The following is a 1,030,000-nucleotide window of genomic DNA, read 5'->3' as shown; positions in this document are numbered from 1 at the left end:
CGAAAGGTGCATCGCATTGACCCAGCACCAGACAGGTTGAGGCAAATATGCTGCTACTCGGTGGCAGCACTTGGAATTCATCTAGCCTTTCTGATATGGTCAATTTCATAAGGATCCCGGTATGAATAAGACCACTCTGGCCTTTACTTCACTCTGAACTGGGTGGTACCACCCAGTACATGTGCCGAGGCTGGCCGTGTAGTTACGCAACTCTGCTTTGAATTGAAAGCTAAGGTCCTGGAAGTTACACGCTATGTTTATAAATTCAATTGACTATAGCAGCAACCTGGACTGGACAGCAACAGCCTTTTTTGTAGTCAAACAGCCAATGAAGACATCAAGCCCTGTAACAAAACATGCAATAAGTTTCACATTCAAGAGCTGCACCATTGATTGAGGCACATTGCGAATGATGACTGACACCAAAGTTGACTTTATTTACAAGACCACCAACAGGAAGCAAACACACCACTGTTGATTTTATTCACAAGAATGCCCACATGATGCATGACGATTCAAAACAAACCAAAAAATGGCTCTGACTAGACTCAACAGCTTTTACTCTTACAGAAAAATGTACCAACATTTTGCAAGATTCTGAGTTCGGTGGCCATTTTAAAGCAGGGTTGCCAAAGATGACTTACTGATCGCAACAGAGACCGTTTGAACACTTGTCGTTTGCATCTATGGGTGTCTGGCTACTTGGCTTTTGTCAACAATTTAGAATGCATGCAGCTTTTCTTTGTGTAGTTAAAAAAATAAATAAAAAGCCTGACACTGCATATTTAAGTCAATTTTGTTTCAGCCTAACTTTACAATTGTCTTGTCATTGAGAATGTCTCAAATGATTCCAGTTTGTATGCACGATAGACTGCCAATGCCAATGTTTAAAATGGACCACTTGAATTCAGTTCACAGTTTAATTGCAGTTCAGTGGCACACACACACAATTACAGTACAAACAGTTCATTTCATGATTAAAAAAAACAACAGTAAAACAACAACATTGCAAAATGACAGCGCTGAGAGAGAAAGAAAGAGGCATCATGCAGATAGCCAGTGTGCACACCCAGTGAAAAAGTGGAGGGAGGGAGGGAAGGAAAGAAAGAAGGCACAAAAGGAAAAACAAAGTCATACTCTCCTTAAATGCTGGCTGGGCGCTTTGCTCTCACCGCATCCGCCCGTCTGTGTCGGCCGCTCATCACGGGCGAAGGTCTGCCGATGGTCGGGTTCCTCTCCCGGCCGGTATTCGACGTTTGGACTCATCCTCCGCCTCGCGTAACTGCAAAAAGAAAAACCGCATTCAGTTGCATGCGGTTCATTTCTGTGGACACTCGTGACCTATCTATTCAAGCTTGCTCCTATTTTAAGCTCACTTTATTGTGTATGCATAGATTCATGTTTGTTTTAATGTGTTCATGTTCTTTTTCTGTCTGTTCCTATGTGAAGCATTCAATGCTTATAATTTCCTTAATTGTTGTAAAGCGCTTTGAGCTGCATTTCTTGTATGAAAGGTGCTATACAAATAAAGTTTATTATTATTATTGTTATTACCCTCTGGTCTTGCGCTCCGGTCCCTCTCTGTGCAGGCACTCGTCCCATCCGCTGCCCCGGCAATCCTGAAAGGCAGACATTGTGGTGGTTTTTGCAAGAGGAAAAATTCCACTAGCACCTCCCAGCCTTGACTAAGTTAAGTTTGAATCAGGTAACTCGCGGCACGCACGGGCTGGCGCATGTCTCATATGGCCCTCCCGCATTGGATCAATCCGGGTTATGAAATGTTTAACCCCTTACAAAGATGGAGGGAGGGATTTAGGGAGGGAGGGAGAGAGAGCGAGAGGAGATGAGAAGAGGCTTTGGCGCCCACTGAAGAGCAACCGGCCAGTTCCCCCTGAGGAGAGCTGACTTGGCCCCGAGAGGAAAAAAAAAAGAAAACGTGACGTCACGGAGGGCGTCACGGAGAATCTCCTCGTCCTCGACACCGTCGACGACACTGGGACCCAGGCAGGCAGACATTATACCCTGGTATTCCACAAAGGGCAAGGTATAGCCACGTTCCACCCTGAGTGCACCAGGCCATGCAGGTACTGCCGGGCGCATTAGAGAAAGAGAGCGAGAGAGAGGGGAGGGGGGGGGAGGGAGGGGGTCTCTACTTTGCCGATTCGTATCTCGAGGGTCGCAGCAACCCAATTGCCCGTGCGTGCTGCTAGTTACCCTATTCAAACAGACAGGGAGGGAGGCAAAGCGCAAAAGAAAAACAGTCATACTCCCCTTAAACGCCGGCTGGGCGCTTTGCCCTCCCGGCCTCGCCGCATCTGCACCCATCAGTCTCGTGTGGGCCGCTCGTCACGGGCCAAGGTCCGGGTCTGCTCCGGCCGGTGTTGGACTCTTCTTTCGCCTCGCACAAGTGCAAAAAGACAAACGGCACTCAGTTGCATGCGGTTCACTTCTGTCAACGTACTCATTACTTGTCCCCTCCCTGGTCTTGTGGGTGCAGCCCAGTCCCTCTCGGTGTAGGCTGGCGCTCGCCCCATCGGCTGCCAGCTGAAAGGCAGAAAAATAAGGAAATCAAATTAAAACCAACAGTGTGTACACTACGCTTGCAGATTGGATTGCCATGTCACCGCCTCTGGCCAGCCTTGGCTAGTCATGCATCAGGCTCCTCTTCAACACTTGGCGACTGCTTTCTTTGGGTGATTCCTTCCTTTGCACCCCGCTCACCAATCGCAGGTCTGGTGGCCTCCGTCCACCGGCTCTTCGTTTCATACATCGTCTCTTCCACCTTGCAAGACAAGCACAAAAGTCTCGCTGCGCGGTCGCTTGCCGTCGCTTGCGCTTGCCGTCGCTTGCCGTCGCTTGCGCTTGCCGTCGCTTGCGCTTGCCGTCGCTTGCGCTTGCCGTCGCTTGCGCTTGCCGTCGCTTGCGCTTGCCGTCGCTTGCGCTTGCCGTCGCTTGCGCTTGCCGTCGCTTGCGCTTGCCGTCGCTTGCGCGGTCGCTTGCGCTTGCCGTCGCTTGCGCGGTCGCTTGCGCTTGCCGTCGCTTGCGCGGTCGCTTGCGCTTGCCGTCGCTTGCGCGGTCGCTTGCGCGGTCGCTTGCGCGGTCGCTTGCGCTTGCCGTCGCTTGCGCGGTCGCTTGCGCGGTCGCTTGCGCTTGCCGTCGCTTGCGCGGTCGCTTGCCGTCGCTGCGCGTTTGGCACTCAATGAGGGCTGCACAACATTTTGGAAAATCAATGATTATGGCAGTATTGGGCCAGACCACTGCATTGCGGCAAGTTGTGGACAATTCTTGGATGGAGGTTAACTATTTGATCGCAATGAGATCAGTTAGATTAGTTAACTAACTTACATCAATGACTTATCGTCTTAACTCATTACAAATAGTTAGGCAAGAAAACATGTTTCATTTGAGACATGAAAAAAAAAAATTTTGCTGTCTTAAAGTGCATGTCAATAACCTAGACCACCATATGGCAGTTTTCCAATACACGTGCAGCCCTACACACACGTCACCATTGGTGTCCAAATGGCAGCCTCGGGCTAACTTGATCAACACACCACACGAATGAACACAACACTGCTTTGTAGCGCTAAATATCAATGGCAACATTTCGTGATTGATTTAATGAATTTGTGTCAAAGAATTCTCAATTTGATTCAGTATGCAGCCCTCAAACAGACATTTGGACACCGCTGGTGTGAATTAGAAAGAAAAAAAAATCCGTTTCACATGTTGAAGCTACGCAGGTCGACGCCTCCAGGGAAGCGGGTCTCCCTCACAACTCTGCTCCTTCAGAGTGATGCCACAGTGGTCCGTCCATCTCTGATCAGATGCTGTCGCGTCCCGGTCGCCATCTGCAGAAACAGAAACAAAAGTTAGACACTCAAAGAGCACCCCAAGTTGTAGGTCACTTGCTTACTTGATCACAGCGGCTAGCCACTCTTGGTTACCGGGGCCGGGTCGGATCGGGCCGTGCGCTCCCCCCCTTTTGCGTCCGGCCTGCAAAAGGCAGAACATGCAATGAGTTGGGCGCTGCTCGCATCATTATGTCTTCCTCGTGGACGGGCTCGCTCCAACGCCGCCCTAAACCTAGAGAACAAAGGACGCACAGTGGTACGTTAGGCTTAGATCAAGCACGACAGTGGTAGGTTAGAAAAAGACACAAAATGTGACTGTCTCGCTCCAACACCTAGGGGAGAACAAAGAACGCAAGTACCACAGTGGTAGGTTAGGGTTAGATTAAGTACAACAGTGGTAGGTGAGAAAAGGACAAAATGTCACAAGTCATATTGCAAAATTGGACATGAGGAACCGGCTCGCTCCAACGCCGCCCCCTACAGTGACGGGGGAGAACAAAGAAGGCAGCAAGTACGACAGTGGCAGGTTGCAAAAAGACACAAAATGGTACAAGTCATATGGCAAAATTGGACATTTGGCTCCACGTCAAATGTTTCCTTTGGTGTCCTCCCTCAAGTGAGCCGTCAATGGCAACCAAGCGCAAGACAACGCTGGATCCAGACAAGCCAAAAGCACAGCACACCTCTTAAGCAAGACCAACCATCAGAGCCCCAAACACTGTCCAGCCCTGCAACCTTTCCGTCATGCACCCATAACCAAAGGCAACCACACTGCCCCCTCCTGGGCACATGATCTGCACCCATAACCAAAGGCAACCACACTGCCCCTTCCTGGGCACATGATCCGCACACGACGACTTTTGCAGCGAATTGCTTAATTCTTGACTTGATATGGCATTGTTCCTTTGGATAGGCCATTGCTCCTTTGGATAGGCCATTGCTCCTATGGATAGGCCATTGCTCCTATGGATAGGCCATTGCTCCTTTGGCTAGGCCATTGCTCCTTTGGCTAGGCCATTGCTCCTTTGGCTAGGCCATTGCTCCTTTGGCTAGGCCATTGCTCCTTTGGCTAGGCCATTGCTCCTTTGGCTAGGCCATTGCTCCTTTGGCTAGGCCATTGCTCCTTTGGCTAGGCCATTGCTCCTTTGGATAGGCCATTGCTCCTTTGGATAGGCCATTGGTCCTTTGGATAGGCCATTGGTCCTTTGGATAGGCCATTGGTCCTTCGGATAGGCCATTGGTCCTTTGGATATGGTATTATACTTTTCCTCATCCATTCGGCTTCTCTTGCAGCCTGCAAAAACACAGCCAGCCATTAATTGTGTGCTGGGAAGCTAAAACTCGAGAAGACAGCCATTAATTGTGTGTTGGGAAGCTGAAACTTTACTTTTTCACCTGATTTAGGACTCCTCTTCCTCAGTGTCCTCAACACCACTGAAATGGCTCCTCGAGAGCCTCCTGCTTGCTTTGCATAGAAGGATGCTGGCTGGGCGGCCTGTTGGAGTGCTACAAAAGAAACAAACTAGACATTGAGTGCCAATGGCATGATATTTTTGCAACAATTGTCCATACTAAGTAGAGTTTTACATTTGAAAAAATATATAATTATCATTATATTGCAGTAAGTCAGGATAATTGATCAGAATTATAGTTAATATTTTAATTTTATACATACTAAGTAGACTTTTACATTTGAAAAAATATAGCATCATTATATTGTAGTCAATGATGATCATTTATCAGGATTATAATTTCTATTTTAATTTCATCAGCCACCAACTCACCTCACATTGGACGGATGATCCAGGTTTGCGGCGTCCAAAACGGGAGAAAATAACCCGCGCAAATGTTTGTTGCGTAACGGAACGACGACGTTCGAGCGCCATCTTTGAATAGATTTGGTCTGATTTGGACATGACGTAACAAATTCGTTACGTCCATCAGTTTGCATAACACGGAAATAATAAAGAATTGTGTCATTGACTAACATTTCCTATAGTCAGACAAACACGCGCTTATCGGCGGCGTCATTTACGAACCTTCAACAAACAAACGAATGAAAAAATGCTGGCCAGCATTCAAACAAAAAAAAAAAACCGCGAAAAACATTTGAAATAGCGTCGCGGCAAAACGACCAAAACGCGCAACGCAAAGTCGATTGTAGCGTGCCGGGCCCAAACACTCCCTGGACTGCGAAAATCCTGCAAGAAATAATAAATGGCATCGTAAGAAACGGCAAACATTTGCTCGCGAGCTAAATTGCCTGCGGCCTACAATTTACCTCCAGGCCCACCGTCGCGGTGGACGTGACGTGTCGGAGTCACGAGAGTAGACAATCCTGCAACAAACAAAACATAAAAGGCGTGTGAGAAAAGGCAACAAACCGCACATTTTGGGCCCGATTTGAAAACGCTCCTTGCGCTCTCCAGTTAACTTCGACGCCTACAGTCGCAGTGTGAAAATCCTCCAACATACAAACATGGCGTCCGTCGTGAGAGACGGCGAGAAACGACAAACATTTGCTCCTTTACCTGAGAAAACGCCACGCACTCGGTGGCACCTGCATTTGAGAGCTCGCCTTGAGCGCGAAAATCCTGCAACAAACATGACGTCCGTCGTGAAAAACGGCACACATTGACGACAAACATTTGCCAGCATGCGAGCTTACCTGAGAAACCGCCCGCCGCCACTCGCTCGGTGCCACCTGCATTTGATAACTCCCTTTGAGCACACCTGTCTTCAATTCAGCTAAAGACCTGACGTCACATCCGTCAATTCAAATCTTCTTCTACGCCTGATCGTCCAACGGCGCTTGGCACACTGGCGCCACCAGGTGGTCACTACCTGTCGTGGTGATCACTGTGCAAAGGGTTGCTTCGGACTCTATACGTTGAAACTTTTAACACCAAACATGTTTGGATGGATACCCTATCAATATGACCAAACCTCCTTTCGTTTCAGAGCAGGCTCTGGTCGAGTGGTTAACGCCACTGCCTTCAATCAAATGAAAATATTTGTATCGATAGTTCATCCTAAAATGAATTGTTCTTACAAAAATGCTGCAGTCGTTGAAAGATAATATCATGATTTACAAGTGCAACGATTCTAAAGATTGCATTGCAATACTCATGTATAAGTCTTGTACTGACCCCTCGTGGCCAAAAGGAGACGCTGCATTACAGTATGCAGTGCTCCATCCATTTCACTTACATTTCTTTCATGATTAACACACAATGCACATTACACATTCAACAAAAAAAGGATTGCTTAGCCATATGCACTTTTTGGGCCAATTTATTGAGAAACTGTTGAGGTACACAGTGTGTGTGTGTGTGTGTGGGTGGGTGTGGGGAGGGGGACAAGGGGAAGGATCACAACAAACATTCAAGGGGAGTATGTCAAAAATAAACATTTCCAAAATACACACTTTGGTCTTGAGGAGATACATTCACTGTTAACAAAACATATTTTTGCTTGGCTAACAACAATTTTGAATCTAGCTCCTCACTCTTTTGTGATACAGTACAGGGCATGTTTGGAGTAGCACCACACACATGAAATGTTGCTTCTTTTTTTTTTCTTTAGCCAGTTAAAGCACAGTGGACTCTGATTTGAAGGGGGGGGGGGGGGCTGACATGAGGTAACGCTCGATCTGTCCAAATTAACCTGAGGTACACAAACACAGTTCAAGGAAGCAGCAAGAGTACGACCGATGACACACAAAATATTTCATAAACACGAGTACTTCCAGTCCCGCATCAAACTCTGACCATCCCTCTGGTACGCTCACAAAAATGATAACTATGAAAAAAGCTAGAGACTTAAAAGGTATACACAATAATAAAATCATATCATAGCAGCAAACAGGTGAATCACAATTTAAGACGAGAGAAGGACACAAAAAATAGAAGCTTTTGGTAGCAGCAAAGGAAAATGACATCCGTCAACTTGTGTTTTCTTTTCGGAATGAGCTCGTTCAACCCTTTCGCACACAAACATTTCATTTTGTGGAAATGGGGAGACGAAATGAATGAGTGTCTTGGGAAGACCACCTTGGTTTTTGCTGTTCTTACTTGGATGTACACACTTAACTTTCACACTGTGAAACCCCAAAACACGCACGTACGCGCACAAACGGCAAACTTGCAAGAGTCCAATACAAACACTTTATTCAGCTTCAGGATAACTGGAAAAGGAAGCTTTGGCTATGACGATTCAAGTACGATTAAATAAAACACGCGCGGGAAAACAACAGTCTACACAACGTCTTTTGTTGGTCAATGTCAATTTAATCACCAGCTTTCATCACCCCGTGTGGGAATCCAGCCCGAAAAACAAAAACCCTAAATAACTTATAAAGGGGGAGGGGGGGGTTTAAAAAAAAGACCCTATGAACCAAAACGATTGCTCCGTGACCAGGTGTCTTCTTTTTCACAAAGTGCATCAACAATGTTTTTCTGTCACGCCCTCCCAAACTTATCGCTCACTCGAACAGCATCCCGGAACCTCCTGAGCCCCCGCCGTCCAGCCTGAGAGAACTTAGCTTATATTCCCGCTAATTTAGCAACACCTGCGTCTGTCCTGCTCGCTCGCAACCTCCGCCAAACCCCCCCACTCGTCATCGCCTTTCGCCATCCTCGCCACTTCCCGTACGAGCGGGCCCAGCCCACTCCTCCCTTCGGCTTGTACCCCCCCCCCAGGCAGCACAACAGGTGTCAGCCAACACGGCTAGCGGCTAATGCCAACAACTAGCATAACACCCACCCTCGGTTAAACTGAATAACTGCAAAGATGCTAAAAGAGTAACTAAATATTTGCTAAATGTACAAAAGAATATATTTATTAAGCTATTTCTCTTCAAGTATGAAAATATATTCAGGCTTCCGTTCAGGTGAGGGGGGGAGGGGGCGGAAACCTAAGGCACTATCAAGTTTCAACAGCCTTAAATACCTTATTTGATTAACTGTGGCACGTACAAAAACCGTTCCAAGGGCTAACGAACCAAAAAGGAGGAAAAAACTGGGACTTTCTTAACTGCCAGACATTGTCGGATTGTCGGACCATCGCCGTTTGTGGAAGGGTGCTTCATAAGTTGACATCACGCACGTCAGTTGGGGTGCTGGATTGGTCCTGCTGCTGCTCTCGGGATTTGCTGCTGGCGTTTGCGTTGGCCGCGCGGTTTTCTTGCTGCAGGCTGACGGCCAGGACACGCTCGATCTGCTCCTGGCAGGCGCGCAAACAATCCTGGAAACAAGGACAGCCTCACGTTAACGTCACACAAACATTTCGCATCAAGCTTACAACACAGGCTAACAATCAGGGAGTGTCCATAGGATTGCATGACACTGCCCCCTAGTGGCCAAAACGCACACCAACATGAGGGGCGCAATCAAAACCACCACAATGCGCCACTGTCGGAATTCTTGCCATTTTATCTTTATTTAAAAAACAACAACATCTCGGCAGGTCTTCGCATAGACGTGGGCGGTCGGTCGGTCGGTCGGGGGCTTGCTGCCGAGCGGCTGGCAAACAAAAGGGGAAAGCGGGGGCCGGCATTCCTTTGAAATGTTGTCTAATTGGAACCCGATGGGCCGCCGTTGTGGCGGCGGGGGTCGCCGTGGCAACGTGCACCGCAAACGCCGGAGGGGGCGGCCAATGACGGCGGCCCACAACCGCGACGGGGGAGAGCGCGTGGACTTTTTTGGGGTTGCTTTTTCATCTGGGGGGGGCAGAGCAGCAGCGGCAGCACGTGCTGGGTGGCGAGAAGGCTAGCTAGCATGCCGCCATCTTGTCACATAGTCGTTTGCTGTATTAAAATTAAATGCTGCTATTTTTTTAAGAATGCAGGTCAACAATGGCACTCACCACTTCTGTGTTGGTGATCTTGGCCAGCAGTTCGGTCAGGTTGTCTCTCGTTAGCCTCTTGTCCTTGTGGTCCAGATGTAGGCCACAGACGGCGGCGCCCATGCTGCCGCTGGCGATCATGGAGGGGGGGTTCATCGCCAGACCGTCATCTGATGACGACAAAGAGATAAGCGTGTAAGAATGGGGGCGTCTGGTGAACACATGTGCAAGCTCCTCCGCTCCATTTTTCCCAGGCTCTGAATTTCTTTTTGCACTCCCCCCAACCCAACAGAGGAAAAAGTAATTGGAAAAGCAGAGCAGGAATCCTCCTACTCGTCTTCACCGACGACTCCCCGCAGTCCCCGTCTGGACTGCCCCAGCGCGCTGGCTAAATGATGGGAAATGTGCCACCAGCATTATTCCAATCACTACAAAAAAGGTGACGAGCCAAGAAGAGGCAGACATTACAAAACGATCCGGCCAATTGCGCACACACATTCGCCAACGCCTATGTCACTTCACTCACCAGCCAGTCACACATGCTACGCTACAACCACACTAACATTAGCATCTAAATCAACTTTTATTTAATTTTGGCATTACGTACTTGAGTGCTACTACATTTACTACATACTACAAAGTCTGCAAAGCCAAAAAGACTGCAGGAGAGAACAATATGGCTGGACATTGAATAAGTGACAGCTAAGCAAATGTGACAACAATGTGAACTTTGCGATGCAGGTAACACCAACTCATATCACTGGCATTCTAAAAATGGCACGGCAGAAGATCCATAACTTCTCGGCATGTCGCCGGAATCCGGCAAAAGCCAGGGCAATGCAACAAAGTGTGGGAAGAACCCAAGGGCCACAAGTACCAGCGCTGAGAAAGAGCTTATTGTGCTTTTACTGCACTCAAGTAACCTCCTCTCCTCTCCTCCGTTTCCTGCCATTGAATGAGCGGCAGCACATGAAACAAGCTCCTCGTTTAACGCCGTCCAGGATATGAAAATATTTGAGCCGAATTGTCAGGCAGAGAGGAGACCAGGCCTACAGGGGGAGAGGAAGGAAGATCACAGGATTGTCGCCCCGACTTTTCCAACCTGGAGGCTTCCCTGTCTGCACACAACGCCGATAAAGAGGAAGAGGGCGCTGTGATTGATTGGCGACAGCCATTTCCAGGCCTGCGGCACGCAACTCATCCATGTGGGATAAGACGGCTGGAAAATGGGTCACATGCGTCAGCGATGACTCATGACCGGAGAATGCTGGCCGGGCCGGGCGTGTGCGCGTGGGAATCGGAGGCGGGGGGGAGCACAGGGGGGTGTTTACCTGTAGCGCACAAGGCGATGAAGGTCTGCGTGTGCTTGCGGATCATGGGCACTTTGTCTTCAGGGAGGGGAAGCCGACGCATGATGAGCTCCAGAAAGTCGTTGGGGATGACGGCCGCCATGTTCCACCTCAACTTGCCCAGCACCACCACCTCCCAGTCCTAATAACAACAACACAAAGAAATTCAGCTCAGGAGGGTCACATCAAATACAACCAAGTCATTCCATCACATGCCTTCGGTCGGAAATGTCAGCACTACCTCCATCGCCTGGCACGCTTTTATCTTATCACCTTGCGTGCCAGGTCACATTCCTCACATCCTTTGTGTGCACAACGGCGGCGGTGGGTGACGCTAGCATTAGCAAACCAAAGAGCGCTTTCCATCCCGTCACAAGCAGAGACACGCCGCAAAGCTTGGACCATTCTCGCACGCTTCTAACTCTAACAACTGCTCAGACTGACTAAATTGTAACACGTTTTCTCCTTTTCACTGTGAAAATCAGATTGCTGATAATCCTCAACATCTGTGCAATGCACACTATCGCCACCCATTGAACTGGAGTGGAACTGCAACTTGACATTAGCCAAGTATCGTACAACGCAACGTGCACAATATGCTTTGCCACCATTTTGTGGCATCTATCGGCTATTTAATGCCTCTGTAGGCGGGTGCTGATTTCTGCTATTTGCAGCAGGTCTTTACAATCATTCTTTGCATTGACATATTTTCACTGCCAACATGGACATATGTATGCATTTAACATGGCTTCGCCTATGACAAAGTTAAGCAGGAATCCAACTCGGCCCCAAAAAAAATTCAACACTCCCAAAGCACATTTGCGTCAAACATTGCAAGTCATTCAACTTTGAATACGATCCATACTTAGTTACATCTCCTATAAATGCTTATAAGTCAACAGATAAGCCAGGGTGGAAACTTCCTGTTATCATGGGCTAATATTTACATTGGTGTGCTTTGATGTTAGCGGAACCTGTTGGCCCGCGTGCAAAAAAGCTTCTCCGCCGGACTACTTCAATAGGCGCTCTATCAAAACGCCTTCAAGTAATGTTTGGACCCTTAACAACTGGAGCAGCTGGTACGAGCAAATGATTGACAGCGGCCGCACACATGCTAGCATTTAACACCGTTTATCCCCCGTGGAGGCCGTTTTGAGCCCATGCGCTCACTTCCTGGACAGATGTCCCAGCCTCCCCTGGCCGCTCTTCCAGCTAAAGCCGCCGCCGCCGCCGCCGCCATCGTCGCCGCTTTCCTCTGCCCATCCTGTGAGGATATCCAGGAATACGCTGCAGCAGCAGCATCACAACAACATGTCTAACGGCAAGCCCAATGTTCAAACGCAGCAGCCCCATTATTTAGCGAATCAACTTTCAGAACTACTCACGCATGAGTGACATCTCATGCTAATTTGATTTCGTCTGGCGCAACTTAAAAATGTCTGGGAGCTTCAGTGTGAACACTAGATGGCATCGCACTGCACGACAGGCTCGGGAGAATTGGAAACTTCCTGTGAAACCATTAGCACTACAATGTGAGGCCCTTGTGCACGCGTGTGTGTGTGTGGGGGGGGACTTTGTCTTACCAGCAGCTCCGGTGGCGAGAAGGAGTTGTCGGTGTACATGCACAGCTTCTCGGCGGACATGGGCCTGCTATCCTTCAGTTTGGACGCCAGGAACATGCACACGGCCGCCAGCAGCTGCAGATAGTTCTTCCTGGTGGGCATCACAGCAAGGAATCTGTCCAAGTAATTGATGGCCAGCGGGAAGATGTCCTCTTCACTATTTTCAGCTTCACACACCTGGAGAGGAAAGGGGAAGGGGAAGGGGGGGCAAAACAAGAAAGCGCATTTTAGCAAGGACATCATGTTATTGCAAGTAGCCAATAAAAACACTCATTAGGGTGCACAAATTGCAGAAATGCAAAATGTGGGCAAATAGCACTACTCTGAGTGCTAAACAATTGCGGGGAAAAAAGCAGAGCAAAATGTTAGCAATACTTTGCTCGCGCGACAAAAACTTGCGCTTCGCCATGCTGTCTGCCTGCCTGCCTTGTGCCCGAGGACTTTTGAAAAATTAATAATAATTCGTGCGTTGGGTAAAAGTGCTTCTTTTTCGGCTGTAAATTAACACCAACTTGTCGTGTATCGTTCGGCCGAACGATTCGACGCAATTATGCCATTTGAACCCAACTAGCACAAGTAAATATCAAGCTAGGCCACAGTCTTTACGAAGCTGAATTGTCTTCGTGGTGGAATTTCCGACGCTCCCACGCCTTTTGGTGACTCATCTCCACTCAATTGTCACACAAGTCCGGTCGAAAAACATCCAACTCGAGCTTGGAAATGCGTGCCATCGTGCAATTATAAGCAAAAATGAGCTCATTTGCAAGCGTCGAAAAAAACGAAATAGAAAAAACAACGAGCTACCAACCTCGAGCATCCAACTCGCGACGACTTTCCTCATGTACGGCTTAATATCCTTCTGGACCCGCTGGAAGTAGGAGCACTGCGGCAAGAAGCGATCCTCCACGGTCAGCAGGCTTTGCAAAACCCGATCGTCGTGGAGGATGTTGGGGTCCACCGGGGCTTTCACCTCCACGTTCGACTCCGTGCAGTAAAGCTCCATAACTTGCCTTCTTCCTACTTGCTGACTCAAATATGAAGCTGCTCAAAGTGTCACAGTTTGCTGGACAACGGGCAGGAGGAGGCGACGCGCCCCTGGTCGAAGCATGAGGCTGAGCTTGCAACTTTTGTTTCAGTCTTGCTCGCCCGGCTCGCCTCGTCGTCTCCTGCTTCTTCTCCTTCTTCTTCTGCTGACAGAGTGCTCGGCTGTCAAGATGGCGTCAATGGAGATGCGGAACATCCGGTCAATGCCTTCAAAGTAGAAGCGCGATAACTTTCAAGACATATACATTAAAAGCACCCACAAAGAAAAAGTCGCAATTAAATGATAAAAAAAAAAAGTCAATCCTCACGTCTGAAATAATGATAGAATGAAATACATTTACATATTGTAAAGCAGAAATGAGCTAACTGGCTAGCCTTTGCATGACACAAAAATAAAGGCACTTAAACACATAACTAAGGATTCTCTCTCTTTTTTTTACAGGAAACAAAATCATTGCTTTCTACATATTAATATTCAAAGAGGAAACAAACAAACTGGGTACAGCTGACGCAGACTGCGGTCACAATAAATTCCTTTGTCATTCACTCGCCACACATTCTACTGCACTTAATGGAGGGTTAAAAACTCCACATCACTCGAAGTTCTTGCACGTTATTGTGTCAATTATTACTACTACGTTTACTAAAGGTACAAAACATTCAACAAGATCAATGGTCCACAATCATAGAAAAATACTGTATCATCAAAATGAAGGCCATTTCAAGAAAAAAGACCAAACAGCTATGAGGCTGTCTAGTTGCTGGCGTGTTATGGTGGCAATAAATTCCTTTGTCAGTCACTGGCCACAAATACTCAACAGAGTCTACTGCACTTGGTGGAGGTGTTCAAAAATAATTATAAAGAAAAGTGGGGACACGCCATGTGTCTGAGTCAATCATTCACCGGTGAACACAAGGAATGTAAGGAGCAGCACAGTTAGCGCATGTGCTAAATTACAGTCAATACACTTTTTTTTTATTACAACATCATCATACAAAATAGGTCCAGATCCATGTGACACGTCCCTATCACGGGTTTGCACTTTTTTCCCCCCTTCATTCTGTGCAAACGAATGAAAAATGCCAAAAATGTGCAGTCGAATACGTCATCCCTGCAACAAAATGACACAAAAACTGGTTAAATTACATCCGGATGGGAAGTCATGTGCTCCTTTAATTGCCACGCCAGCCACATGTGTCTCTCTTATCATTAAAAAACATTCCTGAGCTGCTTCCGATCATGTGGGAAAACTTTTGAATGACAGCTGAACTTCTTTTCACAACCCCACCTCCCCCCACCGCCACCTCACCGCCTCGCTTGCTTCCCTTCCCCCCCGCAACCAAAGAACTGAATGAGACATGCAGTTTCATTGAGAAAGAAAAAAAAAAACACACACTGTGGGAGCTATTATGAGAGGCTAGCCTGGGAAGGGAATGTCAAGGTTAGCCAGATTAGCTCAACTTCAAAGAAAACATGGCCTGTTTTTCCTCATCAGATTTTTTTTTTTTAAGGGCACCCCAACCAAATATATACATCCCAAACGCAGACACTTGGAAGCGGTGCTGAGACTTTGAGCTGCTTGTGCACGTGTGCTACAATAACGCATGCACGCGCAGAGGTAACCGAGAGCGCTGGGAAAGCGTGGAGGAGCGTGAAATCACCTTGATCCAAAGATTCCCGCCGCATACCAGCCCAGTCGACCTACGAGAGGCCCGCACATGGGCAGACGAGAAACAAAAGTCGGGCGGAAAAATGTCTTTGAAGAGCAGGAGCGGAACTCACAACAAGTGAAATGTGAAGAAAGTGACCGACAGCAGCTCACATTTCTCTGGATCTATGTTCGGGCCCAAAATGGCCGACGCCTTACCATAACGACTTAGCTAGCGTCCCTCAAAACATAAATACCATCCCACCCCTGCTACGGCTGCGTCGCTAACCCCCTAGGGTGTAAAATTGTGAGGCGGACGAGCGTTAGGCCAAAGTGGAACTTCCCCTCAGCAAGCTTCTGGAAGTGGGCCCATCAGATGAAAGGAAAGACGGAAGCGCCAAAAAAGGACGCACGGGCCGATGCTTTCGTGCGCCAAGTTGCTTGATTACAGCTTAGGAAAGGGACAGTAGCGCCCAAGATGCTATGGTTGGAATGCCGCGGCCGGGACTCCCGCCGAGCAATGGCCGACATAGGGAGGAAATGTGCGCACGCGAGTGTCACATGCTGGCCTGCTCCCCAAACGTGAATGGCAGTTGATAAAAATGTCTCCGGGTACAGTCACATGCCCGGCAGGCTATTCCGAGCGTGGAAAAGTGGAAAGAAGGTGCTTTCCCGCAATGGGCCATTAAAGTGCCACTGGCTATCATTTCCTCCATCGAGACGTCATTAATGCATCACGTAGGCAGCCGCCATGGAACACTAACAGATGGGGGGGTGGGGGGGGCGTTTCCTCACACTGTGCCTTTGGAATGTTTGGGCTATTCCTAAAGTCATCATTCAAAGTCAAATGGCAACATTTGGAAGCCAGACAATGCGGGGACAGATAGCAACATCCGGCCAGCCCTGCTTTCTCGCCAGCTCGTCTGGCGCTTTGGAACACAAGAGGGGTTTTCTTCTCGGCGCCGGGGACCTCGGGTCACGGGTCCCCCCCCTCCCCACTACCTCAACCATGAAGTGTGTATACAAGCGTGACATCGAGCAGCTTGCCTGGCTCACTCCTAGACGCTCCACAGAACATTGGGCCATTCTCCACGGCGCCCTTCAGAACCAATACTTCCATTGAGTTCAAAGGTCAGGGCCCGAGAGATGAAAACTACAGATGTCAAGCATGAAAAACGTTCTGGAAACATACAAGGTCCAAAACCAAAGGGCCACTGAAGAGCACGCTTTTTTTTCTTTGTGGATGAAGTCATCAAGCAACATATGCGTGTGACATCACTTCCTCGCTTTTTAACAGTTGAAGGGACTCCTTGTTCGCTCCAACCATCGGATTAGATGCGCTCCAAACGGGGCACAAAGCCACGTTGAGCGTGTCGGCCGCAGAGCTCGACGGCTTTTAGGTCGGCGTCTGGATGTGCGTTATGTAACTCCGACTGAAGGGGGGGGGGCACATGTGGCGCAGTGGACGGAGCCAAAAGCCGGCGGCCGCCTGTCGCAAGTGAACAAGTGTGTATGTGGTCACAGATTAGGGAAGGGGGGGGGGGAGGATTCTGGCAGAGGGGCTCGGATGGCAGCTGTTGACAACTGGAAGCAGATGATTGGCTAAGGCCAATGAGAGCCTGCCTGTGTCACGACAGGCCATCAGGGAGACAAGAGCATTGCAGCTGGACACTTGGAAGACAAAAAATATTTTACAGTTTGCAAGGCAGAACTTCCAAGTTGAACAGTAAAAAAGTGCTCACAGGGTTAACCGACGGACTCGGAGGTTATGTTCCCGAGCCGTAAAGAGTCACGGGGACCAGACAGGGTACCCCCGAAAAACACCATTTTTTTTCGCCCCTCTCTAAAGGGCTTCATTGTTCCGCAAATAGCTCGGCTTTCTTCGTGCCTTGGCTTCCCGTTGCGCACACGGCAACGTTTCCACTCCTGCACGCTTACATTTCCCTCCTGAGAGAAAAGGCGGAGGAAATGGGGAGGGAGGGTGGAACGGAATGGGAGGGGCGGGGCTCGCAATTTGGAGGCTTTCTAAGCGATATGCTGCTTCCAAACGTGCAGCAAAGGGGAGGGATTGTGTCTGGGAGCTGCTCGGTGTTTTCCTGTGCGCCATGCGTGCTAGCCTCCAGTGGCGGCATAAAGGGGCCCTCTGTCAGGCCCCCAGTCAGATCCGGACCCAATTCGCCTCATTGCCTGATTACATTCAGCAGCGAGAAGACCTTCAAAGACACAAACGTGCTCTGAGGAGTCGTGCCTGGTTAAACAGGTGACCCCAAGAGGCGAGGTCATGGAAGGTACACAAGCAGCGTAACGAGCCTGGAAAAGCCGGGATAACTTAGCTTAGCCACATCGTGGCATGAATGATGTGCAAACACAGATTTCAGGAACCAAAGATAAACAAAGAATTGGATGAGCTCAAAATTTCAAGGCAACAAAGTCACTTATTTCACTTTTTTTGCAGACAGTCAGATATTAAAATTAACCTAGCAAAGATTGCGCAATCATCATCATCAAGATTGCGCAATACAGATCTGACCACACAATGTTATCCGGCAGCAGTTATGACATTAGCGGTAAGCATTAGCCTGACTCCATTTGTCACACAGGTCCAACGGTTTCAGGCTACTGTTATTCTTTTACCATCGCGTATCAAATTTCTCTCCATTTATTTGTTGTGGTCGTTTGTTTTGGGTGGCGCGTCGGGCCGCTTGGATCCCACACTAACAAATCCAGTTGAACAGGCACAATGACACAAAAGCAGCGCAAAAACACACAGGCGTCAATTAAATAACGAGCTTGACGGACCAGATAAGGTTTTGTCTCGAGATAGATCGTGACAGGACACGACTGTTCCCACAAGCCCATTCCCACGTCGCATTCAAGCGGATTGGGAAGACACTTGTCGATGTGGAGAAAAAATAAAGAGGCGGGGCCCAAGATGGAGTACGGCGCTGTGAGAAAGAGGTCACGGCGCCCGAGTGTCGTGGAGCCACCACGGGCCGCTCGGTCGCAGGCCGGCGCTTCCCAGGACCGAGACCACGTCCCCAGGGGGGAAGGCCGAGGAAAGTTCCGGCGGGGCTTCTTTGCGACCTCAGCATATAAGGACAAAACGTCACGAGCCCAAGTAGCTCGTTTTCAATCACACGGCTTTGTCGGCAAATTTTGACTTGGTCGCTGGGCCTTACGTAATGGCCGCCAACAGGAAGTTGTTAGGACCCATGTTATGGTTGGACGTACGGGCCAGAGCCCGGAGCCCTCGGTCAGGATTCCCACCGTCAGCGAGGAAATGAAAGCGCAGGGAGGCTTTCTTTTTATGGTTAGCCCATCAAGACATAAATAATCCCGCTCAACGGCGGAAAGGGAAAAAAAAACGATGACGGCGCAAAAAGAAAATGCAGAAGAAACGCGTACAAAAACACTGGCGACAAAAGAGAGGTGAAAAAAAGCCGCATCAGATTCAAGTGTGTTGACCTGGAAAAAAAAAAAAAGAAAGCTGACATTGTTGAGGAATGTGTGAAATGTGAAGCGTGGGAGGAAAGCTTCCACACATGTGGCTGTTAGCTAGATGTGAAGAGCTGCCAAGGCTCTCAAGGTGCGGCCGCTCTCACTCTACCTACCCCGATTGGGAGGGGGGCATTTCACAGACGATGGCTTGCTAGCAACAATGCTAAGCTAAAGTCACACTGAAGCTCGGTACGATCGCGCAACGAAGCGGAAGAATCTTACAATTGACATTTTAGTGAACCCGAACGGAAATCAGATTTGTAAAGAATCGGGAAAAACACAACCAACGTGAAGGGCAAGTTTCGCTCGTGTTTACTTGGCGTATTGGAAAGTTTTTATGTCACAAGGCATCATTAAGTCCTATGAAGCTCTCCAACTGACAGCTGATATTGCGCCGCGTGTCCGGGTGGTGCTAATCGCGGCAAAGATTTCCAAAGCGTTGTCAAATGTGCCTTTCTCTCACGGCTGATAAGACAAATATGTGACAGCCAGGGAAACGCACACAAGAGTGAGAAAGTGATAAAATTCCCTTACGCTCCAATCATTTCCTCCCCGCGGAGCGCTAGCGATACGCCGCCGCCGCTGCCACAGTTCTAGCAAAACATCACGTTTACATTTTCTTACGGAACATGGATTGCTACTTTTCAAACGCAAGTCTGGGACGACGACGGAGAAATGGCCATAAAGCAAGTATGTGGCCGGCACGACTCGACGGCCAGGTTGGATTCTTGAGTGACATGCCTGGCGCCTAGCCGCTGACAGACGGCCTAGCGTGGGAACCCGGCAACATCCCAGCTGATTGCGCAGCCGTGAAATTGCACAACGTGTCGACTTTTACTGAGCGCCACTTCTCCAAAAGCTAAAGTTTGGCTTTGTGCTGACTCGGGCCACATTGAGAAGACGCTGAGTTGCATGTGGCCCGCACGACTCCGGTCCCCCCCCCCCAAACAGAGCGACTTAACGACAGCGAGCGACACCCGTTTGAGCGGCCGCCCCGACGGGCACGCGCCAACACGTCCGGCGCTGCGCCTGTTGGGAACCAGAATTTGTTCTCACAACCCCGGCAGGCATTATCAAACGATCTGTTGTTGCGCATGGCGGCAAATACGCCGGCGTGATGGAGTCGCGAAAACGTGGCGGGTTGGACTTTTGGCAACAAAGTGCAGCCGTGGGGTACCGAAGGGGCCCAGTGTCACTTTAGTCTTAGCATTTGAATTTCCCACTTTCATGGAAGGCAGCATCAAGCCACGTAACTTCTTTCCAAAGCATTTAAATATTACAAATAATGGCCAAACGGAACATTGCGTGGGCCGAGAGGACTTGAGCTTTTTTTTTTTTTTTTTAAATCAGGGCAGAGAAAGGACGCAGTGACGCGACGTTCGACAGCGGCGAATTGTCGTACACATCAAACACGTTCGCCCGGGGCACACTTGATATCGCCTTTCATTTGAGTTGAGGCTCTTCATTCATTTCGGACATTTACAGTCGACCGCCCACCGGCCCCCCCCGCTCGCCCCTGCGCCGAGGCCCCCGCCAGCCGCGCTGGAAAAACCCCGTGCATCTGACTCGCATGGCCTGGCTCCACTTGTGTGTTCTGCTTGGCCCGCGCCGCTCACTCTGGAGGAGGAGGAGAGCTGGCCAATTATCCGCCGCCGCGAGACCAGTATGATGTCATCCCCCTGCTCCGCCATAACAGGCTGCAGATGAGGAGGCCTAACGAGAAGCAGGGCCGCGTCAAAGACATTGCGTTGCGCGGCCCTCAACTTGCGACAAAATCCCAAAGGGACGGCACGGCACGGCAATGCAGAGCCATGACGTCGTCGCACAAACAAAGACGTGAAAACTGACTAAGAATTAAGTTTCCCGAATGAAGTGGTGCAAGAGGCTGCGCAAGACTGAAAATGATGACAGTGTGTTCTAAAAGTCTCGCCGCACGTTTCGTATTGTATCGGTGCGTGGGTATCGGAGCGTCACTCTTGGCAATCGGACCTATTAGCTTAGCTTTCAGCATGGCTTTTTTCAACCTTTGTAGCGTTGAACGCGGTGCACCCGGCGAGACAGCAGGGAGTTCAGCTGGGGCTGCGTCGCCTATACGTGCCTTGAGCAAAAATACCTGCGACACTCCCCGGAGAGGCCGGTGGGGGTACATTTGTTCTCACACGCTCGGGCGCCAGGCCGCCCGCTTCCTCCGGGGCGGGAATACGGACGCCACATCAGAGAGGGCGCGAAGCGAGCCTGCGGGCCGCCGTTGATCTCCTCCCGTGGCCGCCAGCGCTTCCCACAAAACCGAGCGCCGCATATAGACGGCGGACACGACGCGTAGGCTCGGCGACGGGCCGCAGTGTAAACAAAAGGCGCCTTTCACGCCGACGACACGCCTGCCGCTTTGTGACTTCTTTTTTTAAATTCCGGAGTCAAAAGAGGCCAAAGTGCGAGGCGGGCGGGCCTGCCTTCATTTATCAGCCGGGACAGATGAAGGCTTTTTTTTTTTTACACATCAATTGAATCAGCAAGGTGGCATCACAGCAAGGCGGCTAAATGTGACAGGAAATGACATCACATCTGGGGGAAGCCCCTCTTTTCTGCTCCAGCAAGGTCCGCAAACACGTGCTAACTTTGGCTATATGGCAAATTGCAGACACCGTGTAATGAAAGACTTGCCATTTATTATTTTTAGCCCAAAAACAACACAAATGCTTGCATTCAACGTGCTGTTCAAAATGTAGATTCAATGTTGACATGGAAAATAGTCACGACGTCAAGAGCTTTTTCTTAATCGCCAGATACGATACGTCGATTAGACATGCAATGCGGCTATACGGTAGAAGTTGATTTACGGCGGAAAATTTGGCTCCATGACATCAGCCCGCAAACGCGCAAATAAAGTGCACGGGGCATGACAAGCATGTGCAAACAGCACGGCTCCATCAAAGCGCCTTATCGGCCTCCCCTCCACTCCAAAGAAGACCTCCCCCTCCGTCTTGTCAGCGCATCTCCCGCGGAACATTCCACCCGCCGTCCCACCTCGGCCCGACGCCGGACTTTCCCACAGAACCCTAAACCCGATGAATGAGAGCGGGTCATTGTTCCGTCGCCATCCCAGCAACTTCCTCATGGAGGAATGCTTGAGGAATGCCGGCGCCGGCTACCTGGCATTAGAGGAGCTTTGTGAAGGGGGTCAAAGAGCTCCCACGATGGAACTCAACAAAAATCCCATTTGATTTTTGCCACTCGGCAGAACAATAAGCGTGCGGCGGCGGTGGTGGTTAGCGCTTGTGCGGTCCCAAATGCCAAAGAGAAATTTGGCCCGGAGGTGTAATTGCACTCATTCCTCCTTACGGGAGCTTTTAATTGAAGGTGCGCCAGGCGAGGATTTATTAGGCTACGTTCCGATCGTGTCCGGATGAGTCTTCCTTGCGACAAGTCGCAACCGGACCACGTGTTTTGTTTACAACGACTTTGGGATTTTTGTTTGGCCGCCGTGGGAACCAAACGGCGAGGGCAGGTGGTGCAAAGGTTTGAAGACGGCTGTTAGGACAGGAAGCAATTTGACAGTAACCCGAGCGGCCCGGCTTCAAATCCACGCACAATGTACTTGCCGACGCGATAAGGAGCGCAGATAAGGCGGTGACTGAAGGGGAACGACGGGCGGGGCACCGCGAATGACAAGGGGGCGCTCATTCCGTTTCACACCACAAAATTGTCTACTCAGCTTTTTTTTTTTTTTCTTCCCCCCTCCACCCTGAACACATTGAACGCACATCATGGAATCGCAGCGAGAGCCACCCAAAAGTCACGTCAAGCTCCAAACCAAACCGCCGCCCCACATGGCTGGATTTTTTTTTTTTCTTCTCCTCCCTCCCTCACAACAAAAGTCAGCACATGTTTTATTTACAACACCCTTCCAAGAATCGCAACCCAGGGAAAAATGTTAGCTAGAATTCCAACCGTTCACGATAAGAAGCAGACTCTGATTTATGCTGTTGAGTCAGGGATTCCCAAGTATTGACATTCAGGGTTGGATAATAATGTCTAGAAATGTTTCTTGGACTTACCCCAATGAAGGGTTTTGGCCTTTTGTCTTTGAGCACATGTGCCAGCACAGGGGCTGCGCCGGTGCCCTAAAGGGACATCAAGAGCAGTATTTAGTGCTTACTCAGTGACTACACACAGCATTAAGTGAAAGTGATATGGTTTAATGACCGCCTTATCGACATCAAACGGAGAGCATAAAAGTGCCCGACTTTTATTTTCAACATCACCGTGGTTACCAAAAAGGTGTGGTGGAAAAGTGAAAGAGTTCTAGACTTCTAATCTTATTCTTTAACCTGAACGGTCATACACACAATAAGCTCAACAAAGGACATTTGTCCATGTTCCGGTCCGGCGGCCATTTTGCCACTCGTTCTATTTAATCAACAATTAAGTGGCAAATTTCAAAATGGCCGCCGTTTGCGTCTGCCTAGTACACGGCTGCTTTCAAGTAAAATCCGCAAAGCTGATGGAGGTGACATCAGCTCTATGGTTGGAATAAATCAAAAAGCCACACCAACAATCTGGTGGCCGTGCTTGAGGCTGATTTTTCCCATGCTGTTACAACATTAAGCGGCATTATTGATGACGCTAGTGAAATGTCTGGAATGCGGCGCGAGTGGGGAGATGGAGGGATCTCTTCGAAAGCCAACACTCCACAAAAAAAAAAAAACATTTTCTCCAGCACACGCTCACCTAGCAACGAGCTAAACACGCATCAACATTGGCGACGTGACGGCGACGCGTCGCCGCAGGGGCTGGGGGAGCGCGCCGGCGGCCATTGGGATTCATTTACACCCGTGTGGTTCACTCCAATTACAATAACCATGCCATTAGCCTCCAACTGCAAAATAACACCATCTCGCTACAAATACTACACAATCCGATCCAATTACGATCTTTTTTTTTCCTTTAGCAGTGAACCAGTGCGGCTCAACTTGAAAAGACCCAGGAAAACGCAGACGTAGGCTCAACTCAGTTTATTGTCTTTATGATGACGCAGATGCAGAGACCAGGAAACCAAAACAAATGCATTAATACTATATACAGGTGCTTCAACATCCGGGGACTTCAATCGCATGAAATGTGTTGTCTTGCATATTAGACAGCCCAATGAATTTACCTAAATGAAATGGAGGCTTTTAAAGCTGTGCTCCTCACCAGTGCATGTCTGTCCAACCCATTGAGCAACGGTCTCAACCAGCCAACCCACCTGGTTGCTCAACGCCTGCCTACCTGGCGGAAGCTGCACACAGGTGCACCTGGTCGACTTAATTACTGCTCACAGAACCAAGGCTATGGCACCCTCTTGTGGCCAAACGAAACACAACTTTAATATTGCTTTCATATTGTAAGAGGTCTTGCGCGAGCCAGTGCAGAATGACATTAAAAAGATTAAATCACGACAAAGTCCGCATTCAGTCTTTCTGAGCTCGATAATATGGAGCCACCATGACGTTCCACATCTGTCGAAGAAGCTCATGTAGTTTAGAAATCCACATAAAGGAAGACGGAAGCGCTGCAGGACAGAGGGGAGAAAAAAAGGGAACGCGTATATATTGACCATATTCTAAAATTGCTCAGATTTGGTTTTCTTTTGACGCAACAGCCAACCTGGATCCAGACGTAACACAAGCATGTAGAGAATAACAGCAGCCAAGACGAGTTTATGGAATGGGAAGGATCCGCAGGCGGCCGTCAATCTCCTGTAAGTAACCCTCAACAAGGCCTCCACTTTATGGAGAAAGGAACCTGTGCATGTTAAGAGTGACAAATGTATGTGTTGCTCTCAAAACAAAGGTCCAGGGAGTCTTCTCACCTTGCGTCGAGGCATTAGCAGCAGTTACGCTACAATCTGCGTTGACATCCGGCACCTTCCTGTCACGTTCCTCTTCTATGATTTCTAGCGCCGTCTGTCGTTGCTCTTCCGTGAACGTGGCGCCACCCAATTCGCCCACGACAAGTTCCCGGGCCTGATCCGTGAGCCCGAGGGGCAGGAGGACGTACAGCAAATAGAGCTCAGCTATCGTACGAAACTCATCTAGGTGGATGTTAGACGGGCTGCCCAGCCACGATTGGGTAGCCTCTTGCACCGCTGCCGGCTCACCCACTTTGGAATAGAGGAGGATGCTGCCGGAGAGGCGGCGAGTGAACGACAAACACTGTGCAATGACATCATGGACAAAGTGATTCACATGTACTCACCACATTTGCAATATTTTAGCTGGTATGTCCTCCATATGCTCATAATGCTTCAAGACCCAAGCGAGGACACCTGGCCACAGGTTGAGCTCAGCCAAAGCTTGAATGCCCACGATGCAAAAGCCAGCCTTGAGCTCACCCCTATTTGAGTGGATACATGATCATGTCAATAAATAATAATCGATTGAAGAAAGACTGAACACGTCACCTCACGTCCGCTTCCTCCTCGTGGGCGAGGCACTCCAGCCCTCTATCGCAGATACGGAAGGAAGCGTCGAAGTCTGTATTGATCATCAGTTGCTCTGTGGCATCTTCTAACATGTCCAACAGTTTAGTTTGCGTAGAAGACAGCGGAGGGTTGAATACGGGCGTAAAATCGCCGCTCAATGTTGGGCTGCTCATGACTTCAGTTACAATTGAATTGTATGAAGTCTGTAGAACTATGTTACAAACGTCTTTTGTTGCTAAAAAGATCCTAAATACGCACCCCGGTGTGTTATTTGTACACAAGACGGCCTCCGATGAATGTTGTTGTTGACATTTCCGGGTTGGGAATGTTTAGCCAATGGGAAGTCACGTTCTCAAGTCAGAAAATAGCCAATCTCAGCGTGCGATCTTCAGTTTACAGGCCAATCCAATCGCAGCTTCTTGACGGGGCTCTTCTGCCACTTGTAAACACGTGTCCGTATCTTCCTGTTTCTTCCCACTGTATCGTTTCAACGGATACATCTGTAATCTGTAAGATATTCTATTGACAGTAGTTTTTTATTGTTGTTTAAGATTAACGATTATGATATTGAGCACATCAATGCCTGTTTGGCGTGCGAAAATGTGCGTAGCGGTTGGGTAGCTAACGTGCTAGCGGACATTAGCTATGCTTAAGCTTCATTTGTTTCTATTTAGCTTTGTAATGTATACGACTTGTAGCATTGTAACGTGTTAGAGTTTGGCAACAGTATATAAACACTGTCAGGAAGATTTGTTTTTGCTTAATATTCCCAAGAATGTTACATATTTCATTCACATTTTACCATGCATCCCATAACATGGACAACACACTGCGCATGCGTTAAGAAAAACAACATCTGTTACTGGTACTTTTTTTTTTTCTTCCCCAGAACAAAATGGCCAAAAGCTTGCGGAGTAAGTGGAAGAGGAAGATGCGAGCTGAGAAGAGGAAGAAGAACGCTCCCAAGGAGCTTGCCCGCCTGAAAACAGCCCTCGGTCTGGCCAAGAAAGGTGACGACGCCGTGATGACCGACATGCAGGAGATTGCCACCGTGGTACCAGTCGAGAAGATCAAGAAAGAGGCTGACGCAGTTATGGAGAAAGACGGAGACAATGGTGAGCGAGTTTGTGCATTTCCGCGCTGCCTTTGTAAACACACATTAGTTCTCACGAATAAAGCATTTGATCACTTGGGCTGCAGATAGCACCATGGACCTGGACAGCAAACGCAACAAGAAGACATTGCTGAATGAGCATGGACAGTATCCGGTGTGGATGAGCCAGCGGCAAGCCAAGAAGCTGAAGAGCAAGAGAATGGCTCAGAAGACCGGTGGCAAAACTAAGAAGAAGAAAGGCATTGCCTGGTGAAAAGCTGAACAAAAAAAGACTCTGAAGCCAATCGGTCTTTCCTTGATGACTGTCTAAAGGTGGTCAACATTGACGCACCACAGAGGCTGTTTATTTTTATGAAGCAGCAGAAACACATTGGACAAATACAAGAATATTTTGATTTCTTTTATGTCCACTTAATGCACGTCTTTCTATATAAAATGCATTTAAACAACTGAACCATAAAACGTGTCATCTTCTTGTCTAAGAGTTGTGTCTAATCATGTGACAGCCATTCCCTGCGTGCTGTGTAATTAATTTCTCCCGGCGGTGGGCGTCGACATCTCACTGCATGAGCTGGACGTAGGCGGCTGGAAAAAGGCCAGTGCGTCCGTGGCAGCGTCCCTTCCACCAGCCCTCGTCGATCATCTCGATGTCGGTGATGACGTCGTCCGGGTTGAAGGAGATCTCGTCCACGTCCTCTGCCAAAGCCAGCCCATTACATCCACGCCCGAATAAAACAAACCTTAAAGTAGCAACATACCGCCTTGATAGTCAAAAATGGCGATGGCTTGGATGCCAGCTGACAGGTCCTCGTAGACGTCTGTTGCCGGAAGATGACAAAAAAAAAAGATACAAGCGGAAGTACCATTGTACATATTTATGTTGACGCCATACCTGAGCAAGCTGCTGGCGGCGCGAGTTCTTCGTACTCATCGCCTCCCTCCTCCAGCGCAGGCGGCAGCGGCGGCGGCGGTTCACCCTCCTCGTACTCGTCGCCGCCGGCCTGCTCCTCCGCCGCGATTTGGTCGTAAATATCGTCAGGAGGAAGGTCCGAGTGCAGCAAGTGGTCCGAGCGCGAAGGCAAAGGCGGAGGCACGTCGTCAAATGCTTCCAACTTCAGAAAGAAGCAAAAGTAGTAGGAAATAAAAATTTGAGATACTTTGAGAAATATTTAAAATAAAAAGCAGCAATTAAGGAAGGAATGGAAGCTTGAAAAGTAATTGGATTTTTTTTTTTTTTTTAAACACAACATAAGTAGTAAAGTGAGTGTCTGACCTCTGGTTCTGGTAACTGTGGTTCTTCCGGTGTGTTCTGGCTGATCTCCGGTGAAGCTTCACACTCTGCAAGCACTTGTGGAACATCTGCAAGATGAAGTGGCTCCTCTTTGCTCTTTTGCTCCTGTCCAGCAAAAGCAACATTAAAGTGCAGCTCCTCAAAATCCTCACAGGATTTTTTTTTTTGGTCACCTGCTGTTTGCGTTCCGCTTCCTGTCGTTCTCGTTTCTCTCTCTCCTTCCTCCTGTTCTTCTCTTCTTCCACTCTCCTGACATTCTCCTCGTCCGAGGCCTTGGCAAGGTTCTCGAAACGGGCCTTCATCTTGGCAGCATTGGCAGTGGCTGGAAGGCAACCCATGTTGACCCATACTTAGCTATATTCATCCGTCCATCGCTTAATGAGGAACTCACAGGCTTCTATGGGCTGCGTCTTCTCGTAAGCGGAGGCTGGGGCCTCCCTGTCGGAGAACCCGGCTGCACTCTTCAACGTAAAGACAGTTCATTCAATTAGCTTTGCCGCCTTCTTTCAATAATGAATTCAAATTGGCCGAGTTACCTTGTCCATGCGTTCCGACTGTACTCCATATCGACCTCCGAAGCCCGCAGAATAATCTGAATATGCGGCATGGGATTACGTTCATGTAGTGAACCGGATCAGCGCCTCGGCGTTGTCACCTCTTTGCGACTGATGCTTCTCCGTTTGCCCTTTGTAGTCGTAGCCCAGGGCGGCTTTATCCACTTTCTCCCTTTCCACGCCGTATTTGCCCCCAAAGCCTTTGGCATAATCTGCAAGCACACGAAAGGCGTACATGAAATACAAAAAGGACATTTCATGAGTGGGACATCGTTTCTGAAGCACCTTTCTGGGACGCGTGCTGCTTGACTTCTCCTTTATACTCAAAACCCACGGCAGACTGCAAAGAAAATTTTGGATTGTCTTTCGATTTATTTTGCAAGCTTCCTATTTGCATAGTGCAGTGTCAGCGATTGACCTTGTCGTGCCGATCTTTCTGCACGCCAAACTTCCCGCCGAATCCCTTGGCTGCATCTTTTTGGGAACTGTGCTGCTGCACCTGAGCCACGTAGTCGTGTCCCACCGCCACCTGCGGCGCCGCAATTTGGTATGATACTTTGGATCGCGGCCGGAAAACCCGTCCGTGTCAATTGCACCTTGTCCATGCGGTCCCTCTCCACGCCGAACTTGCCTCCGTAGCCGTACGACGCTTTTGGAGTCATCTCCTGATGTTTCACCTGCTCGTGCTCCACTGCCACTTTGTGCCTCAGTTCTGCAACACTGCCCCCACCCCCCCCCGAAAAAATCATCATGAATGTGTTTTTAGATGGAACAAGATCAACCTATGAAGATGAAAGCAATGTACCTGATGGGCTCTTTGCGGCCAGAACCTTCGATGGTTTTGGCTCCCCATCTCTGCTCCTGTTCCGACACGTCATTCTAAAAGAGGAAGAGGTTGCTTCAACCGACATCTTGCAAGCGTACCGAGAGGAAGTCCTCATGCATTGCAGTAGCTACCTCAAAGTCTGGATCCGTCTCCCAGTCGTCGCCTTCTGCAGCCACCTTCATGCTCACATTGTGCCCCACCACTGACTTCCACATCTGCAGAAATAATAACAGTGCCGTATTTGCATTTTAGGAACTGCAGTGGTATGAAGGAAGGGCACGCACAAGTTTCATTTCCCCAAAATGGACCATAGGGATACATGTCTTTTAAAAATGTAAATGCGTGATTCTCACTTTTTATTTGCAATACAAAACATATTTGGACTTTATATTGCCAATATTGTTATATTAGTACTTTTAAACATATTGAGAAAGCACATTATGCGGTCATAAAATTTGCAGCTCCATCTTCATTTATAAAGACAAAAAGTTAACATCCATATATATAATAATTGTTTGGGTAAAAAACAAAGACAACATGCCATCAAAACAAGATTCTGAAAGAGAAGTTCACATTACCTTTTTTAGTTGGTCGCCAGTCGATTTCCGCGTCTCACTCGATGTGTCGACACGTACAGTGCACGAGCATCAAAGTCGCGTGCACGAGCGGTGCATTAACGGAACACATGATATTACAAAGCGTGCGCACTTAAAGCGTGGCTGGCTATCTTCTATATATCATAGCGGACTTTAAATCGGAAATGCTGCATTGACGTGCGCTCGGGCATTTAGAACTTCAAAATCAGCAAACTAAACAATTAGGTGGAGAAAGTTTAGGTTTTTTTTCATTTTATTTTAAAATTAAATGATTAAATTATTCATCATTTCAAGTCAATTGACAATCGGGCCAGGCTTCGATTTGGAATTGTCGTACCGACAACGACCACTTGAGGGCAGAATATCAAACTACTGTAGCTCGATGACAACGTTATATCCAATCATGTTTTTGGGCTGAAATCAGTGCAATGAGTCTCCAGGAAAAGTTCAGTTCCCACTAAAAATATCCTTTTATTGAAAACTTGTGAATATGTCAGCAGAAACAACAAGGATACCTTCCACCTACCCTCCCTTGCAAAATGGGACATCTTAGTAGTTGAGTAACAGAAAAACACCTTCCCTGCAGCCCTTTGAAACGGTTACATACAGTCTACACCTCCTACAGGAATGATGAAAGCAGGAAAGAAAGAAGCCGGAACCATCCATCCATCCATCCATCCATCCAAACAATGAGGGGAATGGAGAACGGAATTACTGGTCATTGCACCATAATCATTTTTGTAATAACAGAAAGTGTGCGGAAGACAACCTGCACAACATAAACCTAACAGCCACTTGGGATATATAAATATGTAGACAATTATTTGCATTTCCACGCCTGACATTTTCTTCCCTTCGTGTCCTCTCCGTTAAAACTAACAGCAGCTCCCTCAAAATGACCTCATTGCCTGGCCAGTTTATTAGGCACGCCAAGCGTGCACCGCATCCGGACGCTGGCGGTTATTAAAAGTCTCAGATGAGTCGGACTTGGGGATCCTAATAAATTGGCAAACGTGTGTGTGTGTGTGTGTCGAAGTCTACGTAAAGTGCAATGTTTGTGTGCGGAAACCCTTTAATGATGTCACAGGAAGCCGCCCATGCACAGCAGCAGAAGCACATGCACGCTTAGCAGGTAGACGCCCAGCAGCAGCGGAGTGCGGCGGCGCCAGCACGTGCCCGAGCGAAGCGCCCGCAGCAAGCTCGGGGTGGCGCCTCGGCGGCTCTGCAAAAAAAAGAAATGGGTTACACGACCGGGGTACTCGAGTGGAGCGGTCGCTTATTCCACTCACTCGCGTGACGCTGCCTTCGGGCGGCTCGATGAAAACGGCCGTCTCCGAGTGATCCTCCCATTTGGATTGGCTGTAAGTCAACAAAGAACGTAAGAACATGACGCAAATTCGGCCGTGGTCCATTTTGCTTCCTCTGCTACCGCCTGAGTCGATCCTGCGCTTCCATGAGCTGCTCCTCGGCGGCTAGCCTCTGCTGCGTCTCGTCGTCGAGTCTGAAGGAGGACAAAAGTGATTTATTTTTGACCTCCACAAAATGTCTTCTCTGGACCCGTGCGGTACCTCTGCTGCAGCTGCGAAAGCTCAGCCCGGGAGGCGTGCACCTCCTGCAGGCTGCTCTTCTCCTGAGGAGCACCTGGAGCACTGTCCATGTCCTGAGAGGTCTGAGAGGAAGTAAATGTGGGGTGTTCCTTTTGGCGTTTGGGCGTGTGCGCGCGGGCCTCCTCCAGCATGGCGGCGAGCTGCCTCAGCTGCTGGTCTCGCTCGGACAACGCGCTGAGCGTCTGCTGCTTCAGCTGCTCGGCTTGGGCCATCCAGTCCACGCGTTCCAGTCTGTGGAGCAAAACCGTCAGCGTCGACGTCCGTGCGATATGATCCGTGTGTGCGCTCACCTGATCATCTCCATTTCCTGCTTGGAGGTGGCCGCCGTGCTCTCCATCTCCGCAATGACGCCGGCTAAGTGCGCGTTCTTGTTCTTCTCCTCAAAGAGCTCTTGGCTGACTTTGATCAGCTCTCCCGCTCCCAGACGAGCCAGCTCCGACTTGTTGCTCTTCAGCTCCGTCGTCTGGGCCCGAAGCTGCTCGAGCTGTCGGGAACGGCCAGAATGAATCAGAAGCGTTCCCGCGAGGGCCGATGGAGGGAGGCGTGGACTCACCAGTCTCTCGCGGTCGTTCTGTAGAGCTTGCAGGGCGTTCTTCAGGCTCCACACTTCTCCGGCCGAGCCTGAAGTGGGGCTGGCGACGTTGGCCAGCGCCTCATCCAGCTTGAGGCCCAGCTGTCGGGCTTTGTGTTCCGCCTGGTCCTTGCTGTCCTGGAGGGAGGCCATGGCCTTGCCGAACGACCGGTTCTCCGCCCTCAGTTGCTCCGCCAGTTCCTTCTCCGCCAGCAGCTTCTGTTCCACGACCAGCAGGTCTCGGGCCAGCTCGGCCACCCTCTCTTGAGCGCTCTCGGACTCTGTACGCATCAGGCCTCCCTCCCAGCGCAGCTCTGAGAGTTCTTTGGTCTCCCTCTGGTGCGTCTCCCTCTCCTGGAGAAGGTTCTCCTCCAGAGCTTTCACTTGCTCTCGTGCGGCCTCCAGCTGCTCCCTTAACTTCTCCACCTCGGCCCCGGCGTGGACGGCTTGCAACGGCGTCACCCGCTCCACTTTGACCGCTTCTGACTCACCGGACTTCTTCAACACGTCCGCCAAGTCATCTCTCTCCTTCTCCAAGGAGGCGATGCGATCCCGCTGGGCGGCGAGGAGTTGTTTGTGCTGAGAGTCCTTCATGCTGAGAACCTGCTTGAGTTCGTCCCTGTAGCCGTGGAGCTGAGCCGACAGTTTGGCCTTCTCGGCGTACAAGTCGTCCCTCTGGACGAGCAGAGAGCGCAGCTCCTCCTTCAGACTGTTGCTCTCGCTCGCCGCCTCCTGGATCAGGGCGTCCTTGTCCACCAGCACCTGGACGTGCTTCTCCTCCAGCTGCTTGTACATGCCGAGCACTCGGTCCCTGTCATCCTGCAAGGACCCCATGGCCTTCGTGAAGGAGTCCAGCTTGCCTCGACTGACGTCGCTCTTCTCCTCGGCCAGTCTCAGTTTCTCCTCCAGGTCCCGCAGTTCTTCTCGTCTGCGCTCCAGTTCTTCCTCGGCGTGGCGCGCCCTGCCGTCCGCCTCCTTGCGAGCCTCCTCGGCGGCCTGCGAGGACAAACAAGTGAGCCTCCCGGCGCTCACGAGGGCCAGAAAGATCTTCTTACCTGAGCGACAGCTTGCTCCTTCTCATCCAACATTTCCACTTCCCTCTTCTCCTTCTCGTGTAGCGCCACCTGCAGGTTCTCCGTCAAGGCCTTGGAGGCGTGCAGGTCCGCCTCCATCTGCTCCAAGGTCAGGCCGAGACGCCGAGCGTCCGCCTCCCTCTCCCGCAGCTCGGCCCGGGCGCCGCTGAGGTCCTCCTGCAGTCGAGCCGCCGCCTCTTCGAGAGCGCGGAGCCTCTGCTTGTGGCTTTCCGCCTCGGCCCCGAGCAACCGGGCTTGGTTTTGCGCCGACTGCAACTCGGCGGCGGTTCGCAGGACCTCGGCGTGCTCCTTCTCCGACTCGGCTTGGCTGGCGTTCCACTTCTCCTCTGCCTCTTCTAATTTCACTCGCCGCTCCTCGTCCGTTTTTTCTAACCTGCGAGGTGACATTGAAGAATTGCAAGCAGCCGCGACGACAAGCAAAGAGAGATTTTTTGGCCTACCTGTCCACTTTGAGCCGGAGTTCTTCTTTGAGAGCCGATTCTTTGCCGAGGTTCTCCGCCAGCTCCTTGGCTTTGCTTTCCGCCTCCCGAATGTCGGCGTCCTTGCCGAGCAGAGCGTCGTTAAAGCGCGTCTCCCACTGCCGGGCCTCGTCCACCACTCGGTCTCGGTCGTCCTGCAGCGACGACATGCAGCGCGAGAAGGCGGCGAGACGGGCCAGAGCCTCATCCAGACGGGCCTGCATCTCCTGCGCTCGTCTTTCGGCCGCCTCGGCCGCCTCTCTGGCCTCCAACGTGGCTTCTTCTTCTTTGTCCCGCTCGCCGTAAGCCTCGTCCAGTCTCAGCTCCATCTCCTTCAGCTCGCCTCCTAATCTGAACCTGACGGAATCCAGAGTTTGCTCCGCTTCGGCTTTCCAAAGAGCTTCCTTTTGTAGCATGGTCTTCACCAACGTGGTTTTCTCAAGCGTGACTTTGCCGAGCTGCTCTTCTGCTTCGCTCAAGAGCGATTTACAGTTGGCCAATTCTGCTTCAGTCCTCTTGAGCTCCTCCAGCTTTTCGGAAGTCTCCCGGTGGGAGCGTTGAAGGTTCTCGGCGAGCTCCTCGTGGCCCAGCTGCAGGGACTTGCCTTCCACTTCCAGCTCGCTGATGCGCTCTTGATACTGGATGCAATCCTTCTGAAGCTGACGGACCTCCAGCTGCTTCTCCCTCAGGAGTTCCTCTAGCTGCCGTGCTCGACTCTGGCTGCCTTCTCTGACCCTCTGGGCTGACCTCAGCTGCTGCTCCAGCTCCCTGCGCTTGCCCGTCTCCGCTTCGGCTTCGTCCCGCCGCCTCTGGGCTTGCCTCGTGTCTTCTTCCAGCCGGGCCGCTCGGTCCGTCTGCGCCCGGGCCTCGGCTTCCAGGTCGTCTCGCTCCTTCTCCAGCTTCGCCGCCTCTCGCGTGACTTCATCCAGGCGCCGGCGCTGCTCGGAAGCCTCTTGCTGGTACCCGGCGATGCTGCCGTTGAGTTGGGCCAGCTGGTTCATCAGACGTTCCTCCAAGTTGTCCTTCTCGCTTTCCAAATTTTGAAGGAGCTCCTTGAACTGGAGCTCCCGTTGGGCACTATCCTGGATGAGAGACTTTTCTCGCTGTTTGGCCTCCTGTAGACGCTCTTCCAGGGAGGCGGCCAGACTCGCCTTTTCGTTGCTCTCCTGGAGATTCCGTTCAAGCAAGGCAAGTTCAACCTTGAGTTCCGCCTCCTTCTCCTGCCACCTTTCCGAATCGAGAGCAAGCTCCGTCTGGTTTATTTTCTCCTGGAATGAAACCTTCTCCCTCGCAGGTTCTAAACCAACATCTTGAGCTGACTCAGAACTTGTGTGGTCTTCTGGGCTTTCTTTGGGCTCCACAATTTCTGTCTCCTTTTGCTCCAATTGTTCCTTCAGTTGTTCAATCTGCTGCGTTAAAGCGTCTCTTTCTGCCACCGTCGCCTCCAGCTCCGCTTTCAAAGTCCGGAGTTCCTCCCCAAGTTCGCTTAGCTCGGCGTGGTCCGGCGCTTTCTCCTGGCCCTCGCGAAGTCTCTCCGTCTCCTCCTCCAACTCCAGGATCTTCTGCTGCTTGGCTTTGACAAACTTCCTCATTTTGTCTTTGACCGCCTCCACTTCTTTGCGAGCCTCCTCGGCCTGCGTTTGGGCTTCCTGCTTGGAGGCCTCGTTGGACCTCAACTTGGCGGCGAGCTCCTGCCTCTCCTGCCTGGCGGCCTCCAGGACTCGCCTGACGCGCTCCGCCTCGTCGCTCACGTTTTCGTAGGAACGCAGTAGGGTTTCGTACTCGTCCTTCATGCCGTTGACCTTCTCCTCCCATTCCTTGCACATCCTGGCCGCCTCCTCTTTGGCCAACTCGACTTCTCTCTGACATACGTCCTTCTCGCTCGCTATGGCGTCCATCGCCAGCTTGAGGCTCTCGCAGGACGAGCCCAAGCTTTGGTTTTCTAACAACATGCGGTCCACCTCATCTATGAGCCTGCTGCGCTCTTCTCGGAGCTTCTCCAGCTCCTCCTGCGTGGCCTGCATCTTCTGCTGCAGCTCAACAATGAGGGTCTCACTGGAAGCCAGCTGTTCCTTCTGGGTCTTGTTCTCCTTCAGCACTTCCTTGCGAGAGATGAGGGCTGCCTGAAGCTTGCGCTGAAGCTGCTGGAGCTTGGCTTCGCTGTCCTGCTCCTCGTGCCTCTGCGGAGCCTCACCCTCCAACTTGTCATTTTTCTCCTGTTCCACCTTGAGCGTCTCCTCTAAGGAGGCTATGAGTTGATCCTTCTGGCCCACGGCGTCCTGCATGGAGAGGATGAGGGCGTTTTGATCGGCCAGCTGCTGGCTCAGCTCGGTGATCTCGCCGTTCTTAAAGTCCAGGAACACTTTGAAATCCTCGACTTCGGCTTGAAGAGCGGCAATGGAGTCGGCGGACTGAGAAGATGCCGCGACGGTGGCGGCTTCCATTTCCGCTTTCAAGGCCTCTGCGCAAAGCTCGGCTTGCCGGTGCTTTTCTCTGAGATCTTGAATTTCACGGGAGAGGGCTTCGATCTGTCTTTCGTTTTCTCGTAGGGCTCGTAGCTCCTCGCTAACTTCTCGCAGTTCAAGCTCCTTCTGGGACAGATGGCTCTGAGCTTCCTGAAGCTTGCTCTCCAGTGCCAAGTTAGCCATCCGCATAGTGTGGATCTCTTCCCTGAGAGCTTCCAAGGGTTCCTCCGCTTGAGCAGAGCCAACCTCAGACTCCTCAGAAGGTTGCTCCTCCTGAAGATCAGCTTTATGCTGCGCTGAGTCACTCTCAGATGCTGCAAAATCCACCCAGTCTTCTTGGACCCAATCGTTAGCGGAGCTCTTCTCCATCTTTGCCAGCAGCTCCTCGCTCTGCTCTCCACGAGGGCTCGTTTGATCTTCTAGTTGCCGAACTTTGGCGAGAAGAAGATCCCGCTCGCCGCTCTGCTGCTCGAAGCGTCCCATGAGTTGAGAGTAGTCCTCCTTCTGCTGCTTGAGCTGATCCCGATAGTGCCGGTCTTTCTCTTTGGCTTTGCGGATGCTCTCCTTGCGAGATTCTTGGGCATCCAGGACTTTCTTCTGAAGGCTTTCACATTCCGTTTCCAAGGAGGCCACTTGGGATCTTAACGAGGTGTTGTCGGAGCAAACGTCAGCCTGCTGTTCGGCAGTCTCCTTGCTCTGCGCGAGAAGCTGCTCCTGCCGGGTAACGGTGGACCGAAGGTTCTCGATGGCTTCGTCTTTGGACCTCAACGTCTGCGCCAGCTCCTCCAGTTTGGCCTCCATCGCCTCAGATTGTTCAACCTCGGGAGAAGTTTCAGTTGCGGCGGGTTCTTCCTTTTCTGCGTCCTTCATGGTCTCCAGATCGGCAACCTTCTTCATGAGCTCTTTCCGTTGCACGAGCACGACCTGCAACTTCTTCTTTGTGTTTGTCAGCTGGGTTTCAAGGTCCTCTTTGGACCTGCGTAAATTCACAACTTCCACATCCATCTCCGGAGAGGACGACTCTTCCCGCGACTGCCGAAGCTCCGCCAGTTGCTCCTTCAGTTTGTTGACTTCACCGTCTACGGAGACTCGCTCCTCTTCTGCCTGGCTGAGTTTTGCCGACATGCTTTGGTCCAGCTCGCTCATCTCTCGCTCTTTCTGGCTGAGGCGGAGCTGCAGATCACAGATTTCAGAGTCCTTCTTCGACAAAGACTCGCTGTCGAGAGAGGACATCTGCGACTGTTCCAACATGCTGCCCTCCATATCTTCAAGCTTCCTCTCCAGCTGAGAAGATAGGAGCTCTTTGTCCTCCAACTGCACGCTCAACATCAAGACCTGGTTCTCCTGCTCGGATAAGGCTCGGCGAGCCATTTCCAAATCATCCTGGAGAGCCTGGATCTTCTGCTCCTTGGCTTTGCTGTCACCGGAGAGTGCATCCATTTCGGCGCTGTGCTTCTCCGCCACACAGCTGCTCTGCTGGGAGAGATGTTGTAGGTCCTCTCTGGCAGACTTCAGCTCTTCTTCAAAGTTACTGGCCCGAGACGCCGCGTCGTCCTTCTCGGCGGTAAGCCTTTGTGTTTCTTCTTCCAGACTCTTGATCATCTCCTGTGACTCTGCAGCTGCCTCTTTGAGCGTTTGTAGCTCAGCCAGAAGTTCACTGTACCTTTTCTGGAGCTCTTCTGCCAGAGCCTGAGCAAAAAGGCCAGCTTGGTCATTTTCAGCGGCGGCGCCTTCCCGAGTGACGTGAACCTCTACGACGGAGGAGGTCGTCGCAGAAGTTGTGGAGGTTTCCTCCCATGTCTGCAGCTGACCAAAGTCCTGCATGAGCGAGGGCCATTCCTGCCGTCCGTCCTGGTTCACGGCTTCCAGAAGGGTCCAGCTGCTGTGAGCCACCTCAGAATCGGTGCTGGTGACCATCTCATCAGAGGAAGTCCCTTTGGACTCCTCGGGGGATTCTTGATGCTCAATGAGCTCAGGGCTGCTTTCGTTCTTCACGGTCGTGGAGAGGACGGACGTGTCCTCGGTGACCAAAGTGCTTTCCTCCTCTTGGGTGTCGTCCAGGGAGTCAGGAGGGTTTGCGGAATTATCTCCGCTGTCGTCAGCTTGAGCCTGAACTGGAGGTTGATGGACAATGCGAGGTGACACCGCCTCGCCGGCGCTCTGCTCTTCAGCCGCTCGCAGACGTTCTCGCAGGACGCTCAGCTCGTTATCTTTTTCCCATAGTTGTTGCTCCAGCGTCGAGACGATGGCTATGAAACCTGACACATATTTCCAAATGGAATAAAAAATAAATAAATGCCAAGCTTGATTTCAAACAACATCTCTCATACCTCTGTCGGCTTCAGAGGGCACATCTGCTCGTGGCTCCTCTGGATCCCTTTCGGAAGTCTAAGCGAGAAGAGGAAGAATAAAACAATTTAGGTCTGGTTGTCTAATCAGAAACATCAGCGACTGATCTGAAGGTCAGATTAGAGAAGGGCGCAGAAGAGATTAGAGGGCTCACTGCACGTCTATGACCTGCTTTCCGTCCCGTCTTGTCTGACTTTGCAGATAAGACCTTCTCATTAGAAGCTCTCACCGGTTCAATTTGCTGCTCCAGCTGCTGAATCTTGGCAACGGCGTCCTCCTTCTCGCTGCTACTTCTGTCCAGTTGTTCTGCGGAGAAGGTAGTGTCATTTAAAGACCAAAATTAAATAAATAATCATCTTCTTACTCACCTTCAAGAGCCTTCATGGCGTGTGTGACTTCAACACAACGTTCCTCACTCTCCTTGTGATCATGTTTCAGCTTAGTCATTTGTGTCTCAATGGTCAGCACAGCGTCCAGAACAAGAGAAAGGTCATCTGGGAGCGTGGCGTCCTCCGACGCGTCGCAAAGCGGTTGTAGATGTCTCCAAATTTGGGCCAAGACCTCGCTCTTCTTCCAGGCCTCTTCCTGTCCCGCTTGAAGAGAAGCCACCTCTTGCTCCAGCTTATTTACGTGCGATTTTGTCTCTTCCAGGTCGCTCTGGCCGGCCTGGATGACTTCTGACCGGGCCTCTCTGGTAGATGTGAGCTCCTGTTCCAGGCGAGATATTTCCAATTTGTCTTTCTCCATGGCTTCACGGCAGGCCAGGGCGTTCTCGTTCATCAAAGCAATCTCTTTTTCCAGTCTGGCAACTTCGATCCTCTCCTTTTCCAGGTTGTCGCTAGCCGCCTGGCTCAGCGCGGAGAACTCCGTCTCGTGCTTGACGGTTTCCTCTTTGGCTCGCTCCAGTGCTTCCCTGAGGGCGGCGTCAGCTTCGCTGGAGCGCTGGGCCCACTCCTGCTTCTGTTTGACTGCTTCGGCCAGCTCCCCCTCCATTTGCCGGAACTGAGCGGTCAGGATCTAGGCACCCCCAAAAAAAAAGAGATGGTGATGATTCAAGATGCTTCCAGGATAGGTTGAGGAATCCTGACCTGTTTTTGTTGATCGGCGAAGGTGACTTCCTGCTGCAGCATTTCCAGCACTTGCGTGCGGGATTTTAAGGCCTCCTCGAGCTCCTCACACCGCCGCTGGGATGTGTGGAGGGCCTACCAAACGCCACAGACAATGATGAGCACCAGCTAATAAACTGTCACACGTATGATCTCACACCTGCTGCAGCTCGGCATCATTGGACGCGGGCGCCGTGGCCCTCAGCAGCTCTTCTTCGTGTTTCTGGATCTGCTCCTGAAAGCGTACATCCTTGTCGCGTACCACTTCCTGGAGGTGCCTCAAGTGCTCAGCGTGGGCGGCATCCTTCTCCTCCAGCAGCTTCTCGGCGGCCTGGAGTCGTGTTCGCAGCTCGCTACTGTTGGCCTCTTCTTCATGAAGTTTGCTTTGGAGCTCTTGTTGGTCGCCTTCCGCAACCACATCTCTTGAAAACGAGGTGTCGGGGCTCTGGCGTCGACAAAGAATGTATTTCGTCATTTTTCATCGAGACAGTGTATTTGATTCAGACTTACAATGGCTCCTTCTTGTCCCTTCAAACCATCAATCTGCTTGCTGAGGGAAGCTATCTTGGCTTTGGCCTGAAGTTTGAGCTTACTAAAGCGAGCCTCGCTCGTCTCCCTTTCATTCTGCGGAGAAGCAAAACACAAAGCATGCTGGCATTCCCGTGACCTTTCTCATTATTTGCAGCTGTTGTTCAACCTTGAGAAGTGAATCTTTGCCAGCCAGCTGAGCATCCTTGTCACGGATGAGCTCCTTGAGTTGCACCACCAGCTGTTCCAGGTGGGCCAGACGCTCATTGGCCTCCTCGGGCACTTCAGACTCTCCTGGAGTCTGGTCTGCTTCGGCAGGAAGCTGAGGAGTGATCTCTCCATCTTGACCCTCCTCTCCAGAGAGCTCCTGGAGGACTGTAGCCAGGCGGCTGAACATAAGGATGGCACTGCACAAGATGGGGACACAAATGTAAATGTGTGACATATCACAAAAATGCAAATGAATCCTAATATACACATCAAGTGTGACGATGCTGACTCTAAAATTAATTGGGATGCATTGTAGTCATTTTTCTTGCACACATTGACTGCAATCCCTAACCTCCGAGCCATCCCGAAAACTCCCGACTTTTCCCGAGTCCATCGTCCACTGCGTCTGCGTCACCGTGTTCTTCTACAGCGACGATTCAAGAGAACTGTTGCGAAATACAACTTCCGAGATGGACACTGACGCCCAGAGAGGCCAGTGGACATGTTGGGATGTTTCAAGCGCGGTTAACTTGTACAGGGACGGCTAGGAATCGTTTGTTTACCTCAGTTTCGGCGTCGATGCTACTTAGCTAGCTAACGCTCGCAAATTCGAAGCGAGCGTTTATATCCTCCCCGACGGGGTTAACGTTCGTCGAGTCTGACAGCTCCTTATGGAGTCTGCTCCGCGGTGAGGTTTGGCAGGAGAAGAACCTTTGACTCACCCGTCTGAGCGCTTCCCGGTGGTCCTTAGGCGCTCTCTTTATCAGCTATATCTCCTCGGAAGGATTTCCAAGCAGAGCCACATCACCAAACTCTCCCGGAAACAAACCTGCTCGCCTCTGATTGGACGACACGGTAAGGCACCGTGTGTCAATTCCAATGCCAGGTATCGTCATCCTAAAAGCAAAGTCACGCAATCAATCATAAATACATTTTTCAACATTTTCCCTATTAAAATGAATACTCCTTGTGATATACCGGGAGTTGGCCACCTGAGGGCAGTGTAATACAGGTATGCAAATATTCATTGGGCCAGTTCAAAGTCTCAGTAACATCAGACGTTCTTTGCAGATGATAAAGAAACTATTCACATTCGAATGATTCTCAACAAATTCTTTTGTTTCCTTTTTTTAGGGGATAAATAATACAGTAATGGCAAGACACGATCAGGCAGTTAAGCTGATCGTCAGCCGTGGGAGGCAGCTAGGTCGAAGCCTGGTGTTGCTGGCCTACTACGTGACGGTCTTTGCGGCTTTCGTGGGCCGCTTCTTGCAGTGGATGGCGGATGCCGGGTGTTGGACCACGCACCTCACGCGCTGCACGCTAGCCGCCTTTGATGGCGTCTACACGCACCTGCGACGCGTCTTGAGGTGGAAGACCGGTGTGGACTGACCGCCGCACATCTCGTTTGACTCTGCAAACCTCACGCGAGGCCTTACGGTAGTAGTACTTTATGGCTTTATGTTACATTTGTTGAATAGTTTTTATCTGAAAGCCAATGCCTTTGACAGGCAGGCATAATATCTCTGACATGATGTAATGACACCACTACAAAAACATATAGTTTTAGGAAATAGTCCATGTTTAGCCAAAAAAATGTTATGGCATCGCTTGTGCAGCCTTGAGTCGGTTGCGATGATGTCACCCACAAAGGGGCATTTTGTCATGGCAACGCCTCTTACCCATTTTTTATACATTTAAATTCTTATGTACCTTTTACATATATATATTTACCATACATGTTTTACTTTTATAGCTTTGTGTTATGCAAAAGAACTTTACATTCATATCTCAGCATTTTCTTTCCCAAACTGCAGCCTTTGTAATTTAAACATGACATTTTTCCACAAACACTTCGTTTATATTTTCCATTTAAACAGAGCTCTCATTTTGTTTCTGTTGCTTGTAATAACACACTAACAGTACTGCATTAAAAGAATGAATGCGCTGTCAACAGTTTGGAGTGGATTTTGATTTGACGCCCACGCCGGTGGGTGGCGCACCTCCACGTGACAGATGTATGCGCTGTTTTGTTTTGTGTCGTGTCAGCGTACCTGGTGAGGCGGCGTCCGTTTTAATGGGGCTTCTTAAAGCGTTAGATTAGATTACCGGCAGGGATTAGGAAACGATAAGGCCATCACAAAGTGGCCTACAAAAGGCATCCTTGCGGCTTCAGCCCTTCTCGGCCCATTGTAGTGAGGCGCCGTTCACGTTAGACCAAGCCACGCGCCGTCTCCTCGTCATGGGCAACACCACGGGCAGCACGGTGGACGACCTGCAAGCGGTGGAGATGCACCTGTGGTACAAGAAGTTCATGACGGAGTGCCCGTCGGGTCAGCTCACCCTGCACGAGTTCAAGCAGTTCTTCGGCCTGCGCGGGCTGGACACGGAGGCCAACGCTTACATCGAGCAGATGTTCCGCACCTTCGACATGAACAAGGTACAGGTTTTATGTTTACAGGAGGTCCTGCCGTGATGGATGTGGGAGCCGCTTCAAAAGTTCCAAAAGGGTGGCAATGTTTTAAAGCATCCCCTTATAGTCAATTTGTTTCTGGATTAACGCAGCAATTTATTTATTAACTTTTTAGTTCTTTAGTTTGTTTTCCATTGTATTCATTTAAGGTATTTATTCCAATTCTAACATTTTCACAACTGTTTCTACTTTATTTTATCGAAATAACTACTTTTTGCATGATTTATTTTGCATTTATACAAGACTATTTCAGTTATCTGGAAAAAATTGCAACTGCTTTTACTTTACTATCTTATTTATTGTGCTAAAACGTCATTGCTCTGCGTTTCTTGACGTGAACATCATCACGCCAAGAGCAGCTTGTAATTTTCCGAGGGCTCCAAATGATTCAACGCCACACGCGCAAACATCTCGTGCAGTAATCCCGCCCTCATCAATATTTTGAAGGGCGTTTCATTAAAACCCAACCAACGGATTGAGGGACATTGCAATTTCCGAGACGAGGTCATTGTCTGGAAGGGAGGGGGATCCGCCATCGTAATCACTCGTGAGATTAGCTGAGAGCGAGCTGATGCACTCCCTGACACACTTCTGCTTGGATAATTGGCCAATTAGGACTCAATTTTGGGCAACGCAAACAACAATTGGATTATGGAAACATGCTGGCATTGCGCGTTAACATGTGGCAATGACTTTGGGTTTGGCGCCATCTTATGGCCTTTCAGAAAACGCTCATCAAAAGCAAATAGGTGAATTTGTTTCAGCGACTTTGTGAATAGTGAGCGGCGACTAGGCGGGGAGTTACCGTAGCTGTGTTAAGTGACCAAAACGACGCCCTTAGGACGGCTACATTGACTTCATGGAGTACGTGGCGGCGCTCAGCTTGGTGATGCGTGGCAAGATGGAGCACAAGCTGCGCTGGTACTTCAAGCTCTACGACGTGGACGGCAACGGCTGCATCGACCGACACGAGCTGCTCAACATCATCAAGGTTGGAGACGAATTGACTGCTCAGAATCAGAGGAAGAAGAGTGACGATGATGATCATGCTTGTGCCCTCAGGCCATTCGCGCCATTACGGGCAACGAGAACCAGGAAGTGACGGCTGAGGACTTCACCAACAGCGTCTTTGACAGAATCGACATCAACGGTGACGGTGAGGACGCAAAATGATTTGTACTCATTTCAATACTTCATGACAACTCCCATTTACAATTACATATTTGTATTTACAATTGGTATTTTGTTCTCTCTTGATTTCGATATTTTTAGAGCCTCTGCCATTATTTAAAACGGTACAAAAACAACGCTGCGTTGGCTAACACAATACGCAGATCTGTACCTAATATTGCGTCCCGCTCGGACAGGCGAGCTGTCGCTGGACGAGTTTGTGGCCGGCGCTCGCTCCGATGACGACTTCATGGAGGTGATGATGAAGAGTCTGGACCTGGCGCACATCGTGGCTATGATTCACAGCAGGCGACACAGCGTTTAGCAACGTCAATTGGACTCAAGGACACCGGCGTGCGTCTATGCCGGTTTCGTGGAAACATGGACTGACTGCCAGTTGCATTCAAACGGAATCCAGTCAGAAAGGAGGGATTCGGTGGATACAATCAACAGGCGATTATGTTCATGTATTTGTACTCTTTTTATTTTTATAAAATATTACATAAGCTGCTACTGCCCGCTTCGCCAAGTAGAAACGGATCAAGGAGATGAGCTGCTTTTGATTAGTGCCTTTTGGTTTGCTCGTTTGTACAATAAAGTCACTTGATCAGATGTCATTTGTCAAGTTATATTTCACTTTAACACTATCTAAGCGGTCAACCGTTGTTGCCGCCACATTGTTGCTATTCAATGAACATTGTGCGGTTCTTTGTGGCGTGTGCTATTCGGCCACGAGGGGGGAGTATAACACAGAATAGAATGGAGATCATGGTGAGTGAAATTTTCATAGTTTGTTGATACGAGAGGCGACAGTTCTGTGAAAGTGGAGCAATTTATTTTGGAATGACCACACAGTGATCGAATGAAAATGTCTCACAGGAAGTCATACAGATACTTGATGATGTCAAAGTTCACCGTCCTAGGAAGATAAATAACATTGTGTGCGTACGTGTGTGTGTGCTGATATTGAGAGTACGCACACGTACGCACACGCATACCTGGAAATAGCGCAGATGAAGTCCATGGAGACGGCGCATTTGTACTTGGGAGCGTCCAGCTGGTCCACATGGCTGACCTGCGTCAACAGCTGCAAGGTGACCAGCGAGGAGATCTGCGCGAGAAGGAGAGCCGAGAGGAACGATGACGAAGGGTGTCGGTCGCCGTGGCTACCAGTCAGGTGACAAGTGCGCTGTGCCCACCTGAGAGAAGATGCTGGCGGTGGGCACCACCCTGCTGTCCACCACGCTGTAAAAAATGGCCAGCATGCGGTCCAAAGAGAAAGGTTTGGGGCCCAGCAGGTGGTTGCTCGTCTTCGGAGACGTACACAAAGGATGATGTCACGAGCTTAGGGAAGTTTCAGAACACGTACATGGAAGGACAAAATGTTTCTGCGCGCTCACCTTCTCATTCTTCTTTAGGAAGTTGGTCTTCTTTATTTTGCCGTGATGCTTTTGGGAAGCGAAAAAGGTGATATTGTGAGAAGTGCATTCAAAATTGTAATCATTGTTGTATATTTTACTAGACTTAAACATTTTGGACTGATCTCCCTTCATGACTCACTTTGACAAAGAAGCGCTTGTCTGTTCGGGCGGGGTTGTAGGATGCCAGGTAGGCGGCGATCAGCAAGAACTTGGAATAAAACGGCAGCTCCACATGGCTGTGAGCAGACAAACCTGACAGGAAAAAAATAATATGCAAGAGCAAAAATATTGGGACACATTCAGTCATTGGAATCAAATTACTCAAAGAATTAGATTTAAAAAGACTTTTTAGGTATCAGAGCATTGCAGCCCTGCAAACTGACCTCTTAAAGGGCTTGCTTCCATTTCCACTTCCTGCATCTTCTCCCATTCAAGGCTGGAACACACACCAGGGTAAACTTTGACTGAGGATTTCTACATTTATCGCTTAAAGGCTGGACTTACCTAGATACCTCCCTCAAGTAAACCGTTTGCATGGCTTTCTTTAAGTGAGGCTCGATGTGTCGCCACAGCTTGTGCATGTCGCTCTCTGTGGCTGGACACACGCACACACACGTTAGCCTATTGTTAGCGACTTTGCGCTACTTTAATTGACTTACCTTTCCCTTCAGCCACAGGCTCGCAGAATTTAGTAAAGTTGAGTGCAGCCTGACGTGAAAAATGAACAATGAGTACAATGAGTCCAAAGCAGATGTTGACTTTTGAGGCGCAACTCACCAGGTGGCGCAGCTCTCTGAGGTCTCGGCACACGGCGTAGAAGATGCCCAGCAAGATGTGGATGTAGGAGGCGTAGAAGTCGGCAGAATAGGATGGGTGTACATCTCGGGACAAGATCTGGTGCAGCTCAGCTATTTGTAAAAATAAATCAGAATACAATAGCTTGGACAAGCAGGTGTTGACACCAACAGTGCAGTGTGAGATGGTGCAAATGAAAATCCCACGGTGACATTCGGAGTGAAGAGTGAGGGAAAAAAAAAACAACAACAACCTTTGGTGTAGTCGGGGAAGTGAAGCAGCAGCGGCTCCAGGCAGCCCGTGTTTGGCCGGAACGTGTCCCACACCAGCTCGCTGAGCAGCAGGACGCTCACGTTGTCCTCCACCTGCAGAAAGTCATTATATAGAAAGTAACTGTGACAAATGAATATTCAAATTAATAAAACCTACTACCAGTCACGTTAAATTGTTAAAGGCTCACCAATTCCTGCAGACGCACAAAAGTCGAGAGCAAGTTAGCATCCATGTCTCGCAGCAACTCTGCTTTCTCCAGCACCTGAAGACCACAAACGCACACTGAAGCCAACAAACAAGATTGGATTTGACGCACTAGTGATTCATCAGTGTCCTCACGATGTAACGCGTCTGCTCAGCGGTGGCCCGTGAGCAATGCTGCTTGTAGATGCGGACGAAATCGGAAAGCGACGGGCTGCGGGGAAGAGCGGCAACTGCGTCTTCGCCAAAGAAGGACAGTAGGACTTGTTGGAAGAGCAGGGTGGCGGAGATGCACTCGGCGCTGCTGACTGTAGCGTGAGGCATCTGCAAGGGTGACCAAACAGCTTGTAAACAATTGCTACACGTTAACACACACGGAAACATGCACACGCTTACCTCCAGTTCCTTCAGAAGAATATTCACCACGTGACTTTTCCCTGAGGCACGATGACCGTAGATGAAGATGCAAGGCAAGCTGTACTGCTTAGGCTGTGGTATCAAATACGACAAGGAAATTCAAGCCATCATTATTACATATAGTAGCTAAAACTAGTATGTACGTATTTAGCATACATGTTGCCTCCATGTTTGTATCGTATGGCATACCATGAGTGACAGCTTACCTCCCCCATGAGAGACAGCAGCATTCCGGCTTGGGGCTCCCGACACGGTAGCTGCTCGGCCACCCTCCGCAGACTCTCCTCCTCGTAGCCTGGATGCCGCTGCTGCTGAAGCCACGACGACGACATTTTTCTCCCCACTCCTAAGCTAATTAATTGGTTAGCTTAGCTCAGCTAGCATAGCTGTCAACGAGGGGCTTTAAAGTCCCTGGTCAAAAGGGTGTACAAAACGACAACTGGTAGCGCAAATGATCTTTTAACAACATGGAGGTGGCGACGACATACCGCGAATTTATAACAATATTAACAATAAACTTAAGTGGCGTTAAAACGAAGTTATCGAAATGGAGAAGACGAGTTTCGCGGGGACCCACAATGCAATAGCGCAATCAGCCAATCACAATAAAGTGTTCTTTTACTAAGGATTTCTGGGTAATGTAGTTTTTCATGATCCATACAAGAGATTTAAAAAGTAAATGTGTACTTTACAATGAAAGATATACATTCTGTGGCAGACGTTTAAGCTTGAAATACCACAATTAATTGTGTTTATTCAGTCATTCATGCGTTGCCGATGTCATTACGTGCTCGAACGAGTGCGCGTGTGCACTAAGCCGCGCGCGCGCACACATACACGGTGTATAACAGGCGACGTCAGACGAAGATTAAAGGATGTGGGTTATCCCTGAAATATCCACAGTGGCTGTTTGCAGCTGATTCGTCGAGAGGGCACAGTAAACAGCCCGGGAGCCATTTGTGTAGGGATGCTTTCCGTCGTTGCATGAATGCATGCAAAACAGCAGCAGCAGCAGCAGCAGCAGCAGCAGCGTCAAGTCAAGTGATGCTGTGACTAAAGACGACAAGAGGTGAAGACGGAAGAGGAGGTGGACGAGCTGTGGATGTGCAGCTGAGCGCGCATCTTTCCTGGCAGGAGGCGGCTGAGGAGGATGGTGCCGGGGGCCCCTAACGTGGGTAGCGCCACCAGCATGCTCCCCGCCTCGGAGGCAGCCAAGATCTACCAGACCAACTACGTGCGCAACTCGCGCGCCATCGGCGTGCTGTGGGCCATCTTCACCATCCTGTTCGCCATCGTCAACGTGGTGTGCTTTATCCAGCCCTACTGGATCGGCGACGGTGCAGACACTCCGCAGACGGGCTACTTTGGTCTCTTCCACTACTGCATCGGCAGCGGCTTGTCCCGGGAGCTGACGTGCCAGGGGAGCTTCGCCGAGTTCTCCAGCATCCCGTCCGGCGCCTTCAAGGCCGCCGCCTTCTTCATCGCCACGTCCATGGTGCTGGTGCTGGGCTGCATCGGATGCTTCGCGCTCTTCTTTTTCTGCGGCACCGGCACCGTCTACAAGATCTGCGGGTGGATGCAGCTGGCTGCAGGTGAGAGGACTGCGCTTACAATCTGGGGCATCACTGATGGAGGACCCCCCCCATCCCAATTTGGTTCCGTTTTTTCTCAAAGTTGCCATTTGGTTGTCATGATACCTTACACAAGTTTATCCTGTAGTTTGATTCAGTTATTTTGGTGCCCTCCCCAAAAGCATCCCTTGGTTCAGGTACTTTGGAAACCCGAGCTTTCGGTCCAGGTGTCTTCATGCCTCCCCGAACGCTATGGCAAGCATTTGCTTCAGTTCTTTGGCAGCTTATTGTTTGCTTCCGTTATTACAATCCTTCAAAATGCAACATGAGCATAATTCCAATGCAGCAGAGTCAGCTAGAAGCGTTGGAGGTGGTTGGGGGGCTGGCGGATGGATGTAAAGCGCAGACGACTTGTGCGGATTAAAGGGGATCACCTCCTTTCACTAATGAGGATTTTCAAGGCGCAGTAAGTAATCTCCCCAAGCGACTGCTCATTGACAACATAGCAATGAGGGAATGCTAAAGCTAAAATAAGGCACAACAGCATACGAGTACATCCAAACAATGCAGAGATGTCCTCCCCATGTTGTATTTAAAGGCTGCCTTGTTGCTAGGCGAATTCTTGGGAACATTTGAAGCGTGTCCTCATTTTTTATTTCGGGTCAGCTTTGAAGTAGGACTGCGACGCCGTGGGGAAATGTCGCCGCTGTGCATCCCTGATTGCTGAGAACGTTTCATCTTGCTTTTTTTTTTTTCCCTCCTCCGCAGCACTGAGCATAAATGACTGAAGGAATTTTGTGGAAATTCAACTGCAGATATCAAATCAAGAAACCCTAAAGCAGAACTCTCCTGCAGGCACCTGTCTGATCCTGGGTTGCATGATCTACCCGGACGGCTGGGACAGCGATGAGGTGAAGCGCATGTGCGGCGAGCAGACAGACAAATACACGCTAGGCGCCTGCTCCCTGCGCTGGGCCTACATACTGGCCATCATGGGCATCATGGACGCCCTCATCCTCTCCTTCCTTGCCTTCGTGCTGGGCAACCGCCAGGACAGCCTCATGGCCGACGAGCTTCTGGTGGACAGTAAGTCGCTCGGAAGGGGTCTGGACTACTAATGAGTGTTTTCGTGGTTTGTTGGGGGGGGGGGGTGCATTGTGATCAAGGGGCAACTGAGGTGAAGTACAAGATACATACACTGGACATGATCAAGAGATGGATGACTGTCAGAACGTGGCGCTATGATCTCAGGCCTGACTGGCTGCTGCCTAAACGGGCTGTTGTAAGAGAAAAGGCTTGTGCACTGCCCTCAGGTGGACACTACTGGTAATGTTGCTTGTTCAAATGTTTAACCTGCTTTCTCCAATTTCTCCCCAGAAAGTGTTAACAACGCCATATAACGTGCAAGCCAGCCTCTACATGCTTACAAAAGGTGAGGAATGTGAAAACTGTCAACGTTTTACATGGTGGATTGTAATGTTGAAGTTACGTCTGAATTTACAGGTTGTGACGTCATCAATTCCAATCTGAGCAGAGATGATGGGAAAGACCCCAAAAAATCGTTGAGATGGACAAGAAACTCGGAACGTCTGTTCATTTGTAAAGTAGCACTTACTTGGAACTGGCTGCTTCTTTTTGGGCAGTTTTTTTCTCTCCACGGGTTGCTTGGCGGGTTTATGACGCCACCTAATGGGGAAAAATGAGACTATGGACCACATTCATAAATAATTTTCAATTTTCTTACACTTAAATGTTTGATGTGATTAAGTGGTGGACGTGATAATGATCCATTTTACATAAAAAAAAAAAAGATACCGTCTATAGGTGGTGTGTAACTATTACATACGTGTGCCATCCGTGTATTTTTGTGGCGTCCTTCCAAGCACATATTTTCTTTTTGGGGGGGGGGTCATTAACTGACAATTCATCTACCTCTACAGTTCAGTCATGACATTTTGTTTTTTTGTGTGACTCGCAGAATACATGTACAAATTAAGCATAAATATGTGAATATATGGTGCGGTTCAATCGATGGATATTGGAAAATGTAACAAGAACTTTTTGGTACAAGGAACATTTTGTGTTTTTAATTTTTGTTTACATTTTTTTCGGCTGTCATTTATCAGAGACAAGAGACACATTGCTGGGTGGTTTTTAGTAGTAGTGCAGTGGTGCCTTTTGTTTCGTAACCTCGCAAATCATCATAAATCATCTTTCCACATTGAGAAATATATTTTTTTTAAATGAAGAATATTTAATTCGTATCTTTTCTTGTACTTTATTGGCCACCAGGGAGCAGTACGATACAGACTTATTTATAGATGGACGTCGTCAGCAATGGTTAAAGGGAAAGAAGGTACATGTATTACTGTGACGTCACTTCCTGTCCAAATGCTGAAGTAAACCGCATCCTGTTGATGAAAGATGGGGGGAAAAAAATAAATCATATGCAAATACATGATGCAGAAGTGTGCTTTTTTTCATTGGACTTACCTTTAGCCAGTTTAAAGAAAACGAAAACAGACTAAAGTGTTTAGAAAACTGTCATTACAGTGATTTATTATAATGAACCATGAAAATAGCCAACCAGTGCAGTGTCTGTGAGCTCCTCCCCTCGGCACAAACACACTCACGCACACACACACATACACACGCACGCACACACACACGAATAATAATAATAACAATAATAATAATTAAAAAAAAAACAACAAAAAAAAAACAGGACAACGTCAATGTGTCCAGAGAGGGTGTAAATAAAAAATAATGCTACAGTCACGGAAACATTCAGCTTTGCCAAGAAGAGCGTTCCTATGTACAACCATGTTTGAAAAATGGGAGGCGATGGCTGCGAATTGTACAGGCGTAGAAAAAAAGAAAAAAAAAAAAGAAAGCAAATATTTACAAACGTGTTCCTGGTGAAAGCCGGCGTAACCACCTATGATACATTTAATTACACCTTCTACAAGTAAGTAACGCTCCTTATTGAAAAAAATAAACTGCGAGCATCCCACTCGCGGAGGAGGCGCTCGGCCCACCCGGGACGACCGCCAATCACGCAAACGCCGAGCCCGGGAGCCCCGAGGAGGCCAGGCGCTCTCCCGCGAACGGTTTTCCGCGGCGCTCAACAGACTTCTGATGTCAGACGGAGGAATTTGACAAAAATATGTCGCTTTTTCTATACAAAACAAATGCTAGAGAAACCCAACAGAGACAACAGACGGACCAAAGAGGAGAAAAAAGGAGGAGGAGGAGGAGGAGGGCTAAAGGCTGGAATGTCCATTGCGAAACAAAGTGCAGTTGAACAAGAAAACAGGAGCCCGAACGAGACGCACAACAGTGAAGTCCTCCCCCACCTGTCACAGGAAGGAAGTAGAAAAGGAGAAGAGCGCCAAGAGCACCACGTTGGGTCGGTCGGTCGTCCATCTTTTACAGTTTGTCTTGAAGATGATGTCAGTCTGTTTTGTTTTGACTTTTTCTTTTTTAAATACCCTTTTATCCAACAATCATGTTTTTCCACTGGCCATAGAAAACATATCTACAGTGCCCCGTTGCGTGTTTGGGGTTGCAAAATGATGGAAATGTGGGAAGATTTCCATGGGAATTTGTGGGACTAAAGAAGGAATGTGATCAAGTGAAATTTGGCTCACCACTTCAATCACAGTTTTGAATGATCGCAACTACAACAAAATGATGAGCTGCAATTGGTTGTGGTGGGAGCCAAAAGTCAAATAAATTAAATAAATAAATCTGCGCATATACTGTTATGTGGGAGAGCTCTTCATTTGCATGGATGTCTGTCTCTTTTAGAGCAATACAAAATGAACGCTTGATTTTGAAACTTTTCTCAAATGAATTGCCATTAACATACATAGAAAAATTCCCTTTTCCCATGGAAATTTCCCAACAATTTCCATTGTTTTACAACCTGACCCTCATCCCCAAATCCTGCTTAGGCAGAGTTCAGTGCCACCCTGTGCTCAGGTAACCCGAAGTGTGAAAGGGCGCGGAGGAGGCGGGGCCTCCGCGGGCTCCGGCCGGCAGCTGGGGAGCGGCGGACGGAGCTGAGCCTTGCTGAGTCTGTTGCGGGGGCGGTGGCGGCGGCGGTGGCAGTCCGCTCTGCTGAAGGGACGGGGGGTACGCGGACGGGGGCACCGAGGGGTTGGCGAGCAATGTCGTCTGAAAGCCCGCCAAGTTTGGAAAGTGGTGGGGCTGCATCTGGGCGCCGCCCGAAGGGTTAGGCGGGGGCGGGGGCGGAGGCGGCGGCGGGGTGAGGGACAGGGGCGGCTGTTGCTGCTGCTGAGCCGAGGACTGGCCCTGTGTCAACGTGGGGGCGGCGGTCAGCATGATCTGCTGGATGGGGGCGGGCTGCAAGTTGACGTGCAGCAGGGCGGGGCTGGACATAGGGTGCGGGGGCGGCGGAGGGGGCGGCGGCGGGGCGGCCGAGGTCTGATAGTGCACGCTGTGGGGAAGAGTTTGCATCAGAGCCTGAGAGCCCGGAGAGTAGGAGGGTGTCACCGCCGCTTTGAATCCCGAGAAGGGGCCCGCCGGGGAGGCAGTCTGAGTGGGGAAGTAGGCCGTGGAGGCGGGCGGCGCCGGCGGAGGAGGTGGGGGCGGCGGCGGAGGGGCGGCCTGCGCGTTGTACTGCACGAACGAAGGCGCCGGGGCCTGGCCTGCCGTTTGGTTCTGGGACTGGGAGGAGAAGAGCGCCCGCTGGCTGCGGTAGGGCGAGCCCTGAGGCTGCACGTGGAGGAGGGCCGGCCCTGGGTAGTGCACGGGGGAGGAGGGCGGCGGCGGATGCAGCTTGCTCGGGGTGGCGGGCGTAGATTTGGACTTGATGGGCAGCTGCAGGGGCTGGTTGGCCGCTCGTGGCGGACCGTCGCCGTCTTCCTCTTTCCAGCCGGAGGCTATGACAGAACAGACTGGACCGGGAGAGCCCGGCTGGGAGGAAGAAAGAGAAGCATCAGAAACCAGTTGGATAAAAAAAAAAAAAATTATACCCATAAAAAAGTGCCACATACTGTGGTGAGGACTTACTGCATGAGTCGGTGTCTTTTGAGGTCCAGGAGATGGACAGTCCCTCGGCGTCGGTGTCTCACCTCCCTCGGTGTCACCATCTTGAACAACAGTAACAAATGCAGACAGTCTGGTAAGACTTTTTTTTTTTTTTAGCTTCATTTCAGGTACAAGTAGTTCAAAGCATGAATACAGGCAGTTAGCAACATTAATGGGGGAATGTCAATGACTCGCAGCAGGACAGGGTCTTAATTTTGCCATCTATGATGCCTTTCTTTGGCAAGGTCTCACCTGCGTCTTTGTCTTTGCTGAGCAGCAAAGCTCTGTGGTAGCTCCGCTCGCGAGCCTGTTCCACAGACGTGGATGACGTCCTGCCCAGAAAACATCCGTTAAGCCAAAGACAAAGAGAGCAGATGTCGTGACGTCATCTGCAGCCTACCATTGGACCTCTCCTCCTTCCCTCTCTCCCGCACTCTCACACTCCTCCGTGGTCTGCGGCTCCTTGCCGCTGCTGAGGGCTGCGGAAGAGGGAGGGGGAGGAGGAGGCGGCGGCGGCGGAGGCAAGGAAGCCTCGCTGCTGGTTTCCATGGCGACGACTGGGAACCCATCCATGCTCAAAGGGAGCACGGTGGACATGGGCGAGCCGCAGTCCATCTTGGAGCCGCTGCGGCGAGCTTCGCGCTGTCGCTTTCTGTATTCCAGCAGGGAGACCTTGAAGACAGACACACGTGCGGTGTTGAGTGCAGGTGTCATGGCAAAGCACAAGAGGGCGACGTTGCACCTCACAAGCTCACCTTCTTCTTCTGCGGGGGATTTTGCGCAGAGCCGCCTGTCTCGTCGCCGCCGCCGCCGTTGAGCGAGCGCGAGAAGCCTGCCGAGCCGGCGTCTTCGGCGCAGGGGTAGAAGAGCGGCCCCTGGCCCTCGGCAAAAACCGGCTGGCTGGCTGACGCCGCCACCGCAGGTCCCGCTGCAGCGTCGGGTCTGAAAGGAGCCGGCAGGGGCTCCAGGGTGTGCGAGGGGGTGAGGTCCCTTAGGTTGGAGTTGACGGGGGAGAAGCTGAGGCCGGCAGACGGCGTCGTCGGGCACCTCTCCGGACTCTTGATCCAGCCGGGGAAGGAGGCGGAAGCGCACGTTTCGGCAGAGGAGGAAGCCTCGCTGCCGCTGCCGCCGGCCTCCGCCGTCACGCCATCCGGCCGGTCCTCCGCTAAGTCGGCGGCGCACTCGACAACGGGGGGCGGCGGGGGCGGTGGACTGTCAGGCACTGACGTCTTGGCGTCGGGCGGGAGACCGTCGGAGCTCGGCGTCCGAACGGAGGGAGACGGCATCAACGAAGGAGGCCGATCTGCCGCGTTGCTGACCTCCGACAAATTTGCTTTCGTGATAAAGTCCGGCGAGCTTTCCGTTGAAGAGTCGCTCTGTCGAAAGGAAGAATATGTCAAGAATGCCCATTGCAAAAGATTCTCTTTCAACCGCAAATGCTCATTTACCTCCTGTGGCGTTTGCGTTGGGGTGCTGGCGAAATGATCCGCCGGCGACTCCTCGGCTCGAGGCCGCGGCGGCGTGGCCGTCAGCGCGGGCGGCGCCGATGTCTCCGACTGCTCGGTCCGAGTGGGCGTGGCGCAAGGGGAGCCGTACGGCGTGGAGCTCTCCGACATGCAGGCGTCCAGGGGGCTCAGGCGGCGCTTTTTCAAAGGCGTGGGCAACTCTGAAAGAAAGTAACGGGCGTCACGCGGGTCGTTCTTGCTCGTCGGGCGAGGTCGCCGATTACAAGCGGTACCGGGCAGTGAGCAGGAACCGTTGTAGGGGAGGGGGCTGTCCGAGTCTCCGTTAATGGGCGGGCTGAGAGGACCTTCGCTGGGCATGAAGAGACTGGGTCTCCTGGCTGGACTGGTGGACCCCTCCTCCTCCAGTGCCTGCTTTAGCCATCGCTGCAAAAAAAGAAGGAAGTGTGAGTCGTCCGGTTTGACACAGACTAAATCGAAGGCCGGCAACGACGATGGCCCCCACCTTCTTGCAGGAGCCGGTGGTCGGAGGCGTTTCGGGCACTTCTCTGGAGCGCCGTCTCCCAGTGGGGACGCCGGGGGCGGTGGGACTGCGGTTGGCCAGGAAGGGCGAGGAGAAGCGGACGTAGTGTTTGGGCGTGCTGTAGACCTGCGGCGAGCAGGCCAGACCCGGAAGGGCGTTGAGCTGGGTGGCCAGGACTTCAGGGTCGCTGCTGATGCGGAGCGGTCGCTCCGGCGCCGGCTCCGGGGTGCGCGCCGCCGAGCCGTCGGGCTGCTTCTCGCCCACCCATTCGCTGACAAAGTGCTGCGGAGACAAAATAGATGAGCACCGGCGGCTTGCTCGTCTGCCGCATCGCGGCCGCGTACCTTTTTCGTTTTAAAACTCTTGCTCCCTGGGCGGTTTCGCTCAGGCGCCGGCGAGTTGCTGTGTGGCGGACTGGCGTCCGGCGGCTGGGCGGCGATGGTCTCGGGCTCCGGTGCGCTGGGCGGCTCTCCCTCGAGGGGTTCCGTGTTCAGAGGCTCAATGGGCTCCACCGGAGAGCCCGGCGCCAAGTCGGAGCAAGTGCTGATGGTGCGAGCTCGCCGCCGCTGCTGGCCGATGTGCGTGCGGTTCCGCGAGAAGCTCTTCCTGTTCCGCGAGCCTTTCACCTTGGCCGGCTTCAAGCCCGGCTCCTCTTTGACCTCTTGAAGAGGTGGCTAGGGACACACGCGGGACATTTTTGTTCCAAACCGTTTTACATTTCAAGAGTCAATTTCTCCAGGGTCCTACCTGTACGAGCGAGGGGGAGTCGGCCGCCTCCGGGGTGGCCGGCGGCTCCTCCTTGATGTCGCTGCGGCCCCCGAGCTCGGGCTTGACGCTGCCGATACGTTCCAGCGCCTGCTCCCGCCGCTTCTCCCGCTTCTCCATGCGCGCAAAGGCCTGTAGGATGGCCTCCATCTTCCGCTCCTCTCGCGTCTGCGGAGAGAGGTTACGCGACAGATGAAGAGAGCGTTTGAGTCGTTATTAATCGGGGCTCACGTGGACCAACGCGACGGGTTAATTAATGCTTGGGGGGGACAGAAGCCGCTGAGAGAACTCGAACCCCCTTGGGTCAAGATGGAGGAAAAGTCAAAAGGAACACTGCAGAGGCAAGACAAGCAGCTAGCAACAACTCCGGGAAGACAAATAATGAGTCGCAATGTGCACTATGTGGAGTGGATCAGGCTAAGTGCTGGGCGTATGTTCCCAAACTAAATGTCTTTATGCCGACCCCCTCACAATTAGGGAGACTCCATCCCTCACTCAGCCCTGTGGCGGCGCGCTGGCTGGCTAATGATGAGTCAGCAACTTTACGCCCGGGGAAACCAAATGACTGCGGGGTAATTTCCAGAGCGCGCCCGTGCGTACATTTTTCCAGCGTTTAGTCGACCCCTGCTCACTCACTTTGAACCCTCTCGTGTGTCGGGAACGTAATGGAGCGCACTGGCGATCGTTTTATTCAGTGTGTGGTCTTTTTTTTTTGGGGGGGGGGGACCGTGTAAAACACAAAACAACAGGCAATGAGCAAAGCAAACGAGACGGGAGGCAAAAGCGAGACACATTTTGGTACTGATGAAGAGGAAAGAGGCGGCTTGTACCTAAAGCGAGCCACAACTATCAGACCACACCCACACAGACCCAGACACACCCAGACACACACACACAAGTGGGGCGAGGAAGGGGGGGCGACTAGGTTGCCGATTTCTCTCATCTTGGCTCTTTGCTGGGCGACTGCAGGAAAGCTACTCAAAAGCTGAAACGGCGCCGTTTTGCCGTGGGCACACTTACCATCTTCTTCCTCCTCTCCGCAATCTGTTCGTCTGACTCCATCTCTACTTCATTGCTAACGGACGTTTTGTCTTCTAGATCCTCAAATAAGTCGGGATCCTGTAAAAGGGAGGGGGGTGGGGGGTTGGGGAGGGAGAGGCGGCGCCATGACGCTTTTTGTCATTCAAGTCTGGCTACAGACGAGAGGGAGAACAGGTGAGAGCAGCGGAGGACAGGGAAGGTGAGGAGGGAGAGTGGGGCGGTCACCCGAGATGGGGTGAAGGTATCGGGGTGTCGCGTACTCTGCTTGTGCGTCAGGTGGGCACAAAACAACAACCTTGATGTGCACCGAGCAATTAAGTGCTACCACCTCCTTTGGTGGGGCGACTCAAGTCAACTCGAAAGGAAAAAGATCACGGGGCAACGGTGGAAAAGGCATGCAGAGACGCGAACAAAACGAGATGCACCCACCATGGGAAACATGTCATCAAGTATGGAGGTCAACAAGAAATAACACTTTTTTTTTTTTTCCACCTGGTTGTTGGAGATGGAGAGTCGAAGGGGCGAGAGTTTCCTCTGCTTGCAGTCGCCCACGCTCTTGCTCTTCCCCTCGCAGTCCACGCCCAGGTTCTGGTTCTGGCTCAGGTCCTCGCGGCCCGGGTCCTTGTCCTTGCGGCTGTTGCGCCGCCGCCCGCCCGAGCCCAGGTTCTCGGTGGGCTCCTGGTTGTGCTTGAGCACGGGGCACTCGGGGTTGCCCTTCACGCAGGCACAGTCCACCTTGTATTTACTGCACAGCGAGCGAAAACAGTGAGCGCTGAGGGCGAGCCACGTCATCTCGGGGGAGGGACGGCGGTCCGGGGTCGAGCGCGCCACTCACCAACTGCCGTAGTCGTAATCGAACCCGATGGTGATCTCCGCGCCTTTGCCGATGGGCCTCAGCGAGTAGATGTACAAGTGTAACATGCCGTCCTCGATTACGTGCCGCACCTGCGGCAGCGAGAGCGTTAAGGAACCACCTCCCCAAATTGGCTACCGTGCGCTTGGGGGGTGTGTGGCCTCACCTCGGCATTGGGGGTGCAAGAGCGGCGGATGAAGCGCGCCTCGTTGCCGAAGCTGCGCGCGTCCACGCACATCTCCAACCCGTCAAATTTGGAGTAAAATAACACAAAGGGGTAAGGTCTGAAAGAAGGAAAGAAAGAAATCATCATCAGGGATTGGCAATTCCACCCTTCCATCCAAAATGCATTTTTTTTGCGTGTTCCGTTAACGGACCTTTTGAAGAAGTATCCGTTGGCTTCAAACTGCTGCCGAAGCATAAACTTGCCCCTGTACTCGATGATGAGGGAATCCGGGGCCAAGTCCCTCACGGCCTTGAGGATCTTCTTGTTCTTTTGAATTTGACTCTGCACAGAGGAGAGAGAGAGAGAGAGAAAAAAAAAGAAAAGAAAAAGTGCAGCATGAGACATTTGCCGGGCAAAGCTGAGAAAGGACCAAACGATGGCGGTACCTCCACCGGGGGCTTGAAGGACGCCGGGTGCGTGTTGTAAGCCAGGCTCTTGCCGTCGCCTTGCTCCTTGACGCGCAGCAGCACTTGCACGTCCTCGCTGTATTGATTACTGCTGGCCTCCTCGTAGCGCTCCATCCACGTCTTGATCTTGTTCTCCCACAGCGCCGGGGGCTCCGTCGGGTCCTGCTCGGGGGCGGCGCCCTGCGCGCGCAGGAACGGGGCGGGGTTAGTCGGGGATCGGCGCCGAGAAGCCCGTCTCGTTGCGCCGCGTCCGTTTTTTACCTTTACTCTCGAGGACTTTCTGGAGCCCTCTCGGAAGGCCTGCGGGGAGGAATTCAAATATCACCGGAAGGGAAAGGTGAGGAACATACACGCCTTTGGGTGACATTTTCAGATGAACCCAAACGGCCACATCAACGTTACCTTCTTAGCTCGCGCGGAGGACGCCGGGGCGTCCTTTTCGACGCTCTTCTTGCGCTTCTTGTCCACCTGCTTGTTGCCGAGGCGCCCGGTGGTGAGGGTGATGGTGGTGGGCGTGTGCTGGAAGGTGGAGTAGAGCTCCAGAGGCACCTCGTCCCCGCTCTCCGTGGCGCTGGTGTCCCCATCTACTTGAATGACAAGATGACACGCAATTCTTAATGTGTCCAGCAGGTGTCGCTGTTCAAGGAGGTGTGCCCTGACATGCCCTACTGCTGGGTGTCACAACGACTGAGACTGTTGAAGTGAAGGCGGGGGTATCGGTTGCTCAAAGTTGGAAAATGACATCGCAATGACGCGATGACGTCATAGCATTACATTGCAAATTTGGCGGATATGAGTATGGCAGACTCGCTTGGTTTTTGGGACTTCACGTGTGTGCTATTATTACTCAGGCTGCAAGAGAAAAAATCATTGTGTTATTCAGCGGGAAAGTTCTTTGAGTCACGTCTCCAAAAGTTTCCATACAAACTTTGGTAGCCTAATAGCGCACTTGTCTTCTTCAACTTACCGAGTCAATAAAAAAATATAAAAATAAACAAAGCAATCCAAGAACGTGGGCAACTATTCTATGAGGAACGATTTTACATTTGCTTTGTGGAATCGAGCAAGAAACGCTCTTTGTTTGGTCCTACCCGACAAACACTCCCGCTTCCTCGTCTGCAGGAGGATGGCCCTCTCGCGGTCCAGGTGTCGGGGCTGGCAGCGCTCGCACAGGTACGTCTCGGGAATGTTCTGCCTGTCGATGCCCATGCAGTCGATGTGCTGCCAGGCGCTAGAGCGGAAAATCAAACGGCGGGGTTGAGACATCCGGGGCTCGGCCGGGGGTGGGCCGGCCGGGGTACCGTCGGAATGCGGCCAACCTGCACTTGTCGCAGCAGATCATGTAACCGTCGTCGTGCGTGAAGCCGCAGATGCAGCGGGTGATGTCGGCTCCGTAGCTGCCATCCTCGGAGGTGCTGAGCGTGGTGCCCGTGGATGCTTCGTCCTGGCCGCCCGGAACAAACAACCCCCCATCGCCCTGACGGATCAACATGGAAGGGGGAGGCGAGGCCGGCGGCGTGGGCGGGGGCCGCGCCCCATAGTTGTGGTCCTGCAGGCCAGAGAAGGCGTGAGGCGCGAGGGTCCCGGAGCGGGAGGCGTCCGGGTCGCTACTCACAGCATAAGGCAGGCCGATGTAACTGTGGGAATGGTGAGAGCTGCTGCTGCTGCTGTAGATCTGGTGCGGGTAGCTGGACTTTTCTACCACCACGGGGCTGGCCTCCACCGACTCTGGTCTGCAAACACGCGCACCGTACTCGGGTTAGCCAGTGCGCAAGAGCTACTTTCTTTCCCATGCTGGCACACGCGTACGACTGGAAGCGCCTGTCTGTCGACGAGGCGGGTCGTTGGACGGCAGCGCGCACAATCGTTTGTCGGGTTGGCTCACGCCAAACCTGTCGATCTACTTTGCGAGAGAGAAAAAAAATAAAATGGCTGAGAGCCTGTTTGGCCGTTTGTGACCAACCCGACTCACTCTTCATGGTCACATGGCCAACGTGTTTTATGGAGGAAATGGCATGATCGAGAGGGAAGTAGCCACATTTTAAGCTTTGCTCAGAGAGACGAAAAAAAAAAAAGGCATGTTGAAACAAACATGAGAAAACGGTGTAAAGTTTAAAATAATTCAAATCAGGCTAATGCAGCCTGTTGCGCTAAAGTAAAACAGGCGAAACTCACAATTCAGCGTCAACACGCCATGCAGCATTTCACACGCACACACACGGCTTTTCTTCTTCTTAGTTTTACATTTTTAAAGACCCGCGAAAAAAACTTTAACAAAAGACAACCGACAGGTCGAACGGGCATTTAAAAAGGCAAAGTTGCTGCGACGCAACTCCGGATTTTTTTCTGTACCTGTCACAAGTCCTCGCAGAACATGCCGCTCAAAAAAGTCAACACTTCCTGCACACAGCGCCGTCGTCAAAGTGAAAACCGAACAAGTGTGTGCACGAGGTCTGGAGGCGGAACCATGTTGAGGCGTGTGTGTGTGTGTGTGTGTGTGTGTGTGTGTGTGTGTGGCACTTGTTTGTGTGTCTACACTACTGATTAACTGCCACACTGGCGCTCCTAACCGTCGCGGGCATGAAAGACACTGACGAGGGAAAAAAAAAAAAAGTAACTCCAGCACGGCTTTTTTCCTGATCAATCATTGACACCACTTTTAGGTCACTAATTATCAAAAAATAAAGGAAAGACAACAGTTGCCCCAGAACAACATGCTAAATAAATCACGTGACAACTGACTGATTATAAATGGTCATCTCAGCAAACTAATTTGGATGATTTCAAAAAGCGTGTTTGAATTGTGCTTACAAAATGTTTGCATGGTCTCAAAAATGGTTTTGTTTTTTTCAGCTATGGCAATAAATTGCAGCGGCGGCGGCTCGCTCTTACTGAAGAGCCGCCGCACTTGTAGCGTCAAGTGCGTCAACAAGTTGAGCAGTGTGTGTGTGTGTGTGTGTGTGTGTGTGTGTGTGTGTGTGGAGGGGAGGACATTTGAATATGAGCATAGCTGGAGGCTTTTGAGCATTCATGTGAAGTCGACGCACCGGCCGGCGCAGGTGTGGAAACAACTGCCTGTGTGTCTTTCAATGTTGTATTAATTGGGGAGCAGCTGTGGCTCCATACATGCAAAAAAAAAAAAAAAAAAACAAGCCACAGAAGAAAATCGGACAAACGGAGACGGGCGGCCAGAGGCAACGCCTTCGCTCCTCGCTTGGCTGCCATGGCAACGCTCCCAACTCCGCCAGCGTGTGACTGTGGATGACGAGCGCAGGCGCAGGCACGCAGGCGGGCACATGCTGCATGAGCCAACAGCTGGCCGCCCCATCGCATACTTGAGGGGACGCGCAAAAAAGGACACGACGTAACTCCCCGCCGCCATCTTTTCCCTCGGCGCGGCCATTTTTGCGGACGGACAAAAGAGCGAGCGGCGCGGTCAAGAAGGGGGCGCGTGTCTGCCCCGCACCGTCGGACGCAAACGGGGAGGCGGGAGCTTTGTTGTGAGGGCCACCTGTCACTCACACCGCTGCCGTGGAAACAAGCCTTGCGCAGTGCAGAGGGGAGGAAAGAGGAGGGATGGTGGGGGGGGGGGGGCATGGGCAGATACCATGGCAACACAAGCTGTCACCGCAACAGCTCTGATGAAGGCAAAAGGGGGCGGGGCCTCTCCCTGCTTTAAAGAGCCCGTCTCCCTTCCCTCCTCGTGAGTGGATGACGCGTGTTATTCTTCAGTCATGCGAGAGCATCTTGCTTCGTTTAAAGCCACGCCAATGTCCTTGACGAGCAAACGGGAGGGAAGGGGAGGGGGGGGAGCACGACGTCAGGCTTGTTGCCATGACAGCGCGCACCTTTCTGCCTCAGCGGCGCACACATGAGCACGCATCAGGCGGCAAAACGCTAGCGACGCGGGCGGGCCAGCGGGCGGGCGGCACACAAAACGCTGCCCGCTGCCATTTTGACACGGGCGGATGCAGTTGACGGCGGCAGCGCTTAAGTGCCAGAACAATCGATGGAGGGGGGTGGCGCAACTGTCCATTAGCGCAAGTTGCTCTCCTGTAATTGCTTAGGAAGCATCGCTATTACGGATATTTAATAAGAGGAGCTTGAAGGGGGGAAACGGGTTGAAACTTCGACCAGGCGCGCGTGGACCGCTGCCAAAACGGATCCTGCGTGCTTTCGTGAATCAAACTTAGGCTTGACTTTTGTCATGAGGTTCTGTTTTTGGGGGGCGGGGTTTATTCTACATGAAAAGCTATACTTACTCAGAGCCCGCCGCCATGTCCAGGTACGAGGCGTCTGCTGCTGTGTCCACCCCCGCGGGGATGACTATGCTCATGACGTTCTCTGCTGATCAGTTCTTGTCCTACTGAGTCCAGAGAATGGCAGTCCAAAACACTGAGGCATGCCAGCCACAGCAGTCATCGCAGACATCTAAGTGCATCCACGAGGCCTGGTCGGGGGAGGACAGACAAGAGATGTCAGGGGTCACAACCAAACATGTCAACAACATACAACAAGCTAGGCTAAGCTAAGCTAAAGCTGCACTTTGAGTGAGCTCCCACAAAGGGGAGCAAGAGAACACACACGGGAGAAAGGAAAACACACGGGGAGTGTTTTTTTTTTTTTTTGGGTGCCCCCTTGTTTGTCTGGTGACGTTTAAAAGGCTGTGACTGCGGGGAATGTTGGTGGGAACTTGTGTGTGTGTTGTGAACATCCAGACAGAAGCATGTGTGTCAGTGTGGCTGGCCCGGATACAGAGCTCTGTTGATAAGCAGGATTAGCGGGAAGGGGACAGATGACGAGACCGAACAGGCTGGAGGTCGCACCTCCGCCTGGCCGCCGACAAACAAAAGGCAGACGGACGATATTGAGTGAACGAGATGCGCTCGCACCCTCCAAGCCTGATCAATGGCAGGAAGACGACCCCGACCCAAAAGTGTACACCCCCCCCCCCCCTCACCCGCCCCATTCCTGGCAGGGTGAAAGGACTCGTTGAAACAAGGGGACGGGGCGCTTTGCCAACAACAACAACCAAACGTCGGACTGGCCCTTTCCTTTGCGTTATCAAACGGCGGCAGTGTGTTTGTGACCAATTGGCTCCACTCCCACTTCATCCCGAGGCTCGCTTCCCGTCTCAGGAACGGCGGCGCAACGACACAGCCGAGGAGGCGCACAAAAGGCGGCTGCGAGAGAGCAAGCGGTGGGGGGGGGGGGGAGAAGAAGGGGGAAAAAAAAAAAAAAACAGCACGGTACAGCAGCATTCCAGACTAAATCTGAGCTTTGACTGCCTCCGTGTGCTCCTCCCACTTCCCTTACAGGAGCTGTCCGTCACCCTCGGAGTCAAGCGTCCAAGAAAAAGAAAAGGGTGGGGGGGTAGAACACCACTCTTTCCTTTGCCCAGTCACCCCACCCAGCCGGATTTCTTTCCCTCCTCTGTGCACTTCCTAAATAAACCAGAGCTGCAGAGCGGCCGACGGGGTCCGCCTGACAGTGACGCTGCGCAGCCGCGACCCCGCGTGGACTCTGGGTGGCGACGTGGAGCTCACGCAGAGTGTAAAACAGCCCGGGAGTGCCGCCGCGCGAGCACAGTGGCGTCATTGTGCGCAGAAGAAGAGCACCAAGAAGTGGCCTTTCGGAGCCTGGCCAGGGAAAACCCAGACTCCTCTGCATGTTTTCGTTGCGCTTTCTGCGGAAAGAAGATGGGTTCTTTTGATAAGGGGGGAAAAAATTGCAAACTCCGACACCCCCCCAACCCCTCTTGCCAAACAGCAAACAGATGTGCCTTGACACCGTCCCGGTAGGCGGCTGGAGTGACTCAGCTAGCGAGCCAGCGAAATCAAACAAACGTATGACCCGGATGGAATGTTTCCACAGTGACCGCAACGGCACACGTCCGGCCTGCTCTTTGAACAAATCGCTGCAAGGGTCCGCCATATATCAATAGTCTCTCAAATATATATTTATACACACTGTACAAAACTGCGCGAGACTCTTCAAAAGCATTTCGGAGGATGACGACAGACGTGTCGCAGTGTTTGCGCTCACTACCTAGCAACCGGCAAAGGGACGAGGGGCATTTCCCCGGGCTGGCGGGGGGGAAGCAAATTAAGAAAACAAAAGGAAGTCTCGAGGACTGCGTTTACAAGCATGTAAAAGCTTTTACGACAGCCCGAGTGCCACAAATAATGACAAATGCTATTATTGTCACCATCCAGAAGAACATACACGACTCCCGCCTCGAAGGCTCGAACAGGTCTCCGCAGGTTCGACTGCGGCAGTCATTTATGACCCATTGCGCGTGGTGACGTTACGTCACCGACCGACATCAATGCAGGAGCCTGTTAAAAATCCGACCCAGAACCACAGAGGAGGTAGTCGGGCTTTGACGGAGGTCCGCCCTCCTGCATAAAAAGAGGGATCTGTTACAGGGCACCCGGTGGCACAAAACAGGTCACCTGAGCCGAGCCTCCACCGCCCAGCTGGGAGGTCACGTGAGCGCTCAACAGGAGCCTCACGCGTTTGTCTTGTGTTGGTCTCCCGGGGTGTGGGTACCACACGAGTGAGATCACTCCGGAGTAGGTGGGTGGGTTGGTTGGTTGGTTGGGGGTTGTGACACACACACGCACGCACGCACACGCTAGCCCTACATGGACAGATCTGCTGGGATGACAACGCTTGACCGAAACAGACGCGAGACCATTTAAAAAAACACAACAAATGCGGCGTCAGGCGCTCTCCTGTTCTGCCTTGAGCAATTTGTTATCAACCTCCAGTGAGAGGACCCGTCTCTATCGGCAGTGGGGAATAATAATGCATTTATCCTCTGACGGACGCCTTTGTCACTGGGGGGGAGTCGTCTCCAAAGCTCCTGAGGTCTCCAGTCAAAAGGCAACACAAAATGACATCCTGTCAAATATCTAAACTAGAATAGCAATAACTCATTTGGTCCAAATGTGCTTCTGGGTGTTGCTTTTAGACGGCGCGTGTATTCATATTTGGAGACGGCAGAAGGAAGGTCGTGTGTTTCGTCCAATATGACAGCAACATACGTCTTAGTCTTTCCTTCTTTTTTTATGGCCATCTCTTTTCCCGAGAAAAAAAATAAAAGTACGTTTTACAAGCGACTGTTATCACAATAAAACGTATGTGCGTGTGCAGTTGCTTCCCGGTGAGAGTGTCGGCGCTGCAGTGAGGGCTGCCGGTAGGGGTGTGGAGGCGACAACGTTGCTATTATGTTACCACAACAGGCTGGCCGCGGACGCCATTTTCCTGAGGCTTTCTCGTCGCCGCAAAGCCGGCGGAGGCTCGCCAGCCGCGGGGAACCACCCTGCCCCGCGCTCGCCCGCCTCGCTCCCCGCATAGGGGAGCCGAAGTAGCGGCCCGTTCGACGAGCGTTTGCTTTCTGCGCGCCCGTGTGTGTCAAGAGTTCGTCGAAAGCCAAGCTAGCGAGCTAATGGGCTAGCAATTATGTGAGCCACTTTTGGACGGATCGAAACGACGATCGGAGCATCGCGACGACGCAAATGCGCCCCGCTTGTCCGACGTTGTTACACGGAAGAGTGAGACACATTGATAACAGGAGGGTAAATCCACTTTGTGTCGTCAGTGAAGGTCAAAACGGCGGCGAATGGAATAATACGTAATGGGTGCTAGCGGGGCTAAGCTAGCGGCGACAATGAAAAGTGGGCTAATGTTTTGTATGCGCATAAACAGGAAGAAGCGATCACGACTGCGTTAGTCGACTAACGTTGGCGTTTACAACACAATTACTCGCCTATGTGTTACTCTGGGATGGGAGGAGTACGGCGCCTCTTTTTAACATATTTATTTAATTACAAACTGTATGACACGGGGCGTCCCCTCCCCCATGCTTGCAGTATTCGAACCCAAACACGCTTAAAAATCAACATTTGATCACCTTGCTTTCACAAGTCAATGTATGATTCAAAAACGGAAAGATCCACGTCCCCTGGGGGAGCTTTCTTCTATTATTCAATTCATTTTGGCCTCGTCGAAAAAGCCCCCAGGAGCATGAGATCACTGCGCAATGTAAGGGCAGGCGTTTAAAGCATTTCAGCGGCTGTTTGCATGCAACTCGGGGACTCAACTCACATTCTTGTACGTTTGTTTACATGAATGCCGGAGCTTATTGTTTTCGGAGGCGCTCGAGTTCGGACGGAAATGAACCGCTGCGTGCGAACGACTACATTTAAGTTTGCAACTAACGCACATTATCTTGTTGACTGTATACAAAACATCCACAAGCTCCGACCGCGTCGCTAAAAGACGTAATTCGGGACCATGTCGATGGGAAGCAGCCATGTAAATAATGTGCAAAGGGTTAGGGCTGAAACGGTGCGCAATGTGGCCCGTAACGACACCGTGCCGAACCGCGACCGGTGTCAACCGCTACGGCCACCATTGACAAAAAAAAAAAAAAAAAAAGTACTTACCCAAACATTATATCGGGTGCAGCTCGGCGTAGATTCTATTTTATTGATCGTCTTAACAAAGCCTTGACATTTTAAGCGTTACGCCCCCCCCTCCAAATCGCGAGGTTCGATCAGGCTTATGTCTATCTCCGCTCACTTGTCTTCAATTCAGCGATCACTGCGATTTACACACATTCTATGCAGCTTTTTATGACGTTTAATGTACGGCCACCCAAACGTTGCCACTCCGTAGCTGTCAAGCTAATTTGAGCTAATAGCATGTGCGAGCTAGTAGGAAGCAAGCGCTCTTTTGACGTTGCCAACTTGACACATTAGCAGCTCACGTCACCTGGCTATTTCTCCTCAAATGCTCCGTGAATTCACTTTAAACGCGGTAGCCGAGCACTTCTACACACAAGCGAGGCTAAGCTAGCATGTCGGCTACCCACAGCTGATACAACGTTAGCCAGCATTAGCGCGATGTGCCAGCTAAAGTAAAGCCAACAATAGCCTTCCAGCTCGGATTTGTGCTAACCTGACATGAACAGCAAACTGCGATGTACTTACAGTCTTATATCCACGTCGGGGGAGTCCAGGAGACGAATTAGGCAGCGGGGCAAGACCCTCGCCGCTGTCCACGCAGCCTCCACAACCAAAACAATACTTGTGTCCACACACTGCGGCTCACTAGCTGAAAAAAGCTCAAAAACGTTAGGATTCTCGCCTCGTCCTCGAGATAGTCCTCTCCTGTCCAAAATTCCGCGCCGCCTCTGGTGCTGCACAAGGGGTGGGAGGCCCGGGTCGGCGCAGGAACTCAAAAGGGGGGGAGCGTTAAAAACAAACTATTCGCCGGGCAAAGAGCGACTTTTCGAAATTAGATCCCCCTCACAAGCAGTCTCTTTTCCCTTTGCAAAAATGGCGGCCCTGCCAGGACTGTGGTAACTCCGCCTCCCTCCGCTTCCCCCCCTCCCTCACTTCGCGGCCCCGCTCCCCTGCACCTCCCCCTCCCGTCAGTAAGAGCGACGCCCCGCCTCCACGTGCTGCGGGGTGACACGGCCCATTGCACAGGGGCCGCCGTGCCCGATGCGCGCGCACGTCCGTGTTTCCTCTCCTGGGGCCGGTTCTCTTTGATTTGAATGATAAAATCTCACTTTTGCCCTCAGTGCCTCTATACTTCTAATCAGCTGTGGGATCAATATCGTTTATACGAGCTTTGGCTTACTTTAATGTCGTTGCAGTTAGAGAAGACATTATTACTTTACAAACAGCGTAATGTAACAGCATGCAACCGTGCCTATCATATGTATTTACTTTATAACATGACAAAAACAGTTTAAACAATATAATACATCATCCCCACCAGATACACTGATTATTAGTTATCAACAGATTGCCCCATGTTTAATTTACAGACTAAATGCTGAGTCTGAAGGCCTGGAGCAGATATGAACGACATGGCATGGCAATAGAAGCAGTGCAGCGAAAAGAGAACTGCTATGAAGCAAAAAGAATAGACTTTTGGGAATAAATTAATACAAATGTACAGAATTTAAGTTAGAAATGTAGATCACTGCTTCTGAGTGTGTTTAAACCAGCAGAGAAAGGCCTGGCCCTTTTTCCTTTTTTATTTTGTTACTAGTATTTATTGACAAGATGTGTTGAATGCCCGGATGAAGGGCAGCAGTGCCGAAATCCCAAAGCAGCAAGACCGCTAAACTCTTATGTAACCCTTTACACAAGGACATGTTTTAAATACAGCGGTGGGGGCGGCGCAAAAGGAGGTATATTTTTCCAATTTTTACTATGAGAAAAAAAACTAAATAAAAATAACATACAAACTAACTGAGTACAATCTCATGTGGTCAAATTGTTGTCCTTTGACATTTTCAGATTCCAGGAGTATACACACAAAAACATATTTTCACACAGACGTCTTGATATGAGATAATATAAACATAATATAAAAAGTGAATATAAACAGCACCAAAAATCCCAAGGAGTGTGTTAAAACGATGTTTATTTAATTGGCCCGTATACATAATCTGGCGCGCAGTGCATCATACATAATGTGATATGTATACAATATGATATTCTATATCCAATATGTATATTACGTTGCGTCAAACCTCTGTAGAATTCCCTTCATCATCATCATCACAACGTTGGCGAGGATGTCCTCTCACAGCGCGTTTCCACGCAGCGCACTCTAACCCTTCCCCCACAAGCAAAGCGCAGCTCCTCGCGCATGCGTACTCGCCTCACCGCATCGGCTGCTTTTCAAAGGCGCAGCAAAGCAGACCCTTTTTCTTTTTTTCCCCTTTTGCATTCCTTCCTCTTAGCCCGACGCAGTTAGCCGAGGAGCGGCTTAAAATGTCAACTGTTTTGAGCCATCAAGGCGGAGGTGCTCGGGGGGGAGGACACAGCGAGCAAACAGCCCGAGAGGATCGAACTTGTGAATGAACCGTCGCGTTTTGCACCCCCCCCCCCTCCCTCCGGCGACTTAACGACGAGGGCGTCTAAATGATAGCCATTCACCGTGAATCAAACTAAAAACATGTTTTATTCCGCTCTAGTGTATGTGTGTGAAGCACTTTGATTGCGATGACATCATGCTGTTAGAATTCAGTGGGCGGGCTCTGAGCTCTGAGGGGAGAGGGGCGCAGCCGGAGAGCCATCCCGACGCCATTAGCCTCCAATGTCGCAGCGACGGACATCTACAAGAAACCCTTTCATTTTTTGCTTTTGGGGAAATCAGTCGACGGCACTACGTTATATTCGATTGTAGCAGGACTTGGATTAGCCGTATCGAGCGTCTGATGAGGATATTTCGCTTATTCTTATAACTCGAGTCCCGCTGTCGACGAGAAACAAGATGGCGCCCACATCAAGTTTGAGTGCGGAGCTCATGCACGGCTGGGCGGAGGCGCGGGCATGCGCACTGACGACCTGCTTCTGGCTCTTATTTCCTGTTTAGTGTTTGTGCAAAGACAAACATTCGTGATAACTATGACATTACTTTTCCACGCTAATTAGGAGATTTTGAAGCCCCACTATGCCCTTTACTCTTTAGTTGAAGAGCACAGTTGAAATTGGGAATTTTGGTCTAAATACACAAAACATCAAAGCAAGGAACACTTTGGATGACGTCAAACGGACAAAGAACTGCGGTTACTCATGCATTTTAAGTTAATATAAACAGGACACACGTAGAAAGTCCCCAGCACGTAATAAACATTTGCCCTGTGATCCCATCTAGTGGACAAAAACATGGTTGTCGTGTGGGATGTTTTGCATTACGTTCGCTAGAGGGCGCAGAGGGTTAATAAAAACGCTTTTCTCATTCAACCAATCAGCGCTTGCAGTATACGCCATCTCGTATTGTCCAATCAGCGGCGTTGACGTTGGAGTACCCTTCTATTGTCTCTGGAAGGTGACACCTAGACGAAATCCTGCTTTATTATTCATTTTATATCGCTTAAAAGCTTTTCATTGCCGCCATGTCTTCCTTTGGGAAGATGTTGGGCGTCCTCCGGGGTGGTACTCGGCTCATTAGACGTGCCCCCCAAAGGATAATGACAAGAAAGTAAGTTCGTCGCTACCCTCTAATGCTAGCATGCTAACGAGTAGCTTAAGGCAGACAAATCGCGCGATATCACGTTAAATATCGTGTACTTACCTGTGTGTGTTGCCATTGTAGGGCGAGCGGTGGACCGCACATAGAACCGCAGTATAGGCAATATCCTCAACTCACCAAAAAGCAGATATTCGAATCGGAGCTGCTCAGCGGCGCCATGTGGTTCTGGATCCTCTGGCACTGTTGGCACGACCCCGATGCAGTCCTGGTAAGAGAGCATTAGAGCCATCCTCACCTGCCCCCTTGGGACTGTGCTAAGTATGGTCATGTGCACACCTGCCTGCTTTAGGGTCATTTCCCTTGGCCTGATGCTTCCCAATGGACCGATGAGGAGCTTGGAATTCCAGCTGATGACGAGGAATAAGGTGATTTAGCACTCAATCACAATTTGCATTAACGTTGTTCATTGCTTTTACCTTGTTTTGCTTCTTTGTAGATCATCCAGTGTAACCTCAAGGATTCCCTGATACTTGTCATTGTACATACAATAAATCTTCTAAGTTAACATTTTGTCATGCGTCATCAATGATGAGCCTTTTCACTTTCCTCATTTTATTTACACACTTTTTTGAAACGCAGAAACAAAAATGCATCAACAGTGTCTGAGCTTGCCAGTGTTTGTATCATGTTGTTCAGAATGTAAGCAATTGGGGAGACCAACACACTTGAACACAAATGCAAAAGGGGGGGGGGGGGAGACAGCATGGGGATGGGAAGGAAAGTGGCAGCGGAGGCTACGTGAGCAACTGCAAATACGAGTGATGACAGTCACTCGTGAGTCGTGTGCACGTCAACCTGAGCAGAGCTTAAAGCTACTTGGCATCTTTTTCGGATGACTCCATAACACTGAGCAGTGTGTTTTGAAAGCGGGCAACGAGCAGGAAGCTCAAAAAAACAGGAGAAGGTGAAAACATCTGCATCGGTGACGTGGCTGGTGCTTTTATCAAAGGTTCTGTTCATGGCATCATTCCCTGAGAGTCAACAACTGCAAAATTCTGCACTATTTTCAGCTCCTCGCAACCTCCCGGCACCACAGTGGCTCAGAATACTAAGTGGCACGAGTGGATTGAGGATTAAAAGTAAAAAGAGGGAGGGGGGGGGGGGGGGACCCGTTCTAGTCGCACACAGCCAAGGAAACCACCAAGGACAAAATAAAAACACCAGCTACGGAGAGAAGAATTAACAATTAGTAAATCAGTTGCTACGCAAGATGACAAGCACACCAATGCAAACACACCACATTTACAGAAAAACAAACAAAGGACGTCCAAAATATAATAAAATTGTATCTCTTCATTAATAAATACACCAAAATAACAAAAGAAAATCTCAGATAAAAGGAGAAATAAATTAAGCAGAATATCCATGAGTTTGGGGGTAAAGATTCCTATTCAAACCAACAGGGGGCAGCAATAAACTTGTAGAAAAAGCAAAGAAAATTGGAAAAAGGTGGAAACAAAAAGCTGCCACCCATTAAGTCTTTATTGCTGGTGAGTCTTAGAAAGCATGAGCACCATTTTTGAAATCTGCCGCTCCCCAGAAAAAGCAAGACTATGCATCAAAAGTTGTTTGGTAAACCTCATTGTCGTTCTCCATTTTAATGCCCGCACTCGCTCCCTTCCTTCCTCCATTTTGTTTCGTTAGTGTGCTTGTAGTGTGAAGTGGTGCATGACCCCTTTTGTCCGTCCTCTTCACGTCGTCTCCTTTCCAAAAAGCACAAGAGTGTCCGAATATTAATAAAAATAAAAAGTGTCTTGTTTTCTTTCCTTTTCCTCAGACAAAAACACGACTGTGTCTGTTAATTTTCAAAATCTTGCCCAGTCTCTGCTTGGCGGTGGCCATGCCTTTTTTGGGACGCTTGCCTGAGGAAAAAAAAATACAAATGCAAATGAAAGGTTATAGGTGAAATAAAAGGCATGAATATAAATCGAGAATCAAACCTTTTGTGGCTTGATTGCTGATGGGCGGGGGGTTGGGGGCGTGTCTCTTGGAGGGGTGCAGGGGCGGCGACATGTCAGGGTCACAGTACTGGTAGTCGTGCTCCGGGCTGGTCAGGCCCTGATTGTCCCAGGCCTCGCTGCTGTTGCCTTGGCTGTCCATGGGACTGGCGTCCCCCTGCTGGTGGGGCGCCGGGCCCCGCTGCTCCGCAGGACCGGAAGACCACCAGGGCTCTCGAGGCGACGCCGCCTTCTCCGGCATGGCGGGGCACAGCAGGCCGGCCATGGACAACATCCCCTGAATGGCTTCTTCCGTGCTGGGTGAGGTAGGGCGTTCTCTGCGGGGGTCACCCAAAAACATTGACACCCAAATACGATCATCCTTTCCCGTGCGGGCTTCTTACCGTTTGAGTGGCTTCTGGTGAGACGGGTCCAGCTCGATGGTGTGTCCTTTCTGCCTTTGCTCCTCTTCCTCGGAATCCTCGTCGGAAGAGGACGAGAGCGGAGACACTTTGCGCTTTGGACGCAGAAGACATTGAAATGAGCCTTCTGCTGTCGTGGCTTTTTCCAGACAATCAATGTATGAAACTCAATGGTGGACCACGGTACCTGCGTGGGGGTATCGCTGTCCGAATCCGAATCGTCGTCTGACGATGACGAGTGTCCCGATGCTTCTTCCCTGAGTTCGGTCTTCACTCTCTCCACACTTGCTGCGCCACCCAAAACAACAACAACAACAACAAAGTGTCAAAACGCGAACGTGAAATCATAGAAAAACACGAGATGGTGATTCAGCACCAATGATTTTGTGAGCGTCGGCGTGCGGCCCTCGATTCATCCGGTCTGACTTGACCTCGGTGCTCTTGTTGACGACGGTGTCGGCGGACTCCATTTTGATCGGGCACGCCGTTGGCCGCCTCATATCCCTGAAATTATAATTCTAGGTGAATCGGAATCAACCTCACGTCGACCCGATTTGAATGTCAAAGTCTTCTGACCGAATGATCCTGCCGTTGACCAGCATGAGTCTGAGGTGGTTCTCCTCAAGGGACTCGGCGGCGGCGGCCGAAGCCGTCGAGGCCTTGTTGAGCTTCCCGCGAACTTTGGCGCAGAACGCTGGATCCTGCCCGACGCACATGACAGGTCAGGGCTGCCCAAAGACATCGTGGCAGAAGAAAAAACTCACATGCTCCAGGGGGCCCACCTCCAGCCTCCTCAGCACCTCCCTGGTGTGTCTCTCCAGGATGTCCAGGTTGGAGGACGTCCGGGTCGCCTGCCGCTGCTGCTGCTCCCTCAGGCGGCGGGCGGCGCGCCTGGCTTGCCGCGCTTGGCACAGACGCTCCAGGGTGGTGCGAGTGGACGGGCAGCCGTTGGATCCTCCGCAGACGCTTCCCTGAGATTTGAGCGGCTTGACGCCCACGCCGGCGCCTCCCCCGTTGCTCGGATCCTCCTGAGGAGCCAGACGTCACCTTCTCGGTTAACCTCAAGTCCCTCTCGGCAGAGGGGAAAGAATGCCTATTGTTCGATTGTCAACCTCCAGGTGTCGGATTTCCTTGGTGAGCTCCTTGATGAGATGATGCGGCTTGATGTTGTCGGGGACCTCGCTGTTGGGCTGAGTCACCTGGCGATGAGGTCAAGGCAGCAAATGATGAGGGAAAAAAAAAAAAAAAAAGATGGGCTACGGAGGAAGGCGGTGTGTCGAGAACTCACCTCTCTCTTCAACCAGGTCTTGAGTGCACAAATTAAAGCCTTCACGCCCTCCGTTAGGTACGTCGGAGGTGGACACGTGTCTTCTCGGAGCTCTGACAAAGAAAAAAATCCATGTTCAAGGGCTTTTCATGGCTCAAATATCATTTTACAAACATCCAAATTCACCTTTGAGCGTTTCCAGAAGATTCTTGGCCACATACCAACAGATGGCCTCAAAGTAGGGAAACTTGAAGAGGTCCGGCGTTTTCAGACGACGCTCCATTTCGTAACACCTGGCCGAGCGATAAAAGGCATCAGGAACGAAAAGCGCTTTTCCAGCCAGATTTCAATGTGTTCGCACCTGAGCTGCATGCCAATGTTGAGGTTGTGCAGGAAGTTGCCGCCAAACGCCATGCAATCCTGAGACGTCAGGACAGCGTGGATCCAGCCTGCAGGGGGCGCCACAGCATTACTCAACAACTCTCCAAACAAATTCCACGGGTGAGTACAATTTGTACCTGTGGGGATGAGGAGCGTGGTTCCCTGCGACACCACGCACTTGTAGCACTTGTCCACTTTGTCCCCGAAGAAGACCTCGCTCTGATTGGGCGAGGAGCTCCAGGCCTCGTACAGCGCCAGGTTGGCGGGCGTGGGCCTGATCAGGTAGAAGATCTTCTCGCCCTGAAGGAGATCGGACACCGCAAGGTTTAGGTCTCTGGTCGGTATGGTGTCTGGAGACTTGTGTCCCACGTACCCAGAGGACGTGGTACCACACGGAGGTGCCGCCAAAGTCGATGTGAAAGTCCGTGTAGCTGTCCTTGACGCCCATCAGGCAGTACTTCTGCACAAAGGGCTTGGGGAAGAACGAGTCATCTGGCCAGTAGTTCTCTACCCAGGACATCTTCTGAGCGACGTCGGGCACCTCCACCAGCTTGGACATCCTCCAAAGAGACAAAAAACATCATTGGAATTGGAATGAGGAATGGACGCCGCCGCCGCTTTGGGGACTCGGCGCTCACTTGGTGTCGGAGAACTCCAGGCTGATGAGGTTGAGCACTTTGGGCCGCTGCGGGCTGGTGAAATACTTGATGAACTGGCTGAGCTTCATCTTGGTGTCGGCCTGCCGCGCCACGTCGATCACGTCGATCACTTTGTCGCCGCCTGCGATCGACACGAGATGCGCAACTGACACATTGATTTGCCTGGCATGTGATGACGGCGGCCATCTTGGACGCCCTCAAGGCTAAATAAACGCAAGCCAAAAAAAGCAGATAAACATCTGTGACGCAACAAATCACAGCGAGCCGACACGTCTGGTTCTGCAGCTGCTTGTTCAACTTTCCCTGTGAGTGAGCACACACCTTTTAGTACCCTGCCACACTCAGCAAGTACACACACACACACACACACACACGTGCAGTCCAGCTGGCCTGCATCTGATGACAGACGACAGCTGGAATGCCAAAAAGTGCCTGAAAAAAGTCCGTTCAGACAGGCGCCTCACTAAAAACCTCTTCAAAGACCAACGCCACATCACAGAACATATACATTTGGAAAAAGAGTGTACGATCCCTCTTATTTGCATGAAACAAATCCATCTAAACGAATAAACTTATGGACATTCTAAACAAACCCTTCAGCCATCATTTTGGGTAGGATTTCAGTGGATGACAATTCAACAAAAACTAGCTGACATACTTCCTGTTTTGCATTTCTCAATAACCATCACCATCTAGTGCTCGGTGGTAGAATTACACCTAATACAAAGACGAGTAACAGAGGAGACGTGACGCCTTACCCACGTACTGCTCCACGTCTCGCACGCCGAAGGTGGGCGGCGGCAGCTTGAGGCCCAGGCCCTCCATCTCAGTGACGGCGATGGGGTGGCGGAAGCCCGAGCGCTTCAGGTACTTGGGCGTCACCTGCTGGCCGCGCATGCGCATCACCACCTCCTCACAGCTGCGGGGACAACAAAGGTTATTCCCGGCGAACGGCGTGGCTCCTCCGATTGGCTGTTTTGCAGGCCGCCTACCTGGGGAAGGTCCTGCTCTGCAGCTCCTTGACGAAGACGGGCGTGCCGGCTTGCACCGGCTTGCCTCCGTCGTTGGGCTCCGTGTAATCGTGGCGGTGCCAGTTGTTCCGTCTTTTCACTGGGGAACCCCCCCCGACCACAAAAAGACACATTCACGCCAATGTCCTTCAACGACGACGATGGCGAGAAGCGGCGAGACTCACTCAGGGAGGGTCCGTGCAGGACGTCACAGTTGGGACAGTGGTAAACATCAATATCAGCAGCATGGTGCTCCTCCACGTGCACGCAGCTGCAAACAAAACAAATGCACAATGGGCAGCTTGCTCATCAATAGGAAGCAGCAAACTTTTTATTTCTTTTTTTGCAACTAGATTAGACCGGAAGACAAGATGTCCCCGCCCGTTTAATCTCAAATGGCCTCGGGCTGCCTGTTGCAAATAGCTACTTGCTCCCGCTTGCCTCTTTCTTTCCCTCACTTAGCAGCTCAGCCCGCAGGCGTTTTCATCGACGCAATACAAGATCAAGAGCGCCTCCGGTGGCGGGAAGCGGAGGGGGACGGCAGGCGGCGTGAGGACCTGTCCCGAAATGACTCGCGCTGAGGACGGCCGTGTTTTGAGGCCAGATGTGCAGCACGGGACTTGGCGGGATGACGTTAGCGGCGCTCGGCTGTCGTACGGGGCTCATGATCCCACCATGTGCTCGCTGCGAGGAAAGCGTGACTCACACGGCCTCCCCCCCTCCCTCAGTGTTTGCCAGCGAGCGACCTCGACTGACTTTTCCACCACGGTGGGAAAGCATCACCCACGCCGGGAGGGGAAATTGGGCTGGGGAAGTGAGGGGGCGCAAGTATTTCCTGCCTCCCACCAGATGAGGCAATCACGACAACACGTTGCATGGCTCACCACGCCGACGTCATCCAATAGGACACGCACTTTGTTGACACCAATTACTACTTTCCTATTAACTTGGGGATTGGTGGCAAAACTGTGAATCTGCCTTCATGGACAACGGACATATTTGCGATTGCCGCGCCTTCGTCAGCAGAAGGCTTCTTCCTTCCGAGCGGAGACGAGCGCTTAGCTCGGACTGCATCCACTTCCTGTCATCGGGTGGCCCCCCTTCCCGTTTATTAGCTGGCGCGGTGAGAGGGCTTCATTGTCCTCGGCGGGCGACAAAAGGCCGGAGGCGGGCACGGCCATTATTTTAAGCTCTAAATAAGCACGGGGGAGCATGAGGGGGAGCCTCGGCCGGCTTCGTGTGACCTCCGGGCGCCGCTTCACGCCGTCCGCCTCCCCTGCTAATGAGTGTAAACACAGCAGCTACCTGGCCGGCATTGGAATGGATGATGGCTCAACATCCGTCCACTTAGTGTAAACACTAAAAAGCTTCCCTGCGCAGACCATCCGTCTTCCTTTAGTGCGGCCGCACACGCTGGCCACGACATTGACGGATCGCTCGGTGAACTTGCCTCCATGTCACGGCCATCAATCACCACACACACCTCCATCGTCACGCCCCCCCCCCAAATTAGCTGACACTACTTGCGGAACAGCTTAAGCGCAAGACAAATTTTGGTTCTTCTGTCACGGTCTGAAGCAAAAGACATTTCTTCTTTTTGGCCCACACTCGCTGTTTGTGCAGCTTCAATTTCTCTTGGCAGCTCTCTTCAAGCCATTACGCAATCACTTCCGTCATTTCAAAGAAAGCGCTTTGTTGTTTTCCAAAAGTGTTGCCGTGGCGATGCCGCCCCCCTCCATGTACACACTGAGCCAATGGGCACCATAGCAGATCATGACAGCGGCGTGTGACGCCATTTTTTTTGCCGCACGACCAGATTAGGTGACCTCGACACCTGAGACCAAACTTTACAGGCTTGATCCACTGAACTTGATAGTACGCACACACGCACGATCAAAGTTGTGCAACAATGACTCAGAACTGATAACATCGCAGGCACTCGACGTGACTAATACGCGTGGAAGCAGAAGTTGCCCGACAAAAGGATGACTAAAAATGCTGGCGAATGCTAGATATCATAAAGAGGAAGATAGAGACTAATATTTCACACTGATGCAACGTTTTAATGTTTATATTTTACAGAAAGTGGATATTTTATTCATTAAAACCAGAGCGAGGCCCAAAGATGACCAAGATTTACACAAATGTGACAACTGATGTTGACGAGGCTGTTCAGTTCCAATATTGGCCGCTAGGGGCCCCCTCGGCCATGTGCCCTTAATAAGGGGGATTTAAATTTCTCAAGCTGTCAATCAAAAGCGCCACCATAAAAACAAGGTCGGCCGTTGTTCTTTAACGTCACCTTGCAAGTCAAACGAGCCCGTTTGTTCCCAAAACGTGTCAAAATGTGCTTCAAAACAAGAGTGCGAGCGAGCCACGTTTAACAATGGAGGAAGTTGCTCGTGGAGCGTGCCAATGTAAATAGCTTTTAAAGTGCGCCGACATTACCTCGAATAACCCGACTCAGACAGTGCCCCGTGGACATCAAATAAATAGAAATGGGAGAACACGAAGCCCTTGCTTTTAAAGGCAAACAAGCCGCCTTTGTAGATGACGCCGAGCGTGACTGACAACAGCGCGACGACCCAAATTGGAGAATCAAACTACTTGTCTCGAAGACGTCTTTTGTCTTAAAGCTTATGCAAGGACGAGATTACAAACAGCACGCGATGCCGTTCGAGTTGTGCCCCAACACGACAACATCCACCGCGGTTTCGAGGAAAAATCCAGTCCACTTTCTTCAGTCAACTCGCGTCAATAGACGATTTAAAGCCCCCGAAAGCTAAGCTAACTTAGCCACCGGTCCGCCGCACGCAGAACCGTCGCCTTTTCCGGATAAACCCGGCGTGTTTGTCCCCTCAAACGGAGCTCGGCCGCGGGAGAACACATTGGCCGACGTACCTGCCGTGGAACCAGTCCTTGCAGATGTCGCACTCGATCATAAACCGGCTCACGTCGTAAGGCTGCCGGCAGACACAGTACAGCGGGGTCGCCGCCATCTTGCTACTGTCCCCAAACAACGCAGGAATGATTGCGGGGCGGAGAGTCAAGTCCGGTGGCCGGAAATTGCCGAAGTGCAGTCGGGCGAAGCCGAAGCGAAGCCGGAGGAAAGCCCTGCTGTGACGACATAAAGAGATACTTTGAACTCAAAGACGACGTGATGGCGATATGATCACAAACGTGTATTAAAGGCTACTTCACAACATAAAAGGGATTGACGTACAAAAAAATAATGGAAATGTGCTATATAATACTAAACGGAAGGACAACACGTGTCTTCCCAGCTCGCTTTGCGCATTGTATTTCATTCACTACATCGTCACTGATGTGATTTCGGCGTAGAGGTAGCGCCATCTCGTGGCCAAGCTACGTAAACGCTACACGTCCAACGGTGACGTCACGACGCCATCCAAAAACAGTCAACTCGGCTAATGTCACTACATAATGATGGATAAGCAAAATTTATTGACAAAACGCTTTATCATTGATTGAACAAAATTTGTTTTAAATATAGTGATACATAAAAATATGTGGTGGGACGAACACGTAGTAAAAATGTTGAGCGTTTGTACAAAGTGTAATTTAATGCAAAATTAAAATGGTTTTTTTTTTTGTCTTTGAAAAAATAGACATGAAACAAGGCAATCTGCTGGTACAAAAGTGGACGGCACATATGCGCACTCTCTCGTCTGGTTTATTTCACACTTAATGAAGCATGGAACAACAGACGCTGGTGAGTATGACATCTGATGGCGTCTGATCACGTTTGTGGTCGCTGTCGTCAGTTAACAGTACTTTGGCCTTCAGTGCTAATCCGACGACATTTTGGCTCGTAATCCTCTTTGGGAAATCAAGAGGTCGCTCACATCACAAAACAGAAACACACTTTGCATAAATGTTTACTTTTGTCCCTTTTTCCGCTGCCTAACTCCAAATGGCTCGCCGCTGTTGTGCGTCAAGAGTCAACAACACTGTTTCGTAAGACATGTTGAGAATACTTCCCAAATCATTTTTGGTAGTTTTATAAGAATAACTATTTACACATCTTTCAAATTAAGAACACGTATAACGGATAAACTCAAAAGATCGGCGGAGTTTTTGAACTAAACCGGTCGGTTGAGTTTCAAACATGTTTGAAGGTGTCCCTCATGGATGCGTACTTAGCCCCTTTTGCTTTACTTGAGTGGACGCATTCTTTTAAAGTGCCCCTCAGTGATGACTTTTGTCCCTCAGATTTATATTAGAAGTTCAATTTTCTCCACAAAAATCACTGATGCCCACATTTGTTTTTCTCACAGCAAACCACTTTACAAGCACGTCATGCCACAAATCACCCAATACTTTTTTTTCCCCTTGTTCCTTCTCCTTTTCACTGGTGAAAGATGCATTAGCGCAATATATTGTTCATTTCCCTTTAACGCAAATACATCATCGTGTTAAGGAAGCTGATGATGACACTGTGGAACCTTCTGTGTGCTTTTCTCGCAGTTAAGTTGTGGGAAAAGCCATTTTTTTTATATATAACACCACTGAGGTCGCTAAGCTTTGAGTACAAAGATGAAAAAGTAGTAAACTCAGTGTCAGTACAAAGAGGGCAAATAGGGGTCGTAGACGAACAGTAGGAAAGACGGCAGATGAAGGAGGAAAAAAAAAAAAAGTCATTTTTTCCGTGCATCATCTTCCAAAAAAGGCAGTATTATAGAAGACCTGCAGAAATCCAACAAGACTCGGAAGTCCCACAAAAGAAAAAGTTCTTCGACTCGACGCCGAGTTTCAAGTAACAAAAGCAGAAGGCAAGTACGCAGTGGCGGCGAGGGAAAAGGCGCTGTGTTGCATATATTAGGAGAAAGAAAACACCAGATTCATGACACATTGTGGGGGCGGGGCCAGGCGGGGCGGGTGGACGGACAGGTCGGTTGTTAGCGCCGTCAGTTGGTCAGGGTGCTGGACGCACGGAAGTAGGACAGGAACTTGAAACACAGGCTGACCACAAAGTACCAGATGTTGCGCGCCATCTGCGAGCGAGCGATGAACACCCTCCAGATGAAGACCACCAGCACCGTGTTGAAGGTGTAGCGGATGTTCCTCAATCTGCAAAACAGTCGTGTCGCTCCATAAGTTTACAGACAAATCAATCAAATGTTTTATTGGGCTGAACAATGGCAGGATGCGACCAGCAGAGGGCGCACCTAACTCAAGAGAGCTGCGTTCTGGAGCGACTTACTTCCTCAGGTGCTGCCTGGCGGCGGGAATGTCAGACATGTCCTCGTTCAGGACGTACTTCTTGGTGCCGATGCAATAGTTCTCAATGTACTCGGGCCAGTTGAGCTGGCGCACGTCGAAGTTGAACGTCTGACAAAGCAAACCAGTTTGTCAAGAGCACGGTGAAGGCAATTCCAGGTCAAATGGAAACAGTAGAACTCTTCGAACTACCTTGCGGTCCTCGGGGCTCATCTGCGAAATCAGCATGCTGATATTCTCGGAGTTCCACTCCCAATCCTGGCTGCTGAAGTACTCCAACAGGCTGATGGCCTTGTGAAGCCGGTTGAAGATGCGCATCATCCTAGATGGGATCACGAGGGACGGGCATCAGAACCATTTCCCGCCCCCTCCCCCCCCCTTAGAACCCGGAGGCGACTTACTGCGGCTTCTGTCCCGACAGGCGCAGGACCAGGTCGTAGATCAGGGCGGGGAACTTGTGGCTGACCAGGATCCAGTACTGGTAGATGAGATAGTTGGAGGTGATGTTGGCGTTGGGTCGGCGAAAGGCCTGCTCCAGGGGGTTCCTCTTGAAAGTCGACATCACGTGATACTCTGAGGAGGGACGCAAAACGCATGAGCACTTGCCAGCTGCCGGAGGAGCCGCGTGACCGCCGGACCGTTACATCACGGCACGCAACGGCCGGCGGGCCTCTGTTGCCACGGCAACGGATCGGGAGATGACCAGATGCGAGAGGACGGCGGGCTGGAGGGCCCTCCGACACGCGTGCTAAATCAATGGAACGGGAGACGAGCGTGGAATGGCCACAATGTTAGCTTGCTCTTTCTCCCATGATGGCGATGATGATGAGGCCTAATCCTGCCAGCGGCCATCTGCTAGCAATTCTCAGCGTGCTCGCTAATCTGACAGGAAGCAGAAAAAGATGACCCCCCCACCCCACTATCACACACTGCCAGCCGGATATCCTGCCCACACGCCAGCTAATCTGACCGTCTGATGACATGACATCCAATAATACTCTGGTTAGCGTGTCCAAGGTGTGGCCCGTGGGCCTTTTGGTGAGCATCCAGCTCATTGCGGCCGATTGTAATAATGCACTTTAGGCTTAAATTTGGTTTCTTTGAGGTCAAACAGAAGACCTCCTCATATTGGCTGTTTGGCATTCACAAATTCGCTTATCCGGATTTTTTTCCCTATTGTCTTCCGTGGCCTGCAGGGGACGCAAGAAGCCCACCTTTGCTTCAATTCCCAAATTCAGCCGGGACATTCAGAAGCTAAAAGTACAAAGCGCTTGCACTCGACGACGCGACCTACCGATCTCGCCCCAGTGGAAGGGGTTGATGGCGCCGGTCGTGCAGTTGTACACCAGAGCCGTTTTGGGTCTGCGGACGACGGGGAAGCAAAGAAAGACCGGTTAGGATCATCTTGGCCACTTTGAGGGCCTTGCCGACCGACTGACTTGTGCACGGCCGTGTACCAGCCCGCTGCCAGCGTGAGGTTGATGACCACGTCCACGGGGATGAGGTCGGCCACGGCGTCGTTGTTGGCCCGCATGGTGCGCAGGATGCCCTTGCCGGCCTGGCGGGTAGCGTATGACAACATTCAGATGTGTGTGTGTGTGTGTGCGTAGCGTGTCGGAGGGTGTCCTACTTACAGCGATAAAGACGCCGCTCGGCCCGTTGAAGTTGTCGATCCAACCCTGAGGAGAACGCGGGAGCTCAAATCAATGGCGCTAACAGAGACGTGTGCGTGTTCTGGCCGTATCGCGTTACGGCCTGCGGCGGCCGTGATTGTCAATTAGAGACCATTAAAAATGCATCGGGCTCGTGTCGCGTCCGATAACACGAAAAGACGCAAGGCCGATGCCAAGGCAAGGTCGCGACAACAGATGGACAAGACTTTTTTTTTTTAATCTCTCTTGCACTGCCGCAGTTCAAAATGACATTTGGCTTCATTATAGAAAGCAGCGTATAAAAATGTAATGTGATCCGTGCAGCGTGGGATCATTAAAAAAATTACACGCGACTCACTCGGTCGGGGGTGAGGATTACCAAACGTATTAAGTGTAATACGGAGAGCAACGGCCGTCCGAGTCGACACGTTTTGCTTTGAGCGGCCATTGGGAGGACACGCTGACCTCGTCAAAGGTCAGACCTTGGGAGGATAAAGTTGAAATCGGACCGATAAGAGACAGTTAGATTGTGAAGGCCATGGACAGATTAGATTGGGACGGCAATTTGGAAGATGATTGGACAAAAAAAAAGAAAAAAAGTGTTACCCCCACGCCGAGTCCTACCATTTCCAAAACAAGATACGGGAAAGACGCAAAAAAACTCAGCGAGCGTCTCACAAACGTAATCCCGACGCCAGACGGGCGGGAAAGCCTCGGCGCCGGACGCAGAGATGTTTGGACGGATGAAAGCAGCTTAAGCGTCTTCTGGAACGGCCCGCGCGTGAACTCGGCCCGCTCGCCTCGCCGGCGGCAATTAAGAGCCGTAATCCTCCGCCACTTGAGCGGAATTACCAGATCGATATCTCACCGGGAAGGGCTCCTGCCAGCTGGCCCCCACGATGGACGGGCGGATGATGCTGATGTTGAGCTCGCCCTGCTCCTGCTGCACCACGTACTCGGCCAGCGCTTTGGTGTAGGTGTACGTGTTGGGCCGGTTGCCGATGAGCCGCGGCGTGATGTCCCGCACGATGCCGTCGTCCAGCCACCTGAAAGTTACCGCCGCAATTAAGACCTACCCCGAGTCAAAGGAAATCGTCGTTCCAACTCACTCGAGGGACTCGATGAGCTTGCGGGGCTCGACGGGCGGCGGGTAGACCACCTCGTCGATGTGCTTGCGGTTGCAGTTTGCATAGGCGGTGGAGATGTGGACGAAGGCCTCCAGGTGGCGCATGCGGCGGGCCAGGCCCAGGAGCTGCTGCGTGCCAATCACATTGAGCTGCACAGCGTGTCTGGCGGGCGACAGGAAGCGGCGGTCAGGCGGGGCGGGGCGGGGCCTCCCGCTCGCTCGCTCGCTCGCTCGCTCCGACCGGTCGGCTATTTACTTGAGCGGCTCGTCGAAGCGGATGGTGGCGGCGCAGTGGAAGACGATGTTGACGCAGGCGGCCAGCTTGTCGGCGTCCTCGGGGCTGATGGCCAGGCCCGGCTGCGTCATCTCGCTGCTGACGGCGATGATCTTGCGGTGGAAGTCGGCGTCGTCCTCCCGCACGCGGTCAAACAGCTGCGCAGAAACAGCAGATGGCCAAAGGTTTGCATTTGTTCCTCCAACGTTAAAGACAGCAACAAATGATAGCTCAGCGGAGGCTGCCATTGTCTCGCCGGCGTCGAGTGAATATTCGAGACCTGAGTCAGCGCTCGGAATGTACGTCAGCAGCCGGTGAAGACGCTGGCGCAGGTGAGTCAGCATCCCTTTGAGCGTGCGTCACGGCAAGGAGAGGCCTTTCCCAATTTCAAAGTCAAGATGATCGAGTCCATGATGGATGGCGGCTGACGCCAACGGGAATCGAAACTGGCCATTCTGGGTCGGGCGGCATTCCGACACGCGGCGAGGGATTATCTCAACCCTGCGTGCACACAATCCCGCCCCCTGCCTGATAAAGACTTCTGTTCTTTTGTGAACACGGACGGAGGGGCGGCCGGCCGACGGGGGCCGGTGGGATGCTTTCCCGCTGCGGAGAAGGAAAAGGATGCTTCTGAAATGCCGCTGACGGCGAACAGCTGTTTGCGTTCGTGCGCCGCATCCATCCGAGGCCATCGCCTGGAAACGCGGCCGGACCGAGCGGGAAGGGGGAGGGATGTGGTTTTTTTTTTGCACCAAGCGTTATGCAACGCAAACATTACGGCCCTGCGAGCCAGCAGCTGGCACCGAGGAGGCGGGGCGGGTGGCCGTGTCGTCCGCAAATGCTTAAAAAAACAAAATGTTGGTTTGCGGTTCCCTGACAGTTCCTTTGGGCCACTCGCGGCGGGTTGTCAACTTCCGCGGCTCGTCTTCCTCTGTGTCAAGGGAGTCGTTGGCGAGGATGATGGCCGGGGTTACAAGGGTCGCGCGTGTGTGTGTGTGTGTGTGGGGGGGGGATGCCAGCGCTGCTTCAACGGCGGCCTTTGTGCAAGAAGGCGACGCCGTGGGACGCTCGACCGGCTCTTCGGTGCCGGGCGCCGGCAAACAATAGTGCCACACACGCACGCACGCACGCACCCCTGCAGTCATGCGCTCGCCCGCCCGCTCAATGCATGAAGACGCCTCTGAGGAAGTAGCAAATATTTCTTTATGACCACCGGAGAAACGGCGGCCGTTGCAACGTAACTGCCGTTAAACAACTCCTTCCTCATTCAAGTGCCCAAGTCCCATCTCGCACGCAAATGCTTCCCTCTGACAATACGAGCGCTCAAAGGTCGCCGTCTTGACGTGCCTGGCTGAGTTACGAGGCGAGCGCGCAGAACGGGTTTTTCCTCTAGCAGCTATTCTGCTTTCTTTTGTTGCTCGCAGTCACCGAGCTGGACGGGCGGACCTGGCGAGGGCCCGCCGGCCAAAGCAGAACGCGCTGGGCCACCTCGTCCGGTGTCAATCCCGAGCTTTGATGAGTCACGCTTGGCCGCTCTGCCCACTCCTCCACTGCCTGACCACCTGGCTGTCCTTGTTCCCCCAAGAACAGATTCTTAAAATAATCATGGTCGCCAAGGCAACATTTGCTCATTGGAAACACATTTTTGACAATGAATGACAAATTGTTGCGGCGACACCAACGCTCAACTTCACGCCGTGTTTTGCATCACGACCGTTTTGCAAATTTCAACCTCACCTTGCACTTCATCATGTCGTCCACCCGCTGCTGCATGGACTGCCCGGCTTTGGGTCGCACCAGCAGGAAGAGCGCCCGCACGTCCGGGCAGGAGCGCAGCAGCTTCTCCACCAGAACCTTGCCCATGAAGCCCGTGGCCCCCGTGATGAGCACATTCTTGCCGGCGTAGAATTCGGCCACGGACGTCACTCCCGGTCGGGTCCGGACGTCCGCTTGCTCCCCGACGGGGACCCGGTCTTTGCACTGATCCTGCATGCGGGAGAACGTAGGTCCGCTTAAAAACAATCAAATATCCCGAGCGCTCGGTCGGGTCCGCGAATCTTGCCGGTAACGCTTTGACTGGAGCTTTATGAGTCGTCTTAAGCGAGGGCGACGCCTCGTGATGCAAATATCATTTAGCCTGGCGGAACCCGACCCAGATGCGCCGCTCGTCGTCTCCCGGTGACATGCCATGCGCTCCGACCCCGCCCCTGCAATTTAATTAGATCATATCCCGCGCACCGGCGGAGAGTAATGGAGCGTGCCACATTATTTGGGCCAACTCGATACAATAAATCGGGCGATGGCGGGCGGCCAGTTCCCTTCGGACCACAAACGCCGCCTCCGAGGCCATCCCGGCGGGGCGGGACGCGAGCGCAGCTGCAAATTTGGGTTAATAAGGTAAATGATTCACAAATTCCGTGGGCCGTTTGGACCCGCATGACGAGTCCTAGGTGTCAATACTTCCTGGTTTCGCCGCGTTGACCGTAAAAGACCGAATGCGTAAGAAACTCTCGGTTGGCAAGGATATTTTCTGGCAGCGGTGGCGTTGCATTTCTCCGAGGTCGACCTGACATCAGCACGTTTATCGAGTCTTGTTTGGTACGCGGCAGATTCCCGGCAGGTCGGCCCCAATCCCGCCTGGACGCGGAAACCAAATCCTCCCACTGAATTTAACAATGGCGTGCTTGCACACTTGCTTCCTTGTCGCCTGCTGTATTAAATAACAACACCTCTGTGTATGATTTATACTTGCACACATCAAAGTAAAAATACAAAGTGTCGGGGGTGGGGGTTGGGGGGGGGGGACAGAACTTCACCACGGATTATCACCTGACAAGGGAAATGTTACTGCAGTGTCGACAAGCTCCCGGATTAAACGCCTCAAATCTCAGATGGATGCCAGAGGTGCTGTCGGCGAGGAAGACGATTAAAGAATCGGGTTTTGAAGCTGTGACTTAAGTTCTCGAGGCGCCGCCGTAGAGAGTCGGCCTTCTTTTGAGACCTACGATGCCTCGGACCGTCCATTAGCGGATCCGCGCGTGCGGGGACCGCGGCGGCGGCGGCGCGAGACAGATGCACTTGGGCTGATAGCATCACGGGCGGGCAAAAGCCGGCCAGAGTGGCGGCCGAGGGGGGGAAATGGAAAGCTTGCACGATTGCGTTATTACGCTTGAAAGCAGGCAGGAAGTCGCTTCTATGATGGAGTGGGCCTGCTCTAATCTTACCAGATTACACAGATTAAAAAAGGAAAAAAAGGAAACAAAGACATAATAAAATAAAACTCAGATTCCATGTGCCTGTCAACATTCAAGTGCCAATCACGAGTTATCATGAAGCGTCTCCTGGATGGCAGACATCGTGTCGGAGCGTCTGTAATTACACCCGCCGTCCGACCCGGACCGAGAAATCCACACCAGGACCAAAAGGTCGAGAAGGAGAATCTTGGCGTTTCATTTCTTAAAAGGACTTTGTTGCGTCATTCTGATTCACTTTCATGTCTTCTCGCTATAAAGTCAGCATAGTGAGCTTAAAAATCGGTCAAAGCCCGACATTCGCTGTCAGTATGTTTTCAAACGGCCACCTTGGGCTACAAATGTGACTTCGCCAACTTGGCCGAGACTTCACGTGCTATAATTAGCGGTGTCGGCGACACGCGTGTATACATTAGCATGCTTGGAAGTATGGTTCATGTACTGTACAGAACTGGATGACAGCCAGTGTGAGTGAGTGATACTCATTGGTCCCATCAGGCCACTCCATCACCGGGCTGGTGACATGCTATTAACGCCACGCCCTTCTACGCAGGGGTTCAATGTCATGCCACCCGTGTAGCGCCCCTCTCTGGTTATTAAAAGCGCACATGCCGAGACAATGTGGTGGGGAGGCGGCTCAAGGTGAATTTGCTACATGGGAAGAATTCTGCTATTTTACAGTAGTGTTGCACTTTAGAATGAAAGTCTCCCTAATAAGTATTTTTACCCCCAAAAAAATCAAGCAATTCTAATAGCACACATTATATAGGTCACATAATAATATACTGCAAACATCAAAGGCATCACAAGATACATTTTTGAGGACATTTAAACCAAATAATCATATTTAAGTATTCATCAAGGCAGACACGGTAAACAAGGCGGACTTCCGGTTTGTTCAAAGAATACAGGTTTACATTAACTTTAAATAGGAAAAACCACAAAAACGCTTCTTCCCGTATTATGATCTTCCTATTTCATTATTACCAGTCGTAGTTCGAGCCCAAAATAATAATGGATGGATAATAATGGACTAAGCAGCTTTTGAAAGTAGAAGTGCGACTTTGACACGTCAGGAAATTGCTTATCATTGGTCCGCTACTTCACTAACAAGCGAAAAGTGGGACTCAATTTGAAGTAAGCTTAACAATTTAAAATGATTTAAAAAAACGTACAATGACTGTATAGCGTTTTAAAAAAATACCGTAGCCAGAAAACACCACGTTGTTTCATTGTGAAGGCCACCATCGTCGCTTCCGGTATGCGCGGGGCTATCGGAGGCGAGCTAACCGCCGGCTTGCTGCCTCTCGCGTCGCCCAACGCCCAGCCATCTAAGGCGGCGTCGGGCGTCTCCACGTCCGCCCCTCTGAAGTAAAGCACTCCACCCGTTAAAGCCGTCGAAACGGCTCAGCATGTTAACAAGTATCGTTCAAACGACATTTGTTTTCGATCTCTCGACGCGCGTGTGTTCCTCACTCCCGCCACGCAGCCGACAAAAACCGAAGATGCTCCATGGTGGGGAGGCGAGCCGGAGCGGCTGCATTCCGCCGCTCGTCGCTTCCCCACACGGCCCTCGAGACTCAACAGTCGAGCCGCCGTTCGCGGCCGAAAATGGGCTGAATAAACGGCTTCTTACCGTAGCCATGAGCGGCGAGCTTGCTTCTGTTCTCTCGCGCCTGTCAAAAGAGGCAGTGCGGTGCGGCAGCTGCGGTCTCTCTGCCTCCTCCCACCGGCCGCCCCCCTCAACCAACGGATGCGCCCACCACCGACTCTGTGGGAGAGAGAGAGAGAAAAAAAAGAAAGCCTCCGTCCGGCCCCGATGACAAATGTGGTAGCCGCCCGCCCGCCAGTCCGCCCGCCCAGCGCAACGCTGAATGAACGGGTACAGTACGTGTCACCCCACCCGTGGCCCCACCCACACAGCCCTCGCCTTTCGTCAACCAAATGGCGTTAAATTTTCCGCCGAGCGGTATGTAGGCTACGCACGCAGGCAGACGTTTCTTGGAAGTTCTAAAACAATTAATGCATTCTAATTGTGTCCTGAACACATAATGGATACACGTCAATGATACTCCGCCTCTTTACGATGTGGTCGCCAGACAGACATTGATTACTTGCCAGAAATTCCAGCAGTATCTTCATCTTCCTGATAGCTCCCCAAATACTTTCTTCACATCGTGAGAGTACTTAAACACATTTCATATTCTATTCATAATCATTCGAATCATTTCTGAAGCCTTCTTTCATTTGAACGTATTTTCCTTTAAATAGAATCACATTTGTCAATCATGCAGCCACAAGTATCGAGGACACCTAAAAGCTTCTTCCATGGTGACGTGAGCGACGTATAGCAGAACAGGCTGAGCAGCAGCCGTGTCTGTGGAATGTCAAGTATCCATCTATATGCAGGCGTGTATCACGAGAAGTGACACTCAAACGGGCCTTTTGGGGAGCCCACTGTCACCTCTGCAGATGACGTCTGTGATGCTACCGGATATCACACCTATGGCTCAGTCACTGTGAAAAAAAACTGGTAAGGTTGTGCAGATGGCAATCATTATGAAAAACAGTGAATACATCAAGACAAATGACATGCAAAAGTTTACAAAATAGCAAGTCATACTTGCAGGATTTACGCTGCCTCGATGGGTTGTTCCAGTAAAACAAGTCATGCAAGTCAACCTGTCATGACCTGACAATTGTTGCATCATGCATATAATGAGGATTTGTGGTTTCACAAACGTCTTTGTTTTTGAGATTGAATGAAAGGCATTCATTCAACCGCCAACAGGTTTCTTACACTTGCTTCAGTCAAACTGTGCTCATTTCAATGACCGCGCTAAAAGAAGAAGTGTGAAGGGTAAAAAACCGGATGAGGAACTACAGCACGATGACGGTAAACCACACCAGGAGAAAGTGTTACGGACATTGCACAACACAGAGGACGCCTATGAAAAATGAACATGTGACTAATAAAATTTAGTAACATGACGAGGAAAGCCAAACGGGTGTAAAAGCGAGTCAACAGTGCCCTCCAGTGGACATTCGGGGATGACAACATACATTTCATTCAGCGCGCCCTCCTGTGGACAAACATAAGCACTACAATTCCAAACGTGCAGACCTCGTTTATCCAACCGAAGAACGATTATACTGTATTTAAAAAAAATAAAACACACAGTTTACGATTAAACATAGTTAATAAATCACAAACGTGAACAGAACTCCATTTGAGTGAGCTAATTTAACTATAACCTCCCTCTATGCACAACAGTGAACTGCTTCAGAAACACCAAATGAATCACTGCTATGTAATTAATCACCCCAATTTATTCCGCATATGAATTATTAAAAAAAAATACTATTCGTTTGCTGTTTGCGGCACAGTGAGTCAATACATAGCGTTGCTATTGTGTCAACGTTTTATTTTAGTCTTCAGAGTATCATACAAGATTTCTGGGAACAAAAACAAGTTAATATTTTCGTAGTGCTGCATTTCCTTCATAAAAATAGTTGCTCCGCATACCTACAAGTCTGGCGACCACCGTTTTTTTGTTGTTTTTTTTTCCTGTTTTACACTACACAGTGATTCTGAGCTGTGTCATCAACACGCACGCACGCACACACGCACGCATACACTCACGTTTTGGTTTTCGTTGCCCAACAAAAGTGATGAAAAAGACAAAAGACGCTTCCAAGTTGTGCTTGACGGTCCCTTGTCACTGTGGCAACCGAGATGACTTCTGCTTTAAAACACTGTTAGCGCTACAGACTTGATTGTACAAAAATACACACGAGCCAAGCCATTTGGCACACTTAAGGACCAGCGGGACATAAAAGCGCACGAGATGTCGACAGAATCTGATTCACAGTACGTCATGTATGGTCGTCATGGTTACTAGCAGCCTTGGTTCAAAACATCTACTCTCCGCCCCTCGCTCCTTCCTAAGGCACTCCATGCCCTCCTCGGCGTCATTCCTCAGCCTTCTGTTTTATTTACACGGTGATTGTTGTTGGGCCCACGCAGTCCGGTTAAGGCAAAGTCCGAGAAAAAGAGACCCCATTGAGTCCGGCTTGTCGTATAAAAATCTGCTTACATTTGATTGCTTCTCAGTTTCGGCTGATTCCTCCAAACAAAAGTGGATGAACGTCCAGTTTTTAAGGTGGAGGGTGTCCAATAATTTAGTCCGTAGTCGAATAAATAAAACGAGTCGATCGGTTTCCTCGGTGGGTCGAGCCGTTAGCTGGTCCAAGTTCCCGCCCGCAGCGCGCCGGGAAGCTTGTCCGATGCGGGGATCTTCCAGGGCCCCGGAGAGACGGCGGCCGGGAAGTCCCGCCCGGGCTCCGGGCCCGGCCTGCTGGTCCCGTTCGCGTGCACGGCGGGAGTGGCAAGAAAGCCGCTTCCTCCGGGAATTCTCTCGCGTCCCGGCGCGGCACGGCGCTCCTCGCATCCCTCGCGGGCGGACCGGCCGCCGTCGCTCCCTACGCTCCCCGCCGAAAGTCTATCGAGCGGCGAGGTTACTTCCGGCAGGCTTGGAGAGGCTGAAGGGCGAGCGTCCCAAGAGGCGCCATTGTCTGGAAGACAGTCGCGGCGGGTCAGGACGGACGCAAAAAAGAACAGAGTAACACGACGGACGCATGCCACTGCAACAGCTGTCAAAATAAAACGCATGCCACAGGGAAGCGCTTCAAAATGATCCCATCGATTTCTCAGATAAAAATTGATTATATAAACGCCAACAAAAAGTCTGTGACTTTGAGAGTGTGTGGCTTTAAAAGGTGGGGCCTTGCCTGGTGAGCGATGAGGGTGTCAGGTTAGCGGCTAACGTTAGCAAAAGTGCGCCTCCAATTATCCATTTTGAAAATTGTTTTTACAAAATGTCAGCCTTCGTATTTACATGCTGAGACATGCTTAAACTTGCATGGTTACTATGGCAACTCAAACAGCATTTAACAGCACATACACTTTTTGTACAAAAGTATTGGGACACAGCATGAGTATCCAAAATGAAAAAGCTCAAAGGACTTATTTTAAATTCATTGAGTCAATGTGTGTCCCAATCCTTTTGTCCAAATTGTCTTTTGTTCTTTGCTGGAAGCACAAAAACAAACACAGGATGATGCACGATCACGCCAGTGCGTAGCATTAGTGCTGAAATGTTGAAAAAAAACATAGAACAACAAGCCTGCATGATTTGCATAACCATTTGGTATGCAAATGAGCACCTTGGAGGGTGCTAAAATAAAAAAATCACACCGGTAGCTTGTTTTCTATTATTATTTGTCTGAGGTGGAGAGTCAAAATATTAGGAACACACACACACACACGACAAGCGTGAGCGAGGGGCGAGAAGAAGAAGATTTGGCTCGGCCACAAACCGTGTCCTTGGGGTGCCCCATGAGGACGAAATAGGGGGCGCCATGCGTGTCACTTTTCATGCACATGGAGTGAGCGGAAGATACCATTCCTAAAGAAGGGGGGGCGACAACCTAGAGCAATCAGTTAGTGACACCACGGCGGTTAGCGGACGAGATTAGCCGCGAGCGCGTCGTCCGCGTGGTGTTAGTCGGGCCGAGGACGACTCACCGTAGTCGGGGACCTGTCCCGTGCCCCGCTTCAAGAGGAGACGCACACGCCTGCCCCCCGACTTGATCAGCTCGATGGCGCGCCCGTGGGTCATGTCCCGGGTGGTCTCGCCGTTGATCTCGATGATCTGGTCGCCCACCTGATGGGACCCAGAATGAATGATGATGATTTAGAGATGAAGCCGTTTGGGTTTTTGTGGCATACCCGCATCCTGCCGTTGCGTAGCGCCGGGCCGTCCTCGGCCAGCCTGAGGACGAACAGGTCCATCTTGTACTCCCGACCTCCGCGGATGCTGAAGCCGAAACCCTTGACGCTCTTCTCCAGCTCCACCGTGAAGAAGTCAAAGTCCTGCGACAGCTGAAGGCAAAGCGGCCGGCGTCACGTCAGATGGCAGAGACGCTCCCGCTTCTCCTCGCTTACCTGCACCGGCGGCATGCGGTAGTCTGCCACAGCGAACTGCGGCCGGAAGTCCAAGAGGGGCGGGTGGCGGTATTCCAGCGTGGGCGGCTGGCGGTAGTCAGCCACCGGGGGGTGCCGGTAGTCCACGGGCGGCTGCCGGTAGTCGGTGAAGGGCGGCTGGCGGATGTCCGGTTTCACGTCCTGCCGGGCTTTCACCTCCGATCTGTAACTGGGTACGTTTCAGACAATTACACCAGTTGTGTGGAGGAAAAAATAATCATAATCATTTGCGGGAGTTTGTTACCTGCCCTCGTGTGGATAGGTCTGCGTCGGGGGTGCTGGCAGCTGGCCGCCGACAGGGCTCCGCTGGGTTTTGGCGTCCGACTGGGCCGACTCGGCGGCACCCGGGTCGGGCTGCGGGCCGACGGCGGGCGGCTGCGTCTTGGGGCTCTGCTGCGCCAGGGGGCTCGGCTTCTCCGAGGTGGGCGCCGACGGTGGGTTGCTCGCCTCGGCTGCAACCGAGTCAGGGATTGTCGATCCCGAGTCTGCAGCGAGTGCTTTTGCGACAAACTGACCTTCCTGCGGGACGATCCTCAGCGTGACGCTCAGGCCGGCGTCCTTGATGAGCTTGACGATGTCGCCGTGCGGCATGTTGACGATGGACTGGCCGTTGACAGCCAGGATGCGGTCGCCCACCTTCATCTTGGCGCAGCGGTCGGCCGGGCTGCCCTCGATGATCCGCCCGATCTTGTGCGGCACCGCTGTCGGACACGAAAGGTCAGCGACTCACGGCGGCGGAGCGGCGTCCCGATACTTTTGAGCGACTCACGGTTGGCGGCGGGCGCCTCGGGCCGGTTGAGCGAGCTGATGATGACGAAGCCGAAGCCTTCGCTTTCTTTCCGGTGGATGAGGACGTCGCTGGGTTGGGCGGCGTTGTTGGCGTCCGTCAGGTCGCTCCGCGGTGAGCTGTGCTGCGTGGAGCCCGAGTGGCGCCCGTTCTCCTGACACGAGTCGCCTACATCGAGAGGTTCGGTCAAGAACCGCAACATAGTGTCTGGCGTGGAATTCCTCCAGGAGGCGACGCTGGACAAACCTGCGGCCTGCCTTCGCCTCCTGATGATCATGTTGACTTGTCCGTTGCGCGCGGCGCCGTGCATCAGGTCGATGACGTAGCGATGCGGCTTGCCCACCACGGGGATGCCGTCCACAAAGAGGAGCTCGTCACCGGGACGCAGACGCCCGTCCACGTCCGCCGGGCTCTTCTCGATGATGGCGCCGATTAAGATCTATCGGGGGGGAAAGGCAAAATGGATTAGAATTAGGATTAGATTAAATTAGATTCGATTTCGCTATACGAGCCTTGTCACGTGTCTCCGGACTCACAGGCTGGCCCGCCTCGTCCCCGCCCAGGACCCTGAAGCCGAAGCCGGACTTGTGCCTCCGCAAGTTCACCTCCATGTCCTGGTACTCTGCAAACAGACACTGCCGGATGAGCGGCGGGTTCCCGCGGCGTCCGCTTTCACTAGCGACCGACGAGGCACTCTACCCGGCGAGGGGTCTGCGGGAAAAGTCGTCCTCGGGGCTCCCGATTCTGCACAGACAAAGAGGCAAATCTTGTGGGAAGGCCCTGCTCGGTATTAACATCACCGCCGCCATCCATAAAAGTCACGGCGATGATTATAGCCATCACTCATTTACTGCTTGGGAGAGTGAAATCACAACGAAGCCAAACTTGACGTACGTGATTGATTGGAATTTTTATCCGTAGATGGACGCTATCTGATTTTGGTGTGTAAGTGAGTTTGGCTACGCTTGCAAAAAAAAAAGATTAGAATGGGGTCTTTAGTCATCATTAGCAAATTTCAATGTCCAACCTAACATGAATCCAATGACGAGGTAAACGAGAATCGAGTCACTTGGGTACGTCGCCAAATGTGTCGGCTGCTAGCGAGGCCAAACTGGACCTCAGGGAAAAGGTTGGGCCTTTTACAAGCCAAACAGAACTTTTATAATCCACAGCAAAGAACATCATGTCTTGTTGACAGCGTTTACAACGTCAACCTTCTCAGTGTCTATAAAGGTCGTGCCAAAAGGAAGTCAATGTTGGTTTATTGCCACTCATCCAACTCTCAAAGATTGTCTGCAAGATTGGCTTCTTTTTTGGACCTCAAGTCAAATTAGCGTGATTTTTACTATTATGAATCTATATTTTATTTATTATTATGAATTATATTTATTATTTTAAATGAAAGAGCAAAATATATTTCTGCTTTCTACGAGAACAGTGCATCATTTTGGTGGCAAATTCGATTAAATTAGAGAGAGCTAAATTCCTCATGAATTCACATGGAAATGAAGTTGAGGCAAGAAGCCGAGAAAGTGAGCAAAGTTATTAGTTAGTTGCCTTATTAAAAGAGATACGCAACAATATGTTTATTATATCCGGTAAGGATGATTCATCCTGACATGTGGTGCAGGTGCGCCTAATGAAGCGCGGCGCCGGTGTCACATGATGTCATCGTTTAATCATGACATAACAGCTTAGCATGAGCAGCGTGGCAAACGGCGGCTGTGTGTGTGCGTGTGTGTGCGCGTGTGTGTGTGTGTGTGAAACACTGGGTCCACGCCAAGCCTCCGGGCGCTAATATGAGCAGACGGGCTGAAATGACGCCGCACGAAGTGTGACAGGCGACGCGAGCCGCATTTCTCTTTTTTTTTAGGCTTTCTGAAATGTCCAAAGATGCCACAAGAGGGCGCTAAAGTCGCTCTCACCTGTGACGGGTCTCTGCACCACCAGGCAGGTCTCGGTGCCCACGGCGCACTCCTTGAGGATGTCCACCACTTGGGCGTGCGTGAAGCCCAGCACAGCCTGCTTGTTGATCTCCACGATCAGGTCGCCCTCGTTGACCCCCGGGCACCCGGCCGGCTCCAGGATCTGCTTGACGCGCTGGCCCGCCGCGCCGTCGGCGATGGTGAACCCGAAGCCGTCGGCGCCCTTCACCAGGGTCAGCGTCAGCAACTCGCCTTGAGACGCCACCGAGAGGCCGTCGGGGGCGTCCTGCTGGGCGTCCGGCTGGTGGTCCTGACCCGCGTCCGGGACCAAGCGGGCCGTGCGGGACATGTAGTCCAGGTAGTTATCGTAGCCGGGGCGACCGTTCACCATAAGGGGACGCTGCTCCATGATGCCCAGCGGGGAGATGATGGCGGCGGCGCCGTCGGCGTTGTTGGCGTCGGGCTCGTAGGGCAGCGAGTACCCGCGGCACAGCACCAAGGTCACGCTCTGACCGATGGGCACCGACTGGAACAATTTGACCACGTCGGCGTGCGTGGTGCCCAGCACGCACAAGTCGTTGATGTATACGATCACGTCGCCTGGAGACCACAAGGACACGCTTGAAGTGCAAGTTTATCTTTTTAGCCTTTTTTTGTGTCGTTTATATAACATGATGTCGCACCTTTGTTATATTGGCTCACAAAAAAAAAAAAAATCGATTTCTTTCTAGCATGCCGCTCAGTTACAGATGTCGTCATAGCCTACGGGGGCGGGGCTAAAAAACTGCAAAGCTCCTTCGCTCATTGATTAAAACACAAAGCGTGTGCTCGCTCAGTGTCCTTCAGCGCTAAAAAAGAGCGCGTCGTAAAAGCAGCCGTTAAATATCTGCTTTGCGCCGGCCGGGGGGACATCGGCGAAGGTGACGGGAGGCGAAGGCGCCGACACTTGTTCTTTAAATTCCCTGCCGCGCTTTCCCCGCGTTCCCCGTCGTGTCATCGTGCCGAAAGAACGTTAGCGAGAATTTCACACCTCCTCGGCACCACTTTGTGTCGTGTGCTAGTGTGGGCTACAAGAAGTAGGACGCCGCGTCTGAGGAGGCGGGTCGGGAATTGGGGGAAGATGTATAGTACATAAATATTGGGACAGTCCACATCTTGAACATATAGTCCCCCCCCCGTCCTAATACTTTAGTCCCCATAATGCATATCCACACGGGGGCTTCCTACCTGTGGCCATCTTGCCGTCGGCGGCGGCCGGCCCGTCGGGTATGACGCTCTTCACCTGCAGGAACTCGTCGGGCTCGTCGCCGCCGATGATGGTGAAGCCGAAGCCCATGTTGCTCTTGTGGAGCGCCGTGGATAGGAAGCTGCCTTTCAGCTGCGTGGGGTCGCGTGTGAACAGCGGCTTCTCTGTCACCCAACCAAAAGGAGCATGGCCGTTACACACACACATACACACAAAAGGCATCCGTGACTGGCAGGATTGGATCGAAGGGCTTCAAAGCCAACGTGGGTCGGGGCGAAAGCTCGTCAGAATACTGGCAGGGAATGCGGGTGGTGGGACAGTCACAATGCAGGTGAAGAGGGCCGGCTCTTCTCCGAGGAATATGGCGGAGGGGGGGGGGGCTCCCTTCCCGGAGCGGCGGGAATTCAGCCAGCGGCATGCTGCCATTCAGGGAAAAGTTCCATTGACGGGAAAGAAGATTGGGGAGGGGAGTAAAGCTCACTTCCTGCCACGCCGCCTCAACGGGAAGCAAGAGCTAGCAATCGGGAGCTAGCCCGCAGCATTCTTCCGTCGTCTCCGACCTACTTACTGACGGAATGGCACAAAGGCGAGGGGCTACGGTGGGCGCGAGGATGGCGGTGGCGGCGGGGGCTCATGTTCATCCGCCGGGTCAGCACGTGCCGCAACGGGGAGACGGCGGCGGCGAAAGGCGAGGCCGGGCGCCGTGGCGCCGGCGGCGGCGAGCGGGAGGACAGGTCGTTCAGGCTGCGGCAGCGCTCCGGCGCCGGGCCCGAGCGGGCGGCGCACGGGCCGCCATCTTGTACTGACATTTGGGAGGGAGGACAAGGTGGAAGAGAAAGAACCTCACTCGGATGGGGGGTCGCCATCCCATCATTGCCACTCCAGTGGGGTAAACAAGCCGAGGTGAAAGGGGAACGGACACTTCATTAGGTACACTCATGTCACTTCTGTGCGATTAGCATGTCATCATTTATGTCCACTAGTTATTGATAGCTTCTTTTATTGTTTTAGCTTCCGACTACCGTTCAGGATGCTCATAAATGGTGTACCTAATGAAGAGGCCTGTGGCTAGAGGTTCCTTAAGAGGATTTATTGCTGCTGCCGCTGCTGGAGGAAAAAAAAAATCCATATTTCCACGAATGAATAATCGCTAGATGATGGCGGCTGATTACCTCTGTAGATGGTGGGAAGCGGGAGCGAGGAGAGCCCCTGACTTTGCATCTGCTGCTCCTGCTGGAGTCTCCTCTTGGCCTCCAGAACCGGGTTCTCAAACTGGGTCCTCCTGTTTATGTGGCTGCGCCGTGACAACGACAAAAAGATCATCAGCGGTTAAGATGCGCTGCGGCGGGCTGGCGGGCGAGCGAGCGTCTCTCGCTACGATGATTAATTAAATGGCCCGCCGCCACGTTACGTAAGCGAGCCGCAGAACTGGGCGGGAAAGAGAAAAAATAATGGGTTTTTATTTTGGTTTCAAATACGTACTGTGAGCAAAAAAAACGGAGATTTTGCATTGAGCGCCTTTCATGCGGCCGACTTACTCCACATAGTAGCTGCCGTAAATGGGGTCGTCGATTTTCTCCCAGCCATACGGAAGCTCTGGAAACAGACATCAAAGAATTCGAGTCAGGAAGAGAAAAAAAAAAAGCACGAGCACTTGGACACAAACTGACGGATGAAATCACATCAAACCAAACTTTTTTTTTTTTTTTCCAGATTCCGCCCCACTCATTTTTCCTCCCTAAAAATGGCTTCAAATGGTTTATTTATTTTCTATAGCTTGCTCGAGTGGCTTCATTAAAAGTAGTTCATTGTGAAGTGCAGTCTTTGATTTGTTGCCCAAAAAGTTGAGACAAAACATTTTGGAGTCTGTTTGTCAAAACGCTGAGTCCCGCATCTTTTTCCCTCCTTTTTCTTCTCGGTGGTCATTGTGTGCTCACGTAATATTATTCCTTGGCCCAGTTTCCGCGCCCAGTGTCCCGTGTACTCGCATCCTCCTACACGCAAGGGAAAAATTATCAAAGGGAAAAGCTGCATCTCTTCTCTTCACTTTCCGTTTTAAGCTGAAACTGTCGATTTAGCCCGAGGACGCTAACGCTAGCGTGCCGAAGCTAATGAACAAATAAGCTAGCGTCCTCGGGCTAAAATCGACAGTGCTGTTTTTCTTAATGTTTTGTTGATGATTAGATGTTACATTCCAATTATACATAACCAAAGGATAAATATTCTTGATAGTCTTTTGGTTAAGCGTAAACAAAAACATGGCGGACAACCGTGCGAGGTTAAGCTAGTGCTATTTGTTTCTATTTGCTCAATTTATTTTCTACAATCTTACGACGCAGTTTCCAATTTCCCATTTTTATGGAACCCACCACAACCTTGTGGGACCGCGCTGGCCCCTTATTGATTTACCTCTGATCTTTTTTATCGACAAATCATCCATTTAAAAGCTTTCGAGCGATTCATATCCCCGCGAGAGCCCTGGCCCCATTTGAGTAGGCTCCCTTAAGTCTCTTGAGGTTATCATTTGTCATTTTTTTATCACCTTTTAATGCAGAGGCGTGCTAAAAGGGGCCTGTCAGATGTTGGGGCGAATGTGGCTGGTGTGAACACGCCCCCTCAGCCCAGCTGCGGATTCAATTCCCAGCGTGTTCAAAGTGATAAATAGCGGCGACTGCGGGAAAAAGAAGCCATTTAATTCCGCCCGTGCTTCCTTCCGGAGCCAAGAGTGAGGATCTCAGCAGAAACGTGTCGGCGGAGACCCGGGCCGACCTTCCGATCGATCGCCGACGAGCGCTCGTAAACAAGCCGGCGTTTTCTTTTGAGGCCGTCAAAATCGTCCGGGTCACGAACGGACGGAATTCCTTTGGTTTTTGTGAGGAATGACCTTTAACACGGCCGCTTGGTGAAGGAACATTTACGGCTTCAGTCAGGGCGCCTATGGAATGCATAGGCGTCAAATGTTGCTACGATACGGCATTTCAAACATCAATATTTGTCTTTAAATGTCAACTATCGATATTCTGCAAGCTCTTCATGGCCAATGTTGTCGTTTTAACGAGCGTATCAATATTTCGAGCCCGCCTTTGCTAGCGAGCTACCTTAGCGGCCCCACTAAATCCCCGACTGAGTCGATAAGAAGCACATTGGAACACCACCATCGGGCCAGTAAATCTGCTTGGGTACACTTTGACGCCACCACCCACACTTGAGTTGCTGCGTGTGCGTGGCGGTGCGTGCGTGCGTGCGCGCCACAGGTGAGTTATTATCGGGCGCCAAGCAGCGGCGCCCTCCTTCACCTTGAGCGTCGTGGTGGCGGCCGGGAGAAGCGAGGAGGAGCGTTGTCAGCGACATGATTGATGGGTGTATTTCTAGACCATGCACGCACACCTGAGGACGCCAGATTGGAGTGCGCGTGTGCGGTCGCACTTGTCCTCAACGTGTGTGTTGAGCTTTCGGGGACTCCCAAATGGTGCGCAATCAAAGTGTCACATTTAAAGTATGTCTCGAAATATTTGTAATTACCAAAATGTGGTGAGCGACCCGGAGATATTTGATGTGCCGATACTGTAATGTAGGAAAACCGACTGTGTCGATACTAGAGACACGATACTGTCGCTTAAATAGCCATAAAACATACTCTATCATACAAACATTTAAATTAATAATAATGAAACAATAAAATCTATATTTGCCGTCGTTATTATCTTGCGAGACATACAAAATTAGCTGCGCGACTGCATTTTGATTCCGGAACATACTTTGTTGCATTTTGCCTTCCCGTAGGCGTTTCGTGGCGAACAGAACGTAGGTGAGAGGCGTTGTTATTTCCCAGCCAGCGTACGCTCGGCGGGGAAGGAAGACTTTCAAAAACAACATTTTCAGCTCGCTTGGAACAAAAACAAAAAAGCAAACAACAAGTACACCCTGCTGACAAAAAGAAATGGAGGAAAGGAAAACCAAGCGGGACAAAGACGCATCCCGATGCGGTCGCAAATATCAAGACGTCTAAGTAACGACAAGGTGGCTGTGATGTCGAACGCGCCTTTTGGCGCCAACGGTAGCAAAAGCGTCGGCCGGGTTAGCGAATTTGGAAGGAATTGGCAATTTCATATTCATTTTCATTTGCAAGACCAAATATAATGCACCTGGTTTGAGCAAGTGAGCGAGCGGCCATTTTGAGCAAAGGCAACACTTTGACCGGACGGATGGCCCTGTTTGTTAAATTTAGCAGCGAGGTAGCTCTATCCCGGTGCTCCTGAACGCATCGTCTCCAAAGGCCATCAGTCACCGGCGCAGGGGAAGGACGAAGGAGACAGACGACACGTGCAGGCGTGTGTGTGTGTGTGTGTGTGTGTGTGTGTGTGGGTGGCCGAAGCACGCAGCAGCTCGCTCCCAGCAGAGAATAAAGAATTCTTTGTAAAGCGCCAGTCCATCTTAAGTCCAAGTAGATAAATAAGAGTGGCGTAAGTGCGCGTAACTCACCGTCCTCCTTGCACTCCTCGGGCGGCTTGGCCTTCTTGGCGAGTCTGGGGTCCAACCACGACGTGGTCTTGGTGTTGTGGCTGCGCAAAAACAACCACAAACAACAAGTGAGCATGCGAGCGAGCGAGCGAGGGAGTGAGATGTGTGAGAAAGTGAGAGAGGAAGGAGGGAGGGAGGGAGGGAAAGCATGAGAGGTTGGCCGAGTCCTAATTGAGTGCTTGGAACGTTTTGGTGAAGAAGAAAAAAAAAAAAAAAGAAAAAAAACACAATCGATACTTTTAATTTGCTGCCGGGCTCTCATTATAGTGGAATGCAAGACGGAGTGGGCCAAGTCGAAAACAATAACACGACGACTTTAAAAAGTAACCAACTAAAACAAACAATTTGTTAAAATAGAGCAAGGCACAAATGCAGGGGGGGTGGAAAAAAAAAAAAAAAATCTTTGAATCAACAATGCGATTCTTTTACGCCGATTCTGAATCTGCTTTTTTGAAAGTAGCATTCAAAATGCATTACGGACCACATGAAGGCTTGCATAAATTCCAGAAATGAACAAACCGAATATATTTATCATTGTTATTAAGTACCTTTGTCAAAACGGTCTCCGTATTTTGCTGCGAGATTCCAAATACCCAAGCGCCCGCCCTCAATGTGTCACTCACTCGATGAAGTAGACTTCCCCTTTCTCCGTGTACGCCATTTCCCAGTTGTCGGGTAGCGGGCCCAGCTCGTCGTTGTCCTCCATCTTGGGGAGGGCGCCGCTTTTCGGGGAGCGGCCGGGGTCCGCATCGGTCGGGGCCTCGCCCGGCGGGGGCGGCGTCTCGCTCGGCCCGTTTTTGCCCTCGTGTTCGCTCGACTCTGCGGGAACAGGGAGGAGGAGAACAATCCGGATTGAGAAGAGGCGCAGGCTGCCTACTTGGTGGCCTACTTTGACGCACGGGAGGGCCTGTCTGTCGAGAAAAAAAGCTTACTGTCAAACTAAACAAAAAAAAAAACAAAAACGAAAAAGCTCCCATCAAACCTGTTTTGTGGCATAGAAGAAAAAAAAAATCAGATTTGATTGAAAAAGCCGACGACCTGCGCACAGCAGGGGAAATTGCGGAATCCCGATTATCCCGGGAAAATCGGGCTCCTCTAATCCCCAATTACATCAAGCGAGTTCCGGTTGCGACATCAGATTAGAAACAGACGGACATTTTGACTGCTATCTTATGTCATTAAAAAAATGTTTGTATGTAAAAAAAAATAAAATGAAGCACCCTACCTTGTTTAAGCTCATTGCGGTAAAACCAAAACTTCATCTTAATTTTCTTGAAGTAACGCAGCAAGACTGGGGAAAAAAAAGGCCAAGAAAATGCAGAAAAGGTAAAAAGCCTCCCTCCTTCCCTGCGGCTGCTTGCACTGATGAACCCTCTCGACAAGTGAAGTGACTTTGGCCGGCTTAGACGGGTCACAGGACCCCTGTGCAGTTTTGGCTTTGGAACCATTCAAAAAAAAAAAAATCCTACTCAATGCTTCTTTTATGTCTTATGTGATCATGTGATACTTACAGAAAGGGGGGGAAAAAAGACTGGAATGAAATAAAAGCTGGCGCCCCGTCGGGTCTGACCTAGCGTGAGGGCGATGCCGTTGACGACGGCGGCGGCGGGGGGCCTCTCCTCTTCTTCCTCCTCCGGTGGCTCCATGCTGGCCTTGTCCATGTCGCTGACCGACTTGTTGCGCTTGCGTTTGCCCTCCGAGCTGGTTCTGGCGCCCGGTAGCAGCCGCTCCGTTACATTTAGCGACGGAGCGGCGGGCTCGACGGGAGGCTTGGGCGTGCCGTAAAAGTTATCTGCAAACAAAATGGATGCTTCTAGATGGATACTAAATCATCCGCATCTTGATTGATATTGTTATAATGCGCTTGTTGGAAATGGAGGAGTCTTTTGGTGAGCGCTACCGAAAGGGGCTGCGGGAAAACTTTTATGCTTCCGGCGTACAACTTGCCAAATTTGTTTGGCATCGCTATTTCATCACTTCCCCCAGGAGGATGGAAGAAGGATGGATGTTTGTTGGGAAGTTATCGTCGCGAAAGCAGGGGGGGTCCCCGGAGGGTCCTGGCGGGGGGCCAAGTCCTTTACAATCCGGGCCTGATGAGCCCACGTGACGGCACGGGGAAGTGTTTGCGTCGATAAAGGCGGCCGCGCTCACCTTCATAGATTCCGCTCTCAAGCAAGGCGCCGCTTTTCTCCAATTCCATAAAGTGCCGGACGCTTAGGAAATGATAGTCCACCCCGGGGACCTCGCCTTCCTTGGGCTGCCTGGTGGTGCCTGCGGGTGACAAGTGGATGACGACCCCGTTCGACCCTCAAAGACCTCATCACCGCGCGACAAACACACACACACACTTTAATGACCTTTAAGAGGAAAGATTAGAACACAGCACAGGTGCAATGCATCAACGCTTATCCATTCAAGTGCTTGTCCTGCTTTTGTCCTTTAGAAACCTAAACAGGCAGCGGAGGAAAGTCATGGTGCTTTTTAGTGCTCCTGCAAATACAATGAACGTCAAAATGGAGGAGGACCTCAAAACTCATCATAACAATAATAATAACCAAACGACTAGCATCAACGTAAATAAGAGGGCGCTGCCTAAACGGGCAGCAGAGGAAATTCAAAACAGGACTCGTGCTCGGTTCAGTTTCGAACATGAAAGTTTGTTGTCGATTGAAAGCTCAATGTAGGAGGGCGCCGCCTCGAAGGGAAGCGGACAAAATGGAAACAAGAAGCGTGTTCAGTGGTGGCGTCCCCTGTGCCCTAAACCCTCTGTTTTGAGTGTCTCCAAAGTGTCAGCAGGGTCCATTGTACGGCGCCTAATCCCGCCATTAGCCAATTAGGAAGTGAGGGGCAGCCCTAATGCCCTGGCATTAGCGCCACGGATTAGCGGGCGGACAAACGCGCCCGGCGAGGCGGCGCTCGATGGGGCCAAAAGCTGCTTTCTTTGCACTTTGCTGGCCGCATCGCTGCATATTGGCAGATTTGTCCCATGATGCGGCACGGCGACTCTAATCAACTGTGATTATATATCATTTATGTGGATGGAAAGGGAGTGGAGGGGGGGGAAAAAAAATCCAGGGAGTCATTTTGGCTGGGCTGATGATGAAAAGTTAATACCTGTCGGGAGGCGATGATGGCTGCGTCGTCCGCCTCGGAGGAGACGAGACGAAATGTGGAAATGGATTGAAAAGGACCAGGTTTAATGGAATGGGGACTTCTTTCCCCTCGATATTATCTCAGATGCCCATTCATGCCCGTTGAGGCGGCAAAAATACTCCAACCGTGTTGTCACTCTGAGTTTCTACTACGGCTCTGTTTGTTTAGCGTTAGCATGACGTGGAAACATGACCAAGCAAAGATTTGTTTTTTTCTGCAGCCCGTTTAGGCGGCGCCAACCTAGCTCAAGGAATTTAGGGCGAGTAAAGGTCCATGTACGGGAAAGGGCGACAACGCCAGAAGCGACCGTTCACTATGTGGCTTAAGTCACGTCATTAAAACAAGTTTTATTCATGTTTCCGCTCCATAAAATGCACTTGGGGGGGTTTGTTCTCGGCATGCTAGCGTTTCTCGCGGCTCGTCGGCTCACATTAGCGCACGGGGCCGACCTTTGCGTGTCAAAGGGAACTTTCTGCTCCGAAGCTGGTACGTGACAGCCGCATCTCCGGAACCTTCATTAGTCTGTTCAGACGGACGGCACGTAATCAGAACTAACCTACCGCGGTGTCATCTTTTCAACGTGGAGCCAGAGCCAGGTCTCCTGTCCTTGGTGGCGGAATGATTTGAAAGGCTCCTTTTCATAGCAACTCCAGCTCTGTTATCAATTCCACCATCAAAAGTAGGTCACGGTCCGCAGTTCACGGCTCCGTCGAGAGACGCTTGATGATTCAGAGACCGGGCGCCAGGAACTTTTCACAGTACGGAGATTCGACTGGGTGAGAGAGCGAGGGAGATTGTGGATGGCTGATGTCATCTGTTTGAATTTAGAAGGGGGAAGGTGGGGGCGGAGGGTCGGGGTGAGCGTCCGCAGCGGGACGGGAACGTGCCGCTGTGTCAGCCTAATCCCGTCGTCGCTACGCTACATTAGCGCACGATGACACAATCCGTTTGCCGGTTAATTCGGAGCCAACGCTCGGTCGGCCTCGGGGCCCGAAAGCGGCCGAGACGAGCAGAAATACCCATCAATTAATTATACTTATACTAATCAGAATGAATTAATAATTTATTTGAGAAAAGACGTACAGTTGGTTGGGTTCAATGAAGGCTAACTTGACCTTTATGAAACTTTCCAAAGGGGAGTTGAAAAATCCACTCAAGCTAGCGTTTTTTGTTTTTGTCTCTGTTTAGCTTTTTTTGTTTTTCCATAATAAACATCCATCATGCTTGACAGTGACAGGCTGTAATTGTTCCTCTTAAACAATCTACGGGCCGCAGACGCAAGAACGCGCCGCCCTCCATAAAGTCATTCGCCGACTTCCCGAAAGGCGTCTTTTGTCACCCGCCGATACAAAGTGCCCATTAAGTCAATATCCAATTACGAGGCCCACTCAGAGGCCCCACCCACGTGCCACCTATCTACGTGCGATAGCTCGCTCGGACGGTCCAATGGGTGAAGAAAAAAAAAAAAAAATCCCTGGCGGAACGCTGCTGGCAGCCCCTTGCTCGCTTTAATTGGATCCTTTTAATAGCGCTCACGATGGCCACTCTCGGCCGTGTCATTAGCTTTGTCCGCTGCCGTTGCTTTCATGGGCGGACGCTTCCTGCCTCACAGGCCAGATATAAGTACATTTTAGCCAATCGCTTCTTAACGTAATGTACTTTTAGTGCTTTGCTAGCAGGTCCAAAACATTTCTTTAACATTTCAAAATGATTCAATTTCACCACTAAAATATTAGTCGGGCAGCTGGTTCAATAGAAAAATGACACTTGGTGGAAAAATATATATAAAAGACTAATAATACCAAAAAAAAGATTTGCGTTTTACCGCCCAAAATATCGTATTTTCCTTAATGTCATTTTAATTAAATTCTCTTACAGTGCCTTCCTTGCTAATGTTCTTTTTATGGGCCACTTGTCAAGTCATCCATTGATTTGTTCTTCCCAAAACGCAATGAATCGCATAATAGGAGGAGGGGAAAAAAAACAATTCCTGACACGCAGACAGGCGGGAGGATTTCCGCGCCGCTTCATTTCTGCCACTTGCGAGGTGATTAGCGAGAACCAATCAAATGAATAATATATGCGTATAGGCACTCCATCAGATGTCGGGAGAATCATAAGCGGCTTAATAATGAGAGAGCGACGCGCCAGACATGACGGATTGGAGGTGACACTTCACACCTCCAAAAAAAACCCCAACCATTTGTTTACATCAGAAAGTGGATTTGGATCAAAGTGGATCATCATGAAGACGGATCAAGCCGCCCTTAAAAAGTGACGGGCTTAGAAAGTCACATTCACACAGCCGTCCGCATTCCCGCTGCGTTGTGATGTCGAGCGTGAAACATAAGGCGGCGTGAAATCGCCCGTGCCACCATCTGCCGGCCGCTTAATTAAATACACTTGATTACATTTGAATTCCGTGTGCCGACGACACACGAGAGGGCAACAAAAGTGTGCGGGGGGGTCACGCACGACGTACGTTCATCATTTAACTGTTCTACCTCGCGCTAATGACAAAATGCGTGCAAGGGTGGCCCTCCTTTAAAAAAACAACAACAGTTTCATCTAATGCTAACTATGCTTTCTTATTTATCGTTTATGATTTTGAGTGACAGCCCCTGGCCAATTTGAACGCATCTGCACCTCCTGTGAGAGGTCGCGGAGTGTCACCGCTCGTTGCTCGTTACGTTTCAATCCTCCAAAAGGAGTGCATTGGCGCTCTCGTATGCACTCGGGGCGCCAGCAGATAACCGCGCGGCCCCGCAGCTCAGCTTAGTGTTCACCTATCAAGCCGGCGAGAAGCCGAGCGAAGCCACTTATCGCCGACCCTCAGAGCGCCGCATCCTTCAACGACAACAGGAACCGGAGGAAAAATCCAGAAGAAAATAAATCCTAGTTTTTTGCAGACACAAAATTCCCTGTCCTGGATGTTGGGCGGGGAGTCGTGATGCGAGATAATCCGCCCAATATTAGCGTCTGGGCGAGTGATACGGCGTGAGTCATTCCCAAACCAATTGGGATGCACATGAAAAAGCACAAGTTGCTCTCTTGGCTCCTTCCGAGGAAAAGATGATCAACAATCAAACAGGTGTCGTCAATCAGTTATGCACATCCGGAGCGAAATCGAGGACAAGCGGAGTTTACACGTTAGGGTTTCCTTCAAATCGGTGTAACTCGCCGCCTTTGTCCCCGTCTTGAATACGACAAGAGCATCTTTGCGCTTGCTGAGCGGTCGACGTGACGTTACATAACCGCCGAGCTTTTCTGAACGGACCCACAAGGAGGGGGGGGGGGGAGAAACACAAGTGGCGCGGTGACCTTCAGAGGAATGATGTGGAATAACGCAAGCTGGGCGTCATAACAGGCTGGTAAATTAACGACCTTGGTGAGCATATTGACGGCTAAATTCAATTTCCACGGCGGAGCGGCGGCCTGACATTGGAGGCATTTTAACCACGGCCTGACATTTGAGGCCAGGCGGCCCACGTTTTGCTTGTTGGCTTATCGTTAGGGCACAAACGCGACGTGGATTCCAATTTTCCCAACCATTCGGTAAACAAACACAGTGCAGCTCAGACTCTGTCTGGTGTTTTTTTTTGAGTCCGTCTTGACTTCTAGTGCTCATGCTCTCTTCGACTGTCCGATTTGCTAACAAGCTCGGGCCGCGACCAGCAAAAGAACATCCGGAGGTTAACGGCCACTACCTCCAGATGTCGTTGTCCCTACTCACGCCGGCGACGGATTAGCTTAATTCGCTAATATGACTTTATCCGCCTCCGGGGTCCATTTTTTCCCCCGTTCTATCTTCACGGTAATTGCGGCTCAGCGGAGCATCCAAAACGGCCCATCAAGACATTTGGCGTCCCGTACCAAATAGCCACCCTCGACCCGTCCGCTACCTGCTGCCCGATAATGTTTTTTTAAACCTTGCCAGAGGTCACCGCAGTCCGGGACGACTTTGCTAACGAGCCGCTCGCGGCGACTCCGCGTCTCCATTAGCGAGCGCCGAATACGTCCGGTACGGGCTCGCTCGCGTTGACCTGCGAGGAGGACGTCAACTTGTCGCCGTTATTGCCTCTGGGACTCGGGGACGTCGGGATCGGGGAAGGGCGGACGCCTTGGTATGTTAATTAGAGCCCAAAGCCCCGTGAGCTGATGACTCGCTTTCGCTCGACCGGACAAAAAAAGTAATCAGCTGCCGTCTTAATAACGTTTTGGCTCCTTGAAAGATGTTATCTTCTAAATATTTGAACAAGGGAGCATGAGTGTGCTTCTTTTTGGCTTGACACTCATTTGGAAGACCTGCTTTCCAAAGTCCCTTCAAACTAAAGTATGGGGCGGAATTTAATTCCCTTCTAAAATTAATGGAATGTGTTCCAGGCTCTCCAAAAAAATGTAATTTGTTTTTAATGAGGAAAAAAATGCTCTCTGTAATATGCCGTTACAACGACAAAATTTGAATATAAATATATTAAAAAGCAAACAATCTTTGCCACTGTTCCGTTCTAACATGATTGTACTGCTCGGCTTGTTCGGCCGGCTGCCTACTTCAATCCAAAATATTCCCATTGCGGCAAAAGCTAAACTCTTCTCGAAGAAAGTTCAACGGAACGCTGCAGCCAAAGAAGTGGTGGGGGGAGAAAAAAAAAAAAAATGAGCGCGAGTCAGAGGGTGTTAGGGAGAAGTGGATTCAGTTGTCAAGAGACATAATCGAGGCCAATGCCGACTCTGCACTGAGCGGCGATGAAGCTCGACATGCATTTTCGCAGCAGCACGAACCGCTTGACATTTGGAAGGACCTTTTCTCTCCCCGGCCGCCCGGAGACGAATTGGAGCAGGGCCGGGGGCGGCAGGACTAAACGCCGCCGTCCCGGCTGCAATCAGAGCATGTCGTCGGGATGCGGGAGAACATTTGGACAGCGTTTAACCCAAAGTGGATTTCCTCCGAGCGCTTCCCGTTCAGACGGGCCGAGCGGGTTGGCCTTTTTCTATTTTCTTTTCCATTAGCTCATTGCGACATTTGCGCTTGCTCTCTGTTAGGCTGATGGTAGGAATCAGATAGCGGCCGACGAGAGCTTGATGGAGCGTTTTTTTGCTCGGCTTTTCCCACGACACAATAGCTTCCCAAAGTAGCGATTTGGCCAAAGTGGTTGAAAATGAGGGTGAGCTGGCAGCGAAACATTGCGCTTGTCATTTCGACGAGAAGGCAACGTCATACATTAGCGAGCCATTCATTGCCGACTTTGGAACTGCCTTTTATCGCCGCTTGTTACGCAAAAAATGACATTTAAGGTCGGAAGAAAACGACATTTCAGATGGGCTGCGCGGTAATGTCATTGACGTCGACGGCAAGCATTTGAAAGTATGGAAAAAATAAGAAGAATCAAGAAGGAGGCTAACGTCGGATACAGATGGCAAAACAAACCGATATCGACCGTACGCTAGCCTTGTTAGCTAGCTAGCCAGCCAGCTAGCTAGTGCTACAGTACAGATACCGGACCTCCTACGACTTGCACTACTTTCACGAGCTTTTTGCCGATGACCTACAATTTGGCAACATGATAAACACGCGGCTCGTCAAACATCCTGAAGGTTTTTCCTCAAGAGTACCACGCCGAGGCCAGTTGATTTTCACTTCAAAAAGACTCTGACGAGTCCGCTGGCGAGTCGGCGGCTCCGACTGTTGATTTGACACATGACTGTTGGCAGAGCCGCTGGACCTTGGCGAGGAGGACGGGCGGCATGTCACGCCACTGAGTGCAAACACGTCGCTGATGAATCAGCCGACACTACGCAGAGAGGTGAGACGCCACTAGGGGTCACTGTCTGACCGGCAAGGCAGAGTCCTTGAAAGTTGCAGTCCCCAAATTCGGTCGTTAGACTTTTCGACTCTCTGACTCTCATCATTCGGCCTTTGGCCTCTTTCCGAAGAAGTTTTTACTCGCTGGGCTTTTTTTTCCCAACCGCTGACGGCTAGGGAGTACTGATCTGGAAGACGCCATCGATTGTTTCGACCTCAGCTTGTGCCTTAAAGTAAGCGATGTTTTCCACAAGTTGGACTTAGAAGAATAAAAGCTTCAGGTTCAGCCCGCTCATTGATTTGCCTTCAAACATCCTTCTAAACATTCCCTAAAAGAAGACAAAGCGCTGACTTTGCACTTTCCTGACCAGAAAAGCTGAAACCGAGCGAGCGTGGACGTCGGTTCCGCGCTCCTGCTCCTCCTTTCGACCGCAAAGCGGTTGGGGCTGACTTAACAGCGTGCCTCCAAAGAGCCGATTATTCGCCGATTCGTCCGCGTTGCTAACATTAGCGACGGCGGGACATTATACAGCGCGCCACCTGTCGCTGACGAAGTGCCTCGACTGACGTCGTACAAAACAAGGTTTGATCTGAAAGCGGCGAGACACAAAGCAGACAGAGGACAATTTTCATGGCGCGCTGCTTTTTATTTGTCTCCAAGCGGGCGGCGCATAAACACTCCGCCGGAGGACCCAGTGGTCCAAACAAACCTTGAAACATTCCTGCCATTCAAACGGATGCTTCACTCGAGCACCAGACGAGAGGAAAGCGGAGCTCTCGCGCTATGAAGTCCAAGTAAACATGGTAAATCAACAAAAAAAAAAAATCTTGGGATTCCTTTTAAGGCAAGACGATTCATCTGTCCTAACTTGACATTGAGAGCGGACATGAGCACGAATTTGAAAGCCAGCAAGCTGTGACCATTTGATTTTGCGGCTTGGCTTTAAACGTCCCGACGTCTCAATTATTTACAAGCGTGGAAAAAATATGCTTTGCCTTTATGTGATTGGGATCCTTGATCATTTCCTTTCAACTAAGCACCAAAATACTCCGGCAAGGAAAAATATCTACGAAGAGGACTGGATGAGAGGAAGGAGAGAGAGAGAAAAAAAGACAATATGACCCAAAAAAGTTGCAATTAAGCTTAAGTATTGGAAAGTACATCGCAAAAAAAAAAATTGTCCACTGAACAGAGTCAGTCCACTGGACATTTTCAATTGAGTTTTTAATCGATATCTGGATGTGATTAGCCGAATTGTGCAAAAATGAAACTTTGTTGATGTAAACAACATGACGACTAGCTGCGTTGTTAGCAAGCCTGCCTCGCCGTCGCTAAATGCAGGTTCGAATCACCTTTAACGGCAACGCGGGCGACCGACCGACCGACATCACGGCCGTCTCCATGGCGATGCAAAATAAAGCTAAGCCGCTGAGGAAATTCGAGTGGCGGCGAGGACGAGAGGCGCGCGGAGAAGGGTGAGTCGGAAATCCTCTGGGAGAGGCGTGAAGGAACATAGTGTCAGGAAGCGACCGCCACCGAATACTAATGTCAGCCGGCAAGGGAGGGGAGGGGGGAGGAGGGGGGTGATTTTACCGCCGCATCTCACTTTTGTCAACAGCGGGCTCGGCATCAAGTGAGAAAATCGCCTTTGAGCACAAATGTCAAAAGGAAGCAACGGTGACATTCAAGCCGATTGGGCCCGAGTGTCGGACGGCGGCAGAGAAAAGGACACGGCGGGGTCAATGACGGGAAAAAGAAAAAAAAAGATGAGCGTGATAACCTCCGCGCATTGCTTGTGAAAGAAAACCATGCCTGCGGGCAAAGTCTTTACGCTTGCCAGCTCGAGCAAAGAGATTTACCTCGAGTGCCACCGACGTTGATGTCACAAAGACAGAACTATTTGCGGTCAAGTCTTCTTTTCTCTACTTTTTAGTTTGAAACCGGTGTTTTGGTGAAATGGCTTTGATGGCCAAATGAGTTGCTTGACTCGGCAGCTCGCTTTGCATTTTGCTGAAAATGTCAACATTCATGAGCAGGGAGTTCAAACAAAACCCTCCTATTGTGTGCCAGCCCCACTCCGCCGCCGCCGCCACCGCCTTCCACCGCTTAAAAATGTCAGCATTCTGCCCAACGCCGTCCCAGGACCTCGCAAAGTCACCGGGCTGAGAAACTTTCTGTGCAGTCCAAAATCCTCCATTTTGGTGGCTACCAGAAAGTTCTTTTGATTGTAATTGCACCAGAGTCACAAATTTCCCATCTTGACAGAACCTGAATCTTTTCATTGACCGATCATTCAGGCTTGGCTTGAGTTGGCGGAGGAATGATTGTGATTATTGCACCAACAGCCTTGACCTATTTGCTTCGTCCATTCTAAAAATAGCCTTCGGACGGGGGTGCGAGCGAGATGACGACGGGAGAGTGCGGGCGGAATTCGGGGGATTTTCATCTTGATCCCGACACGTTTTATTCCAAATACACCACTGGATCGCTGCCTCGATAACGGACGGATCGCGTGTATGGAGTCGCCGCTTCGAGTCTGTGGACCTAATTTCATCCTCTTAATTTGCCTTCCACTCCGGGGAACCCAAATGAAGCGGGTTGAGTCACGCGGCGAGCCGGAGCGTTACGGCCGATCAGAATGGGGCCCGCTTAAGCGAGTCTACCCGAGCTGTCCGTCTCTCTTGTAAGCATCAATAATAAATGTGCCCCGCAGTTAAACACAGCGTACACAATACACACGCGCTTGGGTTCAGGTGTGCTTACGCTGCACGCCGCCGCAGGCTAAGCGCTAACTGGTCGGGGCCACGACTTGCCAATTCTATCCTTTTTTTTGTTTGGTTTGGGTTTTTGATCAAGAAAGTTTGCACTGTGAACATATTTATGTACAAAAATAGTATCTGAGGGTCGGGGGCGTGGCCTAATAAATGATGTCAAGGTTGTCCGGAATAAGCAAGTACGTCGTTGTTGCTAATAACGTAAAATAATGAATGAAAACTTTTGTTGCTGTTTACGTTGCAGCGTACAAGGACAACGCAGACTTTCCGCCGCCGAGCACATCAAAACTACTTTGAAAGGCTTTCAGGTTCAGCAAAGTCACACGGCTTGCCGGGGAAAAAAAAAAAATAGCCTGCAGGCACTTATTGATGATTCGAAAGCCTTGAGGTTCAAAACAAAACTCTCTTGGCCACACAAATAGCAAGGAGCAGCCACTTTGGTGAATGAGAACAGCGGGTATTGTGCTGGCTTCCGCCAAGAGGCGCTAACGATAATCCCATTCATCGGCATAATTGCCTCCTGATTGGCTCTCGTCAATTCCCCCCGGATGTCGTCGTTTGGAATGCGGCTATGACGGCTTGTCTCGAATCTCACTCGCGGTTGTGTTTGTAGCGTCGGGTTTTAATCCTTAGCTCAAAAGAAGCTAATTCTGACTTTAAAGTGAGAATTCCCACTTTCCAACTTTAAAGTCAGAATTCTGACTTTATTCCCAGAATTCTGACTTTAAAGTGGGAATTCTCCCACTTTAAAGGCAGAATTCCCACTTTAAAGGGAGAATTCTCCCTTTAAAGTCAGAATTCTCACTTTAAAGTGGGAATTCTGAGTAATTCCTGTCACCTCCCCTTTTTTTTCTTCACTGGCCCTAATCCTCTTCGGTACAGTTGTGAATTCCACGCGCAGAAAAAAAGCATTTCTTGGAAAATATGGATTTTCACAACAGCTGGCAAGACGAGACGACTCCTGCGACTGTATACGCCACGTCGTCTTTTGAAGATGAGCTGAAACTTTAATCAGCCCCATGGGGATAGCGCAACCAGGCCGGGGAGCCCGGCAGAAACGCAGGCGGGTTAAGATCTAAATATCGAAGAGAGCTCATGTTACGCAACGCATAAGTAGCGCCTGATGACTAGCATGATCGCTACATGCTAACTGACACTGCGAGAGCGTGGCGCTTGGCGCGCATCAAATGGGTCGCGCCGCTGATGGAATATTTTATTAGCGGCTTGGTCAAACACATCGGCGGCTCTGACAGCCGCACTTCTCCAAGAAGTAGAGCGCGGCGCATACAAAGATTTCAATCTCGCAAGATAAATAATTGCTTGGATATTCCGCGGCTAGGATGGAGCAAATCAGGCCAAAGCGGATGGGAGTTTTTTTTTTTTTCTTTCCACGTTGCGGCCGTTGTCGACACTCCGAGCACGATTTGAGACGGAAAGTGATTTCCTGCCCAAACAAGCTGCTGCGGAATCCCAAAGAAATGAAGTTAGCAAGGAAGATGGTGGTGGCCTTTTGGTATCATTTTCGATGGGGCCGCGATGACAATTCAAACGAGTGTCGATCGGAATAACGTTTTGTGAATTCATCTGATCAAATTGTTTATTCAGCCACTTTTGAGGATGAAAAGGGCTTTGCGAAACCGCTTTACCGCCGAGTTGAGACAATTCCTCACGGAGCCTCGGTAATTAACATGGCGAACGCTGCTAAGCCGATACAAGTGTGACAGAGAGGCCACCTCCGAGGACCGGGACCCCGGGGAGCCTCGTTCTTTCTTGGACCGTGTGTCATTCCCAAGCACCGAGAGGAGCCGAGTGGGAGGCTGATGTTTTATTTCATTCTTAGCGCTTTGGAAAAAAAAAAATCCCACCATCAATCAGAACAAGCACTTTAAATTCACCGCAAACGCTATTTTCGTACGCCCTTGTGGCACCTGAAACGCAATTCCGACGCTACCGATAAATAAATCATCTCTCATGGATGAGACCAAGCAGGAAATCAGTTTGCCTTTAGACAAAATGGATGCTAAACATGCAAGGCTTCCTCCAATTATAAGTGAGATATGGGTCAGAAATACAATTAAGGTGTTTACACGACAGCTCGTGTAATTACTATGCTCCCGGTGACTAATTATATCCCTGTTAACGGAGAGTGTATAAATATAGAAGGTTGTGCGTGTGTGTGTGTGTGTGAACACTTCAGAGGGAGGGACTGTTGGCCAGAATCAAAACGCCCTTTTGGGTAAAAGAGTCCAGTCTCTGGCCATGAATATTAAAGCCGTCGCTAGTCTGGTCCTCGGAAGCTAGTCCGTGGAGCACATCAAGCATCTCGCTCTGTCGTCCTCTCCGCACACAACAACGCACCAGGCAGAATTTTAGACAAAGCCCTCCGAGATGGGACATGGAAAACTGTCACGACTGGGCTCCAGTCCAGAATGGCACATATGGAAGTTCATTAAGCATTCCCGTGAGGTATTGGCAGCTTTGGGACGTGCAGTTTGGCCTCGTTTAGGGTGAACCGCTAGGAGAAAAGCTACAATGCTAATTGCTAACAATTGGATCGCTAGTCCAGATTTTCGTCAATTTACCCTGATTTTTTTCAAATTTTCTCTGAAATTTTATCCGATCAAGATAATCGGAGCGACTGCAGTGGCCCGACGTCCGGAAAGAGGGCCCGACTGACTATGCTTTCGTCCGGAGCGACTGGCGAGATCCGAACCGCAGCCGTCGACGATGATGGACGGGTAATTTCCGAAAAGGTCAGCAACCGAACTCCGTGCTTTGTGTTTACAGGAACGTTGCCGTTAATTGCTTTCCACTCCACCTTATTTGAGTGCGAAAGTGCGAAGACGCCGGACTGACAGGTAAAGGGGGGGGAGGCGCGAACGTGGAGGAGAAGCGGAAGAAAAAAAGATGTGAGTTTTAGCAGCCGAGCCTTTGACGCAGGCGGGGAGAGGAAAAGGGTTGCCATGGAAACCAGCGCCATGCCTCCAATGAGCGAGAGAAGAGAAAGGGGACAGATTAAATGCATGACAGAAATTGAGCTTTTGATTAAAGGCATCTTTGTGATCCCAATAACCCTTTGTTGCCTCCATAAATATCACTCAGGCAGACCAATAAATTTGTCACTTAAGGTTCCAGGATTGCTACACGAAATGGGGCGGGGGGAGGCTGTTAGCCTTGTTAGTATCCCCCTAATTATTTGATTGGCTATCCAAACTAAACAAAGAAGGCGTCGGGCAAAAAAAAGAAACAGTTGCGGTCGGTTTCTCACGAAAGAAGCGGCGAAAAAGGCAACGCATTTTTCTCTCTTCCCGCCCGTCTGCCGCGAGACTCCACGCTGATCAAACCAATAACGTGCGCGTGGACAGATGGAACATACGCTCCATCTCATTAGGAAACTCGCTCGCTAGCCTGGCTATCAAAACAAAGTCACAAAGAGAATCAAACGATGCGTTAACTCACATTCCAACCCGCAAAACAAGATGGATAAAAGTATTGGGACGCCCCCCCCACGTCATTTTCTTGGGGCTAGGAAGATAAAAGATAAGACTCATATCTTGAAAGATTTATTTGGATCCATGTGACGTTTAAGAGTTGGCTTATTCGTTTGCTGCAGCAATAAAAATATGCAATGGGCGCCTGACGTGACTTTTGCTCTCAAGTCCTCAAGTGGAACTTGCACCCCCTGCTGTCTATCGCTTACATCAAATCTCGGCGAATTACTCAACGATAGGCCTGATTTCACAACGGCTCGGGCTATTAACGCTCTGACCTTGGATTTCAACCAGGCAATTTGTCGAAAGCGTTGGCCGTCGGCTTACCCCCCCCTTCCCAGCTACTCACTCAGTCCAAGTTGCTCTATTAGTATGTGAAGCGGCGACTCTCTTGCCTGTCAGCCAACTCCCCCCCCCTCAAAAAAGAAAAAAAAAAGTCTCTACTTTCCACTCAATGTTGAAATTGCGCGCTTCAGATGGTTGCCCCATGATTATTCTCTTTCAAGCCTGGAGGTTTATCGCACACATCTCATCAACAGGCGTCCGTTTGGAGATAAGCGTCGTCTAATGTTATCTTTTTCATCGCAACCGACGACAAGTCGCAAAAAAATGTCGGTGACGGATGATTTTTTGCCCGTAGCAAACATTTGGAGCCAGCTTGGCAACCGATATGATTTGCCAGCTTTGTCATTAATCTCCGATAGCAAAAATACAGACATCACGCAAAGGAAAGGGGAGGGGGCGGGGCTAAAGCTCAAATCCCCCTTTTTTGGAATCCGCTTTTCAATGTTACGATTAGACAACAGAGTGACAACAAAGCATCCGAGATATCAAATACCAAGATGGGCTTTGTCCAGTTTCTTCATTTCCAACCACAAGTGCATTTGGGTCACGCATTGATTCCAAAGCTATTATTAAGAGAGCCGCCGTCCATTTTCTCCTCGACCTTTTTCGCCGTTGGAGTCGAACATGATGTTCCAAATTGCAGAAAAGCAATTGGCATCAATTTGCTCGCGCTACGCAACCGCCTCTCGTGTATCCGTCCCTCCCTCCCTCCATCCATCCCATTGCGGAGCGACGTCTCATTACGCCGCTGTTTAAGCAGCCTTTTTGCCGTGCGGTCCATTGACTTATTGTCTCGCTCTCCCTGTATTTGTCCTCCAATTTGTTCTTCCGGGGAAATGATGCTTCCTCCGCAAACAAAAAACTATCTGGCTTCCTGGAGTTGCGAGGGAACGCCAACCGTCGGCCTTAATGCCACGGACGAGCCGCAACCGTCAAGCCCCTTCAAGATGGAAGGCGTCAAATAAAGTCTATGGAGGCCCACAGAGCCAAACTTTTCATTTCCACCACTAAACTGTCGACTCTCGCCGAGCGGCTAATGCGGCAAATAAGCGCGAGACAGAAGCTTGCCATTCCAGAGTCAGGACCTCACGTTCAAATCAACCCTTGGGCGGCGAATCGATTCCCTCCCCGCCACTTCAGACTTGAACAGATACCAAATAAAGGTGCAGCTCAACAGACACTAGGTTTTGGGAGTCTGAACTAAATAATGCATGGCTGACCTTTGAGCACATGTTAGCCAAGAAACATGACAAAAAAAGAACTTTGGAGACTTTTTGGGCTTCAGAAAAAGAGTAAAAATGGACTCACAGGGAATGGTGCGCAGGTAGAGGTTGTCCCGGATGATCTGCTGCAGCTCGTGGTCCACCGAGCCTTTCTGGAAGCGCAGGTTGAGGTAGCGGCACAGGTCCTTGTTGATCACGCCGCCTGGCACAACACAATCAGATGGTGAAAAGTTGAAATATTACGGCGGCCACAAAATGGCTGCCAAAGGTGTCGACGGCGACTCTTGTTGTATTTGTGACTTCTGCAGCTCTGTTGTGTCGCTGCCCGATAAATGATACCGAACTTTCAGAGGTGCTAATTGGAGCACGTGCAGCCAGAACCTTGGCGTATAAATCACCCGCCGAGCCGATTGGGTTCCCTCCACAAGTTCCATGAATGGATTTTTGCAAGGAAACCGGTTAATCTCGCTGGCTCAGCATGCAGGAAAAAAATAAAGTGAAGGTGGCGGGCGACAGAGGAATGAAGGTAGGGGATTAGAGAGATGGAAGGCCACAGCCAATCCCAAAGGAGGAGCCGAGAGGAAGAAGATAGGGAAGGGGGGATAAAACAAGCATCAACTTGACCCCTCTTGGGTTCCCCTGACAAATACGACATCCATCTTCTCTGCCACGCATCCGTATAATCACATTTAAAATGAATGGGCGGTGCGTGACTGACGTGACTTGTGGGATTCCGCAAGGCAAGTCTCGACGCAAATACACCGAATCTTCAGATAGCCCCATCTTCTTCACCACGACATCCACGGTGACTATTAAAGCCTGAAAAAAAAATATTCTAACCTAGTTGTGAAGTTTCCATTCATATTGAGCAGGAAATAATTGCAAGACTGGCGTAGACACGCACACATGCGCTCGTCCATCAGAGCCCAACTCATTTGCGGCATTCGAATGAATTAAGGAGCGCATCTGCGGCTCGGTCAAAGCCAACGGCACACCAACGACTACATTTGCATTTGCATGAGAAAGACGAGCCGGGCATGCTGAGGGAAAAAAAGAAGAAAAAAAAAAATCACACGCACGTTAAGACGATACAGTTAGACGGCACCTCGCTTCCTTCCGTGGTCAGCGTCCTTCTCGCCACAGGTTTCCCATGACGAGTTATCTCCTCTGGTGGGAAGGCGACGGCGGATCTCTCCCGCTGGGATTCGCCCGTCACCCAACTCAATCTCCGCTCGCTGCAATGGAGTCGCAAGCACCGGAACGCCCCCCCTCCCCTGCCCGCCTCGCACCAGCTCACTCTGCCTTGTATGCTGGCGCTCCACAAAACGGGAGAGCGTGGAAAAGGAGTGAAGGGGAAGCGGCGAGCAGAGAAAGTGAGGGAGAGCGACCGCTGATGATGCTCCGGCGGCGCAAGACCATCACGCTGGGAGAATCGTCTCCTCCAGCATCCCAGATGCACAAGCGCCCCCTGTCTAACAGCCAGGGTACTACATCGCTTTCTACTGCCTGTCGCGTTGGCATCTTAAGGTCCTGACTTCATTTTATGGGCTCGCGATTCTTTCTGAAGAGCTCCACGGCACGACTACAGAAGGAAAGGGACTCAGGTATCCAAAGATAAACGCATCCAAGCTTCGAAGCCAAACTGGAGACTCGACAGACACGTTTAGTCCAAGTCTCCGTCGAGGCCTCGGAATTCAGAGAGAAGCTAAAGGGCAGGATTCAGAGGACGGAGGAACATTTAATTCCACCGCCTTCCAGCTTGGCTCAGCTCCTAAAAGCTTAAGGCTATCATTGACACTTGGCCGAACGGCTTAAAAGCGCATCGGCACCCAAACGTCATCATCGATTGTGGTCAAAACAAGGTCGTGTAAGGGCTTTGCAAAGTCATCTGACATCCTTCCCTTGGGCCTCCCCTTTGGCTCCTTTGGATAATTGGACAAGAAATATAATCCTCAAAACCGAGATACGACTTTTTTCCTCTTATTTGCATCCTATGAATTTAACACGGGCTGAGCAGCGGACAGTTCAGACATCTCAGCTACATTTGACGTCACAAAATTAGCTGGAAAATAAACCAAGTTTATATATAATTAATCAATTTCATTTTGAAAAACGCTACAATTCTTTGCCAATTTCGAGGACCACCTGCAATACCGCCACGGACCACCAGAGGGCCGCGGACCACCGGTTCACAATCCCTGCTCTAAGCTATAAAAATGAGTCAAGTGTCACCTTAGGGGGTCACTCAGTGGTAAAATTTCTCTCACTTATCAGGAGGAGGATGGCGAGCGAGTAAAAGTCTCAGCCAGGTATGATGAAGGGCGAGAGTGAGGCACGTCGCAGTGCGGTTGCCGTGGCGACCATAATACTCTTATCGCGGACGAGCGGCTATAAAGAAGGCGCCGCTCCCCGGGTGGTCATCGCGGGAAAAGATGCTTAGGATGCGCCGCGTTCAACGTTATCCCATGGCAGCAATTTGCTAGCGCAACTCGGCAATGTCACTGAAGTGAGCGATGCAGAAAAACGACGCTTCCAGATCTTTTGCTAATGTTGTGCCGAAGCTGCCATCGCGACGACGCTCACTTCTCATTATTATCTCGCTGCGGGCCTTTTTTTTAATTGAACTCATCCAGCCAAAGCTCGGCAGCGCCGCAGCAGTCTGCTGAGCCGCCAACGGAAGTAAAGCAAGTTTCCCCGATGTAGCGCTCGCTGTGTTGTTTTGATGCGACTCAGCGTCGCCAAATATTTCAGATAAGTCAAGCTTTGTTTCTGCTGAGACAGAATTTCAGCACGAGCTGGCCACACTCAACCATTCCAGTCTAGCGTTGAAGGCCATGCGCGGAGCGGGCCAGCTCCAGAGTTGCGCCTCCTCGCCGCGAGTGACAAAAAAGGCACCGAGCTCAGCCAATCAAACGACCCGTTGCCCAATTGGATCTGGCAGCCCGAGTCCAGATCACGGCAAAGTCTCAAATGCCAGGACGGACCAGTGACTCCTTAAAAAAAAAAAGTCTCGACTGTGTTTGCGCCACAGGCGGTGCATCATTAGACGCTCGCTATCTAGGATGGAGAGAGAGAGAGAGAGAGAGAGAGAGAGAGAGAGGTCACAAGAAGGCTGAGAAATGAGACTGATAACAATTTGGACTGATTTCAGGTTGAAAAAGCTGCAAGTGGACGATTTACTCATACAAAGTAGCGTTGGCAGACATAGAGGCGGTCCGTGATCACGACGGCGTTACACATCACCTGGCATCTTTTGTTGCCAGGACAAAAGGCATTTCCGCCTCTTTCCTGCGCAAAGACACAAAGTCGCTATCGGAAATCGACATCTAAACAGGGCTGCTCTATTTCGCCGGTAATGACTGTGCAGAGCGTCACATTGATTTGCCCCCTCCCCCTCGCTAGTGAGAAGAGGCTAATTACCGTGTCACCGGCTTCGTGCATTGAGGAATTCCCAAAACAAATAAGTCGTCCAAAATGATACAATATGGATTAGAGCGAAGGACAAACAGACAGATGTATTTTGAAGTGAACTTTTTGGGTCCTGGGAGGAATTATTTTTTTCCTCAGGCATAATCCTAACCCCAATCAAACGTGTCGACGATAAATCAAGAAGGGGGAGACGACTCATTATTTTTGCTGAGCGCCTAATTTACAGTTTGACAACCGTTCCAGTCGTTCTAAGATGCAAAGTACCTTGGACAGCTCCGGCCAAAAAAGCGGCTTACTTTGCCAGGCCTCTCGTCACCCCCAGATGCCCCGTAGCCAAGCGGGAAGACGCAGCGTGACATGCAATTGAGCGCGGCGCCCTCCCAACGCTCCACTTGTACACCGCGCGCTCAGTCAGTCCATCAACATCACTGTCAGCAGAAATGCAGCTGAACGCACGTCCGACCACTCCTTGGTGATTCACGCCCAGTCGGATATCTATTCTATCTATGCTAGCGACGTAGCTTGCCCACTAGCAAAAAAAAAAGTTGTGCTGTATTACTCTCCGATTTGAAATGAGAGTTTTTATCTCTCCGCATCAAGTAGGCCACCACGTCTTGGCTACTTTCAAAGCCTAACCCGATTTGAAAACGTGCGCGGTATTATTAAAATATTGATGGCGCGGTGAGAGCTTTTTTTTTTTTTTTTGCAATTCGGCTGCAGAAACAATTCCTCTTTACTACCGTGCTCCATTTTCAGGTGAAAGCTATTTTTGCATGCAGGTGCGAGCGCCGCAAATGGAAAATGTGTGTGTGTGTACATTTGTGTGTGTCTAAAAAGGGAACGTATATGCAGGTAATTGATCACTGGGAATGCAGAAATTGATCAAGCAGGCTGTGAACAAGGTAAAGCAACGTATTGTTGGCACCTCTTAAAAAAAAAACACACTTTGCATGTGTCCAACCAAAACATGTCCAAGGTGCCGCCGCGTATTCCCCGTAGCGGAACAATGACAAACAATCTCTGTGAATATAAAGCGCTCGTTTGTGGACTAATTGAGCCGTTGCCTCCAAAGGCGGCGGTGGCGGCGAGCAATTAGGATACAGATGTCGCACAAGCGGCGGGCAAACACTCGCCGCGGGTAATTGGAGCCGACAGGTTGGACTCCGAGGGTGAGCGTAGGCCGTCTGAGACCGGCGACGGCAAAATAACTCACTTTTATGGCTGTCAGTCCTTTTCCAGGACAGTAATTTTATATTGGATTGACTATACGGGCCATTTACTTTGAAGGCGGGACACCTGTGTCGCTTTGCTCGCAGCGACTGCCGCGATTTATTTGTCGCTTACTTACGTGGACGAGTACGTACGCCACACCGTTAGAGGCACTGACTGACATCAACAACCTGAAGTCTAATTCAGGGCCGACAAAATTTGTCTTTGCGGGCCACATAAGATGATGCGGCGGGCCGTATCAGGCCCCCGGGCCGGGAGTTTGACACCTGTGGTCCCAAAACCGCAATTTCTCTCGCCTGTCCTTTCAGCCGTTCTTTTGGCGGTCTGAACAAAACCAGGAACACTTGAAGAACTGGCTGCGTTTTTTTTCCTTGAGCTGAAGAAGAAGCCACTTTGGTCGCTTTGAATAATTAAGACTAGCTAAAAGTAGCTCTCGCGTAAAAAGCGACATTGGCCTGAGAGGAAAGTGCAGCGTGTTCTCAAAGTCAGAGGCTTTGCGAGACAAGACGGCGATAAGGCGCAAATATTGACAGATGGACGCCGATGATGTCATCACAGGCGCTTCAGACTAGGTCGGAGCTACAGCCGCAATGTTGCACACTTGACTTTGTTAGCGCAATCCCCGGTAAGCTCCTTCAGATGTGATTGAGCGCTCTCGCAAAAGAGACAGTCTTTTTAGCCGCCTCTTGGAAGCGAATTAGATGTTTCCACGAGGGCGGACGCCGCGGGCAAGTGGAGGCGCGGCGCTAATAAAACATAATTCACACGTTCGCTGGAGAATTGGGGAAGCGTGGATGGGTCTGCTCTACTTTGACGAGGCTTTGTAACGGAGCCTTCATTACATTTGCCAGACAGGAGGGATCAGCGCTGCAAAGTTTACCGTGGACGTGATCGATTCTCGGACATGGCTTCGTGTTAAAGGACTGAAGTGATTCATTACCGCTTTGGCTTCTGTCTCCAGTTGACTTGCACTTCAGGCATTTTCTACAAAATCTTATCGGTGAGTTACCGTCACCTTCACATCTTCTAAAACCAGTTGCGATATCCCCCCCAGCCAATCAAATCTAAATATGGCGAACCATGAAGGCATCTCTACTACTTGTGAAGTCAAGAGGTGACGAGATTGACCCCCCCCGCCCCCAAATCACTCGTGAGCCTCCACCCCTCGGGTTTCATCATCACACCGAGCGCACATGCGAACGCGCCTCGCTGGCTGGCACATTATGGAAATAAATGGAGATGGCCGACCGCGGCGAGGCGAGGAGAGGCGAGGCGGATCCAAACAGCGTCTGGCCTCGGGTCGTCTCCGGGGAGCCATTACGCGAGGAGCGCCGCGTGAAATTCCAAGTGTTTGGCTGCCGCTGCCTTACGCGCCGCTTGGTGAACACATACGGACGGTAAGACGGCCCGAGACAACGGCGTGACGGCGCTCGCTGGAGTGAGGCGCGCGCTATGAATTCCGAGCAGCTCGCCTCCAAATTTCCTGCCGTTTTTCATCATGTCTCATCTGCATCCATAATTCAGAGACAAGCTCTGAAACTAAAACAACTCAACGAGTGACTTTGGCAGCAGCACAAACTAACTTTGCATTCGTCCAACGTGGAGCTCCATTTTCGGCCTTGTGTCAATCTTCTCTTCATTTGGACAGAGCTGCAAGGCCTTAATTGATTGGAGCTAACGGGAAAATGCGAGGCGGAATGTCAAAAGCCCCAAAAGCTATTGTTGCTTTTTTTTCTTTTCTCCCTCCCGGCAAGGTCGCGGCGCAGGAAACGAGACGAGGGATGAGCGACACTTTCATTTTGAGGGCGACGGCCGCTCAGCCGGAATCGATGCCATCGTTCCGCCGTGTTTCATCGCCACGCAAATAAAACAACAAAGGGAAGCGCTGACAAAACACACAAGGATGGGACAGAAGGTGACTTTTGCCGCCGAGCTTATTAATGATTTTAGAAGCCGCGGAGGTCTCCTGATGAATCTACTTATCTTAAGGGGGGACTCGGCTCGAAACAAATCATTCCTTTACGTCCGGAAACTTTTTTAGCGAGGCCATCTGGAGGCCACGGGAGGAACCATCAGTCAAAGGAGCGCCCCTGAAGTTTTTGTTGTGGAAGTTTGGGGGACGCGGAGAATAAACAACGCACGCTGTGACGAATGGGGAAGTGAGCCAAAAATAATGGCTGCCACAAGGACACCTATTTGACGTCAACGTGCAGGATTGAATGACTTGTATGGGCACACTGCTGCCACTTGTGGATGGGGGTGGTATTGCACAGGGTAATCGTTACTCATTTTCGGCTTTTCTATTTGGGCCAAATCACTTTTGAGCTCTTAATATTATTGACGGGAAATTCAAAGAGTCAAGATTGATACTTGTATCATGTTTCATCATAAAATTAGTTTTCAGAACATTAGTCCTGTCATTTGTTTAGCTTATTTTCCTCATGAAATTAACTTGTTTCTTAACATTTTTCTGAAATTATTTATTTTATATATAAAATATTGTACCTTTTCTTCCATAAAATTATGCACATTATTTGTAAAAATGTCTGACTCGTAAAATATTGCTCTTTTATTCTGTTGAGATTTTGACGCTTCCTCCTAAGTGTGAGGTTAGAGTGTGTGTGTGTGTGTGTGTGTGTGTGTGTGTGTGTGTGTGTGTGTTGGGGGGTGGCAGTTGTCTCCATGTGAATTGTGTTAAGGCTCATTAAATCCAAACAGACTGTCTGGAGATGAGTCATCATTGGCTGCTGGCGCACGGCGTACATGGGAGACGCGCATGACTGGAAGCTTCAAGGAACGTAGCGCACACACACGAGCAAAGGCAACTTTGATAGAATTCCGTCTTGCCGCTTGTGTGCTTGAGCTGTCACACGATGTCCTTGAAAGTGTGTGGTGGGCTCAGGTTGGCCCTCATTAGTAGCACACACCAGCGCTGTTTTGTCAAGTCGCTTACAGCGACTAGATGTCTATCAGAAGACAAAAAGAGGACGCTTGTTTGCACAGGGGTGGGCAAATGCAGCGCACACACTCGGCATGCAGATAAGGACGCACGTTGGGCAAAGCTGATGAGAAAAAGAGGCTGACATCAAGCCAGGGTCACGCAAAAGGTCAAGTTCCACTTTGGGTCTGGCGGCGACACTTCAAGTGATTGGCTGATTGGTTGGCTGTGAAAATTGCAAGAAAGTATATATACTGTAAGCTTTTTTTTATTGTAAATGATAAATGCAAATCATTTTTGCTAGCTAGACATATATAAAAATAGAAAATGACTCCAATCGTTAAACACGTTAATGATCTGACACCAACACCCTTTTTTGCATCCCCGCAACGAGTCTGGCTTCGCTATTGTGATGGCGGCGCAGTCCGAGCTGGCCCTCTCGAGAACAACTTAAGAGCTTTAAATGCCAACAGACTGCGCTTGACGATACCCACAATGCACACTGGCATCGGGAAGCGGAAAAGGTAGAAGGACTCTAGAGAGCGGGAAAAGATCGCAAAGAGGCTTACAATGGCCGCCTTTCATGCTGTAAAAATAGGAGGCGTAGAAAAAAAATGGCGGACAGCGGATGCATCATCCATCCAGGTCGAAATAAAATGCCTCTTTGAGGGAGGCGCAAGACGCAAAATGGTGAAAGTAACATGTAGGGGTTTCCTGTTAACTTGCACACACCTGCCGCCATATTGGGTCTCAGCTAATCTAATAATAACATTGTTGACGAGCTTGTGACTCAACGATCACAAGAGTGCGAAAGAACGCAGAGGTATCATTATGAAGGAGCTGATAACAAATCTTCTGTGAAATAATAAACAGAAAGTAATGATGTACATTTTAAAACGCTTGCAATGGAAACAAACAAACAAACAAACAAAACAAACAAACAAACAAACAAACAAACATTCTGACTGCCTCAAATGCAACGCGACCCCTTCACTGAAAGAAATTAAAATCTTCACCGAGCATGACAAAGAACGTCCATCACCAACCAGCTGACAAAACACAATTAAAGCAATTCCCCAGACAGTATACAAGACTCAAAACATTTCAGTCAAACGATGACTAGCATGACTTCAATAAAAGTTATCAGAAACACGGCTGACTTAGCTAGTTAGTTTGACAAGTAACTATTTTCCGACTCCAGCGAACACAACAGGCCCCCTTCACTGAACTTGGCATCATTAGCGAGCTGGCATCAACAAAAGCGTCCACAAAGCACCTTTTTGCGTCGACAACCAAACAAAAACAGTCACTCCCACTAGAAAAGACATCAACCAACTCGAGTAGAAAGCTTTGGTAATAATGGCGTCACTGGCAATAGTTTTAAAGAACAAATTATGGCCAACAAAAACGATTACAACGTCACCTGACACATTTGAGTGGCAATTGTTTATCTGATTGTTCCGAACGCAACACGCCCCCTTCACGGACCAAACTTAGTATCAGCGCCGAGCATCACTAAATCCGTCAAGAATGCCGCCTTAACCACAAAAAACAAACAAAAACAGCAACACTCGCTGTTGACAAGACGTGCAGCAACGTCTTGAAACAGTTTCAAGTTACTTTCAAGTAAAAATTGAAACGCCAGCCACAGTTACTCACGTTGAAGTATCAGAACTTACCTTGTTTGACACACTTGAGTCTGACGGGCTCCTTGCTGTGCCTCAGCACCGCCATCACGTCCCGGCTGGTGAGCCCGGCCACCGGTGTGTCGTTGACCTCCAGTAGCAGCAGTTCCCCGGGATGGAGTCTGCCGCCGAGGCACGCCGCTCCACCCGGGAGAAGCTCACCCACAAGCGGAAAGTGTCCGTGCTCAGCACCGCCCCTTAGTTCCAGTGCAGCCAGCTGCCCCTCCGCGTCCCGGACGAGAACACTTTCGTGGACTTTGTTGCTCCAGTGGTTAGTCCTCCGTTTTGTACTCCTGGACATGGCTCACGTCGAGGAAGAGTCCTGTCGTATTTTGAGGGTTCCCCCACCCTCACCCTCACCTTCACCCTCACTGGGATATGTCTCACTTTTCGCCGTCACTTGGTTCCATGTCCTCTCGTGTTGGCTCGTGAGTGAACGATGGGTTCAAAAGAACAATTCGATCTTTTGAGTGAACTGATTCTAAAGATTCAATTCACCTAAAAGAACTGGAATGCACATCACTAATGTCCTCGGCTGCACAGCAGCTGGCTAGTTAACTTGTGGTGCGTTTAATAACGCTCTCCGATGTAGGAGTTTACAAGGAGGCAGAAGCCTGGCGAAGTTGGGCAAAACTAACAATTGAATTTTAAAACTGTAAAATTCCAAATTTAAAACCTGCTGAATTGCAACAGCTTTCAAATAAATACAGTGCATTGCACATTTTAAAAAAGAAATACTTGAACTTTGATGATCCAAATTGTTCCATTTTTACAGCACAACTTTAGCCAAAGAATTATCACCGTCGGTTGCATTTTATGACTGATGTCGTTATTCCACGTCGCACCATTATCATGATTTCTCGTCATAACGATTGGATGCAATAAATCAGGCGTTCTTCAAAAACTATAAAAGGTGAGAAAACAATAATAAGGTCTTCACATTCCAGCAATCAGGGCGGGCGGGGCGTGTACAGAGGCGAGGGAGGAATTCCTGAGGCAGTGTGTGAACAAGAGCAGGAATGCGTGTGAAAACAATTCAAAGGCCACTTCATCAGGTACCCTTGCTCGCAACATGCTCTTTCCCGGCCATTGTGTTTGATTCAGGTTTTAATTGCCCAACAATGAGGCCTGTCGCGACCGTTAGATCGTGTCGCAAAAAGCCGGTAAGCGACTCCCCAGGGCCGCATACGCTAGCCGGACTTCCATCTGGTCCTGCAGCCTCGGATGGTCGCGCCTGTGGACTTGTCCCACTAAGAGGCATAAAACGTTTGAAGACAGCTGTTTGGCAACAAGAAAAGAATCTAGTTTTGGCACAGGCGCAGCTTTGCGGACCCACTGATATATCAGGCTACCGGAAGATGGTTTTGCTTTGCGTCGCCGTGGAAACAAATAGACAGAAGCGCACTCAGAATGTTGTTTTATTGCCTTGTGTCCTTGCTTCCCCTTTTGACACAGTGGCTGAACATTGGGACAACTCTGATAACCTTGTACTTTGAAATAACACACCTGAACATTGTGGGAAGACACTGAAGAAGAAAAAAAATGCAGACCTTGATTAAAATGTGCAGGGGTCACAATTCATTTGGAGAGCGATCGAGTCCCGCCGTGCATGATAATTTGGCGTTGAAGTTGAAGGACAGGCCCTTCGAGACGCCGACATTTCATTTTCCTCCACCTCCTCATCACGTCGTTTGTCACAAATGGCCATAAAAGAGCAAAATCATAGCTGGGAGACGCCCTTGTTTCTCTTGCGCTGCTGACACTTATGATATTTCAGGCTGATTAAGTTTACGCTATTGCACCCCTCCATCCCCCCCCCCCCCCCTTGATGCTACCATAAATCTGCATCACTTTCCATTCATCAGCAAATGAGCGGACGCGAGGTGAGCCAGGCGCTTTTCTCACTTGTTAATCTAAATAAACATTTCTGCCTTTGGAATCAATGCAAATGAGAAGAAATCCCGCCGCGTTGAGAAAAAGGGGGAATTATAGTCTGATTAATTATGTCACGTCCACAAGTTCATGCATACAAAATGTTCCACTGCCAACGTTTCTGACAAGATATCATCTTCATTAATTTAATTAGCCAATTGTTTTGCTAGAAAGTATTCAGTAAAACATTGACTGCACCTTATAAATTATATCTGTTTCTAAAAGTTAATTTGAAAAAGAAAAAGAAAAATTGGCCACTTTTGTCTTGAGAAGCTGCAATACAATGCCGCCATCTCCTGGCGAAATGACGCCATAGCTGGTTGGGAAAAAAATGATATTGTTGCAGCACTCCACGCATGCGCAAATAACAGCTGTGTAATGCACGGAAAATGTCTCCATGGCAACGCTTGGGCCATTGACGTCATTCCCCTGTGGGCGTAGTTGAAAAGAATAAAAACACATTTTCAGGGGAAAAAAGATGTAAGGGTGCTGTCAGGTAAAAGGCTATATTTCCAACGATATTACTGCGGCACACAACTATGAAAAATGAACGCAATGTTGCTTGTTTCCACTAGATGGCGCCAAAAGCAAACATACGCAAAGAAAAAAAATCAATAGTTGTGACAATAAATCAGATACAATAACAATGTAGGATTTGTCAGCCCTGTGTACAGTACAAAACCTGACTGAAACCTGGCTCCTTGTATGATTACATTTAGCCACCAACCTCCTCTTCTGGTTTCCCTTTCAGCCCACGCAGCCTCATTTGCATATTAAACGCACTAATAATATTAGTGAGGCTACAGGTGGTCGCCTCCTATTCCAGAAGCCGCCCAGCAGGAACAAAACAAGCCAACGCGAGTGCGTCATGAGTAGCCTATGATTCACCCGCTGCGTGAGCGGGAGGCCCCACAGTTCCCCCGTTAGATTATTTGGGGTCTAGGGATGTGACTCGTCACCGGAATGTTAAGAGTGTCAAAAGCGCTTGCTTTAATTCGCCCTGGCTGGTCTTTTTGTCCTGAGAACAATGCCGGATCTCAGTCTGGATTTGAGGACTTATTAAAGCGGGATTATGGGTCGACGCTCTCCCAATGAAATGCACAACGCGGGATGAAGTGCTTTGCGCTTTACGGCTTTTCCAGGCCTGCTATCAGACAACAGAAAGTCACATTTGTCCGGTGCGGTGAACGCGCTAAAGAAAGCTTTAGGGGGAAAAAAAACATTGACAAAGTATTAATATTCCTTGCTGTCTCCTCTCAGATAAAAGTAGTCTTTATCAGCGGGTAGTTTCATGATGTGAAAAGCATCTAACAGTCTTCTGTGAAGCGGATATTTAAAAAAAAATAGGCAGCTATTTTTAACAACTTCATCCCCTCAGCTATGAGGGAATATCTGTCACCATCTTTTCCCCTGTTGCCATGGTGCTAAGAATCTATGACATCACAGCCACCACGTGTGAGCACAGGCAAGGGGGATGAAAGCGGGAATCGGAGCCCAAGGAAAGAAAAAATAGCGAGACAAAAGGCCGTGTGATGCGCTTTTGTCATGTGATAGGACGTCACTTCACCGCCGTAGTTTGGTGGGAATCTCGGGTCTTTTTGGGCCTAATTGACACGCTGACGATGAAGTCACTGGGTCAGGGTCAAATTGGAATTCTCAAGTTTTGAGGCGCATGTTCAAAGTCACATCTGTCACGCAAAATTGAAAATAGCAGGCACTTAGGAGATAACGGCCGACGTCTTCTAAAAGAGTCCAAAGCGCCTGCCTGCCTGACCCATGATGTCTGTGCCCTTGGAAGAATGTGAGCCTGGCGTCCCACAGGGCTTCTGCTGCTGCAGCTGATAAGAACTTTTAATCAGCACCTCGGAGAATGTGACAGCCCGAGAGGAGTCGGTCAACAGAAAGGCACGACGAGAGCAAATAAAGGGTTCATTGTTGTCCTTGTTTACACAAAATGGAGGCAGCATGTTTTCACGATGTACCTGAAATCCACGTCCGGGAAGTCCTCGTTGAGGCTTGACTGGAAGCAGAAGCCTCGTTGTCCTTTACGCTGCTAGGAATCGATTTTCAATTGGCCACAGTGGTTGGAAAAAAAACCCCAACAACTTTGAAAGCTTTGTCACTCTGGAGGATGAACACATTTTTGACACAAATGAAATTGAAAGACTTGTAATTGCTTGTAAAATGTTTTCCTGTTTTCTTTTTTTTATTATCAAAATAAGGGAGATGATTATGCAAAGGTTCAGTGATGTACAGTGTCCACCCCCCGCCCCCACCTCACAGGAAAAAAAATAATGCCGAGCGAGCGCGGCAGAACCTCTGCCATCTTGCGGGGGAAATAAAACAAAATGGCTACGCTCCCGATCCTTGCAAAAAATAGGAAAATATACAAGGTGCCACGGCCCCCAATGGAGATTTTTAGTGTTTAAGAAGCAAAAATCCTGAATCTGAATGGAACAATATTGCAGGTGGTGGTGGTGGGGGGGGGGGGGGGGGGGTGTTCTGGCGACACGCCGGTCACCATTTTTCAAGATAAAAAAAGTCAAAGCCTTTCCCCGACCGAATCTTTCTCCTCCCAAAATTTAAAAAAGAAAAGAGAAAAAAAGTAGAAGCCCGCCAGTTTGATAACAATAAAAACATCTGACACAAAATGTCCCGAGACAATAACATAAATAAAGCTGTTAAAGGTGGCGTTACTGTACAGCGCGTGGCCGAGGGGAGGGGGGGGGCATGGGGGGGTCGGGGGAACGCCTCTGCCCCGCTCCTTGGGGATTCCTTCAACCTGGGGGGGGGGGGGGAAGAAGCAATTTTAATCATTTTGAAGAAAAACAAGTCCGATATGAGGGAGCATTTTTTGGATGAAAATAAAATGTAAGGAAATCAAATTTCAACAGAAATAAGTCATCTTTTTTAGATACAACAATTTGAATAATGTGAGACATTTTCACACTAAAGCGTCGCTATATTTATAAACCATAAAGTTTTGCGGTTACCACGGCAACGCGTTAGCCTTCACACGACGTGCCATCTTTGTGGCCGCAGCTCACCTGGAGTAAGAAAGAGCGCCGGCGACGTCGGCGACGGCTCTCAGAAGAGGCCGCAGTCTTTCAGGTTGTTCTTGATGATGACGTCGGTGACGGCGTCAAAGACGAACTGCACGTTCTTGGTGTCGGTGGCGCACGTGAAGTGCGTGTAGATCTCCTTGGTGTCCTTGCGCTTGTTCAGGTCTTCAAACTGACACTGGATGTAGGCCGCCGCCTCCTCGTACGTGTTGGAGCCTGCCGCACAAGCAAAGCACACACTTGATTTATTATTTTTTTTTTTTTAAGCGAATGTGACGTTTGCATTATTTTGCCTCCGTCCGACCTGCATACTCCGGGTAGCAGATGGTGAGCGGGCTCCTCTTGATCTTCTCCTCAAAGAGGTCCTTCTTGTTGAGAAAGAGAATGATGGACGTGTCGGTGAACCACTTGTTGTTGCAGATGCTGTCGAAAAGCTTCATGCTCTCGTGCATTCGGTTCTGGAGGGCAAACGTCTTGTTAGGAACTTTCAGGGGGGAAAAAACATTTCGGGGAGCGGCGTAGCGGCATACCATCTCCTCGTCCTCGGCCAGCACCAGGTCGTAGTCGCTGAGCGCCACGCAGAAGATGATGGCGGTCACGCCCTCGAAGCAATGGATCCACTTTTTGCGCTCGGACCGCTGACCGCCCACGTCGAACATCCTGCGGTGACGACAACACGGCGGGATTAACAGAAAAGGAGGGGGGCCGGGGCTGAGACACCAACTTGAAGTGGAGGTCCTTGAAGGTGAAATGCGTCTCCACGATGCCGGTGGTCTTGACGCGGGTGCGCAGCACGTCCTGCTGCGTGGGGATGTACAAGCCCTGCGAGATGCGCTCCAGGTCGTTCAGGTAGCTGCCGGCGCACAAAGTCACGCGGAATTTATTTTTGGTGGCGGCGTGACAAGAAAAACAAATGAGTTTGGCTTATGATGTGATTGCGCAACACTGGCGCTAATAAGCGCAGGACTACAACAAGGGGGGGGGACACACAAAAGCACACACAGACACGCACAAGCGGCGCTTTGTTACAAAAGTTTCTTGCGCAACGCTCAATTAAGTCGGCGCAACGTGGCCCGGAGGGACACATTACCAAATCGTTTGCCGCAGCTAATAACGTTAGCATCCGCCAGTTAAATATTTGTCGAGGTCATTGAGATTTCACGTCACTTTGCTTAAATGTATTTTTCACAATAAATTGCTTTTTGTAGACTTACTACGCGGCCGAGTCGTTGAGCTGGTACTCGCGCGAGCGTCCGAAGCAGGCCTGGACGCCGGCGTCCCGCCACAGCCGCTTGATGACGCCGGCCAGTTCGGCCGTCATGAAGCCCTCCTCGGCGGATCCGGCCAGCACAAAGAGCTGCCGTGCGTCGTCCTGCGGGAGGGTGGAAAAGGGCAAAATTCAACAGAGCGGACCCAACGAGCACGGCGAACTTCCGACAGCCGACTCACGGCTCTGGCGGCGTCGCCAAAGTCGATCTTGAGGCGGCCCATGGCCCTGATGATGGCGATGATGGACTGGATAGTGTTGCTGTAGACCACCGCCTTGTACTGCTTGCACTCCTCTTCCGAGTAGCCCGCCTCGTGGATGATCCTGGAAATCAAAAAAATGTTTTGAAATCCTACAAACGGCCACCCTTGGCAGTTTGACACGGCAGCAAACTAAAAATAAAGCTGCCCATCTGGAAATATTTAACACGCAGTAGGCAACCTTTGTGCAACGGTGCGAACTGGACTCACTTCATCTGCTTGACGATGGTGCTCTTGCCCGACTCGCCGGCACCTGCGGAAGAGCCACGCACGCCACAGTTAGTGCACCTTCAATAATTCAGCCGGCTCGCCTCGGCTCTCGCGTATCAACACGGGGAGGTTGCCGAACACTCGTATGGCGCAAAACCGCAACGGGACCTCGGACCCTCCGAGGTGACGCCGGGCTCGGGTGACATTGGGAGGATTCAAGACGGCGCAACTAAACCTGCCACGTTTGTGCCGTTGCTTGGCGTCCAGCAAACATAGGTTGCCAGTTCATCTTGCGTGCAAACAAAGAGTACAAAGTCTCATTTGAGCCGGTCATCTCCATAACAAACAAAATGTCAATACTTCCTTCTCGCTTTTACCAACATTATTGACTAATTAACTGTCATTTCACTTGAAGCTGTTCATTATCCTTAATGACAAATTGCAACTTAAGAATTTTAAATGCTCTCAGTTGACTTTCCACTGGCCTAAGCCAAAGAGGCCCATCAGTGTTGGACGGGATCCACAATCTAATATCATTAAAGCAGTTGCGGCGCACACCGAACAAAAAAATTGGACGTGATGTGATGAAAACATGACAACACGTGTCAGGTCACAAACGTGAGCTGACACGCTGGGGCAAGTTGCCTTCGGCATCGGCGTCAAGCCACTGATGAATGCACTAAAATATGTACACCCATTGCTCCAAAAATGATCAGTCAGGAGTCAGGTGCTAATTCTTGGTATTGATCTTGGATTCACGAATGTCCTGGTGACCCACATTCTGCATGTGTGTTTGTGTGTCAACATTTGCCCAAGCATGGAAAAGTTCCTCACCTCAGGTCACTGTTTACAAGCATAACAGTGTGACTTTGTGTGCACCGAATGTTTTTTTTTAATTTTTTTAATCATCATAAGGACATCATAAAGAACAACTCATAAGAGCATCATGGCATTTACTCATGCCACAATGTCATTTATTGTGTGGCTTTTAAACGACTGCATTTTACGAGAATGTTTTTAGGCGTCAATCTGGCACGAGATAACCTATAATTAAGAAAAGGACGCGATTAACCTCATAGCTATTAACATTTTGGTGTTTGATAACGACTAATTCGGTAGTGTTGTCAGATCAAGCTGACATTTGTGAGGACCATAAATGAGATCTTAGGTCATTAATATTCAAGTCACGTCCACTCATGTTGAATTGACGTTTTTTTTAAAAAGAAAAATCAGTGCGTTGAACGGCGTTTTGGGAAGTTTCTTTTGACTCGAAATGTTGCTTTATTTATTTTAACTCGACAATGTTGCGTTCAGGGACCAAAGTTAGCATTGAAAGTCGGCGGTGACACAGCACAAAAGTAAACGAAAAAAAAGGTTTTCGCTGCAGACATTCAAGCTGGGCGTCGACCACCGCGACCACAAGTCACCCTCCGCCCCGTGGCTAGGCTAGCGCCCCCACCCCACCCCAGCCCAGTCCGCCCAGCCTTGCCTCGCCTCGGCTCTTACCCAGCAGCAGCAGTTTGACCTCCCGCGCCGCCTTCTCGCCGTCGTCCCTCAGGTTCCTGTCGATCATTTTGCTCCGCTCCACCGCCGCCTTGTCCTCGGTGCTCAGCGTGCAGCCCATCCTCAAGCAGCTAAAATGTCTTCACCAAACCCACATGAAATAGTTCAAATGTTCTCCTCCTGCCAGCAGACACACGCCCTAAAATTGATAGTCGATGTCTTGGAGGCGGAAGGTGAACCTCTCTACCCTGAAGGAGAGCGTTTCTATCGCCGGGGTGCTAGGCAGGTCGTCGCCGAGATGCGAGCTAATTTGACGGCTTGGAAAATGGTCGGGGGCGCCTCTCACGCTGGCTGCTGGTGCTGCTGGTCCTCCGCTCCATCCGTTGCGGCGGCAGCAGTTGAAATGCGTGCGAGAGGAGGAGCCAGCCAGACAGACAGCCAGCCAGCAAAGCACAGCGAGCCTACTGTAGAAGGGACACGGCGCACATCCGAGTTGTTTCTTCAGAATAAAAGGCACCAGTCGCGCCGTACAGTTGAGAGCTCAATATACTTTCTTCAAATACGCTTTTATTTTGAAGCACGACTTTTAAACGTGACTGAAAACGGTTTCAACGCACGAGCCCTTTACACCTACACAATTAAACAATATTTGACTTAATTGATAAAAATATTGGTTGTATTTATACAATTGCATATTAAGCACACATTAATTTATTTATTAAAAAAAGTGCTCAAAATTGATTTTTTTGTAAAACTACTATTGCATGAACGTGGGACAGTGTACGGCTGCACACGTTCCCATGGGGACAAGGCCTGCAAGCAGTGCCAGTGGCGGACCCCGTCCCCCCCCTGCCTGCTCATTCAGCCATACATTAGTCATTGTTTGTGGTTTAAATAATTCAGACGCTGGGACAAAGTCAAGCGCAAGCCTGCACAGTCAACAGGTTGCTGAAGGGACAGTTCCCAGTAGCATCTAAACTGTGTTTGCTTTGGGGGAAGGGGGGGCCGACGTTTTGGGTGGTTGTCTTGCCACAAGTTGCTAAAAGCAAGATGTCACTGTCACGCAACATGTCATGCCAAGAGGAGCGTAGGATTCAACTGGAGCGTTACACACAAAAGCTCATCCTGTTTCGGATCAATTGGGAGAACTGGTTTACTGTGTGCAAAGTGGGCAGGCATCAGCTCTTGCAGTTAATACTTTTTAAAACACAATGTGTTGGAAAGAGCAGTGCCGTATACATAGAGTCCATCAACAGTAACGGACACTGCCCTCTAGTGGCACAAGAGAGTATACGTGCTCATTTGTCAAATCCTGGAGCGGCATCAAAATCCAAATTTGACGTCACGTCGTGGAGCGAATCGAAGTGCGCTTCCAGATAAGCCACAAGCTGACAAACACTAAACAGTTATGCTCCAGCAAATTGAAAAATGTTGACGTGTGGATTGGGGTCTTTTGATTCTCATTAAGTGTTGACGCAAAAAGACCAAAAGCCACAAAGCAGAAGGGACTTGAAGGAGGATTTAAAGGAGTCTTGGAATGATCACCCCATCCAGCATGTGAGTTGTTTTCTCCTTTGCTTGGAAAGTGCTCTTGTCAACCTTTCGACTGGTTATCTTTCACCTGCCGTTATCTCAGTCCTGGCTGTACGTTAAACCCTGGCCGGCCATATATAAGCGTTGTAGGAAAGGCGCGCACCTTTCTACCTGGCATCTGCCGAAGCCTGCACGCGCGTACAAAGACGCTGCAGAGACGGTGCAAACGCACACGCTGAGAGAGATGGGCTGCTGTAACAAGAGGTGCAGACTCCTCGCCGGAGCTGTCGTCGGGGCGGCCATGGCCCTACTGGGGGGCATCTTGATCCCGGTGGGGAACGGGCTCATTGAGCAAACCGTCTTACAGGTACGTGGCGCCGCACGGAGCTCAAGGAGAAATCATTTCTCTCGGATCTTTCGTCAAAGCGCCGACAAAAAAAAAAAATGTTCCCGACCATCTGTGCGTCAGTCCGGTTAAAAATAGTCTCGTCTGCCGGGGCGTGTGCGGGGATCAAGGAAGCCGTGATCGCAGAAGGAACGCCGGCGTATGACAACTGGCTGGCACCGGGGGGAGCGGTCTACAGACAGTTCTGGTTCTTCGACGTGCAAAACGCCAGGGAGGTGGTGGGGGAAGGTGCCGTTCCGGTGGTGGTGGAGAAAGGACCTTACACCTACTTGTAAGCTTTTGAACGAGCAATTTTCCTCCCTTTTATTCTTTCATCCCTTATGCACTGACCACAAAAATTCCCGCAGGACCAGATACTTGCCCAAAGCCAACATCACCTTCGACCTCAACGACACCGTGTCTTACCTGCTTCCGCTGGGTGCCACGTTTGAGCCGTCCTTGTCGGTGGGAGCGGAAGAGGACATCATCACCTGCTTGAACTTGGCGGTGGCGGTGAGTGCGAGGCACGCAGCTGTGCTGTGATAAATTACAGCGCATCGTCTCGCCCATTAATCATCCTCATCTTGCACAAAGGGCAAACACAAACAGAATCATCATACGCATGTAAACCTGAATTCATGCAAACGTTGTTCTTGAGAGGCTAACGAAAACGGGTTTGTCATTCCTATCGGGGGGAAAAGGCCAACGATTACTCACGCGTATCCCTGATAGAAGCTAACTGGAGCTTGATGAATCATCTCTAACCCAACTCAATCATAACTCAAATAGCCTAATCCAGCTAAACACGCTAACGTTAGCCAGAATAATCACCGTAAATTGTCTTACCTAACATGAACGTTAAGGCTAAATGACGTAGCCTCATGGGCGGTTGCGTAATCCTCGACAGTCGACAATATTGATAAGAGTTTTAACTTGGACTGTCAGCAGAGTTGATGCTAATCTGCTCCTAATCAAATTATAATGCTTATAAAATGTGCCCTTATCTCCTTGGTGTGCATCTCAAAGCAAATTCTGATTTTTTTGGTGTATATCAGGGGGCGTATTCCAAGATTCCCAAAGCGCTGCATCCCTTACTCGAGACCATGATCAAGAGCAGCAACTCGTCTTTGTTCCAGCACCGCAGCATCAAAGAGCTGCTGTGGGGCTACAAGGACCCCATGTTGAAAGCCACCGTGGGCCTTTTCACACCCGTGAGCCACACACACCTCATATTTATATATTTATTCAAATTCAAATTCAATTTTACCTTTTACTACTACTTTTACTATTACCGCATCTGAGACATTTAATTCGGATTCCGTTTGGCACTGTGATGGACGGAGCGAGCGGGTGTACCTCATGTTTTGCTATTGTCGCTGGCTGTGATGATGCGACGAGATCTTCCCCCTGTCCCTCAGTACAACGGCACCTTTGACGGTTACTACACCGTCTTCACCGGCAAGGGCGACATCAGCAAAGTGGGCGTGATCGACAAGTGGCGAGGATCCAGGTGAGCTCGGGCAAGATGGACAAGACGACGATAAATGTCCTCACGGAGATTCCTCTTCTCCGTTTTAGGAGTTTGACCTTCTGGGACGACAAGTATTGCAACATGATCAACGGGACAGGTAAGGAGAAAAAAAAAAAAAGAAGTTATAGTTGAGTTTGAACTGGACTTAACCTCCTTTTTCCAGATGGTTCAAACTTTGCTCCTTTTGTGGATGTGACAAAGCCCATCTTCTTCTTCTCCTCGGATATCTGCAGGTAACGAAATTCCCTCTGCAATACTTTCAAGAGCCGCTAGAGGTCACTGCCGTCCCCTATGTGTCCCGCAGGTCGGTGTCAGCCAGCTTCCAATACGCCAGGGACCTGAAGGAAATTCCGGTGTACCGCTTCGGATTGCTGCAGTCCACCTTAGCCTCGCCGGTGGACAACCCCGAAAACCACTGCTACTGCCGGGATCTCAAGACCACCAAAAACTGTACCATGGCAGGGGTTCTGGACATTAGTTCTTGTCAAGACGGTCAGTCAGGATAATTGGGTCTGGGCTCTTTCGCCAGGTTCTTACCGTCCAGTTTTTGTTCTTTGTAGGACAGCCCATCTACATCTCCTTGCCTCACTTTCTTCATGGCACTCCTTCCCTGCATAAGGCCATAAAGGGGCTCAACCCTATCGAGGAGCACCATAAGACCTATCTGGACGTGGAACCCGTAAGACTTGTTTTCTTTTCGCTATAGTTGTGTTGAAGGCAAATACCGATGCTACTTTACTTGGCCTGATGAATTGGTACGGGTAAGTCTACCTATCTTTCCACCAGATAACGGGAATTACTCTGGGGTTTGCCAAGAGAATTCAGGTGAACATGATGTACGGACCCTCCAACGTCATCACGTAAGTGACATTCTGCGCGCTTTGGTTTAGCGTTGTGGCTTGACCTTACTAGCGAGGCTCCGTTTGTGCTTAGGGTATTGAAGAAAATCAACGAAAGAACCATTTTCCCTCTGGTTTGGATGAATGAGGTAATAACACCGACCGTCGCGCAATGATTCATTTCTTTTTTTTAAGCATCTGCCGTTTTGGGTTTCAGACGGCGGAACTGGATGACGAATCGGCGGCCCTGCTCAAGGAGGAGCTGGTGGACCGGATCAAGATGCTGGACGTGACCCAGAAGGTCCTACTGGGCTCTGGCCTGGCTGTTTTTGCCATTTGCCTGATGTGGTACGTCGCCATTAGATGCAACGATGACAAGTCAGAAACTGTCTGATACTGCTCTTTTGATACGCACTTATTTATAATGTTTCCCGTCCCTTTGATATTCATACTGTGATTTTTGTAAAGGTTAAAACTTAACGAATCAGGGATTCAGGGCCTTCTTTAAGTGCAGTTTGATAAGCTACATGACGTGCGACACGCTAGTTCTGTTCGTTTGTGTTGTTTATATGCTTTGTGGCTTCAAAAGGAATAAAAGCAGAAGTACCGTTTGGCTCCTTTGACCATCAATCCCAAAGTGGTAAGCAGCTACGCTGCGGTTACAAGCAGGATTTGGATTGCTTTGACTCGTCCTGTGTGAATTGCGACAGAATGCCGATTCAGCAAAGTGTCAAAAGCCAGATTGATGGCCTCGCTTCGACGTGACCAGAAAGAGTACATTTCGTATTCCAATGCGAGACTTTGATACTGTACATCAACGCTGAAAAAGGTCACCCAGAAAACCAACGCTAACTAGCACTAGCTTAGCACCAAACAGACACGACCGGAAACGTAACTCGAGAATAACTCATAAAGATTGAAACGGAGTATGTGAAAAGGCCTACAATAATTGAAATGTAGGGACGGGTAAGCGCAAATTGAACAGAATCACAGCAGGTTAGGCGTTATGCTAGCTTTACATTTCACAGCAACGCAATCTCAGCTAAACATTTCTTTATTTATTCAGGCCATCAGTGTCACAAATAAATACAAAGGTCTGCTTACGTCAATCTCGGAAAGCCTCGTCCTCATCCACATGATCTGATGATCTGCAAAAAGTGACACATTCAAATGAAGTCTGCAAATTGCTGACACGGTCGTATTTACACACAGGAAGCGCGTATTCACATTAAATAAGATCATGTCGTCTTTATCTACATGACGCATTCACAACCTGGCGAAGAGTGTGCTACTACCTCAGTGGTTCTCAAACTGGGGTCCCCGGACCACCTGGGGGTCTGCAAAATACTTACAAAAAAAATGATGACAACATGTCCTATCATTATGCATGAGTTCAGTCTTTGTGTACTTTTTTGAGACTGCAGCTGCTTTTTTAAGAGAATAAAGGTGTTTAAAAATACAACTTTATTCTCAGAGTAAAACGTTATAGACGATGTATTTGGTCTTTAAACTTTTTTTCTGGGGAAAAAATAATAATTGATTCTAAACACTATTAAACCTTTTTTTTCTCACCACCAAAATAAACTGCAATTTGTTTACCTCAAGTTTGAGAGCCCCTGCTCCGCATTGTGTCCAAGTCGGAACAAGACAATCTTTGAGCATGCGTCACACAAATAAATATTTGCTAATTTTCATCTGGATTGTTAGGCAGACTTGGCAGCATTGAGTCAAGCATGCATGCATCCATCTTCTTCTGCCTTTTCTTCTCTTCAAGTGTGTCTCTTTAATCCCCACACGGCAAAAAAGGATCCATGCTGACTGTTGCTCTTGCGTTTTGCTGGTGGCGCTCCAAGCGGCGCCCGCCTGCCTCCTGGCCGTCCGTCTGTCATGCCGTCAGTCCTCCGGGAGGTGATTGCGCCTGTTGCGGCTCTTCCTGCGATCCAGCAGGGGCTTGAGCTTGGCCAAGTCCCCCCTGAGAGGCCCTGGCGGCGGGTGCAAAACACTCTTCTGCTGCTCCTGCAGCTCCTCCCTTTCCTTCCTCTCCTTGCAGAACTGCTGCAAGGCCACACTCTCGGCCTCCGGCGACGCCTTCACCGCCGCCGCCGCCGCCCAGGGCCACGCCGAACGCCCCCTTTCGCTCAGCGCCCCGGCGGTGGCGGCGGCGGCGCTCAGCACCCGCAGGCGGATCTTGGCCACGGTGCGCTTGAAGCCGTTCTCGGTGGTCAGGCAGTAGTAGAGGCCCTGGTCGGACGGCTGGGCCGAGCGGATGAGCAGGCCGTGCTCCGTGGACAGCACGCGCTCGCTCAGCTTCACCTGAGGTTCGCAAAATGGCCGGACGGCCATAAATGGAGGAATTTCATTTGTTTGGCGCCAAAGGGAAAGCTGTCGTTGGATTGGACGCCGGGACAGTCGGACATCACCTGACCTCCTTCCTCCTGTCGTTGTCTCTGTGGATGAGCCAGCGGATGGACGCCTGAGGCGGCTTGGGCAGGCACTCCAGGAAAGTGGTGTTGTTGCGCACGCCGTACTGCGTCATCTCCGCCGCGTTACGATATGCTAACGGACAAAAAAAAGAACTTTGTAATCCCGGCCAGCCGGGTCTTTTCATTTCCCAACGCTTCGAGTCACCTTTCAGGTTGAATCCTCGGCATTGGGTGAGCGGATTTCCGTGCATGACGTCTTGCCTCCTGCTCCTCCTGTAAGCAAAGCAAAGCAAAGCGAGGTCAGGCGGACCTGCGTCAATGCCGACCCGACCCGCTCGTCTGTGTTATGTCTGCGCACGCTAAAAGCGTTTCCACTGTCAAGTGCGCCTTCAAACGGTCCACTCGTGTCCCAGCGCCACCATTCTATTTTTATCCGAATTTATCTCATTGTTCAAGAGTGACATCAAGAAGTCTGAGAACAATTCCGCTTTGTGAAACCGCTCGGGCCACCAAAAGTAAACACCTTTTTCCGCTGGGGTAGAAGCGCGAGCAGCTGAGTCCGTCCCAGGCGCAGTACGGATCTCGAGCCAGGCAGCAGTCGGCGCAGGCCGAGCCGTACGCGTGGCAGCGGTGCAGCGACACCTGCGACACGCCTAGCTCCGAGCTCGCGTACAGTTGTTGCTGCAAACACCGCGAGAGTGACATGGTCAGCTCCTGGCCTCAACCCGCCGACATTTGAGAGGACCGAGAGGCTTACTTTTTTCGAGGAGATTCTCAAGTTGGTAACCAGAGCTTGGTTCTGGAAGGGGAGGAGGGGGAGGCCCACAAAGTTGAAATGACACACATTGGACATTCAGGAAGTGGAAACACACGCTCTGTGGTTTCAAAGTAGGACATGCAGCTGCAGCCCAGCCGCACAAGTTAATAATACAAAGCTGCTGCTGCTGCTGCAAAAAAAATCCAGTTGCCTGGCTATCATCAAAAAAGACAAGGTGAGACCTTAAAGACTTGTAGCTCCTCCAGGATGAGATCCTTGTGCAGGGACTGATTGGTGGGCAGGGCAATCACCTTCTGGACGCTTCCTTTGTCTGTGGAAAGAGGAGCACTGAGTGTCAAGAGCTGGCCGCCGCTCAAGAATCCGGCCTGAAGAAACAAAACGGCTGTCAAACAGTGGGGAAGCGTGGATGTGGACAAAAAGGGCGGCGCCGTCCTCGCTTCACATGCTCAAATTTGTTTTTCTTCTTCGGCAAGAACAAGTTGATTTGTTCTGCCCTGAAAAACTACACATTATAAAAAAACAATACAAAAATAACATTTAATAATATACATATAATATATAAATATAATAATATAAACATAAAAAAAGTCCAAACCTGACAGGACTAAAAATGACAGAATATTTTACTTCATTCGGGAAAAAAAATGAATGACTGAGGGCAAGATGTCAGAGTCAAATCCGTACCGGTTCCCAGGAAGAGCACATGGTAGTTTCCGTCGGCGGCGGCCACCTGGTCCACGGCCACGGCTGTGTACTTGTAGTCGGCGCCGGTGCGGACCACCAGGGGTCTCCTGCCCACCGGGTAGATGGGATTGAACATGATGGGGTGGTTGCGCACAAAGTTCACCACGTCGTCCGGAAACTCTTTGGTGGTGTGAATGTCGGGCGTGAAAGCTCCGCCGGGGCACTGGACAATGACCAAAGATGGCTTTATTTCCCCCGCAAAATCAAATTTGAGCGACAGGCGAGAAAATACGGCGCGCTAGCTCACCGTTCCGGGTCTGGGGTACGGGATTCGTCCCTGGAAGGCCACCCACTGGAAATTGGGTCCGTCTCGATGAGCAAAGGGCCCGTTGAAGACTGTGAGGATGTCGGCCATGTTGTACACGCACACCGCCGAGCCTTTGAAGACGGAGCTGCGGGGAGCGCACCCCAAAAAAAAAAGAAAAGGTCACACCAGGTCGCCGCGCACGTTTACATTTAATTCGTCGGAGTACGTTGGGGGAACAGAAGCACATTGTACCGTGCGGATTTGGACGTGGAGCATGCCGACTCAATTAGACATGAAAACACGCGGATCAGGTGACGCGCCCCTGACCATTGGCCACGCTGAAAGGCGAGCCGCGCAGACAGAAGCAATCAAAATCGCACGCGTCAAGCAAAGCGCCAGCCGAGACGTGCTGCGATGGAAGCGAATGCAAGAAAAAAATCAAAAATATGTTAGTTCACCTGGTGGACGTGAAGACTCCAAACACCAGCAGGCCTTTGGGATGCTCGCTTTCCAGCAAAAACACACTTTCTGCAGGGAGCAAACACACAAACATTGGCTGAAATTGGTGCCAAAAATCTGGAAAAGTCGGTGCCGCTGTGACGCGTGTGTGGCTTTTAATGGCCCGTGCAAAGTTTCAACACAGTCAAGGAGGAAACGTTAAGCGCCGGCCGGACTCACCCAGCTCGTCAAAATGAGTCTCCGTGCCGTCCTCCTCCAGAACGGAGCAAACCATCCTGGCCTTGAGGTAGGTGGTCCACTTATTGACCAAACTGCGCTGGCCTCCTATGTCGCTCTGCAAAAGGAGAACGAGCCTTTCGTCCGACCCACGTCTCGGCGAGAGAAAACGCTCAACGGCGCCACTTACTGGACAGACGCGCGCCACCATGCTGTGGATGTTCTTGGTGTTGCCGCTGTTGTCCGTCAGCCTCTCGCGGAAGAAGAAGTACAGTTTGGCGTCGTTGGGGTCCGACCCGTCCGGGATCAGGTGGGCGTCCACGAAGATGGGCTCTGATTGAAAGAACGCCACCGATAAAAAACGGGTTCAGATTGCGAGGCGTCCCGCAGGGCGTACCGCTAAGCCACTTGGAATTGTGCTGGTCCGTGCGCACGGCGTTCCTCTTGGTCAGGCTGCGGAAGATGGCCGCGTCCGTGCCCATGAAGTCGATGTACATGCCGGAGAACAGCTCCTGATCTGAAAGGACAACAAACAGCGCCATTGAGAGTCCGAAAGATCCAGAAGTAGTTGCTTTTCATTTGACGAGTAGGATTTCATTTGGGTATGTTGAACAAAATTTCAATGGATGAAAAATGCAACGCATGCTAAAAAGATTTGATAAATAAGAAACAAAATGTATATATATAAATAAAATAAGTTAATTTAAAAAATGGCAAAACAATGCATTCATTGAAAATATACAACTTAAAATAAGGCTGACATAGATGTCCATTTTATTGCGCAAATATTTGCGTGTGATTTATTGCGCGTGTTGCAACCTACTGAGCATGATGGAAACTGTGTTGACCTCCGGGTTGAAGGAGCACCTCCCTTTTCCCGACTCGGACCTGGAGTCAATGTGAAATATTTGCTCCTGTCGCAAAGAGAGCCAGGAGAAGGCCATAAATATCACACAAATGACTTGTCGAGTCTTGACAGAAAGCTGCAGAACAAATCAAATCTTCCCTTTGAGCCCCCAAATCCCCCCGAGGCGCCCTGGGAACTGTGACGGCACAGTCGCCACGGTAACAAGCCGTGCCATCTGCCTTCTGCCATCAAAGTGACGCGCGGGAGCGGCGGCCCAATGGGGTCTGCTTACCTCCGGCCGGCGCCCCCTGTTGACGTAGACGCAGACGGGACTGTAGGCGCCGCTGCCGCACATGAAGAGGTGCGTTCGGTTGTACGGCTGCACTACCCGGATGAAGTTGCCGCAGCCGTGCTGGTGAGAAAAAAATAAAATAAAAAATCAAACAAAAATATTGGGAGTCAGTCTTCTCTTAAGGCTTGACTGCATAAACTTGCATCACATGCATTTGGCTGGCTCTCTTTTGTCCTATTGAGTGAAAATCAGCATCCAATCATGTTTGTGATGTTTTGTCATCAATCATGACGAGCTATTTGATGTTTTCATGCTTTATTGCACGTGTCATTTTCCTGGCTCACTCGAGCGCTTTTAACAATCCATCCGCCTTCCAAAACAGCATTCCAATTCATCCACGATCCACTCCACTTTATCGGGGAAGAGCAGCCTTGGATCAGGAAGTATGTGTGTGCGTGCGTGCGCGAGCGGGGTTAAGAATCCCAAGTCCAAGCAGCCAAGTTGAATATCCCGGCGGTCGGATATGGAAAAAGTGAGGGTTGAAAAACGAGAAGGCGGGCGGGCGGGCGGAGCGCGCGAGAAAACGAAGGGATTAAAGAGACGCTGCGATCCAGAGCGTCTCCGCCAAATATTTGCGGCAGCGCGTCTGCAGTCAAGAGCGCTTCTCCCCGAGTCCAGCTGCAGTCACTCGGGAGATGACGGACTGACGGACGGACGGAAAATAAAATCTCCCCGACACGTGTAGCCTCATTTATTTGTCTGAAACGTTTCCCGTGCCAATTAAAGCTGAGCGGAGACGGCGGTGGATCGTCAAGATCTTTAGCGCGGCGATTCATTAGAAAAAGAAAAAAATTCCGAAGCTTTGATTGCCCCAGTAGGCCTCACACGCCTCGCCCAGATGACCCTGCGGACATCTGCTGCCGGACCGGACACATGTGGACCGAGCCTACGCGGTGGACAAGCAGATGGGAGAGAAAAAAGGAAGTCCCGGAGGGCAAAGTCCTGAAGCGCTCCAAAAGATAAATCCGACAACAGCTGAAAGAGATATCGCTGCTCCCACAAAAAATAAATAAATAAAAAGAAATGATGTTAAGACTCCCCCGTTTCTCATTAGTCATCGCCATTGTACAACAAATACTAAGAAAAATGTGAATATAAAAATGAAAAAAAAATCTACTTTATTTGGGGTTGAATAAAAACAAAAATAAAAGATATTCGTTACCATTGAAAACAAAATGTAATCATTGTAGCAGGTAAAAAAAAAAAAAAAAAAAAAAGTTAAATGAAAAGATAGCTAAATTACCGTGGGGTCTTTTCCAGCCATTTGGCATTCGTCAATCTTGCTTGTCGACGCGGGCCAAAACACCTGCAAAACACACAAAAAGCTAATTGATGGTGAGAAGCCATCCCCACCACGGCGCCCACAGACGACCATGAATATGCAAATGTGAAGCTGTGATGAAATTAAAGGGGGGAACACATGTTGAGGGACAGGAAAAGGTGGCGCATGGCAAACGCTTTCCCATCTGTTGCCGTGCCTGGCGCCGTCCATTACGCTCGTCGAGAGCTCCCTCGGCGAAGCGTCGGCGCGCTCCGATGCTTCAATGGCACTTTTGGAGCACCCCCAACGCTTGTCAACATGGATGTCATTTACATAAAATGACTGAAGAATTTTTCAGCACACAAACACACTTTGTTCCTTGCGAGCTGGGATCACACAACAAGAATCCTGACCCAATGTTGATTAAATCAATTCAACTATGTTAAAATGGGTCTAATTCAGAAAATTAATAAATGACGAGACAGACCTTTTGCACCGCGTGTGTGATGTTGTTGATGTCCATGGAGAGCACGTGGTCCTTGCAGCCAACGTACATCCGGTCCTGGTCCTCGTCCACGTGCAGGATGCGGTAGTCCATGGGCCTGTCTGAGAGCGTGTAGTGCTCCGACAAGGCGGCGCTCTCCAGCTCTGCCGTGCAAGAACAAAATCTCTAAGTGTAAAGGTCAAGGGTACCTAAGCATGACCCCTGAGGTACTCATTGGAAATTAGGAGCCATTGCAGCCCATTTTTGTCCTTAAGGTAAGACCTACAAATAAAGACCGGACTCTAAGAATAAAATTTCTATCCAGAAAGTCCACCATGACCTGAAGGCCTCCATTTGATCTGACTGAAAACAAAGCTGGTATTTATTTTCATTTTCTCCGAGTTGAGTCAATGACTTGGCGGATGCGTGCTAGCGACGTTACAGTAGGAAAAAAAACAACCTCTTGTGCTCATTAAAGGCGCCCATTGTTCACACGGCGAGTAAACATTCCCAGACCGGCTATTTCCAGCCTATTGGCTGCCAAAGATAAAGCGCTCGCTCTTCAGCCTCATGAATATTCATGGATCCTTCAATCGGAACGCCAAAGTCACTTTTTGTTTTAGCGTCAAGTGGCTGCGATGGCGAGGCTCGAGTGTTTCAAGGTTGAATGCTTTCCCACAATTCCTTGCGCTCTTGAGCTGTGGCTGTTACTGGAATTTTTCAACAAACAAAGTCAGTTTCACTTTGCAACATGAAATTTAGTAGACACGTTTATCAGGAATAAACCCACGAAAAAGTCTCAAGAACCGCAGACTAGAAAACAGTAAAATTGCCATTTTACTTGAAAGGCGCCATTTTGAGGTGATTCACTTTGCAATATGGCCAAGAACTATTTTGCAGTTTTGAAGAGCCACTTTCACGTCAACTCAACACGAAAGATAAATAGTACAACTTCTTTAACTTACCTTTTAACTGCGAAGCAAAGTCACAGTAAAACGCCACATTAACTTCAAACAGATGAGGGGAATATTAAAAAGGCCTGCCTGCCTGCCAGGGTGTGAGCAAGCCACGCTAAATTGAAAACACACACACAAACGAGGCAGAATTGCGCCAAGTCATCTCCGACACGCTCCAACTTGACTTCATTTTTCCTCACTTTTGCCCCTGCGAACACGACGAGGAATGCTTGAGGACGTTCAACTCAAAAACCCTGCAAGGAAGGACACAATCCAACCGCAAGCCCCAAAAAATGCCAGCAAAACCAACACTTGCCATTTTGTGGGGAGCTTTTCAAGCCAGTCTGGCCAAAATGGCCGCACCAGAAATCACTGCAATACTCTGGAAGGAATGTTGTCCAATTTATCCGGAAAGTCAGTCCATTAAAAGACTCCAAGGGGGATCCACAAAGTCCGGTTTGGCGTGGTTTATATATATATATATATCTTTTGCTGGCCTTTCAACTTTTTTTTAGAGGAATCAAAATCAAGACACTTCCTATTGGGCTTCTCATTATCTTTAGTTCCCTTCAAAACATTCCGCAGGTTGGGGCGCAAATCGCCCGTGGCTCCTCGGATACGAGCCCGACGCGGCGGCGAGTCCGGTGTCATCCGGCACCACGCCGACATTCCATTTCGCGTACGTTTCCCACATTCCCTGGCCGGACAACAAGATTTTTTGTTGTTTGGCTTTTCATGCCGTGAGAGTTTCTCGGGCCCACGTGTTGCTCCGTTAGTCAAGCGTGTTGGCATCACGCAAGGAGGAGTTCGTGCAAAGCCAAAGACGGGAAGGGGAGGAGGGGGGGGGGGGGACACAAAACAGAACAAATGAAGGGGAAGTGGGCCATACGGGTTCTGACAGTTGGCGGCTTTTCTATTACGCATGCGGGCAGGTGGGACTTTGACCCCTCGGTGAAATGCCGCCATAATAAAATCCGAGAGGATCCGATGCTGCGGCGACCACAGCGGGGGGAGCGGAAAGGACAAGTTGACCCCCCCCCCCTGTCTGTCCAGTCCCCCAAAATGGTCAACTTAGCAGAAAGTGCAGGGAGGAGGCAAGGCCTTCCCCAAAATGTGTTAGGACTTGACGGGGTTCCAAACATGTCCGAGTGCTGGTAAACAAGCGACTTTGAAGCGTCGGCAAGTCCATAAAAGAACACGTTTGCTGGCTAGGAATTCTGCTCATGTTGGAGGCGGGAGTTTTGGAGCGCTCCAACACAGAAAAAGGATCTTGAAGTTGGATTGAGACAAAAGTGTAATTTGACGCAACTCGGCATCGTCTTGGTGTTAAACAACTATGTTGAAGAGTTTCATTTCGTTTCTTTTTTTGCTAAATACAAAACAATGCAAATTTATTCTCATAACATTTTATGGGAATGTGATGGCAACATTATGACTTTGGACCCTGGAGCAGAAAATTTGCCAAAGCAGACCAGACTGTCATCCGGCCAGTGACAGCCACTCAAGAGATAAAAAATGGCACTCTTGGCATGTGGCACGATCAGGCGGGACCGACCACCCAGGAAGTGTGGCGTCAGACGGCATTCCCGGGAAAGTGGACCTACAGCACTCGTGACAAAACGTCTTCATTCATCAACATCCTGCTTGAGGACTGCTGCCAACTGTCAATAAGATAAGCCTATTCCCATCCAACGGCTCCTTCATTGTCAAGCCAACAGGGAAAGGAAAAAAAAAAAGCTCGCCAGGTTTATAATCCCGACGTTCCCCAATTAGCAGCCAGGTCGCACGCATCTTTCCCTCTCACAAGAAAAAAAAACGTTTGGCCATAAAAAATGCCGTCATATGTGTGCCAAGGTAACAGATGGCGACATAAACCTCCACTGTGAGGACATAAGGGCCAATCAGAAGCAGGATGAAGGTCATTTGGAGAAAGGGAAAAGCAGAAGCAAGACGTCCAAGGTTGAGGGCCGTCAGCGCCCGCCGGCCTCTTGACCTTTGAACTTTAGCCGACCTGCCGGGACCTCTGCGTGCCGCCCCCAAGCTAACGTCTCTGTAACCGGATGATCGCTCATCTGCTCGTCCTTTTTAAGCCATTGCGCGAGGGTGGGACGAAAGGGGAAGGGACAACACTCGCTTCTGCCTCATTTGAATGGCCAAAGGAGAAGATTAAAAATACAGGAGATTGCTGTCACGTGGAGGATTCTTGCCAGAAATTCCTGCATGGCTAACAAACCAGGCGTTTCGAGTCTGAGCGGGATGGAAGCCATTAAATTTGGGGACTGTTTAGTTTCGCTTGTAAAGTGCGTGCTGGTGCAGTGACTCAGCACAAAGATGTTTTCAGCACACGCGAGCTCTGACTGACATGATAAAAAAAACAAAAAAAAACGAGGTGAAATCTAGCAGCATAATCAATCAGTCGGCACGGAGTCCGCCCAGCAGGTGAACTCTGGATTTTGAAATAAACATTCCTTGAGCAGCTTACGGCGAGATCACTCATGAGAGCAAATGATCCAAATCGGGGCCGCTCAATTCCAAACAAACACCTGAAATTCCCACCAAACGTCAACTCGCACCACTCACGCCTATCTTGGGCAATTTTGGGTGGCCAGCAAAGATCACTCTTCGATATGATAGCCTGGTCGTTACGCAAGGAAAATAATCAATAAACGAGGCGTTGGGCCGCTCTGAAATATCCTCTCGGCTGACACCGGATCCGACCCCAAGGCGGCTCGGTTGACGCCGGGACCCCCCCTGGCCCCCGCTGAGAAGTTGCTGCCTCCGACATTCCTTCTCTGGCCTGGCAGTGCTTACTTACACGAGGCTTCCCGCGGCAAGCCGCAATTAAAGCCGCACAAGAAATGCGGCTAACCCAAATCATCGCCATGAGTTAGCGTTAGCACGTGCAAAAAAGATGCTTGATCTCGACATTCGTTTTGTGGCGCGTGTGCTTTCTTTTTTCATTTTTTTTATTTCTTCTCCACGCCAACGTCGCACACGCTGATGTAATTAAACAAAGCGCTACCGTGCAGGCATCTCACTCTAAACAGAAGCAGGCCCGGAGTTTGCTAGCGTTTTGTTTGAACGCTAATTTTAAGGCGGGTAAACAGACACCGTCCGTTCCCAAAATGTATTACTCGGTAGAAGTAGAACATAGACATGATAAAGAATAGAATTGCACCATCAGGATGCAGAAATAGAATTATGAAAGCTAAAAAAAGGAACAAAATATCGCATCATTAAATCACTTTCCCAAACTAACTTGATGACTTTATGACTCGAGCTGACCCACAAACGCCCTCAATTCAAATATTCACACGGCATTCTACATCTGGGAAATTAAATAAAACAAAAAGCCAAGAGGATTAAAATTTAACGAGGAGCAGGTCGCGGCGGTGCAACTCTCGGCGGGACGCCAGCCGCCGCCCGTGCCTGCGCAATCTGCGATATTAAACAGATAAAGCAAGAAAAACAAACAATTTGCGTGAAAGCCGCCGGCTGTGTACTCGCGCTACTAATGAATCCACGAGCCGTGTACTCGGCTAATGAAGGCACCGCCGGGCAAAACGTGGCAAGCGCAGAGGCATTCATCTTTTATGGGCTTACCGTCAAATGAGAGGAAGACTCGGGGCAGCGGCTGAGGAAGGCCGCCGGCGCCGGAGAAGACGCTCACGAGGAGGACGAGAAGAACCGGCGGCATGGCCGACAACGATGATTGGCTCATGGCTGACCCGGACGGGACGGCACCGCCTGAAACAAATACTCAAGTTAGCGAGAATGATGTGGTCATTTTTTTTTAACACCTCAAACAATGATATCTTATTAAAAAAGCCATATTTGAATATCATGACACTATATTCGTCGTGTCATCTTCCATTCCGTTCCGATCTTTTGCACAAGGACCGCTCCTAAAAAATGGATGAAGTCAATCCCCAGTTTTGGGTCCAGAACTTAATTATTGACGAGCGGCAGGTAGCGAACCGTAGCGCCGTTGAGGCTCAAAAAACGCAAAGCCTTTTACAAGCATACAAAAAATATTTTTTTTACAAGCAGGTGGATCTCTACGCTCATGGCTTATGTATGCGTACTGAAACATTGATGATTGCAACAAGGCGATGAAACTTTTAGTGCACTTTAAAAATATATATATTGGGACAGACACGCCTCCATCAATCAAGTTTTCAATTATACTGGAGGGGAACACTTTGGGGAATTTGCTGTTCCCACTGCACCAGATGGATGAGGTCAGTGTGGAAAAAACACAATTGACCTGTCGAATTTTCCAATTAGCAGTCATATTGTAATTCTTCTGCTCTCGCATATGGTTACTAATCAATTTCACAAAAAACAATGTTCATTTCCCGAAACAATAAAAAAATCCACCTCCAAATTTGGTTCCCACACTGCTCGACTCCCAAAACCGTTGCCAATGTGATTTCCAGTTGTCCAAAGGCGGTGACGTTCCGAGCCTGCTTGACATCTGCTCAGCCCTCTCACACAATTTCTGGCTATTGAACTTCCCATGCACAGCTGCCCCAGTCATTTCCCCGAACGAACAAACGAACAAACAAACACCCACCCCTTGAACCCGCCAGGCCGCACCTCGGGACATCCAAAGTGACACAATTAGGGACGTCCAATTGGGGTACGTCAAGCCTTGCAGCCTGAAAACGTCCTAACGAGACATCTCTGCCTGCTTTTCCTGAAACATTCCAGCATCATAAAAATAGCTGAGTGAACGACAGCGCGAACGCCACACCTCACAGCACATGTTCATATTTGCTCCCTGAACTTGAAGCAAAGTTGACGAGATGCCGTGGAAAAGTCACAGAAATGCACCTGACGCCGCCTGATCGCCCATCTGGAAAGACACGCTCACCTTTCAGAGGCGTCCCCGCCCCCCTCTCCTAATCCAGGTGAAGCGGGATCGTTTTTCAAAAATATTCAAGCAAGTCCCAGGTCTCGGAGAAGGGAGCCGTTTCGTTTCTGGAGCGGAGTTAACTGAGCTGAGAGAGGAGGAGAGCGAGAAGAAGCAGCGAGGGGCGGGTGTCCTGTTACGCCTCCTCGCCCCCTCCCATCTCCCATTGAGAAGACAGCAAGAGCTTTCAAGCAATTTGCCAATGAATTTCTTCTGCCACTTTCACACTACATTCCTGCTAAATTGCTGCATCAGCGGCGGAACGTTGGAACCTCATGTGCGGCGACAAACTTCACTCGATAGCTAGCCTGCTGCGGTTAAGACGCTCTTTCTTCCCCCTCACCATTGTTAGTGACAGACAAATTCAGATTTTGAACAAAACAAAAAAAACCCATAAATATTTGGACTTGTATTTGCATATTTGGGATTCTACTCTCAGGGAAAACACAAGAGGTGGCGATAAGGCGGTGGCTGCTTTTGGAACCGTTTTTAATCGGGCCTGTGGGAAACAGGGATCGAAAGTAGAGTTTTTAATGTCGGATCGACTCAAACAAGCAGGTGGACCTTCAAGTGAGATCATCTGGTTTTATCTTGAGGATCTGCTTCCCTGATTAGGTGTGAATTTTTATTATGCTTTTGGATGGATGCCAGCGTGCTCCTTGTTTGGGTTCCACATTCCTCATTGATGTGGAATGTTCATATCAAGCCTCTTTTCCAGCTGTTTTTTGGAGGCAAAACAAAGGAGATGAGCGCAGCAGCAACTCGTGGACCAAGCAAAGCAAAGCGGACAAAGGAGCGATTCTTCCCACATTCATCGCAGTTAGCTCGTGAAAAATTCAGTATCGGGTGACCGACCTGTTGTTCTAAATAATGATATAGCTAATGATATCAATCAACAAATGCCACACAATCAGCGTACCATTCTTGATTACTATCGCTCGAATTAAAAAAACAAAACAAAGATCGAAAGTCAAGTGGGCTGAAGCTTGATGCAGGCGGAACTCCAGGCATATCAAAATGGAAGCCTGTGCGAGTTTGCTGCTTAAAGTAAGTCACACTGGAGCTATCATTTGAGCTACGTGCTTTCATAAAGTGCGCTGCACTTACTTTAGACATCTCTTTGATGCACAAAACTTTACCAGGTTGAGTAATCAAAAACAGACTTGGACGGCGTCATCAGCCGTGGTTTTTTTTTTTTCTTCCTTTTTTTTTTACGATGGAGCACATGTAGATGTATTCAGGCCAGAGTGGCTTTGCAGATGCGCAAGATTGATGCTTCAATCCCCACATCACAGCTAAATAACGCCCCCCCCTCCCCCTCCCGTTTTACTGTCATGGTAAACTCACAGGTGGGATCTTTCCACGTGCTTGACGGATGCTCGCCTTATGGGTTTTCTTGTCGCGGTTGGAGCATCCCCCCGTGGAGAAGATCCTGTGCCAGGCCCAAGAGGCATCTGGCTTTCATTTTGCATCCCATCAAAGCGCGACTGATTGCGTTAGCGCAATAATCAAGGCACATTTGACAGTTTGTTTTGTGCGCGCCGCATTTGCATTTCATTTGCATTCCCACACGGCCAGCCGGTCCGCTACACACGTCGGGAGAATCTAATCAAAGCGAGTCGTGTATATTCAATATGGAATTTGACTTTCATACAGTAGACAAGCCATGCTGAGTCATCATTAATTCTAATCAGCGGTGGACAGTAATTGTGAGGTTGTGTTTGGGCAAATGAACTATGACAGCGCAGCATGTTTTGAAATCCAACTTTTCAATTTTTTTTGAAAATTCCACGACGGGAGGACCTGAGCAGATTGCAGAGGAGCCTTCATCTAATTTGCTCTATGGAGGCGAGAGTTAATTAAAGATGCTGCCTTTTTACAGCGCCTGCTCATTTACTTAGCACGGCAGCTATTCATTATTGATCAGAACCCCGAGTAATCCTGACTTAATGCTCGAGAGGTCCACAGGGCGGTCAAGTCATCAAGTTAATTGAAAGATGGCAAAACGACTGATTAATTAAGGCCGGGATAGGATGGAGATAAATGGGGTCACTGTGAAGAACAAGCAGGAGGTACGGCAGGGGAGGGAACCTTGCGGATGGCCAAAATTAGAGGAGCAATCTGGAGGTTCTCATATTGAGGTCTGGGGATGCTTCACAGAAATCATCCTCAGGGAGACGTCTGAGAAAGCAAGAAGGTGACAAATTTGAGGAGGCAACTGGGGGCTTCGTGTCACATCTGATCAGTTTCACAGAGAGGTTGAACCTCATTTATGGAGGGTGCCTGGGGGATGTTTGACAGAAGGCAGCAGGCACGAGACGTACTAATTTGTGGAAGGCGTCGGACAGAAAGCAATACGTGACTGAACATCTGCGCCAAACAAACCTGACCAAGGAACTAGAGGTTTTGATTTTGAGGCGTTCTGCTCCTGAGGGATGGGCAATATTTTACAGAAGGCTGCGGGGGACCTCAGGGACAAAGGAACTGATTTCTGAAGGCTGTCTGGGAGATGTCTCACAGAAGGTATTCAGGCGAGTGAACCTCTGGGACGGCGCCTCGGGACACGAGACGGACTCGGGGATGTTTCACAGGCGAGGCAACCTCGAGGACAAACTCATTTGCCGAGGTGTTTACAAGTTCAGGGATTGAGTGGGCCCACGATTTCTATTGCTAGTCACCCCCCGGCGAGGACACATGGGAACAGACTTCACGCATCGGTATCAAATGCCAAGGTCGGCTAAGGGATACGACTTAACCCCTGCACCCGGTGAAAGTCGCCCATTGGTCACGCTGGATCACAAGCTCCGTCTGGTAGTAAGTTTGCACGTGAGGGGCTCCTGCGGCCGCTTAGACGAGTGGCAGTGGGTCATAGCCACTTCAGGGCAGACAGTCCATCTTGGAGGTTTATTTTGGCGTCGCCCACCTGCCCGTCCGCCGTGTTTAAAGCACTCTTTGCCAACCGTCGGACGTTTACATTATCCGGGATGGATGACGCTGCGGCCCCTCGCCTGCGCGCCGTGTGTACATTACGCCTTCCTTCGTCTCTCCCAAACTCTCATGTTGCCATGCTTGGACTAGTAAAAAGTTTCTCTTCTGTTTTAAAACCATCCAAGGACACTTGGGTTTGGCCTCCAGGAGACAACTAAATTTAATTATGACTTGTGATTGACATGTGGAATGGATGACACGCAAGGTGAACCCCTGACCTTTAAATGAGGGGCTCTGAGTGACTGGAAACACCCACGGAAGATTCGCAAAGAAAGAAAATCCCACCCCGGGGGAACGGCGCGGCTCGTCAGTGACAGAATTGATATTTTCCCGTTATCTCCTCTGGATCAGTTTGCGACGGCGCCTGCTGTTAAAAGTAATCACGACAGATCTTATCGGAAATCGGGCTACGGTGGGCCAATCGTCCACGCCGATTATCGGGAAGTTGAGCGGAAGGTTAAAGCAACATTTTTCCCAATCCGTGCAAAAGCAGGGACAAAGGACCACCAAGTGCTGGCCATACCTCAATGCTAGTTTAAAGCTAGCTGGCCAAAACAGCTATTAACGTTGTACTTATGAGCCATTAAAAATAAAATAGCTAGACTGAGCCTGGATTAAACACATGATCAGGTAACTGTGCCATTCCACATTTAAACAAAATCACACGTGTCACCGACTCCTGTTGGGAAATGGCGCCATCAGGTGGACGAGCAATGTATTGCAAACCTGACACATTACAAGGTTGTTTTAATAACATTTTTTCAGAACTGAAATTAAGTTTGTTTTTTGAGATGTACTTGAGTAGTACATGTACATCATAAAAATATATGTTGTATATTAATCTATTTTTCTATCCATGTAAAATTATTAAAGGCCAGATTGAAATGTAATGAATCCATTTGAATAAATTGCCACATGGGGGTGCTGTCTCCACGTTATTACATCTATACGTGAAAAAATAAACCTACAAACTGCATGAAACACTGGTTTATCTGAAATATTTAGACATTTTCTTACAGTCAATGATAGTGTTTTATGATTCACTCACCATCAATCAATAATCCTCAAAGATTGATAATAATCCTTCTCAAGGAAAGGCAGGAAAATCCTGTCTTCTCTTTTCATTTCCTCCCCGCGTCTGCGCTACAATTGCTGCAGTCATCAATAAAATGAAGAGGTGATGATGTGAACATTGGGGAAATACTTCACATATTACTGGCACATGTAGTGTAAGAGAAAACAGCTTCTGAATGTCTAATGCAGTGAAGTGTGTCTTGAAAACCTCGTACTTAGAAATCCAGGTCCTTCCGGATGGCCCCAAAGAGGCGGACGAGGGAATCGGCCCAGGCCCGGCGCCGCTCCGTCCCGTTGGCTGCGGCGGCCGCGGTCTGGGCGGCGTAGACCAGCGTCAGCACCGTCCTCTCAAAGTCCGGCGGGCTCAGAGGGTGGCGACGTCCGTCCAACCGGGCGGACAGACGCAGGACCTCCGGGAGGCTCTTGGGGAGGATGTCGTCGCAGGTGAGCTCCAGCGAGCGAGCGCCCCGCAGGGACGCCAGCTCCGGGTCGGGGATGACGAGCGGCTCTTGGCGCTGGATTGTCATTCCGGACAAAAGGATCTGAAAAGAAAATGGAGTCGATTGACTGTCCCAAGAGCACGAGAATTGAACTTGATTTTGTGGTGGAGAACAAATAAACATATTCCTGGTTTTCCTGCACTAACCTCAAAGAGGAGCTCCACATCTTTCACAGATTGCAGGAAGGAAGGATCGAGCGGCCAGGGTGCACCATGCTTTGGATGCAACGCCGCTGGGTACAAAGCTGACACAAGTAGCAATGTTGATTTAAAAAAAATAATAAAATTGAGTTTTGAAGATGGACAAGACCACCTGCTAACAGACTTGACCATTCCAATGATTTTTCCTTGAAAATTGAACACGTTAGCATAGGTTGCTGCGCTTATGCCCGTGCGGGGAACTTGTAATCCCAGCGAGACAAAAAAAAGCGACGCTAATTAGTGCAGCTAAACGCAAGCACTATTTGGCTGGAGGCAAACAAAATGGAGGATGAAAGGGAGGGAAGACATCTCGTCAAGTCGCCCGGGGAACGCGTTCGTCTACGGTCCGCCCGCAAAAGCAGGCGAGTGGTCCCTCGAGGCTCACTGAGCTCAAGTCGGGCGCCAACTGCGATGTTGCCTTTTTGTGGTGACAATCCACAAACAAGCTAAAGAAAAGGCAAAACACTTGCTAGTTCAAGATTCTGACTTGTTTCTGCTTCTCGTCAGCGTATTGTTCAACGTTTTGGGAGTGTTTGAACTCTTTTCCCTCCATTTGGCAGCAATCAAACGCAAACAAGTTGTTTTTAGGATCACGTGACAAGACAGAAGCTATGCGAGAAATTCTTCGGAGATCAAAGTCAGAAACAAGACCTTCCAATCCAAAGAATGATTTATTTGTAGCATTTGAAAATGCTGCGCCCTCACCTGAGCGAGGATGTTGAGCGGACGCCAGGCCGCAGAAGAGCAAAAGCACCACGAGCACGTCGGAGGCCATCAGGAAGCGTCTGCTCACCCGTCCGTGGTCTCGTGTCATCTTGCCCCGCTCCGTCTGTCATCTGGAACCAATCAGACGTCTGGACCGGACCCGACCTCCCTCTTTGGCGCGGCTCGCACGCTGCCTGGACCTGAAGCTTTTTCTTGGCATTAATGTCAAACACGGCGAGAAGCCGATTTGCTTTCCAACATTACCAGAAGAGTTTCTCCCAAAAACAACATTGAAAAAGTTTTGAGCATGTCCAAAGCTAAAGTGGAGTAAAAGTGTCATTGATGTGACCGGCGTCTCAGACGCTCATTGCTGATTCCAGCGAAAGCAAAGCCTGCTTGGGGCTCTTATCGAAGAGGGGTGGGGGTTAAACGTTGATATCTGCCGCCTTGTTGTTTGCCGGCGCCTCTTTTTAATTTCCCTCAAGAACGTCGGCGGAATATTATCTGCCTTTTAAAAAGTCCACGACCGAAGAGGAAATCAGATCTGCTGCGCTTGTTTTGTGTGCGTACATGCGTGCCAGCGAGCGAGCGACAAGCTGTTCTGCACCCGGCAATACAAGTAGATATGAAATTTTTTTTTTTTCATAAGCTTGGAGAGACACAAACACGGAGATTACGAGTGGGAAAAACTAGTCAAGCCCACTCGGATACGACATTACAAGGAAAGGTCGAGAGGCTCTCAGCATTGTGCCGCTCCTCCAATTCAAGAACAGTGTTTGTGGTGTGATGCTTGTCATTACATTTTACTGACATCACATGCGTATATCTACCGGCTATGAGTAAGGGCGCAGTGGTGGCCTTGGCCACAGGGGGGCAGTGTGGAGACATTGACGTCTAGGGGGAAATAAAATAAAACCAAACTGCAGTCATTATGGGAAAGCAGTCAGTAATCATTCCAAGATCTAAAACATTTTTTACCCCTTCCTTTAAGGGGAACGCAACAAACACAATTGAAGTAACTCGGTTTGAGTTTAAAATTAATATCCTTATGTTTTTCCACGGGCGCAAAGTGATATTTCATCTCGCCATTATCGGACCCAATCAGCCTCACCGATTGAAGCTTTTTATTTGTAGCGGTCGCACTTTGGTGACAGCGTAATTAGCTGAGGCGGACGGCTGTGTGCAATTAAAAGTGGACGCCACGAAAATCGCAGCGAGTGTGTGTGCATGTGGGGGGGGGCGGGGGGATTCCGCAAAGGGCGCCGCTCAACTGATACCCAACGAGACATCCGACTGACTCATCATTAGCGAGTAGAGCTAGAGGTGATGAGGCCTTGACAGCCCATTAACTGACATAAGCCAGTGATTCCCCGAGTCAGTGAGTCAGGATCCAAAAAGGGCGCAAGGACGGAATTAATGAGACGGCGGGGCGGCAGATGCACAACTTGTGGAGGCCGAACGGAGAAAGAGGAGCGACGGACAAAAGAGGCTTCCGCACAAGATCGAGGCCTGAGTAGAATCTTCCAGAAATAAAACGCGGCCGGGAGGAGGGTTCATGAATATTTACTTAAGAAAAATTGAGCCGGTGCAGATGATTGAGTGATGATGAAGTAGTTAGTCAGACCACGGGTAAACGTGGGCGCAAGGGGGGGCTAATTAGTGAAGCTAATAATAAAGCTTGGACACGAGGTGGGAAAATAAAAATGACAGGCAGAAGAAGTATCAGGAAAAGATGAGAAAAGATGATTGGCTGGAGACCCCCACAGGTAGGAGAACATCTGGAAGGATGAACACCTGGAAATGGAGGAAGCTGGAGACCAAATTGGAAATTACTGTTGAGATAAGAAGCTGATTGGCTAGAGATTGGCAATGGATGGAAAATCCTCGCAAGCAAAACTCGACCTCCGGAAGGTTCGCGATGGCCGACACGCGGACCGACTCGACCTTCGCACTCGCACGGGGAAATAAGTGTCACCCGAAGTGGACGTTTAGCCGGAATAATTGTCCCCGAGGTGTACCTGTGGAAATATGACTCGTGGCGTGAATCAAAGTAGCAATATTTACTTTTTAATGAAGACAAACAAGCCACCTGCGGCCGGGCAGCTTGTTAGAGCAACGGGGGGAAAAAAAGCTCTCTCTCATACGGAATCAATAACCGCCAACCAATAGAAACTTTACATCTGTTTTTTTTTTTTTTTTTTTGTAGAACAGGTGGTGAACAGCGAAGTCATATTTAATGCCAATTATACAGGTGGCGCTTTTGGTTTTTACCTCAGCTGGGAAAACAAACAGGTGACCGACCGTATATCGGGCACCTCAAGTGTGGTGGCAGCATTTTCATTAGATTGCCCATTTGTCTGCTGGCACCTGGATACAAATGTTGTTTATTAGCAGGAAGCTGAGAAAGACATTAAGCAAAGGTCAGGAAATGAGAAGCAAGGCATGGAACATTTTTATTCCTATTTTCTGAGCTGCATGAATAGGCAGGCGGTGGTGAAGGAAAGAACTCGGGAGGTTACAAAGTTGGCAGAGTGGGAAAGTTTGACAGGAAGGTCTACTAATAAGAGCTGGTGAGGAGACAGCGTGATGCCGCCATGCTGACTTTGCAATAATCTGCTAATTAGTGGCAAAAAAAAAAAAAAGTAAAGTGCAATACGTTGAAAAGTGGCCGCCCTCCACGATTCTCAAGTTTTGTTATTCGCATGACCGCGTCGATAAATTGCTCACCTTGCTTACATGGAAAACATTCAAATCCAGCCTTCTGTTTGGTAAACATTCATTACGGCGGGCGCGAGGTGGCGATAACGGCGTGTGCCGAGCGAGCCGCGATAATCATTAAATATACAGTAAGGTGCCCCCGCAAAAGGGTTAATAGAGTGCACATGATCTTTTTGTCCCGAGAGACTCCAACTGAATTAGCCAGCCTGCCCGGAGGAGCGCCAGTGCAACAAAACAAGAGGAAGGGAAGGGGAGCCAAGACAGAGCAGAGCGGCTCGACATGGACACCATGCGGGGCAAATGAGGAGGGGAAAAGGATTGCGGAAAGACAATCAGATCAGTTCATCTGAGCAGAAAGTCAATCAAAGCACAAGGCGCAAATTGGTGCAATCTGACAGAAGTTCGAGATTAGTCACACATCGCTCATAAGAGTCGATAACGCATGGGGGAGGGGGCGAGGAGGCGGCAAATATGCCCGTAAGGCAATGGCGGGTCCATATCAATTATGCTAATGATTTGGATTTGCTACTTCATTAAACAGCACGTTGAGCCGTCTGATCACAACGGAAGCGGCGCTTAACGTGCTGCTGCTAATTACGGCGTCTGCCAATCACCGCCGAGAGCCCGGCCAGACAGCTGGGTCGGTCGTCCGCCCCCGGCCCGTGTTGACCCGACGACAAACGGCAGCCTGGCTAACGGTAATTGGCATCTTTTTATCCACTCGTAGGGGAAAAAAAGTTTGGTTAGCAGAATCAACATTAGTTCTCAGTGAATAATGCAGAATTCATCATGATGTCTGCATTTTTTTAATCACACTAAAAAAAAAGAAGCAAACTTTCTACATCTAAAAATATTTGACTACTGTTTAACCAAAAAGGGCTCAGAAGAAGTGAACGTTTATGGATATTTTTATTCTTGTTTTTACAGACTTTTTGTCACAACAAAGCCGGAGAGCGCTTGTTTGGTTGTTGTTATTTATTTTTACATTGTAGCCGTTATTTGTTTGAAAGCAACCGAGAGAGAGCGACGGACGATATGACGACGTCCAAGCAGACTTGACATGTAGCCAAAGCAAATTCAAGGAGGGGGAGAAAAATGACCAAAACAAGCAAGGGTCTTAATATTACAGGGGTGCCCGCCGCCATCCATTGAACTGCAAAACAAACATTCTCAAGACACTGACTAGTAGTATTTTTTTTTTTTCCTGTTAGTGACTTTCTCAACCTCACCAGAATAAGTAAAAAATAATTCAAGTGTTCCTAGTTGGTGTCGTTAGCCAGCATGGTGATTGGTCGATGGATACGGGAAAGACAATGTGATATGTAAGCAATACAAAAGGAGTGGGCGTAGTTACATTAAAACAAAACAAAAACCTTTCAGCTGACTTTTGTACAGTGCAATTCTACGAAAGGCTCTTGAACCCACATTGGAGAAAAAGAGAGAATAAGTCCTATTTTGGTGAAGTGTTTTTTTAGTTGTGTTTGAGGGGGAAAAGGGTAGTTTGGAGAAGTTAATTGCGCAACTACCACCCCCCCGAGATTTAAAACATTTATCAAGGACAAATTGTGTCAATTGAACAATAATACATATTTTGGACTGAAAAATTACTTATTGAGAAGTCTTTTTTTAATCAACAAAAACAAAAAAAAGTCTTTCCAAAAGACGTCTTATTTTTGCAACGAATGATGATTGCCGAAAAGCCTCCTCTTTTCCATCGCGAAATAGGACTTTATTCTCATTCCACATTTCAATTCTTTCTGTCCAGTGTGGCCCAAACTCTCCTTTGTACAATTCAGTATGCCGAGGGGAAAACACACGATGACGTAGCAGAGCGACTTGAAGTGCTAATAAGCCTTGTGTTTTATTGAAGCGCGCACCCTGCACCTGTCCACCACTCGTGGCCATTTACCAAACAAAATAAAAAAACTACAAAAGAGAGGAAAGCACATCTCGGAGGAGTGGGAGAAGAAGAAAACCACTAGACAGGTAAGATGAGCCCCCGCTGGAGCTTACAGACAAAAGCGGCGAGGAGAGGGCCACCTGGTTCTGTGCCGAGTCCAGTCTCGTTGGGCTCGTACCCCCCGCCCGCCATCACTTGAGCATGGCCTTGATGTTGTCGTCGCCGACCACCTCCACGAGCTTCTTGCCGTCCGGGGCCGGGAGGTTCTTGTCGGCGCCCTATGGAGGACACGGGAAAAGTTGGCTGGCGTTTGTCACGTGCCACTCAGCGCGGCCGGAAGGCAAAGCCACTAATATCGTTTCATTTGAAGCATGCGTGTGTGTGCGCAGAACTCTCATGCAAACAACTTCTGACCGGGTCACCTATTGAGGTTAAATTTAAAGCGCCGACTGCATGGCAACAACAGCACAGTTGGCACAAAAAAGAAAAGGGCTCAGCGGTATTAGCGCAGGGGTCGAGTCCCATGGTGCACCTGGGAACACAAAAGGCCTCTTGTTTGCCAGCAAGAGCTGCTGTGAATGAGCGACGCCAGTCAGCAGGCTGGAGCATACGCCCCAACGTGGAGACCAGACTGCAATCGATGGGTCTGTTCATCGAACGGTCGCCGTATCAACCGACCTTTTCTAGCAGGACCTTGACGCAGGCAGCGTGGCCTTCGAGGCAGGCGTAGATCAGCGGAGTCAGGCCGTGCTTGTCGGTAGCCTGCGAGGAGGACGCTTATTTGAGACCAGAACAAAAATAAGGTGGCGACAAAATTGTGCTTACGTTGACGTCTGCTCCCTTGGAGAGGAGGAACTCCACGATGCTCGTCTGGCCAAAGTCGCACGCCAAGTGGAGGGGCTGCCGGCCGCCTTCCTCCAGGGTCCGGTTGACATCTTCACGCTGAGGGAGGAAGGAGGAAAAAAAAAGAATCTTACATTAGAGCACCTAAATCGATGACATCACTTGTTTAGAGTGCCGACGCAGGTGCGGAAAGCAAAGGCTCAACGCGTCAAAGTGGATCAGTGTGACCGGCGTAGATCCGGTTACGGCAGGGTCTCAAATGCTAACACCAGATCCCAGGTCATTTAAGACACCGAGCTGGACCTACGGCAAACTCAGATTGAAACTCATCATTGACTTTCTGTTTAGGTTCCTGCGACAGCCAAATTAGGCAGCACACGAACGGATCCAAACATCACGTTCATCAACAAACAATCCGCCTCGGGAGTCCTACCAGCTTCCTGCCCACATCACTTGGGCAAGCGTTTAGCGCAACAAATTACTTCCTGCGACATGCAAAGTTTGAGAGCACTGCCCTAGTACTCGACCAGTGTACCATTTTTGTAAGTCACTCATCTTGAATTTGTAGTTAATTCAATTGTGCTGACTGGTATGACAATGTTCTCAGCTACGGACCGACCTAACCGGTAACGCCACCCTCGTGCTTTAAACTGAGGCCAGCTTAGCAGAATGGAACTCCGGCTGTTCATCATGACAGTTGTAGATCACGTTTGGCTAGGCAAGCATGTGCGGCCTCTGACGTTTCAGGTAGCTAAATGACAGATCTAATATTTGCAAATCATCCCATTAGTTCATCAGAAAATGACTAAAACAATACACACATGGGAGGTGGCGGCACTTGTCACGTTCCAAATGTGACTTAATAGTTATTGTGAGCCAGATTCAACGCTATCTGGCACCTACATGGAATGCAGATTTTGCTTTTCTGACAGCCACTGTGTAGGGATCACACATTAATCGTCATACTAGTTACTTATGTTAATAGCCTAAGCAAGCATGCATGCATATCACATATACTGTATGTATAACATTTCACGATGGATTTTCTGTTCATAGAAGTGACCACAAAGGCTGTAAGGTGACGACAGGTCCGTTCCTGTCAGCGACGTCGCCCCACAGCACGTCACAATGCTAAAGCTAAGCGACCTACCGAAATGCTGATATCCAAACATTCACAGTAAAAAAAACAAACTCGTACTTTGACCTGACAGCTAGAAAGCACATAAAAAGACATGATGTGACAGTTCCATCCCCGCAATTAAAAGGCTCACGAATCAACTTAGTGACGCTAGCCCAGCGTGGCTAACGTTAGCATGCTAAGGCACTTTTTGGCACGTCGGCCACTTGTCGGAGGAGCATTAACCTCGCCTGAGTGACTCCACCGGCACCGGATTGTCCCCCCTCTCTTATCGGCACCTGTCTGCTTGTCTCTTACCGTCTTCAGCATGGATTGCACCTCTTCCAAGTCGCCGGTTTTCAGCGCCCAAGTCAAATCTTTGTCCCCCATTTTGTGCGTGTGCTGCTCAAAAGTGGTGTTACCCAAAAAATAAAAAAGTTAGCTTAGTTGCTAGCGGAGGGGAAAGTCTTCCTGTCGTCGCGGACAGGTTCAAAGCAACCCTCTCGACGTAAAAGAATAGCCCAAAAGTTGAGGGACGGGATTTCGTTCGAACCTGACGGTGACAAAAATACGGAAGGAAGCTGAAAAGGGCTGAAAATAAATCAGCAGGGGGGTGTGAGGGGGGATGCAAGTTAGCAGAGAGGGATCCGCCTTTCGAGCACAAGCACTTCCGTTGTCGTCACCCGGAAGTTAACCCTGAGGAAGGGAACACGAGTTATTTACATTTATTATGATGATGATGATTATGATTATTTAGTATACTGGCTCCACATATTTTATTACTATATCGATACCAATAGTAACACAATTAAAAAATGTAAATCTGGTCTTGTAGAACAATAATTACATTCACTTTTGGAACAGTACAACGGTTTACAATTCCAATATTACAGTAATTGCATTAATATGAAAGGAAATATGTCATTTTTATAGCATTTCAATTACTACACAAATCCTGACTACTAAAAATTACTATCAAATAATATAACAGCAACATAAACAGAGTGAGTTTGGATTTTTGTTCACAGAATAATAGACTGTTCGCTTTCTACAACATGTCACAAAATCCCAAACGTAACCACACAAATATAGCAGCTAATAATACAAAAGGAAAAGCACATGCGGTACCTTTTAGGTGTCCGTTTGCAGCCACGTGATGAATGTCATCAAAATCCTTGGAATATCGAGCAAACAGTTATGACGACGTTGACCGGTTCAAGCTGAAGAAAGAGCGGGAAACGTCTCTTTGCGATAGCATCGCGCCTCCATTTCCTGTGTGCTAACCTCGTTGCCCGGACAAAGGCCAGCAGCGTTCGTCTGCCGGACCCTGACACCGATGTTGCTGGATCGGCCGCTCCCCTCAAAACAAAAGCAATCTATCCGGCGCATTAAGAGGACTATCACCATTTTGCAATTTCAAATGAAAGTGCTTCCTATAGACACTTTAAAAGTTGATATGTCATCTAAATCGATGGTGCAACTTGATAAGGTCCCAGGAGCGCCTGTCTCGGTTTGTCAATGCCTCACTGTGGCCTTCCATTGATTAGGAGATCATGAATTCTACAGTGGCTTCATAATACTGTATTTTTTTGTATTTGCAAATGGTCGTGGCTCTGTGGTGGTGGTGGTGGGGGAGCAGAAGTAATTGACTGCAGTGATTTAGTAATTACTTTCCTTTTTGTCCTGGTGCTTTTGGATTCTGCCTAGCAACAGGTGACAGCACAAATGCGTTAAGGCTTGGGTGTGGCGGACAATTCTATTCCATACTTTACTCGGGTGCTCTCCAGTCAAAGGAATTTGCGGTGAGCTATTTCCAAGTTTTCTGTGGCATTTCTTGACTGTGGTTGAGTTCATTTCAGTTAGAAGTCAAATGTTGAAAAGTGGCAAGACAACATGGCTATTAGAGACAGAAGCAGCCGCCCCGCAGGTAATTGAATTCATGTATTCACGGCAGCGGTGAGGTTTCTGCCTGAGCAAAGTCCTAAAGTGATTCTTCCCGTCTGTGCAACGGCACGCCGCCTCCATTTTTCAATCCATTAGCGGCGCCCGGGCGGCCGCGCTACACTACGCAAGGTTGGTCACCGTAATACACGACGCCATTTCGACACAACCTCCGGGGGAGGGGCCGGGCTTACCTCCCGCCGAGCGCATCCGCCATTTTTATTCAATTAGAACTCCCCGCGGCCTTTCGGCACTGCCATAACGGATGCTTCGACGTCGCAATTATACAATTGAGTCGACTACTTCCACATGCATGACTTCTTTCGGGATTCAATCAGTCTGTACGCAATAACAATATCAAGTCGTAATCCGGTGAACGTGTTGAGTCACTAATGCAACTCGTATTAAATTAATGTGCATGGTAATGGGAAGCACACAAAGAAAAAAAGGTCTCCCCCGAAAACAATTTTGATTTCATTATGCTGTCCATACTATCTCATTACAATTCATTACAAGTGAATTGTACTCATTCTAAGACATTTAGTTGCATTTGATCTGCATCAACTCAGACAAAGTTAAAGCTTTGGAAAAGAAAAATGGCACTCTAAAACCATAAATATAATTAGGCTTTCTTCATGCTAAATCAACATTTTTTTGTTGAAATATTGCACCTCTCGCTGTCCTTTTTCCTCAATCAATTTTACGCCACTGCACTTTGAAATGACAAACAGTTGCGTAATTACATGCAGATATGAATGTCTATTATAAACATGATTGCCTCTTGATTTTTTTACAAGGCTTTTTAACCACTCGATTGGGTTTTTAACTAAGTCAACGCTGGAATTGTATGACTTTTATTGACGCGGGCGCTTTTAATTTATTGTCCACATTAAGCACTAAGAAGAGAAGCGGCCCGCATCTTTCATTCCCAGCAGGCAATTTCGAGTGTGCTGTGGTGGATTGAGTGGACGAGCAACATCTTGGAATTCAGTCTTTAAAATGCTGCAACTTTGGGGCTGAGAGAGAAGCAATAATATGTATATAAATATATATATAAATACACACAGAAAACTGCACAAGGGCGCAAGAGGAAACAAGTTATGAATAATTTTCCACTCAGTAGAGCTTTCCACGACCGGGTGCCATCAAGCAAAAGTGTCTCAAATCTCCACTGAGGGCTGCAATGCGGAGATAAAGGTGTGTTACCCACCAATGCAATGGACTCCAATGCGAGGAAGATGATGATATCAAGTGGTCGGCGACTACCTAAAGCGCTCTGAATACGAGCTCATTTGCGGTTCAATGGAAGGGCGCCCTCTAGAGGTCAAGCCTGGTGACAAGTGACCGTGCAATTGTGTTTTAAGGTTTGGTTCACAGGTGAATTCTGTCCGGCAACAAGTGACAACATGTTATAAAAATGGTGCAGGGTCAGCGTGGTTTTCTTACATGCTACCAAATTGAGACACTACCAAAACCCCCCCCCCAAAAAAAAACAGGTGCTCACAGTTCACCTATCTCACCCGCCATTATGATTCCATATGGAGACCCCTCATCCATCACTCGGACATCCACTCTCTCCCCTGAACACGCCTGACGCTGGGAGGTTGGAGGGGTCTCGTGCGCCCCCGTGGAAAGACCTGATAGGATGTGACAAGTTTATTAGGCACAAATCAGGCGGGTGCGGCCATCCCCCCCCGCCGTCACGATGTTCTCCCCTCGTGCTGGCTTTTCATCTGTTTTATTCAAAGCCGCTGGGCCTTTCCGTGATATCGGTGCCAGGGATGAGACACCTTGGTGGATTCGCAAGCAGGCTTGCACCTTTTTTTTTTTTTTAAGCTTTGGGTTTATTAGCCCCAGAACAAGCCAAGTTGAAAAAAGTGCAGTGGGATTGACAGATCGCTGCATTAAAAAGCCCTAAAAGCGACAACGGCGGTGTTCTGTGACTGTGAGGAGAAACTCAATGACCAGCTGGAAGGCGATCAATCGTCGCGAGGGAGGTTTATCCGCAACATCTCCGCAATTTGCTGCCGTTCGATTAAAGACTCAGCAGATAAAAGCCACCAAATTGAGCGTTTGGTTTTTTTTGCCTCGGAGGTGAATATCAAGTGGCTACTTTGCTAATGAGCTAAATGAGGCTGTCACTGAGTACTAATGAGGAGCAATTTTTTCCTAAATTTGTCCTAAAAAAAAGCCAGGAGGAGACTCTTGTTTTCAATGAAGCATTTGTTTTCTTTCTTTCCTTCCAAGGTGACCTCCAGAAGCAAACAGATGCTCCAAACAAAGAGCAGCGATAGCAAAGACGGAAGCCACCCCCCGGGGAGTCCAGCCACCCCCCCCCACCCCCGAACGATAAAGTTCGAGCAAATGTTTGTTGAGATTCGCTGACGTCATCAGATAAGCGTTTCATTAAGGTGAGGTGGGCTAATGAGGCGACAAGTTGTTGACATTTTGACGACTACCACGCGAAGTTTAAATGTGTGTACCTCATCCTGCTGAGAGTCTGTTCCTATTCCTGTATTTCCACCGGCTAGCCCGAGGACTGGAGTGTGCATACGTGGCGCTGCTTTTGTTCCATGGCATGACAGTGCGGGCTCTTTTGCATAATTGTAATTACAGCAGTGGCCCAAAGTCTGACGGAGCCCGCAGGTAGCGATGAGATGAGAAGCTTTTCTTTCCGCTTAAATTGCCGTCTCGGGAAAAGCGCCGGCTTGTTCCAGGTGGGCTCCCGCTTTGCCGTAATGACACTTTGTGCCAGATTATTTTCTTGGGTGGGGGGGGGGGGTGAAAATCAGATGTGATTTTATTCCTGCTGACCTAACCCTTTTTTCAAGACTTTCCAACCGAGCGTGCTTATTACTAGCGGGCCTTTTCCGGCTGAACACACCTAGCGGCTAATGAGCTAAAGTCGCATTTCACAAACAGCATCTGGAAATTTGGCGAGCGAGAAAGCGGGAAAGCAGGCAGCGGGTGACCAAATTGCACGTAACCTTCATTCCCAGATCAGCAAGCTCGACACATTTCAGCCTTTTTCTGGCGGGTGATTAGGAGCCTTTGAAGGAGGCCGATTGACATCATTTTCATGTGCTGATTAGCCGAGGCGCTTTTCTGGGAAGTGACTCGGGAACCACAAAAAAATTCATTTTGTATCAGCCGACTTGCTCAGAGGGTGGGCGCAAAAAAATCGCAGTGTCAAACGAACAGAGTTAACTTCGAGCGCAGAGATTACCAAACCGGTGCGCCTACTCTGAGAATTTTGGGGGGGAGGATTTGTGGGTAAAAAAGGCGAATATCGGATTGTCACTTTGGCGCCCCATGGGGAAAGGGAACCCTTGGCAGCGACGCCTGGAGCCAATTAGCCACAGCTCGCGCCGTAAAATCCTTTGTTGTTTTGTCTTTTGGTGTACGACGGAAGGCCTTTGTTTTGCTACCGGGGTGAGTATTTCCCAACATCTCCTCCAGGAGGCTTGTTATTGTACGTTTGTGTGCGTGTGTGTTGCTAAGCCTGCTAAATTTAGCCTGTCGAATATGTGCAGGACTCTCTCTTTACTCCCAATCGATACTGGATGCACCTACGGGGACTTACCGAGCAAAATGGCTGCGGGCAAAGTCCCTTCCCACCCGTTTTCTATATATAAAACTGGCCTGGCATATAATGAAAAACATTACCTGCCACTGGGGTACATAACGCACGAGTTATGGAGGGCCGCTGCGAAGAATGATCCAATTACACCAATTGTATTTTTACACGGGCACAAGTGGGGGGGGGGGGTACATTTATCTTGACACTGGGATACAGTTGAATCATAGCTTTGCTTTGAGATAAAGTTGGCCCAAATCATTTGATAATAGACAGTAAAAAAAAAGTCGGAATAGGCCCATCTGACTTGCCTCACTGGCGGCTTTGTTGGCTGAGGCCCAGCTTGAGAGTTTCCGCGCAGCTAAGTAAATATGACAAACCGCTTTGACTCTGAAGTAAAAGTCAGCGTCATACCTATTGGGATGTCACAACATGGCGAATTTACAAAATCATTGACAGAGTAACCACCCAAGCTGACCTGGGTGAAGATCCAGAACCAATTCCGAGCAGACGATTTTGTCTGACACACTACTTAAAAGTTAAGCTCAGCTGCATTGATTTTCACTGGATTCCCAAAAAGTATGGAGTCAAAGTTAGCGATTGCTTCACGCCGGGCTAATATAGGTAACATGGGAGTTTTGACAGTTTTGGCATATTCTGACGAAAGCAGACTTGTTTTTTTAATATATATATGCGGTATTAAGGCACCTGGGAATCGTTTAAATGTGGAAAATGTTGCTGAAAAAGTCTGGGCCAGTCCGGGCTAGCTAATGAAGCGGGCTTGCTATCTCGCTGACTAATGAACGAGATGAGGCCGGTTGAAAAACGAGCTGACTGGCTGCGGAAAATAAAAGGGATTCCTTCGCTCTGATTTCAGTGATTGATTTCGCTCCTCAATTCCCCTCCTTTAAATTCTTCTCCCTTCTTTAATTTGCTGGCTCGCGGTCGATGCATCGGCCCAAATGTAGCCAGACGTCAGCTTGCAGGTACGTGCGTCAATTAAACGAGGCTCTAATGGCACTCGAGCGAGGTCACCGCTTAACTTAGCTTAAGCAGCGGCTTGGAAATGAAGGCCATTTCAAATCAATCAATACACCTTGAATTTTTTTTTTTTGTATGTATATTATTTCAATATCAAGTGATAAATATATCACGGATATTATCATATCATATTGAGATATCATACAGGACTTTCTGTTAGGCTCCTTCCCGTGTTGGGGCTAGGAGAACGCAAACAACTCTTATGAGCCCCCAACAGCCGTTATGATACACTTGGATGCAAATGGCATGCAAATGAGGAAGCGTTGAGGAATTGGGGGGAAGGAAAAGGCTTTGGAGCAATTAAAATGATGTGCTCTTTGTAAGAGTCCAACACCTAGGGTGAATCCCAAAACTTTTTAATAACCCCCGCAACGCAACACAAAACAACACAACGCCGGGCAACTTTCTGCCTCCCAGCGTGACTTTTTGACCCTGGCGGGAGATTGCGGAGGGTTGCGTGATATATATAAATATATATATTCATTCATCACACCGATGAATACTGCCTATTTTTTCCTGGTATCCATTATGCAGCTATAACATGCCATTTTGGGACTATTGCCCCGCTTGCCATTTGACATGCAGGACAGATAAACTGATGAAGAAAAAAAACAGATCTGCTTCCATCAGTGTGCGATCAGAACGAGTTCATAACAAAAGGTCAACGTAGGCGCTCCGAGGCGTTCACCTGATTTATTGATCGTAGTGTACGAGGTGAGCTGAGCTACGGCAGGGTGAAGGAGCTCCTGGGGGATAAACAGCAAGGCTGTGGGCTTTAATTGCACGCCGAATACCGCAGAAGGCTGGCCGGGATTTGCCAAGAAACTATTATTGCATCACTTCTGCAAGCACACATAATGATGAAAACTCAGTGCCAGCCATCTGTCTACCGCACAATGTTCGTATTTGGTCATGTCGACTAAAAATGAGCGAAAACATTTCTCTAATGGTGGCATTTTGGATTTCATTCCCCCCAAAATATAACTCCAACAAATAATTCTAACATGTTCGACCCAAGTTTTAAGAATGAATTTGAACAAAAAGTATCAAGGATGTAACTGATTCAAAATGGAGCTGAACTGATTCAAAATGGAGCCGAACTTGCCCCCATCCGCCTCGTATACGAGGTTCCAATTTTGTAGCAGACAATATCTCGAGGTATGGTTCGTCTTTGAACTCTAAAATGCGCTTCGCACCAAAATGGCAGACATCTTGTCTTTCAGGCCTGGCTGCGAGACCTTTTCTTTTTCTTTTTTTTGGTCTACTTTTGACAGCCACCAAATTCCACTCGACATGTATGCCGACGAGACGCCCTTGCGCAAAGGACGCAGATGTCCAATATGCGAGTTTTGCGACCTTCAGCTTTGGCTTGATGCAAAATGGCAGCCATTTCGGTTCATTTAAAAGCAATATGAGCCTGTGAGGACGCCTGGCACGCTTATCTGTACGCGGGCAGCCTTTCTCCTTCCAGGAACGCATCATCACAGCCCAATACCGCCGCAATGACTTTTCGACAAAACCAATGGCATTAAGCACTGCGGGAGATAAGCAAAGAGAGCATGCGTGAAATAGACAAACAAAGGGAAGGGAGGGTTGCGGGCAGCCGGCAGTGGAGTTAATCTTACTCTGCGGCCGGATTAGGAGTCACGCTTGTGTTTTCTCCAAGAAAGAGAAGGCGGCGAAGGGCTCGCGTGTGAATAACAACCCCGACAAGGGGCCACTCCAGGCCGGGAAAAACAGGCAGACCTTAGCTTGTGGCGCTTTTCATTTCACGCAGCCTTTGCTTGCCGTTGTCACGCACGTTGAGCATCGATCCGCCCTGGCATTGCCAGCGCACGTTCCTGTGCCTGTGTGAAATTTAAAGCGACATCTGGAGCTCTAGGTTCACTGTCCACAAGATCGGAGAGTGGAGCAAACCCCGTATAAAATCGCAAATTGATCTTGTAAACGCCCTCAGTTGGTGGACTGAGAAACATAATCCTGCATAACACCCACAGGTGGCCTACTTTGAGTACCTGTTCCCGCACAACACTTACAGAACTCGTTAACAGCGGTTTTTCTTTCTTAACCGTAACAAAGGTTCCTCTGTTTCTCGTTTCCTTCACATTTTCGTTGGTTAACTGCAGCTAGAAATCTTGTTCCTGCACAAGGCGAGTTTGTTATAAAGCCCGTGAAGGGGGATTGCTTGCCCTCATGTAGTTGGCGAGGATCGTCCTATCCCTTCCAACATGAACCGTTTGGGTTGTGGCGCTCTGCATCCGGACCATTAATCATGCAGAGCGGCCACTAGCGCGCGGCTGTCAAGCGGGTCCGGCGCGGTAATTAACAAACTCATCACCGTTTTCACGCGTCCTCTCATGCCGACGGCAGCCGTGTCTAATTACGCAGAGGGCGAGGCGGCGAGCACGATAAATATTTGGAGGAATGTTTCAGGATGGCACGGAGCGCGGGTGATGAATTACGGCGTGGGCATATTGTTTGTGGCGCCGTGATTAATTGTGATTTCAATGAAAGGAGGCTCGTCCTCATTGTCGGCGCCCGTGTAACACGTTTGTGTTTGCAGATAATGAGGCGGCTCTTTTCAAAGCATGCTTTTTTGGGTGGGGGGGAGATGGTGAGCTGCAGTGACGCGAGAACAATAGCGATCGACCTGCTTATGCACTACAGGGAACCTCCACCTTTCGCCGTCGCATAGTCATTTATTTATCGTCAGCTATTTGTTGATAATCTCACAAACGCCTACTCCAATATTCGAAGGCGCCACCGCATGGCGTCAAAGCATTGACAGCATTAATTGATGTCAGGGAAGTAGAGTGAACCAAGTCAGTCGGCGTATACGTAATGGACAGCCATTACAATTGCTACACGCATATTTAAGTATATACATGTCAATACGCACGTAAAGATACAATACATGGTTACACGGGCCGTGTGCGAGCATGGTTTTAAAAAGAAATGCTTCGATTGGGTTCGAGTTGATGCAGTCGCCTTTGAAATCAAAACCAATTTTGACCATTCAAATGGATGATCGTTACGCCCCCGCAATATTGCCGTTAACCAGCCCAATCAAGGCCTCCGATCTGTGGTTCGGGAGCGTTATTACCAGCCTGATTTATAGAGCTAATATCTCGCCTCTTCAGGCACAATGAAACCCCGTCGAGCGGCCCACGAGGCAATAAAATCATCCGGCGCTTGGCGTGATTAGAAATACCCAAGATTTGCACTTTATCATAAATGAGGTCACCTCAGGTGCTGATTAATTACAACCTTGCACACATTAAAATAGATGGCTTATTGACATTCTTAATTCTCTGGGTCAGGAAAAAGGTTATGGTCACGCCGCCGCACAAAGACGATTTTGCGATTTTAAGGCTTAGCATACTTAAAGGTCTTTTATTGACATTGTTTGGTCTCCACTGACTGTGCCGACCAATGGCAGGCTTTTATGATCAGAGGCAAACACAAGCAGGGAGCTGGCAGGCTCTCGAGGGGGCCGTTTGTGTACATGCTTACACTGACCTTAATTAAAAAAGGAAAAAAGTTAATTAAGCAATTAATGGCGGGAACGCAGAAACTATTACACGCCAAATGCTTTCCGCTTGATGGTGGACGACACAGCCGTTGGCCTTCATTATGTTTGCAGAGGAAAACATGATACCCTGAAGAGAACCGGGGATTTCATACTTGACTGACCGAGAGACGATTTCAAAAGTCTACATGCCCCCTGTTTATAAAGAAAATCTGAAAAATGTCATGATTGTGACCCGCTGTTGTAGAAGTTAAATCAAAAGTATTTGGTTTGCTTCCTGACAAAAGCCTGAAAGTTTACTACTAACACTGGCCGGTATACTGTAAACAATTCTCTTCGCCTCTCCTTCAGTTGACATTAACAACTCAGGGTGATATCAGAACTGTTTGGCGCAGGAAGAGAAACAAAGAATTCTTTTTGACTTGGTGTAAACCCTTGGTGGAGGTTCACAGCCCTGACATTATTTTTTGATGCAGTAGCAAAACCTGGGTGAAGAATAACCCAGCACCCCACCAGGCTTTTAATGGGGGCCTCTCCCCCACGGTGAGCGCAAAGCAAGGTTTGTGCAGGAACAGGATTCCTATGCTGCGCCACGAAAGTCGGATGTACCTCACCCCCGCCTCTCGCGCTCCCAAAAGGGGGCGGAGGGGAGGGGATTATCGAGTTAATTAATTCATATGCTTTAACACCTGCCAAATTACAGTTCCCCTGCAAATGGATCAAGCGCGCAAATGACTACGTTTCAATTAGCATCGTGATTATGTGCAACGTGACGCTAATGTGACCACAGAGGGCTTAGGACACGGAAGACAAGCTAATGCTACAAAACTACATAAGGTATTTTAAGGAATGTAATGCTTGAGCGCTTGTCATCGAAAATCCTGCCTCAGGGCGCAGTCACGTGACTGAGGAGGTGTCTAAATATCAGACTATGTGACATAACGGTTGAGATAAAAAAAAAAAGATGTTTTCCGCGTTATTTCATTAACTCGCTTCATTTTTACCTCCGGCGCAGAGTCAAAACAAAGAAGACAATGTCAATCATTTACCCGCCAGAGTATAACTTGCGCGCGGAAGCGAGTTTTTATGGCCGATTGGCGACAGAGGCGAGCCTTGCGTTCGCGATGGCGCCGAACAAACAACAAGGACGCTTTTGGAACAGGCGGAAAGTCATGAAAGCGCTTTCAGATCACAGCTGCCCCCTCCCTTTGTTGCGTACGGGGATAAATGGCTGACACGCATTGCCGTTTTAACACAAATTATCCTCCCACACATGCCCGCCTCAGATCTTTCAATTGCCTAATGAGTGCAGGAACAGGAAAGGGAGGGCTGGTTTGAAGGCCCTTTCAAGCGCCGCACTTAGTATGCGTCACCATCGTCACGCCGGCACCTGGCGGGAGGGGGCGGGGCTTTGCCGTCGTCTCGGCGCACCTCCGAGTCGGGATGGGAAATGACTGGAAACCATTTTAATTCCTAAGTATGGACCATAGCAGAAATGTACGATCGAATCGTAAATATTTGAGCAAAATATCAGAAAGCCTTTGGATTCTCAGGACAAGAAAATTGAGCAAAACGAAAACTATTCATCCGGTATATTTTGGGGGCTTGTCTTATCCGACACGTTCCACTGAAGCCGTCGCGTCGTAGAAAATAAAATGTATGCACACAAGCGACCCTTGAAAGCAACAATGGGCAAAGAAATCAATACTTTGAGTTCAACTCCCCTCAATCAGATCTTTTTTTCATTTATTTTTTAGTTTAACGCGGTGAGGGTAAACGCAGTTATTGGGCCGAGCGGGAGCGCTGCAGGTGAGGATGTTTTTAGATCTGAGTTACAGCACACCCAAGGAAACGAAAAAAATCAATGGGTCATCTTCTCTATAAGCAAAGCCTCCCTCGGCTTGTTCTCATCGGCTCGGCTCTTTGCTTTTTTTTTTTGTATCCCACTCACATCTTAGTCCAAAAAGAGAAGCGCAGTCCATTTCTGTCCTTGTAAAGGTACAAGCTACACTTTACTCCATTGTTGAGGACTCCAGACTAAGTCCAAAGTAACTCACAAATAAATGGTGAAGTTTGAAGGTGCCACCTGAGTGTCCTACCCCTTAAAAAAAACACAAACTTTCGAAAGTTTCCATTCACAGCTCATGCTTTTCCACATGGAAGCTTTTAATTTGTGAAAATTAGCTTTTCATCATCAGAGATATTCATCTAGTGCCCACAGGAATGGGAGGGGGGGGGGCATGCTGGGCCGTTAATGGCGCCATCCTGGCACCAATTTTGGGCGGCACTGAGCACGTTTCGCCGCCGGCACCAAATCATTTTGCCCGGAGTTTTCGCTCCTTCCGAGTATTTACGAGCCGCTTGATCGATGGCGTCCCGGCCGCCGCCTCCTTGCCGCCGGCGAGTAAAGCTGATAAGCAAAAACGAATCGGAGAGGAGGGTCTGTTTGGGGTTTTATTTTGGAAAGGGGGGGGGGATTCAAATCAACTGCTCTGGAAGATGAATGAGTGCTTTTTGTAAACAGCGGGATGTTATGACGTGACTAAAATGTAATAAAACACAAACACCAAAGTCATTATGGAGCATTATGGCACGACAACACGACGAGCGCACGCACGCACGCACGCTTTCTGCCATCTTATTGCTTCATTAACATTTAGTTCCCAAAAACAAAAAAAAACTTGGCTTCTGAATAACAATGCAGCACGTTGTACAAACAACAAGAGTCACGAAAGGCACGGATACTAAGCAGGAATATGAAAGAGTCAAATGAAAGCCAACGGCATGAATAAATTATCCCGGCAAAATTAATTGCGAAATATTTGAACACTGTAACAGTTACAATAAAAGATTCCTCGGGCTCCTTCTCACGGCGCCACGTCCCGGTGACACCGGGCGGGTGTTAAAAGCAAAAAGTCATCTTTTTAAAAGCAGCGCCAGCTGACCCGCGAGCCACCGACGTGCTCGTTTGACTGATAGCCACGCTTATCGACCCGCCATTGTTCCACCCAGAAAATAGGACCGCATACTTGGCCATATTAGGAGAGGAGCATCTTGTTGCTATTTCAAGCGGCAAGTGAGCCCACTCCCAGAGGTGTCGGACCTGAGCCGGCCCGCGAGGCCGTCTGCGTCTTTGTGTGTGTGCCCTGTCTAATTGAGCTAAGGTAGTGGAGTAATAGTGGACGAAAACAAAGCCTTTTCTTTCTTTGTGCCTGGGGTCTCCTGAGTCGCCAACGAGGAGAGGGTGGTAATGAGCGGTAAAAATAGTGGCACCTTTGTCAGTAAATTACCGCATCCCGTCGTGGAGTTAAAAGGCGGTTTGAGTCACGACCTCAATCATTTTCTCAGCATCGGAAACGATCGGAAAAGCGGTGAGCAAAAACCGGTTGTCATCGACGATCGCATAGTAGGAACGAAACGATGGCAGAAGTCAGGAAAAATTTCAACAGTTGTACAAAATGGCAAAGTCACTCGAGTGGCCCCTGAGTGATTTCAAACATTTTCAAATCATCTTAATTGTCCAACATGACAATAGACTCCCAGGAGCCAAGCGTTGCGCAAACACACAATTCGGGCTCGCCCGGGGGCGTCTAATACACACCTCCGCCGACTGACACCTGCCAGAACAGCCGCCGCCTAGAGGGGTTACGTGTTTTTGCACAAAATTGGCCATGGTTTCTCCCTGTCACCGGCGGCCATTTGCAGCGCTCGTTAGGCGGCTCGAGACAGCGGCGTGTCAGCGGCGACGCGTTAATGGTCGAGAATATCGACTGTCAGCCGGCTGACAAGCAACCGGCGAGCTTGTTTGTTGTTGTTCACGAGGTGGGCGGACATTTATGACAAAAACTGTTTTTTTTTAGGGGGGTGGTGCTTTTTTTAAAAATGCTTTCTGGAATTCGGCATCACTTGAAACTGACTTTTTTGATAACTTTCCAATACTCTGTTTTCAGCAGGATTTTTTTTTGTGCTTCGAGAAATACTCTAATCACTTGTAGTGAGTACGTTGGCGTAACCATAAAGTAAAGCCAGTTGAACTTTTGCTAAGTGACCTCTTGTGTTGTGTTCACACCTCCCAGTTATCAAGCGCTCCCCTCCCGAGAGCCTCGCTGTCCGTTAACGTGCGTGCGTTCGTTCACCACTGCTGCAATTACCAAGCGAAGGCATCAGCAGAGTGCCATTAAAGCTTCCCCATGTAACAATATCAATCCTCGGCTACTCCTTTCCCACCTTTTGAGGTGCGCTTGGCTCGTTACGAAGCGTGGGCACAACAATGAGACGTTCCCGCCTGGTGCCCGTGGCCTAAACATAGCGTAGAGTGCTTTGAGAACACTCGCAGCTCTCTGCAGACGGAGCTCGCCTTTCAACAAAGCACGGGCCCGCAAATCCTCCGCCGCTGAAGCTGTTGTGACAGAATTTCTGCCTTATTTGGGTTTTTGTGTCAGCAGAGACCCCGGGGCGTCTCGACGCGCTTCCTCCGCACGCTTCGCAGAAGCTGAGGTGGATCCTGCAAGACGGCGCCGAGCTGCATTGAGCATATGGCGAGGGGAAGGAACGCAGAGTAGATTCCCAAACGCGGATTAGTGCTGCATACCAATAAGCCTTTGAAAGTTGGTTATTAGCGACCGTCAACGGCAAAAGTCAATCTCGGTAGCATTTCGTATCACTTCGGTATTGATACGCCAGGCTGCAATATCGGTATTGAACCGCGAGTGAAAAAGTTCAATCAGGACATGCCTGGATCGAACCATCTCCCAAAGTCACAGGTGAATCCAACGGACATAGTCCGCTAATTTGAGCCGGTCAAAGGAAACAACTGGGTCATCAGAGTCTGCGATGGATGCGGCAAGCATGCTGGAACCTATCCCAGTTTTCATTGGACAGACGGCGGGGTACAACCTGAACTGATTGCCAGCCAATTGCAGGTCAAGTCGAACGACACAAGCGAATCCTTTCACAACCGAAGTCGGTCATCTCACTGCCAGAAGATTCTGCTTAATGGAGCCCTGGCACTAACGATTCCTGATGTTTCTCCCGCTGAAGACAAATGGGCAGTCTGGAGGCGTGTTGATGGATGTTTGGTGGGCTGAGGTTCCAGGTCGATAAATCACCATGACGTTCCCCGGTCTCTCACTCCGAACCTTACTCTCGGAACACTTTCATAACAAACTCGGGACGGTCGTTAGCAATGGGCAAAAACGTCCGAGGATGGGTATTCCCTGCAAAGAGGGAGCAATGTATCACTTTGGCTTTGGTCATCATCACTACGGTCGCTTTGGATGGACGCTAAAGACCGTCTGGACTCAGTCAAGGTTACATTAGACTAAGTGCAGGTTAACGCCGCCCGTGATGGACTTTCTATGCTAAACGAGAGGGGGAAACGACAGCTTTCAAAGACCCACGGGTGAGCTTGAGGCCATTGCCAACCTGGAGGTTATTTTGAAGTCCATTGACAAAGAGGCTGCTGTGATTCGGCCCATGCTTTACAGGCGCCTTGGGAAATCACATGCCAAACTATGCCGTGGACAAAGGCAACACGCACGTGAGCGGTGAATTCCACGAAAATGCTCCGAAGGGGAAAATAGAAATGATTCTGCGAGTGCGGGGCATGCGGGCAAGATAGCTGGAATTGAGAGATTAAATCCAATGCTGATCTACTCGATCTTCCCCTTCCCCTCGCCTCCCTCCGCCGCCGCCGCCGTGTGTCTATTTCCTGCCCATCTGCAACCTTGCGGCGAGGCTCCGCAGTTGTAATTCTCACCTAGCATCCAGCTGTTACCTCCTCCTTTGGGGAGCCGTTCTGTTTTTAGCTTTGCCTGAGACGACCGATTCATTCGCGCCTCTTCATCCAATTACAAGCAAATCCCAAAATATTGACATGTCTGCCGGGCTTACGCCGTGTGATGATTGCATAGAATGCAAGCTTAGAAATTTGGTTCAGCTCCGAGCTCGAGTTATTTATAGTTTTCAATTTGTGGGCAAATCATCAAACAATTGAGCCCACGAGTTAGCAGCAGGTACACTTAACCTTAACGTGCTGCCATTGTGAGATTCAAGTAAGTCTGAAGTTTGGATGCTTGCTCTGGCATGGGGGGGGAAACAAACTTTCACTGTGATTCTAGGTACATTACAAATCAATATTTTTCTTGTTTTGGCTTCTGAAAGGAAATCTGCGACCCGCGGCCGAGCCCCGACAAAGCTCTATTCCGTCTCGTCACATGAATAGTCAAGCAGGAGAAACCTTTCAAGCGCCACCGCTCACTGGAAACGAGCTAACCGAGATTCCCACTCTGCCAAGCGGAGATGGGGCCGCGGGGCGAAAGGCTCATTTGTCCAGGAATGTGGATATTGCAAAGTGGGGAGGCAATGAGAGACGGACGGCTGAGGCTGAGGGTGGCGAGGGGGAGGTCGGACGATGTAAAAGTGCTGACAGAGTCGGAGAAAAGGATAAGAGACAAGTCAAGGGCAGCAGAGCACAAGTTGGAATATTCTCCTCAACTCGTGTGTGTGTGTGTGTGTGGGGGGGGGGGGGCAGAAATCCAGCATGCATAAACAAAGTGCTGTCTGTTTCGTAAATTTGTTACATTGTTGGGTGGCAAAAATGAGCAGATGGGATTTTTGGAGGGAGACAATGTACAATTGTTACAAATGTGTCACATTGACACAAAGCAGCTAATTAGAACACAACAATGAGATGCCGAGACATGAACGAAGCATTATCCGATTAGTCGGTCGCCTGTGAAATTTCGTTTTGAAAAATTCAGGCCGCAAAGCCAGGTTCTCCTGGGATGATGAAATTTGGTGGACGTGACTATGACTCCTGCGATAAAAACACCCTCACTCTCACCGTTCTTCATTTTTGTTCCAAGTTCCGAAAGGTCCCTCCGAGGGCTATTTGGGAAATGTTTGCAGAAAGCCCGATTTAATGGACGTTGCGTATTTTACGAGCGAGAACAACGACAAAGGAATAAAAGTTGTCGCTGATAAAAGTCAAAGTGTCTCCTTTTGCTATTTATTATCCCAAACAGGAAAAGGATGTTGGCGTTCCAGCATTAAAGATGAAAGTGGAAGTCACAGTGAAGCTCCGGTGAAGAGTAATTAGAGCGTTCTCAAATGAAATGCTAGCATTTCTCTCAATTCAAGCAAAACTTTGACTGCGGTACGCCTCGTGACCGCTAATAGGTCCCGACGGTCCCGCTAACATTGGGAAAATGCTGTCAGCGTGTCAACGGTGTAAACAACGTCTGCCTCACTTTCATTTCCACGCATTAACGAGTGAAGTATCGTTAACGCCGCGGCGGTTCAATCGGGCTCATCCGCAACTGATTTGCATCGGAGGCAAGAAAATGCGGCTAGCCGCGGCCAAGTTAATTACACTTGTTTTTGACATTCCACTCCGGCGACGAGCGTGAACCTTAGAATAGTCGTGGCTCAGACATTCTAAGTGAAAAGTCATATCGAGGTTCGCAGATATTTTTTGAATCGGACATCATTAAGTTTACACCGCAGAGTTTTTGCTGTATCGCTGAATTTTACAGCTCATTTTTTACAACGTATTTACATCCTGAACCTTCTGCAGGGTTGCTATGTTATGTTCTTGTTGTCACGTCCCCGCTTTAGGTGCCACTTGCTGACTCAGCAGGGAGCCCAGGATAGGTGAGGCTCCTTTTTGCTTCAAACATCGCACGGTTTAAGGTCAACGAAGCAGCAGAGGAGCTTTGCAGATAGCCCAGGGAGGACGAGGAAGAAGAAAATACGGGCAGAATTGAAACGGTTGAAGGGAATTTCCTCCTAACTTCTGGAATCTTTAGCGTGCAGGTGCCGGCCGGCACTTCTGCATGCCTCGCCTTTGATAAGAAGTGAGCCCGAAAGGACGCATGGAGGCGATAAATGCGCCATAATTGCGTCTTAAGAAATATCAAGCTTTGGGGAAAGTGCCCTCGCAGCCTGTTTTGTTGATCAAAATTAAATTTGCCCGCCATATCTATCACATACACAACCACAAAAGAAGTCTGGAGAAGATACGCCTGGATACGCTGAAGCCATTTTTACGTAACAACAGAAGCCATACGTAGGAGCAGGCAGGAAGGCTGCCTGCCGTTTTTCTTTGGAGTCAATTCCACCAATTCTAGTAGTCTCGCAAAAGTGAACTCCTCTTAAAGTTTTTTGTCACAATTGCTTAAAAAAAATGCCTCCTTTATGGAGGCCTTTAGCGTGCAAGAGCATGTAAAGAAGGTATGTGTATTATCTGAGTGGCATAAAATGACATAAAAAAATAAAGTAAAAACAAAAAAAAAAGCATTGGAAACCAAATATTTCCAAAAATGGAATGCTTTTGTCGCCGGGACCTATGAAACGGAATCGCTACCGAATGGTGTTGCTAGGCAACCAGCGCCCGCCCGCCCGTCCGTCACGGTCCACAGACGGAGAGCGGGTGACGAGTGGCAAGGATGCGAGACCCAACTGCGACACGGAGCCGACGCTAACCCACCAACAGACAGAATAATATTAATAATAATACTAATAATAAACACTTACATAAGAATCTGATGGACAAGTGAGACGCCCCCCCCTCCTGCACCCTTACCTCCTTTTTTTGCGCGTCGCCCGGCAATAAAACCTTCAAAGGCGGTAATCAAGCAAGCATGAATTATTCAGTTGCCAAACAATGCGCACATAATCATTTAATGAGTTTTGGCTCGGTCTTAGGTGAGCAAAACTTCCCGTCGCCGAAGAAAATTGGGCAGTTTGTCTTTGAACATCAGCTCTCCTGCGCGGCTGCAACGTTGTTTTGTTTTTTTAATAAAAAAATAGCGCGAGAATCCATCAAAAGAGCAATGCGATTAGAAGGATAAACAGTGTAGACCGGCGCAAGCTTCTTTTAATATGCTCAAAAGCGGCAGGTAGACGGCAATCTCATTTTCCGTTTGTTTGTATACGTGTGTGTCAGCCACACACAAAAACATCAAGCATAAAAGTTTTGAGTGACAGGCCACTGACACATACGACGCGCCAGTTTGGTTGCGAATCCTCAAAGTAGCCGTCATTATCGGCCCACGTGAAATGACAAAAGCTCAAAATTCACACAATCTTGCCTGACCTGCCTGTCTAGCAAACGTGATTGAAGTTGAGGAACAATCAGACAAAAATCGAGGCTTTGTCTTAAATGGCAGCTTCAAAACAAAATGGCCAACTTCCTGCTTCTTTTGAAGTAAGATTTGTTTTTTTTTCCATGAGGCAAACGTTTTTTAATTTACCTCCACGTTTCCAGTACACATACAACAAATGGTATACGACGCGGAGCTGACGGGTGACGTCATAAAATATGCCAAATACGCCTTTCCAAAATGGAAGGTTTGGGAGAATGTGGGCTGTGCCCGTGGGGAAGGGCCTTGGTGGGAGGTCCACTAGGATCTATTGCTTCCTTAATGCAGGGTGACACTGCACAATTGGTTCTCCCCCAAGCTTCCACCACTACCACTTCTTTCCAATCGCGTTACTCCGTGCTGTCGTCGACGTCTGGCATTTGAACGACACGAGGTGAAGCAGCATGTGGTCTGCCTTCCAAGAAATAATTGTTTAAATGTTTGTGATTTCGAGATGTTGTTTGTTTAACAGTCTGAGTACATAAATAGTCATTTTGATTTCTTTCAGCAATAGGTGTCCTTGCGGATGCCTGAACCGTTCGAAAGTTTGTCTCTTAAAATTAGTAGAACAAGTAAAAACGGTCAAATGTTGCGGCTGTAAGCTCATGGAACCCAAAAATAAGTTACGTTATAATTTACAATCCATCCTAATTTTATTCTGCCAAATATCAGAATCGTCCTGAGCCGTATCGTCAAGCTCTGCTACCGTTTCTGGTCCCACGTGGCGGCGAGCAGGATTTTTCCGGCACCCTTTGTGGATTAACCTCTGGCGTTCATTAGCTCTGTGCAGGAGCGTGTCAGAGCTTCTATTTACTAATTAGCAGCTAGCGACAATAACTTGATGGCACAAAGGAGAGGACAAACAACAGCAATCTTTTTCACCGGCGTCTGGAGTTCTAGGCGCGTTCTCGCCGGGGCGCATTGTTTGTTTACCGGCGCGCTACCGGATGAGGAGAAAAAGTTCCCAATTTTTCTTTCCCTGGAGTTGAGGCGATGCTCCGACTGCGATACGCAGATATAAAAGTGTCACCGCCGTGTGACGGCATATAAATATTAAAAGGCCGCTTCCTTACTCTGCAAGGTGGAATCGAACAACCCGAGGGGTCCTTTCTACCCCGGGGCAAGGACAGACTTTCACCGCAGGACCATGAGAGCCAAAAGAAACAATGTTTTTGCTCATATCGGTGCACGGAGGAACGCGCGAGTGGCCTAAGGGGTGTATGAGATTAAAAATCCGACACAATATTTAAACATTTACATTGTTTTTCCCCCAGGCAAGTGTAAAAATTCATCTTTTTTTTTAAAAATGAATGGAACCTTGATTTATTCAAGCGATTAATGCTTGCACGGTGCTATTTCAACTTTTAAAATACCTATTTTTTATTTTTGGGACGGAAATTGCAAAGAGGTGCAAGAGTTGCCTCTCGGGGGCACTTTGTTATCGCTGCCACGTAGCTTCGGAGATGTTAACACGACTGGCAATTGTCTTTGATGTATTATTACAAATTCACCCAGTTGGTATGGCCATGACACTTATGTTAAGGGCAGATCTTTTTGTTCTCCTTTAAACATTTGCTAATGTACCCACTTGGCTCATTTCCCAGCCCATCTGCTCCTGCTTTTGCAAGGGTAATACAGGAGTTGTCTTTGATGGAATATTCCGTTTTATCCCCGACACGGGCGTGTAACGCCGCCAGTCTGCCGGTCTTTCCTCAGCAAAAGAGTCCACTGAGGCGGAGGAGAAGCACGAGGGCGCTCGCCCTGCTGCGCGGCGAGCTCTCACAAAGCACTTTTGAGCACCTTCTCTCTATCTCCACTCTCATTCCCCGCACTTCTTTCAAAGCGGGTCTTGGCGCGCCTCGGCAATATGGCCGCCCACACTCGGGCACGATGGCAGCATTCATTTCCAGCCGTGGCGGGAATTCATCTTTAAGTGGGGCTCAGTGGAGATCAATGGAGGTCGCTGACTCGGCCGGCCGCTTGACCAATCACTCGTTTGGTGACAATATGAGGCACGAGTTCATGACAAATTTGATGTGAACTGTCAGGGAAGTGTAATTTTTTGCGCTTGCTTGTAGTTTTCTCCGTCAAATAGCTTTTATTTCTCGCAAAAGTGGTCGGAGCAGATGTGTGTTGTGTCGCGAGTTCATCATTTGTCATGCAGATAAAAATGCCGCATAACTGATAAAAGAGGACGCGTGAGCCATATGGATACACGCACGCACAAAATGGTGTCAATCACGCACCACCTTCCATTTAGGCGCCCACTTCTCGCCGCCATCCTTTCTCCGTTTGTCATCATTCGCCGCGTCTTATCTGCCGAGCCGACGTGGGCTTCCGTCAGCAAAGAGGCTCCTCCCCCCCTCCTCCCGCAACGACATGTTCTGGCGTTCCCCCGAGGTTGTTCCGATAAAGCGCCGCCCATTTATCAAAAGCTGTGCGCACCTCCACCGAGTCTGACGCGCCGACGCTTCCCAAGCGCGCCGCTCGGCTCGCCTCCGCTTACTTCAGGGCTTGAACGGCGGCGGCGGCGGCGTGTCAACAAAGACGAGTTGGCCTTGACTCAAGCTGAACTTTCAAACTTAACTTGCGCAGGAGCACAGGATATTAAGGAAGTGCTAGCAGCCAATAATGTCAGGAGATTAGCATCAATGAAGCTTGAGAGGCTATTTGGCAGCGACAAGACGTCAGATCAACCCAAAGATTTCTGGGTCTGGGTCAAAAAGTAGTGGAGAGATTTATGACTGAGTTAGTGAGTCTCCTCTTTCTCGCACTTGGGTAAAAAGAAAAAAAAAACTGTTTGGGCAGGATAAAAATAAATGCACATGAAAAATGTGGAATTAATGTCATTAGGATTTTTGTTTTTTAAATGTTATTATACTAGCTTTTTTTTTTTTTTACACTTTAGATCCTGCGCACTCACCGGTTGACTGCTGCATACTTCTTTAATTTGGTAAAATGAAAAACACTTCGGGGGGGGAAAAACCCGACAAAGCACAATTATCCCAGCAAATAGGTTTCCTGCTGGCTTTGCCGTTTGATATTGGAGTAGGTCCTGACTGGCTGCTTGTATTGGTGACCCACATTGTGTGAGCAGAGCCAATGGAAAGTAATGGAGGTGCACCCGTTAAATCAATGATGTGGGACTCTGACAATTCCATTACTGCTTTTGCTTGGCCAACCATCATTCCTCTCCCGGCGCCTCCCCCGCGTGCTTCGCCACGTTTTCTTTTGTCTCGGCTTTGGCGCAAAACAAAAGGTTCCGCCGGCGCCTCTCTGGCATATTTTTATTGTCGACGCGCCGTTGACACACGAGTCCTTCCTCTCGGACTCGGTTGGCTCGCAACTTGGCTGAAGTGGCTCATCAATTAACTGCGAGTGCCAAATGAGCGCTAAATGCCTTTGACCTCCACCCGCCGTCCAGGGAAGAGAGAGCGGTGAGAGAAAAAAAAAATAATTAACTCGAGACTTTTTTTTCGATCGAATTCCCGGTCATTCCGAGACTCCTTATGAATCACCGTTTAAGTTGCTAGTCACTGGGGATTTTGGTCTTTGGATTTAATAGGAAATATTAGCATGTATGAATATTAAACGAGTTTAAAAGCAAACTCTCAAGAGGGGTTTAAACATTCCATGGCGATATATGAAAGATAAAAATGGAAGGGAGTGGGAACATTAAGGTAGTACTAAATCATGCGTTTATGAAAAGGAAAAAGGCGGCTGAAATGACACATCGGCGGTGACGGATTGCGTACGGCCTACAACCACGCCGTCCGTCTCTCCCGGCAGAGAGATTACACGCGACGGGATCGATGGGGAGCCGCTTCCCGTACCCGTGGCCTCATATTTTGTGGGGCAGGTGATCAAAAAAAGCCATCCAGATCGGATGGATGGAATATCGACCCGCGTGCTAACAGATTGCTAACACGTGTCCGTGCTGCCGGTGCACTGTAACATTTGCTGGACGTGTTGGATGTTCGACTTGTGTTATGGGCTGTCCCTCGACACTTGTTTGTTTGTTTAATGGAATTCCGCAGGATTCTGCTGCCGTGCGAAGGGAAACATCAATAGCGCAACAGATTGGCCTCTTAGCTACACACCAACTGCATTAGCGCAAAAACACACGCTAACGTTCTCGGTGATATACAATCAAGCGCAAAGGGAACCGGCTAATCGGACTTTCAATTAATCATAAAGCAGCGAACAAGACGACAAAGTAGAAAAATACAAGACCAATTATTACTAACGATACATTGCGAATTGTGTTCATATTCTAATAAAACGATTTTACTTATTGGAAATTAAATGATTCGATACATTGAAGCTAAGAAAGCCTTACATTTTATTTGATTGTTTTATTTATCCAAGAAATAATTTGAAATGCGTGTAGGATATGTTTATGGGTGTGCATTTTTTAAGAATGAATGATTTTTATCATTTTATTTCATTTCATTATGAGCTTAGCGAGTACTGAGACATCGGGTCGATTTTTTTGTTGTTGTCAGGCACACAGTACGACACGGCAAACAAATACTTCACTGTATAAACGTCAATATACAAGGTATCGGAAAATGTATCCACTGTTGACCAAGTTACTTTTCTGAAATGAACAAATCCAACACAAAAAAAACAGCTAGACCGCGTTTCTGTTACCGTGCCGAAGCAGCCAATTGCTTAAGTACTACACCAGGGTATCATTACAAAGGAATAAATATGAAATCAACTGAAAGTAGAGGACTGTTGCTTATTATTTCTTTTTTTTCTCATTACACATGAGAGGAAAACACGGGCGAGTGTTGATTAATTACGCTAAGGCCGCTATGACATGTTCAATTTCACACATCGTGTTAATCTTGCATGAGGGGGGATTCATAAATCAAAATGTAAACACTTTAAACCCCTCTCCTCCATTAATAAAAGAATGATTCTCGATTCTGCAGTTATCTTACCGTGGCTTGTTATGTTTTTTTTTTTTTTTTTTTTACATAAACATCAGTGCATTCAATGACTGCTGGCAAACGAAGAGGGAAATTTTAATCAGGCAAAAAAAAAGCCGTGAACATTCTACACGGCCTCTTGGTAGCGTCACATTTTTATTATCCTCGCCGCAGCGAGACGGAGCGAGCAGAACAACAAGACAAAAGCAATCAAGTGGAGCTGCGCTTCAGTCACTTGGCGTAACCTTGAATGCCAGATGAGTGATGAAACACGGCGAGCTGATGTACTCAAACATGTGATGAGTTGCGTCACGATGCTTTTTATTGGGGATAAAAAGAATCTATTATGGATTTCAGACAGTAAAGTCGTCTTTTCTATAGATGATGATGACGTATGTCAAATCAAGGTTTTTTGGAAGTTCTTTCAAAATTTACAATGAAATACAGAAGGCAAATTGAAGCGCTCGTTTCGTCAATAAAACTCGGCACGTGACGACCGCTTGTCAAACATTTGTGTGTTGGACTGGAACAAAGACGGGGAGGGCTTTTCAAACTTCAAGTAGTAAGTCAAGCGAACTTCATCGATTGCCACTTTCTGCTCCAGCGAGTGTCCAAACATCTTTTAAAAGTGCCGCCAGGACTAAGTTGGTGCTAATTGTGAGAGAAATGATGAATATTTTAATGAACGTCTTACTTTGGTGCACCACTTAATGGCTTCTAATTTATGGATGAGCGGTCAAAAGGTTGAGAGCGGCCGGGGCGCAGGTACTTGGGAGAACGTCGTAACTGTCCGAGCGAGTTAATTGGCGGCGGCGGCTGTTGTCTCCTGACACGCTTCGGTCGCGCTGTCTGTCTTCTGTTTCGCTCTCACCTCAAGTTCACACAAACGGCGGCGATGCTCATAAAAGTGCCAAATTTAGCCCGTGATGAGCTCGGTGCGGCGGCGCTTATATCAATGCATAAAATCAAATGTCCTAAAGGCTCATGGGATCTAACACGTGTTTAGATTGCAATCAGCTCTCGCGGTCAATATGCATGTAGCGTGACTTTTACGACTTTGGGCTAAGATTTATCGTTTGTTGGTATTAGCAGCTGAACGATAAATGCTCTTTTACGGCTCAATGCGGGGTCGTTGTTGTGGTCGCAGAGGAACGACACGGACCTTAATGAAAATATTTGGCCTAATAGTTGTCAGCGCTAACGCAACAATGGCTGACTTCATGGTGAACATTTATTGGGGACCTGTGATTGCTTTGCTAACGCTAACGCAAAGCTAATGTCGAACTCGAATGATTTAAGACAATGCTCCAGATTCACCTGCTGCCACAGAGGCTCAATTACTTTCCTGCAACCTTCATCTTTGAGTTGTTGACCAACTAACATGAGGGCACCTTGCCACACATGCCAGGTGGGTACTTTCCCCAAGAGGGGGTTGGGGGGCATTTTTTCCCATCTTGCACCCTTTCTCCGTCTGTTTGAGGGAGGTCAACGCTTCCTGCTGTTTATGATTCTTGCAAATCTTCATGAGCCCGTCTTAAATGGCTTCTTTTTCAAACGTGCTGGAGTTTGTTTTAGCATCGGAACAACTCCTTAAATCCTTCATTTTTGACCATGAAGTCTGGCATGAAGTTTATAGAAGCCTTAACATACAAGATGACTACAAATTAAATGTAAGATATTAAATCATCAAATACACCACTGATGTCTGGTATCTAATTTGTAATTTTGAACCCTTGAATTTTTTTTGTTTTAGGGGAAGCCAGCGATTAGCGCGCCTGTCATAAATCACACTGTTTGTGCTCATCTCGCAGGGCGATTAAATCCTCTGTTGTAATAACCACAACCGATAAAATTAACACGGAGCAATAAATACGACACTGCGAGCTTGACCGTCGTCTCTCCCTGATTTTCTAAATGATTGCGCAGAATCATTTGCCCGCTCAAATTTACTGCATAATTAGCAGAAAATAAAATGAGAACCCGCCCGGTTCAAGCTGCCGCCGGGCCTTTTCTTAAGATTCTCATTCCAAGGCGGTGATTTAATACGAGCGAGCTGGCTGCAGTTTGTCAATTTGACTGCCAAAGACCGCATTGGACGCCTTTGCTGAGATCGTAAAAAGTCAGCCATTAGCCACATTTTGGGGAAGTACACAACCTTCGCGCCCAGAACCGAGAGGAAAAAAAAGTCAACACAAACAAGGCTTACATGTTAGTCACATAGCCAAAATCAGCATCGCATTATTTTACAGCATATGTTCGTTTTACGGATTCTGGCAAAAACTAAATTCGAATCCAAGATGGCCGTGTAGTTGTCTCCAGAGGCTACACTGAATGAGGTTCAATTCAGATTTCCTCACCATAGAACCTTTTGACCTTTTTGCTCAAGTGAGTGACTCATTCAATACAGATAGATGTTTTTTATCGATTTCCTATGGACGGACAAAATGAGTTTGGCGCCAATTTTCCATTCTGGCGGCTTCACAGTTGACAAATGAACGCTTTTGGCTGACCCAAACGTTCTTGTCAGCGTTGCATGTTATGTTTAAAAGCTTCCAACTTGAGCCTATTTATCTGCTTCCTCAATTTGTACACAATGGCCGTTGGCTTTGCCTAGATTTGCCTTTTCAATCGCTCTATTCCCACTTTGGGCAGCAGGTGGCGAAGGTCAAATTGCCTCCTATTGTGCTTTGATATCAAAACATCTGCGACCAATTAATGTCTGCCAAACGCCTCGGCGCGGCGCGAAAAGGACGGACTATCTTCGGCTGTGAATAACAGAATAGGACGCGGGCAGCGGCCGCCGCTAGCAGCTGCTAGCGTTCTTGTGTGGAGTGTTTTGATGCAGGCGCATCTGAATAACAAAACAAGATAAGAGCCGCGGGGATGTGTCAGTGTTAATGACGTATTCATGTATGCCGCGCACCTTTTGCCGGCCCGTTTTGATGCTTTGTACCGCCGCGCCGTCTAATGCCATCACTTCACTTAATTACCCGCAATTAGGACACTCCAATAAAGTAAAGGGAAATGCTAAACAACTCATTTGGTGACATGGAAACAGACAAACAAAGGACAGCAATTAACCCACAGGACATGGAATATTCATTGTATTTTGGGGGATTACCCCTTACCCCATCAACACAAATACCCTCAAAATGGCATTTTCGATGTGGAAATGCGATCTCGCTCGGCCGCAGTTTCAAAAGTCATTCTTTGCAAAGCATAAAGAACATACGGTATGCCAGTAGCTGTCATTTTTTTTTTTTGTTCCACAGTTTATAGAGCGTCATAATAATTATAACAACACAACATTGATGTAGCCAAACGGACATGACTAGTGCCACTATAGTCAAAGTGTTTGTCTGACAGGATTAGTTTTTTCACTCACCGTTTCAGTCGTGAGGCATCCTTGCAGAAAACAATAAAAGCAGTGACACTTTGCTGCATGCTTTGAATGGCTCAAAAGTGGTACCCTCCATCCATCCAACCAACCATTATTTAGTGCTGGGGTAGTACACAAAAAACTGCAAAGGCACTACAATAGGCCAAACGAAAAAGATGACAAGCATTGCATTAGTTTAAGTTTGCACAATGGGAGGAGAAAAATGGCATTTTCACTGGTGTGCATCTCAAAGCCACATGCTGCTTCACCACAAGTTTCATTACCATTCTGGCAAATTTCCGAGCTTTTAATTGGACACAGAAATAGGCAAATACCTGCGTCTGTGTGGATGTCACAAGCACTTCCGCAGCATTTTGGAGATTGCTGAAGTGGTGCGCTCGCCATTAGTCCAAATGGGAAAACCAATCATTTGACAAATGGGAGTAAACAGCACCGATTCCTTCCCTGCGGCTTCAAAGTGCAGGGGGGGGGGGACAACCACACAATTAGCATAAACATGACAAACATTCCAAAAATTATATGACAAGATATTTATGTGCTGCTTAGGTAATGATCCTCATTCTTGCAGTTGATTTCACATACATGATGTGCTTTCTCCATCTGAAAATGAGAGTAATGCAAAAAACAAATCATCTGACAAATAATACAATACAAATAAAGTAAGAAGTCAAAGTCAACAATACTCACGAGCAGATATTCTTTATCCTCTGCAAAGGTCGACTGACATCGTCACTTGGAGTCGTGCAGGAGTTGCAATAAATTCATCATGATGCACAAACTATTTAATTCTTTCAGTTCTATTGAAGTATAAATACAAATGTGAATTTTAAACAGTCCCAAACCTAAAAGAAAAATCCAGAGGAGAGCAGCGCTGAAAAGTAATTGCAAGATTACAGAGTTCGCTCAAATTAATCACTGCGACTTTCTGACATTTAAATACTTCAGTAAGAACAGAAAAGGCTGATTTGATTTGGTGTTTTGCTACGCTTTCCAGAAGGCAAAAAAAAAAAAAAAAACACTCATAATGTAGATGCAAAAATACAAATATGCAGAGAGCCAACGTTAGTAAACTAGTCAACATTCATATTTTTGGTGCCAGATTAAAGAAAAGAAAACTGTTGGCGCATGCGTTGCCGATAATCGAGTTGAGATGAGAAAAATGGAGATTATTTTTGGGGGCCGGGTGGGAGGGGTGCACACATGCGAGTTGTTTCCTGATTGTTTTCATTTTGGATTAGGTGCAGGCGACGCATCCAATCTGGTGTAAACAATTTAGCGCAAACTTTCTCCTGATTAAAGACTATTCGTCTCCCTCACGTGGGAGGACCAGGCGCACTCCCCCAACCCCTCCCCCCACGGATTTCAACGGTGAATACTGATGTGCACACTCAAGTTTGTTAGTAAACTTGCGGAGGAGGACGAGGCTGCCATCCAAATGAGAACTCCCGGGCCACGACGTGCTGCGCTCTCAGACCAGAGTCATGTTCTTGAAATAGGATTCTTCGTGTTCAATTTAAATCATCTGCATAGAACATGAGGCGTGACGGCCCCTCGCTTGCCCTCCTCCGTACATCGTGCACATTTCATCACTTTAATAGGATACTGTACGAGTTCGCAGGGACACCATTTTTTTAAATACATATCTATATATCATTTCATTTATCTATTATTTACATTTCCATAAGTGCATCCAGGAAATAGACCTAAAAGCTCAAAGACATGTATGACACATCCAAAGTTGTGGGCACGAAGTCGCTTGCCAATTCGCAAGCTGTCAATCAAAAATCACCAGAGTGATCTCTTTTTCTTCAGGGTTCCACTTTGAATACCGTCGAACGAAAGTTCATTCTTTGCATGAAGAGCATCATCACCAGCCCAAGTGCCTTTCTCTCTCGCTCTCGCTCTCTCTCTTTCTCTTCTCCCACTCTCACTCACTCACGCACCTCCCCCAGTTCCTTGTGCGCAGCCAAGACGCCGCTCGCCTCCACAAGCATGCGCGCACACATGCGGGCAGCACGGCGCCATGAAGCGGAGCGACACGACCAGCAGCAGCAGCAGCAGCAGCAGCAGCAGCAGAGGAGGAGAATCACTCCACCCGCTCCAGAACCAGAACCATGCCCACAGCGTGACCAAAGCATAAGAGCAGGTAAGACGACACTATTTTTTGTGTGTTAAGCCTAACAGCTCAACTGCACCGTGGCATGACAAAGAGCTCGACAACACTTTTGCCCAAAAAAAAAAAAAAACTGCCAAGACTAAGATTTGGACTGTTTTGTGACGCATCGAAGGTGCCCAAAGAACGTAGCGGAGGAGGCTGATTCCTCCGCATATTCTCATGCCAAACGGCACGCGCAAACGCATCGGGCATCCAAAGATTTTTTTTTTCATCTTTTCAAGAATTTAAAGAAGTCTTCCTCACTTGTTATATTTGAGGCAAAATAATCTATTTGTCATTTATTTATTTTAAAGTGCGCCATTTGCCGCGACCCAAAGCATCTTTTCATGCGAGGCTTGTCACACGGCTGGTGGCGCAAGCATGCCGAGCGTGACGGCGCGCGTTCCTTCCGGCTGCGCGTCTGTGCGCCCTGCGCGCGTAAAAGCGCACAGGCAAAAAGGTGCGACGGCGGGTGGATGAATTTTAAAGGGACGCAGCTGCGGAGGGTTGGCTGCTTGGCTTACTGCTTTGGGAATTGCTGGGTTTTAGGAGCTTTGTGATTTCTGAGTGAGGACTTACAAGGCGAAGAGCGGCTCTCCCCGTTGAGACAAATCAAGGTTGTGCAGTTGTACATTTTGGTTGGAGTGTTTTCGCCCAAAAAAAGATCACTTGCTTATGCAAAACTGGCACCTGGACGACAGAATAAATGGAGGAGATTCATAAAAAATGCATTTTTATCATTTGTGACCTGACAGTACAGTGGTGCTTGAAGACAATTTTTGATTTTTTTTCCCCTCTTTGACTCGCAAGCACAAACTCTTGAGTGCTGCGTGGTGGCACCGACTCAACTCACTTCATTTCAGTTTGGCAGAGTCTTTACAATTAAATAATGTCATCAATTAATTGCCACTCTGTAAATGGACCCTTTTCGCCGCCAACTTAATGCTAACGCAAAATATCAACGGTGTGGCTAGCAAACAGCAGCCATGAAGAGTTGAATGCAAAGAGTGCAGCAACACATGTAGATGGACAATATTACAATCACGGGCATTTTCTTCTGCAAAGAACAGCTAATATCATTGCAGCTTACCCAACACCCGTGACGGTCTCCTAGATGTAAATCTCCAGGGGGCTATCATTCTGCCCCCGGGTGGCCGAGGCACGCAAGCATTCGATTTTTTATTTATTTTTTTAAATGCCACTGCAATCAAGGATAAACAATCAATCAAGAGCCAGAATTCATGACGAGTTTGCCAGCCGGAGTCATTTGTTAGAAGACAGATTAAGATCTACGTTTGACGGCTTATTACTTTTCAATAGAAAACACATTTTGCAGTAGGGGAGCCAAGGAGAGGGGCTCCCTCGGGGAACATGAATCACGTTGCAATCACAGTGTGTGTGTGTGTGGGGGGGGCAGAAAGTGTCTTCAGATCTGATTAAATGCCTCCCCTTTAATAAAAACCGATTGTGAACGATGTTTCCTCATTGTCGTCAGTACGGCTCGACGTCCTGCGCTTGACAGTGCACCGACGTGTTCGGTCGGCTGTGATTAAATGCCTCCTCTTTAATACAACGCACACGCGGGTATGAGTGATTGCTAATGGCATAAATTGACTATCAAGTGCATCCGTCCCTGTGCCGGGGTGCGCTCGAGCCAAGTCGACAACAACAAGGATACGCCATTAGCAATCAGTCATATGCCAGATGTGCGTGTATGTGTGTTTTATTAAAGAGGAGGCCTTTAATCACACCTCGAGACACTTTCTACATCCGAATCTTTTTTGGAACTATGCGAATGCTTGCCATTCATTGGCATTTCCGCGGTAAACACGGCAGGACCGGAGAAAAGTGCGAAAGGCGCTCATCTGGATTGCCGCAAACTGCCGTTATGAAAGAAAAGGCACCTTTCATGAAAACGTGCCGTGAGAACATTTTGTAATCAAAAAACGAGGCTGCCAAAAACGGATCAAATTTGATTTTGTCACGATCCTCGGGTGCATATCAATGTTAGTGAAGCTTTTCAACTTTGACGTTTTCTGGAAGGAAGGAAACCAAAATTGCGCAAGAATTATGATTAGTTTACTTCCCTCCCCAAGTCACTGAAGACATTAGCCAGACTTGTTTCACTTTGTTTGGGATCATTTCAGACTTTCAGGCTTTTGGCAAGACATTTCAAGTCTGTCGCAATTTGGGAGATTTCATAGAAGTAATAAAAAAAATGACATGCTTTCAGCAGAGTTCTTCACATCCAAAATATCCCCACGTTGCAAAACCAAAAGGTCAGGCGGACTTGTTGCAAAACAGTACTAGCATACCGAATTTATTCGGGTAATAAAATTGAGTATCGTACGAAAATCATAAAAAGACATCATTAAAATATATCATTCCTTTGTTTGAAAGTACTTACAATTTATGGCATAGCCCCTCCTTTGGAATAACTTCAAACCAAAGCTAGCAGTCATACGTGACAAAAGGCCACGTTCTCTTCTGAGCCGACAAATGGCCGCCGAGGCCCTTTTAGCTCCTTATCAAGATGCCGAGTGATTGAGGAGCTTCGCAATGTGAAGTAGCACTAAAGTGGCCATTGATTGGTGAGGCGACGTAGGGACGGATGGAAAGCAGGAGGGGTGATTATCTCAGGCAAACAAACGGCATTTGGTAATTGCCTTTGTAACAAAACACGCTCACACAAAACCCAAGAATCGATGCAGCGTTTGTCAGCATATTCACGGGAAAAAAAAAAACTAGGACGGACTCACCGCAAGATCGTGATCATTTTATTAGCTGGTTTCACATCTATAGAAAGTCAGTAAAATAATTGTTGCTTAATTGTTGCATATATTTACATTTTTTCATACCAGAGAAACTAAAGCAGGAGCAGCTGGGATTGTCACTCAGATTTGAGAGCATTTCCACTTGCAATGTTATTCAAAGAAGCTGCAGCAGCAGCAGCAGCAGCAGCATGTGCAGGCGAACAGCGAGGAATCCTCCAGGGAATTCTGTGGAAGTGGAAGCCGGTCCAAGAAAGGAGGAAAAAAAAAGCCTCAGGTGCGCCTCAGCCTTGCCGTGCAGCCAGCAAGCACGCCTCTTAATTATTCCCAGAGTTTCACTTGGTGACGTGAAATTTGCAAAGCGGGTCGACCGCGAGTAGAAAATTCTCACAAAGCCATGCTTGGGAAAAAGACACGGGAAAAGTACTGTTTTGGTTCCAGGTGGACATCTTGGACTTGGTGTCAGTCGTCGGGTTTTTGGGGGAAAGTTTGGTAGGCTTGCCTGTCATGAGGAGATCTGAAACGAGCTCATTTACCTGCTGGTTGATTCGAAGCACCTGTGGCTAAAGTCAAACTATGGCAGAGTTTCTGGAACTTTCAGGAATTGAGACCTTTGCTGTCATTGGAATTTTATGGACCTTTTGCACGGGCAGAAGAGCTCTTTATGTCCTTTTTCTGCAGCATTGTAAACTTGCACTTTTCCATTTTACTTGCTTGGGCGCCTTGGATTTATCGACGGTGTCTACTTTTGTATCTGTTACACAAACGCGGGACGGCGTCCAGATGATAGCCATAAAATAAGAGATGTCTCGCCGCGATGGCGTTCTGGCAAGGTCCTGATTTGAAGGCGCCTTCGGGGCCCACAGGAAGCAGGCGCGCAAGATTCCTGGAGGAGATAAACAACAGCGCAAGTGTCTGGCTTCCTCTCCGAGGGCACGCTGAACGACGGACGGGTCGTGGGTGTCCTTCCGGGTCGACATTTTGAAGAAACGCCGGCAAAAAAAGCTGCAAACTGGGTCATCGTGGCCGTTGCGGAATTTGTGACTTGACAAGAACAAGACACTCGACAAAGTCCAGAGACGGCGAAACCCAAACAAACCGCTGGATGGATTCACAAGCACGTGAAAGCCCGAGTTTATTGCCTACTACGCTCCTCGGCAAAGGCAAACAAACAGGCGGACTGATGAAAGGCATCCATCACACCTTCTTTTACGCCGACACCGGATGATAGCCATGATAATACCCCGCTGATAAGCAGAGAGTCTGACTCTGTTTTACGCTCCGTTAATTCAAATCCGCCTTCAAAGTGTAATTTCGGAGCGACGGCGAACCCTGGAGAGCAGCACGACCGCAGGAAAGCACCTTTCCAGCTGCTTTTAAACACCGCGCCTCGCCACATGCGTGTCAATTACACTCAACGAGCACTGCGTATTACGGGGGCGGATGCAAACTTCCAAAGGGCGTTTGGTTCCCTGCCTGCGCCGGCAAGGTGAAGGAATCGCTTGGAATAATAACGCGATAAAGGCTGACCTCCTGGGAGAAAGGCGCCCCGCCGCTTGAGAATTAACAAATGATCTACGCCACGCCACGCCGTGTATTTACATCAAAGAAGCCGTTGTTGATGGCGAGGGCCAAGGAGGAAGTCACGCGAGCGACAATTTGCGGAGAAGGTCGGGGCCGCTTCAATTTCTAATTCAAAGCCTAACCTTGTTACGGCGACGGCGAAGGACGCCAAACGCCAAGGTGGCTAATGCCGGCTCGTCTTGTAAATGACTCGTGGCATAAATCGTCTGGTCTCTGGTGATTGCGCAGATTCTCAGAATCGAAGCTGGATTCGTAGCATGATGTAAAATGAAGACACGCTGAGGTGCATTTCAACAAAGGCTCCCGTTGTTCATTTATCTTATCTGCAATTGTCATGATGGGAATATACGTGTCCTATTCCCATTTCTCCTGTTCCAATTCCCTACCACGGCCATCTCACGCCTCAAATTCATCAGTCAAGCTTGGAAATAAGGCAGAGCAACACTTCTGCGCTGGTTTCCTCCTCTCTGCTGATGGCCGTGTCCAATATTTGGACCATTTGCTGCGGATCTCAGCAGGTACACACTTCAGCGACATTCTCATTCCTGTCTTCATTTTCTGGTGCGATTTCACGGCATAATAGCGCTCACAAATCATCCGGCGGGCAGCGGAGCCCTCCCGCTGTGAAATTGATGCTCCTTCACCTCAAAACAACGGCGACTGCTTATGAGGGTTTCATGATGTCATAACTTTAGCGGCTGACAGGGGCACTCCCCGCCCAGGAACGGCCAAGCGGGACGACGGGAGCGGCATCGAACACGGGCACGCTACCGAGAGACACGGCGGATTTATGGCAACCGTCGGACATGCTCCGTCGCGCCAAAGATGACCGACTTTTATCCGCCTAACGTTGAGTGATGCGAACGTGGCCCTGCCTCCCTAGCATAGCGTGAGGTATGCTGAAAAAGACTCACTCTGGAACTGATGATTGCATATCTGTTCGTTTCAATTGGGAGAGATGATTTGAGAGTGTCGTCACAGAACCAATTAAACTTGTACCTCAAGGCACCACTGACGCAATGATGTGGATTGACTGGCTCACGACGATGGTCCTTAAGGCTTGATTGTATTCCAACTATTTCTTTGAGTTGAATCCAAACGGGGTTTGCATGAGACACCGTATAAAGGCCAGACAGCTGGTGAGAAGAGCGAGTGATCTTGGCAGACAGAGAGCACCTTTGAGTTGGCGGGAAGCGGCCGACCATGACAGACAAGTGGCGGGGGGGGGGTCAAACGGAAGCAACGCGGCGCAGCGTTTTGGAGGAAACTGTTCACGTCCTCTTGGGTGCCGCCCATCCCGGCCTGTCAGGTGGGAGCGACCGGGTCGAGGGAGGGCAAGATGCCTCATCAATGCCGTGACAAGCAGACGGAGGAGGAAGTAATTCAGGGAAGATCGGTTTTCCCCCAACCTTTGCGTTCAAATGGACACGAACGCGGCTTTTCCGAGCCTTCGTTACAGAAACCGGTAGCCGGGCGGATCATTACGGTGATGGGAGGGAGGTGGGATAAGCGGAACGATGAAGTGGGAGGCGAGCCAGATGACAAATGCCAGCGTGGCCGGTCCACGAAAGGAGAAAAGAAGTGCCCAAATAAATCAGCAGCCGGCAGATAATTGGACGAGTGGCCCTCTCGGGCAGCGTCGCGACGGACCCGAGAAAAGTGACATCGTAATTTGCAATTAACGGCGGGGAGGACGGAGCGGGGAATGGGTTCCTGTTGGATAAGTCGCACGAATGTAATACCTGACAGAGCGACGGCCGTACTCATTATGGTCGTTTAAGTTGGGCCGAGTGTCGCTGCTCGAGACGCTTCACTTTGGCAGGCGATGTTGGGCTATATGCACGACACCGTTTTGCATTGCCGCTTCCAGGAGAGCCCTTACCAACATTAACCTTTTATGGGAAATAATTTATGGATAGCATCTCCGTGGTTGAGTCGCTGTTTGCATCGACTGAAACTTTTCCGCTCCGGGTCGGAGTGAAACGGGTTGACCTTTGCGCCGCTAATGAAGCGTTAATGACGAGTCTCATTATGAGCCGGTAAAGTAGTGCTTAAAATTCCACTCGTGTCAAGTTTGTGATTGACAAAGTCTGATTTCTTTTTGTACGGCACTGATGGTGTCTATAATTGCTTGGTGATGGCGGCGGTATAAAGAGGTTGGACTAAGTCCCCAGTGGAGGCCCAGGTAGCAAACGCGCAGCCCGTCACTGGAGTAGATTCAGTGCAATTATTCACTGTGAAGAATAATCATACACTTTGCGGGAGGTTTGTGACAATTAAAATTGAAGAAGTGAGCGAATGCAAATGAAGAACGCCATCCAAGACGCTCGGAAAACTCGCTCGTTTTTTTGTTCGTTCTAAAAAGGCTTAAAGACTGAACTCCGCTAATCTAAAAGTGAGGCTTTAATACATCTCCGACAGGGTTGAAATGTGATTGGATTACACTGCGGGATTACCTTGAGGGGGTTAGCTCGCTTCCCGCTCTTCAAAAGCGTCCGTAGTAGTCGTGACAAAGGAGAAAGGAAGAATGAAATTAAATTAAATGTAAAATGTCCCAAAAATATATTTATGGAAAATTCCAGCTCAAAGTAATTGAAGTTAATTAAATTGAGGCCTATACCTGCGGCACACTTTTCAAGAAAGGTTGAAATAATTATCAAAAGTCGCAGTCCTAAGTAACAAAGTTTAATAAATGACATTAAATAAGATTGAATTTAGAAAGTAAATCAGCTGCTGCATCTAACACCTTCCAAACGTAGGTGTTATTTCCTCACATTCTTGTGTTTGTTTTTCATTTTTATCACCTCGCTCATATTTAAGCTCACTCCCTTTCACACGTTGCTTGCTTATTGACAAGAACAGCACTCTGCTAGTTTTAAAATAACGCCAACATCACGGTAGCTCATGCCGCAAAACGTCGTCTCATTTGGCCTAATGCCACCCGGACGTGGGCCAAAGGTTCCCAGAATAACAAACTTTCCCAAAGTTACTTCATAAATTCATATAAGGTGAAAAAATAAATAAAAAAATCACACGCCGGATAAGCCGCGTTCGTCGTCACGCAATCAGCGGTGAATTTGCTGGCAGCTCGTCAGAGTCTAATTATGTATGCGTGTACCTCCAAGGTGCCTGATGGCAGCTGTTCCGCCGCAAAACTCAATTATCCGCTGAAAACAAGTACTGCTTCCCCCAGTAAGGTTTGGCCAACGATGGTTCGAGCTCCTCGTGTAAAAACGTCAAATTTTACTCCAAGGTTGACGCATATTGTCTTCTGTGCAATGAATTGCATATGCCTACAAATGTTTCAACTCCTAAATTTTTATCTGGAAACGTTGCCAAGAAGCATCGTTTTTTTTTTGGGAGTGTTGAGTGCGAGCTGGCAGCGTTCTGCTCTTCCAGCCGCAGATGTGATCTCAGTCAACACTGACGATGAGGCCTGCAGATTTCCTGCAAGACAAGCCCAGTCTTCCCTTTTGCTCCTTTGTCAGCCTCCCCCCAAGGGGTGAGAGGTAATCCTTGGAGATGAAGGAGATGGAGTACAAACAAGCACACTGGCGTGGGGTCAGCCCACGCACACTTTTCCAACCGCGAGGGACGTTATTAACGGGCCTCCCGTGTGCCGATGAGATCCGTTAAGCTCGGATCCTCAATCTGACGTCGCTTTAAGAATAAGCGGTGACGATTAGAGAACATCATAAATGAATTAGAGAAGCCGAGGCAATGATCATTAGGCACGTTTTCGCCATAAGTCTCCCGGAATGACGCTCATTAGTTTTTTTTCCGCCCCGCCGCAGCTGTTTAGTTTCGAAACAAGGCCGTGTGATGAGACAACAACGGCTAAGGCCATTATCGGCAAAGTCCATCTCCTCGGCGGACATGCACGCAACATTTCGTTATCTTCACCATCATTAGAGCCTTCAACGGCATCTTTTGAATCCCCCAAAATCAAGACAATCTGGCGTTTTGCTCTAAACGTCATTTTTATGCAATAACGTAGGCACAGAAAATTCCAATGCCAAAGTAGTACTATAAAAATCCATGAGGATCGAGAGTCCATACTTCCTTAGGTTCGTCTTGGATGCTAACGCTACGGCTTTCCCTGCGCAGCAGCCATGACGAATTACCGCGGAGCTGGAGGAAGACCTGCCCCTCACTTCCCTATTGGCCAGTTTGGCATCAAGTCGCACTTGAGCCCGCCCTCCGAGATGCAAAAGCAGCTCTGCTGGACCTGTAAGTACCAGCGCAATAAGAATCCATCTCGACAGGATCAAACCCACCGACAGTCAGGTGTGAAGTGATGTTTCGGAGTTGTAAAAAGCAATTCTTCAGACCTCGTTGCTTCTACTTTAATGTACAGACACGGTACATTTACATAATGCAGCGCTCTACTCAGCCTAGCAGGTAGCATCCATTAGTGCAAATGACACGCAAATGCAAATGATGCATGAACCAAAGACAGTCAGTCCTCCTTGAAGTAGTCGAGTTTCCTCTGCCTCACTTATGATTACGGCTCACGCGTCTGGCCGGCCGGTATAAAGACCTTGAGCCTCTCGACGAGAGTTAAACATTCTTCTTTTCTTTCTTTTGACAGAGCCGCAGGAGCGAGAGGTTAATCGCTGAGCGGAAGGAGATCGTCTCAGGTAAAGAATGCTAAGCGTTGCCTTTCTTGCACGTCAACACATTTTCAAACTGAAATTGCTGAAGGGGCGAGAACTCTCAGCATATTGTGACGCAGAACCGTGCGATGTGTCCCGAAATAAATCGGACCGGTTGCAGGGACCGTACCACCCATAGATCCATCCGATTTTCTGATTGGTTGGGATAGCAAATGTGGGTCAAATACGGTCAAGCATGCACTGGTGAGCATCCTTGCCCCCAACGTCTATTGTTGGGGTTGCAAGCATTTTAAAAGTCATTGAACGCATCCCATTTGACACCGCACGAGAACTGGCATAATGGCGACCGTGAGAGGACACGGCGTCCGACGCGCTCGCACTCGGGGGCCACTTGTCGCCTTGTTATCAGGCACCGTCGCGCACACTTGCGACCGGTGTTTGATGGCCCGACACCGGCGTCGAGGGCTCTCGGTTGCCATTACGGCGAGGCTAAGCGGCGGCGCTAGTTGGGGGGGGGACGACTGATGGGGGTGGGGCAGACCGTAGGGGGGGGCGGGGCTGATCCGTATGCGGCGAGGCACCAAACGGCATCCATTAGAGGCGAGACGCGGCGCCAGCATGCGGCTAAAAGTGTCAAATATGTATGAGTGAGCGACATCCTCCAGGCAATTAATGCCATCGTTAAGATGCGCACCTCCTCCCTGCAGGCGTGCAGATATGCTCTTGTTGAATTTTTTAGAGCACGCTCGTCTCCGACAACACTGGCCACGGGCTTGCTTGTATAATTTAACAATCAAGTGGATGTTTGTCATCAGAAAAAAATTTCAAAAGTAGATAGTGTATCCCGTATTTGACTCCGGATATGATGACTACTTGGTTCTTTCCCTGAGGTTATTTTTCTCTCTTTGTCGCGGGTGACATTGAACTATTATAGGTTAGTGACGGCGAGTTGGCTCAATGTTAGCTAGCATAATAGATCATCGTTCCATCTGTATCGAGACTCGTTACATCCAAAAATTACAACTATTGAGCTTCTATTGGCTCAAGTGGTCTTTTATAGTGCCACCTGTTACTTTGGCATTTCAACATTGGTGAGAGAGGGGAAAAAAATAAATAAAAGATCCACCTGTGTGCACTGAGCGTTTGATGCCGCCTGGCTTTGTGTTGCGGAGCCCCGCCGGTCAGCGGGTTATCGATCGCGGAGTGCGGAGAAGAAGAGCAACTCTCGGAGGGGGAAGCACTATTGATTGCGCTTAAAGTGACATGATGGAGAAGGTCCTCTGACATGTTATCTGTATCGCCACCAACAGACAGAGTGCGCGCCCGCGGAGCGCACCTGATTGATTTGCGCTTGCGGCCATCAATCCCGGCGAGCCCAAATAAGTTGGCTATTATTCAGCGCCGCGCGCGAGAACCGCGGTCCACGTTGGTTGTGGCGCACGTTAAGGTGGCGACGTGTGCGCCGTTGCCACCTGTAGCCGGCTCGCATGATCATACGTCAAGCAGAATTGCCTGCCGCCGACGTCAGGCTGTCGTGAAGTCGAAACAAATTGCGACGTAATGGCCCCTGTGACAGAGTTTTTCATCTGATGCCATTTGTCAACATGACAGCACTTTGATCTCTTTTATTGACATGAAAGCGCTTCGAAATATTTGTTGACGTCATTGTTGCGTAATTGCGTTTTTATGCGACAGCGTTAGCTTGTCGTGATGTTTTTGAACTGATTTGGCTTTCAAACTAACTTTTCCTTTTTGCACTTGTGAAATGGACTCCTTCCTGTCGCCGCCGCCGCCGAGATAGGGAGCTAACGGACTTGGGATGCAGTCTGTGACATTGCCCTTGAGTGCGCGACAAGAACAAAAGTGTCTGACCGCTAATGAAAGCCGCTTTCAAGCGGCCGACTTGCTCTGATTGATATTTTTGCGAATCCATCTCAATAATCTAGCAGGAAATTGCACAGGCGGGCGCTAATCAAGATACACTCACCGAGAGTGTACGAGTCGTACGCGCCTTGAGACGGAAAATGTAAAGCTAAAGAGAAAATGGAGAGTGTGTGTGTTTGACACAGACAACTTAAATAAGCGGGCAACAAGATACAGTAATGGTATTGTTATAAATCGATGGCCTGTGCTTATTCCTATTTTCTTGCCAGTGCTACACAGCCAATTAGTCACAATACAGTACGTAAAAAATGAAGTATTGCTCCGAAAACGCTAGGATTGGTATTTTTTATGAAAAATGCAAACTCAGTTTTACACATGAGCTTACATATAGCGTATATGATTGCAACTAATTGAAGTACCTTTTTGTACAAAATCGAAACCCATGAGGGAAAACTGTGTTTTTGTCTGAAATGTTTATTTTGTAAAAACAAAACTACCGCAAACCTTTAGGGGGAACAAGCCATAACTGGCTTTTTAGCCGTTCAATTTATTGCATGCATTATCTCCTAATCAGAAAGTTGCAGAGACAGCAGGCGGATTGATGTGCATACATGCATGTTGAAAACGGCATCTCTGAAAATCTCCGACATGCTTATACATTTTAATCATCGCCGTATCGCTGGGATTGGCTCGGGCGGATTAGCGCGCCCACATAGCAGCGGCACCTGCGACCGGTCGCGCTGTTAATTAGCTGCTAAATGTCAACATACGAAGCACGCCCGAATCGGTGTCCATCCTTGGATCACACGTCAGACAATTAGAGGAGGACACTCTTGACCTCCGCTCGTGGCATCACAACAGGCGGCGCCGTCCCGGCAACCGCCAATTACGGCTACGTCCTTCTTTGCTAGCGGTGGAATAATGAGCTCAAGTAAACAGTAATTATTGGAAGCGGGCCATTGATTAGGTGCGCGCGTTGAGAGTGGGCCGACGGAAGCGTCCGCACCTCCAAATATCTCTTTGATAGCAACATGTGACGTACCGGGCCTTTGTCTCTCTCACTCAGCGACTCTGAATTATTCACGCCGCTAAATCCACTTGTGTGTCAGACAGGAGATAGATGGTGTCCCTTCAACATTTATTCACACTCCGGCATTCGTTTAGTGCTTGATGATAAATCTATTTATGGCGGCGCTACCGCGAACATGAATTATGTATGTCGTATAGATTGGGTCGGCATATACTAAAGACGCGAGAAAAAACGCGGGAGCCCCGCAGCTCGTTATTGGAACTTGCTGATTAATGTCATCTAGCCATGTAAATTCAATGGGATTGATATTTGACACGCCCGTTCCGTGAAACAAGCGTGAAGCACGCGTCGCGACAAAGTTTGAACGGAGGTCAGCTCTGCCTGCCGAGTCAAATATTTCCATTTCCTTGAAATGTCTGACTCGTCCACGTTGTTGCCGTAGGTCCATTTCGTTTGTAATTATCCATTGGTAGAGAAACGGCAATAATGCGAAACTTCCAGAGTCCCGACAAAAAGGCGAGCGAGGATCGCCGATGTAATTGCATGCGAGGTTACAAGACGGAACATTAGCGGTGCTTCGGAGGGAATTACGGGCACATTGTGCTGGGGATAAAGGGTGGCGGTGAAGGCCTGGCGAGCGAGCATGATGAGGCCGCTCGTTCGCATCATTACCATTCATCAGTGTTATCATCATTAGAGCCGTAAAAGGCGCAACCGCGCTCGCTATAATCTTCGGTGAAGCCTCTTTGCCTTTGCCGACGGACACTTCTAATTTGCCTCCGTGTTGGAGTCGCTCGCTGTGTGGGCAAGATGAAAACTGCAATTTTATGGGTAACTTGCTGTCAAGACGGCAGTGAGTGCGAGAGGTGCGGATCGCTCAGTGAAAGGCAACTGGCATGTTTTGCTTTCGGTAATATTTTTTTCATTATATTATATTATTCCCTGCAAATGTGTTTCAGATGTATTGAACAAAAAACCAATTTTATGCCAGCACCATGTATTTCTACATGTATTAGTTTTAATTCCAATATTCTTACGTACTCCTATTTTACACCCCTCTCAATTTGACTGCTTTTTATAAAGCATTTGCACTATGTTTGTTTTGTTTTTCCATTGGGAAAAAGTGAGTTCAGTACCCCCAAAATAGAAAAAAAACAAACATGTCCTGTCTGACAATACAAGAGGGAATGATGGGTTGCGTTCGTTCCAGCGTCACAGCTGGCTTACTGCACTTTGGTAGCCTCATGCTCATCCATCAGAAAAAGGCAAAGTCCTCCCAAAGTATTTTATGACACGCCGCAGGAGTAAAAAAAAAAAAAAAAAAGAAGAGAGACACTCTTCTTCCTTCTGGAAAGCTCTGGCGGTCGTTGGTCGGATCAATGTCGTGACTCTGCCGAGCCATTCAAGCGGCGCGTCTGGGACTCGGTTTATAACGACACTCTCTTGTGTGGGTTTCGATTCAGCGTGTCAATATCATTCGGAAAATTCTAACTCGAATGCAGAAGCGGTCGGCCGGGAGGGCAGAACGGTTGCGCGACTGCTTCTGAGGTGCACTTAGTTCGCAGATTGGCGATGGCGGAAAAGGTCGTGCGGCTTGGTCTTGAATGTGAGGTGTCAGCATTTGATGAATGTCTGACTTCATCATTGCGCGATTGAACCCGGGCAGGATGATAAGCCGCGAGGAATCGCTGATGGATGGGCCACCTTCCGCGGAGATAAGACTCATTTCGGCCGTACGGAAACGGGAGATTCTATTTGGACTTTTAAGACCTTGCGTGTATCGCGTCGGGTGATCTCATTCGACTCCGTCCCCGCCGCCACAAAAGCTGTGACTTCGCAGGACCGTCGAGGAACGCGCCGAGATACACGCCGCCGGTTTGAGTAAATGGCGTCAGTTTGTCAAAGGTGAAGCGTTTGTCAGGTTGAATCCCCGTTGCCTGTAACACCTGATCCTTGGAGCGATTACGTTGTCCTTTTGTCTGATGTTTTAACCAAAAAGAACAGTCTTTTCTTTTTCTTTTTTAACATTTTTACTAAGGGAATTACATCTTCAACCGTTTGCTTCATCGCCGTTCGTATTCCGGTCACTTGGAATTAATCTCAAGTGGACACCTCACGCTCACTTGCCTTTTAGCCCGCGGGCATGCCTGTTAGGAAGATTTAGCATATCTTCAGCTGCCTACAATTGATTTGAGGTGATTCCCGGCGGAGCGAAGTAAATGAAATGTCAACATCTGTGACGTGTGATGAAAATTTATGGCACGAGCCCACGACTTTGGCGGGGACAGAAACGAGAGCGAGAGCGAAAGCCGCAGATAATGGCACGCGCTCGGAACAGTCGACATATTACGTGAGTGACGCTGTGGAATCGCTCCGAAAACTGTCATCCTACAAATCAGACAAATTTAATTTGCTCTCCCGTGTTGATCCTCTATCACAGCAAATTCCAGAACCGTGGCAATTATTCATCTACCGTTCATTTTCCCAGGTTCACGGTCACTTTGTTAAAAGAGAAGAAACATCACAATCATTTACTAATAACTGATTTAGTGGGTTTTTTGTATTGTACCTTAACCCTAAGCCTTTATTAGCGTTGAAGCATTTCTGGGCAATATCTGGCTGGTTTAAATGCCCCAAAGGACGCATCGAGTGTCACCCCGCATTGCAGCAAATTAGTTTCAGTGGGCTTTCAAAGCGAGGAATATGAAGAGATTCATCAGAGAGGCACGAGGCACTTGTCATACGTCGATAGCGAGTGGTCGCCGGCCGTCGCGTCATCATTACATGCGAGGCCACGCGGTGTGATGAATCTGGGTCGCCGGGGTGCAAGCGAGGTTGGATCAATGGTGGGCGGATGGCCTTGATTCAAGCAGCCCTCTTTTGGGAAACACTATTAAGAAAGTGGAATCCCACTCAGATAGTCCAGAAAAGACTCGATTAAAATTGAGTGTTGCTAATGCAATCGCCGTCATGGAAAATCAGTTGCCATCGATAAGTACAATTTATCCCGACCAGGACAATCCTTCTAATGGATCAATCATTCCAGGAGGGACCATTATGTGAAGTCAAATATTGTATATCCCAGTCATTCCGGGCAAATTTGTTCTTGGGGATAATTACACATGACCGCCTTGTGGGTCAATAGCCATTAGCGATTCGTTTTTGGAGTTTGCTTTTAGAGTCTTTACCCAAATAACACAAAAAGTCAAAGACAGACGTGTATTTATAAATCAGAGCTATCCGTGAGAAATTGAGCTGCCAGGAATCAAATATTCATAAAAAGAATGGGAATGCTTCTTATCTAATCTGCCTGTCTGTGCTGTATTAAAGAGTGAAATACGCGGCAAGCAAAAGAAATGGAATCGTGAGCTCTGGGGAGTCCAAACGCTTTGATCGAATCCATTTTTCTGACATGCATTAATCACACACACACACGCGCGCATACACACGCACAAAAATGCATGTTTGCTAATTCCATCTGCAAGGATCAATGGCAATGAAAAGTTGACAGCAGCGTGGGTGACTTTGATCAATTGTTCTGAGCGTATTCAAATTAACCTGGTTAGCGCTAATGACAATTAACAAAGATAAGCTGTTGCTTAAAACATTAAATGAAGCTTTTATTCACGAGGAATGAATTTGTGGTGCCGACACTTGTATCTGGCGCTTTTGCTCCGCTAGCGCTAAACGTTAGCCGTCTTTTATCACGCCCGCGCGGGCCAACGTTGCTTTAAAAAAGATTTTAAAAAAAAGTGGCCGTGGCGGTTACGCAAGAGGCGCAAAGAATGCAAACTCCTACGTGTGCAGTCTGAAAACGGATCAATAGACTCACCTGAAAGAAGCCCACCTCGCACAACAAATCCCCCACCCCCTCACTAATGATGCTAATGCTCTCAGGGATGGTTTATAGCGCCGATAAGGGCGGTGACCTCATATGTAATGTCCTAATCTGAAAGACCGCATTGTGCACATGCGGCCATGTTGCTGCTCAAATGTCAGCCGTTCATAAGTGGTTTATTATCTTTTTAAATCCTTTCAAAAGAGCACAGCGAGAACTGAGGGAGCGCTGCACACGGCTGATAGCGCCAAGTGCCAGTTGGCGCCCCCGTATGGCGGTGGCGACACATTAAGGCACCCCTTTCGCCATGGTACAATTTACATAATTTACATCCACAAAAGTCGAAACAAGTACATGACATAAATGTGACTACGATAGCCAAAATAATATTGTACTGGTTTCATGTGAAGCAAGAACCCTATTTGTTAATCCAACCCTCATTTCTTAGTAATGGGGGCATTCTCGTGAACGCTTTGGTTCACCAACAGAAACATAAATGAGTTAGGCATTTCTGTTTCCATGGTAACTCGCTGACTGACCCACAAAAGATGGAGCCATGTTTGCTGTCGCTTTAAAATCAATTGTGGCATCATTTAAATCCCATCCTCTGGGCTGGAACCCTTGTGGCGTATCGTGTGTGCAATGTGTGTGTATTTGTCGAAGTGTGTGTCTTGCATGTGTATACGCACGCATGTGTGTTGCACCTCATTTAGTAGCGCTCCACGGGGGAATGGAAAATCAACGGAGGGAGCTTGGCGAATAAACAAATCAAAATCATGAAACCAGTACAAAAAAAACAACAGATTTTCCTTTTCTACTGACTTCCCCTGGTGGTCGGAAAGTGTATTACTACAGCCAAAAAAAAACGGTCAATTTGTCGGTTTCATTTTGCACAAGTCAAAGGTGACATTAAAACACTTTTGGCGACACATTGTTGACTATTAGCTCAATTGAATTTAAGAAAACGAAAAGGCTCAGAGACGCAGTTGCAATGTGGAGTGCTGACATTTGAAATGAATGGATAGATACCCGCCATAGAAATGGTGAAGGTTACATTCTAAAAATAGACAGCATCTTGATCCGGAGCATAACTCCTCAACTATCGACTATTTGAAGTATATCAGGGAAACGTACTGGAAATAAAGAAATTGTATTTTGAGGTCATTTTCATTGAATTTTAGACCGTGGTCTCAATCATGTAAGAAGCCGCCGTCTGGATTTTACAGCTCGGATTTACTCGACCAAACATCTGAGTTGAAAAATAAAAGCTTTTCAGTGCTTTTAATTTCCCGGGCAGTTTGTGAGAATGGAGAACTGCCGGCTGCTCGACTCTCCCTTTTTAAATGAGCCATGAGAGGGAGTGTGTTCTTTCCGTCAGCAAGACAATGATCGCTCACTGTGTGCGCTATTTGCTTTGTCCCCGTATAACTTCAGGTTGCGTTTATGTGCCTCCACTCGTCGTCAAATAAGCTCTCCGGGTGTATCCTGGCGGCCCTTTTTCCTTGTTTACCGAGCGCACTTGCAATCAAGATAAGAACCCTGCAAACAGTCGCGTTCTGCTCTCATCGCCACCGCCACGTCGCTCGACATCGCTTCCGTCGTACTCCCCGTCAAATTACAACAGTGCTCTTTTATTGAAAACAAGGCAAGGTGCTTTTCTGCCCTTGCGTCTGGCCACGGACCATCCAGGCAACTGTGAACGTGTTCCTGCGGCTGCCTGTGGTGCGTGACGTCAAGACCGGGTAGCGGGCAGATTAGCGGGCAATCAAAGTGCATCTTAGCTTGATGCTTGACATTGCTACAAGTTGACCTGTGGCGAGCGGGAATAAGACGCTGCCGGCTGGCGGTGCTTTCGCTGCCACTTGAATCGAGCCCGCTTGTGATTGCATATCTGCTTCGGGATGAAGCGACAGGGGGAAAATCGAAAAATCAATTACACTATTTGTCGAGGGTTAAGGAACAGGACCAAAAGCAAAACTTTGCGAATAATAGATCACCACTCAATGCTTTGAGGCCTTGAGATACAAGTGCACTGACTTAAGAGAATTTTTTGTTTTACTTGTTAAGTCGAAAAAAGTCTACTTTACTCATACATGCACAAGTACATAGACAATAAAACTCCCAGGTATACAATCTTTATCCTCTGCCAAAAATAGCAAATACTACAGCGCAATACAGAGTTACTTAGTATGGGTCAGGTATTTTCTAGCTGGTAGGTCTCCTACCATGTTTACATCCTTGTAATGCACAACTGCTGCTTCAGTTCCATCACCAACGGCCTCCGAGTTAACGCATCCGTTCAGAAGAAAAAGTCTTTAAGCTTGTTCTGATGTGGTGGTGGTCGGGGTATCATCGAGCCCAGCGCAAGTTTTCCGTAAAGGACATAAGACTTGCAGAAGATGATCTTGGCTATAAACTGGGTCAAACGCTGGGCCTTTTCCATGGATTTTGCCTTTAGGGCAGATGACATCAAAATTTGCCAATTAGGAAAATCAAAAACGACAGCGAGCTTCCCTGGGCTGAGGGGCGCTTGGCCGCAGGCAATTTGTTGACGCCGCCGTCAAGACCAACGCACCGCTGTTGCTCGGGCAAACGCTAATTAGTAGTCTAGAATGAGGAGAATTGGCGGTCCGGCAGTATTCCCACCTCAAAGAATAAAGCTGTCAAGCAGCAACGTGAGGGACAGCGACAGGGAGGATGGTTGACGATGTCGTTATTAAACAGCTGTGGTTTTTTCCCCCTCGTGTTTCCACAGTAACAATTCAAAAGGTGCTTTTGTTTGAATGCAGCTTGTGTTTTTAGGATTTGGCTTTATAAAGCAGAAATGATTGTCAATCCATGGATGGAGGGCCAACACCAGGAATATTGTCTCTTCTCCATTTGGCCAAATCCCGAATCCAGTCATTTGCAACCACTGTGCAGCAAGTTAATTTGCCCAGAGAGATCCTCAAAAGCCATGTCCATTAAGATCAAATCCATTGACATGGTGCCTGAAGCTCTGTCACGTCGAGAGTTCAGATAGTGGTGAAGTAACATCTGGTATCCTCCCGTTAGCTACTAATGATGTTGCTAATGTTGATGAGAGGTGCTCCGGGGTAAAAGTGGTTACGAAGGTTTCACGTCGGGGCCACCTTGGTTGGTGTAGCGCTATATCGTCCATCTGTCTTCTTGTTCTTTGTCATCTTCCACTCCGGTTTGCTGTTTGGTTCACCCTGCGAGGGTGCAAGGACTGGTCGCCAGACAACCTCGAGATGTCACACTGAGACGAGCATGAGGCAGGAAATGAAAGCGATGGCCATCTTCAGCCGCGGAGATATAATTCCAGATTTGCGTTCATTTCCTAGCGCTGCCCCCCCCCTCCCCCCCTCCCACCCTCCATCCTTGTCTCAAGGGTACCTGGCCACAGGGGGGACGGGTTTTAACAGATGCCTGCCAAGATACAACATAAATATTTAGACAGTGCACTAGGAATACTCCTGCCTCCCCATCAACAACCTCCAGTGTGTTGTTGTCCATGCCCAAGGGCTTTGTATTGCCTTCAGAATGGTGGGCCGTATATTTGCCGGGGAGGAGGCCACCCCCGGGGAGCGAGGCTATTTCTTCTTTCTTTTTTGGCTTCTCTCCACTCAAAGGTACACTGTCTGGATAATGTCTCATTGAGTGTACAGTGAGCTATAAGACAACACCAAGGTCAGAGAATTCCGTCTTCAGCGGTGCTTCTGTGGAAAGTCGGTCCGAGGAAATAAAACCTAATGAGAGGAGCTCACTCCTGGCTGACAGGTGGGCTCTAAATCTAAAGAAAATGTTGGCAAAAGGTTCCCGGGCCCAACTGAATTCTCCATATTTGGTCAGGCTGGTAGTTCACTTCCTGGGTTTTATGACCAAACGAAAAAATATGAGACCAGAAGAAGCTTGTTCCCTTCGTGGTTGACCTGTGGGCTGTCTCCAAATTGAAAATATGCACCATAAAGTTTCCCTGGGCATAACGTACCGAAATCTCCACATTTGGTCACTCTGGTAGTTGCACTGCTGGGTTTTATGTCGGCGGAAAAAAATAGGTAACATGAAGCTTGTTCCTAGATGACAGATGCTCCTTGACTACACGGGGGCTTCCAAGTCTTGAAAATGTACAAAAAAGGCCATTTCAATAGTCCCAATTCTGTCCTTCAAAAGGTTTGTCGGTGTCACTTTTTGTATTCACTATCAAAATACGATTCCGGGAGGATGGCATTTAACGCGGACAAACAAGCTGTGATCATGCGATCAAAATAAATGACTCAGATGTACCCATGGGAATCCGCAGGGGGGCCGGCCCGTGTGTCAAAAGAGCACACACCGCAAACTGGTTGGGGAATTCAGTGAACATCCTGCAATGTTCCAAGAATCATAGTCCTAAAAAATGTTCCCTCTATCAATGCTTTTGATATTGTGGCTGCTTTTCACCATCTGTGAAAAAGACCCCTCCGGAAAAATATAGAATCGTTTGAAAACAAAGGGACAAAAAGCTGCTGCTGCTGATGATGATGATGAAGACAGGGCCATCTTGCATGTGTAATTTAAAAATGTAATCTCGCAGTAATAATTTACTGAGGAATCCTCTGCTGATTTGCCTTTAATTAGCACATTTCCATACATCGAAAGATAATAGCTTCTCCAGAGAAGAGGCGTGAGGGCTTATGTTGCCTCACCTGCAGCAATTTGCTTCCACTTCACATCAGCGGGGAGCTTTAGCGTCTTATTAAAGTTGATCAGATATCAGCGAGACACGGCAGCTGTTAATAGCAATCCTCTGGCTACAAATGAACTTTTTCCAAGTCGTGGCTCGAGAGACGTCGCCTCTTTCGGTTGTTGGTCCAAGCCACTTCTTGTTCCACCATGAGCCCCTGCTGGGGTATTGGCTGTTGACAAGAGTCTTCCAGATTCTTCTGTCCACCCCCTTTGTTTCAGACTGGCTTCAGGTGATTCAAAGCTTGTTAGTGTCTATTCAAGGTGAGGCCATTCCAGAGGGACGCACCAACAGAAAAGGCTTGATGGCACTAGCGCTAAAATATACTTTTTAATTCGCCAGCATGAGAAATGAAACGTAATCCACTCCGACAGTGACATCATTAGACATGCTATGTTGTTAAACACATAATGGCCAAAATTCTGTGGATGCATTTACTACTATTGTGCAAATGCAAAATTCCTAAACCGTCAAAAGATGCCTTCGATGACTGCTGACAGGCATCCTTTGTTTCCGCTCCAGCGAACTCAGAGGAAATGGATCCTCCGCTACGCTGGGAACGCCGTCATAATGCATCCGCATAATGTGTCTTCCTATCTTTGTTGCCCGTTACAATCATTTCCTAAGAAAGCCGTTAGCGCGCGCCCTTGCTAGATTAGATTGTACGTCGCCTCTGGGATTCACCTGTTTCTGCGGCTCCCGTGCATTCCGATGAGCAGGCTCATTACGTGGAGAGCCGGCCGAGAAGAGGCTCTGCGCTACTGTGTTGCTTTTGGGGTTTCAGCTGAAGCCGTTTTAAAGTGTTTGCTACACTCTTGTTTTGTTTTTGATCTGCAGCACACTAACAATAAGGTCACCATCTGTGGTGTGGTTATTAGAACTCCATTTTGGGGCATTGATGGCACTAGCAAATAAAACGAACTGGGTCAAACACACCCAAAAAGCAAAGGTCCATACTTCAGCGGCGTGGCTGCACAAAAGGTACTTGTTGACTTTTAACTGTTTGTTTAACAAGCCCTGGAAGTGTCTCCTCTTGACAGACTGGTGTCACTTTAAATATTCCTAATGGCAAGGCCTGGTTCCCCCGCAGCATGTGCCTTCCACGCCTTGCGAAGTATTGCTTCGGCTGGCTGGCTTGCACTCGCCCTCGATGGAAAGCTGGCACTCATTAAGATAGCGGCCGATAGCAGCGACAGAGAAAAGGCAGGCGCGGCGGCGGCGGCGATGGTGTGGGGGGTGATTTGTTCCACTTCATTGTTTCAGCGTTTGGCCAGCCATCCCCCACACGTCCTCTTGTGATTCACAGCAAAGCGATAAAGAAGCAAAGCAAACGTTGCCCTCGGACAGTTTGTGCTATTTACAGTCGTCCGTCTTGACTGCGGTGGGCCCACAGATGGGGGAACAAGCGAGGCAAAACACACCTTCTTCATCGCATAACAGGCAGCAGATGGTGACAAAGTGTCAGACGTGAGTGCGACGTGGCGCCGTCAATCCGTGTGGCCATCAGAGTCCGCATCAATGCACCCCGCACCAGCGCTGGAAATAAAGCTGACGGAATGTTAATCCTTGACCGACGGTCCGTCAAGTCGAGCCGCATTGTGACAGCACCCACTTAGGCGACGTTCTCGAAACCCGCCTCTCATTTATCCCCGTGCCGAGAGATTAGCGGAGGGATGATGCCACACCTGTCAGGATTTGATCCCCCACTTAAGTCCTGCTTCCGGGAGATATGTTTGACACCTTTGGCAAAAACCCATTTGGCAAACTTCGGCTCTTGAAATTAGATATTCGCTGATCTGTAATGCAACAATCGCCGACCTTAAAGAACCTTGCCTCCGATAGAAAACACACGCAAGCCTACTGGTGCCAAACATGATTAATCACACTTGCTAGGGTTGAATACTGTTCTGCAGTCAGTATAGAAATAGCTGCACAGGAGAAGTCCATTTTTTTAGCACAGAGGTTTAATCCAAAGACAAGTGGAGACCGTACGGTACAAAAAGGTGTATTTTTTTCTCCTGGAACAGAGTTTTGAAAAGGGTAAAGGTCCATTTGTGTACCCTTGATTGTAATACTCGCAGATTATAGTTTGCAGAGATCTTGCTGCTTTGATGTTGGGTAAATCGGGAGTGTACTTCTGTGACCAGAGCACAAATACTGCAGAGCTAATTGTGAGATTCGGAGGTATTGTCTGTCCTCTTTCCGGGGTTTCTCCCAAGCTTCAAAAGTCAAGTGTCAAGTATTTGCTGGAGCAGTAGGTTCCAAAAACAGGGAACAGGAAATGAGAAATCAGCTGCAACAACATTCGCTGTTTGGTTGACCAATCGCTCAAGCATCAGTGTGGATTTTCGTTGTATACATTGGCTCAAGGTTGACGTCTAGTCCATGGGCTGCCGGTGGTCCTTGAGAAATCCCAAGTCGGGGATGTCATCCGGCCAATGCTTTTCCCTATTTTCAACGTGGCTCTAAATATACGCTGCAAGTCTACGTTTCATTTTCAAGATTTTCCTTTATGAATCATTGGCTTTTCGGCTCTGGAATTTCAGTGAAATATATAGCAGACAAAAACAGTGATATTTGAGAAGCGAAATTAAGTTTATATGATATACAGAAAGTGTGCAAACAAAAGTAGGCATGTGAATAAATGCGGGCACCCCAACAGAAAAATGACATCAATATTTAGTCGATCCTCCTTTTGCAGAAATAACAGCCTTTTGTTTAGGAAATTATTGCACACGTACTGTAAATCATATAAACATTTCACTTCTCAAATATCACTGTGATTGTCTGCTATATGATATACTGAACTGAAATTGCTGAACAATCAATGATTTATAAAGGAAAATCATGAAAATGATCAGGGGTGCCCAAACCTTTGCGTTCGACTGTAGACTGCAAGTCTACGTCGACCCATCGATGTTGATTGGTTTTAACTGGTTTCCTCTTTCTTGATTTGTAAAAAGAGAAATCTTGAGAGCGTCCCGGACCCATGCCACATTCTCCATGTCCCAGCTGTGCAGCTGGAATCACAGCCTTGGCATTCCAGTCATGCACGTCAGCAAATGGCAAATAAACGCCGGCCTAGTCCTTGATGGAGAGCGCCGGCCAATGATGGAAATGCAAACGCTAGGGATGAGGGGAGTGGGGCGCAGGTGCCCCGGGGATTTATCTGGGATCCGCAGATGTAAAGTGTGAACTCAGAGGATGAGAGAAGCGTCCGTATGGGTGGTTTTAAATGCACAGCTGCCACGCTCACAAATCACATGGCGAGCTTGACGCAGGCATCAAGCGTGGCGCCACCTGTTGCGTGTCGCCAGCAAAATGCGCTGGCCCGCTAACGCGGCTTCAAATTAAAACGGCAAGGACGGCGTTGTCATCTCACTGCTTTCGCTCTCCGCTCACCTGTGTAAAGCACGGAAGGCAGGGGGTAAAGGTGGCTGCGAAAGGGCGAGCTTGGCCTTTTTGTGCTCCCCAAAGGCCATAAGCAATTTTCGGCTCTAGCGAGCAAACTGCAAATCAGAACAGGGAACAATACGGAAAGCTCATTTATTCGCACGGCGGCGTCCAGAAGGCTAATACCTGAGACAAAAGAAGCCATTTAGGCATCCGCGTGAGATATGTCGGCCTGAAAGGAGTCTGGCACAGGCATTATGTTCATCAGTCAAAGGGTGCGATCATTGGCGTCAGCGTTCTGATGAGGTTGCGCCGAACGCGCGGTAGGGGAGGCGAATGATTGATAGCTACGCTAAGATAAGTCATCGCAGATCTCCCCAGGCGACCGTTCACTCAGCATGCTGGAGTTGACGGCAAGGAAGAAAAAAAAAAAAACTTTCCATTTGGGCACCTCGGGGACATGCAGAGCGGTTGCAGCCAGTCAAAGAAAGAGGAGGGAGTGACAACGGCGACGCCAGATGGATTTGTTTGGACTCCTGTGCGAGTGTCCGAGCTCTCAGGTGCGTCAGGGCTTAGGTGGAGGACAAAGAGCAACCCCCGTTGGGACCGTGTTGCGACCATCTGCACTGCCGCTCTAATCCAGTGGGCGAGGAACAAGTGTGTCCCGTTTGTATAGCCGCGCTTAGCTGGCGTAAATCAGCGGCGTTAAACATTTTATGGGGATTAGGCCAGCTTAGCTCCATGCCCCAATGCCACCACTGGGGATTTCTGGCACTGCAGATAAGTGAATGTTCGCAACTGTCAACACAAACGCATCACAAACATCACTCATTTGAGTAATTACGGCCAATGAATTCTTTGAAATTTTTATTCAGCCGCTGAATCTAGTTTCACATGCCATTAAAACATTTGGTACCTGAAAAGACACAGGAGGTCCGGCATTTCGGGTAGACAGTGTAATTTAGGTTCATGATAACCATTTCTCTTTTTTTTTCCATTTCATTTTTATCGTTTTTTAATCAGTTCCAATTTTATGATCCATTTATTTTCTACCATTTAAATGTCATTTTTCCTGAGATCTGCAGGTGCCTTGACAGCACAATTTAAAAACACAACATAACAATGGAAAGCGTTGCCTCGACAATTGTTACCTCGGAAGTTATCAAACAGATGTTCAGGCAGCGTGTCAACTTAGTAGAATGTTAATGCGCTCAAGTGACAGCACTTTTCCTTTCAAACGGTATAAAGATCTTTTTCATCGCAAATTCTCTTTTGTGCTCCTCCGCAGGTTCCGTGCGAGTGGGAGGTGTCGATGAGCAGGTGCCGGTGCCATGGATGCACTGAATTTCAGCTATTGGAACGCCTCAGAAGGCAACGACACTGATGCGGCAGAGGAGCGCGAGGGCTCCTACAAGACTGTGGAGGTGGTCTTCATTGTGCTGGTGGCCGGTTCCCTCAGCCTGGTCACGGTGATTGGCAACATCCTGGTCATGCTTTCCATAAAGGTCAACAGGAACCTGCAGACTGTCAACAACTACTTCCTCTTCAGCTTGGCGTGCGCCGACCTCATTATTGGACTCTGCTCCATGAACTTGTACACAGTCTACATCGTCATCGGGTACTGGCCTCTGGGTCCGGTGGTTTGCGACTTGTGGCTGGCGCTGGACTACGTGGTCAGCAATGCGTCCGTCATGAATTTGCTCATCATAAGCTTTGACAGGTACTTCTGCGTCACTAAGCCACTCAGCTACCCTGTAAAAAGGACCACCAAGATGGCGGGCATGATGATCGCTGCTGCCTGGGTCCTGTCCTTTATCCTGTGGGCGCCAGCTATCCTCTTTTGGCAGTTCATCGTGGGCGGGCGGACAGTGCCAGAGAAGGAATGCTACATTCAGTTCTTCTCAAACGCAGCCGTCACTTTTGGCACCGCCATCGCCGCCTTTTACTTGCCCGTAATCATCATGATTCAGCTCTACTGGCAGATCTCCAGGGCGAGCAAGAGCCGCGTCAAGAAGGATAATCGCAAGCCATCGGGAGGAACCGCTGAGCCTTTGTCGCCCGCCAAGCGCAGGAACAAACCCAACAACAACAATATACCGGCCGAGAACACGGCAGCCTCCCAGAGCCAGAACACGGAGGACGGTGGCAACCAGCACGACGGCAGGATGCAGAACGGCAAAGCGCCTTCCTCCACCGCTGAGGCGGAAACCGAGGGTGACGACACCACAAGAGAGATCTGCGCGGCCGGCGAGGAAAAGGAGAGCTCCAATGACTCCACTTCAGGCAGCGCGGTCGCATCCAATGTGAAGGATGAGGATGCGCCGTCTTCGGCCGCCAATTCCGCCCCTGACCCCGGCCGTCCGCTACCCCGCCAGCGTGCCAAGGCGGGTGTCTCCAAGTTGACCTGCATCAAGATCAAGGCCAAATCCCCAAAGGGCGACTGCTACACGCCATCCAATGCCACGGTGGAGATTGTGCCGGCCTCAGAGCGGCAGAACCACGTGGCCCGCAAGATTGTGAAGATGACCAAGCAGCCGCCCGCCAAAAAGAAGAAGGCGGCCCCGTCGCGGGAAAAGAAGGTGACGCGCACCATCATGGCCATCCTAGTAGCCTTTGTGGCCACGTGGACACCTTACAACGTGATGGTGCTGATCAACACTTTTTGCTCCAGTTGCATCCCCAACACGGTGTGGACGCTAGGCTACTGGCTGTGCTACATCAACAGCACCATCAACCCAGCCTGTTACGCCCTGTGCAACGCCACCTTCAAAAAGACATTCAAGCACCTGCTGCTCTGTCAGTACAAGAACATTCGTTCTGCTCGGTAGACATTTCAGAGAGTTGCGTAGTGCAGATATTTTGTGTGAATGACCGTCCATTCTACCATTTCCCTCAAAAGGATATTTCTCCTTACAGAAGGCAAAAGCCCACGTGAACTCGGATGTCACCAGTATTTCACAAAACCTTCGACATCATTTGACCAAGGCAGAGCAGTTCAGAAAAAAAAAAAAACATAGCTCAAATGTCATTCAAAATAGATTTAATACAAATACAGACACTGTTAACATGATGACTGAGGAAATGGCTGACTCATTCAGGAAATCACAATAAATGTCTAAACATTGGTCAGGGTAGATGCAGGGTAAAAAGGCTGGCAGACTACAATCAGCTGTAAATGAGCCTGGCCTGGCATTGAGTGGTGACTAATATTTGAGTTTGGATTTTTAAGCTATGGTTGGTGGACACATTCTTATAACATTATTGAACCAAGAAGGTTTCGAGCTCTTAAGTTGGAGGTTTCTGACTTTTATATAAATAGGACAGAAATTGTTTATCAGGAGTGAAGTGGACAGCGAGCTGTACAACATTGACTTTTGTTAAATTACTCAAAGACGACGCAACAAAACATTTTATGAGAAAATGCTTCAAACCCGCTTACTTCAACCTTCTCGTACAAAAGTTAGTTCATTTGGAAAGAAATTGAAAGAATACTCTTGGGGTCTAACTGGCAGTGCAAGCCCACACACAAATGTTTGTCATCATTTCAAATTTAAGTTAGTGCTCGTCACTTGCGTTCTGCCATCCGAAAGCACTCCAGCACCTATTGTTTACAAACATTCTGAAATGTCCTACAAGCAATCGTAGCATCGCTAGCAAACAGGCTACATTTTAATGCTCCACAACGGGACAACAGGGCTGCCTGAATTTACAAACCTCACGCGTTTTAGGTTCAGCGACAACACTTGTAGATAACTGTACAAAGATCTCTTCATCAAAACCAAAAACTGGATTTTTTTTTGGGCTTGTTTAGTTAGCATTCTGCCGCCATAAAACTAGAATCCTTCTAAATTCTACTTGTAATGATTTTCTGCTCATCGCTTGAATTTTTTCCTTTAGAGTCCTTCAAAAACAACAACAGATCAATTTAAGCTGTTTTGAACAGAATAATTTTTGCTGATGCCAACTTATAACATATTTATTCGTGCTGTCACATTAGGAATCTCAGCAGCGTGTAACAGGTAGCTAAAGCTCAGAGCATATTAGTGTGAGGATCAATGTATGTGAGTGTGAGACGATTGCAAGTTTGTGAGTGTGCGTGTGCATGTGTGTGTCTGTATGTATGCTGATGTGTGGTTGTGGGCTCCAAGTGTGGAGTTAACTTTGGATCACACCTTCAACGGCTTGTGATTTTAAAAGGGCTACTTTTGCGTCTTTAATGTCATCATTCATATGAGCATCATGTTAGCATTTTGTGTACATACCTTCACAAAAAAACACTGATCAAGAGTGCGGCCACAGGTAAGAAATTAGCACATTAGCAATTTACTGTTCAAAATTGGCCCATTACACGCTCAGCTAGAGCGTGTGCATGCTCACTGGCGGAAGGAAGGGCAGCATTTTGTCTATTTATCTGCTTCAATGCTTTCTTGGACATACATGAAAAATACAGTGATACAGTACAGGGGGTCCTCGGTTTACGACGTTGATCCGTTCCTACGCGCGGCAACCGAATTTCGGTGTAAGTGTAGGTCGAAACAGTTATAAGATGAAACAGTACAGCAGTAATAAAAGATAAAACAATTCCTTACCTTTATTCTTGTGGTTGTGGTACAGCAATAAAAAAGAGAAAACAATTCCTTACCTTTATTCCTGTGGTTGGCTTGCACACTGCCGTTTCATCCACCGAAATGTCTGTTGGCGACGCCGCGCCAATTTGGCGTTCCCCTGTGAACATAACGAACAGAAAACGTGGCTAAGCTAACATGTATTTTCTGTTTATTTTCGGGAACGTGGTAAATTACACAAACGTAGTGACAAAAATAACATTAACACACTTACCAGGACAGAAATGTCGTCTTTTTTTCCTATGGTGGACAAACCACTTACGGTTTAACCGCCATGTTCATCGTCCCGCGATGTGGGTGGAAATTAGAAAGTACGTTTCCGGTTGTGTGCTGCCCTCTAGTGGCGTGGAAGACCTCCGTTGAAAGTCAATTAACTGAACAGCCATAAATCAAATAAAAATGAAAAAATATCTATACGTATTGACGATGAAATCGAGGAATAAATGATTTGGTTTTAGATCAATTAAAAAATAAGAAGAATAAAATAAAAACATGAATTGGGTTATTTGACATAGGCTGAAGGAACGTCGTCCATGTTTGCTTTGCCATTGTTCCAATCTGTACATCCAAGTGTGCCATTGGAAATTGCAGAATTTTATTTCACGTCACCACATCGATATCGTCGTGCCGTCAGAGCTAATCGGGCTCCTCTTCACACGGCTTTCGTCAAAGGGCTAGAATATTCCCATGTGGGAAGAAAAGTTGGGATGACGCAAAGACATTTTACAGACTGGACAGAAAATGGAAAATATCGTCAGATTGTACGGAGCAATTTCAAAGTGCCTTAGAGGGAATGATAAAATTGCTCTTTGTGTGCTTGAATACGAACGAGTGTGTTCGCTCTGAGCTACAGCTACTTTCATTTAACAGCTGCCACATTTGTGTCCATATTTGCAATGTGTGTGTGCGTGATCTCGATTCCAAATAGGCTTCCAAAGACCCCTGCATACACGCAACATTTCACACACATTCAGTTTACAAAACGTGCCGTTGCAAACTGTACAGAATCTTTGTGCGTTAAAATTATTATTATTTTTAGTCATATAATAATAATGTGCATTTCTGTGGGCATGATTTGCAATGTTGTGCAGGAGAATGCCAAAAGTGGACACAAAAAAAAAAACATTTGGCCCCACTGCCAGCTGCATTTTTTTGTTTGTAGATGTTTTTGTGTGTATTACTTGTGGGAAAAATAGTTGATGTAAATACAAATATATATAAATATATATGACATATATGTAAGAATTGGAAATGTACATAAGTGTGTTTCATAGCTTCCCGAATGCCTCGTCTTATAACACCCCCCCCCCCCCCCCCCTCTCCTGTACAGGAACAATGATATCGATGATTTTTCATGCATCTTAGTGGTTAAAAATTGTGCCATATTCTTTCAGGATGAAAATAAAAACAATAAAAAAAGTCATCTTTTATTCCTTTATTTTGCATTCTGGGAAAACGAAGGAAGCGGGGTTTGGGCTGGGAAGGATGTTAACACAAATGAGGATTAACAGGATTAAATGGGGGGGTCGGGTAAATTGAGGTATCGACAAATAAAAAGCAGCAAAAAGAAGGATAAAATATTCCAGTGGATCGGTGCTGATTAGGTGATTAAATTCTGCTAGTCTTTGTTTCTAGATAACACTAATTATAAACACTACGGGTCTTGTTTTCACGGGCCTTCTCCCGCTACGGGACGTCGTCGACATCATCGCCCTCATCTTCATCTTCAGCCACTGCGCCTTCATCTTCATCAGTCCATTTGGCCGCGCTCTCGCTTCTTGCCTTCTTTCTTCTGCTTCTTGGCATCTGGAGAACCGAGAGAAGGAAAACAAGAACTTTTAAACCAAAATGGCTGACTTCCTGTCACTTTTTTTGGTGCGTCTATTCATAATAGGCCGAGTTTCAGGCTTAGTCAGCGAACGCAATTTTGGTCTTTTTCCAAATCAATTTTAACCTGAGAGTTTTCTGTTTTCATAGCAAGTCATCAAAGTTTGCCGCCACGCTCCGCACCGCTCGCACGCGATGACGGATCCTCAAATCTCTCGCCATGTCGCGTCACTCATCTGTCTTGTACACGTGCTTCCAATTTAGCGGCAATCAGAGAACATCTCAGTTCATTTTTCATAAATATCTGCTTCAAAGCGGGACTCCAAACATTCAAAGGCTTGTTTGAGTGACAGCTACATGTGCGTCAATTCTAATGAAGGCGGGCAGAAATTGGCTGTCACACACACACACACACACACACATGAGCACACAAGGCAGCAGGAGTGCGGCAAGCGCAGCAATCTCAGGCTGAGATGTGATTTTCCGTGTCTGCCGGTCGGGAGATAAGCCCCCCCGCTCGCCCCCTCCCTCGAGGAGCAGAGGGGTTACCACAGGAGACGGGATGGGGATGAGTTGGGGTGCGAAAGGGATGGATGAGATACAGTTGGCCCCCGGCAGACGGATCAGTGGGCTTAGGCGGTGAGGGGGGGGGGGACAAACAAAAACAGAAATGTTTAACCTCCAGCGGGATGCTGTGTTTGCAATTCCAGGAGAGGCGCAAGGAAGGGACTCTGCATAGGATTACCTGAGACACCCGAAGCATCGCCAGATTGCAGATCAAACTCAATTTCAGTAGATACCGACAATTCAGGCTCAAAGCTCAGCAGCGACCCTGTTTGTTTGCCCGGCGGCCATTTTGAGGGTCATTTCCATGGACCCTTGCATCTTGGATTTGAACATTCAGCCCCCCCACAGCCAATTTTAGCTCGCAAATTGCACCTTGGGGGACAAGTTTGACCCATGAAAAGTCTCAAGAAGCCACGTGTATAAAGATGGCGGAAGTTGGCCATTTTCCAATTTTTGGTGTCGCTAAAAAAGGCAAATATGCAAATATGAGTAAACGAACGCAATGTTTTGGATCCTCCAACAGGCAGCGGGGGAAAAAAATGGCTCAGGCACTTTGGTCCCCGCGGGAATTTGCTTCCTCTGAGTGCGGGGGGAAATGCAGATTGAAAGGTACGCCTGTGGAATAAAAAAAAAAAAGAGCCGGGCTCTAATAAACAACGCTTTCAGGGTTTGTAATAAGCCGAGCTGGGAGATGGATGGACGGCCATTACGGCCAATGTTGTTTGGCACGCCAAAAAGTGAAATAGCAAACAGAGCATTTGCGTTGCGACGCATGTGTACTTTGCCCCATAACAAGCAACTCGTGCATGAAAATTCTCGTACAAACATAACAAGTGAATCCAAGTGTCTGAAAGAATACTTGTGTGCCTCAAGTGTGTTTCTGTGTCCTTGCAGCTTGTTATGTTGCCCCAATCACATTTGAGCTAATCGAATTCCTCCGGCTTAGCTGAGCGGTCATTAAAGGGAATTGAATTGGATGCGGGAGCTGTGCCGCTGCCGCGCGAGGCCGCCGCCGCCGCCGCCACCGCCTGCTGCTGCTGCTGTTGTTACGGCAAACGATATGCACTGCGACAAGAGCACGCCGTTGCCTCTAATTCACCAAATCGACATGACAATAAAGTTAATGACCGCAAACTGGAGGAAGGTATTTTTAATTCCTTGTCTGAAATAAACATGGGAGGATTTACCGATTCAATTGAGTCACAAATGGAAATATCAAATCCTAATTAAGCGAGCGGAATGAAGCGGCTACGAGGATTATTTTGCATTGTGAGAGTGCAGAGAGCCCCCCCCACCGCTCGGGGACAACACCTTCTGACCTCGGATGTCCCCGCACCTGCCCGCCATGCTAATGCGAGCGTCCACCCGGCCCGACGTCGAGGTTACGCAAACCCGCCGTGCATCTGTGCAGCGCGATAAGGCGCCCGGCAGCGTTTTGGCAGCGGTCGCCGCGCCGCGTTTGCGGGTCAATCGAGTCCCGGTTTGCAGAACTAACAAAAGGCCGTTGACTCACTCCTGGCCGGCTTGTCAAATATTCCGCGCGTTGTTTGACATTCTTCCGTTGGGCGGGAGGTGGGAGTTAGATGCTAGCAGCGTGTGATTACGTTTGAATAGCGAGTTAACCTCCTCACCTCGCCTCAGACGGCGCTGACGCTAAGTAGGAGGCTCGAACGAGGCGGGCCCACGTCGTTAATGGTGGCGGGGGATGAAGGCGCAATCACGAGTTCTCATCTTGGAAGATAACACGCAATTAAAGAGCATTTATTGGAGCCGGGCCGGGGAGAAAAATCTGATCAGCAGAAGAAGAAAAGTCCTGCAATGCTTCTGGAGTGATTGCTATTGTGCTTGCTGTCATGAATGGAGGGAATCCTTTTGTACTGGAACACAACTTGAGTGAATCGTATTGTGTCGTAATCATAGGGAAGCGTCGTATACGTCTGGAATTTGACAAGGCATTGTGGATCAGATTAGATCGGAAAAAAATCGTATTGAGAATCGTAATTGGACTCAAATAGATTTCAGACCAAGTGAAATGTATTATATCATATCAGGCTGGAGTATTGTAATCAAATTGAATTGTGTCACATGAATAATCGAGTGAATCGCATTGCAAGTATAGCCAATTGGAATCGAGTCGTAATGAGCCAATCGTACAGTATCGACAAATGGTATTCTTCAGAATCGTAATGAGGACACGATTGGAGTTTACAATTAAAGTGGATCGTATCGCGAGCCGAGTCAATCGTAGTTGATGCCGTCTCATCAGCATGCAGGACGCGGGGAGAGTGTTTGGCTGGCGTTGGTGAGCTTGGCTTCTTTTAGCAGACAGCGCCAGAGACAGCCTTACTGTGTGGATGTGAGGCGCGGACGTGTCCATCCATAATTCATACGCCGACTTCCAAGCGGGGCTTACGTAGGAGAAAACCGCCCGCTCGGCTCTCCCCTCCTTCACTAACCCCCCCTCACTTCACTGAGACCAACACTGACACCTTTATTTATTTAAGAGTACAGGCTTAGGGAGTCTATTTGAAAAACAACCTAATTGCCGTAATAACAACGGCACACCGAGAGACTCGCCGAATCTCAAGAGCAGAAAGTGAAACGGCGAGAAGGGGAGACGGCGAGGGAGTCGGGGGGGGGGGGGGGGGGGGGGGGGGGGGCTTGTCAGCACACTCCCAAAACACTGGAGGAACACTGTCATGGTGCGGAACATTGTGCAAGTGTCGAGCTTGAAACGAGCACAGGTGTGGGGAAGGGCGAGTCGTGAATATCCAAAGTTGACTTTTGCACACTGCAAACAAACCTGCACCTTGCGTGACTTTTTCCGCCGCACCCGAGGGAATAGGAACTTTTGCTCACCTTGCAACTTGGCCTTGGGAACTTTCCCGCAGGGCTTGGTGGCCGTGACGGTGGGGGCGCAGGTGGCGTCCATCAGCGCCCTCTTCAGCACGCCCGTCCTGTTCTTCTTGCCCGTGCTCAGGTCGCACTCCCCCCACGCCTGGAAGTCGTACTTGCACTCCCCTGCCGTAAAAAAAACAACAAAAATCAATATCTCAATCGCTTATTGTGCTCGCCAGATGCCGCTTTTCTTCACGCTCGTAGCTTATAGTCGTCAGCTAACTGGAACAGATGGCGACAGACGGACAGACGGACGTACGTGACGCCACCCGCTAACAGATGAGCCCAATCAGAAGCGTCCCGGCTGCTGTCAGGTCCCGGAAATAACGGCCAGAAACAATCTTCTCCGCTTAAATAACTCGCGCATATGTGCTCGGCGGTGATAGAAGACGCCTTCGATTCAATTTGAAACGGCTGCCGTGCATCCTATTTTGCACGTGCTCATATCTCTCCAGTCGACATTTTGTAAACCGGAGGGAGGAGGAGGAGGAGGAGGAAGGGGCCGCACTTCATGAAAGACCCTCTTGTCAGTGCTGGCGAATTCCCAGGGTGCTCATCAAGGGGGGAGGCGGCTTTGTTGTAAGGAGCCCATGGGGACGTCCTGGCCACTTGAAACAGCATCCTGGGAATCTGGCAGGAAGCCCCTGGCTGGCCGGACGGACGCAAGATTAACTACAATGAAAAGAAAACGGCACCACGCTGACACCTTTTCCCAATCACGGATGGGAGGGAGAAAAAACAAAACATTGGCGTCGAAGTGAACTTGAAGTGGCGGGAATTGGATTGCATCATCATCCGAGGGGATCGGATCGCTCGAATTGCATCGGCGGGAATCGGATTTGGAGGAAAAGTCAGGTGTGATATCGTATCGTTAGCACACACGTCTCGTCCCAAAAAGTGTCCTGTCAGGTGCTTCGGGACCAAGAGAGACTTCCAAATTGCTCGGGGGACAGAAGAGACATTGGCCCGTCACTTCTGAGAACAAGCGTTTTCAAACGGGAGCGCCTCAGACTGCAAAAGTGGGTCCGAGTCTACCGGGCCTTGACAGCACCAGCGGTGGGACGGAAAACTGAACAAGTGCAGTGCACAGAGCGGAATTTTTTTTTTCTTGGTGACTTGAGAGAATTGATGGACACTTGCGCTGACCTCCGAACTTCTTCTTCCAATTGCAGGGGATCTTGCAGCGCTGTGTCTTGATGGTCTGCTTGCAGTCGGTGCCGGTGCGCGTCCCCTCGCGGGTGCCCAGGCCGCAGTCGCCCTCGTTGGCCACGCAGACGCTCCACTGCCACTCGCCGCAGTCCGACTTGCGCTCCTTCTTGCCTGCGGCGGGGAGGGGGCGCCAAAAACACCTTCAAACACCGCTTGGTCAAAGCGTATTCGATGGTGAGGTATTTTGGCACCTTGTTTATCGGATTTGCCTCCTTCGGCCGCCATGGCGGTGAGCACCAGCAGGGCCATGACGGCGGCTCGCGCGCTCCACTGCTTCTGCCCGTGCATCCTGCCAATGTCACATCAAAAAAAAAAAATGTTACAGAGTGCTCGCCAGGGGCGACGTGCCACTTCGGGGTCAACGTTGGCGAGCAGCGCGGCAATCCAACGCTTACGTGGGCTTGTGTCAGCCAAACCTGACATGAGCGATAAATTACTTGTCAAGTCCACGATGGAGGGGCAAGAATTACATTTAGAAAGCAACAATGGAAAGAGAATTCGTACTTTTATAATACCACATTCAAAGGTGTCTAGACGGCGGGCGTTTTCGTTGGAACCAATTTCCGCACCATGAAAAGAAAAATCTGATTTCTTCAGCGGGGAGAACAACAAATGGCGCTGAACTTGCATTTAACTTTTAACGGACTTTGAATGTGAAATTACTGTCATTGAGCAGGCGGGCCATTGATTTGACGCTGGTTGCAAAACACATGAAACTCATCCCAGTGGCTGCCATGACTTTGAATCAGGGCAAAGCAATAAAAGGATCCACAAAAAAAAAAAAAATCCTCATCTTGCCACTAAAAAGAGATTTTTAGGGTATTGAAGATAAGACGGCGTCTGGGGCTTTAGATGGCGGGACTGGGATGACTTCCATTAAGGTTTTGTCGTGCCTTTGTCCTCTGGCAATTCGCAGGATTTTTTGGGGGGGCATTGAGTGTTTGGACCAAAAGAACTATTGACGAGATTTCATGTAATTTAAACGCACCAACGAATAACTTTAGCCGAAGAGTCGGAACTTTGGAGAACTATTGTCGCTGTGCGGACTATCTTCGAAATTAAATTCTTTTGACGATTGAATATCTGCGGGAAAAGCCTTGCTGGGTTGGGAGGCTCCACAAAAACTTTTGTATTGAACCATTTTGATTGTGACAGAGACTCCCCACACATATGAAATGATAAACATAGTTTGCTGTCTCTTTGTGGTCCTCACCAATTAACCAATCACAGCGCGTCGTCAGCCACCTTTAGTGGACGTGCGATCGATGGCATCGAGTCCACTCTTGAGACGTGCGGTGGATCAGTGGGTCCGCTGAGACTCGCAGCTATCAATCCGCCCATTTGCCTTATTGATCGGGGCTCTCCCACACAATGGGGGCCGGATTGATGGGGGGGGGGGGGGGGGTATTTTTTTTTTCCTCTATGTTATGCATCATTCAGTGTTACAGGTCCTCCACTTGTTTGGCTTGATTCTACTTGGTCCTAATCCAAGCCCATCATGTATCCCAGATTCACCCCCAACGGCGGAGGAGCACATCGGAATGCAAAGCGACTCCCGCCCGTCTCAGCGTTTGATCCCGGGCAATAAAGTGGCTGGCGTCCTTGGACAAAGTCGCTCAAACAGAGTGAGAACATCTCATCCGATTGCATATTGCACAGGATTTATTTGGAAGCCTTTTTTTGTTTTACATTCTTTTGTGATCTGTGAGCGGACGTCGCTTCAGAGATTCCGGTTTGATAGAGAAATAAAACGGGAGGTGAATCTGTCAGCGACGATAGAATACAAATTGCACTCGGGAATGTATTCTTTATCCTGTGCAAAGACTGAATCTTTTTTTAAAAAAAATGAAAGCTTGCCTCTAAGTCCATTTGCATCACCTCAACATATCCTTCCATGATACCAATTACGACATGGCTATTTAGCGAGTGATGTGGCGCCATCTTGTGGCATTACGGAAAGAAGAGAAAAACAAATCATGCCTCTGACTGAGGCCCCGCAGTCAAACATCACTTTGGCTTCATTAGATTGAATTCTTTCCACTTTCCAAGGTGATGAGCACGCTGCCTTCTCTGTATTTTACTGCCGTGCCTCAGAGGACGACTCCAGCCGCACGCCCACGCCGACAAAATTCCCCCCGTGGACGCCAAACCTGACAGGCTGAATGCGCAACCCACGCCACCGTCTCGTGCGTCATACAAAAGATGACAAAAATAAATGCAGCAGCAGCAGCGCCGGTAGTGGATGCGGCACGCCACTCAATTGGCGCTCGTTAATTTGAAAACACCAAAGGCTTGCAAACGTGTCGAGGACGTTTCTCACCGCTTCAGAGCACTCGTCAAGGTCAATTGGAATGTAAATAACGGCAAGAGGAGGCGGGTGGCTCGCCACAGATCAAGCCCTCGCTGTACGACTGTAAAAAAAGAAGTAGTACTTTTAATTATTTTATGAATTCATTATAAATAATTAAATCATTCTTACAACATATATTAACATGTAGAAATAAGTAGTAGTTTTATTCATGTAATCAATTAACTAATCAATAATTAAAAAGAAATAAATTAGTACTTTAAATAATTGAATTAAATTGATCAAATTGAGTACAAATAACTCACTATTGTCAAATAATAAAAAATATGACTGTTAATAGTGTTGCTGGTACCCTAGTGAGGATTTTTGTGCCTTTTTTTAGTGTTGTTTTGTTTTGCTGGCCCCCCCGGTGGTGTCGCTGTCAGCGGAGGACCCTCATGATCCATCGTAATGGCGTCGGCCTTTCATACCACTATTGAGCGCCTCTTTTTTTTTTTTTCCTCCTTCTTTTGGTCTCAAACAAAAGCAGCTGATGGCCTCGCCATTTACCTGCCAGGGGCCACACGGACACACTCGCTGTGCGTGTGTGCGCAGCTCTTTTTTTTTTGTTGGCCGCCCATTGATTCGGCCGCACTTATTCTCTTTTGGAGCCGAGCGAGTGATGTACGCGCCCCCTCGCTGACCCCCGCGCTCACAAATGGATTTTTCTTTTTTGTTCGTCTCAGCCGTCACATATTGCGAAGATGACCTTATCATCGCCACACCGGCCTCCGGTGGCTGGAGAGAGTTATTGCCCGAGTTGCTGGACGCAAAGGAGTTCACGGCCAATTCACGGAATGATCCTGAAACTTTGACGGCGCTCAAATCAAAATGTCCAACTTCCGCACATGAGACTTTTTCCTGTTAAAATCCACACATCCGCCCAATTGCGTGTCAACAGGTTCAAATGTTTCAAAGCAAAATGGCCGCCGATATAAGTCTTTTGTCCCTCGACTTTCCTCAATTGAGATGCAAGAGGCTCTCCTGGAGCTTTGCCCGCGTTGTTCTTTCTGCGTATGAGCACATAATTACACGTCCGCTTTAATACCCGACAAAAATGTGACGAAGAACAACACGCTCAGAGGAAATTCCCGGCCGGCCGGTGTCAGCGTCGCGACCTTCCATGTATCAAAGCCTGCTCGCAGACGCGCAACAGAGTCAATCCACTCCGCTCTGGGAACGGCGTGACAGTCTTATTTCCCGACACCGGCGGCGGTTATTTACTTGGAATGAGCGGGCGGGGCGGGGAGTGGGGGGGCGGACATCCCTGATCCGTCAAGGATGGCGCGCCAGAGCAAAAAGCACATCCTTCAACTGTGAGCGCTTTGACATTTCAAACGAGGAAATAGAGTGCGAAAACGGCAAAGCAGACACCACCACCACCACCACCACCACCAAAGTCACATTTTGTTCCAGTACTTTATAGAAGTGACAGATGTCCAATGAGACTACAAAAGCCACTTAAGGAAGGATCACAAGTGCAAAAACCTGGAAGAGAAAAGCTAACTTGGTTGTTTATTTGCAAAGAGCAGCCGGCTCGCAGCAAGCGCAGCGGCCGGAATACTAATGCTCGGGACCAATGTTCCCGTCCTCTTCTTTCAGAATTTGTAAACGCCGCAGACGTATTCACAACATCTCATATTTCAACAGCCACCGCCTGGTCAGTCTGGCCAACTGGTATGCTCGGAATAAAGTGATAAGTGGACGTCATTGCTACTGGCATCTTCTTCACCATGGTGGAATTGGAATCTTTGCCCCCCCCTCCCATCTCATTCCCCTGCTTTCAATTGGGCGCTCTTCCTCAGAGGGCCCCTGCTCCCCATGGAGGTTCATTCTGCTCATGTGAATGGTGGTGAAGGTGGAGGGGGTCAGTGAATGCACCACTCACTGTGAGCATCCTCATGACCCCCCCCTCCTGCTCCCCACGCTTAAGAGACCCTTTCACATCACCCCCACCTTCACACGGACACCCCCGGAGCGGCTCCTCGGTGGAGAAGCGCTCCTCAAGAAGAAGAAGACCAAGCCCCTTTGTGTTCTATAGGCGGAGTCACGTGGTCCTTCCCAAAGGTCTCCTTAAAGGTCCGAGACTTGTTTGTCCCCCTTCCCCCCTTCCGTTGCGCATTGTTTGGAACTTCCTCGCAAAACTTCTCCGGCTCATCCGCCTTTTTCATTCCGACCACATCCGAGTGTTGACACCTCATTTTGAAGGGGGTGGAAAGGGGAGGGGGGGAGAAGGGGGGGGGGGGGGGCTTTTGTCTGTAGCAGGAATGCATATAAGTGTTTGGCGAGGAACGCCATGGCAACGGCAGCTGGACGGCGGCGATACAATACACCCGCTAAGGGTTTGTCATTCCGCTCAGGCCTGACCCAAATGGTGGCATCCTGGGAAAAAAGTGGGCCGCGTCAAACAACGCACACGCACGCAATGATGCGTATCACAAAATAAAGCCGCACTTTGAAAACATTTGCAGAGTCACAAATTAGCTGGAGTTACCACACCAAAACATTTTTGGTGGCTTTCACGCAAAACAATGAGAAAAAATCCGTCTTGAGCCAGAACTTTTCTGCTTTTCCACTATCCTGCCTCAACGCTATCTTTGAAGACACCAGGTCATCTTCAGACCACTAATATTTGCCCCCCCTCCCCCTCCCCAAAAAGTTTTGCTGTGACACGCTTCATCAAAAACTTTTCCTCTCAAACTTCAACGAACAGCCCTGACTTCGCATCCCGCCTTTCCGAAACGACGACGCACTTACTTGAACCCGAGGTCTGCTTGTTGTGTATCAGCACGGTCAGGAGAAAAGTGTTTGGTCTTCTAAGCTCTTTTCATCGGAATCCACTGTCCTGCTTTGCCCTGCCTGCTTTGCCACTACGCCTTCCTTCTCTTTGTGGGTTGAGCGTAGCGTGTGTGTGTGTGTGTTAGGGGTGGGTCAGTGATGGTTGGAAGGGGGGGGGGGGGGGGGCGAGGTTTACTGACTCGTATTCAGGAACTCATTACCCCCAAGGTCACTCCAGGGACGCCCGGGGCGCCTGGAAGAAGACGGGAGATAGAGGGCGAGACCCCGGCGTGTCTTGGGAGGGGTTGGACCGGGAACCCGAAAGGACGGAAAGCGCAGCAAGAGGAAGAAGCACAAGTTTGCCAGAAGCAAAACAGGAAGTTATATAAATAAAATATGGCATCGATCGGCGGAAAAGTCAATGGGAACATGACAATCGATGCAAAATTGACTGGGCTCGAGATCGCGCCGTGGTGCACTCCTATTGACGTCATCGTGCTAGCCGATATTGCTCGGAATGAAAACTGTTGTTGACCGCGCCTAAATAGCTTTTTAACGATGGACTTCCGTAATTAAAATGAGGCCGGGGTTTAAGACACAAGCACGGATCTCAAAATGAACATCGCAAATAATAAAGCCACTATGAGATTGTGGCCGTCGTCCTGTTTGGCGGGGTTGATGGCAATCGCAATTACTACGAGTCAGCCACCCCGCCGATAACGATCTGGAGCATTCCATCCGTCTCATATTCAACTCATTAATAATCCATCTCGTGTGCGCTTGCGACCTCGGAATGGCGCAACGAGGACTCTTCCAGCACGGGATACGCTTCACCAGCAGCCTGATATCATTTGATTAAAGGAGATGAAATGATGGGGAAAAGATTGCAACCATCCGCCACCGTCCACTTTTTTCGTGATTAAATCCCAAAGTACTTGCCAACTAACTTTGTTGTCGTTGGAGAGGTTGAAGATTTTTGGATGACGCGCTCGCGACCTCACTCGGCGAACAAACATCATGAAGATAGTTTATACTGCCTATTAATATTTCAACTCCGGCGGCAAACGTGCCCACGATCGATCCATTAGCCAATAAGCACGTGGGCGAGAATACCGAGCCCAATAATGAAGCCGCGGAGGAAGTGGAGCTAGGATCCCTCCTCGTTGCGTCCGACACTTGATTTGAGAGCGAAGGAGCCAAAACACTCGGGCGTGAGCCGCCGAGCGTGACAGACAGAAGAAAGAAAGGAGGGGAAAAAAAAAAAAAAAAAAAACAGCACTCGCCCCAATTTGTCTCCTGGGCGACAATGCGGCCCACCGCTCGACGTTTACACCCCCCCGCCCCCCAAAAACTCATTAATCTCTAATAATGACTTCTTTCTGTCTTCCCACCGTAGCCTGCGAGTCTTATCAGTAATGGCTTTTCAATCTATGGCAAAGAAAATGTCTCCAAGAAAAGAAAGGAGAGAGGATTGGACATCTGTTACTTTTTCGTTTGTGCACCTCCACTTTAACCGAGGTGCAGAGAAAAGCAAATTAGTTGGTCGAAATAATGGCGACGCAACAACACAAACCAGCCACACCAAAGCGTGCATCTTAGGTTGTGAAATATTTGCACGTGATGGAGATGTGACTGTGTTGTGGGTGGCTGCCCAGCGCCCCCCTCCGCTCCCCTCCCAGATGAGCATGAATGTGTTCTGAAACGGCCTCCTCTGTCCGTCAGACGAGCGGTCGTGCTCTTTGCTCGCCATTCCCAGCGGGCGGCCATGCAAATAAAAGCCCACCTGACAACACAGCTGGGACCATCTGGGATCGAGATGGACTTGGAGCAACAAAAACAACACCGGGGGGGGAGCGATGCAAATAGTGTGGCCCAGATCGTTCGAAGAATTATTTGTTACATATTCATTTTATTTTAGTTGTTGACCATACCAGCTAGCTTTGCCTCGTTAACACGTTCAAGGTCGTCACTCAGGGCACTATCGAGCGGGCACTTATCAATACGGGCTGATTTGTTTTCCAGCGCCATCCATCAAAATGTCAGCCTCCATCGCCACGCGTCACCTCGCCGCTATTCGCGCGGCCATTCCAAACAATCAACCACTTTTTATGACTCCTTCGCACCCCCGCCCGGCGTGTCGCTCGGAGAGTCGATGCCAACGCGAGCCGACCGTCGATGAGCCGCGACCTTCCGGCAGAGGCGGCTGCGGAAAGGAAAAGAACGCCGGCAAAACAATTGGCACGGAAAAGAAAGCAGACCGTGTTGCTCCAATTGTCACTTTGCTGCGAGACCACCAAAAAAAACTGCTGATGTCAGCGAGAAGCTCTTAACAGGCAGGAGATTGGGTAACCTCCCTCTTGTGTCTTTTAAGCGGCCTCCACTCACGTCGACACTGCGCTACTCGGCTCGTTTATCAAACAAATGATGCGCGGCGCACTGCGCTGTGCTTTTATCACTCCCTGTAGGAGCACACACACACACAAACACACACACACACACACACGGTGTGCTGCGTGCGTCTCTTACTGGCCGTCTCACCCGCACGGGCGATTAAGTGAGCGAGGCCCCTTTGGGCGTGAGGCCGGCAGCCGAAAAGCCAGGCGAGACGGCGGCCTTGCCTTGGGCGCCTCAAGTGGAACACGCTGGCCAGTTTGTTCCTGCACCAGCACGGCACGCAGCGGAGGCTACGACATGCGAGATCTGCTGCCTGTCACAATATTGAACAGCTGATTGGACTTATTGATGAGGACTGAGTGACCTACACAGAGGGTATTTGGTCAATTCCACCCTTGAAGCCTAAACAACATCAACACGATGAGAGAAACTGCTCCGATACTACGCTACCGATACCAAAAGTGATGCTGCACAAAAGTCTCAAAAAACAACAAAAAATAGGTCATCTGCCATTTTGGCTTGAAGCAGCCATTTTAGGCTCAGTTAGTTCCGTTGTGCTGACTGTTTAGAGGGATTTTAAGAATTTCATTATTATTGCGATGAGAACTACAAAGGCCAATTTGGAACAAGCTTTCCCGTGCCGCTGCGTCGCTGCATGAAGCATTCAACTCTGAACGCACCATTAAATCACGACACCTTGTTTGGCGCGTTATGAAAGCCACAGCGAACATTCCATCAACGGCGCTAGGCAACATTTCAATGTTCACGTCCAATGTGATTGCAGCTATTTGGACCTTATGATTTGCGTGTCGTGACTTCTTTTCATGCGCCCGTGAAAAAGGAAGGAGGAAAAAGAAGGAAGAAAAGGGAGGAGGAGGAGGAGGCGGTGGCGGTGGCGGCCTGCAGTGTCTGCAGATTGCAGGGCGGCAGATAAGAGCAACGTTTTATCGCTTCTTTTCAAGAGGCGGCACGGCCACAAGCTCCTCCGGCGAACAAGAAGAAACCCTCGTCGAAACAAAAAAACTTGGGGGGAATAAATAAAGATGACAGCTTTAGTGCGAGTTAGCCTCGTGAAATTTTCATAAGACTAACGCAGCCTGGCTCCGATGAGCATCTCGTTAACAGCGAGGAGCTAACAAAACTCTCGACACACAGGATGCATTTGTTCTGAAATTGCTCACGTTAGTTTGAAATCCGTTCGGAACAAAAAGAGACTTTTCCTTCATTTTAAACATTTGACGATTAAATGTTTCCACATTTAGACGCCGCACAAAGAAGGTAGCATGTGTCGTTAGCGTGCTAGCATCTCTCCTCTCGAAAAATAAATCTGCTTCTTGTGTTTTGGGAGATCTGGATGGGAATGAAAAGGGAGGAAGGAAAGGGGAGGAAAAAAGAGGGGAAATGATCCTGAGTGTGGCAGCTGTGTGTATATAGGGAAGAAGAGAAAATTGATCTTTTTTTTCATAATTATTTGGAATGCAAGACTTCTAAGATTTCTGCTTTATTATCAGTATTCTATTTGTTTTTTCTATTTGTCTATTTGTCACGCATTTGTATACATCACCAGTTTGTATTAACTGGTTTTGACTTTTCGCACCACAGTGCCAACCGGTGGTCTTGAAAGGTTACTGCAACATTTTGCCTCCATCTAAAATGGCAATCAATGTGAAAAATACGATTCATCACTAAACGAGCGTGTCCTTCGCAACCCCGTGGCGTGACTTGGATTTGAAATATGGAAAACAAAAGCGGGAGTCGAGGAGGCCGTGCGAGAGAGAGGGTGTCCCACTGCGGGTGTCGATTAAAATCACATCGCCGCCGCCGCACATTCAATATTCAGCCGAGTGTGAATTATCTATTAAACATGACCGAGGCACAATGTGTCACCGTGACGAGCAAGACGCTTACTCTGCGCTTTTTTTCTTCCTCTTTGCATATTTGGACGCTGCTGTGAGGTGCATCAGTGCAGATAAGGACGCTCGTTTTATTGTCACACTGCAATTTGGTAGCCCTCTATTAGGTGAAGCAGACATGACGAGTCGTATGTAGCATGTGGTCGCTCTCCAAAGGGTGCACACGCAAGGCCTGGAAATGAATTGAGCAAAAGTCACGAGCAGGCATTATGAGTCGATGAAAGTCAAAAGCAGCCATTACAAGTCCACCAAATAATTTGTCCATCCCAAAAGCAGACATGACAAGATGCTGGAAATCTCTCAAGTGAAACACAATGGTTGGAAGTGGACCTTTCTTGAGACTCAAGCAGTCATTACCGATCGATGACAATCAATCTCTGAAAATGGCTCCCTCGATCTGGTGAAACTCACCCACAGACATTACAAGCAGACATTACCTTTCGATCGGCGGCCGGCCCTCGTTTACAGCGTGTACCTAATCAAGTAGCTCCTTCCGTTATATTCACCTCTTCGTCAATCAACTATTTAATGCAGAAGGGCGTGTGGATCTCACCACATTATGCGCCGGCCGATCAATATGCAACACATGACCACACACTCTTTAATAGGCAATGTGGAACGATCAATATGTATCCCAATACATGAAGGCACAACCAGCTTTAAATGAGCGCTTTCATTATTAAAGCAGAACAACATGAAAGACATTCGCATCGGTCCCTTCGGTCCCTGCGGTCCCTTCTCAAGGTTTCTCATTTTCCCCTGGCAGGGGTTTTTGGAGTTTTTCCTTGCCCTTTTGGGAGCTTAAGATCAGGGGATGCTTTGAGAATAATTGTCAATTTTGGCTATGTGAAGCCCTTTGAGACTGTTTCTGATTTAGGGCTATACAAATAAACTTGACTTGACTTGACTAACACGATGATACCATGGTTCGGGACTCGACCTTACACACGGGCTGTACTTTGTCGATTTTCTCTCACTTCTGCATAAAGTTTGTGACTTGTTTTTTTTTTTTTTTTTTTTCATTTTGCTTGTTAAATACTGCTTCATGATTCGCTGACGTCTCAGGAAGTGGGTGGGGCAATGAGAATGAAATCCGATTGGTTTTGTCTTGTACTGTATTCTACTGTCTTGTACTGTATTCTACTGTCTTGTACTGTATTGTATTGTCTTGTACTGTCTTATACTGCCTTGTAATGTATTCTACTGTCGTGTACTGTCTTGTAATGTATTCTACTGTCTTGTACTGTCTTCTACTGTCTTGTACTGTCTTCTACTGTCTTGTACTGTATTCTACTGTCTTGTAATGTATTCTACTGTTTTGTACTGTCTTGTCTTGCTAGGGTTAGGGTTAGGGTTTGTGTTGGGCTTAAGCTTGCTTTTGCTGTGCTGAGGCTTAGGGTTAGGCTTGTTCTTGCTGGGTTAGGGTTAGGGTTTGTGTTGGGCTTAGGCTTGCTTTTGCTGTGCTGAGGCTTAGGGTTAGGCTTGCTCTTGCTGTGGTTAGGGTTAGGGTTAGGGTTTGTGTTGGGCTTGGGCTTGCTTTTGCTGTGCTGAGGCTTAGGGTTAGGCTTGCTCTTGCTGTGGTTAGGGTTAGGGTTAGGGTTTGTGTTGGGCTTGGGCCTAACCCTAACCCTAACCCTAACCCTAACCCTAACCACAGCAAGAGCAAGCCTAACCCTAAGCCTCAGCACAGCAAAAGCAAACCCAAGCCCAACACAAACCCTAACCCTAACCCTAACCACAGCAAGAGCAAGCCTAACCCTAAGCCTTGGGCTTGCTTTTGCTGTGCTGAGGCTTAGGGTTAGGCTTGCTCTTGCTGTAGTTAGGGTTAGGGTTAGGGTTTGTGTTGGGCTTGGGCTTGCTTTTGCTGTGCTGAGGCTTAGGGTTAGGCTTGCCCTTGCTGTGGTTAGGGTTAGGGTTAGGGTTTGTGTTGGGCTTGGGCTTGCTTTTGCTGTGCTGAGGCTTAGGGTTAGGCTTGCCCTTGCTGTGGTTAGGGTTAGGGTTAGGGTTTGTGTTGGTGTTGGGCTTGGGCTTGCTTTTGCTGTGCTGAGGCTTAGGGTTAGGCTTGCCCTTGCTGTGGTTAGGGTTAGGGTTTGTGTTGGGCTCGGGCTTGCTTTTGCTGTGCTGAGGCTTAGGGTTAGGCTTGCTCTTGCTGTGGTTAGGGTTAGGGTTAGGGTTTGTGTTGGGCTTGGGTTTGCTTTTGCTGTGCTGAGGCTTAGGGTTAGGCTTGCTCTTGCTGTGGTTAGGGTTAGGGTTAGGGTTTGTGTTGGGCTTGCTTTTGCTGTGCTGAGGCTTAGGGTTAGGCTTGCTCTTGCTGTGGTTAGGGTTAGGGTTAGGGTTTGTGTTGGGCTTGCTTTTGCTGTGCTGAGGCTTAGGGTTAGGCTTGCTCTTGCTGTGGTTAGGGTTAGGGTTAGGGTTTGTGTTGGGCTTGGGCTTGCTTTTGCTGTGCTGAGGCTTAGGGTTAGGCTTGCTCTTGCTGTGGTTAGGCCCAAGCCCAACACAAACCCTAACCCTAACCCTAACCACAGCAAGAGCAAGCCTAACCCTAAGCCTCAGCACAGCAAAAGCAAGCCCAAGCCCAACACAAACCCTAACCCTAACCCTAACCACAGCAAGAGCAAGCCTAACCCTAAGCCTCAGCACAGCAAAAGCAAACCCAAGCCCAACACAAACCCTAACCCTAACCACAGCAAGAGCAAGCGTAACCCTAAGCCTCAGCACAGCAAAAGCAAGCCCAAGCCCAACACAAACCCTAACCCTAACCCTAACCACAGCAAGGGCAAGCCTAACCCTAAGCCTCAGCACAGCAAAAGCAAGCCCAAGCCCAACACCAACACAAACCCTAACCCTAACCCTAACCACAGCAAGGGCAAGCCTAACCCTAAGCCTCAGCACAGCAAAAGCAAGCCCAAGCCCAACACAAACCCTAACCCTAACCCTAACCACAGCAAGAGCAAGCCTAACCCTTGGCCTCAGCACAGCAAAAGCAAGCCCAAGCCCAACACAAACCCTAACCCTAACCACAGCAAGAGCAAGCCTAACCCTAAACCTCAGCACAGCAAAAGCAAGCCCAAGCCCAACACAAACCCTAACCCTAACCCTAACCACAGCAAGAGCAAGCCTAACCCTAAGCCTCAGCACAGCAAAAGCAAGCCCAAGCCCAACACAAACCCTAACCCTAACCACAGCAAGAGCAAGCCTAACCCTAAGCCTCAGCACAGCAAAAGCAAGCCCAAGCCCAACACAAACCCTAACCCTAACCCTAACCACAGCAAGAGCAAGCCTAACCCTAAGCCTCAGCACAGCAAAAGCAAACCCAAGCCCAACACAAACCCTAACCCTAACCACAGCAAGAGCAAGCGTAACCCTAAGCCTCAGCACAGCAAAAGCAAGCCCAAGCCCAACACAAACCCTAACCCTAACCCTAACCACAGCAAGGGCAAGCCTAACCCTAAGCCTCAGCACAGCAAAAGCAAGCCCAAGCCCAACACAAACCCTAACCCTAACCCTAACCCTAACCACAGCAAGGGCAAGCCTAACCCTAAGCCTCAGCACAGCAAAAGCAAGCCCAAGCCCAACACAAACCCTAACCCTAACCCTAACCACAGCAAGAGCAAGCCTAACCCTAAGCCTCAGCACAACAAAAGCAAGCCCAAGCCCAACACAAACCCTAACCCTAACCCTAACCACAGCAAGAGCAAGCCTAACCCTAAGCCTCAGCACAGCAAAAGCAAACCCAAGCCCAACACAAACCCTAACCCTAACCCTAACAACAGCAAGAGCAAGCCTAACCCTAAGCCTCAGCACAGCAAAAGCAAGCCCAAGCCCAACACAAACCCTAACCCTAACCACAGCAAGGGCAAGCCTAACCCTAAGCCTCAACACAGCAAAAGCAAGCCCAAGCCCAACACAAACCCTAACCCTAACCCTAACCACAGCAAGGGCAAGCCTAACCCTAAGCCTCAGCACAGCAAAAGCAAGCCCAAGCCCAACACAAACCCTAACCCTAACCACAGCAAGAGCAAGCCTAACCCTAAGCCTCAGCACAGCAAAAGCAAGCCCAAGCCCAACACAAACCCTAACCCTAACCCTAACCACAGCAAGAGCAAGCCTAACCCTAAGCCTCAGCACAGCAAAAGCAAGCCCAAGCCCAACACAAACCCTAACCCTAACCCTAACCACAGCAAGAGCAAGCCTAACCCTAAGCCTCAGCACAACAAAAGCAAGCCCAAGCCCAACACAAACCCTAACCCTAACCCTAACCACAGCAAGAGCAAGCCTAACCCTAAGCCTCAGCACAGCAAAAGCAAACCCAAGCCCAACACAAACCCTAACCCTAACCCTAACAACAGCAAGAGCAAGCCTAACCCTAAGCCTCAGCACAGCAAAAGCAAACCCAAGCCCAACACAAACCCTAACCCTAACCCTAACAACAGCAAGAGCAAGCCTAACCCTAAGCCTCAGCACAGCAAAAGCAAGCCCAAGCCCAACACAAACCCTAACCCTAACCACAGCAAGAGCAAGCCTAACCCTAAGCCTCAGCACAGCAAAAGCAAGCCCAAGCCCAACACAAACCCTAACCCTAACCCTAACCACAGCAAGAGCAAGCCTAACCCTAAGCCTCAGCACAGCAAAAGCAAGCCCAAGCCCAACACAAACCCTAACCCTAACCCTAACCACAGCAAGAGCAAGCCTAACCCTAAGCCTCAGCACAACAAAAGCAAGCCCAAGCCCAACACAAACCCTAACCCTAACCCTAACCACAGCAAGAGCAAGCCTAACCCTAAGCCTCAGCACAGCAAAAGCAAACCCAAGCCCAACACAAACCCTAACCCTAACCCTAACAACAGCAAGAGCAAGCCTAACCCTAAGCCTCAGCACAGCAAAAGCAAACCCAAGCCCAACACAAACCCTAACCCTAACCCTAACAACAGCAAGAGCAAGCCTAACCCTAAGCCTCAGCACAGCAAAAGCAAGCCCAAGCCCAACACAAACCCTAACCCTAACCACAGCAAGGGCAAGCCTAACCCTAAGCCTCAGCACAGCAAAAGCAAGCCCAAGCCCAACACAAACCCTAACCCTAACCCTAACCACAGCAAGAGCAAGCCTAACCCTAAGCCTCAGCACAACAAAAGCAAGCCCAAGCCCAACACAAACCCTAACCCTAACCCTAACCACAGCAAGAGCAAGCCTAACCCTAAGCCTCAGCACAGCAAAAGCAAACCCAAGCCCAACACAAACCCTAACCCTAACCCTAACAACAGCAAGAGCAAGCCTAACCCTAAGCCTCAGCACAGCAAAAGCAAGCCCAAGCCCAACACAAACCCTAACCCTAACCACAGCAAGGGCAAGCCTAACCCTAAGCCTCAACACAGCAAAAGCAAGCCCAAGCCCAACACAAACCCTAACCCTAACCCTAACCACAGCAAGGGCAAGCCTAACCCTAAGCCTCAGCACAGCAAAAGCAAGCCCAAGCCCAACACAAACCCTAACCCTAACCACAGCAAGAGCAAGCCTAACCCTAAGCCTCAGCACAGCAAAAGCAAGCCCAAGCCCAACACAAACCCTAACCCTAACCCTAACCACAGCAAGAGCAAGCCTAACCCTAAGCCTCAGCACAGCAAAAGCAAGCCCAAGCCCAACACAAACCCTAACCCTAACCACAGCAAGAGCAAGCCTAACCCTAAGCCTCAGCACAGCAAAAGCAAGCCCAAGCCCAACACCAACACAAACCCTAACCCTAACCCTAACCACAGCAAGGGCAGGCCTAACCCTAAGCCTCAGCACAGCAAAAGCAAGCCCAAGCCCAACACAAACCCTAACCCTAACCCTAACCACAGCAAGGGCAAGCCTAACCCTAAGCCTCAGCACAGCAAAAGCAAGCCCAAGCCCAACACAAACCCTAACCCTAACTACAGCAAGAGCAAGCCTAACCCTAAGCCTCAGCACAGCAAAAGCAAGCCCAAGCCCAACACAAACCCTAACCCTAACCCTAACCACAGCAAGGGCAAGCCTTGCTCTAACCCTAGGTAACTCTAACCCTAGCTCTAACCCTAGCTCAAACCTTAGCTAGGGTTAGGGTTAGGTGTTTTGAGTTAGGGCTAGGGTTAGAGCTAACCCTTGCACTAACCTTAGCTCTAACCCTATCTCTAACCCTTGCTCTACCTCTGACCCTAGCTCTAACACTAGCTAACTCTAACCCTAGCCCTAACCCTAACTCTAACCTTAGCTCAAACCTTAGCTAGGGTTAGGGTTAGGTATTATGAGTTAGGGTTAGGGTTAGAGCTAACCCTTGCACTAACCTTAGCTCTAACTCTAACCCTAGCTCTAACCCTAGCTCAAACCTTAGCTAGGGTTAGGGTTAGGTATTTTGAGTTAGAGCTAGGGTTAGAGCTAACCCTTGCACTAACCTTAGCTCTAACCCTAGCTCTAACTCTAGCTCTAACCCTTGCTCTACCTCTGACCCTAGCTCTAACCCTAGCTAACTCTAACCCTAGCTCTACCTCTAACCCTAGCTAGGGTTAGGGTTAGGTATTTTGAGTTAGGGTTAGGGTTAGCGCTAACCCTAGCACTAACCCTCGCTCTAACCCTAACTCTACATACATGGTTTTATGGGGCAGAACACAAGCAACTGCGTTGAAAATTTTTACATGATAAAATGTTTCAGGTCCTACTGGGATTTGAACCCGAGTCTCTGGGGTGAAAGTCCCAAGCAATATCCACTACACTATGGAACGCTTGCTGGTGTGTCATGGAACATACATGGTTTTATGGAGTAGCACACAAGCAACTGCGTTGCAAATTTTAACATGATAAAATGTTTCAGGTCCTACTGGGATTTGAACCCGAGTCTCTGGGGTGAAAGTCCCAAGCACTATCCACTACACTATGGAACGCTCGCTGGTGCGTCATGGAACATACATGGTTTTATGGGGCAGCACACAAGCAGCTGCGTTGCAAATTTTAACATGATAAAATGTTTCAGGTCCTACTGGGATTTGAACCCAAGTCGCTGGTTTGAAAGTCCCGAGCACTATCCGCTACACTATGGAACGCTCGCTCATATTGCATGGAACATACATGGTTTTATGGGGCAGCACACAAGCAACTGTGTGGCAAATTTTTACCTGATAAAATATTTAGGTCCTACTGGGATTTGAACCCGAGTCGCTGGGGTGAAAGTCCTGAGCATTATCCACGACACTATGGAACCCACGCTCATATTACATGGAACATAAATGGTTAGGGTTAGAGCTAACCCTAGCTCTAATGATAAATGATAAAATGTTTCAGGTCCTACTGGGATTTGAACCCGAGTCTCTGGGGTGAAAGTCCCAAGCACTATCCACTACACTATGGAACGCTTGCTGGTGTGTCTTGGAACATACATGGTTTTATGGAGTAGCACACAAGCAACTGCGTTGCAAATTTTTACATGATAAAATGTTTCAGGTCCTACTGGGATTTGAACCCGAGTCTCTGGGGTGAAAGTCCCGAGGACTATCCACTGCACTATGGAACGCTCGCTGGTGTGTCATGGAACATACATGGTTTTATGGAGTAGCACACAAGCAACTGCGTTGGAAATTTTAACATGATAAAATGCTTCAGGTCCTACTGGGATTTGAACCCAAGTCGCTGGGGTGAAAGTCCCGAGCACTATCCACTACACTATGGAACGCTCGCTGGTGTGTCAAGTAACATACATGGTCTTATAGGGCAGCACACAAGCAACTGAAAAAAATTTTTACCTGATAAAACATTTAGGCGATTGCAGTAGATTGCAGTAGATATATTGGATAACAATATTTACGTAGGCGTATATATGCATACGTTATTTAAAAACTACTATAAGTGTTATACCACTATGCTATAGTGTTTACCAGCTCAGTGGCCGGAGAGGAGAGTGTCCGCCCTGAGATTGGGAGGTTGTGGGTTCAAACCCCGGCCGGGTCATACCAGTGACCATTATAACAATGGTACTCATTTCTTCCCTGCTTGGCACTCAGTGTAAGGGGTCGAAATGAGGCTCCGCTGCGGCTCACGATCATTGGGACTTTAATCTATAAACTCAAGATGACCCAAAGAGAAGCATAATCTCCTCGTTTGTGCATAACGGCGCATCCCTTCATGCAAAATTAAAGTTAGCCATTAGCTTGGAGAAAACGTGCAGAAAAGAAGTGGTGTTTCAGTGAGTGCTTTATTTCCTTGGCAAATCGTAAATCGACATTCTGACTTACATAGTTCACGCCAGGAGGGAGACACAACACCTTCACTGATCCGTTGATGCACGGGGGCAAGGAAGGAAGGAAGGCAGTTGACCCATTGACTCGTTCGCGAACGGGAAAGTCAGGATTCGTTCCCTCACTGATTTGTTCTCGCGATGAACTGGAAATGCGAATCACTCACAGATTCATTCGTTGGTGAACGGGAAATGCAATTCACGACTCGTTCGTGAACAGGAAGTGACGTCATTTTCTTCTTCGTTTTGTTTGACAGCGAGGTGGCCCCAGCGTCATTGTGCATTACTGACATCTACTGGTTGAAGTCATATGAACTGAAAATTCGTTCACTGAAGAGATTCGTTCTTTTGAACCCATTGTGTATAGTTGTATTGTTTAATTTGGATGGGTTGTTTCCACTGGATGTAAAAAAAAGAAAAAGAAAAGAAAAAAGTTGTAGGGGGGGGATTCATTGAACCATTCGTTTGAACGAATCTTTTGAGTGAACTGATTCCAAAGAGTCAGTTCACCTTAAAGAACTGGAATGCACATCACGAGCTGACAGGCAGGCACGCCTACTCGAAAGTTAGTGGCCAAGAAACCGGATATGGCTTTTCGTCATTCCTCCGTTCTGGCGGGGAAGCTTCCAAAATCAAATTGACAACAAAAGCGCAAAAAGGATTCTTCTAAGGCCGTCTGGGTGCATTGAAGACTTGAGTCGACACATGTAATCTCAAGTTTACAAAGCAATCGAGCTTGCTTTTGCTTTCGTTTCGTCAAATGGACCGACCGGCGAGGTTTGTCAACACTGAGTGCGCCAGTTGTGCAGCGCTTACTTTGCCTGCCACTCAAACGTCTTTGACTTTTTCTTGCTTGCAGGAAGACCAAGAACGTCAATTACTTCGAGTCGGTGGACGTTGACAACGACGGTGGGCCAAATAGTGACAGTATGACGTAACGTAGACGCGTGTTGTATGTATCCGACACATACTAACGGACTAGCCGGACGCTAGATTAACTGCACACAGATTAAGCGGGGGAAAAAAGTCAACACAAATCATGAAAATGATTGTAAAATGTGTTAAATCTTGTGAACATCAATATTCAATGCCGTACAATATTAAATATTGAATTGGTGGCATCCGTGATTTTAGTTCCCTCGTGTGGACAAAATGAGTAATGCAGTAGTTGTTTCTTAAATTTTGAGCCATGGCACAAATTTTACATCAGCACAACAAGAACAAAAAACAGTGCAATTAAACTTTACTCTTTAAATGTCAGACGAAGACTTTGTAAGCGTGAAACCCCCACCCGGCAAGAAGCTCAAACAACAGGAGCACCACAACACATCAAGCCAAAAGGCCACCCAGGATATCCACAAAAGCAGGTAAAGCAGGAGACAAAATGGACGCCAAGTACAAACCTTGTAGTTGCATGACTCTAAAAATGTCTTCCAGAAAAGCTCTAGACGAAAAGCCGCTGTCTCGGGATCTGGAGGCAGCAATTACACTGTCTTTGCTCGATAGCAGTAACACGGAAGGGAGGAAAGAAGCGCCTCCTGCTGGTCAAGGTGGGGTCCAATGTTGTGTGACTGAAAAAACAACTCCAAACAAATGTCATTGTGATCTACAGCTGATGAGAACACAGACCCCGCTTCCCTGCACCGATCCAACTGCAGTGTGGACACGTCACTTTTGGGTAAAAGCCTCAATTCACGTTTTTTTTTTTTTTAAACAAAGTCGCTCAATTCAGTTTTTCTTTAGGTTTGGATGAAATCTCCAAAGAGAAGCAAAGGAGATGCCCACAGGATGACAACGACTATGAGCCCAAACTTACGCCAGGTAGCCCCCCCCCCCCTCCCCTCCATTGTGCATTTATTTGTCTTAACGCAACTGCTGTTTCAGATTCGGCGAGTGAGGAGGACCTCAGTGAGGACGAGGAGTTCACTGTGAAGAGCAAGCGCCAGAAAAAGGAACAGCGTGACCAGCGCAAGCCTCACAAGCGTCCCGACGGCGAAAGACGGCCACCGAAGCTGAAAGCGCAACCCAGAACAGGTTCAACTAACTTTCAATTTACAACAGCAAAACCTGTGAATAATTGATACCACTAAAATTGCCTCGGCAGTAAACGACAAAAGGTGGTGACCACTCAAACATAGTTCCTTCACATTAAGATGGCAAACAAGGGTGGCACGAAAACGACTTGGATTGTCGTCTTACTTTAACATAGTTCCATGTCTTTTCAGCATGCGCAGCACCCTCAACGCCCACGCCGAGAAGCCCCCCGATGCTGAAACCTGCCGTGTCCAAACCGCCGGTCTCAGTCAGTCCGACGGGAGCCAGGATTCCTAAATGGAACCCGCCAGGTTATTACAATTGGTCCAAGCATATGGAAGAAAAAAGAAGTTCTGAATTTTCTGCCTCATCTTGCAGGTCAAATTGGAAAAAGTCCTCCTTCATCCCAGAGTCCCACTGCAAGGTCTCCCGGTCAGGGTCTTCGTCTGGGACTGTCCCGACGTGTCCGAGTCAAGCCGCTGCACCCCGGCAGCGCCGCCACCTGACCACAGAAGGAACAAGTTTAAGCTCCAAAACACATGTAAATATTCTTTTGGAATCAACAATTGTTTTCTCTTTTTTTTTTTTTTTTTTTATATATACATGTAATGAAAATAAAAGTCAAAGATAAGTTACTTGGTCAGTGTATTTTTACCAAACATAAAAAAAAAAAAAAAAATTTAAGGATGAAACCTTCCATTGATCAACTATTAAAATTGCATTTGAAGTTGTGGCAGCTGGGCCTGGATGGATGGATGGATGGCGCCTTCTGGTGGTCACTCATGATATCATTCTCAATTGTTGAGGTCCAATCAGCCAGTCAACGTGGTGTCCTTTTTATTTGTTTTATGTCTCGCTGGTGGTTACACGATGGGTAAAAAAGTGGCAGAGTTCATCACTCGGGCGTGACTAAGTTCAGGCAAAAGTGTGGTGCTGACAATCAAGTCCATCAAGTGGTCAAAAAGGTTCCATTGGGCTCTCAGGAGTGAGCTGAAACAAAAGCGTCCCATTTCCTCTGCCACGCGGCCTGGCCGGCGTCCTTGAGCTCCGCCGGCAGCGAACTGTACCTACGACAGCCGCAAGGAAACCGTTGTTAGCGTGACGGCGCCGACCTCCAAAGAAATGACCACCTGCGATCTGACGTGCGGCGTCACCTGATAGAATTGAGCGCCAGTTCCTTCAATGTGCCCACGTTGGCCTTCAGACCGCCGATGCCCACAAAGGCCTGGTAGAAGTCGTAGGACAAGCCCGATGTGCCGAACATGGACGGGTCGTCCGAGCTGATCACCATGGGGTGGCCCTCCGACATCAGCACCGCCGCCGGGTGGTTGCGCATGTCCGAGACCAGCTTCAGGACCTGCTGGACATGTTTGCAAAGCTGGTTAGAACACAAATACAGGGACAACTTGAAAAAAAAAAAAACACAAAGGCCGGTCGGCGTACTGGACCTGATTGGAAATGGGGCACACCTCCACCGCCACATTGCTCACCCTGGAGATCTCCTTGGCGAGAGGGTGCTGCGCCAGAGAGTAGCCGTGCCCGATCCGGCTGGTGTTGAACAGCAGGGCGTCCAGAATGTTCTGATCGGCCTCCGTGCCCTCCTTGTCTGCCGAACAACACGCACGTAAATCGGATCAAGTCATTGAACTTTGTAGTGAATGGGGGGGGGGGAATAAAAAAACCTACCGGTTTCTCCCGCGTGAAAGAAGAAAGGCAGCGTGACGCCCAGCCGGTCCGGCAGCGTAAGAGCGTCCCTGAAGTACCAAAGTGGCTTCCCGCTGTCCTCCCGGCCAACCTGCCGCACAAGACCAGAGCTACCCTCCCTCCGTGTTACATGGCTACGGCAGAAAAGCTCAATCGCTACCAGGTCAAATCCTGCCACCACGTCAGGGAAGTCCCTGCGCAGCGCTACGGCCTCCTCCACGGCCGCCTTCACCTCGGAGAAGCTCGATGACCTGCAGGCGGTCGGCGGTTTGAGCGGCGGGCGACGGAGAGCAACGAACGCGTCGGAGCGCGCGCCCACCTGTGCACGGCTACGATGAGGCGAGCGCCCAGAAAATCGGGATGATCGGCCACAAACTTCCTGGTGATGTTTCGAAACGTCCTCAGCGTCCACGTCTTGTCGTGGACGGTCCCGTCCAGCTCGTACGTCTGGAAGGAGAGGCGACAAAACATCATGTGCCCTTCCTGCTCGTCCTATTTCCCACGAATGCTGAGACAGACCCTGGAGAGGCCGCTGCGCAGTTCCAGATACATGATGTTGTCTCGGTGCAGCTCGAGCAAGCCCTGCAGGAGGTAATCTCTCAGGACGGGGGCGTGGCCAACCAGCCCGGCGCTGGCAATGAAGGCGCTCTCAAACTTGTTCCACACGGCGTCCTCGTCCGGGTACTCGCCGTCCGGGTCGTCGGTGACCAATGTGAGCTGGCTCATCAAGCTTGAAAGCCATCCAATATGAGCAAGTCGTCAAGTTGAGGCACGAGCGTGCCGGGCGCTACCTGCGGTCGAAGGCGTCGGCGTCGGCCACCTTGGCTCGGAGCGTGCTGAGAAGCTGCCAGTAGAAGCAGTCCCAGCGCGGGTACGGCCGGCGCAGAGAGAAGACGAAGCGGACCGAGTTGTCCCACGTGAAGCAGGCGTAGCAGTGCGGCCGGTACGTGGCGTTCTTCACCAGCCACTCGGCGCTCACCAGGGACGAGCTGTGGATGTGCAGGGCGCCGCCTGCGGGCGGGCGTCTCGCGTTAGCTCTCGGTGCCGAGCCACATCGTGGCTCGGCGCCGCCGGGTCACCTTTGGGCATGTTCTGCAGCAGCTTGAAGACGGGACTGTCACGAATGAGGCTCCTGGCCTTGAAGAAGTGGACGGCGGGCGGGAAGGGCTCAGCCGCCATCTCGCGCTCCTTCAGCCGCCGAAGCTCGTCATCCAAGCGCCGCTCGGCCGGCGTGAGCGCCACACCGCCGCCCGTCCGTCTGGACGCCTCCTGGCGCATCAGCAGGTCCCGCCGGCTCGGGTCGAGCATTCCCGACGCCACCGCCAAGCACAGGAGGGACACTGCTGCGCCGAGGAGGGAGGCGGCCATGCCCTCGGAAGCCACTGGGAGGCGCTGTTCACTATTAGACAAGTGTCAGAAGACGATACAATTTACGAGACTGACGTTTGAGTTGTAGACAGTTACCATGACAACCGCATTGTCACAAAAGCAGATTAAATTTCTTATCCAAATCAGATGTTTTTTTCCATAAAGGATCATCTTAGTTGTTTGTGCACAAAACAAAAATTGAACAAAATATACGTTTTTTTTTTCTTTTAGCTCAAAATGTTTAATCCCCAAAATGAAAAGATTCTTTGCACATGAATGCACTTTAACTTTGTTTTGGAAGGGAGATTTTGATGACATTCTTTGTCAATGACATCACAGTACACGCAAGGACGAGACAGACAACCACCATGAAAATGCAACGTTAAAAAAGTCAAAGTACTTACAAGAAGCGATGCGTCCGCTCTGCCGTCTTCTCGCACGACTGCGCTTGTCCCGTCCGTCTGTCCCTGCCTAACAAGTCAGCAAACTCTGGGCGCAACGGCAGTTGAGGCATATTTGTCTGACAAATAGCATGTGATTAACTAACGAGCCCGGCATGAATGACGAGTGTGTGCGCGCCAGTGTGTGTGTGTGTGTGTGTGCGTGCGCGCTGCGAGGACACGCATGACGTGGTTGTAGTATTACCATTCATAGAGTTTATTATCTTATTGTACATTTACAGCACGTGACATGTTCACACACAGAATTTAGACGAAACAGCTCGTGGCCAGACGGTGGGAGAATAAATTAAAGTCCTTCAGCATTCGAACTTACGTCATGACGGTCACCCCGCCCGCCGTCCCTGCTCTGTAACGGCGCTGGGTGGCCTTCCTTCATGCACAGAGGAATGCAGCAACAGCAACACACATACACACACGCACGCACGCAATCACACACACTACTAATGATAACGGCGACAAAGCAACCCTTTGCGCAGGAATGTGACCCAAAACAATAGAAAAGGAAAGGAATAGAGAAACAAGGGGGCGGGGCTTCTCAATCCATGAACTTGCGGTTGGGGTTGGCGCCGAAAAGGGCCACTCGGATGTCGGGCATCATCTGCGGACAAGGCGACAAACACGGACAAAAGACGGATTGTTTGCCAGCTCTGATGGAAAATGATCAATATCACAAGATCATGAGACAAATCGGGGGGAGAAAACAAATAATTGTGTGTGCATGGAGGGGAGACAGTCTGACAAAAAACAATTCAATTAATTCCAAAATTGAATTCACTTGATGTTGTTGAAAAATGAGTGCAGCTTGTTGTTTGCTTGTCAGCGTGCGGCGACGCGTTACCTGCTGAGCCAAGAGGTCCAGTCTGCTCTCCAGCGTGTTGGACACTTTGATTTTGCCGTCTCCGTTGTATAGCTCGATGCCTCCGGAGCTGTCGAATCGCTTCGTTTGTTATTTGCTTCTTGTGAGGAAAGCCCCAAAAAGCGGCGCAGCGGCACTCACATGTCGGGAGCGAGGAAGTTGTCCTGGTCGATGCGGACCTCCAGGTTGTTCTTCACGGACGCCTTGTAGATGGGTATGTTCCTTTGGATGGAGGCCTGCGAGCCGACGAGAGGTGAAGCGACGTGATGATGTCATTTCCGGAGAGGAACCGGAAGAGCAAAGACTCACCTGCACCATCTGGACGTCTTGCTTACGACATCGGATGGTCACTTTGGACTCAAGCAGCTGATACAAACCCTGAGGAAACAAAGTGGACGGTGTATAGTTTGGATGTGTGCCTTTAAGGGCCGCAACATGGCATCGGGAGCCGGGCCCGGAATCGCTCCTTGTGAACGTCAAGCGCCGGCTAACCTGCAGGATCAAGCCGTCGACCAGCGCGGCGTACCTGGCCGGGTCTCGCGCCACGTTGGCCAGCCGCTGACGGGCCTCGTTCAGCATTTCCTGAAAGTTAGGGACGGTTAAAACACAATTCCGCGTCACTGACGAGCACGCGGCTTACCGCGATCATGTCGTCCCGGGCCTTGAGGACCTTGAGGCGGGCCTGGTTCATCAGGTTGGACATTTGGCTGTTAAGGAGACAAATGACACACACGTTGGCTCGGTTTAGCGTGCTAAGTGGCCGTTGTTGTCACACAGTAGGCCATTGTGCCGTGCGCAACAACTAAACGCGATCACGGGGAAAGGCGGATTCGCACTGTGCCAGCACCGCTCACATTTTCTTCTGCTGCTCGATCTGCTTCTCCTTCTTCTCGTAGTATTCCATGATCTTAAGACGCTGCGTTTGCACCAGGCGGCCCTTCTCGATGTTGAACTCCTCCTCGGCCTGCAGGGTGAAATGGACGCAAGGGGCTACGTTTATTTTACCAGCAAGTTTCGAAAAAGTCATCCATCCATCCATACCTTGGCGTCAATCTCCTCCGCCTTCTCATTGGCCTCCTGCTCAATGAAGGCCATCATGTGCTTGATCTGCAGATATGAAGGGGAAAACCAAGGCCATTTTTTCATTTATTTTAATAGTGTTTGTTTTGACGACCGAGATATTTCGTGACATGGAGCTGTGAAGCGGCTGCTTTTCTCACAACCGTGAAGAATGTTTGCGTCCATTTCAGTCACTGATCGTGAACAGTCGTCAGAGTGTCAGCTTTAACATTCGACATTAACTTTTACATTTCCTCTTGTACTGTTTATACACAGCAGTTCCTCATCTGGCCTGTCATGTGATTGTCATGTGATCACCGGTGAAGATGACTTAGTCTACGTTTAATAACAATACAACCCGCCCACACACACAAACACACAAAACAGGAAAAAGCGGTCATGTTTTTATTCATTTTATCATTAACCTCCAGGAGCTACCTCAATGTCATTGAGCAGGATGCTAGCGGTTTCTGGCAAACAAAACACCAGCGTAAACCAACCCAAAAGAATTACAACGGTGTTCTTCGCAAAAAAATGTATTTGAGAAATATATCATTTTCAAAATAAAAAAAAGTCGAGGTTACCTGCTTCTGAACGTCGGCATCGCTGAGCGCCATGGTCGCTACTGCTGCTGCTTGCTAGCTCGGGCCTGTCGTTCAACGAACACACAAATGTCAATCAAACCTCATTAAAATGCAGCACTGTAACACACAAGTCTGGCGGTATAATCGAACAACATTTTAATTCACCCGAAAATGTGCAGTGGACGACAATTGAGCTAATCCAAGCGGTCGTGACTCGGAAGGGACGTCTTCAATACAAATTGACGGTCAGCTGATTAGCAAAGTCACGTGACGACTTCCTGTTTTATGGCCAATCAGGCACAAGGGGGGCGGGAACGGGAGAGTGACGTTTCTATCGCGTCGATAAATTAATCAAAACTTTGATTTGAAATGAAAAGAAATAAACTGGTCATTTGTGTTGCCTTAACGAGACGCTAAGTAAAATACAAATAACATATTGCATCCAAGGATATTATCAAACACCAAATCTAGACTACACATTTGAAAGAATCTTTTATCACACTTCTGAAGGGATCTTGAACTTAAATGTGTACAAGAAGAAACTCTGGATTTCTATCATGTGAAGCATTAACTCACAATTGTTATTGTTTACACCCAGGTTAAAGTCTGATGAATGATTCAAGTTCCCCCCCCCCTCCTGCAGAGTCACCCATAGCAGATGCATGGCCAAGTGTTATGTCATGGATTTGGAAGCGGCCAAGCGGGCGGGCAGGCGGGTGAGAGAGAGAGGGCGAGGGAGCTTGAACATTGTGTTATTTGTGCATCAGATACCTAGCGTGCATGTCTGCCTGGCTGGCTGGCTGGCTGGCTGCCGCTCGCCTGGTGTGACTTTGTTTCTTAATTGACACTGCACTCTGCTCTTCAAACACGTCTGCCAGATCACCGACGACCTACAGGTATGCTCGGTGTTTTCTTTGTATGAGTGGAAAAGTTTCAACGAGTCATTTCAGCATATTGTCTTTTGTGTGCTGTGTGTGGACACACAAGTGGCACAAAAGGTCACTATGGGTCATGTCGGTGCAGTGAAGGGCAGACGGTAACCTTGCACTTGAATGAGCGCGAGCCTCTTTATTAGCGGAACGTGAACCGAACCGAGTATGTACTTTTGAATCGTGACTCTTTATGGCCGGGATGGGACCGATGGCAATCCAATTAAAGTAAAGTTAAGGAGGATCACAAAGTGTGCGTGTGGGGGGATTATTACTGAAGCTTACTTATCGAGTCAGTTGTGAAACTCTTCTTTGTGTGTCTGTATCTAGTATACTGCCCCCTGGTGATGAAGGCGCACACAGCAGAAGCAAAAAAAAAAAAGATGTGCCTATTTAATTCTTTACATTCGATGCAATTGCCATTGTTGTATGTTTTTATGGATTATTCTCATTCCAAAACACATTTTGTCAAACTATATAAGCAATCTGCAGTTGAGTCAACAGAGCGCATAAGCGAGAAACTCGATAGCTAATGACCTAAACTAAGTGATGATTATTAATCCCCTTTCAAGCGTGATGTTTATTTTGCTGCGATGCTTAGCAAACACAAGGCGACACAGTCGCGTCTATTCTGGGCTCGGGTCGGCCGGCCGGCGAATACTTTCCACGGTCGGCGTCGTGACACGCCGGGTGAAGTGGAGTCACCTTGGTGTCATGTTGGAGGCACGCGCATGATGGAAACTTTTAAAAAGGAGCAATGTCTTAAAATAAGCTCTGCAGCGAGCGGATATTTCCCCAGGATTTAAAATACATGTTTGCGTGTGAGGTACGTGATATTATTTTAGCTGTCATTATTTTTGGAATATTTTCCTGAAAACTGCCTTTTTTTTATCAAATTAAATAAATTTATTTATATGCTACTTTTTTACCTTTTGAGTTTTAGCTTTCAGTGCTGACCTGATAGCGTTGTGTCCCCGCAGTGGCCATCCTGGAGGGGAATGCCCCAGTCGAGTCCGGCGAAGGGTCCGCCGCCACCGCCATCCCGAGCCCCGAACCCTGGCAGAGCGAGAGCCTGCTGGCTGAGTCGTGGTCCACCATGGGCGACGCGGACCGCGAGGACGCCAAGAGCCTGGACAGCAGCGACGGCGGAGCTGCAGCGGAGAACAACTCCGACATGGTACACCTGGAGGAGGAGGAGGAAGATGAGGAGCTTCAGACCAGCGTGTTGGACCTCCAGCTGTCGTCGGAAGAGTTCAAGCAAATACGACCGCCCACGTCTTTGCCCGTCTTCCGTCTGGAGCCGCCCTCCGCCACCTCCACGCCGCCGCCCTCCGCCGCCGCCGAAGAGCCCCCGTACGCCCCACCGGGCCTGCTCCCCCCCTCATCCGTCCTCCTGCCAGCGGTCACCCGAGATGTTCCCTCGGAGGAGGACTCCAAAGCGGCGAGTCCCGCCGATCTGCCGGCGCTGCTGTGCGGGGGCGCCGCTTTAGTGGCCGCGTTGGGCGTGATGGCGTACTGTGCCGTGGCCTACTGCAAGAAGTAGAAGAAAAGAAGGATTGAAATAATGTCTGTCTTCGGAATCATTCGCTCATTCCCTACTCTCTAATCGCTTTCGAGGGAGTGTTATATTGTGGACCTGACACCCATGTCACTCACCAGGCCAAGGCCAAGGCCAGGCTTTGCTACCTCAGCTCATGGCAGAGCTCATGGCCTTGACAGTACTGAACAACAAGAGAAATGGTTGTTTTTGTGCCTTTGGTGTCTCTCCATCATGAAACTTAATCCGAAACCCTTTCCAAAAATGTTTTGTTCTTTTTATCAAGGGGGTGGACACCTATAAATGACATTTCTATTCTTTTCAATGGGCAAAGATGAATTGTGTTGACACGAGTTGAAAGCTTGCTCAAAGGACAAAATAAATCGAAATAAATGATATCTCCAGTCATCATTCTATTGTCTCCTTTCCAAAGTCAAATGTGACATTAGCAGCTCTTTCCTGCCATCTGCTGGCCACATGCATCCACCCAAGTGACCTGCTCTTCAACTTTTCCATAAGAAAGAAAAGATAATGCTGCTTTTTTTTTTTTGCGGGTGCGTGTGTGTGGTTTTCCGAGATTGACTTTGCCGCACTTCTTCATTTCCACACCGGGTGACTGTAAAAAATATGAAAGAAGAACAATGGTGTGGACTGTGCCATCGTGCAAGCGGCTATTCAATGAAGAAGAGGAAGGAATGCGCTCGCTTCTTTGTTTGGATTGATAAGAGGGAGACAAAAAACACACACACACACACACACACACCAGAAAATAGACCGCACCTGCAAATCCACCTACCACAGTTTCATTAAATGGATACCATTGGTGGCAATTAAAAAAAGAAAATGGTGCGTTTCTCTGTGAACTCTCTCGTGTCATCATGCCCTGATGAAATGAGCGACAACTTTCCCAAAAAGATAACAACACGACGCCAAAACACCTGCACGCAGCCGTCACGCTTCAGCCGGCGCCTGACACATTGCGGTGGCATATTTATGGAGGCGGAGCCCTCAACCCCCCCACCAGGAAAGCGGTGAACAAGTATTGGGAGCAAAGCTTTGTGGTTCTTTGTGTAATCAGCCGTGACAGGAAACACACACACACACACACACATTTGCGAGTGAATGAGGCGAGGTGTGTGAGCACAATAAGACAACTTTGTAATGAGTAAACACAATGACATATCATATGGCGACTAGACTGCGGCCTCCACCTCCTTTTTTTTTTTTACACGGTTGAGGTCCGGGTGCCCACTTAACAGGCCCGAAAGGGGAACTTGAGCGCCAAGTCGGTTGATATTTAAAACGCGGCGCCAGAGTTAAATGAACTTCTCAAAAAAGGGGAAAAAAAGACGTGTTTATTTGAAGAGTTGTGTTTGACACATTGGGTTGTGTTAACCATTAACATCGATGAGCACAAGAATTAGCGCAATAGAACAAATAAGAATGTTCATCCGGTATCTTAAACTTTTGTCTCATATTCTTCTTTTGAGCCGAAACCCAAATACAGCAAAAATTAATTCACCTTGCTGTGCCAATAGACACAGTGCATATATTCATGTTTAAAATAAAAAACTAACGGTGGCTTTCCCCTCCACCTGTCATGTTGTGGTTTTTATTCGATGGCGATCAGCCGTGGTTGAGGTTGTCATGCAAATTTACGCGCGGCAGTTGCACAAAAGATAAAATACTTCCGATCAATCGGGGGGCTCAGATTCCCAGCACAAAAATGATTTTTTGTTTTTTTTCTCTCTCTTAATCTGGCGTATCTACTGTAGCTCTGCCTCCCGACAACACACACAGAAAAAAAAAAAAAAAAAAAAGAGAAGTGTTTCACGGCTGCGTGTGACGTTAACGCATTTAAATCGAGCGTCCTCCGACTATTTATGCCAGCCGACAGGTAGCGGAAAATGTTTGATACCTGTCTGAGGTCGGCGTCCACCGATGAGGGCTGGAATCTCCTCGCCCCGGGGCCACGCTCACTCCTACAAGATGGTGAGAGCGCACAACAACGCACTTGCAATGCATCAATCGGGTCGTCCATCAAAACTTTGCCGTCGCAGCACTGCTTGGACAACATGGAGCAACACTTCCAGGATGCTATCGACGTTATCCAGCGGCATTCCTCTCATCGCCACTACGACTCAGGTATCCCGGCATTTCATATTTCTTTGGCTGATATTTTGGGAGGCTTTTGAGTGATTGATGCCTTCTCAGAGTACGCGTACTACGACACTCAGCAGTGTCAGATGTCTTACTGCCTGGTCGGCCCTCACCCCGACGTGCCGGCAACCCCCGGTGGCGACTGGCACGACTCCGGGGCGGTGAGTCATAAATAGCGCCTTGTAAAATATATGAAAAAATACCAATAAATATACATATCGGTTCATTGGGAACATGACTCCGATTATTGGTTTGGCAGCAGACTTGGTCGCAGGTGTCGCCCGAAGTGCCACCACCGATGCAAAGCGAACCCGCCGACTTGTACTCGTCCCAACGGTCGGCGCAGAGGAACGGCCGAGGTGACGTACACGGCGAGGCGCCGGCAAAGAAACGATTTCGTCGCTAGCTTGCATTTTTTGTCTCGCAGGTCGCAAGAAGCTGCGCCTGTACGAGTACCTCCACGAGGCCCTCCACGACCCCGACATGGGCGACTCCATCCAGTGGAGCGACGGCGCGAGCGGCACCTTCCACTTTGTGTCTAAGAACAAGGAGCGTTTGGCTGAGTGCTGGGGCCAGCGTAAGGGCAACCGCAAGACCATGACCTACCAGAAGATGGCCAGGGCGCTGCGCAACTACAGGCACACGGGCGAGATCGTTAAGGTGCGGCGCAAGCTCACCTACCAGTTCAACCCCGAGGTCTTGCGCAGGTTGGGCTCAGGACGGGCGCCCGGCGGGACTTTGCCTAGCCCGGTGAGCGCACAGAGCTACTGCGGCCCGTCGGCGCCCGACTGGCAGAGTTGGTACGCCGCGCAGAGCCTGGCGCAGGAGTTGGAGCATGTGGGCGCTTTCGATGCGCTTTGTTGAAATACTTCAGACTCGACCTGCAAATTTAAGCGGACACCATGACCAAGTTTGTCAAATTGATGTTCCCCTCATCAAAATCAGCCCATAAAACTCTATGATGTTGTTTTCACCTTTGTTTAAAAAAGAAAAAAAAAAGGTTGAGGCTCAGATGGCTAATTTAATCAAACGTGTTTTCATTTTGTCTTAACATAAGAACGCATGACAATATCAGAAAAAAAATCACGTGTTTTCATTTTGTATTTGAGCGTTTGACTGTTTGTCCTTTTCAATAAACGTGCCATCGACGACTGGTGCTCTTCTTTTCACTTCACACTGATTCAAATTTGTCAGAATGGGAGCTGTTGAGGCCATAAATGAATGTCGTTCACACACCTGCTGTGTTCCTGACAGACTTGATGAACCGGTTTGTTCAGATAAAATGTTCAGGACCTCAGTTTCCTTCTGATTGGCGTTAATTTCAAAAAAAGATTTTCGGGGGTGGCCTATTCATGGTCGACCAAATTTCATGTTGATAAGCAAAAGGGGCTTCGGGGGCTGACATTTTTAAAGACGGCCGTTGTGACTTTGTCGACACATCCTGTGAGGAAAAATATGGCCGCAAGTGTTTTTTTCCTGAGAGAGTGGCGGCGGGCTCCAGACGCGGCCTTATCGGGGCCCAGAGGGGAGGATGTGGTCAGCCTTTCTTGACGGGCTGCCGCTTCTGCTGCGGCATGGAGCTCATTGTTGGCGGCGGGCTCCTCGCTCCCTTTGGGGGAGGTATAAGAACGGCGCCCCCGACGTACTTTCGACGCCTTATTCGGATCAACTAGACCGGCGGGGATGGTAATGAGCGATAGGGCACATTACCCTCGCAAAATATCGAATCGTTGACTCTTAAATGTCCTGCAGGATTCTTACCAGGAGGCTCAGTCTGACTTGGAGGTCATTTTAGAGTTTCTGGAGGAGTACCACAGACAAAACACGGACAATGGTAAGAAAGCAGCGTGGTTGCCATTGGCGACCTCATATTTGATGTAATGTTGACTTTGACAGCGACCGTGCAGCAGGACGCCAGCGCGGTAGACGACCAAACTGGGGAGCAATGCTGGAGGCCTTCCGAGCCACCTGTAAGCATTTACGCGATTTGAAAAAGTCTTTTTAACATATTTGTCATTTAGAAAAAACAAAATGTTAAAAATTCCTATTAACTAAACAAAATGACTTCATAAAAAATATACATTGAAACGTCACATGGTGTTAATTCCCCAGCTAATTGAATGTGCTGTGATGTGACTTTTCAAAGGCGCCGTTTTTAAGGGTGATTCAAGCTCAAATCCAAAAAATGTAACCAATAACTCGATGAATCGCCGAGCGCCACGATATGTCAAAAGCTGGCTTTGTCATGTTGTCTGCCTGCGCTAGAGCATCCCAGGTGGCCCCGAGGCGGTGCCGTGCGAGACGCCGGCTGCCTCCGTGACCACCAGACAATTAAGCAAACAGCAGGCCTCGGCGGCGGCCGGCGGTGAGTTCTCCTTTTTTCCCTCGCTCACCTCATTCCGGTTATTGCCACGGGGCGCTTGCCGCCTCAGAGCAAAGAGATGGTAAACAATACAAGCGCTTTTTTTCTTTCGACCATTTATTAGATAACCGCAGTGTTTGCTATGCCGCGAGTTATTTTCTGGGAATTGTTGCTTTTGAGGAAATGATTAACAGTAAATGGTGCGGCACAGATGTGGGTGTTACACTGTCAGGGATCTATTGTGAGTGGAACTTGATGCCTGCCTAATTTAGTGTGCCACACGCCGGCCAGCACATTTGCATACTGGCAAACCTCAGCTGCAACTGCTTCAGGTCTGGCTTGTATTTAGAACTTGGGTGGGTGAGATTTGAAAAAGATCTAAAAATAAACCAAATAGAAGCCACTGACCGCTTCTCGCAGGTAGGAAGGTCCGTCTTTATCACTTCCTCTTCGAGATGCTGGAGGACCCCGCCATGGCCCACTGCGTGTCCTGGGTGCCGTCGTCCTCGGGGGGCGTCTTCCGCTTCTCCGCCCACAACAAAGACCAGCTGGCGGCGCTGTGGGGCCAGAGGAAAGGCAATAAGCGGCCCATGACCTACCAGAAGATGTCTCGGGCTCTGAGGAACTACGCCCGCTCTGGCGAGATCGTCAAGGTGAAGAAGAAGCTCACGTACCGGTTTGGCGAGCACACGCTGATGTTGCTGCACAAGCATCGCCGGGGGGGAAGTGTCACGCAAAGCGGGCCGTGAACACATCTTCCCAGTTGAACATTACATATCAAGTGGGGTTTTTATGTCATCTCTAATAAAAAGAACAATTTGTCGCTTCAACCAAAAGGTGTCACTAGAGTCCATTTGAGCACCCATACTCGCCCCCGCCCCTCCCTCACCTTCTCCGGTGACCTCACGGCTCAATCACTCCTGCGATGTGAACTCTCGGTGCAGTGCCGACAATACCAAATGGTTTTGAGCTCTTTGCATCCACATGACACCCGGCCGGCCCTCCTAAGCCCAGCTTTTAATGCTGGAGCCCAGCGCCCCGGCCGGTTATAAATGGGCCAACAGGGGGGAGGCGGCGAGTGTCTGTTACCAAGAAAGGCCACATGCTGTAAACTTAATAAGTACATATTAAGGTTGATATTTTCAATTGCTCCTGTTTGTTTATGTGGAAACGTCTTCACCGCTTTCTAAAATTAGACGCGGCGTGCGGAGGTTCGGTGCCGGGTTAAGTCCTGGTGGACGTCTATTTTGTCGAGCGGCTCTCTACGTATCGGCGGCAGAGCAACTCGTGTGTTGAATTAATTACAATGGCCGCAAATAGGACTACGGGGGGCGGGTCCGCCCGGGCACTGTAGTTTATTTTCGGTCCACCATCCTTTGGCTATAAATAATCTTTCAATTCAGCGCTGAAAGTAATCCCTGACAATACACTCAAAAAGAACCGCTTGGGGTGCATGTCGGAAAAAAGTAGCCCCAAACGTTTGGGTGACACCGAAAGAGTTGGAGGAATGGACGACAGCAACTCTCATTGAAGAATATTACGAGTTGCGTCAAAAAGCGTCGGCCAAACATTTTGAACTGCTTTCTCATTCAATAACAACTTTTGACTAAGGGCTGGGACGTGGAACGATTCTCATCGCCCCGATCCAAAAAGCTGGCGTGGTCGCAGAAGGGCTGAGGACAGAGATGCTCGCTGTGGGCCAGACGAGAGAGGAGAGGAGGAGCGTGCCATCTATCTATATAAGGCCTGAAAGCCATGTGCCCCCCTGGATGTTCCTCCTCTCCCCCACCCCTCCGCCAAGACCTCCAAAACGTAACCCCCCGCGCTCTCCTCATCTCGCATCACTCTCGTCCGAGTGCAGCGACGCTCTCTCGCTCTACCTGCCGCCCCCCTCCCCCTTGCCGGTGGACTCCCCGCGCCTCATCCCGGCGACCTCCCGTTGAGTTCCACAGCTCGGAAGCTGCGCTTTTTTTTCTTGACCGCCTGACGCTCTCATTGGGACCCGGCTCAAGATGCCAGAGCCCCCGAAGAAAGGTAGGGCTGCAGAAGGGACTGCGACAAACACCAGCCGAGTGTTTTATGGGGCAAAAAAAAACCCAAAACGGGTTCGGTGCTGTTTGGTTTTGGTGTTGTACGGTCGATGCGTGCATGGTTGAGGAGCGTCCCTGCAGAGACGGTGGCCGGACTTGGGATCAACGATACAAATTGCTCCAGGTGTCTCCCAGATGATTCATGGCAAAGTCCATATTAAACTAGACACCGCGTCTAAAAGCATCCCCGCGGTCCCGCCCCCCTCTTTGGAAGCATGACATCTGTCATCGGCAATATCACGTCCATCCACATTCCTGTTTAATCCACGCCTGTCTGTCGTTATGCGATGCTATTACCTCTACCTTCTCCATTAGCAGATCAGATATGCCCGTAAAGAGTACATTTAAAACTTTAGGGAGAGCCGATGGGTTTTGTTTTTTCCTCGTGAACCTGCCATCCCCTCGAGGACCGGTGATTTATCAGAGGACTATCTATACATAGATGATATAGATATTTTCTTTTCAAAACGATGGTGCTATGAGCTGACGGAGCAAGTAAATATCAGTGCAGATCCTGGTTGAGTGACAAGTGGTCATTAACTAGTATGACTAGAAAGGGAGTGTTTTTTCCTCCTTGCGTTAATTGGCCCCATTCAAATAAGACTTTGGTACGTGAGGCTTTTGTTTGTAATGAGGTCTGCGGCATTGAATTGCGTCATCAGCCATTTATCTTCAGTGAGAATTTGCTCCAAGGGTGACTTTCCCATGCGCATCCACGGATCCAATCGGTGACGAGCATCACCCCAAAATAATAACATCCCCCGGCAGATACTGTAAATGTGCATTGTTCTTCAAATGGGTCGGACCAGCTGTTGTTTTAGACGCCCCCCCACCCCACCCCCCACTCTGGATGCCAACAGGAGATGATGGGTCGACAGAGTACCTCTCGGGGGGCCAAGATTCTTGTCCCTGGAATAGTTTGGAATGAGCTCACTTTTAATCCCCATCCCTTGTTCCCTGCCATCTCCCATCCCTCCCTCCCTCCCTCCCTCCCTCCCTCCCTCCCTCCCCTGACACCCAAGCCTCCTCCCCCTTCCTGGCCCGGCACCAGTTCTGACAACCCCACAGCTACTCAAAGGGCAGCCACCCCTTTTGACCCCAAGCACGGCCTCCTTCAACTACTGTCCTCACCTCATGCTGCTTTGTCTTGGGTTTCACTCGCCCAGAAGCCCGCCGCTTGATACAGTATTTCTTGTGGCAGAGTTCCAATACGGCTCCCTCCTCCATTTCATGTCTCGTAATTCAAGACAGTTTGTCATAAGGCAAAAGGAGGATCTCATCCAATTCCACCAAAGGAGTGCGACGGCAGGATTGATGAGGGCTCTGACAGACGTTTGAATTCAAAGACTGGTCTATGTTAGGAGAAGCGACGAGGCAACAGTTGGAGCCTCGGTGAGCCCCTTTCTGTCTGAGCGCCAGCACAGGCGACAGCTGAAAATACCTGCAACCTTGTCAGCTGAACTGGGAGACCTCGGAGGTAAAACAAAACCTTTCTGCCCCCTCATTATCTCTACGGCCATGAGCCTCGTTCTGGGCCCGTCTGATGTGACCCTGCAGGATTGCGCGGCGGTAGCCAGAAACGCATTGTTTGGAAGCGAGCCTCGTGGCTAATTTTGGGCGGCGGAGGAATGCTGACAGGGAATCGGCAAATTCAGGAATATCTGAAGATGAGACGGCAACGGGAGAAGCGGCCCTCAAAAGACAATACGCAGTCAGCAAATGTGCAGAACACGGAGTTGAGGTCTCCAAGGATCTGATGAAGCAGGACGAATTAGGTTTTCCATCCAAGTTAGTGCTGAACCCATGCCAGGCAAAGGTCTCCAACCTTCATGTTCATCCATCTCATGTTTGTTATCACTTTCCCGGTGTTTATCTTCTCCACTAAACCTCGGGGGGGAGCGCTGAGCTCCATAAAAACATGTCGCCTTGCATGGATTTGGCAATTTATGATGTGTCTTTGCGCAAGACTATAAACACCTAAATAAAGGTTAGGTGACTCTCATTGGTACAATAGACCAAAACCAGTTGCGGTGTACTGGAGCTATAAAAAGAAGAGGCAAGTCCAGCTGCCTTTAAGCACTGGACCATGGTCCCGTGGTTCTGTGGGCTGTCTGTGGTTTTTGGATGTCGCAGAAGGTGGTGTGCCACCATCTTAATCACTTAAGACTTTTGGGAGTCAGTTAACCAAATAGGTCAGCGTGTTGCCCATCAAATGCTTCCCAACCGTTTCGTAATGGATATCTCCTTTCTTTTCTCCTTTCAGATGAGACGGCCAACGGACAGCCGGAAGGTGAGTGGGCAATGACGGGTCTCCGCTTGTCACTTCACACCCTCAGACGATGATCAGACAGACTCAGACTTGTCTCTGGTTGGGTAAACACACGGGGCACATTCCTACAGATAGTATCTTTGAGGGACTGAGAATAACATCTCCATCCATCCATCTCGATGAGCTGGATCCTTCCCAGCTGATTTTAGGGCAAGAGGCAAAAATCAACCCTGGATTGGTCACTGGACGATGGAAGGCCATATGTAGACAACTAAACAATTGAGAGATTCTCTGGAGAAGCTGGAGAAAACCCAAGCAAACAGAAAGGTCCAAGTCAACGTAGGAACCCACAAACCAGGAGCTTGAATGAAACCAGTTTTGAACCAACTAGAACATCTTGACCCATTTGGCCACTGCTGACCTAGGACCTGAGAAAGAAGGTATCATATGATACCGAAACTTACAACAGTTCTAATGGCTTCCCCTTGCAGACAGAAAGGGACTGTGACTTTGCAAGAGAAGACCAGACAACATCTCCCAAAGAGAAGCTCATAAACCTTAAGACAGGTTGATTCTCGTAGACAATACAGGACGTAGCCGCTGTGACGACCAGCGAGCTGTCAGCATCTCTAACATTCCTGTCGCAGAGCAGCTGATCCCTCACTGTTGTTTCAGCTGACGCGCCGGGCCGCCCTACGCGAGGACGAGCGGGGTCGGGGGCGGTGGGCGGCGAGCGACGAGCATTTTGCCGTCGCCGCTGGGATTTGACCTTGGAGCCGCAGCATCTTGAGGCTCATGTTGGGAGAAGTTCTACGAAAGCCTCACTAAAAATACCCCTGGGACTTTTGCAGAATAACGACAGCAGTGGCTCAAATGGGGTGACCCAAAGATGACTTCACCATTAGCTTTGCAAAATAGTTTGGTAGTCACCTATAGGTAACCGGGGAACATCATTCATCCAAATCAACACATTTGCAAGCCAGAAATGACATTGTTGGTGTTTGTCTCGTGTATCAAAGTGTAAGCGAGTATGCGTACATGTGTGTATTATGTGTGCTGTTGTCGTACACCAGAGTGCAAGCGGCACCACACGTGCTTTGAAAAGCTTTTGTGCTCATCCAAATCCATTGGCCGCTTTATTTGTCACATGTTCAGAAAGTGTCGCACCAGACAGTAACGGTGCCCCGCCCCCCCCTGCCATTGCCCTGGAGGTCTCTCCGCCCCCAGGTGGGTAAAAGCTTGACCACCTCCATTCTTCCAACAACTCACGCCACGTGTTGGTTTGGGGTGTGCCGTCACATGTATTCTCAGATTTTTAATTCACTACCCGAGGCCTGCGGGTTCTTTGTGGAGGAGGTATGATTGTGGTGTTTTGTGGTTCTTCACGTGCCGTGCTCTCTCCACGCAAAGATGTTTTTAAAGATGGTATGCTCTGGGTGCACCAGGGTGGTAGGAGGTCAAGGTAGGCGCGAAAGGTAAGTGTCCTAGGCAGGAGTGAAATGGGAACAAGATTGACAAAAAGTATTTGGTCAAAAACGGGAAGAATTTGCTTTAGCTATGGATGTGATGTATAGAAAAGGTGAGTCGTGACATTTAGCCATTTTGCGCGATTTGCACCGTCTTGCTAGGCCTTTATCCTTGACGTTCCGATGGGTCATGTTGGAAGACTGCAATCAATTTTGCTCAACTGTCGAGTGAATTGTATTTCCATACATGAGCCTAGCCTGATCACTTTCCGCGATGACTGTGCTTTTCTTCACAGAGGAAGCCAATTCACTCAAGAAACTGTCAATTGAGCTGCCTAGTAAGATGCCTCTGCTCAGTCCCATGACAGAGTTTCTGACAAACGCGGTCACCTTCCCTAAATCACTAAATAACCAAATAAAATTAGAGCATAGGAAACATGCTGGCAGACATGTTTTTGGGGTGTGTTTGGACAAGTACAGCAGATAGAAGTGGGGCTGTCCCCTTGCTAACATATTAACAGCCACCTTTTAACTCAAGGTTATACTTTCAATTTTGCCCTTTGAGTCGTTCCCGTCAAACAGCAGATACAATTCTTGATCAATACTCCCCCCCCCCCACAAAACTAATCGCTTGGCATTTTTTTTTGTCTTGACGTGTGCTTGCTCCGACGGACTTTACAGTACGATTCCCGCCACTATGCTGTAAATCTCTCTTTGTCTTTATTTAGATGATAGCGTCCCTGTTACCTCCATGGGGAGAAAAGACTCAGGTAATTGAGTGGTAGTCACAGTCACTAGCCAATGTTGATATTGTTACATACACCCGGGAATCGGAAATTGCGTTGCTTTTATAAAGATCCTCCGTCGCCCGTGTTGGACATCATAAGAAGTAAGTTGTCTGCTCTTTCGTGTCTATTTCATGCTTTCAATGTCGCTTAAACCGCCACTGCTCCTGCTGCTGGTGTAAATGATAGAACATGTCCAAATGTGTCTTTCTGTCTGTCTGAGTGGTAGGACCAAAAGGTGGGCGTTTGTCACGTGGTTCCGACCAAAATGATTGACTTACTTGCTCCTTTTTAAAATGTACAACTGTGTTTGTCCTCATTGTGAACCAGTGTGGTCTTTGGGTGAATCCCAACCCCCAGAGGAACTGGAAAAGCCCATCGAGAACCCACCGGCAGAAAAGCCGGCGGAGAACCCACCGACGTCCACCCTGCTATCAGAAAGACCCGTGAGCGGCACGGTGACAGTCGGTAAGCAGGACGTGAAGAACGCTTGGGGATGGAAAGTGCACACCCGACGTCCACATTAACGCCCATGTTTGTCTTGACTAAGGCGGGGACATCACCTTTGTCGCCAAAGTGGAAGCGAAAGACCTTCTCCGTAAACCCACCATCAAGTGGTTTAAGGGAAAATGGATGGACTTGGCCAGCAAGACAGGAAAGCACCTGCAGCTCAAAGAGATCTTTGATCGCAACACCAAGGTCGGTCTTGGCCTTGGCCTCCAGCGTCTATCCGATGCGGAGTTCTCTGACTCTATCTTCTCGGATAGGTCTACACATTTGAGATGCATATCATCAAGGCCAAGGAGAATTACGCGGGCAATTACAGGTGCGAGGTCAGCCTCAAGGACAAGTTTGACAGCTGCTCCTTTGACCTGGAAGTGAAAGGTGGGTCAAAGCACCGAGCAGGCGCTGCCGTCAAGACAATGAACGAGTTACTGTGAGCTTGTTCCGCTCTCTTCCAGCCGGGGGATCGCAAAGTATCGATATTCGATCTGCTTTCAAGAGGAGGTAATGCGAGACGCTAGGTTGTGGATTGTGTATTCAGTATGCCACACAAAAGGTACAATCCTGTAAATGCATACAGTACGACATGATTGCCACAATCGAGCGCCTTTAGACCACGAAAGGCCGCCCGCCGGTATCTAAACATCCCCCACAAACAATGTGTCCGGAAGGCAATACAAAGCACCGTGATGCCATTGCGCCGTCAATGTCACCGTGGACGCGAGACTTACACAAACCGCCTTGTTTCAAAAGCAAAGATTGAGGTCTTGTGTAAGAAGCAATCACTTGTTAGCTCACAGCTGATTGAGCGTTGGCTTTGTGTTGTACTTTGAGCATTGTTTTTCCTCTTTCATGATATCCGTATTAATCTCTCCCTTGTTAACAACAGCACCGACGGCCAAGAAGATGCAGGGGAGCTTGACTTTAGTGCTCTCCTTAAACATAGGTGAGAATCATTTGCTCAGCCGCTGAGAGGATGTTGCCCTTTCTTCCAGTTGTGTTTGCTGCTTTTGCTTTGAAAGAATGATTCATATGAAGCCACCCTAGGAATGGCCAGCCTATGTCTAGCACGCTTCTCTTGGTTGCTCCAAATTATCCCAGTGATGCCAACAATGGAGGCTAAAGCGAAAGCGCAGACCAGACGACCAGATAAATGATCCATTTATTTTGGGCTTGTCTCTTCTTTTCCCCTACATATTCAGACAACAGAGGTTAGTAGAGCCAAAACCATAGGTATTAAAAGCATTAGACCTTACTGCGGGTGAGTACTGTCATCTGCTGCTCGAGTCCCCAGCATGACGGGGTCTCCAAGAATTGGACGAACAAAGAGTGTTGGCGTACAGTAGCTTGGTAACACTTCATTTGAAAGCAACATTCTGAACGGCTCCCGCTTGCAGTCAGCAATGACGGAAACGCTCTTGGAGCACCGTTTCCCATTGTTACGCATGAGCCACAGAGAAATGATGCCCGTAAAATAGTGTTATCGCTACATTGTCGTTCTATTTCAGGTGAGAAATACAAGGCAAATACAGCCATGTTTATTTCGGCTTTCCACATAATCATGGCCGGAAATAAACAGAAGGTGTACGAATGGAATAACATTTGCTCATGGTTTTTTTACCTTGCTAACATTTGGAAGAATGTCCATGAACGACAGAAGTGACTGAATGTTCTCTTAACGCAAACGGTCAATGGGTTTACTAACCAAGAGCTCACAAATCTAAGATTCCAAGATTCTAACACTATGCGAGCTTCCCTGACTGGATCAATGCAATGAGGAAAAAAATGGTTCCCAATTCCAAGAGCCAAATGTACTCAGAACACGCTACTTGTTGGTAGCCAAAAAAACGAACTGGTCATGGGAAGCAAAATGTCGTACACATGACGAGGTGGATTTCGGCCAGAAATCTCCAGGATCAAAGTAAACTCAGGTTTACTTTGCATGAAGCCCATCCTTTTGTGTGACACGTCCTGAGGAAATCGAATCTCATATTAGAGTTGAATTTCCTCAAGACATGTTGCAAACACCTGCCCGTGACTGTGGTCCTCACACAACATCCAACACCCCCAGGGAGCACAAACAGCAGGACGACGCTCCCGAGGTGGACGTGTGGGAGATCCTGAAGAACGCCCGTCCGGATCAATATGAGAAGATCGCCTTCATGTATGGTATTACGGATCTGAGAGGCCTGTTGCGTAGAATGAAGAAGATTCCCAAAGAGGAGAAAAAGAGCGAAGGTAAAAAAGAATCACTCGGCCAATGTCAGAGAGGACAATGTTGACGAAAATACGCCTGGCGTTTTGCAGCCTTTGCCAAAAAACTGGACCCTGCGTATCAGGTAGATAAAGGTGGCAAGATCCGCCTTGCTGTTGATCTGACTGACCCCACGGTCGACCTGAAGTGGTACAAAAACGGAGTGGAGATCCGTCCCAGTCCCAAGTAGGTCGCCTATTGTGCCAGGAAAACGTCGTCAGGCCAAAACACACATAAATGAAGCGCATTTGACACGATGCCGTTCATTTGTGGAACTATGTCCTTTCAGTTGTCTCAGATGTCTTCTCGACTTCAATGTGGCTCTTCCATGACTGCGGAGCTACATTTGAGTGATAATCTCTCATGTATTGTTGTCTTTAATTGCTTTTTGTATGCTTCCGTCCAGGAGAAGGTGGTACCTCCCACACAGGTCTTTAACTGAGCGTAGCATTGACATGACAGTAGATAAGGTCAAGTTCGAATGAATTCCATACCAAGAAAGTGAAGATAAATGCCTTCAGCGCGTGGGCCACCTAGGGTAGATAAGACGCAAGACTTGCCGAGAAACTTAATTTGAAGTCAAAGTCAATGCCGTGCCAAGCTAAAGCCATTTGGGAGGCTATTGCTGTGTTCTGGTTCCATCACCAGGACTTCCTGTCACTCTCCCCACCCCCAGGCATGATGTCTCTCTGTCTATGTCTGTCTGTCATGTCTTGATGCTCCTTCCTGTCTGCCATAATCAATTCCTGCCCACCCCGTGTGCTCTGGCTCTGTTCTGGCACCGCTGCTGACCTTAAGTCAAAGGAAGTAAGTCGATCCGTTTGTCTTCGTGTTCGCTGTTGTCTGATCTGATGCGCACGATGCATGCTGAAAAACTGCCGAGACGCTAGCCTACTTTACAAAGAGGAAAAGGAGCTCAAGCAACTTGTTCGGTCAAGCTGACTAATGAATCACCTTTAGGTACATTTTTGAGCATAAGGGCACAGAAAGGATCCTGGTCATCAACAACTGCGCTCTGAATGACGACGCAGCATATTCTGTGGCGGCAGGAGATGAGAAGTGCTCCACAGAGCTGTTTGTCAAAGGTATTGCAAGCAAACATTTCATGAATACCCTTGGTGGACCTGGGTCAGCCTTTTCTTCAGCGCTATCATCATTTCTGGCCATTAGAATTGCCAGTCAAGATTACAAAAGGTCTCGAGCCCGTGACGACCACAGTGAATGAGAGGATTGAGCTGATGTGTGAGGTGACAGAGGACGGCGCCCCAGTCAAATGGTAAGACGATGGTGTCAAATCGTGAGAAGAACAACATGGAAACTTGATTTTCTTTCTGATCTCAGGATGAAGAATGGCGTGGAGATTCCAACAGGGGTTCGCTCCAGATACAGAGTCAAGTGCGAGGGAAACAAACACTACCTGGTGATCGACGACGCATCCCTGGAAGATACCGGGACATACTCCATCATGGCTTCTGGTGGCTCATCAGAGGCTCATGTCCAGGTTGACTGTATGTAAACAGTGATACTTCATTGACTTGCTGTTAGCGCCTTGTTCAGATGTAAGATGAACTCAACTCTGGTCAACAGTGAAACCACTGAAGATCCATCAAGACCTGACGGATACAAAAGTTTTGCTGGGCAAGCCTCTCAAACTGCAATGCGAGATCTCTCCGGGAAACGTCCCGGGCCGATGGTACAGGAACGGACAGCTGATCCAGGAAACCGACCGCATCAAGATTTCACACAAAAATAGGTATGACCTCAATGTTAGACCAACAAAAATGAAAGTGTTCAATAATAAATAACTACAAGGTGTTTTTTTGCAGGGTTCACGAACTTTCAATTGAAGTTAGCTCACTTCACGATTCTGGAGATTACACTTTTGTACCTGAGGGGTACTCACACAGTCTATCTGCGAAGGTTAACGTCATTGGTACGTTCCAATAAGACTCAATGACTTGAGATCACACACCCAAAAATACTAAAGTAATGAATATACAATTTTCTTCAGACCCTCCAAAGGTGCACCTGGAGGGGTTGAACTTTGTAGACAACACTGTGACAGTTGTAGCTGGAAACAAGATGCGCTTGGAGATCCCCATCAGTGGAGAGCCAGCCCCCAAGGTGGTGTGGATGAAAGGTGAAAGGGTCAGTATCTAACTTTTGTCCGCGGCCAGGGTAGACGAGACTTCAGGAGGTCTGAAATAAACGGCTAGCCACATCTCTGTCTCAGGTTATCGCCGAGGCGGGCAACCGAGTCCGAGCGGAAACGTACGTTGACCAGACGAGCCTGACAATTGATATCACGGAGCGCGAGGATTCGGGCAACTATAAATTAGTCCTTCAAAATGAGGCCGGAGAAGCCTCAGCTAGCATCAAGTTGAAGGTTGTAGGTAAGGGATGACAACAAAAAAGTATTGCAGGCCTTTAAAGAATCTCAAAAGGCTCACAGCACATTTTCTTTTTGCAGACATCCCTGATTCTCCAGAGGCGCCTTTGGTCCCTGTGGTTGGAGGCGATTGGTGCTCCATGACATGGGAGCCACCCAAATATGATGGGGGTTCACCAATTTTAGGTAAATGTCCAAATATTGAGCTCGCATCACAGATCGATTGCGCAGCAAAAGGTGAAGTATGTTTGTCCCCCACAGGCTACTACATTGAGAGAAAAAAGAAGCAGAGCTCAAGATGGATGAGAATCAACTTTGACCTCATCAAAGAGACAACGTACGAGCCCAAGAAAATGATTGAAGGCGTCCCGTATGAAGTGCGGATATTTGCCGTCAATGCCATTGGGGTGTCCAAGCCCAGTGAACCATCCAAAGCTTTTACCCCGCTCGGTAAGTCATACAAATGACACTTTAATGTCCTCCGGGACAACAGGTCCGTTTTTCCATCGGCGCTCTCTATGCCATCCTTATCTGGACAATCTTATTTGAACACATCACCGGCATGTCATGCCTTTTTTTGTTTTGTTCAGGTTGAATATAAGTGTTTGATGTGCCCTTGGCACAGCATGCACACAGCTGTTGCCTCCCGTTTCACCACCATCCAAAGCATTTAACTAAGATTTTCATTGGCCACGCAGGAGCTTAAGGAGATATTAAAAAAAGGTCTTTATAACCACTGCCAAACCATCTGCGGATTATAGGTTTAGGAGATTAGGTGAGAGAGTTCAGTAGGAGTGAAACGATTCTGAATAAAGAATGGGCAGAGGCTGGCTGGCAGACAGAGAGGCGCCTCGCCTCGCCTCGCCTCGCCTCGCTCATGTCCTTGTGTGTTGATCTTGCTTGTGTAACAAAAGTCTGATATTTGCATCCTCCAAGCGGTGACCAGTGAGCCCACCATGCTGGTGGTGGATGACGTGACTGACACAACAGTGACCGTCAAGTGGCGTCCTCCAGAAACAATCGGAGCTGCCGGTCTCGACGGGTACTTGGTGGAGTACTGCCTTGAAGGATGTAAGACGACCCGCTGGGCTATCCTTGACAGAATTCAAGGTTAAAAAGATGCCATGTTTCTTTTGCGACAGCTGAAGACTGGGTACCGGCCAACACTGAACTGATAGATAAGACAAGGTACACCATCACAGGCCTGAAGCCCGATTCGAAAGTCTTCATTCGAGTCAAGGCCGTCAATGCTGCGGGAGCTAGCGCTCCACGAACCACTCAGCATGCCATCCTTGTCAAGGAAGTTATCGGTAAGGAAAATAATTCCAAGGGAAAAAGTAAAGACAAATGAAAGTTGCTTCTCAGAGCCTTCCATTTTGTGCCACGCATCAAGAACCACCCAAGATCCGTGTCCCCCGACACCTGAAGCAGACTTACACTCGACGAGTTGGCGAAACTCTCAACCTTGTGGTGCCGTTCATGGTAAGCAATTGTCAAGTTTGAGTTCGTCTCTTCAGAATCATTGAACATACGAAGTCAACGACGATGTCCATCTAGGGCAAACCGAGGCCGAAAGTGACTTGGTTGAAGGACGGTCAACCCATTGATCCTGCCGCCGTCAGCATTCGGAACACCGACTGTGACAGCATGATCTTCATTCGCAAAGCAGAACGGAGTCACTCTGGGAAGTATCAAATGAAGGTGCAGGTAGAAAGCCACGAGGACACAGCTGACATGGACATCCAGATCATAGGTGAGGGAATCATGAAGCGTGGAAAGAAATATGTTCATGACCAAACCTTTGGCTCATTTCTCCCATTTCTATACCGTTAGACCTCCCTGGTCCTCCTCAGATGGTGAATATCGACGATGTCTGGGGAGAAAATGTATCTCTGTCCTGGACTGCCCCTCGAGATAACGGCAATGCGGCAATAACAGGCTACACCATTCAAAAGGCGGACAAGAAGACAATGGTAAGCAATACATTTGGAGAACTTGGGCCAAACGTTTGCTCGTCGCAATGACACGTTTCCTGTTCCGAAAACAGGAATGGTACACGTGCCTTGAGCACTACCACCGCATGTCCATCGCGATCACCGAACTCGTGGTCGGTAACGAGTACTACTTCAGGGTCTTCTCTGAGAACATGTGCGGACTTAGCGAGTCGGCCACCCAAACCAAGAAAAGCGCCCTCATCCTCAAAGAAGGTAGGAGAATTTTCTCAGAGAAGTCCGATCGCATGGCCACTTGATACCACTCCGTTCTTTGACTCTTCCACCCGCAGACATGAAGTTGAAAATCTTTGAATTCAATGACCACGACTTCAACGAGGCTCCCAAATTCACGCAGCCGCTCATCAACACGTTTGGCATTGCTGGCTACAACACCACTCTTAACTGCAGCGTGCGTGCCCACCCCAAGGTAGGATCGGCCCAAGTTGGAACCCGGCATGCAAAAAGGACCCTGCCAAGCCAAACCCTGTCTTTGTGTACTCACCGTAGCCCAAAGTGATCTGGATGAAGAACAAGATGATCATTGGCGAGGACCCTCGCTACCGCATGTTTAGCAACCAGGGCGTGTGCACGCTGGAGATTAGGAAACCCAGCCCTTACGACGGCGGCATGTACACCTGTAGGGCCAGCAACGACTTGGGGGAAGCCCAGGTGGAGTGTAAACTGGAGGTCAAGGGTAAGCGTGGACGCAGAGCTTTCATTTCAATTCAAAGTAATCATTTGTAAAAGTAACCAGTGATTTCGAGAGCTACGGGAGGCCAGTTCAAAGTAGGCTCAAATGTGTGTTGTGGGGAAAAAAAGATGACTGGCGTTTAACGACATGTAAGTATCTGTTGTTGTTTTTAACACAGAAGCTAGATGAAATACTCAGCAAGGTGTCCAATGAAAAGCATATATCTCCATCATGTGTTGTTTTTGAAGAAGAAGAAAAAAAAAAAAAAACACGTTCAGAGATACATGCATTCATTGGTTGGCTCCTTTGGAATTTAAATATACAGTAGATGGTTAACCTCAAGCTAACTTCATTGAGAGCAAAAGGTCTCTCTCTCTCTTTTTTTTTTTTTAACACGTTTTACCGACATAAGCATTTTAAAACGAGCTAATGTTACTCCGCTCATGGTGTGCTAACGACACCAGCAGGTAGCGTACACGATTAAATGTCATTTCATGTGTCAAATGTCACCTTTAAAAAAAGTTCCATCCTCACTTCTTTGACTTGACAGCAATTTTGTCTCCACAGTGGTGCCACTTTCACTTGTTAACTCCTCATATAAAAAGATTTTCACAGCGGTACACCCCCCTGGTGCACACCTATAACCCCATGTAAACATTTTTGCTAACCCATATTCTCTTCTCTCTCCCCCCAGTCCAAACTCAAGAATTATGAATGTTTGTTCTCACCTAAGGTAAGCTTTCATATGGATCTGGCATATGAAGCTTATGTCATTCATGATGCATCTCGCCGTCAGCCTGCTTCTAACTTTGACTTGCTGGTCGGGACTATGGCCGCTATTCCCTTTGCAGGAAGTCCCCCTCCGACGGCCATTTTAGCGTAATGGGATTTGCATGAATCCTCACGGCTGGACTCCTTTCGAAGTCTATTTTGTAATTTGCGTCGCTTGCCATTTTGTGACTCGTGAGTGTTGTGTGCGGACGACACGAGGTGAGTAAATTGCTTGCTAAACAAGAGCCGACGTACCTTTTTTTTTCTCTCGTTCTCTCGTGGCTGCCATCGGCGAACATTTTACAGCGCTGAAAACAAAGCAAACAAAACGGTTACTCGTTTTTTTCTGGGTCTTTTTTTTCCTGCTCAACGTTTTTGGCCAAGTGGCTGGCTGTATGTGCAAAGCCTCAGCTTGTGTCCCAGGTCAGTTCTACTTTGTTTGGAATAGTTTAAGCTGGACTCAACCAATCCATTTAAGTCACAAACAAAAAGGAATACTGACTTACTTTTGATGGAATCTTGCATTGTAGATGCACTGCACAAAAGTAAAGAAAAAAGCATTAAGTTAAATGCTACATCAAACAGTAAAATAACGTAAAACTACTCACCACTTGCATGTCGTCAGTTTGGGACGAGGATGGCCTGCGAAAGCCTTAAATGTAACGCCACTCACTTTGCAACAAGCAGCATTCTCCCAAAAGTCATGTCGCTTATTGCCACCAGCAGTTGAGGTTTTCTGTAAGCACACAGAGGCCAATGCTTCAGGTAAACACATAATGGTAAAGATTGGCGTAGTGCGAAGCCATGATTTAGTGGCACGTGAAAAGCATTTCTGCCGTCAATGCTGCTTGCTACCGACTGTTTGGGGCTCACTATGCACGAGAGCAAAGCAGAACTGAAACAACTGGGACAACCTACACCTTCCTTCCCACTTTGTTGACGAGTGTTCCCCCATTGTCCCCCCCTGATCTATAGGAGGGTTCACCTTCTATGAACTCATGCAACGCGGCGTGCCCCTGCACCTGATTGACAAGTACATGACGGAGACGAAGGTTGTCGAAGAAGACAAGTAGAGACTTGTCGAGCTTTAGCTGCAAAACGTGCTGCCACGAGTGACACCCCTCTTCTCTCACCTACACCTAACCACTACGGGAGGCCAGTAGCCTGGATGCGGGGATGGAGGAGTGGACGGGGGGGGGGGGGGGAGGACGCACTGGTCTTTGTGTGGCATGCTGTGTCACTCTCTGTTTTTTATTTGTACGTCTCAATCAGCTCGGATGCATGTCAGCAGCTCTTGTTTTGCTTACGTGTGGAAAACATTACGAATACAAAACTACGATGTTCTTTATTTTGGTGAGGGTGGGGGTACTCTGAGGGGCGGGGCATGTATAAACAAATGTTTGTTTTGTCTTTGTATGGAGTCTCTGAAGAAAACTTGGCTAAACGAATGTGTCGATGACTCAAGAAGAGGGCAAAGCGGATGGGAAAAAAAGAAAAGTGGTTGATTCTGCATGAAATCTTGTCATTTTTCGGATTATTATTGGCGACTCGGGAAAAAAATTGAAGCTCGGTAAACATGCGCATGCCTTTGTAATTATGACTCATGGATTACAATAAATGGCAATTTTAACTATGGCATTGTTTCTGGATATCTGAAGAGTTATTTTCCTACTTCAAATGAAAGTGTGTCTACTGTGTTTAAATCTGATTATCGTGGAAATTTTGGATTTACTGTATGTGTACAGTATACTAAGGCCACAAAGTAATTCTCATTTTACACTCGGTTTTATTCTTAAAATTAATATATATTTTAAACAATTATAAGACACCATAACAATACACATTTTGAGAACTAACACTGTTCATTAAAAAAGTTTTTGTGGTCACTTGTTTTCTGCGTTTGGTCAAGCAGAATTTGAAAAACAATCGGTAAAACTTGTCGCAGTAGCGGAAGTGTGCTCCCTTGCCAATCTCCCACTTCCGGTCCTTCCCTCAAACCTGTCCGAAACGTCATCGCCCGCTCATGGTTCCGCCTTGCAAATGGCCTAGGCACATTCTCCTTCCTCCACAGGCCAAATGCACTGCAATGTTTTGGACTTGGCCGCAAGAAGGTAGCCGAGTCTGAGCCTCTTTCCCTGAGAGCCTGCTGGATCTCGTCACGATCCATTTGAAGGAGAAACGATGGCCCACTTTCTGTGGCCGGAGCCGCTGTCAAGCGCGCAGCTCAAGCGGCTGGAGGAGCACAAGTACAGCGCCTCGGGTCGCTCCTTGGTGGAGCCGCCGTGTCAGATCTATTGGAACTGGCTCGTCCAGCAAATTCCGACGTGGGTGGCCCCGAACACGCTCACTATCGTGGGCCTGTTGGTCAACATCGTCTCCACGCTCCTGCTCGTGCTTTATTGCCCCACGGCCACGGAGGAGGTGAGTTGAGGCGACCTTGGACAAAGTTTCTCCAGACACCCGCTCGCGGAATCAAGTCCTTGCATTGAGCGAATGAATGTGAATTTGACTATTTAAATAAACGGATCGAATGAACTCATTGGGAGACTTTATTAACAGTAATACCAGAGTGCAATTGGAAATTCGGCGTTAAAAATAGCATTTAAAATCCCTTCTGTTTGTGTTTAATTCGGGGATTTAGTCACTGTTACGTGTAAACAAGTCTCAAACGAGCCTTTCGTGCTTCCTTGTTAATTGATCGGTGGTTGGATCTCAAACACATCTAGTTGTCTGGATCGATGATCGCGCGGTTCATTCTTGCGGTTGTCCGCCTGTCTCGCTTATGGGACGCCGGGGTGCGGGTGTCAAAACACGACAATGCGGAGGACGTCGCCGCCCCTGCTGTTGATCCCAACAAGCGAGCACTTTAGCATAAAGTTAGCCTAGTTGCTAAATGACACGTCAGATGACGTCATCGTCCGTGCTGACGCCACTCATCTGGCATCACCTTTACTCCTGGATAAACGACAACGCGCTGGACCAGTTCACCCTGCTTTTAGTGCTAATTACGTTTCTTACTACTCACTCAAAGTCCACATTTGATCTGATTGCACACTTATCTGCATTGATTATTCACTCATTAAGCAACAAACTCTGAGAGGATCTAATGTTAAACACGTGTTTCTGGATTGCCACCGTGCAATAAAAAGCATGCACCTCCAAGTGGCTTTTTATCTGAAACCCAAAGATAAAAAGTTGTTTGGATGAAAGCACACTTTGGAGTTTCATGTTTTTCAGAGGTCAATTGCAAGAAATTCATTCACCCCAAAAAATGCACTTTGTCAAGGCTCCGTAAATCAATTGAAGTGTATTTGGTCAATGGAATCTTACCTTCAGGCTCCAGCATGGGCTTTCATTCTGAGTGCGCTGGGTCTCTTCGTGTACCAGTCTCTGGACGCCATCGATGGCAAGCAGGCCCGCAGGACCAACAGCAGCTCGGCCCTCGGCGAGCTCTTTGACCACGGCTGCGACGCCGTCTCCACAGGTGCTCCGTAATCCAGCCTCGAAGCTCCCCGCGGTGTCGTTGCTGAGGTCTTGCGTGATCTTGCTGCAGTGTTTGTCGCCGTGGGCACGTGCATCTCCTGCGGCATCGGCCGATACCCCCACTGGATATTCTTCTGCGGCTTCATCGGGATGTTCATGTTCTTCTGCGCCCACTGGCAGACCTACGTGTCAGGAACTCTTCGCTTTGGCCTGTGAGTCCTCCCCCGACTTGGGCGCATGCCAACTAGCGCTTGTCCTCCTCAGCCGCTTTGTCTCCTGGGCAGAGTGGATGTCACCGAGGTGCAGTTTGCCATCATCGTCATGTACCTGATGTCCGCCTTTGGTGGGGTGAGCCTTTGGCAAACCACGGTAACTTGAACCGGCTCCTTCAGCAGCCTGGCAGTTGTCCACTTGCGGCTCTTCAATCTGTGTCTTGTTTTTCAAGCTGCCCCTCATTGGACTGCAACTCTACATCTTCCCCATCGTGGGCATCATCGGCGGGGCCCTCTACTCCTGCCACAACTACTTCCACGTCATTCTCAATGGCGGCGTGGGTAAAAATGGCTCCACTGTGGCGGTAAGCCCTGGCGAATAGCGTCGTGATGTGGCGCCATATAACCGTTGACGCTGCGCAGGACACCAGCGTGCTGAGTCCCGGCTTGCACATCGGCCTCATCCTCACGCTGGCCTTCATCATCTTCAAGAAGTCATCCAGTCAGCTATTTGAGCACCACCCCTGCCTCTACCTTCTCGCCTTCGGCATGGTCATCGCCAAGATCTCCAACAAGCTTGTGGTGGGTTGCTCTTGAAATTTCTTCTTTCCTGCACCGTGTGGAATGTCGACAAAGGGTTTATTGCTCGACGCAGGTGGCGCACATGACCAAGAGTGAGCTCCACCTACCGGACACGGCCTTCATCGGCCCGGGCCTCCTCTTCCTCAACCAGTACTTCAACAGCTTCATCGACGAGTACGTCGTCCTCTGGATCGCCACGGTCAGTTCCTTGTCTTGCGCTTGAGAATTAGAATCTCACGTTCATTCATTCGTGTCGTAATCAACCGATTGTGCAAAAACTACTGAAACAGGTTGGTGAGAACCTACTTGTTCTAACACCAACAACGAATAATTCTTCAGGTGCTCTCTCTGGTGGACCTGACGCGCTACTGCACGGGGGTGTGCCACCAGATCGCCGGCCACTTGCGCATCCGCGTCTTCAGCATCACGCCGCCCGGCCCCGCCCACCGCGACTGACGGCTTGCCCGGCGGGAGGAGGCGGAGGGCGACGCGGACCGCTCCCCGCTCCTGAAAGCAGACGACGATGACATCGAGAAGAGACCCCGCACCTCAAGCCTTGACCGAGTGATCACCTCTGCCTGAAAAAAAAGAAAAAAAAAAAAGAAATCAAATAAAAACTTGGCCAAAGTTAAAAAAATGCTCAAAAACAAACATCTGAAATACCAAAGTTTTTTTTAAAACATAATTTTTTGGGGGGGTAATCGGTCAATACAATGAATGTGACTAAATGCGATCAATCGGGGTGGATTCAATGAGGAGGAAAAAAAAAAAAAAAGATTTCCGATGAGGTGTTTTGGTCAGCAGGCTACTTAAAGCGTTTTCATGTCATCGCCATTTGTTCTGCTTTCTGACTTCTTCTCCCTTAAGGGCTAATAATGAATGTTGTGATTGTATACAATTCGCCTTAATTCATTTTCTTGTAATTACAAAAAATAATAATAATTGTGAATATTGCAAACCAAAACTTTGTATGCGTTTTCCACTGAGAACTGCAATAGAGAAGCTTCCCTTTTATCGGATTGACACATTTCTCCTCCAGCGAATCTGATGTGCTTATTCAGGTTGATGGGATTTCTTCTTCTGTGGTAGCGCTTTCATATTTTAGGTTCTGTTTTCTACTCTGGAAAATTACATGTTTTTCTTGTTTTGAAATGTACAACCGCCATTTTTCACTGCTCACTAATAGAACTGGATTGCACATTTTTACTAACAAGAATATGTGTGTAGGAGTTTGTAATAAAGAAACTATTTTTCATGCATTCCTCTTGTCGTGCTCGTGCAAGAGAGTGATGGACACATTGCGCAACATGCGGCGCTATGATAATGGCACTTGGAAAGCATTCCTGTCGTCAATGCTGCTTGCCAAGTCCTCCTGATCTATAGGAGGGTGTCATCATCTATGAATTTATGCTATGTGGCGTGCCCCTGCACCTGATTGACATGTAAACGATGGAGATGAAGGTTGTCATGGAAGACAAGCAGAGACTTGTCAAGCTTTGGGTGCAAAACGTGTTGACGCCTCTTCTCTCTCACCTACGGAAGGCCAGCAGCCTGGATGCAGGGTCAGGAGCTTTTATTGTTTTGCTTCAAAGAGTTGTCATTTTGAAGGAGAAACGATGGCCTACTTTCTGTGTTCGGAGCCGCTGTCAAGCGCGCAGCTCAAGCAGCTGGAGGTGTACAAGTACAGTCCCTCGGGTCGCTCTTTGCTGGAGCCGCCGTGTCAGATCTACTGGAACTGGCTGGTCCGCCAAATCCCCATGTGGGTGGCCCCCAACGCGCTCAGTATGGCGGGCCTGTTGGTCAACATCGCCTCCACGCTCCTGCTCGTGTTTTTTTGCCCCACGGCCACGGAGGAGGTGAGTCGAGGCGACCTTAAACAAAGTTTATTGACAGTGATAACGGAGCGCTATTGATAATTCTGCGTTAAAAACTGTATTTGAAATCTCGTGGATGTCACACCACCACCGATGCCCCTGTTGTTGATCCCAACAAACTCCAGTCCTACATGTTTCCCTTGTTAAATACACTTGATTCAATTTGTCAATAACTACTCCCTCCAAGTATTTTACCCGTTTACACTCATGAATTAAGTGTATTTTTGGTTACCTTCAGGCTCCAGCATGGGCTTTCATCCTGAGTGCTCTGGGTCTCTTCGTGTACCAGTCTCTGGACGCCATCGACGGCAAGCAGGCCCGCAGGACCAACGTGGAATCGGCCCTCGACGAGCATTTTGACCACGGCTGCGACGCCGTCTCCACAGGTGCTCCTTGATCCAGCCTCGAGGCTCCCCGCGGTGTCGTTGCTGAGGTCTTGCCTTATCTTGCTGCAGTGTTTATCGCCGTGGGAACGTGCATCTCCTGCGGCATCGGCCGATACCCGCACTGGATATTCTTCTGCGGCTTCATCGGGATGTTCATGTGCTTCTGCGCCCACTGGCAGACCTACGTTTCGGGGACTGTTCGCTTTGGCCTGTGAGTGAGTCCACCCACCCTCCCCCTTGCACTGATCCTCCTCAGCCGCTTTGTCTCCTGGGCAGGGTGGATGTCACCGAGGCGCAGTTTGCCATCATCGTCATGTACCTGATGTCCGCCTTTGGTGGGGTGAGCCTTTGGCAAACCACGGTAACTTGAACCGGCTCCTTCAGCAGCCTGGCAGTTGTCCACTTGCGGCTCTTCAATCTGTGTCTTGTTTTTCAAGCTGCCCCTCATTGGACTGCAACTCTACATCTTCCCCATCTTGGGCATCATCGGCGGGGCCCTCTATTCTTGCCACAACAACTTCCACGTCATTCTCAATGGCGGTGCGGGTAAAGGTTTGAGTCCCGGCTTGCACATTGGCCTCATCCTCACGCTGGCCTTCATCATCTTCAAAAAGTCGTCTACTCAGCTGTTTGAGCACCACCCCTGCTTCTACTTGCTCGCCTTCGGCATGGTCATCGCCAAGCTCTCCAACAAGCTTGTGGTGGGTTGCTCTCGACACTCCTGCGCCGTGTGGAACGTCGACAAAGTTTTTGCTCCTAGCAGGTGGCGCACATAACCAAGAGCGAACTTCAGCTGCCAGATACGGCCTTCATCGGCCCGGGCCTCCTTTTCCTCAACCAGCTCTTCGACAGCTTCGTCGACGACTACCTCGTCCTCTGGATCGCCACGGTCAGTACTTCAGAATTTGTCAAAACGGAGCCCTGTTAAAGCTTCAGAGTGGGACAAACGCTCTCGCCTTTGTTCATTCCTATTGTAATCAAGTGTGCAAAAGTAGCAAAACACGTTAGCGAGAACCTACTTGTTCTAACGCCAACAACTATAAACTCTTCAGGTACTCTCCTCGGTGGACCTGACGTGCTACTTCACGGGGGTGTGCCGTCAGATCGCCGGCCACTTGGGCATGCGCGTCTTCAGCATCACGCCGCCCGGCTCCGCCCACCGCGACTGACGGCGAGGCGGACCGTTCCCTGCTCCTGAAAGCAGACGACGAACTTGCCCAAAGTTACAAAAAATGCTAAAAGACAAAACATCTGAAAACGTTTTTTTTTAAAACATTTTTGTTTGCCCCAACGACTTTTTTTTTTTTTAAACAGGTCAATACAATGAATGTGACTAAACGTGATCAATCGAGGTGGATTGAGTGAGTGATTATGAATATTGAATACCAAAACAACTTTGGACACGTTTTCCACTGATCACTGCAATACAGAAGCTTCCCTTTTATCGGAACAATTTTTCATGCATTTCTCTTGTCGTGGTGCTTTTGGGAAACAGCAGAAGAGAGCGACGGACACGTCCGGACACATTTTATTTCAGTCGGAAGAACCGTAGCAAGCGACTCGTAAAGGGCGGCGACATACAGTATAAAGCGCTCAGTCTCCATGGCAACGTCACAATCTCAAAAATAAGTTAAGAGCCGATGTGTCTGAATTTCAGACATTAGAGCGAGTCTGCCGCGTCCCACGGGGACACACGCGCGAGAAGGAAGCTGCCGCAACTGACAAACACACATTCGAGAAAGGCCCGTTGAGTCCTAAACGCGCACACACACACACACAATAGTAGACGACATCTTGACAAAACATTTGTAAAAGGAACAAAGAAGGCACTTGTAGGTCTCATATTGTCGAAGACATGATTGGAAATGGACGACTCCTTGTTTTACAATTTCATTAAAACGTACCGAGTAGCAAAGTGTCCAACAGTTCCTGACGCGAAAGAAACCAGCGCTTGAGGAACCCGTGTCAAATCGTCAGTCTGTGGTCGTTTTCACGGCCTCCCAAAAAAAATTGAAATAGAAAGCCTCAGGAGTGCAAAAGAGTGAAAGAAAAAAAAATCCATATGGATCCTCAGAGTACGAAGACGCATCAGAGGACTTCCTGGTTCAAACTCTCTCGGGGTTGTCGTGCTTGGCCATTGGGCGACGGGAGAATAGCTTGCGCTTTAAGTGGACCAGCTGTGAGAAAATGGAAGTACCATTGTGATACTGGAGGACCGCAAGAAATGCGTTTTGACCAAGCGTCCTGGTCACTAAAGGATGGCTAGCAGTAAGCGGCGGGGATCGCTTAAGGTCAGCGTAGGCGTTTGCGTCTCTTGGAGACATCGCGATGACGTCAAAACCCGGCTTGCTTTCCGTCTTTTTTAGCCACAAAATGGGTGCGAACCGCGCAAGGCCACTGACTCTCTGGCAGACATGGAGTCTTCCCAAAGGGGAGGGGTTGTCTTTGGTTTCAGCCGAGTCAGGTCCTGGCACGGCTCGCCACACATGAGACGGATGAGCCGGCGGGTTGGGAATTTGGGTGGCCAAATCACGGCAACGGGGAGACGCGGAAGACGCGGGCGGGAGACACTGACCTGTTCGGCGAAGAAGGACATGACGGTGAAGGCCACCAGCGCCACGAGGACACAGTGGGTCCAGAACTTCAGCTTGTCCCGGTAGACTCGCCTGGGAGCAGGAGGGAGGGGGCCGCGTTAATGGACATGCGAGCAATGAACAAAAGAAAAAGCCGGTGATGCAATAGGGAGGCATCCAGCGGTGGCAGCACTTTGCTCCAAAGAAACTCGGGGAGGTGATGAAAGGCTCAGCTTACCACTTCCATCTGAGGGGGCTCGTCTAATTTTAAAGTCTCTGTGTGAGGCCTGACATTGACCCCGAGCGGGGGGGGGGGGTCTTTGGACACCCCCCTCGCCCTCCCTCTATCAGGATCCCCATGGTGACAAGCTGGCAACACTTGGCCCGGTGCGCTGACAGCCACCCGGGTGCTTGCGAGGTTATGATGCTGCCATTATTAGCAGCTGCCGCGCGCTGAGAGACGTATTCATTACCTCCGCCAAGGAAAGCTTGTTGCTTGCGCCGTTCACGCCCGTGTTTGACGTCCTTGCTACGCCTTGAATTATCACAACGAGGACACTCCGCCCCCCCCCCCCCCCCCCCATTCTAAACTTTTCACCCCACATATTCATTAATTCACTCACTTCTGTTCTGTTCCTAATCAAGTGGCGGAAATGACCTACCATTCGTGGAGCTCGTCCATGTGAAGGAAGCGGTTGCGGTACTCCCTGGGCAGCTCAAACTGGGACGGCAGCGGGAACATGGAGTCGTAGAAGTCCCTCAGCACGGCCTTCACGGTGGCGGCGTCCTTGTGGGTGTGGTCGATGTTGTCGTTCAGACAGATGAACTTCCTGCGGGAGCAAACCCGAGTGTGTTAGCGAGGGACCTCAACGGGAAATCCTCACGGAGACCGTCGCCACCTGGGATTCTTCCTGATGTCATCCAGCTGGCCCACCACGTGCGACACGTTGGTGCGGACCATCTTGAAGGCGATGTCCTCCTCGCCCTTGATCTCAAACCTGCGCGAGGAGCGCTCGACGTCTTAAAAGCCGGCGAGGGAGGATTTTGAACATGCCGGTGTTGCGACTCACTTGTACTTGTTCTGGTCCACGAAGGCTTTGCGAATGCGATCCGTGATGGGCGTGCAGTGCATGATGAGGCCTTTGGTGACGGGCGGCTGGAAAACAAAATCCATCGTGTGACTCAAAAGCGCCAAATGGAGCTTGCGTACGCGTTTTGAGCTGGCCGTTCACCATGCTGTGGTCGTAGTAGGCCTCCTGGGTAGGGTTCACCAGGTGGAGCTGGCTCAGGTTCTTCGGGAGTGTCTTGGAGCAGTTGATCAACATCTGCTCCAAGCTCGTAAGGTCCTGGACGAGAAACAATGTGTCTTCGATCTATCTCTCAAAGGAATATTATCCCAAAAAAGAAAAAAAAAAAAAACAGTTTAGGAGACCGACCAACAGGTTGAGGGGGAGCTCGTGAATCCTGGCTGCCAGAGTGCGGATCTCGCGATCGGACAGGACGCCGGAGTGGTCGGTGTCCACCTCGTCAAACACCTCGGAGACGTTGAGCAGTTGCTGGGTGCTCATCAAGAAGTAGAAGTAGGAGAAGGCAAACTGCATGTCGTCCGGGTGGCGCACGCGGTGAGCCGACGTCTGGTCAAAGTCGTCTGGGAATCTGCAGGGAAATTAAGAGGCGCCCGGCGCGTCACAGCCTCGTTACGAGACTCACCCCGCTTCGCTTTTGAGTCGGGCCATTCGGCCGGGTCGCTCACGTGTCCTGCAGCTCCTGCATGACCAGCCGATCAATCATATGCGGCATGTGCGCGGGGACCTTGCGAGACGCAAAGCCAAACTGGCGGTTGAGCAGCTTGTTGACGTGGCGCAGCGAGTCGGCAAAGGTGTCGCGCAACTTGCGTCCGCCGGCGCCGCCATCCGTGTCATACGTCAGCGCCCTCTGCAGGCGCTCTTCTTCCTGTTGAAAACAAAGACACCAATCACAAGAGCTTCAGGACCATCTCGGACCATCAATCCCTAAATCAGGGCAGCCAACTTGATCCTAGCAGGATGATTTTTTGTGAGCTCACCTCCAGCAGGTCTTGGAAGTACTTCTTCTTCTCCCATGGGAGGAAGCCTCTGTCAGCCGGGACAAAGTGTTGGAGCTTCCTCCCCACGGCAGAAACGTGGTGGGGCTGCTGCACTTGCCATTCGGTGCTCTTTAATTTGGTAATGTGGCTCAGGAGCTTGGAGGTTTTGGGCCTCTCCGTCAGAATAGGAAGGTCAAGCTTGTCTCCGTCACGTTCCTCCTGGTAGGTGCTGAGCAGCTGAGCCTTGGTGAGGTTGTAACCCTTCAGTGTGATGTCTCCTTTGAGGAGTTTCTCATCCAGCTTCTGAAGCTCCATGCGCACGAGAGCTGGCAAGAGTGACTCGTTGAGAGCGGGAACGTCTATGACGGCCACCAGTTCTTCCGCTTGCTTCTTCTGGACCTTGGGAGCCCTCTTGTCTTCCGGTATGTCAGAGAAGACAAAGGGCGCTTCCGTCATCACCGAGGGCTTGCGGCTGGAGCTTTCCCTGCCGCTCTGTGTCCTGTTAAGCGGCGGAATCTGACGCGTGTCCACGGCGACGCTGAAGATCTTGGTAAACGCCGTGCTGTCCTCTCTTTGGAAGGTGACGTTGTAATGGAGCGTGCTGGCGTTGTGGCCGGGGTGGAGCACAAGGTGGATGGTCTTCCACTTGTTGGCCACGGAGGTGTGACGCACCGTCGGGTTGTCGCTCACGTGGGCCTCCGAAACCCTTTGGAGGAGACAAAAAGTCTAATTCCATTTCTCATGGGAAGCTAGTGTAAATTTGTCAGAAACTTACCTGTGCGCCAGTCCGTCGAAGCTGAAATAAGGTCGGGTCTCTCCGACCGGGAGGACGTACGCAGTCTGGTTACTCAGCAGAGTGACGCGGTGCAGCTCTCCAAAATGCTCTGCGGCGTAAACGCGCAGTGGATCAGCAATTGAAGCAGAAGCACTCCGATTTGCCCGAAGGGTCACCTGTGCCGCAGTCGCCCACGTCGAAGCCGCAGGAGAGCACGTTGCAGGCTTGGTCGCAGAATTTGTCCGCCAGCCAGGAGGTGGCGCAACCTTGGTTACAGTAGGAGGCTGCGGCCAGGCCGAGTTGACCGCCGGCGAACTGCCACAAATGCCCGCCGACTTCGCCGGGGCCGCCGACAGGGAACCTGCTGCTCCCTGCGGCACCTGACAGAAAAAAAACCACAATTTCTAATTTCCACGGAAATGTCCAGAAATGTTCCAAGCCAAGCCTCCAGCGCATCTTCACCAGCGCAGTCGCCTCCGTCCCAGTCGCAGGCCGAGTTGTTGCACGCCTTGTCACAATAGCCGTCCTTGATCCAGGATCCCGGGCAGCCATCCGCGCAATTTGGAACGGGCCAGGTGAGGTACACCTGCACGGAAGGGGGAACCCAAGCTTACGGGTCGTATATTTGCGGCAACCACGACTCGCGGTACCTTCTGTCCTTTGGAATGGCTGTAGAAGTCGTCCGGCCAGACGTCTTTGCCAAACATCACGTCGTCGTTGAGGTAAATGAACTTCTGCGAGAGTCCCGGGATGCGGTGGATGTGACTCTCGATGGCGGGCGAGCTGAAGGTGGGGAGGTGGCTGCGGTTCAAGAACAGCTCCTGCCGTTCACAGCAAATCGTTTGGGTTCGTTGGAGCCCTTGAGGCGACGGGGGGACGCTACCTGATGCGTGACGACGGAAACGCGAGGGTTGTCCAGGTTGAGCCAGGAGGGAATCTGCCCGTTGGTGACCACAAAGACATGTCGCACCCAGGGCGCGTGTTTCTCCACGGAGCGCAGGGAGTAGCGCAGCTCCTCGTTGTCCTCGAAGCGGCTGGCCGAGACGTCCTCGTCCTGCTTGGACTATATTATTTGTGAATATCACCTTTGTTTTTGTTTTTTTTGTAAAGCGAGGCGGCGAGACTCCAGTCATTACCTGCGAGATGGCGCTCAGGTCCCAGAAGAGGTAGGCGGGGCTAATGGTCAGCTCCTTCCCATCCAGCGTCAGGTTCTTCTTGGACTTTTGCATGAGGTCGGTGAAGTCTTGCGGGCCTTTGAGGTGAAGCAGAGCGATGCTGGCCTCCGAATACAGCTCAAACTGAGGAAGGCAACGTTTGACAGACGATTGGACCTCCATTTCAGACCCCCATCAAGCGCAATTCTTTGAATCTAAACTGACATTCAATATGTCGCCGTAATGAAAAGCTCATTTGCTAAATTTAACCAGCAAATGGATTGAGTTTGGAAGATTGTGTGATGTCATCACCACCACATACTTTGCAGATAAACCGTGTGTGTGTGAGGGGCGCCACCGAGAGCCCCCCCCACCCCTTTTCCAAATCTAAGCTTCCCGGGAAAGCGTTTGCTCGCCGCCTCACTCCATCATCGAGCGTCTCACATGAGCTGGCGCGCTGCCGCCGCCGCCGCCTCCTCCTCCTCTCGCTGCCTTTAGATGAGGATTACTGGGGTCTTACGGAGCGGCCGGCCCGGATCGCGTTGCATCTCTATTATGGTAGAGCTGATAATGCTCTCGCGTGTATACAAACATTGAGCGTGGCGGCCTCACAAAGACGCCTTTCATCGCCGGCCAGTGTCAACAGTTTCACTCAGGCGCGGTATACAAACGTTCCAAAGTATAAATATGCCACATGCTAGCGTCAAAAGGAGAGTGTTGGGGGTGTGGTGCTGGTTGCGACATCAGCTATTAATAATATGGACTCACAACACCGCTTTTCGCAGAATGAGCTTGGCCACACCAGGAAACACCACACAGCGCTCCCTTGTGGTTGAAATGGAACAAATCGGTAAGGGCAGATGAAATGGAGTTCTGTTTGCTTTGACGTAATCCGTGCTGATCTAGCCATATAAGCTTCCAGCCTCCTTCAAGGATGATGACACCGTCTCGGAATAGCCCTGCCTCGGAGCCGCATTCTTGCAATGTATGGAAAGAGTCACGTTACGCACACGCCAGCGTACGTTAACGCGCCCGCCGCGCTGTAAAACTGGACCACGTGAAGCTCATCTTTGGACAGCGGCAAGAGGAGATGGCGGAAAGAGTGCGACGCTGCCACCTGCTGCTCGTTTTCAACGGCTCAACCCTCAGTCCTATTTGACCAGCCGCTGTTTGTGAAGATTTTAAACCAAATTTTCGATTCATTTGAACTTTTGACCTGTTTTATCTTGTCGGTGACAAATGAGGGCAGCTTGGTTCGCAGCTGCTCCGTTTCCTTGAAGGTGGCCGGGAAGCCGCTGAGGTAGGCCAGCGTCTGCATGCGGATCAGACCCGGAGCCTCTTTATCCGTGGTCTGCGGAAAACAGGACATAGTGACGGAAATGCGACTTCCTTGGAAAGCTCAGGTGAGGACATTACAATAAAACTCACTAGGTAACATCGGGACACGGAGAATTTCTTGTCTTCCTTGAACGTTTCTACATAGGCGTTCTCAGCTGAGAGAAGGGGGGGAGATTCCACATTCATTTATTTAACTCATCATCAGGTTTATCACCAGATGGGCTATTTTTCAGACCCACCGTCTGCCTGGGAATTGAAGACCAGCACGGAGGCGGCGGTGGACGGGTGAACGGGCCTGCGAAGCTGCAGCAGCTCCTTGGCGGCCGCCAGCGCCGGCGAGAGCGCCGGCAACTCCCGGAGCGTGGCGTTGGCCGGCAGGGCGGGTTCCAACGCCAGCATGGGTGCCATGATGCAGTGGGAGAGCAAACATTCTGCTTTGGCCCTGGAGGAGTGTGCCGCAGCAGTCAGGAAAACAAACTTTTGTAAAAGTATCGGGACATTGAGTATTACCTGACTTTCGGTCCTTCTGTCGTCTCACTTGAATTTTTCCCCAGATGTTCTCTATGTGGAGACACATAACACATAATAGTGGCACAGTGGCACCTTGACTCAAAAGCCGTCTGTCGGGCTACCTCAGAACTCTCTGTTCCTCTGCCAGTTGCTCTCTCACGGCTTTAAGTTCTCTCAGCAGAGCCACGTCGGTGCCATTCACCCACGTGTACACCACGTCGATGGGCATGGGTAGGCAGAGCCTGTAAGAGATTACAAACCAAGCGCAGGCATCAGACGTGTGCAAAGTAATGTGCGGATTTGAGGCTGGAGAAAGCCAACCGTGCTCACCTGCTTTGAAATGACTTGCCGCCCAAGTTGTCTCGGTAGGAGTCAAAGAGCACATGGTACTGGTCTCGGCTCCACTCCACCACCACCTGAAATATTGATGATCGTGTTATAGTTCCTCCTTAGCTCGCTGCCCTTTTAACTTTGAACTGTGTAGGAAGCTCCTATAGAAGTATATTGGTGAATATTGACAACTGAATTTGCTTTGTAAAACATCACCAAATAAGAACGAGGATAGTCAAGCTGACAAATGGCGGCATTTCAGTTCATTTGGCTTTGAGGCTGAATTTTAGAACACCATCCGCTCCAATCGAATGTTGAACGGGTTCTTCTCAGAACTGCATTACGCCAAGCTAACATCTGCTAACATGAGACGACGAGAAGATGTTCAAACGCTAGTTGTGTCGACCCAACGAAAGGGAGCATCTTACCTCCCCGAATTGGAAAGCGGAAACAATCATGAGGACGATGCCGCCGAAGCAAAGGTAGAGTCCATAACGGTGGGACAGACAGGTGTACGTCTGCCGCTGAAGAAGCTTCAGCACCGAGTTGACGACTACCATGGCTCTCCTGGGCCAACCATAGCGCCGCATTCATTCGACAATAGCGAGTCAAAACACCGAGATAAACACACGGGACATCACAAGAGAGCGGGATGAGTCAGCTGACCGTCAGCACACATGACAGCCATACGTGTGGTCACTTCTTCGTCGACGACGGCGGCGGGCTTTCAGCAACCCCGCTTCCGCAGTTTGTCGCCCTCTAGCGGCGGGGAGTGGTTCTTCCACCTGGCCTCCACCCTATCTGGCTTCAAGCGGCAACAATCATTTAGCAATTAAAAGTGCCATAACGCATTCCATTGATCGGATACCTGTTAATGGACATTATGAATAGAATTGTTCGAAAATAATAACAGATGGAAAGCATGGCATTATGCTATTCACACCACTCAAACACGTTCAAAAAAATTCAAGCCATTCAGTGTATATATATATATATATATATGTATATATATATATATATGTATATATATATATATATATATATATATGTATATATATATATATATATATATATATATATATATATATATATATATATATATATAAACTACAGGCGGTTTTACAGGGTGGCAGCCGCTGCTCACCCCACCCCGTTTCTAGAACAAAAGATTACGTCCTACTCAGCGAGCAAGTTAAAAAAAAAAAAGGTCAGGTGCATTTTGACTTGAACATCCCACGCCGACAGGAGATAGTGAGGTAAGCTCTAAGACATATGGTTCGTCAAGCTATCTGCAAAGTAGTCATTGTCGGTGTTGAAAGAGGTGCTCACGTCATCTATTTTACATCGAGGCTCGCTGTCCGGCTATACTCAATGATATTTGGAAAAGAAGACGTCAACAATCATTTCTTCCAAAGGATCACACAGAGTTTGTAAAAAGAGGTAAGTCTCATGCTTTCTCTTTCTCTCCCTCTCTCTCTGTCTCCACACACCGGTAGCCATAATAAGTTGAGGGAAAAAAAACACCAAGAACATGTTTGGAGAATTGACAAATCATCTTTAAGTTTGAAAAGTCAACCATCAGCTGTCGAGTCCATCCAACACCTATCGCGTCCACTTTTCCTGTCTTCTCTTGCGTCAATTCCAAGCGACGACTCACACTTTATGAAAAATAAAATCAAACTTTCAGAACATGTTTGCATTTCATATGATTCATAAGTGCCTGACCCAGCCAATCAGAGAGGCTTTACTAAGGCAATCACTGTCCTTGCGCAATACCAACAAAATATAAAAGAAAACAGGACATCGAAAACAAAGGCAATGTTAACGAGCGACAAAGAATCTTGAACACAGACTTCACAAAATGGCTTTTGTGCGCGTACACGCAAGAAGAAAAGATGCGACGACATGTCATTTTGATGACTGTTCTCGTCATACCAGTCGGTTTCCATCGTACTTGCCTTTCAAGATTCACAGCACGTTTTGCAGGTGTAAAATCAGAGTGGTGCCAAAAGGGAAAACACACTTGCAAGTCACGTTGGTACATTTTATGATACAGTCAGTCTCCATGATCCCAACATCAAGCCTAAGTGCCGTGTGAAACAGCCCTTCAAAGTTTTCAAAACGCTCTCAATCTTGAGGTCAATAAATATGCCCACAGAGTGAAGCAGCAACGATATTGGAAGAAAAAGAAATGATTTGATCATTTAGATGTCGTGAAGTGTGTGTTTCAATGTGTGTCTCAGGAACTTTTGGCAGGCAGGCATCACAATGGCCCTCAGGCCATTTCGGAGGCTGTCGTACGTCTGTTTCGGTCGGCGATACAGAATTTTGGTCTGCTGCGCGCTCTTCGTTCTTCTTGGGATGTTGGGCTTTCAACAGAAAGGAGAGGTGAGTCCACTCTGGCTTATCCAAAATGTTGGAATGTGATTTGAATAGGAAGGACTAAATTGACTAGTTATTTATCTGTTATTCATTTTTTTATGATTTACCTTGATTGTATTTATTTATTTATTTATGATGATTATTGTGATTATTATGATTGATTATTTGTTATGATTGACTTTGGAAGGAAACTGAAACTCGTTTACAAGAGTTAGGTGTGAGCCGCCAAAGCGAAACAAAAGGAGAGGTGAGTCGACTGGTTTATCCAAAATGCCTATATGTGATTTTAACATACACAGTGCTCTCAATTGTTCAAATCATATATACATAAAATTATTCATTTCTTATGATTATTGTTTTTGTTTGATTTACTTATTTTTATTGTATTTATTTATTATGATGATTATTATTTGTTATGATTTATTGCGGAAGGACTCTGGCACCGTCATTGGTGAACCGCCTAAGTGAAACGTGTCGCAAGTCACACGGATACATTCCGAGACTTTAAACCCAAGATGCACGAATGTCATCACAATGTTAGTCAACACCAGACGTTACTCTCATGTATGCAGTCTGTAGCACGGCAGAATCCGGACAGGGCTTACCAGTTAACTGACATTCCCAAAGAACACAAGAAGGTGGCCCACCGGTTGACTGACATTTTGGAAGAACACAAAACGGTGGAACCATGTACAACATTCCACAGCAGGTGAAGAAACAACAAGCGTCTCAGTGATGACAAGGTTGCGCTAACACCTATGACATCGTCTCCATTTGTTCTGGTCTCGTAGAGAATGTACACCCATTCCCATCGATCTGGTATACACCTGGGTCAATGGCTCAGACGAAACACTACTGAGGAACCTGAGGGTGGCCAAAGAGCAACTGGATGTAGAGCAAGGACTTCTGAGGTTAGGCAAACCAAGTTGACCAGATGGGAAGTGTGTGTGTGAAAAGCTCTCCATTCCAGTGGCAAGCCGCAATGCCCGCTGTCCAAATGCGTGGTGGCACCCATGGTGGTGTTTGATCCTGGTCTATTGGCAAACACCACCTCTGAAGACCTCTCCGTGGCTTTGCCCTCCTTCTCCACTGCCAAGGCGATGCTGCAGCTCACCAAACCCCAGCAACCTTCCCACAGAGTCACCGTGGTGGTCTTCCATTCGCAAGCTGACGGTAAAGCGACCCCGTCGGGTTCGATCACCCCGACCAGTCACGGAACTTGATGGTTTGTCTTCTAGCCGAAAAGGCCTTGACGGAAACGCTCCGACACGAGACATTATCCATCTACAAAAGCTACCTGGTGAATTTTTAATTCTCACCCATCTTATTTTGTGTCTGGGCGTGATGTCCCCGCCTCACTCTGTCCTGTTTTCCAGACCACGGACAAAGCGGCTCCGGGTCTAGTCCAAATGGAGACCCTGGCCTACCTGAACGGCTTCCCAAACTCCTACAGGGTGTCAGAGGAACTGCGAGGCAAACTGCCGCCGGCCATAACGGAAAAGATAACAGCGGTGAAGCTATTTTTGTTCCGTTTCTCATTTTCCCCCCGAAGACACGATATTAAGAATATATCAATGTGTTCCTCAGTTTGAGTTGTACCCGGAGGCCAGCCTCGCTCTGCTCTTCTTCAGAACTCCACAAGACTTGACTGATCTCCAAAATACTGAAATTGAACTGAAAGTGGATGAAAAGAAAGTGACCCTCAGTCCTGTTCACTTATTCTGGAACATGAACGCCATCCAACAGGTTGAACGTTGCCAATTCACATGATGCAACGTGATCCCCTCTCTGATAATGTCAAATATATATATATATATATATTTCTTTTTTTTCCAGTCTGTCCCTCCCAAAAAAGAGACCAGGGATTCTCTGACGCCTAACCGTTTCCAGGACAACGGCGCACTCATGTATTCCTTACGCTCTTTGGAGAAGCACGCGCCGTGGGTGCGACACGTCTTCATCGTCACCAACGGGCAGGTCCCATCCTGGCTCAACCTTCAAAACCCCCGAGTTTCAATTGTCACGCATCAGGTAAGATTGAATGGAATTTGTTTATTCCGAATATTCAAATATTACAAATAATACAGAGCTTCCTGTTTGTTTCAGACAAAGTTCTTGCATGAAACACAGAGAAAAAAAAATCGAATGACTGAAATGCCTAAAGATGATATATTCGTTATGAATGACAGGAAATCTTCCTGAACATGAGCCATCTGCCAAACTTCAACTCCCACGCCATCGAAAGCCACATTCACCGCATCCCGGGAATCTCGCAGAGGTTTCTTTACCTCAACGATGACATGATGTTTGGCAAAGACGTCTTTCTGGACGACTTCTACACCCCGAGGGACGGCCAGAAAGTAATCCACATTCCGAATGATTGATTGCTTGATGATGGATTGATTGATTGATCATTTCTTCCATGGAGATCTATCTCGCCTGGCCTGTAGCCCCTTGTTCAAAACATTGTCCATCAAGGTTGATCAACAACGGCGAGTGCAACCAAGCGTGCAACAATGACAAATGCCAATGGGACGGAGGAGACTGCAAAGGTAGCGACCGCAGCACTTGCGCAATCGGAAGATTCCGCCTTGAAATACACTCTACGTGATGTTTGAAGGACGAAAACGCAGGTCTCTAAGCAGCATTGGTGATGGACAGAGCTCAAGCTTCTTCTCAGATCCTCAAAACCAAAGCGACCAGCTTGGAGAAGAAAAACAAATGGACACAAAAGATTGGAACACTCCATTGGGCAACAAGCTCCAAGAGTTTTTCCCTTCTGACAAGACATTCCTTCAAGAACTACTTGAGGACCGTGGTCTCCAAAAAGCTCTGAGCTACGAGACCAATGGCGGGATGACTGGCCGAAAGCTACGAGATACTTTTGCCGGCACGCTGAAGTACGTCGACAGGCTATACAACTTAAAGTTTGGCGGCATGAACCGAAGAGTCATCTCGCACGCTCCTTATATGATTGACAAGCTTGTCATGCAGGAGCTGCAGGACACGTGAGTGCTGACCACTTCCCAGTTCCGGGCCTCCTGACTGCTGAATCTACCACCTTCCTATTCCCGCAGATTCCCAGGAGAATTTCAAAAGACCTCGAGCAATCGTTTGCGCCATCCGGACAACATGCAGTTTGCGTTTGCCTATTTTTATTTCCTGATGAGCGTCAAGCGGCCGGTTAACATCTCGGAGATGTTCGACGCCATCGACAAAGACCGTTCTGGCGTTCTGTCCGCTGGAGAGATTCAAGATCTGGCCAAGAAAATCCACAAGAAGCCCAAACCTGAGGTGGTTTGTTTATTGAGATATCGCCGGACCAAAAGTTATTTTGATCAAACGAGACATCTCATATTCTGTGGTTCATCTTAGGACTTGCAAAGATTGAATATTGAGTTGCGCGACTGCGCAAAAAAACTTCGGGTCACCAAAGAAGTCGTGATGAACTGCAAGGCTGTCACAGATCGCATTCGCAGTGCCGTTAAAGACCAGAAGAAATATAGGTGAGTGCTCCTCTGACACAGAAACAGAAGCTCCATCGAGGCTTCTGCTGATACGTCAACTTGCCGACAGATATCAGGTCATGGGGCAAGGGGAGGTCCATTTCAAGATGCTTCATAATGACATGGCGGAGGCCGATCGCATTTTCAATGACCTCTGGAAAAATCCAAGGTGAGAGGAACCAACCATAAAGCAATTCTGGTCTTGGCCTTTGAATGGCTTCTGTATTTCGTCCAACAGGAAGTTCATCTGCATCAATGACGACCTTGACCACACCCAAAGCAAAGCTATGGAAGTGCAGAAGAAGTTGACCCAATTTTACCAATCAAAGTTCCCGCAACCATCTGAGTTTGAGCTTCAAAATTCCAACAGGTCTCCTGCACATGAGGACCAGCTTTGATAGGAGCCGTCATCAAATGTGGTCAATGAGTAAAACAGGTGGTGCTCGCCTCTTTTTCATTCCCGTGAAGTACTTTTGTGAAGCATATTTTACAATGATGAATAAATGGCAGGATTTAGCTGTCTTTTTAAACGACACTGGTTTTGTCATCTTGAAACAAGTTGTGCCGTTAATCTGAATCACGTTAACTTTTAGATCCAAACATTTTTGTCACTTGGCCGATTTCATGTTAAGGCCCAAACAGCAAGTGACATTGCACCGCACACGTCGCGAGTGATGCAGAAGATGGAGGAGGACCGTGACGAAGCGGAGGCATGTTTGAGGAAGACAGTCACGTGATTACCGCTTTTGAAAAATGACACTCGTTCCCACCTCTCCGCCCCCCCCCCCCCCCCCCCCCCCCCGCCCGACCGGCGCTTAAGTTAAGGTCACCCCAGGACGGGTCCACGCGAGCGCGTTGTATCGTCCGTCGCTGGTCACTGCCATGTGGTGGTTCACGCAAGGTTTGTGCTTCTTGCCCGTCTTTTTGGTGGTGTGGTCCTCCTGCACGTTCATCGTGTCCTACGTGATCGCGTTGTTTCGACGCGACGTGGACGTGCTGTTTCCCTACATCAGGTGAGATAAGCTTCTCAAGTGACTTCTTATAAAAGCGGTAAAGTCGACTTTTGAGAAGTTTAGTTTCGTTTTCCAGCTTCCGTTGGCTGCTACCCAAACTTCTCCAGAAAGGAAACTGAAACTCTTTCTCGCTCGATCACTTCAGTAGAATAAACTTTTAACGACACAACATCATTTTGTAACGTTTACATTACAGTGAGGGGGGGGGGGGGGGGGGGGGGGGAACAACTTTTTATTCCCCCATTTTTATTTGTAAAAAATAAATGAGTTTTAAACTTGCAGTGACACGGCAGCAAGACCTCCAGAGAGCTGCATCTTCGGCTTGATGACTTTTGTTTCTGCGTGTGCAGGTATTGCAGTAGTCGTCAAAAGTTCAATATATGTCCTTCCATTTTTGTTGTTGATTCATTGACATTGCATCGGATTGGTCATCAATTTGTTTCCATAAAAAGAAAAAAAAAGTCAAACAAGGAACTTTTTTGTCAGCTGCAAACTGTCATTTTTCTATTCAATATTTGTAACAGGTGCATCTTACACTTTGTATGTCACAACACGTCTGTACAGTAATTTCTTGTTAGTCACACATTTCTGAGAAGAAAGCCACGAGAGTTCATTCATGTGCTCTTTAGTCACACATCCTGCAAACGACTCACTTCTGCTTTTGGAAGAAAACGAAAGGTAAAGGAAAGGGCGCACTTGCGTACGTGTGCAGGCATGGCCACCATCTACGCCAGGTTCAAGTTTGTGGAGAAGATGAGCGATGACGTGATCGGGGTGAGTCCACGACTGAACAAGACGGCGCTGGTGCTGGGACTGCTGGCCTGCTTGGGGATGTGCGTGGTGGCCACGTTCCAGGTGGAGTCTCCACGTCCGCCCGTCCGCCCGCCCCGGTTTGCGCTTTTGACAGTCCGGCGGTTGGCTTTGCTCGGCAGGAGACGGCGGTGATGGTGGTTCACGACATAGGCGCCTTGCTCTTCTTCGTCACGGGCGTCCTCTACATCCTCCTGCAGTCCGTCATTTCCTACCGCTCCTTCCCGTACTGCTCATCGGTGGCGGTGTGCCGGGCGCGGCTGGTTGTGGCCGTCATCGCCTCGCTGGCCATCTTCCCGAGTATCCTTTGGCGAAACCGAGCATCGTTTTCCACGTCAAATGTTTTCCCCTTGACGACCAAAACCCCCGAGCTGTCGTTTGTGCATTTTTCGTGAAACAAAACGACCTTCACAGAGACACGAAGAGCAAGGTGGGTGGCGAAGATGAGCGTGACGCCGTCGCTGACGTGGCTGACAGGTGTGCTGACGTGTATTTTCAGGACTATCCCTTCCACGTGGCCAGCGCCGTGTGCGAGTGGGTGGTGGCCTTCAGCTTCGTCTGCTTCTTCCTCACCTACATCAACGACTTTAAAGTCAGCCTGGCGCCTTTGCGTTGCTTTTTCACGGGCCTTCTTTCACGGTTAACCGAGTCTCGTGTGGTCCGGCAGCTGTTTACCTTGCAGGTGAAGACGCAGATGCGCTAGGGGAGGGGAGGGGAGAGCAGAGCCGGAGTATTTCACAAGATGCTGCTCGGCCTACGTCGGCGGACAAGCCTTTGCACTTTGCTCCACTTTTACAACATGGCGATGGATTACCCGAGCCAATTTTATTTTTATACCAAGTTGCTGGTGAAACTGTATCTAACTGAAAGCACTCTTAACATTTCCAGTATTCGTTTTGTACTCTTCCCAAAAAGTTTTGAAATGATATTTCAACTCCAGTACTTTTACAGGTGCTCTTCATTTGATAACTTTTTAAGTTTTGTATGACTGTAATTTCACAAGGAATTCATGGAGCAAAAAGGGACAGATGAAAAGTATTCATTGGATTGATAATCCAACACTGCTGAGCAACAATAAAGACATTTTTTACATTAAAAAAGAGATATAATCCAACACTGCTGAGCAACAATAAAGACATTTTTTACATTAAAAAAAAAAAAGATATCATCCAACACTGCTGAGCAACAATAAAGACACTTTTTATATTTTTTAAAAATATCTTTGCAAATGGTTTTGAATTATTTGGGTTTGTACATATTTGTTTAAAATGGCTAATACCTTTTGTGGCAAAATCTACTTGAATCATAGATGCAGACAAGGACGATACAAGATGAATCCAACCGAGTTTAACAACGCTCGTTATCTTTTTTGCACATGCAAGACTGACACCAACGCGTCAAACAAATATATTGCCATTTGACAACAATCTTAGTTTATCATTGTCGCCCTCCGGTTGATTGAATTTCAAATTCTATACCGTTTTAAAAAACGGGAGAGGATTACCTGCATGACGTCTGAAGAAAAACAAATTAATGCCACGAAAGCTTAAACGTCGACCCAAAGCGCTTGGTTCCATTTGAATTGAGCTTTCTCGGTTACCGTACGTACGCGAACCCAAATCCGGAAGTGATTGATGACGCCATGTTAAGGTGCAGTATTACTTTATTCCACAAGAGGTCAGTCTTGCACCGTTAAATTATTGTCCACAGCGAGCGTGTGAAAAAGTCGCACACGACAACACGCGTTAGGCCTTGTTGGAGGTCACCGCTAAAGTGAGATGTCAGAGTTCAACTTTTTCAAAGTAACAGCTGCTTTATTGGATTTTTTTTTTTTAATGTAACAAACTGAATCCGTATATCTGATGTGCATCTAGCGGCCGTCCTGTCCCATTACTGGTCCACTCTGTCACGAGCGACCCAGGAAGCGTGAGGAGATAAGGACGACAGCTCCTGTGATGCTTCTGATAACCTGCTAATCACATTCACCCAATTAATGAGGGCAGGGCGCTCCGACCGACCGACCGGCCGGCCACACCTTTGGCTTTTTTTGGCGGGTCTGGACCAGATTCATGGCAACATTACAAGTTCAGCATCGGTAGTAAATATTTTTGGAAGCAATGAATCAAAATAGGATCATTTGCGACTGCGCAGCGGTTGGGAAGCCGCGGGCCAGCGGGCTGGTGAATTATTGAACACGTCATTGGATGGCGCACAGGCGGCGGGATGGAGTTTCACGCCGCCTCAAATATTCTCCGCCGACTGAAAGCCGGAGAGGAAACTTCACTGAGTGTCTGTGATTAGATCTGACTCGGTCCATTAGGCGACATCCTAGCTGGACTTTAGCAGCCGTCCATCTGCAATGTGACATTTTCCTTGGCTGCAGGTGGCGCTGCATGGAAGCAAAGTGGCACGTGTGCGTTTCCCATTTTGGGGCTCCAAATGGACAATTTTGAAGAAGGCCAAATGAGAAATGGAGGCGCCATTTTGTCAACTTTTGCTGGCATTGTTGCGGCATGGCCTCCATTTTGTTTCTGCGTGCGCGTAGATAACAGAAAGTGGATGAACTCAGGCCGCCGCGTTTCATGCGGACGTCTCCGTGTTGTCACGGTAACGTACGTCTTCCGATAGCAGCGGGAAGAAAATGGCTGCCACCTTCCTCTCCCGTTTCCTATCAATAGCATCACCCCCCTACCCACCCCACCCCACCCATCTCCTCCGTGGCAATCCATCCACTTTCCCATTTTTCCTCCTGGCTTATCTTTCCATTTGATCCGGTCCACTTTTCGGCCTCCTCTCCGCCTGTCCCTCATCGCGGCGCCACCGCCAGCCGGGCGCCTCCGCCGCAGAGGGAGCCCTCGGCAAGGAAGGAGGTCACCCGTGGCGTGCCAACGCGCATGACATTTACAATTGGGGCTGGAATTCAACTTCAGTTGTTCCAGAATGACGGTGATGATGTCATCACCAAACGATGACACCCAAAGGAGCATGCGGGTGAAGGGTTGTCTTGTTCACATTATATAACCGTTTGGAACTGCGGCGGGCAGCTAGCACGAGGAAGAGGTCATTAGTCAGGCCGGCGCTAACGTCGACGCTAACGATGCTGGGGCGCAGCCAATGCCGGCTAATGGCGACACTGATGATGACGGACGCCGCCGGCACGCTACCGGTACTGGAAATGAGCGCGCCGGCCGATAAAGGCCTCCGGTGCGCCTTATCGCTCGCCGTTTCCTCTTCCCGGGCAAAAGTGCAGCTTAGCTCGCGAGCTACAAAACATGAAATGGCGTTAGCCAGCCAGGCTCATTACATGAGGGAGGGGTGGGGGTGGGGGGAGCAGGTCGCGCGTCTGCTTTGTGTTGTGTGTACGCATAAGATTGATTGTTGCGTTGAAGAAGGCGCTATCTCCAGCAACATCATCTTCATCCTCGTCATCATCACGGCCTGCCTTAAGAGGAATAACGTGCACCTTCTGTCTAATTTGGACATTATTCAAGGCTGTCACAGCGCAATTATTTCATGCTTATCTGCGGCGCGCACGCCATGGCGTGTTCGTCACGCTGCCGCGCACGCGCGCACACACTGACACACTTTTAGAAATTGCATCGATGGGGGCATGCGATAGGAACGGTGCCCGCCCGCCCCCCCTCCTTCATTACAGCATTGATTACCTTGCTCATCTTATCACGGCGAGACGCCACACGCCGTTTCTCTATTGTTTGCCAGCGGCCCGCCGAGACGCCCTTGTTTGTACGTGCACATTTTCACGGGGGGGGACTTTTGGGGAATTTGGAGCCGGCCCGGATAGCGAGAGGCGAAACCAGGTCGGGAAAAGGACGGCTTTTGATGTAACAAGTTTTGTTTTGACTGAGCGGGACTAAAGACGCCGCCGCCGCCGCCGCCGCCACACTCGGGTGGAAGTCTGGCCCAAACACGGGTGTCACCATGGCAGCATCATGGGGGACAAAAGTCAACACAAGAGTTGGCTTCAAGCGCACGGATGTTACTTGAATAGCAGCTTGCGGCTATTTCTCACTCATCTCCATTTGGTGAAAAACAACATAGAAAATCCCAAGCGACGCTTGTCATAGAAAACTCTGTCCATAAGGCCCAAATGCGAAGATGGGAAGAGGCCCAAGACGACAAGTTACAAGACGAAAAGAAGTAGTTGCAAAAAGCAGACAAAAGGACACGCACAAGACGCGTCGGGGGCGCTTGTCGCTGATGCCGTTAAGCGGCGAGGCCGGAAACTGCACGCTAAGAGAAAAGCCCGTTTGGAAAGCGGCGCTGCGGCCGCAATCTCCCGAGTCCACCCCGTTGGCCATCGCTTGCGGAAAAGTGGGACAAATCCCGCCCCCACGCCTCGGGAACAAGCGCCTCGCGCCGGCATCCCCGTGTCCGAGCTTGCTTCGATTGTCCGCCCGGGAACGGTGGTGCGCTTCCCACGCCGGCCAATCAGATGAGCCGCAGGACGCCGTTCCCACTCGCCGCTGCCTGATGTCCAACTTTCAAGCAGAGCCAGACGGCGCCCACGCTTGCTCGTCTTCGCATGATCCTCACACGCCAATTGCGATGCGGTGGCCATCTTGTCATTGTTGTCGCTCCTCCTCATTTCTCACCATCACGCTCATCTTCGGCATTAGACGCAGCTTCACTTTTCTTCTTAAACGCTTTGCCAAACAAAGTGAGGTCCTCCTCCGCTTGGAGCATCTTCATTCTCAGCATCTCTATCTTGAATCCTAAACATCTTCATCCTTGGCATGCCCATCTTTAGCACTGCCTTTGCCTTTATACGGAACTTAGCATAATACCGGCACCATAGCCGGGCTAACAAAGTTAGCATTGATGTCGCAGCCTCAACGCTTTAAGCAATGAATATCTGAACAAGCAACACAAGGCCTCCTCCTCCTCCTCCCACTTCTTCTTCTTGACAATCACTTTTGTTCCAAAGGTTCTATCTCCAGCCCACCGCGCCCAGACGCCGTCCAAGCCAGCGGTCCAAACACAGCGTGGGACCGTGAAGCTCCGGCAATGGGACCGTGACCGCTGCCGCCTGACTGGACAAGCATTTTTTGACGCCGCTACCTACAAGCCCCTGCGGTCTTGCACCCACGGCGCCCACGCTCAGAGGACACGCCCGGGATGGGATCCCGGACCGGTTATCTGCTCCGGGCCAGGGAGTCCGAACCAGCGTGGGACGCGGGGCCGGCGCAGATCCATTGTCTGCCCGTCTCGCCGTGTCACTTCCTGTTAGCCAACCTGACGTATTGGCACGCACGCACACAAACATGAGACGGCGGCGTGTGGGCGGGCCTTTGCCACAGGCGCCCGGCCGGCGTTTCCACGGTGATGAGGAACCGCACATGGCGAGGACCACCGAAGAAGTGTGAGCGCCACGTCAAATGGCATTTGGGGCAGCGCCGCCAAGTGGTGAGATGCACAAAGAGCAGAAGAAGCGCTCGCTTTCCTCTGCAGGTTTCTTACTTTTTGGGACTTGAGTCTGTTGCGTGGTTCGGTTCTGGGCATCCCGTTATCGTTCCGTAAGTCCAGTTTTGAATTTCCACAGGTTAGATTTGGACTTCCGCATGTTAGTTTTGGTGACTTAAGCCCAGCTGAGACACGGTGGTCTTACCAAAAGCTGGCCGCCAGAGGAAGATAAGTGATTAGCATAAGAGACACTTGCTGTTGTCCCCGGGGGAGTGTCAGTCCAAGTGGGAGCGTATGTTGACATTTATAAGCATCTGCGGGCGGGCGGGATGGGATGGGGGGGGGTTCTATTTGTCAGCTGTTTAACTTCAATTAGGGGAGAAGGCAGGGTGGGGGCGTTTGCGGCCCACATCGCTGGCAGCCGTGGAAGCAGAGGTCCCCCCCCGCTTGCTAAAGATGGAGTCCATCTGGGAAAACAAGCCAATGGGTAGCAACACAATTAGGACGACGAGCACTCACAACATCTAAAGACAATAGCAATTCATTTTAAATGATACCAAAAATAATAAAATGAAGAAAAATCATTTGGACGTCCTACTGACTATATATTGATTTATTTTCCTTTGACTGGATCAATTTTAATTATGAGTCAACTCACAGGAATGAATCCAATCTTCGACGATATTCCGCTGACACGACGAGCTTTGCGCGCTTGAATTCATTGGCGAAGATATTACATTAAATCGGGCATTTCCTAGGCGGTGGGTGTTAAGACGCTCCGAGATGGAGACAAGTTACTCAACGGCGGCAAATAAACACCTAGCAAACAAAATGAGGAGGAGGAGGGGAATAAAGTGAGCTGTCAATCACGCACGGCGAGAGGTGACGGCGGCCGCTTCCACGCTTTACTTCCCCCCACGTATTCGTCTTCTTCATGAAGGAACAAAGGGGAGTCGAATTAGAAAGAAAGAAAAAAAAATATATATATATCTATATATATATATATATATACTATATAGCTGGCATCAGATAAGGAGAAAGGAAAGGGGTGGGTGAGGTTGTTGCTGGGAGCATGGGCGTGTGTGTGTGTGGGGGGGGGGGGCGGTGATGTGTGTATTCAACTCCGGGCTGACTCCTCTTATGCTAATACAGCCAATTTCCTCTTTTATTTCATTTCTGGAGCCCCAAATCTGCGATCTCCGATAAGGTTGCCGTGGCGACCGCCTGCTCCCCGGGCGGATGCGGGCAGCCGTGTGATGGAGATGTGGAAGGCGGCAAAGGCGGAGGAGGAGGAGGATGAATAATTTAAAACTCCAGCAAGCTGCACAGATAAGAGACGCGCGCGCACGCAGGCAGGCAGGCAGGCAGGCAGGCAGGCAGGCAGGCAGGCAGGCAGGCAGGCAGGCAGGCAGGCAGCCAGGCAGGCAGGCAGGCAGGCAGGCAGGCAGGCAGCCAGGCAGGCAGCCAGGCAGCCAGGCAGGGAAACGCACACACATCCATCTTCCTCGCCCTGGTCTTGTGAGGCTTTTTCCCTCCAAAGCCAGCTGACCTTCACGGTCAAGGTCGCGATGGCTAATTGAACCGGCGGTTCGGGGGGAATTCGGCGCAAGCAAAACCTGCTGCCGTCCGTGCGGCCTCAAAGGCTGAAAGGACACTTTGCTGGCAAAGAGAGGACTGAGCGTACTGTAAGGTCAACGTGGCAAACAATTGATTGCACATGCTTCAAGTATCTCACCATACTTTAAGGTCGATTGACTTCCACGCTATGAATCAATATTTTTCACTTCCTTGTTGCAGGTGATGATTGCTGCCTGTCAGTCACGGGGTGAATTTCCAACTGCCACAGCATTGTTGCTTGTCACCAGGTGGAAAACTATTTGGACGGCGCTGGCTGGCTGGCTGGCTGGCTTGTTTGACTTCCGCCGGGGTCAAGTCCAGGTGAGGCGCATTCCCCAACAAGACGCGCAGGTCGCACGCGCACGTCATCGCTAACGGAGCGTGACGCCGCAGATACCTGCGCAACCAAATATGACACACACGCATACCGAGCGGATGGGCGAAGGTGTGCCTTGACATTCCACGTGTTGGCTGCACCGCCACGCCCGGCCACGAGGTGTCACTGCACCCCTTGAAGAGAGCCGGTCGCCACCAGGGCGACCCAACAGGACTCAACGGCCTCCGCTTGAGCACCAAGCGGCAGGAGATCCGGCCTTCTCCGACCAAAACATGGGGAAGGAGTAGAAAGAAAAGAGGACAAAGAAACACCAGCGGAACCTGCAAGAAGGTTCTCACAGCAAATGAGCTTAATGAGGAGCATTGAAGGAAGCTCTTGCTCGCTCGCTCGCTCAATCAGTGGCAGACAGCAAAGAAAGCTGCGTGGCATCTCCTCCAAAAGCAGATGATCTCTTTAATTAAATTATTCCCAAATTAACCATAAAGCCACAATCATCGTCATCATAATAATGCAAATAATAATAATAAGTGGAATATATTTGTGGCCTCAATCGGGGCCGACGAGACGGCGTTTAATTACTGAGGAGCTGGGGAAAAAAACCATCTTAAATTGCGGGAGCCTCAATTAAATCTGATGTTAATTAAATCTGATCTTGTTTTGAGCATTCATCAAGCGGCAATTTGAATTTCGTCAACACGACTTTTTATTTCCATTTGAATCTGGGCGCCACGCACGACTTTAATTTCATGCTTGTGATGAAGCTCTGGCTTTTTATTTAGCTGACTTGCACTGCTTCCTAATCTGACGCGCCTCCAAAACCACCCGAAAGCCCCCCCAACACAAGCCCCGCCTCTTTTTCCTCTCGCTTTCGTTTTGTGCAATCAGAGCATCTCCCGCGCATTTCTTCTTGGTCGATTTTCATCTCACCAAGTCAGCGCTTTCAAAGGCGCGCACAAAAACAAGAAAGTTACCACAAAATAAAAACTTGGTTTGCCCCCCCGAAACATTTTTTTTTTTTAAACAACTTTTCATAGGTTTTTGCTAGACCATTTTTTTCCATTCAAAATGCAAAGCTTTGCCTTTGGAACAATACAAGACTTGTCAGATTGCAACTTTTTCTCGCTTTTTTTTCGTTTTTTTTAAGAGCGGGACGTCACACGGCGCGATAAACGATGCTAATGACCAAACTCATTTCAAACAAGCTGAGCGCGATAAACAAATCCATTCGGCGAGAAGACAACAAGAAGCGGAGGAGGAGGAGTGCGGCAGGTGGATGCAAATTGTTTGTTTTGCACTGGCGGAATTTAAATTACAGTTCAATCACATAGTGGTGGTGGTGGTGGTGGTGGTGGGGGGGGGGGCGACCCCGCCATTTGCCGGCGCAGTTAGTTGATGTTTGGCTGCGTGCGGATTGAGCGCCACGGGTGCATTTCACAGCCGTGAATGAGGCCAGCCAATCTGGCTCAGCCGACTAGAACAATAATTAGAATGGAGATTAAATAAAAATAATTAGAAAAAGTTCATCTAGTTTTGATGTATTAATTATTCCGCCCCTGCTTTATTCCGACTCTAATTATCTGCTTCAGTGGAGATGCCGCTGCCACCGCCGCCACCGCCGCCGCCGCTCCCCTCTTCTACTGCGAGTCATAAAAAATGACATTCATGTAATTATGTCAGCAATTTGGGAGGAAGTCAGCTAAGCACAGCACACACACACACACACACACACACACACGCGCGCAGTTTCAAGTAACTACTCAGAAGTTTGCTTTCAAGGCAGCCGTCAAAATAATAGAATGCAGTCAAAGATTATTTGCAGGCCCAAACTTTTGACCAAAGATAACAAATGAAATGGTTCTTTTCTCTGGCAAAATAGGATTTGATGGTTCAAAACAAATCGCAATGTTCTTCAATTCAAAATTTTTCTGCAAAAATAATTTTCTATCTGCCACCAAATCGGAATCTGCAAGATTGCCTCAATTAGACAGAGCGTCAAAAGTTTGTTCTTGAAGATAAACAAGAACAAAATGATCTTCTATGTAACATTTCTTCTTGTTTTTTTTAAGTGTCGTGAATTCCAATTTTTTTTTTTTCTATCAGACCTCTTGTACGCGTTTTTTAGGTTAAAACGAGACGTGCGCTTTTTTTTCTTTTGCTTTTTTCATTTGAGCTTGATCCATTCTTCTTGGTCACCAGATCGTCATTTGCATATAAATGGAAATATTTATTGTTACACGTGCTCATTTTTCCTCCCTGGCGCAAACATGAGCGAGTGTGTGCGTTTTGGGAGTTGAGCAAAAAGAGCAAAACCTCCTAAGATGTTGAGCACGTCAACGGCGGGAAGCGCGAGAAGCTAAGCCGTAATGACACCTGACGCCTCAAAGACACAAAAAGTTGCAGAAAGAAAGAAAGAAACTTTCCTAAAAAGTTGGATGATAGCCTTTAGACGCGCACACACACACACGCAGGTCAAGTGTGAAGGTCAGGGAGCAGCTCCCAGGGTGAGCATTCATTTTGGTATCGGGCTCTTAATGGCCGCCTAACGCTATTTGTTGTCGCTCGCTCTGCGGCTAATGGATGACGTTGTTCAATAACGCAAGCTTTTGAATAATAATAATCATCTACTATTTATTTTCCACTGATGAATGACTACATCATGTCAATGTCTTTCAAATGAAATGATTTTTTTTCTTTTCTTTTCTTTTTTTAGCTGGCTGCCTGTTTCTCACCCCAAATGGACTCGCCTCAATTAATGCATTAGAGGGGTCAAAGGTTACGTAAGCAACATTGGGAATGTTCATGGACAGCCAGCAGGAAAAGGCTTGCTTATTTTCTTCTCTCTCTTTTTTTTTTTCACCCGGCAATGTTCTTAACTTTTTCTGATGGGAGGGGGGGGGCTGGATTGTCGGGACTTTAAATCTTCTTCTTGGTCTTGGTGACAAATCCTTCAAATTGCTTGCCAAGTGTTTCCTTTGGGTCATAATCCCAACTTCTTAACGTGGAAACTTTGGACTAGATGGGGGGGGGAGGAACATTTTTTTTCTGTTTTTGTCAATTAATTAAAAAAAAGAAAGTAATTGACTGTTTTGTGGGCAGACATCCTCAATTGCTAATTCACTCTAAAAAACAAATTGCGATGATTGGATTTTAATTTCTTTCATAAATTCTTCTCAAACGATGGCTTTGACTCAGGATGTTTGACGGCGGCTCGCGGAACGAGCCAAAGGGAGGAACGGCAGCGGCAGCGGCGGCTTTGCTTTTGCGAGTGTCATCTGGGGCCTGATTGGAAGCGACGGGGCTGCGAACGGAGCGACGGCTCGCTCCCACAGCGCTGTTTGCTTTGCAGAGTCAGCGAAAGCCGCATTTCTTTTGGATCAACAACCACACCCGCAGCGGAAGTCTCGCCGTCCAGCCATCCGGCCGGCATTTCTTTTAGACAAAAGTAGTGCTGCGAACACGACTCCCACGTGGAATATCGGCAAAATTCCTTCACGCAATTCCCGACGGAAATGGATTTGTTCATTTGGACGCAATCGTGACAAATGTTTGCTATCGGAGTCATTTTGCAAGGCTGGCCGGCCGGTGTTTTGGTGTTGAGGTCAGCCTGTGAATGAAAACAATGGCCACACATGTTTTGCCAGTTAATGGACAGTGCGCACAGGCGGCGCTGCCTCTATTTGACTAACCTCGCACTGAACCCCCGAGGGGAGGGGCGGAGGGGGGTCCGCGCTCCCTAAATGAATGAAGCCTCTCCTCTGGCCTCGGCCGTGTTTGCCTTGGCGCGCCGGGCGCAGCGGCGTTCAGCTGAGCGCTGCACCTTTTGATGTCGTGTTTGGTAGGCCGGGCGGCCGTAATTAAACACAACATTCGCCGCTGCGTTTATGTTACGTCTCGGCCAGCGGACAAAAAGTCCACTTGTTGCCGTTCTGGAGACAAATCGCCTTTTCCCATTGAAACCAACGGAAAGGCCCGTCATCCGTTCCGCCGCCCCAAAATGGCCGTCCGCTATCGAGTGCGCGGATGGGCCGACAAGAAAAAGTCTTGTATCTGTTACTTGCCGGAGAAACACACACGGAGGCCGAACAAAACGCTGCGCTTGTGTTACCGCAGAGAGGCTGTGGGAACGACCCCGCCGCTCGGGCAACTTCGCTCCTGACACTCGCATAAAGTCCGTCAAGTTGATGAAATTCCCCCAACGGAGCCGCGCTCGCTCGCAGCCACTTTGTCTTCCCGGGGAACACCTGCCTCGCCCGCTCTGCCTGGGCCTCCGGCGGGCCCCGGAGGTCCAGGGGTCGGAACCCGCGGCTCGGTCGGGTCCGCCCGGCCTTTTGTTGGGGCCGCTCGGATTGCCGTAAGGGAATCCGCCAACTACACGGGGTCCCGGCCCGGCCCGTTTGTTAATCAAGTCCGGGGCTGAATGGCGCACCTGCGTCATTGTGGCGCCCGTCCCGTCACGACCTCCAGAAACGCGACACCATTACAAAAAAAAAAAAAGTTATTAACTTGAGTCTCTGAACTGCTTCCCGTCTTGGCTTTGACTTTTTTTTTTGAACGTCGGTTCTTGACGGTCCCTAACTCGGTTTTGATTTTACCTGGTTCTGAACCCTGCAGCGATTTGGATAATGAACAAACCGGTTCTTGACACGGTGCGTTGCTGAGTTATTTTAGGGAATCCATTTTTTTGGGCCGGCTTCTTCAGACAGTGCGTGCGGGTCACGCGCGGGTTGCGGAAAAGAGCGAACTTCCTCCGGCGGCGAACAATAGGGGCCCAGGAAGTGTACAATAGGCCCTTTGGCAGCTGTGAAGCCAGCTGTGAAGGACATCAGCCAGGCGGAGCAGCCGCCCAAGCAGTAGCCCCGCCCCCTTCGCCTGGTTGTTCCTGGCGGGCGCCATTGTTGCGGCCGCTATTGTTACTGGCGTTATTGTTACGGCCGCCTGTTTGCTAAAGCGACGAGGCGAGCCTAATCCGGACGTCAGCACTCACGCTAATGACCTAATTGCTCTCGCAGTCAAAACCGAGACCCTGACGCTAAGCCCCTGGGCTCGCCCCCTCCCTCCCTCCCTCGCTCGCAAAGTGGTCGTCATTCCCCGGTTTTAACGTCAACTCCAAACGGCAACAATGGAAAAGTCATCACAACTTCTTCAAAAAGTCGTCCGCTCAGCTTCCATTGGGATTTAGTCGGCCGGCAAACGACACAATTGCAAAAAAAATTAAAAATATTCAGCACTTTGGAGACACTTGCGAGGCTATTTTTTGACATTACACTTCACTTAAAAAAAAAAAAAAACTGCCAAAACCTGACTGGTTCTTCACCTGACGGCAAATTGAACGAGTTCTGGTGTGTGCAAAGTCACGCAAAGTGCCACGGCACTCCCTAGCGTCGCCAGGAGCCGCGCCGGTCCAGACCGGCTGCGCACACGACAACCGCACCGGCGACAGGGGTCGGAGGTCGCGCCGGTCCAGGCTTTTAGGGCCTCGGCCGCTCCGTGCGCGAGTGTAACCGGAGCTGTCGTCCGGGCCAGAGGTGGCCTCCCTAAAGCACGCCGCCTGTCTCTTTCAATATGACCCCACCCCATATGACGGACGGACGGACGCATGGAAAAGACTCAAAGATGTTACGAGAGCCTCCGCGGTCCCTCGTCCCATCTGAGAGCCGTTGAACTTGGCCTTGCCGTCACTCCAACGTAACACAACACCCGGCCGGGGCAGAGCTCGGTCGGGATGGGGGCTGGCTAGGGTGACAGCCTCCGCCGGGACCCAGAGTGCATTTCAAACCCATCAGTGTCAGTTAGTTGACTAAGTGGTGACATAATCAGCGTCGCCATGGACGCTCCTCTGGGAGGGGAGGGGGGGAGGAGGAGGTGGGGGGGGGGGGCCAGCAAAGGCCGCCTCGCCCAACTGATTCAAAAACTTTGGCAGAACGTGATAGACCGACTTAAGATGGTGGCCGACCCGACGGAACGGGTGTCAGACCGGGAAAAGACGGAAAAGGAAAGCAAGCGCTAGATGGCACTCATGAATGACAATTGGACTCATCTCAACGCTTTGCTCTCTCATTCAAGTGCAGAAATAAATCATCTCGCTCGGAAATGCGTCGGACGTGTTCTTCTCCCACCTTAAATCTCGGGCCGCCGTGATTTCTATTTGAATGACTGCGTTCGTCAACATGCCTCCATCACGACTTAGGACGCCGGCGCCTTCGTTTTGACGGCCTCATTAAGTTCAAGTAGTCGCTGAAAAAAAAAAAAAAAACCCGGCTTGACATAGAAAAGCGCACGGTGACACGAGTGAATCCAGTCAGGAGAAAATCCGCGGCGAGTTCCCGCTATCGGCGCTTTGAGTCCGATACGGTCCCGAAGGTGGCGAGCGGTGTCAAAGCTCGAGCGCCTCTGAGACGATAACGCCGGCCCAAATCTCAACACCGCCCCATCTGGGCCACCGTCATCCACTCCGACTTTATCACGGATCCGCGGCTTCACCTCTGATAAGATTGCTCACATACACACACACACACACACACGAGCGCGGCATTGCAAGACACCAAATTCCCGGATTCCCGGCAATGGTGGCGTCAAGGACACGGCGTGGCAAACAGGAAGTGGCCTTCTAAATCACAGGAAGCGCACCTTGTCATATTTACAGGCGGCGAGCGGCGGGCAGCAGGAGGATAACCTGCTTTTATGGCGCCTTGTCAGCGTGATGGAGAGCTCAAGGCCTTATCACGCAATTTGGGATGGGAATATATATACACACACACTTTTATCTATATGCCCCGCCCCCCCTTCGCTTTCAATAGCAGTATATATATTTTTATCAGCAGCTCTCCATTGTCAGGGACAGGCCAGCCGTGTGTGCGTGAGCATGTGCACGCGCGCAATAATCTCATGCAGCAGATTAAGTGGATTAATTAGGCTTCCATTCATGGGGGTGAATCGCTACCTAAAGAGCTTCCCGCTGCAATGACAAGGAGTTTGCACCCGTAATTAGCCGCCGCCGCCGCAGAAGGAAGAGCAAGTCGGAGTTTTACGTCCTTGCCCGACGCCGCAGACATTACGGTCATGTGCAATAATACAAAAAAAACATTTGCTGATATTTAATATTTTAAAATGAGAGGACCTTCTACTGGGGGGAAAAAAAAACCTTTATTTTTTTCTTTGTATTTCTATCTGGTTGCTTATTTCTCTTAAATTTATAAATTTATAAATAAAAGTGGATTATTGATATCATTTGGAAAACTATATCTCATCATTACAGTTTAGATTAACACGTACGAATTAATTCAATTGCCTTGAGTAGAAAAAACTAAATGAAGTTAAGAAATTTGTCGTTAAATTTAAGAAAAAAAAAATTAAGTTGAGTAATTCAGCAAGGTGTGATCAAGGTCGACTTCCTCTTCCTGCGTCAAAGTAGGTCAGCGACATTTCCTTCTGAATTTTTTTTAGTCATGCGCTACAAAGCAAAAAAAAAAAATCTTATCACATGCATCCAAATGTGGCCCGCTCCTCGTTCGCACCGTGAGAATAATTTCACCTCGGCGCCCAGGAAACTCATCGGCGGTCCTCGGACCCCGGCGAGCGTCGCGGGAGAAGGAGCAACCTCTCGTAATTATGCCGCAATTACAAGTCGATAACATCGGCGGGAAAAAAGAAAAAAAAAAAAATCAACGAGCCGCCGCAAGACTTTGGCGTCTCCGAGGGGACTCAGAAACAAAAGACGCAAAAAACACTTTAATTAAGCCCCGAGAAAAGACTCATTAGCACCAAAAAATAGCGGGCGAGATCCTTAACGGCATTTTTTTTCCCTTTCTTTCATTGGCAAAACTTTGACAAGTTTGAAAGGTTGAAGGGAAAAAATATGCAGAGGAAGGTCAAAGAGGGAAGCGACCATATTTGGACATATTTGGGCTTTGGCGGCGTACAAAACATAATTAGCGACGTGATTGGAACAAAACGGTTGGCTTTGCATGCTTTCCGACGGGCAACATTGCTTTGGATTTTCTACGCTGACTTTTTCCAGATGCCATTTTTCTTTTGCGCCTATCCTGAACACGCGGGTGTCACTGTTCTCCAATCTAAGAAGCTGCTGCTGCTGCTTTTTTTTTCTTGTTCAGGTGAGGACAAATCAAAGGTTGGGCTGGAAATCCTAAAAAGGCGTCAAGATGGATGTGCTGTTTGCGTGAGCGAGGAGGCCGCCGCGCCGCCATTACTTATTTGTGAAAGGCCGCCGATTGCAGGCGCGCTCCATAAATTGCAACCGGCCGGCCGATTGGGATCGCGCTCGTCTCCCGCCGTCAGCAAGACGAATGCGCCGGCGGCCGCCGCCGCCGACGTTGCGCGTCGTCACGCCGAGTCGCGCATTTATTAACAGGCTGCATTTGGGAGACAGCTGCCAGACAGCAAGACTTTTTTTTCATCCTCCGTGATATTATTTTTATTTATTTATCTTATTTATGATTTTTTAAAATCCCATTTATTTATATATTTATGACATGTATTTATTACATTTGTTCATTTCTACAGCTTTTGAATGACTCTGAATGGGAATCATATCCAGAGTGCAAAAGCAGCTTTGTCGACGATTATTTCTTGCATTATTCCTCTGCTGTATCTCATTGTTCATTTCCTTTTCTTAAACGAGAACGGCCAGAATAAAAAGTATCGATGCGATGATTGCTAATAGCTCGATTTGGTTGAAAGAGACGGACGGCGCTGTCGATTGCGCAATTGCTCATGGCAATCAGCACATCCATTCGCGTGAGAATTAAGGCGCCGTGCCGACCGCAAGCGTCGCTCACCACGTTTCATAATCGGCCCATCTGATCAAGTCGCTAAGTCACATCCTCCGCACCGATCGATACGCCCGGCCGGCGTCCATTAGCGCGTCAACCACTCCAAAGCCGACCCCAGCGTCAGATAAGACGCCGCAAACGCCTTCTCGGGGGGGGCGAGCCGCTCTTATCGCTTATCGTGCGTGAGAGCAAAATACGGGCCGGGCCGACGTGCTTTCTTATCTGAAAAGAGGAAATCAAGGCGTGGCGAGGCCTTTGGCGCTGATGGACTAGCGAGCGAGCGAGCGAGGGCCACTTGTTGCTCTGTGCAAAATCAGAAACAAAATGTTGACTCGAAATTTGCAGCTCGTCTCAGATTTATGACAACGCAAGCAGCGCGAGCTAGCGGCCGGGCTAGCGACCGGGCTAGCGCACGTTCCACCTGATATCCTTTGCGGCCCTTTTTGTTTATGGGCCGCTGAGCGTTTTATCTGGGCGCCCACCTTTGCACGCGGCGGCGAGTATCACGCCTAATTATCTGGCCGTATTCCCTCCCGGCGCCGTATCGCGGGCGTCCATCTCGCCGTCGGAATTACACGACGAGGCGAGGCGAGGCGAGGCGGGACAAGACGGCGGCGTGTCGGCGCGACGGCCTGGTCTCAGGTGTAATTACTTTTGCGCTTTTATCTGCCATCGACTTTGCATCCGCACGCAGCCCTTTTATGCCCCCTCCGCATAATGAAGCCGCTCGCCCCCCCCTCCCCACCAAAGTCGACGTGACCTTCCCGCTTGCATTGTGGCAATAAGAAAACCAATTAATGACTTATCCGTCCATCTCAATGTCAAGTCTTTTTTGGGAGGCGTACTATTATGTCGCCCCGGCTGACGTCCGGCACGTTAATGAACTCGGCGTTGCCGCGAACTCGCTCGATGATGATGTCGTTGGTCACAGCAAAGCAAAGCAAAGCAAAGCAAAGCGGCGGGCAGAAATCAGCCCGCTCGCTCTTCAATTTGTCTTTTTTTGCCGCTTTGGGTGCTTTTGCAAACTTTCAGCTTTGGTCCCATTTGCATGTTTGGCCTGCTTGGGATCGGCGCTGGCGTCCCAGGGGACATTCCAACATATGACAAATTAGACTTTTTTTGGGGGGAGGGAGGGGTTGGTAATGACACCGAGCGAGGCCCTGCAGTGAGGCGTGCGTAGCGTAGCGGCAGCGGCACGGCGGCGGGTATCTTTTAATTTCCTGAATGCAATTCTGCTCCAAAGACTAATTAATTTGTATTTGATCATTTGCCCACTTTCACGCCACGGCTGCAGCCTCCGCCCCCCCCACCCTTCAACTTTTGGGCAAGTTTAATTAAAGTGCAAGCGGTGCCGTTTATCATCCTCCCAGAATGCACTGCGGCACAAACCCAAGACAAAAGAAGAGCAAAAATCAACAAAAGCCAACGTGGCCTCCTTGACAATTGAGCTCTTCCATCGTTCTTAAGTTCTCTGACGCTAGAAAGTAGCATCAAGTCACACTCGTGAGGAACTGGCGATTGGCGTCGCCCAGCCAAAAGCCCGCGTTGGGCTTTTGTCTCAACCTGAGCGGCTTTGGCGGCACGCACAGGTGGATTTTTTTTTTTTTTTGGAGCGGCGGGCTCAGCTTAATAAGCTAACGTTTGCGCTTAAGTGGGGGAAGAAAAAAAAAAAGAAGCAGAGTGGATCCCCGCCTGCAGCCTGAGGGAACATTTGTGTTTGGACCCTTCCGAGGAACAAACGTGACACGGTTGCCACTTTGCTGCACTCGCAATGACTTTTCGCGGCAAATGAATTTATTTAAATAAATAAATAATAATAATAATAAATAAAACTAAATAAAATAATAATTGTCTGATCTAATATGCCAAGATGAGTTGAGCTCTGCTTCTTTTTTTCACCACTGCAACGCATTTGATGAGCTTGTGCTAAAGTGCCATACGTGTGTGCGTGCGTGCAAATCAGCGTCGCCACTTTGCCCAGCCTCCTCGCTCGGATGGATGGCTTAGCTCGCCGAGCGCACTGAAGCGGGAAATCCCGATTTGCGGCCTATCAGCAAAATGGCACAAGTACAGTATATCAGCCCCCCCCCCCCCCAAGCAAAGATGGGCCCGGCGACTCCACGTAGCGGCGGCTAAATGTCCACCACTGGGATTGCAATGTGCACCTGGCCAGGTGGCGGGCGGGCGGGCAGGCGAGCGGGCTCGGCCTTGGTGGCGACGGCGGCGGCTTTGATAATGACAAGTGGCAATTCTTTGGCTTTCAAAGGCGGCCCCTTCATTAGCGTCACCCTCTAATTAAAAATTCCCCCGCTTAATCCCGCCGCCGCCATTGACCTCAACACGTGAGCGGACAAAGCCGGCCTCCTCGGCTCGGGTCGCGGGAGGCTCGTCAACCGTCGTCGCCTGGCATGCAATTAAGGGCGGGGCGGATTTACGTCCGTCGGGAATTAGCGCCACACAAACACGTCAGCGGGCACAACGGGCGCGCTGACGCGGCCATTCTTAGCACGCCAAAAGGCGCCGCAAACTTTCTTCCAATTTAAATTTGCTCCAAGTTCTTTGACTCTTCCTGTCTTTTGTACGGTATACTATTTGCAATTCTCCCATTTTCTTTTCGACAATTTCTACAAGCAACTTTTCACTCTGTGTCGGATTTCACAAAGGTGCATTTTTTGTGATTCAACACAAGTTCGTCTTGTTTTCATCGCAAATGTCAAATGCAATCCGGGTCAAACTTTGAATGGTGCCAAATGTTCCGGTGGACGTCAAGCTAACCGTCGGCCATCTTTTGAGACGTTGGCATCATCGGAGAGGAGGGGAGGGGAGCGCCGGGGAGGAACTTGCTCGCCAAAGTCGTCAAGAGTGCTTAAAACGGCGGCGTACTTGCGTGCGTGCGTGCGCAACAAAGGCGAGCTTACGTGGAAATGAAAGAAGGTGAAGACGAGCGCGGCGGCTCGAGGTGGGACGAACGCCGATTAGCGCTCGGCGCTAATCCAAAGGCCCGCGCCGCGTTCGTCTCGTCTCTTGAACCGGAAAGCCGGCCTGATCCCGGCCGCTTTGTAGCGATTCCCACGCGGCGCCGACGAGAAAAGAGAGGGGGAAAAAAGCGGGCTGACCTCCGGTGCCGTTCGCCTGGGTTATCGCGGCGGCGTATTCTATCAGCGCAGGTGCGGCACAATGGCGACACGGCGCGCACAATGACGCCGCCTTAATTCATGCGCCGCCGGCTGATCACTGGGCCGATTTGCCTCTTTTCATGTCCGACATTTTGGTGTCCTTTCAAGAAAAGCCGCGTGGAACGATTACATCTGCGCTTTGTTTCGCTGCTTCCCGTCCAAAGCCTCCAATTAGCGGCTCCGTTTAGGACCAAAGACAAGGCGCACTTTTTTTTTTTAATCTCAATGCTTCAACTTTGGAAGAGGCGTCGGACAAACTTTCTCGCCAAACGGTGCGGCGGGAAATTATTTGAACCGGTTCCGCCGGCCGACCGGTGCGACCGGTGACCGTCGCGCATACTCGGGACACGAGTTTGCCGTTGCTCGTCATCGTGCTTGCATTCCTGCTGCTGCGGCGAAGGTGAGCCGGATGCGCAAGCTTCAGGTGTCATCAACAAAGCCGGACCGGCGCGGCAGATAAGTTGCATCGATCCCAGCGGGCTATCTCGGCTACGCTAATCTGGTCTTGGCGGGTCACGCGGCCTCGCTTGTACTCACCTCTGCCACCCTCCTCCTCCTCCTCCTCTTCCTCTTCCTCCTATCCTAAAAAAAAGACATTGCTGTACTTTCTATTTGATTGACGGCAAGAAAAAACATTTTCACCAATCGGAGCTAACCCTGGTGATTGACCACCCCCCGATCCGTATGAAAAAAAACGGGCCTTTTGTTTATTTGCCAGCGATGCAAATGCGACCACGCGCGGGATTAGCGACTTCTCCATCTCGCCGACGATAACGCGACGAGGCAAAAGAGAAAAAAAAAAAAAAGGGAGGAGAGGATTTTTATGCAAAAAAGGATGGCTCCCACCGTCGCAATGACAATTGCAATGCATCACTTCATAGACACTTTTTAATCTGTTTCCAAGCGCCAGCCGGCACACTTTGAACCGCTGCGAGCGCCAGATACACACGCACGCACGTACGCACGCGTGTGTGTGTGTGTGTGTGTTTTTTCCTGTGATTAATCTTTGCGGCTGGTTTAAGCGCAGCACTGACACAGCACTGATCTCTAACTTTGCCCTTGGATTGCCGCTTTGAATAAGACAAAGTTTGCATTCTAATTTGCTCTCTGAGGACAACTTGACTTCTTCCAAATACACCAAAAAAAGTTGGATTGGTCACATTGGAGCGTTTGGGGTAAATCAAGACAACTTCATTTGAAGCCATACTGCAACAGAGGCTCAACAAACTCGTCTGTCCACACGTGCTGCGCCACCGTTTGTAGCGCCTTTGCGTTGTGTGAAAGGACGGCTCGTGCTCCATCACCAAACATCAACAAATGTCATCGGCTTGATGAGAAGAATCACATCTCAAGAAAGAATTGCCCGCTTTGATGCGCTGGCTTGCGGACAATAACCCATCTCTGACGGCTGTCACAAAACGACGACAAATCCAACTGTGTGTGGGGGGGGGGGGGGGCTTGTTTATCTTTCTCTTTTTCTTTTTTTCCTGCCCCCGGTGCAGCGCGATACGGCCTGACACAAAGGAGCAAGATAAAGCTTTTGACGACACTTTTTCTTTTTGCTTGCAAATTTAATAAGGCTGATGTGTGACACGCTTTGAGGGGGGAAAAAGGTAAACACGCTGGCTCTTTTTTGTAAGCTCTCGCTGCGTCCTCAAATACAAACAAACCTGCAAAGAGCGTCTGACACGCTTTCTTAGCGTGTCAGCGCCGCTACAAGACAAGAAAGTCTCCCACTTGACACCTCGCAGGCTCCGCAACAAGCGAGGGGGGTGGGGGGGGGGGCTTACCTGCCCCCCCTTTAGCTCCACCGGCACCTAGCATTCCAAAGGAGCTGGCTCTCCGGGCGACACAAAGACGCTGTAAGGGGATCTGGGCGCTGTAAAAGTGACAGGTGACGGCAAAACACGCCGTTCGCAGAGTGGCGTGCGCCCCGAAAGCCGTCGTCGCCGAAAAGGGCCCCGACACCGCCAGACAACACCTGCGCGGATTAGCGTGTCAGCGCGCACAATGGCTGACGGATCTCCACCAGTTTTTTGTTTGTTTGTTTGTTTGGCTTTTTTTACGCTCACCTCCGCAGATGCCATTTTATCTGTCGCCGCGACAACGGCTCAATGGCGGCGGGTTATTGAAAAGCGTTTAGAAAAAGAGGGAAAAATAAACGTTTTTCAGTTTGTTTCCTCGCGCGGATTAGCACGCTAGCCTAGCGGTGAGCATGTGCGCCTCGCGGCTCAAAAGGTTTGAATCAGGGAGTTGCCATCCCTGTCATTTAGACAAAAGCAGTGCTTTATCCTCGTGTACTCTCGCACATAATAGTCAGATTTGATGAACAAGTGATCAACGGCGGCTCGCTAACGGAAGGGTTATCCGTTGGCTAGCATAAAGAGGAAGGCCGAGCGGAGCCGTACCGGCTAATGTGACGGGCCCGCCGGCCGATGATGGATGTGCTCCCGACCCAAAGCCCCCCCCTTGCGATGGAATAATGCCACAATGGATATTTGAGAATGGGCCTGCGTGTGCATGAGAGGCCCTTAGCGGAGGCTCTTAGCGTGGAATGTGAGGGTCCTTGTATAAACACATTAGCGACAGCGGCGTCGCGCAGACGTACGCGGCGCCAGCCCAGCTCGCATCGGCCCGCCTTTTGCACAAAAATGGACAAAAAGCATCCCGGCCTCGCCAACCGTTTGAACGGTCGATAATGAGTGAAAACGCTCGCGTGATGGGCTGCAAACGGAAGCGGCGGCGCGGAAGCGCACGCAGGGCGCCGCCCATGAGTCGAGTGCGGCTTAAGAGCATTAGCGTGTGCAAAACGGTAAACAAATGCAGGAGGGAGGAAAAAAAAAAAAACATTTCAACGTGCGCTACGTTGGCCGGCGCCTTTGAAAAAGCAATTAATTCCAGATAGCGAGCACATGAAAGGCGGCAGCGTGAAAAGCGGCGACGGTGAAGACGGCGGCGCCCGCCTCCCGCAACGTCCAACGCCGTCCACGTTGCTTTTTATGAACTTCAAAGTGCGCTCGGCGAGGAGCTTAAGTCCGACGCGCAGACGAGGACTCGTTGAATGTCAACGGCGGCGTTATTAGCCTCAACTTTGACGACTCGTCTTCTTGTGAACTCGGCGCACGGCGGCGCCACCTGCCGTGCCAAAATCCAGGCCCGAATACGCAAAATGACAAACCCGTGACTTAATTATTGGCTGAGAGAAGGGGAATATTTGACCTGGCAAAATTCAACTGCAAAGTAAAAATTCTAGTACAATTCACACAAAACAAAAATGGAATTCAACATTTTTATCTTTCAAATGGTAAAACGTGCCGGGCCTTCTCAAATGATTTTTTTTTTTTTTTCTCCACTCCTATTAAGAGTTGAAGCTTAGCGAGCAGGCTTCTTTTTTTTCTCCGTTTGAACTCTTCAAACAGCAACGACAGAACTGGTTCTAATTAGCGCACAAATTGTAGCGTGTCGCCGCTGATATTTCATCCAAATAAAAATAATGAGCGAAAAATATTCCGCACAAAAAACTTATTTGGTGATTTCCTGCCTGCCACTTTGGGGGAAACTTCTTTCAGCCACAAAGTGAAAGAGCGAGAGAAGGAAAAAAAAAGATAAAGAATTCAATTAGAGAGAAAAGGCGCCCGCCTTGTCAGGATCCGCTTGAACCTCGGCGGACGTGTCGCGGCGCCGCCGCCGAGGCCTCGGGAAGAGCCTTTGACGGATCAAGCCGCGGCGTGAAAGCGGCGAGAAAAATTCCAATGAGAAATTTGGGGCTCCGAGAAGTTGGAGGCTCACGTCTCGCTAATACAAGAACACGCAGGAGCTCGGATAACGCACACATTAGTTGATGTCGGCGTTGTAATGAGTTGCCAATAATCCGCCATTATGACACAAAGTTGTCCTCGCTCCACAACAACAACAAATGTGATCAGAAGAAATATGGAAAATATGCCGGACAAAAGGCGCCACACCGAAGGATGGATTTGGATTTTGCTTCCATTTCGTGTAGCGCTCAAACCCCCCCACGGCTCTTCCGGGGCTTTAACTTGGACTTTTTGTCGAGTTGTCGCACAACTTATCGTGCTCTTTGTTATCCAGCTCCTTTCTTTACGGGGACGCACGCTCGGCGTATTAGCAGCATTAGCATTAGAAAAGTGCCCGTGTGCGTTCAGGTTTGGGGGGGGGGGCACTCCCGTGGCACTTAGTTTAATTCTGGAATGAGTAGTTTGGTGAGAAATTGCACCATTTCTGCCATTCCAAAAAAGAATGTGGCACAACTCGAACAAATAATACTAAATAAAACACGACCTGATCCCACCCCAGCAAATAAACCAAAACAGGCAATCTATGAGCAGGTCGGAACCATTTAGTGTCAAGCCGGAGCAAGGCTGGTGTGCGAAGATGTCGAAAAATGTCCTGAAGAGCTCAGCGGCGCTCGGCGGGCGGCTTTAGTGATGGAAATGCGACAAGCCAGCGCGCTGATAACTTTTGGGCCGAGCGTCGTTCCGCCGTCCGATTGTGGAGTGTCGCCTTTCATCCCTCCGCGGACAAAGAGCCAGCGCGGGCGGCGTGAAAAGAGAATTGGACAGACTTTTTAAAATGGAGATGAGCGCGGCGCCGTGCTCGCGGATAGCGGCCGGACGCGGGGAGTCCGCCGGGTGGGGGCCCGGTCGCGGGGCGGGGGGGCTGCTCGTATTGGACACGGCGGGAGATAAAATGAATTCCCAATCAAAAGCTTCTCCTGCAATCTCCAGGGTGGAGGTGATGACAGTTTTGCTTCACGTGTGACATCAGAGCCGTTGAGGCCGAGAACAAAAGACAGAGACCGAGCGACCGAGCGAGCGACCGGCAGAGGAACGAACATTTTTCAGCTCTGCTCTTTGATTGGTTTTTCGCAAGTCCCGATGGAGAGTTGCAGTATCGTGTTGTGCCACAACAGATGCCGGAGCAGCACTGAGTTCTACCGGAAGACACACAACAAGTATTAAGAGCCGGGAGAAGAGCGCAGAGAAACAATTTGCAAATCATACATAAAAACGACAACTCATTAAATAAAAAGACAAAAGAAATAAATGAAATCAATTGGCCTGCAGGGAATGGAATGCAATGACGGAGGGTGTCAAGTCGGTCGGTCAACAGTGCGAACGGCGCAAAGTCGCTTGTTGAGCTGTTTACAGTCGCAACTCAACGTCTCACTCGCCTATTTAGCCGACAATACGCCAAAGCGGAGAACAATTTCTCACACACACACACGCACGCAGGGGAAAAAAAAAGAAGACCGCTGCTATGTTCTCATGCCGGTCGGACCCACAGCTTTGTCACAAGCACAACATCGCCAGCACCCACACACACACACACACACACACACACACACACACACAATCACGTCCTCTCACGGCCAATGAAGCGAAACGGCGCTTTTTCTGCGCCACTGCTGACCATGAAACTGCAACAAAGTGCATGTGTGGACTTCATGCACAAGAGAAGTCAGAAGAGCAGCAAGGTCAATGGCGGCAAAGTGAGACCAGTCTTTTTTGTTGTTTAGTTTCAACACACACGCACACACACACACACACACACACACACAGACGCACACAGGACAAGTGTGCAGATAGCTCGCTGCCAATCCGCTGTAATCCCTCAAACATTCGGGAATTTTCATTTCAAACAAACGCTGCAGCGCCAGAAGACAAGAACCAAGCGACACACATACACACACACACACATGTACACGCACTTCAGCAGTCACACGCAAACATATACATACACACACAAAGAGCAACACACAGTTACAAACGCACTCACACACTCAGTGGCAACATGACTTTTTTGGTTGAACACTGTTTGGATGCGGAGTTCCCCATGGAAGCGTCCCCCGCCCCTTCACCATCCAACATGGTGGACTGACATGGTGACGGCCTCCAACGGCAGACAAAGGTGGCAAAGATAAGATAATTGAAATTGGATATGCTGGTTTGAAGCTGAAGTGGAAGGGCGGGGCGGGGCGGGGCACCCAAATCTGCTGCGTCGTGTTATTTTCTTTCTTTCTTTCCTTGAGCGAGAGCGACTTGAAACGGAGAGGAATGAAATATCCGGGTGGCGGATGGAGGTAGTGCGCTAAGCCTCTTAGGCCGGAAAAACACTGCCGGTGCATTTTTGCACACTTTAATGACACACGCACGCACACACCAGGGCACGTCGACGAGAGCGGAAGGTCGCCACCGCTCCCGGACGGCGCGCCGGGCCTCGGCCATCGTTCGGCGCCTCCCATTAGCCTAATTGGAGCATTAGCGAGAAGGGTTACCCCCCTGGCTGAGGAGAAGGGGTGCGCTTGTGCGGGTGCATTCATGCGTCCCGGCCAGACGCTTACTTGGGGCGTATAATAAGATGGTGGTGGGTGCGCCCTCCAGGGGTTGCCAGATTCAAGCGGAATGGCACTTTTGGCGCAATGGCTTTGTTTTAGCTTTGCTAACTGAATGAACTGAGGTTTTTTTTGTTTGTTTTTTTTCCATGGTGTGAGAGGAGGAGCGCGGGTGGATTGAGGACAGGAAGAGAGGGTGCGCCAGCCGTGTCGGCATGTTGAAAAGTATCATGGCGGTTTGGCATCATCATTAGTGTCAGAATTAACGTATAGGATTTGTCTTTTGTTGAGGGTGCGCCAACTTATATTTGAAGTGCAATGGACGTTTAAGTTGCCAAGTAAAAAACACTTACGTCTGTTACATCAACGGCGGCCGGTCCGACCGGTCGGTCCGCTCGGAAATTCGTGTTTGGAATTCCGCACTTGGTGCGCTGATTAATTGCAAGAGGGTGTAAAAAAAAAAAAAAAAAAAAAAAAAAAAAAAATGCACAACGCGGCGGTGGCGGCGGCGGGCTCTTGTCATGCGCTCAGCACAGCAGCTTAGCCGAGACTCGCGGCTGTCAACACGGCCAGATAGCATCTACACAGAGGATGAACTTTCCCTGTTTGGGGCTTAACTGATAAACGGCACGCACACACATGCGCGTGCACGCAGGCACGCAGGCACGCGCAGCGAGATAACTCCCTGACGGGTGTCAAGTGCAGGTGAGCAGCCACCTGCCTCGTGCACTTGCACTTGCAATCATCAACTTGTTGGATTCTTCCAAAGAAAACAACATGGATGGCTATTTGGATTTTTTTTTTTTTGTCTCCCCCCCAATTTTGTATCAATATTTTTTAAAAAACAATTCCAGCTATTGGTTTGCACGGACGCCGTCTCCGCAAAGAAGACGAGCGAGCGTCAAGGCGTCTCAATGCGCTCACGGGCGACTCGTTGGGCTTTGCGCGACTGGCGTCAATCTCGTCTGGCGCTGAGATCAGGCCGTGTTTACATAGCATTAGCATACATTAGCGCCGCATTTCGCTTGCTCGGGAAGGGAGGACGCCCGGCGGGACCGGCGTTGCCCCGCATCCGCCGCCGCCGCCATTCATATTCATTCCGCCGGCCTCCGAGCCAGCGCGCTCGCTGTTATCGGTGTTGGGGACAAGAATTTTCTCTTTGGTGGAAAAAAATAAATAAACAGGGGAGTGCGGAGTCAGCCCAGAAGCCCCAAATCCCAGCAGGGTCTCGTCGTTAAAAGTTAAAAATAGCACGGCCGGCGCTGGTTCTTGTTTGACTTGGCGGCCCATCGCTCACTTCAGCTGGTGACAAGGTGCTCCACTTTGATTTGTTGTTTTACAACTTTTACAAGGCGACGGCCGCCGATGTTTTCAACCCTTGATATCTTGTAAATGAAGATATTTGGCTTGGTTTTTTCACAATTTAAAAGCAGTCTAGAAAATAAAAATCATAATTAAAAAAAAAAATGTTTTTTAAAAGGCATTCTCAGGTGTCACAGTAGATTGGTCGATGAATCAGTTCAACAACTCAAAAGTTCACCTTCCCGCCTCGCGGAAGAGCAAAGACGATCTGAAGGAGTCGCAAAGCCCTCGCTCGCTCTCTCGCTCGCTCGCTGCCCTGCCTCAAACGTCTTCCAAAGTTAATTAAAAATTGGAATAAATAAGAAGAACAAGAAAAAAAAAACAACTTATTGAATTGTGAAGCCTTTGATAGATTTACCCCCCCTCTCCCCCTCCCCCATCGGAACGGGCAAATAATGCAAAGTAAGATTTAATAAGAGCTTTTCAAGGCAAGACTACAAAGCGCTTATTTGCATGAAAGTGCAAATCAGCGTCACGGCCGAGGCGGCGTCGCCTCTAAGCCGCTTGATGTGCGTTCGCCAATATTTTGCGAGTATTGTTTCACCACGCCGCTTGACGGGTGTCAAGGTGATTACGCCGAGAGATCCGCCGCCGCCGCCACCACCATCGCCGCCGCCGCCGCGTCGAACGGCTACAAAACCTTTGCGACAGCTCCCACAAAAGCCGTCAAATGTTTGTTTTACTGGGAGGGGACGAGGATGAGAAGGCTTCAAACGTTCTGACTTGCGCTCGCAGACACAAAGTCAAAAGAAGAAAAAAAGCACCTGCCAGCAAACTTTGACAGTCACCTTTGCTGGTCCGCAAAATGCCGCAATCGGCAAGTTTCCTCCAAGCGCCATTTTCACCTTTCAAATTGGAGCTGGTAGCAAAAGTCAGCACACCCCAAAGTGAAAAGTCACCGTCATCGGGTTCGACATTAATTGTGATTTTGCGGGGCCCGAATGAGAAAGTCATGTATCGCATCGTATTGCCAAAATGTAAACAATAGCTTCGGCGCAGATGAACACGCGCGCGAGCAGGCACGCACACACCCTCAAAATGTGCCTTTGGAATGTTGCCGCCATCATTCAAACCGCTGACAAGCGTCGAGCGCGTGACTAACAGACGCAAAAGTTTCATAATCAATCAAAGCGGCCTTTTGCATGATGAAGACGCGCCGTTCTTTCACCTGGCAGGAGCGGACATCTTGTATCCGCATAAACACACACGCGTATGTGCACACAAACACGCGCCGAGACTGCTGGCAAACAAACATTTTAAAACCCCTTAATGTCGTACGCTGTCAACACACACGCACACGCACGCGGACGCGAGCGGCCACCGAATCCACGCCACGTTGTCATCACGCCCGAGGGAGCCTGTGTGTGTGCGTGTTGCTGTTGTGGGAGGTGGCAGGTTAATTGTCGCCCTCCCCTTGTCTAATTACGGCTTATCTCACTGCTCTTTTGCGTGTGTGTGTGGGTGTGCATCATCTGCATGATGCTGCCTTTTAAAGCGTAAACCGATAGAACCTCACCTGCGTGCGTGCGTGCGTGCGTGCGTGCGTGCGCAAGATACGGCAGATGACCTCATAAATCTAAGCGACGTGTCATTCAACCACGCGGGCGCCCGTTGCCATGGTAACCCTGCAGCCTCAGGGGTGGGATGGCTACCTGTGCGTGCGCGTCTCCATCTCGCATGCCAAACCACGTGACCATCTACACTCGCAAAACATCTGCGTGCAGGTAACACACACACACGCACACACGCACACACTGGGAGTGAGGATGAGGAGGATGAGGAGGAAGAAGAGGTTAGGTTAGGGGTCCCGTGTGCTGAAGAGATAAGACCTCCAGTTCCATTCTGACTGACAGGCCAACACACACACACACGCACTGAATAGATTACGTCCGGAAAAAATATATATAATAAAAAGAAAAAGCATGAGGCCGGAAGAGGAGCCAGCAGCTGGGCCAGGTAGAACTCCAGCCGAGTCCAGGATTTTTCTTCTACAAGGTGCCGCGACTTCACGTGAAAGGAACTCGATTTACATGTGCGAGAAAAAAAAAAAAATTGGATCTCAAAGCATTTCCTGGATTTTCATTTTCCCCGTTATCGGCGATTGATACAGAAAGTCAATCATCTGCGTGAGGGATTAGACAGCGGGTCGTGATGGCGACGTTGGGCGGGGTCCGATTGGACTTTCTTCAAATGTCACCAACATCTGTTTCATATTTATAGCGACGGCAATTGCGCCCCCCCCCCCCCCTCGCAGATTCTATCGCCGCCTCGGATTACCGCCATGCATAATTTATAAAGCTAATCTTTCCACCAAAGGCAAACCTCTCCAAAGGGCGGAAGAGATGACGGCGGCAAAATGTTTTGGAAATTTTTGCATCTGATTTGGATGACGCCGCCTGTAAATTCGATTATAAACAATTGCGGATTTTTAAATAAAAATTACCATTTCAGTTTTTTTGGGGTGTGGTCATTAACGGGATTAAGATTCAGGATCTTGCTTTTTCCTCAAAAAAGATAAACTCATTAGCGTTAATGCTGTTTAGCTTGTCTGACTTGACTTTTTTTTTTCCCCCCCCAGCGTGGCCTTTTTTGATTAGTCATTTTTTTTTCTTCAAATGGTTAATCCCAGCAGCAGTAAGCGGCGCTTTTTTAATTCGCCGATGGCGCGATAAGAACGACGAGGAGCGGGGGGGGAAAAGAAAAAAAAAACGATTTACACGTAGATGAATCGTGCTTACAAGATGGAACCCGGGGCGTTGAAATTTCCTATCTGCCACCCCCCCCTCCTCCATTGCTTGGTGTTTTCCCAGCCCCCTCCCCTCCCCCCCCTCCCCCTCCCATTACCCTTGCTGATTGCAATCTTTAAGCGCCATTGGGCCCACTGCTTCTGCACTTTTTAATCTGCCTTTAATCCCATAGATTTTAAATATTCCCCGGCTCCCGGAGACTGCAGGCAATTAACTGCCCTTCTGATGCTCTCCTTATCACTCGCCTCCTTGTATCTCTCTGAAGCAGCCTGGAGACACTGCCAGGCCTGACAAATAATACCCCCACATTTACGGCGGGGGCCGGAGGGGAGCGAGCGCGCCGCCGCCGCCGCCGCCGCCACCATCGCTAGCGTCGCATTCTAAACAGGTATTTGGTAAACATATCATCGCAGGGAGGAAATGCGCCCAAAGAGAGTCGCGAGTGCGTGTTTGCCCTCCGAGCTGAGACAAAAGCTGCGCCGTGGGAGCGGCGCGGCGCTAAAACACACACGCACGCACGCACGCACGCCTTCGCTAAAGCCAAACATTAGAAACGCTGCGACCGTGCGTAAATAAACAACAACAAAAATCCATTAGGACGGATGGATCGCTTTGAAATACGGCTCAGTCGCAAAACGGACGCGAGCCCATTCATCTGTTGAATTTGTCAACCCAAGGAGATGTTGGAAATGTCTGAACTTGATTCACCACAAAGATAATCGTGTGACGAACGATGTCACAAAATGGCGGCGAGCCGGAACCGTCCGGACCGGAGCTGAGGTTTCGATTGCTAAATGCTAAGCTAGCAACGTGCGTCACTACAAACGCGGCAAAACAAGGCGCTAGCGTCACCCAACCCCGGCCTTGGATTACACACACACACATGCACGAACGCACACACGCACGCTATTAAAATCACATTCAATTACCCGCCCAGAGATTAGAGAGGCGGCGGCGCTCGCCTAACGGACGAGGTCGTCAAAACGCTGATTGCAAAGGCGCGCAGTGAGATAATTAAGAAAATAAATGTTCGCTTTAGCTTTAGCCGCGTGCGCTGGCGCCACCTCACCCGTGATGCATGAATCCAACGCCCGCAGTGCTACACGGTGTGTGCGTACGTGCGCGCAAATACGGATGCAGATTTGAAGGTATGCGACGATTGCAAGTGTCATTCGGACACACACGTGTGTTGACGTGGGCCTTCACAGGGTGTGGCCAAGATAGCTTGGAGTCTTTTTTTTGCGAGGTGAATCCGAAGCAGACAATTTTGGACGGGAGGGGGGTGACAAAGGGCTCAGCCTCCCGACAGCGGGCCGTGCCAGGCAGGATGGGGGCCAAACGCCCCCTTCTCATCCTATTAGGACCCTCAATTTCACACGCCGCCCGCCATGGCGTACAAGCGAGTCCAAAGACAAAACGGTCACCACAGGTCGGCCATTTTGCGTCCCCTTCAATCAAGGTCTCGTTATCGGGAAGCCGATGGCGGCTGGTGGAGATCGAGGGGGGGGGGGGCGCTAAGCCAACATGCCCCAACCCTGTCACAACCTACAGCCACACACACACACATGATGCGAATCCTCCTCCCCTGGTTTCCGTGGCGACTGCTAAGCCCGAAGTTACGGTAAAGCTGGAGCACCACTGAGCCCAGGGCAGGATTTGTGACAGAGAAATCACATCAGCCTATGCTGATTAACAATTCCATTCCACTCTGAGATTTAGAGGGGAAAAAAAAAAACTATCTTACATTTGGCTTTTTAATAGGAACGATCGCTATCTCAAATTGAGTCCCTGCAAACTTTAATAAAGGCTACAGGGTTGAGTGGCATTTTGCATGCTGATTTAGGCCCGATTGGCGGCTTTTGATGAGGGGGGGGCGGAGGGGGAGAGGCGCCGCTGTGTAAAGCGGTGCTCCCAGCGCTTTTCCACATCGCCGCTTCAAATGCGCGAGGATAAGAACATGAAAAAAAAAATAGCACTTCCATCTGCAATCTCCGGATTTCTCTCTCTGCCTGCCGCCGCCGCCGCCACCACACCAGCCAGCCGCACAAATGATTGACTGCTGAATATGAATAAATGCAATAGAATGAAGAAGCGGCCAGAAGAGAGAGTGCGGATAAAAGGAGTCCTCGGTTGGACTTTTTCCTCTGGAGGTGAGACGTGGGAGGAAAAAAAAAAAAAAAAAAAAATGAAGAAAGAAATGAAGGCAGAATGGTATTAGTGTCCAATATTCAGCATGCACAGAAAGGACCACAGGCGCTCCACACAGACTCGGCTCGGCCGGGGATTGGGGGGCCTGATAATAATAATAATAAAAAAAAAAAAAAATCATCAGAAAAAAGAAACACTTATCCTCTCCGCAGCCCGCACAAATCTACATCAGCATTAAAACTATTTATAGCCAGAGTTCAGCTTAATGGGATAATCAGCTGTATTTGTAAAGATATTGGATAATCCCAAATAGTTGATACGGGCACACAGATTTAAAACATTTTCATTAGGGGAGGGAGGGGTGGGGTGTGGGGGGGGGCGGTGCTTTTTACACGTCACTCAGCTCGCCGCTAAAGCCTCCCGAGACAATAGGAGAGGAGGCGTAATTCCCAAGGCGGCGGACAAACATCCCAGGGAGGCATCGGGGCGCCATTCCACGTTAATCGCTATTAATCTACAGCAGGGGTGTCCAATCGAAGGCCTGAGGGCCCTTTGAGGCAGCCCGTGGGCTCCTTTGCATTTTACAACTCAGAGTTTGATGTACCATCATCCCCCTGATGAGAGGAGAGGAAAGCCAGAACGTGAGACGCAGGCTGGCGGAGGGGGAGGGGGGGAGGGAGGAGGGAGGGAGGGAGGGAGGGAGGGACGGCAGCCAACGGAAGGCGTCCAAAGGGATCAGTGAGTCGGGCCCGCTGCCAGCGCCTGGCACCCAAACGCGGAATCCCTCAAATTCCCGCCAGGGTGGACCCAGCCCATCGGGTACCAGGACCTGAACACGGACACCTGCCAAGCTAGGGGGAGGAGGAAAACAAGGAGGAGACAGAAGCTAAAGGACAAGGAGAAAAGCAGGAAGGACAAGATCTGCGCTGATACGGAAAAGCAAAACAAAGCAAAAGAAGGAAGCGAGTCGAGTCCAGTCCCTCGGTAGCTTTGTGCGGCCGAGAAGGTTGCGGAGCACCACGCCGTCCCGCCCGCCCCGTCCCGGCCCGGCCCGTCCCTGCCGGCCGATAAGATGCTATCGGGTGCCCTCTAAGCACTTGAAAGCCACTTTAGGAGATGACTGCAGCCATTAGCATGAAAAGTCCAAGATAGCAGATGAATACGCAGCAGCCGTATTGATTACGCTGGCTGGTTTCTTCTCCCGGCCCGTCGATACTCACGCGGCCGGCCGACCGACCGGGCGGCCATTTTGCGGCCGGTGGGCTATCTTTGCTTCCACAGGCGGGAGGCAGGCCCATCCTTTACCAGCCTCGCGCTTATCTACTGATGTTATTCAATTGTTGCCGCACAATCTGGCCCATTAGTCCAGCGTGTTAAATAATGCATCCGCCTTATCTCCTCCCGTTGGTGCATGCGCGTTATTAGTAAGCAAGCGGCGTAAAAAGGCAGCGGGACAAACACTAATGAAGCGTGCCTTATCTGCTTTTTTATGAGAAAGGACAGCAAGAAGCGGAAACGACAGATAAAAAGCCGTACGATCGATACGGACGACGGCGACGCCGTGCCGGCCGACCGCCCGGCCGACCGACCGACCGACCGTCGTCGCTGCTGCTATGAGACACCGGAGGGAGGGAGGGAGGGAGGAGAAGGGGAGAAAACAAAAAAAAGAAGAGAGAAGCCAGGAGGGAAGGAGGACGGCAAGATAACGGCCGTGCACGTCTTCAGATTTACACGGGCCGTTGCGCGGCCGCTTATCGCTCCCGTTATTGAGCAGAGCATTAAAATTTCTGCTTAGATTTCACAAAAATCCAATTGTGCAAGCTAATCAACGGACACGCGCTCAGGCGTTTAAAAAAAAAAAAAAAAAAAAGATAAACAGGTCTCGGTCATAAGTGGCTATCTTTATTGTACGCCAGCGCAGCAAAGCTTAGGAATGGCCGTCGGCCGCTTTTGGCTTTACGACTGGCTTTTCTTTTTACGGCTCGATTTCGAGGCGGCCTCCCGCAATCCGTGCTCGCGACACCTGTTGCTTTACCCCCCTCGGGCCTGGAAAAGGTTCTTTCCAATCAGGAAAGAACCTTTGATGGGAAACAAACACATTCATTTTTGTTCAGAGCTAAGCGCTAGCTAGCTAACTTGCTGAAGGCCTCTGCCATCATTTGCTGATAACAATTTAGCCTCGAGCGGGGCCTTCAGGGTTCAAATGGAGAAGATTCCCCGGGGTGCAGAGATGAGGCCTTCGCGCTCTGACATTTTGCCACGGCGAGACGTAAACAAAGACCGAGTCGAGCTTCGGGAAGGCTCGACCGGCGTCTCCGAAACGGGATCCCCGAGGTCCTCCTCGCGGCGGCTTCCTGGCAGGCTCGCCATCTGGCTGGCCTTTCCCCGTCGCCCGTCGGTGCGCTCTCGCCGCCCGGTCCCCGCCGGGCTTCTCCAAAACCGGAGGGGCCCGAGCGGGAGCCGGCGCTAATCCGAGCGCCGACCGGAGCTCAGTGTAATCACACGGCTAATTCGCAGGCGGACGGCGGCGAGGCAATCCGTGACGGACGTTTTTTGTGCGGCTAAGAATGAGCTCCCCTAGCGAGACGCCAGGCGGGGGGAGCGGGGGCTCGGTGAAAAGAGGGCCCGGCCGGCCGGCCCGCGCGAGGAGGCGCCGGGAATAGATGAATAGCCGAACGGGCGCTGCCAGATAGCGAGCGCCAGAAAGGTTGGGAGCGCGCCGCAAAGAAGAAAGATCTTTTGAAAGGGCTCCTCGTTCATTTGGATAAGAAACCTCGGCCCGCCGGCACCTTTTCTCTCAAGGCCGACACCTCGGGAGACGCGCGGCGTCCGTCTCGGCTCGGCAGGCCGAGTCATTACGTTCCGGCGCCGGCGGGAATTCGCTTTCATTTGCCATCGCCGAGCGAGTGTCCGCGCTTGAACGCGTCACCTCGCCGTGTCCTCACGTGGAAACGGGGGAGGAAAAATTTGCCGCGCCTGAAGTTGGACCAGAGCCTTCCATCTTAATTATCGAGACGTGTCGGTTAGGAGTTCTTTTCTGTCAAGAAAAAGGCTGAAGTGGAGATGGCGAAAATGCCCAGAGACCCCCCCCCCTCCAAAAAAAAAAAAAGAAGCCATGGACAGCTGGAGACATGGAACGAGTCCTCTAGCAAAAAGACAAGCTAACAAACACGCGTAGCAGCAGCAGCAGCAGCAGCAGCAGCAGCAGCAGAACACAATGCCACCAAATTGGAGCCACACCAAAACTGTTGGTGGCACCTGGCTGCATGGAGACATGTTCCCCCTTGTTCTGCCATAGCAACCCTCTCCAGCGTGTAACTGAACACACACGCACGCACACGCACACACACACGCAGCCACTGTGGTTTTTGCTGCAGCACATTAAGAAGGCGTGTGCATGTTTTACCTGTTTTAGTGTGCTGGCCAAACTCGGGGAAAGAGGGAGGAAGGGGGCTGAGTGTTAAAGGGGGGGGTGCAAAATTAAGCCGGCTGCCTGACATTTTGCCAGCATTAAGCACACACACACACACATTGGCACACTCACACTTACAAAAAATGTCTTTTGTTCATGCCTGCCTCTCATTTCCTTTTAATCCCGGAGCCCAATGAAAGTGTGCGTACTTTTGCAGACAATAATAGTGTGTGTGCGTGCGCCTGTGCTGTGTGTGTGTGTGTGTGTGTGTGTGTCATGAGTAATGATATGCAAGCAAGTGAGAAACGCACACTTGTGAGATTAGTGCCTTTGCAAAATTGGCTGCTGTCAACATCTTTTCTGCGCACGCACACACACGTCAATAAGGCAAACCGTGTGTGCGTCTCATGTTGCTTCAGCTGAGTGTCCCTAATAAAGTGACTGGGTGTTCCAAAGCCCGGTTGAACAAATAATAATATTAATGATAATCACTTAAGGCTAGAAGCCAAAGAGGTGCAAACGGTTTTTTTTGTCGAGGTGGAGGGGAGAGGGGGGCGGGGGGGAAGGCTGGTAGGACTTCTTCTTGGTTCTTGTCCCTGACCCGTGTCTAAGTGGCGCTGCAATGTTTACTGTGAGGAAGGAAGCTGTCAACTCTGTTTGCTCCCATCTCAGCATGGCGGACCTCAAACCCGACACGCACACACACGCGCATCGCCCCCCCCCCACCACCACCCACTTACATGTAGCGGCAGAACGTGAGAACTTAAGAAGCCAAGATGGATTTGTGAGCCCGACTCCACTCGGTCTGCGCGAGTGAGCGCCGGCCGGGCCTCCCCGGCAGAAGTGACTGACGGGCTTTTTCTACTTGCGGTTTCGAGTTTCCTGCCGGCGCAAAGTCCGGGGAGCCGCGGCCGCATTCCTGACCAGGTCATGAACTGCCCACCTCTTTCACCGCAGGACCACCACTCATCTCATCTCATCCCGTCAAGCTCCCACCCCCTCCAAAAGCCCCGACAGCCAGACAACAACCGGTTCCACTCCAATCCTCTAGGTGGCGGTAAAGTACACAGCAACAACCAAAGAAAAGGAAGGAATGAAACTGCGATTGCACTTTTTGGCTTCCTTTGCGGCCTGGCAGCATTTCAGAGCTTCCGCACTCTTTGCTCATCGGGCCGTGCACGGCCGTTCCGGCAATCTCTATCTGGATGGGAGGGAGGGAGGGAGGGAGGGAGCATGCGGGCGGGCGGAATGCCACCAGACGGCCCGAGTTGGCAGGCGGCCGCGCATCTCCGCTTTTTTAATTGGAAGCCGGCCGGTCGGCATCACTGATGGTCGACGCCAGCGGGTAGCTCGGCGCCGATAAGGACGCTGCTGCGTGTCGGGGCTTTTGGCCGGCCCCTTGGCCCCCCTTAAGCACCGCCCTGCTCGCTGATTGGGCCCAACTGAGACTTTTGTTGCCAGTAGTTTGTCTATTTTTCCATATTGGGGTATGTATATATAAGAATCTCTTTTTCTATGAAGGTCAAAATATAAGAAGGAAAATTCTCATATAAAATGAAAATAAAATAAATGAGCTCAAATGTCAACAACCAAACTTGTCAGCCTGAAATAAATAAATCATCTCCTCAAGTGACAGGACGTGATGCTCTTTTTCACCTATAAATAAATAAATTGATAAAAGATGCATTAAAACAGAGGCTAAGGCATGACAAAAAAATGAATTCTAAATTTGATGTCAAAACTATGAGCAGGAGTAAAGTGTTGATTAACCACTCAAATACAAAAAATGTCAATAGATGAAAAAATAGTCGTCATTTTTTTGTCCACTAAGATCAAAGATGGAAAAGTTTCCGAGAGTGAAGGTTAACGTCATTGTGAATATGTGCGATTAGGTCCCATCTCCTCCTCCTCCGCAGGCCAGAGAACAATCATCCTGGCGTCTGATACTTCCTGGCCGGCAATAATTAGCCCACCTAATTAAAACTTAATTGCCGGCCTCTCCGACCGTCATCTTAAACGAGCGCTGGGAGCCGGGGCGGGAGGGGGCGGGCGGGCGGGCGAGCGAGCGAGCGAGCGGGGGCGCCGAGGCGGGGGCCGAGAGCGGGGGCGTGCGCCTGCCTGCCTGCCGGCCGGGATGTTTGTGTGCGCCGCAAATTGGTTTATCCCTATCAGATTCCTCAGTGGCTGGCCCGGATCACCGCTCAGGCCGGGCAGAACCAGAACCGACGGGGAAGGGAAGGGGGGGAGGAGGGCTTAATGCGATGTAGGGGCCAGACAAGCCTAATGAGATCTACTTTTAAAGAAGTGCACCAGGCGGGAGAAAGTGATGGAAAGTTGGAATACGAGGCTTGGGAAAGACGGGGAGAGGCGAGGCGAGGCGAGGCGAGGGGGCAGAGATAAGGAAGTTAGGCCCTCCGCAAAAATCATCAAGGCTGAATGAAAAGAGGAAATGCGGCGTTAATCGTTATGGCTTCTCATAATTGTTACGATTCAATTTCATAATTGACTAATGGCCAGCTGCGCTCCGCATTACGCACGTACGCATCCATCATCGCCGCGAGATGACCGCCGCAGATTAAAAAAAAAAAAACATCAGCGCTACTTCCTGTCTGCGCGCCCAAAACTTAGTCGTTCGCCAACCGCCACAATTTGAAAAAGAGCTGTTTAGGAAAACACAAGAAAACAAAAAATACTCTCTTAAGTTTAATTCAAAATTAATTGGGCGTCGCTGAACGGACAAAAGTGACTTGATTTGAACATAACTTAAAAAATAAAAAAAATAAAGTAGGTCAAGGTGAAGAAAGATAAATTAAGATCAAAGGCCTCAAAATTGAATAATCTGCTTAATCCAATTTATTATTTATGCGCACGCATGCATGCGGTCGATAAGGAGGCTGCTGTCACCCGTTTCGACGGCGGATTATTGGTGACTCAGGCCTTGCTGCCATTTTCTTTCGCGCAGGTGTGGCACGTTCAAGATGGAGATAGCGGCGGCCGGGTTCAAGTTTTCCCGGGCGATTAGGACGAGATGACAGGTGACATCCAGAAAGGGATTACGGCGGCCTAATCCGGCCTTTGTCGCCGCGCCGATAAACAGCGCTGAAAAGTGAACACGGGCGACACAAATAACTTCCTAATGCCGCCTTTGTGCACCTGCTCCACGTGCGCAAGCAACAAGTTCGCCTCTTCAAGTGCCGTTCGCTGAAAACGAAGAGCGGAAACACACGCACACACACACACACCTGTACACGCCACATAGACAGGACAGACCACCAACCGACAGTCTGGTTTGCGTTTCGGAGTTGTGTGAGCATGTGTGTGTGTGTGTATATGCCTTATGCAAATGTGTTTGCGTGCGCGTCTCAAGTGTGCAGGTGCCTCGGCTCGGCGACTTGTTCTAATTGGTAAAAAACATTTTGTGATGAGTGTTGGAGACACGCAACCCGAAAGTGGCCTCAACAGGGGGAGCCGCGGCGATATTTCCACTTTGACCCGTTTGTTGACTGCGAGGCGGTTGTTTGAAGAATGCGAATTAACATAGCGTCCACGCTAACTTGTTAACCGTGAGCTCGTTTAAATGAGTTAAAATGCACAGAGAGCGCAGAGGAAGGCTAAACGTTGTCGGGGCAAGAGCCTCCCTCCTTTCCCCCCCACCTCCCCCCTCCATTTCACCCTGCCGCTTTCATCAGCCTCCATTACCTGCTCATCGACGCCTCCCCTCGCTTTCTTCTGGCGTCCTGGTGAAAATTGGCCGCCGCCGTGCAGCGTCGACGGAGCCGAGATCTGAAAGCGGAAAGAAGAAATGGGGCAGGGCGTCATGCTAATGGCTTCGTTTTCTCATCCGCGTCCAGCTCGCCCATACAGCGGGAAAAGAAAACCTCGGGATTGGGATGGCTTTTTTTTGCAGATGTCAAAAGTTGGCTAGCGATAAAAACAACACCAAAAAATTCAGCAAGATGGCGGCAATAACGGAAGCATGGAATTTGTCGAACCGGATGAACAGGTGACTCGTGGCTTTAAACGTCGACTCTGCTTGAATTTGTCCTTGGGATGTGGACAATTTTAGTTTTTGGTGGCGCGACGCTCACGGCGCGCTAATCCGAGCACGCGGCAGCTACGCTAGCGATGTCGCGCGTGTGCGCCGTCCAGATACGCGGCGGCAATCTCCGCTCGGCCGTTCCCTCCAATCGGTTCCACGTCCCGATCCGACATCAATGTTGGTTTGCGCGCTAAGCCGCAGTGGCGCATTTGCAAATAAATTTGGTGGCGCCTGAACTTTTTCCTCGCACAATAAAAAGGAGAAAAGCGCTCGCTCTTCAAGGAGGAATAATCGCAGATGATCCGGGCTTTGCCGCTAAATGTACGTTTGTCGCCGATTCCGCGGAAGTAGCGTCGAGTTCGTTAAGTCCAACAGTTGCAGACTCAGACTTCCGTTTGAATTCCGAAATGACCGATGAATCGATTAGCAAGTCGTCGACGCTGTCGAAAGGGATCAATCAAACACGCATCCCGACGGAGAAGCTCTTCATTCATGCGCGACAAATTTGCCGCCTCAACAGGCCGCCATCAACACGGATGATGGAGGGGGGGGGGGTGTCGGAGGAGGAAGCGTGGTGGCTTGGATTTCTCTCATTTCCCTCTCAGACGCTCCCGCTGCTACCAGCGCAGGAATGCGGGCGGCGGGCGAAGCAGCTCGCCGGACACTTCCTGGCTCCAAGGAGCGAGACGTCGGAAGCGGCGGGGAGAGGATGGTGGGGGGGCGCACGTTCACACTGAGCCACAATTATGCTCCAGAGCCACTTCCACGATTCAATTCAAGACGCAAAAAAAACACAAGCAAAGGTTGCTAAAGAGCATGCCGAGTCTTTTTTATTTTTTGCTGCCTGAACGGGCTGCCGCCAAAGCATTCGCGGCCGCGTGCTCGCTCGGCCGCAATCGTACTTGAGAGATACTTTGGCAAGTTTAATAAGTGAAAAGGAGAAGACCCATCTAAGCTGACATAACCCCATTACACACACGCAGCCATCTCCCGCAATGGCGGCTTAGCTCAGTGGACTGGTGCGGCCGCGACCTACCAGGGCAGGAGGGCCCGAAGAAGCGACGGGGGTGCCGGGAGGTGTGCAGGGGGGGCACGGGCCCCGGAGGAGCCCCCGTGCACATGGATTGTATTTGGGAGCCTGAGGCATGAAATGGAATAGCTTTAATCTGTTATCACCTGCAGGGGGGGGCAAGATGGGGGCGACGCTACTGATGGACGGCGAGGCTGAGAGCGGTGGGGGGGTGCTTTGGAGGCACGGCAGCCTGTCCTTGCTGGTTGATATTTCATTTACCTGAACTGGACTGATAGCAATATTATCCCCCCCCCTTACATTATCTCACACAACTGCAAATACAAATAACAAATAAATAGAAAATATGCTACATTGAAATGCCCGACGAGCTTTTTTTTTTTTTTTTTTTGGCTGGCCATGCTGACTTCCTTTTGAGGAAGGGGCCTTTTTCAAGTGCTCTAAAAGATTCCTGCCGCCGCCAAGGAGAGGGAGGGGCCAACGTGCCAAACGGAAGTTGCGGCTTGCAAACGACGCTTTGGGTGCTTGGCAGCTGAAAATACAACAAGCAAATCTTGACAGAAGCTAACGTGCTAACATGTTTTCCAAATAACATGCCCATTACGCGCCAAAAAAGGCTTGTCGTCGTTTGACTCACTTCCCGTTTGCGTCGAAAAGGTGACGTCGAGCGCAGATGATGAAGGAGGAAGTGATCGGTCGCCGGTGTACAAGGTGGCACGGGGGCGCCCCCCCCTTTTTGTTCCATCACTCACATTGTTTCTTTAAGCTGACAAGACTAAAAATAGGTGTGGTGGTTGCAAAACTACACACCCACACACACACACACACACTGCGTGCCCACGCATCTCCAACAGATGTGCCAAACACACGCACCAATTTTCCATTTGACGCGGATTTCGGCGGGTGCCTTTAAAGGTTGCGGAGAGCCCAAAATAGTTGATTTGAGCACAGGTACTCGAGTACTCCATGGCTCACGCCAACATCTTTTGAACGGAAGCTCCAACATCCCAGCGTCATCTGGCCTCATTTGTAACGCCACCGTCGGAACGTCTCAGAGTGGATCATGAGGCTAATGCTAGCTTTAGCGCGTGATTGACGGGAAAGGACAGGGAGCTTTTTCTCCATAAAGGTGTGATGTCACAACCACCAGCGTGTTGACAGAAAACATGTCAGACGCAAAGACAACATGCCGGAATGTTCTACCAAGTGACGCAAGTCAGACAAAAGCCGTCCGCCGGACAGACGACTTTTTTTTTTTTGTAGCAATTTTTGGCTTCTGCGTTGAACCACTTTCACATAAAACGAGCTCGTGTTTGATTTGAGCCAAAGAAAGAAAGTCTCGCTCCGTTGACTCCGGCAACAGACAAAATGGCCGCACGTAGGGTTCTCACGGCCGACGGCAAACCGGTTCCGAGGTCGCCGGCGTGGCAGTTGGGCCCGTGCGGGCCGCTTGCTCAGCGCGGCCCGTTTGGAGTGTCAACAAGACACGAGGTGTGAGAAAGTAGGCCGAGGCGGCTCGTTTTGTTTTGGTTCTCAGGCTGACAGAAAAACGGCCGTGGCGGCGCGTTTGCTGTTTTGCAATCAAGAAAAGCGGCACCGCCCACCTCGGCTCTTTTTTTTTCCCACGTATCCCAAGCGCGCTCGCGTTACAAGGGTCAGCACTTTAAAAAAAAAAACTCAAATCAAAACGGAGGATGAGTCGAAAAGCAAAACAACCGCGTCATCAAGTGATGGCGGCGCTGAGGAAACAGGAAGTGGCCGGCGTGTCCGTCAGCCGCAGACAGGAAGTGGCCCCAATTATTGTTTGGATTGATAATCACGCTCATTAAGAGGGGAAGGAGGCGGGCGGGAAGCTCGGATGTGCCGTGGAAGTCTGGCAGAGAGTCCACCGAGGGGCGGGGCCGGCCGGGGGTGGGGGGGTCGCTTTTGGTCCGGCTGGCCCTTTTCACTGGTTGCACAAGAATGTCTTTGATTAACACGCTGGCACCTCAGGCCACAACACACAAACACTAATTACAGGGCTACGTTAGCCCCCCCCGGGGGCCCGCACACACACATTTGCATTGCTAAAGCTGGGGAGGGCCAAGTTAGTTTAGTCCCGCTGGGGGCCGAAGAAAGAGCGACAGACGTGATGATCCTAATCACCAAATGGCAAGAACAATTGAAGGTTTACAACAAAAGCCAAATCAAAAGGCAACAAAAAAAAATGGGAATGTTCTCTTTTGGTTTCCGAGTAACCCTTTTGCTGAGTCAGCGTTTTATTTTGGTTAGATTCCGTTTTTTTCTTAGAAAAACCTTTCTATGACTGTCGCTTCTGTTATTTATTTGATTTTTTTTTTTGGGACACTTGGGAGCAGACTTTGGCCAAGGTAAGCTGACGAGGGCCGTCTAAAGCAGCAGCAGGTCAACAAGTCAATTGAGCCCACAGCGGGGCTACAAAGGAACAAGGAGATCGGGCTTTGGTGTCATTACACTCTTGACGGGCCGGGCCGGGCCGGGCCGGGCCAAGCCCGCTCCACATTTCAAATGTGAGGAGCCGTCCCGAGAGCGAGCGAGCACTTTTCGGCAAACGTTTCAGATGCCAGAGCAAATTTGCAAACAAATCCGGCAAGGCCTCACACGCTGGGCTGAGCCAGCCGGCCGGCGCCGACTGTTCTAACTCAGGACCACACGGCTCTTAATCAATGAAACAATCAATCAGGCTTGTTGTGCTTTTTGTCCGCTCAATGCGCAGCCCTCCCGAGAGGCAATAAAGCGGGCAGTCCGAGCCGAGCCAGAGGTCGTAAAGGCCCGGCCATGCCCGGCCCGGTGGCATGAACGCATTGTGGGTCAGCAGATGGAGACGGGACAGACCGAGCCAGCCAGCGAGCTCCCTAATTAGTGCGGGGGGGGGGGGGGGGGGGGGGGGGGCTGCAACAGATGGGGAGGAGGCAGAATGTGCAGCGCAGGAACGTGTGTGTGTGTGTGTGTGTGCGTGATAAGCACATTGGTCCCCCGGGTGAGCGCCTGAGTGATCTAACAGGGGCAATTAATTTGTTTTCTATTCCCGTTAGGACCTGCGAGCGGCAACAAAAGGGGGGCCGGCGCCGCTCCTCAGGGACTTCTGAATGCGCTCCGATACAAACCCCAGCCGCCGGCCGGCCGCCAATCAGCACCTCCTAAACGGGACGGGATGGGTGGAGGTGACCCACTTATTTAAGGCACGGCTGCAAAAACTTTTTAGGTACGAGGAAGCCCGGACCGCCGTGGAAGCCCGGTTGTGTTCCAATTAGAGCAGCGGGCCCACAACACCAGACCCCCCTCCCGCCCTCCCTCCTTCGTCTTCCCACCGAGTACTCTCGGGAGAGCAATTGGACCAATGAACAGATCGAGGAGGCGTCGATGAGCCGGCACCGGGAAAGCGGTCCAGCGGGAAACCATCGCGGCGGGCCGCAATGGCGGCTCGGAGGTCAGGCGGCTGGCGTGGAGGGTCACGCGTGAGCCAAATTCGATTGCGGAAGGCGACACCGGCGGGCCACCGATGAAAGGGATCGCGTGCCCCGCCGTGGCCTCGATTAGCGTCGGATCGCGCCGATTAGCTCGGGCTAATGATACAATTACGCCGGCCGGCTGCACAATGACGGCCGATCTTTATCAAAGGCGGCCTTATTGCTTTTGTTTTCAATTATGGATGATTTGGATTCTTTTCTTCTTCGATTCAGGTTACTTTTTGTTTTGGCCGTAGATTGTCTCCTTACTTGGTTTTCTTTTCTTTTGTGCGTTAGCTTTACAGGACAAAAACAGCTTGTACTATTTTTGATTCAATTGAAAAAATACACTTGGCATTTTCCGCATATTTGCAGACAGATACGAAGAGCCAAACCAGTTTGGACCTGTTCTGCCTGCCAAAGCGCAACCAGAGCCACAAAAAAGACGCAAACATTCTTCCAAACGTCAGCTGGAGTCGCGGCCGCTTTCCCGACAAGCGCGTTCCGAGCTTTGCCGCTTCCTGCTCGCGGGCAGAGGCCTTCAAACCAGCACACGCAAGGCTGTGACATCATGCCATGATGTCATCCTATTTGGATGGATGCTGCCGTTTGACTTTTAAGAAAAGCTAATCAGATGAGGAAACCATTTTAAAAAACTAATTAAAAATTAAATAAAAAAAAAAAAGCTATTTTCCACAAATCAATGAGCCAATTGTCTAACAAGACAAAATCATTTTGAAAATGGCATTCATTCATAATATGAGCCGGGGAAAGTTGCACGAGGCGTGTAAAAGATGCACCAGAGGCAAAAAGCGGTTCACGAGGGCAGCGCAAGCCCGACGAGATCAAGTCAAATCTTGCCTATTGCGTTGCACCACTTGAGGAATGCGCGCGCTATGTCAACGCTGTCCCAAAAACGCACAGGCGGCAATCGGTGCCGCGTGCTCGCACCGCGCCATGCCGGCCAATCAAAGGGCGCAATCGGATGGGGAAACAAAACAAACGGGTATGTGACGAAAGTTGCCCCCAGAAAGCTGCCCCCCCCCCGCCACCCACCCATCCCGCCCCCCTGCACTCTGATTCACCTTTCGCTCTGACTTTTGGGCATGACTCACCTTGCACGTATTTCGCACACACGTGCGCTCCGATGGTGTGTGTGTGTGTGTGCGTGTTAGTGGTTTACAAAAAGAACGGAAGGACGCAAGTGCTTCAATTTTAGGAGCAATCAGAAAAAATGTGGAAGAACTAAAGGACTCTTGAAAGGTTTTTTGTGAGCTCCCTCCCACACCCAGCAAGTTCTGAATTTGCGCAAGCAAGCTAACTTTGCTAACTTTCAAACGCCGCTTGCTTTATTTGGTCGGAGAATAACGACAGCCCGCCCGAGGCAACGGTAAGAAAGCCTTTGCAGTGCACGCTCGGGGCCCTAATGAGCGTTAATGTTCTCAGGAGCCCTGCAGCAGAAAGAACAAAAGAATTCAGCTTGTATTGGAGCGCGCACGTTAACGCCCGCATATCCCCCCCCCCCCACGCTGCTCATTCGAATGACTGCATCGGCCCTCAGATGCAATCTCGTTACAAAACGCGGCCAGCGAAGCCAAGCGTCCGCACCTGTGGCAAAAGCCACGCCCCCTTTACACCTGTCAGCACAAAGCGGGGGGCCGCAGGGATCGGCTTGGAGCTCGTGCGTGCCCCGAACAGTCCCGAGCCCGAGGCCACCGCCGGCGCCGAGGCTCTATCGCCATCAATGGAGCTTTAAATGAAAGCTATTATGCGGTGGCGCTACCTCCCAAAACGGAGGTCCCGAGAGGGGCTCGATTTGGGGGGCAAGGGCGGGGTGTCCATTACGGGTCTTCAGCTCGGGGTTGAAGCACGGGGGACGGCGGGGGGCATCCATTACGGCTCAGGGGGATGTAATGTCCAGATGGCCAGGTGCTCCGGAGGACCCCTCCCCAACCCACCCAGCCCCGCCTGGCTTGGCAACAATCGACGCCCTTCATGGCCTGCCCCCCGCCGGTCACAGCGGAGCGCTCAAGCGAGGACCGGGCGGCGGGAAGCAAACTTGTCCACGGCGGCATCATCGCAAGGCATGGAAAACTTTACGCGCAAAACTCGCCGGTCGATGTTTTTGGAGCAAAGCGCAAAGTCATCGGTGTCAAGGAAGTACGCTAGCCCAATTTAATGCTTCTGCTCAGATTCAAAACCTTGGAACAAAAACTCAACTAGCAAAATTGCATAGACAAGAAGTTGCAATGAGAACGATACAGAATAAAGAGACACATATCATATAAAGGTGACTAATAAAGATATATGTATATAATATGGTAAACATCTGGGCTCTTTTTCAATATATATCACTTTTTTTGCACGTCATTATTTTGCACAGATTTACTTACGTCAACAAGCAGCCCATCGATGCGGTGCATCACGTCCAAAACGAACCCGAGCGCCACTGCAGAGAGAAAAAAAAGCGTATTTGGTGTGATTTTTTTTTTCATTTTTATTAAATACGAGCATTGTACTCCAGATCACGCAGTATCTCGCGAGACGTACACACGCGGCCATTGTGACCCAAGGGAAGTTACATTTCAATGCGGCAAATATGTTATATGACGAAGCAAATATGTTTCATGCCCCCAGGAAGGAAGGCGCCGACGTCTAGGATTACAGCTCTTCCCATTGTCAAGGTGCAAATCCTCTAAAGTGGCCTCGCCGCTTGCTCGCTTCTTCAGTGGCGTGTCAACACGCGTGATTTATGGCCTCACAAAATCTCCATTTAGTGGGACGGACAGGCGCGCGCAGTTCGTAAACACACGGGGGGCGGGGGGGGGGACGTTATTGGGCATAGGGTTAGGGTACTTTAGGTAACTTTTTTCAGGCACGACGTGAGGCAAAACGTGTCCATAACCCCAACACACAAAAAAACAAGACTCACCTGTTGCGATCGAGTGACATTTGTGGATGGGATTGCATCAAGCGCTGTGGTTGGTCAGAATTCTTCTTTGCATGATTAGATGATATCGGGCACAGTGATTGGTCAAAATCCTTCTTCGCTTGCTGGGATCGTACTGGGCGCAGTGATTGGTCAAAATTCTTCTTCGCTTGATTTGCGGCTCGCGTTCGCTCATTTAGCCTTCTGTTGATTGTCCAGGTTTTTTCTTTTTTTTTTTTCAATTAAAACGAGCGCAGATGCTTTATTTAAGGTGACTTTATTTATATCATCCATGCAAATAATATTTTGAAGGCTGTACGTTTGGATTTGATCAGATTGTGAGACTTCAGGCTACAATGGAAGCAATATTTTTGCTTGAACAAAGTGATTGCACTTAAGTATATTTTTAATGTATACGTTTTAATATTTCAGTTTTGACTTTTACTCGCTGAAACAAATATCTACTGACTCCCACATTGAACCTCATGGCTGACAAGTTCAGCCTGAGCAGCACGAGATGAGGACTACTGTGAAATATGAGGGATGGGTAAAGTGGAGAGCAGGATGACAACGTGAGGTAGAAGAAGAAGAAGATTGATGGCGGCCTTGCCTCTCTTTCCTCGCCCGGGGGCCGCTGCGCTCGCTCCGCTCGTTGCGCTCGCTGCGGCGTGTCCGGGCGGGCTCCAGGCGTTTCCAGGTAAAACTGGTCACCCGAGTCTTCGCCTTCATCTTCAACCGCCCTTTGGCTCACCTGCCCCCGGGACGCACCGCCCCCACCCACCCCCACATGACATTATGTTGCCCCCCCCACCCTCCATCTGGCCCAACAAGCACAACAGTTGAATTGAGTTTACACAAAGGCCACTTTCTGCTGCCAAGCAACTTTTTGGATTTGTCCTCTTTGCCAACAAATGAAACAAAATGTCAACTTTGGCGTGTAAGCTGGGAAAAGCCAAAAGGAGCGAGCGAGCGAGCGAGCGAGCGGGGCGGGAAGAAAGAAGCCGCTTTGCGCTGACATGGCCGAGCAGCCGAGAGTGACTGAGCTAGTCGGCTGCAATGCAAACACAATGGAGGCAATGAACCCCCCCCCCCCCTCCCAACCAGTTAGTCCACATGGAGGACCCGCCGTTGGAGCCGGGCACCTGCCTCGGCGTAAACGCACCGTCTGGCTTGGCCGTGGTGTCGACAGGCGCCGCATTCCGGCTTTTCATCGGAGCTTGGCTCGCTTACGCAAGAGCAACGCGAGGCGCTCTCTCGCATTGCTCAGGGGCTTTCTTCTCTTTCTGTGACTATTCTTGCTCAGTCCGACACATCGGAAGACCTTTCCTGCACCACCAGAGAATGTAAAGACGTGACATGCGCTTATCACAGGCCCAAAAAGCTGTTTGGCGTTAAAGGGAGCGTGGCCTAAGATTGCAAAGTCAAAAAGAAGTCCTAAATAATCTGGGCCCACGGCCAAATATGACAACGTTTACTTCTTGTGTGATGTTGGTGGTTAACGCCGAGCTAGCTCGTTAGCACCACGGGTGAAAGATTGACAGCTAATAACGAAGGCGAGAAGGATAATTGAAGCAGTCGACTCGGCCCGGGGCGACAACGCGCAGCAGAGGCCAAGTATTTCCCGCAACGGTCTTTTCTTCGCTCAATTTTGCAAATCGACAACATGGGATTGTTGAGCCTTTTGGTCTCCTCCCGTTGGACGGCTGCGCGGCATTCCCGTCGAAGCGCTCCGGTTCAAGTCGGCGGCGGCAGCGGCGGCAAGTCGCAACGCATTTGGTGTCGGGCAAGTCGAGTCGGGAACGGCGAGCGTCAATGGCATTTATTTTCCAATCATTTGATTGTTGGCTGTAAAACGCCAACCCTGATTGACAAAACTTCAACTTTCATCTTTTGTTTTGTTTCTGACTTCCAACATCCGGTTGGCGGAGGGTCGAGACCATGGCACGTAACCCTGCGGCCATTTTTTGGCTTGATTACTCTTCCGTCTAATTCCTGATGAAATCTCGCAACAAAAGCAGTCATGCGCCACAATATTGCCTTCCAGTGTCAACAGAGCCAACGTTAACCTTCCAGCCCGCTAGCTTGTAAGCAAAGGCTGGCTAATGATAAGACCCTCAAAACCGCTCGCCTCTTGTTTAATTATCGTAAATGTTTGGTTCCTGAACATTCCCGGTAGCTTTATGGAGAACTTGAGTAAAGGTCGTCCTCCAAACTGCAGACTGGTCTCTCTATACTGAGTTCCTGACAGTTCTTTGGTTGCTAGCATAGCCACGTACCCTACTATCATAGCCAAGTCGCCTTTGGAGGCTTTAAGATCCCGACCACTTGAAAGTTTTGGGCCTTGCCGGCTAGCAGTTGTGCCTCATGGCACTTGTGCTAATGCTACGTTAGCCTGCTAGCTTTCGTTCGTACCTTTGCAACTTGCATTTCCGTTGTCATTGGAGGATTTACGGCAGCAGAGAGAGAAGCAGCAGCAGCAGCAGCAGCAATGACAGTTGCAGCCATGCAAATGTTTGGAGGGCGGCGGCAGCGCCAGGTGAGCCGCAGTTGGTGCCCCGGGCTTGATGACACGGGGGCCAATCAGGGGACACGGTGGTAAAAGATGGCTGCCGCTGTTTTGTTTTTTTTCTTCTCCCCTACACTCATCCATCAACTTCTCGTGTCAACAACTTGTCACATTTTACGATGATGATGTCACGTTAACTTTTGGAGAAAACTCGATGGTGACGTTGTCTTTCAAATCCACTTTTTGCCTTAGTGGTGAGGACCACTGTTGTTTGGTGCTTGCAGCCATTTTTCTTTGCGAGGTGAACATTAAGCGTGCTACTTTGGTGGTCCTTTACAAGGAAGGAAGATTTGATATCGGATTTACATTTCAATCGGAGAACTGGCTGGCTAGCGGATGCGATGCTGGGCTCCTTTGATGCAAAGCCCTGCGAGCGGCATACTTTCAATCTTTAAGTCTCGTTTTTCGCATCACAAGCTCGCTTTGCGCGTCTTTACGAGGGTTTAGGCTCGTCATCGGCGAGGCCGTCCAAGAAGCCTCGGGGGCACGTCGCTAAACGAGATAATTATCTTTTATCTTCCGTGTCGTGGCGGGAGATTACGGTTGAAATTTACGATTGTTAGCTAAACAATTGAAGTTGGTCGCTCTGCCTCCGACAAGCAGCGAGGGAACTCCCACAACGGCGGCGTGCTTCAGCCTTCAGGTCTTTTCCCAAACCACAATCAAAAGAATCAAGATGTAATCCACTCAATTCTTTTTTTATCGCCTCCATGCCTCGAAATCATCTCGGCGTGCTTTGTGCGCATTTTCGCACGCAAGGAAATGCTGATTGGATTTTTTCTCCCTCCCTTCAAACTTTTCGACTCAAAACAACATGGAGGGACAAACACGCGGTGCCCACCACAGGCCCCGCCCACTTTGGAGATTCCCACCTAAGCGCGAGCGCGCCCACCCGGCCGGCCGGCGGTTGTTTGATTTGCGAGTGTTTACACGCGCACTTCCCGTGGAGCTTTTTCCCGTCACCCAAAAAAAGGACGGCTCGGGATCACAAGGCTAACATGTCAACAGAGATTAAACTAGTTTTATTATTTGGAAAGAAGGGGAGGGGGGGAGCAAAGGGGAGGGGGAGAGGGCAACTCGCTAAGGTGGGCTGTACCAAACAAAAAGCAACCCCCAAAAAAGCAGCCATATTTTACACGAGTGATTATTATTATTATTCCATTTTTACAACCATTCAGTCTGCATAACATAAAGAAATAATTCTACATCTTTGTTTCTTTCGTATTTTTGGTACTCTGATTTTTTTTTTTTTTTTACATACAAATAACAAATACAGGAACTTTTTTTTTCACAATGCATATCATCATCTGTCAGGTTGTGTGCGTGCATGTGTGTGTGTGCGTGCGTGTGTGTGTGTGTGCGTGTGTGTGTGTGCGCGCGTGTCAACACAAACCAACAGGCCGAGACTTAAAGCACATCCAAAAATAAAAGCAAAAGCGTTCACGTTGTCTTTACACGCCGTCGCCTCTTCGTAGCCTTCTTCGAGTGTCCCATCTTGTTTTTTGTTTTGTTTTTTCCTCTCGTTAGATGTATTTCATACAATTTGTACAAAGGTCCTGTCAAACAGGTGCGAGACCAGCCAGGAAGTCTTTTCAGTCAGCTTTTTGGATTTTGTACACAATTGGAGAGATCCTTATCCGAGGAGGGTCGGAGTCAGCTTCCGCCTTTGATTTTACAAAAATAAAATCAAGCAAGCCAAGACGTCTGCGGAGCTCGTCAGTCATCCGGGTCACGCCGGATTCTTCTTCTTCTTCTTCTTGGCTCTTTCCGCTTTAGTCCAAAAGGCTTCTTCACGGCAAACTGTTGCCAGACCTTCTCTCGGGAAGTGAAGAAGCCTTTGGGACGGAAGCGTCCGGGCGGGCGCCGGCCGCCTTTGAGCCGGCCCTAGCCCATGGCCGTCACCATGCTGGACGGGTGGTGGGGGGCGAAGGAGGGGTGCATGGGCGTGGGGGTGCTGAGCATGTGGCCCGAGTGCGAGAAGGGCGGGAAGGAGGACATGTGGCGGGACAGGGCGGCCGGGCTGAAGGAGCTGCTCTTGTCCATCAGGCTCTTGGAGAAGTCGTCCATGCCGCCGTCCTGCAGGGATTTTTTGCTCTTCTTGGACTTGCTGGACATCTTGCGGTTGCGCGTCTGGATGCCTTCCTTCTTCATGGTCAGAGGTCGGTTGATCTGCTCTCCACACACCAGACAAAAGGAGGGCAGGTTAGTATGATGGCGGCCATCACGTTAGCATGAAGAGAAAAAAAGAAACGTTCTCGTGTGTGCGCTGAAAATCAAAGAAATGCTCCAATGGCTTTCCCGAGTAGCTTGCTTTTTCCAATGGAGTGTCTGGTTGGTGCCAGGAGGAAAGAAACGAGGGATGGGGTTGCGTCGGGGGGGGGCTGCCTGGCAGCCGCCGCCACCACGGGCCAAGTCCTCCTCGACCGCGTGGCTTTCTCGTCCCGGCTGCCATTCTGCAGTTTAGCCGGCAAGAAACGAGATGATGGAATTTGGGCTGTGGGCAGGATTACGGATGGGGGGGGGGTCTGCGGATGAGGCCGACTGGCTCCCTGATCTTTTCCGAGCGTTTCTTCTTCCCGGGGAAATGGGAGCAGGGATTTCTTTCTGGCTCTGGCGTCGGCCGCCAGAAATATTTTTTCGCTGACTCCGAAAGCGGAGCGGTCGCCGTGATTACTGCCGTGCCCCCTCGCCAACCCCCCCCCATCCCCCACTACCGCCGCAACCATGATGTGCTTTCACAGGCTGACACGTGACTCGGGTTTGAATGACTTATTTCTGCTTCCCCGGTGGACCGGACCTCAGCTCTTGGACGGCATCCAATCGGTCGACCCGGTTAACTTCTTAGCGAGAAATTACCCCCCCTCCCAAAAAAAGAATCGACTGGTCGCCAGGCGATGCCAGATGACCGATACGCAACTGACGTTAATGCAGCTGTTAACAATTCCAATCAATGCTAATTGCCGTTAGCCAGTCAATGGCGTTTCACATGAGATGATAGCATTTCACCATTGAGTGAATTCTTCCCACGAGCAAACGATTTAGCGGCACCTGGTTGGCACTTCATGATTATGATTGTCGCCCGATTTGATGGAAATTGACGGCTTTTTGCGGCCAGCGACTCCCCGGGGGATGTGCGGAGATGACGAGGGAATAATATGCCGGTCAGATAGAGGGAAGGGAAAAAATTAATGGGATTTTAATTAAGCGCCTTCTTTAATATTTGCAAGCGCTGGGATTTACGGCGGCTGCCAATAAAATCATTAATTCACTTTATCAGCCGCAGCTCTGCAGGGACAATTAGCGCTCGGGGACGTGAGGGGAAAACAAAGATGGGGGACGGGAGGAAGGTGACTCCTGGGTGTTAACTTTGCGGCCAGAGCCAACGTGCATTTTGTTTTGGGTGAACTTACATTGTGCAGCTTGAAGTAGAGTCCGCAGGCGTTGCAGACGGGGTCGCCGTTGGCGTTGCGCCTCCACAACGTGGTGGTGGTCGTCTGGCAGTTGGCGCACGACGTACCCGCGCGCCTGGCCGCCGACTGCACGCATGCGGGCGCAAACACACACACACACACACACAGGCCACCGTGAGTGGGCACGTCGACATCGAAACATGTTTCCATCCCCCCCCCAGGCCCGGCCCGACGTTTGAAACCAAGACAGGGGGAGGAATGGGGAGGGAACACGCAAACAGGAGCAGATGGAAGCGCGCCGCTTGGCAGGGAGGGGAGGGGAGGGGAGGGGGCTAAAAGTAGCACAAGTACAGAAGAAGCATTTCCTAAAAGTGGAGATAAAAGCGCAGCCTTGACACGCTGCAGCCAGTCAATCTGATTAAATGTCCTCCTCCAAAAAAAAAAAAAAAAAGGTGGGGGTCACATTTGGATGCAAGTGCTTATTTTAGTGAGGTGCATGTGGATGGATTTAGCTCCTTGACATTGATGTTCTAATCTCTGCACTCCCCCTCTAAAAATAATCGATCGGCAGTCAGGTGAGCGAGCGCGAAGGCCCGCGCCGCGTCTTCTCCTTTTGCATCCAAATGCGGCCAACCCACTTTTTTTTTTTTTAGCAGAACCGCTCGGAAAACAGGCGCAGCAGTTCCAGCTTGCACAACTCTTATCTCACATCCTGCACACTTTTCCTGCTCTTGGGCGCTAGCTACCTAATGTAGACATATACATGTAGGGGGGGGTGGGGGCCTCGAAGCTATAAACTCAAATCGAGGGTGTCCAACGTCGACGTCAAGCGGCCCAAAATTTAGCCTGGAAAATGGACCAGGCTGTGAGCTACAAATCCAGGCGTCGTGACCTTTTGTCGACATGCTCTGAAACTAGGGTGGAATTTATTTGTAAATGTAAATATTATTTGAATGATTGAAATTGTTGAGAAGCAAATTGTCATGCGAGACATTTTTGGTTTGGATGATTTCCTTTCCGTGTGGCCAAAAATGATTTTTTTTTTTTCTCTTTCTGAATTCTTCCAGTGCTCTTATGTTCACAACAAAGGCCGATTGTCAAAACGCCAGTTGAGCTGCACTTGACAATATTGCCTTTGACTTTTTTCCCCTGCGCTCTTTTTCATTTCTTCATGTAATCTTTTTGCACTGTATTATAACGTTTGGACACCCCTAATATTCAAACATTTGATTTAGAATGCAGGCCTGCACGACAGTGGCAAGAAGGACCAACGACATGACTGTAGCGGCCGTTGCTTGATTTTTTTTTTGGGTCCCAAATCATCACGGTGATAATAATAATAATAATAATAATAATAATAACAGTGCAGTTTTTTTAGGATCTTAAAGCAGAGACCTGCACTTGTCGAGTCAATTTCCTGCAGCTAATAGGCCTACTTCTTCCTGGAGAGGGAAACAGACAGAGACAGACAGAGAGGAAGAGAGGGAGAGAGAGAGGGAGAGAGAGACGCAGATGTCATCAAGAGGGGCCTTGGTGGCGCGTGCACGTACCAGCCGCCGCTTGGGCTTGATGAGGGGCCGGTTCTGGCCGTTCATCTTGTGGTACAGGCCGCAGGCGTTACACAGATAGTGGCCCGTACCGTCCCGCCGCCATAACGGGGTCGACGTGGCGCCGCAGTTCACGCACTCCCGGCCCTCTGCGCGCACGCGTGCGGGACCCACAAAAAAAAAAAAAAAAAAACACACACACGCACACAAACGCCACGGGTCAATTGCGCGCGCAACAACACTTGATCTCAAAAGGCAAACAGGACATGCAGCACAGCACTTCTGTGAAAAGCAGCGGCACTAAATTGCACTTGATTTTTTTTTTTTTTTTTGGTCACATCGGAAAAATACGCGCAACTCCTCGAACGCGTAGTGAAATATTAATCTGTGTAAAAATAGAATTGTCGCTTCGCAGCATGAATTAAAATGGGATCCAGCGTGTGCACGTGAAGCGAAAGCTTTAGGGCGCGCGCGCGCGCTGACGTCGTTAATTTAACACTTTAGCCAATCTCTCTTTTTCGCTTCTATTATTGTGCAATCGAATCAACGTCAAATTTGCCCGCTTTTGCACACATGGCAACAAAAAGTGTTATTAGCAGGAGGACGACATCTTTAAATGCACATGATCCCGCCCCATTAATAATAATCCCAATGATATGCATCGACTAATCCATCCGATTTTAATCTCATTACCAAAGTCAAATGAATGCGGCGCCGATCTGCTTAGACGATGACGCGTTTGGTGCAATTGTTGCGTTTGGCGTGCACCCGTGCGCGCGCGTGCGTGCGTGCGTTTGTGTGAGATGCAGCAAGAGTGAGAAGCGAGGGAATGTGAGGCCTACCTGAACACGACCTTGTTTTTGGTCTTGTTTTGGAACCATAAGTAGAAGAGGACCCACCTATCAGGCTACTTGGTGGGAAGAGGCCTGGCCCGTAATCGGGGACATAAGGTGGTGGGTAAGTGGCGATGGGGTGGTGGGCCGCCGCCGTCGTCGAGGGGCCCGGCCCCAGCGCCGCCGCAGCCGCCGCTGCTGCCGCCGCCGCCGCCGCCACCCCGCGCCCGTGCGCCGTCTCCAGTTTCATGCTGTCGCCCAGCGTCACCTGGTACTTGACGCACTCTTTGTCCTCCGGGCGCGGGCCGCCGCCGCCGCCGCCCCCGCCCGAACCCGGCGTGGACAGGCCCGGGTCCGGGGACACGTCCTTTGGCGGGGTGGGCGGGAATGTGAACAAGTGCGGACTGGAGTGGCCGCCGGACAGCGACGACGACGACGACGATGACGAGGAGGTGGACGAGGTCGGCGGGTAGACGGAGAGGGCGCCCGGGGAGCCGTGGTGGTGGTGATGGTGGTGATGGTGGTGCAGCGGGTTCTTGGGGAAGGGACTCAGGTTCCACGGGGACGCGCCGTGGTGCGCACCGATGCCTTTGCCGCCCGCGGCCTCCAGCCACGGCAGCGAGCCGTGCAGCAACGACGGTCGGCACACTTGGCTGCCTGCGTGCGTGCGCGCGTGGTTGCGTGCGGGAGACACGAGAACGCAGCCGTCAGCAAAGAAAAGCGCAGCGCGAGGGCGCACATGCAGGCAGGCTGGCTGGCAGGCAGGCAGGCAGGCAGGCCACCTTTTGTCTTCCGCGCACCGAATTCTGATGTATTTTGTCGTTTGTCTGTCCTCAATAATTCCGCGCCGCACCTCGTATTTTCTAGTCAAGTGAGCACGAACGTGACAATACACATGAAATGTTGCTCATCGATTTTTTTTTAAACTGGGCTCAATAAACGCACGAAATGCTGCTTTCTTACCTCCTTGGATTTTTCTAGCGCAAATACGTTACGAACCACCAACTTTGCCCAAAAACAAATCATTTATTTTAAGTGCGACTTGAAAAAAAATCATAAACACGTTGTTCATTTTAGTTGTTACAAGAAGAAAACAAAACGTTCTCTTGGCGGTCCAAGAAGTGCAAAATGTATACAATTTAGAAAAATTCCTAGAAAACTTTTTCAGTTTTTTTCGCTCTCTCATCAAATATTGTAAAGGTTCCTAAATTTTTGACAGAGCCTCTTTTCATTTGACGTCTCATGTACGTGCCTTCTTAGTTGACGTCTTTTAAAAATACAATTTTGAGCAGGCTGCAATTAAGTCCGCTTGAAATGAACACTATAAATAAGTGCGCAGAGCGATTAGAAGGATTTCCTCCCTTCAAAAAACTTCACTTTGACACCCAAAATAATTAACAGACACGAGATTTTTTTTCCATTGTAAAAAACAAATCGAGGTGCACATTGTGCAACCTCCAGAGCAGCTCCGATGCTTGTCAAGGGGCAAGTTTCGAAATGTAGCCAATTTCCCAAGCGGCAATATATTTATTATTCGTGCAGCTGAATTTTACTTTCCGTTTTTCTCGCCGCTGTGCGTGTGTGTGCGCGCTCGCTCGCTCGCTCGCTCGCGTACTTACTGTGCGGTGGCGGTGGGTACCTCTGCACGGCCCGCACCGAGTTGCCGTAGTAGGGAGAGACGTGATTGCCCTGGGCGTCGATATTAAAGAGTACATCCACATCGTCGGCCAGCGGGTACTGCGCCGCGTCCATGTAGGAGTGGCCCAGGCCCGGATGGTGCCCGCCGGGGTGCTGCTCGTTCAGCACGGCCGGGTGCGGGTGGCTCATCCAGCGGGGCTGCTCCGCGCTCACTTCCATGGCGCCGCCGCTGCCGCCGCCGCTTCTCTTCCCTCGCCTCCTTCTTTTGCAAAAGTTCTCGCTTGGTGCGGCGTTAACAACAAGCAAACAATCCCGTTTTGTGTCTCCGGCACCTGCGTCCGTTTAAATCCACAAGCGTCCCACCTGCGCACATAGACAGAGGCGGTTAACGTCCCGCCCGACACGCACGGAACGAGGCCATACGTCCAACATGGAGAAGGCGCGCGGGGAGATCCTCAAGTGGGCCGCAAACGAGGCAGTCTCGAGCTGCTCTTTTTGTTTTGGAATTATAATGATTATTTTTTTTTCGGACGAGTACGTTTCGTTTAGCTACTGTTTGAGTCTTCCGACGAAGAGGTGACGAGGTGACGTGCACTCAACAGGTTCGCGTGCCTAAAAGTGACCGGAACGCACCCAAGCGGCGTGTTGCACCCACTCGGGCCACCCTCCCTCCCCCCCTTTCTCGCTCTCTCTCTCTCTCTCTCTTTCTCTGTGCCCGCCCCCCTCCCTCCCTCCCTCCCTCCAGCTCTCTCTCTCTCTCTCTTACACTGAAGGCATTCTTTCCGGGTGGCGCCAGGCGGCTCAGTGCAGCAGACAGCTGCGGCGCGACGCAACTTAAGGAGGGTCCGCGCGCGCATGCATGCACGGGTGGGGAGGCAGCCCCCAGAAAAGTGGGCAGGGCTTCTCCTAATTGAATTGGAGACTTTGGAGTGTCATTTGAGATGAACATGAGCGGGAGAAACAACAAGGAAAAAGGCAGCCCGTGCGTAAAAGTCAAGTGGCGGTGGTGACGGCGGCGATGGCGCATGCGCGTTGGCCCGCCGATGCGTCCTCTCGCGGTCATGTGACTGCTCAAAGCCGCTGGGCCCCGCGTGCCCGCGCAGAGCCATCAAGTTCAAGCAGGGCCGCGCGAGTACGCGCAAGGCAGCTGCACACCAAAGAGGCGAAACTCATCCTGCAAAATGAGTCCAGTTTCCTTGCCAAGGTTTCATTTTGGCAGCCTTTCATTGAAATAATGGCGCCGTGTGCTCTTTGTCCATCCTCCACCTCAAATCTGCTTTCTGAGCATCCCAAACGCAAAACAACACAGAGAAAGAAGACAGGAGCGAGTCACGTGGCGTGGCCGTCGTTTACGACAAATGTTGTTCACACTCAAATTTGAAAAAAGAAATAATGATCATGTTTTTGTCTTTAAGACGACAAAGAATCAAATGTCACATTTCAAATTCGCCTTTAAATTAAACGTATTTATGTGAACATGTTTCCTTCCAATAAATACTTCCTCGCCGAGTGTCCAACAAGCAAACAAATACAAATAAATACGTGGTTGTGTCACTGACGGTGGCATCGATCGGAAATATGTCAACAAGAAGGATTTAGTCCAAATGAGTTTTTAATTTTTTTCTAAATATCCTATTTTTGACTGAAATCATGCTATCATAGTTTGAAAATTTTGCACGAAAATACTCCCCCAAAAATTAAAAAACAAAATGCAACCATACATCAACAGTAAATTTAAAAGAATTCATCCGTTAAATTGTTACATTGGTCTAAACGAACGACGAATACAAATGAACACATCACAGAAAATGGAAACACACACTCACAATTGTTATTTTGTGTGTGCATCTCTGTGAGAATTTAGCCGTGACGTCACATCAGTCCCGGAAGTGAGGGGAGAGGCAATCCTGAAAATATTCCGATATGATGAAGCAGCAATCACGTGACTGATCGCTTGCATTACTGTTGCCCTGCGGGCGTGACGTCACATTTAACGCTCAGAATATCATCATCAGAAAAGGCGGCAGTAGTAATCCGGACTACTAATCTGGATTATATCACACACAAACACACACGCACACGTTAATATTATGAATTTTGCACCCTTTGTGTTAAAAATTGGACCGACCCAGGAACAATTTGTTGGGTTGTTTTGTACAAAGCAAAAAAAAATTAAGAGTGTAATCATCCTTGTTTTATTTTTGTTTTAATCTGACGTTTGCTTCATTTTCTAACATTTGCGTGTGTAACAATTTAAGACTCGAGTGCAACGTTGGCAGCATGGGATGAAACGTTGGCAATAAAGTGAAAAGACATACACGCGCGCGCCGGCCCGCACGATATATTTCGGATCTTTTTTTGTGTATTGAACAATAAAAAGGTAGATCAAATGTAAATGACGTCACTAGTCATTTAAACATCGCATTTCGTTATGTTCAATTTGTTTTGGAGCACAAATTGTGTCATTTAGAATTGGCGCGCGATTTAAATTATTTCCAAATGCACGCAGCCTCGTTCAATCGAAAATTGAAAGCATGCAAAATAAAATAAAAGCCGAGTGTGAACACGAAGAGACAAAAACATTTCAAGACATCCAAGAAAAACAAGCAAGGGACTGCTTTCTTTTTTTTCCCCTCGAATGATTTAGAAAACATTTCATTTTCAGCAATTTCACAAAAACATCAGACCCGCGGGCACGCGCAAAAACGAGATGCACAACGACGTTTCATAAAGAAGCTGCGTGGGGTGCGGGCGTTTTTTTTTTTTTTTTTTTAATTGACGCTGTCAAAAGGGCACAAAGAGTGCACGAACGGACGCGCAGAGCAGAGCAGAGCAGACAAGATGCAGCAGCCGCAGCAGCTCACACAAAATGGACGCATGCAGCCAGAGCAGGTAAGGAAGCGCCAACAATGCAAATAAACTCATAAATAAATCAACACAAAAATAAAGACAAAACTACACGAATAAATGAGCCCCGCATCAAATTCCTCAAATGGAAGAAGGTTGGAATTTTGCATCCACGTTGCAATTTGCCGCACGTCACGACCTCATACGTCATTAGCGACCTCGCTCCGATTCCACAACACGCAGCATTCATTAGCCATCATTTCACATTGCAACATTTCACGAGTTGAAAAAGTGGACGAGCCATAAAGGATCGACGCGTGCGTGCGTGCGTGCGCGCGCGCGGAGGGGGGCAGTAAAAGAATGATGCATGACGTCATGGCCTTTATGAGCATGTGAAATATGAATTGCCGGAATATTGACTGACCTGCTCCGCTCGGATGAGACGCGCGAGTGACCCGCCGATGCGCGCGCAACTCACAGAATAGAAGGAAAGAGAGAGAGCGAGAGAGAGAAAGAGAGGCGCGTGCCCGTCCGTGCGCGAGCAGAGGGGGCACGCACGCGCTTCCGGGTTTCAGCGCGTCGATATTTCTGCTTTGCATCGATTTCTGCTTGTATCCACATCATTTTCCCTCGGTTTCTTCCTTTTATTATTTTATCTTCCTCGTTTTAACATTTAATCCATTTTTTCCCATTTCCATGCTTATTTTGTATTGTTATTTTTATTTCGTATTTTCATTCCACTCTCCTGCCAGTTTTCCTTTTCCTATTTTAATCATTTGTTTTGAATATTGGATTTATCCCTTTTTCCTTTCATTTCTATTTCTCATACTCATGTTTCTTATTTGATCAGTTATTTAGAAAGTTTTAGTTATTTAGTTATTTATTTAGATATTTACCATACCATTTTGTCATTCTTCAATTTTTTTACGTCAACAGTTTTTTTTCCTTCCTGTCATTTTTCACTTGTTTCTATTTAATTGTTCTCCGTGTTCCATCTCAATCTTTTTCCTGTTTGCTGCCTGCGAGTGAAGCGCGCGCGTCTTGGCGGACAGGCGAAATAAAAGTGAAAATGATGATGGGGGACGTCGGGGTTAGGCTGGGGGTGTCACTGCTGATTGGAGCAAACAAGCAAACAAAACCCGTGACGTCACAGCCGCAGACGCAAGCGCTTTGCAACGGACTGTTGAGTCATTTGGAGAGTTGCTGAGTGAGCTTTTGGATCCCCCAAATCGAGCAAATGTCCCATTTGAATGAACTTGGGGTTTCGAGGGGCAGTATGACGTCACCAAAGGACATTTCCCCCCCTCCAAAAAAATCACGACATTCTATAAAGATAACATTTTCGCGCATATTCTATTGTTGCGAGTGCTTGCGCAGCGTTTCAAAAATATTCGGGGTAACATAGGCCAATTAGGTAAGAATTTTAAATGACAATAAAATAATAATAAGCATCAATTGATGGGGGTGGAAAGCTTTCGTGTTGTTAACATCCCCCCCATATAGAAGCTCAAGTCGACTCATTCTATAGTTTAAAACCAGATTTAACATTTTGGCCTTCAGTGGTTCCCTTTGGATGGATTCGAATCTCTGTGGGGAGGGTGGTGACGTCACTGCCAACGCTTTTGCACGTGCATGGGGCAAATTTGACATGCACGTTGAATTGTTTTGTTTTTTATCGGGCGAGAAATACGCGCACAAGTGTGCGTGCGTGTTTCGTGCTTTTTTCCGTGCACGTCAGGACCGAAAAAGAAAAGTCAATGAAGCCTAAAGTGGAGTCAAGTGACGAAGTGGCTCCTCCTTTCTCCTTTTTCATTCATGCGCCCTTCGTTGCACGCGCGAGGCCTCTAATCTGAGTTTTAATTTTTCATTTGCGGAATTAAGCATCGCAGGTTGCAAAATCGGATGACTAAATAACACCGGCGAGCACGCGCAGTGGCGCGCACGAGTTTTCATGAATAAAGGGCTTATTTTGGGAAGGGAGGGGGGGGCATTAAAGGAAAGCACATCACACTTGACTCGTAAAAACGATTAATTTCAGGGGAGGCTGCGTTATTCGCACACAGAAATCATGTCCATCAAGACATGAATTATTATTCGAATTAATGAAACACAAATAATGATCTATACTCACGCAGTAGAACAAAGACTGGGAATTAATGGAAATAACTAAATAATAACAAATTCGTTCGACAAAAATAAAACGAAATATTTTATCATAGAAGAATGATGGAGACAATCAAATAAAATGACATATGCAGATTATGATAAATACCTTAAATTAAAATAATTGGAATTCAATGACATGCAATAATTGATAAATACATATAAATGAAATAATTGGGGGAAAGACTAATACATTCACTATTATCATCATTATTATTATTATTATTATTATTATTATTAAAGTATATGAAACACGATTAAATAACACAATATAAACATTAAATTAAGATAATAAATAACTGAAATTTAATAACATGTCTGTATAAATTCGTCTACTAACAATAAATATATTATTTAGAAAAATGATTATGGAATCAGGATAACGCAGAAATAAAAATGAAAGCAATTCCATTGATAATGATGTAGAGACATTTAAGAAATGTTAAATATCATCATAATACAAATCAAGAAGGTAGGGATAAGTGTCCAACACCTTCCTCTTTTGTTTATTCAAAAAATAGCTCATATATTTTCCGCGTGACTCTAACCCGAATCTCGCCATTTTGTTTTTCAGCGTATTTATTTGTCAATTCGGTGTGAACGTGATGGCGACAATTAGGCGCGCGCACGCCGCGCTTCTCTGTTGAGCGCGCGCAGGCGCGGAGGCGCGCGCATGCAGGCAAGCAAGCAAGCAGACAGACAGACAGGCAAGGCAGGCAAGCAGGGCCGTCTGCAGGAAAGAAAGACGTGGCCAAAAGGGCCCGCGGGCTTTCTAATGATTGCCAAGAAGAAGCGGCAGCAATCGTTATCTGGGCCGTGCACACGATGCGCTTGTTTTGATTGCATCTAAAAATGCATCACAATGAGCCTGCACGCCACGCGCGCGTGCACTGCCAAGGCCGTCCCGCGTGGGGCCCACCAATGCTTTTTAGCGGCTTTAATTGCCAAAAGAGGGGGGAGAGAGGGGGGGGGGATCTGATAAAGGGAAGGAGGAGGAGGAGGGGGGGGGGCGTCTAATCTCTCCCGCCAGTCTTGCAGCGCGTAATTAGTGTGTCAATTTCAACCTGAAATTAACTGCATCGACCTGCCATCTCGCACCAGCCATTTGGATCATCATTTAGTTCGCATCGTTCATCAAGCCCCCAAAATATGCAACACCCCCACCTTCACTCATCAGCCTCTTAACATTCATCTCTTATTCCTCCATTATGACTCACAGCTTTTTGTATCCTGGCAACCATCAGATGGGTATCACGTCCAAATAAGGGGGGGGGGGGGGTCCATGTCAAACAAACAACCCCCCCATGATAATCCAGGAGTGGGTGGCCCCAAGTAGCAGGCGAGAAAATCCTCATCTCTGATGTCGATAAATAAAATAAAAAAAAAAGACAATAATAGGGCTAATACTGGCGCCTTCCGTTAGGCAAGATTTTGCAACAGCAGCAAACACAAACAACATTTCATGCGCTGCGCCATTTACTTGGCGATGGATGACACATCATCAAGTCCTGAAGTTGCTGCATATGCAAAACTTCAAGCTGCATGCTGAGGCAAGATTTGTCGAGTTTGCATCAATTAGATTTGTGTCGTCGAGTTGCTTCGCGGTTTTACGATCACACGGCAGGTGGAAAGTGAGGTCAAAGGTGAGCCGAGGGGGAGGTGGCCAGGGCAAAATTGCCTCCTGGTTCATCTTGGGCGTGCGAACGAACTGACTGGTTGGTTTCCAAGATTCAGAGGAGAACTTGCGGATGGCGAGCGAGCGAGCGAGCGGCTGGCTTGTCGTGCTCTTGCAGAAAGGCGACTTTTGATTGACAGCCCGTCGGCGGGATCACGTTTAATCCGCGCCTCTCCGCAGCCTGTCGGGAACTCATTTCTCCACCGCGAGATGGGGGACTCAGATGGTTGCCACGGCGACAGAGATAGCGCTGAGCCATTTCCATGTTTCTGGCCAAGGGGGAGGGGCGGCGCCGGTGGGCGGCGCCGCCGCCGCAAAGGTCACGCGGCGTGTCCTCTGCCACGCAGCTGACCACCAAAAACCAGGGCAGAGTCGGAAGCAGCAAAAAAAAAAAAGATCCAAAACAAGTTGACGATGAAAGCATTTTGTTGTTCTTATTTTTCTTTGAGGGTGTTTTTTTTTTTTTCTTTTTTCCAGGTAAGGAGGGTTGCCACAAAGCAGGCGCACTCCGCCGGTCTGCGTGCGTGTGATAAACACGAGCCGAAGGACGCCCGGCCGGCCGGGCGAGCGAGCGAGCTAACGGGGCTAATGATGCTAACGGGCTATCTCGGCGCCGCACATTGCGCAGCCTCGCAGGGAATATTCAAATATCGGAAACTTGTCCCAATGTTCCAAGCGCCCTCAGATGCCGGCGACAAGCCGAGCAGGCGAGGATGACTTTGCATCAAATTACAAAACACAAAAAAAGAAATTGACTTCCTTGCTAACTTTGGTCACGAATGACATTTCCCCAGGGAGCTTTAAAAATTGCAGAGAGTAAAAGAAAAAAAAAGCTGCCAGAGAAGTAGAAGCAGACGCAAGTTAAAGACAGAAAAATCAACCTGAGCGGAGAAAATATTTCAATTCCAGCCCGCTGCCCCGAGAGCGGCTGCATGGCTGCATGGCTGCACGGCTCCATGGCGCTGGCCGGCTTCCTTGCAAGCAAAACAACAGCTGCAAGATGAAAATCCTCCACGTTAGCAACATGCTAACTGCTTGGGATGGGAAATAAAACATTGGCTTCTTTGCGGCGGGTTCGCCCTGGCCCGCTTTAGCGTACAGACCTAGCGTGTGTCTCTACTTTTGAAGCTCCTCAACCCACTCGGACGGTTTCCCTGCAAACGAGGGGCCTTAGCGGAGGTGCTTGGCGTATTTACAGGAAGCTCCTCCATCATTGTGGCACCGGGGCAACACCTGCCGCCACAGGTAAGGCGTGTGTGTGAATGAAATGGGAAGGGGGGGGTGGTCTGGCGTCACTCAGCGCTTTTGAAGGAAGCTTCTTTCGGTGAAGGAATCAAACGCTTCCTGCCTTTCAAGTCCTCCCTCATGCAGGTGAAGGCAGGCGGCATCCGGGACCAAGCCGGCGAGTCCAAACACGGAGCTTTGCCCCCAATGCCACCTCCGCTGGCTGGCTGAGAAAATACCGCCAAAGCAAAACACGGCGCTTCTGGGCTTTTCGCTTCTGCTGGAGAACGGAAGACTCGTCGACTTCAAAGCCATCCGTCCATCAAGGAGGAAAAGTTGACAATGCAGATATGATGACAAGCACATGAGCTTTTTTGTTCAAGCTTCTCCCGGGGCCGTAACGGACACCGCGCCGGCGGTGGGGGGCCACGAGCCGAGCGGCCCGCTGCGAGGGGCTCGTTCCGCCGCCGGTCAGCGGGTTAAGTGGCGTGCAAACACTGCAGCCATTCACGTGGCGGGAGGGGGGGTCCGGTCTCTCACATATGGATGGACGGACGGACGGGGGTAGCTGGGCCACACAAGCCAAAGTTGAACTTGGCTTTTAATGTTCCTCCTTCGGAACTGTCCTCGATGACTTCCCAACCCAAAGAGGTGGCGGTCGCGCGCGGCGACTTTGCCATCTCCGAGCGAGCGAGCGCGTCCGTCACGCCGACCGACCCAGAAAGAGACGGACGGCGGTCGGTCCCGGCGGAGGACGGCGTCGGCCGGGCTCCATCTGGGCGCATGTGCGTTTGTGTCTTTGTGCCGCCTGGCTTTTGTCTCCCGCCTGATCGCCTCTAATGCCGCAGCACTAATTGTTTAACACAGAAACACATCTTTTCTCCCTTTAATGTTTTTGTCGCCATTGTCAGCCGAGCATTGATGACAAAACCTTTGCGGATTTGGCGTCCCGCCCCCTCCTCCCCCAGCCAAAGAAAGGCACAAAAAAACGTCAACATCAGCAGAAAAAGCAGCGATGTCTGGCAACTTGCATCATTTCGCCAAACAAACAGTGTGAAAAGGGTGTTAGCCGGCCTATTAGCATATACACACAAAAGGCCCGTGTGTGCGCGCCCGTCTCGGAAATAAAAGGAAAACACACGCGCGCGCCAAAAAAAAAGCGCCACTCGTTACTCTCCGCTAGCCGTGACGGAGGTTTCTCAAAGAGATAAGGCGGCGGGTAAACATGTGATCGCGGCAGATCCAATCAGCTCAAACAAAGGCGATATGCAACGGAGACGGCCAGAAAGGATGCGCAGGCAGGCGAAGGCGCAGGCGCAGGCAGGCGCACAATCACGGGCGTCTGGAGGTACGGCGGCGGCGGCGGCGGCAAAAGTGGAGGAGCGCTGGGCTCTTATCATTTGCATCATAATGCCAACGTGCTATACGCGCTAAGCGCTTGACAAAGTGCCTTACCTTCAAGAAATGTGTCACCGTTGTCGCCGCCGCCGCCGCCGCTTTTCATCGCCTTTTTCCGTAGGAGGCGGAACGAGGCCGACGCCGCGCGCGCAGGTGCGCAAACAAACGCCGCCATCCATCTATCCATCCATCCATCCACCCATCCGTCCGCTCGCTCCACTTTACTTTCTTTGCTCGGAGTTTGCTGGAACGTTTGCTGCAAAACAGAAATGACATTAAACACAAACCTGCTGCAAGTCCAAACTCAACTTGCAAAATGGATACGTGACGTCATTTTGCGTTCCAGAAGTTGTCTTTCTGTAACCAAAAGAAAAGTTCTGTTGCATTTTCTCCATTTGTCTTTTTGTTGCTAGCATTGCGCTAACGACGCTGAATAACACTTTGCCCTTTTTCCTATCATGCTTTAATTAGCCGATTCGTTCCACTTTTACGTGACGTTTCTGCCTACAAATATTGTTTTTGCCGCACTTGTCCTGTTGCCAAGGTTACCACAACGACTGATTCATCCCAACCAATGGTATTTCTTCTTTTTTTACGAGCCGTCTAGCTGACAGGAATAAAGTTTATTGTGATTATTATTATTATCATTCTGGAGGCATGAAACATTGGAGGACACATCCAATGACACCCCCCTTTCCACCTTCCTCCCCAGGAGGCCTCTGTGCATCCCAGATAAGACCTCCTCACAGGGGGACAGGAGGAGGTGGGTGGGAGGGAGGATTCGCGGGGGGTGGCTGGGGGTGCTCCAGGGTCACCACAATGGCCCGCTCACGATAGCGCTATCAGCTTATGCTAATCAGCAGCTAAGTGTTTTCAGGCCGCTCCCCGTCTACTTAACCTGCGCCGGATCACCAGGAGCTCCTCGTTCTCCTTCACAGAAAAGAGGAAGTGGACGCTCTGGTTGGGAGGGGGGGAGGGGGGTGTTCTAAATTGATTAATAGCGTCGCAAATTGATGTTAAGAACCATCGGCTGCACTTTTTGGGGGGGCCTTTGAGCTATTGTTCCAGTCAGAACGGGCAGCCTTTTGTTAGCCTAGTGCGTGGCGCGCCACCTCTGCCAGATAAAGAACAAGACGTGGCGGCGACCTTAACCGTCTTTTCTGATAAACTCACGGCACCAACGGGAGATTTAGATTGAAGAAGAAAAAAAAAAAAAAAAAGCTTTTCTGTCAAATGATGATTCTATCAAATATGACAAGAGTCTCTCTCCGCTTGCACCAGCAAATTCAATTTAAATGCACGTTTACAAGGTGGGGAAAATGATGCTTTTTCTGGGGGGGGGGGGGGGGGGGGGGGGGGGAAAACAATGATTAGCATTGCTAATGTTTTTTTTGCTTAGCAGTACACGAAGCGGTGAGTTTGCCCAAGTTCCAAAAGTGACTTTTGCTGCACCAAAGTGGTCGGCGAAGACGCTCCGAGTGGGCAAACACGCTTTGTTTGGACGGCGTATCTGCCTGGGTCGCCTTCTTCTCGTCTGTTTGGATAGCCAATGCGACCACAGCGAGGTGAGGCGAGGCGAGGCGGGGCGGGGGAGAAAGGGAGGGGGGAGGGGGAGGGGGGCGTGAGGTGCACAGATAGTGCCGGCGCATTGTGGTCCGGCGGGAAATGTATTATGGACGGATTTGTCCACTTGTATGTAAAAGCGCACGTCCTTTCACCTGAACTCATGGAAGGTGCGTGGTAAGCCCCTTACACGCCGCAACTCCAGCCAGTCAGCCAGCCAGCCAGCCAAAGGCGGCGCCTAATCTTTGCCGATTCAGCTCCGTCCTCGCGTAGCGCTCGGCCCGGTCGCTGATAAGGCCTGTTTTTTTTTATTTTTTATTTTCCTCCTTGCAGAGCAGCCTAGCAAAAAATTAAAGTGATCAAGAGATTTAGAATTCACTTGGCTGCATGGGACGACGCACAGATTGAGAAGAAAAAAAAAAATCTGAAATCAAGTCTTGCTAGCAAGGACGTAGCGCACTGGCAAAAGACAATGAGTCTTTTTTGGCTCCGCCCACAAAGACAAGCAGAAAAGCTTTGCAAAGACGTCAAAGTTTTTCTGAGGACGAGGACCAGGTGAAGGACTATGAGAGATTAGCGGGCGCGATAGAGATAACGCCCCTGATTTCCTTGTTCTTTTTTCCAAGACGACAAGTCTGCGAGATGCCTTTTTGGCGGGAACATCCCGCGTGGGCTGGCGAGCGCTTAATCTGCCTTGACGCCATCTACCTTGGAATAAAGACGCTGTCAGGCCGGCCACCGCCAGGGAGGACCGCCACGCCCGCAGCCGACAAGATGGGGAACGGCAAAAACAAAAAAAGGCGCATAAATATGGAGATATTAGAGCGGATTAAAGAAAAAAAACACATGTCCTTTCTACAACTTTTTGCTGGGGTTTTGCGTTCAGTCCTCATCCAAATGTCTTGGTTGTGTGGACGCATATCAGAGGATTCCTCTCACCAGATAAAAAAAAAAACAGCACCTGGGCCAAGATATGCCAGGCTAATCTGCAACACTTATCACGCCGCTAATATGAAGGTTTTCCCAAAGCCTCCAGGAACACACAAAGCCGTCCGCCCGCCAAAATGTGCCAGCCCAAGATACCGAGCGCACGCACACACACTTTCACTTATGCAGAAGTCCGCGCGCACATGTGATCTACATGCACGTAAGCACACTCACACATAGGATTGCCTTACCTGGATAAACAAAGGTTGAATTTAGAAAAAAGTCCAATCACACAAAACATGACAGAGATGCTCCCACCTGCGTCCATTGAGGCAGGCCGGCGATGGCGGCGATGGCGGCGATGACGGCGGCGGCGGTGGCGGGCGGTGCGCATTGTAAATAGTCTAATCTATATGGTAATGGCCTTGTCGGCGACACGGCGAGAACGGCCGCCAGATAACATTGTGACTGGAGGCCTTCCATGGTAATTGTTATCAAAGGTTATTTGGGATGACACGCTCGCTCCTCCTGATTGGCCGCCGCGCTTATTTACGATATGAATTATGATAACCGTCGTCGCGGCAACGGCCGGGCCGGTCGACCGGCCGGCCGGCAGATACGATAAATTGCTATCGTTAATCACGCCGCTTTGCTCCGGCCCGAATATTACTGCGCCTTTTTATTTAAGAATGCGGATTTGTCATCCGTCCGCCCACCAAAGCGCCATTTCACGCGGTGACATTTTCATTTGGGGAACCTCGTTTGCGTTCTTGAATCCCGCCCGCCCGACATTTAACTTCTCAAGGGTCTCGTCCCACTTGTTGCCTTCAAAAATCCGTCCGCTCGCGTCTCCTAGCATCCACCAGCGTGCATTAGCATCCACTAGGCCTGCGCTACTTTCCGTTAGCCTGTCAAGCACCTTTCACATTATACGTTAGCATGGAGCTAGCGGACGCTTTGCGGCTCTCATCTATAAAGTAGGTCCGGATGACACGCCCACTCGCGCAACTTTAGGCCGACTTGTGCGGCAGCTTTGAATAATTGTGCCACAATATGAGTCGGCCGCGATTAATTGCCTGAGATAAGGATTGCCTCGCACTCCGCTCGACGCCTCAGCTTCCGTAATTCGGGCCAGAAAGAGACGGAGAGAAACTATTTAAGTGACCCTGTCATCTCGGAGCGGCGCCGTGGCGCTCCTAATTACTGCACAATAACAAACGCGCAGCTCATTTAGCTGTGACGAGCGGCTGCAATCAGCACTTCTATGAATAACTTAACGGCGGGGGGGGGGGGGGGTCATATTTACACTCGCATTAGCCCAAGACAATACGCCTCACCTCCAGATTACAGCGCATTCAGGTGATGGAAACAAAACCACCAATGACACACACACTTCCCTAATCTAGTGTCCAGCGATTGTGTGTATCTGTGTGTGTTCTTGTTTACACGTTAAACATGGACCCATACATACGTACATCGGATGTTTTGCGCTAAACATATAAAAGTCTTCATGGTGTTACATTAAAATGTCTCACACATGTACGCACGCACATACACACACACACACACACAGCAAGACTGGTGTGTCAGAGGGCCACGCGGGAAGCAAAGAAAAGAGGAAAGTAGGATGAAGACGGCGCCGCCGATGACGAGGAGGGGCACCTGGTGCGCACTTGACACCGAGCTAATGGCCAATCCGGAATTGATAGCGTAATTTACGAGGGTGCCCGAAGGCCCCGCCGCCTTTGAAGCGCTCCCAAATGTCGACTCAATTATTCCTTAAATGAAAAAGAGACAGAATTCAATTTGAGCGTTTCATATGGGAGATAATCGGCAACATTTCATGATAGGCGGGTCGCAGAAGAAGAAGAAAAAAAAGTCATTTGAGGAAGGCCCGGCTCCTTTTTTCTTTTTCATTCTAGGCGGGGAGAAACGTTGTTGATGGTTACATCAGCGTTTCTGCGCCAGCCATTATGACGGCGGCGGAAGCGGAATCAATTTGGCACAATAATAGTCTTCATCAGCGACGCTAATGATGTACGACTTCACCTGCGCCCGCCCGTGTGTGCCTACGCGCCATTCATTCCTCGCTCACGTCGCCGTGCGAATAAAGCGCTCGCCGTGTTCGGCGCTCCTCGCTCCAACGGCCTTGGAATCAAACGCACCCGCTCGCCGCTTCTTCATTGTATGTCGACAGCCTGACCGAAGTGGGCGTGAAGACTTTCAAGAGCGACAATATGCTACTTTTCAATACGTGGGGCCGGCCGGCCGGCGGGCGGGCGGGCGGGCGGGTGTTCAACTCCGGGCCTGCGGGATGGCGCTTGACTTTTTGTCCTTTCTTTACGGCCTACTCTCCCGTCTGGGAGCTGCTAGACGGAGCGTAAAAAAAAAAAAGGTCCACGAGCAGCCTTGATGGGATTTGTGCATCTCCGGGGGCGTTCTCCCCGGCGCGCTACCGAGCCCGGGCGACATTCCTTCACAGGTTCACTGGCAATGCTCAAGTGGTCGCCTCTTAACGGCCCCCTAATCACTCACGGACGTAATCGCCGGCCGCTTTGAAGCGATAGACAATTTGCTCCGAGTCCGCCGTGTAACACGAGCGCCTGGTTGCCGCCGCTGCCGCCGCCAGACAGATGGCAAGATAGCCCGGAGAAGCTGGCGGGCTAAGTCGGGGCGACCCAGAGGTTGCGTGGGGGCCTTTTTAACACCATAGGTGCTAAACAAAACAACTTTGTTGACAAGCAGCATGAACGATGACGTGGACGGAGGTCTGCTCCGCCGCCGCCGCCGCCGCCGCCACAACACGCGTGGACTGGCACGTACGCAACCTATGTGTTTATTGTTTACGCTGCTGCGGGTGGCGCCAGGCCCTGGAAAAACACTTTTAGCTCCGTGTGTGCGTATGTGTGTGTGTGTGTGTGTGTGTGTGTGTGTGTGCGGTTTTGTAATCGCTATCAGACGCCCTCATCGCTACTTGGGGAAATGGGACGGGGGTGATGTGGGGTGGGGGGTAAAAGGTATGTTATTCCACACAGGGGGAAAGAAGGGACACTGTGGACAAAAGTATTGGGACAAAGCTCTTGAACCTGGCTGCTCAACAATGAGCAGTTTTGGCCCTCGGCGCTTCGCTATTGACCTCAAGGCTCAACCCCGAGCCCCCTTGAATAGCGCAGGTTGCACCTTGTGTCTTACTACCAACATTTGGATTCTTAGAACGCAAACGGGGGGGAAGAAAATGCCATGTTGCGGCAGCGCCGGCTTATCTTGTTTACACATAGGCACTTTTTCAAAGGCAAACCGTTTTCTGATAAGAATCGTCCATGCGGACACAAATGGATGCATATTAGAAGGATGCCATTAAAGTGCCCCCCCCTCGTGGAGTGCCACCCCTTCCTCGTCCTCCTTCGCCGGGAAAACCCTGTCGATGATGTGCACTGGCAATCGACCGTACGCATATGGCGCCTTAGCGCTACTTTTAGCACCTCACTCGACACTCGAGCAGCACCTGAGAGCCACAAGCGGTCACCGGGGTGGCGCACGTTGCGACCCATTTCAGGAGCGGTTGCGGCACTCGATTGCCGAGGGTGGCAGGTTAGTGACGCCTGAGGTCGCCAAAGGTCACCAAAGTATCAGCTGAGGAGTCAATGCGGCAGCGTTTGAAGCAACAATTTGAGTGCTTTGTCAACTGGCGGTGTTGCCGCTCGGTGTCGTGTGTCCTAATGGGCCAGGCTTTGGTGCATTAAAGGGGCCAAGCAACACAGCGAGCCTGCCGCCCCCTCCTTGATGGGTCACGACCCCAGCCAGAGTGTCACCGAGGTCATGGGGTCGGGTCAGGTCAGGCTAACGTTATTGCCGTTTATTTGTCTAATTTTCCGTCAAATGCCGCCGTCTGCCTCTGATCAAGATGAGCGGATTACTCCAGTTGGGGGGGGGGCAAAGCGCTGGGAAAAAAAGCCGACTGCTTCAAATTAGTCTGTAAAAATAATCCCGCGCGGCCATTTTGACCTGTTGTTAAAAGTCAAATACGCCGGCCGCATTCAGGCCAAGGTCGCAGACAGTCAGGGGAATTCGTGCCTTCGTCTACAAGCGGCCCAGAAAATAAACTCGCCTTTATTGCACTACAATGAAGAACAAATTTTGCCGTGCCGTTTTAAAAGCCACCATTTGAGGTGTGGGGGCTGATGGAGGCCCTCATGTGCAGGCGAGGACAAAACCTCCAGATGACTTTTTGCCCGCTCGACGCAACAATACACCTAATTTGCGGTGTGTGTGTGTGCGAGCCCAAACAGCGCGGCGCCAGAAGTCTGCGCTTCCCTTGAGAACGTAACGGCTGAGTGGCATCGGAAAGACTAGCCGGCCGGGAGGGAGAGAGGGAGGGGCTCGGCTTGGAAGGAAAACGGGGGGGGGGGGGGGGGGGGCTGCAGGTAAAAGCTTACAGGTGAGGCGCAGGGGAGGCCAAGAGAGTGTGTATGCGTGTGTTTGGTCTACAGTACTGTCCTCCCTGACATGAAAACAAGATGTGAGCCGGTACGCGCAAAGTTCACCCGCGCCCCCCCCCCCCCAAAAAGAACAACTTCCTGTAATCTTCACCGGTCAAAAGAGAACAAGCCAGGACTTTTGATGTCGTCCATGAAAATGGGAAGCGCTCGCGCACTGAATTCCCTACTCGCTGTTCCCACTGTGCCGCCGCCATCCCGCTGTGCCAAATTTCGGCTTTTAATCTGCATAGAATGGGGGGGGGGGGATGAGATTTCTGCTACACTCGGCGCAATCTAAACACCGGTGAAACCTCTTGACCAACTCTACATCAAGCCAGGCCTAAGAAAATAAAAAAGTCCACTGTAGATGGGGAAAATATAATGTCATTCAAAATGAATTGATGAAAAGTCTATTTTCCAGCCATCTGGGCCAGGCCAAGACTGGATGGAAGATTGCGCCAGAGCGAGTTTTTCCCGCAGGCTGCGACTCCCATGACAGCGTCGCGGCCAATCCCACGCAAGCTTATTAGCAGACTAAAAATAGCAGCGCCATCATGTCAACAGGTTGGTTGGCCCTCGTTAGGACGCATAATCGCCTTATTTACATTCGCTTTCCGCCCCCGCGTCGGAAGCCATTAGGATGGCAGACGGACGGACGGACGGACGGACGCCCGCCCTCCCAATCGGCCGCGAGGGGAAACGCTCCCGTGGGTCGCGTGGGAACCGGAGCCCCGAGGGGGCGCTCGTGTCAACAAACAGGAAGGACAAAAGAAGAAAGGACACTCGCTTGTCTCACGTGCGCGTGCACAGACATTCTTACATTCAATAATACAAGAGCGCGCGCGCCTCTGTGTGTGTGTGTGTGTGTGTGTGTGTGTGTGTGTGTGTGTGCAGCAAAAGCAGATAAGCGAGCGGTATGATGAAATATGAGGCAACCAAACAAGATCTCTGATCAAAACAAACATGCTGGATCTACAGCAACACACGCACGCGCGCGTGCGTGCGTGCACATATAATGTTCACCGACCGAATTTCAGCAAACGAAAAGCTATCTTGTGCTCCTTTTTCCGTACATGCACTCTTCCTTCCTCTCTCCCTTTTTTCCTACATTTCCTCCATCCTTCCTTCCTGCATCCTTTCATCCACCTTTCCCCTTTCTTTGCTCCCGGAAAGAAACTTCTGGACACGCCCACCCGCCAACAACTCATCAGATAGGAGGCTAACTATGCGCCCCCCCCCCCCCCCCCCCCCCTCTCGACACACACAGATAACAAGTGCGTGTGCGCGGCCAAGAAGGAAAGTCCAAATATGTTTTTTCCGGATGGGCAGCGCAATCGTCGCGGGGGGAGAGGGGGTCTCCGCCGCTGCACACCAGCGATTGCCACGGCGGCCTCCACCTCCACCTCGGCTGACAGATTATTCATATCGACGCCGTGAGGTTCCGCAAAGCAATTACGTGGCGTCACACTCCGTCAACTTTGGGAATGACACGCCGCCGCAAAGGTGGCGAAAAGAGCAAGCCGCTTCTGACTGCATGTACGCCAATGTTGACGGCCATCATTCGTTCCTGTTATCACAAAGATTTCAAAGGGTTAATAAAGTTGTGTTGCGAATAATTCACTTTTTGAGTTTCCAATTGAGTTCGTGAATGGAGGTTCCACTAAACAGGCAATTTAGATCTGCGCGCTTGTAGTACCGCGCTGTGCCACAACATGCCAGGGCAGCACTGAGCTCGACTCAAGTCAACGCAGCGTGATTAACGAAAAGAAGCATCCATGCTAACTTACATTAGCCTGTCTAGAGCGTTTCGAATGACATGTTAGCTTAAAGTTAACAGACTATACGATAATTAATTTGCCTTTGTTTACTTTGTAGATGTGTGTGTATTTGCACTCAAGTAGTTCTTTAAAGAATGAAGTAAAACACGTGAAGAGCCAAATTACTGAAAGTGAACACTTATATTTATTTTAAAGCTGAATTAAGGCAACAAGTATCATTTTGGGTGTATTTGGGACTTTTCCAGGGTCCCTACCTTCACTCATAATTTGTTTTTGTTTGTTCTTTCTGAGCATGAAACGAGCCATTCAGAGCCAAATCATTGTGATCACTTTTGCGGCCGGGCCTTTTCAACACACGTTTTGTCCCAACGCGGCGGCTGTTTGATGGCCGCAGCGATACGTCAGAAAGTCAGCAAGGCCTCACGCCAAACGTTGACAGACATCAGTGCAACAACAACAGGGCATAAATAGACTGAAACTCTGTGACGTCATGGCAAAAGCCGATCTCATGCACGCAGCCGATTGTCCCACCATCCGCTGCGACCGGGTTAGCTTTAAGCCCACGTTTGAGCCGGGCCTTTAGTCCAGCTTGGCTGCACACGTCTTCACACACACACACGTTCGCTAACGGCCGGGTAAACATACGAACGCCACTGGCAGACATGCGGCCGGCCGCATCTCCGCCAATACGCGCTGGCTAATTGAATGCGGGAGGTCAAAGGTGGCCGTCTTTATGCCGCTCGGTGGAGGCCATGAATATCTTAGCTTGACTGCACGAACGCTGGGAAAAGTCCAGGAAGAAAAAGTTGCTTGAATATTTACGAGCACCAAAGTTGAGCCTGGGGCGCCGCCGTGGCAGAATCTTTCAATTGGAGCTTGTTCACACGCGGTCAAACATTTTTGCAGCTTTTGCGTGTCGCCATCTTAGCGCTCGCGTTCACGTGCCGCCTGAAGGTGTGCGTCACCGGCACAACCATGGCCACAGCACACAAAGCATCAAAATGCGCATCTGACTGATGTGAAAACACATTTCTTTTCATTTCATCGCCCGCCATCCACTCATTTTCTTCTCGCCTCTGATCCGTGACAATGTGCAAACCAAGGTGAAAAATGTCGGATTTAATGGCTTTTCCCTTTTTTTTTTCTTCTTTCTCATTTTCTAGGGCCTCCAGGAACACCGCGGCTCTGCTGCACACAGCTCAATGTTAGCGTGCCCGTGTGTTTATTTCATCATGTATGTAATTTTTTTTGGGAGGGGATGGGGGTATGGACACACACACACTCTTCTTATCTGCAGGATAGAAAAGGAAATGAAAGGCTAGCAAAAGGATGCTAAAGGAAAGGAAAGGAGGGCAGCGAAGGAAATGAAGTGAGAATATGGGAAAGGAAGGTCAACAAAAAGGGAAAAATAAAAGAGAAAAAGAATCAAAAGTAGCCGAAGGTCGCTGCGGGTTCCTTCGACTAGCGTAGCATTAGCGGCTGTTGCCGTGGCGGCGGTGCGGGTGCGGCTATTTGCAGGCAGACAAACAGGAAGCTTGTTTGTGTATTTCCTCTGTGGCGGCCGGCTCCCTGGCGTAGTGTGTTTTGGGGACAAGTAAACAAACAACGGGCACCATTAGCCTGCTCGCTGCGACCCAGCGCGGGTTCCAGTAGGGGGCGTTCCACCACGAGCACAAAGAGCACCCGGACGAGTGGGCCAACAGCGCCGCCCGGCCCCCGCCGGTGCCACTGCAGGGCCTCCCTCCTCCTCCTCCTCCTTCCTGACATGGCTGCCGCTCGCTCGCTCGCTCACTCGGGGAAGAAAAATGCTTCTTTTTTTTTTTTGCGAGGGGATGTGGCGTTAATTCAGCGATCAAAATGAGCGAAGGCGCGACACACCAGCCAGGCAATCAAAGACTCGCCTCGTCGCTCCAAACACTTAATGGACTCCACACAGCAAAATCCAACTAATTACAATTTGTCCTTTCTTTTTTTGTCCTTTTCATAAGACTTGCTTTTAATTCCCAGCACGTGCGCGTGCGTGCATGCGTGCGTGTCTCATTTAAATAAGCGCCAGCGCGGGTTCTCCCGCCCAAATATGCTACTAGTGTCATAACAATGAGAAGTGGCGGCCCGCGGCGACTATTTAAAAGATCGTTTGAAAAAAAGGCCTGATCTGTAATTCAGAGCGGATCCGCTATCAGACGCCGCCGCCGCGCGCGCTTGTCATTGGCGTCTCTAATCTCCCGCACGCCCGACAAACACGCCGGCTGCTGCTGCTGCTGGCGGCGGCGGCGAGACGCCGACGACCAAGAAGAAGAAGAGGGATTTTTAAGACATTTCTTTATTTTATTTTCATTTTCCTCACCAGTGTATCCGACACCTATCATAGCATCAATCCCCCAAAAGGATTGGAGAGCAATTGCGCTTTTTGGAGAGCTATGAGCATGTGATCGCATGCGGCTAGAAGGACGGACGTGAACGTGGCTCAGAAGGAAATGCTCGCCGTTTTTCCCAACGCAGAGGAGAGAAGTGATGGCAGGTTATCAGAAAGTGACATGCGGGAAGCGCCGGAGCCGCGATGGGATGACAAAAGAGGGCGGCAAAGCACTACTTTTGTCTCAATGAAACTCCTCAATTCACTTTGTTCCTTGGTAGCAGAATGCGGCCGTCTGACTACAAAAACGGAACAACTGAGTTTGTCAGCAAATCACAAACATTTCAGCAGGGTACAGCAACATTGAGCAATATGCGCTCCAATTATGATTTGCCTTCACACACGTACACACACACACACACACTGGGTTTTGGTTACACGTGTGGTTTGGACAGGAAGAGGTTGGGGGCTACCACGCTCAGCGGGACACTGACGCTGGACCATACTCACAGAACCCCCCCACGCACACACACTTCAAAGCGTGGCTGTAAAGCTTGGGTGACATTCATCCATCCAGCATGGGTCGGGGGGCAACCAGCATCTATCATAGAGCCACAACCAGCGCAACCCGACACTTGACTGGCAGCGCAACACACACCCACACACACTAAAGCCAAGATTCTGTCAATGAGTCAATTCATAATGCACACAAAATGTTTTCCCTTCCAACCAGTTTGAGGTCCACTACGGCACGCTGGTTCTCAGCCTGGCTGCATTCCGCAAAACCATTTGCAAGACATTTCGTGCTTGTTTGAGCTTCTATTCACGTGTGTGCATCAAGATGGAGGTGGTCCCAGCTCATCAACAAAGCGCAATCAATAAGACCATTGGGGCCAATGGCAAAACAGAAAATGGCGGAAAGACACAATATATATGATGACAAAGCGCAACATCACATGATTTGGAAAAAATGATGCACAAGGAAAAGAGTGGGACTCAACTCACCCGCAAAGCAGACTTGAACTTGTCAGCTTTTGAGACTCGATCCACGAAATGAAAAACACATCAAAGCACTCATTATATTGACTTTTTGTGCTATTAAGTAAAATCATAATACAAAAAATAATCGCTTACCTTTGGAAAGAAATACGTTAAGTTGATTAACAAAAGCAGGTACGGGCGTGACGTGGAATATGTACACGACTGCTTTAAACCACATCAACGGAGCGCTTTTTCTTTCTTTCTTTTTTTATTTTTTTTTTAATGTAAACGTGCTGCGCAACCACGCAGAAATTTCCAATAGGCCAAATAGAGCCTCTAAGGCCACCGTGTTATCGATTTTGTTATATTGTGAGCACACAACGAACACGCGTGGCCATAAGCGCACACAAATACACAATAAATGTCACTGTGATACGAGTTTGTATGAAAACCTAACAAGCGTATTGAGTGGCTATACAAAAGTGACAAGGACTCTTTCACTCACCGACTTCCGGCGTCTTTGAGCGTGAGGGCATTTGCTGTCCGACAGCACAACCTAGCGGCCAAAATGTAGAGTTGCAACTCAGTGGACACTCCATTAGGAACACCCGGACAGAGCTATTGATAGCAAGCTCGATGACGCTCATTTAAGATTGGTGTTGTGCTTTTGCAAGTTAGCGTATAACTAGAATTAAATAAATGGCAAATTTATCAATAGAATATATGTAAACAATTTCAAGCTAGTCCATGAATATGCCAGTAAAAAAGTATGAAAGGAAAACTAGAGTAAATGTGGAAATGATTACTAAATATTCAGTTTGAATGAAACTGTATGAAATATACTTACAAATGTGCATGTGTCACTGTTAATTCTTAATTCACAAATATATTTGAACCAAATTTGACCTGTGAAATTGCACGAAAAAAAGCAACAAGTCGAGCGGATGGTGTAAGGTCTTTATTCTCTGCGTATATTTTACAAACACAAGCATAAACGTGGCCAGACACGTCGGCTTCGCTCGGAAACGTCCGTCGGGGTTCACCTCGTCGCTTACCTGCCAAGAAAGAATTCCCGTCGTTCCAAAACACAAGAAATCAACAAAACCACACTGCTGGCTAACGTAGCGGCTAACTAAGTCAAAGCACGTTGACGTCTACCGGGTTACCTCCTGCAAGGCTCAATTCCTGAATTCAGAGCAGCGGATCGATGCAAAACGTGCCAGAGCGTTAGAAGGTTTTGAAGGCCACGAAGCTGTGAAGATGAAAACTTACAGCGCGGCGGCTCCGGAGATGATCTCGATAAGCTCCTTGGTGATGACGGCCTGTCGGGTGCGGTTGAAGGTCAGGGTGAGCTTGTCGATCATCTCGGCTGACGAGCGGGTGCGGAGGCGCGTTGTCAATCAAAAGGGGAGGAGGAAAAAAAAAAAAAAAAACAACAGGAAGAACCCATCAATGCCTGGTCCAGAAAGTTTGCGACCAAACGGTGAAGGTGGGTCCGGCTTACAAGCGTTCTTGCTGGCGCTGTCCATGGCGGTCATCCTGGCGCTCTGTTCGCTGGTGGATGACTCCCGCATCGCCAGATAGATGATGTTGACCATGGCAAACTCCTGGTAGCTCCTCAGCACGTCGGCGTCGATATCGTCGTACACGCCCATGGTCTCTGCGGAGACCGGCCCGAGTTGGAGCATCGCAGAGCTTGGCGGGGGGGGGGGACAAAGGCGGCCCGAGACCTTACCTGCGTTTGCGACCACGTCGTTGGAGAAAAGCGGCTTCTGGTCCGTCTTGTAGGAAATGACAGACCTGCATGGGGAGAACATTTCTTTTTAATGACAAAGCTACTTGCAGACACATTTGAGGAGGACGGGCAAGTCAAAGACCTGAAGCGATTGTACACAACGGCTCCTTGGTCAAACTCGTAGCCGGCGTTGAGCAGCTCGCCGGCGATGACGGAGGCGTCGCCAAAAGTGGGGGGCTTGCGGCCCACCTCCTTGCAGTTGAGCACGATGTGCTTGCCGTGAGTCCTGACCACAAGGCAAAAACACTTCAGCTGCACGGCGGCGGGCGCAACGGTGTGGGCCCGGCGCGGCGCGCACTCGTACCTGTGCAGCAGACCTCGAAGTTTGTCGCCCACGTTGACCACCATCACCTCCTTGCCACTGCCCGTCAGGTTGGCGATCTCATTCTTGATGGTCTTGGCCACGCCCGAGTGGATGGCACCGCACAGCCCACGGTCCGACGTCACGCCGATGATCAGGTGCTTGGCCGCCTTGTCTTCGGGCGCCTTGATCTCGGCCTTCTCGTAGAGAGCTGCGGGACACAGCGCAGGAGTCAAGCTTTGGCTGTTTTCAAGAGGGCGCCGGGCGGGACCAATTCCAAGTGCACGTACAGAGGGCTCCGGTGCCGTAGACCCGGGCGGGCTTCAGCTGCCTCTCAGCCCGAGCGTACTTGGCGGCGGCCACCATTTTCATTGACTTGGTGATCTTCTGGATGTTCTTGATGGACTTCAGCCGGATGGTGACTAGACGCAATCGGACACACGGTTAGTTGAGTTGACAACGTGCCGCGGCACAATATCTAATTTTACATCAGTGGACCAGGATGTCATGAACTTACTGTCCTTCAAGGTGGCCATGTTCCTGATCTGCCCACTGTTAAAACAAACACACATGAATGCAACTTGTGCAAAACGCTATAAATGTTGCATCGTGCATAATCATACATCCACTTTTGATTTTATTGTAAAATGACAGCAAAGGGGGACACTTGCGCAAATGTGTGTTGTTCATCTTTGCCAACGCTGCAGACTAACGCATCGTTGAGCAATACGAGGTGGTTTGTCTTAAAACACTTCAGTTCGGTGTTGGCTTAAAATAACAGCACTAATACGACAATGTCACCGTCTTATTTAGCATTAGCCGCCTAGCCGCTGTCATTCATTAGCCGCGGCCTCCACGTTAGCACGTCCTTTAGCTTTCAATAACTTTCAGTTAGGCCCAACACGGTTCACGTCTATTGCACAAGACGCACTTGGAGACACAACGCAGCAGAAGTGGTCGAGAAAACAGTGGCAGAGTGCGACTTTTCGTTACCATTGTGGGGAGAACACCAAGGTGCTGCTCCTCGCCAACATGTTCGCTCCTATGAAGGTCAGACTGGCAGCACTGCGCATGCGCACGGTCAAGGGAAACGCAGGCACCGCTGATGCCTTCATGGACTCGCAAGGAAAATCGGATGAACGAACTCCCATCATTTCTTTGTGTATTGTCGATAAAAAAAAACCCACTTGACTTTAAAAGTACCAAACCATAATGACGAACAATGAAATACAGTAAAACCAAAAATGAAACGTTTTACTCCGAAAACATAGTGTTTAATTGTATTGTATATGCTGTAACAATCTGCACAGTTTGAATATAAACACTATACATGAAACAAAAATCGTGCTTAATTATTCAAAAAAAGATTTAAAATTAAACATGGGTATTTAAGTACCATTAAATTAAATGTCCCTTCACAATGCAGCTCTTTAAGGCACGCAGGAATAGGTCTGATGATGTCCGTCGGAAACACACAAGGTCCGTCCGAGCAACGCGCGTCAATCGTGGACGTTTTCCACTCGATGGCTCCACACCGGCTTGCGTTTCTCGATGAAGGCTCGTATTCCCTCCTGGCCGTCTCTCAAAGCCAGGTTGTCCACCATCACCTTGGAGGCGGTGGCGTACGCCGCATCTCGTCCTTGAGACATTTGTCTTGGGGGAGAAAAGACAGAATAGAGGTGAGATGAGCAAAGCAAACGTGCCCACGTCGCCATTCAAGCGTCACGGCGCGCACTTGTGGAAGGCGGCCTTGCCGAGGGCCACCACGGGTCGGCTGGCCCCGCACACGCGCCGGGCGACGGCCATGGTCTCCGCTTCCAATCGCTCCTCGGGAACAACCTTACTGAGCAACCCGTGCAGCAAAGCGTCGTGGGCGGAGATGGGAGTGCCCGTGAAAAGCATCTCCATGGCAACCTGCCGGGCACAAGTCACAAAACTAGCTTCGTGTTAACAAACGATGCTAATAAATAGCCTCAGCGTCGCAGTGTCGCACGGCACCTTCCTGGGCACGGCTCGGCCGATGGCCACGGCCGGCGTGGAGCAGAAGAGCCCCACGTTGACGCCCGGGGTGGCGAAGGTGGATTTGTCGGACGCCAGCGCCACGTCGCAGCTGGCCACCAGCTGGCAGCCCGCCGCTGTGGCCACGCCGTTCACCATGGCGATGACGGGGACGGCCACGTCTTGTATCAGAGTCATCACCTGGCCGTGCGATAGACACCTCAATAAATACGCTCAAGAAGTGAATCAATACAGACGGCTAACCTGCGCGCACGTGCGAAACACACGGGTGTGATACTCTCGACCCCGAGCTGACGTCAGCTCCTTCAAGTCGTGGCCAGAGGAAAACACGGGACCTTCAGCTAACACACGCGCAAGAAATAGTGACACAAGTTGAGAAAGTGGCAAACTATAGTATATATTATTTCCATGGGATACCTGATATGATGATAACTCGAAGGTCTTGGCTGTCCACATCAGTCAAGATGTCCTCTCGGAGAGACTCCAGCATGGACAGAGACAGAGCGTTCCTTTTTTTGGGATTGTTCAGTATTATTCTTCTACAGATGTAGAGAAATTCACATGTTTCACTTTTTGACATGAAGTGACAACAAACAGGAAGCAGCAGAACAAGGAAAGCATGTTATAAGAACAAAATGGATTTCATGAGAGACCTTGAAACTCATTTACTAGCTGACTGCTGTGGTTTGCATTGTAAATACATTGAAGTGTTGTTCTTTTTCAAGCCAGTTCGTCACCTAATGCCGTTCTCCTGGCTGCGCACAGTCAGTGGTTGTGGTTCCGTTCTGTTTGAGAAGTACCGACGTCCAGTCAGCAAACGTGAGCTGGTGACATAGCTCACGTTGCTGCACAACAACCGACGGAGCGCTGCAGCCATGTTTGACCCGTTCAAAACAAACCCCTGTCACTTCCGGGTCTGTGACGTAGCACATCGGTGACGTCAAGCTCGCGCGACAACCCTATGAGTTTGTTTTTCGTATTTTCATTCATTTTCTATCAGCACCAGTATACCGACAAAATGTCATGAATTTTTGCTACACAAAGCCAAACAATGTTCATTCGTGTCATATTCAGAAAGGGAAATGGTTGGTTATTTATTTCATTGTTTTTTTAATGCACAAACATTGATTATGACAAATAGTGATCATGATCAGACCCATTTTAAGGCAACATTTTCTCCTCAAAAATTGATTTATTATAAAAAGTGATCATTTTGAGGACTAAGGCAACACTTTTGCCTGAAAAAAGAATGAAAAAGTGCTATCTTTTTTTTTCTGCATCATTTCTGAGTGAAGCATAACCACGGCAACCTGGAAGCAACTCCCTCATCTCAGTCTTGCAGTATCTGCAGGTGCAGGTGTTAGCTCTGGAAATGTTGCCAATGAAGTTAGGGCAAGACAAAGAAGAAGAGGTCCCAGGGGGGGCAGAGGTCACACGCAGAAAGCAAAGCAGCAGGACCCAGGCCTCCTGTCAGGTGACGGCGTTCACGCTCTGACCGCCCTCGGCCGGCGTGAAGAACTGGACTTTGGACGAGAGCATGCCGGAGTTGTTTCGCCGCAAGCTCCCGCTGCTGCCGCCGCCTCCGCCGGCACCCTTGCGCATGGAGTTGTTGCGCCGCATGGAGTTCCTCTTCCTCAGGGAGTTCTGGTGTGACAGCTCGCTCTTCTGCATCGTCTGGATCAAGATGGACGGCTTCTCGTCCAGCTCGCGGGCGCTGCAGCGGGGCGTGCCCACCTGTCGTCGTAGCACACAATCAAAGCTTTGGCTTTCTACTTGGACTGAGAGCTCCTCCGCGAGTTAGAACCCGTCGCCTATTTGGAAGCGGTTTTCCTCTCAAATATGGCCGCCGCGTGACCAACCCGCACTGTGTTGCCGAACTTGGAGTAGTCGACGGAGTAGACGCCCTCCTCCTCGGTGACGATGGGAACGAAGCGGTGGCCCCACTGGATCTCCTCGGAGATGTAGGAGGTGCGGGCTTGCGTGGTGATGCCGGTGGTCTCCACCACGCCCTCCAGGATGACAATCACCTCCAGGTCGCTGCACTGGAGCTCCATGGCCGACAGGTCGTACAGCGGACTGCCGGGCAGAGGCGCGGGAGCCCAGGTGCTACGCTAGCACGCGCCGCCGCAAAAAAGGCGGGCGGCGATGGCGGACCCACCTATTCTTGTCGATGACGTGGCAGATGATGAGCGGGGCGAGCAGGAAGAGGCTGTTGCTGGACGTGGCGCTCTCCGTCTGGACGTCGATCTGGTGGATGGGGATCACCTCGCCCTCGGGAGTGGTCGTCTTCCTCACCACCTGCAAACGTGCGGCGGGGCAGCAGAAGGACAGACCATGTGAGGTCCACACGATTGGCAAAATCGCAATAGCAATCCAACAAATAGAAAGAGCGACCTGAAGGCGGACGGTGGCGCCGATGATCATGCTCTTGCGCAGGTCGCCGATGCGGATCATGAAGCACAGGCGGTTGTTGCGCACGGCGATGACGGCGTGGCGGCTGAAGATGAGCGTCTCGGCGCGCCGGTTGGACTGCGCCGTCTTCATGAAGATGCAACCTGGAGAAAAAGCGGGCGGGGTCACGTTGGGGTCACGTTGGGGTCACGTTGGGGTCACGTTGAGGTCACGGGGCTCGATCTACGTTGGCGACGACCCTACCCAGCATGACGGCGTTGATGATGAGGCCCACGATGTTCTGCAGGATGAGCACCGTGATGGCGGCGGGACACTGCTCGGTGATCATGCGGCCGCCGAAACCGATGGTCACCTGCACCTCGATGGAGAACAGGAAGGCCGACGTGAACGACCTGGGCGGGACAGGCAGGACGCACAAGTGTAAACGGTGACTGCTAAGAGAGATCGGTCCCATCGTGCTCATGGAACAAAACCACCATTCAAGATGGCCTCATTTCATTTGTTACGTTAGCCAGCAACCAATCGGAGGAGGGAGAAGGCCGCGTGGGCGGGACCAAAGAAAGAAAAAGTCTCGCTTGAAAAAGTCACTTCGATGAGGGAAACGTCATCAGAAACCTGCGTCACGAGTTGACGTCAAAAGGCGAGTTTTGAAGCTGCAGCCTGAGCACTTACTTGACTCCCGTGACGCAGTGCGCGCCGTCGACACGTCCGTGGTGCAGGTCTCCGTGCGCGAACGTCACCAGCCACCAGCTCATGGCGAAGAGTAGCCAGCTGCTGACGAAGGTGGTGGTGAAGATGACGAGCGTGAAGCGCCACTTGAGGTCCACCAGCGTGGTGAAGACGTCCTGCAGGAAGCGGCCCTGCTCGCGGATGTTCTTGTGCGCCAAGTTGCACGAGCCGTTCTTGGCGATGAAGCGCGCCTTGTTGATGCGGTCGCGGAACACCGGCTTGCGGGGTATGCGGGACGCCAGCCCCGGCAAGCCGAACTCCTCCGGGATAATGCTTTTTCGAGCCAGCATGATTGGTTTGCTCGCTCGCTCGCTCGCCTCGCTTTGCTCTTGTGCGCCTTTTACGCACGTCGTCTCAGCTCCTCGCGCGCGCGTGCGCACATTTCGGCGCTGGTTGGGATCCGCCTCTGCTGGGCCGGCTTTACGACCTCCTCAAGCCGGACCCGGTAGCGCTGCTTTCCCGAAGTGTCAATTCAAAGGCACCCACCCAGGCAATAAGACGCCATCAAAAAGATGCGCAAATAAACTCAACAACTTCCGTTTAAAGTGCTCCCTTTGACTTGAAATGTGACAAAAGTTGAGGGAAATGGGTTATTGGTCGAGCCGCCAGGTGGCGCTATTTAGTAACATATCGCTCACCAGAAATAAGTCCTTCCCAAATAAAAAAGGCCCGGGGGAGGAGCCAGCAAATGTTTCGATTGGCAAAAATAGTCATCAGCTTGCAAAGATTAGAAAAGGACTTTAATGCGCACGACTCGGTTGCATTGTACGAATGCTGAATAGGAATCAAAGCGACACGTGATGCAGAAGGTAAAAGACTCAAGTGAAGTCATCTTGTGAATAAAACAACATGCGCTCGGCCCAACATGTGTTACTGCCGCACCAGAACCAAAAAAAAAAAGTTTTCTTTCTGTTTTTGGGCTCAACGTTTAGTGCCCGAGTCAAAGTGAAACGTCGGGCCGTGTGCCGCACCCAAACATTGCGATCGAGAAGTGTCACTCGCCGCCGCTACATGTCAGCCTTGACGAAGGAGGCAAACATGCCGTCCTCCTGCTCCAGAAGCGTCTCGGGCTTGTCGTACTCCAGGATGTTCCCGCGCTTCATGACGATCACCAGGTCGGCCGTCAGGATGGTGTGGACGCGGTGCTGAGGAGGGAGGGGAGGGGAGGGGGGAGCAGGACACACGCTGAGCAACTCAACCAGCAATGTTACTCTTTGCTACTAACCAGGTTGTCTCTGGCAGAACCAGGACCAGAACCAGCCCCCGGTGGCGAGAAGAAGAAGAAGAAGAAACGGAAAGAGAATAGGAGTGGGTGGGGCCGAGTCCACGTGGGCCGGGCTGGTCCGGTCCGGTTCTACTTGTGTGTTCGCACGAGCACACTGAAGAGGCTCTCCTCCTGCGCTAGCAAGTTGGGACCCGAGTCACATTCCACCAAAATCCCAGAGGAGAAGACCAGCACCTGCCCAGCTTCCAGGATGGAAGAGACGCGGTGCTGAAGGGTTAGCACGGGATGGGACGGCCCGGACAGAACAGGACAGAATGGCAAAGGATAGGAAAAGCAAGTTGAAATCTTCTGGAGTGGAAATGACAAGAAGCTGGAAAAGGACACAAAGGCCAAGCAGGAGGAAGCAAACGTGCAAAATCCACAACACTCACTGCGATGGTCACAACGGTGCGGTCGGCAAACGCCGTCATCACAACTTTCTGTAAGATGTTCTCCTGAACGCACAGAAACACAAGTTTATGCTTGCTCTCCATCCGGCGCTGAGGAACTTTTGGGCGCACACGTGCAATCACGCGCGCACGCACGCACGCACCGTTGCCATGTCGATGGAGGCGGTGGCCTCATCCATGATGAGGATGCTGCTCTTCCTCACAAATGCCCGAGCCAAGCAGAAGAGCTGCCGCTGCCCCACGCTAAAGTTCTCGCCGCCCTCTGTCACCACCGCATCTGCAAAAGGGGACGGGCGACCAATCAGAAGGCGGCCCGGGTAAAAGCAAAGGCGTCCGTACCTACCGAGTCCTCCCGGTAGCGCCTTGACCATGTTCTTCAGCTGCGCGATCTCCAAGGCCTCCCACAGGCGCTCGTCGTTGCACGTCCGCTCCGGATCCAGATTGAACCTGCGGAAGGTCACGCCGTATTCATTTCCCACATTTGTTGCACAAATGCGTCAGAAGGGCCCAGAAACACGCGGTGAGCGCTGTGAAACGCTCGACCGTTCACCCCACGCATGCACGCACGCACAGTCCAAACAAACACAGCCAGGCAAAAAGTCACATGAGGTCTCTGGCCCACTTCCTGCTGCGAGAAAAAGCTTCTTCGGAGCAGAGCGGTGTTCCGCAAGGCTCCGTTCCAGAGCCCCTCTCAAAGGAGCAATTGGCCCACTTGATAAGTCCGCTATATTTGGCCGACCCGAGTGCTCCGATACGAAGAATAGAAAGTGAAGGAGCGGGAAAACAATCCACCTCCCCAAAAAAAGCCCTTGCCAGATTTATTGGAAGCACTGCAGCTGCCTCCCAAAAAAAAAAAAAAAAGACTACAACTTAAATCAAACAGCCAGGCTGGAACGTAAACAGGAAGTGGTCTCTTCAGCCATGTGTGTGTGTGTACCTTATGGAGCCACTAAACAAAATGGGGTCCTGCAGGATGATGGACAGCCGAGACCGCAGCGTCTGCAAGGGAAGTTTGCAGATGTCGATCCCGTCGATGACGATCTTTCCTGGAGGAGAAAAAAAAGAAGACCATCAAAAAAAGCAACACACATTCCAATGTGGAAAAAGTGGAAGACATCGAATGGAAATTAAATTGTTGAGGAATGCGATACGCCGTGATCATTGTTCAAAAGAAAAAAGAATGGATTCAAGGCCAGTTGTTTACATCTCCACCACAAGCAAAATCATCTCATATGGCTTGGCTAATGTCAACAGCCGTCAGGCCTTCGCGCCACTTTTGCCAAAAAAGGGAAGCTCGGAAAGACGGGAACATTTTTCTTTTAAACACACGCACGTCAACACAAAAGCAGAAAAGAATGAGGAGACTCACCTTCAAAGATGTCCACCATGTTGAAGAAGGCCAAGGAGAGCGAGGACTTGCCGCTTCCAGTGCGGCCGCAGATTCCCACCTGGCCAGAAAAGCGAGGCGTGAGAAGGAGACTCGGACCGCCGGCCATCTCCATCTGGAATAATGACCTTCTGACCCGGCTGGATGTAAGCGTTGACGTGCTTGAGCACGGGTTTGAGCATGGGGTCGTAGCGCACGCACAGGTCTTGGATCTTGATTTCTCCGTGCTCGGGCCACGTCTCCGGCATCTGAGAAGAATCTGCGGGACACACAAATTGCTCGGAGCTTCCAAAGATGGCGGCGGCGGCCGACTCACCCATGGATCCCTCGTAGTTCTCAGACTCGGTACCGAGGAAGCTGTTGACTTTGTTGACGGCCGCCATCTGCACCTCCAAGTCGGCCAGGTTCCTCACCACCCAATTCAAGTAGTTGGTGACCTGCAGCGAAACGCAAGCAGATGTTCCTTGGACGTTCTTTAGCTTCTGTCAACCGGCGACGAAACCAACCGTCAGGGCGTACGTGAGAGCCAAGCCCACCAGACCGCCGGACGGTTGGCCGCAACGCAAACCCCAGATGGACGCGCCGGCCGCGGCCAGCACGATCACGGCTCCGAGGTAGTCCTGAAAGCCGGGTGAGAACATCAGCGGATGATTCTCAAGGTCATCACGACACCAGCAGAAGAAGGCGAGCCTCACCGTGCGGACCTCCAGCCAGCGGTTGGCGGCCGAGAGGAAGAGGTACGCCGTGTTGTTGGTGTCGGTCAGCTCCAGCATGCGTTGCTTGAAGCGGGCCTCGTGTCTGAAGGACAAATCATCATGTCCGTTGCGAGCTCCTCTGGATGCACGACGGCGCCGTTACCTAAAGGCTCTGATGGTGGTGAGACCTTCAGCCGTCTCGGAGAAATGACACAGCAGGGGAAGTTGCGTGGAGTCGTCAAGGTCCTGAAGATCTCTGGCGGGGGGGTGGATCGAAAAATTGGTCACGACACCTGCTGAGGATCCTCGGCCGGCAGCTTCTCACTCACTTGGAGGCCACCCGGAAGTACTTCTGGATGAAGTAGAAGGCCACGGCCAGGGGCACCAGGGCGATGATGAAGTAAGGCGTGATGGTGGAAATGACACCGATGGCGGACAAGCAAAGGAAGCTGGAGCGCGTCAAGGATTCCAGGGTAGGAGGAATGTGCTGGAGGACAAGCAGACCAGATGTCAGCGAGGATCCACATTGCCCAACAAAGACGTACCTGGTCGATGATGTTTGTGTCAGCTGAGAACCTGTTGAGGATCTGCCCCAGGGGGGTGATGTCAAAAAACCTGGTAAGAGGAAAGACGGACAATCCAGTTCCCGCCAGAGAAGAACTCTGTGAAGAACGACCCACCTGAGAGGAGCGTGGATGATCTTGTTGAGCAGGTTGTGGTGGAGGTTAGTGGCCGCAGAGAGCCCCAAGAACTCCACGCTGAGCGAGGTGATGAGGCACAGCGCGATCCCGGCCGCGCAAAGAACTATGAACACCGTCAGGTAGAAGGAGTCCTGCAAGCGGGCCCGGTTCAGACATTGCGCAACATCTCTTGCAAATGCATCCATGGATGGCGCGAGCGGACCTCTGAGTCGGCGGGGCTTTTGTCGACCGCTTGGACCTGGCACGTCCCGTTGGATCTCGCCACCATGGTCTGGTTGGTGCGGTTGGAGGTCCAGATGGCCAACCAGTAGTCGATGGCCATGATGACCGAGTGTTTGAGGAGCTTGGAGGACATCATGAGGAAGACCATGAAGAAGCCACCCGAGGAGAGGTAGCACCAGCAGTCCTGACAATTACGAGTCATCGTGGTCACCACCGCCAATGAAACTCAGGATCAAAATCATCTCACCTTCCACGGGACCTTGGATCTCCTGTTTGTGGTGGTGGACAGGTTGTCTTCATCTTCCTCCTCCTCTTCCTCCTCTGAAAGGATGGCAAGGTGGATTGAAAGCCATGGTGGCAATCCTGAAGCTCACCTACCTTCATCCTCGTCGTCCATCTGGTTTTTGGTCTCTCGGGAGTAGAAAGCTCGGCGGAGAGTCTTCCTCTCCAGGGTGGTTTGGCTGTCCTGCTCAATGTCCTGCGTGGAGCAAAGCCGTCAGAGGCCCGAGAGAGAAGAAGGGAGGGAAGGACTAACCTTCTCCAGCTCCTGGTCCTGCCGGTTCATGAGCGTCTTCCAGTGGTCGTAGAGCTCCACGTCGTGCGTCTGGATGTCCTTCAGAGTTCCTTCCCTCAACACGGAGCCGTCCTTCATAGCAATGATCTGAAGCAGGGGTGAGTTTGCGCTCAGGCGCCGTTAGCTCGACGGCCCACGCGCTCGCTCGCTCGCTCGCTCGCTCGGCCGGACTCGGACTGACCCAGTCGGCGTGGATGAGGTACTGCAGCTTGTGCGTGACGAGAACCACGGTCCGCTTGTCGTCCTGCAGGAACTTGAGGATGCCGTCCTGCATCAGGTGGTCGCTCAGGTGGATGTCCAGGGCGGAGAAGGGGTCATCCTAGGGAGAAGAAAGCTGTCGCCATGACAACGGGCACGTTTTCCCAAGGCGGCGGCGTCACCGCTTAACCTCGCCCGCATGACGGAGGATCGGAATCGAGCGGAGCTGCCGTCGCCGCGGCGACGGGATAACAAACACGTGGTGGGTCGTCGCTTCCGTCTGACGCCATCTAATTGCTCTAATGCGATTACACCGCTTGATTTTTGGGACGCCTCGGTGCTCACCAGGAAGACGATGTTGGTGTTCTGGTAGAGCGCTCGAGCCACGCAGATCCTCTGGCGCTGACCGCCGCTCAGATTGATGCCCTGGCGGGAAAGCGGGCGATCACTCAAGCAAACGCGGGGCAACGTGCAAGCAAAGCCGGAGGGAGGGAGGGAGGGAGGGAGGCTCACCCGTTCCCCGATTTCCGTTTGGTCTCCGAAGGGCAGCAGGTCGATGTCCAGCTGGAGAGAGCAGGCGTCGATCACCGCCTTGTACCTGACGTGGCAAAATCCAGAATCAATCAAAAAGCTTTTGGGTCCAGCGCCGGCCGGCCGGCCGCTTTGTCTCCTTTGTCACCTCTGCTTGTTGAAGGGGCTCCCAAAGGTGATGTTTTCCTCCACCGTGGCGTTGAGCAGCCACGACTTCTGGGTGGCGTAGGCCACCGAGTAGCGGTTCTTGCTAAGGACAGAGCAAAAACAAGAGTGAGGACAACGAAGCTTCGCCCAGGGAGGAAGGAGCCTTTTCTTTTTCACACATCCACGCCAAGAACATGAAGTTGGCAAAAACCAGTTGGCTTCAGGTTCATGAGTGTTAAGGATGCCATCATGAAGGAGCACAAAATGATCCACACAGTCTCCAACTTCAAAAATAAGTCAAATAATCACGTAAAAAAATCATGTAAAATGATCAAAATAGAATAAAATCCAGCAATGATGATTCAAGGAGCCAAAACACTATGATGGGTGGGGTGGAGGGGGGGGGGGATGATGTCACAGGTCTGTCCGCTACCTTGCGGCGTGGTCACCGGCCTCGTCCTCCGCCGCTTCCAGGTGGCTGTCAAAGGTAGCACTTTAGCGTGAGCTAACGACACATGCTAACATGCTACATGCAGTCTAAGGCGGCTTTTGAGGAAACGTTTCCATGGTGACAGTTCATTACCTTAAAAAAAAAAAAAAAAAGAGTTGCACGGATCAAGTGAGATGCCCATGCAAGTTCTGGAGGAAGGAAAGTACCTGAACGGCCCCTGGCGGAACCTCTCGCTATCGGGTGGCCGAGAGGGTGAGGAAGTCAGAAGCTGGTGCAAAAAGCGCCGACACGTGCAAAAAAAGCTCCCCACTCGGGCCAGACTTACTTGCTCCAGTGGATGCGGCCGCTGATGCTCTGCATCTCGCCCAGCATGGCGAGCAGCAGCGACGACTTCCCGCAGCCCACCTGGCCCACGATCATGGTCAGCTGACCTGAAAAGCGCAACGTTTGCCACCACCGGATTCAACGGCAGCGACGATCATGTCACCTGTCGGGATGCGGATGTTGATGTCGCTCAGCGTGGACAGGTTGCTTCCCCAGGTGAAGCATCCGTTGCTCACCTGAAAAGAAGCTCATGGTCTGTTGTTGTTGTTGTTGGTTTTTTCCAGCTTCGTCACCCTCTGCCACGGAGGGCTAAGCTAACAGCTAAGCCCAAAACGTCCGATGATCTGGCGCGCCGCTTCCCGGCGGTCACATTCCTCTACTCGGTTTGGTTTATTTGTTCCCGTTAAGTTTATTTTATCAGGGCGCCCTCCCCCCCTCCCTCCAGAACTCCCTCTCAGCGCGACACCGGCCCACGAGCGCCATCTCCACTGGAACATGTCGGGTCGTGAGAGCCTTCCGTCATGTGTTAGCTTCATGCTAACACACGTTGAAGGCTAAGTTGAGTCGTTTGTGAGTAAATGAAACCCGACTGGCTTTTTCAGACCATGACTTGATCCGAATTTTTACGTACGTGACTTGCTACTCCCCGCTGCCTCTGGAGAGGAGTGTGAGAGCAGATAAAGGACAAAGGAAGCGCTGCGTGAAATTAACGAGGCCGTCAAATGTCAAACGCGAGAACGGGAAGTGACGGCGGCGGCGCAAAGACCAAGCGGGCTTTTCCCAGTGTAGTTGACCTCGACCCAGGTTAATACCTTCGGGACCGAGCCGCTGGAAAAGTCCGGGCCTCGGCCAGGCAGACTCCATCACGTCTGTCAAGTTCCCAATCCCCCCCCTCCCTCGCCGGGCTAATGAGCGGGCCGTCGCCCCGCGGGGATGCGACAGGAAGAGTCGCCTTAAGTGAGGCCGCTCTCCGGGCAAGACGTTCTCGTGTGAACGGGCCGCTTCCTCGGGAGTCACGTCGTCGTGATAACAAACATCTGCTCCAGTTCTTCGCTACGTCACAGATTTGATGAAAGCGGCTCAGACCTTGCCCAAGGAAAAAGGTGCTGACCTTGACGGCCACATCTTCCGTCTCGCTGGGTCTCATCTGCCGCCTGGACGGCTGTTCGTAGTTGTCCATCTGGTAGCGGAGAGGCTGCTTCCTGTTGATGGCTTTGGTCTTCAGCCAGACAAAGACAAGTTAGCTTGTGAGCAAGTTAGCAGCTCGGCGGCGGCGGCGGCTGGGGAATACTCGCCCCTCCACGGTGCTTCTTGGCCGCCTCGGATGGGACGGACACCTCGCCGTTCCTCCAGCTGTCGTCTCCGATCTCGTCGCTTTGGAGGAACTCGCCCAGCTTCTGGACACTGCGGCAAAAGATGAAAAAGTTTCTGCCTCCTTGGGGATTTCTACCAGGGAGGGGCCTAACCTGATGAGCGCCTTGACGGCGAAGCGGACGACGGTGGACAGCAGGAAGAGCGGCGTGACCAGGATGTTGAAGAGCGCCAGAGTGGCAAAGGCCTCCGCGGGACTCGGACCCGTGTTGGTGATGAAGTAATGCATGACGAAGGTCTGCGAGGAGGTTCTCAGACATTTAGAAGGTTCCGGCCACCATGATCCGTTTGATTGTTTGCGGGTAGGAGCTTACCGCCAGGACGGCGGCGATGGGAATGGCGGCGTTCATGAAGACTGCACAAGGACAGAAGAGCATGATAGCAAGGGCATTCCAACAACAACAACATCTTTTCCACCGTCTTCTCACTGGACATGGAAGTGTAGAAGGCAAAGGTCTTGAGGCTGGTCAGCTCTTTGCCTCGCGTCTCCTCCACGCTGTCGCAGAAGATGTTCTCCCAAGCGTAGAGCTTCAGCAGCTTGATGCCCTTCAAGATCTCCGAGGTCTTCTTCAGCCTGTCGGTGGAGTGCTCCTGCAAAAACACAACTCTTGGCGGCCGGTCCCCACGTCGGAAATGGGGAGAAGAACGCTCACCAGGGTGCTCTTTTGCATGTCGGCCAGCTTGGTGGCAATGAGGTACTGAACCGGAGCCAGAAGAACAATGACGGACGCGCCCACTAAGGCACTCCAGCCAAGCAGGTAGTAAAGAAGAATGACTCCCATCACGATCTGGTGGAACAAAAAAAAAAAAAAACAAAAAAAAAACAATGCTCATAGCGGTTGCTTCAAACCAAAATGGCAGACTCGGTGATGATACCTGCACAGGCATGGCCCACAGATTGGGACATAGGAAGAGAAACCACATCAGCTGATTGGTCTCTATGGCAACCAGGTTGTTGATCTGGCCTAGCGTCATCTCGCCCATGGACATGTTCGACGTGGACAGACGCAGGATCTTGTTGTAAATCATGGCCTGGGTGGAGGAAGAACATAAAGGGGCTGAGCAGTGAGCCGTGCGGCACCCCGCAAACAACTCACCAGCAGGGCTCCGCGCAGGTTGATGCCGGTTTCGATGGTGACGTAGTAGGACGCCTGCAGGAAGGTCCTCTGCAGCACCAGCGCCAGGAAGAGCAGGACGGCGAGAACCGACGTGTTCTGGAGCAGCTCGGTGAACAGCATGGGGTGGTTCTCCTACACACACACACACACACACACGTAGCTAGCTGTACCTAATGGTGTGTCTCAATCCAAACGACGGCGGCCGTCGGACATCTGCCGTTCAGCTGTGACAACAAGCGACCGCTCGGCGGGTGCTCGTCAACAGACCTCAGAGCTGCGAGGCGGACGAGTGACCCGCTAGGCCACCGCTCCCAACACAAGCAAGGGTAAAATATTTCCCAGAGAGTCTTGTGATCACACCCAGTGAGTCATTGACTGGACGGCGGCGGGACCACCCAACGACCCATCTTTAACGCGAAATTTCCATAATCAGATCAAGTCGTGTCAACACGCTAAGTGATTTGTCTTGGCCGACGGCTGCGGAATTATTCCAGTGTGAAAACGAGCACAAAAACGGCGTCACCTTTACAAAAATATGACAACATTGAGATTTTTCCACCTTTAGCGAATCACTCTTTGGGGATCGGAACCCTTTGCGACCAAACGGGTTTCGTCGGCGCCAAAATGCCGCGGCGGGCTTTGGATGACGAAACGTAGCGCCACCCGCCGGACACGCTAAGTACAACTCGGCTCGATGGAAGCAGGCGCCTCACTCACCTTTTTGTCGGAAGTGGAGCCGGCGTCTCCCTCCAGCGTGAGGTTCATGACGATGCCCGAGATGCAGAGCGGGCCGGCGAAGCCCAGCAGGTCGGCCAGGTAGCGGAAGGTGCTGCTGAGCAAGATGGGTCGCCCGAACGCCCGATACATGGAGCGCCAGATGGACGGCGCCCGCTCCGGGTTCTCGGCCGTCTGCGGAAGACGTGGAGCTGACCATCTGCTAGCTTCATGCTAACTTACGATAATGCAAAACGCCATAGACCGGCTCACCGATGTTAGCACAGGCGTTCTTTGATTGGAACTCACCCTCTGGTCCTCGTAGGCGTCTTTAAGTTGCAGGTAGTTGGTGAGAGCTCGCATGGCGATGGGCAGTTTGCCGATCTTCTTCAGCTCGATGGGTCTCTTGTGGGCCCCCATGATCAGGGGGTTCATCCACCAATAGGTCGCCTAGCGACGGAGGCGGAGCTTGAGCTCAGCGTGCAAAGGGCTCTCGGCGTGTCCTCTCACCTTTGAGAGCAAGTTGACGAAGGGCTGCAGGAAGCGGACCCCCAGATCCTGCAAGTCTTCGGGGGGCTTCACCTTCTGAGGGTTGGCGAAGAAGACGTACTTCTGCCGGGAGCACATCAAAATCAGCCGTCTCGCACTTTACCCGACCGCACCTTCCGTCATTTGGTCTACCCTGATCCTGATCACGTTGACCTCGACGGCCATGAGCAGGCCGTAGAGCAGCACCAGCAGCGCCGTGATGCAGACTCTCAGCTGGTGGATGTCCATCTTTTCCTTGGCAAACTTCCACAGCTTCATGGATTTGGTGATGAAGGCCAGCACCCAGTAGATGAATAGCACTGTGGACGACAATCGGAGTGCGCTTTGGAGCCCCGCCGCTAGATGGCAGCAGCAAACGTCTTGTATTCGCGTGCGGGTTCAACTATTGATATCATTGTAATGCAAATCTCACCCAGGAGAAGTTTGGGGAAGTTGGAGGTCTCAATGTTGTGGTAGTACACCACCGACGTGGTGGCCGCCACAAATCCCATGAAGGCTGGCATGAAGAGGTGCAGGTGGGTGGTGTCCATCATCCTACAGTGAGGCGCAAACACAACAACAGCATCATCCGGCGTCGGGGGGACGGAGAGTCAACTCACTTGTCGGATACGCCCTCGGCAAACTCGCAGACGTGAACAAAGAGCAGCGAGAAGGTGAGGATCCATCGCAGGTTGTGTCCCGGGAAGTGCAGCCACGTGTTGTGATGGATTTGCACCTTGGAGCTCTGACTGCCCCATCCTGACAAACACACACACACACACACACACACACACACGTGACGAGTGATCACGTCTTGGGTGTGCGGATGTTGCGTGTACTCACCAATGAAGAGGATGGGGAAGGTGATGAAGAGCAGGAAGACGTGAGGCACCAGGTTGAGGGCATCCAGGAAGCACCAGTTGTTCAGCACGCCCTTTTCCACGCTGTAGCTGCTCTCGTTCTCGCCGCAAAACGACAAGCCCATGGCCGCGCTTCTTTGCCACCGTCTGACAATCGCAACGTTCAGAAGAAAGGGCGAGCTGACAAGGGGCCAAACAAACATGGCTGCCACTTAGCAGTGCTCTCCGGCTATTCTTCGTTTGGGAACATTTGAGCATTCAACCTCCCACTCATAATACACAAATGTGTCAGAATCCAATCAAATGAAAACTAGAGTTGTTTCAAAGTGCACCGCCGAATTTTTGTGAGCGTTAAAGACACTTGACACCCTCCTCCATCTCGGACTCAAATATCTACGCACACTTCATATGTGCCAAACATAGTCCAACTCGTTTAATTGGTCGCTGGTGACGTCATGTTGACAATGATGTCATTGTTGCGTGAATACGTCAATGATAACCCGCGCACGCAGCTTACGAGGGTAGAGTCTTCTTAACTTTTTTGCCAGTGAGAAAAGTGGACATGAAAAGTCCAAGGTTTACCTCAACAAGATGACAGAAGTCCCGCAATCCTTACGGACAAATTTTCATTCCTGCTGGAGGACAAATGAAAATAAGATTGAGGCTGGGGGGGGAAGAAAAAAAAATAAAGAGAAAAAGATGTGGTGGTGTGAGCTGACCGGGGAGAATAAAGTTGATTATTTTTAGACGCGCGCCTGGATCAGCTGCTCGGCATTCTGACGCGCGTTTCTTCGATGGAATGCACACACACTACCTCCGGTCATTTTCAAAATAAAATGTACTTTTTACTTTCTGCCTGCATAACAAAAACGCTCTCCCAAACTTGATATTTTTTGCGCTGGCAAGCTCAAATTGAACTTTCTCACACATCAATCTAAAATGTGCACTTGAGTTGTGCGTGTGCGCGATAAAAGTGACGTCTGACCCCTCAGAAGTGCGTCACTGACGGCCACTTTAATATGAAGGCAGCGCTTTTTTAACTTCCACTTAAATTGGGTTTAACTCCTGCTACCTTGACGCGACGTCGACGATCAGATTTCCAAAACTTTACGACTGGGAGGGGAGGGGAGAGGGTTGTGTTGCGCTTCTAATGCAAATATAATTTAAAGGAAGATCGCTCTCTTGTTGGCAGCTCAACAAATGTTAATTGGTCCATTTGGGAAAATCACAAATTCATAAATATTAATACGATTGAGAAATCTAGAGCAGAAACCCCAACGATGCCATTTATTGTAGTATTTCATTTGCACATCTGTGACACCATCGTGGAATTTGGCTTAAATGAGCGTTATAGCTGGACACAGTCCAAACTCCATTCTGAAATGGATCGATTTGATGACGCTTGCGTTTACAAATAATTATACGGCCGCGCGCATACACTACAGCAAATATTGTATCTGTTGGAATAAAGGTTGTATTCGGCATGCTCGAGGAGAACGTTCAACGAGAGGAAAGCTCCAACGTGTTCACATTTTAAATTGTCCCGCTCGTTAGCATCACTCACTTTCGTCCACCTAACACAAGGAGATCCTCCTACATTCAATCCACATTTTGCGCATAAGCATGTTTACAAAAGTCCAATTTTAATGCCGATGATATATAAACCTTCTAATGACAAAAATATTTTTTGGGGGCGTCTATCGAGAAATGCATTATCCCGTAATGACGACATGACTCTTATATCGATCGTTTGGTCAATGAAGTTTGGTATGGAGCAATTTGCACACAAGGTGCATTTTCCGACTGTCGTCATGAGAAGCAGAGGTGGGACATACACGGGGGGACACTCACCCGGGCTCAGAAGCAGCTTTTGGCACCTCAAACTTGATGCAGTACTGCCAATGGGGAATTCCGACGTCTTTAAGGTGATGATGAACACCGGAAATAGCCATCAATTGCGTTCAGGTGCATCAGAATCCACAATAATCTCATATTCATAAAAAAATGGACGCAAAAACATCAGTAACGTTTCCCTTTTTTTTTTATTGCATATTTCTACGCAACCAATGTGAAAATACTGCAAATTACGGCGCTAATGTGTCGTACAAGCCACTGCAGGACGGGGGCGCTGTAAAACAAAAGAATAAACAGCACTTAAGTGAAAAGAGATATCCTGCATCATACAATACATGATATAATGTAGACATATAGTAGTGGAGTATTATGCATAGTCTTAAATGTAGTCCTTTTATACTATTGAATATGTAAGCATCATAAACCGATTACCACTTTCATGTTGTTGCCATGGAAACATCATATCCAGGAGGATAAAGACACTGGAAAACACCCGCACGGGATTAAGAATACTCTCAACTGCCCCCAGCCATTTTGGGAGGCTGTGTGTGTGTGTGTGTGCACACACAATTTGATCATCTCCCTTGGGTGTGACAAATAGTACTCCCACTCACTCACTCACCCACTCCTCTTCTTCTGTTTACACACGTACACACTGCATACAAATTTAATTCACATCCTCAGTATTATTTAAAAATACATTAAGAATGAGTTCTTCTATTAATTTTAATCTTCTTTATTTGTCGTGCGTGCGTATTTAGTTGAAGTCGGCAGTGTGAGAAAAGTTGAGGCCTGCCTGACCAATTGCCCTTGCGCAGGAAGTGGTGGACATCCCCAGCAACATACACACACAGCACACAATACACACACACACACGCACTTATGTTTTTTTTGTCCATGCTGCAATGACCTCAAAATTGACCTTTCCCCCGCTCCTGTTATAAACAAATAACGAGCTGGAGCTATGCGGTCATTGAGCCACTGGAGGGCGACAAATGCATCATTTTGGGATAATAATGTATTCTACTCTCCGCTAGAGGGCGCCATTGACCAACATTTGGTGTTGGTCTGTTTGGAATATTTCAAAATTCCGTGTGTTTAGACATTGCACTTGTTAATATTTGAAGCAGGTTTTATTTCGTGTCAAGTTTAACGCGATGTGCCATCACCTTTATAATTTGTCTCTGATTGTTTGAGCTCCACTAGTATTGCAGCCTGAGAAAGCATAAATATGAATAATAATGCATGCAATAATACTTCCCTAACATTAATCGCATTTAGCCTCAGTCTAATGTGTTGCCGAGTATTTATTCAAAGCATTGTACATTATTGCCACGCTAGAAGCACGGTAATCCCATTTAAATGCAGCTTCATTTCTCATATTATGACCATTATTACCATTTCATTTACTCCATTTCCATGATGGATTCTATCACCGCGTCCACTGGCTTTCCAACACACACGCAAATTGAGGTGTGCGTGCCTGCATCCATCTCATTTACATGCTCATGAATCATTCATAAGTGACACCTTGTGCACACTGCACACACAACGACACACACACACACACACACACACACAGACACACACACACACACACCCCTGCTGTGGGCAGTGTTCTAATGAGGTGTTGGAAGTCTTTTTCAGACAAAGGCAGCCGCGAGTAAAGGAACTGCCCTCAGGGCCAGCAGCTTTCCATACCTCTCATTTGCACTTGGAACAGGTTAGATTGGGGTTTTGCGAGGTCAGGGTTAGGTCAATTCTTGACTCGGATCCTGATGTTGACCCTTTGAACTCTGTCTGATCATGGAGCAAAGGGGCTTACTCCATACCTTGTTCCCTGAACACATGCGTGTGTTCTTCTTCTCTGCCTTCCCAGCAACATGGAAGCGTTAGGAAGCAAGATTTCTCCTCGCGCTAATTCTCCGACAACAAAGGCTCCTCTGTGTGCAAAGAAAGGCTCAATTAGCAGCGGGGGCCGCAGCACGCTTAAGTGGCTTTGACAGAAGCAGCCAGGCCAAAGCGGCACTGAAAAGAAAAAAGAAAAAAACACATTTATAAATCTCTTTTTGCAAAGTGCTTTCAAATTCAAACATTACGAGTTAAACATTCAGCCTGAATGTCATTAAGCTTTGCATTAAACCAATTCGTTTGTAAAACTATCAAGAGTTCGGCAAGTTACGAGTATTTGAATGGAGTAAATCACCCTACTCACCGGCGACTAGAGCGCAGCGCAACAGAGGCGTTTTCTGTTCCAAGATGGCCGACCAGTGGCGACGCCGCCTGAAGGCACCTTGACAGACGCGCGGGGGCGCTCCAGCTCGGGGAGGAGGAAGAGGAGGATGCTTCTTCCTCATCCCAATTCCAATTCCACACACTCGTCTCGCTCAGCGGAGTTGGCTTGACGTTCACAAGAGCAGGAGATAGTGGCCGAAGCGAATGCTCCTCACCCGGGAGCTGCCAAGTTACACCACGCGACGACTTGCTTTATTTTTCACCTTTTCTTTTTTCCTGGGAATGTCGTTGAAGTTGTTTCAGCGCAGCAGCATGTGAGCACTTTTCTTTTGGAAGTAGCTAAACCACGGGACGGGACGACGGGACGACGGTACGACGGTACGAAGGTAAGTCCACACGCTTTGTCCAGTAAATAGTCCGCTCCTTCCTTCTCAAGCGCCGCGTCCACGAGCACTGTGGCGAGTTTCTCCGAGCGGCGCCCCGTACTCCAAGCACAAATCATGCAATTGAGTGTCCAACCGGACTTAGCCGAGGGCCGGTCGACTCGCCGAACCGAACTTTAGCTGATCCACCAACTAGTGAGAAATGTGGAATTTCCGGCATGCGTTGGACCTTTTGAAGTGCATGGTGCGAGCGTGTATGATGATCTTTTGGACAGGTGCTGCTACTTTTAACGCAAGGAGCGGCTGCTGCTGCCTTTCGTTTGTTTTTGCTGCTGCCTTTCGTTTGTTTTTGCTGCTGTTTGCCTGCGATCTCTTGTGGTGTGAACTTCGGCACGAATACCGATGGCTTTACTTTGCTTTACTTTGCTTTGCTTTGGGTTATGTGCAGCACGCCAACCTGGAGGTGCAGGCGCCTTGCCTGCTGTTTCACAAGGCGACCTAGATGCGTGCGTTTTTGTTTTTTTTTTCCTTCAAGCCGATCTGGCACGAGGGGACGAGTGGAATGTGTCTGGGACCAATCAGTACGCAGAACATCTGGAGCCTCTCACAGGCTCCGTGGGCTGATCCTGTTGAGCAAGTCTGCAAAGAGAAAGCCAACACCTCACTTGATTGCACCACTCCACATCGCTCAATAAAATGCCAATAAAATCCTTAAAAGAGCAGCAAGTTGTCACGTAGTTTAAAAAAAAGAAATGGATAGGAATGTGGGCCAGATAAGGACTGTCCTTTTTGCTCTGATGGGTGACAGAGACTCCCCATCTTTGGCTTTTCGGCCACTTGTGAAATATGCACAATCTGGTGACTAGACGGTGGTGGATGTGGTGTCCAATCTGAAAATGTGGCTTTCATGATTGGCTGTCAATTTCGTAAAGACTGAGAAATGAAAAGAATGAGAAAATGTGGTTTGAATTTGTGAGTTGCTGGACTGGTGCAGTAGGAGTCTACTCCCTACTGTACTTTATGTTTTTCTTTTTTGAGGTGAGTCATGCGATGACAATTCGGCATCCAGCAGTTGTTTTTGCGACGGACAAGATGAGGAAAATGATGCAAGACGGAACACTGGCAACTTTTGTCACACAGGAAGCGAGCGGGCAGCAAGGTCGCCGAGGTCAGAGGACGGTTCCCTCTCGCTTTGCTTCCACAACGCCGCTTTGACTCGATGCCACGCTAGTTAGCATTCATGTGCTACTAGTCCAGCACTAGGAGAATTTTTAGAATGGCAACACGTTGGCCCTTAGCACAAAAAAGGGAAGTGTGAGCCTTTGTGTGTTTGCACATTAGTGGCGTGTGTGTGTGTGTGTGTGTGTTTGTCCCTTATTTGGTTTTCCTGCAAATGTTCAAGGGTCGTGTTTGCATGGAAGGAGACTTGCCTTGTGACCTTCAACCCCCTCGTAGTGTGAGTATGTTTGCCACGCACAACAGTCATCTGTCATCTGACAGTTGCGTGTGAATTTTTCAAGGCCGACTGGAGCAAAAAAAAATCTTGCTCGTGCATTGAGCGTCACGGTTGTAAACGCAAGTGCGCGTTTGAGGCGCTTCGCTAACGCTAACGTGATGTCTTCAAGCTGTTTTGGGGGGGAAAAAAAGAAGCTAGGAGCACTTTGGCCTCTTAAGTTGAGCCATGTGTGATGTCAGCAAGCGGATGGCGCTTTGAGATACTCGCCACATCTTTTGAAGCGCTGCCCAGCTGCCAATAATGTGACTTGGCGACATCTTAAACGCTGGCGCTGAGCGGCAACTCAAACTATTATGTCAACATTCCAAAATGGCCCCCTCCTAAATCGGACAAAAGTAGTGCTAGGCTACCATTTTGCTTACGAGAATGAATGCGCTCGTTAAAATCTGACTGTCTTGCTTTGTAAAACTGAAGTAACATTCCCACGATATTTTGCTTGTGGATGAGATTTGGGTGGAATGGACCTTTTTGCTGTTTGTGTGTGTCAGGAAGGGGAGGGGCCGAGTCACTTGATGTCCCTGGAGCTCATCCCGCCCCAAAAGTGAGCAGGTGAGTGGGATTTATTTTTTAACAAGTCTCCCCCGCGTCCTTAAATGGTGGTCTTTTCTTCTGGCGCAGCTTTTTTTTTTTCCTCTTTTCTTTTCCTTCCCTTTTTTTTTTTCTTGCCTGTCACGTCTCGCCGGGATCACTTTTCACTTTGGCCCACAGAAGGTTCCCATGGCTGTTTGAACCCAAGAGTTTCACTTAGACAAAGTAGTGCTTTGCCGCCGTATTTGGGTTTCCCCCCCCCCCCCCCCCCCATTAGTCCAAACATGCACCAGCTCGTGCGTGGCTCAGGAGCTGACAAGTTGAAAGTTGCCGTGTCAGCAAAAAGCATTTTTGTGTGTGTGTGTTGTTTATTTTGAACGCTTGTCTCATCCCAAGCGAATGAGTCAGCCGCCGCCACCACCGCTGTGATCTGCGTGTGTCCCGCCGCCGGCTGCCAACTGGCATTAAAGCGTGTCGGCATGGGCTAATGCGCATTTGTGCGCGTGTGTCATTTGCAAAACGTTCCCACAAGATGCTGGGCTTTGCGGACCTCCTCCGCGTCGCTTGTCAGCTGCCGTCAACGCAAACGTCGGGGGGGGGGGGGGGGGGGGGGCAGCTCGCCATGCCTCTCTGTGTTAATTATGTAAATTGCTCATTAGGAAGCCGTATGTCGCCCACACGCGGGCTGCAGAATGAGGTCAGCGGCACCAAAGGAAAAGTTTTGGGCTTTGCCAAGTGGTCAGAAAGGCCTCGGGTTGCGGGCTTTTTGAAGCGGCGCTCCGAACGTTGCGTTTGAATCTCTGCACCATGTGGTCTGTGAGGTTGGTGCCTCTAGCGCCACCTTCTGGCCTTGAAAGCCTAGGGATGGCTGCTAGACTTTGTGAAAAGCAGCCTTTAACTTTCCAAAACAGACAGCGAGTCTCTTGGGAAGGCGCGACAAAGTTCTGCTTGCAATAAGCCCCCACCCACCCACCCGGGTCGTGACCTCCCAAAGAGGCTCTCTCAGGAAGTTGTTGACGGCCATCCACGCAGGAAGTGGACTTCCTCTCCCCGCTGTCATCCCGGCCGGGCAAGCGCATTCCTCAAGCATTTTGTAGAGCCCTTTATTTATTTATTTCTTGCTTCTCGTGCTTTTTGTTTGCGGACGTCATCTGCGAACCATTTTTATTGTAAGTGATAGAAGAACATCGATGGAAAGATCAGTTGGCTCCAGTTTGATGGCGGTGTCATCAGTGTCGGGCCCTCTTTGTCCCGCGGGCTGGCTCGGCTCTTTGTGCCCGGCCCGGCTGTTCCCCGCTGGCACCATTGTGTCCTCTGTCGGGTTTTCATTTCACGCGCTCGTCGTTTTCTTCGGACAAATTAGTCCCCGCGTGTTGAAGATGTACTGCTCCGACTTCAAATCAGACCTCCTCTTGTCTGTTTATCTTTGAGCAGTTGCGATGGCGCGCCGCTGGGCGTGGCCCTTCCTGGTCACCGCGGCGAGCGTGCTCCTCTGCGTCTCCTGCGCCAAGAACCCTGAGTTCCACTCGGACACGCTCATCAATAACGTGGTCCAAGACCCCCGCACGGGGCGGCTGTACGTGGGCGCCGTCAACGCCCTCTACCAGCTGTCGGCCGACCTTGTGGCCGAAGCCCGCGTGGAGACGGGACCCCGGCGGGACAACCGGCAGTGCACGCCGCCCGTGACGGACTCCTGCGAGGACGCGGCCGAGACGGACAACCACAACAAGCTTCTCCTGGTGCACGGCGCCGAGGACAGGCTGGTGGTGTGCGGCAGCATCTTCAGGGGCATCTGCTCGCTGCGCAACCTCAGCAACGTGGAGCACGTCATCTACTTCAGCGACAACAAAGGCGAGAAGTCGTACGTGGTGAGCACCGAGGAAAGCGTCTCGGTGGTGGGCGTCATGTCCTACTTCACCAAGGAGAGAGACAACTTCACCGTCTTCCTGGTGAGGAGCCATTCCAGTCAAATTGTTTGGCAACTGGCCACCTGAATGCTCCTCCCGCCCCAACGCTAGGTCGCTAAAGGCTACGGCAGCCACGACAGCACCAAGCTGATCTCCACGCGCATCCTGCGGGACTACGGCGAGTGGAACATCTTCGAGAACATCATCGACGCCTCGGCCGTGCAGGCCAACCCCTTTGTGCTGCGCTACCTGCACGACTTTCGCTTCGCCTTTAAGGACGGCGCTTTCGTCTACTTCCTGTTCTCGCGCACGCTGGGCGTGCAGGACACCAAGAACTTCACCTTCATCTCGCGGATGTGCGAGGACGACCAGAGTTACTACTCGTACACGGAGCTGCAGCTCAACTGCAGCGCCGACAACCGCTTCAATAAAGTTCAGGTCCGTATTTGGCTTCTTTTGAGCAAGCCGCTTGCACTCCGACTCCGTCCGTCAGTGGCAGTGGTCTTAATGGTTTCTGTTGCCACGTTCTCCCGCAGGCCGCCTACGTGGCGACACCGGGCGAGGTTTTGGCTCAGAATCTGACGCGGTCGGGCAAGTACGGGCACATCCTGGCTTCCGACAAGGTTCTCTTTGTCACCTTCACTTCGGACGAAAACCCGAGCATCTCGGCCATGTGTAGGTCTCCTTTCCTGATCGCCAAAGCGCCGCTACCGCCGGCAACTTGAGTGTCGTGCTCCTTGCTGTGTTTGCCAGGCATGTACCCGCTGCGCGCCATCAACACCAGGCTGCTGGAGATCATCGGCGCCTGCTACAGCGACGGCGGCCTCATCCACGACAGTCCGGCCGTCTACTCGCCGTACTCCACCAAGTCGGGCGGTCCGTGCAGCAGCAACAATCAGGTAAGCCTTGGGAGAGTTAGCGCTTTGACACGGTGTCATTTTTGTCGTTGTTGCTTTTCTGCCGACCTCAGCACAATATGGTGGCCAAGTACAAGTGCGGCGCCGAGTTCCTGCCGTCGCCCCTGGCCGGCAAAGCCAACGTGGCCCTGGTGGCCGAGCCCTCCCTGATCCGCAAGGGCGTCATGACCGCCGTGGCCGTTTCCGTGGAGATGGGCCACGCCGTGGCCTTCCTGGGCACGGCCAACGGAGAAGTACGTCACGCTCAATTTGTCTTTGTTCAACAAAAAAAACGTTTCCGTTTTGTTTTCCAGGTGCTCAAGTTGCATCTGTCGGCCCACCCGGAGCTTTACGGGCGGGCGTCCAACGAAGTGACGGGCGACAAAGTCAACAAGGACCTGCTGCTGGATTCTCAGCTGCAGCACTTGTACATCGCCAGCGGGAAGAAGGTGCTGTCCGCATTTCACACCTCTGTCGTCGGTGACAACCAACGTTGGTCTTTATCGCCGTGTCATGAATTTAGATGTCCAAGGTTCCCGTGCAGTCGTGCCACCTGAAGAAGGACTGCCAGTCCTGCATGTCCCTCAAGGATCCCTACTGCGGCTGGTGTGTTTTGGAGGGAAGGTAGGCCAAAGCGCTTTAGCTTAGCGCCTTAGCTTAGCGCTTTAGCTTTGCGCCTCACTCGTCCGTCGCAGGTGCACCAGGCAGCAGGAGTGCGGCAGGTCGTCGGTGGAGAACACGTGGCTGTGGTCGCCCAATCAGCAGTGCGTGGAGATTCGGGCCTTCGACCCGCCGAGCCTCAGCTGCCACAAGACGCAGCAGGTACGGCCGTATTTTGACGGGGGGGGGGGGGGACGCGGCGGCGCCCAAAGCCACCAAGCGACCGTGGCTTGCTTGTCCTTCCCCAGGTGGACATCAGCGTTCCGGCGCTGCCGCGGCTCCGGCCGTCGGACAGGCTGCGCTGCCTCTTCAACGGGTCCCTCAGCGGCGGCGTGGTGATGGGCAGCCCGGCCGTCGTCATCTGTTCCCTGCCGGACCCCGCGGACATCCCGCCCACGCCCGAGCATCAAGGTAAGCGGGACGGCATTTCTCGGAAAGGAACGACTTTGACCCGCTTAGTGAGTTTGAAAGTGGCTGTAAGAGAGAACCTTGAGGGACACCAGCAGATGGTCGCTTATGCCAGGCATTTGCCCGTGTGTTCAGACTACGTGTCGATCCCCGTGCAAATTATGGTGAACGACAAGATCGTGGTGACGTCGGGACAATATCGCTTCTACAACTGTTCGGCGACGGTCCGGAAGAATCCCAACACGCCGTGAGCCCACTCGCAAACGCAGCCACCCGTATGTCTTCGTTTGTGCTTGAACGCGTCCGTGCCTTTCAGGTGCATCTCGTGCGTGACCAGCGAGTGGGGCTGCCAGTGGAACGCTCGAGAGCACCGATGCAGCGACGCGGACGGCGCGGCGGACGCCGGCCACATCATCAAACCTCAACAGGTTGGACCTTCCTTCCTTCCTTCCTTCCTTCCTTTCTTCCTTCCTTCCTTCCTTCCTTCCTTCCTTCCTTCCTTCCTTCCTTCCTTCCTTTGCAACGGCGTACGAGCGAATTTGACCTTGTTGTCTTTGCGCCGGTCCAAGCCGGAGCGCTGTCCTCAGTTCGAGTCTCCGGAGCCGCAGCTGATCCCCGTGGGCTTCGAGGTCCCCATCAGCTTCCGGGGAAGCAACCTCGACATCTACTCGGTGAGGACGCCGCTCGTTTGAGCGAAATGGGTCGAGCTTTGCCGAAGATTAATAATGGATGTCGCCGTCAGGGCCGCAAATTCGTGATGGGCACGGAGCTGATGAAGGAAACGGAGGAGGAGGTGATGCAGGAGCCCGGCTCCAACTTTCGATTTCGAGGATATGAGGTAACCGCCTCCAGAAGTTCTTCTGCTTTTATTTGAACTTGGACTCTGTTGACATTCATATTTCCAGAGTCTATTTACTTTTCATCCGGCACCGCGATGCTTAGAATAACTAATAGGCTTGAAAAATGAAAAGTGATGCGACAGCGCCCCCTGCGGGCTGACACGACTTTAAGCTCTTTTCTTCACCGTCCGCCTCGCTAAGCGGGCAAACGGCCGTTTGACTTTTTTTGGGGTTTGCTGTTATTCCGCTTTGACGGATGAGCCGACCTTTGCGAGAAAATGCCGAGTCGTCCATCGTCCGCTCCCAAATCTCTGTGATGGATTGCATTTCCGATTGTGTGTGTGTGTGTGTGCACGCGTGGGCAGTTTTCCTACAGCAAACGGCAGGAGGTGAACGTTTCCTTCCATGTCATCGAACGGGACACCAAGCGCAAGATTGACAGCACGCTCACAGGTGAGGGAGGGGGGAAGGTTGGCGGGAAAATGTCCCCACCGCCGCCGCCGCCATCTTCAACGCGTGCGTCTCGGTGCGTTTGACAGTGACGGTGTACAACTGCTCGGTGTCCCGAGGCGACTGCAGCCTGTGCAAGCACGCCCACGCCAAGTACCAGTGCGTGTGGTGCGCCGCCTCGCGGGCCTGCGTCTACCGCCACTTGTGTCCGGCGCCACCGCCCGCCTTATGCCCCGCCCCTCAGATTACCGACGTAAGGCGACGCCTTCGCTTTTCCCACCCCCGCCTTCCTGCGCGCTTTGATCGGGACGGTTGCGCTTTTCAGATCGTCCCTCGCTTCGGGCCGCTGAACGGCAGCATCTCGGTGACCATCAGAGGTTCCAACATGGGCATCAAGCAGGCCGACGTCAAGCGCATCAGCGTGGCCGGCGTGGAGTGTCGCCACCTGCAAGACAAATATTCCGTCTCCACCAGGTATTGATGGACAGAAAAAGTCCTCACCCCCCTGTTCAAGCGTTACATCTGAGCATCTTCGGTTTCGCCGTCAGCGTGGTGTGCGAGATCGGGCCGGCCAAGCGCCCGCCGCCGTCCGACCTGCCGGTGGAGTCGAGCAACAGCGGCGTGGTGGAGGTGGAGGTGGACGGAGAGCGCACGGGAAGGTCTCAGGTGGTCTTCACCTATCGGGTGAGTCCACCAGATCGCCGTCTCGTTGTGCACGCAGAGTGAAAAGCCGGTGTCCCTTTTGTTCAGGACCCCAAGCCGGACGCGGTGCGTCCCGCCAAAGGCCCGGCGGCCGGCGGCACCGTCATCACCATCACTGGGCGAGACCTGGACACGGCCTCCAAAGATGATGTCAGCGTCTCGGTGGGCGGAGTCCCGTGTCGAGTGTGAGCGCCCGTTGAGAAAGAACGTTTGGAGAAGCTTCGACGTGCAAGCGGCAAAATCCACGTTTGCTTCCCCGTCAGTCTGTCCTTCGGCGACATCATCACGTGTAAGACGGGAAAATACCGCGGGCCCAAGGTTCCGTCCGACCCGCTGGCGGTGAAGGTGTACTACGGGCGCAACACCAGCAAGGAGGTGGCGGCGGCCTTCCAGTACGCCGACAACCCCAAGATCGCCGACTACTCGCCCAAGTCCAGCTTTGTGTGGTGAGCGGCTGCCTCGGACGCCGTCCGGCTTTGTGCTCTTTAGCGCTTTGCGTGAGCTTTTGTCGCTGGCTCAGCGGCGGGCGGCGCATCGTCGTGACGGGAAGCGGCTTCCATCTGATCCAGAGGGCCACGTTGAAGGCGGTGCCCGTCGCCGATGACTTCTCGCAGGACAACGCCAGCGTCGAGGTAACCCGACGTCGAGCGTCCTCCGTCTCGCCGTGGGGGCCTGAAGCTTTTGTCTCCAGTTTGCGCAGGAGTCGCTGAGCAAGAACGACAGCGTGCTGGAGTTCCTGTCGCCGGCGGTGATCTGGAGCGACAGCCGCACGCTGCGCACCGTCCTGCTGCTGGACGACGCCGAGGAGGAGCTCAAGGCCTTCAGCTACCACCCCGACCCCACCTTCAACGAGCTCCCCAAGACCGTCATCACCGAGACCAGCGTCATCATCGTCACCGTGAGTCAGCGCTCGTCCGCCTTTGCCGTCCGCGCTCGTCATTGACGCGGCGGCGGCGGCGGCTCCTTCTGCCGAGCGCAGGGTCGAGGCTTCGCCAAGGCCATGACGGCGCTGGAGGCGCAAGCCTTCGTCGGGGACGCTTTCTGCAACGTCAGCATCCTTCAGGTAAGGAGCCCATTTGCGCCTTCTGGACTTGCGATGAGACGTCACGCCCCCTTGTGGACGGCGACAGGACGACAAGTTGATCCTGGACGCGCCGTCGTCTCAGCCCCGCGCTCGATCTAAACGCCAACGGCGAGATGCTGCCAACGACCCTCTGGAGCTGGTGGTAAGCACTCGCTCGCTACGCGTGAGTGACCCTTTGGACGTGCCGCCCGCCCGCGTGACGCGTCCTCGTCCAGGTGAAGTTCGGTCACGGTGAGTGGGTGGTGGGCTCCGTCTACTACGCGTGGAAGGACGACATCCCCCTGGCCATCATCATCCCCGCCGTCGTGGTGCCCATGCTGCTCTTCATCGCCGTGTCCGTCTACTGCTACAGGTGAGCGCGCCGCACCTCGCCGCCGCCGCCACCGCCGGCGACTCACTTCCTCTCGCCGCAGGAGGAAGAGTCAGCAGGCCGAGCGCGAGTACGAGAAGGTCAAGCATCAGCTGGAGAATTTGGAGGAGAGCGTGAGAGATCGCTGCAAAAAGGAGTTCACAGGTAGGCTCCAAACACGTGACCTTGAGAAGATCGAGAAAATGACGGTGTGGCCTTTCAGACCTGATGATGGAGATGGAGGACCAGACCAGCGAGCTGAGCGAAGCGCGCATCCCCTTCCTGGACTACAAGACGTACACGGACCGCAACCTCTTCCTGCCCTCCAAGGACGGCGCCGCCTCGGTGCTGGCGGGACGCGTGCGCTTCCCCGAGTCCCGCAGGGCCATCGTCACGCAGGCTCTCAACCAGTTCTCCAACCTGCTCAACAGCAAGCCCTTCCTCGTCAACGTCAGTCACGCTTCCCGTTTGGCTGTGGAGCAGCTTTGGAGCGGCTTTTCTTTATCTTCCGTAGTTCATCCACACGCTGGAGAGCCAGCCGGACTTCAACGCGCGCGCCCGCGGCGATTTTGCCTCCCTCCTGACGGTGGCGCTGCACGGCAAGCTGGTCTACTACACCGACATCACCAGGACGCTCCTCCTGGAGCTCATCGACGAGCACGTGAACAATAAGAACCCCAAGCTCATGCTCAGGAGGTCGGAGACGGTGGTGGAGAGGATGTTGTGCAACTGGATGTCCGTCTGTCTCTACCAGTTCCTCAGGGTGAAGCGCGCGCGCGCACGCACGCACAATTTGTGTTAGCATAGCCACTTGACGGCGCCGCGCAATTTTGGCGTGTTGCAGGATAGCGCCGGTGAGCCACTTTATAAGCTGTTGAAGGCGCTCAAGCACCAGGTGGAGAAAGGACCTGTGGACGCCAAGGTCAAGAAGGCCAAATACACGCTCAACGACACGGGGCTCCTGGGAGACGACGTGGAGTATTCCGTGCTGGTCAGTCGCACTTTTCCACAGAAATTGGACCCTTCAAACAAAACGTTGGCCGCTAGCTTAAGGCTAACGTATCAAACAAAAGCCCATAGGCAAGCTAACCTTTGTTTGTTTTTAGACCCTGCAGGTGCTGGTGCACGGGGAAGGTCCAGATGTGACGCCGGTGAAGGTTCTGAACTGTGACACCATTTCTCAGGTGGTCCATTGGAACTTCTCCTTCATTTGATTGGCTCCTTACTTTTCATTGACGGACGGACGTTTGCTCCACTGCACAGGTGAAGGAGAAGATCATCGATCAAGTGTACAGGAATCTTCCGTACTCGCAGAGGCCGAAAGTGGAGAGTGTGGCGCTCGGTAATCTCATCGATTGAATGATTGATTGATTGATTGCCGAGCAGCGTTTTTGATCGATTGAATCGTTACGGTCCAGAGTGGCGTCCCGGCTCCACGGGTCAGATTCTGTCCGACCTTGACCTGACGTCACAGAAGGAAGGACGCTGGAAGAGACTCAACACTCTGGCTCACTACAACGTAAGAATATTGGTGATGATGTCATCACGCGACCCCGAGCGATGACATCGCGTGTGTGTGCTCCGGGCAGGTTCGGGACAACGCCACGCTGGTTCTGTCCAAGGTTTTGCACACGCAGTCCTTCCACCAGCACCCGGACAACTTTGAAGAGCGTAAGCATGCGCCTGTGCTAGGCTCGCGCGTCCCGATGGGACTGGCTAACCGTGCGGCGGCGGCGGCGGCAGGGAACGCCCTGCTGGAGGACGACAACACCTTCCACCTGGTGCGGGCGGCCGACGAGCTGGACGAGGTCAAGTCCAAGCGAGGCAGCATGAAGGACAAGTCCATGACCAAAGCCATCACGGAGATTTACCTGACCCGCCTGCTCTCCGTCAAGGTGCGGAACCCGAGCCAATGGTTGCGCTGGCTCGCTCGCTCGCTCGCTCGCTGGGCGCCTAACGCTGGCTGGACCGCGCCTCCGCAGGGCACGTTGCAGCAGTTTGTGGACGACTTCTTCCGCAGCGTTCTGTGCTCCAGCGCCGCCGTCCCACCTCCCGTCAAGTACTTCTTCGACTTCCTGGACGAGCAGGCGCTGCGGCACGACAACGTGGACGAGGAGACGCTGCACATCTGGAAGACCAACAGGTGGCGCCGCCGGCTCACCCCTCGCGACAAACCCGCCTTTAACCGTGAGCTCGTCCTCAGCCTGCCGCTGCGCTTTTGGGTGAACATCCTGCGCAACCCCCACTTCGTCTTTGACGTGCACGTGAACGAGGTGGTGGACGCCTCGCTGCACGTCATCGCCCAGACCTTCATGGACGCCTGCACCAAGACCGAGCACAAACTCAGCCGGGTACGCGTGGCTCCGACGCTCCATCTTTGCAGCTTGTCGACATCTGCTTGCGTTTGGCCCTCTAGGAGTCGCCGAGCAACAAGCTGCTCTACGCCAAGGAGATCTCCACCTACAAGAAGATGGTGGACGAGTGAGTCACACGCGTACGCCAAAAGAGCTCTCACACACACACACACACGCGCGTTCATGTTCCACATTTGTCCTGGGCAGTTACTACAAAGGAATCCGGCAGATGGTTCCCGTCAGCGACCAGGACATGAACACATACCTTGCTGAGGTGTCCAGGGTACGTACGTGCACCTGCGCCTGCGCCTGCTCCTGCGTGTATTGATGTGACAGTGCGCACATGTGTGTGTGCAGCAACACACGGACGAGCTGAACACGCAGCTGGCCTTGCATCAGCTGTACCAGTACGCCAGCAAATACTACGACGCGGTGAGAACGTTGCTCTGGCTCGGCTCACGCCGGCGGCGTCGGAGAAGCTTTGACGCCTTTCCCGTTTCTCTGGCAGATCATTCGGTCCCTGGACGAAGACCCGGCCGCCCAGAACCGCCAGCTGACGCTACGACTGCAGCAGATCGCCGCCGCCCTGGAGAACAAAGTGACGGATCTTTGAAAAGTCCGAAGGAAAAATCATGAAGAAGCCACTGAGGTATTTTGGACCAATCAGAACTCTGCGCTGGCCCATGGTCCTTTTGATCCCGCGTGTGAGGCGCCTGCCTGCCTTCCCAATAAGTCACAGCAACCAACACAAAGCGCCTCAAGTGTGACGATGCCTCGGACTGGAAAACGGTGAAACCAAAACACGCTATGTTGAATCAAGACTGAGTCGTGATCTTTTTTCACGTGCACTTTTGTTTATTTTATATGAATCGGCTCTGTGGTACTTTTTTTTTTTTTTTTTTTATATCTTTGAAATGTGACACTTTGAAGGTTTTCTTGGTCGGTTCTGATATTCAGACGCATTTAGGAGCTCTTGACACGCATTTGTTCGATTTTTTTAGGGCTGGTCAAAGCAAACAAAGTTACACGTAGCCTCAGACTCACAAACATGCATTTTGTGGCCACAAAATGTCTTCTTTTTTTTTTTTAATTCCCTATGTCATATCCTGCAGCCTCACGGACTTCATTTAGGTGAGTGGAATGTTTTTTGTTTTTTTTTGCCACCATGGAGTGCCTTCAAGTGGAGCTAGCAACTTGCTCTCGAATGTGTTTGTGACCCGTTTGTGTACGTCGACTCATTTTGAGGCTGTGAATGTAATAGAAGAAAGCGGTACGGACGTGTCTGGGTGAAGAGCACGCTCGCAGACATGATGGATGGATGGATGGATGGATGGATATTAGATTGTAGATGGAACCTGTGCACAAAATCCAGATGACTTGTATTTTCATGGGCAACTTCACTTGGTAATGAAGGTGCGCTCCGTTTGTTCGACTTTTTTTGTGACCACAAAACAGTATTTTCTGGCCACAATTTCTTAATTAGCGTAAGTGGAGTATTTTGAGTGCAATGGCCACAATTTGCATTTCTTGTCAGGGGATCCATCCACTTTGCTCCCTGATGATATGTTTAGGGAACAAAAGTGTTTGGATGGGCCAAATGGCCATAAGATGTTCTTCCACTTGTAGGCTCCAAATCTCCAATGAAATAAAAATGTTTATGTCGACATGAGTTTTCAAAGCAGTCTCTGGCGCCATCCACTTGTTTCTATGCCAAGAAGAATGAGTGATGAAGCGATACATCAGGTGTAACAGGAAGCCAGACGTTTGACAAATATTATCTGAGGTGCTTGGAAAAACAATTTTGGGGGGGAAAATAGAAATACAATGCAAAATATGTACGCTTGCATTGCAACTGTTCAATGACATTTAAAAGGAGTCCAGAAATTGTAACAGCCTTAAGATAGAGTTCTTGATTTATTAACTTTATTATTGTAGTTTATTTTTATTCACAGCAAGTGACAACAACAATCGTATTAAACTTGTGCAAGTCTGCAAGGAAGAATGGGCAACTATGACCCAAGTGAAGTGTGCAAGGTGACTAGAAAATAGAAATAAAAATGTTCTCGAAAAAATATATATATATTAGCCTACACTTGCCTCATATCGATAATTATAAGTTAAAAAAGTAAAAGAGTGGTTTAATTTGATTGTTTTTATTCTAACATTTTGCGTTTTAATCGCAAACTGTTGCTTGGAAAGCTTGAAAAGAGGAAGATTGATTTTAATTTCTAACCAAAAATATAATACAGCACTACATACAAATAAGAAACGGCTCGCACATTTGTTTTGGATTCCCGGAATTTATCAACGGGAGCATTTCTCATTTATGACCAGCAGAGGGCGACATACGGTACACTTTTGCTATCTTATGGGCAAATTGAGGGAACCCAAAACGAATATTCGCGTCGTTGCATTTTTGGTTCTCGCAATATATTCTTTTTATGTTTTAGAATAAAAACAACACAATTAAAGCGCTCTTTTACTTTTTTAACTTATATTTAACATATACAGCACTACATACAACTCAAGTAACGCCTCGTACATGTGTTTTGGATTCCCGGAATTCGTCAACGGGGGCCTTTCTCATACTGACCAGCAGAGGGCGACATACGGTACACTTTTGCTATCTTATGGGCAAATTGAGGGAACCCAAAACGAATATTCGCGTCGTTGCATTTTTGGTTCTCGCAATATATTCTTTTTATGTTTTAGAATAAAAACAACACAATTAAAGCGCTCTTTTACTTTTTTAACTTAGATTTAACATATACAGCACTACATACAACTCAAGTAACGCCTCGTACATGTGTTTTGGATTCCCGGAATTCGTCAACGGGAGCCTTTCTCATACTGACCAGCAGAGGGCGACATACGGTACACTTTTGCGATCATATGGTCAAATTGAGGGAATCCAAAACGGAATATCCTGCACGAGCCGTTTCTTGCTCAACTGAGACCGCTCGTCCCTCCTGGACCTCGTGACTACACTTGAATTGCCACTCGAGTTCAGGTTTGTCTGTAATCGCTTGCAAATAAGTCCACCTTGCTGATTGTGTGTTTGTGTGCATGAGCAGGAAGTCGGCGCGTGATTAGCAGCGAGTGGAGACAATGCCAAAATGAAACTGCACCTTTACAGAGGGATTACGATTTGGTTTCACCAGGGTCGTGATGCATATGAAGCTGAGTGGCTAACGTGTAAGGCAGGCACTTGCGTGTCTGTGGCAAATTAAAGTGCCAACGACCTGCAGGCACACCTCAATACTGCCAAGCCACACGACAGCAGCGAGTCACGGATTTCTTAAAGACCCTTTAAGTCCGAAAATGTAGCCGTCGCTGCAGCGGGAAGGTAACTATGCTTTTCATACTCTTAAGCACCATTGCAATTGATTTACAGACACCTTGTTATTTAACCACGAGCTCACATGTACATCAATTGATATGCCGTCGATTAAAATGGTATGTGCAATAGTCATAACAAAAAATGTACCCTTTAAATGATTTTCAACATGAAGTTGCAAAAGATGAAATGAAAATATTTCACTTGCCGCTAGAGGGAGCCCGTGCTACACATTTAGAGAATTCTTGACTTAAAGGTAGTACATTTCTATAAAGTGTGTGCACGTGTAAGCAAACGATCACCAGCAGAATGTGAACCAAACCTTTATAACAACTGCAAATAAAGTTAGAAATCTCTACATAAGAATTGGAGTTTCAATCTTATTTACACAGCAAGAGTCGTTCAAACAACTCAAATCGATTCAAAGTGTGCTCGTGCCGAAATAAATAACAGAGGAGAACGATTGTGAAATTCTACCGAACCTTCGGTACACACATTTGTCCCTACTTGTTGAATCTACTGATTGCACTGGATCTCAACAGAGTCCGAAACATTCTGACCGCTGGACGATGGAGACGAACCAACGAGGAGAACGCGACCGGCACATCTCAATTGAGGTAGACGAACAAACACGCCGCGCCATGCCACGCCGCGCCACGCGGGTCAGCCAAACTGGGAAGCCAGGAGCCACCTCAGCTGAGGTAGGTGAGGACCACGGCCTGGATGGGCAGGCGGCACACGGGACACAGTTTGTTGCGCTTCTTCAGCTTGCGCGCGCACACGTAGCACGACATCAGGTGGCCCGTCTTGCCGTGGACGATGCAGCCGTTCTTGGGCCGCGACTGGCAGATGAGGCACGGCTCCAGGCACGAGTCGGGCAGCCGCATGTCGGCCGACACGGTGCGCTCCAGCTCGGGCACGCCCGTCGCCGTCTCCTGGGAGCTGCCCACCGTCTCCTGGGAGTTGGCGCCTGACGAAGGCTGCGAGTCGCACGTCCACGACTTCTCCGGCGAGGACAAGCTGCAGGGCGAGGACGGTCGTGACGTCGCCTCCTGCCAGTCGGGAGCCGACGACAATTTGACCGTTTTGCCGTCCGGAACGTCCACGCCGTCTTCGGCGTCGGAACCTTGGGAAAAAGCGGGACAAATCACTCACTGAATACACGTGAGAGGTACGCATCCACCTCTCGAAATGGAAAGCTCTCGGCACGTCACGGCAAACTGTTACAAGATGGCAGCAAAGTGACATATTGATCCAAATGGTGTGGATTACAGGCAAAGAAGGCAGGCAGGCAGGCCTTGGCACATTTGCACATCTCTCAATGTTGCTGCTGCTGAGAAGACGGCAGTCGCCCAACTGACCCGGAGCGTCGGCGCACGTGGCCGGGTGGGTGGCCGAGGCGCACAGCCAATCCTGGCGCAGACTCCAGCAGCGCAGGCAGTTCCTCGGGAGAGGTGGGTTCAACTCGTCGCAGCCGTCGCAGCGCCAGTAGTCCTGAGCACAAACGGCAAATCGCTCGAGTCCGGTCTTAAGGGCTCGGACAATCCGACTCGCCACTCACGGCTTCCGTGATTTCCGTGTCTTCGTCAAACGAGTCGTCGTCGTCGTTCTCCAATACGGTGAACTCGTACACCTGCGGCCAATGACAGCAAATATGTCTGGCAGGAAATGAATGGCGCGGCCCCGCGTCCGCGTGTGATGTCCTACCTGATCGTCAGTGGACAAAGAGGCGTCGTCTTCATCGTAATCGTCCGAGTCGATAGACTCCACTTCAAATTCCACGCTGAAGTTGTCGCCGTCCGAGTCGGCGGCGGCCGCGGCGTCCGACGAGGCAGACTTCAAACGCAGAGAGTGGAATGTTGAGTCAATCCATCGAGCGGCACGAGAGATCCCGTCTCGTACTCACCGTGCTCTCTGAGGACTGGCTGTTGTGTTTGTTGCGCCCGCTTCCCAGTCCGCCGATCACACACCAGGACAGACTGTCATCAAAAGTTAGCGAGTAGCTGTCCGAGCGGCTCCTCTTTGAGCCCTCGCCGTCGTCCTCGTCCGACCCGGCGTCTTTTTCCTCACCCGGCAACCCGTGGGAGGGACCTGCGGAGAGGAGGGGGGGGGGGTGTTTACATCTGGACACAGCGCCTTGCGAGGCGCTTTCCAGACGGCCGTCCACTCACCTGCGTCGTTGCTCCTGGAGCTCCTGTTGCGCCTTCGCCGGTGGCGGCGCATGCTGGGAGATGACGAGCTGCCTCCGACCGCATTTTCCTAAGGAACAAAAGTAACATCACTACACACACACACACAAGCGCCCCTTGCCATTGCCAGGCTGTTTTTTTTTTAAATGTGAGCAGAGCCAGTGTCTGACCTGTGTGGGTTGTTGCTGCGGCGTCTGGCTGCCGCTCGCAGCCTCGGCGGAGCTTTGTATCGATTCTGCAGCACACGCACGCAACCGTTTGGACGGAACGATGAGTATTTCATTGATCATGTTTTGTGCAGAAATGAAACAGCCGCTGGCAGGACGTCCTACCTTGGCCCCTCACGATCACCAAGTTCTTGGCAAGCATGGCAAAAAAAAGCCTGTCCCCCCAAAAAACAGAAATGCTTTAAAGGTGAGACTTGAGCATGAGAATCATCCGTGTCGCGCGGCTGACCGAGGTTCCTTGACGGAGAACGTGTCGACTCCGAGGATGCGGCCCAGCGCGTCTTGCGCGCAGTGCACAATGTGTTGCTGCTTTTTGTCGTAGAGCTGCTTCTGGATGATGTACTGGCCCAGGTAGAACATGACCTGAGCACAAGACATTTGCAGAGTGGCTACGCGCTCTTCACAGGCCGGGTGATACTCGGCAGGTCCGGCCGCTCCATGCCGCTCCCACCTCCTTAAAGGTCAGCACATCTTTGGTGGCGCCCGCCAGCTTGAGCAAAGTGGACAACTCCAACTTGGGCCGCACCTGGACCCAAACAAGCAGCTAAGTGATGACACGCAACTCGGCCAAATAGAGCAAAAAAAAAGTTGCGGATCTGAAGCGCGAATGGCAAGATAGCAAAAAAAGTCATCGATCGCCCCTTACCACTTTGTCGTCGTCGCAGGTGTCCATGTTGTCGCTCTTCTCGGTTGACATGGCGATGATAATCTGCACACAGACGCGCACAGTGTCAGTGGCATGAGCAGAAACAAGTCAACGGCTGCGCTGCGCTCGCTCTCTCTCTGTCTCTCCAAAACGTGAATTTGTCACCTTACTATAGCAACCCCCCCCCTCCAAAATAGTTAGAATTCCTTGCGGGCTTCAGTAGGCCATACAATTATGAAGGCATTCCAAAACGTTTGACAAGCTCTGTCAAGAGCCAACGTGAAGAAACAACTCAAAAGCATTCTTCCTGCACCAAAAGTCTTTGGAAAGAACAGATTCTTACCCGAGTATCGTTCAGTAGTCCACGCGCGCAAGTGCATAGAGTTAAAGTGGCGAGTGCGAAAGCCAGAGAGTTGAGGCGGAGGCAGCCGCTGCCTCTTATACAGCCTCCAGGACATGTCAGGACTAGACCGGAACGTGAGTAAATGCTGTCAAGTCCGGTAGGCCTATCACAGCCAGCCCGGCTGACTCAGCGGCACGCCACTCACTTGCTGGAACAGCTGATTATATCACACACACACACACACAGAAATAAACACACACAGACAGACATGCCGGGACTAGTCCAATCAAATGACTCAACAAAAAAACTAACTGCACTAACTTCAATGTAGATGGCAACATGCCCCGCATATCTGACCATAGTGTACATTCTCTTTTCATGAGAAAAAAAAAAGAAAGAAAGAAAGCACTTTTTCTTGCTCGCAGAATTCTTGACAGAAGAGACCAATTGTGCTTGTTTGTCCCACTCCCAGTTGATGTACAGCTGACATACAAAGACAATTAAGTGCACCAAAATGCCTAATGCAAAAACGCCGTAGATGCAACTGCTACTTGTAAAAAACATGCATAAAATCCGAGGATATGACAATAACAGGAATAGATATAGCACGCAGAGATCATCTGTTCGTTTTTTACGGAAAAAAAAAACATTTCCCCCCCGTGCCCAAAAAGATAGTTTATGCTTAAAAATAAAATGACATAATACAGATGAGAGTAATATCCAAACATTTGCTTGTCCACCGAAAGCTCCGTCCGTGACGTCACTAGCGCGCAGAGAACTATGCCCAGACATGTCTTGCCCGCGCTTGCTACTGCGCATGTGCGCGTATATCGTTATTAACCACACTTGCCTCCGAGACGGAACGACCACCTTTGTGTAGCGCAAAAAAACCAAATCGAACTAAAACTCTGATACGAAGAAAAAAGCAGACAACAGTTACAAAGCACAACGTTCTATTTGTTCACCTCTTCGGCAAAAGTTGAATTGGCGCCGTCCTTGATGGCGTTGTGCGCAGTTCACTAAAGAAACGTTGAACGCCGTTTCAAAGACGTCATCCTTGAAGAAAAGCAGCTTTCGAGCTTGCGGAATTGTTCAACTTTCCTCCACAAAATGATTACCCTTCCCGTCTTCCGTCAACTCAGGCAGAAAAGTCCGAGGCTCCGCGGGCGGCCTACTAGCACACGCCTAATTCGCGCTAACCACTGTATATTACACGCGTCGCTCGCGAACTTGACTTGATGTTTGTTTTATAAGAATTCACGTACCTGATACTATAGAGAACCTTTTCGCCCAATTTGTGGATTTATTCCTGTTCAAACTTCCGTTCGATGTGCTCTTGTGTACCTCTTTTGTACGCGTGATGGCGCCCCTAGAGGACAAATACTGACATTGCATCAGCCGTAAATTGAGTTAAAATAAAAAAAGCCGCACTAAGTCGATATACTGGGTGAAACGTAACCACGAATTTAAAATTGTCGATTGATTTTTCTAGAATTATCGATGCCATTGTGTAGTTTTTTTTCCACTTGACTGAGCAAGCTAAGAGAGCAGCTTAAATTGTTTTTATTTTCTTACCTATTCGTTTTCCCATACAATTAGGAACAAAATTACCCCCCCTACCTCCGAGAGATTTGTCATGATCATTTGTATTGTTTTAGCTACTGATATAGTTTTTATTGAGAGCTATTTAGCTGTAACATATCTGTTAACTAATTACTACACATCCTATTCAACAAAGAAGCTTTTTTGTGCCAGTTGCTCTGCTTCAAACAAACAAACCACTCAGAAAAGACTTTTTTTATTCAGAAAATATAGACAAACACACAACGCAGGGGCCCTCATGGCTGCAAGTCGTAGCCGAGCGGGTCGAGTCCCTGGTCCAATAGCGCCAGGGACGACTCCCTCAACTTTGAAAGGAAGCGTCTCAGCTCCTCCTTGGAAAACACCTGAAGAAAGCCAAAGCCATCGTGAGCCTTAGACAAGACGCAAAACAGACCGGTCTACCTGGTAGAGGCGATGCTGGTCGGAGGAGATGATGTCAGCGAGCCGCAGCGCCTCCTGGTGTCTGGAGGAGCTCTGCAGCACGCTGAGCAGCAGGAAGCTAAGGCGAGGCAAACACAGCGAGCGCAGCGCCGACATTTGGTGGCCGCGTTCCGCATCCGGCTCCGAATCCTGACAACGACACAACGCACGCTGGAGAATCCTTCCTGACCAAAGTGTGGCCGGGCCAATGAACCTTTTTCCGACCTGTGCGTTGTCCACCATCCAACCGCCGTCAACAAACAGGAGCACGTTGTAGATTCTCTCCTTCACGTCTTCAGCCATGACATCCAGGCGGCCGGACCAGGCCGACAGCGCCGCCTGCCGGCAAAAGCGCTTTTGAGATGCGTCGCAACCGCAAGAGGCCACGCTCGCCGCCACAAATACCTGGTACTCTTTCTCTCTCATCTCATTGGCTACTCGCTCTGTAAATTTGGCTTCGGGCGCAGGTGTGGGCTTCTGGGGGACGGCGCTATTGTGAGCGAACCAGTCGGCGAAGGCTTCGTGGGCTTCCTGCAAACGACATATTGAACCTCCGCGTCAGTGTGAAGGAAGACAGGAAGACTCTGAAAGTATTCCGGATGGCAGATAGAGACCAGGTAGGCTCTGATGCACAGATGCTCTCTGATGGCGTTGTCGTCCTCGGCGGGCAGAGGCGACGTCTGGCCGAGTCCCGACCACTGGCAGTAGATTTCTCTCATGGAATCCTCGGGAACTTTGGAGAAGACCGCCTTGGCCGCGTCATGTTTCTCCAGAGCTGCAGGGGTGGAGAGATGTGACGCGACGTGACGTGACGTGACGTGACGTGATGCTATGCGCTTGCTCGTTTTTACCCAGGAATCTCCTCATGATGGCGTTGGACTGCTTGAGGGCCTCGGCTCGGTGGGCCGGCTCAAACAGAAGCCAGTCGATGACGTCGATCTTCTTTTTGTCGTCCTGGAAGAAGACGCCGCCGCATCAAAATGGATGCCGCCGCTTGCCGGTTTTTCACCTCCAAACCAACCTTTGTGGTTCCCGTCTCCGGAAGCTGGCCGTGAGGCGTGAACTCGCCGTCGTCTCGCTCCCGCACGGTCTCCACCACCAGTTTGGTCACAGCGGCCACATCCAAACCTACGCGAGCAAAAAAAAAGAAACGAGTGGGCTCGGCACGTGCTCGTCAGCTCGCCGTCCAAAGCGATGTCTGCGCCCTCACCGGCTTCGGCGGCGAGCTGCAAGCAGCGCGGCCGGACCTCCGGCTGGCTGATGGTCTCCAGGAAGGCGGCGTAGTGAGCGGTGGCCAGGTCGGCCGGCAGCTGACTGACGTAGCTGGCCACCAGGTTTGTCTGGCGGTCCGCAACCAGTAGGTTCACGTAGGCCTTCAGCACCTCCACGCATGCCTCCTCCTTCCACACGGAGACGCAAAGTTGGATTTTTTCTTTCTTTTAATCAACACGTGCGCTTGTTTACCTTCAGGGCCAAACCCATGGAGCGGAAAAAGAGCAGCAGGTGAGTCATGAAACGCAGCAGGTGCGACGGGAGCGCCTTGGGGGCCGTCAGCCAATCGCGGAACTCCTCCAGAAGACCTGAGAAAAAGGTCACGCGCTTACGAGGTCTTCCGAGGGCTCTCGGGTGACGAGGAGGAGCAAATCTTACCGTCCAGGTCTCCCAGGATGATGAACTTCTGAATGACATGGTAGTGCTCTTGCGTCTCCTCCAAGACCCTCTGCGCATACACACGCGTCAGTCATGTGACCCTCATTGGTGGTGACGACATTTCACTTCTGTTTTGGCTTCTACCTTTGACTCCGATGCCTGGAGCTCCTCAAACACCTTTTCCAGCGTCCAGCTGAGAAAACAAGCCATCTGTGGGTGGCTCCCTTAGCTTGAGATCACATGAATACTTGCTTGTGTGTTCATTACTTGGCTTCCAGGTATTCCCGTGGCAGCGTCTCGACTTCCTGGTGGGCCATCCCTGAAGAGATCAGGTGCTTCTCCACCAGTGTGTCCACCATCACCTTGAAGTACGCCCACACGCAGTCCTCCCACGATTCACATACAGCCAGCACCTAACACACACACACACACACACACAGTCTTAGCTTAGCATGTCAGCACACTGACGAAAAGTCGAAATGGGAGATCTTACTGGTTTAAGATTTCCACTCAGGCTGGCATAGATGGCTCGCTCGTATCGGTTTAGCTGCTCCTGCAAAAAACACCAGCAGCACATTTGCACAAACGTTTCAGGACGATTTTCATGCACCTGCGTGTACCTCGGCAGCCATCCTCCAGGTGCAGGCCTTCCAGATGCCTCTGTGAGGGTTTCCTTCCACCGGGCGCAACTCGGCGCTGCCTGAAAACCAACACCCCCAAATTGAGCTCCGTTGGCGTGCAGGCCGGCGGCTACCGTCAATTTTTTGAAAGAGGACCTGAGTTGATGTTGGGATCGTGGTAGAGCTTCCAGCCTTCCAGAGTGGCTGCTCGCCAGGCCTGACCGCAGCGTGTGCACAGCCTCTGGGCCTACGCACACAACACGGCACATTCGCAAGCACCATCAGATTATTTACGTATGTGACTCCTTAGTAAAAGGATGAATGGCTGAAATGTTGCAGAACGCGCCGCTACCTCCTCGGTCATGCCGGCCCGAATGAGCGTGAACAGGTTCTTCAGCAGACGGACGTCGTCCTCCCGGTCCAGGTCCGCCAGGGGTCGCTGCTGGCGGAGGGGGGCGTCGGGGTCCTGAAAGCAGACCGTGAGAGTGGGCGGCGGCAGTCGCCGAGGATATCGTCAAGGAAACGGCTCTCACCAGCTCAGTGACCAGGGGGACGGTGAAGACGTTCCCGCTCTTGCGCCTCAGCTTCAGTGAGTGCAGCGTGTTCTCCCTGACATACACACACACACACACACACACACACACACACACACACACACACACACACACACACTTAGACTTTTAGATACAACGTAGGATTATTCCCCCCCCGTAACAGTTGAGCAGTAAACTCACCAGCAGACGCTTTTGGAGTAATATTCAATGTTGTCGGAAAAGTCTGCCATCTGATCCTGGGCGATGCTCTCCAGCCAATCGACGACCAACTGCGGAGGAGAAGGCGCGCCACGCTGAGCCGAGCCGAGCGCTAAAAGCGCAACACGGGCTCTGAGCGCATTTGTTACCTGACTTTGACGGACCGTGGCGTCGCGCTGGAAGAGATGCTCCACCGCCGTTTTCTCACTTTCGTTGGGAAACTGCACGCACAATCAACATGAGGTATTGCTCCTACATTGCCCTCGCGGAGGAACATTTCTTCAAATCTTAAATTCCACGCAGCAGAGGTCGATCACTCACTGCCACGTCGACCGCCATGTCATCTTCCGGCGCCGACTGGACGCGATCCCTGCCAAAAGAGAGCGAGCGGACGAGCCGGTCAGATGCGCTCGATCGGACGCGAGGCGCCGTCCGACGCGACGCGGATGTCCACCTGTACAGGGAGGAGATGAGTCTCCAGGTGTGGCTCTCCTGCTGCAGTAGCCAGCGCACTCCCGCCGTCTTGCTGCTCGGACCCGCTCGCAGCACCACCGACTGGAGCACGTCCACCTGAAACGCCCGACAGAAGCTAAGCCTTCGCCTCAGATCGAGTCGCATGTCCCTCCCGAAATCGCCGACCTTGTCCTGGCAGAGGCTCTGGTAATCCTCCAGCAGCTCAAATATGCCAGACGAGGAGTGTTTCAAAAAGGACGCCAGGAAATCAGGGAACAGACTGGCCGCCGCTGCAAGAAACAAAGGATCAGATGCCAAAGCACAACATGACGGACGGAGTGCCTTTGTTTCGCCCACCGGCCTCTCCGGGGTCGTCGTCCTTGAGCAGGGCCGAGCCGAGCTGGGCGATGTCCTCCGTGAAGAAGCTGCTGTTCCCCAAAGCCGCCACGGGCGACGCGTACAAGCTGTTAGTCCAGTCGCTGTCGTCCAAATTCTACGCGGGGCGTCATAGTTGTCGGTCAAGCTCGCCCTCTTGATGAAATCCCGCCCGTTGTGTTTTCTCACCAGACTGCCGAGTGTGGTTCTTCGCGTGTGTGCGGAGTGAGGGGTTTGGCCCGCGTGAGCCCATATGGCGGAAACATCGGAAACCCTGGGAGTTACTGGAGGAAGACGAGTCAAGTAAGGCAATTTTGCATTTAGATTCATTTGTCCCCAACTCTATCGAATTTCCCCATTAAGAGCCAACCGCAGTAAGCTTTGCCATACCAGCTTGTCGGAAAAGTGAGGCAGGCGTGTTCTTCAATGTGGAGCGCGCCGGCGTTACCATGGAAGCGCCAACATTACTGTTGCCGGGTGAGGGGACTAAAATCAGCGCTCAGGAATGCAACAATCAAGGCAGTGACAAGAAATCCAAAAGAATTCAACCACCATCAGCGTCACATTGAAACAACACACACAAACACTTGTTTGCAGGATACATGCCACCTTCTTCATTCGACGGCCAGCCACTGTCACCACATCTTCTCGGACCACCGGAGACAGCAGCTCACTTTGACCCCTAAATAGTAACAAATACATACACCGGTCAGAACCATTAAAGGACTCCATTGCGCTCGTCCACATCATGTTGAACTCTGATGTATTAAAGCTGTTCACAGCTAAAGTGACCGGTGTTGTGATCACAACATTAGCCGGCTAGCATCTCCGCTGGGGGGGGCGGCTTAGCATCGTTAGCCCCCTGCTAACGCTCTCAACTAACTTAACTCACGCGAACGGATTGTTGAAAATACAGACGAATGCTCTGTCCAAACAGCTAACGCTGTCTCAAAAGAAGTGTAAGCTGCGTGAGGTTTAAAAGACGCTCAAATCTTCTTACCAGTCCATTTTTGCGAGATGTCACTTCCCGCTTCACGAGGTTCAACATGCGAGCGACTTCTTCGTGGAAAAATGAAGGTAGCGTCATCGACAGACAGCAGCCAATGTAACGCAAAACGTGTATGACATCAGATCAGATTCAATGCAATTCGCCTTTTGTGTATCCACGGTAATCGCGCTACAAGCCTAAAACAGCTAAAAACATATTTAGTGGCTCGGTGTGTTGTTTTATTAGTTGCATTTGTTTAATACCGCCGTACTACGGCGTTTGGCCAATAGGTGGCAGCAGAGACTTGATTTGAGCTATTTTCGTCCCCTCCAGTAGTGGGCAGCATAGTAGAGCGGTGTGCAGGGTGAATTGATGAATGTCTCCATTTCTAAGAATAGATCTTGCTCATTTAAGCCACCGCATTTGTCAAACAGAAGACATTTCTGCCTCTTTCTTCTCTTCATCACCCTCCCATCTAATCCCGAGCAAAAAAAGATTTCCTCACGTGGCAATATTATCTCTGGAAATCCTCCTCCTCCTCAAGTCCGAGTCCCTCGGTTCTGACCTCTTTTACTCGTACTGGGTCCAGTCCTCTTCTTGTCAGAGACCTTCCGCTCTGATGGTCCCAGGTTCCCCTGGTCCAAGTCTCCTCAGATAGTTCTCTTCAAGTCCTTTATACTATTGTTGTAGTCTCAATGTTTGTTTGCGCTTGCTTTTCTTTTCTTTGGAGTTGTGAGGCCATTATGTGTGACTAAAAATAGAAATGGAATAAAGCAGAATTCAATGAAGGTCTCCTCGGAGAGGGGAGGGGAGGGGGTGAGGACATGTAGGGAGGATGCGAGTGAGGAAGGGGGAGCATCTATCATCTCTGCAGCGGAAGAAAAAAAATGTTGACATTGAGTGTTAAGTCAAAACATCACAAGATGAATCCATTTATTTTGTGGGCCAAAAGTCTTGGATCCTGGTTCGACACGCTTGTGTGTGTCCAAACAATTGCGTAGCATTGCTTTAAGACATGCACGCTGTGTGTGTATATTTCTTGGTTTTGTGTGATTTGTGTTTGTTGTTGATGTCCTTGTGGTATTTGTTGGATGTGTTTCTTCTGCTTATGCTTTGTGTGTTGTTATGGGGTTTTGTGCATATGTGTTTGTGTGGGCGATAGAGTGGCACCTCCTGTTTTCAAACAGATGAGTGCACACACACAAAAGTTGACTAACATGTTCCGCACACACAAAGGGGACGAGGAGGGAGGCGCTCCAGAGGGAGGAATGACATGCCTTGGGGGAGGTCCAGCGAGGGGGGAGCAGAGCATCCATCACCTGAGTGAGAACAAGTCAGATGCTGCCGGACCTCTCCACGGTGGCTGTCTTTGCCTCCGGCTGAGCGCGTCGGCATCCACGGCGTGAAAGCTCGGCTGTCCAATTTGGCTGGAGGGAGTCAGCATGGCGGCGGGGGCCTGGCTGCCGCTGGCTCGTGCGGCGGCGGTGGCTTGGATGCCCGTGGCCAACGCGCCCATGCCGGCGCTTCCGCCAGAAGGACGGCGCGGCAAAGACAACGTCCTCATCCTCAACGTGAGCGGAAGTCGATTCCAGACGTGGCGGGATACTCTGGAGCGCTACCCGGACACGCTTCTGGGAAGCTCCGAGAAGGACTTCTTCTTCCGGCAGGAGAGCGACGAGTTCTTCTTTGACCGCGATCCGGGCTTGTTCCGCCACATCCTGAACTTCTACCAGACGGGGAAGCTGCACTTCCCGCGTCACGAGTGCATCGCCGCCTTCGACGAGGAGCTCACCTTCTTCGGTATCGTGCCCGAAGTGATCGGGGACTGCTGCTACGAGGACTACAAGGACCGGCGGAAGGAGAACCAGGAGCGGCTCCAGGACGACGAGGAGACGGATCCGAGCAACGAGCCCGCGCCGGCGGATTTGAACTGGCGCGAGTCCCTGTGGCGAGCCTTTGAGAACCCGCACACGTCCACCATGGCGCTGGTATTCTACTACGTCACAGGGTTCTTCATCGCCGTGTCGGTCCTCGCCAACGTTCTGGAGACGGTCCCGTGCGGAGCGAGACTGGGATCGGCCAGGTCCACGTCGTGCGGCGAGCGCTACGCCTTGGCCTTCTTCTGCATGGACACGGCCTGCGTGCTGATCTTCACGGTGGAGTACGTCCTGCGCCTGGTGGCGGCGCCCAGCCGTTTCAAGTTTGTCAAGAGCGTCATGTCGCTCATCGACGTGGTGGCCATCATGCCGTACTACATCGGCCTGGTCATGCCCGAGAACGAAGACGTCAGCGGCGCCTTTGTCACGCTTCGAGTCTTCCGCGTCTTCCGGATCTTCAAGTTCTCGCGCCACTCGGCCGGTCTCCGCATCCTGGGCTACACGCTGCAAAGTTGCGCCTCCGAGCTGGGTTTCCTGCTCTTCTCGCTCACCATGGCCATCATCATCTTCGCCACCGTCATGTTCTACGCAGAGAAGAGCTCCAAGGGCTCGGCCTTCACCTCCATCCCCGCCGCCTTCTGGTACACCATCGTCACCATGACCACGCTCGGGTAGGTGATGGGACGCACGCACGCTCCCTCCGCGAAAACGTTGCGGTCGGTCGGACACTCGAGAAGGTGCCGCCGATCAACTCGTTAAATGCTTCGTGTTGACATTGAGGTCTCAATGGGCTCATGGTGGCGTGTTGTCATGGTTACGGCAACAAGAGGCCACCTCATCTCATTGCTTTTTGTCAGGCCGCTGCGACTTGCGTGTCCACGTGTGTGTTTGTGTGTACGCGTGGATCATGTTTCAGCAAAACACCTGCAGATAGGTGTCCACGCGCATATATTATTTAGTCACATGACCCACGCTGCGACATGAAGAGGGGTTGCTTCGGTACCTTTGTTCCCATGGCAACACGCACCGCAAAGGCTTGCGGGTAGGGTGTGCCAATGTCACGTGCGTCCAGGTGATGTCCGTCACCTGGCCGCCCCATGTGAGCGCACACGCGGTACATCACTGCGCGCACGTGATGTAACGTCACATGCCTGTCGTCGCGGGTGACGGTCAAGCATGGCCGTCGGCGCCGTCGGCGGCGGCGGCCTGCTAGCAGTAAATAGGAAAGTGCCTGTTTCCGCTAGAATTAGTGCCCGTTTCCGCTAGAATTGTTTTCTAATCGTGCACGTGAATGCAACTCGGCCTCAGGCAACTTTTTTCCGGAGCTTGAACTAAGTTGCATGCATCGTTTTACTTGGCTTAACGTCAAATGATAATTGAACAGGAACGACTTGAGCTTTATTGCACAAATGATGTTGAGTCACAAGTCTCTACTGATGAGTATTGATTTTGCTAGTTGCTTTGTGTGTATAACATATTATTCATAGTTTTACATTGATTCTGTAGCTTATTCTTGCATCCAGCGGAACCACGCCAGAGCTTTGGCTCTCTCGTGTGGATACAAGCAGAATTGCAAGCATCTCATTTCTTTTTTTTTCGTCAAGTGGTTGAAATTGGTTGAGTGAGCTGATAAATTGCGACTTGTTCCTCAGGTACGGCGACATGGTTCCGAAAACCATCATGGGCAAGATCGTGGGCTCCATCTGTTCGCTGAGCGGCGTGCTGGTCATCGCCCTTCCCGTGCCGGTCATCGTGTCCAACTTCAGCCGCATCTACCACCAGAGCCAGCGAGCTGAGAAGAGGCGCGCGCAGAAGGTGACAAGCTGCTACACCGCAACAACCATTTGACATATTATACAGTTGAAGAAATAATCATTGGAAAAATCAGTCTTATTGATAAAAACAACAGTAGTTCTATCATTAAACAAACCCAAAAAAAACGATTGCATGTGTTCACAAACAGAAAAGTCAGCTGGCTAGAATTCAAGCGGGAAAGAGCCAAGGCGCCAGCGCCTACTTGCGCTACAAACTGCTGGCTGACCCCGAGGTACTACGCGTGCCGGGTGCTGCTGACTGGCGTTTCCTTTGTCACGTGACCCACAAAAGAAGGAAACTACTTCTTCTTCCACTTGTAAAACGTGCAGGGCGCACAAGTAGACCTCTCGCTCGTCATCTTCTTTCCCCTCCTGCCTTCCTTCCGCTACCGTGTGATGTGACCTTTTTGCACGCTTCCAGTTTTGCCTCAAATGTGCAATGATGAACTCAAAACGCGGTCATGTGACTTTGTGTGTGTGCCAAGGCGGCCAAGGAGGCAGGCCAGGCGCTGCTGGACAAAGCCAACGCCGGCGCCAACATGGCGGCGCATCATCACCACTTGCTGCACTGCCTTGAGAAAACCACGGTGAGCTCGCCGAAAACGACTTTCCGACTCGCTACAGTTGATGTGAACATTTTGATTTGGGATCAGAGCTTGCAATTTGTGGAGCGAGCTTCGGTGGAGTGGAGCTGCTCCGAGGAGGCCTTGTTGAAGCGGGCCCGGTCTCGCTCGTCCTCTTCCTCTTTCTCGTCTACCTCGCCGCCAGCTTTAACTTCCTGCTGCGTCCGGACCAAACGGAGCCACTTGGACCAGCGCGAATCGGACGCCGCTCGAGCTTCGCAACGAGCGCTGACGTAAAAGCCTTTTGAGCGTTTCCATCATCTCCAGATGAATGTCCGTCATTCGACTTGTCTCCGCAGTCGCTCCAGCTTGAACGCCATCTTGGAGGAAGCCGTCCCGCTAAACTACAAAGGCCCGGCGGCCGCCATCGCTGCCGAACCATCGTCCGGCACCCGAGGCCACCTTCGGCACACCTCCGACAATGTCCGCGTTTCAGAGCTCTGACGCAAGCCGGACGAAGGGGGAGAAAATTCCCCTTGGTGGTGTAATGTTGCAGGTATCTAAGATGCTCCGTTGTTCAGGTGCTTTTTCATACATGCTAAGCTTGCTGCTAGCCTCATTCAGGATAGGAACTCCTCAGGTTGATTGACGTTTTAAAATATGCCTGACACTTTATTGGTAGGATTTCTTGATTTATTTGCATGACACGTTTGTGGAAAACCATTTAAGTGTTTGTTCAACATCCTTCATATTGCCTACACACACAAAAGTTGTACAAAGAGAGCAAAGTGGATACGAAGGACGTGGAAGAAATGCTTCAATGGCCACACACACCTTCCGATGCATGAACCTCTGCCTATGATGCTTATTTTTGTGTCAATATGCAAAGTTGAGCTTCCTCGTGTCCCGAGAATCTCAGTTCTTATCATTCGTGTTGATCACACGTACGTCTTGATGATGCTTGTGATTTTTCTCTTATTATTCTTGTGCATGCGGGCGGGGCAAGAGATGATTGACAGCGTGTGCGGTGTTGTAATAAATTGCATTTAATAGAAAGAAAGAAAGAAATGCCCTCATATGTCTCAGCGAGAATACGCCATCTCGACTATTATTAAAGCGACAAGCTCCTCCTGTTGGTTTCCTCTCGGCTCGCTTCCTTTGCGACCTTTAACCTCTGGGAACATTCCTGTACAATGGGAAATAAACACAGAGCATTTCTCACACACACACACACACACATTCGATACTTCAACAGTTTGCCACAATGCTAGGAGACGCTTTGCAAGTGGCGCTCGGCGGGCCGGCCGTGAGCGAGGGCCTCGACGCCTCTTGTGGGCGCCGAAGGCCAGCCTCCCCGTTCTTTGGGCCCCTTGCGTCCGTAGTGAAGTGTCCAGAGCAGCGTGAGGGTGAGCGCCATGGCCAGGATCTGGGCCACGCCCAAGGCCACGCCCAGGAAGCGCAGTATTCGCAGCGGCGCGCTCGAGCGGATGAACGACAACAGCTTCGGCCCGCAACCCTGGAGGTGAGAAGCCACGTCGTCATCGTTGTCGAGGCGGTCGCGGGCGGCCTCTCACCTCTTGGTGGAGATCGCTCAGGTCGTGCTGGTGGGCGCGGCGAGCGCATCCGGGATACTGATTGGAGCAGCACGAGTCGGGAGGCCACTCCCTCTCCGTCATCTCCAGCCAATCCGTGAAGTAGATCACCCCGCAGCACTCAAACTGCACGCGCACACAAACGTGGGTGTATGATGTGTGCGTGTGTGTTTGTGCGTGTGTGTGCGAGGCAACCAACCTCTGTCTGAAAGACGTTCCAGGTGTGTGTTAGCCACTGATGCTGGCCAAGGCCGAAGTTGGACATGCGGAACTTTAGACTGATCATGTCAGAGCGCTGCACAGGGGGCTGAATACAGCAGGTGACAACACACACACACACACACACACACACACAGAGACAGTTAGCTCGGTGTGTCACCCCTCTGCTGATAATAAAACACGCACATACACAAATGCCACACGGTTTGTGTGTGTGTGAGACACCTGCTCATAGGTCCACAGAGCGCTGGCCAATTCCACACACAAGATGACCAGCAGACTTCCAAAGTACTGTAACACAAACCCAGTCAGTGTGCGTGTGCATGTCAATCAGTCTCAGCCAATGGGAAGCCGCCATACCCAGGACAGCATCATGAGGTCACAGCGCAGCGTGCCGCACACGCCCAACATGGCCACCATCAGCAGAAAGCAGCACACCGCCACCAGGACAGGATGGACGACGGGGGCCAACGTCACTGCCGCTGCCTCCTCCAGCCTGTGCGCGCGCACACACACACACACACACACACACACACACACACACACACACACACACACACACACACACACGTGGATGGTTGTTGGGTTGTTTTGCGTACATGCATACTGACCTGGTGTGAGCGGTCAGAGTCAGGACGGCGTTTAGGGACTCTCGAATCCACGCCGCCACACCCAGAATGCACGCGGACATCAGCTGTAAGCACAAGCGCGCGTTCACACATGGATCAGGTTCTGCTACAGAAATAACATTTGAGAATGTCAAACATGTCACACTCACACAACATAACAATCCTGCCTTCCACTACTGTATGACCTTTCTGCACACTCACCACGCACTCACCGCATACGCAACACGTACAGACACACACAGACATGACACACACGCAACAACAACAACAACAACAACACAACTAGACACACGCACACACAAATGAATGCAGACATGATCGTCGATGAACTACATCTTCATGAGTCACGTCAATGAGTCCGAAGCGGGTCCAACCAAGTTGCATTTCTTACCCAGAAGAGCACGTTGAGCGTGTAGAGAAAAAGACGCACGCATCTCACGGCGTCCTCTCTCGCCATCGGACACTTTGGACATGAAAAGTTTTAGACCAGCGCGGCGGCATGCTGGAGTGGGCTTAGCCGGGTCGGTTCCGACGAATGCGCGGTCAGTTGTCCTCTGCTGGAGTGGGAAAAAATAAAAAGGCCAACAACAGGTGGTGCCAGCCTGCCCAGTGCTACTTGTGAGTGGACGTGTTTCTCCAAGGAGTGCGCGCACACACACGCACACGCACATCCTCCCGAAATAGTCACGAGATGACGAGCGCATCCACGTCATCCACGGCAGGATGTCTGTTCCCCGGAGGAGGTCGGTGGGGAGGAATGTGACCCCAAGTTCCTCCTCCTATTTCATTTTTATGGTTATTATTTTACTTTTGGGGGTATTCTTCTGTTTTTGAATCATCTTTTTTGTTTTTTCGGATAATTCTCTTTTTACGGAAGAAATAAAAATTGAGAACCCCCCATTTTTTCATTGGTTGTATAACAAAATAAATCAACAATTGTTAAATGTACATGTCAACTTGTTTATTTCGTTATAATTCTTTTTTGTTAATAGATGAATCGACTTGGCAGTTATTTAATGAGACGTTTTGGGAAGATTGAATTATTCCACTTAGTGTCCAGTAGACGGCAGCAAAGCGCAGCACACTTCTAATCTGCAGTAGAGGAAGACACGAAGAAGTCGTTCATCCCCTTTTCCTCTGTCCACCCTAAAACGCAGACATCATGGTGAGTTTCGATTTTTTTATTCTCTTTTATTAACCTTAAAAAGACCAATAGAACCGAAAGCAGAATTTCCGCTAAAGTCAAGCATACTGAGAGGCACCTTTGGAAGATGACATCGCACCCGCGTCTTGCCTCTGTTAGCTCTCCGTTAGCTGGTGATGCTAACCGGCGAGCACATGGGCGTATCAGTACGCTAGTGACTAAGATGATGCTAACTACTGGTAGCTCTTCGCCGTGATTATATTTTTACATTTCAATGTCCGTTCACTTTGTTATTAATTGGCTTAAGATGAAGTGGTTTTTGTGCATTTTGTTTAGCTTTCATAGTTCTCTGGCCGACTCGGCTAAAGCTAGTCGTTTTGCCTTTGTGGCTGTCAGTCAGAGCCTCAGTAAGGGATGGGAGGTAAAATATGGGTAAGATGTGAAGAAACTGGTGAAATACTGCGTTGCATCATGTACTGCTTGTAAGATTTTCTTCTTGGATGTTCGTTGGCAGGAACGTTTTGTCATTTTATTATCTTTTCTCGAAGCTTCTCTCGGGTGCGGCGTTCAGGGGTGCTCGGATTTATTGGCTTTTGAGTGTTTTGTATTTTCTTTTTAGAATATATTGTTCAGCAGTTTCCTGCAACCAATAATTGTTGTGAATTTGCATGATGTTTTTTCTGCAGGCTTCCCTTTCGATGGCCCCGGTTAACATCTTCAAACAAGGAGCTGATGAAGAAAAAGCAGAAACTGCGCGTCTGGTGCGTGTATTTATGCTTTATCTCCAAATTGGGGGGAAACGGTCAATGTTAAGCTCACAACGATTTGAACTTGTCCCTGCAGTCGTCATTTGTGGGGGCCATTGCCATTGGAGATCTGGTGAAAAGCACCCTGGGACCCAAAGGCATGGTGAGTTCATTTGTTTTTCTTCCAGCTTGGTGCTAACGTGTCATGCAAAATGCCATTGATGAGCGAATGGAACATAAACTCAGCTCATGTGCATTCTGGTTTTCAGGACAAGATCCTGCTGGGCGGCGGCAAAAGCGGCTCGGTGACGGTGACCAACGACGGCGCCACCATCCTCAAGGCCATCGGCGTTGACAACCCTGCCGCCAAAGTTCTGGTTGGTGAGTTAAAACACCTGGCGAGGGTCTCAAGCGTGCACATCTACGGGGAGGTTATGGACCTTTTGTTCATGTGTACGTCCACAGACATGTCAAAGGTTCAAGACGACGAAGTCGGTGACGGGACCACTTCTGTCACCGTTCTGGCGGCCGAGCTTCTCCGGGTAAGAACCTGTCCAGTTTTAGTTTCAGAGGCCTCATTTTATTGTGCGTAAGGTGGAATACAGAATTTTAATACACCGAGAGCCGGATGTACACTTCCTAGACCGGCGTAACACACTTCCTCTTTGACTGACAGGAGGCAGAGCTTCTGATCGCCAAGAAGATCCACCCGCAGACGATAATCTCTGGGTGGAGGAAGGCCACGCAGGTAGCCAGAGATGCCTTGAGGGAGGCGGCTGTGGACCACAGGTGCTCTGCTCCGATTGGCTCTTGAAATTATTCGGTCGGCCAGGCGTGGCTATTCAGCATATCTCATCTCCAAATTTTGCTTTGTTTTTTCTTCTCGACGGGCTGCGTGTTTCCGTAGCAACGACACAGCCCGCTTCCAAGAGGACCTCCTGAACATTGCGCGCACCACGCTGTCCTCCAAGCTGCTGACCCACCACAAGGATCACTTTTCCCAGCTGGCCGTAGACGCCGTCTTGAGGCTGAAGGGCTCCGGCAACCTGGAGGCCATCCACGTCATCAAGAAGCTCGGCGGCAGCCTCACCGATTCCTACCTGGACGAAGGTGAACGAGCGCACCCGAAGGCGGCAAAGCTGATACTGATACCGCTTTGTTTGTTCAGGCTTCCTGCTGGACAAGAAGATCGGCGTGAACCAACCCAAGAGGCTGGAAAACGCCAACATCCTCATCGCCAACACGGGCATGGATACGGACAAGATCAAGGTGGGTGATGGACGGACGGACGCACGGCCAGCGTCAAAGAAGATGAAGAGATGGGGCCGAGATGACCTCGCCGATTCTCGTCCCTGCAGATCTTTGGCTCGAGGGTCCGCGTGGACTCCACGGCCAAGGTGGCTGAGATCGAGCTGGCCGAGAAGGAGAAGATGAAGGAGAAGGTGGAGCGCATCCTCAAGCATGGGATCAATTGCTTCATCAACAGGTCACTCAGCGATCCATCCTCGCTACTCCTGTTTGTTTGTTTTTTTGCCACTGACCAATTTGTGGGGAAAATACGAATTTGGACATCACGGGTTGACCATATACAGAAATGTCATGTGTGCGTTGACTCGGCAGGCAGCTGATCTACAACTACCCCGAGCAGCTCTTCGCTCAGGCCGGCGTCATGGCCATCGAGCACGCCGACTTTGCCGGCGTGGAGCGCCTGGCCCTCGTCACGGGTACGTGACCTCGCTGCGATATCATCGCTTGAGCCCGATCTTGAAAAGTGCGCGTGCGCCGTAGGCGGCGAGATCACGTCGACGTTCGAGCATCCTGAGCTGGTGCGGCTGGGCCACTGCAAACTCATCGAGGAGGTGATGATCGGCGAGGACATGCTCATCCACTTCTCGGGCGTCGCCATGGGTACGCACATGAAAAGCCCTTTTTCCCCCGCATGCCAGTTTTTTTTTTCTTTTCATAATCGAATGCGCTAGTGCAATACGAAATCCGTCAATCCCACCGACTAAAGCCGAGTTGTGTCGGTGCAGGTGAAGCGTGCACCATCGTGCTGCGAGGAGCCACTCAGCAGATTCTGGACGAGGCGGAACGCTCGCTGCACGACGCCCTGTGCGTGCTGGCGCAGACCGTCAAGGAGCCGCGCACCGTCTACGGAGGAGGTAAAGAAAAAAAAAAGTTCTCCCTGGCATAAAAAAAGAAAAAAGAATTCATGCCGTTGCGGTATTGTGTGTTGAGGCTGCTCCGAGATGCTGATGGCCAAGGTGGTGAGCGATTTGGCCAACAAGACGCCGGGCAAGGAAGCGGTCGCCATGGAGTCCTTTGCCAAGGCTTTGAGGATGGTAAAAAAAAGTTCAAAAGGCTTGCTAAATCGATGAATGGAAAGGTGATTTATTTATTTAATGCTTTCCTTCTCAGCTGCCCACCATCATCGCAGACAATGCCGGCTACGACAGCGCCGACCTGGTGGCCCAACTGCGCGCGGCGCACCAGGACAACAAGACCACCTTTGGTTTGAGTGAGTGGACCCACGAGAGCGCTTAAGATGGAGGAAGTTCCCCGACTGAGCACTTTTGGTTTGCCCGCAGACATGTGGGAGGGCACAGTGGGCGACATGGCGGCTCTGGGCGTGACCGAGTCTTTCCAGGTGAAGCGTCAGGTGCTGCTGAGCGCCTCCGAAGCGGCCGAGATGATCCTGAGGGTGGACAACATCATCAAAGCGGCGCCCAGGTCAGTCACGCGCATAAGTGGACACCGGACGGATGCGCAAATGGACTCGCTGACGCCACGTCCGTCTTGTTTGATTGCAGGAAGAGAGTTCCTGACCACCATCCGTGTTAGATGAAGACCGCCATCTTTATTTATCGGTGTACTCCAACAAAAAAAAAAATTCCTTCTTCTGTAGTGGGAGCACTTTTTGGCAGGCTAGCGTTAGCTGCTACTGCTCGTGTTAGCCATTGGTCCGCAACGCATCTTTTTGAATGGTTTTCTTTGGTTTTGTTGACGCAAATAAAAACGAAGGTCACATCAAGTCGCAATCAGCATCATTATTATAATTTGTTCATTTCCCGAATGACTTCTTTTATAAAAGGCAGCAGAAATGTTGTTGTTTTCACGCTGAAACAATCCCAAATGTCAGCGAGTCAACACAAACGGTCGCGCGTATTGATCGGGACCCCCTCCGACGTTGGCTGATAAGCTGGCGCACGTCTGTCGCTCACCATTGTGCAGCGGACGCCGCGGACACGATGGACGCCCTGAAGGTGCTGCTACTTTTCCTCCTGGGCGCCTCCACTGGTCTGGCTCTCTTAAGGTAACAAAACATGCGACTATGACATCTCGCCGGGTATGAAAGACCTCCGTTCCGACATCGGGCAGGGTTCCTCTACAACGGGGGCGCTCCATTCGCTCGCAGCTGCGCGCCGACGGCGTGCTGCAGGACTTCCTGCGCGAGCACCATCCCGACGCCTTCAGTCGGCGCTACGCCCATTGCTACCCCGCCGGGACGCCTTCGCTGCGTCTGGGACGCACCAGCCAGAAGCTCTACAACTTCATGGATGTAAGCGCGAGCTGGTGCAATCTGTGATCAACTCCAAAAGTTTCAGCAAATGAGCATTTCCATATTAAGGACAAACATTGTCTATGAATAATGATGTCATTCTTAATTGTGCAAGCTGACGGGAATTTTTTTAATTTTTGTTTCCAATCAGGCTCAGTACTTTGGTCAGATTAGCCTCGGGTCTCCAGAACAGAACTTCTCTGTGGTTTTTGACACCGGCTCAGCGGACCTCTGGGTGCCGTCGTCGTACTGCGTCAGCCAGGCCTGTGGTAACACGCACAGACACACACAGACACACACACACATGTCACGGCTTGACCCGCGTTTGTATCTCTGAAGTGTCAGAGCGGTTTGACCGTGTGAGATGATAAGAGGTCAGTAACCTGCGTGCGCGTTTGCAGCGGTGCACAAACGTTTCCGAGCGTTCGAGTCTTCTTCGTACAGCCACGATGGCCGAAGCTTCGGCATCCATTACGGATCGGGTCATCTGCTCGGGGTCATGGCCAGAGACACGCTCAAGGTTGACGCCGGTCCTCTCCCGCCGTCTCGCGGACCGAGAGATAAATGTCCCGCCCGCGTGTGCGTGTTTCTGCGCAGATGGGCGAGATGAGCGTGCCGAGCCAGGAGTTCGGCGAGTCGGTGTACGAGCCGGGCTCCACTTTCGTGGTGGCGCGCTTCGACGGCGTGCTGGGGATGGCCTATCCCCGGTTGGCCGAAATCCTGGGGAACCCCGTCTTCGACAACATGATGACGCATAACAACATGGACCAGCCCGTCTTTTCCTTCTACCTCAGCAGGTCAAATTCTGTCTTAATTCTGCGGACGGCCCGTTGAACCGACAACTGACGGAAACGGTCACTGGCGTCCCGCAGGCAGTCAGGTAGCTCTCGAGACGTGGACGGCCATCTCCTGCTGGGCGGCACGGACGAGGCTTTGTACGACGGACCAATCACGTGGCTTCCCGTCACCACCAAAGCATACTGGCAGATTCTTATGGACGGGTGTGACGCAAACTAGCTCTCTCACTAACTACTTCCTGGTTGCGTGTTCCTCGTGGTTCGTTACGAGAGCTTGCTGTGCGCGCGTGTGTGTGTTTCAGTGTTTCTGTCCAAGGCTTGAACTCACTGTGTCCTCGCGGCTGCGAGGCCATTGTGGACACGGGCACCTCCCTCATCGCCGGCCCCACCAATCAAATTGTCACTCTGCAGCAGCTCATCGGGGCCACGCCCACCAGCATCGGCGAGGTCGGTGCGGCCGTCAGTGTGTTTGCGTGTACTTCTGCCAGTGTGGATGTGATTTCTCGATACAGCCATCTGTGACCTCATTTCAGCTCACCCAACTGTTTATGTTTTTGCGCCCGCTTGTCAGTTCTTCATCGACTGCACCAGGTTGTCGAGCTTGCCTCACGTGACGTTCGTTTTGGGCGGAAACGAGTTCACGCTGACGGCCGAAGACTACGTCAGGAAGGTGAGGAAGGTCCCGGGGAGCGACCAAGCGCTTCGGCCCCGTCACTCTTGTCCTCCTTTGCCGCCGTCAGGAGATGCTGGAGGACAGAGAGCTGTGCCTGAGCGGCTTCCAGGCCATTGACATCGTTTCGCCTCAGGGCCCGCTGTGGATCCTTGGAGACGTCTTCCTCACCAAGTTCTACAGCATCTTCGATAGAGGGAACGACCGCGTGGGCTTGGCCCCCGCTCGCCATCCTGCTTAAGTTGTGATTGGCACCAATAAAGGCTAACATTCTCAAAGGTTTTCAATCGTGCATATGAGAGTGTCGATTGTTTGCGTGAAAGAGAGGTTCAGAAATGTGTGAGAGCAATTTGTGTGAAAGGGGTTTTTACGCGTGAGAGAGTGTTTCACATGATTGGTTGCATTTTCACCATTAATGGATAAGGTAGACGTAATTATTTTTTCATTCATTTTCTGTTTTTTGACTTTCAAGCAGAGTGAGACGTCTTTCCAGGGCGCAGAAACAGCACAGAGTGATGCACTTACCGATCATTTGGAGTGTCCAACTATCTATGGTCAGTTTTGCCGCGCTCATTCCTCCACTTCCGGATGCCTCGTCGCCTGACGTCAGACTGCGGTGGTTTTCGCGGCAAACTCAAGTGCACGGTCCCCTTCGTCCGTTGACAAATAAACCCGAAGCGTCTAAAATCTCTCCAAAACAGACGTATACAAATTTGGTTGTGAGTAACCTGACTATTCCTTGTTGTGTTTGTACGTTAACTACAACCAGAGAACCAGTTAGCTTGTTGTTGCTATGACAGCTAGCATCTTTAGCATTAGCGACACCTGCTAGCTAGGTTAGCTACCTCGTTGTTAATCACCCGTCTTGTGTTATATTGATAACCTTTACACTTGATAATATGCTTCAAAATGTTATAAAAAGAAGTTGCACAATCTTTTATGATACTGTATGGACCAAATGTATGTAAGTTTACATTTTTCCTTGGGACGTTTTCTTCCTGAAATCGACACTAATGTTTATGTACGGGTGGTGGCACTATATTGATGGTGTCATTGCTTGCTGTGCACGTGCTCAGTGGCGACATGCAGTCCAACGTGGAGATCAAGGCCAAAGTCAGCCAGCCGCTGCAGTTTGCCAAGCTGGCGTCCCAGCTCAGCCAGTCGGAAGGCAGCGTCATCAGGCAGCACGACACCTTCTTTCACAGCCGCCGAGGACGACTCAAACTGCGAGACTTCACGGTCCGTCCGTCGCCGTCGCTCTGAAGGAGACGCTTCAACGCGCGTCTGTTGTGCTGCTTTCCGTTAAGGACGGCTCGGGTCAGCTGATCTTCTACGACCGTCCCGACACAGACGGACCCAAACTGTCCCGATACTCCATCAGCCCCACCTCGGACCCGCCCGGCCTCAGGGTACAAACATTTTTTTTTTTGGTGTGTTTCCGCATTCTGTGTGCGTTTACGCCTCACGTTTGTGCCCAGGCTGTGCTGTCCGACGCCCTTGGCGTGAAAGGGGAAGTGCGTAAGGAGCGGCGTCTCTACATGATCGGTCAAACGCGGGTGCACCTGGACTCAGTGGAGGGCTTGGGACACTACATGGAACTGGAGGTCTCATTCACTAGATTTGATTGTATTTCTGAAAAATGAGCCTGGGGCAGCTCCTCGTGCCTCCAACTTGTCTGTAGGTGGTGATGCGTCCGACCCAGACGCTGGAGGACGGCCAGCAGGTGCGCTTGCTTTTTTTTTTTTTTTAATTTAAACCGGTGTGTTGGGGGTCTGCTCGTCATGGCTCATCTTTTTGTGGTGGCAGGTCGCTGAGGGTCTGATGGAGCAGTTGGGCGTGACTAAAGAGAGTCTGGCGACGGGGGCCTACGTGGACCTGCTGCTGGAGGGACGCACGGACACGTAAATTTTTTGTTTTTAACAAAACAAATCGACTGTGTTCAGTTGACAGCTGCTTCATGAACGCATCTTGCTAAATCATTGGTTAGTTCGTTATCATGAAATAAATTGTTATGAAAATGAGCTGAATGTGCTTTCTTGTCACTCACTTTGACAGACAAATAGTCACAACTTGTTTAGGCAAGACTTTGTTCCTACTCGTATCATTAATATAATGATAAGTGACAAATTACAAAGACTTTGGGTTCTGTGTGATAACTGACATGGTTGTCATGGCAACTGGCTCAACTGGGGAAAAGAAGATGTGGACTATCAAAAACATCCAGCAGAGGGCGCTGTAACACAGTAGCTGCAAGACGCCAGTGAGTATCTTGTTTTATTTTTTACAGCCAAAGTGTTTTGGATAAAGTACAACAATCTGTTTTTATTTTTTTTTAGAAATTGATCAAATATATCCTTGGAGGGATCCTGACCACGGCAGCCATGTTGCTCCAGGCAAGTCGACTGACTAAGAAAAGTCAAATGTTAAATTGATTCTTTTATTGAGTGGACAATCTACTAAAACACACGCACAGTGTTTTTATTGTGTTTACTTCAGCGGAGATTGAGTAATATTATTTTTGGCAAAGTGACAAAGCAGCCTCTCATCTCAAGGCACCATTGTACTTTGGTAGTAGCGGCACGGGAGTAATTTCAAATGGAGTCGGCTTGAGTATTTTATTTCCCATCATGCACCAGGTGAGCTGTGATAGGCCGGAGAGGGCTTCCCCCTCCCTTGCTGTTCCGGTGCATCGTCGTCATGGCAACGGGGCCGCTCCTCCACACCCACGCCGATCACCCCGATTCTGTGGAAGCCAGCGAGCGAGGGGAAGAAAAAAAAGAGAGAGAGGTGTGTTTTCAGTCCCACGCATTGGAGTGGGAGATAACGTGCGCATGCTCGTGTGTGTGTGCGCGTGTGTGTGTGTGTGTGTGAGTGAGTGAGTGTGTGCGTGGGCTGAAGCGACCAGCCTTCCACTCATTCCTGCTTCTTCCTCTCTCCTCTTCATCTTCTCGTCTCCAGATACTCCTCCTCCATCATCCTCCTCCTCCTCTTCTTTTTTTTTTTCTTTTCCCCCTCTATCAGTCATCAGGATGGAGAAGAAGTCGCTGCTCTGCTGGGTGAGTCTCCCGCCGCTCACCAGCGTTTGCGCGAGTGCCATCATGTCGGCGTCATGAGAGCTGCTAGTTTGAGTCTGCAACTTTTTGGGGGGAGACTTTTTTGGGCGAGGGTCTCCTTGCTTTCCTTGTCTCCTTCACTTGTCTCCATGTGCCATGTGCTCTGGTGGGCGTGGCCTGCCATCATTAGGGTCGAGCTGGCGCCAGGTAAGATGATTGTCAACGGAGGAGTTTCTTCAAGTGGAACTCTTCAATTGCACTTCTGTGAGGGGACAGCTTTTCTGTAAATGCGCTGCCCCCTGCTGCTTTGGAGGCCTCCGTCTTCCTCTTGGCTTGTGTCCTTTCCTAGCGCCTCACTCCCTCCATTGCTCCTCTGCCTCTGAATTTACTCGAACACCTCATTTCATCACCTCCTCAATTTCATTTGTCACCTGCCTGCTTCTTGTACTTCTCCTTCCCCGTTTTCTTCACCTCCTCTCCTTTTCGTTCCTTTGCTCCCTCTCTCGCCTATTTGTTTCTCTTGGCTCCTCATCTCCATTGTCACCTCCTTGTCCTTTGACTCTCCTCCTCCTTTCCCATTGACCTCATTTGCTCTTATTCTTCCATTTTGCTTGTTCCTACTTTTCTCCCGCATCTGCTTGCTTTTCTTGACTTCTCCTCTTCCCTTGCCTCCTCCCCCATCCTTCTCTTGACTCCTCTTCACTTCTTTTTCCTGACTCCTCACATCTCCATCGGCTTGGACTTCCTCACCGCCTCCTTTGCCAACTCTCGGTTTCCTCGCCTCCTCTTCGTACTTCCTCTCGTTGCTGGCATGATTTAATTCTGTTCTCCTTTCTGGTTGCCTTGTCTTCTTAGCCCTGACTTTTTTTTTTTTTCTTCCCCTCCCTACTTTTTCTTTTTTTCCAGCATCCCCTCATCATCTTGTGCCTGCGCGTGTGTGTGTTACATAAGTGCGGCAGTGAGTGTGTAGGCCGCGGTCTATCTAAGAGCTGATCTGCTGCTCATGCTAGGAGGCAAAAAAGACCACTTCAAGCAGGAAGTGTCTCTCCTTGGCACATCACGTGGTTGTCATGGTAACGTGGCAGTCTTCAGAGACAATTGAACGTCTCGTGTCCGCCGGGTTTTTTGCGAGAACAACAAGCGTCCACGCTTGAGCCGCTAGCGATGTGAGAAACTTGACAAGATTGTGTGTGTTTGAGGAAGGGAGGGAGGGAGAGAACATTGGGTCTCATCAGCTCCTGCCATTGGTTGCCATGGTAATGGGCAAGGGGAGCTACATTTCCAGCACGCACACGGATATGCGACCGCGGGCCCGTCGGGTCGGGATCAGCGTCGGAACGGCGTGTCTTTAAAGTTTTGCTTGAAGTTCAACTTTCATTTCGCGCAACATCCAGACGTGAATGTGGATCACATCTGCATCGAGATCTTCTCTTCCAACTTCCCAAATGTCACAACATGTAGCTTGTCGTGGCCGAAACGTGCGCGTGTGCGCGTCTTATCAGAGTGTTCCAGCTTCTCACCTTTTCCTTCCTGACGTCCGTTCCTTCGCCCACACACACGGGAAACAGGAAGTGTGACTCACAGGAAGTTGTTGGGATCTTTGCAGAGTGCTGAGATTCATTTAGCTTGTTCATGTAGCATCATCATGTTTTTTTCCACAATTGTTGAATGCTTAAAAGGTGAGCTTTTTTGACTTTGAGCTCATGGCAAGTTAGCATTTAGCGACCAAGTTAGCATCCCAAACTATATGACTGCTTGTGTCTGAAAATGGCCTCCACCAACCCGCTGCTTTTGTCCCCCTCCCACATCCTGGCGCCCGCCTCCCCCCATCTTCCTCTCCAGGATGGGCCGACCAGCTCCCACAATAGCGTCTGAAAGTCTCCGCGCCCGCCGCCCTCCACCTGAGGCCTCTCGACCGCATCCCGGACCTCCGGACCGCAAGCGAGCGCATCGCAAGCAGATCGAAAGCCTGAAGCGGGCTTGGGATCAGATCGCTCTTCTGAAAAGTTTGATGGGAGTTCTGCCAAAAGGTAGGTGACTTTGTGGCCTCTTGGTCCCAACGAGCTTCACTATTTTTCACCTCGTTGTGGATAAAGAAGAGTTTGAGTGTCGAATCGGCGACGTCCGAGCCCGCGGTTGTTCTGCCAGCGGGATGACATCATACGCGAGAGCTCGCTCGCTCGCTCGCTCTTTCGGGCCGCTGCTGATTATTCACTTGAGGAGCGTCGTCGGCCTTGTACGCGACAATGCGGGAAAGTCGGCCGGCCGCCTGGCTCCTCATCACTTATGCAAGAGTCTGACTCAAGTGTTGTCAACGGCCCAAAATAAAGCACTTGCACCTGGAGAGTCGGAGGACGCCTCGCTTCCTGTCTGCTCCGGCGGGGGGGGGGCTCCCAAAACATTTTGGGGTCCAGAGGAAAATTGTTACCAATTCTAACGCCAAGTAATCAGGACCACAAATGCATAAAAGAATGAAAAAATTGTCCCCAAAGTACAATGCTAACAAATTAGTTTTTTGTTAATGCAATCAAAAACAGAACATAACTGATCACAAAAAAGATTTTATGGAGCCCGAAGCTGCGACTCGTAAGAGTCATACTTCCCCCTTCGGAAAGTAAGCGCCACGTTGTCTGGCGGAGCAGCTGCAAGCTTTGCTCCCCCAAAATCCCTCCGCAAACACATGGCCAGGGCGAACGGCGCGCGTGCGCCCGCCCGCCCGCCCGCCATTTGATGATGTCCCAGATGTGTCAGAGCCGGACGGAAAAAGAGCCAGAGTCAGCAGGTAGGATGTAGTTTTCGCCACGGCGAACTGCGAAAATTTGTTCAGCCGCGTTGCCATAGCAACAGCGAGCATGTCGAATGAACGAACGAACGCGCGCGCACGAGCGAGCGCACCGAGAGTGACACAGTGAGGTTAGCACAGGATTCCCTGCCATTGCAGTTGCCATGACAACCCGCCACTCGCGCCCTCGCCGATTCACCGGCAAGCGGGCGGGCGGGCGGCCGTTCAATTCGGGGCTTTATCAAGTGACTGCTCGGGGTCGTCTTCGTTAACGGCGAGTGGAGTCGCGGGAAGTCCAGAAGTGCTGCTGTTGTGCTTTGCGAGTGACGGACGCGGCGATGCGGTCGCGTGACCAACTATCCTCGGAAATGATCCGACCCTGGATTCTTAGCGCGACTCCGTTTCCTTGGAGTTGAAAAACAGGAAGTGATGTAACATTCCACAGCCATTATTAGCAACGCAGAAGGCGGTGGTCCAATGATGCCGAGCGACATGACCAAAACACTCAAGTGAAAGTCAAAGTTCACCTGTGAAGCTTGAAAGCATTAGCGACCAAAGCTAGCAAATATTAATATCTGCCACATAGCCGCCCGGGGAGTGATGTGGGTGGCGGCGGAGGAGGCGTGTCTTAGCCGCGGTGTGACCGACCGGGAGCCACTTCCTGTCTTACAGCCACATGCCTCTGAGTCCGGCCGCTGACACCAAACATGATCGCCCACGCCAACAGGCGGTTACTAACGGCAACGCGACAGGCTCTCCCGTCGCCCGGGACGACGACGCGGAGGACATACCCTCTGGAAACAGCATCGTGGTCCGCATCGGCATCCCGGACCTGCAGCAGACGGTAACGGACACACACACATACACACACACACACACACGTGCTGGCTAGCCGGACGGACCAGGAGGACGCGGCGGCGGCGACGGTGGCGGCGAGGCCAAGGTGAGCAAGTGAGGCGTCTAACATTTGTGTGTGTGCGTCTGTGGCTCTCTCAGAAGTGTTTGCGGCTGGACCCAGAGTTACCCGTTTGGACCAGTAAGCAGAGGGTTCTGGTCACCTTGACTCAGTCTCTGTCGGATGTTTTGAACTATGGTCTCTTCCAGCCGGCGTTCAACGGCCGAGCTGGCAAGTTTCTTGACGAGGAGCGACTTTTGAAAGAGTACCCTCTCCCCCCCATCACGCCCATTCCGTACCTCGAGGTGCGCAGCCCAAACGAAGGAGCCGGCCATTGTTTTTTGTACTAACGTTGACCCCATGCGGGCTTCCCGTGTTGTCTTGCAGTTCCGTTATAAACGCAGAATTTACACGCAGACTTACGTAGACGACAAGCAGCTGGCCAAGCTGCACACCAAAGTAGGCCCGAGAATTTTGCAACGAGACCACGCTTGAGCCCAAACCCCGCGCTCACCCACGCACGCCTTTGTCCGTCTCAGGCCAACCTGAAGCGATTCATGGAACACGTCCACCAGAAGAACGTGGAGAAGGTTTCCAAATGGCTGGAAAAAGGCCTCGATCCAAACTTCCACGACTCCGACAGCGGCGGTGTGTAAACGTCGCCTCCGAGTTTTCCTGTATGTGGACGAACGGCGGACGTAAACGGCCGCCACGTCTCGTCGCAGAGTGTCCTCTGACGCTGGCCGTCCAGTTGGAGGAGAGCTGCGAGCTGATCAAAGTTCTCCGCAGCGGCGGCGCTCACCTGGACTTTCGCACCAGGGACGGAATCACCGCTCTGCATCGGGCCGTCATGTGCCGAAACAGCGCCGCGCTCACCGTGAGGACGTTGCGCGCCGCCACCGCCGGCCCGCCTTGGTGCGTGACACGTTTGCGCTACTTTGCAGACGCTGCTGGACTTGGGAGCGTCTCCGGACTACAAGGACAGCAGGGGTCTGACTCCCCTCTATCATTCCGCCATGGTGGGCGGCGCCCCCTACTGCTGCGAGCTGCTACTTCAGGACCACGCCACACTAGGTACTCGAAATGTCGACTTTGGAGCCTTCCCGAATTCTTTCCTCGAAACTCGGCTTGTCGGTGTCGGGCCGACGAAAAGACCGATAAAAGGTTTTGATAAAAGGTTGTCATGGTTACAGGCATGACCGACGAGAACGGATGGCAGGAAATCCACCAGGTGACGAGCACTCACTGGCACGCACCCACGCACGCACACGTGCGCTCAATCACGGCGACAATTATACGTACAGATTTAGTAATCGTGCGTGCGTGTTTAGGCGTGTCGCCATGGCAACGTGCAGCACTTGGAGCACCTGCTGTTCTACGGGGCTGACATGAGCTCCCAGAATGCATCGGGAAATACCGCGCTGCACCTCTGCGCTCTCTACAATCAGGTAGGAGGCTGACTGCTACCGGGCCGCCCTCTAGCGGACAACATTTGCAATGCAACTCAGAAACGTCTGACGTGAAAGCTGCGTTCAAAAGTGAGTAAGATGTTTGACACGTGCCCGTCACGGGTGTCCCCGCCCGCAGGACAGTTGTGCTCGAGTGTTGCTTTTCCGAGGAGCCAACAAGGACGTCAAGAACTACAACAACCAGACTGCCTTTCAGGTCAGATGAGTGGCTGCAACACAGCAGTAGTTTGAGTTTCCTTTCAAGGAATGTATGTCTGCGTAGGTCGCCATCATCGCCGGGAATTTCGACTTGGCCGAAATCATCAAGATCCACAAAACTTCGGATGTTGGTGAGGGCCGCACAGATACTTGAGTCATCGGTTCAGCGCAAATGAAATTTGGAGCGCTGAGACTGTGCACGCGCGCTCGCACGCAGTTCCCTTCCGAGAGTCTCCGTCGTACACCAAGCGGCGCCGGCTGGGAGCCCTCAGGTCCCCGGCAGGAAACGGTCTGTCGTCGCCGCGCTCTCTGATTCGCTCGGTCAGCGACAACGCCCTGGAAAGCCCCGCCTCCTCCCCCGGACCCTCCCTGCAAAGCTTGGAAACGCACCTGGACACGCACACGCACTCGTTACGGCGACACGCGCGCCGCCTCAGGTGAGGGAGGGAGGGAGGGAGCCGACCAATTAGGATTTGATCAAAAATATCGCAATATATCCCATTTTCTTGTCGCGTCCAGCCCGAGCGGTCACGCGGAGAGCAGCCCGCCGTCGTCGCCGCCCCTCACGCCGCAGCTGAGGAAGAAGCGGCTGTACAGCGCCGTGCCGGGACGCACCTTTATCGCCACGCGCTCCCACGTGCCCCAGGGGTCCGGAGAGATCCAGCTGCACCGCGGCGAGAGGGTGAAAGGTCAGCAAAGTTTGCGACGAGCCTCCCCCCCCACCCGCCTCCTCGCCATCCTCACCGTTCTTATTTTGCATCCGCAGTTCTGTCCATCGGCGAAGGCGGATACTGGGAAGGGAACGTGAAAGGAAGAACGGGCTGGTTTCCCGCCGACTGCGTTGAAGAAGTTCAGATGAGGCACTACGACCCCAGACTGGGTAAATGGTTCTGGCATGTCAACAAAGCCGTCTTTGAGCCGCCACGTTGTTCAAAATGGCCAACGTGTTTCAGAGACGAGGGAAGACCGCACCAAGCGACTTTTCAGACACTACACGGTGGGCTCGTACGACAACTACACCTCGTACAGGTGAAGAGTCGCCGAGCGAGAACGGCGCTTTTAGCGTCCGACCGTCGCTCACGACTCCACGGCGTCCTTTTCAGCGACTACGTGATCGAGGAGAAGATGGCCGTGCTGCAGAAGAGAGAGAGCGAGGGATTCGGCTTCGTCCTGCGGGGAGCCAAAGGTGGGTGGGCCGCCCGTTTCGGGGCTCTCGGCTACGGCGGGGAGCTCCTCGCATCACCCGTCCCGTTTTGTGTCGTCGCAAGCCGAGACCCCCATCGAGGAGTTCGCCCCCACGCCGGCGTTCCCCGCCCTGCAGTACCTGGAGTCCGTGGACCAAGGCGGCGTGGCCTGGAGAGCCGGCCTCCGTACCGGAGACTTCCTCATCGAGGTTCGCTCGCTACGTTTATTGAGGCGGGCGCCAATGGGCAAAATGAAAATCAAACGGTGCGCAGGTGAACGGCGCCGACGTGGTCAAAGTCGGCCATCGCCAGGTGGTGGCGCTCATCCGACAGGGCGGCAGCCGCCTGCTCATGAAGGTCGTGTCCGTTTCCCGCAAGTCCGACACCAACCTCATCCGAAAGAAAGGTTTGCTTTCCACGCGAGGAGACCAGGGTTGAGCGTCCTGTTCATTTCTAACCAGTTGCTGTTTTTTTTCTCCTAGCCCCTCCGCCTCCCAAGCGAGCCCCCAGTACCTCGTTGACTCTGCGGTCCAAGTCCATGACTGCTGACCTGGAGGAGATAGGTAACGCACGCACGCACAAACACACACACACACACACACACACACACACACACACACACACACACACACAGAGTTAATATGAAAATGGAATTGTTGACTTTTTCCAACCCACGTGCAGCCCGGAGGAGGCGCTTTGGTGAGTCGTTATCGTCAAGGTCACGTTGTGTGTCGGTCAAAGTTCTTCTGTTTGTGTGTGTGGAAATAATTCCACTGGTGTGCTTTTGTGAAGGCCGTTCTTTCTCCACGCGGCCGCCATGTTGCCCGTGCCGTCCGTGCAAGCGGTTCACGATCCCAAAACGTCACTGTTGTGCGTCCTGCAGAGAAACTGGACGAGATGTTGGCGGGGAACACGCAGGAAGTGGTCCTGCGCTCGCGGCCCGCCGATGACTTCAGAGCGGCCACGGTGAAGCAGAGGCCCACCAGCCGGAGAATCACTCAGGCCGAGATTAACGTAAGCTTCGCCCCGGAGCCCATCCCAGCCAATACGCCTTTGGATTGATTGTGTGCGGCGTGCAGTCGTTGTTTGAGCGTCAGGGTCTGGTCCCGCCCTCCGCCCCGGAGAAGAGCACCATGGCGCTGCCCCGAGGAATGTCCAGAACCAAAAGTTTTGGTGAGACGTTTTTAGTCCCAAGAGGAGGTTGCTAGGAAAGGCAATTGACTTGTCACCGCGGTTACCACCCTACGTACAGGCGCTCCCGAGGATGACCGCATCTCCGCTCTGATCCACGAAAGTCGCTTCCCTCGCAGCTCCTCTCTGAGCGACAGCTTCATCCCGCCGCCTCCCCAGACGGCGCCGCCCCCGCCGCCCTCGCCGCTCTTCCTCCTGGACTCGGGGCCTCCGCCTTCCTTCCTCCCCCCTCCTCCCCCCGCCCGGGGCGAGGGCCTGAGCCGGTCCAGCTTCAAACCGGGAGCCGAGCCCAGGCTGCAGGAGCTCTCGGACGCTCCGTCCAGGAGCCACGCCGAGCGTCAGAGGAAGGCGCGCTCCATGATCATCCTGCAGGACACGCCGCCTCCGCTGCAGCCGGAGATGCACGTGTCCTCCTCGCACACTTCCACGCTGTCTCTCCACGCCGTCGCCCTGGGACACTCGCCGCTGTCACGCCGTCGAGGGCGACCCATTGAAAATCCTTACGCCAACGTGGGACAGCAGGCCCCCCCGGCCAAGCCTCAGAGGAGGAAGTCACCTCTGCTCAAACAACTTCCAGTGGAGGAGCAAGGTAGGTGCGCCGGTCTCGAGATCAAGGCCAGATCCGGAGAGAAGATAAAAGCCAAGAGGAGATTGGCGTCCGGGCTCGTTTGTCGTCGCAAGTGACGCTCGCGCTTTCCTCCATCTTGTGCGCAGGCCTCAAAGAGCAAGACGCCAAGTCGGAGGCCAACGCACCGGGCAGCCCCAGCAGGGCCGAGCTGTACCAGCAGCAGGTTCTGTCGGAGCGCGCTCGCGTCCACGGCCGCCGCTCCTCCCTCTTCCTCTCCGTCGAGGGCGCCATCTCCGACAACCAGGCGCCCCCTCTCTTGACCCAGAGTCACTCCATGGACGACCTGGGCGAGCTTCCGCCTCCGGCGCCCGTCCTCACGCCCTCGCCGACCCCGCACACCTTCCTGCACCCGCTTACCGGCAAGCCTCTGGGTAAGAACCCCGTCGATGAATGTCATTGTGGCCGAGTGAGTCCGACGCGTGTCCCTCTCCCTCCCTCCCTCCCTCCTCCTCCTCCTCAGATCCCTCGTCGCCGCTCGCCCTGGCTCTGGCCGCACGAGAACGAGCGCTCACCGCCCGCACGCCGAGCCCCGAGCCGCGACCCAAACACACCTCGGCCTCGGGCACCCCGATCCCCACCCCGGCCGCCAGCCCCGAGGGCCGGCATAAGCGGACCCCGGTCCCCACCCCGCAGAGCAGCCCCGAGCCCCGCTCCAAGCGCGCCACCCCGCAGACCAGCCCTGAGCAGCGAAGCAAGCGCACCACCCCTCAGAGCAGCCCCGAGCTTCGCCACAAGCGCGTAACCCCGCCCCTCTTCCAAGACGGACAGGTCGAGCGTCCCGAGGCGGAGGGCGGAGTGACCTCGCCGGCGGGGCCGTCCCCCGAGCGCTGGAGACCCGTCCCCCTGGCCAACCTGGCCCACGAGAGCCACTCGGCTGCCGTCGACAGGCGTCGGAGCCTGACCGTGGGCAGCTCGGAGGAAGAAGGCGGCGCCTATACGGTGACCCTCCCGCCCGCGTTGTTGTCATCCAGCGACGAGGAGACGAGGGAGGAGCTACGTCGGATCGGGCTGGTGACGCCGCCCCCCGGTTTCGCCGCCCCGCCGTCCCCGCTGGCCGTAAGCCCGCGCCGCGGCGGCGAGGGCGACACGGGCAACCACGAGGAGGAAGCTCGCGACGGCTCGCTGCCTCCCTCCATCACCTTGGCTTCGCCTCCCGCCCCGCCCTCCCCCTCCTCGCCGCCCGCCGGCCACCCCTCCTCGGCCCTCAAACCGCGCCTGCGCTCGCCCGTCGGCCGCGGCCGCTCGGCTCTCAGGGACCCTCTGCTCAAGCAGTCGTCCGACAGCGAGCTGCTCCCGTCCTCGCCCGCCTCTCCGGCCGCCACCCGCCAGCCGCGCTACCTCTTCCAGCGCCGCTCCAAGTTGTGGGGGGGCGGCGAAGAGGAGGGCCGGCCCGCCGCGCTGGGCGGACAAGGAGGCTCCGCCTCGGCCCTGGAGCTGAGCGGCAGGGCCGAGTCGGGCTTGGACCTCGCCAACAGGCTCCACCTCCTCAACAAAGATAGCCACTCCCTGGGGGAGGAGCCCAGCCCCCTCGACCCTGGTCGCAGGTCGCCTGTAGGTGGGGCCAGGTACGTTACCTATGTGCTGCGTGCGTGCGTGCGTGCGTGTGTCGGTATGTATGTGTGCGTGTACACGTTGGACACCTAGCAGAATACAGGTTGAGGCGCGCGCGTACCGCTAAGTGTGGTTTGTGTTTTTGCAGATGTGTGGAGAGTGGAGAGAGCAAATCGTAGGTTTTTATCTCTGGTAAACACTTCTTGTTTTCGCTCGGCAACGACGCTAACATCTGCTAACCGCTAGATATGCCAATGAAGCCTAGCCAATCCTCACAAAGCTAACTGACTGTGACCAACCATGGCAAAGCTCTTTCTCTTCCTGCTGCCGCTGTCTGGCTTGACTTTATTTTGCAAAAGTCCCCCCCTAATCGTGTCATGTGATTCGGCAGGTTGTTCTCCAGCCTGGGCGAGCTGCACACCATCTCCCAGCGAGGATACGGCGCCACCTACACGGTGCGTCCGGGCAGCCGCTACCCCGTCACCCGCCGCAGCCCTTCCCCGTCGCCCTCCCCCTCGGATCGGCCGCCGGGCTCCTCGCCCTCGCCCTGCTCGGAGCGCCCGGACCTGAGCTCGGGCCGCGGTCTGACCATCCTCAAGTCGTCCAGCCTCAGCCTACCGTCGGAACCCAAGGAGGTGCGCTTCGTCATGCGCAGCGCCAGCGCTCGAACCCGTTCCCGCTCGCCTTCGCCTTCCCCGCACGCCTCGCCGTGCCCGTCGCCCGTCCTCAGCGGCCCCCTGCTGGCGCTGCGACCCTGGAGGCAGCGCCCGCTCAGCTTGTGGAACAAGTACGACGTGGGCGACTGGCTGGAGAGCGTGGGGCTGGCCGAGCACCGCCAGCGCTTCCAGGAGCACGAGATCGAAGGCTCGCACCTTCCCGCCCTCACCAAGGACGACTACGTGGAGCTGGGCGTCACGCGGCTGGGCCACCGCATCAACATCGAGCGGGCCCTCAGGCAACTCTTAGACTCCGCCACTTGACTGCCGCCGCCGCCGCCGCCATAGGTCTCCTCTCGCTTGTTTTGTCAACTCAGCTCTTTGATCGCCGCCATCGACAGACTTGTCTTCCTTGACGGGTGCGACCGAAAGAACCGGCACAATCGCGTCCATCCGTCGAGGTGATAATCTCAGCCATGGACTTTATGAAACAGGTAAGTCCCAAATCAACTCGTCCTCCCGATGGATGCTATGCTATGCTAACGTGTTAGCGCTCTGTGCGGGCCATCAAAGAGCTGATTTGACCCCCCCCCTCCCTCCAATGATTATTCTAATTCCTGAAGTATTATAGTCTTGATTTTGAATATTCCTCCATATAATGAGCTCTATGCACGCTGCACTTTGGCGTCGGGCGTCAGATGGCGGGCGCCGCCGCGTTATAGTCCCTGTAAAGCAAAAAGAAATTTCATAGATTGGAAAACAAAAGAAAGATGGGAGATGACGGCTAAATCAAGTCCTCAACTGCGTATACCATCTTTTTTTTTTCAAACACACCTAACGAAAGAAATGTGGGAATTTGCTGAACGGGGTTTTTAGCGGCAAATCGGCCAGCGAGCGCCCGACCGCCTAAGGTTGCGTAAGGTTCATTATCCTCGTCTAGATTTGACGAGCAACCGTGTGCCATTGTTGATTTTTCTTCTACTTTGACTTTTGATTTGACAATGCGCCCGCCCGGCGGCCGTCACCGTGGCGACGTGGCGCTGGAGTTCTTGGTGACTTGTCAATGTGTGTGCGCGTGCGTGTTGATTGGACATGGTGCTACAGTACATGTTGGAAGCCATCTGTACAGGAAGTAACTTCATCATCCTTAAGCCAATTGCAGCAAATCAATCTGGTCACTTTTTTTTTTCTTGAAGGCTTCTCAAAGCGATTCCATTTCCACCACAATTTGATGTTATAAATTCCTTTCACCCAAGCGCCTATCATGACAATATGAGTGGATTGGCCATGCCCCCCCCCCCCCCCCCCCCCTGCAGTATTGATCAGCTTTTCGCATTATTTTGAAGACGCCGCTAACGTGAGCTACATTTGTCGACGCTTTGCAAATTCCCACCGGGACGGACGCACACGTTTGTTTGTTTGTTTGTTTAGCAAACATCGGGCCCGTGTAGACTCCAGATAGAAAATGTAGCCAAATAGTTACTCCTCCTGTCAGTCATCAATAAGCAATAGGTGGCGATCAAGTCCTCATGTATCATCAATTGATTGATTACTGGATGGCTTTGATGTTTCTTTGTGCGCTTTTCTTTTTTCCCCACACACACACACACACACACACACACACACACACGTACACCAAACATGTTGTCATGTTTCTATTAAAGGCTCATTTACAACCTCAAGCCTCATTCGAGTCAATTAGAAATACCAACGTGATTGAACTTGAAGCAGGCGGGATCATTGGGCCTCGACCACGCCCCTCGGCTGCCATTGGCCGACGGACTGACAAGCCTTTGGTGAGGAGGTTGGGATTTGCCGCTCACAAATCATCATAGTCCCTCAGCCGGCAAGGCGGAAAGTTGTCATTCTCAGGTGAGCGCTGATTTTAACTTTCGTGTCATTTCTGCCTGCTCCGCTTCGGCGAAAGTTGTTGACGTGTTCATGGTCAGTCTGTTCTGAAATACAAGGCCACGTTGTATTGATGGGATAAAACGGGCCGCCTGCCAAGCTTGTTTGCCCAAATGAACAAAGTAGAATTATTTCCACCTCTTGGACTCTCGCCAGAGTGACATTTCGTACGAGTGCAGGTCATGCAATGGAACAATCTCTGCTATTTTTGTCTTCAATTGCCATGTTTTTGAATTGAATTGCATATTTGAAGACAACTAATAATGAATACAAATACAACAGATATGCTTGTTTTGACCAATATTTTATGTCAACACCAGGCGACCATGTTGTCCATTCCAGACCTGATCAAGAAGAAGCGGGATGGCGCCAAGCTGAGTGAAGGCGACATCAAGGCCTTTGTGGAGGCGCTGACCAGCGGCAGCATCCAGGACTGCCAGACAGGTGACGTGCAACCTGCACTTTTGGACTACAAAAGGCAAAGAAAATGGCATTTGCATTCTTTGGCTGCGATTCCACGGTTGTGATTCAATTGCAACTCTTTTAAGCAATTGGCTTGCGCCCCCTGTTGGCCGGGAGTTGAAGATAGACATTAGAATGACTTTATTGTCAACTGATCGACAATGAAATGAAGAGAGTCAAGGCGCTGCCAGGCGCCACCGGGAGGGAGCAATTCAGGGTTAGGGCAGTATTTATGATGTTCCTTCAGGCGCCATGTTGATGGCCATCTGGCAGCGGGGCATGGACGCGCGCGAGACGGCCACGCTGACCAAGGAGATGATGCTGTCGGGGGAAGTGATGTCATGGCCCAGGGAGTGGGCGGGGCTTCTGGTGGACAAGCACTCCACGGGCGGCGTGGGCGACAAAGTCAGCCTGGTGTTGGCGCCCGCACTCGCCGCCTGCGCTTGCAAGGTGACCCTGACCATTCATGCCGCTTTGGAGGCAAATTCCCAAACAATGCTGTCTGCCCAGGTACCCATGATCAGTGGGCGGGGCCTGGCCCACACAGGAGGAACGCTGGACAAACTGGAGTCCATTCCCGGATTTAGCATCCACCAGTCGGCACAGCAGGTACCGCAATTGAATCATATTTGGAATTTTTGATTTGCCATTTGGAATGTTTGTCAGGTGCGAGGCATCCTAAGCAGCGTGGGCTGCTGCATCGTGGGCCAGACGGAGACGCTGGTTCCCGCCGACCGCATCCTCTACGCCACACGCGACATCACCGGCACCGTGGACAGCCTGCCGCTCATCACAGGTAGCGCCCCCACCCCGCAGGCACCGAAGCGCGCCCGCCATAACCCGCCTCGTCTCCCGGCCAGCCTCCATCATCTCCAAGAAAGGCGCCGAGTCGCTGACGGCGCTGGTTCTGGACGTCAAGTTCGGCCGGGCGGCGCTCTTCAAAGACTTGCGCGACGCCAAGGAGCTGGCGCGGCTCCTGGTCAGGCTCCCGGCTTCCGTTCCATTTGATCTCAGGTACGGGTATCTTCAGCGGCGTACTGTTGCAGGTGAACGCGGGCAACGAGCTGGGCATGCGCACGGGCGCCGTGCTGAGCCGCATGGACGGCGTGATCGGTCGCAGCGTGGGAAACGTCCTGGAAGTCATCGAGGCTCTGAACGTGCTCAAGACGGGAGGACGACAAGACCTCATGGAGCTCGTCGCGACGCTCGGTAAACACGCGTTGGCGGGGCGGAGTCGGACGACTCGTTTCCCTGGCTGGCTAACTGTCCTGTCCCATGGGCTCTCAGGCGGCCTCTTGCTGGCCATGACGGGTCTGGCGGCCGACCAATCGGAAGGCAGACGCAAGATCTCCCAGGCCGTCAGCGGCGGTGCCGCTCTGCTCAAGTTCCAGGCCATGCTGGAAGCTCAAGGCGTCGCCAAGGAGACGGCCAGGGCTCTTTGCTCCGCCCACACAGATTACTTCACCATTCTAAAGAAAGCTAAGCACCAACTGGACTTGACCGCCAGCCATGATGGTAGAAACGCTTTTGCCAAAATGAATTGATCCATTTTTTGGTCTTCATTTTATTGATGGTGTTGCAGGCGTGCTGATGGACGTGGACGGTCTGGTTTTAGCGGAAGTGGTACATCAGTTGGGGGCGGGGCGTTCCAAGGCCGGACAGCCTATCAATCACAGTGTGGGGGCGGAGCTACTGCTCTCCCTTGGCCAGAAAATTACCAAAGGTGGGCTTTTTTTCCATTGCATTTGCTGACTCATGAGAGGCTCCATTTATGATTACCCCGCCCCCCCCTCAGGCACTCCCTGGCTGCGAGTCCACTACGAGGAGCCGGCACCCAGTCCAGACCAGATTGAGCGACTGCAGAGCGCTCTCGTCCTGGGATCGGTCGCCGATTGGAAAAAGCAAAGTTTGGTGCAAGAAGTGATGCTTCCAGTTTGATCGGAAGCATCTTCCTTTTCTGATCTAAAAATCATGAAAAATGTGCAATTAATTGTGGTATATATGTCAAACTAATTTTCATATATTTTTACTAAATTAGTTAATCAACTTACCAATAAAATAGAAGTCATCTTTATAGATTATGTATGAACTGTCAGAAAATGTTTGATGTTGGCGGAAAATATTTACAATAAATTGTATAAAATGCGACTAGTTGTAAATTTGATAAGGAATTTGAAAAAGATCAATATAAAGCTTCTAATGATAATAGTTTTGAAGCATTTCTGACGTACAGGTCCTGAAAACAAGTTGCGTCTTGTCCAAAATTCACAAACTTTATTAAAGCACTGAGAGCATAAAAGGTCAGGGAAGAGAACATGAAGTCCATCAAAAAGAGAAGAAAAACAACACGTCGGCAGCGTCAGTGGACGACCGAGTTGAGCGGCTCGGCTCGGATGTTGCCCAGGTCCAGCGTGGAGTCGGTCTCCTCGTCGATCTCGCCAATCACGGCCCTGCCCAAAAGTAACACGGTGAGCATGTCGCTGGCGTGTGCCCACGCGCGTTAACGCTGACGTACACGTTGTCTCCCCGGACGATGTAAAGTCCCAGAACCACTTGCTCCACGCCCTGACCCGAGCTGAAGACGCGCTCGTGACTCTCGTCCAGGATCAAGTTGATGGTCTGGTCGAAGCCCTTCAGCGTGCCCTAAACCAGACGTGACGTTAATTGGGTCGACCATCCTGGTGGGTGGGGATGACAACTTTGCACTCACCACAATCATTCTGCCGTCCGACGTCACGATGGCCACCGTACCTGAGGGGCGAAACACACGTCATCAATTGACTTGACCTGGACGCACAAGGAAGAAGATGATGACGTTGAGGCTGCGTGATGACGCCAGGTGTGACAGCCACAAAAGCACGTTGTACCGGGAAAGCTTCTCAACGCTACGTTTTGACATGAACAGGAAGACATTCAAAGACTTAGCTGCTAAAATAAGCGCAACCATTTCTGAAAGAGGCGCTACATGCTGTCAGTAGCTGAAAAGGAGCATGCTAGCTAGTTAGCTCGTGGTAGCGTACGGTTAATGTAGCTTTCCAGCGCAGTAGACATGCTTCTGCTTCTTCTGCTGCTCCCAGCGGCCGCCTCGCTCAAGAAAAGTCTTTGGACCTCTTGAAAGAAAGGCAAAAAAATGAGTGGAGCAAAACAGTCGAACCACCGTGAAACTGCAGGACCAACAACTGAAACCGGTGAGTACGTCATATCCCTTTCCGCCACACGCTCGCGAGACGAGTGTTGGGTCGTGAGCGAACGATTCGTTCAAAAGAGCGAATCTTTTTAGTGAACGTCAACTGGAGCCTTTCTCATACTGACCAGCAGAGGGCGACACACGGTACACTTTTGCGATCTTATGGTCAAATTCAGGGAATCCAAAACGAATATACGCTTAATTTCTCACTCAGACCAGCAGAGGGCGACACACGGTACACTTTTGCCATTTTATGGTCAAATTGAGGGAATCCAAAACGAATATATGCGTTGTTGTATTTTTGGTTCTCGCAATATATTCTTGTTTTGTTTTAGAATAAAACCGATAGAATTAAACCGCTCTTTTACGTTTTTAACTTGTATTTAATGATATGATGTCAGTGTAGGCTAGTTGACTTTTGACACAATAAATTCCAAAATGTGATAAAGGCGTCATGAATAGTTGGGGTTTATTGTTGCTCAGTCGTCGTCCACACAAAGAAAGGTGGAGACAGCAGGACACACAGCAGGAACATCATGCTACCAAAGTATGAAATTTGTACAAAAATACTTTACAACATTGTCCGTGTTCCTGAAACAAAAGTCGTTGGTTCACTTATTTGTTGTTTGGTTGGTGAAGCTACATGGAAGCCAACTCTCTTTTTTCCAATGGCAGTGCAATGCGCGTGTGAGCACGCGCAAAAACCTGCAAGGTTGCGCACGCGCAATACACGCGTACAAACACAGTGTGTGCGTGTGTGTGTATGGCTTAATGGCACGCATTCCTGAAGCCACGCCCCAAAGGCCCCTCGGCTCCTTTCTGTTGGTGGAAATGGTCAATTCTAACTCTGTTGTTGTTGTTGTTGTTGTTGAAGTTAGCTCAGCCGTGCTAGACTAGCCCTGTGTTAGCCTTGTGCTAAGTATCTTGTTAGCCACAAGCTAGCTGTGTGTGCTCTGTTTGCTAGCCACTAGTGGGCGCTGTGCTTCAAACAGCTGAATGGCTAACTCAAGTCAAATAGAAGGAAGGACCAGTCGCACGCAAGCAAACGACATCCAATCACAAGGCTTCCCTCTCGAGCACAGAGCAGCATTTGTGTGTGTTTGTTTGGAGGCTTCTGAAAATGTCGACTTTCTAGAGAGGCAAGAGAGCTAGCAGCTAAATGTTGACGTCACGCACGTGTCACAGCATGTTTTCTAAAATGTCAAACCACAGTGACGATGAGGACTCGACCTTTGTTTTCTTTTTTTTGACATTGTGAGGTCCAGTCGTCACGGAAACAAACAAACAAACAAACAAACAGAGAAAAGTGACAACAGTCAATCAAAACACACAATTAGCATAATTGATCACAGTTACTGGAGGAGGGGCGGGGTCATGCTCGTTGGCGTGAGTGTGTGTGGTCGGTCGGCGGAGAACCAATCAGAGTCAGGCGTCGTTATTGAGCCCATTGGCTGAGGGACGGTGAGGGGCGGGGTTAACAGGTTTTAGGGAAGCCGAGTTGGCCAAAGACGACAATACACACACACGCTCACACTCACACTCACTCACTCACTCACTCACTCACTCACTCACTCACTCACTCACTCACTCACTCACTCACTCACTCACTCACTCACTCACTCACTCACTCACTCACTCACTCACTCACAGTGTGGCCAGTCAACGTGTATATAGTATATTTGTTTTTTTTCAAAAATGAAACTGCTCAGTGTCTGTCAGTGTCATCAGAATAATCACTATGTTTGTAATGCTATGTTGTTTTGTTCTTCCACACTTTCCTCCATGGCATACGAGTCCAACTGCCATATAGATGCCCCGAGTACTTTGGATCAATAGAAATCCGTCCATCCGCCCTCGGTCGTCTGTCTCCGTGGCGACGGCGTGCAGCCAGTAGGTCGGAAATAGTGACCCCTCGTCAGTCTTTGTGCCGCTGCTGTGCTTCTGTTTCTGTTCTGCTTCCTGTCGCACCGATAGACCACCTCCTCCGAGGTTGAGGGTGCGCTTGGGTCAGGAACAATTGTGAGACCAGGAATGGCCTCGGTGTCAGTGGTGTGTTGAAGACCGCGTCGGATTTCAATTTGCAGGGGTAAGGTGAGGATCGGGGACGGTAAAGTGGTCAGGGTTCGGACCCAGATCGGGATTTGAAGGGTTCGGGATCAGTAGTGAGATGAATACTAGGATTTCAAGTGGGATCGGGCTCAGTAGTGGTATCAAGGGTTGGAGGGAGACCCATCATGGGATCGGGATCAGGATCAGTAGTGCGATGAGGACTGAGATTGATTGGGATTGACATTTGGATCAGTAGGGGCCTCGGGACTTGGATCCAAATCAGGATTGGTATGGAAATTAAATCAGGAATGCGCTCCGAGTGGGATCAGGATCCGGATCAGGGTGGAGGACCAGGAAGTGTGCGTGTGTGTGCTTTCAGGCTGCCTCAGCAGGTCCAAGTTCAGAGGTCGTGTGTAGCACCAAGTGGGCGTGTTGCGTTCAGTCCCTATACAGAAGTGTTGGTGACTAGCCCCGCCCCCAGGCCGGCCCCCAGCCCGTCCCCAGGTTTCTTCCACTTGATTGGCGCGCCGTCCTCGCCCGCGTCCTCACGCGCTTCCTTTTGGTAAGCGGTCGGCTGAGGGGCGTGGCTATTGTCTGTGCCTTCCGTATGATTGGTCAGCGGGTTGGCAGAGGAGGCGGGGTTTCGGCTGATGACCAAATCCAAGCGGTTCGACGACTCGGCGATGAGCGGAACGACCAGGCAGCAGTCAAAGTCTCGAGTGCGCACGTGGTTTATCTGAACACCAAAAAGACACTCGAGTCCAAAAAGTCCTACTGGGGACGAGACGCTGAGACGCTTACCTGTAGGAGGCGGTCGTACGCCTGCAGGCCTCCGCGCTCGGCCGGGCCGCCGCCGCGGATGTTGTTGACGTAAACGCCGCGATCGAGAACGCCGTCCGACACGCTGAAGCCAAAGTCCTCCAAGTCGGAAGACTTTTCCAGAGTCAGCTGCCACGCGTCAACAAATGTCGTTTTTCACGTTTGCGATTGTCTGATTCGACCAGACAGTGTGAAACGAAAAAAAAAGCGCTGGCCGTTCACCTTGTGAAGCTCCACCGGCGTCTGATTGAGGATGTCGTTGACTTCCTGCCTCATCTTCTTCATGGCGAAGGCTCTGCGCTGGGGGTCGGAGGGCAAGGTGTTGGAGCGCGGGGTCACCTGGGGGCGTCGCAAGGAGTCAGGCGTGACATCGTGGCGGGCGGTCGGGGTCGGCGCTCACCTGGGGGCGGCTGTTGCTGCGTTCCTGGAAGCTGGCCTGGCGTCCCAGCGAGGTGCGCGAGGCGGGCGGCTCGTGGTTCAGGCTGAGGGTGGAGCCGGACATGATGGTGGCCTGGAGACGAGCCATGAATGCGCTACGTTTAGCGCGCTTTGGTAGCTCATCGGGTGCGTGCGCAAACTCGCCGGCATGCATTCATACGCCCGACCCGATGTTATCTGGATGTCAGCCAATGCCACTCCAACGGCCACTTAAGTATCAGAAAGGTCAGGAAAAGACACAACTTATCCCATGCTAGCGGGCACCCGCCAGAAGGCGGCAAGGAAAGAGAACAAGGATTAGTGGAGGTGAGGAAGAGCAAGCAGCAATGATACCCCAGTGAGGAGCTCCGTCTCCTTTTCTGGCTCCTGGAAAACAATAAGTCCTCTTTTTTCCAACCTCTAAAAAGCTGTTCATTGGTCAGAGGACTTGACAAAGTCCCGCCCCATCTGGCAAGTGTTTAATGTGTGTGTTGCGTGTGTGTGTGTGTACCTCCAGTTCTCTGAGGATTCCGCTCTGTCCACACGTCTCCAGATCCTCCAGAGCCTGAGACCAGAAGTTCTCCTCCTGGTCCGGTTCTGTCCCATCATGACCCACCGTGAACCTGCAGCGCCCCCCCCCCCCAATCCCCACAGGTCGTGACGATACGCTTAGCTCCACGCTAACGGCTCCCATTGCTTTCAACGAGGAGCGCTAACATCTAGGTGAGCTCGCCGAGCTTGTCCGCTGTGGTGAAAACGGCCGGCGGCCGGCTCACCCGCCGAGCGCGACGTGTTCCCAGTCGTCGTTGAGGCCCGACAGGTCCGGCAGCGGATTGGCTCTCCGGCGAGAGGAAGCGGGCGATTGGCCGTTGCCCGTCTTGGCGTTGCGCCACTCGTGGAAGGTGAAGGGCGACGACTGGAAGGAAGGAGCTGAAAGCACGCGGGACGCGTCACGGCTAGATGGCGACGCGCTCGGCGCGGGCGAGGTCCAGACACGTACTCGGGCTGCCGAAGCCGCCGTCCACGTTGGACCCGTCCCAGGACTCCACGGCGCTGTCGACGGAGGGCAGCGTGCCGAACAACCTCTGAGCCGAAGGGGGGGGCGGCGCCGTGAGAGGCGGCTCCTCTCCCCCCTCGCCGTCGTGGTTCTCCTGGCCCGGACACGACTTGGGACTGGACACTGCGCAGACGCAAACGCACGCTGAGGTTCGGCGGCGGTCGGGGGACCGACGGGTGCGGCGGCGGCGAGGCGAGGCGAGGCGAGGACGTACGTTCGCCGTGTTTCTTGATCTTGAGCGTGACGGTCTCCCCCGCCTGCTGGAGGAGGGTGATGGCCTCGCTCAGGGGTTTGCCCTTCAGGCTGCTGCTGTTGATGGCCAGGATGCGGTCGCCCACGTGGATGGCGCCCGTCCTGCCGGCGCACACGCGCCTCTTAGAGCACACGCACACGCGTCCAAGGCGACCTGAGCCGGCGGAATCTTTGGCCCACCTCTCGGCCAGGCCTCCCTTGGTGAGCGAGGAGATGATGATAGGGTCGAAAGGCTCCTCGGTGCCGGAGATGGTGATGCCCAGGGGCCCTCCGTAGCGCTGCAGCTCCACCGTGTAGATGATGCTCCCCGACACCTCCTGCTCGTCTGCGAGGTGAGGCGTACGGGTCGGCGGCCGGTTCGCTGACGGGCGACTCGCCGGCCGTCACTTACCGGAGTTGTCCTCGTCTTTGCGTATCTTGAGCTTGACCAGCTCTTCGCACTGCCGCAGGATCTGCACGGCCTCCTCCATGGAGCAGGTCTCCACGCGGATGTTGTCGATGGCCAGCAGCTTGTCTCCCAGCTCCAGCGTGCCCGTCCTCCAAAAGACAAAGGTCGGAGTAGGCTCGCCGTTCGCGATCACGTGCCGGCTGACCGGCGTGTCACCTGTGAGCCACGCTGCCCTTCTTGATGTCTGAGATGATGAGAGGGTCCCCCGCTTTCCTGTTGGACGGCGCTGCAACGCAACAAGAAGGTCGGCCGACGAGGTTCGGCGGCCCGCTCGAACGTGGCGCCGGAAGCAACTCACAGCTGATGGTGATTCCCAGTTCCACTCCCGGTTTCTTGGGCAGCTTCACGTGGAAGGTTCCGGAGGACGGGATGACCGATTCTGCGGGACGCAAAGCGTTTGTCACCTCGTACGGAGCAGAAGCCGTGCACGCGCACACGCATACCGGCCACGTCAAACTCAATCTCCAGTGTGAGTTGTGCAGTGATGGAGGAGTCTCTGAGCAGCTGATTGGTTTCTTCCAAAGTGGAGTCTTCTGTGGGAACTCCGTTGATGGACAAGATCCTGTCGCCGATCTGCAGGATGCCGCACCTGCGAGCGTGGACGACACGCGTGAGCCGAGGTCGTGCGTGCGTGCGTGCGTCAAAAGCGCCAACCTCTCAGCGGGACTGTCAGGGTCGATGTAAGCGATGAGCGGGGGCGAAGAGAGCGTCTCGGTGGCAAAGACGCCGCCCTGCAGCTGGAGGCCGAAGCCCATGACGCCGTCGCCCAGCAAGGTCACCTCGGTGGTCTCGGTGTGGACCACCTGGCCGGCCAGACCCACCGTGCTGGACGCCAGGGACACTGAGGGAGGGAGGGAGGGAGGGAGGGAGCACAGCCCAAGGTGACGTCTGTGTCATCTCGGCAAAAAGACACCCGCGAGGCAAATGAAAAGGTCCCGAGCGCCGTGTTAGCGGTTAGTGAGCAAACGTCTCTCCGCCGAGCCAAAGTTGTTCCTCACGGGAGCTCTTGAAGTCCTTCTTCTTCTGCTTCTTCCTCATGAGCGTGCCCCGCGGACTGGTGGGATACGCGTTCCTGGGAATGCTCATGTTGAGGGACGACAGACTGTACGCCGACATGGAGCCCGGCGAGAACGTGTGGCCCAGTGCTGCAAACACAGCCGAGCGCGCGAGCGCGCGTCAAGGTGAGCCGGCACGCTCGCACGCACGCACGCACGCACAGCCGCTGCTCACGGGCGCGCACGCGGCGCAAGGAGAGCGAAGCGAGCGAGCGGCGGACGTACACGCGTTGTTTGTATGGCGGTTGTGCGACCTGCCGCCCGATTGGTCAGGATGGTACGTGTTGTAGTGGTAAGGGGGGAGGATGGGTGCGGAGGTTCCGGTCTCCCAGGGGAGAGGGCGGGGAGAACGCTGCACCTTGACTGCACACATGCATGCACGCACGCACGCACGCACGCACGCACATGCACACACACATGCGGGCCAGCGTTGAGGTTAAGACGGGAGGAGCGAGCGAGTGGCACGGGTGCCCAGACGCCACCTTGCTGCGGCGCGTTGAGGGCCGGGCGGGCCTGGTGCTGCGGCAGGATCTCCAAGCGCACGTTGTGGCAGGAAGCGGACAGCAGCTGCGTGGCCTCGGCCAGGGAGCAGAACTCCATGGATTTGCCGTCCACCGACAGGATGTGATCGCCCGCGTGGAGGGCGCCGCACCTGCGAGCACGCCCACGCGTCAACGTCCGCTCGGACTTCCGGCGCCCGCGTAAAGGTCACCTGTCGGCGATGCTGGCCGCTTTAACTTTGTCGATGACGATGACCTGCTTGCTGCAGAACATGGACGAGGACAGAGCCACGCCCAGGCTGGAGCCCGTCGCCTTGGCGACCTCCACCAGCAGAGGACCCGAAGCCGAAGACACGGAGTCTAAACGCAGACGGGTGAAGGTTAGCTGTGTGTGTGTGTGTGTGGCGCGCACGTGCATGCGTGTGTGCGTGCGCGCTAACCCATGACGGAGACGTCGTACTCCAGCAGCATGGTGGCTTCCTGCCCGCTCTGCTTCAGAACGCTCATGGCCTCCGCCAGCGTGTTGCCGTGGAGACGGATGCCGTCGATGCTCAGCAGACGGTCGCCAGGTTTGATGCTGCCCTCCCTACACACACCAACAGGTGCTAGAGCCTGCCATAATGACCACGCTGGCGGCGGCGGAGGCGGAGGTTCAAACGGCGTCACTCACCTGTCAGCTGGCCCTCCCGAGCGTACGGTTGCTATGACGATGGGTCGACACTTGTTCCTGTCTTCACTGGCTCCACCTACATGACGCACGGTCCTGTCACGAATTGGACCACGCACGCACGCACGCACGCACGCACGCACGCTCGACGCTGCCCCAACTCACCTCTGATGACAAATCCAAAGCTGTTCCCTTCCTTGTGCAGCGTCACCTCCACCGTCTTGAACATGACACCCGAACCCTGCACGGCTGCGAGGTGGCAGGTCAAAGTCACGTGAAGGTCGGGCCAAGGAGACGCACGGACGGACGGACGAGAGGCGGCGCGGACGTACAGACGGGCGGCAGCTCGTATTCCACCTCCAGCAGCACGCGCTCGCCCACGTTCTTCAGCAGGCTGATGATCTCGTCGTGGCGGAACTTGGCCAAGTTGATGCCGTTGACGGAGCGGATGTAGTCGCCCACGTTCAGCTGGTCGCTCCTGAGCAGGTCGGGCGAGTTTACCACGTGAAGCGGGTGGACGGACCCGAGCGCCTTCCTTTCCTACCTGGCGGCGATCCCTCCCTGCCTCAGGTTGGACACCCGCGGCTTTCCGTCCTTGTCGATGCCGCCCGACACGGTCAGCCCCAGCGTGGTGCCCTCCTTCTTCATCAGCTCCACCAGCGTGCAGCCCCGGAACTCATCTGGGGGCGCCAAACGTCACGTGAGCGCGCGGCGGCGGGGGCCGAGCGTGAGCCTCGCGAGCCTTACCCGGGATGCTCTGCCTCCTGACGGCCAGCGCTCCGTCCGACGGACGCGAGCCCGCCGACTGTTTGGTGTACGGACCTTCATCTGCGAGCACAACACACAAACACGTGACGAAGACGACGAAGGAAGGCTGAAAAGTCGGAGGAGAGGATGAAGATGAAGATGATGGATCGGGAGCTAGCTTCCCACCAATCCCACAACACACACAAAGTGCACGTGATGTCACCAGCACTAGTCTTCCTGACATCATGAATTTTACATCTCTCTCTCGCTCACCCTCTCTCTCTCTCTCTCTCTCACGTGCACAGGAACGCTCTCCCCCCCCCCTCACAGGATTGTCAATCAGTGATCAATTTCCAGTAAAGGTTGCATTCATCTCAGTCATTTCCCGCGCACTACCTTTATTCACCCTGCGCAGGATCTGACATCGGCATTTGAACGACACGGCGATCATGATGAAGCCCCCAGCTCGCCGTCGCCAGTCGCTCAGCCAGCGCCATGCACACGGAGCCGCCGCCGCTGCTGCCGCAACCCTCTCCTCTCCTCTCCTCTCCTCCTAATCCTCCCAATGCGCCTCTTCCTCTCGCTTTTCCGTCCTTCGGCCGCCGCCAGCCCAGCCGAGCGCCTCTTTACGCAGACGCCATCACGTAGATGAGGAAGAGGATGACGAGGGAGGATGAGGGAGAGGGGAGGGGGAGGGCGCTGCAGATGTGGAGCGCCGCCATGAAATGAGGAGGAGGGGGAGGCGGAGGCTGAGCTGATGGCGCCATGATGATGAAGAGGGAGGGGGAGGATGCCCGTCATTGGGGAATGGAGGAAGTGCACAAACATCACAAGATGAGAGACACCAAAAGCGCGCCGGCCCTTTAAATGACCTGACGGCCAGCGCAAAGGAAGCCGGCCGGGCGTTCGGGTACCTTGGCCACGATCGCTCAACGTCCACGCTTCCTTTCATTTCAATTCCCCTTAAATCAACCTTCACAAACACCTCACAGTATGCCATGCCCGCTTTACACACTTCATGATGATGATGATGATGTCATCACCAGGGGGAAAGCTGCGCCACGGACGCACCGCTGCCACGCGATTGGCTGCAACTGCGGAAAAGGGGCGTGGCCTAGCCCCACATGTAGGTCAGTGTTCCAGATGCCCATTATGTGGGATTAATTTCACTCTGTGCATGCGTGTCAAATGACGTGATTATTATTACTTTTTTTTTTTTTTTTTTACAGATTACAGAGAGTTTCCCAACAACATTGGCGAGTGATACCACTCGGCGCTTGCCGGTCGAGCTAATGCTAATACGAGGGGCGCCCAAAGGTCACAAATTGGACACGTCGGGGATTTTTGTGCGGTAGGCCCACAAAATACTCATCATCCATCACATACCAAACAAGTTGACAGTCACATGTCAGCGTACACGCGTGTAATGAGATGAGCAAAATGCCCGCTCGCTGCCGCTACGGCTGTTACCACGGCAACAAGCTGATGAATAATTGAAGGGAGTGAGCGACCCTGCAAGTACAAAGAGCAATTTTTAGACATGCGAGATACACACACACACGCACAGGCAAGCATTCTAAATGGCTGAGTTGAAGTGTTTCAAGTGAAGCCCAAAAAAGAAAATCTTACAAGAATGTGGCGTTCAAGTACAATCGGAACTTGTCAACTAAATGACCCAGCTGAAGTGTTTTGAGCGAGAACGTGCTCCGGACATTCCACCGACTGCAGACCAGTGGCAACGTGTCAGACGGGCACCGGCACACTTTGTGGTTGGTGCTTAGCGCTAATAGCGGGGCGCAAACAGGAAGCGGATGACGACCGACCGACCGACCCACACCGCGCCGCTCGCAGAGCCTGCGTACTGCAAACAAGTCCTTGCTTCTAAAAAAAAAAAAAAAGTTCTCTAAGCGCCCGCCAGCGCTTTTGTGCTAACACTTAACACGCTTTGGCAGCCAGCAGTGTGTCAAAGTTGTGCTTTTTGCAATTCCTGTGCTGCAGCAAGGCTTGTCATTATCCACAAAGCATCTGGCGGGACTCATCCTCACCTGCGTGCTCTTCAATTATGCGCACACACGCATTGTGTACACATGTCAACAGTGTGTGTGTGTGTGTGCGTGTGAGACAAATGTTGTGCTGTCCCCTGTGGAACATGTCAGGCGTGTTTGTGATGAATTTGTGTCTGCTTCTGTGAATGTGTGAGATGTCTGTGTGTGTGTGTGTGTGTGTCTGGTCTGAGTGCATTCATGTGTGTATGTCTGTGACGCGTGTTTGTGAGCATGTGTGAGCTTTCTTTGTCAATCTGTGTGTGCGTTTGAGCGCAGGTGTGCCACTCACGTAGCAGGCGCGCGTGGTACTTGCTGGTGTAGAAGTAGACGTCGTCGTATCCTTCCTGGTAGTCGTCGTCGGCGCGGTACCTCCTCCTGCGCCTCCTTTGGAGCAGGCGCAGGAGAGCCAGGAAGCGCTCCATCCTCACCGGGGGGCTAACGCACGCACGCACGCACGCACGCACGCACGCGGCTATCGCACGGCTAGTGGCGAGCGTCGCAAACGCCAAGCATCATCCCGCACAAAGAAAGTCAGCTCAGGTTTCCTCTCCAACATGCGCACGCACACGCACACACACACACACCTTTGGACGGCACACGCACTCTTTGTAGCTTCGCCTCCTCTGCAGCTTCCTCGTGTCCTGCTTCAGCCAATCACAGCGCTCGTTGCGTACACACACACACACTCTCGCAGTGTGTGTGTGTGTGTGTGTGTGTGAATGTGCACTTGAAGAGTCAGCAGTCATGACTTTTCTTCTCTCCTTTCATCCTTGCATCCTCCCCTCATTTATCCCTCCATCCTTTGCACCATTCATTCCTCTTTTTATGACACACACACACACACACTCACTCACTCGCTCACACACACGCATACTCGATTCCGCCAAGGGGGAGGGGCGGGGCGGTCTCCATTCAGTCAAGGAATGACAGAGATTTCCACAAAGGGCAGGAGGAAGCAGGCAAAGGCCTATACGGCACGCATGAGGACTACAGTTCCCACAATGCAACTGGGCCGCTTCAATGAATCAAAGAGTCGGCGATCTCGAAAAGCGTATCAGCGTAATGTCATCGAAATCGAAGGCGGAAATGCTCACGAGTGAAGGCCTGTTGCCATGTTGGCTTTGGACAAAAGTAGTGCGGCGGAACATCGGCTACCACCATCAAGCCTGCCTGGTACAAGCTCCAAGGGTGGAATGAATGTAGTCCATCAGAATCAAGCGCGTTGTGGGGGAGACAACGCCGCCACGTGCGAGGCGGCATGCGAGCCGGGCTGAACCGATGGCGCCCTCTCGTGGTCGCGAGCGACCGGTGAAAAGATGGCAACAAATGACACAAAGCGAAGACGGATGTCGTTTCCCTGAAATCCTCTTTGTGCCTTCCGAGCGGAGAAAGGAGAGCGAGAGCTGCTAAAAATGACAAAAGTGTCCTCATTTGCTAGGCGCTCATTTGCATATGGCTTGCGGGCCCGCCCGGCGCTCGGCCGCCATTGGCTGCCTGGCTGAGCGCGCGTCTAATCGCATTCTCCACACACGCCGGCTTATCCTGCCGCTCCCCCGCACGGGCGCTCTCAGACCACGCGGCGTGCGTGCGTGCGTGCGTCAAGATCATCGATATTGTCCTCACGTTTGTCGTCAGCGTGATGGCTGACCAAAAGGGGCGGGAGAGCGCCGTCAGCTGAGACGTGCGTCGGGGCGCACGTGACCAAAGTCTCGCAAGTCTGACCTTCATTGCGCGCCAAAAGAAAACGGCCGAATCCAATATAGTCGAGAACGTGCACGTTTGTGTTTGCCGCAGTATGGCGCCCACTACTGCCGAGGAGGTCTTACTCAATGCCAAATTGTTTTTTGCATTAAGCATCAGTGATGGCTGGCATTCGTAAATTCCACAAGAAAAAAATGGCAGAAGGCTGAGAGGAAGTTCGGCGACATCTCGATGAAAGCAGAAACGCCAAACAGGTGCGCCCTCACACACCCATTGATGCATCGTGTGTGTGTGTGTGTGTGTATGTGTGTGTGTGTGCGCACGCTGGGGGAATTCAAGCAGAAAATGACATGATGTTAGTTTGATGCCAGAAGCTCGGCCGGCGCTCCACCTGGATGCTGCCCAGGGCTGACGGCTTGACTGACTGACTGACTGTGTGTGTGTGTGTGTGCCAGTGTAACAAATTGAGGAGAAAAGTTGCACTCCAGGACAACAAATGTTGTCCTGTTTGACCGTCATTCTTCACACACGTCAGCATTTTATTGTCAGCCGTGATGAGGATGACGCACTTTCTTGCAAAATGTGTCGCACGCGAAAAAAACACACAGGTTAGCTTGACTCATCCAGAGGACGAGGATGAGCAGTTGTGACATCAGCACCTCTTAAAAGGATGCCGTGCATGCGTAGGCCGGCCGGCCAAAAGTGTTGCATGATGTCATGTTGTCTGCTGTCTCAAAAAACGATGACCCTTGAATGTAACATTTCAAAGATTGTTCGTACTTCAGAACGCAGTGCAAACATCAGAACTCAGTCGTGTATGGACGTCAAGTGCAGTAATACTACAATACGTATGTGGTTGTCAATCAAATGTTTCCAAGTCGAGCCACGCAGTGCACTGACGCCAGTAGTAGTTTAACTGTCGCAAGTCTTTTCCTTTCTAGTAATTCTCTCTTTTGTCTATTTTTAGCCATTCCTACTGGAGTGTTATTTTCAAACACAGAAGATGATAAAAATAAATCATAATCATCAGTGATGCGTATGGAAATAAATGTGCAAATGATTACCAATCACTACCGATTTCAGGGGGGGGGGGGGGGGGGGGGCGTCTTTCCGGCGCCTTCAGACCGCTGTTAGCGCTCCTGCCCGGGCCACGCTGGAGGCCAACAGCCGGGCAGGTCAGCAGGTGGGCGGGCCTCCTCGCTAAGCTAACCTGCTAGCTTTACCTGCTGACTCCACCTACGGCAACGTCACGTAACATACCTGAAGCCACGTCACGTTACGTCACGTAAAGATCTGCCAGTGCGCCACACGGGAATGCGCACACGCACGCTCAGCGTCAACTTTCACGCGCGCGGCACCAGCAACCGGCAAACACACGCGCACCACAAGACGCACGCTCTCGCGAGCACGCACGCACGCAGGCAGCGAGTGAGCGAAGAGACGTTGTCGGTTCGGCGGCGGCGGCGGCGGCGCCGCTGGCTCCCTACCTCCTTCTTGGTCCGCTTGCAGGCAGGCCGGGATGTTCTTTTTCCATCCGGGCATGATGCACCTCAGGGTGGATAGGGAGTCCAGGGCGGCCCGCTAGCAGACACACAGCTCCAGCAGCGGCAACAGCATGTTAGCTTTAGTTAGCTTTAGCTTCATGGAGGAGATCCACCTCCGCGTCCACTTCCTCTTCTCCGTCGCCCCTTCTTCGGCACGCGAGACCCCCCACCCCCTGCTCTCTCTCCTTCTCTCTCTCTCTCCCTCCCTCCCTCCCTCTCTCTCGCTCTCTCTCTCTTTGTAAATGTCGCTCGACCCCCACCCCCTCTTAAATGGAGTCGCTCAGGGTGGTCTCGGGGTGAGGGGAGTGCTGACTGACGTAAGGCGATGACGTCACGAAGTAGCCCGGCAGGCAGGAAAAATGACAATAGTTTGCGCATGCGCATTGAAGCGTGGGCACCTGTACACAATTTAAGTCATTTTTTCTTATCCAGAAGATGCATTTAAAACCAAATTCATATTTTCAATGCTGACCTCATTCCTCCTTCATTTACAAGTGATTATGTCATGTTCTGTAACTCTGTATTATACCACTAAAGTTAGGGACTTTGGGACTCTATTCAACTTAAATCACTGAAGATGATTAGAGTTCATTCATGTGATGTTTGCTCATCTTTCAGTTGAAGGTGTGTGCGTGTGTGTGTGTGTGCGTGTATATACTTTGACACGCACACACACATCTTTGTCTTGACTCGCCTCAGGAATTCCCTTCCTTTCATTAGTTGGCGTCAAATTTAACATACGTTTCGGTCCATCGGCTTTTTGTGATCAAAGCAATGAACTTTGACCTTTTGCTACACACCTCATCATCTTTCCAATACGAATACCCCTAAAATATGAAACCTGTAATTTGTCACGCATGCTTAAAGATGAACAGAAATGTTCTATAATTAGACCCTAAGTCATTATTGATGATGAATAATGACGAAGGGATGGAATGACAAATAATGGAGGGATGCTGGGTGGTGGTGAGGAGTCAGTGAAGCGAAAGAATGTCTTCAAGACAGTGTGACCTCAATACGGCCTCATTCGGTCATACACGGTACACATAGGCTGAGCGCAACATAAAATCTCTTGCTACCATAATGATTGAATTGGTCTCATTTGCCCTTGCATTTATATCTACAAATATAGGCTGTTTGATTTGTTTTCCTTGTGTCCAAATGTCTCCAGGCTCCACAGATGATAGTTGGACCTGAGCTACTCGCTGTCTACCTCATGTGGAGTGCCATGGCACTACAAAACTGGCGATACCACCAAGCACCACACGAGGGAGACAACGGGCCAAATTCCAAAAGGCCTATGTACGTTTTTTAAATCACACGCAACACATATTCGGTTAGTCTTCAATTAACATTAGTGAATAATAACCTCAAGACAAGACTCTCCAACAAGTCCTTTCTTTCCAGGGAACGGGAGTGCAACTGAAATTTAACCCATTTGAAACTCAACTGGCGACTTCCAGAGGGCGCAACGGACCTACCTATACGCTCTTATTAACCAAAGAAGAAGTCAAATTTATGTTCTCGCGAGATAATGACGTACGAATCCCGGAAAGGGCAGAGTCAACCGTATTGACGCTTCGTCTCCTCGGGCACATTTTGTTAAAAACCGATTTATTTTTTTTAGTTTTAGCAGGCCAAAATGGGGAAAGCCGATTTTTTCTCACCCAAGGCGATAAGCAACCGGATAAAATCCAAAGGTCTCCAAAAACTGAGGTGGTATTGTCAAATGTGTCAAAAACAATGCCGAGACGAGGTGAGTTTTCCCGCCGCCCTTAAACGAAGCTACTACGACCTGTTGCCTAAAACGCTCATTTTTAATATCCCATAATTTGGTATTTATGTGTGTGTGTGTGTGCCACCAGAATGGCTTCAAGTGTCACTGCATGTCCGAGTCCCACCAGAGGCAGCTGCTGCTCGCCTCGGAATGCCCAAACAAGTTCATGGACTATTTCTCCAAGTAGGTTTCTTCAGCAGTGCTTGTGTAAACAAAGTTATCAATGTATGTTTTCAGCGAGCAAAGCAAGTGGACCCATCGGGCATTTTGGATTAGTTAGCTCAGCGACATCATTTCTGAATACAGATCTATTCAATTCAATACATTTGCTGTTGTTTTTCTGTGCAGCGAGTTCAAAAATGGCTTTGTGGAGCTGCTGCGGCGACGATTCGGTACGTTTGGCCATCACGCGATCCTACACGATAGCTAAAAAGATTGGATTTTATTTTGAAAAGGTCACAAAGCAACATCATCACGATACGTCCAAGTAATTGAGCTACATGAGGTAAAATTGTGCACCGTGTCCAAATGATTGATTGTCATTCCGTTTTGTGTGTGTCCAGGGACAAAGCGCGTTCACAACAACATCATATACAACGAGTACATCAGCGACCGCCAACACATCCACATGAACGCCACGCGCTGGGAAACGCTCACCACGTTCACCAAGTGGCTGGGGCGACAAGGTACGCGAGGTGGAAACGTCTCAGATGGGACAATGGTTCGCAACCGACGGCTTCCCTTCAGGTCTTTGCAAGGTGGACGAGACGCCCAAGGGCTGGTACATCCAGTACATCGACCGCGACCCCGAGACCCTCCGCCGGCAGGAGGAGCTGGCGAGGAGGAAGAAGCACGAGCTGGACGACGAGGAGCGCAGCGCCAAGTTCATCGAGGAGCAGGTCCGCAGAGGCCGCGACGGCAAGGAGGAGGAGGTGGTGAGTCCCAAACACGGCCTCCGACCCTGACGCACGCTCGGGGGCACTCATCTGAAGTTTTCCTCAATTCTCTAGGAAGACCCGGTTTACACCGAGCTGAAGCGAGAGAATGAAGAGGAAAAAGGTGCGTTTCCTGGCACGTGCCGAACATACGTACATTGACGTTGTTCTGATGGCACGTGGCCGCCGGCTCTCCTTCTTTTGCAGTCACGTTCAACCTGGGCGCCGCCGGCACATCACTGGCAGGTCCTTCCACATCAAGGTATGCAAACGTATTTGCATTTGAAGTACCAAATGTTTGTTATTACAACACACTTTCTTCTACATTTAAAATGGTCGTCAGCCATCGTTTTCTTTGTTTTTCCGTAGTTCCCTCCTGGCCCCAAGTGCTCTGGCCAAGACGTCCTCGGCGAAGAGGAAAGAGCCGTCCTCTGCTTCCGACTCGCGGGACAAGAAGCGAAAGTCCGCCCTGGAGCAGATCATCGAGGTAGGGTCTGGCGACTCGGAACGCGTGCGTGCGGGCGGGCGTGCGGCCCGGCTGACGTCGGCGCCTTGCTTCTCAGATGGAGGAGAGGAAGAAGCAGCAGCAGCAGCCGCCGCCCATCAAGACCGACCATTGGCTGCAGCCCAACATTGTGGTCAAGGTGGTCACCAAGAGGCTTGGGGACAAGTACCACAAGAAGAAGGCCGTCATCATGGTAAACGCGCGCACGCACGCACGCGCGCGCGAGCGTCTCGGCACGCTCGCGCGTGCCGTCCTGACCACTCGGCGCCCCGCAGGAGGTGCGAGAGAAATTCACGGCGGTGGTGAAGATGATCGACTCTGGGGACAAACTCAAACTGGACCAGAACCACGTGGAGACGGTGATACCCGCACCAGGTAGGCGATGACCTTTGGCTGCTACAAGCGAGAAATGTGTAGGAAACCTAAGCGGCGTCCCCGCAGGAAAGCGCGTGATGATTGTCAACGGAAAGTTCCGTGACACGGAGGCCGTGCTGGAGGGCATCGACGAGAAGAACTTCTGCGCTTCGCTAACGCTCGATTCCGTAAGTGGGTTTGCATGCCAAACAAGAAAATGCAAAGTACACAAGAGCCTCTTCCTCTTGGCTTTGTGAATATTTTCACAAACGACTCAGCAAATTGACATAATCGTGGAGGACAAGCGAGTCTTTATTACAAGAAGAAAAATGATTTCTCACTTTCACAGCGAAATGTAGCCAAAAAGTGGTATGTTGCCCACAAAGTAGATTTTTTTTTTTTTTTTTTTTTTTTTTTTTTTGTCGTCGCTACGCCAACCCAGAAAGTAAAACCATGTCTTGTCGTCCTCAGGGTCCACAAAAAGGAACGCGCGTGGATGTCGCCTATGAGGACTTCTCCAAACTGGCTTGAGCAAACTTTTGTCTCTAAACTTCTCTCATCTACTACGTCAGAGTTACAAGATTTGTTCATCTCGCAGACAGCGCTTTTTCTTTTTTTCAAACCGGCAGATTGCTTTGATGATACCTTTTCTATCAATTCAGTGTGACCAATCATTATTTCAACTTTGGGATTAATGAACTCGCAAATAAGACATTGGTGGGAAAAAAAAGTCCAATTTTTTCTCTTTTCTTTTCCTCCTTTTGTTGTTGAGGACTCTCCTATTTCATTGAGAGGAAGCTGTCGAGGTCGGGGACGATGTAGGCGCTGTAGTGGCCGTCGATGAATCCTTTTCCGCTGTTGTGCACAAACCAGCAGTAGACGTCGGAGCCGCGTCGCTTGTCGTGTCTGTAGTCCTTCTGCCAGCCCCTGGCGAGCGCGGCCAGCAGAGGGCGCCACCGTTAGGACCTAAAACCTGTCTTATTGTAAGGGGGGTGGACCTACCTGGTGACTTGTAGCTTGTTGCCCTTCACCTCCATGGTGGCCTCCTTCTTTTGGGGGTCGGCGCCGTCCCGGATGTCATAAATGGTCACGTCGGGCTCTTGGGAGAACTGACCTAAGGGGCCACAGGGCGGCGCACACCCAATTTGTTAGCGTCGCGAAGGAACAATATTTGTGTACACTGATTTCATTAGGAAGCTCAGCACTCCTCCAATAAACGCTGTGTTTTGCGCCTCACGTCCAGTCTATTTTGATTGCCGTCCACTGAATTCATTGTGGGACAAATGGTGTGGTACCTTGAAGCCCAGCACTCAATTGGCTTGAAATGTTCCCCATTGAAATGAGCGGAAAGGGCCTTCACTTCATTTCAAGCCACATCATCTCTAAAGTCATCCTAGGCATTTAACACATCGACCAAGGTACCACTCTATCTCCAATGCCTCCCTAATCTTGTCTTATTTCCTTTTGATGCAGCAGCTCACACGGCCCAATTTCATGCAAGTGAGTACCTATGAGGCCGTGGACCAGTGGCGAGTACTGGTTGTCATTGGGGAGGTAGAGACCCAGGAAGTCCACGTTGAAAGGGTGCTTCTTCCACACGCGGTGGAGAAGAACCATCACCTTGATGCTCCGGTTGATGGTGACGGTGACCTGCGCGTCCTTCACGATGGAGATCCTCACCCTGGATGGAAGAACGAGCGATGACGTCATCAGGCGTCATCCCGCAGGCAGGCCTCACCCGCTTACCCGTTTTGGATGATGTCGGCCGTGGCGCCCCAGGTGAAGCTGTGGTTGTTCTTGCCATCGGTGAAGGCGATGTCGTCGGCGCTGACGGCGACGCCGATGCCGTCCGGCTGGTAGTAGACGGAGATGACCCCGAAGTAGGTTCTCCGCTTTCCGTTGTGCGCCATTTTGTTGCCGATTAACTGTCCGTTGACCGCCAGGCCTGCGGGCGGGGCCGCACGCAAAGTCACGTTTTGCCGTGCGAGCGGTCACGCGCCGGCCGGCCGGCGTCGTACCCGCGCCTCTGTCGGTCACCAGGTTGAGGATGCGACCGGGCTCGGAGTCGATGTTGAAGCAGACGTCCGTGTTGCTTTGAGGCAGGTGCACGATGAAGTGAGGGTCGTTGTCCACTGGGTGAAGCCAAATGTGTGTGCGTGAGTGCGCAACGTGAGAAATGCTGCCAAAAGGACTACAAAAATGGCCGCAGCTCGACGAGACCGGAAGGACAAACAGAACTCCAAACTCCAGAGAAGCAGCCGGTAAGATGCCGATCCGACTTTCGATCAATTGTTTGTGCTACTTTGGCTGCTTCAGGTTTTCCCTTGTCACTTCAACATAGTCCCTGTCAAATATGAGAATAGGAAAGCAGACGAGCACCGGCTCGTGGCACCTTTGGCTGTTTCACAAAGAGCGCAAAACAGCAAACAGCGGAGGATCGGTTTGTGTACACGTGTGCAGTACCTAAGTTGACCGTCTTTAACATGGTCCACTCCTCCGGGCCTTTTTCCACGTGGCTGGGCGGGGCCGGCGTGGTCATCTGGACCCAAGGCGGAGGTTGGTAGACGACCTTCACCGGAGGCAAAGTCCTGGAACCTCCTCCCAATCCGCTCCCTGACCGCACACGTCATGTATGAAGCAAGGCGCTACGACTCCTGGCGGCGGCGGCGGCAGGCGGGGCGGGCCGGGGCGGGCCGGGGCCTGCACCTGAGCAGCAGCCTTGCTTGGGGTCCTTCGGGGAGTCGGCCAGCAGCCTCTCCTTGCTGTCCTCGCTCTCCACCAGCAGCGCCGTGAGCGGTGTGACAAACTGATGCTCCATGGCCAGCGCCAGGATGCGCTGGGTGATCTTTCTCTTCTTGGCGGCGCTTGGCGCCAAAGACCTGACGAGTGGAGGACTATGACGGACCGCTCCCTTGGCCATTTTGCTTTGCCGTCCGATCGCGCACACCTCTCGCTTATCATCTGCTTGATGGTGATGTAAGCCCACAGCTGCCTGGCGAAGCCCGTGAAGGAGTGCTGCTGCTTGGCCAGCTCCATGTCCAGCTTGGAAGTGTCTACCTCCGTTTCCAAGGTGATGTCCAGCAGGGCCTGTAGGACGAGAAGACTGTGACGGAGAAGCAAACGTTCCCCCGGCCCCCCTGATGCGTGCGTGGCACTCACACCCGACGCGGTGGTGAAGCTGGTCAAGGTGTCGCCCTCCAACGGTTGCACCTTGCCGGCCACCACCAGCTCGGAGCCCCCAAAGAATTTGTCAAACTGGTTCTGCGTAACGTCAGACACGGAGTCCTCCGGGAACTGGACGGTGATCTTCCGCAGAAGAGGATTGGATACCTGGCTGTAGAAGTTCTGCAGGGAACAACGCAACGTGTCAAGACAGGCTCCCGGCTCCGGTGGTTTGGAAACGGCGGCCTACCCTGAGCTGCTCGGCTGCGTCGTGGTTAGCGAAGATGCGCTGGGCGATGCCGCGGTTGTCCATGGCGATGCGCTCCAAGAAATCGTAATCCACGTCAAAGCCGATGCCCAAGGAGAACAAGGAGAAGTCGTCCCTCATCGCCTTCTTCACGTTCTTCTGGATGGTGCTCAGCTTGATCTCGCCTGCGCAAGCGTCCGTTTTGAGCGGCTACCGAAACGACACCGTCTGACTGGCCGCCGCCACGGGACTCACCCACTGTCGGGTCTCCGTCCGACACCAGGATGATCATGGAGACCGATCGAGGATCGATGAGCCCCTGATTAGAGGCCCTCACGAGCATCTGCACCGCTTTCATCAGCGCTTCGTTAATGTTGGTGCCTGGGGGGGGGGGGGGGAAATCGTTCCTCGTGAGCAACCCAAAATGTTCCAAGCTTCCAAATCCGGACTTGTGTCACGGTACCTCCGACCGGTTTAATGTTCTGGACGTATCTCTTGGCGTCTGCGATTTGTACGGAGGATCCCGGGACCAAGTCTTCGTTCCAGCATCGCACGTTGTGGTTGAAGTCGATGATACTGAACTGGTCATCCACCGTGAGGTCGTCCAAGATGGCCTGCATGGCCTCCACCGTCTGCCGAAAAAAAGGACCGCGAGTCAGTCCTACCGGACCACCGCCGTTCTAAACGACGACTTACCTGTTTCATTTTGACCCCCCACATGGAGCCGCTGACGTCGATGACAAACACAATGTTCTTGGGGAGCGGAGACATGTTGGAAGGCGCGAAGAAGTGGACAAAGTGGCCGTCCGAGACCTAGCCAGACCGACGGGGTCTCCGTCAGTGGCGATTTGACGGCAATGTGCCGAAGGGTCGGTCGGTCGGTCGGCTAGCTACCTGCAGCTCGCCGGCGTTGCTGTCCCGCTTGACGTCATATTTGACATTCAGGGTGCCGTCGATGGCGCTTTGCGTGCAGTTGTCGCACTTCCTCTGCTGGTTCAAGTTGGGCTTGAAGACCACGTGGGCCTGAGGGAGGGGGGCGAACCTGCTAGCGAGGTTTCCACGGCCACCATTTGATGGGGAGTCAGTCCTACCTTCTCCGGGGACTGCGTCACTGCGACCAGCTCGGCAAACATGTCCCCAAAGTTGTTTGACGTTTCCAGCGTGGCGATTCCCTTGGGCTCAAAGATGTAAACGTCCACCTGGAGATGGACACGGGCCTTGCACTTTGCAGCTGCTGGGGTTGGAAAGGCATGGGTACCTGCAACTGAGGCACCAGTCTCCCGGGCTGCAGGTGCAGCGAGTGCTCGTAGAATCCCAGCTTCCTCTCCAGCATCTCCTGGTAATGCAGCTCAAACTCGATGTTGCTTCCGGGAGGGACGTAGACCTCCGTCTTGAAGGTCTCCATCTCCTGGGAGTTTGATCTGTTGTGCGGAAACATTCCAGTCAAGTCTGCTTTGGTTTGGATCCAAGAGACCTATCTGGCCCAGTACCTGACGATGCCCGCGGCCTTCCCTTTGGCTCGTGCCTGAGCGTACAGATTCCTGGCCACCGTCTTCTCCTTCACCGAGCCCGTGAAGACGATGCCGTTGACGTTCCTGGGGCGGGCGCAAAAAAGCAGCAACTGGCATCAACTCTGCATGTCGCCTTCTCGCTCTTCGGACGCTCTCACATGGTGAAGTTGGTAATGAAGGCTCGTTTGGGGATCTGCACGTTGAAGCCGATGGTTTGGGCTTTGGCGCCCGAGTTGACCACCGAGCTCCGGACGGTGGTGTGGGCGAAGCGCGACGTGATCCGACTCTCCACCTTGTAGCTCTTGACGGTGATGTCATCTCCGCGGATGGCCTGGCAAAGGTTCGAGATGGGAACTTTCAATGAAGGACATTCTTGAGCGACTTGTGAAGGTTAAGGTACGCTAACCCTTGATCTTGATGGACTTAAATGGAAATTCCTGGAACCATCTGATAGAGAACTAGGTCACTAACCCGTCAGTCACGGGAGTGTACTTCTGAACTTATTGATTTTTGGGAGCTGAGCTCAAACTCTTGTCACAGTGTTGAGAGGTGAAAACAACAAGTGGAGGGGTTATACCTCAAAGTCTTCCTGTTCCTCGCTGGTCAAGATGGCTCTCTAAAACACACAGACAAGTCGTCAGGCGCCATTTTGTTTGTCCTCTCATTTCTGAAACCGATCGTCTCATTTTTTCGCCTTTCGAGCGATTCCTCGGGGCAAAAATCGGTTCAGTCGATATAGTCGTACAAGAAGATCTCACCTTGTGTCTGTCACCGTGATTGAGAAGATCTGACTGGTGAGAGGAAGTTGAGCGTTAATGAAAACATGTCGCCAGGCATTAGGAGCCCCTTTGACCCCACTCACCTCGTCCTCCCATTCTCCGTCGATGACAAACTCAAAGCAACGGTGCTCTTGGAGGCCCAAGAGTCCGATGAGGAGAAAAAGAAAAATCTCTTTTGGCTTCATGTTCTTAGCGCTCAGCTCAGCTCGTCCTGCTAGCCAACAGTGAAAATCCCTTGCAAATGCTTCGGATCCACATGATCAATATTTGCGAGCAGATGGGAAGCAAACTTTGAAGCTTGACCTGCACATTGGGAGCGAGTAAACAGTGTTGGACAAGCCCACTCACAGTTTGCTTTGCAAGATGTGCAACACTGATGTCACGCTAGCGGCTAGCTAGTCAGAAATAACTGAATTCAATTGAAAGTTGGTCGAAAAGCCAAATGGCGTCTCGACGTTGTAACTTTCTGTCATGTCCACAAGGTAGCGCCAGATTCTGCAAACAGGCCCTCGAGCGTATGAATTCCGACGGTCAGTGAAGGCATCGGTGAACAACAAGTGCTGCTGCTTGATCTAAGAGCCTGTCCTTCCTTTTCTTCCTTCCTCCTCCTTCTCCTGCAGTGGGTGGGCGCAGGCTGCAGGGTCGAATCTTCTCACTAACGTTGGGACACGAGCAAAGCCAGGAAGATGAAAATCGTGCTACTGCTGGCTTCACTGCTCTTGTGCGCCTCTTGCGCCCTTGGCCAAGTGGACCATTTCCCACCAGGAGACCATTTGGATGACCACTTTGATTTGAACATGGTAAGTGTTTGCTTAGGTTTTTTTGTTTCATTTGAACCAAATGAACTTCCGTTGATTGTTTCTTCAGGCACCGCACAGAGTTCCACGACAGGTGAAAAACATCCTGGTGAAGGTACAATACCTGCTTTGATTTATTTTGTATTATTACCAATAGCGACCCACAGATTGTGGAAGTTCTTGAATGCGAGTCGTCGCCTTTGACTTGGTGCAGGAGGCCAGACCTCACGTCCAGGAGCTGTCCGTCAACACCACCGTCATCTCCCGCTACGCCTTCACGGCGGTGCGCTGCGTCATGCTCAACCGGCACGCCGCCGCCGGCGAGGGCGTCTTCCGCTTCCCCGTGCCGGCCGGCGCTTTCGTCTCCAACTTCACCATGTAAGCAGCACGCGCAAGTTTGGGCTTTTTTGAAAGTGAACAGGTTTAGTTTGTTTGAAACATGGGACACCTTTTGTGGGTCGGGCCGATGACATCGGGATCAATGAATGCCGCTCGTGAGAAAGCCGCCGCCATGGAGACATCAAAGTGTCGACAAAGGCCCTGGGCGCCTCGGCGTGCCGTAAACCTGCGACGAGGGCCGAAAATGCAGTCAAGTGCTAATCCTCGAACTTTGACCTCCCAAACCAGGATCATCGCAGGGCGCGTCTACCGGAGTCGGGTCGCGCCGAAGGAGCGGCGGAGGCTCAAGCGGCCAGACGGAAAAGCTCGGGACAAAGAGTCAGGTGACCCGAGGTGCGTGGGAACTCCTTCCTGCTCTGAAATGTATTTTCGAATTGTATATGTTCAAGGACTGCAGACTCCAGCATCTCCTGGTAATGCAGCTCAAACTCGATGTTGCTTCCGGGAGGGACGTAGACCTCCGTCTTGAAGGTCTCCATCTCCTGGGAGTTTGATCTGTTGTGCGGAAACATTCCAGTCAAGTCTGCTTTGGTTTGGATCCAAGAGACCTATCTGGCCCAGTACCTGACGATGCCCGCGGCCTTCCCTTTGGCTCGTGCCTGAGCGTACAGATTCCTGGCCACCGTCTTCTCCTTCACCGAGCCCGTGAAGACGATGCCGTTGACGTTCCTGGGGCGGGCGCAAAAAAGCAGCAACTGGCATCAACTCTGCATGTCGCCTTCTCGCTCTTCGGACGCTCTCACATGGTGAAGTTGGTAATGAAGGCTCGTTTGGGGATCTGCACGTTGAAGCCGATGGTTTGGGCTTTGGCGCCCGAGTTGACCACCGAGCTCCGGACGGTGGTGTGGGCGAAGCGCGACGTGATCCGACTCTCCACCTTGTAGCTCTTGACGGTGATGTCATCTCCGCGGATGGCCTGGCAAAGGTTCGAGATGGGAACTTTCAATGAAGGACATTCTTGAGCGACTTGTGAAGGTTAAGGTACGCTAACCCTTGATCTTGATGGACTTAAATGGAAATTCCTGGAACCATCTGATAGAGAACTAGGTCACTAACCCGTCAGTCACGGGAGTGTACTTCTGAACTTATTGATTTTTGGGAGCTGAGCTCAAACTCTTGTCACAGTGTTGAGAGGTGAAAACAACAAGTGGAGGGGTTATACCTCAAAGTCTTCCTGTTCCTCGCTGGTCAAGATGGCTCTCTAAAACACACAGACAAGTCGTCAGGCGCCATTTTGTTTGTCCTCTCATTTCTGAAACCGATCGTCTCATTTTTTCGCCTTTCGAGCGATTCCTCGGGGCAAAAATCGGTTCAGTCGATATAGTCGTACAAGAAGATCTCACCTTGTGTCTGTCACCGTGATTGAGAAGATCTGACTGGTGAGAGGAAGTTGAGCGTTAATGAAAACATGTCGCCAGGCATTAGGAGCCCCTTTGACCCCACTCACCTCGTCCTCCCATTCTCCGTCGATGACAAACTCAAAGCAACGGTGCTCTTGGAGGCCCAAGAGTCCGATGAGGAGAAAAAGAAAAATCTCTTTTGGCTTCATGTTCTTAGCGCTCAGCTCAGCTCGTCCTGCTAGCCAACAGTGAAAATCCCTTGCAAATGCTTCGGATCCACATGATCAATATTTGCGAGCAGATGGGAAGCAAACTTTGAAGCTTGACCTGCACATTGGGAGCGAGTAAACAGTGTTGGACAAGCCCACTCACAGTTTGCTTTGCAAGATGTGCAACACTGATGTCACGCTAGCGGCTAGCTAGTCAGAAATAACTGAATTCAATTGAAAGTTGGTCGAAAAGCCAAATGGCGTCTCGACGTTGTAACTTTCTGTCATGTCCACAAGGTAGCGCCAGATTCTGCAAACAGGCCCTCGAGCGTATGAATTCCGACGGTCAGTGAAGGCATCGGTGAACAACAAGTGCTGCTGCTTGATCTAAGAGCCTGTCCTTCCTTTTCTTCCTTCCTCCTCCTTCTCCTGCAGTGGGTGGGCGCAGGCTGCAGGGTCGAATCTTCTCACTAACGTTGGGACACGAGCAAAGCCAGGAAGATGAAAATCGTGCTACTGCTGGCTTCACTGCTCTTGTGCGCCTCTTGCGCCCTTGGCCAAGTGGACCATTTCCCACCAGGAGACCATTTGGATGACCACTTTGATTTGAACATGGTAAGTGTTTGCTTAGGTTTTTTTGTTTCATTTGAACCAAATGAACTTCCGTTGATTGTTTCTTCAGGCACCGCACAGAGTTCCACGACAGGTGAAAAACATCCTGGTGAAGGTACAATACCTGCTTTGATTTATTTTGTATTATTACCAATAGCGACCCACAGATTGTGGAAGTTCTTGAATGCGAGTCGTCGCCTTTGACTTGGTGCAGGAGGCCAGACCTCACGTCCAGGAGCTGTCCGTCAACACCACCGTCATCTCCCGCTACGCCTTCACGGCGGTGCGCTGCGTCATGCTCAACCGGCACGCCGCCGCCGGCGAGGGCGTCTTCCGCTTCCCCGTGCCGGCCGGCGCTTTCGTCTCCAACTTCACCATGTAAGCAGCACGCGCAAGTTTGGGCTTTTTTGAAAGTGAACAGGTTTAGTTTGTTTGAAACATGGGACACCTTTTGTGGGTCGGGCCGATGACATCGGGATCAATGAATGCCGCTCGTGAGAAAGCCGCCGCCATGGAGACATCAAAGTGTCGACAAAGGCCCTGGGCGCCTCGGCGTGCCGTAAACCTGCGACGAGGGCCGAAAATGCAGTCAAGTGCTAATCCTCGAACTTTGACCTCCCAAACCAGGATCATCGCAGGGCGCGTCTACCGGAGTCGGGTCGCGCCGAAGGAGCGGCGGAGGCTCAAGCGGCCAGACGGAAAAGCTCGGGACAAAGAGTCAGGTGACCCGAGGTGCGTGGGAACTCCTTCCTGCTCTGAAATGTATTTTCGAATTGTATATGTTCAAGGACTGCAGACTCCAGCCAAATTGTCTTTTCTTTTTTCCGTCCAAGTTCTGAGGCGTTCCGGATGGGGGCCAGCATTCCGGGCGGCGAGCGGGCCGTCTTCCTGCTCGAGTACGAGGAGCTGCTGCGGCGCCGGCTGGGCCGCTACGAGCACGTGACGGGCCTGCGGCCGCTGCAGCTGGTCAGCCGCCTGCGGGTGGACGTCACCGTGGTGGACCACTCGCCCATCACCGCCCTGGAGGTGCTTCCTCTCCGCCGAAGCGGCGGGACCGGCCCGGCCAGGGCGGCAGGTTTGTCGCGCTGGCGAAACGGAGCCCCGCAAGACAACGAACGGCGAGCGCTTCTCGTCTTTGCGCCGCAGCCAAGACGGATCCTCCCGTCACCACGACGGTCCGAAGGGAAACGAACGCCTGCAAGGTCACCTTCAGCCCCAACATCATTCAGCAGGCCAAGATCACCACCGACGGCATCCTGGGGGATTTTGTCGTCCGCTACGACGTCCAGAGGGACACGGCGGTCGGAGACGTGCGGGTAAGACCTCTTTTGTCTCCGTCTTGGCTCCGCTTGCCAACTCTAAGGGCTCTGTGACTCATTGGCAGGTTCAAAAGGGCCACTTTGTCCACTACTTTGCGCCCAAAGACTTGCCGGCCGTGCCCAAGAACGTGGTGTTTGTCATCGACACCAGCGCCTCCATGTTGGGTGCCAAGATCAAACAGGTGACATGCTAACAAGGTCTTTCAGCTAACACATGTGACACGGAACTTGTTCAGAGCAGTTCTGAACTATATTTTTCTGCCATTCAACTTTGAAGAAAGTCATACAGCCGGTGGGGGGGGGGGGGGGTTGTTGAGTGAACAACAGTGGAACAAGGCCGAGTTGTGAGGCAGGCGGGAAGGTCAGCTTCCATCCAGTCATGGAAGGTTTGACACAAGGCTAGGCTCCGCTGCCGTGATCCCCGCCCCGACCTTCGCCGGACGAACAACGAGCGGGGTTTGATGCGCTCGCACAATGGCCGCCTTCATGGCGGGTCAAGTGTCTTCTTCTGACCGGGAGTGGATACATCCCATCATGATTGCAATGCCAAATTATACAATGCGCCTACACACTCTCACACACACACACACGCAAACATAATGTTCCCGCAATGCTCGGTGGAAAACGCCATGAATTAGCAGGATTCTTTTTTTTCTGGGCTAATATTGCAACGTTGGACTCGTAAAGCTCAAGCTAACATTGCGCTACCTTTCGTTGGCCAGACCAAAGACGCCTTGCTGGCCATCCTGCGCGACCTGCGAGCCGTCGATCGCTTCAATTTGATCAGCTTCTCCAACAAGATCAAAGTGTGGCGAGCGAGCGGCCCGGTGCCCGTCACGCCGCTCAACATCCGAGACGCCAAGAAGTTCATCTACGCGCTGATGCCGAGCGGAGGTAGGAACATCACACGGATGGTTGAAAATGAGATGCGTGACGCGGGCGGCCATAGGCAGCAACACGGACGGCGCCATCCAGAGCGCCTCGGCTCTTTTCCGCGAGCGCCTCGACGGCGTCTCGCTCGTCGTCTTCCTGACGGACGGACGGCCCACGGTGGGCGAGTCGCAGTCGGCGGCCATCCTGGGAAACACCCGCTCGGCCGCGCGAGACAAGTTCTGCGTCTTCACCGTCGGCATCGGCGCCGACGCCGACTACAAGCTGCTGGAGCGCATGGCCCTGGAAAACTGCGGCGCCACGAGGCGCATCCGCCAGGGAGACGACGCCGGCGCCATGCTCAGAAGGTAACTGGTGCAGAATGTTTATCTAAACACCTTTTCAGAATTGGAACACAATTCAATCGAATGTAGCAGTTTGATTAATTTCTCGCAGCTCCTTCAGCGCTCAGTCTCGTTAATCCTCGTCCGTCATTTATCGCGCACCGTCCGGACAAAGAGCAGCGACGCGCCGGCGCTGACAGCCGCGCTGATTAAGCCCCGGAGCCGTTCCTCCGGGCCCTCCCTCGGCTCTCGTTTGCACAGCGGCGCGAGGAATGCGCCTGGGTTGTGTAAGCGGCGTCTGAGCAGGCTTGCAGATAATGGGCCTCGCGCGTCCTGAGCAAATACGGCTTTGGGCGTCACGGCGGCGTGACAAGGGCACGATGGAGGTCTTTTATGGAGGTGAGCAAACTCCCCGGAGGGGCCACAGGTGGCCTTAAGAGCGGATTTGAGAGGCGGAAGGAAACGCCGATGCGCCGGCCGGCCGGCTTATGTATATTTCAAATAGTTCAACGCAAACGCTGGCGCGACACTTAAACTAACAAGACCGACACGCGTCTGTCTGTCCAGCTTCTACGCGGAGATGGCCACTCCGCTGCTGTCCCACGTCAGGATGGACTACGTGTCCGCAGACGACGTCACCCGCCGCCTCTACGCCAACTACTTCAACGGCTCCGAGTTGGTCGTCGCCGGCAAGTCGGGCGCCGCCGAGGCTCTCCGCGTTCGGGTCACGGCCGACAACGACGACAAGAAGCTCGTCCTGGAGACGGACGTGGCGCTGCGGCGGCGGGAGTCGGAGGCCGACGAGCTGGTGAAGGCGGCGGCCCGGAGCTTTCCCGAATCGGGGGAAGCTTTGAAGCGGCTGGCGGCGGACTTGGCGGAGCGCGTGTGGGCGTTCCTGACGCTCAAGGAGGAGCTTCGTTCGCGTCTGCTCGGCCGAACCAGCCGGGAGAGGGAAGAACACGTCCGGCGGGCCACCGACCTCTCCCTGGCGTACCGCTTCCTCACCCCTCTCACCCACATGCTGGTGGACGAGGTCTCGTCGGACGGCGACGAGGTGCCAGACGACGACGAAGAAGAAGGAACGTTACGCGAGGAAGTCGACAGACAGAGTTTAACTCTCGGCAGCGGCGGGAGAGGTAAGACCACACCAAATGAATGAATGAAAGGTCCTTTGTCTTGTTGCCATGTTTTGACGCGGAAGGCAATGGACCGGCATTTGCTCTCCCTCGCAGGTCAAGTTGACAGGAGACCCGCCAAGAAGTCCCTCACCATCTCCAAAACATCAGGTGACGCCACGTCGGCTTTGCTTGCGTGCGTGCGTGCGCGCGCGGCCTATCATTTGCACGGCTAATAAATAGAAGGGAAGCGGCGGCGGCGGCGGCGGCCCTGTCATTACGCTCGCTCTGTCATCACACGCCTCTTCATCTTGCGCTTTCTCACAAGTCGCCATGAAAGCGCCTCCTAGCCAGCCGATAGATAACCTCTCATCTGCGGTCAAAATGCCTGAAAGGTTCCCCCGTTTGTCTCCAGCCGACGGCGATCCTCACTTTGTGGTGGACTTCCCTCTCAGCAAGACGGCCGTCTGCTTCAACATCAACGGCGAGCCCGGCCACGTCCTCCGCCTGCTTTCCGATCACAAATTCTCCGGTAGGTAGGGAAAGAAGCCCGCCTGCTATTTCGGCCCAAGCGGCCTGAAAACGTTGGCCGTGCGTTTGCCCAGGCGTGACGGTGAACGGCAAGCTCATCGGCACGCCGCCGCCGGCGGGCAGCCGTAAGCGTCGGCGCACGTATTTTAGCAGCATCGCGGTGGTGGTGGACCGCCCCCGCCGCGCCTACGTGGAGGTGACGCCCACCAAGGTCATCCTGGACGGCGCCGACCGCCTGGTGCTGCCGTGCCGCTCCAGCGCCTCGGTGGAGAGCGGCGCGCTGTCGCTGGCCATCGTCGGCGGCCGCAACGTGACGCTGAGGATCGGCGCCCGCGTGGCCTTGGTGGTCCTGCTGCACCTCTACAAGAACCCGGCGCCCTACCAGAGAGACCACCTGGGCTTCTACATCCAAGACAGCGAGGGGCTCTCGCCCGGCTGCCACGGCCTGCTGGGTAAGCGGCTTTTTCAATCCTCTTACGCCGTGCGGCGCTTTTGAGTCTTCAACCTCCTCGCAGGCCAGTTTCTGCACCAGGAGGTGAGCGTCGTGGAAGGAGAGGCCGGGGACCGTCCCTCCTCGGCGCTCCTGAAGGTGAGGGGCCGCTCGGTGCCGGTGGTCCGCAAGAGCCGGCGCATCTACGGCGGCGCTCACAGCGTGGACTGCTGGTTCGCCGGCAACAACGGCGCCAAAGTGGTGGACGGGCGCTACGAGGACTACGTGGCCTCGCACATGTTCGACACGGGCGACGGGCCGCACGGGAGCAACGCGTGAGAGAAGCCCCCGCTTGGTTCAGGTACTCGTTAGCGTCAAGGACCCTGGTGTCTTTTTCTACTGGACATTTTTATACGGTCGACTTTTTACGGTCAGGACTAGTTCTCAACAAGCCGTCTTCCTGCGTAGTCAACTTTTATTTTGGGCCACACGTTACATTCCGTAAGGAGCACCTTTATGACCACTAGCGGACATAAAAAAAAAAAAAGTTAAAAAAAAGCTCAAATAGCAAATACAACACCTTTGGTCCAACGAGAACAAGAGTTTGTAAAGTTGAAGTCTGCAAGGTTTAAAAAGACTGGAATATAAAAGTCTTACACATGATGCGAATAAATACACGATAGAATGAATAATCATCATTTGGAAGAAAAGTTAGCTTGGCCAAAGTCAAAGCAACTGCTGAGTGGCAATCATAATAATGCGCAACAATTAGCATGAAGCTAACATTCATGTTGCAACTCTTTCTGCCAGTCAAAAATGGGATAGGTAAAAAAAAAGCTTTTACCACATCAAATGTTTGATGTTTCTTTCAATAACCAAAAGAAACGAGGACATGATTTCTTGCCTCTAATTAAAAACAAAAACGAGAGAAATAAAAAAAAACAAAAAACAACTTGTGGTCTTCCTTGGAAGTTGGTCGGAAGTAGCCGGAGGGCAGCACGTGCCGGAAAAATGCTGCCATCTTCCATCAAAAGGTAGATGAGAAGCAACTCTCATTGCCAAAAAGTCCCCGGCACCAACATTGATTCATGATGTCCCATTTTCAAGTACAGCGCCCTCAGGAGCATGGTCTTGGTCTTTGTTGTGCTGTGGCGACCTTGTCTGAAGTTGATGCGAGCGAGTGTGTGGAGGCGCTTTGCGTGTGGAGGCGCTTTGCGTGTGGAGGCGCTTTGCGTGTGGAGGCGCTTTGCGTGTGGAGGCGCTTTGCGTGTGGAGGCGCCTTGCGTGTGGAGGCGCTTTGCGTGTGGAGGCGCTTTGCGTGTGGAGGCGCTTTGCGTGTGCAGCTTCAGGTGGCGGCGGCGTCACACCGCCACCCAGTCGGGCCTGGCCTGCGCTCCCGAGAACTGCACGGGAGGCGGAGCGCCGTCGTCCGCCTCCTCTTCGCTCTCGTCCGTCTCCGCCGTCAGAAGAACCTACATAAAACACCTCAGCGGGTGAGAAGCTAAGAAGAAGCAAAGCATCTCAAATGTCAGTCGCATTCACCCGTGACTCCTCGTTGCCGGGCCGAGGCGAGGCGCCGCCGCCGCCCTTCTTGGGCGTGACGTGGCACGAGTCGTCCGGGCTCTTCATGCTCTTCAACTTCCTCATGGTCAGGCTGTCCACCACCCAGAACATGACCGACTGCGACAAAATGGCCGTCAGCAAAGAAGCGGGGCGTCAGCAAAGAAGAAGACTTACGTTGACGATGAAGGGCACGATGAGCATGACCAGCACCAGCTCCACTTGAGGGTTTGTGATGTAGCCCAGCAGAACCGCCTGCAGCTGGAAAGCGCAACGGCGTCATTTCACAACAACGGCGCACTTTTCTTTCCGTTCGTTCGGGACGCGCGCATACTTTGGACCATCCCGGCACCAGCAGCACCAGGCTGATGACGCCTTTTTCCAGAACCATGATGAGCAGGTACGTGCCGCACTGGCCCAACCACGCCGCCGCCTGCGGGGGGTCGCCTGCCACGCAAAAGCAACTGAATGGATCTCTGCTTTCAATCAATCATTTGAAAGGCCTGCCCTATGTCAACAGTGACCTCCAGTGGTTGAAACCGGAACTGCACCCCTGCTGCTTGACTTGCGTTTCCAGTCAACTCACCGTACTCGCCGAACGTGAGCAGCGTCCACTGCTTGTGCTCCACCACCTTGGACACCAGCTTGACGGCCAGCCAGATGACCAGCATGCCCACGGTGGCGTCCAGCAGGAAGTTCATCAGGTACCTGGCAAAACGGCAACAACACGCGTCCGTTCAATAAAAGGGTTGCTGTACGTCTATGACAAAAAACCAAAATGAGAGAGCGCAACTGACAGTGAGCAAGGGTCCTCTTTGGTGAGCGTGGACAGGAAAACGTTAGCAAAGTGGATGAACAGGGCGCCGATGGCCTGCTTGGATGTGTCAAAAAACCTGCAACGCATTTCAGGTGGAAATGGTGAGACCATTTCCACAAGAGACTTTTTCCACTCAAGCGCAAAGCAAATGAACATTTCTGACCAGATCCTCCACGGTCGCCTGATCCCTGCGGGCTCCCGGAACCTTTTCACTGCAAAACAAGTTAGCGTGTTGACAAGACAGTTTAGCCTCAAGGTTTACATGAGCTAACATGTATTCTTTATCTTCTGCAAAGCACCACTAATATCACTGCAGAGTCTCCACAGTACAATTGCCTCGAGGCGCTAATAAGTAACCGAGTGGAGGCTCATGAGGCCCGCATTCTGGATGTCACAAGTTATTTATCTGCCAGTCAGCCGTTATTCCTTCCTGTTAAATACACCGTCGCCTTGAGGAAGACAATTGAACAGTTGAACGGTGTGGACTTTGACATCTGCAGCCTTCAGGGAGAGAGGATTAAAAAGAAAAGTAACAGGAAGTCAAATCACACTCATCACAAAAGAAACACGGATTAGATCAACAGGTTTAACTCAAGTAGCTGTTAAGCACAACAACGGGGGGGGGGGGGGTTCTCGAAGGCAAGATCGTTGAACAATCTGCTGGTGCTTTGATATAAATATTTTGGCCAGAGATTATTAAAAGTTAGTGCATGAATTCACACTAATCCACAATCGAATAAAACGTCGGCAATGCGCAAGTTAAGTTCGAAGTCGCGGATTTGCTGCGCGGTCTGAGGAACGTAAACAAGACGCCACGTGTGCAGTCATTTAGCCTTGTTTCCTGCTCATTTGTGGGGGGGTTTTGGGACGGGATGATTTTTCCAAAATGTGTTTGTTGCCTGCCACTCACACATGAGCGTGCTGAAGGCGACGATGGCCAGGAGTCCCTGGATGAGGACCCCGAAGCGGTCAGTCAGAGCGCCGTTGTCGCATCCGTGCGGGTTGGCCTTGTTGATGTCGCTCATGTTGGTCACTTCCAACTCTCCGGCATCGGACAACCTCCTCACCAGCAAAGAACCGCTGTGGCCGTACATGTCCATGGATGCTGGCGGCCGCGCCGCGCCGCGCTGAGCTGAGCTGAGCTGACAGACAAAAGCGCAGCTCGCTGCCAAATCCTTGATGTCTTTTTTTTTTTTTTTTAAGTCCCCGCAATGTTGCTTTACGCTGATTAACGCGAGTTTGGGTTTGAAATTCAACCGTCAGGGTTGCTGATTAGGCAACAAAAGCAAATATACAAGTCGATTTTCTCGCCTTTCATGCATGTTTCTGCAGAAGAAAAACAAGTGTCAAGTAATCACTGCTGGCAAAGGGTAGCTTCCGGTTAGCCTGTCAAAATAAAGGTATTTCGCGGCAGCCGTTCAGCAACTATTGATAATTCATAGTTTTCCGAGTAAAGCCACCTGCAACCTCATTTTATGTTTTTTTCTTACATATTTCTTCCGTCTTGTAAGAGGGCACACGCTTTTAGTTTTTGCTATACATCCGGTTGTGGTCCGACATTTTGGCGCTAACTGTGGTGATTTATTTTCAATTATTTAGTTTATATTTTCTGAATTGATTTGTACATGAATTTAATTTTGAATGTCGGTTGTAAACGTATCTGGTTCAAGCCAAAACATTTAAATGATTATTTCACTTAAGTTTTATCCTGGAAGAAGCAATTTAAGATTTAACAACTAAACAAAGAGCCTCATTCGGGTGTAAAGCAGGCACATTAATCCGCTGTTAGCCGCACGGGAAAGCCTCTTCGGGAGCAGATTAATGGCAAAGCACGCATGCGCCCGCCATCTGTTCAACCTGCAGCCTCGGACGGGTCGGGTCGCTCGCTCGCTCGGGTTTTGGAGTTTTTGTTTTCGGGGAGTAGGCGGAAGGAGGGCTTCATGTGCAAATTATAATCATGCGCTTCCAGGAATACTTGTTACATTGCATTAAATGGCATGAAAATTGCATTTAAAAATTCACGTCCAGGAACTTTATTCATAGATTCGGGAAATTCACTTATTATTACGTTGTTTCTGTCATCTTGGGATCTAGTTCTGAAAAGTTGCCAAATATTATTGGAAGATGATAATGGCGATGTGGTTGTGTGTGACAGTCACGAGTTTCTGAAGGGGGTTTCCGGAACCAACCGCGAAACAAAAATGAAATCACATTTGCGATGTTTTTTTTTTTTTTTTTTTTTTTGGACGACGACTACAGTTCCTTGAGGTCTCTTTTCTTCCACGTGACATGAAAGCACCAAAGAGCGGCGTTAAAGCTGACTTTGTTCTCTTTAATTCGTTATCTGACTCCGTCATAAAGCTTTGCTGCGTTGCTCTTCGCCACTAGAGGCTACTGTTGACTTGAACAAGGAAGAGACGCGGATGAAGCAATTTACGCGAATACTGGAGAGCATGAGGAAGAAAAGTTGTCAAGAAAATACGGGTAAACGCTACGGTGCTTTTGCGTGTGAGCCACATAAGCAGAAAAACGAGCTTTGAATGTTTTTGCTAAGATCTTGATGTGAACTAAAGTCTAATATTGGTCAATTAGATGTATTTTCAAGTGTTTTTATGGTTTAATTTGGCAGTATCTTGATCAAAATGTCGACTTGAGTCCCGAACTGCAGCTGTGTGTCACTTGCGAAATGCTTGTTTGTTTGTTTTTGACTGCACTTAAAGGTCATTGAAGGCTCCAGACGAGGGGTCGATGTTTTGCGCTTGCGCACAAGCGAGATGCCATATTGGAACGGAGGCAGCAGCGGGAGCGGAGAGACGTGCTGAGTGCCGAGGCGAGGCGAGGCGAGGCGAGCCGAGGCGGGAGCAAACCCAGCGGGGGCTCCGGCCGGAAGTCTCCTGGAATAACAAGAGGGAGGGGGAGAAGAGGGGAAAAAAACTCGGACAGGTAAGACAGGTGACGACTCCGCTGCGTGGAAGGGGGCTCTTTCCGTTTGTATTGGTGCTTTTTGTCGACCAACTGACCACGGAGGGACTTAATTCCTCTTGTTTGAAAGCTCCGTTGACGCTTCGTGGGGAGTTGGCGCTGGCTTAACTTGCTTCAAGTGTCTCGTGCTGATAACCGTCTTTGTGATGCGGTTGTCATTTTTGACCCGGAAATGTCGTTTTCCAACGCCTATCGACCGCCGTTTAGAAATAAGCTTAAAGGCCGTCATGCTGATGACTCACTTTTTTTTTTTTTTTTTTTAAAGTGGTGGCGAACGAAAGGTGCGTTTCCCAAAAAGTAACCCAAGAGAAACTACCAAAGGCAGCGTCACTCCGACCAACATGGCGCTGCGCTGACTAATTGCCACTTTTAAAGATCTTTTGAGCGAGGAAAAAATACATTCGCGCCGTGCCAACTGCCCGCTTTGGTCTCTTTTGGTGCGCACACGCGAGATTTAGTGAATTAAATCCAAAGTGTGCACGGGGCGAGCGCGTGCGGGTTTTTTTCCGCCGCAGTTTGGAGTGTGCAAAGTACATGAGACGCTGCCGAGGCAGCCTGCTCCTCAGCCTCCTCTTCCTCTGCGACCCCCCCCCCCCCGCGACAACATCCGCTTTCACTTTGATCGCTTTGTATGAGCAAAATCGTGCAGTTGAGCTGCCTTTTATTGCTCGTTCCAGCCCTTTTATTCGGGCAGATTAAAATGAAGGCTCAGCTGGATGAGACAATCCCTCAGAAATATATATATTTTTAAATCAGATCAACGGTATGGAAATTCTTTTTTTTTTTTTAATGGAAATTGCGACACTATTTTAACCTTTTTCCTATAAAAAAGTATTCTCTCTAGACAATACATGTTTTTATCCAGAAAACGTTTTCAGATGACTTTGTTGGTTGCTGAAAAAAACCAACTTATTTCTCAAAAGTACCACCTTTTAGTTTGAAAAGTTGATTGCATCTTTTTTCCCCGTTTTTCCCATTTTCCACCTTAATACGGTTGTCCTATTTGCTGAGTCGTGAGGCTTTTCTCGTGTAAAATAAAAATCCGCTCCTTTCCCAAGGCGTCATTGAGGACTTGAAGGAAAAGCCAGAGGTCGAATACCGCAGCCGCAGGTGTTGGAATCGGAGGAAGCTCCCGGCCAGGGCACCTCTGCGGGTGAGTCTAAAAGAGGAGAACCCTTGAATAGGCGCTAATGCAATCTAAGGCGCGGCCGTGCGGCGCTAGCTAATCTGCTAAATCCCCCATTAAAGCTTTTGGCGCCGCTTTCAGGCAAGCCGCGTGCACCCGGCTCATCGATGAGCGGAAGAAAGATGGAAGTCGAAGCGACTTTGGCAAAAACAAGCTTGGCATTTGCTTGTCGTAAGGCACGTCTTTCAAGGAAGGCCGCGCTGGTGGTTCCCGCCCGCCCGGTTCATTTTGTCAACATGAGTCATTAGCATCACGCAGATTCGTTTCCAGTCTTCTCTGGCCTTCAAACAATCTTAGATTCCAAACCCGCCCAGCATGAAACAACAAAAATGGATCGATCGAATGGGGGGGGGGGGAACGCTTGCGCGAGTCACTGGCCATTTTGCCTCTTCAAACAAACATGAAGGAAGGAGAACATTCTTGGGAGGCCCCCCAGAGAAAAGGATCAAGCGTGTCAAATACGTTTGCACACATCATAAATTTGGCAAAATTCTTTCCTCGTGTTTTTCTTAATGCAAATCAAAGCAGAGGAGCATCCTCCAATTATTCATTTTTATTTTTGTATAACGACGGTACTTGTTTTTGCTTGTGTCAAAAGAAAGCGTGAGATGAATGCACTATTTTGAGTGCAGCTCGTGTCTTTCCAGTTCTGCCACTTTGCCGCCGCTTATCTGATGGCGGCCGTGCCACGCGCGGCCTCCGGCGGCGGCTGCCGGGAGGGACGTCGGGGAATGATAACAGCATTTTTGTGCTAGAAAGAGCGTCCGTCACCTCTGCCTAGGCGTTTGCGCCTTACCGCTTTTGCCCTCGTTTTATTTGTCGCCAACTTTACGGCCACGCTTGTGTTTTTGCTCCGCAGGCGTTTGGGACGAAGCGTGCCATGCGGTGACGAGGTCTTGAGCTTGCAAGGATGCAGTCGCTGGCCCAGGATCAGGCGCTGGCCCAGGATCAGGCGCCCAAGCCGCCTGCCTGTCCCATTAACGGGAAGGAGGAGGAGGAGCTCCACTCAGGTGAGGAGACTCAAAAAAAAAAAAAAAAAATCCCAGTAAAGCCTGTTTGCCTTCAGCAGACCCACACGAGCCGTGATTGAAAAGACACAGGACGTCAGCCATTTTGGCTTTAGCAGCCATTTTAGGTGTCCTTTTCCAGGGATCCTTGCTACTTCCTGGGGAAAAAAAAAGAAAATATAGCGAGCCTCCTCTGTGCGTCATTCTGCTGTGGGTCTTGTTGTCAAATCAGAGGCGGAGGCCGTGGAGGAGCAAGAGGAGGAGGTGGAGTTTAACTGGCAGGAGCACATGGAGGAGATGGGGGCCGCCAGCGCCCCACACGGCGCCTTCAAACACGTGAGTCCCACCTAAAAGAAGGAATGACAAAGCCCGGATTGACCGTAGGTCGCCCCGTTAGCATGCTTAGCGTGTCTGTTCAGGTGGAGGTGAGCCTGCAGAGCAGCTTCCAGCCCGGCATGAAGCTTGAGGTGGCCAACAAGGAGGCGCCCGACACCTACTGGGTGGCCACGGTGGTGGCCACGTGCGGCCAGCTGCTGCTGCTGCGCTTCAGCGGCTACGCCGACGACCGCAGGGCCGACTTCTGGTGCGACGTCATGACCGCCGAGCTGCACCCGGTGGGCTGGTGCGCCCGCAACAGCAAGACCCTCACACCCCCCCAAGGTGCGTTGCGCAACGTGGTGTTTCCCAACCGCGAGTGAGGGGGGCGGGGGTGGGGGGGGGTCAATATTTTGTGAAAGTGGATCCATTTCACAGCCCGCAGCGGTTGGGAACTACTAACAAGACTCCAAAGTGTCTGCGGCCATTTCATGCTGCTCCATCCACTTTGCTCTCTTTTTGTCTGTCAGATAAGCTGAGAAAAGGTAAGGCGCTGCACGAGACACCCCCCCCCCCCCACCACCACCACCTTTCCCCTCCTAGGATGTGACCTCCCAGCTTTTTTTTGCCTCTTGCACGGCGTGAGATAAGTGACGGGCACAAAACAAGCGCACCTTGCATCGGTGGTGGTTTGCGATAACGACGACTGCGTGCGGCAGATAAAAACGTCTGCCGCCGGTCGCTGACGCGGCACAAAAGTTGCACTCTATTAAATGGCCATTGCCCGTTTGAGCCTGTAGCACAACCCCCCGTTAAAAAAAAAAAAAATATCCAGTGGATGCTGTCGTTGACTCGCGGCATTCCCGCCTGCCTGCGCGTGCAATAAAGTGTTAATTGCACAAGGGTGACATTCCCCGCATGCTCGCGCCGTGTTTTGGCTGCGGCCGGCGCCTCGAGGTCAGCAAGGCGAGTGAGCGAGTGACTGGAGGGAATTTTTACTCCTTTTCCACTCCAGCCAGAAGGAAAAACCCCTGGACTCAGCACAAAAATGGAAGTCGAAAGTTTGATCCCTCCACAATGATCCAAAAAGCAAAATATGCTAAATTTATGCATACTTGTTTGCGGCGGCATATATTTAGCGAGACTTGAGCGTCCGTGCAGGGGGGGGGGGGTTGCCTGTCGTGTGCATGCGTGATGGGAAGGGGGTGGGGGGTGAGAAGCCCCCCCCCCTCAAGGTGAATTATGCACTTGATGTGAGCATGTGTGTGTAAGCTGCCTTTGGGATGGAAACGCAGAGAACCAGATAATTGTTTGTACATGTCAGGAGCGAAGGGGGTGGGGGGCTGCGCAGGACATGTAAAAATAGTTGATCTATTTCTGCACACAGGAGTGCTTGTGTGCATGCAAAGCGCCAGCGCAGTGGGCAACAAAAGCAACGTTTACAAGCAAAATGGAAACCTCGCATCGTTGATTGACACCCAAGCTGAAGCAAAAAATACATTTGGCCAATGTCAACAATCCAAAGTAGAAAGCGTTGAGAGCACTTGATTTTCTTCTACTACGTGTTTTTGTTTTGTGCGTCATTGCAGCCATCAAGGAGAAACACGCGGATTGGACCGAGTTTCTGGTCGGCGACTTGACCGGCTCCAGGACGGCGCCGGCTAACCTGCTGGAGGGGGTGAGTGCGCGCAAAGGTTTTGGCCTGAACCGAAAAGTGCCACATTAGCGAAGGTGGTTTTTTGCTCCAAAAAATGTTTGTTGGCAATAGCACGTTATTTAGCCACGCTCCATTTTTGTTTGCTTAGCCGCTGCGAGGGAAGAACACAGTGGACCTGATGGTCCCGGGATCGGTCCTGGAACTCCGCGACGCGTCGGACCCCTTTCTGTACTGGCCGGTGCGCGTGGTCCGCAACGTAGGCGGCCGGCTCCGTCTGCGCCTCGCCGGCCTCTCGGACGAGCACCGGGCTCGCGACGCGTGGCTCTTTTACCTGGACATCAGGCTGCGACCCCTCGGCTGGGCCCGGGAGAACCGGCTGGCTTTGGAGCCGCCCGCAGGTAGCATCCGCCACCCCTTTTGCAAAAAAAAAAAATATTCGAAACATCCTTTTTGAATCGTCACAGAATTGCAAAGTCTCAAAAGCGCCGCCGACTGGCAGCAAGCTTTGGAGGACGCCAGACGAGACGGAGAGACGAGCGCCGTGCCGCCGGGGGGGTTCAAGGTGAGCGAGCGCCTCTGTCGCCGTCTCACACTTTGTAAACGATTAACAGTTCCCCTGCCGGCCGCGCAGGACCACGCCGACCTGCCTGCGCACGCCTTCAAAGTGGGCATGAAGCTGGAGATGGTTTCTCCGTGGGAGCGCCTGCAGATCTGCCCCGTTTCCGTCACCAAGGTGACCATTTTCAAACCTGATCAGTGACGAAAGAAACGGAAGCGGATGTCAACCCCGACGCCCCCATTGCAGGTTTTCGACCAAAACTACTTCCGAGTCACCGCGGACGACCTGGCGGGCGACGGCGAGCCGCGTTCCGCGTTGTGTCACGCCAACTCTCCGGGCATCATGCCCATCCAGTGGTGCCTGAAGAATGGCGTGGCTTTGGGGCGGCCGCGCGGCTACCGGGCCCCAGACTTTGACTGGGCCGACTACCTCGAGCAGAGCGGCGCCGAAGCCGCTCCCGACACCTGCTTCCCCGACGTAAGGCGTCCACCCCGTTCGTTCGTCCATCCGTCTGTCCGTGTAACGTCACGGAGCTCTGAATCACAAGGATGTGGCATGTGCAGGCGCGGCAGACTCGGGCGTTCGCCGAAGACGCGTGGCTGGAGACGGCGCACCCCGAGCGGCCGGCGGAGATCTGCGTGGCCCGGATCACTCGAGTGCGAGGACGTCTCTTGTGGCTTCGACTGGAAGGTAAAAGGAAAAAAAAAAAGAGCAGACAAATGAGTTTGATGCTCGAGTAAAGCCGTTGCTCCGAAGCAGGGGTGCCCAAGCGCTGTTGCGAGACCATCGTGGACGTGGAGTCCATGGACATCTTTCCCGTGGGCTGGTGTGAGGCCAACGCTTACCCCCTCAACCCGCCCCTCAGAGCTGCCTGTACGTCCAAGCGCGTCTCAACACCTCATCTGTCCGTCCGTCCGTCCTGTTTGACCCAGTTTCCTGCTCTCTGGCCGCGCAGGTGGCAAAGAACGGAAGATGGTCGTGGTCCAGCCGGAGCAAGAGTAAGCCTCGGGCTCTCCCAAAGGTGACGTCGTCTCTTTGGATTTGCCATTTGGCTCATGTGTGACACGTGACAGATTGGCGCCGCCGTCACTCGCCGCGGAGCCGCCTCCGGCCTATCACTGCCAGCCTGCCCCCAACGACGCAGGTGGCGGCCCGCTCGCTCGCTCGCTCCACTTGGCTTTTCTGACATGGCGAGCGGCATTGACGTGTACCTTCTCTTCTTCCCCGTGTGGCAGCCAGCGGTCGCTACTGCTGCTCCAAGGTGTTTGTCAACCACCGCTGCTTCTCGGGGCCGTACCTCAACAAGGGCCGCATCTCCGAGCTGCCGCAGACGGTGGGGCCTGGCAAGTGCACTCTGGTTCTCAAAGAGGTAAAGGCCGCAGCGGGCGCGAGGATCTCCGGCTCCGCTTTGCTGACTTTGCCACTCGCTCAGGTCCTCACCATGCTCATCAACGCTGCCTACAAGCCCGGCCGCGTCCTCAAGGAGCTGCAGGAGCTGGAGGATCCCAGCTGGGACTGTCAGGAGGAGACCTTGAAAGCCAAGTGAGTGAGGAGGATGACGGAAGGGAGCGAGCGAGCGAGCGAGCGAGCGTCTCGGGCTTCTTCCCGCTAAACTCGCCCGCCCCCATCTCAGATATAAAGGGAAAACGTACCGATCCAGCATCAAAATCGTCCGCCTGGCCGAGCTCATCCCGGACTTTTGTCGCAAAGTGTGCGTCAAGCTGCAGTGCTGCCCCAACCTCGTGGGCCCTGCGCTCGTGCCCGAAAAGTGCCCGGAGAGCTGCTTTGTTCAGACCAAAACCAAATACAGTGAGTGGAGTATGTGCAAAGTGCTTGTCATAGGAACAAAACATTGAATGTTTTACTTAATTTGTGTGTGTGTGTGTAGCTTATTACTATGGCAAGAAAAGGAAGCTGCCCAAGCCGCCTGGAGGTGAGGACGCCGCCGCCGCCGCCGCTACAGCAGCAGGGGGAGCTGCAGGAGAGACGCTCAAACCAAAGCGCAAGAAGAGGAAGAGCATTTTTGTGCAGAAAAAGCGACGATCTTCAGCGGTGGATTTGACTCTTGCTGGCTCAGGACAGGTTCGCTTCCACTGCCATCTATGCGGGGGGGGGGGGCTTGATAGAGGGATCACTTCCACCATCCTTCCTGTCTTGCATCAGGAAAGCGAGGAAGAGGACGGGGCGTCGCGATCGGGCAGCGAAGGCACCAGCTCGGAGCCTCGCGACGACCTGACGGACGCGTCCTCGGTGGAGACGGTCGGGGGCCGCCCGCGTCGCGCCACGGCCCTGCGCAAGGTCGAGCCCCTGGGCACCAGCAATGGCGCCGCCGGCAGCCAGGAGGCGCCAGAGGGCCGACGGCGGTCTGCGCGGCAGCTCCTCGGCAAGTACCAAGCATCCAAAGACGAAGACGCGCAGGTGAGACAGAGCTGCGCTCTTCTTGTCCAAGGTCTTTGAGCTTGAGGCGGCCATCTTGAAGGTAAGAAAAACCCAACTGGTACACAGGAGGAGGAGCCCCTGGTTCTGGACGGAAACCCACTGGAGTGGAGCGTGCAAGAGGTGGTCCAGTTCATCAACTCCACTGACTGCGCATCGCTGGCCAGCATCTTCCAGGAGCAGGTGATCCATCCGCCGTCTAGCGCCTGCCGGCTAGCGCCCGCTAGCCCGGCGTCTCACGTCATTCTGCTCTGCCTGCCCTGCAGGACATCGACGGCCAGGCCATGCTGCTGCTGACGCTGCCCACCGTGCAGGAGTGCATGGACCTGAAGCTCGGGCCCGCCGTCAAGCTTTGCCACCACATTGAGCGCGTGAAGGTGGCTTTTTACCGGCAGTATGCCAATTGACATTGCGTTTGTTTCCCAAGCTGCGTGAGGATGATCAAAAACATGGCAAGAAAGCATGAAACAAACCCGAAATGAGTTTTCATTTAGCACGCTCGCTCATTCATATATTTGGACTATTTATCGCCACGCTCTTTATTTACGTTTCCCGGAAAGTTATTTTTAATTTATTCTACACGTTACCAAGCGTTGTTCCTCTTGTTTGTTCGTTGTGTCAACGTTGAGCGACTGCTGTTTTTTTGTGATCAGCTATGCAAATGTCTTGTTTGCTGATAAGTTATAAAATCAATTTCTATTCCTTTCTAGATCTTTGTAAGTTATAAAATAAATTTCTATTCCTTTCTAGATCTTTGTTCCCGTCCGTTATGTTGCCAGACGTGACTAAAAGTCATCCAAGCGGGAAGTCTCAATCTGATTCAATAATGACCTCCCTCCCTCCCTCTCATGTGCTTTCTTGTTCAGTCCAAAGGTCATTAGGCGAGAAATGGCGCCCTCTTGTGGACAAATTATGAGGACAGCATTGAATTCGCTTGGGGGTGGGCGCGTTAGTTTTTGGAAGTATTTTGAGAGGAAAATAACAGTAAGGTATTTTTTTGTTTTTCTTACGAAATGGCAAGCAAAAATATGTTGCATTGCATTCGGTAGGACTAAAGTGGAAGCTTGAAAATACAACATAAGTCAAAGTTTGCATCCAAAATTCACATGTGCACCCATTTGAAGTAATACTCCCATGCTCTTGAACGCATCACGAGAACAAGAGCGGCGCGCGTCACTTGCTGCGCTCAAGTCACTTGGCTTGCCGGCCGACTCATCACAAAGCTTGTCGTCCGCGTGAGGTTAGTTTTGATGTTTTTCTTCATCAAATGAGATCATTTGAATAGAAATGACTTGTGTTTGCCTTTTGGTGGGTGTCACTCAAAGGCCTGGCATCCGCTCTTCCTGTCAACTTCAAAAAGCTGAAAGGTCCCGGAAAGGTCTCGGCCAGCCGGCACGCTGGCACCTGACCTTTGCCTGCGGAGCGGCCCCCGAACCGAACGGCCACACCTTGCGCGAGCCGATTTGGTGGCGTAGAGCGGCTCGCGTTGAAGCCGTTTCCGCCTTTGGCGGTTCCTAACGACCCCCGTTGCAAAGTGTCGAGTCGGCAAGTCGGCCGAGAGGAAGTGAGATGACTGGAGAGGCGACAGGAAGTTGAGTTTAGTGGGAGGAGCTTCAACGTCCATTTGAATGAGCCACTTTGGGTTTCGTGATGCGCGTGGGTGTTCACACCTCAACATCTCACTTCCCTTTTGTTGAGTTTCAGTCCCCGCCAAAAAGATTTTCAGGCGACGAGCCTCTTCTGCACCCGTGTTTCTCTTCCTGAAGGTGTCCCAAAACTTACGGCCACGTGTGTGAATGTTCCCGGCGGACGTTTAGGATTTCATCTCTATTAATAGTGGCGGGCAGGCAGGCAGGCAGGCAGGCAGGCCGGCCAGCCGGCCGGCCTCAAATGTCACAAGTGTGCCATTGGCGGCTTCCATATGGCGTCAAAAATGAAGAAATGAAGCATTGCCTTTGACTTTTTACAGCGTGCTCATCTGCTGTGATGTCACAGCTCTGTCGTCGTTCTCCGTATAGGTCCTCTGGAGGCCAACCTCCTCCTCCTCCTCCCCCTCCCCCCTCTGCCCGCCGTGTCTCTGGCAGGAACTAGGGCAGCTCGTCGTCTGTCGAGGAAAGTCCGCACCGAGACCCGGACGGGGACCGGCCGCCATGTCGCCCTTCCTGCGCATCGGCTTCTCCAACTTTGAGATGGACCCGGGCCTGGAGTACCAGGAGGAGGTGCTCAACCCCTACTGCGCCGTTTACATGAAGGAGGCCGTCGATACAGGTGGGACACGGCGTCCGATGAGATTTTCGATTTAAAAGCTCCGGTCTTTGCTCTGGACGGGAACGTTTTCACCGCGCTGCCAAGTTGAGGGCGCTCCCGTTGCCATGGTGACATATTGCAATGCATCATGTTGGTACTGAAGCTCACTTTATTTCTACCTGCTGCTCATTTTGAGCCCACAGTAGCAATTTTTTTTCTTCCTCTTCAATGTGGCGGAAGAACAACTCTTGCTTTTTCGAAGAAAAACAACAGGAAGTGACACGAGCGCGCCGTCACCTGCTCTCCGAAGTAACGGCGAGCTGACGCACGCAGATGGCAGTCAGATGATGAGCCCAACGCTTGGGGGAGTCAAAAGCTTAGCGGGCTTTTTTGCAGCCGTTATGCAAGTGGATCTCTGCCACGTTCTTATCACGCAAAACAAAATGCAGCAGATGTCGAGAGCCGATAAGCCGAAGCTGAAGCTGGCGGGCAGAAGGTCAACGCTTTAGACGGACACGGTGCTCGCTTGGCAACCGCAAGCACATCGGCCTATTTGTTTGGCTCACGAGAGCTAAATCGGAATGGCGGCGGCGGCGGCGCCTGTCAAACATTGTCTTTATTATTGCGAGTGTAACAAACCAATTGCGATATTGAAATCAATGGATTTCAAGCAAATGGGCTGAATCATGTCAATGTACCCGTCTGCATGTGTTGCAGCCCCGTCGCTGCTTCGTTCCTTTTCAAGCCAAAGGCAAAAATTGGCCGGTGACGTCAATCCGAGTCTTGCCTCCCTTCCCCTGCAGAAAAGGGCCCGGTGTTCAAGCAGAAGAAGCCCACCATGTACCCCCCGTGGAGCACCACCTTTGACGCGCACGTGCACCGCGGGCGCGTCATGCACGTGATGGTGAAGGACCGCACGGCCGAGCTCAAGTCGGAGGCCACCGTGGAGCTGGACTCGCTGGCCTCGCGCTGCAAGAAGGAGAACGGCCGGCTGGAGATGTGGGTGCGTGCGCAGCGCAGCGCGCGTCGGTCGGTCGGTCGGTCGGCCCTCTGCTGAGCGACGTTGCCATCTGTTAGTTAGCGCTTAGCGTTGCTCACCGCCGACATGAATTGCAGCCCCAAAACTTGAGCGCTGATGGATTTCATTCACTCAGGGAGAGCTGCGGCCTTTGTCAGATATTAGGCAGGCAAACTCTGATTTGGATATGTTTTTTTATTTTATTTTTTCTATCTCAGTTGGAGTTGAAGCCGCAGGGCCGCCTGCTCATGGAGGCTCGATACTACCTGGAGATAAGCGGTGAGTTAGGAGCGTCGAAATAAAGCCGGCATTCTCGCAATCGAAAAATAGAACATGGTGGAAGTGACGTGAAGATTGTTTTTCGAAAGGGCGGCCCTTCCAAAGTGTCAATCTCGTCGTGTTGTTTCAGACGCGGCGGCGAAGGCCGACGGCGAATGCGAGCGCGAGGCTCCGTTCGCCCTCCATCATCGGCGCGGCGCCATCAAACAGGCCAAAATTCATGAGGTCAAGTGTCACGAGTTCAGCGCCACCTTCTTCCCGCAGCCCACCTTCTGCTCCGTCTGCAAAGAGTTTGTCTGGTGCGCCGGCCCGCCCAACCGCCGACCGCCATCCCCCGTCTTGTCCTCAACATTTTTGCCTTTTTCCGGCAGGGGTCTCAACAAACAAGGTTACCAGTGCAGACGTGAGTTTTGCTCTTTTCCCCTCCCTCCCTCGTCGTGTCGCGTCGCGCGGTCGGTCTGAGTCGCTGCGCGTGCCCGCAGAGTGCAACGCCGCCATCCACAAGAAATGCATCGACAAGGTCATCGCCAAGTGCACGGGCTCGGCCGTCAACAGCAAGGAAACCATGGTAACTAACCTCCGCCGTCCGTCCGTCCGTCCCGCCTCCGTCTAGCTGGGCGCTAACCGGCGTGGAATTTCAGATCCACAAGGAGCGCTTCAAGATCGACATGCCGCACAGGTTCAAGGTGTACAACTACAAGAGCCCCACCTTCTGCGAGCATTGCGGGACCCTCTTGTGGGGGCTGGCCAAGCAGGGCCTCAAATGTGACGGTGAGAGAGGAGCCCTCGCTTTTCCACACGCGACGGAAACGAGGCCTCGCGCTCAACCGCTTGTCGCCCCGGACTAGAATGCGGCATGAACGTCCACCACAAGTGCCAGAAGAAAGTGGCCAACCTGTGCGGGGTCAACCAGAAACTGATGGCCGAAGCGCTGGCCGTCATCGAGAGCCAACAGCAGGTCAGGGCCGGACGGACGCCTTTCCGCCACACTCTTCCCGCGTCAACCCCACGACGTCCTCTAGGCCAGGAGCACCAGAGAAAGCGACATGGTCGGACGGGAAGGTCCCGTGGACATCAACCGAATGATGCGCTCCAGTGCGGCGGAAAGCGCGGCTTCGGCGACGCCTGCGTGTAAAGGTACTCGCTCGCTCGCTCGCCTTGATGTTTGTCGTCCGGCGGGGGCGGGGGCACTCTTGAACATGCGCTGGCCTCCCGGTAGAGGTGCAGGGTATTTCCTGGGAGGGGCCGGCCGTCTCCGACACGCCGGCGGCGGCGCGAGAACACGTTTACGATTTGCCGTCGCTGGGTCGGCCCAAGTTCTCCCTGGACGACTTTGTTCTGCACAAGACGCTCGGCAAAGGCAGCTTTGGCAAGGTGAAGACGCTCGCTCGCCAAAGACCCCCATGGATTTTTCAAAGGCTGCGGCTTGACTTTTTTTCAGGTGTTTTTAGCCGAGCTGAAAAAGAGCGGCGAGTTTTTCGCCATCAAGGCTCTGAAGAAGGACGTGGTTCTGATGGACGACGACGTGGAGTGCACCATGGTGGAGAGGAGGGTCCTCTCTTTAGCCTGGGAAAACCCCTTCCTCACTCAACTGCACTGCACCTTCCAAACCAAGGTCAGGTGCCCCGCCCCGCCCCGCCCCGCCCCGCCCTTCCATTCGACCTCCTGACTCAAGTCCAGTCGTCCTCCAGGAGAACCTGTTCTTCGTGATGGAGTACCTGAACGGAGGCGACCTGATGTTCCACATCCAGAAGTGTCACAAGTTTGACCTGCACCGATCCACGTAGGCGCGCCTGGCCCAGCTTACCCTCCCGGAGACTCTCCCTCACTCACGCTTGCTCTCTCCCCGCAGCTTCTACGCCGCCGAGATTGTCTGTGGCCTTCAGTTCCTGCACTCCAGAGGAATCATCTACAGGTGCCGGAGACGAGGGACAACCCTCAGAAGCTTGAAATGTTGACGTCCTTTCTTGCCTGATGTCTGCAGGGACCTGAAGCTGGACAATATCTTGCTGGACTCGGAGGGACACGTCAAGATCGCAGACTTTGGGATGTGCAAGGAGAAGATGTCGGAGGAGGCCCGCACGTCCACTTTCTGCGGGACGCCCGACTACATTGCTCCCGAGGTGATGACGCGGCGGCGGCGGCGGCGGCGGCTCGCCCCGATCCGATTCGTGGAGGACTTTTCACAATGGTGGCGTGCGTTCAGATCCTGCTGGGCCAGAAGTACAACCGCTCGGTGGACTGGTGGTCCTTCGGCGTCCTGCTGTACGAGATGCTCATCGGTCAGTCTCCCTTCCACGGCCGGGACGAGGAGGAGCTCTTTCAGTCCGTCCGCACCGACGACCCGGCGTACCCCCGCTGGCTGACCCGAGACGCCAAGGACATCCTCATCAAGGTGGGACGCTAACCCGGCGACGCGTGCATCTGCCCCGCTTTGACGTCTGCCGTCGTCGTCCCGCCCGCAGCTGTTTGTCAGGGAGCCCGAGGAGCGGCTGGGAGTCAAGGGAGACGTCAGGCAGCACGCCTTCTTTGGCGCCACCGACTGGAAGGCCCTGGAACTGCGCAAGGTGCCGCCGCCCTTCAAGCCCACTTTGGTACGTTTCGCCATCCTCCGCTTCTCATCTCCACGGTGACCCGAGTTCACGCCATCTCCTCGCCCGCAGACGTCCCCCAGCGACTGCAGCAACTTTGACAAAGAGTTCATCAACGAGAAGCCGCGGCTGTCGTGCGCCGACCGCACGCTCATCAACAGCGTGGACCAGACCATGTTCTGCAACTTCTCCTTCGTCAATCCGGCTCAGGCGGCGGCGCGCTGATCTCCCCCGCCGCCGCCGCCGCCGCCGCCGAGCGAGCAGACTTTAAGGCGGTCCATTTCGGGCCAAAATTCCAGTGTCTCTGAGGCCAAGTAAGACAAAAACTGACAGGTCACGTTGCAGTCGTCCAATAAGTGTCGTAACTGCGCAGACCTCGCGTAGGAAAATGTTGACCTCCGTTTATACATTTGGATTACCTCAGAAGTGTCCATGTCGTTTCGTCTCGTTGTCGCTAATTAAACACGTGACATTTTGTTGCAAAATGTCTCCGCCTCAATGATCTTTGTGGTGCAAGCGTCCATTTTATGTGGTCTGAGGAGAAAAGGTGAGAGAGAGCTGCAGAAAGTCCAAGCGATTGCTCTCATGTTCCCAGGGAATTTGCTCAAAGTGCAGCTATCAAGCCAAACACGTGCATGAGCTAAGGAAGGAAACCTGCTCTGTGTACTTGGTGGCTTCAGAGACCCCCGGCCCAAACTATGGTCAACAAAAGCATTTGGTGGTGCTGTGTATGGACGTTTTGTTTCTGCAGACAAGAAGTGTCTGTGTCTTTTATTCAAGTACTTTATTTATGATCACCAATAAAGCAAAGTAATGGTCAAGTGTAGTCACAAGATTTGACCAAGAATTTTCCCATATAAATGATAGAAAGAGAGCTTGAAAATGTTGGTAATCATCCAAAGTTTCAAAGGCGTAGGTTTGTTGTACCATTGATGCATGACGTAGCGGCTTCCGGCATCATGATTGGCTGAGAAGTGTAGATAATGCTAAAGTAGCCACCCCTATGGTGTCTGGGATTCTTGGCTTTCAACGATTGGCCGAGGAGGAAATTAATGTCGCTCCTTGTTGGGTCATTGAGCTGTCAGTCAAAAAGTAAGGTTCAAAGGTAACGGCGATCTGATTGGGCGACAGCTGCACATGCGCAGTGTAGTCCAGCTAAACCGGAAAATTAACAAATAAAGGTTTAAAAAGCCGATCAAATTTAACTCCTGGGTTGAATCGCATTGGCCGTGATTGCTTGTGATTCATTTTGATCGGGCTCCATTTAATTTTTGACGTTCAAAAATAAGTTCACAACAAATGTTTGGTGCTCGTGAACATGAAGTGGGGCTTTACTTTGAAATCAACCTCCGGAAATGTTATCTGCCATACAACAGCTGGAACTCACGTAAGGCCGATTAAGTTTGTTTCTTTGTTTTTTCCTCTAGATAAACGTTGCAATAAAATATGTACAATGACATCGGATGCATAATATACACTTGATTGGGTAGTTTGACTGCTCATTCCGATTGACCACTGTGCGGCGTGTGACTCCACCTCCGCATTCCAGGTCGTCTGCTCGTTGAGGAAGAGGAGGAGGAGGAGGAGGAGGAGGAGGAGAGCGAAGGAAGGAAGGAAGACGAGAGAGAGAAAAGCAGCTACTTCGTGTCTGGATGTTGAGGACAAGGGGAGATGATCAACATTTGGACGTTCTTACTTGATTAAAACACACAGACACAGTCCTGCTCGTCGCGTCGACTTCCTTCCAAACAAAGTTGCGGCAACTTCTTCAAACTTTTTCGTTTTGGGAGGAGGAGGCGGAGGAGGCAACCGGGACGCCGTCATGGAGATCCTGGACTCGAGTGAAAGCTTCCTGCACTGGGACCGCAACCTCAGCGAGCTGTCCGAGGCCGGAGACATGGACTGTGCCCTCTACACAAACGTGAGTGCAAGTTCTCACTTTTTGTAACCAGTGAACGGTGCAGAATGCTGTCAGTGCGTGTGTGTGCCCTGCTCTCCCTTCACAAGTTGAGCCTTGAGGTCCAGGATGCCCCCTCCCTTCCCCCCTCTCATTTGAATGTTTACTTAAAGCGATGATATACTTCTAAACATAAGAATAAGCAATCAATCATCATTATAATCGAAAAACCTCCACTGACATGCTCACTGTACTTAGCATTATGTACACATGCACAATTTAATAGAAAGGAATCCTGTGATCACCATTGTGCCCTATTTGAGTGGCATTCATGAACAATGTTTATTCTTGTATTTTGCACTATTAAGGTACCCAACATTTTAGTAACTTGGTGCAAAATAGAAATGCTATAATAAACACAAATGCCACTCAAAAGGAACATTTTTATTGTTCAAATAAGTATTTATGGGTGGGTTGATGAATTTCTTGCCATGATATCCTTCAAAAAGTTTGTTTCATATGCGAAAAGACAGAAAGAAATCTACAGGTGCTTTCACCGGGTTGTTATTAAAGTAGGGCATTAAAAAGTCAGCAAAGTCTGACTAGAAGACTGCTGCGTGCGTGCGTGCCTTGCATCTTGAGGACTTTCCAAAATGGCCATTTGCCTCTCCGCTGTTACATAACTCATGAGGAGAAAGTTTGGATGGAGATGGGAATGCGGCCCGCAAGCGTACACATTGGGCAGCCTGTGACAGGTCCGGACTCGACTGGAGGCCCTTTAAACCATTCTTGACCGTTCGGATCCGACAGTTCATATACGGAGGGTGAAGCGCACAGGCCGTAATTTGGGCACCATTGAACGAGAACGTAGCTATGCGTGCGTGCGTGCGTATGAATGTAAAATGACTGTAGTGTTCCCAAACAGACTGGCTTGCTTGTTCCCCTCGGCTGACCTCCCCCACCCCCACCCCTCGCCCACAAAGCCTCTGCCTTCCTTTCCAGCTTGCGCTTTTACTCGTGTGGGTGCACACCCGACTCTCGCAAAGTCGGGGACATGTGCGTCATTCGTCCTCCGTCTGAGAGTGACACCCGTCATAATTCACCATCAGGTTCATCTGGTTAAATGACAATAACGAGTCGGCCTTCATTGTTCCCGCACGCTGTTAATACAATGACACAGCGTGGCCTCCGACTAAATTTAGCGTAGCAAACATTCACACGAGCTGGATTCCTTTTCATTTGTTGCGAAAACGTGAGTCAAGAACGAGGAAAGTAGATTCATGGTGCAAATTGAGAAGGAAGGCAGAAAGGATGCAGTCGCGAAAGGTTTTTACGGACGTGCTCGCTGTGTTTGTCTTGTGGGTGGGCAACATAAACAAACGATACAAACGCAACGTAGCTTTAGCGTAGCCTTTAATGGCCTCTATGCTAAGCCCTGCACGTGTGCGTGTGCGTAAGTGACAGTAACTTGCACTCAGTGCACTGCAGGAGGAGGAGGAAGGCTTGCTGTGCACATGCAGAAGACCTTTCCAAGAATGTGTCCCCCTTACGTAACTTTCAGCAGATGGACCGTAATGTCATGTTCTGCTTTTGCCATATTAGCAAACACACGCACACACACATATACACACACACACACACACACACAGCTGCAGGCAAACACACACGCAGTAGCTGGGTAAACAAACGCTAAAAGCGAGGTGCCTGATCTCCGGCGGGGCAGGGCATCCCGCTCGCCTCTGGCCTCCAGCCGCCAGGCCGGGAATGAAAGTCACACGAGAAAAAAACATTAAGGTGGCGCACAAGTAGCTTGTTGACTTAACGAGAGAAGGCAAAACAAAATGGCGGCTTTCACGGGATGTCTCAAAGAACAAATATTGGGACCCCAAAAAGTGATTTTTAAAAAAAAAATTGTTTTTAAATTATCGTTCTGAGAAATCTCAGAATGGATGCAGGCCGCGTCCAATTTGCTGGCCTGCTATTTGTTCTTTTGAACTGCGCTGGATGGAAACGGGCCCTTGGCCACTTGGCCGCCGGGCCTCCACATGGCGTCCACATGGAAGTTTGCGTCTGCATTTTCAGTCTTCTGCGAGCGTCTCTTCCAACCCCCCTCCCCCACTGGAAAGTGGGCGGCGGCTTTCATGGCGGGGACACCAAGGTGGTAATCATCTCGTTTTGAGGGCGTCCTCGGGCCGGCGTCCCGTCGGCGGGAGCCGTCGCCAGGCTAAATTTAAATGTGGCGTTTGCGGCGGGGCGGCTCAAACTGCACACTCTCCTCCCAAAATGCCGCAATTGAACTTCTTGATGGTTGTGGTTGAGATGCAAATAACACCTCCAAAGTCACAATTGCAGATTGTGGCCATCCTTCACCTGAGACATCAAAGTGTCTCATTAAAAACCGCCAATATGGCGCCTGTGTCCTTTTCTAGGCGTCAGGCGGCCCTCAAGGCTAAGCCCCCCCCCGCTTTCCAAATCTCTTGCCGTCTTTTGGGTCGTAAGGCAGACACGGCCGGCGAGGTTTGACATCTACGACGAGTCCGGGCGAGTTGGCGGACGTGTTTTGTCTTGGGCGCCGACTTGCATTTTACCCGGCACGCCTCGCTCGCAAGGTGATGAGCTTCGAAAAAGACAACACAATTCAACACACGCAAAAATATAGAATGGAAATGTAGTTCTTTTTGAAAATAGCCTGCTTCGGAACATTTCTGCACCAAGAAAAAGCCTTTGCCCCTTTTAGACAAAAGTAGGTCAGCGTGTGTCTCGTCTGTGTGTGTGTCAGTGTCAATTTAGTGTCTCTTTCTGCTATGTGTGAGTGTGTTATTCCTGCAGCTAACACACACGTACACACGCACGGAGTGGAAGGAGTTTGTCATAGGTCGCGGTGACGACTCGGAAAAAGCAGAGCGTTCGAGCGTGCTGCTTGACCCAAACGCAGACAACTGAGCTCAACGGGTGGCCATCTGCGTTCAAGGTGGCATTTTTGACAATGAGAATCGCTTATCATGACAAAATATGTATTCACTGAAGGTTTTTTTTCCTTTGGTGAAGTCATCCGTGTCTGTCTGGAGGTTGTTTGGGTTTGGGGGCGGGGGGGGGGGGTTGCCTTCACTCGTCTGGAAGCTTCGAGAGGCCGAGTGGCTGGAAGAATTGAAAATCCAGACGTGTTTTCCATTCGTCAGCTGCCGTAGTTTGGCTCATGCTAACGATGCTAACGGTGGTGTGGAAACGGGCCGGCTGTCAGATAGGCGAGTTCAGATAGTAAGAGGAATGAATAACAAACACGCTGACTCGTGCCTTTTTGACATCAACTCGTGCGACGTGTTTGTGTGTCCTCTGGTCATGTCATCGCAGATAGGTCGCAGTCCTCGGGCTAAAGTCCGCTCGTGCCATCAGATTACACACACACACACACACACATTAGTTTGCACTATAGGAACTCATTGGGAAAATCCTCAAAACATTACCCGACTGATAAATGGGAGGCTAGAATAGTTCTACAAATGTTTTTATTTTTAAGCAGCACTAAGGTAAAGGTGTAAATGTTTTTTCCTCGGGAGTAACTAAGAATTTGGACCTTTCATGTCTTCTCCACATGTTGCATCACCAAGCTGTTCTGCTTTTTCCGCCCTCCTTGGCCTCAAAGAGGCATCTGGAAATTGAAACCTTTAAACACACACACACACACACGTTTGCGGAAGACTTGAAGGCAGCATTCCTTTGCTACCTCCCCCCCTGAGAGGATCTGTGCCTGCTCGGCCGAGCCTCGCGGCTGGTGGGAGCTTTTATGGTGGCAGCGTAATTGCACCTTTTCCACCCACGCAGCTTTTTCAGGCCTTGTTGGTTGCAAATGTTAAGGAAAAAAAGTGTCAATAAAGGACCCCCCCCCCCCTTTAAAACTGTAATTACCTATAGACTCCACAAGAAGGCAGCAAACAAATCCTTTTATCTAATCTCTTTTTTTTTTTTCTTTTCTTTTACATCAGCACAAATGTGCAGCAATAAGCAATAAATTCCAGCAATAAAATTGAGGCTAGGTCCAAGTGTGGCTAACCTGTATCCTAACTCACAATGCTTGCTAGCTTCATGCCGTTGGACTATTTGTGCGTTCCGTTTGTGTTTCCCTTTGAGTTATTTGCTTTTAGAAAGTCATGTCATGTTTGTTTGTGTCATCTGGGGTAAATACTTTCTTGTGAGGATTAAAAGGCCTCCTTGTTGGCACGCCTTTGGAATTTACTTGCCAGATTCTTGCCTCGGAGTTTCCTATTCAGCCGGGGGGGGGGGGTCGGGTTACAGTCGGCCCCAAATCACACGCTTGTGTGAGCTGCCGGGACAAAGGGGGTTCAGTTTGCGAGGGTATTTGGTGGTGGTGGGCCGCGACCCGCTCCACTGCCCCACATTGCGCACCCACCCGGGAAAATGACTGTGTGTTTGTGGCCCTGTTTTTCAGCTTGCAAATGGTAGGACCGCTCCTATTTCCTGCTCTTAAACAAACAGGCTATTTTTGTATTCTTCAAACCACAAAATGACGCACTGTTCATGTGTGTTCCCTCCTGAGCTGAGCAATTAAAGGTGATGCTGGACTGTCGGTTACCACGGCAGCACGCATCGGGCGGATGAGTGTGTAAATATTGGTTTGGGCTTTTAAACAAATTCTCAGTTAGCATTCCAGCCTGTTACGGCAGCACATGGAGAACAACAAACTGAAAAATGGATTACAGGAAGTCAAAGCGGGCACAAACGCCCCCGAGTGGCCATTATGTGATCTCATCGAGAAAATGCTCTGGTGTGCCGCGCAGCACTTCTCGGAGCTTCTGGACGACCTCTCACACGACGCTCTGCTGGGCCAGCTGCTGAGCGACCCCTTCCTGTCGGGGGTACGAGGAGGCGCCGGAGGCTCGGGGGCCGACGAGGAGGAAGGCGGCGACCTGTGCCCGTCGTCGCCGCCGCCGCCGCACATCGCCGCGGAGCACAGCTACTCGCTGTGCGGCGACAGCAGGCCGCAGTCGCCGCTTTCGCACCTGACCGGGGAGCGTGGCAGCGATGCAGGTCTACCGACAACGTGCACAATTCACTTCTTGATGGAGGCCAAACTGTCCAGTATTCACGCGTCGGCTCTTTTGCTGCAGAATCCGAAGGCGACTCGTCCGAGTGGCCCATGGAGCAGGACGACGGGATGGAGGCTCTCCTGTGCGACGCGCCGTCCCTCCTGCCCGCCCTGGCCCTTGCCTTGGGCTCCGCCGAGGTCCCCCAAGACGCCGCCAGCCCTGCTCAGAGCGCTCGCAGCCAGGACAAAAGCGTCAAGGTCAAGGAGGAGAAGGTCTTCCCCCAGATTAAACTGGAACCGCACGAAGTGGATCAGTTTCTCAATTTGTCCCCGAAAGGTTGGTGCTTTTTTATGACTCCAGCTGCCGCGCCGAGCTGGATTCATTCGGTGACCACACACTTGCATGACTGCGTCAGGTCTGCAGATGCCCCCCACCCCGCCCAGCTCGCACGGCAGCGACTCGGAGGGCGGCCAGAGCCCCGTGCGCGGCCCCACCTCGCCCAGCAGCCCTGCGCCGGCGCAGCCCGGTCTCAAGGCGCCCGCCCGCGGCAGCTCTTCCTCCTCTTCCTCGCTGTCCAACTCACCGCTGCTCACCGCCGCCCACGTGAGGAACAGACGTCGCCGCAAGTGTGCCTAATAGAGTGGTCGGTATGAATCGGGCTGAATGTGTGTATGTGTGTGTAGAAACTTCAGGGCTCGGGACCTCTGATGCTGACAGAGGAGGAACGCCGCACGCTGGTGGCTGAAGGCTACCCGGTTCCCACCAAGCTGCCACTCACAAAAGCTGAGGAGAAAGCGCTCAAGAAGATCCGCCGGAAGATCAAAAATAAGGTGCGGCGCATGGAAGGAAGCAGGACTTGCGGTCCAGTGCCTTTTAAAAAGATTTCTATTTCCCCCCCCCCCGCCTCAGATTTCCGCTCAGGAGAGTCGCCGGAAGAAGAAGGAGTACATGGACACCTTGGAGAAGAAGTGAGTCCCAAAGTATCTTTCCCATTTGACCTTTTGGACTGTCACATGCAGGTGCATCTCAATTCAAGAAAAGAAAAGAAAGAGGCCATGGATAACTACACATGGAGACAGACGTTCAACCTGACATTGATTTTATTCTCAACGTTTTGACATGCAGTACTACTCTTGTCCGCAGGGTGGAGACATGCTCCAACGAAAACAACGACCTGAGGAGGAAAGTGGACACGCTGGAGTGCACCAACAAGTAAAGAGTTCTTCTCTTCATATCGCCGTTCAGTTTTTGCATATCATTTTAATGAAGAAAAAAAAAAAAAAGTTTTTCTAATATCCGAAATGCAATCAATGTAGGTCTCTGCTGCAGCAGCTGCAGGCCCTGCAGGCTTCGCTGTCCGGAAAAGTGTCCAGGTCGTGTCGTGCGGTGGGCACGCAGACGTCGTCCTGCCTAATGGTACGCCGCATCTTCATTGACTTGTGGCGGTTGAGCGGCCGAGCGCTTATCGATCGCTGTGTGTGTGTGTGTGTGTGTGTGCGCACCTCATCCTCTCAGGTGGTGGTCTTGTGTTTTGCCCTCTTTTTGGGAAGTTTCTACCCGACCGGCCTCACCTCCGGCGCCGGCCCAATCGCCGCTGGCGACGGCCCGGCCTCTGGGCAACTGGCGGTCAAAGAGTCGTACGCAGCAACAGGTGCGAGCGTTGCTTTAACAACGTTACACGCAGAGTCGCCGCCTGGATTGGCACGGTCGCAATTGAGGCTGGCTAATTCTTTGCGTGTTTTCCAATAGTCAAATCGAGAAGTCTGTTGTCCACCTCGGAGGACGAGCCGCCGCACCTGCTAGGCCTGGGTGGCGAGTACCCCGACCGATGGGAGGACGCTGACGTCACCGTGGTCATGGCGGCGTGGCGGCGTTCGGGCGAGCAGCAGAAAATGGCGGCGGCGGCGGCGGAGGAGCCCCACTGGGCCGAGACGCGCCCGCCGGCGTTCAGGAGTCAAAGCAACAAAACCAGCTCGTCAAACAGCAGGTACAGGTGAGTCACCCAGGCTTTTCTTTCACATAGCCGATGACAATCATTTCACATCACTCATTTGTGCTGAATAGAAAAAAAGTTTCAACCACCTTTTACTGTTTAAAGATGTGCCGTCTTTCTGATACCGCTAGAGGGAGCCCGAGTTCCATCATTGCTCCTCATAGCGCACGGCTTCCAAAGCTGCCTTGAAAAGAATTCAAACGTTTTGCCTGACCCCTGCAATCATTTGGTCACACAGTAAATACTGACTCGCGCGAGTGTATGTGTGTGTGTGTGTAGGCCTCTGGAGCAGAGGGCGAAAAGCATGGCGGTGGAGCGAAGCGTCAACGAGACCTCCTGAGGGACCCCCCCCCCCAGGCGTCCTTGAACAAAGCTCGCTCCCACTGGCCACGGCTGAGTCGCTGGGCTCCTTTCACAAAGCTCCTGCTCCAAGTAAATGTGCACTGACTAGTTGTATGAGACTTGTTGAACTTGATCCGCATGCGCATCCTGGCAAATTCCCTTTCACCATGAGTCATGTGGCATCTGTGGACAAAACAGGAGGGGACATGGCCAAGAATATATTTATATTTTTCTTTTTTTTTTCCCCGCCAAAGATTATTGCTCTCTTTTATTATTTGGTGTTTTTATTCCATTCCAGTGCCGTTCGTGTACATCCTTTTTGATATTTGTCTTTATTTTTTATTTTAATTCGTTCCTCATTCATATCTTGTTTATACGATGACCAAAATGTGCCTTTTTTTTGTGCGTTTCCTACGCGGCTTTCTAGAATATTTGCAAATGTTGACAGAGTACAACTAATCCAGAAAAGCGACGCGGGATGTTCATAGTTGGCATTTGTTAGCTTAGCACGATGACGACACGAAGCAGATGGCCGCTAACAATGACTTGATGGAGAAAACCAACTCGTGAAAGAATGTGGTACCTTGTAGCCCCATGTTATGCTAAGCTAAGCTAACTTCTTTGCAAACTTTCACTCACAATTATTCAAATTTAATATCTATTTTTGTAAATAGGAGTTGTTAAGAAGTGACGATTGCCTCATGCTCACTGTTTGGGCACAGCCATCACAATCTTAAAAATGTCGAATAGGAATATCGAGACAGACATTGACAAGAACGCGATGAAGTCGTCGTGACTGAAACGAGCAGCCAATGGAGAGCGGTCTCTCCCATATGTTTATTTTCTGTCTCTTTTTGTTTGTTAGTTTGTTTTGCTTGCATAATAAAGTATTTTCCTTAGTAAAAGCATCAATCGGTGTCTGTGTTGTGTTTTTGCAGCTTTTTGCATCTTTCCAAAAGGATGCTTCTGGGGCCAAAAAGCTTATAAAGTGGCACTGGGTCCCGCACGATGACGTCACTGGCAGCCTGGAGTCCTTGAGCGAGCGCACCATATGTGTGCTCATTGAGTGCGTGTGTGTGTGCGCGCGTGCGCGTGTGTCACCTCCTGCCCCAGTTTTGTGAGTGATGATGCTGCAGAAAGGACGAGAGGGAATATCCCACAATGCCACGCGCCTTGTTAGCCTCGCCGCAGCCCTCGCTTTAGCACTTTTAAAACCGCTCGCTCACAATGCAAAAAGCCTGTAGTCACACGATCGATCGTCTTTCACAATAAACGCTTTGTCCTTTTCTTGCTGGCTTATTATTGTTTCAAAGCTGAAGAAAGCAAAGTGGCCCTTGACGACGAAGCGGTCGTCTTATTTTGAAGGAGGAAGGACAGTGTGTTTTTCCGGTAGTGACGTCACGTGACAGCAAGCCGTTCGTGGTGAGCAGCAGTCGAGTGCAGAGCTCGCCAGCCAGCCAGCCAGCCAGCCAGCCTGCTGCCAGCGTGCTGCAACCTGCAGCCTGCAGCCCGCTGCCTTTCTGCCTGCTTGCCTGCCTGCCTCGGGCTCGAGGAGAGCATCATTCGCGGCCACACGCTGGACGGCGTGCGCGCGGAGCCTGCACCTCTTCGTCCCGGAAGCCTCGTCCACCACCGTCTGCCCGTCGTCGTCGCCGGCGTCCGCGGGTGAGCCAGCCCGAGCGGCGGCGGCGGAGCGGCGGCGGCGGAGCGGGGCGGAGCGGAGCGAGGCGAGGCGGAGTGGGGCGGGGGGGTCCAGCGCGAGGACCGACCGCTATGGACCCCCAAGCGGCGACGCAGGCTCCGGCGGCGCTCGGAGCCGACGGCGGCGGCGGCGAGTCGGAGTCCGGCGCCGGTTCGGAGGACACCTCGGCGGGATGCTGCAGCGACACGTTCAGCAGCCTGCCCGACATCGAGCAGGAGAGCCTGGAGGACAAGCTGAGGGGGCTGGCGTTCCGGAAACAGACGTCCTATCGGTAAGTGAGTGGACCTTTCCCAACCCTCACGCCTGTTTTCTGATGCTGTTTATGCCTGTCACTCTCCGCCACTGGCAGAGAGTCTCTCTCTCTCTCTCTCTCTCTCTCTCTCTCTCTCTCTCTCTCTCTCTCTCTCTCTTTGTGTATTTCCACTTCTTACTGAATTGACATCAGCGCATTTCAATCCAATTGCATACCTCATCCAAATTGAGCTCCTTCGCAACAGCGTGCCCTAATTATTTCTCACATTTGTGTAGCTTCGCATGCCACCGCTTTTGTGTTGCAAACATTTCTTCGCGTCGCGTCCCGTCGCATCGCATCGCACCGCATCGCATCGCATCGCGTTGGGTGTTAGCCTCATCTTAGCAGCCTCCAACGTGACTTGCTTTGCACACTGGAAGCATTTCAAGCGTCGACAGGGACGATGCCTTGTTGTGCGAGGAGGAGACTCACTGGCACACACACTGGCACACGCACTCACTATTGATTGTTCGTGTGCGTGCGGGAACGCCAGCCGCAGCCTGGCACCCCGGTGTGACTGGCAGCTGCTAGTGAGAGTGAAGACAAACTCACACACGCGCAAATTAGTCATGTTGTCAGATGTCAGTGTCAGGAAGGTGTGGAATGTCTCGATCGGATCCATCGCACAAGCGTCATGTGACTTTGTTGACTGGAAGGCCATTCCACTTTGAGGTTTTGCCTCAAATACTTCAGCACTTTGTCTTTCCTTTCTTGGCCTTGGAAAAGAAAGAAAGAAAGAAAAAAACTCTTCAGGACGTGTTTGTCTTTGAAGGATGACTGGAAATTGCCTAATGGACTGCAAAATGGCTGCTTGAAGCCAGCTCGGCCAGCTTGCTGTGTGTCTTCAGCCGTGGCTCTTTGGCGTGATAGATATGTTTACCAAATGTGGCGTCCGTCGCCAAGGGAAACGGCTGACTTTTCAAAAACAACCACGCTGGGCAAGCATCTCTGCAAATGGCGGACGGCATATTTTGCTCTCCTCCTCCAACGTCGTTCGCAGGTCATCGGCGACGCCACTTAAGAAGGTCGTTCGGACCCGGCTCGCTCCTGCCAATGACCAAATGTGGACATGTGCAGGAGGCTGAGAAAGCACGCCGTCCGACACCAAAAGCTCCCCGGGCGAGGAGGGAGGGGCTTACTCGTGCCACTCGGCGTTTATGGCGGCACGTGCTACATTTCTGCCAGACGTTCGTCACGCTCGCTCGCTCGCTCGCTCGTGTGTGTGTGTCCTTCCAGAATAACGTCCCTCCTTTCATCTATTCTTAGACTTGACATCCCACCGCCGCAGCCTCCAGAAGAATCCTTTCTTTCTTTGGGTGTGTGCGTGAATTAGCTAGTAAAGGAGTCGGTGTGTAAGACATTCCTCCAATTAACTGCTCAGTGGCAAAGGTGCACTTCCTGTCTGCGTCGGGGGGGGGGGGGGGGGCACAGTAATTGGCCTCCGGAGGCAAAATGGATCCTCGTGTCGGGCCCGTTTTCATTCCCACCTCCAGAAATGTGCTTTTCTTATGTAACTAAGCCTTGTGAAGTTTGAAGTGGCGAGGAGAACGCGCCAAGCCTAACAGGATTCGTCCCCGTGTGTGTATTTGCTTCTCGTGCCTGTCGTGGCTTATTTTGCCCATAATTCAGGATCGGACTGGCTCACGGGCGCTCTTTATTAGTCGTCTGGCTGTAAGAAGCTTTTCCGCTTTGGATAGCAAGCTATAAAAAGAACCAAAAAAAAAAAAGAACAGAAATGAGAAGTTCCTGCGATGGCATCACTGGAAAGCATTTGTCAATTATTTCTCCATCTTGAGCGAGGACGTCGCAACTCGCCTTGTGCAATAGAAATGCGGACAAGCAGCGGCGCACGTGACCTTTGGCCGGCCGCCAATCGACAAACTGCAGGGTGCCTTGCCTCGCGCCTTGAGGTACTCCCTCCCACTGCGGTTCCCACAGGCCCATCTGTCCCCTTTGCAGTGATAATAAAGCCCCCGGCCGAGGTGACGCCGCGCTCCAGTACGATGACTACTTTCCTATTTGCCCTTTTGTTGCCTTTCAAACTGTGGTTGTTAAAATACCTAGCGCAGATTGGAAAGGACTCTTTAGCTTAACTCTGGCATCTTATCAAATTCAAATTGAAGTCGCGTACGGCACGGCACGTGTGTTCACCAAAAAAGGTGGAAAACGCCGGCTCACGCGGGGAGGATTACGGACAAGTGGTCATCTCGCGGCACTCACAAAAATGAAGCGCCCGCACACACACACACACACACACACATTGCGAGTACATTCCGCCGTTATTGTGTTGGTCTTTGTGGATTGTCGTTTCATCCTCTGCTTCGTTTTGGATCAAATGCACGCACGCACACACGCATGCACACACACACACACACACCCACGCACTCTCAGTGGTACATCCCCACGCACACACATGCAACCCGGCAGGCCTCAGCTACAGAGATACGCTATAATTAGTGAGACAGCATCTTTATCCCACTGTGCGTGTGTGTGTGTGTGTGTGTGTGTGTGGTGTGTGTGTGGGGGGGGGCGTCATTAGCAAATGATGAATTTTATTAGGCAGCTGCGCCTGCAAGTTAAAGAGGCAACACACCTCTCCAGCTCAAATTGGAACGGCGCCATCACCAAACCACTTAGCATGATGACGACCATTGGCTTGCCTTCCTTGCTTGCTTGGCTTTTCTTCTTCTTTTTCTTCTTCTTCTTCTTCTTCTTCTTCACGTTCCTCGCCGTGTCTCTCGTGTGCTTCTCGTTGCGCTCTGCATCTATTCTCAGCAGGAGAAGGTCAGAGATGCACACGCGAAGCCGCCCACACATCGCAACACACACATTTTAAGAGGCCGATTTTCCGGCTGCATCCAACGCGTGTGAATTGAAAGCAAACGGACGATCGGGAAGATCACAATTGTCGTGATCGCCATAACCACGTGAAGCTGCAGTCTCCGAGTGGGAGTTTTGTAGAAGAATAAATGTCCCGCAAAAACTGATTGCGTCATCATCATCTCAATCGAATTTGACCCTCACTTGAGTCAGGGTGCAAAAGAAGGCGGGAGTGGGAGGATGGAGGGATGCGAGGAGAAAGTGAGTTGAAGGACGGACGGACGGACGGACCAGGAAGAGGATGAGCCATGAGTAGGAGGGAGGAGCCAAAGGATGAGTGGGAAGAGGAGGACAGAGGAAGAGGTGGAGGATGAGGAATCAGCCAGGGAACAAGAGGAAGAGGAGGAAGGAAGGAAGGAAGGAAGGAAGGAAGGAAGGAAGGAAGGAAGGAAGGAAGGAAGGAAGGAAGGAGAGCGAGCAGTAGGCAGAAGGATGAAGAAGGATGAAAAACTCCTCGTCTCACCCAATGTAGCCGCTAGCCCGTCAATGGCGTTTTGCACTGTTTGCTAGCATGCAGCTACAGTAAGTTGCAAAGAGGTGGGAGTGGGCGGGGCCTGCTCGCGACGTCACCATGGACGCTTCCCCGCAGCCGTCGCGGCACACTTGAAATTTCCCAGAGAGGGAACAGCTTATAAATAGAAGCAGAGGAAGGTCGGAAAGGAAAGGAAAGAGTCTGACTTCCTGAGCGCAACCTGACGACGGACGGACGGGATGCGCCGCGGTGACACACAAAAAGAAAAAGAAAAAGGAAAAAAAAAACCACAGCAAGCCGCAAAAAGACGGAAGCTCCAAAGTGTCTACTTTGGGCTTCTGGTTCTTTGTTCTTTGGTGGCGCATTTTTCTTTTTGTCAAGTCAAAAGCGGCCACCTCACTTCAACATAGTTCCCTGACGTCACAAGATGGCAGCAAAGCGCTACTTTGGTCGCAATGAAACGCCTTTACTCATAAATAGTTTTCGGATTCATGACTCGCGTACGTCGACGCTCATTCGCATAGTCTGCCATTACGCTAGTTGTGTGTGCGTGCGTGTGTGTGCGCGCGCGCGGTAATGTCTTCCTGCTATTGTGGTTTGTGAAACGCGCATTCCTGCGCGCGTGTTAGCGAATAATGTCCAGATTGCGCGGGCGTTTCCTGTTGGTGTGCCGTTCCTCACGAATGCGTGTCATTTCCACTCAAGCGAAACCAGAACAATGACGTCGCCACGGCCCGTATGAACATGTGAAACGCGCAACTCGGCTCGCTCGCTCGCGCGTGCATCAGGCAAGGCTGCGCATCAGTTGTTTTTGTGACGTCACTGGAGGCACTCGGAGCGCGCGGCTCAACGGGCCGCGTAAACGTCCGCCCGCGTGTTTACCGGACGAGCCGACGAGCGTCGCCACGGCAACGCCGACAGCCCACCTTTTGCGGGGAGGAGGAAAAGGAGGATGCATTTCCCCCCCCCCCCCATCTGGATCAATGTTGTCTATTTTCAGATTCACTAACCCGTCTTTTATTTTCTGCTGAAAAGAGTCAACAAATTTGCACACAAAAAAAGTTTCAAATTGCAACAAGCACTACTGTATGTCGAAATAGAATTAGTGAACTCTCTTAAACAACAGCAAAGTTCCACTGGATGGCAGCAAAACTCTACTTTTGTCTAAATACATTTCTTCAATTCACACCAACACAGTGTGTATGTTTGTGTGTGTGTGTGTGTGTAGCGAGCAGGTGAAGCGCTGTTTGTTGACAACATGGGCAGTTGGCCGACAGGTCGTGCTGGGAGCGCGGCTTGTTAGTTGCCTCTCATGACAAAAATATTTGTGTGTGTGTGTGGGGGGGGGGAGGTCATGCCCAGTCAGCATACATCCTTGCATTTCTCCCATTGTCACCCACGCATTACTATTTTTATCCCGGGATTCGTGTGTGTGTGTGATCACGTTCCAGGGTGCGTAAACAGACTCCTCTTTGTCGTCCGGCTTGACACTTGGTGACAGGCGGCCCGCTGAAACCCAAGCCGGTTGCCACATAAGTCCGTGGGTCATTTGTTAAAAAGAAAAGAAAACCTCATTCATTCATTTGTAATTCCGACGGCCGAGTCAGAACATCAGGAAAGCCCATAGTGGCGGCTCCTCCTGAATTCCTTTGCACGTGCGTGTGTGCGCTTTAAAAGAAAAATCTTCTTTTGTGCCCCCCCCTCCCATGCAGGAAAGCCATCTCACGGTCGGGCCTGCAACACCTGGGGCCGCTGCAGGTAGCCCCGCCTCCCGCCTCCAACGGCCCCGGCAAGGAGCTTCGCACCCGCATGGACTGGACGGTAGGCGCCTCAAAGTACTTCTTCCCAATTTGAGGCTGGCTCCACGTTGAGTAACCGCTGGAGACTCCAAGTGCGGCACCATGTCGTCGCCTCCACATTGCAAAATGAGTCAAACCGCTTTGGCTATCTTTCTTTTTTTTGTGACTCATCTCCCGTTGAAGTTAAAAGCGCCACTCCATTATCATCTGCACTCGAGCCACAAATCGCCACTCGAAGGCCGCTGCTGGAGCGCTCTCGTGTTCTTTTATCGCTTCGGTTGATCCGAGAGAAGCGGGATTTTTTTTTATTTTTTGCCGGTGTAACAATCCCGTGACGCTTCCTTTCTCCTCATCACCGCTGGCCTTTAGCACGCACACGGCACGATAATGGCTCGTTAATAAAACATCAGGGCTGGATTGGAGTGGCGCAAAGAAGCGGCGCCCGCCGTTCGCCGCCTCCAATTAAGCGCTCGACACGTGGGTGGGCGGAGGGAGGACTGTCGCGTGAGCCAGCGATCCCATCATCCTGACGTTGTGTGATGCAACACCACGTGCACGCAATGATGCTTTTACTCAGCGCGTAGCGTGCTTTTGTTTCTTCTTGTCACATTCCACGCACTTTCGGCACATTCTCGGTTCATAATACTTCCATACATAGTTTTTCATTATTTGGCAAAACATTTCCCTCTGTCCAGAACATTCTTGAATCATCTGAAAGATCAAACCTAAACAAAAGTTAAGATAGATATAATCAGGCGTTTGGCATTCTTGGCATGATTGACCTCTTACTTCATGAAGGCAACATCTGTTATTTCCAAGTGCACCAAAAATACAACTATATCAGATCATCAAGTTATTCTCCAAACATTTCTCATTAGCACATAGTCCCTCACATAAAGTCCTCAATGATCATCGTCACACACACATCTGGGTGTGGTGAAATTTTTGTCCTCTGCATTTAACCCATCCCCATGTGATTTTGAGCCATCCCCTGGGGGAGAGAGAGGGGAGCAGTGAGCAGCAGCGGTGCCGCCCGCGCTCGGGAATCATTTGGTGATCTAACCCTAACCCAATTCCAACCCTTAATGCTGAGTGCCAAGCAGGGAGGCAATGGGTCCCATTTTTATAGTCTTTGGTATGACCCGGCCGGCCGGGGTTTGAACCCACAACCTTCCAACCTCACATCTCCAAAAATGTCTACTTCTGTCGTCGTTATTGATTTGGTGTGTACTAGCTCGAAGGAGATGCTTCAAATGTTTCTTTCTGGTGTGACTTTAGTAATTGTATGCTTAGGTGCTTTAGTCCATGAGCTGTGAGCACATCTGTTTTTGTAGCTAGGCGGGAACCCATTTTCTTCAACGCACAAGTGTCACCGGTCCATTCAGACGAGCGAGAAGAGCGAGCGAGCGCCCTGGAAGATGTTTGGAACCTACCACCTGAGCGTCACATTGCAGCGAGGATCCTTTTGGACCTCTTCCAAGACCCGCATTCCTTCCTGTTCGATGTCATTGCCCCACAGGTCCAGCATTTGGAGGTGGGAGGGGTTGGACCGGAGAGCCTTGGACAGCGCCTCGCAGCTTTTATTGCTCAGCTTGCACATGTTGAGCCTGAGAAGACAAGAGGGCGGGCGGCCGGCTGACACAAGGCCAAGGTTCTTGGGCCGGCTGGCCTTCTGCCGCTCGAGGAGAGCCTTACTTGAGGACTTGCAAGGTGCACTGCGGCTTTGCCAGTCCGGCGGCGAGCGCCTCCAGCCCGTCGTCGTACAAGTCGTTGTGGCTGAGATCCAGATGGCTCAGGGTGCGGGATGAGCTTAGAACGGAGGCCAGCGCCTCGCCGCTTTTCTTGCTCAGCTCGCAGCTGTCGAGCCTGAGAAGACAAGAGGGCGGCCGGCTGACACAAGGCCAAGGTTCTTGGGCCGGCTGGCCTTCTGCCGCTCGCTCGACGGGGGTGGAGGAGAGCCTTACTTGAGGACTTGCAAGGTGCACTGCGGCTTTGCCAGTCCGGCGGCGAGCGCCTCCAGCCCGTCGTCACCCAAGTCGTTCCAGCTGAGATTCAGCTCCCTCAGGGTGCGGGACGAGCTTAGAACGGAGGCCAGCGCCTCGCCGCTTTTCTTGCTCAGCTTGCAGTTCTCGAGCCTGAGAAGACCAAAGGGCGGCTGACACAAGCCCAAGTTTCTTGGGCCGGCTGGCCTTCTGCCGCTCGCTCGATGGGGGTGGAGGAGAGCCTTACTTGAGGACTTGCAAGGTGCACTGCGGCTTTGCCAGTCCGGCGGCGAGCGCCTCCAGCCCGTCGTCGTGCAAGTTGTTGTGGCTGAGATCCAGATGGCTCAGGGTGCGGGACGAGCTTAGAACGGAGGCCAGCGCCTCGCAGCTTTTCTTGCTCAGATTGCAGAGCTCGAGCCTGAGAAGACAAGAGGGTTTGGGCTGCTGACATGTGCGCGGCCGGTTCAGCGTGCTGGCTCGACGGCACCTACACTGATTTTCGAGAAGCCTTGACCACCGGCAGCAGCATCAGGAGCCCCTTCTCGGACTGAGCGTATTTCCGGAGTTTGAAGCAGCTCATGGCTTCGTCGGAAGCCCGCAAGAAGAAGACCAGGGCCGACCACATGGCTGGCGGTACGTTCTCTTGGAAGAACCGCAGTTCTCCTAGGTACTTTTGGATCTGGTACAGCAGGGACTCGTCCTTCAGCTCTTTCAGGCAGTAGAACAAGTTGATGTTCTCCTCAGGAGAATTCTTATCTATCCGTTGCTTGATCAAGCGGACTGTTTCTGCGTTGCTGTGGCTGAAGTTCTTGGGAGCCTTCAGCAGCTCGCCCATGAGCTCCTGGTTGCACTGCAAGGAAAGGCCCACCAAGAAGCGGAGGAACAAGTCCAGGTTTCCGTCACTTTCAGAGGCTTTGCGGATGGCCGCCTCGTGGACCCGAACGAGCGATGTCTGCTCGCAACGCATGGGGAGCTCTCCCAGCACGTTCTTGTTGTCCTGGAACAGGCTCATCATCACGTAGAGAGCGGCCAGATATTCCTGGATGCTCAAGTGGATGAACTGAAACATCTTGCCGCGTTGGTATTTCTTGAGCGGGGGTACCTCTTCGAAGACCTCGGTGAAGACTCCCGAGTGTTTTGCGACCTGCGGGTCATCCAAGCCGCTTTCCCGCAAGTCGCTCTCGTAGAAGATCTGTTGCTTTTTCATGAGATGCCGAAAAGCCAGCTTGGCCAGCGCTTTGACGTACTCCGTGCTCTTCTGGCTGCCTCGCTCCTCGGACTTGTCCAGGTGATAGAGTAGGAACTCTGTGTACATCTCGGTCAGGGTTTCGGGCAGCTTCTCTCCGTGCTTCCGATAATCTCGGAGAACGGTGGCGGTGAGCCAGCAGAAGATGGGCATGTGGCACATGATGAAAATGCTGCGGGACTTTTGGATGTGCTTGATGACGTCCTCCTTGTCATTGGGGAACCTCTTCCTGAAGTAGTCCAGCCTCTGGGAGCGGCTGAAGCCTTTCACCTCGGTTCTGCCGTCCACCAGGCGCGGCGGGATGTCGCGGGCCGCCTGGGGCCGCGTGGTGATCCAAAGCCGGGCGCAGGGAAGCAGGTTCCCCTTGATGAGATGCGCCAGGAGGACCTCCACGGGGTACGCTCGGGTCACATCCAGGCGCTCCTTGCGCTCGACGCTCAGGTCCAGTTTGAGGCGGCACTCGTCCAAGCCGTCCAGTACAAACAAAATCTTGACGCTGCTGCTTTGGTAGGTGCGCTTACCCAAATCTTGCAGCCTGACCAAGATGTCTTTCAGAATCTCGACGGCCGCCTTGCTGTCACAGATGAAGTGCTGGATGAGCTCTGCCAGCGAAAAGCTTTTCTCCTCCTCCAAGTTCAACTCGCGGAAGGCCAAGGGAAAGATGAAGTCCACGTCTGTGTTGGTCGTCCCGTTGGCCCAGTCCAGGACAAACTTGCGCACCAGGAAGGTCTTCCCGATGCCCGCGAAGCCCACGGTGACCATGGTGCGAAGGGGCTTCTCGCTTTTGAAGATGTCGCACGGCTCGATGGACTCCTCCTCCTTGTCTTCGCCGCCGCACGTCTCCATCTGAAGGACCTCGTGCTGCTTGTCGGGAAGACCGGCGACGCCGCGGCTAACTTGGAGCTTGGTGTAGACGCTCTCCAGAGCCTCCTGCCGGCTGGGCTCTGTGTTGCCCTCGGGAGCGTTGCAGTACATGGCCCGCAGGTTCTCTTGCAGCTCCCGCTTGAATTCGCCTATCTGGACTGCTAAGGAGGTGCTATCTGAGGGTGCACAGGTGATACCTGAGGGAGCGAGCAGAAGGAGATCAAATGCGTCTTTAGGCCTGGCCGCAAGCGTGCTGCACCCATGCCGCCACTTCCGCTCAAGGAGGCAAGTGAAGGAGGCAAGCGGGGGAGGGCAGCATCGGAGAGCTGCTTTGTGGAAAGCCCCCCCTGCCCCCCACGGTCACCTTACCTTTGATTTGCAGCATGTCGCTGCGTAGCTTCTGGGCCAGTTCATAGTTGTTGATCTGCTCCAGAATCTTGATGGTCTCCGCCACAGCGTTCTTGCCGTGCCTGTTCACCAGCTCTTCGGCGATGTAAATCCGGTCGGCGTTTTCTTTTTTGCTCTTAGCCAGTCGTGTATAAAACTTGAACTTCTTGAAGTCCTCCTGCCCCAGGTCTTCCAGCCTTTCCAACAGCAGCTCCTTGATCTTGGCATCCAGAGCCATCTTTCCCCCGTGAAACTGAAAGCAAAAGGCGAACTTTGATATTCTTGCGCAACACCATTCCACACCCAAAGCGCAGAAGGTGGCCCGATTTCCACCCTTATGAGGACTTGCTTCCTGGTTCTCGAGGCTGCTCGACACTGACTTTGCTACTGGCTTCGCTTCCTGGTCGTTACGTTCAAAGTCCGCTTTATTGTCAATTTCTTCACATGCCAAGACATACAAAGAGATGGAAAATACGTTTCCCACGATCCCACGGTGACAAGACATAGTACACGATAGACATACAAGTAAACAACACAAAAAGTAAAAACACGAAGGCACAAACAATGAATAAATAAGAGCGATGAATAAATAATAAATAAACAAACAAACAACCAATATAATAAATAAGAGGAGCAAAAATGGAGCAAGTGTGCATACAGCAAACAGTCAGAATATAGCGCAAAAGTACAGGACGTTAAAGAAGTAGCTGACCCCCCCCCCCTCCGCCAAACTTCAATCAAAGAAAACAACTGACAATATATCGAGAAAGCGTCCGACCGTCCGGCCGGCTCACTAAATAACACCACAAACGGTCGCTCCTTTTTAAAAGCAAAACTATATGTCTATACGGCTCAAACAAGAGAAAGCAAACTCACTTGTCGGTCTCCTTTGCCTTGTCTGCTCTCACCGTGTGAGCCAGCGAGCGCCTTCCCAATGTAATTGTCGCCGTGGCATCCAAAGGTCAGACCAACGCCCTGCCCTGGCTGTACAAGGCCGTGCACTTCATACATACACAGACAGACAGACAGACAGACAGACAGACAGACAGACAGACAGACAGACAGACAGACGGGGAAATTCACTTTGGGAGAAAGCAAATTCTCCGCTGGCGCGCTCTGAAAATCCCAGCCCGCCACGACAATGATGGCAGTCTCGCCCGCCCACCCGGCAGGAGAACGCCATCAACGGCGACCACCTGTGGATGGAGACCAGCTGCTCAGGCGAACTCTGCTACCTCGGGGAGGACGCCTGCCTGCTCAAGGCTGCGGTGAGCTCGCTCGCTCGCTCGCTCACTCGCCCCAAGTCATCTGCTCGTCTTGACAGCCAACCTGTGTGTTTGTGCTTGAAGAAGTCCGCGCCCAGGAGGAAGTGCGCCGCCTGCAAGATCGTCGTCCACACCAACTGCACCGAGCAGCTGGAGAAGGTAGTGCACACGCACGCACGCACACACGCACACAGGAAGTCCAAAGCCCTGACGTGACGCCTTGGCCGTCTCGTGATCAAGATCAATTTCAGGTGCAAGCCGACTTTCAGGGAAGGAGGCTCGCGGTGCCTGCGAGATGTAAGTCTCCCGACCGGAGGTCCGAGCGGGGCCCAGGCCAGGTGCAGGTGTAAGGCGGCGCCGTCTGCTCTCTGCCGGCAGAACGTGCTGAGGCATCACTGGGTGCACCGCCGGCGCCAGGACGGCAAGTGCAAGCAGTGCGGGAAGGTCGGTGGCAGCCACGCACGCAGGCAGGCAGGCAGGCTGGCAGGCCGGCAAAATGGCCGCCCGCCCGCCACGCCGTCTAACGGTCTCTGCCAGCGACATCCCTTTCCGTCCTCGTCTTTTGTTTGTCCTTTCCTTCCGCAGAGCTTTCAGCAGAAGTTCTTCCACAGTAAAGAAATCATCGCCATCAGCTGTTCGTGGTGCAAGCAGGCTGTGAGTTTGGCTCAAATTGGAATTGTCGTGCGCGAGCTTGCCCACCATCTGAGCTAAATTCCGTCAGACTAGAAACAAAACATGTAACTAACTCGGCGATGTGATGTTGTGTGAAAATGTTGAAATGAGCTGCTGGCGGGTGCTAATTTGTGTGCCTCGCGCGGGCAGTTCCACAACAAGGTCACGTGCTTCATGCTGCACCAGATCGAGGAACCGTGCTCGCTGGGCGCCCACGCCGCCGTCATCGTGCCTCCCTCCTGGATCATCAGAGTCAGGAAACCGCAGGCAAGCTCCGAGCGGCGAGCGCTCACGGCGCGTAGCGCTAACCGCTAACCCCATCTATGCACAGAGCTTGCTCAAGAACTCGGCCAGGAGGAAAAAGCGCACGTCTTTCAAGCGCAGGACGAGCAAGAAGGGGACGGACGTAAGCGACACGGATGGCGACTTGCGCATGGCCTCCCTCCCTCCCTCCCTCCCGGCCGGCCGCACGTGGCGCTGACATTCCCTCCCTCCCTCCCTCGCCCTCCCTCAGGAGTCCAAATGGCGGCCGTTCATGCTGAAGCCGCTGCCCTCGCCGCTCATGAAGCCCATCCTGGTCTTCGTCAACCCCAAGAGCGGAGGCAACCAGGTTGGCATGAGCGTGGCTAGCGAGCTAGCCAGGCAGAAGCGTGGCAGAAGGTCAGAAAGGTCGCTGGCCGTCCTGTCCATCCCAGCCCATCTGCTTCTTGTCCGCAGGGCGCCAAGCTGCTCCAGATGTTCATGTGGATCCTGAACCCACGGCAAGTCTTTGACCTGTCGCAGGGCGGCCTTCGGGAGGCGTGAGTGTCTGCGGCCGTCGCCGTCCGGCGCTATCCACGAGCGACAGAGCGCCACCCTCTCTGTTCTGCTCTGCTCTTTCAGCTTGGATTTGTATCGCAAAGTGCCAAACTTGAGGATCCTGGCCTGCGGTGGAGACGGCACGGTAAATTTTGCCTTGACGTCCTTCCGCAATGACCCCGCCCCCACTTGGCCTCGCCCCGCCCCCTTTGCTACGAGGGAGCGCAATCCATTTCCTGCTTGCCCAGGTGGGATGGATCCTGTCCACGCTGGACGAGCTACAGATGAACCCGCAGCCTCCGGTGGCCGTCCTTCCTCTGGGAACAGGAAATGACCTCGCCAGGACGCTCAACTGGGGCGGGGTGAGTTCCCAAGCTTCACTCGCCTCCCAAACGCAAACAAACCATTTTTGCTTTGTGCGCTTTAGATTTACAACAGCAACAAAAAAACATGCCTAAATGTGTGTGTCCCAAAAGTTTGGTCCCAAATCCATGGGCCACAATCCAAGAAGTTTCCGCCATGCAGCCTTCTTCCTGTGCTAGATTTGATTTTGATTTTCTTTCTGGCAGGGCTACACGGACGAGCCCGTGTCCAAGGTTCTGGGCCACGTGGAGGACGGCTCGGTGGTGCAGCTGGACAGGTGGAACCTGCAGGTGGAGCAGAGCGACGGCGCCGAGCGGCAGCTCCAAGACGGCACGCAGAAGGTAAAGGAGAAGCGGCGGGCGGGCGGGCGGGCGTGTCGCTAACGTGCGGTGACTCGCTCAGCTGCCCCTCGACGTCTTCAACAACTACTTCAGCCTGGGCTTCGACGCTCACGTCACGCTGGAGTTCCACGAGTCCAGAGGTGAGTGGCATCCATTTCTCTCACCTTCTCTTCTTAACCTTGCCACCATGTTTTTTTTTTGGTGTTCCAGAGGCCAACCCCGAAAAGTTTAACAGTCGCTTCCGTAACAAAATGTTCTACGCGGGGGTGAGTCTGACTTTTCACAATTTGCCATTTTGTTTTCAAGCAAATTGCAAACAGTTGTGTGCGTGTGTGCATGTGTGTGGCTGGCAGGCCGCCTTCTCCGATTTCCTCCAGAGAAGCTCGAGGGACTTGTCCAAGCACGTCCGAGTGGTGGTGAGTGCAAAGACGCTTTCACGTGGGCCGTGCCCGCCATGACAATGTGACACGTCCGCGGAGGGCGACGTTGACAAATGGGATCGAGTGAGAAGCAACTGGACGCGTGCTTTGCAGTGCGACGGGACCGACTTGACTCCCAAGATCCAAGATTTGAAATTCCAGTGCATCGTCTTTCTAAACATTCCCAGGTGGGTTTGTTTGTTTGTTTGGGTTGGCGGCGGCAGCGGCGGCAGCGGCGTTAGCTAACGGCGCTAGCTAACCAACCGCCACGGTCTGGTACCGCCACGGTCTGGTACCGCAGGTACTGCGCGGGCACCATGCCCTGGGGGAACACCGGCGACCACCGCGACTTTGAGCCGCAGCGTCACGACGACGGCTGCATCGAGGTCATCGGCTTCACCATGGCCTCGCTGGTAGGAGGCGGGGCACGCCAAAGGCCAAATAAATAAATTAAAAAAAAGAACGCTCCAACAATCATTTTCATTGCTTCCAGGCGGCGCTGCAGGTGGGCGGTCACGGCGAGAGGCTCCACCAGTGCCGAGAGGTGGTCCTCACCACCTTCAAGACCGTGCCGGTGCAGGTCAGTTTGACGGCCGGCTGGCTACCTTTTCAGATGTGACCTTTGACCCCCTTCTGGCCTTGTGCAGGTGGACGGCGAGCCGTGCCGACTGGCGCCGTCCACGCTGCGCATCTCACTGCGCAACCAGGCCAACATGGTCCAGAAGAGCAAGAGACGCACCTCGGTGCCGCTGCTCAACGAGTGAGTCACGCACACACGTGAGCGAGCAGGCGAGCAGGCGAGCGGTCTCGGCGGCGTGCGTGGCAACTAACACTTCTGCACCGCATCTTTGTGTGTTTGTGTGTGGCGGCACTGCAAAAACTCAGCTGACCAAGATGAAAGGGATGCAAGCGATAATGACAAAAAAGCGCCACACGATAGCGACATCGCGGCCACTCTGGCGGGATGACGAGCGAGAGAAATGCAGCCAGTCTTTTGGTTTCCTCGCTCATGCGTCCAAATGTCATTTGGCTTCCATCTCATTAGAGCACTTTTGAATTTCGCTCCTTTTCTTCCTTTTTTGGTGGCAGTTTTTGCAGTGCTCAGCTCAAGGCAAAGTGACTAACACGAGCTCTTGGACCGTGTAACTTTTTTTTGTGGGCTGCTGGGTGCCTCAACTGACCTCTTTTCTCCACCTCTCCATCCTCTTTGCCCGCCCTCCTCTCTCCCTTTGGCCTCGGCACCGCACCGCACCGCACCGCACGGCGTGGCATCATTTGCGTCTTTTCCTTCCGCTCCCTGGCCACGCCTCCCCCGTTCTCTCTCTCTCTCTCTCTCTCTCTCTCTCTCTCTCTCTCTCTCTCTCTCTCTTGTGTGTGCGCATGCGCGTGGCGGCGCTAGTATTCAGAAGGTGTGTGCAGGTGACCTGCGCCGCCTCTCTGCTCCCCCCGACTCCTTCTCTGTGTAAGTACCTCAGCCGCTGTCATGTCAACGTTCTGCCGCCGACGCCGACGCCGCCGCCGCCGCCTGTGTGTGTCAAAACCTTCATGCGCTTGGAAAGCTCCGAAGCGCCGAATCTCCTCGCAGCGATGTGAATCTTTTATCGGAGCAAGCGAGCAGCACGTGGCCGTCTGTCCTTTCTCGTCTCGTGCGCTTCTGCTGCTTTGGGTGTGCCGTAAGAGCAGCTGGCTTCCCGCGTTTCGCCTCCACGTTACGGCGGCGGGTCTTGAGCAAGCATCTCTTTGCGCACGTCCATTTTTTCCCGGCAGCCCTCACGCCGTCCCCGAGCGGCTTCGGCTGCGGGTCAACCGGATCAGCCTGCACGAGTACGACCGCTTGCAGTACGACAAAGAGCGGCTGCGGGACATCTGTAAGTGCGCACGTTCGGCGTTCCGTCCGACCAAGTGTTGAAGGGGACGCCGTTTGTTTGCCCGGCAGCGGTTCCGGTGGGCATCGTGGTGGTGAGGGGCGACTGCGACTTGGAAACGTGCAGACTCTACATCGACAGACTGCGAGAGGCGAGATCCTCGTCTTGAAATCCTTTGATTGCGGAGCTTCCTTTCCTAACCTGGCCCAAACTTCTTTGAACTCATCAGGACTTGCAGCAGGCGCCCTCTCTTGGCCACAGAGTGCATTACCAGGTCGGCTCGACCGAAACCAATTCGTCGTCGCTTTGCACCGCTGTCGGTTGAAATGTTTATTGTATTTGACGCTCGTTTTTTGCAGGATGAGAGCCGGGGGATGCCTCGGACCACCTCGGCTGGCAGACTCTCTCCCAGCTGGAGCTTCTTGGATTGTGAGTTCAAAAAAAAGCCAACATCGTCGTTTGACATGAATTTGTCGATGCGGTCGTTTCCCCCCCGCAGCTACATCGGCCGATCGCTTCTATCGCATCGACAAGGCTCAGGTACGAAGCTCGGCCGGGAGTCGACGATGCCTTTTGTTTGCTTTGGCCCGCTGAAGACCTTTTGTCGTTGACGTCCTTCCGTAGGAGCACCTTCACTTTGTCACGGAAATTTGCCAGGACGAGGTGTTCATCCTGGACCACGAGGGCCCGGCGGGGGGCCGGGCGTCATCGGCCGGGATGCCCGACCTGGTGGTGGAGCCCACCGCCGGGTGCGAATGAGCCTTCTGCCGTAATGTCGCAAAAGACAGCCCGAGTAATCCTCCGTGTCGTGTCTGTTTCTAGCGCGCCGTTGACTCCCGAGGAACAAGGTAGCCGGTCACGCTAGCGTGCTTTGCGCTCCGTTCCACGCGCTCCACTCGGTGGATGATTTCCGCTCCAATGTATCTTTTGCAGCGCTGTTGACGGCGGCGAGCGCCGGGGATCTCTCCATGGTACAAAAGAACCTCCTTGTGTCTTGAGTGGACGGACGCACGGCAGCCAAGCCAGCGTGGCCTTGATTTGTGTGTTTGGCGCAGTTGTCGGAGTGCGTGCGTCACGGCGTCAGCCTGCTGGTGCGAGACGCCGCCGGTTGCTCGGCCCTGCATAAAGCCGCGCAGAAAGGACACGCCCAGCTGGTGGTCTTCATCCTGCAGCAGGGTACGGCCAAACTGCAGCGCCCCCTGCTGCCACGGCATGCATGCGACTCTTTGGCTCCATCTATTCTAAACGGATCGTCTCCTTGCTCCTCAGGATCCAAAGTGCTTCTCGACTTGCCCGACAGAGAAAAGTACGTCGGCTTGAAAGATTGTCGTGAGCGCGTGCGACTCCAATGCACCTTTTGACCCGCTTTGCGGTGTGTGTGTGTGTGTGTGTGTGTGTGTGTGTGTGTGTGAGCAGAGGGGACACCGCCTTGCACAAAGCCGCTTCGGAGAAGCAGCACGCCGTGTGTCGGCTGTTGGTGGAGGCGGGCGCGTCGCTTCACAAAACCAACTTTCAGGTGCGCTCACGCCGCAGACGCAATGTCGCCGGGCTCTCCTGATTTTGGCTGTGGCTCACAGGGGAAGACCCCGGTGGAGCAGGCGGCGGGCGACCTGGAGCTGACCTCCTACCTGAGCAGCCACAAAACACCTTCGGCCCCCCACGAGGACTTGGAGACGGCAGTCTGACGCAAACACACACCCACGCACTTTTCACACTCGGGCGCAGGTTCCACGTCAGCGGGCGCTTTCTGGCCCGCCCGGCTATTTATTTTCTATTTATTTACCGACGGAGATATTTATTGCGGCAAGTCGAGTGCACTTTGGAGAGCGGCCGACGTGCTCAAGTGTTTCCACCCGTGCGAGCCTTTGTGCCAAAGACGCGATGATGCACGTGTCCCACCCGAGCGGCTCACGGGAACAAGTATTCTTTGGCCGCTCCAAAAGCTACGACTAACAAAGGAGCGGAAGCCGAGATGCAAAATGCCAAACGAGTGACATTCACAAATATCAAAATAGAAATAAAATCTTCTTTGAAATGTGTTTGGAACCCTTTGCTACTCTGATGTCATTGCAGAGTGTCAACATGGCACAGCTCAATCAGAATTGCGTCTTTAGACCCGTTTTACATTTTTCACTTGACTTCCGCTCCAAACATTGCATCCCAAGTTTGTGAAAAGGATATTTAAGATGAAGCCATCATATCCAGTCAACTTTGCAGCTGCCGTCCAACTAACCTTTGCGTGCGTGCGTGCGTGCGTGCGTGCGTGCGTGCGTGCGAATTCTGAGCCATACTCAATGTAAAATGAACAGATGGCAAGTTGCTGCATTTCTCCGCTAATCGTTTACATTACATTCATGTTTTTAGTGTTGCACTGAGGGAAGTACAGTGCCGTACTTGAGCGCCGCTTGGCTTGGAGATTGTCTTCTCGTTTTCCACCTATTTATCGAGCCTTTTTTCTAGTAAATACATCAACAGAGAACAACTTTGCCACGGTAGAGATGAATCGCATGTAACGACGACGCCCCCTTTTGCAATTTTTCCACTCAGTTGTGCATTGAACCCGAGTGAGTTATTGGCTCAATTTGATTGAAATGGATTGAAAACCAAAAGAAAAACTCTAAAGTGCCACACGTGCATCTCAAAGCGAATGTACGGCGATAACTTGAACCACAAAGTCGGACGAGTTGACTCGTTTTAAGCAGGACTGGAATGGAATGACAATGAAAATCGTTTGGATGGTGTGAACTGAATGAAAAGCTTGTTGTACAGTTTTGTGTTGGAAGACCAATTGTTTATTTTGGGCGCATCTTTGCTCCAAGAAAGATTTTTGATTTGGATTTGCTCTACTGATATGCACACGACGATGGCTGCTTGTGGGCGGGGCCTGCCTCTTCTAATCCACACACTTTTCAATTTAATCGAAACTTTGTATTCCGTTTATTCTCACTAGCGTTGGTTCTGCATGGCATTTTCTGACCTCACAATTGATTATTTTCCAGCATTGGCATAAACATTAATATTATTATAATCGTTATGAAGATGAATCTTATTGTTTCAACTATTCAATTATTGTTTGGAGTGTTTCATGTCCGGGCTTACTTTTGTATCGCTGCTGAAGATGACTTGAAGTGCTTTATTTGGAAGATGATGCTGTTTCTCTGTTATGCTTTGTTGGAATGCATGTTTCCTCTTTTTCCATCGTCACAAACATCCATACTTATTTCTGCTTTCTGGTCCCGGGAATCTACAAATATTGACAGTCTATTAATACTTCATTTTAAATAAAAGATACACGGATCTTTACTGAAATTCCTGTATGAAGTGCATCTTCTGTCCATCAACCCACGACCATGGGGCTGGTAGCTTGTGAGCGAAATGCTCAGGCGTATCAATGCGAGCTTATTTAATTTTAGTTGACAAAAGTATTTGCAGCGCTCATTTAGGAAGTGAAAGAACGATGATGAATTTGCCCGTACGAATCACGACAGGGAATTTCCAGGAAACTGTTTCGGTTTTTTTTTTTATTATTATTATTTAGTATCAATATAAATGGCATTTTTCCGATAAGAAAGTAAATATAGTTGAATGTGTGTTTTCTTGTTTGAAATGAATTTACGTTTACGTTCAAACGGTGGGGTCGCGTACGTCATGACGTTTTCATGACGCAATACGTATTACACTTGCCTGAACGCGGAAGTGAGCGGCGGCGGAAAAAAGCGAGGCGGTCGGTTGTAAGGCGACTTGTTTGGACTTGTTTGCCGGTTAAAAAAAAGCCTTCATTATTCTGTAAGTATTTCTTTAGCTTTCTTTAAGCAACATTTTCGTCGCACTGAAAATAACTGCTGACGTCTCGAGTTTATCCATTTGTGAAAAGTTTTTCAACCGGTTGCTGTGTGAATAAACCCATTTTCTATTTTAAATGTTGCTCGTCTACTTTTATAATCTCATTTGTACTCCCATTTAAACGTCTTAATTACTTCAATGATTTTGTCTCAAAGGGAGACGTTTCTTTCCAATGTAGTAGTGTTATGTCTGTTAGGTTTACCCATTTCAATAAAATCTTCAGTATATAACCGACCATCCTAGATTCTCTCACAAAGCTATGAATTGTAGTTTGTCTCGGTGTACATGGCAGCTTTGGTAACCCAAATGTTATTTGCTTGGTGCTTTCGGTGAAGTCACAAGACGCACTTTTGTGACCTCCAATGTAATGTTAAAACATCTCGCCACCAGAGGGCGACAAAACTGTAAGATCAACTTGGTCATGAATGGACGATTCATCGTCTTTTAATTCTGCTGTATAAACGCTCGTTTTGTGTTTCTTTGCAGCAGAGCTGATGGCAAATGGACGCGTTGAAATTCATGACCCTTTCGCCAACCTCAACGACGCAGACAACCTCCAAGACATGCTGGAGTTTCGGCTCCTGATGGCGTACACCAAGAGGAGACGGCGGCGGTGGGAGAAGAAGAGCCAGACGTCCGTCGAGGACGGGGCTCCGGACTCAACTCGCACGTGTTTGCTGCCGGCTGAGAGCCAAGAAGAAGCGCCGCCGCCGCCGCCGCCAAAGACCAAGAAGAAAAAAAAGTGGAAGCGCCTGCCCAACATTTTGATGTGCATCAAGCCACAGCCGGAACAATGTCACAATGAGGCCGAAGGCGAAAATGCAGTTGTGGAACGCTTTGGAGGTTTTCCGAGCGGTAAGGAAGCAACAATCCTTCCTCCTGTGACGATAAACAAGCCAGACCAAAGACTTGATATTTGATTGTATTATGCATGAAAAAAAAGTTTCTCCGGTGGAGTTGAACGAAGAGATGGACGAGGAGATGGACGAGGTAGCCAGCAGGCTGACGGAGATTGCCGACGAAATCCCTTTTGCGCCGCCGGAATATGAGAGCGATGGGCCCGATGACGGTGAGTGCCGTTTTGGGAGCCACAACGTTAAGAGCCAACCTTCACGTTTCCAATTTGATCACATTGTGTCGGCACGCTTACCGCCAGACACCGACGTGGAGAAGCTGATCGGTATCCTGCTGAGGGAGTGCGGAGACAATTATGACGAGGAGGTGACCGAGGTAAGGTCTCGGTCCGCCGTCACCTTCCCGCTCGGCTGCTCAGCGGTCTGCTTTTCCGTCCCGTAGGGCTTGAAGGAGGCTCTAAGCTCCACGCAGCTTTTGTGGAGCAACGGCTTCTTTGACAAGTTGATGACGACGCTGCTGAAGAGGATGGGACTCTTCAACGCCGACCCCGAAGCGCCGGGACCGCAGACCTCGCCCAAGACCCAAATGGCGGTCACGTGCGAGGTAAGAACGTCGGCGGCGCCCTCTCGCCGACTTCTTCAAAAGGCGTCGTCGGTGCCTGCCCTTAGGTGACCAGTCGACTGTCGGCCGCGGACACGCTGCCCGTGAGCCGGCTGCTGGGCTACGGCGCCACCTACCTGCAGAATCACTTCTCCTCCTGGGCCAAGCAGCAAGGCGGTTACGTAAGTCCCGATCGGCTTTTTCCGCTCAATCTTTTTGAAGAGATGAAGCGACGTGGGCGTCGACTGTTGCAGGAGGCGGCGTTCGACGACGACGACGACGAGGAAGACGACGTCCAGTGATAGCCGCCGCCGCCGCCGCCGTCGTCTTTGCTCGTTCCACCTGATTGGGTGCAGTTGCTCGTACTTGATAGCCAAGGACTTAACTTGACTTGAATTATTTTCTAGTGATTCTTATCTCGTCTGCATTGCACAACTGTCATCTAACATTTGCAAAATTGGGCTTCTGCTGACATTTCAGGAGGAACCGAAAATGCACAAACACTTTTGAATCTTTTTGGGCACACAGGTGACGAAATGAGAGGAGGAAAAAAAAATTGTCAGCGTGGTGACTGGACTAGGATAGATGATTGTATTTCCAACGAGTGTACACTGAGCTTTGAAAAACAGGAATAAAAATGAAAGTAAATTCAAAACGTTTTCACATTTGATTGAAGTCTTGACTGTAGCTGCTTTTATATTTCAGGAAAATGAGACACTTTAAGTGCTGCTAAATTGCGAGTTTGGCCGCCAATCAACTTATTCATTCATTCAGCTGACACGTGCAAGTAAGCACGTGCCTGAAACGGAAAATGTTTTCTTGAACTGACCATTTTTTTTTCAAGCCAGCATAGATTGTCCGCCCGCTCTGCCGCAGCCGCCTGTGAAATGAGATCCAACCCGTTCTGAGGCGCGCAGCGCAGACTTCCTCAACCTGCTCGCCGACCAGGAAACTCGAGCGGCCGGCCGCCTCGCTTCTCCACATCTCCGAGCGCCTGCCTGCCTGCCTGCCTGCCTGCCTGCCACCATGAAGGTGATCCACCACGGGGCTCGCAAGCCCGTCGCCGCGGCCGACCTCCTCCCGCTGCCCGGGCCTCGCGCCGGTCGAGCCCCGCTGACGCCCAGCCGCTCTTCCCAGGAAACATCGCCGCAACCGGGCGCCAGGCTACGCCTCCCCAAAGGCAACAAGGGCGGCGTGGTCAACGTGGTCCGGCGGCACCTGTCCCCCCAACCGCCCCGGCGTCTGGAGAGCCTGGAGGCGGCGTGGAGCGCCGGCGGAGCCGCGCGCAGCCCCGAGCGAAGGAGCGGCGACCCGGAGGAAGGCCGCCCCGGTGGGGCTCCCCGCAGCCGCAAGAAAGGATTCAAGCCCCCTGACGTCAGGACCATCTTCACCCCCGGGGAGAAGGACCCCCGGGTGAAAGAGGAGTCCGGGGAGGGCCACAGCTTCGGAGCCGGCGGGGAAGGCACCTGGTGCGACGTGTGCTGCAAATACATCTTCCAGAAGGGGCTCACCTGTGCAGGTAGGTCAGCAGCGAGGTCATTTCCAATGTCAGCACTAATAAGAACCCATTTGCGTCAACTTTTGGCCCAAACCAAAGACGTTCTTGTTTCAATTCTTGACGTGACGCTGCCTGTCGGAATGTCGTCCGTCGGCATGCGGGCGGGCGGCCCGACCGGCTCCAGCCCGGGGAAGAAAAATTTCCTCCAACCTGGCTCAAGTTTGTTGACGTAGTGCAACCTTGAAGGGCCACAAAAACATGAGTCGAGTTGTTCACTTATTAACTCCAGACTGTTGTGAAACATTCCACCTGCCTTTTAACCTAGCCTTGTTTTCCTTGTTGTACTTTGCTGCCCTCTTGTGGCATCATGACGTCATGTAAAGTGAATTGAGGAGCTTTATTTTGACCAAAGTAGTGCTTGGTCCTCCTAAAGTTCCGAGCTGTGCGCTTACATTGCCTTAGCGTTCTGGCAGTCCACCGGAAGGTGGAATTCGACGTGTGTGTGCGATACCGTGGCTGTCCCACAATGTTTGTGTGTGTGTGTGTGTGTGTGTTTTGTGGAGCCCAAGTGTCACAATGGCTGAACAAACAAGAGGCAGCAGCTGAGCCTCGCAAGCGCCGCTGCGGACACACCCGCACTCGTGCGTGGAGCTACCGTGGACGGAGGCTCATGCGCTAGGGCAGAGGAGCCTCCGTCAGGGCGGCGCGATGGGCGTCGTGAAAAACTTTGGCAGAACTTTACGGAGAATCTCTGGGTTTTTCTTACGATTTCCCGCCACCATGAGGCGATCGGGACGACTGGAGCTCAGTTTGCTGTGGCGCAACCCGGGTGAGTTTCCAGCTCAAGGTGTCAACATGACTTTTAGGGTTGGCTTCTTTGGAAGAAAAAAATTGGTGGCTCCACCCGTGATAGAGATACGTAGATGCCGAGCAAATTTGATGTTGCTTTTTGGAAAGAGCCAAAAGTTGTCAACTTTGCTCACCTCTGGAATTTTGCTGGTTTCGGTTGATGATTGCGTCCTCCGGGAGACTGGAACCCCTTGGCGTTATTTCACCAGACCTTCATGACGTTCCCTCTCTTCCTCCTTTGGCAAACACCACCCTGATTAGAGTCCTCCTGCCAAATGCGGATGACCTTTCAACCCCTCCTACGAGCCTTCCCAAATGGCCTCCATCCAATACGGCGGCCAGAGGAGGGCAGGACGCCATTTGCCATCGGGTCGCTTGATGCGTGAAAGTGGGAAATCCGCCCGCCAGTCATAACAAGACGTGTCAAGCGGCCGCGGCGGAAAACATGACTCAGCGCTCCCCGTGCAAACTGCCCACTCGGCAAAAGCGGACAGTGGCGCCCCGTGCGTGTGCGTTGGGAAACGGTCACCCATTCTCAAATTGTTATGTTGACATTTTTCCACAGGGCAACATTGGGCGCCATTAAAAGGCACACAGACCTTTTATGATGGCAATCTTGTGTCGCTTGCAGGCTGCAAGTACGCGTGCCACGCCGCCTGTCGAAGCCACGTCAGCCTCGACTGTCACCCCGCCGCCGCCGCAGTGGCGCCGCCGACGTTGCCCATCACTCAGGTGCAGCTCAACAACAACAACGACGACAACAACAACGACAACAACAACCAAACGCCGCCGTCACATGTAAGTGGACACTCTTTTGCCTTTATGTGTGTGTGTGTGTCAGCTCAACTAACATACAATTAAAAATTAAAATATTTATTTTTGTGCTCAGGACAAATTTTACTCGTTGGTACCATTTTGTGGAACTTTGCCAAAAGGAGTTGAGGACATTTGGACAAAAATAGTGTTTTGCTGCCATCTAGTGGAAAATGTGTATGTGTGCATGATCACGTCATCTTTTGATTGTTGATAACCTTAGGCTCCCTTTAGTTTCAAATGTATTTATTTTTTTAGTTACAGTTTAAAAATGATTTTAAAAAAGACAGTTCATTTCGTCTTTTATTGATGTCATTTCCTATCGCGCCACACGAGGTCGGTGTGGGTGTATGAGCTGAGTGTGCGCCTCTGGTTTGTGTTATCACAATGTGAGTTCGTTTTCTGCCAACGCTCTACTTTATCATATGATGATGAGGGCAGTGGCTGTTTTGTATGCTAAAGGTCAAAGGTCAACTCCTCCACATTGCGACGTTGACTTTGCTGCGATTGTGCGCACCCGTATGTTTGCGCTTTCTATGTTTAGCAAAGCGGCAGTGGTGCGGCGGCAACCATGACAGGTCAATTGGCTCATTAAATCGGCAACTTGATTCAATTTGCGCTAATGACTGAAACTCAATCTGTGACGTGTGTGTGTGTGCGCGCGTGCGCATGTGTCAGTCAGCCGTGAATGCTAATAAGTTAGCAGAGCAGATTGTCGCTAACTGGTTGGAATGTGAATGCGTTTTCCCGCTGACTTTTGCAGGCACTCATTGACAAGTTGGTGTTTGTGTAGGCACGGAAAGCAAGTTGGACTTTTTATTGCATCCTTTTAAAACGGAAGGAATAGTTCAGGCTTCTATTTTGTTTCATCAGGGGGCCTTTTGTGTTGTGATAAGATCTATCCGGGGAAATGAGGGTCAGCAGAATCAACCTGCAGCAACATGTCCTCCACATACCTACCCAATATGTCACACTTTAACTTGCCACTGTGTGTGTGTGTGTGTGTGTGTGTGTGTGTGTGTGTGTGTGTGTGTGTGTGTGTGTGTGTGTGCGTGTGTGCGTGTGTGTGTGTGTGTGTGCGCGTGTGTGCGTGTGCGTGTGTGCGGGCCAGACATGAATTATGGCAGACGCTGAGGAATAATCTTTGAGGATTAAGCGGGTCACAAGCAGGTCAGGCCAGACAAAGCTTTTGTGTGTTTTGACAGCAGACGCGTCGCGATGATGATGATGATGATGTCGTCGTTTTTAGGGATTCGGTTTCAAATTTGAACAGCAGCCAGTCGGGTTCATGGCCCAGCAGGTCCAAAGTTGCATTTGTGCGTGATTTCAATTGGCCCAAAGTCATGTTATGATCAGAGTAATGAAGTCATTGCAAATGATTTTCCAAGCTGCTATTTTTTTGCTTGACACCATTTCTCTGGCACGTTGATGTCTCTGGTCTGAGACCGCCCCCCCCCCTAACCCTAACCCTAACCCCCCCCCCCCCCCCCCCCCGTTGGCTGCTGGTTTATCCGCCCGCCGATCTGTAATCTGCCGGCAGATGATGTGGACGTTTTGGCCAGCTGGCTCGCAGCTCCACTCTGACACCGGGCTTCCAACTTGTAGGAGGTCGAAAGAGAAACAAAGATCTCTATCAGGGTGTGAGCCCAGACCGTTTGGGATTGCCTGCCAATGGCAATTGAGTGGAAACGTGGTCGAGGATCAGTTCAGGACTTCCTGCCAATCTTCAAGGCTTATGCAAAAAATCTCCAGCGTGATTTGAATACAAGTCAAGCTCCCATCCTGGATGTACCGCTATGTTAATTTAGTGCCTTTTTTTTCTTTTTTTTTAATTGCCAGTCTCAACTTGCTTCCACGCTGCGTGTGTATTTATGGCGGCGGCCACATGAATCGGGACTGCGACGGCAGCGTCCGTTCCGTCCCCCCTCGGCACCGCATTCCTGCGCGCTTTGATCGTGCCGCCGAGCCGCAAATTTGGACTTTCAGGATGAAATGCGGAACCGAAGTCAGCAACACACGCTCACGGACGCGCTTGCTGAGGCCTTTTAGTCGGAGATCTTGTCAGCTTTCCATTCAACACCTTTTTTTTTCCCTGATAAAATAGAATTTTGGGGCTCCCCCCCCCCCCCCCCCCCCTCGCAAAATGCAGACTTTTCCCATCAATAATATTTTTTTGTCTTGACTTGGGTGTTAAATTCGTTCCCACAGTTTGACGTTGGGTTGAGAAAACCCCTCACTGCTGCTTCTCAGCAATTAAAGCAGCAATAAAACAGACACACAACCTTGCCCAAAGCTTCTAAATTACAGGAGCACACACGCACACATACAAAGCCTGTTAGCTGCATGTGAACACACCTGCACAAAAAACTAAATCATTGAATTGTTTCTTCTGTCTCCTTATTGTGAAGCTAAAGGTCAAACGCGAGGCCTGCTTATCTGAAGCTTGTGTGCGTGCGCCTGTGTGTTTTGGATTTGTTTGAAAGACAAAAGGATGGATGGCGGCGTGGCTCGGCTGCCCCTTTTGTACCCCGTTTATTTTGGGCAAGAGCTCGTCCGTCCAAACATCTCCTCGGGCGGTGCTGGTGTGATTTAGTTCCTACGCAGATTTTGTCAGTAAGAACGCTTTAACCTCCTGAAGGAGAGTGGATGGACGCAAGTGTTAACGTGCAGCAGTCGCGTGTGCAGCTGTGGCAAACTGCTGCTGACCTTTTATTTTAGGAATGTGGGTAACCGTATTCCTCTCTGTGGTGTGCGTGCGTGTGTGTTTGTGTAAAGACCTTGTTGGGAATATGCAGAGTGACACTGAGTTTGCCTGATGGATCAAATTCCGAGGAAGACTTTGCATGGCTTGTGGCCTTTGCTCGGTAATGTGATCTGAAAAACGTATATTGTATGCGTGAGGGAGGAATTGGAGAATTTCTACTTTTTCATTGGTTTTCTGTCGCTAGCTATCATGATCCTTGACCAAGAAATGAGAATTTTTGGGAGGTAGTTGGGAATATTCCACAAATTATTCTATGACTGAAGGTATATTTGTAGTTTAAAATAGAAATATTTTCATCAACAAGACTACAAGCATTGTTGAAATGTGCAGTTACTTCTTTATGAGTGGGTGACGCAGCAGCTATCCGAGCGCTGATTGGTCGGTTGTTGCCTGCTGGGTGGGACTTAACTGCTTGTTTGCTATTGGCTGCTCGACGGAGAGCTCTCGTAGTGGGCGGGGTCTTACTGTATACGTTTCTCAGCGTTCAACGAGTAACAGTCGGCGTCGACTCTACGAGTGCTCCTCGCGTCACTTTGACAGCAAACTTCTCAGGCTAGATCTACTTTTAAGAGTACTAAGTTAGACTGCGGCCAATATACAACAGTATGTTGGTGTAATAACGAACAGTGGAACTTTTCCTCCAACGATGGGAACGGTTAAATGAGTCGCGCTGGCCGGCCGGCCGGTGGAGAGGAAGACTGGCGAGCGGCTTGCAAAGCGGAAATGCTGCCTTAGCGAGCCCTCGTCGCACTTTGAACAGCGCCGCCGAACTACTTTTGGCTTGAGTTTCTCGAGTGAGTGGCCACTTTATTTAGGGGGGGGAAAGTGGTTTGATGCGGCGGCCGAGTTGGAGACGAGATTTTGGTCCTCGTCAATGACGTGGAATAGCACCATGAGCAGTGGCTACAGCAGTTTGGAGGACGACTCCGAGGACTACTTTTTCACGGCCAGGACTTCCTTTTTCAACAAACCTTTGGGCAAAGTCACAGAGAGCAAGGTAAACAGCAGCGTGCACCCCGTGCCAATTCGTGCAAATTGTTATGACGTGACGTTGAAAGCCAGGCTTCCATTTTAAATGGCTCGGTCCACCTGTCCACTCCCTTCACACGGTCGAGTAATGGAGGAACAAAGCGACAAACTTCATGAGTTTAGCTTTCCAAACAACGTATCTTTCATTTTCCAATAAATGACTCCTTCGTAAATGAACAGAATTTCCAACGTCGTTTGGAATGCCCGCTGACAAGTATGAGCTGAGCAACCACTTTGGAGCCTCACCCCCTCCCCTTTTTCCCGGCCCCATGCATGTCGAACCTGAAAGTCAAGTGCTGACAAGTATCAGGTTGCTATGACGTTTCACAGACGAGTCAGTCGGACAGAAGCCCACTCCCCACGAAAGCATGCCGAGCCTCCACCCTGTCTTTTAGCCTTGGAAATGAATTCCCACAATGCACTGTGTTGACGCAACTGATGAGTTGCTGTGGCACAAACTGATTTTTGTGTGAAATGTTGGATCTTTGGTGGCCGAGAAAGGTCACGGGCCGCCGCCCCCTTAAGATGTGGCCTCAGGCCCGCAGCAGGGGCCTGTCGCCGTTTGGCGGTTCCCCCACTAATTACAGCTTCAGCGGGGGCGGGGACCCCCGGCCAACATGTGCGGGTCCGCCGGCCGACCGACCGACCGACCGACGGCCTGTGTGAAATGACTGCTTGTGTCTTTGCGTGTCCGGTCGAAGGGCATCATTGATTAACGGGAATAAAAATCTGGCTTGGTTTATTGTTTTACCATCTGGAGTACTTCAATTCCACTACAAATTATTGGATGATGCCCAAACTAAAGGCCATGCCAAATGCCAAACGCCTTCGACTAGCTTATGGAATATTCAAACTGTTACAAAAGTACAATGAAGGTGCGCAATTGTACATTTGGACTAAGTCCGAACTCGACGCATTTTAATCAGCCCGTCGCCCGGGTGAAGGCAGAACTTTGCGTGACATTTAATAAAGCGCAGAAAGGCGCTGAGGCGCTCAAATGAACATCACTGTCACCTTCATTACAAGGAGGAAAAAAAAATGCTGCGGTGGCACTTGAAGTACATAAAGAGCACATTTGAAGCATGTAGGAAATCTCGCAAATAACACGCACATTGTCAACATCCAAGCAGAAAGGCCGCTCTGTGTGCAAATGTCACACTCGCTGGCAGCTAGCTGGGTGTGTGTGTGTGTGTGTGTGAGAGAGAGTGTGTGAGAGTGAGGCCCACGAGAGCTGTACATGTGAAGTCGGCCAAAGAAACTTCAGCAGCGGCGGCGGCGTTTGTAGATGAGGTGAAACGTAAATCGTGAACATCATAAAGATGTGGAGGACGTCGGGCCAGGAGCTCGGCCCGGCCCGCCAAGAACTCCGTGAACTCGGCGTGTTTTGTTTTGTTTTGTTTTTGTCGCTGGTATCGGTCGGAATGAAAGCGAGCCGGTTTGCGTTATCTCGTCAAATGCTTGACGCGTTTCATCGTCAAGGGCGACGGCGGCCAGGCGACAACATGTGAGATCATCCCGAATGCCCCCCCCCCAGCACATTCCCCCGCTCTAGATTTCCTTCCTCCGTCTTTCTATTGTACGTCACTTCCTGTTGCTCGGCCGTATTCTTTGACCGCCGGTGGGCTTTTTTGGGGGGGTCGTGACGGGCAAAGCTGCATCTGAGTTGGCGGCAAGCGACAGCCAAAGCCGCGCCTCGCTTTCCGACACAAAAGTAGCAAAACCTCTCGCCGTCGCACCGAGCGCGCGTGACAAATTATCGGTATGCCGCGTCAGCTCGTCACCCCGCCGATGTTTTGCTCGACTTGTTGCCGCGTGTTAAAGGGGCTTCCCACGGCGCCGGGTGACTGACATCAGCGCCGGCCGTCGTCGTCATTCCGAGCAATCGCAGGACAGAGAAAATGAGCTGCCATGTTGAGATGTTGCAAAAGTTGCTTCACATGTGACTCACTCACCGTCTTGTTCAGTTGCACAACCCTCATTGAGCCTAGGACAAATGTTTTTGCATTGTGGAACAATATAATAGCGCTCACCGAACAAAAATGTCCCTCCCCCCCAAAAAAAAAATATCCAATAAGCAGGATGATGACAAAAACAAATATGACACCCACATCACTCACCGGGTTAGGCCCGCTTTTTAAAGCGTTTTGGAGCATGGGAGTGCAATTCCCCGCAGCAAGCTAGTTGCCATCTCAGCGTGGTTGACCTGTCTGGCCCACCCGTCTCGTCTTTTGCCCACTTGGGAAAGCCTCCTTGCTGCTTTTTCTGGGTGGTCGACCGCAGCGCTTGTATTTGTACTCTTCTGGTCGGCTCTTCACTTGGCACCTTTCACTTGTGCTCGTGGGCTTTTTTTTTTCCCCCCCTCGTAGCTTCTCGGATGGAAACATGGAAGCAACTGTGTGCGTTCACCTAATAATGCAGGAATGTGGAAAGGTGTGGTCCATCTTGACTTCCCCCCTGTGGACGCCACAGGAAGTAGCAAAGGAGGAGGACAGAGCCTTTCTCGCAAAAGTAAATAAATAGCGGGCCGCTGTTGAAATGTTACATTTTAGCCGGTCAAAGTGGCAGTGTTTGGCGTGGCGATGACATCATCTGTTGACGGGCTGATAAGGAAGGGCTGGAATGCCATGCCTGCCGCAGGTCTGTTTGTGTCAGCGTGAAGATAAGAGGGCGTCCGGCTGTCAAGGTTCACATTTGTCACAAGATTAAACGTGACCGTGAGCTCACGTTCAGCCCCAGGGCGCCTTTGAGTTGGAAAATGGAAACGCCGCCGTGTTTGTTTGTTTGTTGGTTTGTTTGTATCTCCACATGCTTCCTTGTCATTGAACCCTAGGGCGTTCATCTCCTTACCTGCCGCTTCCCGTCCTAAAGTTGCCTTTGCGACCTTCTGCGTGTTAAGTTGAACTGCGTGCATGTGTGTGTCAATAATTAAAACTAAAAGCTCACACACGCAGCAACACATGATGTGTGTGTGTGTGTGTGTGTGCGTGTGTGCGTGCGTGCGCACCTCCACTGCTTCTCCAGCTTGGTCTTGGCCATATAAGGTTCCCATTCTCAGCACACTCCTGCTGGTGTGTGTTTTTGGACTGGAGCGAAGCAGCGTGATGCCCTTGTAAGTGTGCACGCACACACACACACACACACACACAAAGAAGAAGAGCAACAAGTTGCACGGAGCGATACAAAGCCTATTTGTGCGCCGTCTGGCTGTGGTGTCCTGCAGCCATACACAACATGACATGTGATGATTCCTACTGAAAGTGCCGTTTGCCCTGAGGTCCGCGAGCGTGCATTGGCGAGAAGCTCAAGTCGCTTTTCCTAAACGCTGGCCGCGGTTGAGTTGACGCGGGCACCCACGGCACTCACCGGCCGGGTCTGGCCTTGCCTTGCCTTGTTCAAGCCTAAGTGAGCTGGCGTAGAAGGCGAGAAGGGCTCTGCTTTGTCGCTGCTGACTCACGTTTGCTTTGTCCTTGTGCTCAGGATGTGGACAAGGAGAGCAAGCTGCGCACCGAGTTCAGTCGCGAGGAAATCAGGCAGAAGATCGAGCAGTACAACACCAAGACCAGAGACCACCTCAAAATGACCCTGGTGAGCATGCACACACACGCACGCGCGCGCGTCTGAATAGTGAAAGGCTTTTTGTATTTGCATGAAGTCAATGTTTATCAAATGCGTTAGATGAAGCCGCCACGCTGCTATCTTCATCTCGACTCGAACCCTCGCATTCCCCCGCGGTGACATCACCGCTCGCCGCTATGGTTGGGCTCCTGGTGTCTCCTTGGAAGGTGTCTCCAAGTGGAGCCAGCCAGCCAGCCCGGCATTTGCTAGGCTTTGCGCTTTTGCTTCCCACCAACGCAGAACCCAGCAAAGGCTGTCAAAACATTGAGTGACGGACGGCTGCAGCTGTATTCAACCAGAGGCTGCTAGCTTTATGCTAACATATCATGTGAAGTGCCGTAGAACCGCTAAGGACAATGAACACTGACTCCTATCGGGCCGTGTTTATGTTTTGGGGAAGGGATGTTGCCATGTTGTGTCTGCGCCCGTCTTTGTCTTTCTATCGCTTCATCTCGCCGTCTGACGTCCTGTTGATCTTGTCGTGGACATGCACGCGCACCACTCTAATGAAGTAATGAGATTAAACGGACGGCGCTCGGCGGCGCTCGGCCGCCATCTGTCCTCCCCTCAATCCGGCCGGCCGGCGGGGCCTCTCTCGCCTTTGTGTTGTGCTCAGGGTTCCAACGGCGTGTACACGGGCTTCATCAAGGTCCAGATGGACCTGCGGAGGCCCGTGACGGTGCGCGCCGGCCGGAGGGTCACCTCGGCGGGGGCGGCGGTGGCGGGCGAGGCCTTCTACCTGCCGCGGGGGGTCAGCAACACCCTGCACATCAGCTCGCACAACACCGTCAGACAGGTGGGGGGGAGGGGAACGTTGCCTGGGCCGCAAAGTGGAGAGTCCAAAGTGACCCACCCGCTTGCTTGCTTGCTTGCTCCTTTGGCCCTCTTCAGGTGATCGTGGCCTTGCTCAATAAATTCACCGTCGCAGACAACCCGGCAAAGTACGCCCTCTACAAACGCTATCGGCGCGAGGAGCAGGGTAAGTTTCAGCTTTGCTTTCGTCGTGCAAATGCCTGTGGGGGTCACACACACACACACACGCACACACGCACACAAATAAGCCCCAGCTGGCGCGGCGTGCGTGCGTAGCGGCGGCCGTTCCAAAAAGATCTTCACCTTTATTGAAGGCAAAAGGCTAAATTAAAGCTGGTGGTCCCCCTCATCTTTTCAACTTTTATGGGCTTTTACTGCCTAGTAAAAATGGTCTAGACAGCTTCAGAAAATAGATGTTGTTAAATGCAGCTCGCAAATCACGACAAATGACGTGTATGTGCGTGTAGCGTACGTGTGTAAACTGTCGGACGGGGAGCAGCCGCTGTTTCTCCGTCTGGTGGCGGGACCCGACGACGACACGCTGGGCTTTGTCCTGCGCGAGCAGCAAACCGGAGAAGTCTTGGTAAGACTCGCGCTCTGGCCTCCCCGCTCGTCGCGGCTGTCGCTAATATTGCCACCGTCGCTGGCCTCAGTGGGACGCCTTCTCCGTTCCGGAGCTGCGCAACTTCTTGCGCATCCTGGACAAGGAGGAGGAGGAGCAGAAGGAGGCGCTGCTCCGCCGCTACGACGTCTACCGCCACAGGCTGAAGGAGGCGCTGAGGGAAATGCGTGCAGCGGAGCGGCCCAGTAAGACTTGAACAGCGCCAGAGGGCCTTTTTCTTTTCTTTTCTTTTAGCTTTGGTGTTGAGAACGTGGCAAAGGAGAGCCCACTGGACTTTTTGAACTAATATGCCTGCCACAAACCTCACCAAAGACTCATTTAATTCCCTCACTACAGTCTGTACAGATTTTGCTTTCTTAATTTATATGGGTGGAGCTTTTTCTTTCTTTTTTTTTTTTTTAAAGAGTTGAGCGGCAAAACAATCACAATGCAGACAAGAGAAGGAAAACACAAGGAAGTTACGCTAGGAAGATGAGAAAGTCGGATTCGCCGGATCACGCGGAAGGACCTGGAGCGCTTTCAGGAAGTAAACGATGCAAAGAAGAGGAAGTAGAATAGAAATGTAACCAAATAGAGGAACAAAAAGAGACTGAGATGGGCCCATAGCGTTTGGGAGCGCCGTCTGGAAAGGAGGATGGGGAATTGGGGTGAACACGAAAGAAACATTTGTCACAAAATGGGCGCTTTTCAGTCATTCAATATTAATAGTTTGAACCTAAAATGTGCTACAATCTTTTACTTTTGTTCATTTTGGTTTCATCCTGAAATTTTAAGACTTGAGCACGAGGAGGCAAATGATTTGTTATGACAAACAGTTGTTGCTTTTTTTTAGCACACCCCAGCTAATTCCGTGACAGCATAATGTCTAGTCAAACAGCACCTTCTAGTGGACAAAAGCAGCAACTACTATCCAACTTGAGTCTCATAGTTGTATTTTTCTTCTTCTCGCGCGATATAACCAAAGATGAATTAGTGGTGTTGCCTGGTGCAAAAACAAAAAGTAGATGCAGAATATATCGAGTAGAGGTTTATTTAAATGAATTTTATGTCTAAAAAACACTGGCTTTACACGGAAGCATGGAATGTTCAGGAGCAAAACTAAAGAGGGCATCATTTGAAATAGTTACAAAATCCAACAAAATAGGGCATTTTGGCGATTTTCTCCAATGATGTAACGTTAATTAAAATGAGGCGGGGGGGGGGGGTGTCTTGGCCCTTTGTATGCTTCCGTACTTAATTGGAAGGTATCCGTGAAGACACGTATCACTTGTTGATGTGGTGTTGTTGTTGTAAGCTGTTGCTCAGTTGTATCAACTTAAAGGCTTGTCTTTATTTTTTAGGGGCACTTTAAATGACTTAAATTCAGGGATGACGGGTTAATGATGATTTTTGTTGTATTTTTTTTGTACTTGATCTTGGCTTTTTTTTTTTAATCCATTTTTTTTCCCTTTGGCTTTGCTATTTTGAGAGTATACACTGAATCAGTCATGATGTTAGCCTCATGTATGTGCATGATGTGTTACTATGGCAACATGTTATCCAAAGGCTGGTTGATGCACGGTCTTAATGTTTTATAACTGGATGTCTGAGACGAACGTCGCGTATTTAGTCATCCTCATTCGAATGGACGTTAATTGTTTGCAGATTTCCAAGCCTTGAAGCCATATTGAAGCGAGTAGTCCAGAAAACCTCAGCAGTGCCTTTCTGTTGTTTAATAGCAACTGCAGATGGAAGAAAATGGTTGTATTTTTGTTGTCATGGTCTCTTTGCGCAGCAGAGAGAAAGAACTGTGCAGCTATTCAAAGTAACATTTAAAATAAAAGTAAGGCAAAGTTCATTTGAATCTCCAAGTGAAGGTAACCCGTGTGCACGTGCGAGTTCTCTCCCAGCACACCAAGACGTTCCTGAAGAGCGGCCGTAGAAGCTCCACGCAGCAGAACCCTGCTGCCAACGACGAGGAGGGTAAGCGAGAAACCTTTGCACGTCTTTCTCCTTTCGTACGGGTCAACAGAGACGAGGCAACGTCTTCACAGATGAAATCCATTTTATTTGCACAAAAGCACGACGAGAAAAAGTGCAGTTAATGTCAACACTAAACATTCCATAAAAGGAAAGATTTCACAGTCGGGAAAGTTTTGTTCCGTCGTTGTCTGCGCTTCTCAAACTGGGGTCCACAAACTTAGTGATTGCCAGTTAAAAGATGACACAAATGAATATTGGGAGCAAAAAATTATTTTTAAGGCTTTTTTCCCCCCAGAATACTCTCGATTTTCTTTTCCAGAGTAAAAGGTGCAAAATTGTGAGAATACATTTGTCAGTCTCCCTTCTGAAACTCATTTTCATATAAAAAAATATGACTAATCTTGTAAGAGGACTATTTTTGTATTTTAAACGGCTTTTATCCAGAAAATACTTTTTTCTTATAAAGCTGAGAAAAATGCCACTTTTTCATAGCATTACAACAACTAATTGGCAATTGTGACAACCTTTTTTTCGATCAAATAAATTCAACTTTCTCAAAAGATTACAAATAAATGTTCCTTGGTGTTTTTAGTATAAACGAAAGCCGTGTTCTCGCTACTTTTTCTATCACATAAATTGGATGGACAATTTGTGATTTTCAAATTCCTCTGGCATGTACGGCTTATGCTTAATTGGCAAAAGGATGACGAGGAAAATTTCCCCCTGGACCCCAAAAGTTTAAGAACGTGCATTGCATCAGTCTTTCAGAATAAAACTTTCAACAAGAAAAATCAGTAGCAAAATGAAAGAGAGAGAGAGAGAGTGAGTCTCTTGGCTCCGTTCAACAGAATTCAAATCTTTGGGCTCCTTCAAGTTCAAATAGTGAACTTTTCTTTCGTGAACAATGCAACAAATTGTGTGTGAATACGACTCCCAAACAAGGCAACAAGAAGGAGTGGGGGGGGGGGGGGGGGGGGATTCTGCGTTTGTGGAGTCGTCCTGTTCACTTCATCTTCTGCCGCAGTCTGCTCTGCTTCCACGTGTGGCCGCTAAACATCCGGCGGGGCTCAAATTTGAAGCTGACGACAAAACAAAACAGGTCAGTCAAAAGCAGCCATTCTTTCCCCTACCGCTAGAGAGAGCCTGCGTAGCGCACAATCACGTACCGAGCGTCGTAGACGCCGGGCGTGCGGCAGGTTCTCCCCGCGCACGACTGCAGCATCATCAGCCGATGGTTCATCTTCTCCAGGACCTCCTGGTCGATGGTCTTGGCGATGTTGCTGAGCTGGAAGGGGTCCCCCGTCAGGTTGTAGACCTCCACAAACACCTGCCGCCAAGCGCACCACTGTCACGCCACCGCAGGAGAAGACGAACAAGCGAAGCGGCTACCTCGTCGTCGTCGAACTCGCAGTACTGCAGGTTGGCCGAGGGCGCCACGGTGCGCACGCAGGCGTACGTGTTGTTGTACGAGTCCTCGCACACGCAGTCTGGGAAGCACTCCTGCGCACGGCACGAGAACAAGGAGAGCACGCTCGCCTCAAGTCAAAGCTCTTCGCGAGACCACAGCGGCTCCTTACGGACACTCCGGGGCCCAGCAGGGGGCAGGCGGGGTCGGAGACGTTGCGTCCTTCCCCTTCGTACTCCACCAGGATGTCGCTCCTCCACGAGCTGCCGTTGGCTTTGCCCTCCTGAAAGCCACCGCGGTCGGTCATTGAAAGCCAGCTCAACAGTGGCGACAAGATGGCGGCTCACCAGGACGGGCAGGAAGGAGGTGCCGTCCATCTCCGTCTTGCTGACGTTGACTCCCGCCAGGTCCAGCATGGTGGGGCCCAGGTCCACGTTGGCCACCAGAAACTGTGCAAATATCGGTCTCGTTTGACACGTTCCCCCTCACCCCGGTCGGTGAGAGCAAGCGGGTCACCTGGCTGCTCTGGCCGGCTTTGATGTTTGGTCCTCGCACCATGAGAGGAACGCGGATGTCAAACTCGTACAGCTGCCGCTTGTCCAGAGGCAGAGAAAACTGACCTGCAGGTAGCCAGCCGTACAGCGCTGCAGTCCAACGAGATACACGTCACGACGGGCGTTTTGTTTTGGTTACCAGTGTGGTATCCGTTATCCGACGTGAAGAAGACGTAGGTGTTGTCCAGTTCCCCTCTGGCCTCCAGGCTGCTCACAATCTTCTCCACCAGGTCGTCCACGGACAGCAAGGTGCGCCACCTGGATCCGCGGCGCAGCGTTACACGCGGCCGACGAGGATGACGCGACGCGACGAAAACGGACCGTTTCTTGAAGGCGTCGTCCAGAAAGGCGACGGACGAGTTGCTCATGGGCGTCTTGGCCTGCCGGATCAGCCAGTGTTTGTCCTGCGCCGTGCCGCACAAGACATTGTGAACATCGTGTCCACGCACGCACGCACGCACGCACGCACGCACAAGCGACCAACCTTGCCGTGGACGTTGAAGTTTGGGTCTCGCGGCGCCTTGGTAGTGTTGAAACGGTCCCGGTACTGAGGGGCCGCCGTCCACGGCGAGTGGGGGGCCGGCGTGGACACCATCATGAAGAAGGGCTGGGAGCTGGATTTGGACTGCAGGAAGTTCAACGACGCGTTGGCCTGCAACACACCATTTGGAATCACGTCACGGCTGGCTGCCAACTCCACATTCGGTCCACCCAAAATAGGATTTGGGGTTTTACCAGCACGTCAGTCAGGTAATCTTTGCTGTAGTCGGCCCCGTGCTTCTGAGCTTTGCCGTTCACCGACAGCGTGTAGTTGTAGTACTTTGAATTCTTCTCCTGGGAGGGGAAAACCAAAACAAAACAAAAAGGTTTGCCCTTGCTCCAATTCTCAAGGGATGTTCCATTTTGTCACGGTAATATGTGAATGTTCTTCTTACCAGTCCGACCCAGTAGCTCCAGCCGAGAGGAACGTGCTCCACTCCGCCAGCCTCCGTGTGGCCGTACTGCGACGCAAAGCGTCGTTGGCATGCGCGCTCAGGCTCGGGACAGTCGGCCGGCCAACGACGGCCCTCACCTGGTTGAGGTACTTCCCGGCGAAGAAGGTCTGGTAACTGGCCAGGTTCTTGAGCAGCGCGGGAAAGGTGTGCGCCTCCTGACTCTTCTGCCAGGCCACGCTGCTGCAATTGCCCTCCAGCGTGTTGTTGCTGACGTGGTGGTTGTGCGGGTATTTGCCCGTCAGGATGCTGGCGCGGCTGGGGCAGCACAGCGGACTGGCCACAAACTGGCAACCAGGAGGTGGAGAGAGAGAGAGAGAGAGAGAGAGAGAGAGAGAGCGAGAGAGACGGCCGTGAATAGATTTGGAGCCGCCCCGTACGGACAGAATGTTGGGAGGACCGGCCGGCGCTCGCTTACTGCATTTGTGAAGGAGATGCCCGCGTCACCGATGAGTTTCTTGGTCTTGTTGAGTGGAGTCTGAGGAGAAAACTAATCACTGAACAGGAAATCTGGCAGAACCAGCAGATGAGCACCAGTGAGAATATTAGTGTGAATTCGTGAGAGTGAGCAGTTAGTGGGATTCACCTGGCTTTTCATGTCACACTCAATCAAGTCTGCACAAACAATGCTGACGCATGATTACATCACTGGTATGTGTTTGGACTCGTCCGAATTATTTTAGGGGTTAGCAAAGTTGGTTTTGAACGGAACAATTCGAATTAAATTGATTGAACTAAAGATACTGCAGTGTCTAAAGAAAGTATGACGCTTAATAACACCTGTTCGACACATGACCGACATGATTTGCTCACCATGCCCCCCATGGCAATGTCCAAGTCGTCGGTGAGGATCAGAACGATATTCGGTCTCCTGTTCGATTTGGCCAAAGCCCCGTTGTCGCCGATCTGGCTGCTTACGATAGCGACGCAGATGAGGAGAGACTTGAACCATGAACGCGACATTTTCGCTTTCTCGATCTTGACGATTGGCCGTCAAGTCACGCGGCACGGGGTGGGAAACAGCTCCGATGAGTTCCTCTGTTGAAGATAAGTGCACAAGCAAGTCAGCTACGTGAATGTTTACTTCCGCGTTTACTGGTCACGTGTGCGTGGCTACGGAAGCCGCGACGTCAGTAAACGTCCCGAACGCTTTTATGACCTTGTTTACTCGTCCAAAATAATGAGAAAGCAATTTGAAACGACACGTTTTACCATTATCACTAGAAGCGGGCAAAGGTTCCTCTGTGAAGAAGACATTAGACATGGGATCATTAACCAGTCCAGACTGGAGTGCAACAACCGGAAGTCCATGTTGGACATCCCAATGTGAAGTACTATTATGTGTAGATTTTTTTCCCCCCCTTTTATCGCTTCCTAAAATAAGTGCCACAAGTGAGTTTGGGTGTAATCCACAGCTAGTTTAATAGGTCAGTGTAAAAAAATAAAAATAATCGGCGAGTTCTCGTGCACGCGCTTATTCTCGACCACGCGACAGCCCCTGACAAGATGGCGACCCTCCGCGGAGTAGTAAAAGCACAGCATTGAGTGTCGTCAAGTACCAGAGAGGCTCGGTATGTTCCATTTTTTTCCGACATGTTCGCTTACTAACCCAATTCCGGTCCAAACCAGTCCCGGTGATATTTACTCCGGAGCCGACATTCGTTGGCATTAAGCAGCAGGTAGGCTGGCTAAAGTTAGCCTAGCATACTCGCTATTTAGACAGCATTGACAATGTGACAAAGTCTTGACAACGCTGACCTTGTTGTGATATGACCAAATTTGAGCTTGCAATCGTTTCCGTCTTTTTTTTTACATTTTATTTGACTGTTTTGTTTACTGCCGAGTCAATTCCACGCCAACTGCTTTATTTAGCCTGAGCTTTGTGTACGTCTCTTGTTGTTATTTTGAAGCTGAGTGGCGATCTGCCTGTATTAGATTTAGGGAAGAAATGACCGTTTATAATGTAATAGACGCCAATTTGCTGAGTGGAGCGCCTCCCAACTTCATTGCAGTTGTTGCCTAACTTCAACGCACGTCTCCACGTAGATGAAATGCTTTTGTTGTGGAGGTTCAATGATTTGAGTCCTTCCACACTTGGTTTGTTTGTCCTCGTGATGGTTGCGTGTGAGCTGGAGCACATTCTGGACTGGTTTTCCAGCCAATTACACAAGCGTTGACATTTTGCACCTCTGGGCAATTTAGAGTCTCCAGTAGAGGGCGGAAACAGTTTGCATGGAGAAAAGGCACCCACAGACGAGGAGAACATGTCATGCATGCATCTGCTCGTGTCTTGTAAAAGTTGTTTATCGTGCCAACGAGGAGAACATCTTGCTGTTGTTTTTACCAGGAGAGGTTTTAATTGCAGCGACGCTGCCTTCTTTCACGATCCACGATTGAAATCCTTTTTCTAATTTGCACATGGCATGTTTTGTTTCCAACGGAACAGAATACGCGGCCCACCGGCTGGGAATTATGATTTTGTGTCAAAGCTTTTCTTTCCTGTTTTCCGCAGACATCGGCATGCCCCGCGAGGGCGGCCCTTCTCGTCGCCACGGCGATATGAAGCCTGCGTGACGCGACAGCTTTGACATTAGCGGCACCGGGGGCAATGGACCGCTGCAAGCACGTGGGGCGTCTGCGGCTGGCGCCGGACCACTCCATCCTCAACCCGCAGAAGTGGCACTGCGTGGACTGCAACACCAGCGAGTCCATCTGGGCCTGCCTGGGCTGCGCCCACGTGGCCTGCGGCCGCTACATCAAGGAGCACGCCCTGCGGCACTTTGAGCAGCAGCGCCACCCGCTGGCCATGGAGATCAACGAACTCTACGTCTTCTGCTATCTGTGCGACGACTACGTCCTCAACGACAACGCCACGGGAGACCTCAAGCTGCTCCGCAGTACCCTCGGCGCCATTCAGAGCCAACGCTACGAGGTCATCACCCGCAGCGGGCGCACTCTGCGCTCCACCGCCGAGGCCCCCGCTCCCTGCGGCGCTAGCGAGCTGCAGCTGCGCGACGAGGATCGCATGTTCACCGCCCTGTGGCACCGCCGCCGCGCGCTCATGGGTCGCGTCTTCCGTTTCTGGTTGGGCCTGACTGACTGCGGCCGGGCCAGGCAGGAGGAGGAGAGACGGCGCGAGCGGGAGGAGGAGCAGAAGCGGGACGCCAGGGAGCGGAGGCGGGCGCTCAAGAGGCAGATGCGGGAACAGTTGGAGAACGCCCCGCAGAGGAAGAGCCTCCGCTTACGCGGGAGGACTCCCAGGGCTTTGGAAGCCGCCGCCGCCGCCGCCGCCGCCACCCGTGCGGCCAAAAAGACTCAACGGGCCGCACCCCGCTCTCAAACTCCGGCAAGCAGGCGGCGCAAGGCAAAGACACCATCCAAACCCAAACGCAGGTGGCGGCGTCCTTCTCCCGGCGGCCCACGCAAACCCCTAGCCACGCCTCCCGGTCGGCCAGAGCCCGCCGTGGGGGAAGGTGGCTCGCCCTACAAGCGACGCCCCACCGTCACCCCCGGCGTGACGGGCCTGCGCAACCTGGGCAACACCTGCTACATGAACTCCATTCTGCAGGTGCTGAGTCACCTGCACGTCTTCAGGGAGTGTTTCTTGCGCCTGGACCTCACGCAGGCGCTGGAGCTGCTGGTGTCGGCCGTGCACGGCCGGCTGGCGACCGAGCCCTCGCCCCGCTCGGCCCACGGGAAGGGAGCCCCGGCAGGTGTGGGGCTGAGCGGCGGCGCCTCCCCGCGGGGCCGCAGCATGGAGCTGATCCAGCCCAAAGAGCCCAGCTCCAAGCACATCTCCCTGTGCCACGAGCTGCACACCCTCTTCCAGGTCATGTGGTCGGGCAAGTGGGCGCTGGTGTCGCCCTTCGCCATGCTGCACTCGGTCTGGCAGCTCATCCCGGCCTTCCGTGGCTACGCGCAGCAGGACGCGCAGGAGTTCCTGTGCGAGCTGCTGGACAAGGTGCAGCGGGAGCTGGAGAGCGTGCCCGGCGCCGACGTGCCGGACGCGCGGAGGCGCCTCATCCAGCGGGTCCTCGGCGTGGTCAACACCATCTTCCACGGGCAGCTCCTCAGCCAGGTACACGCAAGCGCCTCCATCCGGAGCCCACCATCCAGATGCCGCCGTGGCTCAAGGGCCTTTTGCCCCACAGGTGACGTGCCTGGCTTGCCAGCATCGCTCCGACACGGTGGAGCCCTTCTGGGACCTGTCGCTGGAGTTCCCCGAGCGCTACCACAGCAACGGCGGGCGCGAGTCGCCCGCGCAGGCCTCCTGTCACCTCACCGAAATGTTGGCCAAGTTCACAGAGACCGAAGCGCTGGAGGGCAACATCTACGCCTGCCAACGGTGTAACTGTCAGTACTGCACGCGCGCATCAAGAATGCTGATTGGTCAATCTGTGGATCACTTGCAGCCTGACGCGCTCCTCCTCCTCCTCCTCTTCTTCTTGACTAGCTTCGCGACGGCGGTCTTTGTCCAAAGCGGTCCTCCTCACCAAAGCACAAAAACAGCTGATGGTCCACAAGTTGCCTCAGGTGCTGCGGCTCCACCTCAAACGCTTCAGGTAGGACCCCCATGTCGCCATTTTGGGCTCTGAAGTGATGTTGAAATTTCAGCAAAAGCGTGATTGCGAACCGGCTTTTTTTTTTTGGTCACGTGCGCTCAGGTGGTCCGGTCGCAACCACCGGGAGAAGATCGGCGTCCACGTGAGCTTCGACCAGCTCCTCAACATGGAGCCGTACTGCCACGGCGAGTCGTCGGGCGGGCCTTGCTCGCCGCCGCCGCCGCGCGCCAAGAGCCTCCTCTACGAGCTGTCCGCCGTGGTCATGCATCACGGCAAAGGCTTCGGTTCGGGCCACTACACCGCCTACTGCTACAATTCGCCGGGAGGTGAGCTAGCTTTTATTTTCTCACTGTCGAAAGAGAAGTTGTTTGATCCACAAAAGTGCTACAGGCCGGCTTTTAATTCCCCAAACTATACATTCAAAATGCGGCTTTTCGTGCGTCAGGTTTCTGGGTCCACTGCAACGACTCCAAGATGAGCGTGTGTTCGGTGGACGAGGTTTGCCGAGCGCAGGCCTACATCCTCTTCTACACGAGGAGGCTCACCGGGGACCAAGAGCGCCCCCTGTAGGCGGAAAGACGCTGAAAGAAAGACCCATTTCATGCAGCGGGATTGTGGCAGGTAATTTTGTTCCATCCCTGACAGATGAGCCAAAGTGCCCTTAAAAACAAAACAAAATGGAGATTTATTTTTATAGGCCCAACTTTCTACCCAAGGAATGTAATTTCCCAAGTTCTGATTCAGGCCACCTGCGTCTTTTTTGCGGAGCGATTGTATTTAAATGGAGCTTCCGCTCTTGAGCGCTTCCCTCAGTCTGGGAGGATGTTGCACAAAAAACACTTTAACATCAGCTCCTACTCCGTTTTTGTGTCCTACTATGCAAATTATTACCTCACGTTATTTCCTCGAGAAAATGACTTCAATAAATGAGAATATTTTTCCACTTTTCTACTAAAACATGTTTGGTCAGTGCTTGCACACATAAGGACAATTGGACATGGTTGAGCAATTTTCATTGAATCTTTTTATTTTTTTCCTTACAAAAACATTCCAGGGAGTTGAAAACGGGAAGCCAGGCAGCATTCATTCCCTGCTGTTAGCAAAATGTTAGCCACCCCACGTAGCAGCCCAAGTCACCCGTTCGCAGTTTTTCATCTTGGACAAATAAGACAAACTGAATCCGTCCCGCTTGTTTAACCAGGAGAAGAACTGAGTCCCAAAGCGAGTCCGCGTCGTTTCATCCGTCTGTAGATGGTGGTGGGACATTGCGTGCGTGCGTGCGTGCGTGCGTGAATGTGTGCGTTTGCGTGCGCCCGCCAGGCCGCCCGCCCGCCTGCGTGGCCCTTCAGTAGTCGTCGCCGCGGCTGACCACTTCCTTGCAGGTGGGCCTGAGCAGGATGGTGTGCTCAAACTGCGCCGTGTAGCAGCCCTTGGTGTCGCACAGCGGCGGGTAGGGGTCCACGATGCCCAGGTCGCACAGGTTCTTCAGGGCCATCAGGTACTTGCTCTCGCCCAGGCGGTCCAACCAGCGGCGGCAGAAGGCCAGCGTGCCAAAGTTCTCGTTGATCACGTTCAGGAGGTGCTTGGCCCGCGGGAGCCTGTCAACCCAGCCAGGTCAGTTTTCATCACTCGCAAACACCGACTATTAATAAATGGGTGGTCATGTAGGAAAGCGAGACGCCCACCTGATGGGCACGTGGCCCACGTCAAAGTTCTTCATGTAGTGCGAGCATTCCATGTCGTCGTGGACCATGCCTTTGCCCGTGCTGCCAAACGTCTCGATAGCGTAAACCTCGCCTTCCTGCCCGCAAAGGGAAAATGAAATTTAGCAGGAATTAAAAAGGCTGAAAAAAAAAGGTTTGCCCCGCTTGGAGGCCCACCTCCATTCTCGTGGCTTCTCCTCCTTTGACGATGGGCACCGTCTTCCCGGCGTGTATCCTGTACTGACCGATAGAATGGCCGTTGAGGTTTCGGATGGGTTTGACTACGGAGGGAGGCAAGCGGCTCACGCGTTAAAATACACTCGGGAAATATTTTGCCAGACAAAACAAAGTGCCTTCATGTGCCTGTGTTACCTTGGTACGTTTTGCCATCCAGCTCCACCTCGTAGGACTCCATCACTTCCTGGATGGCTTCGCCAACGTCACACAGACGCACGTCAATTCCGGCATTCTGCCATGAGGAGGAAAAAACCCCCAAAAAACATCAAATGAGATTTGGGTGAATTGAGCACCATCCCAAAAAATAGTGTTGTGCGCGTCCGTCGCATACTTTAATGCCAGTGTTGGTGGCATCCTTAACGGCTTCCAGCAGCTTGTCGTACTTTGGGTTGAAGGTGACGGTGAAGGCACAGTCAATGATTCGCCCTGCGGACAGCGACCGAGATGAAGCGAGCGCTCGCGTCGCGTCGCGACGGCGCGTTCCGCCCGACGTACCGTTGATGTGCGTGCCGAAGTCGATCTTGCACACGTCGTCGTACTGCAGGACGGTGGGGTCGCCGGCGTTGGGAGTGTAGTGGGCGGCGCAGTGGTTGAGCGAGCAGCCGGTGGGGAAAGCCAGCCCGGCGTGCAGCTTGTTCTCCTTGATCAGCTTGCGGGAGCAATCCTCCAGACGCTCGCTGACATGCCGTGGCACAAACACAGCGTGAGGGAGAGGCAAGAGACTACGGGACGGAGCGAGAGAGAGGGCGAGCGAGAGAGCGCGAGCGAGCGGGCGCGGCCTCACCATATTTCAATCATGGTCATTCCAGGTTTGAGGAAGCCTTGCACGTGGCGGCGAACCTGCCTGTGAGCCTCGGCCGCCTGCCTAAAGTCGTTCCACACTTCCTCGTTGGCTTTGTCCAGCACTCGCCGCTCTTCGTTGCTGCTGCGCCACGCCGCGCTGCGCCTGCCCCGCCGCGCGCACACGCGCCTTTAGACTCCAACGCACGGCAGCTTGTCCTAGCGTGTCCTTACCCGTCCTGCGAGGGAGGGTATTCGCACTCCTGTCCGACGGGGAAGGCTCCACCGGGATACAGCTCGCAGATGGGAATAGACGGGGGATCCGTCTGACCTTTGGCTGGCGGAAAACAACAACATCACAAACTCTTCCATTTTAGTTTGAAGGCGGAGCCAGCGCCAACATACATCCTTTCTTCTTCTTTTTCTTCTTCTTTTTCTTCCCTGCCGAGTTCTCGCCATCATCTGCAAAGGTGCGAGATGTTTGGTGACCGGTGGAATTGTACACAAGCGCAGCAAGTTTTTTTCGGGTCTCCCACCTTCCTCGCCCTCCTCCTCCTCCTTGTCTTTGTCCTCCATCACCTGCTTCTCCAGCTCCTTCGTCACCTCGGTAACATCGTCGCCTTCTGGACCTGCGACAAACCGGTTTGAAAATGCCTCCGGACGCAAACTTGCTTAGTCAGCAAAATGAAACAGGATGTGGCTTTGCTGGAGATTTGGTATTTGTATTGAAAGCGATATGCACAAATTAACACCTGCGCCGTTATTGATTTGTGACCGACTTTACTTGAACAAATGAGTCATGCAAGCTGACCTAATTGTAGATCTCATTGAGAAAACAGAAAATTCAGCAAAATAAAATGCGGAGTAAGGCGTTCGTGCAGTGCAACAAATGTATGCAAATTCAAATTCACATTTGAGCAGCTTTCATGAGATGTCAAGGGGTGCTGAGGTCTTTTTTCCCAAGAGTAGGCCTGACGTAAATTCCAAACGTGATCCTGAACCCGCATGGCTAACAGCACCATCAAGTCCAACGCAATAAGTCAACGTACTTCCGGAGGAAATTTCACTGTAAAGCAAATTAATGTTGGATTTGTTTCCTTTGTGGTTTATTGTAGAGTTCATCGAGAATATTCAGTTTGTCTCAGTATAATGACGGCTTCGCAATTGTCTACTGTCTGCCACTTTGAGCGTGTACACCAAATTCACCACTAAGTGATTTTATTTTGAAGATAAATTGGGATTGTTTCCGGGTTTGTAGGTTCTAAAAATGTCCGCTCTGTCGCAGCACCAACAGGTAGCATTAGCTAAGCTAAGCCTGCTCGCGGCAGTATTACCGGCTGCCGTTGACTTGTTCTTCTTCTTCTTTTTTTTCTTCTTTTTCGCGGCCGCCTCTTCCACCGGGTCGCCGTCTTTTCCATCCGCGTCCTCGCCGTTCATCTGGGCTTCCTGGACTTGTTTTTGCCCCGCCGGAGTCTCCGCGAGCACCGCCGCCATGACGATGACAGCCTGCTGCTACTGCTGCTGCTTCTTAGGTAAGCGCGAGGCATTGCGGGAACTTTGGGTAAGCGCTTGCGTCGACGTGATGCGTTCAATGACCGTCGACTCAGAATTTTGACCAATGACGTTGTCAGCCACTAGATGGCAATGTTGTACTGTGCTGAATAGATCGCTCCGTAAAATCGCAGTTTGTAGTGTGCGACGTCCTCGGTTTGTGGTCCTTCCCAAAAACTCGTGAATCTTGTTTTTTTAGTGTTTCTCTGACCAAACGCAGCAGCAAATATACAACGGCATATTAATATTGTGCAGTGACTTGTGAATCATGTGTTTAACAATATTGTTAATGGTTTAATAATGTGTTTAATGGTAATCACACTATATGTGTGTTAAAAAGTCAGGAGTGGCCGAGTAGCTGTTGTAGGCCAGACAAATGCAGACGCTTGGGGGGGGGGGCATATCAGGTGACCCACCAAACCTGTTGGTCTTTGCTACAAGCAGCAACCAGCATTTTGAACAACAAGCAGATACAGCAAATGCTTTTCTGGAACCATATTTGATTTTATTTTGGAAAAAGCACGCGGTGTGTACACCTCACGTGCAAGGCAAGGCAGGGTGGAGCTAAGGAAAGACCGTCCCACCAGTGATTGGTCCTCACGAGAGAGACATTAGTCTTTTTTTCAAGCAATCCGAGCAATTTGAGGAAGTTTCCACATACATTGGTGATGTCACAAATGAAAGTGCAAGCTTCCCTCCCAAAATAAAGCGATGACGCTAAAATGAGCATCCCCCATTTCCTCTTCCTCCGCCTAAAAAAAGCCAAGCTTTACATCAGAGACCCCGACCGGAACAATGGGAAGACAAAGAAATCAGTGTTCCTCTTCCCCGTCGTCCCCGTCCTCTTCATCTCCAAATGTCTGCTCCTCCATCTTGCCCAGCGAGTGCGATCGCGCCGCTACCTGCGCGGCCACGGCCGAGCTGAAGCTGAGCGACTCGGAGCTGTGGATCTCCTTCAATCTGTCCATGATGGACAAGGCGGGTACTCTAGGCTTTAGGTGTCCATCCAATCCATTCAGGTTCTCCTCGCCGTCGTACTGATGCAACTCTGACGCGCCGCCTCCTCCTCGGGCGCACACCCACTGCCCTCGTGTGGCCTCCTCTTCCTCTGCCTCCAAACCGCAGCTGAACTCGGAGGGGTCAGGCCTCACCCGCTCGTCCTTTCCTCCCGGCTTTTCCTCTCCGTTTCCTGCCGCGGAATCCGATGGGCTGTCGCCTCTTTCTGCCGCCGCGGCCAACGGCTGCGTCGGAGCGTCGCTACAGCAAATGGAAGCAGCTGCGACGACAGGAAGCAAGCGCTCGACTGACACCAACCGGCTTTTAAGAATCAATCACTCATTGGAATTTGGATTGCCAATTGAAAATGGCCACAAGGAATGAAGACAAGGCACAGATGGAAACATTCCAGACCTTGGTCGCTGAACAGCATCTGCTTCCTCTTCATCCTATCGCCGGCGAAGGTGCGGAAGCCCAGCACCGCCTTGAGCTCGGAGAGCACACGGCGGGACTCCTCCCGCTCGCGCCGTTGCCGTTCCCGCTCCTCCGGCGTCAGCATGTCGCACCACGAGTCCTCGCCTCCGCCGTCGGAATCCGAATCGGACACGTAGGCCTCCAACTCCTGTCACATTAAGAGTCCTATTTGGTCCTGCCGAGCCGAGTCGGCTTGAGAGGTCGGCGCTTGGTCAAGCCCCAGCCTCCCTCCCTCCCCTACCAGCTCTTCTGGAACCGGATCTCTGTCCAGGATTAAAGGATAGGACGGAGGAGGATCAGGCATCTGGGGCACGGGGGTCCCATCCTGTTCCGGACCCTCATCGTTACCTGCAAAAACAGCGCGGACACCTCTGATTCCAAAGATCAAAGTTTCCCGACGTGACTCCTTCCTTCCTTCCTACCTGGACAGTCATTGGCCCGCCTCAACATGCGCTCCACTTGCCCGATGGTGTCGTCCCAGCACCCGGCGCTGGCCCGCATATGCGGCTGCAGCTGGTTGAGCCTGTCGCTCAGGTCCCGGTATCCCTCCAGAGTCAGCTCGCCGGGCTCCTTGGACACCATCATCTTCTCCAGGTCGTCCTCCATGATGATCATCCTGGAGAAGCCAGGCGTTGGTAGGGCTTAGTCGCCCGGAGCTGCAGGCTGCGTGTGCGTGCGTCTTACTCGCTCAGGAGGGCCTTGAGGTGCAGCTGCAGGCTTCGAATGGACGCGTGAAGGGTGTTGAGCTCCCGGCACTTCTCGCGGACGCGAGCACCGCGATCGCAACCCGACGTCCTGGCCTGCGTCTCAAAGTGGCGGTGGAAGTCGTAGCTTCGCCGCACCTCGGCCAGGCAGGCGGCCAGCGCGCGATGGAGCGGCTCGGTCACGCCGGCGATGGCGCGGTGCAGCGCGGGGGGAAGCGCTGCCGCCGCCGCCGCCGCGTCTTCCTTCACTTCCTCCTCGAGTCGGCGGGGCGACATCATGAGGGCTAATCGGCGGAAGCACTCCGAGCTCTGCCCGACCCACAGTTGGAACAACATCTGGCACGGGGGCAAAGTGTCATTCAGCCCGTTGACATCTTCAAAGCACCGATTGGGAGATGAGGACGAAACCTTTAGGGCGGGCAGGCTGTAGTCGTCGGTCAGCTCCTGAGCCTGCTCGTCGCCCAGGTGTTCCAGGCCCAGGCCCAAGCCCAGCTCCTTCAGAGGCACCGCCGACACGTAGTTGGTCACGTTGTCCACCTCGGAGCTCAGCGGGAACGTCGGGAGGCGTTAAGGGAACAAAATCATGCATCAAGGGTTCTCTCATTGATTGTTTCCATTCGCCAGGAGGGTCAGGAAATTGACTTGCAAAAGGATATTCCTTGAGCATGTGACAGGTGGCCCTTCGCGAGGCTCGAAAGGCCGAGCGAAGGGCCCGGTAGAGCGCCTTGCGCAGTCCCATCAGCTGCTGGCCTCGGGGCGCCGAGCCTCCCGCTCCCGCCCTGCTAAAGGTGCCGGCCGCGCTCACCCTGTCGAGCAAACTTGACAAGTGAAATGTGATACAACTGTGGAGACGTCTCGAATTGGTGAAGAGGCGAAGACACAGCATGCTGACAACCAATCGCAACACAGGACAGGACAGGACAGGACAGCGTAGCGTGAAGCACACCTGGCCTGGCCCCTTTCGCACGGGCTTTTCTTTTTTGCCGTTTTGCTTCAAAGGCACCCAGGCTGAAGTCAAACGTTTGGCCGCCGCTGAGCCAACACAAAGCGGACTCTCGTTTCACTCGTCGGTTGGGCCGCAATGAATGCGGCGATGACATTTTTGCACCGTGTGAAAGGGACTCGTGAATCATGCGGGGTGGGGGCGAATGCTAAAGCTAAGCTCACAGGTCATATTTTATGGAAGCGTGCAGGTCTGGGCCAGCCGGGCATGCGGCGGCAATAAGACACAAAGGACTACAAGGCCACCATTTGGACAGGACAAGCAAGAAAGCTAGCTCGCTTACAGGGTGAAGCCTCGCGAGATGACTTCCGTCTCCTGCACCAGCCGCAGAGCCTTGCGGGACACGCCCGTCAGCGCCTTGCTGTCGTGGACCAGCGTGCGCAGCTGCGAGGCCCGGGCGTGGACGGCCCGTCGGGCGCCGCCCCGCCTCCACAGCGCTGCCGCCGCCCGCAGCGCCGCCCAGCCCAGCGCCACCAGGACCAAGGGGGCCGCCGCCAGCGCGCCCCCCCCGGAGGCCGAGCACAGACCCAGCAGAAGCGCCGCCAGGCCCACCAGCCACGCCAAGTCCCTAAGTGGACACAAGTGGAGGTAAAGTCGCAGAGCCCTTGAAAATAAATGTCAATCTTGTTATTTGCGCACCACGATGACAGCGCGGCGAAGACGGCGAGTCGGGGCAGCGCGGCGAGGTCCTGCGACGAGCGGAGCGTCAGCAGGCTGGGATCCAGCAGCTCGATCAGCTCCACGTCCTCCTGCAGCAGCACGTCCTGATCCAGGATGCAGCGCACCGAGTACTCGCCCAGCACGCAGTCCTGCGGGCGAGCGAGCGAATGAACGAGAAAGGTTGGCGAAGAGAGACTGGCGGGCGAGCCAGGCAAACTGATATCAGTTCTTCAAGTTGGACCCACCAGCTGCTGCTGCTCCAGGGTGTGAGAGGAGGCCGCCTTCTGAAGTGGGTTCCATCTCCACAAGGCTTCAGCCAAGGTCTGCATGACTCCCACCTACACACATTCAAAAAGTCCTCAACACAATTCAAGATAAAAAGATGCAGACCTACAAGAATAAAGTTGATTTTTTTCCCTTCTTTCATCACAGTCATAAGTGCAAAGTACTCATTTGGTGTCATTAGATGAAGAAAAAAAGTTCATTTGCAAGTTTAGCATCACGCTCGCCGACGTTAACATATTCGGCCCGTAATTCTGTCTTGGCGGGCGCGAGACATTTGAGCAAAAGCAAAAGTAGGGATGATCAGTCTGGCAGCTCCGGCTTTATCTGACATCCGGGAAGCGCCGCGCTGACCAAACACTTCCTGTCCTAAACAGCGCAGAGGAAGTGTGACACATGTGGAAAGTTCCAGAAACACCAAGGCATTTGCACTCCACACATTCCCGTTTCAGATCAGGACTCGTATGAAGAACTCACCTGGGCTTCCCGGGGAACATCCCAAGATCCCAGGTCGCCGTCTTCGTCCCTCGCTGCCGCCGGACATGCTTCGAAGTCCGTGTGTCCTAAATCGTGCAGGTAGTGGAAAAGCGGCGAGTTCTGCAAAGCAAACGCTGAGGTCAGAGTGCTTTCCATCTTACCTGTTGACCCCGAGTGCATCAAAGCCACCTGCACTCCCGCCCGAAAAGTCCCAATCTATTCGGAGCATGCGCCCGTGTCCGGATTGTGTCCTAACACTAGAAAATGGACGTCATCATCCTCCTCGTCCTCGTCCTCCTCCTCCTTTTTTGTTCCTGTCTGACCCCTTTGTTGTCAGCATCATTGCATTACAATACTGGTGGACACTTAACAGATGCATCATGGGAACATCTGTGTAATTAGCAGCCTATACATGACGTTAGGATATGGTCACAACGAGCTCATTTTGTCGCAATCCAGATTTGAGTGCGTGCGTGCGCGCGCGTTTATTTATGTATTTTTGGAACCGACGCATCGGTTCTGTCTGTCTGGTCAGCCCCACCTACTGCAATCAATATTAGTCCACAAACTTGCCCCCGTTTATCAGAAGCACAGTTAATATAAGACAGTAATGAGTCGAAATGTATTTGGCACTTTGAAAAATGAACGCATCCGTTTTTTTGTGTGCGTCTCAAGTGTCTATTTGTGGCAGCATGACAAAGCAGAGGCGAACAAGTGAGACACGGGTAATACGAACCTCAAACACCACATCTTCGTCATACTCCTCCGTCATGGCGCTGCTCCATCGACGCACGGCTCGCTTTGCATGTCGAACTTTGGATGCGACTTGACAGGAGGAGTCGGCCGAGAAAGAGAGGTGAACTTGGGAGTTTAGCCTCTTTGCTAAATAAAAGAACTACAATTCCCAGCCAAGCGAACCCGCTCACGCTTCTTCCTCGCAAGAAACTACACTGGGAGGTGCTGACCTACAGCGCCGCGTGTGGCCGCATGAAGCATAGGTCCAACCGTTAGGAAAGTCAAGCAAGAATTGTTTAGCAAGAAGGCGGAAGTACAGTGAATACTATTATGTCACAATAAAAGGTTCATCGAACAAGACTGAGATTAACAAATGCAACGTCAATAGATGGAATTTAAATATGATTAGTATTACAGTGGTGAGTTGTGCGACGGAGTTTTATTCACGGCAATGCTCCAAAAACATCACGTCGTTTACAATCGGCTGTCATGCTGTATCAACAATAGGAAGTGGTTTGTTCACAGTGCTTCGAGCTTTACATAACCGACAAACTTTGCCGAAGCCGAAAAACTTTGGGAGAAAATGGAAAAAGCAACAAGGATAACGTCGTTACCGGTGGATGTGCGAGCGAGATAAGGCTTAAGAGCGACGCTCCGCGGTTTCTTTTAGCTCCCCGCAGTGGATTTCCAAGTGACAATGTTGTGGAGGCAGGAAAAAACCAAGACCTTGTCGCGCTTCCATTGAAAGTGAATTTACGTTCCTCATGGAGAAAACAGCAGCAACAAGTTGGGAGTCATGAGCACAGGTTTGTTTCTTGGGGAGGGGGTAACCGCAAATTAGCAATATGTACTTTTAGGTCAAATGCTCATGCTCAATGCAGCGTCGTGTAAAACGACTTTCCGAAGTTACAGTCCACTGATTTTTTTTTTTTTTTACACCACTTAATTACAGCTTTCCTGAAGAAAAAAAAACGCCTCCACACAAGTACTACAATAGAACACACTACACGTCTACAATGAGCCTCGTAATAGTACAATAAAAGTCGCTTTCCGTTTCAATGGCTCACTTGCAGCTGGAGATGGTCAAAACGTCTTTGTCTTTTAGACATCTGTCCTGCTGGTGATGCTACACCTCCAAATAATGCGACATGAACGTCCTTCCCTCGTAAAGCTTTGCTTCAATAGATGTTGTCCCTCGCATGGATTCTGCGTCATCGGAGAGCGTGTTTGTTTGTTTGTTTGTTTGTTTGTTTGTTTGTTTGCTTGCTTGCTTGCTTGCTTGTTTGCTTGTTTGTTTGTCGTTAGTCGCATTACCTGACGCTTCATTTTGACGAGTCTGGCCAAACTCCGTTCAGAAACGATGCAAAATTGCATCTTCTCGCTCGTGGGTTGTCGTAAAGTATTTGTGAGGCTTTGGTGGCATGGTCGTCACAATTGGAGGATTTCGGCGTGTGGTGCATCGCATTTGGGTCAACTTTAACACCAGGACTCAAACCTATTTTCAAATGCATGCCAGAACCTGAGTTACTAAAGGCAGGTCGTTAAAAAGAGCTTTCTACCACATGCGTGTGTTGGCAGAATCCAAAACACAACTGATAGCACAGTGCGAAACATTCATTTCGTGTTCAAAATATGTTTGCGTCAGGATCAGCCATACTGGCAACGGAGTTGGGTGTCATTTTTCGTTTGTGGTCATTGACCTTTTTGAAAGTTCACCGCAGGATGCAGTTACAACGTAACTGCGTGGAAATTTGCCACGGGTTCCCTGCTTCAGCGAGTCAGTCACTACTCCCAGCTCTTCCATTCAAACGGTGACGCACACATGACTCCCCCGTTGAACCTGGCTTGTAACTCCATCTCTGCTGATATTGAAGAAAGGCAGGAAGTATAATGTGTTTGTGCGTGTTTTGACTCTTGTCTTGTCTTGTGTTGTGTACATGCAGGTGCGAAGAAGCCTCCATTAGCTCCCAAACCTAAACTTCCCGTCGTGGCCAAACTCCCTCCCATCGCCCCCAAACCAGGCCCGCTCAGCACGCCCCCCGTTTCCTCCCAGCCTTCCCCCGCCACTCTCAAGAGGACAAAGCCGGCCCTCGCCCCGAAGCCCTGCATCCCAAAACCCACAGGCCCTCTCGCCCCCGCCGCCTCGCCGCTTCCCAAAGCTCACCTTATCTTATCTCCTCCCGGGCAGGATCTTCCCGAGGACAGCCTCTCGCTGCTCAACACCACAAATGGGATTTTATCGGAGCGTGAATCGGACTATGTCGTTCCCACGTGCGCCTGCGGGCTGCGGGACCGCTGCCGGTGCCGACGTGTGGAGAATGGCGTGCACGGGCTCAGGAACGGGGATCTCGAAGGAACGCCGACCACCGGACCGGAGGAATGTTTGTGCGAGGGGGTGAGCAAAAGACCTCGGGACAAGCCTCAGAGACACGTGGACAGGGTGGACAAAGAGGGGAACGGGACCGAAGCTGACGCGAGGCCTGCGCCCGTCGGCTGTGATGTTGCAGGCAGCATCGTTGCCTCCTGTCCACCTTCGGAGTGCAGCGGCCGTTTTCAGGGCGACTCCTCGGTTCCCGCGCCCCCGAGTAAGCCCCTCCCCGTCCCGCATCCTCGCAGGCATAAGAAGCCCGCCCTGGTGAGGCAGGACGGCGTGGAAGGCGCGCCTCAGGATCCTCCTCAGGAGCTGGACGACCTGAGAGAGGAGTCAGTTGGGCAGCCGGGCGCTCCGGTAGCGGGCGCCCCGGTGCCACCTCGCCGCCAGACCTCCCTTTCCCCTCGCCTCTACAGAATGCAGCGGACCTGTGCGAGACTCAACAAGGTCGCCTCCCATTCGCTCAGCCTGCTCTCCCAGCCTCATCTTGCGGGGGAGCGAGAGGGCGAGGAGCACGGCGGCGGCGGCGGCGAGGAGGAGGAAGACGGCTACGGCGATTTCAAGCGCTATCCTGTCACCCACAGCCTCCCCAAGCAGGTCAAACTGGGCTGCCCGCCGCCCATGCTGCACGCCAAGAAGCCTCGATCGGCCGAGGAGCGGCGACCGGCGAGGCCGCCGCCCCGGAAACCTCAGAGGCACAGCCTGCCCGCCCCGCCGCCTCCCTCCGTCTGCCCCCCGCCGCCTCCTCACGGCCCCATGAGGGAGCTGCCCGCACCCCCCCAGGAGAAAGCTTCCTGGCGCTTTGCCCGGCCGTGCGTGACCTTCTTCAGCCGCCAGATGCCCACCAGGAGCAGCGTGCCGCCCAAAAGTCGGGCGCCCGCTTTAGGGAGCAAGCAGCGGGCCAAGTCCTTCTCCGCCGCCGACCTGGCCACCCGTGTGGACCCCAACAAGCGGAGCCTCTCCTTCCGCAAGCTTCTGGAGCTGCGCGTGTCTGTCAAGATGCTGCCCAAGCTGCTGGCCAAGGGAGGCCACTCGCTGGACGGCACCGATGGCGAGTTCAAGCGGGCGCAGCGGCCCAACAGCTGCATCGGGGAGGTCGGCATCGGCGAGGTCGGCATCGACGACGACGACGACGGGAGCGCCGAGTACGAGAACGTGCCTCTGTACGAGGAGATCCCGGAGTACATGAACCTGCCCTTCCACGGCGGCGGACCGGGCTGGTCGCAGGACGGCGACGACTCGGACGTCTACGAGGCGCAGGACCCCTACCACGGCTTCGCCGAGGACCACGGCCTTAGGTGGGATTCAGTCCACGCGAGCTTTTCATTTCACAATGCAAGAATGACACAAAAAGTAGGAATGACTATTTGTTTTCCTCAGTGTGAATTTTGAGCCTGAGCTCACTTCTTCTCAGAATCATCTGTACTGCTAAGCATAGTCCGGGCCCTCCCCTCCCCTCCCCCACCCCAGGTGGTCCGCGCTCTCCGGGCGGCGACAGGTGACATCAGCACGAGTCAGCGGCGCGTCAAACGTCGGCAGCGCGTCGACGTGCTGCGAGTCGGCCTCGCGCTCTTCCTGTGGGTTATTTTCAGCCTGCCGGGCAGGAAATGTTTGAAAAAACGCCACACGGCTCTCCCTCCACAAGTGGGAAAAGAAATGTGCGGCAACCAAAAGCCTGCCTGCTTGCCGCCCTGCCTGCCTCCTCCTCCTCCTCCTCCTCCTCCTCCTACTCAGGCTGGCCTTCCTCGCTCCGTGTTTAACCTCCAGGCTTGACTTTTTTTTTTTTTCCCCTCTCTCACTTCTCTTTGACTTGAAGAGAAAATGTGAGCTCTTCACACGCTTTGCACTACGGGAGAGCAGAGGAGCAACATGTTTTCAAACCACGCGCGAGAAAAAGAAAGGTTTTTAGTCCTCTGGGGAGGGACCTTGTTTGTTCCACATCTTTTGCTCTTCATTTGTTTGGGATGTTTTGTTCAGGTCCAAGAAACCAGGTTGACAGAAAACAAAATTTGTGTCGGGCCGGGAGCAGAGCTGAGGGCTCCGACGGTTCGGCTTGAGCAGAAGCGCATGAAAACATCAGAGGCCGACACGTGTCCGTGCTTGCAGCCGCCTTGGCACGCACAATGCTCCTTTTTGACACCCGTGCTATTTTCCCACGCGCAGCCACCGGCAGAGGAGGGACGTTCACTCGGACGACGACGATGAGGGGGCCCGCAGTTGGGACGAGGAGGAGGAGGAGGAGGACAACAGCTCGTCCTCCAGCAAGGAGCACGTGGACCCGGCGGACCGACAGGTGAGCACCTCGGCCCCCCCCCCCCCCCCCGTCACCGTAAACCAGATGCCGGTCTCTTTCTCGCAGCTGGAGGACGAGAGCAAGCGCAAGAAGGTGGCGCACATCGCCCAAGAGATCATGAGCTCCGAGAAAGTGTGAGTCCATGCGCTCGCTCGGTGCACAGAAACAAAAGGACGCGGGTCATTTGTGCGAAATGATTTTCTTTCCCGCTGCAGGTTCGTGGATGTCCTCAAGCTTCTTCACATCGTAAGTGTCACATGACCTGAAGTGCCATCCTGTGTGTGTGGGCGTTCTGTCCAAGAAATCGGGTCAACTCGTATTCTTTTCCTCGCGCGCGGACGCAGCAGCTGCTTCCTCCTGCCACTGAGCTGACCTCTGTGCACGCACGCACGCACACACACACACACACACACCCATGCAACGCTTTGCGCATTCTTGCGGCCGGCCATTCGGCCACCGCGCCACTCGAATGTTTTGGAAGGTCCCGCGGGTGTGCCGGCAAAGCAAAGATCAGATTACGTCATAAGATGGCGGCCGTTTGGAAGCGAGCCACGAGAGCTCCAAGGTTTGGAAATGCGGCCGAGCGCTCGCGCTGGTGTTTGAGTTGGCCAGAAGCGAAAAGGTTTAGTCAGCGACCTCGCCGCTTCCTTCCACCCACCCCTCCCTCCCTCCCTCCCTCCGGCCGGCCAACTCCAACGCGTGCATCCGTGTCGGACCCAGCCTGGGTTTTCTGCCTCAGGACTTTCGGGACACCGTCGCCAAGGCCACGCGTCAGAACGGCAAGCCGGTGGTGGACGAGCGCGTCCTCAGCCAGGTCCTCTACTACCTGCCTCAGCTCTACCAGCTCAACAAGGACCTGCTGAGGGAGCTGGAGGAGAGAGTGGCGCACTGGTACGTGCTCGCCCCCCCCACCGATCGCCCGATCGGACTCGAGCCTTCACCGTCCTGGCTTTGCAGGAGCGAGCACCAGCGCCTGGCCGACGTCTTTGTGCAGAAGGGGCCCTACCTGAAGATGTACTCCACGTACATCCGCCAGTTCGACAACAACGTGGCGCTTTTGGACGAGCAGTGCCGCAAAAACCCGGGCTTTGCCGCCGTGGTGCAAGACTTTGAGGTAACGTCGTCGTCGTCTGGCATCAGGCCCGCCCGTTGACGCTTGTTGTTTGGCTGCAGACCAGCGCCAGATGTGCCAGCCTTGCCCTCAAGCACTACCTGCTCAAGCCTGTCCAGAGGATCCCCCAGTACCAGCTGCTGCTCACAGGTGAGTTCTGGAGCACACAATCTCCTTTCCTTTCCGCATTTGCAACATCCCAACGGCTCCACGGCGAGCGACATTTTCAAACTGGAAACTGCGAGCAAATGTCTGTTCTTATAACCCGGAGCAGTCGCAGAATAAAATAGTCCATCAAAGTCAACGCAGCATGGACCGTCAGCAAGGTTCCAAAAACAAACGGGGAGATTAGGCATAAGAACTTGTCTTATGCTGTCCTCTAGTGGACAGCAACAAGAATGTCACCTCTCTGCCCTTTTCTAGATTATTTGAAGAATCTGCCTCGGGACTCTGAGGACTACAAGGACACAGAAGGTGAGCGAGAAGACAACGCAGCACGATGGAGGCGAGCTCCGTGACCAATGGGTCTTAAAAAAAAAGCGCTTTTGTCCGTCCGCGCAGCCGCCCTGAGCATCGTCAAGGAAGTGGCCAACCACGCCAACGACATCATGAAACAAGGGGTGAGACGCCGACCCACGCGTTCGGCCGGACGTTTCTCGTCTCCCTTCTCATCGCCGTGGCGTTTGCATTTCATTCTTCCAGGATAACTTCCAGAAGCTGATGCAGATCCAGTACAGTCTGAACGGCCACCAAGAGATCGTTCAGCCGGGCAGGGTAAGACACTCCTCCTACTTGTTTCTCCGTCGGCAACGCCACCACGCCAGTTGAGTCCCGACCCACGGGTTCCCGCAGGTGTTCCTGAAGGAGGGCACGCTCATGAAGCTCTCCAGAAAGGTCATGCAGCCGCGGATGTTCTTCTTGGTGAGTGCCCGCTGGGTGTGGCCGTCTTTTCGCGAGCTGTCTTGACTCAGCTGTCGTGTGCGTCCAGTTCAACGACGCGCTCATGTACACCACGCCCGTCCAGTCGGCCCAGTACAAACTCAACTGCGTGCTCTCCCTCGCCGGCATGAAGGTAAGATGACAAACGGACGGTCGTCCGTGCCGCCGCTTGTGATTGTGAGCGGACGCGCCCGCAGGTCAGCAAGCCCAGCCAGGAGGCCTACCAGAACGAGCTGAACATCGAGAGCGTGGAGCGCTCCTTCATCCTGTCCGCGAGGTCGGTTAGCGACAGTTGGACTCTGACTCGTGAGGCGCCACGCCGTCGAGGGAGGCGCTTGCGTTTTTAGCGTGCCGCTTTTCTGCCTGCAGCTCAGCGACAGAGCGAGACGAGTGGCTGGAGGCCATCGCCAAAGCCATCCGCGACCACGCCAAGAAGAAGATCAGCTTCACATCCAGTCGCAGCCAGGAGGAGGTGAGGCTCGCGGGCGGGAGGGCGTTTTTGAAGCTGCCCTCTGACCCTCCGTGATGGCGCAGGGCGACGACTCGCCAGACAGCGGCGCCCCCTTGGGCTCCAAGGCTCCCATCTGGATCCCCGACCTGAGGGCCACCATGTGCATGATCTGCACCTGCGAGTTCACCCTCACCTGGCGGCGCCATCACTGTCGCGCCTGCGGGAAGGTGCCCTGACCTCGCCGCCGACCTCGCCGCCGACCTCGCGGCCTCGACTTGCCCGCCTCATCTCGTGTCGTTCCCACAGGTGGTGTGCCAAGCCTGCTCAGCCAACAAGTATTACCTGGAGTACTTGAAGAACCAGCCGGCACGCGTGTGTGACCACTGTTTTGCCAAACTGCAGGAGAACAGTGAGTACATGTGTCTTAGTGTCTTTGGATGGCGATGTCACTTTGTTTGTTTTTTTCCTCCCCAGACGACCGCCGCGCCTCGTCGTCGGCGTCTCCCATCAAATCCGGAGCGTTCTCCTTCACCAGGAAACAGAAAAAGATCCCAGCTGCGTTAAAAGAGGCGAGTGAGAGAGCGAGAGGTGAGGCAAGATAAGAAGCGGCGTGACTTGCCGGGCTCTCTTCCCAGGTGTCGGCCAACACGGAAAACTCCTCCATGAGCGGCTACTTGAGCAGGTCCAAGGGCAACAAGAAGCAGTGGAAGCGGCTGTGGTTTGTCATCAAGAACAAAGTCCTGTACACGTACGCCGCCAGCGAGGTAAGTGCCGGCGGCCCCGGCCAGCCGTCGTCTTCTGGCTTCCACATTGCGCTCTTCCTCCTCTCCCTCAGGATGTGGCGGCGCTGGAGAGCCAGCCGCTGCTGGGCTTCTTCCTTCGGGAGGAAAAGAACGGGCCGGCGCAGAAGCTGCAGTTCAAGCTCTACCACAAAAATACGCTCTTCTACATCTTCAGAGCCGACGACATCCCCACGGCACGGAGGTCAAACCGCGCCTGGCGCGCAACGCGATGCTCGCCAACCTCCTTGTGACCTGCTGCTCTTTTCTTTCAGGTGGATTGAAGCCTTTCAAGAGGCCATGATCCTCGAGCAGTGATGAGCCAGCACACGGCCAAGCGGGAAGGCACGCCGCTTCCAGTAGGAGATGGGACACCCATTGGCGCGGCATTTCCCCCCCAAAAAATGAATGGGAGCTTTTTCTTCTTTTCCGTCTGATGCTGCAGCTGCGGCCCAAATGCCAAAGAATGTGCGTGGAAGTGGACGATTGCCCACCAGGAAAGCCAGGCCCGGTACGGATCTTAGTCAAAGGAAATGATGGGGCAAACTAGGTGGTGGGAAATTCAAGCAGGTCAAGTAAGAGGAAGTTGCAAGAAGAGATATTATACAACGGGGTCCTGGACAAAACTGGAAGGGTATCACGAAACCTATTACTCTCCAAAATGTCGATGGCAGACTCGGAATTGATCCGTGAGTAATGTTGTGTATAGAGTAGAGCAACGTTGACATTTTTATACAGCAGCCTAGCGCTGATATTTATCATGTATGGAGAAGCAGGCCAGGCCAGGGTCTGCTGAGTTTTTCTTTTAATTAGGGGAGGGGTATGCGGTTGCACAAGACCTACCCCCCCCCCCCCCCCCAAAAGCAAAACAATTGTTTTGCACAGTACATTTTTGTACCAGTGAAACATTCAAAGACACCATTGTTATAGTATTTTCTGCCCTAACCTGCCTCCTCCGAGTTTGAATGACCCGCACAACTTTTTTCTGTCCACTTTCTGCTTCAAGTTGTCATTGCAACTCTTGATGCCTTCTTGTCGATCTGCTTTGAACTTGTCAGGCTTTATGTTGGAAGCATGTGTTTGCTTGTGATTGTACATTATCAGTGACTATTTTTTTAGTAACACTTGTGTGGAGGTAGAGTCTCCTACAGAACAATCATAATAAACTGTCAGGCAACAGTTTCTAATAATAAATCTAGGTCTACTTTTGGCTTGATGTGTTTTAACGTCACAAGTCCATTCGGAAAGATTTATTTGCTGTGTTTGTAACAGTCGGAAGACTTTTCTACGATAAACTATGGTTCCTTTCTCAATTAGTCTGGACGTTATAATTGACTATTTTATGATACAACGTGCGGAGAAACAGCAATTATACAATCCTAGTTTGTAATGAAATGTGGGTTTGGTTGAGGTGTCTAATTTTCAATCACAAATTATAGAGACCAAATAATTACTTTTGCTTGTTGCTACCCGGACATTTAACTACGTGGGACTATCGTTCCGTTTCCCAAATAGTTCTGTCCCAAGATGGCGCAGTACGTCAACATTGTCCGAAGGGCTTTGGGACAACTGGGAGGTCACGGCGGTGTTCGAGGGTTTCTTCTTCAACTTTTCAGGTGACTTAAACTATTTCTCCGGACGCTTTTATTTTGGACAACTGGGGACCAAATATGATCATCAACACTGACTGGAGCCGCGCAAATGTTGCCAAGCTAAGTTAGCATGTCCCTAGCTGGCCGAGTTTGCGTTCGAATTCTTCTTCCCAAAAGTCGAATTAACGGCTACTTTTAACGTTTGTTTATGACAGGGTCAACGACGTGAAGACAGGAGCCCTCATTGGTGTAGACAAATATGGCAACAAATATTACGAGGATTCGAAGCACTACTTCTTTGGTAAGAACGCGATCATTTTATATGGAAAACGATGTTTCATTTGACCCACTGGTTCTCCAAGTGGTCTCGTGAGGACGGGCTGACAAGCCCTGCATGAAAGCTCCCTGCCTCCAAATTCATACAGGACGTCATCGCTGGGTGATCTACACCACTCAGATGAATGGAAAGAACACTTTGTGGGAGGTGGATGGCAGCATGGTACCTGCCGAATGGTAAGTTTCCTCATATCAGTCTTTGTTTTTCTTTTTTTCATTTAGCCACATTTTCACACATGTAAAAAAACTCATTTGGTATCTTCATAAAGAACAATGAACAATCCAATTGTGATGAAATTTCTTATTCTTTCAGTTTTAAGATCTGATTTGTTTTCTGAAAAGCTCCAAAATTGCAATGGCGCTCTCGTCGTCTTATATTTGCCACCCCCCAGGCATCGCTGGCTCCACTGCATGACCGACGACCCCCCCACCACGCACCCGCCCGAGCCCAAGAAATTCCTTGCCGAGGTGCACCAGTTCAACGTGAGTGGCACCTCGCAGCAGTACGTGCCCTACTCCACAACACGCAAGAAGATCCACGAATGGGTGCCCCCCAAAGCCCAGTGACCCAAGACCCCGCCTCAATAAAACCTTCGGCTTTCATGATTTGTCATCCTGCTTTTTTGGACTTGGGCGGGTGTGGCACTTTTCACTTTCAAATCAAATCATATCAGCTGATATCAACACTGCACATAAAGAAGGAATCTCTCCTGCTGAATAAATGGATGAATGAATGCAACATGTGATATCACATGTTGCATTCATTCATTCAGCAGGAGAGATTCCTTCCTTCTTTTTGTGTTCTTTATGTGCAGACGGCACATGTTGCTATCAGTGATATCGCATGTTGCATTCATTCATTCAGCAGGAGAGATTCCTTGTTTATGTGCAGTGTTTGCATTACTCACTCAAAACACAGCTAGCATGTAGTCACCGGTAGAGCTACCTGGACAGTGAAGCGGCGTGCCTACGGTAACCGAGAAAGCTCAATTCAAATAGAACCAAGCGCGTTCTTGCCTTGTAGTGAATTACTAAAACAATAATTACCCTTTGCGACTGAATGTCACTAGTCATACTTAATTGGTAACTGATTTGACTTGCCTATGCCTACTCATTGACTGTACTTTGGATGGCATGTCGACGCACTTTGACGAAGAACAGGCCGTCCGGCCGGCCGTCCGTCCACAGTCGAACTAGTTGACGTCTGACGTTTGAGCAACATGCATGCCCTCCCTCCCTCTGGTGGCTCCAATCTCCCGATACTGTCGTATTTCTTGCCTCAGGAGTGAACTTTGAACCTCTCGATTGTGCTCGAAGTGATATAAGATGTGAGTGAAAGTCAAAAGTGTGGCGACAAACCTGAAGGAGTCTTGGAGCTCGCGCCAAAGGGGAGGCAGGAAAGCAGGCGCACAAACGAGAGCGCCGTCAACAATCTCCTCAACCGGCAAGTCTAACTGGTAAGTGTGACCAGTTGAATCCGTTTTCAAGAACAACCTAGGGCATTTTGTAAAGACCACCACCTCTCCCACCCTTTTTGGGACTGGTCTTACTTTTCTAGTGCGCTTATTATTGCACGGGGCTCTGGAGACAAGCAGGCGCCTCATCTTTCCTCATTGACGCCCTGTACTTTTTTGTACATTTGTGTTTGAGTCATTCATGTATTTTTTGTTCTAGTTGCACGTTGAGATCATTTGTTGTTCAAGGGTATTATGCGTGTTCCTTAGTTAGATAGTCGTTGTTCACGTGACCTCAGTGAACTCAGCGCCAACTCCGTGACGTCATCACTACGCGTCACTCCCCGCGTCTCGTTTTGATGAGCACTTCCTAACAACTTTAGGTAAAAATCTGGAAATGGTTATTTTTGATAACTGCAGCGAGATGATGACGCGAGTATTTGAAGCAACTGGTAATAACTTGTAGCCAAAATGCTGTCCTTAGAGCAACTGTATAAACGCGATCTTTACGGCCATTAGTGAGAGAAAATGCGAAATTAACTAGAATGTAAGTGAGTTCTAGTGTAAAGAGGGAATATTGCAACCAAGTGTGTGTGACTGTTAGACATGCTATGTTTTGTTTTGTTTTGTTTTGTTTTGGATAGGAAAAGTAGGCTTTGACCTGTTCTTCTGGAGGGAAGACCAAACAAACCGACGCTAGCATCTGTACGTGAAGGCAACACTAAGAAAACGTTACAGTTCAATGTATACGATTTCAAAATACAATGTGACTGTGACACGAGTCTAGAATGTTTACAATATGACACTTAAAGGTCGTTAAACAGTTGTGAAGAACGACCTCGAGGGATCTTGAGGTCAACTTTGTGGTTGCATCAGCACGATGCGGGATTCCTACCAAAGTCTGGCAACGTGTAACTTTGATTTGATACATTTCCAATTTTGCAAAGGTATCTACAAAAAGTTCACATCAGACTTTTTTCCCCACTATGTTTCTTTATTGTTATCCTGAAAAGCACTGAACGCTTCTCCCTTTGCAGACGATTGTCCGCCATGTCCCACGCCACCCCGCCGCCCATTCTGTTGGTGGCGCCCAGGCGGGCCCTAGTGGATGAGGTGATCAGGGTGCGGGTGGACAATCTGCCTCCCGGCGCTCCGGTAACCCTGCGCTGCCTGCACCAGTCGGAAGACAAAGACTACTGGGAGGCTTACGGGCACTACGTGAGCGACGCCACGGGATCCGTGTCTGGTAACCAAAACGTCGCCAAAGGTCCAAATCATATCCCGCTTGGCAACTCTGCAGTCTAACTCGTGCTGACTTTTGTTCCTCCAGTTGCAGACGACGTGAGCTTAGGCGGAACTTACAGAGGAGCAGAAGTTATGGGTCTGCTGTGGAGCATGCGGCCCGTTCCCGGGAGCCGCACGGGCCTCCGGTGAATAAAACATTGGCGGAAACGTGCCACCGTGCGCTTGCTGATATTTTGCTGCCCGCCAGGCTGCGGAAGCGCAACGTGTGCAGCCCCATGGCCTTCACCATCTCCGTGTACGACGGCCACGTGGACCGCGACTTTGGAGTCCGACGCCCCCTGGCCGAGGATCTGACCGAGAGGTGGTACATGGCACCGGGCGTGAGCAGGGTGGAGGTCAAGGAACGGGGCGTACGAGGGACCCTCTTCATCCCGCCAGGTTAGCTCACTTTCATTTGCGGGGACACCGGGACGGGTGGGTGGCGGGAAGCTGAGCGCCGTGCCGCTTGCTTCAGGTCCAGGACCTTTCCCGGGGCTGCTGGACATGTGGGGAGGCGGCGGGGGCCTGCTGGAGTATCGCTCGGCCTTGCTGGCGTCGCACGGCTACGTCTCGTTTGCGCTGGAGTATTTTGCGCCCGGCGAGTTGGCGAGCGCCGATCTGGAGTTCAAATACTTTGAGGTGAGAACGTGCTCTCCCCTTTCCCACCGCACGCTGCACTTGAAATCTTTCTTGTCTGTCAGACGGCCTTTGAGCTGGTTCGGCGCCATCCGGCCGTCATTCCCCGCAAAGTGGGAATTTTTGGCCTTTCCCTGGGCGCCTTGGTGGCCGTCCACATGGCGGCCGAGAGCACCGTCGTCAAGGTGAGTGCAAGCGCCCATTTTGTTGTTGCCCGGCAAGCGGGCGGGCGGTCGGTCGCTCCGTTTTTATTGTCTCCACGTGCTGTCCCGTTTTGACATCTTGCAGCCCGCCTGCTGCGTTTGCATCAGCGGCAGCCATTATTTCCCACGCAAGACGCACCTCAGCAAAGTCCACCAGCCAATAGCTCCGTAGGTTGCCCGTGCCGCCACCGCCGCAGCCGCACGCATCCAAACGCATCTGAACTTTTGATTGGTTACCGTGGCGACAGGGCCTCTCGCAAGGGGCGGATGGATGAGGAGCAGAATCTCATCTGGCGAGACATCTCCCTGCCCATCTCCAGCGACCTGTCCCGCAAAACCGACGCAAGTTCCCCGACCCGCCCAACTTCCTGTCGAAAGATAAGCACCCTCTGCTGGACAACAGATGAAGTAACTTTTGTCATTCTGTTTGTCAGGTGAGGAGAATAAACTGTCCCGTCTTGCTGGTCATCGGCCTGGACGACCAGAATCATCCGGCTGCAGAGTATGCAGAGGATGTGAGTGCACGCACAAACACGCACACGCACAAACACACACACACACACGCACGCACGCACCTTTCAAGGCATCATGACCTTTGGCGCACACGTCAGATGGCGCAGATGATGCGCTCGGTCGGGAAGGAGCACCTGCTGACCCGTCTGGAGTACCCCGACACGGGACACCTGATCGAGCCACCCTACTCGCCTCACTTCCGAGCCACCAACTTCATGTGGAGGGGCAAAGGTGGGTAGGCGGGACCGACCGGGCTCTTCCGGATCCTCCCATTTGTCGCGATGCCGAGCCGTAGTGGGCAGTCGACAAAAGTGTTTTTCGACCAAGGGGCATTCCTCTGACAAAGTAATTGACTTCAAAAGTTCAAGGGCTGCGCAAACCGGTGCGCCCGCACTGGAAGACAAAATACTTGCGGACCGTGTTTCAAAATGAAGCCGTTGCAATGTTACGCGCTGCGCTTAAATATTAAACAATCAACTGCCCGTGCAGTCACCCTGCTGTGGGGCGGCCGGAGCAAAGCCCACTCGGACGCCCAGGAGGACTCGTGGAACAAGATGTTGGCCTTTCTGCGGCGACATCTCTACTCGCCGCAGGTTCCCGAAGCCAGGATGTGAATGGCCACAAGGGGGCGCCTATTCCTCGCCAACACTAAAATATCAGACGCCCTCAGCGGAAAGGTCATTTTGTTTCACCGCAACTTTTAAGCATTAAACGGTTCAGAATTGCCACACTGGCGGCAAAGCCCACCTTTTATTTCAAGTCAAGCGCCACGACTCACTTGAACCGTGTTGCCTGACAACAAAATACCATATGAATGCTGCCAAAGAATTACTTTGAAAGCTTTTAACGCAAAACAAGAAGTTGCAAAACGCACAAATGTGGCCTTTCGGCATCCCCTTCATTCTCGGAGACGCTCGCATTCAAATGGAGACAAGTCCTTCTCCCGTCAGTGTTGCACTTGCAAGTTGCTGTGGCAGAATAAACACACTTCCCTTTTTGGGGTTTGCCCGCATACATTGTTGCTGTGATCCAATTTTTAGATGAGCTCCGCCTTCCTTTTTTTTTGCCACAAAAAGTATTTCTGGTACGGACAACATTTGCTGGTGTGCACAATATCAAAAGTGGCAATATTATCAGACAAACTAATGTGCTTCACTTCTGCTCAAATCGTTGTTTCTTTTAATACTGATTTAATTGTTGCAGTTTGAGGAGTCACCGCTAGAGGGAGACTGTAAGTGACGTGCTCGACTTTCTAATAATGTTTCTGTTGAGCAATAACACAGGGACGTTGTTGTGTTGCTCTTGCACATTTGCCTCGTCCACATGAACGCAGAAACGCGCCGAAAATGTCCTCTCGCCGCCCCCGCCGGAGAGTGAGAAGAGCTGTGAAGGGAAGCATTGTGAGCATATGAAGGCTGACTTGTTTTGGGCAGAAGAGGGAAAAAAAAAAAAAAAAAAAGGAAACGCGCAGTCGCACACTCGCACAACATGAAGGTTGTTTGTCCACGGGGACACCCGCTCTTTTGTGCGACCGTCCACACGCACACAAAATCTTTCAGGTGTTCCAAGAACAACACAATGACTCGAACCATTCAAGTGCAATGTGGCTGACTTATTCGCACATGGTTCGATGACAAATTGCCCATCACTATTTGTCTATGAGAATGGCTTCAAAAATAAATCACCACAAAGCTGCATGACTTCCTAGCAAAATCCTATTTTTTATTTTTGCACGAGATGCGGTGCTATTTGTATATTTGTGGATAATTATTCACCGGTAATAGTCAATTGGACTTTCTATTGTCTCCTTGGGCAGGTTTATTTGTTGGTATTTGTTTGTGTTCGGCTTTTTCGGGCTGCAACGCCCCTGCTGCGGTTGAGCGCTTCCGAAGAGAGCCGAAGAAAGCCGAGCGTCTCCGAGCCCGAGGCACGCCCAGCGAGATGCTGTCAGCGGTCGTCAGTCTGTGCGTCCGTCCGTCCGTCCGTCCGTCAATCCGTCCTTCACTTTGTCAGCTGAGCAGGAGCAAGAAGGAGCAAATTAAGATGACGGCTCTGAGCAGTTGGGAGCTTTGCGTCAAGTACGCCCTCTTCGTCTTCAACTTTATCTTCTGGGTGAGTGGAAACTTTTGCTTTCATCGTTCAGCTCAAAAGTTGACAATTCAAAGGCATCAATCAAATATCATGGCTCAATGACTCAATATCGTGCATGTGCAATCTTGTACTTATTTGGCATAAGTTGTATTTGGAGTGCCAAAGATTGCCTTTTTAATTTTCATTGACGCTCTTAAAAGATGTTCCGCAACTTATTTTTGTCGTAAACAGTCAGTCAGTCCGACGTCGGCACATCAGCTCTCGGATGATTAGCGTGTAATTGCAATTCATGTCCACGGAAGGGCGCCATTGCTATTCGGCTGTCATCAAGTTGTAGTTATTGAGTGGGCGTCGCTGCGTTCTGCTTTGGGATGAGCAAAAGTCAAGACAGAATCATCCAACGTTACTTGCTCACACTTTGTTACATTTTAACATTTGTTAGTTTGACCAAGTTTTTACCTTCGTTTTTCCATGTTGCTTTCCGACACGTAAAGCAACGAAACAACTGCTACAAATTGTTATCAGTTGACTGGCCGGTTGTTTGGCAACAGCAGCGCATTTGTGTGGCTGTTCGTGCTCAAGTGAAAAGCCGTGAGCCCAAGGACAGACGTGGGAGGACTCCTTTTTTGTTTTATGTGGGGACATTTTGGGGGGGGGAACAAAGCTGCTATTGTCACTGAGACAGAAAACCGCGAAAAGTCCCCGCACGCACGTACGCACGCCCTCCCTCCCTCCCTCCGTCATCTAAATGTGGCGCAATGTAAATCATATCCAAATATTTACGCTCGCGCAGGAAGGGTGCTGATTGGCGTCACCTGGCGCCCCAGGGCAAACCCCGCCCACCCTCTCAGCTCCCAGGTGAGCAAGAGCAGGGCGCGGCTCTCATAGAAACTCAAGTCCTCCTCCTCCTCCTCCTCCTCCTCCTCTCGGTCCCCTCAGAAGTGTTTGAGTGTTTCCACTTTTGGATTAGTTTGCCGCCTCGAACGTGACCAAAGTCATCATGGGCTTTCTGCAGTGCATCAAGTACCTGGTGTTTATCTTCAACTTCCTCTTTTGGGTACGTCAACTTTTGGGAAATGAGCCGAATGCTTGTGCGTCACAGTCAGACGGCTGTGTGTGTGTGCGCGCGTGCGTGCGTGCGTGTTTGTACGGCGGCATGTCAGGAACGGCAGTGCGCGGCCTCCTCACATTCCGCTTGCGCTTTTGCCGTGACCACGGGCCTCACCTTTCGTCTGTTGCCTTAAAATGGCGGCTCTTGGCTTCAGAACGAGGACACGCTCGTCCACTAAATGACGCAAGCTCCTTAGCTAACCTCGCTTGCGTCTGTCGTAAATTGAAGCAAGCAAGCCCATGACTTGGCTACTTTGACCTCTAAGTTGAATGGAACAGTCCGCACGTCTCAAATCTTTTCCAATTTCCTTTGGCCGTGCGTGGAATAACGGCTCCGAGACGCAATTAGGGTGTCGTCCTCGTGACTCCTATCCCTCAAGGCCCGTCGTCATCGCGGAGGAGACGTCGACCGTGCGTTTTGGTTTCTGGGGAGGGAGACGTTGACTCGTTGTGATGACAAAGGGCATAACAAGAGGCCACATGAAAAATGACAATCTGGCGCTTTTTGCCTCGGTACTTTTGTTGGTCTGTGGCCGCTCGCCCTCATTGGCGTCCTCCTTGTTCCGCAGTTGGCCGGCACGGGCGTGTTGGCGGTGGGACTATGGCTGCGCTTCGACACCAGGACGTCGGGCCTTTTTGAGGGCGAGGACTCGCCCTCCGTCTTCTTCACGGGTAAAAGTTGCCAAGAAGCAGGAAGGCTCCTGCCTCGGAGTCTCAATCGTCCACGTTAAGCATTCATTCACCCGCTTTTATTCGTGTTAAAAAGAAACCAATTGAGCGCGGTCACAGGAGGACAAGATGAGCGTTGACAAGGGAGGAGTTGCGTCGCGCGCACTCATCGCTCCCCGCCTGGCGGCCAAACAGCGGGCTCTTTGTTCCTGGCCAGGAATGCGCCTTTTGTGGAGGCTCCTCCGTGGCGGGAGGGGCGGCGACCGAGGTCACCCTGCTCGGCCCGTCGGCGCTCGTCAACACGCCGCACTAAATTCACCTGCTGGCCGGGCCTTGGCAAAATCCAAAAACAAGTCTTTCGTTCAAGACCTTTTGTTTCTAGTTTTCGCCATGGCACCAAGATGCCACAAGGGGGCGACAAATCATTGAAGCACCTCCACTCATGCCAACATGGTTGACTTGCGTGTGCGGGTTGTGCCGACAGGCGTGTACATCCTGATCGCGGCTGGCGCGCTGATGATGGTGGTCGGCTTCCTGGGATGCTGCGGCGCCATCAAGGAGTCTCCATGCATGCTGGGATTGGTGAGTTTTTCTTTTGCTGTCTAGTCAAAATGTAGTGGCTACTACCAAGTATGTGGGGGGGGAAACCCCCAAACTTTTTACCTGGCGCTGCTTTAATGTCCTGCAAAATTGTTCCTTTTTTTGGGGTGGGGCAGTTCTTTATGTTCCTGCTGCTGATTTTTGCGGCGGAGGTGGCGGCAGGCATCTGGGGCCTGTCCAACACGGGGCGGGTGGTGGAGGAGGTGACCGAGTTCTACAAGCAGACCTACAACAATTACAAGGACACCCGGCAGGAGGCGCTCAAGGAGACGCTGCGCCTCATCCACTTTGGGGTAAGAAGATCAAGGCGTGGCCCTCCAGGAACCTGGACTTGCCGTTTTTAACGGCGGCTGTTTGCCGTCCTCAGCTGAACTGCTGCGGGCCCACCGGCACGGTCATCGACGCCGCCAAGGACATCTGCCCCAAGAAGGAGGGGCTGGAGGTGCTCATCACCACGGTAACCGCAACCCTGCCGTATTAACGCCACTGCTTGACTGACTGACTGAGGTTTTTTTTTCAAATGTGCACTTGTCAGAGCTGCCCGGCCGCCATCGAGGAGGTCTTCAACAACAAGTTGCACATCATAGGCGGCGTGGGCATTGGCATCGGCGTCATCATGGTGAGAAGACGCGGGCACATCCTCGCACGCACAAACGCAGGCATGGGCTCGGCCCGCTCACCTGGGCCCTTTGTTTTCAGATCTTTGGCATGATCTTCAGCATGATGCTCTGCTGTGCCATCAAGAGATCCAGAGACTTTGTTTAGCCCCGCCCTCTCATGCCCCCCTTTTCTCCTCCAGTTTAGTAACCAAGGCTATTTTTAACTCGCCGCTCGGGGACGCACGCAGGACGGCCATCTCGGACGCGTGAACGCGCGGCGACCCGAGCGGGTGAACGTTCAAGTCACACTTTTCGACTTCCGCGTTGCGCCCAGCGCCCAAAAAAACCTTTTCCGTTTGCTCGCTTTCCTGACGGGCGTTTACGGTCAAACATGCTAACATTTAGCCTGTTTACATTTTATTGTGACTAACTTTTTACGTTAATGTTAACTTTTTGTGTTGAACATCATACATTCAATAAAAGAAGTGAGGAAAAAAAAAAAAAAAAAGAGAGGTCATGGAGCAGGTTGTTGTTAGCACAAAACCAAACTCAAGTATTGAAAATCTGACTTTATTTACACTTTTTGGAAAAAGAAAAAAACCGTTAATCTTCCCAGGCGAAGTCGAACGGTTGGAAGGCGTCTCTGAGCTGCGCGCACGCCGCCTCCTCCTCGGCTCGGCTCTGTTTGCACTCCTTCCAGTCGGCTCGCGTGGGAATGTTGAGCAGCGCCTCGCTGGCCAGAACCTCCCTGCAGACAAAGCGGGTCAAGCGGACGTGGTGCAGAAAGCGAGCTGCCACGAGGTGGCGCTCCTCACCTTCCGAACTGCAGCGGGAAATTCCTCCGGATACGGTAGAAGAGCTTATCCCCAGCGTCAAGCTCCACGTAGAAGTATGGCGTGCCGGGCGGGGCAATCTGCGTGCACGGGTGGGCGTGGCTTTGAGTCAGCGGAGAGGAGGGGAGGGGAGGAGATGACGGTGCAGATTACCTGCTTGAGATCGCTGTGTTGCGGAATTTCCATCAGCTCCATCTGCTGCTCCTGAGCCTGCAGCACAAAAGCCTCCTTGATGTCGTCGGTGGTGCAGCGCTCCAGCGGCACCGGCACCACCTGAGCCCACCAAACCAGATCAAACGTTGAGCCAGTGGCCGAGCCAACGTGGTGGAAAGGAGTGGCTCCTCTCCTCTCCTCTCCTCTCCTCTCCTCTCTGCACTACCTGAAGCTGCAGGTGCTGGCTCCTGTAGTTCCTCTCAAAGAGGACACAGCGCTGGCCGCGGCTCTTATAGAAGCTCCTGAGCGCCTCCTTGTACTTGTCCATCTCCTGCAGCACCTCGGAGGCCAGCGCCACTGTGGACTGGTAGTGTCCGATGGGCAGGATGAGCACGTGCCCCGTGTTCAGCCCGCCTTTGGCCAGCGCCAGGTAGCACTGCGGCATCAAGTGGCGTTAAGACACCGGGTCGGCCGCGAGATCCCCCCGCCCCCCACGGGGGACTCACGTGTGTCCCGATGCTGACCACCAGATGTTTCTCCACTTGAGGACTCGCCAGGCAGAACCAGCACTCGCCGGGGGGGAGAGCTGCACAAAAGCGTTAGGTCCACTTGATGCCCGCTGTCTACTTTTTGGGGCGAGTTGAATGATCCGCTGTGACCTACGCTGCTTGCGAGGTTGCTTGCGTGCCGACCAGTCGCCCTCTAGCGGCCTCTTCCTGCCACCACGCCCGCGAGCGGCACCGCCCCCGGCACCCCCGCTGAGGTCAAAGAAGAACTGAGCGCTCGGCGCCTGGACGGCAGACAAGCGGACAAGTCCCGTTGACGCGGCCCGGCTCGACCTGCCGGCAGGCAGCGTGAGGCGGTGGCGCTCGCACCTCCTCCTCTGTGATGCCCAAGCTGCTCTTCAGCGTCTCCTTGTCTTTGGTGACCCGCCTGTACGGGTTCTCTGTCACGTCCGGCGGCTGCTTGACCAGCTCTGACGGAGCCATCGCCTTCATGGGGATGATGTTGAAGGCGTACAGGTACTGTGCCGACACAGCCATTTTGGACACATTTCAACATTAGCTGAAGACATTCAGAGAATGACAGCAAATTCAAATGAGCTTAGCCCGGCTGAAGCATCCTCACACCTTCTTCTTGGCAATGTTGTTGACTGTCGCCAAGGCGATGAAGCGAGTGACGTGCTGAGCGGTTTCCTGCAGGACCACGTGATTCCTGACGAGGGGGTCAAAATGAAGATCATCAGCAAGAGGAACCACCACGTTTTTGATCTCGACCTCACCTGTATGGTAACCTTTCATAGTGAGCGCCCTCTAGTGCCGCAAAATGGTATCTCGGCTTCAGTTTGTCAGCCAGGTGTGCGATGGAGTTGCTTCCGCAGGATTTTGTGTTGACTTCCTGTTTCATGAGCAGGTGGAAAAAGTCAAAGGAAATGTGAGGGTATTATTATTATTATTTTTTAATAAGCGACCCTAAAGAGGAAAATGAATGTGCTTGTGACCGATTACCGGGTTGTTTGCATAGTGCCACACCCCCCTGGGCCACTGCGAGGTCAGCAGGATGTCGACGCCTCGGAAATGGCCGCTGGCAGACAGCGGGTCCAGCAGGGCCGTCAGATCTTTTGGAGTGAAGCAGTGATCTGGCGCCGGTTCCTGCGGAGCCTCGCGCCCGCTGACGTAGGCGATCTGCAGGCCCGACACCCCAGTGAACACTCCCCGGCGACCTGGAGCACAGGCTTGTGTTTGTCGGAGCCCAGACCCAAACCTGGAGTACAGCAGGACATGATTTCTGACCCAAATATGTAATGTTGTCAGCCAGCTCGCAACCGTCTGCACTGGGGAACTTCTTGGCCGTTTCCTGGCTTCCTGCTCCCAGGATGTACGTGTGGATGGGAGCTGAGGGAGCACAAGGGCAACGGTTGACCTTAGATACATTCACGACAAGTGCAAGTGTGCTGCTTGTACCTTTCTTTGCTCCAGTTTGGTACTGCTGCCACTCTTCCTCGGCTTCCGGGGTCGATGCAAAGAATTCCCCAACGCACAGAAGTAACTGCAACAAAACAAGCGCGCACTTACAATGCTGTGTTGAGATGTGGACTGTGTGGTGTGGCGCGCCTCCAGCTCACGTCAAACTGTCCAGTCTTCTTCTGGATGCTTTGCACTCTGCTGAAGAGAGCTCCGAGCTTGCCTTCGACGTCCCCGCACACTAAGCTGCAAAACAAAAACAGCTTGAAGAGTCTGCCTACAAGAGCGTACTGTAGGCCAACGGCCGATCGTTCGATAAATAACATCACAAGTTAAGTGCGAGCTCCTATGATATGGCGTGCATTTGATGGTGCTGTGACTTACATTTTCAACGCTTTTTCTTCCATTTCCTAATCGGTTGGAAGAAAAGTGCACAATTAGATTTCGGTAACTTGAACGTTCCGTACGTCTTTCGGTTCCGCTGCAAACAACGACGGAACCATACAAAAATAAATCAAAATCAGTTGTTAGTAAATCTACCCCGCTAAAATCAAAGACGTACATTAGTTATAAAACAGTACAAACAAATATTGACATTCATTTTTTTTTTTAAATTTCGTATAAATGCGAGAGAAACTCTTGTTTGCAGGGGAGTACATTTTCGTGAGGACTACTTGGTTGCCATGTCTCACGAATACGCTCAAAAATACCGTCTTTCGTAAGTGAACAGTTTAAGCGTATCTTGTATTAGGATAGGTATTCACTGTCATTAAAACACCCCTGTAATCATTTCATCGTATTTGTAGTAATTAACAGTAATTGGTCATTTGTGGGGTTCGCTATAAATAGACGGGTATCCGAGCTATATGGCAACCCGTTGGCCCCCCATCTTGACGTCGTGCATCCTGGCACTTATCTTCATCCTGGTAACTAGCAAGTTCCCGGACCAAAAACAGGAAGTAAGTAGCTCATTCGAAAGGCAAAAATGACTTTCTCGTCCCCGCGCGAAAGCAGGAGTAGCCTCGGAGGAGTTCCACGCTACACAAAAAGAAACACAACCTGGAAAATAGATAGCTCGGTTCATGCGAGACGCCATGAACGGCTCCCTGTTCGATAAAATGGCGCTGTAGCTTTTTCCTCTTTTGGTGTACCGGGCGAGCCTATTGGATGCTAACGATTTTTATCGGAAATGTGTGTTTAGTTTTGTCTTTTTGTTTTTTTGTTTTTTGTTACTTTGAAGACGACAGCTCCACCAGTACCTGCCTTTTAGCGTCAGCAACAATTTTGCGTACTGTGCATTTGTCGCAAGTTCTGAGCAGTCGTTGTGTGTGTCTCATGCTAAACACAAAAGACAACATGATAAAGTCAGACGTGTGCACATATGCAGTACACAAAGTGATGAATAAAAACCATTGGCCACTTTGCGGCTTGTAAAAGAGTCATTTCCATTAGTTTGGCGTCGTTTTCCCCCAACTAAAGTTAGTTTCAGGCGTAAACAGCAGAGGGCGCCATTGACCCGCGTACTCGAACCTAGTAAAAAGGACTCCACTCACGCTTTAAACACAATGAACTCCTCCAAAATCACTCAAACTTTCTGAAAGACGCAAGAGTTGTTCTTGATATATTTCAATAAAAATGAGACAATCACACCTGCTTTGCTTTTTGTTTTTATTGAATTAGGACAAAGCGGTTCAATCAATGGATCAATATTGAAACATTTGAACAACTTTTTTAAGGATTTGCAATAAAGTCATTGAAAGGGCTCGTCTCGCACGCGTGTTAATGTGACATTTGGGTCGGTCACAGGCGAGCGATGAGCGCGGCGGCGGAGGAGCAGCACGGCGCCGCGCCGATGGAGACGCTCAAGTCGCTGACGCTGACGCAGGACAGCGACGGCAGCATCATCCTGCACTGCCCCGCCGACGGTACGTCGCCGTCCGCATTCTCATCCTCAGCTTCACGACGCGCGCGTGCGTGGCTTGTCGTGCGCAGATGACGAGGGCGAGCCCCGGGAAAAGAAAGCGCGCGAGTCGGCCGAAGACTCGGACGCGTCCTTCTCGCTCATCGCCGTGCCGGGTGAGTGAGGCGCTCGGCCCAAGCCAGTGAGGATGTCGCACGTGTGCTGCAGACAGGCATTATTTTCATCATTGTTCAATCCGCTGATCATTTTTTATGCAATGAAACGGATAGAAAATGTTCTTTACCTGCTAATGTGACTGACGCGATGCCTTTGTCTCACTTCAGTGGCTGACAGCCGCAAGAGCTTCGAGGTCACCGTGACGGCGGCGGCGAATGACACTGGCGCTCGAGAGGGTGCGGCTCCCGTTCAGGTCGGTGGAAGGTCGTGCGACTCGCAGACCCGAGGCCGCGACCGACTCACAGCGGTGTTCTCGCGAAGGTCCTGTGCGACAGCGACGATGTTGCCGCCGCCGCGCCGCCCAATGGGAAGGCTGAAGTGTCTGCCGTCAGTCAGGCCTGGTTCACCACCAAAGAGGACAAAGACACGCTCACCAACAAAGGTACTAAATAGCACTTTGACAGGGTGGCAAATCACTACTTTTCGTCATCGCTTCCAGGTCACAAGTGGAAGCAAGGCATGTGGTCCAAAGAGGAGATTGACCTTCTCATCAGCAACATCGAGCAATACGTCAAGGTTGCCTTCTGCGCTCGCTGCGTTTCCGGCGCGTGGCGGCGACACCCCTTCATCTTTGCGTGTGCGCGCGCCTCAGGGCCGAGGCATCGACGACCCGGCCGAGATCATCTTCGACATGTCCAAAGAGGAGCGCAAAGACTTTTACCGCTCGGTGGCGCTGGGCCTCAACAGGCCGCTCTTTGCCGTCTACAGACGAGTCCTGCGCATGTACGACAACCGCAACCACGTCGGCAGGTGAGAGCAGCGCGGCCGTCGTGAGGAAGGCGCGCGCCGACGTCACTCACGCCTCTGCCGTGTCTGTGTGTGTGTGTGTGTGTGTGGTCAGGTACACGCCAGGAGAGATTGAGAAGTTAAAAGGGTGAGTCGTCGTCGTCATCTTCATCCCTGAAAGCTTTTCGCTTGGGTTTTTGGTCGTGCTGAGTGGGATGTTGAACCTGTGAAATGTTCAGGCTGCGGGATCGCCACGGCAACGACTGGGCCACCATCGGCGCGGCGCTGGGCCGCAGCGCCTCGTCCGTCAAGGACCGCTGTCGGCTGCTGAAGGACACCTGCAACACGGGTGCGCCGCCGCCGCCGCAAACTGGGGCCTGGTTCCGGCCTGTCCGCTCGCAGCCTCCACGACTCGGCGCGAGTAAGTTGTTTGCGTAGGCAAGTGGAGCGAGGAGGAGGAGCGCCGCCTGGCTCAGGTGGTGTACGAGATGGCGGCCAGCGCTCCGGGCTCGGCGGTGACGGGGGGCGTGTCCTGGGCCTCGGTGGCCGCCCGGGTGGGCACGCGCTCGGAGAAGCAGTGTCGCTCCAAGTGGCTCAACTACCTCAACTGGAAGCACAGCGGCGGCACCGAATGGACCAAAGACGACGACCTCGGCCTCACGCGCAGGTAAATTTGCACACTAGTTTGGAATGACGCCAAGAGTGGCTTTGCTTCCATTGTGTGGCCACCAGGGGAAGGTATAACACAAGCACAGATACTCATTGAAGCGGTCGTTGACGTGGACCCGACCGAGTGAGTGAGGTGCTGCTTTGTTGCGTGTCGCAGGATTTTGGAGCTGGAGGTGGCGGATGAGAATGAGATCAAGTGGGAGGAGCTGGCGGGCGGCTGGCGCAGCGTGCGTTCGCCCCAGTGGCTGCGCTCCAAGTGGTGGAGCATCAAGAGACAGGTCGCCAACCACAAGGAGATCCCATTTCCGGGTGCGCCACTGTTGCAAGCCTCCTCGAGCCAGAGAGAAACGTCATCCGCTATTTCCAATCCACGACATAGTACTCTTTATCAAAAAGCTTGTCTCGTGAGTTGGGATGACCCCACTCTCTAATCTCATTTGCAGTCTTGTTGAAGGCCCTCCACGAGTTGATGTCGTCCTCGCAGTCGGCGGGTGGATCGAGCTCCGCCGCCCCCTCGCTCCAGGCGCGCCTGGGCCGCTCGGAGGAAAGCGGCGCCATGGCGGCGCTGCAGATTCCCCTGCAGATCCCGCTGCAGATGGCACACTTGGGTGAGACCCGGCACCGCCGCCGCCACCTTTGCAGCCCGCTGGCTGAGCTCCGACCGTTCAGTCGCTTGCCTCGAACTCCTCAGACTCAGCGGTCGGCGGCGGTGGCGAGGGAGAGACCATCACGCTCAACGGCGGGACGCTGCAGGCCTTTGAGATTCTTCCGGTAAGTGAAGGTTCACCTTTTTGGGGTTCTTCTTTTCTGCGCATCTCACAATGTCCGTTGTCCGTCAGTCGTTTCAGCTGCAGCCCACCGGCACGCCGGGCACGTACTTCCTGCAGAGCACCTCCAACCAGGGCCTGCCCCTCAGCCTGGCCAACAACAGCACGCTCACCTTGACCGCCGGCTCCTCCTCCTCGGCGGCGCACGAGCACATCATCCTGCACGGCCTGGCGGTGCGTCCAAACGTGGACCTTGCGCACGGCTCGCGTTGTAAGCACTGGCTTTTGTAGACCGACGGCCTGTGCGCCGGCGACGGCGTCATCATCCAGACGCTGGCGGCGGACGCCGCCGCCTCGGACGAGCTGCTGGTGGAGACGGAGGGACGGCGGCAGGACGAGCATCTCAACGCTTCTGCTCTCCTGGGAAATTTGGAAAAAGCGGCAACCAAGAGGGAGGAGCCAATGACGGACAGCTTCACTGACAAGGTGCCCGACGTGATCTCGCTGTACTACTTACCGATTGAGATTGTGTTTTGGCGCCATCTTGTCATTTTAGAGCGTTTGAAAGAAAAAAAAAAAAAGACAATGCTCAAATTGCTGTCATTGGCCTTATCACGTGTTGTTGATTAGCGACTGACTCCGCCCCCGACCGACGCCGCCGTGTTGGCCCCGGGCGGCGCCGTCCTCATCGTGTCCCCTCCCGACATCAGCGGCACGCTGACAGGTGAGGCCCGTCGCGTGGCGTGGCGTGACGTGGACGGACCTCAATGCCCGTCGCCACCTTTTGTCCCCAGATCCCATCTTGGAGAACCAGGACGGATGCGATTAGGACCGTGACGTCGAGCTGGAGCCGCCGGGCTTTTGAGACATGAGCACGCTTTCAAGTTAAGTGCCAATTTTTTATGACTGCATTTCCGGCTCGTGATGAGATGAAGAAGAAACGCAGACTCTCGGCTTCAGGTTACTTGTATTTATTGTGTCAAATATTAAATAAAAACAAAAGAAAAACATGGCTTTGACAATCTTAAAGTCGCGGTGAGCTCGAACTTGTCGCTCGTTTGCCCACGTGGGAACGAGGAAAGCATTAAAAGTGTCACGTGTACGAAAATCCTTTGTGGTGTTTTGGTGGGAGCGGGCGACGCAGAGCAGGGAGCGTTTGCTCCTTTGCGCTCGGAAGTGCCGAGGTCGGCGTCTCGTCTTCCTTCTTGCGAGCAATTCGTGCAAACGCGTCGGCCTGCTACGCGACGTGCGGAAAACTTGACGTTTGGCGTACCAAAAAACCCCCAAAAAGTTGCATCATGGCTGGTGCCCATTGGCCGCGTGCTTCGCTTTGAAAATTGATCGGGAGCCATCGCAAAGTCTGCGCACTCGTCGATGCTTTGTCCTCAACACGACTAGTTTGCGGCCTCTCTGCGTACTGATAGTGAGGCAAAACTAGAAATTGGCATTTTGGCGCAACTTGAGAGGTCGGCAGTCACGGTACCAGTGTGCTATTTGATGGCAAGCAAAAAATGCTGAGCCAGCTTTGTTGCCACGGTTACAATAATCCGTGAAAAAGAAAAAAGAAAGCCATGGCGTTAAAGGGCTGACTGAGCGGAATGTTGTGCACACGTGTGCGAGACCTTCATAAAACACAAAGTGACGTGACCACGACGTTTTGAGTGTAGCTTTCCTTGCGTGTTGTGCGCCGTGTAAACGTGTCCATTCTCCACCATCGGGGGGGAGGAGGGAGAGGGGGCCCGTTCCGTTGCGTCCCGTCCCGTCCCGTCCCATCCAGCTGACGGCTCTCACCTCACGTCGTGGAAGTAGAGGTTGGCACAAAGACACAGCAACACGATGGACGCCAGCTTGTAGTAGATCAGGTTGCGGAATTTGGGCTCCAGGTCGCCTTGGCGGTACCAAAAGATCTGAGAGGGAAACATCAAATGTGAGCACTTGTTTTCTTTTTGCTTGCTCGTTTCTTTGAATCACAATCACGAGTTGTTGTTTTGTTTGTACCAGCAAAATGGTGGATCCGCAGGCAAGCAGGATGCAAACGGCAAAGAAAACGTTGAGCGGCCGCGGAGGCAACGACGGGAAAACAAAAGAGCTGACGACGGTCACCTGCAAGGAAGGTAAAGACGTCAGCCCGCCGCCATTTCTCCCGACACGCTTTCGAGTACAATGCGAGGCGAGGCGAGGCGAGGTGGACGGGACGCACGTACCAGCACAACCAGGGACGTAAATCCTCCCACCGCCAAGTTGATGATGCGATCCTGGGACACAAAAACACTCAATACGTCGTTTCGGCACGCTTGCTTTAAAGACACCGGATGCTCAGGGACGCTCCGCCCCCATCCTTGCATGCTCAGGGACGCTCCGCCCCCATCCTTGCAAAGGGGCTCATGACATGAGCATCATCCTACCCGTGCTGACGTCTCCCCAAACAGAGGTCTGTTGTCCAGGCCGCTGGTGCCGTACGTCCTGCCGCTAAACTCGTCCATGGCTCGCTCAGCGGCGCCACCAGCTGGACACACCGGGCCAGTGCCGCATGCTCACCCCGGCGACCTAGCGTCCCGCCGTGTGGAGAGGCCGGCGGGACTTTTGGGAGGGCTTCGTGGCACCTTTTCCTGTCAAACGCAGAGCAAACCTTTCTTTCGTTTTCATCTCGTCAAACGCTCAACTCCGAAAGTCGTCGCAGCGCTAACCTTCTTCTTTCTCATTCCAAGATCAAACAAATCTTTTGTACGGCCGTTAACAATTTTGTGGGGAAACGTGATTGAGCGAGCGCTCGACTTCCCCTTTTTGTCATGTGCCGAAGCCGCGGAAAGCGGATGTTGAAAGTGCACCGAATCTGGAGTGCGAACGGCGCAAACGCTCGTCGCTGCCGGTCACAAGTTTGCAGGAATGGTATCGAAAGGGCGCCAAAACAAGAGCGCCGTTATGAAAAGAACAGCTTAAGGGGCCGTAAGCCGCAAAGCGCATTCCTGCTCCGACTTGTGATGCTCAGAAACGGCGAGTCTGGGGTCACTCAGCTGCCTTCACAAAGGCAAACAAGCATCACAAGCATGAGAACAACCATACCGATGCATATTGCAAACAATCGCCACTGGCCCATTTCCATGGAAAAGTCCGCCGTGGGCGTACGTCGATCAATAGCCTTCGTCGCCGATCGCCCGCGGCTCGTACTTTGCGACCGTTGTTGTTGCAGTGCAGCAGAGAATGAACGTCATCTTGTGATTGGCTGGTGACCACTCCGTTGTTTTGACTATCCTGCACGTGCAGTCTCGGATCGGCGACCAGTCCAGTTTGTCTCCAAGTGGCCTGACATTGACTGACGGACGACCGGTCCAGGTTGTGACCCACGCAGACGGCACTGGACTGTCAGCCAGCCAATCAGACTCCTACAGTTGGGGGTGGGGGGCGCCTGCGTGCTATGGTTTGCGGCCATCTAACCTTTGACTTGATGGGGCGATCGGTGTCAGCGAAGCGGAAGCGGGCGCCCGAAACGATGCCAAGTAATCACACCGCAAGTGTAAAACAACAACAACAAAAATCAACCAACAGCTGTTATCTTCCCGTGCTAACGTGAGCTTTAGCAGGTTAATTCCGGCGCACGTTCACTTGCTATCGCGGCTAAGCTAACTCCGCTAACAATTGCCGGCCGGTCATCGCGTGTGCTCCGAAATCGTCTTCTTTTTGCTCGAAAAAGCCCAAGCGTGTCACACGCTGGCGGACCGATGAGAAGACTTGCCTTGCCAGCTGAGCGTCACCTCGGATAGGAGTGAAACTTTACACACACACACACGCACACACACTCTCGGTCGCTCGCCCGCTCTCTGACACACACACACACACGTACACCAACACGCACAGACGGACGGGATCGATGAGGAATTAAAGGGCGCGGGCTGGAGTAAAACACGTTAAAGGGGAGTGGCCGCGCGAGTCAGCCGAGCTGCCCTCCAGGACACGCTAAAACTAACACATTATCTTCCCAATGAGTAGCAGTACTCATTATCACAAATACTTTTTTTTGCCCTCGTTTGAGAACATTTCAGCATCTACTTGACCAGAATGATTGCTAGCAAAAATTGTCAAACATAAGCATTGCTTTACTTTAATTCGAGCATCGTTTGATTTTTGTGCTGAAGGATCGCATCGTCGACCGATTTGTAGTAAGCATTTACGCCACAAGGCGGAGGTAGTGACAAGGGAGTGAGAAAAGTCTGAGAATAATCATGCTGGCGGGACGTATAGCGTTGACATGAACTTAAAACAAATTGAATGTCGCTATGGACAATTTTTTTTGTTTTGTTTGTTTCTATTAATTGAGTGTAATGCACCAAAAATGTACGCTGCGAATGTAATTCGTTTGTTCCCAGGTGACGTGTTCGCCTACGTAGTAAATATGCGACAGCGATGACGCGCCGGAGTAGAGCTCCGTGACCTAGAAACAATGAGTCATTCGCATATTTTTATACAGTATGACGGGAGTGCAAAAGTAGTTCAATCTTTAGCTTTGATCATATTACTCTGGTTGATTCGTCGGCAAAGAGTTAATGATGACGTCAGGGAGGTCGATGGTGTGACGTCTCGTCGGCGTCACTTCGATGATGATGATGATGATGACGATGATGAAGAGGAGCTGCAGCACCGAGACAGCAGGTAAAATCATTCCTCGTCACGTCATGCTAACATCATATTCCCATCATATGCTAATAGATTACGAGCATGTTAAAGGTCGTTCACATCTCCATGGCAACCAGCACATCAACAGTGCACGTCGGAGAACAACTCGCTGACGTCACTGCTGATGTGAACTTGAGCACACGAGTACATTTTCTGTAGTCGTTGTCCTCATTCGGGTCTATACCTGTTGACTATGCGTCAGAATGAAAGGCAGGCTATACCCGGCCAATGTCAAATCACGCAATGGCCGTCAGCATTCATCACTGCAAATAAACACGTGCTTGATGACGGCTAGGCCGATGATGCGGAGGAAGTCTTCAGGATAGCAACCTGTCCGTGGCTTGAGGACCCTTCAAACATGGACGGACTGCGGCTACCCCCCCTCATCGAGGAGGTCCTGGACTCTTGCGGTCAGTGGGAACAAATTGCACAAAAAAACAAATCGGTTGTGTGTGTGTGCGCGCGAGAGATCATTTCAGTCATGTTTATGAGAGCAGTTTGTCCTTTCATTTCCAAATGTCTTTCGACACAACTTTTCCCAGGCCAGCTGAAGGACGACATGTGCGAGAAGACAGAAGATGAGTTTGGCGAGGAGAACGAGGACGATGAAGAGATGGGCGTGGACGAGCTCCGCATTCGGATGGTGGAGCTGTTCGTGGAGCTGGAGGAGACGCGCCAGGACTCACAAAGACACCAGGAGAACTTTCTGGAAATGCGCAGTGAGAGGCTTCAATGGCCGGTTGGCATTCCGATTTCTTCCTGATGTTCTTCTCGATGTTTTTGTCAGCCATGTTGGAGGATGAGCGACTGGCTCGGGCCCACCAGGCGGAAACGTTCAGCAGACAAATGGAAGCTCTCAAAGGTACCAGATTTCGGTTTCTTTGTGTGTCTTTGGCATGTGGAGAAATTGACAATAAAGCTGACTTTTGATATCCAAAAGCACTTTTGTTGGTTTTGACGGCCGTAACCTCGGTCCTGACCGCTCGCAGTGGAGCTGGCGGGCGTCCGGCAGGAGCTTGCGATAGCGCGGCAGGAGAAGCAGAGCGAGCTGGAGGAGGCCCAAGCGGAGCTGTGCCGGGCCGAGGAGGCGGCACTGGCGCTGCAGGAAGCCGGCGAGGAGGCGGCGGCCGAGCGGGAGAACGACATCGCTTGCCTGCAAGAGGAGCTGTGTCGCATCAGGGCCCAGCTGCAGCGCGACGCGGCAGGCCGGCACGAGGCGGAGGTCGCCGCCCTCGGGACGGAGAGCGACGGCGAGGATTGCTCCGGTAACGGACAGCGCTGACCCATCACCAGGAGCCCTGTCGTAGATTATTGGTGTTGATGGCAAGAATGATTGTCACCTGAAGGTGGAGACGCAGCGTGCCTGGAGGAGGAGTTTGCCTCTCTGAGCCGCCAGCGTCTCCTGCTAAGTAACGCCAACCGAGAGCTGAGCTGCAAAGTGAAAGAAGAAGAGCAAGAGCAGCCGGCCTGGGTGTGAGCACCCCGCTGGAAAAGCACGCAGCGCTCGGCAACTGGCAGTCGCAACCAAAGCTCTTTTTTCTCCCTTGTCTTTTTTGTGCCAGGACGCAGGACGACACCCACGTCGGTGTGTGCCGCCCCCCTGTCAGTCTTCCAGACGTCCAAGAAGTTGAGGTGCAGGTGCAGCGAGCCCAGGACGCCGGGCTCCGGGCGCAGAGCGAGGTAGCGTCCGCCATCGCAACGCCGGGCGCTCGCTCGGCTCCTATTTGACGCGCCTTTGCTTCAGTGCGAGCGCGTGAAGCGTTCGCTCGGCTCGCTGCGGCGTCTGCATGACGAGAGCCGGCACCAGTGCGCCGTCCTGGAGGAAGAGCTGCGTCACTGCAAGGCGGAACTGCGGCGGCTGCAGGGCGAGAGGGCGCAGGTGAGGAGGGCTCGCTTGTTCGGGAAGTGACATGCGAACTTGAAATGAACTCATGAAACCCAATTTTTTTTTGAATTCAACAAATGAATTGAACGGAAAAAATAGTCAAAGCCAGAAGGTCGAGCAAAAAACGACCTCCTTCTCCCGTGCGACGTCGCCACCTCCTCACCACCTGTCACCTGACTGGCCCTCGCCTCCCTCCTCTCGACGCGTGTCACACGTGGCCGCTTCCTTGCTTCATTCCTTGTGTGTCGTTCTCAGCGTCGCCGCGCCGAGCCCCCCCTCGCGTCGGCCCCCCTGCTAGGCGTCATTGTCATAGTGGCCTTGATGTGGTGCTGGTGGGAGGAGCTGGCGTCCTAGAAAACGGGAGCAGGTACGGCCTGAGAACTGCTCGTCGGGTTGGTTGGTTGGTTGGTTTGTTTGTTGTATTTAGGATCCCCGTTAGCTCCGGGCGGCAACGCCAGCGCTACTCTTCCTGGGCTCGTACGCGTCACTTCCTGTCGTTGCCCGTAAAAGGCCGTCACCGCTTTCCCCGCCGACGATGTTCTCTCCTTGCTGACTTTCAGGACGATGCGGGAGGTTGGAACCTTGTGCCGCTAGTGGTGGCGGTGGCAGCCATCTTGGTTGCGGTGGTCCCCAGTTTGAATCGAGCTTGACGGGAAGTGACATCACGGCCCAAAAAAAGCCAAACTAGAATTAAGCTGCAGTGACAAGGTAGCCTTAATGTTAATGTCGCATGTTTCTTCACATGGAGGTCCCTCACCATTGTTTACCGCGAGCCCGGTTTTGCTCACTGCCTGCCTGCCTGCCTGCCTGCCTGCCTGACGCAACGTGAAGCTAATAAAAAGCTCCTGCTTCTCTCGTGTAAGAAGCCAATAAATAGTATCCAACACTGATCACACTCATGCGTCCATTTTCTAGTTTCTACCCTTAGTAGGGTTGAGGCGGGTGAGTTTGGATGTGGCTCAGCTGAATTTGGATGAGGAGCGACCGGCGTTCAGCCCGGAGCGGTCGCCACTTTCTGACAGACACCAAATTGGTCTTTGGAAAGGCACCGATGGATGAAGATTGCACCGGTCGCCGCGCAGCCTGATCCCGGATCTGCAAAAGTGTAAGAAAATGTCAGCCGATGACATCGCAACTCCCAGAGCGTCCCCCCCTGAGCATGAACTCTAAAAATAGAAGGGGGCCAGTCCCACCCACCGGGTTCCCCCCACCCCCGTCCAATGGGCTGGCGGCTGGCTATCAGGCTGCGCGTTATTATGGTCAGACAGAAACATTCCAGGGAGTCCTGCGCACGGAGGCACACGCTCGCTCCCTCCCTCCATCCATCCCTCCCTCCACGGCGGAAGCTCGCCCCGTGCCACTCTCGAGCTGATTTGGCGCGCCGTTCGGGCGGCCGACCGCCGGCACCACCATGATGCCACAGCGGCACCTCCGCGATTTGCCGCCGGACGAGGAAGCGGAAGACGAGGGGGAAGCCGAGGAGATGCCGGCCACGGAGAAGGACCTGGCCGAAGACGCTCCCTGGAAGAAGATCCAGCAGAACACGTTCACCAGGTGGTGCAACGAGCATCTCAAGTGCGTCCACAGGCGCATGTTGGACCTGCAGAAGGACCTGGCGGATGGGCTGAAGCTCATTGCGCTACTGGAGGTCCTGAGCCAAAAGAACATGTACCGCAAGTACCACGCCAGGCCCAATTTCCGCCAGATGAAGCTGGAGAACGTGTCGGTAGCGCTGGAGTTCTTGGAGCGACAACACATCCGCCTGGTGTCCATCGGTGAGTGAATGTGCGTGCCATCAAGGAGGGCTGACAGTATTGATTGACAGCATGTTAAAAATGTATTTCCGAACCTAAGCTGACTCCCTAACACGGCCTCGCGGAGGAGGAGGGGCCTCTGTTTTTTGGGGGCGTCCTGATTGACACAGCGACAGCTGAGTTCTGCTGTCCGTCCGTCCGTCCAACCCAAAATAGAAGCACGCCAGCCACTCTTTTAAGCTTTACGATAGATAGCATGTGCCACAACGATCACAATATCCTTTTCTTTCTCTCACGCGCACACGCGCACGCACACACACTCCCAGTCAAAACCTTGGCCGGAAAGTCATTTGAGCACTGAGTTCCTATCCTTGAGATCCATCCTAAGGTCCAAATAATAACACTCGTTAGTTAGCGGATTTTTAGAAGGACTGGGCAACCGCACGGCCGACGGCGTCTTCACTTGTTCTTTTGCAACAACTGCCAACGCGACACACGTGCGGCCATTTTACTGCACTTTAGCAACGTCAGCTGTCGTTTTATGGCCGACAGGTGGCGGCTGTCTAATAATATGAATAAATGAATAGTTTAATGACCCAACGATGCCAGGACCGTCGCGCTGTTCCGTGGTCACACCGCTGACCCTTGACCTGTGACGTTATGCTCCGCTACTTAGGTCACGGGCTGATGGTTCTTCTGAGTCAAAAGTGGGTCAAAACGGGTCCGGGCCTCTCTGTGGCAGTGAAGGGATGACTCTGTCCTGCGGGGGTCAGCGGGGTGCCAACAAGCCGAACAAATAGTTTCCCTGTGCGCTCATCTGTCCCACTTCCTGCTCGTGGAACACTTTGCCTCCAACATCACACATGATCGGCGTGTTTGTCCTGTTGCCGTGGGTAACGAGAGCTCGTGTGGAACAAAGCGGTCTTTTGAGTGGGCCAAGAAGAAGAATTCTTTCGATTCGCAATGGAGCGGAAAAAAGTCAACAGGAAGTGAGGCGTTCGAATCCGCTCACCGTCTTGTCAGCACAAGTTGTTGTTGTTTGCTAACACACACGCTGGCACTTGTTGTTGACTCTGACACCCCGTTCTTCTAATGACGCTCCCCAGACTCCAAAGCCATCGTGGACGGGAATCTGAAGCTGATCCTAGGTCTGATCTGGACCCTGATCCTGCACTACTCCATCTCCATGCCCATGTGGGAGGATGAGGACGATGAGGACGCCAGGAAGCTGACACCCAAGCAACGTCTTCTGGGCTGGATCCAGAATAAGGTGCCCCAGGTGCCTATCACCAACTTTCACCGCGACTGGAGGGATGGCAAGGCCCTGGGAGCTCTGGTGGACAACTGTGCCCCAGGTAAGACCGTCGGACCCTCGTTGTTTACACAGGGACGGGAAGTAGATGTTTGCTGCGCCTTCAAAGTATGGGGTGCTCTATAGGCCTCTGCCCAGACTGGGAAACCTGGGATCCAAGTCAGCCGGTGGAGAACGCCAGAGAGGCCATGCAACAGGCGGACGACTGGTTGGGCGTACCTCAGGTAAGCTTCCGTGTTGCCTGCCGTGTGTCTTTTGCTCCACATTTTCCAATTTTGCCTTCCGCACAGGTCATCGCGCCAGAGGAAATCGTGGACCCCAACGTGGACGAGCACTCGGTGATGACCTACCTGTCGCAGTTTCCCAAAGCCAAACTGAAGCCCGGTGCCCCCTTGAGGGCAAAAACTCTGCATCCCAAGAGGGCAAAAGCCTTTGGGCCAGGTGGGCAGTACAACAGAACTCAAAACCATTTCACAAAGACAGAGCTGGCACCCACCGTGAGAAATTTAGGCACTGCGACTCCAAACAGGATGAAAAGTAGAGACAAATGTCTCTCCTCCCTCCCTCCCTCCCTCCCTCCCTCCCTCCCTCCCTCCCTCCCTCCCGGCCACAGGCATTGAACCTCACGGGAACGTGGTTCTCAAACCGGCAGAGTTTCTGGTGGAAACGGTGGAGGCTGGGCTGGGCGAGGTTTTGGTTTACGTGGAGGATTCGGAAGGGCACACAGAGGAGGTGGGCACAGGAGAGCGACCGACTCGGTTCAATGGAAATCAGCGTGGACGACGTGTTTCTTTCAGGCCCGAGTGATCCCAAACAACGACAAGAAGCGAACCTACTCAGTAGTCTACTTGCCCAAAGTGGAGGGTCTCCATCAAGTAATTCCATCCATCCATCCATCCATCCATCCATCCATCCATCCATCCATCCATCCATCCATCCATCCATCCATCCATCCATCCATCCATCCATCCATCCATCCATCCATCCATCCATCCATCCATCCATCCATCCATCCATCCATCCATCCATCCATCCATCCATCCATCCATCCATCCATCCATCCATCCATCCATCCATCCATCCATCGAGCTGCTAACTTGCTTGCTTCCTTCCGTCCCATCCCAGGTAAAGGTTCTGTTTGCGGGCCAGGACATTGACCGGAGCCCCTTCACGGTCCACGTCTCCAAAGCCATGGGGGACCCGAGCCGAGTGCAGGCCCGCGGCCCGGGGCTGCAGCACCTGGGCAACGTGGCCACCAAGCCTACCTACTTTGACATCTACATAGCAGGTCCATACCTGTTCCCTCGTACCTCTTCCTGTCCTTGCATACGGTCGGTCCCCTTAATGTGTGCCCACCATTAGGCGCCGGCGCTGGTGACGTGGGCGTGACCATCGTGGACTCAAATGGTCGCAGGGACACGGTGGAAGTGGTTCTGGAGAACAAAGGCGACAGCATCTTCCGATGCACCTACGTACCCGTTCTGGAGGGACCGCACAGCGTTTATGTCACTTTTGCCGGACAGCAGATTCCCAGGAGCCCCTTCTCCGTCCTTATCGGCCAAGGTACGCCTTTGAACCCAGAAGACATTCGTCTCTTGATCACGTGACTCGGACGGACATATTTGACTTGGACTCCGACTGGCTGACTGACGCCCCATCGTAAGCCTTGGACGCATGACACTTGCTCCTCCCTTGGTCAGTTCCACGGAGCGTGTCGTCGTCGCCGCCTCCGCCGGTGCCTGCAGGCTCTCCGCCGGTTCAGATTGTACCTCAGTCAGTATGCACCCCCCCGAGGAGAGCCCCACCTCCAACGCCACCAAAACCCAGGCGAACAAGTTAGTAGAGGCAGGGCTCGGGCTTGCGACCGGCGGCGCCCATCTGCGCCCCCTGGACTCGGCTTGCCAGCATGGCTCCGCCCACTTTGCCCTGAGCGGCTTCCTCTTGGCGAGCGCGGTTGCGTGTGGAATGAGTCCTTGCTGCGCTGCATGCCTCTCAGCGACATCTCTGATCTCCTAGCTGGCCGTCTGCCGGCTCACGCTGTTTCCTTTCTCTCCATTCTTGTATTGCTTCTCTCGCTCACGACTAACAGCGTTTGATCTGATCTGATCTGACCTGACCTGACCGCAATTCCCTTTCTGAATGGTCCGTGCAGCCTGCAACCCGAACGCCTGCAGGGCGTCTGGCCGCGGTCTGCAGCCCAAAGGTCTGAGGGTGAAGGAAGTTGCTGACTTCAAAGTGGACACCCGAGGCGCTGGAACCGGCGAGCTCCGAGTGGCGGTGAAAGGACCGAGTGAGCACCTTCACTCCACAGTCACGTCTCTGAACGCGACGGGGGGGCTTGGCTGCCGTTAAGCACTGCACTTGCTCACTGCAGAGGGACTGGAGGAGCCAGTGAAGGTGGTGGAGGTGGACGGCGGCCGCTTCGAGTGTAACTACTACCCTATTGCGACAGGAAGTTACATCATCACCATCACTTGGGGGGGTCACAGCATCCCGCGCAGGTGGGTCGCCAACCGGTCGCCAACGGCAATGAGTGGACTCTTTTTCAAATTCTTTCTTTCTTTCTTTCTTTCTTTGCCTTCAGTCCCTTTGAAGTCTACGTGAGCGAGGAGGCGGGCCCTCAGAAGGTGCGGGCCTGGGGGCCTGGTCTGGAGACGGGTATGGTGGGCAAGAGCGCCGACTTTGTGGTGGAGGCCATCGGGACCGAGGTGGGAACACTAGGTACGTCGTCCTCATCCCGGCCGGCCAAGAGGAAGAAGGCATGGCGGAGTGAGAATGACATTTTCTTGTTTTGGTTCAGGCTTCTCCATCGAGGGTCCCTCTCAAGCCAAGATCGAGTGCGATGACAAAGGGGACGGCTCCTGCGACGTCAGGTACTGGCCCACCGAGCCTGGCGACTACGCCATCCATGTCATTTGTGACGACGAGGACGTGAAGGACAGCCCCTTCGTAGCGCACGTCCTGCCTGCCGCCGCGGACCTTCACCCAGAAAAGGTGACACCGGCAGCATCTGTTCCGCCAAGCTTTTGGCCGGCTCAACCCACCGTTGACTCTTCCCCAGGTGAGGTGTTACGGACCGGGCCTGGAACCTGTTGGCTGCATCATCAACAAACCGGCCGATTTCACCATCGATGTCGGAGGAGCCGGCAGAGGCCAGCTGAGGCTCTACGCTCAGGTGAGGACTTGCTCCGTTGAAACGTTCTTCCTTGGGCCTGAGCTCGAACTGACTGGACTTGTCGCAAGCACTCCCCCATTTCCTGTCCCCGCAGGACGCTGAAGGTTGCCCTATAGACGTTGAGATCAGGGACAATGGCGACGAGAGCTTCTTGTGCGTTTACGTCCCCGCCAAGCCCATCAAGCACACCATCATCGTAACGTGGGCTGAGGTCAACGTTCCAAACAGTCCCTTCAGGGTACCGTCGTGGCCTTCTCTCGTCACCAAGAAAGGGAATTGAAACGTTTCGGACCTCCTTCCTTCCTGAGCGCACGTATTGATGTGTTTGTGAGCAGGTGAGCATCGGAGAGGGCAGCCATCCGCACAAGGTGAAGGTTTTGGGTCCCGGCGTGGAGAGAAGCGGACTGAAGGCCACCGAGCCCACCTACTTCACCGTGGACTGCGGCGAGGCGGGGCAAGGTGAGCCGCTGCTGCCGCCGCCGCCGCCGCCGCCGCCGCTTCATCATCCTTTCTTCCGGGTGGGTCTTGGCTGAGCTTGCTGCTCCCTCACACCAGGGGACGTCAGCATCGGCATCAAGTGCGCACCCGGTGTGGTCGGGCCCGCCGAGGCCGGCATCGACTTCGACATCATCAAGAATGACAACGACACGTTCACGGTCAAGTACACGCCGCCGGCCCCGGGCCACTACACCGTCATGGTGCTGTTTGCCGACCAGGTGAGATGGCCGAAACGGCAACAAACAAAGCACCTTAGCCGCCGAAATGACGTCTTTCCTCGTTGAAGCAGGAAATTCCAATCAGCCCCTTCAGGATCAAAGTGGATCCTTCTCACGATGCTGCCAAAGTCAAAGCGGAAGGACCCGGACTCAACAAATTGGGTCAGCTGATATGAAGGACACTTGAGGAATGTTGACGTTTTTCTGGAATGCTAGCCTTGACCGCTCGGATGCGTTCTCCCGGCAAAGGCGTCGAAGCGGGAAAGCCGACGCACTTCACCATCTACGCCAAAGGAGCCGGCAAAGCTCAGCCCGAGGTCCACTTTGGAGGCGCCGATCAAGTGCCAGACTTTGAGATCATCGACAACCACGACTACTCGTATACGGTCCGCTACACCGCCAACGAGCAGGTGTGTTTGTCGCCGGCGCTGCGAGCCTAGTACACGTGTCTGTCTGTCTGTCTGTCGCCTTGTTGTTGTCGTCCTTCAGGGAAGTTTGGCCATCACTGTCCTCCACGGGGGTGACGCCATTCCCAAAAGTCCCTTTCACGTCCAAGTGGCTCCACCTCTGGATCTCAGCAAGGTCCAAGTTCACGGCCTGGAGAACAGTCAGTGAAGCTTTTCGTCGACAAAAGTAGTGCTTTGCCGCCACCGTGTCAAATCACGTCTTTTGCGTCAATCAGAGGTGGAGGTCGGAAAAGATCAGGAGTTCAGCATCGGTACTTCGGGTGCCGGCGGCCAGGGCCGAGTGGACGTGAAGATCATTTCGCCGTCTCGCCGACCCGTTCCGCACAAGCTGGAGTCCGGTGCGGGCAACCCGATTCATTCGGTCAGCTACACTCCGCCGGAAGAGGGGCTGTACACCGTGGAAATCAGCTACGACGAGAACCCCGTCCCGGGAGGTCCGTTGTCGGTGGAGGGCATCTTAGCCCCCGATCCCTCCAAGGTGAGTTCCTCCTCCTCCTCCTCCTCCTCCTCCTCCTCCTCCTCCTCCTCCTCCTCCTCTTTTCGCTTGTGCGGCTCACAGCTGGAGCCTTCTTTGCTGCTCTGGCAGGTGCGAGCCTACGGTCCAGGTCTCGAGGCAGGCGTGGTGGGCAAAGCGGCCCCCTTTGCCATCGATACAAAGGGGGCGGGCAGCGGCGGTTTAGGCCTGACGGTGGAGGGTCCCTGCGAGGCCAAGATTGAATGCCAGGACAACGGCGACGGCTCCTGCTCCGTGTCCTACTTGCCCACCGAGCCGGGCGAGTACAACATCAACATCCTGTTTGCCGAGCAGCACGTCCCGGGCTCCCCCTTCAAGGCCGCCGTCCGCCCGGCCTTCGATCCCAGCAGGGTGACGGCCCGCGGGCCCGGTTTGGAGCGGGGGAAAGCCCAGGAGGCCGGCTCCTTCCTGGTGGACTGCTCCCAAGCCGGAGAGGCGGAGCTCACCGTCGAGATCGTGTCCGAGTCGGGCTCCAAAGCGGAAGTTCGCGTGGAGAACAACCAGGACGGAACCTACTCAATCACCTACATCCCGCAGTCTCACGGTGTGCACACCCTCACCATCAAGTACGGAGGACACCCGGTGCCAAAGTTTCCCGCACGTCTGCAGGTGGACGCGGCCCTTGACCTCAGTGGCGTCAAGGTTTACGGACCCGGCGTGGAAGCCAGGGGTGAGAGAGTGCAAATTCTCGCCGAAGGACCGACTTTTGAAGTGGACCTTTTTTGCCTTCTTGTCCCTGTTCTCCTGACTAGGAGTCCTGAGAGAAGTCACCACACACTTCACGGTGGATGTCAGAAGTATATACCGGAGCGCCGGCGGCCACGTCAAAGCGTACATTTCCAATCCGTCGGGTGCCAGCACAGACGCCTACGTGACGGACAAGGCCGACGGCACGTACCGCGTGGAGTACACGCCTTTCGAGGATGGTCAGTGACAAGTTCTCCTGCTCATTGGACCCCTGAAGTTACTCCCGATCGAACGCAAATGTCTCGGCAGGTTCGCACGTCATCGAGGTGATGTTGGACGACCATCCCCTCCCAAACAGTCCGTTCAGGGTGTCCGTGAGCGAGGGTTGCGATCCCGGTCGAGTCCGAGCCTACGGGCCGGGCCTGGAAGAGGCTTTGGTGAACAATCGCAACCCATTCTCTGTCGAGACCAGGTAACCAAACGCCGACGTTTGGCAATTACTAGCACGTCCAACTCTGTTCTGTTTCCGTCTTCTTCAGGGGTGCCGGCACCGGGGGTCTCGGCCTGGCCATTGAGGGTCCGTCGGAGGCGAAGATGTCCTGCAAGGACAACAAAGATGGCAGCTGTAGCGTGGAGTACATTCCCTTCACTTGTGGAGACTATGACGTCAACATCACCTTTGGGGGGCTTCCCATTCCAGGTGCCGTCAGACCGCACGCTTCTTTGAACAGAACCGAACTCACCGCGCCTCATTTCAGGAAGTCCATTCCGAGTCCCAGCGCGAGAGGTGGTGGACCCCACCAAAGTGCGCTGCTCCGGACCCGGGCTTGGAAGCGCCGTCCGTGCTCATGTCTTTCAGACTTTTACAGTTGACAGCAGCAAGGCCGGCGCAGCCCCCTTGGAGGTCCAGATCTTTGGGCCGACAGGTGACGAACGGGGGGGGGGCGGGGGATTTTGGTAAACATGCCTTGACGATGAGCTCGTGGCTCGTACAGGTGCCACTGAGCCCGTCAGCGTTTTGGACAACGGTGACGGGACGCACACGGTCAATTACACCCCCGGCGGCGATGGTGCGTACACTATCTGCATCAAATACGCCCAGCAGGAGGTTCCTCAAAGGTGAGGAGCGCTCACATCGGTCGGTCACCGCTTGCTCCTCTCTTGCATGATTGCGATTGTGGAAACGTTTCCCCTTCAGTCCATTCAAGATCAAGACCCTGCCGGCTCACGATGCCAGCAAGGTCCGTGCCAGCGGTCCCGGTCTGAATTCATCAGGCGTTCCCGCCAGTCTCCCAGTGGAGTTCACCATCGACGCCAGAGATGCCGGGGAGGGACTGCTGACGGTTCAGATCCTGGTGAGCGTCACAAAGCGCACCGAGGCAGCGAGCTTGGCAAACAATGACCCTGTCCGTGTGACCTCCTGTGCCGCCGGCTGCAGGGTCCTGACGGCTGCGAGCACCAGGCTGCCGCCGTCTTTGTGCAGGACTGGCACACGCATGTCTGGGAATCTCTTATAGCCAAGAGAACCATCCCGTTCTCCATTTTTAAGAGAGCCTGTGTAAGGCCGACAGCACACACACCTTTCCTTTCCTTTCCTTTCCTTTCCTTTCCTTTCCTTTCCTTTCCTTTCCTTTCCTTTCCTTTCCTTTCCTTTCCTTTCCTTTCCTTTCCTTTCCTTTCCTTTCCTTTCCTTTCCTTTCCTTTCCTTTCCTTTCCTTTCCTTTCCTTTCCTTTCCTTTCCTTTCCTTTCCTTTCCTTTCCTTTCCTTTCCTTTCCTTTCCTTGCCTTCCCTTCCCTTCCCTTCCCTTCCCTTCCCTTCCCTTCCCTTCCCTTCCCTTCCCTTCCCTTCCCTTCCCTTCCCTTCCCTTCCCTTCCCTTCCCTTCCCTTCCCTTCCCTTCCCTTCCCTTCCCTTCCCTTCCCTTCCCTTCCCTTCCCTTCCCTTCCCTTCCCTTCCCTTCCCTTCCCTTCCCTTCCCTTCCCTTCCCTTCCCCCGTCCACTTCCACCTTGCATCATCTCATCCTGTCCGCCTCGTTCATGGAGCAAATTGTACGACGCGTTCCTGGGATCATCAGCTAACTTTCTCCATTTGTCTTCAACTTACCGTAATCTTCTTCACCTTGCTGCCACCACTGGTCTCAAACGGGAGTGCTGAGATCTGCTCATTTCAGAAGGATGCTTGACTTTAGGAGCAAAGCAAAGTGGCCTTCTTCCCCCTTTTCGCTGTTCTCCACCTTCTGGTTGTTCTTCTCTCGCTCTTCCCAAGGAAAAGACTGAGCAGCAGACAGACAAAAGCTTGAATGTTTGGGCAGTTTGCAGACCTGTGGTGGGAAGCGGTGGCTGCGTCCGTCACCCTTTGATTTTTCTGACCCCTTGGACGTGTCTTCAGGATCCCGAGGCCAAGCCCAAGAAGGCCAACATCAGGGACAACCGCGACGGGACCTACACGGTGTCCTACGTCCCGGACATGGCGGGCCGCTACACCATCACCATCAAGTACGGCGGCGACGAGATACCGTACTCGCCGTACCGCATCCACGCTGCGCCCAGCGGCGATGCCAGCAAGTGTCTGGTCACAGGTCAGGCGGGCCCTTCTTCCCGTTCCCTGTCCTTGATTCATTTTTGGTCCTAAGAGGCATCTCGTTTTCTTCTAGTGTCAATCGGAGGACACGGACCAGGTGAGCGTTCCCTCTTGCGTTTGCTGCGCCCTGCTTGCTTCTCAAGACAGCTAGCGCGAGCTCGACTTTTAATCTGTCCCACGGCCAAACTCGGAACCGGCTTTACTCGTCTTTGATCATTCTGAGCGACGAGTTGATCTGAGCCCGTGTGCCAGGGTCCGGCGTAGGTCCCACCATCCACATCGGGGAGGAGACGGTCATCACGGTGGATGCGAAGGCTGCCGGCAAAGGCAAGGTCACCTGTAAGGTGTCCACACCGGACGGGGCAGAACTGGACGTGGACGTGGTGGAAAATGCAGACGGCACATTTGACATTTACTACACGGCGCCCCAACCCGGGAAGTACGTCATCACCATTCGCTTTGGAGGAGAGCACATTCCCAACAGTCCCTTCCACGTGCTGGTGAGCTCAACATCCTGCGGCAGGCGTGCTCCCTCGCTCCCTCGCTCCCTCGCTCCCTCGCTCACTCGCTCCCTCGCTCGCTCGCTCGCTCGCCCGCTCGCTCGCTCACTCACTCACTCACTCACTCACTCACTCACACACTCACTCACTCACTCACTCACTCACTCACTCACTCACTCACTCACTCGCTCACTCACTCACTCACTCATCCACCTTTGGAAGCAGGTTCCTCATGAAGAAATTCACTTCTGTGTTGTTCTAAGTGTTGTCTTCTTCCCATCAGGCAAGTGGTGAGGAGCGAACTGAACTTCTTACTAACCAGCCGCGCGTCTCGTCTCTTGCGCATGACCGGCCGCTAAAGTGGCTCCATTGTGCTCACCCGCACCGAGCCGATGTCCACAGTTGTTTGACTCCGCCCCTCCAGGCGACCGACGACCCGCCGATCCCCGCCGACGGGACGGAGGGCGCCGCGCTCCGGCCCTTCTGCTTGGTCATTCCCTTCACTGTCCAGACGGGGGAAATCACGGGTGAGCCCGCTTTTAGAGCCTCTGGCGAGCGGAACGGCGCTGATGCCATGTCGCGCAGGTGAAGTGCGAACGTCGTCCGGTCGCACGGCCCGCCCGCACATCGCAGACAACAAAGACGGCACCGTCACCGTCAAGTACTCGCCAATTGAGCGGGGCCTGCACGAGATGGACATCAAGTACAACGGCCAGCATATCCCAGGTAGGCCCAGCGGGCCGCTCGAGAGCGCCGTCAGAAGCAGGCACCTGGGTGGGGGCCAATCAGACAGCAAGTTGAAAGGAGAGGAAGGAAAGAAATCCCCGACTCGCTCGCCTTTCCTGCAGGAAGTCCGCTTCAGTTCTTCGTGGATGCCATTAATAGCGGTCACGTGACGGCGTACGGCCCCGGCTTGAGCCACGGCGTGGTCCACTCACCGGCGACCTTCACCATCGCCACCAAGGACGCCGGAGAAGGTAAGACGGCGGCGGCGGCGGCGGCGGCGGCCAAACTTTTCTTCGACTCCTTTCGAGTCGAGTATGAAGAAGCGTTGCGGGACTTCCGCAGGCGGTTTGTCACTGGCAGTGGAAGGACCGTCCAAAGCCGAGATCAGCTGCAAGGACAACAAAGACGGCACCTGCACCGTGTCCTACTTGCCCACGGTGCCCGGCGACTACGTCATCATCGTCAAGTTCGACGAGCAACACATTGCCGGCAGCCCGTTCAGCGCCAAGATCACCGGTACGCGCGCCTCTTTGGCCCTCCTTTCTCCTGGTTCTGAAGCTCGAGAGTGGCTGTGTCCAGGCGATGACCCTCACGCCACCTCTCAGCTCAACGTGGGCACGGCGACAGACGTCTCCTTGAGGATCGTGGAGACGGACCTGGCCAGTCTGACGGCGAGCATTCGAGCACCGTCGGGAAGCCAAGAGGCGTGCCTGCTCAAGAGACTTCCCAACAGACACATTGGTGCGCTGACCGCTTTTACAACCTCCACGAATGCAAATCAAAGACTTTGAAATCTTGACCGTGTTTCTGCAGGCATCTCGTTCACGCCAAAGGAAGTCGGCGAGCACGTGGTGAGCGTGAAGAAGGGCGGCACGCACGTGACCAACAGCCCCTTTAAGATCACGGTGGCGCAGTCGGAGATCGGCGATGCCAGCAAGGTGAAAGTGTTCGGGGCGGGGCTGCTGGAGGGCCGCACCTCGGAGGTGGCCCGCTTCATGGTCGACACCAGGACCGCCGGTGTGTTGAGATGCGCCCGCTTGGCGCCCGCAGCGGCTAAGCGGACGCGTACGTCGCCGCAGGTTACGGCGGTCTCGGTCTGTCCATCGAGGGCCCCAGCAAGGTGGACATCAACTGCGAGGACGTGGAGGACGGCACGTGTCGCGTCACTTACTGCCCCAGCGAGCCTGGCAGCTACATCATCAACATCAAGTTTGCCGACCAGCACGTCACCGGTACGCGTTTGCGCTCGGGAGCCGTGGCGTGCTCTGTTTTTGATGAGTCGTGTGCTTCCGCGGCCACAGGAAGTCCTTTCACCGTCAAAGTGTTTGGCGAGGGCAGGATGAAGGAGACCATCACCAGGAAGCGCCAGGCGCCCGCCATCGCCACCGTGGGAGGCACATGTGATCTCAACCTGAAGATCCCAGGTCACTTGCGCTCTTTTATTGTTTCCATTTGACACTCACATCTCCTCCTATCTCGCTGCTCCCGCCTGTCACGCGCAGGCAACTGGTTCCAGATGGTTTCGGCGCAGGAGCGGGTGACGCGCACCTTCACGCGTAGCAGCCACACGTACACGCGCACCGAACGCACCGAGATCAGCAAGACGCGTGGCGGCGAGACCAAGCGAGAAGTCCGCGTGGAGGAGAGCACGCAGGTCGGAGACCCCTTTCGGGACGTCTTTGGAGACTTCATGGGGCGGGAGAGTTTGAGCGGCTTTGGCGGAAAGTCTCCACCGCATGACGGTACGTGGGGCTCGGTGGGTCGGTCGGTGGGTCGGTGGGTCGGTCGGTGCCCAGACCACCAGCGGTAAAAGGAAACCCCAACATAGCCTCCGCCGAGTGCTCTGAGGTTTCCCTCCCTCAGGTGAGCACCAGGAGATGGCGGCTCAGGTGACGAGTCCGGGCGGCAAGTGCGAGGACGCCGAGATCATCCGCGGTGAGGACAGCACGTACAGCGTCCGCTTCGTACCGCAGGAGATGGGCGCGCACGTAGTGGACGTCAAATACCGTGGCCAACACGTTCCCGGGAGCCCCTTCCAGTTCACCGTGGGCCCCCTGGGAGAGGGCGGGGCCCACAAGGTGCGGGCGGGCGGCACGGGGCTCGAGCGAGCCGTGGCCGGCGTTCCGGCCGAGTTCAGCATCTGGACCAGGGAGGCGGGAGCCGGCGGGCTCTCCATTGCCGTGGAGGGGCCCAGCAAGGCCGAAATTGCCTTTGAGGACCGCAAGGACGGTTCCTGCGGTGTCTCCTACGTGGTCCAGGAGCCAGGTGAGAGCCGCCCGCGTCCTGTCGAGCGCAAATCTCCCCAAGTCGCTCGTCTGCTTCTCTCCCGCCAGGAGACTACGAGGTCTCCATCAAGTTCAACGACGAGCATGTCCCAGACTCCCCCTTCACCGTCCCCGTGGCCAGCTTGTCAGACGGCGCCCGCCGCCTCACCATCACCAGCCTTCAGGTGGGATGCGTACTTTGGATGGGCATTTTTCCGTTCAGCTCGGCCCAACTTTTGTGCCGCTCGGAAGCACCCGGGCCCGCATTGTTTGCGAGACGGTCTTTAGCGTGGGGCTGGCCGGTGTCCTTCCTCCAGGACTCCGGACTGAAGGTCAACCAAGAAGCCTCGTTTGCAGTGCGGCTGAACGGTGCTCGCGGTGTCATCGACGCCAAAATGAATGCGCCCTCCGGAGCCACGCAGGAATGTTTGATCAGCCAGCTGGACGGCGGTAAGAAGTCTGACCGCGCCTTTACAATTCTTATCAGAGCCCCAAAAATGAGCGTGTGTCTCTCTGCAGATCAGTACGCCATTAGCTTCGTACCCAAAGAGAACGGCGTCCACTCCATCGAGGTCCGCTTCGGAGGCAGCCACGTGCCGGGAAGCCCTTTCAAGATTCGCGTGGGGGAGCCCGGTCAGACAGGAGACCCCAGCAAGGTGTCGGCTTCCGGGTCGGGCCTGGAAAGCGGGACCACGGGTCAGTCGACTCGTCACTTGATTCAAAAGCCTGTCCCGCTGGAGTCTGCTTGATGGTGTGCGTGTGCCTTGCAGGGGTGGCGTCAGAGTTCACGGTTAACACGTCGAACGCCGGCGGCGGAGCGCTGTCTGTGACCATTGACGGACCCTCTAAAGTCCAGATGAGCTGCCAGGAATGCGCAGAAGGCTACCTGGTGTCCTACACCCCCATGGCTCCCGGGAGCTACCTGATCTCCATCAAGTATGCGGGAGCCAAGCACATTGTTGGCAGTCCCTTCAAGGCCAAAGTCTCTGGTAGGCGAGACACCTTCACACCACTTGGCTCCCATTGTCCTCATTGTGTCGTCTGCATCCTCAGGCCCGAGCTTATGCGGCGCTCCCGGGCTCCGCGAGACCTCGTCTGTTCTGGTGGAAACCGTCACCAAGTCGTCCGGAATGGCCGGGGCCTTCGCTTCCTTGCCCAAATTCTCCTCAGATGCCAGCAAGGTGGTCTCCAGGGGGGCCGGCCTGTCCAAAGCCTTTGTGGGCCAGAAGAACTCCTTCATGGTGGATTGCAGCAAAGCAGGTGAGTGTCTGGTCCCCGATGCTTCGAATTGTATCCCGACGATCCTTTTTGCCTCAATCTTTGAGTGTTCTATATCGTATATTACTGTCCCGAAACATTTTCATGAGATATGGCAAAAAGGAAGAGGCCTTTGAAATGAGCCCTGTGGAACTCAAGGGGCACAAAATCATTGGAGCAGGCTCGGGGTGCGCTGGGGGTTGATTTTTGGACTCGAGTAGACACCGTTTTTAATGTCTTTCCCATGAGAGTAGCAGAAAAAGACCTAGCGCATGATGGTCTTGGATGTGTTTGCAGGAAGCAACATGTTAATGGTGGGGGTCCACGGTCCCAGGGCCCCGTGCGAGGAGGTCTACGTGAAGCACGCGGGCCACAGGATGTACAATGTGACGTACACGGTGAAAGAAGCGGGAAACTACATCCTCATGGTCAAGTGGGGCGACGCCCACATCCCCGGGAGTCCCTTTCACGTCACTGTACCATAAAAGTTGTTCTTCTTTAGACAAACAGTTTGATAAAACTGTATTTTTTTTCTTTGTTTTTTAAATCAACTTTTGTTTTCTCCACAAAGGTCTTCACAGACACACAGACAGACAGGAAGTAACAAAGAAAGTCTTATTGTGGCTTTGTGAACACTATGATGGTTTGATAAATTTCATAAAAATAATAAGTATTGATCATTATAATAATAATAATAATGATAAAGGTTTGTACTTGTAAAGTGATTTGGATGTGTGTTGGTTTGAGTTGTGTACTTTTTTTTCTCGCCACAAATATAACACAACTTTAAAGTAGGAAAAAATAATGCAAGGAAGATGCTACTCCCTTGGACAAGATGAAATCATATAAAAAAAAAAGGCTAATAACTACCTTACTAATCTACTATAGAGGGACAAAAATGAAAACGGAATTGATGTACGTACGTACTGTAACTGCAACCGATCCCCCCTTTATACCGCTAGACGGCGGTAATGTACCTTAACGTTATTTGCCAACAGCCATTAATCACTAAGCGAAGAAGAAAAACCGGGAAATGGGAGACAGAGCAGTCTTTCTTCTCGAAATTGAAATCTGGTCCCCAAGGTCCAACTTTGCCTGAGCTCGGGAGTCGAGCTACGCGGATTCAAAAGTTCCCAGTGGTTTAGAGCTGGATCAGGGCTTTTGGGTTTCAGCGACACGGGAAAAAAGACCTGGAACTTTCATTACGTTTGGTCCACTGATGAGCAGTGGAGCAGAAGCCTTCAGATGAAGTTCCCAGGTAAGAAAAAAAAAAACCCCAACCAACTCTGGTAGCGTGGCAGAATCTTGGGTCATTGATAAACATTTGACTTGAGGTCACTTCATTGCTTCCAACTGTTTTTTTCTTTTCGGATTGTGGCTGGTGAGACATTGACATCGCAGTCAGATTGACACATTTATGAACCAGAGTGGTTTAGCTGCCAGACAATAATAAATACTGAACAAAATGTGTGTCAGATGATTTATTTAAGTTGAATGATAAAATGATGGAATTGAGTTTTGGAGAATGGCAAAGAATCCCCCCACCCCCCCTTTCTCATTGCTTGCGTGCAGTTTGAGCGCGTCGTGGCGAAACGTCAAGCGCGTCATGGATGCCAAGAAGCTCGTGGCCCCGTCGGCCAACCGGCGGCACATCGCGGCCGGCCTGCTGACCAACCTGCTGTCGTCCATCTGCATCGTGTTTGTCAACAAGTGGATCTACGTGCACTACGGCTTCCCCAACATGACCCTCACCCTGGTGCACTTTGCGGTCACCTGGCTGGGCTTGTTTGTGTGCCAGAAGATGGACGTTTTCTCCCCCAAGAGCCTGCCGCTGCGCAAGATCGTGTGGCTGGCGCTGAGCTTCTGCGGCTTCGTGGCCTTCACCAACCTGTCGCTGCAGAACAACTCCATCGGCACGTACCAGCTGGCCAAGGCCATGACCACGCCCGTCATCATCCTCATCCAGACGGCCTACTACAAGAAGAGCTTCTCCAACAAGATTAAGCTCACGCTGGTCAGCTCTTTTTCTGCGCGAAATGTTTATTTGTTATAAAACAATCAGGTGGACGACAGCTTTGTGTTTGTCGAGTAAGAGATTAGGAGTCGCTCTTGTTTTGATGTCCTGCAGATCCCGATAACCATCGGTGTGACGTTGAACTCGTACTACGACGTGCGCTTCAACATGCTGGGGACCATTTTTGCCACCTTGGGTGTTCTGGTGACATCACTCTACCAAGTGGTGAGTGATTTCTTTCTGTTTTCTAAGCTACTATCTCTGCTCACTTGAGTATTTCTTGTCCCAACTCCATGAACTACCGTTACTTGACTTAAGCGTGTTATGGCCCATGTATCATTTTCTACGTATGTAGGACACTGAAGCTATGCCTGCTTGTGTGTCTTTCAGTGGGTCGGAACAAAACAGCACGAGCTCCAAGTCAACTCCATGCAGCTTCTGTACTACCAGGCTCCCCTGTCGTCGGGCTTCCTGATGGCCATCATTCCCTTCTTTGAGCCGCTCACGGGCGACGGAGGAATATTTGGACCGTGGTCCCTTCCCGCTCTGGTTGGCTTCTGGGGGGGGGGGGGGGGGGGGGGGGGTCGTTTCCTCCACGCCTGACCTCAGGGCTCCGCATTGAACTTGGGTCACGTTGGGCTCTTGTTTTCCAGATGATCGTGTTTTTCTCCGGGGTGGTGGCATTCCTGGTCAACCTGTCCATCTACTGGATCATCGGAAACACGTCGGCTGTTACGTACCCTTCTTGTTCAGACGTGTCCGAGTTGTGCTTGAGCTGAGACGAAATATTTGCTACGTTGGCTTTCTATGGAGCTTCACTAGATTTGCTCAATGCAATCATTATCGATGACCAAAGAGAATTGGTGTCATTCGGAATGGTGTTCTCTTCAGTTTCCCTTGACTCCAAACTTTCCAGCTACAACATGTTTGGCCATTTTAAATTCTGCATCACCCTGATAGGAGGATACGTGCTCTTCCAAGACCCTCTGTCACTCAACCAGGTCAGTGTTTTGGAAGAATTCCTTGAGTGATTCAAGAAAAGATAAACGAGTGATTCGAGCTAGGGAACAAATGAAATTCACCGTAGCACTGTATTTGCTTGCCACCGACTGACCGTGTGGGTCCATGTTCCCTCGCAGGCTTTGGGGATCCTTTGCACTCTGGTGGGAATCTTGTCGTACACTCACATCAAGCTGGCCGAACAAGAGGAGGGAAAAAGTCGCCTGGCTCAGAGGCCATGACGGGGGATACGATAAGGGATGTTTTTTAAGATGAATCTTTATTTTATGATGTGCTTTTGTAAGTAAAGACTCAGATCCCGACAGGATGAAATATGTGGCATTTCTCCCGTGGTGCGTTGCTCCGGAAGAAGGAAATTAGGAGCCGATCAAGGGGCACGCGCAACTGAAAAAGTGGTGAAAATGATGCGTTATTGACACAAAAACATGATATCCTTGCTTGTCCTATCCATGTCAGTGAAACATAGTGACAGGTTGAACAATTACATGCGCTTCCACTCGATGACAGAAGATACAACCAACCTGTGTTTCCACCTATGGGAGCAAATAACTGTTGAAGTCGAACTTGAAATGAACGCAAGCTCTTTCTTCACTATACTGTTAAAGGATTTGGGAGTTTTTTGGGGAGGTATGAGAGCAACAATGTGCCTTGGCTCATGGGGATTTTTCTTTTCTTTTTTTTACTGTCACAATATGACCCATGCATAGATAGGCGTTAATTGGAATTGACCACCACATTTTGAGACAATTCAGGGCTACTGGGTAATTCTGCTCAAGGCACTCTATCTGGGAATAACTAACTGCTTTACGCTTTAAGGGCCTGCCCAAAGTGTCACGTTTGTCTTCCATGACATGTGATGATATAAAAACTCAATGTGTCATTTGATCGTGGACCAGCTTTGTAGTGACGTCACACTAGCTGTAATGTCTTCAGCAATTTATTTGGTAAATCATTTCACAGTGCAAGGACTGTAGTTCAAAATGAACACCGAGTTGTGGCAAATGTTTGCTTTGAAACCGTGTTTTTATATCTATTATGTGACGTTATACCAACTCGATGAGGACAGAGTAGAGTCGCCTGTCAAAACTGTGAAACGTCGTATAAATGATAATGAAATAAAATAATGGCGGCATGTATAACAATCTAAAAGGATTCAAGTATCCGCTCTATGTCGAATGTGTAAAAAAGTGAGAGAGAGAAAAGAAATCACTTTGTTTTTAGTCAGGCGAAATGGTTACGCTACAGAGGGGTCCTTATGTCACACGGAAATCAAACGTCAATGACCGATGTTTGTTTTCCTCCCACCAAAAGGTAAAAATCTCATTTTCAACTTGCTCAACGTTCATTTACGATCTCCCGTTCTGTAAAACTAAGTTAAATGCATTTTTTCGTGCGTTAACATGTGAAGCAACTCGCCAATAAGCACCTAAGCGTCGTCAGATTGCTTTGTTTACATCTTTTGCTTGGCGTCCATCAGAGTGGCCGAGCCTGAAGTGTTAGCGATTCAAGTTAGTTTCGTGGAAAAAGTCTTTCCAAATGACATGAAGTACGAGAAGTCCACGTTGTTCGTCTTTCTTATTAATAACGTATTTGTAAGATTTAATTATTTTTTTGCAACGGTGTCTCGTTTGATCGAGAAAAGGTGCCTGCCATGGAGCTAAGCTAAGTGGCTAACGGCGAATCGTTTTTTTGACATTTTGTTTGCGGTCACTTTCATCATTGCTTTTGCCCATTATTTCACATAACTGTGAACTGCTAATGTGTTTTAATTTGGTGTGGCATTTGAAAGTGATTTTGGCGTGGTCAGATGAGTTCACTTGGGTTACAATTTAGATGGCAACGTTACACTCGCTACCCCAGCGTGTGCAGCAGGATATGATGATGATGATTACTCGGATATTTCTATCCTTTTGTATTTCAAACTAAGAGAGATATCTCTTGTGATTTCCCATTTTGTACTTACAATTGGTTTCATACAAGAATTGAATAATAACTCATTGTTGCCTGCTTTTGTCAGAATGCCTGCTGAACGCAAGCGCTCAGTAAACATGGATGAGAAAGACGTTTGTTCCACCAGCAGCAAGGACAAAGAGAAGGACAGAGATGCGGAGAGGAAAGCGTCAGCGGCCACACCGCGGGACAAAACCAAAGACGAGGCGAAGATGAGCGGCAAAAAGGACGGCGGCAAAGATGAGAAAAGGAAGCGACAGGAGGAGGAGAAGAAGAAGAAAGAGGAGAAGGAGCGGAAGAAGAAAGAAGAGGAGAAACAGAAGGCAGAGGAAGAGCAGAAGCAGAAGGAGGAGGAGGCAAAGAAGCAGCAGGAGGAGGAGGAGAAGAAGCTTCAGGAGGAGGAGGCCAAAAGGCAACGCGAGGAGGAAGCTGCGATCCTGAAGTATGTGAAAGAGAATTTGTCCATCACTTCAAAAACATGCGCATGTGCCAGACGTTTTTGGAAAATAATTTTTTGTTATAAAAACTGTTGTTGTTTTTTTTGATAGAGACAAAAACATGGTCAAAGTATTACACAGCACTCTGATTGTCTGATCTGATCTCACCATGCGCCAGGGAACAGGAAGAAGGTCAGCAGCTGCACCAGGAGGCCTGGGAGCGTCACCACTGCCGGAAAGAGCTGCGCGCCCGCAACCAGAATGCCCAGGAGAGCCGTCCGGAAGAGGCCTTCTTCAGCCGCCTGGACTCCAGCCTGAAGAAGAACACGGCCTTCGTCAAGAAGCTGCGCACGCTCACCGAGCAGCAGCGCGATTCGCTCTCCAACGACTTTGCTTCGCTCAACCTCAGCAAGTACATCGGCGAGGCGGTGGGCTCGGTGGTGGAGGCCAAGCTGAAGATCTCGGACGTGGGCTGCGCCGTGCACCTGTGCTCGCTCTTCCACCAGCGCTACGGCGACTTTGCCCCGCTGCTCCTGCAGGCCTGGAAGAAGCACTTTGAGGCGCGCAAGGAGGACAAGGCGCCCAACGTCAGCAAGCTGCGCACCGACCTGCGCTTCCTGGCCGAGCTCACCATCGTGGGCTTCTTCACCGATAAAGAGGGCCTGTCGCTCATCTACGAGCAGCTCAAGAACATCATCGGCGCCGACCGCGAGACGCACACGCACGTGTCGGTGGTGATCAGCTTCTGCAAGCACTGCGGCGACGACATCGCCGGGCTGCTGCCCCGCAAAGTCAAGGTGGCTGCAGACAAGTACGGCCTGGCCTTCCCCCCCAGCGAGATCATCAGCGTGGAGAAGCAGCAGCCCTTCCAGAACCTGCTGCGCGAGTACTTCACCTCGCTCGCCAAGCACCTCAAGAAGGACCACAGGGAGCTGCAGAACATCGAGAGGCAGAACAGGTCGGCCGAGCTTTAGCCGGCTGGAGTCGACCTCGGCCGGCTTTGCTATTGTTGTTTTTCAAAGATCGGTCGGTCGGTCGGTCGGTCGGTCGGTCGGTCGGCCCGCCCGCCCGCTCGCTCGGTCGGTCGGCCCGCCCGCCCGCCCGCTCGCTCGCTGAGCGCTAACGTGCCCTGTGCTCCTCAGGCGCATCTTGCATTCCAAAGGGGAGCTGAGCGAGGACCGCCACAAGCAGTACGAGGAGTTTGCCACGTCCTACCAGAAGCTGCTGGCCAACACTCAGTCGCTGGCTGACCTGCTGGACGAAAACATGCCAGAGTTGCCTCAGGACAAGATCGTGCCGGAAGGTAGGCCGTCCTTCGCTCCAGCCTCAATCTGGCGCGCCTTCCGCTCGGCGGAATAAAGCTTCGCTTCCTTGCGTGTTCGCTTCCTTGCGCAGAACACGGACCCGGCATCGACATTTTCACCCCCGGCAAGCCCGGAGACTACGACCTGGAAGGCGGCCTCTGGGAGGACGAAGACGCTCGCAACTTCTACGAGAACCTGGTGGACCTGAAGGCCTTCGTCCCCGCCATCCTCTTCAAGGACAACGACAAGGGCGGCGGACAAAGCAAAGACAAGGATGAAGCCAAAGGTACGTTTGAAACGACCTCCACTTCCTGACGTTACTGGCTAGGCCACGCCCCTTGATTGCTCCTATCCAACACGACCAAATCCGACCGTTTGTACTGTCCTTTCTTTTCTGAAAACAAAACAACACAACACAACATCATGTCTTTGCTCTTTTTGCACCCGAGCCAGAGCAATTCAAGTTTTACTTGGGTGCTGCGTGACCTTTCATTTTTGCATCTTTATTTGTCTTTGACAGACGGCCGGGAGGCGAAGGAGGCCGCTGTAACCGCGGAGGAGCTGGAGCTAGAGCTGGAGGCGCTGGACATCGCCGAGGAGCCTCTGGAAGCGGAAGGAGCCGACGAGGCCGAGAGTGACGAGCTGAGCAAAAAGCTCATCGATGAGCAGGGTGAATGAAGAACACCGCCGACGGACCCGCCCTTCCTTTCTCGCGTAGGGACGCTCTTTCTCACGGGCCGTGATTTTTAGAGCAAGAGGACGAGGAGGCCAGCACGGGGTCTCACTTGAAGCTGATTGTGGACGCTTTCATCCAGCAGCTGCCAAACTGCGTCAACAGAGACCTCATAGACAAGGTGAGCACAAAGCGCGTGGAGAGAGCTGGGCCGGCGCCTAACGTCTGCGGGATGCGTCCCTCCCTGCAGGCCGCCATGGACTTCTGCATGAACATGAACACCAAATCCAACAGGAGGAAGCTGGTGCGCGCGCTCTTCACCGTGCCCCGGCAGAGGTTGGATCTGCTGCCTTTTTACTCCCGCCTGGTGGCCACGCTTCATCCCTGCATGTCGGACGTGGCCGAGGACCTCTGCTCCATGCTGAAGGGAGACTTCAGGTTTCACGTACGGCCCCGCGCTGGCGACCTCGCCGCACCTCCCAAGAGTCTCTGTCTTTGAACAACGTTCCCTGTCGCCTTCATCTTCCAGATCCGCAAGAAGGACCAGATCAACATCGAGACCAAAAATAAAACGGTCAGGTTTATCGGCGAGCTGGCCAAGTTCAAGATGTTCTCCAAGACGGACACGCTTCATTGTCTCAAGGTGGCCGGACACGTCTTTGTTGAATTGGACGGCTCTGTCCGTCGTCTTTTCTATGATCTTGCCAAAGTCCCGTCCGCTCTCAGAGGGAATTTCTGGTCAGAGGTCCGGCGGTACCGAGACCCCATTTATTTGATCATTCATGTCATTGTGGAACGCAAAGCTCTTCTATGGCAACAAGTTCATTTGTGACACCACCAGATGCTGCTGTCCGACTTCACGCATCACCACGTGGAGATGGCCTGCACCCTGCTGGAGACCTGCGGGCGCTTCCTCTTCAGGTCGCCCGACTCTCACCTGCGCACGAGCGTCCTGCTGGTCAGCCACTCTTCTCTGTCTTCTTGCTTTTATGATGACGATTATGTTTGGTTAACGTTGTTTCCACGATTGATGTGGCCTCCAGGAGCAAATGATGCGTAAAAAGCAGGCTCAGCATCTGGACGCGCGCTACGTGACCATGGTGGAGAACGCCTACTACTACTGCAACCCGCCGCCGGTGGAGAAGACGGTGAAGAAAAAGCGGCCGCCGCTGCAGGAGTACATCCGCAAGCTGCTCTACAAGGACCTGTCAAAGGTCACCACCGAGAAGGTGCTCAGGCAGATGCGCAAGCTGCCTTGGCAGGACGCCGAGGTGAAGAGCTACCTGATCTGCTGCATGGTCAACATCTGGAACGTCAAGTACAACAGCATCCACTGCGTGGCCAACCTGCTGGCCGGCCTGGTGGCCTACCAGGAGGACGTGGGCATCCACGTGGTGGACGGCGTGCTGGAGGACATACGGCTGGGCATGGAGGTACGCTGGTGCCGCCGCTGCCGCCGCCGCCGCGCACTTTGCCCACCCTTAAGCGTAAAAAGCAGGAGAACTCACCAAAAGCAGAGCCTTGACGTGTCGGCTTTGCGGGCCGACAGGTCAACCAGCCCAAGTTCAACCAGCGGCGCATCAGCAGCGCCAAGTTCCTGGGCGAGCTGTACAACTACCGTATGGTGGAGTCGGCCGTCATCTTCCGCACGCTCTTCTCCTTCATTTCCTTCGGGGTCAACCAGGACGGCAGCCCCAGCTCGCTGGACCCCCCCGAGCACCTCTTCCGCATCCGCCTGGTGTGCACGCTGCTCGACACCTGCGGCCAGTACTTTGACCGGGGCTCCAGCAAGAAGAAGCTGGACTGCTTCCTCATCTACTTCCAGGTGAGTGAGGAACCCCCGTGATGGCGTGATGGGCAAACGGGCCTGACGCTTGCTTGCGTGCGTGCGCGTGTGCGTGTGTATGCAGCGCTACATCTGGTGGAAGAAGAGCGTGGAGGCCTGGACCAAAGAGCACCCCTTCCCCATCGACATCGACTACATGATCAGCGACACCTTGGAGCTGCTGCGGCCCAAAATGAGGATCGGCGCGTCCCTGGAGGAGGCCAGCAGGCAGGTGGCGGACCTGGAGAGAGAGGTGCTCGTCAAACTGGGTGAGGACCCGATCGGATGGAGGAAGGACACCGTACGTGCGCTATTTGCTCACATCCCGTCTGACTGGTTGAGCTGCTCTTTTCCTTTTGGCCCGACGGCATTCCTGAACAAATTGCGTCTGAGGGTGCAGTTGAGCCTCATTGGCGACAAAGTCATCGGGTGCGATAACAATGGAGACCGTCCGTGCGCTTCGAATGAATGAAAGGCATCGTTCTCTGTCTCCCAATCAGTGCGTTGCACTGCGCCAGGCTCCGCCCTTCCGGGTGCCCCTCCCTCCCTCCCTCCCTCCCTCCGAGAAGACCGAATGTCTGAGGGAGGATGTTTGTGTAGTTGCGTGTCACTCCGCGGCCCAGGAGAATGCCGGCCTTGTTTGCCGGATTTCAGGTGTCAGCCACCTTCTCCCGCCTTGGGAGTGTAATGTAAAAAAAAAAAAAAAAAGGGAGGGGGCTTGGTCTTGAGGTTCACTGGACGTTTCTAAGACAGCCCTCACACAGTATCTGGGGTATTGGCCTTAGGGTGTCATTTCAGAACTTTTGTGAGTTTGGGAAAATATTTTCATACTACGTTTGCAAAAAAAAAAAAAAAAAAAGTGCGTCTGTGGCGTAATGGAGCGGCCCCAAGGTGAACACTGGCGCTTTTGTGTAAGCTTGGAGAGACATTCCTTCCCCGCCAGGTCGCTTCAGAACCACTTGGTCTGGAGAAGGCAGCTCAGATGGGCTCCTGTGCAAATTCATACTCCAAACTGGGGTGTTTATGGAATTGAAATGTTTCTATCGTAACGTTGACAATGATGATGAAAACGAGCGCTCGTGTGTGTTCTCCGCAGGCCTCGCCATGGAGAAGGACGGCCGCTCCAGCGCCATGAGCGAAGGCCCGGACGAGGACGAGGACGACGAAGACGAGGAGGGCGGCGCCGAGACGGAGGAGCAGTCGGGCAACGAGAGCGAAATGAACGAACCCGAGGAGGATGTGCGTCCGCCGTCCGGCCTCAGCCTCCTTTGCGGCGGGCTCATCGCTCTTCCGCGGCTCTCCGCAGGAGGCGTCCGACAATGAGGAGGAGGAGCGGGAGGAAGAGGAAGAGGAGAACACCGACGACCTGACCGACTCCAACAAAGAAAATGAGACGGACGAGGAGAACAACGTGAGCGCTGCCGCTTGTGCTCGACTTAACTCCAGACTTGCTTCTCGACACGCTTGACTTCTGCTTTGCAACGGTAGGAGGTGACCATCCGCGGCGGCGGACTCAAGCACGTGGCGTGCGCCGAGGACGAGGACTTCATCCAAGCCTTGGACAAGATGATGCTGGAGAACCTGCAGGTACGTACGGCGCCACGGCCGCCACCTCTGCCAGCACCCGCGCACCGTCTCATTTGTCATCGCAAAAATTGCGGCCCGCAGCAGCGGAGCAGCGAGACGGTGAAGGTGCACCAGCTGGACGTGGCCATTCCGCTGCAGCTGAAGAGCCAGCTGAGGAAGGGAGGCTCCGGCCAGCCGGCGTGCCTCGCCGAGCCCGAGGCCGACGTCTCCGACACCATGCAGTTCGTCATGCTCACGCGCAAGGGCAACAAGCAGCAGGTGAGCGCCACCGCCGTAAACGCGCATGACAATCAAGATGAAGATGAAGTCGTGTGGGTTTCTCTGCTGCCAAATGGCCCACAGAAATACTGTAGACATGAGCAGAGGACACATGGGCCCGGGCAAAAAGACATTCACACAGCAATAATATTGACTCTCCAACTGTGGGCAGCGTCTGTGTGTGTGTGCGTGTGTGTGTGCGCGGGGGTGTGTGTGCGTGTGCATGCTGGCAAGCCTCAGCTGGGGAATGTGTGCCTTGGCCGCCTCTCCTGCTCTGTAGGGTGTGTCCACAGTTTCACGTGAAACCAAGAAAATTGCTGGAAAAGTACGCACAACATCCTGCTAGATGTACAACAAGCGCACACACACACACACACACACACACACACACACACACACACACACACACTAGTCTTTATGCGCGCTCTCCGGTTGGTTCTAGCACATGTCGACATTTCAATTTGCTTTTGTTTCATTGCAAACAGCCGGCCCGCTTTCGAAATACCATGACAAGAATAACAAGCCATCCATTTTGGAGAACAAATATAGTCACAAATGATTTCAAATCAACAGTGCGGAAAGTTGACAAACCAATGAAACGTTGGTGTCGCGCAGTTCAAGATCCTGAACGTGCCGCTGTCGTCGCACCTGGCCGCCAACCACTTCAACCAGCAGCAGGCCGAGCAGGAGGAGCGCATGCGGATGAAGAAACTCACCCTGGACATCAACGAGCGCCAGGAGCAGGAGGACTACCAAGGTACCAGCCCGCGCCAGTCCGCCGGGCCGGGTGGCGGTCGTCTCAAAGCTCCCGCTGACCTTTGTGCGTTGCAGAGATGCTGCAGTCCCTGGCCCAGCGCCCGGCGCAGGCCAACACTAACCGCGAGCGCCGGCCCCGCTACCAGCACCCCAAAGGTGCCCCCAACGCCGACCTCATCTTCAAGACTGGAGGAAGGTGAGATGGCCGACAAAAAGGTCAAAACGCTCCGCAAATGGAATGCGGTGACGCCGTCTCATCCGGCCCGTCCGTCCCCAGGAGACGCTGAGCCGTCCTCAGCTGAGCAAGCGACAGAGCGAAGGATGAGCAAGAGGAGGGAGAAATTTGGAGGGAACCCGTCCATCCGGCGGCAGGTAGGAAGGGGGCAAGACCTCCAAAGATGATGCAGCGGGACAGAGCCCTTGTCCCCTGCCTGGCCCGGAGAGGACAGACAGACAGAGCAAGGCGGCGGCGGCGGCGGCCGGCCAGCCGGGGCATCCAAACGTTTTTCTTTTTGGCTGTTGACTGACATGACAAACTAAAGTATTAAGTGTGGAAGAGACGCGGCTTCTGGCTGGCTGACCGACCTCCACAAAACGGACAGTCAAGGCCTCGTGCTACAAATCACACGACAAGACAAAAGAGATGAAGGGAGGGATTTTTTTTTTTTTTAAGAGGGGGCGGGACGACTTTTTCAAGCCAACTCGGGAACGTCATCCGTGTGGTGCAAAAGTAGCAGCGTGAGCAATTTGCACTTGAAGGCGCTTTTGGGGCCACGTTTCCGGATGAGCCTCCAACGGAACCCGGGCCGGACGACTTGCTTTCTCTTTCTTTTGCCTCGTGTCGACGTTGCAATATTCATCCTGGCTTCACCTGTAGAGGGTCTCGTGCATTTTTGCTTCCTTCTTCAATTTCTGAAAAGTAGCATGTACACGTTCAGTTGTGAGCGAGACGCAGCGCATTGGCCGTGACACTCTTGTGAGCGTGTAACTGGGGTTTTTTTTGTTGTTGGTTTTTTTCACCTCCAGTAACGTCATCCTCGCATCCTCTCGCTTAACACCAAGCAGCAGAAAATGCGTTGATGCTTTTTAAGATGAATCAATCCCCTTTGCTAACCCAAATACACTGTTTTTGTGTCCTATTCAAGCGTTTCACTTTGATTGACGTGCATGATTTTACAAGAACATCGAAACGGGCTTGCGCACCTTTCAAGCCTTCTGCTGTTTTGGCTCTTTGCCGGTGAAATATTCCACCCGCGGCGGCAATCATTGAACAGCGCCCGCCAACTCATTCTTGACATTCCACAGTCACTCCAAAGAACTCGAGTCACAAAGCCGTCTCATGATTGGCTTTAATGATTGCCCCACACACACACACACACACACAAACACGGCGCGCACATTCAACACCGACCGTCTTTGTTGATACATCATTTTGTACACACGATAAGTTGGGACTCTTGACTGGTCAAGTACAGTAGAGGAAACACTTCATAGGAACTGTAGATGGGCTACAGAGAAAACCGGAGTCTGTAAACAACATTCACGAGATGTTTTTCCAACAGCAGTAACACTGTGGAACCATCACGTCGCGAAATATACTTCATAAGTTACTGTAGCTTAACTACAGGAGCCGGAGTCTGAAAGCGCACGCATGCGCAGGCAGGCAGGCAGGCGTGCGGACACACACACACACGCGCGCGCGCAAACATAAATAGGGATCGGCATGGTCCTAACCTGCCAATTAGCCGGGAGCAATGAAAAGATATTTGCAGACACTGCGGTTGGGTCTGCTCAGTACAATGCCGTGGTCCTCCCTGCAGCCCAACGCAGAGTGAAAATCCCATTCCAGAGTTTGTGGTTCGTGTCAGAGGCTGGGCCACTGAGTAAAAATAACCTCCTGCCCAGAGTCTCCCAAAAAGCCTTTTGCCCTACAACCACGTATACTTTCTCCCCAAGCGTTTGACGAAAACTTTGTCGGTAAACAGAGCGCTAAAAATGGAGGTTCCCTTTGCAAACATCAGCGGCAGTTTTTCAATTGCCAAGAAAGGAGAACTGGCCGTGCAGGTCCGTCTCCTCCGAGTAATTAGCCGCACCTTAACCTTTCAGCCCGACTCTTTCAGCAGCCCGAGTTTCTTCAGCGCTTGCTTGCGAGATTCTTCGGTTGCCCCCCGGCCGGAAAACTGCACGGTGATACCTTGGGGGCGAAACATGGGAGCGGCTCTTCGCTTGGCGTCCGCGCGAGCCGCCACGTGAGGGGCTCTGGGCGCCGGCGTGGGAGCTGGGCCTTTGGAAGCCCCGGTCTGACCGTCGGCGCGGCGGCGCTGTATCCCGACGGCGGGGTTGATGGTGCGGCTCTTGCCCCCGTAGCTGTTGAGCTCGGCCGGTAGGGGCTGTACTTCGACGGGCAGGTTTGCATTCACGTCAATGTGGGAGCTGAGGATGTCGGGGAGGTCGCTCCTGGCGGTCGCGGGGTTCAGAACTTTGGACTTTCCTCCATAGTTGTTGAACTCACTGAGGTTGGCCAGCGCCGAAGGAAGGGCTTTGGCTTCGGAGCTCGCCGGAGGCGTCCCCCGGGGTTCCTTCTTCGGGCGACCTGGAGCCACCACGATGGATTTCCCCCCAAAGCTGTTCAATTCTGGCGATATGATGTCTGACTGAGGTGGGCTCACTGGAGCCTTTCTGTTGTCAAAGCTGCTGTGGGGCTCCAAAGACAGACCCTCTGTCTTCACGACGGACAAGACGCTCTGTGGAGGTGCCGGAACCTTGGAGTCGGCGGGCGCACGGATACCCGTCTCTGTTAGCCGAAGCCTGGATTCCAAAGACCTAGTGACAGCGGTCTCTGAACTTGGGCTAGGGCTAGGGCTAGGGCTAGGACTTGGCGCCACGCTGTCAACAGTGTCGTGGACTGGCGGGCCTCCTGACATGTCTCTGTCTCTGTCCTTGGCCAGGCCCAGCTTAGACAGCGCTTCCATCCTGGTTTTCTCGGGTGTGGGGTCCTTGAAGGAATGGCTGCGCGCGGGGGCATTTCGCAACTTGGGCACCAAATGTGGCTTGGAATCGTCGTGCGAGAGCGCCGGGGGTGCCCCCGGCAGATTGGATAGCATCAGCGCCCGCCTGTCTTGGAGGTTCACATTAGGTACCGGCTGATTCTGGAGTTCTTTGTTGCCGAGAATCCTACTGATGTTGGCCGGGTACCTGGTCGGCTTGGCCAAGGTGGGAGGACCTTGCTTGGTGGCGTCTGGTGACTTTTCACCACCCTCCTGACTACGCTGGCGTTGGAGGAGAGCCGAACTGTTGTTGGGTGCACCTACTGCCTGGTTCTCGGCGATCTTCTTGGCAATAAGGACCGGGGTGGGGACGGAGCCTGCCGGGTGGTAGGCGCGACCTTCTGTCTCATAGTGGTCCAGAGGGTCGTGCCTGGGTTTTATTTCAAAGTGGCTCTCAGGGTTGATTGCCATCATCTGGAAATCTGAGCAGAGCAAAATTCAAGATGCTAAGACACTGGAATGGATTTGCTCGGGCGTAAGAAAGCGATGCGGTACCTGGACTGGTCGGCTTGAATTTGGCAAGCATCGTGTCCGGATCTGGGCGTACCAGGTCTATAATGTCCTGATCTTTAGCGCTGAGATGTCTGGCTGGTAGAGGGTGCGCGGTGTAGAGATCTGGGGTTCCGGGCCGCCCATCCATCTGGCTGGAAAGAAGGATTCCGCTCGCCGGAGACTTGAGTCCGGTCCTGAGCTCGTCCTCCTCTAAGCTGTTCTCCAGCGATCCGATGGTCTCTTCAAAAAACTGCAGACACTCCTTCTCCTCGGGGCTCAGAAAGCGCAGCGTGTCTTCATCCTGCGGAGGTCAACGAGAAGGACTGAAAACGGCGGGAGATCAACGCGCAAGCAGCAGCAGCACGCGCGCGGCCGGCCGGCATCTGCGACGGTGTGGTGTAAGTGAGCGCTGGCTTTGCACCCGACAAGGAGTGCGGTGTAAGCGAGCTCTGGCTTTGCACCCGACAAGGAGTGCGGTGGAACCGGTTCGACCCGTGCGTTGCTAATGGATGGCGTGTGAAGGTTGTCGAGCAGGTGTGATTACGCTGACTGTGTGTTTTGTGTCAACAACCTGCAGATCATCTGACGCACTTGTTGCTTGCACAACAGAACAAGGCTCTTCTGTCCTTCCCTTGACTCTTAGCATTCAGAAATGGCCCTATTTGTCTTTACCTACGTTCAGACAGCGAGCTGCACTCAGTAGAGGCCAGAACAGTCATTGTCGTCACGGTTGTGTCTTAGCCAGCTTTTCAGCCATGCTCACCCGCGGCCTGGTGCTGCGGTCCAATGCGCCGTTGACTCGGGACCACCGCTGATTGCTGGCCATGTCCAGGATGAGGGCGGAAGGGCTCGGCCGGCCTTCGGACATCTCGGCACTAGGACGCGAGCGGAGTCATCTCGGCTCCTTAATCCGAGGAGTCAGCAGATGGTCGCTTCGCCTCGATCTGGCGAGCAGACGTCAAAAAGTCGGAAAGGCTGAAAGGCTTTCCCTCACCGGATGACTCAAGAATCTCGGTCGCATGAGTAAATTGAGTTGCGAGCCTGGTCACGGATCAACAAAAACTCCGAGGTCGAGGTAGCGCGGTATGACTTGTGAAGCAAAAACGCAGCGGCGCCAGGCGGACCTGTTGATCCGGAACACACACACACACACACACACACACACACACACACACACACACACACACACACACACACACACACACACACACACACACACACACACACACACACACACACACACACACACACACACACACACACACACACACACACACGTCCACAACCGGCTCTTCGGCCCGAAACCTCGCCACCGCACGCGTTCCTCAGGAACACGTCCCTTTAACTTATTCACGCGCTCATTCTGTCATCAAATTATTATCTCAGCACGCTTCTTCTGCCCTGTTTCAACATTTCTGTCGGTGAAAGGCACATTCAGCGGTGTGCGTGCGTCCCTTTCTCTCCCAGTGCCCCACTTCGCCTTGTGCAATTATATTGATGGTTTAAAATGACATCAATACACACACACACAATTGGAATGGAAATGTACTAAGATTTCTCCATGCAACTCAAAGCAATTAGTTTTGGGATCAGTCTTCAACTAGTCGGTTTTTTGGAAGAACTGGACAACAAAGTAGTGCCTTCTTGAAGTGTTGTTCAATTTTACAAGCCCTTTAGGCAAACAAGCTCCAATGTCACGCATACGCCATGAAATTGCTCATTTGTGTCACAAATGATTGATAAAAGGCACAGAGCAGAAGACATAAAAAAAACAAAAAAAAAACCACCAATATTTAGTCTAGGATCAAACCCATTTTACCCCCAAATTGTCGGATTTAATGCAATAACTATCAAGGAATTTAAACAAAGTTTTTTTTATGGCTTTCAATTGACCAAAAGTGTCACAGTATAGCCAAAATGTACAAATTGATATCAACACTACATGACTTAAGTGATCTAATGAAAGAGCTGAGCTTGGAAATGACAAAACCGGTCCAATTTTCGAAATTCTTCATTTGCATCAGCATGGTTTGGAGTGGGGGGTAGACACAAATCAAAGCGTAGAGGTGAAAGACAATTTACCTTTCAATGTGTAATATCCATCCTCTTGCAAAATGTCTTGCCGGACAGAAATAGATTTTTTTTCTGCTAAAAGAAGTCCCACTTGTGTTGCCGCCTGCTGACTCCACCTTGACTGGATGACGCGCAAACTTAAGAGTGGCCAACAGCACAACAAGCCCCGCCCCTCGCGGCCGGCCGGCCGGCCGGCCTGCCTGCGTGTGACTGACGTGCGCGTGCACGGAGCAAGTCAACTTAAGGTTTTGGGGAAACACGCAGGAAATGTCCTCTGTTTGTTCTCAGGTGTGTCACGCGTTCAAAGACGCTCTTTATTCGCCCATAAAGCATCCTTTACCAAACGCTGAGCGCGTTGGTCCTGTAGTCTTTGGCGCCACCCTGTGGAGCAAATGGATACGCATTTCACTGTGCTGTCATAGTTACTTTTCATTAAAGCGATATTTGCACTCATATAGACACATAGTCTTATTACTCATATAGAAACAAACACAAAGAGGAGAATATTTTCATGGTTGTATGTGTCACATGGATATCACCTCGCAAGAATGACGTTTTTCACAGTTTGTCGTCTGAATCGCAACAACAATATCGCGCCTGTAAGGTGTGTTGCTGGTTTCCGAGTAGGCTTGAACGCACCATTCCCGAGTTAACCTGCGCCGGCCGGGCTGCGTTAACGAGCGCACCGCCACCAGCGAGCGTCGTTTGTCAGCTTCAAATTCCCGGGGGGAGGCGGCCCGACGCCCGGCTTCTGTCCGCACACAGGTCCGGTGAGTGCCCCGCAACTTTCACTCAACGGGAAAGAGAAATGACAAGAATATAGTCGCTTCGCGAGCTAGCCGAGACGCTAAATGGGTTACATGCGTCCATTATCGGACCCGCACCCTTCTGTAACAGATTGGCACTTCAGATGCATTTAACGACGTTTTCGATGCTGCTGGTTTCTTTTTTAAACTCCACTCTGACTGCCTAAAAACTCTCCAAACATCCCGTCGAATCAAGGCGAGTACGTCATTTGTTACATATTCGCCAGTTGACGTTGGCCGACATAGTGGGGATTTAGCATGTTAGCTCGAAGCTAACTGTTAGCGGCGTGTTGAGCAGGATTTAAAGATAATACACTTTAGGTACACGCGCCTTTTAGGCACCCAGGGGACACTGTAAGCGACCAAAACAATAAAATAATTACAAAAAAAAAAACCAACCGAATCATGAAGTATTACTGACAGCGTTAGCTCGAGACTTGTTTATCTGGTGCGTTCAGGTGACTCGACCAACCTGTCAGTTGACGCGCAACTAACCGGCTCGCCAGATTATTTGATCATGTGCAAAAAGCACATTTTTGGAATTTCCGTCTTTCAAGTCATTTGGTGTCATCCGTGGTTACGATGAAGTGACAGGAAGGTGTGTTGGAGCTGCAATGGGACTCAAGTACTGCATTTAGCCTTTCAGCCTGATGTGTTGATTGATTGATTGATTGATTGATTGATTGATTGATTGATTGATTGATTGATTGATTGATTGATTGACTGATTCCTGCCAACATTAAAGTTGCCTTCGTTTCAACCTCGGTTTGTGCCATTCCTTTCCGACCTCTTTTGTCATTGCTTCCATCGTTCATTTCTTGCTTCCTAAAGACCAGCATCTTAACATGTGTCTGTCACTTCAAGCGTCCTTCAGATGGTGTTGGATTTTGCGTCCGTCCGTCCTTCCTTTGCTTCACACAAAAAGACGTAGCCAGTTGCACTTTGTTTGGAGAATGGCGAGACAGCCTCAGTCCAAGTCATGTGACCAGTAACTGGATCCCTACCCGGCATCCTTTGCGGTGGGTGTCAGGTTACCGCGGGTTCCGGATGGCCCGTCTCCATGGCGATGGGCCGAGCCAGAATCCATCAACACGTCACGTCCGCGCAAAGCCCAGCGTCTTATTCCACATCCTTGACTCGCTTGGCGTGACAGGCCGTTGGTTGTCATGTGCACGTGACGCCGTTTGTTTTTTGTGCTAACCTGCAGCGTGAAGGATGAACCGCAGCAGCAGCAGCAGCAGCAGCCGCCGCCATGGCCCGCAGCAGCGCTCCCGCTAACGCCGAAACCCTGGAGGGCTTCCACGAGGTCAACCTGGCCTCGCCCACCACGCCCGACCTGCTGCAGGTATCTACGCATGCAAACCTTCCAAGAAGTCAGGAGTTCACAAGATGACGCCAAAACACCACTTGACTGGAAATGTAGCTTCTGCACTTGGTTCCACAGAGGTCCTTGGCACCAAGGCGTACAAACATAAGCAATAGAAAAGAAGTAGCCAGCCATGTCAGGTCCGACGCTTGAACCACCGGGCGCCGTCTTTTGTGGCAGGCGGAGCAGCGGCCGGGCGCCCGCCACAGCACGCCGCCCACGTCCCTGTACCGCACGCACTCGCTGGGGGCGCCGCCCGCCGGCTTGCGCGCCGACCAGCTGCCCACGCGGCCCGTCTACTCCATGCCCACGCACGCTCGCAACGGCAGGTGAGCCGGCGCCGTTGGCATGGTGTCCCCTTTGGCGCCGTTTGGCGCCGTGTCCGCTTCGGTTTGGCCCCTCCCGCCTCCTTTGCCAAAATCTGTCAACCTGCCCGTCCAGCGCGCAGGGCCCGGAGACGGACGGCGTCGAGAGCAACTTCCTGTCGGGCGACGATGGCGGCGACGAGTGCGGCGGCCTCAGCGACAGTTTCTCGCGACTGCGCGGCCCCTCGGTCACGGAGGTGCGAGAGAAAGGATACGAGCGGCTCAAGGACGAGCTGGCCAAAGCGCAGAGGGTAACTCCCGATTCTTGCTCGTGTCTGCGGGAATGTGTGTGTGTGTGTGTGTGTGTGTGTGTGCGCGCGTGCGCGCCTCTGTGTGTACCTGTGTGCGCGCGTGTGTGAGAGAAACACTTCCATATTTGCTTTAGTTGTTACCATTTTTATTTCTTTTTGGCCAGGTGCGTTTTTCCTCCTGCCTTTTTGTTTAATGCATGTGTGTGTGTCTGTGAGCCATTTCCCACACATTTGATTTTGATGTCATTGAGGATGCAACTTATGTTTTCTTTTTCTTTGTTTCTTCATGTCACGGTTGTTTTGCTCGCCATTGGCCGCATGTTGTCGTGTGTGCGTGCGTGCGTGCGTGCGTGCGTAAGGAGCTGCTGTTGAAGGATGAGGAGTGTGAGAGGTTGTCAAAAGTGCGAGATCAGCTGGGCCAGGAGCTGGAGGAGCTGACGGCCAGCCTCTTCCAGGTCGGTGCGCCTCCACCGTCTGTTTGTCTGTCCCGCCGCCGCTGCCGCCGCCCCCTCTTTTGTCTGCACTTGCTTCTTGGCCAGCAAGTTGGCACACAAGCAGTGTTTCTTAGCCTTTATTGAGTCAAGGCACATTGTCACATTTTTAATAAAGCACATGCCCTCTTATGAATTGTGAATAATTCTCGCCCGGGGCGGCGGCGGCGGCGCTGTTTGTAAGCGGCCCCTTTTGAAGTGTTTTCTGCTCGTGAGCTCACGCTGTGCCCTTTGCGCTGGCATGACGCCAGGAGGCCCACAAGATGGTGAGGGAGGCCAACGTCAAGCAGGCCAATGCCGAGAAACAGCTGAAAGAAGCCCTGGGCAAGGTGAGCTCGTCGCCCGCCGTTGCTTTTTTTGTCACTGCCGCCCGGGCTCAAGCTTTTCTTTTGCCCTCCCCTCCTGCCGGTCAGATTGATGTGCTGCAGGCGGAGGTGCAGGCCCTGAAGACGCTGGTGCTGTCGTCACCCACGTCTCCCGTGGGCGAGCTCCCTAACGTGGGCGGCGGCGGCGGCGGGGGGAAGGCGGCCTTCCGGAAGGGCCACAGCAGGAACAAGAGCACCTCCTCGGCCATCCTGGGAACGCAGGCCGACCCGTCGGCCACGCAGCCCATCGTGCGGGAGTGTCGAGAGGTGGCGCGGCGCAGCGCAGCGCAGGGCAGCGCTCCGGCCCGAGCCCGCTTGAGCGCCGGCTCACGGCGGCGCGGTGTCTTGCTTGCAGGCGGATGCGCAGCTCTTCAGCGAGTTCAAGGCCTGGAAGGGGGAGCCCACGCTGGACCGCCGCTGCTGCTTCCTGGAACGAGTTTACCGCGAGGACATCTACCCCTGCCTCACCTTCAGCAAGAGCGAGGTCAGCGTGCAATGCTCTCAAACGTCTGAAAGTTCAACACCATTTTGTTGACTCCTCCTCAGCTGGGTTCGGCCATCTTGGAGTCGGTGGAGCAGAACACGCTCAGTGTGGAGCCGGTGGGCTTCCAGCCGCTGCCCGTCGTCAAAGCCTCGGCGGTGGAGTGCGGCGGACCAAAGTGAGACCACGCCTCCTCAAGCTTCCTCGCCCGGTGTCCGACCGCCATGCAAACGTTTGTGTGTGTCGTAGGAAGTGCGCCCTGAGTGGACAGACCAAAACCTGCAAGCACAGAATCAAGTTTGGGGACTCGCCCAACTATTACTTTGTGTCCCCGTACTGCCGATACCGAGTGAGGACGCCGCCGATGAACAGCCTCCAAAACGCAGAGTGCCTCACATTGTCACTTGCTTGTGTGTCAGATCACGGCGGTGTGTAATTTCTTCACCTACATCCGTTACATCCACCAGGGGCTCGTCAAGCAGCAAGACGGTAAGCGGCAACGCTCTGCGCTCACACAGCAACAGGAAGTCGGGCTGAGCGATGCGTGGGGGGGGGGGAGGGGGGCACAAGAAAATGCTAACGAACAATGTTGTCGTCGTCATAACGTCCCATCTCCATTTGATTGTCTTTAAACGGACGCTTTTAAAGTATTTCTACTGAAAACTAAAGAAACGGGAGAGTAAATTTGATTAACATGCTGTCAATAAATGAATGGAAAAATATGAATAGACAAATGTGCAAACAATGTAGAAGGGGGTCATAAGTAGGATGCAATGTCAAAGTGTGACCAGCAGAGGGCAGCGTTTCTCCCTCAGGAGAAGATAACTGGAAGTGGGGACGTTGCCATTCAACTGCTGCGTGTGTGCGTGCGTGCGTGTGTGTGTGTTTAGCAGAACAGATGTTCTGGGAGGTGATGCAGCTGCGCCGGGAGATGTCCTTGGCCAAGCTGGGCTACTTCAAAGATAACCTGTGACTGAGCCAGCCAGCCAGCGAGTGACCGACCGACCGACTGACTGACCTCCAGATGCCCCAAGCTCTCGCTCTGGATCAACCCTGTGATCAGCGTACGTTCCTCACCGCACTCGGCAGTGTTACCGTGACAACCCTTGGGCTCACTTCTCATTCCGTTTAAAAAAAGAAAGTTGAGCTTACTTGACCAAGTTTTGGACGGAAAGGTGTCATAATCAAGCGGAAAGCGACAAGTGGCTCTCCTTGACGCCATGCCAAGGCAATTTGACTTTCTTCCCCTAACCCACTCAAGCGGCGGCGTGTTTAAATGTTGCAAGAAATCACAAAAGGTCGTCTGCTCTAGCATTAGTCTAAGTTATGCAAGCATACCGCAGTATCTTTAACTTTCCTATGAAGAACTATAAATTTGGAAATTATTTTTAATAATGTCTCTATTATTATTATTATATACATATATATAGATATATATCTATATATATAGATTTATGAAATTGAAATCTGTTTACTCTAGAATGAAAATAAGTTTCTGAAAATAAGTTCCTGAAAGAGCTTCAAACCTTCAATTTTGTACACTTGTGGTCTTTTTCCAAGTTGGAAACGGCATCCGCATGACTATGACCCCAATTCCGAGGCCGCTTTCAAAGGCGCTCGCTCTCGGGGCGTTGTAATTGAGCCTTCCGTTGTCATTTTGCAAAAAGTGTTTCTTTGTCATTTATTTATAAAGCGAAGGAAAGCAAACACTAAGCCGACAAACACACTGAAGGACGTTTGCAGCATTTTTGTTCTTTGTTGACCTTGTTTTTTTGCGTGTGCGTGCGTGCGTGCGTGCGTGACTCTGTAAACTTTCTCAAGTGAGCATGACTTTGTCACTCTTTCTCTGTCATTTCAAGTCACCATCGCTCACCACTTTGCTTTAGTGCCTTTTCTCTCACGATGAAATAAACAAATGAAGAGAAAAAAAGCTCTGGAATGGCCACTTTCTGGTTGGGGCTCATCTCACGGTGGCTGTCTTCACACAGTGATATGCAAATGTCTTCTTTGCTTTGTGTTCAGGCAAGTAAAAAGTATTGCTTAAGAACTCCAGCTGAGGAGCTTGATTTAGTTAGGCCATGTGAAAAAGAAAAAACTACCGAGAAAGCATTCGATTCGGCTCGCTTGTGGAGGACGCACACGCCAAGCTGGTTTGCGCTTTCATTTATTTTCAAATGAAGCCCATAAAATAAAGTTCTCTGTTTCCCCGTCGCTGCCTGGACTGGCGTGGAGCCCCCACCCCTGATATCTCCCTAGTGCGGCCACAAGCCCCAGGCCATCCCGGGCAGGCCGATCGCCACCAGGATGGACGAGAAGAGGTTGACGGCGTTGTTGTCCAGGATGGGTTTGCCGCTGATCCAGTGCGTGGTGGGCGAGTGGTAGCTCACCACCTTGCCCACGCTGGTGTCGAAACCTGCCGGCAAGCAACGCAAACGGTGACGCCGTTTTGCTGGAGAGAGACGCTCCCCACCCGGCGGGCCGGGTCAGACCTACCCGAGTACTGCACGCTGGCTCCCAGGAGGGAGTCGAGGAGGGAGCCCAGCAGGCCGGCCGCGCCCCCGTACAGCACCACCGGCCACTGGGGGGCGCACTGCTGCAGCTCGCCGACAAACAGCACTTGGGTCGCCCAGTAGGCCCCGCCCACCGCCAGACCACCCAGGAAGCTCGCCACCAGGCCCGTGTGAGTCACCCCGCCATTGGTACCTGTTGCGGTAAGTCCCCATTTTGCTCCACAGCAAGCAGGCAGGCAGGCAGGCGCGCAGCAGCTGTATGTTTTCTGCTCTCTGGCTCTCACCTTCAGGGACCTCCTGCCAGGTGGTGATGAGCCTGGGGCGAGACCGGCTGAGGACGGGCCCCACCTCGGAGGCCCAGGTGTCGCCCGCGCTGCACGCCAGCGCCCCCAGCAGCGACAGGCACAGCCACGACGCCGTGTACTGCCGGCCAAAGTCGATGGGCGTCTCGCCGGGGCCCGCCTGATGCAAAGCGAAGCAAAGCATCGCACACTCGGCCACATCTCGCGACGGAGCCAGCCGCTTGAGGAGACGGCTTTTCTGCCGGCACTCACCTCGATCATGTAGAGCAGCGCCAGCTGCGTGGGAACGCCGCCGTTGCAGAGTACCTGCATCCAGTTTCGCTGGCCCCCTGCCGCCAACAGCAAAGACGTGAGAACGCCGCCGGCAGCGCGCGCGCGCACTTCCCACCTTCCTTGTAGTCGGCGTCAATTTTCTTCTTGCGCGCGGCACCCCAGCGCGTCAGTTTGGACGAAGTGACGAAAAAGGCCAGCAGGGACGAGAAGAAGCTGAAGTTGGCCATGGTCAGCACGAAGCCCACAAAAAGTGCTGACGAGAGAGACAATGTGACCAAATCCAAAGTAGTCACGCTGCCGTTTGGTTGTTTTTTTGTTCTTTCCACCGAGGCTGCCTCACCTCCCAGCGCGCCCGACAAATCCAGGCTGCGTCTCTTTCGGGCTCGAATGGTCAGCACCAACGGCACCAGGATGGAGAAGAGCCACCGCCACGGCGACACGGGCTGCAGTGACCCTGAGCGAACGCACGCAAACTTGATAAGTACAAACATCCAGATGTGTTTTGGAGCCGTCTTAAGCTCGCTCATAATCGATGAATTTTTTTTTCGGCTCCTATTTGTGAGGTCACATAACGGTTGCAGAAAAGCAGCCCGCAGAGCGTCTCCAATCGTGCGGGCGGCGGTTCGATACGGGCGCCAAAAGGCTCTTTGTGCCGCGTGTTCGGACAATCAATGAAGGCCCTTCAACGCGGCGGCGGAAACAATCGTGCTCTTTGTGGCCTGCGCCGTAATCTTGCGTCATAAGTTTGGGGCCCTCGAGAAGCATCCGGCACATGGCTTGTCGACGCGCCAAACGCCGAGTCATTTGCCACGACTGACCGGAATATGCGCTGAGGGTCAGGGAAAGCGTCCAGAAGAAGAGGGAAAGCGCCAAAGTGGCGGCCAGCAGGATCATGTCGCTCATCATCTTCAGGGTGTCCTTCATGGGAGGGCCGCCCAGCTCAAAGCTCATCTCGTACGCTGCCGTGCTCTGAGAGCGCCCAAAACAAAGCAAGACGGTAAACCTTAGCAAGAAAGCAAACACACTTGATCACCGCCATCAAGTCATCAAGTGTCATCTTTTCTTGTTCCCCGAGCAAACCTTGCCACCTTACTTTGAATGTTCATTGAAAAGCGCGCGCGCGCGCACCCAAATCAGCATTCGAGAGGAAAACACAAAGCTTGATGGCACAGAGATGCTGTGTGCGCCGAGATAGAACGAGCGACTCCAAAGTTGAGGAGTAGCTTCGCTCCGGCTCTCATTTCCCTCGTTTTCCTTGAAGATGGCATTTGCGGGCGAAAGATCGTCCGGGTCCGGGTCTCCTCTCCTCCCCTCCCCTCCCCTCCCCTCCCCGCCCCTGAGTTCGTAACATCGCATACAAGCGCCTTGTTACCAGGCAGGTCGCATTTGTAAACAAAATGACTCGAATGGTTTACTCACTGCACTTGACAGGCTGCATTGTCGTCACTTTCAGTTGCTCTCCACACCAAACTCGCCCAAAAGCTCGCATAAGACACGCACGCACATGAAGACAAACCAAGAAGCGACAGGCGGATGCTTCCTTTATCAGCGGCACACCTCGCCGGAAGTTAATGGGCGGGACTTTCGCTCACCAAAATAAAACGGAGTTTATGAGACCCCAAAAAACAACGCTTTCAAAAGGTCGATGCAACTTCCACGTTCTTTACCCTCATAAAAGAAAACCAATCCAACTGTCTCTCACTTTTATTCTCGAGTTGAGTTTTGTTGCTCCGTTTTTGCTCTTGTTTTTTCCCAAGAAGTTCGAGGACAGCGGTGGATTTGTGTTCTTGACATGGAGCAAAATAAGCTCAATTAGCATTTGAAACCTTTGATTTGTGCACACTTGCAACTTCTCCCGACTCTATTTGATCATTCATTGTAGCCCGATTTCCACGGGAAAGTTATCAGCGTGTCCATCACAATAAGCGACTTGTACTTGACAGCAGTGCAGCGAATGTAGCAAGGCCCAGGCCCCCTTCCCTCAACATTACACGGGCGTGCGGCATACCGCATAAGCAAGCTGCCCCGTGGAGCCTACAGCGAATCCAGGCGTCATAGATCGGCGGTGTCTGAACGGGCAGTCGAAAAAGCTGGCGGCGCCAGCCCTTCTTCAGAGCGTGTGGGCAAAAAGGGCCCTTCTATTCTGATTGGGATGTCAAGTGATCATGTGGCGCAAAGGCTGAAGGATCACTCCGTTGATGTTCTTCCTGCTGGATATTACATTTCACATGTTTGAAGGTGAAAAGACCTTGGCAATGAGTAAAAGAAGACACACGCGAGATGACTCACCTCCATCACTGTATACTTATGACCAAGCCAACAAGTCTTCCGTGTGTCTCTCGCAGATTGGCCCGTTGGTCCCTCAAAGCCGCCGCGGGTGGGATGTTCTTGGTCTCGTCTTCCCTGGCGTGTGGAAGGGGCATCGTCGGGTCCGGCCCGTTTGGGCGAGAAGGATGCGGGCCGCCTCTTCAACTCACTGAGGTTAGTTGCGGTTTGCAGGCCCGTCCCACGTATGACAGCTTGCAACACTGACTTCGCTTGTTGGCCGGCTCATCACAAAGAGCCTGCAGTTCCAGACAGGAGAACATTCTGCTCGCGTCGCGCCAATCCGCACCCAGACATGTGACGTTGGCACCGGAGCCGTTCTGACCGTAAGATCGTATCCAAGGCGCAAACGTTTGATGTCGATGAAGCTCGATAACCTTCGGCGAAGCGCAAATTGTGGCATAACCTCGCAGAGCCGCGACCGATCCATGGTTGGCAGCCAATTCCGACTGCGGCGACCAAATGAACGACATGGCCGACAAACGTCGGAATTTGCGTGGCACAGACATGAAACGTGACGTGATGAAACATCTCGAGTAGGCAGAAGGGATTGCGGACAAAAGTGACCTCCTGAGAAACATAAATCTTCCTATATTTCTTGGTATCGCCCCTCAGCTGCTCATTTATGGTTCGATGCTAAAGTTGCGATTAAGACCTCGGTCACCATCATCGTTACCGTCGACACGTACGCTTACATGCTCCAACAACCTGTCGATTCACTTGACAGGGGGTAAAATGACTTCACTTCGTCTTTCCAAGAAGGAATGACTGGGGGGGGAACTCAACGACTTTACACTTTGTAAATTAAAAAAAGAATCACTTCAACAAAATCTAGTTCGACATTGGGAAGCGTATTGATTTCATGCATGGATTAAGTTAAAGAGGAATTTTAATCCAAATCTGCCACGCGGTGAGAGTGATTCTTCATCTTGGTCCTCTAAGTAGGTTACTTTCAAAGCATGAGTTGTTTGCGACTTTTGTCAATCCGAGCCACGGCCGATGGTTCTGCGTTGGTCCTCTTTTGGTCATTGGATATTCGGTAGTTTAGAAGCAGTTCTCAAAACTAGAAAAACGACTTATTTGATTTCAGTTTTCAAACAGAAATCCACACATTAAAACAGGACGTAAAAGAAAATAGAGCACGAGACACCCCAAAAATAAAATAAACCTGCTCGTACATTTATTTTGGATTTCCGGTAGTTCTCGTCGGAAGCATTTCTCGTACCGACAAGTCTTTAAAAAAACAAACATCAAATAGCACAGTCACGAAAAACAACCAGAAAACAACAGTCATCGTAATTCATTGATATTTCGATATTTTTAAATAAACGAATACATAAACAATCAAAAACAGATTCCCTCTTGTTCATCATTCCAACAATTTGTCCTTTGATTCTGCTTGCTATTTATTTTGCGTCCTCGGGCTTGCCGTAGTGTTGACTTCAAAACGACCCGCTGGCGAGCTAGCTCTCCCTTCCTCTCTTTCAAGTATTTCAAACTATATTTCATCGGTTTGGGCGCGCCTATTGGGCATTTATGACTTCAAAATTCCTCCAAAGTGTATGTTTTCGTGAGCGGAACGGTGCATCTTAGCAATCCCTGAAAAAGCGTGACATCGCAGGGTTGGCTTGTTAGCTGCATGGCGATGGCTGACCCGGCGGCCGAGGAGGAGCTGCTCCGGCCGGTGCCCCGCGAGCAGGCCATCCTGGAGAGCTTCTTCACGCAGCTCGGCATGTTCTCCTTCGACCGCGCCAAGGACTACGTGGAGAAGGAGAAAGACAACAGCAGCCGGAGCTCCGGGGCCGTGTGGGCCGCGCTGCTGGCCGCCCTGGCTCACCTGGCCGCCGCCGAGAAGGCTTACCATAACATGACCTTCCTGGGACAGAAAATGGGTACAGACAAACGAAAGCAGCCTTCACCCGCAAACTGCCAGAAACGCTGACCCGGGCACACCACTTCGTCTGCGTTCTTTAGTTACATTCTTACCACCTTATCTGACCCAGAAACGGTTTTACATTTCCTTCCACTCTACTAAACAGTTGCAAGATGAAGGACATGCGGGGGACGATTGACAACAGCGGGAACAACCATCGTTCGCCAGTTTGATTGAAGCGGATTGACTGCTGTTTATTTTACAGCCACCAGACGGCGCTGCAGCACAACACTCGTTTGACCTGACCTCTTGTCCCTTATAGCCAGCCACCAGAGGGCGCGGCAGCACAACACTAGTTTGACCTGCCCTCTTGTCCCTGCAGGAAGTCAGTCCTTCTTCAGCCGCAAGGACTCGACGCGCACCATCTACACGTCTCTGCACAATGAACTGCGCAAGGTGATGACGTCGGGGCGCCATGTGCAGCAGCAGCAGCAGCACCAGCAGCAGCAGCACCAGCAGCAGCACCAGCAGCAGCACCAGCAGCAGCAGCACCAGCAGCAGCAGCAGCAGCAGGCCTCGCCGTACCTGGAGGACCTGCTGTGTCACTTGGCCGAGCAGCTGTGCCACTTTGCGCAGGCCCGCGTGGAAATGGCCGACCTCTACGAGAAGATGCACGCGCTGGCCGGACAGAAGAACGTCAACGGCGAGGCGCTGGTGCCTGCCCTGGATGCCGTGATGCACAAGTACAGCTCCAAGTGAGTCTGAGGGCGGGACAATTCCACTCAATTTCCATGGCCTCAAACTTCCCATGGAGCTTGATTGTCAACTGAGGGCAATTTAATGATATCATATTTCTCATGAGAACAAAAAAAATAACATTAGGTATGCTTGACATTGACACACAAGCCATTCATAAATTGCATGACAATTTCTCTATTTTCAGGCCATGAAATTTAAGATTTTTAATTTGCAAGCCATACTAGCCACATTTAAGCGAGTTGCTGAGGCGCAAGTCGAGAAGTCCACAAGGCTTCCTGTCACTGCTGGGCTGAAATCTTCTTCAAATTAGATGGAGGAGCTTTGCCCAAGAGCCCCTGTGAGGCTCTTTATTGTGTTTTTTATAGAAGCAACATGACGTTCGTTGCGGCAACATGATAAATGAAGCAGTGCGAAGGAGGAGGAGGGGGTGGGGGCCATGTAACGAGGTCAGAGGAAGAAAAGTGCTGAACACGCTCTTTGGCTCCGGGGATGAAAACAAAGTGACACCCCGCGCGGCTGCCGTCTTTGCGCGGCTAACAAAGCTCACTTAATGGAGGATCTCCCCCAGGTTCCACCACCCCATCCTGGGCCGCGTGGAGGAGAGCTTCCAGACGGAGGTGGAGGTGGTCACGCAGCTCCTGCGCTGCCAGGCGCAGGTGTCGGAGTGGCGCTTCCTGCCGGCGCTGCTCAGCCTGCACGGCGCCGCCGCCAAACTGACGGCGTGGGGCCAGCTCTTCCAGCGGCAGAAGGAGACCCGCAAGCATCTCTTTGGAGGCCAGTCCCAGCGCAGCGTCCAGCCGCCGCACCTGTACGCCTGGCTCCAGCGCTTCCAGGCCGCCCTCCTGGCCAAGTTCAGCTTCTACTTCCACGAGGCGCTGAGCCGCCAGAGCACGCCGGCCGACATGCGGGCGCTGACGGCCCGCGCCACGCCCGACTACCACGGCAAGATCTGCTCCTTTGCGCGCAAGCACGACGCCGCCAGCGTCTCGCTGGTCTTCAACAACCGCGGCTCGGAGAGCTTCCGGGGCCACGGCTACCACCACCCGCGCTCCTACCGCGAGGCCCCCAAGGGCGTGGAGCAGTTCCCCGCCGTGGTGTCGCTGCCCACGGGTGAGCGCCCGCTGGCGCACTGGCCCAACGTGGTGATGATGATGGGCGACCGCGCCGCCGAGCTGGCCGCGCCCGACAAGGTGGTGCACTTCTACGACGACAAGGTCCAGAGCACCTACTACCTGGCCCGGCCCGAGCCGTACTTCACCCTGGTGGTCATCCTGGACGGCAGGAAGTCCGAGCGGGACCTGGGCGTGGTGGCCTTCCTGCAGGAGATCTGCGGCTCGCTGCGCAACTCCAAACCCTTCGCCGGCCTCAAGCCGGGCTCCAAGGGATGAGCCCGCGGCAAGACTTGAGCTTTCCTCCGCTCGGATTGGATTTGTCCGCCTCTGGGTCTAGCGGCGAGACTCGAGCCTGCACCCAGCTAATGTGAGAGTGTTCAAACCTTTCACGAAAGGGCTTCTAAGATGAAACAAAACAAAACGAGTCAGCATATTGTGGACTTGGCTTGTAATTTATTTGTAATATAAATACGACACATTTGAACAATCCATTTTGGCTATGTGAGCTGACGTGACGAAAGCCCGGGTTTCAAACACCAACAGACAAGAACATTTTCCCTCCTCTTCCGGCGCATCACCACTTGATGATGCCACAACAGACGGATGCCATCCTAAACAAGGTCAGTGTGCAAGTGCGGGAACTCGAGCAAAGGTTTGAAGGATTAGTTTCATTCAGAGTGCTGCAGCAAACCCAAACCCCCCAAAACATGAAAAAAAGGCACTTTCACATTCTCTCGCTCTCACATTCACATTGGCTGTGCTGTTCAAGTGTTTTTTTTGGGGGGCGGAGCCCCACCCTGTCAGTTTAAGGTTAACGTGGGAGTTTAGTGCAGGGGTTCTCCAACTTTCTGGGACCGGGGACTCCTTTTTGGGGCTCTAACAATACTTTGCTTGTTGTCTTTTGCAGGTTAGGGGCCTTTTGCTGCTCTTTTTTTTTTTTTTTTCCCCCAGGCTGTGCAAATTGCTGCTTATGGGGGTGAGGGGGGCCAACAAGCACCAATTTTTTTGGTGCATTTTTTTGTTCATGTCAATTAGAAGGATTTGGGCAGTTTGCAAAGCCTTTTGCTCTCGTCAGAGCTTGGAATTGGCCCAAAACGAAATGAAGGAAGGCCCCGTTTGATCAAATGAGAGCACGGCACTCCCGGCGGTCCCCGGACCGCAGTTGGAGAACCTTTAGTGTAGCGAGCAGGTAAACACACAAAGAAGGTGGCATGCAAGTTTCCCATCTTGCACTCAAACCAGGTCTATGGATCATCGACCTATTGGCGGGCACTACTTGAGTCGAGCTGCGTGCGCAAGCCCAAGGCAAGTGGTACGCACGCACACACGCGCACACACACACACACACACACACCATAAAAGTTCCCTCCCAAGCACGGCACCCTGTATGAACATCTCACCCCATAAAGAAGAAGGCTCTTAAAGTTCGGAAGTAACATTCAATCGATGAACAGTCGTTATAAACATTCATTTGTTAAGTAATTAGCTGGACCTTTGTGGGTTTTAGCAGCAGAACTGAGTAGAAAAAAAAAAGATTCAATAGGAGAGAAAGTGAGAGAGAGCACCGTGGCCCGGTCCAACATTCACTTGACTAGAACTACCGTGCCTACTAAATGCTTCTGTACAACAAGAAGAGAAGAGAAGAGAAGAGAAGACAGGTTCCGCTTTTCTAGAATAGTTGCGAAGAAAAGCAAAGTAGCCATGATAGAAATACACGTCACAGCCACATAGGGCCATTTCCCCCGCTACCTTGACTTCCGAGTATTTCCGTTCATTTCCGTACGAGCAATGAAGTGCCTTTGTACATCAAATATGAATCTGTTATTTCCTACTTGTCTACGTTTCACGTCATTCTACCGCAGTTCAGCTCTTCAGCATTCACACGCAATTTTTCTACGCATTCTCTAGTTAGGATTAATAGATATTCTTACGCGGGACGCCCACGCGCCTTTCCGACCCTCACTCGTCCGAGTTGCAAAATGCTTGGCGGTAGCTACCCTGTTCTCCTCGAGGTGGGCCCGCTTTGGCTCACATGGTGCAGGATTTGTCGGCGGGCGGCGGCGGGGGGAGAGGCGGCGTGCTGCTCTTGGGCGCCACGGCCGGTTTGGGCCTCAGGGCGGGGGGCCGAGGCGGGACCCCCGTCCGAGCGCCCGCCGACACCGCCTTGAAGGCTTCCGGAGACGGGTCGGCCGGCCTGGGCGGGGGGCCCGGCAGAGGGCTGACGGGACTGAGGGGCCCGAGCGGGCTCGGCGTGCCGGGGGTCCCCGGGGTGCCGGGGGTGCCCGGCGTGCTGGGCGTGCTGTGGGGGCTCGGCGACTCGGAGGAGCAGGGGCCCGGTGGGCCGTTCTTCACCTGTTCCAGGGTGTCCAGGACCACGTCCGGAGCCGGCCTGCGGGCCTGACGCTCCAGCAGCCGGTAGTCCCCCAGGGCCACGCTCACCGTCTCCTCGATATCCTGCGCCGAGACACCGAAATGATTTTTTGCTCAAAAGGGGCTTCGGTTTGAAGACTCAGTTGGGTACCTGAGCCAGCGTGCCGCTCTCGGCGGCTCTGGTGCGATGCGAGTCGAAGCCGTGCAGGCTGCCGTGCAGGCCGCCGCCGTGCAGGCTGCCGCTCGCCCGGCGGATGGGCGTGTCCTCGGCCCGCCGCAGAGAATCGCGCCGGGCCACGGTCACACCGGCCGAGCGGCGGCGGCGCTCGGGGCTGTCCGGCGGCGGCGGCGGTGGCGTCGGGCCCTGGCCGCGCCCCAGCAGCAGGTCCCGGGGGCTGAAGTGACCCGTCACCGGGGGCGAGCCGCGCTCCATCACCGCCCCGTTGCCGTGGCAGTCGGCGGAGCGGCCCAGCGGACGTCGGAAGAGACCCTCGGTCCGCTTCCTCCTGTGACTGGCGCCGCCACGTTAGCGTCGGCAATTCTCGTCTGTTTTTGCGGAACTTACCTGTGGTACGACTCGGGCGCTCGCACGTCAGTGGGTGAGCGCAGGTCCCGGATGGACCTCTTGTCCTCGGTGCTGCTGCTCCCGCCGTCGCTGTCGGCTTTTTGGCTCACGGCGTCTGACGCGGCGTCAGCCCTAAACGAACCGGCGGCACAGTCAATTGCGCGATCGATGCTAATCGACGAGGAGGGACTTCATCAGAGGCTGTTTGGCCAATCCGGCGAATGGAATGAATCACTCGAGCAAAATCCAGACGTCTTAACCGAGAGCGAGGTGTGCTTTTATGCAGTGCAGTCGGACGCTGTGGAGTGAATGAGAAAGGCAGGTTGCCGCGGTAACATCGCCGCTGCGTGACGGACGAGTAGCGAGACGTTTCTTTGTCTTTGACTTTGTGTCAGGGCCAAGGCGTGCGCTCGGCGGCGGCGGCGGCGGCGGCGCTTTGGCACTCGCCTGTCCTTGACCGCGACGTACTGATGCGGCACCAGGCCGCGGTTGCCGTTGTGGCGCCCCTCCCACCAGTCGTGCGAGGCGCGCTGGTAGAGCAGCAGCGTGGCCCCCTTTTTGAAAGACAGCTCGCGGCCAGAGCGCCCCACGTAGTCGAACCTGGCCACCGCCTCGACCGCCTCGCCCTCTGCAAGAGGGGAAGGAAAAAAGGTGTCGGAGGAGGAAGGGACGTCGCCGTGGCTGCAGTTGCCAAGGCAACGGAGCTCTGCGTACCCTCGTCGCTCGTCTGGGTCTCGGTGCCGGCGTCCGGCTCCGTCTCCTCCAGAGCTCCCGGCTCGCTGAAAGGACTCTCGCTGTGGGAAGCAGAGGTTGCCCTTTTGGTTTGTTTTCTTTTGGTTTGTCATTTTCGAACATGGACGAGCACTGACACAACTACCGTCTGACTTCTCTCGTCCCCAGTGGCCAATGAATGAGAAGCAAGTGCGAGGAGCCTCTCACCAGTACTGCTCGCCGGTCATGCAGGTCTCGTAGAGCGGCCCCGGCAGCTCCTTGGCGTCGGGGAAAATGTTGTCGTGGTGCAGGATGACCGTCTTGACCACCTCGTTGACGTGGGCCTGGCAGGCCACCTGGTCCAGAGAGTCCGGGGTGGGCAGCAGAGTCGGCCCAAAGACGATCGCCAGGTTCCCGGCGTCCATCATGTTCTCGTCGCTGTACTTGGACAGGCTGGAGGACAAACCCGGAGTGAAAGGGTGGGCTCGGACAGGACGTCGCCGCCACGGCGAGCGAAGGCCACCTACTGGTTGAGGAAGGCGAAGAGGTAGCGCATCACCACCAGCGTGGCCCTCGGGACCCCCACCAGGATCTTTTGGATGCACTGGGCTCGCTCGTAGAGGTTCTCCATGCCTGCTCAGCAGCAAGAGAGCGTTCGGAAGGGCACCAAACTCATCCGGGTTCCAACTCATCGCGGACGAGCGCCACTCACGGACGCAGGCGATGAGGTCGTTGAACCTGTCGCTGGGGAAGAGCGGGTTCTCCAGGCCGCGGAAGTACAGCTTTAAGACGCCGGCCACCGAGTTGATGTCGCGGTTGCTTTCCTCGTCGATCAGCGGGTCGTCACCTGGACGGGAGCCCGTCCATCAAATCCACAAGCCAGCCCCGCCCTGCCCGTCTGAACCCACGCTCACCTCTCTCGAAGGAGTTCTTGATGTCGTTGACCTCCACTTGGGAACCGGACACCCGGAATATGCCTTGGTGTTGGAGACCTGTGCCGTAGGTACGGAAAGCCCTTCCGTTCTAGGTTCTCCGTTCACTTTGGAATTTTGCACTCACCGTGGAGGTTGATGTAGCGCACGCAGCTCTCCACCAGCAGAGGGATGGCTTTGCTCGAGTCCTGTCGACACGGTCGGCGCTGTTACTATGTGGCTTCACGGCATAAGATTCAAGAGTTTTTATTCTCCAAACTTTACCTGGTGCTTGCTGTGCGAGTTCTTGCGCCCGCGACTGAAAAAGGACGTTGAAACGGGGTCAAGTCGGTGAAAAACCCACGAGGCGGCAGAATCTTACCTGGTGGTGAGCAGCTCGGCCCTGTAACCTGCCGGAGGGAGGGAGGGAGGGAGGGAGGGAGGGAGGGAGGGAGGGAGGGAGGGAGGCAAAGCGGGAAAAAGGACCCACCCATTCAGTGTCCATCTTTGGATCTATTGTTGCCCGCACCGTCGGGACATTGGCGAGCTCACCTTCGGCTATGGCTTTCTTGAGGACGTCGTGTTTGGCTTGGAGCTTGGACACCAGGTTGCTCCCCTCCAGGTACTCTCGGAATTTCTGCGAGACAGAAAAAAGCGGTCTGGCTTTGTTTTGCGCTCAGGTCTGGGCCCGCCGCCGCCGCCGCCGCTTTGCTCTCACGGTGAAGTAGAAGAGTTCTGTCTCCTGCTGGTTGGCTCGCCTCTTGGCCAGGCTGGGTTTGTTCAGGTAGCCGTCCGACACGCTGGACTTGACCGATTCGGACGACGGACTGTGGGTGAAGCTCTGCGAGACGTCGTAGTCGTCCAGCACCGTCATGTCCTGAAGGGCGCTCAGCGTGGCGCCCCATGTCTTCTTCACCTGCCCAGCAAAGGGTGAGCTACGTTTTGCTGCGGGCCGGACCAAGGAGCGTCTCCGGCGTGAGCGCCCGCCCCTTCTGACCTCTTCGTTCTCGATTTGAAGCGACGCCAGGCGGGTCTGCAGCTGCGTGAGGCGCAAGGTGAGTTCCGCCTGCACCTGCGGCTGGGAGGCGATCTGGCTCACCTGGCGGGAGGGAGGGAGGGAGGGAGGGAGGGAGGGAGGGAGGGAGGGAGGGAGGGAGACCGGCCCAACGCAAACGTCACGCCACCCGCCCAGACGTCCCGCCCAGACGCCGTCGCGTACCCACCGTGTCGCCCATGTGGGCCTGGAAGCTGAAGCGGGGCGGCGGACAGAAGGCGCTGGGGTAGAGGCCCAGCAGACGTTGGCGGTCCCGGGCGGGGTCCAGACCCTCCACGGCGCCTTCCAGGACCTCCAGACCGGCGCGCCGGGACGCCTCCAGGCTGAGTTCGGCCGACAGGTACGTCCTCAGCGCCCGGCTCAGACTGGAGTGGTAGCCGAGGTCGCAGCACTGGCCGCCGACACATTGACACGTTGACGGCGCCCGGGCCAAAGGGCTTTCCGGCTCTCGGGAACTCACGTCGATGATGTCGGGCAGGTCGTGGATGTAGTACTTGAAGACGGCGGCGTTGGTGGCCTCCAGAGTCAGCAGGTACTCGTTGCGCGCTTTCAGCGTCTTCACTTTGTTCTCCGAGTATTTGGCCTTCCTCTGAAAGCAAGCGTGACAGTCGGCGGCCGTGACGCTCGGCGGCCCGCCACCCCGGCGCGTCCGTACACCGACCTTCTCGCGCATCTTCTCCATCTTGCGGGCGGCGTTGCGCCTCTGGTGGCGTTCCTCCATGCGCAAGCCGAACACGGGCTCGCCCGCGCCGCCCGTTACGCCCTTGACTCGCCCCTCCTGCCGCTCGGCCTCGCGCAGCTTGCTCTCGGCGTTGATGGTCTCCACGTGGTACATGTGGTAGCTCTTTATCACCTGGGGAGAAGCGAGATGGCGGACCAGACTCCACGTGTGCGTGTGCGGTTGCGGCCGCGGCCGGCCGGCCGGCACTTACGGTGTAGAGCTCGTTGAGAAGCTTCATGAGATCCTCCTGAAGCTGGAAGATGATCTCCTTGCTCTAAAGGAGGACACATCATCAAGCCACGTGACGGCGGCGAGGGTCACGCCGGGCCGTCGTCACGGCGGCGAGGACGGGAATTTTTCTCTTGAGGTGCCACGAGAGGGATGAATAATGAAGATGATGAGCGCGTGTTTAATTAGCCGTTAAGCCCGACAGAGCGCTCCAAAACTGACTTGGCTTTTCCCTCGGCGCAGGAGTCTCGCTCGCTCGCTTCCCGTTTTAGCGCGCGGGTTGAATAAAACATGCGTTTTGACTCGCGGTGAGGAGGAAGGGCGGCGGGCAATCTGACCCTTTTGAGGAGGCGGGCCGAGTCCTCGCTGATGTGCGTGAGGCGAGTGATGACGTTGTTCAAGTAGAGGTCGCCGAGCGTGGCGTGGTCCTTGCTCTCCCTCCTCACCTGGACACGCGCGCAATTGGGAGCGGATCGCATCTAGTCTTTAACGTCTGCCAAGAGCCACCGTCTGCTCACCTGGTTGAGCAGCAGGTACCAGCAGTTGACAGGCGACAGAAGGTTCTGGTCTTTTCTGGAAGAAGCAGACAAGGTGTCAGAGGCAGAGGGAGGGCGGGCGGGCGGGCGTATAGCTGGGTGGCACGCCTACTTGTACTGCTGGTGGTCTTTGGTGCTGCGCGTCTTGGCCATGAACCTCTCGGCCAGCTTCTCCAGGTTGCGCGAGTACTCGGTCTCGATCTCGGCCTTCTTGCGGAAGAAGTCCTGCAGGTCCTGGAGGAGCTGCACGCGCATCTCCGTCTGCTGCTCCAGACAGCGCTGCTGCTCCACCAGCTGGGCCCGCACATCTAAAAAAGGGGCAAAACGCTGACGCTGGCTTTCATTGCCGTCGGGCCCTTCCTTCACACCTTCTTCCGTTCCTCAAGTCTGCACTCAGTGCCTTCCCATTTTTCAGGACATTTTTTGTCAACATATTTTTTGCAACTGGAGCTTTCTGAGCCCGGCATTTCCTTGTGGCCGGCTTTGTCACCTTTGGACTGCGCGTGTCCGTGTCAGGAGTCACCTTGGAGGCCCACGCAGCGAGCGAGCGAGCGAGCGAGAGGCACGCTCTGCTGCTCGGCCAGCATCCGTCTCCAACAGCGGGGAGGGAGGCAAAGCGGCGAGGACGGAATACACAATAAGCTTCCCTCACCTCGCACGCACGCACGCACGCACACACACACGCATCCTTGCAAACACGCAGACTGAATCCTCGGGGAGCCTCTCTGCTCTGACAGACGTCGTCATGGCAACCACACAGTGTGTGAAGCATGTGACGGCCAAGGTGATGGCGAGGGAACGCGAGCTGTCGCATCCGCTTTTCACTTCCAATATGAATACCGAGGAGGGGCGGTGCGGTGCGGTGCGGTAGAGTAGTGGTTTGTGCGCCTGGCTCGCAGTTTGGGAGATTCTGGCTTTGAATCCTCGGGATTCTAGAAACATCAGCGCTCATGGTTGACTGCGCGGTGACTGGCGTGCGCAACGACATGTGCTCCTTCCTCATCGTGCAAAAGTGCATGTCAATTTCGGGGGGTGTTTGTGAAGCCTCGGGTTTTTCTTCTGCCGGCCGGCCTCAGTACTCTGGTCCACCTGGCCCGCGCACGCTATACGTACGCGCCGCCTCCAGCTTTGCACCAATCACCGAGCGGCACGGGGAGGCAGACTTGGGAAGCACATAGTTACAGGAGCTTTATGGTCCGAGGGGGGGCGGGGGGGTGGGGGGGGATTCTCATTTCATGTGAGCGGCCATTTCAATGCAGGGCATCCCCGCCTGCACACATACAACAAGAATGGCAAAAACAAAAAACGCTGTGTGTGTGTGTGTGTGTGTCTAGGTGCTGAATATAATTTGTAGAGAATGAATTTGACTTTACTTGATGGAAAATCATTTTGGCGTACAGACGTTGTAGAAGGGACCAAAAAGAAGGTCATGTGTCAGGTGCTCATGAAGGAGGAGGATGTCTATTGCTTTTGTCTTCTGCTCAACTACTGACTGCATGTGAGAAAAAAAAGAGCAAACGACTAAATTCTCAATGAAACATCGTTCATGTGAACGTGGGATCGTCACGGTGGCATTTTCGCGTGCTAGCAGGTGTCTTTTTTTCTAAAGGGCACATGATGCGGGCGGGGATGCTGCTGGTAACCATGGTGCTCTCTCAAATGGATGCGGGGGGCGCCAAAAAGGGGATGGGGGGCGGATGCTTTAGGACTCCCCATGACCCTGAACCCCAGACAGCCTCGCCCCCCTAAAACATTTCCAGCTTCATGCAGCACTCGGGATGAACTCGTGACGTGCACGTGTGCGCGTGCGCGTGCTGCAAGATTCCCGCCTTACCTTTCACTTGACTCTCGTAGTCAGCAAGGATCTCTTTGTCCTTTTTGCTCTTGTTGGAGTTTGACATGTCGCCTCCGCCAAGCACGTCACCACATCCAAATGAACACAATGAAATGAAAAAAACAAACAAACAAAAAAGAGATTATTTTCCGCCTCGTTCTTTGCCCTCCAGCATGCTCGCTACGTCCACGCACTGCCGCAGCCTCCACGCTGACGATGAGGAGGGGAGAAGGATGGAGGAAGATCAAGTCAGACGGCAATTAGCTTCTCTCGTGAGCGCGCACGTCACGATGCGCACACATGAGCAGCGGCACCTGCGCGCTCCCGTGCGGCTCCGGGCACACGCCCACGAGGTCGGCACGCAGAGAGGGCACGCATGCGCGCCCGCCGACAACCACGCGAGGCGAGTGGTTTACAGTTGGAAGGGTGTGTCCACGACGCGCGCGTGTGGGCCTATGGACTTGTGACGTACTACGTGTTGAAAAACTGTTCACGTGAACATGACGACTTTACTCATGAATACACGCGTGCCTCAATCCGGGATATTGTTTAATATAACAGCTACAGAATGTTTACACCATTACCAATTCGTCGTTCAAAAATAATGTCGATTTTGTCCCGAGCTGAAATAAAATTGGATTTATTGGCCATTGCCTCCCTCTAGTGGCCAACTGGGCGATGCGAGCCTTTCGGTGACGTCGTCGATTACTATAAATCACCTGAATCTCTGTCCCTCCCATCCTCTCCGTTTGAAATGTATAACTACAAACTTTTATTATTTTTCTCTCCTGCCGTTATACATTTTACAAGTTATCTTCGTTGGAAGGAGCATTTTTTCCCCTTTTTAAAAGAAAGTGATCCAGCTCTAGCTGAAGCCATGAAAATAAAAATGTGACGAAATAAAAGACCAGGTCCGTTTTAGTTTTTGGGTGCAGATGACGTGGGATTATCTTGGGGAAAAAAAAAAAACTTTTAGAACAACACGCAAATAATGATGACGTATCCTTGTTCCTGCTTACGGCGTTTTGACTTGACTGAGTTCCTAGTCGGACCTTTGTTCGTGACGGACCAAACAAAACAACGAGAAAGTCATACGAGTCTGCTTCAGTACAGCGTTGGGCTAACTCTTTGTCTGTAAGTTATTTCACATCATCATAACTTTATTGTGTGGTCTATTTATTTACGTTTCTCGATACAGTTTAACACATTTTGAAACTCGCGGTGAATCCTGTTCGTCTTGCCGACGCAATATTCAGTTTGCCCACGAGGGGGCTGTAGAGCCATGTTATAGAATTCACGTTGCTTCATATTCATGTGTGCGTGACTGTATAACTTTGTTTTATTGACAACAAAAGGTCACATTTTGCAAGGTTTATTTTAGATTGTGTAATAGAAGAGTTGAGAAATAAAAGTGAGGAAGAAAACCAAAAGAAAATTCTGGAAAATAACTTTTTGACTTCTTCGTCATGACCTGGCTGTCCAGCTATTCAGAACGTAGCGAGGGCAGAAGAATCCTGTAAGTGAACAGTGTATCTCCTACTTTGAATAGGAAGACCCAACACTGTTTTCCATTGTCTCTCTTTGGCCAAAAGATGGCATTGCAGTGCAATCAATGGTTTCTATTTCAACAACGAGCGACCTTAGTGCAGCGGAAGCAATTATAGGTCTATATTTAAGCAGAAACATATCAGTGCTCATGCTTGAGCGTTTATCTTCTTCTTCTTTTTTTCTTTTTTTTTTTCTTTTTCTGCGCAGCTTCATGTTTCATTCCGGCTTCGTGTCCGCTGTATCGCGCCTGACGAGCCGGAAGCTGACGCCAGAGGGTGAGTTTCAATTCCGTGTATTTATTTATGTGGTGCATTTACTTGAATTATTATTATTATTATTATTAAAGATGATTTTATCAATGATTTTCAATCATTTCTAGTAGATGAGTTATTAGGTAAATACATCCATTCCGGATTTCTGACGAAGTTTCGTCTCACCTGCGGTGCAATTACTTGATTGGACTTCCGACGTCCCACCTGCACGGTTGGCTGTTAGCTCGTCGTCGTGTATTAAACGTTCCTCAAATCATTTCTATTTTCTTTCAAAATATTATGAATTTAGTGAATGTACGACTCGTGAGTGAGTTTGTTAGTTAGCTTCTGGTTGTGGTTTGGAATGGCCAAAGTTCCATTGGCACTGACCGAATTGGACACGATGGACCTTACTTATTTATTTTGTTAAAAATGAAGACGCTTTTCCACACTGCCTGAGCTAAGAATGCAGGTAAGACATGATTCTGTTTTAAGCTGTGTTAGTGAATATTTGTATTTTTATTTAAACAAACGTATGTGTTAAAAAAAATTTAAAAAAAATGTAGTGGGGGTTCCATCCTTGGACCGGGTGGCCTATTATTTGTATTAATTAATTAATTAATTCATTCATTTATTTATTTATCGTTGGTATTATTATTGTTGTTGTTCTCGTTTGTGGTGGTAGTCATAATTCATTTGACTGAAGTTGAAGATAATTCTGAGACAACCGAGCGAGCGGCTAAGAATTCAACTGAATCTTGTAAATACAGTTTTCTTTTAATCTTTTTCTATTGATCTAAGTCATAAAAACCACACACAAATCACACCTCAGTATATAACAGCAAAAATTGGTGGTAAATAAATTCTCAATACAACTCTATTTGAAACAATACAAACTCAACCAACAAGTCATGTGTAAATATTTTTCACATTTGTGAATCGACAAGGCTTTTCGTGCGTTATATTTGTGTGTGTTTTTTTTTTTTTTTGAATGTGCAAACATAAAGCCTATCATTCCAGCAATGTATTGATCATTTAACAGCCACATAGCAAATGGTCTCCACTTTGGTGCTGTGCTGCCTTGAGGTAGCTTCAGTCGTAATTGCTTGCCAGGCTCAGATGCGGCCGCTGAGGCGTTCACTGACCCTCGGACGTGACCTCTGCGGGGTGCCTCATTAACGAGGGGAGGGGGCTCGGGGACGCCCGCGATGAGGACGGATGTCAGACATAACGAGCGCCGCTCTTTTTTTTCCCCCACATCATCGATCGCTGGCAACATGCGCGTTATGGGACAACATTTTTTGATCATTGATTGGATTCATTGACTATAAAGCAGACAATCATTACCAAGGCCTTGTAATATTTTCATTCGTGAATTTAAAATGTATTTCTGTTTTTTTTCACAATTTAATTGATCTCAAATTATTTTTTCATTGTCATATATTTCAAAATGGAACGTTTGCATTATTTATGTACTTAGATGATTGACTTTCTTGTCCATAATAGATACAGGTACGTGTTTCCTTTTCTTTCTTTCTTTCTTTATTTATTTATTTAATCATCTTAGTCCAGCCATCAAGGCTTTTTCATGTCCAGGTGATTAAAGTGTTGCGCAAAGAAATGGATAGCTTTATTTTGTGGGTATACCCGCCACAATATTGCACGTTCTGAAATGATCTCTGTTTTGACAGGATACGTCGCAAGTGGACAAGTCGCTCGCCTTCAATGTATTACCTCGTTGTACCGCAACAGGCTGAGCGTTGCTGGAAGCGCCAGAGCTAGAAGCAGGCAAGGTGAGTGTTGTGTGCCGTGCTTGCTTTTCTTCCATGCTCATTTTGAAAAGTTGTTTCACATCATATGTGAGGTTGAATTTGGAAAAAAAGATTTTTTTGGAGGTTAAAACAAATGTTAAGTCAGTGTCGTCACAGTTGATTCATTTTGATGTAAGTGAACATGCGTAATATCAGCGGTGTCGGAATTGCTCCTTTTAGTTTGCAGCCTTGCAGGTTGCTAGGCCTTTAGGTGGCAGCGGCGTGCCGTGCCGTGCCGTGCCATGACAGCGCGCCAATGACAGCTGGCGTAAACAAAAGAGAAACCAACCAACGCTTAGGGCTCATTATTTCTTCTTCTTTGCTCGTCTGACCGACCGAGGGAGGGAAAAGAATGCAAAAGTTGACTGCATGCTCTCGCTGTCAAACTTTGATGTTTTTCTTTTTCGCCTGCTGTTGTTATGGCGCCGATGCTTGCTTGCCGCTTTAATTGATAGCTGGGAACGATTGCTGCTGCGATGCGTATTTCTTCTCTTTTTGGAACTTGAATCGTCGACATTTGAAGCGCCTTTGATGCAAACGTTGACGGTTTTACATCGTCTGCTAGCATCGAGCTATTTCGCCAAGTCCGAAGTTAGCTCGCCGAGCAAAGAATGGAAACTAGAAAGGCCCGAGTTGTGGCGGGCTGTTACCGCCGGTGGCTACGAACGGTATCGCAGGGTGAGCGAAAACTCTCCTTTGCGTCTTGGTGTCACAGCGGCGGAAAGTTTTAAGAGCGAAACACCTCTGAACTTAATTACCCTGTGACTAATGAATGTTTGATTGCGGAGTTCCCCGGGGCTGTCAACAGCAGATAATATATCACAAACTTCGAACGTAGCACTAATTGCTTTGGCAAGAGCGTCACCGTCATTAGAATCATATGCTTCTAAATGCGCAAATCTCATTAGGTGACAAACTTGATTTCAAATTTTGTTTTTTCCGAGCCACCGCCATTAAGGACCATTGTACGCATTTGGGATTCGAAATAGGTGTTTGCTCTTCAAAGATTAGCCTAACGCGCCCAGACGCCCGCCGAGCGTCCACGTTCACTCGAACCAGCACAATTTGAATTGTCAAAGCCGGTATCGCACGTGGACGAAGCGAGCGAGGCCTATCAAAGGCTGCGGCGGGCGTGTTGAAGCGTCCAGACGGCCAATCAGAGGATCGATGGCAGCCGTGACCTAGCCAATGAGTCACTGCGTTATCTCGCTGGCCACCCTCCATCTCGCCTCCGCTTTTTTTTGCCCTTGTATCGATGGAGTTTTAGCCCGGCCGCTTCCAATGTGAGCAAATGAATCTTTGGCTCGCCCCTCGATTACGCGGCGGCAAAAATCCGCAGCCATTTGCACGGATGCCGCCGCCGCCGCTATGATTTCGCAATGTGAAATTTACTAGGCGGCTCTATCACGCGTAGACAGATAAAGTGTCATCAAGCCGTGCTTGAACCCTGACATTTTGTTTTCGAGTGGCCAGTTCCAGGAATCCCGCCCCTTGAAATTTGGAGAGCGAAAATGAAGCCGGTCGAGCCGCAGAAAAGCCCCACGTCGAAAAAGTCACGGATCGTCTGCCGCGGTTATTTGCAAAGACAAAGTCCTCCTTGTGATTTTGCTCTGACTGCTGCTAAATGTTCACCTTTGGATTGTATCGGAAGGATTTTCGTCTTGCTTTGCGAGTTGGCTAAAAACTTTCAGTGACTGAGTCAACCCCCCCGCCACCCCTCGGCAGCCGCTCGTCAGGTTTTCCCCGCTCTAATGAACCTGGGGCGTCTCAGGGCAGCTTCTCCGGCCTTGATTAGGCTCCTCATTAAAGAAAGGTCCACAGCAGACTCCCCTTCCTTCCCATCCCCTCCGTGCCCTCGCCTCCGTCCACCTCCCATTAACGGCCATGCTGTCCAACAGAGTGGCGTTTTTAATTACGGCAACACCCACATTGCGTGTGTTTGTTGTCACCTCTGAAAGTAATGAAGACGCTTTGTGTGTGCGTCGTAAAGTTGTCAGGAAGCCTCGCGGAGAGCACACGCGTTCTTTAATGTCCGACTCGTCGTCAGGCCTCTGCCAAGGCGCTAACGAGCAACAACATCCCCCAAAAAAGGACGGAGGCGGCGAGAAACGCTAAACGAGCATTTGGGAAATGAAAGCGCACAATGCTGAGGCGAGGCGGTGAGACCCTCCCCCCCCCCCCCTTCTGGAGGCAGATGAGATGAGTTGGCTGACAAAAAAGATGTGAAATCTGATTACATTGTGCAAGAGGATTCATCTCTCATTCTGCGGCTAATTCCCAAAACAATGCGACAGCCTGCTAACCGGGGTCACACGCGGAACATCGCCACAACACCGCCGCCGCCGCCGCGCCAAACGTGCCTTCGTATCATCGGCGTTAGAGCGCATCGTTGTTGCCGCGAGTGAGCGATAAATGACAAAAACAAGGCACCAGACCTCTTTTGTTTGTTGTATTCCCTCCACAAATGCTAAATGCGCTCTTGCTTCCTTTTTGACGATCCCCACGTTTCCTTTTCGATTTCTACTCACGGTCTCCGTCTTGGCATCTTTCCGCGCGGTCGGGCGCGCTGAAACGCCGTCTAATCGGAAGATATTTTTAAACATCTCTGATGGAATCTAATTAGCGAGCTCAAGCAAGTGGAGAAGCGGTCCAGCGCCGCCTACGAGCGAACGAGCGAGCGAGCGAGCGAGCGGTCGGGGCGCGCCCGTGATGAGTTTGCGTGGAAGAGACTCCAGTCGGAACGTGCGAGGTGGCGGACAGCGAGGCGCTTCTGCTACTTTGGGGGCATTTCTCCAGCCCCCGCATCAGCATTTACCCGTCGAGCCGTGTTTTATCTGGAGCGCTTCCTCACCTTCCCTGGTTAGCCGCTACGCTAACGCACAGAATAAGTGTTTTGCACACAGTAGTTATCTCCCCCACACGTGAATCAAATAGCACAGTGGAATTGCTTCGAGCGCTTCACTTGTCGGCTTTCGTATTCGCCGGCGTTGGCTGAAAAAAAGATAAGGCGCTCGAGCACTTTCCCCCCCCGCTTTTAATGATGTATCAGATTTTATACGGCGCTCTTGGAGGGACTAAGGCCGCTTAACAATAACCCGTGGGGGGTCATTGAAATTTGGAATATGTTCCGACTTGGCCGGGGCGTCGCTTTTTATTCTTTCTAATTTCTGACGCCAGCGCCGGCCGAGCCTGTGTTTGTAAACCGGTCCGAATCCCGCGAATGGATCCTTTTTTCCGACCGCTAGCATCTTTGCACCTTACTTTGAGCCCTTTTTAAGCGCTCCCTATTGTGATGGAGACGTCTCGGCACCAGCGAGCGGCTTTCATCTTGACAATTTGTCCTCCTCGTTAGCGTCCCGCAGATGAGGTCGCCGAACCGCATTAACCTCTTTGGGCCCGGCGCATAATGGCCTTTGTTGGCGCGCCGCTAATCCCGCCGGGCTATCAAAACAATCTGCTTACAATAACGGCCGACCGGCGACAAGGCCTTCTTATTGTTGCCGTTCCCGAGGGACGGCGAAGTGACGGCGCGTCCACGTGCTAAACCGCAACGGAGGACCAAACACGCATTGGTTTCATCTGCCGTCAATAGGAAAGTAGTAATTGGAGTACCTGAGGCCGTCGTAGCATTTTTGTACGTCTGCTGCGGAACCAAAAGCGATCGTGTTGGGCCTCCCCCAAAGCGTTCCGCATTCGCTTGGACTGGTTTCTGGGTCTTGGGAGCCTCACTTTAGTGCGTTTGTGTGCATTTGGCTTGCACGGACGGCGCCGATGGCTTTTGAAGTGTGTTGAATGAAGCCGGCCACCATCTGCCCGCTCGCCCGCATGACACGCCTAGCCGTCTCCACGCAGGGAAGGAAAGGCGGCCGGCCGCTCCCCCGTTCTTGTCAAGGCTGCCAGGTGAATCCAAGATGGCAGTTGACTTGCCGTCAGCACGCCTCGCTTTCCTCCTCCTGCCAAACAATGCCCCCCTGGTGCCGCCGCCGCTAATTGGATGTCCCTCGACGCCGTCGAGACGCGTGAACTTGTCAACACGAACCGGCGGAATCTGAGAGGCGTTGGCATTCTGTAATCTCAAGCAAAAACTCTGTCCATGTTTTTTTAGTGAAAATGACGCGACGTCAAACTAAGCGGTGCGCCGCCATCTAGTGGTCGGCAGTGGCGGCGCCTAATCAGATGCAGACTGTACAAACAACTTGGCGGAATACTGTGCCAAGAAACGCCGGAAGAGAATCATTTTCCCCCCCCAGTGGCAACAAGTGTTTGTCGGGAGTGCCGTGCCGTGCTGCGCCAGGCGGGCTGCGCCAGGCGGGCTGCGCCGGGTGAGCGCCCAACCGCCCGCCCGCCCGCCAGCCAGCCGCATAAAACCTCCCACGGCTGGCTTTCACGCCACCGTTCAAAGCCTTTTCATTCATCCGCACTCAAAACGCGCATATATACATGTCAGACGGAGTGCCACACGGCCACCTAATTGCCTTGACAGAATTAAAGGCAAAGTGCACGTCGTCGTCGCTGACGAGATTCCATTAGAAGCCATTAAAAAAAAAAAAAAAGTCGCGTGGGAGCCGTGGATGGCGAGCCCACCTCCCTCCCCGCCTCCTCTTCTCTTGTGCACCAACACTAATGGAGGCGCACTGGCGAGGCGGACCCTCCTGACGGCTCCGGTGGCGCTCGGCCGCTCGCTGGAGTGTGTGGAGGCCGCTCGCTACAGGAAATGCGCGTGAGCGTGGGCGGGCGGGCAGGCGTGCGTGCGTGCGTGCGTGCGTGCCTGCCTGCCTGCCTGCCTGCCTGCCAGGACTCCGCACTGCTGCTTTCAGCCCAAAGCAGTGTTAGCATGATCATTTAAAGGAAAAAAACGGTCTCGCAAAGTAGTTTCACTCAAGCCTTTTTTTTTTTTATTTGGGAGAAAGTTGATTTAATCAGCAACAATTTTGCAATCGATTGAGAATACATCTCCGTCATTTTTGATCAATTTGGTCATTTTGTCAGGGTGCCATCTAGGTTTCCTTTTTGCAGGTGACGTTATGTAGCAGCTGGATGTGAAGCCACGTGTGACGTCATCCAAAATATTTCTTTGTGCTTCTCATTTGACTTGAAGCGCAAAAGAAAAGAAGATGACCGAGGCAGGCTCTCGCCATCCTCTTCGTGCCTTTAAATATCATCGGCTGACATTTTCAAAGAAACGGCAAAAAAAAAAAGAAATCTCCCGCTCGCATCGTTAAATGGCCACTTTAATGATGGCGGAGTCCAAGTTAAGACTGGTCGCGGTGTCAGCGGCAGGCCGGGAGATTAATTTCTAGTCGCGTTCCCAACGCGGGCAACATTTAACTCGTGACGCGCGGCAAATACTTGAGAATGCCACGCCGCCGCGTGTGCGGGTGTGTGTGTGCACGCACGATCCACTAAAATATCGAACACCGCATCTTTTCACAAGCCTTCCTGACTCACCCCTCTCCTCCCCCTCCTTTGGCCCGTTGCCCGTGGTGATGCTTCACCTCTGTAACCAGGAAGTGGGCGTGTTGAGCAAAGGGGGGAGGGGGGGGGGGGGGTCATGTGTTCGACAGCGGCCCGCGTTTCTGCTTCTCATCGATTGTGCTCGGAGGCTGCGGATCAAGAGGGAAAAAAAAAACGTCTTGTGCTTTTGATGTAAGTGGAGCGAGGAGGCCACGGGGAAGCCAGCCAAAAACTGACCCGACCCTCTCGAGGCTCAATTCGTGACGGACGAGCCTACCGAATTCGGCCCACCCAATTTTCTAAATTATTCATGGGTTGTCAGCCATCAATATGGCAGTCAACACTCGCTATCAATGCGTGTGTTTGCTTCCCGCTCGGTCTGGACGGTGTCGCCTGATTGGCCGCCACGGCAACGGCGGTCCCGGGCCGCCGCTCGTCGCCCATCCGGATGGTCGCGTTCCGTCTTTCCGATTAGCTCACTTGACATTCGACAGACTTTGCCACGCATGCATTTGAATACATCAGAGCGCGGGTCTTTTCTTTCTGGGAGGGAGGGAGGGAGGGAGGGAGGGAGGGAGGGGTGGACCCAGCTGCCGTGCCGCGCTCCTCCATCACACACCAGTTAGCCTTGTCGAAGGTAATTAAGGCGGGAAGCATCTGCTCGGCGCGCCTCGCACCTGCCGCTGCTCTGACCCCACGTCAGCGTGCAGGAAGTTGCGGCGGCCATTTTTGTCGTCATTCTTTGCCTTTTCCTGCATTGGGTATTGTGAAAAATGTCCCGGTGGCATTTAAGTTGTTTTGAATGCTCCAAACGGGACGAACGTGTTGCGCCAGCCAGGCTGCGATTGGCCAGGCTGCGATTGGCCCGTCGGCGGCGGCGGCGGCGGCGAGGACGCGCCAGCGCCACAATGAAGTCGTTCATCAAAACGGCGGCGCCAGCCAGCCAACCTCGCCTCTCCTCCTTGGCTCTTGTTGCAACACCTGCTGACACGCACACACATGCAGGATACAAATCTGACCTGTGTGTGTCTATTAATTAATTGTTGTTTCCTCCCACAACGCGATTGCGTGCCACTTCCCCAAAAGAGATTTTGATCCCACGTTATTCCATTTGTATTGTCGTTGAGTTTTTCATTCCTTTCGTATTTTTTAAGCTTGAATTGCTCTATTGTTTTTATTTAGTTCAATGGTTGACCTTTGACCTCCGAGTCCCTTCACCCCGGACGCTGTCGGCGCCTCCGAACGGGAAGCGCGGCGGTTTGCTCCGCCGCACCCGTCGCTCGTCCGTCACACCCATTGATCCTCGCGCGCAAGTAAAGCCGGCCGTGTGGAGGCGTCTCGCCGTGTCATTCATCCATCTGCCGCCATCGATTGTCCGCCGCCGCCGCTGAAATATACGAGCGTTTCTTCACACGGGGGTGACGGCGGCGGCGGCGGCGGCCCCATGCGAGACGTATCGATTGGCTCATGCCTGTGCGTGGCCCGCGTAGGCCGCCGCCGCCGTGTCGCCATTTATTTTGTCCGCGTAGACCGATAAGACTTTTCAACGTCGTCCATCAAGGCTGCAATGAGCGCATTAGTCAGAACGATGACAGCGGCAACTTCGTATTTGGGGAGAACCCAGTGATGAATGCTGCCTTCCACCCGACGTGTGTTGTAACGTTGCCATTTGAATAGCTGCCATCCAAATAACTGGCCGCCCATCAAGAGTGAAATTCAAACCCATGGGCAGATCTGGCCATCCATCGCTGTACTGTCACAATTGGCCTCATTTGCATAATCCCGCCCGCCGGTGACCTGGAAGCAAAAAAAAATAATTAAAAATCATTTCTGCCTCGTGACAATAAAAGAGAAAAGGTTGGCTGGTGTTGCTTTGGAGTTCAAAGTTCGTCAAGTGGTGTCCTCGCTTTCGCCTCCCCCGTGGCTCTTTTGTACGGTGATTTGCCGTCCCTCCGGCACCGCCTGGTTTCGCCACGCTGACCTTTAAAAGTGAGCGATGGCGCCTCTTATTGCGCACCGGGCAATAACTGTCGGCACGCGGCTAATCTCGGTCGCCACGCCACGTCAAGTCGGCTTTTTCTTCCCCAGCACGGCCAACGCGCGAGCGCTAACAGCGGGGGGGGGGGCGAGCGAGCGAGCTTTGGAAAGGTTACCGAGCTCAACACCTGTGCCGGAAATAAACCGTAAACCTTGCGGCTAACCTTTGGTTGGGTTCACTCTGCGCCGGCGATTCTCGTTAGCCGCGGCTCGCGAATCTCGCTTTGAGAAGCGGCCCTGCGTTGGACCTCGGGTAAGCGGGCCGCCTCTGCAACACGGGCGGCTCCAGTGTGTTAAAAATGCAACACGGACACTTTTGAACTCGCCAAGAGGAGAGAGAAAAAAATGTCCCTGCACTGTGAGTGAACTTTGAATGTTCAGAGGAATTTATGGAGATGAGGCCGTCGGCCCAAGAGCTCCTCCTCCCAGCGCCTCAAAGTGGACACGCTCGCTCCCGACTTTGTTGCCGCTTCTCAACAAAACAAGTCGAAGCGGTTCATGTCGACAAAATGAGTGCCGTGCCGCCGTCTCGTTGTAGGAACTGCGTTGCGCTGAATTGAGTAGCTTCCTTTTGAACAAAAGGAGCGTGAGACAGCGCGTCGCCGTGTAACTGGATGTCGCTGCGAGAGGTCAGCGAGTAAAGCGGGAGCGGCGCCTCGTTCCACGCCACTCGCCCCCATCGTCTGCGGCGACGCTAATACCTTGCGGAATTCAAGCGCTGACAGGTTATCATAATCCAATTTCAGAGACAACGGCGGCAGGCGAATGCCTCGCGGCGTACCGAGAGGGAATGGAAAAATCGCCGCCCCGGCGGATTAAATTACGCAGGGAGAAATAATTAGAAGCGACGTGGGAAAAATATCTTTTTGTGTTATTGTGCGCTCGTCAACAGCCGTCGGGGCCACGCCCGTGCCGTGCGTTACGACGTACACTTTTGGCGCCCCAAATAACCATCTCGCCTGCGATGGCGAGGACATGTCCGAAAAGTAGGAAGGAAGGAACACTAAGAAGGTATTTGTGCACCGTTCCTCGGCAGCAGCAGCGAGCGAGCGAGCGAGTGAGCGGGACGACATTAGCCGCATCGATCGCGTCCGCTCCATCGACTGAAACGTGCGCCCGCCGCTGACCTTTTGCTGCTTTCGGGGGCGTGAACACAAATTAGCCGTCGCCGTGGCCCAATAAAAGCTGGCTGTGGCTCTGATTTACGGCCGGCCGCCATGCCGTTTGCGAGCGACTAATTGAGCCAGGACAGATCCGGCCGGCGCACGCACGCACGCACGCACGCACGCACGCCCCGCCGCGTAAACACCTCGCCCTTTTTCGATACGTGACTTGTGTTCTGTCACAAGTCAGATCTAAACATTTGATATTTTATTGCTTGATTCCTTTTTCCCTTAATTATCAATAGTCATGAATATGAAGAAATATTCAAATTAAATCAATATTTTGATCGTAATTCAAACAATATTTGTTTGATTTCAATGAATAAATAAATTGAGCGATAAATTGGCTCGCCCACGCGGGTGCGCGCTGTCGTCACGACGACGGGGCGGCGAACGTCTCCGCAAAGCGCCGCGGCAACCCGAGAGCGAAGCGCGCTGGCCGGCCAACTTTCCCTCCTTCTGCGGCGACTAATCACAATCCGCCGATCGCAGCGCCGGCTGTCGTTGGCGAGCTTGAGCCTAGCACGTGCTTCCCCCAAGGCGACTTTATCTCATGGCGGTCATCATCGATAGCAGATCGACGCCATCTGTCGGAGCTGCGGCCGTGACCCCGTTTTGGGGCTTTGGACCCGGTCCGGTCTCCTCGGGGGCGGGCGCCTTTGGGACCGGAGTCAAAACTCGAGTGAAATCGGTGGAAAAAAGTGCAACGAATGCAACGAGCGTGTCAATTCAAAAATCTAAAAAGGCGTTTGTTTTGAAATGGGCCCAGTCTGACAGACTGCCATGCGCCGTCCCCTTTTCTTCCTCGGCAACAAAAAGTGACGAGAAAAAACAATGGCCTTCTTCTCCGGGATGCTAATTTCCATTCTAATTGCGTCAAAGCGCCCCCCCCCCCCCCCCCCCCCCCCCCCTTTCACATGTGAGAAGCGCGTACGTGCGAGGGTGTTGATTAGACGGGGTAAATATACGGCATGGAGGATTTTTATGCTAATTAGCCTTTAAACCTGCCTCGCGTCAGCCGGCCTCTCTAATTAGCATCTTTTTTTTGTAGCAAGAGTGAGGATGGCGAGAAAGCAGGCGCAGTCGTGTGAATCCCGCTTTTTTTTCCTCTTTGCCGCGTGAATCCTCCTTTTTTTTCCCCCTCTTTGCCGCCTCCGATTTGGCCGCCGAAGCCTCCTCGCGTCTTTCCACCGCCGCTCGACTGTTATCTCGCTCTCCTTCCCGTTTGGTCCGTCCATCTGCTTCACACGTTTGTGTGTTTTTTTTTCTATTTTTTCTTTCCCTCTCCCAATTAGCGGCAAATATTGGCCCGGTCCGGTTCCTTTGATGAGGAAGGCGCCACTCTTGTCGGACGGAAGGCTAGCAACACCGGCCGCTAGCTTAATGTGGCCCAGAGCTGTTCCCAATATTTTGCTTGATTCAATGAATTTTCAAGCTTCTCGTCGGTCCGCGAGCCGCGTTAGTTTTTGGATCACTGCACGGAAAGCCGCTCTGCCGCCATGTGATTCCGCTAATCGGTAGCCAAAGGCGGGCTAGCTAGCTAGCAAGTCCAACAAACAAAACGGCACGCTCGCTGATCCTTTTATGGTCATTTTTCGCTTGCGATTTGACGCTTGGCTTGATCGCTTCACACGTCTGCTGTTAAAGGCCGGCCGGCCGGCCGGTGACAATTACAGCAATTATGTACATCCGGGTCCCAACAATTGGCTTTGTCCGTGCGCGGCGGCAACGGCAGGGAGGGAGGGAGGGAAAAAAACGTGTGGCGCGTCTCCGGCCGGGCTCACCTTGAAGCCGCTCAAGCTGCAAATTGACAGCCTGCGAGCTGGCCGCCTTTTACACGGCTGCAGATTAAAAAAAAAGAAAAAGCGGAGCCCGCACATGATGCGCCGTTGCCACGTTGCCACGGCAACCGCCGCGCTCATCCATCCGGAGCGCTCCGGATGTGCCCCGTGAGCGAGCGACCAGTCCACGGGGTTGGCGTCCTGTTAAGTGAGCACTTCCTGCGCCATCCTCACGAGGCCAATTGCTGCGCAAAGTGACTTGGCGGAATATTGGAGGAAGCCGGAAAACAGCGGCCGTCGCTGCTATTGTTTTTTTTTCTACCCCATCTCATATTTCATGCCGAGCGCGGTGCTAATTGAAACTCCAGAGAATTCCACCGCTACCTCTTTTGTCATACTTTGGGCGACTGGGAAAAAAAGGGGGCCGGATCTGCAAAATGAAGGAGCGCCAAGAGGGGACGCCATTCCGGCGGAGACCGGTCAATTAAAGGAGACGTATTGTGCATTGCCCCATCTAAATCTCGTGCCAGGCGCTCCATGACTCCATGGCTCAAGCGTAAGCTTGTTTTGGGGGGGGGGGTTCGGGGGTCAGGGCTCTATACTCGCCATCCTTCTTCCCTTTGCTTTGTCTTTTTTCTTTCCCTCCATCCTGCATCCTGCCAAACTGAAGAGGGGGTTTGCATCAAATCGAGAATATCTATTAGTCAAAAATGGCAACAAATGTCTCAATTAGGTTGCCACTGACTTTACAAGCTCAGAAAAAGTCCATTTTATGTCACGTCCCCTCAAAGGTCGGAAACAATGCAGGGCGGTCTGTGTGTGTGTGCGAGAGAGAGAGAGAGAGAGAGAGAGAGAGAGAGAGAGAGGACTTTAGCAAAGGTGCAAATAAAAAGCAAGAAGAGGTCAAACTGCGAAGCAGCAAAAGCGGCGTCCAGCGGCGCCATTGATTTTGCTCCCCTGGCCGTCAAGCGGATAAAAGAAGGCTAACAAAGAGTCGGGCGGAAGAGCCGCCGGCCGCCGCCGCCCTCTCGCTGAGCCCGACCGGCGCGCTAAAAGCCACCTCGCCGACCCCCGCCGCCGGCCGAGCACTTAGGTCACCGCCGTGCCAGTTGATCAAAATGGCTACACGATGTGTTGGTGAAGCAGCACGTGGTTCATCGTTTTGCTCATTATGGCCGGAAAGTAACAAACAAAAAATCATTTGTGTGTTAGCTAGCTGAGACAATATTTAAGTCAACAGAATGGCATGGACACTTGAAAAGCAAGGTCTCCACCTGCGTCTATTTCTTTTGTTTTTGAGCGTGGCGGCGCGCAGCGGCATTTTCGCTCACCCCAATGTTGAACATGATTGAATTAGCGGCGGCAGCAGCAGCGGCGGCAGCAGCAGCGGCAGCTCATTACCAAAAGGCGTCTTCATTAAATAAAAAACATGTCGGCCGTTAGCTAACAATCACAAGCAATTAGGTGCTCCAACAAGTTGTCTGTGTGTGTGTGTGTGTGTGTGTGTGTGGGGGGGGGGGGGGGGTGATTGCACCCATCTGCCAGACGCAAACAGGTGGGCCCCCGTTACCACGGCGATCGCGTGCGCCAAACGTTTGGCGGTTGTCAGGGGGAAAAGACAAGTTGCGATGCGACGTCTTTTTGGATTTAAATTGCGAGTCGGTTCGGATGCGAGGCAGCGAGCGGCTCCTCCCCGTCGCGAAAAATCAAATCGAAAAAGCATCACTGATGCACAGAACGCCCGCCCCCGCCAGAGCACCCATCCTGCCATGGCTGCCACCTCCGCTGAGCACTAGATGAGTGCGTTGCTCTAATTGCTTTCTTCAGGGAGAGCATTAGCTGGAGCCGTCGTCCTGAGTGCTCCCGCGTGGTGGGATGGATGCATAAAGACGCGAGCAGCCGAGCCGATCCGATCCGATCCGAGGCCGCCGTCACGGCATCCCGTTGGCTCCGTGATTTTCTCCCACCCAGTCCAAGTTGAGTGTCAAAAGAGAATTCGCCTTGTCGCGCTTTCTCCCTGCCATGTCCATCTCTGTTGGCCAAAGCCACCTGATGACAAGGACCTGAAAGTTTGGCTCACGTGAGCCTTGTTGCTCTTCAAGTCTTGACTTGGACAAACTTGGTCAAGTGCAATTCCCGCATGGCTTTTTGTCGTCGTTTGTTTTGAATAAGACGCCAGTGGACAGGGTCGTCGGGGACGGGGGTTGAGAAGGGAGCGGCCTCCCTCCCTCCCTCCCTCCCTCCCTCCCTCCCTCCCTCCCTCCCTCCCTCCCTCCCTCCCTCCCTCCCTCCCTCCCTCCCTCCCTCCCTCGCTCTCGCCAAGCTGGCTCGTATCTTGACTATTGGCATTTATTATCATGATTGTCAGGTACGAGGGCATTTCATTTCAGCCCAGGAAAACCCTCAGCCGACCTCGACTTTGGAGGCGCGAGACAGAAAAAAACGCTTGAGTGGACTCATCCTTGACAAGTCGTGTTGTCGTTTTGGATTTTGATCCCGTCTACCAAACTGCACATGCCATCAATGAATACTCTTTATTATTTGAACACATTTAACATTGTTTATTTTTTCGAAAATGCAATGCAATGAATCCAAGTCCATCGTGTATACGACCTCAAAGTACAAGTAGAGATTTGTAGATGCTTTCTTTTTGTCGCACTGTAGTATTTTAGTTTGAAGCGGGACGGTGGCAGAAAAAGGGAGAGAGCGGATTAAGGGATTGTGCACATCAGTTGGGGAATTTTGGGGGGCCGAAGTGGGCTGATGCCTGCCACAGCCAGATAGCGTGCCTATCGAAAGATGGCAAAAGCTGCCGAAGCGGTCCAGGACGGAGCACCCGCCCGATGGCTGACTCGCTCGCTCGCTCGCTCGCTCGCTCGCTCGTTGGTTGGGCGCCCGCCTCCGCTCGCTCCCTCTTTAATAAAAAACAAGATGGCTGCACTGCGTGCCGCTTTAATATGATGAGCGTGTTTTTTAATATGAATAGCAACATGCGGAGGGGAATGAATTCACGAGCGAGCGGCGGCGGCGGCGGCGGCGGCGATATTGGCGGCATTTGACTGGCAGCCTCCATAAGCTTTGCCCGGGATATAATCAAAAATCCCTGTGAGAGGCGGCAAATAAAAACAACGGGATAAAGGTGCATGGCGCCACCAGCAGATTCCTGGAAGAAAAAAAAAAATTACCCTTCACGCCCCCGCCGTCTTTGAGCTCTTTTTCCGCTCTGATTATCTCGCCGCCGCTCCGTCGTCGTCGTCGTCTTCATCTGCATCCTTTTTCCGAGGCGGCTTTTCATCATGTCGACCCTCCTGGCACCCGTGGCTCTGTCCCCGGGGGGGACTTGGACTTTCATCCGGCAAAAAAAAAAAGAGAAACGCCCCCTCAGACGCATTTGATCATGTTTTCTCCCTCGCGCTTGGCAGGTGACACGGCTTACCATGTCGGCGCTTTCATTATTACCGTCGTTGAAACGTTGCCTGCCTGCCTTCCTTCCTTCCTTCCTTCCTTCCTTCCTTCCTTCCTTCCTTCCTTCCTTCCTTCCTTCCTTCCTTCCTTCCTTCCTTCCTTCCTTCCTTGCTTCCTTCCTTGCTTCCTTCCTTGCTTCCTTCCTTGCTTCCTTCCTTCCTTCCTTGCTTCCTTCCTTCCTTCCTTCCTTCCTTCCTTCCTTCCTTCCTCACTTGCTCTTTTTGAGCCGATTGGCTGGCTGACTCCAAATCAAAATACCCAAACGCAAGATAGGAAAGCAACGTGAAATATTGTTGAGTGTTTGTGCTTGGTTGGAGATGCTTTAATAATGCAACTGAACTTGTCACAAAAAGTGTGTGTCTGTGTGTGTGCGTGCGTGTGCGCGTGCGCGTGCATGTGAGTGTGCGTGTGTAACCCATCCTGGCAGGTTTTAATGAAATTGCGCACCTCCACACTTGCACCTTTGCTAATAAGTGATGTCGGCAAAGTGGGTCACGGGAAATAAGAGCATGGGCGAGCATGGGCGAGCATGGGCGAGCATGGGCGAGCATTTTGCCCTCCGTAATAAAAGGTTATTAAGGCCGGCCCCTCAGAATTTCACATCCATCCTCCGTTCATTAACAAATGCTAATAATTCTTCCACTCGGAGGTTCCGGCAGCTCAATCCCAAAGAGTCGGCGCGAGGTGTTTATCTAAAGCTGCCTCGGGGGACGCTCCATCAACTCCGCCGTTTGCGCCATCTCACTTTGCGGTGGCGGCGGCGCCGCCATAATCAGGCAGCGTGCGCGCTAAGCCTCGGGGAACCGTTTGGCCCGTCAGCCGCCGCCACCTTCATTTCACAAATGCACCTGAGCTCAGCTCAGCTCAGCTCAGCTCTGCTCAGCCGAGGTCTCGCATCCCACCCCTCCGCCGCCGCCGCCGCCGCCGCTGCCGCCGCCGCCGCCGCCGCCTATTATTTGACACCCCGTCCTTATGTTATCCTCTTCTCTTGAGCGCACCTCGCTTTGCATTACCCGGCCGGCTCTGTTTTTTGCCGCACGGTCAAAGGATCGGAGCGGCCGAGCGGAGCCTGTTTAACATCCGGAGAGGCAGGGAAAAGCATTCCCAGGCATGGAGTTGGCCAAGGATTCTCTGGGACTTTTGGGTCCTTCCTTCTCTTCATCCAGGACATTTTCTTTCAACAAATTGGTAGCCAGCATGAAATGAGCTTTTCCCCACCTCCCAACAAAAGGAGAAAGATGGCGCCGCACGCCCTCTCGGCGTCACGTCTGAAAGTTGGCGCCTGTCAACTTGCCGTCTGTCAACTTGGCATTTGTCATCTTGACGCTGTCACGCCAAAGACGAGCGAAAGCGTCTTTCCGGCCCCGCCCCGCCCGTCCCGTCCCGGCCCGGCCCAGCCGTGTCTCTTCCCTCCCTCCCTCCCTGTCTGTCTGTCTGTCGGCGCATTCTTCCTCCTTTTGTTAACGTGACAAATCTCCTCTAATGACTCTCTCTTCTTGCTCTTCCGTCAATCCGCCCTCGCTGGCAAATTTCCTGACAAACTCCTTTGACGATGGAGCAAAATAAAAACAAAAGCTTTCCCCAGACGGTCGGCGTTGAAAGCAGCCGTCACCATTGACGCGCCTTGACAAGTGCTGCGGAATACAACCTTTGACTAGCTGTTTCTAGGAGCTGCTTTTTAGCTAGCAATTAGCACCTTTTGCCAATACGACATCACCTTGACGTGGTTTAGGTTCCACTAGAGGGCGCCGAGCAGAGCCACGCCGGGAGCGAATTTGTTTTGTCTTCGCTGTCATCGCTGTCAAAGTTGCTTTGTAGTCGTCGGTGTGCAACGTTAATGGCGGCGGAATCCATTTTGAACGGCCGTCACCTCGCCCCCGCCCCCGCCTGCCTGCCTGCCTGCCTGCCTGCCTGTCTTCACAATAACAAAGCAGGTCAGGCGTGCGCTCCTTCTCCTTCTTCTGCGTCGACTTCTTCTTTGTGGTTTGATGCTGGAGTGCCGTGACCTGGCATTTGGCTGACTTTTCCAGGTGTTACCGTGGTGACATATCGCCAGAACCCCCCTCCCCCTTCTGACACGTTATTTGCTCGACGGGAGCGCTTCGTCTGCGCGTGACAAACATTTGCCGTCCGCTACTTAAATACACGTGTCGACAGACCGAAGCTAGTTTTCAAGCCGGGCTCCTGCCCATGATCTTGTTGTCCGCGCTTTCTCTGGCTCTTGGATAGAACGTGTGCGCAGCTCTTGTCTTTGCGGAGCCGTTGACCTCGACCTCCCCGCGCATCTCAGCAATTTACCGTCACGGCGCGATGCTAATTAGCCCAAGGCCGTCGGATGACGAGAGAGAGAGGATGAACACCGTCTCTCTCGGGCTCTTTGCGGTTGACGTAAAAATCAATCATCTGTTTCTTGGTGGGAATTGAAGTCGTGAGAAAAGTCACTCATCTTTCTGCTTCGGTGACGGATTCTGCCTTGTGGCGTTTGGGCTCACGGCACTTCTGTTAGCGGCACCTGACATTCGTTAGCGGTATCGTGAGTGTGTTTTGCGTGCGGAAGCTCCACAAATATGTCTCGTGCGCGTGTGTCACCGAGCCGGCGGGGTGTCACATCTAAGTGGCGGGAAGGCAGCCGGCGTGGCGTGTTCCAAACAAGACACTTTCATGTTGCCGCATTAGCCGCGTCCCCCGCAACGCCGGCCTCGTTACTCGGGCCACGTCGGGCGACGCCCCCGCCTCTCCGGCGACATTTCTCCGACGCGTTCCCGCCGTTCCTTTCCTTCTTCTGCTTGCTTCTTTGATTTTTGCCCAGCCGCAGCAACGGAGGCGACTTAGCGCCGTCGATCGGCATCGGGCGCGACGCCGCTGTTGTTTCATGACTGAGCTCGTAGTATGTCGTAGTATGTCAAATGCAGTCTCCCAATTGAAATGCAATGCAATTCATTTGTTCAAAAATGCTTTTGAAGACAGCCTTGTATTGTAAAATGTACGTGTCAAAACAACAACAAACTATTTGTCTCCTTGACGTTTGGTTCCCTCCCATGAAAAAGTGACCAGCTTCGGAAATTGTGCCAATTGGACGTTTGTGTTGACAAAGTTGCCGAAAGAACCCACAAAGCGAGTCCGTCTCCGTCGTTGGGTTTGGCGCTCAAATTGAATAGAAGCGGTTGCCGTGGAAACACACGCTGCCTTTCCTCCGACTGGCCTCGTTGTTTCCTGAAAATTAGGGCTGATCCGAGCCATATTTAAGCACGCTTAAAAGCCGATTCATGTCCGCAAGCTTGACTGCGGGGCATCTTTGAATATTTCATTGGGCCGTTTTAACGTGCCCTCCCTCCCTCCGCCCACTGGCCAGCGAGGCCCCGCCAAATAGAAGAAAGCAACGCGCCTTTGATGGGCGCACGTGTCCGTGTGACGGGCTGCGTGTGGCTCCTGTCGTTAAAAATGATGTCAAATGGGGGAAAAAAAGCCTTTCGGAAGGACAAGAAAGTGCCACATGTGCACGGGCGGGCAGGCTGGCAGGCTGGCAGGCAGGCAGGCGGGCAGGCGGGCAGCCACGCAGGCAGGCAAGCAGGCAGGCAGGCAAGCAGGCAGGCAGGCAGCCACGCAGGCAGGCAGCCACGCAGGCAGGCAGCCATGCAGGCAGCCACGCAGGCAGCCACGCAGGCAGGCAGGCGGGCGGGCGGGCGCTATTTGCAGCGCCATGCTCGTCTTATCTCCCCTGACGGCGTGTTTGCTCATGCGGCAAATCACGCGGCTCGCATTAAGAGTCTATTGACTCCTGTTAAGTGCTTAAGTAAGTACACATTTGTGTGCGTGCGCGGCGCTATCCATATCACGGAAGAGTCCGTAATAGACAGTTGATACTGTGTTCAAGCGCCACCAATCAATCATCTTTAAGTCAGGCCAAAAGGCTAATGACTCAAATATTTACTGGCTCCATGGAAAAGCAGAGCGGACGGACGGACGGACATGTATACGTACGACTACAATAACTCAATATGCGTGGCTAAACGCCATTTTTCTCTGGGAAAACCAACAAGCGCACTTGAAAATGTTGACGAAGCAGGAAGCGTAATTGTGTATTTGTCAAAATAATGACGCTCGGGCTTGATGAGGTGTCCCGCGTGACGGCGTGAGGGGGGCGCAGGTGCACCGGCATTTTTCATGAAAAACGCGGGCTTCCCGGGCGACGCCTGACTGACGTGTTCATTTCTTCTTCCGTTGTTGGTTAATCAAGTCGTCATCTCATCAGCGCTAATTAGCTCCAAGAAACGTGGAAGCGTTTCATAGCAAGAAAGCAAAATCGTCTCGATACTGTCAGATGACTGCAACAATTCAGATGTCGGATTTATTTCCCCCTTTTTTGTCTTTCTTTCTATACGTGTGCTTGCTTGTGTTTTGGCTATGCATGAATATACATAGAGTGGCGTGTGCATATGCATGCATGTATGGATGTGGCGTAGCGACTTGTCACTTGGAAGCAGATGCACTTCACAACCACACCAAACGTGTGAAAGAACATGCAGTCTCTCCCCCGGGACCGCTCGCTGCCTTTAGTACGTACGCGTGTGTGTGTGTGTGTGTGTGTGTGTGTGTGTAGGCGGATGGATCCTTCTGGAGTCTTGGCAGAGGATGCTTTTTTTTTTTTTTTTGAAAGAAAAGATTCTATTATTTAGTTTAAACGTTTTGTTATTGTCTTGTTGTTGTTGTTATTCGGGGAGTCGCCCCGCCCCCAGACACAAATGTATCTGGATGTATATCTAATTTTATAGATGTACACGCATAGCCATAACGAGCGACAGTCAGTTGTCTCAAATTAGCTAACACTCTAGCCATTGTGGATTTTTTTTTTTTTTTTAATCGTCCTTTGAGGCGTGAGATGATCCCAGCATCTTTGGTGCGAGGGCGTTTTTGCAACTCTGGCCTGTAGACTTATGTCAGATCCTGTGACGCACACACACACACACACACATGCGTGTCAATCAAAGCACATGCGCAATCGTCTCTTGCCGCCTTTGTTGGGGTACTGTACCGTGTTTACACTTCCCAAACATTCACAATCCTCCTGACAACATTAGCACTTTCGGTCCAGCTGTCACTGACACGCACGCACGCACACACACACACACACACACGCACGCACGCGTGAGCACACGCACACGGCAATGCCGCCGCAGCAAAGTCCCAGCGGGCCTAATTGGATGAGCCGGCTGAGCGCAGCACTATTATTCAGCACTTCTGACAACAACAAAAAACTCTTGCCTGTGTGTGTGTGTGTGTGTGTGTGTGTGACACTTGAGGAAGCCTTCGCTTCGTCTCCTGCGCTGACACACGCGTCGCTGAGGGGGGCGCCGTGCAGCATGTCACACCTCGCTAAAAAAGAAATCCAGCAGCCGTCATTGAGCTGGCAGGAGGAAAAAATAAGAAATGGAAGGAAAGAAAAAAAACCCCCCCGCTCTCTTCGCGTGTGTCGCAGAGCTCGGTAAACTTTTTCCTTGGAGCGCCTCCTCGGCTAACGTTAGCCTAGCACGGCAGCGCTAATTCCGTGCCGGTCACCGGTAGCCGACAAGATGGCGACCGCTCTGTGCTTTGCGAGCGCCGACGACGTATGATTGGCTTGAGGTGGGATCTGAGACCAATTAGCGGCGGCGCATGACGAATGACGCAATATTTTCCCGCCAGAGGGAAAGTGTTGCAGCTGGAATTAAGATGGGTGACAGTGTGAGGGAGGAAACGTGGAGGAGGTTGCAAAGCAAGCAATGCCGTGCCATCCAGCGTCAAGTAGAGCAGGACGCCACGCTATCATTAGGGGGGAGGGGGGGTGATCACTCATGCAAACAAAATCTGTCTTTCATGTAGGGCCCCAATATTGTAAAGACACTGTTGGTTTTTTTCAGGGGTCAAAAATGATTCGCCAATTGTTCAGCACAAAAGATGAGCTTTGATGGATTTGAATGCCATCACAATCTGCATTTCATCACAAATCAATGTGTATCATTTGAATAAGGTCCTTTTGAGATGAGATGACATGAGATGAGATGAGGGGGGTCATAAATGATTCCGAAACATGAGCAGAAGCATTTTCTCTCTCTGACAGGATTTGATTTCCTGCTAGTGTGAAAAGATAAAAGGGAGCAGCAGTTGTGTTGTTTAAACATGTATGGCTCAGAAATCAGTCAGAATGACATGATTTCGGATGGCTTCTTTTAATTGTTTCTTTTGTCGTCCTTTGATCGTTTGACACGCGCCGGGCGGCTCATAAATCAATCACTGCCCGGCTCCCTTTTGGACAAAATGGAAGAAATCCTTTCACTCTGCCGCCTTCAAATTGGCAATAAATCTCCAACAAAATCAGGGCAACGCGTCGGCCGCTTGTTAGGATGTGTCAAACGCTCGGAATGTTTCCGTTTCCCGCTCGGCGCGTCTGCTTAACGACGTCACGTTTGACTCCCCCCCCCCCCTTCTTCTTCTTCTTCTTCTCCCATGTCCATTTTGCCTGTCAGGTGAAAGCGGACGTTGGAAGCCATTACTGGGAGAACGGCTCCCCGCGGACCGAGTTTTTCCCAACATTCACTTCTCGTTAGCGGTGGATACGGCCCAGCCTGGCAGGTGAAGAACGCTCCGCGCACCTATGAATAATAATTCGGCGCAGGGAAGCAAACGTAATGCTGACGTCCAATCGGAAGGCGTTGAAAGAAAAACATGGCATCGCTTGCTCTCCAAATGTCGTGGAAGGCCTCCCCCTGCTTGTTATCCGTAACGTGCCATGGGCGGACTTTGATTGGGATCTTCAAAAGCAAGGCTTAAGAGTGTTATTTGGTCTCAGCGTTCCGTCCAGCCTCCCCCTCCCGTCTCTCAGCGTCTTTTGTCTCGGACTCGCTATTCCCATCAGCCGGCGCGGATTAGCGCGGGGAGCTAATGAAATGTAATTACCTCCTCCTTCCGATAAGAATTGATCGGCTCGGGGTGCCTTGGAGGCGCTCCCGTCTGTCCAGCCGAGTCCCCCCCCCCCTCCCCTCAGAAGGGGCCGATGTAGCGTCCGGAGTAGCCTCCCTCGAGCCGCCCCCCCCCCTCCATCCACAGAGGATTTATTTCCTGAGCGGTTTCCGCGACGCTGCCGATAGCATTGACGGGTCTCGGCGGAGCGGAGTCAGATCTGTCCGATGCGTCCTCGGCCGGGCCTCAGCCGGCCGCAATGAGATTTTTATCAAATGAGCCGGATTAGCCGGCGTCTCGGCACGGCTGCTTTTGGCATGCCCATCGTATGGAGCAAAATGCTCTGGAGCTGCTCCCGTGATGACTTTTTAACAAAGTGTCAAGAGACTTTTTCAGGGATGTCGACATGGGTCATTCATTGATTTGTTTAGTTTTGCTTTGTGAGCTACAATTTCAGGAAAGCACAAGGCGCTCTTTCCTACATTATTTTAACATTTGCTTAAGGTGTCCATTGACAACTTCTGTACCAAAGTTGTTGTTGGTTTTTTCCTCCAAAGTACTTTTCTTCCTACGTCAGCACAGTTTGTGAGAGCTTTTGCTAGCTTTTTATTCACCTGTTGTTGTTTTTTTTTTCTTGAGGGGGGTGCTAGCATGGGTACGAGAGCAGCTGTCTGGTAATTACACCCTTAGCCAATTAGCCGCCTAAGCGTGTGCCTTTATTCGTTTGTTTGTAAACTCGTGCAAAATTTCTCTTTACCACAGTTATAATATTTTTGTCTTGTGTTCTTTGTTTTAATTTGAATAAGCAATTTTCAGGGGAACAGAAATGAATTTATGACGCGCTTCTCGGGATGCAAACGCCATGATACTATTTGAATACTGTGCACATTTTGCCGTCTTCCGGGCGGACAAAAGAAGAGCACCATAATGCAGCGCTGAGCATTTTCATGTGCTGCACTCTTTTTGTTTTTCTTTTTTCCCCGTTTGTTGCAAAAAAAAAAGCGTTTGTGCTCAAATAGCGGCAAAGTGCGTCGCCCACGCACATGGCGGCGGCGGCGGCGGCGGCAACTGAGAGGAAGCGGCCCAGAGCGTGGGAGGGGGCGAGGGCCAGAGAAGCGACGGGGGGGATCGATGGAGTGACCGAGCTTGCGAGTAGACAAAAGCCTTTCCCAGAATGCAGCGGGGCTCCCGCGACACCCTCCCTCCGCACGCTTGTCGCTCGGTTCACTCGCTGGCCGGCTCGCCCAGAGCAGAATGCTCAAAACATCAATAAACAGCGCGCTGGCTGGCTCGCTGGCTCGCTCGCTCTCGGCTGCGTTTTGTCTCATCGATTGTTGCGTTACGGCCAAACGACGAGGCCGAGGCCTCGCCGGAAACGTTTTGCCAATTCCTCGCTTTGACTTGAGAGAGGAAGTATTGAGATACGAGCCTTAGTCGATGTTGTTGTTGTTGTTGTTTTAGCCCCAGCGTCCTGCCGGGTGGCATTTGGACGGGGGGCCTCAGATCCATGGCGCTAATGAGATCATTCCCACGTGTCATCCATATTTGATGCGGCAAAGCTTTAAAGAGCGCCACAGCTGGGCCTGTTTGCTAATTAATGACATTTCCCCTTTAATTAGCATGCCCACGCCTTTTGTCTCTTCTGGCCTTTTATTGTTTCCGTCCTCCGTCCGGCCGCTTCTGTCCGCCCCTTTGCTTTGGCATTTCCACGTCGGCGAAGAGGGCGCTCGTTTGTTTGAGGGACCTCGCTGGAACATCGACGTTCCGACGCCTCAAACAACTTTGTGAGAATAACAATAAAATCAAAAATCTCAATTAGTATGACGACGAGTATTATTAGCTCTTGTGGCTCTTGCACCGCTCACATTTGATGGCCAGCGGGAGAAGGTGTGACTGAAACGAGAACCCCCCCCCCCAGTGCGTTTGTGTGCTTTTGCAGTTTGTCCAAACAATGACACCAATCACGGGAGCGCTTGTCGTTATTGATCGTCAATCAATGCTTTTATTGCCTCGCTAAGCCCACTCGGCGCCGCACCTCGCGACTCGCGCATCGACTGCTCGGGCGGCGAGCGTCAGAAAGCCGCTCGGGATGGCTTGCGCCCGCCCGCCCGCCGCGTGGTTACTCTTTCTGGTTAGTCTTTCTTTATACGTGGAAAAATGGTCATTGCCGAAAGCTTTCACGCTAAGCTACGTAGCCATCGACTACTTTTAGCAGAGCTCGAAACCCCCACTGGGAACAAAGTGTCGCTGTGTTATGACACCAAACAAATTGCCAGTTGTGCCTTTGAAAGTAGCTGGAGTGGAACAGCGGGAAAGCCACCTTAGCACCATTGAGGACAGCGCAGTTGACGTTTGATGCAAAAGCTATCATCCAAGTAAAGCGTCCTTGCCGCAAAGAATCCAAGTTTGCACAAAGTGCCCGCTCGCCGTCATCTCGCTCGCCTTTGTTGACGATGGAGCGGCGCTATGGAGTCGACTGTTTGTCTCCCCGCCGAGAGCTCGGCGCTCCATCTGTCTCTCGGGCTTAGCGCCCCGCCGCCGTTCTCCCGTCGCCACCTGTCACGTCGGCTATGTCCAACTGTCAAACACTTTGCTGGTGAGAGAGGGCCAGCCAAAATGGGCAAATCCAGAGTCCAAAGACTTTGCGTGCTCGGGGGGGGCGCTAGACAACAGTGTTGACGAAGGCCGCGGAAAATGTCAAAAAGAAAACATGATCGTATCGTGCGTTAGCATCGAGGAAGATTCCCAGGCTTTGGATGGATTGGTGTTCACGCTTCCAGTCTCCAATCAATGATCAGAATACTTTGGAATACTAAAGCAACGCACCGATCGCCAGAGTCGTGATCGTCTTTGGCCGGCGACTCGTCAACCTCCGTCAAGGCCGTCTGGCGGAATGGTAGAGTCCGCCAGATGTGGCCCGGCTTTGCTAAAGACCTGCCCGGCGTATCCCGACAGTCCCTCCCGGCTAATCCACTTTCGCCGCTAATCCGCGCTCGCTCGGCGGACCCGTCGGGCACTTTTTTTTTGATGCCGACCGGCTTCCCGTCCTCTTACGGAGACGACTGTCTCGGGGAAAAAAAAAAAGCCGCCGGCCGGCGCCCGCCGCTTGATTTACCGATTTCCGGAGTGTGCGCTATCGATCCCGGGAACGCTGAGGGGGGGATTTAAGCAAGTGAATTAAGGTTTCCCATTTCAGCAACAACAACGCTGACAAGAAGCCCGTTTAAGCGCCTGACTAAAGCTCAGCCGTCAGGTGACATCTGTTCCACACCAGATAATAAAACGCCTTCACAAGTCCCGCTGCAACAGGAAGCTAATGGCTAGCTTCGTTAGCATTCATGTAGGATAACCTATACAATTAGAAATCACGCCAGACCACTTCTTATGCCCCCCAGGCCGCAGTCTTGCGAATTTGCTGCTTTTGGCTTGACACTTATAAGCTCAATTATGTTCTGCCGCTTGCTTATGTCACATGCGATTGCACGGTCGGCGGCCACACCCAGTTGTGTGTGTGTGTGTGTGTGTGTGTGTGTGTGTGTGTGTGTGTGTGTGTGTGTGTGTGTGTGTGTGAGACAATCATTGGGTCTTTACCTTTAGATGGTGGCACACCTTTTAGTTCGAAGCTGTCAAACTATTTCAAAGGCAGCCTAGTATTATTTCCTGCAGGTTATGTTAGATTCTCTCTGATGACGCCAACGGAAAGCGACAGCTTTAGAGTCAACATCTTTTGACATGATCCGTACAGTTTGGGTCATCTTGGCGAGCATTGCTAGCACGCGAGTCAAAGTTTCACACGCACACAAACGTTGCTAACGATGTTTACGAGAAGCAAAAGTTGGAAAATGCAAAGCTTTCAGGAAGTGACTGGATTTATGCCGACTCGGCAAAAGCTCGTTATTGTTTTGGGGTAAGGAGCGATTCCCGAGTAAACAACCGCAAGTTTGGCTAATTGTGAGGGGAAAATGCACTGCTTTGCAATATCGACAAATGCCGGTTGGCTTCTTTGTAGAGCCGCCAGACTTTATTCCCGTCATTAATTACCATTACAGTCGTTCTTTGCGTTTCAACCATACTTTGTAGGTATTACAAAGCAATTTTAGGAATGCCCCTCAGGATCCGAGATGACGACAATGGACGGATAGGAGTCGAGCTGTGTTGCGCCTTGTTTGTCACGTTGACCGGCTTTTCCCAAAATTCCGTTCCAATTCGCAAAAGGAGCCTTTTGTGTCACGCTGACAACAAGTAAGCACGTTTAAGAGCGGACCCGCATGTCATTGGTGATGGACACGGGTCCATCTTGCCAGATTAGAGAATTCCATTTTTGTCCACACTTGCAAATCAGGAGTCCTCTTGAAATGTCCGCCACCTGATTAGCGTGACGAACTCATTGATTAGCGCGATCAGAAGCGAGCGCCGCCCTCCCGGAACTTGGCCTGTTTTGGAAAGTTTTGTGCAAATCCTTTTTTTTTTTCCTTTTTTGTGCTAACCCTTCCAGATAGCACGCAAAAATTGCTAATTGGTGTGAATTGATGTATTCGTCAGCCATAAGCAGTTAAGCGTCGGGCTCTTCTCCCTGGCGACGCTTCTCGTCCGCGCGGCGGCTTTCATTTCCCTCCATAAAGTTTGGAACCAATCATTTTTTACTAACTAACAAATGTCGCCCAGACACGGAAGCCATCAGCATAAGCGCCGTAATGGCCCACTTAGCCCACGTCCAACACATCATGAGCTATTCCTGCTAATGTGCTAATACGTCTTTGCGCTAATAGTGGCGACGTGACGGACGGGGCCCCCGAGCTCAAACCGGCATCTCTGACTCTCGGCGATGGCGAAATTCATTCGGAGCGTCACGCTACCGCTTCCTCCCGTCTCGTCTGACGGAAATATTAGCTTTAGCGGCTAGTGGCGGTGCAGGCGAGCTTTATGGATACTGATTGGACGGGTCCGGTTTCGCAGCCGGCGACCGGGGCGAGGCGGCGGCGGGCCCGCCGGGCTGGGGGGGGAGTCTGGGGTTGTTTATTGCCGCGCTCTAATTGGATCATCTTCCCCGCTAACCTACTTAGGCCTGTCACGTTAGCCTCCGTGCTAAGCAAGATGGAGGCGACTTGGAAGGCTTCACACTGGTGTGTGCGTGCATGCGTGCGTATAGCTAATCAAATCCCTATTGGAGCCCAAGGTAAATGTTTGGACTGGGAATGTGCGGGGAATATGCGCAAACGCTGCCAACCCCATCAAACATTCAACATCAGGCTGGATTTGCGCGAGCACAATTTGCCCTCTCAAGTGTCACACTTGTGAAATTAAAAAACAAACTGACTCATATGACAACAATCAGACATGTACTTGAAGACTCGCAGCGCAGCAACACATACAAACAAAATCCCCCCCCCCCCCCCCCCCCCCCCCCCACGTCATCTAATGTAGTGTTGAGGTTGGCGGTTTATTAGCTGAGCCCAAGCCGCCAGTGAGTGCATTAGCGGCGTATTTCTGCTTCCGCTCGCCAGCTCCGAAATCAAATTATCTGCTCGGCCGAGTGAAAGCGCTTCAAGGCACAAACGCTTTGCCGTTCAAGTGCCTCGCAAAACCTTCGGATGCCCGCCCGTTGTTCCCTCCCTCCCGCCGCGCTCTCTTCGGACACTATATTAGGCACAGGGCAATTGCGAGGGGCCGCCGACGGTCACAAAGACATCGGTCATTAGACGAGCGGCGCCGTCAAGTGTCTGGCGAGGCTGCTGTTTTTCATTTCTGCGCGACCTTTTACGAACATGGACGCGGTAAAGGCTCGCGTTGTTCCCGCCTTTTGGTTGCAGCAATGTTATCGGGGGGGAGGGGGGGGAGCGGGATTCCTCCAATTGGATGGAAAACTACCTGCTCAATAAGGACGATCTGGCGCGCCGTCAGATTGGTGCTAATGAAGACGGCAGCGGAAGGAACGCTCATCTCGGACGTCAATATGCTAGTCGCGCTTAAAACAACAATGAAGAGATTCTTCTTCTTCTTCTTCTTCTCATTCACCGGGTGACAAAGTGTCTTGCGAGTGCGGCTATTCCCGGCGCAGTGAGTCACGAGGCTCAGTGGGTAGAAGAATGAATTATACAGGAGGTGGCAGACAGGTGTCATCACAAGCCGACAGCCGGCTGACGGACGGACGGACGGGCGGACGGACAGACGGACGGCACGTCGAGAAAGCGCCGAGGAAACTCTCCAACCTCGGCCAGCTTTGTAATTCTTCCGGCGGGGGGAGAGGGAGGGAGGGAGTGAGGGACGGAGGGAGAGCGGGAGGGAGGGAGGGAGGGAGGGAGGGAGGGAGGGAGGGAGGGAGGGAGGCAGCGATGAGCGAGAATGGGTCCAGAGGGAAATGTGTTTCTTCGCCGCAGCCTTAGCAGATCCAAATTTCTTGGGATGGAAGTGCCACCGCACTCATCTTTGAGTGTAGTTTGACACTTATGTGAACGAACGGTTGGCATACATCACCTTTTCAAGAAGGTCTTGGCGAAATTCCTGAACACGTCAACTTGCAATTCCCTAATAAAACCGTTTGATTTTTACCTTCATGTTAAAACATTCCGATGAAAAAGCAAAGTGTCTCTCCGGATGTTGGGCGGCGAATCATCATCACGATTACAATGAGAAAAAAAGCAGTGCGTCCCGATAGCGTCTGCCATTGCGCGAAATGGAAGACGTAGTAGTGGAGCTGGAATACATTCCTGAGGAACTCGGCCACGCTTTCCTCTCCGTCCGCAAGCCAGCCTTTTGTCAACTTGAGGCTGCTTTTAGAGCAAATTGGCCGTTGTACAAAAGCGGGGCTCGGGCGGGGTTAAGATTCCCAAAGGCCGCATCCTCTGCGAGCGGCAAGAGCGTTTTGCCCGTGGCGAGCGCGAGGCGTTAAAGTGCACCGCTGCACGGCCACTTAGTTGTATGGATCGGCTGGCTGCATTAAGAACAAAGGTAAAAGGGCAAGCCCACGCCATCAATTATTTTCCGGCGTTTAACGGCCCTCCCGGGGTCCTCGACACGCCCATGCAGTCGATGGCGCCGCGGCGTCATGGCCGCCGCGCATTCTGCTTCCTTGGGTGACATTTAGCAAGAGAGCGACAAGAAGGGAAACGCATTTTATGGATCAGCAACGTGCTGGCTGGGATCTATGGTCTCCATATTGATTTATGATATATCAGATCTACCGGAAGGAAGCCACTTTGATTGGAAGCGCAAAGAATGAATGCATCTTCATCGGAGTTATGGCCTTAATATTTGGGATCATTGATATTTGTGCAGGAAGCCTAGAAGACAATGAGAGGCTCCTTCAATGTGTTTGTTTGCGGCTTCCTCCTGCTAAGGAGCCTCGACAAGTGCACTCGTCGTCACCTCAGAGGCGGCTCGAAAGACCAATCGGCAATAAATCCCTCGGCGCTCCCCGTTCGCGACGCCGCTCCTTTCGCGTCGGCCGATCCGATCGGACGCCCGGCGGGGCGACGCCTTCCGCGTCGGCTCGACTCGACGGGATCCGAGCTGAGATCCCAAAATGCATTTTTTTGCTTGGATCTCGATAATGGCGTTGTGGGAATCCCACCGGTTAGTGCGCTCTTGCCCATCAAACAATCGGCGGTGTCAAATTGGGACAAATGGGGAGCAGCCCGAGACAGGCGGCTGAATGGAGAAGCTGCAAGATGGACGGGAAGATGAGCGAGAGGGGAGGGAGGGAGGGAGGGAGCAGCGTTATTGTGAGCGCAGACAAGTGATGGCACAATCCGGGCGCCGCATGTCACTTTGGAACAATCAGGAATGACGGCTTAGGTGTGGAGCGGGGAAAGAAAAAAAAAAAAAAAAAAAAACGCACTGTTGGCCTTTGCCGTCCGTCATTGCCTCCAACACTGGCAGGGAATTGCCAAACGCTTTCATTTCATTTGATTGCATTGCCCCAGCCCCCCACCGGTGACTAGCATTTGGTTCTACCCGTTTGGACCCGTTTGCGACCGACTGACCGACCGACCGCTCCGGTCCGGCCCGGCCCGGCCGCGCGTCTGGACGGTGTCCCCGATTGGCCCGGTTCTCCGATCCGGGCGTGAACTTTGCACTCGGCAGCTGGCGTATTCCTGCCGGGGCTCTCCTATTGACTCGCAGCTTATTGGTTGAGCTAATTGCTATTTGCATAGCGTTATTAGTGTCCCGCCACCTCCGCCGCCGCCACCGTGACATTTGCCTCTCCCGTGGTTTTTTTTAATCCGCCACATTCCGGCGGGATGGATATTTCTCGAAGAGGAGGAATTAGATGGCGTGGCGTGAGGAACAATTGATGCCAAAAAGTAGCGAGCGGGAATACGAGAGCGAGGAGTGCAAACATTAATATGCGCTTGATTGCGGTTAAAAATAGCAAGCCGTGAGTTTCATAAAGAACAAAGACTTTTTTTTTTTCATAATTATGCAGGAGACGGAGATGACAAAAACAACAACAGAAAAAATAAAATAAATATATATATATATATATTTAACTACCAATACCATTTCCCCCCCCCCTCAAAAAAGCGCTTAAGTGGCCCGCCCCGCCTCCACTTTTCTTCTTGGCCTTCACGTCAGTCAAGTGTGTCTGAAAATGTCACTCTCATTCCAGTGTTATTAGCTGGAGTGGACCCCCGCTCGTCCGCCCGCCCGCCCGCCAGCCCGCCTCGGCGTCGTCCCAGCTTTTTGCCGCCACCCTTTCCCCGCTGAAAAGGTGTCGAGCGTTTTAAAAGCGTTTGAATGAGCCATTGCGTCGCCGAGAGGCAAACGTCGGCGTAATGACCGCCTTGGAAGTTTTCGGGCCGTCGTACGCCGCAAAGCGCTTTGTTGATGTCAGGATGAAGGGAAGACTCGCTTACCTGTTGAGCTTTGGAAGAAGAAAAAAAATCTGCTCTCTTCAACTTTGCAACCTGAAATTTGGAAAGTGCGTTTGTCAACCCGCGAAAAGTCTCCAGAGAAGAATACCACGCCGCTCCGCCGCCGAAATATCAAATATTGAAATATCTTTTAGGTTAGGTTCGGTTTACACGTTAGCCACACGCTAACGGCAGGTGACTTGGACTCGCCGTCGTTTGTGTTTTGCTGCCAGGAGGGGGCGCTCGGGAGGGAGGGCAGACGCAATTGAACGCTAAGTAAGTGGGAGGAGGGGGGGGAGAGAAAGGGGGTCTTCATTTTGCTTTGTTGCACAACCGTGTCTATTTCTCGCCTGCCGTGCCGCCCCGCAGTGTCGCCGCGATGATTGATACGGCGCGCCGAGCCAGCGAGCGCCGGAGAGAGTCATGCATAAAAGATGAGCGCACTTTATTGTGTTTTTCCTGTCGGCCGCGGGAGAGCGCGTCACTTGTGCGAAGCCCCCGAGAGGCCCTTCGGCCCCCGAGAGGCCCTTCGGCCCCCGGACCATGTCGGACAGGTGCGGATGGCTCGCTCTCCCATTCATCGCGCCGCTCAGTGATGCTTTGAAATGATGATTGTTATTATCACCATTATCATCGGGCTTAATGAACCTTTGATTCGCAGCATCGTCTCAAAACGACCCAAAAGAGAGAGACGGGCGGAAAGGATGAGTGATTTGAACACAATCTCCCGAGTCGCTCGCATAGTTTAAGCGGGAAGTGAAGGCAAAAGTCAGGCCGCCCGCAGCAACTGCGTCCAAATTGGAAGGCGGCCGCCAAAGGCCACGTGAGTCGCCACGGCCTTCAATTCTGTCCTTTGTTTCCATGGAGATGGGCCCCGAGCGAGCAAAGGCTAGCAGACTTCTTCCAGGCCGCTAGCCGAGCACACGCTGAAGACGGCGTCGTCCAAATTTGCTACCTGAGCCGGCCGGAGCCCCGAGTTTGGCACTTTTGCGTGTTTGGTGGCGCTTGACGCTGACCCCTCCCCCCCGTACCGACCCCTTCCGCCATCGATCGGCGCCTGGGCACGAGCGAACGTTTGTCTTTGATGGTCTTTGAGTCTTTTGTTTGCTTTTGCTCCGGCAGCACTAATTGGTCCATTCTCGGCTCACAAGATGGACTACGCGGCCTAATATGGCAGACGTCTGTTGCTCCCCGGAGGAGAAAACAAATTAAAGTCAGCTTTTCCTCTTCTTCTTCTTCATGCTCATTTTCTCCTTCTCCTCCTCTCATGCTGATGTGGCTCGCATTAAGCCCCCCCCCTCCCCTCCCTGCGGCCCCTCTCCTTTCCTTCGCTCCTCTTGCCTGCCTGCCTTCCTGCCTGCCTGCCTGCCTGCCTGCCGCTCATAAATTGCGTGAAGAAATCATTATTTTCTCATAAACGCCGCAATATTGCTATCATCGAGCGGCGCGTCACGTAAAAGCGCTTTATGAGACGGCGGCGGCGGCGCCATCGCTCACGTCACATGAGCGCCACCTGATTAGCCGCATTTAAGGAAGCCGCGCCTAATCTCTCCCCTACGCCAAACGTCACCTGGCGCGGCACCCCAGTGGCGTTGCCGGTGCGGAGCCGTGCTGACGAAGAGTTAGCGCCATTAGCGCCAGAGCGCTAAGCGGGAATGCAGTTTGGCAACAGTTTGGTTTTATGGCGACGTCCCGCCGAGGAAGCGGAGGGCCATTAGCGCTAATGAAAGCCACCAGAGTTGCTTACTTGGGTATTCCTGGCGCTTCCTTGCTAACGTCTGTGCAAAAGTTTGACCTCCGCAGGTACGCCACCTTTCTGACTCTGTTGGAACAGTGCAATTGTGGCGTCCGTCGCCTGCGCGGCAGCGGCGGCTGGCGTTTGGGCCGAGCTCATCTTTTCATTAGTGCAACTCTCCGGTGGGCCGCACGGGCACGCCGACATGTGGCGATGATCAATTTGAATGCCATTAACATCCGGCGCACTCCCCCAAGCGCCGTAATTGAATCAAGCAAACAGGCGGCAGCGCAGAGCTCATGGTCAAGCCAACAAAAGGATTATTAACAGCGCCATTGACATGGTATTTACCGCGAGGGGGGGGGGGGTCTAGAGGCAGCGTCGCCATTTGCAAAAAGCAATTTACGGCTTGCGTGGCGGATTTAAGTGCGTCTCAAGGTGAAGCGCTGACGGCTGAATGTAAGACAAGCCTGGCGGCGGCGGCGGCGGCCCTCCGACGTTCCCGCGGATTCATTTGCTCCGCGGCCCGGCTTGTGTTGTGCGCGGCGTGCCCCGCACGCACGCACGCACACACACGCACACACATTGGGGCATTGGACAGAGGGTAGCGGCGCGAGCCAGTCCATTTCTGCTGCTATCTGGCAATAAGTGCAAAAGCGCACAGGTGGAAAAATGAGAAGAGATAGCCGCTGATGAAGGAGTCGACGGGAGCGCTTTAGCGGGATGGGGACCCAGGCTCTGTCCGGCATTGGCGAGCGAGCGAGCGAGCGAGCGGCCAGGCCAGACGGCGGGCGCCGTGATCCGCCATGTGTGGAGGGAGGCGTTCCGATTGGCTGCCCCCGATGCTGCCGGCGGCCGAGAGACGTGACCGCCGGGTGCTAACTATTGCAACTTGCGCTAGCCCGGGCGAGATGCGGACGGCGCCCGCCAGGCTCTGGCTGAGCGAAGGACAAGTTGCGCTTCCAAGCGTTTACTTTTGGAAGTGAGAAAGTGTTCTTGGCCGGCGTGTGTTTCCATGGAGACGAGGGAGGGAGCCAGCGAGCCAGCGAGAAGGTTCCCAAGCGCTCGGCCGCTCTCGGCCGCTCCCGGCCTTTCAGCGCCTTAGCCTTCATCAGCGCCACGTCCCCTTTTGTTTGCCGTCGTTTATCCCGAGCAGTCCCCCCCCCCCCGAGCCAAGCGCGTGTCGCCGCCATTGAGAGGCCGTTGCGGTATCGATCGGCGCTCCAAAGGCGTTTGGCCGGCGAGCGCCCGACGCCACACGTACGTTTGAAAAAGTACAGAGTGAAATCAAATCAAAGTTGAAAGGGAAAGGAAATGCACGGGTCACCATTATGGGCTTCCCAGAAGAGCCAGCTTTCATCTTGACTCAGCATCGCTCCGCCTTGGCTTCTTCATTTCCTTCTCTTTCTTCTCTTCCTTTTCCTCCCTCCCTCCCTCCCTTCCTTCACCTGACCCAGATACTCCTCCTCGTCCCCCTGCGACTGTTTTTCACCTTTTCCACTGCGTCCCCGGCGGCGGCGGCGGCAGCGGCAGGAATGAGCATCATCAACTTTTGCTCCTCATTTCCACCGGCCTTTGGTGGACGGCGTCAAAGAGCTTTACTTGTCTGCTGCGCTCGTGAAATTCCGGAAAAACATTTTGAAAACGTAAACGTTTCGTTGCGATCGGCAGCGGTGGGAGTTTTAGCCTCTGCTAAACGCCGGCGTGCTGCGGCGTGCTGCGGCGTGGCGCGGCGTCCTCGCTCAAGTCCGCCTTTAATTGCCGCGCGCGAGGTCGCTGGCGTGCCGCTGCGCCCACCGATCCCGTAATCGCTGGAAAACGCTGCCGTTCGCTGACAGCTTTAATTGCTACTCGTCTCTGTCGCCGTCTTCGTTAGCGAGCGCGCACGCTGCTGACGAGCTTACTTGATGGTGGAGGCTTGGCTGCCTTTTGCCTTCAGCTCAGCGCGTGCTTTTCCACCGGGTTCTCATCCGTTCACCTGTTGTGTTTGGAGCCGGTTGTGAAGGAAAGGAAAGGAAAGGAAAGGAAAGGAAAGGAAAGGAAAGGAAAGGAAAGGAAAGGAAAGGAAAGGAAAGGAAAGGAAAGGAAAGGAAAGGAAAGGAATGTTTTCCTGCTGTGCGCAAGCGAGCACCTTGACCGCTTTTGAATCACGAGCTAAGAAGGGCGAGCCAGCTACTTGGGCCTTGAACGTGGTCCGTGTCCACAAGCAAGCCTTGCATTATTAACAAGGGCCCCGAGGGATTTGGGGTGGTGGTGGGGGCGAGACCGGGGGAGGTCGGTCGGTCGGTCGGTCGGTCGGTCGGGTGTCACGGCGCTTTGGATGAGTTGGATATTAACCTCCGGAGGACGGGAGAAAGAGACGAGGTGACATGATGAGAATCACCCTGCGGACATTCCAACTGCTTTAATTAAATCCCGGACTGAAGACGGGAGAAGAAAAAATGTTCACCGAGAGCCCCCCCCCCCCACTGCCTCGCCGCCTCCCTCCCACCCCCCGTCGCCAGCCACCTTTCCAGCTGTGACGGGGCACACTAATGAGTTAGCCTTTCGCAGCGCGCTTGTCACACGTGAGCTGATCAATTTTTTTTCCAAAGCTGATTTTCACCTTAGCTGCGGGCTGGGCAGGCGCGACCACCCACGCCGGCCCCACGCGCACGGCGGTCACGGTGCGGGGGCGGCGGTTAGCGTGGGTAGATCTTGTTGCCATGACGACATCCCCCCCGACCCCGGCTGGCTTTGATTGACGCGAGGCAGCCGGAACATGTTGCCAAACGGCGGGTTTTTCTCCGTTTGCGCGTTTGTCGCCCGGCCGCGGCCTCGTCGACGCCCGGCTCGTCCTACAAAGAATCCGAAATAACCAGCCGCTAGATAAAAGCAAACTCCAGAATCATAATTGGCAAGAGAACTGTAACCCCTGTTCTGTTGTCTTTCATCAGGGAGGAGCATGCGGCGCTAGCCGGAAGAAGGAATTGGGAGTGAGGTCACAGCGGATCCGGATTGACACCAGAAAGGTCGGTGGAAAGCCAGAAAATGTGCGCAATGTTCAAAGCAAGGCCAAACCAAGTGAGCGCCTCGTATTTCAATCATCTGGAGTTGTTGGCGCACGGCACGGCTTCTTGCGGCCGATTGTTTTTGTCACCGGCCGCTCGGCGGGATGACCGACCGACCGACCGACCGTTTGTTCGTTGGGCCACCCGCCCGACCTTCGCGCTCATGGTGGCGTGAGTGTCGACGTTGTGGAGACGCGTCTCCTGCGTTCTCCCTTGAAGCGCTTTTCTCTTCAATCTTTCGCCTCGCCGCTTGATACACCTCATTAAATCCTCCACCGACGAACGGAACCATGCACGGGCGGTATTGTGAAAAGCGTCGCGTGTGGCGTGTTGACGGAGCGCCGCCGCTCGCTTGAGTTTAATTCCGGCGGCAGACAGAGAAAATGTTGGCAGAGCGAGAGCGAGAGAGAGAGAGAGAGAGAGAGAGAGGGAAGCATGGAAAAGATGGGGTTATGAGATACGTTAAAAGGGAGCACGGGAGATGGATAAGAGCTCTCTCTGTGTGTGTGTGGAGGGGGGGTGCTGTTGCGGGGGCAGCGTGATGAGAGCGAGTGGAAGATAATGAGAGGAGGGAGGGAGGGAGGGAGGGAGGGAGGTGGCAGGATGGAGGAGGGATGGAAGCTGGCGGAATGAGGAGATAGAGACGATTTCCTATTCCGTCAGACGCACTTTGGCTCATTCATTATATTCCCCAGGCAATTACCAGGACCACCTGCTTTGTCCCCCGCCACCCCCACGCATTCCCCCAAACCGCTAGCGCCCCCCCCATCCCATCCCGTCCCATCCCATCCCATCCCGCCCCTCATTGTTCCCGGCGCCGTGCTCTCTGGACGCAATCTTTGCATCCCACATTGTCATTTTCCAGGCACAGACACTGCCGCCGTGTGCCACTGTGCGCCACTGTGTGCCACCGTGTGCCACCGTGTGCAAGTGTGTGCAAGTGTGCGAGAGAGAAACACATTTGGCCCGTTTTAATGAGCTCAGCGTTGAACGAAAGCAGAACGTACGCCACCGACTTTACGGCAATCGGCAACGCCTTTGTAAAATCTGAGGGGGGGGGGGGGGGCGTCGAATGTGTACACGAAGCTTCGGCAGTCTGAAGAGCAAAAGTTGAGAGTGGAGATGTTGCGTCGACTTGTAGTTGTTGCAGCCCCTGAGAACAAGCGGGACGCTTCGGAACCCGCCACGAACTTTCGACAGCGTTTGTCTTTTTCCGAGGCGGGATGCGCCGATGTAAGATAAAGGAATGTCGGAGGGAGGGAGCGAGCCGGAACTGACTGGCCGGCCGTGCGCGGCCGTGCGCGGCGCCGCGGGAGCTTGTTGCCATGGCTACAGCTGCCAACATCTCCGGTGGGGCCCTGGCAACCCGCCGCCCACCGTCGCTGGCGTCACTTGGCCACTCTGCCCGCCCCGCTTCCTCTGACGCCCGTCTCACCTCCGCCGTTGCTGCAAAGATTTCAGCTCCGTTTTTCCGCCTTCGTCTCATCGGACTCATTAGTGTCCTTTACGCTGCCTTACTGTGTGTGTGCGCGCGCGTGCGCGTTTGCAGTGCCGAGCAGGCCGCAATTACGGGCGCTTCAGGCCAATGCCGCCAGTGTTTGATTACAGTGATCAAGGGCCAAGTTACAGAGAATAGAAGTGTGTATTTTTGTGAACAATGAACACTTGTGTGTGTGCGTGTGCGCACGGGCATGCACGTGTGCGCACTCCTTTTCACACGCACACATAGAGGCAATGTCCTGTGGGTAGGCTTAAGCGTCCTGTTTCCTAATTGCTGCTGATGTTTTATTGAGTGCGGTGCCCCTAATGGTGGCAAGCTGCAAGCTCAACAGCATCTTCTTTGTCATTTTCTCACGCGCGCTCCAAAGGTGTCAGGTGTCGTCTTCCGCCAGTTGTCGAGCTCCCGAAGTCGCCCGGCCGGCTCTCGTTCAAGCGCGGGCAATTGGCCGCAAATGAACAGGAAATTGTCAAATTTGAGCCCGGCCGACGGCTACCGGCCCACGACGACGGAAATGACGCGACAGGAAGACGACCCGCCGCGTTAGCTCATGTCGAAGGCGCCTGCCGCCTCCGAATGTTGGAATACAAATTGTGCGTTTGGAAAACAAAATCGTCTTTATATTGAAGCGTAATTCGTTGTTTTTATTTCTAGTGTATGTGGCAAAATCACCAAACCAATCACGAAATGTCTTTTTATGGGGAGACTTATCAGCCGTCTTTGAAAAGTCCAAAACTTCTTTTTTTCCATGACCCAAGACAAAAGGCCAAAGTGTGCACGTGCGCATGCACGCACGCACGCACACGCTGCTGCAGAGCTTAGCATTAGCATCCCGCAGGCGCGTTGAGTTGAGGTGGGGAAACTTTATTGGAGTTGTTCAGAATATCAAGCAAGTCTCAAAGTTGAGAGTTGTCAGCTGCAGCTGCAGCCCACGCGCGATGCAGCCTGTCGACCGACGGTCAGCGCGCTGGACGCAAATCGACAAAAACGTCTGCCGCAGGGTTGCAGCCAGAAAGCGACGACTTGCATTTTGTAATTGTATCCAACTTGGAAATCAAACATTTGGCTCGTCTTTCCGTCCATTCGGGCTGTAACGTCACCGTCGGCCACTTGATGACGGCACACGGTTTTCCATGTGTATGAGTATTTTTATGATATAATTATTCAAATTGATATATTATATAACATGCGTCTTTGCGGATGTTGATGGGGTGATGTGGAACGTAACAGGCCCCCGCCCCCTCCCAATGGCGCCCTGCGGTAGCAGCCATGCCAAAGTGGAAATCTGCAGACACTCGTCATGCAAATGGCGGGGGGCTTTTAGGACCCTGAGGCGTGCGCCGGTCCTCCCACTTGAACCCGCCGCCGCCCCCGTCGCTCTGCCTCGGCTTCCCGAGTACCCTCCAGCGCAGGTGAAGAGCACGCGGCGTCCACCTGTCCCGCCTCCCACGCCGACCCGGGGCGGCCCAGGGCCGACCGGCGGCGCTGACCTTTTGGAAGGCGGTTCAAGTGCTTTGGAGATCACTTTTGCGAGCACTCGGCGCCGCACGCAGCTGTGCGCATATTTCAACCATCACGTCGCGTCCGCTCCACGCAAACACCATCCCGCCTTATGAGAAGAAAACGCAGCTTCTCGAGCCGAAAAAGAAAGAAATTACAATTGGTGGTGTGTCAAATTTACAAGGCATGTTTGCGTATGGGGCAACGCGGTTCATCGCTGGGGACGATTTATGAGCGCCACATGTTTGTGAGAATTCCTCCGCCCTCGCGTATGGAGATGATTAGCCGCAGGGGGAAGGAAGTGAGGAAACACGAGCTCGGGCTTCAAGATGCCTTGAGCCGCCATGGCCGCAATGGCCGCAATGGCCAAAAGCAGCCAAAGTGGCTTTTGGTCAACTGCCACGGTGTTACGCTCAACCGCTATCCCTCCCAGATCTTCGCAACGGAGCGAGATCGACCAAATGCCTCCTTTTTTTTTTTCTTCTTCATTTGTGAGGCGGTTTCGGCTGGCCAAAAGTCCAACTGGCTTATCTGCTCACCACACCCAAGTGGTGTAAGCACAAAAGGGGGAATTTGTTGTGCGCAGAATGGCGGATATTGACGGCGGGCGGGCGGGCGGTCGGTCGGAGCGGCCTTATCTGCAAGCCGGCAGCTTTTAGCATGGCCTCGGCTCCTCTCGGCCGGCTGGCCAGCCATCTCGCTTATCATTATCCTCGTATCTAAAAATACATCTCCTCTCACCCCCCTCAGTCTTCCTTCCTTCCTTCCTATTTTTCTGGGTCACCTGTCGGCCGAGGAGCTCCTTTGTCGCCATGACGCCGATGGCAGCGGCTGCTCTGCATTCTCCGCTAGATGTCTCTTGCCGCTTATTCGTAAACCACCAGTAGCCTTGAGGAACCCAGTAGAAATACTCTCTCCTTTTCATCCCGGACCGCCCTCGCTCGAAATGGGCTCGTTCGTCCCTCCAATGTTTGATCGGTGATGGTTGCCGTGTCGGCTTAAGCGTCCCTTTTGTACATGGCGGGTGTTTTAGTTTGTGTCCGCCGGCATGGAAGATGGGCAAAACAAACAAACAAACAAACAAATTGTAGGGGGGGGGGGACTTCATTGTACGTTGCCGAGTGCCGCCCAAAATAAAAGATAGGAATGGTCCGCCTCGGAGTGCGTGGGTCCCTCCGAGGTGAAGTGGAAGCCCGCTGGCGGCGGCGGCGGCGGCACTCTCGTGGCCCCATAAAGGCCCACAAGCAAATTAGCACTTCAAACAAAAGCATCAAATGAGAATAGGCTCTTCATATGCGCTCTTGTCAGCGCCAGTGTGTTTACTCCCCGTCGCCGTCCCCGCCCCAGCCCAGCTTGTCTTTGCCGTTTTGTTTGCTGCTGTTTTTAGCGCCAGCCCGTGATGTCCAACCGCTTGAGATGTAAAAAAAAAAAAAAGGCGCTTGTACAATGTGCGCATCTTGTTCCTGGCTTGTTGTGCTTTTTGGTGGCTTCCCCCTCTCCTTCCCAAAACAGGAAGATAGCACTCCAGTGTGTAAGAACGGTCGTTATCAAATAGTGTCAAGAATGAAACGTTTGTCTAGCTCCTTTTTGTGCGCTGTCAACGTGGCGCATATTTATAGTCATATTAGGACAAAAGCAGTGCTTTGGTGTTATTTTGTCGATTGCCTTTGTGCAAAGTGACAAAAATGAACGCCTATTCGATATCAATGGCACGAATTGCAAATAAAACGGCACACTTTGCCTATTCAAAGCCAGCGAGCTTTGATTGGCTCGGCCGGAAGGGCCTCGCACTGCGGGCGTGGGCATCACCGGCCTTCGTGGTGTCCGTCGCCGCCGCTCAAGTAGCCGCCGCACCTTTTCCCGCCACCTGCAATCACGCTGATTCGGCTTGTCTAATCAGCGGCACCGGCGGGCGCCCTCATCAGACTCCTTCTTGAACCCTCCGTCAGACCCCCCCTCCCGCCCTCCCTCCCTCCCCGAATCTGTCGGCGTTTCCTCTTCCACGAGCGCTCCGTTGGCATGATGTTAATGGCGCTTAAAAAAAAAAAAAAAAAAAGAGGCGCAGTGAAAGCAATAAATCATCGTCTAGACACTTGTGTTTGCTGGCGTCTTGGCCACCCGCCTCCACAAAGCGAGCAAATGAAAAGCTCTAATATGGGACATAAACATAATCATGCGCATAACGACGAGGTCGGCCGAGCTCATAACGGCGACGTGAGCGCGCACGAGCGGACGCTTTATTGCGTTACTCATGTAAACGTTGCTCCAGTGATTAAAGCGGAGCTCGCCTTTATTGCTCGTAATTGTTTTGGGGTCGGGCTGCGCTCCCAGGAACGCACGCCGCCGCGTGCGCCATCTATATTTGATGAAGCCCCTCCGCTTACCGGGGCCACGGCAATATTCTTTTCGTCCGCTCCGCCGTGTTTTGTTCTGGCTAATACAACGCAGGAGCATAAAGGGTGGCGTGGCGTGGCGTGGCGTGGCGTGGCGTCGCTGCGGTGGCTACGAGAAAGAGAGACCCGGGCGGGACCTGGACCAAAACATTCAAACCAAAGACGACGACTCCAGACACGCAGAAGGGACGCCGCAAAGACGGAAAGCAAAGACAAGGACTGACCGGACTGAAAACAAGACGCGGGACGAGCAAAAACGACACCGGGACGTCGACCCGCATCACGCCAACCAAAAGAGACAAAGGTCTTTCATTGGTTGTTGTGAGTTGATCAAAGCGGCCCGGAAGAATGTCTCACCATTCCGATCGCAGCACGTCAGCCCCTTTGCGATTTGGACCGCCCGTCGGAACGCTTTTGCCTTCCAGCGCTTTAAGAAAAAAAAAAAGAACAGCTCTTCCACACATGATGTTTTGAGTGGGGCAAAAAGCGCTGCGTCATGAAATGTGTCCTCATTGACGGCTCAGGGATGCAGTCATGCCAAGCCAGCGCTGACTCTGCACTTTGGCTCCAAAAGTTGTGTCGGCCGGACCCTTCGTAGCCCCGACGCCCGCCCTCCCCTCCCCGTACGTAGGAAGTTTGCGCCGACGCCTCCGGGACGGTCTCACAGCACTTCCGAATGGGGGCGTTTCTTTGTAAACATTTGGACCACCTCCATTACTTTGGAGTCGGGGGAGGACTGTAGAAAAAGGGTGAACGAGGGGGGGCCCAGAAGATTCCGAGAGGATGAGAAACAGATGACGTGGGACTGGGAACCGAAAACAGGTCGGCCAAGACTCGCAGCAAAAACACAAAGTCAAGACGACCCCGACGCAGGCGGGCGGAGGCAAAACACCGACTCGTGACGCAATCTCCGACAAACGCCGAGATGCTTGTCATTCAAATGTTGTGCCAAAGCGCTCAAGTTGTGGCCCGAGCGTGCCTTCACGTATACTACGTGTCTTTTGCCCTCAAGCCAGACACACACACACACACACACACCCACTCTCAAAAGGCTGCTTCTTTCTTTCCTTCTCTTGCCACTATGTGTGTGTGTGTTGTTGTTGTTTTGGTGCTTTTCCTTTTCACAGCACGCACACGCACAGAAATGTCACGGCGCCAAATCCCGTTTTGACTGGCGCCAACTACGAGGGCTGCGTTCACCTCCGTCTCCCCTCAGAACCCGCCAAAACGCGCGCACGCGCTAGCTAGCCATGTTTCATCAAGCCGTCGTCCGGCCCCGCGGCACCTTGGCAAATGGAAGTACGCTCGCTCGCGCTAACCTTTGCACCCGTGGCGATCAGACAACATCTATTTGGTGATAGAGTGAAAGTAATAACACACTAACACACATACATACACAGTTTTTTGCGCGTGTGTGTGTCGCGTGGCAGAAAATGTCAACTATTGAAGGCTCCACCACATTGATGTTGTGAGAGGACTGTTATTACAGAGCTGGCTGGGGTCTTTGGGGCGGTGTCTTTGGGGCGGGGCCTTTGGGGCGGGGCCTTTGGGGCGGGGCCTTTGGGGCGTGGCCTTTGAGGCGGGGCCTTTGGGGCGGGGTCTTTGGGGGCATCCTCGCACGGCCTGCGCAGGCTTATAATTGGGTGGCGCTCAATACGACCTTTGACTTCGCTGCCAAACACCTGAGACAAAAGGATGGAGAAAGCGTTGGCCGAGATTCTTTTGGGACTTTGCTCGTATTGACGCGGCCGCATCCGTTGAAAGTCTTCTCGCTTGTCACGTCTTCTCACTCTGGTGCCGTTCGACATCACTCGAGGGAACCCGGAGACAAATTGTCACTGGCGCCGTCCTGCTGGCTAGCTAGCTAGCTTGATGCTAGCACAGTCGCGCTCGTGGGAATGAAGATGATGTCACCCGCGCAAAGCAAAAAAAACCCAACGTGGCCGCAAAACGTTGCTAGCCAGCCATCCAGCCAGCCAGCCAGCCAGCCAGCCAGCGCTATGCCCGCCAGCGGTCGCCAACAGTCTGGGGACGAGCGCTCCTACTCAAGCGCCCCCCTCGGCCCCTCCCCAGGGTGATGATTAGCTATCGATCATCGCCGTCGTTTGCTGGATGCTCTAATTGCGTTTTCTGGCCGACGTGACCCGCCTCGCCCATCGATCGGCAGCTAATGAGATGTCGGGGTGCTGAAATGGGGAGGGGCCGGGCGGGCCATAAATAGGCCCGTACCCATTGGAGGGCAAGTTGGCCACCATGGCGGGTGGCGTGAGCCCACGGTTTTGCCCGGGCTTTGCCCTCACGCCGCCTCCCTCTTCCTCTCTGGGTGAGCGAGTGGGCCGCATGCATTGATTTGTGAGCCTTTCGCACGCTGTCGGGAGAAGAAGTTGATTAGGAGCGGCTCTAAATTTATCCTCCACCTCTTCCTCTTGCCTCGGCTGAGTCGCCCACTCGCCCGCCCACGCCGCTCCGGTCCGTTTGAGCCGCGCTCTCTCTCTCTCGCTCGCTCGCTCGCTCTCTCCAGCGAGCGCCACTTTGGCTTCCGTTCCCACTTTTCTTTCGGGCGAGCTTCGGCGGGCTACCGGCTGCCATTTTGTCGTCTCGGCTTTGACTCTCACGGTGCGCAAAATGTCCGCCTTTCCCGTAGATGACGTCATCTATACGGCGCGTGAAAAAAAAGCAATAGTCCAAAGACCAAAGACCTGATGCAAAAAGTCCAGTCTTAACTGAACTTTTGGAATAGAAAGCCCTGTCTTTCTGCTTCGACTTGACCTATCTTTGCAAGGCGGCCATTTTGTGTGCTGCGTGTGGGTGTTGTGCTACACAACTTCCTGTTTTCACGACTCGCCGCGAATGCTAAGAAAAGCGTCCGTCCGATCGTAGACCGGAATGCCTCGGGCGCGCTCTTGGACACGCGGCTCGACGCGGCTCGGCTCGGCTCGGCTCGGCGCTTGCGTGGGTGGTTGTTTGGCTTGGGGCGCGTTTGACGGCATCCAATGTCGTTTGCGACATAATCCGCCGCGTGTCTTCCACCGGCACGCTCAACGCACGCATGAGCGAGGCGTCTTAAATCCAGAAGCTGGCGTGAAGCGGGCCGGGCTGGGCTAGGCGGCGAGCGCTTGCTCGGCTTTCTTACTTTGGTCGCTTCAGTCACGGCTTTCTGATGAGCGCCTCTCCCAAATGGCGGGCTGGGGCAAAAAAAAAAAAAAAAGATCCATTCAAATGGAATGTTTGCGTCAAAGAATAATCCCACGCGGTATCATTCGCGACACGTCGAGCGCGCAATTAATGTGAGCGCAGGCATGCTGGCAACAAATCAGCGCCTGTGCCTGCGTGTGCGTGCGTGCGTGCGTGAGCCAGCGAGCGAGCTAATCGATGAGCTGATGGCTGCCACCGTAATCGCACTCGTGTGCGCTATGCAGTCGATGACCCGATTTCTTCCCGCCGCTGGAAAGAATGCCTTTGTTTTTGTTGGCTGCACTGGCAAAAGTAGATGGTCACTTTTCGGCACGCTCATTGATACGTACCTTCAAGTGGAGAAACAAACAAACAAAAATATATATATGTATATATATATATATATATATACATATATATATATTTCTTTTTTTTCTTCTTATTTCCCACGTGCACCCAGTGACACCTCCACGCACAGCAATGAGATTATTACGCACAAATTAACATTGTCAGCCAGCATGATTTGTGTGGTGTGTGTGTGTGTGTGTGTGTGTGTGAAGGCGAGGGACCAAAATAGCAAGCGAGGAAGAAGAGCGAGGGGCTGTCAAGTCTGTCCATCCTCCTCCTCCTCCTCCTCCTCCTCCTCCTCCTCCTCCTCCTCCTCAGCCCAGCAGATGTCCAATAGTGTCTATTTAAAGCTGGCAACACGGTGGCTGGCGTGGCCGTGCGGAGGACACGACGTGCCACCAAAGCGTCTCCGAGGCGGCTTTTGGCACCAAACGTTAGCTCGGCGTTCACCCCTAACCTGAAGAGGCGAAAAGAGAAGAACATCAACAGGATGCGGTGGCGTGTCAGACAGGAAGTGGGCGCCCTTCTGCTTTTGGGAGTGCACTTCTCTTTTTCTTTCTCTCTTTACGCACACTACTTCCGCTTTGACACCTGTTTGGGTGGTCGTCCCCCTGAAAAAAGTGAAAACACCGTCTTGAAAATTGGTGAATGTCTTGACCAAGGCAGTTCATCCCCCAAAAAGTCAAGCTGCACATTGGAAGCGGCAAAGCACCTGAGCTCACCACATCCCCACCGTGTTGCCAACCCTGAATTGTTGTGATGTCGACAGGTCAGGGTGGCAGCATCGTAAGCTCGCAGGCAGGGGAGGGGGGGGGTTGAGCAAGAGAGCGAGCGCAAGAGAGTGAGCGAGCGAGCGAGCGAGCGAACGAGGAGGAGGGGGAGGCGGGTGTGCGTGCGTGCGTGCGTGCGTACATGCGTGCGTGCGTGCGTGCGTGCGAGCGAGCGAGCGAGCGAGAGAGAAGGCGCGGCGCCACTTCTCATCAGGCAGCAGCAGCGGCAGCAGCAGCAGGACGGCTCGCCTTCGCCTCGCATCTCGCGGCCGACGGACTTTAAAACGTCTTCTCCCGTGACACCTTTTTCACTTTTTTCATCGGTCTTTCGCTTCCGGCTCGATCTTTTTTTTTTTTTTTTTTTTTTTTAAGCGCCGCGCCCCCCCCGCCGCGCAGCCCTCCTCTTTTCAGCTCCCCCACCCCCTTCCTACCTGTCATCATGGTTTCTATCATTTCTGACCTGGACCCCCTAAAGAGCTGGAACGTCTTAAGGTAGGCCCCGCCCCTCCGGGGGACGCTCCGGGGAGGGCGTGAACCGAGCGGCCGCCGCAACCCGGACCGGCGTGTGTCCCCGTGAACCCGCCTCAAAGTTGAGTGTGAGAACATAACTCCCTGTCCCACCCCCGGGCCGCTTCTCATGGAGGATATTCCCACCCGCCCGACCGACAGCGGCTTAGCATTTTGACTGCTTTGCGCACAAAAGGGCTTTTCTCGCAAGTCAGCGGTTTTTCGTTTTTTTTTCTCAACACTGACTGCTGCGCTCGCCATTTCCATGGAATGTTCCTTCCGACGGCACTCGTCTCGTGTCTCTTGTTCACGCGAATCTTCATTGAGAGAGGGAGCGAGAGTTCGTGTGTGTGTGTGTGTGTGTGTGTGTGTGTGTCACATGCTGTAATGTAACGCACAGAAAGCCATTCCCACTGAAACACCCGTTTGCCACCATCTGACCTATATGCACTCTTGTAGCACAAACTAACGCACACTGGAATGGAACACACACACACACACGCACGCACGCACACAAATGTGTATGGTAGCCGCTGCAACCAAACACACTTATGTAACAATGCACACAGCCAAAATGTGTAGCCAAAATGCCTTTTCCGATTGAAGTGAAGAATTTGAAGACTGAGCTGTGCTGTGCTGTGCTGTGCTGTGCTGTGAGTTTCCCCTTTTTCCTGACAAGTGCTCGTCTCATGTTTGTCATCGACGCGAGCCCTCATTTGGAGCGAGCCATAGATTGCGCCGGGAATGGAAGGGGGGGGGCGTGTTTGGTGGGGTATCGTACGTGGGTGTGTGTGTGTGTGTGTGTGTGTGCACGCGTGTGTGGCCCAACGCGCACACTTGATGTTGACGCTCCTCCAGAAAGGAGCGTGTTAATAAAAAGCAGCCATGCACGTGCACGCGCGCACACATGCCACGCAAGTGCTGGCCACGCACAGAAAAGAAAATGAAACGTGTTCAACTTTTCAAGCGTCACCTAACGCGCACACGTGGTGCCGGAACAAGCGCACACTTCCAAGCACAACGCTCGCACGCTAACGTTTGCACAGTAACGTCATGATGGCATTTGCTTTCACGCGCATAGTTCTACTTTCCGTTTGGCCCACTTGCTTGATGTCGCTGTTGGTGGGACCTTGGCCCAACACGCTGGGTGACGTCAAGCCGCCAATCAAAGCGGCCGAAAGCTTCCGTCTTCTTGGTCACTTTTCTTTTCTGCGCCTTTGTCTGCCCTTTCATTCGTTGACACGCTCGCACAGACGTGCACGCTGCAAGCCCGAGCGAGCGAGTGAGCGCATTGTGACAAATGCGCTCAATAATGCAACACCTGTGCATGGAGGACGCCGCTCCGTCTCCATCTCGCTGGCTTTGCAAAAACACACACGCGCGCACGGTAATCATGCCCTATGGCTGGATGTGAGTGCTGCACTTATAACGGTGCATATGGAGGCCGTGCGTGTGTGTGTGTGTGTGTGTGTTTGTGTGTGGTGGCGGCGGCAAGGAGTGAATGCGTAGCGTTTGTTGGCTGTTGTCCGTGTCAGCAAAGCGGAGGGAAATTGTGGCGGCGTGCCCGTCTGTCCGTCCAGGTGAAGCTGGCTCGGACCCGGCCGGCATCAAGTGAAGGGCAAAGAAATGCTGACGCAACATCCGTGCCAAAAATCACAAAAAAGGGTCCAAACAAACATTGACGCTAGCACGGTGCTAACACGGCTAGCGATCGATAGGTTGTCTGCCAAGCCGCCACCGCTTTTGCGGACCGGCACCAGCTGTCGCTTAAAGCAAGCGAGGACAAAGGCTGAGACTGCTCCAAGGCCTTTGGTTTTCTTGCTTGCCTGCTTTCGCTCACTTCCTGTCGAGAACTTTGCGTGCTGCAAACACGCGCACGCACGCAGTGTGCTTCCTCCAGCGGGGAGGATCCCATTTCTGACTCAAACGGTCGAGAGAAAGCAAATGACGAGCCGGCAAATTCTCCGCTGCCGCCTAACGTCGGCTTCGTCGGCGTGCGCTCGTAAAATCCGAGCCGCCGCCGCGGCGAACGGCGCGCTCGCTCGCTCGCTCGCTCGCTCTGGAAATTCCGAGCCCGCGACGGGAATGCGTCTCCCAGGCTCAGAGTCACATTGCGGTCACGCTAATGTAGCGCATCGGAGCGTCGACTCCCGGCCGGCCGCAATCGGCGGAAAGCCCTCGGGCGCCCCCGGCCGGGAATGGCGCTTCATCCTCTCGGCCCATTAATTCCGCGCGCCGCTCAGAGCCTGCCTGCCTCCCTCCCTCCCTCCCTCCCTCCTTCATCCGGCCCGTTTATTCCATCACCGCGTCGCCGATCCCGGCCCTCATTTTTGGCTGTAATTGGACACGAGTCCCGCGGGAGAGCGCTCGGCACGCCCCGCCGTCTCACGAGCGTCGCCTCGCTCGATAAGCGTTTGTGGGCCGCAAAAGATTCCGGAAGAGAGAGAGAGATGTGTGACACCTGTTAAGTGCCGCTGGAAAAAAGAAAAACACTTGAGTGAGCTCCTTTGAAGTCAGGCAGCGCGCGCACTTGTCCTTACCTGGCTTCCATCCAATTGCCACCTGACACTTGCTTATTTTCTCACGTCCAAATCGCACGGCGGAACGCCCGCGCAAGGCTAAAGTTAGCGCGGCGTAAGTTGCACTCGTTTGGTATTTTTCCGCAGCATTCCGCAGGGCGGCCGTCATCTCTTTTCCCCCGTGTGAATAAATCACGGCCTTGTGAAGGATCCTCGCAGGTGCGGCGCCCTCTCCCATTTTTACGTCCACCCCAGACGCCGCGTCGTAAATCAGCATTTTTAGCCGGAAACATAACCACGGCGCGCTGGAGCGAGGCCGGCAAACGTGCGCACGCTTAACCACGCAAACTTGGAGCACTGGCCGCCGGCCCAATCACGCCAAAGTGAAAGACGATCATCCTGACGCGATTCCCTCCTTTCACAATTGGAGCGCCTTGGCCCTTCCCGTCTCCCTCCCTCCCTCCCTCCCTCCCTCCCATTCCTCAACTTCCTGAGCCGTGCCGTCATCGTGTTTGGAGGAGGCCTTTAACGACGTTAAACGGGTTCTAAAAAAAAAAAAAAAAAAAGAAACGTGTTGCCATAGCGATGCAGCGCTCGCAGATGAAGGATTATTCCGGCAAGGAAAAGAGATTCGTTTGGATAAACAACTTGTTTTGCTGGAAAAAAATAAAATAAAAATACAAGTGAAATGCAGCACAAGCGTCATCCCAAAAAATGTCGACGAATATTTGTTGCAAACTTTGAACTGAAATTGGAAATAATGTTTGCACGCTAGAAAATTGGAATTTTCCTAGATCTCACTTAGGCTCAGCGTGACGGCAGACGCGGGATGTCACGGACGCCGTAGCCCTTGACCTTAGCCTTATTCCATCCACTGGCCGAGACGGTCTTTGGGACTCGATTAGGCCACTTGATCCCGGTGGGTGGACTCAAACGGCGAGAAGGAATTTGGGATGAAAGACTTCCGAAATTGAGACAAGGCTGTTGGCACCTGCCATCCGATGGCGTCCAGCTTCATGGGCTCCGTCAGCCTTGCTTTTTTAGCAGATGACCTTTGACTTGCAGCTCGTAGCCTTTCTCTGGACGTGGTCGTTTCGAGGCTGATGCTTTGTAGCTGGGCGTTTTGAAAGCCGCTAGCGTGCCGCTTGTTCAGCCATCAGGTGCATTTCACAACATTTGGCCGACAGTCGCTGAAAGGCGAGCCGTCGCTCCCGCGAGACGGCGCGGCGAACCGTGCCAAAGCCCTCCAAACTGCTGTTCTCTTCTCCCTCCTCCAACTTCTCCCTCCCCCTCTTCTTCTTCTTCTTCTTCTTCTTCTTCCTCATCTTCGTGCTTAATTCAATTTTCCCGTGCCGAGGCTCACGTGGGACGGCGTCGGAATTCCGGTTTGTCTGTCACCGTGAAATGATTACACGGCATTGTGTTTCTGCCGCCCGGCGCCTCCCGCTGCATTTATTACAAAGTGTCAGGGTGGATGTACATCACGGCGCCAAAACGCCTCGTCCGCTGCGCCCGTCCTTCCCGAGCTACTTATTCCTTATGAAATACGTCGCCCCTGGCAGACGTGTAATCTGATTACATCTGCGAGATTCAAAATATATTGAATCCCCCCCCACACCCGGCCCCTCCCCTCGCTCGGCCGCGCCTGTCGCCCGCTTTGTTCTCGGCCCGTTGGCGGGCTTTGCCGTCCTCCTGCTTTTCCCGCGACCTCTGCGGTGCCGAACACGCGCCCGGGGGGGGGAAGACAATCGAACATTGTCGGGAGGGTTGCTCCAAAATTCCAGCAGTGTCCCGGGTTATACGACGGCTCGGGTCACGTGACGGCTCGGACAAGCAGAGGCATTCATTGAAGGGGCGCTCACGAGCGCCCGCTCGCGGCCTTGGAGTGGGAGGCGAGCGACTTTGCGTTCCGCTCTTTTCTTTCTGCATTTGACTCGCTTTTATTTCGGCGCTGCTGCGAGTTTGTTTGTGGTTCTGGCTTTTTGCATCATTCGTTTTTTTGGAGTCGCAGAAGCGCTGGCTCGCTTGCAAAGGCGGACGCTGTCAGTCATGTGGGTGGGTAGCAAGTCGGCGGTGCACGGGCGCAGGCGCGCTGGCGGGCGGGCGGGTGGCTTATTATTTCTCCTATTTCCCTGCGCCAGCCAGCGCGCCCCCCGTCGCTGTCAGTCAAGCTGTCGAGTGCGATTTGGCCGTGACGCTCCTCGTCTTGCGCGTGGCACGCCTCGGGAAGGCCCCCCCCACCCCCCCACCCCCTCCGCCAGGTGGAACGGCGCTAATGAGCGCGCGTCTCGCTTTGGGGGCCGCGCGCTCGGCAAAGTAATTGGACGACGGCTAACGGCTCGGCCTCCTAGCCGGCTCGGCTCTCCTCTTGGTCGTCCTTCATCCTCCCTCCCTTTAGTTGACAGTGGGGTGCTGGCTGTCGCCCCCCCCCGGCCCTTCCCGGGCGGTCCCTCCTTCTCCCTTGGGGCGTCGTTACGTTGTCGACTTGCCTGTATCGGCGAGTCACTCCATCCATCCTTCAATTACGCCGGTGGCCTTTGCTTTGGGGATTTGTGTGTGTGTGTGTGTGTGTGTGCACTTGTTGTTGACGTGGAGTGTGTGTTTGTCCGTGCGGCTCCCCAGATGCTCGTGTTTGGGGAAGGTAGAAATGAGCTCCAACCTTGGCATGTGGGCTTTTCTTTATTGTGATTTCTACTAGGATTGTGTCCGCCGTGGTGCTGCTCGCGGAGGCCGCCCCCTCCTCCTCCTCACTCGCTATCTTTATCACCAGATTGTGCTTATCGCGCACACAAGCGCACACTTGCATAAGAACACACACATACATGCGCACGCACACACAAGCACACGCACGCACGCACACACACGAGACCCCCTGGTGTGCTGTGCTGAACGGGTGCGGAATGTACTTGAGCGCACTCCATGAAGCTGCCTTCACACCGCTGGGCTGAAAAATGGGCCAACCTGGGAAGTTGATTCAATCTGACCCAAGTGGGTTTGAAAACCATATTTTTTGAAAATGATGCAAATCAACCCAGGACGTCGGGGCCAATTATTGGCCCCGACGTTGCGCTCGCTCGGTCCAATTTTCAAGCCCAATTGGCTTGTTGTCCTCTCCGTGTTTGGTGCACACAGGAACAAACGTTGCACCCAAAGCGGCGTGAAACGCAACAACGTATTGCTGCTCGACTTAGCAAAGCATGCATTATGGATCACACGCCTCATCGCATGACAAACCATTGGCTTGAAACATCAACAGCATGAAATATTTATGCGTCAGAGCAGGCGTACACCAAGTGCGACTTTGGCCTGCCTGCCTGCCCGCCCGCCCGCCTGCCTGCGTGCAAGCGAGCGAGCGAGCGGCTTTTTGCGGCTGTGATTTTGCCGTGCTCTCGGTCCGGTGGCCTTGTCTTGTTTTTTCGAGCTGCATGTTGAAAGCAAACGGGAGAGACATTTGCCATCAAGTCCAAGGCGAAGGCGAGGGATGCGCTGGCCTGCCTTCGGATGGCCGTCACGGGCTTTTAATGGCGTTGCAAAAGCGGCAAATGAAAAGCCAATGAGGGAGTCCCGAACGGCTCCGCCTCTGGAGGGATTTAAGTCCTGTTTAAAGAGATGAGATTGCTGCAAGGGATTCAATTTGGGCCAATGCAACGGTGAGCCGGTCCGCCACCGCGTCTCCTCATTCTCCACATGATGGAATTCCCAAAGTCTTACAAAGGCGACTGACTCTCACTCTGGATTCATTTTGATTTCATCTGATTGCTTTGATTCGATTTGACACATGTCCAACGGCTGGCTCCCTTTAGCACGTCGCATCGATGGATCCTTTTTGCAGTTTGGACATGACGTGTCGACGAAATGAAAAGTATTTTGTAGCGTTTCAGCACGGCCCCCATTTTGGGCATGCATTTCTGATCTCGGTCAGGGAACGACGCCTAATGAGATGATAATCTGCATCGGCGAGTCGGTCTCTCCCTTAATCGCTGCGAGTAAATCCAGCGGCCCGCCGGGGCCGGTTGGCTGGCCTAATTGCCATCGACGAAACCGCGCGCTGCCGCCGCCGGCTAATTTACGAGCGAGCGCCTTTAACGCTAATGTTTCTTTTCCCGCTTAATTGACAAAGCAACGGAGACAAATGAAGGCCGACGGGCGCCGACGCCGTTTCCGGACGGGACGGGTGGGACGGGACTCGCGGCCATGATGATGATGATAGCGTTCACAGGCAGTTCGCGGCCAGGGAGACGTTTTGTCACACACTGACGGATGGCGGCGCGCTGCTCTTTAACGTGTGACGTGTTGCCATCATATCCGTTTGGCGCCGATCCGCCTCACTTTATTGCCTCGCCGTTCGCACTCCGTCGAGCGCCGCCGTAAATCCCAGACTTCATATGGCCAGCACCCTGCGCCGCCGCTCCATGCTCGCCGCCCGCGCCGGGATTAAAACGTAATATGGCACTTTTCGAGGGATTAGCGGCTGACATTTTGATGCTGATGAGCTGTCACTCATAATCGTCATTTATTAGCTGGCATTTTCCTTTCCGACTTTTTGATCTTGGTCAAAGTTGGCGAAAAAAATCCTCATTTGACTTTCTCCATTGGGCGCGGAGGACGGATCTCGGTGGCATCTTTATGACTGGAGGAAGCGCTGTGATTGGACGAGATGTCGCCTTGCCATCCGCCGGGAGGGAGGGAGGGAGGGAGGGAGGGAGGGAGGGAGGGAGGGACACTTGCGCTATGGCGTGCTCCGTCATCAAACATGCTGTCACATGTTCAAACGTTATTGCTGTGACACACGCACGCGCACACCTCAAAATGGAGACACGGGGTGGCAAATCCTCCAAGCGTGTGAAAGTTGAACGTGTGAAAGTGTTTTAAACGCGTGTGTTGATTGGTCGGGGGATTGCGAGGTGCGCATGAGGGAGGGAGGGAGGGAGGGAGGGAGGGAGGGAGGACGTGTCAAATGGTGGTGTTGAAGGGCTGTTAAAAGCTGTGTCGCTCGCTCGCTCGCACGCAGATGGGCCGCACGTGCACGCGCTCACTCGCACTTTCCACGTGAACGAGAAATAAAAGCCCCCACGTTAATCTTAAATTGCGCTGAGCGCTTGCGAAAGCAATGTCTCAAATGCGCCGCGCAAACATTTCTTCCATTGAGTGATTCTTTCGCGTGCCACCAGGTGGAGCCCTCGCAGCACATTTTCGCTCGGGCCGCAAATACAGTCAGTCAGTCAGTCAGTCAGTCAGTCAGTCAGTCAGTCAGTCAGTCAGTCAGTCAGTCAGTCAGTCAGTCAGTCAGTCAGTCAGTCAGTCAGTCAGTCAGTCAGTCAGTCAGTCAGTCAGGCAGTCAGTCAGTCAGTCAGTCAGTCAGTCAGTCAGTCAGTCAGTCAGTCAGTCAGTCAGTCAGTCAGTCAGTCAGTCAGTCAGTCAGTCAGTCAGTCTTGTCTCCCTCCACGTGTTGGGGCGGGCCACGCTTCTCTTTTATTGTCTTGCAGTTGACATCGGCGCGCGTCTGTGCTCGCCGCGCTGCTTAGCGAATAAACAATTAGCGGCCTTCCCTGGAGCTTTCCGCAGCTCGGCCGGCCGTGTCGTCCGACGCCTTTGCCGTCCTGGGAATTGTCTCGGCCCAACTGCGACAGCTGCTTTGCTGCTGCCGCCGCCGCCGCCGCTGCTGTTGTCCCGGCTCGCACCTGAATCTCGCGTGTGTCTGGCCGAGCCTGAGCGCCACCTTGTGGTCAACGCACAAAACAAACAGCCAAAAAGATGAAAAAAGTGTGGTGCAGAAAAAGTTTTCTTTTTTCCACTCCTCTTTTGTTAATTGAAGGGATTTGGGGCTAAAGCCACGCACGGGGCTGCGTGTGGGGAGAGCGAGCGAGAGAGAGAGAGAGACGAGCGTTTGGGTGGCCGCAGATGAAACGGACAAACGCGCACGCGTCTTTGAAATGCAAAGAGCGCTGTGCGGAGGAGCGCGCACGCAAACGCATGGCTTATTAATGAGCGCATTGTTGATTTATTCTTTTATTTAACGGGGTGACATAAAACCTGCGCTAATTTGGCGTTGCTGTGTAGGTGGGTGTGTGTGTGCGCGCGCGAGCGAGCGAGACCGCGTGTGCCAGGGGACCAATTTATTTACATGCTCCAGAAGAAGTGAGGATAAAAGCGCACGGAATTATGACGAGAAGAGCCGGCGGATCGAAGCAGCTTCTCCACACTTGCCAAGGACAAACAAGAGCAATTTAGCATTCCCAAGTGCACGCGTGCATGAGCGAGCATCAATTTTCCAGGAACGCCTCCGACCGCTTGGCACTGCATGGCGCCGGTGCATGCAGGCGCCGGTGCATGCAGGCGCCGGTGCAGCTTGCCAATTGTCATGATTTGCGTTTGTCAACTTTTGCACCAGCGTGATTTTTACCTGTGTTTGTGTTCCAGGCAGGATGCCGGCGACCTGAGCGGACCACTGCAAAGGTAGGCAGGCCTTTTTGTTCTTTGCACTTTTGGCTCGTCCAGCGTCCATTTCAATCCTTGCGCCTCTTGGGAGGGCGGAGGCGGGTCTTGAGTCTGCATTTGTTTGGGCGTGCGTGCGTGCGTGCGTAACCGCCTCTTGTCATTGTGCACATTTTGCTGTGAAGCCAATAATAAGCTCAATGCCCCTCGTGTTGATTAGCGTATAAATGGCACGGGCGCGCAAGTGGAACCAGTACAACGCAGCTCTGAAGGCCTCAAGTTCCTCTTTGGGAGCAGGTGTGTGTGTGTGAGAGTGAGAAGCATGTGCACACACACACACACAGACACACTTCCTGTTTACCGACAGCTGAGAGCATAATTACAGAGATGCGCACAATGTGGCGTCCCGGTACGCTGCGTCCCTTATTGCCTGGTGTGACAAGCGACGTTCCCAGCGCTGCACCGGTGCCGCAACAACCGAGCCGCCCCCCCACGGTCTTCCCGCTGATGAATATTCATGAGCACGGGCGAGCGGGGGGATCGGGCCCAGTCGGCGGTGACAGTTATCGGTGTTAAAGGCTCCTTCCCGGCTTCTAATTTATCCCCCAGCGAAGAGGAAGCAAACGAGCAATCGGCTGGCCGCTTCTCGTCGCGCTGCAGAAAAAATGCCACGGATCGCTTCGAAGATTGAATGATTCAAAATACGGGGGGGAATCGTTGCTTTAGGTCCCGAATTTAGTCAAAATAATGATCAATTACCAAATTGCTATCGGTCTGTTGTTTTTTTTTTTTTTTTTTTTTCTGGGAAAAGCCCCAAATGCAAAAGATTGTGGAGCTGCTCCAGCTCGTGCGTGCGTGCGTGCAGCAAATTCTTTGGTTCGCTCAGCATTGCAACGGGCTGAGCTGCTTATCGCCGTGCCTCGCTCCGTTTTGAGCAGCCATCGAGAGATTCCCGGTTCAAAGAAAAATAGAAACAAATCGGGGTCACCGCTAAAAATAGCAGCTCGAAGGTATTCCGGATGCGGATACGCGTCTTGACTTTTTAATTGCTTGATGCCGTTCATGTATTTTTCATCCGCGTGTGAATTATGGAGGTAGGTCAAGCGTGTGGAAGGGAGCAGGCGAAGGCGAGCGGGCGGGACGGGGCGGGGCGGGGCGGGCACACACAAGCACGCCGTTCCCATTGTGTCGTTGCTGACACCTTTTCCGCGACGCCGAGGACGAGTGCGTGTGGTGTGTTTGCCAATCCCGCGTTGAGGTCATGTTGGCTCATCGCCATGGTGACAACCTTCACCTGTTGTCATGCCAAATACATACGCCGGGAAAGAAGGAAGGAGACAGTCACAATTGTTGACGCTTTAAAATAATAACACGCCTTCCAGACTTGCGCGCACGCGCCAGTGTAGAAAGTGTGTAATAGTTTTCATTCTCTCAGCACCCAATGAGTTCCAGGTCAGCGGTGCGGATCGTACGCTGAAGTGAGCCCCCCCTCACGTCCCCCAGCACTCACCTGCCGCCTCCGTCTGTGTGTGTGTGTGTGTGTGTGTGTGTGTGTGTGTCCTCAACCCCACTAAAAACAAGAAAATGAAGAAAATATGTGACATAGATTACAACTTTGAGTTCCCAAAAATGAGCCCATTTCTTTTTTCAAAATCTCACTTGAAAGCAAAAAGACCCAGTTTGAGTTCATCACATGATCAATATTTTTCTTCAAATGAATTGATTCTGATGAAACAATTCTTCAAATATAATTTTACAACAAAAGCTTGATGTGGAAGAAATTCTCATTCCGTTTACTTTTTTTGTTTGAGCACACTTTTGTATAAGCCAATGTGGGTGTCGTTGGGGTTTTAGCTTTGTTTGTTTTTTGAGAGGCTCCAGATGGCTGAGAGACAGGTGAGCCAATTAGCAAGTCTCGCTACATGCGGCAACACGGTCACACCGCCGTGCCTGCGTGCGTGCGTGTGTTTGTGTGCGTGTGTGTGTGTGTGAGACGGCGGCCAGCCGCCAACGGGCAAGCGCCGCAAATTTGCCCACAGCGTGTTGAGGCGGCGGGGTCGTTGGGCCTTGTCGGGGGTCCGCCGGAGCGGTGCGGGTCTTTCCGTTTGTGCCCCAGTAGCAAATTTGCGCCGCCGCCGCCGCCGCCATGTGTCGGCATTGTCGAGCGTGCTACAATTGATTTGTTTGTGCGTTATTTAGTCGCGAGCGGGCCCAAAAATATTCCGTCGCACCTCGCTGACCCTCATTCTGATTCTAATGAATGTTCACAAAAGAGGCGGGAGCGGCGACATTGGCGCGGCCCCGGCCGCCTCCCCTTCCCCTCCCCTTTCCTTCCGTATGTAAAAACCGGGGTGAGCGTGACGTTAACGAGGCGGCGGCAGTGGCGCCGCCTATTGTTTGTTCCGAGCGCCGCAAATGGAAGGCGAGCAATTAAAGCGCTAATGGGATGGGTGCCGTTGCGTCCCGTGGCAGCCCTCGCTTAGCAAAGTTGAGTGACTGCGATTTGTTTGGGGCGCTTTTGGATGTTGCATTTGTGGAGCCCATCTGTGATTTTGTTCATGCATCTTTTTTCTTGCACTGCTCCGTGGTCAGGTTGCAGGAATTTGTTGCGAAACCCGGATTGTTGTTGTCCTTTTGAATTTTTTTTTCCGCTGTGCTTGTTGCGATCTGGGCCGGCCATTTTTTTCACGGTTGCAATTTCCCGCCCGCCGTTGTTGCGCTCAGCCGCCGGCCTCGCGTGACCTCCAGGGAAGATTGCAGACCAGTCGATTAGACGGTGCCACCGGCGGGCGGTGGAGGGCTTTTGTTTCAAACGTGCCGTCCATCCGTCCGTCCATCCATCCATCCATCCATCCATCCATCCATCCGTCCGTCCGTCCTCGGCAGGAGAAGAAAAGCGGCGTCTTATCTCTCCTGCGGGAGGGGCCGGTGGTCCTCCCTCCGTTTCCAGATTGTCTGGCTGACCTTCCGGCCCTCGTCGGCCAAACTCGCCGTGTTTACCGTGCCGTAATGACGCGGTCGGTCGGGCGCGGCGGCTTATCGCCGTCGCGGTGGATGAATGGCGGCGTAATGGGAAGGCGAATTTGTCCTGCCGTCACCGTGTTCCCGCCTCCTTTGCGGGCGGGAGATAAGATGAATTGTTCATATCGCCGGCTGATTGGGAAATCTTGTCGCTATCTAATGCAATTTTGATCCCGCTTGCCCCGCCCGCCCGCCCGCTTCCCGAGGTCCTTTCTTCCAAAGTGCTGAGTCAAGTATTTTGTGCCGCGCGGCACGGGAAAGTCTAAATAATTCAGCCGTGTTTTGGTGCCGCTCTGCTCGCAGCCAGAAGAATGCCAATGAGGACATAGAAAGAGGAGAAGCAAGCGCCTTTTCTTTTCCCCTTTGTGAACGGGCTGAAGGAGAGCACAATGGAGAGCCGGCAGTCGAAGGATGGCGGGACAGACAGACAGACACACAGACAGACACACAGACGAGACGGGGGGGGGGGGGTCACTGGAGAGGCACTTTGCTCATTTGTCTGTTTTTCAAAACCCAAAAACTTGACGACGTGGTGCCAAGTCAAGTGCGCCGAAGCTTGCTTTTTTTCCCATTTTCTGGCATTTGCATCGATTTCAGCGGAGAAAGACCATTTGACACTTGTCACTCTTTCCCAAGGCGCTCCGGAGCACTCGCCACCCCCGGCCGGGTCACCGGCGCTTCTTTCCGTCAGCTGGAAAATCCTTTGATCCCGTTGAAGTGGCGGCGACGGACGCATCCGGCACGGTTGCCATGACGACGCCCTTCCATTTACCGCCCCCGCCGGCCGCTGACCTTTCCCCGTCGGAGCGTGTTAGGGAGCGCGAGAGGGGAAGCGAGCGCAAACCGGGAACGACAAAGGCGCTTCCCAGTTGCTTTTGTGCCAATGCGGTGCTGCTTTTCTCTTTCCAAAGCGGAGCCAGCCGCTCTGGGTCCCGTCCGTGCAGTTGCCCTGCCGCAATCCGACGGCGCTTTTGCGCCGGTGTTTGTCGGCTTTTGCCCTTGAGCTCATTTGCATTTGGATTCCGCCCCCAGCCACCCACGCCCGCCCGCCCGCCCGCCGATGAATATGTATGGAGCCTCCGTCAGGCGCTCTGATCCTTTTGCAGCCTTCAGTGGCTGACTGAAGAGAAAAGTGGGATTCATTTCTTCAGTGCCTTGACGGTGCCCACGTTTGGGATTTTCCCACTTGATCCGTACCTCGTTGCTTCTCACCGTGCACTTTTTCAAGTCATTGAAGTTTTCTGTTGCGCCCCCCCCCCCCCCCCTTCCTTGTAGTTTGCGGTTAGACCGCGCTGCGGGATTTAAGGACAGAGGCGCCCGAGCGTGCCGAGCGCGATTTGACATTTTGCCCACCGAGCGACGGCGCAGCGGGCGCTGCATTTGCGTGCCGCTTATTTCTTTGATTTTGCCACTTTGGCTTTTGTCTGCCCTCATTTGAGATGATGGCCGAGTGAAGAAATGAAGGGGGAACCGCTGCCGCTGCCGCATTTTCCATCTCAGCAGCAGCAGCAGCAGCAGCAGACTTGGAGCCAGTCTCCATCCTTTCCATCCTTTTTTTTTCTTTTCTTTTTTTTTTTTTTCTTTCCACTGTGCAGGTGCAGCGTTGTTGTTTGCATCATGTGCCAATAATGTTGCGTTGACTTTGCGGGAGTCCAATCTCGTCGGTTGCGGCTGCCAGTCAGGCCGTTTGTGGCTGGTTTGTGGCCCGTTTGCTGGGCTTTATGAGCCTCTTAAACTGCACAAAGATGGAAATTAGGGAGCGGAATCATTTCCTGACCACTGGCCCGCCCCGCCGCCCGCCCCTCCTGTCTGCCTAATGGCCCGGCCACCGTGAGGTTTTGTTTTTTGTACTACTCTGCTGACACGCTTGTTGGCGTAGCGCCGCCACCGCCTCGCTCGCCGTTCAAATACGGCCTCCATCAAGTCTTTGCTAAAGTGGCCGGAGCGCCCCCCCCCACCTCCCATCCATCCTGTGGAAGTCCCCCCGATTTAATCTGGCCCAGCACCTTTTCAATCAGTGGGTGTGGTGACACACGAGCAGAGTACAATGCACTCGGGTTGCGGATAATCGATACGGTTGGTGATTAATGAGAGCGGGTCGTCGCAAGCATGTGAGATTTATGAATATGTGCCCGAAGCCAATTGAAATGGTGTAAAAGCGCATCGATGAGTCGACGTGGGACGCTCGGGACGACGGTGCTTAGATGAGCGTGACTTGTTCTTCCCGTCGACAGGCAATTGCGATGGACGTACGACACGTGCCCACAATTAGCACCCACGGGCTACGTGGCAGCGCCGATCCATTAGCCGGCGCCCGATAACACGGGCTAAAGTGATAATAATGCCTCACACGCATTCATATGGAGAATGATACGCTTGATATTGATGATTAGCTCTCGCAAATGTAGAAGGTGGCTGGCTGTTGGCGTGTGCGTGCGTGCGTGCGTGCGTGCGTGCGTGCGTGCGCACGGCCCCACAGGAGCGCTGAGCCTGCGCCGCTTTCAAATGAAAATAAATGAGAGGCGCTGACCGCCACCGCTGCCCGGGTCCCACTTTAATGAGGAAAAGGATCAGCCGGGGGTGCGTGTGTGTGTGCGTTGCAGTCAACCAGCGATGGGTCAGCGTTTGCGACGTCCGAGAAGCAGCGGGGGGGCGGCGGCGTGATGAATGGAAGGGCTCTTTGCAACCAGCGCTGGCGGCCAATTACGCTCTGATGCGCCCCAGGTGGAGAAATCACGGCCCCCCGTTCCTTCCTTCCCCCCTCCCATCCTCGCTCCACATTTGCATGGAGAGGAGCAATGGTCGGCGTTCAGTCGGCCGACCTGGTTGCGACGGGCCATCTCGAAGCCATTCTCCCAGTTTTGAGCTTTGCTCAAGCTCAAATACAAACCGGGCGGAATCAACACACGCTAACTGTAGCCCAAAAAAAACACACACCCCTGAATGGCCTGACCACACGTGCGTGTTGCGGCTGTCCTTTGTGCGTGTGTCCGGTCGCCGTTAAACGGGTCAGCGAGCGTTCCCGGCGGCGCAAGGGAGAGATTTCGCCTCTCCGCCGGCCAGCATGCTCCATTAACGAGCGGCCTGCGGGGAGGCGGCGGCGGCGGCGGCGGTAGGAGAAGGCTCGTCTCCACGCTAGTGTCCACTAGCGCTCCCGCTTTAGCTCAAACGCAGCTGGTTGCCGCGTTCAATTATGGATGAGCGCCTCGTGAAATATTCACGTGTGAAAAGATACCCACGATCCATATCCAGCTTGCGACTTGCTCCTAATTGTCAGAAGAATGGGGACACTCAGCCCTTGGGGGAGAGGAAGCCCGTCCTTGTTGAAAATGAGAGCAAGGAGATGGAGGGAGGGATGGATGGAGGGATGGATGGAGGGATGGATGGATGGATGGATGGATGGATGGATGGATGGATGGATGGATGGATGGTTCTGGGTGATGAGGTGGATGGCGCCTGCATGTCTGTCGCCTGCCGTCCACCGAGTTGAGGAGTTTCAAGTCGGCATTCTAGGGCGTGTCGCTCGGCCGAATGAAGCATTTTGCCGTGTTGGCGGCCATTTTGGACATGCTTGCATTTGTCGCTTTTGGCTCCGTGACACGGCGCTGGTCGGCGTTTGGCGACCCCAACCGAAGGTGGTCCGTTTGAAGAGAATTCATCCGGAAAATAAATAATCGTGCGATAAAGCCTTGGCATCTGGCTTGTTGTTTCCAGCTTTTTGCTGGCGTTATTATTTCCCACCTCATATTTCACGGCGGATTAAAGCGGTGGCGCCGCCGCGCTAATTGCGTGTTAGGAGCTGCGTCACCTTCCTCACATTGCTTGAAAGCTTGTTTTGTGGATTCCTGTGGCGCGCCGGCATACCTTTTTTTGGGTTTGTTTTCTCTTCCTCCCTTCCTTCCTTCCTTGCTTCTTTCTTTCTTTCTTTCTTTCTTTGGGCACAAAAATGCCAAGGAGCGAACCCGGCCGGACCGGATCGGTCGCCAGTGCAGTTACTGTCAGGGCACCTGAGGACAAACGGTGGACGGCTCCGCTGCCGCTCCACGAGCGACGCCACGCTCACCTTCAATGAAGCTCAGATGCGTTTTGCGGGAGGGAGTGAGATTCCAGCCCGTGCCCTCGGAAAGCGATGGCGCAAACGCCGTCCCGTTGAATGCACCTTGATTTGCGTGTGCAGTGGAGAGATGTTCGTGTGTGTGGGGGGGGTAGCTTGAAGAGCAGCTCCTGAGCCCCGCCCCCACGCCACTCGGCACCTTGCTCTCTAAGCGAGCGGCTGCAAACCGGGACGATCGCAAAGACCGAAAAGCCAGCGCATGCAGGCGGGCGGAGGAAGAGGAGCGAGCGGAGCGGAGCGGGATGAAGATGCGATGTGATGCGTGATTGCGCCGGCTCGTCTTCCGCGGGGAGGACGCCTGCCTGCCTGCCTGCCTCCCTGCGTGGCTGCCTGCCTGCCTCCCTGCGTGGCTGCCTGCGTGGCTGTCAGTCTGCACGTGCCCCCAAAGCCCCTTCCCCCCGACCATGACTTCGGCGTACAATCTGGACTTCCTTCCCGACATGATGGTGGAGAGCCGCCTGCTGGTGCCTGCCGAGCGAATGTGAGTTTGGCTCTTTTTGTCACATGTCATTGTGCACACGGGCATTTGGAAGTCTAACTTGGTGTGTGCGAGTGTGTGTGTGCGCGGTTTGGATTTTGGGAGAGAACGAGTGGCTGGGTGTGCACTTTTGTTCCACACACGTGTTTCATGCGCTTTGCAGCCTTCCTCCTCATTCATCCCTGGGCTGGGCCGGGCGGGCTGGGCGGGCCGGGCCGGGCCGGGCCGGGCCGGGCTCAGCTGTGTGTGTCTGGCTGGCTAGCCGTGTGGTGCGTTCAAGTGCACCGAATGGCAACTTGTTCAAGCAGGCGCAGCGACACTGAAGGCTGTGACAAAATGTTCTTTGCACAGAAATATTTGCTTTGAGCCCTTGTTGCCCAACATTTGTTTTGCACGCTGTGACATTTAGCGGCAAGACTGGATGGGAACCGACGTGGATGGTAACATCGCACGCTCATGTCTTGACGTCAGAGGCTGGCGCTTACGTAACAAGGCTGAGCTCGGTGGCAACCCGGTGCCCGTTTTGTAGCGTCGTCATCGTAATCTCGTCACGCGACGTCATCGTGCTACAATTGTGCGGCTTAGCTACCGCGGACGGCTCGTTCCAGCCTCGGGAGAACGCAAAGCGATTGGCACGGACTGAAAGGTTTCAAAATGTACAAGAAATATCAAGCCGTTGACATGTTTTCACCTTTTTCTTTTGGAAACAACTCATTGACGCATGTTAAGTTGCCCACTCGCCTCCCTCCCTCCCTCCCTCCCCACCTTTGGGCACGGGCACCAAGCGAGCAGATGAGCATCTTTTTGCTTTTGCGGCGAGCTGAGAGCTCCCATCCGACGTTGTTGCTCGCGTGTTGTGACGTCAGCGTTTTGCTTTTGGGTGGGTGTGTTGAACGTGAGCAGCCCGTCGGTGGCGTGTTGGGAGTGCGACTTGATGTTCTCTCCCACCTGCACGCGCCCGACCTTTGTGAATCCAGGCGTGTGCGCAACATGCGCTCAATGGCTTTTTTTTTTTTTTTCTCCTCTTCCCCTCCCCGAGAGGAGTGTTTATCGGGCGGCCTTGAGAGAAGCGCCGGGCTTTTTAGCGATGCGCTTAGCGGCACGTGCACGCGCACGCACGTGCGTGTGTTGTTGGTGTCCCTGGGTCTCCGCAAACTGCACAATGAAGCCTCTTTTCTCGCCGTATCGTCCTCTTCCTCCCAGGGATCATCAGTAGTCCACGCTTGTGTTTTTTTTTTTTTCCTTCTCTTTTTTCTCCCCCCTTCCTGTCTTCCTCTCCACTTTCTCTCGCTCTCCATCGGCAGCCGGCGAAGCGTGCCAAACGATCCCCTCGGTCCGCTCCGGTTACGGCACCAGAGGAGAGAAATTCCGGACGGAAGAGACGTCCCAATCGCCGCGAGGGGCCGACGGAGTGGCAACTTAGATGGCCAAAAGAGTCGAGTCAAAGCCAATCTCCAAAAGTAGGATCGCTCGTGGCTCGAGGTTCCAAGTTGTTGCCGTCCGTCGATGCGGCCGACCAGCCAGCCAGCCAGCCAGCCAGCCGGCCGGCCAGCCAGCCCGTCGACCGCAACCTTGACCGCCCCGCCGACACGGGTGCTAATGGGAAGCCCTCGTCTGTGTTTGGTCGGGTCCCTCAGCGTTGTGGGAACCATGCACGTCATCTATTTCGCAAATGGTGCCTGCGTGCTTGCACTACCACTGGCTGGCAGAAAAACAACATCCCTTTCATTTGAATTCCTGATTATTATTATCTGAGGATTTGTCTATTGTTGAAATGTTGTTTTTGCAATTGCGTCCAATGGTATTGGAAATGACCACACAGCTCCAAAGTCAACCGGCGCGAATGTAATTACAGAATGACATTGTGTCATACTGTGACATACTCTCACTCAGTCCTATTTGCGCGTCAGATTGCAGCGTGATCGATGGCGCCATTGTTGCGCTGTTATTGTGGAAGGCGGAGGACGGGGGCCTGCCTGCCTGCCTGCCCGCCTGCCTGCCGACGGCTTTATTGGGACGCATGATGTAGTGGCGGGACTCTCCGGGATGGCCGCAAACGGACCTGATCTTTAGTCCCCCGGGGAGGGGGCACTCATAAGTGAGATCTGATTTGCGCAGCCGAGCACAACAATCATCCATCCGCTTAAGAGCGAGCGCATCGGAGATTTTTGTCTTCCTCTCCGGGAGTTGATGGCATCTCCTTGTCTCATTCTTTCTTCTTCTCATTTTTGCACTATTGGCTCCAAAGGAAAAGTGTGTGTAGGAGCATTCAGGACCATTGGAAAGCGCACCCCGGCACTGGTGAGGGAGGCCCGCCCGCTCCGCTTTGAGTATTCGATTCTACCGTGGCCCGTTTGGACCGAAAAGAAAGCAAACGGGGCCTAATAGCGGCTTGAGGGAATTGCCGTTCTTCCTCTGCAAACTTTGCTTCAACTCTGGCTGCTCCAGTCTGTCGCCGGACTTTGTTGTGCCTTTGTTCCCCCTTCAAAGGAGACATCCAGTCGAACCCGACGCAGCGGCGGCGGCGGCATCTATTCCTCATTTTGCACACGGAAGCTTGTGGAATGGCGCCCGGGGCTTTTTCAGGACACAATGAAGTCAATCTGTTCAAGTTTCCCGTCGCATCCCCGCGGAAGCTCGGATTTCCTTCATTTTGCTCAGCCTGCCGCGGAGGTGCTCTCAATCAAGCGGCAAGCTAATTAGGGCGCCCGCCCGCCCGCCTGCCCGCCTCACCTCCACCGCCCTAATGACGGCGGCGTCGTGTCCTGTCCCGTCTTGTTTTTGTTGTCGTTTTTTTTTTTGCTTCCACTTCAAAAGGCGGCTCCCGGCAGAGCGGCCGCCGCCATTTAGCACCGCCGCGTGTTTTGTTTGCTCGTTAACTTTGTCGCTTGCCGTTTGGATCAAAGCGGCTTCGGAGGGTGAATTAGCGCGCTAGCTATTAGCGCTAATGGTACAGCGCCTCGACAGTTGGCCACGGATGGCTGGCTTGAAGGAGCGACTTGTGAGCGGCGGCGGCCTTTGTGCTTCCTGTTTTTTACAAGGTCACATTTGTACCTCAAGCCATTTAGGCCGGGAATAAGCTGTACCCTCATTTAGACAAGAGAAAACAATGATTTTTTTTTTCCCCCGCAAAATGATTGAAGCGGGACTCGCTTCAGGATTGAGTGACAAAACCAAAAAGTCAGCAAGTAACAATGTAGATGATGCAGGCACAACCCACTTTGGCTTTAGAGGCGATGAGCGGCGCCACCTTGCTAATGGCACGGCGGGGGGGTGGGGGGCCTGTCTCGTACACTTTGCTCGTCAAGCGGCTGTGATTGACAGCTGACGGCCGTTGTGCTTAGCCCAGAATGACGGACCGTCTTCCATAAGTGCTTTTTAGGATTGACGTCGCGTTGGCTTTCTCCCGGTAGAGAGAGAGACGGAGAGAGAGAGAGAGAGAGAGAGTCGCTCACCCTCACAAAGCTTGAGTCTTTAGTTGGCTTCACTGTTTTTGGTAAACACAAGCAATTACAGCACTGTGTGTGTGCGTGCGTGCGTGCGTGCGTGCCCGCCCCGGCGTTGTTTATCGGAGCGCCTGAGGCGCACACACGCGCACAGCTGCTGCCAGCCACTCGGAATGTGCGCAAGCTTTCAGGCCGCTTGACAGCCCAGAGTGACACAGCGGCAGCAGCAAACGTTTGCGCTGTCCCGGAAGCGGGCGGCCAAGTAGATATTCTTCCCACAGCCGCTCGATGTTCTCGGATGTATTTTGTTGTCCCGAACGGGAGGAGAACGAGGTGGCTTTTTGTACGACACCAAATGGCGATTGGGCGACGCCCCGTGGGAGACGTGAGCACGAGCAGAAGAAGGGTGGGATGCATCTTGGGTGACGTGTGCGTGCGTGCGCGCGCGCGCACATGATCCGATGAGTCATGGCCTCCCAAGTCTCCCGTCTCTCTTGTCTGGTCCTCCTTCCGCAGCTTCAGTATGTGCCATCCGGCTTGTCATTGTGGTGGGCGGGCGGGTGGTTGGGCGGGCGTGAGCCAGCCAGCCAGCCAGCCAGCCAGCCAGCCAGCCAGCCAGCCAGCCAGCCAGCCAGCCAGCCAGCCAGCAGACGTGCAAAAAGTCCTGAGTGGGAGCACGGTGTAAAGCCTTTGTCGTAATTCAGCGCAGCGCTCAATAGGAACCTTTCCACAGGTGACATATCTGTGCGCCGTGGCACCGCCCTTGCAAAAAAATCCATGCCTATTACTGCTAACAAAGCAGAATGGATGTGCGCCATCGATCGCACGGCCGGAGCGGCTGGCTAACGGCGGGCGAAGAAGCCCGACGTGGGAAATGTCAGCCTGGCCCTCAGGGACGCCGTCGGCCCCCCGCCCGACCGTGTCGTTATTGCTCTCGACTAGCGAGCGAGCACTTGTTGCTAACGGCTAACTGGCCAGCATTGTCCCCACTAAGTCTCCCGACGGGCGCGATGGAGCGCATTTCGACGAGCGAGCGAGCGAGCTTGTCATCGTTGCTCAGGGTGAGGCCCTTGTCGCTCAACTGCGGCGACACGACACTTGGCACCAAACTGCAAACCCGTCCGTCTTTGTGAGGCTAGAAGACCGGCGCCACCCGGCCGACATCGGTGCTAACGCCGGCAACTCGACGCCACGGACGCTGCCTGCCGCTCGCCACGCCTTGTCGATGCGCTCGCTAATTGCGCCGACATTGCGCGGGATGTGACGGAAGTCACGGCCGGATGCGACCTTGGCCCGTCTATTCCTGGCTGCCTAATTAGAGCAAGCGCTCGCTAACAAAGCCTCACTTTCCCGGAATTTGGCAGTCGTTTACAGCCCCCCGACTAACTTGACTAAACTAAGAAGTTGAGATTGCCAAGCGTGCCGGATGCGCCTTCACCCGCAGCCTCCTCATCCTGACTGTCAGACGCTCAAGCGGCGCGTGAGAGCGCCCGCTGCTTCATCAAACACGGAGAGGGAGAGAGAGAGAGGCAGGCGCGTGAAGCAGACGACGCGCTGGAGCTGCTCCGCGCTCGAGCTGCTCCACGCTCGAACCCTCCGACAGCCTCCTCGGCCATGTTTAATGTGTCGCCCGTGACTAGTAGCTAGCTATCTAGCTAACTAGCTAGCCATCGTTTGGCTCATTCTTCTGGTTTCTGTCCATTGAAAGGCGAGCTGGCGTCGATTTGTCTCAGCGGGGCCAATCGCGCAGCGGGCGGCAAAAGAGGGCATGAAGGGAGCGGCAAAGGAGAGCTGCCAAAGATCCCCTCCGGGTGGGCGGGCAGGCAGGCAGGCAGGCAGGCAGGCGGTCACCCATTTTCAGCATATTGCGCCATCTGCGGCGCAGTTAATTGCTATCCGTGACAATGTTTTTCCGAGCCATAAAGCCTAATGAAAAGGAGCACCCCGCCCGCCCGCCCGCCCGCCTGGCCGCCCGCCGGGCCGCCCGCCGGGCCGCCCGCCCGCCGGCCCAACCGCCCGCTGGCCCGTCCGCCCACCCTAACATTGTCTAATGTATCCTAATATAATGTCAGCCCTTCATGTTATCAGGCCCGACGCGGCGCTTTCCTCTTGCATTCCTTTTTGATTTGGCTTTTCAGGCCCGACGCCCCTGTCCTGTGCCCATTTGCGGGGTTCTTTTGGGGCCCCGGGTGGCAGTTGGCGTTGTCGTTGCTGCACTCATTTGCAAGATTGCGATTGTGAGAGATCCCAGGCCCGACGCGGCGGCGGCGGCGGCTCCCCCGCCCTCCAGATGCCGTGAAATTCTCTCGGAATCTCTTGGCACATCCGGAGCGCTTAAGCGATGCAATTAGTCTGTGTAAAAGTGTCAAGGGTGAAACGTTCCGTTGCCGCCGAGCACGTCCCGCTGTCGCCATAGCAACTAGATGAATGAAGATGACGCCGGAATGTGCCGTTTCATTGGAGTCGCGCTAACCGTCGTTAGCGTCGTTTTTTGCTGAGGGAAAAGCGAAACCTTGCTACCCGCTGTTGTCTTACCTGCGTGCATAAGTGCGTGCGTGCGTGCGCTCATGTCCTCATTAGCGTACGGCAGCTCGTTAGCGCACGGCTAGCCGAGCGCCAGGGCACCGTTGCAGTTTCATTAGTCGGCGTGACATTTATCTGATGCTTTTCTCTCTCTTGGTGTGGCATGCGTATAGCGTGTACTGCCATGTTACCATGGCGACCGACGTGTGCGCAAACACGCGCGCGCGCGCACACACACAAAATATATGTAATCAGCCATTATTCATCGATGCTCACGGCATACAGTAAATGCTAATCATCATCTGAAAGGTGCAAATGTGAGTGAGTCAGTGTGCGGTGCGTGCGAAAAAACGAAAAGAAAAAAAGATTTGAATCAACAAAAGCAGATTTTTTTTTTTAGGAGAAGGGTCTGTTTGTTAACGGCGCCGTGTCTCTGTGCGCAGTAACGGCACGGCCGGGAAGATGAACGGCGCGCTGGAGCATTCGGACCAGCCCGACCCGGACGCCATCAAGATGTTCGTGGGCCAGATTCCGCGCTCGTGGTCGGAGAAGGAGCTGAAGGAGCTGTTTGAGCCCTACGGCGCCGTCTACCAGATCAACATCTTGCGGGACCGCAGCCAGAACCCGCCGCAGAGCAAAGGTACCGTAGGCTAAAGGCAAAAGTAAGCCAGTTCGCAAAGCAACATTTTCTCACAAAGCAAAGCGTAAAGTTGAGTTGTGAAAGTGAAGGTCGTTTGAAACCAGGCCACATTTGAAGACAAAGCCGCGTCGAGGTCCCCAGACGCTGCCCGTTTAAGCGTGCCACCCGCACAAACGGATCGGAAGCGACGAGCTCGTCAACAGCAGCGCCGTTGCCGCCGCCGCCGCAGTAAGGCGCATCCAGCCAGCCAGCCGAGTAGGCGGGAGGCCAAGTGTGACACCCCTGATGAGACAGGCCGGGCGGGCGGGAAAGCGCAAACGGCGGCCGTCGATGCCGCCGCTCCATCGTGGCGGAAAAGCACATTTGGAGAAAACTTCTCAAGCAAATCAAAAAGGCGAGGAGGAGGCGAGACGGCGAGCCGGTGAGGCGGACGCATTCTTCCTCAAAAACAAAAAGAGGCAATAACTGCACAAACTGGCATTTGGCGAAGCTCCGTACTGGTGCGCCCGCGTGTCGGCGCCGGTTCATCTTAACGATGGCGTCTGGCCGCATGCGCCGCACAACAGGCCCGATGTCTTCATTCGCGGCCCCCGAACGCAAATGAGCGCCGATGATCCACCGTGGTGCGAGCAGACTCGTCAAAACGTGGCTTTCGGGTCCAAGCGGTACTTGCTGCGGATTTGCTGGAACTTCCGCGCCATTTGTCATTCCGATGGAAAAGGCTTTGCCGGCGCCGCCATCGCGCTTTGTTGCCAAAGTCGGGGCTGAGGACGGCCGGCACCGCTCTTCCCAATGAGCGAGTCAGGCGTTTGGCGCCTCCTCATGTATTTTGCGTTTGATGTGATTTTCAAGTGAGCCGAGCCATCCGCAGCCCCCCCGCCTGCCGCATCCGGAGAGCCCGTTGCGGCTGCGCCGGCCGCGTGACTGCTGACCTACATGGAATAAATAGCGTTTATTCCTGACAGCCGCTACGCCGCTTCTGCCGCTTCTCTTCTCTTAACCCTTGCGTACTCGTCCCCCTTCACGTACGGGCCGGGCCGGGCCGGGCCGCTCCGCTCCTGCCTTGGTCGTTGACGTGGCACAGCGTCTCACGTCTCGCCACTTCCTGTTTTTGGATAGATTTCATCCGGCCCAAATCATGGGGAGACGGACGGGGCTGACCCATCCCGTGCCCGATTAAAAGTCCAAAGGGCATCTTTGGACCTGGACGGCGGCCGGGCCCCGTTTTCAAGTGGTCGACAAGTGTCGGCGTCATTCTGTGGCTGATCTGTCTGTTTTTTTGTTGTTTTTTTTCCAGGCTGCTGTTTTGTGACGTTTTACACGCGGAAAGCCGCCCTGGAAGCTCAGAACGCGCTGCACAACATCAAGACCTTAACAGGGGTGAGCGTCTTTCCAATCGTTGCATTTTTCCGGAAAAGCAACGTTCCGTTTGAGCCTCTTATCCGAGCGAGCTGCGGGAGGAAAAGCCCGGGGGCGCTTTGGCGATTACGCACGCTGCCATGAATCGGTCCTCCCCTCCTTCTCGGTCCCCCTTTGGCCTTTTCACTTCAGGTAGCGAGCGGCCGGTAATCCTGCCAGCGGGGGGGGCTTGGGAGGGAGGGAGACGCTTGCGAGGTGTGGCGACCGCCAGCTCCATGCCCTTAACGCGCTTACTTGGCTTTTTCAGTTCTGGAGTGGAGCAAAAAGGCTGGCTATTCTACTACCTGGAGTTCTGCTTCCTTCCAAATAGGACAGGGAAATTTAAACCGAAATGCGATATTACACGAATACTGTTTTTTCATGTTTTGATAAAAACAAGCGAGAAAAAAGAAGCTCGATTTTCTAGCTCCAAAGGATGTTTTGTTTACAGCTATTTCCCAAACAAAACAATGGAAAGCTTCCATGATTTCAGAGAGTGGCATCTATGTAATCTTTTCCCCCCTCCACTGATGGGATGAACGTGCTGGATTCAATTGTTGACTTAGTCAGCAAATTTCTTTGTTAGTTTGTGTTTTGGAGGTTGCGTAGGGGTCTGGACTGATGCTTTGAGTGGAGACTTGCATTTGCTTTCTTTTTTTCCCTCTTTCCAGCGCACAAAAGGCCGAGTAAAAGGTGAGGCAAAAGTAGACGCCCACGCCGCAAATTAACAACGCCGACCGACCGAGGCAAAGTGCAGACGGCGGCCGAGGCCAAAGCAATAAATGCGTCTCGCTCGCTCGCTCGCTCGTTCCAAAAGAACCGCCGCCGTGCCGTGCCGTGCCGTGCCGTGCCGTGCCGTGGTTATAAAAAGTCTGCGCGCCCCTTGCTCGGCGTGCCGGCTTCGGAGACACCGAGAGCCATCGTTTCTAGACTTGTTTTCCAAATGAGCGAGGCCTACAACCAAGAAATGATGGAGTGAGCTTGAGAACGGCTTGCAAAAATGTGCACACCCACTAATAAGTCAAACCCTCGGGCCTCTCGGACTCCTTGCCTCGTTTTCCCTTTCAAGGCGCGTTTGGTCACAAGGAACGTTTGAGGCGACGCAACCTTATCGATTCCCGAACGTCTTTCCGGCAAATTGAAGGCTTTGATTCGCGCGTGACAGATGCCGCCAAGCGCCGCCCGCCCGCCCGCCTGCCCTCCAGAAGGGATGAAGGCAAGGACGGCGGGGAACGTAGGACGCGTCCTTGGTCCCGGAGCACTCGGCTTTGCCTTCCTCAGATGAAAGGCCTTTGATTGGCTTGCGCTCAAGGATGTTTGGAGGCTGCCCGAGTGCACGGCACAAGCGCTGAGCAGGTTGCTGGCAGCTTTTTAGCGGCGGGGGAAGCTTATTTGGTTTGTTTTATTTTTAATATAAGCTTGGACAAAATAGGGAAGAATTCAAATGTTTCTAAATTTGAACTCTGCAATCTAAAAGTTCTATTTGTTGAGGGCAAAACGTTGTCGTCCATTTTCGTCGTGTTAAGAGAATGAAGTGATCTTTTTGGAAATTGAGGCCAGTTTGCCTGCTTTTCGTCAGGCCGCCCCCCTCAGGCAGACTCGTGAACTGACAGACGCACAGACCGGCAGGAGGAGGAGGAGGAGGAGGGGGAGGGAGACTTGCTAGAATTGGATGATCAAAGTCTTGAATGGCACTGCGACTGAGCCTAAGGGCACACAGACACGCACACACCCGGCTGGCGTTTGAGTGTGATTGATTTGGCGCTAGATTCGGAGAATCGCTGTCATCCGTCTCTCTGCAGATCAAACGGCGACGTAATCCCCCATAAAGGAAGCAGACACAGCCGGAAGACAAAAATGCGGACATCCCAATGCCGTCACTTTCGGCGGGTGACCAGAGCCAACGCGGCCTTGGATTAGTTTCCGACTCGATGCGGTGGGGGGGGGGGAGAGGTCGATCAGATGCCCAATTTGAGGACGCCAAAAGCTGAAACTCACCGACTGGCTCTTGTGTCTACTTGCAGATGCACCACCCCATCCAGATGAAGCCCGCTGACAGCGAGAAGTCCAACGGTGAGCGCTCCAAAATCAAGGAAAACAAAAAAGCCTGCCGTCTTCTGCACGCGCGCACGCAGCCAGTCAGGAGGCAGCCGAGCGCTGAAGGAAAAGAGCTGGAGATGGATGTTCTCCATTTGCCAGCCGGGCCTTTGGCGTGAAACTGCGGCCAAATTTGAGCCGCTGCGACGGCGGCGTGACTTCATAAAGGCGGCGCGGTGAAATACGGAGCGGCGCGCACTCGGCACGCATCCATCCACTTAACGATAACGACCTGGAAATAAAGGCTGCGTTAGCGTGATGAATGGACGCCGCGAGCTCTATTAGGCCACGCCGCCGCCCGACTTCCGGAAAGGGAGGGGGGCCAGCGAGTGGAGTGGCCGTGCTTGGGCCGCCAGCCGCAGCAAACTACGAGATAACAAAGCAGCTTTTTGAGCCAGCGGACGGCTCGCAAAGGAGCGTCCGCCTAACCCAGCGCCACTTATCTTCTTACTTTTTTTTTTTTAAAGACGCAAACAATCCGCTGAGCAAAATAAACAAGCGCGCTATTGATTTCCCGAGTGCAACAGCGCGCTTGCCGATATATCTGCCGCGCCCGCCGCTGACACCAAAAGGAATCAGATTAGCATTGAACGGAGGGAGGGAGGGAGGGAGGGAGGGAGGGAGGAGGGAGGGCCACCTGAGTTGCGGACAATGAGCGCTCCGGTCGGCCTCTGTGTCACTGTGGAAAAGCTTCTCTCTCTCGCTCTCGCTCGCTCTTTCTCTCTCTCTCTCTCTCTCGCTCGCTCTCTCCCTCTCTCTCTCGCTCTCTCTACCTCCCTCCCTCTACCTCCCTCCCTCCCTCCCTCCCTCCCGGTTTGTCTTGCTCACCTTGTTCCGTGTGCTCTGGCCACAGCGGTGGAAGACAGGAAGCTGTTCATCGGCATGGTGTCCAAGAAGTGCAACGAGAACGACATCCGGGTCATGTTCTCCGCCTTTGGCCAGATCGAGGAGTGCCGGATCCTGCGGGGCCCCGACGGTCTGAGTAGAGGTGCGTGGCGTGGCGCGGTGCCGGAAGCCGCTGGCCTCCATCCGCAACAGCCTCCAGTGCGGACCTTGGCGTGACATCTTGAGGCTGTTGTGGGCGGTGGGAATATTTTGGCTCTATATAGCATCTTTCCCTCTCTCCCCCGACCCCTTTTTCCTGACCCGCCCCGCTCCGCTCACCCTCCTCCTCCCCCCCACCACCACCACCACCACATCAGTCCTGTACGTGCGCTTCACCTTGCCGTCCTCGCCCAGAAGGTTCGCTTGAAAGTACGCCCCGCACCCATTCAAATCTGAATTTGGCCCGCTACCTGACAAAACAGAATTTCCGCCGTGGCTTCTTAACGTGGGTCCTCGGGTCGGACCCGCCTCGCAAATGTGGAGTTGGCCGCCCCCCGAAATGGCCCCAAAAGGGGGCAAAGGTCAGCCACGCGGTTGCTGGTTCATAGCCTGGCCTTCCAGAGAGAATTGCAAATGCGAGCTCATTTTCAAAGCCACCACCTGTGCTTCCTGTGCCCCTTCCTCATGCCCCTCCCCCTTCTCCTCTTCTTCCTCTTCTTCCTGCCAGCTTCGGTGTCATCTTGTCAGTCGTGTGTTGTTGTTGTTGTTGTTGTCGTTGTGGTTCTCGTGTCGTTGTTTGAGCGTGGCTTTGACTCTCTCAGCGCGCCGCACGCACGCACGCACGCACGCTCTCTCTGGCGACAGCGCTTTTTGTCGTAATTTGTCCTGCCAACTACCGCCCGCCCACCCTTCTGCCCGCCATCCATCCGCCGACCTCTTTGCCCCCAGCGCCGCTCGTTTGTCCTGATCAATATTTGAAATGTCTGGAAGTGAAAAGAAGAAGTAGCACCGCATCGGTTTGGCCCGCTAATAAAAGCCCCCGACCGGCATGGCAAATAAACGGGTCCAAAAGCGAGTCCCGGGACCTGCCGGCCCCCCCTCACCCCGCCGCCGCTATTAAAAATTGCGCCATCAATCAGAGGAGCCGCGCCGCTATTAATAAAATATGGATCATACCGGCGGGCCGAGGGAGCCAGCCTACTTTCACAAAAGGACGACTTGCCGAGAGGTATTTTTAGGGCCGAGGGAGGGAGGGAGGGAGGCAAAGAAGCGACCAGCTTGACTTTATTTTGGGGCACCAATCGCTTCAAGCTGACTTTCTGGGCCACCCGTGGCTTGAGAAAAGGGCAACTTCCCCGTCAGTCATCTGGTGGGGGGGCAGGCAGACACCTCGACCTGGATGGAAGTCTCCGGGTGGGAGTCCCCGGGTGGGAGTCCCCGGGTGGGAGTCCCCGGGTGGGAGTCCCTGGGTGGAAGTCCTTAGAAGCAGCAACAAAATGTTTTGGGGGCGCTCTCCCGGTAGACACACCTACGTACCGACCTATGAACGCAGCTCAAGAGTGCCGGTTGAAAAGTTTTGGCCATCCTCTCAGGCTCACTTTCGGGAATCCTGGTCCCGTCAAATTGTTTTTGAAATTCCTCCCTCGTGAGTTCAAATTGGGTAGGCATCTTCAAAAGTCCAGCAATTGTTTTCCCTGGATTTGCGGCGAAATTTCCCACGCTGGGCTGGGCTGGGCTGGGCTCGGGATGGCGCGTGCGGATGCAGAGAGGGCGGGGCTGCGCTTGTCACGACGCCGTGCTTGTTCCCCGCTGTTGTTGCTATAGCGACCGACAACACTCGTTGTCCCGTTCTCTGTTTTTTGGGTCTCTTGTGGGTTTTTTTATAACGACGACGTGTCCAACCCTTTTGTCTTGTTTTTGTTCTTTCTCGTCTTTCCTCTTCCTGCCCTCCCTCCCTCCCTCCCGCTGTCCCGCCATCCCTTCCCCTCCTCCCTCCCTCCCTCCCTCCCTACAGGATGTGCCTTTGTCACGTTTTCCACCCGAGCTATGGCACAGAATGCAATCAAAGCCATGCACCAGTCTCAGACGATGGAGGTACCGTACCCTCTCATCTTGTACCCGCCGTCAAATGTGGAGATGAATTTGTGTTGCAGCCACTTGAGCGCTCGCACTCACTTTGAATCCAAAGAGTCTTTGCACGCGTGGGGCGCCAAATTTCACCAGCTGCCTTTTCACGTCTTTCCGTCAGCTCTGACCTTGTGACGGCACAATTATGGCGCGCCATCAAAGTTGAGCGTCACGCCTCCGCACCGGGACGCGGCCTCGCTCAAATGTTTGCCGCAATCCGGAGGCTCCTCCGGAGGCTCGTTTGCCTCGGTCTCGCTCGTAGGCCGAATGTGGCGAATATGCGCGAGGGGCGCCAACAATCGCAGCGTAAGAGCGGCTAAGCTGCCTCACCTGTGACTCGGGGCCGGCCCTCATCGGCTACGCCTGAACGGGATGGCGCTCGCTTCTTTTCTTTTTGTGCCTTCCGGATGGGGGACGGGCCCGAGTCAGCGCTAATAAGCGAGCCCCGACGGCCTCGTGGCTTTGCATCATTGTGCGCTTGGGAGGATTTGATGCCAATGAAACTGGAGCGTGGTGTGCAGGGAAATGGAGCCAAAAATGGATGTATGGAGGTGATGAACGGCCAGAAGTAGAAATGTGCGCAGGTGTCTCTCTCTCTCTCTCTCTCTGTCTTTCTGTCTGTCTGTCTGTCTGTCTGTCTGTCTGTCTGTCTGCGTGCATGTTGACACTGTCGTATCCGGCGTCTCATTACGGCGTGACATTCGCGTGGCGCCCGCCCGCCCGCCCGCTTGCCCGCCACCTGAATGTCATGTCCTAATCAAAGCGGATGCCAGCAGGACTCCCGATTGGTTGACGGGCCTCGCCACCGTCACGCACGTGTGAGCGGCATTCTTTCCGGCGCCTGCTTGTGTCAGCTCCCGTCCGGGATCGGCAAATTCCGTTGGCCGCGTCGCGAGTGCAACAAAGCCGTGCGTGCTGCAAAAGGCAGTCTGCCATTTTGCCTGGTGGCGGCCATTTTGAGATCTGCGAAATGGCTGCTTTAGCAACGTGACGTTGGCTGGCAATCCAAAAAAGGTTCTGGGGAAGCGGCTGAAGACAGACACAGACAGAAGGTCCGCCGCTTTGCTTTAAGGGCAACCGGCTCATTTCAGGGATTTTGTCCCTCGGGAGAGATTTGAGCGCTCGTCCCCACAGCCGGAGCCGCGTTTTGCCAGTCGGAAGTCCAAAAAAGAAGGCGCCTGTCGTTTTGAGCGTCCCGTAGAATTGCTTTTGAAATGTCAAAAGCGCTCGACGCTTGGGTCTATCATGAGGAGAAGGCAAAAAGGAGCGCTCTCTCCCTCCCTCCCTCCCTCGCTGGCTCTGCGTCTGCCGTCTCGCTTCGGCCCCGAAGCCCCTTGACTTGGATTTGGTGATCAGACCCACCAAGAAGAAAAGCAAAATGCACTGGACAGCTATGATGCAAAGATGATCCAAATTTGGCAAAGGGGGGAAACAAATGGTGGCAAAACAAAGCCTGATCATACTCAATCTTGCCCCCCCGCCCCTCAAATAAAAAAAAAAAAGAATCTCACACACAGACAGAAAGTGAGTGGGCCGCCCAGTCTCCCCAATTAAAGAGATAATGGAAATGTCTCAATCTTCAAGTGTTGCCGCTCCTTCCTGCTCTTTGCGGTCATCCAATCGCTCTCCCTCCCTCCCTCCCTCTCACACACACACACACTTGCGCAGCTGATGAAATAGTTGAAGAAGTGGGGAAATCTTTTTCTGGACTCGCAGATAAGTGAGCCCTTGCGGACCCCGCTGGCTTTGGAGTCGGGCTTCCTGTGTGCGCACGCGTGCACGCGTGCACGTGTGCGTGTGTGTCATTTCGGGTGCTTTCAAGTGGCGCCCCCGCCGACAAGTGCAATGGCACGATGGCAGAGCGAGCGACACTTTGGATGGCACAAAGAGCGACGGCGCAAACGCTTGTTTTTTGTTTTTGTTTTGTCACGTTGCGCCGGCGCGCGGCAGGGCTGCTCGTCCCCCATGGTGGTCAAGTTTGCCGACACGCAGAAGGACAAAGAGCAGCGGCGTCTGCAGCAGCAGCTGGCCCAGCAAATGCAGCAGCTCAACAGCGCCACCACCTGGGGGAGCCTGACGGGCCTGGGCGGACTCACCCCGCAGTACTTGGCGGTAAGATCGGGCGGCGGCGCCGCCTCCTCTGGTACGCTCAATGCAACGTTTCCACTACCGACGAGGTAGAAATCTTCACCGGGCACTATTCTTGGAGGCGAGGAGCTCAATTCAGCCTTTATCTCAAACAAAAGGATGAGCCCTTTTAAAGGTCTTCTGGTCTTTGTTACCATGACAACCCCGCCCCCCGCCACACAGCCTTCCCAAATTAGACATAAAGGGAACGACGAGGAGGAGGCAGATGAATGAGAGTCATTTTTAGGAGCTCTTGGTGGGCCGCCATGAAACTTTGAATATTTCCTCTCATCCGTCTTTGAAACAATCGGGCGCAAAAAGTGGCTTTGGCTTCTACTACGGCCACCCCCCAAATAGGATGATACGGGAACTCAAACTGAAGCTTTGTTTTCTTGTCTTTGTGCGCAGTTGCTCCAACAGGCCACTTCCTCCAGCAACCTGGGCGCCTTCAGCGGGATCCAGCAGATGGCGGGTGAGTTTCCGGCGTGGCGCGGCGAGGCGGCACGGCGCCTCCCTCTCCGTCCAAAAGCATCGCCGGCCGATGAGATTGGTCGGTCGGTCGGTCGGTCGCCCCCGAGATCCATCGAGCCCGGCCCGGCCCGGCAAAGATTTGTCACGAGCGCCCGGCAGCTCGCTGGGGCTGGACTCAAATGGCAGGCGTTGATCGCTGGACGCCGGCGTGCGGCGGTGCGCCCGCCCTTGCACGGTGGCCTCGTCCCGGCAGACTTTGAGCCCTTTCCTCCCACTCGGCGCGCTCGCCCAACGTGCCTCACAAACTCGCTTTTTGTCCTCTCTCTGTCTGAGGCAAAGTGTCTGACTGTCCTTGTTCCCGAATTCTTTGGCCATGCAAGCGTCTTGGTTCTGCCATTCTTTGACCACCATCATGTCTTTGTCTCCAAAGAAGTGTTCTTGGCCTTTGGCAATGTTTCTTTCTCCCGGAAGTTCCCTTCTCGGCGAGGTCTTTGACAAAGTGTCTTTGTCCCGGAATTCAAAGACTTATTCCACAGTCCGTTGGGCGCCAACGGCCGGCCCGGCTCCTCGACGACACCACGGCAAAGTTGATTCCACCGGCTTGTATGTTTTGTGGGACTTGCGCCCCGCCCGATTGAGCCAGGAGGCCCCTGACTGGCTGGCTGGCTGGCTGGCTGGCTGGCCGGCCGGCCGGCTGGCTGGCTGGCTGGCCGGCTGGCTGGCTGGCTGGCTGGCTGGCCGGCTGCCTGGCTGCCTGGCTGGCTGGCTGGCTGGCTGGCTGGCTGGCTGGCTGGCTGGCTGGCTGGCTGGCTGGCTGGCTGGCTGGCTGGCTGGCTGCCGCCTGCCTACCTGGCGAGCCGGCTTGACTCTGTGGCTCCCCCTCTCTGCAGGTATGAGCGCACTGCAGTTGCAGAACTTGGCCACTTTGGCAGCGGCGGCGGCGGCGGCGGCCCAAAACTCCGCCAGCCCGTCCACCGCCAACGCCCTGTCCTCCGGCGCCGCCTCCCTGGGAGCGCTGGCCAGCCCAGGTAACGCCGCAGTGCCGTCCGTCGGCTCGCCCCGAACGCGGGCGCCGGGGGATCGCTCACCGACATTGCCGCCAAACTCCACCGATCACCCGTCGGCCATTTGTGTGACACGCCTTGTACGTGCCTGCGTGCGTGAGCGTGCTTGTTTTTGGTCAGCTGTTTGTCGGTGCTACCGGCTTGTTTTTGTAGGATTCCACTGCGTGTGCTTACCCAAAGTGTATAGGGACAAAAAAAAAAAAAGGCATCAAAATGTTGACAACAGAAATGACAAAAACTTGAGCATGAATTGAGATACCAAAAACTTGCATTATGAGTTTCGGAACAAAGAAAATGGCATTATGAGTTGAGATAAAGACGTGGAAATGGTTGCATGAAATTTGGATGGGGCAGATTGGTTGGGCATTTTGGGTAAGCACAAGCGCCTGTGGCGCCTGTAGGCTCCAAATACGGGCGCGAACACATGCCCCTCCTTCTTCTTCCTCGTTCTTGGTGGACATTGCGCCTCACCACTGCCACCTGCGGCCACCAGCCTGCATGGAACCGCTAGTTCATCGTCACCTCACGCACACGCGCGGCCCTTCCCACGCGTAGATTTTTTTTCTGGTTGTTGTGCTCTTGTGTTTTGGTTTTCCTTTGCTCGTCGGTCGGCTTGGCCCATCTGTGGGGGGGGGGGGTGTCGGGCGGACCGGCCGCAGGCTTTCGGCCGTTTGCCGACGTCCCCCACCCTGACGGCGTTTATCTTTGCGTGTGTGTCCAGCAGGGGGCGCCCCCGCCGGCTCCAGCGCGGGCGGCATGAGCTCGCTGACGTCGCTGGGCACCCTGCAGGGCCTGGCGGGCGCCACCGTCGGCCTCAACAACATTAACGCGCTAGCAGGTAGCGTCAACAGTGAGTATTCGTCCTGCCATCTGCCACGCCCTCACAAAGAGGCCTCGGAGCCTCGACTCCGCCTCCTACGAGTACGCCCAATTGGCACGCGTCGGTAGACGTGTCCCGCTTCGTAGGATCCGCTCCCAAGGCCAAAGCCTCTCCGTCCCTCTCGTGCCTGTTATGTTGCCGTGGTAACCATCCATTGGCTAGTTGGCCTTTGCTACCTCTTGTCTATGTCCTGCCGCTTCCTGCTGCATTGGCAGTGGTCAGTCTTCCGCTTTGGCAGGCAAGCCTTTGAAAAGCAACCCTGGGCAATGAGCCACGTGCTGCTTCACCTGCCGCATAAAAGAGCACAAAGCTGTGAAAGTGAGCGTTGTTATTGTTTTTCCGTGAAAGTCGGCTGATGTAAATCTGTGCTGACGCCCCCCCCCCCCCGTGCCCCGCCCCCTTCTGGGGTCTTCATCGGCTCTTGTGACAGGCGAGCTTCCGACACATTATTCTCCGCTGACCTTTAGCGCATCCGCTGTCCCAGTTGAAGTCTGTGGCGGGGGGGCTGGGGGGGGTCTTGAGCACATCCTCCCCACTCGGCCTCATTTAAACACATCTAAACCTTAATTGAATTGCAAAGGTCAGCGGTGCAATTATTCCAGAATAAATGAGTGACCTATAATCCTGAGTGCCGCAGTGATCATTTATTTGCTCACGTCTGACGCTGAGACGACAGGACGCCCCCCTCCCCCCCCGACAAGTTGCACCGGGTGGTGAAATGAAGCCGTGACATGCCGCTAATGAGCGCCACCGCCGCGTTCGCCGCGTGCCGAGTGACCTCGCGGTCGATGGCAACGTTAAAATGAGAACCGAATGACTCCATTGACTTGTATTGTTGAACCTTTTCCACAATAATTGTTCATTTGGCAAAAGTGGAGCCGAGGCCGAGGAGCAAAGCCGAGCGCGCTCTCGTCTCTTGGTCGAGATCTTGGTCCTCGTCTCTTCACGGATGTAAAGTTGGCGAAATGCTCTCAGGTATGGCGGCCCTCAACGGCGGCTTGGGCGGCGGCGGTCTGGCCAACGGGGCGGCGGCGGCGGCAGCGGCGGCGGCGGCGGCGGCGGGCACCATGGACGCGCTGACGCAGGCCTACTCAGGGATCCAGCAGTACGCCGCCGCCGCCTTGCCCACCCTCTACAGCCAGTCGCTGCTGCAACAGCAGGGCGCCGCCGGCAGCCAGAAGGAAGGTACGCCACGTGAGCTGCGCTCAATGGCTTTTGATTAGGGATGGGCGTGACCGACGTCCGCTGTGAGCCGCAGGTCCCGAAGGCGCCAACCTGTTCATCTACCACCTGCCGCAGGAGTTTGGCGACCAGGACATCCTGCAGATGTTCATGCCTTTTGGGAACGTGGTCTCCGCCAAAGTCTTCATCGACAAACAGACCAACCTCAGCAAGTGCTTCGGTAAGGGGCTTTGCCTTCCGGACGCCCGACGCATTTGGACGGCGGAAACTGCCAGAAGCCTTTTTGTTCTTTTTCCTTCTGTCTTTCTTTCAGGCTTCGTGAGCTACGACAATCCGGTGTCGGCGCAAGCGGCCATCCAGGCCATGAACGGCTTCCAGATCGGCATGAAGCGGCTCAAGGTGCAGCTCAAGCGCTCCAAGAACGACAGCAAACCTTACTGATGTCGGGCCGGGCCAGGGTGAGGTGTGGCCGGCAAACGCTGCCGCCGCCGCCGCCGCCGAGTGTGGTTTGCTGTGGTCTCGGGAGTAACTGTGCTCTTGTTGTGCTCCTCTTCCAGAACATCATCTCCATGCCTGGCTTGCGTGTCTCGCCCCCCCTCCCCCCCAGCAAAAACATTGTCATTGGCCCCACCGCCGGCCAGACGAACAAACAAAAACTCAAGCGTCTCAAGGTTGGTGTCTTTTTTTCTTTTCTTTTTTTCTCTCTTTTCTCCTCACCTGCGCTGAGCCGCGCTCGCCCCAACGCTGACGCCTACTGAACATTTTCTTTGGATTCGGATCACCTTTTGACTTTTTTTTGCATGTGACCTCATGTTTTGGTGAGGTGACAACCACAAATCAATGTGAAACCAACACAGAAGCTGCACTCATTGGTACAAAAAACATTTGCTTGGTCTTTCCTTTGTGACGCGTTTGTGTGTGTGTGTGTGGGGGGGGGGGGGGGGGGGGGCGGTGTGGGGCGCCCTGGTGTGGGGCGCCCTGGTGTGGCCCAGCTTAAGACTACTTCCGCACAGTTTGGACTCTGAAGCTGTTTTTACATTTTTCAGGCCGTGTAAAGTTTTTGATAAGGAGTTTCTCACTAAAGTCTATATAGAGAACCACTTTTTTCTAGAGTAGTTTCAAGGGGAACAACAACAACAACAACAAGGGGGGAGGGTGGGTGGGGGGAGCGAGCGAGCGAGCGAGCGAGATTTGAGAAATGCTACCTACTTGTGTGCCCTTTTGCTGAACTGCCTCCCAGACAGACAATCCGTGGTTTCAATGCACATGATGAGATGACCTATATTTTCTACTCTTTCAATGTATTCAAGTACAAAAGAACAAAGAAATGTCGGTGCTTCTCGTGACTTTTAATATCTCATGGCAAGTCCAAGACGCTCTCGTCTCATCTATTCTTTGACCTTATTTTTCGTTTTGAAAGAGAAGACTCGAGTTTACTTGAACAATAGCCTTTCTTAGAAATTTGTTGTTGTTTGTTTGGATTTTGGTTGTTGTTGTTCTTTCTGTTGTTCTTTTTTTGTTCCGCTTAACTGGTTGTCGTATAATTAGCTCGATAAAAGGAGTCAAATCTATATCAATGGAAAGAAATCTATGAATCTCTATATCTCTAATGTCAGCTTGTGGAGCATCAATGTCATGATTTGATTTGTCTATGTGATGGCAACCAAATATTTAGACGTGCCGTTTGTGTTTTTGTCTTATAACCGAGATTTTGAAAAACAAAAAGTGGACTTTAGTGCCAAATTGGGAAGAAGCGACTTCCCGCCTAGCGCGTGTGCGTGCGTACCGTCCGTCGCCGTCTTCTTCTTCTCCTTCTCTTTGTGACATGATGATGATGATGATGATGATGATGATGATTTGCTAACGCGTATTTTCTTCTCAGTGTTTTCATATTTAAAACATTCTCGATTTCAAACGAGAAAAACGCTAGAGTTTGTTCACTTGTGTGGTCGGTCTTGTTGCCTGAGAAAAATGTCATGTTTGCTTTTTATTTAGACTTTTGTTCTCTTTGTAAAAATGTACAAAAAAATGCAAAGTGCCCATGTGTCACATATATATATAAACCTAAATCTCTCTATATATCTCTAGACATGTGCACACGCACGCACACAATTGTGCAAGACCTCACTTTGTTGTTGTTGTTATTATTATTATTAATGTTATTATTATGATTATGATTATGATTGTTGTTATTGTTGTTGTTGTGCGGGAGAGACCCCAAGTGTGAACACTTCCACTGGAACCACACGCGCTCGCGCGCATGCGCATGCACATGCACACACTTGACTGACGCATGCGTATACACATTGGCAAGCCTCAAGGCACGCGCGCGCACACACACACACTCAAACTAAGCTACCTGTCTACACGTACACGCACATTGAAACAGACACTCACACGAGCAAGCCTTAGCACACGCGACGCGGGTCCAGGCTCGGTCGGGCGCGTCACTTTCCAAGCAAAGCACAGCGCGAGCGGGCGGGCGGGCGGACGGAAGGACGGACGGACGGACGGAGCCGCACCCCCACCCCCACCCCACCCCACCCCACCCCACCCCCCTCCTGCCGGCCGCGTGCGGCGTCAACAAGCCAAAGCAAATTTACGCGGCCCGGCGTCGTCGCGCGACGCCTGACCCAGAAGCCTCCCTCCATCCTCTGCGCCTCTTTTATTTTTTTGCAAAAAAAAAAGAGCGAGATAGAAAAGCAGCGCTGTTTTGTACACAAGATGCTCACCACTGGCCTTAAGCAGGGACGTCAGCCTCACCACCTTTTGCCAAACCAACCAACCAACCAACCAATCAACCAACCAACCAACCACTTTTGAAGACGTTGGCGGATTTCCTCCCAAGGTGGCTTGCCTGCGCCGTTCTCGGACCCAACCGTCGCCTGCCTGCCTGCCTGCCTGCCTGCCTTCCGGATTTCCTCACTCAAATTGCGTCGGCCATCCACATCTGCACAGTGCATGAACGAGCCCTGCGCAGCGACTTTGGAAGAGGCTCGCCCGCCCGCCCGCCCGCTCGCCCGCCCGCTCGCTCGCGTTATTCTAACGGAGTAAGTCGTTGTCTTGCCTGCCAATTGCGCATTTTGAAGGGCTTGCAGCCGGTGCCCGCGAGCGGCGGCGTTGCACGGGACAAAAGCAAACCTTCCTGTCCGCATTTCCAAAGCTCCTCTTGAGTAGCAGCCGAGAGCTTTTGCGCGCCTCTTTCTGCCAACATAAGGGTTCCTTCCGATGGGTTTGTTTTGCAAGACCTTTCTGTGATTCGGCTGGCTGACAAAGTCACATGAGGCGTTCACTTGACAAGCACAAGCGTGGTTCCTCTGTGGGTCGTTTTGTTTGTAATTCTTTTTTCATTGAACCGTTCACATGGGGGCTCTCCCGCTGCTTGTAACTTTGGATCTTGTCACTTCTCTGTCGGCCTTCCTCAATTAATCACGTCTTTGATTAAGTGCTATTTATGGAAACAAAATGGGGGGGAAAAAATCATAAGCTTGTGATTTCTTTGCATTTTGACTTGTCGAGTGTTTTGGAGCATCTAAAAAATGTCTGTGTGTGATTTTTGCCAAATAACGCTTGTTCCCGTGTTCTTTTTGTTTTTTTGTTTTTTTTTTGTATTTCCAAAACTAAAAGAGTTTTAAAAACGTGTTTTTCCTTGGTTGTGTTTTTGTGGAGCAAAGTTGGCGTGATTTTCCGTGTGTGGTTTGACCATGCACGTCTTTCTATTTGTCCCGACGCGGAGGGAAAGGTTGGATGGAGCAGCTAGCTTCCCGTGCTGCTATCTATCCCGTTGAGGCCTATCTATCACCTGCCGCTCCCGGCCGGACAATATTCCGCAATTTGCGTCAAACTGGCGCAGGCGGCTGGTTCTCGCCGCCTTCAAATCTCGCAAGCGTCCTTCCTCTCCGATAAGCCGCCAAATCCGCAGTGCCGCGCGGTGGCTTTTGCGGCCGCCACGTCTCTTATTAAATATTGATTGAGGAGTTGAAGCCCGCTAATCTGGCCTGCCCGTCCGTCCGTCCGTCCGTCCGTCCGTCCGTCTCGCTCCATATTACATCTGCGGCACCAACCCTCATCCCTTGGATTTGCCTCCACCCGTTTGGATGTTATGCCGCTTCTGCTGCTTCTGCTGCTCCTGCTTGTATTCCCAACACTAAGAGGTCTGTTTTTGCGTTGGTTTCCTTTTTATCTTGACCACATTCAATAGAATAAGGTGTATTTTTTGAATTAATCATGGCTGAAAGATTGCAGCGTCTTCCGCTGCTAGGCGTTGTTCTCCCGCGGCAAAATTCTCCAACATCTTTCTACAGGCCACAGTGGCCGACTGAGCGTCCCTGGACTTCATGCGGCAAAAATGAGCAACTCGATCTTTTTGAGACTTTTTGCTGGGTCTGCTCGACTCGAGATAAACTTGCCCTGCAAATTTCGTCTTTCTCTGTTGACCTAAAAGTCAACTACGCTCTTTCAAAGTGGCTTGACAAAAGTGATTAAAATGTCCTTTTTGTAGCTTTTGAAAAGCCCTGCTTCACCTTTTACTGAGATTTAAAAAAAAAAAAAGTGTCCCTGACATTCAGGAGGTAATTAAAATGAAGCGTTGATTAAAGGAAGAGCTTGTTTATTTCCCGATTTTGTTGAAGTGACGAAAGAAGCAAGCTCCTTGGGTCCCAGAAAAAAAGCTTGACGTGCTTTGACGGTGCTTTGCTGCTCTCTGGCGGTTATTCGCGACACTCGCCCAGATTTCCAATGATGGAAGAACTGCAGCATTTGTTCGGCATTCTTGCTCGCCACGTTAAAGGCGATTCGTACGGTGCCTAAAAGTTGTTAACCTTTGAGACAATTTAGCAGGCTAGAATGACAAGGCTAAAAGTTGTTAACCTTTGAAACAATTTAGCACGCTCGAATGACAAGGCTCCACCAGTCGAACCCCGTGTGTAATTGCTTGCGTTTTAACGATTGCGTTGCGCTCCTAACATTTGGAATGTCGACGTTCCATGAGAGAAGAGTGGTGGCAAAGCTGCAGAAACTCAAACATAAGTCAGGCTGTCAGTCAGGTGTCCATCCACTTGTCGTGACGCATGGAGGCGAACCCGGAAGTGGCACGCGGAGGGGTCGTGCGGGGCGGCGCATCGCTACCTGGCTGCCTGACGTCCTCCTCCGCGGCAGAGTTTGAGAAGTGGCCTGGACTTCCTGGTACATGGCCGGCCGGACGGCGAATGAGCCGCGCCGGTTTATCGACGACAGGAGCGACGACGTCGAGTTGAACGCAAGGTGAGGCTCAGCGGACACTGATTTGTTGTCGTTCCGGTTTGGAGCTTCTGTCGGAGAGCTGGCGGGGGTGAGGGGGCACTGCGGGGCGGGCTCCGCTGACCGACCGACCGACCGACGGACGGACGGACGAGCTCCGTTCGAGATTGGCAGCGTCAACTCCAATGTGGCTTCACTGGCCTTTAGTGGGAGTGTTCTTTGCATTCCTTGGCGTTTGATTAAGTCTTGTGATTGTAAACTTTGTGTTTATTTGTATTTTCCAAGGCCTACCTAGCCAAGCGCCCACTAGTGCGGGCTTAGCCGACTTAGCACGATTCGTTTTCCGGCGTTTTCCTTCAAAATAAATGGGACTACTACGATTTCATTTCTGGATGTGTGCCTAGCGTGGCCATTGCAGTTCATTTTCTTTATGTCAGACTTATCGAAAGAGAGCTTACAGTTCCGCTTGAGATGAGTGTCAAATGTGGCTTTTGGCGCGTCTCTATGTAAATAAATGAATACATAAAGAAATAAATAATGTAAAGGAGAAGTGACGTAAGGAGCCAGTCGATGGTGCGCCTTTCCATCCCTCCTGTCCTGCTTCAAGATAATGCGGCTTAGCTGCACTTGGAGGCTTTGCACTTGGAGCGTGACCCAGTAAACAAGCACCTGGCGGGACAATTGAACCGTCATTGTCAACTCTCCTTTCCGGTGTGTGATGACAGCAGCGGCGGCGGCAGCAGCAGCAGCAGCAATGTGGCAGGCTAACGTCTTGGGTCTCGGCACTGGCACGGCCGCTTTGGAAGTCGGTCGGTCGGTCGGTCTCAAGCGGGTCGGGTCGGGTCCGGGCCCGAGTGCCCCCATCTTAGCAAAGTGAAATTTGTGAGTGGCGCACGTTTTCCGCTGTCTCCGGCCGGCTCTCTCAAAGTGTACACGAATGGTGTTTGGTTTGTGCGCGCAGGTCATGAGTGCCTCGAGGAGGAAGAAGAAAGCGGAGAACGAGCACACCCGTCCAGAGATTCCGCCTGCGGGCTCCTGCCATGAGTGAGTTTCAGACTGCCTTGACTCGGTTTCATGACAAGCGCCGTTCCTCGCCAGTTGTTGTTGTACACTTGTCTGAGCAAAAAGTTGCCTTGTCGACGTGCTGCCCAACAACAACCACCTCCTTTGGCACGGTTGCTGTCAAATGGCCCGCGTGCCACGGGATGCCAACTGTGCATTGGAATGTGGTTCATTTGCCCTGCTTCTGTTTGGCCCTTTTCTGTCTTGTCTCTGATGCCGACGTGTTATCTTGGATGGCGTGGCGTGGCGTGGCGTGGGCTGGGGGTGTTTGATGACAGGAAGGGAGTTGTGCTGGAATAGGAGTAGAACGGGGCAGCAAGAGGAAATGAAGCCCGGGGGCATCAGAGCTGTGCTCAGGTCAACAGAGCACAGCGGCGTTGTTGACCTGCTACTTGCGCAAGTTGAGCACGGGAATCGCAAATTCAAGCCACCCCACAACAGCGAGCGCTCTCAAAAATGACGGTCCCGACAGTTGCGACCAACTCACTTTCCATTGCCAGTGATTTCTTCTTTTTTTTTTTTTTTTTTCGCACAACATGTCCGCCACAGCCTAGCAACCGAGAGCGGGAGGCATGGCAACGCGGCTAATTAGACCTTGCGTCTCATGCCGTTCGTTCGGGAAACCCGGTTTGCGCTGCAGGAGTGTCACGGAAATGCTGAGAGGATAAACACTTGGAAAAAAGAAAAGCAATGACAACTCAATCAAAATGTTTTGACAAAAATATGCTTGAAAAATGCAATCACGCTTTCAGTTAAATGGTAAGTTATGTGTTCAAAACCGTCCTTTATAACTAAATAAAAAAAATCGATGTAACGCTCCATTAAGAAAAATACTTTGCAATAAAAGTAAATACAATTACAAAAGAAATGAAATGACACATTAAGTACAATAATGTATAACAAGGCTTTTGCTTTGCTCTGTTTTGGATTGATTTCTAATGAACTCGTGCGAGGGCGTGCTTTCTGCGACCAGCTCGCCATCTTCTAGGGGAGGGGAGGGGAGGGGAGGGAAGCCAGAGAGAGGGAGCCAAGGCGCACGTTCATTTCCATCCATCCAAAGGACGTGCGGCGGCGGCGCTGCTGAGGGCGAGAAGGAGAAGAAAAGAGGGAGGAGGGAGGGAGGGAGGGAGGTAGGCTGACACCCCGCAGCTCCAGAGCGACGCCTCTCCCCTTTTGGGGACAGCGCCATCTGAGGAGGGGGTGGCGGCGTGATTGCCGACGCTGCGCCACGGAGCTGGGAAGCGACGGGACGCTGGTGACGCCCCCCCATCCGACCCGGGACCCCACCACCGCTGTGAGCATGCAAGTGCTGCAGATGGTCAAGGAGCTGGTGTCGTCGTCCGCTGCCCTCCGAGGTGCGTGCGTGCGTGCGTGCGTGCGTGCGTGCGTGCGTGCGTGCGTGCGTGCGTGGGCGGGCTCTCCTCAGCCAGCCGCGCTCACCTTTGCCGGCCACTCCTCCCTCCCTCCCTCCTTCCCTCCCTTCAGAACTTCTCCCTTGCTGCTGCTGCTTTCATCGTCCGGTGTCCTTGTTGAACTTGCCGAAAGCTGAGCTCCCTTGCGTTGCGCTCGGCAAAACCTTTTGGCCGACGAGTCCATCGGGAGCGGTCCGTTGGGAAGCCTGTCCTGTTTTGGACCGGTTGGCCGGCCGGGAATTCAAACATGTTTGTTTTGGGTTTTTATTTTTTTCATCTGAAAAAAAAAACCCAAAACATTGCTAGAATATCCAATAGGGAGAAGGAATGGAAGGTGGTATTTGTGAAGGTGGCAGCCCGCGGCCGTCCAACAGAGCAGCTGTTGTTGTTTTGGCGCGGGAATGGCGCGGGCGGGAATGAGGACGGGCGCCGACAAGCGGCGGCATTGTGAGCGCTCTCGCCGCTCGTTCCGGCGCCTTCGGTCGTGACGCCCCTGTTTGGGGACGCAAGGAGAAGGTAAAGCGACGGCGCCTTTGGTCGGCGCTCCGCTCGGATTTGGTCTCCGCTCGAGCAGACGCCGCAGCTGACGCGACCGGAAACAAAAGACGGCAGACGAGATCTCGCCTCTCGCTCGCACTGTCATCGTTACGCCTGTGGTGGTAACTGATTGTAGTGGCGGCGGGGCGGAGTGCAGCTGGAGAACAGCCAAAAGCAAGTCAAGTTTCGGTGGCCTTTTTTTCCAAACAAGTTGCGCCTTGCCACGTTCTGTTGGCCTTTGTCTAATTTGTGTTTTGTTTTGTTTTTCCCCCTGTCAGCGTCCGACAGCGATCAGGATGCCGGCGTGAAGCTGGAGCGGGAACGGGCCCAGATCGTGGCCAAATATGAAAAGGTTGGCTCATCGGGATGAAGGAAGTGGAAAAAGCTGCCACGGGATGTGAACTTTTGAGCGGTGCTTGCGTGAGCGGTGCTTGCCTGAGCGGTGCTTGCCTGAGCGGGGCTTGCGTGAGCGGGGCTTGCGTGAGCGGGGCTTGCGCGAGCGGGGCTTGCCCGAGCGGGGCTTGCCCGAGCGGTGCTTGCCTGCGCGGGGCTTGCGTGAGCGGTGCTTGCGTCAACGCTTCCCGCGACGTGTTTTTGTTCCAGGGAAAGGAGTCCACCGTGGAGCCCTGGGAAGACACCAACTTCCACCTGTACAAGGTCGTCGACCGCTTTGGCTTTGTGCAGTAAGCGCGCGCGCGCACACACACACGCACACACGGAGAGAGAGAGAGACTGAGCGAGCGAGAGGCACAAACAGTCTTTCGTCCTTGTTGCGTTAAGCGAGAAGGAGCTTCCGGCCTACGATGCGGTGGAGGAAAAGGTAGGCCGTCTGCACACGCTCAAAAGCGCTCCGCTGTCTCATTTGACCCACGGCCTGTGCAGCACAAGCACACGGAACTGGAGAGGACCACCAAGTGGCTCAAGATGCTCAAGAGTTGGGACAAATACAAGAACAGTGAAAAGGTGCGTTCTTCTGGCCAAAGTCCCGCCGTGCAGATGGATGGATCGACTTGTCTTTTGGCCCAGCTTGTGCGGAGGATCTACAAGGGAATCCCGCTGCAGCTCCGAGGTGAAGTTTGGTCTCTCCTGCTGGACGTTCCCAAAATCAAGGAGGAGAAGAAGGGCTTCTACGAGGTGGGCCGCCGTTTTGCGCCGTCCTTTGCGGCCGCCGCGGGCTGACGCGGCTGCCGTGTGGGCCGCAGAGGCTGAAGGCCACGGCCAAGGCCTCGTCTCCCGACGTCCGCCAAATCGACCTGGACGTGAACCGGACCTACAGGGATCACATCATGTTCATGCACCGCTACGACGTCAAGTGGGTTCCTCCCGAAATGCGGCCTGTTGTTTCTGCCGGGCCAGCTGCTCATGGCTTGCTCTTGCATCGCAGGCAGCAGGCCCTCTTCCACGTTCTGACGGCCTACTCTGTCTACAACTTGGTGAGTGTGGAGCGGGGCGGCCCTCGTCATCCCGGGAAGCCGTGTCGGGCGAGCGGCCAGGCCATCTGTCCTCATCCTTTGCAGGAGGTGGGCTACTGCCAGGGCATGAGTCAGATCACGGCGCTGCTGCTCATCTACATGAACGAAGAAGACGCCTTCTGGGCTTTGGTCAGGCTGCTGTCGGGACACAAGCACGCCATGCACGGTGGGGAGAGTCTGAGCCCACGAATGCCGCCACCCTCCGAGGGCTCTAATTCTCCTCCCCCCCCTCCCCAGGTTTTTTCGTCCCCGGCTTCCCCAAGCTGATGCGCTTCCAGGAGCACCACGACCGCATCCTGAAGAAGATGATACCCAAGCTCAAGCGTCATCTGGTCAGCGGGCGTCGCGTCGCGCCGCGGCGCGCCAAGCCGACAGGCCCGCTCGCTCACGGCTCGTGTCTCCCTCCCGCAGGACAGCCAAGAGGTTCGGACCAGCCTCTACACCATGAAGTGGTTCTTCCAGTGCTTCCTGGACAGGGTGAGCGGCTCACAAAAAGGCACGGCTGATCTCTTGAAGAAGCGTCGGGCAAACGGGCGCTTTTCTTTCGTCTTCCCAGACTCCTTTCACGCTCACTCTCAGGATCTGGGACATCTACATCCTGGAGGGCGAGAGAATTCTTCCCGCCATGTCTTACACCGTCCTCAAACTGCACAAGAGTGAGTCCGCCCTACGCCGTCGGCGCCGTGCCGCTGTTGTCGGCTCACTTGCCTTGGTTGTCCCCAGAGCACCTGCTCAAGTTGCCCATGGAGGAGCTGGTGGACTTCCTGCAGGTCACCTTGTCCAAAAATTTCTTTTTCGACGACGACTTTGTGGTGGAGCAGCTGCAAGCCTCGGCGACGGAGCTCCGAAGGGCCAAGCTGGAGTTGCCGGCGCCAGGTGCTGCCTTTTCTTTGGGTTTTGGTAGTACGGTGATCTGCCGCGCGTCTCACTTGCCTTCTGCTTTAACCTTCCTCTCTTGTTGCTCTTCTTCCGAACAAACGTTAGTCATGCGCTGCAAAAAGGTGGCCGTGAGTGGGGGCCACTTTTGCTCCTACAACGCCAACCGGTGGGACTTCCGGACCGCTCTCGCTCCCCCACCCCCACCCATGTCCATCCGTCCGTCGTCCTGTCTGTTTGACACTTTGCTTTTGTGTGGAGCCCACCCCCCCCCCCCTCCCCCTTTGGCTGACACTGCTTCTATTTTTTCACTCGCGTGGGTGAAATAATGCTCAACGACAACAAACGCTGGATGGTAGAACGCGTAAAGATCGGCATCTCGGAGCCCCCAGAATTTTGGAGAATTCCACCCCAAAGCCCGTTTCCTTTTGAAATATGCTAGACCGAGTCCACCCGCCCGACCGACCCTTCGTGACACCTGAAGTCCGTCGTGTCGGTTCAAAGCGGGCATCGGGCAGGGATGTTTGCCCTCAAAGGCCGTTTGCGCTTGTACTTCACCGCACGTCTTCCCGCAGCGACGACTCCCTCGCCGTCCGTCCGTCCGACCGGCGGTCTGGCTCCGTGCCCGGAACTGTGCCAAGGATTCCCATCCTGAGACCAAAGTGTCTTTGAGTTTTGTGTCATTGAAGTGTGGTCCTGAATGTAACTGTCTTTTCTTTGGCAGTGGACTTGCATGACTTCATGTCTGTCCCCGTTGTGATGTGACTCTGCACCGCCCCCCCCCTCCACTAATGACATGACACGGCTCGGCTTGGAGCGGACCTTTCAACTCTCTTTTGCTCTCTTTTTATTTCTGGCAGCTCAAGATGAGGAGTTCCCCAAGAAGCCCCTCGGGCAGCTTCCCGACCTGCCGGTGAACCACGCGGTCAACGGCCGGAGCCACGCCGAGCCCCCGGGGCCGCCCGCTCCCGAACGTCCCCAGTGCGGCTTAGGGCGGGACTCGCCGGACGCTTCCAGGTATGACGGTCACCCCAAGGTGGCTTCCGACGGGCAGCGCTCGCCAGAAAGGGAGGCGACGCCCACCCCGAGGCCGCACGGACACGCCGACGCTCACCGAGACCTGGCCCCCCGGTGGTTCAAGCCCTCCGAGACCAAGCTGGAAGCGGCCAAAGCCATGGCGGCCCAGGAGAATCCGCAGAACCCAGTAAGGTACGCTCCGGCCTCCTCCGGCCAGGACGAGGGCCCGCGGGGCGAGCAGCGCCGGGAGCGATCCAAGGGCTCGGTCACGGGCGCCAACCGCGGTTCCGACGCCTCCCAGTACGACAATGTTCCCGGGCTACCGGAGACGGAATTTGAAATCCTGGAGCTGGAGAGACCCCCAACCAGGATGCGGACGCCTCAGAGTGAGATCCCTTCATACGGCGCTCGCGGCTACGGCGGGAATGTCTTCACGGCGCAGTCCGGCTTTGGGACGCCTTCCCAGCCCCTCGCGGTGTCATTTGCCCATCACAGCCGCTTCCCTGGAAAGCAAAAGCCCCCCCACCACCACCACCACCAGGCCCCTACCGAGGTCCCCATCTTTCACCCGGGGTCCAGACACTACGCGGCAGCCGGCGGGGATCAAACGCCCAACCACGTGGCGCCGGAGCAGGCGATTGTGAACTACGTGGCAAGCCAGCGCAGGGAGCCGCCCCACCGTCCCCGAGCAACCCCCTTGCAGCTGGATCCCCAGGGGAGGAGCGCCACCCGCATCTACTCCCCTGCACAGGCCCACGCCCCTTTGGACTACAGATTAGAAGGGCGCGTCCAAGGGGGGGCCCTGGAGTCCCAGTGGGGCCCGGAGGAGGCGGCGGCGGCGCAGGGCCCGGGCGGGATGCCTCGCTCGCCCAGCTTCCGGAAGGCCCAGATGTCTCCCGTGGAGGTGTTTGAGTTCCCGGGGAACGGCGACGGCGGGACGCGGCAGCCCGTCCTTCGCCAACAGCTCCCCCGGGTGTTTGGAGGAGCGTACTACAGCCACGCGCAGGAGGCCTTTGCCATGCAGGAGTCCATGCTGCTCTGAGCGCAAGTACGCACCAGCCGTCGGAGTCATGTACTGGTTCGGTGCCCCTAACGAGTAGATTCGGACTCATCCCCCCCTAAGATTTTAAATGTAAATCCTAACAAGAGGATAAATGTATCCACCAGAGAGACGAAAAGTGAGCGCCCGCCCGCCCGCCCGCCCGTCTTTCTTTTGGTGACTAACCCAAGTTGGCACTGGAGCTCTCAAGTGGAGGAAAGAACTCACTCACTGGATGTCACGGACACTTTGAAACACCTCCGCTTTTGATTAGATTTCATTTTGTTTTTACTTCATTACGACTAACTGAAGTGCAATCTTTGGATTGCTTGGATTTGAATAACACTGTGAGTACTGTACGGTGAGGCCAGCCAGCCAGCCAGCCAGCCAGCCAGCCAGCCAGCCAGCCAGCGTCTTTTGCTTTCGATTCAAAACACAAATGTCATTTGTGAGCGCTACTTATGGTTTTGGGTCTGATGATGTCACTACATTTGTTAATATAACTTGGATTTGATTTTCCGCATTTGTTCGTCACTACATTTGTTCATAGGACTTGCATTTTATTTGGTTTGGTTTGTTTTTCCGCATTTATTTGACTTGAACTTGCTTTTATCTGGACTCGGACGAGTTGTGGGCAAATTTGCGTAAATGCAATTTCCTTGTTGTCAACACTGTCGAGTGAGCTACGGTGCGTCTCTTCTTCAACGCAAAAAGCGTTGGTGCCGCATTGGAGCGTTGGTGACGCATTGGAGCGTTGCGTCTTTGTTCTGCTGTATTTTTACTAGACATGCCTCAAGTTTGCTTAAACTTGTTCCATTGACTTTTTGTCGACACTGTCGAGAGTTTGCTTCGTCTCAAGACTAACGTCTCGCTTGCATTTACATATTTTGGCTTAATAAACAAAGAATGCAACAGTTGCCCGTCTCTTTCATGTCTTACCAAAAAGGAGAACTGGCTAAAGCCTGCCCCCTAGTGGCAAAGGCCAGGGCAGTACGGACGTTGATGCCAATTCGTCCCTCTCAAGTGTTTGAGCAACTTCTCAAGGGCGTCATCGTCATAGCTCCGAACACATCTCCTAGACTAAGTCATTTCGAATAGTTTGGGAATGAATGCTACCACTGCGTCGTATACTGAAATATTTCATGAATAAATATAGATTTTTGCTATCTTAAAATCAAATCCATCCCGATATAAACCTACGCCCGCCCATGCTGATGGCAACCCTGCAGGCTTTCTGTCTCCCTGCCGCAACACGCTCGTTTCAAATGGTCCGAAAGGTCTGCAGAAGCTTCATCGGTGAACATCAGACCAGTCAGTCAACATGTCAATGTGTACGTTACCAACTACGAGGGGGGTTACTACTGTACATATTCGGGTGAGTTATGGCAGTTAAGATGAGATTTAAGACATCCTCCATTTATTTTCGGCAACAAAGTCATGGATGGATTTGGGATTTTCTCGCCGGTCAATCTCAAGACATATAAAGCAACCTGATGGTTGTCATTGATTCTTTTTTTTCTTTTTTCTTTTTTCTCATTCACGAGGATTGTCCAACAAGGCTGTGGTGCGTCTGCGTATGTCCCCTTTGACCCCGGCAGCATCCAGTCGGGCTAACCCCGCCCCTCTGCAGCGAGAACGGGAGCTGCATCGAAACATTGGAAACGCTCCCATGGTCAGCCGTGCGCCGCCGTAGCGCAAACACGAACGAAAACACAAGAGCCGAGGAGGCAGCCAGCAGTAGCAGCTGCAGCAGCCAACCCCATAATCGGAGTACCCAAAAAAAAAGAAGAGAGAAATTGGTCGCAACCGCTACAGGCATACACTCTCACTGAGGAGCGAGCACCGCGCTAGCAGCTAGGCTAACAGCTAACGACATGGCGAGCGCTTCATATCACATCTCCAACCTGCTGGAGAAAATGACCTCCAGCGACAAAGACTTCAGGTAAAACGTCTCTTCACTCGCCGCGCTCGTCTACATTGAATCACATGCGTGTGCTCCAAAGAAAAGCGTAAGAGAGGCGAAGGCTGTGTAGCAGGCCTTTTAGCACGTTGGTATGCCACCTGTCTGATCGTCGCCAGGTGGCCCACCCGCAAAGACGCGGCCGGGGAAGAATGACATTTCATGACCCGAATAGCTCGTTTGTGTCTGCTTGGAGCGCTTAATGGTGCCACGGGGGGGCCGTGACAATGCAACACTGTGCGTTGACGCTACCGACTTCTCGCGCACACACAAGTGGGGCTAGTTAGCCAATAGCTGTGGCTAGTTAGCAGTTAGCGTCATCGCCCATTCAGCGCAACTTGTGTCATGCTAGCATGCTAACAGGGTAGCAGCTACACGATAGCGCGCTCATGCCTGCCTGCCTGCCTGCCTTCCTGCCTGCCTGCCTGGCTGCCTGGCTGCCTGCCTGCGTGCGTGCGTGCGCGCGCGCGTATTTGATCGAGCTAAAACAAAACAAAACAAACAGTAGAACTATCGCATATTCCAAGTAATGTGTATTCACGTGGTGACGTCACATAGGCTGCCTCAAAGCCGTGGGAACGCCATCGGCGAGGCCTGTCAATCATCTTCAACGCTACCACGATTCTTGACGAATGAAATAGTAGGGTGGCTCAAACGTGATTTGAACGTTGTTGCATCGACACGCACATTGAAAGCCCGTTGAAAACCAATCTAGAACTCATGATAAAAATTCCCCTGATGTAGACTAATGAACAAACACTCAGCTGTAAACACAAATGACAGCCAACTGAGAAAAATGCAGTGCGGCCGGCTTGAGATCTGACACTCAGCGTAGGACAAATCTGCTCCTAAAACAAGCAATCATTGCACTGTCAAATTAGGTCTAGAATTTGACCCCTTTGGACAAAACCACGGCACACTTGCCGAATGCGACGTCGGCCTCGAGACTGAAATGGCTCTCGAATGATGCGCTCGCTCACTCGCTCTGCGACGGCGCCGCTTTGCAGGTTTATGGCCACAAACGACCTGATGACCGAACTGCAGAAAGATTCCATCAAACTGGACGACGACAGCGAGAGGAAGGTGGGTTCAAAGTTGACTGGGGCGGGGCGGGTCGGGTCGGGTCGCGTCGCCGCGCTCCAGTCTCTCAAGTCTTGTCGCTGTGATCGATCGGCAGGTGGTGAGGATGATTCTCAAGCTGCTGGAGGACAAGAACGGGGAAGTCCAGAACTTGGCCGTTAAATGGTAAAGCAAAAGTTATCACCGATGCCCTGGGCTTCACGTGGCCATTCCTGCGCCTTTCACACCGGCCGGGGCTTTGGCCTTTTCACTGACACATTCCGTTTGCGTTCTCTGCCCGTCGCGTGTTTGGCGGCAGCCTGGGCCCGCTGGTGAGCAAGGTGAAAGAGTACCAGGTGGAGACCATCGTGGACACGCTGTGCACCAACATGCTGTCCGACAAAGAGCAGCTGCGAGACATCTCCTCCATCGGCCTCAAGACTGTCATCGGGGAGCTACCCCCCGCGTCCAGCGGTGAGCCCGCCGCCGCCGTGGTGTGTGCCACACGGTTGACGCCGCTCCGCCCTCCCTCGCAGGCTCGGCCCTGGCCGCCAGCGTGTGCAAGAAGATCACGGGCCGACTGACCAGCGCCATCGCCAAGCAGGAGGACGTGTCCGTGCAGCTGGAGGCGCTGGACATCATGGCCGACATGCTGTGCAGGTAGGAGCAAATCAGGAAAGCCAAGCCGCTTGCTCGCCGCCACTGTGGCTTTGTTGAAAGCATGCCGGCCGGCTCTGTTTTTGCAAAGCCTGCCTGTTTGAAGCGTCATTGCGCTGCCTTTCAGACAGGGGGGGCTCCTGGTCAACTTCCATCCGTCCATCCTCAGTTGCCTGCTGCCTCAGCTCACCTCGCCCAGGCTGGCCGTCCGGAAGGTAAGGTGCCGCGTCCGCTCCTGGCGGCGCCGCGCTGAACCCCCTCCCCTGCCCTGCCTGTCCCCCCAGCGGACCATCATGGCGCTGGGCCACCTGGTCATGTCGTGCGGCAACCTGGTCTTCATCGACCTTATCGAGCACCTGCTGAGCGAGTTGGGGCGCAATGACAACATGTCCACCACCAGGACGTACATCCAGTGCACAGCCGCCATCAGCAGGCAGGCCGGACACCGCATCGGTCAGCCCCGCACCGGCGCAGGCCTCTGCTGCTGCCGCCGCCGCCGCCGCGTTCATCTGCGCTTTTGTGCCTCCCCTCAGGAGAGTACCTGGAGAAGATCATCCCCCTAGTGGTCAAGTTCTGCAACGTGGACGACGACGAGCTGCGCGAGTACTGCATCCAGGCCTTCGAGTCCTTCGTCAGGAGGTGGCGTGACGTACTATCACGAGCGCATGCGCTTGGCATTCAAACGCAAGCGGGAGGAACATAGTGTGTGTGTGTGTGTGTGTGTGCGTGCGTGCGCTTTGCTCAGGTGTCCCAAAGAGGTGTACGCCCACGTGCCCACCGTCATCTCCATCTGCCTGCGCTACCTGACCTACGACCCCAACTACAATTTTGACGACGAGGACGAGGACGACAACGCCATGGACGCCGAGCAGAACGACGAAGATTACCAAGGTGCCCCCCCCATCCCCCCGGGACCCGTGGCGAGCGGCCTTTTGCGCAACGTCCAACTCAATGCCGCTTTGCCGACCGACCTTTGCCCACCTCTAGGCAGCGACGACGAGTACAGCGACGACGACGACATGAGCTGGAAGGTTCGGCGGGCGGCGGCCAAATGCCTGGACGCCGTGGTCTCGACGCGCCACGAGATGCTGCCAGAGTTCTACCGCTCGGTGTCCCCGGCGCTCGTCTGTCGCTTCAAGGTACTGCAGCCGGCCCGCTCTGTCCCGGCCCTGCCCCGCCTTCTAACTTGCGTGCGCCTCGCCCCGCCTCGCCCCCGCTCCAGGAGAGGGAGGAGAACGTGAAGGCAGACGTGTTCCACGCCTACCTGTCCCTGCTCAAGCAAACGCGGCCCGCTCAGAGCTGGCTGGCCGACCCGGACGCCATGGAGCAGGGGGACACGCCCCTCACCATGCTGCAGAGTCAGGTGACCTCAAATGGCTTTTTCCTTTGGAGGGCCAATTTCGTTGGTCATCGGTGTGTCGTCGTCTCCAGGTGGCCATGATCGTCAAGGCCTTGCACAAGCAGCTGAAGGAGAAGAGCGTGAAGACGCGCCAGTGTTGCTTCAACATGCTGACGGAGCTGGTCAACGTGCTGCCGGGAGCGCTGACGCAGCACATCCCCGTGCTCATACCAGGTAGCCGCATCGCCACGCTCGCCGTCTCGTCTCGGCCGGAGCCGCTCTGACGCCCGCCGCTGCCGCCGCCGCCTTTCAGGGATCATCTTCTCCCTCAACGACAAGTCGAGCAGCTCCAACCTGAAGATTGACGCGCTGGCGTGCCTCCACGTCATCATGGTGGCGCACCCGGCCCGCGCCTTCCACACGCACGTGCCCGCACTGGTGCCCCCCGTGGTGGCGTGCGTGGGGGACCCCTTCTACAAGATCACCTCGGAGGCGCTGCTGGTCACGCAGCAGCTGGTCAAGGTGAACGCCGCTCGCCCGCCCGCCCGCCCGCCCGCCTCCGTTTGGCTCGCCTCTCCCCCCCCCCTCCCGCGCCTCACCCGCGCCGTCGCCCGCAGGTCATCCGACCCCTCGACGGCCAGTCGGAAGGCTCGGACAGCTTTGACCCCTCCCCCTACATCGACGACCTGTTTGGCTGTACGATCAGACGCCTCAAGGCCGCCGACATCGACCAGGAAGTCAAAGAGCGCGCCATTTCCTGCATGGGGCAGATCATCTGTAACCTAGGTAAACCGGGCCGCCGTCTCCACGCGCGCTCTGTGCGACCGCTTCCTCTTTGGTTACTGTCTCCTAGGCGACCACCTCCCCTCTGAACTCCACGGAACGCTCTTGATCTTTTTGGAACGTCTGAAGAATGAGATCACCCGCCTCACCACAGTTAAAGGTCGGGGGGGGGGGGGGGGGGATCGATTCAAATGTGGGAATTGGATTTTTTTAATTTTTGACACAATGTCTCGTCTGTTGTCGAAATCAAGCTTTGACCCTGATCGCCGGCTCCCCGCTGAAAATCGACTTGCGTCCCGTCCTGCCCGACGCCGTCCCCATCCTGGCCTCCTTCCTGCGCAAGAACCAGCGAGCGCTCAAGCTCTGCACGCTCGCCGCACTCGACATCCTGCTCAGGAACTACAGGTAGCGCCTCGACGGAAGGCGGGGCTTCGACCAAGTCTGCCGCTGAAGTCCGCCCTGACAATTCTGGGCGATGAGAAAACTCTGGCGGCCGGCGCTAACGTCGCGGTCTTTGTCGTGGCGCTCAGCTCGGCGGTGACGCCGGCCATGGTGGACGCGGTGTTGGCCGAGCTCCCGCCGCTGATCTCGGAGAGCGACATGCACGTGTCGCAGATGGCGCTGAGCTTCCTGTCCACGTTGGCCGCGACGCACCCGTCGCTGCTGGGCCGGCTGAGCGGCGGCAACATCCTCGCGCAGCTCATCGCGCTGGTCAGGTCGCCGCTGCTGCAAGGCGGCGCCCTCGCTGCCATGTTGGACTTTTACCAGGTGCGCCGTCGCAAGGCAACACGAATAGAAAAGCAAACGAGTGAGCCGTGGGCAGCGCCCTTAGATTTGAACCAAGCGGCGTTTCAGCCAAATGGGCCCAAAGGAGCGCAACGCTTTGGCGTCAAAGCGCTCCTTTGCAGCTAAAAGCCCCTTTTGCTCGCTCGCCCGCCCGCCCGCAGGCCCTGGTGTCGACGGACACGGCCGGCCTAGGCTACATGGACCTGCTGCGGATGCTGACGGGTCCGGTTTACTCTCAGAGCGCGGCGCTGCCTCACAAGCAAGCCTACTGCTCCATCGCCAAATGCGTGGCCGCGCTCACCAGGGCGCGGCCGGCCGAGGGGCCGGCCGTGGTCGGCCAGTTCATACAGGTGGGCGACTGCTGGCGCGACTGCTCTGGCGACGCACGCGGCTCATGAGTGTAATCGCCACCGACCAGGATGTGAAAAACAGCCGCTCTACCGACTCCATCCGGCTGCTGGCGCTGCTCTCCTTGGGCGAGGTGGGCCACCACGTGGACCTGAGCGGCCAACCGGAGCTCAAGACCGTCATCCTGGACGCCTTCTCGTCCTCCAGCGAGGAGGTGACGTCCTCTCCAAATTGACGCATTTGACCTTTGAGCGCTAACCTTACGCCTCTGTGGCGCCGCCGCGTCTCAGGTCAAGTCGGCGGCCTCCTACGCGCTGGGCAGCATCGCCGTGGGGAACCTTCCGGAATATCTGCCCTTCGTCCTGCAGGAGATCTCCTCGTCCAAGCGCCAGTACTTGCTGCTGCACTCGCTCAAGGAGATCATCAGTGAGTGCGCGTCGCGTGCTGGCCGCCTCGCCCCGCCCCGCCTCGCCTCGCCCCACCCCGCCCCGCCTGCGTGTTAACGGGGCGTCGCCTTCAGGTTCAGCGTCGGTGGCGGGCTTGAAGCCGTACGTGGAGTCGGTGTGGACGCTGCTGCTCAAGCACTGCGAGTGTCAGGAGGAAGGAACACGCAACGTGGTGGCCGAGTGCTTGGGCAAACTGGCCCTCATCAACCCTGAAACGCTGCTGCCGCGCCTCAAAGGCTACCTGCTCTCGGGTAAGGCTGCCGGCCGTGGCGGGCGGGCGCCGGCCCGCCGTGGCGTCCAGCCCGCTCGCACGTCTCACCGCCGCTCGCCCGCCCGCCCGCCCGCAGGCTCGTCGTACGCCCGAAGCTCGGTGGTGACGGCCGTCAAGTTCACCATCTCGGACCAGCCGCAGCCCATCGACCCGCTGCTGAAGAACTGCATAGGTGGGTCGCCGCGGTTACGGGCAGGCGGGCGGCGCGCCAGCGTGTGGTGATGCCTTTGTGCGCGTCAGGTGACTTCCTGAAGACGCTGGAGGACCCCGACCTGAACGTGCGGCGAGTGGCCTTGGTGACCTTCAACTCGGCGGCCCACAACAAGCCCAGCCTCATCCGAGAGCTTCTGGACTCGGTCCTGCCGCGGCTCTACAACGAGACCAAAGTGCGCAAGGAGCTCATTCGCGAGGTAAAAGGCGTCCGCCCCGTTGACCGGTTGCCGTTTTCACTCGCGTCAGGAGAAACGCCGCCAGCCCAAATTGCTTTTCATTGGCCAAGGAGATCCGCCTGAAATCTGGAGTTTGGGGACATGTGATTTTGCATTGGCGCGCAGGTGGAGATGGGCCCGTTCAAGCACACGGTGGACGACGGGCTGGACCTTCGCAAGGCGGCCTTCGAGTGCATGTACACGCTGCTGGACAGCTGCCTGGACCGCATCGACATCTTCACCTTCCTCAACCACGTGGAGGACGGCCTCAAGGACCACTACGACATCAAGGTGGCAACCGCTTGGCCGCCGGCAGCCGCCGCTTGGCGTCCCTAACGCGCTCTCCTTCTCCTCTCTGCGGCCCTGGCAGATGCTGACCTTCCTCATGCTGGCCCGCCTGTCCTCGCTCTGTCCCAGCGCCGTCCTGCAGAGGTTGGACCGACTGGTGGAGCCTCTCAGGGCCACCTGCACCACCAAGGTACTTGCAGTACCTAAGGTTGCCTGCAGGTGGGGCCCAATGCCCCAGTCGCCAAACTTGTAGCAAACCCAGGAGCGTGCGTGCGTGCCTGCGTGCGTGCGTGTGCATTTCAGGTGAAGGCCAACTCGGTGAAGCAGGAGTTTGAGAAGCAGGACGAGCTGAAGCGTTCGGCAATGCGAGCGGTCGTCGCTCTGCTGACCATCCCCGAGGCAGAGAAGTCGCCGCTCATGTCAGAGTTCCAGTCGCAGATCTCGTCCAATCAGGAGCTGGCGGCCATTTTTGACTCCATCCAGAGGGATTCCAGTTCGGCCAACATGGAGTCCATGGACACCAGCTAGGCCAACCCGCCCACCCTCGTGTGGATGGATGGATGGATGGATGGATGGACGGACGGGCGGACGGATGGATGGACATAGGCACCATGCGACAGGGCACCCTGCTGCCGGAACGACAACCTCTTGGCATGTTCCCTTGACAACACGCGCACACAAACACACTCACTCACACACATACACAAACACACACGTAGTTACACACCCTCCTAGTGATTGGTCGTTCCCATGATGCATCGCACTGAAATCAACGCTTGGAAAAGTCGTGCGGCCACACGGACAAAACAAAACACGTTCATCGGCAGGATTGGAAGCTCATTGTGGCTTTTTTTTTCTTTTCTTTTCTCTCTCTCGTTGGTTTGCCAAGCGGACAACGCGTACCGTGACACGATCGGTCGCCGTTGCGTTAGGAACTGTCCAAGTGACACTGAGGCCTGCCTAGCTGTTGGAGTTTACTAGCTTTGTGACTTAGTTGTTTTTCTCCTCATGGGATGGCGTTGTTCTCCTTTTTGGACCGATCGGCCACTCCGCCCGCCCCCCCCCCCTATTCACACCAACTTGCCGCCTCCTGAAGAAGGAAGAGAGGATGTCAAAGTTGGAGCGTGCTCGCAGACCCAGCGGGTCGCTCGTCGTCACCACGAGAACGTTTGCGACCGGTTCTGTCATGTTAGAACCGGTCAGCTGTTGTTGTTTTTTGCCCAAAAGGAAGAATTAAAGGTTCATTTCTGCCTGCCTTCACACTCGTCCACGCGTCATACTTGGATCGCGGCCGGCGTGCCCACCCGCTTTGAGATCCCGGCCTGGGTCAAATCCCGGATTTCAAAAGCGTGCACGGATGATGTGGGACGAGCCGAGGTTTGAAGAGACGACTTCAAAAGCGCACCACTTGATCATTTTTACAAAATCATCAGTGAAATGACATTTTCTTTTCTATTTATTAGTTTACACTGACTTGCTCGTTTCTCAGCAGTAATTCATAAACAGGAAGTGTGTGTGGGAGGGTGATGAGGGAAGTCGCTATTCTTGGTGACTCCTTCCTGTTTGGGTGTGGCATGCCGTGTGTTATGTTGTGTGATGTGACTTCACTGCTCGTGTGGTGTGTGACTGCGATCTATACATGTGCTATTATTTAAAACGTGACGTTTATACTTTGAAGTAGACTATAAGATTAGCCTCACAGCGTCCATAGAGCAAAGAAATTCCGTTGAAAAGCTTCGAAATAATACATAGGCTTGTTTCGTCGTCAAACGGACTTTATTTAGTAGAGGTGACGTCTTTTCCGATCCGCCACTTGTTTTGAAATTCAAAAGCGGACATCCGTGTATGTCTTCTCGACAATGACTTGACGTCGTCTGAAGGAGGGAGCGGCTCGTGGTCGAGCGACGTTCACAGAGAACAGAGGAGAGAGAGAGAGCGAGAGAGAGAGAGACAGGAGCTGCCGACGGCTGGATGACGGTGAGGCTTTCTTGCTCGCTTTTTCCCTCTCGTTTCCGTCTTGGACTTTTTTTTGGGTCGCCTGCTTTTGCACTCGAGACTCGACGCGCCGCGCTGCGACCGCTTGTGACAGCCGGCCGGGCCGGGCTCAGGAAGGGGTTACCGGGGTGGATAGTGGGGGACAGGCCGAGGCGGGCTGCGGCCGCTTTGCGGAAGCGAGTCGCGAAAGATCGATAGATAGACAGACAGACAGACAGACAGACGAGAAGGCAGAGGGGCAAGCGGAGGGGCAGCCAGGTTGTCGCCCGGCTTGGGCTTTTCTTGACTTGATGGCGAACCGCCCGGCGGCCTCTCGCTCGTCTCCACGCCTACAGCAAGGGCCTGGCCGAGAGCTCGTGGGGCGGCCCCGGAAAGACACGAACTAGAGACAACTTGTGTCTGGCTGGCAGGCTGGCTGTCGAGGTACAATCTGGTTGAGCCCCCCGCTTTGACTATCACACGCACACAACAACACGCGTTCTATGACTATTGACAGACCCCACCTAGTTGAGCATGCGTGTGTGTGTGTGCGCGCGCGCGCGTGACGGGGTGCGTTCAACAACTTGATGCCTTCAGAGACTGCAGGAGAAATGTCGATTTTGCCCCTTTCCCTCTCTTTTTGTGAGGCATGCAGGGTCCAAAGATTTCTACTGAACTCGAACCTCCATTAGCGTTTGTCAACACTCCGCAACGTGTCACAACTTGACCAACTTGCGATGTTTCATCTTCCTCAGCACTACACATCATCGTCATCCACGCAAGTGTTGTCATCACGTAGACACTCGCGCATCACCATGGCAAGCCCCATTTAAGTGTGCGTGTTTGTGTTTGTATCGTCATGTTGCGTCTTGATTGGGCATGATTGGTATGCACACGCGCACACACACTCACAGACACACACACACACTCTCAGACTGACACGCATGCAGATACGGACGGCGCGCACACCTGCAAACATAAGCGCGTTTGACATCATCATCATCATCCTCATCATCGGCCGCCATGTGACCAAGTGAGCCGCTTCTTAACATAATTGTGTGTGTGTGTTTGTGCGCAGAGATTAGCTCAAGATGCGTGAATACAAGTTGGTGGTTTTAGGATCTGGTGGCGTTGGCAAGTCTGCTCTGGTAAGAACGTTTTCTTTCCCACAGAAGAAGCATTCTTTTCTTCCCGTTGCCCAACTTCCTTCTTCCACGTCGTTTTGTCCGTGTGTAGACAGTCCAGTTTGTTCAGGGGATCTTTGTGGAGAAGTATGACCCCACGATAGAGGATTCCTACAGGAAGGTGAGACCAGTGAACGTACCACTGTCGCGCTGCAACAACACACTTACTGATGCTCTCCCTCAAATGTGTGTGCAGCAAGTGGAGGTGGATTGCCAGCAGTGTATGTTGGAGATCTTGGACACGGCAGGCACAGTAAGCTTGTTTTCTACCTTGTCACCGTCGCCTTGGAAACGAGGGATTCACACAACACGCGTGTGTGCATTTCAGGAGCAGTTCACGGCCATGCGTGACCTCTACATGAAGAACGGTCAAGGCTTCGCTCTGGTTTACTCCATCACGGCCCAGTCCACCTTCAATGACCTTCAGGACCTCCGAGAGCAAATCCTGCGCGTCAAGGACACGGACGACGTACGCAGCACGCAATCTTTGTAGCGTCACGCTCGCCTCAGATGTTGCCTGTCAAAATGTCACTTTTGCCGCGCCCCGCCGCGTGTGTTCAGGTTCCCATGATCCTGGTGGGCAACAAGTGCGACCTGGAGGTGGAGCGCGTGGTGGCCAAAGAGTCGGGCGTAGGCCTCGCTCGCCAGTGGAATTCCTGCGCCTTCCTCGAAACGTCCGCCAAAAGCAAGATCAACGTCAACGAGGTGCGCGGGCGCGCGCACGTGCATGCGGGCGCAGTCCGCAGCTTGCATCATTATAATGTGTGTGTGTGGGTGCGTGTGTGTGTGCGTGCACGCACAGATTTTCTATGATCTGGTGAGACAGATCAACAGGAAGAGTCCAGTTCCCGGCAGAACTCGCAAAAAGTCCACTTGTCAGCTCCTCTAATGACTGCAGGTACATGTTGCTATCACACACTTGCTCACTCGCTCACTCACTCACTCGCTCACTCACTCGCTCACTTACTCGCTCGCTCGCTCACTCACTCACTCACTCACTCACTGCATCACGTTTGCAGTTGTGCTCGTCTGGCCAACATCAAGTGAGCAACCAATCGGAGGACATCTTCTGTCTGTCCCCATCTACATCATCATCATCATCAAGTTGGAAGTCTGTCGCCGCGCCAAGCACATGTGCCACGCTTCCTTGTCCCCCTTCTCCGTTGCCTCGGAAACCAAACATCAAAAGACTGCCATGATCATGATGATGACGACGATGATGGGCCGCCAGGATGTTTTCCCATCGTGCGCTCTGCCTCTCGATTTTCTTTCAGACCAGACCAGAGGCGCAACGTGATGATGTCACTGCCGATGTGGCCGACCATGTGTGTGTGTGTGTGTGTGTGTGTGTGTGTGTGTGTGTGTGCGTGCGTGCGTGCGTGCGTGCGTGTGTGTGCGTGGCTCCGGACATTTGAGAAACTTTGATTGTTTTGCTCATTGTGTGATTCTTTTTTTCTGTCTCTCTTTGGGGGAGGGGTGCGGCGATGCAGCAGCAGTTTTTGGCATTGGCTCGGCGCGTTAGCGCACGGCAAACATCGACCTCAGCGGCTCGCTCTGCGGTTTGCGGCATGTTTTAAGCTCCGCCTTTTAATTCACAACTAATAATGCCGGCGATGTTAGCAACAAGGATGTGGCCGTGAGTGGCGTCACTGTTGTTTTTCTACTTTTAGCGCTCAGCTTTGCTGCCTGCGGTTCTGTTAGCCGTTAGCGCACCCCCCCTGCTTTTCAACGACGAGCAGTGCCACACTTGACGATGTTACCAAACTGTTACTTTTGCCATACTTTGATTATTTTGGCCATTAGTGGTTTAGCTCATGTGTGGCATTGTGCCATTGGCCCTTAGCGGTGAGTCAGGGCCCAGATCTGCTGCCGCCGCCGCTGCTGCCTGTGGCGGCCAAGTTGCCTTTGGACGGCGGACTCACACTGGTCCACTACTCTGCTTGTACACATGAATGTGTGTGTGTGTGTGTGTGTGAGAGAGAGAGAGAGAGAGAGTCCAGATTGTATTATGTACATGTCATGACATGTTTATGGACATTAGGTATGCACACATGAGAGAGGAACACTTTGTGTTGATGAGGATGTGCCATTGTTGCGCTGCTTTTACTCTCGGCCTTTTGTGTCTTTTATGTTGGACGCTTAACCTCGGTGGAGATTGTCGAAGCCACTAAAAGCCTTTCAAGTCTTCAATTGTGTGCGTTTGTGTGCGGAGCCAGTGTATGTCTGCATGTGGAGGTTGTGTGTTTTTAGCGCTGCTTGTTGTGTGCGTGGAGATCAAGTGACAGTTGTGTGCTTGTGGATGAGGGTTTGTGTGCTGGGTCTGTGGGCTTGTGTGTGCGTGCGCATGTGTCTGGAGACCCTGTGTTTGGATGTGGCCATTGTGTCCGTGGCTCAAGTGGATGAAAGTTTTGTATTGAGCTTATGTTTGCGTGCTGTGCTTGTGTGCATGTTTGCTGATGTGTTTTGGTGCATTTGCGTGTGAGGTTTTGTCTTTATAGCAGTTTTGTGCGAAGGTTGAGTGCGTGCGTGCGTGCGTGCGTGCGTGCGTGCGTGCGTGCGTGCGTGCGTGATGGTCATGCCGCATGCAAGCATTTGTCCGCCTGACCTCCAGGTGGCGCAGTATCAGCATGTTCACGCCATCCTCCGCGTGGCCACGAGGGAGCGCCACCGAGGCCCGTCAAGCACAGTTAACGTGACTGGAGGGACACCGTAGCCCCCTCCTCACGGCCAGGATAGGCTAAAGCAAACGTGAATGCACTTTTGTTGGTTTTGTTTCCTGCCTGCATGCACATTGCCGATGTTGAGCAATCTTTTGCTTTCGGTTGGGTTGCTGACGTTGTTGTTGCTTACGTTGTTGAGGGGGCGGGCTTGGAGCCAAATGTCAAGTCAAAACTTCAAAGGCCTTAAATGAATAAAAGTGGTGCCATTTTCTAACAGGAAGCTGACATTGTGACTCTCCCGTGTACACGTTTAGCACATAAGCAGTCGATGCAGGACTTTGTTGCATTACAGCCGTGGATGGAGTACATCCAGCTTATTCTGTATCCTCGGTCGGCAACATGGATATAGTACATAAACGGAGTGAGTGCAGTCAAAGTTCAACCCAGGTGAGGAGGCGACGTGCACGCACGCGCGCGTGCGTTCGTTGGAGAGGAAACGTCGTGGCACTCACACTCCATTTCGGAAGGCGGCGGTAATGAATTTGGAATTTGCCGGCCAACCGCCGTGAAACGGACGAAGAAGAAGACGAGTCTTTGCGCATGCGCGCGCTGGTCTGCTGCCATGGCAACAGCGGCGTTTCGTTGCGCTCGATGTTAGCCCTCAGGGCCGGGCCGGACTTGTCGCCTTCATTCGTTCCCCCCACCCAGCCCGACGCGTCGAAGAACCACTTGTCGTTGCCCAGGTGCCCGCCGTCTCGTTCTCTTCTCGCCCCGAAACGTCATGTCGCTCACGGTAAGACGAGCTTTGCTGTTAGCCTGACTGCGCTAATTCACCTGCTAACCAAGCCAATTAGCGCCATCGCAAGTCGTGCCAAAAATTGATTGGCAGCTGCTCCTCGTACTTCTGCTCCGTCACTTAGGAGTGACGCCACCGTTGTGAAGTGTTTTTCGAGATGATTGGCAGCTGCTCCTCGTACTTCTGCTCCTCCGTCAGTCAGGAGTGACGTCACCGTTGTGAACTGTTTTTCGAGATGATTGGCAGCTACTCGTACTCCTGCTCCGTCAATTGGAAGTGACGTCACTGATGGCACTACTTTCGGCAATGACGGGCAACGAGTCCATTGTTTGTCTAGAAATGAGCTCTCCCGTCAAGCGACCAGTCGGTTGTTTGAGGACAGTTACCTGGCGACCAATCACTCGTTTCCCCGTCTATCCAATCTTGATGTCATTTGTCAGAGTGAATACAAGAGGAGTTACGGACGTTCTCGGAGCGTTTCTCCTCAGCCGGGCGACGCGTTGGCCCATGGCAAAGGTAAGCACGAGATTGAAGAAAGCGCCTGTTGGACGCACGATCAAATCTTTGGATTTCATTTTGTCTGTCTCGTCAGCCGGGAGCAGAGAAGAGCGGCTTGGTTCTGAGAGGAGATGCCGTCCTGCCGCCGGCGCACGGGCCCACAGCGCGTCCGTCGTCACAGCGCGAAACAAGGAAAACAACCACCCACGTACGACGGGTTCCGCCGGGTCGGATCCTCCGCTGCGTCCGAGGCGCCAAAGACCCGAAGCGGTAGCGGGACGCGCACATTCTCGCTCCGAGAAAGCGGAGCGCCTCTACGAGTCGGCGAGCGACGTGGCCGACGCTGGTTCTCCCCGGCTGCTGACGGCGCAACAGGTGGCCGGCACGACACCGTGTGCGCCACACGCGACGCATTTTCCGCTGGTCACGTGATGCCCTTTTTGTCCTTAGATGCTCCGCCCCTGCCGAAGAGAGGCCTCCTCCTCCTCCTCCTCCTCCTCTCGATTGCAGGCCGTTGCCATGGAAACTAAAGCACCCGCCACGGAACCGCAGCGCCGTCCCCTCTCCCCGGAAACCGAGTACCGCCGCAACTTCCGAGGGGCGTCTCCTCCTCGTGGCCCCCCCCGCCTGCGCAAGTTTCTGGAATGCCGACAGAGAGTTCCGCTCTCCGACACGCGCGGCGTAAGTACGCACGCACGCACAGGGCACAGCGGATGACAAGGACGACCATCCGTGATGATTTCATTGCTATTGTGTGATCAGAAGAGTCAGAGGATGAGGAAGGAGTCAGAAATGATGCCCCACCCGCAGCATGCTGGCCCCGCCAGCCAAAGCGAAGCCACACCCCCGCCGCAGGTTCAGCGACAACACAGGTGTGCCGGCGTCTTTTTAGGCTAATATAGTTGGCCTTGACACGTGTGTGTTCCCAGCGTAAGCTATTCATGCGCATGTGTGTGTGTGTGTGTGTGACAGGAACCTGCTGACGGAATATGAAGCCAGCTTTCCTTTTCCCCGATGTGGAGACACAGGCGAGACCCCTCAGGTCACCCCAAAGCCAAGCATCTTAGCTAAATCACTTTGCTCAGCTCACCTTGTGTGACTTGATGAGTCAGCTCAAGAACATGAGAAGTAGCGCGTGCGGAAACCAGCCAACCACCACAGTTCATTTCGGGGAAACTGTGCACATACACGATGCAACACACACACACAATGCAACACACACACACACACACACACGCACAAACATGCAACTCAACCAAATTGTATTTGTAGAGCACTTCAAAAAAGGAAACACGCATAACTGTGTCAAAGTGCTAATTCCCAAGGCGCACACAGCAACGAGGTAGGTTGCTCAGGTGTACCTAATAGAAAGTCTTCTCCCTCAAAGCCAGCAAGTGATGTGCGTTGCCTTCCTGTTGCCGTGCGCCTTTGCATCAGGGTCACCGCGATCACGCTTGGCTTTTACCAGAACACTTTGGGAGCCTTCAAAGCACTGACTCACTTCTGAGAACCGCCTTTCCGCCATTTGGGTCACAGCCGCCACACGCTGCCACTGACGTGCGCACGCGCGTGCGTACCTGTGACAAGTGGCCCTCCCTGCACATATGCGACCGCTGTGTCGGGGTGCCGCACCCTCTGAAGTCGAAGCCGCGTTGTGTGCAGGTGATGCTGTTGAGGCAGAAGGCCCGGTGGTACCGGCGGCGGGCGTGGGGGACCAACTTCTCTCGGCAGCACCTGAGCCAGCTCAAGTCCCAGCACAACATTTTGTGGGAGCCCGACGGCGGCGGGCCCCGCCGGCCCGCCTCGGTGCCCCGCCCTTCTCCCCGCGCCGAGGCTCCGGACTTGGCCAGGTGAGGCACCTGCGCCGGCCGCCGGCGCCGGCCGCTGGCGTCTGCGCCAGCCGTCCGGCCGCTGGCGTCTGCGCCACTCATCATCTCGCCTTCGCTTGTGTCCCTTTCTTTCCCCTCCCTACCTCCCTCCCTCCCTCCCTCCCTCCCTCCGCAGCCGCCCCTGCCAAGGCCCGGCGGCGATAGAAGACGGCGAGGACGAGGATGACAAAGGTGCGGGACGCTTTCCCACTCCTGAGAAGTACGGCGGGCCGCTTCACAGAACTCATCTTGATCTCACCACACCCACCTGCGGTACGCACACCCTGCACTTGACAAAAGAACAAAAGTGATGCGTGTGTCTCCAGCAGGGGGCGGCATGCTGGTGGGCAAGGCCACTTCACGAGAAGCTTTTCAGGTGACTGATTTGATCACTCTGCGATGGGTTGAACGATGAAGCGACCGACGTGCTCCCTGCGCAGAGGCGCCACGGCGGCGATCCGGCGGCGCACGCCGAGCTTCCTCCGGAAGGGCCCGCGGCGTCCCGCCCGAGCTCGGCCCCGCCCCCGACGCGCGTCATCCGGGGCCTGCTGAGACACGCCGAATTCCAACACAACGGTGAGCGGCGCCGGCCGTGGCTGCAGCGGCCCGACGATGTCCTGACCGTGCGGCGCTCGCGTGTGCGCAGGTGAGCTGGGCCTGAGGTTCCGCTCGTACGGCGCCGCCGGCCGCTTGTGTCCCGACCGAGGTGACTCGCCTCGCCTCGCCGTCTCGTCTTCTTCTACTTTGCGGCGGCGGGCTGGACTTTTTCTTTGCTTGTTTGGAATGGTTAAGCGAGGCCTATTTGAAGGCACCGGACGCTGGCGGCCACGTCTGCTAACGCCGGCCTCCCTTCTTTTGGCCCTAGACCTCACGTGGAGCCGCTCGCTGGCGGCGGCCGTGCTGGAGCGAGCGCGGAGCAGGCCGCGCCACTTCTGGGGGAGGAGCTGAGCTGTACGACTTTTGTATCCTTTCTTGAGTTCTCATTTCCTTCATTCTTCTGACACACATTTGATGCGATTGGTTCTTTAATTGTCACGGATTCCTCTCGTTCGTCGCGCTCTTGGAAACTTCTCGTTTCCTCTGGGAACCTTTTATCGGGGGATGAAAAGTCCGTCCCGCGACCAGGCCTCCCTCCCGTTCCCCCGCTGATCAAATATTGTCCGGCTGCCGGCGTCACTTCCGCTCAAATTCAAATTCCCGCTGAAGGTACAATCGTTTACCATAAACTTGTATTTTGTGACGTCACGGTTGTTATTTTTATGGAATGGCGGACGTCCTTAATTGCCAGTGACGTGTGTCAATAAACATGCTTGGCAAACATGGTGATGACTCTGAGCTCCCGCCGCACTCGTGCCACATGCTCGTTCAGCATGCGTATATGCACTCTTGCATATATGTACTGTACACGCTCTCATTCGCTTTCTCCCTCTCTCTCTCTCTCTCTCTCTCTCTCCCTCCCAGGAAACAAAGAAGTGCTCCAGTCACTGGTCCAGATTAATAATAAACACAGTTTCTCATCACACTTTTTTGATTGACACTTCATTTCCTCCAGGTGACCGTAAACACATTGACCTCCGCGTGTGTGCGTGCGTGTGTGCGTGCACGCGCGCGGCCGTGCGTGTGTCGGGGTTTTTTGCTTGCCCTATTTTCAGGTGGGGGGCGGAGGCTTTGCGTGTATAAAATGCGGCGTGTGCGCTGGTCTCACATCACCTGCGCATTTGCTCCTCTCTTCGCCAACTCTGTTTTTGATATTTCGCTCCATCATCATGAAAACGGTCGGCATCGCAGCGCTCGTCTCCCTCCGCCTCCTCGGCGCGCTGGCGCTGCTCCTGATTGGCTGCGTCCGGCGAGGGGAGGCGGGACCCGTCTTTCAGCCGCTCAGCTCAGTTTTGAGGAGTCCAAACACGTACCAGGCCGCACAGGAAGTCTCGCTGCACGTAAGTGGTGCGACCGCCACGTCGGCTGGCCGGCCCGGTTCTCCCAATATGACACCTTGCGGCCGGCCCTGCCGTGTTCTTTCCGTGTCGTCGTTCTTCAGGCTCAGCGCTCCGAGACGGCGGAGGAGTCAGACGTCAGGCTGAACGTTCCGGTGGTGAACGAGGAGGTAAAGGATCAATTCAAAGGCCTCGAGCGGCGAGGGCTCGACCGTAGCTCACCTGAGCGGCGCCCCTTCTTCTCAAGCAGCAAGTGGTGGTCTGCTGCCTGCACAGCAACATCCTGGACATCTACCTGAAGGACGTCTTCGACGGCCTCGACGACCGGCATCCCAGAATGCACCAGCTGCACTCGGACCTCAGCAGAGCCGGCCAAGACCTCAAAGCGCGCGGATGCGTGAGTGGAGTGCTTTGAGTCGGATGACTTTGGAAAATTGAGTGTGTGTGTGTGTGTGTGTGTGTGTGCGTGCGCGCGTGCGTGCTCTTCCGCTGGCAAACTGACTTTTTGAGCTCTTGCGTGCCCTTTTTAGAACGCGCCGCACTACCAAGACCACCGGCACGTCGTGCAGTTCCGCGACAAGCTGGCCCAGGTAGGCTTTGCATGCGTCGAAAATGGAAAATAGAACAAGCCAGTCATTCCTGTGGAGTTGTGGAGGCCTTGGCGCACGCACGCGCGCGCGCCTGCTCCTGGACTGAGGTTTTCTCAGCGGGGCACATTGGCTGTCAAACGCCAAAGGGGAGAAGAACGGCAGCAGAAAGCTCCGCACGCTTGATGACTTCATGTGAATTTTGATTTGTCTGTAGATGGACCGCAGTCGTGGCCTGAAAAAGGCCTTGAGCGAAGTGGACATGCTCTTCGCGTTTCTACATGACAACTGCGTGAGCGCCGCCCGCTGACGCACACAAGCAACTACCACAACTATGACTACTTTATTTATTGGCTTATTTAATCGTTGGCCTTACTATTTATGTGGCTGTTACCATGGAGACGTGTGTTACAGTACTGACATTTCAAATAAACTTGCTTCTTTCAACAACAACAACAACAACAAACAGAAATCTTTTGTTGGCCAAGATGGCGGGGTGCTACTTTTACGGGGTCTCTCCGTGCGTGCGTGCGTGCGTGCGTGCGTGCGTGCGTGCGTGCGTGCGAGAGAGAGATACTCTTGTCACACACCTGAGACGCTTTTACAAACGTTACGTGCGCTATGTTTTCAAATACTGCATGTTAAATAATTGGTGAATTCATGATCACGTGTGGGGGGCCGGCCGTGATGACGTCACTGTCACTCGGGCGCGACCTGGCGATTGATGCGATTAGAAGCACCGGTGGGTGGTTGAAGCCAAACTGCATGGCAGCCTTTCTGCACAATTGCGCGCCTCTGATGCGTACACATGAATTCATCTGCATGCAGGTAAACACAAGGTCACATGATGTCTGCATAGACACGCGCATAATGTTTGCGCTGTTTGTGCGTTGTCGTCCATCTGGCAAAAAAGAAGCCCAAATCAAAGTTAGCACATCGAATTCAACGTGATGTCGATACGCTTCCGTGTTTGGTGCGTAAAAGCGGCTCGGAGTTGCCTCCTCGTCTAATGTTTGTGCGTCCAGATGCGTTGTCGTCCATCTGGCAAAAAAGAAGCCCAAGTCAAAGTTAGCACATTGAATTCAACGTGATGTCGATACGCTTCCGCGTGTGGTGCGTAGAAGCGGCTCGGAGTTGCCTCCTCGTCTAATTTAACCTCATCTAAGAAAGACACTTTGGAATTAAAAGGCATACTTCCGGTGCTCACCGTAGGAAAAGGACAACAGTCAAGGTCAGTTGAGCAACTGTGGCCTCGCACATTTATGCAGCGCGTGTGCGCGCGTGTGCGGATGGAATTCATGGAGCGACTCGTTGATGGACTGACTTATCTATGGATGGATGGACGGACACTATCTGAGCGCACAGGAAAAGAAAAAAGCGATAGAATGGAAAAAAGGGCGTCACAAAGACTTTGAGTGGAAACAAAGTTGGCGTTGCGGCCGCTGAAAGTAGCCCTACTGGCCTCTTTAGCGGCCACACGCACCCGCACGCGAATAGCTTCACTCGTTACCTAGCAGCTTAGCATACCTGCTCTTGGACCTCTCTGTCAAGCGCGCGCGCGCACACACACACACACACACACAAAAGAGTCCGTAATGTCTGTGAGTGTTATTTGCACGGCCACACGCCCTGGTGGGTCAAGGTGGCCTTATGAAAATGTTTGGAACCACACACCCATCTAGAAAGCAAGTGTCAAGCACGCACACGCTGAGGCTTCTGCGAAAACTGATGACAACCGCAGTGACCCGGCCGGGAGTGTCCTCGCCAAGATGGAGGTGAGTGGAAATTCCTTCAAGGAAGGCCGTGTGTGTGTCAGTGTGTGTGTGTGTGTGTGTGTGTGTGTGTGTGTGTGTGTGTGTGTGTGTGTGTGTGTGTGTCTGTGTGCGTGCACATGCCCGCACACACGCATGGGTGTTTCTGAGTAGCAGCGAAGTTCAGAGGAAGATTCTGGTGTTTGCTACCGAGCAGCCACAGACCACAATGAAACAAAAGACGCGTATAAAAGATGCGAGCGGCGCTCAGCAAATTGACCTGAAAAAGCGTCGCCATCGCTCAGCATTCGTCACTCGTCTCTCGTCGCACGGCACCCTCCTCTCGTCTCGTCTCGGGTCACTCCGTCCGCCGCCATGTCGCCGCCGAGCCGCTTTTGTCTTCTGCTCCTGCTGGGTTCCCTGGTGGTAGGCGCCAGTCACTCTGACCCGTATCCAGAACTGAGAAAAATCCTGGAGGACATCTCCAAAGATGTGGTGAGCTGACGGCGTCCCACAGGGATCAAGCCACTTTACTGTGGTTACTTGTCGCGTTTTCATTTCTCGTGGTGCCTGCCAACGCGTTTTGTTTAAGTGCGTGTGTATTGTACTCATTGTATTGCGATGTGGTGTACGATGTTGCTTGTGCTCTGGAATGACTCTCAGACTGTGTGTGGTTCAGCACTTTTAGCCTATGTTTGTGTGTGTGTGTGTTTCAGGATCTGAAGAGCGTAAACATCAGCACTCATCCTCCCTTCAAGAGCGTCATCAGGAGCATCAGAGCGTGTCAGGTAGGAAGAGAAAGGCAGAGGCCAAAATGGTCCTGGAGCGCTTGGCGGGCGGGCGGGCCGCCGCCGCAGCAGCAGCAGCGCTGACGCCTTTGGTCCCCACAGAACCGAGAGGAAGTCAAGCTGGTGAAGGCCACGTTGTACGTGTATACGCGCATCTCGGAGAGCATCCTGCACAACGCCACCCTGCTGAAGGTAGCGCCCGACCACGCCGGGCAGGAGCGGCTCAGGCGCAACGTCGGCCAGCTGACAAGCAAATTGCGCCACCTGAGCGCCGCCCTGGACAGACGCCACTGCCCCAACACCGCAAACGTCCTGCATCAGCTCACGCAGCTCCAGGTTAGCGCCACGCAGCTCCGTTCAAAAGAGACGGGAAAAAAAAAAAAAAAAATCCAATCAGAATTCAATTCATACTTGAATTGTTCAAATACGTATATCATTGAAAAAATCAATCCAGTATCATGACAACATTGAAAAAGATGTCATCACGCACAAAAGGTAAATTGTGTAAAAGAGTTACTAAATGTGAATCTAACCCTGTGCGTGCGTGCGTGCGTGCGTGTGCGCAGGTGGATGACGTGACATTCCAGAAGAGAGCGCTCTCTCAGTTTCTGGAGGTGTACAACATGGCAACTGCAATCAGCTCTCACACTTTGGCCTCACCCACCGATGCCTCGCCGTGAATGCGTTTTTTCCAAATTCTTCTTCTAATTTATTCCTTTATTTAATTCCCTCCTGTACCTTAATTTATTCTCTTTAGCGGAAGAAGCAGACCTTTTTGAACCTGTTTTCTCATCATCAATACATTGGTCGTCTTGATTGAAATGACAATAATAAAAGTTCACACTTGGTCCCTGAAGTTTCCTGGCAAGTGACGACTTGAACTCGTTTTTCCATTCCTCACGCTTTCACATGAACTCAGCGGCGATGGCACCTTAACCTTTCAGGCCAGGCCAGGGACATTTTGGGTCTGCTCAGTGCTGTGTGATGCAGTGGGGGGGTTTTCTTTCTTTCTTTCTTTCGAGCCTTTATTGGAAATGACGTTGCCTGTCAAAGATCAGCTCGGAAGCTCCGTCCGTACCTAGTATGTTGCCAGACGGTGGTTAGTTGCACTTCATTTTGAAAGGCGCGCACCAAAATAGCTGCAAAGTGACACGCAACTGCTCAAAGTCAATCCTAGCAGTAAAAGAAATTCAAGAGAAGTTCCTCTAAACCTCATCGCGGCTTCCGCGCGCGCACACCCACACGCAACGTGGGACCCCGCACCTTGTCCTTCTCTGAATTTTGGTGATTTAAAGGAAATCGTCAACCACATTTTCACACTTAAATCATCACCGCGCGCACACGTGTGCGAGCCCGCGTACGCGTCTCTTCTCTTAAATGCGAAACGTCGTCGACACTTCTTCACATCGGCATCGCCGTCGGGGCCCGCCTCAGGAATCGCACGTGTACGGCACACACGCGCTCGAGCGGACTCCAGTTGACCATGGTTACCGCGGCGAGAGGGATGCTCGGAATGTGCGCCTACCTGTGTGTGTGTGGCGTCACGACCTCTCATGTGCCTGTGAGGATGAACAGAACCATACAGAACCTACTGCAACTTTATGTGAGGATGCGCACGCACGCACGCAACTTGGGTTTGTTGGATTCACCAGATTGATTTTTTTGTCCCGTGTGTTTGTGTTTGCAGAACATTCCGCCCAAAGAACGTTTTAACGGCCTTCCCGTCTTCTCCAGAGAGCTCCTGAGCACCAATATGAAGGTAAAACCATTTCAATTGCCTAGCTTAGCCTATTTCAGCTCAGTGTAGCAGGTGACTTGCGTGTCACTAAACGCATCCCGAAAAACCGTATGTCTGCTTGTGGGCTCAAGTGGTGGTTGGTGTGGCACGGCGTGCGTGCGTGCGCACCACACCAACGCTGCCGCCGCCGCCGCCGCCGCCTATTGTTGCTGCTTTTATTTGCACATCGTTCTTGCTGATGCTCATTTGATATATTTATTGATGCACGTTTGCTCCATACGGTGCCGCCGACGACTATTGCCGTTGGCAGTACGTACTACGTCGTCCATGTTTGTTTCGTCCTGGGAAAAAAGGCACAGAAGAGAACTTTGGGAAAATGGCCAATGGCAATACGGAGGAAACAGGCCACTGTTTGCAACTGTTGCCGCTGCGCCTTTCAGGCCAAGGAATTGCTGATGTCGGCGGTGCTGCAGACGTACGAGGAGCTGTTGGGGCACATGCTGAAGCAGCCGCCCCCGCCCGGCCCCCCGGCGTCCACCTCGGGAGACGACGCCCGAGTCGGGCTGAACTACCTGCTGAAGTGCGTGCGGGATCTGCGCAAGTACAGGTTTCAGGAGCAGGACAAAGTTGTCAGCGGGCTGAGCGAGCTCCGACACCTCCAGGTACAACTGCTTTTACAAACGCTACGTGCGCTCGCTTTTCAAATCACTGCATGTGAAAGAGTTGCTGAATTCATGAGCGTTGCATTCCAAACGTGTGACCTCGGATGGATGACGCTCCTCCCCATGGCTGTCGTGTTACTCTGCCCCCCCAGATGGACAACTTGGTGGTCCAAAGCAAAGCATTGTGGGAACTGCCCTGGCTGTACGAGGAGGCCAGTTTGTTGGCAGAGAGTGGCCGGGCGGGGGCGCCCAACGGCCTGCGGCGTCGAAGGCAAACGCCGCCGCCGCCGCCCCGCCGCCGCCGCCGCAGGCGAAAACCGTGAGCTCGTGGGATGCCTTTTCATTCCATCACATGAGACTATTTATTCCCATGCACACACATTTTGATGATGCTATTTAAGCTTGATTTGTTCTTATTTATGAGCTATTTATTTGATTAGCACCTAATAAAGATGCTACAATTCTATTGGCTGCTGACACGTTTTCATTGAGCAAGAGCGTAAGCGGCATTTGGACTTCTCAGAAGAAGAAGAAGAAGAAGAAGAAGAAAACTTCCACGGCCTTGGTGGGAATCATTTGGCTTCCAGGCAGGACGTGACGTAGTTAGGGGCAGTCGCAGGCCGCGCCCTCAGGTCCAGAGAACAAGTAGGAATCAACGCCTGAGTGGCAAAAACAGGCACCCACCGCGTTTCCAACGCTTCCGGTCATTGATGCACCATTAATCATCGGATGCCAAGCTAAACTTCGTCCAAGAGCTCGGAAACAAGCGCGTGCGCGCGTTTTGCGCGGCGACGACGGCGGCGGCGACTGCAGCAGCAGCCACGACAAAGAAACCCATGACAACACGGAAAGAGAAAGTGACACTGAATGACTGAACCTTTCTCCACTCTCGTCATCGTGTGCGCGCGCGCGTTTCGTTGTGAGTCAGCATCGGAAAAGGAAACAACTTGTTGCACATCTTCAAATGTGTCAGACGACGTGGAATATTGACTTGATTTGCATTCATAGTTGACATGTCTCCGCCCACTTTTGGTCCCCTCTCAACGCAGAAAAAGAAAGACATTTAGTGCCAGTGAGAAACGGAAATGGATTTCCGTGACAAGAAGATGGCGTTTGTGACCTGGAAAACTTCACAATGCTGCACATGCTTTTTTGTCCCCTTCTTCACGGAGTCCGAATAAGCAAGAGGGGGAATTCCACAAGCACGTCACAGGTGGCAAGCCAACGTCGACGCCATTTCCTCAATGCTCCGCTTTACCAAAGCATCATCTTGACATGTTTCTCTTCAAGTCTGTTGTTTCCTATAATGTTGTGTTTGCAGATGCGTGCGCTTGCGTGCGTACCCATTTTCACGACCTTTTTTTTTTTTTTTTTGCAATTAACATTGGCAGACGCTACAGATCAATTAGATCAAGGACTAGCAGATTCGCCAACAGTTTTTACCCTACAGCGGTAGTCACATTAAATGCCGCTAAAAAAAAGATCATGTTTGTGTATGTTCTTCTGTGTGGTTTCTAGCTTGTATTTTTAACTTTTCATATCTATTCTATTTATTTTATTTTTTATCTTTTTGCACCGATCGGTTGGCACGTTTTAAATGTCGTTGTACATGTGTGACAATGACAAAAGAGATCTACTCTATTCTGTTTTCCTTGGGAGCTTAAGATCAGGGGAGGCTTTGGGAATACTCGTCCATTTGTTGTGTATACGTGAAGCCCTTTGAGACTGCTTGTGATTTAGGGCTGTAAACATAAACTTGACTTGACTTTTTGATGGCGCTCGTCGTGTACGCCGCATCTAGTGTTGTCGCGTTGTGTTTTGCTGCCATCCGGTGGACACGATTGAGCACAAGCTCGATTGCTGAGTCCAGTTAGTCGTCACACACTCGACCTTTCTTCATTAGCAGTATGTATTGCCTTTTTCAATTTTTTCCCGAATGAATATATTTCTGTACTCAGTTTGACACTGTTGTTTGTAATGGTAACTAGGGTTAGCATTAAAGCAAAAAAAAAAAAAAAAAAAACGAAAAAAAACCACAGAAGAAGAACGGACCAGGAAACCGAAAAGGAGACCCGGAAGTGCCTGGTAATTAAACTTCAGGCGGCAAAAGTGAAAAGGACCGGAAGCGCTTTCTTCAGAAGCTTCAAGTCGTCAATTTGAAAGTACACCCCGACAACTTGTCCTTGCTCATATTATTTTTGAAGCTCAAACCTTACAACGTTCGACGACTGGTCGGTTTTGAAGAGAAAATGTCAAGCTAGCAAGCGTAAGTTAACGCACGTTATCTCTTCCTCATGTCTAGTCTATTCTTGACCAAATAAGAAGGCTGACGCCACAAATGAAATGACAAGTGCGGCCTTATGTTTACAGGTCAGGCTCGTGTGTCGGCTACATGTTGCCAGCCAGCAGGGTGCTGCACGGATCTATTTGGACGCTAAATGGGAGCACCCGATTAGCAAGGGTGACGTCATTTTGGGTGGCCGCCAGCTCGTCTTTGACGGTAAGTGCCAAATACATCTTGTACATATGAATGATGTCAATGGACATTTCTTGATCACTACTTGTGCGCTGAAATGCTGTAAATCAACGTTTACATCATGCGAATTCAATTCCAATTATGCAAGTGCACATTTTCATTTCAATGAATGGCCCAGAAGATCATCATGTCAAACTATTTGGTATCACAGGAATGAATGCGTGCGGCGCTCATAAGTTGACACTCGCTGGCTAATGTCATGATTTATTGATTTCATATCACTGACTGGACCGGAAGCATCTTATTTCCTTTGAGTCTCCCTTTCCGAAATGCCTCATCGTTCATTTATTTTGAATCCTATTCGAGAGAAATGATCACTCTCACTCTTAAAGAATGAACATCTTACCAATTCTGCCCGGGTTGGTGACCGTTGATACTGGCAAGTATCTCACGTTTGAAATGTGACGTGAGTGTGCACGTTCAATGTGCCGGACGGAACAAGACGGTTGCGCGCTTTCACGTCGACGCCGACTCTCACCACATGCGTGTGAGATGAAGACACTTGCCGAAAATAAACCCAACTCTGGCCTCTCGCAAATTTGATACCAGCTTGTGCGAGTCAGCCAGTCGGTGGTGCTTAATTGTTCTCTTTAGGAGGAAGGACAAAAAGAAGTGCCACACCGCTCGAGTGTGCGCCGCCTGTGTCAACGAGCCATGACAACAAAACCTGGCTGGTGACATTATTGGCTGTGAGTCGTTGTCAAGGCAACAAGAGGCTCCGTAAAATGCCACTCTGTCATGTGTTTGGCTACAATCCAGAGGATTCATTCATTATTTCACACGTGATTCATTGTAGTCAGTAAAGTTGTATTCGTATTCATATTCCACCACAATAAAAGGTTACAAAGGCTCACTAGAAAAAAACAAACCAAAAAAACAATGTGTGCGTGTGTGTCTGTAGTACAGTGGATAGATACAGTACATTGTAAAACTGGCCACAGCATTCATTTCTCCGCACGACGTCAACCGGACGCGTCAAAAACCCACAAACGCTACAGAAACACAGCACAGCTAACAGTAGTGTCTGTCCGTCCGTCCGTCTTAAGACAAGCTAGCCACATCAGCTCGCAGGTTAGCTGCGGGCAAGAGGCTAGCTATACGTGACGGCTGCGACCTTTCACCAAACTCAACTTGTATCTGTCCGCTCTTTGAGCCACTAGCTCGCCGCTAAGGAATGCACTTTGGTAGAATCAACCCCCCAAAAATGCCCTGGGTGTTTGTCATGTCGTCGTCGTCATCATCATCACAGCTGAGCTTAGTTTGAGGTAGCCACAACGATGACGCTAATGCTAGTAGCTAGTTCCAGTGCTTGTGCTACTAGCGCTCTGTCGGCAGTGGGTCGTGAATAGAAAACAAACGTCAGTGGCAGTGCAGAGGCAAGTGTTTGGATGCCGGCGGCTGATTGGCTAGTGTTAGTTGATGCTTTCCACAACAAAACCGCTCATGCTAACTGCTGGCTCAAGTGCTTGTTGGTACTTGCTTCTAGCGCAGCGCAGCGGTTAGCATTTAGACACCCGCAAGTCAAGTTAGCATGACCAAAAAAAAAAAAAACAACTTATGCTAGCAACCAGTATAAGCGCTCATTAAAACTGTAACTTGCGCTTTATCAGCGGTTCTAACATGATTAGTACAAAAACAAACGTCAGTGCAGCATATCGGCTAGCATTCTGTCGCTAGCGGTGGATTGGCTAGTGTTAGCTTAGCCCTGCCGTGTGTATCGTTGGCGACGAGTGACATCATCCGTCTGATTACATGTCTGCGCCTAGCCCCGCCTCTCACAACAGTAATAGAACGCATCGTGGCTCGGCGCCCGTCTTTGAAGGCACAAAATGTTTCGTCAAGTCGGGCAGGGGGGGGGGGGGACCAATCACAAACAGGTAGTGTGTTCTCGCGTCGGCTCGACCGTGAGCCACGTCGCTAACGTCATGGTCAACAGTGTCGTGCCACTGCCACTTGCGTTTTCAAATAAACATGCGCACACATTCAAGTAATTGCTGCACATCCTGGTAGAAAAAACACATGTTGAATAAATATTCATAAATAACATCACGCCTCGTTGTGAGGCGTTCACTTGATGCGAGAGATTTTGCGGCGCAGGCAGGCAGGCACGCACGCACACATGGGAGGATCAAAAATGGCTTAAAACGGTTGACGCCCTCACACGCAGCGTAACGCGCTGTTAATACCGACTCTTCACGATCAATCGTCATCTTTTTTTGTCGTTCAATTGGCAGTATTAGCAAAATGAAAGCATTGCATGCTTTTGAAGTCTGTCCTGAATTGGCCTCTGATGGGAGTTAGCATGGTGGTGTCTCATGATGCCAATTGCAGCCCAACGAGAAGCCTCTTTGAGCAGGGCGCTAACTGAAAACAAAGCACTCGAGTCAACTGACTGATGTAAGACTTGTCTGCTAGCTAAGCCCACTCATGGCTCCATGTGGCCGGCCGGCCGACCGACCGACCGACGGACGCGGATTAGCGTGCCACTTGGCACATTCTGTCCTCCGGAAGAAAACAAAGGGTTTCGGTGTCTTCATTGTTGATAAATAATGGCCTTTCAGCACCCTTTGTGATGATTGTCTGCAGCGGCACTCCACCGCTGGAGGAGCCTGAACGGTGGCACCGCTGGGGAGGGGACGCTGCCGTGTGTCCCGTCCGGTGCCGACGCACCCCAGCCAGCCTCAAGCCGCTGGGGCGCGCTCACTTTCAGCTGAGCAGTTTGGGCAGCACTGTCCGCGGTTGCAGGTTCCCGTTGGCGTCGGTGATGGGCGCCAGGTTAGTCCTGGTTTTGGCCGAGAGCTTGGAGACGGTGGTGACGGCGGTGGCAGCGCCGTCGGCGGGGGGGGGAGCGCGTTTGGACGACGCCGTCTTGTCGGCGGCGGGTGGTTTGGGGAGTCGTCTCCTCAGCCAGGGGTGGCGCAGCGCCTGGCTGGGTGTCATCCTCACGGCAGGGTCCCACTCCAGACACTGTTTGAGGAAGTCCAGGAAGAGCGCGTCGTCACAGCCCTTCAGCGCCACGCTCCAGTCCTTGCTGCGGGGCGGACCTCGCAGCTTCCCGCGCCGCGAGCGTCCGCCGTTGAGCGCCGCCGTGCCGTCGGGCAGCGCGGTGACGGCGCAGTAGCGCGGGTAGCCTTTGGACGACACAAAGTTCTTGGCCCGCTTGGAGGCGTCCAGGAGCTTTTGGCCCGGCATGCCCAGCAGCTCGATGATGCAGGCCAGCTGGTCGCCTTCGTCCTCGCCCGGAAGCAGCGGACATCCCGTCAGGAGCTCGGCCAGGATGCAGCCCAGGGACCACATGTCGATGGGCATCCCGTACCTGGAACCTGCAACGACCCTTCCGTCAGCGGCCGGCCCGGCCCGGCTTTTCCAGCCAGGGCTCCTTTGCTTCGCGGCGACGTCTCACCTAGGATGACCTCCGGCGCCCGGTAGAACCTGGACTGGATGTAGGTGTAAACTCTCTGATGTTCATAACAGCTGGAGCCAAAATCGATGACCTGATGAGCACAGAAGCAAGCGCTTGTTACCGTGAGGAGATTGACTCGAATTGGGTATGGGTGCGACTCGTGTCACCTTGATTCCGCTGCGCCCCTGCTGCTTGAGCAGGATGTTCTCGGGCTTGAGGTCGCAGTGGATGATGCGGTTCTTGTGCAGCGAGTCCAGACACTGCAGGATGGAGTGCGCAAACTTGCGCACCAGGGGCAGGCTGAAGCCCTGGAACTTGTTCTTCTTGATCAGCTCGTACAGGTTCATGCTGAGCAGCTCGAAGGTCATGCAGATGTGGTTGCGGAACGTGAAGTTCTCCAGCATGTGGATGACGTTCATGCCGGAGTCCTTGTCCTGCTTCCTCAGGTGCTCCAGGATGCGGATCTCCTCGGCCGCCTGCCGGTGGAAGCGCTTCTCGTTGCGGACCATCTTCAGCGCCACGTGCGTCTGCGTCTTGTGGTCAAACGCCTTCACCACCTGCGGGCCGACTCGGGGTTAGTTGCAAGGTGGTCTTGGTTTTCTGCAAACATCGGTCGCTCATTTGCTCGTCAAGTCGACGTAGAAAGAACCCATCTCATTTGTCGGGCCGAGCCGAGCGGCGATGGGCCGCTATCGATACCGGGTGTCGGCGCCAAGGCCGAAACGGGAAGTGAAAATACTGCGCCTTACTCCGTACGGGATGAAGCTGCGACGCGCTCGTACCTGTCCGAAGCTCCCCTTGCCGATCACCTTGAGGACTTCGTAGCGATAGGCGATCTGGTCGTGCGGAACTTGGATGTAGGAGCCCTGCTCGTCATCGTAGCCGCAGTTGTTGGCGCCCCCCGGGACCCCCGGCCTCTTCTTAGCGTTGGGACCCACAAAGTAAACTAGGCAGAAAAGACGACAAGCTTGAGCAGCGGACGGGTTGTGCGGCCGCTGCCCCCGCCGCCGCCGCCGCCGCCGCTCACCCTCAGTGTAGCTGAAGACCTCGTGATGTTCGAAGGACGACATCTTGGCCATGAACTGCTTCATGGCCTGCTCCGGCGTGGAGGCGGCCGGCTTGGCTTTGACGTCGGCCGGTTTGTGAGAGGCGGCGCCCGGGCGCCCGCGCTGGGCCGAGTCCGGCTCAGCGGCGGGGCGTTCCGGCCGGGAGGGGGCGAGCGGCGCCAGGCCGTTGAGCTGCGGCCCGCTCTGATGCGGACGCTTGGCGCCGCCGTTGTCCAACACTTGCGCGATGTGCACGCCCTCCGACATGGCCCCTTTAGCGCCACCCTGAGGGCAAAGGCTTTGAATAGGACGGCGCTTACTGCACTTGGCGGTTGCCCCGCTGAAATTGAACAATTAGAACAAACGACATAATTGTTTACCAGAGAAAAATGGCGCTGTAACGCATCATAAAGCAAACAGTGAGACAAGAACGCTCTCAATCAATACTTTCTCTTCACTGTGAATGTGGTTACTTCATTCGAATTCTATCCATTTTTTGAAGGGTTGACGCAGATGAATGGAATTTCCACTCTGTCAAGCGGGAAAAAACACCGAGACGCCAGTGCTTTGCGTGACGGCCATGTGCACGGAACAAACTAAACCTGGACGTGCAGTTGTCATGCGGGTCTTCATTTGGACGCAGGTGAGGAAAGCCGCCTCACACGTACACAAATGCACCGCCGCGTTCAGTGAGCGGCTGGCTCGTGGCCACGGTGACCGCACACCCGGTCGGTCGGTCCGTCGGTCGGTCGGCTGGCCAACGGCTGGCCAACGGCCGGCCGCCGGCAAACGTACCGTCAGTGGGTTGAGGTTGCCGTTGCGCAGCGGCGGCAGCGTGACGGGAGACGTGGTCAGGGAGCCGCCGTGACCGGGAGAGAAGACCGGCTCGCCCGTTTTGCCTGCAGCAAAAAAAGCCCAAATTGTCAATCTCCAATGGCGTGCGTTCGTTCGTTCGTTCGTTCGTCCTTTCACAGTTGACGTGGGAGTTTTGGGGTTCCCGCGAGGTGCGTGCTAAAGTGACTTTAAAGGCCACAGATGGCGTGGGACATTTGAATGGGAAGTCGCCGCCGTGTCATCCCGCTAATGAGGGCAGCGAGCCGCCAACAAGTTGTGCCAGTCGCGCTGCTAGCAAATCGTGGACGGCGAGCGAGCACGCTTTTTGGAAACGAGCTCACTCGCTCGCTTCCTTCCCCTGATCTCAAAACAAAGCATTGAGCTTACCGCAAAGAGCGTCAGTCAGCTCTATGGACAACCGCGCTCCGAATCCAAGAGACTATTTCCTGTCTGTGGGCTGAACTTGCCGGCATTTGGACCAGTTGAAGTGCAACAACGTGATTAAAACGGTTGCGGATTCAGCCACCCCAAAAACCTGAAGCACGGGTCGCTCGTAATATCTGGAAATGCCAGAGAGGCGGCGAGCGCCATCGGCATGCTGCCTGACAGGACGGGTGGGAAAAGGTGCGCGTGCGCCGCAGAAAGCCGGCCCCGAAATGTCCACGACTCTCCCCCTCCCACTGGTGCTGGCAAAAACCCAAGAAGAAGTTTGGGCTCGGGCGGCCGTCACACCACGAGACAAAATCCAACCCGGGGCTTACGCCGGCTAAGTCACTCGCATTCGTAGCCCAGGTGGCACGGCAGCGGCCTCACCCGTGGATGATGGCCGGCACCATTTGGCCGCCAGTCAACGCGCGGTGTCGGACAGCGGGTTCCATATCGTTCCCGCGCTTGAATTTGTGCCCATGCACGCAATATCAGCCTGTGGACAGGAAATATTCTCCCAAAAGAAAGTAAGAGCTTTGCAAATATAGCCATCGCCATCTTTCACCCACGTGACGGACCAAACATCTGAATTGTCCTCAATGTATGCTTTGGCACTCAATGGGGAGGAAATTGTATGAGGCGATTCTTTGATTGGTCAAAAAGCTTAACAAATGAATAGAATATTACAATTGTCCTCCATTTGGGGCCCCACACGTGCAACAATTTGGCAGGCTCAAGAGAAACCAAATTCAACCATTAGCCCGAGTCGACTGCTCTCTATCCTCCGTGAAGCTCAACGGAAACTTGGACTTGTGTCACATGAGTTTCTGTCACAGCGGAGACAAAGGCAAGCAATGTTGGCAAATGGACTGTTCGCAACTTCTATCACACAGTAACGACACAACAGCGGCAAAACATGTCAATGATCGATCGAGCAGCTAGCAGCAGGAGACTGACTGCAGCTTTATTCCTTGCGAAAAGTCACATCACACCATTTCAGTGCCAAGTGCCAGTCGTGCTCATTCTGCTCATGCCGGGAGACGAGAGCCTATTTATACCACGTCGCATGCTTACTGGATGCTTTGCATTCTGAGCCTCGGTGGCTTCTTCTAGTCCTTCAGCGGCTTCTCAAGCTTATCTCGAGAACCATCGCATTTAGGATGATGACATAGCAGCGGCAGCAGCAGCAGCAATTCACGTGAGGAGCGAACAGCTAGCTGGGGTGAGCGTGAGCTGCTGACCACCCCCCACCCAAAAAAAAAGAAAAAAAAGGAGTAGCTCAACATAAAGTACTCGTGATGTCACACAAGAGTCGCGTTTGTGTCGAGCAGCGCGTAAAAAAGCAGATCAAATATTCATTTGATCGAGTGTCTGTCGCTGCTCTGTGCTAACGTTAGCGGATCATGCACACTTCGGGATCACAAGAGACTATTTTTAGCACTTAGCATGCTAGCCGGACAGCTAGATTCTCATTTCTCTTGCAACTTGTTCGATTTTTTTTCCTCTCTCGCTCGCTCTCTCTCTCTCTCTCTCTCTCTCTCTCTCTCTCTCTCTCTCTCTCTCTCTCTCGCTCTCTCTCTCCTGGAGCGAAGTCCCCTCCCTCGCCTCTCACCCCCTGCACCGCACCGCACCGCCCAGCCCAGCCGTGCTCGGGTGCACTCGTCCCGGCTGCAGTAGGTGACGCTCACCCGTCGGAAGGACCGTGGCTCCGGGCTTCTTGGTTAACATGGCGGCCGCTGCTCTGCTCTCCTCTCTTCGCTCGCGCCCATACGCGCGCGCGCACTCACTCACTCACTCGCACAGCCTCCTCCTCCGCTCGCTTACCTCGAGTAGTCGTCCTGCAGTGGAGGTGTGGAGTCAGTCCACTTGTCCTCCCTCTTACAACTTGCACGCACACAAAAAGGGATCATTACAAGCCTCATTCACAGGGGGGAGTTTAGTTTTATGCAAGTGTTCTTGTGTGTGTGTGTGTGTGTGTGTGTGTGTGTGTGTGTGTGTGTGTGTGTGTGCGTGTGTGCGTGCGCGTGCGTGCGTGCGTGTTGGCTCATGTGTGCAGTGCAGTGCCGTCCCGAGCTTCTGGCCTGCAGGGCAGATGCCCGGCGGACTGCCAATGATGACGTACCTCCAAGAGACCGGCCCACACTTGAGAGAAAGCGGCTCATGAATTCAGTCACAACATGGAACGCAAACGGAACCAATCAAGATCAGGGATAAAGGCTACGCTACGCGCTCACTCGGGGCAGGCCGGCCCGCCGGCCCAAGTTAAAATGCCAGGGGTCAATCTTCATTATTATTCAGGTAATGTCCTGCTTACTGTGAGCTGCTGCAAACCTTTCTCTGCTACCATTACAAGGGAGCAACCATTGTTTTAAGCCAAGCAAAGCCGCCTTCAGCGGAATGATGGACCATCCATACGTCCTCCGTGACGTTTTGCCTTTTTGTCCTCGTAGCGTGGCGTGGCATGGCGCGGCGCATGGTGGATGTAGAGCAGCAGAAAACCAGTCGGCAATTTTTCACAAAAGAGGCAAGTTGAAGTTTACTGTCAAAAATGACATTGAAGATTTTTCATTCCTTTTGAAATATTTGTAATTATGAAGTAACCTAATACAGTGACAAAATGAAACGTTCAAGTCTTTTTTTTTTTTTTTTTTTTATGAAGAACTAGTTTCACAAGGTAAACAAAATGTTAAAGTGTAAAAAAAGTTCAAAGGGGAATGCGAGAAATATTCCGGGACTCTTGCCGCGTGCCGGGTGAAAGTGTTGGCCCGCGGCCGTTACCTTGCCCACCCTTGGTTCACAAACAACACAGAAGGGGGGGGGAGTCTCTTGTACAGTAATGATGAGTACAAACAGCAGTTAGGCAATATTTACACACAACTCCAAGCAAAGTGCTGGGGAACTTGAAATGGATCCTCGCTGTCTCAGCAGAGAAAGATGATCATTGACAGCCGGTTGCTGTTGGGATGAGCGCTGCTAAGGCGGGCTGCTTGCTCTGCTTTTGGAGGGAAGGAAATGAGGAGGCCAATCATCCAAAAACTTTCCCCCCCAAAAAAAAGCTGCAAAGAAAAAGAAGTCAGGTTGCGCCCAAGACCACGCAAAGGCAAAAAAAGTTGGCTGTTCCCTTTGAGCCTGAAATTGTTCTTTTTTTTTTTTTTTTTTTTTTCTCCCCCCAGGCTCCTTGTTTGCCTTGGCGGGGCTTCCTTTTTTGTCTGGCTTCCTGACCAAGCTTTTCGTGACTGGGGATGATGCGGTGGCATGGCGCAAGCTCGGCCATTATGTCTTGCCGGCGTTCTCGTAGATGACGTCAGAGGCGAGCGGCTGCGGCGGCGGCTGCTGCTGCTGCTGCTGCTGCTTCTTCTTCTGCCACATGAGCAAGACGCACTGGTGGATGAACACGTACTGCTCCTCCGTCTGGACCATGGAAAGGCGGTGGGAGCGCATCTCCGCCACCATTCCCATGATGTCGGCAAAGTCGTGCTCCCGGATGTGCTGCATCAGGCGGTCCAGGGCCATGAAGGTGCCTGTTCTGCCCACGCCGGCGCTACCGAAACAAATGGGCAGCGTCACGCACGCACGCACGCACACACTAACCGACCCTCGGATTGTACCTGCAGTGGACTACGATGGGCTCCTTGGTCTTGTTGGCCTGCTGCCGCACGATGCGGACGAACTGCAGGATGCTCTCGATGGCGTTGACCGTGGGAACGCCGTGGTCCGGCCACGAGGTGTAGTTCAGGTGCAGGATGTCCCGAGTCTCGTCCGCCTGCGAGTGCCACCGTTTTACCCATTTTTTTTTCCAATTCTCCCAATGGTAATGGCTAAAGAGCAAACGAGAGCAAAACCCCAACTCACGTATCCCAGCCGGAACTTCCTGACTGTCCACTCGGGCGACTCGTTTTCCGAGAGCATCTCCACGCTGATCTCGCCGTACGTGACGGGCTCGTCGCTGAAGGGCCAGTAGTGGTCGCACTTGACCTGGACCACACGCAGCAAACACGCGACGATGTGTAAAAAGCCGGAGGCTCCTAACCGACCCCCCCCCCGCCCGAGACTTGCCCGTCGCCGCTCGTTGCACTGTGTCAGCATGACGACGATGGGCGACTTCTGCTGCAGGACCATCTTCCAAAAGTCGTTGCGCGTCTCCGGCAGAGGGCCTTGCGTGGCGATGTACTCTTTGGCGTGTTTGTAGCCCTGCAAAAAAAGCATTATGAAATGATTCTTTGGACCCTATATATTGAGGCTGACCCGTCTGTCTGTCTGTTTTCAGAGTCAGGCAAGTTTGCCGTCCTCACCGGAATGTAGTTGGCATTGATGTAATCGGCGCCTTCGTCGTCGTGCAGGGAAAAGAGCCGCACCCGGCTGAAGTCGTCTGCCGAGGAGCAAACGTCCGAGTCATTCCTCTTTGCTTCAGGTAAATGCAACTCCTTGACACCTCATTTTAGTTTGAAAAAACTCTTAAGAGGGAGGGATGAAGGTAGCGGTTAGTCGCGGGCATACTGACAGGGTAGGATGTTGGTGTATCGGTTCTTGGGCCTGTTGACGGGCAGGTCGGCGGCGTCGTGGGAAAGGTCCAGGCCCACGCTCTTCAGCTCCTGTAAACACGTTTGGTGGACATTTTGAGTGGAAGATAGGCGCGGGCCGGGCCGTTCCCCACCTCAAACTGCAGAGAGAACTTGTAGGCCGAGTCTTTGCTCAACTCCTTGAAGTAGGCCTCAAAGTCGTCCAGTTGCACGGGACTTGAAAAGACAAGAGATTGCCATTAAAAAGTCCCGGAGCGGCGACGTCTTTGGCTGCCGTTACCTTGTCAGCTTGCGCTTCTTTAAGGCCGTCTTGCCCCTACGACACAAACAAACGCGTCAGCGGGACAAAACGTGAGCGCCGGCCAGGCCAATTCCAAACTAGGGCTTCTCATTGCGACATGCAACAGTCCAAGGCGGTTGAAGTCAAGAGAAATCTTTAGGGGCGGTCGTGCGAGCCAAACGTGCCGTGCCGTGCGGTTGCTCCGTTCTTTAGTGGCATGCCACATCCACAGCTCACAACAATTTTCAGAAAAGTCTGGTGATGCACTTCAGGTGCCACAAAAAAAAAACCACCCAGACATCTTCGGGAGTCTGTCCGTTGAAGGAGAAAAGCTATTTTGCTGTACTTGGATCAGGTTCTAAATTGTAATTAAGTCATAATGTACTTTTAATATTGAGCTCATTGTCATGAAATCAAATATGAAATGCCTGCCCGCTCACCAGACTTTTCCTGCGGGACAACCAAAGGAGGGGTTGGCTCGCTAGCTAGCTGGCTGGCTGGCTGGCTCGCTCGCTGGCTCGCTTACTTACCATGGATTAATATAAAAAGCCAAAAGATAGTCAGTCCAAAGGCAGGATGGCAGAAGGGTAAGGAAGGCAAAGAGGCTTCTTCGCCTGGGGGGATGGGGGGGGGGGGGGCAAATAGAAACAAAAAGAATAAAACACTAACAGAGAGACACCAACACGCCGCTGCATCATTAGCACACGTCAAGAAGAACATTGACTTGAGCCCGGCTCGTATTTGTTCGTTCCCGCTCGCATCCATGGAATACAAAAAGGCACCAACGGCCAAGCGTTTTACGATGAGCGACTGACCGTCTTTCGGCTCTTATATTAATCGCCGTTAACGACCGTGACCCGGACGCGGCCAAATAAATCCGCATCGTGCCGACCCAACAATTTTGCGGGCGCAAAATAAACCGCAAATAGACCACCGCAAAATGTAGTGCCCGACCTATTATTCCATGGGAGTGGGCCAATGTATGTGGCCGTTTGTGAGCACCTTGCGTTTATTCGCATCTTTTCATTTGATTGCCCGAGAGTGGGGGGGGGGGGGGAACCCCAACAACGTGGGACGGTGCCGTTTTTGCCGGTGCAATGCCACACCGTCATCCAAATTCCCAATCCAAACGTAGAGCGAGAAGGAGATGAGCGCCATCGTACCAGTTGTAAGGCAGCTTCCCGTCCCTTTCGAACGAAGCAAAGTTGACAAAGGTCTCGGCGCCGCACTCCCTGAAGTGTAAGACGGGAGGGAGGGAGGGTGGTGAAACTCTGCGGCGTGAATCCGCGACGGGCGGCGCTTTGGTGGCTACCTGCTCATCTGCAGGTGCTTCTTGCGGAGAAGCAGCAAGAAGAGAAGCAGCAGGCCGAGCAGCAGAACGCTCAGGATGGCCAAGGCCGAGATGGCCGCCACGCTGGGGTTCATCTCTTTGGCTGCACGCACGCACACATGCGCGCTAGTGAGGCGAACCGGAGGCGGAGCAAAGGCCCGACCGAGCGGGCCTTTACGTGAGCGAGACTGCCGTCGGCCTCGTTGCGGTCAAGTTAGTCGCCACCTACCGGCGGTGGTGAAGGTGACGTGGGCGGGCTTGCTGGGCGTGCTGTAGCTGACGCTGACCACGCTGCAGTTGTAGCGCGACGACGGCATCAGGCCGGAAACGGTCAGCGCGTGCGAGCCGGACACCCGAGGCTCTCCGGCCTAAAGCGGAGCGAAACGTGAAGCCGAGGCCAACGTCAAAGTCGCTTCGGACGTATCCTCACCGTCACCTCTTTTCCGCCCGGGCTGGCTCTGCAGAGCACCTGGTAGTGATCCGCCACGCCGTCCTCGCTCCACAGCAGAGTCACCGACGAGTGCGTGGCGTTGACGGCGTGCACGGACCTGGGAGGGGCCGGATCTGAAAGCGCGCCACACGCGGCCGGTCAGAATCGCGTCCACGTCGTGGTAGTGGATCCGGTGGGACCGCACGGACCCAGTTTGATGATCCCGGGAACGGACGTGTTGCGGCCACGCTCGGTGCACGCCGTCACCGTCAGGTTGTAGATGTCGCCGGGCGGCAGAGGCAGGCTGGCCCGCATCGCATTTCGAGTCACCTGCCAAGTGCAAAAGTATCGGTGCCTTTCAATTGACAGCGTTTTGGACACACACGAGAGCTCGGACACCGAGGAAGCGAGCAAGCGAGGAAGCAAGCAAGCAATCGAGCGAGCGAGGAAGGCCACGCGAGAGCGTCACCAAACGGCCGGACACTCACGTCTACCGAGTAGCTCCTCTCGGAACCTTTCTTGCCGACCGCCACGACCTGCCAGTGCGTGATCCTGGAGTGCAACAGGTCCACAAAGAGCTCGCCGTATGTCCAGCGCACATACAGGACTCCGTGGGAGTAATCCACCGAAGAGATGTGCGGTGCCTCGGGAGCTGAGTGACAAAAAGCCCGAGCTGAGCCCCCGTGCACCAAGAATGCGGCGGTTGCCCTTCCGGCGCTTTGGCTACCTGTGACGAAGCTGACGGTGGAGCCGTGGCAGCAAGTGAGCGGCGGGTCGCCCCACGTCACCATGGTCACGCGGAACTTATAGTACCAAGCTGGCAGCAGATCGGTTACCCTCTGGAAAGGAAGGAGCGCAATGCCCCGCCCGAGATGCTGAAGAAGCCCAAGCCCATCTGGCATCGGGTCGACCGTCGGAGACGTGTTTGTTTACCACCGACGCTATGACGGAGGCGGTGGCGGCGATCTCGTAGTAGGTGCTCCACTCGGAGCTCAGCGTGACGGGGTTGAAGAAGAAGGTCTGGAGGACGTACTTGCGGAAGGCCACCTGATACGGACGCTGCCAGCTCAAGATGACCGCCGTGGGGCTCAGTGGGTACACGGCCAGCTCTTGCACGCCCGTGGGCTCTGGCGGCGACGACGACAACAACAACAACAAACAGCCTTGCTTGCAAAGCGTCTTAGCCCAGCCACACCATATCCTCCAGCTAATCACCGATATCCACGATGACGGCTTCCGAGGGAGGACTTATCAGGGGTCCGTTGGTGTGGTAGACCACCACCCGGTACTGAGCCCCCGGCGTCAGGTTGCTGACGATGGCGCTGGTTGAGTTTTCCTATCCGACAATGCAGTGAGGTCAATCTTCCTGACAGGAAGTGAGGCCAGGCAGGGCTGCGGTGACAGCCGTTACCTCGCTGCAGTAGTTGCTCTCCATCCTTTGACTCAGGCTGGGCTTCAGGCAGGTGGTGGACACCACGGACACGATGCTGCCGTCGTGGGCCTCCGAGCTCCGGGCCCAGGACACGGCGGCCGTGCTGGAGTCCAGCAGGCGCACGGTGACTGCTCGCGGACGCTGCCGCAGCTCACGCAGAAGCTCACCCGTGGGACCTGTCGGGCCGAGATGGCGGACTTCACTTTACGTCGCTGTACCTGGCTGCGCTGGCTGGCTGGCCGGCTGGCCGGCTGGCTGGCTGGCTGGCTGGCTGGCTGGGGCCGGCCGGCCGGCATTTGATGGGACCTTATTGTGCTTAACTGACATTTGCCATCAACAGTAACATCGATGAGCAAAATTGTGCTAGTTGCTGCGCTTGTTGCTTCTTAACCCCGACGAGCACAGCGGGATTTTGAGACTTTGGAAGCAAAACGGTGACGTACCGAGGTAGAAGGTGAATCCGGCGTCCGCCGCGCTCTCTCTGGCCTCGCAGTCTCCCGCCGCGCTGAGGGTGGCGACTCGCAGGCTGTACGTTCCCGCCTCGCTCAGCTCCGTAAAGAACTCGTGAGTGCTTTCGTCCACGCTGGCCGTCTGAGTGGTGTTACCTGGACAGGGGCGGCTGCCAGTCAAATTTCTTTCTGCCGAGGACCTATAGAGAGGGCCTACCGTCTCTGCCAATGTAGATGTTGAAGCCGTCATAGCTGGTGGGCGCTCTGGGGGGCAGCCAGCGCACCTCCAGCAGGACGGGGGACATCTTAGCGGGCAGGACCAAAGACTCGGCAGGGAGAGCCATCGCCGACCCCGCGTCGTTGGAGTCCTCGTACTCGAGCGCCTCGCCGTTGACAAACTCGTCCTCGCTGCCGGCGGAGGTTTCGACGGCGGAGTCCGGCCAACGGTCGCGAGCGTCCGTGCTCTCTGCGCCGGCGCTCAGATTGCGCGCCAGCGGCGGCTCCTCGGAAGGCTTCGGCTCCTCCTCTGGCGTGCCGGGGACGTCGCGGGAGCGTCGGCCGGCCGCTCGGCTTTCTCGCGTCGGGCTTTGGCTCAGGTCCACGACGCTCCACGAGATGTCGAGGGGAGGGTACGGCACTGCGGAGGAGGAGGAACAACTTTGAGGTCGGCGTCACTATCCAAAGGTAGGGGAAAGAATAAGGTGGGTCGTCCTCGTACCCGTCCTGTGATGCACGGGCACGTGGGTGATGTCACTCTGTGCCGTCTGGTAGGCGCTGGCCTCCGAGATGAGCTGGAAGGTGACGTTGCGGTAGCACACCCCGGGTAGCCAGTGCCTGAACACGGTCTTCCCCTCGTCGAAGTCTTCAAAACAGCACAGTTAGTGCGCCGCAGCAGAGCTACTTTGACATTGGGCCGGCCGGCCAGCTGGCCGCTCGCACCTTTGTAGAGCATAGAGCGCCTTTCGCTCCCTTCGCTGTAGCTGATGTTGACTCTGCTGAAAACGTTTCCCGCGGGAGTGTCGATGTCAAACACCACGCCGGTTTCCGGAGAATCCTTGTAGTCTGAAATGTGCACGCTGCTCACAGGAAGCGGCCCTGTTGGCGACAGGAGAGCTCCGGTCGAAAGGCGCGCCGACGGGACGGGACGGCTCGGGACTCTGCCGAGGTCTGCTCACTGGTGAGGAGGGACACGCTTTCGACGGGTCTGGACCAGATCAGTCCTCGTTGTAGCAGCAGGCCCACGCTGTAGCGCAGGCCGTGGAAGGACGCGTTGAAGAGCACGGGCCGGCCGGGCTCCCCGAACAGGAGCACGGTGCGCCGAGGCTCCCCGCTGATCTGCGCCGCGTACGCCGTGACGTTCTCCCGAAGGTCGGAGGTCTCCAGGTCCGCCGCGATCTGGCCGGCCTCGCTGACACTCACCCGGAAAGCAGCGATGACCTGAAAACACAAAAGACACCGTGCGCTGGCTGCCTGGCTGGCCGGTTGGCTGGCCGGTTGGCTGGCCGGTTGGCTGGCCGGTTGGCTGGCCGGCTGGCTGGCCGGCCAGGAAAATGCTCATTGATAGCATCCTGCCTGATTTTGAACGGGCAGCCATTAGCTACGGTGTGGCCACCGGCCTGAAGCGAAAGACGGGAACGGACGGCTCGGCTCCAAAGACACGAGCCGGCCGCAGAACGCATAAGTGTGCTCATTCACGTTCCGGCCATCAACAACTTCTTTGTTTTGTGTTTCAGGCTCAGCTCAGCCGTCACGTGACCGCGGACGTCACAGGCGTCATCTTTGTTTTTTGTTTTTTATATTTCTATTATCAATCTAATATTTTCTTTTTCTGGTAACAGATTGTTTACTTTGCCTGTTTCTATTGTCCCCTTTTTGTCTTTGACAGAAAGCGGCCTTCTCTTGCACACGACGAACGTTTGACAACCCGCCGGTGTTCGGTCGGCCTCCGAGCAGGCAAGAGAAGATTGACAAAAGGTTTGCCGATGTGTTCCGGGCCGGGCCGGGCCGGGCCTCCGAACTGTCTCCTTGGCAACGGAGATGAAAGGAGATGCTCATTAAGCGTTTGGCATTGCCATGGACACAGAGACTGACCCCCGGGGCGGCTTGAATGCTAATGTCGCTCACGCTAATCTTAGTCTTTCGGCAGGAGGCCTCCGTTTTCGCAAACAAACGTGGCACGTGGCCTCCCTCCCTCGGCCGCCGTCAAAAGGACCAACTTTGGACCGAGCGGTCGCCGGCCAAGCCCACAACGCTTCCACAAAACACGAGTGGGGCACATACGTACCGTTTGCTCGACAACCCGTCACGGGGCATTTGTCGACAAACTCAAAAGTCACTTGGCACCTTAAAAGCCAAAAATTGGATGAGCAAAGTGGTCGCAAGCCAATGTCAGCACGCACTTACTGGTGGCCCATCAATCACCGTGTGATTAGAAAATGCTTGTCATTGCACTTAGGGACAACATGTGAGGGATTCAAACCCAGAACTACTGCCGCCGCTGCTGCTGCTGCGGCGAGCCACAGCTAGCCAACTAGAGCAGGCATGCTAGGTGACCACTGTCAATAAACAACGTGCACGCGCCAGCGGCTGCGCGCGGCGGAAGCGAGCGACGACGGGGCCCTGTGCGCGTGCACGGCAGGTTCCAGCCGACTGACCCATTTCTCTCTCGCGTGCGCGCGCGCAAACACACACACACACACACACATTGGTGTCAGGGTTTCGAAGCCGGTCTTACCTCGACCGAACCGAGCAGCTGGGCCGCGAGCACAAGCCAATACAGCATCGTTGTTCGTGCACGCGCGCGTTAACGAGACAATGGTGACTCCGAGTGCGTGCCTGGCTTTGTCTGCGCCTAGTCTTGTCGCATCTTCATCTTCGTCATGTTGACTCACACGCATGCATGTATGCAGGCAGGCAGAGAGGCAAGCAGCTCTTTTCGAACCGGCCGGACCGGGTCGTCGTGAGCGAGGACCCGAGGCGCGAGAAGATGCTGCGACGGACGGACGGACGGACGGACGCCAAGCCAAGCCCCGCCCAGGAGCGACCGATCGTGCGACGCACGCGCAGCCTCCCCCTCTGTCTTCATCTTCAGCCTCCATCCAGCCCGTCTTCGTCATCATCACCATCACCATTGTGTGAGTGCTGATACGCAAGGAAAAAAATCAAAACCCTTTCAGTCAGTTGGTCGATCTCTTGACACCAAAATCGCGTTTAATGAAACCTTTTGGCTAAAATACCCCAAACATGTCTCCCATGGATTTCGCTTTATTTGGAGGTAAAATGGTGTATTTGACTAGTTTTGGCCAATTGTAATGGAGTCAAATATTATAATGCATTTGTAATTGCTTTTTAAAAAAAATTGATTTATCAAATGGTTATGTTCATGTCGTTTCATACATTGATAGTATTTCACTTTTTAATGCGAAATTATTACAGAAAAGCCAGAACGCCAATGACCTACTTCAATCCAATTGATTTTCCTTTCATTCTCAATGTACATCAAATATTTCAAAGCTTATTTTTCAACATTCATGATAGGGCTTGTCATCAATACAAATATGTCCTGCTTTTTCATCCTCTATTAGGAATACGATAACCGGAATGCGGAATGCGTGCTGGTTGTTGTCTGCAGGTGGCGCCATCTGCTGGCAGAGGATGGCCCTCCCAAAGCCTTTCCTGCTTTGGCTGTCAATGGCTGTCACGTGAGGGGAGGGGTTGGGGGCGAACAGGTAGAACAGGCTCGGCGAATGAGCGAAGGTGTCGAGAAGCTGCACCTGGACTAGCAACGAAGAGCGCGACGTCATGGCGGTCAACAAATGCATCAAGTATCTCCTCTTCTTCTTCAACCTTCTCTTCTGGGTGAGTCTTTGGGATGTTTGATTGGAGTGTCCTCGTCTGCTTTTTGACTGTTGACGCGTCCAGACCAATCCAGGGTGTCGTCTGTCTTTGGCTCCATGTAAGCCGCTCCGCTCGTGTCAAAGCACCTAGCAAAAGTTGAACCGGCCGGCCGTTGTGAAGCGTGATTGTCGCAGTCTACTTTAATAATGTCGACACTTTATTTTGGTCTGATCATCTTTAAATTGTGTGTCGACCGTTTGCTTGCTAGGCTACGTCGTTTTAAATGAGTTCTTGATGATGATGATGATGATGATGATGATGATGATGTTGTTTCCCTCTTTACCTCTTGTGCTTGGTGTTTTTTGAGTTGTCCACTTTTTTAGACGGCCATTTTGTTCCTCTTTTGACGTCTCCTTTTTTACGTTTACTCGCTTGCATCAGATTGTTTCGGCGACTCTTTTTTTTCATATGGGCTATTTGATCAGACCGATCTATCAGATTGACTTTTTGGCCTCCAGCAGCCTCCTTTTCTTCTTTGGACAACGTTCCGTATGTTCAGTTCCTACTTGGAGCATTTCCCGGTTCACTTTTTGCGTCTGCGCGTGCATTTCAAATGTGTCGTAGAGCGGCTTGAGTCACTCGAAGAGCCTTTGTGTCCAAAACGGGTTTGTCGGCTGCCTCTCGCTGACTAACGCTTGCGCGTGTCCTCGCGCCCGCCCGCCCGCCCGCCCGCCCGCCCGCACGTGTGCGTTTTGAATTCCAGTGGCTGCAATGCGCCGCATGACCCCGCCTTGGCGGCATGGGCTGCGGTTGACTCACTGCCCTCCGTGTTTTACGGCCCGGCGGTTAGTCAGCGGGCAAACACTGAAAAATTGATGAGAGCGGCTGTTGAATGATTGATGGAGGCGACACCCTGGATGGGTCCACCCGGTAGGGCCGTCGTTAGTTGGCTGGCTTTTTGATGAACTGCCATGTCCGCAGCTGAGCGGCTGCATGATCCTGGGCGTGTCCCTCTACCTGAAAGTCAGCAAGGACGGCAACAGCGTAAGAACGAGTGGGCCGCTCCTTCCCGCCCTTCCTGCCTCCCTCTGTCCGCCGCCTCCATCTTGCTTTGCTTTGGGGCGCAGATCACCAACGAGTACCTGCCGGGCATCGACCTCCTCATCGCCGTGGGCGTCATCATCATGCTCTTGGGCTTCCTCGGATGCTGCGGCGCCATCAAGGAGAACAGATGCTTGCTCATTCTGGTCAGGAGCGCCGCCACGCAAGAATCAACACACACGCTTGCGTCACATTGAACACATTGTCATGTTGTGCTTGCCGTGCAGTTCTTTGCCAGCCTGCTCCTCATCTTCATCCTCCTGCTGGCGGCAGGAATTCTGGGCGCCGTGGGCGAGAATAAGGTACGCCCGCCCGCCCGCCCGCTTCTCCGCTTTGGCGTCAAAATGGGCTAAGATGCGGCGCCGGCCGGGTGTGCCTTCAGGTGAAGGAGTGGGTGAGGGAGCGCCTGCAGAAGCTGACGCCGCTGTCCGATCAGCCCGAGAACATCAGGAAGGACCTGGAGAAGCTGCAGGAGGAGGTGACGGCCGACGTCCTTGCCACCGCCGCCGCCGCTCGCTCGTAGGCCGGCCCGACGCTAACGGCCACCTTTGCCGCCGCCGCCGCGCAGCTCAAGTGCTGCGGCCTGGTGAACGGAGCGTCCGACTGGGCCGTCCCCCCCGACTCGTGCCGATGCGTCGGCACCGACCCGCTTTGCGGCCCCGGCGGCCTCTACAACACGGTGGGGACCTTGACGTCATCATTTGGGGCGCTATTGTGTACGGGCGCCGTGTGATCCGTCTCTCCCCGCAGCCGTGCTCCACGCAGATCATCCGGCTGATGGAGAAAAACATGGAGGTGGTCATCGGCATCGCCTTCGCCATCGCCGTCCTGCTGGTCAGAGCGCAAATGCAACATGTGAAGGTGTTTGCAAGCTGGCAATCGGGTTTTTGTGTGTCTGCAGATCGCCGGCATGGTTTTCTCCATGATCCTCTACTGCCAGATCACCAAGCAGGGCGGCGCCACCACTGCCGCCTGAACCTTCGACCTCTTTGGTTTGGGCCGCACAGCGTTGGTTGGAGATGATTTGCTGCCCACGGAGCACGTGGCGTCAACCAAGGAACGACGAGCCTTATTTTGTATTGTTTTTCCCCTTTGGGACGGTCTTCTTTTTGCTGTCGCATGAATTTCTGTTTGATAAATTGGTCCCACGATGAACGTCAGTTTGCTGCAAGTGGCATTTGAGTTCTCTTTCAATGTTTGATCCGAGTGACTTGCATTGAGGTCAACGTCAACGGTGGAGAGCTTGCGATTGAGCGACAGCGCCTCCTCTGGCCGTCAGCCTCTCTCTTACAGGGCCTCTCTCCATTCGCCGCCCGCCCGCCCGCGCCCGTTGCTGAAGACCGTGCCGAGCCGACCCGGAGGCAGGAACGTTTTGACTGCCAGGATGTACATTCCTCCAAAGTGACGCAAGACCCTTTTCAACTTTGAGGGGTCAACGTTTCTTGAGTTTTCACTCCAAATGACATCCAAGAATGAGTTGGACACAAGTGCGTGTGTGCGCGCGCGCTGTTTGGAGCGCGCGCTGTTTGGAGCGCGTGGGGGTGGTCTCTGGGCGGGGTAGCTCGTGCGGATGCATCTTTTTCCACTCCGACAAGCTGCACCTCATCAAATCGACGCACGCAAGCACCGACAAGACAAGATGGGGAAAGTTAACGGCTGCCTCAAATGCCTTTTTGTCTTCTTCAATGTCGTCTTTGCTGTAAGTACAACTCTTTTCTCAGATCACACTCGTGGGAAAACAAGCCAAAACGTCTTTAGAAGAAAAAATAAAACGACATTGATGGTTTTTGTTTGATATTGTAACCAAAACTTCAACCAGGTGTGTGGACTGGACAAGTCAATGGAAAAGTCTCCACAGTTGTTTTTTTCCCCCCATACGACAGCGACCATTGGCTCTTCCAAAAGTTGTTTTTTCCTTGTTCCCCCGCCAGAGGTGGACATACGTATCTGCTCCGTGGATGACGAGATTTAGTTTTCCACAAGAATTCAACTTTTAGTCACGCAACTGCTTTTCAAATTGGCAAAAGCCAGCAAATGCTGAGTTTGTGCACCTCCTTTTTAGGAAAACAGCTTTCCCAAACAATGGAGCTGATTGCGTAAGAACACACGCAACGATGAACTTGAGTATGCTTCCACTCGAGGACAGAAGGAAAAAAAAAGCAAAAGGCACCAAGTTGAGCTGGGGTCGTCTTTGGTTTCGTTTACCCCGAAAGGGTGAAACAGAAAGCCCGCCTGCCCGCCCAACGCATGCTCTCTTCGACTTCTTCTTTTTCTAACTTTCTCTTCGCCCTCCTCCTCCTCCTCCTTCTTCCCCCCTACTTGTTCTTTTTCTAATTTTCACTTCCTCCTTCCCGCCGCCACCACCACCACCACCCACACCTGCTCTCTTCTACTACTACTTTTTTCGATGTTCTCTTCCTCCTCCTTCCTCTTAGAAGGCGCGTTGTCGGTTGCCATGGGCAGGGCTGAGCCCCGAGGGGGCGATTTGTACTTTAAAGGTACGCTTCTGCTTTAAAAGTAGTTTCCATTTACGGCCCTTCCATAAGGCGAGCCTGCAGGACGGATCTCGCCCGCCGGCGGGACGGATCTCGCCCGCCGGCGGGACGGGTCTCGCCCGCCGGCTCGGCCGACGCGAGTCAAGTCCAACCGAAACGTGCTTTGACGGGTCACGACCCCCGACTGAAGGCCGTACATGCGTGCGTGCGTGCGCTGGCTGGCGTTTAGTAACTCGCCACCGTGTGCCTCTGCTCTTTCTTCTTTGTTAGATCGTCGGATGTCTGCTGATCTTTGCGGCGGTGAAGACCAGCATCTACAGTGCGCAGGTGAGTGGCTTCCCGAGCGGCGACGTGGCTTCCGACGGCCGTGCCCGCGGTACAGCTGAGCGACCGCGTAGGCACCTTCATTTGGTGCGGTAAGGGCAGCGGCGGAAGGTGTCAAATTTCCTGGAACGCTTGTGAAGGCCGTGTCGGGAAATGGCGTCATCGGGAGGGAGAAGAAAAACATCCTGTTTGCTTGCTTGCGCTGCTCCTGTGTTGATGGAAAACATGTGTGCCAATGTGGATTTCTTCACCTGCGTCTCTCTCTCTCTCTCTCTGTCTCTCTCTGTCTCGCTGTCTCTCGCTGTCTCTCGCTCTCTCTCGCTCTCTCTCTCTCTCGGTGTCTCTCGCTGTCTCGGTGTCTCTCGCTGTCTCGCGCTGTCGGGGATTTCCCAAAGTGCACCCTGGAAAAAGAAAAGATGGATTTTTTTGGGTTAGATCATACACGTTAAATGCGGGAAGAATATCAACGCGGCTGGCCCTGATTTGATTTCTTCAAATGTGGCGGCAGCTGTCGGCGTTGGGCGCACCGGGCCTGGGCTGGCTGTGGGCGTTTGCCATCGGCGTCCTGGCCATTTCCTGTTTGGGGATCTACGCGGGGATCTCGGAGAAGGCGCTCGCCCTCAAGATAGTACGTGGCCGCACGTCACGAGTCGCGGGACGCCACTCACGCCTTCCTTCTGTCATCAGTTTGCCGGCTTCATGGTGGCGGGGATGATCATCATGCTGGTCTTTGGCATCGTGGGGGTGGTCCTCAGGAACAAGGTCGGCTCATGCGCACACGTTCCTAAACAAAATCACACGTAGCGCTGAGTGTAAACGTTGCGTCGTCAAAGGTGCGGCAGATCCTCCGCAGCAGCTCGGCCGAGGTCGTCGAGCCCTTCATGGCGGAGAAAGCTTTACGCACCCTGCTTGAGCAGCTGCAGGAGGCCGTGAGACAACCGCACGCTCAAAGAGAAGACTCGGCAAAAAGCCAAAGCGCGTGTGTGTGTGTGTGTGTGTGTGTGTGTGCGCAACTCAGGCTCAGTGCTGCGGCGTGGTGAGCGCCAGCGACTGGGGTGAAGACATTCCCAGCACGTGCAAGTGCAGACCCGGACTGGACAGCTTTGGAGGTTACGGCATCTTTGGCCATACCGGATGCCAAGCCAGACCTCAGGTAGCCGCCGCCGCCGCCGCACCAAGCGTGCTCACGAGCCCATTGCTGAGCGACGCTGTTTTGTCCGCAGGGAACCACCGGCCCCGACCGGATCTACCAGCAAGTAAGACCGCACACACACACACACACACACACGCCACACGCGAAGAAGCCCCGCTCACCTTGCCCTGACGCCAATTCAGAAAACACTCAATTGGACACCAAATTGAAGGGGCGGTGTGGTGTGACAACACAAAATGACCCACGGCTGACAACAAAGGGCAAGTGGGCCATTTTGAGCCCCGAGCCGGGCAACTCCTCCCCCACCGGGCCGCCGTTTGTTAGACGCTCCCGCCCGCCTGAGCGAGGCCTTATTAACAGCTGGCCTTCCTCGCACACAGTCCTGCAGCGAGGTCATCATCACCTACACCGACTTAATCTTCAACATCATCATCGGCTTCCTGTTCGCCTTTGCCGTCACCGCGGTGAGTTGATTGGCTCGCCTGCGCCAGGGCCCAGCCAGGGCCCAGCCAGGGCCCAGCCAGGGCCCAGCCAGGGCCCAGCCAGGTGACCTTCTAACCCTGGCGCTGTGTGTCGACCGACGGCGTTTAGCTCCTGGGCCTGCTGATCACCCTCCTGATGAACCACCAGATCAAACGCCACGAGCAGGCCGGAGCCTCTTCCGTCGCCATGAAGGCTTACTGACTGACGGACTGACGGACGGACTGTCGGACGGACGGACGGACGGTCGGTCGGACGGACGGACGGACGGACGGGGCCACCTTTTACCGGCGAGATGTTTGCTCTCTCTCTCTCGCTGCAGCCACTCCTATCATATTCAGCGCAAAGCCATCCAACTGTGTCTTGGAACGTTTTTACAAGTGAACAACATTAAAGTGTATCCCAAAGTGTCTCGCCTGCAGTATTTCGACTGGCGCCCGTGCCGTGACGAGCAACCAAACGGTAGTAAACAAGTACTGTGGTGTCGTGCGAATTGTGTCTTTCCTTTCATTTTATTAAGAATGGACGAGTAGCGTACATGGGAAGAACAAGTCGGTCGGTCGGTCGGTCGGGTCGATTCGAGGGAGGAGGCGTGGTGACGTCACCGTTCCGCGTGAACAGATGGAATGCGGCTGGTGCCCGCGCGCCGCCACTTGTCAGCCAGCAGGTGGCAGCAGCAGGTGGCAGCAGCAGCGCTCGCCGCTCACTTCCTGCCCTTTTGGCCTGCACCAGCGAGTCGGCCGGACAAGTTGGTGAGAGCAAAAGCACGCACTTCTTCTTGGGGTGGAGGGACAATTCTCGGGAAGGTTTTTTCGCCGCACGCGAAATGAAATGAAAGCAAGTGCTCGATCGAGTGGGTCACGGGCCGCTGCCTCCGATCAGCTATCAGCACAAACCTGAAAGCGTCCTGATCGTTTGCGTCAGGTGTGTTGTTCGGGACTGTTTTGTCGTCAATCTTTGGCTTTGGCTTTGCCTTTGCCTTTGCCTTTGCCTTTGCCTTTGCCTTTGCCTGTCAATGTGCATATCTGGTTGTGTCTGGGCGTTTTTCATCCTTTTGCAATGTCACGTGTAGCTCCGGAGATCAACATGGCTGATCTTGGGACCACTGAGCCAGAACACCTGCTGCGGGGCCTCCGGGATCTTCAAGTCAGTGCAACACACACACACACACGCACATGCGCGCGCGCGCGCGCGAGATCTGCAGCTGAAGAAAGGCAGACTTGCAGTGGTAGAATGAGGCAGGTCTGACACACTTGGATACACGCACGTGTGCCCCCGCCCCGCCCCGCCCTCCCCCCCACACACAGGGCAAGGTTGTTGTCTGATAATAGCAGCTATCCATCAAGTTGTTTGCTTACTGACAATGTTTTATTCTCCATCTCAAATGAGGCATGAACACCCCGAAAACTGCACTGGCACTGAAACACATGCACTTGCACGGGCAACCAAAGCGTGTCACTCGCGCCCTCGGTGACCAACAGTCTCACGCACAAGCAACGCGAAGCGAGTTAGCGACAGCGCGGCGTCCCTCCGGAACGTTTACTTACGTGTGCTCCGCGAACTCATTTCCGGCTTTTATTGCTTTGATTGCTTTTCCTGCCGCCGTTGGGCTTTCGTGGCTTGAAACCTCCGCCAGGGAAAGCAAAACAAATGCTTTTATTCCAGCAGCCAGATGACAATAACTTGAATTGCTTTGTGTGTACACCTCCGAGTGTGCTTGTGCGTGCGTGCGTGCGTGCGATGGTGCACCTGTACCTGCAGAGGTTGCATGTTAGTTGCCGCATCCGTCACTTTTGCTGAGGTGTAAAGAGAAGCGCCAATAGATCCAAGACGAATGCACTTTGAGAGAGAGAGGCATTGTTGTCGTTGCCATGGTGACACAAGCAGCCATCCACTTGTGTTTGGCCATCACGCTAGTTGTCGTAGTAACGGCAGCAGGTGTGTGTGTGTGTGCGTGTGTGCGTGTGTGCGTGTGTGTGTGTGTGTGTGTGTTGATGGTGAGCCAAGTGTGTTTGGGACGCAGCTCCAGATGCTCTGTGGCCACCGAGGGAGGTTGCTGGAGCTTGTCGGTGTGGCACAGGCAATTTGCAGAGCCACCACTTGCTGGATTGTCACTTGGAGCCAGTTGCTCCTCACCATGCTCAATGCGGGCCTCGCCGCTTTGTCAATTGCTGCTTTACGGAAGTTCACTTTGCTGTTTTGTTCACGGCTCAGTTCATGTCGATTGGCACGAGGAAGCGAGCAAAGTGTCGACCACGCCGGTCCGTTGAGTTCACGCACCGGAAAGTGCCCGAGTTGAACTTTTTCCTTTCACCGCTCGTCCAGAATCACCCAGCCGGCAGTTTGCTCAAACGGGTGACCGCAGGCAGAGGTCATGTGACAGCAGGTGAGCTGCATCCCGACGTCTGCTTCGTGGCGTGCGCGGCGTCACATGGCCTCCGTCTCTGTTGGCTAACGTGGAAAGCTTCACCTTCGAAATATGCTTCGAGCTGAGCAAGCGGCCTGCTCGCTCGCTCGCTCGCTCGCGCGCGCACGTGCGTGAGGCCCAGCTGCCTCACCCGGCCCCCCCTCCTTCTCCTTGTTCTCCTCCTCCTCTTCATCTTCATCCTCCCGCACGAGGATGTGAGCGCAGCAGCAGGAGCAGCAGCAGCAGCAGCGGCGGCGGCGGCAAGCTGACAAGTTGACGACAACATTTTCAGACGCCGTGCCACGTTACACAGCGCACGGCATGCTTGGACTTTGTTCAGCGGCAACATAAAGCAGCCGGCCGGTCGCCTCAGCGGAGGAGCGGAACCTTCTCAGCCTGCATTTGATGTCCGCCGTGGAGCCGTCCGCCGCCGTGCCGTGCTCGAGATGCTTTGTGCCTTCCGGCTGAGCGGACTTGCTGCGTGACGTGAGTCTCGTCGGCTCGGCTCGGCTCAGCTCGGCTCTTAAACCTCGTAAGGAAGGGAAAAAAAGAAAGGGAGCAATTTGGGGAGAAACAAAAAAAAAAAACCCAAGAAGGACCCGTCAGCTTGTTCTGGCAGACTCGGCAAAGTCAGCGACTGGACGGAAGCGATCGGCCCATCGGCTTCCGATCACCAATTAGCGAAGCGCGGATGCGCGCGAAGGCTGGAGAAAAACATTTGAAGCAAAAAGCAAAGGAACGGCGTGCTCACCGCCTCTGGTTGTGTCAAGTAGCATTGCGCTCGTAGCCAAATGTAGCGCTTACACGGGCGGCGCGTGACAAGTGAGCCAAAGTGAGCTGCGGCTCATTTGCATATGGGAGCCGTCTTATTTGGAGACTGCTTTGCATTCAACGCTGGCTTCCAGGAGTGAGTTCCTCCTCCTTCTCTTCCTCCTCTTCTTCTTCTTCTTCTTCCTTCTCAGACCTCGGCCCGTGGCAGCAAAGTTCCCCCTCATGGGCCCCCGTGACCTGACGTCGGGCATCACGCCCAGCGGGCGCAGGATGTCCGAGCAGTGGGCGGCGTCCGTGACGGGAGGGCGTCCGCGCGTGGTCGGCGGCCAGCGTCCGGCCAGCGTCCACAAGCGGCTCGTCGCCGCCTTTGCGCTGTCTGTGGTGACGCTGGTGGCCGTGGCCGCCGTTGCCGTGGCGCTGGCCGTTCGCTTCCAGGAGTGCGGGGGAGACGAGGAGGCCGGGGGGCCGCCGGGCACCGACAGGCCGAGCGGCGGCAGGGGGGAGCGGGTGTCGGCGGCCGAGGAGGAGCCGTGGAGGAGGAGCCGGCTGCCCGACGCCGTCAGGCCGCGCCACTACGACCTCAACGTGGCCGTCCACATGGACAACTTCACCTTCTCGGGTGACGTCGGCATCGACGTGGAGTGCCTCAAAGCCACCAGGTTCATTGTGCTGCACGCCGACAGACTGGAGGTACGCACGCCGCATCCCGCTTCTGCCTGCCGTCTCGAAGGCCCCACTCGCTGACCTCTGTGCTTGACACGGTTCCAATCGGACCGCAGCCCGCGCTCGCTCGCTCGCTCGCGCACGCACGCGTTCTCCTGCAAGGCAACTTTCTTTTGGTGCTGCTCATTCCGCATTTGTTGGCCTTCGTTAGGTTGATGTTGAGGTTGGCGTGTCGGCGGCGAGGCGCCGTTGGCCTCGCCCGTCAGGAGGGTCCTCAGAGAATGTAGCTGGAGTCCTGAGCCAAGACTCGAGAGAGGCTTACGGTCGCAGAATAAGATTTCGGTCCCGAGAGTAGCTTTGAATGTTGGCCCAGAGAAGCTGGCCGAGGTTTGGCCACATGCGGAAGGTCGCGACGCTTTTGGCCGGAAAAGTTTCTCATTGCTCGTCAAGGTTCAGCTCCCAAGCTTTGCTGCGGCGGCCGCAGGTGTCGAGCGTGGCGGTGACGGCCAAGCGGCCGGGGGGCGGAGCCATCCGCGTCCAGCGCCACTTTGCCTTCCCGGCCAATCAGATGCTGGTGCTGGTCCTGCACCGGGAGCTGAGAGCTTCCAGGACGTACCGCCTGGACGTCACCTTCGAGGCCGCCATCGAGGACGAGCTGCTGGGATTCTTCAGGAGCTCCTACGGCCTCGGCGGCCAGAGACGGTACGCAAACGCTCGAGCGCCAGCGAGTCTTCCGTTTCCGAGCGCGGCCGGCCCGACAAAAGTCTGCTTGCGCCGCTCAGGTACCTGGCGGTGACCCAGTTCAGCCCGACGCACGCCCGCAAGGCCTTCCCGTGCTTCGACGAGCCGGCCTTCAAGGCCACCTTCTCGCTCAGCCTGCGTCACCACGCTCGCTACACTTCGCTGAGCAACATGCCGGCGCTGGAGGACCCCGCCGCCGGGGAGGACGGCTGGACCACGCGGCGCTTTGCGCGCACGCCGCCCATGTCCACCTACTACCTGGCTTGGGCCGTGTGCGACTTTGCATCCAGGGAGACCAGCACGGAAGGCGGAGTGACGGTGAGTCGCGCCGACGGCCCGCTTTGATGCCGCCGCGGGGGACGTTTGCGCAATGTCTGCCATCTGGTGGCGATGGGTGAAAAGACAACTTTCAACTACAGTCTTATTTGATCCGTCCGTTTTTGGGGATCTGAACGGGGATCCCGTCGAAGAAATAGGCCTGTCCACGTTTATGCCCGCATGTCTGAGGGTGAAAGGTGTGCTTGGCGTCAGTTGGACTACCCGGAGAGATGTCGTCATCCAATTCCTCCTCCAGGAAGTGGACACGGGTCACTTCCTGGCATCCCTACGCGCAGCTGCGTCGCGTTAGCGTACGCCCCGCGGCGCCAGCTGCGGCCCGTCGGTGGCGCTCCGATGGGACGCCTTTGTGCTGCTTTTGCTTTTTGGGATCTATTCCCCCCCCAACGCGCGCACAAAATGCTGATATTGGATGGCGAGCGTGAAGATGATGACGTTGTGCTTTTCCCTCCCCCAGATCCGTTTGTTGGCCCGACCGGACGCCATAGCCAGCGGTGCGGGCGACTACGCGCTTCACATCACCAAGCGTCTTCTGGCCTTCTACCAGGACTTCTTCAAGGTGGCCTACGCGCTGCCCAAACTCGGTAAGCACGCTCCGGTGGCCTTCGTCCTCATCCGGCAGATGTTTGCGCCCGTGGCGGCCGCGTTGACGACGCTTCGCGACGTTCCCTCCTCCTTTTCTGGCGCGTAGCAGAGGTCCCCGAGCCGCCGGGCGCCATCTGTTGTGGCTCGGCCCGCGCCGCTCCCCCGAGTCCTCCAAATAAACGGCCCCCTTTTCATCATGCTTATGTCAAAGCACTCAGCAGTTCAGAGGGGGGGGGGGTAGCTTGGCAACATGCTGTGGCAAACGTATTTCCCGCCAGGGGGGAAATTGTCTGGTTTTACGGCTGGATAGCTCTGTTGCGGCCGACCAAGCTTAGTCCCGCCCCACGTAGGGCTGGTCCAATAGCGAGCCCGGACGCTGCCTCGCCGGTGACGGCGGCTGTCAATTTGACACATCTGTCAGGTTACAAAGTAACTCGCTCGCAAGTCACGTCGTTACTTGACTGCCCACTTGATTTTCAAAGCCGATTGAGAAGCGACGAGGAGTTCCTTTGCGCCCGAGCGGGAATGCGGAGGCTCAGGTGATCCACCCTCGCGCCTGATTGGACTGCTGAGTTGCGTGGAGTTAGTTGTGCCTCCATCTGGGAAGCGGGCCGCCCGCCCGCCCGCCCGCCCGCATGGCCAAGCCTCCGGGCTCACACATGCGCACGCACACGTGCACCTATACACCATGTGCGCTTTTCTGTCTTTGTCCGCGGGCCTTGTGCGGCGCCTCGGGCCGACGCAGCACAACAGATGGACTTGAGCGAAGCGCGCTTGCGCTATGCGACAGGCGTGCGCTCACGCACGCAGCGGGCACGGGGAGAGCTCGGGGCCAGTCAGCTGTCTGCGTGCTGCTCTCAAGTCACAACGAGTCCACTTGACTTTGTGAGAAGTTACACAAGCGCCCTGCTGCTCTGCTGTTCCTAATATTGTGACCCTGGTGAAAGTTGACCCCCACCTCTCCTCCTCTGAGAGGCTTGCTAGATGATGTCGTCATCATCATCGTCGTCGGAAGCGAGAGATGCGACACCGAATGCCCGCCGCAAGTTACCGTGGCAACCGCAACAACGACCGGAGAAGGACGTAACCCTTTCTGCGGCTGCCGTACGGACGCTTGCGTCGAGCTTGGGAACTGGTGTTTCCATAGCAACCGTACTCGGCGGATACGGTTAGGACACCCGCGAGTTGTTGTAGCTTGTCAGTGAGCGAGCGCCCGGGTCGTCAAGGTGACCCCGGTGACATATGCAGCGGTTACCTTGGCAACCGTAAGCCACGCTTGCAAGCGGCTGAAGCGCGGTCACACCCGTACATCGGGCTGCACAGCCATAAATGAGAGCGTGCATGCGCACGTGCGTGCGAACATGCGCGCCGCTGAAATTAGGACGCGTCAAAAGCATTTGCTGCGTGACGTCGAGTTCGCTCGCGCTCATTTCGGGCCGGCTTTGCCGGACGGCGAGCCGGAAAGCGACTTTTCCCTTCCCGTGTCAACCCAGAGAAAAGCTTCTCAACTTTTACAATGCGATCAGTGACGGTCCGTCGCGCCGTGGTGATGTCTCTGTGATGCGTGCGTGCGCGCTGGCGTGCGCGTGCATGTCTCTGCTCTGCAGTTTCTTGCACGTACGTAAACAAAGGAACAAACAAGAAGCAATTGGAAAGATGCCGCATGCACGTTAGTTGCCATGTACACGCTCACACGCACGCACGCACGCACGCACGCACGCCGGCCATCCGGCAGCCGCGGGACTCCGCCTCAGCCTCAAGCTGATGAGATGAGGACTAATTGCCGTCCCGCTTCCGCGCCTGCGGCCGCCCAAGCAGCGCATTAACGTAATGAGGTGGCTCCGGGGCTCGCACCAGCCGCACACGTTCACGCCCTAATCCGCTAATTGCGCACACGTCAACTTGAATCGGCCGCTGCGCAAAAGGGCAAGACGAGCAAAGAAAGAAGTTGCCTGCAAAAATCAAGATGGACGCTCTTTTCTGCCTCACCACGTGTGGGTGCGCGGGTGCATCCGCGTGATGTGGATGTGTCTTTCTTTATTTAGTGGTCCATGTCAGCGTGTGCGTCCAGCTGCGCGCTCTCAAAGTAGATCTGGCTTGTGTGCTGGCGAGCTCAGGCGGGCGCCACTGCGCTAAAACCAAACCATCGCTCTCACTTCAATTTCAACGTGTCATTTCTTTAATGTCTCATTTGCATATTCCGCCTCAAAGTTCATTTGCATAGCAGCCTCTGGCGAACGCGGCCGAGCCGTCGGCACCGTGCTAAGAAAATAATGCCGTCTCGCGATTTTTGGACCTCTTGACTGTTTCCGTGGCAACCGTTTATATTAGCTGAAATGTTTTTTTTTTTTTGCTCTTTGCCCAACGCACGCACGCACGCACGCAGACTTGCTGGCGGTGCCCAAGCACCCGTACGCCGCCATGGAGAACTGGGGCCTGAGCGTCTTTGTGGAGCAGAAGATCCTCCTGGACGCCCAAGTCTCGTCGGCGTCCTACCAGATGGAGCTGACCATGGTGGTCGTCCACGAGATCTGCCACCAGGTGAGATGGCCACAAAGGCGCTTGCTTGCAATTTCCACCCACGCAAAGGGCTCTCACGGGATGGCCGGGTCAGTTGACCGTTGTCGCCCACCCGCCAGTGGTTCGGCGACCTGGTGACGCCGCTGTGGTGGGAGGACGTGTGGCTGAAGGAAGGCTTCGCCCACTACTTTGAGTACGTGGGCACCGACTTCCTCTTCCCCAAGTGGAACATGGTGAGTCCGGCTACTGACGGCGGGCGGGCGGGCGGGCGGGCGGGCGTCCTTCCGTTTGCAAGCATTGCCTAGCTCGAAACGTCTGCGTCAGGATTTTGCTCGTACGGTCAATGTCGGTCGGCGCTCGCCAAGGTCAAAGAGGAAGGCTGCCGCTCCAGGAAACAGTCATCCGCCAAGGCCATCTGCCGTCCGGGCTAATTAGCCTTCTTCGCCATCGAGCGCTCTTGTCCGGCTAACGACGGCTAATTGCGTCATATGTGCCGACGGGCTGCGTCCAGGTGTTAGTTGATCAACAGGAACCGAATGAAATGAAATCTGGGATTGACAACAGGTACTTGCCGCGAGCGCACATTTTCATTTGACATCATCTGGCTAAAAAATGAGCCGAGTCAGACTAGGTTCATTAAAAGTCAATCCGCGACATCTTTGAATTAGGCCGATGATCCCGCTCGACGTTCTCGATGAAAAAAAGTTGCTGTTCATTAAGTTCATTAGCAGTGAAAAAGTAAAATGGGGGAGGAAGAAAGAAAGAAAAAAAAAAAGATGTACCGTGGCTGATTAAGCGTGACATTCATTAGTAGGAAAGCTGGACTGTAAGCGCTAATTAGCCGGGGCCCCGCCACGCCACGCCACGCCACGCGCTCTGGGATGGGGCCCGAGACGAACGGCGCTCGCTCCAGATCCATGTGTGCACACGTGAGGATGAGCTTTCCTTTGCGCCGGCAGGAGAAGCAACGCTTCCTGACGGACGTCCTCCACGAGGTAATGCTGCTGGACGGCCTGAGCTCCTCTCACCCCATCTCGCAGGAGGTGCGGGACGCCGCCGACATCGACCGCGTCTTCGACTGGATCGCATACAAAAAAGTACACCACGCAAAGAGACCGACCGACCGACCGACCGACCGCCTGCCGTGGTTATTTATTGCTCGGCTCGACCGTCGCCTTTATTTGCGCGTCCCGTAGGGGGCGGCGCTGATCCGTATGCTGGCCAACGTGATGGGACAGAGACTCTTCCGGAAAGGACTGAACGTGAGTAAGGCAGGAAGTGCTGACGCAGCGGCTGCACGCCACGCCACGCCACGCCACATGACCTCGGCGCCTGGGAAAACTTTGACTTTGTCTCTGACTTTATCTTTGACTTGTTTGCGTCCAGGATTATCTGCTGAGTCACATGTACGGCAACGCGGCGCGCGACGACCTCTGGAAGAAACTGTCTGAGGTTTGCGACCCCCCTTTTGTTATTCCGGCTGGTCGCGTTGGCGACGTGGCCCCCGGGTGATTTTGTGTCGCGTTCAGGCCATGCGCTCCGAAGGGCGGGACATCGACGTCGGCGCCGTGATGGACAGGTGGACTCTGCAAATGGGCTACCCCGTGGTCACCGTCAGCAAGAACCCGGCGGGGCAGCTGGCCACGCGTTACATCAGCGTCAGCCAGGAGCACTTCCTCTACGGACAGGACGGCGGGCGGGGCAACAGCAGGTGCAAGCGCAGCGCTGTCTCCTACTTGATTGACAGCTGGACGTTTCCACTCCAAATGGTGTCCTTTTTGACACGACGTGTTTGTTTGCGTTCGTAGTTTCCAGTGGCAGGTGCCCTTGACAGTTGCCGTGGGAAACGGCTCCCGGGTGTCTTCGGAGACGCTCATCTGGATCCACAATAAGACAGGTGCTCGAGCGAGCCCATCCACCCGTGGGCCCGTCGCACCCCGTCCGTCTAATTGTCGCCCTTCCGTCCTTTGGCTCTCGGGCGGCGCCCCAGAAACTCACGCGATGAGCGAGATGGACGACAAAACCTGGTTGCTGGGCAACATCAACCAGACGGGCTACTTCCGCGTCAACTATGACCTCCAAAACTGGAAGCTGCTGATTGAGCAGCTGCACGCTGACCCGCAGGTAATGAACAGTGAGGCAGGCGGGCGGGCGGGCAGGCGGGCAGGCGGGCAGGCGGGCAGACGGTCAGACGGTCAGACGGTCAGACGGCCAGCCAGCCAGCCAGCCCGCCAGCCCGCCAGCCCGCCAGCCCGCCAGCCAGCCAGCCAGCCAGCCAGCGAGGGCTTTGCCAGACAGAGTGAGCGCGTGACGACCTACGTTGCGTGCGATACAGGTCATCTCTGTCGCCAACCGCGCCGGGCTCATCGACGACGCCTTTAACCTGGCCAGGTGAGGATGGACCCACTGGCGCGCAAACATGCCCACGCAGCACGATAAGCACAGAAAGGCGCATGTGTGGCGGCGCAGGGCGGGTTACCTCCCGCAGGGCGTGCCGCTACAGCTGATGGCCTACCTGCCCGAGGAGGCGTCCTTCCTGCCCTGGCACGCCGCCAGCCGGGCGCTCTACCAGCTGGACAAGCTGCTCGACCGCACTGACGATTACAACCTCTTCAGCGTAAGGCGCACGTGGGCGCGTTTGCCAGCCCGCCGTGGCGACTCATCTCGCGTGTGTGGTTGCAGGACTATGTGCTGAAGCAAGTGGCAACGCGCTACCATCAGATGGGCTGGCCCAGCAACGCTGTTAATGGCGAAGGCGGCGTCCTGCAAGCGGCTTACCAGACTGAGTAACACACACACACACACACACACACACACACTCTCTAAATACATTGCCACGCACACGCACTGCTGGTGTGTGCAGGGAGCTGCAGCGGGAGCTAATCATGTTAGCGTGTAGCTTCGGAAACAAGCAGTGCCACCGACAGGCCGTGGCGTACATCTCGGACTGGATCTCCAGCAACAAGAACGGGTACGCGCACATTTGTGAGGGGCGGCCCTCGAGAAAATGGCCGCAGACATCGACTTCCTAACGGCCGCGCTGGCTGGCTGGAGCGTGCGTGCGTGCCAGTGAAAGTTACTCATCAGAGTGGATAAAAGACTCGCACGCGCTCCATCTCAGGCCTGAATGACCAATAACGCGACAAGTGCGTGCGTGCGTGCGTGCGTGCGTGCGGTTGACCTACATTGTCACTTAAGCATGATGTGACTCAAGTCAGCTGCCACATGAAGTGAAGCACAAGCAGGAAAGTGAGTGCGTGCGTGCGTGCAGGATCCCGCCCAACATTCGCGACGTGGTCTACTGCACGGGCGTGAGTCTGATGGACGAAGACGTCTGGGAGTTCATCTGGATGAAGTTCCACTCGTCAAACGCCGTCTCCGAGAAAAAGATCCTGTTGGAGGCGCTCACCTGCTCCGATAACGCCTTCCTGCTCAACAGGTGCGGTCGGGCGGGCCGACATCCATTTTTCCCAGTGTCCGAGCGGCGAGTTTCGAGCACCAGCTCGGACACGGGCGGCAAAAGCGGAAGCCGGCGGCACACCGCGCACGTCTGAGCCCGCGCGCCGTTTGCCAGGTTGCTCAACTTGTCGCTGACGTCGGAGCTGGTGGCCGAGCAGGACGCCATCGACGTCATCATCCACGTGGGCCGCAACCCTCGAGGCCGCAACTTGGCGTGGCGCTTCTTCCGCGACAAGTGGGACGTCCTGGACGCCAGGTGAGCCACGACCGAGCCGCGGCTGCGCACGACCCCTGGTGTGACCGGCGTGTCCGGCTTCTCAGGTACGGTGAGGCGCTCTTCATGAACTCCAAGCTGATCACCGGCGTCACCGAGTTCCTCAACACAGAGAAGGAGCTGGACGAGGTAGCGGCGCACGTTTGCGCCGCGCCGCGCCGCACTCCTCGTCGCTCCTTAACGGCAACCTCCCTTCCACCTCTTTGCCCGCAGTTAAAGGAGTTCATCCGATCCAGTGGAGAGGGGGCGGGCCCCGCCATGCCCCGGGCGCTGGAGATCGTGAAGGGCAACGTGCGCTGGCACCGCCTCCACCGGCGACACTTCTACCAGTGGCTGCGCAAAGGTCCCGCCCCCGTCCGCCGCTCTCCGCCGGGCGACGTCTCGCTTGCAGCTTAACCACTCGAAAGGACTCGTGCGATTGATTCTTTCTCACTTACCGGCCGCACCCGGAGAGAACAAAAGCAAGCGGGCAGCCGTTAGCGGCGAGTGGCTGACAGTCACGTGAGTGACGCTAATGTCAGATAGCAGGTTTTGTCATCAGTTGGGCTCCGAACAGATCGGCCGCAGCATGCCTTTTTTGTGAGAACTCGTTTTCTTGACTTTGTGGGGGGGTAAAAAAAAAAAAAAGATCCTGGAACCCTCGCCCCATCCAAGTCCCACCTACCCGATCTCTCCCAAAGGAAAGGAAAGGAAAGGAAAGGAAAGGAAAGGAAAGGAAAGGAAAGGAAAGGAAAGGAAAGGAAAGGAAAGGAAAGGAAAGGAAAGGAAAGGAAAGGAAAGGAAAGGAAAGGAAAGGAAGGTTCTGACCAACTCCACGAAAACATCCACCGGAACGGAACAGCTTTTGTTTGCGCGCGTGTGTGTGCGCGGGCACATTTATTTCCAATGGTCGTCACGACTTTGCTGATCCTTCAGAATGCCGTCAGGGCTTTGCAGGCCAAAAATGTGGTGAAGAAAGAAGTATCAATGGAAAGTGTGAAAATGTGAATTCTTGTTGAAGACTGTGAAGTGGAGGAAACAGGATGTAGTAGATTCTTTTTGTGTTTTTGGAAGCAAGTAATAGGTGACTTCCTGGGCTGTGCTTTTCTGCCTTCCGATTGGCCAATAAATGCAAATGTTGCCATGTTGCTGTTGTGTCACTTAACGAGCACAGGTGTGCCACTGTGGCTTGAGAGGTTCCACAGGGAAAATGCCGCCATGCAACTTGCTAGGAGGCTAACAGTGGACTGGACCACAGCTGGAAACAAAGTGACTGCCAGAGGGCGGGTGGGCGTGCGTGCGTGCGCCGGAGCCCACGCCAGGAGGCCAAAAGCTCGGTAAGCGCTCCCGCACGCGTTTGGAAGGTGGCTCGGCTCGGCTCGGGCGGTTTAGGGTGCCGGCTAATCCTGTGCTTGTTCCGCCGCCTTCTCCCTGACAGCCTCTCGCCCGGCTGGCCGTGCTCCTCGGTGACCGCTCGGTGACCGCTCGGTCGCCCAAACACCAGCAGATGGAGGAGGAGGAATGCAAGCGCCAAGCAAGTATAAGCTGCGAAGGAGGTATCAATATAGCAAGTAAGGAGGGAGGGAGGGAGGGCCGGGGGCACACGGTTAGCGTTCCCAAATGCCTTCTTCCGCTCCGGGAAGAGACAAAAAGTGTCCTTTCCTGATAAGTGTGGTGGCTGGTTGTCAAGGCAACAGCTTCACCATGCATCACCGTGCGCCCCCAAATGAGCTGGCGTCGGCAATTTCCCGCAGGATCCATCACAATGCTTGAAAATCGCCCGCCCCGTTTAACGACAACGCCGGGCCCAAAACATCCCGGGGAGGACTTTTGATTTGATTTCAGGCTTTCAGCCCAAATACTCGACAGCAACGTTGCTCGCTGATTGCGGTGGCTTTTTTTTCATCTCAAAGATGTTGGCGAGCAATGTAAATGGGTTCTCTATTTTTCTGGCTGTTGCAGAGCCTCCCGCCAAACATTGTCTGTCGTCTTTGACATTTGGTAGACAACGGCGTTACGTCGCTATCTTCCGTCGGGTCTTTTTTTTCTTCCGCTCGGTCAATGGAAAGAAGGTCAACGGAGGCGCGTTCGAGAAACGGTCTTTTGGTTCGAAAAAGGACCGAGGCAATTAGGATACGGGGCCCGGCGTAGGAAGCCAAGCAAACGTTGGTGCAAATTGAAATGAGTTGAAAGTAGGCGGCCAGATGACAGCCGCCGGGGCAAAGGTCAACTTGAGAGGTGACTCAGCACTTATGCTATCGCTAACGGCTTGCCTCGCCCATACGCTCTCCCTTTGTCATGGCGCTGCTCGGTGTCTTGTACAAAGCGTCGTCCGTCCGTCCGTCCGTCCGTCCATCCGTCCGTCCCCCGTGTGTGTGTGCTCGTTGATGGGAGGAGTCATCGGAGTGGCTGATTGATTGGCTGATTGATGGCGCCGAGGCGAGGCGGCAGTGCGGCAGTGCGGCACGCTTGGCTTCCTTCCTAATTGGACCGACCTCCTGCAGAAAACGGATGTCCAATGTGCCGCCGACAGACGGCTAATGATGCGGAAAATGTCACCGCCAAGGCGAACGTGCGCTTTGCTCAACGATGACTGATGTGTCTGATAGTTTGGCATTAAAAGGAGCAAAAAGTCATCAAGTACATAACAAACATTGGAGCAAGTTGAAAACGAGGTCGACCCCCGATGTTTGTGCCGAACGAGCGCAACCTGCGAGCCGAGTGCAGTGAGAGGGCGAGGGCGCCCTCTGCTGGGTGCTCATTCAATGAACATGGCGCCGCGCCTTTCCTGCAGATGAAGCTAGAATGCCCCATTTTTTCCTCCCTTCTTGCACTCGCGAACTTGTGCATACATCCCGCGTACGTTGCACATCTTTGAGTGGCAGCTTAGTGACATTTCTTTTCAGTTGAGCTATGTTGTTTGTCGCATTTATTTATTTTCCAACAAGCATGTGTTGGTTCAGTGAGCGATTAAAAGAAAGAAAGAAAGAAGAAAAAGCTTTATTGTGTGGCAGCCAGCCAGCCAGCCAGCCAGCCAGCCAGCCATCCAGCCAGCCATCCAGCCAGCCGTCTTTCAGTCAGGACAAGAAAGGTCGTCTCCGTCGGCCAACTTCCTGTAGAGGCGCGCCAGCTGCTCGGACGTGGGCCTTTTGGAGTCGGGCGTGCACGCCACGTCAAAATCGGACGAGGACTGCGAGGAGGGAGGCGGCTCGTCCGCTTCCGAAGCGTCGCACTTCTGCCAAGAATGATCGGAAGCCGAGGCGGACAGCGAGAGAGAGAAGGCGGCGGCGGCGGCGGCGACGTCGTCTTCCGGCTCGCTCGACGGCCCGGAGAGTGCAGGGCTAAGGGGGCGACGGGCCTGCCCTTGGCCATTGAGGTTGTTCTGGCTGTCCACGGTGAAGAAGTCCTCCCATTTGGGTGGCTCGCCGCAGGGGCTTCCCGTTTGACCCAGCCATTTAGTCTGGTCTCGGTCGCTTTGCTCGTCCTCCTCGCTGTCGTCATCGTCGTTGGACTCGGTGCAGTCCATGAAGTTGTTGATGTCGCTGCGGTCGCGTGCGACGAGCCAGGGTGAGTCTTCCTCGGGGGTGGCGTGGGGCGCGGCCTGGGGCGCGGCCTGGGGCGCACTGTGCTCTGTCAAAAAGCCAGGAGTGATTAGCACACGCTAGCGCTAACGGGAAGCTCAACACGGATGCACCGTCGGGGTGATGCCGACTCGTCCGTGGCAGCTTCTTCGGCAAAGCCGCCGCCAGGCCATCAAAGAGGTCGTCGTCGCTGTCTGGATCTGCTGAGACAAAGACGAGTGTGAAGGAAGTTGTCTTCAAGGCTTGGAGGTGGGTTTGTGTTGCGATGTGCTATTTGAGGCGTGTGTCGCTGTGACGCGTCTTTGAGTTAAGTGTCTGTGGCATGTCTGTGATGTGTGTCTTTTACGTGCGTGACGCACCATTGAGACGTGCACCTACGTTGCGCACATTTTGGCTTTCTGCGCAGCATCTTAGCACGTGTGGCTGTGTTTTTTTTTTGTGGTGCGTCTCACCATCAGGCGCCGCCGTTGTCAGTGTGGCGAGGTGGCGGCGGCGGCGGCGGCGGCGTTTGAGCAGGCCCAGCGGTTTGTAAGCCAAGTCATCCCGCGGCCGCTTCCTGCACGTCATCTGGAGCCTGCCGGCCGGACGGACGGACGGAAGGAAGGAACATTTTGCCACTTTTGCCACGTGAGGAGGTTTTGTGGGCTTTACCACTCACATGCGCGTGACCTCGGCGAGGGTGCTCCCCATGGGGACCACGTTGGGGAAGACCTGCACGGGCTGCAGGTAGGACAGGAAGTCTTTGACCTGATAAGGAGGGGGGGGGGGGGGCAGAATTAGCCACGTGACTGTGACATCTTGTGAAATTGAAATTCCATGGGCCAGCCAGGTGTGACCTCACTGACCTCGCAGTAGGATGAGTGGAAGCTAAAGCAGGCTCGGAAGGCGTTGTTCCCCGACCAGCAAAAAGGAGAAGAGCGTGAGCGAGAGGACGGACGGACGGACGGACGAACAGGCTGATGGCCAGCAGGGGCCTTACTTGATGACCACGTCGCCGGCGTGCGTCCTCTCCCCGAACCACATGGTGGACGGCTTGATGCTGAGCACACGCAGGTCGGCGCTAGTGCCGCAGGCGCACGGCAGCCGGTTGCCGTGGACGTACTGTTGGCTCTAGCCCAAAACAAACTTTGAGCCGCGCTGTCCTTGAGGCGCGCGCGCGCGCACGGCTTTGCGGCGTCACCTTCCGGTGTCGGCAGGCGTGAATCTGCGTCCGGCGCTCGCGGGTCACGTAGCTCAGGATCTCCGGCATCCTCCGGAACATCAGGAGGTTGTCCACGTGCACCTGAGGGCGGTAAGACGCTAAGGCACAATGTGTGTGTGTGTGTGTGTGTGTGTGTGTGTGTGTGTGTGTGTGTGTGTGTGTGTGTGTGTGTGTGTGTGTGCGTGCGTGCGTGCGTGCGTGCGTGCGTGCGTGCGTGCGTGCGTGCGTGCGTGCGTGCGTGCGTGCGCGTGCGTGCGTGCGTGCGTGCGTTCGTGTGTCTTTGAGGGGCGTGTGTTTACCCGCGTGTTGAACTCCTGGCCCAGCCTGGTGAACAAGTACTCGTAGCCGTAGGCCGCCTTGCAGTTTAGCCAAACTACGTGCAGGGCGCTGCGGGCGACCCACTCGCCCACCAGCCGCACGATCGCGCTCACGCACGTCTCCTGCACACGCAAGCCAAGCGCTGGCTGAGGCTCAGCTTTCCCTTGTTTTTCCCAAATGTCATGCCGACGCGTTCACGTGGAAAATTAGAAAACCGTTCTTTTTTTTGTATGAAGCCAAATATAGGCCAGATATGTTTGGACGCTTCGGTTTTGCGTTTACCCGGGAAGGAATCTGGTAGAAGCGCGGGTCAAAGAAGGTGGAGTCCACGTACACGCTCCGGATGTCCTTCACCCTGCCGCCCGAATGCAGATGTTCCATCCTGGCGACGTCTCCCAGGGCCAGCCTAAAGTCTCCCGTGTACAACACGTTTCCACGGCGGCCTTCAAACAGGAACCTGAAGAAGGCGGCGGCGGCATCATCGGCGGGTTTCCAAGCTCTTCTGGCCATCGTGACTTACATGACGGATCCGGGACAGTGTCCGGCGGGGAGCAGCGTCACCACCAGCTCCTCGCTCTGCACGCCGGCACATTTCACGTTTTGCGAGAGTTGGCGGGCAAGAAACGCAAGGCCGCACATCTCACCTCTCCTGACGCCTCGTCCACCAGCGAAATCTGAGTGGGGCTCTCCAGCTCCAAGGGAACCTCAAGATAAAATAAATAAGTTTGGTCGATGTTTGAAGAACCGCTCGTACTTTTGCGCGGCACTTGAGAAGAATGGCTACTTGAAAGAGCCATGAGCACAAAAGATGGCGCACGTAACTGCACGTCTTACAATGTACTGCTCCCAGAAGAGGTGCTTGCGGCTGCTCAGCAGAAGTTCTTTGGTCACCGGCGAGCAGTACAGTTTGACTCGACTGCTGAAAAACAGCACAGCAAGTCAACCCCCACATTAGAGCGGAATTGTGTTTTGGGTGGGTACGAGTTTGTGATCAAATGTGCACGTCGGGCTCTATTCCATCGAGTGTTCCGTGCGCGCTGCACTTTTGCCCGCCCACATTTGGTGTTCCACCGATGGGCTACTTGCGAGGGGCAAATACTCAAGTCTTGCTTCTAGGTCACCACTTCAGCATCATCTCTCCTCTGCTCTGCTTCCTCCCTGGGAAGGAGCAAAGGAGCGAGCGCTCTTGTACATTGGAATCACCTCGAGCGCAGTCTTCGCTTCAGTTTGGGAGCTTTAATCCCTCTCATGTGATCTGATGGCGCAGACAAAGAAAGGTTTCGCGCTTTTGCTTTTCGATCGCCCAGGCGAGCGGCAGGCAGGCAGGCAGCCACGCAGGCAGGCAGGCAGCCACGCAGGCAGGCAGGCAGGCAGGCGTGCGAGCTGCCGACGAGACGACCTCCCTCACCTTTGTGACAGTGCGACAAGAAGTAGGCGCGTGCGTGCAAATTGTCACGGTCGAAGCAATCCAGAGAAATGTTCGGATATTCCTTCATTCGACCGGCAAACGAGCTCATGTTGGCATCGATACGTCCGTGAAGCCCAATGAAAAGAATCAACTTTCTGCTTTTGTCACCGTATCTGCCCTCCCTACTCGGTCAAGTGTACACTGAGTACTAAAGTGTACAGGGTGTTCGGGGGCGCACCGGCGGATGTGTTACGTCACGGGTTTGCGCCGCGATGTTGAACCTGCGTCACCAAACACGGCGGCACCGGTTGCTGCTTTAACCGGGGGCCGCTGATGGAGTAGTTTTGGCGCTGAAACAGGAATTTTATACCGAACGTCGCCACTTTCCCCTTATTTTGGTCAAATCGTCAGTGTGATAATAGGCTTTGGCATCGGGGCTCAGTCGAAATGGGGAACGAGGACGCGGAAGGGGCGGGGCGACTGCGCAGTTGGAGCTGCGAAATAGGACACCCTGCGCGTCCGTCCTCGGACCCTCAACGAGGCTACGCCCTCCGAGGCCAGTTCGAAGGCCGGGTCCTCCGCTTCCGTGGACCGCATAAGCCGTGGCAAATTTGGACAGGCGGACTAGCTTTGTATGAAGGAATAGGCAACGTCCTTCAACGCATAATTCATATTATATGTCTATATTTTGGAGAGACGTGCCATTCCAGTCCGGTAGGTAGTGCTAACGCGCATATAGGCAGGTTGTTGGCTGCAACTTAGCGCGAGCAAGAAGTAGTGTCGTCTTCATCTTCATCATTAGCGACTCTTGAACCACACTCCAGTCCAGATGGTGGCGGTAATGCTCCGTAAAAATCTGATTGCCAACCGCCGTTAGACACAGAAGAAGTAGATTGTAGCTAACGTGCTCATGGCAGCAACCGGTCAACGAGGACGTCCTTTTCCTTATCCTTGATCTTTTTCTTTTGCCGCAAGTGGCCGTTCGTGGAAGTGACACCAAGTAAGTTTCGACTTCGGGAACGTCCCGAACTCGAATCTTCGCATGTCGAATTTAAGCCGTGACAGTGAGAGCATGTAGTCCAATTCGTTTTCTATTGAATGTACTAGGTAGTCTGCGGTGGGTGCCAAAATACAATTTAACTTGACAAACCAGACAGTGTTTGCTGCGGAGAGCCAAAAATGCTGGCGAAATTTCAAGCTCGCTCAACACTTGTCGATGAATTTAAAAATCGTCTAGCTGTCGATTAGTCGTTCAATAGTTGCGCTGGGATTTTGAAGTAAACTGGTGACAAATCCAGAAGGATTGTCTGGATTCCATTTTGTTAGTTGAGTCTGCTGCGTGCGTCATTGGAGCATTCATTTGAAAACGCTCCAGTTGTAATGATGGACACATTTGAAAAATGCCACACCTTTCCTTGTGCTCAGGATGTTATTGGCGCTCAGGGGCCTTGCGGCGGATCTCCGTGCAAGTTTGGGGCCGACCAGGACGTTGCGCGAGGCTCGGCGTAATGTTCTCGCCACGCAGCAGCCCCCCGCCCGCCTCTTGTCGCAAGGCAAACGCTCGCCGGCCAAGCTGAAGCTGAGGACGCGCGTGGCGGTGTCGCTGCTCCTGGGCGGCGGGCTCCTGGCGGCGTGGGCGCTGGCGGACGCCGAGAAGCGGCGGGAAGAGCAGCGGACGCGCGCCGAGCAGCTGCGGCGGGCGGCGCTGGGTCAGGGCGACTTTAGCTTGGTGGACCACCGCGGGCAGCGCCGCACCAAGCGAGACTTCCTGGGCCGCTGGGTGCTGCTCTACTTTGGCTTCACGCGCTGCCCCGACATTTGCCCCGACGAGCTGGACAAGATGAGCGCCGTGGTGACCGAGCTGGACGCCGACGCCTCGCTGCCGCCCGTGCAGCCGCTCTTCATCACCGTCGACCCCGAGCGCGACCACGTGGAAGCGCTGGCCCGCTACGTTAAAGACTTTCACCCTCGAATGGTAAGTCGCAACCGTGCCCAGGCGACCCGCGGCGAATTGACCGCATCAAGAGTTTGGGCTGCTCCACCAAAAGACGCCGGATGCGACACGATTGTGGAATACAGCCGTTGCGAAAGAATTGACATTTTTATTTTCTGAGGAAAGATGTCACTTGTTTATTTCATGCGGCAAGTTCAGCGTGTGCGTTGCCAAGTCGTGACGCAGCTTCAAGTTTGCGTCGGACTGGTGAAATTCAGATCAAAGTGAGCAAGTCCTTGACAAAATGTCTTTTAAAAGTCTCCAAAATTTGAGGCAAGGGGAAAAAAATCGAATGTGTCAAAGGATATCTTTGTGCTTCCTTGTCAAGCTGCAATATGTGTCAACCGCCAGATGGGCCTGACCGGCACGTCGGAGGAGGTGCAGGAGGCGGGCCGCCACTACCGTGTCTACGCCAGCCGCGGCCCGCCGGACCAGGACGGCGACTACCTGCTGGACCACTCCATCCTCATCTACCTGCTGGGTCCCGACGGACTCCTGGTGGACTACTACAACCGTTTGAAGGACAAGGAGCACATGGCTCAAAGCGTCCGCCGCCACATGGCCAAGCAGCGCGGGTGAACCGACGGCGCCGGCCGGCATCCCGCCTGGGAAATGACTTGGCTACTTTGAGCGGGAAGCTACCGTATTTCCACAGAAGTGTCCGACGCAGACGTTCCCGTCAAACGAGAACATTGTGAAAAGCGGGAAGAAAACACAAGGAAGCGGGGCATTGTGTTCAAAGGAAAAAAAAAACCGATGAAAAACAAGAGGGATGTTTCCAAGGAAAGAAAAAAAAAACAACTAGGTAAATTTGCCAATATGCACGGGTGAACTGCAGTTTTTGTTTTTATTGCCATGCCGGTTCCCATATGTATATATATATAAAAAAAAGAGCCAATTTTGCGTACCCCCATAAGACAGAAAATGTGGCAGTAAAAATGAAAGTTATTTTCAGAAACGAACGAGTTGTTTGGTGATCGTTTCATTGAACTTGTCGACAGTGTGGGATGAAACAAAGGTTCCGCCTCCTCGTTTCTTGTCGGACACAGCACGCAAAGGGCACAAATGCGGAAGCAAGGTCGCAGCGTCTCGCCGCGTCGGCATGGATCCAGTCCACAAGGAAGTTCTGCGGAAGCTGCGCGTGGACCTGTCCGAGCAGCTTCTGGTGTCAGACGGCGTGCTGCTGCCCACCTTGTACCAGGAGGACATCCTGACGGCCGCGCAGGTGGAGGACATTTTGGCGGAGAGGAGCGAGCACAAGCGCTGCCTCAGGCTGCTCGACGTGTTGCCCAAGCGCGGCCCGAAAGCCTTCGCGTGCTTCCTCCGAGCTCTCGACGACTTTGCCTGGCTCCGAGATCGACTGCTGCAAGAGCTCGACGTCCGGACCGGCACCGGGAGCGCACCGCACGAGGCTCCGACGAACCGCCTTGAGACCACCGGTATGACGTCACACGGTGACGTTCCTTTTGTTTACGTTGAATCATTAACTCGAAAGTCTGAAAAGGATGATTTCACTTGCGCTCGAATATTTGAATTCGCGAAGCAGTCCTTTCGACGTCTCTGACGTCATTAATGGATGACGTCTTGTTTCATGCAAACTTCATTTTAATATTCTACGACGTCATTTATTCCGTTTGAACAGTGTAGGAAGCTGAACTGGAACCTCAAGACTAGAGTTTTCGGCAATCATTTAGCTGAGAAAAGCCCAAGTTCTTGCCGACGTCAATTGTTTTCATAAAAAAGAAAGCAGACTTGTTTATTTGGATACATTAATAAGTCTCTCTCATAATCATAATTCCATCTTTTTTCCCCCACAAATGTCCTAATGACTTGATAAATGTATTCAGCGCCAATGTAAAAATGAAACCCTAATTGTTCAAATGGGAATGAGCGAAGCGGGAGGAGGAAAAGCGGAAAAGGCGAGCGGCACTCGACTGACGTTTGTTGCCTTTGTGTGTTTCGGGTCAGAGGGCTTTCCCGAAGAGGTGGCCCGGCAAGTCCCTTCCGAGCGGCACCTTTCGCGTCTGGCGACGGTGCTGGGAGGCGAGTGGGAAGCGGTGGCGATGGACCTGGGCGTGTCGTCGGCCGCCCTCTTCCGTTGCCGTGCCGACCACGCGCTCAGTTGCCACGACGCCGCGCTGGCCGCCCTGTTGCTGTGGCGACGCTCGCAAGGCAAAAACGCCACCGCGCGACGACTGCAACAAAGTCTACGGGCCGCCGGCGTCCACTCGTCAGTACTGCGGGACGTTATGATGTCGTGACCGAGTCCCGAGCCTCCTTTTATGTTTATTTTCATCTTTATGTTTATTTTTCATTCTGTCACACCTTTGAGACTGGACTCGGATAAAAAAAAAACAACAAAAAAAACAAGTGGCTGCTTCAGTTGCTGCAGCGACGGTAGAAGTAGAAATGGTAGTCTGTGAACAGCGCCCCCCCAAAGTGATGGTCGGTACTGCAGTCGGCTTGGCCCTGCGCACAAGTCACATGACACTAAACTTTGATCCATTCTTTATCCTCGGTGAAAAAGGACTAAGAGTGGAGCCGTGTCTGTCTGCACTTTAGTGCCCCCGGGTGGCCAAGAAACAGAGAAATGCCTATGATTTGCTTCCATTTCAGAGCGTGTGTGCGTGCGTGGTGCTTGCTGGCGTGCATGCGTGCGTGCGTGCGTGCGTCCTTACAGCCACGGTGGATCGGAAGTGGTAGGAGCTGTGGTAGAGGCGAGCCACGTGCAGCGGCCACTCGTGTTCCCCCTGCAAGCAAGCAAACACGGCAGCTGACGCGGCGCCGGGCCACCGGGGGGTGGACGTTACACCGCTCGAGGTGCTTTTTGGTGTCACCTGCGTGTTGGAGGCGTAGCCGGCGGCGCCGAGCAGCTCGGCGTGGCGCGGGGTGGCGCAGGCGGCCGACTCGTGGGAGGCGCACAGGTGCACCACCAGCAGCTCGGTGGAACTGAACACGTGGGACGAGAAAGAGCGAGCGGCGGGTGGGTCAAGGTGCGCGTGCGCTGCTAACGTGAACGCTAACTGGCCTCACTTCATGACGAGGGTCACTCGCATGTTGACGGGGACAAAAGGACTGACGGGGACTTGGAAGACGAACCTGTCAGGTCTCCGGGGGACAAAGCGACGGTAAGAAACTTTTGCCTTTTGTGACGTCTCTTTGTGTTTTGCGCACACGTACTTACCCGCACTCGTCTCGCACGCAGTAGCGGCTGTCGATCACCTGCTGGTTCTCTTTGATCACGAAGGACTCGATGGTGGTGTTTGTCCCTGTCTCGCGAGCAGCGCAGGGAGGACATACGCAGGCACAGGTAAGCGTACGCACACAGGCACGCACGGCCCCATCACAAACAGCCTGGCGTTTCTGACGCGCACGCACACGATGGCGGCACGTACAGTCCGGAGCGCTTTGAAGCTTCTGCAGAAGCTCGTCTTGGCTTTTCTCTGCAAACAAAAGCGCATTGTCGCTCGGTGTCACGCGCAGCGGCGCCACGGGCCCGCGCCGGCCACTCACCCGCTCCGCGGCCGGCCGTCCGCGGGTCGGCGCCTCCCGCTGGCGAGGGGCAGCAGTACACGGCGTCGCAGTACAGCAGATCGCAGAAGTGCACGTCGGGGGGCCACGGCCCCGGGGGGCTGACGGGCGGCGCTACGACGCAACCCCCGAATGAAAAAGTCACACGGTTTGAACATTCGTGGCGGCAAGCGGTGAGCTTTGTTGCGCAACGTCTGGGCTCGGGCGCGGCCGGCAGAGAAGATTGCGCTGAGCGACAAAGCCACGTTACCTGAGCTGCCGCCGGCTGGTGTCGGAAGTACGCTGCTGTTGCTGCCGCAGGCAAAAACACTCGGGTCAAAGAACATATTGTTGCGAGTGCACTGCCTCTTGATTGACAATCATTTGGGTCTACGTCCACAGAAACCCGAAAGGAGCCCAAAGCATCCCAAAGGCAACAAGACTCAAGCTGAGCATGAGCAAGTGATTCAAGAACAGGTCCGTCAACTTTTTTTCTTTTCAGACAATGTAAGAATTGCCGGTGCCTTGAGATGCGAGTGCCTGGCTTGTCTTGAGAGTTCCCCTAGATAGCCGCTGTCTGGGCTGCTCAAAAGTGCGTTTCGCTAAGCGCGTGACTTGGCTTTGGATTCTTTTCCACGGGGAACCATGATTTGGGACGCGAGCGCCGTCATGTAGCCAATGAGGCCCGCATCTCAAGGCACCGCCGGACACGTTGGCACACACAAATGTTCACCTGACGCTGGAAGGCGGCCCAACGTTGCCTTGCATTAAGTTGAGCAGGTACACAGTGCCGATGGTGATGATGCTGATACACACACACACACACACACACACAGAAATTGTACCTTCTGCCACCTAGTGGCAGAGCGTCGAATTGTTCCGTCTGTCACTATACATTGTTGCCATGGATAGATGAACAAAGATGCATTATTTGTGGGGTGAAGTAGAAGCCCCCTCGCGGCGCCATGCTTGCCATCGCGGAAAAGTGACGTCGTCACTTACCAGGCGGCGACGGCGAGGCACAGTGTGAACACGCCGGCGCAAAACGTTCTCTGCGACACGCAAGCGTCAGCGGGCGCCTCGGAGGCTTTGAGACCCCCGTGGAAACTCTGCACCGTTGCCGCCGACGCGGTGCTGGGCTTTCTTGACATCCTGTCGGACCAAGGCGGAGAGCTTTTATCGCCAAAGTGCGCCGGTCGGCGAGGAAGATTTGGGGCGAGAGGCAGTACCCGCTGGAGCGCAGACTTCCCGTCAGGCTCTTGAGCTTGGCGAGGCGCCGCTTCCAAACCTCCAACTCGCTCACACGGGTCTCCAGGCTGTCGGCCATCTTGGAAAGCTGCTGCACCGCGCCCACGTTCTCCATGAAGATCTGATCCTGGGTGACAGAGGAGGAGGAGAAGAAGGGAGCGGGAGCCGGCCGGGGTGGCGTGCCGGCCAACCGGCCCACCGCTCGCTCGGCGCATCCGCCTCGCACGGAGTTCGGGCCGCGGCTTTCCTCTGCGGACCGCGTGTTCTGCCCGTGCCCGCTCCGGGTACTCGGCTTTCCTCCCACATACCCAAAACACGCACGCCTGCTCGCCCGCCCCCCCCCCAAATCGTACAATATACCTTGTCCACCATCAGGAAGTTGTCGATCTTATGGCCGCCGTGGCACGTGATGTCGCCCACCTCCTTGACGGCCGAAGGGAGCAGCTCCTTGACCTCTTGAGCCAGGACGCCTGAAAGGTCACACACGCAAGTGGCAAATTTCCAAACTTCCATGGCGCCAAGAGTCGCTCGCACCTGTCTGGTGCGTGTGTTTGATGCCCATCTTGGAGGCAAACTCGGGCTTGTAGTCGAATTCCACCAGGCGCATGCGCGTGATCCTCCTCAGCTGCTCCTCACCGTCCACCTGAGCAACGTGAGTGCACAAGCTTTTGCCAAGTGGCCAACTCCGGCGTCGCCCGGCGGGCGCACCTCCCGGATGTTGCTCTTGGCGCGCCGGTCCGACGGCTGCATGACGCGGCCCATGACGGTGGCGTTGCCGCACACCACCAGCGCCTCGTCGGGGGCATCTGTGTTGATGCCCACCCGGCCGTGGCACGTCACGGCGTCGTGCTCCGCCCCCCGCTGCCACAGGGCCTCGCCGTCCATCTCGAACTGGCCGGGGTTAGAGGCCTGCGTGTGTGCGGTCCGCACGGAGGGTGTGTGCGTGAAAAAAAGTGGCAAACAAAGCGGGCGCTGGCGGCCGGCGGCTACCCTGACGATGAGTCTCTCGGACAGGAGGGCGGCCAGGAGGAAGGATGACGGCTCCTCGTCTCGGTCTTCCTCCTTGACGGCGGCGTACAACCCCACTACCATCCGGAAGTACCTACGCATACGCAATCAGCACATGCGCACGCTCAGAAGCACAAAGACCAACATGCCTCTGGTCCGGGTTGGGCCGCCCCTTCTTCCTCATGTTATTGGCGGTGGTCTCGCTGAAATGAAGCCGTCCTAACGTCACTTTGGCCACGACGCCGGCGGTCACGCTAACCCTGCGGGAATCAGACGTGGTCACGCCGAGCCCCTCCGGCCCCCCCCCACGTCATCTCCCACCTGACTGGCCCCAAAGGCTTCTTGGTGCGGTCGGCCTGAGACTGCTCCATGCTCACGCGATGCTCCGGAGATTCCATCTGGCGGTAACGTTGGCGCCCGTTAGCGTTGCGGACCAACTGCTGCAGCGCTAAGCTAACGGGACGCTAACCTTGACCCCAAACACGTTGATCTCAAAGTAGTGGAGATGGCGCACGCCGCGCGGCGTTCTCACGTAGGCGGGCTCTCTGGCCACACCCACGTGAACCGTCACCTGGAAGTGGTTCTTCTTCTGGCAGACAAAAGCCTCGTCGGTCGGCGAGAAGTTGAAGCCTTTGTCCGTAGCCACGGCCAAGGCCGGCGGGGGCCTGCAAGTAGGCCACAGAGCATGCACGCACAAAATGTAACAGGCATCCCCCCGCCCCCCTCAAGGCAGCGTCTGCCTCACATGACGTGCAAGTTTGCATCAAGGACGGCGCTCCACTCGGCCGGACAAAAGGACTCCCAGCTCAAGCGCCCGCCCAGGACGGGTCCGCCTCGGGTCCCCTCGTCTCCGAGCGCAAGTCGGTCGGGTCCCGCCGACGAGTCCTGCGACTCGCTTCGCTTTCGTTTGCTTCTGTCGGGGAAGCTGGAGACAAACGGCGAAACCCTTTTAACTCTGGCCGTCCGCTTCTCCGACTCCAACGTTCGATTTTGAGCTTTAAAGTCAGAATTCTGACTTTGAAGTGGGGATTCTCACTTTAAAGTCAGAATTCGGAGGAAAAAAAAGACAGAATCCTCGCCCCAAACTTTTTTATTTCCTTCACTGGCCCTAATCCTCTTCTATAGAAATGTACTGGACTTGAAGTAAGGAATGAGGATTTCTAATCAGTAATTCTTTTGCGTTCCACTTGAGGGAGCCCGCGTACCGGGACTGGTTTGAGATTCACTCACCAGTTTGGCAAGGGCAAGGCTGACGTCAGCAGGCTGGCGGGCGAGCCCGACGGCATCCCGCCGACTTCGTAGCTGTCGGACGGAGCTACGGAGCCGCCGTCGGATTGGCCAAAATGCGAGCGGCATGCGGTCGGCCGGAGGAGGGGCCGCTCGGACCAATAGGAAATCTCCGTTTGGAAATCTGTCGATCAAACGCCGCGCAAACGTTAGCTTTAGCACCGTAGGGGGGGGGGGGGGTGGTTGGAGTTAACCACTGACCTGGAATTCGCTCGGGTGAGCAGACGTCCGAGTTTGGGGGAGACTCGGGAAGCGGGCTAGCAAAAACATGTCAGGGCTGTTCAAGTCCACATGTGACTCACCAGCAGTCACACGGTGTCTCTCACACAAACGGTGACACACACACACACACACACACACACAGACAGAAACAGTCACACACAGCGTGTGGCATCTCACAAAGCATTGAAGTCGCTGCTGAGGTACTGCTCCAGGATGCTGGTATCCACAGCAACCGAATTGTCCAGAACTTGCCTGACGTCGTGACCTGCACGTCATCACGTCTGCGTCATCGGACGAATCGGACAGTTGGACTTTCCAATGTTTTGCCCGAGTTTCTTTTTGATGGCAAAATTCACAACAGCAATTTCTTTTTCTTTTTTTTTCCCCCTCCATTTTGAATTCCACGGACGTCCGCTCGTTCGCCTTTCAGTGACTCGCACTCCGGTGTCTGTTGACAGAAGCAAGTGGCCACTGAAGTCGAGGAGCCACAGAAAGGCATCCGAGCGGACGTCCTTGGAGTTGATAAGAAAGAAGTGCAAGTTGTGTAACGCCGGCCACTAGGTCAGGCTGCGTTGAAAATGGAGTTGACCTGGCCTGCCCTCATTCTGACCTTTCACCCCACAGCGTTTTGCGCGCGCTCACCACGGAAGAACTGCTGCAGCGCCTCCGTCTCGCCGTGCACAGCCGCAGCCTCCATGCTGGCCAGTGGGCGGCGCTGAGGAGGGGCACAGTAAACTGCCTCAATTGGAGGAGGAGCGTGAGGGTTGCCAGGCAACGGGCCTACCGAGTGAGTCACTCATGCGCACGCACAGATACACACATTGACGGTCTGGCTCCTGCCAAAGAGGGCGAGCGCCATTCTGGCCTGGCGACAATGCTGTTGAAATGTTACATACACTTGACGCGCACGCACGCACATGCGGGAAGTTAGCTCTCGGTTGTTCAGGCTCACCTGCCTTTGACTCCAAAATGGCCGCCGCTCCCGACCGATCGTAGTCCGTCAGTCGGATCTTTCGGGCCGCTGGCCGTGGGTCCGTTTGCCACTTTGAACATCCATGTTTGCACGCCGGGCGCTGACCGACTTGTTTTTTCAGGAAACGTCGGCGTTACGGGAGCATTCGAGTTTTCTTCCCTGCCGTGCGGCGTCCGTCTGCTTAGTGTCAGGTGAACTTTGAGCTTTGGACAGGAAGGAGGCGTGTCACAGCCCCGCGCGTGCGTGTGCGCCGCGATCGCCTCCATCCCAGCTCATTTGAGGTGGCAACCCAAGCGGGTGGCATTCTGGAGCGGGCCCGCTTCGTGACTCCAAACAAAGCCAATTTTCTGGCTGGTTCGAGCACCTTGACTGGCTTGTGAGTGACGGGACTTTCTTCTTGAAAGGGCCGAAAATGGGAGCTACGGCTGCGTTTGATACAACGGATGAAACTTGCATCTCAAGGCACAGCTGTTCAAGTTTTGGAATGTGGGAGAGCGGAAAAAGAATAAATAAAGAATAAAGAAGAATAAATCAAATAAAAAGAATCACGTTATTATGCTACGATGACTCGTTTCTCATGTGCTCATTTATCACGTTCAATGCAATGCTCGTAAGAAATGTGGGGTGGAGCGTCACACTGACATATGTGTCACATGTCAGATCTGTATGATGATGTTGTTTTGTTTTCGTCGGGTGCTTTGCTGTCAGCTGTTTTCTTAGGAATCGGGAGGAAGAGCAGCGCTCGTCATGTGACAGACTCCAGAGATCGTCTGTGAAAGCAGGCGCCTGCCTGCCTGCCTGCCCGCCTGCCTGCCTGCTTGCCTGCCTCCCTCTGCCGCGCCCAGGCGTGCCGGTGTGTTCGGCTCGCGGGTGGTGGAGCGGGGCGACGACCAAGTCATTTGAATGACGTTTCCATTTGGATGGAGATGACTTGACAGCTTGTTCACTTCGGACACGTGACCTCGGCGCTCCCGCCACAGAGTGATTGGGCAAGCTCGAACAGACGATCTGTGGTGGCGCTAGCCGGCTAGCTGTAAGCTAAGAGACGCCGCCATTAGTTGCTTTGGCGTCACTGACGAGCCTTTAACTCGCTTTGATGTCGACAATACCATTTTGGTACTTTTCAAAGTCAACACAGCTATCGACGTGCTTGCTTTGACTTGTTAGCACCCTTTCCCCCGTCGGTCGGAAGCCGATGTGAGCTGCGCAGCAGTTGACTTAGGACGTGCTAGCGAGTGTTAGCCAGAGGAGGAGGAGGGGGCGGCTAGCTTGTTGTGACACATCGAGCGGCCGCCATGGCGGCAGCTGGCGGCGGCAAAAGCTTCTCGTTTAAGGTGGTCCTGCTGGGGGAAGGCTGCGTGGGGAAGACGTCCATGGTGCTGCGCTACTGCGAGAACAAATTCAACGACAAGCACATCACTACTCTTCAGGTGGGAGTTGCGGCGGGCGGGGCGGTTCGGCTCGGCCCGGCCCGGCCGCTCGCTCGCTTTCGAGCGGTGCCTCTAATGGGGATGTCGTGGGAATGAAAAAGAAGCACCCCTGATATCTCTGCGCGTCGAAGGCAGCCACTTTGTGCGTCTAGGGTGCGCCTGTTTTGGCCTCCCGAATGTCTCGCGCGAGGCTTGCGGCTTATGATGTCACAGGTGTCGAAAACAAGCATCCGCGATAACGCCGAAGAAAATCGTGTACTTTTTTTCTCACGAGCGTTTAAGAAACGGTTATTCTATACATACACGCGGGCAACTTGTATTGTTCGGTGAAAGCGAAACTCTTTGCTTCTGCTAAGTCATCCGCGGACTTTTTTACTTGGTGCTATAAAACAAGTTGAAACACATTGGCAGGGTCACACCTGAGAGGTTTTGCATTTACTGAGCTCGATCTGTAAGCACACGATTGATTACCTATCGATTGTATGCCAATGAGGGCGGAAGGACAATCAACAGGAAGTATCTCGATTTGATTGTGGCAAGAAGACTGCCATCCATCTCGAATGGAGAGCAGTCAAAAGAGCGAACGAGCGAGCGAGCGAGCGAGCGAGCATGCTGCATGTTGGAAGCTTTAGACCGGCCGGGCAATGCGCTCAAATATTTGGCCGATGTTTGCTGGCTTCACTCGTACGACTTGGTAGAAGAAAAGAGAAGAAAGAGCAGGTGCATCGTTGCTCTTGGATTCCTGTTCTCATCTCAAATTGTTAAAAACTCGCCAATGGATCACGTTTACAATTTTTGCCGAGTGAAGCACTCCCCTTATTTGGAAGCAGGACTCATTTTAGGGAAAACTTGTTTGGAATGGTGACAAGAAGGAAGCCAGAAGGGTTCCAAGGAAAACTTGCTTTGTGAATGATGTCATTGTTCTCAAAGCAAAGGGAACAAACGGATTAGAACCGTGAAGCCGCTGAACTTTTTTTTATTTTGTTGTATGTGATTTTGTTTCAGTGCCATGGTCTGGCTCTAGCGTGATCTCGCCTGTGTGAATATTGCATCTTCATTTGACGTGTGTGTTTCCGTGCAGGCGTCCTTCCTCACCAAAAAGCTCAACATCACGGGAAAGCGGGTCAATCTCGCCATCTGGGTAAGACGGCGCTTTCGGTGCACGTTTGTGGCACGAAGCGGATCACGTGATTGCCGTGCGTGCGTGCGTGCGTGCGTGCGTGCGTGCGTGCGTGCAGGACACGGCGGGTCAGGAGCGCTTCCACGCGTTAGGTCCCATCTACTACAGAGACTCCAATGGAGCCATCTTGGTATATGACATCACCGACGAAGACTCCTTCCAGAAGGTAACGACACGCCGAGCTGCTGGTGAAGCTACGCGTTGGTCTCGGTCTGACGACGGTTGCGTTGCAGGTGAAGAACTGGGTGAAAGAACTGAGGAAGATGTTGGGCAACGACATTTGCCTGTGTATAGTAGGTAAGTGGCGGTCGTCATGACAACAAACAGAATGTCGTCCTTTTAATGAATACAGGCCTCCGTTCCCACTCAAATTGCCTCTCTCACTAGTATGACAGTTAATCCAAAGTCTTAGTGGGGTTTTTTCTCCATATGAAATCAGCACGGGGGCCCCTTTTCAAAGCTCATTTCAGAAGCGACGGCGCCACTCGCGCTCCGCGCCCTCTGACGAGTTGGCCGCCTTTGCCCGCAAACTATTCTCTCAGTTGCGGAATGTCGTGCAGGTAACAAAATCGACTTGGACAAAGACAGGAACGTGTCGACGGAGGAGGCGGAAAGGTGAGCGAGCGAGCGAGCGATGACATCACGGCCGCAGTCGGGCCACTTCTCACGTCTTGTCGTTGTAGTTACGCTGCATCAGTGGGCGCCAAGCACTACCGGACGTCAGCCAAGCTCAACAGCGGCATCGAGGAGCTCTTCTTGGATTTGTGTAAACGTAAGTCGACCGCGTGGGCTCATCCGTGTCTTTGCGATGGCTCACATGATGTGACGTGACGTGACGCCGCGCCGCGCGTGTCCACTTAGGAATGATGGAGGCCGCGCAGGCCGAGGAGCGATCGAAGGGAAACGGCGGCGGCGGCCAGTCAGCGTCCGGTCGCAGGGGCGTTCAGATTGTGGATGACGATCCGCAGGCCACGCCCACCGGGGGATGCTGCTCGTCGGGCTAACGCACGTACACGCCCGCGCGGTGGATCCGGTCTGTCGGTGCTGCTGACGATCGTGGGAAGGGGTTCATAGTTCAAAGTCCAAGAAGCGGGAAACATGCAAGCGACCGTTTCCTGCCCAATTGTTAGTAGACGTGCGGGAGGACACGTGACATCACTTCGTGTCTGATATCGAATGCGCCGCCGCCGCAGGCAGAGATTGGAGCGGAAAAGGGCCGATTGCTCTCCAATATGTGCTAACGCAATTGTGCATGCTTGACCGGAACGGCCGTCCTTTGATTCCAAGAACAGATGTCGTGTCCATTAAATGCTCATTGAAAGTTGCGTGTGCGTTGCGTACTTTGTGCCGTGCGCTCACTTTTGAAAAGCTTGTGGAGCTGGCAGGCAACCCGTTGATTGGCGCCTTCCCTGCAAAATGACATTTCCATCGTCAAATTGAAATCAAGTCGGTTATTTGGCAAACAAGGACGAAGCGAAGAGGAGCTTTGGATTAGGATGACTGCCGAATGTGCGACCAAGGTCTTCTTTATTAAAAACCAAAATCCCAACCACAGTCGTCCGAGCAAAGAGAGGAAGTGCTGCATTTATAACCCCAAGCGTGACAGCTTGAAAATTGTGCATTTGTCTTGTAACAGCAAAAGATTGGTGCAGTGGTTCAAGGCAGCGGCTGTCACGACAGCCTCCGAGCAAAAGGGCGCGCCGTCTAGTAGGGGTTTTTCAGCTCCTGGTACTTGGGGAGCCCCGGCTGGAAGATGGCCGGCACCAGCATGACGGCGGGGCGTCCGCCCTTACGCAGCTGGTGGAGGAGGACCGACGACAGCGTCAGGCCCAGCAGCTGCGGGAAACGAGAAGTGAGGTTGACGCTCGGCCCGGCCCGGCCCGCCCCGCCCCGCAAACCTTCCTTACCGCCAAGAGGGCCAACGCAAAGACCACGCCGATGGCAACGTCAAAGGACAACAAGATGTAGGTGGCCACGAGGGGGAAACACGGCTGCAGGCAAGCCCCGCCCGTCAGCGACTTTCAACACGAGACCCGAGCGACCGACTCACCTGGCGAAAGACGGACTTCTTCTTCTGCAGCATCAGCTGTAACGCGTGCACAGGTGAGTCACCACGACGGCAAGTTTTGTGTCGACGGCGGGCGCTTTGCGCTCTCATCTTACGCTGTAGTCCACGTCGCGGCAAATGTCGTCCGCGCGCGCCGCCTCATCGCACAAGCACGAGTCCGGGATGTCCAGCCGCCAGTCGTCGACGCCGAACACGCCGCAACACTGGAACTGCACGGCCAAAGTCAGCTAGCGCCGGCGCACGCCGCGCCCCGACGACCGGCCGTCACCATTTCCTGAACGCCGTCGACGATTCGCTTGGTCTTCGGGTCGGCTCCATCCAACGGCAGCAGCTTGCGGGCGTTGGCGGTCATCATGGCCTGCATCTGCCAAGGCGCACGCGCCGTTTGGCATGGTGACGGATGGTGCGAGCGCCCGCGTTCGGAGGCGACGTTACCTCGGGACGCACGGCCGCCAGGGGGATCCCCACGCGCATCGTCATCAGCGTGCCGATCACCGTGCACACCAGGAACTGCGCAAAAGAGCCCACATCGTCGGTTCACATTCCCCGTCCGGAGAAGAAGTTGACGGACCAACGTGCCAAACCCACCGCGATGAGGGCGGCGCGGCTCTGGCGCAGTGCGCCGTACGCGCCCAAAGCGGCGATCAGCAGGGTGATGGTGCCCACAACGTAGAGCAGGACCAGGCCGGTGTCGCCGCCCTCCAGCTGGAAGCACACAAGGTGAGAGAGAGCGAGAGCGAGAGCGAGCGAGCGAGCCTGCGCTGGCGTGTGCCTGGCAGCGCCCGCCATCCCTCTCAGCTCTAACTCTCGGCGAACCACTGGTCTTACCAAAATGTCATTGAAGCGTGTAGCCCACTGCAGCACCAAAGTAAAGGCGATGATGGCGCACCCTACAATCTGTGATCAGAAGAAAGCCGGTGACATTTCCAACATTTTATTTGACAAACAAATGTTGGCATCATTGCGCCGCCTAGTGAGGCTAAAGGGGAAAAACAACTTTAGAACGCTGTCGGGCCTGGACGCGCACAAGGGGGAAAATAGCAACTTTGTCTTTATGAATAGACCAGGGTGCAGGTTAATTCGTTGAAAACACAAACTAAAGCGCGTTGTGTGGGGCGTGAGGCTACGGAAGAGGCTCACGTTAGCACGAGGACGCGCAAGTGCGCACTTTTAATTTGGCGACCGGAAGTGTGCTATAGTTGAACTCACCGCGAAGAAAATGTTGGACACGATCAAGCTGAGCTTGACGCAGCTGTTCACTTGAGTCATGTTGGCTGCTTGCGCTCCACGAAATGCGCAAAAAGAAGGCGAAAAGTCAAGACGAGCGTCCACCTCCAAGTCTGCGTGACGGATGAGGCCGATGGCGACCGAGGAGGAGTAGGGAAAGTCATTGAGGGCCGGCCGTTTCCCGTCAAGACTACTTGGCCTGCCAAATATGGGCATTTCCGCTCCGGCTGCGCCGACCAAGTTCGTCGCCGAAAAAGTGGGGAGGAACGAGCACTTGACTTTCAGGGTAACACCGTGAGTTTCATTCCCGCATATGATGTTATGAAAGTCTGTGTGCGCGTGTGGGGGGGGAAGAAAAAGAAAAAAACTTTCAGCAAAAGATGCTGGTTTGTACGGAAGAGGATTAGGGCCAGGGAAGAAAAATAAAGGAAGATGACATGATTCTGACTTGTTCTTCCTCGGTCAGAATTGTGAGAATCAAGTCAGAATTGCCACTTAAAAGTCAGAATCCTTTTTTTTCTTTTTTTTTCTTCACTGGCCCGAATCCTCTTCCGTTAGTTTGTGCCATCTTGGTTCAACAACAATGTTGTGTATAAGCAAGTATACTTTATATGTCATCCCGTTCATGATTTGAATTTAAAAGGAGCCACGCCCACTTGTGTGGATTTTACGAGCCAGCCGACTGCTTGTCTTCACCTGTCGGCCCGAAGGGGGCGCTGCAGCGGCGCATTTACGATGGTGCCACTCCGTGAAGCGCCTCGCTCGGCTTTCAAGGCTGATTGGGCTTTGCAATTAAAGCATGGAGGCACGGTTAAACGGTTAAGATCGCATCGCAGGCGTTTCAACCTGCTCTGCTTATTATTGTTATTAAACTACAGGAGGGCCTTTTAGGCTTCGAAGTAAGAATTAAGGAGGCGCCATATTTCACTTTGGCAATGATGCAGTTGGTAAGTGGTGAGCGTGCACCTCGTCTGGAAGTGTGGCTGTGGAATGAGATGGGACGGGAAGGAAGGAAGGAAGGAAGGAAGGAAGGAAGGAAGGAAGGCGACGGCGTGGATCCAAAGCTTGCTTGCTTGCTTGCTTGCTTGCTTGCTCCCGAAAGTTTCCCAAGGCAAGAAACGAAAAATAAATGGCAAAGTTCACCTTTGAACGGGGAAAGCAGGAAATGGCTTTCCATCCTGGCCCGGTCGGGCTAGCGGTTAGCATGCCTGGCTCTCCAGAGTTGGGATTCAGGGGCGGAGCTAACGCAGTGGCCACCCTCACGTTAACAGGCCCATTTTCCAAACTGTGACTGCTGCCATTTTTCACACGTCCTCTGCTATTCTTAGACCCTCACGGCTGACGACCGATCACCCTGATTGGCTATGAGCTAGCGACTCGCCACGCCGACCGATGGCGTAAATGGAGCTTGCGACTCGGAGCCGATCTTGCTTGAATGGCAAGCTGCTGTGGAGTTTTGTGGCCAGTTCGATGTGTTGCCGCACCACGTGCACGTGGCCGACCCACAGCTTGGCCAGGCGTCGGTCGGGCCGCCCCGCCGAAACATTTCTGGCTACGCCCCCGCTCTGCTTCCAAAGACACGCGACCCCGACAGAGTGGACACGTGCTCGCTGACACGCTGACTGGATTGGCGACCAGTCCATTGGTTGTCTACGTGCACCCTGACCTTGACTGTGACCCGTGTCATGGTTTGCCGTAGAGTGCAAATGTGCGTGTGTGTGTGTGTTTGAGTGGGCGTTGGAAGTTATTTGCAGCACCGCCAGACAGGAAGCGGAGGACAAAGAAGGGGCAGGAAAGGCGGAGCTCCCGTCCCGCAGTGGTCGCGGCGCTCGCGGAAAACGGCGGCAGAAGCGGCCCGACGAGCGTGCCTGACGGCTACCGGCGGCCACTCTGCCACCTTCAAAATGGGGGCGCCACGCATCGCTGTTGTCGTGTGGATGCTGCAGGTGAGCGCCGTCGCCCTGGAGCCAGCCAATTTTTTCAGCCAATTGAAAACACCCATGTGTCTTTCAGCTTGTGATTGGCTCAGCCGGGACAGACGAGACGCGGCACGCTTGTCGCCCGTCCGTCATGGATGTGATGTCCGGTTGGGATGGGGTGCGGCTAACTGTTAGCGCGCGAGGGCGCAACTGCTCCCTGGCCGTGCGGTGTGCGGACGCCGCCGGAGACATCCGTTGCGCTCGAAGAAGCCGCGAAGAAGGACGAGCCGATGCGGAGGCCAACGTGACGGCGAGTGCGTGGCCGGCGGGCGCCGTCGTCTTCACCTGCGACTTGCGTCACTTGGAACCGGGAAGCGCCTACCTGCTGCAGGTCCACGCCGGCGGCGCCACGCCGGAAGTGGCCAACGTCAGCGTGCGCACCTGTAAGTTGTCCGATGATGGCCGTGTAGTCTACCGAAGCGCGCTCCGCTCCAATGCGGCTTCCGTGTGTTCTTGGGGAGCACGAATGGCGCTTCCCCCGATTAGAAACAGGAATGGCGAGCCGGCTGACCGGAGCCGATGAGGTTGGCCGACGGCGTGTGTGTGTGTGTGTGTTTTGGAAAGCATCCAAAGCAGAAGTTGTTGTTTCCACGCTGGGCTGGGCCGAACTCTGTCGCTTTCCTGTCCTCGATTGTTCTTTTGTTTTGTGTGCGTGTGTATCCTGGCGCCCCAAAGTACTGTAACACCCTTCTCATGTTCAACATGTCTGTCTGTCCGTCCTTCAAATACGTAGCTTTGAGGTTTATTTCGTTTCAACGTGTCACTTCCCTCCTTCACCACTGGGGGGGCACCTCTAACCACGCTTTGCTTGTGTCAGGCCCTTCGGCCCCATCAGGCCTGAGCGTGACTTCCAGGCGGAGCGACAGCCTGGGACTTTCCTGGCAGGCGGGCCCAGGCCGGACTCAGCGTTTCAGGCTGCTCGTGTGGGAGCATTCTGGTGTGTGTGCCTGGGCTTTTGGCCGCGCTTGCTCTCGCGGCCGGCGAGCTGAGCTTCCGTCCGCCTCTCTCGCTAGTGCTCCCGCTGCTGAACGAGACGCTGGAGAGCACCGCCACCTGGCGCGCCGTCGGCGACCTCACGCCGGGCAGGCGCTACAACATTACCCTGGCGACGGAGGCCGGCGGACTGCGCAACCACTCCACCATCCGCACGCAAACAGGTACAGGTAAAGTTTCTGTTCATCCCCGGAGGACTTTGACTTTGGGCGTCCCTCATCTTTAGTGCCGGCCGCCGTGGCCGACCTGACGGCCGAAGCCGACCTGACGGCCGAAGCCGACGGCGCCTCTTTGCGCTTGTCGTGGCGAGGGCCGGCGGGCGAGGCGGACGCTCTGGTGGTGTCGCTGCGTTCGGACGACTCCGCCCCGCCACAGACGATTCTGCGGCCCGACGCCGGCGGGGTGGCGGTGGCCGGGCTGACGCCCGGCTCAGCCTATCGTGTGACGGTGAGCACCCGCAGCGGCGAGCTCATCAACTCGTCGGAGATCGACGCTCGCACAGGTGGGACGGCTCGGCCCCTCGCGTCCGGCGCGCCGCGCCGTTCCTGCTTTCGGCAATTGTCCGGTCTTGGTGTTTAGCGCCGGCCCCGGTGTCGCTCCTGGCATTGACGCCCTCCGCCCAGGGTGGTCTCCTCTTGTCGTGGGCGCCCCCCGCCGGGCACTGGGACGGCTACGGGCTCATCCTCCGCGACGGCTCCCGGGAAGTCGTCGCCGCCGTCGATCTGCCCAAAGAGGCCGTCGACTTCAGCTTCCCCGGGACCGGACTGCTTCCCGGAGGGCGCTACCGAGCCACGCTGGCCGTCAAAAGTGGACGGCTGGCCGCAGAAAGCAGCTGTGACGGAAACATGCGTGAGACGCGTGCAAACACCGCACACGCATTCAAATGAATACACACGGGCGGGCCACTCGCCAACCTGTGTTGTGTTGCGGTCAGTTCCGGCGCCCGCGTACGACCTCCACATCCGGCACGCCGACGAAACGTCCTTGAGCGCCATGTGGAGCCACGGCCCCTCCGGGTGGCGGGACGCTTACTTCCTGAGCCTGGTCCACGGTAGCCCCGGCCGCCCGCCCGCCGTCCCGTCCCATCCCATCAGATCCCGGCTGACCGGCCACTTGGCCCCTCCAGGTGACGTCACTGTGGACACCAGGGCGCTGGAGCCTCACGTGAGGGAGTGCACCTTTAACGTCCTCACGCCCGGGAGGATTTACAACATCACCGTGACGGCCAGGAGCGGAAAGCTCAACGCGTCTGTCTTTGTGGAGGGGCGGACAGGTGCCCGTTCTCCTCTTCCCTCGTGATTGTGCGTGTGTGGGTTGATGTGTGCGCGCCTGTTGCAGTTCCTATGGCGTTGAGCGCCATGACACTGCGCAGCGTGGCCGTGGACAGCCTGCGGGCGTCCTGGGAAAAACCACGCGGGGACGTCGACTCGTACGAGCTGGCGCTACTCCGGGACAGGTGGGCCCGACCCCATCCCACGGTGCAAATGTGGAGCGTTTGACGTCTTGTGTTCTGTTGTCCAGTGTTGTCGTTCAGAACCACAGTGTTCCGCTTCCAGTTGGCCCCGCCTCCTTGCTGCTTCGCGGTCTCACGCCCGGCGCCCTATACAGGCTGGGGGCTGTGGCGGTCAGCGGCGGCGTGCGCTCCAAAGTCACAAGTCTGGAGGGACGGACAAGTGAGTCCGGCGAAGCCGCTTCAACGGCGCAGACGCGAGTCGCCGCGTGTGACCAGCTCGCCGCGTGTGACCAGCTCGCCGTGTGTGACCGTGTGCTTTTTCAGCTCCGGCATCCGCCAGCCAGGTCACGGCGGTGAACGGCGGGCGTGCGGATACGCTGCGCGTGTCCTGGCAGCCGGTGCTCGGCGTGGTTGACAATTACCTGGTCCGCCTCGAGGACGGCGCGGGAACGGCCCTTCACTCTCAGGCCGTGTCGCGCCAATCGGCGCCCGAGTGCTCCTTTGGCTCCCTGACGGCCGGACGCATGTACGCCGTCGTCATCGTGACCAGGAGCGGCGGCCTGGAGAACGCCACCCGGGTTCACGCACGCACACGTGAGGCCCCGGCTCGGGAGCCGGAGCCTAGCTCCCTCCCTCCCTCCCTCGTCGTGCGCTTGCTTTCGTGCGACCCATGTCTCCCTCTGGCCGGCAGAACCTGCCCCGGCGCAGAAGCCGACGGCCGTCCACTCGGCAAGGGACGGCTTCCTCAAGGTGCGTTTGCCGCTCCGTACGGCAGAGGGCTGAGCCTGAGCGGCGGCCCCGTGTCTTTTGGCAGGTGTACTGGCGACCGGCGTCGGGCGACGTGAGCGCGTACGTGGTGGCGCTGTGGTACAACGGCAGCGTGGCCCAGCAGCAGAGCGTGCCGCCCGCGCGCAGCGACTGCGTCTTCGGCTCGCTCACGCCCGGCCGCCTTTACACCGTCACCGTAGCCACGTGGAGCGGAGACCTCGTCAGCAGCGCCGCCACAGACGGGCGCACCTGTCAGTCAACGCGCGCGGCAACCAGTCCGAGATGGCCTCTCCGATGAGGTCCGACGGCTAGCTTGCGTTCTTTTCTTGTTCCTTCAGTGCCAGCCTGTGTGTCCAATCTGTCACTGAGCAATGCAGGATCAGGTGAGCTGACCGTCACCTGGAGCCCCGCCCCCGGAGATGTGGATCACTACGAGGTACTCCGGCGTGAAAAATAATAATGGTACTCATAAAATAATAATAATAATATTGCGCGCAGATCACACTGCTGTTCAACGACACGCATGTGTTTCCGCCACTCACGTTGGACCGCGACGCGAGACGCCACCGATTCACGTCGCTGACGGCGGGACGCCTCTACAAGACGGTGGTGTCCGCTGTCAGCGGGCCCAACCAGAGGGCGCTCTTCATCCAGGGACGCACAGGTAGCCGTCGGGTTCCGTTGCCGTTTTCTGATGGCGGCCGGCGCCCGTAGACGTGCTGCTTTTGTTGTCACCCCCCCGGTCCAGTCCCTGCCGCCGTGACGGAGCTCCGCCTGACGCCACGGCGCCCCCCCGCGGACGGAGGACTGACGGCCAGGTGGACGCCAGCGCTCGGAGACGTGGACGTGTACGTCGTGTCGCTGTCGGCCGCCGCGGTGAGTCGGGCAAGAAGGACGACTCGACTTCCCGCCTCCATCCACGACTTCTCCCTATCTCCAGGGCGGCGAGGTGGCGGAGTCTCGGCTCGTCCCCAATCACATCTCGTCTCTGGACTTCTTGGATCTGATCCCGGGCCAGGCCTATAATATCACCGTGCAATCGCGAAGCGGGGAGCTGACCAATAGCGAGGCGGCGTCCGGCCGCACGGGTGAGCCCCGGCAAATCGAGCAAATCAAGGGTGCGCTTTCTTCAATTTTCAATGTTCAGCCCCGGCGCCCGTGAGCGGGCTCCAGGCGGACAAGGAGCACACGCCGCACGGCCTGACGGTCACGTGGGAGCGGCCGGCGGGACGCTACGACGCCTTCAGGCTCCTGCTCGCCGACGACGGCGCCACGCTGGCCGACCTGACGCTGCCGGCCGCCGCCCGCTCGCATCGCCTGGACGGACTGATGGCCGGGAGGTGGTACGGCGTGAGCGTGCTCACGCTCAGCGGGGGCGTGGCCTCCGCCCCCGTCACGGCCGAAGGGCAAACACGTGAGTGAGGCGCGCGTGGGGGCTCTTTTGCCCGGGCTCCCCTGAAGCTCCGCCCACTGCGTCTTCAGGTCCCGCCGCCGTGAGCAACTTAACGGTGACGTCTGCCAACTCGTCGTCCCTGGGCTTCTCGTGGCGCCACACGGACGGGCACGTCGACATCTACGAGGCGTCGCTCTTCGCTTGGGATGACGAAGAGCGGGAAACGGCCGGCGGGAAGCAGCAGGTGCGTTGGCGGAGGTCGGCGTGGACCGCATTTGCCGCTTTTAACGCCTTGCGCGGCGGCGGCAGGTTTGGGGCGAGCCGGCGGGCGTGCAGAAGGTGTCGCCGGGCGTGGACGCGTGCCTTTTCACGGGCCTGCAGGCGGGAAGTCTGCACCGGCTGCAGGTGGTCAGCTGGAGTCGACGCCTGAGCAGCGACTCGGCCGTCGTCGCCAGAACCGGTCAGTCGTCGAGGCGATGCGGACCGCGGCGTGGCTTTCCCTCGGGCCGGCCCGCGCTTGTCGCTCACGCCTTTTCCACTACTTGGTTTGTTGGTCGGCAGCGCCCTCTCCCGTCCGCGGCCTGCGGCTGGACAGTTCTGGGGAGACGGACAAACTGGCAAGCAGCTGGAGCCACGGCGACGGCCGGCGGAGCGCCTACCAGGTGGGACGCACGCACGCACGGATCGAGCCGAGCGAGGCGGTTCAAACCGGAGGCTGTGTGTGTCAGGTGACCTTGACGGAGGCGTCGGGCGCCGTGGCGGGAGCCCGGCTGCTGGGGGCGGAGCGGAGCGCTCACGTGTTTGCGGGGCTGCTTCCCGGGAGACTCTACCGCCTTGACGTGGTCACGCGCAGCGGCGAGATGAGCAGCAACGCCTCGGCGCTCGCACGCACCGGTCAGCGCCGACACCAAACCCCCCCCCCCCACCCCCCCCCCCCCCCTTTTTTTGGTGAATGAACCTGAGGATGAAACTGAAGCTGAGCGTCAAGATTTTGCTTTCAGCTCCAGCCCCGCCCACCCGGCTGGCGATCGAGCAAGGCCCGGACAACGAGACGCTGGAGCTGGCGTGGGCCGGCCCCGCCTCCGGCGACTACGACAGCTTCGCCGTGGCGTGGACGCCCCCCGACCGCTTGGCGGTCGCTCGCTCGGGCCCGACCGCTCGTCTGCTGGCCGGCGCCTTTCCGGGCCGACGCTACGACTTCACCGTGGCCACCGTGAGCGGGGGGGGGGCGGCGGGCGGGCCAGTGGCCACCAGCCGGCCGATCCGGGCCACCGTCACGACAAGTGGGTGGCGAAAAGTCCCCTGCGCCTTTGACCTTTTTGTAACGAGAGCGCTGTCCCGGCAGGGCCGTCCCCTCTGCGCTCCCTCCGCTGCGTCCCCGTGTCGTCGTCGTCCGTGTCCTGCCGGTGGTCTCCCCCTGTCTCCGACTTGGACTCGTTCGAGGTGGAGTGTCGTCGCCACGACGACGGGGAGTTGACATCGGCCGTGCGTCTGGGGGCCGCCGTCACGGCCGTCACCCTGGACCGATTGGACGCCTTCAGGAAGTACGCGGTCACCGTGAGGGCGGCCTCGCACGGACGCACCGGCGCGCCCAGCACACGCACGGCCGTCACCATGATCGACCGTGAGCACTGGCGCCGACAGACAGACGGACGTCGGGGCTTCTGACTGACGTGGCCGTCCGTCTACGCTCCGGCAGGTCCCCCGGCCCCGCCCCCCAGCGTGAGCGTGAGCGCGGCCCAGGTGACGTGGTCGTCCGTCTTGTTTCGCTTCAACTGCTCGTGGTTCAGCGACGTCAACGGCGCCGTCAGATACTTTGCCGTCATCGTGGCTCAGTCGGACGGTAAGGGCTTTCCTTCAGACGAGGTTGGTCTGTGGCCGCCGCCGCCACCGGCACCGCCGCGTTCTGAGCGCGCTTGTGTCCCGAAACAGCCCACGAGGTCCTGCTGCCCGAGCAGCGCCACCCACTGCCCTCCTACCGCCACTATGTCAACAACGCCTCGGTCAGGGCCTACCAGAGCGCCTACTTCCTCAACAGATGCCCACGAGATGCCAGCACGACAGCCGGCCAGGTCAAACGCGCGCGCAAGCGGGCGGCTGGGCAGGGCCGTGAAGCTGACTGAGCTTTGCTCCCTTTGCTCAGTCGGTGGAGGTCAACTTGGGGGCGGGAGGCGACCGACTGGGCGGGCCCTGTGATCGTTCCCGTGACAACTCCTACTTGGGCGAGAGCTTTGGAGACTTCTGCGACGGCCCGCTCAAGCAGAGAACTTCTTACAGGTCACCACCGACCCCAGCGGGGGGGGCGGCGCGGCGTGGTGCGGCGCGCTGCAGCGCGCCTGACGCTAACTTGTACCTGTGCGTGCAGACTCAGCGTGCGAGCGTTCACGCGACTGTTTGACGAAAACGGCAGAGAGTTTCCTCAGCCGCTCTTCAGCGACACCTACCTGTCCGCCCCGCTCAGGACGCACGCAGGTAAGCCATATGCACGCTCGAGCAGGTGTCACCGGCGCTCCTGTGACGTACGTGCGTGCGTTGCTGCCAGAGCCACTAGGGGGCGCGGTGGAGGGGGCCAGCACCTGCACGTTTGCATTAGGCGTGATGGTGACCCTGGCGTCGCTGCTGCTGTACCGCCGGCGAGTGAGGAAAGTGTACGTCCTCTTGCCTCCTCGTCCCGCCTCGCGCCTTTGCCACTGGCCTTACCTTTGTTTGTTTGTTTGTTGGTTTGTTTGTCGGTTTGTTTGTTGGTTTGCTTGCTTGCAGTGCGGCGGCGCAGGAGAACCCGCTGGTCAGGATCAATCTGTGGAAGGAGCCGCATAGCGCTGCCCCGTACCTGGGCGTCAAGAGGTCAGTGTGTGCGTCTGGCGTGTGCACGTGCGCTCCCTCCGTCCCTCCCTCCCTCGCGCTTCCGGCTGACCGACCGCTGCGCTTTTGCTTCTCAGCAGCGCTCGTCGTGTCTCCAGGTGAGTACGATCGCGACCGTCTGCACGTTGGCGCGACGTGTCGTGTGACGTGTACGGTGTGCGTGCAGTCCGGTGAAAGCCGCTCACTTTGAGTCTCACCTGGCGAAGCTCCAAGCGGATGCCGGCGTTCTGATGTCGGAGGAGTTTGAGGTAAGGCGTCGGCCACCGAGCGCCAACTCGGCGGGGCGGCGTCCCGTCCTCACTTGAGGTGTGACCGCTAGGAGCTGAAGGAGGCGGGTCGCAGTCAGCCGGCGGAGGCGGCGCGCCTGCCCGACAACCGCGCCAAGAACCGCTACAACAACATCTTGCCGTGTGCGTTCACTTCCTGCCGCCTGCCCGCCCGGCGACCGCCTGCACCCCGCGTGACGCAGCTGAATGCGCTTTTCCAGATGATTCCACACGCGTCAAGCTGTCATGCCTGGACGACGACTCGTGCTCCGACTATATTAACGCCAGCTACGTGGCGGTACGCACGCGCTCTGCACGCTCTCTGCACGCTCTGCACGACGTGTGGCCTGAGTTGCTCCCGCTTGTGTTGCAGGGTTACAACTTCCGTCGCGAGTACGTGGCCACGCAAGGCCCGCTGCCCGCCACCAAGGACGACTTCTGGAGGATGCTGTGGGAACACGGCGTGCGTGTCGTCGTCATGGTGACGCAGTGCGTGGAGAAGGGACGGGTAAGATGCGCGACGCGGCCTGACCTCGTGACCTCGACGCGGTGCGGATGACCCGACGGTGACGCCTCCGCCGTGTCGGTCGCGCAGGTCAAGTGCGAGCGCTACTGGCCTTGCTACGATGAGACGGCGTACTACGGCGAGCTGCTGGTCCAGATGACGTCCGAGTCGGTTCTTCCCGAGTGGACGGTCCGCGACTTCCGGATTTCCCCGGTGAGCGGCCCGGCCCGCCTGAGCGAGCGAGCGAGCGAGTGAGTGTTAAGCACGCGGCTCACCGCTAACTGTGGCGACTGACCGCCACGCTCACAGGAGAGAGGCGGAGCCCCCCGTGCCGTCCGCCACTTCCACTTCACCGTGTGGCCCGACCACGGCGTCCCCGAGGGCACGCACGCCCTAGTCCAGTTTGTCAGGACCGTGCGAGACTTTGCCCACCGCTCGGCCACCGCCGGGCCCACCGCCGGGCCCACCGTGGTCCACTGCAGGTTGCGGAGCACGCGCGGCGGCTCGTGCCGTCACGTCGGCCTTTGTTCACGTGGGTTCGTTTTCAGCGCCGGCGTGGGCCGCACGGGGACCTTCATCGCGCTGGACCGCCTGCTGCAGCAGCTGGACGCCAAAGGCGGCGTGGACGTGTACGGCTGCGTCTTTGACCTGCGCCTCCACCGCCAGCACATGGTCCAGACCGAGGTGAGGCCGGCTGCCCCGACCCGTCGTGCGCTCGTTCGATGGTCACGCCGATGTCACTTCCCGTTTGCAGTGCCAGTACGCCCTCCTGCATCAATGCGTGCGCGATGTGCTGAGAGCACGCAAACATCAGAGCGACTACGCCATCTATGAAAACTTTGACCCAGACTTGTGCCGCGGTGGGTGAGAACGTCGGTGGCGTCCTTGCACAATGATATCGCCGCTCACGCCGCTCTGTCGCTCTTCTGTTCCAGAGCTGATCTACTCGGGCCGCTGACGCAAAGAAGCGCCGTGGCAATGATGGAAGCGAATGAATGCATTGACTTTTCCATTTGAAAAGGATGTCAATATGATGAGTAATCCATAGCAGGAAGTATGATATATTTGAACACTTTTTACTGTCAGCATTTACAAGCAAACTTGTCTATCTATATGTTGTATCCGTTGAGCTTTAGCTGAGCCAGCAAATAAAGGGAGCTAGCGACAATGTTTGTTGAGCTACTTCACTCCAGTTTTTGGCCTTCGACTTGTGACGCTTGAGGTGACACTTGAGGACAATGATGTCACAAGCCTGCGCTGTGAGCACATTTCCGACGAACGCGCTGAAAAGTGGGCGTTCCCCTGAGCGCGAGCGGACCGGACCCGAGTGGAGTCGTCCGCCGAGCGGGTGCAGGCGCGCAATCAGTTGGCTCTTGACAAGTGGGCGCGCGCGACCTTGGCCTCGTGGAACAGCTCGTGGAGCGCAGCAGCAGCACAGCAGCAGCAGCACAGCAGCAGCAGCAGCAGCGCAAAGGTCAGTCAATGCGACGCCGACAGAGCCGCCTGCTACGGCCGGCCATTGCCGGGCGCTGCAACGATGCCACGTGACGGAAGACCACGGCCGCCATGATGTCGCTCCCTCCCCTCCCCCCCGGACACTTGGCCAGGTAAGCAGGTAGAAGCCGCTGCCATTCACTTTGGTAGTTCCTTTGTGAACATGACGTGTGTTGCCACTTTAAGTATGAGGGACCCGCTCAGCCGGCCGGCTAGATTTGTCAGAGGAAACTGAGCTAAATGTCGAGTAGATACCTTGAGCAGAAACGAGCCAAAAGTGGAGTGGATGCTTAAACGTGTGTCTGCTTTAATAACGATCGCTTGTTTCGAGATGACGCTCTCCTCCGGCGGTAGTGACGTCACGCTAGGCCGCTAAGTGACATGTTGACAGATGACGATCGCAAGTTTCATTATCAGAATATTTATTTGTGGCTAAGAAAAACAGAGAACAAAACTATTCGTTGCTCTGCAAACACTAGCTGCCATATTGAGTCCAGGTCACGTCAGGTGGGGAAACAAAACAAACAAGCGGGCTGTCTCCATGGCAACCGGATGCGGCGGGCGGGCGCCCCCCGGCGGCGGCTTGAGGAACGCGGAAGCGTCCTCCAAAAAGGACAAGTGAGCTGATGCCAATCCCCTTTGTGCCTTCACTCCATTTCCAACGCCGTTTGTCCACCAAGTAGACTTACTGATTACTCGTTAACATTTAGTAACACGCAGTCGATGCTTCAACATGCAAAATGGCGTCAGGGTGGGACAAACGCCGACGAGCGTAACCGCCGTGGCTTTGCCCGCTCGGGAGCGTTGCTGACCGCCGAGCAGTTTCCCCTGCCATGTTCTGAGCCCGACTGAACAAGCGAGAACACAAAGTGTGCGGGTTCAAATGGCTTTGGACTCGATGCTGTGGACGTGTGTGCCATGGCATCATGTTGCTTTTTTTTCTTCTTTCATCTTTTAGTGTGAAAGGATGCTACAAAGTCCACTTCCTGTCCTGTCCTGTCCTGGCCTCACCCTAACCCTCACTTCAGGGGAGAAGGCAATCGAAAAATCAGGTGAGGAAAACACAAATGTCTGTTTCTTGGACCGTCGGCGGGAGGGTGGGGCGGGCGATCTGTCAGAAGGCCTGCTGGGCGGGGTTGTAGTTGAAGGTGGAGGGAACGTGAGGTCGCTCTTCCAGTTTGTCGTATTCCAGGTGGAACTCCTGATTGGGAGGGTTAGGGTTAGCATGTGCGGCTGTGTGTGTGTGCGTGTGTGTGTGTGCGCGCGCGCGCGTGTTACCTTGGCAACCTTCCTCCAGTTCAGGCAGTCAAAGAAGTAGTACGTGCCCCTCTCGTAGGCGTTTGTCTTGAGCGACGGCTCCATGCCGGGCGCCCGCGTGATCCACACCCGCTCCTCCTTGTGGTAGCGCCAGTCCCTGTTGAAGCTAGCGCGCCCATACATGTTGTGATGTGCCGGGTGCGCGCGAGCGAGCGAGTGCGTGCGTGCGGCTCTCACAGCTCCACGGCGGCCAGCAGCTGCAGCAGGTCGCCACCGTTCATGTAGTAAAGGTAAAAGAGGAGGTCCTCACCGTAGCGGGACAACTTGATGGCGGCCAGCTGGACGGCAGCACAATGTCAGCACCTGCAGGCGCGCGCGCGCACGCACACGGCCGTACCTTGTCCCGTATGTGGACGTTGGTCAAGTATTCCGACGGTACGTGAAAATCTGCCCGGCGAGGAGGAAAGCAAGCGACCGGCTCCGGTTAACCCACTCTGGCCAGTTGTTCTGCGCTGCCAAACTCACCGATGTCCTGCGGCCGGCACGGTGCCGACGCCCACGGAGACGCAAACTTGGGGAAGAGGTTCCTGGAGGGTGGCGGGACAAGATGAGTGTGTGTGTGTGTGGGGGGGGGGCGAATTGGGGGCGACGGCGGCGTACTCGGGCGAGTTGAGGTTGAGGCCTAGCGTGGTGAGGTCGGAGCCGAGAGCCAGGTGCACCGTGCCGGGCTCGGTCTCGGCCGCCCGGATGAACGTCAGCAGGCCGATCATGCCGAATTGGTCCGTTACCATGCCGAGCGGGATGTTGCTCACGCGTCCTGCAAGCGAGCGGCGTGAGGCTGCGCGTGCGCCCGGCCGGCTTTGTTGGCTCGGGCGCGCCCGCGTGTCTCACCGTCGGGCAGCACCTGTATTCCTTTCTTGTGCTGGTTGTCGCTGCTCGCCGACACACAACTTTTGTCACCCGGAAACTTTGGAGCGTCTGTGTTGGAGGCGGGCTTACCTGAAGAGCCGAGGTTCTGAGCGGCCGAGACGAGAGTCAGCCCACAGCAATTCGCCGGCGGCTTTGCAGCGAGTGCGCGCGCGCATCACCGTTTTGCCGTCGTCGCCGCCGCCGCCGCCGCCGCCCTCTTTGGTCTGGTAGTTAGGGCCCGGTAGTGCTGGGAAATCCTCGTTGTGGATGGAGAAGTCTTGCGACTGCTCGCCAGACGGCTTAGTTACCATGCCAACTGCGGGGAGGGGTCACGGTCGTGAGGAGCCTGTCAAAAGCGGTGTGCGCTCGCTCGCTCGCTCGCTCGGCGTGTCACTCACCGTAGGGCGCCCGCCCGGCCAGCGGGTTGAGCAGCGGCGCGGGGTTGGCGCCGCCGTCTCGCCGACTGCGGTCGGCCAGCGCCGGGAAGTCGGACGGGTCCAGGCCCGTCACGTTTTCGCTGCCATCTGCCAACGCCGCCACGCAGGTCAGGAAGGAAAGGAAGCGCCCCGGCCATTGTCAGCGATGGCGACCGACCCGCTGTTCTGTGCGGGTTTGTTTACCTGTGCCGTTGAAGACGTTGAATCCGGGAGTCCTGCTCACGCCGAAACCTGACATGCTGGCACAAGCACGCACGCATGCACGCACGCACGCGCACGCAGGCAGGCAGGTCACTCGAGCGCCGAGTCCCGGCCCGTGGGCCCCGAGTCGGACAGTACCTGCTGATGGTGAAGGCTTGCCGCGACTGTTTGGGCATTCCAATGATGCTGGGTGAGGGGCCACCGGGACTCCGCCCCCCGCCCCCCCGTTCTCCCCCCACCTGCTGGCTGTGGTTGAGGACGGCGCGGCCGCTCTTGGGCGGAATCCCCCTGCCGTGAGGCCACTTTTGGTGACTCGGAAAACACTTTGGCGTATTCGCTGACCTCTGTCGAGTGACAAGTGGCGGCGTACCTGCCGGGCGAGGGAGGCGTGTGCGCGGCAGCCGACTGAGCGAGTCCGCTTCGACTCGGCGGCGCGCCGCTGTTGAGGCCGCGCGCGGGGAAGCCGAGCGCACCTGAACGCAACGAGAAGAAGAAGAAGAAGAAGAATCAGCACCCGACTTGAGATCCGGCTTCCAATCCGGGCTCGGGCCTTCGCCTGTGAGCGAGCGTGTCGGCTTCATGCGAGACGCCGATGCATCTTGCTGGCGAGCGGCGGGTCGCGGGAGCTCACTCTGAGGGCCGTAGAGACTGGCTCCCAGCTGCGACAGCTGTCCCGAGGCGGAGGACAGGGCCGCCGTGGTCTGAAAGACAAAGGCATCTCGCTGACGCCCGCCGGCGAGGTCATCCACGGCGCCGCTTCCGTCTTTGTCGGCGCGCTGCGGGAAGACGGACGGCTGGCCGTAGTAGAGGCCGCCCGGCTCGTCGTACTCGCCCTCCGCTCCCGCCTCCGTGAACTTCTTCCGGTTAGCCCCAAACATGGCCGCCGTGTCACCTGCCACAAACCCCCCAAAGTCAGGTACGTTTGGCCACTAGTTTGAAATAATTGCCGTTAGGGCGGCCGAAGAATTGCTGCTGCAACTAACTGCCAATTCAAGATCAATTCAATGATTTCCCCTTTGGCCGGCTGGCGCTTGAGGCAGGCTTTCCTAAGTTTACTATTGACCTATTTTGATGGCCGAGTGGCAAGATTTATTTCCAGACGTGCCAAGTGTTTACAAACTCGGGCGCGCTTATGATCGGTCAGGTGACGAGGGGGGCGTGTCTTTGTGTCCGAACACGAGGAAGGACTGTGTCGCGTGAGGTTAGCAGTTCGCGATGGGCACGCAGGAAAGAGGAAAGCTGCACAAGAGCGAGCGAGCGGGCGAGCGAGCGAGCTTGGAGGTGAGCCCCTGTGCCGTTTGGAATGTCATGGGCCGTCTTCTCTTATGTTGTGGCCCAAATCTTCATAATTGGCGCCGCGCGGCTCCGCGGATGATGTCACGGCAAGTCGGCTCGACGTGCGGCACTGTCGCAAACGGCTAGCGTTAGCTACGAAGGCTAACGTCATTATCTTCCTGCGCCGGTGGGTGCCGGCGAGCCGGTAGCGCCACTGGCCTTTTCATTTGGGGTGCGGTGGTGCTAGCGGCAGTCTTTCAAACACTCGCAGCTGACGTCGCATGGGTTGCCACAGTCTCCCGAAGGAGCGTTAGCCGCCCGGCTCGAAGTAGCTAAAGTAACTCTCGCGACTGGCTGGCTGTGTGGGTGGGTGGGTTGGTTCCAAGCCTTTCGGAGGATTCGCGAGCGTCCTCGCGTGCATTAAGTGGTCGGGTCGGGTCGGGTCGGGCCGCTTCTGGGTGCAGTCTACTCAAACGTTCACTAGTCTGCCGTTTGGCTGTCTTGCAATTTGGGCTCATGACGCTCGACTGGCTGCAAGTAGAACGACAACAACAAAAGGCTGAGGAGGGACGGACGACTCGTGGCGGGAGAAAGAAAGGTCACCGGCGCGAGGGAGCCTCCCTCCGCGGCTTCAATGTTCAGTCGATGCACCCGATGAGAGAAACAGAATCAGGCGGGCGAATTGAAAGGATTTTAAAGAGGAAAAAAAAAGAAAAAAAAAAAAGCTTACCGCATCAATCTTTCCTCACCGCTACCTTCCAAGATGGACGACATTGCGCAGCATGCTGGGAGTTGGAGTTTGAATTGCTCGCCTCTCATTTCCACCTCGCCGATGGATGGATGGACGGATGGATGGATGCACGGATGGATGCACGGATGGATGCACGGATGGATGCACGGATGGATGCACGGATGGATGCACGGATGGATGCACGGATGGATGCATGGAGTTAGCTGGATAGATTAGGCTTGGCTCGACCACAATGGTACGGATGCATGCAATTCAATGCAATACGTTAAAAGCGCAACGGTAGGGTCGCGAGGAGCGGGCCGGCTCCGACGGGTCGGATTGCGCAGAATGCCACTCGAAGCGCCCCTTTTCCATTTTTTCCAGCAGAAAACATGAACCCAAGCAACTCAAGACACATCCAAACGCACTTGAGACGACGACAATTCCAGGACCATATTTGGTGTCATTTCTTCTTCGCCAACGCTTCCGACGCCAGCTCCGACTCCACTCGATTTTTGGCGCCGAGCGAGAGAAAATGCGCAGACGAGCAGAGTTGGCAGTGATTTTAATCCATTGATCGGCAACAATTGAACAAACACAAAAATTTTGGCTTTGTCACACCCGTTTGGCAGCGTTGTTAAGTGAGAGGAGTCATTAATTAAAGGGAGCACAGCGGAGCGGATTGGACGGGACGCTAACATGCGTGTTGCGTCTCGCACGGAGAACATGCACGGCGGTCGGCGGCCAAAGACGACATGGAGCGCGCACGTTTCCTTGGCCTTTGCGGCCTTGGCTATTCTTTGCTTCGGGCCCAAGTCGGAAGCACTTTTGTTGTGAAAAGTCTCGCCGGCAGCCGCTTCCGTTTTAGCCAAAATGAGCAGCGGCCTCAAAACGGAGTCCGTTCTGCCTTCCTGTCGAGCGTCGGTGAGACTTTTCCGGTGAGAGTCGACTGCTCGTTGACGCCAATTTCTCTTTCGGCAGCAGCGGACGGCGGTGGATGCGAGCGGCGGAGGCCTCCGGCGGAATCCCGAGACGCCGGGGGGGGTCCTGAAACACATCAGGTGCGTGCAAATGCCTCGCGGGCGGGGTCCTGAAACACGTCAGGTGCGTGCAAACGCCTCGCGGCGTCCCACCACATATGGCTTTTCCGACCACCGTGTGATCTTTGTTTGCTGCGACGGGGCCGCTGCTCCTCGTCGGCCGGCCGGCCGTCCGTCCGCCGACGGTCTCAAAGGCACGCAGGTCGGGAGGTGGGTGGATCGCAAGGGGTGGGGGGGGCGGGGGCGGGGCGTACAACAGGCGAGGGTTGAGAGGTCATCTGCTCTGCAGGAAGGCACAAGCACACGTGCGTCAAACATAGGCTAGACATCCACAAACGACAAGCGCTGGGTCGGGTCGGCGTCTCCGGCCGGACGCCTGGATTGCGCCCCTCCCCCGCCCCTTCTTCCTGGAAGTTAATCCGCGGCGTTGCGGCAGATGGCGGCGTGCGTCGGGCGCCGCCGCCGCCACGCTCGTTATGAATGATTGCGCGCTGCCGGGCATTAACTTGGGATCACTTTAATCCAGCGCAGCATATGCGAGGCCTGCCGGGACAAATCCAGGCTGACCCGGCCGGCGCTTTCCCCGCTCAGCTTTCACGCCGCCGCTTCCTGAAAAGTCGACGAGCTCGTCGAGGCCCGTGTTTCTTTTTTCCAAAACGACGCCTTCGGATCGTCGCTCCGCCGTCACGCTTTGCACTTTGGCGCTTGGGCCATCTGCGTTGTGGTCGTGTGCCGGCGGGGGTGTAGCCAAGGTGGGCCGGCCAGCCGCGTGCGCGTTAAAAGGCGGGCGGAAGAAAAGGATCACGGCAGCGTAAAAGGAGGCCACAAAGCGGCGCGGACGTTTTCCGAGTTCACGCATGAGCGCTCGGCCTCATCGCCACGGGGCGCCGGCGGCCCACGTGACGCCCGCTAATTATACAGAACCGTTGATGGAACTTCTTCCCGGTGTGTACGCGAGAGCGTGCTTCTTTGCGTGGATCGATGTGCTTATTTGCGTCTTTGAGTGCTCGCTCGCTCGCTCGGCATGTGCGTGTGTTTGTGTCAAGTTCAATTAGTTTGGAGGTGAGTCTCAAAGGGCGCCACGAGCTCGCACTTGTCAAATCCAAAGCACATTCCCCGAATTTAAGAGTAAACATGAAAAGGGGTGGGGCCAAAAGTCACGCCGCGCGCTCGGGAGCCCTCGACCAGGCGTCGCAGGAGGACGCCTCGGTAGACGCGGGTCTCGCATTTTGCCCGGGCCGTCGGCACGGCACGGCACGGCACGGCACGCACGTGTGTGTCCATGCGTGCGCGTGAGCGGTGACGCATCAAAGCTAGCCGCCAGGCTAAAGCGTTAGCTTACATAAGAGGGTCGTTGTCGGCCACGTTGCCATCCGCAATGCCTCCCTGAGGTTGGATGATGTCATCGAGCCTTGATGTCACGCCACGATGACATCATCGAGCGTCCTCCATTTTCCTTCCCCCGGCCGCAGCGAGGTTGCAGCTGAGGACCGCGGCGGGCGGGCGGCGTCTTATGTAACTTCCTCTTGGTGGCGTGGGCCTCAGCTTTTCCCTAACCCTGACGAAACGCCAAAAAAGTGGACCGCGAGGTTCCACACCATGCCGAGACCTGTGTGTGGGTGCGCGTGCGGTCTCGCTCGGACGTTTGTTTGGGTTCCATTGATCGAGCGGATGCGGTCGGTCGGTCGGTCGGTCGGCAGTGAGCGGCTTTGTGTGCACAATTTGTGTGCGTGCCGTGAGTTTCTATGAATGGGCGTGCGCAAGCGTGCATGCGCGCCCGCGTGGCGGAGATTATGGAAATGGAGTGAGGGATTAAAAGCAAGCAAGCAGTTTGAGTGTCGGCAGCCAAACGAGACGGCCGTCCATCAGCTTTCAGCAGATATTTTTAAGTTTTCTAATCTCCTCACGCCGCACGGCACCACGCGAGGCGAGGCGAGCCGAGGCGAGGCGTTCAGGGACACGGCAAGCGAGCCCTGCTTTGCCACCGCCGCGCTTTGTCATGTAAAAGCGGGAGATGAGGAAGGCGCCACGACTATTGCGTGTCGCCGAGCACGTGACCACCCATTGGCCGAGCGTGTCTCCATCTGTCACGTTTGTGTGCGTTCAGGAGTGTGAAATGCGCGGCGGTGAGCGCGGTTGCCGCGGCAACGCCGCAATTAGCCGTGAATTGACATGAAAGTAACGGGGGCCGAGGCGCACGTCCCGTTCCGCTCGGCCGCGTCCAGATGCCGCTGCGCCGCCGGCAAACGTCGGGCGATGCCGCTTGACCGGGGTCGGTCGGAGGAGCCGGAAGAGGGATCCCAAAGTTGGACAAAGGCCGCGCACTGACCTGGTACGAGTCCCGTCGCCAGACGGCGTATCCACCTGAGATGGGGTCGACGCGCACGCTGGGCGCCCGCCCGCCCGCCTACAAGTCGGTTTCCCGCGTGTCCAGGCAGAAGGCGTACAGAGAGCTTTTCAGGTCCAAGCCGCTGTTGGCCTCGGCCGCCTTGCCCTTGACGGGCGAGCCTTTGCTCCCCGCCGGCTCGGCCGGCGGCGGCGCCGCCGCCTTGGCCTCGGGCTCATCCTTGAGCGACGACTGGTCCTGGTCGGTCTCGCGGTGGTAGAAGTAGTTGAAGTTGGAGACGATGACGGGCACGGGCAGCGCGATGGTCAGCACGCCGGCGATGGCGCACAGCGAGCCCACGATCTTGCCGCCCACGGTGACAGGGCGCATGTCGCCGTAGCCCACCGTGGTCATGGTGACCACGGCCCACCAGAAGGCGTCGGGGATACTGGAGAAGTGCGACTCGGGCTCGTCGGCCTCGGCGAAGTAGACGGCGCTGGAGAAGAGGATGACGCCGATGAAGAGGAAGAAGATGAGCAGGCCCAGCTCGCGCATGCTGGCCTTGAGCGTCTGGCCCAGGATCTGCAGGCCCTTGGAGTGGCGCGACAGCTTGAAGATGCGGAAGACGCGCACCAGGCGGATGACGCGCAGGATGGCCAGCGACATGGCCTGCTGGCCGTTGGGGTGCTCCTGGCCCTGCTCGGCCAGCTCGGTGCCCAGCGTGATGAAGTAGGGCATGATGGACATGATGTCGATGATGTTCATCACCGTCTTGGAGAACTCGGACTTGCTGGGGCAGGCGAAGAAGCGCACAAAGAGCTCAAAGGTGAACCAGATGACGCAGGTGGTCTCGATGATGAAGAAGGGGTCGCTGAAGGTCAGCGAGGGCCGCCGGGCCGCCGTGCCGTTGTCGGGGCGCCCGCCCAGCTCGCGCTCGTCCCGGAACTCGGGCAGCGTCTCCAGGCAGAAGGTGATGATGGAGATGGTGATGACCAGCACCGACACGATGGCGATGCCGCGCGCCGGGCTCGAGCTCTCCGGGTACTCGAAGATCAGCCACACCTGCCCGCAAAACGCCGGACGTTTTTGAACCGGACGCTCGTTTGGCTCTTAGTTAGCCCGAGGCGAGCCGAGCCGAGCGGATGTTGATTCGGCGCGCCCGAGCAGAGGGACGGCTTTGGAAAATGGCGTCACCATTGGACGGAGCGCCGCTCACTCTAGTCGACGCACGGCAGCGTTTGAATGGTCGCCTTCCGACGAGAGACGGACGCAAGCAACCTCGGACGCGGCGAGCACCCACCTGCTTCTGGAACTCGTTCCGCGGCAGCGGCTTCTCCTCCTCCTTGATGAAGCCCTCGTCCTCGCGGAAGCGCTCCATGGCCTCCTCGCCCAACTGGTAGAAGCGGATCTCGTCGGCAAACACGTCGATGGACACGTTGACGGGCCTTCGGATCTTGCCGCCCGACTGGTAGAAGTAGAGGATGCCGTCGAAGCTGGGCCGGTTGCGGTCGAAGAAGTACTCGTTGCGCAGCGGGTCAAAGTACTTGATCCGCTTGGCCGGGTCGCCCAGCAGCGTGTCGGGGAACTGGTTAAGGGTGCCCAGCTGCGTCTCGTAGCGCAGGCCGGCGATGTTGATGAGCACACGCTCGTTGCTGTCGGCGTCCAGGTCCAGGAGCTCGTCGTCAAACACGTGCGGGCTGTGGTCGGCGCGCAGCAGCGCGTCCATGGCGTTCTCGCTGCAGCTCAGCGTGCTGTTCATGTCGTTGATCCTCCAGGCGGGAGCCTGCGTGGGGGGAGCTTGCTCCCACTGCTGCTGCTGCTGCTGCTGCTGCTGCTGCTGCTGCTGCTGCTGCTGACGGGGAGTGTTCACCTCCTTGCCCAAGTCATCCATGAGCGCCGAGTGGAGTTGCTGCTGCTCGCCGTTGTTGGCGCCGCCGTTCTCCTGCAGGCTCACCAGAGCCACCTCCATGGTCGCGCCACGCCGCCCACCTGCCCGCCCGCCCGACCGCCCGCCCGGATGGAGCCTCACGCGCACTTGTTGACGGAGCTGGCCGGCATCCGGGAGGAGGAAGAGCACGCGCTGGAGATGAAGCTCCTGGCAGGAGTAGAGCGAGAATGCCAGAGGAGCGCCGTCTCTCCGCCCCCTAGCTCGCCAGCCAGCCAGCCAGCGAGCGAGCGAGCGAGCGAGCGACACCCCCCGCCCCCGCCTCCACTGACCCGCCGTTTGTGCGCGCTTCACTCTTTGGCTCTCTTGCCTCTCTTTATTCTCTTGTCTTTTTTTTTGAAACCATCTTCACGTCACTGTCGTGTGTGTGTGTGTGTGGGGGGGGGCTCTCATGCAAATGGGGCCCGTTGATGTCAGCGTCATCTTATGTAAGACGACATGCGCGCGCATCGCCACTCTTGGCTCGGCAGCCGACTTGCGGCGACGCGAGCCGCAATCGACGTCTCGGCTTGCGAGATTTTGGCCACTCGCTGGCCCTTTAAGTGCGGCGACCAACCTCAAATGTTCTCCAAAGTTGCGCACACGCCCGCGCGCGTAGCGAGTGACCTATTTAAAAGGTTATTTCTTTGCCCTGCGGTGGGATTAAGAAAACAAAGCATGAATGCTATATTTATCCTTTTTCCTTATCTCATGCAGAAGCCTGATCATGATCAGCATCCCTGCCTTGGATTAAGCCCCCCCCCCCACACGCGCACACGCTCCACAATAACAACATGAGTAGTAGGCGGCCCACGGGCAAAAGCATCCACACAAAAGAGGCGAGCATTAGGACCTTTTTACAAATAACCTTGCGAGTGCAGCATTTTTCTGCGCACACAAGATGTATGCGAGCGCGCGCGCGCTCGTGTGCGTGTGTGGTGCCAGAGGGCAGCCGGACACAAGATTGCTTTAATTCAAGTTGACAGGCGCTGACTTCAGGTCCAGTCAGAAATCACACACTCAAATGATGAAAGTTGATTTTGATTCGGCTCGCCTTGTGTCCGTCCATCCGTCTTTGTGTGGATGGCATGGCACGTGACCAAGCCTATTTGGTCACGACTGACTCAAATGATTCCAAACGCTTGTTATTGCAGTCCAATTCAATGCAAACTTCTGTTTGGGTGGAGAGAAGCATTAAAAAAAAAAAAGTTGGTTTTTTTTTTTCTTTTCCCCTCCTCACCTCATGCATTGCCAACCTACCAGATTGGGAATGAGCAGAGCGCGATGGGGATCTCCTTCAGCAAAAGCACTCCTACGGGTGGCTGAGTACTCGTATCTGTCTCAACCTGGCCATTTTTCAACAAGCCTCATATTTGTGTTTGATCATATGTTGCGTGTGCCCATCCAGTTTCTCTGGATGCAAACTGGGATGGAGACACTCACCATGGCAACAGGTAATCACAGGTGCTTGCCGTCACGCCAGTCACCCACCTGAGGGCCGGCACGCAGCAGCGCGTGCCGACGCCTGCGCGCGCGCCCCCTCTCTTGACTTCAAGTGTTCACTTCCTGTCACAGATTAAAAGACAGATTAAGTGCCAAAAGGCGGCTAAATGCGTCCATCAATCACGCACGCTCGCACGCTCGCTCTAAAGGCGACAGCTTCTGCCTTCTCCGTTTCTGGACGCCCCTCCCTCTTTTTGCAGATTGTGAGCAGAGAAAGGAGAAGGAGAGGCGCCTGCCTGCCTGCCTGCCCGCCCGCCTGCCTGCCCGCCCGCCCGCCTGCCTGCCCGCCCGCCTGCCTGCCCGCCCGCCCGCCCGCCCGCCTGCCTGCTTGCCTGCCTGCCTGCCTGCCTGCTTGCCTGACCCCCTGCCCGCCCGCCCGCCTGCGTGGCTGCCTGCCTGCCTGCCCGCCCGCCTGCCCCAGCGCATCGCCGCTTCGCTTAGCGCGGCGTGCTGCGTGTGTGCTGGATGAGCGCTCAAGTAGAAAATGGGAGCGCAGGACGCCTGCGAGAGCCAATCGGCGCCCTGCGCCTCACAAGATGACCCTCCCCTCTTCGGTGTGTCGAGACCCTCGGGAAGATGGCACGCTCATAGTGCCAGGAAGCCGACGTGAACATTTGCTGCATTTCAGCGACGAGCACCAAGTCACAGAGCTCCGGCGTCAAATGTAAACAAGGCCTTTGAGCCGGCCGGGCTCCAAACATTTGAGGAGGAAAGGCCAAAGCCGGTCAAAAGAAGGGGCGAGCGAGCGAGCGAGCCTGCCCGCACCGCCGCCGTGTTGTTGTGACCGCTCGCTGTCCGCTTGTTTGTGTCCGTCTGACTTTGGGCATCTCCGCTTCCCTTGGCAGCGCGCGAGTCGCCGTGGCAACACGCTCGTTGCCAAGCGTCACGCCGAGAGCGGCCGCTCGCGTGAGGAGGCGAGGAGCGCCTCGGCCGGACGGCCGGCAGGCGGCGCCGTCGTCCTTTTGCCGGGAGGGGGCGGAGCCACGCAAATGAAGAGCGGCGGCGATGTCGCGCAGAGAGGCAAGACGAGAAGCGGCACGTGAATATTTCATGTGAGAACCGGACACCTCACTTTCCGCACGCTGCCCTGCTCAGATAGAGCACTTTGCAAGCAGCCTAGCCTAGCTCGCCTGGAAGCCAAAGCTTAGGGCGCTTGCTCACCCCCAAGATGACATGCTGCCAAGAATAGCTCACGTGCGCTTTTGAAGGACAAATTGGCCGCGTGCTAAAAATAGTGGTGACTAATGAGGGGATGGATGGATGGCTTATATAAGCACCCTGTGCCTTTATGAATGGGGGGGGGGGGGGCTCCTCCTCGGCACAGCTGCAACGCCGTGTGGGAAAGCGGTGACATTTTGCACGCAACGCGGCCGGCCCAGTTCTTTTGGCCGGCGCAAAGCCCCGTCCCCCAAATGGACTCTGCGATGGCCAGTCGCTCTTTCTTGGTGCAAATACAAACATCAATCAGGCCAATGACTTTTTGACTCTGCTTTTGGAATAGATGGCTTGATTGATTGATTGATTGATAGATTGATTGATGGATTGATTGATTGATGGATGGATGGATTGTGTTTTTGCACAGGTGCGCTTGACGTTAGGCGAAGAACCGGCCGGGCCTGGCGTGCGCCCGCTCAGGCGCGGCCAGCGTGGAAACGCTCCTCTGGAGGGGAAAGGAGGGGACGGGATGGGATGGGGGGGCTGCCGTTGCCATGGCGACACAGGCAAGCTTTCCTCAAGTGGGAAGGACGCAATTCTCACTTTCTCTCCATGGTTTTCTTCCCCTCCCTCTCTTTTTCTCTGTCCTTCTGTCTCTTATGCACACTCACTCCCCCCCTCCCCCAAGATGACTTTCTCTTTTCTTTTTGGCTTGTTTTGGTGTGTTGTCACTCTGGTGCTGTCACTCCCCTCTCCCTCTTCTCTCTCTCTCTCTCTGTCGTCTGACGCCCCCCTGTGGCTTTGTTTTCCTCTGTCCGTCCTTCTGTCCTCCCTCTACCTGTGTGGATCCCTCGCTGTCTGTCTGCCCGTTTTGGTCTCTCTCTTGCTCTATTTATAGCATTGTCTCCCCCTTTTTCTGCCTCTCTCTCTCTCTCTCTCTCGCTCTTTCTCTCCATAGCGCCAAAAGCATGTCTGCATTGCGTCGAACCCTCCCCCCCACCATCCCCTCCCTCCCTCCCTCACTCACTCCTTGCCGTCGTCCTCCTGGTCGTCCTCAGCAGCACAGTATGCTTCAGCCGAGCCAGCCGACAGCCACCTTGCGCTGAAGGAGCGCCTCCTTTCTTTCTTCCTTCCTTCCTTCCTTTCTTCCTTCCTTCCTTCCTTCCTTCCTTCCTTCCTTCCTTCCTCCTCGGCCGTCTTTTCTTCCTCGCCGCACTCGCGCCGGTCCCGCCCGCGACGAGGAGGAGGCGCCGATGCCGCAGTGCGGGCGCCGGCGGGCGGGCGGGCGGGCGGCACGCGGCCCCATCGTCGGCGGGAAAGCGACACCCGCGCGACGCAGCGCCATGAATATTTCATGCCGCCCGGAGCCGAGCGCATCCAGCAGATCTGCCGCCCGTGACGCGCCCGAGATGACGGTGACGATGGAGGCTCAGTAGGAGCCCGCCGGTCGGACCTCCCTGCGTTTCCCGACGGGCGCCCCCCGCCCCGCCCAGCCCCACCCCGCGCCGCCCAGCCCAGGATGACGGTGGCGTCGGGCGACAACGCGGACGAGAGCGCCACCCTGCCGGGTCACGGGCAGGACGAGGCGTGCGATGGGCACGAGTGCTGCGAGCGCGTGGTCATCAATGTGTCGGGGCTTCGCTTCGAGACGCAGCTCAAGACGTTGGCGCACTTCCCGGACACGCTGCTGGGGAACCCCGAGAAGAGGATGCGCTACTTCGACCCGCTGCGCAACGAGTACTTCTTCGACCGCAACCGGCCCAGCTTCGACGCCATCCTCTACTACTACCAGTCGGGCGGCCGGCTGAGGCGCCCCGTCAACGTGCCGCTGGACATGTTCTCGGAGGAGATCAAGTTTTACCAACTGGGCGCCGAGGCCATGGAGAAGTTTCGCGAGGACGAGGGCTTCATCCGCGAGGAGGAGCGCCCCTTGCCGGACAAGGAGTTCCAGCGGCAGATCTGGCTGCTCTTTGAGCACCCGGAGAGCTCGGGCCCGGCGCGAGGCATCGCCATCGTGTCCGTCATGGTCATCCTCATCTCCATCGTCATCTTCTGCCTGGAGACGCTGCCCGAGCTGAAGGAGGACGCGGGCGAGCGGCGGCGAGCGGCGGCGGCCAGCGCGTCGGCCAACGCCACGGCCCGGCAGCACGGCGCGGGCGGCGACGTCCTGGCGGCCGACCCCTTCTTCATGGTGGAGACGCTGTGCATCATCTGGTTCTCCTTTGAGCTCCTGGTGCGCTTCTTCGCCTGCCCCAGCAAGACGGCCTTCTTCCGCAACATGATGAACTCCATCGACGTGGTGTCCATCATCCCCTACTTCATCACGCTGGGGACGGAGACGGCCGACGAGTCGGGCGGCGGCGAGCAGGCCACGTCGCTGGCCATCCTGCGCGTCATCCGCCTGGTGCGCGTCTTCCGCATCTTCAAGCTGTCGCGCCACTCCAAGGGCCTGCAGATCCTGGGCCAGACGCTCAAGGCCAGCATGCGCGAGCTGGGCCTGCTCATCTTCTTCCTCTTCATCGGCGTCATCCTCTTCTCCAGCGCCGTCTACTTCGCCGAGGCCGAGGAGAAGGAGTCCTACTTCACCAGCATCCCCGACGCCTTCTGGTGGGCCGTGGTGTCCATGACCACGGTGGGCTACGGCGACATGTACCCCGTCACCATCGGCGGCAAGATCGTGGGCTCGCTGTGCGCCATCGCCGGCGTGCTGACCATCGCGCTGCCCGTGCCCGTCATCGTCTCCAACTTCAACTACTTCTACCACCGCGAGACGGACGGCGAGGAGCAGGCGCAGCTGCTCCAGGTCAGCCACTCGGCGGCCGACCCCGACGACGCCTCCTCGCCGCTCGCCCAGTCCCGGCGCGCCGAGGCCGACAACAGCATCGACAACTTGCGCGACGCCAACCTGCGGACCGCCAACTGCGTGGACTCCGCCAAGATGCGGACGGACGTGTGAGAGAGGCGGCGCTTTTGGAACCTTTAGGATGCGCGCGGCCTTGTCGCCGGCTCGAGACGCCACGCGTTTGAGCTCGGCAGGCGCACTTTCCAAAACAACGTCGTTCTCCTTCGCGATACTCTTACTTGCGATGACTTTGGCCGATTGCTCACCAAAAAACGGACAAAAATGATCCAATGGACTTTTGGATTTGATTTTGCATCAATCCATTGAGAGGGGGGGAACATTTTTAAAGGTGAATAGATTCTAAAAATAGTTTTGAGATCATCGAAATGTGATTCATTAGCTGATTTCATTCAAATACATGTCAAATGTTTTTTAACCTAACGTATTGTCAATAGGTCCATCCACCAATTATTGGAAGGATATAATTGAAACAAATTTTAAAAAAGGACTAAATCCACAAACTACCCATAGCTTATTTTATAACAACTTAGAAAAACGTTTAAACGTGCATATGAAATGATTCTATTGGTAATTTACATGAATGACATTCACCGGTTATTTGTGATGAATGAAAAAAATGTTTGAAAATGAATACATGTAAAATTTTCAAGCTTTATTTTTATAACAGTCATTCTCATTTTTCAAATAATTTCTTTCAAATTGAATTACAATAAACTATTCAATCGAATAAATGTATTTTATATTTTTAACTGCGCAATAAATCAATTCAACACTTGATTGTAGCGGGGGGGGGTGGGGGCTAATTTCGAGTTAATCCGTTTCCGGGCGAGGGCTAGCTAAAAAAAAGTCCAAATATTTCGGCTGGCCGGCCGGCCGGCCGCGAATTGTTTTTTAACCGTCGCACACTAAAGCAGGTATGCTGACACCTGGGGCGTTTCGTTGTCATCTTCTAGACATTTGAGTGTCAGATTGTAAATATGCACAGCTATCCGCCTCGCGAACGTGTTCATTTGAATCAGGACATTTTCGAGAATTGTGCGATTCGTCACGACGTTTTTGTTGACACCTGGGGGGGCGGTGGCCGCGGTTCGTCAGCATACTTCCTGTCCGGTGCCTTGACCCACGGTCTCACCAAGTGCCTTTGCCTTGTTGCTGCCGCTTTTGGTGGTCTGCGTCGGATCGACGTTGCTGCCCGCCTACCTACCTACCTACCTACCTGCCCGCCCGCCCGCCTACCTGCCACAGAGGCATGCAGCTTGTGATCAATAATGGTCCCCAAGTATTTCTATTCTTTGCCGTGCACCTTGGCAGAGGCGGCAGCAACAACTCGAGAAACTTTCAATCGTTCACATTATTGACCAAGCGCTTGCAATTGATTCATATGAATCAGTCGTGTGATTTAACTCGCTCCATTATTTCCAGTCATTATTGCTCCTGCAGTGTTTAAGGAAGGTTATAAAGCAGCAAGTGCCTCTAATATTTAGTGATTGCTGCTCTCGTGTGGACACCTTTGGCTACTGCACCCACAAGCACGGTGGTGTTCGGCTCAACCTTGCGGTTAGTGCCGAGGTTTCCGGCTCAAATCTCGGATCCGTCCCTTTGTGAGGTCGGAATGTCGCAACGTGTCTATTGATCTGCCATGCCATCATATCGTCGCCGCTCGAGCGCCCTGTTTTGATTGACGTTTCTCGGAGTCTTTCGAGCGGAAGTCCCGCCTTCCTCCGTCGTGTAGTAGCGCAGGGGGGCGACGTCACTTCCTCTTTTCCTGCGGCTGAGCGAGACACCATGAAGGCGTCCGGCACTGTACGTAAAAATGCTCCTTTTCTTCTCAGCGCTCCGCCACACGCGATCCCCGCGCGTCGATGTTGATGTGGAAGCCAACGCGCGTCTTACTCGTCCGCTCGCCTGACTTGAAAGTTAATTGCAAGAGAGCCCTTTTCCGCTTTTGCCACTTCGCTGGTGTTCGCTCGCAACATGGCGTCGGTCGGCCGAACCATGTGGACGGCGAAGGCCACGTCGTGCGTACAGCTCGCAGGCCCGCCGGCCGGCCGACCCGCCGTCATGGGGGAATCGCGACTCGCTTTTACTTCCACAGCTGAAATGTACTCAGTTGGACTCGAGATTTTGTGCGAACAAGTGAGCCCGAATGGAGCTCTGAGCGAACGCAATGCTACAGTAGCTGCTCGATGCTAACAGCTAACGTGCGTTCATCTCGCCTGGTTTGTTTCAGTGGCCAAATTTGGCCTTGTCGAAAATGTCTTGCAAACTGGCGCTTCCAGAGAAGCCTGTAGTATTTGACGAAATTGTTATTGCGCCGGCCAAAGTGCCAGTGAACGCTGCTTTGAAATGGTAGAGAACGCTCGAGCCGACTTGAATTGGCCTTGACCTATTCAAGCTATCCTTTTTTTCTTCTTCTCCTTCCTTATTGCACACTGTCAGTCATCCAGCTCGAAAGAAGCAAGAATTGCGGCACCGGGACTACTTTGTTCTTTTGCGTCTCGACTAACGCTAATAATTGACGATGAGCGTGGACACGTCTTAAGATGTAGGGAATCCATGTGATGATTGTTTGGGCAATGTCTGCAGCCAAACCCAAAGGTCACACGCGCGTCAGTGGTGTGACTTAGCGTGGCCTGCGCACAGCAACATTTGCCTTGTCGCCTTTCCCGGCCGCTTTTGTGCCGCCGAAAGTGAAACCAAGGCCTCACACGCCAGTCGCCCGATGCCGATTTCGCCGTATACCACCCTTTGTGCGACGTCGCTGACGGCATTCTGTTGTATTCCATTTTGGTGGGGGGCAGCTGCGAGAGTACAAGGTGATCGGGCGTCTGCTGCCGTCGCCCAAGAACCCGACCCCCCCGCTGTACCGCATGCGCATCTTCGCCCCCAACCACGTGGTGGCCAAGTCTCGCTTCTGGTACTTTGTGTCCCAACTGAGAAAGATGAAGAAGGCGTCCGGCGAGACCGTCTACTGCGGCCTGGTATGTGGCGCCCGTGGCGCGGTCGCCGTGTATCTCCAAGTCAGCTGTAGTTCCGTTTAACGGTGCGCTCGTGGCCTTTGCTGTGCGCAGGTCCACGAGAAGACGCCCCTGAAGGTGAAGAACTTTGGCATCTGGCTGCGTTACGACTCGCGCAGCGGCACGCACAACATGTACCGCGAGTACCGAGACCTCACCACCTCTGGAGCCGTCACCCAGTGCTGTGAGTGGCGAAGCCCCCTCGCGGCCTCATCGACTTTGGCGCCTCGCTAATTTGCCCTTTCTCCCCCGGCAGACCGCGACATGGGCGCCCGGCACCGCGCCCGCGCCCACTCGATCCAGATCATGAAGGTCCAGGTGATCGCAGCGAACAAGTGCCGCAGGCCCGCCATCAAGCAGTTCCACGTGAGTCTCGGTCCATTTTCTCTCTCTCGCTCTCTGTCTGCGGCCATGTCATGCATGTGGGGCCGCTCCGCTTTAGTGCGAGCCGGCGCCCGCCGTATGAAAAAAGGCCCGGTTCCGTTTGTTCATTGTCGCCTGCCGCTGTGCGCCTTTGTTCCTGCAGAACTCCAAGATCAAGTTCCCGCTGCCCCACCGGGTCCTGCGCCGCCAGCACAAACCGCGCTTCACCACCAAGAGACCAAACACCTTCTTCTGAATGCCTCTGGCACAATCCAAATAAATTGTTATTCTGGTTTGGAACGTTGAGCGTGTCTTTATTTTTTGCCCCTCCGGTCCGTGGCCTTGGATTTGTGTAGTGCGCGTGAGCGTTACAAAGTGCTTTTAATTTTGTGAGTGCTGCTTTCAGTCTGAGCAAAATGCAGCTATGACTTCAGCTGAGACCAAACGTCATTGTTGCGTGTTAGAAAACTAGCTCCTATTTCCCAACCGATTGATCGATAGAACTTTATTCATCCCACAACGGGGGAATTCACTTGTCACAGCAGCGCATAGGAGTGCAAGAATAAAACAAGGGCCAAAATTTCAAAAAAGGGTAAATAACAGACAAGGGGTCGCCATTTACAGTCGAGCGATTTTCATGGACTGGAAAGCTCCACCAAGGCGTCATATGCGCGACCTCCCATCGGTAGGTGGCAGCAATATGCCGAAAACTCAGCTCCCAGCGAATAAGAAGGAGAAGCTCTTCCGGGTCGGTTAACCGGAAGTGAAGGAGCCCACGCTTTACACGCCGCCGCGCGGCACTAGCCTGGAGAACCTGGTGGCACGCTACGGCAGCAGAGTGACAGACGGCCGATCGAAGAGCAGCGACGCGAGACCGCCCGCCCGCCCGGCAGCCTTTCTCGACTTGGCCGCTGCACGGGCAAAAGACGCATGAAATAAGGTCAGCGGCGCCGGTTGGAGGGAGGGAGAGAACGACTGAGGGACAAAAGCTCGCCGTCAATAACAACAAACGAATAACGGTGATAATGTTCCATTGGGAGGAGGCTTGGGCTGGCTGGCTGGCTGCCGAGTGGGATGGCTATTTGGAGCTAGCCAACTAAAGCTAGCTCGTGTTAGCGACTGTCACTTGGACAATGCAGTCCACCTGTCCAGAAAGGGGACAACATTCTTCAAACGCTTGTGTCAAAGTCCTCTCACTTCTCGTCAAACTTAGATTGTGAGCAAAATATTAAGCCATAATGGCTTAAAATAACTCATTTTAGGACCGATTATTCGTGGATGAAGATACCGACCAATAACAGATCTGTTTATTCATTTGCAGTAAGAGGTCCTGAAGTTTTGATTCATTGTACCTCTAAACTTTCTTCAGTCGGTCTTAAACGTTTTTGTGCTGCGGACACAAAAAAACTTCGCATGTGGCACCTCACACATGGCCGGTTCAAGTATTTCGATCTTGTGTTAAAGGCATTCTGAGCTGTTGATTTTGATTTTTATGGGGGTCTGGTCATCTCAGTCTTGACTTTGCGTTGCATCATTCCGGCACTGGCTTCACAAACGCCACTACGAAGAATGTTACGCGACAGCTCATTATAATTGACAAACATGTACAAGAGATTTTCCAAAAGTGTGCATCAAGGGTGGGCCAGCAAGAAAGCTTTCAGCCAGTTTGACTTTTCCAGATGAGAGCAGGCCAGACCCTGCGGCCACAGCAGACCAGCGCACGGGTGCACGCAGGCTAACCCGCCCGCCCATGGCTTGTCAGTCCGCCGCCGCCGCCGCCGCCATGGACGAGCAGGCCCTGCTGGGGCTCAACCCCAACGCTGACGCGCCCTACCGCCAGAGGGTCAGCCGAGCGCACGCACGCTCATTTGCAAAAATTGCTCCACATGCCATGCCAGTTAACTTTGGGCCGGCCGCGCGTGTCCTTCAGGCTCTGGCGTACTTTGAGCAGCTCAAGGAGTCGCACGACGCCTGGGAGGTGTGTGCGCAGGCCCTCGCAAAAGGGCTCTACAGGTAACACGTGCGTGAGTGTTTGCGTGCGTGCGTGCCTGCCTGTGTGTCATTCAAGCGACACTTTTTGGCAGCATTTGTCACGGAGCGTCACACCCGTGCGTGTTGTTTTTTGTTTGCAGCGATGACCACGTCAAGTTCTTTTGCTTCCAAGTTTTGGAGTATCAGGTGAAGTTCAGGTGAGGAGGGGGCGGGGCGCAGGGGCGGGGCGTGGCTGCGAGGGACTGACGCTGTGATTGCAGACACGGCGGGCTGAGCGGCGGCCAGCGGCAGCTCATCCGAGAGACGCTGATGAAGTGGCTGCAATGTCAGGTCAGTTGCGGCACCCGATCGGGAGCTGCTGTGAGCCACCACCGCTCACCTTGGCGCTCTGGCGTTGGCAGCTGCTGAGCGCGCAGCCCGAGAAGATCTTTGTGCGCAACAAAGCGGCGCAGGTGTTGGCGCTGACCTTTGTGGCCGAGTACCCGGCGCTGTGGCCCGACTTCTTCTTTGACATCCTGGCGCTGGTGGGCCTGGATCCCCGCGGCGTCGACATCTACCTGCGCACGCTCATGGCCGTCGACGGCGAGGTGGTCGACAGGGACGTCCTGCACGCGCCCGAGGTACCTGAGCAAATGAAGCGCACCTCCCTCGCTCCCTCGCTCCCTCCCTCACGTCGTGTGTTCAGGAGACTCGGCGGAACACGTTGATCAAGGACGCCATGCGGGAGCAGTGCATCCCCAACCTGGTGGAGTCCTGGTTCCAGATCCTGCACACGTACCAGCGCAGCCACCCTGAGCTGACCTGCCAGTGCCTGGAAGTGGTGGGTGCCTACGTCTCCTGGATCGACCTGGGCCTCATCGCCAACCAACGGTACGGCTCGCCTCGCCGCTCTTTGGCGTCGTGCTGACGTGCGCCCACCCGCCCGCCTTGCCAGGTTCGTGGACCTGCTGCTGAGCCACATGTCGGTGGAGGAGCTGCGCGAGGAGGCCTGCGACTGCCTCCTGGAGATCGTCAACAAGGGCATGGACCCCGCCGACAAAACCAAGCTGGTGGAGTCGCTGGCGCAAGTGCTGCAGTCGGCCGGCTTCTTCTGCGTGGAGCAGGTAGGCTTCGTTCCGCATCTGCCCGCCCGCCCGCCGGCATTTAGAGCATTCCGATGGGCCGGAGCCTCGGACACGGCCGACGCGCTGACGTCTTTTGAATGACGTTGTTTTGGTGTCGCTAACGTTGGCGGGTGCTGCTTTGAGGAGGAGGACGTGGACTTCCTGGCCAAGTTCTCGCGTCTGGTCAACGGCATGGGCCAGAGTCTGGTCCTGAGCTGGAGCAAGCTGGCCAAGGCGGGCAGCGCCGATGAGGCCGGCGCTGCGCTCCGGGCCCTGGAGGCCAAGGTGGCGCTGGTGCTGCGCCTCCTAGCGCACCCCGACGACGACATCTCCGCCAACGTGGTGGCCTTCTGCTACGAGTACCTGCAAGTCCTCAAGCAGGTGGCCGCCTCCCGACGTTCCCCCGTCGCGCCGCGCGTCGTGTCGCGTCCCCGGGGCCTTCCTCTTCATCTGCCTCTTCTTTCTTCGTCAGCTGCCCGAGCTCAGCCACGGTCAGAAGAGCAACATGGAGGTGAGCGCGGGCGCCGGCGCGGGTAAGTGCGAGATGCGGTCCGCGCTCAACTTGTGCCCTTCCCGCACGAGCAGGCCATCATGCTGGCCGTGGTCAAGAAGTTGACGTATGACGACGAGTACAACTTTGACAACGAGGTACGTTTGCTAGTCGGGGGGCCGGGCCGGGCCGGGCCCGCCCGGACCGTGTGCTAACGTCAGCGTTGGCCCGTGTGTGTTAGGGTGAGGACGAGGCCATGTTTGTGGAGTACAGGAAGCAGCTGAAGATGCTCCTGGACCGCCTGGCCCAGGTGTCCCCCGAGCTGGTCCTGGACTCCGTTCGCCGCGTCTTTGCCGACACCATGGGGTGAGCCGCAGCGCAGCGTAGCGCAGCGCAGCGCACCAGAAGGACACGGGTGGAGCTGGGCACGGAACTGACGCGGTGGTGTTTGCTCCACAGCAAGTGGCAGAGCGCGTCCTTCAAGGAGGTGGAGGTGGCCATCCGGCTGCTGTACATGCTGGGAGAAGCTCTGCCCGCCTCGCACGGGGCACACTTCTCGGGAGACGCCATCAAGAGCGGAGCGCTGCAGGACATGATGGCCACGGTCAGCTCTCGCCCGTGCCGCTCGCTCTCGCCCGTGCCGCTCGCTCTCGCCCGTGCGCATCCTTTGTCTTGTCTTTCTCAGTTGGTCACGTGCGGCGTGAGCGACTACGGGCACACATCGGTGACCCTGGAATTCTTCGAGACGGTCGTCCGATACGACAAATTCTTCACGGTGGAGCCCCAGCACATTCCTGGCGTCTTGGTAAAAGCGCACCTTTGCTCATTTGCAAGAGCGCGCAGTTTGAGGCTGCGTGTGTGTCTTCTCAGATGGCTTTTCTGGACCAGCGAGGGCTGAGACACAACAGTCCCAAAGTCCGCAGTCGAGTAGCCTACCTTTTCTCGCGTTTCGTCAAAACACTCCAGTGAGTCCGTCGTCACTGGGGGAAAGATGGGACCGGGCTGGTGTCTTAGCCCCTGTTGATTTGGGTTTTTTTCCCTGCCGCCACCGCCGCCTGTGCCTTTCAGCAAACACATGACCTCGTTCATCGAGGACATCTTGACCCGGATCCAGGACCTCCTGGAGCTGGCTCCTCCCGTACGTAAGCGCCCGGCCCGGCCTGGCCCGGCCCGGCCCGGCACCCTTTAACCCTCGCTCGTCTCCCGCAGGACAAGACGTTCCCGGCGCCGCTGACCAGCGACGACCAGCTCTTCATCTTCGAGGCGGCGGGCGTGCTGATCGTGAGCAGCGAGAGTCCGGCGGAGAGGAAGCGGGCGCTGATGCGCAGCCTGCTGGCGCCGCTCGTGGACGCCTTCCGGTTGCTTCTGGACAAGCTCTCCCTGGAGACGGACGAGGAGACGCAGGCGGCCATCGCCGACTGCCTCAGCCACGCCGTCGGCTTCGTCAGGTCAGACGGGCGCCCTTCCTCGCTCCATCCGCTTCACGTGGAGGCGGGCCAACATAGAGACTAACGCCCCCCCTCCCTTTCTCCCCTCCCGCCCGGCAGTCGCACCAGCAAGGCCTTCAGCAACAAGCAGACGGTGAAGCAGTGCGGCTGCACCGAAGTCTACCGGGACTGCCTGCACGCCTTCCTGCCGGCGCTGAGCTGCCCCGTCCAGCGGGAGGCGCTGCGCAGCTGCGTGCGCTCCTTCCTGCACCGCATGATCATCTGCATGGAGGAGGAGGTGCTGCCCTTCGTCCCCGCCGCCTCTGAGCACATGCTCAAGGACTGCGAGGCCAAAGACCTGCAGGAGTTCATCCCGCTCATCAGCCAGATCACCACCAAGTTCAAAGTAGGAAGCAAACGTTCTTTCTTCTCTTGACAACTTAGAAACGTGCACGACTGTTGACGGTAACCCGGAATGTTATGGCTTGGAAATTGGCCAGAGAATTGCTCCCCTACTGAAGGCCCCCCCGTCCGCCCGCCCATTACCACGGCAGCGGCAGGTGTCCCCCTTTCTCCAGCAGGTCTTCATGCCGCTGGTGCTGGCCATCTTCGAGGCGCTGGCGCGGCCCGCCGACGCCAACGACCAGGCGGCCGCCCTGGAGAAGCAGATGCTGCGCAGGAGCTACTTCTCCTTTGTCCACACGGTCGCCGGCAGCGGCATGAGCGAGGTTCTGGCCAACCAGGGTGCGGAGAACGTCGAGCGGGTACTCTTCACTCTCATCCAGGGAGCCGTGGACTTCCCTGACCCCATCGCGCAGAAGACCTGCTTCGCCGTGCTCGCCAGGCTGGTGGAGCTCTGGGGTGAGGCCTCCCTCCGCCAGCGCCGGTTGCCATCCATCCATCCATCCATCCATCCATCCATCCATCCATCCATCCATCCATCCATCCATCCATCCATCCATCCATCCATCCATCCATTCATCCATCCATCCATCTTTGCATACCACCCGTGTGCTTGCAGGGGGCAAGGCGGGCATGACAGGCTTCCGGGACTTCACCTACAAACACATTGTTCCCGCCTGCTTCTTGGCGCCTCTCAAGCCGACCTTTGACCTGTCAGACGCGCAGACCGTGCTGGTGCGTGCCGGCCTGTGCGCGGCCGTGCGTGCGAGCGAGCGCCTGTCCTAATTGTCTGTGTGACCTTTCAGACCTTGGCCGAGGTCGCCGTGACGCTGAAGATGGTCTTTGTCCAGCAGGTAATGTTCGGCTGGCGACTGACCTTTAGCTGCCGTTTTTGACTTTGCCGTCTGTCAGGGTCCTGAACTGTTGGAGTTCCTGCAGCGAGACTACCTCCCATCGCTTCACGTGTGTCCGGACGTGGCGCAGGTCAGACAGACGCCGTTCGGCTCTAGCCGGCCAGACCAAACGACTTGCAGGAGTCACAACGCCGTTCCTGTCTTTTTTTTTTTTTTTTTTCTCCAGGAGCTTTGTCACGTCCTGCAGCAGCCCGACGTCAAAGTCCTCAAGACCTACTTGAAGGTCAGACTTGTGTTTTTTTCATCTTGGCCATGCTAACATGGCTGTGAATGCAGCGGTGCTCGTTTGCCAGCGGGGGAAATCCAAGCAAATGGCACATTTGTGAAATGCTATGATTGAAGATTTGATGGCCCTCCTAACACGTCTCGATGCCTTTCACCTCTTCAGGTGTTCTTCCAGCGAACCGGGCCGTAGCGGGCCGCCGGAGGAGTCGCCCTCCTGAACGCTGCGGGAGCCGAGCGGGCGCTTTGCGGTTTGGTTTTCATTGAGCCCCCCCAAAAGAGCTGGCGCGTTTCTTTGTATTTTTATTTAAAGTGTCGTTGAAGCAAATACGGTTCGGGCGCGTCGGCTCCGAGGATGGAGCAGCGGCTGTAAATAAGATAAGAGGAACCACTTTGTTTTTCTTCTATTTTTTTGCTCTGAGCAATCAGCTCCTTTCTGTTAGCACAAATAGTAAAACAAACAAACAAACAAACAAAATAGAATCACACTTCCATTGTCTTCATTTGACTTTCAAGTCTTTTTTTGCAACTCTGTCCGTATCCTTGAAGAAAGTCTCATAGCAAGAAAATGTGCACTTTGTGTCGGGGACTTGAGACACACGACGAGGGAGGGGAGTTTGACTGAAGCCTTTATTTGGGTTATCCTTTGATGACAGCGATGGGCCTCAGTTTGATGGCCTTCCGGCTGATGCCGGCCTCGTGACACGTGTCCACCACATCCGTCACGTTTTTGTACGACTCGGGAGCCTGAGGAGAGCCCAGAGGTAAGACCGAGGACGCGCGCAAAGCGGAAGCCACGGCTGGACGAGCGAGCCCACCTCCTCCATGACCAGTTTGGGGGACGCCACCCGGATGGCGATGCCTTTGTCGGCCAGCTGGTCCAGAACGTCCTGGAAGTCCAGATTGCGGCGGGATTTGGCCCGGGACAGAGCTCGACCCTGCGTGCCCGCCGGGCAAGTAAGTACGTGCGCGCTTAATAAAATTCTATTTGGCTTTCCACAGCGGTCCGGTCGACAGTTACACTTTCGGGCGAACTTTTTTTTTTTTTTTTACCGCTCCGTGACATGTGGTTCCGAAGGTGTTGGTCATGCCGCGCTCGGTGCCGGTGAGGACGTAGCTGCACGTGCCCATGGTTCCCCCGATCAGGACCGGCTGGCCCGTCAACTGGACGGGCGGCGAAGAGGTTACGGGGCCATCATCCATTTTTGACATAACTGGCGGCGGCAGCGGCAGACCTGGTAGTCGACGGGGATGAGCGGGTGGTGGGGGGGGAAGGCGCGCGTGGAGCCCTTGCGGTGCACCAGCAGGGTGCGCTGGCGTCCGTCCACCATGTGCTCCTCCACCTTGGCTATGTTGTGGGACACGTCGTAGATGACGTGCATGTCCAGGTCGTCCGGCGTGCTCTGGAACACTTTGGAGAAGGCCTGGCATGGCCCGCCGGCGCAAAATGCTCACGAGCTAACAAAAGCTTTTGAAGTGAAGCAAACTGGCGCGGGCGCGCTCGCCCTACCTGCCTGGTGAGGAAGGTCATGGACGAGCGATTGACCCAGGCGTAATTGCCGGCGGCGGCCATTCCCTTCAGGTAGTCCTGTCCTTCCTGCGACGTGATGCGAGCGCATGCCAGCTGCCGGTCGTTGACGGCGATCCGGTCGCGCTTCATGGCCTTCTCCATGGCCACCAGCGCGTCTGCGCGCCGCAACAGTAGCCATCCCGCTCACAGCCCAAAGCAAACTAAATAGCTTTTTTTGGGTCGAGCCACGTACCTGTGGCCACCTGATGACCGAGGCCTCTGCTGCCGCTGTGGATCATGACGCACACCTGCCCCTTGCGGTCCACGCCCATCTTCTTGGCCGCGTAGTCGTCGTAGATCTCGTCCACCACCTGGATCTCGGCGTAGTGGTTTCCCGCTCCCAGCGTTCCCAGCTGAATAGGAAAAAAGAAAGCCATTCTCCCCCATTGGACCAAAGCTTTGACTTTTTTTTACACCTCAAATTGTGTTTGTTCAGCAGTGACTTTTACCTGGGGCAGGCCCCGCTTCTTGGCCTTGGACGAGACCTTGTTGGGGTCGGCCTGCAGCATCCTGCCGTACTCCTCGCAGTGCTCCTTGTCCTCGGCCCAAGCGTAGCCCTCGCGCAGCGACCAGTCCACCCCCATCTCCAGCGCCTCCTCCAGGTCCCTGCCGGGCACCCACACAGCTCATCAACCTGGCGCCGCCGCTAACCCCCCCCCCGCTAACCCCCTTACTTGGCCCCCATGGGGATGACTCCTTTGGAGCCGACGCCGACGGGGATGTGGTCAAAGAGCGATTGCGCCAGCTGCTCCTTGACGGGCTGCACATCTCGCTCATCCAGGTTGGTCCTCAGCAGACGCACGCCGCAGTTGATGTCGAAGCCCACGCCTCCTGCACGCATGCATGCACGTACGTACGTCCTCCTTTAGCGGCCTTGCAAAAACACCTTGTCGAGGCTTTGCTCACCCGGAGACACCACCGCGTCCGGGTCGTCCATGTCAAAGGCCGCCATGTTCCCGATGGCGAAGCCGTAGCCCGAGTGGACGTCCGGGAGGCCGATGGATTTCTATGGATAAAAGGCCCGCGTCAGGGCTGACGTGTCTCGCAAATCGAGTCCCAATGTTTCCTCATGCGATTACATTTCCTTCATGAAGTCAGTTTGTTGTCAAACTGTTTTGTTTTTTGTTTTTTTTCCTCTCTCCCCATGGCCGACTTTGAAAATGTGCTTGTGCATTGAACCAGGCCTAAATGAATGTCAACGAGTGAGTGGTGTGGCGTGGCGCGGCACACACGTACGTTGACGATCCCGGGCAGGGCCGCCACGTTTCCGATCTGTTTCATGGCTGGAAGGAATCCACCCACACCTGACCAATGGAGACACACGCAAGTGATCAGCAAGAGCTCCAAAGGTGGAAACACTCACACACTCATGCAGCCAGATGTTTCCAGAAGATAAGATGAGCATGACTTCACCTCCTCCTCGACACGCATTCCGCAGCTCCTCAAACATCAATTTTTCTAGAGGCTCGTTGACGTAGAAGATTCCTTCCACCTGAAACACGCATACATACATACATACATACATACATACATGGCGTCATCATGTCCAATGAATGATCCATCTCTCCAAGTCGCCATTTAGTAATAAAGTAATAATAACAGCGTAATTAATGCATGATGTTCCTTGGTGTCATTTGATCTGACATGCGAAACATGTGAAATGCGGCTAGCTTGCTAACTAGCCACGCTCACAATTGGCAATCTTGAGAAGATTTACCTTCATGTTGGGAACAAAGCCCTTTTTTATTCTCCAGCAGTTTGTGTCAATCTTGTCCAAATATTGCAACTCGTCGTTGTAATTTCTACTCATGATGACGCTTTGGGTTGTCAAGTTCAAATGCTTGACTCAATAGTGCGTATGGTCGGCACGGCACGGCACGGCACGAAATTGAAGGCAGGCAGACGGAGTGCTACGGAAAGCCGCGAGTATTTCAAGCATGCGACACGGAAGAAGGGGAAAAAAAGGTTCCCAATAATTTGAGAGCTATCATACAACGGGCAACACATACGATGTATTGTGCTCCGATGTGTAACTTTCCACAGTGGCTTTTTTCAAATGACTTTTGTTGCCTTATTGAATCTTGGACAGCTGACTTGCCGTCGATGTAGTCCAAGCTGTGGTCAATATGGCGGCTGTCTTTCAAAACAAAATCAGCGACCATTTCAAAGGAAGACAGGACGGACGGACGGATCAAGCATCGCTAAACACGGTCAGTATCCTTGTGTCCGTAAAGACAGTCTTTATAAATAGAACTGTCAAGTGTGGTTTCGTTCTTGAATGATAGGGGCGTGCATATGATTGAAGTGTGTGCCGTTGTGTGCCTTTTTATTTGTCTTGTCACAATTACGCTCGAACGTGTTGGACATTTGTTGTGTTCGTTTGAGACTATTTCTTGAGTCGAGTACAGGGATTGCAATCGGAGAGATGACATTTCCTCTCGCCTTTGTTTTATATTGAAAAGCGGATGTTGTCGTCCTGAGTTGATTGCGGAAAATGAGAAGGCAGCCACACATTTCTCCAGCCAGAGTACGCAAGCCAGGTTCTCTTTCCTCTTCTTTGACTTTCATTTCAGCGTCCGCCGCGCCGTTCGGCTCGTCCACAAGACTCCAGTTCTTGACGTGTTTTCGCTTTGCTGCGGGCGGTCTTCATCTTATTTTTACGCCATACAAAACGAAATGGCTTCAACTTCGGAGTTTTGAAGTGTGTTAGATTCCCATGCAAATAGAAATGACCTGAATTAGACGGCACCGGTTCATGGCTCTCCTGATATGTTCGGTTGGTTGCTTGCTTGCTTGCTTTTAATCTCGTTTTGCACGGTGCGATGCTAATTAATGACTCAGCAAAAGCAGACAAGATGGCTTCATACAGTCAACAGAAGAGCACGATTTGTAACAATTTGCGGTTACGCCAACAGGATGAAGTTGCGAATTCGCATCTGCGAGCAAACCAGCAAAGTGGACTTGGTGGGTGGTCCCGAGTCCACTTTGAAGGAGCTCATGGAGCACATCCGTGACGTCCTGCTGCCCAGACACGGACTCGGGTCAGTCGCCGCCGCCGCCGCCGCCACACACAACTACAGATCATTCTGCCGAATGGGAAAATAATGCTAGCTCGCTCGCTCGGTCAGACGTATTGGCAGAGTTGCAGTGCAGCATTTGCGGGAGAGGCGCATCTTGCTGCCCGTTCGTGAGGAGCGAGCGAGTTTGACGTCATCGAGGGGCGACAGTGTTTCGCTCTAGGAACACTCCTTGTTACGCTAGAAAAAGTTGGTTGATTTTTGTCAAGCCAAGAGTGACTTTAGAAGCTTGCCGCTCGTGTGCAGAGGCGTTGCGATGCGTCACGTGTCGGCCGCCAAGGTAAATACGTGTCGCCACGTCACCGACGCGCGCCATGTGACTCAAAAGGCGTGTGAGCTAACGTCGGGTGACGTCACCGCGCTTCCGCGTTAGTTGCGTGAGCAAGAGACGGGTTTGCTGAGAAAGTGACAATTGTGTGTTTCTTGGGCATGAGCCCAATGTTGACATTTTGCTGTTCTCAGCCCAGACGTGACCTTTGGCCTTTCTCTCAACGGCGCCGAGCTCCTCGCTGACACGGGTCAGAAGTTGTCGTCGTGCGGCGTCGTCCCGGGTGATCTCATCCGCGTCCTGCTTCCCGCCGGCGCCGCAGCCAACAGCAACGACGACAGCGACGACCCTCGCCCCGGGGCCGGGCGCCCCGCCGGGCCCGTCACCGCGGGGCCCGTGGCCCCGACCCGCGCTCAAACTGCCGCCGCCGTCGCCGCCGCCATGACCTCCAGCCAGGTGAGATGATGTCTTGAGCAAATTGATCATGTCATTATCCTGGATGCGACGTCGTCACTCACGAGTGTTACTGTTCTGTCGTCCGGATGGGCTTGTGCAGCCCCGTACGGCGGCCGCTTCTCCGGACGCCGCGCCGGACCAGCGTGCCCGCCCGACGCCGGCGACCCTCAGCTGGGAGCCCATGCTGTGCGGCGAGGCGGGCGAGGGTCAGGCGCCGCTGTCGCTGGAGCTGCTCTACCGCGCCGCGGCGGTCACCTGCCCCGCCGACGCCATTGTAGTGGCCGCCCACCTCCTGATGCTGGAGACGGGTTTCACGCCGCAGGTCAGAAACTGCATTTGTTTTGCCGCCCCCTTTTTGATCAGAGCGTGATCTCGGCGCGCCGGTGCGCTCGGCCCCATTTGCTCGAGGGAGGCCCCGTCCGTCCGTCCGTCCGTCCGTCCTTGGGCTCCTCTCCCATCGGTGGCGATAAAATGATGGCTCTCTCTCACGGCGACTTCGGGATGTCTTTCTTTTGACCAAACCTTGACAGGGCGGCGAGGCGAAGCCCGGCGAGATGCCGTCTGGATGGCGTTCGTCCGGCGGCGCCTACAGACTTCAGTACACGCACACGCTGTGCGAAAGGGGCGCAGTCACGGTGGTGGCGCTGCCCATGAACCCGGCGCTGGTCATCGAAGGTGAGCAGCCCGCTCGGTCTTTTCATCGACCGACCTGACGGTGTTTGTCGCGTTGCCCGCAGCCATTCTGCAGGTGGCCGACAGCGCCAGCATGGCGGCCAAAGTCTGCGTGGAGCCCGCCGGCTACGTGACGGAGGCCTGGCCAGGTCAGAGCGTCCGAGCGCGCCGTCCGGTGGCTCCTGGCTGACCCATGTCCTTTGCAGGAGCGAGCGCGGCGTCCGCCTTCACCGGTCTGAGTCGCCTGTCGCGAGTGTTCAAGGACCAGCTGGTCTACCCGCTGATCGCCGCCACGCGCGAAGGTAAGACGCCCGCCACGGCCCGGCCCGGCCCGGCACAAATGTGAGCGGTGTGTCGTGGCTCTTGGTGTCCAGCTCTGTGTCTGCCGGCGGCGTTCGGCCTGGCCGCCCTTCCCCCCGAGTTGCTGCTGCTGGTGCTGCGTCTGCTGGACGTGACCTCGGTGGTGCGTCTGTCGGCCGTCTGTCGACGTCTGAACGCCGCCGCCTCGGACGCCGCCCTCTGGAGGCACCTGGTGCGGCGCGACTTCAGCGGTAAGGCGCGTGCGCGCGGCTGCCGTGACCTCTGGCGACCTTTGGGTGCACTCACGTGACCTCTTTGTCGACCTGCAGATCACAAATGGCAGGGAGAGACCAACTGGAAGGAGGTCAGCCGCCTTTAAGCTGCCAGCGTCTCGGCCGCCTTTAAGCGAGCTGCGTCTTGGCTGCCTTTAAGCTAGCTGCATCTTGACCACCTTTAAGCTGGCTGCGTCTTGGCCGCGTTTAAGATAGCTGCGTCTTGGCTGCCTTTAAGATGGTTGCGCCTGGCTGCCTGGCATCTTCGCCTGACGCCGTCTTCGCCTGACGCCGTCTTTGCCTTACGCCGTCTTTGCCTTTGTGTGCACAGCTGTACAAGAGCTTCTACAAGTTCCGGCAGAAGCGAGGCGCGGTGGAGCGCCCGTGCTCGCTCCCCCCCTTCATCCACCGCCCCCTGTTCGGGCCGGTCCCCTTCGCCCCCCCGCGCGTCCCCGGCATCATCGGCGGGGCCTACGACCAGAGACCGCCGGCCCTGCCCCACGGCGCGCGCTACGACCCCATCGGCCCGCCGCTGCCGCACGGCGAGCGCCGGCGGCGCAGCGACCCCCGGCCCCCGTTGGGCGGTCGGGCGCCGCCCGACGTTCGCAGGGGCTTCATCTGACCGGGGCCGGGGCGCTTCTCGATGGGACGCGGCGGCGGCGTGACGACCCCTCCAAGCCACCCCGTCCCCCACCCCATTTTAGCCAGGAAGCAGTCGGCTCCGTCCGACAAGCGCTTGGCATATGGCCGCCGGAAGCGGGGGAGGTCGCCGAACATCTCGGGAGGAACCGGAAAGGCAGATGGAGCCTGCGTGTTTTTCCATCGGCCGCATAGGGACGTCATTATTTCCCAAAAAGCTCGTTTTCTTCTATTGTGGTCAGGCGAAGTGTAAAATGAGGGCTTTGGTGCCAGGACCTGGCGTCAGACAAACCAAGGGTGGCCAAAGTAATGCTTTGCTGCAATTGCAGCGGCCGCCAAGACTCGGACGGCCCCTGACCTTTTCGTGGCTCCTCGTGCAAAAAGAGCACTGAACTATTGAACAGTGGCAAGAACCGTCGACAGACCCGGCCGGAGAGGTCCGTTTATTTGGAGTCGGTCGGTCGGTTGGTTTGGGGGGGGGTCAAGCACAAAAGTCCGGCGCGACTCTTACTCGCATCCTTGACGTGAGTCCTGTTTGATCCAGAATTTGGAGGATTTTGCTTCCTGACACGTGCGCTTGTTTTAAATTGCCTATTTTTGTGTGACTCGATTAAAGGCCATCATTGTAACGTGGAGCAGTGCAAGCATTTTGATGTGGGCTTTTTGTTTCATGCAGCAAGCGATTGCCCAACCAAAAGCAAAGAAAGCATCAAATGACAGCACCATTTCTGTGGGCAACCATATGCTGCCATGGGAAAACACAAATCTTGTTGGATGCTTTTGTTTTGACAAGCCACCAAACGAACGCTGTCGTCGGTGCATGAGATGGGAAGTGACGTCGGTCACGTGACCTGGCAGCGCATCAAAATCGAGCGAGTAGAACTCTCCGCTCGGCCGGCCGCTCTCGAGCCGTTGCTCGAAAGACGAATAGAATGGAATAGAATGGAGCTCGTCGCTCGCGATGTTTGCACTTTGTCCCCGTCACGAGGGGAAACTGGCACGTGTCCCTTTAAGACGCTCCTGTTACCGGAAGTCGGAGGGGCGGTTCCGGCCGGCCGAGCCACACAACGGAGAGCGTCCGCGGGCCCGAGCCCGTCGCGTCGCGTCTTGTTTTGTTTTGTCTCGTGCGATCCTGTCATGGTGCCACGGCGCGGACGTCGGACATGGCGTCACTAGCGGGCTCGAGTGATGCCAAGGCCGCCGAACTGGACGCGTCTCTGCGCCAGATGCTCAAGGCCATCGCAGACGAACGCAACCGACTCAACGCCCGTCAGGAGCTCAGCGGCCTCGGTCAGACTCCCTCGCACACTATCATCAAGTCGCTTCTTGACGTCACGTTAAACATTGGGCTGGGACCGGACGTCACGTGGCTCCCGCTGTCGGGCGCTCACGTGACCGGGCGACAAGTCGAGGCGCGATGGCGTCACCGGCTGCTCTTGTGACGTCAGCGCCCGACGACCGATTCAACGCGTGCGCGTTCCACCTGTGTGCGCGCGCGCGCGCGCCCTGCATATGTGTGCGAGCGAAAGAATGGGGTGGGCTCACATCCCTCCATGCGCTCCTGCCTGCACGTTTGACGCAAGCTAACAATGCCCGTAGGCTGCGTGAAGGATGACCGCATCGTGTTCTGGACGTGGATGTTCTCGACCTACTTCATGGAGAAGTGTGCCCCGCGCCAGGACGACATGCTGTTCTACGTTCGCAGGAAGTTGGCGTACGTGGACGCTGACGATGGCAAGAAGGTGACGCTCGGCGTTTCCCACAGGAAACGCCTCTTTTTTTCATGGATTTATTTTTCCATCGAGGACTATGAGTGGACCCGACGCCGCCGACGCCACCATTTTTTCTTTTTGATCATCACAGGTGGAGGTGGAAGTTTACAGGCGAGACTCCAAGAAGCTTCCGGGCCTCGGGGACCCCGACATCGACTGGGAGGAGAGCGTCTACCTCAACCTGGTCCTGCAGAAGGTCTCTCACAAACACACTCGCGCGTGGGACACGCTTAGTGACACGAGTGCGTCTTTCAGCTTGACTACGTGGTGACGTGCGCCGTGTGCACGCGCTCCGACGCCGGCGACATCCACGTGCACAAGAAGAAATGTCAGGTGAGGCATGAGCATTAGCAAAAGCCTAGTGTGCTCATTCCACTTGGTGCGCATGCGCACAGGAAGTGTTTGCGTCTCCCAGCAAGCACGCCATGGACAGCAAAGGGGAGGAGTCAAAGATCAGCTACCCAAACATCTTCTTCATGATTGACAACTTTGATGAGGTAACGAGCGCAGGCCGGCCGGCCGGCCGGCGCCGCACGCTTATTTTCGTGAGCTTGAGCGCCGGCCGCCTGGCGCAGGTGTTTTGTGACATGAGCGTGGGCGAGGGCGAGATGGTGTGCGTGGAGCTGGTGGCCAGCGACAAGACCGACACCTTCCAGGGGGTCATCTTCCAGGGCTCCATCCGCTACGAGGCCCTGCGGAAGGTCTACGACAACCGGGTGAGAGAGCGCGCCCGCTGGCGCACGACGAGCCCACGAACCCGGCGGGCCCAACTAACGCGGCCGCCGCTCGGGGCGCAGGTCAGCGTGGCGGCCAAGATGGCCCAGCGGATGTCGTTCGGCTTCTACAAGTTCAACAACATGGAGTTTGTGCGCATGAAGGGGCCGCAGGGCAAAGGTCACGCCGAGATGGCCGTCAGCAGGGTGCCCGACGGAGCGGATGAGCGCTGCGAGCGGGACGAGTGCAGCGCGCCGGCGCACGACAGGGTGAGGACGTCTGACCCACTTTGCTCCCAACTGTGTTTGCTTCCTGCCGGCCCGGCCCGTGTTGTCACGTGAGCGTTTTGACGCACGCCAGTGTTTGGGTGCGCCAACTGAGCCGCTTCTCGGCTTTGCTCGCGACCCGCTTGCCTCCGCCTGAATGTCACTCTGATGATTTCCCAGGTGACCTCCTTCAGCACCCCGCCGACCCCCGAGAGGAACCGTCCGTCGTTTTTTTCGCCGGCGCTACGACGCAAGCTCCCGCGGCACAAAATGGCCGAGATGAAGAAATCGCACTCGGCCAACGACAGCGAGGAGCTTTTCCGGGAGGACGACGACCAAGGTAAGGGCCGACCGACCGGCCGGATCTGCTGAACCGACTGACCGTGTGTGTGTGTGTGTGCGTGCGTGCGTGCGCGTGCGTGGGTGTGGCCGGCGCACGGCAGAGCTCTGCGGCGGCGGCGGCGGCAACCTGCGCTCGCGCTCGTTGTCGGGGACGGGCCGCTCGCTGGTGGGATCGTGGCTCAAGCTGAACCACGCCGACGACTCCTTCCCGCTCTTCTCCCACCTCACCTACGTTACGCTGCCGCTGCACCGCATCACCGCCGGTGAGCCTTGACCATTGGTTGGCCACCTTTTGGCTCACCGACTAAGCAGCTGGGCTTCATTCCTTTGTTGTCAGACATCTTGGAGGTGCGTCAGAAGCCCATCCTGATGACGTAGCAGCGGCGGCAGCGGCGGCGGCGGGTGCCCAGTGAGCAAGTGCCTCCCTGCGCCGGGCCCCACGGCCAGACCAGAGCGATGAAGAACCAGCCGTCCAGCAAGTGCCTCCTCCTCACCCCCCTCACACCCCCCCCCCCCCCCTCCACCTCAGCAAAAACTCCGACAAGAAGTGATGTCACAGGAGTTGCTTTGAAGGAGCCGTTCCACGCTTGACGGCAAGTATTCTGTCTGACGTATCGGCAGTGATGTCACTTGTCGGCGCCTTCCGGCATTCCAAGATGGCGGGCGGGCACGGGACTGAGACGCTTCCTGGAAGCCCCGCGTCGCTCTTTGGATTTGAGAAGTCGCGCCCCCGCACGCGGGACTCGCGCACGCCTCACTCACGCCAGCGGTGCTTTTGATGTTTTCGCGACACCTCTGTGTTCTTCACGTCTGTCGGGTGAAAAACTTTCCAAACGCCAACCTTGTTGACAAATTAAAGCAGATAGACAAACTTTTTGTTTCCATTTTATTCCCAGCAGGCGTCCGCGGGGACTGCCAAGGACACTTGGAAAGAACGACAGCAAAAGTCCGTCCATCTGTGAGGAGTCCGCGTTGGAGAAAAGAAAAACAAATTGGAAAAAGAAAAATCCCTCCGTGGGGAAATGAGGGATCAAAGCCAAAGGTGGACTAAAAGCCGGAGGAAGGGAATGTCGGCGCCCGGAACCCAAAAGGTGTGTTTGGTGGTGTGCCTTCAGCCTTTGCTCTGCTCCAGAATTGTGCACAGCTGTTTGGCGTCGTCAGCGGTCTTGACGCGGACGAGGAGCAGCGCTGGGGCGCTCGGGTTCTTGTCGTCCACGGGCGGGTTGGGCACGCACGCCACCATCACGTTGTTGGCGGCCGCGTGCGAGCATTTGATGTCGGCCGACAGCAGGATGTTGAGGAGGACGTTTCCTGCGGGACACGGCGGCGTTAGCGTTAGCCTGCTCTCCCGCCCCGTCCGCCCAACCTACCCAGGTTGGTGTCGGCCCTGATGATCATCTGCGTTTTGCCGCCCGCCGTGCGCTTGAGGTGCAGCGTGCCTACGCCCTTCTCCTTGTACTCATTGTCCTTCCTGTAGAAGAGCTTGCACCTGCCAAGCGCACAGCCGCCACCGCGTTAGCTTAGCCACGGTGGGCGCGGCGCGGCGCGGCAAACCTACTTTTTGGAGTAGAAGGCGTCGTCCTCTTTGATCTCTCTGACCTCGGGCTTGGGCGGCTCGTAGGCGTCATCGTGGCCCGTATTCTCCTCTGCGCAACAAAGCAAACATCGGAACAAAGTCCTAGCTTTTCCGTCTCGGCTAATGCGAGGCAACAAAAGTCCTTTGCTGACTTGGCCGTTTTCGTACCTGAGGGCGCTATGTGCTCCGTCTTGGCAAAGGACTGCGCAGCGCTTCCGAACAAGGAAAACGCAGGTGTGGCGGCGTTCTTCGGGACGGAACTGTCCTTCTCCTGGCCAAAGTTGAAGGTTGCGGCGGGCGATTCGTCCGCCTTGCCCTTGAAAGAAAAGGCGGCCGACGGGGAGGAAGCTGCAAGCGAGGCTTTCTTGTCTTCCGTCGTCGTCGTCGCCGCCGCAGCAGTCCCATACTGCCGCTCGATGGTAACCAGGTGGCGCTCGTAGTCGCGAAAGATGGGCTGCAGGTCGCACAGCGGGTTGTCGTCCACGTGCTTGCTGATCCAGTCGCGGACGGAGCAGTTGAGAGCCGTCAGCTGGCGACCGTACTCCTTGCCGCCGTTGGCCGGCTTGCCGTTCAGCGTCGGCCCTGGACCGAGAAAAGACGGCAAAGCGTCTCCAGCGAGTCGCCAATTCAAACGCGGCGCGCCGACGGACGACTCACCGGTCGTAGACGGCGACGCGGTGATGGACGGCGCGAGGCCGCCGCTCCCGTTGGTCAGAGCGCTCGGGCCTTTGAAGGCTCCGCCATTGCCGAGGGTGGAGAAGGGCGCCGGCGTGGAGGAAGCGCTCAAGGCGAAACCTTTGAACCCTTTGAAGGCCCCTGCGGCCTCACCCTGAAACACAGTGAGATGTCCACGACTGCTGTCAGGCCATGATGATGTCATCCGTTTTACCTCTGCACCAACATTCCGCCGCTTGGCCTTTTTGATGGCGCGGTTTTTCATCACATCTTCGGTGGCCACCGAGAAGGTTCCGGCCTAGAGGCACAAACGGATGAAAACCCTCCTTGATGCCTAAGCAAAGCAAAGCACAGCACAGCACAGCCTTGTTGTGGAAACGAGACATCACCTCCTCGCCCTCGTCCTCCTGGTCCCAGTTCCGATCCGTTAGCTCTTTGTCTGCGATCCGCTTCGCCATCGCACCTGTGCTGGCGCACACACTCAGCTCGTTAGTCGACTTGAAAAGGGACAGTGCGCTTGCGCCGGCCGCGGCAAACGGGTCACGAGGTCATTCCTCCCTCGCTCGCTCGCTCGTTGGCCACTTGGCACCCTGCACGCCGCCGCGCCTCAACCAATGTAAGCAAATGCAATCATTCTCTTTTTGTTTTATTGTTCCTTTGCTTTTGGATCCACGCCTGTATTCTTACCAGTAAATTCAATGGAGAGAAGCAAGTCGAGTGTGCGTGTGGTCGTGACAAGTGAGGTCAACTTGAGTCCGTAAAAAGTCGATTTTGTAAGGCGGCGGCGGCGGCGTGGTCACGTGAAGCCGTTTAGGCGGCGAACGTCCTCATCAAGCAAGCCCACTCGGGAGCTAGCTTTAGCGTCATACGGCTAACTCGTCTCCAGGCGGGGGGGGGGGGGCGATTTGCGAGTTCGTACCTTGCGTGTCGGCACGAGTCCAAAGCGTGGACGAGAAGGACGAGAATAGGTCCGGCTGAGCTTTTACACTCCACGCGTGACGCCAAGTGGCATCACAATTAACACTGTAGAGACTTTAACGAGAGAAGCTTGTCTTAAGCCGCCATTTCACGTAGCGACGCATCCGCACCGCAGGAGTTTGCCGCTCGGGCGCTTTTGTGCGCACGCGCGCTCCTCGGCATTCTGGGAATCGGAGTTTTCCCGCAGACAAGAAGACAACACTAAAGACAACACTTGGCGACGGCGTGTAGTCGATTCTATTATTTAGCCATTGTGAAGGAGAAATTACGTGGAAACACCTTCCACTCTGCAGAAGAGCTCGTCAGCGCAAACAGCTGAGGCGATGCTCATTTTTCTTCCCGACTGTCCAGCTGGTGGCGACACCGATCAGATGGTGGGAAATTAGACGGCAAGTGCCCCCCCCCCCCCCACGCTTCAACTTGTACTACTATCGTCATCACCAACAAAACATTTCTAATAGAAGACAGTAATGTCATTTAAAGTAATTTTAATCAAGTTCAATTTTATTTTAAGCAAGGGGGGGGGATGCACACAATTATTAGATTAGTAAACAGCAACTTTCGTGCGTCCGTGTACTTGTGAAGTTTTGTTTGAATCTTTTCATGTGGGGGGAGTGTACCTGATGAGTAGTTTGTGATTTGTGCTCGGCCGTTTGTGTCTCCTGGACCGAATGCGCGTGCGCATTAGGCGAGTAGGGGCGGGGCCGCTAGCGTGTGCTCCATCCGGGTACTGGAAATTCACCATTGACAGCCGAAGCACAACTTTTCCGCAGGCAAAGTGAAATCAAGCCGCGGACTCGGACACAATCTAGTTCCCGCTTTTCAACTTAAATTAGTGGGAAGAAGGTGCGGCCGTCCCCCGGCTCCGACCGGGGTCACTCGCCCGTCCCCCGGACAGCAGCCATACGGCGTTGGACGGCTTTGCGGGGGCTTCCGAGCACTTTTGGAGACGGGCGGAAAGTCGGTGATGAGTCCCGGGCTGCCAAAGAAGCGACAACTTGCTCCCCGAGCTGACTAGTTCTGCTTTGGCTTGTTGTCGCTCGAAAACAGGGCAATTTGGCCCCGAAGTTGGCGACGAAAGTGGGAGCAAAGTGCTTTTGTGGACCTAACATGGAAGTACAAGGCCCGCAAGAGGCGCTCAAAGTGGAAATCCAATGTCATCAGGTAAGCGGCAGCGGCAGCAGCAGCAGCCGTGTTGCTGTTATTCATTCTCGTGGAGGACGCGAAGGAGGTGAAAGGCAAATGTCGCCCACCGCTGTGGGTCCGTTCGCTCGCTCACTTCGGCCAACACTTGGTACCGTTCGGCCTCGTTTGGCTCGCTCGCTCGCTCGCTCGCTCGCCCGGCAGCGTTTGTTGGCGACTGACGGACGAGAAAGAAGCTTAGCTAATGCGGCGTTGGGCTCGGACGCGAGCTGAATATTTATGAGGGGCAAGAAACATCCATGGCCGGCCGCTTTGTTCGTCACTTGAGACACTTTTCACGCAACTACTTGTGTGAACGTGCACAAGCACAGCCCGGAGCTGAACACGCCGCCCCGAGCCCACTCCAAAATAAAACCCAAAACACCTAACGAGCCGGAGATGAGATGAGATGAGGTGAGACGTCGTTTGCGTGCGTGCGTGCGTGCGAAACTTTATTTCCTCGCAAATCTTCTGAGCTCGCGCCGCTTAGCCTGACTGCTAAAGGGTTGATGACGTTCGCATGTCGTCACGTCAAGTTTGGTGTGCTTTTCGCGTCAGCTGCCGTTGTTGTTTTGTGTGGCTTGTGCTCTCAAACTTGCTGACAATTATTAGCGTCCATTTTGAATGTGTCCGAGCGGCGAGCCACGTCGCTCGGTCGGCTAACTCCAAACACAACCCGGAGTAAAGTGGACGTGAACGGCGGCTCGGCCACTTTGTCTTTTGACCTCTTTTTCGTCCCCCATTTTGTTGCGAGTTCGCACTTAGTCCGCTGGTATGATTGCTTTTGTGTCACGTGACGCCAGCGCCGCCTTGTGATTGGCCCACGACGACGCCTTCACTTGCTTGCTTCTTTTCACTCCCGATGGCAGCTCCGAGGCCTCCTCGTTCGGCGAGCGAGCGAGCGAGCGGCTGTTTGCTGGCTGGCGGGGCGAGGGAAAGAGAGGATGGCGACGGGCTTCAGCACCGCGGCCGTGGGCTTCAGCACCGCGGCCGTGGGCTTCAGCACCGCGGCCAGCTCCGTGCCTTCTCCGCCCCTCCCTCCCTCCACACAAGTTTGCCTGTTTTCTGTCTTTGTGTGGAGCAGGACTTTTCAAAGAGACGGTCGATATTGTTTGACTCGAGCTGCCGGATTGAATCGATCCACTTTTGCTGTGGAATGTTGTTTCTCCAAGCACTTGCTCAAGTTGTGATTCCACTGTAACGAGGGGGATCTGCTTTCTTTCCCCTCTGCCTCCCCTCCCCTCTCTGGCCTCACTTTCATAGTGGAAGCGTCCATTTTGCGACAGAAGGGGTACTTCCCCCCCCTCCCCCAAACATGGAGAGCAAAAAGTCTGCAGAGTTTGGCTGAGGTTGGAGGGAGGGGGGGATGGGCCTCATTCATGGCCAACATTACCATTTTGATTGCTTAGATGCTGTTTTGGGGAGGGGGAGGGGTGGAAGGCACAGAAAGGCCACTCAGCACTGCGCAGACATGTTGCCCTGCTGTTTTTCCCTTTTTCTTTGCTTCTTCAACACATCTTGCGCCTTCGCAAACACAATGTCACTTTTGCTTTGCACACTTACTGTCAAAGTCGAGCATCACAGCGTGCAGGCAGGCAGGCACGCACGGTTTTGCGGCGATAAGCGTTGGACATGATTGCGCGACTCTTTGCCCTTCTTTTGTTTGCCCTTCTTTTGTGACAAATGTCGTCTCTGGAACATATTGAGTATGAGAAGGCAGCATCCATCATGCATCCTTCACGCTCGCTTGGCAGTAGCTGACTTTTCCGAGTTTTGGAATCTTGAAGCGGAATTCCAATGGCCATTAAAATAATGGAAATATTATTCTTTCCAAAAAGCCCAATGATAAGTATTGAATTGAACCTTTCTTGTCTGGAAAATGGCAACGGGGCCACATGCGGGAGCATCATACGCACTCTGCCGTACGTATTCCGCAAACGCGTCGGACCGAACGATCGACTTTGCTATGAAGGCGGAATCCCCAACGTTTGAGTCGCTTCTTGGCCGGCCGGGCACCGCCCGTCGCCAGCCAAAATTGGGAGTCGGGTGGCCGTCGAGCAGGCACGCTAGCGTTCTGATGCTAACATTCTGCCACTGACATTCTTCTGCCCTTGTGTTGCAGGGTCCGACGCTGTGCAAAGGCCTGAATGAAGTTCCCAATGGACAGGTAGGCGGGGCCATCTTTCCTCTGGTCCACGTCCATGCGTGCAACGTTGTCTGGCTGGCGTGTGTACCTTTTGTCTGTGTTGTTGTGGGATGCCTTGGACCCAAAGACAAATGGAGGTCCATGGATTAGTGTGGCCTGGACACACACCACCTGCTCCCCACTTTCAGTGCCACTTGAGCTGCGTTGCATGTGCGCAGAAACTGGCGGTGCGGAGTTGCCCGGTGGGCGCCGGCAAGCCGCCATCCCTCATCAAGCCCGCCGGCCAGGCCATCTCCAAGGCTCCCGTCGCCGCGGTGACGACGACGCACCTCAAGGGGCAGAAGGCGCCCCCCGGCTTGGAGCTGCAGCCGGTGGGAGCTCACCCGCCGGGAGCCAGGAAGGCCCCGGAGCTTCCTCCCACGCAGGTAACCCCGCCATCGCCGCGCCCTACTCGCGTTGGCCGCAACTACCGGCGACATGAACAAAGCGCAACAGGCCACGTATTTGTTACCCTGGCATAGCTAATAGACAAAGTAGCGGGGGCTTGGGGGTAACTGCTTACGTGACAACAGCTAGCGTGTGGAAGTCAAAAGGCGCCTTTCGTTATTTGGAACAAGATGTGAAGCCGCACGCTTGCTTTCTCGTCCTCCCTCGCCTGGAAGTTTTTCCTGGAGGAGAGAGCGCAAGATTGATTGAGTGAACGCATGAGAGAATGATTGAATGAGTGCTGAGGAGCGCTGTTGCCATGGAAACTGCTCAGCCCCGCTGGTCGGGGGGTCAGCGCAGCAGCAGAGAGAAGGAACAAAAAAACAGCTGCCATTAGTCGTCTTTCCACCTTCTCGTGCACTGCTGCCGCCGTGACCCCCCACCTCACGTGTGCAGCGACCTCTGCAGGAGAGCAGCCGCTGTCAGCACGAGCACAAAGTCTGTGGAGGGCACCTTTTGGCTTTTTGTTTTGGGAGGCCTCCCTTTGTCAACGCCCCGTTCGGCTCAGCTCGGGAGAAAAGAAGCGAGATTAAAGGTGTGGGGGGGGGGGGGGGGGGGGGGCTCTGGTGCTACAAAAATACCCCTCTCTGTGGTTGCCATGAGAACTGGCCTAGCCCCCCTTTCTGTCCCCCTCCCCCCTCACAACACGGCAGAACCGCAGAAGAAGAAGAGGGGGGCGGCAGATTTGCCGAAGTTAGCTTGTTTGTTTGGCTAGCAAGCAAAAGCAGCTTCTTCGAAACTCGCTCAACCGTTCACTGGACTGGATGCGATGACAACACGATGCCGCTGCTGATTTTTCAACTTGCAGATGTCCGGCTCGCTCAGCTCGGTTCCCATCACGGTGCCTCAAGTCAGCTCGCCGCAGCGGGCGGCCGGTCAGGTACTACCTCAGGTACTCGCTTGCGCGCTACGCTAGCTAAGCCGCGCCCTCCGAGCCGTCCGGTTTGGGATCCGTGCCTCGTTGTGTGGCGTTCAGGTCAGACCAAAGACGCCGATCCCCGACAGCCTTCCTCACAGTCCGTGCCGGAACGCCTCCCCGGCCCATCCGGGCCCCCGCCGGCAGCCTTACGACGGCGCCCCCCCGGCCCTGGACTCTGGCGGCCCCGCCCACCACGGCGCCGGCGTGGCCTACGCCATCATCTCGGCCGACGCCAACGGGGTGGCTGCCGTCAGCGAGGCCGTCAAGGTCAGACGCGTTGGTCTCGCTCTCCTTTTAGCATTGAGTGGGACAAACTCGCAGCCATTTTGTTGTCTTATGCTAACAAGGCATATTTGTGTTGCTGATGTCCTGGCACATTATTAGCATAATATCGCTCGCTTGCGTGTGTTCTCAGGTCATCATCATCCAGCCTCAGGCACCCGGTGGCGGCGGCGAGGAGGTGTCGCTCCCCCTGCCATCGCCCGCTCCCACCGGCAAGATGGAGGAGGACCCCACCAAGGAGGTGGGGAACCAGGGCTGCCACTTTCTGGCTTGACAGGAAGCCACCATTTCACGCGCGCTCTCTCTTTTATCTCCCGCAGAAAATTTCCTTCATGGTCGCACTCGGGCTGGTCACCAACGAGCACCTGGAAGGTGAAGAGCCTCCCTCCTCCTGCATCTGCCGTCCTGTGCGTCTCAGCGTCTGCCTTTCTTTTTGTAGAACTCCAGCTGAAGAGGCAGGAGAGGAAAAGGCGCAGCACAGCGAACCCTGCCTACAGCGGCCTCTTTGAACCAGAGGTACCTTTTGCCTCGGCACTCTCTCGCCGGCCGGCCGGCCGGCCAGCCGGCCATGACATCATGGTGATTCGACGGGACCGCGCCGTCCGTGGCTTTTGTGTGTCCGCAGCGCAAGCGGCCGGCGTGGCATTACCTGACCGGCTCGCTCTTCCTCTCGCCACCAGGTAACACAATATGCGCAGAACCATTTCAAGTCGCAATGGAAAAAAGGGCCACCCACGAAATGAATCTTTGCTCTGGCGCTTTTCCAAGGAAAGCGCCGAGAGATGCCGTCGCGCTCTTCTTGCGTTTGATTGCGGCAACGTTTGCTGCTCTTCAGCACTAAATGATGATGTCGTCGTCATCGTCGTCTGTCAGTGTGCGTCTGTCTCATGAGCTTTATGCAGCTAACGCTAATGCTAACACTGTTGCCTGCCTGCCCGCCCATCCGACCACCCGCCCGCCCGCCCACCCACCTTGCGCTTGCGTGCTGGGCCTAACGTGTGCTCTGCTTCCTTCCTTCCATCCACATGCTAGACTCTGAGGATTTCTGCTGGAAGGTAGGTCAGCTGACTTGACCCCGCTTCTCGCTCGCTCGCTCGCTCGCTCGCTCGCTCACACACCACTCTCGGCCCCTTTCAATTGTTGAAGAAAAGAACGCGTCTTGAGCAGAATCCTTTTGCTAGCCGAGTGCTAAAGTGGCGGGCCCACTTGGCGCGTGCGCTTTAGCCGTCTATCTGACGCCGTGTGCGCGGGACTGGGCTGGGCGCAGGATGAGGCGGAGCGGGACCAACGCTGCGCCGTGTGCCGGCGGGACGGCGAGCTGCGGCCGTGCCGCGGCTGTCCGCGAGCCTTCCACCCGGACTGCCTCTGGCCGCCGCTGGAGAGCCCGCCCCGCGGACCCTGGTACTGCCCCAAGTGCCACAAGAAGGTGAGCTGGGAACGGCGCCCAGGAAGGCCGCCTCGCCTCGCCTCGCCTCGCCTCGCCTCGCCTCGCCTCGCCTCGCCTCGCCTCGCCTCGCCTCGCCTCGCCTCGCCTCTATCTGACGCCCCTCTCGCGCAGGTCCTGAACAAGGAAAATATGTCCTGGCCGCGCAGCTTTGTGCAGTCGTACGTCACGCACAAAACAGGTGGGTCCAAAACAAAGCGCGTCGGGAACCGGTACCCAGTCACAAGTTTGCTTTTGACGGCCCCCGCCATGGCCAGCCGGACAAATATTGTGCGTCCTCATCTCGCGGCAGTGCGTCTGGAGGAAAAGCGGCGTCTGCTTCGGCGAAACGTGGAGCTGAAGAAAGACTGCGCTCACCTGGAGGAGGAAGACCGGCAGCTCAGCAAGACGCTCCGAGTAAGTCACTAACCAACCAACCAAGCAACTGCCCGCTTGTTGGCGTGTATCAGACAATACTGAGATCACCCAGCTGCCCCAAGATACTCACGTGCTCTCTCCTCTCTCTCCCCAGCGCTGCCTGGATCGACGAGATGGTCTGGCGGCACGGCAGCGGGACACGCTGGCGGCGCTGGAGCGACTCAAAACGCTCATCAGGCTCATCCGCCTCAGCGTGACGACCGCCTCCGCCTTGACGCCCGCCGGCCTGCCCTCCTCCTCTTCCCCGTCCTGGATGAAAAGCGAGCCGTCGGCCTCGCCCCTCCGGACCTTGCCAGGCAACAAGTAGCCCCGAACGCCCGCCCGCCCGCCCCGCCCCGCCCCGCCCCCTCCCGTCGTGGCCGGCCAGTCGATAATTTGTTTGTCCCGAGACCTCCGGTGCTTACGAGATTACTTTTTCTTTCTTTGTGGGCCTTAAACTTGGTGCGGTTGCCACAGAAGCAGCAGCTTTTTTTTTTTTTTTTTTGCCAAAACAAGTCAGCAAGTATTTGCAGAAGAAGAAAGTATTGCAGAGCAAAGTAGAGCAACTCAGCAGTATTGGCCCGTCGGATCAAATAGAGGAGCGCTCGATGCGAGGGTCCGGTCCGGTGGGGAGTCGAGTCGCCCGCAGTTGCAACAAAGCCATTGGCCGAGGAAAAAAAAATTCACTTAGTTTGTTGTTTGTCTGAGTGGCGACTTAGAAGTGTTGAGCGGTCACCGGGTAAGGTGCCTTGGTCTCGGTTGGCGAGCCATCCGTTGGCGGGGTGCGTTCAAATATGCCAAAAAGTTGTCTGTGTTTTTGTTGGAGTAGAATTTGCAACATGGCAAAGGTGTTGTGCCCGACTGGCCCCTGTCCGTTCCGTCTTCCTGCCGCCACTCCATCCAAAAAAAGCGGCGCCCGCTTACGCCTCGCCCCGCCTCGCCCCCACCCCTCCCTTCCCCTCTCCTCGCCTCACCTCACCCAAGCGGTCTTGTCCGGGAGAAACTGTGCAGTTATCAAAACTATTTTACGAGAGCACACCTTTGAACAAAGAACTAACTCTTGGCGTCTTAAAAGGTTTTCTATTCTTGTACGGAGCAGCAAAAACAATAGTTTGTCTCATGGGCCCCTACCTCCCTCCCTCCCCTCCCCTCCCCTCCCCTCCCCTCCCCTCGCCTCGCCGCAGGCGGGACCTTGCCACTAGCCAGTAGATGAAGTCTTTTGTCTTTGACATGCCAACGTAGTAGTTCACTTTTTCTACTGACTTCTTATGAAAACCAGACCAAAAAAAAATGGATTCCTTAATAAAGATTTCATCTACGAAGGACGACACCTGTTTGTCATCTTGTCAAACGCTGACACCTCGCGGACAACTCTTGAACTGCAGCCACTCTGCGCCTTGCTGTTTGTGCGACTTGTCATTGCCCAAGTGTGCCTGCCGCCTGCTTGTGTTTTCAGGAGTTGCTAAGCGCTCAGCTCGCTCACCACAGGTGCTTGATGTCTGCAAGCGACGGGCACATCAAAGTTCCAACACGCTTGTGCAACGGGGAGTCACTTTTGCCGCCGCCGACGGACGGACGGACGGACGGCTGGATTCGACGCCACTCGGGTGACATTTTGCTGACTTGCTCTCCAAATGATCTTTTGTGATAAGAAAGGAAAGTGCTTGCTTGCATGCGCTGCTTCAACACATTTATGTCTCTATGTCTTGGAAGGAAGGAAATGGAGAAGCTAAAAGTCAAGCTAACGCTCCTATGGCTGTGTGCACAAAAACCAAGGCCGGACTTCTGCGCCTCCTCTTCCGCTCGGAAATGTTGGCAGCGGATAAAGAATACACGCCCGTGAGTATTGTTATCCGTCCGTCCGTCCATCCTTGCGTCTGTCCGTCACCATCCGTCGGTCGCTTCCAAAAGTGCAAGCCGTTAGCGCCGGCGGTTCCAACCTAAAGAGGTTCTTCTCCGGGCGTAGCCAGAAAGAGAAAGTCGCTCCGTTGCGCTGTCGAGGGAACTGAGCCAAAAGGCCAAACTGTCAATTAGCCGCTCACGAGGTTGGTTCCAGAGCCCAAGAACAACAACATCTTGGACGCAATCTGAGCCAAACGGCGGCGGTTGCTCATCACCTGGGCCGCCAAAACGCACGCACGTGGAAGGAATGCTGGCGGGCTTTCCTCACCTTCACGCTTTTACACATGTGCACACATGTGCCTCCCTCCCCCACACACACACACCTTCCCACGCACCCTGCTGCTCTAAAAACAAACCCCGGGGCCACGCAAATAAACGCAAGCGCTCCCTCCACATGCGACATATGGATGGGGAAGATGCCCGACGTGTAAGATGGCCGCCGAGATTGGCGTGGGATTGTGCGGAGGACAGTGTTTCATTGCTGTGGAAAATGACTGCGACGAGGCGTGAGAACGCCGTCCGTCCGTCCGTGAGTGCGTGCGTGCGTGCGTGCGCGCGTATGAGCCTGCTGACGTGACGCTAAACGAGCCCGACGGGCTCATTAGCTAGCAGACGATTAATGGGCTTTAACGAGCTTCCGCGGCAAAACGGGAAGCGGAGCCTACTGGCTAAGTGGTGCGGAAAAAGCTGCTAAGCTGGATGCCCAACAGGGGGCGCCGTGGACAGAATGTGGATCGGCGGCGGAGCGCCCGGCCGGCCCTCTTGCTCAGCCAGAGCGCTTTTTAATTTTTGTCTTCACGAGTACAGTCCTTCTCAAGCCGCATGTTGAGAAGCACGTTGCAGCTCCCGACCGTCGGCAAAAGTGCACTTGTTGTGGATGGGTCAGCTTTTGAAAAGGCCACGCTGCCTCACTTGTTGGCGGAGGCGACGTCGTCCCAGCGGGCACAGGAAGCAGACGAGCGTCACGCTGTCACCGTCCCCTTGCTTCAAGTGACATCTCGGCTGCGCGCACTACCGCCTAATTGCTAACAGCATCCCGGGGAGCGGCTGACGAAGATTGGGAGCGAGGGCGCCTTTGAGGGAGTCACGTGACCTTAGCGCCGCTCGTGAGCGTGCTGGCAAAGTTTGGTCAACAATCTTAAGCTTTTGTTTTTGCAGTCAAACAAGTTGAGAAAAAAGATATTCCTCCCCAAAGGGATGGTAGGAAAGGCCTGCCTACACTTGCCACAGCAGCTGGGGGGGGGATGCCACCCACCGACCCTCTCCTGGCGCCCCCTTGTGGCTCGTTGCAATAGAAGCGTTCAAATGATTGGACTTGAAGCGGCGTCACTGCGGAGGGACAATTTGGCCTTGCCTTGCCTTGCCTTGCCTTGCCGTGCCTTGCCGTGCCTTGCCGTGCCTTGCCGTGCCTTGCCTTGCCGTGCAGTGCGCTCGACTTTTTGCCCATCTTGTTGCTCCGCGCTGCCGTTTTTTGGTCTCACGGGAGGGCCTTCCCGTCCGCTCTGTCATCTTTGCAGCAGATGTGTCGGAAAAGAAAAGACAACCCCGAAAGCGTTGGGGAAGAAAGGCAATGGTGGAAACGGACATAGTTGGCCAAGGCGCTTTTGTTTAGGCTGACTTTGAAGGGCCAAGAAGCCTCGCTCGCTGGCTCGCTGGCACGCTCGCATTCTTCTCACACTCGGGGCGGGAACCTTTCCGACGCTTACGACCTTGACTTTGTTTACATCGAGCAGGTGCTAAGCTAGGCTAACGAGCGGCAACACGGGGATCTTCATGCTCACGCCGATCCCGCTGATCTTTATCACAACACGCCGCCGCCGCCGCCTGTGATTTCCTGCCAGCGTCCGGCTTCTGAACTCACGCCGGCGGAATGTTTCCACCTCGGGGTGGGGCGCCGCCCTTTTGCTCTTGTCTATCGGTGCGGGGCGGAAACGCCGGCAAGCAAAAGGAGAGGCCAAAAAGGGGGAAGGAAAGCGTCAGCCAGATGGCGGCTGCGCCGGTGACACGCTCACCCGCACCAGCATCTCCTGGGTGGCCCAATAAACAAGAACACCTGACCTTCCTTCTCCAAATAAAGAGCCGGACCGCAGAAGACGGAACATTCTTCTGCCGCTTTGACTTGTCTTGTTGTTCTCCAACATGTGCCACCCACAACCTCGCCGGCCTCCTGTCACCCGCTTTGGCGTCCGCTCCGCTTCTTTCTTGACCAGCATGCGCGCAGCTAACGTCGGGTGCCTGTTGCGGTTCTCTCTCGGAGCCCCGCTGTCGCAATTCCGCTTTTTCCCCCGCCGATGGAGTGGTGCTTTCTCATCAGATGGACAAACAAAGGCCCAACGCTGACAAATGTTGACAAAGGCCTTTGGCTTTTTGTCCTTTTCTGCCCTCCCTCCCTCCCTCCCTCCCTCCGCCCATTGCAAACTTTTGTCCCATATTTGTGTTTTCAGAGTGAAGCGTGACTCTGGAGCGTCAAAAGAAGGCACGCGCGCCGGAAACGGCGCTCGCCCGCTGCGACGGGATGCCGCAAAGGTAAGCACAGCCCAGGTGGCCCACATTTGGGAGCCAGCGTGCGCTAAAAATAGCCAGGAGAAGGAGAAAATAGATGATTCCCGGATCGCTGGAATTCCCGCCCTGGCCGGTCGGTGTCCTCGAATGCTCCCCCAAAAAATGCCGTCTGGAAGCGCACCCCATCTCCCACCGTGCGTTGCACCCAGACAGCAAATTCTTAACTGAACTCCGGCGGATGCCTGATGCTTCCTCTTTGCTAATTGGACAGGCAGGAGGCGACAAGCTGCGTCTTAGCTGCCGGCTAGCTGCTTAGCATGTTATTGGAATGAGTCTCCCCCCACCCCCCCCACCCACCCCCCCGGCCTGGATGGCGTTACAGCCACTGAGGCGTGTGTTGTGGTTTCCTGTCAAGCTGTGAACAAGAAACTCACTAGAACACGCTGACATTAAAAGCCACATGCTTGAAAAAGACACTTTTATTTTTAGCGCGCAGAGCGTCACTCTGTATGTGCACGTCTGGCCGGGGGAGGGAATTTCATTGTGTGTGGTTGTGTGTGATGTTTGTAATTGCGGCTTGTATGTGAGAACAGGCACCCCCCCCAACGGGTCTCGCCAGCGTTGTCGAGACATCTTGATTAGGAGCGACGGCGTGCGGACGGCCTTTTTGGCTTCTCCGCAGCCGCGTGACGTTGCGCGTGCACGCTTTGCTATCGGAGGCGTGAAAGCTTGTTACTTTGCGCCACCACGCAAGCAACCGATAGCTTGCAAACGAGCGCTCCTTCAAGCCGTATAAGCGCGGGCGGGCAGGCAAGCCGAGGCGCCGAGCAGAGCGAGCCGCCGAATGGCACGCCGCCGGTCAAACGGTCGACGTCTCGTCTTTGGTTTGCTCCGTGGGGAGCCGTGCCGCTTCCCGGGTGACGGGAAGGTGAGGCGATAAGTCACCGTGTCAATGTTGATCCCAGGCCTCGACGGCGGGGTGGGGTGGGGCGGCGCGGCGCGGCGCTTTGCAAGCTGAGGAATTCCCCCAAACGCAGGCCGCTTTGTTGGACTCGGTGGCGTCGCGGGAAGTCCGACACGTCGCCGCTCACGTCACGCGCCCGCGAGAAACGTGACACGCGGCCGCCGCTAGACTCATTGGCAGCCGTGTGTGTGACTTGCATGTGCAGGGGAAGCGCGCACATTCACTGACTCACGCTTGAACACTATCGCTCGTACTATTATGCACACACGCAATCTTACACACAACCGCAGACGTGCAAAGTCTGTCTGTCTCTCACACTCTCAAACGCAATCACACACACACACACACACACACACACACACACTCCATCACAGCCAAAGTCATTAGCTTGCGCGCGCGCACGCACACTGTTGCTGCAAGCGCCAAGGCGCTCTTCAGCCTTGAGAAGTTTCCACAGTTCTGGAAGCCGTTAGCGAGGCGGCGGGGGCGCGGCGCGAATCCTTTGAGCGTCGGCTTGGCTAGCCGCAACACTTAACTTGTTAGCTTGTTAGCGCACCACAAATGTTAGCAAATTAGCCGGCGACACGTCCGTCTCGTGTGTCGCTCGTTGGCCCGCCGACTCTTGTCACTCGAGGCATTCGCGCGTCGGAACTATAGGGCGTCTTGCGATGTCACGCCGGCACGGGTGACTTTCTCCGCTCGATCCGTTGCCGTCGTCTCGTGCGGGGGTCCAAAGCAAACCTGGACAACTGGCTTTCTCATAGCGAGCCCGCTTCCGTGTGTTTGCGCAAAGGTGTCGCGTTCCTCTACCACAGTGGCGCTGACTCAGCGGGAGGACGCCATCTCTCTCGGTGGCGGCGCGTGCGTTCGCGCTGATGAAGCAGTCCAAAGTGTTCTTTTTCCACGCTGCTAAAAAAAGATCCTTCAAAGAGCAGACGAGATGGATTAAGTGTCTGCAATGGTTTCCACGACGACGCAAACAGGAAGTCGAAGACTGGGATAATTGTCAAATGGCGGTAAAACAGAGCGAGGCCCTTGCGAGGAGCGCCGTCACGTTAGCTTTCTTTCAAATCATGTTTGAGAGGAAAATGAAAGACTCCTTCCTGTTGAAGGCGTGCCAGCGTAAATGGGATGATGATGAGGAATTAATGACGAATGCCAAATTAAGTAACACGTAGTGATGATCGCGAGCGCGCCGGGTGAGTCACTTGGTCGTTATCGAACATTATCATCAGCTGGCCATCGCGACGTCATCATCAGCATCAATTAGCCTCATTAGCAACATTAGCATCAAAGCGACGCCTGTCAGCCCTGCGCCACACGCCTCTTTTTCTTCTTGCCCTCCTTGTTCCTGCAGAAGTCAAGTACGGCGGCCATGGCGGTGGCCATGGCGGTGGTGGCCATGACCGCTCATGGCGGTGGCGGCCATGGTAGTGGTGGCCATGACTGGTCATGGCGGCGGCGGCCGCGACCTTCCTCCTTCCGTCCTGACAAAGCAGCCAGCACCACCGCCAAGGTGATGTCATGCAAGCACACAGATTAGCCGTGTGTGTGTGCGCCCGCGTGTTCTCCTGCTGCGTTTTGGTTGGCTGGCTGGCTGGCTGGGGCTGGGGGGGGGTGTCACAAAGGGGCTTGACTTTTGGAAGTCAAGCAGATGATAATTTGGAAGCACCTGGAATGCGGACGGACGAGGCTGAGGACGCATCAAGCACGCAGGCCCTCATCGGGCCCCTCCCTCCTCCCCGCCCCCCAGCAGCGAGGCTCCGCCCAACGCCCGGCCGCCCTCCCGCTGGTCCCGGAGCCGCTCACGGCATTCCCGCATCAGCGCAACATCTGGAAGCAGGCGCACGCACACATGCAGTCCGCTCGAGTCGACACACAACAAGAAAACGAAGAAGACCTTCTTCTGGGATCTGCTCCGTGACTTTTTTTCTTGGAACTTTTCCTTGCCTTTGTTTTGTTTTTTAATTGTGACTCCGTCCGTCCACCGAGGGAATGTAAGTTTCCTGCCGAGCAGCTGGCTCGGCTCGGCTCAGCTCAGCTCAGCTCGGCGCTCTCTGCGCTGGCTGGCTGGCTCGCTCAAGCCCCTCATCTCTCGTTGGCAGAAACGCGCGGCCAACATGTCTGGCGTGGGCGCTCTCCTCCTGGCCGCCTTCCTGCTCTGCTCGCCCGTCGCCGGCCGAGCCCGACCCGCCGACGCCCGAACGTAAGTTGCGCTCTCGTCCTTTTCCTCCGCGTTCGCTCGTTTGCGGACGCACCTTCACGGGTGGGAACTCTCCGATGAATTCGGTACAGCCCAAGTGGCCCGTTTCACAAGGAAAGAGTCAATGCACATAGCACAAGACAACAAAACGGGAAGAAAGGGCTTCAGTTCACGAGACAGAGCGGCATTCCCAAGAAATCAAGGTACACATCTCAGAAAGTTGGTTCCGGACAGTCTTTCACAACAACGTCTTTATTTTGCAAGATTGAAACTAATTTGACAGCAGCACGAAAAAAAGCGATGCGCTTCAGCAACGCGTGCGCGTGGACATGTATATGGAGGAGGTGGCCGGCGCACGCATGCAGGCAGGCAGGCAGGCACGCACGCACGCATGCATGCAGGCAGGCACACACGGCACGGCACGACACGGCACATGGGGGCCCCTGCATGCGGGCGCTCATCTGCTTTGCATCAGGCGCGTGCAGAAGCACGCTTCCGGAGTGCCCCACTGAGCTTCTTCCGCTTTGGCGACGGGCTCAGGATTTGGCGTCCCTGAGCGCAGAGGCCGGCCAACCGGCTCCTATAGCTGCCTGCATGCCTGCCTGCCCGCTGTTTGTGTGCTCGGAGTGCACCGGCCCGGGTTCCCAGGCTCCCCTCCCTCGCCCTCGCTGTTTGTTTAGGAGCGCCGCGGCAGCCCGAGCCCAGTTGAGAAACTCGATCCGGGCCGGCCGGCGGGAAAGATAACAGCGCTAAGCAGCAGAACAGAAGGAAAGCAAGGAAAACAACAACCAAAAAAGAACTTGAGAAGAAGAGCGCCGCCTCGGCCCATCTGGACAGAATCAAAGCGGACAGAGCAGAGCGGAGCGGACGCTGTTGTCGGATCTTCTGCGCCTGCAGTGGCACAAGCGTCTGGCCGTGGGACAAGCGTCTGGCCGCGGCGCAGCCCCTCCCTCTGCTGGTCGCTCAGCGCAGCAGCAAGAACAGGTGGCTCGGCTCGGCTCGGCTCGGCTCGCCTTGTCATGTCAAGGGCGCCGCTCATCTGCAAGTTAAACTCCAAAGTCGGTCTCAAGTTGACAAGAAAAGCATCTCAATCGTACAAATGGAACCAGGAAGAGTTCTGATGTCCTGCTTCAGAGTTGCAAAAGCAGGCGGGGCGGGGCGGGGCAGGGCAGGGCGGGCCCGGCCCGGCCCGGCCCGGCCCAGCCCTCGGGCCCCCAAGCTGCTGGAATCGCCGCCCTTCCTGTTGTCGCATTGTGGTCGCCAACCGTTGCCTTTTTGCTTTTGCGCAGGCGGCGCTCGGTGACTCATGCGCAGCTGATGCACGACAAGGGCCGCACGCTGCAGGATTTCAAGCGGCGCCTGTGGCTACAGGAGCTCCTGGACGAGGTCCACACGGCCGAGATCCGTCAGCTCCCGCTCTCCAAAGCCCCGCCGGCGCCGAGCAAGGGCCTGGCGGCCGACTGGTCGCCGGAGGAGCGGGAGGCCACCAACCTGCCGCAGGAAACCCACAAGAGCTTCCGGGACGCTAAGCGCCGCAAGAAAGGGCGCCCCGGCAGGCGGAAGGACGCCGACAAGCGCAAGAGGAGGGCCCAAGCCAAGCCGCTCTGAACGCAGGTCAGTCGCATTGTTCCAGACAGCTGGATGGAGGGACGGAGGGAGGACGGGATGGCAGAAAACGTCATTGCAGCGGGCGCCACTTTGGGATTCCCAAATCTCAATCCAGCCTCAATAGCATATTTTCCAACATTGTGATTATCAATGGTTGGTCTGACCAAAGTCTTTGAAAAACCTTGTGTGTTTGTGTGTGCAGGGGCCAGCGCGGCGCAGCGGAGCGGACCCCTAAACAGTCGTCTTGCTGTTTGGAAAGACAACCTGGATATTTATTGTGTAAATACAAATCAGTAGAGTAGAAAGTGACGTGGAAATGAAAGATTTTCTTTTGATTCCAACACGTGTGTTGTAATTTATTTGGTTTGAATGTTGTATTTATTGGATTGTTTTTTCCACCATCATGCACTTTACACCGACCAGCAAGTCACTTGACTTTGGTCTTTGCTTGACTTGGAGATGATCTTGTGTCAATGACGCCCCCTGGCGGCGCTTGCTTTTGCCACTTGCACTGAGATTAAACGTTTGACACAAGCTCTGCACTCGAGTCACCGTGTGGTCTCTTGCGCTCGCTCGGGCGGGAGCTCACTTGCCTGGGCGGACGGACCGACAGAAACCAACGCGAGACGCCATCTTCCTGAGGTCTTTTCTCCACGACTGCGCAACTTCCAGATCTTTGGTAGCCTGGAAATAATGCGGCAGGCGGGTAGGCAGGCAGCCACGCACGCAGGCAGGCAGCCACGCACGCAGGCAGCCACGCACGCAGGCAGCCACGCACGCAGGCAGGCAGCCACGCACGCAGGCAGGCAGGCAGGCAGGCAGGCCGCGCGCGAACCAGTCGGCGAAGAGTGACGTCACTTCGAGGCAAACGTCGCAAACGCATGTGAAAAGGGCTGGCCATGCCCACCATACTGATCTTTTGGGAGACGCAAAAAAACTGGACTGAACATACGAGGAATAGAAAGAACACACACCACGGTCCCAACACAACCTTCAAGCCAAAGTTCCATGGTGGAATTCTGTATGCCTATGCAACTTGACTCGCAGCGTCCTCAGAACATCGCGCCAATAACGTAACATGAGTCATGTCATGTTTTGTTCCCCTCACGAGGTGTAGTTCATTTTTCAAAATAAAGAGATCGTTCTGACTCCGATCAAATAAACGGAAATAACGCTTGAAGTTATTTCTACTTTCTTGTGCGGCCAAATGACCTCCAGGTGGCAGCAGCGGCCACCCTCCCTCCCTCCTTCCTCCGATTGCCGCGTCGAACAAGACGAAGCGGAAGCAGACGCGGAAGCAGGTGGCAGGCAGCAGGCAGCATGTCTCCACCCGGAGGCAAAATCAACAGACCCAAAACGGTAAGAAAGCTCGGCCAGAAACAGCCAAGGCACACTCGAACGCGCGCAGGGACCTTGCTGCTTGACTTTCAAAGTTGCGGACTTCCCTTAACGCCACACAGAGGAACTCATCGCCGGCCGAAGGCGCTTGAGCTCGAGCTTGAGCTCGAACTTGCGCTGCGTCGCTTTTTTTGTTTTGTTTTGTTTTGTTTTGTTTTGCTTTGCTTTCCTTTGCTTCGGGGCCAAGTGCAGGGAGAAGGAAAGGAGGGTCCTCTTGTGAAATGATACTTGTCAGGAAGAACACGCGAGTTGCCTTCATGTTGGAGCTGCAATGAAAGGGCTGCTTTTTGGGACTGACTGCCCAAATGTTTCATTCTTTGTACGTTTCGCGCTGGCTTCACGTAGGCTGGCTCCTGTCGCTTGGAGTAAATGTCATGTCATGTTGGAGAAGTGACTTGGACTCCTCGGTTTTTACTATGCACAAGCTGAAATCTCTTCAGCAACGTGTGATTTCACCCTAGAAATGTGTTTTTGTGGCAGGACTTGGGCAAGAAGCTGTTCAAGCGCCGTCGCGTCCTGGGGCGGCAGAAGAAGAAGCGCAGTCAGATCGTGGGCGCCGTGCTGGACCGAGGCCTCATCACCGTCCATCACCTCCGGAAGAGGAAGTGGGTTGCCCGGCAGCCCAGCCCAGCCCAGCGCTTGCCTGCGTGCCTTTCGGGGCGCGTCCACAACATGCGCAATAAAAATGTCTGCCCTCTTTCGGCAGAACAAGTCCCAGGGCCAATATCACCTTGTCGGGGAAGAAGAAGCAAAAGCTCATCAAGCAGCTGCAGCACCTCCAGAAGGACAAGGCGCAAATGGAAGGTGAGCTTTTCACATCGGGCCACCGATCCCCGACTCGCTCAGCGTGCCGTCGGATGCTCTCCTCTGTCTACCGTCGGCCGGCCGGCGAAGCGGCTGCGCTCGTCACACGTGGAGTTGCCGGGCAGCCGACGAGGAGATGCTAATGGCGCTAACGTGGAACGCAGAGGCGCTCGTCGGCACAGTCGCCATCGGGACGTACGGAGAGAGAGAAAATAAGACAAGAGCCGCGTCGTAAGCCAAAAGGACGGGCGGGCGGGCGGGAGCCCCGCCCGGGGACCGACGCGCGGTCCCTCGCCCAAAAGCGAATGTAAAGGTCGAGCGCAACGCCTGTCAACAGACAGAATGCCAAAAATGGCCCCAAGTTGGCTCGGGCACCTTCTCTGCCTCCTCTTGTTGCTGCGGCCGGCTGGCATACATGGAAACTGGACATTTTGGGGGTGCCAAAGGGGAGCCACGCCTTCACTTTCGAGTAACCATACAAATGTGGTGTGTGTGTGTGTGTGTGGCCAGTTGAAGCTGCAGCTCATCCACCAAAGAAGAAGGCACGCAAGAAGAAAAGGAGCAGCATAGCCTGCGAGGACGTCAGCATGGACCATGATGGTCAATAACCCAAATGACTCTCTTGCCGTGGGAATGGTGCTCAGGCGCCACAAGTCAGCCATTCCTTAGGCCGGCAGCGCGCATAAACATGTGGACCTTGTCTTTCCTGAAAATGCGCACGCACCCAACGTCCATTGTACTGTGTGCGTGCCTTTTGGTGGATTCAGTCCATTTGACGCGAGTGTTCCTCGCATTCATTTCATGCTCATTGTTTGACTTGAGACTGGAGTGGAAGCGCGTGGCTTGGCAAAGGTGCAATTTCTAATAAAAAAGCACGACAAGCAGACATCATTCAAATCATTGAGATGAAAATATCTATCCATTCACGCAGGTCAGTATGCGTGATGAGAATAAAGGATGACACAATAAAGGAAGCAGATGATAAGAAAGCAGTCGCTAAGGCAAGAATAGACCAAATCAATGAGTCGAATCAAAGTGAGACCCAAATAATGATGAAAAAGAACTTTCAGACAAACGGATTCCAGTCCTGAAAAGGGAGCCAGCCAGCCAGCGAGCGAGCGAGCGAGCGTGTGGCACCCCGCCCACTTGCATCCCCCTCCCCCTCCCGGAGGACAAAGCCAAAAATGGGTCATCTGCTCGGAACCAGCGAGCTTCTTCGTCCCGTAAGACGAGCAGCTGCCGGCGGCCTCGACTCGACTCGCCTGGCCTGGTCTCATCTCGGCTCGGCTCGGCTCGGCTCCCCTGGCTGCTTCACTCCGGCGGAGGGAGGACCACTCGGCTGGCAGCTGAACCCAATCGGGCGATCAGCTTTGCATCCGGCAGGTGTGTGTAAGTGTGTGGACGGGGGCGTGTGCGCCGCGCCGGAGCCTGGCGGTACCAGGAGCGATCGAACCTGCGGACGGAAGCGGTGAGCGGCGTGAGATTATGCACGGACGTCAAGCAATGGGACCGAGCGACCGCACGCACGCTTGCGCTCGCCCGCCCGCCGTTTGATTCCGTACGAAGAATGGCGACTGGGCGGGTGACGTCACCGTCCGACGAACAAAGACTCCGAGCGGCGGACGAACATTTTAGAGTTGGCTTGCACGGCGAGCGAGCTGCGCTAGCATTAGCTAGCCTCTGAGGAGGAGGACGAGGATGAGGGAGGGATCGATCGGCCATCACTTGGCTCGATGCAAAGTCCACTCGGGCTCTCGATCTGACGTCAGCGCGCGTGCAGGCAAAGTCCTTGTGCACTTTGGACGCCAAAGGTCCTGCTAACGATTAGAAGAAGTTGACGGGCCAGGTCTGCGCGTGTTTTTCCCTCGTCTGCGCGAATCCAAATTTGGTGCCTCTTTGGCGTGCCTCTTTCTGTTGCCTCGTGGGCTCTCACGGTCACCGTCGAGTCTTTCGAGTGGGCCCGAGCCCAAAGTGACACCTGCCCGCCTGCGTCTTCGCTGCCTGCGTGGCCGCCCGCCCGCCCGCCGCACGGCTTGTTGACTCGTCAAAGTTTTTGCTGTCGGCCACTTCCAGACTGGGCAGTCCGGTGAGGTGACCAGTCCATCGAATTGGGTCTATCCTTGTGTCTGTCTTGTTTTGCGACTGGCGGGCGGGTGACATACGTGTGTAGGTGTGTTGCGCTTCACGTTGACCTCGATGCCCTTTGTTCCTTGCAGACGAGCGACGAGGCCGTGGGCCCGCCTTCCGCCATGACTCGGCCGCTGGTCCTAGCGCTGGTCCTGGCGCTGGTCCTGGCTCTGGCCCCGCCGTGCGTCCGCCCCCAACCCGAGAGCTGCTTCTCCCGGCAGCACGCCAACGCCGCCGTCAACGCCAGGGTGGCGCTCGCCGCCACCGCCGGCGTCACCGCCGCCGCCCGATCCGCAAAGAGCGAGCAGGAATGCGTGCTGGCCTGCTGCTCCCAGCAGGCGCAAGCGGGTGAGCGCCACGTCTCCCCCTCATCGCCTTGATGTCGCGGCGCCGTCCTCATTGTCTCGGTGTCGTTGCAGGCGCCAAGTGCAACGTGGCCGTGTTTAATGGCAACAAGCATGGTGGCGGGGGCAGCGAGGACAACTGCTTCCTGTACCACTGTCCCAATGAGCGCGACTGTCCGCTGATGCAGGCGCCGCCCGGCGTGCGCACCTTTGACATCTTCAAAGGTAACAACGTTCCGTGATTGCGGCTCGGGAGATGGCCGCGCCTTCGCTAGTGAGCGACCGACACCTACTGACCAGAAGGACATCCGGGTCTCGTTCTGCCACCGATGAGCTTTCCAAAGCGGACGGTAGCGCTCACGTTCTGCTCTTCTTGTGGTTTCCCGCACAGGTGTGATCCACCCAAGCACCGTCCGTCCCGCCGCGACCCCGATGGCCAGCGCGCCCGCACTGACCGTCGCCGCCGGCCGAGACGTTTTCGTGACCGTGGCGGCCGCCAAGCCGGCGGCTACAAAGCAAAAGAAGGCAAAAAGCGACAAGAAGACAAAAAGTCAAGTGGCGGCGGCGGCGGTGGCGGCACCAAAGACTGCTGCCGCAGCGCCTTTGAGCACTCCGCCTCCTCCGAGCACACCTCGGCCTACGACGTCTGCCGCGAGCGCACCTCCGACAAGCGCCACGACTCCGCCCCCTGTGACGACAACTCCCGCCGCTGCAACGTCCAAGCCTCCGTCTCCTCCAACCACGACAACGCCGCCTCCTAGCAGCAAGACTCTGCCTCCCACACCTTCTCCTTCAGCGGCACCCGTCACTCCTTCTCCGACTACGAGCACGAGCCCTCCTCTCCTGACAACGCCTTCGTCACGTCTGACCACAGCCACTCCGATAACATCCGGCAGCAGGCGTAGTCAGGCGTCCAAGGTGCCGGCAGGTTCCCAGGAGAGCGGCGCCAAAATGTCATCGGGCGCGCCGAGGAGCGGCGTGGTGGCGTTCCTGGTGGCGGGCGCGGTGGCGCTGATGCTGCTACTGGCTGCGGCGCTGGGCGGGCGCAAGGCTGTGGAGTCCTTCGACAGACGCCATTACACGCGGCTGGAGCTCACCGACCTCCACTACGACCTGTGACGCGGCCGGCGACGCTCCACGGCGAGCGATAGATGGCGGGACACGGCGAGCGGGGAGAATATCTGCAAACTCAGGAAGACGCTCGCCGACGACACGCGGGACTTGACTTGCTGTCGTTTCATCTTCTTCGAAACGCCACTGAATAGTGGATGAAAAATCACTCTTTTATTTCCAGGTTTCAAACGGACGATCCACTCTGATTGGGTGACAGGTTGGCCCCGTATCGTCCGTCAGGAAAAATTGTTGCGCAAAGTCAAATGGGGTGTTGACAGAGAGGAGAGCTCGGTTTTTCTCACTCTGCTTTCCTGGAGGACTCGACAAATGTGTTGTCAGAGAGGCTGAAATCTTGAGCCATTTGACAAGTTTAACTTCAACAGTGGCGAACGGATTCTCCAAATAGTCATTTTGAGATTCAGTCAGTTGTCTCTTGATGAATGACTAATTGCACTTCTCCATCACTGGCATGTTGTCCATCTGCTTACAAGCGCGTGCGCACGCACGCACGCACACACACACGCGCACACACACTTTGTTTTAAGATGACGCTTTGGTCGTCTTGAATGGCGAGCGTTTCTTAGCAATTGTAGTGCTCATCTTGACCACATGGTGGCGGCAGCAACTGGCCCAATCGCTCGACACCCTCCCAGCATTTTTTGCTCATATTTGTCAGATTGTTCATGCTGCTATTGGGTTTAATCCAAAACTAATCTTGTTCTCCAATCAAGCAAGGCTTTTTTCAGAGTTTCTTCTTCTTGTACGCATTAAAACTGGAAAGATTGTTTTTCATTTTGAAAAGCCAATGTCATTTCTAAATCGTGTCGTGGTGAAAAGTGACTATTGTAGGGCTGTTGTTTGCTGTCGAGGAAAAAAGTGCAACAAATAGATTTTTACATTGAAAATGTGGGCTGCGGGGGGGGGGGGAGCGCAGAGGCAGTTTATTTTCGTTGAAATCGCGTGATGGCAGTAGGCTCCAACGAGTTTACGTGGATGTGATTGAATTAATAGGACGTAATCGCACTCGATAATGGTAAATGTGAAAGATTAGAATAGCAGCAAGGCGCTTTGGTGCATGGCAAAAAAAAGTTGTTGGAAGTTTGCAGCAGTCCAAGCAGGAGAGAAAGTAGTCCCTGTGGAATGTGAGTGCGTTTGCGCGTGCAGCGACTCCCTTTCTCCTTCCTTCCTAGGATGTGTTTTGGTCTCATCTTGCCGCCGAACGACGAGGTTGTCGAGCGTGCGGCTCGGCGATCATTTGATTTGGTTGGCCTTCGAGGGGCTCGCTCGCTCGTCCGACAATAGCGGAGAGGGCGGACGGATACGGCGGAGGCTGAGAGGCCACGACAATGTACTGGCGTGCTTCGGCTTCCTCGGGAGAGTTGGAGCGTCGCGCCTGGAAGCAAACAAGCCAACAACGAGCCCGAGACGAGTGACAAAGGCCGCCAAACGACGACGCCAGCCGAGCCATGGAACGTGCGAGCGCCCCGGCCACCGCCTGAGCCACTTGTGCGACGTCGAAGGAGGGAGGAAACAGCCGGCCAGCCAGGCCAGGAGTTTACGTTCGAGGCCGCCCGCCCGCCCGCCGCCGAGGTTGAGATTGAGAAGGAGGCGCAGGCGCAAACGCAGGCGGGTCGCTCGCTGGCTCAGTCAAGCGAGCGAGATGTTTTTGCTCGCTGGCCGCTGACGAGCAACGAGAGGCGGCGACGAGCGCAAGCCGACGAAGGACGAGGAAGAAGCCAGCGACCGTGAGCAGCATGGCCGCGGTGCTGCGGACGCTCTTGTTTTCCACTTTTTGCCTCCCGCTGCGAGGTGAGTCCACCGCCCGACCGATCGGCCGCCCGCCCGCACTTGACTCGAGTCGGCCTCAAAGTGCTCACGAATGGGCTGCGTGGGGTCCTGATAGCTCGTGTGCTGCTCGCGGCCCGAGCGCTTTTGCTCGCGCTCCTACTTTGTCAGGGCATCAGACGACGTGCTAGCGCTAGCCGCGCTAGCCCGTCTTCGGCTAGGCGAGGCGAAGCGAACGGAGCACTTTGGCCAAGTTGGCTGAAAAACAACCTCGCTCGCCCCCCAGGACTGCGCTTCTTTGCCCTCCCCACTCCGCATTGTTTGGCTCTCGGACCCCCACCCCGTCCGTCGCTATCCATTCCTCCTCTTTTAATTGCCGTCCGTCCGTCCGTCCGTGCGTACGTGCGTGCGCGTTGCACAACAACAGAAACGCAGCAACGCCGAGCCGAATGCTGCAAGCGACGGGACAAACACGCTCGCTGAAACGGTCTTCATCCGAAAGACATGCCGAGGATGCTGCTGGTGCTGCTGACCATGATATCTGAGCGCTCGCTCGCTCGCTCGCTTCGTCTGTCGAACTCTTCTAAAAGTTTTACTTTTCCGAAAAGCACAAACTGAAATCCAGGAGGAGGATTCAGTTGCCGTTTCGCTCATATCGTACCATCGACAGGGAAACTGTCCAAAATGTTGACCATCGTTTTCCAAACTCAAAGCAGATGCTCGCAAATGACCTGGGAGACTCTGCAGAATCGAGAGCAGGTTTAGCGTCGAGGGGCCGGACTTGCAACAATCGGGCAGATTTGAAGTTCAATGAGAGCTCGCGATGAGCCAAAACGGTCGCCTCTCAATTTGATACGTAAATTGCCGCGCTCGCCGTCCAACGGCACGTTTGCTCTTCTCGACTTTGTCGGTCCCTCCGTTTCAAGGGGCCTTAGATGGCTCGCTCCGAGCGCACCTTCGAGGTTGTTTGCTGGACATCCGCCGACGCTTCTCTCGGAGCCCGAGCTTTCGCGGCCGGTTGCCGAGTCGGCCGTTTTCGCCGCTTCTCCGCGGTCGCTTGGGGTTCATGGCCTTGCCGTTCCCATTTCCGACGGATGGGATTTGGAGCGGCCCCCGGTTCAGATGAGGATTTGTTTTTTGGTCGCCGCCCTCAGGCCAGCCGCTGCTGCTGTACGCCAACCGACGGGACCTGCGGCTGGTGGACGCGTCCCGCGAGCGCGCCAACGCCAGCGTGGTGGTGGGCGGCCTGGAGGACGCGGCGGCCGTGGACTACGTCTTCTCGCAGGGGCTCATCTACTGGAGCGATGTGAGCGAGGAGGCCATCAAGCGCACTGTCTTGGACCGGGCGGGTGGTGGCGGCGGCGGGGCCGTACACACGGTGGTGCCCGGCCTGGCCTCACCCGACGGACTGGCCTGCGACTGGCTGGCCGCCAAACTCTACTGGACCGACTCGGAGACCAATCGCATCGAAGTGTCGGAGCTGGACGGAAGCCTGAGGAAGGTTCTCTTCTGGCAGGAGCTGGACCAGCCCAGGGCCATCGCCTTGGACCCCGCCAGAGGGTGAGTAGCGTGGCCCTTTGTTTGCCCGTCGCACACCTGTACACCGCTCGCCATGATGCGCTGACGGCACCTTTTGCGACGGCGGCAGCTTCATGTACTGGACCGACTGGGGCGAGATCCCCAAGATCGAGCGGGCGGGCATGGACGGGACCGAACGCTCCGTCATCGTGGAGCGCGACATCTACTGGCCCAACGGACTCACGCTGGACTACGAGCAGCGCAAGCTCTACTGGGCCGACGCCAAGCACAGCTTCATCCACCGCTGCCACCTGGATGGCACCAACAGGTACTGACCCGAGCCTTCTGCGTCTTTGCTCGCCTGCCTGTGTGAGTGAGTAATGGAGAAGGACCAGAAGCAGCCCCAAAAATCACATGTGCTTGTGGGGGGGGGCAACGAAAAGTGTGTGTGTGCGGGTGTGTGTGTGTGTGTGTGTGTGCGCGCGTGCGCGTGTGTGCGTGTGTGCGTGCGTGTCTACTGGGGACTCGCATTGGTGGGCGCCAGTTGTTGATGGAAAACAGATGTGTGATTTGCTGCTGCGCTCAGGCCCGCGTCACGGCGCTCTCAGCGCAAAAGGTCGAGCTCCGCCACCCGGGCCCATATTTCAAGGCGCCTTTGCTAGCATTACACTTTGGCACGTTGCGAGCCGCATCACTTGAATTGCGGACGGCTGGTGTTTTGGGGGCAAAAAATATGCAGCTCTGGCAGTACGGCAACCCCCTTCCAGAAAATACAGGTCAAATCTGCCATCGAGAGCCAACAACTGGCGGTCAAAGCTTTTGAAGCTTGGCGCGCTAGCTGCTAGCTGACGTGACAACGTATGGAGGTCACCATCCCTTGGCCAACTACGGAATTTCACCCAAAACAAATGGTTGGGGGGGGGGGTGCAAAAAACCCCCCAAATAAACGACCCAGGCAATCACTCAACAAATTCAAAGAAAATTTGATCATGAGCCGCTTCCTCCACGTTTCTGTGCTCCTTTAGGGAGGTGGTGGTGAAAGGCAAGCTGCCTCACCCGTTTGCCCTCACCCTCTTTGAGGACACGCTTTTCTGGACCGACTGGAACACGCACTCCATCCACTCGTGCTCCAAGCACGACGGCGGCCGGCAGCGCGTGGTCCACTCGGACATCTTTTCCCCCATGGATATCCACGTCTTCAGCGCCAAGCGGCAAAGCCAGAGTGAGTCCAAACGGCCGGCGGCGCGGCGCGGCTGCTTGTTTCTTGAGCCGACGTTCAACGGTTTGTGGCGGCGTTTCAGCGAGCACGCCGTGCTCTCTGGACAACGGCGGCTGCTCTCACCTGTGCCTGCTGTCGCCGGCCGAGCCCTTCTTCCGCTGCGCCTGCCCCACCGGAGTGCAGCTGCTGCACGACAACAGGACCTGCCGAGATGGTCGGTCGGGGCAAAAGCGGGCCGGGCCGGGCCACGGGAAGAAAACCCAAATTGATGCTGGGCTTTTGCAGGCGCCACACGCATGCTGCTGCTGGCTCGGCGGACGGACCTGCGCCGCATCTCTCTGGACACGCCCGACTTCACGGCCATCATCCTGCAGGTGGACGACATCCGGCACGCCATCGCCATTGACTACGACCCGGTGGACGGCTACATCTACTGGACGGACGACGACGTGAAGGCCATCCGCCGCTCGCTGCCCGACGGCAGCGACGCCCAGTTGGTGGTCACCTCGCAGGTCAGCCACCCGGACGGCATCGCCGTGGACTGGATCGCGCGCAACCTCTACTGGACCGACACGGGCACGGACCGTATCGAGGTCACCCGCCTCAACGGGACCATGCGCAAGATCCTGGTCTCCGAGGACCTGGACGAGCCCCGGGCCATCGTGCTGGACCCCGTGGCCGGGTGAGCGTTTGATGCAGATTCCATCGGGACCGGCGTGCTATTGGGCTATTCGCTTGCGAGTTCTTGACGGCATGTGGTGCTCCTCAGGTACATGTACTGGACCGACTGGGGCCAGGTGCCCAAGATCGAGCGTGCCGACCTGGACGGCACGGAGCGGCTGGTGCTGGTCAACACCTCGCTGGGCTGGCCCAACGGCCTGGCGCTGGACTACGACGAGCGCAAGATCTACTGGGGCGACGCCAAGACCGACATGATCGAGGTGAGTCACGCTTGAGAAAGGACCAGGTCTGCGATTCCGGTCCACGTCAGAAGGCGCTTTCCTTTTTCTTGAATGGCAAATGATTGGATTGGCGGGCGGGCGGGCGGGCGGCCGGTGCTCCTCTTGCCTCCCCGCCCGCCCCATTGCGACTCGGACCTCCTCCCTCGCTTCCTCCCTCCCTCCCTCCCTCCCTCCAGGTCTCGTAATTTTTCTTTCTTTTCTTTTCTTTCCGTGGCCGGCTCCCACATCTGGTTGCGATTGTGGCTGCGCTGCAGCTGTGGTGGGCTCCGTTTAGAATAGAAGCAGAAAGTCAAACATCGCCACACGGTGGTCAAACCCTTTGGCTCACCATGGAAAGAAACTTTTATGTGCGCACGCACACACACATATACATCAAGTATAAATAGATATTTTGCTACGTATATCATAGATATATTTATATCTCATAGCTATATTTCTATATGATAGCTAGCCATGCATGATGTGGGAAAGATGATTTGCCACGTCAGCCAAATGGGCGTTGGCTTACGGGCAACAAATGAACCCCCCCCTCCCCCGGCTGGCACTGTGTCAGGTGATGAACATGGACGGGACGTCGAGGCGGGTGCTGGTGGAGGACAAGCTTCCTCACATTTTTGGCTTCACGCTGCTGGGCGACTTCATCTACTGGACGGACTGGCAGCGGCGCAGCATCGAGCGCGTCCACAAGCACACGGCCGAGCGCGAGGTCATCATCGAGCAGCTGCCGGACCTCATGGGCCTCAAGGCCGCCTACGTCCGCCGGGCCTTCGGTGAGTTCGTTGTCAAACTCGCTGGCTGGTGGGACCTTTGGAGCAGTCGTTTGCTAGGCGGCCGGGCCGGGCCGGGCCTGGCCTGGCCTGGCCTGGCCTGGCCTGGCCTGGTCTGGTCTGGCCTGGCCTGGCCTGGCCTGGCCTGGCCTGGCCTGGCCTGGCCGGGTCTGACCGTCGCCTGCCCCTTTGCCTCCTCGTCAGGCAGCAACGCGTGCGCCCACAACAACGGCGGGTGCAGCCACCTGTGCCTGTTCAAGCCGCAGGGGGCGCAATGCGGCTGCCCCATCGGCCTGGAGCTGATCGCCGACATGCGCACGTGCATCGTGCCCGAGGCCTTCCTGCTCTTCTCGCGCCACACCGACATCCGCCGCATCTCGCTGGAGACCAACAACAACAACGTGGCCATCCCGCTCACCGGCGTCAAGGAGGCCTCCGCCCTCGACTTTGACGTCACCGACAACAGGATCTACTGGACCGACATCACCCGCAAGGTGCTCCGTCCGGCGCGTCCGTCCGTCCGTGCGTGCGTGCGTGCGTGCGCGCGCTAAAAGCCCTTACGCGCTTTTCTTCGCAGACCATCAGCCGGGCCTTCATGAACGGCAGCGCCCTGGAGCACGTGGTGGAGTTTGGTCTGGACTACCCAGAGGGCATGGCGGTGGACTGGCTGGGCAAGAACCTATACTGGGCCGACACGGGCACCAACCGCATCGAGGTGGCCAAACTGGACGGCCAGCATCGGCAGGTCCTGGTCTGGAAGGATTTGGACAGTCCCAGGGCGCTGGCGCTGGACCCGGCCCAAGGGTGAGCGCGAGTCCCGCTTTGCCGCCCGGCCGATCCGGCCCGGCCCCGCTCAGCCCAGCCGTCTCCTCCTCCTCCTCAGTTACATGTACTGGACCGAGTGGGGCGGCAAGCCCAAGATCGACCGAGCGGCGATGGACGGGAGCGGTCGCGTCACTCTGGTGGCGGACGTGGGCCGAGCCAATGGACTCACCATCGACTACGCCGAGCGCCGCCTGTATTGGACCGACCTGGACACCACGCTCATCGAGTCGTCCGACATGCTCGGTGAGGCTCGACCCGACCTATTCGTGGCTAACAAATTGGTCGCCTGTGGCGGGCAACTCACAATAAGTGGAGCTTCTCTCGTGAGATACCAATGCCCGACAAAGAAAGGACCTGACGGATGGACGGACGGACGGACGGACGGAAGGAAGGAAGCGGGACGGGCCGACAGTCGCGGTCGACTAGCGGCTGGTGCCGTGCCCGTAATGACGAGACCTGGTTTCATCTTCAGGTCAGGACCGCGAGGTGATCGCCGATGACCTCCCTCACCCGTTCGGCCTGACTCAGTACCAAGACTACATCTACTGGACGGACTGGAGCCAGCGCAGCATCGAGCGGGCCAACAAGACCAGCGGGCAGAACCGCACCGTCATCCAGGGCCACCTGGACTACGTCATGGACATCCTGGTGTTCCACTCGTCCCGCCAGGGCGGCTGGAACGCCTGCGCCTCCACCAACGGCCACTGCTCGCACCTCTGCCTGGCCGTGCCCGTTGGGGGCTTTGTGTGCGGCTGCCCCGCCCACTTCTCGCTGGGCTACGACAACAAGACCTGCAACGGTGAGGAGCCGAGCCGGTCGGGCCGCGCCACCCCGCCCCGCCTTTTAATCCGCTTGTTGTTTTTCAGCGCCGACGTCTTTCCTGCTCTTCAGCCAGAAGACGGCCATCAACCGCATGGTGATGGACGAGCAGCAGAGCCCCGACATCATCTTGCCCATCCACAACCTGAGCAACGTGCGCGCCATCGACTACGACCCGCTGGACAAGCAGCTCTACTGGATCGACTCCAAGCAGAACGTCGTGCGTCGCGCCCAGGAGGACGGCAACCAGGTGGCGAGGCCGAGGCGCATTCTGCCGCCGCCGCCGTTTCAAATACTGGCGGGCTAATGCTGGTCGTCTCTTTGTGCGCCGCCAGAGCATGACGGTGGTGTCGGGCCTGCAGCTGTACGACCTGAGCATCGACATCTACAGCCGCTTCATCTACTGGACCAGCGAGCTCAGCAACGTCATCAACGTCACGCGCACCGACGGCGGCCGCGTGGGCGTGGTGCTGAGGGGCCCGCACGACAAGCCGCGCGCCATCGTGGTCAACCCTGAGCGAGGGTGAGTAGAGAGAGTGAGATGTGCGTGGCCAGCCAGCTTCTTCTCCTCCTCTGCCTCTTCTTCTTGCTGTTGAGAGAGGCCTACGATGGCCGCTTTCTTTGTGTTCCGTTTTTTTTTTTTCCTCTCCGCTCATTTGTTTGGAGCGGTAATTGCAGCCTTGGCTTTGCTTCGGTCCGGCCGGTAATCTGCGTGCGGTTCGCAGATGAACTTTGCAGATGTCGTCGTGAGGAGGAGCCCGACGCCTTTTTGGCTGATTGATTTTTTGGGGGGGGATTTTGAACGTGCGCCCTGTGTCGTCTCAGGTACATGTACTTCACCAACCTGCTGGAGCGCTCGCCCACTATCGAGCGCGCGGCTCTGGACGGGACGGAGCGCGAAGTGCTCTTCTTCAGCGGGCTGGGCAAGCCCGTGGCGCTGGCCGTGGACAACGAGCTGGCCAAGCTCTTCTGGGTGGACTCGGACCTGCGGCGCATCGAGAGCAGCGACCTGTCAGGTATGCGGCGGCGGCGTCCTCGTCGAACATGGCCACTCCAAAAGCAACACTGCTGCACTGCGCTCTAGTGGCTGATCTCTGCAGTGCACATCAACCCAGACGTGCTCTGTGGGAAGTACAAAATGTGTCTAATATTGAGAGCAATTTCACCGTAAATGGTCTCAGCTCATGTTTGGCCGGTAGGATGCTATGAGACGGCGGGCTAATGCGTGTCCCGCTCCTCCCGCCCGCCCGCCCGCCCGTCCTCCCCCCCGCCCCCCCCCTCCTCAGTTCCTTACTTGTTTTGTTGGCCGAGTTCCCGAGCGCCTTGTTTTCCTTTGCCCCGCCCCCGCCCGCCCAGGCGCCAATCGCATCGTCATCGCCGACTCCAACATCCTGCAGCCTGTGGGCCTGACGGTGTTTGGCAAGCACCTGTACTGGATCGACAAGCAGCAGCAGATGATCGAGCGCATCGACAAGACCACGCGCAAGGGCCGCACCAAGATCCAGGCGCGGGTGGCCTACCTCAGCGACATCCACGCCGTGCGCGAGCTCGACATGAGGGACTACGGTGAGCCAAATACAGCCTTTTATTCGGGACTCGTGAGTGAGCGCGCGCGCGCCCGAAAAACCTCATTGGCGGCCAATGGCTGACGTGCGCTCGGCGTATCGTGGCAGGTAAACACCCGTGCACGTGGGACAACGGCGGCTGTTCGCACATCTGCATCGTCAAGGGTGACGGCACCAACCGCTGTTCCTGTCCCGTCCACTTGGTGCTGCTGCAGAACGAGCTGTCCTGCGGAGGTGATTGCCTCTGTCCCCGCGTCTGTCCCCGCGTCTGTCCCCGCGTCCGTCCCCGCGTCCACCCCTGCCTCCGCCCCTGCCTCCGCCCACCCTCCCTGACGCTCTTCGTCATGCCCCCTCAGAGCCGCCCACGTGTTCCCCGGAGCACTTCTCGTGCCGTTCGGGCGAGGTGGACTGCATCCCTCAGGCGTGGCGCTGCGACGGCTACGCCGAGTGCGACGATATCAGCGACGAGGTGGACTGCCCGGTTTGCTCGGACAGCGAGTTCCAGTGCGACAGCCGCCAGTGCATCCAGCTCAGCCTTCGCTGCAACGGCGAGGTCAACTGCCAGGACCGCTCCGACGAGAACAATTGCGAAGGTGAGACTCACCTGCTGCCCGCCCGCCCACCGATTTCGTCGCTCAAGTCGCTCTGCCTTTCAGTGCGCTGTCCGTCGGACCAGTTCACCTGCGCCAACGGCCAGTGCGTCGGCAAGCACAACAAGTGCGACAACAACAGGGACTGCGCCGACAACTCGGACGAGACCGGCTGCTGTAAGACGCTCGCTTGCTCGCTCGCTCGCTCAGTCGCTCGGCGCTTCCTCCCCCTCGCCGTCCTTCATCTCCTTCTTCTCGGTGCGGCAGACTCCGCGGATGAGCCGCCCCCGCCCAACAACACGGTGGGCTCCATCGTGGGCGTGGTGATGGCGCTCTTCCTGGTGGGCGCCATCTACTTTGTGTGCCAACGCGTCCTGTGCCCTCAAATGAAAGACGACAGCGAGACGGTCGCCAACGACTTTGTGGTCCACGGGCCTTCCTCGGTGCCGCTGGGATACGTGCCGCACGCCGCCCCCCTGTCCGCCTCGTTGCCGGGTGAGGCCAGCCGGCCGGCCGGCCGGGGAGCCCCGCCACCCCCTCCGGCGCTAACCCGCTTGTCGTTTGTGCCAGTCATGTCCGGGGGCAAGTCGGCCATCGGCTCGCTCAGCATCATGGGCGGCAGCAGCGGCCCGCCGTACGACCGCGCCCACATCACCGGCGCCTCATCCAGCAGCTCGTCCAGCACCAAAGGCGCCTACTTCCCTCCGGTCAGAACCTTTCTACACATGGGGGGGGGGGGGACGACCCTCAAATCGAGGGAATGACCATGTGAAATGTTCTTGCCGCTAGATCCTGAACCCGCCTCCTTCTCCCGCCACCGTCCGCTCGCAGTATACGCTGGAGTTCGGATACTCGTCCAACAGCCCGTCCACGCACCGATCCTACAGGTACGCCTCCAGCCGACAAAGGAGGTTTCCAAAAGCTGCATACGAAAGTCAGCAAAAAAGTCCTTTGATTTGCAAGCATTGGCTTTTGTCTCATTCATTGATGCAATTGATTTGGAATTGGAGGAAAAGAATGCGCTCGCTCGCTCGCTCAGCCCCACGCACAAGTGCACGTTTGCAAGTGGCTAACTCATGTCGTCCGTCCCGCAGCTACCGGCCGTACACGTACCGCCACTTTGCCCCTCCCACCACGCCGTGCAGCACCGACGTGTGCGACAGCGACTACACGCCGGGCCGCCGCGCGCCGCTCAAGTCAGCGTGCGGCCGCGCGGCGGCCAAAGACTACGCCAGTGACCTCAACTACGATTCTGAGCCTTTCCCGCCGCCGCCCACGCCGCGCAGCCAATACCTGTCGGCCGAGGAGAACTGCGAGAGCTGCCCGCCGTCGCCCTACACCGAGCGCAGTTACTCGCACCACCTCTACCCGCCACCGCCCTCACCCTGCACGGACTCGTCCTGAACCCGTGACGAAGCTCGCCAAACCCCACCCCGGTGTAAATAGCAATTGTGCATAAATGAGGTTAAAAATGGGAACGCCAGGCCGGCTGCTGCGGAACATTTGTACATTGAAAAAGAGGAAAACATTTATATATTTTCTATACAGCGTTTACTGATGATGCTATAGAGGTTTGTATTCTGACGTTTGTACATTTTTTAAGAAAAGCTTTTATTCAAATCACACACAGAGAAGTTGCCTTAAAGGACACACTACGCCAAATACGGAGCGTCCGCCATTCCAGCCGCCCCATCCCCGGTTGGCCTCGGGCGCCATCCCCGCCGGTTCGCCTCGAGCGCCATTCCCACCGGTTCGCCCAAGCCCCCCCCAGTCCCAATCGAGCAGCCATCTTGTGCCTGAGCAGTTGAACAGCAAGTGTTTTTGCAGCAGCGCAGCATTGCGGTGCGTTCATAAGCTACACGTTATCGAGCACACCGAGAAGCAGCAGCAGCAGCCGCCGCCGCCGCCACCACCTTGTAAAGCGCTCCTTCCTCCTTTTCTATCTCTCATGAGCGTGACCATGTTTGTTCTCTTCTGTCGCGTACCTCAACCTGCGGAAAGTACGACATTGAGCCGTCGGTCGGAGCCACGGTTCCTGGCCCTGACAGTTTGCGAAGCCGCCGGCTCAGCAAGTACGGCGGCGCGTTTGGCCCCGGCTCGGTGTCTTTTCTATTTTTCAGCGTTTGGTTGTTCATCCTCTACTTTGGCCCAACCGGCTGCCACCGTTAGCCGCTCCTGTCCTTCTCCTTCCTTTTGTCCAACATAAAGTGAGTGACCTTGTACTTTCTGCCGTCTCGGTGTCTGTCATTCCTCCGTTCTCCCCCAAGTTGACGTCAACGCTGTCCGAGGATAATTGACATGGAATCAAGAAGAAAAGCAGTCAGATTGCCGCTTGTATTAGAATCGACCTAGATAAAGTTGGATTCCATCATATGCTTGGTTTAGTGAGCGGCTGCAACATTTATTGTTCACGCATGGCACCGATAGTCCTTTGAACTGATGGAGCGAACATGGATTGCCCGTGACTTTTTCACACGACATTGATATGCTGGGGGGTTTTCGGACAGAAGAGGGGGGAATGTGAATGTGTTTCTTTTTGCGGGTATCCAGAAATCCAGCTTTTTAAACAATCGTTAACGTGGTACTGTCATCTCAAACTCGCCACCCGGTGAGAAAACTCAGCTTGTTGACGGCAGGTGACGTCAGGTGCAGTTGTCTGCGCTGTGATTGGCTCCCAGGGCACGTGACCAGGCCAGAGCGGAAAAGGAAGCGCTCAGTTGCAGCGACGAAGGTAAGTCAGCGTCCTCCTCTACATCGTATTAAGCCACAAAACTCCCCTTTTCACTTTCACATCGCATTTTAGCCTTTAGCACCCAGCTTGGCCACCGGCACCCCAGCTTTGATGCCGTGCGCTGCTTTGTTAGCGGGCCGCCATGTTGCCCGTCCGGAACAGAGGCCGGAAATGCTGCTTGAACTTCGCTCCGCTCGCTTGTCAGTAAACGTTATTTGGCTTCGTCACTCGGGCGCTTCGGCGTTGTGACGGCAATCAAACGAGCACTTTGGGCATTTTTCCGGGTCACGGCGAAAACGCGGAAAAGCGAAAGACTGGCGGTGATTTCCCGCTCTGACGTCATCGCAAGGAGATTGACGGGCAGGCTATAATTACTGTGTGCGTGCGCGCGCAGGTAGGTCGTGATAATGCAAAGCACCACCAACTACCTGTGGCTCATCTCGGACCTGCTGGGTCAGGGCGCCACGGCCAACGTGTATCGCGGCCGACACAAGGTGAGTGAGTGAGTGAGTGAGTGAGTGAGTGAGTGAGTGAGTGAGTGAGTGAGTGAGTGAGTGAGTGAGTGAGTGAGCGAGTGAGCGAGTGAGCGAGCGAGCGAGCGAGCGAGTGAGTGAGTGAGTGAGCGAGCGAGCGAGCGAGCGAGCGAGCGAGCGAGCGGTCGGACGCGGGCTGCGGAGCCGGCTGGTGGGTTGTCAATTGTGTGAGGTGTTTCCAGAAAACGGGCGACCTGTATGCGGTCAAAGTGTTCAACAACCTGAGCTTCCTGAGGCCGCTAGACGTGCAGATGCGAGAGTTTGAGGTGCTCAAGAAGCTCAACCACAAGAACATCGTCAAGCTTTTTGCCGTCGAGGAGGAGGTTGGTACACAACGAGGAGCACACCTTGCGTATTCCCCGTTTTGACTTACGCGGCAGCCACTATACATACGTTGGTGAGGTGAGGCACCCAGAAAGTGACGGACGGAAGCTATTCAGGAAGTCAAGTGTAGTAAGGTTTGATACTCGGGCACTTGAACTTGCAAAGCAAAGCCATATTTGGTGGAGTGTGGCGTCAAGTTACACATTGAGTTGTGATTGGAGACAGCTCCAAGTTGTTCAGGAAACCCACGTGAGATGCATGCCACAAGCATCCGCTAAATGACATTTTTGTCGTTTGGCTCCGTGTGCTGCGTTCAGTCCAACACGCGGCACAAGGTCCTGGTGATGGAGTACTGTCCGTGCGGGAGTCTCTATACCGTTTTGGAGGAGTCGTCCAACGCCTACGGCCTCCCCGAAGACGAGTTCCTCATCGTCCTGCATGACGTCGGTGAGGGCTGGCGCTCCTGCCCGGCCGGCGCTTTTGCCCGGCCGGCGCTTCTGCCCGGCCGGCGCTTCTGCCCGGCCGGCGCTTCTGCCCGGCCGGCGCTTCTGCCCGGCCGGCGCTTCTGCCCGGCCGGCGCTTCTGCCCGGCCGCTCACGCCGCAGGCTCGCTCACGCCTCTCTTTGATGGCTCCAGTGGCGGGAATGAACCACCTAAGGGAATACGGCATCGTGCATCGCGACATCAAACCTGGCAACATCATGCGCGTCATCGGCGAGGACGGACGCTCCGTCTACAAGCTGACCGACTTCGGGGCCGCCCGTGAACTGGAGGACGACGAGCAGTTTGTGTCGCTCTACGGGACCGAGGAGTACCTGGTGAGGCGGCCGTCGGGGCCCCGTTGCCGGCCGCTCCAACTGTCTCGTTCCGTGTAGCGTAGTAGTTGGCTATACAAAAATCTCTGGGTGGCCAATCGTTGATTTGGGCCGCCGCTGCTTCAAATATGGCAAGCGGGTAACCCCGCCCCCACATTCCCGAGTCACTCGGTGGGTCCTTTTGTCCGGCAGCATCCCGACATGTACGAGCGCGCCGTGTTGAGGAAGGACCACCAGAAGAAGTACGGTGCCACCGTGGACCTGTGGAGCATCGGCGTCACCTTCTACCACGCCGCCACCGGCAGCCTGCCCTTCAGACCCTTTGAGGGCCCGCGCAGGAACCAGGAAGTCATGTAAGTCCCTCGAAGGCGGCCTGCTGGCGGGCTGGCAAACATTTTCAGGCTCTCGCTGCGCCAGGTACAAGATCATCACAGAAAAGCCCTCCGGTACCATCTCGGGTCACCAGAAGTCTGAGAACGGCAAGATCGAGTGGAGCACCGAGATGCCCGTGTCCTGCAGTTTGTCCAAGTCAGTGGCGCCCCGTCTGCGCGGGCCGCACCGTCGCCGTGGCCCAACGTGTGGTCGGTCTGGCCGTCAGGGGTCTGCAGAGTCTGCTGACTCCGGTCCTGGCCAACATCCTGGAAGCTGACCAGGAAAAGTGTTGGGGCTTTGACCAGTTCTTTGCCGAGACCAATGACATCCTGCACCGGGCGGTGGTCTTTGTCTTCAGCCTGCAGCAGGCCACCCTGCACCACGTCTACATCCACGAGTACAACACGTGAGAGTGCTGGGCTGGGCTGGGCTGGGCTGGGCTGGGCTGGGCTGGGCTGGGCTAGGCTAGGCTAGGCTAGGCTAGGCTAGGCTAGGCTAGGCTAGGCTAGGCTGGACTCAGCCGGACCGGTACGAGCCGCGCGGCCGCACCTCGTCCCGCTCACCCCGTGACGCGGCCGCCGTGCCGTCGGCAGGGCGGCACTGTTCCAGGAGCTGCTGTCTCGCCGGACCAGCATCCCTCCGCACAACCAGGAGCTGATTTACGAGGGCCGGCGCCTGGTCCTGGACCCCAACCGCCAGGCCAAGAGCTTCCCCAAGACCACCAGGGACAACCCCATGATGTTGGTCAGCAGAGACCCGGTGGCCACCGTGGGGCTCATCTTCGAGGACCGTAAGTAACCTCCACGGCGGCGCCTCTCATGACGGCGCCGCTCACGACGGCGCTGCCACTCCTGTCTCGTTCGCAGCAAGTCCCCCCAAAGTGCAGCCCCGCTACGACCTGGACCTGGACGCCAGCTACGCCAAGGTGTGTGCGTGCGTTACGCTTGCCTCCAAAGGTAGACTCTCACTCATGGCCCGATGCCCCCCCTGTCCTTGGTTCAGACCTTCGCAGGGGATGTCGGACACCTTTGGAAAACGTCCGAGTCTCTGCTTGTCTACCAAGAACTGGTGCGCAAAGGAGTCCGCGGTCTCATGTGAGTTGGTGAGGAGGAGGAGGGGGAGGGAGGAGGAGGAGGGTGACTCATGACGGTGCCCATTGTCGTGTCCAACAGCGAACTGATGAAGGAGGACTACAGCGAGATTGTCCACAAAAAGTCCGAGGTGTTCCACCTATGCAGCTTGGCCACGCAGACGCTGGAGAAGACCAAGCAGCTGTGAGCCAGCCGCAGCCGGCCGGAGCCAGCCGCCTGAAGAGCGCCGCTTTCATGCCTTTCGTGTGCGTGAGCAGGTTGGAGGTCCTCGTGCAAGCTGACATGCTGACATCCGAGTACGACGAGATCGCCGACATGCACAAGAAAGTCGTGAGGGTGAGTGGGGCGCTGCCCGACAACTTGGTGGGAGCCGCCGCCACCGCCGCTGTCTGGCACGCTTTGCGTGTGTGTGTGTGTGTGTGCGCACAGATCAGCAGCTCGCTGGAACCAATCGATCGAAACGCACAGGACCTGAAGGCCAAGTTCCTCCCGGGAGGTCTGCTGAGCGACGCCTGGACGCAGCAAGTGGGCACGCACCCCCAAGACAGGAAGTAGGACACGCCCGCCGGCCGCGCGCGAACGCCTCCATACGGGTTGGGGTCTGACCGCCGTGATGTGTGTGCAGTGTGGAAAAGATTAGAGTTCTACTGGATGCCATCACAGCCATCTACCAACAGTTCAAGAAGGACAAAGCTGAGCGCCGTCAGTACAGCTGCAGTACACCTGCAGTACACCTGCAGTACACCTGCAGTACACAACAACATTGGCTCTTCTCAGGCATGTGCATGCGTGCGTGTCTTTTCAGGTCTGCCGTACAACGAGGAGCAGATCCACAAGTTTGACAAGTAGGTGTCCTCCCTCCCTCGTTCTGCCGCTGCCACCGCCTGGCTTGGACTCTGGTGTTTGTTTGCCACCACAGGCAGAAGCTGGTCCTGCACGCCAGCAAAGCGCGCTCCCTGTTCACTGAGGAGTGCGCCATGAAGTACCGCCTCTTCATCTCGAAGAGCGAAGAGTCCATGAGGTCAGCCAGCCGCTCTCTGCCGCCGCCACTTGCCTTGGCTAAACTAAGGCGCTTACAGGAAGATCCACCTCGTGAGGAAGCAGCTGCTGGCCTTGACCACTCAACTCATGGGCATCGAGAAGGAAGTCAGCGTGTTGATGGAGCGAGCCGCTAAGGTGGGCCCGAGAGAGAGTGGGAGAGAGAGAGAGAGAGAGAGAGAGAGAGAGAGAGCGAGAGAGAGAGAGAGAGAGAGCCAGCCAGCGCCAGCAAGCGTCTGATGCCTCAGCCCGTCGGCTGATCTCGTTTTGTCGCCTCGGGTCCAGCTGCAGGAGCAAATTCCCGCCCATGTCCTTCCGTTGGTGTTGAGCGGTCTCAAGCCTCAGGCGTACCTGAGCCAGAACACGCTGGTGGAGATGACGCTGGGGTGAGAGAAGCGCAACTCTCGCCAAACCGGGATGACATCACCGACCGTTTTGTGTGTGTGTGTGTGTGTGTGTGTGTGTGTGTTTGGGGGGGGGGGGACAGGATGAAGAAGCTGAAGGAGGAGATGGAGGGTGTGGTCAAGGAACTGGCCGAGAACAACCACTTCCTGGAAAGGTCACGCCACTCTGCTCGCCGCTGCGTGTGCTAGCGTAGCGTCACGTCGCGTCATCCTTTGGATGGTCGCGACGCCGCTCCAAGTCTAGGCGAACTTCAAGCGCGCGGGCGCAGTTTGGCCTTTTGTCGGGTCGCCGGTACATTTGGCCGGGCCCTGTATTCCGTAATTCCCCGAGCCCGCTAGCAGTTGTGTTGTAGCGCAAAACTAAGCCCAAAGGTCAAAAAGGTAAGTCAAGTTGCTCTTCTTTTGAAGTTGGCCTTTGCCGTCGCTCGATAGGTGGCCGTCCGGGTGTGGCGTTCTTTTCCCGCGTGCATAAAAATAGGCCCGGCCGGCTCTCAGCTTGAAGCTTAGCGGGAGGTGCTGAAAGGCGCTCTGCTGCTCTTCTTCAGATTCGGGACGCTGACGCTGGACGGAGCTTTGCGGGGTTGAACCACGGCACGGCACGGCACGCCACGGCAAAAGTTTTGCTTTTGTAAATAGCTGCTGCTCTTTTGTAAATATTTCAATGGCAGCTCAGCTTTGTACATGTGATGATGATGATCAAGGTCCAATAAAAAGATCCAAAACAACAAAACCAATGCAACAAAAAGCCATTGACGACATGTCACGTGACGCATTGGTTGCTATGGTGTTGCTGTTGCCATGGTGATGACATGCTGCGACAGCAACTTCTTTTCACGTAAGCAACAGCTGTGTGTCTGTGCGTGTGCGTGTGCGTGTGCATGTGCGTGTGTGGGAGCCAAATGTATTTGTATGTATGTATATACGTATGTGTGTAACGAGCCTTTTCCAATTTGGGTGGGCGTTCCTTGTGAGGGGGGCTGGGTTATGCCACCCTCACACATGACTTGGTACGTCCCAGGAACTCTCTTCCTCCTCTTCATCTTCCTCCTCCAGTGATCAAGGCGCGCGCGCACGGACACGATGGACGCAAGTCGCCTGGTCCTCCTTTTTGTCATCTTCATCTCCCGCTCTGAGGGCTTTATCGATTATCAGCTATTTTAAATCATTGTGCAGCTCGCTTGGAGGTACGTGTCCGCGCACCCGCAATCTCGTGTGCGACGCGTACGTAGACGACAACGCTGATTGACTAATTGAGACTTAATCGTTGAAGGCAGACGGGTGCGCGCAGGGGGCGGGGCTCGACTCGTCGTTTGTGTGCGCGCCCGCCCGCTCGTCACTTCCTGTTAAACGCGCGTAAGCCTCAAACCTGCTGAAATGAGGAATGTTTCACATTACTAAATGCAAATTTAGCTTTCCTTTATGAATTCATGGAGGTGTCCGATATTCATTTTCTGTCAAAAGAGAAATATTGGACTCCAGCCACTGCACTGCACTTAACTTAGGGGGCCGGTTTTCTTTGGTTTTTTTTTGCAGTGAATGAAAAATATTTGAATGCTTGAATGAGTTCTTGTCGTGGCTGGCGTGGTTATTCGGAAAAAGTAGCCTCCCAAGCGTCGCGGTCTGGCCATGTGCCCTTGCTGACGTTAAGCATCATGTGCTGTGCTTTCAGATGGTGTACTCGTGGGCTAACACGGAGGCCATGGAGCGCTTGCTGTTTGCGCCGGCCTTCTCCTATCCGGCGTCCTTCAACTACTCTGAGATGGAGAACGGCACGGCGGCGGCGGCGGCGGCACCCGTGCCCTCCGGCATCCCGGCGACCTCCCCCCGGGCACGGGCGGCCGAGGACGGGCTGACGTCGGGCGAGGTGGCGGCACTGGCACTGGTGTTGGGCGCACTGTGGCTGCTGTCTGTCCTGGGCAACGCGCTGGTGTGCCTGGTGATCCGCCGCAGCCGGCGAGCGCAGTCCACCACCAACTACTTTGTGGTGGCCATCGCCTGCGCCGACCTGCTGCTGAGCGTGGGTGGCGCCCCCCTGGTTCTGGTGCAGGTGGCGTGGGGGCGCTGGCCCTTGAGCGCGGCAGCGTGCGCGGCCACCCGCTACGTGCAGCACCTGTGCCCCGGCGTGCAGGTCTACGTCCTGCTGTCCATCTCGGTGGACCGCTTCTACACCATTGTGTACCCGCTCAGCTTCAAGGTGTCCCGCGAGAAGGCCAAGAAGATGATCCTGGCGTCAGCTTTGATGGCCGCCGCCCTAGCGGCGCCGTGCATCACCTTCTACGGCGCCGCGCCGCCGGCCGACAGCCACCACTGCCTCTTCTTTCTGCCCGACAGCCGGGGCGGCGTGTGGTACGCCGCCGCCCACCTCCTGCTGGGCTTGGCTCTCCCAGCGGCGCTCATCGCTGCCTTCTACCGGCGGGTGGTCGGCCACATCTGGAGGTTCGGAGCCGACGGCCACGCGGTGCGGCGCACCATGAACACGGTTCCTCGCACCAAGGTGAAGACCATCAAGATGTTCCTGGTGCTCAACTGGCTCTTCTTTGTGACGTGGACGCCCTTCTACCTGGCGCAGCTGTGGCACCCGCGAGAGGAGGCCGGGCGGCGCCGGGGGCTGCTCTTCTTCGCCGCCGTGGCCTGGATCTCCTTTGGCTCGGCCGCCTCCAAGCCCACCTTGTACTCGGTCTACAACGCCAACTTCCGACGTGGCATGCGGGAAACCTTCTGCATGTCTTCGGTCAAGTGTTACCGCGGCGACGCCTACACCATCACCGCCAGCTCACGCTTGGCCAAGAAGAACTACGTGGGGGTGGTCGACACGCCCGTCAACGCCAAGGACGCCGCCGCCACCTTGGAAAGCTTCCGGCGCGACGCCAAAGATCAGAAGAAACTGGCCTGGGCCACCCACAACACTTTTGTGTAACGCGCTCAGCCGAGACAGCGGGGCTGGCAAAACCCAGGGCGTTAACGTGGGGCTTGGCGGCGCTTTTGGGGCGGACCTCGACGGTATGCCCAACAAACAGTCGGCCTCTCGGAAGGCCCCCGACGGACTAAGCTTTCCGAAGGGCCAGCTCGTCTGCATATTGTTTTATGGGTAAACGTAGACGGAAAAATCCATCGCTGTGACTTTTTGTATTGCTGGCGGTAACTCATTGTTTTCAAGGAGAAGCAAATGTGTTGTCAGGGGTGTTTTTTTTTTTTTTTCTTCTTTCACGTTTTGACTGCCTTTTCTCAAGATCCAAATTCCATGTTCATGTGGCTTCTCCGTGAAAACAAACCCAAATGCATCTTGAGGTGGGGGGCAGCGGCTTCTTTTCACTCTTCACGTTCCACTTTTCTTGTCACTCGGGCGGGCACCACAGTCAAGGGAGCTGGCGTTTTGCATTTCCATGACAGTGTGTAGAACGTTTCGATTTTGTCATCTTCTTTCACAAGAAAAGCCCACATTTCGTTTCAATCCTGCGCCAAATGTCGTTCTCTATGTACATTGCTTTGTGTGTGTATAATGGTAAGTCTAGTACGCTCGTCGCCCGCTGTCTTTCTGCTCCATAGTAGACATCACCTACCTAGCTTTCACAAATTTGCTGGCTCACTGACCCAATGCAATGCAATGCAATGCACTCGCGATGCCGAAGACATTGTGGTAGGATTGCCAAACCGGCCCGCACCGCCGGCACGCGCTTTGGATGGAAGCAGGTGTAACGTATGAATTCACCACTAGATGGCGGTAAAGGTTACACATTGGAGCCTTCGCGCCGTAGTAGGCAGCAAAAGAGACGCCGCGCCGGTGTCCGTGACACCACACACAAGCGTGCCACGCGTTTCTCCTCGATCAGACGATGTACGAGGGCATTTCCACACTCTTGCCTTTCTCGATTGCTTTTTGTGTTTGCGTCCTTTTCAGAAGCGATGTTGCCTGGCTGTAATATGGGCCATTCTAAATTTCATTTGAGCAGATGACAATTGTTGGCTTGATTGGATTTTTTTTAATTCTTATTATTGCTGATCTTCAAAAAGAACAGGTGTGACAACAGTTCCGAAGCACAGCTGCAAGTAGCCTGCTTGACGAGTGGACGTGTCCGGCAAATGTTCCAAAGTCAGGACAAAATCTTCTTTATATCAGGGCGTTGGCCCCTCATGAGACGTTTTGGTTTTTGGCGCTCTTGGCCGTTCTGGTGGTTGCGCCTCCCCCCACAGCAGGCCCCCGGTGGTGGAGCTGCTGCTGCTGATGATGATGCTGCTGCTGCTGCTGCTGCTGCTGCTGCTGCTGGTCGTCGGCCGTCAGCAAAGCCTTGATCTCCGAGGGGATCTTTCCCCGATCCATGGCCGAGCACCACTGCTTGTACTGCGAGCAAAGGCATGACGTCAGCACGGAGGAGCCAAGGTAAAGGAGGCATCGGGAGAGCAGCAACGGCTCTTGCGTCGGTCTCACCATGTCCAGCTCCTCCCGGAGCGCGCAGATGGCCCTCTCCTTGCTGGAGACCAGTTCCTCCAGGTACTGGTAGCGCAGCTTCTTCCTGGCGCGGCACTCCCTGGCGCTCTGACGGCTTCGCTCCAGTTTGGCCTTCAGGTCGATCTTGGCCGGCTTTCGACCGCGCTTGCCGGGCTTCTTGGCTTTGCCCGCCGCCAGCATCTGCACTCAAGCGCACATATGACGGAAGAGTTGAAGGTCTTCCTCCGTTCCGTTACGTCACGAGACCATTCCAAACAAACATGTCCGCCCGCCCGCTGGCTCAGCTCACCTTGTTATTTTCCTCCATGTCGGATTGTTTGCGAGGCTTTTGGCTGCTCGCTCGCTCGATCTCCGCCCGGCCCCGGCCTTCCGCTTGAGCGGCTCTCCGCTTGGCCTTTCGCGCGTCGGCTCTCAGTTGGCGTCGAAAGTGACAAGGGCGGCACCAATTGTCCTGCTCCGAAACAACGGCAACAAGCAGAGCCCGCCCCGAGACCACAGCGCTCGCTGACAACGTCATTTACCACGCCTCCTTTTTTTTTTTTTTCCTCCTCCTCAAAACTTTATTTCTCATGACAACAATGGATGATCTAATGTGTTTTCTTTTTCTTCCGTCTTCAATACTGGGGGGAAATTTGGGAAGATGTGATGTTCACAAAGACAGTGAGAGAAGTTCGACAGCGGCCATCATATTGCATCAAAAGTGTATCAAATGTGCAAAGAGACTTGATTATGAGATCGTCGATGCTCACACAAAACACTTGGAACATAGGTTAACCTAGGTAAACAAAGAGAAGAGCAACACAGAGAAGTTTCCATTTTGGAGACAGTATCGTTGTAATTGTAATTTCTTTCGAAATGAATTGTAATGTGCGCCTGCGCCTTTAAGAGACGCCAGTTCGTCGGGATGACGTAACGCTCTTTTCTCTGCCATGACCTCAGCGCCTTTGGACGCGGATAAAGTTTGGACGAGCGAGCACACAACGCCTGTGAAACTGTTTTTGTTCGGCAACGGTTGAATTTGGGTCCCCGCCTGGGCCTCGAAAGACTCCGATGTCGAACGTTCGAGCGGTGAGTCGCAAAATGGACTCGAGTTTGGCTCGACGTGTGGTGACGTCACGACAACTTGTCCGTTTGGCTTAACTCGAGTTGCCTCGGAGACACGGAGCGTTTCATCGTGACTTGTCTTGAACGTTGACACTTGGCTAATCCAATCCACTGGTTATTAACTCTTTGGTGTGAAGATGATCTCCATTTTCAGACGTCAACTTAACCGCTGCCGTGTTCTGCCTTCTCATCAGCACTTCATATGTCATGCCTTTTTCTTGTCGCCTTTGTTCAAAGATTTCCCGCGCCTGACGTCAGACTCGGGACGTCAGACTCGGGAAGTCATCGCGGCGTTGGCCGTCGTGACATGGCGGAAGCCTCTTTGGCGACAGAGCCTCCCACACCCGTCCGGGTGCGCTCCCTGCCGGCGGAGGCGCTGGCGGGCCTGCTAGAGGGGGGCCGAGGGGTCACGGGTCAAGCAGGGGGCGTGCTGCTGGTGGACAGCCGACCCTTTGCGGACTTCAACGCGCGACGCATCGCCCACGCCGTCAACGTCAACGCGTCCAAGCTGCTTAAGCGGCGGCTGCAGCGGGACAAAGTTCACGTCAAGGACGTCCTGCGCCAGGCCGCCGGAAGCGAGGTGAGGCCCGCTCTTGCTTGCCGTGTCAACTGGCTGCTCACGTGGCGCTGGCCTGGCTGCCTGCCTGCCTGCCTGCCCGCCCACCTGCCAGAACCTGCCCGCCCGCCCTTTGTTCAGGTGGCGCTGGAGGCCGGCCTGCAGCTGGTGGTCTACGATGAGGATTCGTGGGATGCGTGCGCATTGCGCAGTGACGCCTTCGCTGCCGTCCTGCTCCTCAAGCTCCAGCCGCACTTCCCGTCTGTGCGCCTGCTGGCTGGTGAGTGGCTGGCTCTGGAAGTGGGCTTTGGCCCAGTTGGAAGGGCTTAGTATGTTGGAATTTCCCGCAAGTGAGCGTCAGCAGCGAGGGTCCGGCCGGTGTGGGCACTTTTCCCAGCTCTTTCTTAACGGCACGCGCACTGACAGGACCTCCCCTGCCCCGCCCCGCCCCCTTTTTTGTGTGAGCTCAGGCGGCTTCTCGCAGTTTTCTCGCCAATTTGCGTGCCTGTGCGAGGGGAAGCAGACGGCGACGGCGGCGGCGAGGCCGTCGTCTCCGCCGGCCGCGACACCAGGCCCCACCCGTATCCTGCCGCACCTATACCTGGGCTGCCAGCGGGACGTCCTCAACAAGGTGGCCGCGCCTGCTGATGATGTGGCTTCCGGTGTGACATCTGCCTGCCTGCCTGCCTGCCTGCCTGTGTGTGTGTGTGTGTGTGTGTGTGTGTGTGTGCGTGCGCGCGCGTGCGCACAACTGTCAGGAAGCGATGCAGCGCGACGCCATCGCCTACGTGCTGAACGCCAGCAACACGTGCCCCAAACCCGACTTCATCGCCGACTCGCGCTTCCTGAGGGTTCCCGTGGACGACGGCTTCTGCGACAAGATCCTCCCCTGGTTGGACGCCTCGCTGGACTTCATCGGTCGGCAAGCGGTCACGCCACTCTGGGCACTCTTCCCGTCGCCGTTCGCTCTTCATGTGCGTGTGGCGTGCCTTACAGAGAAGGCCAAGGCGTCGGACGCCCGCGTGCTGGTCCACTGCTTGGCGGGCATCTCGCGCTCAGCCACCATCGCCATCGCCTACATCATGAAGCGGATGGACATGTCGCTGGACGAGGCGTACAGGTGGCCGCCGCCGCCGCCACCCGGATCGCCGCCGCGCTCCTGACTCCACGCGCTCCTGACTGGCGGTGTCGTCCGTCCACCTGCAGGTTTGTGAAGGAGAAGAGGCCCAGCATCTCCCCCAACTTCAACTTCCTGGGTCAGCTGCTAGACTTTGAAAAGAAGATCTCCCGAGAAGCGCCACGGCAGGTCCCGGCCGGTGGACAGCAAGTCCCGGCCGGCCAATGGCACCCCGCTCGGCCGGACGAGCTGGCGCGGGCCCCCGGCGGCCTCCGCTTGGAGGACGCTGCCCGACTCCACGGCGCCCCAGAGTCAACGCGCCACTTCTCCCCCGTGGAGGAGGTCTCCGAGCAAAGTTGGGACGAGTCCGCCGTCCCTCGCCGGAGGGCACCCGGAGCTTGGCCCGCCGGCACCCTCAGAGGGTGGCACTCGGACATCCTGCCAGCCCCGGGGGGCCGCCGTTGCCTCTCCCCCTCGGATACGGCGCGCTTCTACTCGGCGGCGTTTGCTCGCGGGCCGGAGGCGCCGCCGCGGCAGCCCCGAGCGTCCGACCGCAGCGTTTCTCGCAGGAGTTGGCATGAGGAGAGCCACTTTGAGAAGACCCGAAGCTATCCGGACAGGACGGAAAACCAGCTGGCCACGCCAGACAGCTTTTCTGCCAGCTTGGAGCTCATCGGCGTGTCCTGACACAAAGGCCAAAGGTCACGCCCAGTCGCTGGGGTCGTTTTGCATATGGAGGAAGCGTGGAAGTTGAGCATAGTTGTCTGCGCATGCCTATCTGCGTTTTGTGCACGAAGGGGGGGGGGGGGGGGGGCTGGTGGGGATTGCGGGCAAAGCCAGGCTCGCCCGAGGCTCGTCACGGCCACGCAATTAGACGGACGGAAAGAGACGACGGACGCTCCTCGGTGAGCAGAAAGCCAGGCTGTCGCCGTCTGTGCCTCCCAGCTCGTTTCCTTTGGCATCGAGCAGCAGCTGACCTCAAATCGAGCAGTTTCATAGCGACCAACTCTTAAGGATCGACCTATTATTGGCCTTTTTTTTGTTTTAATCTGACTACCGCGGCCTCAGTGATAAATTTAAAAACTTCAGGGAGCTTTTGATTTGTTTGATTTGAGGTGCCGCTTCCAACCGGCACTTTTTGTTGCACTTGGATTTTTTTATTTTCGGGAGGGGGGGGGGGGGGGCGGCGCTTTAATAAACATGTTCCAAGGCATTTGCACTGTTTGTTATCGCTTTTGCTGCAACTGAAAATGGGCTCCAAGTATTGCTTGGTCAATCGTATGGGCGAACAGCTTCCTGACAGTAGCAACCAAGAATGAAAGTTTTGGTGCCGGCAGGTCAGGGGGGCGCGAATAAAAGTTTTGATGACCGCAGGGGGCGCTGCTCTGCTCAGCTCAGCCTCGTCAAGTGCCGTTAGCATTAGCGTGCATGACGGAGGCTGCATATTGGGCAAGCTCTTGTTTTATCTACAGTCAACGGCCATGTATGTTCTTCTCCACGTTTCCAGGTGCAAAGGTCATCTTGCTGGCCGCTGGCTGTCTGGCTTGTGTGTGGTGCAGGAAACAAGGGGCACAAAGGCGCAGAGTCCGAATGGGAATCATAAATCTTGAACGGACTTCCTGTTGCCCGCCCCACGTCAGGTCAGGTGCTGAGGAGCTTAAACCGAGCCGAAGGAGGATTGTGGGTGGCTGCTGCTCGCCTTTCACCGTCACTTTGGGCGCGTTTGTGCTTCACTCGTGTGTCACTCGCTCGCCCGCCCGCCACGCTCCCTCCCATGTGACTTTTAAGGTGAGCCACCCGCTCCTCTCCGCCCGCAACGCTCCCTTCCATGTGACTTTAACGTGAGCCACCCGCTCCTGCTGCTGGCTGGCCGGCCGGCCGACCGGCAGGCAGGCAGGCAGGCAGGCAGACTTCCTGGAGAAGGTCAGTGAGCTCGAACGACTTGCCTGCTAACGCGCACAATTCACCTGACGCACGCTTTGTCACTTGACAACCTGAGAATTGTGACGATTGCTTCGTAACCACATGTTCCTCGAAGTAACGTCGTTCTTTCTTTCTTTCTTTCTTTCTTTCTTTCTTTCTTTCTTTCTTTCTTTCTTTCTTTCTTTCCATCTGTTGCATTTGGCTGTCCAATCTTCTTATCTTCTTTGTTGTGCGTGCGTGTGCGTATGCGCAAGCTGAGCTGCCGTGTTGTCGCCACCACTCCAACAACAAGCACGTGTGCACGGAAATGGGAGGGCCCATAAGTGCTTTTATGGTCCATGCGCAAATTGCACACGGGCTGGCTGTCAATCACCGGACCCGCACAGTCCGCAACGTGTTGCGTTGGGGTGTCAGTGACCACGACGACATTTCCAAGTCCGTCTTTGCTTGCCGGCTGAGCTGCTTGCCGTCTCCATGGCAACCTGACGCACAGTGAAGGGAGGGGCCGCATGCTGCGTCACGTGGACGTGTCCTCTCATCCCCTCCCCTCCGCTTTCTCCTTCCTCGTCTTCTCCTCTTCTCGGCTTCCTGCCCGAGCAAATTAGAAATGAGTTGATGCTGACACTATTTGTTCACATTGTACCATTTGCGTCTTCTTACTCGTTTCTGTTGCCATGGATACCGAAACTAAAATGAACGTCGGTCCGGCCGCTGACTAAATGATGAAGCTGTGGGAAAAGTCACCGCTTGTCATCTGTGATGACACTTTGATTGCAATCTTTACATCACACGTGGTTGTGCTCCAATGATGAGATAGATGGCACCTGAGGGCATGTTTTCAATGCTGGTCTTGTGCGTGTGTGTGTGTGTGTGTGTCTTTCAGTTGTTCATCGCAAACGAGATGAACGGCAATGAGACGCCAGCCTTCCCCATCTTTGGCCCCTCCTACACCAAGTCAGTCCAAGTCTGCTCCCGTCTGAGCCTTGCGCGTCGGACCTTCACGCACGACACGATGCTAGCGCCCGTAGCGTCCGTCAATGGGGCCTGGCGTGCGCGTGGTGTCACCTGCTAATGTGATAATATGCTCAGTGGAGTCGCTAGTTGCGCTAAAGCCGCCCATGCTCCCTGTGTTGACCCGAGAAGCTGAAGCTGATCCTCAAGCCGCCGCTGCCGCCGCCGCTAATTCCGTCACTAAAATCAGCTCGCCGGACCTTGGCCCAGAAACGAGACGTGACCCGGACGGTGACTCGGACCTTGACCGGAACTGCGACCTCGACTAGGACCTTGGCCTGAACTGGGCAGGGACCGCAGAACGTGACCTTGATCCCCCACCTGGACCCGACTTGACCGAAAGCGAGACTCGACTTTCAGAATCTGACTCCAGACCGGGACCCAATCTTGACCTCGAGAGATGAGCTCCGCCCCTCCGAATCCTAACGCTAAACGTTTGTGTATGTGACAGCAGCCATGACGCTTCCCAAGCCAAAGCTACGGCAAAGTCCCGTGCCAAAGCTCTTGTCGGTAAGTCGGCGCCTTTGGCGATCGCTGTCCGCTCTCCTCGACCAAGGAGCCGTTTGCGATGTGTGTTGACAGAAAGCGATCAAGTCTACTTCCTGCACTCATCGTCCGGACAGAAGCGGAAAGGTGAGCGGTGTCGCCGGCACGTGGCCTCGGCTTGAGACGTGCTTTGACGTTTGTGTGCGCCAGGGCGACGGAAATGGCATCGCACGAGCAGCGTCGACAGCCGCGCTGACACGTCCCAGTACCAGGTGGAGGTGAGTGGCGCCCGCCCGCCCCCGTCCGGCGTGTCAAAGGTGTCCCGCCGGCCGGAAGGCTGACGTCGGCCTTCCGGCGCAGCACCTGAGCACCTTTGTGATGGAGCGCAAAGCCGGCCTGCTGACGGTGGAGGACGGCGTGCGACGGCTGCGGCTGCTGGACGCCAGAGGGAAGATCTGGACGCAGGACATGCTGCTGCGTGTCCACCGCGACAACGTCAGCCTCGTCGACGCAGACACCGAGGTGGCTCGCCCTCTTCCGCTGATTGCTAGCACGCACCGTCCTTGTTCGAGTCGCCATTTTGTGTGTTCCAGTGCGAGCTGGAAGTGTTTCCGCTGAGTTCGGTCCAGCAGTGCCAAGCGGTGAGCAACGCGTGCAGCTTTGACTCCATCTTGGCGCTGGTGTGCAAGGACTTGGGTCAGAACAAAGCCGACCTTCACCTCTTCCAGTGCGAGCACATCAAGGTAAGGCGGCGGTGGGGGGGAGGGAGGCTTACCTCGGAGCCGTCTAAGCCGCGCGCGTCCGCAGGCCCACCTGATCCACGCCGACATCCAGAGCGCCTTGACGGATGCCAAAGGAGGCAAAGCCAGGAAACGGCCGGAGGTCCTCAAGTAAGTCCTGCCCGCGGCGCGTTCCGCCGGATGTAGCCCGCCCAAAGTCCGCCGCTTAGCTTTCAGTTGCCCGTATTTAAAAATGCGCAAGGCTTTCCGGCCAAAATATGGCAGCAGTCCGAGCCACTTTTTAGAATGACCGCCGGCTCCACATCAGCCGCCGCCACCCTTCATTTTGTGTTTTGGAGCGTCGCCGGCTCGAGCGAGCGAGCGAGCGAGCGCCTTGACTGATCAATGTGCCGCCGGTAGGATGATCCTGAAGAGCGAGGGCCAAATTCCGCCTCCTCCCGCCGCTCCCGCCCCAGAAGCGCCGACCGGTGCGGATGACCCAGAGAGTGGAGCCGACGCCCCGCCGGACCGCCGTGGTGAGCGACAGTGAACTCGTGGCCCGTGCGACCGTACGCAGAGCTCACCGCCTGGCCTTCGCACGCAGGTGAACCGCAGAAGGCGCCGTTGGAGGACGCCGAGGTGGTCCTTGTGGACCGCGATGTGGTAAGAGGAAAGCAATGGGTGGAATAGCGATAGGATGGCAGAATGGCAGGATGGCAGGCTTTCATTGGGCCAGCACGCACGCACGCTGGAGTGGACTTGATGTGGTGGACTCATTTGTTGAAGAGGACATGTAACTAAACTAAAAAGCCAATTGCAGGCGTCTCCCACGTCATTGCTGGCGTGGTGCCACGGGTCCGGGCCACGGGTCCGGGCCACGGGTCCGGGCCACGGCGCCTGGCCACGGCGCCTGGCCACGGCGCCTGGCTTGTAAGATTTTACCACTAATACATTGCGCTGCCTGCACTCAGCAAATCCTGAACCGCCTCCTGGACGACATCGAGGCCTTCATCGGCCAACTGCAAAAAGCGGCCGAGGCCAGCGGTCAGCTGGCCCAGCGCAAGAAAAACAAGAACAAGAAGAGTCCCGGAGGTGCTGGCAGCGTCCAACTTGCGTGCGGTAGTCACACTGCCTGCCTGCCTGCCTGAGCCCGCTGACCGTGTCTTTGTCCTCCAGAGGGCGTCCTGACGCTGCGCTCCAGAGCGCCCGACCGCCGCCGCTTCCTTGACTGTCTGCAGAAGTTCAAGTTTGCCTTCAACCAGCTGGTGAGGCTGCAAGCGCCAACGGCGCCCACCCCAGGATTGAGCGCATGTCCCGTCCGCAGGGCAAACTCAACGGCCGCATCCAGAACCCCAGCGCAGACGAGCTTCTCCACTTCCTCTTCACCCCCCTGAGAATGGTAAGAGCCGTCCCCGCCCGAGGGGAAGCGCGTCTGACGGCCCCGCCCCCCCGCACAGGTGGTCCGGGCATCGGGCGGTGCCGAAGTAGCCCGCGGCGTAACGGTCCCGCTCCTCACCCGCGCCGCCATTGAGCTCCTGCACGCCACCGGCACCGCCGAGGAGCGCCGCCTTTGGGTGACGCTGGGAGACGGGTGGACCAAGTGCAGGTCGCCGTGGCCGGCCGGGCAAGCCGCCGATCTGCCGCCCGTCCGTGCGCACCCTGACCTCGACCGACTGCTCGGACAGGTTGGAGTGGCCCAAGGATCACGACTTCCCGCCGTGCCCGCTGGTCTTCGATGACGGTTGGGAGCCGCCGCCGCCACCGGCCACCGCACGACCCACAGGATGCCTGGCCGACGGCGAAAGCTACTCAAAGGAGGTGAGTCGCCGGCAGCGTGGCGGCGGGAACTGATGCAGCTCAGCGGCCTTCTTGTGTGGCAGGCGTCCCGCCGACAAAGTTTGGAAGAAGACGTCGCCCCCGAGCACGCCGGCGGACACCAAGCGTGAGTTGACGCCGCAAAGATCCCGCCACCTGCTTTGCACGGACCTCATCGGCGGCTGCTTTCCAGGAAGCAAAGCAGACGCTTTGCCAAATCCAAGTACGACTTTGTGGCCAGGAACAACACTGAGCTGTCAGTGCTCAAGGACGAGCTGGTGGAGGTGAGCGGCAGCGGCGGCGGCAGCGGCGGCGGCAGCGAGCCTGTCTCTTGCCTCCTGTCTCACAGGTCCTAGATGATCGCAAGCAGTGGTGGAAGGTGCGCAACGGCGACGGCTCGCTGGGCTACGTGCCAAACAACATCCTGGAGGCCGCCGCTGCGCCCGCTGTGGATATGACGGGTCGCGGCGGCGAGCCCGTCTACAGCCACACCATACAGGTGCCTCCAATGCCTGCGCAGAGCTGCCGGCCTGTGACGGACGGCGTGAGCCATCCTCCTGGCCTTGGCTCACTCACGCATGTCCACTTGCCTCTTTGTGTTTGAAGCTGATGATGCCGCGGAAGGAGTTTGACGTGTTCAAGGTAGGGTGGCGGCTAGGGGCGGGGCTTAGCAGCGGTTACGCTTTGCTTCTCAAAGGGACAGTCGCACGTTTGCAACCCGAAGGGCTCGCATGTCCGACTCTTCCTTGTGTGTGTGTGTGTGTGTGTGTGTGTGTGTGTGTGTGTGTGTGTGTGTGTGTGTGTGTGTGTGCGTGCGTGTGTGTGTGTGTGTGTGTGTGTGTGTGTGTGTGTGTGTGCTGGCATTACATGTTTGTTTTATTTTCATGAATTCAAGTTAATTTGCCAGGGTCTTTCTTTTTGTCATATCTTTGTGGCTAAAAACATGCGAGCAGCTGTGAAGGCCATATCAGTGTTGAGCAAGGCTTTCTGACAAGGAACAACCGATGTGCCAGTCGTGTCCAACTGTCACTCACTGCCGTCAAACGACTAAGTGGATTGGACTCATTGTACAGTGAAATATGACAGGTTCACTCCGGAAATGTAAAACGCCAGGCAGGCACGAGCTATCTGAAAGTGGCAAGGGGCCTTTGCCCAGCCCGGCTTTGCCGTCGCCCAGCCCCGCTTTGCCCTCTTGGTTTTCTAGCACGCCAGCTACTAGCAAACTAGCTGAGGAGAAACTTAGCGTGTTTATTTATTTATGTATGCTTGTGTTTTCTTTTTGCGCGCGGGTCGCAGCAATTATTGGGAGAGCTCAACGAGGTAACCTTTTACCCCGGCACGTTGAACTTTGACCCCGCCCGCTCATGGTCTCCTCGCTGCCCCTCAGAAGCAGAGTGTCGCCAGGACGGAAAAGCTTCCCGCCAAAGTGGTGCCCATGCCCCCGCCGCCCGCTGGTCCGCCCACGCCGCCGCCCGCCGTAGAAACCGGCCGCGAGACGGCCGCCGTGGCCGAGTGGCGCGTCAGTCGCCCCGACGGCGCGCCGACCCGTGAGGCAAACGAAGACGACGACGACGACGACGACAACACCGCCGCGAGAGCCCTTACCGATCGTGAGTATGCCCAGCACGGCCCGTCAATTGGTCGTATTCGGTTCGACGACTCCATCGAGCTCCGAGCCAACATGTCAGTGGAGCGTTGGCTCGCTTTTGGTGCTGTTGAGGAAAAGGCCCAAACTGGCAACTGTGCGTGAACGTTGTGCTCAAATGTGTCGCTAGGCAGGAAGTCCACCATGGAGGAGGTCCAGGACGAGTTACTCCACCGCTTGACGTTGGGCCGCAGTGCCTGCAAGCAAGTCGGCGTGCCGGCGCGGCGCGGCGCTGCTGCCGCCGCCGCCGCCAACCTTCCCGGCGTCAGCATCACGTACGAGTCGTCGCCCGACGACGTGCGCGGCTGGCTGGAGGCCAAAGGTTTCGCCCCGGTGTGAGTAGGGCCGGACCACGGCGCACACGGTCGGTTGGGCGGGAAAGAAGTCACGGCGGCCACATCTTGTTTGCGCGCAGCACCGTGGAGAGTCTGGGCGTGCTGACGGGTGCGCAACTCTTTTCGCTCAACAAGGACGAGCTGAAAACGGTCTGCCCGGACGACGGCGCTCGCGTCTTCAGCCAGGTCGCCGTGCAGAAGGCCGCGCTGGAGGTAGGTGGGCTGCTTGAACGGGACGGGACGGAGACTCCGAGGTTGGGCCTTGACGCTTCAATCAACCCGTGTGACTTGGCGTGTGACTTGGCGTGTGACTTGGCGTGACTTGGCGTGTGACTTGGGTCCACTTCTGCCCCCCCCCCCCCCCCCCCCACCCCTTCACTGCTTGCATTGGCATGCGCTGTGTGGCGAGCGTGCTGTGTGCTCTCTTCAGGTGTTCTTCTGAGCCTCTTGGCATCATCTTCATGGCTGCATTCAGGTATTGCTGCTACCGCCCAGGAAGCCCGCTTCCTGGCGTCCTGTAACGCTCACCTCACACCCTCTGCCAGCGTGTGGCTCAGCACACAAGTCCTCACAGTAGCTCTCGCTCCACTAGCCGCTCCGTCGCTGACATATTTCCTCATCATTGTTCCTCACGGCTGTTCCTCATTGTCCTTCCTCATAGCTGCTCCTCGTCGGTGTTGCTCATTGCTGAGTTCTCCCTCCCCTTGGTCTTCATGTTGTTCCTGCTCGTCTGCCTCCCCTCAAGCTCCGTCAACCTTGCCACGTCTTGACGTTTGTTCCTCTTGTTGTTCCCCACCCGGCCGTCTTCAGCGCGAGTCTGGCTCCGAGCTGCGGGAGGTGATGAGGAGGCGTCAGCAGATCCTGGCGGGAGCGGGCCCCACCCATTGAAGATCTTGCCACCCGGTTCAGCCCGACGGCACCTTGCCACTGGAACGTTCGCCGACGCTCGTGTTGACGAAGCCACGTCGCAGCGAGCGGTGTTAGCTTAGCCGCCCGCCATTGGTCACTGCATCAGCTCGGAGCTGTTTTCTTGTCGCGCCGCTTCTTGTGCTGCAATAGCAAAAAGTGTCACTTAGTGAGCGACTGCAAGCATTTCTTTGTTACCGGGCCCTCTTTTAGAATAAATGGAAGAAGCACACGGTCTTTGGCGCCCTCTCATTTCAAAAGTCGCCCATTGAGCCCAGCCACGCTCCAGAAAGTGGCCTGCCCTATCTGCCCGGAGATGGAGCCACTTTGCTAGCCACTACATGAGCTTCTGAAGCCTGTCGACGCAACGGCTCAACCTTTACAAGGTTGCTCTTTCCAAAAAAACTTTCCGAGTCCTGGCGCACGTGTCCAGGTATCGTCTCACGCGCACGCTGCGGCAGGCGAGAGGCGACTCATTTATAATAGAGAAGCTGTTGAAGTGCTTGATGCTGATGGGAAGGGAGCAAGGAAGGAAGGAAGGAAGGAAGGAAGGAAGGAAGGAAGGAAGCAGCCAGCCAGCCAGCCAGCCAGCCAGCCAGCCAGCCAGCCAACCAGCACGCAGTGACACTTAAATGCTCCTCCTGCGCAATTCTACAGAGAGTGGTGGTCGCAATTTTAATTTCACTCAGGTAGGCAAGAAAGGGCATCTTATGGCGACAAATCAGCCACCTTGACATGAAGTATTGTAACGTTACTGAAGTACCAGGTGAGTCGTAACTGGCTCTATTGCACAAACAAGGGTTCACCATCAAGACACGCCGAGACACAATGTGCGGAGCCTCTCTAACAACCCATCTCCTCCCCTCTGCTGCCTTCCCTCGGCAATCGGAAGCTCCACAAGTCGAACTATATAGCAAGTTGCCACAATATTCATGCCTGAAATGAAATAAGACTCAACTCCATTGCAGTCTCAGGCAAAAATAAGGCGCATGCTGGTTATCAGTGGGAATGGTGATGGTGATGATTTTCGGTCTTTTGAGTGAAACCAGACCAGTGCCAAACACGCACGCACATACGCGATGAACAGGCCGTGCCGGGAAAGGAATGGGTGGAATATGTAAATGTAATGCGACATTCTGCCAAAGAGAGCAGCAAAGTACAACGCTACGCCTGCTGTGCAATCAAAAGTCAAAGAAGAAGAAAGCGGACGACGGCGCCATCTTGAAAGAAGTCACTAGTACCTATAAACGCGTTCAAGCTCCTTTTATTTGTCGACATGTTGTACCTAGAAGATTATCTGGAGAGTGAGTATGAGTTCATTTGGAATCATGTGATGCGGCACAGTGAGCGCTTTGGACGCAAATGTGTCCCCTCAGCCGCCGCTTTGTGTTTGTCCGCCTGTTAGCCTAGCCGAGCTAGCGCGGTAACCATTTACACCCCTCACCCCACCACCTCATCCCACCGCACCCCACCCCCTCGCCTCGCCTCCCATTCCCCCCTTTTCCTCTTTTCAGTGATCGAGCAGCTTCCCATGGATCTCCGCGACAGGTTTACGGAAATGAGAGAGATGGACCTGCAGGTCCAAAGTACGTTGGAACGCCTACACCGCATCGCACAGCACATGCATGCAGGGTTTATTGACGCTCGTGATAGCGCCCGTGTTGTGTGCTTTGGAGACGCAAGCAGAGCAGCTGGAGGAGGGAGAAGAAATCGCGACCAGCCTAATTGTGGATACAAAGAGTGCAAGACTGCGCCAGTTGAGGAGGAATATCTTAGCGGAGGACAAAAGTAGTACATGACAGCAGAGACCAGGGAAAAAGCTAATGGAGGAAAACCAGTCACAGCTAGGAGCAGTGGTTGAAGAGAATACATTTAGCGAGCAAAGCTAGCAGAGGGCAAAACACATTTTGGAAAAGCAAGGGCTGGACATAAATGCTAGGAAAGAAAGCGAGGAGAGAACTTTGGGACAAAAACAGTCCAAGCCAAAGCAGGGTGAACACAAAAGTAGGGTCAGGGAGCAGAAAGTCATGGCCAAAATGACAAAAATACTGGGTGAGGTCCACCAAAACAGGGAAGCCAGTCGAAAGCCAAAGAATAAAAGTGTGTCGTGAGACGTGTGGGGGGGTCTCGCCTTATCCACGATGCGGCACTCCACCGCACCCTCGTCAGCGCGCTCTATTCCATGAGAGCCTCGCCCGAGCTAACGTGTTTTGCTGCCGTGTTCAGATGCCACCGACCAACTGGAGCAGAAGGTCACGGACTTCTTTGTCAACGCCAAGAAGAACAAACCAGAGTGGCGAGAGGAGCAGATGGAGGTCATCAAGAAGGTCAGATGTGTTGACGGCACAGCTCAGCGAGCAGCTTTTTTCCCTGCCGCGACACCTGCGCCCCAAATCAAAGGAAGTCACGCGGCGTGCTCTCGAGCGAGTTACGTAGCGCGGCGGTAGCCGGCTCGGCCGGCCGGCTATTGATTGGGGGCGGCAAAAGGGGCGCAGATATTCTATCCCTGACATGATGCTACCATGGTGCTTGTGTTCAGGATTATTTCAAAGCTCTGGAAGATGCAGATGAGAAAGTGCAACTGGCCAATCAGATTTACGATCTGGTGAGTTCCTCGCTAGCTCGCTCGCTCGCTCGCTCGCTCGCTCGGGAAGTCGCGGACGCTAGCCGTCCCTGCTGCTCTGCCCAGGTGGACCGGCACCTGCGCAAGCTGGATCAGGAGTTGGCCAAGTTCAAAATGGAGCTGGAGGCCGACAACGCCGGCATCACCGAGATCCTGGAGAGACGTGAGTGAGCCCGCCGCTCCGCCCGCCCGCCCGCCCGCCTGCCGCCCGCCTGCCACCCTGTCACATTGAGCACGCTCGTCCCACAGGCTCTCTGGAGATGGACGGCCCGTCTCAGCCCGTCAACAACCACCACGTCCACTCTCACGCTGTCGTCGAAAGTGAGTTGAGCCCCGTCGTCTCGCCACTGCAGCCGCCACCCTCTTCTCGGTGCCCTCATTTTGGTTTCCGCGGCGACAGAGCGGCGGTACAGTGCTTCGGCGCACCACACGACGGAACACGTGCCGGAAAAGAAGTTCAAGTCGGAAGCTTTGCTGTCCACGTTGACGTCGGACGCCTGCAAGGAGAACGTGCCTGGTACGGCGGAAAATCAAAAGCCAAAACTTGCTCGATGCGCGCCGGCCGCCCTCTTCGCCTCTCACCCGTTCCCCGTGTTTGGCGCAGGTTGCCGTAGCAACAGCATGACTTCATCCTGCTCATCCACCGCCAACAGCATCTATGGCGTCAGTTCTTCGCAACCTTTGACCTCCTACGGCCTGAGCTCCCTGCCCGCCGGACCCGCCGCCGGAGCCGGCGCCATCAGCATGGCTGCCGCGCAGGCCGTGCAGGCCACCGCTCAGGTCAGATGGCGGAGGGGAGGGGAGGGGAGGGGGGCGTTTGGAAAGGACCACGCACGCGGTTGGCCGTTTGGAGTGGGATGCCGTAACGGTAATGATGTCGCCGCCGCCACCGCCAGATGAAGGAGGGTCGGCGGACGTCCAGTTTGAAGGCCAGCTACGAGGCCATCAAGAACAACGACTTCCAGCTGAGCCGAGACTTCTCACTCTCCCGCGAGGCTTCTCCGTATCCGTCTTCCGCGCTGGCGTCCACCCTGACGCAGACGCTGGCTCCGGCCGCCGTCGCCTCGGATACTCGAGGCCGCAAGTCCAAGTAAGACAAAATGGCTGTCAGAAAAGGGGACGAGTGAAGCAAAAGCCGTTCTCTTCATGTTGGGCTTTTTTTTGTGGTGCTCCCCGGTTTCTCCAGAAGCAGCGTGAAGTCTTCCAACCATCAGTCGTCTTCGTCCTCGTCCTCGTCGTCGCTGTCGTCGTGCTCGTCCTCGTCCGCGTTGGCTCAGGAACTTTCCCAGCAGGCGTCGGTGCTGCCCGAGGCCGAGGCCGGCGGCCAAGTGGACTGGACCTACGACCCCAACGAGCCGCGCTATTGCATCTGCAACCAGGTGGCGCCGTGTCCTCGTGGCCGCTCTGTATGGTCGTGTAGTGTGTGGCTGACCCGCCGATGGCTTGATTGCAGGTCTCCTACGGGGAGATGGTGGGCTGCGACAACACAGACGTAAGTAACGCGGGCCCGCTTGCTCTGCAAAGGAAAGGAAGAATTCGGTTCTCGGCTCGTGCGTGTGACGTTAGTGTTTGTGCGTGTGCGCGTGCTGCGTTGCGTCTTGCAGTGTCCCATCGAGTGGTTCCACTACGGCTGCGTGGGTCTGAGCGAAGCCCCCAAAGGGAAGTGGTACTGTCCTCAGTGCACGGCCGCCATGAAACGACGCGGAAGCAGACACAAGTAGACGGCGCTGCTGCTCCGCTCCGCTCCGTGCCACGCCACGCCGCCGCTGCTCCGCGCCACGCTGCCGCTGCACCACTTGTGTTTTTAACAAGAGTAAACTTTTCTTCTCAGCAAAACACACACACGTCCACCTGGTCTGTCCTTTCTTTTACCTTCATTCTGTCCCGTCACTCCCCCCCCCCCCCCTCCGGTTCAAGACTTGCGTGTCTCAGGTCCGCGTGTGCCGTGTGTGCCATTGGTGTGCGCGTTCCAGTTGGGGGGAAGCGCGCCCACCTTCTCACTCACAAAGTTTCCTCCACCGCGCCAACAGAATAGCTCACGAGAAGGAAGAAGAGAAAAAAACCTTTCACGATCCGCCACCTACATCTTTTGGGGGCTGCGGTCTGCCCGGGGACGTCACTGGCGGCCGTGCGTGCGCTTTCTACTCCACGCGTGCTCATTTGACCAAGGCCAAAGAAGATGCTGGGCCGCCGCCGTCGCCGGGCCCTTTCCGGCCTGTAGCTGCTCTTGTTTGCCGTGGCCATCTCCCTTTTCTACTGAAGCCTACACGGACGGCACAGAGCCCGTCGAGTCCCGGAGCAACCTGGCGCGGCGCGACGTCACGATCCACCGGACCAAGCGCAAGCCCGACCGACCGGCTGCCGACGGCCGCAAGCTGATCGTCGCCGCTGCCTTGCACGGTTTGCCGGCGAGGGAAAAGCACTCGTCGTCCTCAAGTTGATTGTTGAGAGAGAGGGAAAAGAAAGCGATGACGTCGGTGCCGTCAAGGCAAGTCACTCGAAGGAATCACGTTGGCCGGCGGCATAGAGCGCGACATCCGCATGCACCTGTGCGGCTGCGGACGTCCGCTTGGCCGTCACCATGCAGGAAGCGGGTCGGAGGCCTCTGCGACGTCACCAACACGAATTGGCACACCGCGGCCACTGGCTCAGGGGGAGGAGCACCAACCGGCCCCCCCTTGATGCTGAGCCCCACCTTCAGCCCCCACGTGGCACATTGGTGCTTCGCGTGCACTGCACGCCGAGACCATGGAGAAAGCGTGTCGCAGCCGGCCCAGTTAAGACGACGACGGCGTCTCCAAACGACGGTTTGGTGTGTGCGCAGGGTGTCCCGCATCCCCCTGGTCCCGGGCCACGTGGACATCCTGCTGACGGACGCTGTGCCGGACCCCCCGGCGTCTACACCGTACATGTGTGGCGTGAGGCTCCACCCAGCCTGCCCGTGTTTGGCGATCACGTGACCTGCGGCTTCCTCCAAGTGAGTGGCGCCCGCTTTCTGGTGTCCCGTTGAGGGCATGCTGTTGGCAGAGGGCCTATGAGCCTGCGTGCGTGGCCTCATGCATGCGTGTGCGCGCACTGCACTGCGCTTCGAAGAAGGCCCGGCCCGGCCGGGCTCAGAAAATGTGCCGGCCTGCTTGCCTGCCTGCCTGCGTACGTTCTGCCTTTGAAGGCTTGGCCCAACTCTGGTACGAACAAGAAAATCCCTGTCAAGTTTTCTTGTCTCACTTTGTCGCGATGTGCGGCGCCGGCGTGCGGAATGTGTCGTCGCCACGCCGAAGGCCGACAAGAAAGACGGCGAGCCCCCGCCGCCGGGCTCGGGCTCGCCGCGCGTGCGTGCAAGGCGGCCACCGCCTCTCAAGTCCTTCCAGACACGGCGGCGGCTCCCAGGCCGGCCCACCGCCTCAATTTGACCTTTGGCCCTCGCCGCACGCACGAGCCGCGAAGAGCCTTTCCGGAGCGTCCTGTGGGCGTTTTGCCAGACTTGAAGGAGCAGCGGGCGGCGTTTGCCTTGTCTTCTTTGTGATCTGGCACGTTGAAGTTTGTTCTCTTCAGACAATGGCTTTTTCCATCCATCTCAGACGAGTGATCGCGCGTGCGTGCGTGTGTGTGTGTGTGTGTGTGTGTGTGTGTGTGTGTGTGTGTGTGTGTGTGTGTGTGTGTGTGTGTGTGTGTGTGTGTGTCACACGTTGCTTTTTGGACTTGTGCCAAAGTGCTCTGCATTAGCCATGCGTTAAACGTGTAAGGTCAGATCCACACGTTGAGAATGTTTATTCTGACATCTTATTGGATAATTGCCTTTTTTTTGGTCATGACTTTTGGCCTGTCCAATATGACATTCAAAGAGCGCGTTTGACATCCGCCCCCGTCACGTGGTCGCTGATTATCCGTCCAATTAGGGTCGGGCTGTGACGTCACTGGTGGACTCCGCCGAAGTAGGTGGCGCGGCGGCTCTCGAGCAGACCTTCCAGGATCCCCTCGGCGGCGCGCGCCGTATGCGGACGCGCATGAGGACGGATCGCGGCTATGGAGACGGAGCCGAAGTGGGTGCCGGGGCTACGCGTGTGCACGCTCACGGTGCTACTGTGCGTATGCCCGTTGTGCTGCCAGGCCAGCTGGATGTGAGTACCCGTGTGCACGCGCATTTCCTAAACTTGCGATCGGTTGGCGAATGGGCAGATTGTCGACGTCGGGTCGGAGGATCGCGGAGTGGAGGCCGTTTCGGGTGGGTGACTTAACGCACGTGCCACTCATTAGCAGCTTTGCCTTTGGAAAAACAATGAAAGTCAACTGAGCTTTGTTTTGACGCAAATCGATTTGAAGTTCTGAGCTCTTCTTTCCTACTTGACGCGTCGCACTCCAAATAGCTGCTTAGTTCAAGTCATTGCAGCTTTTAACAGCGAAACATGCATTGTATAGATTTGGTCGATTGAGCCTATGCTCCGATTGCATTTAAGTCGCAAATCAACTCGTGCTGCCAACAAGCTGAAAGAACAACAGCTAGCTCGGGCACCACTGCGGAAACATGTCAACAAATGCAATCGAATTAGGCCAGGCATACTATCGAAGGCGGAATACTTGCTCGATATGCATCACGATTCCAATTAGAGAGCGTCTATCCGCGGCTAGAGGAATCGTTTTGTTTTGGTCACCGTGATTGTGCATGGCTGTGAGCAAGGTTACTTTTGCACACTGCCTTTTGGTCTCCTCCGTTGCATGTGTCGAAAGGCGGTTGGTTGATTGTGTTCGGCTGCGACCCTCAGGGAAAAGATCCAAATAAAGCATGCGCAGGGCCACTTTCACAGTTTGGGCGTCAGTCGGTCGGTCGGTCGGTCGGTCGGTCGGGGCTTTCACGTTCGAAAATGGAACTTGGGAGGGCTGCGTGCGTGCTCGCGTGCTCGCTCGCGCCTTGGCTTGAAGCTGGACGCGTGCGCGCCCCGTGCACGACGCGTGCGCCTTGGCTCTGATTGCCTTTTGTGTGTTGCGCGCGAAGGCTGCTGGGCGCGGAGGGCTCGAGCGAGCGGTGGTCCCGGGACGGCGGCTGCCACTCGCTCCCTCTGAGCGGCCTCCAGCGCGACCTGTGCCTCAAGCGGAGCTTTCTGGCGCCCAGCATCGTGGATGCGGCCCGGCTGGCTGTCGGCGAGTGCCAGAACCAGTTCCGACACGAGAGGTGGAACTGCTCCGCCGGCCGCGACCCGGCCGTCTTCGGGCAGCAGCTGACCAGCGGTGAGCTTCGACCGGCCCGAAATGGATGTTTCCCCGAAGTGACCGCCGACTAATCGAGCCCTTCTGTCTCTGTCTCTGTGTCCCTTTCTCCGCGCAGGAACCAAAGAAACGGCGTTTGTGTATGCGGTGATGGCGGCCGGCCTGGTGCACGCCGTCACGCGCTTCTGTAGCCACGGCAACATCAGCGAGTGCGGCTGCGACGCCCGCCTCCAGGGGGCGGCGGAGGCCGGGGAGGCCTGGCACTGGGGCGGTTGCTCGGACCACGTCCAGTACGGGACCGGGTTCAGCCGGCGCTTCCTGGCGGCGCACGTCGCCGTCAACGCCTCGGCCAGGACGCGCGCGCACGCCCTCCTCCTGATGAACCGGCACAACAGCGAGGCCGGCAGGCAGGTCCGGCACGCACGCACGCACGCACGCACGCAAGCTAGCAAGCTTCTCTTTGCTTTGCACCCTTTTCTGTTTGGCTGACTTTGACCCATCAGGACTTTTCCACATAATAGTCCCTCCTGTCGTGGCGCCGCGTCCTCCCTCCAGGCGGTGGTGGCGACCATGTCGACGGACTGTCGCTGCCACGGCGTTTCGGGCTCGTGCGCCGTCAAGACGTGCTGGCGGACGATGGCGCCGTTCGGCCGCGTGGGCGCCTACTTGAAGGAGCGCTACGAAGGCAGCGTGCGCCTCAAGAGGAAAGAGCCCGGAGCCGGTGCGCCGGGGCGCCCCCCGCCGGACAAGCACCAGTTGGTCTTCGTCAACAAGTCGCCCAACTACTGCGTGGAGGATCGTCGTGGCGGCGTGTTGGGCACCAGGGGGCGCCGCTGCAACCGCACCTCTGGGGGGCCGGACGGCTGCAAGCTGCTCTGCTGCGGGCGCGGCTACAACACGCACGTGGAGCGCCGCGTCCACCGATGCGCCTGCAAGTTCGTGTGGTGCTGCTACGTGCGATGTCGCCGATGCGAGAGCATGAGCGACACGCACGCCTGCAAGTGAAACGACTCGGACTTGTTCCAAGCCCCGAATCAGCAACTTCACAAACTCCAAAACGGTTCCGTACGTCTCTCCCGGCCGGCAACGATGAGTTGGAGCCCAGTTGATCCTTGAGGCGACAGCTCATCCATACGCTTTAGATTAAGATTGTTTCTTTTTATCAAATTGTCCAAGTCCGGTAAATAATAGCAGACTGCTGTGGTAGTCATTTTTTTTCTCTCTCTCGCTCTCGCTCTCTCCAAAGAAGAACGTTTGCAAACGAGCAATTTGGTTGTGAAAATCACACATCGACCCTTTTCGTGGACTTTCGGACGGACCAAACCAGAAAGTGGATCGCCATCGATACGTTTGCGCATTCTGTAGTCAGTGTGAAATCATGTCCCATTGTCACCGAAGGGATGGAGATTGTTTTTTGAATCTGACAAAGGAATCAGAGAAATACTTGCCCCCTTATTCAGTCATTAAAATGCTAACGACAGGCCTAATTTCAAAAGAAACAATGCAAATGCGTCGTCATCAATGGGAAGCGGCGGGCAGGCAGAATGCTGGTTGCAGGAGGAAAGGGAAAACAATGGTTGAGGTGAAAACTAACCTCAGAGCTGCATGCGTGCCTGCGTGTGGTTTCAGGCTCAAAAGGCCAGCGCTGGAGAGGAAGTGACAAGAGCGCCGACGGCGGCGTGCCGACGGCGGCGTGCAGACACGGTGGTTGTCGCTCAGCCACCGGACCGCGGCGATGACATCCCGTTGGCTTCGAGGGCGCCAAATAACCGACGCGGTCGATTGCTGACGCCCACGAGGACGACCAGGTCAGACCAATTGATTTGCACGTTGGCCAGCTAAAAGCGGTAGGCGCCGTCCTTGAACACAAAAAGCCTTTTCCACGCCCCCACCCCAAAAAAGGAGGCCATTTGAGATGGTGAAAAGTTCTTTAATGCTTGGAACGGCTCGGCGCTTCCGTCACTCGCCGGCCGCCTCGTCGATCCACGAGTGGTAATCGGCCACTTTGGAAAAGACGGCCGGCTTGCCGGGGTCGCACCGGCGACTGCCCCACGTGAGCAGTCCGAACAAGAAGTAGGTGCCATGCTTCTGACAGAAGAGCGGCGCTCCCGAGTCGCCCTGCGCAAGAGCGGCAAATGAGCACCTGGCGGTGGCGCCCGCTCGACGGCAGGGGAGGCCTCACCATGCAGGCGGCGCCGGCCACAGCGTGGGCGCACACGTGCGCGTCGTCCACCAGGTCCCGGCCCCACTGGGCTCGGCACTGGGCGCGCTCCACCAGGGCGACGCGGGCGTGGTGCAGACGCTGCGGGTCGAGTGCGGCTGGCCGCGGCGCCGAGAGAGCTTTGAGCTTCAGAGCATTGAGCGAGCGTTCGGCGGGCAGGCGGACTTTACCCGTGGCCGACGTGGCCCCCCAGCCGGCGCTCACACACGTCCAGCTGTCGTCCAGTTCCTCGTCCTCTTCCGGCACACAGATCGGCATCACGCTGACTCCTGCCGACCGGACGCGTCAGGACCTGAGGCATCACGTGACCAAAGGGGGACCTACCCAGTCTGGCAGGAACAGCTAGGCGGAGCAGCGAGAGGTCGTGTCTCGGAGGGAAGCCGTCCTCCTGAGGCAAGTCAAAGACCTTGTCCACAGGGACAGTTTGGGACAGAGACAAGCCCAGATGGTGACCTCCCAAGACGGCCACGTCCTCTCCCGTGCTGAAACACCAGCCAAGTGGCGCCGTGAATTGCGAGCCGTCTCGGCGGCGGCAGCGGCCTCACCTGACTCTGCAGTGCCGCGCGGCCAGCAACCAGCGGCGGCTGATCAGAACCGCGCTGCAGTAGTGGGTGCCGCTCGCCTGCAAGCTGACCTGCCAGGGCCACGCCCCCGGGCACGCCTCTGTGACGTTTTTCGCCCACGTCCCGCCGTCCTCGGCCAGCCAAAGGCCGGCCGGGCCCGGAAGCCCCGGGCAGGCGGCCTTCTGCTGCTTGCCGCACCGGTTCTCTATCGTCACAGCGCGTGGCCTTCAGCTCAGCTCAGCTCAGCGGCCGAAGCAGACGCCGGCTGGCGCAAACGGAGGCGTACCTTCGGCCGGCTTGACGGCGTAGGCCACGTCCTGGTTGTCTGAAAGGCACCGGGACCGTCGGAACGCGAGTCGATGACAGCGGAGCGCCCGGCCAAAGTCATACCAATGACGCCTGCGATCCAGCGGGCGTGTTCTCGCACCGCCGTGTACACGCCGGGCTTCCTGGCCCGACCGCAGCCCACGCCCCAGCTCACTACGCCGGCCAGTCGGTAGCGGCTGCCGTCGTAACAGGATAGGGGACCGCCGGAGTCGCCCTAACAAACGTGTGCCCGTGTCAACAGCCAAACAGGTGCGCGCACGCACGCACGCACACACATCACCTGGCACGCGTCGACTCCGCCCCCTTCCAGTCCTGCGCAGAACATGCATGTCCGTATCCTGCTCTTGTAGTAACTCTGGCAGAGGTCAGAGGTCATCACCGTCACGTTGACCTCCTGGAGTGTATTCACGCGCGGCCCATCTACCGGGTGGGGGGGTGGGGGGACAAAAAACGAAAACCCGCTGGGGTCTCGCCCGTCAACTGAACTTTTGTCAGAGATACACTCACTCTCACGTGTGGAGCCCCAGCCGGTGACGGTGCAATTGTGCAGCGTGGGCAACGGTGCCATCCATAAGTGAATGGGTCGCACAAAGCGGTCGAAGGAGAGCGGGCGCTCCAGCCTCAGCAGAGCCACGTCAAATTCCTTGGTGCCGGAGTGAAAGCGGTGGTGGCTGACGATGGCCGACACGCCCACCGCCTGAGCGCAGCCGCAACCTTCAACAAGGCTCACTCCCTCCTGACGCGCCTCGTTCGGTAACTAGCAAACCGCCGTGCTAAACGCCAGCCAACGTCACCTGCTCCCCTTGCTCGTCAGGGTCGTCCAGGTCATGTTTTCCCGCCAGGACGGTCCAGAAAGAGGCTTTGCTGTACCTGGTCAGAAACAAAGGTCAGCGGTGTGGCTGCTGCCGCCGCAGCAGCGACGGCCGGCCGGCACCTTCTGAAGCAGTGCGCCGCCGAGACCACCCAGCGTGGCGCCAGGATGGCGCCGCCGCACGCCGGCATGGTGGCGAAGAGCAGCGACACCTGCCACGGCCACGAGTGCGCCCATGTCTCCTGGCCGCCGATGATGCGCGTCTCTGGGTCCGCCGGATGCCGTTGCGCCACGAACGGGCGCACCCCTGCCAGCTCTGAGCGCACGCGCACGCGCACGCACAGCCCAAAGTCAGAAAGTAAGTACGGCCAGGTGAGCTGAGCCCGTTTACTCGCAAATGCAATTGAAAGTCGGTCCACAAAAAAAATCGCACATTTTTGTTCAGGAAAAAAAAAAAAAAGCATTTGCTGTGCTCGCAAGTGACTGCAGGTCGGAACTGAAGCATGAGAGCACGTCTGCTCATCGTTCCACTTGTCGATCTTGACGATTCCACTAAAGCGCGCCCACGCCAAATTGTGTCCAACGACTTGTGACTGTGTTGTGACTGTGTACCGCGGCTAAAGGCTTTGCAACGTACCGTAGAGTCCCGCGAAATTCCCCGATTGCTGCTCGCCTCCACTTTGTTGTTGCGTTGCGTTTCCCGCGTCTACCGTCAAACACAGGAAGGAAGTGTGCAGGGCAGCGCGGCAGTGCAACCGCAGCCCCACGGCAGAGCGTTTCTCACCACAAACGACGCTCAGTCCGGCCAGCAGAACCCAGAGCAGAGGCGACGGCATTGTGAAGCTCCGATGCGCGCGCGCTCGCGGTGTGCCACTTTTAAGAGATTCCGCGCACCTGCTTCTGGCAAGCAGCTGAACGCGTTTCCATGGAAAAGTGGACTTTAATAGCGAAGCGTGGCACTGACGTCATCAAACGTTGCTCTGCTGTAATGAGGCTGACGCGCCGCGTGGGGGCGTCCGAGACGAAGGACATTGGATTGTCCAACAAACGTAACGGCTCAGTGAACGCACCTCGAGTCGGACGTGTTCCGGTGGTTTGCACAACTGGAAGGTGTATGTTCACGCCAGTCGGAACCGGCGCCCTTTTTCATCCCCCTCGCGTTCCCAAGCGCCAACCACCCCCCACCCCCTCCCCTCACGTCCTCGTTATTTCGTCCTCCTCCCGGCGGAGAGGCGTGTCGCGAGCACGCCGTGCCGTGCCGTGTCGTGTCGTGTCGGATGGAAGGTAGATCCAAAGCAGGCTCGCTTCGCCTCGTTTCTGGCCTCGTTATCTTTCAGCAGCGAACGTCGGCGGTGAAACCAATCGGCGTCGCCAGCAGGATAGAAGTAATGCGGGCCGCGAGGTGCAAAGATTCGTCGTGAGGCAGGCCGCCGCCGGTACCGGTACGTGCAGGTCAGTGAGCCGTCACGTGGACTCATTGATCGTTTGATTGACTAAATTGGACTGAACTGGAGTCGGTGTACTGTTTGCATAGCCAGCATAAAAAAAAAAAAAAAACATCGCCCTACTCATCCATTCAACATGAGCGGTTCTTCAGAAGGTGAACAAGCCGGTCCTCCCGCTCACCTTGTGGCTTCTTTGCACGCTCCGTTCCTCAGCATGTCCGCTTGGGTCTTGAGCTTGCCTTTCTGGAGCGTATGGCACCTAAAAAAAATATATATATATATATATATGGCTCCGGACGAGCTTAGAGGTCAAGTCGGTGGCCTAAGCCATAGTGGGCCAGCTTGAGACCCAGTCAGACAGCAAGCCGTGCACGAGAAAGACTAAATGCGGGAGCCCTGTGGAGATCACGGTTGGAGATGTATGTGGAGAATAATTGTCGACTTTTCAGGTGTGTCCAAAGATGGGGCCGCTCGTACCGGGGGCTCCCGGGAGCAGGATGGGAGCCCCGAGCCCCGAGAGGAGCCTGGTTGTCCTCTTGCTGCTCGCCGCCACGTTGGCTTCCAGGGCCACGTCCACTTGGCCCGTCGCAGGTAGGAATGGTGAAAACCTCGCACAGGGCCGCCTCAGGGCTCTCGTACGCGCGGGGGAAACCTTACGTCAGCTTTGGACCGCTTCTGACGCGATGGTGTCGTCTGGTCACGGAAATCTCACCTATTTGCATGAATAGCCCCACCCGCCGCAGAGCCATTTCACCCTAACCCACCCCCCTCCCTCGCTAACATGAAATGTTCTTGTCTCAGACTGGAACAGAACCCAAGGCTCTTCTACTCTGTCACGTCCCCGCCCAGAGCTGGCTCAGCGCGATAACCGCAGTGGTCTGGCGGAGAACTCGGGCGCTCAAGGGATCCACCTGCTTCTCCGACCGCCGGACCTGCTCGCCCCCAGCCTGACTCCGCCGCTCGTCCCCCGCAAGCGGCCCACCCCGGCCCCTCCGCCGCCCTGGGAGCAGAGTAACTCCCTGGAGGAGGCCTGGGCTTCAGGAGACTACCTGGAGACGCTGTCTTTCGTGCTCCCCGATGGCGAGGATCTGGCCCCGGCCACGCCTCTTCCCAGCCACCCTTACGACGACGACACAGGGGGCGACTGGGCGCCCGCATACGACGGCGCCTTACCTCGGCGTCCCACCCCGCCGCTGGACGCACGCCTTCTCTTTTCACCCTCCGCCGGCGCCCCCCCGGACGTCTTCCCCGCTTGGGACGACGACTACGACCCCGAGGACCTGTCGCCGCTGCAGCCCACCGAGCTTCTGCTGCCCGACATGAACAGTTTGGAATACTACACCAACCTTTTGGCCAAGGAGCGGGCCAAGGAGGGATCCCGTCCCCCCTCCGAGCGGGAGGGCCAGGAGAAGCACGGCGTCCCCGAGCTGTCCGTCCCGCCCACGCCGACCCGTGAGCGAGGGCAAGCCGGCGATCCCCCCGTGCGGACCGAGGTGTCTCCCGGTTCCGCTGCCACCCCGCGGAGGGAGCCCGAGCCTCCGCCCCCCAGCCCTGGGGCCGGTCAGTCACCGACTGTTGCTTCGGGAGAGTTTGGGCCAAGCCCGGGGTCTCCTAGTTCCCACGCCACCGGCCCGGCGCTTCCGCCGGCTCGTCCTGCCGAGGACGGGCCGGGCGAGACCGCCGCCACCGAGAGGACGGCCGTCAGCCTGACCCGAGCGCCTCCGCCGACCACGCCCAGGGCGGCGCACCCCCCCGCCGTCAAACGCTATCTGTGCAACGTCACCAAGCCTGAGTCTTACCTGGTCCGAATAGGTACGCCCGCAGCGGGTCCGGTCCGGCTGACCGCCAGCCGACTAACGCGTGTTGCGCTGCGTCCAGGTGGCGCCAGAGGCTCGGCAGCTGGTTTCACTCAGGTCCGGGACCTTTTGAGGCGAGAGTTTAACCGCTCCGTGGAGCTCCAGGTACACGTCCTGTCCCGTCCCGTCCCGCCCCACCCAAACACGCAAGCAGCACGTGCCAGCTTTCTTCTTTGCCTGCTCATCCGAAGCACTTGTTAAGGCTTTTTCACACTGCGCTCAGTGACCACTCACCCGTCGGTCACGCGAGGGCACGACGGCGTGCCGGCCGGACCTGAAAAGCGTTCAGTTGGAGCGCTGCCGCGTGGCGCCGACGTGATGGAGGGGGAGCGGCCTCACCATTTGTGAGTGCCCGCAATAGACCCGCCCGCCAGTCAAGGAAACCAAGTGCAGTGTGAAAAGGCCTCGAGTCAAACGGAACACGTTCAGTCCAAGGTTGTCTGCCCTTGGCACGCACGGCACGGCCCCCGAGACATCCGAGCTTATGTCGGCCTGTTGTCTGTCCCGGGTCAGTTCTTGAGAACGCCGTCCAGTTTTGCCTTCCGCGTGGTCTCGGGACCGTTGATCTACACCGCCATCGCCGTGGTCAACGCCTTCCGCCGAGCGCAACGTCTCTCGGGCCCGCTTCCCGCCGTGTCCACCCTCTATGCCGTCCCGGACGTCAGGTACCAGGTCCACACGGTGCTGCTGTTTGTCCCCGCCCACGTGGACGTCAGAGTCTGCGACTTCAGCGAGCGCGTGGAGAGCGGCCTGGTGATGGCGTACGGCCAAACCCGCCGACGCTTTTTAGAGTCTGGCGCCGTGGCCGTGCAGGTGAGTGCCACCGCCGCCGTCCCAGTTGCGTGCGAGGCCTCTGTCCGTCCGGGCACTGCCCCCCCCTCCTCCGACTTGCTGTCTGAGTCCCTCCCAGCCGGCGGGCAGGCAGGCCTTTTTCACACCCAGTCTCCCGTCTAGCTGCTGAACGTCACGCTGGGAGCGGCAAGGCCGGCGGGCGAGCTCAAGGTTCCCGTCGACATCGTGTTTGCGGTGCGGGACGGGCGAGGATACGTGGCGGGATTCCAGGTCAGCCAGCACCTGAGGAAGCTCAGCCCAGTGGAGTTCAGCTTCTACGTGGGCTTTCCCGCTCTGCAGATCGCCGAACGTAGGGCGCCCTACCGTCACGCGTCGGCCTTTGGCCGGAAGACTGATTGCCGCTCTCTTTCAGCTTTGCGTTATCCCGAGCTCAACACCTCCCATCACCTGAGGTCCACGTGGGTTCGCACGGGTGAGAGCACTCGCGCGTGCGCGCTGGCTGGGTCTGCGGCCCACGGGTAACCTCCAGACGCTTTCAGTCCTGCTCGGCGTTCCCGATCAGATCTTCGTCCAGCCAAGTTTTCAAGCTCGCGTGGAGCGCCGCTTGGCCTTGCTGCTGGAAGAAGGCCTGGGAGCGTCCGGCGGGCGGCGCTGGAGGAGAGCCACGGCCGTGGCCAACGGCAGTCTGCAGGTACGCCGCCCGCCGTCTCCGTTGCCAGAGGCTCACCCAGAAAGGCGCGATTGCTCGCTCGTCTCAGGTGGTGCGGGTGGCCAGGATGTCTGGGCCGGAGCGTCCCCTGGAGGTCTTGTACTTTGCGGAGGGACCAGGAGGCGCCCGGATACCGGCGGAGGAGACGGCGGACACCCTGAACGGCTTGGACCTCCAGCGAGCCGCCATCGTCCTGGGACACAAAGTCCAGAGACCGCTGGCCCAGCGTGAGTCACCCTCGCCGGCGGTCAATGGAGTTTGCAAAACGGGCACAACCCAGAGGAAAGTTTCCCCGTTTTTTGCACCGCGGCCTGGCTCGCTGCTCTCTCACTCGCTGCTCTCCCATTCGCCGCCCCCAGCGGTGGAGAGCGCAGCCGTGCCACCCTCCGAGACTCAAAGCGGCAGTGTTTGGCTCATCGTCGGCGTGATCGTGCCCGTCTCGCTGGCCCTTTTCATCATTGTCTTGCTCTACTGGAAGCTGTGCGCCTCGGACAAGTTGGAGTTTCAGCCAGATGCCATCAACACCATCCAGCAGAGACAGAAGGTAAGAAGGCCCAAAAGGTCGGTTCCCTGGCGACACGCACGGACGGTGTCCTCTCTCAGCTTCAGGCCTCCAGTGTGAAAGGCTTCGACTTTGCCAAACTTCACCTGGGCCAGCACAGCAAGGACGACATCATGGTGATCCAGGAAGCCACGCCGGCCAAGGAACCTGCCGCCGCCGCTGCCGCCGCTGCCGCCGATGGCGGCGTAGACAGCCCCAAAGGCTCGTCGGCCAAAAGCGGCAGAACCGTGCGTCACCGCGCCAGGTCAGTCTCAAACCCCTCGCTCTGTCGTCATTGGCTGGGTCAGGGCCCCGCCTCTCACTTGCTCCCAACGACGTCCGCGGTAACACCACGCCTCTCCGCAGGGCCAGCCAATCGGACGCCGACTCGTTGGGCAGCGAGCGATCCAGCGGTAGAAACTCGCCCGGGGAGAGCGCTGGACCAGCCGCCGCGCCCGTGGAGGCCAAGCAGCCGAAGAAGCCGCCCAAAAGCGGTAAGCGGCCAATCACGTCATTTTTTCCTGCAATCTTTTCTTCATCCTTTTGCCCTCATTTCAAATGGAGGGGGGGTCCGGAACATTTGCGCTCGCACTTTCCTTTGTTATGAGTGCGCTTGGTGCTCGGTTCTCTTGTGACCTTGCGCCTCCCTCCATCAGCCACGACGGCTACAGATGAGCTCATGTCATCGTCTTCCATCTTTGACCACGTAGACCGCCTTTCCCGCGGCGGCTCGTCGGACGGCACGCGGCGTCCGGCCGGCAAAGTGCAGCTGATGGCCATGCAGCCGCGGCCCGGCGCGCCGGCACAGCCCAGCCCGTCCCTTTCGCAGAAAGTCAGCTCCGAGGTGAGAAAGCGGATGAGAAGGCTGCCAGAGACATTGAGTTGTGGGAAAAAAACACGAGTAGCGCTGAACTTGATGTGGAGAAAGGAGGAGACCAGAAGGCAGTCCTAATTGGGCCCAGCTCTCCCGCAGGTGGCGTTGCGACACAAGTCCGAGATGGAGCAGCGCAGGAACAAACTCCGACAGCACGCCAAGAGACGGGGCCAGTGCGAGTTCCCGTCCATGGACGATATCATGGACGCCTTCGGAGACGGACCGGTCCAGACCGAAGTGGCTCAGCGTCTCTACGGTTCAGCCCACGACCACACGGACTACGCGGACTGCGCTGACTGCGTCCCGCCGCCCGACACCCCATCCCCGGAACAGCGGCGGAGGTGAGACGCAGAGCAGCCAGAGCTGCTGGCCAGCCAGCCCCTTTGCCCATTGGGGAGCAGCCAAACTGTGGCGGGCGGGCCTTTGACTTTCAGCCAAACGGGCCCGCCTGCCGGCATGCTGCAACTCATCATCGGAGCCCGTCCTGATCGCTTGTGCTGCGCTTTGCCCATCCAGAGGAAGGCGCTCCCCACGGGCGCGGCGGCAGCAGCAGGCTCCGGCGGGACCGGGAAGTCTTCCGGACACCGACCAGGATCGCCTGCTGGTGGACCAGGGCGCCACCTACAGGAAGTACCCAGGACTCAACAATGTGGCCTACATGGTGAGAAAAGTGGCTGGGTTGCCAGGCCAGGCCATGGGGAGGGGAGGGTGCCTTATCTGTGGGCTGTTCTCTTCGTCAGTCGGACCCAGACCTGCCCCCAGACCCCGGGAGGAGCCCGTCCCCCACCGACGAGGTGTTTGATGCCCGGGCCGGCGCGGGCCCGCCCCCGTACATGCCGCCGCGACCCTCAATCGAGGAGGCCCGGCAGCAGATGCACTCCCTGCTGGACGACGCCTTTGCTCTGGTGTCCCCGTCCTCGCAAGGCCTGAGCCCGGCGGCCCTCCCCCTGGCGAGGCAGTGGGGGTCCTACCCGGTGGGGCCCTCCCATGGCCCCCTCCACGCTGTGAGTCCGCCGCCCCACATCCCGCCCCGCAGCTCGCCCCCGGGCTGGTTCTACTTCTTGTCGCCGCAGATGTACGCCGAGCTGGGAGTTTCTCCGACCTCTGGCCTGGGGGCCCGAGGTCATCTGCAGAGGTGAGACGGACGAAAGTTAAAGTTGGCCACCCGGCCCCTGGTCTGGTGCTTACCTTTCTTGTTTGTCTGGCGCAGGCAGAGCTCAGGAGGCGAGCAACTGCAGGATCCCTCGTACCCCAGCAGGGGGCAGTACGGACAGCTGCCCCCCTCCTCCAGACCCGTTGGAGGCGGCGCAGGTACGGTACGCGTGCACACATGCACGCACGCACGTCCGAGCCAAAGGCGTTTGGAGTCACTGCTTGTACTTGTATTTGGAGAAAAAGCCCTCAGTTACATGTGGGCTTGCAAAGATCAATGGGGTGCCGACGGCTGAAGTGTTTTGCTTGTTCGGCTCCCAAATTCCACGGGAAAGTTGATCGCCGTGTTTTGCCACTTTTGCAGGCGTCCAGCACTTGACCCAGGTGGGCTTGTCCAGCCAGATCGGGGCCTGCGTGGGGCGCAGCGCCTCGGGACCCACCGGCTCCTCCTGGAGCGAGAGGCGCTCGGACCGGGACCTGGACCTGGAGAGCAGCGTGAGTGTGGTCGTCGCTAGCCGAGCAAAGCCGAGTTTCCGCCCGTAAGTGGCTTTCTATTTCTTTGGGGTGGCGCCAGGCGCCGCTGTCCTTCCCAGAGTTGTCGTCTTCGCCGCTTTTCCAATTGCCCAGCTCTTCGCTTCGGGAGCCGTCGGGGCCGCCTCTCCTCCTCGCCTCCCCGACTCCCGAGTACTTGCCCGAGGACGCCTCACCCTCCGCCCATAGCTCGGCCTCCCTGATCAAGGCCATCCGAGAGGAACTCCGCCGACTGGCCCGGAAGCAGGCCGTGGCCAGCTACCCCTAGAGGACGCGGCCGACCGGCGGCTCTAAGCCCGTACCCGGTCGACGCCCGACCCGGCGACGTGACCTCCGCCATCTTGACAGGGTCTCTCTGGCGTGTCCCGACTGGAGTCAGTTTTTGGTCTTTTCCACGCGGCTCTTTTGGACCGGACGGTGGCCAGTTCCGACGTCGGGCGGTGCGCTAAGTGTCAATGGTCGGTCCCCCGTTTGGTGCCTCTGGAGGCGCCTTCCCGTCAAATGTTGCTACTGAGATGTTTATCATTGTGTCAGCTTGTGGTTAGATGGAGTCACGCAGATGCCAGTCTGATTTGTCTTGAGAACGTCAAGTCACCTTATTAGGAAAAAAAATGTCGAATCCAATGAAGCTTGGCAACTCCTCCGACGTCTTGCTGTACTTTTCACAATGTGGTCTTGTCCGTGTTCAGGGTTCGTGTAGGGGAGGGGCGCCTGGCGTACGTCAATTCAAAGCCCGCGGCGTCGCTCCAATGTTCTCCTTCCGGCTCGGAATGATTATTATTATCGATGAACTTGTCGGAATATACAGCCCCTTGGTAATGTCCCAAAATGTTTAACTCCCAAGTCCAAGTGTGTTTGCGCAAGCCAAAAGCGCGCAAAACGGCGACTTGCGTCATCTGGAGCTGCCGCAGTGGCGACGTCTCTCAAGATAAATGTTTACATTGAAGACAGCCGTACGGGCTGCTGTTGTAAGGCCGTACTTGTGCTGTAGTATTTACGTTAGCTGCGCGCCCTTGTATCAAAACAAACTTTGTGCCAGTTGATAGCTTTCGTGTCTCGGCTAAGTAGAGGAAACCGGTTTGGAGTCAGAAACCGCCTTTGCGCCCAAACCTACGACAATATCAAGCACGATCCAGGGAAATACGCCGTCGGTCGGAAGGACGGGAAATACGTAGTACGTATGCCGTCTGTCGGAAGGATGGGAAAATATGCCGTCGGTCGGGGTCACGCGCTGGGACCTCTGTTGATTGGCTGATTGTGGCTTGATATTGTGATGACTCTCCTCGCCGATTGCTGTGTGTCTGCAGTGTTTCCGCATGTCTTCTTGTTTGAGGCTTTTGGTACGTATGTTGGCATGCTGCTTCCGCTGATGTTAGCATGTTGCTAAAAGGGCCCAATAGAAAATATTTTTAAATGAACAAAAAAACTTAGTATACATTTGATGTTGACAAGAAAAACAAATATATCTATATACTGTACAGTAGAAAGTATATAAGAGCCGCCTGAGACACTGATTGGATCGTTCAACCGTCAGCAAACTTGTGGGGTGCCGTGGCCACACAATCACATGAATCACATGGTGCTACTACTGATTAAACTGTTGGGGTTGTTTGAATAAGACAAGCTGTTTTGTTTTCCTTCAGATCTCATCCAAGGGCCTGAAAATGCTTCTCGCTTGAAAATCTGCAGGAGTCAAACGAAATGAATTTGTCCCTGTCGCGGCTTCCGTACGGCTACCACCTGCGCTAATGAGCGCACCAGGCAGGCAGGCGTTGCTGCTTGCGCGTTCGCTTGAGAGAGAACGCTGAAGCATCGACAACTAGCAAAGACGACGACGTGCCGAGCCGAACCGGGGCAACCTGCGAGCCAGCAAAGACGTTTTCGACAGACACGTCGCTCAATACGTTGACAAAATGACCAAGTGTGAACACGTTGTGGTCAAAGGGAAATGTCTCCACCAGGTTCATTTCCAACAGGTGACACACTCCAAGTCATATTTGGTTCTTTTAGGGGAAAACAAGTGAAACACTTTTTAGTCATTGGGTCTTTTCCTCTTCTTTGGAGATTGAGATACCAAATCGATTCAAGAAAAGTACCTATGAACGTTGTCAAACTATATCGATCGCCCTTGAGCACCTGTATAATAATCCTCCTCCATGTAAACATAGATTTCGTTGCATTTTTGCCGAGTTGCGATGGAGTAGCAGCTTAGCGCCATCTAGTGGCTAGTCTCCGCCGTTTCATTGTCCGCTCTCTCGCTTGCAGAACGGACTCAGCGCCATCTACCTGCAGTGGTTGGAACCGTCGGGGAGCCCAACAACAGCAAGAGTGACTTCCAAGAATTGCAAGCCAAACGTCAAAGTGGGCAGTCAAAGCATAGCAGGGGGTGTTTTACGACGTTGTGTAGGACGGGACAAGCTCGGTTATTTATTACAGGTTACATTCTAACATAATCACACGATCAAGATCATCTGTAAACCCTAACAGGCAGAGGTTTACGGGCGGCATCTCGTGAGACTTGAGGTCTCGCTCGCTCGGCTGCAGGTGAGACAGCGCCATGTGAATCGAGACGCTGGCTGTTTCTCTTTTTGTTGGTGCAAGTGGCGGAGCGCTACAAGTAGACAGCCTGCCTGCAGCTCATCTTAAGCTCGTTTACGCGCACAGATTAGCGCCGCAGTCTGCAGGGCGACCTGGATTTCAAGATGTTCACAAGCAGCCCCGGAGACGTGAGCGCACTTGTTTTTGTTGCATTTGCGCTTGTTTTCACTCTCCAAGGAGAAATCGCCATATTTGTGTCAAACCGCTTGTAAAGGTCGGAGGAGCCACCTGTCCACTCCTTCCTTCCTTTCTTCCTTCCTTCCTTCCTTCCTTCCTTCCTTCCTTCCTTCCTTCCTTCCTTCCTTCCTTCCTTCCTTCCTTCCTTCCTTCCTTCCTTCTGTGACGTAAAGCCTCCGTTCTGTGGTGGCCGTCCTCGCCACCTTGGTCCTCCCTCCCGCGCTCCTTTCTCTCGCCATGGGAAACGAGTCGCGGCGGGAAAAGGCTCAGGTGTTGTTTGATGAGTTTGTTTCAGCGTCCACCTGCAGGGTGGCGCTACATTCCTTCCGCCAACTATGCGAGCACCTGCACCTGGACCTGGACGCCGATCGGCGCGGCAACGAGCATCCGCTCTACCGGGCCATCAGACGGCGTCTGGCGTATTGGAAGGCCAACGCCTTGTGGAGCAAGCTGGAGCGCCGGGCTTCCCGGCAGGAATACCTGCAGAACCGAGCCTGCCGCGACGCCACGGTACGTCCCACAAACCCCGAGCAAGTGGGCGGGCAGGCGGGCAAACCCGTGCCGTGTGACGATGCCGTGACTGCTGTTGGCTAGTGCGCCGTGATCGGGGCGGGGCCCTGCGGCCTGCGCGCGGCGGTGGAGTTGAGCTTCCTGGGCGCTCGCGTGGTGGTCCTGGAGAAGAGGGACGCCTTTTCCAGGAACAACGTGCTCCACCTCTGGCCCTTCGCCATCCACGACCTGCGGGGACTCGGCGCCAAGAAGTTCTACGGGAAGTTCTGCGCCGGCTCCATCGACCACATCAGTGAGCGAGTCGCCGCTGTGCCGCCTCCGGGCGCTCGCTTTCCCGTGGCGGTGGCGCCGCCGCTTTGCCCTCAGCTCTTTGGCGTGCGCAGGTATTCGTCAACTTCAGCTGGTTCTACTCAAGGTGGCGCTGCTGCTCGGCGTGGAAGTTTACGTCAACGTGGAGTTTAAGGGCGTGCTGGAGCCGCCTGTTGACCAGCGCCCGGGCGGTGAGACAAACTCCCGGCCCGTCCGTGCCCTCGTCTCTCGCGGCTTGGGCGCCTGCGTTCCCGATTCCGTCGGTTGACGTCAGTCGGGCGGGCTTCCCGTCTCTTTCCAGGGGTGGGCTGGACGCTGGAGGCATGGCCAAAGTCCCACGCCGTCAATCGGCTGCAGTTTGACGTCATCGTGGGAGCGGACGGTCGCAGGAACACTTTGCCCGGTGCGTTGCGCCGCCGCTGCCAAATGTGAGCAAAGGTGAGAACCCGGCCACAAGCCACGCCCTGTGCCCGCAGGTTTTCGGCGCAAAGAGTTCCGCGGCAAGCTGGCCATCGCCATCACCGCTAATTTCAAAAACCGAAACACTCGCGCCGAGGCCAGAGTGCAGGAGATCGGCGGCGTGGCGTCCATCTTCAACCAGCGGTTCTTCCAGGACCTCCGGCAGCAAACCGGTAAGAACCCTTCTCGCTCCGAGTCTGAGGCCTGTTTGGGGTTTCATTCTGACGGCAGCACAGTAAAATGGTGAGCAATGTATGGCAGGCGTGGACCTGGAGAACCTGGTGTACTACAAAGACGACACGCACTACTTTGTCATGACGGCCAAGAAACGCAGCCTGCTCCACAAAGGAGTCATTTTACAGGTGGCGCAAGCCGTTGCATTCCTCGTCTCTGTCTGATGCCATTCACTTCAACGTTTGCCTTTGGGTCTTTGGTTGTTTGCCAGGACTTTGCCGACACGGAGCTGCTCCTCTCTCGAAATAACGTGGACCAGAAGGCTTTGCAGGCCTTTGCCCGCACGGCCGCCGACTTCTCCACCGACGGGCAGCTTCCGTCTCTGGACTTTGCCATCAACCACTACGGCCGCCCGGACGTGGCCATGTTTGACTTCACGTCCATGTACGCGTCGGAGAACGCCGCCATGGTCCGCCGGCGTCGAGGGCACCGACTGCTGGTCACGCTGGTGGGGGACAGCTTGCTAGAGGTAGGCCGGGCCGGGGGCTGCGCTGGGGGCTGGGCCGGGGGCTGGGCCCCGGGGCGGAGCCGCACTACCCGTCCGTCCGTCTCTGTCGGCAGCCCTTTTGGCCGATGGGAACGGGCGTCGCCCGCGGCTTCCTGGCCGCCCTGGACGCGTCTTGGATGATTCGTCGGTGGTGCCAAGGAGATTTTCCCCTGGACCTCCTGGCTGAGAGGTGTCCTGCCTGCCTGCCTGCCTGCCTGCCTGCCTGCCTGCCTGCCTGCCCGCCCGCCTGCCTGCCTGCCTGCCTGCCCGCCTGCCCGCCTGCCTGCCTGCCTGCCTGCCTGCCTGCCTGCTTGCTTGCTTGCTTGTCCGTCCGTCTGCCTTGATGTGACGCCTGTCTGTTTGCAGAGAGAGTCTGTACCGTTTCTTGGCTCAGACCACGCCTGAAAACATGCAGAAGAACTTTTCTTCGTACTCTCTGGACCCGTCGAGTCGCTACGTCAACATCTGCCTGAGCGTCACACCTGATCAAGTACTTGAATGAGAACACGGACAAACAAGCAAACAAACGCTTCAGCGAGCTTGACGTCATCCGCTCCGTGTTCAGGTGAGACATTTGCTCGACACGGAGGAGAACGCGGGACAAGAGCCGGAAATGGTGGGAGCATCACCACCGCCGCCAATACCGGGTGAGTCTCCCCTCCGTTTGCATTTGTGCTCTGGCGGCGGACGGTAGGCGTCACCGTTGTGTGTGTTTCGGCTCTGACCAGAGTCACTCTCCGAGTCCAATCGGCTTCTGGCTTGGTGTCGGCTGCAGACGGCGGGTTACCCCGGCGTCGCCGTCAGCGACCTGACGGCGTCGTGGAAGAGCGGCTTGGCTCTCTGCGCCCTGCTCCACCGGCACAGACCCCAACTCATGTAAGGAAATCGGGGGGGGGGGGAAATCTCGTGCCGTTCAAATGACTCACCATGGTGCGTCCGCAGAGACTTTGAGTCGCTGAACCCCGCGGCGCACCACCACAACGTTGGCTTGGCGTTTGACGTGTGCGAGCGAGAGTTGGGAATTTCGCCGCTGATGACGGTGGAAGAGATGACTTCGGCAGCAGAACCGGACGCGCTGTCCATGGTCATGTACCTCAGTCAACTCTACCAGCTGCTAAGGGATGGCCCGCCTTCTTTGGGTGAGACCAAAAGCAAAAGGTTGTCCACAATGTGCTGCTGTGCTGGCCCATGTCCTCACCCCGCTCACTTGTTTGCGGCCCGCCCGCTCCATTCAACAAAGGCAGCGCTCGGAATCTCACTCGTTCAATTGTTCGGATGGTTGGTGTAGGAGCCATAGGCGAGGAATCCGAGAGGCGGCAGAGCCATTTTGCCGCGTCACCGCTGCGCCCGTCTGCAGTCTGGCTGTCCCAGGATTCGCAGGTCCGAGCGGCCTCGGTGACCCCGGCCTCCCTCCTGAGCCGACTTGGACTCGATCTGTCACGGCAGCAAATGTCAAAGGTACTAGCAACGCCGTCCGTTTCCAGGCTTTTGCCGGCAGCGACACCTCTGAGCGCGCGTCGTCTCCTCCTCAGGAGCAGAGGAGCCGGCCGAGCCAACGGTGCCACAGAGACCAACAGCGGGTGACTTTTTCTTTTTTTCCACCGCAGCGTGTGACGACTCAAAAAACTGTTGTTTCTTGCCCGCGTACTGTCTAACGTCACACGGTGCAAACAAAAGACCTTAGCTTTTGCATGTCCGTCCAGTGGCACGAGCCGGCCGCTGACGACGCCATCGCCGAGGCTCCCGGCCCCCGTGTCCGTTTGATGGCCCGCCTGCTGCAGGCCAAACTGGGCCATGGGTCCTCCTCCTCCTCCTCCTCCTCTTCTTTGGTACGTTCTTTGGGCGCGTGCCTGTCCCTGTCAGTCTTGGAACGTGTCGTGTTTGACATCAGGGCCAGCGGATGCTGGGCTCCGAGCAGAAAGCGGACTCTCTGCCCGTGGCTGACCGCCGGCATCCGGTAGAAATGCGCCCACCTCCTCCCCTCCAAGGCCTGCGTCTGTGCTTAACCACAAGTGTGTATGTGTGTGTGCGTGCGTGTGTGTGTGTGTGTGTGTGCGCGCGCACGCACATGTCTGTAGACGGCCTGCGCCAGCGACGTGTGTTTCTTCTGCCGCCAAAAAGTTTACGTGATGGAGCGTCTGAGCGCCGAAGGGCATTTCTTTCACCGAAGCTGCTTCGCGTGCCACGTGTGTCGGAGCACGCTCAGAATTGCCGCCTACCGATTCCACGCCGCCACCGGTGAGCATGTGAACGGGTCAAAGGTCGGGCTTCGGGGCGCTTCCACACTTTTTGGGGCAGTGCTTGTTTGTTGACGTGATTGACCTGATTTGTGTGTCCTTCTCAGGAAAGTTTTCGTGTCCGCGGCAATGCGAGCCGTCCGCTTGTGCCGGTCCGTCGGCGCCAAAGCCCGACCGAATGGTGTCGTGCGACAGAACTCAGCGGCCATCTTGTGTAAGCGCACATTGAAGCGCTGAATACGGGGGGCGGGGCGGGGCGGGACAGGAAAACAAGCCCAAACGTTCTTTGCATGTGACAAAGTAGCCCGTGACGCGGGATTTGAAAACGGCCTTTCTCTGTGGCAGACGTCACTGCTGCTGTCATCTGGAGACTCTTCCGTGGCAACAGAGCATCGCCGCTTGTCAGGTGAGCTCAAGGAGCTCAACCTTAACCCCAAGGCCTTGGCACCCCGGAATGACTCCTGTCTGACCTGCGCAGTTTTTTCACTCACGCCGGAGCGAATCGAGTTGGAGAACGACAAGGCGGAGCGCCTGGAGGCCGAGGAGATCTCTGAAGAGGAGATCTCTGAGGAGTTCCTGGCCTGTTTCAACCTGAGCACAGACGACCAGACTTTGAGGTGACTGTCAAAAGAAAAGAAAATGGCTGCATACCTGCGCACACCTGCTCTGCCTTCAGTTCAGAGGCAGACACTCCGGTCTCGCCGACGTACCAAGCGGCGTGGGAGGAGGCTCTTGAGGACGGCCTGCGGCTGACGGGTTGCCAGGAAGAGGAGGACCGAGAGGAAGACCAGCCAGTCAGTGAGGAAGAATCCAGCGACGGTCAGTGCCAAGACATTTGGGCCGCCGTTGGGCAATATTTCTTTCTTTCTTTCATTCATTCATTAAATGAATTGCTCTGGGCAGACACCGGCACAGCGGCGCCGGGTGAGACTCCGGCCTGGCGCGACACGCCCTCCACCGCTTCTTTCGTCACCAAGGTGGACTCCGCCTCCTCCGTGCGTTGGCCATCCCCCTCGGAGAAAGAAGCTCCGCTTGCGGAATGTGTTGAGGGGCCGTGGCCCGAAGAATCCAATGGCCATTGCCAACATGTCGAACGGCAAGCGGAAGGGGGCGGGGCCAGGGCGCTGTGGAAGGCTGTGTTTTCCAGGACCGGGGCCAAGACCAAAGAGGCTGGCCGACCAGGTACCGTGTTGCTGCGGGACGTCACTCTTCCGGTGTGCCACCGCCGATGGAGTTGACTAAAGCACCACAGCCATGTCATGGTTTGCCCCCCCACCCAGCAGAGCCACTCCTTCATCACACGCACGACGCTGGCTGGTGGACCGCGCAGCGCAAATGCTCGCCGGAAGCCCGCAACAACGTAAGAAGCGTGACAATAGGGCATTTTGACGCTCACTGGTGAAATGGCCGCTTTCTTTGGCTGTTTGCAGCTGCATCTGGAGACCCTGGACATGGCAACTCGCTTGGAGAAACTTTGCATCAGAGAGCGGGACGTGGCGGCGGCGGTGGCGCAGGTAAAGCACGGCGCTCGCGCTCATCCCCAGCCCGTCTCGGACGCTGACGGCTTTGCTCGTCCTCAGCCTGCCTACGTTCCCCACGCTCTGGCCTTCAGGCCAGCGTTTCCCAAGGTCAGGGTAGGAAGACCGCGCGTGTGCTCACCGCCACTTGCCGAAGCTCACAAAAAACAAATACGTTTTGGCAGGAGCGTCGGCCACGGCGCCACCCTCCCCCGGACTCGGACGGCCGCTCGTCCTGTGCCACCGAGGTGGCAGGCGTTCTGGTCCGTCCCCGGGAGCCGTCCAGCCTCAGCGTGCCCGAGAGCCTGTTCCGCCCGGACGAGGCACCTCGGCCGACGGAGCGCCGTCGGCCGGAGAGGAGCGGCCGCCGACGAGCCAAGCGGCGGCAACTCGAGAGGCTACGCCGAGCTCAGGTGGGTTAGGGCGCGGCGGGCGGGTGGGCGGGCGGACGGAGGCACTGGCGAGCGAGGATTCCCCGCCCGCACAGAACGCTTGACCTTTTCTTTTGTTCTTCAGCTGATCCAGTGGCAGCTCCAGCTGGTGGAGGAGGAGCAGCGACGTCTGGAGGCCCAAGGAGTGGCTCTGGAGCAAAGTCTCCGAGGTGATTGCTACCAGCTTCATTTTTTTTTTTTTTTTTTGGGTGCAGCCTTTCAAATCAATTGCATTTTGGGGAGCTAAACATGCGCACACACTCAGCATCTCAATGTGATGTCTGCCGACGCCAGCAGAGCGCAACTCCCCAGACCGAGCCGCCGGCCGGGCAAGAGCCTTGCCCACGAGAGACGTCAACAAACGACGTCTGTCTCATGGCAAAACAACGAAACACGATGTTGTGTGCGTGTGTGCTGTGCGCAGGAGCGTGCGGTGACGACAAAAGCAGCTTCATGCAGCTTTGGTTCCAATTGGTCCAGCAGAAGAACGCCCTGGCCCGATACGAGTCGGAGCTCGGCATTTAGTACGTGAGCCACGACGGCGGGCGGGCGGGCAGCTTTGTTGCGATTGTGACTTTTGCCGCTTCAGCGCGCGGGAACTGCAGCTGGAAGACCAACAGAGCCGACTCCAGCAGGAGCTTCGCGAGCGGATGATGCTGGACGGTGAGTTGAACCACAATGCTGGCCGGCCGGGTGAAAGCGGCGCCCCAAGCGCCCGGCACGCTACGCTGCCGCCTTTCCTTGCGACAGACCGACTGAAGGGTGACCGGGAGCTGCTGCAGGAGCGCGCCATCCTGGAAGAGATGCTGGAGGTGCTTGAGCGCAGGAAGGCCTTGGTGCCGCTGCTGGAGGAGCAAAGGCTCAGCTAGGACCGGCCCTGAGCCGCCCGCTCTCAAAACAAGGTCGGCGTGCGCCAGGTGACCGACCCATCGACCGACCGACCGCAAGTCTTTGTCCTTCTAAAACGTCTCCTCCTTCCAGACACCCCTTCGCGGAGAGCACGGCTTTTCAAAGCGCAAGCCTTGGATGGAACTCCGCTAAAAAGGAACAGTTGACCCCAAATGAAGAAAGAGAAGAGTTGACCCAAGGCGTTACATATCAAAGGACACTTCTCTTACCACAGCTACCAACCAATACGCTAAGTGAGTGTCATCACTCCCCTTTCGCCACCACCAAAGTGCAACTTCCTGTTTCAAAAGGCAAATCAAGACAGCGGCACTTTTCACACCAAAGCCCTTCTTTATTGGCTGCTACTAGTGTGGCTGTTCTACTGCTCCGCTGACACCTTCAGGTCTTTGGCCACCAGTCCGGAGGTCACCGGGTGCATGGCGGCCCGGTGATTGAGGAACACTCGCACGGCTTCCTCCCGGTACTTTTCAAAGTTGAACAGCTCCCTGTAGGAGGCAAAACGGCCGTCCCGTCACCCGACGCGTCGACGCCGAGGCGCTCCCTCCCGTACCTGAAAAGCGGACGCGTGAATTTCATTCTGCCCTGCTCGGTGGCCATCCGGAACGCCGCAGGGACCGCCTCCTCCCAGCGGGACCGCACGCACAGTCGCAGCCACCTGGGCACAGAACGGCGGATGGTCTGGGCGCGGCGAACGTCATGCTGGCCGGCGGGCGGGCAACCCACCTGAAGCGGACCTCCGAGTTCATGCAAGCGTTGAGATGGTACACCTCCTGCATCTTCTTCACGTGGCTCAAAGGGAGCGGCTCCTGAAAGGGAGCAGAGTGGACTCAAGCGGGCCCCTCCCTCAAGCGCTCACAAAGGTGCCCACCGGGTGTGGCCTTCCCGTCTTCAACTAACTCCTTGTCGCAGGAGCTCCGGTTTTACCTCCTGCAGAAGAAGAGACAAGAACTCCACCAGCTGGTGGGACGACAGCTCGTCCACATCTGAGGCGCCGAAGCCGCTCAAGTCTCGCTCGCCAGCCTGGAATGAGAACCGAGAAAGGGCTCTGACCTGCCTGCGCGTGAAAAGCAAACAAAGGAATGGGGCGCCACCCGAGTCTCACCTGGACCCATCGTTGACAAAGAGCGATGCAGGCGTCTGCCAGGGTGGTGTCGTAGCTGGAAGAAGAAGAAGAAGAAAGGAGAGAACGTGTGGCACGGGAGCGCAGCGTTCAAAGGCCGGCCGGCCAGTTGGCCGGCCTGCCTGCCTGGAGGATCCTCACTGCGGCTTGAGCGGCGGCATCCCGGGGCTGAACATCCACGCGTTCCAGTCCACCTTGTTCAGGACATCGACCTGCCAGACAAAAAAAGGCCGTGCATTGGAGCTCGCTCCCGACGTAAACACTCCTCTGCTCTGCCTCACCTTGTCTTTAAAGTATGTGAACAGGAAGTCTTTCCACTGCTCCGTGGTGACGCTCCTGTAGGCAAACATCTGGATGTACGATTTGACGAAGCCCATAAAGACCTCTGGAGGAGACAAGCGGGACAAGTCGTCCACAAAGAAAGCGAGCGGGTGCCCGCCGGCCGCGTGCGACGGTGGTGTCGTGCCAGTGACTTACCGGGACCCCCCAGGAGTTCCTCCAGGTGGTACAGAAGAGCAAAGCCTTTCTCGTACGGGACGGAGGAGAAGGCGTCGTCCGGGTCCACGTCCCGCAGACTGGGGATCAGCTTGGTCAGGGGGTTTGTTGCTCCAAAGGTGCTAACCTGTCGCGCCACACACACGCGTCAAGACGACGGCGGCTGGCGTCGAGGCGGCGTCGGGTCTCACGGAGTCCTGCAGGTCCTTCCAGCCGCCCATGGCCTTGAACTGGCGGAAGGCTTCCCCCTCCAGACGCCTGCCGATCATCCTCTCCAGGTACACCGTGTGACCCTCGTTCAGCCTGCCAAAAATCAACACCTGTCCTGTCCTGTCCTGTCCTGTCCTGTCCTGTTCTGGCAGGCAGGCCGGCGTGTGAGCCACTAACCAGAAGTGTTCCCAGGTCTCGTTGGTCACCAGGTTTCCCGTCCAGCTGTGAGAGATCTCGTGAGCGATCACCTGGCGGCGGGGAATAGGATGACCTCGACACTTTTCCACACTAGCGAGGACGGGATGAGACGTTTGACCCACTTACGTTGGACAGAGACTTGTCTCCAGCCTGCCGGCGCAACGCAGAATGTCAAAATAACCAAAATAAGTCCACTAAGCGCGCACGCGAGACCGACGGCGTGTGCTCACCAGTAGCGTGGGCGTGGCAAAGGTGAGGCAAGGGTTTTCCATGCCGCCGTACGGAAAGGATGGCGGCAGGACCAAAATATCGTAGTGACCCCAAACATAAGGGCCGGCCAGGTCCTCTGCCGTCTTCAACATGACCTCCGTCTGAAGGGTGCTACGGCGCTTAGCGAGCGGCGGGCCAGGCGAGCCAGCGAGCCAGCGAGCGGCGGGGGACGCACCTCAGAGAACTCAAACGCCGCTCGGTCCACGTACTCCGCCTCGGACCAGACCCTGGACCGGGGCCCGATTTGCCTAAAAAGAAAGCACGCGTCACAAGTGTGAACCCGGAGCTGCACCTGCACTCCAACATACCTGCTTTCCAGAGCGCCCACCACCAAGGCAATCAGGTAGGACGGCATGGCCACCTGAGCTCGCAGGCAAAAGCGCAACAATCAAAAGTCCAGTAAAGCGACGTGTCAACTTTTTGGAGATAGGAGCTGTCCGTCGGCAGCTTACGTTCTGTCTGAAGCGGAAGATGGTGCGATTGGCATCGCCGGGGTCCACGCGCTGACCGTCTGGCAGTGCGCTCATGGCTGCCACCAAGTCTTTGGGGACTGACACCTGCCAACGGCGCACACCGCGAGGTTTGTTTGTCTGTCTGCCTGCCTCTCACTCTCTCCCTCGCTTTCTCCCTCCATGCATGCGCGCGAACCCGACCTGAGCATAGTACGTGTGCTTGATGGCCGGAGTGTCCTGACAAGGCAGCATACTCCTGCAGTGATGAGCCTGCACACCAGCACCAAAAAAAAAAGTAAAAACCCTCCACGTCATGACAACAGAGGAAACCGGACGCTGCTGCTGCTGCTGCTGCTTATGAGGCAAGACGAGGGGGAAGTGAAGCAAGCAACCGGCACCGTGACGCAAGGCTTAACGGCTGGCTAGCCGGCCTCTCACCTGGCACTGACTGAAGAGGTACGGAAGTTTCTTCCCCGCCGTCTGTTGGGGCGTGAGCCACTGCAGCGCAGGCGCAGTGGGCGACGTCTGGTAAGTCACCTCCACGATGGCGTGCTGCCCTCTGATCGGTCCGCCCGCCGGTTGAACACACTCCGTAGTCAGCGCGGGAGCCGTTCGTCCGACGGAAGTGCGAGGGCTCACCTGGAAAGGTCGAAGGGCAGCGTAATCTCCAGCGGCGTCCCCTTGAAGGAGTGTTTAGGGCCCGTAGTGAAACAGGCCGCCTGCCCGTTGGCACTGACGGAAGCGATTTTCAGGTCTCGGGTGTCCAGAGTCTGCAGCAGATTTAAAAAAACAAACAAAAAAACGTGGGAAACCAGCCTGACACCTGATGTGCGTTCAAAAAATAAATCGTCACAGTACAGTATCGTTTTTAATCTGGCCCAGCAACGATTAACAAATGGGTCATATTTTGGGCATCCATTTCTATGGACTTCATTCGTCACCGTCTTGTAATGATCGGCTTGTACGTATCGGAAATAAAGAAAAGACGACGCAAAATAAGACATATATATTACATGTATAGTACATGTACCTTCAAGAACACTTCTAGTGTCAGTTTATCTGTGAAAAAGATTTATGTGCAGTATATATATGAAACCCTTTGAGTTTAAGAACCGATTTGTGGTGTGACTACTTTTGTAAGCAAAAACAGTGTAAAAATGACACTGGGTGAATGAAAACTGGTTAGGTTTAAGTTATTACACTTGTTTGACACACCTTTGAACTTCGTTTTTTGACCACAAGTCTGTTTTAAAAAATGAAAAAGGTTTTTCCTAAATGACCTTGCGCGAGAAAGCCAAGTCAACCTGCCTGCCTGCCAGTCAAAGTTCAGACCGATAAAGTATTATCTATCACGCGTTGTTAATAAAGCCGCTAGCCTGCAGGCCAAGCAGCATCGGGGTGCGACGCGACGTTACCAGCGAGGAGAAGCGTTCCTCCAGGGCCTCCATCGTCAGGGCCACCGTCCCATGGATAACGCGACTTTCGAAGTCGACGTGCAGGCTCAAGTTGAGGTGACGGGTCACGCACTTCGCGGCGGACGCGAACGAGGACGGATCTAGAGACATGCTGACTGCTACTTTGTCCGCCTCCTCGACGGAAAGTGAACGCGATGGCACGAGAGTCCGCTTTCTTATAGGCCGGAACAGGCAGCTGGGCGGATTTTCACAGTAAAACATTTGCGATGACTTTGTGCTCGAGGACAACGTTTGGTTTTACGTATTTATCTATTGGTTGAACCCATGGTTGAACAATGGACGTAGAAACGAGAGACAAGTCATGGAGATAAGATACAATTATTTGTTAATGTTGAGCATTTTTAGTATATCGTTTCCGTTTATCGATGGTGACGTCACGGCATCCCTCAAACCAAGCGAAAAGTCGTCGGCGCAACAATAGAGATTTACGCTGATTGAATACTTTTCATGTCATCAATTTATGCCCCGAGCACGTTATTACCGCATAGATTTTCCTTTTCTCTTTATATTTTTCTGTATTTGTTGTTCATCACTATCTTTTGGTACTGTATTGCTACAGATGACCCATCTATTTGTCAAATTTGTAATATGCTTCGATGAAATTTATTTTAAATATAAGGGTTGTCGGAGCTGTTTTTGTCGTTACGGGTGGTGTCCAAAGGGGGGCGCTGCGTCATCTGAAACTCGGAAGCTGGAACCTGGGAGGTTCGGACGCATCGGTCGCGCTTGCTTGCTCCGTCAGTAGTCATGAACCCGCCGGATGGCGAGGAAGCGGACCGTTGGCGACGTCCGTGGGCCCGCTTCTCATCGTGGCTCGAGTGTTTGTGTGTGGTCACCTTTGACCTGGAGCTCGGACAAGCCATCGAGGTTCGGGCTCTTAGCTTAGCTTCGGTAGCATGGCATGTGTTTCCAATGAGACGTGTTCTTGTGTTTCTTGTTGAGCTCGGAGACGAGCCCGGAGGCAATCTTGCCTCGTTCTGCTCCCAGGCACGACCAGTGAATGTATACTTAATGGTTTTCCTTGCAATGCGCTGTTTTCATTGCAGCTGGTTTACCCACCTGACGTGAAGCTGACCGAGAAGGAGGTGAGTCGATGGCACCTGGTCACCTGGGGCTTGAAGGGCTCTTGCCATGTGCCAACTGATTGTTTCGCCTTCAGAAAAGCAGCCTGTGCTACCTTTCCTTCCCGGACTCGTACTCTGGTAAATGTGGCCATAGCTTGTCTTGGACTGCATGCTCCTTCCTGATCCAAGCAACACGCGCTCGAGCATCCGTCACCTTTAGCTTAGGTAGAAAAGCGCTGTCGAAAGCCAGCCAGTTCACCATTGGCTTCGTTCCCCAGGATGCATCGGGGACACCCAGTTCAGCTTCAGGATGCGTCAGTCTGTGGGTCGCAGACGTCCCCGACTGTGCCACGACCTTTACGGCCAAGATGCCCCACCCGCCCTGCAGGTAAGCGACGAGAATGATGAGAAATGTGAAAAACAAACCAATCAGCGGCGCCGCCTTGTCTCCCCTCAGAGCGAAACGTCGCACTTCTACGGTTACGTCTACTTCCGGCAAGTCAAGGACGTGTCGGTCAAGCGAGGGTACTTCCAGAAGGTGACGTAGCGTCGTATTGAGATAGAGAAAGTAGGACTTGAGGTTGGACTCGTCAAGAAATGTGCGAGGAATTGAATATTCATATCCAACCTCTGCTCCGGTTGGCTTCGTGTTTGACACGGATGCGCAGAACGAGCTGAGCTTTTTGAAATGGGCGCGTGTCAAATCCGCCGTGATGTGGACGTGCCTTTCAGTCTTTGGTTCTGGTGTCGCGGCTGCCGTTCGTCCAGCTCTTCTACTCGGTGCTGCGCATCATCGCATCCGACTTCTTCGCCAAATCTCAGCCCTGCCTGGAAACAGGTGACGTCAACGCACGCACCCACAGGTGGCCGTGACCATGATGATCTTGCCACCTCTCTCTCTCTCTCTCTCTCTCTCTCTCTCTCTCTCTCTCTCTCTCTCTCTCTCTCTCTCTCTCTCTCTCTCTCTCTCTCTCTCTCCCTCCCCGCTGTGCGCAGTGTGCAAGCAGATGGACCGCTGGCCTTTCCTGGCTGCTGGACTGACCTTTAACCTCCCACTCTTGGGTGTGGTCTTGCAGGTAAGGGTTACTAGTTTTATATGAGCTGTGCTTTGCACTCCTGGTGACTTGATTTTTGTCCTCAGGTCCGAATTCCGTGCCAGACGGACAAAGCGGCGAGTCCAGCGAGAGACTCGGTTGAGGAGGTCAGACGTTTTGTTTTTTTTTTTTGTTTTTTTGCTTCTTCTCTGGCACGCGCACCTCCGTCACGTTCACGGTGGTCGGTCCGTGCGTCCCAGCGAGCGAGCGAGCGAACGGCTGCAGATTTGCCCCGCTTTATGTCGCCCGCTCTTAATTGTCTGTCGTTGCGCCGGACGCTCTCCATTTGGACGGCGGATGTTACACTTCTCCAGGTGGTGCCGACCCCGCTGCCTTCCGTGCACGAGCTGGACCTCTTCAGGTCGCTCGCTCTTCCTCTTTCTTGTCTTCCCGCTCGCCTACCGCTGGCGACATCATCCATCCATCCATTCATCCGTCCGTCCGCCGACCTTCTGACCCGTGCAGGTGTTTCCAGTCGGTACTGATCCATCTGCAGATGTTGTGGGAACTGGCGCTGCTGGGCGAGCCGGTGGTCGTCATGGCGCCGTCTCCGGCTGTCTCCTCGGAAATGGTCTTGGCGCTCGTCAGGTACCCAGCCGGATTGCGCTCGGCCCGATTGGCCACGCTGCGCGCTCGTCACTGTAACCCGTGTCACCGTGCACCCTCAGCTCCATCGCTCCGCTCAAGTTCTGCTGCGATTTCCGTCCCTACTTCACGGTCCACGACAGCGAATTCCGAGAATACACCACCAGGACGCAGGCGCCGTGAGTACGAGTGGCTGCCGCCGCCGGCCTCCCCGTTGGTAACCGAGCCGTGCCGTCTTGCTCAGGCCCAACGTGATCCTGGGCGTGACCAACCCGTTCTTCATCAAGACCTTCCACGGCTGGCCTCACGTCCTGCGACTGGGAGAGAACACCAAGCTGTCAGGTGATGACGCGCGTTGCTTCGCCGCACCCAAAGACGCAGCATTGAGATGGACCGCCGCCATCGCCTTCTCTGCTCTCCTGTCAGGCGAGGTCCCGAAGCAGCTCAAGATCAAGAAAGTGGCCAAACTCAAGACGCCAGACGCCAAGCCAGGTGTGTGTGTGTGCGTGCGTGCGTGCGTGCAAGTGCGTGCGTGCGTGCAAGTGCCTTTGTGTCCAAGTAGGCGCACGCCTTGAGTCCCTCCCGGTGTGCCCATTGCGCAGGTTTCTTCACGGCCTACGAGAGCTTCCTGCTCAAAGACAAGATGGTCATCAAACGTCTGCTGAAGGTACGCGGTGGCAGCTTCCCAACAGGAAGGAGTCAAACGGGGGCGCTCGGCTTTCCTCCTCTGCAGGGCGTCCAGAGGCGGAGGCCGTCCGAGGTGCAGAGCGCCATCTTGAGGAGGCACTTTTTAGAGCTGACTCACAGCTTCATCATCCCGCTGGTAAGAGCCATGACTCGCTTTGCCCTTGCCCGGAGAGTCTGCGCCGATACAGAAGGATGATTTTGGCCTTTTTCAGGAGCGCTACATGACCAGCCTGATGCCGCCGCAGAGGTCTGTCACGCCCTGGAAGGTGAGCCCCGCCCCGCCCCACGTGACGACGTGGGCGTGTGGTTCTGGCCGTGCGCTCATCTGGGATTTTTGCGCAGACGCCCCCGCAAATTCGCCCCTTCAGTCAGGACGAGTTCATGGCCGTGCTGGAGCGCGGCGGCCCTCAGCTGACCTCCACGCTGCGAGGCGACCGGACGGGACTGTACAGGTACGGCCGTCACGGCGGGAGGGACGAGCGGCTTTCGCTCATCTCACCTCACCCGGTCTCCGCAGGAAGTTCTTCAAGTCTCCCAATTTTGACGGTTGGTACCGCCAGCGGCTCCGAGAGATGACTGGCAAACTGGAGCGTCTCCACCTGGAAGTCATCTGCGAGGCAGTGAGCCAGCATCGTCATGGTGACGGCACTTTGCACCCCGTCGGTCCCCACGCTGAGCCTCGTGTGTGTCTCTCAGGACCTGCCGGGATGGTCTCGCGACAAGTCTGAAGTGGAGATCGTCGATTTGGTTCTGAAGCTGCGAGATAAATTGGTGAGCTTGAGTTTGATTTGAGGTATGTATGTATGTATGTATATATATATATATATATATATATATATATATATATATATATATATATATATATATATATATGAAAAAGGAAAAAAATGTACATAGCCTCCTTGCCTGCCTTTGCAACGCTTCACGTAAAGACATAGACGCTGTTTGTCAAATTGGCAGCTTGTTTATTAGCGAGCGAGGTGACGTCTGGTTGGAGTGACCGCTTTGCTGCCCTCCTCGGGAGGCTCCCTCAGCCTCAAATGAGGTGTGCATGCGACATTTGGATCCGGTTGATAGTAGCTCAGACTTGTGCCTGCTTTTCAGATGAAAGCCGCGAGGCAGCGAGGGCAGCCGAGAGATGACATTTTCAAACGACTGGAATCGTTGATCGCCACCATCGTGAGCTCGCTGCCCCAAGACCTGCAAGACGTGCTCGAGGCCCAATGACGCACGCACGCACGCACGGCAGGTCGGTGAACGTAAGGCGGTGGGAAAAGTCACGCACAGGTACTCCAATGACCACCTGGAGGAAAGGAATCCATCAAGTCCCCATTGACTGGTGACAAGTCAACATTTATTGCCATCTCATTGGCGGGGAAAAAAAGAGACACGTTCATTTGCAAACAGATCATCTGGTGTGGCTGCTCCACCATGGCGCCCCCTGCTGCCTGAGGACACAATGTTTCTCCTGCGGACTGAAGTGAAGGATGCTGAGGATGGCGTTGAGCGTCTGCTGCCTGCCGCTGGCGTCGGGCAGCGTCAGGAACTTGTAGATGACGTTCTTCAGGTACTCCACGTTGGAGCCCTCGCGCTTGTGCTCGCGGTTCAGCTGGTCCAGCTGCGCTCGAAGTTGGCGCGTCTCGTCGTCATGGCGTTGGGCGCCGGCCGCCAGTTTGCCATGCAGCCGGCGGATGTCCTCCTCCAGCTGGCGCTTCTGCCGCCTCAGGCCCGCCGCCTCCACTTCCTTTCGGGCCAGCTGCTCGGCGTAAAGGAGGAGCGCGGGCTGGGCAGGCGCGGCCTGCCGGAGGGCTCGCGCCATCATGTCCGCCTGCCTCTCCCCCCCCCCCTCCTCCTCCGCTTCCTGGCTGCTGACGTCCTCTTCAGTCAGGGATTTGGCGGCGGCGGCTCGCAGGAGCTCCAGCTCCCGGTCCTTGTCGCCCAGCAGAGCCACGGTCCGCTCCCGCTGTTTGTGCAGCTCAGCCTCCAGACGCAGCAACTGGTCGCGGTGGAGCGTCTGGTTGCGTTCGGCTTCCTGCCGCTGGCAGCGCAGCAGCGCCGCTGCGCGCTGCTGCTGCTCCTGGAGCTGGCGCTGCTGCGCGGCTGCCGCCTTGTCGCTCTCCACGCGCAAGCTGATGTACTTCTCCCTGAGGTCGGCCAACTGCTCACGGACCTCTTCCAGCTCGCGGGCCACGCAGCCCTCCTTGGCAGCGTTGTTGTCGCCGCTCTTTGGCGTCGCCTACACGGAAAGACCTCAGCGTCAATTATGTAGCTCACTTTGGTCGCTAGCTACTGTGGTAGACGTTAGCGGCGGCGAGCTCAAATTTCAACCCATTTTGCCTGATTCGGCCAACGAGAATGCCAACCTTGCGCTCGTAGGCCAGGCCTTGAGCCGTTTTTGCATGTCTTCCATGCACCGCGATTGCCACAAACTCTTTCAAGAAGGCCTCGGGACAGGGACCCAACCGAGATGGCTTTCTGGATGGATACCTTGGCTCGAAGCTTGTAGCGCTCCAACTCATCCTTGAGCTGCCGCAGCTCCTCCTGGCTGGCGGCGTCTCGCACGGGTTCCGGCTCGCCGAGCGGGTTCTTCTGGGCGGCCAGCAGCAACTTCTTCACCTTCTCCAACTTGTCCTTCAGGTCCAGCTGGGAGTCATCCGGACACCTGCTGGAGACCAGCGTTTGGTTCTCAGCGTCCAACTGCGCCGTCCTTTCTCGAAGCCTTTGAGCCGCCTGCTGCTCTTGCTGCCTCGCCCTCTCGCAAGAACCCAGAAGGTCCGAGAGCTCGGACACGCGCTGCTCCAGAGCGCCCACCCGCAGCTCTGCGGCGTGAGCGCGCGCCTCCTCCCGACACATCTGCGCCAAACACACCTCTGACGTTACGTCGCTGCGCAGCTTTGGCTCAGAGCAGGGCGAGGCGAGCTGAGCTGAGCTGAGCTGAGCTGAGCTGAGCTAGACCTACCTCATCTTTGTGCTGTTGGATCTGGTCCTGGTGGCTGTTCTTGAGCTGGCTCAGCTCCTGTCGTAAGCCCTCTGCCCCGGGATCCGCTTGCTTCTGTCGCTCCTCGGCGGCACGCAGTTTACTCCTCGGCTGCTCGCGCTCCTCGCCGGCCTGGCTCAGGAGCACCACCGACTCGGCCCCGCCGTCCACGGCGTGCGCCGCCGCCAGGAAGTTGGCCTCGTGCAGCCGCAGCTCAGCGTCCTGTCGCAGGTCCCGCTCGTGCTGCAGGATCTTTTGCAGCTCCTGCAGCTGCTGCAACTGGTCGCTTTGTTCCTGCTCGCGCTCGTGCTGCTGCGTGATGACGCGAGCGCGGCTCTCCGCCAGCTGCAGCAGCAGGTCGCGGACCTCGGCCTGCTGCTGCGCACCCGTGGCGACGAGGCGCTCCCGCAGGTGGTCCACTTCCAACTTGAGTTGCCGCTTGTCGGCCTGGAAGCTGGCCTCCATGCGAGACTTCTCTTGCGTCACGGTGGCCAGCGCACTGGTGAGCGTGCCCACTTGGCTCCTCAACTGAACCTTTGCGTGTTCCGATTCCCCGTCCCGAGGCACCGCTACTTGGTCGGTACGTGCGGCTTCTGGCGCCTTTTTCTCTGGCACGTCCTTGGCCGCTGGCTGGGCTTCCGCACCGTCTCCGCAGTCCTGTTGGACGACAACATGCCCGCAGAGCCGCCCGTGTACGTCTGCATCCTGAGACGTGCTCAAGACTTTGAGACTGGCCTCCAGGGCCTCCTTTTCCTTCAGCAGACTCTTGTACGCGTGGACCACATCCTTGAAGCGGCTCTGGTACTGGGCCAGCTGCTTCTTCTGGGACTCGAGCGTTTCCAGAAGCTCCTTCCTGCTGGGGCCAGCCCCGAAACTCATTGCAAACTTTTCCATGACTCGGACTCCCTCGGTGTGATCGGACCGGATCCGTCGGGGCCGCTGCAAGGATTAGGGCAGCGTGTGACGAGCAGAAGAAGCGGGATTGTTTGCGGTCTTTGCTTTCCAAACACTGAGTCAACAATAAACCTGCTCTCTTGCAGAGCCGCACCTGCCTGCGGTGCCTCTGGGCAAGGCACATAGTCTGAAGCTGAGTCGCTGACGTTACTACGCATGCTGAATTTGTGATTGCCTCCCTCCCCGCGACACCCAACGCTGATGACGTAGACGTAGAACTTTATTGATACTTACCACAGTCAAGTGATACTTGTATCACTGGAATCGTCTGTAAAGATCTGTATGAATTATCAGACGCTGGTCTCGTTCAAAGCAATTATCCTTTGACATTTGACACATCTGCGCATTCAACGTGTCGCTCTCATAGCAGCTGCGAGTTGAGCAAAAGTCAAATACTTTGAATAAAGTTCAACTTTGCGAAGCATCACCGCCAACTGCCCCGTCGTTCTTGCCTCAGCAGACGTTCGTCCTTTCGCGTTTAGACAGGTCATCTGTTTGAATTCGTGCATTTGAAAGCGGGAAACGGAATGCCGAGGGAGGTTTACAAGTCAAGCGACGGCCGCCATGTTGTCTTTAGCCGGAAGTGAGGTAGGGGCATCTGTAGCTAGGATCATGTTTCCGACTCTAAATGTTTTGTTTATTGTCTTTGGTTGGCAAACCTAATGACACGACTCAGGTCGTTTGTGGCAGTGGCGCGAGCTCGTTTTTAATGTTCCGGGTTTCGGAGCACGCAAAGTGTGCAGGCTGTAAGGGGAAATAAAGTTTTCGCAGTGCCTCGTGACGTCATTTGTTCCGCGTTGGCCTGGACGTGGCAAGGAGGAAGAGGAGGAGGTCTAAGCTTCCAGCGAGTTTCGGGCCCACGGTTGGACCATTCGCCGAAACCCAACATCTCATCCCGGACGAGGACAAGTCTTCTTGCGACGCTCGTGTCAAAATGGGGCTGACGATCTCCACGGTGTTTGCCAGGCTCTTCGGCAAGAAGCAGATGAGAATCCTGATGGGTGAGTGCCGCTAAGCTAAGACAAGCTCAACTGAGCTAACTCGCTAGCTGGCGAGCTGTTGGGCTTTCCGAACCGGTGCCGCTTGTGCGCATCAGACTGACTTTCTGACTCGTGTGCGTCGTACGTGTGTGTGTGTGTGTGTGTGTGTGACAGTGGGCTTGGACGCAGCTGGAAAAACGACCATTTTGTACAAACTCAAGCTAGGAGAGATCGTCACCACCATTCCGACCATCGGTAAGCAGGCGCGCCTGACGTCGTCAAGCTGGTCGAGCGCTCCGGCTTCCTTCCACGTTAAAGCAAAACGGCCCATAGCTCTGACAGATTGTCAGATCGTTCGCTCGCTTTGCTTGTCCTACCTCACACTTGGAGTCTGCAGGAAGTGACGCCCACCTGCCGTCCCAATGAGATCAGGTGCAACTGCAAATGGAGAAAGGCCGCAACTCGGTGACGTCCAGCTTTTCCCCTGTTTCAGGTTTCAACGTGGAGACGGTGGAATACAAGAACATCTGCTTCACCGTTTGGGATGTTGGCGGACAGGACAAGATTCGACCTCTCTGGAGACACTACTTCCAGAATACTCAGGTTGCGCATGCACGCGCACACAGCACACAACACACAACACACGCACGCACGCACGCACTCAGAGTTAACCTCCATTGCCCATGCGTGCAGATGTTATTTCCCGGGAGGACTGTGAAAGTCCTGGCAGTGTTGTAAAATGGCCACATTGTCACGAAGAGGCTTTTTGGTGTGGTGTATGGGGAATCCAAGTCGATACCAAAAGCCACATTGTCAAGGACCTGCTGAGCACGTGTGATGTCATTTTCAGTTGACAGCAAGTGACTTTTTACAAGTAATTGGACATGAAAACATTTCAAATTTGTTGGCCATCAAGTATCCCTTTCAGAATGTTGCTCTGCTGCGCTTCTGACATTATCGGAACTGATCTCTTAACGCATCTCGGACACAGCCAATCGTCTTCTCGGGCAATCACACCAGACTAAAGCTAGTCGTCCGTTTGACGTCTGTGGTGGAGAAGGGACCGTAAACTCTTGGAATTTGCTGCCTTGCACTCGCAGGGTCTGATCTTCGTGGTGGACAGCAACGACCGAGAGCGAGTGGCCGAGTCGGCCGATGAACTCTCAAAGATGGTGAGTGTGCCGAACGCGCGTGCGGGGCGACGTCGTGTGCCCAGCCGTGTAAGCCGTGTCGCGTTGCTTGCGTTGGCAGATCCAGGAGGACGACTTGAGGGATGCTGTCCTGCTGGTGTTTGCCAACAAGCAGGATCTTCCCAATGCCATGGCCGCCAGCGAACTCACCGATAAACTGGGCCTGAACGACTTGCGCAGCCGCACTGTACGTATGGAGGTTGGCCTTGCGAGTTTTGATTTGAAAGGCGTTCTCTAAAGACCCCCCCCCCCCCTGTTGCTCTCTCTCTCTCTTTAAGTGGTACGTTCAGGCCACCTGCGCCACTCAGGGGACGGGCCTTTACGAGGGTCTCGACTGGCTGTCCAATGAGCTTGCCAAGCACTAAACAAGGAGGTGTAGAATTTCGCTGGACTGTTTTTTTTTTTTTTTTTTTTTAATTATAATCGCGTCAGCGGGAGGCAACTTGTCAGACTTCCGTTCTTCTCTTCTTGCGTTCCTCGTGTTTGTTTTCCTCCGCATGTTTTTACTGAGTCATGTGACAGAATGGTCAAAGAGGGCCGAGACTCGTAGCAATGGCGCCACGATCCCCGCGGCCTCGTCATTGATGTGAAATGCAATAAAGGCTGTTTTCTTTGCATGAGGAGTCATGTGATCAAATACTACATTTTATTGATGGACAAACAAGCATCAACGATTGGAACACGACATGGCGTTGACTTGGTGATGCTACACGCTGATGGGGTCCTGCTGGTTGTGCTGCCGTTTGACCACAAAAACCTTCTGACCCGAAACGGTCACGGTGAAAACAAAATCCTCCAAGATCACTGAAGAAACGATGAGATGTTAGCCACACTAAAAGCCAGCCAACCACTGTGCGCACTACCTGACATGCGTTTGAAGGGCACATCGGCCGATCCCGCCAACCGGAAGCGACTGGCCGTGCGAACCATCTGCATGATCACTCCAGCTGTGTGCTCATCATTTTCCAGCTCACCTGAAGACTGACACACACACACAAAGTCAATCGAAAAGCCCTGCAATGCCTTCCTTTTCTCTCAATGAGCAAATACACAACAGTGGGGCTGCCAGAACGTGTATATCAAAAAGAAAGCTTAACATGGCTCAATTAAGCTTTCTTTCATAGTGGAGCGATTGGTCGTACTTTGTCAGCATTAAGCCACGTTACGTCTGTTGACATTGATCAAACATTTTAGTGTCCCTAGTCAGTCACGTGTCCACTTGCAAAAGTTTCCCATCTTGCACGTTGACTTCTCTGCTACTTGTCAATCTCCTGACACAACTCAAATGACAAAAGGGAAGCATTTTATGAAACGTGTCTGTCGGTCACTCACGGCCAGAACGCCGTCCTCGCTGATGACCAGATAGCCGAGCTGGTCCGGAATCCGCTCCAAACCCGCAGTCAGCGCTGCGGTCGTCTGCAACGACCCAGTGGACATGAAATGAGGCACGGCGACCCACTTGGCCGTTCGAGTGTGACATGAAACGCACAAGAATGACTTTCGGCTGGCAAACTCACCATCCTTGCTTCCGTGTCCTATTTACAAATCCACTACGACGTGGGCCCTGTCCAAACCCTCTCAATTCCCTTGCATGCGTGCCTCAATTGCGCGCTTCCGTCCTGGCTACGAGTGCGTAGCGTGTCCAAATTCCCCCAAATCCTTTCCCGCCGTTGTTACACACTTGATCGATGCGCCCTCGGCGGAAGTGAGTACACCGGTAAGCCGCACTTCATTGCGGACTGAAGCAAAACACTGGCGACGTTCGGTAAAATCCCCGTTCCTGTTTAAAAATGATTTCAAGCAGCAAAACTGCCCCCCAAAAAAGGGCCTGTCGGCGCCATGTTTGATGACACAGATCCGAATGGCGGCAAGTCGATGACGTGACAAGCACTATTCAAAGAGCCGCGGTTTTCGCACACTTGTATGCTCGCACACTTCTCCGAAGTGCGCACTTTACCGGATAGAGTACCAGTATTTAGCGGTGACACGTTTGGGTTTGTTCACTTGACCGCGAGTGCTTTGCCCCAGAGTTGATGCTGCCTTCAAGTGGATGAAGATTTCCACTTGTGAAGTGGAAATAACGAGTGCATTGTGTTCTGCTTTTGTGCTTTTGTTGTCGCAGTTGAGGGAAACATGGCATTTGCTGTCGGGTGTTTTATTCCTTGTTTTTATATTCGCCAATCAAAACAAGATAATCAGACATTTGGTTAACTGCTTTATATGACAATATGTATGTGTTTGACGTTGTTATATGAGTTGGTGTCCCCCAAAATAACAAATGTCGGCATAACGGATTTCTTTTTCAACCTTTCATTCAAACACAAACACATTCGGTGTAATAACACCATCAACTATAATCCAACAAATATAAAATTAAAACATCAATGTCGGCATAACGCGTGTCGGCTGGCATAGCAGCAACGCTGTCCGTCACTCACTCGTGAATCTTCGCCTATCTGTTCCTCTGTACCTAATAGCGTGTCCGAGTGACGTCACAGATCAAACAGCCAACGGGAAAGTGATTTTTCCCTAATGAAGTGGCCTGTGATTAGGTACAAATGAAAAGGGCGGTGTATGCACTGATTCTAAAGATTCAGTTCACTTAAAAAAACTGGAATGCACATCACTATACCGCACGTATGGCATGTGTGTCTCTGCTCGTGCAGGCAATCCACGCCAGGGGGCGCTGATTAGCTGACGTCACATGATCTGCGACGGATGTGCAGGTCAGCTGACCGTCACATGATCTGCGACGGTAGTACCGGTCAGCCGACCGTCACGTAATCTGCAGCTGATAGCTAGTCATTTTGGGAACCGCTAGTTTCTCGCCTTTGCCATCTTCGTTTTTGCGCGATGGCCGGCCGCGGGAAGCTGATCGCCGTGATCGGCGACGAAGACACTTGCACCGGATTTCTCCTCGGCGGCATCGGCGAACTCAACAAGAACCGAAAACCGAATTTCTTGGTGGTGGAGAAAGACACGAGCATCACGGAGATCGAGGAGACCTTCAAGTAAGCGCTGCATTTAGTCATTTGATCGACGATGACGTGACGTGCTTTTGGCGTCGTCGGCATGAAACTGGAGTAGAATAATGCGACTGGTTTTGGTTTGAAGCGGCCAAACATTAATTTGCACGCATGCATGCACGCACGCACGCCTGCCTGTGGAATGAGAAGCGTGTTGCCTTTTTCGGATACTTTTAATCACATTGAACGTCGTTCGTGTATCCCCCGAAATACTGTCAGGTAGAATTTGTCCGTGACTAAAATGTCAATGACATTGCGACCAAAATGTTGTCTTTCTTCATCAGAGGCCCAAACCGTCTACTTCGACACAGCTATTGATTGATGCGCGTACTTGAACATCCAAGGCGAAACACTTTTTAGTTATTTTTATTTTTTATCATAACCTACCTTGGATTAAAAAAAACAAAAAACCTTCAAACATAAAATATTATTAAGACCAAATTTTGGGAAGCACTATAATGGTGCAAGTAGCAAAAGGAAAAAACAAACCAAAAAAACGTCTGTTTAAATAAAATCATGCAAATATACGAATGAAATGATGCTTTCTCTGTATAAGCAAACATCAGTAGTAATATTTTTGACGATGATGCCAGCAATCCAGCAATCGTTGAATGTAAAAATGGAAATCGAGACTGGGTTTCCTCATTCGAGTCAACATGTAAACATTTGACTGTGGCTCTGCTCCAGCAGTATATCAATGTAATTTTGCTGCTTGTGACTCAAATTTCTGCTTGTTTTGTCGTCATTGTTTATTCTGTGACTCAACGACTCCGATACGGCCCTCGCTGCCTACGCCATTGGCTCCTTGTAAAGTGACAAAGTACATGTACATTTCTTTTTTCGTGGTGCGTCAGGGGCTTCCTGGCTCGCAACGACATTGGCATCATCCTCATCAACCAGTTCATCGCCGAAATGATTCGCCACGCCATCGACGCCCACATGCAGTCCATCCCGGCCGTGCTGGAGATCCCGTCCAAGGAGCATCCCTACGACGCTTCCAAAGACTCCATCCTTCGGCGGGCCAAGGGCATGTTCTCGGCCGACGACTTCCGATAAAAATAACCGACCCTGCGACTCTCCCATATTTGGTCCTTCTGGTCGCCGGAGCTCAAGTGTGCTCGTTTCGTCATGTGTTGTGTTATAAATGACCACGATAAAGTCTGATCAAAATGGTGACTTTGGTCTCACTTGTGGATATTCTCCTTCATTTTCTTCTCAGGGTATGAATAGACGGCAGTCGGACCCCACTTACCTTCGGAGACGTTGCAATGCGTCGTTGCTATTGAAACGCAAAAGGTCTCTCTCACCCAGCATATACCGTGAGCGGGAGAGCCTCGTCATGGCCCGTGAAAGTCCAACAAGCGCGTCGGGTCCTCCTTCCCCTCGTCTCGTCCTCCTTCCCCTCGTCTCGTCCTCAGCTCACAGGCCCGGCCCTATTGTTTCCGGACATTTCCGGCCTGGCCAGGTCCATCGTTGGCACGATATCATCCCGACTCCGCCGTGGCTTCGGTGTACAGCCCCGAACGGAAGCGGCTCGCTAAAGTTTTTTTCTTTTGTTTAGTTTGAGCCGACGTCGGAAAGAAAAAGAGCGAGATATCCATGTCGCTCCCGAGAACAAATATTGACTCCGTGACCTTTGGCCCGGCGGCAGACCTGCGATAAGCTCAGAACACGTGATGGCGCCAGCTCAGGCGCTGGTGTATAAAAGCTCGAGGGTCGTCGGCTCCGTTCCACGCAGACTCGCGCCCCGCCGCCGGAGCTATGAAGTGGCCGCTGGTGTTGGCAACCGCCATGACGTGCCTTTCGGCTCAGCCGCCTCGACGCTTGACCAGGTGACGCCGGACGTTAGGAATGAGAGCTGCTCGCTCAAAGCGGGCTGACTGGCCTTTTTCTTCTTCACAGAGATGCCGAGACTCAACGGCTGCCAAAGCAAAACGAAACGCGGTCGGTTCACGTTCCGTCGTCGTCGACGTGGCTCACTTTTCTGTCTCGTTTCCTTCGTCGTCTTGCGAGAATGTCAACCAGACACTTGCGGGGTCACACTCGTGCACCGCTGGATGTATCTCATCCTATCGTGCAGACAACCGAATCCCAAAGCCCGGCTCACTGGTAAACCTTGAGCGAATTTATTTTTAATTTTTTTTATTATTATTCGACCCCCGACGCGCGACCCGTGCGCCCCTCGCAGCCTCGTCACTTTAACTCTGCCAAAATGTTATGCAAGCAGCGATTTTGCCCCCCAACCCTCGGTGAAGGCCTTTGCACTCGGGCCTCACTGGATGCACAGTATTCACAAACAATAGTTGCCTCGATTCAGCCGGTTACGAGAGCCCTAAGACCGCGAAGCCAGCCCAACCCGGTGGCTGTGGCTTCGGAGCGATCGGCACCACCGACTCGCGACTCGCTTGCTTCTTTCTCCTCAGCAACTCGTCAAGCTTGACGAGCGTCACGCCAAACGCGACCTCCGACGACACATCGAAGCTGACGTCGCGGGACACATCCGCGACTCCGTGGCTCATCTTCAACTCGACGTCAAACGAAAGCGGGCACCTTTACGAGTGAGTCGAAAGAAATGTTGCACATTTGCCCTTTTGGTTCCCGATTGTGGCCGTCTTGGAAAGTCACCTATTGACTGGCACCAGGTTCACTTCCGTGGGCTGTATGCTGCCCACCTGCTCCGTCACAGATCTCGGGTCCAAGCTTCAAGTCGGGGACGAAACGGCGGGCGGCTCCACGCTCGACCCGGAAGGTTTTGGGAAGAAATGAGGCCGGGCGACCTGCTCCCTCCCCCCGTCTTTGAGTCGTGTGTTTTGCTTGCACAGTTGGCTCAGTGATGTTTTGTGCATTGGAAACTGTTTGCTGCATGGCCATTGATTGATTGATTGATTGATTGAAGCGCTCCGTGCCAAGTTAATTTGATCCTCAAGTCACCTCCACCAAAGTGTGCATGCTTTGTGGAGAAATGGAGGCATCGCTAAGAGCTGGTCACTAAATGTGAAATTGTAGAACATTGAAATAAACACAAAACAAGGCAGAAAAATCCTGGTTGACATTTTTAACGCTTGCAAACATCTGAGGACCTCTTCAAGCAAGTCATGCCCACGGAAGGGGGGGCGAAAGGCTCAGCCAATCGGAGAGCTGCCACAGGACAAGGAAGGGCTCCAGAGAGGGGGAGAGTTGTTGACAGCGAGAGCGGCGGCGGCGGCAGGACTTTGGGAAAGCACGTCTCAAGTAGCATCTCGGCACCAGGAGGACGACGACGACAGGTGAGCTCAGACACCTTTTCCGGTCCATCAGCTCAGCCTGATACTGAAGCGCAATGCCTTCTAAAAGTATCGTGGCACATTCTGCGCTTAGGGTGTCACTTCCTGAAGTAAAGGGGGGAGGGAGGTGATATGATGTGAATATTCAGCGCAGTAAAAGCCAAACGAACCTCTTCAGGATCAGCATGAGCAGCTGATGACCGACGCCCGCCCGCCCGCCCTCCCTCCCTTGCCAGATCATGAGCGCGCAGGGCCGGAGAGTGCGCTTGAAGCCTTGGCTCGTGGCTCAGGTGGACAGCGGCCGTTTCCCCGGCCTCCATTGGGTCGACTGGGACCGCCGACTCTTCCAGATCCCCTGGAAGCACGCCGCGCGCAGCCTGCCGACGACGCATCAAGAGGAAAGCTCCATCTTCAAGGTGTGACTGACTCCGGCTGGCACGCTGTCGTTTGTGCTCGCTTTGTCATGCGTCTGAGTTGAAAGGAAGCTCGACGGCATGAAAGGACAAGTTTCACTTCTCTTTCTTTGAGCGTCAACTTCCTGTTGGACCGAAACCGCCGAGGCCATGTCAAAATGTGATGCGAGACGACTTCCTCTTCACCCGTCCAGGCGTGGGCGCTGGAAACGGGCAAATTTCAGGAAGGTGTGGACGAGCCCGACCCGGCCAAGTGGAAAGCAAACCTGCGCTGTGCGCTGAACAAGAGTAAAGAGTTTCGCCTTCACTTTGACGGCACCAAAGAGACGCCCCTGCAGGCCTGCAAAATCTACCAGCTTGTAGACTCAGGTCAAGTCTTGCTTTGCTCCAGGCTTCCTTTTTCCATGTCATTTTTGCTTGCTCCAAGGAGGTTTCCTTCCTTTTTCAACCTTCTTTTTGCCTGCTCAAGGCTTCCTTTTTCAACCTTCTTTTGGCATACTTAAGGCTTCCTTTTTCAACCTTGCCTTTGCTTTCAGATGCTGCCGCCGCTGCCGACGCCGACGACGAGGTAACGGCACGTCGTGAATGAAATTCATGTTCTTTACCTCCCTAACGTGGAAATTGCCTTTCAGATGCCAAACGTGACAGAGCTGACCATCGGTACGTCAAGTCGGCCATGAGCGCCCTTTCGGTTGTCAGATGTTTCGGGATCTTTTCAGACGCCGGGATCTGCCGCCCGGCCTCTTCCGTGTCCGTCCTGCCGCCGCACGGTGATGCCAACCGCTTCCGGGAATCCGCCGTCACCTCCGAGCTCCCTCGGCAGGACTTCCAAATATTTGATGAGGTCGACCGCCCGGAAGCGAGCAACGAGGTCCGGCCTCAAGTGGACTCTGCAAACCTGCTCGCCAGCATCCCGTGTGAGTGACTGACGACGCCCCGTGACATTTACGCCGCGAAGCCGACGCAGCAGTGTCCTCATTTGTTTTTGCGCTGCCGCAGCAACAGATCTGGATCTGAAGTTTCAGTACCGCGGCCGCCCCATGGGTTCGCTGACCGTCAGTAACCCCCAGGGCTGCCGGCTTTTCTACAGCCAGCTGGGGCCCGACCCGCGGCAAGTGGACCTCTTTGGACCCGTCCACCTGCAACAGGTTTCCTTCCCGGGGACTTCGGAGATCCTGAGCCAGAAACAGCGGCAATTCACAGAGGCCCTGCTGAGCGTGATGGATCGCGGACTCATCCTAGAAATCTGGGAGCAAGACATCTACGCTGTCCGCCTCTGCCAATGTAAGGTGTACTGGTCTGGACCGGGCGCGCCCCGTCAGGGTGGGCCTAATCAGTTGGAGAGGGAGAGGAGGGTCAAAGTGTTCAGCCTCAACGACTTCCTCCAAGGTGACACACGCAAGTCTTGAGCTATTGATTGCTGCGCCGCTTCTTCCCCGAAGAGGAATGGTTAAAAAAACAAATGATTGTGTCCAGGACTGATCTTGTACCAGAAGGGCGAGGCTGGGAATTCCCCCCCTTACGAGATCTGTTTCTGCTTCGGGGAGGACTGGCCCGATGACCAGAAACCAAAAGAGAAGAAACTCATTGTGGTTCAGGTCAGTGAGAGACTGTCTCCATCTGCTGAGAATCGCTTGCATTATTCTTCCGTTTGTTCTACGTTGTATCCAATGGCAGGGCCAATGCTCCGCAATCAGTCACGCTGAAGAAAAGCTAAGCCAAGCTAAACTAAGATAAGATACGCAAAGCTAAATTACGATGAGCTAAACCAAGCTAAACTATGCTAAGATACATAAGTTAGCCCAGTCATCCATTTTCATTAGTATACTTTATCGTTTTTAGCCACAAAGAGGTATCATTTCATGACTGAGACTCAGAACCAGGTTGAGTTTAGTTGAGTCCCATATTGTATTTTTCACATGCAATTGTTTTGCCTCCTATTCAGGTGGTTCCGGTAGTGGCTCGAATTCTAACAGAGATGTTCTCAGGTGAGCACAGCTGGTCCATTGATAGCATCCGCCTGCAAATCTCCAACCCCGATGTAAAGGACCAGACAGTGGAGCAGTTCAAAGAGCTCCAGAGACTCCTGCAGAGTCAAAATCTCCAAGGACCCTGAACTGCCGCGATCCCCCGACAAGCGCCACTCACAGCCCCCACGCCTGATCCAAACAAGGAGATCCATCCGTACCACGCATTCTTTGCAAGAGAGTGCATTTGGATTTGTGTGTGTATTTGTGCACAAGGTCGATGTTCATTTTAAGATCTGATTTCGCAGCTCAATACACTCTTTGGCTTTTATTGACATGACTGTCTTGCCTCATTTGGACTTAAAGAATGCAGGAATATGTAAGTATACATATGTATACATATGTATGCATGTAAGTATATACATGTGTACATATCTACGTGTGTATATGTATTTAGCATGTAAATATATACATGTATACATATCTACGTGTGTATATGTATTTATATACGTATGTGTACGTATGTAAATATGTAGTACGTATGATCGTATCGTATGTGTGTACAGAAATGTTTCCGGTGCGACCGAGCAGAGCGGAACTAATGTTGCGGTTGGAGTTTGAGGCCGGACGATCAGTTGAGTTACACGCGGGAAACCCGTGTGAGATGGCGCTCGGCACGCACACCATCTAGAATTTGTCAACAAGCGCGTCGTTTGTCGCCTTTTGTGCTCGCCGCTTCGGATCCGAGCAATGGAGGGGGGTAAACCGAGTCTTTCGCTCGTCTACCAGGCGGTCCAGGCCCTGCATCACGACCCGGACCCTGCCGGGAAGGAACGAGCTTCTATGTGGCTCGGAGAGCTCCAGAGATCGGTAAGAAAAGGGGACATTTCGCCCATCGAGGCTGGCGGGCGGGCGTGCTTGGGCGCTGTGGCTCAAGGCGGCTGGTGTTCACCAGTATTTCAAAACGTTTCTATGTTCACCTCGACAATCTGGAATCGCTGCGGACGGAAAAAGTGCGCAATTTGCGGAAGCCCGTTAGCATCTCTGCTAAAGATACTCATTGACTGACGCATGAATCACAACACAAGCTAATGGCCGGACTTTTCCCAATTGCTCGCTCGCTCGCTCGCTCTCAAGGACGAGCAAGTTGACCGACTTTATTTTTTCTCTCTCAAGTGATATCCACCACTTGCATTGTGTCTTTTGTGCCGTGTTTGTATGTGAGCTGTTTAGCATGGCGGATGTAACCGCTGTGCTGACGTCACTTCGTTAGTGTGCGGGCAAGTTGAGCTCCTCCTTGGTGGCCTTTCAGCGTTCGCGTAGAGCAGAAGTCGGCTGACGCCGCGCCATTTCTCGTTCGCAAACGGTGACTTGAGAGCCGCAATGAGCCCGTGGTTGACGTTTAGCTAGCCGGCTAGTGCGCTCAACTCTCGAGCAGGGGACGCTACTTTCCTTCTTCGGGCGGTTGACACACCTTCCTCAAGTCGCACTTGGTTTCGGAGCAGCCAAACCTTTCTCAAGTGGTAGCATGGCACATTAGCACACACATCCCAAAGCTCATCTGTTTCCTTTCAAATTCTTCACCATTCTTATCTTGGTCCCTTTTTAGCACGAAACAAAACCACGATTGGATATCAACCTCCACAATGGTTGTTGTCGTCAGCCTTCAAGCAGGATCTGACACAACTTCATTCATTGCCACTTGTTGCTTTCAGGACGCTTGGCTCAGGTGTCGTCTTCACACGCTCTCGCGTGCGCCGTTTGCCCTCTGACGGTTTGGTTGTTTGACGGTTTGATCTTGCGCCGCCGCCGCCGCCTTTCTTTGCAGATGTACGCCTGGGAGATCTCAGACCAGCTGCTGCAGCTCAAGCAGGACGTGGAGTCGTGCTACTTTGCCGCTCAGACCATGAAGATGAAGATCCAGACTTCCTTCTACGAGCTTCCTCCTGATTCGCACGGTGCTCTGCGAGACTCGCTGCTCTCTCACATCCAGAACCTCAAAGACCTGTCGCCTATCATCGTAACGCAGGTAGCGCACGCGGCACGCTTTCGTCCTTCATACGGCCGGGGAGGAGACGGCCCGTCTCTGTCCCCTTGTTTTCGGACTCGCTCAGCCGAGTTGCCAACGGAAAAGGTTGGAACTTGCAGCGATGCGCATAAGCGTCCCTTCCTTTGCCTCCCAATTCTAGCTGGCATTGGCCATCGCAGACCTTGCTCTTCAGATGGCGTCGTGGAAAGGATGCGTGCACACGCTCATCGAAAAGTGAGAATTCACGCAGTTTCTACTTTGCAGTTTGAACCGTGGGACCCAAGTGCGGGCGCGGTCCGACTTGAGCCGTTTGCCTCTGCTAGGTACAACGGAGACATCAGCTCCATGCCCTTCCTCATGGAGATTCTGACCGTGCTGCCCGAAGAAGTCCACAGCCGCTCGCTTCGCATCGGAGCCAATCGGAGGACAGACATCATCGAGGACTTGGCATATTACTCGTCCACGGTGGTCACGCTCCTGGTTAGGGCGCACTCACCATCGCCGTCCGGTCCGAGAGCGAGACACTTGAACGGCGCACTCTCATCTTAACGCGGCAGACATTCCAATAACTCTTGCCCTCGCGCAATGGGGAGGGTTTTGTTTTGGGCGGTTGGGCTCTTCTTTTTTTCACGGCGACGTATTTCCTCCGCCTAGGGGTCGTGTGTGGAGAAGACGGGCAGCGATGAGAAGATGCTGATCAAGGTCTTTCGCTGTCTGGGGAGCTGGTTCAACCTGGGAGTGCTGGATAGTAACTTCATGGCCAGCAACCAGCTGCTCATGATCCTCTTCCAAGTTCTGGTGAGGCAGGCGCCTGCCCGACGGCGGCCAGCTTAGCGCACGTGGCGGGCTGACGCGGCTGACCTGTTGTTGGCAGCAGAGGGACGAGACCTCCAGCAACCTGCACGAGGCGGCCGCAGACTGTGTGTGCTCCTCCCTCTACGCCATTGAAAACGTCGACACAAACATGAGCTTGGCGCTGCAGCTCTTCCAGGGCGTCCTGACGTTGGAGACGGCCTATCACATGGCCGTGGCCCGCGAGGACCTCGACAAGTGAGGCGGCCAACGGGCCGGCATTTTGCCGCTCTTTGCAGGGCCCTAACCCCCTCCCCCCCTTCCTCCTCCCTTTAATATGCCCGGCAGAGTCCTGAATTATTGCAGAATCTTCACTGAGCTGTGTGAAACCTTTTTGGAGACGACGGTCAGGAGTCCGGGTAGAGGAATGGGAGACTTGAGGACGCTGGAGCTGCTGTTGATTTGCGCCGGACACCCGCAGTACGAGGTGGGCGAGCATTCCGCAAATGAAAACGGGCAAACAAACAAACAAACAAACAAACAAGCAAACAAGGTGTTCTACAGGTGGTGGAAATCTCCTTTAACTTTTGGTACCGGCTGGGTGAAAATCTCTACAAGATCAACGACGTGGCCCTGAATGGCGTTTTCCGACCCTACATTCAGAGACTACTGCACTGTTTGGCCCGACATTGTCAGCTGGACCCAGACCACGTAAGTGTCCTCGCCAGTGGTCGGCGAGAGCTGGCCCTCGCTGACCGACCGACCGACCGACCAACCGCTGCGCGTTTACTGGGCGCAGGAAGGAATTCCGGAGGAGACGGATGATTTTGGGGAGTTCCGGATGAGAGTGTCTGACCTGGTTAAAGACGTGATATTTCTGGTGGGCTCTATGGAGTGTTTCTCTCAGGTGAGGCAGCTCGGTAGGGCGTCGCCGGCCCTTGTCGGAGCCTGATGATTTCTTTGTGTTCTCAGTTGTATTCCACCCTCAAAGATGGGAACCCGCCTTGGGTGGTGACCGAAGCGGTTCTCTTCATAATGGCAGCCATTGCCAAAAGCGTCGACCCGTGAGCCGCGCCGCGTTTCCAACGGGTTCCCGAGCCAGAAGGCCAATGTGCTGACGTCTCCGTGTCCTAACTGTTTTAGTGAGAACAACCCCACCCTGTTGGAGGTGTTGCAGCAGGTGGTGTTGCTGCCAGAGGCTGTTCACATGGCGGTGCGCTACACCAGCATCGAGCTGGTCGGCGAGATGAGCGAGGTGGTGGACAGGAACCCCCGATTCCTCGGTCAGGACCCGCGCCTCCTGCTTTCCCCGGCGGCCTTTCTTCTGGCCGCCGTAACGCAAAGCTTGTGTTCCGTCAGACCCTGTGCTCAACTACCTGATGAAAGGCCTGCGAGAGAAAGCTCTGGCCTCGGCCGCGGCCAAGGCCATCCACAACATCTGCTCCGTATGCAGGGACCACATGGCGCAGCACTTCCAAGGACTTCTGGACATCGCTCGCTCGCTGGACTCCTTTGCCCTGTCCACGGAAGCCGCCGTGGGACTGCTTAAGGGTACCGGGGTGGGATGCCACTTTGGAGTGGCACCACGTCCTTACGAGCTCCGTTTTTTGACCCGGCAGGTACGGCGATGGTCCTGGGTCGTCTGCCTCTGGACAAGATCGCCGAATGCTTAGGCGACTTGTGCGCCGTTCAGGTGGCGGCCCTTAAAAAGGTGCCTCCCTCCCTCCCTCCCTCCCTCCCTCCCTCCCTCCCTCCCTCCCTCCCTCCCTCCCTCCCTCCCTCCCTCCCTCCCTCCCTCCCTCCCTCCCTCCCTCCCTCCCTCCCTCCCTCCCTCCCTCTCTTTGGCCTGCTCTTCCCATGTCCAAAGCATAAAAAGGCGCTCGCTTTTGCCCTCCCCGGCAGCTTTTGGCCGAGGAATCGAGCAACGGTCGATCGGCCGATCCCACCGTCTGCCTCGACAGACTGGCCGTCATTTTCAGGTGAGACCCGGCCGAGCTTCCGCATCTCAGCGCAGTCGGAGAACGTTGCCCGCTTGCCTGTCTCAGACACACCAACCCCATCGTGGAGAACGGGCAGACGCACCCGTGTCAGAAGGTCATCCAGGAGGTAACGTTGGCTGGCTGACGGCAGCAAAGGCGTCTTCTGTGAGCTCGGGCTTGAGGCTCTCTCCGCTTCCAGATCTGGCCCGTGCTGTCGGAGACGCTCAACGCTCACCAGGCCGACAACCGAATTGTGGAGCGATGCTGCCGCTGCCTCCGCTTTGCCGTACGCTGTGTGGGAAAAGGTTCCGCCTCCTTGCTGCAGCCGCTGGTGACTCAGGTCAAAGGAGTCGCCGTCGGAGAAGTGCCTTTAGGCCGCCCGCCCGCTGGCTCACAATGTTGTCGTCGGTGTGCTCAGATGGTGAGCGTCTACCGCGTCTACCCGCACTCGTGCTTCTTGTACCTGGGCAGCATCCTGGTGGACGAGTACGGAATGGAGGAGGGCTGTCGCCAGGGGCTGCTGGACATGTTGCAGGTCAGACGCGTGTGGCGCTGCGTGGCTGGTGCGCTGGTCCTGGCCGGTGTTAACGCCCTCCTGTTCTGTCAGGCTTTGTGCATGCCCACCTTTCAGCTGTTGGAGCAGGCCAACGGCCTTCTCAACCATCCAGACACCGTTGACGACCTCTTCAGACTGGCAACCAGGTGCGTTGCCAGCGCAGGCCAGCGCACTTCACTTCACCGCACCGCACCTTTTGTTTTATTTTTTTCTTCCTCCCAGTCTTTTGAATGTCTTTTGAGGAAATCAACTGTTTGCAAATGTAATGTAAGGTGTATGTAATACAGTCCCTAGTAAAGCTAGCAGCGCTCCCACTCTGTAAGCTCCAACATTTGCCAAAGCGACGAAAGGGCAGACACTTTTTTTTTGTGTTAGTTTTGACGTGTTTGCCATGTTTGATCAGGTTTGTGCAGCGTAGTCCCATCACGCTGCTTAGCAGCAGCATTATTGTGCACATCATCCAGTGCGCCATCGCCGCCACCTCGCTGGACCACCGGGACGCCAACTGCAGCGTCATGAAGTTTGTGCGAGACCTCATCCATACCGGCGTGGCCAATGACGTAAGCCAAACGACGCGTCCGTTTTGCCAGCCGACGCAAATGTGGCGCCTCTTTTCTGTCCCAAAGCACACGGACGACTTTGACTTGAGGAAGCGGCTGATCGGTCAGGCCATGGAGCAGCACGGCCAGCAACTGATCACGCAGCTCATGCATTCGTGTTGCTTCTGTCTGCCGCCGTACACCCTGCCCGACATCGCCGAGGTCTTGTGGGAGGTCATGGTGTTCGACCGGCCGGTAAGTAGCCGTCGCTGAGTGGACAGCTGACGTCTCCCTCCCTCACTCACTCGCTCGCCCGCCCTCTTTGCAGACCTTCTGCCGCTGGTTAGAGAGCGCTCTGAAAGGCTTGCCCAAGGAGACGTCAGGAGGTGCGGTCACGGTGACCCACAAACAGCTGACCGATTTCCACAAACAAGTCACCAGGTGAACATCGACGACAAAGTGTGAGAAACGGACGGGGCTTAGGTAATAGAGCTGAATTTGCTTCTCCTTTTGCAGTGCTGATGAATGTAAACAAGTTTGTTGGGCCATCAGAGAGTTCACGAGACTATTCCGGTAAACGCATGTAAGCACGTCTGCACACACACACGCACACATGCACGCACACACGCACACAGGGCGCTGCGTTTGCTCCAGCACATAACCAAGCGACTTGGCTCAGGGTTAGCCACACCCTCCTTTTACATTTAGCGGCCTCATTCAAACTCTGCGCCAAGACATTCGCTCTCTCAGGGCCTAAGCGGCCAATCGGCGGCGATCGAGGGATAACAACGGTCGTCGGAACGCAACGCTGGACTGGGGACGACCAAGGGGGTCTATGTGATCGACAAATGTTTTAAAAATGGAGTCGGGCTCTCGTTGAACTTTAAATTGCCCGAGTCCTCTCACCGGTAATCCCTCCCTCCGCCTGCTCTCACTTTTGATTTGCCAACCTGTTAGCGAACGGCTTAGAAAAAGGACGGTGAGTACAAAATGGATCCGTCGCGTGCGATCCACGCTAATTGTGACTGTATTTCAGGTCAAGTCTTTTTCGCTGGTTCAGAGGCGGCGGCAAGAGCTGCGGCTGCTAACGGAGGTCTGGAGGGCGGAGGCGGGATGTGTGCGGCCGGAAGGCGGACGGGCGCATCCCAGGGACTTAGTGAACTGACGCACCTCCAGCGGGTGGTGGGAGGGGCAGGCCGAAGAGGCGGAGTTCACCGAGTGAACAGATGGGCGAGCGAGGCAAGAGACTGTGCCCGTCAACTGTTTTTACCAGAAACTTTGTTTTGGGGGACTTTGGTCAGGCTTGAAATTGAAATCCATCCCACCCGGCGCCCACCGGAGAACTCCACGTACGTCACCACTTTTGACCGCTTGAAAGTTTGCTTTCTTTTAATGCAAAGAGTGACAGAGTGAACTCTGGAAAATGCCAGACGGACCCATGCAATCGCCTTGCTGTCGACAATAAACGAGTGAAACCACAAATGTTATGTCGAGTGTCTCAGCAAAGTCTGTCCTTGCGATGCCAGTCTGCTTTTCCCTCAGTTGACGCGCTCACACGGGTTGTCTTCCGACTGGTGAAGGACGGCGACGGCCGGCTGCTCCGTGCTCGACGAGCGAGTGACGCACGCCGGAACGTCAGCCCTCATCTGTGGCGAAGCACTCGTCCAAGCGGACGTGACGCTGTGACCAGAGTGGAAACCTCAGACCTGCATATAGGACAAGCGGCGGGCGAGAGTTCTGGCTCTAGGTTTGGAATGTTGGCCCACTTCAGGCTGCTTTGAATGACTCTCTTTCAAATGTTTGCAAAGTGCAGTACAGTAGGGTAGGGCACATGTTTTATAATCTCGTCAATTAAGATTTGTCGGAGCACCCGGCCGAAGCCCACGTAACCACAGAAGGAACATGCAAACTTCACACAGGAAGACGGACGGGAATGGGACCCACAACCTTGGCACCGTGAGGCGGTGGTGCTAGCCAGAACATGAGAAAGCAAAATGTATTTTGGGGAAAAAGTGTTTTACAAACTACTGATTAATTTGTACTATGTAAACGTGACGGGCCACTTAAGGTTGCGCTTGCTCGCTCAGGTGGATCGCAGGTCTCTCGGCAGGCTGCAGAACAGTTGTGGCGATTGAGAGCAATGACAAATTTGCACTCAGGGACAATGCTCGCTTCATGTACTGCCATACAAAGTCAGGCAGTGACACTTTTTAATGCTTCCCGTTTTGCCCACCAATTGCCAAGTACTGAAACGGACAAATTTGACAGGTGAGAATGACGACGTCAAAGTGGAGGAGCGAGCGAACTCCCTCCGGGACTTGGGCTGCAGCTGCTGGCACAAACTCCACGCATGGCAGGCAGACACCGGACGACTTTTTCTGCTCCGTCCTCGTCAACGGTTCCACGTTGGTGAAGACATCTCGGTGAGTAGACGACGCCTTCCTTGATTACAAAAAAAAAGATGGACAAGCGCGTTAGGGGCAAGTTTATTTTATATAAGCACCTGTAGCATACCTTAGTACCCATGACAGGCGAGAAGGACGATGTCAAAGTGAAGGAGCGGACTCTCTCCGGGGCTTGAGACTTGCGCTGCAGCTGCTGGCACAGACTTCACGCGTGCTGCTCCTTCCTCGTCGACGATTCCACGACGGTGAAGACGTCTCAGGTGAGTAGGCTACATATTTCCGAACAAACTCTCGTGGGGTTTACTTCAGGTGTGAATACAAACAGGGTCAATCCAAACCAACTGCACAAACATGCAGAGCAGGAAGGCAGCACGTAGGACTTGCGTGTTTATCTCCACTTTCGGTTCTGTGCTCTGTGTTCCGCCCTGGTCATTGCTGTCCAATGGGAACACAGATCGTCACAAGCGTGGGTGTGTATACATACTTCACTTACAAAATGTACAGTCTGAAAACAATGAATTCCGCTTTAGGTCCGGATCAAACAAGCGGACTAAAAGACTTAAATGGTCTGAATAAACCCTGAGATAAGATAGCCTTAATAAGATAACAAAAATGATATTAAGGTATATACATACGGGCAAGGGAGTAAAGAAAAAGCGCTGAGACGGAAGTCGAATCCGCAACATCATGCGTAAGAGGTAGACATACTAACCAGTGCGCCATTAAGACAACACACAACAAATGTACGTGTACTAAACAGAAGTCCCTATGACGTCTGCTCCGTCGTGGTCACGTGACGCGGACATGAAGTCAATGGGCGGAACTTCTCTTAATTCAAATCCGTCAGCAGAGTTAACTTGTTTAAAAGGGAGTGGGCAGAAGACTTATTTAATTGATTTGAATCTATTTTGAGTGTGCGCCATTATGTCAACGCATAACAATTGTAAGCCTACTATACGAAACAGCGGTTGCTATACGACGTTGCTACGTCGCGGTCACGTGATGCGGACGTGACGTCATTGGGCGGAACTTCTGCTGAAATTAAAATCCGTGGGCAGAGTTAACTTGTTTAAATGGGAGTGGGCAGAAGACTTATTTAATTGATTTAAATCTATTGTGTGCGCCATTATGTCAACGCATAACAATTGTAAGTCTACTATACAAAACAGCGGTTGCAATATGACGTCTGCCACGTTGCAGTCATGTGACGCGGAAATGACGCTAATGGGCGGGACTTCCGCCCAAATTCAAATCCGTGGGCGCGGCTTTCAACAATAGCAGCGAACGAGACACAGCGGATGGTTCAACGACGACTAACAAGAGAAATATTTTTATTTTCTGCTTGCAACTGGACCGTCTAGAGCGTACACGGTAAATACAACTCATTGTTTTTAAAAAGAAGTACTTTTGTAGCCCCGAAAAGCGAGTGAGTGTGGCGGGCGTCGAGCTCGGCGTCTGCTGCCAGCCACAAACGCCGAATTTCGACGATTCTTCCTGGTCAACGGTTATAAATGATTGCGTTGATTTAAAAAGAAAAACTTTATTTAACTCTACTTTTAACTTTGCCGTTTTAGATAAGCGGGTATTACGCGGTAATGAAGCCAGTAGGCGTGGCTTCCGCCAAAATTCAAATCCGTGGCCGCGGATGGCTGCGAATGGACGCGAGCGAGATAGCGGATACAAACACGACGATTAGCAACAGAAATATCTTTATTTTCTGCTCGCAACTGGACCGTCTAGAGCGTATACGGTAAATACAACTCATTGTTTTTAAAAAGAAGTACTTTTGTAGCCCCGAAAAGCGAGTGAGTGTGGCGGGCGGGCGTCGAGCTCGGCGTCTGCTGCCAGCCACAAACGCCGAATTTCGACGATTCTTCCTGGTCAACGGTTATAAATGATTGCGTTGATTTAAAAAGAAAAACTTTATTTAACTCTACTTTTAACTTTGCCGTTTTAGATAAGCGGGTATTACGCGGTAATGAAGCCAGTAGGCGTGGCTTCCGCCAAAATTCAAATCCGTGGCCGCGGATGGCTGCGAATGGACGCGAGCGAGATAGCGGATACAAACACGACGATTAGCAACAGAAATATCTTTATTTTCTGCTCGCAACTGGACCGTCTAGAGCGTATACGGTAAATACAACTCATTGTTTTTAAAAAGAAGTACTTTTGTAGCCCCGAAAAGCGAGTGAGTGTGGCGGGCGGGCGTCGAGCTCGGCGTCTGCTGCCAGCCACAAACGCCGAATTTCGACGATTCTTCCTGGTCAACGGTTATAAATGATTGCGTTGATTTAAAAAGAAAAACTTTATTTAACTCTACTTTTAACTTTGCCGTTTTAGATAAGCGGGTATTACGCGGTAATGAAGCCAGTAGGCGTGGCTTCCGCCAAAATTCAAATCCGTGGCCGCGGATGGCTGCGAATGGACGCGAGCGAGATAGCGGATACAAACACGACGATTAGCAACAGAAATATCTTTATTTTCTGCTCGCAACTGGACCGTCTAGAGCGTATACGGTAAATACAACTCATTGTTTTTAAAAAGAAGTACTTTTGTAGCCCCGAAAAGCGAGTGAGTGTGGCGGGCGGGCGTCGAGCTCGGCGTCTGCTGCCAGCCACAAACGCCGAATTTCGACGATTCTCCCTGGTCAACGGTTGTAAATTATTGCGTTGATTAAAAATAAAACTTTATTTAATTCTACTTTTAACTTTGCCGTTTTAGATAAGCGGGTATTACGTCGCAGTAATGTGCCGTCGAAATGAATAGGGGAAACTCCCGCCAAGATTCAAATCCGTGGGCGCGAAATGGCCGTTAGCGCGACAGCGGATACAAACACGACGTAGTCGCGTTGCCTTATATCTTTGAATGTCTTGAGGGTAAATGTTAATGTTTAATTTCATTCCTTTAGGTTACATGGTGTTTGTTGGCTGTATGTTTTCCACTGTAAGATGAATGAATATACACATCAGGTGGAGGCTCGCATCATTGACCAGGCGCTACAATGGTGAGTAGCCCTTCCTTCCTCCATTTATGTTAAACACCTCCTATTTCATGTCTAACAGTAATTGATTTAACACATAACTGTAAGTAAATTGTGTGTGGGCACTGTCAATTTAATATGTGTGATTATACTGCCTAATCTGTCACTGAGTATATTGTTGCAAAGTAATATAAGAAATAATCCAAAATTGTAATTCAGAATAGTTTTCAAAAGACGACCATTAGAATTATATACAAATGTGATTACCCTGAACAGAAGTAATTTCTTAAATCACAAATTCTTCTATTCAAAGATTTGGTCAGACTGCTCAAATGATGCCTAACAGTAATTAATGTAACACATAACCATAAGTAAATTGAGTGTGGGCACTCTTAAATTAACAAGTGATTATATTGCCTAATCTCTTACCGAGTATGTTGTTGCAAAGTAATATAAGAAAAGATCCAAAGTAGTAATCTAGTGTTTAATATGTCCTATCAGGGCTCAAGTCAAAATTTGGCACCATCATGTGGTGAAATTTGGAATTGCATCACATCCAATTTTGCCTGGGAACAAACAGATTAAATAAGTCGTAGTCTTAAATAAGCCACCCCTTCACAAACAAGTAAACTCTGCCCATTTTGCGCAGTAGATGTTCTGTTAATACCTAGTATTTAAACAAAGTCATAATTTAAAATACTTTCAACATTCATTCATCCATTAAACCACCGTTAGTCCACTCGCTCTTATTACCAACTCCTATCAATTTAACTAAGCGTTTAATACGTCCTATCAGGTCTCAAGTCAAGATTTGGCACCATACTTTTTTGAAATTTGCAATTGCAGCAAATCCAATTTTGCCAGGGAAGAAAAATAGTCTTACATGTTGCCATTAAATAAATTAAATAAATCTTGCTTGTTCCCACTCCTTTTGAAAAAAAGTAGTTTAAAACGAGGGCCCCTCCCTCAACTTTTAACCCGAACGAGCCCTAAGCCCGCACGTCACATTGTGTTGCATCTGCGAATGTTGCTTGAAGCCAAATGTTAAAGTTTTCTTTCATTCCATTAGGTTTCACGGTGTTGGTCGGCTGTACGTTTTCCACCGTCAGAAGAATGAAAATACAAATCAGTTGGAGGCTCGCATCATTGACCAGTCGCTACAATGGTGAGTACCCATTTCTTCCTCCATTTATGTTAAACACCTCCTATTTTATGTTTAACAGTAATTGATTTAACACATAACCATAAGTAAATTGAGTGTGGGCACGCTCAAGTTAACATATGCGATTATACTGCCTAATCTCTCACCGAGTATATTGTTGCAAAGTAATATAAGAAAAGATCCAAAGTTGTAATTCAGAATAGTTTTCAAAAGAAGGCCATTAGAATTATATACAAATGTGATTACCCTAAACTTAAAAACAAACTATTTGTTAAATCACAAAGTCTTCAATTCAAAGATTTGGTTAGATTATCACACTCCTCAAAGTGAAGCAAAAGTGTTTACCTAAAAAATATTCAAAAGCATATTCAAACTATGTCTAATTCAGAACATTCATGTTGCCCCCCTCGGTATTATTATCATTTTTTATCACTTCAACTAAGTGTTTAATATGTCCTATCAGGTCTCAAGTCAAAATTTGGCACCATCATGTGGTGTAATTTGGAATTGCAGCACATCCAATTTTGCCTGGGAATAAACAGATTAAATAAGTCTTACTTCTTGCCAATCCTTCCCAATTTTGTCAGGGAACAAAAATAGATTAAATAAACTAAATAAGTTTTACTTCTTCCCATTAAATGAGTTTAATACGTCCTATCAGGTCTCAAGTCAAGATTTGGCACCGTACTTTGTTGAAATTTGCAATTGCAGCAAATCCTATTTTGCCTGGGAACCAAAATAGATGAAACAAATAAATTAAGCCATTAAATAAATTAAATAAGTCTTGCTTGTTCGCACTCCTTTTCGAAAAAGTAGTTTAAAACGAGGGCCCTTCCCTCAACCTTTAACCCTAACGAGCCCTAACCCCGCACGTCACATTGTGTTGTATATGCGAATGTTGGTTGAGGCCAAATGTTAAAGTTTTCTTTCATTCCTTTAGGTTCCTCGGTGTTGGTTGGCTGTACGTTTCCCACCGTCAGAAGAATGAATATACAAATCAGTTGGAGGCTCGCATCATTGACCAGGAGCCACAATGGTGAGTACCCATTTCTTCCTCCATTTATGTTAAACACCTCCTATTTCATGTTTAACAGTAGTTGATTTAACACTTAACCATAAGTAAATTGAGTGTGGGCACTCTCAAGTTAACATATGCGATTATACTGCCTAATCTGTCACCGAGTATATTGTTGCAAAGTAATATGAGAAAAGATCCAAAGTTGTAATTCAGAATAGTTTTCAAAAGACGACCATTAGAATTATATACAAATCTGATTACCCTGAACAGAAGTAATTTCTTAAATCACAAATTCTTCTATTCAAAGATTTGGTCAGACTGCTCAAATGATGCCTAACAGTAATTAATGTAACACATAACCATAAGTAAATTGAGTGTGGGCACTCTCTAGTTAACATATGTGATTATACTGCCTAATCTCTTACCGAGTATGTTGTTGCAAAGTAATATAAGAAAAGATCCAAAGTAGTAATCCAGTGTTTAATATCTCCTATCAGGGCTCAAGTCAAAATTTGGCACCATCATGTGGTGAAATTTGGAATTGCATCACATCCAATTTTGCCTGGGAACAAACAGATTAAATAAGTCGTAGTCTTAAATAAGCCACCCCTTCTCAAACAAGTAAACTCTGCCCATTTTGCGCAGTAGATGTTCTGTTAATACCTAGTATTTAAACAAAGTCATAATTTAAATTACTTTCAACATTCATTCATCCATTCAACCACCGCTAGTCCACTCGCTCTTATTACCAACTCCTGTCAATGTAACTAAGCGTTTAATACGTCCTATCAGGTCTCAAGTCAAGATTTGGCACTGTACTTTCTTGAAATTGGCAATTGCAGCAAATCCAATTTTGCCAGGGAAGAAAAATAGTCTTACATATTGCCATTAAATAAATTAAATAAGTCTTGCTTGTTCCCACTCCTTTTGAAAAAAGTAGTTTAAAACGAGGGCCCCTCCCTCAACCTTTAACCCGAACGAGCCCTAAGCCCGCATGTCACATTGTGTTGCATCTGCGAATGTTGCTTGAAGCCAAATGTTAAAGTTTTCTTCCATTCCTTTAGGTTCCATGGTGTTGGTTGTTTTCCACTGTAAGAAGGATAAAAGTCCAACGGTTTGATGTTGGCGAAGACGTCTCCGGTGAGTCCTTCCTTCCTTTTTATTCATGGGAAGTCACAGACAACAATAGATAAAGTAACACATTGTTAGAGGTAACTACATTTGTCTTAAATTGGATAGATTACTTCTTCCCAGACCATTTCAAACAAGTACACTGGCCATATTGTGTTTATACCTAGTATTTATACAGTCATAATTTAAATGAACAAATAAGATTCATTCACTCACCCACTCACTCATTCATTCATTCAGAAGATCCAAAGTTGTGTGTGCTGTGTAATTGAGAATAGATCTCATGTTACTCCACTTGCTCATATGACCAACTTCTATCAAATTAGCTATTAATACGTCCCATCAGGTCTCAAGTCAATATTTGGGACCGTAATTTGTCGAAATTTGCAATTGCAGCAAATCCAATTTTGCCTCGGAAACAAACATATATTAAACAAACTAAATAAGTCTTCTTCCCATTTAAATAAATGAAATAAGTCTTTTCTTCCTAGTCCTTTTTAAACAAGTAAACTGGCCATTTTTTGCAGTCGTGTTTGTGTTCATACTTAATATTTATCCAAAATCATAATTGAAATGACTTCATTCATTCATTTTTGAAAATTGGAATTCCACCAAATCCATTTTTCCCATTAAACAAGTTTTACTTCTTCCGTTTAAATAAATGAAATAAGTCTTACTTCCCACTCTTTTTCAAACAAGTAAACTGCCCATTTTGTGTAGTATATTTTCTGTTTATACCTAGTATTTATACAAAATCATAATGAAAATGATTTAATTAACAATTAAGTTAATGAACTTATTCAAAAGAGTTTTTAATATGTCCTATTAAGTATAATGAGATTTGTCACCATCCTTAGGTATAATTTGGATTTGCAGCAAATCAAACAGACAAACGCATTGGCCAAGTTATTTTATAAGAGCATGTGGGGTGATGTGATGTCTTTTGTGGGATGATGTTTTGCATTTGTGATGTCATACTCTGTTTTTTATGATGTCATATTTTTGGTTCGTTAGGTGCTAGAGGCTAGGTGCTAGAGGCTAGGTGCTAGAGGCTAGGTGCTAGAGGCTAGGTGCTAGAGGCTAAGGTCTAGGTGCTAAGGTCTAGGTGCTAAGGTCTAGGTGCTAAGGTCTAGGTGCTAGAGGCTAGAGGTTAGGTGCTAGAAGCTAGGTGCTAGTGGGTAATGTGGTTAGGTGCTAAGGTCTAATGTGGTTTGGTGCTAAGGTCTAACGTGGTTTGGTGATAAGGTCTAACGTGGTTTGGTGATAAGGTCTACTGTGGTTTGGTGTTAAGGTCTAATGTGGTTTGGTGCTAAGGTCTAATGTGGTTTGGTGCTGAGGTCTAATGTGGTTGGGTGCTAAGGTCTAATTGTTCTAGGTGCTAATGGTCCATGTGCTATGTGCTAATGGTCCATGTGCTATGTGCTCATGGTTTAATGTGCTATGTGCTCATGGCCTAATGTGCTATGTGCTCATGGCCTAATGTGCTATGTGTTCATGGTTGAATGTGCTATGTGCTCATGGCCTAATGTGCTATGTGCTAATGGTTTAATGTGCTAAGTGCTCATGGCCTAATGTGCTATGTGCTCATGGTTTAATGTGCTATGTGCTCATGGCCTAATGTGCTATGTGCTCATGGTTTGATGTGCTATGTGCTCATGGCCTAATGTGCTATGTGCTCATGGTCTAATGTGCTATGGTCTAATGTGCTATGTGCTCATGGCCTAATGTGCTATGTGCTCATGGTATAATGTGCTCATGGTATAATGTACTATGTGCTAATGGTTTAATGTGCTATGTGTTAATGGTTTAATGGGCTAATGTGCTAATGGTCTAATGTGCTAATGGTCTAATGTGCTAATGGTCTAATGTGCTAATGGTCTAATGTGCTAATGGTCTAATGTGCTAATGGTTTAATGTGCTAATGGTCTAATGTGTTAATGGTCTAATGTGCTAATGGCCTAATGTGCTAATGGCCTAATGTGCTAATGGCCTAATGTGCTAATGGCCTAATGTGCTAATGGTTTAATGTGCTAATGGTCTAATGTGCTAATGGTCTAATGTGCTAATGGTCTAATGTGCTAATGTGCTATTGGTCTAATGTGCTATTGGTCTAATGTGCTATTGGTCTAATGTGCTATTGATCTAATGTGCTATTGGTCTAATGTGCTATTGGTGTAATGTGCTATTGGTCTAATGTGCTATTGGTGTAATGTGCTATTGGTGTAATGTGCTATTGGTGTAATGTGCTATTGGTGTAATGTGCTATTGGTGTAATGTGCTATTGGTGTAATGTGCTATTGGTGTAATGTGCTATTGGTGTAATGTGCTATTGGTGTAATGTGCTATTGGTTTAATGTGCTATTGGTTTAATGTGCTATTGGTTTAATGTGCTATTGGTTTTATGTGCTATGTGCTATTGGTTTTATGTGCTATGTGCTATTGGTTTTATGTGCTATGTGCTATTGGTTTTATGTGCTATGTGCTATTGGTTTTATGTGCTATGTGCTATTGGTTTTATGTGCTATGTGCTAATGGTTTAATGTGCTAATGGTTTAATGTGCTATGTGCTAATGGTTTAATGTGCTATGTGCTAATGGTTTAATGTGCTATGTGCTAATGGTTTTATGTGCTATGTGCTAATGGTTTTATGTGCTATGTGCTAATGGTTTTATGTGCTATGTGCTAATGGTTTTATGTGCTATGTGCTAATGGTTTTATGTGCTATGTGCTAATGGTTTTATGTGCTATGTGCTAATGGTTTTATGTGCTATTGGTTTAATGTGCTATGTGCTATTGGTTTAATGTGCTTAGGGTTTAATGTGCTTAGTGCTTAGGGTTTAATGTGCTTAGTGCTTAGGGTTTAATGTGCTTAGTGCTTAGGGTTTAATGTGATTAGGTCTTTATGTGCTTTGTGCTTAAGGTTTTATGTGCTTTGTGCTTAAGGTTTTATGTGTTTTGTTAAGGTTTCATTTGCTCTGTGCTTAAGGTTTTATGTGCTTTGTGCTTAAGGTTTTATGTGCTTTGTGCTTAAGGTTTTATGTGCTGGTTAGGGTTCTTGTTGCTCTTGCTGTGCTTAGGGTTAGGCTTGCTGTGCTTAGGTTTAGGCTTGCTCTTGCTGTGCTTAAGGTTGTTGTTAGGGTTTGTTGTTAGGGGTCTTGTTAGGTTTCTTGTTAGGTTTCTTGTTAGGTTTTTTGTTAGGGTTGCTGTGCTGAGGCTTAGGGTTAGGCTTGCTCTTGCTGTGGTTAGGGTTAGGGTTAGGGTTTGTGTTAGGCTCAGGCTGGCTTTTGCTGTGCTGAGGCTTAGGGTTAGGCTTGCTCTTGCTGTGGTTAGGGTTAGGGTTAGGGTTTGTGTTAGGCTCAGGCTGGCTTTTGCTGTGCTGAGGCTTAGGGTTAGGCTTGCTCTTGCTGTGGTTAGGGTTAGGGTTAGGGTTTGTGTTAGGCTCAGGCTGGCTTTTGCTGTGCTGAGGCTTAGGGTTAGGCTTGCTCTTGCTGTGGTTAGGGTTAGGGTTAGGGTTTGTGTTAGGCTCAGGCTGGCTTTTGCTGTGCTGAGGCTTAGGGTTAGGCTTGCTCTTGCTGTGGTTAGGGTTAGGGTTAGGGTTTGTGTTAGGCTCAGGCTGGCTTTTGCTGTGCTGAGGCTTAGGGTTAGGCTTGCTCTTGCTGTGGTTAGGGTTAGGGTTAGGGTTTGTGTTAGGCTCAGGCTGGCTTTTGCTGTGCTGAGGCTTAGGGTTAGGCTTGCTCTTGCTGTGGTTAGGGTTAGGGTTAGGGTTTGTGTTAGGCTCAGGCTGGCTTTTGCTGTGCTGAGGCTTAGGGTTAGGCTTGCTCTTGCTGTGGTTAGGGTTAGGGTTAGGGTTTGTGTTAGGCTCAGGCTGGCTTTTGCTGTGCTGAGGCTTAGGGTTAGGCTTGCTCTTGCTGTGGTTAGGGTTAGGGTTAGGGTTTGTGTTAGGCTCAGGCTGGCTTTTGCTGTGCTGAGGCTTAGGGTTAGGCTTGCTCTTGCTGTGGTTAGGGTTAGGGTTAGGGTTTGTGTTAGGCTCAGGCTGGCTTTTGCTGTGCTGAGGCTTAGGGTTAGGCTTGCTCTTGCTGTGGTTAGGGTTAGGGTTAGGGTTTGTGTTAGGCTCAGGCTGGCTTTTGCTGTGCTGAGGCTTAGGGTTAGGCTTGCTCTTGCTGTGGTTAGGGTTAGGGTTAGGGTTAGGGTTTGTGTTAGGCTCAGGCTGGCTTTTGCTGTGCTGAGGCTTAGGGTTAGGCTTGCTCTTGCTGTGGTTAGGGTTAGGGTTAGGGTTAGGGTTTGTGTTAGGCTCAGGCTGGCTTTTGCTGTGCTGAGGCTTAGGGTTAGGCTTGCTCTTGCTGTGGTTAGGGTTAGGGTTAGGGTTAGGGTTTGTGTTAGGCTCAGGCTGGCTTTTGCTGTGCTGAGGCTTAGGGTTAGGCTTGCTCTTGCTGTGGTTAGGGTTAGGGTTAGGGTTAGGGTTTGTGTTAGGCTCAGGCTGGCTTTTGCTGTGCTGAGGCTTAGGGTTAGGCTTGCTCTTGCTGTGGTTAGGGTTAGGGTTAGGGTTAGGGTTTGTGTTAGGCTCAGGCTGGCTTTTGCTGTGCTGAGGCTTAGGGTTAGGCTTGCTCTTGCTGTGGTTAGGGTTAGGGTTAGGGTTTGTGTTAGGCTCAGGCTGGCTTTTGCTGTGCTGAGGCTTAGGGTTAGGCTTGCTCTTGCTGTGGTTAGGGTTAGGGTTAGGGTTTGTGTTAGGCTCAGGCTGGCTTTTGCTGTGCTGAGGCTTAGGGTTAGGCTTGCTCTTGCTGTGGTTAGGGTTAGGGTTAGGGTTTGTGTTAGGCTCAGGCTGGCTTTTGCTGTGCTGAGGCTTAGGGTTAGGCTTGCTCTTGCTGTGGTTAGGGTTAGGGTTAGGGTTTGTGTTAGGCTCAGGCTGGCTTTTGCTGTGCTGAGGCTTAGGGTTAGGCTTGCTCTTGCTGTGGTTAGGGTTAGGGTTAGGGTTTGTGTTAGGCTCAGGCTGGCTTTTGCTGTGCTGAGGCTTAGGGTTAGGCTTGCTCTTGCTGTGGTTAGGGTTAGGGTTAGGGTTTGTGTTAGGCTCAGGCTGGCTTTTGCTGTGCTGAGGCTTAGGGTTAGGCTTGCTCTTGCTGTGGTTAGGGTTAGGGTTAGGGTTTGTGTTAGGCTCAGGCTGGCTTTTGCTGTGCTGAGGCTTAGGGTTAGGCTTGCTCTTGCTGTGGTTAGGGTTAGGGTTAGGGTTTGTGTTAGGCTCAGGCTGGCTTTTGCTGTGCTGAGGCTTAGGGTTAGGCTTGCTCTTGCTGTGGTTAGGGTTAGGGTTAGGGTTTGTGTTAGGCTCAGGCTGGCTTTTGCTGTGCTGAGGCTTAGGGTTAGGCTTGCTCTTGCTGTGGTTAGGGTTAGGGTTAGGGTTTGTGTTAGGCTCAGGCTGGCTTTTGCTGTGCTGAGGCTTAGGGTTAGGCTTGCTCTTGCTGTGGTTAGGGTTAGGGTTAGGGTTTGTGTTAGGCTCAGGCTGGCTTTTGCTGTGCTGAGGCTTAGGGTTAGGCTTGCTCTTGCTGTGGTTAGGGTTAGGGTTAGGGTTTGTGTTAGGCTCAGGCTGGCTTTTGCTGTGCTGAGGCTTAGGGTTAGGCTTGCTCTTGCTGTGGTTAGGGTTAGGGTTAGGGTTAGGGTTTGTGTTAGGCTCAGGCTGGCTTTTGCTGTGCTGAGGCTTAGGGTTAGGCTTGCTCTTGCTGTGGTTAGGGTTAGGGTTAGGGTTAGGGTTTGTGTTAGGCTCAGGCTGGCTTTTGCTGTGCTGAGGCTTAGGGTTAGGCTTGCTCTTGCTGTGGTTAGGGTTAGGGTTAGGGTTAGGGTTTGTGTTAGGCTCAGGCTGGCTTTTGCTGTGCTGAGGCTTAGGGTTAGGCTTGCTCTTGCTGTGGTTAGGGTTAGGGTTAGGGTTAGGGTTTGTGTTAGGCTCAGGCTGGCTTTTGCTGTGCTGAGGCTTAGGGTTAGGCTTGCTCTTGCTGTGGTTAGGGTTAGGGTTAGGGTTAGGGTTTGTGTTAGGCTCAGGCTGGCTTTTGCTGTGCTGAGGCTTAGGGTTAGGCTTGCTCTTGCTGTGGTTAGGGTTAGGGTTAGGGTTTGTGTTAGGCTCAGGCTGGCTTTTGCTGTGCTGAGGCTTAGGGTTAGGCTTGCTCTTGCTGTGGTTAGGGTTAGGGTTAGGGTTTGTGTTAGGCTCAGGCTGGCTTTTGCTGTGCTGAGGCTTAGGGTTAGGCTTGCTCTTGCTGTGGTTAGGGTTAGGGTTAGGGTTTGTGTTAGGCTCAGGCTGGCTTTTGCTGTGCTGAGGCTTAGGGTTAGGCTTGCTCTTGCTGTGGTTAGGGTTAGGGTTAGGGTTAGGGTTTGTGTTAGGCTCAGGCTGGCTTTTGCTGTGCTGAGGCTTAGGGTTAGGCTTGCTCTTGCTGTGGTTAGGGTTAGGGTTAGGGTTTGTGTTAGGCTCAGGCTGGCTTTTGCTGTGCTGAGGCTTAGGGTTAGGCTTGCTCTTGCTGTGGTTAGGGTTAGGGTTAGGGTTTGTGTTAGGCTCAGGCTGGCTTTTGCTGTGCTGAGGCTTAGGGTTAGGCTTGCTCTTGCTGTGGTTAGGGTTAGGGTTAGGGTTAGGGTTTGTGTTAGGCTCAGGCTGGCTTTTGCTGTGCTGAGGCTTAGGGTTAGGCTTGCTCTTGCTGTGGTTAGGGTTAGGGTTAGGGTTTGTGTTAGGCTCAGGCTGGCTTTTGCTGTGCTGAGGCTTAGGGTTAGGCTTGCTCTTGCTGTGGTTAGGGTTAGGGTTAGGGTTAGGGTTTGTGTTAGGCTCAGGCTGGCTTTTGCTGTGCTGAGGCTTAGGGTTAGGCTTGCTCTTGCTGTGGTTAGGGTTAGGGTTAGGGTTTGTGTTAGGCTCAGGCTGGCTTTTGCTGTGCTGAGGCTTAGGGTTAGGCTTGCTCTTGCTGTGGTTAGGGTTAGGGTTAGGGTTTGTGTTAGGCTCAGGCTGGCTTTTGCTGTGCTGAGGCTTAGGGTTAGGCTTGCTCTTGCTGTGGTTAGGGTTAGGGTTAGGGTTTGTGTTAGGCTCAGGCTGGCTTTTGCTGTGCTGAGGCTTAGGGTTAGGCTTGCTCTTGCTGTGGTTAGGGTTAGGGTTAGGGTTTGTGTTAGGCTCAGGCTGGCTTTTGCTGTGCTGAGGCTTAGGGTTAGGCTTGCTCTTGCTGTGGTTAGGGTTAGGGTTAGGGTTTGTGTTAGGCTCAGGCTGGCTTTTGCTGTGCTGAGGCTTAGGGTTAGGCTTGCTCTTGCTGTGGTTAGGGTTAGGGTTAGGGTTAGGGTTTGTGTTAGGCTCAGGCTGGCTTTTGCTGTGCTGAGGCTTAGGGTTAGGCTTGCTCTTGCTGTGGTTAGGGTTAGGGTTAGGGTTAGGGTTTGTGTTAGGCTCAGGCTGGCTTTTGCTGTGCTGAGGCTTAGGGTTAGGCTTGCTCTTGCTGTGGTTAGGGTTAGGGTTAGGGTTTGTGTTAGGCTCAGGCTGGCTTTTGCTGTGCTGAGGCTTAGGGTTAGGCTTGCTCTTGCTGTGGTTAGGGTTAGGGTTAGGGTTTGTGTTAGGCTCAGGCTGGCTTTTGCTGTGCTGAGGCTTAGGGTTAGGCTTGCTCTTGCTGTGGTTAGGGTTAGGGTTAGGGTTTGTGTTAGGCTCAGGCTGGCTTTTGCTGTGCTGAGGCTTAGGGTTAGGCTTGCTCTTGCTGTGGTTAGGGTTAGGGTTAGGGTTTGTGTTAGGCTCAGGCTGGCTTTTGCTGTGCTGAGGCTTAGGGTTAGGCTTGCTCTTGCTGTGGTTAGGGTTAGGGTTAGGGTTTGTGTTAGGCTCAGGCTGGCTTTTGCTGTGCTGAGGCTTAGGGTTAGGCTTGCTCTTGCTGTGGTTAGGGTTAGGGTTAGGGTTTGTGTTAGGCTCAGGCTGGCTTTTGCTGTGCTGAGGCTTAGGGTTAGGCTTGCTCTTGCTGTGGTTAGGGTTAGGGTTAGGGTTTGTGTTAGGCTCAGGCTGGCTTTTGCTGTGCTGAGGCTTAGGGTTAGGCTTGCTCTTGCTGTGGTTAGGGTTAGGGTTAGGGTTTGTGTTAGGCTCAGGCTGGCTTTTGCTGTGCTGAGGCTTAGGGTTAGGCTTGCTCTTGCTGTGGTTAGGGTTAGGGTTAGGGTTAGGGTTTGTGTTAGGCTCAGGCTGGCTTTTGCTGTGCTGAGGCTTAGGGTTAGGCTTGCTCTTGCTGTGGTTAGGGTTAGGGTTAGGGTTAGGGTTTGTGTTAGGCTCAGGCTGGCTTTTGCTGTGCTGAGGCTTAGGGTTAGGCTTGCTCTTGCTGTGGTTAGGGTTAGGGTTAGGGTTTGTGTTAGGCTCAGGCTGGCTTTTGCTGTGCTGAGGCTTAGGGTTAGGCTTGCTCTTGCTGTGGTTAGGGTTAGGGTTAGGGTTAGGGTTTGTGTTAGGCTCAGGCTGGCTTTTGCTGTGCTGAGGCTTAGGGTTAGGCTTGCTCTTGCTGTGGTTAGGGTTAGGGTTAGGGTTAGGGTTTGTGTTAGGCTCAGGCTGGCTTTTGCTGTGCTGAGGCTTAGGGTTAGGCTTGCTCTTGCTGTGGTTAGGGTTAGGGTTAGGGTTAGGGTTTGTGTTAGGCTCAGGCTGGCTTTTGCTGTGCTGAGGCTTAGGGTTAGGCTTGCTCTTGCTGTGGTTAGGGTTAGGGTTAGGGTTAGGGTTTGTGTTAGGCTCAGGCTGGCTTTTGCTGTGCTGAGGCTTAGGGTTAGGCTTGCTCTTGCTGTGGTTAGGGTTAGGGTTAGGGTTAGGGTTTGTGTTAGGCTCAGGCTGGCTTTTGCTGTGCTGAGGCTTAGGGTTAGGCTTGCTCTTGCTGTGGTTAGGGTTAGGGTTAGGGTTAGGGTTTGTGTTAGGCTCAGGCTGGCTTTTGCTGTGCTGAGGCTTAGGGTTAGGCTTGCTCTTGCTGTGGTTAGGGTTAGGGTTAGGGTTAGGGTTTGTGTTAGGCTCAGGCTGGCTTTTGCTGTGCTGAGGCTTAGGGTTAGGCTTGCTCTTGCTGTGGTTAGGGTTAGGGTTAGGGTTTGTGTTAGGCTCAGGCTGGCTTTTGCTGTGCTGAGGCTTAGGGTTAGGCTTGCTCTTGCTGTGGTTAGGGTTAGGGTTAGGGTTTGTGTTAGGCTCAGGCTGGCTTTTGCTGTGCTGAGGCTTAGGGTTAGGCTTGCTCTTGCTGTGGTTAGGGTTAGGGTTAGGGTTTGTGTTAGGCTCAGGCTGGCTTTTGCTGTGCTGAGGCTTAGGGTTAGGCTTGCTCTTGCTGTGGTTAGGGTTAGGGTTAGGGTTTGTGTTAGGCTCAGGCTGGCTTTTGCTGTGCTGAGGCTTAGGGTTAGGCTTGCTCTTGCTGTGGTTAGGGTTAGGGTTAGGGTTTGTGTTAGGCTCAGGCTGGCTTTTGCTGTGCTGAGGCTTAGGGTTAGGCTTGCTCTTGCTGTGGTTAGGGTTAGGGTTAGGGTTTGTGTTAGGCTCAGGCTGGCTTTTGCTGTGCTGAGGCTTAGGGTTAGGCTTGCTCTTGCTGTGGTTAGGGTTAGGGTTAGGGTTAGGGTTTGTGTTAGGCTCAGGCTGGCTTTTGCTGTGCTGAGGCTTAGGGTTAGGCTTGCTCTTGCTGTGGTTAGGGTTAGGGTTAGGGTTAGGGTTTGTGTTAGGCTCAGGCTGGCTTTTGCTGTGCTGAGGCTTAGGGTTAGGCTTGCTCTTGCTGTGGTTAGGGTTAGGGTTAGGGTTAGGGTTTGTGTTAGGCTCAGGCTGGCTTTTGCTGTGCTGAGGCTTAGGGTTAGGCTTGCTCTTGCTGTGGTTAGGGTTAGGGTTAGGGTTAGGGTTTGTGTTAGGCTCAGGCTGGCTTTTGCTGTGCTGAGGCTTAGGGTTAGGCTTGCTCTTGCTGTGGTTAGGGTTAGGGTTAGGGTTAGGGTTTGTGTTAGGCTCAGGCTGGCTTTTGCTGTGCTGAGGCTTAGGGTTAGGCTTGCTCTTGCTGTGGTTAGGGTTAGGGTTAGGGTTTGTGTTAGGCTCAGGCTGGCTTTTGCTGTGCTGAGGCTTAGGGTTAGGCTTGCTCTTGCTGTGGTTAGGGTTAGGGTTAGGGTTTGTGTTAGGCTCAGGCTGGCTTTTGCTGTGCTGAGGCTTAGGGTTAGGCTTGCTCTTGCTGTGGTTAGGGTTAGGGTTAGGGTTAGGGTTTGTGTTAGGCTCAGGCTGGCTTTTGCTGTGCTGAGGCTTAGGGTTAGGCTTGCTCTTGCTGTGGTTAGGGTTAGGGTTAGGGTTTGTGTTAGGCTCAGGCTGGCTTTTGCTGTGCTGAGGCTTAGGGTTAGGCTTGCTCTTGCTGTGGTTAGGGTTAGGGTTAGGGTTTGTGTTAGGCTCAGGCTGGCTTTTGCTGTGCTGAGGCTTAGGGTTAGGCTTGCTCTTGCTGTGGTTAGGGTTAGGGTTAGGGTTTGTGTTAGGCTCAGGCTGGCTTTTGCTGTGCTGAGGCTTAGGGTTAGGCTTGCTCTTGCTGTGGTTAGGGTTAGGGTTAGGGTTTGTGTTAGGCTCAGGCTGGCTTTTGCTGTGCTGAGGCTTAGGGTTAGGCTTGCTCTTGCTGTGGTTAGGGTTAGGGTTAGGGTTTGTGTTAGGCTCAGGCTGGCTTTTGCTGTGCTGAGGCTTAGGGTTAGGCTTGCTCTTGCTGTGGTTAGGGTTAGGGTTAGGGTTAGGGTTTGTGTTAGGCTCAGGCTGGCTTTTGCTGTGCTGAGGCTTAGGGTTAGGCTTGCTCTTGCTGTGGTTAGGGTTAGGGTTAGGGTTAGGGTTTGTGTTAGGCTCAGGCTGGCTTTTGCTGTGCTGAGGCTTAGGGTTAGGCTTGCTCTTGCTGTGGTTAGGGTTAGGGTTAGGGTTTGTGTTAGGCTCAGGCTGGCTTTTGCTGTGCTGAGGCTTAGGGTTAGGCTTGCTCTTGCTGTGGTTAGGGTTAGGGTTAGGGTTAGTGTGTTAGGCTCAGGCTGGCTTTTGCTGTGCTGAGGCTTAGGGTTAGGCTTGCTCTTGCTGTGGTTAGGGTTAGGGTTAGGGTTAGGGTTTGTGTTAGGCTCAGGCTGGCTTTTGCTGTGCTGAGGCTTAGGGTTAGGCTTGCTCTTGCTGTGGTTAGGGTTAGGGTTAGGGTTAGGGTTAGGGTTAGGGTTAGGGTTAGGGTTAGGGTTAGGGTTAGGGTTAGGGTTAGGGTTAGGGTTAGGGTTAGGGTTAGGGTTAGGGTTAGGGTTAGGGTTAGGGTTAGGGTTAGGGTTAGGGTTAGGGTTAGGGTTAGGGTTAGGGTTAGGGTTAGGGTTAGGGTTAGGGTTAGGGTTAGGGTTAGGGTTAGGGTTAGGGTTAGGGTTAGGGTTAGGGTTAGGGTTAGGGTTAGGGTTAGGGTTAGGGTTAGGGTTAGGGTTAGGGTTAGGGTTAGGGTTAGGGTTAGGGTTAGGGTTAGGGTTAGGGTTAGGGTTAGGGTTAGGGTTAGGGTTAGGGTTAGGGTTAGGGTTAGGGTTAGGGTTAGGGTTAGGGTTAGGGTTAGGGTTAGGGTTAGGGTTAGGGTTAGGGTTAGGGTTAGGGTTAGGGTTAGGGTTAGGGTTAGGGTTAGGGTTAGGGTTAGGGTTAGGGTTAGGGTTAGGGTTAGGGTTAGGGTTAGGGTTAGGGTTAGGGTTAGGGTTAGGGTTAGGGTTAGGGTTAGGGTTAGGGTTAGGGTTAGGGTTAGGGTTAGGGTTAGGGTTAGGGTTAGGGTTAGGGTTAGGGTTAGGGTTAGGGTTAGGGTTAGGGTTAGGGTTAGGGTTAGGGTTAGGGTTAGGGTTAGGGTTAGGGTTAGGGTTAGGGTTAGGGTTAGGGTTAGGGTTAGGGTTAGGGTTAGGGTTAGGGTTAGGGTTAGGGTTAGGGTTAGGGTTAGGGTTAGGGTTAGGGTTAGGGTTAGGGTTAGGGTTAGGGTTAGGGTTAGGGTTAGGGTTAGGGTTAGGGTTAGGGTTAGGGTTAGGGTTAGGGTTAGGGTTAGGGTTAGGGTTAGGGTTAGGGTTAGGGTTAGGGTTAGGGTTAGGGTTAGGGTTAGGGTTAGGGTTAGGGTTAGGGTTAGGGTTAGGGTTAGGGTTAGGGTTAGGGTTAGGGTTAGGGTTAGGGTTAGGGTTAGGGTTAGGGTTAGGGTTAGGGTTAGGGTTAGGGTTAGGGTTAGGGTTAGGGTTAGGGTTAGGGTTAGGGTTAGGGTTAGGGTTAGGGTTAGGGTTAGGGTTAGGGTTAGGGTTAGGGTTAGGGTTAGGGTTAGGGTTAGGGTTAGGGTTAGGGTTAGGGTTAGGGTTAGGGTTAGGGTTAGGGTTAGGGTTAGGGTTAGGGTTAGGGTTAGGGTTAGGGTTAGGGTTAGGGTTAGGGTTAGGGTTAGGGTTAGGGTTAGGGTTAGGGTTAGGGTTAGGGTTAGGGTTAGGGTTAGGGTTAGGGTTAGGGTTAGGGTTAGGGTTAGGGTTAGGGTTAGGGTTAGGGTTAGGGTTAGGGTTAGGGTTAGGGTTAGGGTTAGGGTTAGGGTTAGGGTTAGGGTTAGGGTTAGGGTTAGGGTTAGGGTTAGGGTTAGGGTTAGGGTTAGGGTTAGGGTTAGGGTTAGGGTTAGGGTTAGGGTTAGGGTTAGGGTTAGGGTTAGGGTTAGGGTTAGGGTTAGGGTTAGGGTTAGGGTTAGGGTTAGGGTTAGGGTTAGGGTTAGGGTTAGGGTTAGGGTTAGGGTTAGGGTTAGGGTTAGGGTTAGGGTTAGGGTTAGGGTTAGGGTTAGGGTTAGGGTTAGGGTTAGGGTTAGGGTTAGGGTTAGGGTTAGGGTTAGGGTTAGGGTTAGGGTTAGGGTTAGGGTTAGGGTTAGGGTTAGGGTTAGGGTTAGGGTTAGGGTTAGGGTTAGGGTTAGGGTTAGGGTTAGGGTTAGGGTTAGGGTTAGGGTTAGGGTTAGGGTTAGGGTTAGGGTTAGGGTTAGGGTTAGGGTTAGGGTTAGGGTTAGGGTTAGGGTTAGGGTTAGGGTTAGGGTTAGGGTTAGGGTTAGGGTTAGGGTTAGGGTTAGGGTTAGGGTTAGGGTTAGGGTTAGGGTTAGGGTTAGGGTTAGGGTTAGGGTTAGGGTTAGGGTTAGGGTTAGGGTTAGGGTTAGGGTTAGGGTTAGGGTTAGGGTTAGGGTTAGGGTTAGGGTTAGGGTTAGGGTTAGGGTTAGGGTTAGGGTTAGGGTTAGGGTTAGGGTTAGGGTTAGGGTTAGGGTTAGGGTTAGGGTTAGGGTTAGGGTTAGGGTTAGGGTT

At 53.2% G+C, this 1,030,000-nt stretch overlaps 130 protein-coding genes, 11 long non-coding RNA genes, 1 other non-coding gene and 2 pseudogenes across 415 annotated transcripts; 84 read left to right on the top strand and 60 right to left on the bottom strand.

The window, feature by feature from the left end:
- Positions 1–413: 413 nt before the first annotated feature.
- Positions 414–6,616, bottom strand: LOC148379055 (uncharacterized). 7 transcript variants are annotated; one of them, XR_015855471.1, is made up of 9 exons: positions 6,523–6,616; positions 6,386–6,448; positions 6,136–6,192; positions 5,250–6,055; positions 3,917–5,148; positions 2,625–3,851; positions 2,469–2,544; positions 1,555–2,398; positions 414–1,282 (listed from the first exon to the last, which is right to left on the bottom strand). It is a non-coding gene; the product is annotated as an uncharacterized LOC148379055 (long non-coding RNA). The 7 variants fall into 7 exon arrangements; XR_015855470.1 differs by having other exon boundaries at positions 414–1,022; positions 1,173–1,282; positions 1,555–3,851; XR_015855467.1 differs by having other exon boundaries at positions 2,469–3,851.
- Positions 6,617–7,132: 516 nt separating this feature from the next.
- On the bottom strand, positions 7,133–13,818 carry LOC148379054 (G1/S-specific cyclin-D2-like). Its single transcript, XM_088366978.1, has 5 exons — positions 13,478–13,818; positions 12,631–12,846; positions 11,030–11,189; positions 9,720–9,868; positions 7,133–9,098 (listed from the first exon to the last, which is right to left on the bottom strand). The coding sequence occupies exons 1-5, from the start codon at positions 13,670–13,672 to the stop codon at positions 8,940–8,942; spliced, it is 879 nt and encodes a 292-aa protein (XP_088223104.1). The 5' UTR covers positions 13,673–13,818; the 3' UTR covers positions 7,133–8,939.
- Positions 13,773–25,670, bottom strand: pex26 (peroxisomal biogenesis factor 26). 7 transcript variants are annotated; one of them, XR_015855415.1, is made up of 7 exons: positions 25,303–25,667; positions 25,098–25,235; positions 24,712–25,022; positions 24,507–24,644; positions 24,054–24,411; positions 22,916–22,981; positions 13,848–13,920 (listed from the first exon to the last, which is right to left on the bottom strand). XR_015855415.1 is itself a non-coding variant. In XM_088366976.1 (6 exons), exons 2-6 carry the CDS (start codon positions 25,386–25,388, stop codon positions 24,311–24,313), a joined length of 774 nt encoding a protein of 257 aa, XP_088223102.1. In that variant the 5' UTR covers positions 25,389–25,408; positions 25,582–25,639; the 3' UTR covers positions 23,858–24,310. The 7 variants fall into 7 exon arrangements, 4 of the variants coding, with proteins under 4 accessions (XP_088223101.1, XP_088223103.1, XP_088223102.1 ...); XR_015855413.1 differs by having other exon boundaries at positions 13,849–13,920; positions 24,016–24,411; XR_015855414.1 differs by lacking the exon at positions 13,848–13,920 and adding an exon at positions 14,796–14,825 and having other exon boundaries at positions 24,016–24,411.
- A 3-nt stretch (positions 25,671–25,673) lies between these two features.
- Positions 25,674–26,899, top strand: llph (LLP homolog, long-term synaptic facilitation factor). Its single transcript, XM_088366981.1, has 3 exons — positions 25,674–25,832; positions 26,213–26,438; positions 26,524–26,899. Exons 2-3 carry the CDS (start codon positions 26,219–26,221, stop codon positions 26,688–26,690), a joined length of 387 nt encoding a protein of 128 aa, XP_088223107.1. The 5' UTR covers positions 25,674–25,832; positions 26,213–26,218; the 3' UTR covers positions 26,691–26,899.
- Positions 26,724–29,340, bottom strand: hcls1 (hematopoietic cell-specific Lyn substrate 1). The gene is made up of 13 exons (XM_088366971.1): positions 29,240–29,340; positions 29,088–29,161; positions 28,879–29,002; positions 28,701–28,811; positions 28,568–28,622; positions 28,384–28,494; positions 28,265–28,320; positions 28,120–28,189; positions 27,902–28,050; positions 27,711–27,833; positions 27,330–27,549; positions 27,196–27,255; positions 26,724–27,133 (listed from the first exon to the last, which is right to left on the bottom strand). The coding sequence occupies exons 1-13, from the start codon at positions 29,321–29,323 to the stop codon at positions 26,997–26,999; spliced, it is 1,374 nt and encodes a 457-aa protein (XP_088223097.1). The 5' UTR covers positions 29,324–29,340; the 3' UTR covers positions 26,724–26,996.
- An 810-nt stretch (positions 29,341–30,150) lies between these two features.
- golgb1 (golgin B1) lies at positions 30,151–41,693 on the bottom strand. The gene is made up of 16 exons (XM_088366963.1): positions 40,815–41,693; positions 40,052–40,289; positions 39,865–39,978; positions 39,515–39,799; positions 39,337–39,450; positions 38,617–39,265; positions 38,478–38,554; positions 38,230–38,287; positions 33,417–38,157; positions 32,938–33,349; positions 31,865–32,878; positions 31,602–31,795; positions 31,273–31,542; positions 31,134–31,205; positions 30,994–31,063; positions 30,151–30,926 (listed from the first exon to the last, which is right to left on the bottom strand). Exons 2-16 carry the CDS (start codon positions 40,277–40,279, stop codon positions 30,786–30,788), a joined length of 8,439 nt encoding a protein of 2,812 aa, XP_088223089.1. The 5' UTR covers positions 40,280–40,289; positions 40,815–41,693; the 3' UTR covers positions 30,151–30,785.
- Positions 41,694–42,220: 527 nt separating this feature from the next.
- On the top strand, positions 42,221–44,347 carry guca1aa (guanylate cyclase activator 1Aa). Its single transcript, XM_088366980.1, has 4 exons — positions 42,221–42,532; positions 43,407–43,556; positions 43,628–43,721; positions 43,933–44,347. Exons 1-4 carry the CDS (start codon positions 42,335–42,337, stop codon positions 44,058–44,060), a joined length of 570 nt encoding a protein of 189 aa, XP_088223106.1. The 5' UTR covers positions 42,221–42,334; the 3' UTR covers positions 44,061–44,347.
- A 201-nt stretch (positions 44,348–44,548) lies between these two features.
- orc5 (origin recognition complex, subunit 5) lies at positions 44,549–48,712 on the bottom strand. The gene is made up of 14 exons (XM_088366972.1): positions 47,049–48,712; positions 46,822–46,914; positions 46,564–46,749; positions 46,412–46,486; positions 46,205–46,316; positions 45,934–46,064; positions 45,816–45,864; positions 45,661–45,751; positions 45,540–45,592; positions 45,296–45,408; positions 45,136–45,183; positions 44,935–45,045; positions 44,734–44,846; positions 44,549–44,654 (listed from the first exon to the last, which is right to left on the bottom strand). The coding sequence occupies exons 1-14, from the start codon at positions 47,172–47,174 to the stop codon at positions 44,609–44,611; spliced, it is 1,347 nt and encodes a 448-aa protein (XP_088223098.1). The 5' UTR covers positions 47,175–48,712; the 3' UTR covers positions 44,549–44,608.
- On the top strand, positions 47,653–50,874 carry lhfpl3 (LHFPL tetraspan subfamily member 3). The gene is made up of 4 exons (XM_088366979.1): positions 47,653–48,434; positions 49,269–49,499; positions 49,791–49,845; positions 49,917–50,874. The coding sequence occupies exons 1-3, from the start codon at positions 47,993–47,995 to the stop codon at positions 49,811–49,813; spliced, it is 696 nt and encodes a 231-aa protein (XP_088223105.1). The 5' UTR covers positions 47,653–47,992; the 3' UTR covers positions 49,814–49,845; positions 49,917–50,874.
- A 69-nt stretch (positions 50,875–50,943) lies between these two features.
- kmt2e (lysine (K)-specific methyltransferase 2E) lies at positions 50,944–68,129 on the bottom strand. Of its 6 annotated transcripts, none has more exons than XM_088366965.1 (23): positions 67,746–68,129; positions 63,009–63,196; positions 60,362–60,479; positions 60,066–60,295; positions 59,838–59,977; positions 59,149–59,333; positions 59,008–59,046; positions 58,726–58,926; positions 58,491–58,621; positions 58,280–58,397; positions 58,096–58,205; positions 57,753–58,005; positions 57,240–57,338; positions 56,202–56,387; positions 55,799–56,128; positions 55,437–55,736; positions 55,207–55,357; positions 54,917–55,134; positions 54,224–54,844; positions 53,869–54,140; positions 53,721–53,800; positions 53,451–53,530; positions 50,944–53,354 (listed from the first exon to the last, which is right to left on the bottom strand). In XM_088366965.1, the coding sequence occupies exons 2-23, from the start codon at positions 63,080–63,082 to the stop codon at positions 52,377–52,379; spliced, it is 4,914 nt and encodes a 1,637-aa protein (XP_088223091.1). In that variant the 5' UTR covers positions 63,083–63,196; positions 67,746–68,129; the 3' UTR covers positions 50,944–52,376. The 6 variants fall into 6 exon arrangements, with proteins under 6 accessions (XP_088223091.1, XP_088223094.1, XP_088223093.1 ...); XM_088366968.1 differs by having other exon boundaries at positions 58,732–58,926; XM_088366967.1 differs by having other exon boundaries at positions 59,149–59,330.
- Positions 68,130–69,885: 1,756 nt separating this feature from the next.
- On the top strand, positions 69,886–71,317 carry ndufb2 (NADH:ubiquinone oxidoreductase subunit B2). The gene is made up of 4 exons (XM_088367494.1): positions 69,886–70,761; positions 70,876–71,020; positions 71,102–71,177; positions 71,249–71,317. The coding sequence occupies exons 1-3, from the start codon at positions 70,676–70,678 to the stop codon at positions 71,174–71,176; spliced, it is 306 nt and encodes a 101-aa protein (XP_088223620.1). The 5' UTR covers positions 69,886–70,675; the 3' UTR covers position 71,177; positions 71,249–71,317.
- A 30-nt stretch (positions 71,318–71,347) lies between these two features.
- kdm7aa (lysine (K)-specific demethylase 7Aa) lies at positions 71,348–79,584 on the bottom strand. 2 transcript variants are annotated; one of them, XM_088367461.1, is made up of 18 exons: positions 79,390–79,584; positions 76,674–76,759; positions 76,471–76,588; positions 76,237–76,397; positions 75,458–75,599; positions 75,193–75,379; positions 74,957–75,119; positions 74,800–74,887; positions 74,625–74,731; positions 74,460–74,551; positions 74,284–74,370; positions 73,954–74,199; positions 73,748–73,872; positions 73,548–73,675; positions 73,359–73,459; positions 73,154–73,266; positions 72,753–73,087; positions 71,348–72,674 (listed from the first exon to the last, which is right to left on the bottom strand). In XM_088367461.1, the coding sequence occupies exons 1-18, from the start codon at positions 79,485–79,487 to the stop codon at positions 72,586–72,588; spliced, it is 2,466 nt and encodes an 821-aa protein (XP_088223587.1). In that variant the 5' UTR covers positions 79,488–79,584; the 3' UTR covers positions 71,348–72,585. The 2 variants fall into 2 exon arrangements, with proteins under 2 accessions (XP_088223587.1, XP_088223586.1); XM_088367460.1 differs by having other exon boundaries at positions 73,936–74,199; positions 79,390–79,582.
- A 578-nt stretch (positions 79,585–80,162) lies between these two features.
- On the bottom strand, positions 80,163–89,891 carry LOC148379043 (fatty acyl-CoA reductase 1). Its single transcript, XM_088367467.1, has 12 exons — positions 89,669–89,891; positions 86,519–86,767; positions 84,764–84,939; positions 84,491–84,670; positions 84,250–84,427; positions 83,364–83,408; positions 83,169–83,287; positions 83,024–83,091; positions 82,131–82,302; positions 81,922–82,051; positions 81,713–81,840; positions 80,163–81,579 (listed from the first exon to the last, which is right to left on the bottom strand). Exons 1-12 carry the CDS (start codon positions 89,675–89,677, stop codon positions 81,417–81,419), a joined length of 1,617 nt encoding a protein of 538 aa, XP_088223593.1. The 5' UTR covers positions 89,678–89,891; the 3' UTR covers positions 80,163–81,416.
- A 1,545-nt stretch (positions 89,892–91,436) lies between these two features.
- On the bottom strand, positions 91,437–129,106 carry magi2a (membrane associated guanylate kinase, WW and PDZ domain containing 2a). Of its 8 annotated transcripts, none has more exons than XM_088367452.1 (21): positions 128,624–129,103; positions 119,433–119,549; positions 104,709–104,828; positions 104,128–104,349; positions 103,181–103,376; positions 102,519–102,598; positions 99,575–99,632; positions 99,209–99,330; positions 98,018–98,200; positions 96,791–97,390; positions 95,565–95,609; positions 95,402–95,487; positions 95,112–95,304; positions 94,848–95,033; positions 94,594–94,779; positions 94,323–94,530; positions 94,040–94,247; positions 93,824–93,976; positions 93,620–93,758; positions 93,412–93,500; positions 92,406–92,607 (listed from the first exon to the last, which is right to left on the bottom strand). In XM_088367452.1, the coding sequence occupies exons 1-21, from the start codon at positions 128,928–128,930 to the stop codon at positions 92,551–92,553; spliced, it is 3,555 nt and encodes a 1,184-aa protein (XP_088223578.1). In that variant the 5' UTR covers positions 128,931–129,103; the 3' UTR covers positions 92,406–92,550. The 8 variants fall into 8 exon arrangements, with proteins under 8 accessions (XP_088223573.1, XP_088223572.1, XP_088223571.1 ...); XM_088367448.1 differs by having other exon boundaries at positions 95,378–95,487; positions 128,624–129,102; XM_088367449.1 differs by having other exon boundaries at positions 92,460–92,607; positions 93,412–93,522; positions 95,378–95,487; positions 128,624–129,102.
- Positions 125,991–128,133, bottom strand: LOC148379042 (uncharacterized). Its single transcript, XR_015855475.1, has 3 exons — positions 127,961–128,133; positions 127,058–127,170; positions 125,991–126,972 (listed from the first exon to the last, which is right to left on the bottom strand). It is a non-coding gene; the product is annotated as an uncharacterized LOC148379042 (long non-coding RNA).
- Positions 129,107–129,558: 452 nt separating the features above from the next.
- On the top strand, positions 129,559–133,000 carry LOC148379040 (uncharacterized). The gene is made up of 2 exons (XR_015855474.1): positions 129,559–129,684; positions 132,421–133,000. It is a non-coding gene; the product is annotated as an uncharacterized LOC148379040 (long non-coding RNA).
- gnai1 (guanine nucleotide binding protein (G protein), alpha inhibiting activity polypeptide 1) lies at positions 132,735–137,299 on the bottom strand. Of its 2 annotated transcripts, XM_088367478.1 has the most exons (9): positions 136,867–137,295; positions 135,361–135,403; positions 135,073–135,214; positions 134,838–134,995; positions 134,348–134,476; positions 134,154–134,283; positions 133,928–134,081; positions 133,609–133,839; positions 132,735–133,343 (listed from the first exon to the last, which is right to left on the bottom strand). In XM_088367478.1, exons 1-8 carry the CDS (start codon positions 136,982–136,984, stop codon positions 133,649–133,651), a joined length of 1,065 nt encoding a protein of 354 aa, XP_088223604.1. In that variant the 5' UTR covers positions 136,985–137,295; the 3' UTR covers positions 132,735–133,343; positions 133,609–133,648. The 2 variants fall into 2 exon arrangements, with proteins under 2 accessions (XP_088223604.1, XP_088223603.1); XM_088367477.1 differs by having other exon boundaries at positions 133,928–134,283; positions 136,867–137,299.
- Positions 137,300–138,196: 897 nt separating this feature from the next.
- cd36 (CD36 molecule (CD36 blood group)) lies at positions 138,197–141,764 on the top strand. 3 transcript variants are annotated; one of them, XM_088367474.1, is made up of 13 exons: positions 138,197–138,420; positions 138,539–138,763; positions 138,913–139,073; positions 139,150–139,294; positions 139,837–139,992; positions 140,200–140,291; positions 140,360–140,409; positions 140,476–140,545; positions 140,617–140,804; positions 140,873–140,991; positions 141,099–141,172; positions 141,246–141,300; positions 141,369–141,764. In XM_088367474.1, exons 2-13 carry the CDS (start codon positions 138,641–138,643, stop codon positions 141,543–141,545), a joined length of 1,410 nt encoding a protein of 469 aa, XP_088223600.1. In that variant the 5' UTR covers positions 138,197–138,420; positions 138,539–138,640; the 3' UTR covers positions 141,546–141,764. The 3 variants fall into 3 exon arrangements, with proteins under 3 accessions (XP_088223600.1, XP_088223599.1, XP_088223598.1); XM_088367473.1 differs by having other exon boundaries at positions 138,500–138,763; XM_088367472.1 differs by having other exon boundaries at positions 138,197–138,763.
- Positions 141,765–142,189: 425 nt separating this feature from the next.
- Positions 142,190–154,713, bottom strand: sema3c (sema domain, immunoglobulin domain (Ig), short basic domain, secreted, (semaphorin) 3C). 2 transcript variants are annotated; one of them, XM_088367459.1, is made up of 18 exons: positions 154,299–154,707; positions 153,522–153,665; positions 148,966–149,126; positions 148,461–148,523; positions 147,158–147,277; positions 146,842–146,932; positions 146,416–146,535; positions 146,209–146,351; positions 146,022–146,136; positions 145,802–145,871; positions 145,344–145,488; positions 145,037–145,259; positions 144,574–144,662; positions 144,332–144,373; positions 144,098–144,255; positions 143,780–143,847; positions 143,577–143,707; positions 142,190–143,464 (listed from the first exon to the last, which is right to left on the bottom strand). In XM_088367459.1, the coding sequence occupies exons 1-18, from the start codon at positions 154,525–154,527 to the stop codon at positions 143,045–143,047; spliced, it is 2,532 nt and encodes an 843-aa protein (XP_088223585.1). In that variant the 5' UTR covers positions 154,528–154,707; the 3' UTR covers positions 142,190–143,044. The 2 variants fall into 2 exon arrangements, with proteins under 2 accessions (XP_088223585.1, XP_088223584.1); XM_088367458.1 differs by having other exon boundaries at positions 143,577–143,847; positions 154,299–154,713.
- Positions 153,534–163,757, bottom strand: fam180a (family with sequence similarity 180 member A). Its single transcript, XM_088367486.1, has 5 exons — positions 160,301–163,757; positions 159,542–159,639; positions 159,111–159,437; positions 158,870–158,973; positions 153,534–153,665 (listed from the first exon to the last, which is right to left on the bottom strand). The coding sequence occupies exons 1-3, from the start codon at positions 160,407–160,409 to the stop codon at positions 159,111–159,113; spliced, it is 534 nt and encodes a 177-aa protein (XP_088223612.1). The 5' UTR covers positions 160,410–163,757; the 3' UTR covers positions 153,534–153,665; positions 158,870–158,973.
- Positions 163,758–163,908: 151 nt separating this feature from the next.
- mtpn (myotrophin) lies at positions 163,909–167,552 on the bottom strand. Its single transcript, XM_088367492.1, has 4 exons — positions 167,197–167,552; positions 165,744–165,860; positions 165,597–165,680; positions 163,909–165,196 (listed from the first exon to the last, which is right to left on the bottom strand). The coding sequence occupies exons 1-4, from the start codon at positions 167,266–167,268 to the stop codon at positions 165,110–165,112; spliced, it is 360 nt and encodes a 119-aa protein (XP_088223618.1). The 5' UTR covers positions 167,269–167,552; the 3' UTR covers positions 163,909–165,109.
- Positions 167,553–194,903: 27,351 nt separating this feature from the next.
- On the bottom strand, positions 194,904–225,403 carry LOC148379034 (uncharacterized). Its single transcript, XR_015855472.1, has 5 exons — positions 225,283–225,403; positions 225,086–225,168; positions 197,181–197,291; positions 195,134–195,288; positions 194,904–195,046 (listed from the first exon to the last, which is right to left on the bottom strand). It is a non-coding gene; the product is annotated as an uncharacterized LOC148379034 (long non-coding RNA).
- On the top strand, positions 196,409–226,480 carry chrm2a (cholinergic receptor, muscarinic 2a). 4 transcript variants are annotated; one of them, XM_088367470.1, is made up of 4 exons: positions 196,409–196,592; positions 205,067–205,186; positions 205,548–205,596; positions 221,732–226,480. In XM_088367470.1, the coding sequence occupies exon 4, from the start codon at positions 221,775–221,777 to the stop codon at positions 223,269–223,271; it is 1,497 nt and encodes a 498-aa protein (XP_088223596.1). In that variant the 5' UTR covers positions 196,409–196,592; positions 205,067–205,186; positions 205,548–205,596; positions 221,732–221,774; the 3' UTR covers positions 223,272–226,480. The 4 variants fall into 4 exon arrangements, with proteins under 4 accessions (XP_088223596.1, XP_088223594.1, XP_088223597.1 ...); XM_088367468.1 differs by having other exon boundaries at positions 205,064–205,186; XM_088367471.1 differs by lacking the exon at positions 205,067–205,186.
- An 8-nt stretch (positions 226,481–226,488) lies between these two features.
- On the bottom strand, positions 226,489–249,439 carry ptn (pleiotrophin). Of its 4 annotated transcripts, none has more exons than XM_088367487.1 (5): positions 249,239–249,439; positions 231,761–231,858; positions 231,507–231,680; positions 230,322–230,483; positions 226,489–226,874 (listed from the first exon to the last, which is right to left on the bottom strand). In XM_088367487.1, coding segments are annotated over exons 1-5 (492 nt in total). In that variant the 5' UTR covers positions 249,241–249,439; the 3' UTR covers positions 226,489–226,818. The 4 variants fall into 4 exon arrangements, with proteins under 4 accessions (XP_088223613.1, XP_088223615.1, XP_088223614.1 ...); XM_088367489.1 differs by lacking the exon at positions 249,239–249,439 and adding an exon at positions 241,439–241,565; XM_088367488.1 differs by lacking the exon at positions 249,239–249,439 and adding an exon at positions 236,674–236,835.
- Positions 249,440–249,805: 366 nt separating this feature from the next.
- Positions 249,806–251,905, top strand: rad51ap1 (RAD51 associated protein 1). Of its 2 annotated transcripts, XM_088367480.1 has the most exons (9): positions 249,808–250,017; positions 250,100–250,149; positions 250,502–250,607; positions 250,678–250,790; positions 250,853–250,918; positions 250,984–251,061; positions 251,125–251,274; positions 251,466–251,585; positions 251,653–251,905. In XM_088367480.1, the coding sequence occupies exons 1-9, from the start codon at positions 250,001–250,003 to the stop codon at positions 251,778–251,780; spliced, it is 828 nt and encodes a 275-aa protein (XP_088223606.1). In that variant the 5' UTR covers positions 249,808–250,000; the 3' UTR covers positions 251,781–251,905. The 2 variants fall into 2 exon arrangements, with proteins under 2 accessions (XP_088223605.1, XP_088223606.1); XM_088367479.1 differs by having other exon boundaries at positions 249,806–250,017; positions 250,984–251,274.
- On the bottom strand, positions 251,903–254,899 carry ada2b (adenosine deaminase 2b). Of its 4 annotated transcripts, XM_088367466.1 has the most exons (10): positions 254,751–254,899; positions 254,058–254,377; positions 253,770–253,989; positions 253,498–253,708; positions 253,298–253,425; positions 253,139–253,229; positions 252,961–253,069; positions 252,723–252,880; positions 252,429–252,631; positions 251,903–252,341 (listed from the first exon to the last, which is right to left on the bottom strand). In XM_088367466.1, the coding sequence occupies exons 1-10, from the start codon at positions 254,858–254,860 to the stop codon at positions 252,254–252,256; spliced, it is 1,638 nt and encodes a 545-aa protein (XP_088223592.1). In that variant the 5' UTR covers positions 254,861–254,899; the 3' UTR covers positions 251,903–252,253. The 4 variants fall into 4 exon arrangements, with proteins under 4 accessions (XP_088223592.1, XP_088223589.1, XP_088223590.1 ...); XM_088367463.1 differs by having other exon boundaries at positions 252,961–253,229; XM_088367464.1 differs by having other exon boundaries at positions 252,429–252,634; positions 252,765–252,880; positions 252,961–253,229.
- Positions 254,900–254,979: 80 nt separating this feature from the next.
- On the bottom strand, positions 254,980–257,579 carry atp6v1e1b (ATPase H+ transporting V1 subunit E1b). The gene is made up of 10 exons (XM_088367484.1): positions 257,472–257,579; positions 257,307–257,371; positions 256,705–256,770; positions 256,518–256,627; positions 256,304–256,370; positions 256,156–256,245; positions 255,973–256,041; positions 255,805–255,899; positions 255,646–255,733; positions 254,980–255,405 (listed from the first exon to the last, which is right to left on the bottom strand). Exons 2-10 carry the CDS (start codon positions 257,337–257,339, stop codon positions 255,343–255,345), a joined length of 681 nt encoding a protein of 226 aa, XP_088223610.1. The 5' UTR covers positions 257,340–257,371; positions 257,472–257,579; the 3' UTR covers positions 254,980–255,342.
- A 436-nt stretch (positions 257,580–258,015) lies between these two features.
- On the top strand, positions 258,016–260,183 carry LOC148379028 (uncharacterized). Its single transcript, XM_088367491.1, has 2 exons — positions 258,016–258,202; positions 259,216–260,183. Exon 2 carries the CDS (start codon positions 259,332–259,334, stop codon positions 259,776–259,778), a length of 447 nt encoding a protein of 148 aa, XP_088223617.1. The 5' UTR covers positions 258,016–258,202; positions 259,216–259,331; the 3' UTR covers positions 259,779–260,183.
- A 1,463-nt stretch (positions 260,184–261,646) lies between these two features.
- spic (Spi-C transcription factor (Spi-1/PU.1 related)) lies at positions 261,647–263,076 on the top strand. Of its 2 annotated transcripts, none has more exons than XM_088367482.1 (5): positions 261,647–261,764; positions 261,833–261,917; positions 261,987–262,093; positions 262,195–262,291; positions 262,360–263,076. In XM_088367482.1, exons 1-5 carry the CDS (start codon positions 261,714–261,716, stop codon positions 262,794–262,796), a joined length of 777 nt encoding a protein of 258 aa, XP_088223608.1. In that variant the 5' UTR covers positions 261,647–261,713; the 3' UTR covers positions 262,797–263,076. The 2 variants fall into 2 exon arrangements, with proteins under 2 accessions (XP_088223608.1, XP_088223607.1); XM_088367481.1 differs by having other exon boundaries at positions 262,192–262,291.
- Positions 263,077–263,216: 140 nt separating this feature from the next.
- On the top strand, positions 263,217–265,124 carry spi2 (Spi-2 proto-oncogene). The gene is given in 6 exon segments (XM_088367483.1): positions 263,217–263,566; positions 263,568–263,618; positions 263,685–263,766; positions 263,829–263,902; positions 264,198–264,297; positions 264,715–265,124. Coding segments are annotated over 6 exon segments (696 nt in total). The 5' UTR covers positions 263,217–263,506; the 3' UTR covers positions 265,044–265,124.
- A 958-nt stretch (positions 265,125–266,082) lies between these two features.
- Positions 266,083–281,142, top strand: mybpc1 (myosin binding protein C1). 2 transcript variants are annotated; one of them, XM_088367454.1, is made up of 30 exons: positions 266,083–266,328; positions 268,648–268,674; positions 269,809–269,880; positions 270,416–270,457; positions 270,848–270,889; positions 271,235–271,372; positions 271,455–271,603; positions 271,672–271,789; positions 271,867–271,912; positions 272,298–272,354; positions 273,480–273,646; positions 273,716–273,848; positions 274,623–274,747; positions 274,833–274,938; positions 275,004–275,170; positions 275,250–275,415; positions 275,489–275,595; positions 275,674–275,810; positions 275,896–276,055; positions 276,133–276,237; positions 276,313–276,501; positions 276,988–277,122; positions 277,194–277,361; positions 277,445–277,533; positions 277,609–277,804; positions 277,885–278,024; positions 278,099–278,258; positions 278,336–278,472; positions 278,553–278,739; positions 280,483–281,142. In XM_088367454.1, the coding sequence occupies exons 1-30, from the start codon at positions 266,307–266,309 to the stop codon at positions 280,578–280,580; spliced, it is 3,585 nt and encodes a 1,194-aa protein (XP_088223580.1). In that variant the 5' UTR covers positions 266,083–266,306; the 3' UTR covers positions 280,581–281,142. The 2 variants fall into 2 exon arrangements, with proteins under 2 accessions (XP_088223580.1, XP_088223581.1); XM_088367455.1 differs by lacking the exon at positions 269,809–269,880.
- Positions 279,683–280,426, bottom strand: LOC148379025 (uncharacterized). The gene is made up of 3 exons (XR_015855473.1): positions 280,116–280,426; positions 280,014–280,042; positions 279,683–279,815 (listed from the first exon to the last, which is right to left on the bottom strand). It is a non-coding gene; the product is annotated as an uncharacterized LOC148379025 (long non-coding RNA).
- Positions 281,143–281,519: 377 nt separating the features above from the next.
- On the top strand, positions 281,520–285,043 carry LOC148379023 (cholinephosphotransferase 1-like). The gene is made up of 8 exons (XM_088367475.1): positions 281,520–281,928; positions 282,844–282,991; positions 283,061–283,202; positions 283,275–283,359; positions 283,436–283,567; positions 283,626–283,784; positions 283,858–283,983; positions 284,124–285,043. Exons 1-8 carry the CDS (start codon positions 281,689–281,691, stop codon positions 284,238–284,240), a joined length of 1,149 nt encoding a protein of 382 aa, XP_088223601.1. The 5' UTR covers positions 281,520–281,688; the 3' UTR covers positions 284,241–285,043.
- Positions 285,044–285,333: 290 nt separating this feature from the next.
- Positions 285,334–287,272, top strand: LOC148379022 (cholinephosphotransferase 1-like). The gene is made up of 7 exons (XM_088367495.1): positions 285,334–285,640; positions 285,897–286,044; positions 286,114–286,255; positions 286,321–286,405; positions 286,482–286,745; positions 286,808–286,933; positions 287,097–287,272. Exons 1-7 carry the CDS (start codon positions 285,401–285,403, stop codon positions 287,211–287,213), a joined length of 1,122 nt encoding a protein of 373 aa, XP_088223621.1. The 5' UTR covers positions 285,334–285,400; the 3' UTR covers positions 287,214–287,272.
- Positions 287,273–287,554: 282 nt separating this feature from the next.
- On the bottom strand, positions 287,555–295,556 carry gnptab (N-acetylglucosamine-1-phosphate transferase subunits alpha and beta). 2 transcript variants are annotated; one of them, XM_088367457.1, is made up of 22 exons: positions 295,201–295,556; positions 294,790–294,875; positions 294,582–294,701; positions 294,460–294,510; positions 294,189–294,391; positions 294,040–294,104; positions 293,828–293,962; positions 292,594–292,755; positions 292,341–292,520; positions 292,108–292,278; positions 291,920–292,043; positions 291,634–291,837; positions 291,458–291,566; positions 290,683–291,388; positions 290,371–290,570; positions 290,054–290,273; positions 289,850–289,963; positions 289,688–289,773; positions 289,517–289,615; positions 289,280–289,447; positions 288,620–288,710; positions 287,555–288,221 (listed from the first exon to the last, which is right to left on the bottom strand). In XM_088367457.1, exons 1-22 carry the CDS (start codon positions 295,381–295,383, stop codon positions 288,150–288,152), a joined length of 3,549 nt encoding a protein of 1,182 aa, XP_088223583.1. In that variant the 5' UTR covers positions 295,384–295,556; the 3' UTR covers positions 287,555–288,149. The 2 variants fall into 2 exon arrangements, with proteins under 2 accessions (XP_088223583.1, XP_088223582.1); XM_088367456.1 differs by having other exon boundaries at positions 295,218–295,554.
- A 390-nt stretch (positions 295,557–295,946) lies between these two features.
- On the top strand, positions 295,947–301,210 carry LOC148379020 (N-acetylglucosamine-1-phosphotransferase subunits alpha/beta-like). 4 transcript variants are annotated; one of them, XM_088367537.1, is made up of 18 exons: positions 295,947–296,045; positions 296,139–296,229; positions 297,046–297,177; positions 297,359–297,418; positions 297,744–297,880; positions 297,963–298,082; positions 298,142–298,344; positions 298,410–298,471; positions 298,548–298,682; positions 298,759–298,917; positions 299,008–299,202; positions 299,361–299,531; positions 299,600–299,723; positions 299,792–300,179; positions 300,249–300,465; positions 300,547–300,677; positions 300,748–300,846; positions 300,916–301,210. In XM_088367537.1, exons 3-18 carry the CDS (start codon positions 297,058–297,060, stop codon positions 301,073–301,075), a joined length of 2,481 nt encoding a protein of 826 aa, XP_088223663.1. In that variant the 5' UTR covers positions 295,947–296,045; positions 296,139–296,229; positions 297,046–297,057; the 3' UTR covers positions 301,076–301,210. The 4 variants fall into 4 exon arrangements, with proteins under 4 accessions (XP_088223663.1, XP_088223661.1, XP_088223664.1 ...); XM_088367535.1 differs by having other exon boundaries at positions 297,033–297,177; XM_088367538.1 differs by lacking the exon at positions 295,947–296,045 and having other exon boundaries at positions 296,057–296,229; positions 297,033–297,177; positions 297,744–297,760; positions 297,809–297,880.
- Positions 296,324–349,536, bottom strand: LOC148379017 (uncharacterized). Of its 4 annotated transcripts, XR_015855485.1 has the most exons (6): positions 349,333–349,529; positions 348,794–348,849; positions 341,564–341,647; positions 322,378–322,422; positions 304,005–308,388; positions 296,324–296,447 (listed from the first exon to the last, which is right to left on the bottom strand). It is a non-coding gene; the product is annotated as an uncharacterized LOC148379017 (long non-coding RNA). The 4 variants fall into 4 exon arrangements; XR_015855482.1 differs by lacking the exon at positions 296,324–296,447 and having other exon boundaries at positions 304,146–308,388; positions 349,333–349,536; XR_015855484.1 differs by lacking the exon at positions 296,324–296,447 and having other exon boundaries at positions 304,146–308,388; positions 322,378–322,417; positions 349,333–349,535.
- Positions 301,463–303,719, top strand: dram1 (DNA-damage regulated autophagy modulator 1). Of its 2 annotated transcripts, none has more exons than XM_088367547.1 (7): positions 301,463–301,690; positions 301,973–302,040; positions 302,403–302,464; positions 302,623–302,800; positions 302,872–302,930; positions 303,000–303,092; positions 303,168–303,719. In XM_088367547.1, exons 1-7 carry the CDS (start codon positions 301,560–301,562, stop codon positions 303,201–303,203), a joined length of 627 nt encoding a protein of 208 aa, XP_088223673.1. In that variant the 5' UTR covers positions 301,463–301,559; the 3' UTR covers positions 303,204–303,719. The 2 variants fall into 2 exon arrangements, with proteins under 2 accessions (XP_088223673.1, XP_088223672.1); XM_088367546.1 differs by having other exon boundaries at positions 301,466–301,690; positions 302,403–302,545.
- LOC148379018 (uncharacterized) lies at positions 309,120–315,692 on the top strand. Of its 2 annotated transcripts, XR_015855487.1 has the most exons (3): positions 309,260–309,606; positions 309,719–309,859; positions 312,586–315,692. It is a non-coding gene; the product is annotated as an uncharacterized LOC148379018 (long non-coding RNA). The 2 variants fall into 2 exon arrangements; XR_015855486.1 differs by lacking the exon at positions 312,586–315,692 and having other exon boundaries at positions 309,120–309,606; positions 309,719–310,520.
- A 4,098-nt stretch (positions 349,537–353,634) lies between the features above and the next one.
- Positions 353,635–380,785, bottom strand: gata3 (GATA binding protein 3). Of its 6 annotated transcripts, XM_088367539.1 has the most exons (7): positions 380,738–380,785; positions 368,688–368,886; positions 359,305–359,686; positions 357,695–358,342; positions 356,856–357,001; positions 355,306–355,431; positions 353,635–354,064 (listed from the first exon to the last, which is right to left on the bottom strand). In XM_088367539.1, the coding sequence occupies exons 3-7, from the start codon at positions 359,540–359,542 to the stop codon at positions 353,780–353,782; spliced, it is 1,443 nt and encodes a 480-aa protein (XP_088223665.1). In that variant the 5' UTR covers positions 359,543–359,686; positions 368,688–368,886; positions 380,738–380,785; the 3' UTR covers positions 353,635–353,779. The 6 variants fall into 6 exon arrangements, with proteins under 6 accessions (XP_088223665.1, XP_088223666.1, XP_088223668.1 ...); XM_088367540.1 differs by lacking the exons at positions 368,688–368,886; positions 380,738–380,785 and adding an exon at positions 362,595–362,637; XM_088367542.1 differs by lacking the exons at positions 356,856–357,001; positions 368,688–368,886; positions 380,738–380,785 and adding an exon at positions 356,701–356,747 and having other exon boundaries at positions 359,305–360,000.
- Positions 380,786–381,656: 871 nt separating this feature from the next.
- Positions 381,657–383,926, bottom strand: atp5f1c (ATP synthase F1 subunit gamma). 2 transcript variants are annotated; one of them, XM_088367574.1, is made up of 9 exons: positions 383,803–383,926; positions 383,327–383,361; positions 383,100–383,231; positions 382,813–383,020; positions 382,591–382,734; positions 382,449–382,513; positions 382,218–382,373; positions 381,986–382,082; positions 381,657–381,768 (listed from the first exon to the last, which is right to left on the bottom strand). In XM_088367574.1, the coding sequence occupies exons 1-9, from the start codon at positions 383,922–383,924 to the stop codon at positions 381,765–381,767; spliced, it is 963 nt and encodes a 320-aa protein (XP_088223700.1). In that variant the 5' UTR covers positions 383,925–383,926; the 3' UTR covers positions 381,657–381,764. The 2 variants fall into 2 exon arrangements, with proteins under 2 accessions (XP_088223700.1, XP_088223701.1); XM_088367575.1 differs by lacking the exon at positions 381,657–381,768 and having other exon boundaries at positions 381,982–382,082.
- A 135-nt stretch (positions 383,927–384,061) lies between these two features.
- On the bottom strand, positions 384,062–385,750 carry echdc3 (enoyl CoA hydratase domain containing 3). Its single transcript, XM_088366828.1, has 6 exons — positions 385,566–385,750; positions 385,246–385,367; positions 385,072–385,169; positions 384,808–385,008; positions 384,545–384,723; positions 384,062–384,462 (listed from the first exon to the last, which is right to left on the bottom strand). The coding sequence occupies exons 1-6, from the start codon at positions 385,703–385,705 to the stop codon at positions 384,309–384,311; spliced, it is 894 nt and encodes a 297-aa protein (XP_088222954.1). The 5' UTR covers positions 385,706–385,750; the 3' UTR covers positions 384,062–384,308.
- A 168-nt stretch (positions 385,751–385,918) lies between these two features.
- Positions 385,919–388,523, bottom strand: kcnj8 (potassium inwardly rectifying channel subfamily J member 8). 2 transcript variants are annotated; one of them, XM_088366797.1, is made up of 6 exons: positions 387,913–388,514; positions 387,484–387,632; positions 387,223–387,383; positions 386,987–387,126; positions 386,688–386,904; positions 385,919–386,562 (listed from the first exon to the last, which is right to left on the bottom strand). In XM_088366797.1, the coding sequence occupies exons 1-6, from the start codon at positions 388,257–388,259 to the stop codon at positions 386,299–386,301; spliced, it is 1,278 nt and encodes a 425-aa protein (XP_088222923.1). In that variant the 5' UTR covers positions 388,260–388,514; the 3' UTR covers positions 385,919–386,298. The 2 variants fall into 2 exon arrangements, with proteins under 2 accessions (XP_088222923.1, XP_088222922.1); XM_088366796.1 differs by having other exon boundaries at positions 386,987–387,383; positions 387,913–388,523.
- Positions 388,524–388,687: 164 nt separating this feature from the next.
- On the bottom strand, positions 388,688–399,875 carry abcc9 (ATP binding cassette subfamily C member 9). 3 transcript variants are annotated; one of them, XR_015855355.1, is made up of 42 exons: positions 399,448–399,875; positions 399,225–399,363; positions 399,038–399,159; positions 398,758–398,924; positions 398,587–398,688; positions 398,386–398,526; positions 398,080–398,271; positions 397,342–397,494; positions 397,121–397,276; positions 396,898–397,032; positions 396,673–396,835; positions 396,559–396,599; positions 396,340–396,482; positions 396,169–396,277; positions 395,985–396,092; positions 395,037–395,109; positions 394,875–394,980; positions 394,756–394,782; positions 394,532–394,576; positions 394,100–394,201; positions 393,934–394,018; positions 393,766–393,846; positions 393,404–393,541; positions 393,184–393,309; positions 393,027–393,126; positions 392,896–392,969; positions 392,629–392,832; positions 392,406–392,557; positions 392,271–392,340; positions 392,055–392,212; positions 391,889–391,981; positions 391,726–391,828; positions 391,537–391,650; positions 391,347–391,467; positions 391,159–391,289; positions 391,013–391,091; positions 390,581–390,689; positions 389,987–390,090; positions 389,787–389,920; positions 389,626–389,688; positions 389,195–389,461; positions 388,966–389,114 (listed from the first exon to the last, which is right to left on the bottom strand). XR_015855355.1 is itself a non-coding variant. In XM_088366740.1 (41 exons), the coding sequence occupies exons 1-41, from the start codon at positions 399,665–399,667 to the stop codon at positions 388,977–388,979; spliced, it is 4,821 nt and encodes a 1,606-aa protein (XP_088222866.1). In that variant the 5' UTR covers positions 399,668–399,874; the 3' UTR covers positions 388,688–388,976. The 3 variants fall into 3 exon arrangements, 1 of the variants encoding a protein (XP_088222866.1); XM_088366740.1 differs by lacking the exon at positions 389,195–389,461 and having other exon boundaries at positions 388,688–389,114; positions 399,448–399,874; XR_015855356.1 differs by lacking the exons at positions 394,532–394,576; positions 394,756–394,782.
- A 3,794-nt stretch (positions 399,876–403,669) lies between these two features.
- plxnb2a.1 (plexin b2a, tandem duplicate 1) lies at positions 403,670–417,293 on the top strand. Of its 3 annotated transcripts, none has more exons than XM_088366734.1 (41): positions 403,670–403,931; positions 405,941–406,001; positions 407,415–407,929; positions 407,999–408,325; positions 408,424–408,562; positions 408,641–408,786; positions 408,858–409,037; positions 409,098–409,232; positions 409,307–409,407; positions 409,479–409,605; positions 409,692–409,854; positions 409,987–410,098; positions 410,168–410,279; positions 410,421–410,522; positions 410,594–410,689; positions 411,056–411,143; positions 411,230–411,393; positions 411,466–411,614; positions 411,689–411,824; positions 411,891–412,027; positions 412,106–412,288; positions 412,363–412,474; positions 412,534–412,740; positions 412,822–412,905; positions 412,973–413,068; positions 413,142–413,278; positions 413,340–413,440; positions 413,499–413,725; positions 413,790–414,038; positions 414,120–414,266; positions 414,382–414,459; positions 414,539–414,617; positions 414,694–414,794; positions 414,865–414,946; positions 415,019–415,170; positions 415,258–415,418; positions 415,479–415,626; positions 415,692–415,756; positions 415,837–415,912; positions 415,987–416,061; positions 416,138–417,293. In XM_088366734.1, exons 3-41 carry the CDS (start codon positions 407,420–407,422, stop codon positions 416,240–416,242), a joined length of 5,589 nt encoding a protein of 1,862 aa, XP_088222860.1. In that variant the 5' UTR covers positions 403,670–403,931; positions 405,941–406,001; positions 407,415–407,419; the 3' UTR covers positions 416,243–417,293. The 3 variants fall into 3 exon arrangements, with proteins under 3 accessions (XP_088222860.1, XP_088222858.1, XP_088222861.1); XM_088366732.1 differs by having other exon boundaries at positions 403,670–403,939; XM_088366735.1 differs by lacking the exon at positions 405,941–406,001 and having other exon boundaries at positions 403,670–403,939.
- Positions 417,294–418,322: 1,029 nt separating this feature from the next.
- Positions 418,323–434,610, top strand: LOC148379008 (A-type voltage-gated potassium channel KCND2-like). Of its 4 annotated transcripts, none has more exons than XR_015855358.1 (8): positions 418,323–418,639; positions 418,704–420,137; positions 420,241–425,010; positions 425,249–425,727; positions 425,864–426,411; positions 426,672–427,252; positions 428,436–428,546; positions 428,637–429,030. XR_015855358.1 is itself a non-coding variant. In XM_088366779.1 (7 exons), exons 2-7 carry the CDS (start codon positions 430,674–430,676, stop codon positions 433,987–433,989), a joined length of 1,803 nt encoding a protein of 600 aa, XP_088222905.1. In that variant the 5' UTR covers positions 428,436–428,546; positions 430,468–430,673; the 3' UTR covers positions 433,990–434,610. The 4 variants fall into 4 exon arrangements, 2 of the variants coding, with proteins under 2 accessions (XP_088222905.1, XP_088222906.1); XR_015855357.1 differs by lacking the exons at positions 428,436–428,546; positions 428,637–429,030 and adding exons at positions 427,472–427,658; positions 427,719–428,424 and having other exon boundaries at positions 418,329–418,639; XM_088366779.1 differs by lacking the exons at positions 418,323–418,639; positions 418,704–420,137; positions 420,241–425,010; ... (2 more) ...; positions 426,672–427,252; positions 428,637–429,030 and adding exons at positions 430,468–431,779; positions 432,761–432,923; positions 433,072–433,155; ... (1 more) ...; positions 433,576–433,778; positions 433,845–434,610.
- mdm2 (MDM2 proto-oncogene) lies at positions 419,274–423,757 on the bottom strand. 4 transcript variants are annotated; one of them, XM_088366789.1, is made up of 12 exons: positions 423,637–423,757; positions 422,029–422,091; positions 421,834–421,908; positions 421,612–421,745; positions 421,488–421,537; positions 421,326–421,390; positions 421,138–421,225; positions 420,873–421,057; positions 420,674–420,802; positions 420,528–420,599; positions 420,328–420,460; positions 419,274–420,092 (listed from the first exon to the last, which is right to left on the bottom strand). In XM_088366789.1, exons 2-12 carry the CDS (start codon positions 422,077–422,079, stop codon positions 419,659–419,661), a joined length of 1,416 nt encoding a protein of 471 aa, XP_088222915.1. In that variant the 5' UTR covers positions 422,080–422,091; positions 423,637–423,757; the 3' UTR covers positions 419,274–419,658. The 4 variants fall into 4 exon arrangements, with proteins under 4 accessions (XP_088222915.1, XP_088222917.1, XP_088222918.1 ...); XM_088366791.1 differs by lacking the exon at positions 423,637–423,757 and adding an exon at positions 423,337–423,630; XM_088366792.1 differs by lacking the exon at positions 423,637–423,757 and adding an exon at positions 423,222–423,295.
- nup107 (nucleoporin 107) lies at positions 424,154–429,445 on the bottom strand. Its single transcript, XM_088366763.1, has 27 exons — positions 429,244–429,445; positions 428,846–428,925; positions 428,634–428,729; positions 428,433–428,527; positions 428,226–428,361; positions 428,055–428,158; positions 427,870–427,985; positions 427,737–427,785; positions 427,565–427,636; positions 427,398–427,486; positions 427,197–427,272; positions 427,016–427,129; positions 426,820–426,910; positions 426,664–426,743; positions 426,537–426,596; positions 426,311–426,456; positions 426,188–426,236; positions 426,044–426,113; positions 425,858–425,973; positions 425,604–425,793; positions 425,415–425,521; positions 425,245–425,347; positions 425,008–425,168; positions 424,799–424,924; positions 424,619–424,732; positions 424,376–424,543; positions 424,154–424,317 (listed from the first exon to the last, which is right to left on the bottom strand). Exons 1-27 carry the CDS (start codon positions 429,249–429,251, stop codon positions 424,210–424,212), a joined length of 2,724 nt encoding a protein of 907 aa, XP_088222889.1. The 5' UTR covers positions 429,252–429,445; the 3' UTR covers positions 424,154–424,209.
- tspan12 (tetraspanin 12) lies at positions 434,509–436,626 on the bottom strand. 2 transcript variants are annotated; one of them, XM_088366813.1, is made up of 7 exons: positions 436,317–436,626; positions 435,908–436,031; positions 435,657–435,792; positions 435,522–435,587; positions 435,277–435,384; positions 435,060–435,203; positions 434,509–435,001 (listed from the first exon to the last, which is right to left on the bottom strand). In XM_088366813.1, exons 1-7 carry the CDS (start codon positions 436,594–436,596, stop codon positions 434,753–434,755), a joined length of 1,107 nt encoding a protein of 368 aa, XP_088222939.1. In that variant the 5' UTR covers positions 436,597–436,626; the 3' UTR covers positions 434,509–434,752. The 2 variants fall into 2 exon arrangements, with proteins under 2 accessions (XP_088222939.1, XP_088222938.1); XM_088366812.1 differs by having other exon boundaries at positions 435,908–435,990; positions 436,317–436,618.
- Positions 436,627–436,936: 310 nt separating this feature from the next.
- On the top strand, positions 436,937–440,846 carry cct2 (chaperonin containing TCP1, subunit 2 (beta)). The gene is made up of 16 exons (XM_088366783.1): positions 436,937–437,090; positions 437,756–437,830; positions 437,913–437,978; positions 438,085–438,196; positions 438,281–438,357; positions 438,492–438,604; positions 438,723–438,925; positions 438,984–439,084; positions 439,174–439,301; positions 439,436–439,539; positions 439,604–439,723; positions 439,849–439,977; positions 440,054–440,157; positions 440,234–440,333; positions 440,404–440,545; positions 440,626–440,846. The coding sequence occupies exons 1-16, from the start codon at positions 437,088–437,090 to the stop codon at positions 440,654–440,656; spliced, it is 1,608 nt and encodes a 535-aa protein (XP_088222909.1). The 5' UTR covers positions 436,937–437,087; the 3' UTR covers positions 440,657–440,846.
- Positions 440,847–440,984: 138 nt separating this feature from the next.
- nots (nothepsin) lies at positions 440,985–443,128 on the top strand. The gene is made up of 9 exons (XM_088366802.1): positions 440,985–441,128; positions 441,194–441,374; positions 441,526–441,643; positions 441,776–441,894; positions 441,972–442,171; positions 442,247–442,375; positions 442,474–442,618; positions 442,743–442,841; positions 442,912–443,128. Exons 1-9 carry the CDS (start codon positions 441,064–441,066, stop codon positions 443,080–443,082), a joined length of 1,227 nt encoding a protein of 408 aa, XP_088222928.1. The 5' UTR covers positions 440,985–441,063; the 3' UTR covers positions 443,083–443,128.
- A 272-nt stretch (positions 443,129–443,400) lies between these two features.
- LOC148379004 (uncharacterized) lies at positions 443,401–444,862 on the top strand. Its single transcript, XM_088366814.1, has 6 exons — positions 443,401–443,560; positions 443,918–444,080; positions 444,149–444,250; positions 444,320–444,445; positions 444,523–444,564; positions 444,648–444,862. The coding sequence occupies exons 2-6, from the start codon at positions 443,925–443,927 to the stop codon at positions 444,744–444,746; spliced, it is 525 nt and encodes a 174-aa protein (XP_088222940.1). The 5' UTR covers positions 443,401–443,560; positions 443,918–443,924; the 3' UTR covers positions 444,747–444,862.
- Positions 444,851–458,130, top strand: shank3b (SH3 and multiple ankyrin repeat domains 3b). Of its 4 annotated transcripts, XM_088366737.1 has the most exons (31): positions 444,851–445,101; positions 445,178–445,234; positions 445,478–445,628; positions 445,800–445,897; positions 447,737–447,924; positions 449,349–449,520; positions 449,673–449,876; positions 449,959–450,030; positions 450,111–450,219; positions 450,297–450,448; positions 450,516–450,645; positions 450,765–450,802; positions 450,903–451,019; positions 451,159–451,236; positions 451,303–451,369; positions 451,456–451,675; positions 451,758–451,927; positions 452,005–452,118; positions 452,192–452,267; positions 452,342–452,424; positions 452,507–452,631; positions 452,696–452,828; positions 452,905–452,985; positions 453,104–453,121; positions 453,306–453,436; positions 453,502–453,595; positions 453,675–454,202; positions 454,328–454,612; positions 454,702–455,806; positions 455,941–455,967; positions 456,184–458,130. In XM_088366737.1, the coding sequence occupies exons 6-31, from the start codon at positions 449,353–449,355 to the stop codon at positions 456,770–456,772; spliced, it is 4,914 nt and encodes a 1,637-aa protein (XP_088222863.1). In that variant the 5' UTR covers positions 444,851–445,101; positions 445,178–445,234; positions 445,478–445,628; positions 445,800–445,897; positions 447,737–447,924; positions 449,349–449,352; the 3' UTR covers positions 456,773–458,130. The 4 variants fall into 4 exon arrangements, with proteins under 4 accessions (XP_088222863.1, XP_088222864.1, XP_088222865.1 ...); XM_088366738.1 differs by lacking the exon at positions 453,104–453,121 and having other exon boundaries at positions 444,852–445,101; XM_088366739.1 differs by lacking the exon at positions 455,941–455,967 and having other exon boundaries at positions 444,853–445,101.
- A 44-nt stretch (positions 458,131–458,174) lies between these two features.
- tymp (thymidine phosphorylase) lies at positions 458,175–460,966 on the top strand. 3 transcript variants are annotated; one of them, XM_088366795.1, is made up of 10 exons: positions 458,175–458,320; positions 458,699–458,800; positions 459,066–459,268; positions 459,329–459,427; positions 459,485–459,614; positions 459,679–459,797; positions 459,865–460,027; positions 460,106–460,333; positions 460,401–460,541; positions 460,614–460,966. In XM_088366795.1, exons 3-10 carry the CDS (start codon positions 459,071–459,073, stop codon positions 460,754–460,756), a joined length of 1,221 nt encoding a protein of 406 aa, XP_088222921.1. In that variant the 5' UTR covers positions 458,175–458,320; positions 458,699–458,800; positions 459,066–459,070; the 3' UTR covers positions 460,757–460,966. The 3 variants fall into 3 exon arrangements, with proteins under 3 accessions (XP_088222921.1, XP_088222919.1, XP_088222920.1); XM_088366794.1 differs by having other exon boundaries at positions 458,197–458,320; positions 458,677–458,800; XM_088366793.1 differs by having other exon boundaries at positions 458,194–458,320; positions 458,677–458,800; positions 459,066–459,427.
- Positions 460,967–461,070: 104 nt separating this feature from the next.
- On the bottom strand, positions 461,071–462,058 carry lsm8 (LSM8 homolog, U6 small nuclear RNA associated). The gene is made up of 4 exons (XM_088366815.1): positions 461,839–462,058; positions 461,529–461,569; positions 461,334–461,461; positions 461,071–461,268 (listed from the first exon to the last, which is right to left on the bottom strand). Exons 1-4 carry the CDS (start codon positions 462,017–462,019, stop codon positions 461,178–461,180), a joined length of 441 nt encoding a protein of 146 aa, XP_088222941.1. The 5' UTR covers positions 462,020–462,058; the 3' UTR covers positions 461,071–461,177.
- Positions 462,059–462,449: 391 nt separating this feature from the next.
- grip1 (glutamate receptor interacting protein 1) lies at positions 462,450–475,499 on the bottom strand. 6 transcript variants are annotated; one of them, XM_088366744.1, is made up of 25 exons: positions 475,250–475,499; positions 470,017–470,097; positions 469,814–469,949; positions 469,602–469,747; positions 469,435–469,518; positions 469,273–469,348; positions 469,043–469,188; positions 468,815–468,962; positions 468,585–468,754; positions 468,328–468,465; positions 468,046–468,192; positions 467,702–467,888; positions 467,491–467,636; positions 467,346–467,426; positions 467,204–467,273; positions 466,991–467,136; positions 466,780–466,924; positions 466,562–466,701; positions 466,291–466,470; positions 466,067–466,220; positions 465,802–465,913; positions 465,274–465,384; positions 465,096–465,212; positions 464,856–465,002; positions 462,450–464,790 (listed from the first exon to the last, which is right to left on the bottom strand). In XM_088366744.1, exons 1-25 carry the CDS (start codon positions 475,302–475,304, stop codon positions 464,500–464,502), a joined length of 3,354 nt encoding a protein of 1,117 aa, XP_088222870.1. In that variant the 5' UTR covers positions 475,305–475,499; the 3' UTR covers positions 462,450–464,499. The 6 variants fall into 6 exon arrangements, with proteins under 6 accessions (XP_088222870.1, XP_088222869.1, XP_088222871.1 ...); XM_088366743.1 differs by lacking the exon at positions 475,250–475,499 and adding an exon at positions 472,351–474,226; XM_088366745.1 differs by lacking the exon at positions 475,250–475,499 and adding an exon at positions 470,413–472,287.
- Positions 467,921–480,113, top strand: kin (Kin17 DNA and RNA binding protein). 5 transcript variants are annotated; one of them, XM_088366804.1, is made up of 21 exons: positions 467,921–468,228; positions 468,656–468,809; positions 468,872–468,982; positions 469,068–469,171; positions 471,063–471,146; positions 471,246–471,367; positions 473,916–474,016; positions 476,478–476,608; positions 476,714–476,845; positions 476,934–477,062; positions 477,172–477,266; positions 477,432–477,475; positions 477,647–477,769; positions 477,831–478,018; positions 478,094–478,142; positions 478,226–478,280; positions 478,388–478,505; positions 478,582–478,716; positions 478,799–478,898; positions 478,965–479,065; positions 479,349–480,113. In XM_088366804.1, exons 10-21 carry the CDS (start codon positions 476,949–476,951, stop codon positions 479,406–479,408), a joined length of 1,182 nt encoding a protein of 393 aa, XP_088222930.1. In that variant the 5' UTR covers positions 467,921–468,228; positions 468,656–468,809; positions 468,872–468,982; positions 469,068–469,171; positions 471,063–471,146; positions 471,246–471,367; positions 473,916–474,016; positions 476,478–476,608; positions 476,714–476,845; positions 476,934–476,948; the 3' UTR covers positions 479,409–480,113. The 5 variants fall into 5 exon arrangements, with proteins under 5 accessions (XP_088222930.1, XP_088222933.1, XP_088222929.1 ...); XM_088366807.1 differs by lacking the exons at positions 468,656–468,809; positions 468,872–468,982; positions 469,068–469,171; XM_088366803.1 differs by lacking the exons at positions 467,921–468,228; positions 468,656–468,809; positions 468,872–468,982; positions 469,068–469,171 and having other exon boundaries at positions 476,478–476,642.
- On the bottom strand, positions 479,172–487,417 carry itih2 (inter-alpha-trypsin inhibitor heavy chain 2). Of its 2 annotated transcripts, XM_088366756.1 has the most exons (22): positions 487,220–487,417; positions 485,498–485,500; positions 484,556–484,588; positions 484,375–484,413; positions 483,956–484,128; positions 483,777–483,881; positions 483,545–483,707; positions 483,378–483,485; positions 483,181–483,309; positions 482,983–483,099; positions 482,750–482,918; positions 482,542–482,667; positions 482,290–482,471; positions 482,037–482,222; positions 481,825–481,964; positions 481,584–481,756; positions 481,341–481,490; positions 480,896–481,009; positions 480,624–480,822; positions 480,386–480,558; positions 479,880–479,991; positions 479,172–479,804 (listed from the first exon to the last, which is right to left on the bottom strand). In XM_088366756.1, exons 1-22 carry the CDS (start codon positions 487,319–487,321, stop codon positions 479,657–479,659), a joined length of 2,844 nt encoding a protein of 947 aa, XP_088222882.1. In that variant the 5' UTR covers positions 487,322–487,417; the 3' UTR covers positions 479,172–479,656. The 2 variants fall into 2 exon arrangements, with proteins under 2 accessions (XP_088222882.1, XP_088222881.1); XM_088366755.1 differs by lacking the exons at positions 485,498–485,500; positions 487,220–487,417 and adding an exon at positions 484,660–484,856.
- Positions 480,271–493,029, top strand: itih5 (inter-alpha-trypsin inhibitor heavy chain 5). 5 transcript variants are annotated; one of them, XM_088366757.1, is made up of 19 exons: positions 480,271–481,138; positions 485,197–485,376; positions 485,444–485,488; positions 485,588–485,751; positions 486,001–486,105; positions 487,757–487,936; positions 488,004–488,048; positions 488,148–488,311; positions 488,561–488,665; positions 488,767–489,008; positions 489,080–489,249; positions 489,318–489,434; positions 489,975–490,146; positions 490,202–490,490; positions 491,034–491,602; positions 491,699–491,752; positions 491,997–492,113; positions 492,187–492,564; positions 492,628–493,029. In XM_088366757.1, the coding sequence occupies exons 6-19, from the start codon at positions 487,823–487,825 to the stop codon at positions 492,879–492,881; spliced, it is 2,790 nt and encodes a 929-aa protein (XP_088222883.1). In that variant the 5' UTR covers positions 480,271–481,138; positions 485,197–485,376; positions 485,444–485,488; positions 485,588–485,751; positions 486,001–486,105; positions 487,757–487,822; the 3' UTR covers positions 492,882–493,029. The 5 variants fall into 5 exon arrangements, with proteins under 5 accessions (XP_088222883.1, XP_088222884.1, XP_088222886.1 ...); XM_088366758.1 differs by having other exon boundaries at positions 486,001–486,753; XM_088366760.1 differs by lacking the exon at positions 480,271–481,138 and adding an exon at positions 483,074–484,193.
- On the bottom strand, positions 493,000–496,301 carry tmem110l (transmembrane protein 110, like). The gene is made up of 8 exons (XM_088366811.1): positions 495,830–496,301; positions 495,083–495,131; positions 494,900–494,995; positions 494,689–494,810; positions 494,437–494,549; positions 494,280–494,363; positions 494,085–494,222; positions 493,000–494,014 (listed from the first exon to the last, which is right to left on the bottom strand). The coding sequence occupies exons 1-8, from the start codon at positions 496,017–496,019 to the stop codon at positions 493,904–493,906; spliced, it is 903 nt and encodes a 300-aa protein (XP_088222937.1). The 5' UTR covers positions 496,020–496,301; the 3' UTR covers positions 493,000–493,903.
- A 922-nt stretch (positions 496,302–497,223) lies between these two features.
- On the top strand, positions 497,224–505,810 carry sfmbt2 (Scm like with four mbt domains 2). Of its 4 annotated transcripts, none has more exons than XM_088366764.1 (23): positions 497,224–497,403; positions 497,640–497,862; positions 498,960–499,054; positions 499,947–500,097; positions 500,327–500,430; positions 500,514–500,754; positions 500,940–500,954; positions 501,999–502,087; positions 502,215–502,464; positions 502,531–502,628; positions 502,698–502,799; positions 502,872–503,102; positions 503,189–503,315; positions 503,382–503,498; positions 503,581–503,623; positions 503,699–503,769; positions 503,861–503,994; positions 504,058–504,167; positions 504,259–504,434; positions 504,514–504,707; positions 504,789–505,043; positions 505,131–505,244; positions 505,328–505,810. In XM_088366764.1, exons 4-23 carry the CDS (start codon positions 499,998–500,000, stop codon positions 505,466–505,468), a joined length of 2,712 nt encoding a protein of 903 aa, XP_088222890.1. In that variant the 5' UTR covers positions 497,224–497,403; positions 497,640–497,862; positions 498,960–499,054; positions 499,947–499,997; the 3' UTR covers positions 505,469–505,810. The 4 variants fall into 4 exon arrangements, with proteins under 4 accessions (XP_088222890.1, XP_088222893.1, XP_088222891.1 ...); XM_088366765.1 differs by having other exon boundaries at positions 497,228–497,403; positions 503,385–503,498; XM_088366767.1 differs by lacking the exon at positions 500,940–500,954 and having other exon boundaries at positions 497,227–497,403.
- Positions 505,811–506,005: 195 nt separating this feature from the next.
- Positions 506,006–511,698, top strand: prkcq (protein kinase C, theta). Of its 3 annotated transcripts, none has more exons than XM_088366776.1 (18): positions 506,006–506,301; positions 507,080–507,329; positions 508,112–508,311; positions 508,545–508,605; positions 508,736–508,904; positions 508,977–509,008; positions 509,088–509,173; positions 509,247–509,376; positions 509,454–509,563; positions 509,628–509,742; positions 509,825–509,979; positions 510,047–510,220; positions 510,297–510,388; positions 510,458–510,520; positions 510,590–510,728; positions 510,812–511,000; positions 511,071–511,199; positions 511,269–511,698. In XM_088366776.1, the coding sequence occupies exons 2-18, from the start codon at positions 507,212–507,214 to the stop codon at positions 511,419–511,421; spliced, it is 2,115 nt and encodes a 704-aa protein (XP_088222902.1). In that variant the 5' UTR covers positions 506,006–506,301; positions 507,080–507,211; the 3' UTR covers positions 511,422–511,698. The 3 variants fall into 3 exon arrangements, with proteins under 3 accessions (XP_088222902.1, XP_088222903.1, XP_088222904.1); XM_088366777.1 differs by having other exon boundaries at positions 506,215–506,301; positions 506,387–507,329; XM_088366778.1 differs by lacking the exons at positions 506,006–506,301; positions 507,080–507,329 and having other exon boundaries at positions 508,171–508,307.
- A 693-nt stretch (positions 511,699–512,391) lies between these two features.
- Positions 512,392–521,385, top strand: creb3l2 (cAMP responsive element binding protein 3-like 2). Of its 3 annotated transcripts, XM_088366785.1 has the most exons (12): positions 512,392–512,583; positions 512,746–513,117; positions 517,890–518,139; positions 518,220–518,474; positions 518,554–518,741; positions 518,822–518,968; positions 519,048–519,106; positions 519,282–519,350; positions 519,455–519,554; positions 519,654–519,789; positions 519,888–520,131; positions 520,411–521,385. In XM_088366785.1, the coding sequence occupies exons 2-12, from the start codon at positions 513,019–513,021 to the stop codon at positions 520,469–520,471; spliced, it is 1,608 nt and encodes a 535-aa protein (XP_088222911.1). In that variant the 5' UTR covers positions 512,392–512,583; positions 512,746–513,018; the 3' UTR covers positions 520,472–521,385. The 3 variants fall into 3 exon arrangements, with proteins under 3 accessions (XP_088222911.1, XP_088222912.1, XP_088222910.1); XM_088366786.1 differs by lacking the exon at positions 512,392–512,583 and having other exon boundaries at positions 512,595–513,117; positions 519,888–520,125; XM_088366784.1 differs by lacking the exon at positions 512,392–512,583 and having other exon boundaries at positions 512,597–513,117.
- A 479-nt stretch (positions 521,386–521,864) lies between these two features.
- dgki (diacylglycerol kinase, iota) lies at positions 521,865–541,129 on the top strand. 6 transcript variants are annotated; one of them, XM_088366753.1, is made up of 34 exons: positions 521,865–522,446; positions 527,532–527,640; positions 533,270–533,365; positions 533,447–533,521; positions 533,603–533,659; positions 533,741–533,806; positions 533,948–534,016; positions 534,185–534,301; positions 534,366–534,440; positions 534,549–534,644; positions 534,752–534,834; positions 534,917–534,977; positions 535,081–535,194; positions 535,402–535,536; positions 535,598–535,676; positions 535,747–535,802; positions 535,890–535,952; positions 536,070–536,143; positions 536,257–536,368; positions 536,449–536,535; positions 536,603–536,715; positions 537,355–537,417; positions 537,723–537,823; positions 537,892–537,971; positions 538,050–538,094; positions 538,180–538,249; positions 538,320–538,360; positions 538,445–538,569; positions 538,643–538,668; positions 538,754–538,791; positions 538,876–538,996; positions 539,090–539,126; positions 539,237–539,336; positions 539,398–541,129. In XM_088366753.1, exons 1-34 carry the CDS (start codon positions 522,247–522,249, stop codon positions 539,503–539,505), a joined length of 2,892 nt encoding a protein of 963 aa, XP_088222879.1. In that variant the 5' UTR covers positions 521,865–522,246; the 3' UTR covers positions 539,506–541,129. The 6 variants fall into 6 exon arrangements, with proteins under 6 accessions (XP_088222879.1, XP_088222877.1, XP_088222878.1 ...); XM_088366751.1 differs by having other exon boundaries at positions 533,741–534,016; XM_088366752.1 differs by having other exon boundaries at positions 533,603–533,806.
- LOC148378992 (NACHT, LRR and PYD domains-containing protein 3-like) lies at positions 528,200–532,371 on the bottom strand (annotated as a pseudogene). Its single transcript, XR_015855359.1, has 5 exons — positions 532,080–532,371; positions 530,092–531,907; positions 529,583–530,018; positions 529,314–529,484; positions 528,200–529,225 (listed from the first exon to the last, which is right to left on the bottom strand). The product of XR_015855359.1 is annotated as an NACHT, LRR and PYD domains-containing protein 3-like (transcript).
- Positions 541,130–541,451: 322 nt separating the features above from the next.
- LOC148378990 (uncharacterized) lies at positions 541,452–543,773 on the top strand. Of its 2 annotated transcripts, none has more exons than XM_088366809.1 (7): positions 541,452–541,606; positions 542,150–542,518; positions 542,607–542,732; positions 542,820–542,893; positions 542,960–543,121; positions 543,187–543,300; positions 543,373–543,773. In XM_088366809.1, exons 1-7 carry the CDS (start codon positions 541,480–541,482, stop codon positions 543,418–543,420), a joined length of 1,020 nt encoding a protein of 339 aa, XP_088222935.1. In that variant the 5' UTR covers positions 541,452–541,479; the 3' UTR covers positions 543,421–543,773. The 2 variants fall into 2 exon arrangements, with proteins under 2 accessions (XP_088222935.1, XP_088222936.1); XM_088366810.1 differs by having other exon boundaries at positions 541,489–541,606; positions 542,153–542,518.
- Positions 543,774–543,929: 156 nt separating this feature from the next.
- Positions 543,930–556,958, top strand: rassf3 (Ras association domain family member 3). 3 transcript variants are annotated; one of them, XM_088366800.1, is made up of 8 exons: positions 543,930–544,150; positions 544,256–544,637; positions 546,097–546,263; positions 553,549–553,656; positions 554,303–554,482; positions 554,578–554,665; positions 554,967–555,082; positions 555,153–556,958. In XM_088366800.1, the coding sequence occupies exons 1-8, from the start codon at positions 544,145–544,147 to the stop codon at positions 555,315–555,317; spliced, it is 1,212 nt and encodes a 403-aa protein (XP_088222926.1). In that variant the 5' UTR covers positions 543,930–544,144; the 3' UTR covers positions 555,318–556,958. The 3 variants fall into 3 exon arrangements, with proteins under 3 accessions (XP_088222926.1, XP_088222925.1, XP_088222927.1); XM_088366799.1 differs by having other exon boundaries at positions 543,930–544,637; XM_088366801.1 differs by lacking the exons at positions 543,930–544,150; positions 544,256–544,637 and adding an exon at positions 545,176–545,445.
- A 189-nt stretch (positions 556,959–557,147) lies between these two features.
- Positions 557,148–561,145, bottom strand: gnsa (glucosamine (N-acetyl)-6-sulfatase a). The gene is made up of 14 exons (XM_088366782.1): positions 560,848–561,145; positions 560,453–560,512; positions 560,115–560,321; positions 559,978–560,043; positions 559,778–559,876; positions 559,527–559,694; positions 559,364–559,446; positions 559,182–559,300; positions 559,005–559,108; positions 558,836–558,937; positions 558,661–558,771; positions 558,473–558,583; positions 558,250–558,410; positions 557,148–558,162 (listed from the first exon to the last, which is right to left on the bottom strand). Exons 1-14 carry the CDS (start codon positions 560,995–560,997, stop codon positions 558,087–558,089), a joined length of 1,617 nt encoding a protein of 538 aa, XP_088222908.1. The 5' UTR covers positions 560,998–561,145; the 3' UTR covers positions 557,148–558,086.
- An 89-nt stretch (positions 561,146–561,234) lies between these two features.
- Positions 561,235–566,629, top strand: usp44 (ubiquitin specific peptidase 44). 2 transcript variants are annotated; one of them, XM_088366775.1, is made up of 6 exons: positions 561,235–561,713; positions 562,547–564,112; positions 564,186–564,387; positions 564,488–564,596; positions 564,699–564,922; positions 565,042–566,629. In XM_088366775.1, exons 2-6 carry the CDS (start codon positions 562,643–562,645, stop codon positions 565,164–565,166), a joined length of 2,130 nt encoding a protein of 709 aa, XP_088222901.1. In that variant the 5' UTR covers positions 561,235–561,713; positions 562,547–562,642; the 3' UTR covers positions 565,167–566,629. The 2 variants fall into 2 exon arrangements, with proteins under 2 accessions (XP_088222901.1, XP_088222900.1); XM_088366774.1 differs by having other exon boundaries at positions 561,237–561,605.
- metap2a (methionyl aminopeptidase 2a) lies at positions 565,598–568,855 on the bottom strand. The gene is made up of 11 exons (XM_088366787.1): positions 568,651–568,855; positions 567,853–567,945; positions 567,722–567,778; positions 567,551–567,653; positions 567,321–567,482; positions 567,032–567,213; positions 566,868–566,962; positions 566,672–566,768; positions 566,477–566,580; positions 566,282–566,397; positions 565,598–566,194 (listed from the first exon to the last, which is right to left on the bottom strand). The coding sequence occupies exons 1-11, from the start codon at positions 568,808–568,810 to the stop codon at positions 565,942–565,944; spliced, it is 1,422 nt and encodes a 473-aa protein (XP_088222913.1). The 5' UTR covers positions 568,811–568,855; the 3' UTR covers positions 565,598–565,941.
- Positions 568,856–569,350: 495 nt separating this feature from the next.
- On the bottom strand, positions 569,351–575,413 carry vezt (vezatin, adherens junctions transmembrane protein). Of its 4 annotated transcripts, none has more exons than XM_088366773.1 (13): positions 575,266–575,413; positions 574,200–574,288; positions 573,464–573,583; positions 572,950–573,042; positions 572,684–572,853; positions 572,328–572,612; positions 571,698–571,859; positions 571,450–571,597; positions 571,022–571,377; positions 570,760–570,953; positions 570,579–570,685; positions 570,278–570,485; positions 569,351–570,143 (listed from the first exon to the last, which is right to left on the bottom strand). In XM_088366773.1, exons 2-13 carry the CDS (start codon positions 574,233–574,235, stop codon positions 569,680–569,682), a joined length of 2,343 nt encoding a protein of 780 aa, XP_088222899.1. In that variant the 5' UTR covers positions 574,236–574,288; positions 575,266–575,413; the 3' UTR covers positions 569,351–569,679. The 4 variants fall into 4 exon arrangements, with proteins under 4 accessions (XP_088222899.1, XP_088222898.1, XP_088222895.1 ...); XM_088366772.1 differs by lacking the exon at positions 575,266–575,413 and adding an exon at positions 574,813–575,242; XM_088366769.1 differs by lacking the exon at positions 575,266–575,413 and adding an exon at positions 574,925–575,242.
- fgd6 (FYVE, RhoGEF and PH domain containing 6) lies at positions 574,725–583,351 on the top strand. The gene is made up of 21 exons (XM_088366741.1): positions 574,725–575,004; positions 576,142–577,867; positions 578,733–578,862; positions 578,929–578,996; positions 579,078–579,108; positions 579,602–579,753; positions 579,820–579,976; positions 580,036–580,123; positions 580,397–580,447; positions 580,535–580,593; positions 580,676–580,747; positions 580,826–580,894; positions 580,962–581,045; positions 581,110–581,189; positions 581,282–581,384; positions 581,447–581,590; positions 581,670–581,772; positions 581,838–581,932; positions 581,999–582,127; positions 582,199–582,347; positions 582,418–583,351. Exons 1-21 carry the CDS (start codon positions 574,995–574,997, stop codon positions 582,458–582,460), a joined length of 3,543 nt encoding a protein of 1,180 aa, XP_088222867.1. The 5' UTR covers positions 574,725–574,994; the 3' UTR covers positions 582,461–583,351.
- A 254-nt stretch (positions 583,352–583,605) lies between these two features.
- ndufa12 (NADH:ubiquinone oxidoreductase subunit A12) lies at positions 583,606–584,673 on the top strand. Its single transcript, XM_088366817.1, has 4 exons — positions 583,606–583,758; positions 583,950–584,035; positions 584,160–584,247; positions 584,463–584,673. Exons 1-4 carry the CDS (start codon positions 583,670–583,672, stop codon positions 584,635–584,637), a joined length of 438 nt encoding a protein of 145 aa, XP_088222943.1. The 5' UTR covers positions 583,606–583,669; the 3' UTR covers positions 584,638–584,673.
- Positions 584,674–585,157: 484 nt separating this feature from the next.
- LOC148378982 (bile acid-CoA:amino acid N-acyltransferase-like) lies at positions 585,158–589,174 on the top strand. The gene is made up of 11 exons (XM_088367307.1): positions 585,158–585,527; positions 586,562–586,770; positions 586,855–586,954; positions 587,017–587,207; positions 587,284–587,447; positions 587,510–587,629; positions 587,733–587,815; positions 587,896–587,989; positions 588,082–588,162; positions 588,259–588,391; positions 588,650–589,174. Exons 2-11 carry the CDS (start codon positions 586,575–586,577, stop codon positions 588,772–588,774), a joined length of 1,287 nt encoding a protein of 428 aa, XP_088223433.1. The 5' UTR covers positions 585,158–585,527; positions 586,562–586,574; the 3' UTR covers positions 588,775–589,174.
- An 867-nt stretch (positions 589,175–590,041) lies between these two features.
- LOC148378981 (CD9 antigen-like) lies at positions 590,042–593,737 on the top strand. 2 transcript variants are annotated; one of them, XM_088367339.1, is made up of 7 exons: positions 590,042–590,272; positions 591,931–592,033; positions 592,515–592,612; positions 592,747–592,923; positions 592,998–593,087; positions 593,166–593,249; positions 593,330–593,737. In XM_088367339.1, exons 1-7 carry the CDS (start codon positions 590,102–590,104, stop codon positions 593,393–593,395), a joined length of 789 nt encoding a protein of 262 aa, XP_088223465.1. In that variant the 5' UTR covers positions 590,042–590,101; the 3' UTR covers positions 593,396–593,737. The 2 variants fall into 2 exon arrangements, with proteins under 2 accessions (XP_088223465.1, XP_088223466.1); XM_088367340.1 differs by lacking the exon at positions 590,042–590,272 and adding an exon at positions 591,122–591,308.
- Positions 593,738–593,783: 46 nt separating this feature from the next.
- Positions 593,784–596,863, bottom strand: cwf19l1 (CWF19 like cell cycle control factor 1). Of its 2 annotated transcripts, none has more exons than XM_088367257.1 (14): positions 596,564–596,863; positions 596,341–596,425; positions 596,180–596,264; positions 595,980–596,110; positions 595,724–595,900; positions 595,498–595,613; positions 595,346–595,430; positions 595,091–595,240; positions 594,879–595,005; positions 594,722–594,801; positions 594,442–594,651; positions 594,216–594,335; positions 594,045–594,142; positions 593,784–593,977 (listed from the first exon to the last, which is right to left on the bottom strand). In XM_088367257.1, exons 1-14 carry the CDS (start codon positions 596,584–596,586, stop codon positions 593,833–593,835), a joined length of 1,632 nt encoding a protein of 543 aa, XP_088223383.1. In that variant the 5' UTR covers positions 596,587–596,863; the 3' UTR covers positions 593,784–593,832. The 2 variants fall into 2 exon arrangements, with proteins under 2 accessions (XP_088223383.1, XP_088223382.1); XM_088367256.1 differs by having other exon boundaries at positions 595,724–595,938; positions 596,009–596,110; positions 596,564–596,856.
- Positions 596,864–597,033: 170 nt separating this feature from the next.
- dmtf1 (cyclin D binding myb-like transcription factor 1) lies at positions 597,034–601,490 on the top strand. The gene is made up of 17 exons (XM_088367201.1): positions 597,034–597,138; positions 597,986–598,104; positions 598,172–598,255; positions 598,424–598,509; positions 598,578–598,698; positions 598,756–598,832; positions 598,909–599,066; positions 599,158–599,190; positions 599,282–599,391; positions 599,481–599,709; positions 599,869–600,020; positions 600,155–600,319; positions 600,403–600,482; positions 600,551–600,712; positions 600,770–600,964; positions 601,109–601,202; positions 601,273–601,490. Exons 2-17 carry the CDS (start codon positions 597,993–597,995, stop codon positions 601,305–601,307), a joined length of 1,893 nt encoding a protein of 630 aa, XP_088223327.1. The 5' UTR covers positions 597,034–597,138; positions 597,986–597,992; the 3' UTR covers positions 601,308–601,490.
- Positions 601,434–604,378, bottom strand: tmem243b (transmembrane protein 243, mitochondrial b). Of its 3 annotated transcripts, none has more exons than XM_088367360.1 (5): positions 604,212–604,378; positions 602,884–603,087; positions 602,683–602,733; positions 602,477–602,581; positions 601,434–602,385 (listed from the first exon to the last, which is right to left on the bottom strand). In XM_088367360.1, exons 2-5 carry the CDS (start codon positions 602,959–602,961, stop codon positions 602,266–602,268), a joined length of 354 nt encoding a protein of 117 aa, XP_088223486.1. In that variant the 5' UTR covers positions 602,962–603,087; positions 604,212–604,378; the 3' UTR covers positions 601,434–602,265. The 3 variants fall into 3 exon arrangements, with proteins under 3 accessions (XP_088223486.1, XP_088223487.1, XP_088223488.1); XM_088367361.1 differs by lacking the exon at positions 604,212–604,378 and adding an exon at positions 603,542–604,196; XM_088367362.1 differs by lacking the exon at positions 604,212–604,378 and adding an exon at positions 603,166–603,501.
- Positions 602,627–607,924, top strand: LOC148378977 (uncharacterized). 5 transcript variants are annotated; one of them, XM_088367330.1, is made up of 10 exons: positions 602,627–605,125; positions 605,445–605,559; positions 605,692–605,868; positions 605,937–606,011; positions 606,139–606,414; positions 606,496–606,622; positions 606,712–606,829; positions 606,894–607,028; positions 607,290–607,401; positions 607,595–607,924. In XM_088367330.1, exons 2-9 carry the CDS (start codon positions 605,508–605,510, stop codon positions 607,386–607,388), a joined length of 1,059 nt encoding a protein of 352 aa, XP_088223456.1. In that variant the 5' UTR covers positions 602,627–605,125; positions 605,445–605,507; the 3' UTR covers positions 607,389–607,401; positions 607,595–607,924. The 5 variants fall into 5 exon arrangements, with proteins under 5 accessions (XP_088223456.1, XP_088223461.1, XP_088223457.1 ...); XM_088367335.1 differs by lacking the exon at positions 607,595–607,924 and having other exon boundaries at positions 607,134–607,588; XM_088367331.1 differs by lacking the exon at positions 607,595–607,924 and having other exon boundaries at positions 605,352–605,559; positions 607,290–607,588.
- Positions 607,925–608,081: 157 nt separating this feature from the next.
- On the top strand, positions 608,082–623,711 carry LOC148378976 (filamin-C-like). 15 transcript variants are annotated; one of them, XM_088367141.1, is made up of 48 exons: positions 608,082–608,809; positions 609,895–610,143; positions 610,227–610,324; positions 610,391–610,541; positions 610,714–610,832; positions 610,898–610,975; positions 611,226–611,388; positions 611,463–611,663; positions 611,801–611,935; positions 612,253–612,390; positions 612,475–612,601; positions 612,685–612,821; positions 612,901–613,094; positions 613,162–613,275; positions 613,370–613,513; positions 613,611–613,734; positions 613,831–613,991; positions 614,063–614,153; positions 614,241–614,401; positions 614,481–614,598; positions 614,674–614,936; positions 615,045–615,642; positions 615,725–615,898; positions 615,969–616,131; positions 616,199–616,359; positions 616,418–616,585; positions 616,655–616,778; positions 616,858–617,014; positions 617,098–617,217; positions 618,048–618,237; positions 618,313–618,336; positions 618,492–618,739; positions 619,164–619,266; positions 619,325–619,465; positions 619,588–619,716; positions 619,808–619,981; positions 620,045–620,206; positions 620,279–620,482; positions 620,545–620,697; positions 620,767–620,889; positions 620,968–621,207; positions 621,329–621,730; positions 621,799–621,914; positions 622,047–622,179; positions 622,249–622,425; positions 622,500–622,718; positions 622,783–622,989; positions 623,284–623,711. In XM_088367141.1, the coding sequence occupies exons 1-48, from the start codon at positions 608,446–608,448 to the stop codon at positions 623,469–623,471; spliced, it is 8,328 nt and encodes a 2,775-aa protein (XP_088223267.1). In that variant the 5' UTR covers positions 608,082–608,445; the 3' UTR covers positions 623,472–623,711. The 15 variants fall into 15 exon arrangements, with proteins under 15 accessions (XP_088223267.1, XP_088223271.1, XP_088223266.1 ...); XM_088367145.1 differs by having other exon boundaries at positions 619,023–619,266; XM_088367140.1 differs by having other exon boundaries at positions 614,060–614,153.
- Positions 623,712–623,991: 280 nt separating this feature from the next.
- On the top strand, positions 623,992–626,322 carry slc35e3 (solute carrier family 35 member E3). Its single transcript, XM_088367337.1, has 7 exons — positions 623,992–624,244; positions 624,559–625,000; positions 625,115–625,225; positions 625,391–625,549; positions 625,654–625,736; positions 625,917–626,001; positions 626,140–626,322. The coding sequence occupies exons 2-7, from the start codon at positions 624,593–624,595 to the stop codon at positions 626,239–626,241; spliced, it is 948 nt and encodes a 315-aa protein (XP_088223463.1). The 5' UTR covers positions 623,992–624,244; positions 624,559–624,592; the 3' UTR covers positions 626,242–626,322.
- LOC148378974 (uncharacterized) lies at positions 625,077–632,663 on the bottom strand. Of its 2 annotated transcripts, XR_015855444.1 has the most exons (6): positions 630,198–632,663; positions 629,016–630,105; positions 628,812–628,948; positions 628,576–628,721; positions 626,115–626,404; positions 625,077–626,022 (listed from the first exon to the last, which is right to left on the bottom strand). It is a non-coding gene; the product is annotated as an uncharacterized LOC148378974 (long non-coding RNA). The 2 variants fall into 2 exon arrangements; XR_015855443.1 differs by having other exon boundaries at positions 625,077–626,404; positions 630,198–632,662.
- On the top strand, positions 627,135–635,949 carry upf2 (UPF2 regulator of nonsense mediated mRNA decay). Its single transcript, XM_088367158.1, has 20 exons — positions 627,135–627,331; positions 628,038–628,412; positions 628,586–629,365; positions 629,550–629,710; positions 629,803–629,997; positions 630,232–630,381; positions 630,462–630,565; positions 630,635–630,829; positions 630,914–631,027; positions 631,226–631,342; positions 631,428–631,817; positions 631,934–632,209; positions 632,295–632,478; positions 633,306–633,448; positions 633,516–633,620; positions 633,698–633,796; positions 633,878–634,054; positions 634,670–634,811; positions 634,886–635,006; positions 635,088–635,949. Exons 1-20 carry the CDS (start codon positions 627,276–627,278, stop codon positions 635,095–635,097), a joined length of 3,894 nt encoding a protein of 1,297 aa, XP_088223284.1. The 5' UTR covers positions 627,135–627,275; the 3' UTR covers positions 635,098–635,949.
- A 192-nt stretch (positions 635,950–636,141) lies between these two features.
- On the bottom strand, positions 636,142–641,350 carry proser2 (proline and serine rich 2). Its single transcript, XM_088367247.1, has 5 exons — positions 641,062–641,350; positions 640,432–640,803; positions 639,113–639,293; positions 638,353–638,650; positions 636,142–638,279 (listed from the first exon to the last, which is right to left on the bottom strand). The coding sequence occupies exons 3-5, from the start codon at positions 639,215–639,217 to the stop codon at positions 636,913–636,915; spliced, it is 1,770 nt and encodes a 589-aa protein (XP_088223373.1). The 5' UTR covers positions 639,218–639,293; positions 640,432–640,803; positions 641,062–641,350; the 3' UTR covers positions 636,142–636,912.
- rab3ip (RAB3A interacting protein (rabin3)) lies at positions 640,877–646,477 on the top strand. 3 transcript variants are annotated; one of them, XM_088367306.1, is made up of 12 exons: positions 640,877–641,192; positions 642,436–642,573; positions 642,775–642,923; positions 643,036–643,210; positions 643,570–643,665; positions 643,953–644,030; positions 644,115–644,333; positions 644,422–644,550; positions 644,613–644,725; positions 644,797–644,896; positions 644,967–645,036; positions 645,441–646,477. In XM_088367306.1, exons 2-12 carry the CDS (start codon positions 642,481–642,483, stop codon positions 645,518–645,520), a joined length of 1,302 nt encoding a protein of 433 aa, XP_088223432.1. In that variant the 5' UTR covers positions 640,877–641,192; positions 642,436–642,480; the 3' UTR covers positions 645,521–646,477. The 3 variants fall into 3 exon arrangements, with proteins under 3 accessions (XP_088223432.1, XP_088223431.1, XP_088223430.1); XM_088367305.1 differs by having other exon boundaries at positions 640,879–641,187; positions 645,438–646,477; XM_088367304.1 differs by having other exon boundaries at positions 640,882–641,192; positions 645,438–646,477.
- A 218-nt stretch (positions 646,478–646,695) lies between these two features.
- tmem19 (transmembrane protein 19) lies at positions 646,696–649,214 on the bottom strand. Its single transcript, XM_088367336.1, has 8 exons — positions 649,052–649,214; positions 648,451–648,601; positions 647,973–648,086; positions 647,748–647,885; positions 647,612–647,688; positions 647,342–647,519; positions 647,041–647,250; positions 646,696–646,960 (listed from the first exon to the last, which is right to left on the bottom strand). Exons 2-8 carry the CDS (start codon positions 648,581–648,583, stop codon positions 646,800–646,802), a joined length of 1,011 nt encoding a protein of 336 aa, XP_088223462.1. The 5' UTR covers positions 648,584–648,601; positions 649,052–649,214; the 3' UTR covers positions 646,696–646,799.
- Positions 649,215–651,369: 2,155 nt separating this feature from the next.
- kics2 (KICSTOR subunit 2) lies at positions 651,370–654,190 on the top strand. The gene is made up of 3 exons (XM_088367278.1): positions 651,370–651,849; positions 652,213–652,585; positions 653,158–654,190. The coding sequence occupies exons 1-3, from the start codon at positions 651,597–651,599 to the stop codon at positions 653,975–653,977; spliced, it is 1,446 nt and encodes a 481-aa protein (XP_088223404.1). The 5' UTR covers positions 651,370–651,596; the 3' UTR covers positions 653,978–654,190.
- LOC148378968 (SLIT-ROBO Rho GTPase-activating protein 1-like) lies at positions 654,135–663,058 on the bottom strand. 5 transcript variants are annotated; one of them, XM_088367170.1, is made up of 23 exons: positions 662,632–663,054; positions 660,910–661,105; positions 660,780–660,834; positions 660,600–660,707; positions 660,245–660,307; positions 659,974–660,165; positions 659,773–659,901; positions 659,482–659,703; positions 659,256–659,357; positions 658,977–659,174; positions 658,811–658,895; positions 658,641–658,668; positions 658,544–658,577; positions 658,407–658,467; positions 658,262–658,339; positions 658,060–658,194; positions 657,875–657,980; positions 657,576–657,800; positions 657,351–657,430; positions 657,084–657,264; positions 656,637–656,768; positions 656,223–656,583; positions 654,135–656,155 (listed from the first exon to the last, which is right to left on the bottom strand). In XM_088367170.1, exons 1-23 carry the CDS (start codon positions 662,696–662,698, stop codon positions 655,730–655,732), a joined length of 3,264 nt encoding a protein of 1,087 aa, XP_088223296.1. In that variant the 5' UTR covers positions 662,699–663,054; the 3' UTR covers positions 654,135–655,729. The 5 variants fall into 5 exon arrangements, with proteins under 5 accessions (XP_088223296.1, XP_088223295.1, XP_088223294.1 ...); XM_088367169.1 differs by having other exon boundaries at positions 658,977–659,357; positions 662,632–663,055; XM_088367168.1 differs by having other exon boundaries at positions 657,576–658,194; positions 662,632–663,057.
- A 599-nt stretch (positions 663,059–663,657) lies between these two features.
- LOC148378967 (CUGBP Elav-like family member 2) lies at positions 663,658–749,893 on the top strand. Of its 24 annotated transcripts, none has more exons than XM_088367218.1 (19): positions 663,658–663,765; positions 664,387–664,454; positions 666,122–666,223; positions 700,601–700,675; positions 719,844–719,879; positions 721,294–727,474; positions 733,884–734,080; positions 735,378–735,460; positions 737,503–737,551; positions 738,429–738,563; positions 740,415–740,494; positions 742,478–742,639; positions 743,063–743,126; positions 744,016–744,153; positions 744,914–745,039; positions 746,045–746,254; positions 746,369–746,471; positions 746,565–746,709; positions 746,809–749,893. In XM_088367218.1, the coding sequence occupies exons 6-19, from the start codon at positions 727,398–727,400 to the stop codon at positions 747,007–747,009; spliced, it is 1,770 nt and encodes a 589-aa protein (XP_088223344.1). In that variant the 5' UTR covers positions 663,658–663,765; positions 664,387–664,454; positions 666,122–666,223; positions 700,601–700,675; positions 719,844–719,879; positions 721,294–727,397; the 3' UTR covers positions 747,010–749,893. The 24 variants fall into 24 exon arrangements, with proteins under 24 accessions (XP_088223344.1, XP_088223341.1, XP_088223346.1 ...); XM_088367215.1 differs by having other exon boundaries at positions 744,911–745,039; XM_088367220.1 differs by lacking the exon at positions 721,294–727,474 and having other exon boundaries at positions 663,659–663,765; positions 744,911–745,039.
- A 1,448-nt stretch (positions 749,894–751,341) lies between these two features.
- Positions 751,342–759,818, top strand: LOC148378966 (USP6 N-terminal-like protein). 4 transcript variants are annotated; one of them, XM_088367191.1, is made up of 14 exons: positions 751,342–751,513; positions 752,451–752,533; positions 754,779–755,183; positions 755,281–755,320; positions 755,383–755,463; positions 755,527–755,634; positions 755,703–755,812; positions 755,885–755,933; positions 756,018–756,138; positions 756,210–756,304; positions 756,384–756,449; positions 756,529–756,628; positions 756,696–756,848; positions 757,709–759,818. In XM_088367191.1, exons 3-14 carry the CDS (start codon positions 754,867–754,869, stop codon positions 758,905–758,907), a joined length of 2,439 nt encoding a protein of 812 aa, XP_088223317.1. In that variant the 5' UTR covers positions 751,342–751,513; positions 752,451–752,533; positions 754,779–754,866; the 3' UTR covers positions 758,908–759,818. The 4 variants fall into 4 exon arrangements, with proteins under 4 accessions (XP_088223317.1, XP_088223318.1, XP_088223320.1 ...); XM_088367192.1 differs by lacking the exons at positions 751,342–751,513; positions 752,451–752,533 and adding an exon at positions 753,602–753,906 and having other exon boundaries at positions 754,779–754,852; positions 755,104–755,183; XM_088367194.1 differs by lacking the exons at positions 751,342–751,513; positions 752,451–752,533 and adding exons at positions 753,888–753,906; positions 754,037–754,674 and having other exon boundaries at positions 754,779–754,852; positions 755,104–755,320.
- Positions 759,819–760,498: 680 nt separating this feature from the next.
- On the top strand, positions 760,499–768,529 carry cand1 (cullin-associated and neddylation-dissociated 1). The gene is made up of 26 exons (XM_088367159.1): positions 760,499–760,846; positions 761,872–761,947; positions 762,042–762,109; positions 762,243–762,397; positions 762,460–762,583; positions 762,708–762,795; positions 762,865–763,033; positions 763,114–763,219; positions 763,326–763,471; positions 763,568–763,719; positions 763,803–763,943; positions 764,012–764,153; positions 764,233–764,441; positions 764,537–764,705; positions 764,773–764,862; positions 764,954–765,107; positions 765,233–765,470; positions 765,650–765,838; positions 765,907–766,050; positions 766,127–766,262; positions 766,357–766,533; positions 766,630–766,725; positions 766,794–766,963; positions 767,108–767,272; positions 767,352–767,459; positions 767,573–768,529. The coding sequence occupies exons 1-26, from the start codon at positions 760,779–760,781 to the stop codon at positions 767,795–767,797; spliced, it is 3,705 nt and encodes a 1,234-aa protein (XP_088223285.1). The 5' UTR covers positions 760,499–760,778; the 3' UTR covers positions 767,798–768,529.
- Positions 768,530–768,850: 321 nt separating this feature from the next.
- Positions 768,851–773,361, top strand: LOC148378964 (ras-related protein Rap-1b-like). Of its 2 annotated transcripts, none has more exons than XM_088367352.1 (8): positions 768,851–769,246; positions 770,322–770,391; positions 770,480–770,548; positions 770,624–770,680; positions 770,756–770,896; positions 770,989–771,132; positions 771,230–771,325; positions 771,447–773,361. In XM_088367352.1, the coding sequence occupies exons 2-7, from the start codon at positions 770,335–770,337 to the stop codon at positions 771,314–771,316; spliced, it is 555 nt and encodes a 184-aa protein (XP_088223478.1). In that variant the 5' UTR covers positions 768,851–769,246; positions 770,322–770,334; the 3' UTR covers positions 771,317–771,325; positions 771,447–773,361. The 2 variants fall into 2 exon arrangements, with proteins under 2 accessions (XP_088223478.1, XP_088223479.1); XM_088367353.1 differs by lacking the exon at positions 768,851–769,246 and adding an exon at positions 769,420–769,687.
- Positions 773,362–773,400: 39 nt separating this feature from the next.
- saxo6 (stabilizer of axonemal microtubules 6) lies at positions 773,401–779,226 on the top strand. The gene is made up of 17 exons (XM_088367638.1): positions 773,401–773,880; positions 774,324–774,399; positions 774,476–774,756; positions 774,832–775,062; positions 775,144–775,253; positions 775,354–775,476; positions 775,791–776,231; positions 776,386–776,522; positions 776,576–776,625; positions 776,690–776,895; positions 777,115–777,211; positions 777,288–777,393; positions 777,819–778,186; positions 778,288–778,353; positions 778,431–778,580; positions 778,714–778,773; positions 778,988–779,226. Exons 1-17 carry the CDS (start codon positions 773,869–773,871, stop codon positions 779,078–779,080), a joined length of 2,607 nt encoding a protein of 868 aa, XP_088223764.1. The 5' UTR covers positions 773,401–773,868; the 3' UTR covers positions 779,081–779,226.
- Positions 779,227–779,438: 212 nt separating this feature from the next.
- Positions 779,439–782,165, top strand: LOC148378962 (uncharacterized). 4 transcript variants are annotated; one of them, XM_088367344.1, is made up of 6 exons: positions 779,439–779,598; positions 780,453–780,545; positions 780,827–781,016; positions 781,238–781,309; positions 781,412–781,645; positions 781,876–782,165. In XM_088367344.1, the coding sequence occupies exons 1-6, from the start codon at positions 779,579–779,581 to the stop codon at positions 781,987–781,989; spliced, it is 723 nt and encodes a 240-aa protein (XP_088223470.1). In that variant the 5' UTR covers positions 779,439–779,578; the 3' UTR covers positions 781,990–782,165. The 4 variants fall into 4 exon arrangements, with proteins under 4 accessions (XP_088223470.1, XP_088223471.1, XP_088223472.1 ...); XM_088367346.1 differs by lacking the exon at positions 779,439–779,598 and adding an exon at positions 779,611–780,001; XM_088367345.1 differs by lacking the exon at positions 780,827–781,016 and having other exon boundaries at positions 779,526–779,598.
- Positions 782,166–782,723: 558 nt separating this feature from the next.
- Positions 782,724–785,732, top strand: ifng1 (interferon gamma 1). Its single transcript, XM_088367365.1, has 4 exons — positions 782,724–782,912; positions 782,997–783,068; positions 783,488–783,709; positions 783,862–785,732. Exons 1-4 carry the CDS (start codon positions 782,793–782,795, stop codon positions 784,030–784,032), a joined length of 585 nt encoding a protein of 194 aa, XP_088223491.1. The 5' UTR covers positions 782,724–782,792; the 3' UTR covers positions 784,033–785,732.
- Positions 785,733–787,031: 1,299 nt separating this feature from the next.
- On the bottom strand, positions 787,032–793,940 carry dyrk2 (dual-specificity tyrosine-(Y)-phosphorylation regulated kinase 2). Of its 5 annotated transcripts, none has more exons than XM_088367251.1 (7): positions 793,779–793,940; positions 791,490–791,593; positions 790,676–790,979; positions 790,431–790,594; positions 789,816–790,205; positions 789,649–789,739; positions 787,032–789,568 (listed from the first exon to the last, which is right to left on the bottom strand). In XM_088367251.1, the coding sequence occupies exons 3-7, from the start codon at positions 790,959–790,961 to the stop codon at positions 788,952–788,954; spliced, it is 1,548 nt and encodes a 515-aa protein (XP_088223377.1). In that variant the 5' UTR covers positions 790,962–790,979; positions 791,490–791,593; positions 793,779–793,940; the 3' UTR covers positions 787,032–788,951. The 5 variants fall into 5 exon arrangements, with proteins under 5 accessions (XP_088223377.1, XP_088223374.1, XP_088223378.1 ...); XM_088367248.1 differs by having other exon boundaries at positions 793,643–793,784; XM_088367252.1 differs by lacking the exon at positions 793,779–793,940 and adding an exon at positions 793,029–793,652 and having other exon boundaries at positions 790,676–791,034.
- A 519-nt stretch (positions 793,941–794,459) lies between these two features.
- Positions 794,460–803,472, bottom strand: ptpro (protein tyrosine phosphatase receptor type O). Of its 5 annotated transcripts, none has more exons than XM_088367163.1 (25): positions 803,130–803,462; positions 801,571–801,832; positions 801,335–801,490; positions 801,114–801,257; positions 800,613–801,032; positions 800,390–800,551; positions 799,926–800,122; positions 799,730–799,850; positions 799,448–799,641; positions 799,242–799,353; positions 799,003–799,166; positions 798,724–798,844; positions 798,515–798,648; positions 798,314–798,452; positions 798,067–798,187; positions 797,918–797,986; positions 797,285–797,368; positions 796,755–796,790; positions 796,609–796,690; positions 796,456–796,546; positions 796,247–796,323; positions 796,011–796,145; positions 795,807–795,929; positions 795,563–795,717; positions 794,461–795,495 (listed from the first exon to the last, which is right to left on the bottom strand). In XM_088367163.1, exons 1-25 carry the CDS (start codon positions 803,175–803,177, stop codon positions 795,228–795,230), a joined length of 3,615 nt encoding a protein of 1,204 aa, XP_088223289.1. In that variant the 5' UTR covers positions 803,178–803,462; the 3' UTR covers positions 794,461–795,227. The 5 variants fall into 5 exon arrangements, with proteins under 5 accessions (XP_088223287.1, XP_088223291.1, XP_088223289.1 ...); XM_088367164.1 differs by having other exon boundaries at positions 798,521–798,648; positions 803,130–803,460; XM_088367161.1 differs by having other exon boundaries at positions 794,460–795,495; positions 799,003–799,353; positions 803,130–803,470.
- LOC148378958 (tetraspanin-8-like) lies at positions 801,943–806,493 on the top strand. The gene is made up of 10 exons (XM_088367348.1): positions 801,943–802,369; positions 803,305–803,529; positions 804,027–804,253; positions 805,214–805,276; positions 805,360–805,479; positions 805,561–805,635; positions 805,716–805,811; positions 805,902–806,012; positions 806,084–806,167; positions 806,235–806,493. The coding sequence occupies exons 3-10, from the start codon at positions 804,197–804,199 to the stop codon at positions 806,307–806,309; spliced, it is 681 nt and encodes a 226-aa protein (XP_088223474.1). The 5' UTR covers positions 801,943–802,369; positions 803,305–803,529; positions 804,027–804,196; the 3' UTR covers positions 806,310–806,493.
- A 281-nt stretch (positions 806,494–806,774) lies between these two features.
- Positions 806,775–810,195, top strand: LOC148378957 (tetraspanin-8-like). Its single transcript, XM_088367338.1, has 9 exons — positions 806,775–807,032; positions 808,099–808,155; positions 808,661–808,780; positions 808,840–808,914; positions 808,986–809,081; positions 809,171–809,305; positions 809,376–809,408; positions 809,686–809,769; positions 809,897–810,195. The coding sequence occupies exons 1-9, from the start codon at positions 806,904–806,906 to the stop codon at positions 809,987–809,989; spliced, it is 822 nt and encodes a 273-aa protein (XP_088223464.1). The 5' UTR covers positions 806,775–806,903; the 3' UTR covers positions 809,990–810,195.
- A 113-nt stretch (positions 810,196–810,308) lies between these two features.
- On the top strand, positions 810,309–822,668 carry LOC148378956 (thyrotropin-releasing hormone-degrading ectoenzyme-like). Of its 3 annotated transcripts, XM_088367172.1 has the most exons (22): positions 810,451–810,537; positions 810,858–810,931; positions 813,155–813,653; positions 814,111–814,328; positions 814,409–814,685; positions 815,161–815,287; positions 817,675–817,829; positions 817,928–818,041; positions 818,768–818,905; positions 819,005–819,070; positions 819,195–819,260; positions 819,338–819,519; positions 819,617–819,705; positions 819,799–819,932; positions 820,144–820,199; positions 820,278–820,425; positions 820,491–820,594; positions 820,672–820,779; positions 821,080–821,247; positions 821,383–821,523; positions 821,589–821,670; positions 821,755–822,668. In XM_088367172.1, exons 3-22 carry the CDS (start codon positions 813,186–813,188, stop codon positions 821,935–821,937), a joined length of 3,024 nt encoding a protein of 1,007 aa, XP_088223298.1. In that variant the 5' UTR covers positions 810,451–810,537; positions 810,858–810,931; positions 813,155–813,185; the 3' UTR covers positions 821,938–822,668. The 3 variants fall into 3 exon arrangements, with proteins under 3 accessions (XP_088223299.1, XP_088223298.1, XP_088223300.1); XM_088367173.1 differs by lacking the exon at positions 813,155–813,653 and having other exon boundaries at positions 810,309–810,537; XM_088367174.1 differs by lacking the exon at positions 813,155–813,653 and having other exon boundaries at positions 810,491–810,709.
- A 1,764-nt stretch (positions 822,669–824,432) lies between these two features.
- Positions 824,433–828,422, bottom strand: dclre1c (DNA cross-link repair 1C, PSO2 homolog (S. cerevisiae)). 4 transcript variants are annotated; one of them, XM_088367211.1, is made up of 14 exons: positions 828,029–828,415; positions 827,824–827,875; positions 827,455–827,536; positions 827,265–827,324; positions 827,141–827,196; positions 826,903–827,077; positions 826,602–826,742; positions 826,282–826,383; positions 826,081–826,211; positions 825,947–826,001; positions 825,760–825,848; positions 825,554–825,675; positions 825,215–825,304; positions 824,433–825,150 (listed from the first exon to the last, which is right to left on the bottom strand). In XM_088367211.1, the coding sequence occupies exons 1-14, from the start codon at positions 828,135–828,137 to the stop codon at positions 824,594–824,596; spliced, it is 1,821 nt and encodes a 606-aa protein (XP_088223337.1). In that variant the 5' UTR covers positions 828,138–828,415; the 3' UTR covers positions 824,433–824,593. The 4 variants fall into 4 exon arrangements, with proteins under 4 accessions (XP_088223337.1, XP_088223335.1, XP_088223336.1 ...); XM_088367209.1 differs by having other exon boundaries at positions 827,455–827,539; positions 828,029–828,413; XM_088367210.1 differs by having other exon boundaries at positions 825,215–825,301; positions 827,455–827,539; positions 828,029–828,402.
- Positions 828,333–830,983, top strand: sco2 (synthesis of cytochrome C oxidase 2). Of its 2 annotated transcripts, none has more exons than XM_088367343.1 (3): positions 828,333–828,742; positions 829,454–830,003; positions 830,373–830,983. In XM_088367343.1, exons 2-3 carry the CDS (start codon positions 829,455–829,457, stop codon positions 830,598–830,600), a joined length of 777 nt encoding a protein of 258 aa, XP_088223469.1. In that variant the 5' UTR covers positions 828,333–828,742; position 829,454; the 3' UTR covers positions 830,601–830,983. The 2 variants fall into 2 exon arrangements, with proteins under 2 accessions (XP_088223469.1, XP_088223467.1); XM_088367341.1 differs by lacking the exon at positions 828,333–828,742 and adding an exon at positions 828,760–829,028.
- Positions 830,984–831,047: 64 nt separating this feature from the next.
- cradd (CARD and death domain containing adaptor protein) lies at positions 831,048–838,833 on the top strand. The gene is made up of 6 exons (XM_088367351.1): positions 831,048–831,460; positions 831,990–833,149; positions 833,227–833,331; positions 833,934–834,008; positions 837,921–838,083; positions 838,391–838,833. The coding sequence occupies exons 1-2, from the start codon at positions 831,124–831,126 to the stop codon at positions 832,280–832,282; spliced, it is 630 nt and encodes a 209-aa protein (XP_088223477.1). The 5' UTR covers positions 831,048–831,123; the 3' UTR covers positions 832,283–833,149; positions 833,227–833,331; positions 833,934–834,008; positions 837,921–838,083; positions 838,391–838,833.
- myrfl (myelin regulatory factor like) lies at positions 832,283–838,820 on the bottom strand. Of its 12 annotated transcripts, XM_088367189.1 has the most exons (24): positions 838,117–838,175; positions 837,939–838,011; positions 837,474–837,561; positions 837,276–837,331; positions 837,018–837,198; positions 836,533–836,712; positions 836,257–836,452; positions 836,109–836,185; positions 835,937–836,047; positions 835,770–835,881; positions 835,488–835,688; positions 835,314–835,422; positions 835,140–835,249; positions 834,761–834,906; positions 834,534–834,683; positions 834,265–834,336; positions 833,803–833,843; positions 833,535–833,666; positions 833,417–833,464; positions 833,206–833,290; positions 833,055–833,129; positions 832,859–832,970; positions 832,700–832,771; positions 832,283–832,490 (listed from the first exon to the last, which is right to left on the bottom strand). In XM_088367189.1, the coding sequence occupies exons 1-24, from the start codon at positions 838,153–838,155 to the stop codon at positions 832,401–832,403; spliced, it is 2,556 nt and encodes an 851-aa protein (XP_088223315.1). In that variant the 5' UTR covers positions 838,156–838,175; the 3' UTR covers positions 832,283–832,400. The 12 variants fall into 12 exon arrangements, 11 of the variants coding, with proteins under 11 accessions (XP_088223315.1, XP_088223305.1, XP_088223306.1 ...); XM_088367179.1 differs by adding an exon at positions 838,249–838,820 and having other exon boundaries at positions 832,700–832,970; positions 833,055–833,120; positions 833,535–833,843; positions 838,117–838,173; XM_088367180.1 differs by adding an exon at positions 838,253–838,820 and having other exon boundaries at positions 832,700–832,970; positions 833,055–833,120; positions 833,535–833,843; positions 838,117–838,173.
- A 224-nt stretch (positions 838,834–839,057) lies between the features above and the next one.
- Positions 839,058–842,204, top strand: rab21 (RAB21, member RAS oncogene family). Its single transcript, XM_088367349.1, has 7 exons — positions 839,058–839,699; positions 840,781–840,840; positions 840,938–841,045; positions 841,113–841,176; positions 841,440–841,494; positions 841,563–841,651; positions 841,741–842,204. Exons 1-7 carry the CDS (start codon positions 839,565–839,567, stop codon positions 841,881–841,883), a joined length of 654 nt encoding a protein of 217 aa, XP_088223475.1. The 5' UTR covers positions 839,058–839,564; the 3' UTR covers positions 841,884–842,204.
- Positions 842,205–842,370: 166 nt separating this feature from the next.
- Positions 842,371–844,357, bottom strand: LOC148378950 (tetraspanin-8-like). The gene is made up of 9 exons (XM_088367319.1): positions 844,157–844,357; positions 843,776–843,844; positions 843,536–843,652; positions 843,383–843,457; positions 843,216–843,311; positions 843,043–843,156; positions 842,930–842,965; positions 842,787–842,870; positions 842,371–842,715 (listed from the first exon to the last, which is right to left on the bottom strand). The coding sequence occupies exons 1-9, from the start codon at positions 844,214–844,216 to the stop codon at positions 842,584–842,586; spliced, it is 783 nt and encodes a 260-aa protein (XP_088223445.1). The 5' UTR covers positions 844,217–844,357; the 3' UTR covers positions 842,371–842,583.
- ptprb (protein tyrosine phosphatase receptor type b) lies at positions 843,701–855,561 on the top strand. 3 transcript variants are annotated; one of them, XM_088367148.1, is made up of 40 exons: positions 843,701–846,120; positions 846,188–846,536; positions 846,971–847,090; positions 847,167–847,310; positions 847,373–847,648; positions 847,726–847,995; positions 848,081–848,197; positions 848,273–848,419; positions 848,485–848,602; positions 848,668–848,819; positions 848,924–849,193; positions 849,291–849,349; positions 849,414–849,618; positions 849,706–849,803; positions 849,866–850,031; positions 850,116–850,243; positions 850,308–850,455; positions 850,515–850,781; positions 850,850–851,004; positions 851,070–851,220; positions 851,322–851,422; positions 851,489–851,654; positions 851,762–852,043; positions 852,106–852,384; positions 852,460–852,603; positions 852,693–852,832; positions 852,904–853,037; positions 853,126–853,232; positions 853,303–853,408; positions 853,521–853,604; positions 853,703–853,720; positions 853,789–853,870; positions 853,942–854,032; positions 854,110–854,186; positions 854,262–854,396; positions 854,484–854,606; positions 854,703–854,875; positions 854,942–855,077; positions 855,148–855,253; positions 855,329–855,561. In XM_088367148.1, the coding sequence occupies exons 1-40, from the start codon at positions 846,079–846,081 to the stop codon at positions 855,349–855,351; spliced, it is 5,889 nt and encodes a 1,962-aa protein (XP_088223274.1). In that variant the 5' UTR covers positions 843,701–846,078; the 3' UTR covers positions 855,352–855,561. The 3 variants fall into 3 exon arrangements, with proteins under 3 accessions (XP_088223274.1, XP_088223275.1, XP_088223273.1); XM_088367147.1 differs by having other exon boundaries at positions 843,702–846,120; positions 853,700–853,720; XM_088367149.1 differs by lacking the exon at positions 853,703–853,720.
- Positions 855,562–856,292: 731 nt separating this feature from the next.
- LOC148378948 (CCR4-NOT transcription complex subunit 2-like) lies at positions 856,293–860,795 on the bottom strand. Of its 5 annotated transcripts, none has more exons than XM_088367258.1 (14): positions 860,697–860,795; positions 859,242–859,583; positions 859,062–859,164; positions 858,830–858,979; positions 858,674–858,729; positions 858,452–858,577; positions 858,144–858,369; positions 858,036–858,076; positions 857,805–857,961; positions 857,670–857,731; positions 857,542–857,591; positions 857,382–857,482; positions 857,166–857,310; positions 856,293–857,088 (listed from the first exon to the last, which is right to left on the bottom strand). In XM_088367258.1, the coding sequence occupies exons 2-14, from the start codon at positions 859,567–859,569 to the stop codon at positions 857,002–857,004; spliced, it is 1,632 nt and encodes a 543-aa protein (XP_088223384.1). In that variant the 5' UTR covers positions 859,570–859,583; positions 860,697–860,795; the 3' UTR covers positions 856,293–857,001. The 5 variants fall into 5 exon arrangements, 4 of the variants coding, with proteins under 4 accessions (XP_088223384.1, XP_088223386.1, XP_088223385.1 ...); XM_088367260.1 differs by having other exon boundaries at positions 857,455–857,482; positions 857,805–858,076; positions 858,144–858,159; positions 858,233–858,369; XM_088367259.1 differs by having other exon boundaries at positions 858,036–858,159; positions 858,233–858,369; positions 860,697–860,794.
- On the top strand, positions 859,745–872,282 carry LOC148378946 (potassium voltage-gated channel subfamily A member 1-like). 18 transcript variants are annotated; one of them, XM_088367288.1, is made up of 7 exons: positions 859,825–859,972; positions 861,678–861,757; positions 867,250–867,304; positions 867,395–867,440; positions 867,690–868,153; positions 868,335–868,541; positions 869,072–872,282. In XM_088367288.1, exon 7 carries the CDS (start codon positions 870,164–870,166, stop codon positions 871,598–871,600), a length of 1,437 nt encoding a protein of 478 aa, XP_088223414.1. In that variant the 5' UTR covers positions 859,825–859,972; positions 861,678–861,757; positions 867,250–867,304; positions 867,395–867,440; positions 867,690–868,153; positions 868,335–868,541; positions 869,072–870,163; the 3' UTR covers positions 871,601–872,282. The 18 variants fall into 18 exon arrangements, 16 of the variants coding, with proteins under 16 accessions (XP_088223419.1, XP_088223418.1, XP_088223423.1 ...); XM_088367293.1 differs by lacking the exon at positions 867,690–868,153 and having other exon boundaries at positions 859,824–859,972; positions 861,681–861,757; XM_088367287.1 differs by lacking the exon at positions 867,690–868,153.
- LOC148378947 (potassium voltage-gated channel subfamily A member 5) lies at positions 861,245–866,251 on the bottom strand. Of its 4 annotated transcripts, none has more exons than XR_015855436.1 (3): positions 865,363–866,251; positions 863,079–865,124; positions 861,245–862,019 (listed from the first exon to the last, which is right to left on the bottom strand). XR_015855436.1 is itself a non-coding variant. In XM_088367255.1 (2 exons), the coding sequence occupies exons 1-2, from the start codon at positions 866,029–866,031 to the stop codon at positions 864,144–864,146; spliced, it is 1,650 nt and encodes a 549-aa protein (XP_088223381.1). In that variant the 5' UTR covers positions 866,032–866,251; the 3' UTR covers positions 861,245–864,143. The 4 variants fall into 4 exon arrangements, 1 of the variants encoding a protein (XP_088223381.1); XR_015855437.1 differs by having other exon boundaries at positions 864,066–865,124; XR_015855438.1 differs by having other exon boundaries at positions 861,245–862,014; positions 864,066–865,124.
- Positions 872,283–873,156: 874 nt separating the features above from the next.
- Positions 873,157–875,187, top strand: rpl18a (ribosomal protein L18a). The gene is made up of 5 exons (XM_088367356.1): positions 873,157–873,310; positions 874,309–874,488; positions 874,579–874,708; positions 874,781–874,890; positions 875,051–875,187. Exons 1-5 carry the CDS (start codon positions 873,293–873,295, stop codon positions 875,141–875,143), a joined length of 531 nt encoding a protein of 176 aa, XP_088223482.1. The 5' UTR covers positions 873,157–873,292; the 3' UTR covers positions 875,144–875,187.
- LOC148378945 (small nucleolar RNA SNORA68) lies at positions 874,087–874,219 on the top strand. The gene has a single exon (XR_015855540.1). It is a non-coding gene; the product is annotated as a small nucleolar RNA SNORA68 (small nucleolar RNA).
- A 438-nt stretch (positions 875,188–875,625) lies between the features above and the next one.
- On the top strand, positions 875,626–881,925 carry xpot (exportin, tRNA (nuclear export receptor for tRNAs)). 3 transcript variants are annotated; one of them, XM_088367177.1, is made up of 24 exons: positions 875,626–875,827; positions 876,567–876,730; positions 876,818–876,900; positions 877,020–877,076; positions 877,140–877,209; positions 877,281–877,499; positions 877,565–877,749; positions 877,814–877,982; positions 878,127–878,363; positions 878,455–878,493; positions 878,568–878,630; positions 878,714–878,838; positions 878,932–879,076; positions 879,158–879,277; positions 879,343–879,437; positions 879,541–879,610; positions 879,682–879,920; positions 880,020–880,305; positions 880,481–880,760; positions 880,921–881,036; positions 881,108–881,155; positions 881,214–881,285; positions 881,382–881,438; positions 881,604–881,925. In XM_088367177.1, exons 2-24 carry the CDS (start codon positions 876,638–876,640, stop codon positions 881,628–881,630), a joined length of 2,895 nt encoding a protein of 964 aa, XP_088223303.1. In that variant the 5' UTR covers positions 875,626–875,827; positions 876,567–876,637; the 3' UTR covers positions 881,631–881,925. The 3 variants fall into 3 exon arrangements, with proteins under 3 accessions (XP_088223303.1, XP_088223302.1, XP_088223301.1); XM_088367176.1 differs by having other exon boundaries at positions 880,454–880,760; XM_088367175.1 differs by having other exon boundaries at positions 880,400–880,760.
- A 124-nt stretch (positions 881,926–882,049) lies between these two features.
- rtcb (RNA 2',3'-cyclic phosphate and 5'-OH ligase) lies at positions 882,050–886,146 on the bottom strand. Its single transcript, XM_088367262.1, has 12 exons — positions 884,725–886,146; positions 884,421–884,499; positions 884,244–884,311; positions 883,914–884,013; positions 883,682–883,838; positions 883,457–883,613; positions 883,201–883,360; positions 882,948–883,123; positions 882,673–882,861; positions 882,491–882,601; positions 882,256–882,375; positions 882,050–882,184 (listed from the first exon to the last, which is right to left on the bottom strand). The coding sequence occupies exons 1-12, from the start codon at positions 884,815–884,817 to the stop codon at positions 882,077–882,079; spliced, it is 1,518 nt and encodes a 505-aa protein (XP_088223388.1). The 5' UTR covers positions 884,818–886,146; the 3' UTR covers positions 882,050–882,076.
- fbxo7 (F-box protein 7) lies at positions 885,086–888,817 on the top strand. 4 transcript variants are annotated; one of them, XM_088367281.1, is made up of 10 exons: positions 885,086–885,217; positions 885,923–886,048; positions 886,547–886,808; positions 886,909–887,130; positions 887,339–887,483; positions 887,546–887,629; positions 887,687–887,782; positions 887,855–888,031; positions 888,110–888,144; positions 888,384–888,817. In XM_088367281.1, exons 2-10 carry the CDS (start codon positions 885,924–885,926, stop codon positions 888,672–888,674), a joined length of 1,437 nt encoding a protein of 478 aa, XP_088223407.1. In that variant the 5' UTR covers positions 885,086–885,217; position 885,923; the 3' UTR covers positions 888,675–888,817. The 4 variants fall into 4 exon arrangements, with proteins under 4 accessions (XP_088223407.1, XP_088223408.1, XP_088223405.1 ...); XM_088367282.1 differs by lacking the exon at positions 885,086–885,217 and adding an exon at positions 885,462–885,534; XM_088367279.1 differs by lacking the exon at positions 885,086–885,217 and adding an exon at positions 885,470–885,547.
- A 755-nt stretch (positions 888,818–889,572) lies between these two features.
- On the top strand, positions 889,573–892,656 carry kiaa0930. Its single transcript, XM_088367311.1, has 10 exons — positions 889,573–889,981; positions 890,291–890,433; positions 890,555–890,659; positions 890,719–890,796; positions 890,859–890,960; positions 891,039–891,179; positions 891,261–891,446; positions 891,624–891,783; positions 891,887–892,048; positions 892,123–892,656. The coding sequence occupies exons 1-10, from the start codon at positions 889,855–889,857 to the stop codon at positions 892,161–892,163; spliced, it is 1,245 nt and encodes a 414-aa protein (XP_088223437.1). The 5' UTR covers positions 889,573–889,854; the 3' UTR covers positions 892,164–892,656.
- phf21b (PHD finger protein 21B) lies at positions 892,458–903,194 on the top strand. Of its 5 annotated transcripts, XM_088367272.1 has the most exons (16): positions 892,458–892,602; positions 892,685–894,652; positions 895,788–896,178; positions 898,319–898,363; positions 898,531–898,767; positions 899,637–899,708; positions 899,805–900,014; positions 900,163–900,270; positions 900,350–900,401; positions 900,469–900,545; positions 900,655–900,709; positions 901,062–901,084; positions 901,297–901,455; positions 901,588–901,654; positions 901,766–901,869; positions 901,985–903,194. In XM_088367272.1, exons 3-16 carry the CDS (start codon positions 896,125–896,127, stop codon positions 902,195–902,197), a joined length of 1,476 nt encoding a protein of 491 aa, XP_088223398.1. In that variant the 5' UTR covers positions 892,458–892,602; positions 892,685–894,652; positions 895,788–896,124; the 3' UTR covers positions 902,198–903,194. The 5 variants fall into 5 exon arrangements, with proteins under 5 accessions (XP_088223398.1, XP_088223401.1, XP_088223402.1 ...); XM_088367275.1 differs by lacking the exon at positions 895,788–896,178 and having other exon boundaries at positions 898,470–898,767; positions 899,637–899,720; XM_088367276.1 differs by lacking the exons at positions 892,458–892,602; positions 892,685–894,652 and having other exon boundaries at positions 898,561–898,767; positions 899,637–899,720.
- Positions 892,655–895,174, bottom strand: nup50 (nucleoporin 50). Of its 5 annotated transcripts, XM_088367317.1 has the most exons (8): positions 894,956–895,169; positions 894,426–894,499; positions 894,251–894,334; positions 894,019–894,190; positions 893,530–893,943; positions 893,344–893,431; positions 893,156–893,274; positions 892,655–893,096 (listed from the first exon to the last, which is right to left on the bottom strand). In XM_088367317.1, exons 2-8 carry the CDS (start codon positions 894,492–894,494, stop codon positions 892,897–892,899), a joined length of 1,146 nt encoding a protein of 381 aa, XP_088223443.1. In that variant the 5' UTR covers positions 894,495–894,499; positions 894,956–895,169; the 3' UTR covers positions 892,655–892,896. The 5 variants fall into 5 exon arrangements, with proteins under 5 accessions (XP_088223443.1, XP_088223440.1, XP_088223439.1 ...); XM_088367314.1 differs by having other exon boundaries at positions 893,530–894,190; positions 894,426–894,504; positions 894,956–895,174; XM_088367313.1 differs by having other exon boundaries at positions 893,530–894,190; positions 894,956–895,173.
- pthlha (parathyroid hormone-like hormone a) lies at positions 903,160–911,588 on the top strand. 3 transcript variants are annotated; one of them, XM_088367329.1, is made up of 8 exons: positions 903,331–903,476; positions 903,583–903,708; positions 906,216–906,297; positions 908,595–908,753; positions 908,994–909,234; positions 909,343–909,443; positions 910,730–911,054; positions 911,251–911,588. In XM_088367329.1, the coding sequence occupies exons 4-7, from the start codon at positions 908,650–908,652 to the stop codon at positions 911,046–911,048; spliced, it is 765 nt and encodes a 254-aa protein (XP_088223455.1). In that variant the 5' UTR covers positions 903,331–903,476; positions 903,583–903,708; positions 906,216–906,297; positions 908,595–908,649; the 3' UTR covers positions 911,049–911,054; positions 911,251–911,588. The 3 variants fall into 3 exon arrangements, with proteins under 3 accessions (XP_088223453.1, XP_088223454.1, XP_088223455.1); XM_088367327.1 differs by lacking the exon at positions 908,994–909,234 and having other exon boundaries at positions 903,160–903,476; XM_088367328.1 differs by lacking the exons at positions 908,595–908,753; positions 908,994–909,234 and having other exon boundaries at positions 903,160–903,476.
- A 678-nt stretch (positions 911,589–912,266) lies between these two features.
- c4h11orf98 (chromosome 4 C11orf98 homolog) lies at positions 912,267–914,136 on the top strand. The gene is made up of 4 exons (XM_088367359.1): positions 912,267–912,407; positions 912,927–913,051; positions 913,153–913,250; positions 913,761–914,136. The coding sequence occupies exons 1-4, from the start codon at positions 912,369–912,371 to the stop codon at positions 913,856–913,858; spliced, it is 360 nt and encodes a 119-aa protein (XP_088223485.1). The 5' UTR covers positions 912,267–912,368; the 3' UTR covers positions 913,859–914,136.
- Positions 914,137–914,406: 270 nt separating this feature from the next.
- On the top strand, positions 914,407–917,640 carry mansc1 (MANSC domain containing 1). Of its 6 annotated transcripts, none has more exons than XM_088367325.1 (4): positions 914,407–914,639; positions 915,467–915,725; positions 915,797–915,946; positions 916,113–917,640. In XM_088367325.1, the coding sequence occupies exons 2-4, from the start codon at positions 915,500–915,502 to the stop codon at positions 916,838–916,840; spliced, it is 1,104 nt and encodes a 367-aa protein (XP_088223451.1). In that variant the 5' UTR covers positions 914,407–914,639; positions 915,467–915,499; the 3' UTR covers positions 916,841–917,640. The 6 variants fall into 6 exon arrangements, with proteins under 6 accessions (XP_088223451.1, XP_088223446.1, XP_088223447.1 ...); XM_088367320.1 differs by having other exon boundaries at positions 914,407–914,718; XM_088367321.1 differs by having other exon boundaries at positions 914,408–914,633.
- Positions 917,641–918,058: 418 nt separating this feature from the next.
- On the top strand, positions 918,059–929,106 carry lrp6 (low density lipoprotein receptor-related protein 6). 4 transcript variants are annotated; one of them, XM_088367151.1, is made up of 23 exons: positions 918,062–918,643; positions 919,774–920,179; positions 920,268–920,465; positions 921,163–921,359; positions 921,439–921,570; positions 921,642–922,038; positions 922,126–922,297; positions 922,872–923,088; positions 923,290–923,579; positions 923,663–923,889; positions 923,969–924,153; positions 924,383–924,709; positions 924,777–924,979; positions 925,065–925,252; positions 925,555–925,745; positions 926,086–926,295; positions 926,403–926,528; positions 926,651–926,887; positions 926,951–927,061; positions 927,152–927,379; positions 927,455–927,591; positions 927,674–927,771; positions 927,979–929,106. In XM_088367151.1, exons 1-23 carry the CDS (start codon positions 918,589–918,591, stop codon positions 928,286–928,288), a joined length of 4,842 nt encoding a protein of 1,613 aa, XP_088223277.1. In that variant the 5' UTR covers positions 918,062–918,588; the 3' UTR covers positions 928,289–929,106. The 4 variants fall into 4 exon arrangements, with proteins under 4 accessions (XP_088223276.1, XP_088223277.1, XP_088223279.1 ...); XM_088367150.1 differs by having other exon boundaries at positions 918,059–918,643; positions 927,152–927,591; XM_088367153.1 differs by having other exon boundaries at positions 918,437–918,643; positions 926,951–927,379.
- Positions 929,107–929,470: 364 nt separating this feature from the next.
- Positions 929,471–934,922, top strand: tbk1 (TANK-binding kinase 1). Of its 3 annotated transcripts, none has more exons than XM_088367196.1 (21): positions 929,471–929,615; positions 930,010–930,109; positions 930,331–930,471; positions 930,790–930,919; positions 931,109–931,290; positions 931,480–931,640; positions 931,705–931,815; positions 931,886–932,065; positions 932,253–932,449; positions 932,526–932,584; positions 932,662–932,753; positions 932,832–932,933; positions 933,008–933,086; positions 933,180–933,301; positions 933,376–933,452; positions 933,556–933,595; positions 933,670–933,771; positions 933,830–933,926; positions 934,074–934,174; positions 934,276–934,347; positions 934,738–934,922. In XM_088367196.1, the coding sequence occupies exons 2-21, from the start codon at positions 930,023–930,025 to the stop codon at positions 934,775–934,777; spliced, it is 2,172 nt and encodes a 723-aa protein (XP_088223322.1). In that variant the 5' UTR covers positions 929,471–929,615; positions 930,010–930,022; the 3' UTR covers positions 934,778–934,922. The 3 variants fall into 3 exon arrangements, 2 of the variants coding, with proteins under 2 accessions (XP_088223322.1, XP_088223323.1); XM_088367197.1 differs by lacking the exon at positions 929,471–929,615 and adding an exon at positions 929,633–929,935; XR_015855432.1 differs by lacking the exons at positions 934,074–934,174; positions 934,276–934,347; positions 934,738–934,922 and having other exon boundaries at positions 933,528–933,595; positions 933,830–933,877.
- On the top strand, positions 934,354–937,643 carry gpr19 (G protein-coupled receptor 19). 3 transcript variants are annotated; one of them, XM_088367310.1, is made up of 2 exons: positions 934,354–934,573; positions 935,862–937,643. In XM_088367310.1, exon 2 carries the CDS (start codon positions 935,862–935,864, stop codon positions 937,107–937,109), a length of 1,248 nt encoding a protein of 415 aa, XP_088223436.1. In that variant the 5' UTR covers positions 934,354–934,573; the 3' UTR covers positions 937,110–937,643. The 3 variants fall into 3 exon arrangements, with proteins under 3 accessions (XP_088223436.1, XP_088223434.1, XP_088223435.1); XM_088367308.1 differs by lacking the exon at positions 934,354–934,573 and adding an exon at positions 935,069–935,376; XM_088367309.1 differs by lacking the exon at positions 934,354–934,573 and adding an exon at positions 935,396–935,545.
- Positions 937,644–938,157: 514 nt separating this feature from the next.
- Positions 938,158–939,149, bottom strand: crebl2 (cAMP responsive element binding protein-like 2). The gene is made up of 3 exons (XM_088367350.1): positions 938,929–939,149; positions 938,619–938,819; positions 938,158–938,531 (listed from the first exon to the last, which is right to left on the bottom strand). The coding sequence occupies exons 1-3, from the start codon at positions 938,944–938,946 to the stop codon at positions 938,322–938,324; spliced, it is 429 nt and encodes a 142-aa protein (XP_088223476.1). The 5' UTR covers positions 938,947–939,149; the 3' UTR covers positions 938,158–938,321.
- A 187-nt stretch (positions 939,150–939,336) lies between these two features.
- Positions 939,337–942,508, top strand: dusp16 (dual specificity phosphatase 16). The gene is made up of 7 exons (XM_088367277.1): positions 939,337–939,707; positions 939,981–940,323; positions 940,441–940,579; positions 940,770–940,930; positions 941,058–941,217; positions 941,296–941,419; positions 941,506–942,508. Exons 2-7 carry the CDS (start codon positions 940,051–940,053, stop codon positions 942,101–942,103), a joined length of 1,455 nt encoding a protein of 484 aa, XP_088223403.1. The 5' UTR covers positions 939,337–939,707; positions 939,981–940,050; the 3' UTR covers positions 942,104–942,508.
- Positions 942,509–942,649: 141 nt separating this feature from the next.
- Positions 942,650–950,493, top strand: eps8a (EGFR pathway substrate 8a, signaling adaptor). The gene is made up of 25 exons (XM_088367190.1): positions 942,650–943,204; positions 943,310–943,339; positions 944,223–944,293; positions 944,802–944,860; positions 944,933–944,983; positions 945,047–945,114; positions 945,197–945,358; positions 945,430–945,579; positions 945,644–945,726; positions 945,976–946,091; positions 946,160–946,218; positions 946,527–946,647; positions 946,732–946,820; positions 946,880–946,954; positions 947,013–947,161; positions 947,241–947,373; positions 947,436–947,497; positions 947,564–947,654; positions 947,720–947,869; positions 947,977–948,012; positions 948,667–948,690; positions 948,758–948,980; positions 949,146–949,350; positions 949,431–949,563; positions 950,161–950,493. Exons 1-25 carry the CDS (start codon positions 942,845–942,847, stop codon positions 950,236–950,238), a joined length of 2,778 nt encoding a protein of 925 aa, XP_088223316.1. The 5' UTR covers positions 942,650–942,844; the 3' UTR covers positions 950,239–950,493.
- A 906-nt stretch (positions 950,494–951,399) lies between these two features.
- ing3 (inhibitor of growth family, member 3) lies at positions 951,400–954,719 on the top strand. 2 transcript variants are annotated; one of them, XM_088367302.1, is made up of 12 exons: positions 951,400–951,560; positions 951,771–951,842; positions 952,483–952,583; positions 952,796–952,861; positions 952,946–953,042; positions 953,129–953,200; positions 953,280–953,396; positions 953,484–953,659; positions 953,776–953,969; positions 954,066–954,258; positions 954,333–954,371; positions 954,484–954,719. In XM_088367302.1, the coding sequence occupies exons 1-12, from the start codon at positions 951,533–951,535 to the stop codon at positions 954,598–954,600; spliced, it is 1,272 nt and encodes a 423-aa protein (XP_088223428.1). In that variant the 5' UTR covers positions 951,400–951,532; the 3' UTR covers positions 954,601–954,719. The 2 variants fall into 2 exon arrangements, with proteins under 2 accessions (XP_088223428.1, XP_088223427.1); XM_088367301.1 differs by having other exon boundaries at positions 953,280–953,659.
- Positions 954,720–955,326: 607 nt separating this feature from the next.
- Positions 955,327–959,280, top strand: wnt16 (wingless-type MMTV integration site family, member 16). 7 transcript variants are annotated; one of them, XM_088367205.1, is made up of 5 exons: positions 955,327–955,856; positions 956,776–957,101; positions 957,870–958,102; positions 958,200–958,488; positions 958,637–958,894. In XM_088367205.1, the coding sequence occupies exons 1-5, from the start codon at positions 955,461–955,463 to the stop codon at positions 958,749–958,751; spliced, it is 1,359 nt and encodes a 452-aa protein (XP_088223331.1). In that variant the 5' UTR covers positions 955,327–955,460; the 3' UTR covers positions 958,752–958,894. The 7 variants fall into 7 exon arrangements, with proteins under 7 accessions (XP_088223331.1, XP_088223332.1, XP_088223329.1 ...); XM_088367206.1 differs by having other exon boundaries at positions 958,200–958,492; positions 958,585–958,745; XM_088367203.1 differs by having other exon boundaries at positions 955,333–955,856; positions 958,585–959,280.
- Positions 959,281–959,990: 710 nt separating this feature from the next.
- Positions 959,991–962,985, bottom strand: ovch1 (ovochymase 1). Its single transcript, XM_088367254.1, has 13 exons — positions 962,788–962,985; positions 962,641–962,709; positions 962,127–962,319; positions 961,987–962,062; positions 961,700–961,889; positions 961,473–961,612; positions 961,256–961,406; positions 961,152–961,190; positions 960,848–961,070; positions 960,627–960,784; positions 960,473–960,571; positions 960,264–960,400; positions 959,991–960,199 (listed from the first exon to the last, which is right to left on the bottom strand). The coding sequence occupies exons 1-13, from the start codon at positions 962,837–962,839 to the stop codon at positions 960,041–960,043; spliced, it is 1,686 nt and encodes a 561-aa protein (XP_088223380.1). The 5' UTR covers positions 962,840–962,985; the 3' UTR covers positions 959,991–960,040.
- LOC148378925 (UPF0606 protein KIAA1549-like) lies at positions 962,814–971,526 on the top strand. Of its 4 annotated transcripts, none has more exons than XM_088367157.1 (20): positions 962,820–963,455; positions 963,898–964,039; positions 964,250–965,260; positions 965,327–965,409; positions 965,818–966,117; positions 966,259–966,445; positions 966,509–966,568; positions 966,636–966,787; positions 966,855–967,032; positions 967,165–967,349; positions 967,409–967,611; positions 967,713–967,840; positions 968,057–968,190; positions 968,320–968,561; positions 968,737–968,881; positions 968,961–969,224; positions 969,294–969,355; positions 969,431–969,531; positions 969,737–969,867; positions 969,947–971,526. In XM_088367157.1, exons 2-20 carry the CDS (start codon positions 963,910–963,912, stop codon positions 970,169–970,171), a joined length of 3,921 nt encoding a protein of 1,306 aa, XP_088223283.1. In that variant the 5' UTR covers positions 962,820–963,455; positions 963,898–963,909; the 3' UTR covers positions 970,172–971,526. The 4 variants fall into 4 exon arrangements, 3 of the variants coding, with proteins under 3 accessions (XP_088223283.1, XP_088223282.1, XP_088223281.1); XM_088367156.1 differs by having other exon boundaries at positions 962,821–963,445; positions 968,003–968,190; XM_088367155.1 differs by having other exon boundaries at positions 962,822–963,455; positions 968,003–968,190.
- A 116-nt stretch (positions 971,527–971,642) lies between these two features.
- On the top strand, positions 971,643–979,917 carry LOC148378924 (protein-methionine sulfoxide oxidase mical3a-like; annotated as a pseudogene). The gene is made up of 32 exons (XR_015855538.1): positions 971,643–971,879; positions 972,169–972,447; positions 972,568–973,188; positions 973,273–973,480; positions 973,572–973,688; positions 973,799–974,129; positions 974,218–974,318; positions 974,402–974,659; positions 974,752–974,867; positions 975,044–975,167; positions 975,243–975,324; positions 975,406–975,553; positions 975,620–975,816; positions 975,966–976,135; positions 976,210–976,257; positions 976,381–976,506; positions 976,569–976,634; positions 976,756–976,915; positions 977,022–977,128; positions 977,260–977,320; positions 977,393–977,531; positions 977,591–977,733; positions 977,818–978,096; positions 978,195–978,274; positions 978,345–978,428; positions 978,495–978,542; positions 978,617–978,844; positions 978,948–979,032; positions 979,304–979,386; positions 979,452–979,525; positions 979,661–979,764; positions 979,844–979,917. The product of XR_015855538.1 is annotated as a protein-methionine sulfoxide oxidase mical3a-like (transcript).
- On the top strand, positions 979,619–991,786 carry dennd6b (DENN/MADD domain containing 6B). 8 transcript variants are annotated; one of them, XR_015855435.1, is made up of 24 exons: positions 979,619–979,764; positions 979,844–981,664; positions 981,749–982,407; positions 982,495–982,644; positions 982,840–984,858; positions 985,038–985,076; positions 985,151–985,193; positions 985,334–985,443; positions 985,513–985,593; positions 985,788–985,893; positions 986,052–986,131; positions 986,197–986,256; positions 986,464–986,510; positions 986,615–986,737; positions 986,818–986,913; positions 986,979–987,226; positions 987,337–987,401; positions 987,468–987,557; positions 987,634–987,687; positions 987,764–987,873; positions 987,939–988,041; positions 988,118–988,192; positions 988,526–988,988; positions 991,439–991,786. XR_015855435.1 is itself a non-coding variant. In XM_088367240.1 (24 exons), exons 5-23 carry the CDS (start codon positions 984,739–984,741, stop codon positions 988,646–988,648), a joined length of 1,773 nt encoding a protein of 590 aa, XP_088223366.1. In that variant the 5' UTR covers positions 979,619–979,764; positions 979,844–981,664; positions 981,749–982,407; positions 982,495–982,644; positions 982,840–984,738; the 3' UTR covers positions 988,649–988,670; positions 991,439–991,786. The 8 variants fall into 8 exon arrangements, 7 of the variants coding, with proteins under 7 accessions (XP_088223366.1, XP_088223367.1, XP_088223365.1 ...); XM_088367240.1 differs by having other exon boundaries at positions 988,526–988,670; XM_088367241.1 differs by lacking the exon at positions 991,439–991,786 and adding an exon at positions 990,059–990,197 and having other exon boundaries at positions 988,526–988,670.
- On the bottom strand, positions 980,082–984,142 carry lta4h (leukotriene A4 hydrolase). Its single transcript, XM_088367200.1, has 19 exons — positions 983,932–984,142; positions 983,156–983,286; positions 982,955–983,075; positions 982,718–982,786; positions 982,517–982,621; positions 982,373–982,425; positions 982,240–982,312; positions 982,025–982,165; positions 981,921–981,944; positions 981,774–981,844; positions 981,578–981,689; positions 981,369–981,513; positions 981,173–981,276; positions 981,033–981,103; positions 980,874–980,928; positions 980,696–980,791; positions 980,495–980,577; positions 980,322–980,426; positions 980,082–980,256 (listed from the first exon to the last, which is right to left on the bottom strand). The coding sequence occupies exons 1-19, from the start codon at positions 984,079–984,081 to the stop codon at positions 980,130–980,132; spliced, it is 1,836 nt and encodes a 611-aa protein (XP_088223326.1). The 5' UTR covers positions 984,082–984,142; the 3' UTR covers positions 980,082–980,129.
- Positions 988,754–992,325, bottom strand: gcc1 (GRIP and coiled-coil domain containing 1). Of its 2 annotated transcripts, XM_088367198.1 has the most exons (4): positions 991,587–992,321; positions 990,381–991,337; positions 989,909–990,274; positions 988,754–989,657 (listed from the first exon to the last, which is right to left on the bottom strand). In XM_088367198.1, the coding sequence occupies exons 2-4, from the start codon at positions 991,290–991,292 to the stop codon at positions 988,830–988,832; spliced, it is 2,106 nt and encodes a 701-aa protein (XP_088223324.1). In that variant the 5' UTR covers positions 991,293–991,337; positions 991,587–992,321; the 3' UTR covers positions 988,754–988,829. The 2 variants fall into 2 exon arrangements, with proteins under 2 accessions (XP_088223324.1, XP_088223325.1); XM_088367199.1 differs by having other exon boundaries at positions 990,381–992,325.
- LOC148378920 (ADP-ribosylation factor 4) lies at positions 991,963–994,139 on the top strand. Its single transcript, XM_088367355.1, has 6 exons — positions 991,963–992,353; positions 992,507–992,587; positions 992,826–992,935; positions 993,433–993,504; positions 993,584–993,709; positions 993,801–994,139. The coding sequence occupies exons 1-6, from the start codon at positions 992,287–992,289 to the stop codon at positions 993,885–993,887; spliced, it is 543 nt and encodes a 180-aa protein (XP_088223481.1). The 5' UTR covers positions 991,963–992,286; the 3' UTR covers positions 993,888–994,139.
- A 15-nt stretch (positions 994,140–994,154) lies between these two features.
- On the bottom strand, positions 994,155–995,384 carry lamtor4 (late endosomal/lysosomal adaptor, MAPK and MTOR activator 4). Of its 2 annotated transcripts, XM_088367364.1 has the most exons (4): positions 995,040–995,384; positions 994,855–994,938; positions 994,386–994,503; positions 994,155–994,326 (listed from the first exon to the last, which is right to left on the bottom strand). In XM_088367364.1, the coding sequence occupies exons 1-4, from the start codon at positions 995,040–995,042 to the stop codon at positions 994,229–994,231; spliced, it is 303 nt and encodes a 100-aa protein (XP_088223490.1). In that variant the 5' UTR covers positions 995,043–995,384; the 3' UTR covers positions 994,155–994,228. The 2 variants fall into 2 exon arrangements, with proteins under 2 accessions (XP_088223490.1, XP_088223489.1); XM_088367363.1 differs by lacking the exon at positions 995,040–995,384 and having other exon boundaries at positions 994,855–995,033.
- An 867-nt stretch (positions 995,385–996,251) lies between these two features.
- Positions 996,252–997,724, top strand: atp6v1f (ATPase H+ transporting V1 subunit F). The gene is made up of 2 exons (XM_088367358.1): positions 996,252–996,533; positions 997,403–997,724. Exons 1-2 carry the CDS (start codon positions 996,376–996,378, stop codon positions 997,602–997,604), a joined length of 360 nt encoding a protein of 119 aa, XP_088223484.1. The 5' UTR covers positions 996,252–996,375; the 3' UTR covers positions 997,605–997,724.
- On the bottom strand, positions 996,941–1,000,316 carry LOC148378916 (uncharacterized). Its single transcript, XR_015855445.1, has 2 exons — positions 999,982–1,000,316; positions 996,941–999,916 (listed from the first exon to the last, which is right to left on the bottom strand). It is a non-coding gene; the product is annotated as an uncharacterized LOC148378916 (long non-coding RNA).
- Positions 998,229–999,588, top strand: LOC148378917 (uncharacterized). The gene is made up of 4 exons (XM_088367357.1): positions 998,229–998,380; positions 998,451–998,492; positions 998,972–999,106; positions 999,191–999,588. Exons 1-4 carry the CDS (start codon positions 998,310–998,312, stop codon positions 999,312–999,314), a joined length of 372 nt encoding a protein of 123 aa, XP_088223483.1. The 5' UTR covers positions 998,229–998,309; the 3' UTR covers positions 999,315–999,588.
- irf5 (interferon regulatory factor 5) lies at positions 999,644–1,002,526 on the top strand. Of its 7 annotated transcripts, none has more exons than XM_088367267.1 (9): positions 999,644–999,814; positions 1,000,048–1,000,227; positions 1,000,419–1,000,512; positions 1,000,761–1,000,792; positions 1,000,857–1,000,884; positions 1,000,944–1,001,141; positions 1,001,224–1,001,613; positions 1,001,701–1,001,822; positions 1,002,170–1,002,526. In XM_088367267.1, exons 1-9 carry the CDS (start codon positions 999,644–999,646, stop codon positions 1,002,338–1,002,340), a joined length of 1,386 nt encoding a protein of 461 aa, XP_088223393.1. In that variant the 3' UTR covers positions 1,002,341–1,002,526. The 7 variants fall into 7 exon arrangements, with proteins under 7 accessions (XP_088223393.1, XP_088223392.1, XP_088223391.1 ...); XM_088367266.1 differs by having other exon boundaries at positions 1,000,419–1,000,593; XM_088367269.1 differs by having other exon boundaries at positions 999,675–999,814; positions 999,990–1,000,227; positions 1,000,419–1,000,593.
- A 281-nt stretch (positions 1,002,527–1,002,807) lies between these two features.
- On the top strand, positions 1,002,808–1,009,573 carry tnpo3 (transportin 3). 3 transcript variants are annotated; one of them, XM_088366877.1, is made up of 24 exons: positions 1,002,894–1,003,061; positions 1,003,801–1,003,920; positions 1,004,020–1,004,220; positions 1,004,381–1,004,454; positions 1,004,544–1,004,700; positions 1,004,875–1,005,018; positions 1,005,095–1,005,270; positions 1,005,361–1,005,499; positions 1,005,577–1,005,723; positions 1,005,812–1,005,919; positions 1,005,985–1,006,076; positions 1,006,156–1,006,295; positions 1,006,372–1,006,563; positions 1,006,632–1,006,723; positions 1,006,915–1,006,991; positions 1,007,058–1,007,118; positions 1,007,191–1,007,331; positions 1,007,410–1,007,526; positions 1,007,599–1,007,693; positions 1,007,951–1,008,107; positions 1,008,174–1,008,341; positions 1,008,415–1,008,527; positions 1,008,603–1,008,669; positions 1,009,123–1,009,573. In XM_088366877.1, exons 3-23 carry the CDS (start codon positions 1,004,020–1,004,022, stop codon positions 1,008,661–1,008,663), a joined length of 2,652 nt encoding a protein of 883 aa, XP_088223003.1. In that variant the 5' UTR covers positions 1,002,894–1,003,061; positions 1,003,801–1,003,920; the 3' UTR covers positions 1,008,664–1,008,669; positions 1,009,123–1,009,573. The 3 variants fall into 3 exon arrangements, with proteins under 3 accessions (XP_088223002.1, XP_088223003.1, XP_088223004.1); XM_088366878.1 differs by lacking the exon at positions 1,002,894–1,003,061 and adding an exon at positions 1,003,698–1,003,714; XM_088366876.1 differs by lacking the exon at positions 1,003,801–1,003,920 and having other exon boundaries at positions 1,002,808–1,003,061.
- A 680-nt stretch (positions 1,009,574–1,010,253) lies between these two features.
- On the bottom strand, positions 1,010,254–1,011,289 carry LOC148378913 (uncharacterized). Its single transcript, XR_015855376.1, has 3 exons — positions 1,011,127–1,011,289; positions 1,010,601–1,010,926; positions 1,010,254–1,010,528 (listed from the first exon to the last, which is right to left on the bottom strand). It is a non-coding gene; the product is annotated as an uncharacterized LOC148378913 (long non-coding RNA).
- A 431-nt stretch (positions 1,011,290–1,011,720) lies between these two features.
- On the top strand, positions 1,011,721–1,020,109 carry LOC148378912 (uncharacterized). 2 transcript variants are annotated; one of them, XR_015855378.1, is made up of 5 exons: positions 1,011,721–1,011,862; positions 1,013,400–1,013,495; positions 1,014,541–1,014,636; positions 1,015,574–1,015,669; positions 1,016,716–1,020,109. It is a non-coding gene; the product is annotated as an uncharacterized LOC148378912 (long non-coding RNA). The 2 variants fall into 2 exon arrangements; XR_015855377.1 differs by having other exon boundaries at positions 1,011,743–1,013,007.
- Positions 1,020,110–1,030,000: the final 9,891 nt, after the last annotated feature.

Source organism: Syngnathus floridae, chromosome 22 (genome assembly GCF_059516105.1).
Source record: "Syngnathus floridae isolate MCC-2025c chromosome 22, RoL_Sflo_1.0, whole genome shotgun sequence".
In the NCBI taxonomy this organism is placed as follows: domain Eukaryota; kingdom Metazoa; phylum Chordata; class Actinopteri; order Syngnathiformes; family Syngnathidae; genus Syngnathus; species Syngnathus floridae.
Note: the sequence above shows the minus strand (reverse complement) of the source record. Positions and strands in the feature narration are given on the sequence as shown.

Coding starts and splice junctions, on each gene's coding strand:
- ndufb2 (XM_088367494.1), top strand. CDS start 70,676: ATGTCTTCCTTTGGGAAGATGTTGGGCGTCCTCCGGGGTGGTACTCGG. Junction 70,762..70,875: donor CAAAGGATAATGACAAGAAA/GTAAGTTCGTCG, acceptor TTGCCATTGTAG/GGCGAGCGGTGGACCGCACA. Junction 71,021..71,101: donor ACGACCCCGATGCAGTCCTG/GTAAGAGAGCAT, acceptor TGCCTGCTTTAG/GGTCATTTCCCTTGGCCTGA.
- tbk1 (XM_088367196.1), top strand. CDS start 930,023: ATGCAAAGCACCACCAACTACCTGTGGCTCATCTCGGACCTGCTGGGT. Junction 933,927..934,073: donor TGATGGAGCGAGCCGCTAAG/GTGGGCCCGAGA, acceptor CCTCGGGTCCAG/CTGCAGGAGCAAATTCCCGC. Junction 934,175..934,275: donor CTGGTGGAGATGACGCTGGG/GTGAGAGAAGCG, acceptor GGGGGGGGACAG/GATGAAGAAGCTGAAGGAGG.
- lta4h (XM_088367200.1), bottom strand. CDS start 984,081: ATGTCTCTAGATCCGTCCTCGTTCGCGTCCGCCGCGAAGTGCGTGACC. Junction 982,313..982,372: donor GTGGGCGCTCTGGAAAGCAG/GTATGTTGGAGT, acceptor CTTTCTTTTTAG/GCAAATCGGGCCCCGGTCCA. Junction 980,578..980,695: donor TGTCTCTTCTTCTGCAGGAG/GTAAAACCGGAG, acceptor GCTCCCTTTCAG/GAGCCGCTCCCTTTGAGCCA.
- shank3b (XM_088366737.1), top strand. CDS start 449,353: ATGCCTCTGAGTCCGGCCGCTGACACCAAACATGATCGCCCACGCCAA. Junction 451,928..452,004: donor CCGCGGCGAGAGGGTGAAAG/GTCAGCAAAGTT, acceptor TTGCATCCGCAG/TTCTGTCCATCGGCGAAGGC. Junction 454,203..454,327: donor ACTTCCAGTGGAGGAGCAAG/GTAGGTGCGCCG, acceptor TCTTGTGCGCAG/GCCTCAAAGAGCAAGACGCC.
- usp44 (XM_088366775.1), top strand. CDS start 562,643: ATGGACCGCTGCAAGCACGTGGGGCGTCTGCGGCTGGCGCCGGACCAC. Junction 564,113..564,185: donor ACGGGCAGCTCCTCAGCCAG/GTACACGCAAGC, acceptor TTTGCCCCACAG/GTGACGTGCCTGGCTTGCCA. Junction 564,923..565,041: donor CTGCTACAATTCGCCGGGAG/GTGAGCTAGCTT, acceptor TTCGTGCGTCAG/GTTTCTGGGTCCACTGCAAC.
- phf21b (XM_088367271.1), top strand. CDS start 896,125: ATGGAAGTACAAGGCCCGCAAGAGGCGCTCAAAGTGGAAATCCAATGT. Junction 898,364..898,530: donor ATGAAGTTCCCAATGGACAG/GTAGGCGGGGCC, acceptor CCCCACTTTCAG/TGCCACTTGAGCTGCGTTGC. Junction 898,768..899,636: donor CGGAGCTTCCTCCCACGCAG/GTAACCCCGCCA, acceptor TTCAACTTGCAG/ATGTCCGGCTCGCTCAGCTC.
- cradd (XM_088367351.1), top strand. CDS start 831,124: ATGGATCCAGTCCACAAGGAAGTTCTGCGGAAGCTGCGCGTGGACCTG. Junction 831,461..831,989: donor GAACCGCCTTGAGACCACCG/GTATGACGTCAC, acceptor GTTTCGGGTCAG/AGGGCTTTCCCGAAGAGGTG.
- ing3 (XM_088367301.1), top strand. CDS start 951,533: ATGTTGTACCTAGAAGATTATCTGGAGA. Junction 953,043..953,128: donor CACCGAGATCCTGGAGAGAC/GTGAGTGAGCCC, acceptor CTCGTCCCACAG/GCTCTCTGGAGATGGACGGC. Junction 953,660..953,775: donor CCGTGCAGGCCACCGCTCAG/GTCAGATGGCGG, acceptor CGCCACCGCCAG/ATGAAGGAGGGTCGGCGGAC.
- kdm7aa (XM_088367460.1), bottom strand. CDS start 79,487: ATGGCGGCGACCCCGCTGTACTGTGTCTGCCGGCAGCCTTACGACGTG. Junction 76,589..76,673: donor CCTGCACGGACCCTCCCTGA/GTGAGTCTCGCC, acceptor GGGGTTCCCCAG/TGAAAAGACGGAACAACTGG. Junction 75,600..76,236: donor AGACGTGGAGCAGTACGTGG/GTAAGGCGTCAC, acceptor TGTCGATCGCAG/GCGGCGACAAAGTGATCGAC.
- lsm8 (XM_088366815.1), bottom strand. CDS start 462,019: ATGACGTACTCACCGGTTTCAGTTGTTGGTCCTGCAGTTTCACGGTGG. Junction 461,462..461,528: donor CGGACGGCAGAATGATTGTG/GTGAGTGCAAAG, acceptor CGTCTGGTTTAG/GGCACGCTGAAGGGCTTCGA. Junction 461,269..461,333: donor ATCGTCCGGGGAGACAACGT/GTACGTCAGCGT, acceptor ACTTTTGGGCAG/GGCCGTGATTGGCGAGATCG.
- pthlha (XM_088367327.1), top strand. CDS start 903,160: ATGGATTCCTTAATAAAGATTTCATCTACGAAGGACGACACCTGTTTG. Junction 906,298..908,594: donor TGCGACGGGATGCCGCAAAG/GTAAGCACAGCC, acceptor TTGTTCCTGCAG/AAGTCAAGTACGGCGGCCAT. Junction 908,754..909,342: donor CAGCCAGCACCACCGCCAAG/GTGATGTCATGC, acceptor TCTCGTTGGCAG/AAACGCGCGGCCAACATGTC.
- rab21 (XM_088367349.1), top strand. CDS start 839,565: ATGGCGGCAGCTGGCGGCGGCAAAAGCTTCTCGTTTAAGGTGGTCCTG. Junction 839,700..840,780: donor AGCACATCACTACTCTTCAG/GTGGGAGTTGCG, acceptor GTTTCCGTGCAG/GCGTCCTTCCTCACCAAAAA. Junction 840,841..840,937: donor GGGTCAATCTCGCCATCTGG/GTAAGACGGCGC, acceptor GCGTGCGTGCAG/GACACGGCGGGTCAGGAGCG.
- upf2 (XM_088367158.1), top strand. CDS start 627,276: ATGTCACACGGAAATCAAACGTCAATGACCGATGTTTGTTTTCCTCCC. Junction 629,998..630,231: donor AGACAAGGATGAAGCCAAAG/GTACGTTTGAAA, acceptor TGTCTTTGACAG/ACGGCCGGGAGGCGAAGGAG. Junction 631,028..631,225: donor ACACGCTTCATTGTCTCAAG/GTGGCCGGACAC, acceptor TGACACCACCAG/ATGCTGCTGTCCGACTTCAC.
- plxnb2a.1 (XM_088366734.1), top strand. CDS start 407,420: ATGGCGCGCCGCTGGGCGTGGCCCTTCCTGGTCACCGCGGCGAGCGTG. Junction 409,408..409,478: donor TGGTGTGTTTTGGAGGGAAG/GTAGGCCAAAGC, acceptor CGTCCGTCGCAG/GTGCACCAGGCAGCAGGAGT. Junction 415,419..415,478: donor CACATCTGGAAGACCAACAG/GTGGCGCCGCCG, acceptor GCTCGTCCTCAG/CCTGCCGCTGCGCTTTTGGG.
- slc35e3 (XM_088367337.1), top strand. CDS start 624,593: ATGGATGCCAAGAAGCTCGTGGCCCCGTCGGCCAACCGGCGGCACATC. Junction 625,001..625,114: donor ACAAGATTAAGCTCACGCTG/GTCAGCTCTTTT, acceptor GATGTCCTGCAG/ATCCCGATAACCATCGGTGT. Junction 625,550..625,653: donor CGTGGTCCCTTCCCGCTCTG/GTTGGCTTCTGG, acceptor CTTGTTTTCCAG/ATGATCGTGTTTTTCTCCGG.
- LOC148378948 (XM_088367258.1), bottom strand. CDS start 859,569: ATGTTTGGGGCTAACCGGAAGAAGTTCACGGAGGCGGGAGCGGAGGGC. Junction 858,578..858,673: donor CAACGTCTTCAACGGCACAG/GTAAACAAACCC, acceptor CGGCGTTGGCAG/ATGGCAGCGAAAACGTGACG. Junction 857,592..857,669: donor GTGCCGGCCGCAGGACATCG/GTGAGTTTGGCA, acceptor CTCGCCGGGCAG/ATTTTCACGTACCGTCGGAA.
- LOC148378958 (XM_088367348.1), top strand. CDS start 804,197: ATGGCGGTCAACAAATGCATCAAGTATCTCCTCTTCTTCTTCAACCTT. Junction 806,013..806,083: donor CCGGCGGCCTCTACAACACG/GTGGGGACCTTG, acceptor CTCTCCCCGCAG/CCGTGCTCCACGCAGATCAT. Junction 806,168..806,234: donor TCGCCATCGCCGTCCTGCTG/GTCAGAGCGCAA, acceptor GTGTGTCTGCAG/ATCGCCGGCATGGTTTTCTC.
- mybpc1 (XM_088367454.1), top strand. CDS start 266,307: ATGCCAGAGCCCCCGAAGAAAG. Junction 270,890..271,234: donor CATGGGGAGAAAAGACTCAG/GTAATTGAGTGG, acceptor ATTGTGAACCAG/TGTGGTCTTTGGGTGAATCC. Junction 278,259..278,335: donor CGCCCTCATCCTCAAAGAAG/GTAGGAGAATTT, acceptor TTCCACCCGCAG/ACATGAAGTTGAAAATCTTT.
- LOC148378956 (XM_088367172.1), top strand. CDS start 813,186: ATGGGCCCCCGTGACCTGACGTCGGGCATCACGCCCAGCGGGCGCAGG. Junction 815,288..817,674: donor CTACGCGCTGCCCAAACTCG/GTAAGCACGCTC, acceptor GCACGCACGCAG/ACTTGCTGGCGGTGCCCAAG. Junction 820,780..821,079: donor ATCTCCAGCAACAAGAACGG/GTACGCGCACAT, acceptor GCGTGCGTGCAG/GATCCCGCCCAACATTCGCG.
- mansc1 (XM_088367325.1), top strand. CDS start 915,500: ATGACTCGGCCGCTGGTCCTAGCGCTGGTCCTGGCGCTGGTCCTGGCT. Junction 915,726..915,796: donor CTCCCAGCAGGCGCAAGCGG/GTGAGCGCCACG, acceptor GTGTCGTTGCAG/GCGCCAAGTGCAACGTGGCC. Junction 915,947..916,112: donor CACCTTTGACATCTTCAAAG/GTAACAACGTTC, acceptor TTTCCCGCACAG/GTGTGATCCACCCAAGCACC.
- rpl18a (XM_088367356.1), top strand. Junction 874,709..874,780: donor TGGAGCCGTCACCCAGTGCT/GTGAGTGGCGAA, acceptor CTCCCCCGGCAG/ACCGCGACATGGGCGCCCGG. Junction 874,891..875,050: donor CCGCCATCAAGCAGTTCCAC/GTGAGTCTCGGT, acceptor TTGTTCCTGCAG/AACTCCAAGATCAAGTTCCC.
- LOC148378962 (XM_088367344.1), top strand. CDS start 779,579: ATGAATTCATCTGCATGCAG. Junction 781,017..781,237: donor AGGACATCTCCAAAGATGTG/GTGAGCTGACGG, acceptor TGTGTGTTTCAG/GATCTGAAGAGCGTAAACAT. Junction 781,310..781,411: donor GGAGCATCAGAGCGTGTCAG/GTAGGAAGAGAA, acceptor TGGTCCCCACAG/AACCGAGAGGAAGTCAAGCT.
- lhfpl3 (XM_088366979.1), top strand. CDS start 47,993: ATGGTGCCGGGGGCCCCTAACGTGGGTAGCGCCACCAGCATGCTCCCC. Junction 48,435..49,268: donor GTGGATGCAGCTGGCTGCAG/GTGAGAGGACTG, acceptor ACTCTCCTGCAG/GCACCTGTCTGATCCTGGGT. Junction 49,500..49,790: donor CGACGAGCTTCTGGTGGACA/GTAAGTCGCTCG, acceptor ATTTCTCCCCAG/AAAGTGTTAACAACGCCATA.
- kcnj8 (XM_088366796.1), bottom strand. CDS start 388,259: ATGCTGGCTCGAAAAAGCATTATCCCGGAGGAGTTCGGCTTGCCGGGG. Junction 387,633..387,912: donor CACTGCGTCACGGGAGTCAA/GTAAGTGCTCAG, acceptor TGTCCCGCCCAG/GTCGTTCACGTCGGCCTTCC. Junction 386,563..386,687: donor AGTTCGGCAACACAGTGCGG/GTTGGTCACGCG, acceptor CTACGACGACAG/GTGGGCACGCCCCGCTGCAG.
- orc5 (XM_088366972.1), bottom strand. CDS start 47,174: ATGTCGTCGTCGTGGCTTCAGCAGCAGCGGCATCCAGGCTACGAGGAG. Junction 46,750..46,821: donor TTCTTCTGAAGGAACTGGAG/GTAAGCGTGTGC, acceptor TCACCCTTGCAG/ATGCCTCACGCTACAGTCAG. Junction 45,593..45,660: donor TACTTGAGGGAGGTATCTAG/GTAAGTCCAGCC, acceptor TGTGTGTTCCAG/CCTTGAATGGGAGAAGATGC.
- vezt (XM_088366769.1), bottom strand. CDS start 574,964: ATGAGGAACGTAAATTCACTTTCAATGGAAGCGCGACAAG. Junction 570,486..570,578: donor ATCCGGTTCCAGAAGAGCTG/GTAGGGGAGGGA, acceptor TTAATGTGACAG/GAGTTGGAGGCCTACGTGTC. Junction 570,144..570,277: donor GATGCTGTTCAGCGACCAAG/GTCTGGAATGTT, acceptor CTGTCGTCGCAG/CTGCTTCCATTTGCTGTAGC.
- atp6v1f (XM_088367358.1), top strand. CDS start 996,376: ATGGCCGGCCGCGGGAAGCTGATCGCCGTGATCGGCGACGAAGACACT. Junction 996,534..997,402: donor GAGATCGAGGAGACCTTCAA/GTAAGCGCTGCA, acceptor GTGGTGCGTCAG/GGGCTTCCTGGCTCGCAACG.
- wnt16 (XM_088367202.1), top strand. CDS start 955,461: ATGCAGGAAGCGGGTCGGAGGCCTCTGCGACGTCACCAACACGAATTG. Junction 955,857..956,775: donor TGACCTGCGGCTTCCTCCAA/GTGAGTGGCGCC, acceptor CCGTCCAATTAG/GGTCGGGCTGTGACGTCACT. Junction 958,493..958,602: donor ACAGCGAGGCCGGCAGGCAG/GTCCGGCACGCA, acceptor TCCACATAATAG/TCCCTCCTGTCGTGGCGCCG.
- gpr19 (XM_088367310.1), top strand. CDS start 935,862: ATGGTGTACTCGTGGGCTAACACGGAGGCCATGGAGCGCTTGCTGTTT.
- tmem110l (XM_088366811.1), bottom strand. CDS start 496,019: ATGGACATGTACGGCCACAGCGGTTCTTTGCTGGTGAGGAGGTTGTCC. Junction 494,811..494,899: donor AAAGAGGACCCTTGCTCACT/GTCAGTTGCGCT, acceptor CCGTTTTGCCAG/GTACCTGATGAACTTCCTGC. Junction 494,015..494,084: donor CCGGCAACGAGGAGTCACGG/GTGAATGCGACT, acceptor TGTTTTATGTAG/GTTCTTCTGACGGCGGAGAC.
- xpot (XM_088367175.1), top strand. CDS start 876,638: ATGGCTTGTCAGTCCGCCGCCGCCGCCGCCGCCATGGACGAGCAGGCC. Junction 880,761..880,920: donor CAGGCTGGTGGAGCTCTGGG/GTGAGGCCTCCC, acceptor GTGTGCTTGCAG/GGGGCAAGGCGGGCATGACA. Junction 881,286..881,381: donor TGTGTCCGGACGTGGCGCAG/GTCAGACAGACG, acceptor TTTTTTCTCCAG/GAGCTTTGTCACGTCCTGCA.
- spic (XM_088367481.1), top strand. CDS start 261,714: ATGAGGGCTGGAATCTCCTCGCCCCGGGGCCACGCTCACTCCTACAAG. Junction 261,918..261,986: donor TCATCGCCACTACGACTCAG/GTATCCCGGCAT, acceptor ATGCCTTCTCAG/AGTACGCGTACTACGACACT. Junction 262,292..262,359: donor GGCGCAGAGGAACGGCCGAG/GTGACGTACACG, acceptor TTTGTCTCGCAG/GTCGCAAGAAGCTGCGCCTG.
- ptn (XM_088367487.1), bottom strand. Junction 231,681..231,760: donor AGGCAAATCCGATAAACAAG/GTGCCAAAATAC, acceptor TCCCCGCCGCAG/GCAAGAAGGAGCGCAAGTCG. Junction 226,875..230,321: donor TCCCAAGGCCAAGTTGCAAG/GTGAGCAAAAGT, acceptor TCGGTTCTCCAG/ATGCCAAGAAGCAGAAGAAA.
- atp6v1e1b (XM_088367484.1), bottom strand. CDS start 257,339: ATGGCGCTCAGCGATGCCGACGTTCAGAAGCAG. Junction 256,628..256,704: donor CGGAGGAGATTGACGCCAAG/GTATGGATGGAT, acceptor TTCACCCTGCAG/GCCGAGGAGGAGTTCAACAT. Junction 255,900..255,972: donor AAGACGTCCAGATGGTGCAG/GTGAGTCTTTGC, acceptor GTCGGCTCGCAG/GCCTCCATCCAAAGGAACAT.
- metap2a (XM_088366787.1), bottom strand. CDS start 568,810: ATGGCGGCGGTGCTCGCGGAGACTCCGGCGGGGCAAAAACAAGTCCAG. Junction 567,946..568,650: donor GAACAAGTCAACGGCAGCCG/GTAATACTGCCG, acceptor GGTTTGTCGCAG/GTCCAGAAGGCGACGATGTT. Junction 567,654..567,721: donor GAAAAAGAAGAAGAAAGGAT/GTATGTTGGCGC, acceptor GTTTTCCGCCAG/CCAAAGGTCAGACGGATCCC.
- guca1aa (XM_088366980.1), top strand. CDS start 42,335: ATGGGCAACACCACGGGCAGCACGGTGGACGACCTGCAAGCGGTGGAG. Junction 42,533..43,406: donor GCACCTTCGACATGAACAAG/GTACAGGTTTTA, acceptor CGACGCCCTTAG/GACGGCTACATTGACTTCAT. Junction 43,722..43,932: donor AATCGACATCAACGGTGACG/GTGAGGACGCAA, acceptor CCGCTCGGACAG/GCGAGCTGTCGCTGGACGAG.
- LOC148379028 (XM_088367491.1), top strand. CDS start 259,332: ATGGGCGACGCGGACCGCGAGGACGCCAAGAGCCTGGACAGCAGCGAC.
- LOC148379023 (XM_088367475.1), top strand. CDS start 281,689: ATGGCCCACTTTCTGTGGCCGGAGCCGCTGTCAAGCGCGCAGCTCAAG. Junction 283,203..283,274: donor GGAACTCTTCGCTTTGGCCT/GTGAGTCCTCCC, acceptor TCTCCTGGGCAG/AGTGGATGTCACCGAGGTGC. Junction 283,568..283,625: donor AAAATGGCTCCACTGTGGCG/GTAAGCCCTGGC, acceptor GACGCTGCGCAG/GACACCAGCGTGCTGAGTCC.
- fgd6 (XM_088366741.1), top strand. Junction 580,895..580,961: donor AGCCGCGGATGTTCTTCTTG/GTGAGTGCCCGC, acceptor GTGTGCGTCCAG/TTCAACGACGCGCTCATGTA. Junction 581,591..581,669: donor ACTGTCGCGCCTGCGGGAAG/GTGCCCTGACCT, acceptor TCGTTCCCACAG/GTGGTGTGCCAAGCCTGCTC.
- cwf19l1 (XM_088367256.1), bottom strand. CDS start 596,586: ATGGAAGAAAAAGCGTTGAAAAT. Junction 596,265..596,340: donor AGAAGACTGGACAGTTTGAC/GTGAGCTGGAGG, acceptor GTTTTGTTGCAG/TTACTTCTGTGCGTTGGGGA. Junction 594,143..594,215: donor AACACAGCGATCTCAAGCAG/GTAATCTGCACC, acceptor CCGTGCACGCAG/ATTGCCCCGCCCGGCACGCC.
- LOC148378966 (XM_088367191.1), top strand. CDS start 754,867: ATGAAGGAAGTGGAAAAAGCTGCCACGGGATGTGAACTTTTGAGCGGT. Junction 755,934..756,017: donor CCTACTCTGTCTACAACTTG/GTGAGTGTGGAG, acceptor CATCCTTTGCAG/GAGGTGGGCTACTGCCAGGG. Junction 756,849..757,708: donor GCTGGAGTTGCCGGCGCCAG/GTGCTGCCTTTT, acceptor TATTTCTGGCAG/CTCAAGATGAGGAGTTCCCC.
- LOC148379008 (XM_088366779.1), top strand. CDS start 430,674: ATGGCGGCGGGGGCCTGGCTGCCGCTGGCTCGTGCGGCGGCGGTGGCT. Junction 431,780..432,760: donor GTCACCATGACCACGCTCGG/GTAGGTGATGGG, acceptor CTTGTTCCTCAG/GTACGGCGACATGGTTCCGA. Junction 433,510..433,575: donor ACTGCCTTGAGAAAACCACG/GTGAGCTCGCCG, acceptor ATTTGGGATCAG/AGCTTGCAATTTGTGGAGCG.
- fam180a (XM_088367486.1), bottom strand. CDS start 160,409: ATGACACGAGACCACGGACGGGTGAGCAGACGCTTCCTGATGGCCTCC. Junction 159,640..160,300: donor CGCTCAACATCCTCGCTCAG/GTGAGGGCGCAG, acceptor TACTTGTGTCAG/CTTTGTACCCAGCGGCGTTG. Junction 159,438..159,541: donor ATGTGGAGCTCCTCTTTGAG/GTTAGTGCAGGA, acceptor TTTTCTTTTCAG/ATCCTTTTGTCCGGAATGAC.
- LOC148378982 (XM_088367307.1), top strand. CDS start 586,575: ATGTCCCACGCCACCCCGCCGCCCATTCTGTTGGTGGCGCCCAGGCGG. Junction 586,771..586,854: donor CGCCACGGGATCCGTGTCTG/GTAACCAAAACG, acceptor TTGTTCCTCCAG/TTGCAGACGACGTGAGCTTA. Junction 586,955..587,016: donor GGGAGCCGCACGGGCCTCCG/GTGAATAAAACA, acceptor GCTGCCCGCCAG/GCTGCGGAAGCGCAACGTGT.
- LOC148378917 (XM_088367357.1), top strand. CDS start 998,310: ATGAAGTGGCCGCTGGTGTTGGCAACCGCCATGACGTGCCTTTCGGCT. Junction 998,493..998,971: donor CCAAAGCAAAACGAAACGCG/GTCGGTTCACGT, acceptor CTTTCTCCTCAG/CAACTCGTCAAGCTTGACGA. Junction 999,107..999,190: donor GAAAGCGGGCACCTTTACGA/GTGAGTCGAAAG, acceptor GACTGGCACCAG/GTTCACTTCCGTGGGCTGTA.
- abcc9 (XM_088366740.1), bottom strand. CDS start 399,667: ATGTTTGTTTGGCCCCTTGTCAGCTCGCCCTTTCTTCTGAACGTTGCG. Junction 399,160..399,224: donor GCCGAGGGCGTATCCGACAA/GTGAGTTGACTC, acceptor GCCTCACTGTAG/GATGATGGACACCACCCACC. Junction 393,542..393,765: donor ACACCAACATCGTCTTCCTG/GTGAGCACCGAG, acceptor TCTTCTCCCTAG/GATGACCCCTTCTCCGCCCT.
- atp5f1c (XM_088367574.1), bottom strand. CDS start 383,924: ATGAAGGCATCAGCGGTGCCTGCGTTTCCCTTGACCGTGCGCATGCGC. Junction 382,514..382,590: donor GTTGTGTACAATCGCTTCAG/GTCTTTGACTTG, acceptor CTCCCCATGCAG/GTCTGTCATTTCCTACAAGA. Junction 382,374..382,448: donor CGACGTGGTCGCAAACGCAG/GTAAGGTCTCGG, acceptor CGGTCTCCGCAG/AGACCATGGGCGTGTACGAC.
- LOC148379054 (XM_088366978.1), bottom strand. CDS start 13,672: ATGGAGCTTTACTGCACGGAGTCGAACGTGGAGGTGAAAGCCCCGGTG. Junction 9,869..11,029: donor CATCGCCTTGTGCGCTACAG/GTAAACACCCCC, acceptor TGTCGTCATCAG/ATGACGGTCTGGCGATGAAC. Junction 9,099..9,719: donor AGATCACCAACACAGAAGTG/GTGAGTGCCATT, acceptor CCTTGTTTCCAG/GATTGTTTGCGCGCCTGCCA.
- nup107 (XM_088366763.1), bottom strand. Junction 428,362..428,432: donor GAACCACACTCGGCAGTCTG/GTGAGAAAACAC, acceptor CGCCCCGCGTAG/AATTTGGACGACAGCGACTG. Junction 427,986..428,054: donor AGAGCCTCTGCCAGGACAAG/GTCGGCGATTTC, acceptor CGGGCGTTTCAG/GTGGACGTGCTCCAGTCGGT.
- LOC148378946 (XM_088367299.1), top strand. CDS start 870,164: ATGACGGTGGCGTCGGGCGACAACGCGGACGAGAGCGCCACCCTGCCG.
- cct2 (XM_088366783.1), top strand. Junction 437,979..438,084: donor CCCTGGGACCCAAAGGCATG/GTGAGTTCATTT, acceptor TCTGGTTTTCAG/GACAAGATCCTGCTGGGCGG. Junction 438,605..438,722: donor GAGGCGGCTGTGGACCACAG/GTGCTCTGCTCC, acceptor GTGTTTCCGTAG/CAACGACACAGCCCGCTTCC.
- sco2 (XM_088367343.1), top strand. CDS start 829,455: ATGTTATTGGCGCTCAGGGGCCTTGCGGCGGATCTCCGTGCAAGTTTG. Junction 830,004..830,372: donor AAGACTTTCACCCTCGAATG/GTAAGTCGCAAC, acceptor GTCAACCGCCAG/ATGGGCCTGACCGGCACGTC.
- irf5 (XM_088367263.1), top strand. CDS start 999,644: ATGCCCACGGAAGGGGGGGCGAAAGGCTCAGCCAATCGGAGAGCTGCC. Junction 1,000,513..1,000,760: donor GCGCTGTGCGCTGAACAAGA/GTAAAGAGTTTC, acceptor CTTTGCTTTCAG/ATGCTGCCGCCGCTGCCGAC. Junction 1,001,823..1,002,169: donor AGAAACTCATTGTGGTTCAG/GTCAGTGAGAGA, acceptor CCTCCTATTCAG/GTGGTTCCGGTAGTGGCTCG.
- tmem243b (XM_088367360.1), bottom strand. CDS start 602,961: ATGGACGAGTTTAGCGGCAGGACGTACGGCACCAGCGGCCTGGACAAC. Junction 602,734..602,883: donor TTGGGGAGACGTCAGCACGG/GTAGGATGATGC, acceptor TTTGTGTCCCAG/GATCGCATCATCAACTTGGC. Junction 602,386..602,476: donor GCGGATCCACCATTTTGCTG/GTACAAACAAAA, acceptor TTTCCCTCTCAG/ATCTTTTGGTACCGCCAAGG.
- fbxo7 (XM_088367281.1), top strand. CDS start 885,924: ATGAAGTTGCGAATTCGCATCTGCGAGCAAACCAGCAAAGTGGACTTG. Junction 887,630..887,686: donor CGTGACGGAGGCCTGGCCAG/GTCAGAGCGTCC, acceptor TGTCCTTTGCAG/GAGCGAGCGCGGCGTCCGCC. Junction 887,783..887,854: donor GATCGCCGCCACGCGCGAAG/GTAAGACGCCCG, acceptor CTTGGTGTCCAG/CTCTGTGTCTGCCGGCGGCG.
- gcc1 (XM_088367199.1), bottom strand. CDS start 991,292: ATGGAAAAGTTTGCAATGAGTTTCGGGGCTGGCCCCAGCAGGAAGGAG. Junction 990,275..990,380: donor TCCAACAGCACAAAGATGAG/GTAGGTCTAGCT, acceptor TGTTTGGCGCAG/ATGTGTCGGGAGGAGGCGCG. Junction 989,658..989,908: donor GCTACAAGCTTCGAGCCAAG/GTATCCATCCAG, acceptor CTTTCCGTGTAG/GCGACGCCAAAGAGCGGCGA.
- crebl2 (XM_088367350.1), bottom strand. Junction 938,532..938,618: donor TCCGGGAGGAGCTGGACATG/GTGAGACCGACG, acceptor CTTTGCTCGCAG/TACAAGCAGTGGTGCTCGGC.
- tspan12 (XM_088366813.1), bottom strand. CDS start 436,596: ATGTGCGTGTGCGTGTGTGTGCGCGCACTCCTTGGAGAAACACGTCCA. Junction 435,588..435,656: donor ACCTCATGATGCTGTCCTGG/GTATGGCGGCTT, acceptor TTTGTGTTACAG/TACTTTGGAAGTCTGCTGGT. Junction 435,204..435,276: donor GGAACGTCTTTCAGACAGAG/GTTGGTTGCCTC, acceptor GTGCGCGTGCAG/TTTGAGTGCTGCGGGGTGAT.
- mdm2 (XM_088366789.1), bottom strand. CDS start 422,079: ATGTCAACCGAGAAGAGCGACAACATGGACACCTGCGACGACGACAAA. Junction 421,909..422,028: donor CCTGCGACGACGACAAAGTG/GTAAGGGGCGAT, acceptor GTTTGGGTCCAG/GTGCGGCCCAAGTTGGAGTT. Junction 421,391..421,487: donor GGTGATCGTGAGGGGCCAAG/GTAGGACGTCCT, acceptor CGTGTGCTGCAG/AATCGATACAAAGCTCCGCC.
- prkcq (XM_088366776.1), top strand. CDS start 507,212: ATGTCGCCCTTCCTGCGCATCGGCTTCTCCAACTTTGAGATGGACCCG. Junction 510,729..510,811: donor CCGACTACATTGCTCCCGAG/GTGATGACGCGG, acceptor GCGTGCGTTCAG/ATCCTGCTGGGCCAGAAGTA. Junction 511,001..511,070: donor CCAAGGACATCCTCATCAAG/GTGGGACGCTAA, acceptor TCCCGCCCGCAG/CTGTTTGTCAGGGAGCCCGA.
- dgki (XM_088366749.1), top strand. CDS start 522,247: ATGGACCCCCAAGCGGCGACGCAGGCTCCGGCGGCGCTCGGAGCCGAC. Junction 522,447..527,531: donor CGGAAACAGACGTCCTATCG/GTAAGTGAGTGG, acceptor CCTCCCATGCAG/GAAAGCCATCTCACGGTCGG. Junction 536,716..537,354: donor TCGGTGCCGCTGCTCAACGA/GTGAGTCACGCA, acceptor TGGCGGCGCTAG/TATTCAGAAGGTGTGTGCAG.
- ifng1 (XM_088367365.1), top strand. CDS start 782,793: ATGGTTACCGCGGCGAGAGGGATGCTCGGAATGTGCGCCTACCTGTGT. Junction 782,913..782,996: donor AGAACCTACTGCAACTTTAT/GTGAGGATGCGC, acceptor TTGTGTTTGCAG/AACATTCCGCCCAAAGAACG. Junction 783,069..783,487: donor TCCTGAGCACCAATATGAAG/GTAAAACCATTT, acceptor TGCGCCTTTCAG/GCCAAGGAATTGCTGATGTC.
- LOC148378950 (XM_088367319.1), bottom strand. CDS start 844,216: ATGACTCAAGTGAACAGCTGCGTCAAGCTCAGCTTGATCGTGTCCAAC. Junction 843,458..843,535: donor GCCGCGCCGCCCTCATCGCG/GTGGGTTTGGCA, acceptor TCTTTTGCGCAG/TTCCTGGTGTGCACGGTGAT. Junction 843,312..843,382: donor TGGCGGCCGTGCGTCCCGAG/GTAACGTCGCCT, acceptor GCGCCTTGGCAG/ATGCAGGCCATGATGACCGC.
- hcls1 (XM_088366971.1), bottom strand. CDS start 29,323: ATGTGGAAGTCAGTGGTGGGGCACAATGTGAGCATGAAGGTGGCTGCA. Junction 28,051..28,119: donor GACGCAGCCCATAGAAGCCT/GTGAGTTCCTCA, acceptor GTTGCCTTCCAG/CCACTGCCAATGCTGCCAAG. Junction 27,134..27,195: donor CATTTTTGACTATCAAGGCG/GTATGTTGCTAC, acceptor TGGCTTTGGCAG/AGGACGTGGACGAGATCTCC.
- cd36 (XM_088367474.1), top strand. CDS start 138,641: ATGGGCTGCTGTAACAAGAGGTGCAGACTCCTCGCCGGAGCTGTCGTC. Junction 139,074..139,149: donor AAAGGACCTTACACCTACTT/GTAAGCTTTTGA, acceptor AAATTCCCGCAG/GACCAGATACTTGCCCAAAG. Junction 139,993..140,199: donor CCGTGGGCCTTTTCACACCC/GTGAGCCACACA, acceptor CCTGTCCCTCAG/TACAACGGCACCTTTGACGG.
- LOC148378968 (XM_088367166.1), bottom strand. CDS start 662,698: ATGTCAAACTCCAACAAGAGCAAAAAGGACAAAGAGATCCTTGCTGAC. Junction 658,578..658,640: donor GCCGAGCTGCTCACCACCAG/GTAAGATTCTGC, acceptor GTCCTTTTTCAG/TCGCGGGCGCAAGAACTCGC. Junction 658,340..658,406: donor GCGCTACATCAACCTCCACG/GTGAGTGCAAAA, acceptor CCTACGGCACAG/GTCTCCAACACCAAGGCATA.
- gnai1 (XM_088367477.1), bottom strand. CDS start 136,984: ATGGGCTGCACGCTGAGCACCGAGGACAAGGCGGCGGTGGAGCGGAGC. Junction 134,477..134,837: donor CTCAACGACTCGGCCGCGTA/GTAAGTCTACAA, acceptor GTGCGCCGGCAG/CTACCTGAACGACCTGGAGC. Junction 134,284..134,347: donor TTCAAGGACCTCCACTTCAA/GTTGGTGTCTCA, acceptor TCGTCACCGCAG/GATGTTCGACGTGGGCGGTC.
- dram1 (XM_088367546.1), top strand. CDS start 301,560: ATGTGGTGGTTCACGCAAGGTTTGTGCTTCTTGCCCGTCTTTTTGGTG. Junction 301,691..301,972: donor GTGCTGTTTCCCTACATCAG/GTGAGATAAGCT, acceptor TTAAACTTGCAG/TGACACGGCAGCAAGACCTC. Junction 302,546..302,622: donor GCGTGGTGGCCACGTTCCAG/GTGGAGTCTCCA, acceptor TTTGCTCGGCAG/GAGACGGCGGTGATGGTGGT.
- saxo6 (XM_088367638.1), top strand. Junction 774,757..774,831: donor GGCTGCTGACGGCGCAACAG/GTGGCCGGCACG, acceptor TTTTGTCCTTAG/ATGCTCCGCCCCTGCCGAAG. Junction 778,581..778,713: donor ACCTCAAAGCGCGCGGATGC/GTGAGTGGAGTG, acceptor TGCCCTTTTTAG/AACGCGCCGCACTACCAAGA.
- LOC148378981 (XM_088367339.1), top strand. CDS start 590,102: ATGCTGTCAGCGGTCGTCAGTCTGTGCGTCCGTCCGTCCGTCCGTCCG. Junction 590,273..591,930: donor TCTTCAACTTTATCTTCTGG/GTGAGTGGAAAC, acceptor CTTGTTCCGCAG/TTGGCCGGCACGGGCGTGTT. Junction 592,924..592,997: donor TGCGCCTCATCCACTTTGGG/GTAAGAAGATCA, acceptor TGCCGTCCTCAG/CTGAACTGCTGCGGGCCCAC.
- rassf3 (XM_088366799.1), top strand. CDS start 544,145: ATGAAGGTGATCCACCACGGGGCTCGCAAGCCCGTCGCCGCGGCCGAC. Junction 554,483..554,577: donor CGCACAACACCGTCAGACAG/GTGGGGGGGAGG, acceptor GGCCCTCTTCAG/GTGATCGTGGCCTTGCTCAA. Junction 554,666..554,966: donor CTATCGGCGCGAGGAGCAGG/GTAAGTTTCAGC, acceptor ATGTGCGTGTAG/CGTACGTGTGTAAACTGTCG.
- c4h11orf98 (XM_088367359.1), top strand. CDS start 912,369: ATGTCTCCACCCGGAGGCAAAATCAACAGACCCAAAACG. Junction 913,052..913,152: donor CATCACCTCCGGAAGAGGAA/GTGGGTTGCCCG, acceptor CTCTTTCGGCAG/AACAAGTCCCAGGGCCAATA. Junction 913,251..913,760: donor GGACAAGGCGCAAATGGAAG/GTGAGCTTTTCA, acceptor GTGTGTGGCCAG/TTGAAGCTGCAGCTCATCCA.
- golgb1 (XM_088366963.1), bottom strand. CDS start 40,279: ATGTTCAGCCGCCTGGCTACAGTCCTCCAGGAGCTCTCTGGAGAGGAG. Junction 39,266..39,336: donor TCGCCGATCAACAAAAACAG/GTCAGGATTCCT, acceptor GGGGGTGCCTAG/ATCCTGACCGCTCAGTTCCG. Junction 38,288..38,477: donor TGGAGCAGCAAATTGAACCG/GTGAGAGCTTCT, acceptor CTTCTCGCTTAG/ACTTCCGAAAGGGATCCAGA.
- LOC148378957 (XM_088367338.1), top strand. CDS start 806,904: ATGCATCTTTTTCCACTCCGACAAGCTGCACCTCATCAAATCGACGCA. Junction 809,306..809,375: donor GATGCCAAGCCAGACCTCAG/GTAGCCGCCGCC, acceptor TTTTGTCCGCAG/GGAACCACCGGCCCCGACCG. Junction 809,409..809,685: donor CCGACCGGATCTACCAGCAA/GTAAGACCGCAC, acceptor CCTCGCACACAG/TCCTGCAGCGAGGTCATCAT.
- kmt2e (XM_088366965.1), bottom strand. CDS start 63,082: ATGAGCATAGTCATCCCCGCGGGGGTGGACACAGCAGCAGACGCCTCG. Junction 59,334..59,837: donor GAAGCGGGAGTGTTTGTCGG/GTAGGACCAAAC, acceptor TTGTCATTCAAG/TAGATGGGGACACCAGCGCC. Junction 58,927..59,007: donor GAAAGTCCTCGAGAGTAAAG/GTAAAAAACGGA, acceptor CTGCGCGCGCAG/GGCGCCGCCCCCGAGCAGGA.
- creb3l2 (XM_088366785.1), top strand. CDS start 513,019: ATGGAGATCCTGGACTCGAGTGAAAGCTTCCTGCACTGGGACCGCAAC. Junction 518,475..518,553: donor TCTCAATTTGTCCCCGAAAG/GTTGGTGCTTTT, acceptor TGACTGCGTCAG/GTCTGCAGATGCCCCCCACC. Junction 519,790..519,887: donor AGAGTCGTACGCAGCAACAG/GTGCGAGCGTTG, acceptor GTTTTCCAATAG/TCAAATCGAGAAGTCTGTTG.
- LOC148378925 (XM_088367156.1), top strand. CDS start 963,910: ATGGGGCCGCTCGTACCGGGGGCTCCCGGGAGCAGGATGGGAGCCCCG. Junction 967,612..967,712: donor ACCGTGCGTCACCGCGCCAG/GTCAGTCTCAAA, acceptor GCCTCTCCGCAG/GGCCAGCCAATCGGACGCCG. Junction 969,868..969,946: donor ACCTGGACCTGGAGAGCAGC/GTGAGTGTGGTC, acceptor GGGTGGCGCCAG/GCGCCGCTGTCCTTCCCAGA.
- myrfl (XM_088367179.1), bottom strand. CDS start 838,155: ATGGCGCTCGCCCTCTTTGGCAGGAGCCAGACCGTCAAT. Junction 837,562..837,938: donor GCTGCAGCAGTTCTTCCGTG/GTGAGCGCGCGC, acceptor GATGACGTGCAG/GTCACGACGTCAGGCAAGTT. Junction 836,048..836,108: donor AAGCCTTTGGGGCCAGTCAG/GTGGGAGATGAC, acceptor TGATTCCCGCAG/GGTTAGCGTGACCGCCGGCG.
- gnsa (XM_088366782.1), bottom strand. CDS start 560,997: ATGTCGCGTTCATGGTTCAAGTCTCTCCTCATCTGCGTCGCTATCGTA. Junction 560,044..560,114: donor CCGGGAAGTACCTCAACCAG/GTGAGGGCCGTC, acceptor TTTGCGTCGCAG/TACGGCCACACGGAGGCTGG. Junction 559,109..559,181: donor GGATAACGGATACCACACTG/GTAACCAAAACA, acceptor GGCTACCTGCAG/GTCAGTTTTCTCTGCCTCTG.
- pex26 (XM_088366973.1), bottom strand. CDS start 25,496: ATGAGCAGCCCAACATTGAGCGGCGATTTTACGCCCGTATTCAACCCT. Junction 25,236..25,302: donor GAGGAGGAAGCGGACGTGAG/GTGACGTGTTCA, acceptor CCACTCAAATAG/GGGTGAGCTCAAGGCTGGCT. Junction 24,412..24,506: donor TGTGTTACGTCTGGATCCAG/GTTGGCTGTTGC, acceptor TCTGTCCTGCAG/CGCTTCCGTCTTCCTTTATG.
- ptprb (XM_088367147.1), top strand. CDS start 846,079: ATGGGGGCGCCACGCATCGCTGTTGTCGTGTGGATGCTGCAG. Junction 848,603..848,667: donor CTGGCGCTACTCCGGGACAG/GTGGGCCCGACC, acceptor TCTGTTGTCCAG/TGTTGTCGTTCAGAACCACA. Junction 851,655..851,761: donor CTCGGCGCTCGCACGCACCG/GTCAGCGCCGAC, acceptor TTTTGCTTTCAG/CTCCAGCCCCGCCCACCCGG.
- lamtor4 (XM_088367363.1), bottom strand. CDS start 994,959: ATGTCCACTGGGTCGTTGCAGACGACCGCAGCGCTGACTGCGGGTTTG. Junction 994,504..994,854: donor GCGAGGACGGCGTTCTGGCC/GTGAGTGACCGA, acceptor TGTGTGTGTCAG/TCTTCAGGTGAGCTGGAAAA. Junction 994,327..994,385: donor GCCCTTCAAACGCATGTCAG/GTAGTGCGCACA, acceptor TCGTTTCTTCAG/TGATCTTGGAGGATTTTGTT.
- sema3c (XM_088367458.1), bottom strand. CDS start 154,527: ATGTCCCGAGGTGCGGCCTGGCGGGTTCAAGGGGTGGGTGTTTGTTTG. Junction 149,127..153,521: donor AGTCTTCCTCTCATTTGACG/GTAAGCCCATAA, acceptor CTTGCACGGCAG/AGCTGGAGAGCGCCGCCTTG. Junction 147,278..148,460: donor TGGCTGGAAAAGACCCCACG/GTAATTTAGCTA, acceptor TTTTCTCACCAG/CACGGCTGCGGCAACTTCAT.
- proser2 (XM_088367247.1), bottom strand. CDS start 639,217: ATGTCCGAAGGCCGGCCGAGCCCTTCCGCCCTCATCCTGGACATGGCC. Junction 638,651..639,112: donor ACCGCAGCACCAGGCCGCGG/GTGAGCATGGCT, acceptor TGACCTCCGCAG/GATGAAGACACGCTGCGCTT. Junction 638,280..638,352: donor ATTCAAGCCGACCAGTCCAG/GTACCGCATCGC, acceptor TGCTCTGCTCAG/ATTTCCAGATGATGGCAATC.
- ptpro (XM_088367161.1), bottom strand. CDS start 803,177: ATGCTGTATTGGCTTGTGCTCGCGGCCCAGCTGCTCGGTTCGGTCGAG. Junction 801,491..801,570: donor AAGCGTGTCCCTCCTCACCA/GTGAGCAGACCT, acceptor TGTCGCCAACAG/GGCCGCTTCCTGTGAGCAGC. Junction 795,496..795,562: donor CCCATCGTAGTCCACTGCAG/GTACAATCCGAG, acceptor TTGTTTCGGTAG/CGCCGGCGTGGGCAGAACAG.
- dmtf1 (XM_088367201.1), top strand. CDS start 597,993: ATGAGCGCGGCGGCGGAGGAGCAGCACGGCGCCGCGCCGATGGAGACG. Junction 599,067..599,157: donor AACCGCAACCACGTCGGCAG/GTGAGAGCAGCG, acceptor GTGTGTGGTCAG/GTACACGCCAGGAGAGATTG. Junction 599,710..599,868: donor GACCTCGGCCTCACGCGCAG/GTAAATTTGCAC, acceptor TGCGTGTCGCAG/GATTTTGGAGCTGGAGGTGG.
- chrm2a (XM_088367471.1), top strand. CDS start 221,775: ATGGATGCACTGAATTTCAGCTATTGGAACGCCTCAGAAGGCAACGAC.
- nots (XM_088366802.1), top strand. CDS start 441,064: ATGGACGCCCTGAAGGTGCTGCTACTTTTCCTCCTGGGCGCCTCCACT. Junction 442,172..442,246: donor TTTTCCTTCTACCTCAGCAG/GTCAAATTCTGT, acceptor GGCGTCCCGCAG/GCAGTCAGGTAGCTCTCGAG. Junction 442,842..442,911: donor CCGAAGACTACGTCAGGAAG/GTGAGGAAGGTC, acceptor TGCCGCCGTCAG/GAGATGCTGGAGGACAGAGA.
- LOC148378977 (XM_088367330.1), top strand. CDS start 605,508: ATGGACGGACTGCGGCTACCCCCCCTCATCGAGGAGGTCCTGGACTCT. Junction 605,560..605,691: donor GGAGGTCCTGGACTCTTGCG/GTCAGTGGGAAC, acceptor AACTTTTCCCAG/GCCAGCTGAAGGACGACATG. Junction 606,415..606,495: donor CGACGGCGAGGATTGCTCCG/GTAACGGACAGC, acceptor TGTCACCTGAAG/GTGGAGACGCAGCGTGCCTG.
- dennd6b (XM_088367240.1), top strand. CDS start 984,739: ATGAACCCGCCGGATGGCGAGGAAGCGGACCGTTGGCGACGTCCGTGG. Junction 985,194..985,333: donor CTTCCCGGACTCGTACTCTG/GTAAATGTGGCC, acceptor TTCGTTCCCCAG/GATGCATCGGGGACACCCAG. Junction 985,444..985,512: donor ATGCCCCACCCGCCCTGCAG/GTAAGCGACGAG, acceptor GTCTCCCCTCAG/AGCGAAACGTCGCACTTCTA.
- LOC148378967 (XM_088367213.1), top strand. CDS start 710,837: ATGGTTTCTATCATTTCTGACCTGGACCCCCTAAAGAGCTGGAACGTC. Junction 734,081..735,377: donor GAACCCGCCGCAGAGCAAAG/GTACCGTAGGCT, acceptor TTTTTTTTCCAG/GCTGCTGTTTTGTGACGTTT. Junction 737,552..738,428: donor TGACAGCGAGAAGTCCAACG/GTGAGCGCTCCA, acceptor CTCTGGCCACAG/CGGTGGAAGACAGGAAGCTG.
- dclre1c (XM_088367209.1), bottom strand. CDS start 828,137: ATGAGCTCGTTTGCCGGTCGAATGAAGGAATATCCGAACATTTCTCTG. Junction 827,078..827,140: donor CACTGTCCCGGATCCGTCAT/GTAAGTCACGAT, acceptor CGCCTTCTTCAG/GTTCCTGTTTGAAGGCCGCC. Junction 825,151..825,214: donor GAGTCGGCATCACCCCGACG/GTGCATCCGTGT, acceptor GCTTTTTGACAG/AGCACAGTGCGCCCCAGGCC.
- echdc3 (XM_088366828.1), bottom strand. CDS start 385,705: ATGGCTGCAGCGCTCCGTCGGTTGTTGTGCAGCAACGTGAGCTATGTC. Junction 385,009..385,071: donor TGTTTCGCACGTGCGCGCAG/GTTAGCCGTCTG, acceptor TCGCACGGCCAG/GTGATGACTCTGATACAAGA. Junction 384,724..384,807: donor GCCGAGCCGTGCCCAGGAAG/GTGCCGTGCGAC, acceptor TGTGCCCGGCAG/GTTGCCATGGAGATGCTTTT.
- LOC148379004 (XM_088366814.1), top strand. CDS start 443,925: ATGCAGTCCAACGTGGAGATCAAGGCCAAAGTCAGCCAGCCGCTGCAG. Junction 444,446..444,522: donor GACACTACATGGAACTGGAG/GTCTCATTCACT, acceptor ACTTGTCTGTAG/GTGGTGATGCGTCCGACCCA. Junction 444,565..444,647: donor CGCTGGAGGACGGCCAGCAG/GTGCGCTTGCTT, acceptor TTGTGGTGGCAG/GTCGCTGAGGGTCTGATGGA.
- nup50 (XM_088367314.1), bottom strand. CDS start 894,494: ATGGCGAAGCGGATCGCAGACAAAGAGCTAACGGATCGGAACTGGGAC. Junction 893,432..893,529: donor GGAGCACATAGCGCCCTCAG/GTACGAAAACGG, acceptor TTTGTTGCGCAG/AGGAGAATACGGGCCACGAT. Junction 893,097..893,155: donor CAGGGCCGACACCAACCTGG/GTAGGTTGGGCG, acceptor CGTGTCCCGCAG/GAAACGTCCTCCTCAACATC.
- tymp (XM_088366793.1), top strand. CDS start 458,683: ATGTTGTCCATTCCAGACCTGATCAAGAAGAAGCGGGATGGCGCCAAG. Junction 459,428..459,484: donor TCCACCAGTCGGCACAGCAG/GTACCGCAATTG, acceptor AATGTTTGTCAG/GTGCGAGGCATCCTAAGCAG. Junction 460,334..460,400: donor CTTGACCGCCAGCCATGATG/GTAGAAACGCTT, acceptor ATGGTGTTGCAG/GCGTGCTGATGGACGTGGAC.
- kics2 (XM_088367278.1), top strand. CDS start 651,597: ATGGCGATGGCTGACCCGGCGGCCGAGGAGGAGCTGCTCCGGCCGGTG. Junction 651,850..652,212: donor CTTCCTGGGACAGAAAATGG/GTACAGACAAAC, acceptor TTGTCCCTGCAG/GAAGTCAGTCCTTCTTCAGC. Junction 652,586..653,157: donor ATGCACAAGTACAGCTCCAA/GTGAGTCTGAGG, acceptor GATCTCCCCCAG/GTTCCACCACCCCATCCTGG.
- rtcb (XM_088367262.1), bottom strand. CDS start 884,817: ATGAGTAGAAATTACAACGACGAGTTGCAATATTTGGACAAGATTGAC. Junction 884,312..884,420: donor GAATGCGTGTCGAGGAGGAG/GTGAAGTCATGC, acceptor TCCATTGGTCAG/GTGTGGGTGGATTCCTTCCA. Junction 882,602..882,672: donor TCATCCCCGTCGACTACCAG/GTCTGCCGCTGC, acceptor CCGCCCGTCCAG/TTGACGGGCCAGCCGGTCCT.
- gnptab (XM_088367457.1), bottom strand. CDS start 295,383: ATGAATGCGGCGCTATGGTTGGCCCAGGAGAGCCATGGTAGTCGTCAA. Junction 294,876..295,200: donor GAGGTAAGATGCTCCCTTTC/GTTGGGTCGACA, acceptor TCAATATTTCAG/GTGGTGGTGGAGTGGAGCCG. Junction 294,392..294,459: donor ACAGAAGGACCGAAAGTCAG/GTAATACTCAAT, acceptor ACACTCCTCCAG/GGCCAAAGCAGAATGTTTGC.
- cand1 (XM_088367159.1), top strand. CDS start 760,779: ATGGCGAGCGCTTCATATCACATCTCCAACCTGCTGGAGAAAATGACC. Junction 763,472..763,567: donor GAACGACGAAGATTACCAAG/GTGCCCCCCCCA, acceptor GCCCACCTCTAG/GCAGCGACGACGAGTACAGC. Junction 767,273..767,351: donor AGGACCACTACGACATCAAG/GTGGCAACCGCT, acceptor CGGCCCTGGCAG/ATGCTGACCTTCCTCATGCT.
- LOC148378990 (XM_088366809.1), top strand. CDS start 541,480: ATGACGCAATACGTATTACACTTGCCTGAACGCGGAAGTGAGCGGCGG. Junction 542,894..542,959: donor ATGACGAGGAGGTGACCGAG/GTAAGGTCTCGG, acceptor TCCGTCCCGTAG/GGCTTGAAGGAGGCTCTAAG. Junction 543,122..543,186: donor AAATGGCGGTCACGTGCGAG/GTAAGAACGTCG, acceptor GCCTGCCCTTAG/GTGACCAGTCGACTGTCGGC.
- LOC148378976 (XM_088367131.1), top strand. CDS start 608,446: ATGATGCCACAGCGGCACCTCCGCGATTTGCCGCCGGACGAGGAAGCG. Junction 610,144..610,226: donor GGTGGACAACTGTGCCCCAG/GTAAGACCGTCG, acceptor GGTGCTCTATAG/GCCTCTGCCCAGACTGGGAA. Junction 614,402..614,480: donor GCTACACCGCCAACGAGCAG/GTGTGTTTGTCG, acceptor GTCGTCCTTCAG/GGAAGTTTGGCCATCACTGT.
- mtpn (XM_088367492.1), bottom strand. CDS start 167,268: ATGGGGGACAAAGATTTGACTTGGGCGCTGAAAACCGGCGACTTGGAA. Junction 165,861..167,196: donor TGCAATCCATGCTGAAGACG/GTAAGAGACAAG, acceptor TTCCTCCCTCAG/CGTGAAGATGTCAACCGGAC. Junction 165,681..165,743: donor CCAAGGGAGCAGACGTCAAC/GTAAGCACAATT, acceptor TCCTCCTCGCAG/GCTACCGACAAGCACGGCCT.
- dyrk2 (XM_088367248.1), bottom strand. CDS start 793,682: ATGTTAACCAAGAAGCCCGGAGCCACGGTCCTTCCGACGG. Junction 791,594..793,642: donor AGCCACGGTCCTTCCGACGG/GTGAGCGTCACC, acceptor TTTTTGCTGCAG/GCAAAACGGGCGAGCCGGTC. Junction 789,740..789,815: donor AGGGGCGCAGCGGAATCAAG/GTGACACGAGTC, acceptor TGTGCTCATCAG/GTCATCGATTTTGGCTCCAG.
- tmem19 (XM_088367336.1), bottom strand. CDS start 648,583: ATGAGCTTTGAGCTGGGCGGCCCTCCCATGAAGGACACCCTGAAGATG. Junction 647,886..647,972: donor TTTGTCGGGCGCGCTGGGAG/GTGAGGCAGCCT, acceptor CTCTCTCGTCAG/CACTTTTTGTGGGCTTCGTG. Junction 647,520..647,611: donor CGCTGCTCTACATGATCGAG/GTGAGTGCCGGC, acceptor GCTTTGCATCAG/GCGGGCCCCGGCGAGACGCC.
- kiaa0930 (XM_088367311.1), top strand. CDS start 889,855: ATGGCGTCACTAGCGGGCTCGAGTGATGCCAAGGCCGCCGAACTGGAC. Junction 890,961..891,038: donor TGATTGACAACTTTGATGAG/GTAACGAGCGCA, acceptor CGCCTGGCGCAG/GTGTTTTGTGACATGAGCGT. Junction 891,180..891,260: donor GGAAGGTCTACGACAACCGG/GTGAGAGAGCGC, acceptor CTCGGGGCGCAG/GTCAGCGTGGCGGCCAAGAT.
- grip1 (XM_088366742.1), bottom strand. CDS start 470,263: ATGATGTCAGGAAGACTAGTGCTGGTGACATCACGTGCACTTTGTGTG. Junction 469,748..469,813: donor CAGGGAGGGATCGCCGCCAG/GTAGGAAAGGAA, acceptor CGACCTGCTCAG/GAGCGACCAGCTGAACGTGG. Junction 466,221..466,290: donor CGGCGGCTTCGGCAGCCCGA/GTACGTGTCTGG, acceptor GCGTGCTTTCAG/CTCCTTCCTTCCAGTCGTCG.
- magi2a (XM_088367445.1), bottom strand. CDS start 128,930: ATGTCCAGGAGTACAAAACGGAGGACTAACCACTGGAGCAACAAAGTC. Junction 119,550..128,623: donor ACTCAAGTGTGTCAAACAAG/GTAAGTTCTGAT, acceptor GTGTTGTGCCAG/GCGGCGTGATCAACAAGGAC. Junction 98,201..99,208: donor GCTTCCCACCATCTACAGAG/GTAATCAGCCGC, acceptor GTTGGGTGACAG/AGAAGCCGCTGTTCACACGC.
- LOC148379043 (XM_088367467.1), bottom strand. Junction 83,288..83,363: donor CGAGCGGCGTCTTTATCGCT/GTAAGTAGGACA, acceptor GCTACCCGCCAG/GCCGGCAAGGGCATCCTGCG. Junction 81,841..81,921: donor TGAGCCCCGAGGACCGCAAG/GTAGTTCGAAGA, acceptor TTGCTTTGTCAG/ACGTTCAACTTCGACGTGCG.
- sfmbt2 (XM_088366764.1), top strand. CDS start 499,998: ATGCAGTCGCTGGCCCAGGATCAGGCGCTGGCCCAGGATCAGGCGCCC. Junction 502,465..502,530: donor GGCTTTGGAGCCGCCCGCAG/GTAGCATCCGCC, acceptor GAATCGTCACAG/AATTGCAAAGTCTCAAAAGC. Junction 504,435..504,513: donor TCAGACCAAAACCAAATACA/GTGAGTGGAGTA, acceptor GTGTGTGTGTAG/CTTATTACTATGGCAAGAAA.
- ovch1 (XM_088367254.1), bottom strand. CDS start 962,839: ATGCCGTCGCCTCTGCTCTGGGTTCTGCTGGCCGGACTGAGCGTCGTT. Junction 962,320..962,640: donor GAATTTCGCGGGACTCTACG/GTACGTTGCAAA, acceptor GCGTGCGCTCAG/AGCTGGCAGGGGTGCGCCCG. Junction 960,572..960,626: donor AGCTGTTCCTGCCAGACTGG/GTAGGTCCCCCT, acceptor TCCGGTCGGCAG/GAGTCAGCGTGATGCCGATC.
- llph (XM_088366981.1), top strand. CDS start 26,219: ATGGCCAAAAGCTTGCGGAGTAAGTGGAAGAGGAAGATGCGAGCTGAG. Junction 26,439..26,523: donor GGAGAAAGACGGAGACAATG/GTGAGCGAGTTT, acceptor CTTGGGCTGCAG/ATAGCACCATGGACCTGGAC.
- tnpo3 (XM_088366876.1), top strand. CDS start 1,002,942: ATGGAGGGGGGTAAACCGAGTCTTTCGCTCGTCTACCAGGCGGTCCAG. Junction 1,006,564..1,006,631: donor CGCCGTGGGACTGCTTAAGG/GTACCGGGGTGG, acceptor TTGACCCGGCAG/GTACGGCGATGGTCCTGGGT. Junction 1,006,992..1,007,057: donor AGACTGGCCGTCATTTTCAG/GTGAGACCCGGC, acceptor TGCCTGTCTCAG/ACACACCAACCCCATCGTGG.
- itih5 (XM_088366757.1), top strand. CDS start 487,823: ATGAAAATCGTGCTACTGCTGGCTTCACTGCTCTTGTGCGCCTCTTGC. Junction 490,491..491,033: donor GCCGGCGCCATGCTCAGAAG/GTAACTGGTGCA, acceptor CTGTCTGTCCAG/CTTCTACGCGGAGATGGCCA. Junction 491,753..491,996: donor CACCATCTCCAAAACATCAG/GTGACGCCACGT, acceptor GTTTGTCTCCAG/CCGACGGCGATCCTCACTTT.
- LOC148378920 (XM_088367355.1), top strand. CDS start 992,287: ATGGGGCTGACGATCTCCACGGTGTTTGCCAGGCTCTTCGGCAAGAAG. Junction 992,588..992,825: donor CACCACCATTCCGACCATCG/GTAAGCAGGCGC, acceptor CCCCTGTTTCAG/GTTTCAACGTGGAGACGGTG. Junction 993,505..993,583: donor CCGATGAACTCTCAAAGATG/GTGAGTGTGCCG, acceptor TTGCGTTGGCAG/ATCCAGGAGGACGACTTGAG.
- eps8a (XM_088367190.1), top strand. CDS start 942,845: ATGACGGAGGCTGCATATTGGGCAAGCTCTTGTTTTATCTACAGTCAA. Junction 944,984..945,046: donor GTCCGGACAGAAGCGGAAAG/GTGAGCGGTGTC, acceptor TGTGTGCGCCAG/GGCGACGGAAATGGCATCGC. Junction 946,821..946,879: donor AGTTTGCCTTCAACCAGCTG/GTGAGGCTGCAA, acceptor TCCCGTCCGCAG/GGCAAACTCAACGGCCGCAT.
- LOC148379022 (XM_088367495.1), top strand. CDS start 285,401: ATGGCCTACTTTCTGTGTTCGGAGCCGCTGTCAAGCGCGCAGCTCAAG. Junction 285,641..285,896: donor GCCCCACGGCCACGGAGGAG/GTGAGTCGAGGC, acceptor GGTTACCTTCAG/GCTCCAGCATGGGCTTTCAT. Junction 286,256..286,320: donor GGGACTGTTCGCTTTGGCCT/GTGAGTGAGTCC, acceptor TCTCCTGGGCAG/GGTGGATGTCACCGAGGCGC.
- LOC148378947 (XM_088367255.1), bottom strand. CDS start 866,031: ATGGAGGTGGCTCTGGTGAGCCTGCAGGAGAACGGCGGCGCCAACAAC. Junction 865,125..865,362: donor GGAACGAGTTCCAGAAGCAG/GTGGGTGCTCGC, acceptor TTTTGCGGGCAG/GTGTGGCTGATCTTCGAGTA.
- rab3ip (XM_088367305.1), top strand. CDS start 642,481: ATGGCCCGCAGCAGCGCTCCCGCTAACGCCGAAACCCTGGAGGGCTTC. Junction 642,574..642,774: donor CCACGCCCGACCTGCTGCAG/GTATCTACGCAT, acceptor CTTTTGTGGCAG/GCGGAGCAGCGGCCGGGCGC. Junction 644,551..644,612: donor TCACCTTCAGCAAGAGCGAG/GTCAGCGTGCAA, acceptor ACTCCTCCTCAG/CTGGGTTCGGCCATCTTGGA.
- itih2 (XM_088366756.1), bottom strand. CDS start 487,321: ATGAAGCCAAAAGAGATTTTTCTTTTTCTCCTCATCGGACTCTTGGGC. Junction 483,100..483,180: donor GCAACGCCGGCGAGCTGCAG/GTAGCTAGCCGA, acceptor CGGTCTGGCTAG/GTCTCGGACGGCCACTTTGT. Junction 482,919..482,982: donor GGGGGGTCAAAATGAAACAG/GTAAGTCGTCGT, acceptor TTTTTTCGGCAG/ACGGTGGAGGCCATGCAGGC.
- LOC148379020 (XM_088367537.1), top strand. CDS start 297,058: ATGGCCCTCAGGCCATTTCGGAGGCTGTCGTACGTCTGTTTCGGTCGG. Junction 298,918..299,007: donor ACATGAACGCCATCCAACAG/GTTGAACGTTGC, acceptor TTTTTTTTCCAG/TCTGTCCCTCCCAAAAAAGA. Junction 299,532..299,599: donor CCCCGAGGGACGGCCAGAAA/GTAATCCACATT, acceptor TCTTCCATGGAG/ATCTATCTCGCCTGGCCTGT.
- ndufa12 (XM_088366817.1), top strand. CDS start 583,670: ATGGCGCAGTACGTCAACATTGTCCGAAGGGCTTTGGGACAACTGGGA. Junction 583,759..583,949: donor TTTCTTCTTCAACTTTTCAG/GTGACTTAAACT, acceptor TGTTTATGACAG/GGTCAACGACGTGAAGACAG. Junction 584,248..584,462: donor AGCATGGTACCTGCCGAATG/GTAAGTTTCCTC, acceptor GCCACCCCCCAG/GCATCGCTGGCTCCACTGCA.
- kin (XM_088366807.1), top strand. CDS start 476,949: ATGGGGAAAGCCGATTTTTTCTCACCCAAGGCGATAAGCAACCGGATA. Junction 478,281..478,387: donor GCAGGTCCTTCCACATCAAG/GTATGCAAACGT, acceptor GTTTTTCCGTAG/TTCCCTCCTGGCCCCAAGTG. Junction 478,717..478,798: donor AGAAGAAGGCCGTCATCATG/GTAAACGCGCGC, acceptor GGCGCCCCGCAG/GAGGTGCGAGAGAAATTCAC.
- LOC148378964 (XM_088367352.1), top strand. CDS start 770,335: ATGCGTGAATACAAGTTGGTGGTTTTAGGATCTGGTGGCGTTGGCAAG. Junction 770,681..770,755: donor TCTTGGACACGGCAGGCACA/GTAAGCTTGTTT, acceptor TGTGCATTTCAG/GAGCAGTTCACGGCCATGCG. Junction 770,897..770,988: donor GCGTCAAGGACACGGACGAC/GTACGCAGCACG, acceptor GCGTGTGTTCAG/GTTCCCATGATCCTGGTGGG.
- lrp6 (XM_088367153.1), top strand. CDS start 918,589: ATGGCCGCGGTGCTGCGGACGCTCTTGTTTTCCACTTTTTGCCTCCCG. Junction 925,253..925,554: donor GTGGTCAACCCTGAGCGAGG/GTGAGTAGAGAG, acceptor GTGTCGTCTCAG/GTACATGTACTTCACCAACC. Junction 927,380..927,454: donor CCTGTCCGCCTCGTTGCCGG/GTGAGGCCAGCC, acceptor CGTTTGTGCCAG/TCATGTCCGGGGGCAAGTCG.
- rad51ap1 (XM_088367479.1), top strand. Junction 250,150..250,501: donor GGTGGACGTTGACAACGACG/GTGGGCCAAATA, acceptor TTTAAATGTCAG/ACGAAGACTTTGTAAGCGTG. Junction 250,919..250,983: donor TGTGGACACGTCACTTTTGG/GTAAAAGCCTCA, acceptor GTTTTTCTTTAG/GTTTGGATGAAATCTCCAAA.
- gata3 (XM_088367539.1), bottom strand. CDS start 359,542: ATGGAAGTGAGCGCGGAGCAGCCCCGCTGGATGAGCCACCCGCACCCG. Junction 358,343..359,304: donor GTACCCACCGCCACCGCACA/GTAAGTACGCGA, acceptor GCACGCACGCAG/GCAGCCAAGTGTGCCGACCG. Junction 354,065..355,305: donor TCTACTTCAAGCTGCACAAT/GTAAGTTCACCC, acceptor TGTGGAGAGCAG/ATCAACCGACCTCTGACCAT.
- ada2b (XM_088367463.1), bottom strand. CDS start 254,860: ATGCCTCAACTGCCGTTGCGCCCAGAGTTTGCTGACTTGTTAGGCAGG. Junction 253,230..253,297: donor CTCATCGTAGCCGTGCACAG/GTGGGCGCGCGC, acceptor GACCGCCTGCAG/GTCATCGAGCTTCTCCGAGG. Junction 252,342..252,428: donor CTGGCGCTCAATTCTATCAG/GTGACGCCGCAC, acceptor CGGCTGTCGTAG/GTACAGTTCGCTGCCGGCGG.
- dusp16 (XM_088367277.1), top strand. CDS start 940,051: ATGGCGGAAGCCTCTTTGGCGACAGAGCCTCCCACACCCGTCCGGGTG. Junction 940,931..941,057: donor AGCGGGACGTCCTCAACAAG/GTGGCCGCGCCT, acceptor CACAACTGTCAG/GAAGCGATGCAGCGCGACGC. Junction 941,218..941,295: donor CGCCTCGCTGGACTTCATCG/GTCGGCAAGCGG, acceptor CGTGCCTTACAG/AGAAGGCCAAGGCGTCGGAC.